The sequence below is a fragment of the Chironomus tepperi genome, unplaced genomic scaffold, assembly GCF_022539635.2.
Source record: "Chironomus tepperi strain 1889 unplaced genomic scaffold, CSIRO-AGI_Ctep_v1 contig_244, whole genome shotgun sequence".
Classification (NCBI taxonomy): domain Eukaryota; kingdom Metazoa; phylum Arthropoda; class Insecta; order Diptera; family Chironomidae; genus Chironomus; species Chironomus tepperi.
Genome location: NW_027226366.1, coordinates 1,206,226 through 2,359,658, shown reverse-complemented (window position 1 = coordinate 2,359,658; position 1,153,433 = coordinate 1,206,226). Strand labels below are relative to the sequence as shown.

At 31.6% G+C, this 1,153,433-nt stretch overlaps 102 protein-coding genes, 9 long non-coding RNA genes, 3 other non-coding genes and 1 pseudogene across 229 annotated transcripts; 49 read left to right on the top strand and 66 right to left on the bottom strand.

Annotated features, from left to right (window-relative positions):
- The first annotated feature begins 45,414 nt into the window (after positions 1 to 45,414).
- On the top strand, positions 45,415 to 51,883 carry LOC139091354 (adult enhancer factor 1-like). Its single transcript, XM_070641394.1, has 9 exons — positions 45,415 to 45,606; positions 46,072 to 46,613; positions 47,135 to 47,180; positions 47,270 to 47,287; positions 47,352 to 47,417; positions 47,497 to 47,511; positions 47,587 to 47,655; positions 47,723 to 47,740; positions 47,807 to 51,883. Exons 2-9 carry the CDS (start codon positions 46,536 to 46,538, stop codon positions 47,890 to 47,892), a joined length of 396 nt encoding a protein of 131 aa, XP_070497495.1. The 5' UTR covers positions 45,415 to 45,606; positions 46,072 to 46,535; the 3' UTR covers positions 47,893 to 51,883.
- A 1,871-nt stretch (positions 51,884 to 53,754) lies between these two features.
- LOC139091452 (uncharacterized) lies at positions 53,755 to 55,486 on the bottom strand. Its single transcript, XR_011544512.1, has 3 exons — positions 55,363 to 55,486; positions 54,849 to 55,100; positions 53,755 to 54,790 (listed from the first exon to the last, which is right to left on the bottom strand). It is a non-coding gene; the product is annotated as an uncharacterized lncRNA (long non-coding RNA).
- Positions 55,487 to 62,947: 7,461 nt separating this feature from the next.
- Positions 62,948 to 67,501, bottom strand: smg (sterile alpha motif domain containing protein 4 smaug). The gene is made up of 5 exons (XM_070641356.1): positions 67,347 to 67,501; positions 66,403 to 67,122; positions 65,040 to 66,271; positions 64,682 to 64,907; positions 62,948 to 64,545 (listed from the first exon to the last, which is right to left on the bottom strand). Exons 2-5 carry the CDS (start codon positions 66,993 to 66,995, stop codon positions 64,008 to 64,010), a joined length of 2,589 nt encoding a protein of 862 aa, XP_070497457.1. The 5' UTR covers positions 66,996 to 67,122; positions 67,347 to 67,501; the 3' UTR covers positions 62,948 to 64,007.
- Positions 67,502 to 67,977: 476 nt separating this feature from the next.
- LOC139091438 (uncharacterized) lies at positions 67,978 to 80,849 on the bottom strand. The gene is made up of 13 exons (XM_070641526.1): positions 80,372 to 80,849; positions 80,237 to 80,318; positions 73,518 to 73,557; positions 72,785 to 73,084; positions 70,150 to 70,318; positions 70,010 to 70,093; positions 69,820 to 69,953; positions 69,556 to 69,692; positions 69,146 to 69,243; positions 69,021 to 69,077; positions 68,933 to 68,960; positions 68,648 to 68,861; positions 67,978 to 68,588 (listed from the first exon to the last, which is right to left on the bottom strand). The coding sequence occupies exons 1-13, from the start codon at positions 80,847 to 80,849 to the stop codon at positions 68,244 to 68,246; spliced, it is 2,166 nt and encodes a 721-aa protein (XP_070497627.1). The 3' UTR covers positions 67,978 to 68,243.
- A 153-nt stretch (positions 80,850 to 81,002) lies between these two features.
- LOC139091462 (procathepsin L-like) lies at positions 81,003 to 82,218 on the bottom strand. The gene is made up of 2 exons (XM_070641573.1): positions 82,101 to 82,218; positions 81,003 to 82,039 (listed from the first exon to the last, which is right to left on the bottom strand). The coding sequence occupies exons 1-2, from the start codon at positions 82,206 to 82,208 to the stop codon at positions 81,389 to 81,391; spliced, it is 759 nt and encodes a 252-aa protein (XP_070497674.1). The 5' UTR covers positions 82,209 to 82,218; the 3' UTR covers positions 81,003 to 81,388.
- A 1,829-nt stretch (positions 82,219 to 84,047) lies between these two features.
- On the bottom strand, positions 84,048 to 86,761 carry LOC139091348 (uncharacterized). Its single transcript, XM_070641387.1, has 4 exons — positions 86,426 to 86,761; positions 86,076 to 86,234; positions 84,990 to 85,149; positions 84,048 to 84,929 (listed from the first exon to the last, which is right to left on the bottom strand). The coding sequence occupies exons 1-4, from the start codon at positions 86,721 to 86,723 to the stop codon at positions 84,710 to 84,712; spliced, it is 837 nt and encodes a 278-aa protein (XP_070497488.1). The 5' UTR covers positions 86,724 to 86,761; the 3' UTR covers positions 84,048 to 84,709.
- Positions 86,762 to 89,035: 2,274 nt separating this feature from the next.
- LOC139091363 (ninjurin-A-like) lies at positions 89,036 to 92,151 on the bottom strand. Its single transcript, XM_070641408.1, has 5 exons — positions 91,949 to 92,151; positions 91,465 to 91,616; positions 90,659 to 90,755; positions 90,208 to 90,413; positions 89,036 to 90,014 (listed from the first exon to the last, which is right to left on the bottom strand). Exons 2-5 carry the CDS (start codon positions 91,600 to 91,602, stop codon positions 89,649 to 89,651), a joined length of 807 nt encoding a protein of 268 aa, XP_070497509.1. The 5' UTR covers positions 91,603 to 91,616; positions 91,949 to 92,151; the 3' UTR covers positions 89,036 to 89,648.
- A 166-nt stretch (positions 92,152 to 92,317) lies between these two features.
- Positions 92,318 to 95,286, top strand: LOC139091448 (uncharacterized). The gene is made up of 3 exons (XR_011544508.1): positions 92,318 to 93,606; positions 93,662 to 94,035; positions 94,109 to 95,286. It is a non-coding gene; the product is annotated as an uncharacterized lncRNA (long non-coding RNA).
- Positions 94,056 to 95,420, bottom strand: LOC139091447 (ninjurin-A-like). The gene is made up of 2 exons (XM_070641534.1): positions 95,055 to 95,420; positions 94,056 to 94,855 (listed from the first exon to the last, which is right to left on the bottom strand). The coding sequence occupies exons 1-2, from the start codon at positions 95,131 to 95,133 to the stop codon at positions 94,338 to 94,340; spliced, it is 597 nt and encodes a 198-aa protein (XP_070497635.1). The 5' UTR covers positions 95,134 to 95,420; the 3' UTR covers positions 94,056 to 94,337.
- A 4,444-nt stretch (positions 95,421 to 99,864) lies between these two features.
- Positions 99,865 to 103,718, bottom strand: LOC139091379 (uncharacterized). Its single transcript, XM_070641432.1, has 3 exons — positions 103,486 to 103,718; positions 102,827 to 102,989; positions 99,865 to 101,398 (listed from the first exon to the last, which is right to left on the bottom strand). The coding sequence occupies exons 1-3, from the start codon at positions 103,492 to 103,494 to the stop codon at positions 101,040 to 101,042; spliced, it is 531 nt and encodes a 176-aa protein (XP_070497533.1). The 5' UTR covers positions 103,495 to 103,718; the 3' UTR covers positions 99,865 to 101,039.
- A 3,364-nt stretch (positions 103,719 to 107,082) lies between these two features.
- LOC139091262 (nicotinamide riboside kinase 2) lies at positions 107,083 to 109,749 on the top strand. Its single transcript, XM_070641256.1, has 3 exons — positions 107,083 to 107,223; positions 107,438 to 108,067; positions 108,425 to 109,749. Exons 2-3 carry the CDS (start codon positions 107,473 to 107,475, stop codon positions 108,568 to 108,570), a joined length of 741 nt encoding a protein of 246 aa, XP_070497357.1. The 5' UTR covers positions 107,083 to 107,223; positions 107,438 to 107,472; the 3' UTR covers positions 108,571 to 109,749.
- A 7,470-nt stretch (positions 109,750 to 117,219) lies between these two features.
- LOC139091414 (probable serine/threonine-protein kinase kinX) lies at positions 117,220 to 119,236 on the top strand. The gene has a single exon (XM_070641499.1). The coding sequence runs from the start codon at positions 117,373 to 117,375 to the stop codon at positions 118,906 to 118,908; it is 1,536 nt and encodes a 511-aa protein (XP_070497600.1). The 5' UTR covers positions 117,220 to 117,372; the 3' UTR covers positions 118,909 to 119,236.
- A 737-nt stretch (positions 119,237 to 119,973) lies between these two features.
- On the top strand, positions 119,974 to 124,974 carry LOC139091449 (uncharacterized). 3 transcript variants are annotated; one of them, XM_070641537.1, is made up of 2 exons: positions 119,974 to 120,211; positions 123,565 to 124,974. In XM_070641537.1, exons 1-2 carry the CDS (start codon positions 120,118 to 120,120, stop codon positions 123,699 to 123,701), a joined length of 231 nt encoding a protein of 76 aa, XP_070497638.1. In that variant the 5' UTR covers positions 119,974 to 120,117; the 3' UTR covers positions 123,702 to 124,974. The 3 variants fall into 3 exon arrangements, with proteins under 3 accessions (XP_070497638.1, XP_070497637.1, XP_070497636.1); XM_070641536.1 differs by lacking the exon at positions 119,974 to 120,211 and adding an exon at positions 120,297 to 121,111; XM_070641535.1 differs by lacking the exon at positions 119,974 to 120,211 and adding an exon at positions 121,388 to 121,933.
- Positions 124,975 to 126,671: 1,697 nt separating this feature from the next.
- On the bottom strand, positions 126,672 to 134,100 carry LOC139091331 (motile sperm domain-containing protein 2-like). 3 transcript variants are annotated; one of them, XM_070641360.1, is made up of 10 exons: positions 133,853 to 134,100; positions 132,235 to 132,378; positions 131,385 to 131,732; positions 130,783 to 131,042; positions 128,686 to 128,761; positions 128,392 to 128,504; positions 128,049 to 128,067; positions 127,713 to 127,985; positions 127,043 to 127,319; positions 126,672 to 126,928 (listed from the first exon to the last, which is right to left on the bottom strand). In XM_070641360.1, exons 1-10 carry the CDS (start codon positions 133,953 to 133,955, stop codon positions 126,922 to 126,924), a joined length of 1,620 nt encoding a protein of 539 aa, XP_070497461.1. In that variant the 5' UTR covers positions 133,956 to 134,100; the 3' UTR covers positions 126,672 to 126,921. The 3 variants fall into 3 exon arrangements, with proteins under 3 accessions (XP_070497461.1, XP_070497464.1, XP_070497462.1); XM_070641363.1 differs by having other exon boundaries at positions 127,043 to 127,307; XM_070641361.1 differs by having other exon boundaries at positions 126,672 to 127,319.
- Positions 132,075 to 134,653, top strand: LOC139091332 (uncharacterized). Its single transcript, XR_011544500.1, has 3 exons — positions 132,075 to 132,382; positions 133,706 to 133,804; positions 134,381 to 134,653. It is a non-coding gene; the product is annotated as an uncharacterized lncRNA (long non-coding RNA).
- Positions 134,654 to 136,220: 1,567 nt separating this feature from the next.
- On the bottom strand, positions 136,221 to 159,441 carry LOC139091278 (putative phosphatidate phosphatase). 2 transcript variants are annotated; one of them, XM_070641279.1, is made up of 7 exons: positions 158,902 to 159,441; positions 153,814 to 154,060; positions 150,311 to 150,462; positions 140,449 to 140,649; positions 137,529 to 137,711; positions 137,339 to 137,462; positions 136,221 to 137,266 (listed from the first exon to the last, which is right to left on the bottom strand). In XM_070641279.1, exons 2-7 carry the CDS (start codon positions 154,058 to 154,060, stop codon positions 137,121 to 137,123), a joined length of 1,053 nt encoding a protein of 350 aa, XP_070497380.1. In that variant the 5' UTR covers positions 158,902 to 159,441; the 3' UTR covers positions 136,221 to 137,120. The 2 variants fall into 2 exon arrangements, with proteins under 2 accessions (XP_070497380.1, XP_070497379.1); XM_070641278.1 differs by having other exon boundaries at positions 158,908 to 159,441.
- Positions 159,442 to 173,717: 14,276 nt separating this feature from the next.
- On the bottom strand, positions 173,718 to 176,336 carry LOC139091344 (uncharacterized). The gene is made up of 3 exons (XR_011544501.1): positions 175,879 to 176,336; positions 175,730 to 175,818; positions 173,718 to 174,654 (listed from the first exon to the last, which is right to left on the bottom strand). It is a non-coding gene; the product is annotated as an uncharacterized lncRNA (long non-coding RNA).
- A 10,310-nt stretch (positions 176,337 to 186,646) lies between these two features.
- On the bottom strand, positions 186,647 to 190,879 carry LOC139091305 (dopaminechrome tautomerase-like). Of its 2 annotated transcripts, none has more exons than XM_070641323.1 (6): positions 190,784 to 190,879; positions 188,816 to 189,093; positions 188,351 to 188,570; positions 187,711 to 188,264; positions 187,478 to 187,628; positions 186,647 to 187,417 (listed from the first exon to the last, which is right to left on the bottom strand). In XM_070641323.1, the coding sequence occupies exons 2-6, from the start codon at positions 189,068 to 189,070 to the stop codon at positions 187,056 to 187,058; spliced, it is 1,542 nt and encodes a 513-aa protein (XP_070497424.1). In that variant the 5' UTR covers positions 189,071 to 189,093; positions 190,784 to 190,879; the 3' UTR covers positions 186,647 to 187,055. The 2 variants fall into 2 exon arrangements, with proteins under 2 accessions (XP_070497424.1, XP_070497425.1); XM_070641324.1 differs by lacking the exon at positions 190,784 to 190,879 and adding an exon at positions 189,872 to 190,005.
- Positions 190,880 to 196,022: 5,143 nt separating this feature from the next.
- pnut (septin 7-like protein pnut) lies at positions 196,023 to 217,879 on the top strand. 11 transcript variants are annotated; one of them, XM_070641605.1, is made up of 13 exons: positions 197,673 to 197,934; positions 203,189 to 203,582; positions 206,304 to 206,444; positions 209,081 to 209,182; positions 209,734 to 210,205; positions 210,271 to 210,301; positions 210,368 to 210,528; positions 210,593 to 210,877; positions 211,077 to 211,239; positions 211,667 to 211,711; positions 212,275 to 212,440; positions 212,897 to 213,030; positions 213,655 to 214,191. In XM_070641605.1, exons 2-13 carry the CDS (start codon positions 203,319 to 203,321, stop codon positions 213,827 to 213,829), a joined length of 2,139 nt encoding a protein of 712 aa, XP_070497706.1. In that variant the 5' UTR covers positions 197,673 to 197,934; positions 203,189 to 203,318; the 3' UTR covers positions 213,830 to 214,191. The 11 variants fall into 11 exon arrangements, with proteins under 11 accessions (XP_070497714.1, XP_070497715.1, XP_070497707.1 ...); XM_070641613.1 differs by lacking the exons at positions 197,673 to 197,934; positions 203,189 to 203,582 and adding an exon at positions 196,023 to 196,142 and having other exon boundaries at positions 213,655 to 214,180; XM_070641606.1 differs by having other exon boundaries at positions 197,672 to 203,582; positions 209,111 to 209,182; positions 213,655 to 214,194.
- Positions 217,880 to 218,466: 587 nt separating this feature from the next.
- On the top strand, positions 218,467 to 220,275 carry hd (humpty dumpty). The gene is made up of 3 exons (XM_070641369.1): positions 218,467 to 218,532; positions 218,593 to 218,735; positions 218,800 to 220,275. The coding sequence occupies exons 1-3, from the start codon at positions 218,494 to 218,496 to the stop codon at positions 220,217 to 220,219; spliced, it is 1,602 nt and encodes a 533-aa protein (XP_070497470.1). The 5' UTR covers positions 218,467 to 218,493; the 3' UTR covers positions 220,220 to 220,275.
- Positions 220,196 to 220,916, bottom strand: Polr2F (RNA polymerase II subunit RpII18). The gene is made up of 2 exons (XM_070641371.1): positions 220,775 to 220,916; positions 220,196 to 220,669 (listed from the first exon to the last, which is right to left on the bottom strand). The coding sequence occupies exons 1-2, from the start codon at positions 220,801 to 220,803 to the stop codon at positions 220,306 to 220,308; spliced, it is 393 nt and encodes a 130-aa protein (XP_070497472.1). The 5' UTR covers positions 220,804 to 220,916; the 3' UTR covers positions 220,196 to 220,305.
- A 35-nt stretch (positions 220,917 to 220,951) lies between these two features.
- LOC139091343 (probable ubiquitin-conjugating enzyme E2 W-B) lies at positions 220,952 to 221,867 on the bottom strand. The gene is made up of 3 exons (XM_070641379.1): positions 221,714 to 221,867; positions 221,490 to 221,624; positions 220,952 to 221,427 (listed from the first exon to the last, which is right to left on the bottom strand). Exons 1-3 carry the CDS (start codon positions 221,729 to 221,731, stop codon positions 221,122 to 221,124), a joined length of 459 nt encoding a protein of 152 aa, XP_070497480.1. The 5' UTR covers positions 221,732 to 221,867; the 3' UTR covers positions 220,952 to 221,121.
- Positions 221,868 to 224,266: 2,399 nt separating this feature from the next.
- Positions 224,267 to 258,218, top strand: Mob2 (MOB kinase activator 2). 4 transcript variants are annotated; one of them, XM_070641239.1, is made up of 8 exons: positions 228,556 to 228,948; positions 233,462 to 233,977; positions 253,210 to 253,370; positions 253,454 to 253,550; positions 254,584 to 254,714; positions 254,847 to 254,924; positions 255,040 to 255,118; positions 255,213 to 258,218. In XM_070641239.1, the coding sequence occupies exons 2-8, from the start codon at positions 233,847 to 233,849 to the stop codon at positions 255,628 to 255,630; spliced, it is 1,095 nt and encodes a 364-aa protein (XP_070497340.1). In that variant the 5' UTR covers positions 228,556 to 228,948; positions 233,462 to 233,846; the 3' UTR covers positions 255,631 to 258,218. The 4 variants fall into 4 exon arrangements, with proteins under 4 accessions (XP_070497339.1, XP_070497340.1, XP_070497342.1 ...); XM_070641238.1 differs by lacking the exons at positions 228,556 to 228,948; positions 233,462 to 233,977 and adding an exon at positions 224,267 to 224,451; XM_070641241.1 differs by lacking the exons at positions 228,556 to 228,948; positions 233,462 to 233,977 and adding an exon at positions 248,742 to 249,162.
- On the bottom strand, positions 224,706 to 227,671 carry LOC139091340 (threonine-rich protein-like). Of its 5 annotated transcripts, XM_070641377.1 has the most exons (4): positions 226,069 to 227,668; positions 225,956 to 226,014; positions 225,605 to 225,882; positions 224,706 to 225,457 (listed from the first exon to the last, which is right to left on the bottom strand). In XM_070641377.1, exons 3-4 carry the CDS (start codon positions 225,653 to 225,655, stop codon positions 224,801 to 224,803), a joined length of 708 nt encoding a protein of 235 aa, XP_070497478.1. In that variant the 5' UTR covers positions 225,656 to 225,882; positions 225,956 to 226,014; positions 226,069 to 227,668; the 3' UTR covers positions 224,706 to 224,800. The 5 variants fall into 5 exon arrangements, with proteins under 5 accessions (XP_070497478.1, XP_070497477.1, XP_070497475.1 ...); XM_070641376.1 differs by lacking the exon at positions 225,605 to 225,882 and having other exon boundaries at positions 226,069 to 227,671; XM_070641374.1 differs by lacking the exon at positions 225,605 to 225,882 and having other exon boundaries at positions 225,956 to 226,399; positions 226,455 to 227,669.
- Positions 258,219 to 258,311: 93 nt separating the features above from the next.
- LOC139091437 (lebercilin-like protein) lies at positions 258,312 to 261,568 on the bottom strand. The gene is made up of 4 exons (XM_070641525.1): positions 261,542 to 261,568; positions 261,223 to 261,442; positions 259,792 to 260,790; positions 258,312 to 258,956 (listed from the first exon to the last, which is right to left on the bottom strand). The coding sequence occupies exons 2-4, from the start codon at positions 261,424 to 261,426 to the stop codon at positions 258,312 to 258,314; spliced, it is 1,848 nt and encodes a 615-aa protein (XP_070497626.1). The 5' UTR covers positions 261,427 to 261,442; positions 261,542 to 261,568.
- Positions 261,569 to 262,284: 716 nt separating this feature from the next.
- On the bottom strand, positions 262,285 to 265,513 carry LOC139091222 (N-acetylgalactosaminyltransferase 6-like). Of its 2 annotated transcripts, XM_070641177.1 has the most exons (8): positions 265,286 to 265,496; positions 265,061 to 265,207; positions 264,306 to 264,997; positions 263,950 to 264,136; positions 263,738 to 263,890; positions 263,573 to 263,680; positions 263,447 to 263,514; positions 262,285 to 263,383 (listed from the first exon to the last, which is right to left on the bottom strand). In XM_070641177.1, exons 3-8 carry the CDS (start codon positions 264,969 to 264,971, stop codon positions 262,748 to 262,750), a joined length of 1,818 nt encoding a protein of 605 aa, XP_070497278.1. In that variant the 5' UTR covers positions 264,972 to 264,997; positions 265,061 to 265,207; positions 265,286 to 265,496; the 3' UTR covers positions 262,285 to 262,747. The 2 variants fall into 2 exon arrangements, with proteins under 2 accessions (XP_070497278.1, XP_070497276.1); XM_070641175.1 differs by having other exon boundaries at positions 265,061 to 265,513.
- LOC139091221 (uncharacterized) lies at positions 265,303 to 268,459 on the top strand. The gene is made up of 2 exons (XM_070641174.1): positions 265,303 to 265,805; positions 266,405 to 268,459. Exons 1-2 carry the CDS (start codon positions 265,743 to 265,745, stop codon positions 268,391 to 268,393), a joined length of 2,052 nt encoding a protein of 683 aa, XP_070497275.1. The 5' UTR covers positions 265,303 to 265,742; the 3' UTR covers positions 268,394 to 268,459.
- Positions 268,403 to 269,224, bottom strand: mRpL51 (mitochondrial ribosomal protein L51). The gene is made up of 3 exons (XM_070641178.1): positions 269,047 to 269,224; positions 268,847 to 268,984; positions 268,403 to 268,781 (listed from the first exon to the last, which is right to left on the bottom strand). Exons 1-3 carry the CDS (start codon positions 269,109 to 269,111, stop codon positions 268,508 to 268,510), a joined length of 477 nt encoding a protein of 158 aa, XP_070497279.1. The 5' UTR covers positions 269,112 to 269,224; the 3' UTR covers positions 268,403 to 268,507.
- A 223-nt stretch (positions 269,225 to 269,447) lies between these two features.
- On the top strand, positions 269,448 to 273,429 carry LOC139091399 (ribosome biogenesis protein BMS1 homolog). The gene is made up of 5 exons (XM_070641475.1): positions 269,448 to 269,572; positions 269,645 to 269,842; positions 269,903 to 271,061; positions 271,184 to 272,493; positions 272,585 to 273,429. Exons 1-5 carry the CDS (start codon positions 269,515 to 269,517, stop codon positions 273,346 to 273,348), a joined length of 3,489 nt encoding a protein of 1,162 aa, XP_070497576.1. The 5' UTR covers positions 269,448 to 269,514; the 3' UTR covers positions 273,349 to 273,429.
- Positions 273,430 to 274,031: 602 nt separating this feature from the next.
- On the top strand, positions 274,032 to 291,997 carry LOC139091206 (protein tilB). Of its 2 annotated transcripts, XM_070641152.1 has the most exons (10): positions 274,032 to 274,397; positions 275,081 to 275,146; positions 288,091 to 288,199; positions 288,525 to 288,589; positions 288,653 to 288,875; positions 289,066 to 289,176; positions 289,661 to 289,765; positions 289,867 to 289,956; positions 290,059 to 290,388; positions 290,476 to 291,997. In XM_070641152.1, the coding sequence occupies exons 1-10, from the start codon at positions 274,318 to 274,320 to the stop codon at positions 290,590 to 290,592; spliced, it is 1,296 nt and encodes a 431-aa protein (XP_070497253.1). In that variant the 5' UTR covers positions 274,032 to 274,317; the 3' UTR covers positions 290,593 to 291,997. The 2 variants fall into 2 exon arrangements, with proteins under 2 accessions (XP_070497253.1, XP_070497254.1); XM_070641153.1 differs by lacking the exon at positions 289,066 to 289,176 and having other exon boundaries at positions 274,033 to 274,397.
- Positions 278,460 to 280,586, bottom strand: LOC139091415 (SET and MYND domain-containing protein DDB_G0273589-like). Its single transcript, XM_070641501.1, has 2 exons — positions 279,998 to 280,586; positions 278,460 to 279,932 (listed from the first exon to the last, which is right to left on the bottom strand). The coding sequence occupies exons 1-2, from the start codon at positions 280,572 to 280,574 to the stop codon at positions 279,010 to 279,012; spliced, it is 1,500 nt and encodes a 499-aa protein (XP_070497602.1). The 5' UTR covers positions 280,575 to 280,586; the 3' UTR covers positions 278,460 to 279,009.
- ND-ASHI (NADH:ubiquinone oxidoreductase subunit ASHI) lies at positions 281,384 to 282,098 on the top strand. The gene is made up of 2 exons (XM_070641156.1): positions 281,384 to 281,761; positions 281,837 to 282,098. The coding sequence occupies exons 1-2, from the start codon at positions 281,410 to 281,412 to the stop codon at positions 282,004 to 282,006; spliced, it is 522 nt and encodes a 173-aa protein (XP_070497257.1). The 5' UTR covers positions 281,384 to 281,409; the 3' UTR covers positions 282,007 to 282,098.
- LOC139091204 (proton channel OtopLc-like) lies at positions 283,424 to 286,830 on the bottom strand. Its single transcript, XM_070641151.1, has 4 exons — positions 286,473 to 286,830; positions 284,782 to 285,884; positions 283,971 to 284,433; positions 283,424 to 283,903 (listed from the first exon to the last, which is right to left on the bottom strand). Exons 1-3 carry the CDS (start codon positions 286,808 to 286,810, stop codon positions 284,387 to 284,389), a joined length of 1,488 nt encoding a protein of 495 aa, XP_070497252.1. The 5' UTR covers positions 286,811 to 286,830; the 3' UTR covers positions 283,424 to 283,903; positions 283,971 to 284,386.
- A 49-nt stretch (positions 291,998 to 292,046) lies between the features above and the next one.
- On the bottom strand, positions 292,047 to 292,664 carry LOC139091207 (uncharacterized). Its single transcript, XM_070641154.1, has 2 exons — positions 292,659 to 292,664; positions 292,047 to 292,598 (listed from the first exon to the last, which is right to left on the bottom strand). Exons 1-2 carry the CDS (start codon positions 292,659 to 292,661, stop codon positions 292,047 to 292,049), a joined length of 555 nt encoding a protein of 184 aa, XP_070497255.1. The 5' UTR covers positions 292,662 to 292,664.
- Positions 292,665 to 293,678: 1,014 nt separating this feature from the next.
- Positions 293,679 to 299,694, bottom strand: LOC139091251 (uncharacterized). The gene is made up of 5 exons (XM_070641236.1): positions 299,457 to 299,694; positions 297,651 to 297,793; positions 297,440 to 297,576; positions 296,913 to 297,316; positions 293,679 to 295,867 (listed from the first exon to the last, which is right to left on the bottom strand). Exons 1-4 carry the CDS (start codon positions 299,457 to 299,459, stop codon positions 296,925 to 296,927), a joined length of 675 nt encoding a protein of 224 aa, XP_070497337.1. The 5' UTR covers positions 299,460 to 299,694; the 3' UTR covers positions 293,679 to 295,867; positions 296,913 to 296,924.
- Positions 299,695 to 300,372: 678 nt separating this feature from the next.
- On the top strand, positions 300,373 to 320,590 carry Gad1 (glutamate decarboxylase). 2 transcript variants are annotated; one of them, XM_070641234.1, is made up of 11 exons: positions 300,373 to 300,490; positions 300,940 to 302,192; positions 304,941 to 305,010; positions 310,109 to 310,345; positions 313,109 to 313,170; positions 313,236 to 313,665; positions 313,725 to 313,807; positions 313,874 to 313,941; positions 316,762 to 316,840; positions 317,072 to 317,416; positions 317,476 to 320,590. In XM_070641234.1, exons 2-11 carry the CDS (start codon positions 302,121 to 302,123, stop codon positions 317,647 to 317,649), a joined length of 1,620 nt encoding a protein of 539 aa, XP_070497335.1. In that variant the 5' UTR covers positions 300,373 to 300,490; positions 300,940 to 302,120; the 3' UTR covers positions 317,650 to 320,590. The 2 variants fall into 2 exon arrangements, with proteins under 2 accessions (XP_070497335.1, XP_070497336.1); XM_070641235.1 differs by lacking the exons at positions 300,373 to 300,490; positions 300,940 to 302,192 and adding an exon at positions 304,737 to 304,872.
- A 99-nt stretch (positions 320,591 to 320,689) lies between these two features.
- On the top strand, positions 320,690 to 320,761 carry TRNAT-UGU (transfer RNA threonine (anticodon UGU)). Its single transcript has one exon. It is a non-coding gene; the product is annotated as a tRNA-Thr (tRNA).
- Positions 320,762 to 322,325: 1,564 nt separating this feature from the next.
- Positions 322,326 to 323,901, top strand: LOC139091375 (UDP-glycosyltransferase UGT4-like). The gene has a single exon (XM_070641423.1). It carries the CDS (start codon positions 322,336 to 322,338, stop codon positions 323,881 to 323,883), a length of 1,548 nt encoding a protein of 515 aa, XP_070497524.1. The 5' UTR covers positions 322,326 to 322,335; the 3' UTR covers positions 323,884 to 323,901.
- Positions 323,902 to 323,929: 28 nt separating this feature from the next.
- TRNAT-UGU (transfer RNA threonine (anticodon UGU)) lies at positions 323,930 to 324,001 on the bottom strand. Its single transcript has one exon. It is a non-coding gene; the product is annotated as a tRNA-Thr (tRNA).
- A 235-nt stretch (positions 324,002 to 324,236) lies between these two features.
- Positions 324,237 to 325,858, top strand: Faa (fumarylacetoacetate hydrolase). Its single transcript, XM_070641220.1, has 4 exons — positions 324,237 to 324,440; positions 324,512 to 324,729; positions 324,786 to 325,387; positions 325,450 to 325,858. Exons 1-4 carry the CDS (start codon positions 324,357 to 324,359, stop codon positions 325,791 to 325,793), a joined length of 1,248 nt encoding a protein of 415 aa, XP_070497321.1. The 5' UTR covers positions 324,237 to 324,356; the 3' UTR covers positions 325,794 to 325,858.
- Positions 325,859 to 328,670: 2,812 nt separating this feature from the next.
- On the top strand, positions 328,671 to 333,645 carry wit (wishful thinking). The gene is made up of 5 exons (XM_070641563.1): positions 328,671 to 328,727; positions 329,801 to 329,952; positions 330,014 to 330,510; positions 330,574 to 330,725; positions 331,118 to 333,645. Exons 1-5 carry the CDS (start codon positions 328,673 to 328,675, stop codon positions 332,926 to 332,928), a joined length of 2,667 nt encoding a protein of 888 aa, XP_070497664.1. The 5' UTR covers positions 328,671 to 328,672; the 3' UTR covers positions 332,929 to 333,645.
- Positions 333,646 to 335,279: 1,634 nt separating this feature from the next.
- On the bottom strand, positions 335,280 to 349,138 carry foi (solute carrier family 39 fear-of-intimacy). 3 transcript variants are annotated; one of them, XM_070641523.1, is made up of 5 exons: positions 348,949 to 349,138; positions 348,778 to 348,879; positions 336,821 to 338,392; positions 336,321 to 336,726; positions 335,280 to 336,246 (listed from the first exon to the last, which is right to left on the bottom strand). In XM_070641523.1, exons 3-5 carry the CDS (start codon positions 338,362 to 338,364, stop codon positions 336,100 to 336,102), a joined length of 2,097 nt encoding a protein of 698 aa, XP_070497624.1. In that variant the 5' UTR covers positions 338,365 to 338,392; positions 348,778 to 348,879; positions 348,949 to 349,138; the 3' UTR covers positions 335,280 to 336,099. The 3 variants fall into 3 exon arrangements, with proteins under 3 accessions (XP_070497624.1, XP_070497622.1, XP_070497623.1); XM_070641521.1 differs by lacking the exons at positions 348,778 to 348,879; positions 348,949 to 349,138 and adding an exon at positions 340,262 to 340,453; XM_070641522.1 differs by lacking the exons at positions 348,778 to 348,879; positions 348,949 to 349,138 and adding an exon at positions 339,880 to 339,904.
- A 160-nt stretch (positions 349,139 to 349,298) lies between these two features.
- Positions 349,299 to 350,549, bottom strand: Rtc1 (RNA terminal phosphate cyclase 1). Its single transcript, XM_070641393.1, has 2 exons — positions 350,230 to 350,549; positions 349,299 to 350,172 (listed from the first exon to the last, which is right to left on the bottom strand). The coding sequence occupies exons 1-2, from the start codon at positions 350,489 to 350,491 to the stop codon at positions 349,331 to 349,333; spliced, it is 1,104 nt and encodes a 367-aa protein (XP_070497494.1). The 5' UTR covers positions 350,492 to 350,549; the 3' UTR covers positions 349,299 to 349,330.
- Positions 350,550 to 350,703: 154 nt separating this feature from the next.
- DMAP1 (DNA methyltransferase 1 associated protein 1) lies at positions 350,704 to 352,252 on the top strand. Its single transcript, XM_070641338.1, has 3 exons — positions 350,704 to 350,858; positions 350,915 to 351,015; positions 351,076 to 352,252. Exons 1-3 carry the CDS (start codon positions 350,758 to 350,760, stop codon positions 352,098 to 352,100), a joined length of 1,227 nt encoding a protein of 408 aa, XP_070497439.1. The 5' UTR covers positions 350,704 to 350,757; the 3' UTR covers positions 352,101 to 352,252.
- A 1,061-nt stretch (positions 352,253 to 353,313) lies between these two features.
- On the top strand, positions 353,314 to 354,724 carry LOC139091440 (uncharacterized). The gene is made up of 2 exons (XM_070641527.1): positions 353,314 to 353,427; positions 353,497 to 354,724. Exon 2 carries the CDS (start codon positions 353,508 to 353,510, stop codon positions 354,618 to 354,620), a length of 1,113 nt encoding a protein of 370 aa, XP_070497628.1. The 5' UTR covers positions 353,314 to 353,427; positions 353,497 to 353,507; the 3' UTR covers positions 354,621 to 354,724.
- A 1,548-nt stretch (positions 354,725 to 356,272) lies between these two features.
- Lrt (Leucine-rich tendon-specific protein) lies at positions 356,273 to 388,938 on the top strand. The gene is made up of 6 exons (XM_070641217.1): positions 356,273 to 356,931; positions 386,119 to 387,390; positions 387,484 to 387,691; positions 387,760 to 387,951; positions 388,015 to 388,155; positions 388,218 to 388,938. Exons 1-6 carry the CDS (start codon positions 356,912 to 356,914, stop codon positions 388,845 to 388,847), a joined length of 2,463 nt encoding a protein of 820 aa, XP_070497318.1. The 5' UTR covers positions 356,273 to 356,911; the 3' UTR covers positions 388,848 to 388,938.
- LOC139091240 (lysozyme c-1-like) lies at positions 380,418 to 383,659 on the bottom strand. 2 transcript variants are annotated; one of them, XM_070641218.1, is made up of 5 exons: positions 382,866 to 383,659; positions 381,799 to 381,962; positions 381,544 to 381,696; positions 381,177 to 381,305; positions 380,418 to 380,738 (listed from the first exon to the last, which is right to left on the bottom strand). In XM_070641218.1, the coding sequence occupies exons 2-5, from the start codon at positions 381,935 to 381,937 to the stop codon at positions 380,716 to 380,718; spliced, it is 444 nt and encodes a 147-aa protein (XP_070497319.1). In that variant the 5' UTR covers positions 381,938 to 381,962; positions 382,866 to 383,659; the 3' UTR covers positions 380,418 to 380,715. The 2 variants fall into 2 exon arrangements, with proteins under 2 accessions (XP_070497319.1, XP_070497320.1); XM_070641219.1 differs by lacking the exon at positions 382,866 to 383,659 and having other exon boundaries at positions 381,799 to 382,829.
- On the bottom strand, positions 384,074 to 386,094 carry LOC139091425 (uncharacterized). The gene is made up of 8 exons (XM_070641510.1): positions 385,845 to 386,094; positions 385,626 to 385,781; positions 385,381 to 385,530; positions 385,247 to 385,258; positions 385,006 to 385,149; positions 384,859 to 384,947; positions 384,731 to 384,794; positions 384,074 to 384,638 (listed from the first exon to the last, which is right to left on the bottom strand). Exons 1-8 carry the CDS (start codon positions 385,972 to 385,974, stop codon positions 384,475 to 384,477), a joined length of 909 nt encoding a protein of 302 aa, XP_070497611.1. The 5' UTR covers positions 385,975 to 386,094; the 3' UTR covers positions 384,074 to 384,474.
- Positions 388,939 to 389,504: 566 nt separating the features above from the next.
- Positions 389,505 to 394,111, top strand: pds5 (cohesin associated factor B pds5). Its single transcript, XM_070641358.1, has 7 exons — positions 389,505 to 389,820; positions 389,898 to 390,098; positions 390,158 to 392,731; positions 392,852 to 392,988; positions 393,046 to 393,128; positions 393,189 to 393,451; positions 393,581 to 394,111. The coding sequence occupies exons 1-7, from the start codon at positions 389,731 to 389,733 to the stop codon at positions 393,863 to 393,865; spliced, it is 3,633 nt and encodes a 1,210-aa protein (XP_070497459.1). The 5' UTR covers positions 389,505 to 389,730; the 3' UTR covers positions 393,866 to 394,111.
- A 68-nt stretch (positions 394,112 to 394,179) lies between these two features.
- LOC139091330 (homeobox protein PKNOX2-like) lies at positions 394,180 to 396,334 on the bottom strand. Its single transcript, XM_070641359.1, has 5 exons — positions 396,054 to 396,334; positions 395,496 to 395,765; positions 395,307 to 395,434; positions 395,082 to 395,233; positions 394,180 to 394,628 (listed from the first exon to the last, which is right to left on the bottom strand). Exons 1-5 carry the CDS (start codon positions 396,124 to 396,126, stop codon positions 394,343 to 394,345), a joined length of 909 nt encoding a protein of 302 aa, XP_070497460.1. The 5' UTR covers positions 396,127 to 396,334; the 3' UTR covers positions 394,180 to 394,342.
- Positions 396,335 to 396,675: 341 nt separating this feature from the next.
- On the top strand, positions 396,676 to 398,040 carry zetaCOP (COPI coat complex subunit zeta). The gene is made up of 4 exons (XM_070641386.1): positions 396,676 to 396,798; positions 396,932 to 397,314; positions 397,369 to 397,459; positions 397,866 to 398,040. The coding sequence occupies exons 1-4, from the start codon at positions 396,787 to 396,789 to the stop codon at positions 397,911 to 397,913; spliced, it is 534 nt and encodes a 177-aa protein (XP_070497487.1). The 5' UTR covers positions 396,676 to 396,786; the 3' UTR covers positions 397,914 to 398,040.
- A 196-nt stretch (positions 398,041 to 398,236) lies between these two features.
- On the top strand, positions 398,237 to 400,612 carry LOC139091436 (coiled-coil domain-containing protein 13). Its single transcript, XM_070641524.1, has 3 exons — positions 398,237 to 398,242; positions 398,479 to 399,881; positions 400,408 to 400,612. The coding sequence occupies exons 1-3, from the start codon at positions 398,237 to 398,239 to the stop codon at positions 400,610 to 400,612; spliced, it is 1,614 nt and encodes a 537-aa protein (XP_070497625.1).
- Positions 400,613 to 402,468: 1,856 nt separating this feature from the next.
- On the bottom strand, positions 402,469 to 432,457 carry Lasp (LIM and SH3 domain protein Lasp). 3 transcript variants are annotated; one of them, XM_070641149.1, is made up of 7 exons: positions 432,115 to 432,457; positions 420,688 to 420,782; positions 408,084 to 408,216; positions 407,730 to 407,865; positions 404,415 to 405,110; positions 403,835 to 404,088; positions 402,469 to 403,276 (listed from the first exon to the last, which is right to left on the bottom strand). In XM_070641149.1, the coding sequence occupies exons 1-7, from the start codon at positions 432,181 to 432,183 to the stop codon at positions 403,097 to 403,099; spliced, it is 1,563 nt and encodes a 520-aa protein (XP_070497250.1). In that variant the 5' UTR covers positions 432,184 to 432,457; the 3' UTR covers positions 402,469 to 403,096. The 3 variants fall into 3 exon arrangements, with proteins under 3 accessions (XP_070497250.1, XP_070497249.1, XP_070497251.1); XM_070641148.1 differs by having other exon boundaries at positions 403,823 to 404,088; positions 432,115 to 432,456; XM_070641150.1 differs by having other exon boundaries at positions 403,823 to 404,088; positions 404,415 to 405,077; positions 432,115 to 432,456.
- A 134-nt stretch (positions 432,458 to 432,591) lies between these two features.
- spas (spastin) lies at positions 432,592 to 437,640 on the bottom strand. 4 transcript variants are annotated; one of them, XM_070641147.1, is made up of 7 exons: positions 437,584 to 437,640; positions 437,140 to 437,318; positions 435,776 to 435,946; positions 435,275 to 435,505; positions 434,245 to 434,715; positions 433,619 to 434,134; positions 432,592 to 433,037 (listed from the first exon to the last, which is right to left on the bottom strand). In XM_070641147.1, the coding sequence occupies exons 2-7, from the start codon at positions 437,237 to 437,239 to the stop codon at positions 432,853 to 432,855; spliced, it is 1,674 nt and encodes a 557-aa protein (XP_070497248.1). In that variant the 5' UTR covers positions 437,240 to 437,318; positions 437,584 to 437,640; the 3' UTR covers positions 432,592 to 432,852. The 4 variants fall into 4 exon arrangements, with proteins under 4 accessions (XP_070497248.1, XP_070497246.1, XP_070497245.1 ...); XM_070641145.1 differs by having other exon boundaries at positions 437,418 to 437,609; XM_070641144.1 differs by having other exon boundaries at positions 437,140 to 437,609.
- Positions 437,641 to 438,059: 419 nt separating this feature from the next.
- LOC139091351 (probable deoxyhypusine synthase) lies at positions 438,060 to 439,194 on the bottom strand. The gene has a single exon (XM_070641391.1). The coding sequence runs from the start codon at positions 439,151 to 439,153 to the stop codon at positions 438,068 to 438,070; it is 1,086 nt and encodes a 361-aa protein (XP_070497492.1). The 5' UTR covers positions 439,154 to 439,194; the 3' UTR covers positions 438,060 to 438,067.
- A 117-nt stretch (positions 439,195 to 439,311) lies between these two features.
- Positions 439,312 to 442,342, top strand: MCPH1 (Microcephalin). Its single transcript, XM_070641532.1, has 4 exons — positions 439,312 to 439,592; positions 439,662 to 441,148; positions 441,672 to 441,884; positions 441,954 to 442,342. Exons 1-4 carry the CDS (start codon positions 439,430 to 439,432, stop codon positions 442,260 to 442,262), a joined length of 2,172 nt encoding a protein of 723 aa, XP_070497633.1. The 5' UTR covers positions 439,312 to 439,429; the 3' UTR covers positions 442,263 to 442,342.
- On the bottom strand, positions 442,296 to 444,511 carry LOC139091446 (lysozyme 2-like). The gene is made up of 3 exons (XM_070641533.1): positions 444,321 to 444,511; positions 442,751 to 442,936; positions 442,296 to 442,580 (listed from the first exon to the last, which is right to left on the bottom strand). The coding sequence occupies exons 1-3, from the start codon at positions 444,394 to 444,396 to the stop codon at positions 442,360 to 442,362; spliced, it is 483 nt and encodes a 160-aa protein (XP_070497634.1). The 5' UTR covers positions 444,397 to 444,511; the 3' UTR covers positions 442,296 to 442,359.
- Positions 444,512 to 446,116: 1,605 nt separating this feature from the next.
- LOC139091217 (uncharacterized) lies at positions 446,117 to 450,283 on the bottom strand. Of its 3 annotated transcripts, XM_070641169.1 has the most exons (8): positions 450,060 to 450,283; positions 449,881 to 449,934; positions 449,619 to 449,669; positions 448,046 to 448,090; positions 447,186 to 447,230; positions 446,933 to 446,977; positions 446,537 to 446,739; positions 446,117 to 446,474 (listed from the first exon to the last, which is right to left on the bottom strand). In XM_070641169.1, exons 1-8 carry the CDS (start codon positions 450,200 to 450,202, stop codon positions 446,224 to 446,226), a joined length of 837 nt encoding a protein of 278 aa, XP_070497270.1. In that variant the 5' UTR covers positions 450,203 to 450,283; the 3' UTR covers positions 446,117 to 446,223. The 3 variants fall into 3 exon arrangements, with proteins under 3 accessions (XP_070497270.1, XP_070497271.1, XP_070497272.1); XM_070641170.1 differs by lacking the exon at positions 446,933 to 446,977; XM_070641171.1 differs by lacking the exons at positions 448,046 to 448,090; positions 449,619 to 449,669; positions 449,881 to 449,934 and having other exon boundaries at positions 450,060 to 450,282.
- Positions 450,284 to 451,898: 1,615 nt separating this feature from the next.
- Positions 451,899 to 453,260, top strand: LOC139091220 (uncharacterized). Its single transcript, XM_070641173.1, has 2 exons — positions 451,899 to 452,059; positions 452,417 to 453,260. Exons 1-2 carry the CDS (start codon positions 452,042 to 452,044, stop codon positions 452,948 to 452,950), a joined length of 552 nt encoding a protein of 183 aa, XP_070497274.1. The 5' UTR covers positions 451,899 to 452,041; the 3' UTR covers positions 452,951 to 453,260.
- A 1,087-nt stretch (positions 453,261 to 454,347) lies between these two features.
- On the top strand, positions 454,348 to 456,996 carry LOC139091218 (uncharacterized). The gene is made up of 6 exons (XM_070641172.1): positions 454,348 to 454,496; positions 454,558 to 454,855; positions 455,236 to 455,381; positions 455,485 to 456,025; positions 456,083 to 456,374; positions 456,539 to 456,996. The coding sequence occupies exons 1-4, from the start codon at positions 454,443 to 454,445 to the stop codon at positions 455,767 to 455,769; spliced, it is 783 nt and encodes a 260-aa protein (XP_070497273.1). The 5' UTR covers positions 454,348 to 454,442; the 3' UTR covers positions 455,770 to 456,025; positions 456,083 to 456,374; positions 456,539 to 456,996.
- Positions 456,997 to 458,446: 1,450 nt separating this feature from the next.
- LOC139091243 (uncharacterized) lies at positions 458,447 to 467,764 on the top strand. Of its 4 annotated transcripts, XM_070641224.1 has the most exons (8): positions 458,447 to 458,575; positions 458,631 to 458,916; positions 459,460 to 460,490; positions 462,080 to 462,457; positions 462,560 to 462,821; positions 465,307 to 465,421; positions 465,489 to 465,781; positions 465,849 to 467,764. In XM_070641224.1, the coding sequence occupies exons 5-8, from the start codon at positions 462,774 to 462,776 to the stop codon at positions 466,803 to 466,805; spliced, it is 1,413 nt and encodes a 470-aa protein (XP_070497325.1). In that variant the 5' UTR covers positions 458,447 to 458,575; positions 458,631 to 458,916; positions 459,460 to 460,490; positions 462,080 to 462,457; positions 462,560 to 462,773; the 3' UTR covers positions 466,806 to 467,764. The 4 variants fall into 4 exon arrangements, with proteins under 4 accessions (XP_070497325.1, XP_070497326.1, XP_070497327.1 ...); XM_070641225.1 differs by lacking the exon at positions 462,080 to 462,457; XM_070641226.1 differs by lacking the exons at positions 458,447 to 458,575; positions 458,631 to 458,916; positions 459,460 to 460,490 and adding an exon at positions 460,653 to 460,714.
- Positions 467,765 to 479,901: 12,137 nt separating this feature from the next.
- Positions 479,902 to 480,282, top strand: LOC139091434 (V-type proton ATPase subunit G-like). Its single transcript, XM_070641520.1, has one exon. It carries the CDS (start codon positions 479,902 to 479,904, stop codon positions 480,280 to 480,282), a length of 381 nt encoding a protein of 126 aa, XP_070497621.1.
- A 1,611-nt stretch (positions 480,283 to 481,893) lies between these two features.
- Dgk (diacyl glycerol kinase 1) lies at positions 481,894 to 549,931 on the top strand. 15 transcript variants are annotated; one of them, XM_070641207.1, is made up of 21 exons: positions 491,373 to 491,650; positions 496,532 to 497,193; positions 528,329 to 528,404; positions 528,471 to 528,547; positions 528,609 to 528,807; positions 531,849 to 531,986; positions 533,995 to 534,156; positions 534,958 to 535,080; positions 536,398 to 536,522; positions 536,719 to 536,827; positions 540,127 to 540,255; positions 540,699 to 541,033; positions 541,106 to 541,280; positions 541,410 to 541,496; positions 542,069 to 542,122; positions 542,204 to 542,379; positions 543,231 to 543,699; positions 544,060 to 544,458; positions 544,549 to 544,632; positions 544,761 to 544,858; positions 546,081 to 549,931. In XM_070641207.1, the coding sequence occupies exons 3-21, from the start codon at positions 528,329 to 528,331 to the stop codon at positions 546,174 to 546,176; spliced, it is 3,111 nt and encodes a 1,036-aa protein (XP_070497308.1). In that variant the 5' UTR covers positions 491,373 to 491,650; positions 496,532 to 497,193; the 3' UTR covers positions 546,177 to 549,931. The 15 variants fall into 15 exon arrangements, with proteins under 15 accessions (XP_070497300.1, XP_070497308.1, XP_070497299.1 ...); XM_070641204.1 differs by lacking the exons at positions 491,373 to 491,650; positions 496,532 to 497,193 and adding exons at positions 515,705 to 516,079; positions 520,994 to 521,194; positions 521,267 to 521,420 and having other exon boundaries at positions 540,699 to 541,280; XM_070641199.1 differs by lacking the exon at positions 491,373 to 491,650 and adding an exon at positions 481,894 to 482,021 and having other exon boundaries at positions 540,699 to 541,280.
- A 5,811-nt stretch (positions 549,932 to 555,742) lies between these two features.
- LOC139091230 (myb-like protein P) lies at positions 555,743 to 589,876 on the bottom strand. Of its 2 annotated transcripts, XM_070641188.1 has the most exons (9): positions 589,249 to 589,876; positions 567,173 to 567,298; positions 564,704 to 564,879; positions 563,173 to 563,264; positions 561,255 to 561,369; positions 561,052 to 561,185; positions 560,514 to 560,966; positions 559,043 to 560,446; positions 555,743 to 558,985 (listed from the first exon to the last, which is right to left on the bottom strand). In XM_070641188.1, the coding sequence occupies exons 2-9, from the start codon at positions 567,207 to 567,209 to the stop codon at positions 558,772 to 558,774; spliced, it is 2,625 nt and encodes an 874-aa protein (XP_070497289.1). In that variant the 5' UTR covers positions 567,210 to 567,298; positions 589,249 to 589,876; the 3' UTR covers positions 555,743 to 558,771. The 2 variants fall into 2 exon arrangements, with proteins under 2 accessions (XP_070497289.1, XP_070497288.1); XM_070641187.1 differs by having other exon boundaries at positions 555,743 to 560,446.
- A 3,581-nt stretch (positions 589,877 to 593,457) lies between these two features.
- Positions 593,458 to 595,071, bottom strand: LOC139091411 (U-scoloptoxin(01)-Cw1a-like). Its single transcript, XM_070641491.1, has 4 exons — positions 594,689 to 595,071; positions 594,187 to 594,277; positions 594,021 to 594,124; positions 593,458 to 593,956 (listed from the first exon to the last, which is right to left on the bottom strand). The coding sequence occupies exons 1-4, from the start codon at positions 594,755 to 594,757 to the stop codon at positions 593,849 to 593,851; spliced, it is 372 nt and encodes a 123-aa protein (XP_070497592.1). The 5' UTR covers positions 594,758 to 595,071; the 3' UTR covers positions 593,458 to 593,848.
- Positions 595,072 to 604,189: 9,118 nt separating this feature from the next.
- Positions 604,190 to 607,751, bottom strand: LOC139091410 (uncharacterized). Its single transcript, XM_070641490.1, has 3 exons — positions 607,541 to 607,751; positions 605,010 to 605,213; positions 604,190 to 604,954 (listed from the first exon to the last, which is right to left on the bottom strand). Exons 1-3 carry the CDS (start codon positions 607,664 to 607,666, stop codon positions 604,250 to 604,252), a joined length of 1,035 nt encoding a protein of 344 aa, XP_070497591.1. The 5' UTR covers positions 607,667 to 607,751; the 3' UTR covers positions 604,190 to 604,249.
- Positions 607,752 to 612,633: 4,882 nt separating this feature from the next.
- LOC139091384 (C-type lectin mosGCTL-7-like) lies at positions 612,634 to 614,850 on the top strand. The gene is made up of 3 exons (XM_070641446.1): positions 612,634 to 612,856; positions 612,923 to 613,031; positions 613,197 to 614,850. Exons 1-3 carry the CDS (start codon positions 612,701 to 612,703, stop codon positions 613,493 to 613,495), a joined length of 564 nt encoding a protein of 187 aa, XP_070497547.1. The 5' UTR covers positions 612,634 to 612,700; the 3' UTR covers positions 613,496 to 614,850.
- On the bottom strand, positions 614,693 to 632,007 carry LOC139091383 (uncharacterized). Of its 4 annotated transcripts, none has more exons than XM_070641445.1 (7): positions 631,925 to 632,007; positions 627,005 to 627,142; positions 621,476 to 621,620; positions 621,174 to 621,409; positions 616,872 to 617,071; positions 615,123 to 615,152; positions 614,693 to 615,058 (listed from the first exon to the last, which is right to left on the bottom strand). In XM_070641445.1, exons 2-7 carry the CDS (start codon positions 627,054 to 627,056, stop codon positions 614,918 to 614,920), a joined length of 804 nt encoding a protein of 267 aa, XP_070497546.1. In that variant the 5' UTR covers positions 627,057 to 627,142; positions 631,925 to 632,007; the 3' UTR covers positions 614,693 to 614,917. The 4 variants fall into 4 exon arrangements, with proteins under 4 accessions (XP_070497546.1, XP_070497543.1, XP_070497545.1 ...); XM_070641442.1 differs by lacking the exon at positions 631,925 to 632,007 and adding an exon at positions 629,829 to 630,052; XM_070641444.1 differs by lacking the exon at positions 631,925 to 632,007 and adding an exon at positions 629,829 to 630,052 and having other exon boundaries at positions 621,294 to 621,409.
- A 79-nt stretch (positions 632,008 to 632,086) lies between these two features.
- LOC139091355 (organic cation transporter protein-like) lies at positions 632,087 to 642,798 on the top strand. Of its 3 annotated transcripts, none has more exons than XM_070641397.1 (8): positions 632,087 to 632,198; positions 640,236 to 640,361; positions 640,822 to 641,062; positions 641,135 to 641,466; positions 641,539 to 641,850; positions 641,916 to 642,075; positions 642,137 to 642,354; positions 642,414 to 642,798. In XM_070641397.1, exons 2-8 carry the CDS (start codon positions 640,238 to 640,240, stop codon positions 642,494 to 642,496), a joined length of 1,470 nt encoding a protein of 489 aa, XP_070497498.1. In that variant the 5' UTR covers positions 632,087 to 632,198; positions 640,236 to 640,237; the 3' UTR covers positions 642,497 to 642,798. The 3 variants fall into 3 exon arrangements, with proteins under 3 accessions (XP_070497498.1, XP_070497496.1, XP_070497497.1); XM_070641396.1 differs by lacking the exon at positions 632,087 to 632,198 and adding an exon at positions 638,565 to 638,771; XM_070641395.1 differs by lacking the exons at positions 640,236 to 640,361; positions 640,822 to 641,062; positions 641,135 to 641,466; ... (2 more) ...; positions 642,137 to 642,354; positions 642,414 to 642,798 and adding exons at positions 634,700 to 636,481; positions 636,551 to 636,576; positions 638,207 to 638,410 and having other exon boundaries at positions 632,103 to 632,198.
- Positions 642,797 to 643,359, bottom strand: Trmt112 (tRNA methyltransferase subunit 11-2). The gene is made up of 2 exons (XM_070641398.1): positions 643,226 to 643,359; positions 642,797 to 643,167 (listed from the first exon to the last, which is right to left on the bottom strand). Exons 1-2 carry the CDS (start codon positions 643,301 to 643,303, stop codon positions 642,871 to 642,873), a joined length of 375 nt encoding a protein of 124 aa, XP_070497499.1. The 5' UTR covers positions 643,304 to 643,359; the 3' UTR covers positions 642,797 to 642,870.
- Positions 643,360 to 644,903: 1,544 nt separating this feature from the next.
- Positions 644,904 to 683,264, bottom strand: tow (target of wingless). Of its 7 annotated transcripts, none has more exons than XM_070641437.1 (9): positions 682,606 to 683,264; positions 678,967 to 679,824; positions 678,329 to 678,747; positions 651,522 to 651,560; positions 650,982 to 651,120; positions 650,642 to 650,860; positions 649,868 to 650,339; positions 649,186 to 649,248; positions 644,904 to 649,124 (listed from the first exon to the last, which is right to left on the bottom strand). In XM_070641437.1, the coding sequence occupies exons 3-9, from the start codon at positions 678,405 to 678,407 to the stop codon at positions 648,951 to 648,953; spliced, it is 1,185 nt and encodes a 394-aa protein (XP_070497538.1). In that variant the 5' UTR covers positions 678,408 to 678,747; positions 678,967 to 679,824; positions 682,606 to 683,264; the 3' UTR covers positions 644,904 to 648,950. The 7 variants fall into 7 exon arrangements, with proteins under 7 accessions (XP_070497538.1, XP_070497537.1, XP_070497535.1 ...); XM_070641436.1 differs by having other exon boundaries at positions 678,329 to 678,820; positions 679,000 to 679,824; XM_070641434.1 differs by having other exon boundaries at positions 678,329 to 679,824.
- On the bottom strand, positions 672,280 to 672,346 carry TRNAC-GCA (transfer RNA cysteine (anticodon GCA)). Its single transcript has one exon. It is a non-coding gene; the product is annotated as a tRNA-Cys (tRNA).
- Positions 683,265 to 683,854: 590 nt separating the features above from the next.
- pasi2 (Protein) lies at positions 683,855 to 686,044 on the bottom strand. The gene is made up of 5 exons (XM_070641322.1): positions 685,712 to 686,044; positions 685,528 to 685,648; positions 685,251 to 685,475; positions 684,634 to 684,870; positions 683,855 to 684,564 (listed from the first exon to the last, which is right to left on the bottom strand). The coding sequence occupies exons 1-5, from the start codon at positions 685,783 to 685,785 to the stop codon at positions 684,451 to 684,453; spliced, it is 771 nt and encodes a 256-aa protein (XP_070497423.1). The 5' UTR covers positions 685,786 to 686,044; the 3' UTR covers positions 683,855 to 684,450.
- Positions 686,045 to 686,394: 350 nt separating this feature from the next.
- On the top strand, positions 686,395 to 686,902 carry LOC139091433 (uncharacterized). The gene is made up of 2 exons (XM_070641519.1): positions 686,395 to 686,495; positions 686,704 to 686,902. The coding sequence occupies exons 1-2, from the start codon at positions 686,395 to 686,397 to the stop codon at positions 686,900 to 686,902; spliced, it is 300 nt and encodes a 99-aa protein (XP_070497620.1).
- A 335-nt stretch (positions 686,903 to 687,237) lies between these two features.
- LOC139091276 (2-aminoethanethiol dioxygenase) lies at positions 687,238 to 688,461 on the top strand. The gene is made up of 2 exons (XM_070641276.1): positions 687,238 to 687,564; positions 687,646 to 688,461. The coding sequence occupies exons 1-2, from the start codon at positions 687,388 to 687,390 to the stop codon at positions 688,162 to 688,164; spliced, it is 696 nt and encodes a 231-aa protein (XP_070497377.1). The 5' UTR covers positions 687,238 to 687,387; the 3' UTR covers positions 688,165 to 688,461.
- Positions 688,462 to 689,601: 1,140 nt separating this feature from the next.
- LOC139091416 (uncharacterized) lies at positions 689,602 to 691,199 on the bottom strand. The gene is made up of 3 exons (XR_011544506.1): positions 690,781 to 691,199; positions 689,947 to 690,032; positions 689,602 to 689,883 (listed from the first exon to the last, which is right to left on the bottom strand). It is a non-coding gene; the product is annotated as an uncharacterized lncRNA (long non-coding RNA).
- Positions 691,200 to 691,649: 450 nt separating this feature from the next.
- Positions 691,650 to 694,404, bottom strand: LOC139091451 (uncharacterized). Of its 3 annotated transcripts, none has more exons than XR_011544510.1 (4): positions 694,386 to 694,404; positions 693,907 to 694,005; positions 692,503 to 692,776; positions 691,650 to 692,428 (listed from the first exon to the last, which is right to left on the bottom strand). It is a non-coding gene; the product is annotated as an uncharacterized lncRNA (long non-coding RNA). The 3 variants fall into 3 exon arrangements; XR_011544511.1 differs by lacking the exon at positions 694,386 to 694,404 and adding an exon at positions 694,102 to 694,120; XR_011544509.1 differs by lacking the exon at positions 694,386 to 694,404 and having other exon boundaries at positions 693,907 to 694,024.
- A 726-nt stretch (positions 694,405 to 695,130) lies between these two features.
- Positions 695,131 to 697,835, bottom strand: LOC139091248 (uncharacterized). The gene is made up of 3 exons (XR_011544495.1): positions 697,609 to 697,835; positions 696,647 to 696,876; positions 695,131 to 696,585 (listed from the first exon to the last, which is right to left on the bottom strand). It is a non-coding gene; the product is annotated as an uncharacterized lncRNA (long non-coding RNA).
- A 119-nt stretch (positions 697,836 to 697,954) lies between these two features.
- Positions 697,955 to 706,694, bottom strand: mRpS35 (mitochondrial ribosomal protein S35). The gene is made up of 5 exons (XM_070641231.1): positions 706,680 to 706,694; positions 699,237 to 699,381; positions 699,037 to 699,171; positions 698,508 to 698,975; positions 697,955 to 698,401 (listed from the first exon to the last, which is right to left on the bottom strand). The coding sequence occupies exons 2-5, from the start codon at positions 699,340 to 699,342 to the stop codon at positions 698,142 to 698,144; spliced, it is 969 nt and encodes a 322-aa protein (XP_070497332.1). The 5' UTR covers positions 699,343 to 699,381; positions 706,680 to 706,694; the 3' UTR covers positions 697,955 to 698,141.
- fzr (fizzy and cell division cycle 20 related) lies at positions 699,438 to 706,876 on the top strand. Of its 3 annotated transcripts, none has more exons than XM_070641229.1 (9): positions 699,438 to 699,565; positions 700,057 to 700,429; positions 700,574 to 700,820; positions 704,178 to 704,411; positions 704,566 to 704,700; positions 705,303 to 705,483; positions 705,554 to 705,706; positions 705,957 to 706,040; positions 706,110 to 706,876. In XM_070641229.1, exons 2-9 carry the CDS (start codon positions 700,317 to 700,319, stop codon positions 706,382 to 706,384), a joined length of 1,422 nt encoding a protein of 473 aa, XP_070497330.1. In that variant the 5' UTR covers positions 699,438 to 699,565; positions 700,057 to 700,316; the 3' UTR covers positions 706,385 to 706,876. The 3 variants fall into 3 exon arrangements, with proteins under 3 accessions (XP_070497330.1, XP_070497331.1, XP_070497329.1); XM_070641230.1 differs by having other exon boundaries at positions 699,447 to 699,814; XM_070641228.1 differs by having other exon boundaries at positions 699,447 to 700,429.
- A 318-nt stretch (positions 706,877 to 707,194) lies between these two features.
- eIF4E1 (eukaryotic translation initiation factor 4E1) lies at positions 707,195 to 708,952 on the top strand. Of its 2 annotated transcripts, none has more exons than XM_070641430.1 (3): positions 707,195 to 707,346; positions 707,831 to 708,269; positions 708,337 to 708,952. In XM_070641430.1, the coding sequence occupies exons 1-3, from the start codon at positions 707,326 to 707,328 to the stop codon at positions 708,498 to 708,500; spliced, it is 624 nt and encodes a 207-aa protein (XP_070497531.1). In that variant the 5' UTR covers positions 707,195 to 707,325; the 3' UTR covers positions 708,501 to 708,952. The 2 variants fall into 2 exon arrangements, with proteins under 2 accessions (XP_070497531.1, XP_070497530.1); XM_070641429.1 differs by lacking the exon at positions 707,195 to 707,346 and adding an exon at positions 707,613 to 707,756.
- On the bottom strand, positions 708,953 to 710,273 carry ORMDL (Orosomucoid 1-like). The gene is made up of 4 exons (XM_070641431.1): positions 710,043 to 710,273; positions 709,830 to 709,973; positions 709,522 to 709,588; positions 708,953 to 709,457 (listed from the first exon to the last, which is right to left on the bottom strand). The coding sequence occupies exons 1-4, from the start codon at positions 710,098 to 710,100 to the stop codon at positions 709,268 to 709,270; spliced, it is 459 nt and encodes a 152-aa protein (XP_070497532.1). The 5' UTR covers positions 710,101 to 710,273; the 3' UTR covers positions 708,953 to 709,267.
- A 497-nt stretch (positions 710,274 to 710,770) lies between these two features.
- On the top strand, positions 710,771 to 714,929 carry LOC139091358 (uncharacterized). The gene is made up of 6 exons (XM_070641399.1): positions 710,771 to 711,084; positions 711,445 to 711,620; positions 711,854 to 711,900; positions 712,505 to 712,630; positions 712,897 to 713,036; positions 713,121 to 714,929. Exons 1-6 carry the CDS (start codon positions 711,035 to 711,037, stop codon positions 714,130 to 714,132), a joined length of 1,551 nt encoding a protein of 516 aa, XP_070497500.1. The 5' UTR covers positions 710,771 to 711,034; the 3' UTR covers positions 714,133 to 714,929.
- Positions 714,930 to 715,060: 131 nt separating this feature from the next.
- On the bottom strand, positions 715,061 to 716,241 carry Dcps (Decapping enzyme, scavenger). The gene has a single exon (XM_070641421.1). It carries the CDS (start codon positions 716,118 to 716,120, stop codon positions 715,197 to 715,199), a length of 924 nt encoding a protein of 307 aa, XP_070497522.1. The 5' UTR covers positions 716,121 to 716,241; the 3' UTR covers positions 715,061 to 715,196.
- Positions 716,242 to 716,579: 338 nt separating this feature from the next.
- Positions 716,580 to 724,017, top strand: Cds (CDP-diacylglycerol synthase). The gene is made up of 8 exons (XM_070641592.1): positions 716,580 to 716,878; positions 717,642 to 717,766; positions 718,006 to 718,102; positions 718,173 to 718,542; positions 718,619 to 718,914; positions 718,978 to 719,109; positions 719,474 to 719,608; positions 719,723 to 724,017. The coding sequence occupies exons 1-8, from the start codon at positions 716,693 to 716,695 to the stop codon at positions 719,810 to 719,812; spliced, it is 1,431 nt and encodes a 476-aa protein (XP_070497693.1). The 5' UTR covers positions 716,580 to 716,692; the 3' UTR covers positions 719,813 to 724,017.
- Positions 724,018 to 724,815: 798 nt separating this feature from the next.
- On the top strand, positions 724,816 to 732,407 carry spz5 (spatzle 5). 4 transcript variants are annotated; one of them, XM_070641595.1, is made up of 7 exons: positions 724,816 to 725,600; positions 727,332 to 727,386; positions 727,453 to 727,604; positions 730,932 to 731,135; positions 731,447 to 731,605; positions 731,714 to 731,968; positions 732,030 to 732,407. In XM_070641595.1, the coding sequence occupies exons 2-7, from the start codon at positions 727,348 to 727,350 to the stop codon at positions 732,202 to 732,204; spliced, it is 984 nt and encodes a 327-aa protein (XP_070497696.1). In that variant the 5' UTR covers positions 724,816 to 725,600; positions 727,332 to 727,347; the 3' UTR covers positions 732,205 to 732,407. The 4 variants fall into 4 exon arrangements, with proteins under 4 accessions (XP_070497696.1, XP_070497694.1, XP_070497695.1 ...); XM_070641593.1 differs by lacking the exon at positions 724,816 to 725,600 and having other exon boundaries at positions 726,855 to 727,386; XM_070641594.1 differs by lacking the exon at positions 724,816 to 725,600 and having other exon boundaries at positions 726,866 to 727,386; positions 730,935 to 731,135; positions 732,030 to 732,406.
- Positions 731,395 to 736,851, bottom strand: LOC139091477 (uncharacterized). Its single transcript, XR_011544514.1, has 2 exons — positions 736,706 to 736,851; positions 731,395 to 735,404 (listed from the first exon to the last, which is right to left on the bottom strand). It is a non-coding gene; the product is annotated as an uncharacterized lncRNA (long non-coding RNA).
- A 12,060-nt stretch (positions 736,852 to 748,911) lies between these two features.
- Positions 748,912 to 851,089, top strand: Tet (Ten-Eleven Translocation (TET) family protein). 6 transcript variants are annotated; one of them, XM_070641642.1, is made up of 17 exons: positions 748,912 to 749,528; positions 765,374 to 767,403; positions 767,464 to 767,604; positions 787,915 to 787,989; positions 821,499 to 821,546; positions 835,057 to 835,356; positions 841,612 to 841,641; positions 843,077 to 843,253; positions 843,357 to 845,585; positions 845,966 to 846,191; positions 846,261 to 846,465; positions 847,007 to 847,100; positions 847,168 to 847,237; positions 847,408 to 847,918; positions 848,037 to 848,440; positions 848,525 to 849,701; positions 849,774 to 851,089. In XM_070641642.1, exons 2-17 carry the CDS (start codon positions 766,336 to 766,338, stop codon positions 849,922 to 849,924), a joined length of 6,906 nt encoding a protein of 2,301 aa, XP_070497743.1. In that variant the 5' UTR covers positions 748,912 to 749,528; positions 765,374 to 766,335; the 3' UTR covers positions 849,925 to 851,089. The 6 variants fall into 6 exon arrangements, with proteins under 6 accessions (XP_070497743.1, XP_070497739.1, XP_070497741.1 ...); XM_070641638.1 differs by having other exon boundaries at positions 748,912 to 749,325; positions 765,529 to 767,403; positions 848,037 to 849,701; XM_070641640.1 differs by having other exon boundaries at positions 845,969 to 846,191; positions 848,037 to 849,701.
- On the bottom strand, positions 786,616 to 787,314 carry LOC139091424 (cilia- and flagella-associated protein 20 pseudogene; annotated as a pseudogene).
- A 4,058-nt stretch (positions 851,090 to 855,147) lies between the features above and the next one.
- Positions 855,148 to 856,478, bottom strand: Fdx1 (Ferredoxin 1). Its single transcript, XM_070641506.1, has 3 exons — positions 856,346 to 856,478; positions 856,228 to 856,279; positions 855,148 to 856,168 (listed from the first exon to the last, which is right to left on the bottom strand). Exons 1-3 carry the CDS (start codon positions 856,452 to 856,454, stop codon positions 855,817 to 855,819), a joined length of 513 nt encoding a protein of 170 aa, XP_070497607.1. The 5' UTR covers positions 856,455 to 856,478; the 3' UTR covers positions 855,148 to 855,816.
- A 70-nt stretch (positions 856,479 to 856,548) lies between these two features.
- Positions 856,549 to 860,805, top strand: LOC139091350 (protein FAM91A1). The gene is made up of 7 exons (XM_070641389.1): positions 856,549 to 856,720; positions 857,002 to 857,086; positions 857,235 to 857,768; positions 858,090 to 859,945; positions 860,080 to 860,183; positions 860,267 to 860,336; positions 860,412 to 860,805. The coding sequence occupies exons 1-7, from the start codon at positions 856,637 to 856,639 to the stop codon at positions 860,520 to 860,522; spliced, it is 2,844 nt and encodes a 947-aa protein (XP_070497490.1). The 5' UTR covers positions 856,549 to 856,636; the 3' UTR covers positions 860,523 to 860,805.
- Positions 860,806 to 861,966: 1,161 nt separating this feature from the next.
- Positions 861,967 to 882,924, bottom strand: LOC139091456 (glycine receptor subunit alpha-2-like). Of its 2 annotated transcripts, none has more exons than XM_070641559.1 (13): positions 882,870 to 882,924; positions 873,639 to 873,736; positions 866,739 to 866,806; positions 866,549 to 866,677; positions 865,679 to 865,818; positions 865,525 to 865,568; positions 865,362 to 865,465; positions 865,207 to 865,291; positions 864,589 to 864,726; positions 864,411 to 864,511; positions 864,027 to 864,260; positions 862,397 to 862,566; positions 861,967 to 862,339 (listed from the first exon to the last, which is right to left on the bottom strand). In XM_070641559.1, exons 1-13 carry the CDS (start codon positions 882,890 to 882,892, stop codon positions 862,180 to 862,182), a joined length of 1,494 nt encoding a protein of 497 aa, XP_070497660.1. In that variant the 5' UTR covers positions 882,893 to 882,924; the 3' UTR covers positions 861,967 to 862,179. The 2 variants fall into 2 exon arrangements, with proteins under 2 accessions (XP_070497660.1, XP_070497661.1); XM_070641560.1 differs by having other exon boundaries at positions 865,240 to 865,291.
- A 1,131-nt stretch (positions 882,925 to 884,055) lies between these two features.
- On the bottom strand, positions 884,056 to 1,008,415 carry sei (potassium voltage-gated channel seizure). Of its 18 annotated transcripts, none has more exons than XM_070641539.1 (32): positions 1,007,883 to 1,008,415; positions 985,864 to 986,459; positions 965,937 to 966,034; positions 965,820 to 965,857; positions 965,565 to 965,659; positions 959,602 to 959,631; positions 959,411 to 959,530; positions 959,056 to 959,224; positions 958,833 to 959,001; positions 958,697 to 958,778; positions 957,960 to 958,070; positions 949,846 to 950,003; positions 948,819 to 948,860; positions 917,966 to 918,118; positions 915,765 to 915,812; positions 912,393 to 912,642; positions 912,049 to 912,230; positions 909,943 to 909,963; positions 902,054 to 902,208; positions 901,628 to 901,751; positions 899,050 to 899,170; positions 898,861 to 898,979; positions 898,040 to 898,373; positions 897,785 to 897,978; positions 897,544 to 897,644; positions 896,386 to 896,543; positions 895,603 to 895,677; positions 893,786 to 894,002; positions 893,542 to 893,718; positions 892,588 to 892,800; positions 892,378 to 892,483; positions 884,056 to 890,066 (listed from the first exon to the last, which is right to left on the bottom strand). In XM_070641539.1, the coding sequence occupies exons 2-32, from the start codon at positions 985,937 to 985,939 to the stop codon at positions 890,025 to 890,027; spliced, it is 3,978 nt and encodes a 1,325-aa protein (XP_070497640.1). In that variant the 5' UTR covers positions 985,940 to 986,459; positions 1,007,883 to 1,008,415; the 3' UTR covers positions 884,056 to 890,024. The 18 variants fall into 18 exon arrangements, with proteins under 18 accessions (XP_070497640.1, XP_070497643.1, XP_070497642.1 ...); XM_070641542.1 differs by having other exon boundaries at positions 892,588 to 892,782; XM_070641541.1 differs by having other exon boundaries at positions 958,697 to 958,766.
- Positions 961,361 to 964,503, bottom strand: LOC139091455 (mucolipin-3-like). The gene is made up of 3 exons (XM_070641558.1): positions 964,087 to 964,503; positions 963,861 to 964,020; positions 961,361 to 963,785 (listed from the first exon to the last, which is right to left on the bottom strand). The coding sequence occupies exons 1-3, from the start codon at positions 964,401 to 964,403 to the stop codon at positions 962,349 to 962,351; spliced, it is 1,914 nt and encodes a 637-aa protein (XP_070497659.1). The 5' UTR covers positions 964,404 to 964,503; the 3' UTR covers positions 961,361 to 962,348.
- On the bottom strand, positions 969,448 to 970,409 carry LOC139091323 (uncharacterized). Its single transcript, XM_070641352.1, has 3 exons — positions 969,920 to 970,409; positions 969,735 to 969,853; positions 969,448 to 969,627 (listed from the first exon to the last, which is right to left on the bottom strand). The coding sequence occupies exons 1-3, from the start codon at positions 970,112 to 970,114 to the stop codon at positions 969,549 to 969,551; spliced, it is 393 nt and encodes a 130-aa protein (XP_070497453.1). The 5' UTR covers positions 970,115 to 970,409; the 3' UTR covers positions 969,448 to 969,548.
- A 3,582-nt stretch (positions 1,008,416 to 1,011,997) lies between the features above and the next one.
- LOC139091464 (uncharacterized) lies at positions 1,011,998 to 1,017,170 on the bottom strand. The gene is made up of 4 exons (XM_070641577.1): positions 1,016,868 to 1,017,170; positions 1,015,151 to 1,015,338; positions 1,014,695 to 1,015,054; positions 1,011,998 to 1,012,456 (listed from the first exon to the last, which is right to left on the bottom strand). The coding sequence occupies exons 1-4, from the start codon at positions 1,016,968 to 1,016,970 to the stop codon at positions 1,012,280 to 1,012,282; spliced, it is 828 nt and encodes a 275-aa protein (XP_070497678.1). The 5' UTR covers positions 1,016,971 to 1,017,170; the 3' UTR covers positions 1,011,998 to 1,012,279.
- Positions 1,017,171 to 1,021,264: 4,094 nt separating this feature from the next.
- Zip48C (Zinc/iron regulated transporter-related protein 48C) lies at positions 1,021,265 to 1,025,130 on the bottom strand. 2 transcript variants are annotated; one of them, XM_070641190.1, is made up of 8 exons: positions 1,024,953 to 1,025,130; positions 1,023,925 to 1,024,897; positions 1,023,644 to 1,023,835; positions 1,023,230 to 1,023,578; positions 1,022,834 to 1,023,049; positions 1,022,569 to 1,022,680; positions 1,022,466 to 1,022,499; positions 1,021,265 to 1,022,398 (listed from the first exon to the last, which is right to left on the bottom strand). In XM_070641190.1, the coding sequence occupies exons 2-8, from the start codon at positions 1,024,030 to 1,024,032 to the stop codon at positions 1,022,354 to 1,022,356; spliced, it is 1,056 nt and encodes a 351-aa protein (XP_070497291.1). In that variant the 5' UTR covers positions 1,024,033 to 1,024,897; positions 1,024,953 to 1,025,130; the 3' UTR covers positions 1,021,265 to 1,022,353. The 2 variants fall into 2 exon arrangements, with proteins under 2 accessions (XP_070497291.1, XP_070497290.1); XM_070641189.1 differs by having other exon boundaries at positions 1,021,266 to 1,022,398; positions 1,023,925 to 1,024,066; positions 1,024,953 to 1,025,129.
- A 747-nt stretch (positions 1,025,131 to 1,025,877) lies between these two features.
- On the top strand, positions 1,025,878 to 1,031,217 carry LOC139091232 (ubiquitin-conjugating enzyme E2 H-like). 3 transcript variants are annotated; one of them, XM_070641191.1, is made up of 5 exons: positions 1,025,878 to 1,026,033; positions 1,028,172 to 1,028,272; positions 1,028,352 to 1,028,637; positions 1,028,826 to 1,028,894; positions 1,029,348 to 1,031,216. In XM_070641191.1, the coding sequence occupies exons 2-5, from the start codon at positions 1,028,201 to 1,028,203 to the stop codon at positions 1,029,467 to 1,029,469; spliced, it is 549 nt and encodes a 182-aa protein (XP_070497292.1). In that variant the 5' UTR covers positions 1,025,878 to 1,026,033; positions 1,028,172 to 1,028,200; the 3' UTR covers positions 1,029,470 to 1,031,216. The 3 variants fall into 3 exon arrangements, with proteins under 3 accessions (XP_070497292.1, XP_070497293.1, XP_070497294.1); XM_070641192.1 differs by lacking the exon at positions 1,025,878 to 1,026,033 and adding an exon at positions 1,026,065 to 1,026,704 and having other exon boundaries at positions 1,029,348 to 1,031,217; XM_070641193.1 differs by lacking the exon at positions 1,025,878 to 1,026,033 and adding an exon at positions 1,027,467 to 1,028,013 and having other exon boundaries at positions 1,029,348 to 1,031,217.
- Positions 1,031,038 to 1,032,501, bottom strand: LOC139091234 (uncharacterized). Its single transcript, XR_011544493.1, has 3 exons — positions 1,032,362 to 1,032,501; positions 1,032,214 to 1,032,298; positions 1,031,038 to 1,031,372 (listed from the first exon to the last, which is right to left on the bottom strand). It is a non-coding gene; the product is annotated as an uncharacterized lncRNA (long non-coding RNA).
- A 5,389-nt stretch (positions 1,032,502 to 1,037,890) lies between these two features.
- Positions 1,037,891 to 1,060,145, bottom strand: cyst (rho guanine nucleotide exchange factor 18 cysts). Of its 6 annotated transcripts, none has more exons than XM_070641212.1 (21): positions 1,059,949 to 1,060,145; positions 1,058,840 to 1,059,329; positions 1,052,471 to 1,052,988; positions 1,052,002 to 1,052,319; positions 1,051,737 to 1,051,864; positions 1,049,899 to 1,049,979; positions 1,049,420 to 1,049,523; positions 1,049,039 to 1,049,109; positions 1,048,500 to 1,048,546; positions 1,043,933 to 1,043,992; positions 1,043,374 to 1,043,709; positions 1,043,200 to 1,043,315; positions 1,042,483 to 1,042,933; positions 1,042,284 to 1,042,416; positions 1,041,912 to 1,042,179; positions 1,041,692 to 1,041,709; positions 1,040,266 to 1,041,342; positions 1,040,094 to 1,040,196; positions 1,039,864 to 1,039,942; positions 1,039,621 to 1,039,748; positions 1,037,891 to 1,039,558 (listed from the first exon to the last, which is right to left on the bottom strand). In XM_070641212.1, exons 2-21 carry the CDS (start codon positions 1,058,880 to 1,058,882, stop codon positions 1,039,291 to 1,039,293), a joined length of 4,347 nt encoding a protein of 1,448 aa, XP_070497313.1. In that variant the 5' UTR covers positions 1,058,883 to 1,059,329; positions 1,059,949 to 1,060,145; the 3' UTR covers positions 1,037,891 to 1,039,290. The 6 variants fall into 6 exon arrangements, with proteins under 6 accessions (XP_070497313.1, XP_070497312.1, XP_070497314.1 ...); XM_070641211.1 differs by having other exon boundaries at positions 1,058,840 to 1,059,301; XM_070641213.1 differs by lacking the exon at positions 1,041,692 to 1,041,709 and having other exon boundaries at positions 1,058,840 to 1,059,301.
- Positions 1,060,146 to 1,061,936: 1,791 nt separating this feature from the next.
- On the bottom strand, positions 1,061,937 to 1,068,795 carry yps (ypsilon schachtel). Of its 2 annotated transcripts, none has more exons than XM_070641248.1 (5): positions 1,068,562 to 1,068,794; positions 1,068,343 to 1,068,405; positions 1,066,485 to 1,067,174; positions 1,065,805 to 1,065,935; positions 1,061,937 to 1,064,024 (listed from the first exon to the last, which is right to left on the bottom strand). In XM_070641248.1, exons 1-5 carry the CDS (start codon positions 1,068,575 to 1,068,577, stop codon positions 1,063,974 to 1,063,976), a joined length of 951 nt encoding a protein of 316 aa, XP_070497349.1. In that variant the 5' UTR covers positions 1,068,578 to 1,068,794; the 3' UTR covers positions 1,061,937 to 1,063,973. The 2 variants fall into 2 exon arrangements, with proteins under 2 accessions (XP_070497349.1, XP_070497350.1); XM_070641249.1 differs by lacking the exon at positions 1,061,937 to 1,064,024 and adding an exon at positions 1,064,693 to 1,065,701 and having other exon boundaries at positions 1,068,562 to 1,068,795.
- Positions 1,068,796 to 1,071,614: 2,819 nt separating this feature from the next.
- Positions 1,071,615 to 1,075,716, top strand: RYa (RYamide). 2 transcript variants are annotated; one of them, XM_070641252.1, is made up of 4 exons: positions 1,071,615 to 1,071,791; positions 1,074,385 to 1,074,571; positions 1,074,711 to 1,074,936; positions 1,075,113 to 1,075,716. In XM_070641252.1, exons 2-4 carry the CDS (start codon positions 1,074,451 to 1,074,453, stop codon positions 1,075,135 to 1,075,137), a joined length of 372 nt encoding a protein of 123 aa, XP_070497353.1. In that variant the 5' UTR covers positions 1,071,615 to 1,071,791; positions 1,074,385 to 1,074,450; the 3' UTR covers positions 1,075,138 to 1,075,716. The 2 variants fall into 2 exon arrangements, with proteins under 2 accessions (XP_070497353.1, XP_070497352.1); XM_070641251.1 differs by having other exon boundaries at positions 1,071,616 to 1,071,791; positions 1,074,343 to 1,074,571.
- Positions 1,075,717 to 1,076,725: 1,009 nt separating this feature from the next.
- On the top strand, positions 1,076,726 to 1,077,886 carry Prosbeta7 (proteasome subunit beta type-4). Its single transcript, XM_070641250.1, has 2 exons — positions 1,076,726 to 1,076,959; positions 1,077,141 to 1,077,886. Exons 1-2 carry the CDS (start codon positions 1,076,829 to 1,076,831, stop codon positions 1,077,787 to 1,077,789), a joined length of 780 nt encoding a protein of 259 aa, XP_070497351.1. The 5' UTR covers positions 1,076,726 to 1,076,828; the 3' UTR covers positions 1,077,790 to 1,077,886.
- On the bottom strand, positions 1,077,808 to 1,083,424 carry olf186-M (Ki-ras-induced actin-interacting protein-IP3R-interacting domain olf186-M). 4 transcript variants are annotated; one of them, XM_070641244.1, is made up of 5 exons: positions 1,083,276 to 1,083,412; positions 1,082,663 to 1,082,732; positions 1,079,199 to 1,080,106; positions 1,078,893 to 1,079,139; positions 1,077,808 to 1,078,431 (listed from the first exon to the last, which is right to left on the bottom strand). In XM_070641244.1, exons 2-5 carry the CDS (start codon positions 1,082,715 to 1,082,717, stop codon positions 1,078,271 to 1,078,273), a joined length of 1,371 nt encoding a protein of 456 aa, XP_070497345.1. In that variant the 5' UTR covers positions 1,082,718 to 1,082,732; positions 1,083,276 to 1,083,412; the 3' UTR covers positions 1,077,808 to 1,078,270. The 4 variants fall into 4 exon arrangements, with proteins under 4 accessions (XP_070497345.1, XP_070497348.1, XP_070497347.1 ...); XM_070641245.1 differs by lacking the exon at positions 1,083,276 to 1,083,412 and adding an exon at positions 1,078,705 to 1,078,813 and having other exon boundaries at positions 1,078,290 to 1,078,431; positions 1,082,663 to 1,083,256; XM_070641247.1 differs by lacking the exon at positions 1,082,663 to 1,082,732 and having other exon boundaries at positions 1,083,276 to 1,083,424.
- Positions 1,083,425 to 1,084,308: 884 nt separating this feature from the next.
- On the top strand, positions 1,084,309 to 1,095,543 carry Atg2 (Autophagy-related 2). 2 transcript variants are annotated; one of them, XM_070641562.1, is made up of 14 exons: positions 1,084,309 to 1,084,579; positions 1,086,734 to 1,086,905; positions 1,087,934 to 1,088,086; positions 1,088,180 to 1,088,282; positions 1,088,345 to 1,089,496; positions 1,089,689 to 1,089,952; positions 1,090,037 to 1,090,247; positions 1,090,307 to 1,090,772; positions 1,090,856 to 1,090,979; positions 1,091,104 to 1,093,248; positions 1,093,386 to 1,094,380; positions 1,094,490 to 1,094,644; positions 1,094,705 to 1,094,803; positions 1,094,865 to 1,095,543. In XM_070641562.1, exons 1-14 carry the CDS (start codon positions 1,084,409 to 1,084,411, stop codon positions 1,095,141 to 1,095,143), a joined length of 6,489 nt encoding a protein of 2,162 aa, XP_070497663.1. In that variant the 5' UTR covers positions 1,084,309 to 1,084,408; the 3' UTR covers positions 1,095,144 to 1,095,543. The 2 variants fall into 2 exon arrangements, with proteins under 2 accessions (XP_070497663.1, XP_070497662.1); XM_070641561.1 differs by having other exon boundaries at positions 1,084,310 to 1,084,579; positions 1,090,307 to 1,090,781.
- A 2,965-nt stretch (positions 1,095,544 to 1,098,508) lies between these two features.
- On the bottom strand, positions 1,098,509 to 1,099,021 carry LOC139091349 (uncharacterized). Its single transcript, XM_070641388.1, has 2 exons — positions 1,098,945 to 1,099,021; positions 1,098,509 to 1,098,886 (listed from the first exon to the last, which is right to left on the bottom strand). The coding sequence occupies exon 2, from the start codon at positions 1,098,879 to 1,098,881 to the stop codon at positions 1,098,558 to 1,098,560; it is 324 nt and encodes a 107-aa protein (XP_070497489.1). The 5' UTR covers positions 1,098,882 to 1,098,886; positions 1,098,945 to 1,099,021; the 3' UTR covers positions 1,098,509 to 1,098,557.
- Positions 1,099,022 to 1,103,199: 4,178 nt separating this feature from the next.
- LOC139091417 (uncharacterized) lies at positions 1,103,200 to 1,103,761 on the bottom strand. Of its 2 annotated transcripts, none has more exons than XM_070641502.1 (2): positions 1,103,669 to 1,103,761; positions 1,103,200 to 1,103,606 (listed from the first exon to the last, which is right to left on the bottom strand). In XM_070641502.1, exon 2 carries the CDS (start codon positions 1,103,581 to 1,103,583, stop codon positions 1,103,248 to 1,103,250), a length of 336 nt encoding a protein of 111 aa, XP_070497603.1. In that variant the 5' UTR covers positions 1,103,584 to 1,103,606; positions 1,103,669 to 1,103,761; the 3' UTR covers positions 1,103,200 to 1,103,247. The 2 variants fall into 2 exon arrangements, with proteins under 2 accessions (XP_070497603.1, XP_070497604.1); XM_070641503.1 differs by having other exon boundaries at positions 1,103,200 to 1,103,602; positions 1,103,669 to 1,103,712.
- A 1,683-nt stretch (positions 1,103,762 to 1,105,444) lies between these two features.
- On the bottom strand, positions 1,105,445 to 1,111,373 carry LOC139091463 (uncharacterized). Of its 2 annotated transcripts, none has more exons than XM_070641574.1 (5): positions 1,111,203 to 1,111,373; positions 1,108,898 to 1,109,319; positions 1,107,910 to 1,107,983; positions 1,107,534 to 1,107,585; positions 1,105,445 to 1,105,794 (listed from the first exon to the last, which is right to left on the bottom strand). In XM_070641574.1, exons 2-5 carry the CDS (start codon positions 1,109,205 to 1,109,207, stop codon positions 1,105,700 to 1,105,702), a joined length of 531 nt encoding a protein of 176 aa, XP_070497675.1. In that variant the 5' UTR covers positions 1,109,208 to 1,109,319; positions 1,111,203 to 1,111,373; the 3' UTR covers positions 1,105,445 to 1,105,699. The 2 variants fall into 2 exon arrangements, with proteins under 2 accessions (XP_070497675.1, XP_070497676.1); XM_070641575.1 differs by lacking the exon at positions 1,111,203 to 1,111,373 and adding an exon at positions 1,111,061 to 1,111,198.
- A 285-nt stretch (positions 1,111,374 to 1,111,658) lies between these two features.
- ERR (estrogen-related receptor) lies at positions 1,111,659 to 1,139,101 on the top strand. 3 transcript variants are annotated; one of them, XM_070641328.1, is made up of 9 exons: positions 1,111,659 to 1,112,095; positions 1,112,173 to 1,112,198; positions 1,134,513 to 1,134,641; positions 1,135,074 to 1,135,228; positions 1,135,290 to 1,135,387; positions 1,135,600 to 1,136,037; positions 1,136,101 to 1,136,282; positions 1,136,804 to 1,136,976; positions 1,137,051 to 1,139,101. In XM_070641328.1, exons 3-9 carry the CDS (start codon positions 1,134,519 to 1,134,521, stop codon positions 1,137,211 to 1,137,213), a joined length of 1,332 nt encoding a protein of 443 aa, XP_070497429.1. In that variant the 5' UTR covers positions 1,111,659 to 1,112,095; positions 1,112,173 to 1,112,198; positions 1,134,513 to 1,134,518; the 3' UTR covers positions 1,137,214 to 1,139,101. The 3 variants fall into 3 exon arrangements, with proteins under 3 accessions (XP_070497429.1, XP_070497428.1, XP_070497427.1); XM_070641327.1 differs by lacking the exon at positions 1,112,173 to 1,112,198; XM_070641326.1 differs by lacking the exons at positions 1,111,659 to 1,112,095; positions 1,112,173 to 1,112,198 and adding an exon at positions 1,114,259 to 1,115,077.
- Positions 1,123,343 to 1,125,069, bottom strand: LOC139091423 (cAMP-dependent protein kinase catalytic subunit alpha-like). Its single transcript, XM_070641509.1, has 3 exons — positions 1,124,848 to 1,125,069; positions 1,124,154 to 1,124,383; positions 1,123,343 to 1,124,088 (listed from the first exon to the last, which is right to left on the bottom strand). Exons 1-3 carry the CDS (start codon positions 1,125,067 to 1,125,069, stop codon positions 1,123,431 to 1,123,433), a joined length of 1,110 nt encoding a protein of 369 aa, XP_070497610.1. The 3' UTR covers positions 1,123,343 to 1,123,430.
- An 875-nt stretch (positions 1,139,102 to 1,139,976) lies between the features above and the next one.
- On the bottom strand, positions 1,139,977 to 1,141,115 carry Atg10 (Autophagy-related 10). Its single transcript, XM_070641325.1, has 3 exons — positions 1,140,767 to 1,141,115; positions 1,140,561 to 1,140,713; positions 1,139,977 to 1,140,504 (listed from the first exon to the last, which is right to left on the bottom strand). Exons 1-3 carry the CDS (start codon positions 1,141,065 to 1,141,067, stop codon positions 1,140,368 to 1,140,370), a joined length of 591 nt encoding a protein of 196 aa, XP_070497426.1. The 5' UTR covers positions 1,141,068 to 1,141,115; the 3' UTR covers positions 1,139,977 to 1,140,367.
- Positions 1,141,116 to 1,141,330: 215 nt separating this feature from the next.
- On the top strand, positions 1,141,331 to 1,143,539 carry Ak2 (Adenylate kinase 2). 2 transcript variants are annotated; one of them, XM_070641273.1, is made up of 5 exons: positions 1,141,331 to 1,141,372; positions 1,141,580 to 1,141,695; positions 1,141,867 to 1,141,912; positions 1,141,999 to 1,142,310; positions 1,142,374 to 1,143,539. In XM_070641273.1, exons 2-5 carry the CDS (start codon positions 1,141,600 to 1,141,602, stop codon positions 1,142,634 to 1,142,636), a joined length of 717 nt encoding a protein of 238 aa, XP_070497374.1. In that variant the 5' UTR covers positions 1,141,331 to 1,141,372; positions 1,141,580 to 1,141,599; the 3' UTR covers positions 1,142,637 to 1,143,539. The 2 variants fall into 2 exon arrangements, with proteins under 2 accessions (XP_070497374.1, XP_070497375.1); XM_070641274.1 differs by having other exon boundaries at positions 1,141,368 to 1,141,416.
- A 1,435-nt stretch (positions 1,143,540 to 1,144,974) lies between these two features.
- Positions 1,144,975 to 1,145,987, top strand: LOC139091226 (peroxisome biogenesis factor 2-like). Its single transcript, XM_070641181.1, is given in 3 exon segments — positions 1,144,975 to 1,145,331; positions 1,145,334 to 1,145,560; positions 1,145,620 to 1,145,987. Coding segments are annotated over 3 exon segments (849 nt in total). The 5' UTR covers positions 1,144,975 to 1,145,018; the 3' UTR covers positions 1,145,929 to 1,145,987.
- LOC139091224 (HEAT repeat-containing protein 6) lies at positions 1,145,943 to 1,149,477 on the bottom strand. Its single transcript, XM_070641179.1, has 3 exons — positions 1,149,085 to 1,149,477; positions 1,147,358 to 1,149,020; positions 1,145,943 to 1,147,204 (listed from the first exon to the last, which is right to left on the bottom strand). Exons 1-3 carry the CDS (start codon positions 1,149,466 to 1,149,468, stop codon positions 1,146,003 to 1,146,005), a joined length of 3,249 nt encoding a protein of 1,082 aa, XP_070497280.1. The 5' UTR covers positions 1,149,469 to 1,149,477; the 3' UTR covers positions 1,145,943 to 1,146,002.
- Positions 1,149,478 to 1,149,778: 301 nt separating this feature from the next.
- LOC139091225 (E3 ubiquitin-protein ligase ZNF598) lies at positions 1,149,779 to 1,153,085 on the top strand. The gene is made up of 4 exons (XM_070641180.1): positions 1,149,779 to 1,149,992; positions 1,150,072 to 1,150,168; positions 1,150,246 to 1,152,345; positions 1,152,692 to 1,153,085. Exons 1-4 carry the CDS (start codon positions 1,149,898 to 1,149,900, stop codon positions 1,152,935 to 1,152,937), a joined length of 2,538 nt encoding a protein of 845 aa, XP_070497281.1. The 5' UTR covers positions 1,149,779 to 1,149,897; the 3' UTR covers positions 1,152,938 to 1,153,085.
- Positions 1,153,086 to 1,153,433: the final 348 nt, after the last annotated feature.

Genomic DNA, 1,153,433 nt, shown 5'->3' with positions numbered 1-1,153,433 from the left:
GATGGCAGAGTTGATAGCCATTGAGATATTATCGTAAATATTTTGATATGTTTGTGCTTTTGGGCTGATTTTATCTTGATTGAATGGATTATTTATGATGTTTGTCTATCAGATTTGATATGAACATGAATGATAGACGAATGGGTGCAAGAATGATTTGAAATTGGATGTACTCTTGTTAAATTGATAGTGAGTGTAAGAATGGATGAAATATTGTGAAGATGGATTTGGCTGGTTGTGGACTTAAGTTCAATTTGTTAGGAATCGAACCATCAGTTTCATAATAATGCACTTGCCACAGACTTTTGGTCTATTGATTTGCAATTCGACTTAATATTAATTTTCGCAAAATTACGTATATTTACATTACTAGGGGATATCCTGTGGTATTTTGGGGTCAATCTACTTCCACATTTATGGACGAAATTCATCAATTATCACTTGTGCTACTCGTACTTTATGTAGCTTCTCATCTTAAGCTCACTATTCATGTTACTGAACGCTTTTTCTCTTCCTGAATGGACGCTTTAGTTTTGTAATCCTTCAAATCACAGCTCATACTCATAACTCCACCAAACACAAATCACCAACTCTGCCTCAATCGCGGAAATATATCATCATTAAAATTTAATTTCCTATTGTATAATTTTTGTCCATTTTCAGCGGAATAATTAGATTGAAATATTCAATATGATGTGGATATTGGATATGAAAGTTGAAAATTCACGCGGCAAATGCCTTTCCAATGCATAACTCCAATGTATCACGTTCGAACAAATAAAAGATTTCTAAGGAAAGGTCAGTCAGTCGAGCTCCCAATGGTACATGAATTATTCAATCTTTATTTGAAAAACAGTGAGAGATTATCAATGTAAAGCATAATAAAATTGTTCGTGCCTTACAAAAAGTACATCATGTAGATGAAAAAGTGGGGACGAGAGATGTTCTCCTCTCATCTTTCTACTTCTTATTATTCTTGTTGACATCGACATTGTTTTTTTTTTGTTTGTTTGCCTTACTTGCCTCATCTTCTTTATATATCATTCATATGAAACTCATGAATATTTAGGTTGTCTCCATTCTGCCTTCTACAGATTCTCATTTCTCACACAGAATAACCCATCTCATAGTCATCTCCCAAAAGGCTTTCGAGAAACGAGAAGAAATTTGCAATTCAGCATATCGATTTTGAACAATTTTCTATATCCAAACAACCTTACATATTAAATGAAGGGATGGTGGTACATGAAGAAGAAATCTTGATGATGATGAAAATAAGATTAATGCACAAAAAAAATTTTTGGCATGTCTATCATTCATTTATTCACTTTTACATCGTACATATGTATAAGGTATTGTATACACAAAAATAAAATGAATTTTACATAAGCTTGGTACACATGTTTCGTGCTTGTGAATAATATGGACTGCCCTTCAAGAATCATCACCAAAAAATGTTGTTTACACATTCTTATGACAGGAACAGAATAAAAAAAAAAAGTTTTTTTAAGTACACACATCTCCATCTCAATGGCTTTTCTGTCGCACAACAAAAGGTTTACTTTTTGGAATATTTTTCTGTGTTAAGATTTATTTAATTTTAATCCGACAAACATCCTTTCATCAACATAAATTAATTTCACTAAGTGAAGGTGGTGCTTACAATTTGCTGAGCTGTTGATTACTTGAATTGTAAATTTGACACAACAACAAACATACAGAGGAAGTGAATTATAAATCAATATTTTATGCTAAATAATGCAGTGCTTTATGAAAAGGTAACAAATTGGCAGATTTACTACATTGAATGGTGAAATTCTTGCATCGACAATAGATGGAATAACAACACTTTTTTCTTTTTCTATGTTCATAAATTGTGAGGTATTAGAAACTTTATTTTTCATCTTGTGTTGATTCTTTAGTGAAATTGAAAGGAGAAATTGGAATTGTTTGTGGTGAATGACGCATTTATTAGGTAAAATTAGGGATTTTGGGATTTATTAGAGTTTTAGGATATGATAAAATATTCCAGGATATCACCAGTGAGTTACTCGACTTTAAATTGGCATCCAGTCATCGTGACTCTGCCATGGTAATGAATTCGACACAAGGCAAGAGTCACAGCGGTTTAAAGTCGGATTTTTAATCGATTGAAGGTTTTTAAGGCTTACTTACTTACTTCGATGACCATGCAGATCAATTGAGATGCACGGGCTCTATCAGATGACGTCTAAAGCTGACTTGTACCAGTCCGGCTCTTTCCTTGGGTCTCTTTGCTAGGATTTACGGATAAAAACTCAGAGTTTTCGGGGCAAATTGATGAATTTTGATCAATTGCTTATAATGTCTCGAAGACTTACTAAAGCTTTTTAACGTGTAAAACTGCTACTTCCTATCCATTTTGAATCAAATCCTGACAAACAATCATTATACTCCCTTAAAAAAACGTGCTCCTCAATCAATATAGTTAAGCATGCTCTATTTTGTGAGCACATCTGATCTTCGAGTGGGTATAACTAGTTGATGGCAAGTTAATGTCCCGTTGATGACTAGTTCTAACGTAGTCTTATCCCCACTGGATCTATACGGCCAGTTTAGTTAGTAAGAATTCCTGATGAACAATTACCTTGTCTGCTCCCTTCAAACTCTCCCAAACTGTTCCCCAAATTAAACAATTCAACTTCCAAGATGCTAAAATACAAGAAAAAAAATTATGCTTTATTCTTCTCCATTCAAAAATGCTTACAAACAAACTTCATCATTGTGTTCAGATTTCTCTCTCTCAAAAAATAAGATTTATAAAGTAGTGCAATGAAAATTATTGTAGATGCTTCCATTTCTTATTATTCTATTGAAAAAAAAAATAAAAACTTCTGTGTGCTTTATTTGGACAATTGTGTATTGTTGGAAAGAAGGATTATATGTTTGTTGAAAAGAAGCAACTTTGTCATTCTATAAAGTGCAATTAAAATTTTTCAAAAGATTTACAATGTCGAGCATTAAGAAAACCTATTGTCCGTAAAATTGGAGTAGCTCTTGCTTTAAATTGAATAGAATTTTTTCGATTATACTTGACTAAGACGATAATTTGTATGTTGGATTGCTTATTAAGGATAACAAGCTGAATTAGACTTTTTTTTTCAAAAAATTAATTTCCAACACCTTGCAAGGTATTATAATAAACAGGTCGGCAAAATATAATCAGAAATCACGCTCCACTTGCAATCTGCCGGAGCTTCATCCACAAAATATTTTTTGATACATATTAAATAAAGGAGGTGCAGTGAATATAACAAAAAGGAGAATCAAAAGTGTCGGAATAATGAAATATATTTTTTCAATAAAAAAGAATCTAAATTAGTTATCCCCATGCGCAGCACATAAAGAGGTAAAAGATAAATGCATCAAAAATTGGCCGCTAACGATCTCTCAAAAAAATGCAAACAAGATTGGCTCTTGATTGATCCAAGCAGCAACAAAAGAAATGTGTGAATTTCAAATTAAATTTTTGATATTTCTTTTTATATCCCGAGCGGGACATGATGAAATGTGGCCGTGCATGGTGACGAGGTGGTTGTATACTTAGAACCAAGTGGCAATCACTGGGTCCAAGATTGGAACTTGGTTCTAAGTGGACTATTGGCTAATTTGGTTGTTTTCATCCAGTGGCTGTCACTTGGTTCTAAGTGGACAATTAGAAAATTTGGTTGTTTTCATCCAGCTCAGTGGTCGCTACTTGGTTCTAAGCATACTGCCGCTTCGTCACCATTTGAGTCAACATTCTAATCTGTACCGATCGGTTTCTATCTCATCTTTACATTTTTAATACATGATGAAATCCATAATCGGTGTGGATATAATAACAAAGTCTAGATGATGTTTCACTCCGACTTTTATTATCATCATCATTTATTCTTATATTTTTCAATATTATTTAACTATTTATTTCATTCCATTTATTTCACATTTTTGTTAGGCTGATACTGTTTCAGCTACCATTGATGATGATGATGATGCCCACAAAAATATTGTATGCCGACAACAAAAGGTTGAGTATAATGGTGCTACGAATTTCATACACAAAAAAAAAGGGTGAGAATATGAGTTATTAGTTTCAGAAGATTTAGAATTCTTTATTGTTATTGTTATTATCGTTCAGCTCATGTTAGACCAGCGACTGCCGGATGAAGTGTTAAATAAAAATACTTTAACAATTCATTTTCATCAACATTTACGCCATAAGGTGTTTTTATATTTTTTTTTGGTAATTCGTAATCATCTTGATAGTGAAAAAGCGAGAGAATAAGAATCACCGACACTTTAATACGTTTTTAAGCATAATGATGATGTGCGACGCATGAGGCCCTGCCCAAAAAAATATATGTATATACACTACATGAAAACAGAATATAGCGCTGAAGAGTGCTAATAAGATAATATGCGATATGATTAAAGCATGATGATGCTTCAAGCTACTCTCTTTTTTTCAAAACTCAACTCTCTGTTGTCGAAAGAATGAATAATAAAAATGAATTATTGAACCACATCGAGCATATGACTTGGATATTTTTATTTTCTAATGATTTAGTTGAGGATTAGCTACTAGGTTAAGCTGTTGAGTAATATATAAGATATTGGATCAGTATTGGATGTGTAGAAAAGGATGCTAAAGTCCTGAGACTATACATACCAAACTGGCAGAAGTTCTCACGTCCGCTCTAGCCAAGGAAGTAAGTGAGTAAGAAATAGGTAAGGCTCTTGACTACAATTTGGAGTTGTTACTCGAAAATCGTCGATTCGAGTCCTCAAATTTGTGATTTTTTGGAAGTTTACATGCTTTAACTACTCAATGCACGAGATCAAGGTAAAATTGGAGCTCTGGGCAATTTTTGAGGGCAAAATTTAGAGGATCTTCATATTTGGCCTAAAAAAGGAAGAGAAACCTTTCTAGTTCAGGAGTAATTCTGTAATTTGGCTCTTTAAAGATGCTAATATTAAATAACGATGTTGAAGTGAGCAGGCTTGATGAGCTGCATATGCTGGACATATTATTAAGAGACCTGGGGAAGCTTCATTAAGTAAGTCGTAGATGGCAATAGATTTGGATATTTGGGCGGCCAAACAGTTTGTGGAAAGAAAATGCCGATCGTGATTGTATTGGACTTGAAATCGTGAATTAGTTAGCAGAACCAGCAATAGAGCTAGCATTGAACGACATCTATGAGAGGTCATGGATCACAACTAGATCTATACAACCAACAAAGCAAGTAAGCAAAGAAAATCGACATAAGTCAACCATCAGTTCTGCTTCTGCCAAGTCATCGTAAATCACAAATCATCCATAAAAATAAATCTCCAGTTTCTCATCCTTGACCATAACCTCCCGAAAAAAACTATATATAATAAAAATAAAATAATTATATATTACAAAAATTATCGTGTGTAGCCACGTTCGAGCGCTAAATATGAACAATTTTTTTACGATCAATAATCTGTTTTAATAAACAAGTACGTATGTACAACTTTAATACTCAAGATTTGGATTTAATGTTCTCGTCTTTCTTTCGTCTTATGATCATAAATATTATTTATTGCGGTTTAGGCATAAATCATATCAAAAAAAGAACGTAGAAATAATCATAAACACTATATAGCCATATGCGTTCAATTATCAAACGCAACTCCATCACACGCTTTAATAATCGTAGAATATTTATGTATTAATTCCTTATAATTTTGGTAAGTGGCTTAGAAGCGTAAAAAATCGATTTAACATCGGCATCAAAATTTTTTGTGGAGATTTTATTTTATTTTTATGAGAAAAATTCTTAGAAGACTAAAAAGTCATGTTTGTCACATCCATAAGACATAGTCAATTGCATCATAAAAATTGTTTCCTTCATCATTTAATGGCAAGGTTAAAGGAATCGACGTTCTTGAAGGAAATTGTACAAAAAACCTACATACATATATATGGGCGTTGTTTGACTCTAATAAAATGAAACGAAAGTATATTTTTAGAGTAAAAAATGAGTTTGTTTTTAACGGTACGGGAAGGATGATAAAAAGGAAGAATAACTAAAAAATATACCTGAGCCGCAATACCTTGAGTTCCTTTCAAATTCTTTTCGTGTGCCCTTTTTTGCTTTTCTTCTTCTTCTCACTGTAGAGACATTGTTTGTGCTGTACAGTCAAGTCTAATTGATGAAATTGCATTGCAATTATGGAAGCAAAAAGAAGAAGAATTCTGGGAGGATTTGCTTCACTCGGTTAAAGTGAAAGATTTAGTTACCTAAAAAAATGTAAAAAAAATTCCTTAGAATAAATTATTTTATGATTTTTTATTGGCAAGAGCTGTTTTTTAAGCACAAAAAATGCATACAAGATAAAAAATATTTTATTATGCTCAATAAACTCATATATATTTTAGTAAGAGCGAAGCGTGTCTGAAATTTTGCCTTTAGCCTCCAAAAAAATACCGAAAAACAAAAATGCAGATCTGGATGATGCCAAAGCATTTCTTGCATGCGCAATGCATACCTAATGGCTTTTAAATCAACCGAAAATTTTTTGAGTTTACAGCTCGACGAGTACAGACGGTTTTGAAAAATTAGGAGGCAACCACAAAACCAGTGTAGATGATTAAATTAAAAATCCTCTAAAATGCTGCATTGCTGCTAATCTATTAAGCTTGCCAAAAAAAACGAATCCGAGTCAGACTTGAAGAAAATCGATTATTCTTTCAACTCCTTCCTTCTTTTTGTTCCTAAAGCCGCCGTCATTATTCACAAATCTCATGTGCACATGTGAACAAAATTTGACTCGTACAGTCGTACGAGAAATAAAGAATTTGAGAATCTTTCGTAAATAGTCATGCATGAAAAAAGGTCAAATTACCAAGCACAAGAAAAATTGCTAAATTTTTTCAAGAATGCACTTTTTTTGTGTGTTTGGATGGGAAACAAAGCCGCCGCAAAGTGTTTTGATTTTTCTTCTTTATCCTTCTCATATGCAACACAATGTGATGCCTTTAATGCCATTTATGTGACCGATTATGTGTTTTGTATGCATTTTAATACTCGGAATGAGAACATTATGTTCGGTCTTATCTACCAACAAATTTTGCCACGCTCATCTGGTTTCATGTGTCAAATTTCTCAATTTTCACATCTATTCACTCAAAATTGTTCACGCTTATTTCAATAGAATGGGATGTTAAAGAGTCTTATTGAAAAGTATTTAGAAAACAACTAAGAAGTATTTGACTTGTAACAATCTTCTTTTCATAAAGAAATAAAAAACTTTTATTCATCCTAGCGTACACACCATTTGTGTTTTTTAAACAAGCCGTGAACAATTTTCAATTCATTCTATAGAATGGGAGTCATTCGTTTATGATGAGTAGCATTGTAGGATTTTATACGGTTTTTATCGACCATAATTTTTAAATTGCGGACTGTAGTTGTTATATTGGGAATACTAGACGTTAACCCGCGGACTATGGTCGTTATTATGCGTACTATAGTCTTTATCATGCGTATTATAATCGTTATCCTGCGTATTTTAGTCGTTATCCTGCGGATTGTAGTCATTATCATGCAGACTATGGTCGTTATTCCGCGCTTTAAAGTCGTAATCCTGCGTATTATAGGATTGTAGTCATTTTCACGCGGGTTATAGTCATTATTCCGCGTGCTATAATGACTTTGTCATAGATTTAGTCATTATCCTGCAAATTACAGTCGTTTCTCCGCGGATTATTGACATTATTTCTTTAACAATTGTTACTATCCCGCGGATTATGGTCATTTTTCTGGCTTAAAAGCCATTATCGTGCGGACTATAGTCATTATTCTAATTATATTCCAAAAATATATCAATCCAAAGTTATCAACGCGCGGATTATAGTCGTTATCCTTTAGATTATTGTCACTATCCTGCGGACTATAGTCATCAAACCTAAGACTTTCGTAATAAATCATCACAATAAAGTCTTCTCATTTTTTCGCTGAACATCATTTACGAACGACATCGTAAAATTTGATGTGCCAAGTAAGCAAAATTCCTCATGAATAGAATTACAACAGAAACCGTAAAGATTACACGAAATAAAAGTTTTAGACATTGTGTCTGCTGCATTCTTATTATACATCAACAAAAGTATTGTAGCAGGTGGAATAGTAATGAGCTGAAGTCTGCAAAAAAGAACTTCATTAATCTTTTAATGTTAATACCCACTTGATGTTCATAAATTCTACTCGAATGGTGCTAATCTGATGAGATTTAATTTCGGTTGCATTCATTAATTGAAAATATTGTTTAATTATTTTTAGATCCAATTATTCATTAAAATGCAGTTTCAATTTTCTCGATTCAAACTTGATTGAATGCCTGTACACCTAAAAAATTAGATTGAATTTCATCGCAATATTGCAATAGCTTGATTGTACTGAATATTTTATGAATTCAGGTGTATTTCCGTTAAAATAGATACAAACGATAAGCTTAATCGAGAGTCTGAAAATGAAATTGAAAATTTTGCTAGTCTATGGCAATCAAGATAAAATATCCATTGACCGAAAAGCCATTTTACTGTTAAATTTTATCGACGTATATTGTCACTTCATTATACTTGAAGGTAATTGGTTTTCATTTTCAGGATTTTAGCATAAATGAATTTGCAAAATGACTTGAGCTTTTAGGATTTAAAATTGATTTAAGCAGAATATCCGATAATATTAAATGATAGAGAAATGGATTGATTGAATGATGAAATTGAAGCTTTAAGTATTTATGGATACACATAATTCTTATGAAGAATCTAAAATTGTTCAGAATTAAGTAAATGCTTCAGAAAGTTTGAAACAATTCCGATCGGCACAAATTTTACATTACATCCAAATGGTGGCCACGTGGCATCCAATTATGACAATTAACATGAAAATTCTCACAGGGACATCATCTGGCAGCTTCTTGGACACCATGAACAATCTGTGCCACTCGGTAACATTTCAATATCTCTCAATAAATCCATTTATTCATTTTAATATTGAATAATACAAGATTTCGCCTTCAATATTGTTCAAAAACATCCATTTAAAGGATGTAACTGATTGAATACAAATAAAACATCATTTTATCAAATGCGGATGTGGATTGCGAGTTTGAACATTGAAGAATTTTTTATCATAAAAAAAATCTCTAGAGATGAAATGTTTTTGAGTACAACAGCGGAAATTGTTGATTTGGGTTCGATATTTGATTGTATTTTCTGTCTGAGTAAGTGCAAATTTTATGTTAGCTCAAGTTGTGCAGTGATTTAGTTTGACACAATTCTGCAATACCGATCTTGAGTTTGGGACTTGTCACTTGTTTTGTTTGGTTTTTAAGTTTTTGTGCTACACAAAGTGTAGTTTGGAATGTTAAAGTTATGATTTTTGGCAAAATTAGAGTTCATTGCTCACTGCAAACTGTAAATTAAATCCTAATTTGATTATGTTGTCCATTAGAATCTTGATTGAACTTTCATTGACATAAATCAATTCCTTAGACTTGCGTTGACCAAAGTTGAGATTTTCAATCCAGCTACAAATCAAAAGTGGAGGAAAATCGATAAAAACACAAAAATTAAGGTCCATTTACTTCCTCAAATCAAAATAAACCCTTAATTTCAACTGAAACATCAATTTACTTCCAATTCTTTTCATTCCACAACTCAAAAAATCCTTAAAAATTTTTATTTCCACACATGTCAAAAATTTTCAAACTTCATCTACAAAAATCCCTCATTTTTCTCCACAGAAAAATTTTAAAATTTGATTAAGCAATTCAGAAAGTTTTTACAGAAAATCAAAACTTTTTTTTCAACTTGATCGCATTCAAAATCGAACGATTTGTTTGCAGAAAATTATAATTCAATAAGTTGTTCAAAATGAACTAGAAGAATGAAACGAGAGATGCATCAACTGCTACCAATTCATAATTTTTTTTTGCATGGAAAACTTTTACTATTGAAAGTTTTTTTTTTGCAGCTTTCAACAATGAATTAATCAGAAAAGAAAACGATAGAGAAGATATGAAAAATAATATTTTTCTTCATGTTTCTTTATTAACCAGAAAATATACAGACTTGGATTTTATAGACTTGGTAATTCAGGGACTGTCAGGAGCGCATTTTAGTAATACAGAATATTGAAGTATTTTAATCAATGATGGGCAACCTTTAATATTTTTGAGGGACATCTTGGTGCCCTGCTTCAACCGGATCTGCCCAAGACATACGGTTCATGCTATTTCCAAATGGTTTTGGCAGTCGAAATTAATTGTAAAGGAATGTTCAAAATTGAACGGTCAAAAATATTCAAAACATAACGGACAAAAAATATTTGAAATTTAACTGTACCTTTTTGAGACCAATCCATACTTCCCACAATCCTTATTAAACCCATCAATCATCAGGTTCATCCAACAAGTAAATAGGCTGGTTTTAGGTACTGTAGTCTTATTTCTGTACTATGAAATTTTGGTCTCTGCCTGTTAGGATCTGCCCCTGATTACCCAATCAATTTATATTACTTTCCAATTCTACCATCCTGTCCTAATCCTCAATAGACACCTTCCATCAAATAACTACATTAGACATCCTAAAACTGCACAAATTAGTCTGCACACAAAATAACAAATAAAGCGTCAAACTTGACACCAAGTTCTCTTAAAGAGTATAGAAAGTATAACTTATCCTGAACTGTGACGCCTAGCTAAGACGAAGCAATGCGAAAATTATTCACAACAACTTGTTCTTATCTCCCAAGAGAAAGAAGAAAAGAGCTATGAGGCAAAGGCTAAAGCAAATAAACACAAAATCCACAACGCGACAAGGTGAGAATAAAGTTCGTGTTTATATTTTCAACTCAGCAAATTTTGAGGATATCAGCTAAGGAACCCACTATTACCACACGCACAACCAAAAAGAATGACGAGACATGATTTTCGTTCAACTTAATATGTTGTACTCTGTTCCTTTTTTTTGGTGGCATATGTGACACGAGATATGTGTGAAATAGCAAATATTATGTGCTGTACGATATGAACATGATGGATCTAAAGTCATTCAAATGATATAAGCTTCATGTAGCTTAATAATTTGACACCTTGTATCGCATAATGTATTTTTACGTACCAAAAAGTCTCTTTGGGACTACAACAAAAAGAAGCAAGTAAGTAAGTACAACAAAAAAAAATTTCTAAGGAAGAAAGAATGTTAAACAGTATGGCAATATCATGCAGTGCCAAAAGGGAAAACTCATTTATCATAGTCAACAAGGCCGTGGTTTTTTTGGTTATAGTATAATGTGAACAAAACAGCCAGCTGAGAGGAAGCAACATGAAATCAACAAATATATCTGACGGATTTTTGACATTTCATTGAATTCATTTCACATTTTGATGAGTGCCTCAAATGTGTAACAGCAGTCAAATCCGATTGTATTTTATATTTTTTTGGGGAGTAAAAGGATGATTAAAGCTGTAAGGTTTTAACCACCCCGAAAATTTGAAGTTCACTCAACTGAAATTTACACAATATGTTGTATCTTCTTATGTGGTTTCACATCAGTTTGCAAAACAGCAAATTCCATCAATTTATAATATTTGGAGCACTTGAACTGTAAATAATGTGACAATTCATTTTCCTTTGAAGAGATTGTTGACTTTTTTGGGATGTTTTGATGCACAGAGGGTTTGGTGCTACCTTTAGGATGATGAATTACTGATTTAATTGTTGTTATCTGTTGTCTAAAGCTGAAAATCCTGAAAAAACTTTTTGAAGTGGAGAAAATTTTAACCAAAAAAAATTCAAAAATCAAAAAACAGTTGAAATCCATTTTTTTCTAGTGAAGAAAAGTTATGTCGAGAGAGACTCCATCACTCTACAAACAAGCTCATATGCTTTTAATATAAAAGAAAACAGAAAAAGACAAACAAAAACAAAGTCACTAAACTTCATCCTCACAGCATATTTTTTTATTTCTCTCAACATTTTTATTTTCCACAGGAACATCTCATTCAAACAGTCACTAAACACTTATTGTACTATCTTCTGTTTTCTTTTATTTACACTTCATGTCGTCTATAAGATACGGAACAATGAAACTCATACACATGGAAATTATTCTCCTTTTCCTATATGTGCACAAGACATAGTCACAAGAGAGACCAAGTCAATTACTTTGTTGTGCATTTTTTTTTTGCATTTATGGATTTGATGCTGCAAGTTAAATGTACATACTTAGAAGCGTTTTTATAGCATATTACATTTTGGATTTAATATACTCTATAAAAATGTATCCAATGACTTCATATTATTTTCATTTTAAAACAATTTCATATGTGACCATCTTATAATCCTTTTAACTAATGCTAATGCTTTTGAATTTCCGTGACCTTTGCATATTTTCTTGCTAGTCATGGTAGAGACATTCGAATAGAATGAAAGGATAATGGATTTTTTATTCATAGAAAGTCAAGTGAAGCAAAAAAAGAAGCATGTTTTGGACAGACCTTAGTCATCATATTAAAAGGAAATTTTCTGTTGTAAGAAAAAGTCGATCTACATTTTCTGTTAAATTTTTCATGCATAATGCTTGTTCTTTTTCTTTTAGTATTTAAGGAGAAAAAGTAAATTGAAAAAGACAGGTTGACTTCTATATAAATTTTTGAAGATGTTACTGTAGGTAAGATTGATGTTGAGGATTAAAGTGATAAAGTTATGTTGTAAAATCCAGGATGACATATTCTTGGAATAAATCAGTTTCTGACTTAACTGAAAATTTGAATTTTAAATTTTTGAAAATTGCAATTTTTTTCTCACCTCAAAAAGTTTTTTGGATTTTTTAAGCATTTTGAAAGGAATTATGACAAGATATTTGCTTTAAAACATAGAAAAAAATGGCAAGAGTGTAATCTATCAATTAAACAGGTTTAAAACTTAATGAAAACCCAAAAAAGTTCAAATGTAATTTAACTCTTAACGCCTTACTAATGATGTAAACAAACACAAACATAACCAAACAAATAAGACACAAATTTCCAAGTAATCCCATTCAAATGCAAATTTAACCAACCCCAGTCAGTCAAACAAATCCCAAACAAACTCATCTTACAATCCAAACATGCCAATAAGCAAGAATCCTTTCAAATTATTTACATTTTGCAGTTTCGCAAGAAAATGAAGAAAAAAACAATTGCAATTGTGCGAAATGAATGCAAAGAGATAATAATTGTGAGCATTTTTTAATGTCATCATACAATGCATGTAGTTTCTAACAACAACAGAGAGGCACATCATTCATGTTTAATCCACATGAAGATAAAAACTGCATATACAACAGAAGTAAAAGAGAGAGAGAAACATTCAAATAAACGAAGGTGAACGGGAGTTGAAGAAAAGTTCTTCAACCAATTTGTTTGCAACGCAAAAACGGAAGAGATTCTCTTTTTTTGTTGTGCAGAGTCTCGGTGAGATAAATGGGACTTTTAAGACATGCACAGCACGTCAAAATAAATTTTTTCAAGGTTTTCAAAACTAACAATATACGGTGCATCTAACAAGCTGAATACTGCAGAAAATAAATATGACTTCGTCTCAATTATTTGTTAGTTTCCCACCAAATAATCTCCCGCTGTCCACAAGCGATAAGATGTATTTTTTTTATATAAAATAAAAAAAAAATAATGCAGAAGAAATTGGATACGATTTAACAAGTTAGTAGACGGTGGAAGTGAGATGGAAATAGCTGTGATACATGCGAGCTGAAGTAAGAAATTGAAGTGAAAAATTACGTGTGAAAAATACTTAAATGCCTTTATTTCTTATAATATAAAGAAAATATATTGTATGATATCACGTTGGAGCTTATTCTGCTGACACCGTAGGGAAGCTGCAGCAAACGATAAACGATTCAATTTCCCCCACACACATGCATATACACAAGAATAAGAGTGAATAAGAAATCATAGAAAATTAAATGCAATTACATGTGAGAAATGCAATAACTATGTGCGGTTTTTCAGACTGTAATGAATGTAAAGCTCCAATTAATTGATGAGACGAGGAGACAAAAGATCTCGAGCAATAAAAGTCTAAACCGACACGTTCCCATGTGATTGTTAATTTATTGCAATTGAAAAGAAGCAGCAGAGAAGGAAGATTATTGATTAAGCCATATAGACATTATTGCCGTTCAATCTTATAGCTTGCAGACTCATCGTATCTTGTTCATGCTATATACATACACAACGACTGAAATTCAATATTAATTTATGGCTAATTAACATTTTAAGATACCAATTTTGTGATTTGTCTTGATATAAATCACTCGTACACGGCGCACATTTTTGAATGTTTATTCTATACATTAGCATAATGATGGACGCGAAACATCCAATTTATAAGCGTGAATTTCAATATATCAACAATAATTGCTGTTCATCGCTCATTTTGAACATTTAAAAAATTGAAATTCAAATGAAATTTTTAGTGTAAATAAGGCACCACAGTGGAATACAATAACGAATTGTCGAGACATTTGAGCCCACCATATAAATGGTATGGATGAAGAAGAATAAAGAGAGAAATGATTAATAGCTTAATCGCCAGTCTTTCTCTCCATTCGTCCGGTAATCAAGCATTTTTATCCGAATTTGGAGTATGGAATTGTGGGCGGCTGAAGGCTTGGAGCGCAATTTTCACTGATCTAGATCGAATCTACTTATCATTAATTTCTAACGGTTTAAAAAAATTTAAATTTTTTAGAACCAAAATTTGTAATTTTTTCTCACTTCAAAAAGTAATTTATTGTTTTTAAGCGTATTAAGCATCAAAAAACAAGCAACTTTAGTCTGTAAGCTTAAAAAAGATGGCAAAAGTCAACCTTTATCGATTTCAAAAGGTAAAAACTAAGAAAACACAATAAAATGTCAATCCAAAGTGAACAACAAACATTTATCTCAATAAATAAAATGCTAAAACACGACAACAAAATTTAAGTAAATGTATTCATGTGAGTGGTTCTGCTTGGCGTACACTACAAGTGTCAAAATTCATTGTAGCTGATATAGAAACGCGCCCAGTACACAAAAGAATAAATTGAAGAACGAGATGGCATTTACATGACGATGAAAAATAAAAGGAGAATGCTCCGATATTTTAATAAATTACAATTTTCAGAACGTAATAGCTATTATACGACCATTTGAATGTTCACGCAAAGAGGGAACATACGAGCATTTTTATGGTAACAGTAAGGAACGTGCATGCATATATGAAATGAAATGAAAATAAAGAAATGGAGATGTGAAAATAAATATCTAAAATCATTATAATTTGTATAATTTCTTCGTGAACAGACAGTTAACTTAATGACCACAGCAATTCCGTAAGACCTTGTATGGCAATAGCGACCACACATTGCGGCTCATATCGCGCACAATTCAATTGTTCAAAAATACTGAAAAATGAGCATGAGAGAAGTTTGGAATCCGTCTGTCGCTATTTTTTACGATTTATATTCCCTCATCTTCGTTTATTTTTCATCTCTCTCTACAAAATACGATGTTTACATTAATAGTCAAGTGGTTATCTTAATTAATTGCCATATAAAGATGATGTTCGTGTGACTTGAAATGTCTCTAACGGCTGCTAACTGCTGACGTTTTTTGTATGGACATTATATTTAGCCTCATTAAGCATGCTGCGTGTGTATTGACAAATTTGTTGATTGCGGTTATATGTCAGCATTAAAAAGTATTAACATTTACTTTACTTTATTAATATACAGCTACTAAATCTTTCTCAACAAAAAAATTTATTAATACCATATTAATGCTTTATTTATACATCTCGTGTGCTTTAAGCTTCTTTGACAGTTAAACGATTTACCCTAAAAATAATATTTTTGCATTTTCATGAATCGATTCCGGTCTGAAAATAAACTATTGTTGATTAACCAACTGTATTTGAATATCGATTTGCGTCAATTTACTTAAGCAATACAGAACACATTTCATTCCAGTGAATTTTAAATGTGATGACTGAAATAGCTCACAAATAATATAGTTCATGTAGGTACCATGAGCTCACCACATTGGCACCGAAAATGTTCGATTAAAGTTTTTTTTTCTTCAATTTTAAAATCTCCATGCGACAATTTTCTCTAGAATTTGATTATTTTGTTCCTCGTCGTTAATGCTATTTTTAGGATTTTGTGAAAATTGTCTACGTGCTGTATTATTACACATGTTTCGATTTGTAATGGCTCGTTTGGATTTTAAATTTTCCATGTGGTTGCGGAAACTGTTGGGTTTTTTTGGGGAGAAGAATGGAACTGACGTTAGGCTTATTCATGGTGCAATGACATAGTTTTGTGATAGACTGAATTACATTCTTGTTAAATGTTGAATTTTTAAGGTAGAAAATTTGGTTTTATAGCTGGGAAAGCTGGCATTATTTGGAATCTCTTATAGAAAATAGATGACGCATCCTTAACATCCCATAGACCACCATTTCCAGCAAACCGAATTAAATTACGTTTTAAATTACAATCTTAAAGCTTGCTGTTCTACAGAACTGTTCAATAAAACATGATTCATATTGTGATATATCTTAGCATATTTTATAACAAAACTACGCAGAGAAATTTTCATAAAGATCAGAAAAACAATATGTTAAAGCTACTTAAAGCATAATTTATGAGAGTAGTCAAATTTCTCCAACCAAAAAAAGAGCTGAATCAATAATCGAGAAGCTCATTTCATGCTGAATAAGCGCAAAAAAAAGGTTTCTTCTTAATAAAAAGACAAATACCGAAAAAATTACAAAAGTCCTCGTATTATTGATCGAGGGACTTAAGCGCATTTTTGTCCCATCGATCAGTAATTCAGTAATAAGTCACTTCTAGATCTATAAAATGAAATCCAGGAGGATCCAGGTCACTTCCAGGTCTACAAAACAAGATCCAGTAGGATCCAGGTCACTTCCAAACGGATTTTTATAATTTATAAAACCACATAACGGTTATGACAAATTTAAATTTTGTACACTGTTAAAAATTTTAGGAACATTGAAAAACACTGTAAAACAACGAAAAAACGTGTTTTTGTTGTTATGAAAATGAAAAATTGTTAATTATAGTATTTATGCTTCGATATGAAACTTTTAAATGCCCGGCGCCGCAATAACTTTATGGAACTGATCTTTTAAAACCATTCCGAGCTCTCTACGATGTCTAGTTAAAAAGTTTTTAGCGTCAGCCGAACGAACGAACGAACGAACGAACATAGTGTCTTATTAAGCTACCTTTTTGAAAAAAATTTCAAAAATGCGCTAAAAATATATTTTTCTTATTAAACCAATTTCGAAGTAAATGAGATATTCCATATTCAATATTCCGTCGCATAATCAAATACCATAAATAACTCTTAAAATTCTTATGATAAAGGAAAAAAAAAATTGGAATATTCAAAAAACATAATCATTTTAATCCCATTTATTACGATCACTTTCGTATGCCATACACAATCAACATTAACTCGTGTTAAAGTCCATGTTGTTCTTGAATGAATGAGAAAACAAAAAAAATTTAAATTAATTCCATGACACGTTTGTATAACATACATATATAAAATCTGTTATAATGTTATTAATAGATTCAATCAAATTAAAATTTTTAATTCATGCTCTGTCTTGACTTGGTCTTGACGACAAACCTGAGATAATAGCAAATCTTGTATAACTCAAGTCGGTAAATCGATGAAAAATCTGGGACACAGGCTGGAGTGACTCTGATTTGATTTCGGATTCGGTTTAAATCCGGTACTAGAGCGGTGTGACTCTGAGATGATTCTGGTTTCGGTTTAAGTCCTAAACCAGATCGTGGTAACCCTGACTTGGTTCTGAATCTGGTTTAATTCAGGAATCACCATGTTGGAAGATAGGTGAAACCGATATCTGACTCCAAAACTGACCAAAGGTCAAGTGTTTACCTTCTCATGGTATCCCCTGATACCACTAAACATACCGCTAATATTGCACTGAGCTATGTGACTGGAATAAGTTCGTTAAAGGATAGAGTAAAAGCCTATCTAAAGTCCATTGTCTCAAGAGTGAAAGCCTGACAATCAAGCTAGGAATGACAAGGTTTACAACCGACCTTTTTTGAAATCAACTTTTACAAAGAAAGCAACCATACCAGAGTCACGCCAGCCAAGGACCAGCTTTTTCATCGATTAACCGATTTATGATACTCAAAAAACAGGATTTGTATGAGCAATAATCATTAGAATATATGTAAAATAGTGATAATTTGTAGTTCCTACTGAATATTCAATAAATGAGACAATAATATAAGAGAGAACTTCCTGACCTACTACAACAATACACAAAAAAACTTATTTTTTTTCTCACATTATCACATCTTCAATTTTTTTTAATAAGATCTCAAAAATTGAAAAATATTCCACGTAGTTTGATATATTTTTGATGTTCGTCATCTATTTGCTTATCGATTTGCGTCAATTTACTTAAATAACAAACCCAGATAGAATAAATAACAGTCTATATCGATTAATTAAAACATTTTTTTGGTGCTATTGAGGCGGAAACATACGAAACACGAGCAGCAACAGAAGAAGAAAAAAAACTCTAAAAAATAACGATCCTTAATGATGAAAAAAAATATAAGAAATTTACTAGTCATTTATCGTAATAAATTTATGATGGACTTTTGGTCCAATAAGTATTTTTTTTCTGCCATGGTCTGTAGGAAATTAGATTGTCCAAAAGCTCTTTTTTATAGTCATGCATAGACTTGCTCATTTTCCTTTTTCATCTCATAAATTTTTATTGTAAATTAACTTAATGGACAATCTTTTCCACATGCCTACATCGCTCTACTCTTTTTCATATATTTTTTTGTAGCTAAAATCTCGTTTGCATGTATTTAAGATATCTAAAGTAGATTCAACGCTCGCTACGCTCTTTTGTGAAATATCGATAAATTAATTTTTATAAATTAATTAAAATTTTATTCAAAAAAAATTATAATCTAGCAAAATAGTATCAATAAGCTACGAAAACAACATAAAAAGAATGAATAAATGCATTTTAAATAGAAAACAATTTTGATAAGAAGATCCATAAAAACATCATGACACGACATTAGTGATGAAAATTTATGTGAAAATTATCAGATAACAATGGATACTTCCAATAATTACTTAATAGGATAAGCTCATAATTCGTAGATGAATTCAGTCAAAACTGAGGCTTTGGTTTAATGACTTTATAATGAATATGATGAGAGTCGTTGGAAGAATTTGATGCACATTTTGGGCAGGTTTAATTAATGATGGGAACTGTCAAGTGGAAGCCACAGGAGCTAACTGTTTGTCATCTAAATGAGGTCATTTCAATTTTGTTCACAATTGATCTGAACGACAGTGTGTTTAGGAAGGAAAGCAGAGTTGGCAAGCTTCTGTTTGGAGTCGGGCCTCACTGGAATAGCCTACCAACTTGCTGTCAGCTTTGAAGTAAAGTCAGTCTTATGTAATTCAACGTATTGGACAAATTCTAGTCAATATTAATTAAACTCGGAAAGGCTTAATGGATATATGCATCTTAAACCTTAAAATAGTAAGATCAGCTTCAGGTCATAGTCCCGAACTTCAATCTAAATCCCTCAAATGCGCATATCCACATAAAAATTCTTTCAACCTAAATTTGCAATTCAATTAAATCATTAATCTCATAAGCAATATGTTGTAGCCTTTTTTGCCATAAATTAACATCCTCACATGAATATTAATGCAGAGCTACCAAAAAAACAAAATATTCGCGACTGACACCCACACACCAATGATATTCCTCACTGGTTATCACGAAATTAAGAGAGACTCTTTTTTTAGATGCAATAAAATTTAATTTACATATATTAAAAAATTTATTCAAAATGAGTTTCTTTTTTTTATAACGACTTAATGATTATGGCTTCATCATAAAGTTGAAAGATTTAAAATTCCATAAACACCTTACGAGAAGGAGATACAACAACAACAAAAAATTGTTTAATTAATTTTACAAGCTTTTACATTTTAATAAATTTGTAAGCATCTCAGAGCTATTAATTAATATTATTGCTTGGTGCTGTTCTACAAGCTTCTTAAAATTACAACTCGTATTACCCAAAAAGGCACTGACTGTATGAAATCGACAACAATGTTTAATTCTCATGAGAAAAATCTCCAATTTTTTATTTGAGATGTTTATATATCAAGCATGCATTAGTTCATATTAATGGACCACATGGACGACGAATAAGAAAAAGGAAAAGGCGGAAAAGTCCCGTTGCCATTCCCATAAAAATATCCCCATATAATGTTGTCGTCGTCGTACACATGACGTTATGGACCAAATGAATTAAAATCACTGAATTCCACAATCATAAGGCATGTCTTATGGGAAAGGCAAATAAAATTAACCTTTTCCCTTATTTTTTTTAACATCTTATGTATTTTATGGGTGGATACTTCGGACCTGACTCTTATTTAATTACATATTTTTTTAAACATCCTTTAATAAATTTATTGTGAGTATCGCCAGATATAAAAATTAATAGAATTTTTTGGTTGATGATGCATGTGCAGTTTGTGTGTTTAGAGCGTTCTTTCTGATTTTTGGGAGATGATATGATTTATATTTGGGTTTAAGCCTGTTTGAGTTGAAATAAAATTTGTGTTTCATAGATCAAAGTTATAATCACTCAAAATTGAATTATGAAGCTCGTAGGTTCGAATCCTACAAAGACATATTGCTCAAAATAGCAATTTATTGGAGATCTCAGGACGTTAAAACTTTTTTGCAATTAATGTACGCTCCAGTCACGCTTTTACGCAATGGAAGGCGACAACCCGTATATTCCCCATTTTTTTTGGAAATCCAATGAATCTCTGTTAGTGGTTTTGGTTATGACTTACCGCAAGATGTTGTGTCGTGGCTCAAAAAAGGTTGCCTACCACCAGAGATTTGTGTTCCAGGATTCAGCACATTTTGATCCCAGGCTTGAACACCCCTACCTTCTACTAATTTACCGTATAATTCCTGAATCCTTAAATTTCAACCCATCAGTAATCCAGACAAACCGATGACTTTACCTTCCATTCATCCTATCCATCCCACAGAAAAACAGACACCAAAAAAAGGGACATTAATAAAGGATAATAAAGGCATGTCTTTTTTTTAATAGCAAGTTCCAGTGTTCTACAAATGACCTGAATTTATTTATACTTTTTATCCTACTGTGTTTAGCTTTTTGTATTTTATTGCATTTCCAAAAACCAGCATGATATAAACTTGTTGATGCCCAACAACAGTCAATTATTGAAAAAAAAGGCCATAACAAATTTTATACAGTACAGCTTTCGATTTTTTTTGGTTGAGAGTACATACATTACATTATTATGGGCAATCGATACTCATCTCCATCATGAGCGCTAATAAACATACATACGCGGCAATAAAGAAGAGAATATTTTTTTGGTGGCAACAAGTCAACGATTCATAATAATTTATTATGATATCGACCACCTTCTTAGTCATTTCCCGCATCATACTCTGACATTTGAAGGAATGAAATCTTCAACCATCATCTTATATTTATATTTTTCAAATTAATTTTATTATATTCCAATGGCATCATCATGAATCAAGATAAAATAAGCAAAGACTGTCGAAATGTACAAGACATAAGGAAAAAAAAGTCTCTCGATGGCATGTCAGATTGATTTCATCTGATAGCTTAAACACGCTCGATTTAATTTAGTTTTTATACATCTCTCTCTCCTCCCTGTGTTTTATATCCATTTTTCGCAATTCCTTAATATTATTTCCATTTCGTCTTATTATTATTATAATGCCACAGATGGAGATACGATTAAGAGATATTTAATTGAAGGTAATTAATTTTTCTTTGGTAACAGAAGTGAAACAGAACAACAACAGAAAATGTCTATTTTCCATTCTTATTTTCACCTTCTATAGTCGATGGCGGCGGCAGCGGTTGTCGATAAATGGCATGAGAATAAATATAATAAAATATAGCATCGAATGACGGTGAGACGTAAAGACCAAACAGATTTATTTACATTTGCGCTATTATTTGCTGGCTAAATGCCTTCTGATGTTGTGGCTGATTATATTCCTTTTCTTCTTGCCTTATTTACCCACATATACGCACGCACTATTGTATACGATGTGCGGAATCAAGCGAAGGATGAAAAAGAAGAAGAATAAAATGAATATTTATGTTTGTTCAATCACTAGTCAATACAAATAAACTAGGAAGGCATTGTACTTTTCGGCGTTCTGTCAATTCTTCTTAGCTTCTTTCCTCTTACCGCCGACGTTGTTTTTTTATGCTTCGTTCAAACGATTTCTTCTAGAAATTAAGCGATTTTTTATTCATTTTAGTGAGCATGCTGATTAGATGGATGAATGAACACGTGTTTTTGCTAATTGCTGGGATTAAGTCTATTAAACTTTCACCAATCGATTGTTGCCACTATCTTGATATGCTAAATTAATGATTTTCTAGCTTATTTGCTGTTTTTGTTGAAAAAATTGACAAAAACTTTTCGAAGTGAGAGAATTTTTTTCAAAGCCAACTATTTGAATTTTAAAAAGTCGTTAAATATTCAAATCAAGATAAAGATTTTCAAACAACAAGACTGCGCTTCCAAAACCATTCCAACTAAATGTTTATCCAAATATTCTCACTAACTAGCTAAATCTACATATGTGTATGCTTTTTTCAAGCATTCCTGTTATTTAACTTACACAATTTAAACGAAAATTGAAAGATAAACGACTATCACGTACGGGTAAATATTGAAAGCTCACATTCCATTCCTTAACGATATGAATACACGAATGTGTACAATAATGATCAAGCATAATTTCTTCTGTTCACAATCAAAATCCCTGCATTCACTCGATGGTTTAGTTAGTTATCGCATTACAATAACAGCTTAATAACTCAAATAATATGAACATCGACAATTGCCGTGATGAAATGAGTGAGTAAGTAATTCAATTTGAGTGGATATACACCTACAACAACGGTCTAGTAGATTAAGACTTGTAAGTCAATATGTACATAACCACAGCATAATATAAAACTTTATCGATTGGTTCTTTTCTGTGTAAAGCACAAATCATGAATTTCATTCACGTAAAAGGACGAACGTACATGAGTATAAATGCACAATAAATCAATAAATGCGAAGGAGGAACTCTTTATTTGGCTGACTTTTCAACACATTTCCAATGGCTTTATAAGAAACTTTTTTCGAATTTCTTCAACCGCAGTCAATTAGCTATTCACGACAAGTCATTTCCGGAAACTTTACTTTCTATTGCCTCCCTCATTTTGAATAAGAAAACAAAGAAGAAATTCCATTCTCACAGAAACGAAAACTTTCCTTTTATTCCTGATTTAATCAAATTATTTCTGTCCGCTTTCGGTTGAAATTAAGTTATGTGTTTATCAATGGTATTGTTATAGGGAATAAAGAGACGGAGTGAAGGGAACCAATTGTGTGTACAGAAATAACACAAAAAGGGCCTTAATATCGACTATTCATTCTTGTGTACATACACCGCATATTCTTCTTAATTTTTATTTTTGGGAATCACGTTCACTTCTTTGCTCCTTTTTTTCATTATTTCTCTTTTAAAAAACTCCGTCTCTTAAGTATGTTTACATGCGATGGAATGCCTTATTTTATTTCTCGCTGCTATCATTTTGTCATCTTCTCCCTGGCTTATTTTTTCCCAAAGAATATTTTCTCTTTTTTTTGTGGATAAAATTCTTTTAGAATCTTTCAAATTTGACGTCAAAATATTTAGCTAAGGGGAAGGCAGGGTTACATTAAAATTTGTGACATTGGACTTTGAAATTATTGTAGCTCTTTGAATGAGGCACTCAAGACCGCGACCCCGATGAGTGATGTAGCATAAGTGTAGCATCATTTTTTAAGGGGTCTAAAGGAAAATTTTACTTTTTTATCGGAACTTGAAGAAATTGACTAGGATTTTTTGTAGAAAAGTTGACCTAACTCGACTTGACTAGAATGGACCTAAAAGAACTTGACTAGACTTGATTCAGAAGAGCACTAGTGGATTAATGAATCAAAAAACGGGTCATTTACGACGAAACGCTGACTTGGTGAAAGATTAGACTTAATTATTTACATGACAGAGTCACGTCAACCCAGTATCAGATATCGGATCGATTAACCAACTTTTGCCAAGAATTGAACTTCGAGCATGTGTGATTGTGTCGTGTAAACTTATTCATCACTCCTTATAAGGCTACTAACCTTGATTACTCAAATTTTACTCCGTTACTGTAGGAGGTGGTAGAGTATCTTAGACTATGAGATAACAAGAGGATACCAAGTGACTCAAACCATTCGTAGCTCTCAAATTTCAATTTCCTCAAACATCATTTACGATGAATCCTTTAATGCATTTACAGTAACAATAATGTATTCCTAAAAAGGCAAAATAAAATCAATTTTTTTTTCTCTTTCATGTTCTGTTGCCTCAAACTCGTGATGCCTCAAAGAATTTATTTTATTGCATCACATCGAATCCATCAATTTTGAAATGCGGTAATTATCGATAAATTTATGTGGCTATGGAGCGAGGCTATCATCAATAAAAGTGCTATTTTAGCATTTAACGATGTAATACTTTAAAAAAAAGGAAGGAAAAAGAACGTATGTATGTAGACGCTGCTGAGATACATTTATCGTAACCAGAAAAAAGGAGAAAATCGATATACTTTTTATGAACAGAAGAAATACTTCACAATTTAATACTTATTTTGGTGCCGTAAAAAGAAACTTTTTTATTTTATCTTTTCCTTTCAACTTTTTCGTGTGAAAAATTTCTACTTTAATTTTTTGTATTTCAGATAAAAAACAAAATAAATATTTTTTTGCAATGTTCCTTCTTATTTTTTTTTGGTTCGACAAAAAACTTGAGCGCATTTCTCGATTTTCAAAAATTCCCCCGAGTACTCTACTCGAGATAAGGTAGTAAAAGCTGTTATTGTTGTCTATTCAAGTTGTTGACAATCAGCTTAGAATGTCTCAATTTTGTAAAAGTTTAACATGATGATTAAGCAAATGCTTTCGTCTCGATTGAGCTCGATGGGATATGTAGAAACTTTATTGAAATGAGACTTAAAAGTGAATATTTATTTTGGGGTTGCCGAACAGCACATAGTGTTTAGTAGAAGCAGAGTAAGCTTATAGTACGCTCGCCAACATGCTTAACTAGTATATTTAATTAGAGTAAGCTCTTGAAATCATGATCATTCCCTGTTAAGGTGGAAGTTGACTCGAATTTCTTATGGAGTCGAGTCCACTCAAGTAGACTTTTCCATACAAAATCTGAATCGACATCGAGCCCTGGAATTACCGGTAAAACGCATCATTGCCCTGATTTCAACCCATATTTACAGCAAGAAATGCAATTCACCGCATTCTGCCGCCCGGAAGTCTTATTTCAAATTCAAATTTTGCAGATTCACAATGAATTGGCATTTCTTGTTACTATGTTCTAAAATAATTATAGTATTAACAATTATGGTGAAATTCAATTGATAAAAATTTAACACCTGAAAATACAGAACTTTATTGACATCGACTACACGAGGTACAAGTGTCTTACTCGATGTTAAACATGTGTCAATAGAACCACGTCGTACTAATTTTTTTTAATTTCCTGACAGTCAATATTAAATAAAAAATGCTGAGTAATTGTCTCAATGAAATGATTGGAATATAGAGATAGGACATAGAACTTTATGTTTATTTATTTGATAGGTATGGATGATAATGATGAAATTAAATTCTTAAATTTAAAACACCTGATAAAACCTTTGTTGTTTTTTATTTGCTATGCCTACATGAGAACATGCAACTGTTTAAGCATCTTATATAAAATGACATACCAACTTGCCTACTTCTTTCAGTAATTTTAAATAATTTGAATAAAATTTAAACTATTTTATTAAAATATTTAATCTGCCACCAGAATTGGCGGAAGCCAGACACTAAAAATGCATGGAAGAGTCTTGCCTTCAATGGATAACAATGACACAGTTGTCGTATTTTGTTTTTAGGTTAACATATTAGGTGACAAATCATTAAGGACTTAATGTTGAAGAATTTTTACAAAAAAAAATCAAGGAAGGCACACAGTTGTAACCGATTAGACAAAAATATGGTATTACTAGTTAACGTCTAGTTGATGTTTAGTTCTTTGTCTAGTAATGGACGTAGAAATGACCGAAAATTCAGCACCAAACTAGAAAGATCCAACTAAATCCAGCAGAGTCAAGTCAAGTCAGGGAACTTTGACCTCCAAACCTTTCTTGCCCTTAAATACGCTTGTACGTCATCTAGTGTTATTCCCGGAACCATTCATTTAATTATCATTAAAACCATAATAACCGTTAGGTATGGTGAAATACGATAAAATATTTATTCAAAACACCTGTTACTTAGTAAAGGACGTCAAACTCCATCTACTTTAGAAACACACCTCCACGTTGAACATATGAATCAACCCAATTCTGGATAGTCAGACAATCTAGAGTAAAAAATTTCATTGAAAAATATTTCAAAGAAAAACACCAAAAAAAATATATAAGTGGGTAAAGAGAAGCTGCAAGGCTAATAGCTGTCGATAGTGAAGAAAAGATTAAATTTTCTTAGCCTCATATTGACTCATGATTGATATTCTGGCTCACGAATTTTTTTTTTTTTCATCCTTTATATACCAACATTTGTCGATTGATCAGCATAGGGGAGAAAGAGAGGAAAAAATGAATTATAATTTAAATTGATGGGCTTATGAACGGATAATTTACCATAACTAAGTACATCGTATGGCCGTACACATCAGTCAATTTTAAATGCCAATAAAAGTTGAAACTTTCATCATCATCATCCAGATTTTTCGTGCGTCAGACTGAATTAAACTCAATTTTTTTTTTCTTGATTCTGAATGAAAATCTCTTCCGGGTGTACAGTTCATATCTGAAGTATCATCTTCCAATAAGAGATTTTTTTATTTATTATTAAGTAGATTGGATATTCGTGCGAGAATGGTTTTGAAACAGCAGCAATATTGGCAGCATTATCATAGGGCCATATTACATGTAATTTAAAGTATATCGGAGGTCATCGACATCAATTCATAAGATTAATTTTAATTGAATGAAGCAAAAAGTTCAATTTATTTCGTATTTTTGGGTAGATTTTTATATGAAATATTAAGTAAGTTTTGGAACAGATGAGGAAGGAAGGGTGAATAGAACAAATAGAATGTCAGAAAAATTGTCATTGCCGGGCTCGAATCACAAGCTTTTTACTCAACCTCTGGTTAGAATCCGCAAGTTGAACGGTAGCCAGGAGCTCCAAAAGCTACTTGATGCAGAACAGCTTAACGTGCGGACAGAGAATTTGTACAAACTAGGTGACAGAGCCAGCAACAGATTCAGATGGACAGCCTTTTGTGGTAACCTAAGCTTCACATTGGAACATGGCTACAGTCAGTAAGTTAGTATTAAGTTAGCGATCAAATTTAATGATTGCCATTAATTTTTCATTTTCCTATTCCAAACTGTCACATAAGTGATGCCACACATGCATTAATATCATTTCAAATGAAATGACAAGTCAATGACGAACCAAAGAAAAAGAAGAAGAATAACATACTAAATATCTGAGAAAACACATGTGAAGTCCATTGCATGTGTATGACATTTGATACCATTCTCTTTCGTTGATGTATTTTTTTGCTATTCGATACAGATGATAATGTCAATATTTTTCCAAATGAATTAATAATGAACATTATACGGATACCCCCATTTCAATAAATATTGTTTAGCTAGAAACGAATTTTTTTCGTTTGCGTATCATCATTTAACGTCTTCGTCTTATTCCCATACTCTTGAATTGAGAATGGCCATAAGTTATGAAAATGAGAAAGACACACCACACAAAAATATATATATGTACGATATGAATATTGAGTAGAGAGTTCATTAATTATATTTTGAGCGACCACCCTGATACTCAAAGTGCGGCAAAAATTTCTTTTCTTTCACACAGAACATTATTCTCTTTCTCTTCATTTCTTTTTTGGATATTAATTCTGCCAAAATACCATATTGCAGATACTCGAAATAAGAATAAGAATTGCTTTCAGATATTTTTATGAAAATTATATATTTTGTGATAATCTACAGATTTTGTTTAGCATGATTTTTGGGATGAAAATGGGTGGAATGTGCAGATTGACATTTTGGGGATTTGATTGAGTTCAAAGCTACAAGTCCTTTTCATCTGGATTTAAATAGTCATTGCAGGGACAGAAATACAAGTTTGATGCACCACATTTGGTAGGAATTGAGAAGATAAATAGCATACAAGAGCTCAAAAAGCTACTTGGCGCAAAACAGTAATGAATGACCCGAGCGACACAAATGAAGAAGGTTCCACTACGGAGCTTTATCAGATTCCGTCAAACCTCTTTTATTAACACCAAATGGAAGTAGTCTAGTTCTGGTGGTTTTAATAATAAAGCATTAGCACAGACTTTACATTTCAGTGGCTTGCCATCTTCATTTATGTCGCTCATGGTAAAGTCAGCTAAATGTGCGGACAAAGAATTTTGTACGAACATGGTGACAGAACAAGCAACAGAAAAGACTTTTTTTTAACCTTAAGCTCTACATAGGAACATGGTAAGTTTGGTAATTACAGTAAATGACTAAGTATCAAACTTAAATATCCCAAAAAACTCATTGTCCATAGCAATTTCACCCATTAGCTACGCAACTGATCTGTAATTCATTAAATTCCAGATAAACAATCCAAATCCTCATTCAATTGAAGAATTTACAGCCAAAACCAATATCCCAATCAACGATTAAGAAGCTATAATCAAAATTTTCTCCGAAATAATCTCCAAAATGACTACTTGCTTGTCATTTCTCTCCCACCTACCACGAAAGACCATTTCAAAATTTTATACGTGTGTAAAAAGCGTCAAATTCATCCATTATATTCAGTGATTATCATAATTCTTGATATTTATTTTAAGCTCCTTGACCCCGATGATTCAATTACTGTGCGAAATTTCTTCATCGATCGTTAAGGCAAAAGTTTTTTTTTGGAAAGCAAATAAAAATGTGATTTTTAAGGCTTCCTTTACTTTTAATAACGCAAAAAAACTTTGATTGGATATAAAGGAGCTAGTGATGTGCGGTAAAAAATCAAAACAGTGTCTGTTAAGATAAAATCTGGCATTTGTTAATAATTAATGACTCCATTGCACTCTGCCGAAAACAATTAGTCAATTACTTAATTATTATTCTTTCTTGTCTTTTCTCTGTTATTCGTTTCATCCACTGTTACAGCATATGATTCATTGCGCAATTTATTCTCATGTAATTTCTCGCTTACTACGAGAACCTGCTGGCTTTAGTTGGCAGTGTAATATGTAATATACATTACATACTTATATATATTTACATAAATGTAATTTTTGTTATTTTTTTACATCCCAGATGTGATTTATACCACGAAAAAAAGAATAAGAGATAAAATTGCATATCATTATAATGCACTTGCCCAAGTTCATCATCATCATCATCTTCATTCCACTCTCAGCATATTGCAAATGCACTTGCAGTTTTACTTAAATGAACATCGTCAATATAATTCATGCATTAATCTCTTCTGTGTGTATGTATGTTTGTGATGAGAATGGAACAGATTCAATTTCTTTTCAAGGTGGATGTTTTTACTTCTGTTGAAAATGAATAAAAAATGAAATCTTTTTCATTTACGTCATTGTAATTGCATCTTCCGGTTGGGTTTGTGTAAAAAAAAGGAAATTTTTCATTGAAAAGATTTTTTGTAGTGGAATAACTGTATTTTTTTCGCGTAGACAAAAAAATAGTGAATTGTTAAAGTTTGAAGTTAAGTTGTTTTGATCGGATTAAGGCGCATTTGTAACAGAATTGATAGTAATTCAATGTAGAGGATTCTTTCTGAACTTTTGGTTTCAAAACTCTTGTCTTCAAGTCTTGCTTACTCTGGTCTTAACTAAGATTTGACTCGCAGTTTTGGACGTACTTTAAAGTACAGCCCAAAACTGTAGATCTGCGCTTGCAAAATATATTATATGTAGCTCTGTGGTTCTTAAACTAACCCTTGCTTTTAATAAATTTGAGGATAGAGTGTTCTGGATTCAAAACAGAGTAAATATTCTGATTTATCCAACTTAAAACCAGAGTCACGCACGTCTTAGGACATTTCAAGCTTAATATTGTCTTCAGAATCTTAATAGTTAACCAATTATCATCTCAGAAAGCATTCAGTCAAACCAAATTGCAAGAAATCACAATTTTTCAAACTTTATCCACCAAATTTTTCTCAGAAACATCAGAATACATCCAGAATAACAAACATATCGATTTATTCAGCATCAATATCTCAAAAGCCATCGAATTTACCTTCACAACAAGTCTCACAATAGTCCTCAACAGCCAACAACTCAAAATAACCTCAACAGCACTCTTGATTCTCACAAAGCAGATCCCTGTAAAAACATTTTAAAAATTGATTGCATTTTTTTTTTTTTTTTTTTGAAAGAATCAGCAATGAAAATTAAATTACAATTGTTCGGTTCTAACAAAAGAAAGTTCTTCTCTTTTCACTCTCAATAATCCAAGCACATCCTGTCATTCTTATCGAAAATTCCTTTTTATTTTCTAAAGTGTCAGCAGAAAAAAGAAATCCTTTTCAGTCCCGTTATAAAAACGGAGCGAACGAGAGTGAGAGAGAGAAGGAAGAGCAAAATAGTGTCGCAAAAAATAGTTCCATAAAAGAATCACATTGACATGATGAAATTTGAGAATGATAAAAAGAACTGTAAAACAGCATATGCAATATATGTATGGATCAGGTATCCATACACACATCTCAAAACACAATATTGAGACTTCAATCATGGATATTTTGCATCACTCACTTGATTGTAGCAAGTGGGAAAATCTTTCAAATACTCTAATGGGAGTATCAATTTATTTTGTAGCTATGATACAATGTTGAAGATCTTTCAAGTCAAATTCACAGTATAATTCAGTGGTGGGCAACCTTTTAACTTTCGCGGCACACTTAGGTAGTTAACCTCGACTGACATCACACATAGCATACGGCTCATGATGTATACTGTGCCACAGCACACAGGTTACCCACCACTGATCCACTTTATTACATTTTAGATCCTGAAAATGAATTCTAAATAAGAAATTAATTAAAAATGAAATCAAGAACAGAAGCAAAAAATTTTTCATTTCCATTAACAGGTAAATTAAAATTTTATTTTTATTGCTGTTTCATGACGACCGCTTGTTCTCGTTTCCATTCGTTTTGATAAGCACTTTTTATTCTAGTATGAAACCTGACTTGGAAACAGATATCTTATTGTAAATTTTTCATTTACACGTGCTTGAATTTATTGGCATACTGACTGGCATGGATATTGTAGTACTTTTCAAGGTGATGATGATCTTGACTGAATGGGGAGAAATTTTCGTTTGATAATTTTGTGTGATTTAAATTTGAGGAATTGGTTGCTTAAGTGATGATAAAGTTGTAATCAGTGGGGATGACTCAAAGTGAGAATTTGACAGTCTTCCAAGAATTGGGGTTGGTTTCCAAGGTTAATCAGGACTTGGAGCTGGTTTCCTAAACTTTTCGGAATAATCAACTCTACCTTAATCAGGATACCGTGCTCTGAACTACCTGGGGTAGGTAGAATTATCTTAAGCTTTCCTACCCCAAACCTTGGATAGATTACCTAGGATAGGATGGGGTAGGATAACTTTTGGTACTTAGGATAGGATGGAGAAAGGTAGCGGTAGGGTAACTAAAATTTTCTTGCAATTTTCTATCAAATCTTACAAATTTTGATTCCAATATGTTGGATGCAGTTTAATTTGCATTTTGATCATCATTATGTAACTTCTTCATGACCTACTCATCAAATCATTTTGATCAACTAGCTTGTTATTCAATCATAACTCCAATGAAACACAATCCTTTAAATTTATCTGGATCTACTTTATCTTCCTAATCTTAAAGTCTATCGCTTTAATGAATTATGCAATGAAAATTCACGTCACAGCTCCAACATCAAAGAAGATAATCTTGATGTTACAGCATAATCAGCAAAGCATTCAAAGAAGCACTTTTGTTGTAGGATGACGAGCATATCTCTTATTCATTATTAGGTTAAATGTCAAAGTTTATAAATAATTTCTATTGTGGTGGAGAAAAATTCATTTTCCAAAGAAAACTGAGCCTTTTCATACCTAACATTTATCAATTTTACAGTCTGTTGGCAACATTTTTTACGTTGAAAGACATCTCATCATAAATAAAAATTCTCTTTTACATCATGAGAAACCCTTTAGAGTTCACTAGCATTTGATAGACATTTTTTGCGAGATGAATAAAGAAAATTTTAACAAAAACCTTAAAGCTGATATTGCCATGCTTACATATTTTGTACATCACGAATTTGGTAGTGAATGAGCAGGGATTAAAGGTACATTTTTTGGTTGAAGAACAGTAGTGGAATCAGAAGTCTGAGTCGAATTTGGTTTAATTCTAGTTGAATTCTAGTCAGCATTGCTGTTTTAGGTGCTAATTTGAGTCGAGTCGTCTTGAAGTCGATTTCAAATCAACTATTAAGTCATCTCTTAATTGGTACGTATTCAAATGTTGTCATCACGGTGACAAGGTAGCAAAAAACTTAGATCCAAGTGACAAATGACAAGTCAACTTTGAGTTGAATCCAAAAAACGAAATAAACTTGAATCAGCTCTCTTTAAGGACGAGTTGAGTCAACTTCGAAATCTAGAGCAATTACAGTTCATTTGACCTACTATCATCAAAGAACAGGGATGCTTTGACACCCTTTAACACATTCCTAACTACATCATGTCATGAACAAATTGACAATTCACGATTAAGCAAAAAAAAATCTTTGTTAAGCTAAAAAAAGAATATTTTTTTTTTGTACGTAAATTCTTTTTATTAAGGTAAAGTACCTCTATTCTAACGGAGATGTCTAAAACAGCAATAAAAGTAGAAAAAGGAAAAAAAAGGATTTATGCTAAGTGTTAAAAAATGGTATATACCGTTAAGAATTACGGAATTATTGTCAGGTCGTAGACGACAGAAGGAGAATGTGTTTATGTAAAGAACAAGCAAGAACAGAACTGTAAAGTGAGCACATTGAATGGCACACAAAACAAAACAAAAAATTCAATCTCATTCAAAACAATTAGGATTTTTTTTTATACTCTTTGCTTTCTTCCGGTGCTGTAATTTCACTTTACCTTTTTTCCACATCGTCAATCCGTTACTTTTTCTTTCTGTAAAGCATATTCGAATATTATTATCATCATTATTACATCCTATAACTGTAAAGTGTTAACTAAATGATCCTCATCCTTTCTCACACATACGGCAAACAGAAATGAAAACAGATTTTTGGTGTAAGGATTTGTGAGAATGTGTAATCATCATTCAATCCCACACCCCTTTCACTCTATGGGACTCGAAAATGATATTAATTTAAATTCAATCGTTATTACGTGCAGCGGTTGTGGATCCGTCTACACAAATAAAGGAACGAACTCTTTTTTTAACCTGAAATGTCCCGTAATTTTATATGGTATATACCTCAAACTGTGCCTATCAAATTGCTCCCTTACAATTGTTCCTTTACCTGTAAATAACCTGTTAAGGATTTGAGAATCAACTTATGTAATAAAAATGAAAAGGAAATCATTAAAATTTCTCAAGACAAGAGAAAAAATGGAGCAGATTAGAAGTTTTACAGACGGACGGGGTTAATCGATAGAAATAGAATCCAAGAAAAAAGGGTACTTGAGATAACACAGAAATTGCTTACAAAAAACTATTCCATTATTGTTTTTATTTACCTTTTTTATCCCCCCGTCTTTTTTGTTCCTTTCCTTTGGTAAGCGTAAAAATTTCATCAACATCATGTGCTTGTAAAAACCATAGCATTTGCAATCATTTATGGTATTAAAAAGTTGTTAAAGAAATAAAAAGCGTAGAGAGAAACGAAATTGCTTGATAAAACAATAATCATATAAAATTAGAGGTTTAAAGCATCTCGAAAAACAATCTCGGCGTGAGGCTGATTCGATGGATGTCAATAATTCGGTAATACTATGATTGTTGGTTCATACATAAATGGTATGCTATTTTGGAGCGAAATTGTGGATAAAATTTGGTATTACTTGGTGAATGGTGAGATGGTTGGTGATTGAGGTAATGGCTGGTAATCTTGAAATTATGGCAACATTGTAAAGAATTTGGGTTTTAATTGTTGTGTACTGGGAAGAAATTGTTTTGTTTATGATGTTGTCAGGTTTTGTTAACAGAATTCATGCTGTAGTGGCTACATAGGAGCAAGTTACACTCAATTATACAAATCCAATATGAGATCCAACAAGGGCAGCCAGCAAAAGAACCAGTTTTAAATGCCAACAAAAGAGGGCATGGATCGCGTATGATCTGTACAATCAGCGATGCTGGAGGATGTAGGATGATAGACTGAATAATTTTTTTAATATTAAGGAAGAAAGTATACAAAAACTTGAAAAATCTGGTCGATGCAAGTCTTGACTGAGGTTTGGATTTCACCAAATCATTGCCTGATACAGTCCTAATTCAATTAGTTTTTCGGCAGTTTCTGACACATTATCATAGTTATATTGTCCATCCCCAAACCTGACTAATGACAGCCTGAGCTGCATTTTTTGCATTTATGCAAAAAAGTATGGAACCTGCAACATAAATTAAATATGTTTAAAACTGTAGAAAAATTACAACTTTTGCAGATTTTGACATGAAAAAATTGGATATTTAAGTCGCAATTTAAAGATATCGTCTAGAATCCCAACCTTCCCTGATTTTCTTACTAACAAGATTGAACATAAGAGCTTTATAATTAATTTCTCTTCAGAGATAATAAAATAATTAATGGCGTACATTAAAGTATCTTTAGTTCAGTTGAAACTTTTTTTTAAGCACTAATCATTGTGCAGAAGCAGAACATTCAGTTTTTATGTTCTCAATGACCTAAAACAACCATAGTAACAAGCACAGTATTATTTTACTGCATGATATGTGCCACTAGAATATTTGCATTCAGGAACAGAAATTTAAAATGAAAAGTTCACAAGATAACAATGCACAAAAATTTCGAGAATGTAGAACCACAACAAGAGTGAAAAATCTAAGCCAAATATTGTCTATTCCTTTCTTCCTTTTCGATGTAAACCCACATATTACCTTAGTAAAACCTCTTCTTTACTAATTCTACTGCTGCTGTTTTCATTTCATATTACAACATTGAAAAACAAAAGCAAATATTGCAATACATAATCTAGCGAGTAGAAAAAAAAAAGGTTGAAGATGAGCAGGCACAAAGAGAAGCAGGTGTAAATTGAATTTTTCTGTTGTTTTTCATTTAATAAAATTAAAATAGCTAAATGCTGGAGAAGTGTACACACTAGAGAAAATAAATATATATCTTCGAGAAGAAGCGCGCAATGATGAAAGCAATTTGCTTTAAATTCACAACTCATGTGGGAATTTTTTGTGGATATTATGGATGTGAAAAGAATGAGAAGCGGGTGAGAATGTAAAAAGATTCTCAATAGTTTCCAAACAAAAAAATATTGAAGAATATGCTGTAATCGAGTTTGGTGGAAATTAAATTGAAGATGTTACAGTTTGAAGGATTTATATTACCATTGCGAATTAATGCCTTATCATCAGCAAGTCATGGAAGATGAAAGGATGCGGCGCATTTAATTATTACCGAGATTTTACAGGCTGGATCTTATAAAATGAAGAATTTTACGGTTAAGTCCTTAAAAAATAAATGAAATTGAGTGTTAAGTAACGGAATCTATATCCAACAACCAATCCAGTCAACCTAAATCACTCACATAATTTAATTTCACTTCTACATCCAATAATCGACAATCTTTGCTGATCTCAATGAGAAATAAGGGTGCGCTGTCAAGGCGAAACTAATTAGCACAAAGTACATAGCCATCGCTGCAAAAAAAGAAATGTTTGAGATGCCATTAAGAAGCGCAAACAATGTGAAGTATTGCGGCTATTTTGAAAGTCATTACGAGCAATCTTCTTAATGCAGCTGTTAGAGATGAATGAAGAAAATGGCGAAATTAATTGAAGAGATTTATAAAAATGAAAAACAAATTACCTTGAACTTGTGAGAAATTTTTTAATCTAATCCAATTTCCTAGTGACCTAGAAACATAAATTGTAGCACTTTATCTCATTTTTTTTTTGTGTGTTTCTCTCCCTTTACGTGAGGATATAAAAACATTTGTTGTATTTTATTAAGTTCTCGTATCACGTTAGAATATGTTTATAAATAGTTTCGTTCCTCCATCCCAATCTCAACTTTATACAACATAGAAACAACAACAACAACAACAATTTATAATATGGGAACTATGAAAGAAACATCGTCATATGATTTTTATTTTATTATTCAACAATAAACTTCTCGTTGTAGAATAAAAAAAATCATCACCGTGTTCACTGTTTTATTTCCTCTTTTCATGCACGGTCTGTATAAAAGAAATAAATGCATTATTTATCACACATAAAATATTATTTGTGCATTTTTTTATGTTTAGATGCTCATTTAGCGTGCTGATGAGGAAGACATTTTGACTGACCTTTTGATTGATGCTTAAAAGGAGTTGTGAGCTGATGAATTACATGTATTTATCCAATAATGGTAATCATGAGTATTTGTCATTATGTCTGTCATTCCCGACTGAGCTTCAGTCTCTCTCTTTAATCTCAAAGTCATTCTTGACGGCTTTCTTTCCTTATTTACATTTAAAAGCATTCGAACAATATTAAGATTTTATTATCATAATTCATTAAAGACGCTGCAATTTCCCATCCTAAATCCATTTTCAACCTGTTTTTTTATTCATCCTTAAGCATACCTACAACGACGGTAGCAACAACATAATTTTTCCTCCAATTCTGTGAGAAGCAAAAACTAAAAATATAGTAAATTGCAGAAAAATTTTCTAAAACCAAACATATATAAATGGCAAACAGAACAAAACCAATAAAATGCAATTTGATTGTGCAAAAAAAAGAATTCTGTGGATGAAATGATATTTATACACGACAATGGCTTGTAAATAATATGTGGATAATGACGTTGAATAAAATATAATTCGATTTCATTTTCATTTTTATGATTTACGGATGCTTTTGAAATTGAAATGATATAATAATTTAATGTCTGCATTTGAGCATTAAAAAATGAGAATAATTTTAAAAAAATATAAATTGTTGTGTTGCATTTATGGATTTGGTAAGTAAGATGAGTCGATTATGTGTTGAATTAGGAAGCATCAAAATTTACCAAAAACTAATCAAAAACTTGTAACGGAAATATAAAATTTAAATTTTTTTTGCAATTTCTTCAAAAATTTCTCACTTCAAAATGTTTTTCTGCAATTATTTTAATTAGATTAAGTTATAAAAGCATAAATTACTTGCAAAATAAAGTTCCATGTGGCAAAAGATGAATAAACTAAAGAAACACCAGAAAATGTCTGTTAAACTTCAAGAATCACCAACCAACAAGCCATTTTAACAACATAACCTCATTTACAATCTAAAATCACAATAAAAAATAATCACAAAAAACTCCTGTAATCATTTATGTCTGTGCTTTTTATTATTTAAACTTCCCCATTCAATGAATATTCGTGTTATAGCAAATAATGTGCGTGATTAAAGCATCAAAATGATTGCTGGATGAAGTTGTTATGGGTATTAAAGGGTTTTTTATATTTTTTTCTGTTTAAACTAAAAGTTTAATTCAAATGGCAAATGAAGCACTTTAGACTTGATCATGAATAATTGGATGTCTAATATCTTCATTTGTACAGCTTTATAATTGCCATCATTACTTGCCAGAGATATCTAATGATATTCTTTAAGTCTCTTTTAATCCTTTCTTAATGTTTACTGACATAAGTTTCAAGACCTTTTCGCACCATCATGCTCAATTTGACTTTCAACTCATCACAAGTTCCTCATAAAAATTTATTTTCTTGATGTCAAAATTGATTACATTCACTATCTATTAAATTGTGGCATTTAGATTAGGACAAGCTGTTGTTTTGGCCTATTAAAGACTTAATGCCTTCATAAACGCATGATTATTATCATAATTTTTAGACTATTTACACATTTTTAATGTTTCAACATTCAAATTTGTGCTTCCTTTTTTCCCCAACCATGTTGAGGCAAATGCGGCACCAGTCATGAAAAAGGCATTAAAAATGAATTTTATCTTGTTAAAAAAAAAATATTCTATGCCTCAAATATATTCCCTTTAATTTCAAGAACAGTCTCAGCTCACATAGAGCTCTTTTGCATGTTTCATTTTACAGTTCCGGTACTTAAAAATTCACAAAAAGGAAGAAAATTTGCATTTCACAAAAAGTGCAAAACCGCTTAAAAGTGACTGAAAAATGAGAAATGCAAAGGAACTTCTTTAGATGATGCTTTGTAAAACGACTCTTGTGGTTTCAATTTTCACTTTTTTTTTTATTTTACATAAATTTCAGTTCATAAAGAATCAAGACTTAAAGGAGAGCAACAACAAAAAAAAAAGTCATGGGAATGGAAGAGAAAGAGGAAAAAGATATTCTGAGATTTGTTCCGGAAGCTGAAAACTATTAAGTCCTGCAACAGATGTAAATGAAGTACAGTGGATATTAAATATAATTATTTCTCCGACACACAAAAATTTTATTGTATTTAACAGCGTGACAGGAAGCAAAAAAAAAGCCTCAAAAGATGTTTCATAAAAAGGATTTTAATTAAAAATTTCTGTATTTAACAGATTCTCTTATTCATAATATATTGGAATATGTATGTATGACCAAAGGAGAGATGTCAAGAATCTTTTTTTGTTCTCACTTTTTAATCTCCTTCCCCATTTACGTAAGGCATAAGTTTTAAAGGCAATTTATTTTCTTTCAAAAACTCAAATCTGTCGTAGACATTCAAATATTTTAATAATATTTATTTAGGATGTTTAAGTGTAAATTGTACTACAGAAGGTAGAACATTACGGTGGACAGTTTTTTGTTTGAATCTGATGGCTCTGACACGTTTTGTCCATGCATGCTATCCCGGAAGTAATTTTATGAATATTCATTTAATTTGAATATGTATTGTCTAGAATAAAAATGTGGAATTTTTGAAGATTCTGGATGTTTTACCATCTAAGTGCTGTCCAAACTGTGTACCTTCAAAATTGATTGAAAATGCAATGGAACCACAAACCGTGTACCGTGGCATATTACAATTTGAACAATGCTACCCTAAAACATAGCCCGAGTGAGACTCGAACCGAACCAAAGTCCTTCAGTTTCCTACCTACGACTGTGCTACGGAGGGTTGTTAGCAGTTGTGGCACAAAGCTCATATCGTTGTATTGCACCACAGCACAAATGCAACTAACAAATTCTACAAATGAGAACCGACAAAATCTGGATTTCGATGATTTACAGTCCACCTTCCGCCGATAGATTTTCCTGCAAATTGCTACCTTCCGCCGATGACCCCTTCCGTATAAGACTGCCTTTTATAGATTGAACCAATATTAGTCGATTTTAATAGACTTTAACACGCTAAATCTTAAAGTAAATCAAATAACATCCCAATTTCCTTACTAATTTAAAGTCACAGCATCAAAATCCTTCAAATGCGCTTAACTAAATACATCCTCAAATTCACAAGAGCCTTTCCTACCTGACCTGTCATTACTTTTCAATCCTCTGTCCAAATTGACCTTTTCATTCAAAAACAAATTTGCCAAAAAAAAATGAACCAGGAAGGAAATATGAGAAAATTTCATTCACACAAAAGAGATTATGTCCTCGTGTAGCTGTCCACTTTATGAAATTTATTGTTCATGAATGAACCACACAACAAATGACGATGATTGAATATTGAATTAATGAAATTGAAATTCATAAAAGACATAAAAAAGTGCTTAAGAAATGTTTTTTTGAAAGGATAATATCCACGCTTCAAGAAATTCCCCAAGCCAAGTCTTTGTCCAAACAATGTACAATAAAGAAATTTTATTTTTTTGCGGGGAAGGAAGAGAGAAAATGAAAAATTTCTTTGATCTTTTCAGTCTTTGTCGCCTTAATGCTTCTAGGCAAAGCGAGAAATAAAAGGAATTTCCATAAAAGGTTTATCAACGCGCAAAAATTTGTTGTTTGCGGTACAAAAAAAAACCATTTCCTTCGGATTATATTAAGAGAATATGAGGAGAAGGTCATAAATGACGTATACGTTTTGATAGCAGGAGAGGGTTAAAGGAAGGTAGCCATACTCACTTCTTTGCTCGTCGTGCAGATCAATTCCGATCCATGACCTCTCTTAAACGTCTCTTCAAGTCGGCTCTTAGGTTAGTTGACTTCCGTCAGTCAATTAACGATACCTAATGCAGTGCTATCTCTATCAACAGCTTTTCTCCATGAGACGTCCAAAATATTAAGTTAGTTGAAGAATTTCGTCTTTTTCTTCTTGGAACCATGCTCCGACTTAGATCCTAGGTTGCTACAAAGCCTTCCATCTGACTCTGTTGCTGGCTGTATCACAAAGCTTGGTACAAGTTCTCAGTTGAAGAATTTGGTACGATTTAAATTGTTGGTTTTTGATTCACTACTCTGTCCAATTGCAAGACTTAGGATAATGCACCTAGTCACAATTTGTCTGTCGCGGATGCATTAACCGAATTGGAATGACTAGAATAGTAAAAAATCACTCTATTCTGACTTGGTGTTGCCTGGGATCGAACCCGGGTCGTCAGGGTTAGTTGTCCGACACTTTAGCTACTACGGTAAAGCTGTTCTTTTGTTGCCTATCGAATATGAGCCAAAATGTCTTCATATAAGGAGTTGGAAGAAGAGTATATTGTGATTCAATACCCCAAACAGCACAACGTGTTCTCTAGGACACCTCTATTTCGCCGTATTAATGTTAATATGCTAAGTTGCCTTGATGATATCGTGACTACTGATTCCGACCCAATTTTAAGGCGAGATATGCGTTTTGCCCCATTGTGCAGCATCTGTATATTAATAGCACTTGACTATGCAGCTCACTATTGTATAATACGTTCTCTTTAAAGCTAAATATGTAGAATTTGGATGGACATGAAGTTGTAGCTACATCAATTATAAACGTCCCCCAAAAGAGTAAGACAGTATGTATGACAATGAAACTCTTCTCCATCTCCACTTTCTTTTTTAATGTAAAATAAGAAAATTACCTTCGTAATAATTTCAATTAAGTTGTTAAAAAAAAAGGTGCCTCATTGGAATAATTTTCTCCTTAACACAATATTTAATTTAATTAAAAGCTTTAAAAAAAATTCCATCTTTCGATAAAGTGAGGAGGCATTGCGAAAAAACTGTTAATGGTTCATTCTTAATTAATTAGTAAACACCTCGAATATTCCATTCAGCTCCCTTAACATCTATTAAATATCTATTAGCAATTAAATTTATTAACCTGGCAATAATTCCATTCACACAGCACCAAAAAAATAAATTCCGAGAAGATGAAAGGAAATTTTTTAATGAATTAATTTTATATTTCTTGTTCTGCTCTGTTTTTTTGGCTACAAAAAATATAAAGCCATACTGCTAGCGGTGCTATGTATCAAATTGAGAACTTCTGAATAAAAACAAATTCATATCAGCACGGGGCAATTATCAAGTCACGAAATGAACTTGAAGATTAATCTTGATTGATCCGAAAAAGCAATCATTTTAATTTTCTTATTCTTTCACTCGACTTAATCCGCTGCTTCTGAATTCTAGGGGTTCTGGTGGATGTATATTGATATTAAGTAGACTTAGAATGATGGAATTGTTCACTTTAATGCTTTTGTTACTGAATTTAAACTATTGATGACAATTCAATGTTTACTTTGTCATCCTGGTGTGAAATGTAGTTGCATGCCCCTCGAATCATTAAATTACATTGAATTATTGTTTATAAATATCATTAAAGTCAATAAAGAGCCTACAAATATACTTATTCATTTACCTGGTTCAGCGAATTCAAACTCAAGGCATCGAAAGTATCCTAAGCATAGTTGTATGCCCCTTTTGATTTCAATTGATTGTTCTTAACAGTTCTTAAAAGAATCAACTTCATAAGTCCGGCGGATGACGTAATGCTCCATTTGGATGTCTCACGGATTTCGGAGACCTTTTGGATTTCGTATGGACTTTATCTGCTCTTTTGATTCACTCAGCAAGTCATGAAATTTTCTCAGAAAAGATGAAATTTGGTCATCACTTCAAACAATCTCTCAACCTAACCTCGAATATCCACCATCAGAATCACTACTGACTACCACTTGAATTTCATGATAACTTCAACATTTCTGTGCATTTCTCTCGCAAATTGCAATTTAGTTTCTTTTGTATTTTGTTCCATGTAATTGATTCCGTTTTTAACCTCATCTCATTTTCTCATTTACCAAATGACTCACAGTGATTAAAAAAAAATACAGAAATAAATGGACATAAGAGCAGTGGCAAGATAACGCTACACAACGATTTTCAAATCAACTACTTGAAAGTTGGCAGCATAAAGCGCAACTCTTTAATTTTTGTTAATTTCTCCTGGTCTTTACCTTCTCTCATTCCACTCCAACCCTTGATGACGGCTGATGAGATAAAAGGCTTGAGAGCAATTATGTGAATGAGCTTATTTTTTGTTATAGTTTCGTGCGCGCGTAGTATGACTGTTCACGTTTCTTTCTTCATTAATTATTTAGAGAAATTGAACTTATTGTGCCTGCATGATAAGATCTGTTCACGAATAAATTATAAAAGATTACTTTATTTTTCTAGACAGATGCAATGCTGCATATTCTGATATTTCAATATTCTACTGGATCATGATATTTTGAGGTTAGTTAACAGAAATTCATGCAAATTTACTGAGGTTTCACTAATTATTACCAAAATAATCCAAAATACTACAATATTATTGATTTCTTCGCCTAAATTAACCTAGTTTTAGTCTAAAAAATTAAATGTATCAAAATTTTGAATTTTCATGGTTATTTTGTATTCTGGATGTGCCTTAAAGCATCTATCCTGCTTCTTTGATGATTAAAATTAGCAGACCGCACAAAATCATTAAATCCAACAGTCTATTTAATCCAAAATTCAAATACAAAGAAGTCAAACATTTTCATTTACTTAATGTAAATAATCAAAAAGGAACATAGCTGTGCACAGCATTATCAGAAGTCGGTGAAACTAACTTTGATATTAAAAAATTGAAAAATACATTCGAAAAGGTCAAACAACCAGAACGTTTATGTTATTTTTTTCGCGAAATATAAATCAGCATAAGTGAAATATTTGAATAAGCCATAACATTTAGGTATGTAAAGTTTGCATTAAGTTGAATGAATGGTATTTCTACATTGAAATAAATATTTTTAAAATAATAATCATCCAGTTATGATGTATGGGATGGAAGGTTCATGCACGTTCAATTCTTACATCTTCTTCTACAATTCCTTCACGTTCATGTACTCTAAATGTTAGAGAAATTGAGAAAATAACAATAATATTGGTATGATAAAAACAAAAATAAATGTTTAAATAGACATCTCAACATGAATGCGTAGATAGAGCCTCATCAGGCTCTGTGTACGGTGTGTTCTTTTCAAGCCATATCATATTCTTTGTTTACATATTAGAACCAGAATAGTTTAGTCAAAATCACAAACTCATATGAACAAGATGTGATGGAATATGGTATGGATCTATCAAGGGTTGAAGGAGAATAAGTTATAATACATTAATTGGAGGTTTTTAATTGTTTAAAGCGCACATTTAATGATTTTGTCATTTCTCAGTTTTAACGGCAATTTGAAATTCAAATTTCAAAACCATACAATTGTCAAAAGTTATAAAACATTTGTAATGTTTAGTACTCAAAAACAGTCATAACTGCCAAAATGAACCAAAATAATCAATTTTCGTTAGATTGCGGCTCAAACAAAAAAGTCTATGCAGCAACGTCCTAAAGAAATATTTACAAAACACTTGTGCTTATTTATTCTGATGGATGGAACAAAAAAAAGAGATGAAATGAAAATGATTGTTGAGGGAAGAAGAAAGAATCAACAGATAGTCAAAAAGGAGAGGATGTATGCCTGTGGAGAGAAAAAAATGGTAACGAAAGAAAGCAGGCAATCATAATCCGTTTTCTGCATTTCATCCTTTGGATGTCCTGTGTCTTCTTTTTTTGTTTTGTTTAATTTTACAGAGGATGAAATTTGTAAAATGGTTTGTTAATATTTTATCTATTTTTGCTACTTAAGTAGGCATTTTGGCGACTAATTTTCGGATTCATCTTGACAATATTTACAGATAAATATTGCAATGTGCATAAATATCCTTGCGAAAGACTTTTGTGTCGGCATTAAAATTTGTTTGATGTGGCTACCCATCATGACCGGATTTCTTTATCCTTTTTGCTAATGAGTTTTTCGATTGTTCTTTAAATATTATTCAGTATATTCAAAAAGAAGCATGCTACCTTCAAAATCTTCGTTGTACACAGCGTGATTGAATGTTGTACAATTTGACGGTTAGAAGAATGATTTGAATTTGAAAATAATTCATCCGCGGCCAACTTCAAGAGATTTTTAAATTCAAAAAATTCGTTGGTTCGGGATTTTTCTTATTTTGTCATTTTCTCATTCTTAATGATGCACAATGTCGATTAGGATGCAATTTATGAATATCTCAATTGAATAGCATCTCATAACAGCATGAATAATGGAACCAAACAGGCAAATAAAAGAGAATCAAAATTATTGAGGTTTCCTCCCCTTGTTAACTAAATTTCACTTGTTCCTTTGAAACTCCTTCATTGCACAGCATGTGACATATGACATAACATTAGAATCTTATAGGACATCTAGACACATCTTAATTATGCAATAATTAATTAAATTAAGGAAAAATAACTCGCGACAAAATTAACGGATTATGCAATTTCAAAAAAATCACTCGCAGTTTTATCTCCTTCAAATAAATTTTATTAAAATTTAGAATTATTTAATAATTTACTTAGAATGAAGCCTTACCGTCGTTTATAAAAGTCATAAGTGAGTTAATAAGTTGATAACACAGCAAACAATCGAAAAACCGGTTAAGAATTGTGAAAGAATAAGCAGAAAATCAAAAGAAAATAAAATTCCGATAGATGAAATTTCATGTAAGCTTAAAATTATGTTTCTGGTGATTTCCCAACAAGATTTTACATGTTTTTAATTAATTGAACATAGATGCAATCATGACATCTTATATTTTACACTCATGTTAATACAATTCATCGATTTTAAGCCTAAATTTTTTTGATTTTATAACCTTCAATTACAATTTTCTTCTTCAATTTTGACGAAAAAAAAAATAAGAATAAAAAAATTTGTTGATCAACACTGTCCTTGAAGATTTCGTCATCAAAATTGACTTGCCAGTGACGATGTCATTAATATCCTTTAACATGATAATTACGCATATCAAAATCACCCAAAAAAAATATATGAATTATGATTATGCGGCTATGAACAATTATTGCTTAATCAACTTCCTGTTTCCCGTATGAATAATAATAATTTCTTTCTTCTTGATCACTTACTTCTTTCTTTCCTTCTCTCTCACATTTTTTGTTTGTTTCTAGTTTACACAGAATAGCTACGTTGAGCGGAAGCCCTAAGTTACCTTATAATGATCGATATATTCGTAAAAATCTTCATCTTGTCAAAAGAAAGTAATTAATTAAATAATTAACAAGGAGGAATAATAAGAGATAAATGTCAACATAGCAACATAACAAGTTATAACTACTATTATTATGAATATATAATAATTTGATGCTCCTAAGGAGAAATCAGTGGACACATAGTGTTAATTAGAATATAAGAAATAAGGAAATTAAAGTGCTGATTGAATTTGTGTCATAAAATAACACGATAAAAAAAAGAGTATATATGTAGTTTGGAAGCTTTATGGACAATTTTTGAGGAATTACCTACACTTAGTAAATTTATTATTATATCCCCTTTTAAAAAAAATTAAGTCCAAGATCGATTTTAAATGCACTAAGGAGGAAGTAACTGATATTCAATAAAAAACCTATTCTTGATGTCGAGAGCACTCAGCAGAACAATGAAATTACCCAATACTGAAAAACCATTTCAGTGTAATGTGTGCGAGAAGCAGGTACTTTAAACCTTTATATATCTACTCATATAATTATCTTCTTTTATGTCAGTCTGTGGTTGCGAGGCATTTGATGCTATTTTAGTGCAGTTTATCATAATCGAAAGATGTTACGGGACGCAGTGTGCAGTGTGATTATTGCTGGATGGACTTTAAGTGACTTTAAATGAGTTGTGAAAATTAACGGAAATTACGATTTTAAAATCAATCAATTCATAACGGAAATTTTAGGTTCAAAAATTGAACTTTTTGGTTTGAATTTCAAACGGCCGTTATTTTTAAAATTTCCACATCCGCTGAGATGAAAGTTGCAAAGTATAGTCCTTAATCACACAGTCATTACACAACGATAAATATCGATTATTATGGGAAATTAACATCAATTGACTGTGAAAAGTCACAACTGACTGAGAGAATTGCCTAGTTTAAAAATAATTATAGCTTGTAAAGGAACTGTTTTAACTGATTTACGAATTTCTCTTTTTTATTTCTTATTTCCATGTTCGTTCCATCCTATTCAGTTTCGTCAATTAAGTACACTTGCAAATCACATGAAAATACATACCGGTGAGTGAGATTATATGCATATTTACAGCTATCAAGTCTTTAATTAATGACCTTTTATTATTATTTTTTACATGCTCTCGTCTGTACAGGAGAAAAACCTTTTAAATGTAAGCATAAAGTCTCTTTACATTATCAATCAAATAATTAATGTTTTAAATTTATATTTTACAGGCCACATATGTTCAAGAGAATTTCGACAGAGCAGTACCTTAACTAACCACATTAAAATTCACACCGGTACGTGTGTATAGATAGATTAATTAATTATTCATGCTAATCCTACTTTTTTTACATTTTTCTCTTTGACACTGTGCAGGTGAAAAACCTTACAGTAAGTATTTTATGTCCTTAATTGGCACATATTCTCGAAATTTGCATTACTAATAATCCATTTTCCCATCCATAGAATGCAGTTATTGCAGTAAAGAATTCCGACAGCTATCTACTTTAAGTAATCATGTGAAAATCCATACAGGTAAATTGACCGTAATTAACATTACATGCTAAAACTTAATATCCTTATTTTACATCCCCAAATCTAGGTGAAAAACCATTTGAATGTAAGTTAATTCGGATATACTGTCCATAATATGATAAAATTTAATATTTTATATCTCCCATGACAGGTGTTGTGTGCCGCAAAACATTTCGACAAAGTTCCACGTTAAATAACCACATTAAAATACATACTGGAGACAAATTTGTTATCTGATCGACGCTTAAAGCGCCTGATCAAGACAATGCAGAAAATCCTTGAGAAATGCTGTAAAAATAATCTCATTTATTGAACATTTTTTAAATTTTCCTTATTTATTTAATTACTTTAATACTGTTCTGATTGGTTATTTGGATTAACGGAGATTGGAGATGATTTTAAAGTGCTGGAATTGGAAGTGATTATTGAGTTTTGGTGTAAATAAAAGTTTGTGTGGATATTGTGAATATTTTGGAGACAGTTTTGTGGATTTTGTGCCTAAATTTACTACAAAATTAGTAGTAACGGAGCTACAGCGTGAGAAGTTAAAGATCCTTGCATGCGAGGATGTCTTGATTCACTCAAAACCATATAAATGTTTTTGAAAAGTTAGCTTGCATTTGTATGGTTTTCATACATGTAAAAGTTGACTTTTGTGAGGTTTTGTAACATTCAGTTTACATAAAGGAAACCCTTCAAATCAATATTAAATAATCCACACGAATCCACAAATGTATTTTTTAAAATTTAAATGATTTTAAATAGTTACATTACAAAATGAAATCAGCCTTGACCTTGGTCAATCTCGATCGGTCAATCAATAAACTTTTAAAAATCATTCAGACAAAATTTAAATTGCTAACAAAAAAAACTCAATCCATTCCCGATCGCGCAATTTTCGATCATCTTCAACTCCATCCACAGACATAAAAACAAGTTAAAAAAAAGTTATCTGATGAAAAATGATTCCTTAATTTATAAAAAAAAATAGACAAAAAGTCTTTCTTAAAAAAAACAACAAAAACAAAAAACTCAATGAATTATATTATTACTATTATATTATTTATAGTTATTATCAGTTACTGATTTAAAATTCATATGTGGATTTCTTACATTATGTCTACATACAATTTCAAAAAAATTATGAAAGAAGTAAAAAAAAATAAATAAAAACACAATGTGATGACGATAAGGATGATAATGAGCGAGACAGAATGAAAGTAATATGTGAGTGCGAAAGAGGGAGAGATGCATTAATATTAGAAAATTCATTATTGTTGAGAATATAGGGCATGTACTTATCTATTATGTATGGTATACATATATATTTTGCATCAAAATTTCTTCTTTTTTTCCTTTTTTTAAATATATTATTATGATTAATATGTTATGTAAGGATTATTTGAGAACAACTATAAGTATTTATTTTATAATCTATAAATTTGTATAAATATTCTGAACAGTTATTCAAAAAAACATAAAAAAGTCAATTTAAGAAGAAATGTGGGTATGAGAAATATTTAAATTGCTTGTTTTGGGATGGATTTTGGAGGTTTTGTGCTTCTTGTTTAGTAGCTGTTGGATATTAACACATAATTTTGCCAAAAAAAGAAGATTGTTGATAAAAATAGAAAATAACGACTTTTAGAAATTCAAAATGTGAATCTGAAAACCATATAAATTATTTTGTATTGCTCTGAATTCAAATTTTAACGGATTTTTCTTCAATTCAAATTAAATGAAGACAAACCTCCCAAATCCATCACAAAATGAATGTTTATTTAAATAAAATGTTAATTTAGTTTGTAAAAATACCCTTGAGAAATGGTAGTTCTCCAAATTGCTAATTTCGGGACTATTATTCGGTGATGAATCATAAATCATGTTTCCCAATAGAACCTTTAAGTTGCCTAAATTGAAAATGCCGATATTTTCTTAATAATTATATAAATAAGGTGAAAATACAAAAATATGATGAGAAAAAAAAAAATATTTTCAAAGGATCAAAAATTATTGTTATTAATGCACAGATCTATAAGATCAATAAAATGCATGAAAAAATGATGATATACTAAAGATAATATACTTTGATACGAATTTTTGACGCTCGGGCAAGGCACTAAGTGCCATTTTGGTAATTAAATAGGAACAAATTGGCTAAAAGTTGATAAAATATTTTAAATAATTGGAATTGACATTTGTTGAAGGTTTTTGGATGCAAAATTTAGCTAGTTAATACGTTAGGAATTGTAAGAAAAGCAATTGCATTGGGTATAAAACATTACAATTCCCTAAAACCCTACAACTCCTTATAAAAACCTTTAAAAGGTTTTCAAACATTTTGTACCAAAGTTCCGTACTATAAAACAATTGTAAGGTTCTGCAACAAAAAGTTCAAAAACCTTCAACAAATTTCAAACTCAAAAAAATTTCTTTCCAAATAAATTTATTGTTGACAAAATTTTCTTCTTAATGTCATTTGAAAATAAATGGAGCATTGGTGATTAATGTTTTTTAAACAACACTTGACAACATTTTTTAAAAGCAAAAGCAAAGAAAATGATCACTTTTAAAAATGAAAATGAGATTTTTGAAGATGCACGAATTTGTTGTGGAGAATTCACTTCTTTTTGTTTACTAATTGATTGATTAATTGAAGAGAAATTTTTTATTGATTTTGTGAATTATTCATTTGATAAATTATAGATTCAAATGAAGAAGAATCTTTAGTACATAGTGCGTGACAAATGAAGTGATAGAAGAAGTGTGGCTGATGATAAAATTAGATTTGTGGCAACTTGGTTGCAGACACACTTGTTTGATTATGAATTGAAGATTCTAGAAGTTTGAAGACTGAATTGTCAATGAAATGCTTTGGAACTCACAATAAACTGCAGATACCAGACAATTGACACAACCGTTAAATGTTAGCTTAAAGCTAGTCCAATGTTGATTTCGCTAAGTCATTTAAAATCCTAACCTATAATAACCCTAATCAATCAAAAATCCGGCCTCGAGTTGGCATCATTCTGACTCAGAATTGTTCCAACCTGATGCAGGATTTAGGATCGATTGGGGAAAGGAACTCGACTCTCGTCGATTAACCATAAATTTAGTTATTATTCTGGGCTTTTATCACGAAGAATTTTGCCAAGTTTAAGAATTTCTTCCAAAAAGAGAAAGGACAGATGAGTTTGACTCCAAAATCTTTCTCACTCGGATACGTCCTGGACAACTTCTCAATTGAAACAAATTAGAACATTTATTAAAATGATTGTGATCGTCAAAAGCTTGTCAATAGTAGATGTAAATATAAATGACGATTTAAGGCACAACAAAAAGTGAATTTTCCACAACAAATGATTTTACCAACTACAAAAGCAACAACAACCAAGTTAAATATAAAAAACAAAAAATGTTAATTTTTCACTTTCTCTTTTTCAAAAAAGCGTTCAAAAAATTCCTTACAGGGCCATAATTATTTTTACAATTGAATAATAAAAAAAAGAAGATGAAAAGAGTTAATCGTAAGAGATAAAATCTACATATATATTAAATATATTTAATTAAACAATTTATAATAAAAGAAATGAAGAATGAAAAAAAAACACAATTTTAAGTAAAAAAAAGTGAATTAAACTTAAAAAAAACTGAATGATGAATATAAAAATGTAAAGTTAAGACGTGAAAACGTTCTCGAGAGCTTTTCAAAGGTGACGATGATGATGAATGGATGATGCACGTTCCTTTTTAATAAATTTATTAATAAAAAAACAACGTATGTAAAATTGTGAATGAATGTTTTGAGAAAAATTCAACTTTTTTCTTCTGTGTTTTTGATGAGTGTAAAATTTATCTATTAAATGATTGATTGAATGATGACTAAAGGTAGATTATAAAGGAGTATAGGCAACAAACAAAATAGACATTTTTTGAAATTCACAAAAAAATGATCACTTTTTTAATTAAAATTTAATGAAATTCACAAGAAAAAAAATGTTTTATCTCAAAATTTGTCAGGTTCAAAACAAAAAAAAAAAACAAGAATTAAGAAATTGTAGTGCAGTTAATAAAAACACTCAGAACATGAATGAAAAAAAAAATAGAAACGAAATTAAATGTATTAATTCAATAAATATTAAGACAACCCAAATTACACCTACACACACAAAAAATAATGGAAAATGTGAATATATTAAATGTTTTATATTAAAAAAAGAAAGATTAATTCAACTGGAGTTTTATTATGGACGTTTATCAAAATCTAGGATTTGACAATTTGAACTGAAAACATCCAAAAGTTTATTTCAATGTTTACTTTAATTTGTTGAAATTTTCAAAAGTTTAAATGTGATATTTTATAAAATCTTGAATTTAAAGCATTTTTATCAGTCACAAATCAGTGAATAAAGCAACAAGTCAAGCAGTAACAGCATGAAGAATACTCAAAAAGTCGCTCAAAAAAATTTGAAATGTTTACAAAATTTTGCAAATTTTTCAAAACATCCTCAAATTGCTGGAAACCAGCCAGCTTTGGGAGATGACTAAGGGAGGTCATAGATCGCAATTGATCAGTAAAACCAGAGAAGAGAGTAAGTATGAGAAGCAGACAAACTTATGCATCATAAAAGGATAAATATCTGTATAGGAATTACAGAAAACAGTTCACAAAGTGCAAACCTAAACACAAGCATCTAACCAATAATCATTCATCTTCTAATCTTCATCTATTAACTCAACAAGAATTCAAAGAACAATTGAAATTTCCCATGGCCAATCATAGCGGAAATTGCTTTTGCAAGGAAACACACATCAGAAACACTTTGAAGAATTTTATTTATGACCAAACTTCACGCTTATTAATGATTTGATACGTTCTATTGTGTAAGAAATCATATCCAACACACAAATTCGTGCTTGGTTCAAATTTGATTTGAAAGATTGAATAAGTGGCTGTCCATTGATAACCGAGGATAAATTGGAAAGGAAATCACGAATCATTTCATGGCCAAACAGGAAATCTCGAGTTATCAATCGAAAAACTTTGTAAAAGTGGAATTGGACATGGTAAAATTGGTAACAATGAATCCATACTCACCTATAAACACCAATCATCTCAGGTAGAAATAACACGATTGATTTGAACAAAAGAACTTATTGATTTATTGATGGTGCCAATAATTTAACACCAGTCTGGATTTTCACTTTCGAATGGCACGTCAAGTGCAAAATGTTTTACAATATTTCTCAAAACACACATGTAATTATAGCCTGAAAACTATACACTATAATTTAAAATTCAACAAAAAAGAGAGCAAAATATCCAAAAAGGATCTATTGTCTTGCTGCAAAAATAAATAATGATTCAAGTTCCAATCTATCGGTCAATTTCTTTTCATTCTAAAATGAGAAGCAGAGAGAAATATAAGGTAGGAGGATCGTGTAGCCATTAAAAGATAATGACTGACCGGATTCGGCCTCGAGAGAGTGATATGACATTCCTTTTTACTCTCGTACATCATACAACAAGGTGCAAATTATGTTTCATGAGAACAGACACTGCAGCGTGAGGAGAAGAAAAATGAGATGCAGCAGTAACAAAATGATGAATGATTTGAGTCCATCATCATCAATATTTAATATATTGTTTGTTTTTCGACGTTTTATGGACGTCTATTAAATTTTTTAAGTGAATCCAAAATTACATCAATTTCCATGCATATCAAAAATGCAAGTATAATGAATGAAATATGCATAAAAGATCGGCAGGTGGTCGATCAAGTGGCAATTTTTTCACTTTCGTTGATTCTTCAACATAAACCAAATTCCTCGCACTTGAATGTGATTTTTTTCGTGCCTTGCATGATTGTCTCTGTGTATCGTACGATGCGATAAGGTAAATAATTTATTTTATGCACATTCCTTCTTATTCTTACGAATGGAAGCAAAGATATTAAATGAATGGACATGGCAAATTCATGAGAATGAGAATCTTTTAAAAATGGAATGAGATTTGTTTATTATCATAATTGCAAGTTATGAATTGATGCATTAACATCATAAGTACACGTTTTTGATTAAAAAGTTTTTTAGGTTCTATAATTTTGTTTGTTCAGCATGCTGTGGTTTTATTATTAAAACATATTCATAAAGTTGATGGGTTGTCAATTAAGGGCGAATTTGTGCGCAGTTTTCGTGGAAAGGAACTAATTTATCACAAGTTGGATCATATTGTGAATGGACACTCGAGTGAACAGAAGCTTACTTGATTAGTTAGTAAGTGATGTAAAAACAGGAAGACTTCAAAGAACTCCTCGAAGGAAGCTGTCGATAGAGACGGTATTGCATTTGGTATTGGCAATTGGCAGGGGGAAGCCGGTGATAGAAGCAGCTAAAGACGACATCTTAGACAACTGTGATCCAGTTGATCTGTATGGTCATCGAAGTAAGCAAGGCGTGAAAAATGTGTCGCGGCACACCTTGTTGATTAAATTCGACCAGATGAGGTTAAATACTAAATAAAGCAAGCAGACGCATCGTCAAATCAGAAGCACTCGACGTCTTTATCAAAAATATTGCTAACAATCTTTAAAAATGCTGATTGAAGCATGTAGTCACGACGAAAAACAAACAATGTTCGTTTTATTATAACATAAACATGCAGCAGAATTGGGAGGCATAACTTTAAATAAAATCAGTTTGCCGGTTCCAGCTTTGTAATTAAAATATACATTGCATTTTTTTATCATACCTTTATGTCTAAACATTCTTTGCCATGCAAATTTCTTACCGAACAAGTGTCTGAATAAATACTTGTTACATTTTCTAAAGATTCACGTCTAAAAAGTTTTAAAACAGCTCTTCTTATGTCCCTCATTCGATAAGCATAAATCATAGGATTTAATGCCGAATGTAAATGAATAAAGCAAATATTGAATGCCATCAAAGGCTTAGGGATGCAGTCTTTACAGATGACTGTCGCAAAGTACATGAATTGAAGTGGAATCCAAGTAATCCAGAAACTGACGACAATAGTTGCAATTGTTAATGTTGCTCGAACCTCCTTGGCTATTTTCTTTTGCTTTCGTGAGTTGAAATCAGTGCCAGAATTTCTTAATTCTATTCTTCTTTGTGACTGTTAATCATAAATGACTCTAAAGAATAAAGACAATTCTAAAAGTCAACTAACTTACCTTTTCAACTATGATTTTATAAATTTTGTAGTAGACATAACCCAGAATAATTGAAGGGATGAGAACAGCAAATGTAAACCGGAATATAACATAGTTCTTATTCATAACGTCGTGTACTATACATTTATCATCATATTTGTCATTCCAAATTAGAGGAAAGAATCCGATAATAATGCCAGTCATCCAGCAAACAGATATTTCCTTTGCAATATTTTTGTTGGTTTTGGGCTTCGGTTGTGGAGAGTTTAGGGTCTGAAATTTAAGAATTAATCAATAGAATTCATTAAATACTTGATCGACATATGCTGAAATGATGGATCAACGGTGACTTAGCAGGAAGTTTATCAGTGACACCCAATCCCCGCCCTGAATACGATCCTGATTAAAACCAATTGATGACTGAAAAATGACTGCCACTGCTTAGTGGATTCAAAATTCAAAGTTTAAGTCCATCTAGAATTTAGGTCAACTTTGAGTGCCCAACATTTCAACACGTGCTCGTGATAATCATTACCAAAGTTCCAAGACGTTTGACCGAAATCAGAACTAAACTGTATATTGAAATATTTGAAAATGCCAGTGGAATTGAAATCGGAACTAAGCATAGAAGACGATTGCAAAGTGGTGGAAGTGTATTTGGGTCCTGTAATGAGATTTTAATTATTATAACTTAGTTATAAATTGAATCCAATTACTCACTTGACTCCCCCAAAGAACTACAACTATGCCAAAAGGAATGGCAATCAATCCAACACCAAAATCAGCTAAAGCTTGCGAAATTATATAAAAATTGATCTTCCGTCTTAATTTCCTCTCACGAAAAAAGGCAATGAAAACTAGAGTATTTCCAAGAATTGCCAAAATGGCAATAACTACTTCGATCACAGTAAATGCCACAAGAGAGAATCTCCATTGTAAGTGATCAGATAACTCAAATAGATCACACGTTGCGTTCTTCTCCATGCTGGATTCTTACTGAATTAGATTTAAACTAAATAATTTAATTGCGAATAACTTATCTAATTTTATTCATGTATATCCTGCGATAAATATTTTGGGATGAACAATTTTATAACATTTTAGTCATGAATTTGTGATGATTCCTCATTTTCTCTCCTAAATAGCTTAAAAACTGATTTTCTCATGTCTTTCATTCGATAGGCATACAGTATAGGATTAATCGCTGAATTCAAATGAATAAAGCACAAATTAAAAGCAATTAAAGGTTTTGGGACACAATTAACACAAATTATAATTGTCAAATACATTATTTGGAGTGGAATCCAGGACATCCAGAAGATTACAACAATAATAAATATACTTTTTGTTGCTCTTATTTTCTCATTAAGAATTATTTCATTCAATGCGTTAGTTCCAATTAACGTGCTCTTCCATGTCTTTGACTTCTCCCGCTCAAGCTTTCTTTTTCCCTTGAAGTATGAATTAAGGAATATGAGTAGGAATTTCAATCTAAGAATTAATGCAGTGGTGGACAACCTTTTACTTTTCGCGGCACATCTTAATGGTAAGCTTCGATCGAAACCGTATACTGTATATGGTTCATGACTAGTATACCGCCGCACACAGGTTGTCAACCACTGAATTAAAGTGTGCTGAATACTAGGAATGGACTTCAGAACCCACAGGATATGACCTAAGAATAAGAACTTACCTGATCAATTATTACATTGTAGATTTTATAGTAAATATAGCCAATTAAAGTGGATGGAATGATAACAGCAACGATAAACCGGAATGAAATATAACCAGGAGCCACGACCTCAGTCAAGATGCATCGATTGTCCTTTTTATTGTTCCAGTACATTGGTACGAATCCAATTATGATTCCAATAGTCCAACATATTCCAATTTCCATTGCTAAATTTTTGATTAAATTTTGCTTTGGATATTTTGATTTCTGTGAAGGAATTGGAGTTAGTCAATGTCCAGTGGATATCTAGTTCTGATGCATAATTGTCCACTCGGTGAAAGTTCTTACCAAAATTTGAAGCCGCTTGAGAGAAATCATCACCAAACTGTATATTAAAATATGTGAGCATGACAGAGGAAGTGACATTGGCAACAAGCACATTAAGTCATTGCAGAATGCCGGCATTTTTTTAGAATCCTACAGAAAAATAAAGGATAAGTGATGTCTGTCAACTGTCTTAGCTACTTAATTACTTGACTGCCCCAAATAACCACTAATATTCCTGTAGGCACACCAATTAATCCAACAAAAAAGTCAGCAATCGCTAAAGATATCACGTAAAAGTTTATTTGACGTTTTTCCAGTTCCTTTTCTTTGAAAAATGCTATAAATATCACAAGATTCTCTAAGATTGCAGCTAGACCTATAATAACTTCCAGCACAACAAATATAACTAATGAAGGCTTCCATTCTATGTACTGGTATATCTCATAAAGATCACAAGTTTCCACAAGTTCCATTTGTCACTCACAAATTTATCTAAATTTTAAGTATTCAAAAGACGAAGACGCACTGCGACTTCTTATTGAACAAACTGCGTACTTTATTTAAAGTATTAAAATTTTGAATATCCGAGGAATACATTCTCATCTGCCGCCCAAAATTATTTCACTTGTTTCTTTAATTTATATTAAATCATTCTAAAGGAAGTAGTCTCCTGCTCGGGAATGAAAGTAATGAATCAGACTGTACGATATTTTTTGTGATTTACTCACAAGTGTGATTTTATTATTAGTCTGAATCATTTGTAAGTAGCATGATTATCATCAAGGTCAGAAATTGTCAAAATGGTTGAGATCCAAGTGTTAAAGACGATTAATACAATCAGGTAAATCCGTAATGAAACATACTCGAATCACACAAGTCAATTAATAAATCTAAACTCCGGAATCAGGTCGTGAGTCTGGGATGATATCGGATTTAAACCGACCTCATAGTCATAACAAACCAGAGTGGCAAAACAGACACCTGTGACAGGCAAATACCGTACAATTTCTTGATAATTTATGCTGTTTTGTCTGTCACAGGTGCCTATTTTGCAACTCTGTTTCGAACTTGAGTGCGACTTTCGATTGATTAACCTATTTGTGCTATTCGGGCTTGATAAAAGCTTATAATTACATAATAATATGATGATCGTTCAGTTAGTTGTACTTGAATTTGCCGACAAACGTTGCACACCAAGTAGTCTAAAAATTGCAATTCTTATATCCTTCATTCGATAAGCATAAAGTAATGGATTAATTGCAGAATTCATATGAACTATTGCGATGAAAATGCAAACTGTTGAAGTCTTGATACATTCTTCACAGAAAATCGATAGCATGTAAAAGATTTGAAGAGGAATCCATGTGATAAAAAACATCAAAACAATCAATGATATGCTGATTGATGCTTGAATTTCTTTTTTTAGTAATTTTTGATCATTTTGTTCACAAGCATTATATAAAGTTTGTTGTCGTTTTGCCTGCTTCCTCGACTGAAATGAGATAAAAATGCATCATTACAAATGATCTAATGTGACTCAATCATCAAATTTGGGAAACTCTACTCCAAATTCTGATTACGAACCTGAATCATGATTATTTTGTAAATTTTAAAGTAAAGAACTCCAATAATCAGTAAAGGAATTAGTACAACAATAGTGGATCTGAAGATGATGTAATTTTTGGACAAAACTTCAGTTAAAATGCATCTTTTAGAGTTGCTTCTATTATTCCAAATCATTGGAAGGAATCCAATAAAAATCCCAATAATCCAGCAACAGCAAATCTCCTTTGCAATGTTTTTATTTGATTTGAGCTTTTGTATTGGCGGATTCCTAGACTGAAAAGAAATTTTGACAATTTTAATGATTTTACTTAAGCATATAGGAAAAAGAACATTCACACATCCATTAAAAAGGAATAAATACCAAAGCATTGTAACGTTTGATCGATATCAAAACCAAGCTATAAATCGACACATTTGAAAACGTCAAAAGGAGTGAAATCGGTGCCAAACACAATGCATCAGGGCAAACGGCATTTGGGATATTTGCTATGTTCTAGAAAAAAATTCAAGAATAACGTTCATTTGAGATTTGAATAATATTTATTTTACATAGTTGAGAACCCCCTTTCATACAAATATTCAGTCTGTTTTTGAACTTCAAAGAATAAACATTTAAAATTAATAAAAATTTAAGCTTACCACAAATATTCCAATAGGAATTCCAATCAATCCTACTCCAAAATCAGCAATTGCTAGAGAAATTATGTAAAAATTTATTTTACGACGTAGTTTTTGTTCTCGAAGAAAAACCAAAAATATTAAAATGTTTCCAATAATTGCTAATAAAGAATTAATTAGTTCCAATGTAACAAATGCAATGGTTTTATTTTTCCAATGGATGTCAAATATTTCAACAAGATCGCATGTTTGATTGTTCTCCATTGCTGTATCAAAACGAACTAAAATTCATTTTCTCTTAATTCAGACTTCAATTAATCTAATTAATCATATATGAAAGCATACTCATTATTCAGTAAGGATAATTCCGAATCGGAATGGATTTTTTATGATGACTTATAATTAATAATACAAAACTGTCATGGGAAAAAGGTACAAACAAGTCTTATCTAAGCATGAAAAAATTGAGTATATTTGATGCTGTTATTCAGTCTACATCTCCATATCCTAAAAACCAGTCATCAGTCCACTTGAACTGAACTTAAGTTAGTTGTTGTACTTTGTATACCAAAAAGTCTGTAAATTTCTTTCCGTATGTCCCTCATTCGATAAGCATAGATCAATGGATTTAATGCTGAATTAAGATGCAAGAAGCTTATTGCAAAGTTCACAACACTGACATGAATGCAATCGTTACAGAAAATTGACAGTAAATATATAATTTGCAGTGGAATCCACGTGATACAAAATACCAAGACAATTATTGATATGCTGATTGTTGCTCTCTTTTCCTTATCGATGGACTTTTGATCTGATTGTGTTTGGAGAAAAGTAGAGTTAAGACGCTCAATCTTCTTCTGTGTCTTGAAAAATTATAAAAATTAATACTTTTGATAGTCGTCATTTGTGTACGGATCAGACGAAGCTGACTCAGACTGCATCATAATCAGACAAGCTTTTTAATTGTGGTTTTCCTCTGACTCAATATGTCTGTGTCTATGATTATGCTGCTGGATGATGAGTATATCCTTACCTGCTTACGAAATAATTTGTAAATTTTAAAGTAAACATAGCCAATGATCATCATAGGAATCAATACAACGACCATAAATCTTGATACCATATATTTCCATCTTAAAATGTCTTGTAGATAGCAAGTTTGTGATTCCTCGTTGTAATAGTAAAGAGGCACAGTTCCTATTGCGATAGCAATAATCCAACACATTCCTATTTCCATTAAAATTATTATTTTTGATTCCTGTTGTCGATTTGGAATTATCAAAGACTGCAATACAATTTTTAAGGGTCAATTACAAGATTATTTTGCTGGATTTCAATATATACCAGAACTTTGAGTCGCTTGATTGAAATCAAAACAAGACTGAACACAGAAACGTTGGCAAAAGTCACCAGAGTCGACATTTTTGCAAGGCACAATGGTAGATTGCATAGATATTTTGTGTGTGGATGGTCTGCGGTAATCTGAAAAAGAGAACCAACAGCTTATATTCTGTGTACATTCCACACAGTCGACAGGACTAGAAATTAATGTTGCCAATTACGACAATGTGTTTAAATCAAGTCACAGGCATAACAAAACAAAATTTACCACATAAATTGGAATAGACACAAGTCCAACACCGAAATCACTAAATGCTAATGAAATAATATAAAAGTTAATATCTCGTCTCAGTCTTTTCTCACTTAGGAACACAGTAATCACAAGTAGATTTCCAATAATTGCAATTAGAGCTATAAAAAGCTCAAATGACACATGAAGGATATTCAAAGCTGTCCATTCTTTTCCATCAAATATTTTGAACGAGAAACTACACGAATCATTATGAGTCATTATTTATTATTATGTCCGTTTTAATTCTATGAGATTCTAAGTAAAACTGCCAAAATAATTTAATATTAAAGCATTATCGTAGCGAAATGTTTGCAATTTGTTCAACCCGATCAGCTTATGAGAAATTTATTTAAGCATCTAGCAATCAAAAAGTATAATGAGTCGGTCTAAAATTGACATAAAATCTCGCTTCTACTGTCGAAAACATTTATTTTAAAATTTAAGAAAGAACCGCACGAGTGATCGTCACTAACTTATAAACTCGGTTTATAATTGTATGAAAATAGAGGAAGATTAAAAATTGTATTACAATAAAATAAGTAGATGATTATTTTAAGGAATAATCAGTATATCATAAACTCACACTATGAACTGCATAAATATAAATTTGAATTAATAAAAACTTAATTCATTGTCTATTAAAAATTTTGAAATTTCAGTCGTGTGATGACAGCGATAATTGTCGGGTCTAAGGATTGTTCGTAAGCTTAAAGTCAATGGTCAAACTTTAATTTAAAAGAAAGATTTGAATAAAAGTCAAATAAATGCTTCAAAACACCACAAATTCTAAATTTCAGTTAGCTGTTATAAGGTTTTAAATTCAAATTTTATTTAACCGTTATTTAGATAAATGTCTTAAAAATGTTTTGGGACCTTACAAATGTTTTAAAAATCACTTAAATTAATCATTTTCAAACGTTGAATATCCAACCGTGTGAATATAAATCTGCTCCCGTTGGTTTTTCGCCAAGCATTAAAAGTACATAAGCAAACATAATTTGCGAAAAAAAAAAATAATTCCAATAAAAAATTATGCATGTTCGTATCAAAAATGCAAATAAGGAACATCAAAAAAAAGAACAAACAATATTGCAGATGGGAGATGCGCCGACTGTGATAAACAACATCAATGTATAAAGTCCTAAATATCGAATGTTGTCTTTTGTTCTTTTCATTAAAAGCAATACATTCTCGCGCCTTTGCTTCTCACAGAAGCTGTTACATCTTGCTCCTTTTTATGCACAATTTCGCAGCATTTTTCTTAATTTTTTGTTTGTTTTATGTCTGAACAAAAATGAAATATGCTCTGCATAATCACTAATGTAAATTATATGCTGTGCATGACATCGGGTCTGTAATTTAGAATTTTTAAAGCAATTAAGGAAGGCATCTTCAATATTTTTTAGCTGATGATCAAAATGTTTATCATATTTTATTTTCAAAAATTACAATTTATTTATTTCGTCATAAATTGTCGCAACAATTAAAATAGAAAATAAAATTAAAAAAATCGACACTGAATTCTTCCTTTAATTTCAGTTGAGACACAATTAAAAATTTATTCTCTCGTGTATGAAAAAGTACATTAAGCCAATTAAATTTTTTTATTTTTCCTGATTTTTCATCTCAAACATTCACAAAAAAATTCTCTGTCTATTGATCAGTCTCACATCACTTATGATTAATTTCTTCACTGGTTTTTAACATTAAATTTTCTTTTAAAATTAATCATTAACTATTTTGAGGGTTGAGTAATAATCCATTGGTAGATATACTGTTGAATATCAGATCTTTGATAAATTTAGTTCAAATATTTATCGACTATTTGCTTCTTAGATTTTAACGGTTTTTTGGAATTTGAAATTTAGCAGTTTTTTAGAATTTGAACTCAATCGGTTCTTTAAGATTTGAAATCAAATGGTTTTTCGGAATTCAAAATTTAACCGTTCTTTGAAATTTGAAATCAAACGGTTTTTTAAAATTTGAAATCAATCGGTTCTTTGGGTTTTGGAATCTAACCGGTTATTTGGAATTTGAAATTTAACGACTTTTTCAAACTTGAGTGGATTTGAGAAATCTTAAAATAATAGTGGAGACTTCCTCAAACTTAAAATATCAAAATCTACCAATCAAAAACCCTCAATTATAGTTGTTCCTTACCAACTATACATCAAACATTTAAATTCTTCTTTGTTGTATAATTTAGCTATAAAATATCATCATGATCACAATTAGACAGAAACAATTTTCATCTTCATCATTTTCACTATCTGGTCCTACAAAATAAATTCATTACTACATTCATTGTGTTTCGTTGAAATGAGGAAAAACATTTTCCTATCAGATTTTTCATTTTTATTAAAACTTATTCATATGTGAACAAATTGAAATTGCATTCTTTTGTGTTGTTTAATGCGAAGGAAAATGAATTAACAATAATTTTTTTATACTCGCTCCTTGCGCCTCAAAAATTAATTGAAAAGTGTCATTTAACTAGTTTTTCTGTTTTCATCGTCTAGTTTTCTAAACTAGGTTTATAAGCGTTTTAAAGGTCAACATTTTTTTTTTTTTCAATTTCTTTACTGTTAAGCTAATTAAAAACGATTTTCTCATTGAAATTTTTTTTTTCCATTATGTGAGTATTGTCGTTTGACATCATTTTTTTTTTTCTTTTTCAGTTTTAGTGCAATTTTTTTTTTAAATTAATTAGGTTATAAAAATTTGAATAACTATTCATAATTTTTTTTGGCGCACAATCAATAACAATCAACATTTAAATTAATTAAACTTACAATCAAGTTAGAAAAAAAGAAAAAAACACAAAAAATTATGTGGCCTTAACAATTATAACAATTTTTTTAATTTAATTAATAAAGTACTGTGTTCAAACAATTTTATCATCCATTTTTATGAAGCACATATAACGACTTTTTGAATTTCAAAAGAAATCATATATCACTTGAAGTTGGTGACTGAATTGACTTTTCAAAAATACGTTACAAGCACGATTTTGAAAATTTCAAATCAATAAGACTTGAAGTTGACTCCAAATTTTGTTTGAATCTCAAAAATACGTTAAATTATGCAACAGTCACAATGAATCTTAATTCGAGTTTTTTTACGTGTCACATAAATAATAATAATATTAAACAACTTCTCAGAACCATTATATCATCATAAAAATAGTATTCAATCAAAAAGGAATGTATTTTTTTCGTCATATAGTCAAATAAGAAGGGATACTGCCATGATCCGGCATTAAATGTGTTTAATTATAGCTAGTATCTTTGCGGTTTTAAGCTATTACCCGCTTTTAATTGTTGTAGAGAGCAAAAAAGTACAGTAAAGGAGAGAGCAAATGGCCTTAGTTGATAGCTTGCTCAGTCATTTGTCGACACAATGATTCCAAGCGACTATTAATATCCATTGTTGTTGTTTTAGGCGTCAATGATGTAGTCATACTCATAATATTTGGACTGATGCTCTTACCTTGCTCATTGCTATCAACAAGCGATGACATGGACGAATTTACGCCGCAGCTATTACGGCGATATTGTTGTTGTTGCTGAATTGGAAATGGCATGAGACTATTTAATGAATTACGATGATAAGCGTTATTGTTTGGCTGCGGAATTGTTGGTTGTTGATTGAATTGAATGTGATGCTGTTGCTGCATAAGCGTAAATTGATTCAACTTGTCACGACTCGCAGAGCGTTGGAAGTTGTTCAAATTTGGTGAAGCTTGTGACGTATTTGCGAATGTTGGATAAGATATACTTTGTTTGTTGTTTGAAGGGCTTGGAACTGGTTGATACTGCTGAATATTATTATAGTACGTCATCGAGTTTTTACGATTTTTCTGACTATCAACAATGCCTTGATTCAACTTTGTTTTTGTCCAACTGCAATGAAAAAAGAATAATTGATTAATTTAGAGCTTCAAAAGTTCAAAACAGTATGCAAAACACGACTTTTGTATACTTTCAACATATTACACAACAGCTATATCGTGACTTAAGAATTTATGCTCGCACTTACCGCATTTTCATGTTATTTCCCTTATTATTAGTACTATTGCCATTATACAACTTATTAGCAAACATCATTTTAATGCGTTGCAATTTATATTTGTACTCTTTTAAGCGAGCTGCTTGCTGAAGAAATGCTTCGTGATGTAATGCCTTATCAAGAACCCACAAAAACACGTTTACAGATTCTTCGTCCGCACTAGATAGGTACTTTATGCTCTGCATAATTTGAAATGCTAAAGAAATAAAAATAAAGATTAACGATTTTATAAGATTCAAATTTTCAACGGTTTTTTGAAATTCAAATTTAAGATTGGCAAATATTCAAAATTTGAATGGCCGTTTAAAAAAATAAAGCATCAACTTACCACAATCTAATAATCGCATTACATTCGTAGCAACATCCTCATCACAAGGAACCGAGTTAATAGGCTTCATAGGAGTCAAAATAATATTTGTGATCTCATCCAATCCAACTTTTAAAGGCTTTGTTCCGTCAAGCAATTCCTTTTCAATTTGCTTTAATTGAGCACTACGTTCGCTCAATTTTTGAATGCATAGCACCAACTTATGACGAGCTCCTTTTGTAACACCCAAATTTTCTAAATATTCTTCATTCATGTCCATCATTTGTTCATATGTCATGTTAGTGAAGAGCCACAAATACTTGTGTAATCGTAAACTTTTAAGCCATACTGCAATGTTACCCATACCGACTTGATGGAGATTATTATTCATTTGCATCTGTACTAATTTATCTAAGCGTGTCTCGGAACCACATGTCATTAAAGCATTACGAGATGATTCCATTGATAATGAAAAGCTTCTTGGTTTTTGTAAGTTAGCCAAGTTTTCTGCTGATGATGAAGTAAAGTCGCAACTTGCCGTTGGCGTTGTCAAACTATTAGAACGTCTAGTCTTAATTGTATTATTACCATCATCGCTGAAGCCGTCACTTAATGCACCATAGCCATAAACATCATTAAAAAGGCGATCATTGAAGAAATTTGGTACAGTTAAAAAGTCATTCGTTGTACTGCTGCTATTTGTTCCTGTTGGAACGGTCACTGTTAATGAATTAGTTTTTGATGTATCAATCATATCGTTGTCAAATTCAACATCAGTGCCATTCTTCGAGAACGATAAATGATGTTCATCATTTGAGTCATTTGCGTCATAAATTAATGTTGCTAAGGTGCTACTTGATGATTTTGAAGCTTTTGCACCGTTATTTAGACTGCTTTGACTAGCACTGTTATTTCCAATTGGTGTTGGATATTTGGTTTCAATGAGATCATCACAAAAATCTGGTGTAACTTGAAAGTTACCTAAATCCCAGAATTCTTGATCACTTTTCTTTGATGTTATCCTAAAGATCTCTGTATTATTGTTGTTTGTTTGTATTTGTGGAATTGTTGTTGGCCACGTCGTCGAGGATTGTGAACTTGATGATGAAACACTCGACATTGAAGATGTCGTCGACATAAATGACGATGGATTCTCAGATGAAAAGATATTATAATTACTGCCTCCAATACTGTTTGTTGAGTAGCCCACTGATAAATGATCATGAAGCTTGAGAAGGTGTTGTTGTAATGTCCTAAAAATAAAGAACAAATTAACGGTTAGTAAAATTTTAAAAAATAACGATCGAATGAAATTTTGAATTTTTAGCGCCAAAAGGAATTCAAAATGGCCGCTACAAATTTACAATGGAATTAATTAACTTACATTCTGTCCTCAGATTTAATCACAGGATGAATGAGGAGTAATGAGAGATATTGTTGAACCAATTCAATGGAAAGGTTGTGTTTAATAGAATCCTCAATCAGAAGAGGAAGGAATTGAATGTAGACTTTTTTGCCTTCGTCATTATTTGGTCTAAGCAGTGGCAAGTATGTGAGTAAATCATTCACTATATTGTCCTTATTGTTATACTTTAAAACGAGATCATCTTCTAAGCTCTTAATGTTGTCACTACTATTAAATTCTTGATCGCTGTTTGCGTCAATGTTATCACTGCTGGATTTGAAATTTGTAAGCGAATTGTATCGTTGAAGTAATTTATTCAAAAATGATGATGCATTGGCTGCTTCCTCGTACATGAGTGACTGTTGAGGACTTTGATTCTGTCTTAGGTGATTCTCAATTGAATTCATTAGCAATTTGAGACTATAAAATGACATCTTCTTTATTAATGCATAAATAACAACAGTACGTTCACACTCATTCCAATGGTCGAAGATACTTTTTACTTGTGTTACTTGCTCATGAAATAATGTGTTTGAAATCATATTATCACTGGAATTTGAAAAGTATTTCATTTTTGTGTGTTTCTTTTGATAACTTTTTGTTGAAATGTCGGATAAAATGATCACTAATTAATATAAATAAAGCAAAAATGATAATTTCCAAAACTTTTCGTCTTAAAATATCCTTTTGTCAGAGAATCTGCAATGAAATTAAATTGGGTTAGTCAATAAACAATAGATATAATAGAAGCATGTCACTAAAACAATTGATAACAATGCATGAATACAATTGCGCCAAAAAAATCTATTGTTTTAAGATCCAGTACATCCAGTTTATCAAATTGATTGAAAATTGGAATCGCCATTAAACTTTTGCGCGTTTCTTATTAATTTCAGCATTTAATTGCTGTTCTCCGTACTCACCTTATATAATATCGATGTTTTAAAATAAATCAAGTACTTTTATAAACCTTACATACTTAATAAGATGAGTTAACGTCACAAAATCCTTCTTTTATCTAGCGAATCTTGCTATCGAATGAATTTAGTTCGGGGTCGTTCACGTATTTCGGTCCCCTTTTAGCGGGGAGGGTAGTTTAAAAATTCGTTTTTTCACGTAACGTTACAAATAAATTTACCCTTCGATGTTTTTGGGTGGCGTTCAGAAATTTAAATTTTTTTAAACCGTTAAACACGTTTCCTGTTATAATGCTTAAATTAACAAGTTTTTCAACATCGAATGTGATTATTATGTATCAACATGTTATAATTAATGTACCGTATTACTGGAAAAAGTTCAACAGTCGGTGGAAATAAAGTTTTCTATTAAAAATAAGTTTCTTTAGTTTTCGATGTTTTTTCGGTGTTTTTTCTTTAAATTTTTGGCAGTTAAAAACCGTTAGAGAATTTTTATTTAATAAGAAAATTTTATTGATCATTCAATATTTACATTAAAATTGTTTAATTAATAAAACCCACCACCAAAAAATTATGAAATTATGAAAAATTATCTTATTACGCAAGCTTATATAATTGTAAGGTATAAAATGCAGTCTTAATTTATGTAAAAAAGAATATGTACAAATTCATTCGATTATGGATGTCTTACAGTTAATATTATTAACTAACTTTCTTTAAATTAATGTGCCACATCAAAATAATTCAGAGTCCATAAAATGCAATATCAAAGAATTTTTCGTCGAAATGTTGTCCATTTCCACAAAAAATTCGAATTTATGGACGCCAAATTCACATCAATATAAAATTCTAAAATTAATTTTCTAATTGAATCATGCTTAACTGTTTATTATTCCTAAATGTCTAGTCAATTTGTGATCGATTTGTAACATATGATGAGTCAAAAAATGAATTTTCACTTTTGCGATGCTTTAGCTTCGTGCATGTCACAAAAAGTGATCCCGCTAAAATGCAAAGTAACATGGAGCACATGGCTGTCAATGCAGACAAAACTGACGTTTTCATGCATGTTTCTGTTGGATCTTTCCTTTGTACCGATTCTTCTCGAACTGCACCGTCGTCTTCATCTTGTAAAACGCGAATCGATTGGAATAAACTAATGTTGTCTGATAATGTTGAATTTGCTTTTTCTGTCTGAACCTCACGCTTAGTTACTCCCTTCAGGTTCCTCCAATGACAAGGCTGGCTCTGTAAGGAATTAGAGAATTTAGACACTTGTCTTACAGAACAAACAATCATGAACTTACAGGACATCTTCCATGACACATTCTAACATCACATTCAATATAAAGTGCTGGCGAACCCGTAAACCTAAATGTCTTCATATATGCATAAACCTGTGTCTCGAAAATTCCACTGTCTGACCATGATCCTCTAAATCTTGAAATTAATTTATCATCGACTGGACATCCAAACTCGTCAATTAGTTGAATTCTTTTGTTAGCTCCGTTGTGTGCATAGCTAATGGAATGAAATAAGGAAGCAGAAATGAATTTTCTGATTAGTTATTGAAGATCAATTATGGAACTTACCAATCATTAACAACAATATCGAATCCATCTGAGAATAAAATGCTTTTAAAATCTGTTGAATAATTATTAAAAAATTAAGTTAAATTACCATATTTACTGCGCATGTAAATGATCAAAGTTAATGGATCTCCAACTCTCACAGGTCCTGGAAGTTGTAAAATAATTAGATTTGAATTGTCTATAGACATAGGAATAGTCAAAATGATCTCTTACCACCCACTCTCGTTCCAGTTGTACCGTATCCATTGCGAATTTCCATATAACATTCTGGAGGACTCAATGTAAAGACTACGGGATTTCCAGTTGCAACTCTAAATTTTGGAAATTAATAATCAAAATTAATGTTTTGAAACAAAATTGTAAATTCTAATGATCTTCTAATGTTATTCCTTAATTCTCCATTACTTCCTTTCTAGTCTTCCATAAACTTAAAGCTTTTAAATTCAAAACTTGATATTTCATCATAAATCTCATAAAATCTTAAACTTCTCAATCTTAATCACAGCTTAATCTACAGCAAACACTGCAAAAATACCGTTCTGTGCTCAAAGCATGTCATTTACATGTTAGAGAACTTTTCGCAAGAATAAAGTGCTAAATAATTTGCATAAATATACACTTACTCAACATCCAGAAACGGGAATGTCACCGTTTTCCAAAAATCATATCCGTATTCGCATGTCACTTTAAAATGTTCATCAAATTCCTCTTCAATTAATGGATTATACTGAACTGTCACTGTATTCCACATGAAATTTTTCTGTAATTTAATTTTAAGTTTTAAAAACAGCAATTAATCATCATTGTTTTGACAAAATAGTTGCGAATTTTAAGCAAATGACAATTTAATGTCCATTAAGTCTAGAATAAACAATGAAAAGTCATACCGTTGGATTCTTACGAGAATCTTCATGTAAACTATTCTTTCCAAGAGTTCCACAGCGATTCAATTGAATGTAAAATTCGTAATAGTCTCTTCCAGTACCGTTGATATACATGCAGTCAGGATCATAAGCGTAGCCTATTGATACACAAAATCAAATATTATGTCATAGATGAAAATTAAACTGTATGTACCTGATGAATAGAGTAATCCGTTAAAAGTTCCATTGAATCCAATTCTAATTTTCATGTAGTCATCTTGACATTCAGCTTCAATGTCTGTAAATAAAATTCAGTAAATTCTAAAATAATTAACAACTCTAAATTAGACATACGTTGGACTTTTGTATTATTGTATCGATAACGTCGATTGTAGTCTCTATCCCACAGTTCAGGTCTCCAAGCTTCAAGATCAGCTCCAGCATAAAGATGTGGTGGCAACACAGCAGGACCGCGTAATGAATTTAACGGGACATATCCGTTCGGATCAGACACATAAACAACCTATCAAAACAAATGGATAACATGACATGTGAGGAAAATTGTGAAAAAGCATGTAAACATAGTAATGCGCTGCTGCTCATATAAAAAAAGAGAAAAGAACCGCTCAAGGAAGTTGGCAATTTTCATTTTTTTGAGCATTTATAACATTGAACTAAATAAAAACCATGAAAAAGAGAGTTTATCAAATTAACAAACAGTTAAAACAAACATACGAAAATATATAAAAATTGAATTACGGACCCAGAAACGAAATATAATACTCAACAACTGAATTATTATGTAATTTCTTCGGTCAGTTCAGTTAACGAGAGGAAAACAAAACAGAAAAAAAAAATATGAAAAATTGCCCCGGAGAAAATTTATGCGAACAAAAAAGATTGTTACATTTCACGCTGTTAATTTATGCTTACAATGCGACCTTGAAGAAGACTTTTCATACCAAATTAGACAATTTTCAAAGATGTATGAAATTTTCGGATATAAATAAAACAAACTTCATCATAAATCTATGACAGAAGTTGGGAAATTTTAATGAAATTAAAAGATTAATGATCATCTTCGCATGCATGCGATTGGATCATGTGTGAAATCGCATGATTAATTTGATTTGATATGAGCAGGAATTCTCTAAATTTTTTAATGCTGTATTTATAATGAACTGTGATTACTGACATAGATGGGTATTGGATTTCTTGTGGAATTGCTAATTTTTAGCGGATTTATAGACGTAAACTTTCTGGATTTGCTGATTATTAATTTAAATTCTGGAGTTTTTAAAACAAACAGGTTAAGTTTGTTTTAGGTATGAATATTTATTTATTTAGGAATATATCCATAATATTTTGTTGTCGGTGCTCGTGTTAGTCAAGAATCAAAGAAAATATAACTGATTTCCTTCTACAAAGCTGGAGAATGTGTGGTGTAGAGTATAATTCGGGATGTCAGGACATATACAGTAAAAACAATGTGGCCGAGTAATTATACAACAGATCGAATGTCTTATAGACTCCATGACGAGCAGAGTTCGAAGTCGACTAAGATTTTGTATGGAAAAGTTGACTTGAGTCGATTTCAAGCTTTGATTGCAAAGAAGTAAGTTCAATTCCAAGCAGATAATAGAGTGTGAGATCGATATAACAAAGATTCACACTATACTCACGACTCTATATGTTGTCTGACTCATTCTAAGCTGTATCGTAGGTCAGTTAATGCAAATTTGTTAATAAATTCTCATGAAAATGCATAAAATTAGAAACAAAATCGTGAACAATAGTTCTAAACTTCAAATTTTTTCTGCTCCAAATTTTCCCTTACAACTTCCATCAAACATCCATTCCCATAGAAAAAATAATTCAAATCAATGCACCCGTCTTAGTTACAAATTTCATTTTCAAATCTTTATTTTTTTTTTATGAATAAATTTTTCATGTCTCAAGAATTCCGCCTTAATGTAACAGAGAGTAAAGAATAAGCATTATAATAATGATGGTCCGTCATACTCTGATGATTTTCTCTTGAAGACACAGTTTTATATTCCATGATGCACCACAATATGAATCTTTTTTTTTACAACAATGAAACTGTTCTTTTACTGATTCAACATTATTTTTTGTGTCTCATCTTGTCGCGACAAACGTTTGTGAATTATAAAATTACATGTTAACTGCAATGCTGTGCGAATAACGTATGCAAATTAAACGCAGAAAAAGTAATAAAGTTATTAAAATTGCATTTCTTGCATTAAATTTGTTTCATGTTTTTCCACTATAATTCCTAACTTAGATTATTGTAATTAGGTTAAAGACATCAATTAAACACTAAATGGCACATTGCATAGAACTCTGTGTCTTAAATTCTATCTTAATTCATTCTGTATCTTTTTATTTATGTTGCAAATTACATAAAAACAATAAAAAGATTGTGATCTTACACTTCAGCCACTAAATGTTCGTCCGACAAATACTTTTGTAAAATAGACGCAATAGAAATAATTGAAAAATAGTTTTTGATAAGATCTCACGATGGAGATTCCTTCTCAAATTCATTGTTTTAATTGAATTAATCATCAAAAAGTGTCGACCTCGTATGCGGTCTGCTCGTAATTCGATAGATATTTTGTTGTAGACTCAAAAGTAAAGCAACATATGCTTCGTCTTCACATGAGTATATTATATTTTCGTAAAGCACCAACGAAGGTCTCTGCTTCATCGATTGGAAAGATAAAGATAGTTTCTATTGTATTTCTTTACGTAATATGTGCTTCACATATATATGTATCGAGTATATACCACTGAAGTACGTATTTTATGTGTGCTATTCTGTCAAAATTGTGCAACACTTTCTAATGACTTAGTTTCTTGACTCTGAAAAAATAAATGAAAATCCACCGGATGTCCTTGCATGTTTAGTTATGTAGAATCAACAATGGTGTCATTAAATTAATTTAATTATTGTCTTCACGCTTACTTGTTGGTCAGATCCTTCTTGATTAAGTGCTTCACGTGAGCTGTTGACATTTTGTACGTTGCCCGCATGAGCATTTTTCTTTACTTTTGCTGTTGTTGATGTTGTATCTCCGGCATGTGAGCTACCGCGTTTCTTAACTTTTGGACTTGGCGAGACAGATGGAACATATTTATGACGTGATGTTGATGAGGACATACTACTTGTACTGCTCGTACTTGTTAATGTATTATTTGCTATCACACTCGATAATGTCGATGACGATGATTCGGTTGACTGTGAGTAACATGATGAAGTAATAATCTGAAATAAATCCATAAATTATATTATTTATGTGAATGCATTCCGAATTTGCAGTAGGAAGTCATGCATAACCTCAAATAAAAATATTATTATGCAATAAGAAATGTTTGTGTAGGCAAATAGTATCAGATTTAAGGCAGTCTTAAGGGCAAAGTAAACAGAATCATGATAATCAATAGAGAAGTAACGAGCATCTCTAATGTAATTCCATAAAACAATTAAAAATCTATTATTATAAATTATAAGGTTTAATTGTTCCGCCTCAAGTCAATAAGCTTCTTTCTATTATTTGAATTGTTATTACAACTCAATCGCTTCGATTATCTAATAACATATATGGAGTTTCTTGTGCAAATTTATTGATTTGAGGAAGAACAATTGAAATTGAATCTTCCGAATTGCTATTTCTCGAGATAATGTATGGGCAATTTACCTGTAGAATTATATAAATGCTGATACACGAATGATGTAATCTGTAAAGATAGAGTGAAAGATGTAAGGAAATAGAATTAATATAAATTATATCAAATCCGTAAGGCACTGAAATTCATGGGAATATAATAATTTTTAAAACCACCAAAACCACGTTCATCATAGAATTTTTGCAATAATTTAACGGATAATACTCATCCAGAACATGGCACAATGATAACAATCATTAAGGAACGCCCAAACGTTGAATAAGTAGGTGAATGCATTAGCACCAGTAACCCGCTAAACGCTATAAGAATTACGTCAATTTTCATTTCTTTCTTCAACATTGACGATGAAAGAATAAGGTGAGCATGCAATTTCATAACTCACTGAGCTGCTCAGGAAAATTGAGTTAAAGTATCGTGCACGATATATTCTAAAGTATTAAATCATTTTCGTCGAGTACAGGCATCAGTATTTGAACAATTTTATTACATTATGATATAGTATCATGAAGATGATAACTTATTTAAGTGCAACACAATTTACACCCAATTTAGTGCTTTTTGATCACTTTAACCTGGAGCGTATTGTTCAAGGCCTTGCAATAAATTATACCACTTCATGCCTTATAAATTTCATGAATTATTTTTGTTTACGTGTAAGTCATCAAACTCTTTAACAATCCACTCCTTCTGAAATATGATTTGAATCTGGTACTTTTGAAAGCATTACTTGATCTATTCCTTTCTAGTTCCTTTAAATATTCCATAGTTTAGCTTTTGACTGTTATAACGATCATTTGAGATTTGAACAATATTTATTGTACATAGTTGAAAACCCCTTTTTCGTATAATGTCAGTCTAATTTTAAACTTCGAAGAATAAACATCATTGTGAAATTATAAATCAATTAAGAAGTCTAGATTAAACTACATTGACCACAATTACAAAACATAGTTCCACTTCTGGATACTTTGAAGCATTAAAATTCTTCACCGAAAGAATTGGAAATAAAATGATTTTTAAAGCTTCATTAGAACAATTTTTATCAATTATCGGCTAGACACAAAAAAAAGGCATGAAGAAGGTTACTTCAGGTATGAATAATTATGGAAAATTGCACAAAAACCACATGAAGATTGTTCACAGCTTTTCATAATTTTCCACTCGAATGACTTTTTAATGTCCAGAGAAAACCACAAAATAAGAGCATAAAAAATTGTTATGCATTTGGATTCTTATGCTCTATTCATGCATAGAACTTTTTATTATAATTTTCATTTTCATCCAGCATAAATTTGATTGTGGAAATATCATTTACATGCATTCAATCACAATCGTGTGGATGTTCATTGTTTATGGTTGACAGAGTGTCAAGTTTAATTGCTAAATTCATATGTTGACTTCCCCTAATTCAACCTAGTTATTTTCTTAATGACATGATTATGTTACAAAGATCTAATTAATAATTAAATGAGGCGGTGAAGGATAAGGAGCTTATTTTGCATATTTTTGAAGGTAACTGGAAGTGACGGAAAGCAAAATTAGTTTTTTGCACTTGAATGCTATGTGTGAATTATGTTGAAACCTTTTTGTGTGTAAAACGTTCAATAGCAAAAATTCACAACTCAACATTACCGTTCTCAACAAATGGAAACTGTTCTAGTAATCGCTTTTGTTGATGCTTTTAGTTTGTTCTTACGAAACATTTCCTCAGATTGATTGAAACATTTAACAAATTGAATTAAAATCGCATAAAATTTAAATACTAATTTCTTATGTGTGTATATACTATGAGTCTCATTTTTCTACAGTTGGAATCCATTTCCATTGATGATGAGAATTTTAAAGGAATTATTTGAGTTTTTATTAATTCTAACCTTAATCAATTAATCATTATTTGTGAATTATCTTATGCAGAGGAAGAGATCAAAGAATTGATGAGATTTAGAATTCCAATTCCTTTCAAACATTACTAATTAGATCAACTGATGCGAAAAATGTTGCTAATGCAAATTTACAATTAGAATATTTCTACACCCGACCGGCACAATGCAGAGAATCGAATACATCGCCATAGGAATGAATCGAAATCACCCATCGAGTTATCGTCAAGTAACTTAGCGATGCCCTAGTACTGTTCGGGACAGAAATTCCCATAAAAACATTCTATTCTATCAATTGATCCATAACACGATAGCTGAAAAATAAACAGTTTCTTACAAGTACCAAACAATAAAAAATTCGCAATGTAAAATCTAAATTGTATGCTAATTACTTGTTCTTACGACGTCAGTTAGAACATCACTTAACAAACAATTATTTAAATATTTCAGCATTTAGCTTGACCCGAAAAGAATTCTCAAACAATTAATCTCACATTTTATTCAAAATTCTAAAGACAAGAATTAAACTTAATGATGGAAAATGACAATAAAAGGAGACATATTGCACATCAATCATAAAAACTTGACAATGTAAATACAAAACGGTGAATTTAAATGCGACAGTGTGAATTAATAAACATGAGAATTTATAACGGATCGAATTGGAACCAACGTCCATGACTTTTATGATTTAATTAAATAAAATTATTATCATTTTTCAGGTTGGTAAGGTAAAGAATGTAAAAATAGAACACCGCATCTGAGGCGTCTGATCATAATTTCCAGCAATTTCCTATAATCTCCACGACAATTTATCCAAAAAGAGAAATAAAAAAAGATTAGAATGGAAATGTTCTTAAATTGAATTTCTCTTTGTTTAGATAATTATTGGTTCATGCATGTCAATATTTTGAATTCTCACGTCAATTTCCTTTCGCATCAAATTGAGTAATCAAATAGTACGAGAAGTGTACCAATTCTGGTGCAATTTAAGATTTTACGTGATTTATTTGATCTAATCTGACGTGCTTTTTATGGCTCAGACATAAAGCATTCCTTAACACCGAAAAATTGCTCTCGAAAATCTAGGTTTCTAAAGTTTTTCATGTCATAACATATAACGGCAATAAAACATCATCTCAACGTTCTTTTAATTCATATACATCTACGTATATTGCGCAAGAGTAATTTTGAGGTGTTCTTATGAATAAAAATAACAAACATAGAAAAGAAGACATAATAACTTTATAATGTACTAAAATTATAAAATTGGGTGAGTGTGACTGTAAAGGTCATGAACATGGAGCATGGCAGGTTTAAGGTGATGCAACTATTGCATCTGATTTACAACTTTCTGGGTTATTAATTTTGCGATGTATATGGACGATGTGACGCACTATGTAGACTTAAGAAACAATTAAAATGATCCAAAACGCAAGATGTGTTGTATCTAATGTACATATGTGAAATTCATGTTTGTGTCTTAAAAAGCACAATGATCTAGCTATGGCAAATTTCCATACACTCTGCTAGTGCGATTTTAACATTCAATTTGCTTTATTTGTGAAGTGTGAGGTCAGTTTAAAGATTGTATAATTTACAGTCAGCCCTTTATATTTTAATACTAAATTGCAGGAAATTCAAAAGGAAATTGAGATCTTTTGTGGTAAAATAAAAATTTAATGGCATTTTAGATTACTTTTTTAAGAATTTAAGTGCTTCTCTAGGTCAATTTTTAGATGATAGTTGTAGATTGTCGAATTTTAGGTTATGAATAGGAATTTTAATAAAATATGTTAAAACATCAAATGGAAATTATATTCAAAATTTATTCAATTTGTTAGCACTGATCAAGAAAACTTTGAGTAAATTTGAGCTAAGTTTGTGCTTGATCTTAGTTCTAAAATTTGAATCTTCTCACTTAGCCAATTGTTTAAGAATTTAAGAAGCAGCCAGCGATAGAGCTAGCTTTAGACGTCAACTAAGAGATGTCTTGCATCACAGTTGATCAGTATGTTAAACGAAGTAAGTTAGTATGGAATAGTCTATGGATCTTTAGAATAAAAATAAAATACTTTTGATAAATCTGAATAAATCCTTTAAATCCTTAGTGAAATTTTCCTCTCCAATCTCAAAATTAGAGCATTGCTCATAAAGGTTTCCTACAATAAAGTAAACATAGTACAAAAATCCCAACGACTTAATACACAGCAACACATAATTTCCCATCATCTTTAAAAGAAAAGCAGCTAAGATACACAAAACCCAATAGAGTACATTCATCTTCTCATATTTTATGTGTCTGGCGCTTATAATACTTATCTCAACGTCGTCAATGAATGCATGGTCACGCGCCAGTGATTTCGCGCTATTGCTAATAGATTGTTTAATAAGTTTTCCGTTTGCCACAACTTTTTTTTTGGATTTATTTTCATGTAATTGGGTATTTTAATTCCAAACGAATGAAAGAAGAAGTGATTTTTTGGCATATATATTTCAAAAGAAGTGTAAATTAGCTATAGTTTAATCATGAGAATATTTTTAGATATCAATTTACCTCATTTTTGTTCTTTTAGTCATTGTGATGAGTATGCCTTATGATAATAATATGGAATGAGTATTTGTCGACAAAAATATCTTAGCGGTTTTTCACTTCACTAGTTCACAGTATTGAAAGAAATTCAAAAAATTATATCCAAAACTATCATTTAGAATTTTCTTATAAATATACACTATTTTTGCAACAATTTTGCTATGTTTCGCTATCAAAACAGTTACTTATGACGATTATGATCATCAATTTCTTGTCTTTTTTTTCTTATTTTCTTTGTGTCTAAATATTATTTTGTCAGCTTGTAAGTGTGTTAAGAACTTTTTTTTTTCTTTCCCTGCTATGAGACACAATAATGACAAGCAAGCATAACTGCAAAAATGTTGAAGTTATAATTACGCCAAATGATTTTCTGCTTTTTCACTACTTTGTCATAACTCTATGCTTATTTTCCAGCAAATGTTATCTTCTTCTTGTGCTGTTCCTCTACTTTGTAGTGCAATTTTATAGAAATAGATCAGGGATACACTTTTGGTATTAAATCCAGTTAGTTACGCACATTCAATAATTTCACTTTTCAATTGTTTTAATTGGCAACTTATGCAATATTTCCGATAGATTTGAATTGTTTTTAGTTCACAGTTTTTTGCATTTTTATTTCAGATCCTTAACAAAGTTTAATCAAATCCTTTTAAATTCAATTCTTCACATAAATTCACAACTTAAAATTCCAAATTTTGCTTCTTTTTCAATTAATTTTTTTACACTTCAACTCGCAACTCGATGTTTTTCCACTGACGTTCACCACAAAAATGAGTTTTCATTGAAAATGGTGCTATGTAATATAGTTGAAGCGTTATAGTTTTGTAGCATCGCGAAGAATACCATGAGCAGAGCGAAAAATGAATGAGAAGAAAACAAAAATTATGGCAAACTGTTGATTTTTCTTCTCTTCACATGTTGAGATTCTTGTTGCTATACATAGATTTTTTCATTTTATTTTGGTGCTGCTATATGCAATTCAGAGATTTGAATGAAAATGTGAGAGAATAAATTGTCTATTATTCGAATTGTTGGTATTGTGTTCATTAAAATGTGATGGAAAACAATATTGAATGGTCACTAATGGGTCGTTAGCAAGTGACGTCCATTAAGTGACATCCTTCAACATTCTGCCACACATTTGATTAGTGTCTTTTAGATTCAAACTCCTTCATTTCTTGAGCTCGAAGTCGACTTTTCCATACAAAATCTGAGTTGACTTCGAGCTCAGCTTAGTTTGTTAAAATTCTCAATTTCAGACATAATTTATCAATAATCCCACATATGTTATACTTACGCATGTACGGCGATTTAAAAGCCACTAATTTCTGGTCATTAATGAAATCTGTTGATCATTTTCCTGGAGTTACAGAACAATGCTAGCACAAAGATGATGAATATGATTTTAACAATCCTAAATAAAGAATAAAAATGTTTTTAATTTTTTTGTTAATTACCTCCATGTTAAATTAATTAAGTTATAGAATTTGAATCTTTTTGACTTTTTAAGTACTTCTATGTCATTATTAATTCTTCCTTTAACTTAAAACAATGATTTTATGATATAATAAAACTGTCAAATCTTGACAAAGATGTGTTTTAGTTATAATTAATATGATGCCGTAGATTTAACTTACAGTGGAATTTTAGACACTTTTCCTAATATTTGCAATATATTCGTCAATTTTTTCTCAATGAACCACCAAAAAAACACAAGAATCTTCCTGTAAAATCCAAAAATATTGTAAATTTTCTGAAAAATTCTCTTCAAAATTCACTTACGTCAAGATAAACAACACAAAAATGCTGAAATGTCCAAGAAAATTTAAAACTTTGCAGCCAATGCATTTACTTGCTATAGAGCAACTTTTTAAAAAACATTCTGGCTTTTGGTCTGCAAATTCCGATTTAAAAGAAGCGTTTTCCATTTTTGATGATTTAATTTTCACTAAAAATTTTGATTGATTAAATTTTCAAAGTTTACTTCGACTAATTTGATGTGGTCAATTCATAAATATTGAAATTTCGCGCTCGTCACCCTATCAAATGTAATGTATTAAATTGACATCTGTAAAATTAATGAAATTGCTTGAAATTTACAAATGATTAGTAGACAGTCAGTCTATTAGTCAGCAAATACAATAATGACTTTATTATCTGATTATAATTTTTCAAATAGATCTTGACAAATTTTGTGAATGTTTCAATGTTTGGTCCTAAATTCTTTGACTTCATCTAATTTTCTTATTTGAAGGACTGTTTCTGATTACTTTGTTGTTGACCGAAAGGACTTTGCATTTGGTCTAAGACCTTCATTGGATTCAAGTTTTCTGGCAATCCTATAAAAAAGTTTAATAGCTTCTAATTAACTCTAGTCAACTATTTTACTTACCACCAAATCTTCTGTTAGAAGCTTGTTGAATACTTCCTTGAGCATTTGAATTGCCAGTACCGTATTGCATAATATGCGATTGACTATTTGCATTATTTCTTCGTCCATTAGCTTGTTGAACATGAGTTTGTTGATTAGCATTATTTCCACCGTATTGCTGAACGTGTGTCTGTTGATTTGCATTAGATCTTCTAAAATTTGAAGCTTGTTGAATTCCAGTTTGTTGATTTGCATTGTTATTTCCATATTGCTGAACGTGTGTTTGTTGATTTGCATTAGATCTTCTAAACTGTGGGTGATGTCCATTGGCTCCATATTGCTGAATTTTTGACTGTTGATTTGAATTATATCCTCCATATTGTTGAATTTCACTTTGCTGATTCGTATTATGATAAGGCCTTAAACCCATTTGTTGACCAAATGTCAAACTGATATTTAATATCACAATTCCAACGAAAAACAAATTGAATGACTTCATATTGCAACCGATATATTGTACTTAGTTATCAAAAACCAAACTATGGTTTAATCTGAGCTTGATCCGATATTTATATTATTCCCGAAATCAAACAAAAGTAATACAATTAAGAATTTATAATTTATTACATGCTTTATTAGTCACACTGTAAGTTTTATTTCAAATAAAAATTTTTTTAATTGAGTAGCATTTCATTGTGCTATTAGCTTAATTAAATCTTCATGCTATAGCGTATGCGGCATAATTTGAGATGCCACACATGTTGACGCCACGTTTGACTCTCATATAGCCATTCTCACCCCAACGTTGACCCCACCAGTTCTTAAGAATCCATGCATCTTCAGTATATCCAACTAATAACATTGCATGATTAACTGTCGTTGACAGACATTGTGGGTCATCATAGACACCAGTACTGTATAATTGAAATGTCTTTGGTGCTGCATTTATCGATACAGCAATAGGACCAACCTCATTTAAAACAGCCTTCATAATATTTTCATTTCTAGCTGGTAGAATTGACCATGATGTTATGTTCACTATTGCCCAATCTCGATCAAAAGAACATTTATTATGCTGAATAAGTGAAAACATGAATGAACTCGAATTTTAATTTTATGAATGAATGAAAACTTGGAATTACTTACAGTTGCCGTATATGGATAATCAGATTCCCTCATTAAACCGCCACTGCTTTCAAGATATCGCATTGTCGTACGTAAAGATCCACCAGAACATCCGTGATTACCATGAGATGCACTACAATCAACAACTTGCTGCTCACTTAATTCGACAATTCGATTAAGTTTCTTGAACAATTGACCCTCGACTGAATGAACGACACTAAAAGCATAGCACGAGCCACAAGATTTCTGATTTTTTGGTGGTGTGACAAAGCCTTTAAGTCGCCAATCTAATGTCTCTGGGTATTCCTTGTCACCAAATTGAGTATCCCCTAGAATGTAGTTACGGTCATCAGTCAGATCAATCTCACTGTTTACAAGTCGTACATAACGTCGCAAATATTGCTGATTTGACAAGTCAGCTAAATCATTTCGAGTCAACTTAAATGAATATTTTCCTTGCTTGAACTGCTCATTGTGTTGTCGAATAATCTCTAAATTCTCTTCAAATGCTTTACGACGACGATCTTCACGAAATTCCATTTGAAAAGTTTTGTTAAATTGCGCCTAAAAAGGAATGTAAAGCATGTAATATTAATGTTTGTAGATATTTATCATAAGAATTTACCTTGTACTCCTCCCACCGTTGAACAACTTCATTTTGAATATTTTCATTTTCATCCGCAATAATGCAAGAAATTATGCAATGTAGCATAAAAATATTCAAAACTTTCATCTTTATGGAATTGAAAGTTATCAGTTTGAATGTCTAATCGCAACTGAGAATGCATTTTGATAGCTGAATGAATATTTGATGACCTAAATTAATTCACATCCTTACAATTTGCTTAAATCATCAAATAAATAATAGAAATCGAGAGACATAAGAGAGAACTTTTTAAATGCTTTATGGGATGGAAGCTTGAAAAACAAAAACAAACAATGCCAAATATTCTTTTGTTGTTAATTAATGAGGTTTCAAAAATATTCTTAATCTTTCAATGACAATGTCAATCTAGCTGTATTATTTATACTTCTGTCGAGGAAGAGATAATCTTATGAATACATAAGTAAACTTATCCACATAATATAAAAATCAAGTATTTATTAAACAATATGATAAATGGTTATTTTTCCGCAATCATCATCATCATCGAACTACTTGCGGAAAATTTCAAATGAGCCAAATGTCTGAAAAAAAAAGTTTGAAAATTTAAAGCCAATTAAAAATGAATTTTTAAATAGAAAAATGTCTTTATTGTTAAGTGTTGAAATTGTTAAAACATTAAAGATGAAAAACCTCGACTGACCTTGCAACTCTTTACTTATAAATTTTTTAGACCAAAAACAGAATAAATTTTCATATACACACTGAGAGATCGTTGATCAAATTGATGTGAAAATCACTGATGGACTTGGAGGTTGGGGAATTAAGCGCATTTGAGAGTTATTCCAAAAAGCACAATTTGGTCGCTTGATCGCCAAGACGTAATGACGACAGGACTCCAATCTGAAGCTGTTTGATTTGATTGCAGTCTGAACATCATAACAACATCAATAATCTAAGAAAGATTGGTTTTTCAATAAGAATCAAAGCCATGTACTCAAAAGAGTGAAATATATTTCCGGTCTAATGACTAACCACTCGGGCACAGAGGCCTAACTCTCTTTCTGGTAAATTCGTCTATACAAGGCTCGATACTTCAGATTCTATTTTGCTAAGCCAAAACAAATCCCAAGTTTGAATCTGAATTTCTATGAAATTTGAGGTAATCCAATTAGACACTCAGTCACAATGACAATTGTTATACACAACTAACTTAAAATCCATGCTAAAAACAAGTAATCGAGGAAAATGTGTAGCGAAACGTATGTTTAAAAATCTCCAAAAAAGATAAACTTATTTCATTTAATTTGAGGAGAGTAAACAAGCTTTTCTTTCAAAATTTGCCTATTATGATGAGTTTTATGACGACTCATGTCTTCTATTTAAATTTTTCAACAAGATTACTCTGATAAAGATTGTGCTTATGAAACACATGGTGAGAATCGAATTGATCATTATCTTCATTTAATTAATAATATTTTTTTAAAGTTTATACCGGATGCTATAAAAATATTTGAGATCGTTATCAAAGTGATATATTTCTTCTTTTTATAACCGACTCGAGACTATCCCAATGCCAAAATATCAGTCTTCTTTCATGAAAATTAAACGCACATCGTTGAACTGATGTGTTTCACATCTGCACTGGTGTATTTTAAAATCCTTTTCATTAACGTGATCAGTCGCATGAAACGAGACGGCATATGAACTCATCATCAACAAAAATTGCAGCAATTAATTCAGTGATACCTAAGCGGGAATTAAGCGCAGTTATTCCAAAAAGCACAATTTGGTCGCTTGATACTTGACAGATTCTCTGATTCTGAAAGATTGGTTTTTCAATAAGCCATGTACTCAAAAGAGTGAAATATATTTCAAATCCCAACTTTGAATCTGAATTTCTATGGACTTTGTGTTAATCCAATTAGACACTTAGTCACAACGACAATTGTTAAACACAACCAACTTAAAATCCATGCTAAAAACAAGTAATCGAGGAAAATGTGTAGCGAAACGTATGTTTAAAAATCTCCAAAAAAGATAAAAGTCTTTCATTTAATTTGAGGAGAGTAAACAAGCTTTTCTTTCAAAATTTGCCTATTATGATGAGTTTTATGACGACTCATGTCTTCTATTTAAATTTTTCAACAAGATTACTCTGATAAAGATCACAGTGTGCTTATGAAACACATAAAATTACGTGCAATGAAACAATTACAATTGATTTCACTACAAATTGAGATTGATCATTATCTTCATTTAATTAATAATATTTTTTTAAAGTTTATACATCGGATGCTATAAAAATATTTGAGATCGTTATCAAAGTGATATATTTCTTCTTTTTATAACCGACTCGAGACTATCCCAATGCCAAAATATCAGTCTTCTTTCATGAAAATTAAACGCACATCGTTGAACTGATGTGTTTCACATCTGCACTGTGTGTATTTTAAAATCCTTTTCATTAACGTGATCAGTCGCATGAAACGAGACGGCATATGAACTCATCATCAACAAAAATTGCAGCAATTAATTCAGTGATATGTGAGTAAATGAAATTTAATTAAATTTTTTTTCCTAATCAAATAAAAATTTTGTATTTTTTTATTAATCTCTTTGTAATATTTTTAGACAGCACCATCTTGCATCACAATTGGAACATCAGCAACTGCATCCATCATAGGTTCAGTAATGTTTTTAATTGCGGGTGGTGGAATAATTGGTAAGTTTGTTCCATTAAATGCTGCAATCAAGACATTTATGACAGTGATGATAAAAACTCCAACAATACTTAAATTTGATATTCTTGTGGCCGCATTCATATGTGATTGACGCTTTAGATTATAGCTGTAAATAAATTCTAGACCCTAAAATGAAATTCTATAAAATTAGATCACGGTACTTTACCCATTCGAGTACAGCAGAGCTAATCCAACAATTATCTGCAATGCCAATGATGTGCCAATTAGAGCTAGGCTAGTTGAATAATATGGATGCATGTAATTCATGTCGAGCACGTATCTTAGTTGGTTACAATTTGAGGAAAGCAATGCAAGGTCCATCATACCTATAAATTTTGTAAGAATATTTTTTTCTGTTTAGAAAGCACCGTTTCGTGAGATTCGAGCAATCAACGCGTGTTCTACATTTTTTTTAAATCAATTTTCTAAAGCCAACAATATAAATTGAAATAATTTGCAATTTAGGAGAAATGAACTTAACACTTACATAATAGACTACATTATCAAATTGTCAGAAAATTACTATTTTTGGTGGATTAAAATACTTGAAGTTCATTTTCATGGCGGTAAAGGTTCTGTTATTTTGTGGCTACTTTAACTGTCCATTGGAATGTTTGTTGTTTGCTTATTATTTAAGACGATTGACATACATTTGAAAATTACTTGATTACATCAAATTCTTGACCTATCGAGAGGATTGAACATTTATGGACGGTCAGAAGTATGAGAGTGACTTTTTAAAGTATTTTTAGCTTAGAATTTAAGATTTTTCTTGATTAATCAAGGATTTATATTTAGATTCTATTGCATTAAATCAATTTTAAAGTGAACAATTCTCGATGTTCAGGGCATGTGATAAGAAAACAAGTAGAAGCTGCGTTAAACAAGGAATATTAATCAGGCTTTTCCGAGCAGCACAAATAAAGAAGACTACTGTACCGAGTTTATTTGGCAGACATTTGCAGACTTCCATTTAATATTCAAAGAATAGCTTTGAAGGAGCCTAGGAAGCTTCTGATTGGAGCCATCTTCATTTGTGCTTGGGTTGTATATGGCAATAGATCACAAGTACAGCCAAAGAACTCATAGAAGGTATCTGTTGATTAAAACTAATCCCACTATTATTTTAAACCCATAAATATATGAATAACTTCTAAAAGCAACAAACTTTTGGTCAATGACTTCTGAACTTATCATTCAAACGAACATAATCTTGATGCTGATTCAAAAACCAGCAATCACATTAACTTACCCTGTGCAACATTTTTCTTTTGTACAAAACTCTGTACTTCACTTTGATATTGCTTGGTAGCCTCTGCTATTTTCATTGGTTCTTCGAAATTTTCAACATTGTTGCTGATTGAATCTAGATTGCTTTTGTTCCCTTCCTCGTAATTTTCATCTCTGTATACTTTTAAATTGAATTTTAAATTCATAAAAATTAGAAAAAAATATAATTTTTAGCTCAAACGTATCATTTTCATTTGGAAGCAAAGCTGTATGTGGTATAGAAGCACTTGTTGCATATATTCAAAGCGAAGCACAAATTCTATTAATGCTAAATCATTAGCTAAGTATAAAAGCACTTTAAACTAATCATACCACTATCAACAACAGATCCCTCAACACTAAATTTTGTATCATAATTTTTATTCTTTAATATGCCTCGCTGTCTATCACTATATGATGGTGGAATAAAGTCAAATTCATTCCTTAACATGGCACAATATTCATCACTACTTGTCACCCTATCTAAGGGTGGATTTAATGGCGCTTGCGAATTCTTCGACTGAACTTTGTTCGAGACATTCGTCATCACTTTTTTAACATCCTTTTTATCAATTTTATGTAATGCATTCACAAGTCGATCACTAGCATAATCAATAATTTTAGCTTGCATATTTCGCACAAACTTTTCTATTTCCGAATAAACCAAAAGACAAATCACTACTGTTAGCACAGAAAATAATTATCGTAAAAACTTTATTTACTCACATTGAATATGTTATCTTATCATGATAATCTCGTTCCTTACTGACAAATCATAAATGTGTATTTTAGATTTTTGAGAAAGTGAATAAAATGTGACATGTGAGACGTAAAAAGAGGCCGAAAATAAAACAAGCAATAATGTCATGTTGTCTATACACTGATAACTACTGTATCTTAGTTCCATTTGATTTATAATATGATGTCATGTCTAGATATGGGGATTATTGTTCAATGTATAACTTTTATCTGGCTGAGGAAACTTTGACATTTCTTGGGGAATACTTAAAGGTGTTTGTTTGTGTTTTCATTGTGATACGGAGAGCTGTGCTATGATAGCAATGACCTTTAATCAATTAAAGGTTGATTTAGGTCAATGTTTAGTCATCCAGTTGTATTAGGTTTGTAAATCCAGATCTGATATTGATAATTCCTCAAATTTGTATTACAAATCTATGTTTTTTGTTATAGTTTGTCCAAAACTGTATTCCACACAAAATGTAGACGTGCAGGCTTGGACAAACTACAAGTTACAGTAGAAAACTGCAAGCTTGTACATCCAAAATGCAGGAAATGCAAGTTAAAAGTTAAAGTATTGATCAAATTTCACTTTAATTAACTTTATTAAGAATAATTTCCAAATTTTAAACTTTATTGAATCTTAAGCATTAAAGGCAACTTGCATAAACTTAAATCTAGTCAAAATTAGCTCAACTGATAATCATAAAAATGAATTTTCTTGATAAATTCCTTAAAAAATTCAGCAAATGTGACACCAGTCAGCACAACATTAGTAATCAATATCATAATCGTCAAAAATGACGTAAACTTATGCAGGCATTTCATTTTCTTAACATGCACAGAATAATCTGTGTCATAGTTACCGCAAGATGTAATGGAGCATATTTTGGCTACTAATTGAAGAATGAAACTAATGCCGAGAAGTGCTAAGCTAACATAGAATATAAGGGTCCTGTCTTCCGAATTCAGGATATGCTTCAATTGATTTGCATTTGCTGCTATGAGGGACAAGTTCATCATTGCGAACATGAACGTTTTGCTGCGATTTAAGCCGATCATGTTGATGATTGTTGATAGAAGTTCGTTGACTGTTGCACTCGGGGATATATCATAGACCTGTGAATATAAAGAATATCATTTAAAAAATAGAATAACTTACAAATGACGGCATTAAACTTACTTGATGATCATTGTTCGCATCTTCTCGAATTCTTTCTGAAAGTCCATTCAAAGCAGCTTCGAATGGAACTTCTTCGTCAACTTCAACTAAGGTATCTTGAGAAAGTTCACTATGCACTTCAGCTATATGCTGAAATACAGTCACTGTTTGAGCAACCGGATCAATTGGTTTAAAATAAGTTGTTCCTTCTTCCTGATTTGGATCATTGTGAGTTGTAGAATATTCTTCATTTTCATGCTCTTCATCAACTTCAATTTCATCGTAATTTATATTATTATTTGCTGCATCAAAAAGATGAAGAGTTCGGCCGCAAGTTTTAAACTTATAGAATTTAAAACTTTTATTAGACTTTTCTGATTCATCATTTGTCTCAAGATCACTAAAATCATGATCAGTTGCAGTTCCATATTCTTCATTCAAGTTCTTGCGACTGCTTATTTCACTTTGAACTGATATTGATGATGAGCTTGATTCCAGGAATGAACTGACATAATTACTATGAGAAGCATCTGATGCACCAGAATTGGATGAGGAACATGGCTCCTCTTCCTCAATTGTAGACAATTCACCTAAAGATTCATCATCCGATGAAGGTGGTAACATTGGCAGTTTATCTTGATTCATGAATTTTTTTTTGAAAAAAGACATCTTGGCGTGATCAGATATCGGAAGTCTACTGGCTGAAAAGTAATAATTTCTTTTATAAATTTAACCTCAAAAGTTTCTCAAGGACTTACTCCATTTTTTGGATTTGATTCGCAAACTTTGTTTTGTAATTTTTGTCATTGTTATTGTTGTTATTTTAGAAACTTTGTGATCCTTTTCGAATGAACTGTAACAGAAAACTGAAACTCTCAATTTCTAAAGATTATTTTTTGTGCATCTATAGATGCATTCTTATCGATTGTCAAATAATTGCTCAAAAAACAAAAGAAAAAAAGAAAGGAAGCCTCAAAAAATGCTATGAATCATCCTTTTATTTTTAAAATTTATAAAAAAAATTTACATGAGATTAGGTATGTTTTTATTTGATCTACAACACATTCGTGTAAGAGAGAATGTTAATAATTAGTTAGAGAGTACAATAAAAGAGAAAAGAGATTAATCATGAATGATAGTGGAATTTCCTAGATTTAACTAAAATTGAATTTCAATTTGATCCATTTTAGGTGATAAAATGAAAATTCTCTCGACAATTATAGTCACGAATAGCACATTGTTGACCCCAAGAGGACATTATATCAGTATGACAAGACGCAAGGGCTACGTGACTTAAAAATCAAGTTGAAAATATGTTAACAGTCGTTAAATATTCAAATTATATTTGCAACTACAATTAGTTGGTTTCCCCTTTTATAGTTGTTAGTCCCCTTCTTATAAATATTTATTCATTTTCTGAACACTGAAGAATAAACATCGTTGTTACTAAATTAAATCATTGAGGAGTCTTTAATTAAAGCGAAATAATGAATTACACTCCAGAGTTTAAACTTAAATCGACTCAAAATTTAAAATTCTGGAAAAATCCACCTTGCTATCATAAATATGAATGACTTTTTACTTACTTAACTATTACAGATTCACGTATTAAGATTCTATAAATTTACATAAACTAATAAAAGCATCATCTTCATTTTAGCTAACTTCAGCGACACCAAATGCCGATATGAAAACATTTACAATAGTAATCAAAAGTATTCCAATGGTTATCACATTATTAATCTTATCAGCTTTACAAATATCATCCTTGTTTTTGACATTATATCGGCTGTTTAGCACCAGACCTATCCCAACAACGACTTGCATTACGAGACTGGCAATGATAAAAGTGAGACTAAAAAGGTAGTAGGAGTGGCGATTTCGAAGTTCAAGGACGTATCTTAATTGATTTGCATTGGAACTTAATAAGGCTAAGTCCATCATACCCTGTGCTAATGTCTTTTTGTGTTGATATACGTTAATGTCTGGTAGCACGCGAGGAATCGTTTCGCCTGGGAATAACTGAAAATTAAAGCAAATTATTAATTTTAAGGCATGAATTGAGTTGAGATTGGTAAATAGCAGAAAGCAGATAGCAGCAGCATAAGATTATTTACATATGGTACCTGCGAATAATAGATCTTCCATGGTATTTCAGAAAATGGACAGAATAAGTTAACTACATTCTAGTAAATATTTAAAAAGTAAAACTTACAACATCAGAACCTCCATATCCTGGCGGCATTTTTGGGAATGGTGGTAAAGAACCCCTCCTAGATCCATTTGGATTTGGATATGGAACTCTGGTTTTAGGTCCATCAATATCATTATCAGATCCATCAAAAAAGCTATCATCTATTCCATAAGATGGCTTATTAAAGTCTACACTGTTTTTATCTTCATCGTCGTCTATTTCTGGACCTGTAATGAATCAATCAAAGCAATTGCATCAATTACTATTGTGTTGAAAATAATTGAAATACATGATTGATTGAAGGCTAAAATCTTCAGAAGCATTAATGTAAGTAAAATTGTTCCATTGTTGTCTGTTAGGAACTGCCAATTACATTACTTTTTCAATTCAATGATTACAGTTGTAATTAAGCTCCTAATTAATGCTTTACAGCCCTTTAAAATAATTAATAAATCATAAAATTAATGTTTACCTCTAACAGGAGGCTTTTGCCTAGGAAGTGCATCTTCTGGAATGATTGAACTTGCATCTCTAGTCGCTAAATCAATTTCACGTTTTGTTCGATTAGCCTGTGGATAAAAGCAATGAAAAATGCATTGTCAGGAATTGTCGTGAATTATTTAGCATTCAATTGAATTTCAAGCATAATAGGAAGAGTTTATAAGCTAGTGACTATCGAATAACAATCGATTGCTGGTATGTATGCATTGTTTGGAGCTTGACATAGGGGAGTTTGTGATTTATTATTTATATTTGGATATTTTGCATGAGGGATATTGACTAATAAAAAGGCATTGACTGCACTAAACCTTACACCTTTTACAGTTGCATGGTAATAATTCAATTTCCAAGCTGAAGCCATAAATTTAAGAATTAGAAAAGGTAATCAAGGAATTTCCAGTCCATGAAGTTTCTATAAACTTTAAAATTACCATTGCCTGTAAAAGTGTGATTGCTTCCTTACTATGCAAATTATATTTTAATTTCTAACGTCATCCAAGCATTGCTATTCGAGGTAACTGTATATTTTGCTAATGCATAAGTAGAAGAGTCCGCAATTTCTAAATGAGGTTGTTGCTATGTGACGTATAGCAACAATAGACCTAATATTCATAACTTCAGATCCGTTACCCTCTCTTAAAATCATAGACGTCACTTCACAATCGACCCCAAACCAGCAAGTAATTATATTTTCGAGATAATCTGCACAGTAATTAAATATTTTCGAGATTCTCTCAATTCGCATCATTCATCATAAATCAGCTATTGATTACTTACGGAAGACGATCTGCTTCTTGAGCCGCTTCTTTTCTTACTCCGACTTCTACTTCTACTACGTCCATTAATCTCAGTCAAATTTGCTGTAGGAACTTCCTTATCATTAAGTGCTATTGTGACATGACCATTTGTAGACATTGTTGATTCCTTCACTGTTAATTACAAACGATAATGCATTATTCATCCATGATTTATATCTACTTCAGATATTCGATGAATCGTCTGTGATTAAGGAGTTATTGTGAATGGTCATTGAGATTTCTTTATTAAAAATTATGAAATAATCACATCTGTTCTTTAAAATTTTGATTTTAAAATAAGAACCGCGATTTTTGGCTTTTATTTATAATTTTTCCCATCCCAGTTAGCTTAAAAAATCAATAAACTTTTCATTCACATTTCTGTATTTAAATGACTTAATGACTTTCATTGAAAAGAAAAGGAATAGCCATGAGTCACATAATTTCTGCAACAAGAAACTCACATTGTATTTCCTACAAAAAAACCGAAAATTTCAAGCTTTCAATTCACATTAATTAATGTATGCAACAAATTCATGCACAATAAGCACCGAGATTCAACACAAAAAATTTGATGCAATCGACCATTCAATGAATTTTTATAATTTAACCGTGCAAAAATAAAGAGTTACGATGTTTGCCAAACAAATGTAAACTGCTGACTGAACAACTGACTGAGAGGCAGTTCAAGCTTCTGACATCAAATATGTACACACTTGTATATTTTTCCATAATACAGTCATAAAATTCTCTCTGTTTATGCCGACGCCGCGTTGTTCATGTACGTAATTTTATTTTTAGTTACATTTATAGTTTGAGACTTGCCTGAGACATGTGTCGAAAATGTGAGAAATGAGAGACTTTGTAGGTGGAAGAGCTTGTTTGAAAAGTTATTAGCATTTTAAATATGATTGTATAAAAATGCTGTTGAGTCGTCACGCACAATCTAGTTAATCAATACATATCATAAGTTATACAGTCAGTCTTTGTTTGGAGAGTAAATGCGAGTCTCAAATGGATGTAGATTTATCTCATCAAATTGTTGTTGGATGATGTCAGTTGAATTTAGATTTTTGTGTTCTTATTGCGAAATCACTCAAAGATCCAAGATGCTTAAAATTATCATTTTTAACACAAAGCTCTAAGTAATTCGTGTTCATTCTGGATTTTAATGGAAGCCATAACCTATAATTCTTTGCTAAGGTCACTGTGTTAGCGTCTGTCAATACTAAGTAGTTAACCCTGACTGGTAACTAGAACTAGGAATTAACTTACCTTTTACTTGTTGCATCGTATTTTTGACAATTTAAGATTGGTAACTAGATATACGATTACAATAGTAGATCCAGTTGAGTCCTAAGTCATCCACCTGTATTTACCATACAGCCTAGTAAAGAGTTAAAGATCTATCAAATGAAGTTAAGTAAACCAATCCAAGAGTCACGACTCAGCCAGTCAAACTGCAACCCCAAACAGCAACAACCATGCAATCCACAAACACCCCGCTAAATAAATTAGCACATTGCAACGCATGTACATTGTTGGGATTTTTCACCTCAATTTTTCCATGACTCAGTTGTTGAATAAAGTGACTGAAAAAATGCGATCTGTCAATTCCGATCGTAAAAATTACAGGAAATAATGCACAACATTCGTTGTTTGATTTTTTTTGCGCTTCCATGTTGGAAACCTTTTTTATTATTCGCAATGTAAAAATGTTAATCGATTTCACATTCAAAGGTTCACATATCAGGCATTTCAAAGGCACTAAGAATAATGTTAATAGCGGTGATTACGAAAATCAAAGAAGTTATCCAATTGTTAATTCTGTTAGCTTTGCAAACTTCGTCGCTGTCTTTCACATCGTAACGCGAATTAAGAATGAGAAAAACGCCAACGACAATTTGTAAAATGATACTGGCAACGACAAGTGTAATACTGATGAAGAAGAATGGATTTTTGTCAAAAGTGCTAATGATGTGACGCAATTGATTCACATTTGTGACTAAGAGTGCAACATCCATCATACCAGTGCCTGCCGTTTTCTTATTTTGGTAAACATTCAAGTCTGGCAAGATTCTCATGTCTGATTCGTCATGCTTATTTTCATCAATTGGAATCTGTAAGTAGATTTGATTCAATTATCAAAGTTTTAAGTAAATTTTCTATGCTTACAGAATTTTCGACGTCTTTCGTATCTCCCATGTCTATGACTGGCTGCTCACCATTCTCAAGCAATGGTTCATGGATTTGCGCTTTTGACTTAGTTCCAAGGTCTCCCTAAATTATTTTTAAATACAGTAATTAAAATGTTTGAGAATAAAACTTGACTTTGCTGGTGCTTACTGAAGTTGAACTTTTTACGACTGTCTCGGGCATATTCGATGACCCTCCGTCCATGTTTATTTTTTGAGAGTTTCCTATAGAATAATATTGCATTAAAAAATCTTCTTACTCTTGATGGCATGTCATCTATGAATGAATTTGATGGCGCTAGAAATGGTCAATGGAAGATGGGATATGAACTGGATATGACAAATGACCCAAAAAAGTATGAACAAATTTACTTAGTTTTAATGTTTAAAGCACTTTATTGATTTTAGCACTTCTAATATCTCACATAGACTTAAAGTAACTGACAGTCAACAACGAATTTGACTCGATTAAAATGCTAGTGCTGCTTCGCACCTTGGACTGATTGCCATATTTAACATGAAAAAAAATTCACTTGATATAGGAATTCTCTCAATTTAATTTAATTTAAGTAACTTTAATGTTCACATAAAAAACATTTCTAAATTTAATTAGTATTAGTATAAAAACAGCATAAATGAAATGCTGAGAGGCTGCCTCTCATGCTGGTGAAGATACCCCAAAAGCAGATGTAAATACATTAATTATCGTTATGAATAAGATTCCCATTGTAATGAAATTATTGATGCGATCTGCGTTCGCATACTCTTGTTCATTATCAATATTGTAGCGGCTCTTAAAGACGAGGGCAATGGCAACAAGAACTTGTAGCACTAAACTTAAACTTATACATGACAGGCTGATATAATAATAATGATTTCTCTCCTTATAGTCTAAAATGTATCGAAGCTGATTGGCATTTGACGAAAGTAAGGCAAGATCAAGCATTCCTTGAGCGATTGTTTTCTTCTGCTGGTAGAGATTCAAACTTGGTATGTTGGATACATCAGCTTCTGGTGGATAACTTGAAGGCCATTGTGGAAAGTATCCGGCAGGGACAATTCGTGGTTTTTGATCTGTGGGTATAAGTCCATCATCTATTCCAGGAACGTTCAAAAATGGCTTCCGATCTCCATCCACTTGATCGTATTCATCTCTATCGTCAAAAGATTCATATTCTATGGATGAAAAAATATTTTTGAGAGGATTTTATGATGTTGTCTATGGAGTCGTTTACTTATGACGTCTAACATTAAGATGGGATTAGTCAGAAGCTCAGTGACTATTTCTAGGGTTTATGTAGTGTGCAGGAACACTATTAATCCCAATTCATGTTAAAAGTCATTTGCCAACGACTCCTATCAAGCAGACACTTACTTGCAATCGGCGGAATTATTTCCCTAAGTTTGATGTTTTCATTTTGGACCGAGAACTTAACATTTGCTTCTGTGGTCATGTTGTCAAATATCTACTCAAATAATCTATACAAATACAAGTCGTATACACCTTTGATTCCGTGCTGACGTATTTTCCTAATTATTACATCAAACCGGTTAATAAGTAGCAATTATAATTGTGTAATAAATTGCATTGAACTGATAACAACTGACTCAATTATTTTTAATTTCACTAGATGATCTCTGACAATTAATTTTTTAAATAGAAGCTCACTCCATAAAGTCTTTATTTTCTTCTCTTTTTCGGCGAAAATTAAATTGAACAGAGATCCATCCACACGAAATGATTTTTGAATACTGCGAGAGGAGAAAATATTAAAAAATATTTTATACATTCTTCTTAAATTACTCTCATTCGATATTCTCAAGGTTTACCGACACAAAATGTTATATGACATGCAAGCTCAGAACAAAATATTCGCGATCATCTGTTTTAATCAAGAGTTTAGGAAGCTGTGGTAGCACATGCGGGTTGCATAGGTTGTTGTTCATTAAGGGGTGAACTTGTATGCAACACACACATATGTAGCTTGTGTGTAGCCTCTATGAAAAATTCAGGACCTAAAGCATTCGACCCAAAAAATAAAAAAAAAAGGTTTAGCAACATTCTATTTTATACAACACACAAAATTAAATCTAACATCGTACCATTTTAGTACGATCATGCTATTTGGGCGGTTCCAAATGCTGACATGAAAACATTAATAATTGTAATGAACAGAATTCCTAATGAAATAAAATTATCAAATTGTGCTTTCCTCTCGAAATTTTGTCTCTCAGTTTCTTCGTCAGCTGCTTCAGCATGGTAATACCTTTTAAGCACCTTAAATTTTAGGATAAAGGCAATAGCAACAACTATTTGAAGAGATAAGCTTAACAAAAGACATGAAATGTCGATATAAAAGTACATATTTCTATCCTTATACTCCAAAACAGTACGAAGTTGATGTGAATTTGATGACAGTAAGGCAAGATCAAGCATCCCTTGAGCCATAGCTTTATTATGTTTATATTTATCTTGTGCCTTCTGTGCAGTTTTAGGTCGACTTTTTAGCAACAATCGAGGTGCATCTAAATGTTAATTGATTATTAACTTTACTATTCTGGAATTATTTATTTCTTAGCTGCATACCATTACGGTTAATATCATTAATCTCATCATCTATGGGCACTCTATGTTCTCCATCTCCACGATTCGAGTCTAAAAAGGCTTATTGAGAGATTGTTCAAACATTTGTAATTTTAACTTACTTTCAGGATTCATTCCTATTTATGACTTATAATTACGCTATAGAACACTTTTTTTCCCGATATAATAGCAAACAAAGCTAATTAACTTAATAAATTACAGAAAAACAAAACAAAAATTATTGTTTACAAATTGTGTACTAAACTTTAGAACAACAAAGAATAAATTTTAAATATTTTTTGGCAGTTGAAAAATTTAAAATTTTGTCAAAACGGTTGAAGTGGTAAATGCTGAAAAAGTAAAGGCCGAATAATATTCAAATTTTGGATGTCTAAATTATTTATTCGAATTTTAAATTTTAAAAGTTTTCAAGAAGTACAAAATTATAAGTATTTAATCATTAAATTTTAAAAATATGCTTACTTTTTGGAAGCTACACTAAGACCAGATATCAAAATATTATTTACAACCATAATGATGGTTCCAATTGTAATATATTCGTTGATACGAATAACTCTTGCATATTCATTAAAGTTATTGAGACTTAAACGGCTTTTATAGATGATAGCATTAAGGACAATGTATTCCAACATAAGATTGAAACCTAAGCTTGGAGCAGCAAAAGTAACATAATTGTATTGCTTGATATGAGCCAACATGTTTGCAAGCTGAATAAAATTCGATGCGAACAAAGCAACAACAAGCAGTGCCATGCATATAGTTTTATTCCTTAGATAAGTTTCAATGCAAACAGATTCTTCATGGGTCCATACATTTTCTGCATCATGTTCGTGGTCGTGGTTTCCTCGTCTAATTCGAGAAAAGAAGTCTGTGAATAAACATATAAAAATTAATTAATAAACTTGCAATTTATTTAAATTTTAATCAAACTTACCAGTGATATATGCCCAAATCCTCGCAAAAATATTTGGTTGATCTTGTTCCTTGCTACTCTCTAGTAAGTAAGTAGACTCACTACCCCCATTTGACTCAATCATAGATGACTGTCTCTGATATCCCATTAATCTTGAAGAGCTATTAATTACAGGACGATCTGAGACAAATGAGGAGAATGATGAGGAAGTTGATGGTTCTGATGAATCGTACATTTTTCAGTTTTTTTGGTTTTTTAAATGAAAATGATCTGTGATTTATAAATTTGTTTTATATTCGCTCAAGCAGATTGATATTGCTATTCCAAAATCAGAATCAAGAATGAAATTTAAAGAGAATTACTAGCAAATTTAAGTTTGAAATTTTTAATAATTTCCAAAACTTTTTGATTAAAGTTTCGAAAGATATTTATGTTTTTATTTGGGTATTCAGGTAAAAAAGATTTAAACTTATGTTGAATTACAAAATTCAGTTAGGAAATTGAAGCATCATGTTTTAAGATTGTACTAATAGATACCAATGGCTCATGATGTTTTAACGGTCATTTACAATTCAAACAATATATTTTTAGATGTAACATTACATAGTTGTAAACCCCTTTCTACAAATAATCAGTCTGTTTCTGAACACTGAAGAATAAACATCGTTGTTATTGATTAAAGTCTTAAGGCACAATTTTGCCTAGGTAAATAGAGTTCAAAACCACATAAGAACCCAGAGAATGACTAATTTATCCTGCCTCACCGGTTGCATAACGCAAAGATCCAACTTTCAAATAAATAAGGAAATTTCAAATTTATTTATTCAATTAATTCCATGAATTTCTTCTCATCCAACTCCACACTCATGAACTTTTGCAGAACAACAAGAAATTTAAGTGAAAATTGAGAGAAAAACTTTCTTTTTTTTCGTAAGTTTATATAAGAATTTTAAAATTTCACTGATAGATGCAAACATCCATGATCGATCGATTGTGATTATGGCATTTTAATGTCTGCATAACAATAAATAAAGGAAGACTTTTCATTCAAAATAAATTGATGTTTATTGCAAATCTGTTTACAACTTGCTGTGATTATTCCATCATATAAGTTCAAAAGACTTCTGAATTTTTCTGCATATCTATCACTTTCTGCATCATATTCAGCAATGAATTAATGTATTGAGAAAGAGAAATTCTGAATATTTGGGTCTTAAAAGTCATAGCAATTGATTCCGGTATTTGTTGTGGCATAAAAGACTTCATACAAAATTATTCCCGATTTTAATGTCTCCCGACCGTCATTAATGTTCTTTATTTGCGTTGCACGATATATTTCTTTTACATACAGGTGTGTATGCATCACTTTTAAGATTTAAAAACGTTTTTGAGTCACATGTGATCAACTTTAAGTCATGCAAATTTCTGCGTAATTTTCAGAAAGAACTATTTTCTGATGCTATGCTATAATATCCTTCTGATTGTCAATGAAGACATTTAAAATTCAATTAGTTCATGCGAGTTCAATCGAAAGTTATTAAAAGTCAATAAACTTCTAGTTTGGTAGACAAATTTTGAAAATTTGTTAAGAAATAATGAAAATCATTAGTTTTTACAGTAGATTACAAGATTTGCTAGGTTTTGGAAACACAATTGATAGGGAAAGTCTGTATATGTATGAGAATATCAATTTATATCGCGATTGCTGATAAAGTCAGAAATATCTAGAAGAACTTCAAATTTGATTCAAACTATTGAAAAGTATTATGTTACAGACTGAAGGAACCAGAATGGTACAAGATCTGCTCCAGGCCGGTGTAACTCTGAAATATAGTCAGATTTAAATAACAATACTTATCCTCTTGCTTATTTTGGTGTCCTTACATATCAATTATTCATCATATAATCCTTTAGTTAGCGCCAGGAGCTGACTCTACCGCAGGCTAACGCATGTCAAATAAAAACTGTAATACTATCTCAGCATATAAACATTATACTTATTAGACAAATGTATTTAAAATAAATATTTATATTACAACTCAGTCAATCACCTCATGGCTCATATCTTATATGATCAGTAGACATATCAAAATCATTAAAGTATCAGTTGCTATGACTTAATATGAACTCTCAATAATGCATACAAAAATGACATCATATGTAGATTTATGCTGTATAAACTTTATTGCGAGACAAATTTCCAAGATTTATGCTTTTTCATCTCGAAGACGATACAGAATACAATTAAAAAGTTTATAAACAATAAAAAGATGTCAAATTAAATTCACAAGAATAGTCAGACTATAAAAGTTATACAAAATATGAAAACTCAATTCCTAGAAGTGCCAATAAGATTAAATTTGTGGCAGACTTTTGACATAAATACATGATGATCACGGAAAGTTTGGAATGCGCATGGTGACAAAAAAAAGCGACCCGGCACTAGTTGATTAAATCACAAAATATCGCAAAAAATATGTAATTCATGTCACCTGAATCAAAAAGGTTGATAAATGAATAAAACATTTGGTATTTTAAAATTTAGTTTATTTAAATCAATTTTCATTTATTCAAATTGTTTTTTACCTTACAAAAGAATCTTAAAAAGATAATTTTTAAGTCACTTAATATGAGTTTGCTACAAAATAAAAAAAGGAAGTTGTCTTTCTTTCGCAAAAAAAAAAAATCCACGAAAATTAAAATACATGAAAATTCGATTTTGGTGTTTTAAAGGAATTCAATAAATTAAGGAAGACATCAATTTTTATTTTATAGGTAAAATGATGCTGATCACATCAGCCACTGTAGCTGAGTTAATGCAAAATTATTAAAATTTATGAATTAAATGTTTAAATGATGAATACCTTAATGCTTTTATGAAATTTGATATGCATATTTTAAGTATTAAAACTTTATTATTCTCAATTTCATTTATTGGTTCCTTATTTTTTAACTAATTTATTGAGGAACTTGCATTTTAATATTTTGAGACTAAAAAATCTTAATTTATTTAAAAATATGAATTTTAAATTATGGAATTATTGACAAATGACGTCAATCAATTGGACTTCTCTTTGATTTCTGTTCTAAAAACTCATTTTCATTTATTGTCATCTAGTTCCAGTGGAGACGAAGTCAGAATTTTGTCCAAAACGAGGACGACCTCTGGATCCACTCCCGAGTGCTGAGATTCGACTCCCAACATTTAGACGTCATTTGTGAACAATTCCTTATAGCCAGAGCTCGAAGTTGACTAAGATTTTTTTATGATGATTCCAGTCGATTTCGAGCTCTGCTTATTCCTAATTACTGCAAATTGGGCTAGAGTCTTATTGTCTATTATGGAATGGCTTCAAGTAAGTACTAGAGTAGACTGAGACATAGGGATAAATTTATATAGTGACGTGGAGAGAGACTTATGTTGCCCCTTACTAGATAGACGCTTTTGGCGGCAAATATCCTCACAACGTCACTAAAAATTATGCCTAAAGTAAATTTGATCTATTTTTTTAAAATTTTCTAAAATTTCAATATTCATCCCTAAATCACATCTCAGCCCTTAATACAATATGAAAAATGTATAAAAAAATATATATGAATCAGCCTTAAAAGTACAATGGGTAAAATTAATCTATTTAAAATTCTTGTCATATTGACATGCATGGAACTGATATCATTCATTATGTAAATTTCATTATAAACTAAAAAAATTGATATTTTTTTGAATACTGAATTGAGTTTTTGTCTGATTAGCTGCCAAAATTAATTGTGCTACTCATTATTACCACTTTGTTTCTGGATGATAACGCCGTCTCATCCTCGACATCCTCAAAAAGTTTATACTAGTGACAAGAATATCTGTTGCATATATCCCTAGTTGCTTGTGAGCAGCAATAATCTATTGGAATTTCTTTTGATGCTTCTCGTCTGCTTCTGTATGTTATGTGATTGCTTTTATGATGATAATTGCTGACCATTCCGCTGGAATAGACATCATTATCCTCATTGTCATGAATTGTATTTTGTCTATCGTTGTATGGTTCTAAGTCTGGAATCTCATTGTTGGATTCATCATCATACAGTTCATTTCTCCTTTTGTGATTCAAATGATGAATGTGTTTATCACGTATGCGCAAATATCCACCGCTGGGGAAGCCCTCGTGTGTTAATTTCTTATAGTGACGAACGTAATGGTGTTTGGCTGTTGATGGAAATAAAAATAAGGAAGAGAATTTTTATGAAAACTTGTCACATATTTGGAATTTTGATAAGATAAGAAGCGATTATTTTTTTTATTATTGAGCTAATACGCTAAGCACATATCGGAAGTAAAGAATGTAAATTTAAAAGACCACAAAGTGATTGTTAGTGATAAAAGTATGTTCAAACAAAGACTAGAAGTTGACAAAATATTTATTTATTTTTTTGCGCGTTAAAGGTGTGTGAATGGCTTACGACAATGAATACACATGTTGATGATCTTGAACTTGATCGAAAGTTAGTAAAAAAAATATCAAAACATTTTGCCGTTATTGCTTAGAAAATAAAAAGTAATGAGTTCAATAGAATCGGAGGACAGTTGACTCAATTTAGCTACTGACCGATGCGTCAGCACGTAATTGCTGTCCTTTGCTTACTTTCTTGATCTCTCTATTTATATATGCCCATAAAAATATAATTTACACAGCTATTTACTGACATAACATTTTCATGTGCATTGAAAGTTGTTGTATAATACAAGTTGGAATGTATAGGCAGGCGCTAAACTACAATCAATTAAAAATTCACGTGCTTTTGAGTTCCACGAAATAATTTTTTTTTCAATGTTCTATGCTTTACTCAGAATTTGAATCGGAAATGCCTTTATGTCGTCGCCTGTGGATTTCAACAAGGTAGCATTAACCTGCAAACTGTCTAACTTTTTTTGCCGAATTAAAAGCATTGAAAATGATCATGCTGAGATAAGCTCCGCCCAATGTACCTTAGGCTACCTATAAACAGCGACATTCCTACTTCTTATTAGTTCATCTCCCTCGCTACACACGGCAGCATAAGAATTATTGCGAACTCTTTTGGAATTTCTTCTCTACGTGCAGCATTTCCTTTATATTTTGTCTACCTCTAAAATTCTCATGAAAGTGAAATGAATATATGCAAAGAAATTGTATTTTATCTCCTTTACATTCATTGAAGTCTTTCCGAATATTTTAATGTGTTGTCTAGATGAGACGGTAGATAGTCGGTTGGAAATTATGGTGAAATAGATGACTATAGCCGGGGATTTTTGGACAATTCGTGAGATCAATAATCTCTTGGTGTCGAAAATTCATGAAATTAATTGGCAATTAGCAAGATTTTGGCAATTTTAGGGGGGTAACATGCTCTAAACTTCATTTCATTAACAAAAAATTAAGGTTTTGATACCAAAAGCTTCACATTTAATTGCCAATCAATTAACTACCAAAAATTGCAAATTTTCCATCTAAGTCAACTTTATTCCAAATATTCATCTACATATTACCCCCTTGACAATATCAAAAGGGGTTGATTTCCCCTTTAAACCACAAGTAATACAAGTCAACAAGTCTACCGATTTCCAGACAATAGAATAAGAAAAAAAATTACTCACCAAAAATGTCATCGACCTGATAAATGTTATGGAGGGCACTTCTTTTGTGAATGTGGTTGCAGGCATCGACTGCATAATCCCTTAATAAATCTGAATCGCATTCACAATTTGCATAGGTAATATAAATTGTAACAAGTACGGCAAATAAGTAAAAAGAGTTGATCTGTGAATTAAATGAGAAATCGGAAATTAAATCAAAAATGTGCAAAAACACGTTTTTTTCTTATATTCTTAGACACGTTGTTGCTAAGGCGATGTGTGAAGAAATGCGTTCTTATATGGGTCATGGATGATTCTTTGGAAATTGTCCAAATACTTGTGGATGTAGATTTATAAAGGATATGATGAGTAATACAACAATTATCTCAAAAATGCCGAAATTTTGCGCGAAAACAATTCATGCGAATTAATTTCATAATTTATGCTGTCCATGAGTCATACGCTCATACAAGAATGAAGAGATTCTCTCTGGATGTTGATTATTCACAGCAATTATTACCACATAATATTATTTAATTAACTATTCTCTTTCCTTATTGACATCTTTAACATCTTTAGCAACAACTATAAAAGAGACTTATTTTTAGATCGGATGTAGATGAAGACAGTCATCTATAGATTTATATCACTTAATTATTTTCTATTTTTTCTATTTTTACCTTAGCCATATTTGTACTTCACGTAATAAAAACTATGTATTATTCACTTGAGATCTTAATTCCTTTTTTTTTTAAATAAAAATTGTTCTTTGTCTTCTTGCTTCACACTTCCTTCCTTGATCGGAAGAATTTTTTTTATAATATTTTCTCTCACTTTTTTTTCCTTTTAATTCCTTAAAAACCTGACAATGTTCTTGTGCACAAAATAAAAGAATTGTGCGACTTTACTTGCTTAACGATCTATAATAGAATGTATATGTTTCTGTCTTTTTACTGTTTTTATATAAAAGTTATCATTTTGGAAGAAAAAATAAAGAGATTGAAATGTCTCTCTGAGAGTCATAGGATTAAGAGACATTGTGAGATAAGTGCGAAAAGCACTTGTAAAAATTAATTTGAAGAGAATATGCTTTAAAAGGTACATATCTATTAGTTGCTGTGTGTATTAAGGAACAATCATTTGATTAATGCACATACTGAACTGTTCGATGCAGAACCCTTGCATTGAAGATCTTTAATATTTACATCTGAAACTCATATTTAAAATCAACGGCTGTAAGTATTTATAATTGTTAAGGACTTCAATTATGCAACAGTATGACACATGTTGCTCTCACGTCACAGCGACAGCTGATTTCGACCTATCAGCAGCATTGTACATTGGTTAGTTCGGGAATGCATTTCGCATTATCACACTTCTGACGTTATTTGAATAAAATAAGTCAGGTTGCTATCGGATTAATTAATGCACAGTTTTTAAAAACATCTTCGAGTGCGACACAATAAGAATCATATCGACTGCAAATTGAGTATGTAGCAATAGTTTCACGACACACTTAAAGGCATTGATACAGGATTTGAACGTGTCGCGGATCGAGAAGCACACTAATGTGTCGGCGATCATAGATCGAGAAGCATTGAACACACTGGAACACACTAATGTGTCGTGGATCATTGATCGAGAAGCACTGATTAAAGCACAAACACTACAATGGCTAATAAATCGAAGAATCTTCCCAGTAAATTGAAAATCTAGATTAATTCAATACTTCGACTTACCTCAGATACTAATTTAAGAATTGAAAAATACCAAAAGTCCACGATGATCTGGATATAGAATGTTGGGGAAAAATCCAATACAGAACGTTTTGCATTTATAAAAATCCCTCAATTCTTGCAACAATTGATTTGCATAAACGTAGAGTTTGAAAGACGATCCATAGATTTTTGTTTGGATTGGCAAATTTTCAGATGAAATTACTTGCAGGTCACGCATATTATGAATCATTTTCATTTTATTAAATTCCTGAAACATTAATATATTGAAAATTTAGGTTTGTCTGTTGATAGAATCGAATGTTCGAGATGTGGACAGATTTACAACAAAAATATTCTGAGATAAAATTAAATGAAAGGTGTCTTTGATTAAATTTTCCAAATTTCACTCTAATTTACTTGATAGCTTTTAACGGCAATTGAAAATTTAAAATTTTCTAGTCAAGACACTTTCATTTAAATTTCGAGACAATTGATTGAAAATAACCAATTTAAATCCCAAGTTTTACCTTTTGTAGATGAATTCGTCTAGCTTATGTGTTGACTCGATTGTCACTAAGAGAGCTTTTGGGTGAGCTTTTTATAAACAGGACGAAAATGTTGTTCGTGATTGTCAATAAAGATTTATAAAAAAATAAACTTTTATCAGTCTTGTCGGCAATTTATTATTAATAAAACTAAATTGCAAAGGCTTGATTTGCATAAAATCAAATCTCAAAATTCGGTTGATTATTTATTTTCATAATTTAAATAAGAAAAGATCATTGGATCAATCTTAAACACATATTAATCAGTCATGGATCTGGAATCAATACAAACATCCAATTGATCTTGATCATAATTGTCAAAAAGCATCAAAATCATTTCCCTTAAAATCATCAATAATTCAATTGATTTTTTGTCAATATTTTGAATATCCTGGAAAGTTTAAAATTCATTTCTTCACCTTTAAGTCACCTGTAGATTATGAAATCCTCGCATCACTCATATAAAAACAAAATGTGAATGTAAATGATCCATTTGTAAACCAATTGCCCTCATTTAAAATACAATTGATAAATGTTAATATTTAGTAGAAATCAGTAGAGAATCTGATTGAAAGGAAGGAAGATGCGCAACAAGAAAATTCTGAAATTCATAAATAAATTCTCAGATATTTCAAATGAACTATCGCAGTAGTAAACGTGAGCATTCCCTAAACAAAACAAAAACTTTTGAAATATCAGAAAATATTCAGTGAAATTTATAAACAACATGACGCCGTGGATGGATGGAATGACACACGAACACATGAGAATATTTTGTTTTTATCAGAGACCGGGGACAATTTTCCTATCTTTCCATTCTGAAACATACGCTCTGATCTAATTGTGAATGAATTTAACAAATGTTTGTTGATTTAACTGTATTAATTAGACTCGAATGCTTCTCTGAATTCAACAAAATTAAAAGCAGCTAAATTTAGTTCCATTGGATTCTTAGAAATTGAGATCAAAACCAACCGGAAATTTCCAATCTAAAAATGTTTGGTAAGTGTATGACAACTTTTTTAAGTGTATGACTTTATTCTTCCACGCTTTTATGATATTCAGAATGGATTTTCATTATCTTTGATTATTTTTGTTGTATGCATTTCCAACGTCAGCCTCATAATCTGTCGCATGGAAAGGCGACACCGAAAACTGGAACAATTAGAGCTGCAAGGTAAGACTTTACCATAATTCAACTTAAACTTAAACCAATTCTCATAATTAAAGCAAAAATTAGTTGAAATCAGTTAAAAATTCAAAAGAACCGAACAAATTATTCGTAACGGTTGCTGAATATTTAAATTTTTGATATGTAAAACAATGTAAAATGTCAAGATCAAAACGAAAATGAAAACATTTATTTATAGACTTAAAATTAGATTTTATTGCATAATAAGATTAAGAACTGAAAGTAAATGACAAAGACTACTTTGAAAATTTATTAAGAACCAGCTATGTATTGTCTAAATTGAATTCAACTAACTGTTGAGAAAAATTTGAAAATGTTCTACTCAAGGTGTATCAACTTCAAGAATAATTCAAAATAATCATGGTTATAAAATTAAAAATCTTTAATATTTTTAGCAAATTCCTTAATTAACATCATCAGTAACATGTTAAAAATTAATATTTAATTTTCTTTAATCTAGACGGCTTTGACAACTTTTTATTTCGAAGTTGATAGACCTTGGTTCTACCTGTTTACTCGATTGTTTACTATTTTTTGAAGTGCATTTTTTTGTCACATTTAGAATTATTAATTTAAGTAATGAGCACAGCAAATGTGGGAAAGCTAATCTTGTCAGTTACGCTAGGATTCTTCATTTATCACGTTTTATTTTGCATTCAACCATTTTTCAGACTAGAAGAAGGTAAATAAATTAAATTAAACAAAAAAATCTTGATAATTAACTTATGTAAACTTATCATTGCCATGTCTTTTCAGATAATTATTTCTATTCTATATTTCCACCGCTGAACTTTGCATTTCTCGTACCATCAGTTTTTGGCATATTATTTTGTGGAAGCTTAATTTTATTCACGCTTTACCAGTTTCGGGAGAATCTATTTTGGACGTCATCGACGGCTATAAAGGACGATTAATATAAATAGCTTTATTATCGTAATAATCATCTATCTATAGACTTATTATGTACGTCAATAATCACGAGATTATGACATTTCGATAACCTTTCTGATCTCATGTAGTATACAGAGTTGTGTCCTCTAAATTCTGATTAGAACATCTGTCAACTGATAACATGTTCAGTAATGGAATTGGAGTAGCAACGCTGATGTTTTTCGCATAAAATACTCACAATTTGCTTAATTCAACTAAATATTTTTATTCAATTCATCTTTTGTAGTTTAATCAAGCAAGGCAAGGCAGATAGGCTGAACAATGGAGCAGTGGCTGATTGTAGGAATATCTGGCGTAACTTGTGGTGGAAAGACAACTTTGGCTACTAAATTATACAATTACTTTAAAGACAAGTGTGGACATGAAATTAAGACTGGTGTAGATTTAAATCGTGTTGAATTAATTAAACAGGATGACTACTTTCGTCAAGTGGATGATCCAAATCATCAGAAAATTGAACAACTTAATCACATAAATTGGGAAATAATCGAAAGTATTGACACTGATCGAATGATCTCGGACATAATGAAAATTCTTGGAAAGAAATTCTCAATTTACAATACCCGATCGACACTTACACATATGGACAGTGAAAATTTATTTGCAAATCATTACGCAGCCAATTATAGCTCATTAAGCTATAATAATGATCTAATGAAATCAGATGACGACAGTGTTAAGTTTAAACACATCAAACATAATAATGTGCTGAACATTCTGATTGTTGAAGGTTTCCTCATTTTAAATCATCCAGTTACGCTTGATTTGTGCAATGTTAAGTTCCATTTACATGTTCCTTACGAAATTTGCTATGAACGACGCAAAAGTAGAGTGTATGAACCGCCTGATGTTTTAGGTTTGTATTCCTTTCTAAAATTTTACATATTTCGCACATTTCTGTAATAAAAAGAAGTTCGGTTTGTCATTAGCTGGAATTAAACTTAATTGAAGTATCATTATGATTTGAAGATCCGTTAAATTTTGTTCTTAATTTGAATTTTATAGGAACTCAAATTTTCCTATAAAATTCAAAATTTGAATGACCGTTGAAAATTTAAATGATTAAAAATCGTTGAAAATTACATGATATTTTTAAAATGTTACACGAACTTCCAAAATGCGCGACTATATATTCTCATTCTTGACTTATGAGCTACTAATAATAATTTACAACCGGACTAAAATCTCCTCAATAAATTAATATCTTTGGCAGGTTATTTCGAGATGATTGTATGGCCGGAATACGAAAAACATCTGAAAAGCTTTAAAGATCGAGAAGATGTAGTGTTTCTAAATGGCGAGGCAACACCCGAAAAATGTTTTCAGTATGTCTTAAAATCTCTATTGGAAGAACTGTAATAGATGGGGCTATAATTAATTATGCATAGAGAAAATCATATTAATTAAGGATCAGAGTTGTTTGTGGATTTTATTTTTGCATGTCAAATTGGCTATAATTGGGTTATGGAACATATATTTTGGTATTAGTGATACATGTATGTTGAGTAGATCTAGATTAAAAATTGGCAAAAAATGGAACAAGTTGAGTGGGTAGAAATGGACTCGAGTACATTTTTTTGATGAATGTTAACAGATTAATCTTAATTCACAACATCCAATTTGATACACGTAATTTAACACTAATATTCTACAGATCGGAAATAACACTGATTGATGATAATCGTCGGACTCAAGGATAAATTTTAAAATTTGCAATCTCTACGGGGAATCCAATCAAATCGCACATGATTCTGAAAAAAAAAATGCTATATGGTGATATGTGATACTATATTATGAATATTGATAAATATTGCACGTTTTTGGAACTTGTTGAAATTATTCTAGACTATGAAAATCGTTTAAATTTAACGAATTTTTGCAATTCAAATTAACGGCTTTTTTAAATTTCAAATTAACGAATTTTTAAAATTCAAATTTTTTGAACTTTAAAGCAACGACTTATTTAAAATTTAAATTAACGAACATTTTAAATGTAAATTTATAAATTTGAATGAAATTTGGTTGAAATGAAGAGTTTATGAATGACTTGGTCATTTGAATTTGCTACAATATTGTATTTAAATTATAAAGTTAAGAAATTGTTTCTATAAATGATGTTCCTATAAGGAAAATCTTAAAAATATATCAAAAAATTCACAAAAATTCAAAGCACTTATAAATCCACAATCTAAAAGGTACTTCTCATTATCTACAATAATAAAAGTTATATTGTATTAAGCTAACAACTCTGATCACGGCAATTAGTGATAAGAACAAAAGAAATTAATTTTTGCAAAATTTCCATCCTATAAAAACGGGTTATAAGGAATTCCATTCAAAACATCTTTTCCGTCTACGTTCAGCGAACTGAGAACAGAATTTAAATCTTATTTATTCTTATACCAAAAAACTTCATATTTTTGTTAACCGAGGAGAAAAACTTAAGTTAGAATTAAGACAGGTCATTTGCCTATTGCCTATATTATAAAATGTAAATTTTTTTTCAATAATAAAAATAAAATATAAAGAACTCATAAATTGTCTATCATCAGGCTTAATGCCAATGGAGTTTCTAAAGCGAGTGGATAAAAAAGAAGAAGAATTAAAATAAAAAAATAGGAAATTAAAAATAGATAACCAGAATATATAATAACGGCTCTTTTGACAAGCTGTTTGTATCACATTTCAATTCACCTATGCTGTATGCTACTTATTCGTTTCCTATGAACTTAAAACACTTTCTTTTGGCTTGTGATAATTCGCTATAATCGCATAAGTAATTCTTATTTATGAATTTTTCACGTCATAAAAACTTTTAAAAAAACAAAAAAAAGTTAAATATTTTTATGTGAAAAAAAATCTCAAGTTACACACGATGTGCATGAACTTGACATTGAATTACATACGTAATCGAGACTTGTTTCGCTTAATGTAACCATAATCGGGCAAAACAAAGCAGCAAGCAAGTAAGAAAAGAAAGAAGAAGATGTCGATGGTAAAAAAATGCGATGCTGCTCATTTGCATTTGCTGAGTCACGAGATTTAATATTATTACACCGATGAATATCAATAATTATGCAGTAAGTAAATCAGACATTATATTAGCACGATGTCTGGACAATTTCTGCATGTATATGTGCACCATTCTATTATCTTTAATGAATTTAATTGCATCACCCTCAGTGCTGCTGTGTACTTAACAAAAAAACAAAGTCATGCAACATATACATTTATGTGAAATTCTTGTTTGATAATGTTAACTGTGGTTGTTATCTCCTTTCCTTAAGATGTAAATTAATTATTGAAATGAATCTTCCCTCAAATGATCTCGATTGTCATTGTTTACGTTATAAATACTGTTTCAGCTGGAATATTCCATTTTGTTTACATTTCTACTCATTGTGTACTAAACATTGAAGTACTAAATGAATTAATACTAAAAAATCTCAGTTCTTTGTCCACAAGAATATTTAATTTTACAAAATTTAACATCAAAGTAAGCTTTAATAACATTGAATTATTGATTATCCTCTAAATAATAAGCTAAAGTTTGATAATCAATAGAAGGAATGCTGATGCAACAAGCAGAATCATCAAAATCGATATTTATTTCTACAAAACATGAATTCAATCTGTGCACATAAATAAGACGTAATAAATGCATCGAGAGCACACTGCATCTTCCCCGTTGTAAGCAAAAAAAGCAGCAGTAAAACAAGCAGCATGTAATATTATCAAAGAATGTACATAAATGCACAATCATCATATAGACAAGAACAAGTTCTGTTGAAATGCAATTATATAATAAAATGAAGGAACTACGCTGATGCAAGTAAGTACGAATTCTAATTCATTATGCCTCCTCATTCGCTCATTTGCGTTTCCTCCACTCGCATACATCATTAATGACTTTGTATCATGTGAAACTAATGAACTTTCAAAACACAAAAATAGATAAATATTTAGGTCTATATCACTAGAAAATGTAAGTAGAAAGTGCTTGATGAATTGGACAAACTAGGAAATTTTGGCAGTCGCGTCGAACTAAAAATGTGCTAAAAACTTACGATATCTTCACAATGAACTTGAACTCAAAAAATAAAATAAAGTCGAATGTGTACGGCAATAACACAACAGATACGAAATGCGAAAAGAGAAAATGAAAATCTTTATTTTTTTTTTTTTTATCCATACATCATTTGAAACAGGAGAAACAGAAAAGAAGAGATACAATTTAAGATTCGATCGACTAAGATGAATGTAATGGTATAGAGACCATCAAGCTCAATCATGATTGTTAAAGCTGAACACAAAAAAAAATAACACAAAATACGCATCATGATGCTATTTTATTATCATAGTCTATTTTTATGATCACGTCTTTATGATTCGACGAACGAAAGAATTATTGTAATCATTGAAACATCATCATCTTCTGCTAGTTCAAACTTAAAGTGCAATGAGTTGAAAAAATAAAAATATATAAAATAAATGTAAAGAACTGGTAAAACAGTCAGACACGGGTGAACGCACCAAAATGCACTTTAAATTTCGAATTATCGGCGACATTGATGACTTTTGGTCTTTAAGCTGTTGAAATGTTGAGGTTTTCATATCAATGGCATTTTTGTAGAAGGTGTGTGCATCAAAATACCTCAATTGAGGTAAACCGTGGCCCACACATGTCAAATTCTTAGTCACTAACTGATAGCCCAAAGTGAGTCAACATACTCAATCAAAGCAATCATCCGCGACCAAGCATACTAAAAATAGAATGAGAAAAAAAAGATGGAATTATTGAACTATTGCAATTGATGAATTGAGATGTTCATCATTACCATCATTCTTGTATAGTGGTTCTGTGAAACCATGGACGGTCATTAATCGAAACCAATCAGTTCTATTCCATTATTTCTTTTCTATATTTCCTCTCATTCTGCATTGATTTCGTTATTTTTATAGCAGTTCTATTCTATGTATAATTTTGCGGTTCCAGCGCACATAAAAGCTGATTTATCTATAATATTGTTATAGTTTTTTATTTACATTGCAGAATGCAGAACAATTTCTTTGTAATTTTGTTCCATAAATGTCTCTGCCTCTAAAGCATGCTTTTTTCAATGTAATGTTTGCCTGCTTATCTAAGACTAAACTCTCGAGTGTAAGCAGCAGCAACAGAGTAAAAGAAGCATCAACACCTACAAGAGAAATGTGAAAGAAAGAAAAAAGTCATCTAGGTAGCTTAAGATTATTATATAAACTTTATTTTTTTTACATATTTCCTTTTCGAGAATAATCTTAAAAGCGGTGAAACGGTAAATTCTGACAGAATGAGACCTGGGAGTAATTTGATAGCAAGATATTGTAACACATATATATTCATATCTTTTTTCGAATACGATTGTTGTTTTTATTCATTCTCTTTTCCTTAATATCAAGACTTAATTGCTTTTTAATAATAATTTCGTCGAATCATTGACGAATAATGAACTTTTTTAACACAAAAATGTACTTAAGAGAAAGAAATTTCGTCGCTTTTAGTGCATTTAGTCCATTTGGTGATGGAAGAGATGTCATTGTCAATGTGATGTCTGTTCGTCTGCTTGATTGACACCAGATTACTTTAGTTTACTGAGTGAGTCTAGTTGCAGACATAATTATTTGTCTGTGCAACAAGCAGTTCCGTTGCATCAACTTAGAAAGAATATCGCAAGAATTTATGTGGAAAACTGGATGAATTTTAACAGTTTTCATCAGGTGACACGCCAATACTTGCCTGCCTAAGTAGCCATGATTATTATTAATATCAAAGTAGGTGAACTAGATAGAAACTGTACATGTTCAATGTGTCACCAAACTGTTTATGACACATCTGAGATCATGTCGCGACACAGTTGCACACTTGTGTATCTAAATTCAAAGTATTGATTGATTGATTGTGATTTATTATTCCTATCAGGCAGAAGTATTGCATCTCTAATTGCACAATCGCTGGTTTTTCACCAGTTAAGGCAGAATCTGACCTGTTTTCCTATCTGATTTTATCTGGTTCTCGCAACATGTCTTCCACATTGTTGCATCATTGCAGTGTTTGTGGCTCAGAATCTGTTCAAATCTGCATCATCTGACACACACAGGTTCAACAAGTGCACAAATGATTGCCTTTGCCTTTAATTCCACCTGAAATTTTATATGACTGCAACAAAGTTTAATAATTCAGCTCATAATGCCAATGATCCCCAAAAAAATTCATTATAATCGGTCAGATCCTCGTCTTAAATATGCGCTCTCACCAGTAACTTATGTCCACGCCAACATTAATTTGTGTCTTCTTGTTTGCCTCACTAAAAAGCAAATTTTACACAGAATTCTTTTTCTCAATTTTTATTGAGGCATTTTTATGAGGCACACTAAAAGATTTTAAAAGAAGAAAAATGACTAAATGAAATAAGAATCTGCCAAAAGCACAATTCATTAACCTTCATGTTGTGTATGCGAACATCATGCTGAAAAATTATCGCTATTTGAAGATAAATTTACATAATTTTTAGGTCAAAAGAATTAGCCAATTAAAGTCTCTATTTTTTTTCACTCTCCTCAATTTCGAATTCACAAATCGTCTTTTTAAATGAAGGAATTACTTGATTTGAATTTTATAGCAGTATTTTGCAAATGCAAGCATACGGTTAATGAAAAAATTCTCATTAGATAAGTTAAATAGATGCTCTAGCAATATAAAACAGTAATTAATTAAGTCACTTTCCATACTACTATATGTTTATTTTTCCTGTTAATCTGTCCATTTCGTAAAATTGACAAGCAATCGAACTCATTCGCGAATCGCTTTATGAATACGATTGTGGGGGATTCTAACGGACATTCATGGACTTTTTTAATGATGTTTTGAGGAATTGTAAATTTTGTGAACTCTCAAATAACATGGATCCCTAATAACCATAGTGTGCAGTATCTGTCACTATTTACACTATGCTGAAACCATGAAGCAGTTTTTTCTACAAAACTATTCAAATTATCAAGAATTTGTACTGTTTTTGCCTCTCACAGGCACCTGCGACATGATATTTCACCATAAGACGAAATGTGCTTGAGCACCTCATTTGCATACGCCATAAGCGACTGCCTATTCTACACTTGCTTGTATGATACAGAAAGATCACTACGGTACTTAAATGCAGTCTGTTTGACTCTTATGTGATTCTTTCAACTGATGAACTTAAATTGATTCTTAAAATTCTGAACAATTACTCACTCCTTTGATGACTTTACTACTTGTAGCCTAAAAAGGATGGAAGTGAGCCACGTTTCCACTTCATATGATTCGAAAAAGGACAAGTGAACTATTTATCCTGTCGAGACTCGAACCCATGATGGCAAGTTGATATTGCAATAATTAGAAATCGAAGTACTAAACCATTCCGCCACCGAACCACTTCGACTCATCCTAATTAGTGACGTTTTATTGACTTACAAAAACATACTCATTTACTGTAACCATGTTTCTACATATGTAGAGCTTATGTTACAACAATAGACTTTCAATTTTACTCTGTTGCTGGCTGTGAAACTTAATTTTTACCAATTCTATGTCCGCTCGTTAAGCTGACATTCAGTCATCACTGTTAAGTAGATTGTTGAGCTCCTGGCCGTCGTTTCCTTTGTGGATTTCAATCAAGGGCGGTGTGACAAACTCTTGATTTTGTCTTAACAATGATATTTTCTCTGACATTCTCGTTTTGCAGATAATTTAATGATTGCTAATTGCGATTTTGTAATTTGCGAACTCAAAAATGTGTTAAACACTTAGTGGATTACCACACTGATAGAACGAGGATTGGGTTTTTTCAATTGATCGGACTATGAGTCATTATTGTGCTGTATATTCTAATTAATGTGAAAATTATTTGATCTTCTCTGATTTCACCTTAAGTTCAACTTAATAATCCAAAAAGTCAGCATCATCTCCCTCAAATAATAAGCAAATTTAAGCACTTCAACAAAGAATAAAGTTATTCATCCATAGAATCGTCAATTAATTTCCTTCTGAAGACTTCTAAACATTTCTATCTATTACGAAGAAGCCATAAAAGTATGCTCATCAATTATTTATGTATTTTTTTTCCACTCCCATATCAGGAAAAGTCAGTCGCATCATTTTGAGAAGAAATCAGTAGCATCTGCTGAGTTCAACCAACCAGATTCAGTGAACTTTTAAATTATCTTAGTCAGAACACAAGGAACATGAAATTTTGTATTCCAATTACGATTTTAATAGCTGCAATAATTCTTCCCGTAAATGCTCAAAAATTAACTGAGGAAATTAAATCTGAAATATTTTACGAAAAGATAAACGAGACACTGCGTGAACCACTAAAAATGTATCCAAAACGTATAAAATGCATAATTAAGGAATTGAAAAGTAAAAGGACGATGGATATAATTGATGAATCTCTTTACAATTTTACATACGTTGATAATGTATACAAGTGTAATTTTGTCAACAAAACAGTTGTATCGAAAGTACTCGATCCGATTATAGATAGTGCAAGTTTTGGATGTACCATAATTGGATTTTGTGCGATATTTTTAATATGCAGCGTCTTACTTATTGTTGTTACTTGCGTTGCATGTTTGCATAAGTGAAATTCTTTCTGTAAATGTGAAGAATAAACAGACACGACCATGGACCTTAAGTAGTAATAAGAAGAATAATATTATATTGAAAGAACATTAATGATGTATATGCTAACAAACTTCATATCTACAAAGTATTATCACAGAATCTCTTTGGCTTCATTTATTTTTTCGGACATTCGGATTTATTGCCTCAAAAATAAAAATTAATCGCCTTTCGCGTGTCGCTAAGAAACATGCAAAATTTTCGATTCACTTCTTCCTTCATAAAGAAAAGTAAGAAATTGAAATTCTGCTTTTTTTGGTTTGATACAAAATTTATCGTCTGTAATTTTTTTTTTCGTTATTCTTCTATCTCATTTTACAAAAATAAAAGCTTAAAAACATTATTTGAGATGCTCGTTTGTGTTTTTTTTTTCTTCAACATTGGTTTTTTATACTCAAAACACGCTGCATATATTCTTTTCTTTCTTGAATAACATACATATATTTATGTATGTATATACTAGCAGAGATACTCGTTGAAACATGATTAAATCTCCTTTTTGATGCACTTTTAAGTTTTTAAAATTTAACGGTTAAAAATAATTCAAATTTCATGAAGTTACATTCCCTTTGTTAGTTTCTCGCCCCTCAAATTTGTTTACTCTTCAGTCGTTCTCAATTTTTTGAAGTGAAAGCATCTTTGAGTTGATTATAATCAATAAAAGTCACCAATAAACTCCCGTAGCTACTTAGAAACTAAATAAAATGATAAATTAGTAAAGATTTATGCAATTTTTCATAAAAATCAGGCAAGAACGAAGAGAAATTTATAACTTAATTAACATAAGATCTCATCCAATGTGAATTTATTAAAGAAATACGATATATTCCTGCAAAATTCGAAACTGTAAACTTATTTTCACACCTTAAAAAAATCAAGTTACTATGGAAATCAATACGAGAGAAGATTCACGCGAATGACAAGGCCGAAAGATGAATGAAAAAAATTATATACATAATCTATACACATTCTCAATCCACATACTGTATAATATGTTGAATATATATATTTTTCAAACTTAATGGTATGAATTTCTTTCTAATAATGGGCAAAGATAAAGGCAAGACAAGAACCGATCTCGACAATAATTTAATTTTATTGTTGTTGGTGCCTCCTCGCGATTGTTGTTGAACATAAACAAGAAGAGATGTTGGAAAAAAGCAACAACAAAAGAAACGAATGGAAAGATGTGTATATGCATAAAAAAAAAGAAAGAAAGACAGAGAAAAATGGAAGAGCAAGAAGCATCGACTCTACCTAACGGTCACTGGCTGGACTTTTCTCTATAAAATGAGCTTCTTTCCTTATGTTCACATTCAGTTTGTGATAAAAGGTGACCGAGCTAAGAACTAATACGCGAAAAATAATCTCGGATACATAAATTTATTAATTTTTTTTTTGTCAAGTTTACTTCCAATTTTCAAAAGTTCTTCGCGTGTATCAAATTTAATTTGGATATAAAAATGAAAATTCTCAGTGCATTTTTGTGTTTGATTGTTGTGGCTCAAGCTGGAATCATTAAAAGAGATACAGCCGATGCTCTTGTAGCCCCAATGGTTGAAGAAATCCTTAAAGTTGAAATTAATGCTGATTTAAAAAAAAATAATGTTGTTGAAGTTGAAGAAAAGGAACCCGCCATTGTTGAGGTTGTGATGAAAGAAGATGTGCCAATTGAGAGTCGTAATGTTGAGGAAATTGTCACAGTTGAGGAGAAAAAAGTTCCAGAAATTGTTGAAACTAGTGTTGTAAAGGAAGTCATTCCAGAACCAACTGAAGAATTACGTACAGTAGAAAAGGTTCCTGAAGTTGTTGAAACTGTTGTTATCGAAGAAGTTCCAGAAAAGCCTGTCGATAATTTACGCACAGATGATGTTCCTTCAGTCGATGAACCAGTTGCTGAAGTTATCAAAGAAACCGTCATCATTGAACCAGTTTCAGAACTTAAACAAGATCCAGTTGCTGCTATTGTAATCGATGAAGAAATTATTAAGCCAATGATCAGAAATGTCGTCAAAGAAGAAATTCCTCAAGTTGAAGAATTACGCAATGTTCCAGAAAAGAAGGAAGAAATGATTATGAGCGAAGTTGTACCAGAAATGATTGTCAAGGAAGAAGTTAAGAGTGACATTATGCCTGAAATGGTTAAAGAAGAGGAGAAAAAAGAAGTCGTACCTGAAATGCCGAAAGAGGAAGTTAGAAGCGAGGATATGCCAGAAATGATTAAAGAAGAAGTCAAGAGTGAAGTTGTTGCTGAAATGCCAAAAGAAGAAGTCAAAAGTGACGTTATGCCAGATCCAGTTATGCCAGAAATCAAGGTTGAAGATGCACCAGAGCTTCCGAAATCAGAACCAGTTGTTGAAGAAGTTAAAGAAGACATGAAGGTTGAAACAGAGGTAAAAGAAGAAGTTAAATCAATCGAAGATGCTCCAAAAAAAGAAGAAGAAGAAATTACACCAGAAGGCAAACAAAATCTCATTCAACAAGTCCAACAACAAGTCACAAATGCTTTAAGTAACGTTCCAATTGTCGGACCATTATTGAACAGAAATACACAACCACCAACTGACGACTCAGCCACAACAGTTGCCTCAGATACTCCACAAGAAGCTGCTGCTGATTCCACAACAGCACCAAATCGACCAATTTTAAATGCCATCCAAGGATTAACAAATCAAGTACAAACAGCACTTGGAATCACCCCAGTACAAGCTGATAATCAACAAGATACAGCACAACCAGGTCCATTAGGTGCAATCCAAGGAGCTATTACAAACATCCAAAACACCTTCCAATCAGGTCTCCAAGGTGTAGCCAACACATTAAATAATGTATTCAGACCACCAGGTACTACCCCAACAAAGACTGATGACAAGCCAGCAGAAGAGACTTCCACGGTTGTAGAAGAACAAAAATCATCAGATGAGCCCACTGCCGATGTACAAAAAGAAGAGAACAAAATTGAGGATGAGGAGACGAAAGAGAAAATTAGTCAAGAATAAATTCAAATGAAATTTAATTTCTTTTTAAAAAACTTTAGCTTATAAGACATACAAAATAAATTCCTTTAAAAGACACACAAAAGACATGAAAAACAAAACAAACAGAAACAAAATTTCTCTTTAAGCTTAGTCACCACCAGGACAGACAGTAATCATCACATTAATTATCACAAACAAAATCCATTTTACAAATAAATTAATATTGACACGGATTTTTCTTTTCTTAAGAAAATAATATTTTAACTTATAAAAGTAGGTTTAAAAAATAGGAAACAGACTTTGTATCAGAAGACTTGAAATAAAAAGAAAAATTGTGAAAAAATTTAAATTTCAATTTCTTTAATTTACATGCATTTCATAATTGAATTACAGTTGATACTCACTTGCAACAATTAAGGATGTTCAGGTCTGCTAAAGCAGTTAAGTACCATGCTGGTCAAATAGGTAAGGCGCTTGGCTCAAATTTGGTATGGTAACTCGAAGGTCGTCTTTTCGAATCAAGCCATTTTTTGTTCTTTTTCGGAAGTTTAAATACTTCGACTGCTTAATGTACGAGATCAAGCCTAATTTGAAATTCTGGGCAACGTTAGATTAAGGAACGGGTCATAAACTTGAAGTGTAGCGAGAGACAAAGGGACGAGAGCTACAAGATTACCTAATGGAATTGTGAATAGAACGAACCATGACTTGAAAAATTGTTAACTTGATCCTACATATCAATGTGTCTTAAAAAATGCTGTGTACCAAAAACTCAACTGTTACTATTACTAATTAGAATGTTAAACTGTCCTTAAATCGATTTATAAAGCAATTTTATTCCTCTTTCATCCACTTTTTTGAATGTTTCAATTTCAAACCCCAACCAACGGTAAAAATAAATTCAAAAAAATTAACTCAATTTAAAATCAAAAAATTCTAAGAATCAATTTGAAAGAAATAATTTTGTTCAACTTAGTAAGCATGTTACTGTGGTGAATTTCCAAATTCCACCACAATTTTTAAAAAGAATTTCACCACATTTGCTGATTAGCGAACTCTCATCGTGAATGTGTCTTGGCTAACAATACACAATTTTGTGACGTAGGCAAAAATATTCAAGAAAATTGTCTCTAGCTTAATAGTCAAAAATATTAAATTTTAGTGAGAATAAAGTGATTATTTAAAAGTATTTGATTAACAATCCATTATAGAGCATCAAATCATTCAAAAATGGTAGAATTAAGTGGAAAATCGGATCCATTCCAACATTCATTCCCAAATATGGTTTTTATCATACCGACAATCATTATTTTCTCATTGATGGGTAAGATACAGGATATATATCATTATTATCTCAAATGATAACATAATTACTGCCAAAATCTATCACAAAACTATCAACTTTCATTCATTCTGGATGTTAAAAATGAGAGTTACAGTATGACTCAAGTTCCACGTAGCGAGATTTTTCTTCCAACAAATCAAAAATCTCTTACTGTACAATGTATTAATATAATAATAAGAAACTTTACACTGTTTTTCTTTTAAATTCACATCCTAGTATGGAACTTTACCATATGTTGACACACATTTTTCCCGACTAATGACGTAACAGCTTTTCTATAAGAAAGGTCAATGTCACAAAATGGAAAATTATTCACATGTTGATTTTCACATTCATCAGGTGGCCATAAAGAATTGCATTCATTTATGCCCATTGCATTCATTGTATGTATGTCCAATGGTATTCTCATTTATCAAGAATGACTACATTTTTTTGAGAATTTTTGAGAACATTAATGAGCATACATTTGAATATTTCGATAGTTGATTGAGAATATTAGTCAAAAATCAGAGTCACAGACATAGAACAGAGTAGTTTAAGTTTGAGTGTAAATAAGAAAAGAACTCGGCAAGTGTCAACAATATAAAAAACAAGTTATGGATCAGATTGCTAAAGCTTTAGGCAATTATATGAACGAGGGATCTGGTGCTGGTCCAGAATACACTCCCGAACAGACCACAGGCTTGCTTATGGCCTTCATTGACCAAATGCAGGTTGATGAAGAGCAAAAGGCAAGACTTAGGTCGAATTTGCTTGAACGACTCATGAATCCAGATGCATTCCAATTGCCTGAGGATACACCGACCAAAGGAACTGGAACATCACCAGAAGATATAATAAAATTAATTGGATTACTTGTACTGGTGTTTGGTATACTTGGTAAGAGCACACACATGTCTCCTTATCAGTTGTAGTTTATAAAGTTCATAGGTCAATAATGCCTGACTGCAAATATTACTTAATTCCCCCTTATCTATGCAATAAAAAGATTATTTCACGGAATTGACTAAATTTAATTATTTGCAAATAAACAATTGATAAGATAAATTGTGAAAGAACTGCGTGCATCAAGGAGAAAAAAAAGCATGTAGAATAATTGCCTGAGTACAGCCATATGATGTGTCTATACTTTTTTTTTCCTCTTATAAAACCTTATAGTTAGTGTATATTGAACATTCAAGCGAACATGTTAATCTTTCTGATTAGATAGCATCCATACTTTAAGAATATTAATTTATTACTTCCATTGCTCAAGTGTACTTAAAGCTGAATGTGTGTCGAAAATAATAATTGCTACGTGGATATAAATCGGTGCATTTAAAAAAAAAATATTAAAAGTATTAATCATGTCTAGTGAAAGTTCTTTGCCAATTGATTCTCAAAAAGCTAAAACAGTTGTTGAGGAATTAATGAAAACACCTGAAGGACGTGAACTTGCTGATAAAATCAGAAATAAGCTTATAGATTTAAATACACAATTTAAGAATCTATCGCCAGATGATAAGCAAAAGTTTGCGGAAGAATTTAAAGGAAAATTTCAAGAGACATTTGAGGATCTTAAAGATTCAATACGTGTGAAATTAGGAAGCGATTATAGTAACGATAATGATGAATTTAATGATGAAATTCCATCCAATTATGGCCCACAACCTAATTATTTTTTATTCCTGATTGCATTCATTCTTGTTTTACTATTATTCGGTTAGATTCCAAGAAGTAACATTATCGAAAGTGAAATGATAAACATCCATAAGCCATGTGATAACAAAAATACAATTATATTGGTTACCGGAGTAGCGTGTCAATGGTTGTCAAGCATGATTATTGTGATTTTTTGTCAATAACAATTCTTGTTATGAATTTTCTAGTAGAAAAATCTGGTTGAGGAGGTGTTGCGATGGTTTTGATTTGGGGGAGGGAAACTGATTATTGGAAAAAGTAGTTTTGAAGACAAGTTTAATTGGCAGAAGCCGGTTCTGTGTATAATTCCCGTTTTTTGTTTGTCAATAACAAGTGCAAGACTGTTTCTAACGAATGCTTTCTTACTTGATTCCTTGGCGAAGGCGCATTGTCGCATTTAGAGTCTGTCGGAAGCTGAATTTGTCTTTAGATAACTTCAGCCAGTTACTGATTCCCAGAACTTTAGCATCATTGCTCACACAGTAATGCCATGAAAAAAACTTGGTGACTTCAATTCTTTGATGATCTGACCGCTTACCATCTCCAAAGTCAGATTCACAAACTTTATTAATGGTCTCCTAAAATCAGTGTTCAGCGTAGAGAATATGATTCGTCGTACAAAATCAATATCATTGAATATAATTTTCGACTTGTTGATGATTTGTTCCTATTAATTCACTAGCGTTAATAGAGCTGTTGAATAAGTTTACTGTTACTGGGCCAAGCAGCTATTTCTGAAAGTTTCTTGTGTTGTTGCTTCGAATTGTTCCTTCCCTTGAATTAATCATATACTAGCCTGTCAATCCCGGAATCCCGGACAATCAATCCGTCCTAACCTCAGAACAGAGTTCAAAGTCGACTTGGATTTTAAATGGAAAATTCGACTCAACTCTATAGACAATTCAAGACGACTTTTAGTTTTGCCTCAGAATCAATCCTATTTACTTACTTCTTACTTTGCTGGCCGTACAGATTAAGTAGTATCAGAATCAATCCTATCTAGCAGAAAGCTTTGTATTAGCCACGAAGCTTAGAAATGTAGTGATCAGTTTTAACTGTGACTCAATCTGTGACTTTTAGTATCCAATAAATAATCGGGAATGCATTGAATTATTTTAAGTCAAGTAAGGTTAAGTACTTTACTTTAGTTGACTAGAGTTAATGATTCAAAGCAAATACGTGTCAAAAGCCTATTACATTCGAATTACTGTAAACCTTACAAGCCATAAACTTATTGGAAAATCCAATTTACATCCAGTTTTCCTTGTAGTCTTCATAAAGTCATCAATATCATTGCTATGTCTTGTATGTAGTTACTACTTTTATTTAGTTGAGTTACTTAATCGTGCAATGCTGCTATATGCTTTAGATAATGAATATTATCAAAATTAAAAAATTGAGCAATAGCTTTACGGCATGCTCAAAAATTCTCCAAATAATCATGCTTCCTGACGATTCAAAACACTAGATTCGTGCTCCCCACAAACAGTGATTAAATATAAAATTAAAACCTTTTAGTATTTACGTGATAGCCACCCATCGCATGGCACATCATCAAAATAAAAAGAATGTTATCATTTCATTAACGTGTCACTCAATTCCGATATGCTGTGCTAATAAAACAAAATTTCTATCTGATTGCTTTATTTTAGGCTTCTTCGGATATAAATTGTATTTATCAATTATGGAAAAGGAGCAAGGCAAAGGCAAAAAGAACAAAAAGGAAGAGAAGAAGAGCAAAAAATTAAGTTCACCACCATCATCGCCACGATCCAAGAAGGAAAAGTGAATTTAGTTAAATTCGTGTACTTTAATTTAATAATCAACAGCTTAAAATGCTCTGTTGCTGTTTTTTTTTATTACCTATATTTTTGCAATGAACTTGTTTTTGGTGCATTAATGATTCATTTTGCCAGCAAGAAAAAAAAAATTAAAATAATTAATAAAAATTGTTAGCTCATTCAGCTCATTCCATTAAAAAATACACAAAAAGTTAGTTTACAAACTTGGTAAATTTAAATGATAATTATGAAAAATATGTGAAAAACAACAATAAATTGTAAACGATAAACTTTTATAGGAAAATCTTACTTATTTTTGTACTGAATTCTCGGGGAGTTATTTGCTAATGACTTGCATAAAAATTGGGAATTTTTTGGGAGTTCTTTTAATTTTAACTTCAATTCTTTCTTAGAAAATTATGAAGACTAGAATAACTCTAGTGAGCAAAGCTATTACCCGTGAGCACATTGTAGCATTATGAGCCAAAAACAGCCACCGGTAACGTCAGGACACATTCATGTCTAGCAGACAAAGCGACGGCGTATTGGTGCCCTGTTCTTAGTTTTGAGCCATCAACCTACTTATTTACTTCACTAATCTTACAGATTTATTGCGATTCATGGCCTCTTTTAGTTGTCGTCTGAAGCTATATCTCTCGCTGACTAGCCTTTGCTAATTCCCAATATCAAATGCTACACAGCCCTCAAATCTCCCGAATCAACATCTAATACTATTAATCGGTATGAAGAGTTGACAGCCATTGACTAATCACATCCCATCCCATTTCTTTTTGTATGGCTATGAACGATTCATTCCGTTTAAGAATAAGCAAGCTTTTTCTAAGATTACTTCAGATTTACTCAAGAATCCTCTAGCACACTGATTCGGAACCTGTGTGTGCCGTCAAAATTTTTTGGAAATGCCATGAACCGTATGTCGTGTGCGGTTTCGGTCAAGATTTACTACTAAGATCACACTTGTCAAGTGGTAAGCAGCGATAAAGCAAGCTTCAGGTGCCGACTGAGGGAGGCCATGGATCACACTAGATCTGTACGGCCAGCGAAGTAAGTAAATAAAGGTGTACCACGAAAAATAAAATGTTGCCCACCACTCCCCAAATAAATCCCAATCATCCCGCATCAACACTCCGATTGACATCATAAGTGAATAACCCCCACTTTGCCGCACATTAACTCTTTTGTTTGATTTACGCGATTATTCCGGGAATTACTTAAGTTAACATAAACAGTGCTTACTGATCAAAAAATAAATATTATGATGATATAAATGTGCTAATTTTAGGTGAAATCTTTGTAACTTAATATCATTACAGCATGGAAATTCCTTTTCAGATTTTTTTAATGGTACAATAATCCGGCTTTAATTCTTAAGAATCTGTTCCTTTCAAAAAAATACTTTTTTGCTCACATCATTTGCCAAAAAAAGCTTTTAAAGAGAATGTTTGCTGTCAGTTGTCTGCATATTGTGAACATGAATAGTGTTTGTTGAAGAATTTAAAGTAAATAGTTCTTGGAATCATCTGTTGTTGAGGTGATTTTAGTTCCTTTCGCACTTCACACGATTACGTTGAAGTGCGAAACAATAGCGTAACTGGGTCGAATGTATTGTTCTTTAAATACTTGAGACTTTGCACTTCTTGTTGACTCATCAATCATTATTGTTGGGACATTTGGAAATGAGGTTCTTACTTGCTTACTTCGCTGACAGTACAGATCAATTGTGATTCATGGCCTACCTCATGTTTGAATTGTCCTTACTCTTCTTATTGCCTTTTGTTGAATGGACATAAAGTTCATGTTGAGTATAAGGGAAAGAGCCGACTTCATCATTCACATTTAACATTACCGTATAGATGCATATGCACTGCAGTTCATTTACATTTGCATGTTAAATTCCAGCGCATTCCATGTCGCATTATTCCGCAAATTCTCCACAATATGAGTCATATCACATAGTAAATCTGACATCCATTAGGAACATATTGACAACATTATCGCATGCTGATAACTATCTTGATATTTATATATTTCTACACCCACATCAAGTCAAATAGCTTCTTACATTCTGACCTAAATATTAGTTATTCATAAACAATACACAACATGTTTAGCTAAGAGCGCAGCTAATGCAGAATTCTAATCATTATAATACCTTGATATAAATCTCGAATGACATTATCATATGCACGCGCAGGAAATTTGAAAATACTGTACGGAATCAATAAAAATGCAAAAAAGCACTAAGAAGATGAAGTGATGACCTTCAGCGAGTAAAAAAACAAGATTTACTATTTGCAAAAGAGTTGAACGATGATGATTTTATGCTGCGGCACATTTTTTGGCATTCAATATGAATTTTTGAGTAGATTTGCAGACGGTTATGGTGCCATGAAGTAGCATTTTCATCGAGTAACGTAGGAAAATTGGCTGCGGTAGACTTGTTTACAACAATATGTCTGATTACATAGGATTTGTGTTGCCAGGTATGGAAATTTTGTGGCTTTTTGAGTAATTGATGTGTAATTGACTTGTAGCTCCTCCTGGATGGTCCTGGATCTTGATAAATTCACAAATTTGAGTTAATTTACAACTTTTTTGAGTTTCCTTCATCTTGTTACTGCTTTATCCTTAGAATTTTCCAGGTATGCAAACTTTGTGTCTTTTTGACTAATTGATGTGTAATTGACTTGTGGCTCCTCCTGGATGATCCTGGATCTTGATAAATTCACAAATTTGAGTTAATTTACAATCTTTTTAAGTTTCCTTCATCTTGTTACTGTTTTATTCCTTTTAATTGTGTATTTACAACCATATTAAGGCTAATATAGGAACAGAGAATTACAAAAATATAGAATTTGACATGACTACATTAGAAAAAGTATAAACATACCTAATTTTGTGTCTAAAACTAGTCTAAAAAACTCATAAATCTAATTAATAAATTAATAAAAAGCATCTTCATTGCCAAATATAATTTATTATGTTCTATCAATCTCATATTTATTACTAATCATACGGTAAAGTGAAACAATTAAAAATTATTCAACAACTACTATAAATATAAGTTTAAATGTTGTATAGAGATTTCTTGAGAAACATTATTTTTTTGTCTTTAAATCTGAACGATCAAAAATCACACGTCGAAGTATAGAGAAGTTCAGTTAGATTTCCACATTTATCGATGGCGATTAAAGGACAGATTACTTTTCATTCACTAGAAAAATTTGTATACGATTTATGAAATTTTATGGTTATCGACAAAAAATATATATTATGTATTTATGGTGTCTTTCTTATCATTTATCCAAACACCATAGATCATCCTTACTTATCTATACAATATTGTGAATTTGAATTTTGAATTTCCATTTTGAGAATATACACGATACTAATTGAAAGCATAATGAAGACAAAAATTGTTATCCATTGCAATGACTGCATTGTTTTAATTTGTTGCTGCATATTATGTACGTTTTCAGAGAGCTGATTTACTGTGACCTGCAAATGCTGTTGTGTATGCGAACTTGTTGGTTTTGTTCCATTATGTGTAACACTACTATGGACTATGTTTGATGATGTGACTGTTGTTGAGTCTAGAAAATAATCTAAAAATATTAAGAGTTCATTAAAGGTTGACTACTCTAGACATAGACGAATGCATATACATTTAAGTTATTTAGTTTTTATGAGCTTTAAAAATTTAAACCATTTAACGGTTTTCAAAAATTTAAAATTGGACTTGGTTTTAAAATTCAAATATTAACGGACTTTTTTGCTATAAAATTCCCTACACATAAAGCTAATCTATTAAACTGATCCTAAGCTTAAGCATTAATCCCAATTGCCATTAAACCCATCCAAATACATAACAAATAGTCAAATTAGCATTATCTAATCTAAAATTACGCAGACAATTACATCGATGTCGGAATAAATGTCAAAATGCGCATTTACCGAACGACAAAACAAATAGACAAATAAGAAAGGCGGAAGCTCACCTGAAATTCCTTCCATATTATTGATTATTGCCGTTGTTACAGGCATGGCACATTTTAAACGATGTTGTTCAACCGGACTACTTGCATTCACTTCTTTCCAAATATTTGAAATTTCTTCACTTGTAAGAGATTCATCAGGCAGTGGCATACACATTACAAGGAATTTATCTTTGTTAACAGGTAATGTATGCTGATTTTTCTGTATGAGGACATTGATTATGGCATTATTATTAGGCGAAAGTGTTCCAGAGCTTGGACGAACTCGAAATTTATCTAAAATAATTAAATTTAATTTTACACTTTAACAAATCTTTATAATCTGCAAATTATAAATACCTGGAGCTGTCGTTTTCACCTTTAATTGATATGGACATGAAAGGAAAGAGAGAAAAATTATAAGCAATAAAATTAGATCCAGTAAGCAGCAAAAACAAATAATTTTGGGGTCTCTATTTCTATAAACACGAGATCATTATCATGAATACAATTTAAATAAATGCGAGGAACAAATGGTGATTTACACTATACACGCAATGTATAGTAAAGAGGAAAAACAGTCAACTGGGGAAAGCAGACTAATGAATTTTTCATAGTATCGTGTGGCCACATCAAAACTAAGTATGATTCTTGTTAAAAAATGGATATCCGATTCGATGATACTGGAACATTTTTCACTTACTTTATATGTTATAGCCTTTTTACCGATGTTAAGAATCTCAACATTGCCAAAATATTCATTGTTGTTGTTCTTTTGAAACATTATCGTCTCAGCCGGCGTTAACTGGAGCATATCTGTTAATTAAATTAAGAAAATTATCAGTATTTCTGTTCTTATCGTCTGTTTTAAACAAAGATTTTCTTAGTCATAAAATGAAATATTTTTGTGTACAGTAACAAAGCTTATCATCATTCCAGCTATATATTTTGTACTTTAGACAGCAATCGTGCCACCAAATGAGCAATCAATGCTTACCTCCATAATTGTTTTCAAATTGTGAATTAGATGAAACATCCGACATTGGGGATTCTTGTAAGTTTGCGAAATGTACCTAAAAATCATTGAAATGTTAGTTAAATTAATTAAGACAAAAGATAATCGGGTAACAAAGAAAATAATGAGCATGCAAAAATAAAAGATATACATTTTTTGGCAATAAAGTCACAGCGAACGAGCAGAAATTGCATAAAGCAATTCTAAGGCCAAAAGGCAAATAATTAAATTATTTTGTATACACGAGAAATAATATGAGAAGTAAATTCAATATTTATTTCTCTCACAATTGAGCATTCCTTGAATTCAGCACGTCCGACACTAACATAAGTTAACATAAATGTATGAATCAGTATGAATATTTTTATCACAAAAATTCATAGATATACGTAAATTTATCTGTGTGCTGAACTCAAGCACTTCCTCTACATGACAGAAGCAATTCACTCTCACTGGATATGACAAAAAAGTTTTTTTTTCCCCGATAAATTAATTAAAAATAATCAATAATGTCAGTTTATGTGCAGCATAAGCCGTAAAGTGATAAGTTAATAAATGATTTAAAGAATTTAAATATGTAATTTGCGTTTAATTACTCTCTGCATTTTTCCTTCTTTTCAATTTTTCCCAAAAAAATGAAAAAGAATTTTTTTTTTTTCTTTTTTTATTATTTTTTCCTCCAATTATTCGATAATCAACATTTAATTAATATCCAATCGACAACTATGTAGCGTTCAACGGTAAAAATTACTTTTATACACTTTAATTAATGGAATATTTCCTGATAAATCACAAAATTTTCTTTTGCCAGAGGAAATTATTTCGACTATTTTGTATGGAAATTGTAAACTGAATGAACATAAAATTTTCTTTCTACGTAGAAATTCAAAAAAAGAGAGAATTTTGTCTATGTGTTGGTGCTCACTATATTCTCCTGCTCATGCTTTGGACATTTAGAACGTTTCTTCACTTTAATTAATAAATATTTTTTGTATTTTTTTAAATTCCAGATTTTATCAAAGCACATGGCTTTGTTTACAAATTTTTTAGCGGGAAATTTTCAAAAATAATTTATACGTTACAAATTAATAATTCATTTTTCGTATTTTGCTTTGGTAATTAGTGAAACTTTTATTAAAAATGCAAGGTAATGATGATATTGACAGTGTTTGATTGATTATACTCTGCTAATTAGCGTTAATTAGTGAGAAATATGAAAAAATAATTTTTATAGCAAATCTGCTGTTGAAAATTTGAATTTTAAATTTTAGAATGTCGTTAAATTTAAGGAATTTTAACTTTATCAAGATCAATAAGTCACAATAGGAAGGAAATACAGTATAAATTTCATGTTAACAACCAATAAAATCAATAATTAGCAGTAAGTCTTCAAGTCATCAGTAGCTTCCATGACTCGTGCTCATAAATTATAACAACACAATTTGCCCATTTACGAAACTTAGTTCCTTTCTTCGGAAAGGCTCTCACAATCTACAACAAAAACAAATCTAATATGTCTTACTCAAACTTTAATGATACGTCCTCTCGCGCTTCTATACAACGACTATTTATTATGGTCGCGATCGCAATCAGTAGTTAGGAAAACATAATAGACTTACATCCTTTTTTGAATGTTCTTTATTTAACTTGATTATTTACATACAATTTAATAACCACCGCCTCAATGAGAAACTGTCAACTCATCAACATAAATAGTAAATTAAAAGCCATGAAAACCATATCATTTTAGGCGCACCTGTCACATCCAATTCTCTTAAGGTAAGATAACAGCCTAAAAGGTTAAAACGATAACGCAACTTATTTTAGTTCAATCAATAAGTTTTTCATAAAAATAGAGGTTGTTAGCGCAATGCTGATGGTAAATAGAAACGGAAATGAGATATGTTGTACGGAAGGAAAGGAATCAAATTTAATTATCAAACTTTTTAATTCGTTGTGAGCAACAGCACACGATTGTCTAGCTGCATGCACTAATAATTAAGTGGGTGTTACTTGCCACTTTTAAAGCTCATTCGTTACTGTTTGAGGAGATTGTTCTACATGGCTTTTCATGCTCACCTTACGGACAGTGACATTCGTAATATTAAAATTTTCTTGTATTTCATCGTTGTTATTTGCGAAATCATCTTGTGCTTCTTGTTTCTTCAAATCAGTTGAGGTAACCTCTGGCTCAAATTTCAGTTCATAGTTGTCCAATCCTCCCCACTCGTACGGCATATTTTCATCATCTATGTATTGTCTTACAGTTTTCGAGTTAATGAACTTCATTCGTTCTACTACTTTTTTTGGCAACAATCCTTTGACAATTTGAAATACGCCTAGTAAAGAAACAAAGAAAATTAATTGAATTAATTTCGCGGTCTGATGAATATTCAGGTCTGAGTGATATCAGCATTAATTGAAGTGCATGTTGAATAAAATTGTTTTGAATTTGAATTTGAGTTTCGAAATCGAATTTTGATTTTGAATTTGATTTTCGAAATCAGATTTCGAACTTGAATTTGACTTTCAAAACTGTTATTCGAACATGGATCTAACTTTCGAAATCGAAATTCGAATTTGAATTGGATTTTCGAAATCGAAATTCGAAATTAAATTCAATAACCTTCAAAACAACAACATGCACGATTTTCATCACTCAATATGAACTTATTACTCACCTGACATAACCCATGGCATGTCATACACGAGAATGTAACTCAGCGAATTTGGATAGTATGATTTTAAAATGTTAATCATCAGCTTAATGTATTCTAAATCCATATTCTTCAATCCACTATTAATCATGTCAAGGACCACAGTGATCTGACCACCATCATCCTGACACGTTCTCATTGCTCTTTCAAACCAATATAATAAGAACCATTTAAGTCCTTCAAGTGTCCTAAATCCTCTTGAATAGATTCTAATTCTAAAGAACATTAAGTTATTGCCTTCGACATCTCGACCTCTAATGTATATATTTCCATTCTCTAAATAATTTGGAGGCACAGTCTCTTCGGTTATATCTTAAATGATGCACAATATATGTTAATTAAGTTAACAATGAAATTATTTTCGTTGTTATAATTTTGTGGAAGTCCAAACCATTTAGTGACCGGCTGAAAATTATTTGCCAATATTTTTGCAAGTCAATGTCAAGGGAATGGGAATGGCAGAGTTGATTTTAATGAAATTTGACTTGAATTTATGAGATCCAGTGAAAATTTGTCTGAAATTTTCTAGATCCAGTAAATTTTCAATCAATTTTATGAATTTCATAAGATTCAATCAAATTATCAAGACAATCAAGTCAACAGAAGTTCAGTTAAAACCAGTAAGCGACATAAAGTCATTCACAACATATAACAGGAACACTACACCTGTGACCTTGATTATATCGATTGATTTTCGAATATTTCATTAATTTTCAATGCCAACTCTTCTTCCATCAACTCATTAAATGTTCAATTAGCCGTGTCACAAAAGTTTGGACATCACTGGATTAAAACAATGCATAGCTTAACATACCATTCACGCCGAATTTCTTTCTCCATTCAAGTGTATCCCAGCACTGCTTTAACGACTCTTTCATGTTGTAATCGTTGGCGATGAGAAAGTTTCCTATCCAAAAGTCCTGATTTATTCTCGATAAATCCTTTGGATGGAATCCATCTAGGTAAGTAAATTGAATATTTTTTTAGGTGACATTGTTTACTTGCCAAAATGTAAAAAGTTATTGGAAACGCAAGAAGCAAAACAGAAGCAAAATTTCATGACAATGTGCCATAACGAGAAATTCAAGGTTATTCGTTTACTGTAATGTGTTTGCGGTGTATTTAGAAATGCAAGTGAAGTATGTATGCACGCATGGCATTATTTGGGCGTCTATGGTTTCAATAAACTCAATTGTTTACATTATGTATGAAGAATTTCCGTTAGAAATATAAAAATATTTGAAAATTATCTCAAAAGTTACAAGGGTTTTGGTCGGGAAATCTGGCTCGAAAACACAGTCATGCCGACATGGGCACTCCATGGCTTTTGCAAATTGCAAAATACTATCTTAATTCTCCTCAATCTTAAATTATTCAAACCGGAGACCCCCCAAGAAAATTAATTTCCACTTAAGAAAATTTAATACACTTTAAAAACACTTCTATCCACAATTATGTAGGAATGGCAATTCTAATTACATGCAATTAAATGTCTAGTATGGCAATTAGCAACTTAAAGTCATATTTTATGAATTTCTTCACATAAACATCAACATTGCGAACATTTAAGTCAAAATAAACCATGAAGACACTAAGCACTGCCGCGTTCTTTTCTTTATGGCAAATTGTGAATTAATTTCATTTTATTTAGTCTGATGTGAAGCCTTGAACAAATCAATTATTAGAATATTTAGATATTAACTTTGAATTCACATTCGAGTAAGCTTTGAAAAAAATGTTCAGTTGGAGATGAATTAAAGTTATTAACGAAGCAATTGCGTGATCACTCATCTTCATCTTGTAAGTATAAGCAAGTGCTACTGCACATTGAACGTACAATCCTTCAATGAGAAGTTTATGATGAAATGAATAATTGTTTCTGAAAAGTGACTTGCAAAATTGAAGTCTAAATTGCTTTGAATTGAGCTGAATGTTAAAATTTAGAAGTATATTGACGTCTATTATGTTGGCTTTGAAATTTGACGGTCTTTTACACGCTTTTATTGGACTTGCTCTGTTTTATTTTTGAAATCTGTTTACTTATCCAAGACACATCTTTTGAAATTTAACGAATTTTTTGAATTTGAGTTTTTAGAACTTATCTAAGACACATTTTGAAAATTCAAATTTTTAACCGATTTTCAATTAAAAATCATGAAGTGCAATATCACAATTCTTCTCAGTAAAGCTGTAAATTATTATTTAATAAACTTAATTATCACATCCATAAGATATTTACTCTCAACTCGTATCAAATTTAACATTCTTATTTGATCATTAAACAGTTAATTCTACAAAATTGCACACAATCTTCATCTCTCAATACCTTATGTATCGCAATCGCAAGCAACTGTGGTACAACAAAAGGACAACAGCACAACAAGGTCAATAAATAAATTCACTTTTTATAAAGCGTTTCAATGCCAATTTACCAACAGATTGATCGTCCCCATTTGTAATTTTATCCAATATTAAATTTCTCAGTTCCTTTACTGCTTCCATGTCCAATTCTGGATCTTCTGTGTGCTTCACCATTTTTACACGCTTTAGTTTTATACTTTTATTTATCACAAATTGTTTATTGTTCTGTTTAATAATATTTATGTCCAGTTGAGACAGTTCAAACACTTCTTTATGAGCACTTAAAGCACTATCCAAAATTATATATCAGTAATGTTCGACTGCCTGCTTTAAACTGAAACCTTAAGATATTTTTAAGCAAGCAAAGCTGTCTTTAACAAAAAAGTAAAACTTTAATTGTGTATGAGGTGTATACATGAAGTATCAACACATGAATATGATTCGCACACTTTAAAATTTTACAGTCATGCTGAGTCCTACAGCCGGCAATATTTGATAGTCATCGTTCATGCTTGCTAATTTTTGGTTTTTAGTAATTTTAATTAATAGATTTATTTAATGACTGACTGTATATTAAGTTAATACATTCATACTTACAGATCATAGAACTTTACTCTCATGTGATTCATGCCATGTGATTTTTGTGTCTAAACATCCCAAACGGAATTCTCCAAAGGCAAATATGAAAAGAAAAAAACATTCTCTGACGTCAAAGAATGTTAGATAGAGTTGAAGTCATGAGTTACGTATGAAGCATCAACCTTCGGAGTCTTTCTTTCCGCAGAGGCATTTGCTGTGTCAGGAATATATTTAGACTAATTTTTGATTGTATTTATTGAGGAAGACATCTATTAAAATTCTGGAAAATCCCATTTAGACAACTGATGCATGTTTATCTGTTTTTATCTTTTGGACAGTTTAAACTTTTCCCAAGGTATCGCATAAATCCAGTATATGAATCGTGACAACTAAATTTATTGCAAATATATCATGATTTCGCAAAATTTAAATGAGATTCATTAGCAAAACTAAGGAATAAGTTTGTTTAATTTGGATTTAATTGATTAAAAGTTAAAACAGTACTCGTTGCTATCAAGTGCCTTAAGCGCATTCTGTCATAGTGACCAGAAATGGGTTATTTAACGGTTTTTTGCAATTCAAATTTTCTAACGGTTTTCAAAAATTTGAAAGTTTTTTTTTAAAATTTCTGAGTGATCATTCGCAGCCAACTTCAGGCGAACAACTGATCGACCGGACAAAGTGTTTTATTAAGCTGCCTATTTTCAAAAATGAGCATAAAATTAAGCAAGAATTCAATTTAATTTAATTTAATTTAAAGATATTTAATGTGTTCACTTCCTTGTGTCTAAATGACGTATTTAATTTGTAAAAATACCATGGCATTTTGTGTCATGACCCTGAAAATTACAAGTCACCCTTTACTTTTGTTATTTTTAGTTGAATATTTAAGTCATGGTACACATTATTTCTGCTTGTCATATGAAACTGGTTTTTGATCCCTTTTAGTGGTACTTGTGCTTAATCCGCTTTAATTTATGTCAGAAGTTTCAGTTTATGGCTTATACAGTTGATTTATTTCATTGAAAGACGACAGATACATTTGATTGAAACAGGAATTAAAAACTTCCGAGTGGAACACTGCGCCTTCAAAATGGGCCATAAATAGTAGAGTTAGGCAAATTTGTGTACTTTTATTTGCCCAATCCTAATAAACAGTCGTTAATACATCTTTATGTCACGCTGACAGCTCGACAACGTGTCAGTGTTCTAGAGAACACATTGTGATGCTCGGGTAGCAAATGTGTGTTGGTCATCAGCCAGAATACCTAGTGAACTGCAACTATAATGTAAAATACTTAACTTCCCAACTCATGCGTTTGGATTCCTTAATTCTATACTATGAAGTACAAAAACAAAGAAAATCGCAGCGTCTCCCTAGAGTACTCAGCAAATGCTGACAATTTGTATCCAAACCATAATCTTCAATTTACTCCATTAACCTTTCTGTTAACCCTTTGCCTTTGACTTGTGACTTTTATAAAAATTTTAAAAAAAGCAAAAAAATTTTGATGAAGAACATTTTAAAATTCATGAAATATTCATTTAATCAGTAGGATGGCACATCTCTCAAGACATTTCAAGTTGAATGTACTTGAAAAAAGAATAATATCAATTTATTAAACTTACCAAAAATAACGGAAACTTAAAATTCAAAATTAGAGCTTTCCTGCTTTCAATTCAAATAAAATAAAACCGTTATTTTTCAACAAAAAGCTTGAAAGCTTCGATAAAGTTTAAAATATCGTAAAACGATCTTTTGGTCAACATTTTATTGCTCTAGTCGAAATCTGTTGGGAATCAACAAGATTTATAGCCTGAAAATGTCTATAAAATCAAAAACAAATAAAACTGTCAGTGTTTTAGTCATTATTAAGGCACGATTTTTTATTATTTTAAAAATTTAAATCAATCCACAAAAAAATATATCGCATTCCATCTGTACAACCTCTCCCTTGTAGACATAACTGACCATTCTTTCAAATAAAAAGACACTTAATATGATGATGTGTTGCTTAAAATTAGTACAATAAATTAATTTTTATAAAAGCACAATTGTTCTTCTTAATTCCTAACAATGCTTAATTATACTGAATTTATTTTTTTTTTACATTCATAAAATTTGTTCTTCTGGTTTTTTTGACATAAATTATTAAATAATTACTTCATTAAGATTTGCTTTCCACATAAAAAAAGTTCATTTTTAGAAATTAGGGGTCGTTCACTAATTAGGGGCCGGTCATTTATTACGTAACGAGAAATTTCGAGCTTTTTGACCCGTTCCATCCATCCTGCTCCATAACTTATTACGTAACGAGAAATTTCGAGCTTTTTGACCCGTTCCATCCATCCTGCTCCATAACATAATCTCGCCAGTTCCTACGCAGTTACGTAATAAGTGTACGACCCCTAATCACGAATGTGATTTTTAGAGTTCGTCCAAGTTCGTACAAAGCTGCAGGACTGCATTTTCGAATTTCGAATTTCGAACTCGAATTTCAAATGAAGTCGAATCGAATTCTAACTCTGCTTTAGGCTTGTAGACAAAAATTGCAGGTCTGCAGCCTTGGACGAACTATGAGGTACACTGCAGAACAGCGGTTCATGTCCGAACCCTATTATTTAGAGGTAGGGTAAGTGAGCGATTTGAGTAGTTTGTGTGACTTTATAAGCCATAAGGAAAATTTGTGACAAAATACATATAATTTTTAAGGTTACATCATACATGAACGACCCCAATTGTAATGAGATAATCCCATTTTAAACAGAATTGTGAGTATTAAGCTCATACTTTATTGGTAGCTTTAAATTCGAACATTTTTGCTGCCTTTTGAATTTCAATATTTTTTGACAAACAAATAAAGCAAGTACGAATCCAAGTGCTGATCCAGCTAGAACATCTGACCCTGTGAAAATAAATAAATAAAGAAAAAGTCAATTATGACAACATTCTGTGCCTTTAATTTATTATGACTTACAATGATGCTTATAGTCCGATATTCGACTTAATGATGTGAACCATGCCGCAGCAATCAGAATAAATTGGAGAAAATATTTTAAAATTTGTGTTCCATTCCATTGAAATCGCGCATTGAGATAAAGCTATGTGGGAAATACATGCGATAGTCATAAATTATCATTTAATGGCATATTCTTTGGATTACTTACAGCACAAAATGTCATTGTGAAGAAACTGAAGGAAGAATTAGCACTGGGAAAGGATAATCTCATATCCTTAAGCATCTTATCAGTTACATCCGGATTACTGCAGGTAAAATCCTCAATATATCGGTTGAAATTTTTTGTGTCATTACAATCGCTACCGTCTGCATTTAATACTGGTTGACAAAGCTATAAAAAGTAAGAAATTCCTTTAATAATTACTCTGGCACCGAAAAAAGAAGTACTTCAGACTGCCAATGATAAGCGTGATGGAAATTTATGGCTTTAACATTTTACAACTTCACTGCTGTGTCTTCTTCCTCATATATATTTTTTGCTATAGCCATTCTTACATAAACATTGTACATGTTCATTAATTTTCATCATTCGTATGTTTCTCTGGTCATAGCAAATGAAAAGCAATATATCTTGTCGCACTTGATATACATAACTAAATTATTTGATCAGAACAACAGAGTGAGGACAAGTTGGCGAGACAGAGTTCATGTACGCAGAACGTTTATTGCTTTTTAAGTGATTTTTAAATGCTTTTGAAGTTAACTGAATATTTAACGGATATTTTAGATTTGAATTTTTCGTAGTTTGTTCCCCTTCAATAGTTTGGCAAGGAAGTAAACAAAAACACGAGGTAATAAATTCTAATATCATTGAATCATTAATTATAGCTCGAACTACTAACCCAAATAATCACAGGTTATTGTATTTAATTAATTAGAATCACAATAAAGAATGTGAGTATTAAGAACAGTAGAAAAAGTGATTATTCATCTAATAATTTGCTTTATTTCCTTAAGTAGCGAACTAAGCAAGCAAATTTTATTATTATCATGAATCATAAACATGTGTGAATCATATTAAGCTACTAAAAGTCATCCGAAAATAACATATTTGTCTTAATAATCCGATTGTGACTAATTTTATTGAGCTTTAAATCTTTAATCTGAAGATGTGATCATAAAATTGAGAAGGCAGACAAATTGCAGCATTAAAACTCTTATTTCAAAGAACTTAAAAATACAATCAATCAAAGGTATTCATCCACATGTTGAGTTTTTGACAAGAACATTTGCTACGTATAGCTTTGTACGGAAACGATGAATGAAGAGTTCCATGGCCAAAAATAATACTTTTAAATTGAAAAATATGAGATGGTCGTATCGACAAAGTGAAAATAAACAAGCACAATGGACATCCAACACAATTTAATCATCATTTGCATGAATACTTGAAGAGGCACTTGTTAGATCCAGGCAAATTGTTTTTTTTTTGCGATTGTATGAATTAATCATTGACATCATGAAGTAGACATGTTCATATTGAAACTTGTTGTTCTTCACATACATCGAAGACATAGTAATAATGTAAATAATGTATAAAGAAAATTGAATTATAAACTCATAATATGATTGCATTATTCAAGTGATCTGGCAAACTTGAAGTGCATACCATAGGCACTGTGTTCAATTGACAGGATGTGGCCGTTCAACAAGACCATTAATTAACTCGTTAACAATCGTGTTTCATAAAGCGTTAACGTAGTGGAGAACAAAAAAAATTTAAATTAAGTAAGTAAAGTCAATCGACATGCCTTCCTTTCTTTAATTTACTCTACTGATTATTTTTAAAATTAACAATTTTTTCCATTCCTCGTTGTTGAAATAGCCTTTCGTTGGCTTGTATCATGATCATATCCGAAATGGAATTTTATCAGCTTGACCACCGTAACATGATACATTTTCATTCCTTGTTTCCTTATTCATTACATCGTCTTGTATCATGTCGAGCCATAAATTAATTTGCCTTTATTTTCATCTTTTTATATTTATTTTTACTTTATGGGTTGGAGAAATAAAGTCGTGAAAAATATTTATCATCGATTATTGGACTGGAAGAAGTAATCTATAATCTTCGTTCAGCATGAATTAATTTACTTCTCCGATCGAGAAGGCGGAAAACAAACATAAAAAAACGAGTAAAAAAATCGTCACAAATTGTGTATGACTTTAATGCCTTTTTGTTGTTGACAAGGTAAATGTGCCGGAAAATTCAAATATGATACTTTATATCGAGGCTATCAATAAAAGAGTTTTGCACGCGACACAATTTCAATTGAAGTTTGATTTGAAATATATAAATCAACGCTGAAACGGCTCGTTGAGTCTTTGTTAATTTAATTTTGCCAAATATCTTTTATTGACTCGTGTATGCAATATTGTAGCAAGCGTAGGTGACTGAATGATTAGGTCTGTTCCGTTTTTATTAACATTGAAAGTTAATAAATTCGTCTGCAACTTTTTAATCAGATCCAGTCATCCACTTATGGCTTTTTGGATGAGTATATACATTTTGATTGCATCATATGTAGGATTGATGCTGGAGCTGGATTTAATTTGATGAAAAATTGAGTTTTTTGAAATTCTGAATAAAAATTTATGAATTTTTTAGAAAAATCGTGGAAAAAATTAATTCTAGACATTTTCCAAGCTTTCTGAGCATTGTGTAATATGCTTTACATTTGATACATTCCTTCTAAAGCATTAGATTTGCTTCAAAGTCAGAATTTAAGCTAGAAATTGCAAAACTTTTTGATTGTTTACATTGTAAACTTCACAACTTTGAAGTTGATAATCCCCTGTTTTAATAGGGCATTGTCTGCTCAATATTCAGATTTAAAATAAAACAAACAAAGATTTTGAAATCTAAGAAGACACAAGACAAAATATCAGCATATCCTCAACAACAAACATTAAGATACATAATTGCAGGCTCAGTTCAACGAACCATTAATTACTTCATTGCAGGACGTATTTTTATTTAAGTTTCCCATTATCAGCTCATTTATCTAATATGATATGTAGTAATTATCTGACATAAATAATAATAAAGACATCAACAAGATACTCACGGTTATAAAATGCGGCCGATATCGTCCTACTGAATATTTTGCGATGTCTGTCAATAGCTGGCAACTGATCGTACCAAGGAGAAACATTCCAATATATTTGTATAGATTCTGCTTGCATGCTGATAGTGTCCATTTGAAGAATTTAATGTCGTGCTCCTCATCGATGCCTGTTTTGGAGCGACAAATCTCTGTGGTGAAAATCTGTAAATAAAAGGTAGAAACTTATGATTTATTGGATCTACAAGCAAGGAAAGGTTGTGGGAATTGAGATGGAGTTGTAAACGGCATCAAATGGATCATAAAAAATACATTTAATCATATTAATTTGCATAAAACATGATCCATATAAAATAAACAAACAATAACAATAATTCTTACTCAAGATGGATATTTCTCATAATCACGTGCTCTATAAAAACACAATATTTTTACGTCTGGTACAACAAAATTATGCATTTGTGCGAGCTCCTTTTGCCATTCTCTCATATCTCCACATTTTGTCTTACATTTTTCATGTTTATGTTTATGATTGTACTATAAGCAATACAGCACAAGAAGAAGTTCAATTTGCATTTACTGGATATATTCATTTTCATGTTCTTGCCTTCTGGATGTATTTTATTGTTGTTGTAATATTAACAGAATGTGAATAACATGCAGACATACAAAACTGCAAATTGTATTTATCGTTACAGTCGAGTAGAATTGCAGTTTTTCAGATTGTTGTTGTTGTTGTTTTAATGCTCAAATGGCATTCGAATGAATGGGAGATGAGAAGCGAAGGGAAATCCGCATATAAAAATCGTCATTTTAACGCGGGTGATTAAAGCGCAGAACGAAAAGAAAATTCGGAGTAGGTCGATGCTACACATTGCGTAAAGATAAATATTTATATTTGAAGATCATAAAAATAAAGCCACGAAAAAAGTAAAATTTTTAATGATGTTTTTGCCAAATGATCTGGTCGTAGATGTTCCTAATTAACCTCACTTTCTTAGATCGAGGTTATTTAAGTGCTGGCAGCAGTCGTAAAGTTACTTAAGTATCGAATTCATTAGCATTCTTTTACATCAGTGGTCGGCAATGTGTGAACCGCGGCACACTACTGCCCCGTGCAGCTGCGGTCAAGCTTTACCACCAAGGTGTGCCGTGATAAACAATAGGTTGTCCACGACTGGTTTACACACTCAAAAGGACGATTTATGGATGTTGTTGGATATAACTGTTCCCTTCATTCCACTCATGCCACACGATAAAGCAGAAAGCGGCTTAACATCAAGACTATGGGATATATTATCAATATATGGAAGCAAAATTAATTCTGTTTTTGACAAGGTGTGGTTAATTTGAGTGGCTGATCGAACAAATGTCCTGCTGATTGGTTGATATATTTATCTATGGACATCGTTCATATATTTACACTTTGTTTGGATTAAGAGATTAAAGTTTATTGACCAATATATTAAGAATGTTAACCTCCGAGAGGTATAGGAACTATTTTTGGATGTAACATGAGATTGAATTATTGACATTGAATAGGAATGCAATTAAGATTTGAATACTTGACATGGGATAATTTACATTTTGTGGTGATTGAACTATCATGTTCAAAAAATGGAATTGATACTCAATATATTTTCTAGTACGAACGTATTTAGCATATTAAGTAGCTCGAGTTAAACTGGTTGTGATTAGTTGACCGTAAGTCTAGTTAGAAACTTGACATTTGTGCAATTTGCCATGAAATGACATGAGATTACTAAACATACTTAAGACACTCAGAATACTGTCAAGGTAGGCTAAGCAGCGGAGTAATTGCGTATAAAGATTGGCTCAAATTTGATGTAGCAACTCGAAAACCATCGAAATATTCAAGCAAATTGCTCATTATGCAACTCGGAAGGATGGCGTAAAAGCAAACTTCGAAGTCGTCTCAGCTTAAAACTTAAGAATCTCTGTCCATAACTCAAAGAATCAGATCAGATCAGATAAGATTGACTTGATTGGTCGAAATAATCTATACTTAACATCAATATTACACATAGTTTCAGGCCGTATCTCTCAAATTATCATGTAACCTAACAATCCTGCAGTAATTTGATCAACAAACCATAATCACCTCACCAAAATTGCTTCCAGTAAAACTGAAATGCTATACCAATTTTCCAATTTTCGCGATCATTCAACCAGCAAGTCAAAATGAGCAAGAAATTTGCATTTCGTAAGTAAATTTGCATCAAAAAAGCGCCTATCTGTATATTTATTGTTATTATTCGAGCGTATTGTTGCTGGGCATTATCATTATAACAAACCAATCAAAAAAATTAATTTTAACAAAATACGTGAAAATTGCAGGAGAGGAGAACGTCAATGGGAATATAATAAGAAGCAATGTGTAAATCGTGTATTGTTACTTAAATTGCGAGGAAAGAAGATTGAAAGAAGAACTTGATTTTTTACTAAATTAATTTTTTTTGCGCCTCTCATTTAAGCTTATGTCCATTCACGACTTTAATTATATGACATCAAACGAGAATGAATATTTTGTTTAATGCATAAAGATTTAAATTGATTCGCTTCTCGTATTTTTTATTAAATTTCATTCCATATCGCTTTTAAAAATACTTGATGATTTATTGCTTCTTGCTGGATATATTGAGAAACATTTGGAACCACCAATGTACTTAATTGCGAAGTTAGAGGCATAAATTTTTAATTTCGAGAAATGGAACTGATATTAAATGTCATCTAATTTAATGAAATACAATTAATTAAATCCCCATGTGAATTTATGTCTTTTTTGATTACTCATTTGAATATATCCGATTTAATCAGTTAGGTAGCAGTAAATTATCAATAAAAATGCATCTTGAATTCTATACAAACTTGTTATACCCCATCATGAATTTCATTCTTATGAATTTTAAAATCCTCTTGACATTTAGAAGTGTTAAGCTACACAGAATTCAGGAATACACTTTTGAGGTCATCAAGATTGTTCTCGCAGTTCCAGTTGAATATGAAAAAATATATTTTTGAGGACTTTTTATTGCAATTTTTTACTGCTCACTTATCGTAAATTTCGCAATATTATGGAAAGTCGTGAATTGAATCCACAATTGATGCTAATTTAACTAACGGTAGGTGCTTGTTAGGTAATTTTTTGATATAAAAATCTCTCGAGTTTCAGTGAAATATTTGATGGTCAGAATACACGAAAAGTAACAAGAATTCAGTCGATGTTTTTGTCCGGATTGTATACTTAAAGAACCAAAATTAATGATAATTGGTTTAAGTAATGCAATAATAAGTTGGAAGAATGGATATTGCAATTTTTCCATTAGTTCTTATTTTGTTGAGGTGAATAACACAATCCTCATTTGGTAATAAGTTTAATTAAAGCAATTTTAAGCTGAATCACAACAATGTTTATTCTTCGGAGTTTAAAAACAAACTAAATGTTTATTTGAGGGGGATAACAACTATATAAGGGAGAAGCAACTAATCCTAGTTCCAAATACAATTTGAATATTAAATGACAGATGATATATTCTAAACATAGTTGACTTAGACAATGTTGCATTGAGCTGTCTATGAACTTGATCATCCAACAATCTTAACGCGAGAAATTCTTGAAAATAGCATAAGCAGAGAAGCTTGCATGCAGGATCTATAAAAGAACCAATTAATATCCTTTATTTAAAGCAGCATCCAACAAACCTCTAAGAAAGTCTGCAAATTAATGTTAACGATACCAAGTGCTGTAAATTTGATTGGCGTCTTTAAGCATTCTGTCATAATAAGCAGCAATTTTCTAGTGCCAATATCAACATCAACCCAATTATTAGAAAATATATCATGAATAAAATCCTTGCTTGATGACTCGATTGCCTCACCCATTATGCACGGTTGCAGTATTTGAATGAAAACGAGAACTCCGTACATTGCAAATGTAATTATTGCCTCACTGTTGGTGTGATTCTGATTCAATAATTGATCAGTTAAAAAGGATTATTAATAATAAAAAGTTAAAGGCGGACTTACGTAGTTAATAGACAAGTAAATTATAGCACACCACATATATCCTACGAATGCAGTATAGAAGGCTATCGGAAATGCAAAAATGCTATTCATTGTCACCATAAACCTGAATTAATGAGGATTGTTAGGAACAGCATGAAAAACATGAAAATTCCAAACCTTTTAACATTCAAATGCAAGTTCACACATTTCTGAATATTTTGATGTCCTTGATCCAAATTCAAAGATCTCATTTCACTCTGGACAAATGCTTCATATCCTCGAATAATTAATAACAAATTCAAAAGGACTTCCTGAATCATTATGTAAAATGGACCTGAATACAGGATCGACGTTGTCTGCATAATCCACATGTAGAAGAAAGCATATTTCAGGTCAAAAAATGTTGGAGGTAGCCAGAGGCTAATCATGAACTTTCCGATAAAAATAGGAATAACTAGTGCAAATATTGCACATCCAACTGCCATATAGCATTTGAGGTACGTCAATATTTTGCCTGTTTTTAAATATTTCTTAATATACACTTGCGATGATGGCTGCTTAAGAATCTCATTTTCAATATCATCAATAAGTTTGCTAATTTGTGATTTTTTAGTGATAAAATTGACTGTAAGTGCATTTAGGAAAACATATCCTGGTGTAGCTACTAAATAAAGCGATAAATCACTAGCACTCTCAATCTGCTTATAAGCCAAAACCACGAATAGTGAAAATATCAAAAAGAATACGTAACCCACAAACGCAAATATTTTGTGTCCTATTGACAAATCTTCTGGCTTCCAAAATCCACAAAAGTTTAGAGTTTTGAAAATTAAAGTAAAAGGTTGCTGAGTTTTCAACATTTTTTAACTACACAATTGAAGTTTCAAATAACAACTTAACTCGTGCAAGTTTCAACTTTTACTGAATAGACACAACGTAGCAACGAAAAGGAATTCTCTTACCAAATTTAAAATTCATAGTGTGAAAATGACACTTTTGATTATAGTCTGTAGAATGTTCTTCTGCCTAGTTAGCCCGAATAGCACAAGACGGTCAATCGATCCAAAATGCTTGCTGGTGTCATTCTAGCATAGTGTTGCATTCAAGCTGAATACGAAACCAAGCATATACGATCAACAGGACGGCTAGTCGATCAAAAATACGGTCCGACGTGACTATGCTTTGTCTCGAATTCGGTTTGTATCTGATCACCATTCAGAGCCATTCCAGCCTGTTGCCTAATTTAGGATTCATTAACCGTCTTATGCTGTTCGGGAAAAGTGTGAGCATTTATAATTTAGATACTTTTATCCAGAAATGGTTTGCATAAAATGCAAGGCATACATTAACACGTCACGGAACTATTGATATTGTCAACCATAAGGTATGTAGATATGAAAGTGACATTAACTATGCATTAAATGGAGTCCATAACCTGAACGACACAATGTAGCGATTCGCAATTTTAAACGTGAAGATGGCTCGAAATCAGCCGTCACGGTGCCTCTAAGACCACTTTCCTTCTAACTGTTGGTAAGGCGTGGTAGCATTGTTCAGGTAAGGGTTTCAAATAGGCTCGGTTCTCCGTTTTTCTTGCAAATGGCTGTTTAATAAAGCCTTGTTTCGAATAAGACCTAACCAGATCAGCCTTCTCACAATCAATTTATTGCTCAAAATTCTCGCCAAAAATTCCTCCAAGGGAAATTCAATCAATTTTCGTCCATTAAAAACTCTAAATGGCAATTAAATTTAATCTCAATTCAATTATTTCATTCATTTTTTCCGAAATAATAAAATTTTTGCTTTATGTTTATACCCATGCAAAGGTCAATAACTGATACTCATAAATCATGATACCCTCATGAAAAGAAGCGTTTCTGCACGTCTACAGCCTCTAAAGTGCTAATCTATTTCAAGTGCAAAAATTCATTCAAATTGATTTCTTATCAAAACTGTATAAATCTTTATTGCGGCAATGGGAAGAGCAATTTCTGCGTAACCTCCTCTCATACTTTAGCATAGTCTTGCTCTTCTTTGAGATATGAATTTCTGCAGGCACAAAAAAGTAATAAAGGAAAACAAAAAAGAGAATTAAAGTGTTGATATCGCAATAAAAATATTGTTTTCGTTTTCTGCGGACTTCACGCAACATTCAATTAAGATTGAGGATCTTCCAACATTAATAATATTGAGGCTCTAATAAAATTAAACTTAATTATACGGCTGAGTGTTTCTAATGGACCGACTTTGTAGTATTAACGTCAAAAATCTTTTTATTTATATCTGAATACAAAATTTTACTTGATTATACAGCATAACGTGTGTGGGATTAGATGCTTCATCGACGATCGAGAGCAATCACTTGATATATTCTCATATTTTGAATAGAAAATGGAACCTTTTGTATGCTATGAAAGCCAACTCAATAAATTAGAATTTAATCCAACTTGACACAGCTCATGTTAAGTAGGAACATTCTTAATATAGTTATTTATCGCTTATAACTTGAAAAATTTTGTGTCTTATAGATGCCGAATATAACAATCTGGTGTTAAAAAGCAGCATCCATTAGACCAGGGGTGGGCAACCTTTTTTGTTTCACGGCACACCTTGGTGGTTAGCCTCGTCCGACACAAAGGTTGTCACCCACTGTCTCACGGCACATGAGTTGCTTACCATTGTGTCGCGACACACAAGTTGTTCACCACTGCGTCACGATACACAAATTGCCCACAACTGAGTCGCGGCACATAAGTTACTAACCATTGTGTCACGGCACTCAAGTTGCTCTCCACTAGTGTCGCGCCACACAGGTTGCCCACCACTGTATTAGACTAATATGTCTACATGGCATTTATAAAAGAACATAAATGAAATTAATGAATAGAAACTGAAAAATTTTCTCTTTCCTCAAAACTTTATTTTTATATCCAAAGTCACTTTACCCTTCGGATTTTATGCTAACAACTTCATCTTTGTCATGGATTGCGTGATAATCTTAAATATTTTGTTTCTTAATAAATGAATAAATTTAGCTTGTTTACAGCCTCATCAGCCCGCGCCTGACTTTCTTGTTAGAATGAGGAGAAAATCGTGCATGGACAACTCTACAGATTAGATGAAATTCGAGATGCCTAAGGAAATTATGTACATAATAAGCATGATCAGATTGTTTATTTGAGAAAGAATTTGAATTTTTATGTAAAATTGTTCGTGTCGATGATGTATGTGATGGAAAAATGAGATGTTTTGGGTATTTCTTGAAGATCCATGCTGAGAAATGATTCAATCATCTTTAATATCTTATTACAATCAAAGTAACCATAGACAATTTACAAAATATTCAAAAAAGATCCAGAAAAGTTGAAAAAACAAAAGTTGAGTGTATTTCCCATGGATTGGACCAAAAAAATCAACAATTCTTAGAAACATCAGGTGAGTCAATAAAATTTAATTAAAATCATGTAACAAGCCAAAAAGCAATAACTTTCATGCTTCCATTTACATAGCAGTAAATTCTTAAACAATTGCACAATGTAATTAACGTCATTAAAGTGCGAGTGAAATGTTTTCCATCCATAAACATTAACACAATCTTTGCAAACAGTTTATGTTTATAAATTACGTCTAATTAACCTGAGAGAATCAACTCAGCACATGCAAATGCTGCAACATTAATTCATTAATTACCTTAATAAAACAGTAAACATCACGGCAATTAATGAATAAGAGTACATTTCCTCTGAATAAGTATATTTCTGTGTACAGATTCTTCCAACTGTTTGTTTTATCACAAAAGTCAATTAAAATTGCAATACGTAGGACGATGATGTGGGATATACTTGCTTTAGTTTAATCTTTATTAACTGACTTCATATTTTTCGAGAATTTAGCATAAAAAATAATTTAATAAATCCAACTAGAATTCTTTTATTCTGCACTTTAATGCCATAGCCACTCATAAATCTTGCAGAAACAAACAATAAATTTCATTTCTTGTTACATATTATTCTACTCGTAAAAATCTTGTTTTCTCATACGTGATGCATACTTTTTTTTCGTGTTCATCTTTGATCATATCTTATTAAATGGAGTAATGTGAATTTAAAACGATATAAAATTGCTTTTTTATAGCTTTATAATTCTTTTTACCACAAATTTAGAGACAAAATTGATCCTTTTTAGTTCACATTGATCGGTTGGCTGGATGAGGATTGAGATCTCAGCAACCAGACATTGTTGAGAGCTCGGGTTTATAGCATTAGCTCAGTACTATCGAGTTAAAGTTTTATTGCTTGATTTTCTTCCTTAAAACTGTTGCTAAATGTTTAAATTAATGATTTTTCTGTTTTATTTGCAAAACGCATTAGTAATTTCCCCTCAACAACAATTTAAATTATTTTTGACCGTTAATTTTCAAAAATATTTTATTCTTTATTGTTATCGAATTTTTTGTTGTGCATCTTATTGATTGGATACTTTTTGCTAAACGAATACATGATCAATGAGCAAAAAAATGCGCTTAAGTCAACGAGAACTTTAAACATCTTTTTTCATTCTCATGAAATGTTAAAAGGAAAAGTTAATTTATTAAATCTTATTGAAACTTTTATGGTTTAGATAAAGCCCGCGATTGAATAGATTATGTCTAAATTCTTTTTATAAGAAGATTTAATAAAAAATGAGAGGAAAAGAAGGGAAACGAGAAGAACTTATAACACAAATAAAAGATGTGCTAAAAAACAAACAAAAAGAAAATGAATTTAATTTATCTAAGAGAGGCATGGATGTTGTCAAAATATTTGTTTCTCTTATTTAACATCTTTTAACAGATCTTCATTAAGTTTTCATTTCTATTGTTTTTCGTCTTCAGACTAAGAGGTTTTTAAAAACAATTTTATATCTGCTAACAAGCAAAAAAAGACTTTTTGATAATCTTTTAAAAGAAAAAAGGAGATGAGGAGATGAGAAACATGAATAGAGTTTCAGTAGCTAATTTTTAATGCTGAAAAATTCACTTTGCGGTTTTTTGAGAAAGCGACGACGCAATTTTTTTAGAAATTTAAGTTTTTATTAAGCCACAAAGAATCGAGTTACAGCTAAATGCCACACAAAATTTTATTATATGTATATATGGAGACAGGGGAATATAAAGGAGTAGAGATTGCATGTCTACGGATAGAAAACATTAGTTGCTATTTGTATCTAGTAAGTGGCAAGGATTTGTGTAACAAAACCTGAATTTTGTAATATTTGACACGAATTAGGACTGGTTTCTTAGACGTACTATACAATCTTGCTTAGATTTTCAACAATATAGATCCATGTTCTTCCTCATGACGCGCATGAAGCTAGCTCTATCACTCGGATCAACAATTTATGGTTTGGTTTTAGGATTTTATTGTCAAAAATTAAAGCAAATTGAAGAATTTTGATACAAAAACTCATAAAACAATCCCTTATTTACGAACTTATATCGTTATCTAATAATTAGAACAAGAGCTTGCATTAATACCGAACCTAAGATCCAAGATTATCGATCTGAATCGTAGTGTCATCCATGTTATGTCGCGAATACATAAACCGAGTTAGAGTGACTAGAAACAGCGAAAAAGCACCTAAATCCGACTAGACTTTCCCTGGGATCGAACCCAGGTCATTAGAGTTGGTAGTCCGACACTCTAACCACTACGCCACCGCTGCTTTTTTGCTTCCTTTCCCTTACTCCACCACTATTCCCATTTGAATGCTTCATACAACACTATTTCATATAGAAATTCCAAATATGAATCCCATGTAACACGAGAAAATGCTCATAAAATTTAAAAAGTATACTTACAATTACGACAGGTATGATAATGCCAAACACAAACAGCATCCAATGCTTGACAGTTGATTTGTGGTAGGGATGCATTAAATCTTCATCATTACAAAAGAAACCACGCTCGTATGGTTCGCCGATGAGGAAGAAAATTGTAATTGAACATCCGACTGCAAGTCATGAAATAAAAAATAAGTTAAAAAAAAAACTTCAAATGCATGTAAAGGATCCGGTTATGTATATGTGGACGAACAAAGAAATATCTTTATCGAACATAAAAGTGTGAAACAAAAGCGACGGGAATGCATATAATGGCTTGAACATACTTTATTCCTCTCCGTTCAGATTAAAAATTAAATGAAACGTGCCCAAGTAAAATCATCAAAGGAATATGCAGCCGACAAGTTGAAGTACAAGAAATCTTGTGGCATTTTTTTTTTTTTATTCCTCATTCTTTTTGTTATGTTTATAAGGAACAAACCGAATCAATATGACTTGTGTTTGGTGCAACAAGATTTCATCGAAATCATCATCCACATAAACAATAAATAAACACCAAGAGGAACTACAAAAATCTATGAGTCAAGCCACATTTTTAAAGAGAGTATTATTCACGTGAGGTTCCAATATAAACAACAAGTGGATCATATCAAAATAAACTGAGCATCTTCTCGCTCTCTCTCTTATGTAAATTAAATAAGTTTTATGAGAGGAAAGAACTGACTTTTTTGAATATTTTATGACTTCTTATGAAAGTTTGTTGTCTTGAATGTTTGTGGATCATATCAAAGAATATTTCAAAGATATTGTTGCAGTGCTGTTCAAACTGTGTGGAGCGGCGCATTAGTGTGACGTCAAAAATATCATAAATCACATGTCTTGTGTGGTATCGACCATGACACATCACAAAGGTGAAGTGATGTTCAAACTTTGTGTCGCGGCACATTAGTGTGACGTCAAAAATGCCATAAATCACATGTCTTGTGTGGCATCGATAGTGACACATCACAAAGGTGTGTCGTGACACAATAGTTTGCACAACACTGCATTATCGCCCAGAAATCGGAAATTTCAACTCAAAATATTGACAAATTTGACAGAAAATTAATTTACCGTCGTATCCAACCTCAAATATATCGACAGTCACGAATGAAATGCGTTTCCATTTAAATTACCTCAATTATCCTCAATTTTCTCATGCTTAATTTCCATTTTTTTCGCTTCTTATACTTTTTTGTGATACTTAGATGTGATGTATGCACACATGCTGACGTTTTGTGTATAGAGCATATGGAGTTCTTGTTAATTAATTGCAACAACATGACATTTAGACACGATTCTCGTGAACCTGCAATTGTGCATTCAAAGCCAAAAATATAATTCATAATAAAAGAAAAAGGGAATTGACATTTTGGCTTTTTATAATGCAGACAAACATGTATGTTTCCTTATTCACGATCATGAACTTGTATCTGTTATGTGTACGTTGCGTAAGAGTCATATTGAGGGAAAAAGATCATTTCTGTGAATGAAAAAAATGTACAAAGACATTTCATTGTTTCATTCACGTCTCGTATGTTAATACAACAGAACAAGATCTTTTCAGACTGACGATTCACATGTTTATGCTTAATAATAAAGAGAAAATAATAAAATGATAAAAACATATTCACGAGAAATGGCATCAACATGAGGAACAAACGCCAGATGATGATTTTTTGACTGTAACTTGTTGTTTCTATTCCTACTTGATTCAAAATTGAGAGAGAAAATGAGAATTTTTGGAATCTGGAATATGCTTGTATGATTTTATGCTTAACAAATTTTCACATCAGCAATAAAATTTTCATTTCATAACTTTCTTCTTTTTCTGTGCCTGCTTGCTTGCACCATTTCACAATCATCACTTAGGAAAGATTGTAATTAATGAGACCAATCGATGAAACATTAACAGCACTTTCCCCAAAATAATTTACGATCTTCAAATGCAACAAGCTTGATCAAGTCTCTATTTTTGACAATTCTATAAACTATGAAAAATGTTATTTACATGCTGAACAATTTAGTGAATTGAGAATTAATTGATGACGAATGTTGTTGCTTCAATAGTCTAATAAGTCTAAGTCTACTTGATAAATTCATTCTCAAATGAAGCACGAAAATGCGACATCCAACATGAATGGGAATATGAAAATTAGATGCAATAGGAATGAGAAGCAACGAAGTTGAAAAAGAATGTAATAAAAAATTATAGACAACCGTAAATCTGAGTCGATAACGAGGTAACTCACATGAAATTCCTCTCAATTCTGTTTTGTGAGAATGTTGACAACATCGAGAGAAAAAATGCATTTCCATTAACAACATGCTGACCATAATGTGTCACATTACTTTATGATAAAACCAAAGCCAAAAGCAGCGAAAACAAAAATCTCGTTTCCACATTTTCATTCACTTCAATTTAATCTAAATTGGTTAAATTACCAATCCATTCGAATGGAATATAGAATGGGTTCACCACATGTCCATCACATTAACTGTTTTGCATGTAAATCTCTCAATTTAATGTCAGACATGCACATAAATACAAAAATTTATGAGAATTTATTGACTAAAGAACTTTATGGATGCACTTAACATGAATTTTGTTATCAAATCACTTTCGCTGACTACAAAGTAAAGACCTAAAGACTATAATTACACCATATTATCCATTCTGATTTAGTTATCGTCGAAAAAGATGAGTTTTTTGATGGCAGCACTATAATTAAATTATTTTATGCTAGAACATGTGATAGAATCATCACCGTAATTATAGCCCAGCTTATCTTGATTCATAAACTTTTATTGCTGAATTTTCGAGCGTGAAATTTTAATCTCCAAAACATGTTTTAGCCACTAAAATTGAATATCAGACATTAAAGTTAGCCATAAATAAGGTTATCCAGATAATCTGAGATATTTTTGATGCCCTAAAAAAACAAAGTACTTTTAGACGATCAGTTGCCTTAGAGCGTCTTCGTCAATCATCATGTTCATTCTTTACTAATCATTAGTTCAACGCCACAAACTTGTATCTTCTTTTCAACATATTCTCTAATTATTATAGTCCGCAAAATTATTCTCGACATTTTTTGTTTCACACTTTGTTGATGAAAAAATAAACATTTGTCATGTCAAAAGAGTTTATTAGTAAGATAATCAGGTTAAATTAAGGAATTAAAGTGCATTTTTGTATAAATTAAAGTCAACAAAAATTTAACGAACTTTTGACATTTGAATTTTAATTGCAAAATATTTGAGTGCATTCAGTAAAAAAAATTATTTAAAATGTAAAGAAAATGCTCTAAATAAATAAAATAATTAAGTTTTCTGTCATGATTTGAACATTTTTCAAGTCAATGCTTAGTCTAAGCATTAGAGGAATTTTGTCGCCATTCAAAGTGAGTAAAATAACAAGTTTATTAAGTATTAAAATGCACTTTAATTCATTTATAAAATACAGAACAAAAAATACTCACCAATTAAAAGCACAGCTAGGTCGATAAAGATATTAAGCAGGAGTTTTCTTGATGATTGATCTGAACTATTGCTATGTATAAGTTTTTTGCAACTTTGTTCACTTGCAACAGCTGAGGAGGGTGACGATGATATATCAGAATTATTATCACGTAATCTCTGATTTAATGGAGATGTTTCAGTCGAATCTATGTGTGGCTGCTCCATTGGCAATTTAACTACAACAGTTTTTCCGTTTTGATTCACCATCTGAATAGGAATGAATGGACGGTTGAGGGGAAAGGAAAAAGAAGACATTGTATTTTTTTATATTACTACTATTGTTATTGCGACGATCGGAACATTGATATTCGTACTCATAAAAAAATAAGCAAATTCTGCAAAAAATTAAAATTTTATGACTCTTCGATAATTTTTATCGCAACTAAGCATCAATTCGAGTAATAACTTGTACGAAATTAGCATGAATTATATGGACGTATAATAAAACGTACATAAAATCTTATTAAAAATATAATAAATTTTCTAGGTTTTACAGTAGCCATTAAAATGGCTTTGCAGAAATAACATCCAATGCTAATTGAGGTATTATAGCTAGAACGAGTTTTTAATTTAATTACCTTATTTCCCTTCCCAAAATTATTTTTTTAAAACTAATTCCTAATTAAGGTTTTAATCCTTATTAAATATTTTGAAAATGTTGGGCTCTAAAAACTAATTAGCATGTATAAGCTAGCTTAAAACTCAGACGAGATAGTGTTAATTAAAGGAACTAATTCATAAAAACTATTTATGAGTCTAAAACTTTGTTTCCACTAATTGCCACTTCAGTCTGATAATTATAAGAAAAAGTTTTGAACTGTCAATACAAATGAAACTTATTGTTTGACATTTAGATGGATGACACCTTGAGGAAGTTCTCACGGACGTATAAAACAATTGATTTGTGATTCTCTATGCTGCTATGGTCCAGTGGTGGGCAATCTTTAATTTTTCATGGTAAAACATCGACCTCAACCGTAAATGACACACGATTCAAGGGATTTCCAAAAATATTTGGTGAAAATCTTGTGCACCGTGCCACATAGGTTGCCCACCACTGGTTTAAAGCAGTGTCCATGCTGCGACACACATGAAAATGCCATGAACCACATGCCGTAAAGCTTACCAATGTGTGCCGTGACAAATAAAATGTTGCCCACCAGTGATGGACAACCATTGTGTTGCGGCACATGAGTGTGCTGATAAATGTTATTAGAAATGCCATGAATCATATACCATATGTGATTTCAGTCGATGCTTAACAACAAATTGTGAATCGATGTGTCGTGAAAGACAAAAGGTTGCTCACCTCTGTAATGAGAAAGTTTCACTTCCGCTTAATTCATCAATACTCCTATTCTTAAATATCTGAAAACATTTTTCATGACAAAGCCTTCGCGTGCATAAAATTTCCAGTTCTGCAGTTGTTCGATACACAAAAAGAGAGAAAGCAAGAATCGAACAATAAGAGCTGATTAATCTTGTAATTTTTCTTTATCCCGGCACGACAACATTAACCATATTTGTACGTATTCCTTAAATGACAAAGTGGCAAAGGAGCCCCTTTTTACTGTCAATCTGATCAGTTAAATCTATTTTAAAAATTCCCGTCCATAAAAAATTAATTTTAATAGTCACAAAAAAATCATGAAATTTACTCAATTTACAATTCAGATCATTAAGCTTTGGCGCAATTCAACATAAAAATCCATTTTAGTATGGCTAAAGAAGTAAAGAACATGTGGAATTAAATAACAAATTCTATTTTAAAATTCTTGTCATATAGTCAAAAACGAAAGAAAATGAAAATAAAATTTGTGATTCTTTTATTTTCTATTCTATCGTTTAAAACTGTCAATCAATTTAATGCTATTAAAAGTTTCATTTTATTTTTTTTGCCAACAATAAACCATCAATTACAATCGGAGGAGATTTAAACAACATCATTCGTTCTATTTTTGCAAAAAGTTCTCTCGATAAAGAGAACTCAATTTTGTTGCCGTATGTAGCATTTTCATTTATGTTAATTGATGAATCTCGGCGCAACAGCAAGCGACAGTATAGAACAGTGATGAGCAACTTATGTGACGCAACACAGTGGTGGGCAATCTGTGTGTCGCGACTAGGTGGTGGGTAACTTGTATGCCACAACACAGTGATGTGCAACTTATGTATCGCAACATACTGATTGACAACTAATATGTCGCGACACAGTTGTGTGTCGTGTCACAGTGGCGTACAACCTGTGTGTCGCCAAGGTGTCACCAATGTGTGCTACGAAACAACAGGTTCTCAACCACTGGTATAGAAAATAAAAAGTATATATAATTTATGTAAATGCAACAAGTCAACTTTTTCGACAAGTTTTGCGGCATTCCTAATGAATTAATTATACAGCAATTAAAAAGCATCAGATTAAATTTTTTAAAAGTGATGGATTTGGAAGTTAAACAGCAGATTTTTTTTTGTGTATGCACAAATCAATAAAACGTTAATGACTAATAGATGAGATTAAATGTCCTATGTGTGGCGATAATGATGATGAAATTTTATCTCTTTTAGGACAGTGGTTGGTAATTTTTTATTTTTTGTGGCATTAAGGTGTGCCTCGACTGAAATTTCACACGGCATACGATTTGTGGAATTTCCAAAAAATAAGTTATACACTACTGTGTCGCGGCACATAGGTTGCCCACCACTGTGACGCGACAAATAAGTTGCCCACCACTGTGTCACGATACATTAGTTGTCCATCACTGCTTTAGGTTATTTTTGGGGTGTAGCTAATGGAATTTTATTGATCCATAATTTGGAAGGTGTTAATGACCAAAAAGTTTAATTTTTTGTGGACCATTTTGGATTGACTTTCATAAAATTAATGAACTTAATAGCTTGTAAATGATCGCAAAATCTAGTCGAGAAATGAGGATATTTATATTTTATTTTTGCATATTTTAATATGCTATATACTCGAGTTAAGGTAGAAAATATTTGAAATTTATTCATGCGAAAGTATTCTCATTAAAATTCTTAGGATTTTTACATTTTGCGAAAACTTAGCAATATGCTTAGATTCTTTAAGATACTGACTTCGTCGGCCGATCAACAAATAAATTTTCATTTAAAATGAGGATCACGAGTATTGACTTTAAATAATCTTTAATCAAGCCAAATTTAGAAGTTTTTTCAATATTGTCTAAATTCAGAATTATTTCTTGTTTTTTTTGCAATATCTCCCAGAATCTTATTAACTTGTTAGCTTATTCCTATTGATTTTCTGTATCTTTATTAAATTTAAATATTGATTAAATTTATTATTAATATCTAAACTTAAATATTCATTAGAATAAGAGAAAAAATAAATTTAAATTTTTCTTTGAAATATTAATAAATTTAAAATTATTTCCTATTTAAAGATTTAATTAATTCTGAGAATAAATCAGAGTTATGCGCAACCTTTTTGGTCTAAAGCTAACTGTTTGTGATGGGAAAATTTGCAAAATATTCGAATATTTCATATTTTTTTGAAATTTATTATGAAATTTTTGGTCAATTCAGATAAAGGATGGTGAAATATGAAGTAAGGAGGTAACTAACCTTGTCTCCTTCATTGACTTCAACATTCTAAGAGTTTTCAAATACAAAATAATTACGAATCAATTCTGATTTGAGTTTGACGATGATTTTTTAAGACTTGAGCCTAAAGATTTCAATTTGCATAAGCAGATTTAAAGACAAAGTCAAATCCTTTCCAAGTTATATCAAAATATGTTTAACCTGAATTTTATTTCTTTAGTTTTTATGAAAAATATTATTATTTGTTGATTTGACTGTTCTGAATACAGAATATTTGTACATAAAATTAAGGAGTAATACATTTCATGTTGAATATTGATGAAAAATTATGTAAATTCAATAATACATTTCTCATGACTAACTCTCAATTGGACCTTCAATTGATTATGTTCATGACCCAGTTCTTAATATTGAATGGTTTTGGTTCCGACTCTTCTCATTCTAATTTTGTTCTTTCTTATAAGTTTAGATTCTTCAACTTAATAATGTCCAAAATTAAGCCTTAATTAAATCTTTAAGCAACGTTAGAGAACATATCCGTAACTTGAAATGCAACACGAAAAATCGGAACTAGACTTACAAATCTTAAGATTGGAATATTGATAATATTTATAATATTGACAAAAGAGCCCAAATTAATTCAAAACCTTAATTTATAATCCAATTCAATAAACATTTAATCTCCTAAACTCGTGCTTATTTTAAAATATAATTCCAACCAGATAATCCAATTCCAATCTCTTCCAAAAAAAACATCGATATTCAATTTACATATTTATTAATTAACAGCATCTCTTTATGTAAACAAAATTGATTTTGATTGTATCTTATCGACAGAACACGATTTGTGCGGTATAAAAAAAGAAGCAGAGATCACTATGAATGTAACCCCATAGCAGCAATAAAGTGCCAAACATTCATATCACCGGGGCATTATAGCTCATCATTGATACTGATTAGATAAATTCAGAGAAATGTAAATGTTCACATCTGGATAGAATCTGTGGTGTGAAACCGGCGTGTCGCGGCACAGTAGTGTTCAACGCATGTGTTGTAACACAGTGGAAGGCAATTATGTGTCGCGGTCTAGTATTGAACACCTTGTGAACCGCGGCTCTTTGGTGAACAACTTATGCGACGTGACACAGTGATAAGCAACTTATTAGCCGCGTCACATTAGTTTGCTTGCAAAATCCTTTGAAAATGCCAAAAACCTTATGTTTTGTGAGGTTTTGGTCGAGGTCTACCACTTAGGTGTCCCGCGGAATTCAAAAGGTTGCCCACAACTGGGTTAGATTGTTGAAAAAAGTTTAAAAAGTATACATTGGGAAGGGGAGTCACATCACGAAATTATTTTGTTACAATTTTGTATTTTTATATCTTTTTTCACACTTCATAAAATTTGAATTTTTTTTTCACATTTTGATTTTCAAACATCGAAAAGTCATAAAAAGAAAAGAAAAGAATTTTACAATTACTTGATCTTCCGTTCCTTTCTGCCTTATTTAAATAATATTTAACTGCTTCTAAGTGCTGACAGTGCATGAAAGTGAAGCTTCAATTACTTCTTTTTTTCACTTTTTTCGAAAGTTAAACAAATAATTTGCAAAAAAAAAAAGATTTTTTTCACTTTTCAATTTAAGCTCATTTCTTCTAAAGTATGTGATGTACTTGAAGGCACATATATGAGTATAAAAAAAAATTGAGAATTTTACTCCTCACAATTACTTTGTCATTTCCATTAATCAAACAATTTCTCACTGATGATGATTTACAATCATCTTTTCACATAAGTTTATGAATTGCAACTTCCGAATTGATCGCGTGCGGCACCGCTAAAAATTGTTTTATTTTTATTTATTTACTTTTTTTTATATGTTAAGTTCAAGTACAGTATTAAAGAGAGTAATGGAGAGAGTGGAACCCAAAATAACAAAATATAATAAAAAGTAAGGAACAAAACAAAAATACTTTATTACGTGCGTGTCGACTGAAATATCATCGTAGACTGAGGAAAGAAACATTATTCACTCTTTATGCATTCGATCGTCGTCCGAATGTTTTTCACATATACGTTTTTTGAGCAATGAAAACATTGAAAACATTGCGTAGCAACGTCGTAAAATTGTGGGAATCCTTTCACAATGATAAATCTTAAATGTTGACAGTAATATAAATAAATGAATTTTTAAAAGATATTGCAAAGTATTCAGACATGCCGTAAAATCGCTGCAATTAAGGTGGAATTAATCAAACTCATGTTTGATGTCCAAAGCTTAAAAAAATGCACGGTTGTTGATGTTTTTCTACATTTTTAAATGCAAACATTAGTTATGACGATTGTGTTAGATAAAAAGAAATCACAGTCAAACATTACGATAAAGAACAACAATCAAGTGCATTGATTGACATAAAAAATTGTGGATGCGCATTTTTTTTATCTATTCTGTCGAGGTTAATTTAAAGTGAATTTTTTTGCTATCTGAGTTTTGTTGATAAGAAATGAATTGTGACTTTATGCTTGTTAAATTTTTAAGATTCAAGGTTTTGCAATTGTCGCAAAAATTCATTAACTTAATTGCAGTCAATTTTGCAATTCTTGTATCCTTCAGTCACATTGCTCACATTTGATATTTTATGAAATATCCTAGTAAATTAAAGAATTTTTACAGAAAGTGCGGGCGGTGTTGATCCTCAAACTCTCTTTTAGGGTCAGTGCTCACTGTCTTGTTAGAAATCACTCTACTTCCAATAATTTCTCCTTGAAAATCCCCTCTAAAATTTGTAAATTTCAAAATTTAAGACTCTTATTTGATAAATCCATCTCATCTGGTAGATAGATTAAATTCAAGAGTTTGTAAACACTCATAAAATTGACTTAAGATTCTGTTGAATTGTTTAGACGATTTCTAATCTGAATAGATGAGCAGATGAAAGGCTGAATTATTATTTGCTTATTGTCTAATTTATGATATTTTTTAAAAAGTGTTTGTTTGGTGAATTTTAGCAAATTTATGCTGATTACTTTATCTCTTTCGTATTCGGTGGGGAGAGGGAAGGGTGTGCTTTATTGTCTATTCCTATTTTTTGTGATCCAAGCCTCTCTCAGGCGGTTCCTGAAACATTATTATTGTAATTTGACATTTACGCTGTTATTAGCTCTTACAAAGTCGCATCTTCAACTTACTCCACCTTAAAAACCGAACGTAATAAATGAATGACCTTTTAACATAACCTCAAAATTAATTTTCGTCCTAAAATCCTGCAATATAGTCAACAAGCATTTACAACTTTCAGACAAAACGTCAAAAACCAAAACTCATCTTCCCCAAAAAACCGGCTAAAGAATTTAAATTTGCTATACAAACTATAAAGCCATAAAGGAACTATAACATAATAAACAATATATTTTGCACCATGTAATTTTAACGCGCGTGAGATAACATTACTGAGATCTATGAGTGTAAAAAAAAGCAAGCCAGATATATAAACAATATTTCTCAAAATGTCAAGCGGAAAAGGCATATATGCGGCATGTATGAAAAAGGTGGGAGTTCTGATTTCTTTTGCTTCTTCATTCTTACGTTCTTATAAAATAAATAATCATAGGGTAATCGATGTATTTTTGGAGGTATTTTGTTTTTGGAGGTATTTTGCCTTCAATTTTTATTTTGCAAATATTTTTAATTCTAGCTCGTTATATGTTTTGGAAAACACATAAAAATCATCTTATTGATGGCAAAATATGTTTTGAAGAACAATATTTCCTATTAGGCAGTTCTTTAATTAAGTTTTTTAATTTTTTGTTTCAACAGCCATTTTTTCTTAGAATGAAGAAAATTTTGACCAATTTTTATCGATTATTTTCATCCTTAAAAACTCATTTTTCTTCATTATTAGTAACCAAAAATGATATTTCCTATCTTTTTCTGTGTTTTCATGAAGATTTTAACAGTATTTATTGTTTAATAGTCGAGAAAACAGCATTCCAAAAAATGACGTGTTAAATGTATTTTTGGAGGTAAAAAAATTTGTTTTTGGAGGTATTTTTAACGGAAATTTTTTGAATTTTATCGAAAAAAACGGTTTTGTTTATCGTATCTTTTGTGTAAATATTATTGAAGTTTTTAAATAAATTAATTAATTAAGGTGTCGCTGGCTATTGAAGTGATCTGTTTGTAAAAATAAGAGATTTTATGAGGAACCAAACAAAAGGACGAGATGTCAATGAGAAGAAAATCAAAAATTTAGCAAAAAACAGGATTAAAAAATGTTTAATTAATTTTATCGAATTAAATTAGAGGACATACTTAATCGAAAGTGAGAATCAATGAAAAAAACGCACATTAGAAAGGTAAAACACTGCAATTTATACCGTCTAAATTATTGATTAACAATTTTTTTTCTAAAGTATTTTTTCGCGAAAGAATCTTAAGGCAAAAATAGAACTTGAACTAAACAGATGTTAAAATAAATGCCACTCATATTACATACATTTAGGGATTTCAATACCGGACCAAAATCTCAATCCCGGGATTACGGTATTGGGAAATTCTCAATCCCGGGATCCCGGGATCCCGGGATCAATACTGATATTATAATTTACTCAAAATCTGGTATCAAATTATGCTCAAAACGGTTCAAAACAACTGAAACTAACTAAATTTGAATAAAATTGAAGTTAAATTGTCATTTAAAAATGAATCTAATTCAAAAACTGACTTCTTTAGCTCTACTTTAAATAAGTTTCAAGTTCATATTGATTCATATGTAAAGACAGATTCCAGGCTTTCATATTCGGGGTTAATTCCGACTAGGATTTTCAATACCGGTACTAAAATCTCTCCTATATCGGTATTGAATAAAAATATTTCATACAAATCAGTTCCGCTATTCAAAACCCTAATCCCGACAAATTTAACGTCTCTAATGATATGAACTGAAAAATTGCTGCCAATCAGTTGATAATTAGCTAATCCAATGAAAACGACGATGATTTGTTTTTGGATCAGACCGTCTTGAACCAGTCTTGAATAAGTGCAACAAGATATTGTAAAATAAATTGTGAATAAAGATTTTTAATCGTTTTTTAGTCAAAATTTTCAATTTATAATCAAAAGGTAGAGCTAATGAACAATTTAGGTTCAGGATAAACTTTTTCTTTGCAAAAAAATTCAATTTTAAATTTTAATATTGAGTAAAAAAAATTGAAAATCCTATGAATTTCTCAATACCGTAATACCGGAATACCGAAATTTCAATCCCGGGATTTCGGTATTGGAAAATCGAGCCAAATCCCGGGATCCCGGTATTCGGGATCCCGGGATTGAAAACCCTACATACATTAACTACAGATATTACTATATTGTATTTTGGTACTATTTTCTGCCTAAAATTTTGTAACGGTCATTTTTTGAATTACCTCCAAAAATAAATATTTTTACCTCCAAAAACAAATTTGATACCTCCAAAAACAAAAACGAAAAAAATGCAGGTAAAATCAATAATTATGCTTAAATGAATAAAAATACCAAAGAGTTCTGCTTGAAATATGATTTCTGCAGTATCATTTGACATTTTGGTACATAAAACTCATTTATTCATGCTGTAATTAGGAAAATATTGACATTCAAAGTTTTCAAAGGGTAAAATACCTCCAAAAATACATTGATTACCCTATTAGTGAATTAAATTATTGCAATGCGAGAATAAATTCAAAATAAAAAAATTGAGAGAAATGTAGTCTTTTAATAGCTTCCTATCAACTCTCAAATGTCACAATGAATTTTCGTTTGCTTTTATGTCATCGCGAGAACATTCAACTCATATCATTCTCAAGTGTCGCGACATGTTACAGTGTGAACAAGTAAATTTTTATAAGCGCGCGAGAGAGGAACAAAAAAAATATTTTTTTTTTTTTTTGGTCAAAAGAACAAAAAGAATTTTTATTTATTTCTTGTTTTGGGGTCGTTAGCATGTTACGTAACGCTGATAATTTACATTTTTGATAATTATTCTATTTTGTTTAAGGCAAGTATGATTAAAGATCTGTAATCAATTGCTCTGGGACAGTGGTGTGCAGTGGTGGGAAAACTGTGTGCTACGGCACACTGGAAAATGTCATATGCAGTTCCGGATCGAGGCTTCCTAACAAGGTGTGTTGTGAAAAATAATAGTTTGCCTACTACTGATCTAGGGTATGCCGGGTGAACGATTGATGAAACCTTGAGTTAAGTATCCAATATGGATCAATTTGGACAAGATTGTTCAGTTTTCTAGAGTTTTCAGGAATGAAAATTGAAAGACTAACCTAAAAATTTGTCGTTTTTAACTTTACCCCTGACCTAGAGTATGACGAACCTAAGATAAGCTCTAAATCTTAGATAAATCACAACAAAGTATTCAATAATCGGCCAACCCTCGATAGTCCTCCCAAAGCACGTCACCTAACATCCAAATGACCTCTTACCCCCAAAAAAAAAAAAAACAAGAACCATTCTAAAGTGGACAAGGACAGAGAATTATTAGCTTGTTGCAATTTGCATAAATCAACATATCGATTAACAGAAATGCAGTTTGGAATAAAATTACAATTAACAACATATCGATGATAAATTGTAAATTAATGCAACGTGCGCAAGCATACTAACACGTTGAATTTTTATTTATTTAAAAGAACAAGAACGGATAGAAGAACATAAAAAAGTTTAATGCTCTGTCCTCCCTCCCAATCATCCACATGTCATCAACTAAAATAATAATTATTTATTATTACGATGCTAAGAGGCTTCTAAACAAGCTGATTATTATGGATAGCAAAAATTATGCTAAATAATTACCTAAAAGTCAAAACGTAAGCATATACGATATTTTTAGACATAATAATTTATTCAATGAGTACGTTCATGTACGTACATATACGTAATTGGCTTAATAAATTAACGGAAAATAAAAAATGAAAATGAGGCATTGAAACATTTCTTTTTTTTTTTTTTGATCTCCACTGTATTGATGATGACGAAAAAAATATATCCGCTAAATTGTTTTAAATGAAACTCTTTTTTATTATCTTCAAATTTTTTATTATGTATTTCGATATATTTTCTTTCAATTCTATTTCTCTTAATAGATTTAATGGAAATCAGTTTAAAAATAAACATGCGAATGAGTATTTGAGGAGATTTTATTGTTTTGGCGCATTTTTGAGAGAATTCGGAGATGATTTGTTGTTCTAGGTTGAGATTTTGAGTTTCTCAACTATAAAATTTCAAAATATTTCAATTAAAGCTAAGCTTTTTCACATTTAAATGAAAATTATCTAAATTTGTCAAAATAACTGCCACAAAAAATTCAAAATTTCTCAAAAATTATTCAAAAATTTAAAATTGCAACAGTTTTTTCCAAAAGAAATTCAAATTTCTCTCAAAATTTTCCAAAAATTGTTCAAAATTTCTTAACCGTTTTTTGGAATTGAAATTGATAATTCTTTCAAAATTTGTTCAAAATGTAACGGTTTTTTACAACAGAAATTCAAAATTCGGTCAAAATCTCTTTAAAATTTCAAAAATTCATTCAAAATTAACTGAAATTCGACGAAATAATTCTAAAATAGTTCAAAAACATACAAGATAGATCAATAAACAATCCAAAATAGCCCTAAAGTCCATTTAGTAAATGCCATTTACCACCGTGAAGCAAAAACACAAAACAGAACGCTTCTAAAAGTTCACAATCCTCCAAATACTACGCAATGTTTAAAATGTCATTTCTCCCCAATAAGAATCACAAAATAACATAAACATATATCAAATAAGAACGAGTTACATGTGTCCAATGCGTTAACAGATGTTCAACTTGTGTAATTACCGTTGTGTTATCTCTACATGGCAAACAAATTTGCTTATAACGAACATTTATTGCTTTATTTGTGTACGCATATTGGGTTTGATTTATTGAAAATAATGGTTTATTATTGTATTGCATAGACGGGAATTGTGCAATAAATGAGGAGATATTAAAAATCATCCTGACCTTCAATCTGAAGTTATAAACTTAAAATCATTCAATCTGAAAATCTCTCTTTGATCATCAAACAAAATAAAAAGAAGCAAGGTGGTCTGTTTCTAATCTTTGCGATTTTTCAATAAACTAAACTGCTCGACATCAAACACAAATCGCATTTAGATTGCTATCTGCGTCTATTCTGTTTAGAAAATTTCCACAATGTGTCCGTTTTCAGCTCAACGATTTTAATTAAAATGAATGCGTAGCAAATCTTGATAAAAATTTATAACAAATCAATCTTCAAATTCAGACGATACAAAAATATTTACTTGCTGGATGTGCTACTAAGCAGCCCACTGAACGAAATAATTTGATTAAACTCGTGCGAATAAAACTTCTCGCATATTAAACTTCAAAATAAAGTGAAAGTGATGAATGCTTATTTTGAAAAAAATTTTCTATCTTTGTTTATGTTCTGTATGTACATAAATTGAGAGATTTACATGCAAAACAGTTAATGTGATGGACATGTGGTGAACCCATTCTATATTCCATTCGAATGGATTGGTAATTTAACCAATTTAGATTAAATTGAAGTGAATGAAAATGTGGAAACGAGATTTTGTTTTCGCTGCTTTTGGCTTTGGTTTTATCATAAAGTAATGTGACACATTATGGTCAGCATGTTGTTAATGGAAATGCATTTTTTCTCTCGATGTTGTCAACATTCTCACAAAACAGAACTGAGAGAATTTCATGTGAGTTCACCTCGTTATCGACTCAGATTTACGGCTGTCTATAATTTTTTATTACATTCTTTTTCAAGTTCGTTGCTTCTCATTCCTATTGCATCTAATTTTCATATTCCCATTCATGTTGGATGTCGCATTTTCGTGCTTCATTTGAGAATGTAGACTAAGACTTATTAGACTATTGAAGCAACAACATTCGTCATCAATTAATTCTCAATTCAGTAAATTGTTCAGCATGTAAATAACATTTTTCATAGTTTATAGAATTGTCAAAAAGAGGCTTGATCAAGCTTGTTGCATTTGAAGATCGTAAATTATTTTGGGGAAAGTGCTGTTAATGTTTCATCGATTGGTCTCATTAATTACAATCTTTCCTAAGTGATGATTGTGAAATGGTGCAAGCAAGCAGGCATAGAAAAAGAAGAAAGTTATGAAATGAAAATTTTATTGCTGATGTGAAAATTTGTTAAGCATAAAATCATACAAGCATATTCCAGATTCCAAAATTTTCTTTCTCTCTCGATTTTGAATCAAGTAGGAATAGAAACAATAAGTTACAGTCAAAAATCATCATCTGGCGTTTGACTCAGCACTTCTCATGAAATATTATTCATATTTCTCTTATTGTTGACATTATGACATGTGACTGTCACACATTGTGAATGAAATTTTCAATTCATAAATTTGTTTTTTGGAGAAATTTTCATCTGAGGGGTCATTCGGATGTTACTTGACAAATTTATTGATGCAGAAGATCAATGATCTTACCGAACAGGAACAGCAACATCTTATTTAAATGCTCTACACGATACATTCACATCGTCGTAAATGAGGCAAATTCGCAAAGCCGAAAAAAGCAGTATAACGCATTTCATATGACGTATAACACCATGACGTCGTTGCAACATCAGTTGGTGTTATTGGTGCTATTCTACCTTTGAGTTTTGTTGCCGAAACCACTGTTGTTCAAACTTTGTCCTGTAGCATACTAGTGTGCCGCCAAAATGTTTTGAAAATGTTGCCAGCCTGTGTCCGGGTTTTTGATCGCTTAGCCGATTATTGCTTTTCTGGCTAGTTTACTGAACTACAACGCCTTTAATTGCTATTTTCATCGTTACATGACATCATCACGTTCCCCCCTTGTCACATTATTTTAAGTCTCATGTACATAAAACACATTTTCATAAGTCAATAAAGAAGAAAATAAACATGACTTGATTCATTCCCTAACATTGATAACCTTAAACAATTTAATACGGCGTTGAACGATAACACTATTGCATTAAATCCACAGCTTAGCTACTTATACCCAAAAATATATTTATTCATTCCCTAAAAGTCAAATTCTTATTAATGATCAAAAAATGTTGTTAACCATTAATTATTATGTTTTATTAATGAGCTTTCATATTTTGTTACAGTTATAACTTATTAGTTTGTGATTTTTCAACGAATGTTGTGCCTTAAAACAAGTTAGTCTAGATATATATTCTTATTCGATACGTGTCATGATGTATTATTGCCAAATTTATAACGCTGATTATAAAACGATATAAATTATTGAAAATATACTTTCTTGCTGATCTTCCAGCTGTTCCTACTTTTTTTTTTGCTACATTTCTGTAACTTTTCTATATCTGATTTGACGTATATGTAGGAACAACATGTTTTAGTTTGTTACATCTCCAAAAAATACGTTTTTTTATTGATATTAATGAAGATCCCGTCATTTGTTTCATTTTCTTAAAATAGCGCGGGCGGCGCTGTTAAAAACCTTAATTAGTATCACCATCAGGTGTGAAATTTATAACAGATTATTAACTTGTTAATGGAAATTCAAGGTTGATAATTTTATTCATAAAGTAAATTTTTTTATATCTTTAAATAATCTTTTTTAAAAAATATTAAGTTTGAGGCATTTAATGATCTTGATCTCTGCTAAAGCTTCATTATAATGACAATTATAGCTTCAGATGACAGTCAAATGGGGAATTTTACTCACTTATTTTAATGATTTTAATATTGTTGATGATATAACGTTTATTTTAGATTTAAATAATATTTAGTGGTTAGTTGAATATCCTGAATAATATTTATTGTGCTTAGTTGCAAACCCCTTTTTTAATGTAAAATGCTCAGTTTGTTTTTAAACTCCAAAGAATAAACATCTTAAATTTAATTTTAACTAATTAATTAAGAAGTACTAACATCAAATAAACTGCTTAGAACATCCGGCTAAACAAATTCGCATCTAAGGCTTGACTACGTGATCATATACATCATTTGATTGGCAATTTAACAATAATCTATGACAATTCAATCTAAAATATCAAAATAACTTATCTTTATTGATTGTTTTTATTGACTGATTAGATTTCTCATGTTCGTCAATTCTTCAATCATCAATATCCATCAATATCAATATCATTTGGTCATTTTATGTCCATTTCTCGTTGTATTGTTTCGCCAAAAATGCCTTTGTTCTGACATTCCAAATTTTTTATTGACAATAGAATAAGAATCCAATAAAAATTCCGATTTTAATGAATCTATAAGAATTAGAACAATAATTCAGAATGTCCCAGAATTTCAGCCATTGGCTCATCTGATGTCGCCGATTAATATATGCATGCTGCTGACCGACAAACGCTGCTTTGAAGTCTTTGATTTATAATATCTTTTAAATCATGAGAAATATTTAGATTGAAGAAATCAATGAAAGACTTTATTTTGAAGTAAAAGCTATTAAAATTGGATTTATTTGTTTACGAGGATGATTTAGAGTTATGATGCACAATGTTTTGGGGAGCAGGGTGGGTGGCTGTATGAGAGTTAATATGGTTTTTTGGGGAATAAACTTTAATATTTGATGAATTTCGTTTAAATGACTTTTAAAGGATGTTTTGATCAAAAATCCGGATCCAGACGTTTTCAAAGCTGAATCTGATTCCGGATCAACTAACCGACTTGACTATTCGAAAATTCCTCTCAAAATATTCCGAATTCGAGTTCATATTTTACCCTCTAATAGGGAACCCAACACCAAATAATTTAAATATGAATAGATAAGATTGAGACATTAGCATCATCAATTCAGAGTCTGGAAAATATTTGAGTTCTCATCGTTAATATAATAACATCTTTATCGTTATTGCTTCACATAATTTGTTAACAAAATGTCGTTTAATATCTAAAATAATATTATTATATTCTGTGTTATCATTAAATAGGCAAGAAATAAAGCCTTAAAATTATGATGCATAATTTTATGTCAAAAAGAAGCCAATTATGGCGTTTAGTAATGCGAAAAATATGTTTTGAGTCATCTTTAAAATTGAAAATTTATTTAATGTTCACGGCAAAAGAACAAAAACATCAGTTTAGAGAGTTGAAGCTATTAACAAATCAACTTCATTTAACATTTATTTTTTGTTCACTTTTTTAATGTTTCAGTTAATGAATTTTTATAGCTGTGATAAGAGAATTCGCTAAGCCAATATTTAACTGGTGACATTTTTAATAGGAGATTTTTTATGATCATACTTACGTTGAGTTATAGCCAAATCATTCAAACGATATCAAATTTTAGTGCGATTAAATATATTAAAAAGAGACATCCACTTCCTTTATATATACGCACTTTTAAAAATTTATATTACATCGTTTTTCTATTTAATAATAAAATTCTTTTTAACGACTTACACTACTGACATCGCACCGGGTCTATAAGATTGTAAATCATTAAATGAAGAATGTTTTATTTGAAAATTGAATAGAAATAGACCTTTCATTTTTGAACATTTGGATAGTTTAAAGTGGTCTATAAATTGACGCTGATGAACTGAGTCGACAAATTAAAATTAATTGGAGAAGGGTTTGATGGATTCATCAAAGTCTGAACTTGAAATATACTTTTATTGCAAAAATTCTACAAAAGAATTGAGTTTGAATACTAAAAAGTCCGTTAAAATTTTGAATTCTACAAAATTCGTTATAATTTTGAATTTTACAAATTTCGTTAAAATATGAACTCTACAATAGTCGTTAAAATTTGAATTCTTCAAGTTTCGTTAAAATTTTGAATTCTCCAAAATTCGTTAAAATTTGATTTTAACAAAACTCCAAATAGGTACTACGATATTCGTTAAAATTGGAATTTTTCGAAGTTCGTTGAAATTTGAGTTCTATAAAGTTCAATAAATTTCAAATCTTGAAAAATTCGTTAAAATTTTGAATCTAAATAACCGTTAAAATTTCAAATTTAAAAAAATCATTAAACCTTAATTTAAATCCACTCCAAAACACACCTTATCAATCACTTTTTATTCCCTCTCACCAGTAAACTAATAAAATTAAACAAAAAGCCATAAAAAATCGACATCTTCCCAATTGTTATTTTGTCTAAATTCACTAAAAAAATCAAGAACAAGTCACTTTAATTAAACATCATGTTTGTTGATACTTTTAATGTTGAACAAATTTTTATTTGCTGTTACGCTGACATTTTTATGGGCTTGATTTTGAACGCAATAAATAATGATGAATTCACCAAAATATCGAGCTTTTCAACACTTTTGAGCTTTCAACAAAGCTGATCGTGAATTTGAATTTATTTTGACCGTTACGGAAGTTTTTTAATTGATTGTAAAAATAGATTCGTGCAATAAAACAATTCACGCATTTATTTGCGTATAGCTCAAACTTGAGATTGGAAATAAGGAAGCTATAAAAAGTCAGCTGATCGCATATTTTTGTTTACTGTATAAAATCTAATCATGAAGCTATATTATTGAAAGTTTTCATCAAAAAACGCATTTACAGTATAAAAACAGCATGCACCTTGTAAATTCCTATTAAATTAAATGTTTTTTATTCCTTAATAGCATTTATTCATGCTTCATTATTGACATAACTTTGTGCAATTAATTACTTTTCCGATCATTGTCAAGGTCATTTTTATTTACACAGCATTTCTTGCGGTGCCGTATGATTTAATGGAATTTGCATTAAAGTCGTTTGACTGGTTTTTTGAGTGGATGATCACTAAAGGCTTAACAAACCTCAAAAAAATTAAATTCTTTGTCAATTTACATACGAAAAATAGTTGATTGATTCTGATGACAAGCAATTCAAATTAATGGAACATGAAATGCCGAATGAGGTCGAATAGCTTTAAAAAAAGATGGGAAAAAATTTAATTTTATTAATTAATTGAATTTCAGGAATAATGATATATTATGTGTGTAAGGGGATCGCATCACGATTATACTATTAATTATTGTATCATGAAAATGAAATCCTTGAGTTGATGACTCACATCACACGACAATCTCATGCATATTTACAAGCGAAAATAATAAAAAAATTGATTGTAAATATGTGAACTGAAATTTAAAATAGTAAGTTAATATTGATGATAGTTGGTGTGCAGTTGCAGTAAATTAGTGAGTAGCTTAACATTCTTGACATTTTTCCTACTGTGATGAATCGGGATTGTTAATGAGATTTTTATTTTAATTTTTAGTAATTAACGTATTTTTGGAATTTGAATTTTCAACGACATTTTGAGATTTGAATTTTTAACGGCTTTTGGAAATTCAAATTAATTTTTAACATTTTCTAATTAAATTTTGAAGTGATTTTGAACTTTCAAGGACACTCAAAATTTTTAATTCTCTTACAAAACGCGTAAAACCAAAACTCATCAAAACCTTCCAAACCGACCATAAAACCCAATCATCCATAAAAGCACGCGAAAACAATACGATCAGAATTTTTAACAAGATACTTCACATCATGTAGAATTGCGGCAATAAAACTAATTTTTAAAAGATATGCAAAGTAATGAATTATTTTAATTAGCAAGTGCCACAACATCAAACATCCATGTTTCAAGTGATCCGCAGGAACCATCAAAAACCTGTTTTACATTAAACAATTAAAATCATGACACGATCAGAGCTGTAAAGTCATCTAATTGTATGCATATCCATCAATTTCATCGTTTACCTTTTCAAACACTTATTACATGATAATTAGTCATTTCTAGCTACTACGGTGTGTATTCAAATGGGTTCAAATTTGAATAATTCACGTCATTCTGATGTCTCATAGCTGAATATCTCCTTAAATCCAAATATACTCGTGAGAATTTTCTTAATCGATATATATTCTATTATTTTTGGACGGACATAAGCTGCTTGTTAGTAAATAATTTATATTTATATATTTATAGAAAATCATGCACGCAAAATGTTTTTAATTCCCATAAATCATTATTTTTCATATATCATAACTAGAGACAATTTAAAGACACGGAAAATAGCTATGGGAATATTTTTATTGAATGATTTTCGACAATATAGAATTTATTTGTCATTAGGGAAATGACCGTTGATAACAAGTTGATGAGGAGATAATAATTGAAATCAAAGTAGGCAGCTGAATCCAGCACATTTCAAAATTGTTAGAATTTTTCAAAAATTTAACGAAACTTTTTTGAAAATTGACCGTTAATAGCTGAATTCAGCTAATTCAATTGAAGCTCAACGGTCCGTGATTAAGCCAATAATTTGTAGCTTTGCTGAATGTAACTGAATTCAGCTCATTCAAAAACCAAATCCAGAACATTTCAACGAATTTTACCGATTTTTTATTTCAAAAACCGACCGTTTTCAAATTTGGATTTTTCAAATTTTACCGAACTTTTTTTGAAAATTTACCGTTTTCAGCTGAATTCAGCTTGTTTTTATGATTTTTTTTAAATTTAACAGTCAATGGGTGCTAAATAAATTAGCTAAATAAATAAATTTTGCTCAAAATTGAACATACTTGAATAGATTCTAACTTGATCAACCCTGCATAATTCAGCAAAATTCCTCAGATTCTTCCACAAAAATTCTCACATTAAAATTCAATGTTGATCATCCTCAAATCAATGACGTAAAAAGGCTACATACATAATTTAAATAGAACAATTCTTAAGCATAAATTCCTTCCCATTAAGTATCAAATTAGCCAGAAAATCAAGTCATTAACACCAAGATCAACATCCAGAAGTATTCCATTTAAATCAATTAAGGTCTATCAGTGTCCAAAAAAAATTGTCTGTGAGACAATGCTGGAAATTATACAAACAAATGACAATGGCTAATAGAAGGGTCCAAAGGAATGTAATTATAAATGACTTAATATGATTTTTTTGTCTTTTTTAAAAAAACAAACAAATTGACAGCTTCTGTTAAAGAATTTTCCCATGACTTCTTTGTAACTACAGACATAAAGTCCGATCGTCGAATTGATTCCTTGACTAACGATATAAAGCAATTAACTTAAATCTGATACAATAAATTATTCTGCTAATGAACCATAAACAATAATCTGTGCTGTATGAAGGTACAGAATGACCTAGAAATATCACGTGCACCATCCAGCAGATAAGCATTGAACCATCTTCATAATCGGTCATAAATATGCTGAAAGCATGTGTGAGCATTAAAACGTGATCTCATATGAAATTCATAAGCATGCTGTACGTATAAAAGAAACATTTATTGCATAATTATCAGCTATTGTACTTCTGTAAAGCTTTAGATATTTACCTCAAAACTCTAATTAATTAACACAATAGAGTTGAGGCATGTAAGCTAATAAAAAATTGCATTCTACACTTTAAATGATTGTTAATAAAGTATTCGCAACAGATACTTAGTTGATGGTGGGTCATTCGAGAATGATGGGTATCATATTGAGTGGGGATGGGGTAAGAGAAGGGATTGAAAGATTATGAGGGGTAAAATACTAATTTTAGGGTGGATTCGACCTTCTTGACTGTTTTAGCTTAGAGCGTATTCAGGGAAGGGGAGATTGACCCTCATTCAGGGAAAGGTTTGACCCTCATTCAGGAAGTGAGAATGACCCTTATTCAGGAAGAAGGGATTTCCATCATTCAGTAAAGAGGGTTAACTGTCATTCAGGAAGAAGGGTTAACCGTCATACAGGAAGGAGGGTTGACCATCATTCAGTGAGTGGGGATGACCCTTATCCATGTAGGGAGGATGATGGTCAACCCCTACCACATCTTTCCTCGCTCCGGTTCACTTAACTACTTAAAAAATCTTACATAACTATTTTGTGGCAATAAACTGATCCAGAAAATTCAATCTCCATCACTTACTATCAACCCCAAGCTCAGTCATATTCAATTGTTTCTGTGCCTTTTAATTTGCATTTTTTGATTCATCATCACATTGAGGTTGAGAAAATATTCGTCTATATCCAAGTAAGTTGATGATAATAAAGGTGTATGAGTGCTGATGGAATGACTTTAAGCAGTAGAAACAGATCTCCATTCTTATCAAGCATTTCAATCTTTTCGTAGAATCCATAAATTACGAATACAATTACTGATATTATTACGGATAAATCATAAGTTATATACGGACATAGGAGACATTTGGAGCTTAACATCTACAATAAAGAATAATAAACAAATGAGAGGAATCAGTTGTTATTTAATGATTAATGTGCTGTTGAAATGAATGAATTTGAGTGGAATTTAAATTTTAAGTAGCTTGAGGGGCTACAGCAGGTGTCAATAGAAATGATCGGATTAAAGAGAGATTTTTGGATCTTCATGTTACATGACTGACTAGATGAGAGTGGAACTACATATTGTAAACTCTAAATTGCTCAGCTATAAGCAATTCTAATCCAATTTTTTACGGTCATGCCCATCAATTTGATGTTTACTTCCTATTGACTAGCCCTCGAGGGATTTAATCATTTTATTATAGCTTCAAACGATTGCTACATTGTGCAATAAAACAGTGAGAAAATACAAATACACAAATATTCTAATTTTTGATGTACGTACGTCATTTTTGATCAAAAATAATGAAATGTAATTAATTGCTCATGTTGAGTCATTAGATTATGACTCATGAACAATGAGAGCAATGAATAATTTTGTTATTTTATAAGGGTTGAGAATTAAGTAATATGACTTTTATTGTGCATTGATACACTTCGGTTCATCTTCTTAGAATGGCATGTTGTAAGCAGTAGAGTCATCGATTTAGTCAATTGTTTCAAAATTCAAGAATTTGATGTCATTTAGAATAGAGCTATCCAAACTTTTGTATGGAACGGCTTACTTTGGTGGTAAGGAACTGCCTAAACCGCATACGGTGGACATGAAGCAACTCACCAAATCTCTATACAACTCAAGGTTGCTATTGAACAAGGGTTCCCAATGTCATGACTTCCCGGGTAGTTTCGGTCTCAAGTCTAAGACTTCGAGAAACCTTAATTCCAATAGCTTAATAATCTATTAATTAAGATTTATAGACGATTCAATTAAACTGCTGCATAATCCGACAAAGCTCAATAAATTTTCCCTCATTAAGCATCTTCAAAGGCAATTTCCTTTAAAGTCAATAAACAAACAAAACAATGACTTAAAGTCACCAACACCTTCACCTCAACAACAACGCAGCAAAAATATGTAAATGAATTAAAAAAAATTTCACAATGAATCGCTTACCTTTGTCAATCCAATGACGAAAAAAATTGATAATATAAAGTATGTACCCCAGACGAAGACCAAAAGTGTATTTATTAAATAACATTTTTCTAAAAAAAAGTAACACACATTAGTGATAATTGCTTATGACTATCCACATCCAATTTCACCTTGAATTATTCGCTGTTCTTTGACATCGAGATAAGTCAAATTTAGATGTCCAAATACTGCGACATAATAGATATTGGTGTCAATGTTTTGGGCAAATTGTTGTGTATTTGTGTAGCGATGATCAAACATCTTTCCATAATTTATTGCGGCATATGACAGAACAGCCCATACCATAAGTTCACAGCACATATAAATTTGTAGGATTTTTCGCGTATTTACATTTATTGTGTAATTAATAAGAGTCAGATTATGCTTCATTTTACTATACTTATATCCACTTAATGATGATCAACTGATGATAACGACGACGAGACTTTAATTTCTTACATCTTCTTACTTATTGACTCAGATGTGTCTCGTATAATCATCGACTTGTTTGTGTGTCAATCAATACAATCAAAATTACAGGTTGATATGGATTGATCGAATAAAAATGCTAGAAACGCACTTGCAGGTTGTATTGCTTGAAGGTGACTGAAAAGAATGCAAAAAGAATTGAAATAAATTTTTTGGAGCTTGTTTGTAAATATTTTTGTCATGTTTTGCATTGGACAAAAATAAACAGTCAATGTTGGGAAATTGATGAATAATATTTATGAACAGAAGCTACAATAGGTAAACTACAGGCTTGTAAGCTCGGGATTATAGTGGAAGTTCGGCTTTGTGGTTGCAGGCTGGTAAATACAGCTGTTTCAGTGTATTCTAAGCTGATATAGTAAGTTCAAAAATAGGTTATGATAATTTTCTGGCTTTTGAGTATGATAAACACATAGAAATTGAAATATACAGCCTTAGGTTCTTCATTCAACGTATACAGTCCCGAACATACCAAATTTTCCTGTCAAAATCATCGTGCACCTCCATTTTTTCTTGTTTACAAACGATACCACATTTCAAAACAATTAAAATTGATGATCAACAAAATACAGCTGTCAACTTTTGTCATTTTGCGGCAACCTGCAATGCATGACTGTCAGCTAATGTGGTAGAATCGTTGTTTGAGAACGATTTAATCTGATTTGATTCTTGGTCAGTTCTTACTTTAACTGTTTTTAAGAAAATTCTCGAGATTTCCAGAATATAATCTGCTTACTTTGATGAATTACAAGATCTTTGGATTATAAAAATAAGCTTTGTAGAAAAATCCGGAAATTTGCAAATCTTCTTTCACTTCCTTGCCATTACCAGAGCAATTGTCATTTCTGACCCTGCTTAAAACATGCTAAAATCTTATTTGACATTCAATCACTTCTCTGTCTGCACTTTTTTGTTATAAATCCATTAGGCTTTCTGTCAATGATTTGTCAAATAAAAAAAGTAATCAAATGTCCTTCTGAAATTCGCAATTTACGCATTCTCAAAAGCCTCACCCATGTTGGTTCTCATTGAAGTAAATCAATGCCTACATTTCCTAGCTACTTTGATGATTTGATACATTTTAATTGAGAATCAATCACTACATCTGATTGATGAGTTAAGATCCAGTTGTGATTGCTAATTTATTGATTATTCTCTTTTCTCTTAATTCGTCCATCCATAAACAATTTTGGCATTTAAAATTCGTTCACTTTACAGTCCAAACATTTGTCTTTGGTCATCCACGTGAAGACAATTAAGTAAAAATTTTAACATAACAAAGAAGTGCTAAAGCATCAGATAAGTCAGTCAGACTCTCCTCAACATGACTTTGAAATGATTCAATCATTTTTTGAGTGACTTGCGAGAGGATTGATATTACATAACACATTAATTTCGGATTTAATAGATGATTAATGTCATAATATTTAAATCCATACACAATGATTTGATGATTCCAGTTGAAATGCAAAGGTTTGATGTGGTTGTCCTGATTTTAGTTCACATGATTTGAGGTATTTATGCGTCATTTTGTTTGATATTGGAGATTTTGATGGATATCAGATGAATGTGATATGCTGGATGTTTTGAAATTGATGTAAAATCACAAATCAGTGTCCAAAACAATCAATAAATGTGTTTTCTGGTATCAAACATTTAAATATTGACATAAAAACTGAAATTCACACCTTTTTATGTAGGATGATCAGTAAAAGACATGTGATTACAGTGATAAACAAAAATTTCAAGGTTATCACTGAGAATTCATCTGTAAATGCATCAATGTTTGGTTTGTGATTGCATCAAAACAACTCTTTTTCTGCTAAGGAGCTACATAGCTCACTCCATAAATGTAGAACAGTAATGCAACAATGTCAACTGGATGTGAAAACAGAATATTCACAAACTTTGTGATGTGGCCAGCAATAGGAAGATTGAAAACAGCTGTTAGCTGCATATCAGCGCCCTAACGACTTTATTGCATAGCTCGGATGTCATATTAAGCCATTTAAAATCCCACTTTATCACTAAACTGCAAAAATAAATGTTTCTGTAACTAATCAAATAAGTTTATAGCTGTAAGAGATGTTGAAATAAATGCGTAAATACGAATACCAGCTGTAACTTACCAGCTTATCATAAAACACAGTAATATATTCAATTTGACAATGAAATTCTTTTATTGTGTCTGTAATATGAATTTATAATTATGCAATGCACTTTTATGTCTCCAATGTCCGCGGAATCAGAGAGAGAAAGAAACAGAAACAAATAAAAATAAAAAACTTAATCAGCAATATTGTTGTCGTCGTCGTCGCTTCTATCCATTGCGTCATATTGAAAGCGAAAGAAATGATAAAGAAGAAGACAATTTCATAGGCACGTCTGTTTGCTGGACAATATATCTCAGTTGTTGTATGCAAAAGCATTTAAGTCTTCTGTTTACTTCTCAGCATTTTCCTTTCCGTTCAGTCTTTATGTATTCATTTCTCTGAGCTCGCGCCAAAGTCAAATAAAACGACTCATTAACATACACGTACATTCCGTATGATGAGATAGTGTGATGATGTCACGGTAAATCATGCAAGGGGCTTAAGCTTGTGACTAAGTTACTTCTAAAGTTGTTATTTGGACGCTTGAAATTTTGAAGGATTTGTATGGTTTTCAAAGACAATTGTACGGTTTTATTTGGAATTTGTAGGATTTTATGTGGAATTTGTAAGATTTTTTTGGATTTGTAATGTTTTTAAGAATTTGAATGGTTTTTGAAGACTTTGTGAGGCTCTTTTAAGAGAATTGATTCAAATATTTGGAATTGTAAGGTTTTAATATAGGACTCTTCATGTTTTAGGGTTTTTGACATACTTTTTAAGGTTTTGAACTGACTACAGTATTGTAGACATCACAAACGATCAACTCCTATTGGAATATATGCTCACTTATTATACCTGCGGTTACTGCCTCACAATAGGTCATTTGCTATATTTTTTTGTGTGTTTATTCATAAACAAAACTGAACAAAACTTGAAAGAATCATTCAATTGTTTTATTTAGTTCCAGAAAATTGCTATGTATCATAAAGTTTTGCAAAACAGGCAAAGCTGATTTACATGATTATAAAAAAGTCTTTTTGATGAATGAAAAGACATTGAATAGCATGCAAAATTCGGGAGGTCTTCGCACTTAGTAATAAGAAATATTTTCCGGCGATAATCAAATCAGATATGAGAATCTTTTAGCTAGAATCATGCTTGTTAATCACCAAAAAATGTGAGTTTAAAGGTTCATGTGACAAAATTCGTCATCATCATTGATAGTAATAGTCATCATGTAAGAACAATGAAGTTGGATTGTCATTAAGAAATGTAATTGTTTAATGATTGATTTCGCTCACCTGCCTCACCTTTCTGACCGTGTATGACTACATTTAGTCGTCATGTATTAAAATGTATTTTATTATTATTATTATTATTATTATTATTTGTTTAAGCCTCTAAACTGCATATAACGGATGAAAAATTAATATTGATTTGTTTTAATGAGTTCCAGTGCCTTCATATTATCCGGGCGATGATAAAACAGACTTTTAGAACAACGATTGAATTGTGCCGAAGCAATTAGTGGCAAAGCAAGTCAGTTTTACGACTTATTTCACGCCTGGACAGAGATGAAACCAAAAACACTCTTGATTAGGGATATACCCGATATATGAGAATATTCAGCACTTGAACTAGCCAGAACAATGTCTCAGCCACCTCCTTAACTCGATAACAACTCCAATCATCACTGTACAGCACTTCCTAGCTCACAGGAATCTAAAACTAATTATTGAACTTGAAATTCGCAATAAACAGCCTTTTTCATATGCCGATGTGCTAATAGAAGCTTGTGCAAACGATACACTTGCTAATGAAACTCACATCCATTGATTTGAAAATATTTAGATGATATTCGCATGCTAATAATCGTGAGCGCATTTCAAATGATTGATGAATTGCTTTAGTATGCTAAGCAGTAAAGCATTACTGGATGTACGATTAAATGATCTTTGTTCAATATTGATTGTTGATTTATCGTTAACAAGTGGATTTTCATTGAATTTGCTATGTAGGAACTTGTACATTAGTTTCATGTAAGATTTGCTAGATGTGAAATAATGAGTTGATATTAATTAAATTGGCACATGATTTATATTTTTGGGATTTTCCGTAGTTGAGCTTGCTGATTGGAAGCTTTTAAGGCTTGTCTTGATATTTTTGCAATTTGAGGGATTTTCGTGGGAATTGAAAGGTTTTAGTGTGTGCATTTAAAGGAATTGTAGGGTTTTAATATGCGTCTAATTGTTTTTGACTAAATTAAAAAAGTTAGCACTTCTATTCATCAAAAATAACCATTTCTAATGACAATTTCACGCAATTCATAACTCGCAAGCATATCAGGTAAGCCGGCATTCAAGCAAAAATTCAATTAATATTCAAAACAGTATAAAACAAAAGAATAATGAGCAGACAAAGTGTTTTGGTACAATCAACTCTTCAAATATGGACATAACAAGGCGAAAAAACCGAGTCATACATGCGTATCAATATCAAATTTTATATTTATGTTTACATTCAGTAACTGACCACCGTTTGTCTGAAGAGTGCAAGCATGTTTGTATGTCTTAGTCTCCTCACATTAACCTTGATGGAAACATCATATAGGACGTGATATGTTTTCGAAAAAATTGTTTATTTTCTGTTTTGCTTTGGCTTTTCTCATCTTAATAATGTTTTTTTGAGGCTGACGGGACCATAACAATTAGTAAAGAGCCTGACAATCCCGAGATCAACATTATTGCGCAACAGCTATAAGTTGTAACACAATTTTCATATGAAAAGCACGATACAAGTTCAAGATTATCATGTGATGTGATTGATGTTCGCATCGCGTATGTGGAAAAAAATTCAAAATATATAAATCTTATGATATATTGTCGTTACTTTAAATATCTTATTTAAGATATAGTAATAAGAAAAAAGGCAGCCTTTAAGTGATTCTAAAATAATTTATTACGATATTTGTTTTTATTCTCATTTTGTATGAATCGTGACATTACTAAAGTCAAATAAAAAGTTATTTAATTTACAAAAACACATTCATTTATAACTTTAACATTAACATAATATTTAATAACCTTTGTTAAGTTGGTAATTTCTTGTTTGGTCGCATGCAGTACAACCTTTTTTTACGTATTTAATTAAACAGAAGATGAGAAAGTGACGACATTGTTAATTATTTTACTGTGGTTAATTTTTTTTTTTTTTAAAATAAACTTTTTATTCATTAAATTTTTAACTTAATTATGTACAAAGTTTGGATACATTTTATTTGTATTTAAATTTTTAAGGATTCTGGCTTATCGCATTCATCACTTAGTTTTTGATTTTATTTTGAAATTGTTTTGCTTTAATTTATGTTGTGGTTTATTCGGTGTTTCGCGACGCAAGACGAGTGTTGAAATTCGCTTGCAACTTTCCGACGTAGTCCTCAATAGAGGGTATTTTTGCTTCAGTATGTAGATCTGATATCCTTTCATATCTTGTTTTGTTGAGAACAATTCTCAAGAATTTGTTTTGTAGTACTTGTAGTTTTTGTAGATGTGTTTTTGCCATCCGTTCAAATGCTGGACAGCCGTATGTGAAGATGGGTCTCACGGCTAGCTTATAGATGAGAAGTTTGTTTCGAACGTCGAGATGTGAGTTCCTGCTGATGAGGGGATAAAGTAGTCTTAGTGCAGTGTGAGCTCTGTTGGTCACATATTCTACATGCTGCTTTAATGTCACTCTCTTGTCGATTATCATTCCCAGATATTTAGCTTCGGTTTCCCATTTGATGTTTTCGTTGAGGAATTTGATGTTGTCTCTTGGAAGTTGCCTGGAGTACCTATTTGTGATGAATAAGGCTTGAGTCTTCTGTTTGTTGAGATTTATTTTCCATTTGTTCATGTATTGTTGTACTTTTCTTCCAGTGTGTTGTAGATGTGTTACAATATCGGCTGAGTTTTCTGCAGAATGATACAATGCAGTATCATCTGCGAAGAGTGCGATATTGTTAGTTGTTTCTCTTACAATATCATATGTGTAGATGTTGTAGAGAGTTGGTGAAAGCACTGCTCCTTGTGGTACTCGAATTTGATTTCATTGGTTTCTGAGAACTGACCTTTAATAAAAACTGAGAAAGTTCTTTCACTTAGGAAAGATCTTACAGTTTTTATAAGTGGTAGTGGAAACCCTAATTTGATCATTTTAAACAAGAGTCCGTTATGCCAGACTCTGTCAAATGCTTTCTCCACATCTAGGAAGATCATTCCTGTTGATTTCTTCCTGCTTATGTTTTCCTTTGCTGTTTTGATTACTTTGATGAGTTGGTGAGATGTTGATCGTCCTGTGCGAAAGCCACACTGTTGAGTCGGAATGATGTTGTTATCCTCCAGATGCTCGTTTATTCTATTCAGCAATACTCTCTCCAATATTTTGCTTAGGGAACTAAGCAAGCTTATTGGCCTATAGCTGCTCACTTCGTTTGCTGGTTTGCCAGGTTTTGGGATCGGGATTACTTTAGCTTTTTTCCAAACTTTCGGAAAATAGTTAAGTTTGAGACACGTGTTGATGATGAACTTCAAATATTCGAAGCCTTTTGGTGGAAGATTTTTGAGGAGTATGTTGTTGACATCGTCTAATCCTGGTGCTTTAGGATTTTTCAGATTTCTTACAATGTATGAGATTTCCTCTACATTTGTAAGTTCTGTGCAGTCACTATTTTCTCCTTCCAATGTTTCCTTCACTGCGTTGTCTACTTCCTGGGTATGTACTGGGTTGTTGTCCTCAAGTGGATTTTCGTGAGCTTTACGAAAATAGTCACTGAGAACGCTGACTTTTTCCTTATTAGTGATGAATGTTCTATCTGCATCAATCAACGGTGGCATCGATTTTGAACCTTTCTTGCAATGCTTTGCAATCCTCCAGACTGTTTGGTTTGATGGTTGGATTTCTGAAAGCCGCTTATTCCAGTTTGTATTTTTGAGTTCCTTAATTTTGTCTTTGATGACTTTCTGTAGAATGTTTAATTCAGTTTTGAATTGATTATCTCTGCTGCGTTGCCATCTTCGTCGAAGACTTCTTTTCGTCCTGATTAAGTCTTTGATTTCTGGTGTGAGCTTTGTCGATTCAAAGTTGATCTTTCTCTTCTTCACAGTTTTGTTTCTTGAATCCATGATGAGTTCTGAGAATACTTTGATATGATGTTCTATCTCCTCTACGGTGTTGCATGGGTTTTCCAGAGTGCTGTCTTCGATGCGACGAGTTATATACGATTTGAATTTTTTCCAGTTGGCATTTCTGTAGTCATATCTGTAAACTGTGTTGTCTGTTCTGTCAACTTTGGATGTCCTGATTTGAAAATACACAGCGCAATGGTCACTCATTGCCTCTGTGCATTTTAGTTCTGTAGTGTTCAGACTGGAATTTGAGAGCATTAGGTCGATTGTTGATACAGATTTCGTCGGATCTTCTGGATAATACGTTGGTGAATCGGGGTAGTAGATCATGAACTCCCCGGACATATCCTGTAGTATTGTCCCGGCTTTGTTTGCTACGTTGCAATTCCACTCTCGATGTTTTGCATTGAAGTCTCCGCAGATGTAGTAGTTTCCTCTGATGTTTGTTATTTTGTTGATGTCATCTCTTAGATGATCGTCTATTTCCTTCCTTTGCTTCCTCCTGGAAGATAGACGGAGAGGATGTGGCAGCTTATTGATTCGTTGATGAAGACTTTTATTCCGATGCATTCTATTAGCTTTGTGTTGTAACTTGGTTGAAGCTGATGTTTTAGATTTCTTTTGACAATGATCGCAACACCACCTTTTGGTCTATCAATGCGATCAAATCGATGAATTACGTAGTCAGGATGCGAGTCTACTTTGGAGTTTGGTTTTAGGAATGTTTCCGATATGCACGCAACATCAACGTTTTGCATGCTGAGGTAGTCGAGAAATGCTAACATCTTATCTGCAAGGCTGTTAGCATTCCAGTAAATTACGTTGATTCTTTGGTGACTACAATCCATGTTGACTCATGTAGATTTTGGCAACTTTTTGGCCGATGGCTTGTTGTATCTGTTCCTCTTTTAGGTACTCTGGCTTTTTGGTGATGATTTCGATGAATGAGTTGATGAAGAACATGCATTCATCGATTGTGCCTTGGGCTGGTGAAATTTGTTCCTTTGTATTACCACTGGATGAAGGTTCAGGATCGACCTTGTTTGTTTCCAAGGTTAGTGAATTGAAGTCTAGGTCCATAATTTCTACAACCTGTGTTGAGTTCTGTTGATGATTGTTATTGGTCTTTGGCTTTGACCTGTTGTTATTTCCATTCCTTCCCCTTCTCCTATTTCTTCGGTTTTTGTTTTGATTTCCCTGATTTGAGGGTTTCTGCTGTGGATGATTATTTTGTGATTTTATGGTGACTGGTGCGGAGGTTTCAGAAGCTGGTTTTCTAGATGTTGTTGGTACCGGTTCTGGGATACTCCTAGCTGGTCTTTGTGATGTAAATTGATCAGATCCGCCTGATCGTTCACCTGCTTTTGATGTTGGTGGAGCATTCCTTTGTTGTCCAGCAGGATTTCGTGAATTCCTTTGTTGTCCAGCAGGATTTCGTGAATTCCATTGTTGTTCACCTGATGGTCTGTTTTGATTTCGGTTGTTGTCGTTCATTGATTTAGCTTTCCACTTCTCGATTATTTGTTTCCTGATGTTGCATTCTTGTGAGATTGATGTATGTTTCTTGCCGCAGAAGTGACACTTTAGTTTTTCGATTGGGACCTTGTTGGTTTCAATCGAAATGTAAGGACAGGTTTTTGAATCATGCTGTTCAGAGCATCTGAAACAGATTAGTGGTTTGTTACAACCACGTTGTCCATGACCAAACTGCAAACATTTCGAACAGAAAGAAGGTCCGTTACGCCTGTTGTTGTATTTAGCCCATTTTACTTTGAAGCCGTAGACACAGTTAACCTTTCGAAGGTTTTCCAAAATGTTACCTTCCTGTACTTTATTAAAATACAGAAGGTAGTTCTGGTCGTCGTCGTTTTCGTGTCTCCTTTGTTTCATTGTCATTTTGACAATTTTAACTGGTGATATGTTTTCCGTTTTCAACTCCTTTTCCAAGTCTACGATCTCCATCATTGGAAGTCCGTAGAGCACGAATTTCATCTGTGGTTCCTGGTTTGCATAGGTGTGAAAGTGGTGTTGTTTTTCTCTGAGGAGTTTGATGAATCTGTCGTAGTCGTCCCAACTCTCCGTTGATACAACTTTTGTTTTGAGTTTATCCTTTTTGACGTTGATCATAAAACTCCTGGGTTGGTTGTTGATCTGGTTCATCAACCTTCTGATCTCCTGTCCTCCACCACTAGTTATATGGATCGGTGGTGGTTTTGGTTTCTGCTGTGATGTTACGTTGATGTCTTTCGATGATGATGATATTTCACTTTGTTTTGGTTGTTCTGGTGCTTTGCTGTTATCTCCGCTGAAGTTGAACAATCTGTTATCGTACAGATTCGTCCTGGCATTTGAGAAGTCAAATTGTTTTTTGTTGTCATCTTTCTTTTTGCTAGCACTAGATATCTTTTTGGCTGGCGCACTGAAGATTTCAAGTTGGCTGCGACGTTTTTCTGCCCTTAATGGTTGGACGAATTGATCCATTGTTGTCTGTTTTGTTTTGAGATTTTCCATCTCAATGTCATGTTGCTTTTCGTTGTTTATATCCTCGGTGATGAGAGTTGTCACGGGTGCTGAATCTTGTTGTTGAGATTCAGGTTGTTTTTCCGAAAGTTTTTGGTTACTTTCCTCGTTGTTGAGATTTGTTGTTGTTTCTACCATTTTGCCGAACAAGTCAAAACACGTCTGAACAAGTTGAACTGAGATTCGAAACTTTAATCTCTGTTGTTGTTATCTGGAGCTTTTGAGAATTTTGAATTAATTGCGGAGCGAATTAAAAACACGTCTGTTCCCTTTGACGGACCGATGTGAACTCCTTACTGTGGTTAAAGTTGATTGAGATTTCTTATCCAAAAACCGCGTGAAAAATTCGAAAGCTTTTGTTGAAAAATGTTCAAAAGAATCGCATTCATTTATCAAAACCATACAAATTCAAATCAATGACTTCAAAAACATTTGTAAGGTTTTGAAACAATTTATCATGTTTTCATGTAATTCTAAACAATAATTATAAGAATTTGTATGGTTTTAATGATTCTGATGATGTTTTGAATGTTTTATCAAAACATTTGAATTGTTTTGAAGCAATCAGACCTTTTTCAAAAACACAATGAGTAATTAATCAGCTCTAAACAACACAGTAAAATTCAGATCAATTAAAAATAATACTTGAAAAAATTAAGACTAGGTTTTATTTAACAATTAAATAATGAATGGTAAAAACTGATAGAATTGTCTTAAATGTAGTGTGAAACAATAAAGATTTATGGCTTACAAATAGGCCTAATTTAGATTTTCTAGGTAGTCCTTACATTGATGGTCAATAAGTGGTATGAAAATCTACATTATGAATGGAATTTAATTTTTTTGAACATCGCATACAACCAACGAGCGCGTGAAATCATAAATATGTTTTATACTTTTGTTGTTGTTGGTATTTCTCGAGAATTCATTTGCAATTATTAAATGAAAAAAATTTTAGTATTTTTTGGCTTTGAAGAGATATAAAGCATGAAATTTTCTTGATTATACGTCTATGACGTAATAAAAAAGGGGGCAACAAAATTAAATTAAATACTTAATAAAGACGGCCAATAATCCAACTAGCAGAAGACTTGTTGTTTTGTATGTTGATGATGAGCTGTTATAGTACTGACCTCCTATACTTCCTAAAGAAATTGGCGTTGTTGATGAAATTCCACTACCCAATGTGTTGCTATGAATCTCATAAATTGGTCCACTTCCGCCAATATTTAGAATATTTTCTTCAGTTAATGACGGTCGTCCAGTATGTACATAAGAGATTGTACCAGTTTTTGATCTTAAAACTCTAAAATTGACTTGATCTTCACGCAATCTTCCAGCGACGAAATTATGAAGACGATTGACAACCACATAAAGATATCCATTCTCGTCAAAGCCCATACCTGTCATAAGCAGCAAAAAATAAACAATCTTGTCACATAAAACAGGAATATAAATCTTACCATCTGTCCATTGAATATGAACCTTGTCACGAGCAACAATTTGTTGATTATCATATGTAAATGGTCGATAAGAATCCCATTTGCAAATTGCATGATTAGCAAGTAATCCGAAATACAGGTATCCATTGTTATCCATTGTCATACCATCCGACTAAATATGAAAAATATACAGCACATGTGAGTCAGCGACAAAAACACAAAAAACAAGAAAATTTATTGTGAAATGTACATACCTGTGATGTTTTCAATCCATGGTCTGTTACAGCTTCGAAAACTTGACGGGGCGTTGCCTGTCTTGCAAAGTCTGGGTCGCGAAGACGAGTTGCAGGTATGGAATAAAGATGATAACTGCTTAATGGTGAATAATAGACATTTCTTTCGTAATTTTGATCAATCGAATAGCTTCCAGTAGCATCTGTATTAACATCACCAGTTGATGGATTGTAGTATGGACCGAGAGCAATGCCATCAATGTGAATTGAGAAATTTAGGCTAGTTCCGTTTACAATGAATGATAATGCTTCCCTATTAGCTCTCATTGAGGTGTTTTCACGAACTTTCCATGCTCTATTGATTCTACGACTAAATACAACAATTCCAGGGTCAGCGCCGTTATTATCCGTGATATAAGCAAAATCACCATTAGCGTCATCGACAACAATTTTGTTTAAATAATTTGTGCCTCTCGCGACAACTTCTTCAGGAAAATCATATCGCAAAACCAACGATCCATTACGTTTCAAGTCAAACAGCATAAGTTTGGGATTACAAACGAGCTGATTGTTTGCTATATTCAGATACATATATAATGAAAATGTGTAATTAACCTTTTGTACTTATTATCATTGACATTATAATTACGACGTCTATTACCTGGAAGCAATGTGTTGACACGACCGCTATCTACTGCCCATAAAATTCCTCTAGCATCAATTGCAATTCCTTGCACGAATTGAAGGGCTGAACAGTTTCCTACTTGATTCATAGCCCAACTTGGGTATGGCTCTATTTCCGGGTCTGTTTTACCGTTATTGTCTGGTGCTATAATGTAGCCCAGTGTTGCTGGTGATCCAGGCAACATTCTTGGAGTTGTCTGGTAGGAAAGAATTAATAAATTTTTAAGTACTGTGCAATTTACGTCACATTTCAATTGTTTTAATGAGTGTCGGAAAGAACTTTTTCACAGGTCTTGATTCGCAAGCAGCTCAGAAGTCAAGAAAGTTCAATGAGTCATAGAAATAATTACAGAATAGAGGATGTTTATAGCAAAAATCAGCAATGACAATGTGAAGTACACTCAAATAAATCAAGCAAAAGAGAAATAGAAGAACTACTCACCAAATACAATCTGTTTGCGTAAGGCTTAATGTCTGATATGATCACATTTTTAGGTATATATTCTCCTCTAAAAATAGCTGCTGAACGTTCTTGTTCATTGCGAAAAGCAAAATCGAGTGTTCTCCATTCGTAAACAACTCGAAATTGTCTCTCTTGGGGTGTTATATCAGGTGGTCCACGATCTCTTTGCATTTTTACGCATGTTGTTGTCACCAAAATTATAAATATCACATATTTGACTTGTTCTGACATCATTCTTGACGATTTATTGATTTTCTCTAGGGAGATGGAGATAAATTTTTGCTTTAATTGCTTTTTGCTCACTTAAATCTACTTAAATTAATTAATTTTTGTTATTTTTCGCGATTTGTCAGAAATTTAACAACATTTTTGATTGAATTTGTAAGGTTCTAAAATTTGAAATAATTTTCACCGTTATTAATTTGAATATATAATGACCGTTACAAATTTAATTAGAATTTATTTCAGAGTTCACAGTTATTTGTGCGAAATATTTGTATGTCACTCCAAAAATCACATCCAATTAGCAATTATTCGTGCCTTTCTCTTTAGTAATCCAAGCCGATCTATATGTGTAAATTAAATTAACATCAACAACAGTTCATAATTTGATCATGTGTGATCTGTTTATTGTCATAACTTATTCTTATGACTAACAATCGTCACAATATTTTACTGAACATCCATTAGCACACAATGAGTGATACACTTGATTTTTTCGGCTCGAACTTTATGTCCATAAATTATGAAATTATTTATTGTATTCATCTGCCGATTTATGAGCGTCAATTGCATTGACAAAAGGCACTTGATTTAAATTTTGTATTATTCATTCCACTCAAGTAATAAGCATGATCATGAATTGTCACTTAAACAGTTAAATCAATGTTGCATTAACGAAAATAATGACAATAAAATAAAAAAGTTCTTTATTTTCAAGGAAATTATCGGAAATAGCTGTATTTAACTGTTTTATGCGCATTTAGATATTTAACTTTTTATGGATTTTATTCATTCACTGACTTCGTCACTCACTGTGTTTATGCGTACGATAAGACGATCATTTTTTTGATTTTTCATGCACTACCTCACACACTTGAGGCTATTTGTTCATTTTTGGAGCTAGATTTAAGGCCATAACAAGTTTAACGCCTGTTTTCGTTTGCGTTGCCCTTTGATGTCTTGAATATTCTCTAATTGATTACTTATTGGATCACAATAGATTAATTTCGAACTCTTTAGTAAGGGATCTTAAGATTTGAGTAGTTGGGGGTCCTCGGTTTGAATATTTCTTTGTCGTTAGGGAATTCTTGAGATTTTTTAGGTGAAGAATTTTAAGTTTTGATTCTCGTAGGGTTAAGTTGGTCCCTCCTGAAGGGATGATTGGGTAAAATTGTGTAAAATTGTCAGAAATTTTGAGATATATTTTATAACAATTTTTATAGGAAAATACCGTTATTTCCTATAAAAAAATCAAATTCAAAATTTCCGTTAAAGAGTTAATTTGTCAATTTTTCATAAAATTGAATTTATTCAAACTGAATACCCCTATTTAATAATTAAGCAACACAGGATTTTGTCCAATTAACTACTGGAAATAAATAAATGTTCAAGTACATCTGAAGGGTCACTTAACAGTCTATACGCAGGAATTTAATTAAATTTAATCACTTATGGTATTTTTATGGTTCTTTTAAATTTTAACAATTACTCAACGGATGTTATCTTGAACCTCCTTAAAAATATGCAGGCATTGTTGAAATTTCACTTTTGTTTAAATACAAATATTTCGAAATATCATATTTTTTTTGTCATTTACATATGAGTTACGGCACTTCCAAACAAATAATTAAATTAAACAAAAACTTTCTTGTCAGTTTATTTTTTTGAAAAAATTTTAAAAATTTGCATTGAATTACAGAAATAAAAATTTTTCACATCACTTACATTTATTATCTTTTAAAAAACGCAATTAATTAAAATATTTATGTGAAAATTTTTCACCATTAAATTTTCAACGATATAACAAGCACGAAATCTCAGAAGAAACTAAGCTTTTTTCACAATGTGAGCATTTGCTTTATAGGAAATTTTGTATTAAAGCTTTGAGTTTTTCTCTTGCGAGCATGCTTTGCCTGCTGATTTCTTAACATAAATGCCGGGTGAATTTTCAATGAAATTCTTGTAACGGCTTTTTAAAATTTGAATTTTTGAACTAAAATGAGATGAAGCTTGTTATTTTTCAAACTTTGTTATTTTACAGCTTAATTACTGTATGATACGCTATTAACTTATTAACAATGCATCATTAATCAAAAATCTATCAATTAGCATGTAAACCTTTAACAATCATAACGTATTTACCAATAAAAAAGTGAAATATCGATAAAACGGTTATTTTCGCCCTTGTAAAAATTCAAAGTTTCCCACTAAAATTCAGGGGACTATCAACTCAGTGTTGATTTACCCTGTTTAAATTTGACAAAAATTTTTGAGTGATTTTTAAAAAATTAATTTAACTAAGTAAACCGTCAATTTTTTACATAAAAGTATTGCCTCGTGAATAATAAAGTATTTATTAACAAGTGACGTGTATAATTAAGTGTCTAAAAGCAATGAATCAACATAAATTAAGTATGTAAAATTTGTTTAATACCATCCACAAGAAAAAAGAAAGAAATATAGCATGCAAAAGAAGCATAAACAAACTAGAGAAAAAAACGTAAAAGGGATTCGCAAAAAAAAAAATAATTTCGTGATGATTAAATTTAGTTAAATTAATTAAAACGCATGTAAAAACATTTTTCATCGGAAATTGAATTAAACTGTTTCTCACAGCTCAATGCCAAATGAATCACTTATAGTTTTTATTATTAATACCTGTTTTCATCACTTAACAAGCATCTTAGTCACTCGAACAGAATTTCGTATGTTCCTGTGTATTGGTAGGAAAAATGATCATAAAAACGCCTTTATGCGTTCACCCACGATAACAGCGACTATAAATCCTCATTACATACATATTTTATGCTTCATTTTGTGATACCTACGTTAATGTTTTGATTCTAAAGAATCTCATAGTCTGAATGTTTTGTTATTATTTATAGTCACAGTCCATTGACAATACAAAAGCAATGAGTGATGTATGCGGAATATGCAAAAGTTCAATAAATGATAAGATACGGATTATAAATTATAGAGCACCAACGAATACAACAACTACATAAGCTATATGATAGCTTAACACAATCAACAGAATTAAAATTTGCTGAACAAAGTATTTTTCAGCACATTATCCAAGTAAATGTGCTACGGTCTTATTATTGTTTAAATGTTTAAATACTTAAAAAATTAAAATGTAGAATAATGAAGCGAGTAAATAGTGTAATATGTACAATGAGCACTTAATACGTGTTAACACATAATGTTCACGAATTTTATTTTAAAAAAAAACCATAAAACCAACCATGAGCAAGCCATACACAATCGTGCATTTGGCATTCTTAATGATGAATTCTCAAATCATCTCGACGAGAAGAAAAAGGCATTCAAGCATAGAAGAATTAATGAAATTTACATGACCGCATGACGCATTTTTTCTGTATTTTGGGTACGGGCAGATTGTTGATTGATTTAGCCCAAAAAGAAATGAAGAAAACGTAATTTCGATCAAGTGCTGAAATTAACATAAATCTACAAAATTCAGACAACCACTTAACCAGTCATAAAAAATTGTTCATGTATGTAAATCGCTTCTTGCAAATCGCGGCTATAAAAAAAAATAATATTTAAATTGAAATCCTTTTCTCTCGTCGCGTACAGGCTATAAATATTTATTTAATTCATCATCTTCCTCTCACCAACAAATTAAAATGCCCTCCATACAAATTGACTTCTTATTTTGTTGTTTTGCGGCTGTGTGCAGTTCATTGCATTCTAATGAAATTCTGTCGTATGCGAATTGAGAAATGCCTTTATTTTGATTTTTTATGCCATATGCGAGTGAGTCAATGAATTTTTATGCTATAAATAAATGCTTTTTTAATTTAAGTACTTTCGTAATAGAATAAAATGTGAAAAATTTCTTTCTCATAATTATTTCGCATAGTTTTCTGTCTAAGCTTGGCAGTAATACTCAGTTTGTCTGTGTAGTCAATCCATGCTACTCAAATCTTTCAATTTATGCTTCTTTTGATTGAGTTTCGTTAAAAAAAATCCGTTAGGTTTTAAAAAATTGCCTTCTACTATTTCAAAATTTGATTGATCGTTACTTTTTAACGATGAATTTTCACCTCAAATTTCAAAAAATTTTTGGCCGCTAAATTTTAAAAATTTGACTGACCGTTATTTTTTAACGAAGAGGGTTTCATTTCAATTTTCAAATATTTTTCAACCGTTATTTACTAACTTCTTTCCTTTTGGCAATTTTCATGATTCATAAGCAAAATAATGAATCAGACTCGAGTTGCTCACTGGAAAATGCGCTTTTCCCACCCAAACCAAATCACCATGAAAACTCCATGAAATGAAAAGTGTAAAATAGCATAAATCCATTCGCATGTTTTGGCATTATTGAAGCATTTAAATCAAGATTACTTAAATAAAAAAGTATCTCTTTTTTGTATGAGTGAAGATTTGTTTATTTCAATGAGTATGTTTTGTATTCATTGCGGCAGTTCATCTTATAATTATCACAAAACTCAATCACAGCATAATGATCGTTTTATGTGCCTCAACGGAATTTAAACATTTGAAATCCTAACAAATAAAGATCTAAACAAAGATGTTGTCTTCAATAAAGATCTCTCACTCGGGCTTAATTTATTCCATTTCATTAACCAAAAATCCACGGAATGTTTTGACACAATTGTAAATTAAAAATATATAATTTTGATTTAAAAATTTCAAACGCGTCCCACAGCTAACAGTAATTCATTTGCCGCATTATGAAACCCATGCGCTTCTTCGTCCCATTGAAATTTTTATTCCATCAAAAAAATATCCAGACCACTTGAAATATAAAGAAATAAGAAATAACTAATTCCCCCTTTTACGAATGGTGCCAACTTTCAAATGTATAGTTAGTATGGAAAATTCTTCAATAATAAAAAGAAGACATTCGTATTACATTTCATTCTTAATACACATTGTCACTCATATGTGAGCCTCTGTACTTCAATATGATCAGGAGGAATTCCATACACAGTTCAACATTTGTTAATATACATTAGTTCTGGCACTGTTTATTATTTTACGCCAGTGTGCTATTCATGCTTTTCTTTTCTCTTTTATTTTGATTGCAATTGCCTTCTCCGTACTCAATAGTCAGTCTTCATTCAGATTTCGTTGGTTATAGTTCGTGCTTCGGATATTCGCTTACGGGGCTCTTTTATTATTATTATTTTAGTTAATTAAAGAAGCTTTTTGTTGCAATACGTTGAGGAAAAAAATAACATAATAAATAAGAAGTTAGGCAATTTTAATTGTAAATCTTTTCGCAATTTTGCACGTTACAAAAAAAAGTTTCACTTGTTTCTGCAACTTTTGTGTGCAAACCTCAACTATAAAGTGCTTAATATCCATTAAATTAGAACAGTACACAAAATGAGTGTCATTCTTAAAATCGATCCTTCTAAAAAGGACGTTATAATAAATACGAACCATAACGGAATAACAATAAACAATGCTAATGTGATGAAATGTAAGTTACACGCAATTGAACTTAAGTCAAATTAGACGGAAATGAAACTTTGAAATTAACGTTAGTGACAATGGAAGTGGAGAGAGGATAACACAGTTTAGCATTCAACTTGAGAAAAAAAAACTAAGAATTGAGTGGTGTAAATTGCTTTAAAATTGTTGAATGGAAAATTATGATAAAAAAATGTGTGATGAAAAATGCAGATTGTGGATGAATATTGACTTTTAAAATGTTCAATTATTTTGATTAAAGTTGTTAATTTAATTAAGCCTCTCGAATGTGGCTAATTTTGGATTTAAATATGAACATTTGTTGCTATTTGTGCTGCTGGAAATTATTAAAAATTTCAAAAAATGTGCAGACTGGTGCTAAAATTGGTGAACATTTAAAATTTAGTGTCTCAAAACCTTACAATTGCTGGAAAATTTCATTGATCTCAATTTTCATTTGTTGAAACCTTTCAAATGATTGATAATTGTACACACAAAACCTTATAATTCCTTCAAAAGTGGTTCAAAACCTTTCAAATGTTTTTAAAAATCCTTTAAAGTCTTACAAATCCTTTTTATTCTCATTTATCCATATTAAGAACGGCTTTTAATAACTTTTAATGCCATTCTCAATTCAAACAGAATTTCAGTCAATTCATACAGTCTTACAAATCCCCAAAAAATCTCCAGATGTGCAATTGTATGCATTTATTCTCAATTTATGAATTGACATTAATTCAAGTAAATCCTTGAACCAAATGCTTATCACTTAAAGCACACAAACGATATTTATAAATATTGATAGATATGCAGTAATAGTGATGGCACAGCAAAGACTATAAGTCCATTCGATTTCGCGTGTTCGTCATCAAAATATTTTAAGAATTTTTTTATATTCATTGCTTTTTCATTTGAACTTGGAAATCAACAAGACGATTTTGCAATGAATCAACACCGTAAATACAAAAACTCATTAAAGAATATTTTGCAATATTATCGAAAAGTCATTTCCTGAGTGAAAATGAGAGCTGTTTTTTATGAAATTTTCGCAATTTAACTCACGATCGATCCGTTCAATATCTACAATTGGATGTAATTCAATGACAATTTTTTCCCGTACCAATCGTCTTCTATATTGTCATTGACTTTGACTGAACATGGAAATTACTCGTTCAAGTCAATCTACTTATGCTCCCCATATTTTTGTGTAAAACGTTATGTCTCAGCATCAATTTTACACCAGTTCTTTATTTATACATGACACACGATGTCGTTTTTTATGGAGAAAAATTGTTACGATCTTGTTTTTTTGCGGAAAGAAATTCTCTTAATTCAACAAATTAGATTCAATTGCCTTTTTATTAAAGGGACAAATGATATTGTATACCTTTTTAATTCCTTTTTATTTGATATTAATTTATTATTTATTGATATTTTTAATTTATTTTCATCACAACGTAAATCTTATTCTTCTTTTTTTATCTCATTTTTCCGGTTTTGACTTTATTTTCGTTCGAAAACATTATTATACATACTTGATCATTAACATCACTGCATTCTTGATTTATGGACATTTATGTAACATTTGTCTACACACTTGATGTCATAAACAGCTGTGAGTATACATTTCATTTTATTCTTTTTAATTATTATTATTATTTTTCGCATTTATTAGTTTAATTTTTGGAGACGAATTTCGTCGTGTCTCTGTAAACAGTAGATTATTGCCCCTATCCTCGTAATTATTTATAGAGTACTGTCAGTTGTCAAGTGATTATGTTCCAGTCATTTTAACTTCCTGAGCGACACAAATGAAGAAGGCTGTCATGGAGATTTAAAGGGTCCGCAGAAGCGTTGAAAGCATCAAATGAAAGCTTACAGATCAATTGTGATCCATGGCATTCCATAAGTGTGGCCTAAAGCTGGTTCTGTCACTGGCTTCCATTTACCAATTTCCAATGCCAAGTGCAATGCTAATCCATATCAAAATCTTCATTCCAAGAGTTCTTAGGACGCTCATGTCTTCTCTTGCCATGAAGGAAGTCAGATTTGAAAAGTGGTGATGCTAAATTGAAGTTGTTTCCATTTGGTGTTAAAAAATGAGCATTGGTGATGTCTTAAAAGCTCTGTGGTGGAGTCTTCTTCATTGGTGTCATTCGTGGCTTGTATTCGAAGAATTTCATTGGAGTCAAGTCGACTTCTAGCTCTTCCTAGCAGACAATAAGCTTACTCATACATTAACAATTCCTTTATCTGAAGTAATGTGTTAATTACATAATCAATTGATGATTGACAGTACCAAATAATTCTAATTTTACGATTCTATCGAGTTTTTTTATTATGAAGGTTAAGTCTCTGTAGTTAATTTCTTTTTTTATAATATTGTAATCATAACATTCATGAAATGTTATTAAACAACTAACGATAATATTTATAACGTGGATCTCGCATAACAGAATCAATTAAAAAATGTGAGAAAATCTGATATTTAATAGTAGTAACTCATAACATTGTAATGCTTAATCTGTAGACAGCATAAACAAATTCTTCTTAATTGTAGGAGAAAGTCATTCAATAATCTATTATAACCCACCGTACCTAAGTCATGGAGAATCAAATAAAAAAAAATTTTTTGTGCATTTTTTTCTTTCTTGCCGCCAAGAAGAAGGAAATTCACTCTCAATGTAGCAATTTGAATCACTTACTCAACAAGCAAAACAATCCATTGTCGGGTTACATGATATCGGAAGCTTTTATTATGTTGCTTATACTTTTTTTTTCTCATAAGCAAATTTTTACCATTTGACCGCATCAATTACGAGAAATATTTTTTTTATTTCTTATTTTTCCATTTCGTACTCTTAAAGTTGGAAAATATAAAAAGGTGAAGAAGAAATTTGCATGACAAAATAATAACCGTCGACGATACATTACGTGACTTTCATCAAAAAATGTCAATCAGAGTGGAGAATATAAATACAAAATAAAGGCTAAATAAGAATTGGAAGAGACCTACATATTTACAATTATATGTATTTAGTGACATATTGAAATATTTTCAACCATAAATTCTTTCACTACCGTTAATTTGTTATAATGCTAATTTTTGAAGCATATGGCTTTCCAAAATGAATTTTTTTGGATGTAAAATAACTGTCAAAAAATGTTTAAATGAAAACCGTTCAAATGTTCCAAGAGAGCGGATCTTATAGTTGTATTAGTGAGACTATACAGCACGCAGAGTCAAACAAAAATTGAGTATTAATTTTTTTCTATCATTCGAGTATGTGAAGCTGAATTGATAATACACGGAGTTTATAAAGCAGAAATAAGATTTAATTGAAATTTAATGTGTTAAGTTGCTGTCAAAATTACAACAAAATTAATTATTAAATGGATTAAATTGTGTAAATAAAAGTTTCATCATGTCTAACAGAGTTATCATAATAGAATAATGAAAAATATTAAACATATGCACAACCGGGGAAGTTAAGTTTGATATACAAATGAAGAGAAGAAAAAAACAGGGCGATGAAAGAAAGGAAAAGAAAAAAAAGCAAAAGAAATAAAATAAAATCGAAGCATAAAGAAATTTTGGAAGGAAATTATGGATTTTTTGCTTACATTTGTGAATTAGAGTGTGCTCTACAAAATATTATATTGGTAATTACATATCCAAAAGTGCCATTAAAGAGAAAAGAAGAAAAAAACGCTTCTTTGGTGAGAGTGAAAAAAAAAGCAATATGAAGTATTGATCGGAACTATACAAGGAGTAATGGAATATGAAAAAATTGTGTGCTCTATAGAAATCACATCTTTTGTGTATATTCTGTGCTTGTTAACGTTAAATGAACAACAAAATTGTTAAAATGCATAAAAATGAGTCATAAATGTCTGCTTGTGTATTGCAGGCACTGATAGTAAGCTTTAATGTGAATTATCAAATGCCATACACTTAAATGTTTGTTATCAATCTTAATTATTGTGGCACAGCAAACAAAATCATGGAAATGAAAAAATATTAAGTTATATCAAGCTACGCTACACACATACGTAAATAGTCATTTTTCATGAGGACTTACAGGATGTGTTTTCTCTCCTTTCTATGAATGAAACGCCCAACATGACTTCTCTCATTCTCATTTTCAATTCAAATCTTGTGTCAATGTTAGAATCATGGATGGAATTCTTTAAATGCCTTTTGCAACCCCTTGCTTTATTTGTGAATATTCAGCCATTGAATGAGCCCATGATCAAGGTCAACATACAGTTTTTCCTTTTATTTATGGCATAAAGCATAATTGCAATGTAATAAAATACATTAATGTGTGTGGATTATGCTGAAATATACACACATGAGAGTGCGCGAAACATAAATAATATGGAACATAAATTTTTTTATTGAAATCGAAAGTTTTTTTTTGTTATTTTTGTTTTCATCTTCTTTTATGTGATGTTAAGTGAATACGTAACAAGTAAAACAGCAACACAAGAAGATGGATTACCAACAAAAAATATAGAAATTAACATCAATGCATCGCTGGAATTAATTAATAAAAAATCGTGTAGACATGATATTATATCAGTGAAGTTTTGTGAATCATGCGGACATTTAAATGAGCAGTTCCAATGAAATATATATGTGCCATTTCGTGCGAAGAACTTAATACAATTTTTCTAGTTAAAGTTCAAACTGTAATATTCTAACTGTTGTTGACTTAAGTGACATTGAATTGGGTTCACAAAAAAATAGTATCTGATTACATGATGATGTAATGGGGGCGGACATAAATGATGTTTGATAGTAAAATATTAGATTTGTTAGACCAAACTGTCTGCTTAAACTTACAATACTATGCTGGTTGTACAGGTACACTTTGATCAATGGACTACCTTAGTTGATGTCTAATCTGACATTATGACTGACTACCTTTTGCAATTTACCAATATCATAGCTGTTAGAATATTCTGATAGAATTCTTGGAAGGTGGCTGTTGAAACAGACAGTGTAGCACTTGATATTGGCAATTTGCAAAGGTCAGCCAGCGAAAAAGTCAGTTTTAGACGTTAATCGAAACAATTCATGGATCACAGTTGATCTGTACGGCCAGCGAAGTAAGAAATAAGGTATAGCTGTTATATCAAGTCATGAGAAAACATTCCAATTTCGACTTGACTTCCCAGAAGTAAAACAAGTATTGCACGACCGCAACTTCATCCCAAATTTATTGCATCCTTCACTAATGCACGAAAACACATTAATGGCAAGTTGATGTCTAATTCTAAAGTATTTCAATCGACTCAGCCTTTCCATCCCAAAATCATACCCATCATATGTGAATGACCCCAAACAATCTCTCTCATCACACTCGTCTGCCTTTCTATTTCATTACAATTGTCTATCGCATATAAAGTTGAGAGTGCCTTTTTTGATACTTATCATTTCAACAGCTACATCTTGTTAGGGTGTTTCAAGTCAAATGTCGAATGAATTTTTAAATGTTTCGAAACATTTCCAGTAGCTTAACATTTGGTGAACTTTATGATTACTCAACTAATCTTCAATGGAATTAGAAATTTTCTTTTATTAATTTCATCATTAGATACGGAAAAAGTTATGAGTTCATATTGCACTTCCAACACATTTATAAAATTAGCCTCATAAATGTTACAAATTGATGTTGAAACCATGTGATTTCGTGGTCAGAACGAATGTAAGCTACTATGTCCATAAATGTTATTTTGGCTTCTTCTTGTTGATTCCTTTCCTTTATTACTCAGTCAATTTTGTGAATAAATTGCTCCCAGCGGTAAGGAAGTGCTTGACTTTTCATGTAGATGTGAGTTATGGGCTGTCTTGAGGTGCTGAGAAGTTGATTAGGTTTGGGGAATCGGGGGGAGCTCTAAGCTCATTTTTGTTGGCTTTGCGGCTGACAGGAGTGTATTCTAGAGTCTGTATGCCCGAAATTAGACACCACAAGTGGATAAGTTCCTTAAAAATGAGACACAACCATTAAATATCCAAAAACTGACCTTTCCAAGTCTCCTTTCCAAACCAAATATCACTCAAGCCTTTAAAAGAGCATTTACCTCTCAATTGCACTCAAACAACAACTTGAAGTCATCTGACAGAAGCGAAGCATCCATAATGCGTACACTTAATTGCTCTAATGACATAGGGCGCCACTTTAAGACAAGCAAAGAGCAAACTTTTTTTGTTTCAATTTATTTAAACTCTAATTAAAAGTAATTCTCTATAGAATTATGCATGCACTATTTCATTTTCCCGCGAATGAGAACTCACAGCGATGACAGAATATAACGTGGCTTTATTGTATCCAGTCATAAATTCAATTTCTTTATTCTCACATAAAATATAAATGTTCAGGAAATAAGATTAAGTGAAATGCTCTGATGTTGCCAAGAACTTTTTCTTTCTTTTTATGGACTTATGGCATATGTGCTGTACAGCATTTTTTTGGCATTGACTTACAAGTGGGATGAGAAATCGTGTATTTTGTGTATTCGATAGAGAAGACCTGATTTTGCTTAATTGTTTCAATCTCCATTCATTTCGTCTTTTCATGCATGATTCAGCTACACAAGAATGAAATTTAATTAGATTAAGATGTGAAAAAGAAGCTGAAAATTAACGTTAAATTTTTTCCATTATTGTAATAGAATTGAATTGAGTATAAAATTGAATTTCGACCACGATTTTTGTTACTGCCAAAGCCTCTTAGTTTTCGAACTCTTTTAATCGAGGCGTCATAAAAAAAACTTTCCCATTAGCTTATTGATTTCCTCCATAAAGATTGAGCATGTACAAAATATTTTGTTTTATGAAATTCGCAAAAAAAATTATTAGCTTCATAAATTTTCTCTCACTTTCGTGGTATAATTACTCAATAAATTGATTTCTATTGTGTACGTCGTGGGTTTTTTTTGCGAGTGCACAAGAGGGGAAGAAGACATGAAATTAGAGTGGTGTTTTTGGTTGCTAACTGTTTGATTTATTTATAGAACGCATTTGAGTTGGGATTGATGGATATGCCACAAAGAAGGCATTTTGGTTTCGGAAATGGTTAGCTGTAAAGGTTATCATACCTAATCTAACTGTTGGGCTGTCACCCTTCAGACTAGGTGATTGGGATAGTATTTTACTCTATCCTTTAACTTACGTCATTAGCTTAGACGCCAACGCTGTGTCTAACGGTATCAGGGGATTCCACGAGATTCATACACTTGACATTAGGTCAGCTTCGGAGTCGGACGTCGACTTCCTCAACTTCACAAAAATTATGAATATAGATTTGGAGATTTACTCATTTATTTACATTAAAGTGCTGATCGGATCAATCGATAATGATCTATGACCTCTCTTAAATATCATCTGAAAGTGGATTTATCGCTGGCTTCCAATTACCAAGTGCAAGAAACTCTCCATCAATAAACAGCAATGTGATGTAATTGAACTAAAATTGGATATGATGAGAGGTTAGGTCAGTGACATTCAAATTATATGTCATGAGAGCATGGGAATGAAAGCGACTTGAAAACTACTCTTCAGCGTAGTTCAGCAGAGCCTGCAATTCTTTATATCCTGTCCATTTAAGTGCCGTAATGAAAACATTTAACTAAGTGTCGATTTAAAGCCAAACTTCTGATTAAGAAATCAAATTATACCAAAATTAAAACTTTATCGACTATTTTCAATTTTTTTATATCCCAGATTAGAATAAATTAAACTTAAATTTCCATAATTTCCAGTTTCTCGACTAAAATATTCGCACACAAAAAAGATTGTAAAATTTCTATCATCAATATCCATCCCAATTAGGTCATAGCATCTGCATAGCTTCTTCTCGTCAACATTTGACCGAAAATAGAAATTAAAGTACATGATTGATGTTCAAAATATGCTAACTAGACACGAGAGCCTCAAAAGCAATCATGTACGATAATTTATGTATTTACTTTTTTACTTATTATAGAAAACACTTAAAAAGTCTCTTCATTTGCGTGTATATTGGGTATGATCTGGCGGGGTTGGTTGGAAATGACGTCTATGAAAGTTTAGGATCTGCAGGTTTTGTGGGAATTTGTAAGGTTTTGTTGCCGTCAATTAAAAATGACTTTCCAAATGAATTATTGCATTTGGTACTTACTGGTCAGTTAGGCTAGGTCAGTAGTTGGGTCTGAATTAAAAGACCACATTTGGAACTAACTCCCATGATTGAAAAGGGTAGCAATCCCAAAATATCCCATTCTCATTGAACGTCATCAGCTATCGACCCCTAAACGAAAACTCCCAAAAATATACAAAAAGCTGTATAATTCGCACTAAAAGCATTTCATGTTTTAATGTAATTTATGGCAAATACTAAAGTCAAGAGCAAACAATTCAAGTGGGTGGGAACTGTATGTGTATTTGGGTATGAATAATAATTCATAAAGTCAAAAGTTTGCGCCTTAATAACTTTTCGAATATCATTCGTCAATTCCTCTCATTTCTTCGCTGCAAATTCAACTTAATTGAGTGTTTCCGGTTGTGCAAATAAGTTAATTAAAGAAGAATAAGATATTTTTCTTTTCTATTACTTGCTCTATCGTTAGACATGAAACTTTTATTAACAATATTCTCTGTGTGAATTTTTGTAGAACAACGATTAAATGTGATTGAACAAAGAATTTAGTTACGGATTAAATTCATAGGATATAAAATAAAATTAATAAAAAAAAAAGTAAAAGTTTATTAAGAAAACATAAAATTAAATAAAGTGTAAGAAAAATGAGTTCAACAACCCCAACTGGTCCGCCGCCAGTTCCTCCAACAAAGCCAATCCTTTCAACTCCTGGATCTTACATGTCATCATTTCAAACGGGTCATACTGCAACCATACACAGTATTAATAAAACACATGATAAGCCTGCAATTGCAGCTAGGCCAATTCCACCGCCAACAGTTCCAAAATATTCGTCGTCGTTTGGAAAAATTGATCGCGATCGGAATGAATTTGGCGGAAGTAAAATTGATCGACTTGAACGTGAAAAGGTTTGATTTTTTTAAAGACATGAATATTTGTAATATCTTTATATATATAGCACAGACAATCCTTGTACACAAGTCTCTATGTATTTTTGTTTTAAACACTTTTACCAGTGCTGTTCAAACTGTTGTTGTGTCACGGCACACGTTGTTGGTAATGCACAACCGAAACCACACACGACACGCGGTCTTCACTCTTTTGTGTTGCGGCATGCGATGTACACACTAGTCTGTGTGTTGTCGCGTGTGATATGCACACTTGTCTGAGTGTCGTGCCACAAAGTTTGGACAACACTGCCTTAAACAATTAAAAAACCAAACTTAGTCATCATCTTACGAACAAATTAAGCTATAAATTTATCGTTTTCATTGATTCTATTTGCTTTACAATGTCAAAATTCAATCATATTCATACTGTTTATGTTGTTACTTACTTTCCATAAATGTCTTTATACTTTTATTATTTTTTTCTTCCCCTTCCTCCACTCGTTTCATCGTAAAACAATCATAAATTATGATTTAATTAGAATACATGAAAGCATTTTTTTTTTTACAAAAATAAATTAATAATAGCTTCATTCTATTTAGATTTGTATTTAATATTCGTTATTTACTCGTTCAGTTACGGTCTGATGAATTTCTGAAACGAGTTGTTAAGAAAAACATCTTTCTTTTTAATTCAGGGGGAGATGATTCTTTGATCATGATCAAAATGTATTGGAAATTGAGTAAACAAATTGATCAATTTTATTAATGTCAGGGAGGTTGAGATAATTGTGTTTAGGAAGATTTTTGGCGACATAATCTCAATATTTTGAACATTTTCAAACATTCACTTTTCCAGTTTGGGATATTTGCTATCTACTTAATGATTTGCACTTGAGAATTTGGATTATTTTTGAAAATGATAAAATTACTGATAAAAACATAAGTACAGTTATTTCTGCAATTCTCAATCATTGAACCGCGACACATCGTCAAAATCACGCATGTGACGACACATTAGTGTGTCTTTAAAACAGAGGCGTTGCATTAGTATGTCGTCAAAATTGTGGCGATACGTTAGTTTGACGCCAAAACAATGAAGACACATAAGTGTGTCGCATAAAACTGTGACGACACACAAAACATGTGGTATGATGTGTCGCACTTGAAAATATTTAAGAATCATTTTCCCTCAACAAATATTCTGCTATGAACCGGCATAGTCACAAAAGCCTTAAAACTATCTCAATTCAAGACCAGTAAGTCACCATTCCCAGCAATAGATATTTCCAAAGTACCCCCTTCAAAATAATTCCCATCTGTACTAATAAGTATTTTCATGAAACTTAGATCTATTTGTGTATGATCATAAAGCGGCAAAAAGAGCATTATTCCATAACAAATGCCTCAATTTTCATTTTTTGGGAAGATATACAGTCATTCTCTTCCATTCATGTATATCTCTCAATAGAAGAGATAAGAAAACGGAAATGCTAGAGAAATAGAAAAGAATGGAGCAGTCGTAAAAGTAAACATAAGCATTGAGATTGATGAAAACCAACCGAAAAAAAATAAAATTGTGGATTATCAAAATAAATGTCACAGATTCGTGTTCGATTAACCTTGCATTTAAGCGGTTGACTTCTTGAGAATTATAAATAGAAATGCTAACAATTTATACCGTAATCCAAACATATTTTTACAAAAAATCTTTTCATTTATGTTAACAACTCAAATCTATCGATGATATTTGAATAACAAATAAAACATAAAATGGTTTTAAGGCACACAAGTATCATGTTTACAAACATTTTGTTGAAATTCCATTCCATTTCACTGATGCTTGTAATTTTAGAGCTTTTCTACATTTATGAGAACTGATCGATTGTCTTAGATCATCGAAATGTAAATTTGAGACTGTTAATTGCTATAAAATTTGAGACGGTTACTTGCTATAAAATTTGAGCCTATTACTTCCTATAAAAATTAACCGAAATTTGAAATTCAAATTTAAAACATTTGTATGGTTCTAGCATTCAAATTCTAAATTGGCGTTAATATTTCAAATTTGAAAAATCCGTTTAAAATTAAAATTTCAATAATTCTAATTCAAGTCACTCCACTCGATGACATTTGGGAACAATATAAACATTCTTGGAAGATTTTCGTCATGATCCATAAATAGACTTTCGTTTTCAATTGCATCTTCCACGGAAAAAGACTGCATGAATATTCTAATTTATTTATAGATCGGAATTAAATGTTATGAATGAATAAGGAACGAAGCAAGGTCTAGGAATTTTATATTAAAGTTCATATGGAAAGAATATAAATTGTCGTGCGTGTCGGTCTATTTTATGGAAATTAGATAGCATGAGACGTTGTAAATTGTACAAAAGAACGTCTTGTGACGCAAAAAAGTCAAGAAAATTTTACATGCTACGACTATAAAGCAAATCTCTGCTTCCTATTTACGGTCATGAAATGAAACTTAAGCTTATTTTTTTCGTTGTTGTTTTGTGATAGTTCAGTGTAAATCGATACGTGTATACCTTATACCTTGTGCAAAAAAGAATAATTTGGCGGAAAATTCTCCATGTTAAGCATTATTACCCTAGATTCCATTGTCGAGACTTAGAAGTTCTTATTCCAATTAGCATTTTTTTAATTTATTATTATTTGAATGCATGTTCGTAAATTTTTGCATGTATTATAAAATCGAAAAAAACATGTGTTTATTAGGATGGAATTGGTGGTTCATATCGGTTAGCAAGTCTAGATCGATTAGCAAATCGTCAAAGGTTATTGGAGCAGAATAACGGTTTGGGACAATTGGATAATAAAAATGGAACCACTGAAAATGGTGGAACTATAACAACTGGGGTAAGAAATTAATTCTTATATTGTTGATTGCATAATATTGTTTTGTGTATGAGATTTAATCGTAGCCTGTAGCAATGAATATCACCCAAAGAATTGTGACTAACAAAAAGGAAATCTAGATTTTTTGTGTAATTCGAAGATTAATTGTAGTTGTGCACGACATAGTGTAATGTAGATTAATCCAGTCATGTGTTCCTTCATATCCAACGGTTGTCAGAATTCCGAATTTATTAATTTTATTATTGAAATATGATTCATTTGGCAATGAACTAAATTGGCGCTAACAAAAAAAAAATCAAAATTCAAAATTTATTTCTTTCTATTTTGGAAATTCAATAAAAAAAAGCAGTTGAGACGATTCAGGGCATCTGGCAGCTTTTCACACACATAAAAAAGAGATCAATGACCAAAAATATTTTTTGAATTAGTAACAAACAAAAAAAAACTTAATTCGGTTGATTTCGTTTTTAAGAAGCTTTGAAGATAAATAAATTTTTGTATCTGAAACATTCATAAATTTGTTGTTTTTGTATATGTAGCATGCTATGGACATCTCGAAGAAATTTGTCGTTCACAAATGATGTTCAATGTCAAGGTCATGTTGATAGACATGTCTATGGTTTAGGATACTAATTCGAATAGCACAAGTCGGTTAATCGTTCAAACATCTGGCAGCAAGCCGGCGAAACTCTTGCTTGATGACAAATTTGGTTTGAATTAATGAAAACATGACGTCATGTTAGAAGCTTGATTTTATTTTGATACCGGACTAGATTTAAATCTAGCACCATGCTAGAGTCACGCCGGTCTGGTGTCGGATTTTGGATCGATCCATCGATTTGCGCTACTCGAGTAATCCTAAGAAGCGTAGTCAATTCAGGAAGTTCAGGAAGAAATTTTAGGATTTTTGTATGGAAAGACCAAAGAAAAATTATGAATTTTATCCAAAGAGGGTTCCACGCGGTACGTCCAATGTTATTAATCGATAATTCTCAATGTTTTGGGCTTAAAGTTGTGAATTCATTGAGATGGACAGACGTCATTTGTGAACATAACCAAAAGTAAATTACTGCAGATAGCCGTAGCATGCCTTAATGTACAAATATACACAATACAGCAAAAAAGTGTTCCTAAAATTAATAAAAAAGCTAAAAAGAGAATATCCAACGAAAATTGTAAATAAATTTTCCCCATAAAGCACTTTAAGCTTTTAATTCAAGGATTAATGAAGTGAAAAAGAAGAAAAAATTAAAATATATTGACCAATTGCTTCTTTCTAGTTCCACTTACAATCCAACATTATACATACATGCTGTAATACTATCCAAAAATACAGACATACTTTATAATTTTTAATTTTTGACGATCAATCATCGTCGTACGTGTAGATTAATGTCATCTTTTTTCATTTTTATTATGCAAACGATTCAAAATCGATTTTAAAATTTTTTTTATGGAAATACTTTCGTTTAGGTTCACTTACAAAAATCACTTATTTCTGTATTAAAATCCTATAAACCTCATTTGTTATGATCATTAAAGTTCTGTTTTTTCGCTATTTTCATTTCATCATTCATTAAAGCAATAAAAAAATATTTTAATAGCTTTTTGTTTTCAATTTTTTTTTTAAGTATTTTTTGTGTGTCTTGAGCCACATATATGCGGGCAACTTTTAAGAAGAAGTTGTTCTGAATAGCTTTTTTTGTATGTCATAATTTTTTTGAATCCGGAGAGTTGGTGGGGAATTTGAGGTTTGTGATTTGGATTGGATGCCTTTCTGCAAACTATGGTTCTTAAGTTCAAAAGTTCACTTCTCCACAACATGGCCCGCGTGGGACATGAGCTCATGTCCTCTTCATCCCTGCTCGTTCTCTTCCTTTTCTATACAATGTTCATTGCACAGCAGCTCTTATCGTTGTTTTGGACTCGAAAAAATCCGAGTCGACTTCGAACTCTGCTTATTGAGTTACAGAACTTTTTTCAAAAATTAACAATGACATTATCAGAATTTTTATAGCTTTTTTCGCAAAACCTTATAACAGCTTATTAATCTGTGTACAATACTAAATTACAACCTTTAACCCAATGATGGACAACCTTTTATTTTTTGCTGCACACTTTGATGGCAAGCCTCAAATAGGTTGACCATCAATGCTTTAAATACTCAAGAACCAACCCTCTGGATCAAAAAACATGGACAATCTCTATTCAACTTCCTTTAATGTTGCACACTTAATCAAGCTTCAAAAAACTTATCAATCTTGTATAAATACACGGTTTTTACTTCTTATATGCATAACATCAATTGGTCTATAAAGTTTTTTTTTTGGTATTCGGGCACTAACCACAAAATTTAATTTTTTTCAAAATTTATTTTTATGCTTTTATGCTTTTTTGTGTAAAATTTAAAAAAACAATGATTTTTTTATGTGTGTTAAATTTATTCTTATTCTTTTCATATTTTTTTTTATGTTTCGTTCTATAACATCAACATGATAACAAATTTAAATAACAAAATTTTCATCATTCAATACTACAAAAAATATATAAAAATACACGATCATCCCCTATATTGTTTGCATACATAAATTGACTCTGTGATGAATACACACACATAAATTATTAAACTATATTAGTTGCAATCTAAGCGTGAAATGTTTTTCAAGGGTGAAACGCAAAGTAGTCCAACAGCCCCACCACCCCAGCCACCTACACCACTCATAACGCCATCTAATCAGGTAAACATCTCACTTAATTATCCACCAAAATTGATTCATTAATAAATTTAGTTATTTATCGTGTCAATTTAAATTAAATTACTTTATTGCACTTTGCGGACGCTTTGACATTTCTAAATTATGTGAAATTGCAATCTCGCAAGATAATAAATGTGTCAAGGTCATCGATGTTAATATTCTCAGTTATTTGATTCTTCAAATTTCACTCAAAATGACTTAAAACTACTTAAATGCATGAAAAACCGTTATTTTTCAAAATTATTTAAAGCTTTAAAAAACCGTTATTTGTCAAAATTATTTAATACTCAAAAAATCGTTACTGTTCAAAAAATTTCAAAATTCAAAAACCGTTATTCGTCAAAATTATTCAAATTTCAAAGAAAAAGTTCTTCGTCAAAATTATTCAAAATTCAAAAAACCGTTATTCTTCAAAATTATTCAAAATTCAAAAAAACCGTTAGAAAACCAAAATTTGATTTACTGATTAGACACACGATAATAATCAAATTATTTGACTTTCTAACACTCCATTTATCTCCAATTTTCAATAGAATAACAACAACGAGAAACTCCACATTACAACAAACGGAACACATACGACTAATAATACAGTGCAGAATAGCATAAATAAATTAATAATGAAAGAGAAAGAGGCAAATGATATGAATCACCATCAAGATTCAAATAAATTGGCAACGGAACGTCAGGAGAAGGAGAAGCAACAAGCAATTGTACGACCGAAAGTAAAGGAACTTGATGGATATGTTGGATTTGCCAACTTACCAAATCAAGTGTATAGGAAGGCCGTTAAGAAAGGTTTTGAATTTACACTGATGGTTGTTGGAGAGAGTGGCCTTGGAAAATCGACCCTTATCAACTCAATGTTTTTGTCTGACATATACAATCAGGAACAGCATCCAGGACCGTCATTTCGTGCAAAGAAGACAGTCGCTGTTGAAACGACGAAAGTTTTATTGCGTGAGAATGGCGTTAACTTGACATTAACAGTTGTAGACACGCCAGGCAAGCCATTACTGACTATATTTGTATAAAAAAATCTTTATTAATTAATTAACTTTCAATTGCAGGCTTTGGAGATGCTGTCGATAACAGTAATTGGTAATTATTAGTCACTTTATATATTTTATTTATCAAGATTTTAATACCATTTATGTCCATATACAGCTGGTCGCCTATAATCGATTTTGTGGAATCAAAATATGAAGAATATTTGACAGCAGAATCACGCGTACACCGTAAAGCTATTTCCGATAGTCGCGTACATTCGTGTTTATATTTCATCGCGCCATCCGGGCATGGATTAAAAATGCTCGATATTGAATTTAGTAAGATGACAATAATATGAAGACATGCAACTTGTGATTCTTATTTCCATTCCATTTTCCACAGTGCAACGACTACATGACAAAGTAAATATCATTCCAGTCATTGCCAAAGCAGACACTTTAACACCCGAAGAATTGCAGCAATTTAAGAAGCAAATATTGAATGAAATTGCACAAAATAAGATCAAAATCTATGACTTCCCAGAACCACTTGACGATGAAGAGGAAGCTAAGGCTCTTCGTGTATTACGTAGTCGTGTTCCATTTGCTGTTGTTGGAGCAAATACAATTATTGAAATTGATGGAAGAAAAATTCGAGGACGAAAGTATCCTTATGGTATTGTGGAAGGTAAGTTAATTAATTAATGAAATCGATTCCACCTCAATAAAGAAGTGTTCAAATTAACGGATGTTTCAAATTCAAATTTTAACGGTTTTCAAAAATTTAAATTTTTAACGAAAGTCTAGTAATTTGAATTTTTAAAAACTGTCAAATTATTTCTTTGAATCCTTGATACTAAAACAAATAACAATTGTCTTAATTACAGTGGAAAATCTTGAACATTGTGATTTTATTGCTCTCCGCAACATGGTTGTTCGAACGCACTTGCAGGATCTTAAAGATGTTACAAATAACGTTCACTACGAGAATTATCGATGCCGAAAATTGGCAGGACTTGGCAACGATGGAAAGACTAAATTATCCAACAAGTAAGTATCAATCATCTAAGTGTTTAAATACCCCCAACCCCCAAACCCCACGTAACATTAAAAACTTTATGTTCGACAATAAAAATCATTAATATGCTCGCTTTATAGTTTTCATTTAATTGTCGTCTCTTCATTTCCTTTTTGTTCAAACAACAAGAATATATATATCGTACATAAGTAACTGTATTAATGATCCACGACAGTCTTAAACATTTTTCACGTTTATATTTTGTATATAAATCTCTGATGTACATTATAGTCATCAAGTAGTCGTTGATATCTCATCCATAAACCTTAATTTGTTTATCATATTCATCCACTGACTGTTCTTTTATTTTTTAATTAATTTATTTTATTTAAATTCGAAATTAAAAATCGTTTAAAAAAATCATGAAAAACTAGAACAAAAAAATCTCTTTTCATTCAGTTTATGCAATCCTGGAAATGTCATGAATTCATTTGTGACTGTTTGGTAAGTGTGAATGAATCAAAACCAGAAAAACATTTCATGAAAAAATAAATTAAAAAAAAATTTAATATTTTTTAAAGTTTTTCCTTTTTTGAGTCTAAAAACAAAAAAAAATTTCCTTATTTTTTCATTATTTTTCCATCATTCTTTATGCTTTTCGCTGATTCATTTAGAATGAAAAAGTCTCACACTGCCTTAAATCGCTTCACAACACTCTATTAAAAATGAAAGTTCCTCATACTTACTAGTTGAATATTTATGGACAATCATTACCTATTTTTAGTTTTATTTTAAGCGCATTTTTGTTTAATCATTCAAGCCATATGCGAATTTTATATTAATTGCTTGTATTAAGTTAGTCACGCAACAAAAGTGCGCTTTCAGTCATCCATAGGATTGATGACTTTATTACATGTTGATTTGCATAAGCGCTTTCACATCTAAAACATACACATACACGATCTTTATTTGTTGTTTATTCAATTAATTATGTTGTTAATGTTTCCAATTTAATTAATTATACTAAGGAACTTTACAATTTTCCCTTGCTTTATTGTTTTGTATAGGAATCCTTTGGCACAAATGGAAGAGGAAAAGCGTGAGCATGAGTCGAAAATGAAGAAGATGGAAGCCGAGATGGAACAAGTATTTGAAATGAAAGTTAAGGAGAAGAAGCAAAAATTGAAAGACTCAGAACTCGAATTGACAAGACGTCACGAAGAAAGAAAGAAGGTATGCATTTGGTTTTTGAATTATTTAGGTGGTTTCTGAAAGTTGCTGATTGTAGGATTTTGATTGTTGGTCGGATTCTCAGTGGAATTGAACAGTTATTTGATTTTGAATTCTTTATGGAAGTTGAAAAGCTTTAATTAAATATTTAATATTTAACGGCTATCAAGAATTCAAAATTTTAACGGTTTCTAGAAATTCAAAAATTTTAACGAAACATCTGAAATTTTTGAATTCTAAAAAATCGTTAAAATTTCCTACAATATTTTCGCTACCAAATCAGTTTGCATAGCTGACTCATGTATCTCTTCCTCAAGAATGCATTAGTCAGAGCAGTTTTATTGAATTAAATATTCTAATAAATTAAATATGCAAAGTAATTTTAAACCGGATCAGCAACTTACTCCGAGACTTGATTTCAACAGACAAAATTTTCATTCATAATCTCACTTCTTTTAGGCTCTTGAACTTCAAATTCGTGAATTAGAGGAGCGCCGAAAAGCATTCGACCAGGAGAAGAGTGAATGGGAGCACTCGAATGGCGTAACGTTGGAAGAATTGAGACGAAAAAGTTTGGAAGCAAACAGCAAAGAGTAAGTTGAAGTTTATTAATTATTTATTGCTTGTTCCTTTAGTGCTAAAATATTTTTCATTAACCATCTATTCCTTAAAAATACTTTTTAATCCTCCTTTATGATTCTTTAATTTCCCTTTATTATAACCTAACTTTTATTAACACATCCATACAAAACTGGGATATAAGAGAATGAATATGCAGGCTAAAATGCACAAAAAAACACAAATGTCTTTAATCCTACATAAACTAACTAACAGAAATGTTTTGTTTCTACTATAAAGTCACACTTTTTTGTCTAGCCAAAAATTCTTGCATTTTTGAGTCGATACAAGCTTTTAAAGGAACTGTGCTCGTTATTCTTTAAAATTTAGTTCTTGATTTTGTTTTGTTTGGTGATTGGTTTTACTTCTTATTTTTGATCCTAAACAGTAAAATTTTGAATCTTTTTTCCCAACATAATTTTTTCAGTTGAGCCAATTTTTATATAAAATACAAATTGCTTTTAATCCACAAATTTAAGAAGGTTTGCAAAATCTAAAAAAAATAGTTTAGCTACTTTATTTTCCTAATTTTTCCTTATAAACTCGAAAATGAGAAAATTATTGAAATACACGTGAATATTCCCGTAAAACAATTCCAGGACCGGTTCATTGGCATCAAGAACGTCAGATGAGTCAAAGAAAAGTCGTGTTTTTGGATCATTGTTACGTCGTCATACGTCATTTGGTGCACCAGATTCTAGAACTCTCACAGCTCCACCAACAATTTCAGCACCAATTATGCATAACGATAACCAGGCGAATAATCATGAATAATTTTTATGTTTTTGTATCAGTTAATTGCTTCATTAGTTTTTTGTCTTATTTTAATTATGTAAATCAAGTAGACAGGCTTTTCTGTTTTATTTCCTATATTTCCCTTTAAAAGCTTAATAATGAGAAAAGTTGAATTTTAAGAGTGATAGGAATCCACACACAACAAAATACTTTGTATAGAAATATGGTCATGGATTTTTTTAATTTAATTAATGCTTTTATTATTGTTTTGACGCTATTTCATATTGAAACTGTATTAGTTATTCATTTAATGGATTTTATTTGATATTATTATTATTATAATTTCTAATTAATGTTTAATTATGTTTTTTACGCATTTTTATTGGCCATTTACTTACAAAACTCGAGAAATACCAATAATATATATTTAAAATAGGCAATTACTAATTTTTTTTTATTCATTATTAATATAAATATGTTTCTCTTGGAATTGATTTATGACTTTATTATTCATTCATTGATTTGCTTAATTGATGATCAAAAGAAACTCAAATTTGTTTGGCGATTGTTGACTTTTATTGGATTCAAATTTGGTGTAAATGTGGAATTTTTGTCGATTTTTGAAAAATTGGGTTTTTAAATTATTTTAATGGCAATTAAATTGAACCAGAAGTTGGTCAATTTATCACAATTTTTTAACAATTTTAACTTTTTGTAGAGTAAATTTTGGGTTTTTACAAGATTTTATTGAACTTGTGTTGAATATGTTGAGTTTCTGCTACATATGGGGTAAAAAAGTTGATCTCATCCTTCATTTGTGGTGAAAATGTTAGATTTTTATTGCATTTGTGGTGAAATGTTGAATTTGAGGTGAGAATTTTGAATTTTAATTGTGACTTTGTGGTGAATTTATTTAGAATTAAAAGCTTTTGTGGTAAGTTTATTAAAGCTTTCGTGGTGAGATTGTTGAACGTTCTTCAAAGCTTTTACGTACGTATTTTACGTTACGTACGTTTTTTGACTAAAATACAACAAATCCACCAAAATTTGACACAAAAATTTCAACAAAAAACCAAATTTAAGTTTCTTATTGATCCATCATAATTCATTACCCAGATTAATAAGATTAAAAGCTCATGTAAATCTCAGAAATAAAAAAAAAGCTAAAAATATCCCAGTATTGTAACAAATTCCCCTTCACTCTTCATTATTAATATCGTTAATCATGTTCATTAATGTGTAAATATATTAATAAAACATGTATTTTCTCATCACATACTTCATAGTAAATTTTTTGCTAATTTCATTATCCTTTATATATGCATTTATAGTTAATTATAATTATAATTTTTTGTTGATATTATTAATATTATTATTTGAGGAATATTGTACATTAATTAAATAACATTTAAATGAACATAAAACCAAACAATTGTGTTTACTTACAGAACAATGGACGGTAAAGAGAAAAAGAAAGAGAAGAAAAAGGGCTTATTTTAAAATGCGCCAAATAATCTTAGACATATACATGTATTCAATTTGCTTATACTGATAGGTTCCAGAATAAATTGAAATAATATAAAAAATGAAAAAAATCCACTTAATTAATGATAGTGAATCATGTAAAAGATGAATTAAATTTAATAATATTATGCAATAAACACATGAAAAAGAGAGAAAAATTTAACAAAAAAAAATTATATTTTTGCTTGTAAAACATTAATTTTTTAAGACTCACTCCAAAATTTCCATAACGAGTTGGTTAATACAGCATGTATGTAGAGCGGACGAGGGTGTTTTTATTAAATATGAGATTTTCATATATAATAAAGAAATTTATTTTTATGTAACTGGGGATATTCAGAAGATATTCGATTATTATTTATATGTTTGACGACCCCCAACAATAATAAAATGTGAAAACAATTCATTAAGTCTAGACTTATTGAAAGGTGATGTTGATGTTGTGGATCTGGATCTGGATTGTGAGATTTTAAGGAGTTGAGTTGACTTTTCTGTATGAAATCTGAGTCAAATGAGGACTCTCCTTAGCAGCTTATGATTATACTCAATCAATATAATTGAAAATACTCCATTTTGTAAACATCCAGTGAGCAAAATCCTTTTTTGGAGGTTAACTGAAGAATTCCTAACTTTTGAACTAGAAATCCTCTCAAAAACACTCTATCAAGCTATTTGAACACTAAATACTCCTCACTGGATGTCCATTTATCCTCAAACCACATCAAGTTCCACTGAATTCACTAAAAAATCATCTCTCAAATTCTCATTCTTATTTTCTTTTAAAATGTCCTTGATTCTTGTAATTTCCTTCAATATTTCTCATGGTTGTGAATAATTTCTTTCTTTTTTGGCACTAAAAAAATATTCTGGATATTGAAATTAGTTAATTATTTAATTTTAATATGTCATACCCGAATATTGTTGAACTGATTGTCAAAATTTTTGTGTTTGTTTAACAGATCTAGTAATCCAGGACATTTTTGGTCAAGAACGAAGAAGAATGATCCTTAAGAAATGTGAATTCAGTCATTAATCTCCTCGAATCTCCATTATAAACTAAATATGAGAATATCCAATAGTTTTAGACAAATTGTTCCTAAGTATTACATTGATGTTCCTAAAACACAGAACTGCTGGTTAGGTATCTGTTCCTAGCTCAAATAATGTCAAGTTACAGACTAATCTAGTCAGCAGCTGCCTTATGAAGCATCATTGTAGCATATAAAGACGGTTTTCAATCATCCAGTAAAGATCCAGCAAATCCAAACATCAACTCAACCGAAAAAGTGAAGATAATACTTATCTGTAGATGCACCATAATTAATCCATAATAAAAAAAGAAAATGACATTAAGTAGTTACAGTTATTTCGGAATCGTGTTCAGTATATCAAGCATTTAAAGAGGAATTTTTGGATATGAGTAAATGAAAAGTTTTACGTAGATTTTATTGAAAATAAAGAAGTTGAAGATGAGATGAAGTCTTCAGGATTTTATTCCTCTAAATAAAGATTAAAATTCCAATTTATATTATACACACTCACACTTCGAATATATTGTAATCTTGTTAATATAATTAAATTAAAGTGAAAAAATCATGAAGATTGAGAAAAATATTTAAAACAGAACCAAATATATGATTTAAGTTTTTTATACTATATCATTTACACACTTCATTTTAGAGTATTATGCTCATTTTCATACTTAAATTGAATGGGAAATTAATCTGCTTTAATTCCTTAGTTCTGTGCCATTATTTTTTTATAAAATGAATCGAAAATCAAATTTTTCCAATATCTTATTAAATGAGCAGTTTATAATGCAGCACATGACATTTAAGAGGGCTCTGGATGTTCTGAATTTGAATTTTTAACAGACTTTTAAGATTTAAATTTTTAACGGATTTTTTAGATTTGAATTTGAATTTTTTCCGTTAACTACTTCCACGCTTCAAATTTTTAACGAAACATAAAATTTAAATTTTAACGAACTTTCTTCAGAGCACGTGCGTGAACATCAATTCACTTTCAGAGCCCCAAAAACACTAAAAAAGTAATTAAAAAAGACATACAACACATGGCATTTCTTTCAATTTCCTATGTAGATAAATCAAATATAAAAAATTCATTGCAACCTAAAAACGAGTGATTTAATGCAGCTCAAAATAGCTAATCATAAAGAAAAAATCATTAATTCATCAGGCAATTAAAGAAGTTTTAACTAAGATATTTCATTTAAAATTTTATTTTTGCGAAAACAAAAAATGAAGATATTCTTTTGTATTAGACTTATTAGACTCTTTTTTGATAATCGAGAGACGAAATTATGAAATTTAAACTATTTATCGTATTAAGTTCTTGCATAAATTATTAGAATTAAAATTTTTGAATTATTTTATATCTTATGGAACAAATGAAATAAAAAAAACATATAAAAAAAGAATTATGCAATTAAAGCAACATGAAGAAATCTTAAACTTGTGAATAAAAACATAAATTTTTTCATAAATAAGTTGTATTTAAAAGAGAATCGTGTAATAATAAAAGAATTGCAGAAAAAAACTTAAATCTTTTGTTTATTCAATTTTTCATCTTTTTTCAGATCATTTCAGGTGAAAATCTGGCTTACATCAGTGAGTTATGCTTCCTGTTAATCATAAATTTATTAACTCCCTAGTTGTTTACATCAAATACTTGTTGAAATAAGTCTGTGAGTTTTGAGTCATTGTTGATTCCTAAACTGTAATTGATTTTTTGCAGATTTATCTCAAAAATTTATCATTATTTTGAAATAACCGTCAAAATTTGAAATTTATGAAATAATTGATTAAGAAAATCAACTATTTCTGAAATAACCGTTAAAAGAAATTTGAAATTTATGAAAAATTCGGTAAAGAAAATTTGTTTAAAGCTACGCTTTGAGTTTCGTTAAGAAAATATTCAACTGTTCTTAACTTGACAATTTTAATTTTATGGCAATAACTTCCATTTGAACCATTAAATTTGCTAAGGAAAGACTTTGTAAACATTCGCAATAAAGATCCCTAAAAAAACAACTTCAAATAAAATTAACTGCCAAAAAAAATTCAAATTATTTTACCGCTCAAATTCAAATTCAAAAAGTTCGTTAATCAAAGCGACGCTTTTAAAAAATATTTCAATAACAAAAGAACACAAAAATTATGGAAGAGAAAACAAAAACCTTTGTTAAACCAGAGGATGTGAGTTAATTTAACTAATCATTTGCAATGAAACTCATCGTATGACATAAATTCTTTCAGTTTTTGAAGATACAAATTAGAAAACAGCAATTACAGCAGAGATTAAGGCATAAATCGAAAACCACTGCTAGCGATAAACCAGAAAATGATTTGGGTAGCAATAATGTATTTGATAGAAAGAAACGAGCAAATCCGTTTGCAAGGTAAGCATTTTTGGACATTCAGCACATTCCATGATGTTTAAAGTGGATATTTATGAATTTTCAGAGATACAGACCAAAATAACAAAAAATCTCGGGAAGATAGTTTAATTCAAGTAGAAGACACAATATTCGAGCTAATTCACAGTACAAAGTCAAAACCGTCAGCAAATCTTGAGGCACCGATACTAGAAGTACTAAATGAGTATGAAAAGAATGTAATAGGAATTGTGCAAGAAAATACAAAAGAGGAACCGCCAAAAATTGAGATATTAAAGTTCCTGCCTGTTGATTGGAGCATTAAACGATGTATAAGAATATTAAGTAAGACAATGGTAACTCCAAGTACATTAAAGTCATCTGTTGAGGCATCTGGATTGACTGGATTCGTAAGATGCTTAGACATTAAAAATACAAATTCAGGACTTGATATATCAAGCAGTGCGCGGTTCCATCAGAATCTTATGTATTGGCAATCACCACATCTACCGTGGCTTAATTTAGTTCAAAGGAATTCGAGCAATAATAATCCATTCAAATTGAATGAAAATGAAATCGATTCACTGTATAAGGACTGGATGAACAGCTTTAAGAACCTTTTTAATTTATTAAGAGCTCGTCAATGTCCGTACTTTTATGTCTTAGCCAATAATTATAATATATTATTTAGAGCTGCTGGAATCGGTGGACGAGCTGAAATGCATGCTTTATTAACTCCAACTTCTAAAGGATTCCGACAGATGCTTAATGACGAAGAAATTGAGTTTACACAGCCACTGAAGAAATCCGGTAAAAAGAGCTTGACACCAAATAATAGCATAGTAGTAGCACCTGACGAAAATAATGAGGAAGAAGAAGAGGATGAAATGGCATTTTTAGAGGATCTTGGAATTAATAAGTCGGACATAAAGTTTAAGGAAAATATCAAGGCAAAGCAACGAGAACTTGAGGATGATCACGGAGATGTATCGACAGCATTAATTGAAGGTGCTGATTGCCAAACATTTTTCAATTTCCTCCTTAATGCTAAAAGTACGTTACCAAAAGTAGGAAAATTGGCTGGAATTCCACCGACTTTATTAGCTCCAGTTGGATTTTTGGGAGGAACTTTAAGACGACAAAACATGAAAAGTAGTAAATTGAGAATCGATGGTGCTGATTATTTTTCAATAGAATTGATTGGTGCTATATTGCCACATACCGTCCATACATTAACAACATTACTATCGGAACTTAAAGATAACTATAATCTTACTATGGCTAACTATATCAACACAATTGCATTCACAAAAGTATCAAAGGAACTAATTAATGATCTTGATACGTCGCAAACTTTCGCTGACAATGTTTTTGGTGTTGAGAATCTTTCAGATTGTGGAATCGATATGGAAGTGCTGAAAACAATGTGTAGTGTTAAACCTGAAGCTATTAATATTACAGAACGACTACAATATTGTCGAAAATTAGGTGGATTTACATATTTTTAGTGACTTATAGCTTTATTTTAAATCTTAATTTGTTAATAAACTTTTTCTTTTTCTTAAAAAAATATGATGTTGAGAAATGTTCTTAATTAATCTACAATTATGAGTTCATCAATCGCCCAATCCTCATAACTGTTGTCAGGTAAATAGCGTCGGATAATAATTGGAATCTTTCGTTGTTTTAATTCCTTCATGGCAATTTGTAGAGGATCAGTCTCACCTTCCAATTCGACCATAATTGGAGCACACATTGCAATCTGTAAAGCTCGTGTTCCTAGAACTCTTGCGCGCTCATATTTTGTCATATATTTTGTGGTAATTCGCTTATTTTTTGGAACTGATCCGCCATGCTGTTGTCCTGCCATTACGATTTCAATATTATCTCCTTCATCTTCCTGGATATCCTCCAATTCATCATCAACATCATCATCGGCATAGTCGTCTCCTCCAACACTATAATTAAGATTTTTAAAATTTCATGAAAATTTGTATACATCCAGTTTTGATCATTTTTCACTAAATAACTTCAAATTTATTAAATATTTCAATTGCACTTACTCATCTCCATCATAATCTCCGTCATCCATGGTTTTAAATGTATTTAATCAGCAGAAATAACTTGTTAAATTAAATAAATTGTCGCAACTTTTAAGCACGAGAAGTTTCGCTATAAACAAGGGGATAAACAACTTCGAGGGGCAAATCAACTAAGTTTCAAAAGAAGAAAAATTCAAATTTTTGGAAATTCGTTAATTTTAACAAATTTATTGATTAACTTAATACAGTAGGTAGTTTGTTAGGGATTTCTCAAGGTAATGTCATAAAGTAGTTAAAAGATATCTATAAACATAAAATTTAGTAGGTAATCATGTTAAATCGTCTCAATTCGCTTCATAGATGTTACTTTATACAGTATCGTCGTGGAAAAACCATTTCGTTTTTTTCGGATTCTTTGAACATGTCCTAGTATAAATCATATCATCAGGTGGTCGTTCCTTCTTTGTTGCTGACGACAACATACTACGAATGCTTAAACATACAGCACCAACGGATAATGCTGGTGTCCAATCATCCGTCAATATGCTCAAGCATATATGACCATTTGAATAAATATGGGAATGTACAGGAATTTTATCACCAGTAAAAAGGACTGTTGGCGAGTCAAATGGATATTTCTCGTTGAAACTAAATTGAAGTTGAAATGTCTCGCCCTATGAAGAAAAATATGAAATGTCCATAAAATGACGAAATTCAGGAAGTGGATTTCAGTTACCTCATATATTGTTCCATCAGCTCCCTCAATTGTGACAATCCATTCATTTATATTATTTCCTACCTTCTCTTCATCTATAAATATTCCAGGCATAGGATTGGTAAGTAATTCAAGCAATTCCTTCCTCAAACGTCGCTAAATAAAGATCATATTACGAATAAAGAAAATAATACATTGTAAGTTTAATTAATTATCTTTTTCACGTGACATCGAGTCAGACTTACTTCTGCAGGACAAGACATTTTGGAACTTCTTATGAATCTAACATTAAAAATGAGCCAGCATTAGTTTTAAGCCTATAAATAAATTTTTTTCACTATGTTTCTTTATTTCCTAAATAACAACAACTATCTCAGAAGGTAGATAACTTTGTTGCACGCATTCACACTGTGACTGGATACTAAATTACAGAATTTCTGATTGGATTTTTAGATTCAATTAATTTATTGATTATTATATCTAGGGATCTGGATTTCTAAATTAATTATGCAATTACACTTGATTTAAAGCTCAGCTATTCATGAAATGTATCCAATCAGCTGTCTGATTGAGCAATGTAACAAATGGTGTGAATCTCAAAATTCCAGAAAAACTCAACGAATGTTTATAAACTTCCATGCTTACTTTGATTTTAATTATTTAAAAACTCAATTTTTAAAGTTTTTCTCAATATAGATCGTGGCTAAACATTACTTCTATCTCAAAATTCTTGATGTCATGGATAGATACGCGAATTAATGAAAGTATTTAGTGAATTTACCCGTTACAATAATAAAGATTTAAAAAGATTCGTTAAAACTTTAACGAAAATTTTAAAAACCAAAAATCGAAATTACCATTGAATTTTATTAATTCCTCTATATTTCGGTCAATTCAACAAGTTTATTTAGCGTTTTCGGTTAAAAGTGTTCATTAAGTTTGTAAAATCATTATAGTGATTAGTTTTATGTAAAGTGTGTATTGTGTAGATAATTTTAAGCATAAAATCATACAATTTTCCAAGGGATAAACAAAAAAATAGCAAAAAGAAATTTTTTTCAAGAAAAAAAGGAAAATAAATGAAAATTTACTGAAAAATCCTATTTATCAAAGAAATAAGTTGCGTAATCAGTACATCTTTAATCAATTCGGAAGTTGATTCAATAATAATCGGCTAAAAGTAGGGAGAAAAGTGAATATTATTAAAAAGATAATTAGTGTTCATTTGAAAGGTCAAAGAAAAGAAGACAAGAAAAAAAAGAATCAAAATCTCTCATATCTACGGCAAAGTCAAAGTTAAAAATTGTTTAAGTTTTGTTGTGCACTCTGTGCTTTATTTATTTCAAAACAAGCTGGATTTTTCAAGTCTCAAAGATGGATTTTTGGAGCTTGTTGGAGGGTAAGTGAACTAAAAAATATTGGATGTTTACAATCTGTATGATAATTTGTTCTATGGATGTTGTATGATGATGAGAATAAAGAAAGAAAAAAAAATCATGCATATAATTGAATGAACAAGCGTATTTTGATAACCTCTGATTAATCAGCAGTTCATGTAGTGAAAATTTTAATTTCAACTCTTGACGACCTCATTATTCTTCTCATCGATTATGTCTACTTTTAATACACTTCATAAATCAATGATTTTTAATCGAAATAAATTATTTACTCATCGATCCCGCAAAGAACTTGTTATAAAGGAATCTCACAATGTATGTGTTGTAAAAAAAACTTGTTAAGTGACTGTATAAAATTAATATTTCATGATAAATTTCCCATCGAACATCCTCTACAAAAATATATATATTATTTTATCGTGCATATAAGTTAAAAACTGTAGGAAGAAAAAAACTAGAGTAATGTATCAAAGGAAAAATATTTCACCCATTATATAGCGACTTGCGACCCATCCGTATCGTATGTTTTTCTTTTCTCCTCATTTTCCACTTTCTTCATCTCTCATTCGCTCTCTTTCTATCGTCAATATTGTAAAAGAAATGGAAACAAGTAGAAATGATCGTGCATGTCGTGACACGCATTTTACCTCTTGGCACCTGCTTATACTCACAACCTCAGAATCCGTTAAATCAAAATCTGATTCAGCAATATTCCGGAACAAAAAAATAAACTTGACTGAATTGGAACAAAAATTGGCATTTAGTGGTCGGATCGATCGTTTCAACTGACAAAGTATAGCCAAAAAGGCACAAAGCAAAATGCGCAAATAAAAAACACAACAAAGAATGAAAAAGTAGAGGAAAGGAAAGAAAAGAAAAAAGTCGAACGATATGACGCTAGAGAGAGAAAGGAAAATTTTATTGATTTTCTCAACGTGATTTTTCCATATAAGATTTCAAGGGCTTTTTCTTCCATGTACATGCAGCAACTTCTACCTCATGTACAGTATATATATATAATTTCGAAGAAGATTTACACGAGATATTAACATTGGATCAATAATTCGGGAAAGAAAATAAGCTTTTTTTTTACTGCATCATAAATCAATGAAAATTGTGTATATCTGTGCACTAAAACAGACAATTTCATCTTTTTTGAGACTTTTTGGCTGATATAAAAGTGAGCGAAAAATAGCACGAATTTGTGTCATAAGAGCATGGAAGAAAAGAAAAATCAGAAATCTTCGTTAAACAACAAGCTTTACGCTTTTCCGATTGTTTCACGTACGGTTGTTGTTTCATACTTTAATACATTCTTAATTTAATAAAAAAAAATCAAAAAAAACCTTATTTGGCATGTGTATAGGAACAGAAAACTACACACATTATGGTTAGTGCTTACAAATCATTCGTACAATGTGGACTCTTACAAGTCTAATATCAAAAAGTTCATCAACAAATTCAACGGTAGACAATGACACAATTCGTTATTCAGTGATTCCAAGTGATTCTAGTTCACGAAGACATTTGTCTAAAAATTTTAATCTACCATTGGATCTTGATGAAACCATAACGTGCTTTTGTAGGTGAGTGAGTGACTTTATTGAGCGACAGTCATGACTTTATTTTCACTTTTAAAAAGTGGATTAAAAACATATTTTTGAGGCGTGATCTTTGACTCATATTCAGCATGCTCATGCTGACTTTTTAGTGCAACATAAATTGATTAAATCAAACATTAATTTTTCTTTTAAAGGTTCCATTATGAATTGAATGATTTATGCAATAATATTGCTTGTTTAGGAATAAAAGTTATTGGTTTTATGGATTGATCACCTTCTTTATTGAAATATTTTGGTTGCTGACTGACTTTAATTGAAACAAATTTGTTTTCGACCTTCCTATTTCTATTTATTTAGATACATTGCTATTTAATTACGTCATTGTTGTTGTAGTCTCCTCAGTAGTTGTTGTAGTCTCCTCAGGAGTTGTTGTAGTCTCCTCGGTAGTTGTGGTTGTTTCCTCGGTAGTTGTTGTAGTTTCTTCAGGAGTTGTTGTCGTTTCCTCAGTCGTTGTTGTAGTTTCCTCAGGAGTTGTTGTCGTTTCCTCAGTTGTTGTTGTGGTTTCCTCAGTTGTTGTTGTCGTTTCCTCAGTCGTTGAGGTTGTTTCCTCAGTCGTTGTTGTAGTTTCTTCAGTCGTCGTTGTTGTCTCTTCAGTCGTCGTTGTTGTATCCTCAGTAGTTGTTGTGCTCTCAGTTGTTGTGGTTGTACTTTCAGTTGTTGTTGTTGTGCTCTCGGTAGTTGTCGTAGAATCTGAATCTGCATCTGAATTACTGTCTGAGTCATCTCCCGTGCCCGCCGACATATTAGTCTGGTTGATGTTTTGGTTTATAGTGTTTCCATTACCCAAAATAATATTTGAGTTGTTCAAATCTCCAGTCGATATACTCGTGCTTGAGCCATTTCCACTTGATGATGATGATCCAGATGAACTTGAACTAGATCCTGAAGACGAGCCTGAACCTGATATTGTAATATTCAAAAATGGCTTGATAAACTTCTTCCAAAAAAAGATCGCATCGACTTCACAGTTCTGAAAATGACAACAAATTAGACCTCCTTATCTATTTTTTTTTTACCAGCATAAAAAATTTAAGAGCTCAAAACACAAAAAAGTTTAATTGTTGCGTCAAGACTACACACATACACATTATTGGCCAATAAATTTATTTTTCTCTACCTGCAGAGTCATTCCATAAACCAGAAAAGCAAACAATAATGCTAGTCTCATTTTTTGTTGAATGTGCGTAATATTTTCTACTTATCACAAAAAATACAGTGTTGATAACAATATTTATCAAACGATGAACTGCAAGTGATATATGACCGAGTTACTACTTATATACACGAATTTTTATTAAAATTTTTTTTCCCTATCCGTGTTTCTGTTCTGTTCCTTTTGTATTGATTTGAATAATAAGATGATGTACACATGAAATATCCACGTGATTATGCAAACTATAGCAGGTTGTTGCAAAAAGAGAATAAATTTAATGGAAATGGGGGAGGGAAACTAAAGTGTGGCATTTACATTGTTGTTTTTGTAGTTCCGAAAGGACGTCATTTGTGTGCTATCATGAATGTGAACAGCTGTGAAAAATGTGTTTACATAAAATTGAACAAAAAAAAAAAAGGAATTCTTACCGTAACATGCACAATGTGCAGAATAATATAAAGTAGTTTTAAACTTCTGGAATCTGGTTCGATTTATAAAAATTCGTCTCATCTGTTCTTTTCATTTTTGCATATTTGTGTTTATTTCTCAACGAGAACTTTATTAGCATCTGCAATATGATGATTATGTATAAACATAAATGTGATTTCAATGTTTACAGAACTCATGTCTGCATTTCACTTGACTTCCTCAAGTCATTTTTTTTTTATTATTTACTCCACATCAAGGGCGTATCTAGAGACTTGATTTCTTATGCATGACTCAGGTCTGTTTCTCGTCATTCGATAGACCTTAGGTACCCTTAAAGTATAACTTAATACAGCACTGTTATGTAAAAAAGTTTCATAATATTTACTCAGCTGATCAACATCCCAACAGAGAAATTAAATCATTCATGTAAGTGCATTTCCCAATTCCTGTACAATAGGCAGTGAAGCGCAAACAAAGTTTATGTAAAAACATCATATTCGGTAACATTGAAATTCAATCGATGTTTGAGGAAAAAGGGAATATAAAATGTCATATTTACACTTGCGGTTCTTTGTTCTTGTCATTGTTTTGTTGTGTAAATGAATAGGAATACAGGTCGTGTCAGGAAGGAACTTTCAATCATTTTGTGAAAGAAGATACTTATTGCCATGAAGACGCGACCGTGAATGAAGAAGGAGAGATGAAAATAAAAAAATAAATTTATGTGAAAGATAATAAAAAAAACTTTTATTTATATCTCATTCCATCCAATTCCATTTCAAGGAATTTTACACGATTTTCCTTGTTTTCTTTTCATTTGTTTTTATTTTCATCTTCTCATCCTCTCATCGCATATCTAATTTGGCTATTACTTCCTATGGCTACATTCTTCGTATATCGTATGTTATGACTTGTATCAACTTGCATGTATTTGTAAGTCTTACGGAGTGATTCAGGTATATAAAGGAAAGAAATCCTATTGAGTGTGTAATGCGGACTTTTAAAATTAGGATTAAAAACACCTGATAGAGATCAGACGAAAACATTATGTTACGGTTCTAATCAACATTTGTGAGTGTTGAGAGGGATAGACTTTTAAATACTATCAATTCCTTTTTGGGTGGGCGACGCCGTCAGGTGAAAATTAAAGAGAGAAATCCGAAAAGAATGAGTCAGAACAATGTAAAAAAGATCAAAGAGCAGCATGTCAAAAATTCCACAAAAAATTTTAAACTTTTTTTAATTTCTGAGTGAATCTTTTTAATTTTGGGTACCGGTGCGCTTAGTCATTCAATTTGACAGGGAGATTCCTTTGATCTTGGTTATTTTGTCAATTAAGTTGATTGATTTGTTGGGATGTTTACAGTAGATATGCTGCCATTTTTTTATGCTTAATAGTCAATATTTTGAGAAGATTTTGTCGATGATTGATAAAATAAATTGCACAAAACATTTTGAGGTGAGCAAATCCGCCATTTTTGTTTTGAATATTTTACAACCGTTGGATAATTTCGAAAATACTGACAACCTTTTAAATACCACGTGGACGTTCGATAATGAGAGCAACAATGCGCTCTGATCTTCTATTATCAGAGGATTTTCTCTCTGCTAGAATACATGGGAGGGAGAGTTGTTATTTTTTTCTCTGACCTTAAATCATCTAGAATTTCGGCGTAATTGTGAATGAGAAAATTATAGAGCTATTTTAAGCAATGAGAATGAGCAAATTTCGCAAAATAGCATAAAGAAGATTCGAAAATATGTAATTAATTGAAGAAGAAAAATTTATTATTGAAGTTTTTTTGCCTCAAATTTTCTCTCTCATCGTTCTTCTTTATTTCCCATTTGTTTGAGCAAATAAACAATTTCATCACGGTAAAATGATAAAGTTAAACAAACGGTTGTTTCATAACGATGATGATTATAATTTTTTTTTATAACTAACTAGTTCATGCATATCTACTAGATTTTCTACTCTTGATTTATATATTTTTATCATTTTTCATATTCATAAAGCACAACTTTAAGTACAAGATCTTTTTCTTTTATTATTTTTGATGCCAAAAAAATGTCAGAATCATTTTTCTACCTTCAACATATTACATTGACTATCTTGGGAATTTCTGTGCCTCTCTGGTTCCTTCTTTACTTTTTTTATTGCTTCTGATGCTCAATGAAATTGTTCTTACTTGTTCTTGCATTTTTTTTGTTCCTTCCTCTCCTTTATTCCACAATTTTTTTTCTTCTCGTCATGAAAAATATTCATTATGACTGAAGGCAAAAAAAAAAAAAAGATGAAAAGAATGGAACAAGAAAAAGAAAAATATTAAAAAAATTTGAGATGCTTCGCAAAAATGCCATGTGTTGCAACATAAAACATTGTGACTAAACAATGATAAAACAACAGAAACATTGAAAACATTCAACCACTATAGTCAAGTTTCAGAAGGAAAAAAAATACTGTCTGTTAGTTACAAAAATACATCCATCGCGTTAAAGTCGTTCTCTTTGAAAACTCGTACTGATTCATTCGGCCATGAGCTGAAACTGTGTTTTTTGCTGTATATATTTTTTTAAGTTTTTTTGTTAATTCTTCAGTTTCAAAATTTTTCCTCCTAAAGTTTTATTTTTTGTGGGCTTTATGGTGAAATAGTTAACAAGTATCGACAGGAAACGTTTAAAATTTTGATGGTGAAATAAGAGAAAAATCAAAAGAAAATAAAAAAGAGGAAAAAAGTAAAAAATTTTCTTGATCCTTGTCAGTTATATTTTTTGAGTGAATTATTTAAAGATGAAAATTTTTAAGCTATAGCTAAAAAATAATTCAACAAGAATGAGTGAAATAAGAAGAAAAATCATAGTGTAATGAATGAAAAAAGGTGAAACTCGAAAAAGCATAACGAAGTGTGGAAAAGCAAAGAAAATTAACAGTAAATTTTTTTTGAAACAATAAGTAAGAAGAATCTCTATGTATATGGCATAAAATGAACAGTTGGAATGAGCGCAAAAATGAATTACCTCGTAATAATAGTGTTTTCACAAGCATATGGATAGAAACGATTCTAAATGCAAAAAGCAGAAAAGTTCTATTAAATCACAGTGCAACGGGATAAACAAGTCTTGTACACTATGTACATCTAGATTTTGCTTTATATTTCTCTTATATATCTCATTGCCTTCAAAAGCATTGAAACATTTTTCTGCCGTTTTGGCTCTTTTTTATGCTTGTATGAATTGGCACATTCATGTGTGTCTGTTTTCATTTCACAAATAAAAAAAAGTCCTCCTCAAGACTAAGATCAGCTGATACACAATGTGTCATACGTGGACGTTTTTTTTATGTAGCAATAAATGAAATACAACTCGCTCATTTCATGTTTCTACTGCTGATGCTGAAAATATCACTTTTTTATTTCTTCTTCTTCTTGAAAATGTAAATGAGGAAAAATTTTGTTCTCGAGCCAATACAAAGATAGAAAATTGGAAAATTCACGAAAAAAATAAGAAAAATTGTGAAACTTTTTTTTTTCGTCTGTAATGAATCTCATGTGTCCGACAGTGATTAATCTTTTTATTGACTGCTTTCATTAGCGAATGAATAGTTATGAAACGTGCTTGTATCTTTCATTAATTAGAATTAACATGAGAATCTTTGTGTATACATATCTAGTCACTCATTTACAATTATTATTGCCTTAACTCATATGTCGAGTTTCATATGATGATGAATTTAAAAATCTAGTGATGCAATGTTAACAGCAAGTTTTTTTTAACGAAATAACAGCATCATGCTGCTGGTTCCACTCGCTAGCTTGTATGTCGATAGACATAGAGTGAGGAAAAAATCACACGATATGTAATAATTGTAATTGTGACGTTGAATGTATGTCAATTTTCCAATGCGCACTTTTTTCTGTATTTTTTTCTCTCTCCTCTACATCTCCGGCAATTTATATTCCTATGAACTGCCGATGTCGCTTAATTAAATTTAATTGAAAGAAGTCCAAAACAACTAGTGAGAGAGAGAAAAATAAAAACAACAACGCACGATAACAGCAGTGACGAACACAATAATAAAGCAGCGTGGGGCAGTCAAATAAAACTGCTTTAAATGCTTATCAATTGATAATTTTTTTTCGTAGGACATTTAATTATTTTCATTTGAGATGATGATGAAAAATATATAAACATCAACATCGATTATGATGATTAAACTGTACCGACTTAGTGTCGTATGATTTTGATGAAAAGAAGGAGACGATTTATTGACGTAACACAATTAATTCATTTAGCAGCGTATTTTTAATTAAGTTCTGTCTATAATTATGTAAATTATTTACTTACTTACTTGTTTAATGACTAGATTACTGCTACATAGTACTAGTATTTAATGCAAAATGTTATATTTATCAAGGAAAATTTCCAATGAATGAACATTTATTATAGAAAAGAATAAGAAAATTTGAATAATGTTTTCGCGTAAATAGTTTTAACAATTGTAATTTCATGATAAGCGAAAAATCACATACATTTTTTCAAACTATACTGTGAAATGTGCTAAATATATGTGTTAATAGTTCTAACAGAAGGAAATAAGTCGTTGATTTGTAAAGTCGTTCTATTTACATTTTTAATTTGCTTTTTCTTATTAATTATTTGCATAAATTTTTATCGAAAACTTCAAGGCGATTAGTTTATAATACTTTATTTAAAAGTTAGTGCCCTTCTAGGCTCATTTTCTCGGATATGAAAATTTTTCAAGTTGTACAACAGACAATTTTTTTTTGTTAACGATAACAAATTTACTACGCAAATGAATAACTCAAATAAACATGTATTACATTAGTGATATAACTCTGTTCAAAGCACCGAAGCCGTCAATTTATTTCCTATCATGGCTTCTTCCTCTTTCGCCTACTTGCTTTATTTTTTCATTGTCTTTTGGGGGTTGATCGTAAAACACGTGAATATTAATTTAGATTTGTTGACATGATTTGACCTTTCGGTAACATAATTTGTATAGAAAGCCCTTACTAAAGTGTTACGTAATTCATAAATTGAAATTTATTCATATTTTGCAAATATGTTCATCAACCATTTAATTTCTGTTCCGTTTCTTAATCCATAAGATTATTCTTGTTTATTTCATTAAAATGTCATATTATTGTTCCACAAACTTTATGACATGTGACTCTTATTCATAATATCAGATTTCTAAGTCCATCAAAAATCATTCTGGAAAGCTCCAGTGATTTCATAAGAATGAAGCTTAAATTTCCAAGCTTAAATTACAAATGCAAATTTTTTTCCACGTTGTTTTGTTTTTCACTTACTTTATATTCACATTATTTTTTTTGCATTGTAGTTTCACAGCGCACTTTTTTCGCTTGCCTCGTGTAACAGTTTCTATAATGTTCTCTGTAATTTAATAATTTGCATGATGGATATTTTTGTGTCTGACTGTCTTGGTCTCATTTCCTGTATTAGACTAGTTTTATGATGTGATGAACAGATTCTGACAGGTATCTGTGAAATATTTGTATCACTTCCTCGTTTTTATGTCTCATTCTTCATTCATAAATTTTGTGTTATAATAAATTAGTCAAATTTACCTGCTCGTAGAGTCAAGTACATGAAACCCTTAGTCACTGACATACTTCAACGTCCAATTGTGCGTCTAACAAAAAGCAATAATAATATTTAAAGAGGAACGATCCAGTTTATTTACAAATGAATTAATCACCATAAATTTATAGATCATTCACAACAACTTAATTTCTACCTTACATCCTGTTTACATTATTCACCTTTTTATTAAAATTGTCGATTAAAGCGATGAAAATGCGCGACTTATGAAGTTCCATGAAGGCCCAGATATATTTATTTTTCTAAATTTTGCTGACTTTAAAATGTGCTGTCTATGTTGCTGATGATGATGATGAAATTTATAACATTTTTATTTGAGCCCTTGTTATAAAATCTTTTTTACATTATTTTCCATACCATAATTACGATGATTTTTTTTTCTCTCTTTTACACAAAATTCATTGTATTCATGATTATGCGCTGCTATATGGAAATTGGTTAGTATTCGTATCTGTGCCTCAATCCAAATAAGTAAAGTAACTTGCTCTTACATGTATTTTTTTTCCCATTGTATTCTAACTTGAAGAAGAAAATAAAATGCGGCACGGTTATTTGAAGCATCGATGAGATCGAATAAAAAAGTAATAATACAAAACAAAACAGAATTGAGATCACTTTAAAAATTTTCCCTTTTTCTTCTAAACTGAGCTCTCTTACATTTCTTTTGTTTTACATCAAGTCGATGTAATGGAGATGAAGTTTATGTGTCTATCCGTCGATCTTCACTCTCAATACATGATTTTTAGTTGAGGCAGGTATAAGAAAATGATTTTGCATAAATATCTCATCCATCTTCATTCCATCGTCCGATGGGGCTAGAAATACATATTTTAATGTTGTTTGTATTGTTGATGATGATGAACCGTAAATGAAAAGGATGTTGAAAGGGATGAATTTAAAGAAAAAAAACGAGATAAAAAGAACAGAATTTTTAAATCAGTGGGATTCATCCGTTCGTTGTAATTAATTAACCTTCTAGGCCATTTAAAGTAGACCATTTGTTACACAATTAGATGCTGGCAATGTCTGCCCTCTTTTAATGTGCATTAATAATTCTTGGTTAAATATAATTCAATGATCTTTACTTGTATGGAATATGAAAAATATGAAATTAATATTAAAAAGAGAAAGGAACTTGTTCAGCCCAAAATTGGATCTAAAATATCAAATCGATTTGTGTATATTAATTTAATTCAATCAAAATCATTTACACTGACGTTCAGGGTTGATACCTGATGATCAAGCAGAATCTCAATCATGCTGCTCAGCTATTGTTAATTTGTTACATCTGCTCAGTCACCTGATCCATGCCTGTGAAAATGCAAAAAATAAAAACTTTTACTGTCTTAGTCAGCTCAATTACTAATTGAAAATGAAACGCTTGTTGTTGATCATTTATTAATTAATTTAAAACAAAAAATAAAAATTGTTCTGTGTATCAAAATAAATTTTATTTCACGGTCAACGTCATGTCGATTAAACGAACGAAAGACTCATTCTAGCTATTTACATTCTGTGCCAGAAAAGATATCATTTATACACGTGTATTAACATCACTTTTAGTTTTCTTTGCTTCTTCCGAATGCAATTAAACAAAAATATAATAAATTTCGCGCAAAATAAATCGATCGGCATTTACAGCAAATATTTTGCTTGCTTTCTGTTTCGCGAAAAAAAAAATGTTCTGACGAAATTTTAAGTGAGAAAATATTTATAAAATGATATATTTTTTTATGCCTTTTACAGAGCTCTTTTTGGTATTGAAGGTTTCGCTATTTCAATTCAGTGCTGTTTTCATATTGTTTAGTAATTTGCAACTTAAGCTATTAAAAAAAAGCTGCTGAAATATAATTTCTGCTACTTGCTGTGCTTTGTTGAAATACTAAAAGGAAAGGAAAAAAGAAAAAAAAAAATTGCTGAAGTGTAACATACAAAAAATAAAAGAAAAAGAACTTTTCATAGTCAAACGTATGTTAAAAAGTCATAAAGTACATGCACGTTTAGAAACAAAATATATAAAAATTTATATAAATCATAATAAAGGAAGTGAAAAAAGACTATTACATAAACTGAATTATAAACTTTGATCAAAACGTTGCCGAAAATTGAAAGCCTTAAAGGTCTGGTGAGAATGTTACGATCACCAGCACATATAATTGGTCCAACAACACCAGCCACCACAACATCAGGCTTATTTGACTCATGCCATCGAAAAATAAGACTGATAGGAGGCAATTTTGCATTTTTCGGTGGTCTTATGTCGTAAGTATTATTTTCTTATTGTTGTCCTTTGTAGCTTTATGGATTCAGGGATTGTTAAAGAATTCGTGAAGGGCTTCACCCATAATTCTGAGTCATTTGGTTGCAATGGAAAGTTAAAAAAATCCCCAAAATTGACAACTCATACCCCAAACTGAGTGGTATCCAAAGAATTCACCCGAACATTATTAGTGATGATGACTTAAGCGATATTATTCAATGATTTCAAAAAAAAGTCCGTCTTGAGAAATATTCTAAGCATTCACCACACGGTTCATCTGATTCCATTAGTACATCTACAAAAAATGTTCATCTTCTTTTAATTCTTCGGTATTATTCAATTGAAAAAATTCATTCTTTGAATAGAAATAATAAAAAAAGGTATATAAGAAATTGTATATGTATAAAGATTGTGTTAAAATCGATGATTATTGTTCTTTTTTTCTCTTTAACGGAACTAAATCCCATCCATTTACTTACTCACACTTCTTCTTCGTCTTTACCTTCTTTGTACTTATTTCTTCATTCTTTATTATTGAATCAACTGGTTGAGGAAAAATTGAGAGAGAAAAATTTTCGACCGACGTAGTTTTTTTATTAATTGATGGAAGAAATATTGTAAAGAAGTACAAGGAATTGGTGGAAATAAAAAAGTCTGAAGAAGAGAGTAATAATAACCGCGATTGTGTAAAAATAATAATAATAATATAAAAGTAATTCAAGAATTTCATTGTATGTAAAAAAGAAAGGTCTGGCTGGAAATGTCGAAATAATAAGAAGGAAGACGATGTAAGAAAGAGAAATAAGTTAAAATCATTCTGGATGGAATTTTCTTTTTTTAAGAACATAATGATTAAGGGTATTTTTGCCTACATATGTGTTCGATGAAGACAATAGTAATGCCGACATTACAGTATGTATGTTATTTTTCCGTCTTATGTTATTTTCAACTTGACGGGGCTTTCGTGCTTAACGCAATGAGTTTTCTATTTCATTCTGAAGTTTACCAGTTTTTTTTTGCTTGCTTGTTATGTAATAATTCATTGCGAGGTATAATGCGTAACAATAACATTTCTTATGGAGGATTTATGCAAGTGCTCTTCTAATCTACTTTTTGTTTGCTTCCGAATGAATAAAATAAATATGACGGTAGTCTAAATTAATTTCTTAAGAGTCTCTTCCTTTATCTTCTTCTTTTTTCCCATGATGATGATGATATGCCTATTGTTCTCATAAGATTCGGTCTTGATGGTATTAATAAGCTTGTCTGTGGGAGTATAATGTTAATGCGGACAGGTGATGAGTCTATGTTGCTGTGTGACACTATTCAATTTAGAGTTTATGAGCTAAGTCCTCAAGTATTTTTCATTCTTATTCCTTTCAACGACTTTCCATGACATTCAAGTCTGTAGTCTTTATTACAAAGGTTAAGGACATTTAGAATTGAAATGTTATATTCAGAAATGTCCTTGAATTTGACAATGCTAACTACTGCAGTAGAGTTTCAACTATCTAGACTTGAATCAAAAGAATTTCAAAGGTTGAGCTTTTAGTCCACTTTATGAGTAATTCGAATGCCTTTAAATCATTGACTACAACAACTCTCTTTCTAATTCCCATGACACAGTCTATAAAAAATTACAATAATTTTCACGTTTTGTGTCATAATGACTTTATAAAAACACAAGAAGAAGAAATTTAAGACATTATTGTTGGATATTTAATAAAGTAATCTTATTAATCTTATCTTTTGCTGCATTTCATAACACAGCATTATCTTATTTGGTTCCCAGGAAATTTATAAACAGAGAAGAATTGTGTATTTTTTTTGGAGATAATGAAGAACGACTTATTGTTAAATATTCATTCCATAAAGTCATGTTTTTATGTGATATCATATTCCATACTGTATGTAGACTGTAAGAGAGACACAAATATTGTCAGACCGGAAAAAGCATGAAAAATAAAAATTGCAATTATTTGGAAATGCAATGCTTCTATTTATTATTTATTAAATAAATATGGATAAAACGTGCGCGCATTGTGCAAATTTGCATTCTTTAATTTTTTAACGAAATAAAGTCATCGCCTGTTTGGTATTAAATAATGGATTTTCTACGTAATTGATTAGTTAATGTCTTGGCGAGAAAGTTAACATAAAATAATTTAATTTTTAATGAACATTAAAATTGATTAAAAAAACTAATTTTTATACCTCCCAAATTGTCGACGACCAATCGTTCATGGATATTAAATAAAATTGAAAGTGACTTAAAAACTATTTTACTTGATGACTTTTACTAATAAAATAGCAAATAGTAAACAACTTAATTTAACTTCTATTATCTTAGATTATTTACTTTCGTCCATTCATATTTTAATATATTTTTTTCTCCTATCCGATTGACTAATGTCTTGCCTACATAAATTATAAGTAGTTAACAAGTTTCACCATTCAATCTCTTAGTTCTTCTCTATTAGATGAGGAAACATTTGTTGATTCATGAGAATTTCAACTTCTTTATCTATCATATATATATATTTTAAGATAAACATGCCTCGAAGTTGAAGTTGAACGACTTTGTAGATATATTCACACCGAAGATGTAGGTTTAGCTTCAAGTGAATATTTGAGTAAACACTCGATCGCTCGTTCACGTTCTATTTCTCATTTATATATTTATTCTCTCGAAATCATCCCAGATATATTCAAATACGGTTCGACAACGACAGAGATCTTCTATTAAGGAACGGCTGTTTCTACTGCTTTTAAAATAATCAAAAAGAAGAAATTTTTCTCTCTATAATGGAAGAGTTACTCAATATTCTTCTATTAAGTCAATAAGCTAATAAAGTAAATAGATTAACCGTTAATTTAAGAAACTTTTAAAAGCTACATCATCATTGAGTCATACATAGATGACGTCAAACTAAATATTACATTTTATGACCTCCCATAGAGGGTCATAAAGCTATAGAACCTTCCACTCCTACACATTTTAAGATAGGAAGTGAATTGAAGCTGTGTGACATTTTAAAGAAGTACTTCTACTGAAACAGTGGTGGGCAACCTTTTATTATTCGCGACACACCTTGGTAGTAGACCTCGATCAAAATTACACACGGCATACGATTCATGGCATAACATGGCATTTGATATCGGTAATTGGCAGACGAAAGCCAGCTTTAGAAGACATCTAAGAGAAGTCATGGATCACAATTGATCTGTAAGACCAGCGAACAAGATGACACACGTCACTGTCAAACGACCCCCAATATAAATTTGTAATTTTCCTTTTCAAAATCTGCATATGATGCACTTATGTATGTTGATCTACACAATAGAAATAGTAAAAAAAACATCGTATCTCTAATAGATTTTGAGAGATCTACTGTTGAGACTTGCAACACACAAAAAAGGCGAGTAAGAGAGTAAAAAAAAGACTTAATGCATGATTTCAATTTTTTTTTTTTGAGAAATTAATTTGATTTCATCATTCAATTTCGTTTTTCAATAAAAAAGAAAGTTTGCTCATTGCAAGGCCAGATGTTCTTAAATATTCAAAGCTCTGTTTTGTTCACACACAACAAACCATAACTTGTTTGAAAATTGAAATAAAAAGTAAAATAAAACAACAATAGAGTATTATTGATTCTTATTATTCCGATAAGTGAATTGAACTAAAGTTTTATGAACTAGAAATCACGTCTATGACAATGACGTGCTTAACATTTCAAAGTAAAATTATTCTTAAATGTGTGCTTATGAATTTCATGCACGGCAATCAGTTCTGTATATCCTTTTGAATACAACTTTGTTGTTTGTTAATTCAAGTTGGCAAAGTTTATGTGGAATTAATTTATTTTTTATTTCTTCTTGAAATTTAAGACGCTTTCTCAAGTGTAAAATTACTGAATGAAACTCGAAAATGCTGTTAATTATTATGATTCTCTTTGATGGATTTGTGTGAATTTTGAATGAGTTTTTTGAAGATTCTCGTAAGACAAGTGTATCGACCTACAACCAGAACTTGAAGTCGACTCGTATTTTGTATGAAAAAGGCGATTCAAGTTGACTCGAATCCATACAAAGTCCGAGTCGACTTCGAGCTCTGTCAACATCAAACTAATGCATAAAAACCTGACAAATCTATTTTAAGGGCTCGCATTAAAGGCACAATATGATTCATCTTACTTCCTTATGCTATAAAACTTTCTTTAATCCAGTAGAATTTCATAAGATTTTGTAATTTTATTTATGTAACTACGGAAACGAAATCAAGTAAAAAACTACAGAATGTGAAGAAATTCTTTTGTGACTGTAATATATTCCGGAAGTATCTTAATACATCCATATTGATGTTATTATTGATTATGATTGCAAGATTCATCGAGCATTAACGGAATCTTTTCTACCTTCTTTCTTCTCAATTCACTGATTCACATAATTGAAGGCACAATGCATTAAGTATAGAAATAGAACAGAAAACAATCAAGACTTGGAAATTGATGTTCGTCTTCGTCTTTTATGCAATCTGTGTTTATCTTTACGTGAAAATATATATTTTCTTCTTCACATGAAAGCGAACTGAAAAATTTAGAGCTGCCAAAAGAATTCAAATAAACACTTCCAAAAAAAAAAATGTGCAGATGCAAAATTAGCTGCGATAAATATTTTAACAATGAGCCTTTCCTATGTGCTATAAAAAGATTTTTCACGATTAAGTCAATTGTGTTTAATTTTTCAACAGCACTCAATAAAAACGAAATAAAATAAATAAAACTTGATTTTTGTGATGCGATTAAACTCCCACAAGTTAGTAACGTAAAATGCAGTAGCTTGACAAATTTTGAAAAGCATTATTAATCAATCGTAATCGTTTGAATCATCACATTTTGTTGTAAATCCACAGCGTTACGAAAAAAACATAAACTTTTAGATATCTGTTGTGGCTTAATGCAATATTTAATTGGTCAAAGAGTCGTGTAAAGGCCAAAACTAAACGATTTCGATATTAATGGTTTTTCTTCTATTTTTCATTTTCAAATATCGTTAATAGCTAATGGATACTGACAACAAAAGTGAGTGTGCTAAATGTTGGCTGTATCTACAAATGATTTTTACTTCTCCCAACATAGCAATTTTTTCCATCTTTTTTTTTGTGTGAAAACTGAAATCTCGATTTCTTTTTCATTACTTCTCTTTTCTTCAAATTATACAAAGCAATATTCTCTCTCTATAAAAATTGTATTTACAGATAATTTTGTATCAAAAAAGTCAGATTGGCTCCACCAACTGGTGCGAATTTTTCATTCCGACGAATTAAAGTTTTTTAAGACATCAATTATTATAAACAATTTATCAGCACGGATGAAAAAAAAGTAAAAAAAAATTATACAGACTTGCAGGTCAAATTACAGTTACTGATTTTACTTTCATAATTTCGTCATGTCAGACAAGCAATCTGAACATTTACAATTACATTTTCTTAATAAAACGTGCTAAAAATTGAAAAATTAATGAAAAATAAGAAATAAAATGTTGTTTAATGTGAAGAACGTGAAAAACTCAATGAGATCAATGATGATGGTCAGAGATACCTTTATATAAACAAAAAAAACTAAAGATTAATTTTTTATTAATGCCTAAACCTCACCAAATGCTGTTGCAATAATAGATTCCAATAAATAAGACTTTTTGTGCTTTACCAGAGGGGAAATTAATTAAAGCATCTTGTAAGATTGACAAATAAAATGTTTTCAGCTGTGAAAATTGAACTAGAAAAAGTATTCAGAACTAATTTCGTGTTTCCGGTTGATATGGCTTGTGAATTAATTTATAAATTAGGTTACGAAATATTGGATACAAAAGTTTTTCAATGTAATTGATTACAGATTTGTTTTTTTGTAAGAAAATCATCTCGAGAACCAAAATAGACTTGAAATATTCATAAAGATGTCAAGAAGGCTAAGATTTTTAATCCCAAGATAAATAGCTACAACTGAGAATTTTTTTCATAAATTGTATATTCCCATCATAATAATAAATCCTTTCATCATGCAGCAATTCCCTCAAGGATTATGCCAAGTACTTTTCAATGTCAATTAGCCTTCAATGTTCTGCCAAATTATGCTACTAAGTGGTATGTTAACTGCGACTACTCAATCGTCACTCCTCAAAATTTCAACAATTTTCCAATTGTGCTTCTAGCATTTCCGTAACATGCACTAAGCCACAAATTACCCATTGGAATTAGTATTTCAAATTCTCTTTCACCATTAGATCCAGTATACGTGATTTTTATTATGCGCATCACATTATATCGATAGTTTATAAATCATTTATTTCGTCTTGCCTTATGATGGCTCATTGTAACATTTTTTTTCATCATGAAAAAGCAGTAGAAGGAAAAGATATTTGAAATATTAAAGCAAGCGTAAACTCAAAGAAAGGCGCATTGAATGTTATGTAGGTTTTACTATAATTATTGAAAAAGTGAAGTTTGATGGAGATCATGCGCTATTTATTGTATCAAAAACGTCATATAATAGCAATAAGTAAGTTTTGCAGCAATCGCTACGAAAAAGTAAAGCAGCATAGAGTCCGTAATTGTTATTAGATATAGACGGAGAGGGTGTGAATTATTGAGCAATTCATAGCGTATACTATTATGACCTTGGACTAATATATTATTGAGAGACTGGAGCCTGTAACTTTTTCGTTGTTGCCTTTCGCTTCTGTTGCTATTTTTTTTTTTATTTCTTCTTTCTGTTACGATGTTTTTGAAATACACGGCTTGTTGATTTTCATCACTGAAACAGAAAAATGAGAATAATATCTAGACAGTTTTAGCTCAAAAATGTTGATTTATAAACATTTTTAGTGTATTATATTTTGCGAAAAAAAATCACGATTATTATCATAATAAACTACAAAAATTACTATTCTTTTCATGATGCTCGATCGTAGTAAGCAGATATGCTTCGTTCATCCGCCAAACGATGACTTCTTATTTTTCCACAGTCGTCTTTATTTTGGAACAAGAAATATTTAGTCTCTAAAAAAAATGCGGCTATGGCATGAATAATTATTTAGTGCTCTTAATGTTTACCATAAATCCCTACAACTTGACTTTGCTTTGTTTAATTTTTCTTCTCACATTCTCATTCATCTCTTTTTTTTCTTTCTGATGTTTGTGTAGAATTTTCCATGAAAATCTTTTTTTGTTATTTCCATGAAGCGTGAGTAACAAAAAAACTAAGTCAACGAGAAGTTTACTGTAGCAAGTTCGTGTCTTTCTGATTTTTTATGCTGTGTGCTCTTTTCTTCATTCCCTTATTCTGTGTTTGCATCATCATCATGAACAATTAACGTGAAAATTATGGAATAATGACACACCATTGTTGATTTCACTGACTCTTATTGCTTTATGATGTGATGTAGCACCATTGACGTCGAATGTCAGATCTAAATGCTTATTGTTTGTTTCATCTATTTCTAGTTTTAATTTTCGTTAACATAATTTGTCATGAATGATTTGACTCCGACCGCCTTGTGACACCCAACGAAAAGCGCTTTAGTGCTGATGTCTTATCTTTTTTTGTGTCTTTCTTTGGTGTAATTGTTAAATGAGTTTGTTTTTCCTTTTATTGTCTTATTTACTTAACCTTCTATCTATAGCTCTTTTCATTACATACTCTGTCTATGTATGTATATAGACTATATTATTTCATTAATGACTGTAAGACTTCATTAATCATTATTGTTATTATGTGCTACTCGCTGCATAAGCCAATTTTACGTCTCACTCTTCCAGCTTTTGTTCGCACAATATAGTACTTAAATGCCGCCCTTGTAAGCGTAACAAAAGCGCTCAATAAGTCACATTATGAGTCAGTCAAGTAAGCCAGCTTGCTGAGAGTACCAAAATAAATTTCTAGCATCTAATTTGTTTTCATTAATATTCATGAAAATTATGGATATAAAAAAAAGTCAATCAAGTCACAGAAGACATAACGTCAGAGAATTTAATCAAAAATTTTATCTTCTTTAAAGAACAAACTGTAAAGGTAAATTTAATTATGATATGGAGCGTACGTTATACACATTATATTCTCATTAATTCTTCGTATGTTTTAAACATTAGCTGAAGAAACTGGAATAAATATTAAGTATGAGATATATGGGTGAATTCCGTATGGGAAATCACGAGACTCTTGCCGCAAAAAAGAAGAAAAAAATTGCAAAAACACATCAACTAACAAATTGATGACAATAAAAAATAAGGCACAAAAAGAGTTTGATATTATTTTTTTTAGAAACCGGTTTAGCAACTTTTCCATTGTCATGGTTACATGAAGTCACTTCTTCTTTAATATACCGGAAGAAATGTTAAAGTGAAAGAAATTGTTTTCTGTGTCTTCATTTTTGCTACATCCAAATAAAAATTTCTATAAAGAAGTAAATGAACATAATAATGCTGGTGACTTTTTAAAACTCACATTTCAATTGACATTTGCGATGACTTTGAATGTATGCTAAAGTTACTATTTACCTCTCTTACACACAGTTTTGTCTTTATAACGAACAATTGCATTGAACAATAAAGCTTCAACATTCACAGAATTAAAACATTCACATCAATGTCATCATACGACTGTATTGATGCTGAAAAAAGTCGCGCGATCGGTAAATAAAGCATTGAAAATGAAAATAAAATATGAAAGAAAGTGACGAAATCGAATGTTTTTCTTCCGTCAATGTTTTAATGTTTACACAATGTTTCATGCATGATTGTGTGTGTAAATTTGTGGGCACGTTAAATAATAAAATTTTTCAGCCGTTTTGTTACCGTTTCTCGTACAAAAAATATGTTTTCTTATGTCTGATGATTTATAGTTTAATTTTTTGGGATTTATTGGCTATTTCGCCCCATAAAATGAAAATAATTTAAAATGAGCAGTTTAATTTCATCAAAAAAATCTCAAAATCTCACTCACTCACTTACTTCCATCCAATTATCACCTTCAAAAGACTTATTTCATCTAATTTGTCCATGTTCTTCACATAAATGCAAAATCTCGTCTTTTGTGCTTTATTGAATATTTTGCGCGTCGTTTAACCTTCACAATAGATTTAATTTTATAACATTTCCATTATTTTTTATTCCATTTTTCATTTTTAATATAACATTATGTGTGGTATGACACTGACCATGCTCCACTATATTTTGTTAAAACGGCCACAGCTTTTTATTGCACGTGATTGTTTTTTTGACGAAAAAAACTAAATGTTTAACGCTTTTTTGTGCAAAAATAAAAAAGGACATAAAAAGTCATATAATTTCTGTTTATTAGTATTTTAGTCTCGATGCATAACAATAGCTGAACATCAAAAAGAAGGTCAAAATACTCAAATTAATGATAATTGTCTTAAGCGTTAAGTTCAAGTATATTTACATAAGAAGATGTAGAAGAGATCTATGGGATTAAGTTAGAATAAGATTAGCTTTATGATGAATCTTTGTTCCGAGTATATAAGCCAAAAGAGAAAATAATAAAGTGCTTTGTTAGGTCAGCGGTTAAGTACTTGACTTCTTGAACTGTTATCTTAACTGTTTAAAATCCATTAATCATTTGATTAATTTATAGCCAATAAACAATTCTCATAAAAAAGGATGGTATGCTCAAAATCATTTGATTCCACTTCAGATATGACACAATTTCCCAAATTCCATTATCTCATAAATCTTCCGAGCCCCCAAGTTCCACGCAATTGAGTCTTTCGAAACTTTTTTTTTTGGGTTCAAGATATAATCAGTTCTCTGCTCAACTAACGTTAATTCATTTTCATTTAAGGCACTAATTCACAGTCAATCTTCTAAATGACATTTACAAAAAAAAAACTTGTCGCAGGCAATTGTTGTTGTTGCCTCAAACACCAAAATAAAATAAGATCTCATTTCAAACAAAAATGAACATAAAAGTCTTCAACCAACGTTAAGTTGTGCGGTTAATAAATGAATGAATAGATGGTATAGAATGAATGGGCACTAAAAATGGAAATTGTGACCGAAATTTTTCATCATAAAAAAAAAAAATAACAAAATCGTAATTGTTATATACGCAGCACGGGAAGTTTTGTATGATGTTTCTGTAAAAAGAAAATTATTGTTATTATAAAATACTCTCATAAAGACAAATGAAGTGTCTAGAAAGTAGAAGAGATGGAAAAAGCGAAAATGAAATTGAAACCATTAATGCGGGTACTTCGCTTTGTTAATCTTATACCAAAAATTGATATCAGTGAAAGAATTTTCATCTTGACGAGTTTATTGGTTTATTAAGGAATGGAGCTTTTTTATGACGACAATAAACCTTGGATACATATTTTTTGCCAGATTATGAAATTTGAAAGCTTGTTTTTGTCGAACAAACAAAAATTAGAGCTGAAAATTTTTGAATGACTAAGGTCAATGATTTTTAATGAAATCACCCATAAAATTATTGAAATTTAACAAGCAATTGAAAATAATTCTGAAAAACAACGATTTTTTGTTGATGACTATCACTTGACCATTTGGACAGCTTTGCATAAATTAGTCACTTCGTGCCAATCGCAATCTTGCATTTAAAAAGTGAAATTCAACCCTAGACATTAACTTTCATTTACCAAAACTTCCCGCTCAACTGTCGATTTCACAAAAGGAAACGTATTCAAATTGAGAATGGCTAAACGGAGAGCTTCAACAAGAGTAAATGAAGTCATCTTATTTGAGAATGAATGACTAAATCTCCTCGGACCAATCAGTATAAATCAAATAACAATTTTGCACAGTGGTAGTGGAAGACCTCACCTTTATATGAAAGTATATATTACCAGTAATTGACTAAAGTTCGCTACAATACGTGAGTCCAGATTAAGGACAAAGACAGACAATGTGCTAATATTGTTTTGGTGTAAATGACAACCTTGCAAGCAGCTCAATAACATAAGAAATAAAATCTACATGCTGAGTGCAAATGAATAATAATTGTTTGTGGTCATCACATTCCGGTCCAGATGATTCTAACGACTGCAATAATTTTTTTTACTTATCAATATAAAACTGACGCGATAATAAATGCTCGTTATCGTAAACCAGACGCGCTTTTTGCATGGGAATGAAAATGTTTTTAATTTATTCATAAGCTTGACTTGGTTGAGTCAAAAAGAGCGGTCTGATGATGACTAATATCGACGCTAAGTTTGTTATTTTTTTTTTCTTCTCTGTTTGTTTGAATGTGACAACGGCCACTCCACGCTGCTTATAACATTAATGTGTATATATAACTTTTTAATATAAAATTCTGTTGCTTTACTCATTTAAAATTCATAGTTGATCGTGACACAGTTAAGTCGTTTTGTTTTCAATGAATGTGTCCGTTTGATGGCTGCTTTAATATTGGTTATTTTTCGCAAAAACGGTGCGGTTGAGTTGATTCCAGTACAACTGGAAAAATTAGTTCTATTTATGGAAAAAAGAGGAATATTAAATAAAATTTAATAATATATGGATAGCTTGTATGTCATTCATATTGAGAGGTGATTGATCTTCCTCGTTGTGTATTCTTTTCGCAATCTCATAACTGAATCAGCTTTTGATCTTTTTTTCTTCTCCTCGACGTTGTTTAAAAATACATGAAAATCTACTCAAAAATGATTTGTTACATCTGGAGACATTTTGTCGTCAAGATACATAGATAGAATATGAGTTGTTTATTTCTGATTCAATCACTTTTTAAGCTATTGCTACGTGAAATGTGAATAACATTTGGAAATTCCGAATTAAAATAACCACGCGGAAAATGGTAGAAAAATTGAGTGAATAATTAGTATTCCAACGTGCTGATGAGGTTTTTTTTCAACGCATTTTATTTTAATGATTGTTTCTGAATTGGCAAATCGATGTGACTAACGTTGGCTGCTTGCTAATGCTTAATGAATGGCAATTTTTTTTCCTCAATCCTTCAGATTTTTAAGCGATTTCTATTGTTCCGTTAGTGTATCTGATCTCAGAATCCAGATACATAAGACATCCGAAACTCAAATTTCCCACAAATTGTGCTCAAAAAACTTATTTTCTTATCATCATTTTTATGCCAACCTGCACACGATGAATTCACTTGATCACGCACCCACATGCGCAATCATGAACAAAATAAATAAATAAAAAAAATTAAACAATGCCTTTTTTTTGAAATTTCATTGGTGAAAAAAAGAACGGAAAAAAGAGTTAAAGAACCATAAAAGAGAGAGACATAACAGCGTGCGATGATGAAAGGGCAAATGCGGGCGCGACTTCACACAAAGAGTAATTTGAGTTTACTATTTAAATTATTTTCTCTTGTGCCCACATTTGAAGGTCTAACAATATGTATGAAAATTCCCCTGTAATGAAAAATTAAAAAAAGGTACGAAAAATTTGTGTTTTTATGATAAAAAAGCTTGTATTGTGCGGTTTTGATATCTAAAAAATTTACAGTTGTGGTAGTTCGCGTTATCAGTTTAAGCAAAAAAAAATATAATTTATTGTCTGTTCTTTGTTCTTATCTAAGTTTCATGTTTATTGATTATGCATACACGGAATATTATCGTGAATATCGAAATGTCGTTCATGTATGCGAAAGGGTCGAGTTGGATGATTAATTTTTCAAAATTCTACAGTTGACATAAACTGAATGTACTGGGAATCATATGTTTGTGACGTCAATTGAGTCTGAAAACCCAAGTTTCGCAAGGATGAATCAATCTTATTTCTGAATCCCTGGTTATATCCAAATTTAGTCAAACCAATTCCGCTCAGCCATGAATCACACCTTGTCATAGCCTTGACCTTAAAAGCAGGTCTAACTTATTTAATAGACGTAATTTTCTAGAAATTTTAATAGAAAACCGCACTTGGCAGATGCAAGAAGTATTTTTGATTCTCCTAAAGCCACAAATAATGATTAATGAGAAAATTTTTTGGGGAACTAACGAAATAATTGCCAGAAAAAAAAGAAAATAAATTTATGACCAATTTTGAGGCATTTAAGTGCTCATGTGAAAAGTATTAAAAATATTTTCTATTTATCTAACGAACATGATAATTAAAACTTTTGAGTAATAGTCATGAACTGAACAAATTCTCGGCTATTCAAGATAAGAACCAGCTATAAATATTTTCTGTCTCTCAACGAATTATCATGCATGCTATTGTGGATTATACTTCACAACTTTGTGTATCGCGTTATTAAACTGCGAAGTTGAAGGATGTAAGCAAAAATAGTTCTTTGAAGCTTTGCGGGAATCACGAAAATTTTCTAGAAAAAATACTTTCCATGTTATGTACTCGAAATAGATACTTCCTGATACTCGAGATGTTTACATTCAAATTCACAATTATTTTTGTTCTTCCTTCTTCTTACTCTATTGAAACATGCCAGATTTCCTTCATTAAGTCGTTCAATAAACTCTATAGAATACCTCTTACATCATTAGTCGTGATGTGTGTACGGATTTTAGTATTAAATCATGACAGTCGTGATCTATTTATGATTGTTGATCCAAATTTTTTATCGTGGGACATAAAATGTGTGATTATGGCATCAAAATAGTTATTGTGCCTTCAGCATATATCCAATATCATGGAACCAAGATATCGTATGATACTCATAATTACACATGATAACTGAGTAAAGCTCCTTTTTATTAACGATTATTCTAGATTCAAACTTTAATAATTAAATGATAAATTTTTATGGCGATGCTTACTCATAAATGGTTTTTACATCCTAGATGCTTCATTCAAATCGGATCTGAGTCATTAAATTGTGAAGAATTTCTACTCAGTCAGTTGCAAATCTTGAGAATATTTCATAAAAATACAAAATAGAAATTGAAATGAAATAATTCAGTTGGGATTAAACTTTCACAATCTATCCGGTAATGATGAGTCGTTTAAATAGGAATGACTAAATAGAAACTCGCGGTTGTCATTTAACTCATCCACTAAAAAAGCTAGTTGAATGTCATTGAAACTTGGATGAGAAAAGAAAATACGCAAAAATGTAGAATGAAATGTGCTTAGAGGACTTAGGTACGTGAGTAAATCTCGAGAGATTAAGCTAGATAACAATTTGATGACTAAACAGCAACGTGATAAAGTTTCAATTTCTTTATTTTTAAATTGAATTAGATGCAATATGTGCTAATTGATGGAACAAACAATTCATTTAGAGTCAAATTGATGCTTATATACAGCATATATAGAACATTACTTAAAGCTTCGACATTATCTCATGTATGTCTTCCCGTTTCTACCGAAAATGTACACGTTTTATCTCAACAGAAGTGACCTCATTCTTACACTTGCTGGCCTGTGTATCTATGCTGCATATATACATTCAATAAGACATAAGAGAGATAAAATTACATTACATTAACATCCAATTCTTATCGCAATAGCGAAAAAAAAATTATATATGAGTGAGGGTGAACTTAATAAGTCCAGCATAACGATACATTATTATATGGCCACCAATACAATGCTGCAACACCTGATAACAATTTAGTTAAATGTATTATTAAGCTACATAGAGAAAATCTCTCATATGTGTGTAATGCGATATGGAATATGTGCGTCAAAAAGAGGGAATTTTTTACAATTATTAAACTTGTGTGTTTGTTATTTTTTTTTTTCTTTTCTTTGCTCAATTCCTTCAGTTTAGTTAAGTTTGCTGTTCATGTCATTTCGCGAATATTTCGGTTCTTCGACATTTTTTTTTTCTTAAGCCGTTCGAGCAGCAACAAAAAAAATATTAAAATACGGAAATTTGACCAAAAAAACAAAAAAATCAATCGTGTTAAAAATTGCGAATCAGATTACAAACATTTGAGTATATACGTTAGTAAATAAATTAAAGAGTGAAGTAAAAAGCCACTTCCGGTTACTCTACTAGACACCATTCAGGCCTCAATATTTTTTTGTGTGGTTTTTTTTTTTTCGGAAAAAATAAATCAAAATAAAATAAGAAACATTGTTTCCAATTAAGTGCTGACTGTGTGCGGGACAAATGATTTTAATGTGTGATCAGTGTTTATTTAAGGCATTTTCGACATTGGCAAATTTTAGACAGACCAATGTACGATGGAATTTTAATAAAGTGTAAATATCGTTAATTTACTGTTGTACCTCCTATCCCCCATGCTTAATATCCTCCTCATGAGACTCCCTCAATATATTAATACTCAGCACACACCAAACTAACAAAAAATATTAATACCATTGGGTGACTCATTGTTTATAAGAAACAAGCTTTTACTACGTCCATAAGCTTTAAGAAGAAGCAAAAAACGAACAGATCAAAATCAAGTGGTTCTAATGAGCACTTTGGAGCCACTCTCATTATTATAGGCTCTAAATTAATTATAATAATGCACGTAGGCACATTACCAAGTCGCTTTGGTGATGCACTCAATGACTTAATACGTTATGCACATCAATCTGTGACGATCGTCTTTTGTCCAATGTAAGAATCTCTTTTTTTTCACATATGACAGAAAAAACTTAGTTAATTTTTTTATTTGTGTGTCTCGTCGACTTGTCATCGTGTCTCTAAACTTTTGTTGTTGTAATTAAATTTTGAACGCCATATTAATACATCCAAGAATGTTCTGTTTCCAATCGAGTGAAATAAAACAATGAGTTTAAATTGATTTTTTTTTTGTGCTTGTGCTTTTGCTTAACGTCGCCAATCGCATTACTTTTTGTATATTTTTTAGTGCTGCAAATAGAAAAAAAAAAGTTTCCATTCATTTCTCAGCCAAGCTTTATTTTATTTATATAGAGGAAAGTTAAATCGATGAATTAAATCTACCGGAAATTCTTCCGAAAGATGAATTTTATCTGCAAGAAGACAACTTTCTTCCGCAGATAAAATCTTTTAAAGACAAATTCTGTGGAAGAATCTGCTGTCTTTGTCTTCGGCAAATCTTCCATTGCAACACTGTTACTAATACATCCAAGAATGTTTAAGAGGAAAGTCTGTGACGATGAATGAAAAGGACTAATTAGTGGAAATTACTACTTTTTTCAGTCTTGATTAATTGATTATGAGTCTACTTGTGGCTTCTTTAATTGATGACAATTAATTTGTTTGTGAATAAGGAAATCTAATGAATTTTGCTCTCATGCTGCTATCCTGTATGTGCTTTGTCATTTCCAGTTATTTCCAAGTCTCATTAATACTCTCACGTCTCAACTTGAGATCTATTTTATTTCATGTATCTAAGCATGTCCACTTAGTAACGATTTAATTTCAAGTGTATCGATTGTTGTTGCAATAATTCAAGGCCAACTCGTTGCAAAGTGATTTTTTGACGCAATCAAATCAATTTTTTTATTCATTTTTTCGCACATTTCAAGACTTTTGAAACTTAGCTGAATTGCCAATTATGAAATTTTATTTCTTTCAATTTGTTATCATTTAATGCCGCGTAAATAATAATAAAATATGATAAATTTCGCTACTTGTCACCATTTGATAATGAATTGGCATTAATTTTCTATGCTCGTTCGAGTATTTGTATTGATTTTATTAGTCACGACTCATGACAATTGTTTAATACATTAATGTTTTAATATTTCATCATTTTCTAAGTAAATTTGCTTTAAAATGCTAGTTCAATTCTAATTTTCATGAGAAAAATGTAATATGAACGGTGAAGCTTTATTACTGGCTATGTGACTGCTTTGCAGTGGAACTATCATTTAGGGACAATTTATGGGAACAAGGGGAAGCTTGTACATATTGCATGATCCAGTGTATATCGATACAATGTACCTAATCACAATTAGTATGCTGTGAATCAAGTTGATGTGGCTAAAACAGCGAAAAAACACCCAAATTCAACTTGTCTTTCTCTGGACTTGACCCAGGGTCATTAGAGTCGGTTCCACTACGCCACGGTTGCTCTTTCTCTCCCTGCACTACATTTGAGCTCCTCATAATCATAATTAAAGTATCACATGATCCAGAAAAACAAAAAAATCTCAAATATGACCCAAAATCTACTAAAAAAATAGAATTCTAAAAAGTATTAAGCATTTCCCAGTCAATTAACAAGCACTAAATAAAAATATTTAAATTAATTTGAAATACAGTAACTAAAATCGTTTAACCTTTTTCGTGAGGTTCAAGTAAACAAAACGAAACATTTGCTGCACTTGTTGAATGCCTTATACTCAAAAATAGCACTTTCGATTTTTTTTGTTTTATCTCTTCCTCCGTATCTGCCGTTCAGATTGTTTTTATTATTTTATTTTTTCCTACTTCTTGTTTTTTGAATTTATCGTATGATTATTAGGCACACAATAAGTCTGATAGATTTATTTAATATTATGATGAAATAGTAGGAAAGTGCATATTTTGTGTTTTCTCACTGATCTCTGCCTGTTTACTTTTTCTTTCGTCACGTTCTATAAACAATAAAAGCTTCTCCGATGTTTTCAGTCTTTTTAAAAAACTAATAGATTAATGTATTGATAAATATAGAGTAGTAGAACATGACAAAATGCTGTTTATGACAGTAAATTCTAGAAATTATTTCATTCCTGCTTGATTGTTGAGAAATTAGACCAGTGGTGGACAACGTTTTCTTACTAATTTGTCTGATTTTATAAGAAAAACCTTACACATTTTTAGGAAATTGTTCGGTTCTTGCCTGTGACAGCAAAAATTAAAATGTTGCGCAACACTGAATTAGACAAACTTAATGATTATAAATTAGTCTTACAACATCATTTATTAGTCGCAAAAAAACAACAAGCATGCATGATACGAGAGGAAGAGACGTCTTACAAGTTCGCGTCTTGATTGTCATCATCAATTATCGATTGTCGTCGAGATATGAGAAGCCTCAACAACAATGCCTAAAAAATTGTAATCACAATCAATTACTCAAATTAAGACCATTGAAACGTGAACATAAAAAGTACATTTAATTAGAAATAATGATTCATTGTGATTACAATTTCAAGAGACTTTCAAGTGGCTTTTTGTGACGAATTATTCTCAAACCACACTCAACACACGCAAATCCTTGATAACAGCACAGCAATTGTAAATAGAAAATCACGATTTAAGTTATTTTTATCAAAACAAATTTACTGAGAATATTTCGTTCAAACTTTAAGCTTACGACAACGTTATCTAATACGTATTACGTCTTACTTTAGATTAGATTCTCCGGAATTGCGTATGGCGAATTTTTTTAAATTTATTGTGTTGATTTTTGGGTCATATTGTGGATTAGATACACATGTAATGGAATTCTTGGTACTGATTGAGTGACTATTTATGTCACAGGTCCTTAACTCAGACCACTTTAGTGTTATCTTGATAGAACTCGATTTTGAGCACTTCAACCATATCTGTGACATTGAAACTATTATTAACTTTTAAATCTCAAGCATCACTATGCGGCATATAAAATGGGTCGAAATCAGCTGTCAAAGCAACAACGCATCTTACTGTTATAATGGCGACGTAGTGTTGTTGTGACAAACACGTTGTGTTGTTCGGGAATTTGTGTGATACATTCTCTGTGAAACAGGAATTTTGTAGCATAACTTTAGACTTGCTTAGCATGCTTTGAATTAAAATCTGATCCTCTTTAGCTTTTAGTCGCTTTAAGTAATCTCTCATACACTTAAATTCGAAACTAGTTCATGAATGTTCTTATAAATCGCAATTTTGATGTCAATTGAACATCTTAACTTACCTGATCCAGAAATTAGCTACTTATAATGTTCTATGCAGCTATTCTATTTTCTAGATCAATTGATTAACGGCATTAAAACATGTTTTATACAAAAAGTCAAATTACGATGATGTAGCATTAATGACTTAATTTGAATAACAACAAATTGACTAATTTTGGGGATTTCAAAGCTTACTGAATTGTCTGACGATAGTAATTGTATTAGAAATTATAAAAAAAATCAAAAATCAATCTACGTTGTTGCTTACGTTAGAACTTATAATTTGATTGCAAAAATTGAAAAATGAATATTTGCAAATCCACTTAACAATCCCGTAACTCAAAATACAATATCCATAAACAAATTCTCAAGTGTCGATGTGATAGAAAATACTCACAAATATTAATAAAATTTAATTTCCGTTTTTTTTTTTTTCTTATCAAATTACAGAAAAGCCCGCCGCAAAGAGCGCGATGACGCGGCACAAGGTGATACAAAATTATATTTAGAAGAAAGTGTACTTGAACTGTTAAAGTTCACACCAGCCGATTTAAGATCGATGGTCGACTTGCCAACAGGCGTAGATTATAATGAATGGTTAGCTTCTTACAGTAAGTATCAATTGTCATGTCTCTTAAAATACAGAATAATTTTAATTAAAACAACCAAATTTAAAAATCTCCCTTTCTTGTAGCTATACAAATATTTGAGTATGTAAATTTAGTTTATGGTACAATAAGCGAGCATTGTACGACAAATGGATGCCCCGATATGACGGCACCTCAATCAAAGTAAGTATACTTGTGCTGAATTAATGAGCTTGTCTGCAAAAACAAAAATACAAAAAAAGAAGGCAAAGCATTATGACTCATGTGCTGTATGACTGTTTTTGGGATGTTAATTTTTTTGAAAGTTTATTTTCACGACCCGAGGAAGTTTTTCCTTAATTAACATCATTTCTATCAAGTCTGTGGGAATTTTTTGAAAAATATTCAAGTGGTGCTTACTCTTGTCAAAATATTTATCTTCTCAAAAGCAAATGACCTTGCCTAGTCATTTTTTTATTAGATTTGTTATCTAATTCCCTTAAATGGAAATATGATTTTTTTATTTGGATGAATATTGCTGCTGAACTATTTTTTGGCTTAATACCTTCTTTTACCCCATTTGGCAATGATTCCTATTTCTAGAAATAATTCCGTAAAGTCAGGGGGTCAAGCTTATTGACTTTATTATTTAATGCGCATATGTGACTAATAAAATTAAAATAGGTCAGTTCCTTAAAGAGAAGCGAATGTCATGATTGATAAATTGCACGTTTTTGTCGTCGAAGGTTGTGTCTTTGTCTGTTTGAGGATGTGATTCTCAAATTGTGTGGTGTGGCACTTAATAATGTTGAATTTTTTGAGTTTTATTCAGAATCAGAGCTTGAAATCGACTCAGTTTTTGTACGGAAGTCGACTTCGAATTCTGTTCAGAACAGACAAATGAACAACCCAAGAAAGCTTCATTTCCACATCAAGACTTTAGACAACCTTTCCAACTTTAGGGACGATGTTTTCTTTTGAAAACTTTCAATAGTTTACGTAAAGTTTAACGAGAAAAGTTTGTGGCTATGATTTATGAATCTTCATCCAACTTCTGGGTATTCAATTGTGTTTTCCTTAAAATATTTGTCTTAATCAGCCAAAAAACTGATTATTCATTTTAAGTTGAGTGAATTATCTTATCGTCAATTCTAGTGCTGCAGACATACAGCTCATTATCATTCTAAGTCTGATTATATAATGAACTTGAAAAATTTATAATTTTTTTTAATTGCAGAACTTATCTGTGGTACGATGAGAAAGGCAAAAAGAACAGATGTCCTGCACCTCAATATATTGATTACGTGATGACATATACACAACGTACTATCAGTGATGAGTCATACTTTCCCACCAAATATGCAAAAGGTAAAATTGTTTAAATAAAATTTAATGTTTATATTCTCTTGGAAATAAGTAAAATGTACAAGAAGCAGGCAGTCATGTTCTTATCAACAAGCATTGTAATATGTGTGTTTTTTTATTGCATTTCATTCTCAGAATTTCCATCTGGCTTTGAGTCACACGTGAGGAAAATGTTGCGCTTATTATTTCACGTTATTGCGCATATGTATGCAGGTAAGAAGCATAACAGAAATACATTAATATTAATAATAATATTTCTAATTTTATATCTTAGTGCCTAATTGCATTATAATTAATTTCGAAATCTTTCCTCTCACTCTCATTGCAGCACATTTTCGTGAAATTGCTCTGCTTGGACTGCATCCGCATTTAAATTCAACGTATGCCTTGCTTGTAGCCCTGCAAAGGTACGAATGAGTTTATTTAATTGGCAACTATAGCTCATTAATCGCTAATGATTTATGACAATTTTTTTATTTCTATTTTTTTAAAAATCTCTAGACGCTTTAATTTGATTGAACCCAAAGAGATGGAAGTGCTCGCTGATTTAGAGCAGGCACTTCATTTGTCAGATGACGTATCAACAACACCATCATCGTGCAGTGTGGCCAGCAATAATAATTCATCGTCTAGTTGTAATTCTAATTGTAATTTAAATAGCAATACAGTGACGCAGGCAATTATCTCATCATCATCACCATTGCGTAGCATTGGTGGTGTAACAACAAATTCAACATCAATAAATACACCATTGGATGGTGGCCTAAATGTTCATAATAGTCAAATCGATGATGTCACTGTGATTGTGAAGCAGCCGTTAATTAGTGATTCTGCGACTAGTATGCTAAACAATAATAATGATTTGGCGATGAAAGATCGGGTCCTTGTGTCAACTTCAGTAGATGCACAACCAATTTAACGTCAATTTTAGTTTGTAGGGGAAATAAAAATCTATAAATTATATTTAATGAAAAAAATTCTTGATTCAGATAAAGCAAAAACAAGAAGAAAAAAAAATAAGGATTATAAGAGCGAATTTGTGGATGGATATGAACATAACAACAAAAACGCCTTTTTAGCTGCAAATAACTTTTTATTGTTTCCTTTTTTCCTGTAGAAAAAGAGAAGTTTAAGAACTATTTGTTTAGAGAAACCAAAAAAAAATAATGTTTTGAAAAGCAGAAAGGAGGGTTTAATCGGTGCGGAATTCAATTATTGTTCTATAATTTTGAGGATGTGCTTACTGTCATTATTTATTCTTTTTAAAATAGTTCAAGCAACAGTTGTTGTTTTAAGACACAGAATCATGCCAGTTCTTGTCATTCTTCTTTAGATACACAATAGTTATATAGAAACGTCCTCGAAACTAAGTGCAAAAGTAGATTTTGACATCCATAAACCCTTTCTTAAAAAAAATTGTGAAATGTGTAGTGCATTACAAGCTCTATATAATTTTTTTTTATATATATACTTCAGTTGTGATGAATTTTTTTCTCATCTTTTTTCGTTGTTGATGAAAAAATAATAAAAAAAAATATACTTTAATAACAAGAAAATTAATGAATAATATATATACAGACAGAAAAAGACAGTTTAACATTTTGAGGATGTGTAATAAAAGCTGAATGTTACTAGGATATTATTTTGATGCAAAATTTCATGGTGAATCAACCAAAATCGATATAAATGTGATTCCTTTTTATTAAGGAGTTTAAAAGCTTGCTGTCTTTAAAGCTATGAATCATATGTTCCAATGACGCAGGTGTTGTGTGTGAAATTCATGAAATTTATTGAACCAGAAAGCACGTGAGGATTTTTGTGCAATGACATACATATCATGCACAGATTAAGACTCAGATTTAAAATTGAAGGTTAGCTTATGAATTGCGAGACTAATGCACTCTGTAAATCTGATTATTTTTGGATAGAAAAATCATGTCAATTCTTAACGGTCATTAATTTAAATTTTTGTCAGAATTTGTATGGTTTTGAAAATTAATTATGAATTTAGGTATACGAATTAAATTATAATTAACAGGAAATTAATATTTGTTTTAAGCTAGTTAACATCCATAATATTTTTAACAGTTTAAATGATCAAAAAAATTGCATTTCGTTAAGTTCAACGATACAATAATTTGAATTTTTTATGACCGTTAAATTTTTCAAATTCTAAAAAGCCGTTAAATTTTAAGTTTCTCTCTAAATGAACAAACTCGGTTAATAGCACAATAACTTTAAATTTTCCTCACGTTTCACTCGGCAATAGTTTCTGCAAAAACCACAGCACACCTGAAAATGTAATCCTATAAAATTTTTGCTTTGTAAGTATCTTCATATTTTTGTTTGTAATATTAATTTATCATTAATGTTATCGTTTAATAACGTGGAAAAACTTAATAAGAATTGATTCAAATAATGATCTTTATTAGCGGTTGTGAAAAAATATTAATTCAATAGCATAGTTCTCACTAATTATTTTAATTTGGTATTACGACTCATGTTCTTTTGCGCTTAAATCTAGACGTAATTTATTCGTACAATTGGGAACAATTCACCATGAAATTTTATTCGAAAATATCACGAAGCTCTGAAATACTTTTAAAGAAAAACTTAGAAAAACAAGATGAATCAAGTTAAAAAGATGATGAAAATAAAATTGCATTAATTGTTAAGCGTAAATATTGATTTAAAAATGAAAAAAAAAATGCTATTTATAATAAAAAAAAAAGTATAAAAAACTGTGAAAAAGTTTTATGAATGCCTAACGCCTCTTTTACTCCCAATTAAGGTTTATGGAAAAAAAGAATAAAACAATACAAAGAAAATTAAACCACAAATACACACACACACACTTACACAGATACATCAAAAAATGAATTTCCTTTATTTCTTTTGCTCTATTTTTCTCGTAATGAATCAAATTTTGTCGGGATATGAAGTTGATATCACGGAATTGAATGAAATCATGTTACTTAATTACTGTACAGTTTCTGTGATAATGAAATTGTATTTAAAAATCATTCGATGTGACCCGAAAAACCTTTCAATTGTACTTAATTTCAAAACATTTGGAAGGTTTTCACGCAATTTGTATTGTTTTTGAAACCATACAAATGCAATTAAATTTGAAACTTGAGTGATTTTTTAATTCAAAATTTAACGGTTTTATCTGAATTTTCAAAATTGATTGATTATTCAAAATTTTGAAAACCGTTAACATTTTAAAATAAAGAAATCCGTTAATCAGCCAATTCCAATCAACTACATTTCCCAGATCTTTTAAAGAAAATTGAAGAAAAAGAGAATGAACCTATAGTTTTAAAGAGTTTAAAAACAAGAAAAAAAAAGTTTATCCCTTCAAAGAAATTAAAAACATAATTGTTGCTGCAAAGTAATTTAAAACGAAAAAAAAAATACTATGAAAGTGAATAATGTATTTACATTAAATTATTATTTAGTTATCGAGAAGGATGAAAAATGAATTAAAAAATTTAAAAAAATCAATTCCATTTGTGTCTCAATTCAAGTATATATAATATATATTATTGCTTTTATTTTACAGGAATTTACAATCGAACAAAAATGTCAAATTTTACATCAATTATCCACACTTCCATCAATATTCTTTAAAATGGCCAACAATCGAGTTTTTTTCTTGTCATCAAGCTTCGTTGACTTTCCAATTCCTTCCTTCCGTCCTGCCGTTGATTCAATTCCGGTTTTGGCATGTCCATTTGATTTAGTGTAATCGTTAATTTGATATGGTGATTGGTTTTGGTTTTTTGCTGTCGAGTAGCTGCCTCCGATGACTCCATTTGTGTGTCCATAGCCGTTGTTGTTATTGGTGGCAGCTCCTCGAGTAAATTCTATCTTCTTAACTCTTGTAATGGTATTGTCACTGTAATGAGAGTGTTTATCATCATCAAAAATCGTCTCACAATATTCATCCAATATGGATTCACGCTGTAACGTGCTATCACGTATTTCACGTTGTATTGATATAAGTTCATTGTCACCACGATCATCAATAAATGTATAATGTGTCATTTCTTCATTTCTTAATGTTATATCGTCATGCGATGATAAGGATGATGAATTTGATGTTTTTGGCAGATATAATGATGGACATTGATGATGAGGAGCATTTTGACTATTATCATCCAAAGAATTTTGTTTCATTTTTTCCTCCAATTCATTAATGTGCATTTTGTGTTCAAGCAGTTCTCTTGCATTATTATGTGTCTAATAATTATCATTAAAATAAAATATAATTAATAATTTTGAGGTGTGATAAAAATGATAAAAAAAATATAAATTAACTTAATAAAGTTTCCGAGATTGGCTTATAATAAATTGCAATTTATTGCAATTATCATGTATTAAATAATTAATTGGAAGCACTTAGTAAAAAAAATTAATCGGAATCATTAAATCCAACAACAATAAAACATGATTAATTGATGCTATTAAATATACCCATTCTTAAATGTCAATCCAAAGAATTAATAACAAGAATAAATTTATGAGCTCCAATCGCTTTAAAATTGACTAATTAAGCCAATCACAACAGATTTTCCATTCAATTTTCATTGCAAAATTAAAAATATAAAAAATTCTCAAATGGCTGACGAATTATCGAGCTTTTTTGAGTATTTTATTCTACTAATTAGCCACGATTAAAGCAATTGAGCTATATTTCAACAACAAATTGAGATCCAGAGATTGTAAGGTAGATAAATAGGTCATTTTTAAAAGCTTTAAACTTACGTAAAATGACGTAGGAAATCAAAATACGTACGTAAAAAAGACGTAAACAATCAAAATACGTACGTAAAAAAGACGTAAACAATCAAAATACGTACGTAAAATTACGTAAGCAATCAGAAGACGTACGTCAATAAACGCATATGTTCATGTCATTTTGTGCTTCTTCACACTTTAAACTACCTTCAGCAATCCTCAACATCTGAATTCCCAACAAAATTACCCCCAAACTTAAACATTCCTAAGCCAATGTATCGGTCAACAGCCCTATTAAATCATCAGATTCTCTAATCATAATTGGACTAATTATTACCGTTTTTGTGCCATTGTGATTACTAAAAAATTGAAATTCATCATCATCTGACAACTCACTATCGTTACAAATTGATTTCTTCTCGCTTTTATTATCAATCGATTTATACGGATGTTCTGTGTGCAATGGCGATAACTTTGTGCTTGCTTTTGTCGATGCTAATGTATTTTTATTGTTAGGCTGTTGATGTTGTTGACGAGCACGTATCATGCCATTTTTAACACGATTTGATGTCTCATCATTCTCATCCAGACATGTTGATTTGTCAATACAATTCTTTGTTAGGTCCAATTCCGACTCTGATGCATCAATAATCTCCAATTTTACATTACTATTTACGGAAGGTGTATTATTGTGCTTATTTACATCAATTACTTTCTTTGGCTCATTGCTACATGGCGGTAATGTTGTGGTTGTACCTGCTGACGATTCTTTATCGTCACTAACATGCGAAAGACTTGCTGCTGATTTTGAGGCAAGCCGATTTAATGGTGATTTAGTATATAAAGCTTTAGCTTTATGCGGAATAGCTTTCTTGTCGGTAACAGTCAAGAAATCAGACATTTCAATTTTTGTGATTAAATCACGATACTTTTGCTGTTCCATTGTGAGATTCGATTTAAATGCCTTAGATTCTAACTGAAGACGTCGAGCGAGCAATTTTATTTCATTTTCTTTATCCATACACCGTTGTTCGAGAATCCTCACGCGCTCTTGTAGACCGGCACGTTCTTGAAGATTTTTATCTTTATTTAATTGTAGTAGCTGCTTATTTTGATCTGAAATTGTCAGCAAAATTGTTTCTTTCTGTTTCATTTTTGCTTGTAATTCTTTATTCTGTCGTTGTAAATTGCGACAACGTGTTTGCCACATTCTCAATTCTTCCGCGTGCGAATGAAGTAATTGTGGCAGTTCTGCATTTGAATTTTCATACTTTGACAGTGCTGAGTCTTGTCGTTTATGGAGAGACTTTAGTAAGCGATTTTCTGATGATAATTCCTAAAAAAGAATCATTTATTTTAATGAAAAAGGTGTGTTTTGAATGTAAATGGCTTGTTTGGGTCGAAAACTATTCAAACAAAAGCTTTTAAGTCGCATTAATTTTTAACTGATTTTTCAATTTTAAAATGTTAACGAACTTTTGAAATTCAAAATTTTAACGAAACCTTTGAGAATTCATGAAAATCACAAAAAATTGAAACTGACAGAAATCTACTTGAATTAAGCACTTCCTTTCACTCTTAACATCCATTTCATCCCACATCCCTTTCAATTTACTACAAACTTTCTCTAAAAACACTTAAAACAAGCCACTTTAGATAATTTCCTAAAAAGATCCAGTAAACATCCAGAAATGAATAAAGAAGTGATTAATTAAGCCCACAAGCAACAGAAATTAGTCTATGTAAGGAAACCAAGAGAATATCTTACAGCAATACGATGATGTGCTTCGCCAATTTGATTTTGTAACTGTTTCATTCGGAGCATTCGAGCGGACAATACACGCTGCTTAATTTCACTAACAGCTGGCACAAGTGTTGGATTTCGATCACGATTAATCTTTTGATTAATCTTTCGTCGAGACAACACGGAAAATTTTGAACTTGTTGGTGTTATTGAATAAATACTTTCCATACTTTTGAGTGATCTTCTGTACGTACATGATGTCCACAGCAGGCATGAAAGCAAATGAAGGCAAAATGTTGATGATGTAATTGGATAAATAATGTATGAAATGAGCTTATCTTACGTGGGTGTTGTTTTTATGTGCTTACACGCTTCCGGCAAAACCGTGACAACAGACATAGCATTAGTCACCTTATATCACCTTCCTTCCTTCTTAACAGCACGACAAAGTTTTTAAAAATGTCACAATAATTTTTTTGTTAAACTTTCTTTGAAATAAAAGGGAATATTAAGGCACACAAAAAGCAGCTGAAATTTTTTTTGTTTGTTTCGGGTTGTCACAGCAACTGCTGGCTATATCCAATGACTTGAACTGATTTTTTTAATTTCACTTTTCTTTCTTTTTTTGGAACGAGCAAAAAAAGTCTCGCAGATTTTTTCCACCAATTTTAATTAATTAAATTAATTTGCAATGCACACTGAGATTGAAAAAAATTGTTTAAATTTGTGAATTATTAAGACTGACAATCAGTAACAAATTCAGTCGTACGACTAATGATGACTAAATTTATTGGTGAATATTTGATCGATAACCAGCTTTTGCCTTGTCTCACTTTGTATATATATTCATGCATAATTTAAATGCACTTCTCGGTACTCGGGCTGCTAAAAAAAAGGACAAGTTTTTTTGTGTTGTTGCTGAAACTAAAAGTGTGTGTGCATATTGATTTCTCATTGTAGTCCTTTATGCTACCTTGGATTCAATAATATATTTTGGATAACAAATGACACACATATGTGCACTTACGGATGACTAACGAGTAAAAGTAAATGAATGGAAATAGAAAATGAAAGGATTTTTAGGTATTTAGCAATCAATCAATCGGAACCAAATTTTTTATTACTATCAACATGAGAGGCATATATATAAAATGGCTAATGTTTCAATTCTCTCTTCGTATCTTAATTATTATGAACTTAATTTAATTTAATTAATCAATCTGTTCTATACACTATCTAAGTCTGTGATTATTTTCAATTATAATTCATTTAAAAGTGTTGCGTTTTACGATATTAGTTCATATCATGCGATTTATATCCAATTCTCTCAAACGTACAATGTTCTCATGTAATTATAGCTGCTAACTAGGTCTAATTTCCATAAAACTTTTTAAAACGTTTGTTTCGTTAAAAATACCGTTGAATTAATTTTTGAAAAAGATTCTAGAACCATACAAATTCACTAAAAAATTTGAATAATATCCGTTAAACTTTTGTATGGCTTTAATTCCTGAACTTTTCACAATTTGTCCACTAATTAAGGAATGACTTATGACAATAATTTTGATCCTGATGTAATCCAATTATTTAAAGCTGTCTCATTAACAGAACCAAATGTCCATTTCTGATTAGAATTATTCTTATCACATGTACTGACAAAAACTTCCTTCTTTGCAATATTTGCATCTAGACATCGATTGGATATGACATGCTGAATCATTTTTGTGTCTAGATGATATCGGAATAATTGATTTCCTTGCATTCCATGACAACCAAACAGCACAACAGGAGCATTTCCACTTTCTGATACATCCCAGCATTGCTCGCCATGTCTAACTCTTATGTCTCGTTGCCAGCTTAATGCAAAGTTTTGTGTTGCTTGTGGATTGACTTTATCCATGGCACAATAATATAATCCTACTTTATTCTTCTCGCCTCTACTTAATGTATCCACACAAAATGTTGGATTTTCTAATGACTGAATTGCACCAGATGCAAAATTTGGTGGTTCAACTGGTGGATATTTATCCATCAAATCAAATGCTACTTCCTTCATAAACCAATCAAATGATTTGCACTTAAGTTTATCTCTTATTTTAAATTGCTCTGTTAAGTCGCCTGGATCAACAGATTTATATTTTGGATTTTTTTCGTATAAATATTCTTTGTACTCATCCATCCATACCTAAAAATAATCAGCGGTTAATGACTTTTGTTGAAAATTATTATTTTTTTAATTTTTTCATACCTCAGCTACTCTTTTGTAATTCTTTGTTAGGAAATCACCTTTTCTTGGATTATCAAATGGCGCGTAACCTGCGATAAATGTTTATCATGTAATTATGTGTATTTGTAGTTTATAGGAATTATCTACCTCTATAAATATGGCCAACTCTTGAGCATGGGGCATCGACCATTTTTCCATGACATTGCCAAATTTTGAAACTCAACTCGTACTGCTCACCTCCCCAAATGTCAAGACCTAATTAATTAAATTTCATTTATAGTCACTAATGATTAAATCGATATTATGTCTTACCAGGGTCATAACCGCCTAATTCCCAAAAGAATTTAGATGAAATTGCAAACAGCCCGCCGGCCATAATGGGTGATGGAAATGGCTCTGTTGGATGCTCCAAATCTTCTTTTCTAAGCGGCAATCGTTTATAGAAGAATTTCCAATCGAATGCACCTAAAAAGGTCATTAAATGTCAATACCAATTATCATAAACAATAGCATTTTATTCTTACCTCTTGCACCCTCATCTTGTGCTCTGTACTCAAAAGTGTCATAAGCAATAACATCAATAAAAGGACAAACACAAGTTTTATAATCTTCTGCTATAGGCTCTAAAAGCGGAGGTAGCCAGTTCACATTTGCTTCTGTGTGTGAATCTAAGAATATTAAGACATCGCCATAAGCAGCTTTTGCTCCTGCCTGAAATGAATGAAAATGAAAGAATGAATTTAACGGATTTTCGAAATTTAAAAATTAACGGTATTGAGAATTTTGAAATGAACTGAACGAAAATGAAGTTTGAACTACTGAATGACTTGGTTCATCAAAATTCAAATAAATTATTAACGGCATTAAGCAGACAACTCACCAATCGTGCTGTTATTAATCCTCCTCTTTCCGGTAAATGGATAATTTTAACTTTTGGTAGATTTTCTTCTATATAATCATCAAGTGTCTTCTTTAAAAATTGCTTTTGTGAGCAATCGTCAACTAAAATTATTTCCGCTAGCAAGTCACTTGGACTTCGATTCAATACTGAGTAAACTGTACGTAATAATGTGGACCAATGTTCATTGTAAAAAGGAACAATTACACTGACTGATGGCAATTCACTTAAATACTTTTTGTCTCTACATCCAGAATGTCGTATATCAGGTACACTTCTGTTTAGTGAAATTTTATCACTTAATAATGCGTTGAATCCATTTTGTCTATAAAGTTTGTCTTTGAGCTCATTTTCTTTTGGATCTAATGTTTCAGACTTTCCATGCTCACCAATTCCAGTTCGACTTTCTTCCTTCTTAATGGCTTCATAATCATGCCAGTCAATTTTCTTATTCTCTAAATTCCTATTTCGACCAAAAAATCGTCCAATTCTTGGATGTTGATCATGTTGTTGAGGTTTCTGTATCGACGGAAATAAATCCTTTGTGAATGAGGTCGATGATAACGATTTTAGAAATAAGATAACGATAATTAAAGCTAATATCGATAATATTAACAATTTAGTTAGTTTCAGCAGATTCCGTTTCATATTAAAGTATAAATTTGTATAGATGCCTGAAAAAAAGGTGGAAATTCCGATTAATAGTTGTGCCTTGTGGACAGAATAATATATTTTACCTCCTCATAATTAGAATATAGAAAGTCAATATTTATATCGTCTGTTACTAATGGCAATTCCGTATTATTGATTGATTGTGTATATTAAATGATGTGATGAGTTGTCAAAGCAATAAATTCTACATTATTTAGTATACTTTTGAGGAACTAGAAGAAGTTTTTGTTTGTCATGAACTTTTATTAGTCTTATGTTATACTTTTCACATTAATTAACTCTATTCTTACAGGTGGAATGCTATAAAACTATAAATTTACACTTTCTGATAATAAAAACAATAATACAGTCCTGCTAAAACTACGTGCTGTGATAAATCTCGTTGCTAACTTGATTTCTGGATTTTTTAAAAAGATCCAGTGAGGTAAATATTTATTGAATCAATAATAACAAGGAAGAAGCTACAAGGTGCTCGGAATGTCCAGAAACACTGGATAACACCTGCAAAAACAAATCGATAAGTGAGAATTATACTAATACAAGTGAGGTCATATCCAATACATAAGAATTTAGTTCTTTTCATTCATTCGTGCTCGATAGACGTGAATACGACTTTTATTGTGCAGCAGCAAGCAATTGAGTAAGGCAGAAGGCTACGGAAAAAAATATTTAGTTTATAAATGTGAAAAAAGATTTTTTTTCTAAATTTTTCTTATTATCGCGTAAAGTAATCATTCATTAAGCAGCATGGCTAATGATTTCATCACTATCCACCATGGAATCAATTATGCAGAGATGTTGCCAATGGAGGTAAGGAAGTGAAAAAATTGAAATAAGTTTTCATCATGTGACCTTGTTGAGAATTGAAAAAAAAAGATTTATTAAGCACAGAAAAATCTTCAGGGTCGAGTGGATTTGATGAATTAAGCTATACATTATTTGCATTTATTCTTCATGTAACAAAGGAAACTGTTTGATGAGATTAGATTAGGATTAATGAATTTCCTTTTTATCTTATCTATTGCTATCATATTTGACGCTTTAATAATTAAATTTGTTGTCTATTCAAGTCAGCTGTTTTTGATTAATGTTGTGTGTCTTTTGTGTTTTACTTACCTAGACCAATTATCTGTTTGAGACGCAAAATAATCAAAACAGCGTTTGTTATGCTTACCATCTCAGCTGCATCCAAATTTATTCGAAAACCTTTCAATTGTTTTGTAATTTATAAGGTTTTCAAATTTAAATTTTCAAAAGTCGTTAAATCTGCCAACTTAATCTTAATAATATTGTTATTTTCCTAGCCAGTCAGCAGACTAAATATTACATCACTAGATTAATCAAATCATATAAAATATGCAAAATTACAATAAACGTCGCTCACACTTATTTTTAATGCGTCATTTCAGATTATCGTGAAAATATTTGAGCACTTACATCCAATCGATCGACATTATGCGAGTTTGGCGTGCAAAAGATTCTTGGAAGCGAGTGAACACTATCGATTTATTAATGATACCAAAATAAATTTCTGTAAAGTCACATTTAGTGATAATTTTTCACCAGCAAGAGAGTTCCTGAAAAGTTTTAGATGCTTTCCTAATGTTCAATTTACGGAAGTGGAATTTAACGACTGTGGACGATTCTTTCAGAAATATGGTGATGACATTTACAGTTTATCAATCATATCCTGTGACATTTCTGAGAAGAAATTGGCATCAATTCTGTCTGAGACGAAGAATTTGTCACATCTTAAAATCCAAAAATGCAGCGACTTGTTCATCAGTGGACGACTTTTTAACGACATGAATGTCGTACTTGAAAATGTCACACATCTTTCTCTGCCTGAAAATCGACACTTAACTGATCTTTTATTTAATCGCATCACAGCACTTATGCCAAATTTATCATCACTTAATCTAAGTCTTAATACAATTTCATTTCATAAAGGTCTATTTAAGAAGTATTATCCAGGAAATCATGACGAGGAACTGACTGGTTCCAAGACAGTCCTAACATCCCATTTCATACAGAAATTCTTTCGAGAACGTGCTGATAAACTTAAGGAACTGAATTTTAATTCAACATTAATTGATGGAAATGCGCTACAAGCTATAGCAGAAATTGAGGAACTAGACCTTAAAAGTCTGTATTTGAGATCATGCGATCAATTGACAAATGAAGGAATAATTAGCCTCGTATCAGTACAGCAAAATTTACAAGTTTTAGACCTGTCATTAACAGTTCGATTGACAGACGTAGCACTAATCCATATTTGTGATACTTTGAGGAACTTAAAGCAGCTTAAAGTCAGACGATGTCGTGCATTGACAGATATATCCATTAAATTGGTCACAAACATGCCGTTCCTTGAAGTTTTAGACATTTCAGAATGTGAGGCTATAACAAGTGCTGGAATTTTAGAAGGAATTGCTAAGGAACGAAATGAAGTGCTACAGGAACTTTATGTATCAGCACTAAACATTTCAGAAGCAGCTATAATTAAAGTATCTGAAAATATCCCAAATTTAAGAATTTTGGATCTGAGTTACTGCATTAATAACGTTAGTGACGTTTGTGTCCAAATGATTCTTAAAAATTTAGTATTTTTACGTGAATTAGATTTGAGATTATGTGAAAGGATATCCGATGCTGGATTGACTGGCATGTCAATGGAATCAAAGTTGAATGAAAGCAATAATGAAGTGCCAGAAGTTGAAAGAAAGACAGAACCAATAATTTCAGGAAGTATTTACTGTCCAGAACCGCTTCGTCCACAAAATCCGATAAGGATATCCCTTAAATCGAAAGCAGAACAGGAGATTGTTGAGGATGCATTAAGAAAGAAAGCAATGCTGCAATTGGCTATGGAAATAAATTTACAGGAACAAGCTAGCAGTAATTATTCTATTGCTCGATTGAAGGGATTAAGGACATTAAAATTAGGAAGTTGTAATAAAGTTTCGGACGTGTCACTGATTTATAACTTTAAATTGGCAGAATTAAGGGAAATTGACTTAAGTAAATGTCAACAGATATCACTTCAGGGAATTAAGGAACTAGTAATCAATTGCCCGGCATTGGAAATTGTAAACTTATCAGAATGCCATAATATTAATGATAAATGCATTGAGCTCATTTCGAGGAAATTGACGCGACTTATTTCCCTCGACATTTCACGTTGTCATCAATTGACCGACTTTTCGCTTGATTACATCGCAGTTAATTGCCAACGAATTAGAAATCTGAGTGTGCATGGATGTAAAAACATGTCTGATGAGCCTTATTTAAAGCTAACGAATCTTGACACTCTCAGGAACGTTTCAATGAACAAATTAAATTCCGAACTGGAACATCCATCAAGAATACCTCGACCACCAAGGCTTCCAGCTTTTTAAATTGTCTACTTTTTATATTTCACTGTATTTATTTAATAAATTATTGTGTATCGATTTAAAAATCTATTTTAATTCACTTTCTATGATACAACAGGCATTGAACTTACAGTAAACCTATGTCTTGGTCTTTCTATTAAGCCATTTATAAAGGTATGAAATGCGTTTGTCTAATTGTCTCCATTTTGTTGGTCTTGCAACTGGATATGCTGTTTTCTTCAACATCTTCTTCTTTCTCAACATCACCTTATATTCACTTCCGCCAACACCTCTAAGCCATGATGGAACATTATAAAGAACTTTTGATGGATGTAGATTTTCATTGCCTAAAATATCTATATAATCATTCTGTCCGAATAAGGCTCTCTTCTCACACCATGCATTTTTGGGTCTAGAATACGAAAAATTAATTAGTTGCCAAGCTACATAATTTAACTTATAATAATTAAGCTTTACTTGTAAGTTGGCATCGGCAATGCACGACCATTATCAATTCTAGGCAACATTCCATGTCTGGATGTGATTAAATTATCATTGTATCCCCATCTTTTGACTAATGGGCCTTTAGCAGCTCTCTCGGAATAGTAGTATGTTCTGTTAATGAAATTAAGAAATTTGTTTATTATTTCTGGATCTGAAAATTTATGTAAAATTACTTTGAACGGATTTGTTGAGAAACTGGATTGATGAATCTCTGCAGTAAATTTGTGAATAATGACATTTCTATATTATTGATGTTTTCACTATAATTAAGCACTAATTCATTGGCTATTTGTTAGTTAAAATTGAATTTTTGTTGATTTTTATTTAATCACACTTTTGTTGAAGTGCGCAACTTTTTCCCTTCAAAATTCAAATTTTAAAAATCCGTTGAAGAAGTGTAATTCTTGATTGATTTCGTTAATTTGATGAATTAAAAGCGATGCAATTAACAATTTTTAGGTCAAATATGTAAGTATCTCACCATAAAATTCATTAATAAGTTAGAAAATACCAAAATAAACACAAATTTAATCAGAATTATATTGAGTCAAGTACAAATTGCATATGTATTGGTAACAACGTGTTTGAAAAAAGTAAACATTGAAAATAATATTTAAAAATATTAAATATCCTGGCAAATAATGGGTAATGACGATGATTTCATGGATAAAAAGAAGCCGCATAAGGCGAGGCATTCGGGTAAGTTGAAGATAAGCAAGACTAATTCCTTAAATTACTTAAAAATTAATTTTGTTAAATCTCATAAAAAAGGTGTTAAGGCAAAAAAGAAGGAAGACAAAAAATCGAAACAACTTCCAACAGATAAGCAGAAAAATCCTAAAGCATTCGCAATCAATGCTGTGCGAAGTGCTGAGAATCGATTTCATAGAAAGCAGGATTTGAAGACCAAAAAACATCATATTCCAATTGTTGACAACAGCACAGAGGAAGCACCACCAATTGTTATAGGTAATGTGTGTTATTATCAAGCATTATTTATTATTATTAACATGAATTAATTATTTATAGGTGTTGTTGGACCGCCAAAAGTTGGAAAATCTACGTTAATTAACAATTTGATTAGAAATTTCACTCGAACAAATGTGACCAGCATAAAAGGCCCGATTACAATTGTAGTGTCCAAAAAACGTCGCATAACTCTCATAGAATGTAACAATGACATAAATTCGATGATAGATTTAGCAAAATGTGCAGATTTAGTGCTCTTAATGTGCGATGCAAGTTTTGGATTTGAAATGGAAATTTTTGAGTTCCTGAACATTGCACAAGTACATGGAATGCCTAAAATTATGGGAGTACTTACTCATTTAGATGCAATTAAAAACACAAAAGCACTTCAGAAACGTAAGAAGCTTTTAAAGCACCGATTTTGGACAGAAGTATATCAAGGTGCTAAGTTGTTCTATTTGTCTGGCATACAGCATGGCGAATATCTTCGTAATGAAATTAAGAATTTAGGCCGATTTATTCATGTTATGAAGTTTAGACCACTTACTTGGAGAGGACAGCATAGCTACATTCTTGCTGATCGTATGGAAGATATTACAAATCAAGAAGCAATTCGTTTAAATCCAAAATGTGATCGAAATGTTGTTCTGTATGGATATGTTCGAGGAATTCCATTAAAGAAAGGAAATTCTGTTCATATTGCTGGTTTAGGTGACATGAAAATTGATGAATTGCAAGCTTTGCCTGATCCATGTCCAATGGCATCAAAAGAAAAGAAAAGAAATTTATTAGAAAAAGAAAGACTTCTTTACGCGCCAATGAGTGGAGTCGGTGGAATTGTGTATGATAAAGATGCTGTGTATATTGAACTTCAAGGATCACACAGTCATGCAAGAGAAAATAGCGAACAATCAAAGCTTGTTAAAGAAATTATTGACAAGAAGGAAACTTTTGATCAACAAATTCAAAATCAAGAATTCCGTCTGTTTTCTGATGGTAATGTCATTAAGTCTGGTGATTTTCAAGAGGAAAAAGATGAAAGTGAGGACGAAAATGATGAGGAAATGGATGAAGATTCAGGCATGGATTCTGAGCCCGAAAACGACAATATAAATGAATCTACTGGCTGGAATCCAGACGATGATGAATATGAAGATAATGAGGAGGGATCAGGTGGCAGTTCCGATGAGGAATATCAAGAAATTGGGGATAAAAATGGGTAAGTTAACTTCTAACGAATCTTTAAAATTTGAATGTCTTTCGTTAAAATTTAACGATAATCTGAAAAGCGATAAAATTTGAATCTTATTTGACCGTTAAAAATTATATTTCATTATACAGATTTGATGACACAAACGACAATGAAGATGATGACGAAATGATTGGCAGCAATTGGAAAGAAGGCGTTGCAGATAGAGCAAGAAATGCTTATTTAGAAAGACAATCAAACAACAAAAGTATAATGAAGTTAGTTTATGGAAAATATTCCCAAAATTCATCAAAAACTGAAAATGACTCCGACGATGATGACGATGGACAAATAGGTGGATTATTCAAAAGTATATCAAAACTTCAATCACAGATTCATCAAGAAAAGCAACAAAGAGATGTCGAAGAATGTCCATTTTTCGAAACTCAAAATGTTGGAATCAGAAATTGGTTGTCAGATGATAATAAACGCTTAGTTGTGAATAAATTCGTGACTGGAAAGTGGAAGAGCACAGAAGATGCTGAACAGCTGTTAGCATTAGACGATATGAGCGATGGAGATAGCGAAGTTTATGGTGATTTCGAGGATTTAGAAACTGGTGAAAAGTATGAAGGAAAAACAGTTAAAAAAGACGAAGACAGCGACGATGAGAATGATGAAAATGAGAAAAAAGAAGAAGATAAAGTATCAAGAAAGCGAGATCGTGTTGAGGAAATGAATATGACACGTGCTGAATTAATGGCAAAAAAATTGAAATTGAAAGCTAAATTTGATTCTGAATATGATAATCCAGAGCTTAAAAACTCACACAGAATCGAGGATGATGAAGCATTTTATGAAAAATGGAAAGCTGAAGCAGACAAACAAGCTGAATTGAATCGCAAAGAATTTTCAGGTCTAGATGATCACGTTAGAAGTGAAATTGAAGGTTTTCGAGCTGGCCTTTATGTAAGATTAAGCTTCAAAAATATTCCATGCGAATTCGTCACGAATTTTGATGCTTCTTATCCAATTTTGATCGGTGCTTTGAACATGTCTGAAGAAAATATCGGATTAGTAAATTGTGAGGTCAAAAAGCACCGATGGTATCGAAAGATTTTAAAAACTGCAGATCCATTAATTATATCACTGGGTTGGAGACGCTTCCAAACTGTTCCAATTTATTCTAAACGAGAAGATGACTTGAAATATCGATTCTTAAAATATACACCAAATCATATTAATTGTCATATGAGCTTTTATGGACCAATTACGCCTCAAGCAACTGGATTCTTAGCTGTTCAAACTGTCACAAATGACATTAAAGAAATGAAACGAATTGGATTTAGAATTGCTGCCACAGGATCAGTTAAGGAAATTGACAAATCGTCATCAATTTTGAAGAAACTTAAGCTTGTCGGTGCACCAGTCAAAATCTTCCAGAAGTCTGCATTTATTAAAGGTAATTAAATTATTTGAATTATTAACGGTCATAAAATATTTGAAATTTTTTAAAATGCCCTAATTTAATTAAATTTTATTCATTTAAACAGGAATGTTCAACAGCGATTTGGAAGTAGCGAAATTTATTGGTGCCAAGATAAAGACAGTATCAGGAATTAGAGGTCAAATAAAGAAGGCAATTTCATCAATTAAGGAAAATTCTGGAAGACATGTTAATGTTGAACCTGGAACGTTCCGTGCTACATTTGAGGATAAAATCAAAATTAGTGATATTATTTTCTGTAGAACATGGTTTAAGATTGATGTTCCACAATTTTATGCACCTGTTACTAATATGTTGCTTCCAATTGAATCGAAATCTCAATGGACAGGAATGAAAACTTTAGGACAATTGAAACGTGAAAGAAATATTCAGAATGAAGTTAATGAGGATAATTTGTATAGACCAATTGAACGACAACCTCAAGTTTTGAAACCACTTAAAATACCAGCTGCATTGCAAAAAGCTCTGCCATATAAAGATAAACCTAAAAATGCACCAATTAATCCTAAACAGAAGTTTGAAGCAACTCGTGTTGCTGTTGTTCATTCACCACATGAACAGAAAATTGCCAAGATGATGAAAATGTTGAAGGCAAATTATCAAGGAAAGAAAGAGAAACAAAAGGAACAATCCACAAAGAAATATGTCGAGAAGATTAAGGAAAGACAGAAGGCTGAATTCCAACAATTACAGAAACATAAGGAATTAAAGAGAAATATCTTTAAAGCTTTATCGAAGAAGGAAAAAGATGAAAAGGATGGAAAAGGTCGTCATAAGAAGGGCTTTAAAAAGTCCTTTAAGAAGGATTAAGTGAATTTTACGCTAAGTTAAACTGTTTTTAAATGGATTTATTTTGAATAATAAATTGAATTATCTTGTATCTTATGATAATATGGCTTGTTGTTGATTCTTTTGGACATATTCCAGAAAATTCTGATTTTATTTTCATTTTCCAGGCTTGTTATTAATTTTTGAATATTCAAAGCGAAACCTTACAAATGTTTTATCTCAAAACCATACAATTCCATTTTTCGTGTAAACTTAACGAACCATTTTGAAATAAATAAATCCGTTACAATATTCATAAAATAAAAATTAAAAAGTAATTCAACACAGCAAATTCCAACGAAGCATAACCGCAACAATTCAAAAACTTGTGGCTTGTGAACAAAGGAATGCTTCTTTGTGGAGCTTTTCGCGCTCTGCTGGAAATTTTGTAAAGCAAAATTATTTTTGGAATTTTTTTCTCTCTTCACATTTTGGTGGATTTGTCGATATGTCAATGCTGGATATTGGCAATTTATGATCATAACATAAGCCACAGATCTCAGTCAATTGAATTAAATCATATAAATAGTAAATCACCGCAAAATAATTGATGAATTAACGAATTAAAAAATTTTATTGATTACAACGATTTTCCAGCATTTAAAAATAGTGCTCAATTGTTAGATATCACACATAAAACCTCCACAGAGAAGATATTGAGAAACAAAAACAGTTCACTCAATGAGTTCCTTCAATTCAGTCGAAATCAAAGTAGTGATTTTTTTATTTTAATAAAATTTCTTGTGTTGTTCGTGGCTTACGCGAAAAATGAAATATTTTATGAACTTTCATTGTGAATTAAGATAACGAGAAGTCATAGAAGCTTCAAATCAATAAATCATCTGTGTGAACAAGTCAATAAAACAAGTGTCTAGAAGTGAATTTTTATTTTATTATAAATTTTTTAAGTATTTTTGTGCAAAAAAAATATCTTTAAAAGTATAAATCACAATGACAAAGCTTACAGAAGAAATGATTATTGCAAGATCCAAGCAATCTGATTTATCACAAATCAAGAAACTCAATTGCTGGTAAGGATTTAAATAAAATAGATTAAAAAAGTTAATGAGTCACCGAGAAATGAATTCTTTGTGCTATATTTTCTCTTATTATTAATTTATGATGAACTTTTTCTTTCTTTTCTCTTGTCGATTTACAATTTATTCGATTCATCAGATAGTTTATATATTTTGAATACTTAATTATAATACATAAAAATACACTTTCATGGTATCAAATTTTAATGATATAAATAGTGAGATTAGTTATTTGTGCTGGAGAATTGGATGTATTTGTTGCATGTTTGCATTTTAAAAGAGTGAAATGTGTAGCATAGGAATGTTATTACACGTTCCTTACTACTATTTGTAGCTCGTGAGAAAAATATAAACCATTTCATTTCTATTACATCCAGTTCTCATTTATTTCACATTCGAAGAGTGATTAGAGTACAAACTGGTTTGGCTAGAAAATAAATAAACAACTGACTCCTACACTCAGATACTTTACCCGCGATGGCATTTACTGTGTGCTGTCATATTCAGTTATATCCTTTGACAATGTTTTCATGCCAAATTCTATTTTTGGTCTGAAAAGTTCAATTAATAATTCAAATTATATCCGTTATTTAACGGTCATTTTAATTGTGGACAATTGATGTCATTTTTGATCGTCGATTCTAATGAGTTTTTCAATAAATTTACAATATTTCCAGGGGATCGGAGCTATCGGATGTCTCAATAATTCGAAGACTAAAAGGCGTCGAAGTATTAGCTTTAAGGTGAGTCATTTAGAACTATTTATAGATCTCCATCGCATTTCGATATAAAAAATTTATTCAGTGTAATTGTCTTTGCTAAAAAAAGAGAGAACTGTAGCATGACAATAAAGTCAATGAACCTGAAAAATCTAAATTACCTAAAAGAAAGAAAAAATCTGCATCGGGATTTTTACAGCAACGTCCTTGACATTCATTCATAATAATCTTTTTAGACTCTGTCAATATTGATTTTTAATGTCATACACGCAAGCGAAGGGATGAAACCTTTTCATTTATATCTATGTCTAATCTACACACCTCTCTAATGTGAATGAATGAATTATGTCCTAATGTCTAAGTATAACACAACTATTTTTTTCCCACATGAAATTTCCACAGTCAAATGACAATGAAATAGCGCGAAAGAAGTAAATTTCATGGATTGTTTAAGTCTGAAGGGCTTATTCGTTGGTGATGTTTGGTACTGAAGGGTAAGGATGGTCTGACCAACCGTCTTATTGGTCATTTAATCAAGGAATCAAGATAACATCCAGTGATACATATTTCAATGGTTGGACTAGAAAGTAATCCCAACATTTAACGACCATCATTCCCAAATGACCCCAAAATATTTAAGAGCGAAAGTGCCTGTGTCTCACAAAAATAAAGTTAAAAATTTGTTATCAAAAAATTCCAATAATGACCCACTTTTTAATGTACTTTCCTCTCCATTTGATTCTGCCTTTATTCACCTCTTTGTTGCCATACTCTCCGACGTTATGTTGTTGTTGTTGCTACATTAAACAAGCTAGCTTCTATGATAATCATCGTCATAAGAGAATTGCATGGAAGAAAGAGAAAATATATACCTAAAGAACCGTTCGTTTCCCGCTACTTTGGGCTGAATCATCTATAAACATTAGTGAAAATGAAAATTAAGTGACTTCTTGCCTTGCTTTTTATTGCCTCACTTCTTGACATGCTTTTTTTGGAGGTAAAATAATGGAAGGTGCCGTGTTTGGGGGAATGGAAGAAGTAGCTTGTTGTACGATAATTAAGTCAAAGAAATGTGTAGCGTAAAAATTGAGATCTCAATTAATAATGGATACGCGGAAATCTAATATCTTTCTATTTATATGCACTTTCCAAAGCAAACTTGAAATATACATTGTTGTTGTTGCTTGTATATCAACATTACCTTTTATAGAGAAATGTTAGTAACACCAGCATCAATTTTAAAATGTTAATGCCGCTTCTAAGTTTATGAATGTCTTGTTTGTTGATCGAGAATGGAATATAGTAAAAATAATAGTGTGTAAATATCAAGTATTGCGCAATAAATTTATTTCTGTGGCTGGAATGATACTTAGAAGCTTCTTTTTGAGCTCTTTTTAGAAAATGAAAAACATTTAATTTGACGCGTTGCTAATCAATTAAGAAATATCGATTAATAAAATTTGAAATATCACTGCTGATTTCATATCTTGCATAAATGGAATCGCTTAGTTAATTTATCATTATGTTTGCTAAATGGTCATAAAGACGGAAAAAAGTGCAAGTACAAGTGTCAGTTTTATATAAAAACATCTTGTAGTTGGAGAGAAAACAAGTAAAGATGTTGTATGCGGTGTTGTTTCTGGTGATTGAATAATTTCTCATTTTTCTGGTCATTAATTTTCAATATTTATGTTAGGGAAATCTTCACGCGCCTTAAGATACTTACTGTTTATGGCTGAAAATGTTTATTTGATTTTTAACGATCATTTAATTTTCAAATTTCAAAGTAATTTGTAGAGTTCTTAAATAACGGATTTTTGAATTTTAAATTTTAACGAAACATTTCCCAAAACTCCTCAATTTCTTCATAAATTTTAGCAATTGTATGGTTTTGAACAAGCAATTGTGGAATTTATATTTTCAAAACTACTCAATTCCTCCAAAAATTTTGACAATTGTACGGTTTTGAACAAGCAATTGAAATTTTCCAATAATTAAGAATCAAATAAATTAAATTGCATCCACAATAGCTTTCAAGTTCAATAAGCCGAGAAAATAAAAATTAGCATTTTTTTTACTCGATCTTTTCTTCCGCCTTTTTAAAATAATTATCATCCCACGATCAGCCATACAAAACAAAGTGAATTAAACAAGTTCCCCATATTTCACTGAAACTGATATAATAAAAACAAAAGCGACATGATATGAAATTTTAATGAATATGCGCACATGATTATCATGTCGTATAATAAAAAAAGATGCTTTTTATATATTTGGTCAAATCAAGATTTGTCATTGCTGCTTGACTGTAAAACTTCCTTCATTTATGAATCGATGATGATGGCGAGAAGAGACAATGTTTACACACTGCTAAGATCGTGACTCATTTTTTGTTCATCGTCGCCTCAGTCATATATGGATCTTCTACTATGTACTTTAAAATGTGGGCTGTTTGCTCACTTGCGATGATGTCAACAAAATTTTTGATTCGGGCACTTATTTTGCTTTAATTTCTTTCTTCCCTCAGACAGAGTTCATTAGTACTTTCCTTTTAAGTTCATTGCCTTTATGCCTCTTTGCGGTTGCGACGTCCTCCACACAGATTACACATGTCTTTCTCACTTTATATATGCTCGGTACGAAAGTGAAACTTATAATTGCGGCATTATTGCCATGTAAAGTAAGCTTGCATGGTGGAAGCTAATTAAAAGACCTTCAAAAGATTCATAAATATGTTTTTGTTTTGAATGAAAGTAAATTAATTAATCAACACAAAAAAGATAGCAATTCTTGTTGATACATCTTACACATATCAGTGCCTATATTGTAATTAAAACCATTCACTTAATATAATGTTATGATATAGGTACAAAATAGTCATTAGATATGGCTAACTAATTTATAATATAAAATAATAATTATGCACAATAATTCATTTAATAGAGCATAGATATACATAATTTCACTTTAAATGATCTCCATAAAATGTAGTGATTTTTATTTTTATGATGATTAATTATTACTGACTTATGAACAAATGAACAACTGCCGAGATCATTCTCACATGTTATTGTCAGTGCATTTCCCATGTATTTGTGAGCATTAACAGTATGTCTATCAGTCTGATGTTTCTAGTTTCACAAGTGGATTATCTTATTATTAATTTCTAATTTTAAGAGTTTTCAAAGATGTACTATATGATTTGTAAATTACATATAAACCTATATTTTCTATAATTAGAATTTTGCAATCATTAAAATCTTATCGCAATAATTCCGGGAAATCTACTAGATTTGACAAAAAAATTGAACAATTAACACATCTTAAGGACCAACAAAATTAAAAATGTATAGAATTGTCGCGGCTAGGTCGTATTATTATAAACTAAAAACAAAATTATTGCAACTCTTAAGTTACTTGAGATATTTCTAAAAAACTGAAGTGGATAATCCGAAATCGAGGATAATCCACTTTAGTGAAACAGGCCGTAAATTAATTTAATTAGGTGTTCAAAAAAAATAAAGATTGCCTGAATTAAAATCTAGGAATTAGAGACATCCAGAAGATCAAGTTTTGTACTCCTTTTTTGAAAAATAACCGATTCAAATCAGAAGGCAGTTAAATTTTAACGAAACATTTTGAACATTCAAATTTATTTTGACGGTTGAAATTTTCATTTATGCAACTTTCTAGATTATTCACATGGAAATGCGTTACTGACCATGCTTACTCCAATTTCTTCTGTTACACACATATGCTAAGTCGATTCATTATGCATTATGTTATTGTTGAAGGCAATACAAAATAGTGAAATTAAAAGTGAGAAAATTATTTTTTTTTATCATTTTGATGCAATTTCTTGTGGATTTTTTCACAACAAAACCAGCTCACTCGTCAGCTGTAAAATTTAAACATGATGTTGCAATACACACGATAAAGCTCAAAAGGTCATAATTTCTCTCAATTAATTTGCATATTTCATATGATGGATATTTTTGATAATTAGCATTGATGTAATCACAATTTTTCTCATATTCGGTCAATATTGAGTCTAATGGAAGGGAGTTGGAAGAAGAAATTTTTAATTTTGCATCATGTCTCGGTAGTTTATTAAGTGTTGCATAATTATTCCGGCATGCTTCACAATTGCACGTGAATTTGTAAGCTTGATAAATTTCTTTCTGTCTTTCGTCAATGTCTGTATAGAAGAAATTTTCACGGTAACATACAAACAGCTGCTCGTTCTTTTCGATTGGTCTTATCACAATGAAAATTAATTTTCCTTCAAAAGTTATTCGATAGACATTTGGTGCACAGCTGTGATTGAAATATGATGCAAATGGAAATACTCCAGCACCAATTTCCTCAGAATTGTCAATTAGTCCAAATGAATTTGTAATAATTAAGCCCATTTGATGTCTCATAAAGTCATGAAGGAATTTTTTGTTATCCTCATTGTCAGTTATGGACATCATAAGTTGACAATGCTTTTCCATCGGCTCATCTAATTGTGACTGAAGTTGATTTCGTTGCAAAAAATGTGTGGCTAATAAAAGATTCTTTTCTTTTTCTTTGTCTCCTCTGCTTGACGTGCATGACATGACATGATCAAAAATAGTTCTAGGCTTAGAATTTGCCTCGAGAAATGCTTTAAGTTTGCCAATTTTTCCAAATATACCTAATGCCTCAAATACAACACGATGGCACATTTGAAAGATGCAACTATCTTGGTCCATTTTCATGTCAATATCACATTCATACCGATGAAATCGATGTCCTATTGACATGCACTGCTTTGAACAATACATTGCTGTGCATCGTAAAACAAGAGTATCAAGGTTTATTTTTAAAATTTATTTGTAATGATATACTTACTATAATTGCATTTGTGGCACGGAAGCAAGTTTAATTTTTCACTTTTTAAACAATTTGCGCAATGCGTGAATCTTGAATTGTTCATAATATATTTGTAAAATGGTTTCTCAATAGCTATAATATCACCAGCTTTAAGTTGTCGCGTCGTAATTAAGTGTCGACCGTATTGTTCTGATTCCTTTAATTCTATACCATCAATTATGTATGGTATTTTCTGATTCGCTGAATATGACAATCGAAAGAAACTCCACGGATCATTGTCTGCATTCTTCTTAAAGCACTCAATTACTTCAGCACATCTGTCATATCTCTCATGTAACTTCTTAACTTTATCTATCGGATATCCAAAATCAATAGCCATTTTAATGTTTTCCATACACGCATCATATTCCTCAATTTCAAAATAAACAGCTGATCGATTTGCAAGACTCAATGCGAATTCTTCCGACATTGGTATTGCGTGGCAAAGACTTTTATTGTAAAATCGTAATGCTTCAAAGTATTTTGATGATTTGTAAAACTCATTGCCAATTAGGCGATATTTACTGGCGTATAAATTATTCTTCTTTGTATTCATAATAATTTTTACTGTGCCTTACTACGAACAACTTTTGATAACAGATCTTACTTCACTGAAGTCTAAAAAATCAATAGAGTACCGTACTTATAATTTACTTTATTTTATTTTGTGTGACTATCTACGTCATTACTTTTAAAATAAACATTTATTGTTGCATTTCCTACATTCACACAAAGAACAATAATTACTGCGATCGTGACTTATTTGATGTAAAAATTTTATAAAAAATTTCGTGTCCAACGAACTTTTGAAATTTGAATTTTTTTTTGTTTTTGACCGTTTTGATCCGATGTCAACAATGATTTTTTGGACTAAATTAAATATTCAGCATAAAGTTGCCAATCCTTTTATGCTTCAATGATTTATTTTAAGCAATTCTGTCACTCATTTACAATGTTGCTGTAATGAAATGTTTCTGCCTTAAAGTTGTCAATTGAATTGGCAACAACAACAAATTGAATAAGAACAGCATTAAAATTAGACTGCGAAATAATGCTGTACATAAATTTTTCTTCTTTCTCCATGGAAAAAAATGTAATTTTGAGAAATTTGCAGTTGAATGCACCAAGCATGTCTCACATGTAAGACAAATAAATTAATATGTGTAGTCACAAAGCATAAAACAATTTCATTTCCTTTTGTCTGGATTTTAATCAATTTGTCATCAATTTTCTTAAAAATAATTGAAATTAATTAATTTCTGTGAAATGAAGATCAGTCATAGCAATCGAGGTATTTTTTCCCGCACAAAATTTGAAATTCTGTGAGAAATCAGATGAGAGAAGCAGGCGATAGTGGAGAACTCTAGCGGATTTTCAGTTGATTTTCAAAAATGGCTGGCTTAGTAAAATTGTCACAATTTGCACTTAAAATTTCAAATAAAAATAGTTTAGGCTTAGTTATCAGAAGTGCAAGTCATTGGAACAAAGACTGGAAGCCAAGCCCTTTCCCACAAACACAAGCAGAACGTGAAGCAGCAGCTAAAAAGTATGGAATTCCAGTAGAACAATATCAACCATATCCCGATGATGGTACTGGCAATGGAGATTATCCAAAATTGGCTGATATCTCGACGGAACGTCGGGATCCAAATTATCCATATGATTATCCAGAAATGAGACGTAATTTTGGAGATGTCATGCACGTTGACACTGATTTATATTCGGAAGATCGTCACAATAATAGTAAGTTACGAATGTTCGCAAAAAAAATATTGTCGAAAAAAAAATGAAAATTTCAATACTTTAATTAATTTACAGCACCTCAAAGATATTCAATTACGTTTATGCTGTACTGTTTCCTCGGTTTGATGACTCTCAGTGCAACAATCTTCGTTTTCTTAGAGGATTATAAAATGTTCCGACCAATTATGCCTAAGCAATATCCAGGCAAAGGAAAAGTACATTATACATTTTCGCCAGCCGATTAGATGAAAATATTACATACTGTGAAGTGTTAAACAATTGTAGAGTTATGTTACTCATTTGAAGTGAAACAGAAATAAATTATCAAAAAACGAAATATTAATTATGCTACAAAAAATATATGTTAAAGAGGCAACAATCATTAAATTCATTCATCATTAAATGATTACGTACCAGAAGAAAAAAATGAAATAAAATTACGTAAAATTGAGAGAAGTGAGTGAATAGAGAGGATAAATTTAATGAACAGAACCAAAACAGAGAGAAGCAGCATAAAATAGCATTATTACGAACTTTCGTGCTTTTTTTAATTTCCATTAAAATGATAATGCGAAAAATGTATACGCTTCAATCACTTATAGGCATTGGCACCACTCTAGGTGGATTTACGTGGTATAATATTAATTAAGGTCACTACTAATTTACTGATGTTGCTGATCATAATCTATTTTTAATAATACACACTAATCAGGATAGAATTTGAACGATATGGGTGGAAATCCAGTTTATTATTGATATTATAGATCCAATGAATTGTATATGCAGCAATAGAATACATAAATAGCTTGCTGTGATTTACCAATAAGTCAATAAGTGATAAAGTATATACTTAGCCATATGACGACAAAAGTCAAACGATAGCACGACATAGAACAGTCATTTAGATGTAAATATCTAATGAAACAGCATAAGACAATGAAATTTATTGCCTTGATTTATGAATTTTGGGGTATCCAAAAACTTGTGTTGTTTATCGCCTTTACTTCTTGTCTACTTATTGATTATTTCACTGCCGCGACATTTACTAGTTTTGGTATTTCCCAAAAAAGTTGTGATTGATGGTAAATTACAGTGACAATTTTTTCGGCAGGTGGAACAATTTAATCACTACTTAATTGACTCCAACCTTCATTATGGACACTTGACTCTATATTTATACTTGGAAATAAATGCATACGAAAGCTCGTATGTACTCTATTGTCTGTACTATAAAGCTGTTCTCTGCGAATGATTTACATTTTTCGTTCCACCTACATGCATGCCGTGTTAAAACGACTTAAGACTTAGCAGTTCTTTTTATGGACATCAAATGGAAATTTTTCTCATTTATTAATTTATGCGTGTATTTTGACTAATAATAACTATACATGACTTTATTGTCATCAAAAGTATGCCGAATATTGTGAATTTTTCCACGCTATAATCAGTGGATGAAAAGTGCTGAGCTATTGAGGATTCCTTCCTGATTCATTAATCTTCCAAAAATTTTCAGGTCAAATTAAACTGTGAAATTTCTTTGTTGACTAACATGCCACATTCTGGTCTTTATTCTCATCCAAGTCATTCCACCGTAGGAGCTTTGAACCTTTAGTCATGGAGTGTGAAGCACTTCCTCATACCACATCCTTATAAAAAGACAAATTCTTCCTCATCACTTATTTATTTATTATGGTTTACTTTTGGCGTCATTCATAAATGACGTGGGGTACATACAAAATAAGTTCCTATAAAATAAGGACATGAAGTGAGTCAGAAGCAGAACTCGAAGTCGATACACTTGATTTCGACTTGGAGCTCTGGTCAGAAGATCCAATATTCGATGAACGTCATTTACGGACGTCCCATTGGCAATAAAATGTATATTATTCAATGATTCATGCATCTCTTACTCTTATAAATGTTTAATATTATTACTCGGACATATTTATGGTATTTGCAGAACAAAAGCTGACTGTTTCCATCTATGGTTTTCTTTCCTCCTCTCTGTACGGTCATTGAATGCTGTCATTTTATCATTTTGTGTACAGAGGCTAATGCTGCATTTGGTTTTTGTCTTCGTGATCCTCTTTAAGCTTATATGAGGTCTTCCATATCTCAAATAGACAAATGGTTGAGTGGAATCTATTATGAATGTGAAAACAGGTTGAACGTGAAAGAAGTAACAATAATGACAATTATTAATGTTTACCTATAGAAAATAGCTAATGGCATTGACGTGTGTGTAATTATTGTCCAACTCCATTCGCCAAAAAAGTTGAGATGTGTAGGACGAAAACTTGCGCGATTTTTGATAAGACAGTTAATGAACCAAATTGCCATATTTGCGACTATTAAGAATGTAATAATCTCACGACCGGGTTTGGTGCGGCTTTGTTGAATTCCTTTTGTTCGACGCCACCACGCATTGAGTATGAAAATTGTTTGAATTGATGTCTGAATTAGGGATAATACTTCTGTTACTAATCCTGTCATGCCATTAGGATTCTCATTAAGTGTGAAGTAACAGCCGAGTAGGCTGAACATTGAGTATATGTAGACACCGCTTTGTGCTGAATATTTAAAGATTTTTGGAAGTTATAGCCAATTTATTTTCAGATGTACAATTTACTTACCTAGAACTAGTAAAGTACAGTCTAGTCCAATTCCAGACACTGTGAATTATGTAAGGTTTGATATATTAATCAATTAGAATCTGCCGGTGAATATTTGAGCAAGGGGTGCTAACTTGTTTGTGTTACTTAATGTCATTCACATGTCACATCGTTCCAGAGTTGCAAAGTAGGCTGTGATAGACAAAAACCCTACAATTTCTTGATAATTTGTACGGTTTTCTTACAAAAATTTGTACGGTTTTCGCCTGTCACATGTGCTTGTTTTGCAACTCTGTTTAGTTCCTCATACTCAACAGTCCAGTACCCATAAGTCTTTACTCAACCATATTAAAGTCAAAGCAGCCAGCACCTCCTACCCATGCCTTAAAAATAATCATAAATTCTTACCATACAGCTTGGAAAATTTCATGTCCCGCATTTGTCGCATAGCCAATAGAACTGCAATACTTGTGACAGAATATAATAAAATTTCAGTATATGTCACTTCGACCACAGCTGTTGCCTTATAAAGCTTCTCTTCCTTAAGCACATAAAACATTATAAGTGAAATTATTGTTAATACAATAACCAAAATGCCGGCAAACATGCCACGATGTGCTTTCGAACAATCAACTGATAATTGACGTACATCTTTATGTCGATGATGACCCATTATTGAGTCTTGATGTTCACGCGTCGATGGATCTCTCATTTTAATCTTCTTCCACATTTCATATAAAATTACAGCACAAATTAATGAGTACTCAATTGTACATGGAAAGAGAAATGGTGCTGCTTTTTGCACCAAACGTCCCATAATGTTTGTACGTTTACATTCAACGAATATTGAGACTGATGTCGCACGTTTATGGATGAGATGAGATGTTGCATTTATACCATCTAAATTTAAACTATGTTGTGCCATAAGATTCTCAATTTCATGCTTAGTCTCTTCGACGAGAACGTATATCCATTCACATAAGTTTGTGGCAATAAGATGCATCAATCCAAAACGTGATATGACCTTGTAACGCGTCATATTGAGCTCTTTTGTATTCAAGAATATGAATTGCATTTGAACGATCGTTAGAAGCATTCGTGCGGCTGGATTGACGGCAATTAAAAGATTTTGGCATCTGTCATCCTCTTTAAGCTCAAAATATTGGCCAAATTCCAATCCGGAATATACCATTGAGCCTATTCCAAATGCAATGGCACCAACTCTTAGATAAAAGCTTCCGTACCGTATGATGCGCTTCTTTGTACTCAATTTCGTATCTCCTGTACGTTCCTCATAATGATCTATCATCGTAAACACTTGACGATTCTTTAGATGCGTTGAGTAGACAAAGATGACAAACAGCACGCTGACTGTGTATAGAAAGAGATAAAATCCCTGATAAAATGTTGTTGGTGCCTTTTCGGCTACGATGCCTGTGATGGGAAATGCAATGCCAAGGACGAATATAAATTTCGCATAAAGTGCTGACAAGACAAGACTTAATGCGTCACTGTAATGAAATATGTGGTTAATGAATTAATGGCTTGTGGTTGAGTGGCACAAAAGTGGAAATTTGATCTTAATCTGTTATGTCTGTGTGATGTCAGTCAGAGTAGAGTCTGTTTTGATACGTCATATGCTTGCTACTTTTGTTCTGTTGGGATGAGTAACAAAGGTTGGATTGGGTACGGACCTTATTCTGAGTGAAACAAGATGCGATTACTATGCCGGTGACTTTTTATAAACTTGACATTAGTGTAACTTGCAATCAAATGTCAAGTTTATAACTGGACATACATCAGCTGTTCCTCTCATATAAATGTCTCTTCGAATAATTAGGACCACAATACACTAATCCTTCAAAAACTGTGATTGTGAGTCTTATCGACCAAACAAACACATGCACCATTCTTAATAAAACAGTCATGAATGACATTGGGTACAGTCCGCGCGTCATTCACAGATAAAAATTTCTAAGATTTTATTTACAAATTTATTTTTGTCTTAAATAACTCTAATTAGCAAGTCTAATTCACGTGCAAAAATCATGTCCACTTAATTTCATCTTTTGTGCCTGATTAATTAATTATTTACTTACTTTCCCATTTCTCGATTCCGCATTTTTTGTACATGTGCCATGTGATTCTCTCTCAATGCGTTTATAGATATATTAATCGACTGTTTGCTATTGCTGCGGCTGGACAATAAGTCTATGATAAATTTCCTTTGTGAAACCATTAAGGTTGTCGGTCGGCCGACGGATATGATTCCCGATGGTGATTTATGCAGCACAAGATCACGAATTTCTTCATCATTTTGTGTTGAATTTAATCGTGAATCAAATTGTACAGTCTGTGGTGTTATATAGTTTATATTATCTGTATTAACCATGTCACAATCGTTACTGTCCACTTCAGTTGACTGACGGCAATTCATTGTAATACTGCGAATATTAAAAATAATTTGATACTCAGCATAACCATTCAGAATCGATAAGTAAATATTTATAAAATTGGAACTGATTAGCGACTATAAAAAAGCAAATAATAAATATTTGAGGATTTCTGCACATGAGATTGAAGTTAAAATTCTGTTGAGATGGTGACTTAATGCCTTACTTCCTTACTTCAAGTATCGTACTTTCTATTTACACTTATAGCCCCAAACACTTGAAGCTGTCAAGTCTTGTCAATCTAAAATTCATTCGTAAACTTAATCAATTGATTTTAAATTCACAACTGATTTATGGACATGGATGATTCTTAAGTCAACTCATGAGAGTAAGGTAAATTTGATATTGGACTCTCTAACAAGATGCTAAATAGATCACAATGAAAAAAAGAAACAAAAAAAAATTGGCTTGTTAAATACTTTCGTGGTTGTTGTTGAATACGTGAATAAAGGTTCTGTATAACATTCAGTAAATGTATATTCTTGCTGTAGATTAGACATCTGAGTGAGGAATTGGACAAAAGGTCTTAAATTTTTGTTAAATTAACTTATTTCCGATAACCGTTTTAAGAAGTCACTTGTGTAAAACTGCGTTGTTGTCAAATGTTAAGTACTAAACTAGAAGAGAAAGTAGAAAGGCTCTAAGAGAGATATTCACACCGTTAATGGTCATCCTTGTACGTAACACATCCATCAATTGCAAAAAATGCATGCATAAATTTCATGTAAGATCCTTAATAGATTTATTAATTAAAATTGATGTATTTCAAAGACATGATTAATGTGTGTTGAGAATACATAAAGAACGGTCTGAATACATGAGAATATGACCACAAAAGAACAGGAAATTAATCCAAATCCGCGAAATTGAGCGATTAAAACGAATTTGAGTGTCTAAGAACCTTTCAAATGTTTGCAAAAATTCAAATAATTTCCGTTAGTACATTACAAATTTTTTGGTCATTCATGTCATTTTCAAGGACATCGTCTATCGCATACATCAGCTGAATTATTTGATTAATTAATAATCAAGTCCTTCGACCTCCTTGCTATGTAAACGCTGTGTGTCACTTTCGTTTACGTTGAAAACACAACCAATTTCCCAGTCAACGATCAATAATTTATGAACTACCTTGTATAGTAAATCTTACCATGTTAAGTGATCAATTAGACTTTATTGATTTCAATCTGAATAAATTTATTATATTTCCATGCTTTATGATTCAATTAAGTCTTATTTACAATGTTTTTATTTCTCATTTTAGTGTTAATAAAATCTCTAGCCTTGCCGACTTTGAAGAATGCCCAAACTTGCAGGAATTATATTTACGTAAGAATAATATACAAGATATCAATGACCTGGTGTATTTACAGGTAAGTCTAATTCTCAATTAATTAATTAAATCCACATTAAATGACCTTGCGACTATTTCTCATAATCATAAAAATAGCTAGGTGAGAAGTTTCAGTTTTCACGCACAAAAATAATAAATTTTGTTAGAATTCCGATTCCATTCATGTGCTAGACTTTCCGTTTGACCTCATAAGCCATCACGTTGTGTTTCCCTTTTTTTACTGAATTCTGGGTCAAGTGGATGACTAAAATTACAGAATATTAAGTTTCTCACTTATGCCTCATAAGAATGACAAGGTCAAGATTTACAGAACTAAATTGTTTCCGCTTCTTTATATTTTGCAGAACCTGATGAAACTCAAATATTTATGGCTTGAAGAAAATCCTTGTGTGGACGCATCTGGTGCTAAGTAATTTTCACTGAATTTTTCATTCCTGCATGCTGTTTATAATTATGTCTTAATTATTTTTAGCTACCGACGAATTGTTTTACGAGCCCTGCCGAATTTAAAGAAATTGGATAATGTTGAAGTGACACCCGAGGAAGTACGAGATGCAATGAGAAGTCCAATGACAGAACAACCAGCACAGTCACAGCAACAAATTAAAGAGGAGCCGTACGAAGAGGATTACGAGTCAAATTATCGACAACAGGCAGCAACTTCAGGATTTCGTGGTCATAGTCCTGTCCGAGAAGTAAGAGAAAGTTTGAGTGTGAAAAAATATGTCATTTTGGGCTTAATAACACAAACCAACAAAATTTACCCATAATTATTGGCCTAATACAGTTAAAACTTTTTTTGATATTTTTCATCATTTTTAATGTCACTAACAAGTCGTTAAATTCTCTCTAACATATTCATTCATATATATTAAAACTATACAGCAGCCACCACCACCTCAATCAATGCAAATGCAACAAAGTCCCGAAGGCACGGAATCAGAATGTGCAAGCGATCCTATTGATCGCCCACCGTCAGTCTCGTCGCCCATTCAGGTATTTTTTCACATTATATCCTTTTAATAAATTCATCCATTACACAACACGTAAACACACATACACATTACACAAATTCTAATTAATGTTAGTTGATTTATTATTTGTTGATTTTTCTTTTTTTGGTGGGACATGATGCAATGCTTTTTGATTTATGAAATGCAGTAACGGTTAAAATTTGAATTTAGAACTGTTCAAATGTTTTTTAAATGTCGTTGAGAGGTTTTCGGACATATTAACTGAAATTTTTGTGAAAAACCTTCAAAACCATACAATTCCAAATTATAAGGAATTGTATGGTTTTCAAATTCAAATCAAATTTGACCGTTATTTTTGCTATAATTTTGAACTTTAAATATTTGATAGGAAAGCACATGCATCTGTTCCTTGGTGTTAATGTTTGATATTAGATTATTGTTAAAATTGAATTATTAAATTAGAAATCACAAAAAATTATGCAAAGTAAATTTCCATTTTATCACAGCGAACACCCTCAAATCATCATCATATAGATAATTATTCACCATCAGAAAATAATCACACACCATCGCCAAGATATCAAAATCAACGAATGCAACAGTCATATGAGGTAAGCGAATTAATTTAAGCAAATTTAAGTTTTTATTGCACGTTAACTAATGTTTTACTGTGTGTAAATACACTTTTCACATGATTAATGAATTTATGCAGAGATCACCTGACGACTCGCCACAAATTAGTGGAAATTATCGAGATCCACGAGGTCAAATGTCAACGTCTATGTCCACACACTCAATGAAGGTGAAATTTAATCATTATTAATGTTAATAATTCTGTTCCTGCACATATTATGTTATGAATCATATTTGTTGTCAAATTGAAGCTAATTAAATGACTTTTTAGGATTATTATCAAGGTCAACAGCCGCCAGCACATTATCGACATAGTCAGTCTGATTTAACGGGTGGAAATGGTGAATGGGAAGAAAACAATCAAAATGGAAATCATCGAGACTATCCACATGAGAAGAGTAGACGAGGAATGATAACGAATGGTGGCAGTCAAGATAGGTATCAGGATGACCGAAGGGAAAACTTTTATCAATATCGTAATGGAAACATGTCACGTGAAGATTTCGGTGACGACTTAAGACGAGGACGAAGTGAGAATACTGTCATATCAAATGCTGTACTTAGTCATCTTGCAGGACTACATCGAAGGCCAGTGAATCGAGTAAGTAACGACTTGATCTGAGTAGTCATGTGCTGCTCGGGTTCCAATTCTGATGACATCAATTAAATCAATTTTATTCCTTTCTAGAGCTCGAATTTGCTGTCGGCTGTCTTATGTTTAGTGAAAGAATTAGACTATCCATCACTCGAGGTTGTTGAACACGCAGTCAGATGTCGATTGGATGAACTGGCTGACTCTGTATAAATTTTATCATAAAACACAAAAATCTCTTGTTAGACAAAAGACATTGAATCTTTTTTAAATTTGTTTCTATTACTTACAAATTTTTGTTAATTAGATAACAGAAAAGCTTTTTCCGAGTGGCACATGATGGTAAATAGTGATGTAAAGGCTGCTTTATGATAATCATGAAGGAATGGTTATACTGAAAGTTCTGTGCTCTGACTTGGTTGATTCAATCGAGATTTTGAGCTTGAAACTTTTTATTTTTGGCAGCTAAATGGTAGCTATTGTCATAATGTGCTGCTCGGATTTTTAGTTGAGGATTATTGAGAGCTTTTAAGTCACAAATGGTGCTTTTGTGTAAAATTTAATGAATTTTAAGAGCAATTTTGATGAACTAATTAAACACTTGAATACCCACATTAAGGACGGTAATGAATTTGTAAGCCTACTTAATTCCTCTAAAAAGTATCTCAATAATCCTCAATTCTAATTTTATAAACTTTTTGATGACAACATCAAAGTACTTGCCAATAACCCAAAACCTTGTAATTAATAACTTAATAGTAGGAACAGAAATTTTATTGTTTCTTATCTTTCTTCATTAACTGAACATATTAATATGTAGGCGAGAATTACAATTTAGAATTTTATACAAAACAATGAAGTAATAATAGACAGACTTATCATTTTATGAACCGAACAAAAAATATCAGAATTTGAATTAATTTGCGAATAATTTTTTAATGGAAATGCGAATGAAATGACGAAAGAAGTTGCTTAAAGTGTCTTTAAATAATGCAATATATCAAATGTGTATGATATTAACAAAAAATGAAGTGTCTTGCCTTAATGGTAAAAGAGATTTAAGAATAAGGGGTGGTAAAGATGATTTGAATACGGTACTAAAACAATATTCAGCTTGATTACTAACTGATTTAACTTTTTGACAAATTTTTGTGGCTTATTTTGGGGAGTTTTGAGGATTTTGCTGGATCTTTGTTGTGTTGTTTTGTGGAACTGAATTTTGAATATTTACTGGCTTATGCTTAAGGTTTTATAGACACAAATGTGAATTATACTTGATAAATTCTTATTTTATGGTTTCTGGATCTTATAAATCTTCACTGGATCTCAGAAAATCAATGAATCTGATGAAATTTCAATGTCTTGCATCTTAAAGACATTATTCCAAGCCTACTAACAAAGAATCTTGCCCCACATTAAGATCCAGTAACCCAAAACTGCTCAGAATAGCTGAAAATGTTGAAATACTTTGCGTCCTTTGATATTCTTGAGAGGAATTTTAAATTCTAATTCAAAAATGCTTTTTATAATTATTTTTTAATGAAATTTATTGAGAAAAAATTTGTGAAATTTGTTTTTTTGATAAAAATGATTAAAACTTTTCTTGTTAACTGAGAAATTGAGGTGTATTTGAGCGCGTGTATCTTAACCTTAAAATCAGAGTCCTTTTATGCCTTAACACATTTACAGTAACCAGCTCCACGTTCTGGATGATTCTTGCATGTATATCCGCAATACATTTCCTTGAATTCAGCAGCCAATCGTTTGTCTTCTGGTGTGACAATTAAGTGAGCATATGGATTTCCACTTGGACGTCCACCGCCAGCATGAGCGCCTTCAGTATGTGTACCTGGTCGATGATGACTCATTCCAGTAAATGGACATTTTGGACATCCTTTCATTGTAACATTGTTGTAGACATAAAATGCGAAGCAAACCATGACATTTTCATTTTTGTGGTATGTCTCAACTTCTGGACATTTACAGCGGTTGTAGCCTAATCCATGATTACATAAAATACCACAAAAATCAGTTGAAACATCAAGAACTTCTGTTTCGATTCCAGTGCAATCAACGTCACATGCAGGACCTGATAAATCGTATTTGCAAAGATCACGACAGAACAATGCATCATCAACTTTCATCTGTGACAATGTTGTAGTTTCAGCCATGATGGCTTGTGCTGATACAGCGATGACAAATAAGCTAATAAAGGTGTTCTGTTGTGGATAGAAAAAAGTTTATAGCAACTAATAAAATTCAACTGCAAATGCACTTACCATGACTGTTCTCGAACAAGGATTTCTTTACAAATAAATCTGCAGCATAAGCTGCACTTCCTTTTATACAAAAATTTATGCTCTGAAAACATTTCTCTGGATTTTTCCAATATTGCATTTACAGGTAGAGAATCCATTCTTTAAGGTATATGCAGGTACATCCACATGAATTCTATTCAACATTTTATCTACCTGTTTAACACTCTGGTGATTCCACAGCCTTTATGAATAGCATTGGGTTTATATGATTCTTTATTAAAGGAAGGAATTTGAGTATTGTATTGCAGAAAGAGCAGTTCCAGATGTTTAGTATACAACGTTGCCAGTTATCTCGGAATTTTCTGCAATTTCATTTTGGATGGGAAAGGATTTAAGAATATTTTTCATCATGAATTAGATGGTATTATGTGTAATTAGTTATGCAAATAGGTAGATAAAGCTTGAATGACTTCCTTATGATAAGGTTAAGCTCCTTGGATAGTTTTTCAAGTGCGAAACTTCCATTAAATGTAGATTTTGTATCTTAATTTGTTAAATTGCGTTATTATCTTTTATGGTTCTATTTGTTTTAATTTTTATCATCCAGTCGACAGGATAGACTGCAGTTTTTAGAGTTAATCAGTGGTTTTTACCCCAAATTGTAGAATTTTTATTTTTATTTGAAATTATCATTTAAATTTCTGAGATTTTTCATATTATCGTAAAATCTTTCATGGTGATCAACGGTGATTCCTTTATTAGTTACTATAAGATGAGCTTAAAGACACAATACCTTATTTAAATGAGTATAGTTATCTAATTTCTTCCAGTTTTAAGACAAATCAAATTGCTTTGACTTTTTCTATGATTGCTTTGATTACTCGTTTTGTTTTGATGAAATTTGAATTCTTTTTTGATTATTTTCGAATCTTAACATGTTAAAATTTAGATGCAGAGTTAAAATTCCTAGATAAACTTGAATTAATCAAAAGACTCACTTATTCAAGATCCAGCTGGAAAAAAAGTAAATAAAACAAAAGATTTTCCTTCTTCAAAAACTCAAAATTGCTTTTGTTCTTTCTGAGTTTTCCCATTTATTTATTTAATTATTGCACATTACATTAACTTCTTCTTCGGAATTGAAATTACATAAATATATGTTTTGATGGTAAATTGCAAGTTGTTACACGTTTTCAGATGTTATCCTTAAGGTGCAAAGTTTTAATATTAATTTATTTTTTTATATGACAGGTTGTTCGAGTTATATTTTATGATAACAATAATCTCTGATTGATATTCCCAAAAATTATGATTTTTTATGCTGCTTGATTGATGACTTTATACAGCATTTGTTGGATGTTCTTTAGCATTTACGAGTCTTCCATAATTAAACATTTAATTTTTGTTAATAATTTTAATAAATTTTTAAATGTGATTGGGTTAATGTGAACTACATACAATTGGGTTATGGATATTATATCGATAGTTATGCTCTATCATAATTATTATTTATTTATTTTATATGTTTACATATACTGAAACACCACTCAAAAGCAATTTATCATTTAATTCAATTTATCTCATATAATTGATTTAAATTTTCCATTAATTAATTATTTTAATTATTGTGTATTACTTTTTGAGACATTAACACGACCTTAGCCGTGTAATATCTCATTATTATTGTCTTCCACAGCAATTTTTTTTCTTATTCAATAACTTTATTCAAGCATTTCTATACCTTAAAAATTGATGAAGCTTATGTCAAAAGTATTGAACGGGGAAATAAAGGGGAATATAGATTATTATTTCATACTTTTTCTCATATTTTCTCTTTATGAAAATGTTTTTCAATTTTAATAAATTTAAATTTTCCAACAAAAAATGAAAGAAAATTCATTAAAAAAGATTTTCCGCTTCAGTGGAAGTATTTCGATTGAAATTCTTCATGATGTCAATATTTTTTAGATGTTCGTGGAGAGTTTTTAATGCTTTCAATGTGCGAAGATTTCAAAAGAATTAATTCACTGATTATTTTCAATCATAATGTTGACAACAGCTATGATTCAAAAATATTAACGAGAAAACTTTTGAATGAATTCCTTTAAAAGTTAATTTTCCTGCCAAAAGATGGCAGTTGTGGCAATGAACATTGTTTGGTATTAAACCAAATTATTTTTTTGAGAATTTAAATGATTTTTAAAAGGTTTTCAATTTTTAACGGTCAATTGAAATTCAAATTTATCATCAAACTTAACGAAAGAAGATGCGAAAATTTGAAATTAAAATTTCCGTTGAATTTTAACGGTTCAAATTTATTAACGAAAGAAAATTCAAAATTGAAATGTCCGTTAATTATGAACGGTCGTTTAAAACTCAATATTTTCGTCAAATTTAACGAAATAAGATGCGAAAAATTTGAAAATAAATATTCCGTTTGGAATTTAAATAATCAGCCTGCCTTTTAAATAATCATTTCCATCTCGTGCTAAATATAAATGTACTTCTAATATCTTCTCATTAAATAATTTAATCCATATTTTTCTCAAGGTTCTTGGCTCGAATATTTTCTTTCATAAATATCTCAAAAATTTTCATTACATTAAATTTGGAAGCCCATGTGATAAATCTCGATGGGTATGGTTTTTGCCCATTGAAACGAAATTTATTTACATAAAATTAATGAAATTAATAATTTTTTTATTTTTTGAATAATAAAAATGGAATTCAAGATTAGATCTTATAAATGGATTCTACGAATTTATGTCCCTTCATCCTGAATTGAAATCTCGATTTTGGTTTTTTCTGTTTCCATTTTTTGTTAAATATTTAAATATTTTTGTTCTAAACATTTATTCTTCATATGACTTTTTGTTTTTGATGAAACCAAAAGCTAATAAGTTACATTCAATACTATATAGTCGATGACATTTTCATGTCAACTTGTCATCAAGTATCCGCCTGACTTTTGACTTTCAAGCATCAACTTATCAGAACCACGACATGAAAATACTCGATTCAATTGACATTTAGTTTAATTGATAATTTCTTTTAAATATATAAATTCTTGTGCATACTGCTCACCATTAGCTATGATAAATTAGTGCAAATGTGCTTTAAACTTCTACGAATGTAGGACGACTAGAAAATTATAGTTTTTTTGTGTTCATTTTTTTCTATCGTAAAGTGCGCAAACTTAAAATTTTGGTGATAATGGTGCAAAGAGTGTTCTGTAAAGAAATTAAATAAGAATATTAGAGAATTATTAGTATGGAACTAGATTTTAAGATTTTTAAAATCTCAAAATTTGACTTTTTTGAATTGAAAAATTAACCGTAAAATTATTTTTGAAATTTAACGGCCAAAAAAAATTTAAAATTTTAACGAAAGAAAATTTTCGAGGTGTTATGGGTGATTCTCTGGATAAGTCAAATTTGTTTAATTCGTGTCTCAAAAACTAAAAAATTTGCTTCATAGAAAAACATTACTTTAACTTATTAAACAAATTAACCAATTGTTAATTTCGTTAAAATATTAATTATAATATCTCAATCTGTCTTTATTTTGTATTGTTAGTCTATAATTCCTACAAAAACAAAAAATCAAAAAATGAATTTTCTCACGGATTAGGAAAAAAGTTTCTCGGAATCACTAAAATTTCAATTTTTCTCTTTAATTAAGGATTTTTGCAGTGTTTAAAGAGCAAAAAACGATAGTTTAAGGTGTAATACACTCGAAATATCAACTCAATCATAGTGACAAGTAGAATAAAGTGCAAAAAAATCATGTTGAAAGTCGGAATTTGATATTTTGATTCCGAGAAACTGGCATAAAAATTGAAATATTTAATTAAATAAAGCATGACGGTAAAAAATAATTGTACATAAATAAAGATCTGCACAAATCCCGTAAGTGTATATAAAGAATGGAGCTATAAAATTGCCAGATTATGAGAAAAATTAATTCAAAGTCGAAAATTTTGAAAAAATTTATCCAAAGAAACACCCTTATGTGAATAAATTGAAAAATTCGTAGACTCAATAAGACGACGCTAAAAAATATCAAAACTTCAACTTTTGAATACCAAATCCTCAAAATTCCTCTGACTTTTCAATAAAGTCAATAAGATTTAAATAAATTCCCAATCAATCATTCAAAAGCAATGAAGTGCTATATATCCACTTCAATTCAATATTAACTTGATTGATTGTTTCCATTTCCCATCAATTTGTCTTCCAGCTACCTAACTCAGCATTGAAAAAATCAACTACTTACCCACTAATCCTACTAAAATGGTGGCAGATCACAATTACAAAGAAGACCTCCAGTGCCGTTCCGACAAAGTTGTGCACATAGCCGATTCCAGTCAGGTGTTGTCGAGTCAGTTGTAGCTTGTTCCATTAGCATTGGAGCTTGCATAGCACTTTGCGGATTTGGTCTAAAATTTTGCAGCACTGGCATTTGAGGACTTAAACCTGGAGGTGGTGGTGGCGGCGGTAAATGGAATCGACTGAAAGTTTGTTCTCCACTTTCTTGAAATGGACAGCGCGAGCAGCCTTTTAATGTCACACGATAATAGCGACAAGCATCAGCACATATTTTAAATCTGTCCGGTCGATGGACGGCTGGTGCAAATTGTGCTGGTATTATTGGCACTTTACATTCACACTGATTATCTCCTAGATAAAGGAAGACTGGATTTAATTCACAATTTTTTTATATTTTTATATTACATTTTCAATTTAGAAAAGTTGGCCATGGAAATGCCAAATTTAGCACTTTTAAGGACACTTGCTACACACCTAATCCATTTTCACATAAATCCTCACACAGTTCTTCATGATCTTCAGCTGATAAGATGTCAGCCTTACCAATTAGATCTTCATTGACTGGAATTTTATGACAATCAAGCCCGCAAGCGGGACCTGATATCTTCAAACTGTTAAAAATAAATTTTTATTATTTTTCCATCCACAACACAGCTTCTTTTTTTATATGCAGCACAGTACTTACCTACAGAGATCTTCACAGAACAACGTCCAATTTCTGACTGCGCTCGAATCTGTCACAGAATCCTTATTATGTAATGTAATTTCAGTTGGTGCGGCATGCGCAATATGAAGTGATAAAAGGACGGCAAGTAATTGTATTAGTGACTGTAAAGGAATCAAATCAGTGAGTAGGCGTGGCTTATTGTATAGGAAAAATAGAAAAATTTTGATATTTGGAAGTGGAAATTAAGGCACAATAGTAATGAAAATTATAAAATTGACACTTTAAAATGACGTTAAAAATTAATGCATTGTAATTAATGGTGGAAATGAACTTTTTCAATGTTCCTGGATGCATTCGATTGTAAACTTTGTTTTTTATATTAATGCACAGAATATAATAAATGGAAGTAAAATTTATTGCAGAATATATGAAAAAAAAGTTTGTCGTCGTCTCTTGGCTCATAATACAAATAGTGTAGATTACAGTTGGAACTAATTTAAAATTCTTCTTGATATCCTACAGCGGAAATACTTTATGCTTCATTACATTCCTAGAATAAAACTTTTTTTTTTGAATTAAATCCAAAGTTTTTTCATGCTGAATCAATAGCTAGACCTTTTTCCTTGATTACTCTTAAGCACGTATTTGGAAGATCCTTAAATGTCATCGAGTAGCTTCTACTTTTTTCATGACTTTTTTTATTATGTTCCTTTAAATTGTAATTTGACATTATTTTCTAGAATTTGGGTCTGATTTCATTCAGTTGGAAATGTTTGGTACTCTGGGCAATAAATTTTTTTGTCATGAAAGAGGAAATTTTGGGGAAAATTGTTATGAAGGATGTTTTCATTGATGTCGGTTTCCATTAAAAAATCGTTAGGAATTTCAATTCAAATCAAGAACCTTACAAATGCTTCAATGCACATAAGAATTTGCATTGTTTTGAAATTTTATCGAATCAGATGAATACCATTCAAATTTTTAGATAAAAAGGAAAATTTGCATTGATTTGAGATTTTAATTTACACGATAAAATTGAAAACCATACAAATGTTTTAATATATCAAACATTTGTATTGTTCTGAAAGTTATATTTTTTAATTCCGCGATTTTTCACCACTTGACACTGACGCAAGATCAAACGGAAGTGAAGCATTTCGCGAGCCACTCGAAAAGCCTCTTATGTCTATTTCTCAAGATCATGAATCACTTGATATTCACGGTAAAATTGCAATTTCATAATCCATAGACGTCTATTCGAGCTTTTGTACTAACAAAAATCCTAAATATGTACATAGATATTCAAAAGCTCTAAAATATGTTTGGTCATGCCATAAATATGAGATTTATGCATCAATATCTTTTTTTGTGTAGGATTCTATTTTATGAGCGAGACGTGATATAAGATGATGATGTAATTTTACACAAATTTCTTCTTTCCAAACACAATAAAATTCATGATTTGCAATCGGAACTTCTTGTATTTTTGGTACAGAAGCAAATTTTCATTTTTTATCAATTTTTGAACATTTAAAATTGTATAAAAATTTAATTTTTGCACAATAAACAGACATTCGGTCCTCATTATCACTTCTGGATCTTACAGCACACGACTTTATATCTCGACATTAAATAAAGCCACAACAATATGCTAAAGCTTCTTATCTGTATCAGAAGATAAAGCGCGTTCTAGCATAATTTTATGTAAAATGTTTTAAAAATAGGTTTATGGGATGTGTATAGCTCCTCAATTTCCATCAGATAATTCTTTTTTATACAGCTATACGTGGTATGTAATGAATTAATAATATAACAAATTATTACCATGTCTAAATAATTTTTCTTTGTTTCCTTGTACACGAAAAATCACAAATGCGACTAAATGGAAATGCTAAAATCACTCAATAATTTATGCAAGGAGAATTGACAATAAATATTGTGTCTGTTATCAGCACTTGATTTTATTTCACGTTTATGAACACTATCAGCTTTCGTTTTTATCACTTTTATCTACTTTCATTACTTTTGTTTGAGTATTGGAACTTTACAGATGTTTATTTTGTCAATTAAAGCGCTTTCAATGGCTGAAAAATTCTTCTTTCAATTTTAATTTTCAATAAAATTGAAATTTAACGGTTTTTTGAAGTTTAAATGTTTAACGACTTTTTGATATTCAAATTTTCGCATCACTTTTGGAAGTTTAAATTTTATAAAACCGTTATTTTGCTATAATTTGATATTCTTAGATTTTAACTTCATTTAAGCACAATCTGCTGATATTAGGTCACACAACACTCATTGAAACAAGCTTTAAATCACTTAATGTTCGATTATTTGCAAATGTTTATTGGCAAATCCATTGAAGGAATTATTATGAAATTAATGTTCAACACACATTCAATGTGGCTAATGGACTTTTGTTTGTGACTAAACAATTATTTATTTAATTACTACTTTATGAGTAAATATACACAACACCGATAGACATGTGACGCATATCAATTTTTGCGACTCTGATTTATTTTTCCATCGAAATAATTCAATTTTTCCAGAAAAACAAAGTTATTTATTTTCGCGGTTCCTCTTATCAGGCTATGATGTGATAATTTTCTTTTTTTTTGCGTATTAATCGATTTTCCACAGAATAAAAAACTATAATTGATTAGTTCTACAACTTTAAAGGTACTATATATTATAGGCTATTGTCATGTCGACTTGTCTTTTTCACCTACAACTAATTACTGTCTGTATCTACTATATAGTTACGTAGTGAAAAGCGATATCAAATTATTGATACAAAATAAGTTGTCCACCTTTGGTAATTGTCGGAAGTTTGTGATTGCGACAGATATGATAAGGTATTTGTTGAGACACTTTTCTGTTGAAATAAGGCTTAAATGTAGAAAGTGAGAAGTGCATTTGTTAATTATTGCAATGGAAATTGTATAGAGTTCTGGAAAAATTTTAGAAATGGAATGTCGGGCAGTTTTATTGAACTTAAATTTAGATTTTTTTATGAAATTGTTAGATTTTATCAACAAATTATGAGTTTGTTTTGATTTTTTTGCAGGAATTAATTCTTTAAAAAATCAAAATAACATTCAAAAGGAGTGTTTACATTGGTAATACTAATTGTGGCTTTGTTTTGTTATGTAGCACATTAATTGAGCAGACTATTTGAAATTCTAACGTTTTATTATAATTTAAATTTCAAAACCTTTCAATTTTTCTATTTTTCATAGTTCTAACCCCCTTGTTTTTCAAAACATTCTTAATTTTTTTATACGGAACAATTTATTGTCTTAAGCACACATAAAAGTACAATTTAGTCAGTGAATCTTCAAGAACAGTTTTTTAAGATGTCAGCCGAATCATCCATTGCAAATGTAAGAGTCCTGTGATCAAATCATCAACACAATAAGAGAAAATACATGAAAACTCCATTTCAAAGTCCGTGAACTCAATTTCTAAAATGTTACATCATGTTTACGGCTTATAAAAGAGCTTAAAAACTTTCCTTGACAGTACAAGGAGAACAAATCGATCCCTAAAAGCTTAAAACATCAAAATCGCTTGACATCAACGAGACAAGGAAGTAAAAAAGCATGTTGAGTTAAAGTAACACCTGATGCATCTATATTAAACAGTCACACTCCCCTAAAGCAAATATCAAGCTTAATGTCAACGATTCCGAATGACAACAAACTCAAAATTTGATAAAATAGAACAGAATGTTCTCAGGCTCAATGTCTATAGATTCGAGAGACCTCCACAACGTAAAAGATAATAGCAACAATACATCATCAAATGTACAAGCTCAATAAATTGTATGAAGTAATTTCTTTGATGACGAAACCTGCCTCTGCCTGTGATACAAGATAAAAGTTTGTAAAATGCCTGAAGTCGTTTAAAAAAAGAGAACCTTGTCTTAATTTATATCAAAAATATCATGTACAGCTGTTTAGAGGAGAAATAAATTGATAAAGATTAAGGAACGACTGTTGACATTTTGAAATACTTGACATCAGCGAACTTTTCAATCCTCAGTCATCAATTTTCTATAAAATTATACTTCAACTGTGCTGTAATTCACAATTTCAATCTTCAAACCATTTATGTACACAAAAGGCAGTCGAACTCCTCCGTACTCATAATGGAAATAAGAACAAGACAAAATCTCACGAAAATTTTCGTTGCGTCCATCGCGCACGACACAATACAATCTCGAAAATATTCACATCCCTACACAGAATAATGTTGAGAGCGCACCAGCATCACTTAGCTTTTTCCGTTGTTGACTGTCGAATGAGAAAGTTCTATTTTACGTCGTGCTGTGTAAAAGTTGGGATTTTTTGAGACAAAATTAATTGAAAATTTGTCAAGGAAAAACTGGAATTAAAATAATTGGAAAAATTAGCAAATTTTTTGTGTTAATCAATAAGAAAAATAAAAGTTTAATTAAATTAGTTGAATAATTGTGTAGACAAGATGGATAGTTTTATGAAACTTAAATCAGAATTTGACAATCTTGTGTCAAAAATCAAAATTCCCGGAGCTGAAGTGAGTATTGAAGTCATTTATCCTCCATTTTTCAGGAATTTTCATTTGAAAATCGTCAACAATTTCCATTTTGTCGTGAAAAAAGGAAAATTTAATGGAAAATCGATTCGATCGTTACATAACATCCAACATTTTCTTTTCATTTTTCTGTGCTGTGCCTTACTTTGAGGTTACGTTGAGCTTTTAGAATGAAAATAATACAAAAAAATCGCTCAATTCTTTCTGCTTAGTCAACTGAGAGAGCATTCCATAGCTTACTCAGTTGAAAGTTCAATTGAGCTTCCGATCAATAGAAAGTTTATTGAGCATTTTACAGTCTGGATGGATTTTTTATATCCATTGTCTTTAGGTTTTTCGATTGAATAGCTTTTCTGTATGGATATTCAAGCTCTTTACGGTTGGAATGTAGAGAAAATTGCTCATGGATCTTGATTTTTGGTCTGCGGCTGTTTTATTCAAAGTTTTTCATTCAAAAAATTGGTTTTTCTTATGGCTGACCAATTTTCATGCTTGAACTACCAAAAATTTACCACAGAACTCATTCCACAAGCTTTTTTCATTATATCCAATGAAGAGCCAGTTATAGAACCATATCAGTCAAATGACTATATTCACATGACACAGTTTGCATTATCAATGTCCTTGAAGTATCATTGACTTTACAGAATCCTCTCTCTGTGTATAAATGTTACACTTTGATATTATTTTGTTACAAACGAGGACTAACGAGACTATGAGAGCATAAGAAAGACTGAAGAGAGTATTGATTATGTATAAATAAACAAAATGGACGTAACCTAAATATTTAGTTGATTTACTTGGCATCAATGGATACAATCTGACGATATTTCATCTCTTTTTATTCCGCTTTAATGGATATAGATTGAAGTGTAACTTATTGGTTTATGGATTGTCTGCGCAATCAATAACTTTGAAGATATGGTAACTGCTGTTGTTAAGCTGTACATTAAGTAGGACACATGAAATTTATTGTTGAGGAAAGTTTCATAACGGTTAATATTTGAAATTTCGCATCTTTTTCTTACCGAGATGAGTAAATTCTTAGTTTGAAATTTCAAATTTTGAATAACCGTTAAATACATAAATCTCTTAAAAGCTCTCAAAACTCAATTAAAACAGCTTAAATTAGTTAAAGTTTTTAATAATACATTCAAATGTACAGAAGATTATGGAAAATTTATTACGTATTTAAGAATCAGCTTGAATTTCCCCAAAAAAATAACAATCACACAGAAAAAACACAACAAAATGTTTGTGCTCATGTGTGGGCGACAATAACACGAATCTGTGACATAATCCATCCTTAAAAATACAATCAGTTTTTGCTGATATAAGATTCTGATTAAGTTTTTTATTCCCATCCGAAGATAAATGAAGTTTTTGCGAAGATAAACTTTTTTATGCTTTCTCACATCCAGATTCATGTTTCGTATTGATTTGAAGCATAAAAAAGTGCGAGTATATGGTGCTTTAGCATAAATTATAACGCCTCCATAAATGAGAATAACAATTGCGTCAACAATCGTCATTATGTTTGCACGACACGTAAAGTATAGCAAAAAAAGAAGCAATTATTTCCAGCTTAATGTAAACGACAAGATTGGAAGGAAGAACAAGAAACTTTTTTGTATATTGTTGTTCCTGAATCAAAATGAAAAAGGAAAGTAGGTCACACGATATAAGCCTAACATATCACAAAATCATTTACGTTGTTCTTATTCCTGATGACGTCATTCACAATTTTTTATGGCTGTTCTTCTTGCCAAGGAAGCAATGGTTCCAAATTTACAAATGTGTGGGTGTATGAATGAATGGAAGAAGCTTCACAACCATAACAGACCTTTCTGCTACTTATAGCTTTAGATTAATTATATTTTTATTTTTTCAAACTTTCACTTCAATATTAAGGCTGTGAGAGGAAGTTGGCAGCAGCAAAAAAAAAGTCGATTGTTATTTCAAGCCGTTAATTTATGCCTCTTACTTAATAGCACATCATCAGAACCAGCAAAAAAAAAGGAACATGACGAAAAGCTTCCGTACCACAAATCTCCCACAATCCACCCACACTATTCAATGTTCTCACTCCAATATCCCCATTTATGGTTCTCTCGTACTTTTTTCTTGTGTATGTACGACAAAACATTTTCTATGCTCCGCCTCATTTCCAACATGGCCGATCTTGATGACGCAATTGTGCTCCCCATTTATCCTATTTTTTCTTTCCTCTATGTTCTCACCATTCCATTGCACTTTAAATATTTTGTGCCACAATAAGAACTGAATCATAACTGCTCTGATTCTGCAACTGTACAGTATTGCAACTTGAGACCAAGAGAAATATTAAAAAAAATTATTTTTGTGAAAATTAATACAGGGCAGTTGTGTTAAAGTTAGTGATATTCTATATTTATCTGATATAGCCACACAATTTTAAGTGATTGTGATATTTTAGGAACAAATAATCTAGTTCTTGTTAAGTAGAAAGTGAAATATATATTTTAGAAATTTATCAAATCCATATCTACAAATTGTTGTTAAAATATAAAGTTTAAAGTCTATTTAGAACCTGAAGTACATAATCAATTATCAAATTTAGAAGACTGTTGTCAAAATATATACGAAAGTTTTCCTTTAAGTAGAAATAATTACGTAATTGAAGGTAGTTATTTATGGTGATGCTATAAATTATGTAATATTAATTATTTCTTCATCATCTTCTCATTACAGAACAGGATGACATCCATTAATCCCAACAATTACAAATTGTCTGATAAGACTGCAAATCTTACAGCACACGGTGAGTTTTATCCTTAATCTACTTAAAATCAAATAAGTTTTGGATCTGAAATTTATAATTTCTTAAAATCCTGACCTGATCTAATTTATCGCTGATTAGGATTTATCAACTTAAACTACAGTATTTGATTTAAACTATGGAATCCTTGAAAGAAAGAATATCCAAAACAATATTGGATATTCATCAAAAATGAAGAATTTTACAATAAATTTGAGAGCTTTACATTTGTTATTTTCAAGATAATAGATTGCATTCTGATGAATTTGTTAGAATTGTTGTATTTTGTAACTGTGGTAAATTTAGTTTAAATAAAACGACTTCCTTACGAATTTATAATTTCACAATAATGTTTATCCTTAAAAGTTCAAAAATATACTGAACTTTTGTATAAAAAAGGGGGTTACAACTAAGTACAATAAATACTATTCAAATATCAAATAACCGTTATAACAATGTATTGCATTTTATATAACAATCTATTTTATCATCAAAGTTAACATTTAAAATTCGGTCAAAAAATTTAAAATTTAATTGAGTTTTAAAATTTGAAAAAATATCGATAAAATCACGGAAAATCACTTTGAACATCCAAATTTGCTTTTTCTGATTATTTGATTCCTTAATATGCAAAAATTTCGTTCATTTGCAATAAATTAAAGCACAATTAAATTAAAACTAGACAATTTACATACCTTAACAAGAAGAAAATTGCAATAAAATTAAATTCATTGCTTAAAATTGTTCCCATAATTCCATTAAATTAAAACAATTTCCATTCATTTGTATGAGTGTTATAATCCCTTAATTGAATGTCGGGCTACGGGCGCCGATTAAACATTTACGATGAGATTTATGTTATATGTTGTACAGCATTTGGCATAATTTCCCATTTATGAAAATTTAACAGTATTTAATGTAGACTGCAAGAAGTAGAGTAGGGAACGAGATAAGCAGGGAAATTGATTTCACTTCCTAACGGGAAGCAAGTCTCATTAATGCAAATCTGTTAAGAAAACGTTTTGTTGTAAATAGAATTTCATTACCTGGAGATTCTTTCCATCATGATAATTCCACTTAAGCTTCTAAAAGAAGTCAGAAGTTTATGACAATTTCCATAAATCAAAACTATATCACATTCCCATTCCCATGACAGCTGTGGCATTAAGAATATGCTACTTTTATTGTATAAGATCCGATTACAATCGTAAAAAAATATGATGTCTTTTTACGTCAGTCCTTGCCCACACTATCAATACCTCATACATCATTCTCAGTCTCTATGCTGACTCTTATCTTCATACTCATATTTTTTGACTAAGGGATTCTTTTTTTATCATACTTCTATTAATAATATAAAAAAGACACGACTATACACAACATGGCACACGTTTTTCCTCTTATTCACAGCATTCTTTTACACATCCTGCGTATTGTGAATGAAATTCAAGAGGGGTTGCAGAAAATGCAAAGACGACATTAAGGTGGAATGGGATATTTTTGAGGTATTAAATCCACAAGCTCTCAAACAAATGGCACAACAAATAGAAATGTTTGTAGCAGAGCAACAAAGCATTTATCCACTTCAGTGACTTTTATTTATAATTCAAATGCTCTCTGACTGGTTTTGCTTTGCTTACTTTGTCATAAAAAAAAATTATTCTTATTGAAAAATATTATTTTTTTCAAGGATGAAAGGAGAAGTTTTGATTTTTTATTTGGGACATGGCAAGTAGGGATGTTGGGATTCTGTTCTGATTCTATTAAGAACGGAATTGTCATTTAAATAAGAATTTAGTCAAGTTAAAATTACGGGTTGTTTGTAAATTAAGCAAAATTTTTGAAATGTCTGAGGTTCAATTCCTTTGATATAACAATATTTAAAAATCATTCTTCGGTTTATTTTTTTTTTTGAATTTCCTAACATTACAGAATTATACAGAACATTGTTGATATTGCTTGAACCAATTCCATATTGACTATCAAGCTTCTACACTCTAACTATCCTTTTTATACCAATTTTCACAGATCCAGTTATAGCAAATTTAGACTTTTTCGAATTTTGTTTGTAAAAGTCAAGTCGAGTTGATTTCAACTTCATATTTGAGCGATTCAATCGACCGAATCAAAATAAGCTGTCACGGTGCCGTCTGGGCAACTTTTAATCTTGCCGTTAATACGGCGACGTGCCTTAGTGAACACGCTATACTATTCAGGATACAAAATTCGTATCAATTTCCAACTCTTCCTTCTTCTTTCATTCCATTCTTATTCACATTTAGCTATAAAACTGATAAAAAGCCTTTAGATTATGACATAAGACATTTTTATCATTCGGATATATCTCCGAAAAATATACGCGAATTTAGTCTTGCGACTAAAGAAAAAGGGAGAATCATTTAGAGCGTGAACTAATGGAATTAAACGAGTGCTTTTGACAGCAACAAAATCTGCTTTTAAAGATTCCAAAGTTATTAGCTTTTTGCCCATTAATTGAAGATTCTTATCGTTTATTTCCCATCCATAAGTAACAATCAACTTTGAAGACGTAAGGCGATTATGAGACACTTAGGAAACAATTAAATGTAGATACATTGTCAAGTCTTGCCAATCCTCGCTTCAAGACAAATTTTATTTCCATTACGATTACATGTGAGGGGTTGTGCTATATAGTCAACCCCTGACGTAAATACGTTGGAATGCTTTTACAACTGTACAGCATTCCATTCCTAAATTTATATATTTTAATCAGATCACACAAAGAAGAAGAAATTTTATTCCTAAAATAACAAAATAAATTCCTTGGATCTGCCTGAAATGTTGAAAATTCATTGGCAATGCGTTTTGGAAATGGAAATTTTTGTGCTAGATGCTTCATACTGTCTATTTCTAGAATTTCTATGTTTCTCTTTAGATGTGGCAAAATTTATAGCCTTTTAAAATTTATGTTCAGTTTGCATAGAGAACTAAAACTGTTCATAAGCAGCACTGCCACATGCTACCACAACTATAGCTAGATCTAGAGCTTATAAACTATTTTAATAGAAATAATAAAATTCAGATTTTCATTCGTTCTACATAATTTATCCATAAAATATGAACAGAACATGGATATGCGCCTCATCTGCCAAAATACATTCTCTACTCCCCGCTGATATACGTCCTTCAACTCAATTGTTTGACAAATTATAGCATTTAATTAAATTTTTTCCTCTCCCTCGACTCTTTTCCGTTCCTGTATCTAATAAAATCATTTTTATGTGCGCAACTAATTCTCTTCCTTATTTTGCTCAGGCAGGCAAACTCAAACTAATGAAAAAGTACGGAAAAAGTTGTTCCTTCATTGTTGCAACTAGAAAAAAGGCAAACATCAACTGTCATTTACAGACTCAGCGATTTATCATAATTTTTATGATTCCACTGACATGATTGCTCTATTAATTTTGTTCCTACATGAGTGACTTTTTATGGGTAGCATATTTTGTGAATGCATGTAAATTACACTTCTCATCATTTTCTCATTTATTTTCAATCTGGATTGTCTTTATGGATTTAATAAAAAATTATACTTTTTGTGGACTACCTTTGGGAGTTGTTTACTAGTTATGACTATTGATAATGGGACTTTTTGTCATGTTTACTATGTTGTGTCACAAAGATTGTCAGTTAAATTCACAGAAAACGGTAAACCACTGGTACGGTACAGGAATGCCACTTTGTCATGCCAGGTGTACCACTATATCGTAGCAGTAGTGTATTTATAGCAGTGAAGGGTAACCTCGACCGAAACCGCACAATTTATACGGTTTTCGGAATTTCCAAACCTTTTTTGAGGCACAAAGGTTGCAGACCACTGCACTATTTCGTGTATTTATAGCATATCGTACTGGCCTTCTTCCTATAGCGCAGTAACCTTCACCCAATCCTAGATTTTTAGGATCTAACAATTAGACGTCATTCACCAACAACCCCACACATCCGAAATATTGATCAAATCTATTATTTTTCCACAACATTAAAATTCAATTTTGATACTAAATCCTTTTGAGTACACTCATCTCAACCATAAAGTATCAAAATAAATGTATTAATTTATTAAGTGCGACAACTTAAGCCTCCCCCTAGAGCGATAAGGGGAGTTGAATGAAGTAATTTTTTCTTGAGGGGTTGAAGTGATTCAATTTTGAGAATGGCAATTTTTTCCTAAAGATTAGCTGCAGTCTATGATGATGAGGGATTTATTGAGTTGCATAGGAGAAGGAATTGAATTTGTGGGGAAATTTGTAAGTCTGGGAATTAGGTTTAGATGCTGAATTAAGAGAGAATCTATGTTTTAATTCTAATAGCACGAGTATTTCCAGTCCGGCGTAGTTCTGTCTTGTTCCCGAATTCGGTTTAAATCCTATATCATTCCATAGTCACATAGCCTGGTTTAGGATGTTCGATCCATGAACAGACTTGTGCTATTCAACAACTATTCGATTAATTTCCAAAATATTTAATAATTGGCTCAACATCCAGAAAAAATAGACCAACTATCCAATAGATTCCAAATACTCATTTTCATGATAAATACTCATACATTCCAACATCCAAGATTATGACTACTTATAGCACTATAATTCCATGTAATATTGAAAAGATTTATCATAGCATAGTTAATTTATCTTCAAAACAATTTCTTAATAAATCTCCATGTCTATTTTGGAAGCTGTTTTTCTTCTTTGTTGCATAACTCGAGTAAACTAATTTATCATGTCGTAATCTATGCCTACTTCTTCGATGACTGAAGATGAAGTTAGACAGCTTAAAAATTCAGAAATGTAAAGGATTTTTAGCAAATATTTGCCAATGGCTAATTAATTTTAACAACTAGGAAGAAGACTGACCTAGGTTCTCATGTTATGTATTCTCATAAACTTTCATAACCTCAAATAATTCCAAATAATGCTGAATTGTTATTAAATCATCAAATCTGTACTCTAAGAACAGATTAATGTAAATAAAATATCCAGAATTCTAACCTCAATAAAGCCTAAATCATCAATATAATTCTAACCTTACTTTTCTAACCTCAAATTTAATTTCTTTTTCTTTACAGAATTGTTGCCTCATTCTGAAACGGCGCAATTGGAGACTCGAGAGTTTCTTCAGAAAGTAACTGACATCCTTTTGGACTATGTTAATGCTACCAACAATAGAGATGAAAAGATCTTGGAATTTCATCATCCAGAAGACATGAAGAAATTACTTGACTTGGATATTCATGAAAATCCAGTTCCATTACAGCAACTGATCTTTGATTGTGCCACAACTCTTAAGTATCAAGTGAAGACTGGTGAGTAGTTAGTCTAGTTTTGATGAATTTCGTTGCTGTGGAAGTAAAGGATCTTTAATGCAAATTTATGGCTGATTAGCAATCAATTTCAATAAAAAAGGAATAACATGGCCGCAAGAGAAGTAGAAAGTGCCATAATCACATCAATAAATGCCCATCAAAATTCAATTTTGGGTTTTGCATCACAAAATCCTTCCCGCAAAATCATTTGTTGATACTATTCGAATAATAAGAAGGAAGACACAATTCAGGAGGGTTCTATTTTAATGAAAATTCCATTCAATATATTATTCTCGCATTTACAACAACAAACTTATGGAACGTCAAAAAGGGGTACGGAGATGATATTGTGTAACATGAAAAATCAGAGCAAGGAATAAGTTTTTATATCAGGTATAATCACATTTTTATTCAGCTCATTCATAGCGAGAACAATATTTGTGTAGATTTTCACTAATCTAATCAATATTGTGTGCACGTGACCTCTCTCGACGAACGGAAGGAGGAAAAAGTCATCCCCTAAATTATTATTTCAATGAAAATTTTTTACGTTCTTACTTTTGGAATGTGAATGTAAAAAGTTGATGAGAATTTCCCAGTTAGAAGTAAGCAGTCTTGTATTTAAGGTTCAGGTTGAGGGGTTTTTTGGGGTCAACTCTACTCCCATTTTGGAAAATTTGTCAATTTTAAACCCCGGTCAGGCTCCAGGTTACCTTTCGCCTCAATCCCATCCTCAAGACTTACTGTCAATGCCAGTGGTGGACAACCTTGGTGGTAAGTCTCGATCAAAGCCACACACGGCATATGGTTCATGGCATTTCCATAAATTTTTGTCTGGTCTATGCCTTTGATTTACGCATTCATATTGATAAGATTATATGTCAGTTTGCATACGAATTACATGCAGTTAAAATTGATGATTGAAAATAAATCATTAGAATCAAGGTTCAAATCCTAATAAATTGTCTTGTAGTTTTGGTTATATTTAATTATTTTTTTTTTAAATTTTTTGGTAAAAACTACAATTTTTCAAAACAATAATCACAAATTAAACTTCCAAATCCAACATTCAAGTCCATTCCTAACTGGGATGCACAACCAAAGAGATCATAGGGAGAATAAACAAATATTTTATTCTTCATCGTGATAATAATTCAATCATAAACATGACTTTTAACGGCACACCACAACACGGTAAAAAGAAGGAAGAATAAAGTATGAATTATGGATTCAAAGGAAGGGCTCGATGACACGATAAATTGAATAGAAAATTATCTATTACAATCATGTTGGTTGCTGGCTGTATTTCTTTGATTTAATATTCGGTTTTATGAACGAATTCATAATTTCCTGTCCTTTGTGGTTGTTGTGCTATTATTAGGACATTTGTTGATATCGGAAGTACTATAAATAGAAATATATGAATGACTTTTACTATACGTTATCGTCTGGTGTAGTAAAAGAAGAAGAAACAATCAAGAAAACAACGAATGAATCCATTCATCCAAAAATATATTCATAAAACAGACGTAGACGATCAATGAGGGTGGTAGATTGTATTTTGATGTTCAGTAAGAACAAAAAAAAATTGAGAAAAATGCTTCCATTTACTCGCACTCGAGGAAGCATCAGGGCATTTACTCACGGTACACTTGCTCGACATAATCGAAGGAACTGAAATTGCAGAATGAAGAAAATAAAAAGTTTCATAAATAATGTTGTTTAAAAAAATGGGATTAGATGATGGGAAGTTATGCTGGATGTTGGAAAAGGAAGCGCAGTTTTTAAAAGAACTTAAAACATTCTTAGTAAGTCTTTGTCTTATTAGACTTAGAAGTTATCGATTTGATTTTGCCTGATTTGGCATTTTGATGCTTCAAGTAACGCATGGAAGGAAATGACGGCTGAACAGTAGTCACTTCGCCTTCAAGGTGCATGACTTCTTTTTTGGGTTCCATCATTGAAATGGCAATGCAGCCGTGTCCTGACAACTATGTTCCCATCCAGGTTACTTGTTCTTTTGTGTTGTTTACAGATTAGAATAGACAAAATTAGGATTCGAACCTAAGAATTGTACTGATTTTTGGAAGTTGTGAACGAACTCCTGTCAGGACTGCTCCGACAATCTGCAATCCTCCACAAACTCATTTCAACAAACATCCATTCCAATCCAATTGCAAGCAACTTTAAAAGACAAATCGTTTTAAACATTAAACATCACATTTATTCCTCTATGCAGTACTTACTGTATTTAATTGAAAAATTTTTGAAATTCCAAACGAGAATGTTTGTTATTATTATTTAAAGTTCCTCGATGCTGCTAGCTGCTGTTGTTGAAAAAGGGGAACAATTCCTTGCTTCCTTCATGTGATTTTTAAATTACATTCCGCTTCTCTGAGCATCTGATGCGATTTTGTGATCGGATTTGTGTGTCTAATGCAGGGCTTAAAAGTTCATTTCCCTCATTGCTGTTTATAGCTGCAATTTTTTTAATTCAACAACCCTGCATTAAACAATGTGTCTATCTAAACGTATGATGATTATGTCAAATACTGACATGAGATTACCGACTTATTTCCACTTTCATTCATTAAAAGCATTCCAATTTCACCCTATGACTATGAATATTTCAAGAGATTCCTGAGAAAATCTCTCACAGGGCGATTATTCCGATACATTTGGTACAGCATCGAAATTAAATTCTTATTACTCATGCCATTATTTTGCATATTGCTCATCATTCCTCTTTTCAACATTTTCCAGGCCACCCTCATTTCTTTAATCAGCTCTCATGTGGGTTGGATCTCGTCTCAATGGCTGGCGAGGTAAGTACAAAAGGATATAAAATTTGTGTACATCTTAATCAAAGTAAACAATTTCTCATTCATAGTGGTTGACTGCAACAGCAAATACAAACATGTTCACCTATGAAATTGCTCCGGTTTTCATTCTTATGGAGAATGTTGTGCTGTCTAAAATGCGTGATATCATTTGGCCAGGTTATGTTGGTGGTGATTCAATTTTGGCACCAGGCGGTTCAGTTTCTAACTTGTATGCCTTCCTTGCTGCACGTCATAAAATGTTCCCAGGATATAAAGAACATGGACCACGTGGACTTCCTGGTGATTTGTGCATGTTCACATCTGATCAATCACATTATTCGATTAAGTCTTGTGCATCGGTTTGTGGATTGGGAACTGAAAATTGTGTTATGGTTCCATCTGATGAAAATGGTAAAATGATTCCACATGAATTGGAACGATTGATTTTGGAGCGTAAAGCACGCGGACAAATTCCATTCTTTGTTAGTGCCACTGCCGGTAAGTAATTCAAATTAATTATTTTAAGGATGAATCGTCAATTTCATTATTTTATTTAGGAACAACTGTTTTGGGGGCTTTCGATCCATTGGATCCAATTGCTGACATTTGTGAGAAGTACAACTGTTGGTTCCATATTGATGTAAGACAATTTGACATAAAAATCAATAGAATTGAACTTAATACATTTCCTATTTCAATGATACAGGCTGCATGGGGTGGTGGATTACTTCTATCAAAGAAACATCGACATCCACGCTTGTCGGGTATTGAAAGGTAAGGGAAATAATTTGTGATATACTTTTAATTACGACAATGACAAAGGATTGACATTTGAATGCTTCCTTTCATTCAACTGCTGTTCATTTAACCCTGAAGCTGGATTTTTAATCATTGTTCCTTTTTTTTGGAATTTATGGCAATTGCAATAGTAATTGTGCTGTTTTTCAATAGCAGAATCGGTCATAAAATGCAGATCTCGACCACAGAAGTGCCAGTGACAGAAAAATCAATATTTATGTTTCAAGAGCTTATGCTTATGCTATTCTTTCTTAGTCTGATTGATTATTGTGGCTTTCTTATCATGAACTTGTCTATTTTCTTTCCTTTACGAGCATTTCCCTATTCATATTCCTATTCTTTTCATCCCAGTTCCTTTTTTAAACATCGATTATTTATGTTAGGATTAAATTTTATGGACATGAATAGATCCTTCGAATGAAGGGGAGAAAATTGATTATGTTTTTATAGGCAAATGTGAGCAATCTTAAAGTAACATTGTCAGGAGAGAGCTGTAGCTCATAAAAAAACAGAACTAAGACTTTAATGGATAATGAAAAAAAATCTGAGTGAAAAATTCACTTAAAAGCATTTTAAAACCACAATTTTGCGTAATTAGATGTTGATCCAGCATGATTTATGGGATTTTTAGTCTCATGATTATGAATAGAACAATTAAGCATAGCGCTGATGATGATGAAACAAATTTTAAACTCAAATTAATTAATGGCACGTGCTAAGTGCTTGAATTTGACACTTTATAGAGCCACACATTGATTAATTGACGTGCTGTTTTATTATTTAAGTGTGACTTTGCTTCTTTCTCTCTTTCTGGCTGAATGAGGGTCAAATTTAATTTTGAGAAACAAATTCATCAAGTCATGAAGTCTAATTTTACAGAATTTTCATTAAATTGATGAAAAATTGGGTTTGATAAAAAATGATTTGGAATTCCAATAAAGTTTTGAATTGAAAGCGTGAGTTTGAAGTCCATTCGGTATTTTAAATGAATGTTCATTAATAAGGAATGTCAAAAATTCTCGATTGATGATTGGAATTGGAAATTTTGATTCTGTTCCTTTATCATTCTGTTAGAATTCATTAATATTGATGCTCATATTTGGTGAGAATGTATCAACGGTATTTTGACATTTGAATTATATTTTCAACCACAGTTAGTTGATTTTCAGTTTCATAGTTTCAAGCCCTTTTAGTACAAATATTTAGTTTGTTTATAATCGTCAAACAGTAAACATCAGTTTGTTAAAATCAACTTCATTGCTCTTATGCTGTACAGCATTTACTTATCTAAAGCAGATTTGACAAATAATTTGGATAAATTGTGACAATTTATGTAATTCTGCTGGATATTTTCAAGAGATAATTCTTCCTGGATCATCAAAATCAAACTTTCATTTGTTCCTTAGATTTAAACGGTATGTCAGGAAGCTTGTAGAGCATGAACTCAATTCTTCTATATTCAAGCACAAAACTTTTAAAAAACGAGGTAAAAATTCCATCATAACCACAAAAAGTTACAAAAGAACCATAAACCCTTAAAAATATGCAAAAATTCTACCGTGTATTCAAAAACTCTTTCAATTGCTCTTAACCCATTAAAAGCTTAACTCAGCGCTTACAAAGCGTGATGAAAATGGTTTAACTTTTTAATTTTTAAAGCATTTCCATTCATTCTGAAAGTACCTGATGTATGAAATCCTCTCATGAATGAAATACTTTTTTATGTCGTAACAAAAACAGCGACGAAAAAAAAAATCTGCAACATATGTTGCCGACATATGAGTATGAAATGGGCGTCTATATCGCATGCAAACAATTAATCATGCTCTCGTAAAAATGAAACATCTTTTTAGTGCAATAAATACACGACGAATACATATCAGCAACAGAAGTGTCTATTTTTTGCAGTAATCTCAATCATTCTCAAGTTGCCAGAGAAGTGTCATCATTTTATGTCTATTATATGAATCCTCTTACTGCCGCAATTTGTTTGAGAATAGTAAACATTGTCTAGATCTCTCCCACTACAGCTACTGTTAATATTATTCAAATAAGAGGGTTGTTGCTGTTTTCAACGTGTGCTGCATTCAATGACTTTTCCTTCTTTCGTTTTCCCCTCTGTTTAAAGCTAATTGCAAAACTGAGGGTGGAATAAAAAATGAAAATAGGGAAAATTTTATTTCCTATATACTGGAATTAGGGTTAGAAAACTTTGGTTTGGTCGTTTTGTCCAAAAAATGAATTTTGAAAATTTTGAGGTTATGTTACAAAATTTTGAGGCTAAATTGAATTTTTTATAATAATTTGAATTTAAAATGAAAACATCATAGTAATCTAAGATAGTTTTGAGGTTAGATATGAAAATTTTGAGGTTAGATCACAATTTTTTGAGGTTATGTCGACCTGCATCACTTTAAATCATTCCATTAAGCTTCACTTCTGAATAAACAATGATAAATCCAAAAATTCCCATTAAAAATTCAATCAACAGACACAAAATGCGTCCACAATTCCCCAGAACAATGCATCGTTGCGCTTCATGCAAATTGAAAATTAAAAATTCCTCAATGTATTGAAAGTGTCACTGAGCAAACAGTTGATAAGGGGTTGAAATATATACCGTTTGTGGGGGAGAGGTATTGAATGATGAATATTCTCATGTGTCTATTTATATTTAAATTTTCATCTGAGACTCATTTTTGTGTGATTTGAAGTTGATTAATTTTAATTTCTTGTATAAACATTGAATTAATTTTTTATTCATAAACACACGTAATCTTATTTTTCTATGAACAGATCACATTCAGTCACATGGAATCCACACAAGCTGATGGGCGCTCTTTTGCAATGTTCCACAATCCATTTCAAGGAAGATGTGAGTATTATTTAATATATGAAAATAAATCAACTTTTTCTTGCTTGTCTGAAAATTAATTTTATGTTGAGGCACAATATGTTGCTCGACATTACAATTGGTCACAGTTGTTTGACTGCTAAATGAGGATTTTCTTTTCTGCTCAACTAACGTGAGGGGAAAAATCTCATAAATTTTGCATCATGAGAAATGAAGAAAAACTTACAATTTTGTTTTGTGAATAAATTTCAGGGCTTATTGCTTAGTTGTAACCAAATGTCAGCCGAATATCTCTTCATGACTGATAAGCTTTATGATATTCAGTACGATACAGGCGATAAAGTTATTCAATGTGGACGTCATAATGATATTTTCAAGTTGTGGCTTCAATGGCGTGCCAAGGGTGATACTGGATTTGAGGCACACATAGATCGATTGATGGACCTTACACAGTATGAAGTGAAACGAATTAAGGAACAATCTGATAAGTTCCATTTGATTATGGAGCCTGAATTAGTCAATGTTTCATTCTGGTACATTCCAAAACGTTTACGTGGCGTTCCTCATAGTGCTGAAAAGGAAAAGGAACTTGCAAAGGTAAGATTGACATCATAATTGTTAATAATCTGATACTCACCATTTAACTCATTATTTAGATCTGTCCAATCATCAAAGCCCGCATGATGCAAGCCGGAACATTGATGGTCGGCTATCAACCTGATGACCGTCGTCCAAACTTTTTCCGATCAATTATCTCATCAGCTGCCGTGTTTGAAAAGGATGTTGATTTCATGTTGAATGAAATTGATCGTTTAGGTCAAGATTTGTAAATATCTTCCCTAGACATAAACACGCACCAGTTGTTCCATTATAGTCATTAATATCGTTAGCGAATGTAATTCACACCATTCATTATCCTATTATTATTCAACCAAAATTATTGAGGCAACCAAAAAAAAATATTATATAATCCGTAAAAATACATATATCTAGCAGCCTCATCTCCAATTATTTTCTTGTTCCTTATTTATGAATGTCTGTGAGTGTACGATGGGCCGTGAAATATTAAACTAAACAAAAATACTTTAAAAGAGATGCTAGGCTATAACATAAATTATAGGAAAGTTATTTTATTCAACCAAGCAAGTATCAACTTGGATGCATATCAAAATTAACTCTCAATCTCATATATAACTTTTAAGATTTCTGTTAAAAAATAATATTTATTGTTGAGTTTATTGATTAACTTAAGTTCTATGATATTAAAGTATAATACTCTATTTCATCGCAGAACATATCTAAATTTAACAGATAATATAATAATGTTGATTTAAATTTGTTAAAAATGTAAATTTATCAAATTTTGTTGTTTTTCTTTTAATTTTTACCTTGTTCCTTAATTCCTTTTGAATCTTTGAATGAAAAATCCTTTGATTTTCACAAATAATGCCTATGAATTGAATAACTAGTTGGAAAAGTCTTGGAAAACTCTAATTTTCCTCAACTTTTGCAAAAAGTTTCTATTTGAATTGAGAAATTGATGCGAAATTTTTGCTTCACAAATAACCGTTATTTTGAATTTTAAGAAATTTCAAATTTATTTCGTCCGTTATTCTTGCAAAAAACATGTTAAATGCTATTTTTAAGTGAAATAAATTAATTCATCAGTTACTATAGAAAAATTTCACACCAAAATTCTCAATATTTGACATATAAAGAATTATAATTAGTAAAATTAAATGAAAAAATTGTAGAATTTTTAATTGAAGTTAATTGAATTAACGGTCATCAAAGCACACAAAATTATAAAAATTAAGTATTCAATTAACCTATAATAAAGAATAGATTGTATAACACCCTGTGTTGTAAAATGAGAATTATAAATTAATTAAAGAATGAAAACAAATGTTCAAAAAAAAATGTGAGAATTTCGGTTCATAAGATTAATGAAGGATGGAATATAATACAAAAGATAGATGTGATAATTTTTGGTCAATTTTTAATTTAATTTCAAATGCAACCTTTTCGCTCACTCAAGATCCGTTTCCACAACGAATAAAATGATGATTATTAGAGTACTTCCAAAAAAAAGAAAAAAAATGAAAATTATCCAGCAAGAAAATATCTCCACATATATCATCATGTACTTACATATAAGTTGTAAATTTAGTTTTAAAAACTGATGAGAAAAAATACTATTGTCAAGTTATAAATCCTATATAGAGTCAATTAATTAATAGTTACAATGACTTGATGAATTTTGAGTTTATGCTCATTTTCATCAAGTCTTTTAGATTTTCTTCTTTTCTTTGCATGACAAATTTCTCGTTTCCCGCAAAAATCAATTAACAACGACTGAAATTATGGAAATGATAACAAATTTGCAATGAAATTCGGAATATTTAAGGTTATTGCAATATTTTTTAATTTAATTTAAACTTTTTCTTTTTAACCTTTTAATTCGTCATGTTCTTAGAGACATTTCGTCATGTGTAGATCGCAATAATCGATAAATTACCTGAAGTATTAACAAAATTAATATCTTCAGCCAAAAAAAGACGTTTAGCTGTAAATTTTTAAATGAAATGGAAACGCTTTTAAAAAAGATTTGTTAAATTAAGTAAATTCAATATTTTTTTGTTGATTGCATTGAAGTTTGGGAAATTTGAATTGTTAACGGAAAATTTGGATTTAAATTTGTGAAATCTAGGACGATTATTGAAGCTTTGAGAGAATCTAGAGAATTTTTGAAGAAATCTAGTACAAATTTGAATATTTTAACAAGAATCTAGTACAATTTTTGTAAAAATTCAAAGAATGTCCTAGTTTTTGAAATTATAATCTAGATTACTTTTAAATTCTACATAACGTACTAGATTAAAAATATTCAAATTTAATTTTTAACGATCAAATTCACTCAAACTTCATGCAAAACATTCATAAATCAAGAGATCTGCCAACAGAATCTCTGATAAAAGAAAATAAATGATATTATTATTCTATAAATTAAATATAAATATAATTTAAAAACATTTGTACATATAGAAATGGAAAAGACCTTTACAGATCAATTATTGAAACTTAAATTGGCAATTAATAAACAAAAAATAATAAATTTTTTAGTTTAGCACAAAATTAGGAAGCGAATTTTTAAAGTATTTCAATGTTTATCATTAAAGTATTTAAATTTTCAATTCTTAAGTACGATTATCAATTAAGCACTAATTAACTATGTCATTTAATTATCAATTGTTAAATTTTATTTGCAAAAACACAAGAAAAAGAAAGAAAAAATATTTAGAAAGAAAGCTTCTATTTTTGCTCATATATTCAAGCAGTCAAGTATATAAATATTATATTTAAATGAAAATTGATAAGGCCGTAACTGAATGTACGCCGACTATAATAAATTAAATGACAACAAAAATCACAAAAGTCTTCCAAAACTAAAAAAATTTAAAACTTTAATGCGTGATATAAAATTCACATGAAAAATGTTGTTCAATGGAATCATCATCCACATTGCCATACGTCGTAGTGATGATTTCCATAAAAATCTTAATTAAAAACGTAATTTAAAAAAAAAATGATAATTTAATTGATAATTAACAAGAATAAAGAAAAATCTATAGATGTTTTATGTGTTGTTGATGCCGAAAAATGTTATGCGGATTGCCTTTAAACAGCGGTCAGCATATGGTTGAATAAAGAAGTATATTATTGATGCAGAAAGAAATATGAAATAAATTAAAGAATAAAATAATCGAACAACAAAAACTGAGTCTTTTTACTTAGCGCCATCTATTGACAGGAATTATTCATTTCAGATTAAAATATATTTATTGCCAAACGATTTGCAACAAGTCAAATGCTCCTATAGCTCAGGGGCAGAGCGCTAGTCTTGTAAACTAGCGGTCGAGAGTTCAAATCTCTCTGGGAGCAGACTTAACTAAGAAATGTGTTCTTTTTTTGCATTTTTTGCTAAATAACTTTATTTTTGTATGGTGCTGAGTCATGGAACATGACCACAGCTGACGAAAATGCAATAGGCGTTTTTGAGAGAAAGGTGCTTAGATCAATATTTGGACCAAAAAGAGTGGGTGACCTTTTCCGGAGCAGGAGCAATGAAGAATTGTATCGGCTTTTCCATGAAGCTGATATTGTGAGACGCATTAAAGTGAATAGACTTAGGTGGGCTGGACACGTTATCAGAAGGCCTGTTGATGCTCCATTGGTAAAGGTATTTAAATCCAACTTTTTAGATGGCAAGAGATCGCGTGGCAGGCCAAAGAACTCCTGGAAGGAAGCTGTCGATAGAGATAGTGTCACACTTGGAATTGGAAATTGGCAAGCGGTAGCCAGCGATAGAGCCAGCTTCAGGAACCGACTGAGGGAGGCCATGGATCACACTTGATCTGTACGGCCAGCGAAGTAAGTAAAAGTAACTTTATTTTTGCTTTTTATGTTTCATGGGTCAGTTAACAAGCAGAATAGCTGTCGGTAAAAGATAGTAAGATGTAGGAAGATTATTAAAGTATTCTTTTTGAGATATTTCTTAACTATGGAATTCTTAACACTAAAAATTCTTTTCAAAACCTGTAATTTTGGTTTTAATCATCAATTTAAAAGATTACTACTGTTTCCGTAACAGGTTACTTACCGTCTCATTCAATTTATAGTTGTTGTTATCTCTTTTAGCTTGATTTACTAAAATTTGTTGAATATTTTCGGATTTTTTGGTTATTTTGAATCAATTTGGATTTGGAATTAGAAATTGAAAAGTTGAAGTCAGCGTCTATCAGCAGTTTCGGACGGCATCTAAGAGATTCCATTAATCATATTTGTTCTGTAAATCCAACGAACTAAACACACAAGTACTTATTGAATATTTTTGAAAAATTAAAATGCTTACTTTAATTAAAATCTGTTGTTGGACAAAATATTTTAAAAATCTACGATTTACATGCAATCACACTTAATTATGTAGTTGCTGTCATTTACATTGCTGCGCATCAAAGTAAACTATTTAATTAGTACATTCGTGTCATTGAAAAAAATGGAAAAAAATACAAAGTAAAGCAGTTTTTCCTTAAATTTTCTTCGACTTTTTGCTATTAAACTTACAAGTTGTTGCTCGATTTATGGATTTGAGGGATGAATGACTTTCTGATATTGAGTATAGATTTGTAGTCCAAAGTATTAGTGTCCTGGCAATTTATGGATCTAGACAATATGAAAACATAACCTCTTTAACCTCAAAGCACTCTTAGATCAAATGAATAGAATATTAAGAACTAATAATTTAATTACATCTTCAATGAATGTCTACATAAAATACAGAAAGAATTTCCAAACAGCACAGAACGAGCAGTTCATTCCCTTCATGAACAAATTTTTCATAATTCTCATGTACATGTCTTTAAATTAAAATATTGAAAACATAGGTCAGCTAAGTCTATAAATAATAGACACACACTTAATTAAAGTTTTAGTCAATTAACTAAACTGCAAGCGTAATGAAGCAGCTACTGCTATCGCTTGTTTTTGTGTTTTCTCAAAATATTTTGATATCCGAAAGTGCAAACATTCTGGGAATTTTCAACTATCCAAGTTATAGCCATCAGTTAGTGTTTCAGAAAATTGTTAAAGATCTTAGTGCCCGAGGACATAGCTTGACTATATTGACTGTGAATAAGATTAATGAGAATTATCCAAATGTTACGGAAATTTATATGGAAGGATCTTACGAAAGTAATGACTTTAACCTTGCGGAATCAAAAGAAAAGAAGTTTAGTGTCTTAAGGCTGTTTAGTATCTTTTATCAATCAACAGTGAAAAGGACATTCCATCAATTAAATAATCCAGAAGTTAAAAAGTTGATAAAAAATGCCGATAATCAGAAATTTGACTTGATGCTTGTTGAGTATGTCTATCAACATCCATTAATCTATTTTGCTGAGATTTATGATTGTCCAGTTATTGCTGTATCATCAATGGAAGTGACTAACTTTATACATCACATTCTTGGGAATTATATCAACTTTGCAATACATCCAGAACACATATTTGAGTATGAACATGGAAAGCTTACTTTACCACAAAGATTTGTATCAGTGACTGTTCATTCCTTTATATTTCTCTTAATGGTTCCATGTGTTTCAATCGGTGAATACATTTTTAGATGGAATTACTTTCCAAATGTCAAAGCATCATTTGCTGATATTCATGAAAATAGAATTGAATTCCTGTTACAAAATGCAAATCCAGTTCTTGGTGCGACACGTCCTGTGACACACAATACGATAATGCTTGGTAATTTACATATTGAGCCACCAAAAGAGATTCAAGGTGATTTGAAAACCTTTTTGGATTCATCAAAAAATGGAGTGATTTATATCTCATTTGGAACTAATGTCAATACAAACTACTTGAATGAACGTTCCTTATCAATCTTCGTCAATACATTCAAGAAACTCAACTATAATGTTCTATGGAAACTTGATGGCGATCATGATAAAATACTGAATCAGTCAAGCAATATTTACGTCTCAAAATGGTATCCACAAGCTGATTTACTGGCACATCCAAATGTAAAGCTATTCATTACTCATTGTGGATTAATGTCACTTGAAGAATCAATTGATCGTGAAGTTCCAATGCTTGCAATTCCGTTTCTATTTGATCAATACCAAAATGCATTTAAGGTACGAAGTGAGGAGATTGGAGTGCATCTTGAGTACGAGACATTGACAGAAGAAGTCTTATACAATGGAATAATGGAAGCAACAAAATCAAAATATAAAGAAAATATCAAGCAATTCAAGACATTGATGTATGATGTGCCAATGCAGAGTCGAGAGAAAGCAGTTTGGTGGATAGAATATGCACTAAGGAACAAAGGTCGGAATCGATTGAAATATATCGGTGCTAAAATTCCATTTTATCAGCAATATTATCTAGATATTGTATTAATTTATGTCATATTGATATTATTAATTAAGAAAGTTTTGTCATTCCTTAAGTCTGTCTGTAAAATCAAAATAATAAAGTCCAAGACTCAATAAAATTGACCAAAAAAAGAAGTAGCAAAAAAAAATATTCAACACTGTTTGCTCCCAGAGAGATTTGAACTCTCGACCGCTAGTTTACAAGACTAGCGCTCTGCCCCTGAGCTATAGGAGCATATAACAGTTGATGATCGAAGTTGACAAATGCATTATATGAAACTGGAACGCGTTCTTTCCATTCTGTTCCATATTCCATAATAATGCATCAGCACGTTCCATTTTATATCATCGGATGTTGTTGTTTATGAAAATTTATACCTTAATTTATGCAGAATAATAAGTTTTAACTTAAAAAACTGGATTTTTTCACATCAAATAAATATTTAAATAAAGTTGCTTAAAACAGCCATGATTTTCAGGAGGCCCGACAGTTTTCAGCTAATCTCCAATCAGTGAACATCACATTGCTGCTTCTACTTCTGTTAGTCTGTGTTAATCTTAAGATTGTAAATTTTGATAACATTATTAAAATGTCAACATTTGTGCAAGTGCCTGCCGGAAGTGACTTTCCAATCCAAAATTTACCTTATGGAATTTTCTCGACATCATGCAATGTAAGCATCAATAAATTAATTAATTTTCTTTGTTTTGATGAAGGCACACCATAAATTTTTCTGTTTTCAAGGCCAACCGGCGAGTCGGAGTTGCTATTGGAGAACAAATTCTAGACTTGAGCGCTGTTGCCAATTTTTATCCCGAGTATGTTCAAAATGCTTTACGCGCTAATGTCTTAAATCCGTTGATGGAATTAGGATATGATGCATGGAATGATGTTAGAACTGTAACTAGAGATTTGCTCCTCGCTGGATCATCATTGGATAAGAATGAGGAACTCAAAAAAACGTAATTTACAGGCTTGCTTCAATTCTGATCAAATTAATTAAATTTTGTACTTCCAGAGCACTTGTTAACCAATCAGACGCAACCATGCACTTGCCAGCAAACATTGGTGATTACACGGACTTTTATTCATCGATCCACCATGCAACAAATGTCGGTATTATGTTCCGTGGTAAGGACAATGCATTGATGCCAAATTGGAAGTATTTACCTGTTGGATATCACGGTCGTGCAAGTTCAGTTGTTGTCTCTGGAACGCCAATGACACGTCCACTCGGTCAAACACAACCAGTCGATGGAGAAGCGCCAGTTTTTGGTCCATGTCGATTATTTGATTTTGAACTAGAAATGGCATTCTTTATTGGTGGACCGCCAACAAAATTAGGTGAACGAGTAACAACAAAAGACGCAGCAAAACGTGTGTTTGGCTTTGTTTTGATGAACGATTGGAGTGCACGTGATGTTCAGAAATGGGAATATGTGCCACTCGGTCCATTTACTGCCAAGAACCTTGGAACGTCAATTTCAGCATGGGTTGTTCCAGTTGCTGCTCTTCAACCATTCGCTGTTCCAAATTTCCCACAAGATCCAAAGCCATTCCCATATCTACAGCATGACGAAGTCTTTAATTTTAACATTGAGCTGTTTGTGGATATTAAACGTGAGATATTATCAAAATAATTCCAATGCAGCTGTAACTATATTTACTTTTAATATTTTCAGCTGAAAATGGACAACAAGTCACAGTGAGTCACTCCAATTATCGTCATTTATATTGGACTGCATTGCAACAAATTGCACATCATTCCGTTACTGGTTGTAACTTAAATCCTGGTGATTTATTAGCATCAGGCACGATAAGTGGCGAGACAGAAGATTCCTATGGATCAATGCTTGAAATTAGTTGGAAAGGAACGCGTTCAGTATCGGTTGGTGAAAATCAGACACGTAAATTCTTACAGGACGGTGATGAAGTTGTTATTCGTGGATTCTGCAATGGTGATTATCGTATTGGATTTGGCGAATGTCGCGGTAAAGTTTTGCCAGCAGTTCCATTTGAAAATTGAAAATTTTTTTATTTGTTTATGAATTAAAAGTGCAAAAATAAAAATGAAATTTTGGTATCAATGAAGGTATTTATTTTAGTGCTTGCTGCTACTGCTGCTGCTTGCTACAAATTTACGATACTATAGTCTCGTGCATGCATAAAAAATAAATAGAACATTGCCAAAGAAAAAAATAAAAAAAAAAATTCCCGCCCAATTCTATGCAGCATGAGAAAACAAACACGACACAAAAATGTATTGGATGTGCATGCATGAGGACATTGAACTCGGTTCACGAAAGTCTCTCGCAATTTTCCTTCATTCTCAATAATCGGTTTTGCATCAATAAATGTCTATCCTAATCAAATTTTTCTCTATAAATAGACAAGTATGAGAGGATAACAAATTAATGGATATCCTTAAAAACATGATTGGCACAAACCAATTGAAAATTAATTTCCATTAGAGGATATACCAATTATTCAAAAAGGATTTTGAATTGTTTTTTTAAATTTTCATGGATGATGTGATTGATTAAAATTGCATCATATCCTCATGCCTTTTTGTTGTCTCTCCTTTACTCTCACGACTACTCATTGTGCTCACGAAAAAAAATAAATAAATACTGTGTATGCTGATTATTTTTTTTTTCACTTGCTATTTGTGCAAATTTCTTTCAGTCTGTGTTCGCGTGTGTATTGCTGACATTTGGTCTGATTAAAGCTGACGGTTGAAATTAAATTTTTTTTATTTTCTTTATTTTTTTTTAAGTTACTCGAATTTCAATGAGGAATAAGCAGTTTTATGTTGATTCCTGAGGATTATTTTTTGTGGCAATTATGGTCGATAGTATTGGAATTAGGTCTTTAATGTGTCTAGTGATGGAGCTCAAGAGGGTGGAATTTATATAAGGGATTTTGTGATTAGTTAGAGGAATTCCTCGATAGCTCAGTGGCTTGTAGAGGCTTCAAAATGTTAATCGACGTCGGTTCAATTCCCAATTGTGAATTTTCATATCTAATCCTAGATTCTAGTCTAAAAATGGATTTTCTAGGAATTTAAAGAAGGCTTCTCAGTAGAATACTTAAGAATATACTACTCTAGTGCTGCATCCTTCATGCTGAAGCCTCAAAACTCAAGGAGTTGGCTAGAACAAATGTTATTAATGACTATGAGTTCCTGAAGTCTTGACTTTGACAAATTACATTGAGATATCCTTCGATTGTGTCATTTCAGTCAAGAGAACTTAAATTCATGGAAGATCAACTTCTGTCCCAACATCCAATGCTTCTTGATATCACACCTAGTGCTTCAATAGTAATACTTCTTAAACAATACTTAGTGACAATCTAATACATCTCAAAATGTATAGCTACACACGAAATTCCCACTAAATACGTGTTACAATGTGATATTTACTAGACTAAGTCTGTATCTAGCAAAACTATAAGCGAAAAAAACTCTCAATTCTGAAAACAGACACAACAACAACAAATATCAATTGTCAAGACCTACTAAGTTGACCGCCCGCGAGAGAAATTGCCATTCACAAAATTTAAAAGAAAAGAAAAGAAAGATCCTCAGTCGAATCGACAATGTCAATCAAAAGTGCCACAAAAGAATTCTCGACTTGCGATGATATTTTTAGCCTCATCGCATATATAAAAATCAATTAAATGACGAGGAATGAAGGCAAAGAAGACACAAAAAGTTGACGAATAATTATGAAAATTGTGCCAAAAAAATAAAAGTTTCACTTTATTGTGATTTTATGCTAAGTTCCTTAAGAATTTCTCATATTTTATTGCTGCTTCATGTGACGCACTCGAGAGGGAATGACACAAAAGAAAAATCGATAATATAGTTTTCAATTCCTTTCCTCTTCTTACTACAATGTTTATTATGAGAAAGGAAAGTTCATCCCCTTGCGGATTTTCTTCCTTTTCCCATTTTCCTTTCATCCGTCGCGCTCTTTTCTCTCGGTTGAAAATTTTCCCGACCAAATTCTCTCCGTCCGTAAACCGAGAGTAAGAGAAAGAGAGAGAGAAATTAAGCAATAAAGCTGAATGAGAATTTGTTTGGGGGATGAAATTTTACGACGAAACAAAATCGTTCATAAAGAAAAAATCAATACGTTGATTCGTCAGACAATTTATACAAAAAAAAGAAGTTTTTCCTTCATTCTTGTTGAAAATTTTGTAGTTTTTGCTCATTTAAGAACTTTTCTTTATAGAATTTGGACATTTATTTACTGTTTTGTGGCTTAGAAATGATAGTAACTATCGACTGAATGTGAATTGAATTTACTTAATCACGAATTTGTGAAATTTTTTACGGAATTAAAAAAAAGACAAAGGAAAAGACAGGAAAAATGTTTGTGGAAAATTTTCTAGACTAAAAGTGACAAGAAATAAGAAAAAAGTATTTTAATTAAAGTTATTAAGTGCCCTCAATAAGATATTTATAAATCCAAAGATTCAGCATTGATGTTATCGTAAAGTTTTTTGTGTATTTTTCTGAAAGAAAAACAAGGCAAAAAGAATCAACAATGAATTTCCTGTGGATAATACTTTTAATATCGTTCACAATACCATCAGAAGCAAAACAGCGGTTAACCGTTAACAGCATTTTTTTAAAAATTTAAAAAACAGCGGTTATAGAAAATTAACCGCTGTTAACAGCATTTTTATCTGTAAAGACTTTAAATAAGAAAATTTTATTTTGAATTTTAATAAAAAAAATTTAATTTTTTCATAAATCAAGAAAATGATTTTGGATAAAAATTTTATGCTAGCATTGATGTTATCGTAAAGTTTTTTGTGTATTTTTCTGAAAGAAAAACAAGGCAAAATATTACAAACGCCTTAATGTTTATGAATTTTCAATAGAAGAAATCAACAATGAATTTCCTGTGGATAATACTTTTAATATCGTTCACAATACCATCAGAAGCAGGTAATTGTCAATTTTTGGATTTTCGTCCTTATCATTGATAAAATATTATGTATTGTATAAATATGTTGCCAGACACGGTAAATACGTTGACGTTATAATAAGCAATTTAAATAATTTATACAAAAACGCCCCATTTATTTGCGCTTTCGTTGGCCTCTGTTTGTCTGGCAAAAATTTTTGTACTGTAACATTTTCTTCTTCACATAGCTTGCCGAGTAATTTGTACACTTTGAAATCTTTCACGCGATGATTCATTTCATTTCTATATGGGATGAAAAAATTATTCTCAATTTCGTCATAGCTTCATATTTATTTTTCGATTTTTTATATTTATTATTTCATCTTAATAAATAAAAAGCAATCTAAGTGAATGGTTACTTAATTAAAAATTATGAATGGAATATTTTCATATTCATTCATGCCAAAATTCTCCTTATTAAATGGAATCTGTAATGGGAAACTTTGACTATTAAAATATAACCAGATGCATGTAAATTTAGATACGAGGGTTGATGATGAAGACATTAAATGTCTTTTTATAGATTTATTGCAACTATTTTGAATATTTTAATCTTTAACGATCTTGTAAAATTTGAATTCTGTAATTTTACACTTAATCATGTCATCTCAGTAAATAAGAGATGCAAAAGTTTCAAATTTAACGGAAATTTTCAAAATAATTTAGTCATCTTGGTGAAAACTGATGCAAGATTTAGAAATTTTGTAGATAAGATGCGGAATTTTAAAATTTAAACAACTTTTAAGAGATGCGAAAATTCAAATTTACAGACCTTTGAAATTCCCAAAATTCAAATTTTAATGAGAATTTCGAGCGATTTAACGGAAAATTTTGAAATAATTTTATCATCTCGGCAAAATTGAATGAATCATTTCAAATTTTAAATTCCCCGATTTACTTAAATGCTATCATCTCGGTAAAAATGAAGCAAAAATTCAAATTTCTAACTGACTCACCAACTTCCAACTCACTCTACGTTTTTATCACACGCTCAATATCAAAATATCCAAATACATTTAAAACTCAAACATTTTCTTAACATTCCATCCAACAGAAAACTCACCAAGAAGATGTATGCATTTTGAGAGACGAAGAGTAAGCAAGTCAAGTGAACTGGAAGATGATTCAAAAAATGAAATTCAGGATGATTCCGAAGCTGATGATAATGACATGGATCAAAATTACACTGATTTGAACTCGACAGAAGTAAGGCATCCTTAATCTCGCCTATTGTGTAACTTTAATAAAAATCAAATTTAATTTACAGATGAACTTGTCAGGATCTGCAACAAATGTGTCATGTCCAAGCTCACAAAATTATTGTTTCTCAACGTATTTGCCGTTAAAAGATGGAAAGTATCGTCTTGATATGCAAGGATGTTGGGAGCATCGAGATATTTGCAATCAGTCAACATGTATGGCAGTTGAACGTAAAAATGTCCTATTCTGTTGCTGTAATTCCGACTACTGTAATGCAAATTTTGTCTACACGACACCAAAGACATCGCCGGTAATTGTTTCACCAGATGATGGACATAGTAACATCCATAATCGAATTCAATATCGAAGTTCAGCTATATGGATAAGTTTCGCATCAACTGCCATTATGCTTACCGTCATAAGCGTTGTCTTCTTCATATCCTGTCGAAGTAAACCAAAACCATTAAGAGAAACTTCACCATTAGCACCATCTGGTCCAGGATATTCATCAAATTTATATAATGTCGATAACCTTAAGCCAATATCAATTATTGGTGAAGGAAAGTAAGTTTTAAGCACCAAAAATCTTTTGAATGACTTTTAATGATATTAATGACATCCAATTAGGTATGGAACAGTTTGGAAAGGAATGATGAACGACTGTCAACCAGTGGCAATAAAAATTTTCAGTGCAAATAAGAAACAGTATTTCCTCAATGAAATGGACGTCTATAATCAGCCATTTATGGACGTGTGTCCTGCATTATTGAAATATTTTGGTATGTTTATATTTTGTTTGTTTTGAGGCTTGTGGATGGTTTCTTGTTGTGATTTTAAAGGTTTCATTGATGTCTTGCAATTTTTAACGGTGAAAATTTGAATTTTTTGTAAACACTAACACAATCAAAGAAATTTTTCTAGTTTTGATTTTCAAAAATTTCAAGGTTTTATTGAGTTTTTCTGATACAGAAGCATTTTTAGTGCTTTATTATTCACTTATTTAACTAGCTAAAGCTAAAGAGTAAAGTATGTATTGATATTTGCGGTTAAAATGTGAAAATTTACAAATTTCATTGTTTTTACTTTGCATATCAAGAAAACAGTCTCTTGCCGCATTTAAATGCAGACCTAAAAGCAAACCAATCTTACATACTTTTCCATTTAATTCCAGGATGTGACGAGCGCATAAACTCAGAAGGAAAGATTGAATACTTACTCGTCTTATCACTAGCTGAATGCAGTCTTTATGAATATCTTAAGCAAAATTCAACAACATTCCCGATATTCTCACGTATGGCGACATCAATTGCACGAGGAATATCACATTTACATACAAGAATACAAAAAGGAGACATGCTTAAAATGTGTATATGTCATCGGGACATAAACAGTCGAAATATTCTCGTTAAAGCTGATCTCACATGTTGTATTTGTGACTATGGATTTGCAACAAAATTGAGTGGATCACGTTATGAGTATCAAGGCGAAATGATACTTGCTGAAACGAAAAGTATTTATGAGGTTGGAACATTACGTTATATGGCACCGGAAATTTTAGAAGGCGCTGTTAATCTACGGGATTGTGAGCTTGCATTAAAGCAAATTGATGTTTATTCGCTCGGATTGGTTTTATGGGAATTATGTATGAGATGTCAGGATTTTTATCCACCCGAAATGCCAACACCAATCTATAAAGCACCATATGAGGCAGAAATTGGTATTCATCCGACATTCGACCAAATGAGAGCATTAGTATTGCAACATAAAGCAAGACCATTATTTCCACCACAATGGGGTGGTGGTACAGCAGCGCATGCAATAAAGGAGGTGTGTGAGGATTGTTGGGATCCAGATGCTGAAGCTCGCCTTACATCATTGTGTGTTGAAGAGAGATTGATTGAGATATCCACTTTAAAGCCACGATCGCATTATGTCACAATGTCAACATCATTAAGCACAAATAATAAATTAATATCAGCAAATAATAATTATAATAACAGTATAAACAGCCCAACACGGGACTTTTCGTCAGCCATTCCACCAAATCAAATATCCACAAATCGAGTCGAGACTACATGCGAATCCTACATTTCCAGTCCATCAAATGATTATGGAAGTATTCAAAAGAACCGAGAATGTTATGGACAACAAATTCAACAATTTCAAGGACGTAATTTATGTTTGGAAAGGAATCTGGTACAAATCCATCAAGCTGATCAATCAAATGATGAAAAGTCAATAAAGAAATCTGCATTATGTAATGGCAATCAATTGATCAATAATACGACGGGTAATGATAATTTCTATAATGGTGAATATGAAGTATTAGTTGAGGAATTGCTGACGAGAAAATTAGCATGCACAAGTTCCGCAACGTCACGTGAAGTATTACAAAAGAAAAATAATTCCGAGAAGAAATCGACACGATGGAGGGACATAATACATGCAAAGTTCCACATGAAGCGACGCAACCTAAACGCACTAAATATTGATAATGTTCAGCAGAGCTTTTCAACGCCAGTACGTAAGGTCGCTAATGATGTCGTTATCAATTGTGATGATAAACCAAATAACATTCAAAGACCCAAAAATTTAGATCTAGTATCCCCGATTGTCATAAGCTGCTCGATATCTGATGAAATTCAGAACTATAAAACTCCATTAAATGATCCAAATAGTGATCCATTCACCGTCATTCAAGCACCACCGAAAATAGTCACCTCAAAGTCAGCAACATTAAATACAGTAACTTCAGATGATTCCAGTGAAAGCAATCGATTGAAACGACAACGATCGCTAGAAGTTTTCCGCGAAGTATTCGGACCATCGAAAGTGAGTTTAAGGGATGTACAATGTCGTGTAAAGACTCCAGGTGATTTGCCTGCTAGTGTAAGGAAAGTGAGAGCATCAAAGACATTGTCATTGTATGATGATCGTATTATGGATCCAAATGAATACAGACACAATAATAATAGTTTATAGCATGAGGAAGTACTGCTGTTAGAGTTGTAAAATGAAATTTATTAATGAATTATTCTAGTCAACTTTTCCTCCTCTTTTTATATATATTCAAATGGGTCGCGGGTGTATCCAGGTGGTGTTTTGGGTATGGAATAGAGCCTAGTAGTCAGGCTTACCAGGGAACGCAATTAAGCGAACAAAAGAAAATGACCGTTATTTTTTGAAATTCACTAACACAATGATACGTAAAAATTTGAAATATTTTTGACAGTTATGATTTTAAATTCAATTTTTTGTAACCGATTTCTGAAATTCAAATTTTTTGTCAATGTACTAGTTTGTTTACATATTGAATTTTTAATTTCATACTAAATTTTAAAAGATATGAGAGGATTGTGACTTAACTTACAGAACAAAAGCCATGTTGGATACACCTTTGACCTCAGCCTAAACTCTTAGCAGCAAAACATGATGAAATACTGCACAATTTATAAATAATATAAAAATGAATTTAGTCGGTAAGAATTAAAGTGCATTAGAAAAGCACTCTAAATACTTAAGTGGCTCTACATGATACTCAGCGTAATTATTATAATAATAATATATATTCTTTCTACCTAAGACATTTAGCTATAAAATTCTTCAATTATTTATATACATTTAAATTAAAAATAATAAAAATATGAACAAAAATGACCAGATATAAAATTTTTTGGACTTATTGGACGAATTAAGGAAATTGAGAGATATTTAAATTGATAATGATTATGAAATTTATAAATGAAATTAATTAATGTAGCATTTTGTCAAATGATGTTGTTAATTAAAATAAAAAAAACTTATAATAATTGAATTATATTAAAGGAAACTCAGTCAACTGAATTTTTACTTGTTTTTGGTTTCAGTAATTTGATTATGTCAGCCAAAACTTCCTTATGCTTTATTAATTATTTGCGTTGTAGGTAAGATATTCAAAATATTCTTGTTTTGTGGTAACAAAGGTTGCTTCGAAACGACTAATTAATACATTTTTGTGGTAATTAGCGTTGTCATGACTGTGAGCTATGGATTATATCTTTGAAAGACTTTAAAGTTTGCAGGAGATTATGTCAAAATTATCAAAACATTGTGAGTCAATTTAAATAAAAGTTTAACGACCTTTTCAAATTCAAAGCTTAGCAATTTACCAAAACCGTACAAATGTTTTCTGTGATTTGAAATATTTTGTAACGGATTTTTGCATATAAATTCTTAGTTGAATCCTTACAATTCCAAAAAACCATACAAATGTTTTTTAAAATTCAAATTTCAAAAAAATCGTTAAAAATGAACCTGAAAAATAAAGTCAATAATTAAAGAACATCAACATATAATTTGCACGCATCGTTAATTGCATGATCGTGAAAACTTTATTCTGCTTATTTTTTTTTTGTTTTTTAAGAGATTAAATACAATATCTAAAGTTTGCAATGCCTATGAGCTAAAAAAATTAAGTTGATTTCTATTGCGATCATTTTATATCAAAAATATTCATTATTAGTAAGCACAAAACTATTTCAAGTAACATATTAAGTCATTTATTTTTTTGCATGTAGAACCAGAAATTCTGATTTTACCAGAAAAATTTGCATTTTAATTAAACTTAAGCAAAACAAGTTACACATTTATTGTCTAATTTATTTTTTTTAAAAAAATTTTAACGTATTTTGAAGATCATTAATACTGTTCCTATTAATAAATCTGAATATAAAAAAATTGAAAAATTAAAATTTGAAAAATCACAAATTAAAATTTTAAAAGTATCAATTTTGTTTTGAACTTTTATATTTAAATTTAAAAATTAGTTTAAAAAATCTTAATTAAATTTGTCTCATTTTTTAAAGCTGGACAGAAGTTCTGGATGAGTTAAGTTGGAAATGTCAAAATATTCGAAAATTTTCAGTCAAAATTTCACTTCCAACAAAGTCTCGTCCAAACTTCTTCGCAGCTGTTTTTTAACTGTGGAGTGGGAAGAGAAAAAATTGTTCTTATTCTACTTCGTAGTTTTACATCAAATAACTTTGGGAACTCTTCATTGATTTTTTCACTAAAATTACTAAATTCAGTTTATTTTATGTTTAAAGTTCAGCTCTCATTTTTTTCGGAGGAACATTCATGTTTATGGAAAATATATTAAGTGCTTTTCTGTGGCTGTATCCGAAATATTTAGCAGGTGTCATTTACAAATTAATTAAAAACTAGTTTTTCGAGTCAAAAATCTTCATTTTATGATTTAACTTGAGTTGGATGATATTGACAGCATGTAGCATTTTTCGGTGACAAATCTCTAGTGCTGCACTGAATAAAGTTGAAATCATTAAAGTGAATTAAAATCATTTTAAACGCAGCTGCGAATTTTCAAATTTTCAAAACCGTTAGAAAATTTAAATTTTGAATAACCGTTAATTAATCAGCATTTTTTTGATACAGTTCGAAAATTCATCTCTTAAATCATAATGGACACAGCCACAGAAATGCTTTTTTGATGTCAATAGGATAAGATAGTGGATACAGTCGATTCTATCAATTTGATACCAAAATAAAATATTTGCTAAGCTTATGAGTAAACAATAAAATCGGTCTTTATGCCTCATTAAGTCTGTTTTGTTGCTTCATGGTATCAGCTACATATTTTATTTATATTATTAGGGTATATTGTTTATCCAAAAAAATCTATCCACTGCTCACAAAACGTTTTCCATTTTTAAATTGTTTAGATCTATTACATTCAATTTGTTTGTTGTGTTCTGTGCAGGAGTGTATCTGGTATTTATTATAGAAGGGTAGCTGCTTGATCATATTGCAAAATTAAATTGTTAAATTAGGTTGCATTGAAGAAAGTTAAATTGTAACGGTCAAAAATTATTTGAAAAATAACAATTTTTGTTTGAAAAATTTCAAATTTTAAAAGTTCGTTAAAAAACATTAACTTTAGGATACACCCCTGGACTTTGTAAATCTAATTGATATTCACAATTAATGAAATAATTATCAATGAAAATGGAACAAAATTAATTAACTAATAGGTATTTTATATTCTAAATTTTAACCAAATTTTAATTCTAATCGTATTGGACAAAAAGTGTGAGGTTTGAGAATAAAGAAAGAAGTATTAAAAATAAAATAATTAAAGAAAAAAATTAGGAATCAGTATTAGTTAAACACTTCCATCAGTTCGTCCTCATAAATGGCAATAAACAGCATACACAATAATCCAATTAACATACCGCTGAATTGTAAAGAGCATTGTACCAGCATACAGTTTCCCTCCTTTCCGTGTGATGATGTTAATTCAGGCATCTAAAAATAATTGGTGCCAACAAAAAAAAATTAGAATAAATTGTGGCAATGACCTATAAAGCTTATTTCCTCACCATATCAACAAGTGCAATGTAAATAAAAAGACCAGCAGTTCCGGCAAAAATATATTGTGATGCTTCGGGTGTGTCACCAACTAAGACGCCAGCAATCATACCAAAAACGCACAAAACTCCAGTCAAAATATTATAGCAAATAGCTTTCTTTGGACTCATTCCAGCTTTCAGAAGAACCGCAAAGTCTCCCAATTCGTGTGGCAATTCATGACATAAAACAGCAAGTGATGTTGAAAATCCACCAGCAATGCTGCCAGAGAAGGCAGCACCAATTGCCATACCATCTGTAAAATTGTGTAATCCATCTCCTAAAATGACCATCCAAGCAACAGCTGATAAAGATTCTGGTGGTGAATGGACATGACCGTGTGTATGTGAATGTCCGTGGTGTTTTGATTGGTGTTCTCTGAAAATTATTGAAAAAATCGTTAAAATTTCGTTAAAAAATTCAAATTCCTAAAAGCCATTAAAAATTCAAATTTAACAAAGTCGTTACTCACCTTAAGATAATAGTAGTAGTAAGCTTCTCATCATCATGTTCCTCAATTTTAGCATTAAAAGATGCCGAATTAGAAACAGGATTTCCCGATTGCTTAACATTATTAAACAATGCACTACTCTCAATTGATCCATCTAAACTAGTCGATAATGTTGTATTGTCAATATCATTACTATTTTCATGAATCAATCCGTTAACTTTTTTGGTGTCATTATGCAATATTATAATATCCTTATCTTTAGGACTAAGCATCTCCTCTTTCTCATCATGATCATGATTATGTTCTTTTGCTTCTAAATTAATTTCATCATAACAATAAGGATATGATGAATATTTATGTTTACACGTTGTTGGATTAACCGATGTCGATTCCGATTCACGGACAACGCGAATATGTTTCTTTGGATTTTTATCTTTCTTCTCCTTCTTTTGACGATATTCCATAATAGTGGCTATAAAGCGCTCAAAGAAATATGAGAAAACAATACATGCAAATATAATCAGTCCACGATGCATCATTGATCGATGTAAGTCTTGATCTGGTGTTAATGGAAGCATAGCATGTGGCAATAAATGAAGTAATGTATCGCCAGTCATTGTTCCAACCGCAAGTGCCACTAAAAATTGTAAAATTAAATGATAATACTGCTTATCCATAATCGGAACGACAATAACACCACACAATCCACAAGCGCTGACAATCAGCACACTTAATGTTGAATAAAGCCACACAAGCTTTCTATCTTCCATCTCTATAAGTTTTGTTACGGTTGTGTCCTCTGTATTGAAATGTGAAGGATCAAAACATGAATTTTGACTTAATGTAGTATCACGATTAATTATGTAATATAGGAGTATGGGACATATTGACATCATGTTTTCTGAACTTAATTCTATGTCATGGTGATGATGATGATCATGGTCATCGTGTTTGAGGCCATGATCATCATGTTCGTCATCATCAGTTTCACCGTGCATGTGATCATGCTTCTCGTGACTGCGCCCCTCGTGACTATGATCAGTGTTGTCTTCCTTAAAATGTGTCAATTTCATTAGAAAAGTCTCCTCGGTCATACATGTCTTATGATCACTATTATGTAATGTTAAATTAAATAAATAATTAAGTTTTAGCTGTGTAATCATGTCCTCAAATGCATGAACATTCATTGTTGTTTGGTTGTTGCTAAATTGACGAATTGTTTTTTCTAAATGTACTTTTGTTACTTCTGGCATTTCTAATCGTTGCTGTGTTGGAACTGAATGTGAATGGTCACCGTGACGCTTTTTTCTTGATAAAATTTCATCTCTTTTTTCTTTCTTATATTTATCTATATTTTCATCATAATAATTTCCAGCTGCTACGTCAATAATTGAATTAATTTGATAATTATAATTTGATTTTGATAAGTCATTGTTTCCATTTTTCCAATCAATGGAATCGATATTATTAATGTTGCTATTTGACAGAACATGCTCCTTGCATGGTAAATGTTCTGCACAAAGTAGGCAAACGACACAAACTGCCATTAAATGTCGATGTGCCATTATGGTCCAGGTTACTTGCCAAAAACTCCTAAAATGAGAATAAGAATTGAAAAATAACGGTTAGTAAAGATTTGAAAAATAACGGTCAATAAATATTTGAATGAAGCATTAATTAATAGATTTGAAAAATAACGGCTAAATTTTTTTTTTGAAAATTGTACCATTTGGACAGACTGACAGCTCAAATTCCTCTTTTCAAAAACACGTCGTTAATTATTCATAAAATAATTAAAGCTCACAGCTATAAAAAGATCAGAAGAAAATCTCCATTTATGAGTCGATTGAATGCACTTAAAATCTGAAGCGTAAATCTGACACCTACACTTATGATAGACGACTGTGTTGATGAAAATAAACATTGTACCTAATTAATTAAAAAGCAATAAACTGCTACGTATCACCCTCTTATCATACTATTCATTATTGTTTACTATTATTGTTCTCAGTGTAAAATTTCGGTGAAATTTGTTCAATTTTGTAAATTTGTCAGATTGAGCCCAAGTGGACAGCTAGAGCAAATTCATCACAATCGTCAAGTACTTTACAAATTTACTATATAATTGATGAGATTTTAGTCACAGAAAATTAATCATTTACAATCTTATCACGCGAGAATTTCTAGGTAATCCCTGATTATTTGATTTGATACACATTATAGTATTTCCATACCCTAGATGAGAATGCAGTTTACGTTTATGGGAATTTTGTTCTATTTTCTTGCATAAAAGCACCGAACCATGGATAATTTTCCTGGATGTTTTCAAGGTTATCAATATTATTAAGTTAGACTAAATTGCTTAGACGGAATATCAAAGTGCTTATAATTTCCTCAATAGATTATGATTTTCAAATACTTAATGGATTTTGTTTTCACATGCATCAAGTCTCGTTCAATCCTCGAGACAAAACAAGTAATTATGAATTTTATACAAAAACACCACCGTGAATCAGAGTTGAAAAAGCTAATTATATCCTCAGAAAAAAAATTATTTCGCTAGTTTTGGAGTTTCACTTATTTAAATATAGTAATTTTTGCTTGTAACCCGAGCTGCACATTGCCATTTTGTTGAATCTTATTAAATTTTAATTGAAAATTATTTTGCATTTGTATGGTTTTCAGATGTAATAATTGGCATTTGTATGGTTTTCAAATGTAATAATTGACAGTTGTATGGTTTTCAAATGTAATAATTGACAGTTGTATGGTTCTCAGATGTAATAGAAAATTGATAAATTTTTGAAATAATTTTGACAGTTACGATTTTTATTTGCATTTTTTGTAACTGATTTTTAAAATTCAAATTTTTGGCAATCCTTTAGAGCAAAGCTATTGATTCTTCCAATGACACGACAATATAGTCACTGATTGTGCAGCGCGGGAAACTTACTTTACAGTAGGATTATTGTCATTGACTGTCTTAAGTCAAACTCCTTATTTCACCATAGTACAATTGACACAGCAGTTAAAAAAATCCGCAAAATATTTAAAATAACTTGACTTTAAATAGAATTTACATTGCCATTCAATTACGCGCCACAGTCAAGTCATCAATTCTCATATTGAAAAAATCATTAAATTCATAAATTTTTTGTCAATTAATGATTGTTGGCCTTTTGTAATTTAATTGATGTCAATTTCCATCGCAAAAAATTGAAGTCACTGGATTCGCGACCAATATCATCAACTTAATTTAAATAAACTGACTAGACAGTGGACTTTTTATTGGAATCATAGAGCGCGCCTTACTGTTTTTGATCACTAATTTATTTTTATGCTATTGACCTATTGAATTTAAACTTGAAAAATTCTTTTGTAGCTCGGCCGACAAGTCTAGCACAAATTATGCGAAAATTACAACAACTTTTTAGTGCCGAATATAAAAATTTCACTTCATACTTAATTGACATGCACACAATGTTGAGAACGGCTGCAAACATTTTTTCGTTTCCTTATGAATTAATACTTTTTTTTTATAATTTTTTTATTTTTATTTTCACAACAATTTAATGAAAATTCACGACACTTGAAATATATGTAGGTGTAACAGCGTTCACGCGATTTAATAAAAAATAAGAAGATTAACGTCTTTTCACTTGAACGTATGAAATTAGAATGATAACAACTGATTTAACGTAGCGTGGATTCCTATTTTATATGTAATTTATCAAAATAAACAACTTTTTTTTTTAATTTCCGTGGAAGCCCATTAAGTCCTAGAAACCGATGACCTGGATGATCTTCTCACAATTTAAATACTGTTTTTTATTTTATTTAATGTTTATCAACAAGCATGCATTCGTTTTTGTTTTATTGCATTTTTCAATTTGCATTTATATAAAAAATAATGTCAAATGAAGGCAAATGATTTGAAATTGAAAAACGTTAAATTTTTTCACCTTGAAAATTTTTATAATTAAAAAAAAAGTAGTGCTTGCTGTTCGATACCATAAACATTATCAGAAAAGCATGTATGCATGTATTTTTACGTCATACAAAAACGTTTTGATAAGGAATTCTTTTGGTACCTAATTCCTTTACGCTTACTATTAAGCTGAATTTTAAAGAATTAGTCAGAGATTTTGTTTCAATTTTAAATTGCTGTTAAATTCTCAAAGAATGAAGATTTGACGTTCTAATGGAAATTAAACATCAAAGAAAGCTTGTTTCGAATTGTTAATTTTCTCAAATTTTAAATCTTAAAATTCAAATTTAAAATTTGTAATTTCAAAATTTTAATTTAAAGATCTTTCTTTTTCGTCAATTTGAAACATTTTTAACAAATGTAAATTTCAAATTGCTCAATTTTCTTAAATATAAAGATTATAAAAAAATTCTCAAAATGATTTCAATTTACAAAGCTTTCTTAAATTTAAAAATTTTTTTCAGATTTTAATTTGCAAGATTTTGTTAAATTTGAAATTGAAAAATTTTCTCAAATTTCGAATTTGTAATTTTTCAAATTTAAGTTTAAAGACTTTTCAACTTACAATATTATCACAAATTTAATTCTCAATCTTTTCACAAATTTTAATTTTTAAGATTTGATTTCAAATTGAATTTCAAAGAATTTCCGTAAATGTCAATTCAATTCTCAATTCACGAAATCCAAAAGTAATACAATTTTAAAAAATGTCAAATTTCAATTTTCTAAACGAAAGTCTTAATTGAAGCTGTGGTGGTTAAAAAATATAGTAATTCGGTTTAAATTTTAACGGTAAGCTAAAATTTGAAAACAATCAAGTCATCTAAGAAAAATTTAGTCATCTGAGAAAAACATTATGTGAATTAAGAAAAATAATTAAATTAAGTAATTGTGAGCTAATTGTTTGCAAAGAAACGCTTAACAATTAGGTAAGATACGCGTAAATAACAAGAATATGAAGAAAATAGCCTAATGTAATTTAATATTATAGCTTTCGACAAAAACCACATTTTTTTTGTCGACAATACAACAGGAATTATCACTGGAAGTTGATTTCTGTGAGTAATAAGTTTAGGGACGATAGATCATAGGAACTAATCAATATATTTTGTATATAGGTCTGAATTGAAAGATTCATTTTGCTATTTCAAGAAGAACTTGAAATTTACCTTAAAATAATAAGTAGTAAGTCAAGCATAACCTTTAACAATTTAAACAACAGTTTGATTAGTTATAAATTTTAGGATCTATTGAATCGTAAATCAAAATTTATCGAATCGTAAAAGAAACCTCATATTGGAGAAGAAAATTGAAAATAAGTTTCATGTAAGTTAATTATAGTGATTATGAAAAAGATATGTATAATTAATTATGATATTATGTTACAGCCAATTAGAGGTTTTACAGTTTACTTGGATATATTTGAAGATTGAAGAAAATAAACAAATCATTGAATAAATTGAAATTCTGTGATTTTATTAAGAACATCGCAACTTGGTCTCCATAAACATTTTGGGGCACAACATCCACATCCATAAGTCAATTAAAAGTGTAGAATCACTACAGAATATCACATACGGAGACCCGGACTGGCGCCGAACAAATAAAATTTAAACAAAAATTGTGTCATCAAGTATTCATCAGAATTTTTTTTGTGTCAACAAAAAAATATTATTTCACCAAAGTTCAACATAATCAATAATATGAATCGAAGTCCAAATATGAATTCAACTGTACAGAAAGCCATTGAATTGGTAAGGGAGCCGGAACCAAGAATACAAAGAAATTTGTATAATTTTCTGGTACAAACCAAATATTTATCAGAAAGTCAAGTTTTTGCTGAAGCCTACCTAAGAGGAATGGTTACTGGACAAAGACAAGATGTGATTTCAGCAGCTGATCGTAGAATTATCGATGAGCAGTTACGTACAGATTATCAACGTTGGTGTGGTACAGGCGTAGATTTAACACCAATAGTAATGGATTTTCGTCCAACACCAAGTGAATCGTCGATTATTATCAATGAGATGTTTATTGAGTTGAATAGACTTGAAGAATCAGGAGCTGACATTGTTGCACTAGGAGCTCAAATTGAGTTTGGAATCAATGTCTTGAAGCGGACAAATTTATCGGATGTGAATAATTTTGAAGTTTTGTTGGAAATCATCGAATGTTTCAATGAAAAGTATGCTGAGCTGAGCTTTTTGACAAGACCATTGGATACGACTCAAGTCAATAGTTCACAACCACCAATATTTGCGCAGAGCCAACAATTTTTCACACCAATAAATCGAAATTGTAATATGAGGTCGAATGGATCAACACGAAATTATAGTCAACAAAATCCAGCATATAGTAACATACCAAGACCGTCCTTTGTGCATCAATTTGCAAATGTTAATGAGGATCGTAATTCAACAAGACTGAATACTCAAACACATCAGACATTCAGTGGAAATGAAGGACGAAGTTCAATTTTAAGTGGTCGTAATGACTCAATATTAGCTGGTCCACATCGTGTTAATGCAACTATAATTAACATTATCAGCAAGAATGTTTACAAAGTTGAAATGGATGCAATTGATCAAATTGAAACATGGGAGAATCAAGCAAAGAGGATGCAAGTTCCTACGGACTATTTTCTCAGCTATATGGAAGTTTTATTGAGTGCTGATCTTCAAAGCTGGTGGTCACTAAACCGAGGAAGACTTGATACATGGCAAGCTTTCAAAATACAATTTTTAGAGGATTTTGGTGACAATAATCGTGCTATAAAAGCTGAGCAAGAATTAGCAAATTTATCACAAGGAGAAAATGAATCGTTTCAACAATTATTTCTTCGCTTTACACAATTAATGAAGCATATCAAGCCCGAAAAGAGCCCATCTGACAAATTATATAGTCTAAAGTCGTCTTTGAAACCTGAACTTCGTGCTGCATGTCTCACAGCACCATCGATGGCAGAATTGAAACGTATATGTCAAGAGTTTGAAGGAATGGAAAAAGTGAACATCGCACGCCAACGGTATATCAGAGCAAATAAAGTGAACATGATTGACAACAGTGTTGCTATGGAAACAGATGAAAAGTCGATTGATTATTGGAACAATGAACTAAGTTGGAACGCGACAATCGAGGAAGAAGATCGAGCTTTTATTATTGAAGAAAGTATCGAGAAAAGAAAGACAGCAATGAGTCAAAAGTGGACAAAAGATCAGAGAAAGGAATGGCTTACCCAGCAACTGTGTTTTAATTGTGATGTCAAAGGTCATTTACAAGGCCAATGTGACAAACCTTGGAAACCACATTGTGCGAAGTGTGGCAACAAGAATGTTAACAACGTAAAAGAATGCAACCTTTGTTCGGGAAATGCGAGCTCTTCGACACAAAACGGAGCATAGTGTTGAAGAATATAAGTCCAGCTCCACACAAAAACATGGTAATGACCATACAAAGTGATGACCGACGAATTTATCTGGATGTTACAATAAATGGAAGAAATTGTAAAGGCGTATTGGACACAGGAGCAACAACTTCCATATTAGGACGTAATGCAGATATGATATGGAAGGTTAAAAATAATAAACAACATAAAAATGAATGTGTAATAACGGCAAACGGTCAATTCATGAAGTATAACAGCAAAATTAAAGTAAGAATGAAATACAAAAACATAGAACGACAACTTAAGATGATGATCATTCCCGAAGTAACCGAGTCCATAATTTTAAGAATGAATTATTTTATTAATTTAATTAACTATTTAGAAGTTAAGAGTTGAATTATTTACTATAGGTTAAATTACATGAAACTTGAGAATATGAAGTACGAGGAGTTCTTTTTAAAAAAATTAATGTTAATTTTTTTTATAAGGAATAGGGGTATTTGTGGTGGTTAAAAAATATAGTAATTCGGTTTAAATTTTAACGGTAAGCTAAAATTTGAAAACAATCAAGTCATCAAAGAAAAATTTAGTCATCTGAGAAAAACATTATGTGAATTAAGAAAAATAATTAAATTAAGTAATTGTGAGCTAATTGTTTGCAAAGAAACGCTTAACAATTAGGTAAGATACGCGTAAATAACAAGAATATGAAGAAAATAGCCTAATGTAATTTAATATTATAGCTTTCGACAAAAACCACATTTTTTTTGTCGACAATACAACAGGAATTATCACTGGAAGTTGATTTCTGTGAGTAATAAGTTTAGGGACGATAGATCATAGGAACTAATCAATATATTTTGTATATATGTCTGAATTGAAAGATTCATTTTGCTATTTCAAGAAGAACTTGAAATTTACCTTAAAATAATAAGTAGTAAGTCAAGCATAACCTTTAACAATTTAAACAACAGTTTGATTAGTTATAAATTTTAGGATCTATTGAATCGTAAATCAAAATTTATCGAATCGTAAAAGAAACCTCATATTGGAGAAGAAAATTGAAAATAAGTTTCATGTAAGTTAATTATAGTGATTATGAAAAAGATATGTATAATTAATTATGATATTATGTTACAGCCAATTAGAGGTTTTACAGTTTACTTGGATATATTTGAAGATTGAAGAAAATAAACAAATCATTGAATAAATTGAAATTCCGTGATTTTATTAAGAACATCGCAACTTGGTCTCCATAAACATTTTGGGGCACAACATCCACATCCACAAGTCTAATTAAAAGTGTAGAATCACTACAAAGCATTCACGCGATTTTATTCCGGAACTTCAACTTGTTCTCTTCATGATTTATTAAAATTAATTGTAGCAATTACAATATAAAATTAATAATATTTACATAGAGAGAGTAGAAAAAAAAATAATACATGTAAATAATATGATAAATTATAAACAATCACGTGGAAGAAAAAGAAGAAAAAAAAAATTCAAATCGCGTCACAACTTCGAATCCTCAATTTAAATTTTCTAACCTAAAAAATTTATGTCGAGGTGAATCATTTTAAAATTCAAGGAATTATGCATGTAGAATTTGCATAAGCACCGAAAATGAAACTCGTTTTTTCAAAACATTATAAAAAAAAAGTGCGAATGTATGAAAATTGAGGTTGTGAGTTTGTGTATTCAAAACCCCACGTTTTTTTTCTTCTCTATCTCTTTCTATCTTGAATAATTCTATTTATAAAGAAGCGCTAACTAACTTCCAATAGCGATTATCAATATTTTCAAACGTAAATTGAAGAGAATTATTTGAAATTTTTTTAATTATTTATTTCATTCAGCTTTTAAACAAACATTTTTAATTTGATAAAATTTATTTCTTTTTTTTTGACACACTCACCGAAAAAAAAGCGTCTATATGATTATTATTATATACTAAGTTGTGACTGTATGTGTAGAGGTTTTAGAAAAAATACTTCTGATCAGCACGAAGAGAAAATGACGAATGAGGCTTATGAGGTTCGAATCCGCGCAATTTAATTGGATTTTTTCTTCTCTCGCTCTCTTCATTCGTGAATGGAATGCGGAGAGTCAGACACATCTCCCATTGTGCAACGGTGAACATAAATTACTTAAACATGGCGAAATTGTCGGGGAATCGAATTCTCGGAATTTTAAACACGAGTCATGCTTTAGAATGGAAAAATTTTGATATTTGAGCTAAGCATTAATTTTCGTAACCACAAAAGCTGTAATATCAACTGGAATTACTCTATCAAATTTTGTTATACAGGATAACTTTACGCTGATAGATTGCAAAAGCTATATTTATGGACATATAATAAATTTCTTCTACTTGGTGCTTGGCAGTACCAAAGTACGAAAAGTTTTTACATTAAGGATGAAAAGTAAAAAATTGCCTTTTTTGCAAAAAGCCGCAAAAATGAAAACTATGTAGCAGAAATGTTGATGTTGTGGCTGTAATCAGATGCTTTAAACGCATTTATTGGATCGCATGACTCAAAATAAGCAACAATTGATGTTCATGATTATGATTTATTGTAACGGAATTTTGAAATTCAAATGAACTAATTTTAAAAACTTGAAGTAAGTTGATCTCCCCTCTGAGATGTTTAAATCTAATTTTTCCGTTACATTTGCCAACAATTCTAGAATCCAAAACAATACAACAGCCGACAATAAAGTGGTGTTTTCAAAACATTTGTAGGGTTTTATATGAATTTTTTATCGATAATTTGCAATTAAGGTTAAAAATAATAAGCTTCCCCTGCTAATCCAGGACAGGACAGTTACCAAACACCAGCTACCGATATTTTTAAAACCCATTCAGTCAACTAAATCAGACTTATAATCACACAACTTTATGAAAAAATGCTTTAAAAAATTCAAATTCGCATTCCAAATCGCTAAATTCGAGCGCATCAATATGGTTTAAGTAAGTCCATATTTTACGACTTTAGTTATGCCACATCACATTGATCGTTTAGTTTGCTTTAATGTGTGTCAAATACTTCAAATTGATGAATTATTATGGCGGTAAATATTTCCATTAAATTGCCACGAGTATTTCAATCGACTCCAGCAATTATGGAAATCAATTACGATCTTTTTTTTCAGTTTATCATTCAACATGACTCTATAGGAAAATGCATTATATTTAAATACAAACAAATTTATAGTACACGTGAAATCGATTTTATAGTCCCAAAAAAAGATAAATGTATGGGGGAGTTGGAAACAAGTGAAAAATCAACAAGCCCTGAACTTGAATTGTACATAAAAGAACTAAACATCACACAATACATGCCTCAACTCATTTCTTATGGACGTAAATATTGAGATATTTGACATCGACACGAACTTTTTTTTTTTTTGCTTGGCTCTTTTTTGGAACATGCAAAGCATTCATTCTTTTTGTTGTGTCAAGTGCATGTATTCTTCATTTCAATGCTACTACTGATAGCAAGTTCGATGCATAACGAATTAACATTTACACCTTCGATAATATAAATTCACTTGGGGTTTTGCGGCGATGTTTTTGAAATGTGAGCGACGTTTAGCTTTTTCCTTGATTGTGATAGCATTTACCCGCATTTACTTTGGAATTACTAACAGGGATTGAATAAAAGTTTTAACGGCTTTTATAATTTTGAATATTTCTTCGTTAAATTACAAACACCAATAAAATGAAAATTTAACGAAGCTTTAAATTACTACAATTAACTCATGAAACTAGCTTTTCAGCAACCTATATATTCACTGTAGCATAACTGCTTATCTAGCTTTTGTATGTTAGGTATTTAAAATTGTAATAATTCATTAAATTGAGTAGAAACTAAAAATTTAAAAAATTAATTTGTTTGTGTTAGTGTGTTGAATTCTTCATAAAAATTCAAAAATATTTTTTCCGTTAAATTTCTCAAAATTTTCGTTCAAATACTACTATAAAATGTTTCACAATGCCTTCATATAAAACCTTGAGCAACGTAATACTGTGATTTTGAGCTTAGACATAAGATAGTATATCGTGACAAGTCACGATAGCGCGAAACATTGATTAGAAACCGAACGTAGAATAAAAATGAAATTTTCACTGACAAGGTTACGACGTATCGAACATTTTTTTAAATTAATTATTCAATTTTACTCGCCGCATTACGACACAGTAACTCACTCACAGTCTATGATATAAATATTATTATTCACATGTTGCACAATCCAGAGAAAGTAAACTCTTTTTTCTGGGTGTTTATTTGAAACACAAATTAATCATTGCAATATATTTTATAGTGATGATTATCATCGGATATATACAGTTTAATGACTATTTTTAGGACTTCTTCTTCATCGCATTCTTTTTTTTTTTGCATTTTCAGAGTGAGTTACAGACAAGAGAACATATCTTGTGTCATATACTACATAAATGCTAAAAATAAAATTTCGGCATTAAATCAACGTGTGAACACACGTTTACTGTATCATGTTAGCTAATAATATAAGTGTGATATTCACGATTTAAATGGATATAATGCATAAAATTAATCTGTCGCAACTTGTTTTGATTACCTTTTACAGCAAAATTTTACAATTCCTGATGATATCGGTTATTTTCGTCAAATAAGCAGCCGTTTTGATTTCCTTTTTAACTATCCACTATCTTTGCATGAGCTTTAATTGATTTAGTACATAATCCTTAATATATTCATACAGTTTAATTAAATATTTTATGTTTCTTACTAAAAAACACTATGCTCTTCTTATGGATTTCTTGTTCTACTTGTTTTTTGATCAAAACATATTTCTAGCTCACTTTGATCACATAAAACTCATCGCTTTAAGTACGATGCCATAAACTTTATGTACGATTCTAAATTAATTAAAATTTATCAAATAAAACCGAAATTGGATAAAAAAATCTTTGGATTCCTCGAAGAGCGCTAAGTCAGTACTTCAATAATTGTGTTACGCGGCACCAAGATATAATGTGCTTTGCTTACCTTTGATATAGTATGATTTTCTATGTATTCGTCTAGCGTAACTAATATCCAAAAATATTTAGAAGAACTGTATGTGCTCAGTAAAAAACATTGTTCAAATTTCAAAAAGTCGTTATTTTTATTTACAAAACTCTTCTTGCCAAATTACTATATCCAACACCCACGCAAGCTAATACGACTTTAGGGCTCCTCATATTGTCATCTGTTTCATCTTCATCTGCTTCCTCCTCATATGTGTCTAATTTAAATGTAATTCCTAAGAATTCTTTTAATAATTGAAGAAATTTAATGCTGTACTGCGATAACGGTCCAATGACTGCTTTTGAGACATTCTTTGGACTTAAAGCCATATAAAGTATCATTATCCATTGGAATGTTGAGTCGCAACAACCTCCACGATATATTTCATCAAGTAATTTGTTTGCACATTCTTTTCCAATGTCTTCAGGCAGTGTTCCTTGTACATTTGATACAACTTCTGCTGCATAAATCACATTCTCTGTCGTTTCTGCTGATAAATTTACACCAAATCCAGGTGATAAACCGCTTAATTTTCCTTTATTCTGATCTGTGTGGATATAAACGTCTGGTAAGAAATTTAACATTGTTCCTTTTGCAGCTTCTACTGTTCGATTAGCGAATGTCGGTGACACTTTACAGGAATAGACGATTCCTCTGATTCTTTTGACCATTCCTGAATTCTCAAGTTGTAATGTTCTTAGTTTCATTACAGGCTTAATTTTGAACAATATTTCACCACCTCCCAATGGCTTCATTCCTCTTTTGAACACCTTTAATTCAAATGAATCATCCTCAATTACAAATCTCTTCATGATATTAAATGCAGAAGTTCTATAATGATCAACTGATGGACTATCTGGACTGTTTGTAACTCCTTTCAAATTTGCCTCAATTGGATGCTTGCAAAATGGACCAAACGCAATCAACACGTCTAAGTAAAATCCTAAAACATTCATTTTAATTAAACTTTTTGTTCACTGGATGTTAAGAATCAACTTACCAATACTTTTATCGACGCAACATTGATGTTCTATCTTTCCACCAAGTAAAATTCCAGGAACATACTCTAATTCCGTCGCATGAAGCTTAATCTTTGAGCCATCAGTCAATTTATCAATTAAACGAATTAAATTTATTTCAAATTCTTGTAATCCACCATTATTACTTCTAATGTCGGTGATTTTTATAGCCTTTCCTGAGATTGTGGCTAATATGAGCTTCTGCTTCAAATAGTTACTTCCTTTGAAAGTTAATTCAGCCATAATCAGAGATTAATTCGATTATTTGTTTTGTTTACTTCTTCACGTGTGTGAGATCTGTGCAACCTGATCACTAAATGACACAACCTCTTTAATTCATCAAATGTTCTTTTATAAACATGTATTTGAATTTTTATTGTCTGTCTGTCATTAAAAAGCGCTTTTCATCTCGTTTACCATTGATTATTTTTACTCGTTTTTTGTTTACAAACCGATTTTGAAAAGAAATAATTTTAAGAAAAAGTAAAAAATAATTAATTATAGTGAAAATGGGTGACATGTTTAGAGAAATTCTCAATATTGAGCAACCACCAACTCCGGAGCTCACAAAGGAATCAGTAATGACAAAAAAGAAAGGATTAAATGAGAAGTATGATTGCAAAATGTTAATTATCCGGTGAATTTGACTAAATTATTGATTTGCAGAACGAGAATGTCTAGAAGACCTGAAGGAATGCACAGAGAAGTGTTTGCGCTACTCTATAAAGACAGTAAAGATGCTCCACCTCTACTTCCAACAGATTCAGGTAAAATAATCACATTAAAACATTAACAGGATCCAGTAAAATGAAAAATCTTTTATACAGGTCTTGGATATAAGCAAAACAAGGCACGATTAGGAATGAAAAAGGTCCGTAAATGGGAATGGACGAGATTTACAAATGCAGCACGTTCAGATGGTGTTCAATTCTGTCATTGGCAACGAGCTAGTGACGAACCAAAAGAATATCCTTTTGCGAAACTTAATCGACAGCTCAGTATTCCAACATATAATTTAAATGAATATAATACACATCTTAGGATGAATACAAAATGGAACAAGTCACAAACAGACTATCTTTTTGAATTAGCACAACGATTTGACACACGATTCGTAATAATGGCTGATCGATGGGATCGTGACAAGTATGGAATCAAGACAGTTGAAGATTTAAAGGAACGATATTATGAAGTGATTGGAACTCTTCAAAAAATAAAACAAGCAGCAAATAACGAAAAGAAAATTTATGTCTTTGATGCTGAACATGAAAGGAAGCGAAAAGAGCAATTAAAGAAACTTTTTGATCGAACACAGGCACAGATTGAGGAAGAGACAATGTTACAGAATGAAATGCGTAAAATTGAAGCTCGTAAAAAGGAACGAGAAAAGAAAACTCAAGATTTACAGAAATTAATCTCACAAGCTGATAAGCAGGATGAACAGGCAACATCAACTACACCGCAAGCACGCAAACAAGAGAAGAAACTCAATCGTAAGAAAGTTCCAGTACAACAGAAGATTAATAAAGCTGATGTAATGACAACAATGGAAACAGCAGCAATTCGATTTGGTGAAGGAGTTAATAAAGGCACTGGAATAGCTATGCGATCACAAAAGATGAAATTACCAGCGAATTTTGGACAGAAAAGAACAAAAGCATTAGAACAAATTCTTGCCGAATTTAAAGTTGATCCAAATCCACCAGCAACAGAAGAAATTTGTACAGCATTTAATGATCTTCGTTCGGATATGATTTTGCTCCACGAGATAAGAAGCACACTTTCGTCAAGTGAATTTGAGCTCGAGACATTGAAGCAAGTTGCTGAAATTAAACAAGAAATCGCTGACTAAAAATTATAATTTGAGAAAAAGATAAATAACGATTTTTGATTGATGGGAGATTTACATTCAATGACAGAATCCGTTTAAAATAAAAAAATGTTTAATTCATTTATTCCATTGCTGCTTGCATCCAAAAATAAAAAAAACACAAAGTCGAAATAAAAAAATACATAAAATCAATGCATTTCAATTTTTGCATTCAATTGTCCTCCTTCATTCGTCTCCATTTCGTTTGTTTGGTTACCAAAAACCAAATCTCTTTAGTTCTGTTTCTCCTTCATTTCCGAGAATCTTTAATCATTAACCACGAAACGAAGACGAATTTTTCAGTGCAACTTTGATTGATCGGAAAGGAAGTTAAGCTAGGTCACTTTGGGTGATTATTCAACTTCTTGTAAACGAGGAATATACAAGATATTTATGTCTCTACTTGGAATCTATCGACATTCAAATGAGAACCTTACAAATGTTTCATAATTTAAATAATTTATATGGTTTTCAAACATTCAAAATAATTTGTAAGGTTTTGAAGTAAGAAATAAAATTCTTAAGGTCAAATTTGAATTTTCAATAACCGTTATTTTCGAATAATTTTTGACTACTTAATTGCTGAGTCTTCCGTCACTTTATGTATTTGCCAAGGTTTGCTACGTAGATACTGAGTAAGATGATCCATGAAATTCGCCTTAATCACCCGTTCACCACAAACGATGACTTTATAACTCCTGTTTCTTCTTTTCAGAAGTTTGTTTTATTTCCAAAAATTTTTTATTTCGCTTATCCATTCCGTAACTCTCTGCATGCATAAAAATAATGTTGAAAGGAGAATGATGACCAAAAAAGAAGATTGACGATTGTCTTCAAAAACGGCAGTATTACACACATGATTTCATTTCGGCATCCTCACATTTTTTTCTTCTTTCCTTCAATCCCAGAGCAGCTGCTTGCGGTCAGTAGGTTAGCATATTATTTTTTATAAACGATTTGACACGACTAACAGCTCTGGTCAAAACATTATTTTTTTGTATGCGGTTTATTTCTTTTTTATTTTATGTATTGTCAGTATTCTCTTGCTGTTGATTTTATTTAATCGAAAATGGAATTAAAGAAATGAGATAGGAATAACTTAACTGAATAGCATTATGCTTTGCATTAGTTTGAAGAAATTTTATGATTTAACGACTGTTTCAAATTTGAAATGTTTTGAAATTTTCCGGTAAAATAATCAAGCAAGCAAAAGTTCTCTCCTAGAAAATCTTCAATTTAACTAGTTTAAACTTAAAATTAAGTGTTGTGGACAAGAAAAGTAAATACATAAACTTACTATCTACATGATGTAAGTAGTAAAAACTCACTATTCTGTAGCAAAGTGATTAAATTTTAATTTTTTAATAATTATTCCTAGACAATTAAGAAATGGACTTATTGAACGCATTACCCGAGGAAATTTTCAATGAAATTATAACTTATTTCAATGCAAAGGATGTCCTGAAAGCATCATTGGTCAGCAAACGATGGTATCATATGATTGGACAGTCAAAAGCATGTATGAGAAAAATATCAACAAAATACACTCAGTTCAACTGCAAAAATGATGTTGATCCATTGCTAAAAAGTGAAAGAAGATATCAGAACTTAATTATTGGATTTGATCACAGTCGCATAAAGGAATTAGGTGCTGAAGTTAACATCCGAGCAATACTGAAGAAATTCTCAAAATCACTTTGTACTATAAAGACATCGCATGACTTCCAGCGAATCTGTGAATTGCCAAATTTAAAGGAACTGAAATTTAAAAACTTTTCATTTCTAAGGAATAGAACAAGAATACACGCTAATTATTTTTGCACAAACGGATTATTGTCAAGGAGCACAAATCTCAGGAAACTGAACATTCAATGCGGGGAAATGAACATCAAGTCACAAAAAATCTTTATTGAGTCGCTTAAAAATATGGAAAAATTGAAATCGTTGACACTTAATCAGCTTGATATTTTAGAACATCTACATGCAACTGACTTTAAATTTAAGCTTGAAGAAATTAATATTTTTGGCTTTCTTTTTTCATTTTGGTACAGCATTGATACAATTTATGATTTCTTGCGAATCCATCGTTCAACACTAAAAATCGTTCGACTTGACAGATTAAGATTCGATGATGTTGTGTTCTTCTTATCAGAGTTTCCAAAAATGCACACATTTCACTTCCGTCAAATTACCAGTAATCCTAGGAACGCAAGACTTAATATACCTGTAAATACAACATTAAAGAAGCTGATCATTGCATGTGCTGTTCAATCATCTGAAATGCGTCTAAAGCTGTCACAAATAATGGTCTCTTGTAAAAATCTTAAGGAACTGAAAGTCCATTTATTGCATTTGCGTTTCATCGACGTCCTTCCTGCTTGCCCATTGCTGAACAAAGTTGAATATTGCTTTTTATCTAAGTTTACTACGCCAAATGTTAAAAATTACATTACAAACAATCGTAGAATCGAGTTCCATTCCAATCCATTCAGTTGTACGTAAGTTGATACTTAATGTAATTAATTTTGTTTGAGAATCATATAAACTAGTAACAATTGAGGATGCTTGTGAAATACTATTTTATGATCAATCATTTATGTAGAGAAATGAATAAAGAATCATAATTATGAAGATATATTTGATGCACAGAATCGCATAATTTTTAACGTATTTTTACAATTTGAAAATTTTTAAACATCTTGCATAGTTTGAGGCCCTTCAAATTGATTCAAATATTGAAATTCAGATAGAATCATATGATTTACTGCATTAATTAAGTCGAGCAACATAAAATCGTAAATTATCTCTCATTAATTATCATCACCAAGATATTTTAATTAGTTCACAACTGATGGTAGATTTGCTACTAAAGTGTGTTAACAGCCGTTTAATAAATCTGCATCAACATTAAAAAAATTAATTTTAATCGAAAATACAAGCATTTATTGAAGGAGAAACAAACAAATTCAGTATGTTCAGCCTACGCAGTACTCTTTGCAAAACTAGGCATTCATGCAGTCATTCCATTCAAGTTTATACTTTATTTCCAATTGACCAAGGTTTAAAGTAATTCATGCTTAAATTATAGGCTGTTAAACATTTATTTTGGAAACAATGTAACGCGCGCATATATCATTCAGGATCCATTGAATCTCTAAATTATACCGTTGGTACACAAAGTAGCATTTTCTATATAGACATAAATTTAATCATTAATTCAACTAGAATTACGGTTTTTCTTCTATCGTGTCTTGTTATTTACACTCACTCCTTTTTAAAACTCACTCAAATCAGTCTTTATCCTATTTTGGTAAATACAAGTTGCAACGAATGGAATAAGTCAAGTTGTTTTAGTGCGATAGAGAAGTTGACATGTATTTAATTTTCATTCGATTTATAGACTTAGATTAACATTATTTTTCTTGTGTACTTATGATCAGGTGAGCATAGAAGCATAGAATCGTAGAACATTGAGTTAATGTTGCAAAAGCATTGGAATTTTATTGAAGAATGTGAAGGATTTTTAAGAATTAATGAACATCGTGGGATGTCTTCATAGGATCTAGTAGATCAACAATTGCATATTCTTACATCAAGATTTGCATGACACCCAATTTTGGACACTAACACAAACAACCAAATTTGTAACATTATTGCATTTTCAAATTGATACACAAATATCAATAGATTCATAATTTATTTACTTTAGTTGGCTTGATAAGTGAGCAATAAATCATTTACAATGGTTCTGTACTAACAGAGTTCACTCGAAAGTAGAAAAATTTGCAAATGAAAATTTTACAATTTCCTTTCATAGTGTTAGTGTTTCCTAAAAAATTCAAATTTTTGACCGTTACAAATTATAATGAACTTCCAAAATCCTTGAGTTTACTAAACATGCTCCCCAAATATTCAATTCCTTTTTATTTTATCATAACTCTATTATCGATAAGAATCATGTTCAGACACTAATCAACACGCACAGCTTGCCGGTCAACACTGTTAATGTTTTGTCTCTCACCAATGTTGTGTCTCTCTCTAAGAATGTTGCATCGACTGTTGAATGTTTTCTCTCTCAATAATGTTTCGATCATTCACAAGTAATTCATTCATTCATTCATATATTTTCGTTAGTTATTCGTTGAGCTGAGTATCGATACGGACGTAAAAATTTACTGTTTAAATATTGAAATTTCACAATATTTTCATGTGCCTTTATATTTTTTTCTTAAGACGTATTTTATCACAGAGCAAAGGAATTTATTTGATAAATAATTAAAATTTTCTATCATCCCAGCTGAAAAACAGAACATCCAGTTTGTTGATATGCGATGATTATCAAATAAATGTTAGAAATTTCGCATAAATTTTGCAGATGTAATATGCGAAATCATAAAAAAAGAGAAATAAAAGAAAAAATCTAATAAAATAAAGAAGCTGTGAATATAGTTGAGAACTTAAGAATTCCTTGGTGTGGCCTTAAGTGATTATCAAATATCATAATATTTCTATAAAAGAAATATTTAAATGACTCTGTTATAAAGATGACATAATCGACATGATACGCTAAATGCGCAAAGTAGACAATCGTTCAAATCAATCATATAAACATAACTATAGGAATACAATAAGTGATAAATAAAGTGTAGCAAAAAGTGCGAAAGGAATCAAAAGAGAAATAGAATTTTGCTGACAGTCATCGTGATCATTGAATTAATTAAATAAAATATTTTGGAAAGAAGATCAAAAAAAGAAAAATTTCAATTTCAAGGAAATATCATCATTGATTCACCATGAATCGGTTTCGATTAAAGTGAGTAATCTTATAAACATAGAAATTAATTAAATTTTTACAATTTGATTCTCTCGTTTTTCTTTTATTTTCTGAAAAATTGTTGTGGAAAAAATAGAGTGCAAGTAACATGAATTATTGTGGGACGAGTGAATCAAGTGCATTTCTTGATTGACCTTTAATTATAAAGTCGATTGATTAATTAAGAATTGTGTAATGTTCTAGATTTTATAACATTTTCTTCATTTTAATGAATCATAATTAAATAAAAAATTATCAACGGTTATTTTCGATTTGAATTGAGTCACCTGAATTGTTTTTGGTCAATGATGTGAAATTTGATTTTTATTCTGAAATGCCGGTTGTTTTATAGCAAGAGAGATTGACATGACATTTTATTTGCTATTTAATTGAAGGTTGAATGACTGACTTGCTAAAATTTTCAGAAAATTTCAAAAAATTGAAGTTCAAAATTTTAACCTTCCAAATTTAAATCCAAAAAGTTCGTTAAAATTTTAAAATGCCTATTCACGTTTAGTGCTTTCAAAAAGTTATTCATTAAAGACAAACTGACTGCACAACAACTGCACATTAAATTAGCCACCAAGCACGCATAGAAAAATGAGAGTAAGAAGAAAATCATTCAATTGAAACTTGTGCGGTTTGTCTTTTAACACCATGTTAAGATATATACCCAACTATCATTTTAGTATAGCTTATTCATTCATGAATTAATTTTTTTTTTAATTTTTTCTTCTTCGAATCGACAGAAAAAGAAGAAAGAAAATAAAAATAATTCTTCATAAGAAAAAATATAGAATCAATGAATGTTCATAGATGAAAAAGGCATATAAGTCGCATTAAGAGTAAGGCACAATGAAGGGAAGAATAAGAAAAAACTTCTATAGATAATTTAATTTCATTTTTTAACATTTCCTTTCTAAAAATATAAAAAAAAAATTGAGCTGCAAATAGAAAGAGAACGTAAAGAACCTCCACTTAAATAAACTTCTATTGTTGATTCCGGGACTCTTATCATTAAGAAAATATATAGTCTATATGACTGTATGTATGTTTTAAGGTGCCAAGTAAGCGAACCTGTCGAATAGGAAATGAGTAATTGGGTATACTAAAAGAAAACAACAAATTTTTTGGGATCTTCTTATATGTGAAATCTTCTTCCATTCCATTCTTCTTAGCTTGTTATGAATGAACACACAAGAAATGAAAGAGAGCGTATAAGATAAAAAAATTGGAGATGATGCATAGAATTGTAATCTTCCTCTTTCTATCTATGTATCTTTCCTTCATATGAAGCATAAAAAAGTTGAGAAATATTGAAAAAAGGACAATAAAGTAAGTGAGATGGAGATGGAAGGGATATGAGTGGTAAAAAAAATGTTTACATTTCTTCTTCATGCCGATTTCGTCTCTAATGCGGGACAATTTCCTGTTTATTTTTTAGTCTTACACATCTATTATAATTTGTGTATCATACATGATCCATTGAGAACTCAAAAACTTCTTATATTTTTTGTGTTAGGCATGAATGAAGAAGGATGTTTCATTTCCTTTAATCCCATCAACAACTAACTTCTTGTAGAAATAATTCTCATGAATTGACAGTGAGACTCCAATGTACAAACAAGATCTATAAATTTATGTACAATTCAAATTGTGTGTATTGAAATGTTTCAAAAATAATGATGACAGATGATGAATGGCACCTGCACTAGTATAGCAAGGTTCTCTTTCTCTAACCTTTTATATATTCAAAGCATGTCATTCATGAAGTTTGTTGCTTACCCATCCATGTCCTCCTCATTGCACGGGCGGCTCATTCCCATTGTTCTTTATATTTTTTATTCCCCTATCAACTTCCAGCAATCTAATGTTGAAAATAATAAACATGGCTCTTGTCTGGTGTGTACATACATACATATTTAAATTGATGATACACCGGGTATAAAGATCCATCAAATTGTGTTATGCCAGTCAGCAACAAGTAAAACTAACTAACAAAAAGCCAGCGGAAATTAATGATTCTTCTTTTTATTATTTCAATTGTGCTTACATGCTCACTTTACCAAATTAAGAAGTACGTTTTGCGCCATTTCCCAGAATTTTCTTGCTTGCATTTGAAATTCAATGAACTTTATGCTATACTTGCTTAATATTAGCCAGTGAAAGTAACATTATCATAATGTGCCATTTTTAGTGCTGATGATGGTCGGTCATAATATAATTATATGATGGTAGTTGGATCATATTGTGCATGAAGGGAAATCAATTGTGTTATTTGTAAAATAGAAAAAACACAAAAAAAAAATTAAATTCATTCATAAAAGCTACATTCATAGAATTTTAAATTATTTCTTATGTACACATTAGAATTTGAATTTTATTATCTCTTCTTTTTTTGTGTTTGCTATTAACGTCATATGGAACTGTTTATGGTGAACATTTTTGGTGGAGCACTGATAGAATTAATTAAAAATTACTATTGTTATTTGTTAATGGCGTTTGCTTGAGTTTTATTGACTCTAGTTCCGTAATAGGTATCATTATTTGCTTGAAATGGCAATTTTCAACATGAATCACCATAAAATTTAACGATCTTTCTCTTTTTGAATTTAGAACCATACAATACTTCAACATAATTTGTAAGGTTTTAGTTTTTCTTTTGAACTTTGAAATTTGAGATTGTGAAATTGTTGAATTTAAAACAAAATTAGTTTGAAAACGTTGCAACCAGACAAAAAACAGTGTAAAGTACTAATTAAACCTAGCTTAACAGTTCAAATTTAAAGAAAACTCAAAAACTTTACAGAAAAATCCATTTTTTAGAGTTTTTTAAAATTTTGAAAGAAATCTATTCAATTTTTGATCGAATTTGTAAGGTTCTCAAATTAATTTTGTCGATAAATCCAAAATCATTAAAATAGCAAATAAAAATGATCAATAGTTAGCAAGTTGAAACGACAGGTTAATTGTATGAGAACACATTCATGTAGAATGAATTGTTTAATTCACAAAATGAGATAGACACACAGAGTCAGATCGATATTCAGGTAGAACGAATTGTCGTTGACTACGACAGCATCTTTACAATTCATTAATAATTTGTTTTAATTTCTTATATTGTGTAACGTAAATTTATCATTTGAAATATACACATCAAGATTTACACATCATTATGTAAAATTGTTTTCGATTTATTTTTGGAACATTAAATTTTATGAATTGTTATTAAGAATTACAATAAATTGCAGGAAATTTATTTACAATTAAGTCTTTAATTAAGCTAAACATTTAGCAATGATTTATGTACAATTCTTGGCAATTAACTTTCACTTACACATTTAACGGACAATTTTTATTTGAATTCAAATTCGAATTCGCCTTTCGGTTTTCAATTCGCTCGTTCAGCATAAAGGGCGCGAATTGAAAATCATTCGTTCTTTTATTCCGAGACGTCGACGAGTACAGACGTAGCAAATTGTCGTGAGTATTTTAGGTTAATTGCCAATGATTAATTAATTAATTTAAATGTTTACTTTTTTAGTAAAAATCACAAACCTTAATTTCACCGAATAAAATATACAATTAAGAGATAAATTAACAACATTTATTTGTACTCATCGACATCATTTTTAGACAATTGGAAAATTGTCAACGTGCTTTCAAGTGGAAATTAAATCATCGTGGTCTTCAACATCTATCATCAACATCATCATCAGCCATAATAAGAACTCAGCGTCAGCTACCAAAATCAACATCTGAAGAAAATTTCTGTAAAGATCAGAAATTATCATCGTCAAAACATCCTGTGAAGCAAAACACGTGGATAATAGAATTGGACGCGTAAAGACAGAGATAAGCTGACGTGAGTAGTAGTGAATTAGTGGTGATTTAATTAACAAGACCAATACTAACAAATTAAAAAGGAAGTTAGAGTGGAGTGAGGTAGTCAGGAATATACCTCCACTTCCGAACAACATCCAATAGCTGTGCAAGGCAGTTAGCGGGTGGAGTGGAATTTCCACGATTAGCACTTTTAACCTAATTTCTCAATTTATTCACTGGATCTTATGGTCAAAGATCCAGTGCACTAAACTAACAAAGCACATAGTGCGTAGTTCATAAAGTCCTCTATAGGAGGCATCTATCATACGAAGTCCTGCAAAAGGCATTTAATTAAATTATTTTCACACGTGTCACAAGTAATAGTGCCGTGTGAGTCATAAGGCATAAAGCGCAGTCGTATCAACCGTCACAGTTAGAACGTTCCCAAAGTCGTCGAACCTAAGACGCATTTCAAGTCGTTTATAATAACGCATTAATTCCGTTTAATTGTTAGTTGATAGCAACTGAGATATTGTAAGTAAATTCGCGAATTCTATCGTAGATATTTCTTCAATTAAAAAGTCCTTAAGACATTTAATAATTAATAATTTTAAATCCACATCCATTACTGTAATACAATGGAAAGCGTTAAATCGTGTGGTACACTTGCCGAATTCTTTCTTAAGAAAAAGAATGCTAAGCAAATTTACAGGAAATTTAATCCTGATTGTAGTAGCATAGCTAGCTACATGCTCAAAGCCGCGAAGGTTAAAGAGAACATTAAATGCGGGTCAGATAATGATTGTCATTGGTTCAGCGCACAGGGCGATGAACGTGATAAGTCAGACCTACAGACATATGCCTTATGTGTTTCATGCAATCGTATTTATCATATACGTTGTACTGGTTTTAACTTCTCAGACATTACTGAAGAAGCTCTTCCGTGGATGTGTAATGTATGTTCGTCTAATCCCATGAACACAGCTGCACAAGCTGTAGTTGATAATGATATCCATCTAGTTCCATTGAAGCAAAGGCTCATGGAATTTTGTAAAACAAAGCTAGTAACTACTGGTGCCATTCCAAAAAAGAGCACAGAAGTAGAACATTCAAAAAACGTTCATAATCCAGAATCAGAAAAAATTACTGTTTATGAAATTGTAGATGATACTCAATACGATATTGAGCTAGTCTCACGTGAAGAACTGTTAAGAAAATATAAAGAGCTAAAAGCTCGATATGCTGCCGTTGCCAATGAAAATGAAAGCATGCAACGAACTATATATGAGAACCCTCCTATGAATATACCTCATCCTATATTCACTTCTACTGGCATTGCATCTAATGCTAGAGAAAATCTTCCAGCACCTGTCAATCAGCCTATACCTAGCTTGAATGATAATAGACAGTGTGCAAATCCAATCAAGTCATCAACTTATTCTGATGCAATAATGCAAGCAAATCATCGAGCGATAAGAATCGATGATGAACTTAATCGAAGTAGAGAAATGGGACAAACATTTTTCTCTAATGTAGGAAATAATATTCAGTCTGTTGCTGGCAACAACAATGCCATACCAACAGTTAGTAGAACTAGTATTATTAATGAATCCAATGCTGTAAGCGGTTCAAATAACGCTTCAAGCATAAATGATTGTTTAGCAGGAATCTCCAATCAAGTAACATTACTTTCTTTAGGAGAAATCCGTAAAAGTTTACCAAAAATAGAAATATTCGATGGAAGACCTGAGAAGTGGCTCGCTTTTCAAAGAGCTGTTGAGCGTACTAGACAAGAAGGGCAATATGATGAGGCAATGATGAGACGAATCATTCGCAAATCATTGTCTGGTCAAGCCCTAGAACGCGTCGATAATATTTTGGATTTAATTAATCCAGACCAAACTATGCAGTATCTTAAAGACAGCTATGGCAATGCTAACGTAGTAGTTGAGGCCGCGAAACTCAAACTACTAAACGCGAAAATGTCTAAGCCTCTTACACATGCATCTTGTGTAGAGGTGACGACATATATTGCCAGTTATATGGCTGCTTGCTCATATGCTGGTTTAGTAATTACAGACAGTACGTTAGCAGCTAAAATTCATAATCAACTTGAATCTTATCACCAAGAAGCTTACTATAAATTTTTCTATGATAAACATCCAAACGCAGCCACGCGAATGGAACGTTTGGATGTGCAATTTGATTTCCTTAATCAAATTGCTAAAACCTTACCACTAGGTACCTTCATTAAATCTGAAAATAAAATGAGTAAAGCGAAGGGCTTTCAAGTCATGTCGATGAGTTCAGGGCCATCGACATACACGAACACCTCGCAATCATTTAATAATTCGGATTACAAGTATGAAATTCGTGATAAGGAAGTAGCTAGATATTTAGGCTATGATATGGCTAAAGTCAATCAATTGCCAAAGAAATGTGAGCTATGTGGGGCAAGAAACCACTTCACATTGGAATGTAAACAATATCGTAGCATGAAAATGGATGAAAAATTTAATGTGGTACGAACTAAAAATTTATGCCATAATTGTTTATTAACAACTTCTCATTCAGCAAGAGATTGTGATATTAAGTCCGGTTGTGGGTATAAGTTTGATCAGAACGCTAGATGTACAGGAAAACATCACGTGACTTTGCATAGAAATGTCAATTATAGATCATATTCTAATAATTCAAATAGAAAACCACAACGAAGAGCTAGTACTAATAATAATGCAGCAAGAGCACATGATAGAATAGCTCAGCAGCAAAACAACAATCAAAATGTTGCTGGGGTAGCAACTGCTGGTATTCAAGCCCAAGTTCAGCAGGCGCAGATACCTGCTGTTCCTGGAGCTCATGCAGCAAACCCAGTAGCATTCAGCATTAATTATCCTCATTTATCTGATGAGCATGTTCAACGACCTTATGTCATTAGTACTATTGCATCTCAAACAACCTCTGCATTTGAAGGTTCACAACGGACAGTCAAATTATTTCGCACAATATTCTATGGCCAAAGCAATAAAGCTTTTGGTTTTGCAATCGGTGATTCAGCTGCAGAAATAACTCTCGTAAAAAGAGAATTAATTGACGACTTAGGTATCTCAGGCGTACCTTGTATCATTAATCTGCAATGGACTGATTCTATTATTAAAAGCACTGAAGCTATTAAAGTAAAATTAGAAATTTCGGGCATTCTCGAAAATAGTGAACGTTTAATTTTAGATGAATGTTATGCTATCAGTAATCTTCTGTTGCCACCTCGTTCATTAAACGTGGATATTCTGAAAAAGAAATTCACTCATCTTAAGAATATTCCATTCGCATCATATAAGGATGCAATTCCAACAATGCTTATTGGCTCACGTCATGCATATGTTTTTGAAGCCATAGAATCGGCAATTCAAGATGGCAATAATAAACCAGTTGCTTTAAAAAGTAAACTGGGATACACTATTTATGGAGGCGCGCCAGAATGCTTTCAAGAATCTTACTCGGTTAACAATCATCAGATAATAGAGGAAGATAGCCTCAATTCTCAACGAATATCTAATGAAATGTTAGATAAAGTTTATACACATTCATGCTCAATCGATAGTTTAGGCATTACACCTAAAAAAGTGCATTATACCAAAGATGAGCTAGAAGCCATTAAGTATTTAGATAAAAATATGAAAGTTTTACCAAATGGATCGATTGAAGTACCATTAATTTGGAATTTAATCCAGGATGAAATTCCTAGATTACCAGATAATTATCCTATGGTTTATCAGCGTCAAATAGCGACTGAAAATAAGCTTAAGAAAAATCCCGATCTATTAAAGGAATTTAATAATAATTTCCTACAATTAGTCAATGAGAATTATGTCCGTCCTGCATCTGAACGTGACTTAAAAGCTCATTGGCCTAATGTTAATTATTTACCTATGACTTTAGTTGTAAATCACAACAAAGTGCCAGTCAAAACTCGAAATGTTTATGACGCTTCAGCCAAATATCGTGGTACGTCACTTAATGATAATTTACTAATGGGTCCAAACCTTTTAGTGGATATGCTTAAGCCTCTAATGAGAATGCGTATGCATAAATACGCATTCACAGCCGATGTGAAAAGCATGTTTCATAGAATTATGATAAGTGAACGTGACCAGCAATGCCAAAGAATTCTCTTTAGACAAAATTTGACAGAACCTATGCAAACATACATAATGACTGTGATGTTGTTTGGTCCCAAATGTAGTCCATTTGCTTCTCAAATGGTCAAAAATAGGACTGCTCAGAAATGGTTAGAAAAATGCCCTAATGCTGCAGAAGCATTAGAACATTATACGTATATGGACGACATCCTTACAAGTGAACCAACTGTTGAGCAAGCCATAGAAACGGCTAATCAATGCATAGAAATTTTAAATTCAATAAATTGGCATTTAGGGAGCTTTCAAAGCAATAGTATGAAAGTTCTACAAGCATTAAATAAGGATCATGTTAAAGAGAATTAATTGAAATTATGTCAGAAGAAGAATCGACATATACTACTAAAGTATTAGGAGTTGCATGGAACCCTAAACAAGACGTTTTTGTTTTTAATTTGAACAAAAACGCATTCATTAAACTAGCAACAGATTGTGGATTGAAACCAACCAAACGGGATCAATGTTCAACAATCGCGCGTATCTTTGATGTAATGGGTCTTATTGCACATTGCATTATTAGAGGTAAAATCTTATTACAAAATTCTTGGCGTAATAAGCTGGGTTGGGATGACGAAATCTCAGACTCAGACCATGTCAAATGGCTGCAATGGTTAAAAGACTTAGAAAAAGTCTCTTGTCTTAAAATTCCCAGACTTAGATTTCCTTCTAAAAACTTGTCCGAAGCTGACTTGTTAGAGTTGCACTGTTTCTGTGATGCAGGCAAAGAAGCAATTGCAGCATCAACATATATGGTAGCAACTATTAAGAATTATCGGTATGTTAGCTTCGTAATGGCTAAAGCCAAAGTAGCACCACTGAAAATAAAAACAAAGACAGAAATTTCTGAAATGCCTAGATTGGAGCTTCTTTCGTGTCTTATTGGTACTAGACTTACCCAAACAATTGTAGATCTGCATAAAGACTACAAATTGCTGGTGTATATGTGGTCCGATAGCGAAATAACTCTTAACTGGCTTAAGAATGAAAATATTAAATTGCCTAAATTTGCTATTTCACCTGTCGAAGAAATTCTTGAGCTTACAAATCAAGAACAGTGGAATTATGTTGATAGTAAAAACAATGTTGCAGATTTAGCAACAAAATTTCAAAAGTTTGATTTTGGAGACATTAATTCATCGTGGTTTCAGGGTCCACAATTTTTGAAATTACCTCCTATACATTGGCCAAAGCAAAAGCTTAGAAAGGCAAATAATAATGACATTTTGGTTGGTAATATTAATTTTGAGGCAGTTTTAATAAACACTCCAATTAAGTTACCTCCTGTTAATTGTCCTATAGCTAATGATTTTATTATTGACTTGTTAAGCCCTAGCATTTTGGGTAGTTGGTCAAAATTGAAACGAGCTATAGCTCGCGCATTAAAGTTATATTATGATGCTATGATTCCATTATTAAAGTCAAAGAAATGGAATGATCATGCTATACGTAAACAAATTATGAATTGTGTAAATTTTAATAATTTGTCACCTTTAGATTTAGAAAGAGCAGAACTCTTTATTATTCGACGTATGCAACGTGAAGTTTATCCAAATGAATATGAGAAATTATCTAAAGGTTTACGCATAACCAATACTGAATTATTACAATTGAATGTCTTCATGGACAACAATGGGGTTATTAGAATTAGTTCGCGTGTGAACGAACCTTTGAGTACTTATGCTCAGAAATTCGCACCGCTTGCCCCCAGGGAAAGTGCCTTAAGTACACTTTTACTTTTCGATTACCATTATAACCATAATCATTTTGGGCTAGAAGCTCAAGTGGCAGACTTGAGATCTAGAGTATGGATGCCTCAAGCTCGTGCAGCTTTGAAAAAAGTGCAGAGATTATGTAATTATTGTGCATATCGCAATGCTAATCCTACCGAGTATAAAATGTCACCATTGCCTAACGTACGAACTGATGCAAATCTTAAGCCATTTGAAGTGACAGGCTTAGATTGTGCCGGTCCTTTCACTGTATTCGCAAAGAATGGCCATGCAAAGAAAACGTGGATATTAATTTTCATTTGTACTACATCTAGATTTGTACAATTACATGTTCTCGATGATTTATCATCTCTTTCGGTCTTTGAAGCAATTATGACTTTGTGGACTAATCATGGTCCTATTAAACAATTCATTTCCGATAATGGTACAAACTTTATCGGTACAGCTAACATCATTCATGCTGATAGTCGTAAAATTGTTGACTTCTTGAGAAAAACTAAGAACGAAATTGAATCGGAATTAGCAATGAAGACCCATGCAGGGTGGGCCTTCATTCCGGTTCAATCGCCATGGTTTGGCGGGTTTTATGAAAGATTAATTCAATCAGTTAAGAAGTCAATTGCATCATCTATTGAAGACAAAAAAGTATCACGTACTGAATTTAATATCGCACTTCAAGAGGCGGCCCATAGAATAAATTGTAGGCCTCTCACGCATAATCCAATTAGTGCGGAAGATGAGGAAGTTCTTACTCCTCATCACTTGGCTAAATATCGGAGTGGTTGGCCAATTTTACAGTCCATCCACGGAATGAAAAATATTCCAGATCCTCTGTCTGATAAGAATCATTACAGACGAGGAAGAATACTAGCGGAAGAAATATCCAAGAAATTTACCTTACAATATCTCCCTATTTTAACTAAAAGAACGAAGTGGTTCAAGGATTCAGAGCCTTTAAAGAAAGGTGATTTAGTACTTGTTATTGATCCTAATACGACTAGAAAAGCTTGGGAACGAGCAAGAATAACGAAAGTTTATTACGCTAAAGATGGCAATGGTAGAGTTGCAGACATACTTATGCCAAATGGTACTGAACGCAAAAAGCGCAGTACCAAGCGTCTTGCTAAAATTGAAATTAAGACCTTATGACTAATAGTAATGAAATACCTTAATAAGCTTACAAAAAGTTTATTAAGTCACCTCTTAAAGAGAAAATTCTTTCTATATGACTTGTGCATGACAAGTCATAATCTTAACATTCTCTTTTACTCTTTTTTCACAGACATAATGGGTGTGAAACCAAGCAATATTCCTCCCAAGTCTGTGCCTATTCAGCGCTTTCCAACTGCGCCTAGTGACCTGTCCGGTTCGTCTCAAATGACTCCTGTAGCATCATCAGGCGATAGTCTAACAGCAACGCAATCTGATTATGGATGTCCATATACTATCATGCGCCTCAGCAATATCTCTAGCAGAGTTCCATTAAGAGCAATCCTGCATAAGGTTGCTCCTTTTGCTCCCAATATCATTGGTATTGCTAGATGTGCTGATTACATCAACAAGCGATTAGGACTCTCCGTGTACCTAATCTCAGTCACCAATATAGACTGTGTATTCTTGGAGCATACCTTTATTGACTATCGAGAAGACGGACGTGATCCACAAGCCATGCAGATCGTCGACTACAAGTTTGGACGCGCTCGTATTATGAACACGTCTTATTTATCACGTTTTGAGAATATACCGGCATCAATCGTCATCAAGGGTCTAAAACGACTTAGAACATCGGATAATCAGACATATTATCTAGCTGATGTAATCGGATTTTTTGAATCACATGGTACTATCACGGCAGCTCGTTTGAATTTTGAGGCAAGACATAAGCGCACTCAAAACACAGGATTCGTCACATTCTTGTCACAAGCCAGCGCCAGAATGATTGCAAAGGAGAATGTATTGACCCACATGGACATGTACAACCAGCCTATCACCACTATAATTTCTGACGGAGTACCAGTACTCGTTCGTCAACATAATGCGTTTTTATTACACGCTGGTCTTACTGCATGGTCGAGAGACATTGAAGAAGCCAATGTCCTCATGTATCATCATGCTGCTCCAATGCGACATCCACATTCTGGTGATCCAGATATTCACGCCAAAGACACAGCTGGCAATTGTGGACTTACAGTCATTGTTAACTGTGCTAATTCATCAGGACTTGAGACAGAAGCCCCTTCAAGCGCTGACTCAACTACATGCGTTCTTGAACTCAAAGGCGCAACAGTTCCATTTGACTTTACTCTGGAAAATAAGTCAGAAGTATTCACGCAGGGGAAGGTACTTCTGACAATAGTCCTAGTACTTCTGAGACTTCAACTGTTGCAACAATGGCCAGTGATTTGCTTCAACAGCAACCAACAAGGGTAGCTCATAATGGCTCAAAGCGCCGTAAGATTGAAGTGGGAGACCTTATCAATAAACCTCCGCAACCGGTTCCTGCAGACACATCATCCGATGGACAAGTGTTAGTCTTATCGGAGTTCGTCAAGCTGGACAGCGAGTAATCATCATCTTCGTGGGCTCCCGAGAATGTCGTTGACTACGACAGCATCTTTACAATTCATTAATAATTTGTTTTAATTTCTTATATTGTGTAACGTAAATTTATCATTTGAAATATACACATCAAGATTTACACATCATTATGTAAAATTGTTTTCGATTTATTTTTGGAACATTAAATTTTATGAATTGTTATTAAGAATTACAATAAATTGCAGGAAATTTATTTACAATTAAGTCTTTAATTAAGCTAAACATTTAGCAATGATTTATGTACAATTCTTGGCAATTAACTTTCACTTACACATTTAACGGACAATTTTTATTTGAATTCAAATTCGAATTCGCCTTTCGGTTTTCAATTCGCTCGTTCAGCATAAAGGGCGCGAATTGAAAATCATTCGTTCTTTTTATTCCGAGACGTCGACGAGTACAGACGTAGCAAATTGTCGTGAGTATTTTAGGTTAATTGCCAATGATTAATTAATTAATTTAAATGTTTACTTTTTTAGTAAAAATCACAAACCTTAATTTCACCGAATAAAATATACAATTAAGAGATAAATTAACAACATTTATTTGTACTCATCGACAACGAATTGATTCTTCTCCACAATATTCTTTACATTTATTTCCTTATTCCCCTCATTCACTCAGCTGGTTTTTACCAATCAAGCACAGCTCTATAATGCCTATGAATGGAAATACTTTTAAAAGTCACTTGTGATTGTCGCTCTCTGTACATTGTACACTTGGTAAATACGTTCATTTTATTTCCATAAACAATAGTAATCGTGTTTTCATTTCTATGGTGTAAAGCGATTGAAGCTTAAAATTCAAATAACAAATATAGCTCGTCGCATGAGAACCAACAAGTTTTCATGTCCATAAATGTAATTTCGATTGGATCGATTGTCGCTTACCTGCCTGCTCTTCCCTTGAATTACATTACATTTTATATATTTTTTCAATGCTTTGTTGAGTATCATCGATTCAGGTTAAGTTGTAAGTCAATATGGTTTGCGACTTTACATGGCACATGTACAGTAAGCATAAGAGATGATGTTCAAATTCAGTGGCTCCACGGGCAACAAGAGGTACATATATTAGGGCTAAGTGATCGTCAACATATGATGATGTGCAACTTTTTCATCTTAAGCACCACAAACTTTTTTGTATGAAACGTGTGCTTCTTATTCAAACTGTTTAATGATCATTTTATGTAAATAACATTCGAAATCGACTTTCAAAAAAATATATATAAGCATAGATACGATATTATATATCGACGAAATACTTTTATGGACGTCATTAAATTTATTGACAATACCGCCTACACGAAAATGTATTGAATTGTATACAAGTAATGTAGTTACCACTAATAAGTGTTGCTGATGAATCTCAAGCTTCCATTGATCTCACATACTCTAAATTATTTTCTCTAATAATAATGACAGTCACTATTTTATTTAGAACGTGTTGTGTCGCCAAGTTCAACAATCTCGTATTGCTCTCGGCTCGTAAAAATGCATTTCTTACACCTTCAGCTTTTTTCTGCAGCCTTTCAAGACCTCATGCTCCCTTTTGAAATTTTGCAACCTACAATGCATCAACGAAATGAATATAAAAGAAATTATACGAGTTAAAGTGTATGCGTTGGATGTTTATGGTTATGGATGAGGCGCATGCGATCATTTCTTGAGATAAATCAATTTTCACTTAGTTGAGTTCATAAAATTTTGTGATTTGCAAGTTCCGCCTATAAATTATTGAATCGCTATCAATTCTGTGTGTGACATACCCTCCTCAAATTTGCATTTTAATGGCCATGACACAATAAACTTGTAAGTTATTTTTAGAAATGATGCAAAAAACTAATTTTTAGCTAGTTCCGTTGAAGATTTATGTCCACCACACCCAGCCACTAGTCACTTAGAATTAAGTAACATGTTGCCTCGGGAAATGTGCATTTTGGAATCAAAACATATCGCATCCCACACACACACGTACTTCTTCTTTATCTCAACAGAATTTGCAATAATAATTCTCTCTGTTAGTCAGCCATATGAGAACAGATCAGTGCCCAAACAATGAGAAAAGAAAAAGAGTCGCCACGGAACACGGAACGGAACTCCTTCGCATTTCATTCTGAATTGTCTTATGATGAGGATAAATTGTTTTGCTTATTTTTTTAATCACGTTAAATTACCAAGATTCGTTGAAAAAATGTAAATTTAAAGTCAGTCAGCCTCAATGCCTCTCATGTTTGACTAAGATGTGATCAAAACAAAAGGAACAAAAAATTGATTTGCAAATGTTTAGTAATGAAGAAAAACAGGCACAAAGAAAAGGAATTAAATAATTTGAATTTTATAAAGTAAAAACAGCATTAGGCATAAGCAAGTATAAGATCGAGAGAAGAAACAAGAAATTAAATTATACAACACCTACGTTTGAATCTCATTTCTTTTAGCTCTGTTTTTTTTCGGGGTTAAATCATTGCCATTCGGTTAACGATATAAACTTGCGAGATGTATAAAGATATAATGCTGAAATGACAGTATGAAGCTTTTTAATATTCGATTTTAAAGACTATAAATGAATTAAATGATTGTCAGTCGATTTATGTGAGTGTGTGTCTCCGACAACAACAGCAACACAAATGTCATGTGAGAAAATATATTTTGTTACAGATAAAACGCCTTCATGCTTTAATTTGATTTGATTTCAATTTTTTAAGCTGTCAAAAGAAATTTTTTATCTATTTTCAATCACCGTTTGCGGGAGAGACTCTTGATGGATATCGAATTATAAGATGTGTAGCGCACCCAAGTTTTAACAGCTTTTTGTGCGATCAAAGTGATTTTCTTGATCACTTTTGTTTATTGGGCTGTAAATTTATAAATTTATTAAGTTTTTTCTATTATTATTTGCATTATATTAACCTGAATGTTTATATACTGGTTTTTGCCATGATTTTTAAGCTGTTATGCTGATTGTTTGCTTTGCATTTGCTCTATTTAGTGAATTAATTACAATATTTTGTTAAATATGTGAAAAAATATCAAAATTCAATTTTTAAATTAAAAAAATCCGTTAAAATTTTGAAAGTTACATCTTAATTATCTGTTGTTCTCTTACTCGAAAGATTGAGGCAGAGATTTCCGTAAATATCAAAAGGTGTAATAACATGTACAGTGTCGCATCGTTAAAAAGAAGAAGATCAAGATGATGATGATCAGTTAAAGTAGGATTGAATGTTTATTTGATGATTTAATAAATTATCACGATATGGGCAGATATCATTGTCCATCTATCTTCTCATCTTCTCTCCACACATTTGCCTTCTTTTCTTTTACATCATTTTTATATTAAACTTCACAGTCGAGAACAAGGTGTTTCCTCTCTTCATCATGTATATCAATATACATATGGAATTCAATATGAATGTGCTTCTTTCCATCGTCTCCATGGATATTTTCATTTCTTTATTATATTTTATATTTTTCTACACGATAAATATTTACACTCCTCATCTCATTCAATTAAATGGGGGGACTTTGAATAATATTTGGTAGGAATCTAAACAATAAATGTGTATAAAAAAAAAAAAAAAACATTAGCATTGCAGACCTTAAGGTCCATAGCTGCGCGTTTTTTATGCGTTTCTATATTTTTATAAATGTGTATAATTAATGAATATTTTAGTAGAGCAGATGGGCTCGTTGGCGCATTTTTTTGATGATGATAATGTGAATGACTTGACATGGGTGTTTTCGAATAATTTAAATTAATTGGAAGTTGTGGATAAAATCCATTTTCTTTAATGATCTCATACATCAACTGCCACGCAAATTACAGAAGCTTTAGTGATGAAGGAAATTGTGTCAATTTTAAGCATCAATTCAATATTTTGAAAAAAGGTTGTATCTGTTTATAAGCTGTAGCCAATGATTGAGTCATTTTTAGGTACTTACTAAAGAAAGTTAAAGATAACAATTGATCTGATACTCTAAAGTGTACTTGAGACTGGATCAAGATCGAGATAACCCAAAATATTCCCCGAATTCTGTCTGACCAGCACGACGCAGTCCCTAGACCATCGCTATGTAGTCGTGATAACGATAAGACATGCAGTTAAATTGATCGTACTTATAGTTTGTTGACAAAGCTGGATGTTTTGTAAACAAAGTTTAACCTCATTTGTAACTTGACAAATTGGCACAGAAGTGTGTCGCAGAAGATTGCCATCGTCTGGATCATAATAATATAGTATTAAAGAATTCAGAAGTATCAAGATTAAATGGACAAATGTATCAATAAAATCGACTTTAGTCATAAATGTGAGCTAAAAACAGAAGTGCTACAATGTCAATATTTTCAGATATGTTCCTTTCATCTTCATTCACATTTGTGTATATAAACAACAAATAGTTGTCACAGCTAAAGAATGTGGGAAAATGTATGCCTGACGGATGCCTTAATTTTGATGAAAACTTTTTTATTATTGTCATAAAAATCCTTCACATCTACTAAAGTGGATCAAAATCCAGTCATAACAATAGAAGCGTCAAACAAAAAGTACGTCTAATATTACCAGCTAAGTTTACACTACTGTTTCATCTTTAATAGCCACTTCCATCAAAAATTGTGAAATCTCTATTGTGCGCGCACGTTCAATGGCACATAATGAATAGCTGCGAAACTCATATAACTATTTTTACACTTTACTACAAGAAAAGAAAAGCGAATCTATAGACACAGAGCTTCTTCTTCATCCTCTCATTGAAATCATTTGTCATCGCGTTTTCATTTTCATTGAAGAATTTTTTTATGGTCAGATAATATCTAATGATTCCCGGTGTACATAACCTTTTACTATTTTTTCCTCTTCTAAATTCTCTTCCGTACACTATGATGATGATGGATAGACGAGTAAAAGAGAAGATTAAAGTGATTTTAAATTTTTCTATTAACGTTCAAACAGTCAAAATTGATTTGTAGACTTGATGAGATAATTACAGCTTATTTTTTTTGCCTTTACATGAGAAATACACTATAATTCTCTGATTTCATTCATGAAATAAAAGTATACAGTATTTAGTGTCGGATTTTCTTCGTTATTCATTCAATTTTTTTTTTGTAAAGATCGCATGCTTTTTGTTGTCGATTTAGCTGACAAATATTAAATTACATTGAATTATCAAGTCTTTTTTGTGGATATATTTTTAATTAAAATATAAGATTGCTATGAATGGAATTAAGTAAACAATTTTTTTTGAGAATTGGAAGAAAAATTGATGGTTTTTTAGATAGAAATTCTAAAATTCTTATTCTGTTATTCACACCAAGTGGCCTTGTCTTTGAGAGCTGAAATAAATTTGATGAGAAGAAATCAACTGCCATTCAATATTTGAATTGTATTTGGAACTAGAATTAGTTTATTTACCCCTTTCATAGTTGTTAATCCCCTTAATAGAAAATTTCAGTCTGTTTTCGAATTTCAAAGAATAAAAATCTTAATTATTTATTAAACTGAGTGGTTCTATCAGTTATCTATCACTTAGATAATACAACACAAGCACCTGCCATCAAAATGGAAAATCTAAGTAAAGCCAAAGCTTAGTTAAAAGACAAAATTAGGTTACTTCTTGAAAAGTCAAAATATTTCTAAATCAAATGAGAAAATTAGATCAAAGCAACCTTAATAGACATTATTAAACAATCCAATATGGAAATTAATCTCCGTGAAATATCTCCACACCTTTAGGTCAAAGACAAGCTTTTATTATCCTCTTAAAATCAAATTAAATTTTTAATTAATAATAACAAAGTTGTAAAAGAGATGAAAAATTCCAATCTTAAGAAGCTTTAATCTTAAATAGTAGTAAACATTTGTTATAAATCTGGTTAAAGTCCATAAATTTTGCAGCAAACGTAAGGAAAATAAATCCGACACAATCTGCCATAAAACAATCGCGTAAAAAAAGCTGAAATTAGAAGTGAGTGAGAAAGAGAATAATAAAAGGTAAGATATAAGACACGATTATGGACAGACAGACGAATGTAATATTTGTTCACAGTCAATTATCTTGAAATTAGATGTCCATTTTCGCGATTTTGTTATTCTACCTCTATCTATCCATCCGTCGGTAGCTTCAATCATCAACAGAAAAATAATGATATAAATGAACAAGAAATTCAAAAGAAAATTTATGGATGAGCACAAAAAACAATGAATTTAATCATTATAATTTTTGTTTTAGAGGAAGAGAGAGACGGATAGAAATAATATTCTTGGTGCTAGCTTGACTATAAAAGCATAAAACAATGGAACATGTAAGAATTACCATTGAAAAAGCAAGCAGAAGAATCATACTGTAAACTTTTGATAAAAAATATATAAAATTCTTCATAATGTTTGTTTTTTAACGCACAACGTCAAAGGTGTGTCGACGAGCTTTAAAACAAAATTCTTCAGGTGATGTAATGCATAAAATTCTCTCTTCAAATTTTTGATTGAATCTGATCTTATGAGAAAATCCCACCAAAGTCATGTTTCAGCTTAAATTCTTATGGTAATTGAGTCTGTCTATTCAAAATAAAATATCAAAGAATAATTTCGATTGATATGCAAACAAGATGACTCAAGTCATTTCGAACCCGAATGTAAAAGAGAGGTAATGAATTAAATAAATTGGATGCATGAGCATTATTGTCATTGAATAACACAGAAAAAAATGGGAGGAAGAGAAAGAAATTCTTTTTTAATTTCCAATGAATAAAATGCACGCGGCGCTTATTGAATATTTTAAGAATGAAGGAGATACAGAAGAAATTCAATTTACCTCACACATGTTATGTACGGAAGAATTCTCATCTTATCTTCCTCAAACTTAATAATCCAATTTTTCTAATCCTCCTTAAAAAAGATCAAAACTAAGTCACGATTGTGTATGTGCGAGAAGTGCGGCACGGATCAAACAACAGATATTATTTCCAACAGGTTAAGTCTAATGTATCACTCTCAATTTCATTTTCGTGATCATCTAACAACAGAAGCAAACAATTTTTCCACTAGATTTGCTAATTTTTATGAGATATTGAGTATAATGATCGATATTTATTGGTAAATTGGGAGGAAGGGAGAATTCAAGAATAAAAACGAGTTTCATACCTTCTTGTTATTTTGATTCTTCATTCATGGGTTTCTTTATCTTGGCAGCTGAAAGGGAAGTAGTAAGATATGTACAAAAATTAATTTTATTTCTTCTTCAAGTATTATTCATTCCTCATACTTTTGTTTATGTATATCAATATACATATGATAATAACATCGGTGTGCTTTCATTAATAAAAAAATGTACAAAAAAACCTCCAACTAAAAAGACCTAAATTCATTGAAACGGCGCAACAACAACCGAAAGGCAAATGAAACTTGAATTGAATGCGATGAGGAAACGAAAAAGCACAGAAAATAAATTTATGAAGAAAATAAAGAAAAAACGTAAGAATGAATTATTGGATATGCATTGTGGTAGCGCATTCTTTTAAACGTTCAGCTATTGTATTGGAAATGAAAGAATTAGAAATTTTTATGTCTGATTTATTTGTGGAGAAGTTTTATTAATGTTTTGTCGGAAGTTGAACTTTGTGGAGAGTCAAGCATAAATTTCGGTACTGGATGTTGTTCTTGGATCTTGGATTGGTTTATATGACTACTGGACCTAAATAATCTGGTTTCAATATGAATTGACGTTCAAAACTTCAAATTTTTTCGAACTTTTCAATGTTTACATTTCAAAAATTCATTGAAATTCAATTTTTGGATCATACCTAAACTATCACAACTTCCTTAAACAAAATCAAACAATCCAGTCAGTCAACTGCTCAAAATCAATCCACTCGGTGCCATTCTTCTGAAAATTTATGATCAAAATAAAAAAATTCAAGTTGAGGCAGCTAATCGTGTTAAATGTTGATTGCTGTTGTGATGCAAGCAGATTTATGAACTTCAGATAGAGAAACTATTTGTGCGTAGGTGTCGTTTGAGGCACACAAAGATGAAAAAACAAGAAACATTTGTATATGAATATGAATTGTTGGAGCTGAAGAAAGAGAAACATTATTAAACACAAATGAGTCAGCTGTTTATACATCTTGGTAACATTAGTGATGCTTCATCATCATTTCAAGACAATCAAGAAATGGTAAAAACAATTCATATTTTAAATCCGACTTCTTAGACATTTCGTATGATTTCCACTGAAAATAAAATAAATAAAAATTTAAAATTCGAATCGATGTGAGGAAAAAGAAGCACAAAAACAGCAGAGCTGAGTCAAGTGTAGAGGCTGAAATATAAGAATCGCGATTTATTGAATAAATTAAAACTTAAAACGATTGAAATACATTTTAGCCTTCTCTCCTGCAGGCGTTGATTTTTTTACATCCAAATCTCGTTTACTCCCGAAAAAAGCATCGAGTCTCTCACGAGGTAGTCTCGCAAAAATTGATTATTTCTTGATGAAAATGCATATTAAATGAAGAAATTAGAATTTCAGTTTAAAAAGAATAAGAAATTGATGATCCTGGGGTCATTTTTATATTGCTGAATTTTTAACAGCCGAAACAGAGATTTTTTAATGACGATGAATAAAAGATTTCCTTGATGATGGCCAACTTCTATTTAATTTAAGCATGTTTTTTGTGAATAAATTTTTAATATCAACTTAATAATGTATTTAAGCATCTGTTGATGGCTTATCAGTAATATATGATCATTATTGCTGTATTAAATTAATCATTCATCTTTCTTTCGCGTGCTTCTTGCCAAAATGTTATGACTCTTTTGTATTTGGTGATTTTTCTTGGGGAAATTCTTATGAAACATTGTGAAATGACATTTTAACGGATTTAATTTGAATTTTTCTTCAATTCTTCGTTAAAATTTGAATTTTTTCATTAAAATCCGAATTTTTCGTTAAATTTTGGAATTTTATCATTAAAATTTGAGTTTTCTTCGTTAAAATTGTCCGTTACTAATTCCATTGGATAGCAACACCAATAAAAAAATCTCCATTAAGCAATTGCCATTGAAAAGTAAACAAACTCCATCAACATATTATTATTTCTGACTTAACACTCAACTCTGAATTCAAAACCGAATGCATCAACACAATGCTTATGCTTCCGATGCGCTAAAATTATAAATGAACAGGTCTACAAAAAATACAAAACTTTTTAATACGTGATTGAGCTTACCTTAATTTGATTATAGCACATTTGGCTGCCATACACAATACAGAGCCGTGACTTTTAAGAGTCGCTACCTTTTATGTCCAACATTCATCAAAATTAGAGATTTTCATTCATAATATTTTTTAAATATATGATTTAAATGATTTAAGGTTTTCGTCAATGAGGATGGGAATAATAACATTTCTGACAAAACAAATCAAGTTGAAAGACGTCGCTCGACTTAACAAGACAATCGAAACACAACAAAAAAAGTTTTCCTTTATTTCCGTTGTGAGCCGTCATTCCCATTCCTTTTGATATTATTCTTGTGCCTCTTATAGTCCGAATAATTTGAGTATGTAGATTTCACTTAATGAATTAAAGCTGTATCTTAAGAAATATATTATACACACTTATATAAGTAGTTAGACCACTCATTACTAACGCTATACTGAACTAAGTAATTCTGGGTAATAAAATAGATGCCCATGTCCGAAACAGTGATATCTTTCTAGCGTAGCTTTATATGATTTAAAGACGAAAGATCCGGAACATTCATATCAAGTCAAAATCATCAAAAAATTTCTTCTTCATTTTAATGAACATTAAAAAAAATGTATCAACTAGTCTAAGCTGCTTTTATAGGAGATTATGGACTAAACTGTCCGTTTTTAGCTCATGAAAATTTGAACGAGTTTAGATAATGGAGCAACGTCAAACGACCTAAAATAGTCATCTATTTAGAATTGCTAATTTCACGTGTTTATAAACGTTTTGACAATTCTTTTTAATGCTTTGCTAGGAGATGAGACTTTGTTAAGAGAGATAATACATCTTTGAACCTTGATAACCTCAAAATCAGCACAAAAACATTGAGATTAAAAGTAATTTAATGACTCATTTAACTCGTATACATTAAAGTCATGAATAAAAGCTTAATACCGGCAAGAATTCTTGATTTTTAAGTGCCGAAATAAGAGATTTAATAAATTTAAAAGTTTGAGATCCAGTAGATCAAGTTTGACATAACTCTAAGATAAATAAAGACATCAGAATGCATTACAAATTGGTTGACTATCTAATAAAGCATTGAACTAATTGATTCCGTCAAAAAGACAACAAAACAAAGAACCATAGACATTAAATAAAGTATCAAGTAACATGAGCCTCAAGCCATAAACCCAAAAAGTGTGAACATACACAAAACTAACCAGCATAAACAAAGAAAAAGTCTTAGAATCTACAATATAAATTCTTATGGAATGATAATTCAATTAGCAAAGTGCTAAAGATGAATTCCTTAACGCCATTTAATTATTTCGTTGAGTGACATGCTCTTCCTTAGTGACTGTATATAAAAAATTAAAGAATTTTTCAATCTGACACCACAGCTGTCACATTAATCCCGTAATAAGCTTTAAACGTATGATTTGCATTTTTTATTAAGTCATGAGAAAGAAACAAATCACAAAATGTAAATATATAACATGGTGATAGGCATGCAACGTGACCGTAAAGACGACTTGCCTTGCCTTTAAATTCTGTTCCCATAAAACGGAAACAGCGATTAAAAATTTTCATAATAAATTAGCAATAAAGCGTTGAAATTGCACATTTTTGCCAGTTTTCAATGACTTATTGGAAATTTGATTACATATTAACAATCAGCACAATTTAATGCTGATAAGGATTGTGGATTGAGTATTTGTGTGCTATAGAGTTTTGTGGATTATTGAAAATTTGATTCCGCTGGATTTTGGAACGTTTAAATGAGGTTATAAAGATCCAATACATTGTAGAATCTTAAAATCTTGTAAACAGAGACAAAAGGAAGTCCGAAAAACATTTTAAAACCGCCAACATTTGTGGACATCACCAAATGTCAACATTATTTTTAATTAAGACAGTGTCGAGACTGAGAATCAGCTAATTATTTCATTAAATTCAATTAATCGCTTTATTAATAAATTCTATAGCTAATCGTACAATCTCCTTATTCTTAACATAATATTATAAAACACCCACAAATAAAATGTAAGCCCAAACAGTATAAAGTATCAACAAAAAAATATAAAAATTGTCACTTAATTCTCAAATTTGTAAAGAAAAATAATAAAAATTAAAAAAAGTGAAGACAAATCCCGCAACGAACAATAAGTGTGTGTGTATATGAGTGTACGTGTCTACTGGAGTGTGAAGAAGTCATGCTGTATGTAGGTTTTGTTACTTTACTTCTTGCGCTTGCCAAAACCTTTCATTTATATGTAAAGTGTGTTTTTTTTGCGAATTTGTTTTATTTTTGCGGTTTATTTTTTTTTGGATACCAATCGATTGTCCAATTGTTTTGTTTCGGGATGTGTTATTGATTTTGGTTGTTCGTTCGTGAAGGAAGAAATGGAAACAAAAGAAAGAAGAAAAAAAAAATGTTAAATCTTTGAACAAATTTTGAATTTTAAAATTATGGCTGGGAGTAGCAACTTGAATGATGATTTTAAATCACCGACATGCTAATATTTGAAATCAAAATTCAACGTTGCCAGTCACAGCACAAAAAGAGAACATCATTTAAAATGTCTTTTCTGGCTTAATAGACAACAATAGAGAAAAACAAAAGGCGAGGAACGAAAAAAAAAATGATTGAATGATGTAGAAATTGACAACAAGCAATTCTCTATTTAGGCATACGAACATTTTGACACATCGGGTAATGGACGAGATTTGCATCGTGACATCCATCCTTTCCAACTTTTAAAACCATGTCGATTATAAATTACTTTGGCACACTTGATATCATCTTTGATGTCTTCTGTTAGGAAATCTAAAAGAATTAGGCAGGAATTAGAGAAATGTTTGTTAATTAACCTATGGCAGGCAGTAAATTGGATTTGAGATTGATTGAATCAGATACTGTCAATTTAAACTTGATTAAAACCGTACAATTTCAAATTCAAATTTCAAAACATTTGTACGGTTTTGAACAAAGCATTTCTTGTTGATTAATGTAAAAACTTCAATTATTGTCATCAAACATAACATAACAGCCCTTAAATCCTTACCTTCACATCGTATTCCACACTCCCCACCCTTCCGTGACTTCCGACACCATTCCTTTGAGTTAATTTGAAAAATTCCATAATTTGTACTTAAATTTGGTAACTCAGTAACTTTTGATGTGTCAGCACCTGATTCTGCTTCTATTAAGCATACCCCTACAAACAAAAAAATAACGAGGATGATGATGATGATGTTAAAATCCGTAATAAGAAGTTAATTTAAGGAGCAAAAAGATTTCTTAATGCACACTCACTTACAATTTGAAATGAATGTCTTGGGTATTCCACTATTAAACAATTCTTTTGCTAATTCGCATCTTGTATAGATTTTGGCATCTGTTACAGGCATATTAAAGAGAGATATGCCAAGTAATAATGATAGTTCAATGTATCTCATTTTTTATATGAATTCGATGCTCGCCCTGTATTATTTTATAAGAGTCAGTTAGTCAAATAGACATAAACAGCAATAATAATAGAAATAAAATTAGCAATAAAAAAATCTTTAAAGAATTAAAATGATGCTACAAGTTAATTAGATAGACATGAAGAATAAGAGATAATATAATGGAAGTAAACATTAGACATAGTCATTTTCTCTTTGAAACAATTTGCAAAATGATGTGTGAAGTCAATAAAAGTAAAAATTGTTCTAACTAGTAACATTCTACACGGTCATAAAAGTGAGAGAATTGACTCTCAAGTAGCGATCATATGCGCAGTGTATCTGACCTTCATAAATAAGTTTGCGCATAAGTGACGTCCATCGCAAATTGATTAGCACAAGATACCATAACAGACAAATCCAGCATGTCATCACAGTATCATGTAAGAATTCTCATTGTCTGTTTGGTATAGTTGCATTGACTTCAACATTATGACTGATTTGAGAGCACAAATCGGCTTTTTAAACCAAAATCCGGAGCCAATGTAGAACTGACATTGTGTTGGATTTAAATCGAAACTTGCACCTAGTCGGAGTCACGTCGGCTTAGGGTAGGATTTTTGATCGCTTAACCGATTATTGCTATTAATAAATGAGATTTGCTGCATTGTGCCGCTCGAGTTTCTGACTTGAAGGATTTTCAGGGCACTAGATACGAGACCGGACAAGATATCCTTTACTTAGTACCAATTGAGACCTTCTCATTCCCTTTCCCTAGTGCAACATCTAGCAGTAGACTCCCATTACCCCATGCAATACTTGAACATCATTTATAAATAACCCTACATATGATAGATTGAGAAACTTCACAAGTCAGAGAAATAGAAGCGGGAAGCGTGATAGACAAGATAAAAATAAGTAAAAACAGCAATTAAGTTACCAAAATGAATTAATTAAATTTCTATTTCCACTCCAAATATTTAAAAAGATGGAAAATTTGTTCATAAAAAAAGTAAAATTAATAAAAACACTTTCAATTGATGTAAATTATATTATAATTTTCTTCGCGGCCAACTAAACTTCAATTATCTCTCTTGGGCGATGAAGAAGAAGCCGTGTGATCAATAATTAATAATAAAAAAATTTCTTTCCACTTTCATTCAATCAATTAACACTTTTTTTTGGCAATAAATTAAATTAACACTTCTGGAGACTATTATATATTTTAGCACTAGATTACTGTACAATCATAAGGAACTTTCCTATCTATTATATATTAAGGAATATAGAGCTTGAGATTAAGGAATATTCTATCCGTTAAGGTATTAAATTAAATAACAACTGATCTCGTGAGACTTTTAAAGTATATATTTTTTGTTTGATTATCATTTCGTGTTTATTATGCATTTCCCCACATACTGTGAGTCAGTAATAGAATTCTGCTCATTTGGGTGACTGATTAATTCCAAAATTACTAAATTGATTGAATTGGGATTTACCCAAGATTAAGATTTGATTCTCTTTAGATGATTTGCTTTAAATTTAAGATTGTTTACTAATTTGCTTGAATTTTGGGGCTGGATTCTAATGATTTATCTCTTGATCAAGTGTTTGACTGAGGATACGCTCTAATAGTCATGTTTATGTTATGTCTGCTATTTAAAAGTGTATAAAGATGTTTATTGTTTGAAGATTGAAAACAATCTAAATCAAAGGGGACGAACAACTTAAAAGCGGAAAATCAACTAATTTTTAGTTTTCGTAGATAATTTGAATATGAAATGATTGTTGATTAACTCTATTTTAGAGTTTTAATATTGAAATATCTTATTGTTTGTTCAATTTAGCGATGACTACATACCGGACATCCTTAAAAGTCATAAAAATATTATTTCCAACCGATTTGTATTCTAAAGCATCAAACACAATTGGCAATGAAATCAGATTGCTTCAAAACTAACCAAACTCGATACACCCACTCACATCACATCATATCCAAGCAATTTAATATTTGCAAACTGCGTCATTAGATACTTCACAAAGAACAAAGTCATTCAAACTTGTTTTATTCATAAAAATAACAACAACTTTAAGTTTATTCTCTAGATCTCTCTGGATTGCTTTGATTAAACTGTAATCAACACTCACTTCGTATTGCGAAACTTGCATATTTATTTATTTACCTTATATTTCCATTCATGAAAAAAAATTATACATGTGGATAGTTTAATTCGAATTGAGAGTTTGCGGTGTGTATACATAGATGTTTGCGTATCAAATCATAATAAATAATAATAATAAAAGTATGAATCGTGTATGAAAGGAACACAGAGATTCTCAATTAACAAGTAAATTGTTTTGTTTGTATGAGGAAGTTCAGAATGTCTGCGGAATTTTATTCTCACAATAGATTTGTGTGTCTGACACTATGTGTGTATGTAGTTCAGTCGGGGGAATTCCTGGTTGTAATTGAATGATAAGCTCTTGACCTCTGTGTTTATTATGAGTTACTGAGAAATTCTAATTAGTTCTTTTGTGATAAGCCGGCTTTATTTATATTGACAATTGATGAGATTAGGTAGCGCATTATTCTTCTCAGTCGTACTTGTCGATTTACATCTGTTGAGCCATCCCTTCCAAGCTTTGAATCCATCACGTGCAAAGATATCTTTTGCGCATTTTATGTCGTCTTTTATGCTGTCATTCAATAAATCTAAAAATAAATTATCGGAAACATTTGTCTAGTCTTGCTCAATATTGACTTTGATGACTAATGTTTGTTTATTATTCAAATTGACCTTATACCTGAACATTTGATATTGCAAAGTCCGCCTTTTTTGTCTTTACTGCAATAATCTTTGCTGTTGATCTGCATTGTATAAAGGTAGAATTAAAGTTTGGAGGGACGAACAGGAAGTGGAAGGGAAACTTACCTGAAATATGCCATAATTTGATGATTTATTCGGCATTTCCACGACTTTTGAAGTATTCATTTGACTTTCCGCTTGTGCCAAACAAATCCCTAAAATTCAATTAAAATCAACCCCAAATACAGTCAAGGAAGGAAGCAACAAACTTACAATGTGGAATCAAATGCCGTTCAATACTATTAGAACCCAATTCTTTAGCAAGTTCACATGACAAGTAAATTTTAGCATGAACTTGAACTTCGACCCATCCGATAAGAACCAAAACAAATGTGACCGCTTTCATTCTCGCTTTTTAATAGACTGACGTTAGTTAATTTATTTTTTGGAATATGTTTTTTTATAGATTCACCAATACAAAAAAAGATTTTTAAATTATATACATTTTTTCAACCTTGCTGAATCACTTTTTTGGAGATTTTTTCATAATGATAATGGTAATAATACAATACATTTCAATTAAATTTAATATCTTTTGAACATAACAACAGTGAATCACTTGTCGCGTGTATACACATTAATGTCCACAATTGATTAGATTGGGAAGAAATTTTAAAGGATCTTTTGGATCATTGCTTTTGCATCGTTCATTCCATCGTTGCCAGTACTTGAATCCGAATTGTGATTGAATCTTTATAGCGCACTGTATGTCATCTGTTACTTTTGGGTCGACTAGTTCTGCAAAGAAAAATTTAACTGTCATTTCAAATTTGAAAAATATTTCAAAACCGTTTTTTGTATGGTTTTCAAAAATTCAAAACAAGATTTCATACTTTCGCATGGCAATTGGCACTTTCCACCAGTTTTAGAGTTCTTTCCACACCATTCTTTGTTTGGTATTTGAAATAATCCCAATTCCAAAAGTGTAACTGTTCGATTGTTGACTTTTGACGTCTCCAAAGAGCTCACAGCCTCTGCTAAACAAACATCTGTGCCAATGAGATTAAAGCCGTAAATTAATAATTTAATTAATTACCAATTAATAGTATTACAATTAGAAATCAAGGTTCTTTGAACACCGTTTTTCGATAATTCTCTTGCCAATTCACATCGACCGATATTCCTACATTCAATGAATGTAAACAGTATGAATATTATACTAACGAGGAATAATATTTGCATATTCACAGCTTCACGTATCAAACAGAATTAAAACGAAGTCGAATTAATGTTTTCTTTAATTTTGATAAGAAATTGCGATTGCATGAAAGACTGTGTCTGTGAATTAAGTAACTAATTGTTCAATATTTTTCTTCTATTCCACAGATATTTCATCATATTTTGTAATATATTGCTGCTTTCGGCACTAGAATATGAAGACGATAATGGTTATCAGCAAATATTGAACAGGCAACAACATGCGCAAAATAGTTCGGTACTGATAACAAAATTACTTAATATTAATCAAAGAATTTCATCAACATTATCTACAACGGAAGCGCCACAACATGGCTTCAAAATTAACCAAAGTTTAGAATTAGAGAATAGTAAGCAACAAAAGAATGAAGACCAAAGTTTTAATGTTAAGATCTCACCAAAGCCTAAATATGTTAATAAGAGTCCTGACAAGAAGTCATCGCTGATTCTTCGGAAGAACTTGAGCTTGACACAATCGAAACTTGTTGAGGATGGAAATTGGAAGTGTCCAAATATCACAGACAATCGAAGTCTAGAATGTGGATGCGATGTGCCTTTAACTCTTCGATGTTCAGGAGCTGATGTGCATTCATTGTCATTAATTGCTGACGAAATAAGGAAGAGCACCTCAATTATATCCATTCTCGATTGTACACTCAGAAATGTCACTGTACTTAATGAAGCAAGAGTCTTTGAAAATGTCTCATTGACTGGACTTTTCATCTCATCTGGAGAAATTAAGCGACTTCATAGACTTGCATTTAGTGGACTTAAGACACCTCTACAAATTCTCGGATTACCAAATAATGCTCTCACATCTGTGCCATCAAGTAGTTTACAACAATTGACCTTACTCGATCGTCTTGATTTGTCCAATAATGATATCAAAATGCTGTCATCAGGTGACTTTATAGCACTGCAGAAATTAACATATCTGGAGATGAGTGAGAATCAGATATCGTCAATATCGCAGAAGACATTTCTGCCATTGAAAAATCTAGTCACATTAAAGTTGAATGGAAATAAACTCGGTAATTCACCAGGAAGCTTAAAAACTCTCGCTGAATGTGTTAATTTGCGAGAATTAGACCTTAAATCTAATTTAATTAAAGGTTCATTAAGCTCTGAAATGCTCCCGATTCTCAAAGAACTTGAGACACTGAATTTAGAACGGAACTCATTCTCGAGTGTACAGCGTGAAACTTTTAAGAACTATCCAAAACTGCTGTCACTGACACTAAATCACAATCAAATTGATGTCTTAGCTGACGATGCATTTTATGGACTAAATTCACTTCAGAAATTAGATTTGAGTTATAATGGAATTGTTGCTGTATCTGAAGGTTCTCTCAAGCATATGAATCGGCTTATTCTCCTTGACTTTACACACAATTTCTTGAGGTAAGTACATGACGTCATCTTGTGCATTATCATCTATTATTTCAATCAAGTAATCATTGAATAATTAAAAATTTTAAAACTTTCTCTCATCAGGGCAATTACGGCTGACATTATATCACCTCTTCCACAACTAAAAGAGCTTAGACTTGATGGAAATGATATAGCTATTATCGAGAAGAATGCATTAATATCAGCTAAAAATTTGAAAATCCTCTCATTACGTGATAATCCACTGGCATGCGATTGTAAATTACAATATTTTGCTGAGTGGCTGTCAAATGCAACTCAAATTTCTGCAAATGTAATGTCTTACTTGCTGCTATTTTTCATATGAAATGTTCTTCATTAATCGTGTTATTTTTTTTACAGGATTTAATGGCATTTTGCAAGACACCGCCTTTCCTCGAAGGTGCTCAGTTGTCACAGCTTGAAATTGAGAAGCTTACATGTGCTGAAGTTAATCATTTGGAATCAGACACGGATGATCGGATTATGCAACAAATTAACAGCATTTACAGCGATTTTCTCGACAATTTTACACTTGTTAATTCAAGTTACAATGTGAGTCATGACATGCTTACTTAAATTAATTTTATAATATAATTAAATATATTTTTCTAACAGATTAAGTTCCTAGACTACAATTTCACAAATCCAAACATTCTAAATCTCAATTGGTTGATTCATCTCAAGAAGACCATCGACTTTCATTCATTAGTCGTGTTTGAAGGATCAGACATAAGAATGCGACTTGATAGAACAATGGTAAATAAACAAAAATATACGATAATTAAATAAAAATAAACAAACATCTCATCTTCTCACAGGTCTCATATCGTTCCATCATGTCACAATCAGATGATGAAGAATTTCTTGTGTCAATTCCGCCAAAAGTTCCACTCAATTTAGGAAATTCATATGAATTCTGCATGATATTTTCGGAAGATAATTATCAATTCTTTGTCGGCTGTTCAAGTAGCTTCTTATTAATACCACAGCATGTAGTTACAGTTGATTTGAATTCAAGAGTAATGCAATCATCAACCCACGAATCGGACATAGCAAGCTTTGATGTCATATCTAATAAAAAAGATGAACAAATTTATATGAATGACGATACGATGAGATCAACAAGTTACTCGACAATGAGGAATGAATTTAAAAATGTCAAAAGAATCGATCCTATAAATGAACATGATGATTCTATTGATGTGTATCCAAGTGAAGGATATTACAATACATTATGGCCTAACTTAAGTCTTAGCTTTTTAATTATTTGTATGTCTATATCTATAATTTATATTTTATGGAGTAAATATCGTTATTATTATAAGCACACAAATCATTCGGACAGTAGCATATCGCCCTCGTACTCAGATGATTCCATTAATACACAAGCTGAGGAGGAAACTCAAACTAATAAATATGTAAAATTGCAAGCTACTACTGCACTTTAGCAAATTTTTTTGTGATTTATTTTTAACGCTAATTTAATGATTGTAAAGAGTCAATAGATGTTAAGGACAAGATATGTAAATTATTAAAATTTGTTTATTATTATTTTTGTGTAAATAATATGAATTTAATTAATAAAATGTTTGATTTTTATATTTTTATGAAAAATTCAGCTCTTTTCATTGCATTTCTGTACTATTTCAGATTTCTTCCTATTACTACCCATGTGTTGTGGTGAAATTCGATTTTGTTTGGTGAATTTATTTTAACGGTTTCAAAATATTTGAAAGTTGCAAAATAATTTCTTTTGAAAAATTAAAAAACCGTTAAAATAGCATAGCAATGTTTACTTAATGTATTACAAAACCATTGATGAATATAAGCATACAGATATGCTTCATTAAAGTTTCAATGAATGACTGCAGTATAATTAAAAAAATTATGTAAACTGTAAAATTTACAATCACTATAGCATTGATTTTCATGTTAAATGTTGGACAGCAATATTGAGAACAATATTTTCACATAAACTGCTGCTAAATAACAGCACTACCACATAATACTGCAACTCAACACGAGGAGAAAATCCACCAAAAACATTAACGGTCGTTGAAAATTTGAAAATCCATTGTGGATGAACAACAATTGTTTCCGCAGTCGATATTCCCCTAAAACTTTGAAATCAAAGCAAAAAAAATAAAAATAATTAAAATCCTATTATTTAAGGCAAAATTTAATCAAACGAATGTATGAAACGTATTATTGTGGACTATTAGTTAAGGAATAATCATTGATCACATGAAGAAGTGTCGTTTAAAAGGAAAAATTGAGGATTCTGCGGCAAACAAATTTGTTTATAGAGTTTTCTAATTAAATGCACTAAAAATGACCACAGAAAAGAATATATTGTATCCAAATCAACTGAAACCATGTTCAGAGGATCTTCGGGATGATGAGCTGGTAAGAAGGCTCAAGGTAAGTTAATTTTCTCATGTTTATTTTGCACAATAACAAAGTTTCTAAACAAAAATTTTTTTTGTTATTGCACAAAGGCGCTATCATTAACATTACAAGCTATGGGACAAGATGATGAGAATTTCTCAAAGTATACACCGTTAGCATTACATTTAGTCAAAGACTTTTTCCTAAATCATGACTCAAAAGATGTTCAGCTTCTTGTTGGATGTTGTATTGCTGATATATTGAGAGTTTTTGCACCGGAAGCGCCATATAAGGAACCAGAACAAATTAAAGTAAGTCAAAATGAATGGCATTTATGTTAATTTTATTAATAATTATTGTAATATTTTAGGAAATTTTTGAATTTCTAATTCGACAATTAAATGGACTTAAAGATCCGAAAGATCCAGCATTTAAGAGATACTTTTACTTGCTCGAGAATCTAGCTTACGTAAAGAGTTTCAACATGTGCTTTGAGCTTGTTGAAAGCCAAGAAATATTTTGCTCACTATTTGGTCTTATGTTTAAAATCGTAAATGACGAACATAGCGCCAAAGTTAAATCATTTATGTTGGAAATATTAGTTCCACTACTTGCAGAGTCTGATTCAATTTCGAATGAATTACTGGATATTATTTTGATCAATATTGTAGAGCCTAATAAAACACAAAAGAAAAACGCTTATAATTTGGCAAAGGACTTGATTATGAAGACAACAGATTCATTAATGATGTATATTCAAGCTTTCCTAAATGAAGCTTTGATGACTGAAAAGCCAGATAAAATCTATCAAAGTACCAAACGAATCTATGATCTAATTTATGAATTAAATGTTATTGCATCAACATTACTCGTTTCCGTCTTACCGCAACTGGAATGTAAAATCAAATCAGCAAATGAAAGTGAGAGATTAAAAGCAGTTGCATTATTGGCGCGAATGTTTAGTGAGAAAGATTCAAAGTTGGGAAAACAGCACACAGCACTACTTAATCATTTCCTTGGACGATTTCTTGATATTGCTGTTGCAATTCGTATAAAATGTGTACAAAGTACAATGCATTTTCTTGTAAATCATCCAGAATTACGTACAGAAATCATAAATGTATTAAATGGACGTCAACATGATTCAGATGAAAGCGTTAGATATGAAGTAGTTAATTCAATTGTAGAAACTGCTAAACGCGATTATAAAATTATTGCAGAGGCTGCTGATTTAATGGCAATTTTAAAGGAACGTTCACAAGACAAAAAATTCAAAATACGACGTGCTGCTATGAATGGATTAGCCTTGATCTATAATGAGCATCTAAAAACGACATTAGCAAGTGAATCACCGGCAATATCGCCATTAGATTCAGCTAATTGGATACAAATTAAAATATTAAATGGATATTATCATGCAACCCTTGAAGATCAATTATTAATTGAACGACTATTAATCACGAGTCTTGTACCCTATACATTATCAGCAAATGATAAAATGAAGGCTCTCTATAAATTATTAGCAACAATTGATGATCATGCATTAAAAGCTTTTATTGAGCTACAAAAGAATCAAATGAAAATGCGTAAAAATGTCCTTGACTGGGTGAAGCTACATAAACTTAAGGAAACACCAGAGACACAAAAGGAAATCACAAAGAAGATGAATGTCCTGTTAAAAATGTTCCCAGATCCATTAAAATCTCAAGAATATATCATAAAATTTTCAGCACATTTGCGTAAAGATAAAGCCATTCTTAAAGATATGGATACAATGTTAAGACGCGATGTCGATAATAAATCATGTGCTGAAGCAATGTCAAGTATACTTAAAAAACTCGGAACTCCAATCATGACCAATATTTATTATAATACTGTAAAAATTATGTTAAGTCGAATTGCGAGTGTCATGATTGATCGTGAGAATATCGAGGTATTAATTCAGTTGATTGAAGGACAATTGCATTTGGCAACAAAATTACAGAAAATTGATGATGATGAGAATGAGGATCCAGAGATTGATGCTAGAAAGACAAGTAATGTCTTACTTGAGAATCTTAAATTACGTCCTGAAGACACCAGCGCCAAAGGTTTAAATCTTTTAACCGTCTTAATTTATCTATTTCCTGCACATTTCATACACGAATCTGTTTTAAGATCATTGATGAGTCTTTTGGGTAGTTTTGAGCTTGATTATGTATCAGCGAGTGTTTTTAAGGCACTAACACATCTCGGACGTTTTAAGCCATTGATTGAATCACATCTGGAAGTGATGGAAGATTTGGCGCCAATTTGTAAAGAGTTTGCTACTAATGGAACTGCAAAACAGGCAAAGCATGCAATACGATGTCTTTTTGTCAATTCTAATTCAACAATGATTGAGAAGGAGGATGATGACTCAAATGGAAAGAGGATTAAGAAGCATATTGATGCTATATTTCAAGAAATTGTCGATGAAACTAATAAGAATCTTCAAGCTGATTGTGAGCATTATAGGACAGCAATTGTTGCTTTTGGACATATTGCGTACAATCTACCCGAACGCTTCAATATTCCCCTCAAGAATATTGTGTCCAGGAAGATTGTAAAGGATTTATTAATTGGTGATATTCCAGAAAATATTCATGACGAGAAGCCTGAAGGTGATTGGTGTGAGGAGGAAGACTTACCCGAAGCAATTCGGTGTCGAGTAGAAGGACTGAAAGCAATTGCACGTTGGCTTGTTGGCTTAAAAGACAACGTTGTGGCTGCACAAAAGACTTTTCGGATGTTATGTGCTTTTATAAGTAAAACGGGTGACATTTTAGATAAAGGACAATTGAGTGAAGCTGAAAAGGCTTGGTTGAGAGTTTCGGCTGGAAATGCCATGCTCAAAATTTGTGAACAAAAAGGAGTTGGTGATGAATACAATGCTGAACAATTTCTGACATTATCAACGTTAATGGTGAGTTTCTATGATAATTTAACGGATTTTTAAAATTTGAATTGACTTAGAAATTTTCAAAATCTTAAAAGCCGTTATAATTTGAATCAATTCTAACGATTCATAAACATTATTTTGCAGAACGATCCAGTAGTACAAGTACGTGAGCTGTTCGTGAAGAAGCTTCATAAAGGACTGTACAAAGGAATTCCTCACAAATGTTTGCCACTTGATTTCATGGGATTTTACGTGATTTGTGGACGAGAAAGTGATAGAAAGTAAGTATTAACGTCAATCCTGTAATGAGATTAATTAATATTGTTTATTATTTGTAGATTACGAGAACAAATGAAGAACAATTATGAGATTGACGTAAATCATCGAAGGGAATATGTAAAGACTTTCTCAAGCGGTGGAAGTAAGGCACAATTTAAATACACAAAAACATGCACAATACTGATTATTAATTTAATTCCAGTGGAAGGCGCATTAGCTCAATTAGCAAACATTTTACCTGATCATATTTTGCCATTCGCAATAACAGTTTTGGCCCATAGTACAATACTGCAGGATAGATGCAACGTTGAGCAGCTAAAGATTGCTGAAAAATGTCTCAATTTCATACTTGAACCACTTATAACGAATAAGGAAACATTTTGCTTTAGTTTATACACGAATATGATACAGAAAATGAAGAATTCTAAAAGCGCCTATCAGCAACTAGATAATCAAGTTAATGAAGTAAGTGATTAGAACTTTAAAATTAATCCCTAGATTAAAATATTAAATCCTGAGATTAAATTCAAAATTTAATCCAACGGTTTTTCTAAACATAAATTTCAAATATTTATTAACCGTTATTTATTGCAGAAACTATGGACACTTTGTGATCTTTCCCTACACATAATCTTATCGAAGCTAAAGAGTGTGGATATGCGTGAATATACGCTAGATCAAGTGCACATTCCACGCATGTATTTCCAAGAACAATCGACAGAATTTGAAAATAAACGTAATTATTTATCAGACGAGTTTAAGAGCATCTCAATGCAGGCAGATGATGGAGAGAATTCAAATAGTATTTCGGGACCGTCAGTAAAACGATGCGTTGATTTACCAACGCGAGAAGCCACAAAACGATTAAGGAATGCTTGAGAATATTATTTTAATTATTTGATTTAAGAATAGTTGCATAAGTTCGATTTAATTTTATATTTAATTAATTTAATTTTAATGATTTTTATTTTGTCACACTGTACGTTGTACACGATTTTTGTAGAATAGCCATTTTCCTTACTGTCCTTAATGTCTTTATTGTAATCTTTTTTCGCACATTTATTTTTAAATTTTCATTTCACTTAATTTAAGTTAATTAAAGGAACTTGTGTTTACTGAAAAAAAAATGAAATAAGAAGAATAAAAAGTCAAGTTTTATTATGAGAAAATAATAATTATATTATATTAAATTGTATACATTAGATCTCAGTACACGGTACTAAGGAGGAGTTAATTTAATTTACAAAAGTTGTGTATAAAAAATCTCAAAAAAAAAAAATTAGAAACATAAAAATCTACAAAAAAATTTTTTTTAAACAGAAAAAATCCTCCGAACTTTATTTCTTGTTGCCTGTTTTATGAATTCGATGAATCGATGAGTAAATAAAGACATTTAGAATTGTTAGGATCACGTATGACACCTCGTACACGAACACTATTGCGAGAACTTCCTTGTTGACTAACTGTTGGAACAACTGGCACTGGAACTTGTTGAATTCTAATTGGCGGTGTGGATTTTCGACGAGACTCACTTTGGAGTTGATTATAGCGGGGATGTGAAATGCTAAAATAATCATTTGACGTTGATGCTTCGGACATAGGCACGTATTTATGTTCTTCAATTTCAATTTCATCGTCCGATCTGTAAGTCAAAAGGAAATGATCGATTAAGTTGACATTTTATGTAATTTGATACTTTTGGCTGCTGTACAGCATTTGAATAAATAAGAATGTAAGGAACAGAAGCAGTTTGGTTTTAACATTAAAATTTGTAAATTTAACGAAAGTCATTCAGTAAGCCATGACTTCAATTCAGTCTAATTCAATTTGAATTGCAGAAATCCGTTAAATTCTTGATTCAATTTTGAGTCATAAATTGTACATTTATTAACTAATTCAGCACAAGTGCTAGATTTAACCTTTTATTAACAAACTTGCGCTTCTTGTATTGACGCTTTGGCATCAATTCTTTGTCAACTTGATTATCTTGATTCTTGACTTTATTGTATTTGCGTTTTGGCTTGCTAACAGCTGCATCGCTTCACAAAGTTATGTTAATTAAAGAATTATCACATCAAAAAAAATGATCACTTACCTATAAATTAAATTATTTTCATCATAATCATCGTTCGACATCTTCATTTCATTGTTTTTCATAAAAGCAAGAGATCCTGACTGTACGTCAATTATTTCTGGTGATTGATGATGCTCGTTATTATCCATTTCGTCGTCTTCGACTTCCGTTCCCTTTGAATGATAAAACTCAAATGAGATATTTTTGGAAAAAAAAAATCAATGTTAACTATGATTAAATTCTTACCGAATCTTCAAATTTCATCATTTTTAAATTTTGCTTCATTGTAGGTGATAGCATGTGCGGAGGAAAAGTGTCGTCTGATAAATGCTTCCCTTTTCTTGATATCCTGTATTTATTTGGGTCATGTCCATCTGTAAAGCATAGATCCAGCATAACTCAACATGAATTTTAATAAAATTGCAAATTTTTCACCTTTTCGGATCATTTCAGGCAGAATCCTTCGTCGTGCATTTATAAACCAATTGCAGACTTGCAGATTCGTCAGTCCAGTCTCTTTACATAGCATAAACTTCTCTTCCTCTGTCGGATATGCATTGAGCCGATGATTGTATAACCAGTTCTTTAAAACATTTACAGCTCTTTTTGGAAGTATTCCTCTACGCTTTCGATATGAATCGTTTAGTTCCACACTGACCACTTCTTCACTCATCACTTCTAATTCATCCTCATACTGTCTATCATCTAAAATGCAATGAATTTTTATGAATTATATCAATCAGGTTTTATACAGTCAGCCATTTTTTTCCTGTCAATCATTTTGATTGAAAGTTCAGCTTTATGGACGAAAGCAGTCGCGAGAATAATTATTAAAAAAAATACTTTTGTCGGAACTGCTTTTGGATGTAATTATTGAATGTATAGATAAATTTGAAGGATGTCATAAAAATGTCATGTCAAAATCAAAAGAATGTCACATAGATGAAATGAAAACAAACATTGAATTATTAAATAATTCATAGTTAAACTTACTTTCTGCAAGCATTTTCTGTTGCATATCCGATGGCAAAATAAAGGGTTTTTGATCTAATTCACTGCTCGACATCTTTGCTTAGAATTTTTATTTAATTTTTTCATTAATCAATTTTCGTCACAATTTTATCAACTTTTGAGCATTTTTATAGATTCTTAAAAATTTATCGCTAATTTATTATCGTTTTGTGTGAGTACTTTAGTTATAGACTGATTTAAAATTATCAAATTAAAATTTTATGCTTTAATTTTAGATATTTATATGAGAAACGTCATTTATGCACTGACATCGTATTTAACGTCATTTTTGTTTGTATCCATACAGTCAGGTGCATGAAAACTTTGTGATGCGGTACTCTTTGTTGATATTCAATCTGATCATGCGAAGTACGGATTGATTTATTGTCACGTGATGGATTTTCATCAAAATTGTTGTTTTCGCATCTAACTGTCAGATTTTATTTGAATTTTATGAAAAATTTGCATCAAAAGATGCAAAAAATTCAAAATTTTATAGTTCGTTAAAATTTTGTTGATTCTATTTTCATTAATTATTCTATATTCCTACAGCTATTTAATCTTAACAAAATAAAATGAAAAAAAGAAGATAAACAAAATAAAAATCCACAGATACAAAAGGTTTAGCAGTCACTGGATCATGAGCATTATATTCAGAAGGAAACTTTTCGGAAACTTTGTTTAGTAACAAATTTTATTAAATTAATCTAGCAAAATGGATTTGTTGGTAAGTTTTTGTACATTAATCTTATCTATTACATCATAAACTACCAAAACACAATGAAAAGTAGCTCAATTTTAAGCTATTTCAAGAGATATTAGTATGATGATGTGGCTAACAAAAAATTTCATAATTTTAGGAACCAACATTGTACACAATTAAAGCTATGGTCATCATGGACAATGATGGAAACCGTATTCTTGCAAAATACTATGACAAAAATGTATTTCCAACTGTAAAAGAGCAAAAGACGTACGAGAAAAATCTCTTCCAGAAAACTCATCGTGCAAATGCATCAGAAATCATTATGCTGGATGGACTTACAGTAGTGTACAAAAGCAACGTAGATCTATTTTTCTATGTGATGGGCGGAAAGAATGAGAATGAACTCATCTTGTTGTCAGTATTAAATTGCCTTTTTGACACTATTAGCTTAATTTTGAAGAAAAATGTCGAAAAACGGGCATTACTGGATAATTTGGATGTTGTTATGCTAGCTTTCGATGAAATTTGTGATGGAGGGTAAGACTGCATGGTTAATAGTACTTACAGTGACTCATAATTTGTAATTTTTAGAATTATTCTTGATGCTGATCCAGCGAGCGTACAAAAGAGAGTTGATTTGAGGAACGACGAATTGCCACTTGGAGAGCAGACAGTTGCACAGGTAACGAACGCATTGCACGGGTTATTTTGGTAGCTAATTTGAGTGCACATCAATGTTGTGACATTATGACAATGAAATTATTAGCAATCAAATTTATTTGTTTAATAACTTTAAATAAGGAACAAAAATTAAGCCTGCCATAAAAAAATCAGTGATAATAATTATATGTATAGCATAAAAGTTTGACATATCAGCAATATCACTTTAATTAGCACCAAAATATTAATTGTATTCATCCCACTCATTGCATTTAATGCAATTAATTATGTTAACATCCCCCACAAAAAAAACAAGCTTAAATGTGTTAATAATGAAATTGAATTAAGATGAGATTATATCTGTGACTGAATTTTATTTATAAAAATCCTATTACATTCACTCATAAAAAACAATGTCTAATTTTCAGGTATTCCAAAGTGCAAAAGAGCAACTGAAGTGGAGTCTTCTAAAGTAAATAAAATCTATCCGAATATCATTTCCAATCTTTATTAAGCATCTATCTGTCTATAAATTTTTAATTACTTGATATATTATTGTGAAAAATAAATTTTAATAATTTTTAAGCTCATTAAAAAAAATCTAAGCAAGCTTTGGATGGTGAAAAAAATTTAATTAATTTTCAGAAAATAGTTTTGTGCTCAGTTAATTTATTTTGTAAAAAAAATGTCACAAATATCGTACTTGCCGCATCCAGAAGATCCTTCTCTTCTTTCTTTTCACTCAAATAAGTCGACTAAATCAAGTACTTACGATGTTCAGACTAAATTGTCTTCAAAAATGGAGGTAATTGACATTTTCGTTGACGCTGGATCTTTAAAAATTATTAAAAAAATAACGAAATTTGATGATTCAAATTTTAACAGTTTTCAAAATTTTGAATTTGAACTTAAGTTAAAATTTAAATTTTTGAAATACGTTGAAATTTAAATTTCAAAGAACCGTTAATACAATTTTGCTCATCTAGTTTTCTGTTCATGAAAATCGGCATTAACTAAATAAAATGTGATAAAATCTTCCAGAAATTATCACAACGAAACTTAAAACTGCAAGAAAAACTAATGAAAAAAGAAGAAGAGGTGTTGGAACTTCAAGAAAAGAACGATTCTCTCGAACAAGCTTTGACATCATTAGCCGTTGAATGCTCGCCAGTCTCGGCTCAGAAGATTACTGACTTAAGCAAGACAAACCGTCGTTTGAGTTCCCAGTTGAACTTGGTCAAGTCTAAGAATCTTGATCTTGAGGATAAGAACCAAAAGTTAGAGGAACTGCTCAATAAAAAAGACAAACTTTTGGAACAATATGAATGTTCAAAAGATCCAGAACCAGTGCAGCAGTCAGAAGTACAAATATTGACAGAAAATTTAGAAAGAACCAAAAAGAAACTTTTTGAGGCATCAAATTTCAATCTCCAACTCAAGAATGAGCTTAAAATAGCTCAAAAATGTCTCCAACATGAAATTGGAAGTGACAACATCAATTTCTCACAAATTCTAAACTCAACTTCCAATTGGCGTGGACGTGCTCAACAGATTCAAATGCTTCAGTCAAAAGTTGCAGAACTGAGGGACAAATTGGAAAATACTGAGACTGATTCCTTTGATGCCAATACAATGTCACTAAGACGCATTGAAAGTGCTCGTCGAATGGAAATTGACTCATTGACAAAAGAGCTTGATGACTGTAAGAATGAACTTGATGATTTGAAGCATAAAGTGTCAGCATTGAAGATCCGGAACAAGAATCTTTCAGACGAAGCAAACAACTACAAATTTAAGACACTAGAATTAATGGAAAAGTCAAAGAATGACGACGACTATGTCAAATGCTTGAATGAGAAAATTTCAATGGTTAAGTACGAGTATGAGCATAAAATCACTGAAATGGAAAAGGAAATGACAAAAATGCGACAAATGAGTGATGATTCAAAATTGGAAGTGAAAAAGCTTCAATGTGATTTAGAAAATGCATCACAACTATTATCAGATAAAGACCGAGACATTTCAAGTCTCAAAAGTCTTAATGAAGATCTCGAAAATAATCTCCGAAATATATCCGGTGATTTTCTCTTCTCATGCCGTAACATGAGTAAAAGTGATTACGTTAATTTGATCAGCACACTGGAACAAGAGAAAAATCGTTTATTGAATATGATTGAAGATCTAAATAAACGTCTCAACAAGCAATCGCTTTTGGAAAGTGATCAGCATGACATGATTGCAAAGCAGCGAGTCAAAATTGCACGTTTGGAGGCAAAATTAAAGGAACTGGAGAATGAGAAAGAAGCAATCAAGACGAAACATCGTCGTGGAATAAGAATTAATGAATATTCGCGATCAGTCAGTGGAATGAATATTAATAATAATCGTCCAGTGACAAAATCAAGTGAACGGCTTACATCTGAAATTGATCGTCTAAAATTAAAGTACGTCCAATTGATTATAAGTTTGAATTGGGTTGTTTTCATGTGACGTGACGTGTAACATGTGTTGCCGGCAACGCAACTTTGCGTCTTGTCGCTAACACAACGACATTGCAAATACGTTGCGTTGTTCAATTTGAATTTGTTGTAAACACTAACACTACAAAAGAAAATTGTCGAATTTTTGATTTGCTTAATTTTTTACGTTTAGTTGAGTTTTGCTAGTACAGAAGCACTGTAAATGCTTTATTAATCACTAATCAAATTAGTTAAAGCTAAAATATTAATGTATCTATTGATATTTGTGGTAAAAATTTGAAATATCAATTTTACGAATATCTTTGTTTGTGTTAGTGTACAAAACTTCGTATTTTGTTGACTGTACTCTGTATACGAACATCCTATACATCTTGATAGGATCATTAGCTTAATGTAAACAATCCAAAACGTCATTTGTGAACAACCCAAATTCCTAAAATCATAAATTTTAATTCAATTAAGTTGATATCTTTAGTGAAATAATTTCCAGACTTGAATATGCAACAGAGCGTATAGACTATTTTGAGAAGAAGCTTCAATCGCTAAATATCGATCGAGAAGAAGATTGTCAGAAATTCCTTGACATTATGGGCAAGTCAAAGGAATGCTTTCAAAGAATCTTCAATGAGACGAAGGATGTGACATCCAGCTATGCTGATACGACTGTTGAGACCATGGATGATGCTGGAAATTAAGAATTAAACACAGTGAGGCTTTATTTGTTCAACAATTATTTATTTATACGAATGAATTTATTTGTCAATGTTTTCGAATTTATAGCAAAAAAACATTAAAAATTTTTCATTAATTTTTTTTCCATTTATTTTCGCTAAAATCGTTTACGTTTCGAATTTGATAATGTATATGACGGCATATATATATTTATATATAAAAAAATTATTAAATTAATTAATTTACAATTATTCTCTTTCTCGCTCTCTCTTTCTCTCTCACTTTCAAACATAAAGTTGTGTATCATTAATACTTTGCAATGAGCTTTAACTTCTACTATTTTTTTATTTATTAATAATATATATTTTTTTTTATCTTCTTTACGTGATTCATTTTCTATTTCAAATGGAAGGAATTCGTTAATTAATTAGGAAGGAGATGGAAATAAAGAATAATAAAAAATATATAAAAATAATTTGCCATTACGATTAAAAAATGCAATAAATTCTACTATATTTACATGTGAAAATAGCTTGCCATTTTTTACTTTTTGTCTCTCGGATTTTAATTAAATTTATTGAAAAATTTTCTAATTGACATTATATTTAATTTCGCACTTATCACCACTTCAAATTTTTTCTTTTAATTTATTTTAGAATAACTTTTTTTTTTTTTATTTGTTTCATCAAAATTCTCAATGGAAAAATATAATTTTCTTTTTTATTTTTTGATCGATTAATTTAGCGATATAACTAGAAAAAATGTCTCATGCAGGTAGATAGATAGATTAGATTAGATTTATTAGAAAAATTGCCAAAAGCGTGGAAGTTTACAAGAAATTTAGAATAAAATTTTGTTATATTTATTTCTATTAAAGTCTCTAACATCATTGTTGTGTAAAAAATCGTGTATTATACAATATTTATGAGGGGTTTTCAAGGGCTAGTAAGTGCTCATTTTACACGATTATAACCTTTTTATTTTCTTAGATAACTCGAAGCCAGAAGTTGACATTTAGATTTGTTTAATCGGGTTTTTATTGAGATTTTGTAACGGTCAATAATTTGAATTCAATAAATTTTGAATTTTGAAAGCTTTACAAATGTTTTGTCAAATTGGATGGAATTGTATGGTTTTAACATTGTATTCTAGATTCAAAAAACTTGTAATTTTCAAATTGTTTCGTTAAAACCTTTCAATAGCCCGTAAATTAGAAACATTTGTATTGTTTTACAATTTAAATTGATTTTGTAAAACCATACAAATCTTCGAATGAATTGCAAACAATTGCTAGGTTTTTGAATTTCAACAACTCAATGTTCAAAACTCATACAATTCCACATTGAATTTCAAAACATTAGTAAGGTTTTCAAGCTCAAAAATTTGAATAATCCGTTAAATTTCCTATTACAATCTTGGCAGAGTTGCTACTCACTTCACAGTTAATTGCTACTTTGATTATTCTCATTAAAATTACTATTTTTTTATTAATTAATTTTATCATTTATTTTGTGACAAGAATTCATATTGTACACAAAATGACACCATTTGGATAACTTGATGGATTTTACATCTAATATAACGTTTATGTTCGAGAAAACATTAATTAATTAAATTTTGGGGTGATTATTTCCAAGTAACAACTCCGAATAATTGATAAAATTTTACTCTCCATTAATTGTACTTCCAATATTATCTTGAATATGCTGTGTATGCAGTCATGCTTTAAGTAGAATATATTGAAACTTTAATAACTTTTTAAAAAGTGTAAAATTGACTTTCAAAACCAGAGTTGCGAAACAGGCATCTGTCGCAGACAAAAACCGTACAATTCCTTACTAATGTGTATGTTTTTTCTTATAAAACCATACAAATTATCAAGACATTGTACGGTTTTTATCTATGCCTGATGCCAGTTTAGCAACTCTGAATCAAAATCATTTAAAATTATGAAAAATTTGCGAAAAGTAAAATGAAAAAATCGGATTAAAAGTTATTTAGCACATCTCATAATAGTCTTTAAGTTATTAAATGGTAATTATAGATTTATATTCTCGCAACAAATGCATATTTAATTAATTAGATGTTAGATAATCGTTTATTAATTTGTAAGTGCACTTTTTTCAATAAGAAAAATATAATGCAGGTCGACGTTACTTGTTTTTGTGAATGAAAGACACTAAACAGATGGAAATATATAGAATTAATTGTTTTGCTGGATCTGATTTGAGCAAAAAAGTTTCTCAAATTGTCCGTTCACAAAGTTAAAAAATTTCATTTATGTTGCACTTCTAATTTCTAATAAACTTCACTAGATTAAACCTTTTTTTAACTTCAATTAATTATTATACAAAATTTATAAAGCATTTAGGGGTTATTAGTTTATAAATAAAGTTTCTCTCATTTCTACATCCTTAACTTCATCATTATCGGACTGAAAGTTGTTAGTAAACTCATAAAAATTGACAAAAAAATGTTTTTAAAATAAAAAATAGGATGGAGCCTTCTTATATCATAACTTGCTCGATGTAGTTGGCCGGTAGCATTCCAATTTTTCCCGTACGCTCAACTCGTCCCGTCATCCAACCAGCGTCAATTGAATTAACTTCAAATATTAAATCGCCTTCGGAAAAACTAACTTCATCGGAATCTTGAGCTTCATAGTCATAAAGTGCTCGATACACTCTCTGAAATTGGATTTGTAATGCATGATAAGAGTGAACATTTATAACAAATTTAAATAAAATGTCATGCAACGAGGTAAAAAAAGGTAAAACGAGTAAATGCAGTTCTAGCATGCAAGTGACTTCTAATGTGCAGTTTTTGACCTTGGGATAGGTTTGACTGATAAAACTTGATTACTTTGTGGTTTGATGTTTAACGGATTTTTGAAATTTAAATTTTGATCCAATGTCAATTAAACATGTGATTTTATCATGGAAAAGGATATTTTGGCGGGAAAATCAGGCAAAAACACATTATTCGAGATTAAAATTCAGCAGAGATAACATCAAATTGAAGAGTCATTGAATCGTCATATTAAGAGAAGAATAGAGGAATTGAAAATCACAAAAGAAATCAGTCAATGAGACAAATTGGAAGTAAATAAAAGTTATTCTCAGTAGAAACGCACATAAAAAAATAAATGAATAATTTTTTAAGGTCTACTGCACGACAAATCATGCTGCACTAATTTCATTTCTACATCTACGACTACCAAACAGCACACTCACCACTTTGCTCACCGATTTAGTTTGTTGCTGTTGCTGCTGCTGTTGTTGTTGTTGCTGTTGTTGATAAAGTTGTTGTTGTTGTTGAGCCGCCAATCGTTGTTGTTCTGCATATTGCCGCTGTTGTTGTTGGAGTTGTTGTTGCTGCTGAATTTGCTGTTGCTGTTGAATGTATTGTTGTTGTTCAGCAATAGAACCGTAATAACCATTAAGAGGATCAATGTCATTTACGGAACCAATTCGTCGCTGTTGCTGCTGATGAGCTTGCACTAAAAATGATCAAAATTAATTGGAATAAATTAGATGTGAAAAATATGTAAAATTATTCAGTTACGAGAAGAATATCCATCATCTTATTTAATTAAAGAAATTTTGCAATTGCCAATTAAGCGAGAATAACGAATACGAATAGCAATGATTATTGATATTACTTGCTTCGACTTCTTTTTTGATAATAATGCAATTTTGTGCACGACAAAAAAATTACAAATAATAATAAGGAACAATTGGAATGATAGACGGGATTTGGTTAAATGAATTAATTGAATCTGAATAAATGTCAGTGATATTTAATGAAATTCTATTGTCTACTTACTCGCAGCTCTATCAGAGCTGTAAATTAATGTTTGGTTTGGTCGTGTCGTTTGTGGGACATTTCTAGGACTATCGGTCATTGGATCATAATCAGATATTTTACCAACTCCACTTGATCCATTCTGATGATGATTATTAAACTGATTATTATAATTCATTTGTTGATTATAACTTGTTGTCATTTGATTCGGTTGTGGATGTCCATATGCCTTTTGTGCTGAATTATTATTATATGTACTTTGACTCATTCCATTGTGATTTCCATTATTATTTCCATTTGGTCGCATTTGATTCTCATACTGATCATAATATTTCTGTTGTAACTGCTGTTGCATTTGCTGTTGTTGATTTGTTGTTGTCGTCGACGACATACCAATTGGAACTGAAGCACCATGAACTACATTATTTCGCATTTGTTGAACATTATTTCCATTATTTGCATTATAATTTTGAGGTGGTTGCTGATATTTTGGATTATTATTAATCACATTATTATTTTGTTGTGGCGGCGGTGCCGTCATTGGCGGTGATGATGACGGTACATATTGTTGACTGTTATTATTTGTATAATTATTTGTTGCATCAACTGACGAATATGGTGAATGTGTTGGCGTAATTTGCTTATCAACTTGCGGTGGTTGATAATGAGGCATTGATTCAGCAGCTAACGTTTCAGAAAAGTATTCAGATTCATTTTCTAATTTCAATAATGATCGCAGATGGGATTTATGAGAAGAGATTTCACATACAGGAATATCAACAACAACAACAAATAAATTATATATAGTAAGTACATAATACAGCAATAATAACAACAACAATGGTTAAATAAATTAGATATGGATGATGAGGTGTGTATGTGTAAAAATGATGATGTTGATGATGAATACACCAAGCGCGAGACAAGAAATACACGTACATAAAAAGAGAGGAAGCATAAAAAAATATATAAATCATTAGTTTTCATTAAAATTAGCAAAATTAAAAGAACTTAAGAGTAAAATAATAATACAATAGCGATAATAGTGGGTCATAGAAATGAGCTGTGTCTGTTTCTAGAAATTATTTCGGTAGATGCCTCAAAAATGATTATGAGTAGCTTCGTTCCCATCATAACCGAAATAAAATGTAATAAAATGAACTCTTTTTTCTTTGTAAATTAATTATTCTTCCCCTTATGCCTTAAGTCGAGGAAAAAATGGAACTAAAGTACATCTATTAAGTTCATTTTGTAAGTTAAATTATAAATATTTGTGTTTTGTCTGACTACGACTTTGTTTCTCAGGATGTGACTTGGTTTTTTGTAAAATTACATGAGTAAACGGATGTTAATGATAAAATACAGAGTATCCGTAAAGATAAAACCTAAAGTGAGTAAATGGGTATGAATAAAGGGGTTTTTTCAACTGCTGTCTAGGGATACACTCATTAACTAAATTATCTAAAATTGAATTTGTCATGCAAAAAAATTTCAAAAATTGATAAAATTTAAGGAATTTTATGAATAATAATTTAAAAGCTACAAGGCATAGCTAGTCAGTCCTCGTTACTTCCCGATTCTCGACTCCCAGTTAACCCCGGTCTACCATGTATTGTCATTTCTAGAGGAACCCACAGCTTATTATATCCTGAGTCAGTGATTCTTAAAGGTTTCATTATACGACGAACTTAGTAACTAATCTAAGAGAGCATAGTGTGAATGTCACTGCCCCAGAGCATATAAACTGCCCCCTGTTAATGCTTCATGGACTTTATAGGCTTCTAACTAAGCAGTCACCCTGGAGATTAGAAATCATGAAGATTAGAGGTAGGCAATCTTTTTGCGTACCATGGCACATCTTGGTGGTGAACCATGATCAAAACCGCATAGGGCATGGTGTTCATGGCATTGCCACCACTGATGTACGAAAAAATGGAAAGGAGGTGGATATTCAAAGGTTTAGTATTTTATATTATTGTCTCGAACCCAAAGTTCTAGCCAATTTAGCCCAAATAGAGAGATTCCCTCTGTTTAAGTCCTAACCTGTGTAACCTTGATTAGATCTATTAATATATATGTATCCCATTCCAAAAAACATTGAATATTTCACAATTAGGTGAATTAGGTCAGAACATTTCCTAAAAAGATTCACAGTCCATCCAATGATCTCAATTCATCGATATTTTAAAGAGAAACTTCAAAGAATTTATGCTGAAATCATTAAAAACTCTAGTCACGTCAGAGACAATACATTATTACAGCTATACAGATCAATTGAGTGGATGATACAAACATACTCTTAATCGTTTATACTAAACGTACTTTGATGATTCATTTATGTTCCATTAAATAAAATTTGTGAGTAGTATGAATACCGGGAAAAATTATCAATTACTGTGTGTGGGGGGATATATTAATAGTTCTGGAATTTTAAAGAAGTTTTGGAATTTCACAATGTTGTGATGTATTTGGGTATAACATTTTAGAGTGAGTTATGGCTATTTATAGAAGTTGATCAGAATTCAATCAATAATTTCTTGGTTAGGGTTTCTCAGGGGCATGTTCAGAACGAGTAGATCAGTGGTGAACAACCTATGTGCCGCGGCACACTAGTGTATTGACAATTTTTGTTGGAAATATAATAAACCCTATGTCATGTGCCCTTTCGATCGAGACTAACTACCAAGGTGTGGCGCGAAAAATTAAAGGTTGCCCATCACTGGAGTAGAGGATGAGGATCAAACCTTTCCTATTTGGATAAGAATTTACTAATTTGAAGATGGGAAATCAAGGGCAAGAAGTAGGAAAAACGAGATTGGTATTAGATACTTTAAGTCGACCTTCTACATACTTTCCCAAAACGTACCTAGATACATCCCTGATAATACCTAAGTGCATTAATATGGAATTACATCAATAAAACTAATCATAATAAAAAAAATGCGCTCTAATAGCCTACACAGCAATAATTTCCTACTTAATTTGTACTTGAAGAAATTTGTAAGAATGTCACAATTGAGGAACAAGAAGAGAACAAAGAGTAAGCTATAAGAATACTTATTATTTTTATTTGAGTGGAAAATAAGTGTATTAAATAGCATTAACAATTTGCCAGGAAATTATATTTTATTTGACATCAAACATCCTCAGTGAAATTACTTTATTTTAATGGCATAAAACTAAAATGTATTCATTAAGGAACAAGAATAAAACTTCTATGCTGATCAGTACATAGTTGTGATTCAGTTTTATATTCTTAATTGAACGAATATAAAAAAATAAAAATAAAATCGATCATAAAAATTACATACACGACTAACATAGATGGACACTTACCTCGAATGTCTATTACATCGGTTAATTCGCGTTGTCGTTCCATAGCTGCTTTCTTTTGAATCTCGCCATGATACGCGACATTGGAAATATTCATGGTATTTTGCTTGATTCTTAATGTTTCTGGATCATCGGCAATCTATTTTTAAGATATAAATGACATCGATTTTAATTATCGGATTCTTCCTTCATTTGGGGTCAATTAGGATATTACGTAACGATCTTAATTGTCATTTGGTACCTTCTTTCATCTTGTAATAACATTATGTATTTGTAGTCTGAATATATTTGGATCCAGCACTTATTTATGCAGCGTTACGTGACATCCAGATAAACCCCATCTGGCGATCAACTTACCTGTGTCAATTTTCCTTTTGATTTCTCAAATTCAGCGTGATATTGTACATTTGATTGAATTTTTGTGTTTTCGGCAATCCGTTTTAATTCTGGTGTTTCAGCTATCGTTGTGGCTTTCGCTTTTGGAATGTGCCTGGGAAAAGAAGACAAAATTGTTTAAATGCAAAGCATGTACATGAGTGCATTTGACTACAATGTGTGTTTATAATTTTGTATTACAATCTTTTGTTTCTCTCTGTTTATGCTTTAATGTGGGTCCACCTTCAAATAACATGTATGACTATGTTTAATTGAATAATGCATGTACGTTCATGAAATTATTGTATTCCTATTATGACTAGCTGCATAGAAATTTTTTTTGAATTTTAATTTTTTTAGAGCAAGGTTGGAGGTGTGTTGATTTTTGGGAAAATTTGCAATTTTAGGAAGTCAGGTACAATGTCAATGGAAATGTCAATTTTGAATGCAAATGAGTTTTGTGATGTTTAGAAACTATATTCAAGAAATTGTAATTTGCATCAGTTTCGTTAAATTTTTTGCATCAATTTAAACTTTGCATCAGTTTTCGTTAAATATTTACATTGAATTTCGTTGAAAATTTGACTGAATTTTGAACAATTAACATTTTTGCATCATTTTTCATCAAATGTTTGTCAAGTTTGCATCTTTTTGTGTCGTTTTGTCAGTTTTGCATCTTTTTTCGACAAATTTTTGAATCATTGTCATTCAAAATTTGCTTTTTTCATCCAAAAGTTTTAATTTGTTCCAATATTTGCCTCAATTTTCATTAAAATTCCCAAAATTTTTGCATCATTTCCCCTGTTTTGCATCTTTTATCAGACAATAAATTTAAATTTTACATCCGTTGCAAAGACTTTCCCAATTCCGTTCATACCGAACCAAAATAAATCTATAAATAAATCTAATTTAAACAATGCCTTATTTTTTCTCAAATTAATTTCTGTATGCACATACGTTTAAAGCAAATCGATTCTCTAGAAATCAAAACTAATATTTTTGAATTGATTGAAGAGGAAATTGAAATTTTTCACATAGCTTGTTTGAGTCAACAGACAAAAAAGGAAGGCAAATGAAATTTTTCATTATTTTTCAACAATCCAACACGCTCAAATTAAGTCAATTTATTATCGTATTTGAAAATATCTCAATTTATAATCAACACAAACATAATGCTTGAGTAGCCGATAATGATTAAGGTGATGATGATGCAATTGTAATGCTTAGTTGAACAAACATTTACGGTGAATTTCAAACAATCTGATTAAACAACATTGCGACATAAAAGGCGTCTCAAACTTGACAATTTTATTATAGCTTCATTTCCATTTCCAGCTCTAGTTCCGTAATATTACTTAAACTTTCACTTATGTGAACAATTATGCTTACTATATGGAAATTCTTTTTATCAAAATTGATAGACTTTTTATCCGAAAATCACTTGATCACACATATAGACGCAGGTGGGTAGATCAAATACTTGGGAAATTTAAAATTTCATTGTTAAGCCACAGGCTTTTTTCAATTTGTCACTTTAAAGTACGGTTGAATGAATATTCATAAATGAGTATTGTGTTACAATGCATATGTCGGTGCCAAAAGTCTTGAAACTTTTTTCTCAAAAATAAAAAGCCTCCATCGACCTCGACTCTAATCTTTCTTCATTATTATTCCATTTTGTATATAAAATTGCTATTGTTCTGTCCGCTGTAATTAGGAGTGAAACAAAATTTCGTTTCAGAAGCTCGTAAACGGGTCAGAGTCTTTAACAAAAATATGTTTTATAAATGAAAAATTTAGTGCAATTGTGGACCAACGGGCAGTCGATGGAAATTATCACACAGTAAATGAGATGAAGTTTATTTTTTTAATCGTCAAGTTTTTTTTTCTGTGAGAAGTAAAAGAATCGCGGTTAATTGTTGACTCAAATGTTTTAAAAGAAATCGTGAAATCTCCTTACATCAAAAAGTTTTTATTAAAGCATTTATTTTGAGTTATTTTAGTCTTAATTGATTCAGTTTGACTCTTAATTGTTGAGAAAAAATTTAACGGATTTTTGAATTTCAAATTTTTGCATCTTTTTTAGCGAAAACCAAAATGACGCGAAAATTCAAATTATTAATTTCAAATCGAAAATGATAGTTGAACTTAAAAGTTGCAAAACTTGAACCTTGACTAAAATGATGCGAAAAATTCAAATCAAAAATGACAGTTGAACTCAAAATTTGCATACAAAACGTTATTAAGTAACACAACAAGTAAATTGACTCATTCAGAAACTATTTCCATTCAAGAAATGCGCATTACCAAGTCTTTAAATCCAATCGTCGTCGACAAAACATGTTTTATATTATCTTTCAATCTTTTCTGCATATAAATTTTTTAGCTTATTTTTCTACAAAATTAAATAAGTCTATAAAATTACTAATGAAGCGTTGACATACGCAGTGTGATTGACATTCAACTTTAATTCATAAAATTTGTTCCCCTCAAACAATCCATTCAATTGTCACAGGCATTGTATAAAGGAAAAATCAAACCGCATTAGAGTTTTTTGCTCAATTTATTTTCATTTCATGGATTTTTTTGGCATTCGTTGTTTTTAAACGCTTTTTATTGACTTACTCTGTTGGTTGGTTGGTTGGTTGGTCATGATCAAATCTTGCGATCGATTTTTCGACCACTTCTACTGCTCTAATTGAACTCAAATTTTTATCACATGTGTATTCCCGATGACAATACAATATTTTCGCATTTCTGTATCACAAAAATGCTTAATTATGCTTTAATTAATATAATAACATTATATATGGGAAAAAAAATCCAAAGTCAATCACGCATATTTTTAATTTGCATGAACTAGACTAATAATAAAGTTGAAAACCAGTTTTTATAGTTCATTGCGCATTGATTTATAATACCAAGCATTAGTTAAAGTACAATTCATCTCTTTTTAAGATATTTATGAAAGAGAAAAAAATTCATAAGTAATTTTCTCACGGATATTCCTAGTAAAAATTCAAAATTCAAAAAACCGTTACAATTTGAATCTCAAACAATCGTTATTGGATCTTGAAATATTGTATAAATATGGTTCTGGGTGTTACTGGATCTTGTTATACTGTATGTATATGATCCTGGATGTTACTGGATCTTGATATACTGCATGTATATGATCCTGGATCTTGATATACTGCATGTATATGATCCTGGATGTTACTGGATCTTGTTATACTGCATGTATATGATCCTGGATGTTACTGGATCTTGTTATACTGCATGTATATGATCCTGGATGTTACTGGATCTTGTTATACTGCATGTAGATGATCCTGGATGTTACTGGATCTTGTTATACTGCATTTGTATGATCCTGGATGTTACTGGATCTTGTTATACTGCATGTATATGATCCTGGATGTTACTGGATCTTGATATACTGCATGTATATGATCCTGGATGTTACTAGATCTTGTCATACTGCATGTATATGATCCTGGATGTTACTGGATCTTGATATACTGCATGTATTTGATCCTGGATGTTACTGGATCTTGTTATACTGCATGTAAATGATCTTGGATTGCAAAAAAAGACTGTTGTAAGGTTTCAATACAAATTTGACAATACTTCACAAGACTAAAAGACAGGATGTTTTGGAGTTTTTGTATAAAATTTCAATATTTTATGAGATCAAAAATCTTTCAAGCGATGTGCATGTCTTACACTAACTTTATCTTCATAAGTTACTTGTTGATCTATAGACTGCACATAAACTAAAATATGTCGTCTTGATTTGAATTCGAAGCTCGAACAGTAATAGTTCGAATGTAGTCCAGACCTGGTTGAGCTAAGCTCAAAAATTTATACAAACTGAACGGTACGAAGCGAGTGAAACTTCTTTGACCTAATAACAGTCGGGCGAACGAAGCGAAGCGAAGTGGAGTCCGACACTTCTGTGACCTAATAACAGTCGGGCGAACGAAGCGAAGCGAAGTGGAGTCCGACACTCCTGTGACCTAATAACAGTCGGGCGAACGAAGCGAAGCGAAGTGGAGTCCGACACTCCTGTGACCTAATAATAGTCGGGCGAACGAAGCGAAGCGAAGTGGAGTCCGACACTCCTGTGACCTAATAACAGTCGGGCGAACGAAGCGAAGCGAAGTGGAGTCCGACACTCCTGTGACCTAATAATAGTCGGGCGAACGAAGCGAAGCGAAGTGGAGTCCGACACTCCTGTGACTTAATAACAGTCGGGCGAACGAAGCAAAGCGAAGTGGAGTCCGACACTCCTGTGACCTAATAACAGTCGGGCGAACGAAGCGAAGCTAAGTGGAGTACGACACTCCTGTGAACTAATAATGTCGGGCGAACGAAGCGAAGCGAAGTGGAGACGTTCGAGCGAAGCTCAAACATAAGCAGTTCGAACGTAGTTCGGACTTGGTTGAGCGAAGCTCATAAATTTTTGCGACCTGAACGGAGCGAAGCGAGTGAAGGCGTGAAAATTTTCCCACAACTAATACCCTTGTGATCTATGAACAGTCGGACGAGCGAAGCGAGATCCGACAACCCCTGTGATCTATGAACAGTCGGACGAGCGAAGCGAGATCCGACAACCCCTGTGATCTATGAACAGTCGGACGAGCGAATCGAAATCCGACAACGCCTGTGATCCGAGCGAAGCTCGAACTTAATTAGTTCGAACGAAGTTCGGACTTGGTTGAGCGAAGCTCACAAATTTTTGCGACCTGAACGGAGCGGAGCGAGTGAAGGTGTGAAAATTTTCCCACAACGAATACCCTTGTGATCCATGAACAGTCGGACGAGCGAAGCGAGATCCGACAACCCCTGTGATCTATGAACAGTCGGACGAGCGAAGCGAAATCCGACAACGCCTGTGATCCGAGCGAAGCTCGAACTTAATTAGTTCGAACGAAGTTCGGACTTGGTTGAGCGAAGCTCACAAATTTTTGCGACCTGAACGGAGCGGAGTGAGTGAAGGCGTGAAAATTTTCCTACAACGAATACCCTTGTGATCCATGAACAGTCGGACGAGCGAAGCGAGATCCGACAACGCCTGTGATCCGAGCGAAGCTCGAACTTAATTAGTTCGAACGAAGTTCGGACTTGGTTGAGCGAAGCTCACAAATTTTTGCGACCTGAACGGAGCGGAGCGAGTGAAGGCGTGAAAATTTTCCTACAACGAATACCCTTGTGATCCATGAACAGTCGGACGAGCGAAGCGAGATCCGACAACCCCTGTGATCTATGAACAGTCGGACGAGCGAAGCGAAATCCGACAACGCCTGTGATCCGAGCGAAGCTCGAACTTAATTAGTTCGAACGAAGTTCGGACTTGGTTGAGCGAAGCTCACAAATTTTTGCGACCTGAACGGAGCGGAGCGAGTGAAGGTGTGAAAATTTTCCCACAACGAATACCCTTGTGATCCATGAACAGTCGGACGAGCGAAGCGAGATCCGACAACCCCTGTGATCTATGAACAGTCGGACGAGCGAAGCGAAATCCGACAACGCCTGTGATCCGAGCGAAGCTCGAACTTAATTAGTTCGAACGAAGTTCGGACTTGGTTGAGCGAAGCTCACAAATTTTGCGACCTGAACGGAGCGGAGTGAGTGAAGGCGTGAAAATTTTCCTACAACGAATACCCTTGTGATCCATGAACAGTCGGACGAGCGAAGCGAGATCCGACAACGCCTGTGATCCGAGCGAAGCTCGAACTTAATTAGTTCGAACGAAGTTCGGACTTGGTTGAGCGAAGCTCACAAATTTTTGCGACCTGAACGGAGCGGAGCGAGTGAAGGCGTGAAAATTTTCCCACAACGAATACCCTTGTGATCTATGAACAGTCGGACGAGCGAAGCGAAATCCGACAACGCCTGTGATCCGAGCGAAGCTCGAACTTAATTAGTTCGAACGAAGTTCGGACTTGGTTGAGCGAAGCTCACAAATTTTTGCGACCTGAACGGAGCGGAGCGAGTGAAGGCGTGAAAATTTTCCTACAACGAATACCCTTGTGAACCATGAACAGTCGGACGAGCGAAGCGAGATTCGACAACGCCTGTGATCCGAGCGAAGCTCGAACTTAATTAGTTCGAACGAAGTTCGGACTTGGTTGAGCGAAGCTCACAAATTTTTGCGACCTGAACGGAGCGGAGCGAGTGAAGGCGTGAAAATTTTCCCACAACGAATATCCTTGTGATCTATGAACAGTCGGACGAGCGAAGCGAAATCCGACAACGCCTGTGATCCGAGCGAAGCTCGAACTTAATTAGTTCGAACGAAGTTCGACTTGGTTGAGCGAAGCTCACAAATTTTTGCGACCTGAACGGAGCGGAGCGAGTGAAGGCGTGAAAATTTTCCTACAACGAATACCCTTGTGAACCATGAACAGTCGGACGAGCGAAGCGAGATTCGACAACCCCTGTGATCTATATCAACAATCATTCCAACAATCGATTAAAATAAACTATTTAGTGATTTGACTAAAAAGAAGTAAATAAAATAAATTTAAAAAAACTTTTTAAAAAAAACGCTTTTTTAAAAAAACCAAAACAGATGTAAAAAAACTTGCGAAAAAATACTTGATCCTTAAGACTAAAAACAAAGCGATCTAAAAAGAAGTAAATAATAAACCTTAAAAAAACTTTTTAAAAAAAAACGCTTTTACGTTAAAAAAAAAAAAAAAAAAAAAACAGAATGATCCAAAAACATAAGTGTTAAAAAAAAAAAAAAAGGAGAAAATAAAATAAATCTACGCTTTATAAAATTTGGAAATATAAATATTTCTTGAGAAAACCAGACTCAAATGTAACTCAAAAATTTTCCCAAAATATAGCAATGTAGTACAAGAACTCAACGACTAAAAAAGCGTGGGGCGTAAACGAAAGATTAAATTAGTTCTTAAGTTTGTAATTTGACCGCCCCACGCTTTTTTAGTCGTTGAGTTCTTGTACTACATTGCTATATTTTGGGAAAATTTTTGAGTTACATTTGAGTCTGGTTTTCTCAAGAAATATTTATATTTCCAAATTTTATAAAGCGTAGATTTATTTTATTTTCTCCTTTTTTAGAGCATTTTTTTAACACTTATGTTTTTGGATCATTCTGTTTTTTTTTTTTTTTTTTTTTTGTAAATTGTTTTGACTTGATGACCTTGAACTTTTTTATTTTATTTTTGTTTCTTTTGCCTCTATTTTCATTCTTCTTCTTTCGTTTTGAAATTGACATTCTTTCGTATGAAAACAGTCTTTTCCTCTACCACACACGTGACTGATAGATAAAACATATTCGAGTAGACACAGGAAATTTTTGCGTTTTTGATTGTTTTACAAACGACTTGGAGTTTTATGAGTCTTGCATTCCAAGTTTTACTGGATGTGATTAAGTGGCGTTGTTGAATTTTTAAACATTTTTCGTTTATTGCTATTTAATTGTTAATCAAATTTTCGCGTTTTGACGCTTGAATTCTTATCGGATATTTGCGAATTAAATGAGCTTTTGTATTCAAATTTGTGAGGTATTGTGGTTAGTAGATGATTAGGTTTTGAGAATGGACTGAATTAAGTTTTAGATAAATCTACTTAAAAGCAGGAAATTGTTATCATATTTTAGGTTAGTCATGGAATTTTGAATGGATTGTAGTTAATTTGAGTGTTTAAGTGCCACAAAGGAGGCAAGGATATTTAACTTAAATCAGATGTAATTGCGGTAAATGTAGTTTAATTAAAAACAACTTCCTTACGGATTTATAATGTTTATTCTTCGAAGTTCAAATGCAGACTGAAGTTTTGTATGAAAAGGTGAAAGTCCACTGTGCACAATAAATACTATTCAAATCTCAAATGAACGTTATAACATTCTAAATGTCTGTTAGGATGTTGCTCGAGATATTAGCCAATATTATTAGATGATTGGTATGTTGTCACAAAGCTATTAAAGAACAGACACAAATCTAGCAGAAGAGGACGGAAATTGTCAATTTTCTAGGCATTTCCTGTCGAAAATAACTCTTATGTTATGTAATTAAGTGAATTAGGATTGAAAATGTTCTTGACAGGAGTTTACTAGTCATTGAGCAACTATAGTCGGTTAATTTTGACAAAAGCTCAATATCCCAGCTAGATTAATGACCAAATTCATTATCTAAACGTCATTTGAGAACAGCATCTTAATTTGCCACACACACGACTCATCTGTTGCTAATAAAATCTAATTAGTTGTTAAGAATTATATGACATGGAAATTAAAATGCTTGTTAACTGCTACCAGTCTTTAAAATACTTTCATTCAGTCATTAACAACATCATCAATTGGTCGATAAACATTTTATCAGATTTAAAAATGTGTCAATGAAATAAAGACACTGATGCTCGGTGATGATAGTGAATTATAGTCGATTTCACAAAAATTATCACCCCGAAATGAAATAAAGACGCCGGTATGCAATAAAGTGAAGATAATTTGAATAAAGTAATGGATATAGTCATGACAACTTGAGTCTAAAGTTATACCCATCAATCAGTCAGCCGGTCGATATCCTCTGAGGAATTGAAGATTGTCTATTGTGCCATAAACAATATATTTATTTATTTTTCAAAACTATAATTTCGAAAATTTTCATACAAAATTTATTCGTAAACCTTTTAATGTAAATTGATATATCATCGAGTATATTATTTTCTAGAAAACTAACGTTTCTCTCTAAATGATGTGCAAAAACAGACAAGAACATTATTCATGATGCCATGTTTAGCATATGGTATTGCCATTCAATGAAATATAACCCCTTGATATGTACTTCATTTAAAAACGCATTTAAATATATTTATTTATTTTTCTATTGCAATGTACATCAGTTGGATTTAAATTTTAAATATATGCAGACTCTTTAATAAATTGATTATGACTTGTGTGTAGGAATAAAAAAAATAATATTGAAAATCCTTCATCATTTGGCATAAACAAATGAATAATGCTGACCTATCTCTCAACAATTGACTGGGAAAGTAGGAGGAATTAAAATAAAAGAGGCTTACTAATGTCTTCGAATGGTATTAATTTCTATGAAACAATCTTATAAATTTGTATTGCTGCTTAATGACTCGCTACAATTGTGGAACTGTAAATTTGATAAAACTTATCAATTTGATAAGCTTACTTGGACTTAATTGATATGATATAACTTTGCATTGTGACTTTTTTCAAATTTTGTTAGGTAAAAGGAAAGCCAACTGTGATGGAAAATTTCTGATTTTTATAAGAAAAGTTAAAAAAAATTACAAAAACCGTTACATTTTTAAATTTAAATTTTTGAATGTTTATGGTTTTGAGTTGAGAATTTGTAGGGTTTTGGTATTGCATAACTAGGATGTTAGAAGAAAATTGAATTTGTAACGTTTTGGATGTCGAAAATCGGAACTTGAAGGGATTTGGCAGTCCAAAATTTGAATTTGTAAGGTTTTAGAAGTGGCAAATAAGATTTATGAGAATTTCAAGATAGAAAATGAACTTTTCGAGATTCAGATGCATACTTAAAAGACAGTTCTTGTAAGTAAAACAGTTATTCAAGTGATCGGCCAAATAAAAAGAAATCCCATAAATTGAAACTCACTTGAAACTTCACAAATTGACCATTAAATTAAAAACTCGTGAATATTAGTGAAATTACACAGAACATTAAAATAAATGCGCTTAAAATTATCCATGCCATCTGTTGAAACCAAAACCAAAAAAAACTTTCATCTCTTAAGATCATGGCATTGCTTCCAGCTAGGAAAGAAAGATATATCGACTTCATCTCCTCTTTTATTTATCGTGTATAAACTGCATAAGAACATTAAAAAAAACTAAACACTAAAAGTATAAATTATGCAGAAATTGAAGAAATCGGTGACATTTAAGAAAGAAACTAACAACTTTAAATGGTAATACAATTGTCCATAACTGTTTTCCTTGCACACAATTATTATTATTATATATAGTGCTTAAAAAAAATAAGGAACTGAAAATGGTGTTATAAACAGCATGAAATTGCAGAAGAAAGTAATTTTCAATTTTTATTTCATTCATTTAATCGGCTGTTCATAAGTGACGTTGTGGACATTACAGCCTCAATCAAAAATTTAGTATTGAACTTCTTTCATCTCTGTAGGTCAGTGTTGTCCAAACATACCTTGGGGAAACCTCGACCAAAACCGTACAAAACATACGGTTCATGTCATTTCCAGTGTGCCGCGATCCACAGTTTGGACAGCATTGCTGTAGATCAATAATAATTACTATGACTAGTGTCAGACCCCCTAACACAGTAATGAGCAACCTTAGTGGTGAACCTAGACCAAAACCATACAACGCATACGGTTCATGGCATTTCTATGAGTGCCGCGACACACAGTTTGGACAACATTGCTGTATATCAATAATAATTACTATAACTAGTGTCAGACCCCACAGAGTAATGAGAAACCTTAGAGGCTAACTACGACCAAAACCATACAAGACATACGGTTCATGTCATTTAGAAAAGGCTTGACGAAACACTGGTGTACCGCAGCTCACAGATTGCTCACCACTGCTCTAACATCATCAAATGCCATAACATCATTGACAAATGACCCCCATAGAAATAAGAAGTAAATAAAAAGTATGAAAATATCAATTCTAACCTTCTTTCCACCGTCATTTCTTTAAAGTGGCTCATTACAAACAATGATAATAACACCGTCGTCTATTATTATAAGAATTTAAATTAGCTTACAGTAGTATTTAGAAAATAAATAGTAACCATGTTTAACTAACTGAATTGATGATGAATGAATTGTTAGCATCAGTAATTATCACACAAGTTATGTTGGACATTAATGACACGAGAGGGGAAAAAGAAATGAACGAAAGATAAATTTAAAGTTGAAAGAATTATGATCTCCATTTCGCCTTAAGCTTCACCTTTGTGCAAACATATAGAGCGCTAAATCCACGTCGTAAAGACGCCAATGATAAATCGTTTGAACTCCTTATAATGTGGATATATATGTAAGTTGAGCATAAAGTCTCACTATTCTTAAATACATTCGATTAGTGGAACTAGGCTAAGATTTATCGTAATATAACTTAAATGAATGAATTGCCTTTAAGTTTTTTCAAGACATGAATAATTTTTCATCATTTCTGTATGATCTTTACATTAACAAATTAGAAAATAGAATTAAATGAGCAAGGTAATGTTCTACTTCAATCATTTTTTCTTAAAGATCCACACCCGATCGGCACATATTGAATGTTGCAACAAAGGCAACGAAACGGCAGTATGCTTTGACTCAAGTGGTAGTCACTTGACCAGATGGTTTAGAATACTTAGAATCAAGTGGCAGCTATTTGGGGAAAATAACGAAATTTGCCAAGAAGATGCGACTTGGTTCTAAGTATACTGCCGCCTATGGTAACTCTATGCTAGGGTGACATCGTTTCAATTTGTGCCTATCAGAACATTGTGAATATTTTGAAAAAAGAAGATCCAGTGAGTCATTTTAGGAAAAGTCTCACTATTTGAGTTTGGACCAAATTTCATTTAAAGCCTGACATATTTATCCAAATAGGATCTTGGGTTCGATGCTCACCCTCTCAGTGGGTTCGACGATTACTTCTTTGCATTTTCATACTGCCTAGTCTTTCAAACTTAATTATTTAGCTCTCAATCTTCTTCAGTTCCACTTTCCGTCATGTTCCATGAATTGACTGATCTCCCACACACTAATATGCACATTACATTTTTTTGAATGAATTTATTATCAAAATGATATGATACAGAAAGAAATTTAACTGTTTACGTGCTGACAGACATGCTCGTTGTATGTATTATGAAATTAATAACACTTCAAATCAATTAATTATTAACGCATTCGTTATCGGTCTCGTGATTACTGCTTTTTTTTTTGTTTAAAGATATGTAATGAATTTTTGTGATAAATGATGAAATATGTGCGGAATGTGGGCTGATCAATTGTTTTGGGCTTTGAGATACCGAAAAGTTTTAAATTTAGGTATCAAAAGTGAAAAAGCCGTTAGTTCAAAATTTGAATTCTAAGTTCAAAAAATTTAAATTTTAAAAAACCGTTAAATTGTAAAAATCTGTATTCAGTCTTAGAATCAATAAATCTCTGTCTACACCTCTGTATATGCACAGACGAAAAAACTTTAATAATAATGTGAAAATGATGATTTTAATTTTCACTTAGTCTTTCAAAATCAGCACGTAAAGCGATGGTAAATGATGCAAAATGTGCTTTATGGTGACGACTAGGGAAATAAAAAATTTCATGAGAAAATCCACATTCAGCCACACAATTGCTATTCTAGTCGAGTAATCGAAAGAGAGACAGTATTGTAAGACGGAAAAGATGCATTATGTATGCAGAGATGCAGATGCATCAGATGAGATAATAATATTTTTTGGAAAATGATATGTCTCTGTTGTATAAGAGAACAACTAACGACATTGTTACATTTATTCAGACCATTACAGTCTGCACATTTTGTCATTAAAGTAAAATTAAGTGTTTAACTTACGCTTCACAATATGGATTTTTGTTAAAGCCCTTGTATGTTTTCATGTTGAGAACCATGTTGCATTCGGTACATTTGAAGCACGTTTTATGCCATATCTACAAATAATAATGGAAAAAGAAGAAAAAAGAACGATTGTTAAGTCATTTGTGTCTTTATGTGTGAAATAACAAACAATTCTGTCTGCAATTTAACACTGAAATGTATTAAATGCTTTAATTATGCATTTTACATTTGCAATATCTATTTAATGGGAACAAATATTTATTTAGCACTTTTTGTAGACTCAATCATGCGTCTCAATTTGCTGGCTTATAATTAATAATCTATCGTAAACTTTTTTACACACTTATTTGTAAGACTTGATGTTATTTTGTAAATATTTTGTCATAATATTGTCAATACTAAGCACAAATTGGTGTTAAGTCATTGTAGGCGTCGATATCTATTTCCATATTCATTTTAATAGTTTGTTTGTAGCAATTAATCGATGATATTTAGGCTAATCCGATTTGTTTGTTGTCAACGGTGTTTCCAAATTTGAATTTAATTGTTTTTTGGATTCTTTGTTAATGATGTTGCGTCATTTTATTGATACAATTGATTTCTAAGTAGTTTTGATTCTCTATTGACATTATGACACATATTTGACAATAAAGTCATCAAGTTTCTTACGTAATAAGCTTAATTTATCTGAAAATATTCTCCAAACCAAAATATAACAAAGTCATTTCCATGGGAAAAATTATTCAAAAAAAGTCGTTATAAAGAGATAAATCAACTGTGAAGTAATAATGCTACTTCAGTGATTAATATTTACATTCGGTCAATGGCTTATTGTTATTTTTTGTGTCATAACAGGCACATTTGCATAAAAAATGAATTTATATATTCCAATATTTAAATGATATTGTTGATGAGAGCATGCACAGCCTCCTTATCCCTCAGAAAGCTCAGTGTATGTGTCACTTTCACATCCATTCGTCTGATTTAGTAAATAATAATTTTTTTGACTTTTACATGGCTTCGTGTCTATATCGCATTACATGATGCTCAATGGATTATTATTTGCACATTAAGGTCGAGATAATTCTATTTAATGTCATTATTATCATTCAGCGATGAACCTAGTTTTTTGGAATTTAGGAGGGAAATGCTTGAAAAAGCACAAATTCCCCACTTTTACAGTTGCTTCCATAAAAGGCAGTTTGGAATTTTTATGACACCACGTTTTATCTTATCTTATCTACCCCTCAACATGTAATCTTATAGCAGGCATTCTGTTGTATATATTTTTTATATTTTGTCAATAGCTCCTCACAGCACCTTTGCCATTAATAGCTTCATACAAAATATTCAGTCTCACATGCTTAATATGATTTAAATTGAATGTGAATTTTTCTATTTTTTTCTACTTCTTTTCGTTCCATTCACAATAATCATTGTCGGGTGCGTCCTTGAAAATTAATTAAAAATGCGTAAATTAATCTATCTCCCATTTATTTTCCTCTCTCATTCTAGTATAAACTATAATTATCGTTTAAATCTATTTTCAGCCAACTTTAAATTCATTAATTGTTATTTTGCACTATGTTGGCTGTTAACTAGATAATTGGGTTGAGAGTTATTGGTGCGGTTGAATTTTGGTGCGCATAAACGATTTTTTGACGATTTTTCAAATTTCAAAATTTAACGGCTGTTCAAAATTTAAAATTTAACGGCTGTCTAAAATTCAAAATGTATCGGTTTTTGGGAATACAAATTTTGAACCGTTTTAGGAAGTTCAAATTTTTAACGAAAATTTAACGAATTTGAACTTCAAATTCAAAGCCACCCGAGACACAATTTTAACTGCAAAAATTCTTAATCGGGACACAATCTGACAACAGCAGAAAAAAGACAAGGTTTCATGTTAAGAATGTTAAGCAGCATGTCAAGACAAGTTTCCAACATGTCTTTTTACTAATCCGACAAGTCAGATAAAGTGATTAAAGAAAAATGGCACATTTACTTTAGAAATGTTGACGACAAAAAGGCATAAAAAATTGAAAAACAGAAAGTAAAATGAGTAAGTAACTTTATCTATCCAGCCATCCATCGATCATCCACCGCCATATATACAAGACTAAAAACAAGACATTACGTAATGATATTTTGTGTAACAGCGAAATGCAAATTGGTTTTATTAACCTACTTCTCTCAAACATCATAACTGAGTAATTTTTCCATCACATTTCCCATTCATAAATGATATTACATTATTTTTTTCAAAGGGAATCAAAAATGAATCGTTATAGTTTAGATGGCGAGATCATAAAAATGAAGCATAGAGTTCATGCTTTACATCTCAGCTGAGCTGAGTTGAAGACTTGATTGGAAAATATAAAATTGAGATTAGACCATGATCTGTTTATAAATAGGCAATTTAGTGATCGAAAGCAAAGAGAAAATGATTAAATTATTGTTTAACCTCTCCGAAGGTATAGATGGATGTTGGGAATATCTATCAAAGAGTCAAGTCATTTGAAATCTCTATTTTATAATCTAGCTGAAAATTGTTGATAATTTGTTAATTTTTATACGTGTTTTACTATGTAGGTTAAAGACGTTGATGAAATGGACGAGTGTTACTGGATATATAACTTTGGAAACTTGAATCACGTGAGATACTGAAGAATTAATTCATTTTCTCTGAATTGAACCAAAAACTCATCGATTTAACGGCTAAAAATTTGAAAATCTTGATGAAAACCACACAAATGTTCTAGAATACTACACTGTTGTATGGTTTTCAATTAATGAATTCAAATTAATATTGACAGTTTAGCCTCAATAAAAGAAAAATCAATTTAAAATTCAAATGAATCATCAATTCTAGATCAACACATAATTAGTCACAGTAGCGATGACAAATTCTTTCGTTATCAATTTTTCCGTGCTAGTTATGTACAACATAAATCAGTCATTCGTCCATAATCAAAGTGTCATTTATTTCTATTCATAAAAGAAAATCATAATTTCAATTGATCATGACGGAAGGTTTGAAATGAGCAGCGTAACATTAATTTAATATTGTCTCAAATATTATCGTAAGAACAAATTGATTTATGGAATGACTTTGACCATCAGTCATCAATTCCAATGACTACTATTCACACAATAGTCTCGTAATTTTGTTGTTTCTATTTTGATCTCACAGACGTGAAACAACTGAAAATAAATTGGATATAATAGTCGACGGTTCCATAAAACATATGGAATGAGGAATAAATTTCTTGTTATTATCGCTTTTTCAAAAAGATCCGAAATGAATAACAAAAAAAAAATGTAAAGTATGTAAGTAAGTCGATTGATGGAACAGCAAAAGAGAGTGAGAAAGAGATATTCTCCTCGTGTGGTAACAAGTAAACAAGTAAGCTGAATGAGTGCGCCTATCGACTAAGAAAATCGTGAGGTGTGGTTATGATCGTAGAATTTCTGATTTTAATAATTTATATAATTTTTCCTGTCTTACTTTATTTTATTACAGTAAAAAAATATCACAGAGTGTATTTGATGATGAGGTCGTGCACATTTCAATAGGCTATAAAGCAAACAAAGAGCGAATTTGTGTATGTGCACACATGAAAGTTCCAAATGATTTAGATTTGAAAAAATTGTGCAAAAAGTTTTAATTAAAGTACATTTTCGGAATGTCAAATGAGAGATCTTGATATGAAGTGTCATTTGTTAATGTATCTTACTTGTAATCACTGTCTAACTGTAGAAATGTTGAATTGAACTTGATTTCTGTTTTTGTTTTCAACTTTGTCACAAAATATTTTGATAAATTCTCAATTTTTCGCTTTAAAATTCTTGTTTCAACATCTTTCTTTAAGTTAACTATTCTTAGATTTGTTCATTCTTTCAATCAGTTCCAAATCCAGACGATTATTCAGCCCAAAAATTTAAGTTCAAAAACGTTTAAATTTCGTTGTATTCTAAACTTTTGCAATTTGGAAATTCCCTGTTAGTCATCAACAACTGATACTTTAAAGTCTGTCCTTCATTCTATATCATTGCAAACAGATCCAGTATTGCCTAAAGCAGTAAATTTTAAAGATCCAGAAGAAGTTTTTGAACACTTTTTTCAGATCTAAATCACTGTGTTTACCCTTTTTCGATCATCTAGAGTCTCAATATAATACTGTTGTATACTTAAATGCTCCCGTAAAAAGTATAATTGAATCATCGAAAAATGGCTTTCAATCTTCTTCTTTACAGTCGCTTTAAATGAACGATGGGCGTGTAGATGATGATTGCAATTTACAACACACACAGACGATCACTGGAAAGACTCTTTTTATTCCATTTGCTCATAATCACAATTCACATTCCTTATTATATTACTTATTTTGGCAATGTCATTCAAGGCTCTTTAAGTCATAAATAGTGATTTACTTGCTTGCCTTTTGTTGCTTCATAATACATCAGGCAAGAGTCGTGTCATGAACACACACATATTATGAAATATATGCCATGCGTATTCTGGTAGACAATATAAATGATTTAATAGACATTAATCTATAAATGCATTTTATCTTCTATCCATAAACACACAATGATATTCAATTAAAATGAATTAAACTTAATTTTTTTGTGTTAGAACTGAGACTGTAAATGGTTTTTTTTGTTTCGGTTACAAAAGAGATAATGTCTTATTTATATGCTATGCCTTTGAACTAGTTTCCAATTCTATTGTGCTGTTCATGCAACAATTAATCATTAATGCATGCACGTTACTTCACTTTTTAGTGCATTTTTAGCAAAAAATTGACAGATAAGCTGACTAAATCTCACATAACTCAAATGTTTGAATGGATTTTTAATGACGGATTTATTACATTAGATCGGTTACGTTCGATAGAAACATAAGCAACTTGAATGTGTTCATAATACATTGTTTTTAGTTAATTAAATTAAAAATAGATTTGTAAACAAATGAAAATTTATTTTGCAGGGTTATTACTTTGCGAAAATATTCAAATTTAAAAAATACGTTATCAATTAAATTACATTTGACCCTCACATCTGCCTCTTACACTATGCCTGCAATGAATTTTAATTATCAATTAACGTTTCACGATAGGACGAGAGAGAATTTATGACACATTATAATTAATTGTACGTCTGCTAAAAATGTCATCGACAGCAATTTGCGACATTCGAGATTATTTTACACGCGCGTAACAGTTGTTTTGCAATCAGAAACTTTCTAACTGCTTCATTCTTCTTCCATTAATCTGATTGAAATCAGATCAAAGTTCATTACCAAAGTTATAGTTCAGTTTCCATCACGAGATTGAGGCACAAATGGCTGTTAGTAATTTGATCTTGTAAAGTACATTACAGGATGAAAAGAAAGTTGAATACAAACTATACATCGAGAGAATGACATCAAGTCTTTTCACTAGAAATCTGCCTGCCTTCATTTTTATGGATGTTTAGGTCGTTAAACCCTCAAAAAAATCATATCTATATTCCGTGTTAATGATTATGATTTTTTTATGACGCAACTTAATGTTTATTTTATGCATCCAACATAAGTGTGACTATGTCATGCACATCTATAACATAATATCGACTAATTCGGTCAGAATAATTAATAATTAATGCCTTAATATTTTAATAAAAGTCAGTGGGAGCTATCGACTGCATGCTATGGCCTGCCTGCATCGTTAGTTCGCTTTCACTCATTTCCAGATAATTTAAAATCCATAGATATAGATATAGATATAGATAGCTTTATAGGCAGTGCTGTTCAAACTTATTTGTTGCACAGCACACCTTGATGGTAAGCCCCAATCAAAATCTCACACTGTTCATGGCATTTTCATAAATTGTCGGCAACACACTAGCGTGTCGCACCACACATGTTGCCCACCACTGCTACATTGGCACTGTGAGAGCTACAGATGTGTGGATGAGTGAGATAAAGATAGATAAAGCTGAATAAAAATATTTTTTGTGATGTAATGAGAGTCTCGTTGCTTGTAATGAGTTCATATCAATTGCATGCTGTAGCAGAAGCTGCTTACAATCATTTATGAATGGATTTATTTTGTGATCAGGTGCTGTTTTGTTGTCGTTTTGGGATTGTTGAGGCTCATTAGTAGATTTAGGGTTAATTAATCAATTGATTAGTGGTTTTTTGGCATGGAAAGTTGACAAGGTGGAGCATAACCTCAAAAAACCTAAAAATTAGCTTCAGTTCGATTAATACTAAACCTGCTAATTCCATTCTGATTTTCTATAATTTCCTTAAATAAGTAACTCTAAACTTGAAGACAACATAAAAATGCGCCTTAACCACATCCGACCAGTGACTTTTAAACTTGATTTTCTTTCTTTTTCCGCAAACTCATTGGTATTTCTCTATAAACATGGCATTATTTCTTCTTTTCCTCTTCTTATTTATAAAATAAAAACTATAAAATATATAAAAGTAGATTGCATGTTGACGGAATGCGCGTGTTTTAAAAGAAAACTGCTTCCGTAAATACAAGACATTCCAAGATATCGCATAAACTACAATGAATGGTCATAAAGCGGTGTTAAAACTAGAACCATTAATAATCTCTTTATCTGAGCCGTGTACATGAATAATAATATAAAAAGTCAAAGACTAATCGGACATGATCAAACGATTACAAATCATTCAACAATTAAGCTCATTTATTGGGTAATGCTTATTATGTAGCCTTGATTATGTTACAGGCTGGAGTTCAAAATGTTACAAGAGAAATTATATATTATTATTATTTTATAAAAATATGGTGTGGAAAGAAGAAATCATCAATTATAAAGTACGGTCGAAAAGTTCCTAAAATCAGAAAATATTTAGCTAATTACGTCATCTTTCGAGTGGTCTTGTGAACACTTTACTATTACTAATCACATAAAATTGTGTAGAAAAATATATTGAATTTTGTGTAGGAACTAAAGTTTTATTTTTAAAGTGCTGTTTAAGCTTTTAAAGTTCACTGTTGATGAACTGATAATTGCTATTTTTAAATCAGTTGCGCATAAACAAGATTTTGGAATTTACAATTGTTTATGTTTTTTCGCTGTGTTTTGAATATTTTTACATGAATTGATGAGGTTTGTTGAGTGATTAGAGATGCTTAGGAATTTACATGCAAATTTAGCTTTCAACGGAATTTCAAAAATTTAAATTGTGTTAAAGTTCAATTTTTGAATCCAAATTCCGACTTTCAACATAAACTTCAAAAATATTAGTGACGGTTGAGACGCTGCAAAAATTTTAAAATTGAAATTTTAGTGATTCCGAGAAACTTTTTTCCTAATCCGTGAGAAAATTCATCTTATAGACTAAAATTTTCTAATTTTTAACGAAACGTTTACAAAATAATCATAACCGTTAAATTTTAACGAAAGCTTTTAATAGTTCATAAGTGTTTCAGCAGCAAAATGAAATGACTTAAGCACTTGAAAATCCATTTTTAATCCAGAATGATCACTCTTTCACTTCAAATAGCAGCAATAAATCCAGACTACAGTATTGTTAAGAACAGAAAGAGAGAAGAAAAATTGACAATAATTTTGCCATATATCATGCATTTCCTTTCCATGCCTTCAGTCTTCATTGATATTTTGTTCATCCACAAGAACTTTATAAGCATGAATATAAATGATTTTTTGCTGCTAGGAAATCTACAAATAACCGTTAAATGACTTTGGCACACGTTTTGTGGATGTATAAATATATATTTTCTGGTTCAATAGAGTAGATCTATTTCAACCAGCTGCCTGCCTTAATATACTGAAAATTGAAGTGATTTCTTTTCATTAAAAATGCTGGATTTCTTTTTTCTCGCTTTAAAGACATGAAAAAAAAAATTTATTTTTTAGTTCCACTTTATTATTCGCAGTAAATTTGGGTTGATTCTCAATGGGGAGATATACATCTTTACAGTTTAGTTGACAAATACATCCTCTATTATCAGCACAGACTAGTGTATGCAAAAAAATGTCATGATAGACATAGAGAGAAAATGAATGAGATGTCATCATTAAATATGTAAAAAATACAGTTTCAATGTAGGTACAACAACAACAACAAAAAAGCTGTTCCTCTTTCACATGCAAATTGAGACTGAGTGAAATGATGACGACGAAAACATCATTTTTTTTGTTAAATATAAATGGGAAAGAAATCATCATATGTTTTTGTGTATAGAGCAGTGATGGAACCATTTAAGTAATAAGGAAATGAATCATAAAAACATTGCTGTGTTGTGCTGCTGTTGTTTGTAGTTTTGCTTATTTTTATGTATATATCATTCCCCATGCACTATATTCTTTTAAGCTCTTTTTTATGCAGAGTGAATGCGGCATTTTATTCACTTTAGCTGGATTGTTGGCTAATTGACTATATGGGAATTTTTTTCTTCTTTCTCTCGCAGCATTACATGAAAAATCGATGCTACAGACTGTCTGGATCTTTATGGAATGATTTATGTTGTCATTTAAAGGATTGTGACATTGTTTATGGCTTTTCAAATGGTAATTTAAAGTGACTTTTATGTAAATTTAATGATTTGTTGACATTTTTCACTTTTTTTGCTAAAATGTTGCTGAAGTTCAAAAATTTCAAATTTCAAAAAGCCGTTAAAAATTTCAAATTTCAAAAATTCGTTAAAAACAAACATTCACTTGTCTTAAGTGCGTCTCTAAACCATTCACTTCCGATAATGTTTTATTTTTCACAATTTCAATTTCTTCGAAACGAAATAAATTCATTAACTTCCCAAATACATAAACATACACTGAGCATTAATGGAGAATTGAGAGTGCATTTCTCTTTCATTTGCCAGACCCTGCTGCTTTTATTGATAAAGAAATTTATTTTTTGAAAATTAATTCCTTTTTTTTGTCGATAATTTCACACTTAATTGATTTTCTTTTCTTCATTACTCGCTCGGCTAGAAACAAAAAAACGACATTTTTGTGGTGAATATATGAATTTTGTGGCAGCTGATAAGTAGGCAAAAAAAAAATACAATTAAATTTAATGTGTTGATAGGAAAGTACGGAAAAGAATGCTAAAAGCCTCAAAAAAATAAACAATAGCATGTGGGCACTTCCACCCTAAAAGAGAAAATTCTCTTACTGGACATACAATCATTGTTAATTGTTTGCAACATGTAACAACGTGCCTTCTAAAAATAGACATTAACAATACACACATCCAGGTGAATACAAGCATACGAACCAGCAGAAGAAGTAGGAATAAAAAGAACAATAATAATGAAATTCCATTGAGAAATGACTTAACTAAAATGACAAATTATTTCGTTTCGGTATTTATATGATCTATTGTTGGATATGTCGTCAATGACGAAAGCGCATTTCAATGACACAAAATTTAACGGTCGAAAAAAATTCATTCAAATTATCAAAATTGCAAAATTTGATGAAATAACGGTCATTAAAAATTTGAATTTGATTTCACCACAAAATGACAGACAGACAAAGTGTGAAGAACAGCGTGTTCTATGAAAAATGCACTAAGAAATGTATAGGTACGCACAGCTTATAACAAGAATTTCCAAATAAAGTAATGATGACGGTGTTGAGTGAGTGAGAAAGGAAATAACAGGAATAATATTTGAATTCATCAACAAAAAGGGACAAGAATCTCTCACTTTTTCGGTGTATTTAAGAAGACATTTCGGAAGCAGTCTTTACACAACTGTTTTCTGTATTTATGTTATTGTTGCAAAGTTTGATTTTTGATGACCTTGAAGCTGTGCAAACAAGTTTTTTTTCCTTTCCTACATGTTTCAACTTGCTTTCGTATCATTTCAAAATTTTTAAAGTAAATATTTGAATTTTTTGTGTTTTGTTTGCACTCATATTTTGATAATTATTCCAAGAAGCAGGACAACAGTTACGAAATTATCAGAAATTCTTTCGAGAATGAAAAAATAACAACAACATACCGCATTTTTGTGCTATTGGAAGTTTGAAAAAAATATAAAATAGACAAGAATAGGAGAATGTGAGATTATAAGAATTCAATAATAATATTATTGAGAGAAGTATGTATGGCAATACATACACAAGAATATTTAAAGAAGAAATGGTAAGAAAAAAAGATACATGTAAGGCTGTAATCCGGTTTTTCATGAGCATACTCTCTTCCTTTTTTTCAAGAGTAAGTCGAAAGTTGATTCTTTTGATAGCGCAATTCCCTAAAGGTGTGTTATAGGGGTGAGCATCTCTGAATGCTATAAATTGATCAATGAAAGTGATGTTCTGGATGCTGTAATATTTGCTGGATCTTGAATTTTTAGGAATTTAATGGATTTAGCATGTTTTCTACTGGGATTTTGGAAATATGAATCAATTCAACTTATTCAATGGATTTCAATGCCTAAATGCAGAAAAAGACAAAGATAACTTGATTTTGTATCTTATACTTCACAAGAATACGCTTCAAAAATCTGCAAATTTCACAAGATGATGCAATAATCTACATCAAATGAACTCTAAACTGAGTGTGCCTTGTAAATGAAGCCTGGCCTTGACCGTTGAACTTGAAAAAATCCTTCAAAATCCAATTCAACCTTCAAATTCCAAGTCAAAATGCATAATTTTGGCAACGCTTCAACACAAAAATGCGGCACAGAAGAACCTTGCAAGATTAAAAATATCGATGATTTTTAAAGCCTCCTTGATATTACACAATAAACGGCTCTTATCGCACCCAATATTTTCGTCTTGGAAAAACATTTAATTTGCACTATAGTCGCTTGTATAATTGACATTGGAATGTTTTTAAAATATAATATATTTTATAAACATGTATGTATATTAGGCAGGCAGGCAGGCACACATCAAACAAAAAGGCAATATATCTAGAAGTTGAGAGCGAGAGAATGACTTCATCATAATGCGAATGAATAATAATTAAGTTAAATTTTTATAGCATGAAGGCAGCAGCAGCACAAAAAAGAGAGGCGACACAAAGTATTTTTCTATGCTGCCTCAATTTTCGGTTAATGAAACAATAACGAGAAAATAATGCTGTTGCAAAATTGTTAACTAAATAAAGAACAATCATGACACTTTACCAGCAGAAGAAATAAGCAACAGAGCGAGTTGTAGATGTTGGTGACTCAAAATTCACACAATCACATACAATTCTTTATAATCGAAAATAAGAAATCTTTCTGAGTATGTACATATAAGAGACTTTGGCTGGAGAATTTTTTTTTTCAGATAAAAATGTGTAAAAAAATACTTATTGGAAGAAATTAGACTCTCTGTTGGACTCGAATGGCCATTAAGCAAAAAAAATATTTTTTCCCATTATTTTTTGCAGACATTTTAATGCTCAACATCTCGAATTTATATCCAACATACTTTGTCAAGACATTTCAGCTCCTCGATTGGATACACAACTTTTAAACAGCGAGCACAATTTTTACTCATTTTGATTGAATTTTTTTTCACTATGCGCTTTTAAAGAATTTAACTTTTTTTTATATTTTGTGTAATTCACAATTTCTTTTGTAGATTTTAACTAAGTTTAATTCACTTTTACACCAAATTTATTTATAAACTCACGAGTATCGTCTTAATTTTCACTAATTGCGAATATTTTATGCACTTTGTTACTTTTAAGCCGGAAAATAATGAAAAAAACCGAAAAACATGAAAATCGTGCGTCCGATTATGTTGAAAGTCTAAATACAATTGAACAAGTTTATATGTAGGATGAATGTTAAAGCCCCTCGGTTTATATGTTGCTCAGTTTATATTTTATACTTCAGCACTATCCTTAATACAGCAACTCTTATTTGCAAAAAAAGTAATTTCTATGTTTTTAAGCTTTAAAAATCTTTTTCAGCATTTTATTTCATCTTTAGTATGAATCAGCACAAAAAAATGTTTAAAAGATAGTCAAATACAATTAAAATTAATCAACACATGAGTTACAATAGATATAAAATGTGAGTGTAGTACAAATGAATCTTAGTGGATGCAATGTCTTTTCTTCCTTTTTCTTCGTCCTTTTATCAGACAAATTACTTTTTTAAAAAAATGATTAATTAATTAAATAAATAAAGCAGCATAATAATTTAATTTAATCTAAGTCTCTTAATTCTTTACACCATACTCCTGCGACCACCTCTCAAATTCCTTTAAGCTTGCTGGACCGACCGACTTTCGAATCCGTTTTAATGAATTTTGAAAATCTGACATTGTGATGCTTCGAACTTTTGATAAATCCATTTCTTTTACTTGCTCTAAATCAAGCCCTCTAATCGGTTCCAATGCTGCATCTATAATTGATATAATTATTTTTAGAATTTTTGTTTAACAACAAAAATGTTGTGTTGCTAAGCAACGGAATTTTTGTGTCACTTTGTACACATCGCAAACGAATTTTGAAGGTTGTGCAACAAGAAATTCTAAATTTTTGACTGTTTCGTAACAGAACTGGGTCAAAAAAGTGTGTCACATGGTCGCGCTACATTTATGCAACATTTGTGATACAAATATTTGCATAAAAAATAAGTCACATGCTTGCGATACATTTGAGACACAAAAATACATGGAAAGACGGTTGTGATAAATCTGTACAACACGTGAGACACAAATTAACACTCTAACTTAATTGTGTTATAAAAGTGAAATTAGCCAAAATTATCACAAAATAGAACCACTAAAAATTAGAAAATATTACTCAAATGTCTCGCAAATTGACAAAACAAAAAATCGTATTACATTAGAGCAATACGTGAGTCTCACATTAATACCACTTAAGTGCTACAAAACCTCAAAATCTCATTTACAGCATGTAATATCAAGTGACACTTATTTTGAGTACATGTGTCATACAACATTAATAACAAGAAATTACCTCTGGCTAACGCAGTCAAGTCAGATCCCGAATATCCATCAGTAGCGCGTGCAAGTATCTTTAATTCATCTTCTTTAAGCGGACTATTTTGCTTTTGCAAAAGACTAGAAAGCAATATGAGTCGTGTGTCAAAATCAGGAAGCGTGACATAAACTCTCTTTGGGAAACGACGAAGCGCAGCTTCATCTAAATCTGTCGGTCGATTAGTGGCAGCCATAACGACAATTTTCTCACTCTCTGAGCCGTTTGTCGGAAGTCCATCGAATTGTATAAGAAATTCCGTCTTTAATCGTCTCGATGCCTCGTGTTCACTTTGACTACGTTCAGATAATAATGAATCAATCTCATCGATAAAGATAATTGATGGCTGTAGTTCACGCGCAACGCTAAATAATGCTCGAACCATTTTTTCACCATCGCCCACGTATTTTGAAGTCAATGATGCAGCCGATATACTAAAGAAAGTTGCAGAACATTCATTTGCAACTGCTCTTGCCAGCAATGTTTTACCGTTACCTAAAAATAAAAAAATTGAATGAACAATGCACAGTCATGTTTAAGAATTTAAAATCCATGTTCAGTCAGAGATAAGTTAATTAAGGTAATAAAAATGCAAAACAACATACCTGGTGGTCCAAATAGTAAAAGTCCTTTTGCTGGTGTTCTCAATCCAGTAAACAATTCAGGTCGTACAGCTGGCAATATTACCATTTCTTTCAACGCTTGCTTTGCTGCCTCATTTCCAGCAATATCATTAAATTCAACCTTCTGTCCACCCTCAATTATCTCATCCATAATCGTTTGTACTAGTTTTTGTTCAACACCTTTAACCGAAATTATATTTTGTGTAGGCTGTTGTCCTTGTGGTGTACGAGATCTTAACGGCGGCGTTGCACGTCCAGAAAAATTTGTCTTTCTTGGTGACGATGAGCCTGATGCTGAAAATTGTCGTCGTACAGCAGGCGGTGTCGCCGGTTTTTTTGGAATTGTTGTATTGTTGACATGAGTAAGTGCTCTAGACATGTTGCGTGGCAATGTTTGTGATTTATTCATGATGGTTAGATTAGCTGGTCTGCGACCTGACAGCTTACCCGTAGCTGTATAAATATTTAATTTAATTAATACATCAAAAAAATTCATGTTAATCATATTAAAAATAACAAAAAGTGAAATGATATAGATACTGATTATCAAGTCAAAAAGGAAGTATGTATAAAAATTGTTAAATGTTAATGAAATAAATATACAACAAAAAATAAATTAAGAAAGAAGAGCGACGAATGCAGAAAATAGGGACCAACCAATGTTAAATTTTTCATTCATTTTTAAGTCGAACGTATGCGTATGGATTGTGAATTAATTTACAAGCACTCCAATATGATCTTTCAATATGATAATTATTTGCTGGGTGATTCCAATGAATAGTTTTCAAAAATTTCATCTTTACTTAACATGCAAAGAGCTTGAAAAAAATAACTGTCAAAAATAATTTGAAAAATAACGGCCAAAAAATATTCAAAATTTGTCCGTTAAAAAAAATAATTCAAAAAATAACGGTCGTTAAAGAAGAAATTTGCTGAAAAGCTTATTCGTGGAATCATCTCCGATTAATATTACTATTATTACATCTGTTTAGGTATAGTTGAGTTCTCTTACCTTCGGAAGACGTAGTTTTTGAAGTGGAATGATTGCTGTTTTTAGTATTATTAAATGTCACAACCTTTTCTCCTTTATCACTGCATGCATACTCATTGACCAAATAAGGCTTTTGTAAAGAGCTTTTACGATTCGTTAAACGATTCATTTTGTCTGTGACTGATTGTACATTTGCTGCTACTTTACGACGTTCCTGATTCAACAGTTTTGTACGTTCAGCTATCATTAATTCTGTATGTGTGTTATTATGTTTTATATTAATAAGGAAATCAGATTCATATACATATGATACATGTGCGATATAAATAAGGTTGTTTCAACGTTGGTTGGTTTGGTACGAGAAAAAAAAAAATAAAAATAAATAAAATAAAAAAGTATAACTTGATTAAAAATGATAAGGAAATGAAATGTTCACACATAGATGCAATTAAAAAAAATTGGAAGTGGAAATCTAATTGTTTTATCTAGCATGGAATAGCTAATTGACCGTAAATTACTTACCTAAGAAGTTTAATCTATCTTTAGCCATCGCCAAGTTTGTTTGCATTTTATCATGAAGCCTTTGCGCTTTTATCCATTTCTCGCCCGTGCCTTGCCACACATCTATGTTGATTCCACGAGAAAGTTCATTGATGCCTTCTTGGTAAAGGTTGATGGCAATTTCCTTTTGTTCTGTATTTTTTGCGAGAATCATAAACGAATATTTCCGTTTTTAATGATTTTCATGTTATTTTGCAGGATATACATAAATTGTTTTTTTTGACTGTGTCTATGTGTAACATAGCATGCAATGTTATGACTTTTATGATTGCCTATGGTACGAGTCAGCGACTAAAGCGCATTTTTCAAAAATATTGTCTAAGGTTCAAATAGATTTTGAAGATTAACGGTCGGAAAATATTTGAAAAATAACGATTCGAAATTTTTTGAAAATTGAACAAATTTTGAAATTTAACGAAATAGCGGTCATTTTAACGAAATATCATTGTCATTTAAGGATAATTCACAGCTTAGGAATCGGAACGGATAATTCACAGCTTAGGAACTAGAACTGGAAGAGCGGTCTACGAAAACTAAAGAGCTCAAGTTACAGACACACAAAGTGCAAATAAAAGCTACACATCCTTAAGAACATGCACTGAAAAAAAAGAAAAATGGATTTTTTCTTCTTTCTCTCCTTGTTTGGGGGAGTTCCTTTTCTTTTTGTTTCAAGTCATGACAGAGGGGGTGAGTAAGGTGCCATTCTTATTGAATAAAAATTCTAAGTCACTTTTGTGTGACTTGTACTCATGTTTCATGACGTCTCATGAACACAGCATGTAAGAAAAGAAGGCATTGAAGTTTTTTTGCGCGGAACGAAAGGAAAGGTTGAAAAGGCACAATAGAAGAAGAAAAGTTTGTTAATTTAATAAAAAGGAATAAACATTTTTAATGAAATGATGATAGATTACGGTAAGCACTCTGTTGTGCATATATTTGATAATTTGCCAAAACATTTAGCTTTCCATAGAGCTCCGACTCATTTCGACAATGATGTTCCAAAAAAGAAATCACCATAAGGTCAATAAAATGTTAGAATTGTACTAGACATGTGCAAAGAAGATTTAGTAAGTTCCAATGACATCATCGTTAAATGTCTCTCGTACAATAAAAAGCTTGATGTATTTTGTATGGATTGTTTTGTGTAGATTTTGATGACAATATAATGAAATTCAAATATCTTGAGACTAATGAATAATTATCAGCGTGACATGTCTAGCTTATAATCACACACAATAAAACCTTAATCTATGGATTTATTCTAAACTGGATCTTTTAAGACTAACATTTTAGAGGGATTTAACTAATGACATTGAGTAGCTTACCTGAATTCTGTGTTTCATCTATTTTCAAAGCTTGCGAAATATACTCAAAGGCTCTTTTATGATGATATTTCTGTCTCTGTAACATGTCCATTGAATCCATTGTTGTGTCAATATCTTCGGAACCATTCACTGTTTCCAAGTTAACTTCTTCTGTTTGATTTGACGGCTTATTGAGTATTCTTGATGAGGTATTATAAACGAATTTTAAAATAATAAATAATTCAAATAATAAAGTCTTTAAAATATTAAACACAAGAATAATTGGAAAAGATAATAACAAAAAAGTTTTTCGCTCTTTATCTGTAACATTTCCACTGTTTTTTGATGGGCAAGCATCCGTTTGATTCTTTGTCTTGCGAACCATCACTTAATTTAGTTAAATCTATCACTATTTGCATTTATTTCCACATTTTTCTTGCTTTACTTCTTTTTTCCTTCTAATACCTTTTATCCACTAAAAAGCTTTGTTATTTTCAGCGCGCTGTAATCTAAAATAACGTGTGAAGTCAGTCACTTTGTCCAGATTCCTGTATTTCTATTTTAAATCACTGTGACATTTAAATTTTGGACTTTATTTGTTTTCAAAATATCTCAAAACCATATAAATGTAAGAATTGTATGGTTTTGTTGAAAACTATTGTAGTGTTTTCAAACATTTTTTAATTTAACTGACAGATTAAGGATTTGAAATGTAAATTACCGTTATTTGTTTAAATTCATCATGTTTAACTTATTTAATTTCAATTCATGTTTTATGCGTCTTTTACACAATTATGAAAGCTTTTTTGCTGATACTATCACAATGAGCAACACTAAGCAACAGGAGCAATTTGAATGCTGACAGTTGGAAAAATGTAATGTCAATCAGAAAAGGATACATACAGCCTTAGTTAAGTTGGTATTAAAAGAAAATTGTTCATTTTAAAGTTCATTTTTTTATTGTCTGTGAATAGTGAAAACTAGCAAATGTCTCAGCTATTAAAAGCGGAAGAATAATTGATGCTTCCCCAAATATCTTCACTGGATTTGCATCTGGTTTGATTTTTCCAGCAGCTATACTTTCATCAGGATTGGCTCCACTGTCAGATCCGTCATATTCTACTGCTGTATTCAAAAAGACTGTATATTCAGCACCATCTCGGATACAGTTAGCCTTCATTAAGTGATGTTTAGAGACTCCAGCTCCAATTGATAAAATTCCAGACTTAATTGCCTTCATTGCCATTTTATTGATTCGTTGAAGATCATTTAAAATATCGAGAATCAAGCCTGGATTTCTAAATGAATGGAAGTACATCATATCACCTAATGATCCGTCTGTTAATGCTGGACAAAATATAGGAATTTTATTTTTGGCTGCCCAGTAGCAAATTGATTCCTCATTGTCGATTCTTTCGCCTAGTCTTTGAATGACTTTTGATGGTGTCCAAATGGTTCCATTTTCTTTCTGTTCTTTAAGCATTTCATCTAGTAATGGCATTACCCAATTCTCAAATAAGCAATAATTCTCGTTTGGAACCAACAAGTTTCCGATTCTATTGATTCCTTTGTCTCTTAATTGCTTTCCATCCAGTTCAAAAGATCCAAGATAAGTTGGTGCCATACATTTTATTAAATCCTCTTCTATTCCACCAGCAGTTGAAACAATACAATCAACAAGTTTATGCTCCACAAGGAACTTAACATTATCTCTTAATCCACTGGATACAATATTTGAAGTGTATCCAATAAATATTGTGCATTTATGCTTTCTTTTTATGAATTCATCATCTTCATAGGAATCCTGTTCATCCTCATCTAGTGCTTCATGTCGATCTTTAAGCATTTCATTAATTTCATTTACTGCTTTATGGAAATTTGTTGCTTGAAATCCCATTTTGCCGAAATTATTCAATATTTCACTATAATTAATTCCCTGATTAAAGTCATATCCTTTGACTGTGTCCGATGTTGCCCCTAAATCATTTGTAGTCTTCTGAAGTACTGCATTTTTAGCTAAATCAGGTTCTGCCATATTAATTTAATAATTTTAAAATTTACAAACTTTTATAAACACAAAATGTAAACAAAACCTTAGCAACCGTCATTTGAAATTTGAATTCTCAAAACTTTACAAATGTTTTTTGGAAACTTTCAAATGTTTTTTAATAAATCTCAACGGTCATTTGAAAACAAAAGCATAATCTTAAGAAACATTTTTGTTAAATATTTTAACGAGGAAGTATATTTTATATCTATTTTATACATAAATTAGTTGCTTAAGTGAGTGTCCACAAGTAAGGAATGAAAGATGATCAATTTAAATACGCCAAAGCAACAAAATCGTCGTAAAACATTAATGTCTCTTGAGACACCAACTTACGTAAGAAATACGCGAAGATCTACTTTAATTCAACGAACTGAGCAGTCTAAAACACCTTTGGTGTTGAGTCAAGAGCCTAAGCTATGGACACGTAAGTTAAAATAATTTAAAATTTTGTTTTTGAAAAAGTTTTAAAAAATTTAATTAATCGCAATTTTAGCACCGCAAAATACTAAAAATGCAGAGCAGTTAACAGAAACTCCAAAAACCAGATTATTAGATCCAGTTTATGAAAGAATTCAGCGAGATTTAAATAGTCCATCGGCTGCAGCACGAATTCGTGCACAGCGGGCATTGAAGTCTCCAGGCTTTCGCAAAGCAAATTATCAGATTTTCGATGTTCCTCATGAAGAACAGGACATAATAACAGCAGAAGAACGACAACCATATGTTCCAAAAACTATGAAAGAAACTTTTGCAAATTGTCGCATTTATGTTGAAGTTCGTACTGGTGATGATAATAGAAGTGCTGGAATTAAAAGTGTGTTATTAGGTGAAGGAATCAATGTTAATGACAAACTATATAAAAACACCACTCATGTAATCTTCAAGGACGGGTTACTCTCAACTTATAAACAAGCACAAAAAATGGGAATTCCAGTCACAAACATTTTATGGATAGATGCATGCAGGAAGCAGCATCGTTTAGTCGATCCAACACAATTTCCAATTTCAAATAAGGAACGATATGATAATCCTGAAATTTATGGACGTGTTCGTCGTCAAAAGTCAATGCAACCAGAAATTAGTAAAATTGTAACTTTACCAAGCAGCAGAACTAAGAAAATTACACTAATTGATTCCAAAGAAGATGATGATGATGATGTGACAATCACAAATGATTCCGACATGTGTGAAGAGACTGTAAAAGACTGTACTGAAATGGAAATGACTGGAATTAATAAAACAATTACTAATGAATCCATAGAAATAGTCACACAAATTGAAAAGACTGCTGAAAAGTCTGAACCTAATCGTCGCTTAACGACATTCACACCACGTCCAATGGAACAGACAAATCTTGAATCACAAGCATGGAAGTCTGTTGATCGTCGTCGTACAATAATGTCATCACAATTAGGTGAGGATCTCACACCTAAAAATACATTAATTTCTCAAACGAGAAAGAATTTGATATTTAATTCCTCAAATCGTATTGGAAGTGCATCACGTCGTAGTGTCTTAGATATATCGATGAATATTTTTGAACTGAATTGCAAAGCAATTAGTGAAAATAAGAAGAAAGTCGATGACGTAACTGAAGAAACTGATAATCAATTAGACTCGTCTAAAAACATTACAATAACTCAAACAGTTAAGCCTGCAATTGTCCGTAAACGTAAATTATTTTCAACTGATCATGATGATTCGATTGAGTATAAAGAGAACTGCAATACACCCGAAAATGATGTTAGCATTAAGAAGAAATTAAAACGTGATATTTCAGCATCGACAAAGACAATTAAAGTTGATAAGAAGTCAAAAATATCTGGAGCATTGGATCGTCGCAAGACAATTTCATTTTTTAAGGCTAGAGATAAGATTGATGAGTCAAATGCTAACTGTAAATCGACTCCAACAAAGCCTACACCTAAATATATTGTTTGTACTAATATGACTTCTGCTGATAGGGAAATGGCTCAAGCTGTGAGTAATGACTTTTAGTTCCTTTTATTATTTTTTGCTTCCTTTTTCCTGATTCTATCAGGTATTAATATTTGTGCAATTTGTAATCCCATCCTTAACTTCCTTTTTGAGTCAAAGACTCATCTTGTCATTTTGTAAACCCGTTCCTTACAATTGTGAAAATAAATCGTAGTGAATTGCTTTTATATTTTTATATTGCTGCATGTTTTGAGTGATTTACGATTTGAATTATTCAGTAGATGTGCATTTTCCTTTGCAAAAGCTTGGATGAAAATATAACGGTTAAATAAAATTTGAAAAATAACGGTCAAATCAAATTTGAAAAATAACCGATTAAAAATATTTGAAAAATGACGGTTAATTTTTTTGAAAAATAACGGTCAATAATGAGCATAAGATTTTAAATAATCATATGGAATGCTTTAGGAAAATGTGCTTGAACTCATTAAATATTGTGATTAAAAAATAATTATGAAAAAAACCCTTAAACAAATTCCTTTGAAAAAAATTTTAATAAAAATAGGCGATAACAAAGCTTGGGGGAATTCTCGAAAAAGAAGTGACTGAAAAAACCACTCACGTCATTACTCCAAATACTGAGAGAACAATGAACTTGCTGAGAGGAATCATCAGAGCATGTTACATCCTCAAAAGTGACTGGATAACTGAATCTGTTAAGGCTGGAATGTTTCTTGACACGACTATGTATCAGCATGAAATATGCAACAATCAGAAGGTAAATTGACTGCTTACTTATGATTTTACGGGAATATTTAACTAATTATCTTTTATGTCCTCATTTTAGATCTGTGAACGGTCAATTCTAGGCAAGAATTTCAAGAATCATTCATTCTCACATTACGGACCATTTTACATCAATAAAGACACAATTGATAATTTAAAGAAATACGAATATGTCAAGGAAATTATCAAGCTATGCAATGGTAACTTGACGTCCAACATAAATGATGCAAAAATGATAGTCAGTGATCGTCCTTTGATATTACCACTTAGTCTTAAGAAGCCAACTGTTGTCATATCCACATACATTTTTGATGCAGCAATGCAGGGTAAATTGATTCCAAATGCTAAGTACATACCAAAAGTAGCATGAATTTCTAATTAAATAGTGTGCATTATTATTATATTTTTTTATGTTTTTTGATATTTTTTTATTATTGAATAAAGTTTAGCATGCTGTGCTTAAAATATTAATTAATCTTGTTTAAAAATGTATTTATGCAGTTCTCAAATCTCGTCTGATATTTATACTCTAATTCTCCTCGACATCCATATCCACCAAATTTATGAATTCTGGCATAATCGAAGCAGTCAATTTGTCCATCACCATTACAATCTTGTCCAAATCGTCTCATATAGCCTTGAATTGCACGGGCTGCACAGAATGGCTCATTTACGCAGTTTGAATATGCTAAAAATATCAGAAACATATTAAAGTCATGATCTCATCGTTCTCAGTTCCTGCAAACTGTAAATTTGTTTTTTTCCCATCGAATTTTTTTTTATCGCTGCATCTTCCCGGAATTCAGGTTGTCATCGTAATTATCATAAAAAAAGTATGTAATAAAAATTGAAATTTACCATTTGGACTGTCAGGTGCTTCTCCTTGCTGTGTTGGCTTACCACCATCCGACCAATAAGCCCATGTAATTCTAAATAGTCCACAAACATCACCAGTACATTTTAAAGTTCTATCACATTCGGAAGCAGCTTCACAAATGCATCCTAAACAGACATCCGTAACGGGTAATGCTGTACTATTTTGCACTGAAATAATAAAATAACAGAGAATCCCACACGATTATTGTCTAGCAAATTTTATTACATTTATATAAAGTCATTGTCAAGTTAAGCTTAGTAGTTGTACATAAAAGGGAAACTCATTTACATTGGCATTTCTGATTCTGTGAAATTCACATTGATGTGAGTAATGCACATTATTTTAATATTTATAATAATGAAGATAAATCATTGAATTGCGTGAGCTTCTCACTGCTGTTTTGTTATTGAAATGACAGATTTTATTGAGTTAAATTAAGTTGATTCAGAGAATCGAAGACTATTGAGGGATGTTATTGATGCAATTAAGTTTAATTTCAAGCTTTTAGTGAATCAAATTTAAAATTTATGTTCAAAACCTTACAATTCCTTAAAAATTCTCAGCAAAACCATTCAATTCCAACTTAAATTTGAAAATTTACCGGTTTTTAACAGGCAATATTTAAAAATTTCAGATCAAAGTTAAAAAATGCTCAAAGTTCAAATTTAGAACCCTACAATTGCTACCAAAAATTTGTAAGGTTTTAACGGTTTCTCTTGAGTTTGAATTTCCCAAAAATTCAAATTTAGAACGTTACAAATTCTTTTAAAAAATAAGAAATTGTAAGGTTTTGATCGGCGTAAATAAAGATCCAGTCAACTTAAATCTCTGCCTATTTGATGCCATTTGACCATGAAATGTCAAGATTCCATTGAAAGAACATTCCAATGATTATAAGAAGACAAACAACCATTCATTGCAAGTGATATCACTTACTTTAATGTCAGATTAAGTTGACATTTCATGTAAATAAATATAAATGTAACTCCTGCGTGCATTAAGCTTCACAGACACAATAAATGTACCTTTTTATGACTAGTAAAATACCGGAAATTTTTTACAGCACTATAGACACATTAAACATAATGCCAGAAGATATTTATTAATGAACATCAAAACAAGAAGATTTAAATGCGTGCTTCGGCGACAAATAATTAAATTCTATTAGAGCTTAGTCACTAACTTGTTTTTTGCTATTGATCAAATAAATCTTATTTGCTTTTCTTTTCAGACTTTGTTTGTCTTATTTATAGCTATAGAACCATTGATGTTTTTTTGTGTATTCTAAACTGGATTTGATTTTTTGCTTAGTTTGGCATATTTGGAGCAAAAAGTTGTAATTGGAAGTGATTGTGGAATGTCGTTTACAAATGACATCCTGGATTAAGGTACGAGGTGAGTCAAAGCTTTAAGAATCAATTGAACTTCACAGATGTCAAATTTCATGCAAATTGAGGTTTTCGGACTTTAAAAAGTAGCACAGAACTTATCAAAATTGTACTCAAAAAACAGCAATCAAGGCTTAAGGTCAATAATTATCAATAAACTCACCAACATGTGATACATCTGCTGATGCAAATGACAATAATCCAATAACAACTATTACACTAACTTTAATTATATTCATGTCTTGTTTTTTTGTTTCTAATATTCTAATCCACAAATAATTGATATGATTACACTTTGTATAACTTGTGAGTCGATGCACTTTCTCACTTCAAAAACTCACGCGCAACTGAATTAACTCAAAAACTTGGCATTGCTTTTATAAAGATTATTCTCTTGCTCCGTAATTCTCTCAAAGAAATTTTTCATGTATACAAAGACAGAATGAATGTGATTTAAGCTCCGGGAGAATGATGATGACATCATAAGAAATTATGAGTGGAGTTCTCGTAAGTTTAAAATAAGGAAATGTCTTCTTTTTTGGTCAATTTATGGATGAAAGTCACGATTACCATCTAAAAAAAGATTATTCTCATTCAAATAAATTAAGCATGTAAAGAAGAGAGAGGAACCTTAAAAACTGTATACAATTTCTTGTTTCTTTATCCATTAAATCCAGTTTTTTTATAGATCTGTTTGGTGAACTTCTTACTTTCATTCTACGTGACACATTCCATTGGTAATTTCAAGTTTGGATTATTCTAGTTGCTTTGTTGCCTGACATGCTTTGTAGTTAGTTTTGGGACTAGAATATTCATTGATTGAAGGGATTTTCTGGGTTATTTTTAGATTCTTGGCTTTTGGATATGATTTTGGATGATTTCTTTGTGTTGTTTATGTTCTTTGGATATAACTTCATGTTTGATTGAGAAATCTGTTATGTTTTGATTATCGGAATGTTCAGAATCAATGAACTTATGATCAAATCTTCTCAAAAGATGATGTTGTTATCTTCCAATGGATAAATGTTGAATCTACGCAGAATTTGTTTGAAATTTCGATTCATACATTTTGACATCCAGCGTCTTATGCGTCGTAGTTAAGACCATACTCCTGTCCAATTATCACCAGAATTAACTGGATTTAAGTAAAATTTTCATGAAGAAAGATTTTCTTCTTCAAAAAAACAAATTTTAATTCATTTTACATCTAGTAAACATTGATTTAGAAAACAAAATTTCAATCAAAATTTGAGTCAATCTCCAAAACATCTAAAAATGGCAATGATCAATCAAGATCCACTTGACATTCCAGAAACAAACGACGATCAAAATTTCAGAGAATTCATTAACGAAATAAACGCAAATTCAACAGAAGATCAAGCATTCAACGAGTTCGACGAACCAGATGAATCAATTTCTGAGAGAATTGCTGCATTTAAAGAAATGTTTCCAGAAAACTTTGTTGACAATGTTGGAGAATTCATATCAACAGCATTTGATATGATTTGTGAAGCTTCCTGGATCTTTTTTTCATCTGGAATAATTCTACTTGGACCAATAATCTTTGAGCATGAAAGAATGAGACTTACTGGAAGTTTTAATGATGTTGATGAAGAACAGAAATCAGAAATGTAAAGAAAGGACATAAATAAAGTCATTAAGTATTTAATATCTTATTGCTACTGGATGTTCTAGAAATTTATAGAACGCACCGCTTTCATTTTTACGACTTAATCTTATAGCTTGAAGCTTCCGTTACCACAACTTCAGGTTTGAGAGATTAGCAATAAACTAGAATAATCTACTTTGTAAATGGAATCATCCAGGAATGATGTCTAGAAGTTATGGGAAGATTTGGAACGTTCAGAACTATAGGAGTAGCTAGTTAAGGATCTAATTATATAACAGACATCACAAATAAACTCAGCATCAAGTTCTTAAATAACTAATTCACACATATTCCACAATATATGTTAATTACAGTAAATAAAATTTTATTCAGGAATAATATTTTTAATGGTCACAAGAGATTCATAAGTTACAAATTGAATAGAATATTGAGATTACTAGTTTACATCTTCATAAGCTTCATGGAAATTGTCAGGTAACAAGACAGTATTGAGAATCGGTAATTGTGCCAAATCAGTGTCTGTATCATTTATATGAACAATATTTTCACTGTCTGTCAAATTTTCACGTGAAATGTGGACAAATGAAGTATCAGCTTGCGTGATATTGACAATAGTTCCACTGAATGGTATTGCCTTAATAACATCATTGATATCGCTTACGGCGCCAATATGTACAGGTGCAATTCCTGAAATATATTGCAGAGCTTGTAAGCATATAGTCAGTCTATAATTAATATTCTTGTTATACCTGTAATAACTTGACCCTTCAGACCAGTCGTCTTTACTGGAAATGGAATATCACCAAAGTTCACGTCAGTTCCATTGCTTTCAGTATTGAAGAAGGTCAAGTCAACTTGTTGACGTGTAACTGGTCCATTATCTGTTGTGGTGTCATTGTCTGGAACGTCTGCTAAGATTCCAATTTCATATGTTGTGGCCTTAATGATATATCTGCAAGAAATGACATAGAAATGAGTCGTTGCATTGGAATTTACGATTGATAATCAAGTTCATTCAAGGTCAGGAAATGTTAAGTTCATTCCACATACTATGTTAGTCGGAATCTCAAAGGTTAAGGTTAGGGATCATCATGTTGTTAGTACAGGAAGGAGGAATAGGTAGTTAGTTACAGTCAATTACTTACACTTCCTTTTTGGTTTCTTTTCTTTCATGTAATGTTGAATTATCTCTGTTATTTGTGTGATTGTGTACGGGAATGTTATGGGAAAAAAGAAGGCATTAAGTGATGGTGCATTTAATTTAATTGTAAAGGATATAACTCAATATCAATCAGAATTCGGCAAATGTGTCCACATAAGGATTCTTAGGATTAGGGAATCTTATGATTATCATCATGGACATGCGAATTTTATCAATTGAGTTAGTCAGGAACTTACAAGGTACTTGTGGTTGTTGTACTATTTCCATCATCATAATAATCACTGGAGTTTTTGGTTTTGGATGGAAGATAAGAAGAGAAATATTTATGGATAAGAATTGAGGACAATTAAGGATGTAGAGCTTTCATCTTCGTTCAAAGAATCAGAAAAACTCTTCCGCATTGTGTTAGTAATATACTATCTTGGCTAAGGATTGATCTCGTCATGTAAAGATAATTGTGATTTTGTTAGTTAGTTTAAGGAGTGGAAATGAGTGATGATAAGTGTGAGAAGGTTCTTATTGTAAGTTTAATCTGGTTTAGATCACCGATACAACTGGAAGCCTTAGGGTTCCTTCCTGATTTCCTTTTTGAAATCAAAGGAGTGGAACTGACCAATCAAATTTTTGATGGTTTTAGATCATTTCTACACATTTGCTTCAAATTTTACGACTTTAACACAGTCTGTCTGAGCCTGTAGATGTAGTTTCTCAGTGAAATAAGCTCTTAATGATGATTGTTTAGAACTCGGAATTAAGAGAAAGCGAATTAAAGATAAGAACAAAGTACTATTATAATTCAAATCCGGATTTTAGTAACTATAATGACTTAAAAGATTACATTATTCGTTAAAGCAACTGTCAATACATCATAGAAGATTGTCGATTCTAAAGTTCGAATCAACCAAAAAATATTTAAAAATGTAACCGTCGTAGATTTTTTGAAAAATATTCAAGGGGTCGTTCCTATTCTACTTAAAATTCCTAAAAAATCATAATTACTTCCCCTTAAAAATTTTTTCTTAACCTCGATGTTCACTCCTTAAACATAATTTCTAGATCTACCTATTCTAGGACACTCTAAACTTCAAAAACTTACTATTCAGTCTCTGTTACATTTGCTATCGTATCTTCTTCATTAATACTGATTAATGCCAAATTTAGTCATGTATTAACAAATTCCAAGTTTAATTTGTAACAAATAAAGGAAATGAAAAGGTGAGAATAAAAATATTCTTGATTACTTAATATACTGATTCAATTTTGTTTTCTAGTGAACTAAAATTTAGCAGACGATCTCTAAACATGCTTCATGGTCAAATGAGAATGAAATTTGTTTTTGTTGTGAAAATAATGGAATTTTAAGGTGAGAATTCAGCACAAAGAGTTTGCACTTGAATATCAAATCTCAAGAAGCCTCAACAGGAACAATACAGGAAATAGCGAGAAATAACTAATTTATAGACATAACAATGACAATATGACAAAGTGGATATTGACTGGAATCTGCTTATACACAACAATCTACACATTCTTTCTCTGTCGTGCTGCAACTTGCAAGACTTGAATGAACTTCTGTACATAAAAATATAAACAAGACAATGCACAACAAAACATGAATACGCAGTAAGACGTCACAACAATAATACTGGATAGAAAATATTTTGTTGAACTCACGTTTTTATTGATTTTTTTAGTGTCAAGTATGTACGTGATAAATCGCAAGACTACTTCTTACTCGATGGGATATGCTGTATAGAATTATCATTTATTAGTTAACTTGCAAATTGAAATTGTTGTGAATTTATTTAGAATTATTTTGAATCAGAAGATGTTCTGGAGATCATATTCTACATGATATTTAAGAGAGTAGGATTGTTGGCATCATAATAATGACGAAAGTTATGATTCATTGGTGTAAATATGAGTGATATAATCTGAGTGATTCTGGTGTTAATTTTTAGAACATTGTATGTACATTTCTATAGAAAAGATATAAATAGAGCTTCTTGTTTACTTGAAACTCAAGGCAAATTGAGATATCAGTTCTCATTTTTGGAACGTATGGCTTTTAATTATCACATCATGACTCAAATGACGCTTTGGGATAAGCAATGTAGTTCAAAAATAGCTATCAAAGTAAAAGTTTGTATTGTGTCGGGAAATCCCCGAACTAGCAGTGAAATTTACTGTTTTTGGATAAATCTGTAAAAGACTAATTATTTTAGGGATTTTGAATAGCGAGAGAGACCATGTGGACAATCTAAGAACTCTTGGAAGGAAACTTTTCAGGATTTTGAGGATTAGGACGCCATCTGAGGAAGACCTGAGGACAACAATTGATCTGTTTGCAAAGCAAAATAATTAAGGGTTTATAAGCCGTCACTTACTTCAAAAATTTGACGTTTCCAAAACAAAAAAACCAGAATATACAATAATAACATCCATCTAACCCAGTCATGGATAACCTTAAATTTTTCTTGGCATACCTTGATTGTAAGATACGACCGAAACCACTAACGGCATACGGCTCATAGCATTTCCAAAAATATTAAAGAACCGCAGCACAAAGGTTGCCAAACACTGATCTAACCTCAAAATTTCTCATATCTACACCAATGATCCACAACTTTATATACCGCTATTCTATTTGTTTACTCTACTAAACTTACTATTCTTCGATAACCATCTCGTCTGAAAGATTTCCTTTATTCATCACTGGACTGTTTTGGATTATTTGGAAAAAGGATAGGAAATGAATTATTTTAAGTGTCCAAAATCATTAATATCTGTGAGGAATTTTCAATCCAATCAGCGTAACTTCGGAATTTGTACAATTTCATCACATTTAATATCTCAAATGGATTTAACGAAAATTTCATCACTGATTTTTATAAATATTTTCTACTTCTGATCATGTGAGGATTGACTTACATCTCATACATTTTTATTAGATCATCCAGTGTGATGTTGTTGGACTTAAATATACTAAATGGCAGGAATTTTGATGGAGGAGAGAATTTTTGTTAGTAAAATTTGATTGTCAGCCACCACACGTGGTCCAGGAAGGTACAAAGGAGTATTTTGGAATCATTTTCACTGTCTATACTTACAATTCCTTATGAGTATTATTTGTTGAATTATTTTCTGACGATATATCCACAATTGATTCTGTATTTTCGACAGGTAATCCAAAAACTAAATTAACACTGTAAACTAATGCAAGAACAGCACCAAACATCTTTAATCCTTTCATTTTTAATGATTTATTTTAATTCTAACTTCTTTTACGGACTTTAATGTCTCTATTGCGATTGAAATTTAAGAAATGACTTGATGATAAAGAATTGTGATGCTTATATACTAAAATTGTCAAACTGATTAGCACACAGCCGTTAATTGATTTACGCTGTATGTTTCCATGTATGATATCAGAAGCTAAACAACATCAATTTTCAATTAATTGCAGTTTACCTTTCTTATTCATCTATCTTATCACTCAATTTAATCAAAGAGAAAATAAATTTAACTGACAGATTTATTGTGTACACACGTCAATCATTAATTTTGGGTTAGTAAGGAATCCGCGTGAAGTGTTTGATTTTTTATGACATAATCTTGATAAGGTATTAAACAGCTTGCAAGTGAATTTTCTATTTTTGGGATTTAATTGAAAAAGGTTTGGATGTGAAAATTAATTATCTTGAAAATTTGTCAATCATCCGAAATTTTAATGGCACTAAAGTAATCAGTGAAGTGGGAGAAAGGCAAATATGCTTTGTGTGCTTTCTTCTGCTCGATTAAGAAGAACAGAAAAGTTCTTAAATACTTGAGGATAATTTTGTTCAAGCATCATTTAAAGTTTTCACCTAATTTAGCCGATTTTGAGGAGCTTAAGAGGAGCTTTAATTGCATGGAACAAACATTGTGTTGCTGATGGTTTAAGTGCTGCTTGTGGTCCATATCAGTATATCTTCAATATTGAATCTTCTTGACTACAAAGGAGTAGGGGTGGGAGATTTGAATACGGCTCTGCGAGTATGTTCCAACTTGCTGCTTATCGCAAATCATCCAAGTCGAATTGTTAGAAACTCAATCAGTACATACTGATGCCCATCTGATGCCCATATAGACAGTATAAACAGGTGATAGTCGTTTGGTAATCGAAGCCTAAATGGACGTCGATTGGTTCCTATTGAAGTGTGCACTTGGTTGCTAAGAGAGCTATTCGGAATCTAACTACAACTAAGGGTATAGGGAAAAAGTACACTTTTGAAGAATATAGCCAGAAGAGAGAATCGATCCCATGCCTTCTAAATTACGTGTCAAGAGCTCTTACCCACTGAGCTATCCGGGTTTGATATGTAGCGTAACACAATGCTAATTTAAACTATCGTTCTGTAAACAGTGCTGATGACACAGCTCTTATTTTTGCATTGCATCAAGATGCAAAATCAAACAATAATTCTCGATTATGAAGTCAAGTAGCTTCAATTGTTCAAAGTCGACCATGAGCTCTAATTTAATGCCCTTAACAGTAATAAAAGTTCGAATCCTTATTTGCATTTCCACTAAAAAATCATGATTAATGCATTTTCATCATTCAGAATTTCCATGTAAACTTTATTAGCTCCTGATAAATAATTGTTGACAAATTTCTCTATACTAATCACTTATCACCATAAAGAATTGTAAATTCATCCATTATACAGACGAATTATGATTCATGTATTTATTAAACTGGAACTGAATAAAATTTAGTCAATGAAAATCTTTTTTACTCATCCACAACATGATAAAACCAGCTGAGATCCAGATAAATTGTCTCAATAAATCAATAATAAACGTCATGAATTGGATATCCGACAATAATACACGAGTGATGTTACTAATTATCACATTTGACTTGCTCGATATATTACTTACTTCAACAGAATTCTTTTTTTTCCTTTTATTTAATTATCATGTCCATCAATGACGAAAAATTTCGCAGTTGATGTTTGAATTAGTAGAATCTGTATAAATAGATGTATAAAGTAACAATTCAGATTTAGTAGGCTGATGTGCTGAAGGAGTGAAAGACAGATTCTTAAAAATGGTGTTATATAAAATTGTGAGTAGACTTGTTGATATTAAGTGGGGACTGTACACTTTTTAGGTTTGCGGATGTGGTCTGGAGTTGCAATGGGTTAAGACTACATGCATAAGTAGCAATGAGCATTTTTTAATGCAACATAAGCTGCATGTTGTGTGCAACAGTTGGTGGAACATGAATATTGTGAGCAATAGACAGCTTATGTCGCATGCCGTCCATCCGCACTTCATGGTTCCTTCCACATTGGTATGACGTCACTTACGAACGTCAATTACAATCATACTTCCAAAAAACAAATTCCTCTCCATTACATAATAAGTGAACAATCCCAAAAAGGTGTGCCTGACTAAAAAAATTTTTATTTCATGTTAACAGATTCTGACAATTTCACTGATAGCAATCGTGTACTCGCTTCCATTTGATGATAACAAAGAAAATAACAGCACGGAGGGACGCGGCATTAGTGTCAATGACTTATTTAAAGAAATTAATAAAATTTTAGAGCATAACATTGAGTCAGCAATTGGTAGCAGTTCTGTAGAGATTGGTGATAACTTTACAAGCACTAAAGATGATGGAAAGGTTCAAATAACAGTTGAGAAATTTGAGTATGGAGTTGATAAGTTTCCGGTAACATTCGAACCTGATCATAGTGATGAGAGTTTAGAGGATGATGATGTTGTTCCATTGGAAGGTGATTATGATGAAGTGCTGATTTTTAAGGAAGAATGTTACGGTCCAGTTGATGAATCATCTGATGCTGTAGACACAACAACAACTGCTGATCAATCAACAACAATTGTTGACACATCAACTGTACCTGTGACTACTCAATCTCCAACAACAGCAAGCAAAGACGTAAAACTGCTAAATGATGTAGCAGCACAACCAATCCTCACGACTGTTTAAATAATTAAGAATCTTGTGTTAATCAGTATTTCCTCTAAAAATTATCTAAATTAAATTAATTTTAAAGAAGTCTAAGGTCTAAAGCATGTTGATATGAGACGAGAACTTGATTGGAGATTTTACAGGACAGACTATTTTTTGAAATTTACGTCATTGTAACTTTATTTTTGTGTTAGACGTGAATTTTTGGCAAAATTATTAAGCATTTAAGTACGGGTTTTTGGAAAATTTTAATTATATTAAGTAAGTTATTGACTGGAAGACTTAATCATATAGTCCTGTAATAAATGTTAAGAAGTGGTAAAAAGGATGGAATTTGTTGTTTGAAAATTAATAGGTATTTGAGTTTTTGGATTTGCAAAAAAGTTTAGTGACATTCACTATATGTGAATTGCATATGATTAATTTATTTGTAACCTTCTTTCTTGGATTTGAACCCTTGCAATGTTTACGATATTAACTTATATTTTAACTTTAGTTATAAAGTTCGTGAAGATGTGCACATTATATGCTTTAGAAAAGACAAAGTTTAGTCCTAGTTGATCGCGGATTGCATACATTGCCAAAGAATCCGACAATATAGCATGAGGTAAACTTTATGTCAATTTGATGCTAGACTTCATTCAATTCAGTTTTCATTGACTTGATGATGAATTTTATTTCATTTCTGCATTCTTCCGAGCGACACAAGTCAAGGAAGTTTAGCGATCTGTGTGGCGTACAACTTGTTGGAAACATCTTATCTCAAGAATTCTATTGTAGTAAGATCAAAAGAGTGTCTTAGGTGCGCAGTCCTTGGAGACAATGTGCATGAACCGAAATTCTATATCTAGAGATTCTTGAATCAGCCTTGTGCTGTCTAAGTGTTGTTTTCCTTCTTTAATAGATGGTACTTCTGTTTTTCAGTACTTTTAAGGTGCTGCGTCCTTGGATTGTATTCTAAGTTGACTATCATCAGAATTAAGTAACTTTAAGGTTTGTATCTAAGTTTGATTCATCTATAGCAGTATTGCCCAAACTTTTTGAGGTCACAGCATTCCTTGATGGTGTGTACACCTTGATAAATTTAAACTTCGACTGAAACCGAGCACGGTATTCAGTTCATGGCATTCCTAAAAAAATGCGTCAAAACACCAGTGTCTCGCTCCACACTGCATGGACAACACGAATCTACAGATTCATTAACAATCAACCATACAGTATTACATATCCATTAAGACTAATCATACACGATACAAATACATTGCAAATACCGATCTATATGTTTTATGAATATTCTTTATCATTATCTTCACTCCCATACCCATTTGAACCAAGATAATGTTTGTGTACGATATCAAAAAAAGAATCTTATCAATGTTTTTTTTCGAATTTAATAGATTTTCATACTTCTGTGAATGCCACACAGTTAAAGAATTTTAGGAAGTTTGAGGCTTCATTTACATTTTGTTATTTGCTTTGGACAGTCATTAAAGTTAAAAAAAAGTCAGCCATGAAGTTGAATCTTTCAAGATCAACCGTATTAATTTGCAGTGTTTACACTTTCGTAAGTAATTATTTAGCACATACAATTCTTTATATCCACTAAGTGTCGATAATTATTTCAGGTAATAGGTGTCATAATGCTAGTCTTATCAATTCTTTCATTAGTGGCTTACAAATGTGTATTTCAAGATGGATTTGCAAGCACGCCTGAGTCATATTTCTTTCATTTATTTTACTTTCGATCGCATCACTGCAATAGCTTTATAGACTGGTCTGTTTTTGGACTGGAAAATGTTGAAGTATTGAATGACTTTATCATAATGCCACACGAGAATGCTATTGTGACGAGGACACACAAATTGACAATAATACAAATTGTTATCAATAGTTTACTTATTTTGGTGTCGCTGATTGCAGCTGGTGAGTATTTGGTGTCCTTTATTGGGGTTGGCCGATCAATGCACGGTTGCAAGTTGTCCGCAAAGTAGTCCCAATATTTAGAATCAAGCGGCGTTCACTTGGCAGTTGATTCTCTATGATTCATAGTGGATTAACAGTGAATATCCCGAGCAGCACACTGCAATCGTCAGAGCATCGCTTCGTCAGCGTGTCAGCATGCTAATAGTTGCCCTGATAGCATCGTGATAGCTGTTTTCAACTCCTTTTTCTGAGAATTATGAACTTTACTGCATCGTGCAGCTCGTGTGTCTAGATTCATAATTTGTCAGCATACGCCCACTTCTACCTCATATAATTAAATCCTTAACTAACTTCCTCAACTTTTCTCTACACTTTTTCAGCGGCAGTACTCTTCAACATCTACTTCCTCTCAAAAAGAATGGCATATATAGTGCTATTTGTACCTTATTTACTCATACTTCATGTGTCGATTGTGTTTGACTTTATAGCTGGAACTCTCTATGCGGACGATCGTCTACGAAGCTATGTAAGTTAAATGATCACGATTATTATGAATTAATAGCTAATTAAGATTCTATTATGTACAATTAAATGCTAATTTTGTATGACTCATCATTAATAATTGACAGTCTGTTGATGGCACGATGACAATGTTGGAAATTGAGAATCGGAATGAAGCAAGACCATTTATAGAACAAATTGATCAAATATTTCGAATTATAGCACCAAATACGATGTTCTTTATATTCACAAAAGTTATGATTATCAACATCATTAGTGTTTTTGTCTTATTCTTCATGGTATTTGCCGGCTGGGAAGTAATTGATGGAAATAAATTGCGAGTGACTAAAAAGGATGACACAAAAAGTACGGAAAATATTACAGCCACAACACAACTAACGCAAGAGGATTAAGATAATGAAATTTTTTAGTATTTATTGTATTTATTATTATATTGAGTGCCTGTGTGTACACACCATGACAGATTAGAATGAAATAAAAATATGTAACACCATTAAATGCTCGGGCCTTATCAATATCACGATTTATAGTAACAACTACATGTGTATTTAAATATTTTGCTATAAAATTTCATTTCTCAGTTTATTTTTGTGCTTAGCGATGGAATTTTCGCGGAGACAAATTATAGCCATTGCTTTATACTCAACAGTAAGTTCCACAAAATATTCTCAATAATCATGCATTAATTGTATACATTCCCATTAGTGCCAGTCAGTGATTTTCATCATTTTGTCAAGTCTCTCAATACTTTCTTACTACTGTCTGATCGAAACTCCATTCAGCTTATCGCCAACGACTTATATGATTCACTTGATGTATTATAAGTCACAACACTGTGGAAATGTAAGCGATTGGACGCATTTGAATGTTATGGGCTATAATGCTGTTCAAGCTGACAGACCTGACACTACGTCAGCTATCGAAAGAACCTTTATCATCTCAATTATATATCTGATTCTATATAGCTGCTTGATTCTAGCCAGTGCTTTAGTTATTCGTATGTATTGCTTTAGTCAAGGAGATGGAACTTGAAAACTCGACTGCATTCATCCGCACTAACCTGCAACTACCCGCATCTTCTCGCAATTGCCGAACAAGTTCCATCTCCTTGCCTTTAGTCATCATGAACTGAATCATCATCTAGTGACTCTTATTCCACAGTAACGCTGAATTATCTAGCAAAACGTCATCTCCTGGCATGCATTTTGATTACATTTCCATTTGTTACTACGATGGTGCTGATTTTCATCCTCGACAATTTTTCAGCAGCTTATTACAGTGTTGATTATGCGAGAAGCTCGTCTACATATGGTGCCATGACTGTTATGGAAATACGAAATAAAGAAGCCATCCGACCCATATTAGAGAAAGTCAATGCAAATGTTTTGACATTTCCACCTGCATTGATGATGTACACGTCTTTAAAGTACTATTTATTCTATGTCTTAAATATATTATCAATGATTGTCATTGTACCATCTGTGTGGAATAATTTAAGTCAAACTAAGGAAGCGAAAGTGAATGATGAGAAATTGTATATTTTGAGAAGCTCACAGAGTATAAATGTAGGGCTACCTATAAATTAGATATTTAATAAAAATAATTTTAGGCAATAGGAACTACAGCTGTTTTGTTTTTAATTGTTACTTTTTAATGTTCGGTCAAGAAATGCATGACTGTATTTTCTGCGTTGTAGATGCACATGCCTGTAGTTTTTGGCTGCTGCATCTTATAGTTGGTCCAAGGCTGCAGTTATGCATTTTTAATCATTAACTTCTGAACCAAAATTGATTCAGAAAATCGATTCTGATTCTGAGTTGAGTCTATCAGATCAACAACTAATGATGTCAATTTCAACAATTACCTGTGCTATTTAGGTCTCATTTCAATCCTGACGTCACTTACTAATCAGCCTTAATCTACAATAAACAAAAGATTGCTTCAACAAAATACAAAAGAAAGTTTTTGTCAAATCGATTAATCTTTATTGATCAATATATGACAGCATTTAATGTTAATCAGAATCAGATATCTTATCAAAAAGCTTTTATACTTCCTTGTTTTCAAAAAATGTTCAAAGAACTAGTTTTAAGGAGAATAAGTTCTTAGTTTGTCAATTAGTCTGGTAATTTCTAGTTTTTAAGAAGATTATTGCTTTCTTCTGTTTCAATTGTGGTTCAGTGACCTTTGACTTTTATGACTTTATAAGAGATTTCAGTATAGTTTATTAAGAATTGTAGCCCAAGAACTAATGGATTTAGCATTTGGTATCGATAATTGGCAGATGAATGACAGAACCAGTTTTAGTCGACGTCTCTTGGATCGCAATCGATCTGCAAAGCCAGCGAAATTCGCAAGTAAGACCAAAGACCTGATATATGACAATCTACTAATAGACAGTCAAGTTTTGTCAATTTTTTCCTTAAAAGTATGCAAATCAATCCTAAACAAAGCTTCAAATTCAAATTAACCTTAGAATCATCCAAAATCAATCATCAAAACTTCATAACTCTCAAGTTCCTCACACCTAGAAATTTACATCCATCTATAGAACCAAAAAAAGGAAATCCTTTCATCCACCTACATAAAATATCTCATTATAAATTCCAAATGCGTGCATTGCCATTAACAATCATAATTGTTATAGCCTCAAGAGTAAAAAGAGATTCGTCATCGACTTGTTCATAACAATTTAAGCATTTATTGCCATTGTGAGTTCGACATGGGAATTGGCAGATATATAAACAATTTCATCGTTGTGTCAATGTAGACGCGTGCATGATTAATAACTTGACGAATGAATGTTTTGGCAGTAGGAACTATTTAGTAGACACAATTTAAGGAAGTAAGCTTAATGTCTCGAGTTAATAAGGTTAGATGTAATTTAGTCAGCTAATTTACATGATTTAGATCCAAATCTTAATCCGCAAAAATGATGTGACGCAATTGGGGAATCTGCCGAAATATTTTTATATCATCTTATGTCCAATGACTAGTTTTTTGATGAATTATAGGCGATAAGATATCAGCAATTGGATATGGAATCATTTGATGGATTGAATTACTATCTTGTCTTGAGTTTATTTAGTTTACTTTAGTTTGGACATTTGGGAAGTATTGAAAATTAGAGCAAAGGAATTAAATTAAATTATGAAGGCACCAAAGACAATTATTTACTTAGTTTCATTATACTGTATAGTGAGTTTGTGGATTAATATTAAAATATTGTGATTCTTCATTCCTGTCATCTTAGATTTCAGGCATCATCTTCATAGGAATATCAGTTCTGTCAATATGTGCCTTTGTCTGTACATTCGATTTTACAAAGTCTCCATTTACATACATGATGTACTTGCTGTATTTTCGAAAAGGAGCTTGTCACAACACAATTCAATGGGATGCTTTGGGAATCGACTTAGTGCCAACAGTGAGACTGGAAATGCCACAAGAAACGGTAGCTGTTTTGAGAACTTTAACGTTTTCAATCATTTATTTGGTACTGAACATATTTTTGATATTGGCTGCAATTAGGGCTATGAGTAAGTTAGTCAATGGGGTCATTTGTAAGTGACGTATAGCATTTTATCCTTGAGGATCTCTTAAGCTGCAGTTAAAGTGTACAGATTTGGGTAACATTCCTTAAAATGTGTCATTAGTCGTCTGTTGATCTAGTTGTCCACTCGGGCACTTTGCAGTCATTTCCTAATCGCTCCAAATAGTTCAAGTCAATTAAGCGATCCAGAATCATGATCGGCTTGACTCAGGCATGGTGCCGAATTTGAACGGAATCCGATAAAAAGTCAGAGTCACGCTGGTCTGTGGTTGAATTTTTGATCGATTTACTGATTCGTGCTACTTTGGATAGTTATTTTCATAAACTGCAGTGAAATGTCAAGTTTATAACCTTATACATGACCGACTAATCGTACTATGATCGTCTTTAGACTCTTTTGCTTTAAATGCCTTGTTTGCAACAGTTGCATGTGTGCCAGTCGAGCCTCCGTATTACTTAAATGCCAAATGTCACTTATAAATACCCCAGAAGATAAAATTTTGAATTAATAATTGGAAATAATTTACAGCTGGTGTCAGTAAAACATCAAGAAATCGACACTTTTTGTTCTGGTCATATTACTCACCCATTTTTATTACCTTTATCGCGATAATAATTTTGGACTTTTTGTGTTGCGCATTTTATATCGTTGAGTTCTTCTTAATGTATTACAATTCGGACAATGTCATGACAACCTTAGAGCTAGGAAACAGAGAATACTTTACTGATTTCTTTAACAAATTACCAGCAGACACTCGCAGTTTACCATCACTTTTGTTTTTCTTAATCTCGTCTAAATGTGTATTACTATTGACGGTAAATATTGCTGTCATATATTCAATGTTTACTGCCGTATGGAAAGTTTGTCGTGACAATCAGAAACAAGTGTTTAAAATTCATGAGATTTCAAAGAAAAAGGCGCCAAGCCCTGTTATGTCAATTCGAAGTATTGAAAGTATGAATGAAGTTCCACCGCTTAAATTTGAAACATTTTCAAAAGCATCAACAAAGCGTGCTGCACCTGAAAGACCACAATCGCTTCCACCGCAACCACCGCCGCGTAAAAACTCAGTTGAATCACAAACAGAGACATTTAGTTCCACATTAGACATAGCAATAATTCCAGACACACGAAGTATGAGTAGCACAGCAACAACAGTTGAAGAAATGGAATTTGATGACTTGCGCTTGCCAAGAGTTCCATACGAAAAATCATCATTCCAATATCCACCAAACTACAATAACACTTTAAACCGAAAGACACATTTTTAAGATTTTTTTTTAATGCCGACTCTCTAATGAATGAAGCAACAGCAACAACAAATACTGTATTGACAATAACAATAATAATAATTGTAGTCATGCCTTAATACTTATCTTATCACTTATACACAATTACATAAATGAATTTTTTTACACTTAGTTATGATATTAAAGTAAACACCTTTATTGAGAATAAGCTATGTGCTGTTTTGTGCTGTACGCTCTCTCTCTCAGTCAGTCATCAACGTGAAGTGTCGGAGTAAAGAACGATCGTTGCTTGAGATCAGTCGGTGAAGTGTAAAAAAAATATTTCTTTTGTTATTTATATTAATCACATCATTTAAATTTTCGTCATATTAGCATTGAACACCTCTCTTTTTTTATTTTACATAAATACCTAATGTCTTCATGAATAATATCTATAAATATGAATATCAAGTATTGTATTATTGTGTAATAAATATACTATATAGTAATATTAAAAGTGGATGTGTGTTATTCTTCTCTCAATTTTTTGTCTCGTAAGAACAATCCCGAGTTGTACAGGAGTTGATGTGAAACCGGTTTGATTATGCGATGTGATTAAACAATCAGTTTGGAAGATCTGTTGATGTTTTTGTTTATATTGAGATTCAGGTTGAGATTCATTTGGGATACGTCATATGCATGGGAATGTGGCTCATTTTGTTTGGTGTTTTCTAGATGATTTAACTTTCTTTTCTCGAAGCATTGCTATTAACATTGTGTAGTGACTAACGAATTGAGGTTTTAAAGGGTTGATGCCGTAACTAATTGCAAAGATGCGGCCTAGGTAAAGACAAAGGCTATTATACTACAGCTAGAAACCTATTATTGGCAATTCTCTTTCCTGATAAAGATTAGAAATGTTGAAGCAGGTCTCAAATAACTGCTGAACTTTTGACACAGTTCGAATGATACCGATACTCTATCAGACTATTCACTTCTACATAGCTAGCTTCTATTGATTGATAATCCAATCCAAATTATGCTAAGTTCAGGAATGTTGCTTGCTCGTTATTAGTGAATAATCGTGAGTTGCGGGAAATAACAGCAGTAAAATTGTTATATTTCTTTTGAAGTATGCATTGTAACAATAGTTATATGCGGGTAGCAGATATGAGAACTTGCATAAGGTGTGTTTGAATAGTCTTTAAGAATAAAGTATTGCTTGGCGTTATTGTAAATAAGCTGGAAGTTTCACGGCATGAATAAGTTGGAATATAGTGTCATCAGACTGACATGAATCTGACTTGGGGACAAATTTTATCAAATCTGACTCTACGCCAGAGTCACATTAGCTTGGAAATACTATGTGTGCATTTTGGGAGCCGTGTGCATTTTAGGAGAGTCAGAAGAGCTTTAAAGAAAACGCAATCAATACCTAATATACACTTGGAAATCACACCAAGTAGAAATTGCCAAACTTCCAGCCCCAGATCAATGTGACACTGGCTACAGATCGGATTAGATAAAATCCGTCCTCAGTTCAGAGTAAATTCGACCTGGAGCTGGATTTTTGTCCATGACTACTCCAATGACATCTGAGATTGATTCTTGGAAAGCACATGTGGTCAAGAGGGCTGAATTTTTTGTCCCAGATCACCATGACTTTGGGATTAGATCAGATTCGATGAAATTCGTTTCAAGTTCAAGGTCGAGTAAAACTGGAGCTAGATTTTCATCGTTTCCATTGCCGTATGCTTTCCAGGAAAATTGCTCAAATTTCTTGATCGATCTCATTATTAGTTAAGGTAGATTAGAGAATATAAGTTAGTCATCAATCAAATCAACCATAAAATCACATCACTCCTGTATTACTCGGATCTATTCAAATGCAACAGGCATTTAAAAATAATTCCTAAAAGTATTCTTTGACAGAGTCTCTGAAAAAAAAAATCTTCCGTTCGTGTGTTTGTTGTTATGAGGCAATCAATTAATTTATGGAAGACGTGTTTGGTGTTTAAAGGCAAGACAAAAACAAAAAAAAAATCATTTACTTGAAGTGCGACTCAAAGTCTTAACGACAGTCATTGTTTGCGCATTAGAATAGTTAGTCAGATGTCGGAAAGCTGATGAATTGAACAATTAAATAAGAAAATTAGACAGTTCGCGTTTTTGTGACACACACAAAAAAAAGGCAATAGAATCTCGGCATTATCACACAATAAAATGTAAAAATTTCTATTAATATGCTGAAACTGTTTACATTGTGAGTCATACACGCTCGACAAATAATCTTGAAAGTAAATAAATAATTAAATAAATGTGAAGCGCTAACATTCTCAAGTGCATTTGTATGTAGCAGTGAATTCTTATTGATTTTTTTTTATTTTTTATTCTCTCAGAATTAAAAGGCACTCGAACTGATTAATCAGCTTTAATTGATTGTAAACGAGTTGTCACTTTTTTTCGTTCTTGTGACAATTGTTCCTTATGATGATTTCATATTAGTGATAAGATAATAGACAAGAAGAAGACATTGTGGAAGTCGTAAAAAAATAATATTGGAATAAACAACCAAAAAAAGACAAAATTGTGGACAGAACATATCAAAGCACCATGGCGCGAAGTAACTCAATCATGTACGGCGCGATAATTTATTCATTGGTAAGTCTCTTTTTTTGCAAGCTTTAGAATCACGATTGGGAATTAATTTGGCTTAATTGAGTTTGGGGACTATTGAGAATCTTGTTGGAAAAAATGGAAGTGAAATACAGAAGTGATTTGTGAATTGAATGAGAATTTAATTATGAGTTATTGCCAAAATATGAATTGTTTACTTTTGTGGATGTTCTAAGCTGTGAATTTGTCAAAGATTAATTGTGAATTTATTGTGGAATCTAAGGAATTTGGAGTGGGTAGCCTCAAGTGACAAAAATGAAGAAGGCTTCACCAAAGAGCTATTAAAGCTCCTCTAAAGCTCTTTTTCTAACACCAAATGGAAACAGCTTCCATTTGCCTCCCATGTGGATCCCACACAGAACCTTATGCATTTGTGGCGCTCGTGTTTAAGTCATATGATTGCTGGTTGTTGAACTAGTTACTGTTTAGATAAAATTTTTGATAAGTATTTTAAAGCGTGTTGTTGAAATATTTTGTGTACAATATAGCTTGTGACAACGGAATTGTATTTAATTTACTACCTATTTCTGTTATACAAAGTTGTGTATATAAGATAGATCAAGTACAGTTACTGATAAAGTTTGGGAAAATGCAAGATCTCGATGAGTTTGGTGAGGGATACTAGGATGTAATCAGTCGACAGAATGCATAGTTCTGAGCATAACAGCTACACAAATGACATAAAATGTCTAGCTAGACTAATGGTCGATCAGTCATAGCTTGTTCTACATGGAATTGTCTAGACAAAGCAGTTAGTGTTGCTATGTTCTAAGCTCTAAATCTACTCTGTATCTATGAATTGTTATAATTTAACATTTAGTCAGGCAAAGGCAGTATCTAGCAAACAACAGATAATAAATTCCAAGCTTATATCCAAATTTCCCCATTTTCCTTCCTAACTGTTCCTAAAAATGTTCTCCAACATTCAATTTTTCTGACAATACTTCCAAATACTACTAAAAAGCATAACTACTGACACCTTCAAAGCAAGCACGTGTCACCTCTTTCATTAAAAATGCACAAAACGTATCACGACATCAATTCAACAAATACATGCCACCCTGATCAAAAAGTATATCACAATTAAGATGCTTTGTCCTCATATTGAGTCATAAAGTCAAGAGACTGAAAATAATAAAATAATTTAACAAATGAGATGATTATAGCTAAACATAGTTCAGGTATTTTACACTAGACACTTAGCCGCTATGCCTTCAAAAATAGATGAACTGACCTTCTCGCTGTTGTTACGCTTAACGACATTGTTTGCAATTAAATCGTGATCTATGTTCATGATATAATTTTAACAAGCTATGAAGAGATAAATCGGAAGAATTTTTTTGAATTTTTCTATTGCACGAAATCTTTTTTGAGCAGCTTAGTGACAAAATTATTTTTTAGTCAATGATAAATTAGGGTTTGAAGTTTTATGTCCAGAAAAAGTTAGAACTTTTCCATTAAATTTCCATTTCTGAAAGGTTTTCTAACTTTTTGATTCTACAGAGCTCAATGTCGACTCGAATTTTGTATAGAATGAGAATATGAGGTCGAATCGAGTACGAAAGCTCTGGTCGAGTCGGAATATTCGTTACTTCGTATGTACTTATGTCATCTGTCTGTAATATTCTGATTATCATTAAAAACTTATTCAAGAAGCCTAAATAAGTTTCTAAACTTCCGAAAAGTCTATGTATAGGCTGATGGTGGGATTCGAACTTGGGGAATTGAAAATCAATATCAACTTTCATGACTTGCACCTTGTTAAGTGAGCTATCAAAGTACTTTTTATTCTACGGCTTGTCAAGCAAATCACTTCTTTCATCTTTAACTTAGTAGGCCGGTAATTTATTCATTTAGTTGTTAACTCATTCAAAGAAAATAGTTCACTATTTCTAGAATTTCCTATAATTAGCTCATTCAATTCCAATAGGTGCTATGGAATGCTTTTGTTCCAAATTTTCATTGATATTTTGATAATACAATTTGATAATACATAACACATGTTGTATAAACCTTCTGTACAATGAAGTAACTAGAATTTGTTTTGAAAGAGTAAAGGAACAAAATTACGATAAGAAACCCTGTCCTTAAGCATTTTCCTTTAGAATTTATAGTTTACTTGCTTTGCTGGCCATACAGATCAGCTGTGATCCATGGCGATTCTCAGTTAACGTCTAAAACTGGCTTTATCGCTGGTTCTTTGCCAATATCCAATATCAAGTTCTACATTGTCTCTATCAACAGCCTCCTTCAAAGAAATTTAAAGTTTACCGGGTTGGCATAATCCAGGTCAATGCTTTCTACGTTCAATTTCAAAACAATTCCATCATGATGACAAATAATACCCAAAATAATAATTAATTATCGAATATCACGATTTAATTGATAACATAAGTCACTGATATTGATTGATTAGATAATTCATAGCAACAATAGAATAATTCTAATGTCATTTTATCTCTATTTACAGTTTGTAGGTGTCGTGTACTCTGCATTTGCCATATTAGGTCTCCTATCCAGATGGTGTATAATTGAAACACAAAATTCGCCGCTTGTTTATATGTTTTATATGTTCTACTTTAGAGGTTTGGCATACCCATCTTAAAATTAAGATTTTATTCAAATTCATTGCTTATTTTGTTCTGTCAACAGTTGAAAAATGTGAGCCAAAGTTTCAATGGAGGAAATTCAATATAATTAATTTTGTCGATGTAATCATGCCAGGCGAAACTGAAGCTGTACGTCGAACCTACATATTTACAATAACGTATTTGGTACTACACATTGCATTAATTGCTTTTGCCTTATTGGCATTGTGTGGTGTGAGATTCACAGTCAAGAGAAAACGATTTTTCTTCCTCCCATTAGTTTTTATTCTCATTGCCACTGTCATTTTTGATGTTTTGGCGACGGTTTATTATGTGGTTGACTTTGTATTCGTTTTGGTGAGTCATGGACTTAATTGACAATAGGGATCGTCTTACTAATTGATTTTTGTATTTGTTTTCATAGAAAAATGATGGACTTATGCAGATACTTGAAGTGATTAACATGAAAGAGACGAGACCAAATTTTGAGCAATTGGCATTTTCACTACGTTATGTCCCGCCAGTTGCAATGTTTCTTATTACATCAAAATTAGTCTTTTTCTTAATCTGTAATATCGTCTGGGCAGTGACTATTGTCCACACAACATGGTCCAAGAAAGAAAAAAGTCAAGAAGCTGAACCAAGAAAGGCAAATGGAAATGCTGCAATAATGGCAAATGATAATCCAGCATATGAGAATGACAGCGATGAAAAAATGTCAACAAATGAGGTGATTTCAAAAGATGGACATTCCGAAAAAAGATACAATGACACATCACGTGAACAAGACTTTGTCTATCCACATCAATTATATGCCACAAGTACCAAACAGAAGAAGACAAAGTCAATGGATGATGATGTTTTTGATGATGATTCAATTGACTTTAAAATACAACGTCCAGTTCTGTCTGCATCATACTACAATCATTCACGTAAGCTTCAACAATTTCCGAATAGTACTTATGACAATGATATTGAGAATCGATTAAATCGATTCCATACAAGTAATGGAAACCTCGAATATGATGAAATCTCACCAGACATTAGTTATAAGGAAATGAAAATCAGACCTACACCTCCGCCAAAGCCAAATAGATTAGAATTTAATTCGAGACCATCAAGTTCATATTACTTAAATTCCACAGGTCATGAAGATTTAATTTTATACAGACCTGATAGTGGACTAGATGATTCAAAAGCTGATCGATTAAGTGGACATGTGAGAACACCACAAGAATTAAGAAGTCAATTACCTTGGAGTTATTTCAATATGAGTGATGATGTGCCAAAGCATGCGCTTGTACATACGGAAGATACTGAAATTCCAGGAACTCCATTACCTGACTATGACATGAATGTGCCGAAACGAAGACATTATTAGGAAAATTCAATGGATCATTAAAATTAGCACATCTTTGAGTTACTGCTAATTTTAAATATAGATCTACTCGAAGGTTCAGTGATGAATCAGATGTTTAGTATTGTTAACTACTTTAAGTATTACTTTTATAAGTATTAAGTATTTATTGTGAAAATTTTATTAATGTTGTAAATTGATTGAGTTGATCTAGTGAAAAAAGTTCGTGATAGTTATAAGGAATAATTAGCTTTGGAGGGAATTTTGTCAATTTTTATGGGGTCTGGGTATGATATGAGAAGTGAGGCTTTGTCTACCTATTGCCTGAGTAAATACACCGTGCAGCTAGACTCGTCAAGATCAGAAAGTGACTTGACTTCTACGTGATGGCTGATTTCGGCCTATTTTTCCAGCGAATTGACATTATGCTGTATTTCAGTGGTGGACATACTTACACTAGTGTACTGCGGCACTCAGATTGCTTAGCACTGATGTATTTAGTGACAATTAAGGTACACAAAGGCATTTCGGTCCCAAATGTCGGGCCAGATATCTAATATCCAAAATACTAAGAATTTAACTCCTAAAATTCTCATGATTCCACAAATGAAGCAGAAAATTCTTTAATATCATGATAAATCTATTAGATCCACTTGTCATACCCAAATTATATCCAAACCTTCATTAAAAAATTGGCATAATTTTCTCCAAGGTAGCAGAACAAGATGAATTACCATGAATAATAATTTTTAATTGACTAAAAAATAATAATAAATCCAGTTTAATTGTATTCAAGAACAGATTAACAAAAGAAATCATAAGTATCATTAACATTCATTTCCAATAAACTCAAAACGGTTCAAATGTTTAACACGAAACTGTTTAGCAGCTCTAGAAAATACTTCTATGGGCACATGAATGTGCAAACAACCTTTTGCCTTTAAAAAAGAAAGAAAATCATTCAATAAAATGGAAAAAAGACATATGCATTTGACATTCTCATTCATGTAGATCCACTCAAGCTTTCTCTTTAAAAAAATGACCCTCTTACCTCTTTTTTTAAGGATGTCATTCCGACCTATAGAAAAATATTTGTCAGATTCCTTAAATCTTCTGATATTTTATTCGGATGGGGTTTTTTTTTGTGAAATCTTTATGTCAACATCAATGAAATGGTTCCTCTTATTGGATTTTTTACTTTTATTACAGCTTGGATTTAGATGTCTTTTTCAAGGTTTCATATTCACACCAAATTTTCAATTTGGGTGAATATATTGCTTTTGGTATTTTGAAATTTCAGTTTTTTTAATTTCCTGCATCAGGCTTACAGAATTGACAAATATTTCCAATGGTGGAAAGTCTGTGCCTGAAAATACCAATCCAACAGTGAAAACCGCATCTTGATTGGTGCTTCCTGTGCCGAGAAATCGCAAAAAAACACTTTCTGTTATTTAGTTAGTTAGTTAGTTAGTTAGTTAGTTAGTTAATCAGCACGATATCTCTCTTCAAACTCAATACTAAGACTTCGGGTTTTTTGCTTCTGGTAGGGAATGGGTATGGCAAGAACTGTATTGTTTTTGGAGCCATAAAATGCTTCCATTGAGGCACAAGATGTAAAAAACTGTCTTTTTTTGGTCCAAATTATAGTCGATTATTGCAAAATACATTTTTGTAAACAAACAAAAAAATAAATTGAACTGAATCTTATTGGATCTCATTTTAATGGTCTGGAAGTGAACTGGATCCTACTGGATCTTGTTTTTATGTATCTGGAAGTTGTATGGATCCTACTGGATCTCATTTTAATGGTCTGGAAGTGAACTGAATCCTACTGGATCTCATTTTAATGGTCTGGAAGTGAACTGAATCCTACTGGATCTTATTTTTAAGTGTCTGGGAGTTATATGGATCCTACTGGATCTCATTTCAATGGTCTGGAAGTGAACTGGATCCTACTGGATCTTATTATAATGGTGTAGAAGTGAACTGGATCCTACTGGATCTCATTTTAATGGTCTGGAAGTGAACTGAATCCTACTGGATCTCATTTTAATGGTCTAGAAGTGAACTGGATCCTACTGGATCTTATTTTTATGTGTCTGGGAGTTATATGGATCCTACTGGATCTCATTTTAATGGTCTAGAAGTGAACTGGATCCTACTGGATCTTGTTCTTATGTGTCTGGGAGTTATATGGATCCTACTGGATCTCATTTTAATGGTCTAGAAGTGAACTGGATCCTACTGGATCTTGTTTTTATGTATCTGGAAGTTGTATGGATCCTACTGGATCTCATTTCAATGGTCTGGAAGTGAACTGGATCCTACTGGATCTTGTTTTTATGTATCTGGAAGTTGTATGGATCCTACTGGATCTCATTTCAATGGTCTAGATGTGAACTGGATCCTACTGGATCTTGTTTTTATGTATCTGGAAGTTGTATGGATCCTACTGGATCTCATTTCAATGGTCTAGATGTGAACTGGATCCTACTGGATCTTGTTTTTATGTATCTGGAAGTTGTATGGATCCTACTGGATCTCATTTTAATGGTCTGGAAGTGAACTGGATCCTACTGGATCTCATTTTAATGGTCTAGAAGTGAACTGGATCCTACTGGATCTTGTTTTTATGTATCTGGAAGTTGTATGGATCCTACTGGATCTCATTTCAATGGTCTGGAAGTGAACTGGATCCTACTGGATCTCATTTTAATGGTCTAGAAGTGAACTGGATCCTACTGGATCTTGTTTTTATGTATCTGGAAGTTGTATGGATCCTACTGGATCTCATTTTAATGGTCTAGAAGTGAACTGGATCCTACTGGATCTCATTTTAATGGTCTGGAAGTGAACTGGATCCTACTGGATCTCATTTTAATGGTCTAGAAGTGAACTGGATCCTACTGGATCTTATTTTTAAGTGTCTGGGAGTTATATGGATCCTACTGGATCTCATTTCAATGGTCTGGAAGTGAACTGGATCCTACTGGATCTCATTTTAATGGTCTGGAAGTGAACTGAATCCTACTGGATCTCATTTTAATGGTCTAGAAGTGAACTGGATCCTACTGGATCTTATTTTTAAGTGTCTGGGAGTTATATGGATCCTACTGGATCTCATTTCAATGGTCTGGAAGTGAACTGGATCCTACTGGATCTTATTATAATGGTGTAGAAGTAAACTGGATCCTACTGGATCTCATTTTAATGGTCTGGAAGTGAACTGAATCCTACTGGATCTCATTTTAATGGTCTAGAAGTGAACTGGATCCTACTGGATCTTATTTTTATGTGTCTGGGAGTTATATGGATCCTACTGGATCTCATTTTAATGGTCTAGAAGTGAACTGGATCCTACTGGATCTTGTTCTTATGTGTCTGGGAGTTATATGGATCCTACTGGATCTCATTTTAATGGTCTAGAAGTGAACTGGATCCTACTGGATCTTGTTTTTATGTATCTGGAAGTTGTATGGATCCTACTGGATCTCATTTCAATGGTCTGGAAGTGAACTGGATCCTACTGGATCTTGTTTTTATGTATCTGGAAGTTGTATGGATCCTACTGGATCTCATTTCAATGGTCTAGATGTGAACTGGATCCTACTGGATCTTGTTTTTATGTATCTGGAAGTTGTATGGATCCTACTGGATCTCATTTTAATGGTCTGGAAGTGAACTGGATCCTACTGGATCTCATTTTAATGGTCTAGAAGTGAACTGGATCCTACTGGATCTTGTTTTTATGTATCTGGAAGTTGTATGGATCCTACTGGATCTCATTTCAATGGTCTGGAAGTGAACTGGATCCTACTGGATATTGTTTTTATGTATCTGGAAGCTGTATGGATCCTACTGGATCTTATTATAATGGTGTAGAAGTGAGTTGGATCCTACTGGATCTTGTTTTTATGTGTCTGGGAGTTATATGGATCCTACTGGATCTCATTTTAATGGTCTGGAAGTAAACTGGATCCTACTGGATCTCATTTCAATGGTCTGGAAGTGAACTGGATCCTACTGGATCTTGTATTTATGTATCTGGAAGCTGTATGGATCCTACTGGATCTTATTATAATGGTGTAGAAGTGAACTGGATCCTACTGGATCTCATTTTAATGGCCTGGAAGTGAACTGGATCCTACTGGATCTCATTTTAATGGCCTAGAAGTGAACTGGATCCTACTGGATCTTGTTTTTATGTATCTGGAAGTTGTATGGATCCTACTGGATCTCATTTTAATGGTCTGGAAGTGAACTGGATCCTACTGGATCTTGTTTTTATGTATCTGGAAGTTTTATGGATCCTGTTTTTATGGGTTTGGAAGTTGTATGGATCCTACTGGATCTCATTTTGATAGCCTGGAAGTGAACTGGACCTTACTGGATCTTATTTTTATGGGTCTAGAAGTTGTATGGATCTTGATCTCGGCTCGTATAGTGATCTATAAAGGTACTGTAATCTACCCAAGTCTGGCGAGCGAAGCTCAGCCCGGCTCGTATAGTGATCTATAAAGTACTGTAATCTACCCAAGTCGGGCGAGCGAAGCTAAGCCCGGCTCGTAAAGTGATCTATAAAAGTACTGTAATCTACCCAAGTCGGGCGAGCGAAGCTCAGCCCGGCTCGTATAGTGATCTATAAAAGTACTGTAATTTACCCAAGTCGGGCGAGCGAAGCTCAGCCCGGCTCGTATAGTGATCTATAAAAGTACTGTAATTTACCCAAGTCGGGCGAGCGAAGCTCAGCCCGGCTCGTATATTGATCTATAAAAGTACTGCAATCTACCCAAGTCGGGCGAGCGAAGCTCAGCCCGGCTCGTATAGTGATCTATAAAAGTATTGTAATCTACCCAAGTCGGGCGAGCGAAGCTCAGCCCGGCTCGTATAGTGATCTATAAAAGTACTGTAATCTACCCAAGTCGGGCGAGCGAAGCTAAGCCCGGCTCGTATAGTGATATATAAAAGTACTGTAATCTACCCAAGTCGGGCGAGCGAAGCTCAGCCCGGCTCGTATAGTGATCTATAAAAGTACTATAATCTACCCAAGTCGGGCGAGCGAAGCTCAGTAGAAAAATAGTTCGAGCGAAGCTCGCACTTAATTAGTTCGGACGCAGTCCGGACTTGGTTGAGCGAAGCTCACAAATTTTTGCGACCTGAACGGAGCGAAGCGAGTGAAGGCGTGAAAATTTTCCCAAGCACTAGAAACTGCATATCTATGAATATATGTTGCCGTGAGTAAAGAAATGGTTCGGACGTAGTTCATTCATTTAAATAATTTTAGTTACTCTATAAGTAATAATTATTTATCACATTTATTTCATAAATCAATTATTTTGTTCAAGTTGTGTTTTTAATTCTTGCACAGATACAGTTTTCTGATCTACGTATGGTGTGAATATTCCCATGAAGCGTGATCCGCTTCATTACTAGTTACGAGACTTTTTTGGAAAATAGAAGCAAGTATCAAGATGTAAAGAGCTTTTAATACTTCTTACAGATACTTGGAAGTTGTTTTTTGGTGTTTAAAGCTTTTTTAGGATGTGTGTAGAATAGGATGAATGATAAAGATGACTACAATGTTATTGTGTACTAATGTATTGCAATTTTTGGTTGAATGTAAATGTAATTGACAATTTTTTACGGATTTTATTTATTTACAATGTTGTTTATTCTTCGGAGTTCAAAAATTGATTGAACTTTAGTATAAAAAGGGGTTTTCAACTATGATGAATATTATTCAAATTTCAAATGACCGTTATAACATGATTTGAATCGAATTTCGGATTAAGTCTAAAATTCAATTTATTAATGATTAATTCCTCGTCAAATGACCGAATTCAGTCCACAGAATGAATATTCAAGCTCAATATCTTTCCAAGGAACTCGATATCCGAAATAAATCTCATCACATTCGATAATCTATTTCAATGAAATCATCACAAGAAAAAACTTCCATGTTACGCAAACAAAAGACGACATAAAATATTGTTTGTGTACGCAAATATTGTATCCTCCTTGAGGCAAAACGTTTCATTTTTGTGTCACACAGAAAAAAAAAGTTTTGCACATGACAAAATTTCTTGGAAGGTTCAACTGTTCCTTTCGGCTTAAAGGTAATTAAATAAATTTATTTGAACAGGAAAATGATGTAAATAGATCTATCAGGCGGAATGTAAAGATGGGTAAGTTGAATAATTTAAAATTTTTTGTTTTTTATTTTCAGACCCAAAACATTTTTTCATTCAAATGTCCTCAAACTCAATTTAAAGAATTGTCAGGCAATGTAAGACTAGTCTAGTGGAACACTGACCATCAGTTAGTCACTATGGCGACCAAAAAAAGCAATAATAGAATTAATCTTGCTCTCTGATTTCCTAGAAACCAGTTTAGTAAATTTAAGGAATAATGGGATGGAAGCAACAAGTGGGATGTCTAGGAAATGAGATTAAATTGAATCAAACGTCGTAAATATTCCTAGAATTTCTATAGAAATATGAATTTATTCATAGACAGAAAGCTTTAAGAGATTTAGTTTGTATAATACATAATTCCATGCCTCCATGGCTACCGATTAAAGATGAAAGTCTATGTCATCTTATGAAGATTTTTATTAATTTTAGAGCAAAGGTTGTTGGACAGTATTGGTCAAAGTGTGCTCCGCGATACAGTTTTGCAGTAGTGGACAACCTGTGTGCCGCTAAAAATTATTGTATACCCAAAAACCGGACGCAATTTTGGTCGAGGCTTATCACCAAACGACACCATGTGTCGCGACAAATAAAATGTTGCACATCACTGTGCATTGTGTTGCGTTACAGTCACAGATGTATTACGCGTTAATTGATTATGTAACGATTTTAGAGAGGGTGTCATGTACTAAGTGAGCAGTCCCATACTTATCATACAGAAAAATCTACCAAATCAAAGATTTTTGTCAATAAAAGAGGGTAAATCTTGAACTTGTACCCCCTTGTGATGGTTGTAGTATTGAAATCTGTGTCACAAAAGACATTACATTTGTGTGGTTTACATGCATTTACAACATTAATATTAATTTCTTACATAACTTTGTTCATTTAGATCGATGTAAGGTAAGAAAAACATGATTTAGGTCATGTCGAAAACTCAGAATCTCTCAGGTAAATACAACATCACTAATTGCACAATCCAATAAAATCCTCACATCTCTTTCATCTTGGGAGGAAAATGTAATAAACAAGTGATGATTTGCAAGGTTGTTGCCTAAATCATTTACAACACTCTTTACATGCGTACGTACGAGTATACCGAACAGCATACAATGTTCAATAGGGCGTCGGTTCGTCGACGTAATGATGGTCAAAAGCGATGTTGTATTGACGGCTTTGTGACAGTTGTAGCATCGGTCCGCAAAAGTTATTCTTCATGCGCTACATTGTCTGCAGCAACTGTAACATCGATCTAACGCTACTGCAACAGCGTTCTGACGCAACTGTAACACCGGTCTGCCGCAACTTTAGCAGTGGTCTGCGCAACTGTAACAGCGGTCTGACACAACTGTAACAGCGGTCTGATGCAACTGTAGCAGTGATCTGCCATAACTGTAACAGGGGTCTACCGCATTGTGTCGCTCGGGTTTATATTTGATTCAATACACAATATTGAAGATGTTTGTAAGTATGATTAACATATTGTAAATGTATCGAGACAAAAAAGAAGAAAATTACATTTTCATATTCAACAGCAATTTTCCTCTTCCTAGAAATAATATCCTGTTGATTTCCTCTACTCCATATATTCATTATATGTATGTATATCTAAGAAAAATTTCTTAAGGTCAAATAGATTTACATGATGAAAATCGGAGCATCAAACTTTTCTGTATATATATATAGAATACGGTTATGTATGGATTATGATGTATGAAAATGTATCACATGTTGATGAAAAATAATGTAAATTTTCGTTAGATGCCGTCATCGATGGCGTCAGTACTCTCATTTTTCTCTCTTTTTTCAATTCCCTCATGACTCTCGGATATAAACATTTTTTTTTCTTCTGGATTGTTATTCTTGTTTCAATGCAAACATACGAAAAGAGGAAAAAAGAAAAGCAATTTTTATCACCCGACTGTACGTTTGTTAGCGCTTAAGGTATTTAGATGAGTTCCCAGCTATTAAGAAATGATTTATGTATTGTTTATAAGAGAAGAAAATGAAATAAAAAACTGTTCGTTTATTACGTCACACATTAATGCTAATTACAATCTTCTGTGCTTTAATCTGAATCTGAATGGGAATCAGGGGTGGATTTAGGAGAAGGAAAACTCGGATTAGTGTTCCTGATCTCGGACTCGTGTTTTTGAACTTGGATTCGTGTTTCCGAACTTGGATTTGTGTTTCCGAACTCGGATTCGTGTTCCCGAACTCGGATTCGTGTTTCCGAACTTGGATTCGTTTTCCGAACTTGGACTCGTGTTCCCGAACTCAGACTTGTGTTCCTGAACTCGGACTCGTGTTAACGAACTCGGATTCGTGTTTCCGAACTTGGACTCGTGTTCTCAAACTCAGACTTCTGTTTCTGAACTCAGATTCGTGTTTCGGAACTCAGATTCGTGTTTCCGAACTTGGACTCGTGTTTCCGAACTCGGACCCGTGTTCCCGAACTCTGACTCGTGTTCCCGAACTCGGACTCGTGTTGTTGGATTCGCCCTCGTGTTCCCAAACTCGAATTCGTGTTTCCGAGCTTAAATTCGAGTCCTGCATCTTGCCAAATGTGCTGTCAGTGCACTTTAGCTTCTACGGATACTATCAGCAATTTCAAATTTATTATTTTGACTCGGACTAGATGAAAGGGAAACTTCTCACTCAATTCCAGCCCTGCCTCCACTTCAGCGCTTCTATTTCAAAGAGAAATAATTAAATATTCCTTTTTGTTCGAGAGATAATTTATTGTGAGGGTGATGTGGTTTGAATCAGCATTAATTTTAATAGATATTAACAACAATTACACACTGTGCTCCAGCAGATTCTCTTATTTCGAATTATATTTTGTGGCTTTGAATCGACCATAATTTATAAATGTATATGCAGAATATGCTATGACATAAATTATGTTCAAGGACTCTCGAAAATTTTCCTCATTTCCATTGTTTATGTTGAGCTTGTTGATCTTTTTTTTGTGCTGTACTGCCTCTTAAGAAACTCAATGGAAGTTGAAAGGAACAAGACAAAAATGAATATTTTGGGATGTCTTTTTTCTCGCAATTTATTTTGTTCTTTACATAACCAGAAGAGACTTTAAACAAATTTAAATTTTTAAAAGTTCCTGGAAGGAATTGAAGGTTTACTTAAAGAGATTATTTTCATTTCTTAACACAGTGCTGTCTAAATTGTGTGCCACGACACACTAGTTTGTCGCCTAAAATGATTAAAAATGCCATGAACAGCTTGCCATGTGCAGTTTCAGTCGTGGCTTACCATCAAAGTATGTCGTTACCCAAAAAAGGTTGTACAGCACTGATTTAACAACAATAAAAAAGTATTTAAAATTATACATTAAAAAAGTTTCATTTACATTTTCATTATTATATAAACACAAACACATGTTGATCCGTAACTAGGTATTGGAATAGATCTATATATTCACACTGTGGTCCATAAATGAGTAGCTAAAGTCGAACATTTTATTTAAATATTTTAATGTCTGTGAAAATAAACTTGAAAAATCTACAGTCATCTCTTGGTTTTAGAGGCTGAGGTTCAGAGGCAAGTCATAGGGTTCGGAGGGTCAATCCCACTCCCTTCTCTTCCCCCAAATTGTTTCGTATACTTTAAGAGGATACTGTGATTTTTGACTTAAAATCCTTAGATAATTGCATATTAATGTCCACCAAGGGGGTTAGGGTTTACACCATACCCAACCCTTGAACCTGGTGCATGATCTATACTTAGAGAAGGATTGGAAATTGCGTAACACTTAGTGGGGGTTGGGGACAATAATTTTCTATGGAGAGCATGATTGTAGCGCGACTAAACGTTCCGATGGGGGAGCCTATTATTGCGTCATAGCATCAACACATCTGTTCATCTGTTTAGTCTTTGGTCTTTTCTAGTGATACAATATAACAAACATTTGGTATACATTTCAAGAAATGAATAATTACCCCAAAGAATCTGGCTACGAATCCAGCAAATATCCACCATATGCTCAATACAAGCTGTAAAAAATTTAATTTTCCACTTCCTTCTTAAGGTCATAAAACCTGTAAAGCACACAAAAAAATTTTTTAATTTTCTTCATTCAAAGTTGAAATGAAAATTTTTCACAGTAAAATAAATTAACTCACGGCCATCTGCGATTGTCTTCTTTAACATTCAGAATCAGCTCCCATTTCTAGTGTCTTATTAATTTATTACAACATGAAACAAGTCATAATGAAAAAAAGGGAGGACAACATTTAGTTTTGTTAAGGCACAAGTGACGATGATGACTGTGAGGAGCTATCCTTTAAATGTGACACCAAAGCACAAACACACTTGATTCGTAACTTTTGATGAAAAAAAAAGCTCTTAGAAAATTGAGAGATAAAGTAGCAGAAAAGCCTTAGTGGACGGCAGCTGAAGGGACAAATGTATATACAGATTGTTTTTATTCGTACACGTTTTTAATATGGCTTTTTTGTGCCTTTTCTTTCTCATATTTCTCTGAGCGTACACAGCATAGATGTGAAATTATGTTGTGATATTGAGTTATTTATAGAAAAAATTACAACACTGTAATTTTTGTAGGCTTAAAGGATATATGAGAGAAGGAAGCAAATATTTGGCAGTAAATGATGATTTTGGATGGAGAAAAATATTCAAAAAGTCTGACAAAATTTGCATATTTATTAAGCTTTATAGATTGAATTATAAATTAGACTATGCATAATATTTTTTGCGGCAATATTTTCATTAGGAATAACGATATTGGAATCTATTAAAGAGCACTTTAGGGGGAATAAATTGTAAATTTAATCGATAATCACTTTTTGGTCTCGATTGGATGTGAATTTTTTAAGGGAATACATAAGGTGAGGAGGAAGTAATTTAGACGGTAAGGGAAGCAAATCTGGAAAATAAAAGCAGTGATTAAATTGGCAGAATTGTAGCTTTACAGGATAAAGGTTCTTGACTAGCTGCTCTTGAGCCAGTCCTGAATTTTCTAAATAGAACAAGTTGGTTAAGGCCGGTGTGACTTTCAATTGGTGTCAAATTCGGTTTAAATCCGGTACAAAATCAGAGTCATGCCGATCTGGGCTGGAACTCCGATCGATTAACTGACTCGTGCTATTCAGGTTATTTAGTAATTACTTAAGGTTCGGTCAAAAACTGTAGGACTTCATTTACATCTCGGTACCTCGAAGACTTGCCGAGAAAGCTGCAATATAGTTTTGCCATAGCAACTGCATTATGATGCCCATACATGTAGTATATACACAAGATCTAGATTATCTGCATAAAGTCACAAATCCCCATTAAAAAAAGTGAGGTCTGGACAAATTGGAATCTAAGATATCGAGACATAAGTAAGTGTATTTGCCAATGAGAGAGTAAAGCATCGGTTGCCGAGTGGTTAGGCAACAGACTGAATATCTGTGTTACTCTTGTGTGAGTATGTGGGTTCGATTCCCACCAGAGACCGATCATCATTAATTATGATGTTGAGAGCTGTAGCTTTGACAAGGATTCGGACAATGCTCACAAATTTACAAAAACTGAGCTCAATATTAATTTTGAGCCACAAGATCCTCATATTTGAGAACATCAAAGCTGAACTTCAAAAGCAATCGGACCCCTAAGTCAGAATAAATTATCAAAAGCCTCTCTCAATAGCTTTAAGACCATTGAGCATTTTAATTAAGTTGTTGGCAATGTTATTGGATCTTTCTTTTTGTGCAGCATAAATAACAGCTTTTCTTGTGTCATGAATGATTCATGTATCTTTAATAATAATAATAATAAACTCAGCATGTTGCTAAGAACTATGCTGTCTATATTGTCAATGTTATAGCTATTAGCATTATTATTATTTCTGTTGTCAACGTCCAAGAATAGGAATGAATTATACTTAAAAGGAAGGAAGGAAGGAAGTCAAAGAAAGAATAAAAATTTACCGGATAATCTATGAACAATGTGTCGCTGCTAATTGCCGTAAAGGAACTTTCATTCATAAAAAAAATATAATCACTTAAATAGCTTTTCAAAACGAGGCGAGGAAATTGATTTTTTCCTTCAACTTGATTCCATTTTCCATTATGTGCAAACACCATCATATATGCCATTGTACACATATATGTTTACACTAGAGGAGGATTGATGATGATGAGGAGAAACTGCAAAATGTACAATAATAAATTTATGTGGAATAGATAGAAGGAACTGCTTTTTATATGAAAAAAAAAGAATCATTATTGAACGTTAGACTTGCCATTGTAATAATTCAGTTTCATTCGGTTCGATATTGATGGAAAATTTTGTTACAGGATCATGGGTTAGGTCGATATTTTTTCTGTGCGTTTAGCTTTCATCACTTAATCAATTGATAGATTGAACTAAAATGGACCAAAAAAGTAGAATTTTATTGAATTGGAAGCTCATTTTATGATGATTTGATAGGAAATTTACGGGATTCTCTCATGTTGAAGTTAGGATATCAATGGAACAGGCTGTGACAGTTTAAGTTCGAAAACTTCGAAATCATTTCGAAATTAAATTCGAAAATACCTGAGAAATTTTAAAAAAATTTGGTAGACTTTCAAATATTTAAATCAAACAATCGGTCTCTTCCGAAATTACGATAGTTTGGTCATCACATTTACAGATCATAAATCACCAAAATCATCCCTTTTGGCTACAATTTGATGAATGGTAAATATTGATTTATTTCACTGTGCAATAAAGATTTTGTCATCAAAGTAATCATTTGATTTCACATCATTTTCTCAATAAAGATTTTCACATCGCAGTAAAATTTACAAGCATTTAAAGAAATTATTTCCATTTAAGTAAGTGGCCAGCATATTTCATCCAAATCCATCATAACTCCTTTTTCATCAATTTAAGATCCACAACTCTCCAAAAACAATTAAAATTCAATGGCAAATCAATCCCTCGCAATTCAAAACCTCCTAGTCGCTGAAAAGCGTGCAGCCGATAAAGTAACGGAAGCTAGAAAGCAACGACAAAAGCGATTAAAGAAGGCAAAGAACGAAGCTCAAGATGAAATTGAAAAATTTCGTCAGGAACGTGAAAAACAATTTCAGGAATTTGAATCAAAATATATGGGATCTCGTGACGCTGCTGCTGCTCAAATTGATGCTGACATCCAGGTACAAATAGAGGAAATGATTAAAGTGATTGACGAAAACAAAGAAAAGCTCATCGAGGATATTATCGATTTGATTTGTGATATCAAGCCGGAAGTTCATAAGAATTATTTGATTAGAATGAAGAAAGAGGAGGAAGTGCTTGAATAAAATTGAAAATTATTGATCCTAATTAAATTTATGATTTTTGAATTAGTCTGTAAATTTCAGCTATGATTTATGCCTAACCAGAGCTCTAAGTCAACTCCAATTTCACATGGAGTCAAGTCGACTCAAATCAACTTTTCCATACAAAATCCAAGTCGATTCAAGCTCTTTGGCTAACTATGCCAAACTCTCAAACCAACTTCCAAGAATCAACCCCAAAAGAATGCCATTCTGCTCATAATTAATTTCAAAGGAAAACTTTTTATCGACCCATATTTTCTTAGATAGTCAAATTTCCACTTCTTATTATCATCATCATCCCTTCATAATATGACAAATATGTCTCGTAAATTCCATAAATATTTAGGGCAACAGCAAAAAAAAATGATCCCGGGAAACACAATTGGGCGAATAGCATTTTTCGTGGCAACAATGGATCAAAATCAGCCGTCTCGGTGTCGTAAGGAAAGCTTCTGGTGATGCCATCAATACGTTGGAGCGACATGAATTAAGAAGGCTCCTTTTAAGATTCATATGGCTGCCAAATTTGGCAGTTTCCATTTGGTTCCACAAAAGAAGTTTAACAGAGCCTTAAAAGCTCAGTGGTGGAGCCTTCTTCATATGTGTTGCTCTAGACGGTGACGTCACAGCCAGGGCCGTAGTCAGTAGGGGCCTTTGGGAAAGCACGGTCCTCTCTTCGAGAATTGAAATCGTTGAATTTGTAACGTTTTTTTTTTATTTAAATTTTTTGTTTGCATTTTTGAAAAAAATTCGATAAAAAAACTTGTAAAATTCTAGCTACGCCCTTGGTCATAGTACCCTAGCAATCACGTTGTGCTCCTCGGGAAAGAAACTTTCATTGTTTAATTAAATGCGGCAAAACTTTCCATCATTCATCCAATTCCATAACAAAGAAGAAGAAGAATTCTAGTGTTTTTATGTGCCATTGCTATATTATATGCCATAAATAGTTCATCATAAGCACAAAATGATATTTCCCCTCAATACTATCACATATATTAATCATAAAAGATGGCTGAGAAGGAAGAAATCTTTATGTATATAAAAGAAATAAAATGACGTGATAAATATTGAATCATATGCTGTACCTATGATATATACCAGAAAATTTTCTTTAAAGACGACGTACAATGACGTAAGAATTGTAAGAAGTAGAAGTGCTTATTATTCTATTTTTGTGAGAAAACTTTTTCTTGTGTTCGATGTCTTTGGAGAGTATAAACATTGAGGATGAGAGATGACAAGAACAATTGTCATAGTAAGAACTTTTTTACTTGATGATGACGATAAATTATGTAAGGAGATGTTCCTTATTCTCCTTACAATTCACGTAAACAAAGAGGTGTGATAATAACTTGGTTCTATTTATAAAACATTATTATGAGATTATGGAAGTCTCTCAGACATCTTTCGTTAAGTTTTTTTGCTTGCTCTATGGAGAAAAAATTGAGAATTTTACTCAAAAACTTATATCCACAGTTCAATTTGAGAATTGTTCGCGTTTAGATCGCATTATAGTGTATATTCAATATTATCGTCATTACATATATTTATTATATGATATTATGGACATTCTTTCAAAAATGGAATAAAGGAACGAGAGAGAATACATTTTTATTTTGGTTAAGATGAAGCATATGGACAGTGAATTCCATTAAGCTAATGAGTTTTTGATAAGATTCAGCTAGAATAAATAACATAGGGAGTAATACTATATATAGGTACTATTTTATATATATAATGTTGAAATATAATACACAGAACAGAGAATGAGGAAATTTGCTACTTATGTGAACGGAAGCAGAAACGTGATAGAATTTTATTTCATTTATTTTTTAGTAAGCATTTATGGGAAGATATCGTTGATTGTTATTTTATTTCTTTTTCTGTCTGTTTGTCTGAATTGCATTTATTGTTTGGTGTCTTTTACTTATTGGTGAACGTTAATCGGTTTTGATTAATTGGTCCACCTCTATTCGTCTCCCGGATTTAAGTAATTAGGGAGAGGCTATTTAAAATGGATCAATACACATGCTGTTTGATGTAGAGGACGCTCAAGTATGTCGTAAGAATTATTGAAATATAAGGTGTCGTTTAAGGACGTAGTCAGCTGATCACTTCTTCCTTGCATAGCCCCACTCCCTACCATCTTTCTCTTCCACTTCCCATCCCAGTGCGCCCTTGTAGTCGTGGTTCAAAAATGGTTAAACAAGACTGGAATAACAAAGCAATCCTGAAGCCCCTTTATTGGAAGATTTGGAACTGTTTCCCAAAAAATCAAAGAAAATTGAAGAATTCTAGATAAATTGATTAGTTTTGGTCCTAAATTGGGGTCTTAACTGATCTACAGGTTCGTATCTCTTTAACTTTCGATACGTTTCATGGAATTTCTGGCACACAGGTTGTCCACTACTGTTCTAACGTCTAATCTCTAGTTCATTGTTAGCTTTTAAACTTTTAACATATCTTTATGATCAATTTGGTCAGAAACTACTAGTAACATCAGTCTGTCACTCAATAACCCAATCCTGGGTTTGGAGCCAGCCCCAGAACCATGGAAAGGATCATGAATTCCTGTCCATTTTGTAAGATTGCATCCATATGCCTCCTTATTACCTCATATCCAATTTCATAATTAGCCAATAAAATGCGCTTTAAAGCCACAGATTATCAAAAACTTACCTAACTAATTTTATTATTTTGCTGACAATTTTTCATGTTGAATTTTCAATTATTTTCCTTAAAGAGCTAAAATATGCTTTCAGCAAACAAGTAAGAAACTTTTAATTTCATGGAGATTTTCATTCGCTGCTGTTCCATTTGCTCAGTTTTTGCTTACCATTCGTATTAAAATCACTCACATCTATGTGGCAATAATAACGTTTAACGTCAATAATGATGGAGACTTATGCTATAATCCTGAATGATAGCTTTATAAAAATGTGAACATGAACGTCTAATATGGGAATGGAAGCTTATTATCATCAAGTTTATTTTTTTTTTTGATGATTATTAATGGTTCTTTACGTTCATTGCCAACATTCAATCGCATTATATATCCACAACCGTATAAAAATGATAAGTCAAGAAATTCTAGGAAAAAATTATTGGCTGAAATCAATATTGAGTGTGAATCCTTGTGGGTGATGTGCTTTAAAGTGAATTTCAATCTGATTAATTTTATGCCTGAATAATAAATTTAGACAAGATTCTATTTATAATTTAATATTAAAATGTCATTAGATATTTATCAGTGCTGAAATTTAGGGTAAATTCTGATGGGGATTATTGACAGTAAAATTATGCTAATTCAGCTGATAAATTGGATTTTAAAATTAAATATTGAAGGTATGACGAAATTTTTCATATCAACAACAGTCATCAGCTCATATCCAACATTCTAAATTTGGAACAATTTTCTTGAAACAAGTCAAAAACAAATACCGAATTGCTTATAAAAATTACAAAAGTGAATATTTGATAACTTTATATTTAAAATTTCATGTTAAGAAGGAGAATTGCGTAACAAATCCATTATATATTAACATCTTAAATAACGAATAACAAGCCGTAACAAACTGATGAATTAATTCTCGGAAACTTTTCTTGATTCACAAATAAAATTTATTGTTATTTATGAGATTGTGTATGTTGTTGTTAGGTTGGGAGGATATTTTGAATTCAGCGTGAATTGTGATGCTTAATATTTGATTTTGGATGAATTTAAAGGAATTTTCAAACCTTTGGTTTAGCTGAAAATTTCAAAAACTGACCGAAAATGTCAAAAACTGATCTTAAGTTACTAAAATTGACCGAAAATTTCAAAAACTGGACGAAAAGTTCACAAATTGATTAAAAACTTCAAAACTGTCCGAAAATTTTAAAAATTGATTCAAAACACCAAAAACTGGCCGAAAACTTCATTGATTGACCGACAGTTTTAAAAACTGACCGAAAATCTCAAAAAGGACAGGCCGAAAGTTTCAAAAACTGTTTGAAAATGTTCAAAATTGATCGAAAAGTTCATAAACAGGCGGACAATTTCAAAAACTGGCCGAAAATTTCAAAAACTGATCAAAAATTTTAAAAACTGGTCGAAAGTTTCAAAAACTGGCCGAAAATTTATAAACTGAACAAAAACTAAACAAAGGTTCAAAAACTGACCGAAAATTTATTGCGATTTTCAAAAACTGGCCGAAAACTTCAAAACTTGATCAAAATCATCTTCAACTTGCGCCCAAAAGAAATTTTTTATCCATCAAGTACGAATAATTCAAACTTTTTATCTGCATTCTCGCGTATAAATCTCAAACTTACAAGAAATAAACTTCCAGTACCATAAATAATTGATGCTTCTTGTTTTTATGTAAAACCATATTTGCAAGACAAAAAAAGGATAAAAAATTCAAAACTTTAGGCACTGCATCATCAGTAAAAAAAAATTTATTGCGTCGTTAAAGAACAAAATATTATTTTTGGAGATTGGAATGCTTTCCTTTCATTCCGTTGTACATCGCAGCCAATGGATCTGCTTAAAAAATAATTGCAGTTTCATGTTTCTATATAAATATTGGGTTTCGCACATTTTTACACTAAATGTGTAGCTTACACATATACACAGCAATTACTCGATGTATAATTTCGGTAATATAATCTAAAAATATTATGTCTATTCATAATGTTAAGCCAAATATTATGAGCCGAGTGACACATGGCAGTAACTTGTGATTATCACTAACTTGTACCAATTCAGCATTTAGCTTAGATGGACTAAGCTGACAAGTTTATGAATTGGACCAATGTCGACATGCTTGTTCTTACAAGATTTACAGCTCGGTGGTGGCACCAACAACAAAAAAAAAATCGTATGAAATGTCCAAATGCCATTAAGTTACGAAGTTAATTATCTTTTACAGACCGTACCATATGTAGACACAAATTTCCATTTTTTATTGTATCTCGTATATCAAATAATTTGATACATATAAACATGAGCGAAATATTGCGAAAAATGGAAGGGATGTAATATAGGAGGGGAGACAATTTGATCCACCTTAATTAATTGATATGTATTCTCCAGGGTCATTGATATAAATCAAATTAATTGCTATTCAGTAAACTTACCAAATATGTTCAGAAGATGACAATTAAGTTTGTCTTTCATCATCTCGTCTTCGATACGGACGAGACTTTTCATTGTCTTCGGTTCTTATTGTTGTTGAATTTCACTTTTTACCGCTTTTTCTGCTTTTTTGAAATGATGCGTGGTTTTGGTTGTTTTGACCGTTACAGAATTATTTGAATTTTGTCAGAATAATTTTGACGGTTTATTTTCAAATAAATATTGACCGTTATTTTAGGTACTTGAAATTATTTCTCGTTATTTAATTTGAAATTATTTTAACCGTTATTTAATTTGAAATTATTTTATTTGAATCTATTTTGACCGTTATTTCTTAAAATGCCCTTTAGTGACACATTCCGTCCTAGATAGACTTTTCACTTGTATTTATTATTGAAAGGAAATGACGGAATTCCATCAAGTCATATAAAAGAAGAAAAAAAGCCTCTTGAGGCATTATTGCCCGAAAAAATATAAGACACGCATTATATTTAGGAATGCTAAAATTGAAAATTGAAAGCACTTCCGCCTTCATCCCTTTTTATGTTCATTCCACGACTCTAATGTTCCATTTTTATTATTATTTCATTCATTCCATCATGTCAATTCAACATTGTAATATTAGGCAGTAGCTATAGCACTGTCATAAAGTACATATTACTTAAATGAGAAATGGATGCCATTGCAAATAAATTAGAGCTGAATGGTAGTTGGCGTTGGTCGTCGTCACTTTTTTTTTATGTTGTGATATAAAGCATGACAGGAATAAGAAGATAAGCTGAATGTACATAAAAGAAGGTCTAGTAAATTAGATTATAGCTACTGTTTTTTATCGCAGAATATTCTTTTCTTTATTCCACAGAAAATGATAAATTACTTTAATTAATCATGATCCAATTTCTTGTGAAAGTTCTTTCATATCCCCGTCAAAAATTTTTCTCTCTTCTCTTCTCCCTTGATGCGATACGTTTTTTTCCTTCTTGCTTTTCATTTTCCTAACTCATCTGTAACTAAATAGCTGTCATTTCATCATAATCTCCAAGCTTATTTTCCATTATCTTTCTCAAATCCATATTTAGACATTTTTTTTTCTTATATATACGTGTATTGATTGAACTTTTAGTATTTCATAAAGCAATTTTCTTCACTTCTTCTGCTTGACTTTCACTAACTTAATAAAGATTGAAAAAAATATTTTGGAATGAGATTAATTTTCGGATTTTTATTTTTTTTGTGTCTTTGGCGATACGCAAGGGATATAATTTCTTGGGAGTGGATGAATTGTCTTTGAAGTTTTATTACATTAACTATGAAGATAACAAGGGAAATGAGTTGGGATTGATAATCTCTTTCTTCTTTCTATCTTTAATGTACAAAGACTTCAAAATCTTACAAAAATGTCAATTAAAAGATGAAATAAATCCTTAAAAGCAGGAATGTATGTAGTTGTTTGACCTAAGCTTCTCATTCTTAATCATCTCAGCCTTAGTTCTTTCCTGATCTCTAAAATTGGATCAAAATTATCATTCTACAATTTTCTTACGATTTTATTTAATTTTCCTCATTTAACAACATTCTTTTCTTGTATTTACTCTTCTTCTCTATGTTTGGATCTTTCTGTGCTCTAAATTCTTTCCTTGGATAGCCTTAAGCTTTCAATTTAATTAAAATTCACTTAAAAATGCTTTCTATTTAAAAACTGTACGAATTAAACTCTTCGACCAACTTGAAGTTGACTTCGAATAAATTTCGATAAACTTAACGACATAAAATTTGAATTTTCAAAGTTCGTTACATTCATTCAAACTCTGAATTCCTCAGACTTTATTACACTTTTCATTGTATGAAGCAATATAAAGCTGTTCATAAAATAAATAAAATTGTTCTACTTATGAGAGTCTATTTTGGATCCATTTCAAAAAGTCCATCAAAATAGAAATTGATGCGGCAAAAAAAATGAAGAATAAATCAGGAAACTTATATCCGTTTGACAAAGAGAAATGTCAAAACAGAAAATGATGTTCTTATTAAATAAGATTCGCAGTATGTCTCTCCACATCTTAAAATATCCACCCTAAATTAGACCAAAAATATTTCCGTCCATGCCTAAAAATTGCCTTCCAAGAATCTAATAAAAGCGACCATTTCATGCACAGCAATCACAGCTAATTACTTGATGTAAAGATGCGCTGCAGTTGTCCGAATCATTAGAAATGATGACTTTCTACCAGAATCTCTTTCATCAACTTTCAGCTATTCGCCATGGGTGGCAAAATTGCTTAATAAAAGAGAGAAAAGAAAAGAAAATTGATGTTTCTTCTGTGTACATCTTGTAGATGACTTTCATTCCTCTTCATGATATTTTCTTCTTTTTGTGAACACGAAAAAAAGAAGAAGAAGAAAGAAAAATTCATTAACCTTCCTTGGGGATACTTAGATTAATACTTTTTGTTTCACTTATAAACTCAAAGATGTTTGACATCCTTTCACTTAATTAAAAATCAGATTGCTTTGGTAATTTTAACGTGGCTGTTATAATCGCTGACATGAATTCGTGAATCTTATGAAAAGAGAGGGGCTGTTTAGAAAATATGTCTTTATGAAGATTAGATCTTGTGGGGGTTTGCTTGAATTGTGCCGTAACACATCTTAATCTAAAGCAGAAAAAGCGGCAATGGTCAAGTGGTTAGAGCGTCGGACTACCCTTCTAACGACCTGGGTTCAATCCCAGGGAAAGTCTAGTTGGATTCGAATGTTTTTTCGCTGTTCTAGTCACAATAACTAGGTTTGTGTGATTCGCGACACACAAATTATGGTTAGGTACGTTGCATTGATATTTCCTGGGTCATGCATCTTAATCTATGTCTGAAACCGCACTCGGCATGCATTCATGGCACTAGTAAGCTGCGTATTTCATATTCTTAGAGAACAAAGACAGATTGTGGCTCTAATAGTACTATTGCACCTGTTATGTTCTTTGATTCTTGAATACTGACTATCACAGATCATCTGTGATCCATGGTCTCTTTTAGTTGGCGTCTAAAACTGGCTTTATCGATGACTGCTCTTTGTTAATTACCAATACCGAATGCTTTATGGTCTCTAATAATAGCCTTCCTCCAATAGTTGTTTAGCGGCCTTCTAAGTGCTCGAAGTTGACTCCAATGTTTTATGAAGGCGAGACGACTCATGTCGAGTTTTCTTAACAAAATCCGAGTTGACTTCGAACTCTGATCCTGCCCATTGGAGCCTCTCGATGTACTCTGTTCCTATATTTGATGAATTAACTACTCAGAACAGCCTCCTGTATATTAAACGTCACACATGAAAGATCCCTAATAAGATTTTAAGAACAATTTTCGGTACTAAAAAAGAGTTAATTAAATTTATGGATTATTTTTTTGAAAAGTAAATCTCTTTTGACTTTGAAAATCTTTTAGAATGTCAGTGACTTTTTTTCATTCTACAAACTTAATCTAATTATTTACTGATTCCGCTCATGCCGAAATAATATCCTTTGATATTCTTATAGATAATCGCACTATAATCTCTAAGTTAAAAAGAAAGTCGACAATTTAAGGATCCATGATTATAAAAAATGAGAACTACGAAAGCTTCAAATAAGACAGTTTCATTTCTATTTTCTCCTTATATCCCTTTCGTGCCACTCTATTTTATTCATAAAAGATTCTCGACTAAATATAATTTACATAAATTTACAATGTACATAAGATGATGCTGAAGATAAGGAAGAAAAATGATGAAAGAATTTCGTTTAAATTTCGCAAGGTTCTGGCGCATTTTTTTACAGTTAGTGGAAAAATTTATTATCTTTTATGATAAATGATATTTGATCAAAGTTACCTTAAGGGAATTTAATATGACTTTTGATTCATATTTTCCACACGTTTTTTTACATTTTTCAAGTCGAGTCAATGAAATTTTTTTGCGAGATTTAACCCGATCGGCACAAATTATTCATGGCTGTCAAGTGGCTGCTACATGGCGATCAAATGACAAGTTTCATGTTGCCATGTTTGATGCTATGTGCTGCCAAGTTTGATTCCATGTGGCTGCTACGTTGCATGCCATGTGGCCGCAATGTTGCATGATATGTGGCCGCTAAGTTGCATGCCATGTGACCGCTCCGTTGCATGCCATGTGGCCCCTAAGTTGCATGACATTTTGCCGCCACGTTGGATGACATTTGCTGATCGGGTTTAAAAGAAAAACAAAAATATTTTCATTCATTTCTTGATAATGGATTTATGGTGCTGTAAAGATTTAAAAAAATTGTATTCAGCTAGTTAAGTCACAATAATTGGACAAAAATTTATCACAAGTTCAGTTAATAAATAATAATTTTAATTAAAAATTTCTGGGTGGTTGAAAAATAACTTTTAATGACCATTTTATTTAAATTGGGGCGATAATTGAGTTACTAGGTGGGTTATTGGTGTTATTTCTGGACAGAGTGTGATTTTTGGAATTAAACAATATGTAGGCAAATCTGTTGATGTAAAATTAAGGCATCTGCGACCTAATGGCAAAGGAACAGCCCAAAAATTTGTCATAATTGCTTTTGTGAAGACGAAGGTTCGATTCCCACTACATGTTGCCAACGATTTGATTAGAAGAACTTGAAGTCGATTCTTATTTTGTATTGAAAACAGCCTAGATTAAGCACTCCACATAAAATCCAAGTTACCTTCGACCATTAATACCAATACCAATAAGATTGAAAGAAAACAAAATCAAAAGAGCAACCTTGAACCTCCCTAAAAAAAAATTAACTTCCAAGAAAAATTCTCATTTTCACTCGACATTAAAATATCAAATTTAAATGGAGATTATTTTCAAGAAGCCCAATAATGATCCTTATGATGTTGCTTGCACAATTTGAGAAATGACTAATGGAATGATCAAGAGGAAGAACCAAGATGTAGACACTTCTTCGTATTCTTTTGTGAGGCAATTTATATTTTGTTCATTTTTGACTTCTTTATGTTTTTTTTTGGGATGGAGAAGAAGGAAAAGTGTCAAGGCATTCAGAAAAGAGCCGCGTGATATTTTTGTTTGGGTTAAAACTGTTGGAATAAGAACATATTGGAACTTAAGCTGGATTAAAGGAACGTGGTGAATTTTGGAATTAAGTTTGAAGGTTAAGTTGACAGGGTTTTTGTAGTTTTTGAAGGTTGGCAGTAAAGATTGGGGCCGACAATAAGTCAGACTGTCCGACAATAAGTCAGACTGTCCGACAATAAGTCAGACTGTCCGACAATAAGTCAGACTGTCCGACAATAAGTCAGACTGTCGGACAATAAGTCAGACTGTCCGACAATAAGTCAATACAATAAGTCAGACTGTCCGTCCGAATTGTCAGACTGTCCGTCATAATTCAGCAACATGTCCAAAAGTCATTTAAATCTTCAATTTGCTGCTTATTATCTTAAAAAATCGTTTAAATCCCTCATCAGAATCACTAAATTGAACGTCAGTCTGCACACAAACTATTCCAATTTTTCACTAGAATTGCTGCATTAAAACTACAATATAGCTTTACTAAACAGCATACAGCATATCTCATATTTTTCATAAATAAGCATAGAAAATCATCCATTTGAAGATAAACAAGCTCATCCAGCATAAACATTTTCAAGTGCTCAATCACTGTGAATGTAGATAAAAAAAAGGCAAAAAAAGAGACGAGAAATAAATAAAAAAAAGTTCAAAGACATTCCTCGTAAAAAAATGAATAAAAGTACATATTACAAAATAGAGACAAATGGCAATTCAATATGACATGAAATAAAGAAAAAGCTCCAAATGTCGATTTTGGATGTGAAGAAAAATCATAAATATACATAATGTGATATTCAACAAATTTTTATTTCCCGTAATATCATGTTCAGTTCCTCTCATTCGTTAAATTTTCTCGCGTGAGCAGCAAAAGAGAGGACGTCGATGAAAATCATTTCCATGAGCACCGAAATAATATAAAGCTCTGAAGCAGACGATAAATTTTCCTCAGTCTCATTCGGTGTGTCGGCATAAGTAGAACAAAGTAGTGGAAAACAGCAATACAGAAGAGCTGAATAAAAAAAAATATAATAATTGTAGTAGTAGGAAGAAGAAAAGCAAGTCGGCTCGCGTTTGTGTATAATTTGTGATTCTACCGCATTAAGATATTTTTATATCAAAAAAATAAATATTAAAACATTCGCTGGTGTTTGTTTTTATAATTTTTTTTTTCTTCTCCTACATTCTTTTATTATCATCATCGTACTGTAACGAGTATTTGCAGTACATAAATCCGATTTCTTTCTCTCTCACATACACATTTTACACATCTTTTTTGGGGGACCGATCAATTATGATGTTCAGAATTATGAAGGAATGAGGAGGGGAGTAAGGGGTATGAAGCTGTGCTACAATATGCCTAGTAAACAATCTTTTGGAGGACTTATACTGTTTAAACACGAAAAAGACGTTGCTGTCTGACTTTTCGTCATTTTGTCTGAATTTCCGTCAATATGTCTGACTGCCTGTCATTCTGTCTGACAGACTGTCCGTCAGTATATCAGACTGTCCATCAACCTGTCTGACTATCCAACACTAAACTAGACTGTCCGACACTAAGTCAGATTGTCTGACATTAAGTCAGACAGTCCGATACTAAGTCAGACTGTCCGACACTAAGTCAGACTGTCCGACACTAAGTCAGACTGTCCGACACTAAGTCAGACTGTCCGACACTAAGTCAGACTGTCCGACACTAAGTCAGACTGTCCGAAACTAAGTCAGACTGTCCGACACTAAGTCAGACTGTCTGACACTTAGTCATATTGTTCGACTCTGAGTCAGACTGTCCGAAACTCAGCCAGACTGTTCGACAATAAGTCAAACTGTCCGACAGTATGAATGATCGTCCAACAGTGTATTAGACTATCCAAAAGTGTGTCAGACTGTCCGAATGTATGTCACACTATCCGACAATAAGATGAACTGTCCGAAATCTTCGCGGATCTATCTTTCTGTCTGTCCTTAGTCATGCCAGAAATTGTCCGACAGTTATACTAGAAAGTCCGTCAATCTGTCTAAGCTGTCCGTCAGCCTATCTAACTGCCCTTTAGTCTGTCTGTCAAGTAAATTTCCAAACAGACATCATTTCTAAACGACTCCCATTTAATATTTTTCAAAATTCTTTAAAGAAGATGGCAAAATGGGTCATTATAATTTTCTGGCGCTGGAAATAGTCTCATTTTTTCTGTTATTTACACACTCATACACATTGTCTATGACTATGACGTAAAGAATAAAAAAAAAAAAGTTTCTTTGTTGGCAAAATTTAATTTTCTCTTCTTTCATTCCAAACCTCCTTCGTCTTCCTCAATTTTGTTTCACACCCAAAGGACTTGTAATGGAACAATATAAAGCAATGTGTTTGGCACAATATGGATTGTTGACGTTCTCGACAAAAAAATAATTTCTTTTCACGAATTTTACATGACTTTTTATAGATGCAGAGTTGACATGCCGCATTGTTTGTGGTGGAATTTGAATCTTTTTTTTAAAGTTACTTCAAAGAAGTTAAAAACTTCCGAGCAATTTCTCCCTATTCGCAGATAGACAACCGTTAATGTTTTGTTTTAGTGATATAAAAATGCCATTACCTCAAAAACCGAAATTTTATGATAAGTAGACTCGAGGCGATATTTCTTTTGAAATTTTTATATGGAGGGGTATTCAAGTGTGGTAGATTATATTTTAGGGGGTAATTTGCGGTAAAATGTTTTAAATTTTATTCAAATTTTATTTTTCTTTAATGTTTTGTTTTTGGATAGGAGTGGCTGGGGAGTTTGTGGATTGAAATAAGTTTTAGTGGATGTTTAAAAGATTATACAGGAAGTTGGGGTAGAAGAGAAAGAGACGGAAAGAGGTTGATAACCCTTCAAGTGACTCCAAAGTTTAAGAAATCAGGTTAAATGCCTGAATATTTAAATAACTTTGTAATTCTTTTTCAAATTTGGCAACTTTGTTGGGCTTAGATATCAGCTGTGATCCATGAACTTTCTTAGATGGTGCCAGAAATCAGCTCCATCACTTGCAATGCAGCCTCATTCAATAGCTTTATTCTTTGCAAAGGTCGAAGTCGAATTTAATTCGAACCGGCTTGCTAAAAACCATTTGAAATTTACATATATTTTTTTTTTCTGCTGGCACTTGTGAAGTATAACAAATATAATACAAAATGACACATTCAGGTCCGTTTTGACAATATTCCACTCTTAACATATGCTTGTAAATCTGGTCATTATTTCTCCCACTACACTACAAACTCCTGACTCGTTCTTTTTTTCAACGTCCTAAGAAGTCCAATTATAGGGAAAACAATTGTGGGATTTGAACCGACATCTTTTTGGTTACTATACAAAATTTGAGCTCGCTTAGCACTTTACCAATTTAACCCACAACTCACCTAAGTGCTTGCTTGAGTACTTTGCGAAACATCTTATTAAATAAGGTTTTTTCGTGCATTTTTTGGTTAATTCTCTCTTGAAGCATTTAAAAAATTGATTAAAACTCCAGAACTTTTATAAAATTTCATAAAATTATCAAAACTTTTCTGTTTTTATCCAATTAACTCACTTTTCCGTGATTAAATTTCACAAAAACTATCAACAAGCAAAACGAAACAACAAGACAACAAACTGAACGTCTGCTAATTCCTTTCAGAGAAAAATAATAAGTTTCCGTATTAAACAATAAACAAAATTTTTTACGCTGTGCCGAAATGCGATAAAATTAATTTCTGCCGCTAAGAAAAGTTGAGGCAATAAGAGACTTGCCAATACCAGCAAATGCCATTAAAGAGAAAAATTTAATTTTTTTATATTTTATTTCGCGGTCATTGAAAGAATTATGTTATTAAGCTGACAACTTTTTTAATTAAACTTTTCACAAAAAAAAGTGGAAATTGGCATGAATACCGGAGGATGAAAGAATGAGAAGGAGTTCAAGTGTTAAAGGTTATACAACATTTGTCAAAATGTAGGAGGATGCTTGCTTGTTAATTGGCAAATATTTACGATAGTTTTGTCATAGGAAAAACATGTTTTTCATGATTTTCATGCATGAAAAATTTTCAAAATTTTCCGAATCAACAAATTTTTTTATGGAAAATTCGTAATTAATTGCAGAGACTCTTGAAGATATTTTGTGTTTGGGGATCATCAAAGTTTTCAATTGACTTTCAAGGGTTTTGTTTATGCATATGGGAATTTGTGAATTATTTGCGATGTTGAGGATTCTAATTTGAGAATATTTAGGTTGAGGTTATGTGATGACGAATTTGGATACAAAGTTGTAATTGCCATGAGGATTTTGTGATTCGTCGTCTTAATGACAACACTCTATGGAACGAATTTGATATTAACATCAAGTTGGGAATTGAACCCACGTCTTCACATAAGAAAAAATTTGAGATTTTTGAGCATTTGCCTAGCCTTTTTGACAACTTTGGGGTAAAGTGTCTTAATCTTCATTTGGCAAAGTTGCCTACTTATCGTTCAATATTCCAGATTTAACTCTTCATCCACATCAACAGAATATGGAAGTTTTACTGTCAAATTCCTCAAACTTGTGTTTCTAACTCAATGTATGACAACATGTGTGTCACAGCACACTTAAGTGCAGTCAAATTAGTTTTGAAGATGCCATGAATCGCATGCTGTGTGTCATTTTAGTTGTGGCTGATCACTTAGATGTGTCGCGTCACACAGGTTGCCCAACACTGCTCTAATTGCTTAAAACATTTTTGTTTAACTCATAACGGTTTTTTATAATTCAAAAATTAACGGTTATTAATTTTTTGAAAATACAAAACGGAAAACTTCAATTTTCAGGTAGATTTCCAGTAGATTCTTCAAAATTTCAACATTTTCACCACTAAGCTGCAAACAATCAACTCATTAATTATAAATATCCTCAAAAAAGCCTGTCATACCCAATTATTAAGCGTCCTTTGATCAAATTTTACCATAAATTTTACATCCAAAATGTGCCGACACCTTCAATTAAACTTTTTATCAAACAAAAATTTTTCCCACCATCAAATCATTAAAGCATCATTAAAAAGTCCTCTTAAAATGATTACATTCATCGTGTTTCATAACATAAAAAAGTTTGAAGTTAGTTTACACTTCTCTGATGGTGTTAATAAGGTTAACATAATAATTTCCAGAATACACGTGCCCCTTTTTTATCCGGTGACATTTATAATTTTCAATAATTACGTTAATAAGACTCGAAAGAAGAAAATAAAATGGAAATAAAGTTTTGCCTTTGAATTTCTTTTTGTTTTGTGTTAGGTTGTGGGTTGTGGAGGTGTCCATCTGTGTGTATTCAAGGTTAAACAGTTCTAGTTCTTTTTAAAGTGTTGTTCTACATTTGTTTTACTGTTCTACTTATTCGAATTTGGTATGAAATGTTGAGGTTTTTGGGTATAATTTAATGCTTACTTGCTTAGTTTGTTAGCTGTTCAGATCATTTGTGAACTTAGGGGCTACCTTTAGGAGTCGTTCGATTATCAGGTGAACTGAGATTGTTCGTTTATTTCATAAGAAGTTTAGATCGTTTGTGTGGTACTTAAGGTTGGATCGTTCGCTTATTATACTCCAGAACAATTAAAACCGATTAATCGCTCCAAAATCCGGAACCAGGTCGAAATGACTCTGGTATGCTTACTTTAGCTTGGCTGTAATAACATCAGAGTCACTCCAGCTTGTGGTCAGATTTTTGATTGATTAACTGATTTATTCTCTTCGTCCACTCGAAGTGCACTCCTGTCAACCCCCAAATTTCCTCAAAATTATAACCTGTCAATGGTCACCCTGCCTATAAATGGCCAACCTGCCTTAAATGGTCACCCTCCAAAAATTAATTCCATTTTTTTATTATTACTGCCTTTAATTTATTCACATTTTTATGTTTATCCCCGCTCATAATTTTTTTGATTAGAGAGCTTAAAGACATCGGATACCTTAATCCCAATGTGTACATGTATGTGTAACTCTTTAATAAAAATAAGAATTATTACAACATTTTCAGAAATGCAAATGAGGTAGTTATGATGATTGATGGCCGATGTATGTGTGGAACAATGTGATGAAAAAAGAATGAGAAAAAAAAAATGAGTTTTGAACATTAAAAAATTGAAAATAAGCGAGAAAAGAGCCATTAAAATTCATTTTACGAGTGAATTTTTTGTGAATTTTAAGACAAGAAAAAAAAAAAAATAAAAAAAATCTTTTTTGAAGTTTAAAGGAATGAAAAATTACAACTAATATAAGTTACAGCACAAACATGTTCGTGAATGTGGCAAAATTCCCATAATATTCATCATTTGTACATAGTGCATTGAATCTTGTTCCGATCTTGAACACTTTTATTGATAAAGAGTGGCTTGGAGGGGAAATAAAGGAACGAGAAAAAAAAAGTTTTATTGATGTGAAAGAGAAAATGAGAAACATGAAAGGTTGAAAGGCGAAAATCATCGGTTAAAAAAGAAAAATTTTTGTGCTGTATATTTCGTCTTACGTCCGCAAAATAAAAAGATTCCCCAAACGGTGAAAAAAATATAATAGAAAAATAATAAAAAGAGAGAAAAAAACACACACAGGCAGGCAGAGAGAGGAAAAAGGCACTTCAAAATATTATTTGGAGGAAGAAGAAGCAGAAAGGAGAAGGAAGGATAACAAACAACACGAAAGGTGAATATTTTTGCATAATAATCAAACACATCCTATGTATTGGGATGTTTGCAAATGATGTCTTGTATGAATTAAATGACTTGAGGTTTGCTGTCCTAAAGAAATGACTGAATCCTAAAATATCCCTAAATATTTCCTAATTTCTTCAAATATTACTAAATATTCGTTCATTTCCTCAAATTTCATTTGTATCATCAAATATCCTCTAATATCCCAAGACTTACGTAGCAAATTGGCAGATTGCTTCGAAGGATAGAAGATTGTACTATAATACATGAGTCAGTTCATGTGTACAAAAGATCTTTAGGTATGTCTCTGCTAGGAAACATTCTAGAACATATCAAAAAATTGCATAGATTGTCACACAACTTTAGACCCAATTTCCTTCCACTTCCTTCCATTTCCTCAAAACTAAACGTCATTTGCAAACAACCCCCAATATTATTCTTTAAGCTCACTTCCACCTATGTTTGTCCCTGTGTATGTGTGTGCAAGTGAACGATAGCTATGGAGAGTGTTTGTTCGCCTCTAAATAAAATAACAATACCAGACTGCTTCCTTCGTCGTCTTCAAGTGCTCGTGAAAAAATATAAAATAAAAAAATGGAAACAAGCTGAAATTTCCTCGATATGGATTTTCAATTATACTTAAAATTTGCATAAGAGGAAGAATGTATGAATTTTTGTTTGAGACAGTTAACGTTATGGATTTATAAAATGTGTTGGAAGTCTTGTAAATAAGACAAGTCATTGAGTTTTGTTGTGAAGATCCTTTACAATTGAAATGGTTTTTGATTTTTTATTGCGATTTAAAGGTTGATAAGAGGATTCAGGGATGTGCTTATTGTTATGTTGTTGGATAATGTTATGGAATATTGTTGGATATTGCCGGTGTTTGGAGGTATTTTATTGCTTTAATATACTTAATGGAAAGTCTGTGGATTTGTGCCTATTCTCAATTTTTTCGAACGTATTTGGGTAGTTGTTACTGAAAAATTTGGCAAGAGGTTGTCGAGAAGGCACACTTTCATTGTAGAATTGACATTAAAACGTCTATCCACAAAGTCTATCCAGAAAGACACCAGATATGGACAAGTGTCCTGAAGTCATCCTGAATCAGGCATAGAATGAGATTTTGAAAGGACCGGACTAAAGTCGGAATTTAGTCGGAACCTAGTCGGAACTTAGTCGGAACTTTGTCGGAACCTAGTCAGAACTTAGTCGGAACCTAGTCAGAACTTAGTCGGAACCTAGTCGGAACTTAATCGGAACCTAGTCGGAACCAAATCGGAACCTATTCGGAACCAAATCGGAACTTAGTCGGAACCGATGAAATCCGACATTTTATAAATCACGCCAGATCACGCCATCATAACCTATTTTTCGTCACTTACATGCCATATACCTTTCGTGTTCAATAAATTCCCCAAGCCGTTCAAACATCAAGCACCAACTCTTGATCCTTTACCATCAATTCCTCATGTTATTCTCAACACGGAATATTTTTTGAAATATCTGACATAATACAATTGAGAATTTTATGCTTTTTGACTTAAATTCCAATCTACACATTGCTATCATGTCTCTCAGCGACTCATGTTCATTTTCTCTATCGCGCTGTTTACGTTTCCGCGTTACTCGAGTAAATACCTCGTGTATGTCAAATATCATAATGTCATAACAGATTTGTAAATGTCGATTTTAATTTAAAATTAATTATGTATGCGACGGTTATGGAATATTGATTTCTGTTGCTACATCAACTGGTTGGTGGTGAAAAGGGACTTTGATGGGAGGAAGTGCAGCACCCAACTTGATGAAATATTTGAAAAATTTAAAAGAAAAAGCATTCATAAATTTATTCATATTTATCATGCAATGGCTGAATATAAATCCCTTTTATGGGTTATTCATAGCTTCCTTTCCATTTCCAAATATGAACCATTAAGGCTCCTCTTCAGAAGAAAATCAAATTCAATGTTAAGTAAAATAAATTATATATTTTTTTTGGGAGTCTATGCTCACAATAGGAAGCATTTCGACATTAATCAAATCTATGTATGTAGACCTCAATTTAGCTTAGATGATAAAAATTCAATATATGCATGAAACTGAAGCTGTCAAACTCCTACGCATTAAAAGCTTTCTACAATGACAACATTTATTTTGGCTTCTTTAAATAAGCCTTATTTTTTTCGTTGCTTTGTTCAAGTCACTTGCTGTTTTTAGTCACGCCAATTCATTTTGTCAATCTGACATCGAGGAAATTTTCTTAAAAAAACAAAATTTTTGGGCTTTCTTCTTTTTATATTTTAATCAAGGGCGTGACACTAATTCGAGTGACATAAATGATATTGAAGTTTAGCCTGAATGAACAGCTTGATGTAATGTTTAATAAGATGCAAGACATGTCCTAGACAAAATACAGTTTATTGGAACGCTTCGTGATATGTCTAGCTATTGACTGAGACTGAGACTGAGACTGAGACCTAGACACAGACCGAGACAAAGACCTAAGCCGGTATAGCAACAGCATGCTCATTTAGATGAGTAAGCTCATCGTTTCTTAGGTGATGACAGTGCCCATCCCTTGTATTTATTCTTCTCTGGTATTGCGTCTAAGCAACAGCAGTGAATTATGTCGCATTGGATATGTATTTAAGATTCTTTCAGTGCTGCTACTTTAATATTTTTTTCTGTCCTTATTATGTTTGGGGACATTAAAGAGCAAAAATTGTAAGGAATAAAAAGAAATTTGTATCAGGGATGGTGTGCAGCTTTTAATTTTGACATTTTAGGTCTGCGCACATGAAATGCAAGTAATGAAGACTTGTAGATTTTTGATGAACCCTACTAGTAAATTAAAATCTGTTACAAAGCCTGTTAAGGACTAATATTGACATAGTGACCATCTTCAGTAACTCTATAATCAGTTTATTAGGATGCTTTACATTCCAGTGAGTCATTGACCATAAAATTCAATACAAATCAAATCTGTACCCAAAAATTCCAATGTCCAATTCTCATTCCGATTCTCACCATTTAACATTCTTTCAAAACCTTATCATCTACAAACAAATATTAAGTAGGCTTGACTTATCCTGATCATCAACCCTGAATCGAACCATTTGTTGATGTGGCTTTAGTATCCTTAGTGCAAAAAGAAGGAAAATATCCAAAAAGTTCACATGTGTCTATATCTGATTATGTGTATATATCCCATCTACATACACAAGCTATTTTCCAATTTTGCAAAATGCGTTCATGCGTATCATTCGCAATGAGGATTACGTAAAACAAGGCATATGGCAATAAGCGTAAAAAACGAACCGCAACGATTCTCATGATAGCAACAAAAGTTCACTTTCATTTGATATACGATGAGGTATGTGTGGATGAGCATAAGAGGAGATGGAGAAAGAAGGAAAGAAGGATATCTAAAAGGAATTGAATAAATGAGAATGGAAATGAAGACAAATTCAATAATTTTTATTTCCCCCACATTCAACTTGCAATCCAATGGATCAATAATGAACAAAGAATAATACAGCAAAAAAAAGCAGTTAAAGATGTAAAAAAAAAGTCGATAAAAATAGTTCAAGGCTTCCACATGGATAGAGAGTCACATATATAGAGGGGGTTGAGAATCAAAGCAATATAATCGTGATAAATCAAGGATCATAAGAGATATTCCTCAAGTGCATAAAAAAGAAGAATAACTAAAGCCGATTCCTTTTTTGATATCATCTATGCCGCCTACCCACATAAACATACACATAAAAATAGAATCACATTTACAAACAATAAGCTTTTCTTTCCATTTTCATTGTGATACTAATCGTTAAAATTAATCAACTAATTCTTGGCCGTACGTAAAAGCTCGTGCTTTATCTTTTAATGACTTTATTCTATCATTTCGCGCTATAGGGCGATGATGAGGAAAGATGTTATGATATTTGAATTTGCCATTCAAACAATGGATATGCTAAAAATTTATTTACACAAGAATCGTAAGTTAAGCATCGATAAGTCGATGGAATGTCAAAATAATGTTCATCTTTTTCCATTTTCTCCCCCTTTATCTCTTGAATCCATTGAGCCATGTATTTGTTGTTGACTATTATTGGCTTTTAGATGAGCTTAACGGTGTATTTTGGGAAAGTGAATGAGAAGGTTAAGAGATATAAGGTTGTGTTTGTTGATTAGTGCGATTTGTTGGTGGGCTGAGGTAGTTTATGGATGAGTGATTGTTAACTGTTAAGTGGCTTTGAATGTCGAAAGTTGTAACTGACTCAAAAGTTGTGGGTACGAAACTTATTAAGTATTCATTTGACGCTTAGGAAGGTCTAGGCTAAGGATTAAAGCAAGGGAACGAATAAAAGTATTTTCCTTCCTCTGCCGTAAAGCTTTGAACCTAAATCATGAACAAAACCTTAATTTCCAACTCTGCAGAACTGCATGATTCTCTGGAATATTAATGCAACGTAGCTAACCTCAATTTTTGGATCAAAAAAACCGAGTTGACGTAAAAGAACCTAAAATTCGACTTGACTTTTCCTAGGATCGAACCAGGGTCGTTATGGTCGGTTGTCCGACACTCAAGATATTACGCTACTGTGGCTTTTTTCCTGACTTAAAATATCCCACAAAATCCTTATAAATTAAAGAAATTCTTTTATTGAGGAATTTAACCCCTAAAACCCTTATGCAATAACTTGATACGCCCAAGCAAGTCTTTAAGCTTCCAAATCGCAACCATGCTTTCACTATAAATCATCTCATGCCCGCTAGCAACATTAAAAACCTTTAAGATTTTCACAAGATGACACTTTGTATGTAGCACGTGGTATTTCATTTTCACACAATATCATCGCAAATTTGTGGATTAAGCAGTCTTCACGGCGTGTATGTAATAAATTTTGTGACATATGGCTTTATTTGCTATATTCAAGGTGGCAGCAAAGATGTGTCTTTTTTGGATAGAAAATTGATTGAATTTTCCTTTCTTAAGAATTGAAGGACAATGTGCTTATTGGCAGGGGTTGAAAATGAGTTTGGAATTTGTGTAAGAGCAGGAAGCACACCGACAATTATTTACCATAAATTCCAGTAGAATTAATATCCCACAAATCACACTCTAAAGACTAAAGACGACAGTTAGAATGAAATGAAGAAGAATCGGATGAAAATTAATGCGATAGGAAGGAAGATGTCAGGAATTAGAAAGCGATTAAAAAAAAGTCTTTAATTCAACTTTAGTCAGCAATATGCCATTCTTGCGAAATTGCTTCCTCGTGCTGGAATATGAAAATTCCATGACGTTATCAATGCGTAATAAAAAGCAAATAAATTTCAATTTAATACTCGCATATCCTTGGTGAAATGGAACCAAAAAAAAAGAAGAAAATTCCTGTCAATTTCGATTCCGATTTCGTACTTTTTTTTGATAAAGCTCTTAAAGTTTTCCGGTTTGTTGAGCATGCTGGCGTTATAAACGAGAAAATTGGGTTGAAACATTAAAGTTCCTAAAAGTTCTGACATTTATTACTCGGTTGCCGGTGAAAAAACTTCAAAAGAAGGGATTGAGACTGTAAATTTTCATGAATTGTTAAGTGTTCTTCAATGAAGTTTAAACCCATTTAATGATTTATGTTCCATTTCGCATCTAAACGAATGTAGGATGACTAAAATGCTTGACATTTTGTACGCAAAGAATTGTCTGTTCCTGAAAACTTTTGATAATTCCTTAAAAACTGTTGAGACTCTAAAATACGAGAGTGATGATTTGACGTAATGCTAAGTTTCACCTCTCAGCATCAGATTTAGTAACATCCTACTTAATTTTTCAAATAAAAATCGGGTATATGAGATATGCTACGTAGGATGGAGGAGGGAATCAGCTCTCAAATGTTATTTATTCATTGCCATCATCATTTCATGAGGAGGTATTAAAGGAAATTAGGATGCTTTAGATTTTTTTTTGTGAAGGAGTTCTTGCTGATGAGTCCAAATGTAGGCGGAACAGATGTTAATGTTAGGACTTGATTTTGGTAATTAAGGAATTTTCGATAGAATATTCAGCAGAAAATTGAAGACTTTTTAAGAGAACTAGCTTGATTGGGGATCTTACTTCAGATGGCGCCTAAAGCTAGATCAATCGCTGACTTCCGCCTGCCAATTACCAATGCCAAATATGGTTATTTGGGCTTTCAAGAGCTTTGGTCTTCCTGAGTGGGAATCGAACATGAGTTGTATCGGCTTCTCTACGCATAGAACTACCAATTAACTATTGGGGCCATTTTGAAGCTTGACAAGATGCTAACTTAAACTATTAAAATGCTATAAACAATTTCTTTGGGATTATCGTTGATGCTTCTACAAATGGAAACTTGTAATACAGTTTTGGATAGAATTCACAAGGGAAACGCAATTTTGGAGCTTCAAAAGCTATTGATTTTTAAATAAAGATGATAAAATATTAGCCGAATAGCATAAGTCGGCTAATCTATCCAATATTTGGCATTAAGTTAGTGTGACTCAGGGATGGTGGCAGATTCAAATCTAATCCAGCACAAATTGAGAGTCACGCAGACCTAGTGCCTGATTAACAGTCTTGTGTTTAACGGATCAGCTTAAAGTGTGGACAGAGAATTTAGCCTTCAAACTAGATGAATGAGCCAGATGAAAAGCCTTTGAATGCATTTTGAGCTCCCCTAGGAACATTTACCAAGTTCCACAATTTAAAATCACAAATCAGTTCCACTAAATCACGAAAAAAATCAATTCCAAAGTTCCAATCCCTTGAATCTTTTCCCCCCAAAAAAGGAAAACTTACTCAAAGATTCAAAGATATTTGTTCAAAGCAAAAGAAGAAGGAAAAGGCAAGGTTGTAAATTTTAAAAGACATTAGGCACGACATTAAAATTCATTGAAAGACATTTAATAACTTTTGTGAGACAATTTTCGTTCATATTTTACACCGAGTAATAACATTTAATCTTTATTTAATGATAATGATGATGACGATCTGAAAACAGAACCTGACAAGCGATCATAGTAATTTAATTTGGGTAAAAATTTGCCGAAAAATGCTTATTGATTGCTATCAATTTCTTCCATCATCGACTTTGACACTACACGTGGCACAATGGTGATTAAAAGAAATTAAGTAAGACATAAGCACCTAATTAGGTGAAAAATGTGTTGTTATTTATCGACTTATGGATGGGGATATTTTGATAAGGGAAAAATTATGATAGATTATATATTAACAAACTTACATGATTGATGATTACCGAGGGCTTGTATTCCTGGGTGAAATGAGGAAAAAATTGATTATTGATTGGTTTGATGATAGAGAATTACTAAATAATCGAATGAAAATAATCATAACTTGATAGTTAATGTTTGTGTAGGAAAAATATGAAGAATTACTCATTAAGGATATTGTTTATTGAGGGATATTTTGGAAGATGCTAGAATGTCGGACGCTATTGACGTGGTTTTTTTTGGGATTAAGATGTGATTTTGGTCATTTTTGAGGTTATGTTCTAACAAATATAGCGAACAGTTTTCTGAAATACTAAGCATCCAAAATTCGAATTGAGAATCCAGAGATCGAAATAGGGTCATTATGGTTGATTGGCCGAATCACTAAGCCAGTGGTTGGCAACTTGTGTGTCGAGACATTAGAATTACTATGAGTCGAATGCTATGTGCAGTTTCGGGACAGAGATGTGATTCTGATCATATTTGAGCTTGAGTACCTCAAAAAGTAGAGAACTGTCCTGTAAATGACCAAGTAGATCAGTGGTCACCAACCTGTGTGTCGCGACACATGAGCATTTTAGAAAATACTATGAGCTAAATGCCGTGTGCTGTTTCGGTCGAAGATAACTAACTAAGGTGTGTCGCGAAGCATAAAAGGTTGCCCACCACTGAAGTAGATTGTCAGCCTACTCATAACTCCATCTCTTCATCTTTTACAATACATCTGTTTCGCGGGAAACCCTTCTTTGATCAATATAGTCGCGATGGAAATTGCGTAGCTGATTTTCCATGTCTTCAACAATAAGGAACATGAACAATACACTGAATAAGACAAAATAGAAGTAAATTATCATAAAATTATACTAATTGATGCCTGATTGTGAATATACCAGGACAATATTGCTTCATAATCAAACAATATTTATGCTAATAATAATAATTTTAATTCTATTAATAATAAAATTTCCATTAAATATCATAAAAAGAAGTCCTCCATAAAATAATATATACTCGAGAATATAAAATTAATTTCATTAATAAAAAGCTCGTTCAAGAACAATAAATGTTCATTAGTTATGCAAGCACTCGTTCTGCTGATCAAAAAGTTTTCCGATCAAATTATTCAGAGACCTCTAAATTAATTAATTTTTTTTTGTTCCTTTCTTGTCCACTAGAGAATATTCACGTAAATCAATCAAACCTTTTTGATAATATTATATTGAAAACTAAGCAGCATAAGTAATTTCATTAAAAATTCTACTTCTGTTGAGCACAAATTTCTACTTGAACAGAAAATTTAATTTTTGGATATTTTGCAGCAATTTGATTAATTTTCAATGCTGTCTGCAATTAAATTTAGTTAAATTCAGCTAGATTCACGATTTTCACCACTTTTGGTGAGAAAAAAATTGTAAACATAACAATTTTTTTTGAAACTTTTGTAAAATTAAGCAATTTAAAGAGTAAATTCAAGGATTATAGTATTATTACCACATCTGTGCCACTTTTTTCTATCAATTGCAATAGTTAAAGTTTTAATTTAGTGTAAATTAGTCTTTAAAATTCAAAAATAAAACTTTTAATGAATAACAAAAATGGCGGGAAAAATTTTTGTTGAAAATTCAAAATCTAACGGATTTTCCTCTATTCCTTGACAGAAGCTATAATTTATTCAAATGATTAATGGCTATTTAGTCTTAATAATGAGGAAAAATTGCAAAAAATATTAAATACGCGGAAATTATTCAGCAACTCACCTGAAAATCAGTGACTCGAAAAAGAAAAGTCTCCAGATGCCCATAAAAGATTCAATTTTCCACTGCCCAATTTCTGATTGAATGAATTTTCCAGCTTCTTATTCCTCAAGTTTTGCATAAATTACATTTTTACACGTACAAAAATTTCCGTCATCAACTTTGTTATTCATACTTCCTCAATGTGAACAGGCAAACACAAAAAAAGGAAGAGAATTGTCGCCATTTGGATTCAAATTGAGTAGAAGAGAAATACGTAACATAACAGTGAATTTATTTATCATCACATCGCAAAATAGACATTTTGTTTGGCTTTTTTATTACCTAATTGAGTTGGGTTTTTCGTCAAGTTATTCCAATTAAGTAACTGAACGACGTATCATTTTCGTCTTCTTTTATTATTATTTCACATCTAAATTGCATGAAAAATATACAGCTGGAAGCATTCACAGCAGTCGGGATGGGATAATAAAGCAACTAAAATAGTTTCTCGCTTGCTTGATCACAAAAAATTCATCTCGTCTTTTCCTCATATCCTACTCATTCCATTATTATGCATGTGCGAGTAGATATATTTAAGGAAATTACTTGCGACTATATGACATCAATTGTTCTGCATACAAATTAGATTTACCATCCAATGGAGGACGTACAGTACAATTCGCATATTATATTATACAAGCTCCCCCATTGATTACTTTAAGCTTGCTTTTTATGCTAATAGCTTCCTAATGAATTTCGTTGTTAAATGTAGTCAATATGAAAATATTTTTCTTCATCGGTCTATCGCCTTGTGGATGAGGATATAAACTGGTTATGGTAATCTAGTTTTTGGAGATTAAATGGTGGGCTTTTGTGGGGTATTTTTGGGGTGGTGAAATTGGGGATTTGATTAGAAATGATGGCAATTGAGAGTTTACAGATACTTTTTCTCAGTGACTATTGATGCTGATGAATTTTCCAGCTCTACATAGTTGAATGATCTAGAGTTGTGTGTACCGAACACATAAACTGAGTTGACGAGGTTAGAACTGTAAAAAATCATTCAAAATTCGACTTGTCTTTCTCAGGATTCAAACTTGGATGGTTTGGATTAGCTGGCCGACGCTCTTACTGCTGCGCCACTGTTGGATTATTGTTATTTTTAAATTTTGAATATTTCACGTTGAAAAGGAACCATCGTCTTATTACTTTACACAAAATAACAAATACAGGGGCTAATTTTTTAAAATTTGTTTCAACCGTTATTTTTTGAAATTGTCAATTCTTTTCAAAGCCAATTTTGACCAATTTTTGGATTTTTATTTGACCATTTTGAAATTTATGACCGTTATTTTTTGACGGTGACTTTAAATTGAAATTAATTCATTTTGACAGTTATTTTTTGAAAATAATTTTTGAAATTAATTTGACCGTTATTTTTAGACACTCATTTAGCCGATATTTTGAGACAATAATTTTTTTGAAATTCACACCAATCTTTATTTTATGAATTTTTCAAACTCGTTATTTCGCGTACATTCTCTAATGCTCCTTCAAAACATTCCTAATTGCCAATTACTCTACACTCAACAAAACAAATAAAAACAAAACTCAAAAGCTTTAAATAAAAAAGGAAACTCATTGAACACAAAATTAAAGTTTGTTGTCAGTCTCTTTTTATTTGTTGTGTACACAAAAGGAAATGAAAAAAAGAGAGGAGAAAAGGATAATTGATGAGTTTTTCGCTATTAAATGCCCGAAAAAAGGAGAGAATCATTCAATCGTTTCCGATAACGTAAAGCGTTTATGTGGAATTGAATTTTTAATCAATTTCTCGTTCGATAATTTGAATTGGCATTTTGGTTAATTGAAATTTTTGTTTATTTTGAGATAGAAAATGAATGTTTATTCGTTTTTAGCATTAATGCTAAGGCATTCCCCTCAAGAGAGTTTGTTTGAAGCATAAATTTAAGGAATTTACATAAAATTTTCATATTGTAAATGCCCGACACACACATTTACTTGTTCTTTTCGTATTCATGGAGGGAAATAAGCATTTTCTTAATTTTATTAAACCTCAAACTACACTTGTGTCGTTGGCCTTTTTATAAAATATATTTTTATGCTATTTTATGTCTAATTTATGCGAAAAAAAATAAAAAGAATTCCTTTTTACATGAACAAAAACATTCCATCCATAAATGACGTCAACAGCATCGAATAAATGTTTTATACTTCAAAACTGGAATTACAAGCTTGCTCTTAAAATTCCCTTGTGTCGATTGACGTCAACATTACAAACCGGCCCACTCGGCTATATGAGATGCGGCTTTATGGCCTTTTCAGAATCACTTTTTGTGCATGAAATGTCTAATTGAAGTGATCGTAAAATATTGTAATTTTATATGTATTCACGACTTTATACTCTGAAAACTTTTTCTCAGACATGAATATATAAGTGGAATAACGGAAGTGTCTATTACAGTGCATGCCATAAAATGACTTTAGACTTGCTAATTTTAATCATTTTTCACCCCCTTTTTTCACGTTGCTGTGTGTGTATATACTTCAAAATCCACTTCGTTTTCCTCCTTTTTGTGTTTGTGTTCTTTTGTACTTTTTCTGTTGTTGACCTCGATATGGCTGACTATCCTGTTGATTTGTTGTTTGGGTATCCGACTGTCTTTAGGTCTGATGGGGAGGGCATGTTTTTAGAGAGACATGTTGTTGTACGAGACCTGAGAAAGCTCTATTAAATAATATTTTTAAGTCAAATTTTGTTGACGGCAAAAAAGCGCGAGGAAGACTCATGGAAGAAGTGATTGACAAATGGAAGCCAACCTGAGCAAGCTTCAGAGACGTCTAAATGAGGTAATTGATCTGTTAGTCCAGCGAAGTAAGACTGTCTTCAGGATAAAGATTCAAATAATTTTTGACTGTTATTTTTCAAATTTCCATGACCGTTATTTTTCAAATTTCTTTTGACTGTTATTCTTCAAATTACAATTTTTTGACTTTTTCAAACATTTTTCGACCATTTCTTTCAAACAACAACAATCTCTTCCAGTTCCCCAACAAATGCGCTTCAGCCTCACTACTAAACACCCATTTTAACTCATTCTCATTCATTTATCGCTTATTCACGATTCCATATTGAGAAGGGACTACTTAAACAAGAAGGAAAGGATAAATAACCAAAGTGAAGGAGTTCCTTTTCGTGTGCATTCTTTTATTCTCGATTTTTATGGGCAAATAATGCAATAAAACGTTTTGTGACCCTATTAAAAATTTATTTTGTTAATGATGCTTTTGTTTCAAGCTTAAAAAAAGGGTGAAAAGACTGTTAAGCATTGAGCTGCTTAATTTTGCTTCATTCTCATCAAATTGAAATTTATGTTCATTGCAGGACGTTCTCATGTCGGACTTTTGTGTGCTTGAAGATTGTTCTTATTATTTGAGCTTCTCAAGCGATGTTGGATGAAAACTTTATCTGAAATAATTATGAGATATCAGTGCTGTATCAACTGACATAGCCAAACAATTTAATGGTTTTTGAGCTTGAAAATGTCAACATATGCACAGCTTTGTTTTTATAGTTCCCTTGAGTGTCATGACGGTACAAAAAGAAAAGTTTTAAACTTCTTTGATACGCTCCACAGGCTACATTTGTAGTACAACTCGTAACTTGACATTCTATTCTTGGTACAACATTTTTGGAAGTATTTGTCAATCTTGAATGATAATAAATCAGATTGAGATCTTTCCGTAGTCTCTTTGGGGTTGTAGAAAGTTTTTTGAGAGGTAAAAAAAGATTTTCTGCTTTTTAAAGAGGTTTTGAGAACGTTTGAGATTATTTCCTTAACATTTTGGCTGTTTTTACAATTGATTCAAAAATCAAATTTCAATCTTCGAAACTGAGAACTTCGATTTTCGAAAGTGAAATTCTCGATTTTCGAAAATGAAATTCTCGACTTTCGAAAGTGAAAACTATGATTTTCGAAAGAGGAATTTTTGATATTGGAAAGTAAAAATTTCAATTTTCGAAAGTGAAATTTTCGATTTTCGAAAGTAAAAATTCCAATGTCTGAAAGTGAAAACTTTGATTTTCGAAAGTAAAATCCTCAATTTTCGATATTTGAAAGTGAAATTTTCGATATTCGTAAGTGATATTCTCAATTTTCAAAAGTGAAATCCTTGATTTTCGAAATTGAAAATTTCGATTATCGAAAATGAAAACTTTGAATTTCGAAAGTAAAATTTTAATCTTCCAAAGTAAAAGCTTCAATTTTTGAAAATCAAACTTCAATATTCGAAATTAAAAACTTCGATTTTCGAAAGTAAAATTTCAATCTTCGAATGTGAAACTTCGATTTTCGAAAGTTAAATCCTCAATTTTCGAAAGTGAAAGCGAAAGCTTCAATATATAAAAATAAAATATAGATTTTGTCATCACAAAAAAACTTCTTAATTTGTATTCAAAATTCAACACTCGACTACATCAAATATTTAAATTTCTACACAAAACTCACATTCAATGTCAACATGTCATCATGTGTGATAGACATGGAAATGAGCAAAAACGTCCTTCATGAAAATATTATTTAACAAGTAAACAGACTAACCCAACAGTACCCAAAAAATAATTTCCAAGAATTTCGATTACAAATCATTCAATAAAATGCCATTCAAAGAGGAAATCCTTACATAAATGTCCGTATCCATGGACGATAAGGGATAGTCAATAACACACACACACACACACAACGTGCAAATGTCCATCACAGAGTGAGAATTTTAATTACATTTGTTTTATATTTTCCAAAAAAATAAAAGATAATCGAGTCGTACAGCACAGCGTGAGATTTATACACAACAACTTTGCATGTGCGTCAATGAAAAAAAAAATAATTTTTTTGAAGATAAATGCGAAAATAAAGTTGTGTGCCTAGCTGCTGTTGACAAGCTTCCAGAGATAAAGATTTCAAATCGAGATGAAAGTCTTCGTTAATGAACTTGCGTAACATGTAATTAGCATTTTGAAACTTTTCCTCTCACTGCCTTCATCACCTAGCAACGGCTTTCTCTGATGCTATAGGAGTTCCTTTACATACACATTCCCTCCGCTTATTACATGATATTTCCTTGAATGTTGAACAATTCATTATTTTCTTTCTTTTTTCATGGGTATTTTTTTTATTTGCTTTTAACTTTGTTGTTCTTTCTATTTTTTTTATACCTTTAAAGCGGAGATGAAATAACAATAATGGTGGATATGCTCTTGAAATAATTAAAAATATACACACACACGCGTTACATAATTTCCTTTTCTTTTTCCTTTGAATAAGTTTATATATGATAAGGCAGCTTGGGGCTGTTTGTTTGTTTAGCCTTGTTTGTGGATGAAACGGCTCACTAGTTTATAAATTATGAATTATGTGACTTCCTGATTTTTGCTTGGTTTGTTGAAAGATGAATTCTAGGGTACAGGTTGACCCTACCTTTCTAAATATGCTCTTGCATGTCATTGAAGCAGATTTCTCATTAGATTATGACTGGATGACACTGAGGTCTCCTACAACATCAACGTCTTGATATGTTGCTTAGGTTAGGTGTCCCAAGGAACGACTCAATTATCAGAAACTACTCTAAAAGCACTAAGACGTGTGACTTTCAGAATAGTTGCTCACTTAGATACAGCGAACAACTGAGCCTTGGCCTCGTGCTCACGAGACGATCCTTCAAAAAATCCATTAATGCGTTCTTTTTGTGAGTTTTCGAAGAATCTTCGGCTTCTGGACAATTTTGTAGTACATGTGACATTGGGATGAGAGCTAGGTAAGCCTGGCTAATCATCAGACTCAAGACAGTCAGTTAAGCCTCACATGCTCGAATAGACATGAGTAGGATCACAAAATTAAGCATGCTAAATTATATTGATTGAGTATACTCATAAGCACGCTCATTTAGCTCAGTAAACTCATTGTCAGTTAAGTAAAGTAAAGAAAAGCTTCAAAATTCTCAACTTCCATCGTAAAATTCTCATAAAGCAACTCCAACGGCAGTCTTTCCTCGCATAATTAATAATTTCATAGCTCCTTTGACAGCTTGATGACAGAGAAAATGCGTTAACACGAATTTTTCCATCAAGTACTTCAAAGCTGGTTTGTTATGCTCACGAACTGACTCTTCTTCCTTCCTTTCCATTCTATTGTTTTTCATATTATTGCTGTTATTTATGAAAAAAAGTTCAAAAACATTTTTTCCAACTGATGAGTGATAATATCGCGATTGTAGAAGTTATTGTGCTGAAAATAGGACGGAAAAAGTCAGCCTTTTTAATTTTATTAACATGTTAATTTTATTTAGTAGAGTAACTACTCGACAGGGACAGTAATCAATTATTTTATTAAATTGTAGTCAATGATTTTGGCATTTGAATGTTGTACATTATTAAATTAGGTTGTAAACTTTATTTTGTGTACACAGTAAGGCACAGACATCATCAGTTGAGGTAGAAAATGTGCAATGTAATTTAATTTGGAACAAAAATCACTAGCTGGGGAGATGGAAAATTGAAACTTTGTGTTTAAAAATTCATTCATGCTGTAAATGAAGGTAAAATGACTGTCGCTTCTTTAATAAGTGGATGAGACGTCTTTACTGCTTTAAGGAAAGTTTGTTATGTTCATAAACTTCATAACGACTGGGAAATATTTTTCATGTCGTTGTTAGCGACTGTTTTGATGTTTTTTAAGGTTTTTCTTATAAATTTATGGAATTTATGCTGTACAGCAGGAGTGGACAATCTTTTTTGTACTGTGACACTCTTAGATAGTACAAATCGGTTAATCGATCTAGTTATTGGTTGACATGACTCTGGCTCATACCTAATGCCGAACTTAGGATTGATTAACCAATTTATGCTACACTTTTTGATTAAATTGACACATCAGAGCATTATTCAAGGCATTTCAATGTGCCGCGACACAGAAGATGTCCACCAGTAGTATAAAGGATTTCCCTAATTAGGTCCAAAATAAAAGTACAGTAAAGTGAATAAGAACATATTACCCATTACCCTACTGTATCACATGCAGTTCCATGCCATAGTCTTGCCAATAGATACTGTTTTCACCTTTTTTATGACTTCTGTTTCTAGGTACTTTCATTAACCCTTTTGGTTATAAAAAGTCTTATGGTGTCCTAGTTCGCTTTACTTTTCTGAGTTAGAGGGGCGTACCCAAAGATTATTTGAGCAGGGTGATGACAAATTGTGAATAGAAATTATGGAATACGCACCTGTTAGGTGTATCATTGCACTTTTCGACTGCCAATATCAATGCCAAAGTAATTCACCACTGAATCCCATAAGAAAAATACCAGATTCAAGCCCTGATTAAGTTTGTCTCCTGATTTGTCTGTAAATAAAGTAAAATGAATTTCTGAGAATTTTCCTGCAGACAGAGAATAAAATTTCCATAGGATTTGATTAAGTCATTTGGAATTTTACATCATAAATGTCTCTCAATTCAAAATAACCCTTTTAGCATACATCCTGCAAGCTTTTTTCACAATATTGTTTGTCAATAAAATCAGAATTGTCACATAGTTTATTATTGTGAAAGATTCCATTTTAGGTCATCTTTCTTATTCTTCAAAATGAAACTGTCTGTAGCTTCACAAAGTATCAGTTGTAAGCTATGCAACAATAAATTTCAAATCTATCCTACATGAAATTAACAGCACAACTTTATAGAGATATACTTTTAAAAAAATTACATTTTTCCTATCCTTTAAGTAGACAAAATGATACAGTGTATCCATAACAGACAACATCAAATCTAGTTCATGTTCTCCGACATGATCTCCAAGATTGTAGCACAATTTTTAAAAGAACATTAAAAATTTTCTTAATTAAATTGTAAATGACCGTTTTGCTTAATTACCAGAATGAGTTTATGTGTAAACATGATTATAATTGACTTTGAGTCATGAGCAATAAAACTGAGAAGATGGAAAAACGAGAGAAAGGAGGAAAATTAGTGTGAATGGATGGGAGGGAGGAGGGCTTGTTTATTTTTATATACATGGCATGTCTATTATACATTTGATATTTGATTAAATATCAACAGAACAAGGCGCTCATGCTGTGAATTGCCTGTCAGGAGTTGTCATGAAATAACAAATTTTCGTTCTAACGCCGATTTTTATTACCAAACCTTTCAAATTCAAGGGATTGGTTTTAGAGCTGTTTACTGATATTTTATTAGTGCTTTTTTGTTGCTTGCTAAGGCGTTTTCCTTTATATTTTGATTTGGAAAGAAACACTCTGTTGATCTGACATGAAAAAGTGTCATTTTGAATAACGGATCCTGAGTGGGACTCGAACATTTGTTCCACAATTTGCAGTTGCATGCTCATACCACTGAGCGATGGGGGGTTACTTGAATACATTGCAAAGAGCTATATACATTTATAGCTACATAAATTACATAAATTATAAATTTATTGTATCCTCGTTTCCACTGCATTTCCTTACTTACTTACTTACGTCGCTGGCCAAACAGATCAAGTGTGATCCATGGCCTCCTTCAGTTGGCATCCTGAAACTGGCTCTATCGCTGGCTACCGCTTGCCAATTGCCAATTCCTAGTGTGACACTATCTCTATCGACAGCTTCTTTCCATGATCTCATTCCTTACAAGCTCAACAAATCGAATATGTGTTGATGAGTACCCTGAGGAGGGATTTTAGAGTTATGTATCCATTAAATTTAGTCTTCCTGCATCCCATTTTGAGCAACAGAAAGATATGCTATTAAATGCGTGGTTCGAATCCTACTGCAAATTGTAGCTCAAAATTTGAGGAGGATTCTTGCAAAATCTGATATCTATTATCAAAAAAAGTTTGAAGCTTTGGATATGACATAAATCTACAATTTAGGGCATTTCGAGTATTTTCAGGAAACTATGCTGAATGCTGCTTCCATTCACAATCTAATAATCAATTATCATTATCAAAACATTTTTCAGCAGAGCTCAAAGTCGATTCGAGTTTAGTATGAAAGTTATGTCGACTCAAACCAAATTTTCGGTGCAAAAATCTGAGTCGACTTCGAGTTCTGATCCTCAATTTCTCCCCATCTTACAAAACTAACACCAATGATTTAAGTTTAACGATGAATCTCCCTCATTTAATCTTTAAATGCTCAAATGTACTAAAATATCCCTTTCTTTATTCTTCGTAATTTCCAGTTCAACAGCATTAACAACGATAATCACATTTCGGTGAAATGGTTGAAAATGTTCTCATCTTTATATCTTTTTTGTTGTGGCCATGTGTATCCGTTGCCTTAAAACTTGTGTTGTTTTTCTCATCCACGCGCTTTTCATTTCACTCTCGGGAAAATTTCCTCTCTCAATTTTCCTCTCTTTCGTTAAGTTTTTCTCGCACAGCTTGAAAATATGAAAAATACAATTTACAGTCGCTCAGTTGCTGCTCGTCCGTGTCTCGATGCTGCACGACTTTTCAGATTCTCGCGAGTAAAAAAAAATATAATAAAATTAAAGTAAATGATGAGTTTGTGAAAGGAAAATGAGGAAAAATAGTAGTGAAAATTTTTTTACAGACTCAGCTGTTTTTATTCATCTTTAAAAGAAACAAATGAAAATTATAGAATTGAAATATAATCCTCAACTAGTGGAAGTGAAGTGTGGTTGTTTAAAATATAAAAAAAGTTTATAATATGCGTGTGTGGCATACTGACTAAGAAGCATCTCTTGTTTTATTTCTCGTCACATAATAATGTTAATAGCATCAATGTCGCCGGTATATAGTTAAATTATGGACATTATGATGTGATTAAAATGAGCATAAAATATCGTAAATATTCGAACAATTTTTTCGTGATTAAAATGAATAGAATTTCCTCATATTGGACATAAAAAAATATATAAAATTTCCTTGAGGAATTAACAAGTTATGAGATCATATTTCTCATTTGTTTAATCGTCAATGGATCCAAAAAGCGCATGAAAAATCGCATTAAATTTTGAGCTAAAAATAAAATTTTTTCTTCAAATGAAAAAAAAAAAGCAATTAAAACTGAAATACAAACGATTATAGTTAAACTAACTTAATTGACTAGCAGAAAATGGTCATAAAAAATTTATGGAATTTTCACTTCACTCTCCGCTGAGTCTGAAGAAATTTATTATGTCTAAGCTACACTATTGAGAATGTGGAATGAAAATTATGAAAAAAAAATTATTGAATTTTGCTGTTGATTCCAAAAATATTTTTTCATATTTCAATTGTAATGGAATTTTCACTTTTGAACTTATTTATTTGCTCACATGAAATACACATTTTATGTGCCTTGAGGCTCTTTGAAAAAAAGAAGAAGAAAAAAATTATTATTATTATTTTGTGGGGGTAACATATGGATAAAATATTGTGAAAAATGTGTGAAAAGAAAATTTATTTGATTTGGTTTAAAAACAAAGATTTTGTTATTTAATTAATTAAAAATTAAAAAATTAAAAAAACGTGAAAATTAAACAAAAAGTAAAAAGTTAAAAAAATTAAATGAATTTATTTTTTTTTAAAAAAAAATTTGAAAAGTATTTTTTAAAGTTTTAAGAAATTTAAATTGAATTATGAAGTTTAAATAAATGCAATTTTAAATTTTGAAAAAGTTTACATTTTTTAAATTTTTGAATAAATTTTAAATTTATTTTGAAATCTAAATAAATTTCAGTTAAAAAAAAAATTTTTAAAAATGTCAATTAAAAGGATATCTAATAAAAAATCAAAACGTTTGCTTTTGCAAAAAAAAAATCAATTTTATCGATAATTTGTATTCGAAAAGCTGGAAATAAAAGCTTAATATAAACCTCTTCAAAATTGAAATCAATTTCAATTTTTATGAAACATATTGTTTATAAATTAAAATAAAATTTTCAAATTCGAAAAATTTCTCAAGTTTAAACTTTAAAAATTTAAATCGAAGTTTTAAAAATTCTAATAAAATTGTAAAATTTATAAATTTGAAATGTGCAATTTTTAAAAGCTTTTAATTTTTATTAAATTTTTAGAATTTTAAATATTTGAATTTTAAATTTTAAAAATTTTAATTTTTTAAAATTTAAAATTTTGCAAATTTCAAATTTTTAATTTTTATTTTTTTTAAATTTTAAGTGTTTAAATTTTTGAATTAAAATTTGTTTTAAATGTTAATAAAAAAATCCAATTAAATTTAAATTCAAACCAAAATAAACTTTTTCAAGAAAGAATTTTCCATCATGTTACCCCTTGACAAAAATCATATTTCATTTATAATGTATTGAGAACCTTCAAACGAGTTCCCAATAAATTTTTTTTTTGCTGTGGTGAAAGCATAAAAGACTAATTTATTGAGTCTATTCGCAAAAAATACCGCCTATTCATTATCCTGAAGTCTTTAAATATTTATTCTGTAGTAGAATTTATTTGATTGAGTGGATATAAATAAGTTAATGCCAATAACAATTGCTAGTTATCCAAAAACAAGTCATAATTCGTTTGATTTTATTTGACATATTTGTCACGCCATTTGACATCAAATTGAACATTTATTTGTATCGTGATATGATTTATACTTCCTTACCAAAAGCACTGCTTGTTATTCATAAGATTATTCCATAATCTAACTCAATAAAGGATCTGTTGCCTGGTCACATCCTTCAATTTACATTGTCATAGCAATTTCAATTTCAATTGTATCAAGTTGGAAACATCCACAAGGAAAGTTTCTCGCTCTTAATAAACTTTGAGAGCTTTCAATTTAGCGTAATGATGATAGCTTTAAAAAAGGTAGCTTCCTAGAAAAATCGAAAGTTCCCTTACATAAGAGAATCAATTCAGGCATTTGTTATTTTTTGAAGCAGCTGACTTGATGAGCTCCAAGAAATTTCCTCAAATTGAATTCATGGAACTTCCGTTATGCAAAAAATGTTGATGAAGATATTATGAATATTTCTTGGGAATTAGACTGCCGTAGAACAGCTGTATCTAAGATATTTGGTTATGCGCTTGGAGATTGCTTTAAGGTTTGGGTTTGCAAGAATCAATGAAGACTTGAGGATCAATTAGGAGTGGATTTTGTAGAGAGAGTCCAATTAGTATGTTGAAGTGCTTTTCTATAGCACAAAACTCATTTTTATGAATATTGATTAAGTAGCATTCGCGGAACTGTCGCAAATAAGCAACTTAATAACTTTTTCAACTTCCGCGTGTAAGTAGGATGGTATGTTTGAATATTCTCTGAAAATCTGAGGAAATGAGTAGATTTTTCTTGGAAATTCTCAAAATATTGAAGCATTTATTCTAAAAACACAGTCTCAGTAGCTTTTAAGCCCTTAATTTGATTCCAGTTATGTCTAAACCTCATTAAAGTCTAGTCTGAGTCCTTGAAAAGCATACAAAGGAGAAATGACAAAAGCTTAAGTATCAAACCAGTTTCACTACGACATAGATCTAGATTCGATGTAAACTGACCTTAACCAAGACTCACAATGGCTTAAAGCTTCAATTTTTCACGATTTACCTGCCATACACCTTCCAGGATAAGATTCTTACAACAAACTTTCAAGTAATAGTAAAACCATCAATCTTACATTCCATAACAAACTTTTAAAATTCATACTCCATGTTCCTGCATATTACAATGAATGTCACTTACAAAATTCTTCAATGTTGAACAAATTTTTCCACTTAAAAAATTCTTTGATGTTATGTAAGAGTTAAGACAAGGAATTCAGCTTAAGGGGAACATTTTTCGATGGTTGTATCGTTCATGTATAGCAAATCTTCTTCAACACAGTTCATTGCATTGGAAAACGACGACGACGACGACGAAGAAGCTATATTTGTAGCTACAGTTCAAAAACTGTATAAAAAGTAAAAGATTTTCCATGAAGATGAAAGTTATGTTGTCGATTTCGTGTCCTGGGGGATTTTATAGCAAACTTTACCTTACACTTTACTGTGCAATGAATTTGATGCTGGTTGAATTTATGTAAGAAGACAGTGTAAGAAGTGGTGGTGGAGATTGCATTAAACATGCAATAATAAAGTCTTGTATTGGGAATCTGAGTTTATGGATCTTTTAAGGGATTTTCTTAGTTAAATTTGTAAAGGTTGTTCTTGAGATGTAATCATGATATATGGATATGTGCTTATTACATCTAAAGTACACTCGACCATGCGATGCGATACATTTTGAACAGCAGTTTCCGTTTACGGCTGTTCACTTTATGCTAGATTGTAATAAATGAACGACTCTAAACAAGAAATTGGAGGAATTTTAGAGTCCAGACTCAAAAATCCAAGGATGCGCCTTTACTAGAGGCTTGACTTCAACAACTTAGAGTCCGTTCTTCAATTTAGTCCGGCGTAGACGACTTCAAATTTAAGTTTTGACCAATACTTTCAAATGAGTAGGTTATCAATGTTTGGATCCATATGGCTGCCAAATAGAACCGACTTCCATTTGGTGTTAACAACCTAGGCTCCTATGAAGCTTTAAGCGCCTCCTGGCAGAGCCTTCTTCATTTGTGTTGCTCGGGTAATTTACCTTTAAATCCAAAAAGTGCAATTCAAAAGTTTTTACCTTAAAACTGCCATCTTCAGTCTCAAAAACCCACCAAATTACCATAATCTTCATTAAAAACCATCAAATTTCCACTAGAAATTCATAACAATCCCCAAATCAAAAACCTCTTTGTAATAAGAGTAAAATCATCAAATTAATTTTCAACAACATCTTATCGACAACAAAAAAATCTCCTCAACAATGACAGAAAACAAGAAAAAATCAAAAGACTTACAAGATAAGTCCATCATAAAAAAAAAGATATTCTATTCATTAAATTCTCGATGAAGGAACCACACCCTCCATTAAATCTTAATAAATCAACTTAAAAACATAATTAATTTGTTGAAACAATGTCTCGGACGGAATTTCTACGAAAAAGAGCTTTATAATTAACAGAGCAAAAATAATTTTCACAGTCTTGACGTCCTCACCATGGACAACAAATGCTATCAATTACTTTGGTTGAGGCTATCAAAGTCTCGTCTATTTTCTATTCCACTGTTGTCTAAACTTTGTGTCGCGGCACACATGGAAATTCAATTAAAAACGAGCAACACAAATGAAAAAGGCTTCGTCAGAGAGCTTTTCAGGAACCACTAGACTTCTTTTATTATTATTAAATTGAAGTCGCTTCTATGTTGCATCCATATGGCTGTCATGTGACGTAAATATGGCAGTCATGTGGTGTTCATGTGGTTGTCACAAGGTGTTCATGTGGTTGTCACGTTGTGTTCATGTGGTTGTCACATGGTGTTCATGTGTTTGTCACGTTGTGTTCATGTAGCTGTTATGCTACATTCATATGACTGTCATGTGGCGTTCATGTATTTGTCGTGTGACGTTCATGTGATTGTCATGGAGAGTTCATGTTACTGTCGTGTGGCGTCCATAGGGTTGAAAACAAAAGGCAGCATCCATTTGCTGTTAATAAAGTAGGTTAATCGAATCCTTGTTAATTTGAGTCGCTCAGAAACTGTATGGCAGTCGGCTTGCCATCAATGTGCGCCGTCATGAAAACAAGTTTAGACAGCCCTGTTCTATTCATTTAATCACGAAAAATAAGACATAAAAAATATGAGAAATAAGGTCAGAAATTTAAATAAATTTATTAAACAAATAAATATTTTGCTTTTTTTCCTCTCTCATCTCTTCTCGGAAAGGCAGTTATTGTGCCACACACAGACGCAAACTTGTATGAAAAGATACTCATAGTGCAGAAAAAAGAAATGAATGAATTTACAATCTGATTATTTGTACTCTGTGAATTGCTTAATGTATTTTTATTGAAACAACGAGATAGAAAAAGAAGGAACAAAAAAAAAAAAATGGAAATACGCGAAGTAAAAACAAGATAAAATTAGGTAAAAGAAGAAAGCTCACATTTCATCAGTCAGCGTACGGAGATAAATAAATATATCTAATTTTTCTCCAAGGTTTTTACGTTATCAGAAAGCAGATATAGTAATTGAACGAACAGAGAAATATATATACATAAAAAAAAGAAATAAACAAAAAAATAGACAGAAATAAAATTTGTTTCGTGCTTGTTCCTTGCTGTATTGTTCAATAAACATAACAGTGCAAAAGGTAAATATATGGCAATTAGCTTTTTCTTATGTGTGTCTCTGCATATACTTACATACATTGAATTTTCCTCATGTTGTTGTGTATCTAAGCACGAAGAATTGAAGGATATGGGACAGTGTTGTTGTCTTCAATTTGGTTGGTTATTTTGAGGCTCAGATATTTACTTACTGCTTACTTCGCTTTCCGTTCAGATCAATTGTGATCCATCGATTCCACCATTCGAGAATTGGGAAGTCAACTAATTATATGTCCCAACCTGCAAGGTTTAAGTGTACTTTGTGTCATGCTTCCAAACAACCCCTGGTAGCTCAATGGAAGGAGCATGCTACTGTAAATCGTAAGACGAGGGTTCGAGTCCCACTCGGACTATATTGTGGCAAAGTGTAATTTTCTCTCTAGAACTTTAGAAATAGTAAGGTTTCGAGAGCAAGCTTCTCAATTTGTCAAGTCTTATTGCTAGACATAAGATCAACAAGAGGATCTCCTTGACATACAGAAAAAGAAGCCGATATCCAATTTAAATGTTAATTACTTTTCACTTCTTATTGATATAATGCCTTGCGAGTACTGGTCTTATCGACAAGAATCAATTAATTTGTGATTGTGACATTGACTTCTAATGGGAATCGAACCTATGTCCTCACTGGAACAGTAAATCAGATATCCAGTCTGTTGGACTGCTCGGCCATAGAAGCCTTAAACTCTGCAATCGCAGAATGGTCTACACATGTTTCAATGCTTAAGATTCTTTATTGAGGCACCACAACATGCTTCACTTTATTGTCTGCATAATATATGACAATAACCAACCAGATTTACAACACTGTGCCAAAATATAGGATGTGGAAAAGAATGAATCAGTAAAATGTGTTTATTTTATGTAAATGCGAGAGAGAGGCAAAAATGCTTTTGGGTGCTCATAGCAAATTTGTGAAGAAGACATGATTTATATGATTACGACAAATGAGCTTTTTTTTTATTTTGACAGATGAACGTGAAGAGCTTTTGGTTAGTTTATTGGGAATTTTCCGTATTTATGTATATTGAATGATATGCTGCTGTGGTAGTTTTATTAAGCATGAATGAATCTGATATGAATTATCAAGAGGCAAATAACTTTATTCAGTATGGTAATTGGAAAGCCAAAACCTCTTCACGCAATATATTCTATTACATTTGGTGCTGATAGCTGAAGTTATTATACCATAGAGTGTTTATGCTGATTTATTTTGGATGAAAGATGGAAATTTTTTGTTGATTTGAATGATGTGAAGCTATGTATGTCTGATTTTGATGTTGGCTTTGATTTCAATGTGGAGATGTGGAATCAATTTCTTATGCAGGATGTCAAATTAAAGGCAAAAACAATTTATTTAATCAATTTGGTTTGGACTTGTGTTTGTGATGTTCAAATGAGACCTGATTGGCAGGCATTGAAGTATTCTATGTGCTGTGATGGCAGAATACGTATTTAGAAATTCGAATTGCCGGATTCGATAAGTGGCCGACGTTCGGCACTAAGTATACCGTGATTGCAATAATGGACCAAATGACAGGACCATTATGACTTGGTCATAGAAATGTCACTAGAACATGCTAGCCAGGTCATCTACGATCTTCACTGCACTCTTAAGTGGAATTGAAAGAAGACCTGAACCTCTCAAATTTCAGAACCAAACCTAAATACCAACCATGGACTTGCCATGTCCGTAAAATGCCAAATAAACCCAATTCAAAAGCAAACTTCCGCAATAAAAATTTTTTTCAATTATTTTTCCATCTAGACATATTTTGTCAACAAGTCATAAAATTCACATCCACGTAAACAACTTCCCACATTAAAAAATATAGCATTTTCACCCTTCTGTCACAAAACACAACCTTAAATTCTATGAAATTTCATTTAAATTATTAGTTTTCCGCTACTCACCGTGCTGATAGCTATCACAAGTCATTTGACTATGAAATTAGGAAATTGAAATGTCATTGTGGTGTTTCCTGTTCAGCCAGATTTGTTGCTTAATAAAACATTAAAAGTCATTCACTTTAATGGTCCACAAAATGCCCGGTCTGCATTAAATCATCATATCTGATCTAATTTCCAAGTCTAAATCTTCAAAGGCATCAAGTTGCTCAAAAATTCATCAGATTCAAATTGTTGCTTAGCATTAATGTTAAGGACATGGATGGGGAAATTAACATAAAATGAAAGTATGAATTCGGTACCTAAAAGATAATGAATCAATTTACTGAAAAGCTTTTCATTGCCTACTTTATCTATTTAAATAATTTACAATTCAACATCTAATATCCCCACCGTTATACCTCTATAAATGGAATGCCTGATTTTTTAAGGATTTAAGATTGTTTGCATTAAGATTCAAAAAAACTTTTCATCCGCTGTCTCGGAAGGATACAAAGTTTTGTTGACCCTTCATTCTTTATCTTTGATATTTTATACATAAAGGAGTTGTTGATTTGTGATGTCTTTGATTTGCTGCTTGGTCTGATATTGGGTGATAAGATCTGTGGGATGAACACTGGATAGAGATAAAGGTTTAAGGTAGCATTTTGTCATAATTCTTATCAGTCCTCGGTAGCTCAGGAGGTAAGAGGACTGGACATGTAATCGGGATGACGTGGGTTCGAGTCCTTACTTACTTAGTTCACTTACTTCTACTGACTAGCTGCTAATTGCTTGGTTCAAATCCTACTCGAGCTATATTTGTAAGGAACTGAATTTTGTAGTAGTTCGGGAACTGACACCCAATATTCGAAATACGAAGAGCCACAGTAATTGACCTGTTGTGTACCCATGTCCGCAAACTAAATACTGCTGTTCTGTTCATCATTTCTGAACTGACCCCAAAAGAACCTCTTCTCCTTTCATTAATAAACTTCATGTCATGAACAAAATGAGCAACTTTTTTCCTCCTATTTTTTGGGATACAAAAGCGGAAAAAGAGTTAAAAAGCTTCAATCAAAGCGCAATTTTCAGCATGACCATGATAAATTGATTGAAATTGCTTTCCATCACTTTCGAGATTTTTTTTTGTTCATCTCTGAACTGAAGTGGATTGAATTCACAATTCTCTGTGGTATCAAAATCAAATCGACTGCTTCTTCATATCCAATGCTCATACACTTACGAGGCCAATGATTGCTTCCTTAACAGAAGAAGGAGATGAAATTTAAAACGTCAAATTGGATAATCATCAAATGAGTAAACGAATGTCTAAAATGACGGATAGGGGAATTGGAGAGATGATTAGACAGAAGACGCAAATGTATCATAAAATAGATAAACATACGGAAGCACAGATGAGCAGTTGGATAGATGATATAAAGAACAGATGAGTTTACAAATGAATGGACAGATGGCTAGACAATTATACTTGCTGTTTTAAAAGATAAATGAACGAAAAGAATAGCCTTGAAGGTTTGATGAATGGACAAAATGTGGATAGACTATCAGCACTCAAAGATGTGCTAAAAAACTAATAGAAACGAAAACACAAAGCTGGCAAGATGAAAGAAGAATTAACTTTTTTTGTGTGCTGCTTCTATGATAAAAAGAAGTGTTTATTGAAAGACGAAGCAATAAAAGGGATTAAATCCACACAACAGGGTTTAACCGTTACATCTTCCACCTCATTATATCCTTTCTATTCTTTTCTTTTGTGAGGGTTTTGTTGTTGGAGGTAGAGTGAAGTTGTAGCTGTGGTTAGTCATTTTTGATGGTTGGTATCATGTCTGACTCTTAGTTAGTCTATGATTTTGGGTTTTTGATTAATATCAAATTCAAATTTTTATTGACCGTTATTTATTCAAAATTGAAAATTTTTGTCTTTGAATTAATTTTTCTCTAAATTAGAGAAGTTTTTGGTTTTTTTTTCAAATTTAAAAGTTGATTTCGTTTTGACCGATTAGTTTTTCATTTTTAATGCCCGTTGCTTGGATACACAGGATTGAATTTTTACTTTTGAAGCATTTCAACCTTCTAGACTGTTTTACTATACTTTACCGTCCTTATATCATGTAATTTTCCATTTTTTATAACTTTTCTCAATCAGACCTGCCTAAAACACTTTAATTAAACTTAAAATTGAGATTTTAGTTTTTTTTCATTCATTCAGACGCTTGAAAAAACGTACTGAATTGACTTCGAATGTAATTTTGTATTAAATTGAATACATCAAAATCATTAAATAGAAAAACTCATGTACTTTAATTAGTTGTTCCTTTTAGCAAATCAAATTTTCCATTCAAATGAAATTCAACCAATCGTGGAAATTCAAATTATTTTTTCGAATGATTGATTCCGTTAAAAATTCAAATTTAATTTGACCGTTATTTTTCAAATCAAAATTCTCATTCATTTTAGAAAGTAAGCTTGAAAATTGCGTTTCTGTCTAAAAATTCCCAAAAAATCTCACTTAATTCCTTTATCTAATCCCACCAAGCAACAAAAGCGGATGAAAAAAATCTAAAGTATTTTCGGTATCATCACGAAACAAACAAAAGAGAAAGCGAGCATCAGCAGGAGTAGCTAAAAAACTTATTTTTCGGTAAAAACACGAGAAAAAAAAAGAACTGAAAGTTGAACAATTTTTTTTCATCCCCCCCATTCCAACGAGTTCATTTCATACCCTCGAAAATAACACAAAAGTTCAAGCAACAAAACTTGTTTTTTTGACTTTAGTTCACAAACATTTTGTTCAGATGACGAGTAAATTTGTCATCAACGAAGAAGCGACAAAGTAGGAAAATTGCCTTTAATAAAAAGACATTTTCATGCCTTAACATGGACACCAAATAAAATAAAAAAAAGATACGACATAAGAGGACATGAATAGGATGCGATGAAAGATGGAGGGGACGACAAAAAGTTTAATGTTACGAGGAAAGTTTCAACGAAATAATTTATGTATGATAAAGATCCAGCACAACAACAAAAAAAGTAATTTCATGAGGAATAAAAGCAGCCGTAAACGGCAGTAAATTATAATTAATTAAGAAGGAATTGTGAAGATAATAGAAATGTCAATTAATTAGAAATACGATTTTGGTGAATAATTTCTGACCTAAATTGTTGGCAATCTACTTTGCATCATTACTTCTAATAAGGTGAAGGTTATTATATATTTTTTGGAGATTAATTTTATTGGATGGAACAGTTTCTGATAATTACATTTGTTGGAGATGATTACTTACTTACTTCGCTGGCCGTACAGATCAAGTGTGATTCATGGCCTGCCTCAGTCGACTCCTGAAGCTGGCTCTATCGCTGGCTAACGCTTGCCAATTACCAGTTCCAAGTGCGCCACTATCTCTATCAACAGCTTCTTTCTATGAGTTTTTTGGCCTACCGCGTGATCTCTTGCCATCTAAAAAGTCGGATTAGTTGAATGAAGATGATTAGTTGAGAAATAATTGGGAATGGGATGGGTGCTGATGGTGTGGGAATTTTTTTGGGTTCGGCCATGAATCGCAAGCCTGCATTTTTGATTTTCAGGCCTGAAGGCTTCAGCTGTACCTTACAATTCGTCCAAGTCTGCAAACCTTTGTCACTGTTTGTCTCCAGAGCTGCAGTTTTGGACGACCCATTTACATTTTGTGACAAAACAGACTTTTCAACTCAACTTGCCCTCTTTAGAGCGTTACGTAATAATCGAACAACCCTCTAATTTAAATTATTTTTCATAAAATAACTTCAATCCAAGTAGGCTATTTTAACATTAATTTTGAAATTTTCTTTCAATTTCTAGCATTTTAAATTGAAGCTTTAAATTTGATTCTTTGAAATCCTCTCGAAACTCTGTATTTTTTCCACACTTTGTTTAACAAAACGACGTTGAATTTTCACACATTCAGGAAGAAAAAAAAATTCATTAAAAAAGAAAATTTTGCGGTTTTTATGGTAGGTTGTGAAAAATTCATAAAATGTGGGATTGTGGTAGTTCTTGACTAAGGAGAAAAAACATTTTATTCAATTTTTCAACACGAGTTGGACAGAGTTGGTGTTATGGATGTGATGTGGGGATTGAATTATTGAGGGGGATTATAGTATGATGACTGTCAATTTGGACATTCTCATTGATAGTTAGGGAATCCTGGTTTTGATAACTTTTTAGTATTTCATATCCAACTATAGATTTTTTTGAATTTAACCTAGGTCGTTAGTGCAAAATAGTTAAATGATCAAAATTTTCCAAAAAAAAGAAAAATCTTTTGAACTCACAAAATGAAACTCTTTCACAATAGGATTTGAACCTCTACTTTTGAAAATTCAGAGTTGAACGTTTTCTTTTAAATCTTTGATATTTTATGACAGAATGTCAATCATATGCTCGAACAGACAAGAAGTTTGCTCATTTGTGTACATAATTGAGTATAATTAAATGCAAGCTCATTTAGTTGCGGAGATAAGATTCATCTGCCATGACAATAATGATCTTATGCAGCTTTAGTCTACTTCAATCCACAATACACTCACTGTATGTACTCTGGAATGTTGCACAAACAATATGTCTTGTACAAAAAACTGTTGTTCCTTATTACGTCATCAGCATCCAAAATAATTTCCATATCAACCCTCCCACAATGCTTTCCCGAATTGAATGAGAAACATTAAGAAAAAAGTCAAATAAGCAGTTAAAGTATGTGCATGAGAACATAAACAACATCTTAATAACTCACTGTGCGAAATGGTAGAATATTTCTGCTGTTTTGTATGAAGTCATGAATGTATGATGAAATTATGTGAGATGAAAAAGTTAGTCTGTGATATGTACGGAATGAGAATCCCTTCCATACGACCGACATCATCCATTTTTCATAATAATAAACTTGACAAAAAAAAGCAGAGACGAGAAACTTATTTGTTACAAATTCCTTTTTATCCACAGATGGCATCGTCTTCACAATCACAATGGGATAAGCTTTCGCCCAACGAGTTCCAACAGCTACAGGATTTTGCAAGCTGTAAGTACACAAAAGAGACTTAAGTGCATTAACATCAAATGAAATTTTTCCGCATATTTTTTTCAGATTCCTCTAAAAAGCTTGAAGATGTGCTGGATGAATTTTGTGGACCAACATCAACTTATAAATTTAATCAGGATGACGTAAGTTCCATTTTTATCATCTTTTATGCTTTAAACATTCTTTTATTTTTATCGTCACTAGGACATTGACTTTGAAGGCTTTCAAAAGTTTATTGACTTGTTCCTCGACTGCGAGACACCATTTGAGCTATCGCAACATCTGTTCTTGTCATTCCTGCGACCTTATCAGTCACAGCTATCAGGTAATAGTACTTTAAATTGTATGGCCGCAGTTAGTAGCAATGCAGCATGTGTTCCTGTTATATCACATAACACTAGAGGTACTTTACTAATGCTTTAATCATAACTTTTTTGATCTGTGTATAAATTGAATTTTTTTTTATATTTTGGGTGAGTTTTGTGTGTTGAATTTAAAGATGACATGTTCGACTTATTGGAAGTTTGTATACAATAAAAGCTAGTGATTATTGGAATGAGAATGAAATTTTTAAAATGCTGCAAATTTGCTAGCTTAAAGAGTTAATTTTAAATAGTAAGTCTGCTAAATCTAGTCGAGAACAAGCGATCAGGTTTGAAGTTTGAACACAATTGTGAAGTAGATTTTGCTAGTTAAATGCATGTGGTTGAAGAGTTACTTGAAGTTTTTTCGAATTTATTGCTAACTAAGTTTCATATTCATATTTAATTTGTTATAAAATTGGAAATTTATGAGAAAAATTGCAATTAAATTTAATTTTCAATGCTTTCTATGATTTTCATTGGAATTATATTCTTTCTCATAATCTATTGCAAACTTAATATCGACTATGACTTTCATAAGGACTAGTAGGGACGTATTCAAGGGGAGGTTAGGAAGTTTGGGAGCAAAACCTCACTTTTCAGACAAGATTCTTCATTTTGCTGGAATTTTACGAGACAAAAATTCAGAAACACACCTAAATATTAGTGGACCATTCCAAAAATGCTCTCCTCTCAAATAGGGTTGCGCCCTTAAATGCTGTATAATGTGGCAGAAAACATTCTTGTGATTTCTGCTTTTACTGGGAGTTGAACCCACATCCTTATTAAAGAGGTGGTAACAGACTTATGGTCTTCTATCTAATCACTCAGCTGAATAGGCTGTATTGTCATACCAAAGGATTCAGCTAGCTCTATGTCTCAAGCTACACTTTGAGACGATATCGATGCAGGCCTAAACTTTTCAGCTGTACCTTTTAATTCGTCCTAGGCTCCAGGAGTGCAGATTTGGACAAGCCCTACTTTCGCTAATGATTTTTAACTAGTCTAAGCTTGTTTAGACTCATTAGCGTTGATTACAATGACTGCTAATGTACTTTTTCAACAACCTGACAATCATTTCCTCCTTAAGCACATTATATCTCACAATATTGATGCCCACTCAATTTTCAAGTCCCAAAGTATCAAATTAATCAGCATTCAGCCACTAAAACTTAATAAAAGTGCACTAACTTCATAAAAATCCCAAGAATTTTCTCTCAACATAAGAGAATGTCCTTAACATTGTAGCATTTTATATAAAGTATAGCATAAATCACTTATATCTTTAACAGTTGATACCAGAGAAGAGCAGAAATGACGTTAAAGATTAAAAGTGACATTCAATGAACTTTCTATATTAAGACGTCTTCCAAGAATTTTTCACTGCAAAGTTCAAGCGCCTCGACGACTGAAAGAAAGTTGATGACAATGTATAGTGAAGATTTATTGCCGTCTGACCACTTTAAGTTGCCATAATAAAAAAGCAGCAACTGTATTTTAATCAAAATAGTGCTTATTAAGCACTTGAATGTATTCAACTAGTCGGTAGTAATGCACAACAATCGATCATGTGTACAGGCTGTACATTGTGTGACTGAACAAAATGAGTTGAAAGAATAAGTTGAACATGGATAAAATTTAAAGCAATTTCCTTACAAGAGCATGCCAACATGCATTAATACATACATTTTCACATATCAAGATAAGAATGAGGAGGAATAATGAAAAAAAATTTTTAATGTTCTGTTTGGAGCGTAATTCATTTGCATTATAATATAAAAATTTGCTGCTTCCATTCATGAAAAAAATAAACAGCCATTGTGGATGCCATTTATTCATGTCATGAAAATTGCTTTAAATTTAAACACGCAAACACACCATTCATTCAAATTTATTATTAAATGAAGTTTAGAACTGAAGAAATAATAAAAAAATATTTCGCATATCATGATAGAGCTAGAGTTGCAGCTTATAGAAAAGAAAGACAAGAATGAACAATTTCTTTTATATTGCTTTATATTTTTCAATTTTTTATGTTGTCAAAAAGACGAGAGAATGTGGAAGTTTTAGCGCATTTTTGCAGAGTTTATTGTAGGAATTTCCTTTTAAGGTTTTTGAAAGTTACTTACTTACTTAGTAGAAGTTTGCATGATTTATGAAAGATTTATTGAGTTCCTGATTGAGTCTTGGAGAATCTGTGATTAAACAGACTGTAAGTGGCAAATAATGGAGAATTTTGGGACTATTGAGGATCTATTTTACGTGAACAGCAAAGTGTGAAGACTAGACAAGTTAATTTAATCAAGGACTATGAGATTATCATAGATTTCTTCGGAATCTACTTAATTTTGACAATTTTAAAATTAGACTTGAAGTTGTCCACAAAGAAATTTTTTTGAAATTTAATATTCCGTTAAAAATTTGGAATTTTACATTTACGAAAAACTCTTTATAAATTCTTAAACTAGACTATAATTGGAACTAAACTCATGATTTCTACATCAATTTCCATCTGACAAAAGTGCGCTCTACCCACAAATCTCATTGAGTGACATTTTATAGCTAACTTACATTTTTATTATTACATCACTTTAACTGTATATATTTCAGGAAAATTAAAATTTATGAGAAATTGTACAATCTTTTTATGGTTCGCATACATTCTTATAGAATAATAGAAACTGAGGAGCTTTTCACTCAATTCATTTTCATCTTTATAAGATTGTGACATTATTTCATTCTTTTTTTGCAGTCATTGTTCAGAATTTGATGAAAGAATGAAAAAGTTATGGACTTTTTTTTTCATATAATATATGGGGAATGTAATTCATTAGATATGCGGAACTGATATAGAAAATAGATTGTAAGGAAAGAAGGGGAAGGAAAAAAGTACAAACATGAAATCTCATTTATTCGCATATTCACTTAGGAATTACTAATCACATTCTTGCACTTTTTTCTTCTCTTCTTTTTTTATGCCATATCCATTTTTATACACACATCTCGAACATCATCATCATCATCATCATCATCATGTGTACATATCGCATACTATACATTTGTAAATAAAAATAAACTAAAGGATCAATACCCAACATGAACAATATTGTAAATTTTCAATGCTTAACACCCGAAACGAAAACGCATAGCTTTGTTGACACCCTTCACGGCCTCACTGATAAGCTTCATCAACTTAGACACGATGATAAATCGAAATCGGGTAAATTCCTTTCTGGCTTTCCCATTATTTTAAATTTATATTTTTTTTTGTTGTGATTTTTTTTTTCCTCCTCAACTCCCGGAAATTTATTTCCTTTTTTTGTTGTCATTTAGTCATTTGTTAAAGCATTTTCTTTTTTTTTGTAGCTCCGCTTTTAAATGATACAAGTTCTTAAACTGAGCTTTGGAATTTTTTCTCTCTCTTTTTTTTGTACCATTCATGCCTTAACAAAAGGCCTTTTGTAAATTTTGTAAATAATGATGAGTGCCTGAACAAATTAATTATTTTTTTCTAACATAACCTAAGCAAGCTTGTAAATATTTAACATTGAGTTGGAATTTAACATTGATTAAGTAAATAATTTTGTAAGTTTAAGGAATTAAAATGAGATGTTGAAGTTGAGAGTGCAATTGGTGCTCATAGTTGAAATAAAGACTCTTTAAAGACTTTTTGAGCGAAAGTTAAAGCAAGTTGAGCAACTAAAGTTCAAATTTGAGCAATTTTATGACAAATTTGAGCAATTTTGATAAAATCTGAGCAAGTTTGTCTAGAATTTGTTCAAATTTGTTTTAAAATTGCTTAAAAAACTAAGCAACATTCAACAAAAGAGCAAAACTTAGCAACGATTACCTAAAATTCATTGAAATCGGACAATACTACGCGACAATTTAAATCAATAATGAAAAATTAAGCAATTTGAGTAGAACTGAGCAACAGAAAACAAAATAAGACTGAGCAACCGTCTAAATTGAGTAAAATTTGGTTTTAATTGAGCAAAAATTACTAAAATGAGCTTGAATTGTTAAATTTATTGATTATAGAGAACATTTAAGGTTTTTATCGAGTGCTATATTTCTTTAAGTTGATTAAACAGCAGATTTAAGCTAAAGTTTAATAGTAATCTGAAAAATTCATTTCTATTTCAAAATTCCCCAACATTCTAACCTAAAAAACATTTCTTCTGAAATCCATCATATAAATTCAATTTTCTCAAGAAAATCGCATTTCCAAATCATCACAAAAAGGTGCTGAATATCAATTCCACAGAGTAAAGTGTCGCATTACAAAGTCTAATATTTTTCTTCTTATCTGATTCCTCAGAATTTGTGAAGCAATTTATCAACGTCACTATCTGTTTGCTTCCTCGTGATGAAGGTTAATTGTTTACAATTTTAGAGGAGGCTCAATCCACAGACAACATATTTTTTGATTAATAATTAATGAGTTCCCTGAAGTAGTATCAGAAGAGTAAGAAAAAGGCATAGTTTTGAAGTAAGATGTTGGGTTTTTTTCAGAAAAGATGCAAATTTGAGGTTAATGTCTTGAATTTATGGATAGAATTTACATCTTTAATTCAGAGCTTACTTGATTGAGTTTATCAGATTTTAGAAATTAACCTACATAATTTTCATATAAAACTGAAGATTTTATGAAGTTTTGTTGATAATTTTCAATATTTTGAGGTTAGTTTGATCAAAAATTACAATATTTTCGATTGTCGTCATTTGCAAACCTTTCCTTATTTTATTCCTACCTTCTGCTTGGACAATCCTTAAATTAACCTTAGTTTAAATTAGAAGTCAGCATTATTAATCCAGTCTAAATGATTTAATATGATTTTGGCGCCAAAATGCCACAATAAGAACTTAAAACATGAACTCACACCCATGTCAGATACTCATGAATGCATTATTGCCTTAAACCAAATGTCAAAATGAAAGCTCCAATTTTCTTGTCACAAACTGTTGCTCAATTCCAAAGCTTGATAATTTGTATATATATTTCCTCTCCACGTGCGCATTTTGAGAACTTTAAAAAAAACTTTTTATTTCCTTTTTTCCACAATTTTGTTCCTCACACAAATTTGTTATTTTTTTTTATAATCCAATTTAAGTTTTTCCATTTGAGTAAAAAGCAGTAAAAAAAGAAAATAAACAGAACAAAATACAGAATATCTTTATAAATGGCATATAGCAATAAAACAATCATATAAACATAATTTCTTTAGGAACAATTCATCCTTTAGTGACTGTAACACCTAGTCCATTAGCTCCAAATCACCGTCGTTCAGCTGACTCTAGTCCCACGCATTCACACACGCACTCTCACTCTCAAATGTCGCGTAACTCATCGCGTAAAAGTAATAACTCACTAAACTGCAAAATTGATGGTAGGTAGAAGTTGAAAAATAACAATAAATGTTTGTGGCTGTTGTTATTGCTGTTTGTTGTAGACTTTATTTTTGAGGGGTTGCCCTAGATTCTATTTATCCACCATAGACGGATTTTTTTCTTCCTTTCTTATTTTGATTCCTCAAAAGACTTCCTTCCAATTTTCCGCAATTTTCTTCTTTCTTATTTCCGTTCCTTTTAACGACAAAACGCTTTAAAGAGAAATTGATCCATTTTTTTTTATTGTTTGTGAATTCAATTACCGAAATCTCTTCTTTTTACTTTCTCTATTCATTTTTTAAATGCTTTTCTATATATTTTGCTTCGATGCTGACTGGAAGTGGACTATTACGTTAGTCGTAAATTGAATTTTTTGTATTTTAATCAAAATTTTGATGAAATTTTCAAAATTGCTTGAAATTTGTAAATTTTACTATATTGATGATGCAGAACAACTTACTGTATTTAAAGCACTAGGTTGAGGATCTAGAACTGCTCTGCAAATACTTAATTTGCTTAAATTCCCTTAAATTTAATAATTTAAACTAAAAACTGCAAAAACGTGTGTTTGTTTACATTTTGTTAAAACTGATATTCCCCTAAGATTCCAAGGGTAGCATCAGAACAAACTTTCAAATATTAACGGTTTTTACTTATTTTCCACCAGCATTGGGTTTATACTTTACTAAATGGCGATAATAAAAGAAGAAAAATCTGTAAAATTGAGGGTCGTAATTTATTTCATAAAGTATAATTTTTCCTTCTTTTTTTCCTCCGATCTGGTCGATTTTCAATTTCAGATTTGAAGCTTTTGCCGAGGAAGCAATCGTTTTTAGATCCATTGACCATGAAAGTTCCGTTGAAAGACGTTGTATGCTATTTATCTCTATTGGAAGCAGGAAGACCCGAAGATAAATTGGAATGTGAGTAAACTCATTTAGTATGTTATTCTATGGATATATATATATGATAGTAAATAGTTAAGGCATAATCAGAGATTTGTTCCGTAAGAATAGATGAAAAGAATATTCACAGAGGAATCCAATTTAGAAGCTGTTGATAAGAGATTTCCTCCATTTTTGATGAAAACCTTTTACCATGAATATTTCAAAAGACTTTTAGATTGAATGATCCAGTATGACTACTTAGATGAAATGGATAGGTCAAGGAGAAAGTTTTTTTGAGTAAAAATATGAATCTCTCGTGATTACTAAAATATAGCTTGAAGCATTCATGAATCATGATGGATAATGAAAGATACATAAAGAATAGAGTATGAAATTCTATTTCTAATGCTAGATAAATTTTATTAGACTTTTTCTGACTATGAGGAACTAAAGATATTTTATGGAGATAGGAAAAGATTCATATGGTCAAATAAATTTTTCATCAAATAAATTTTTCATCCTTTAATGGCTTCAATCTAATATTAATGAAGTTATCCATGTTAAATTGTAGACGTAGAATAAACTTGTAGTTCTGTAAAATCATGTAGCTTCCTGCATATTTAAATTAGACTTGTTTCGAATAGGTCGTCGATAATTTATGATTAAGAAATTAGCTGAAATAAATATAATAACGGTTATTTTAAATTTGAATTTTATTTCGTTAAGTTTATCGAAAAATTAACGCTTACTTCAAGAAAAACAGAGTTTTTTGAGAAATTTGAGTTATTTTCATTAAATTAAGTATTTAAAGTGTATATAAGGACGAAAAACTTAAGCTTATAACCTTAACAATGAGGTACTGTGCAAGTTAACAAAAGAAATAAGTCAAAAGAAGTCAAAATTAAAGGATTTTGATTAAAAACTTCAATTTGAGAAGGTTAAGATCCAGCGAAGAACTAAGGAATAAGGAAAACATGCTTGAAACTCGATTCAACTGAACAGCTTAGAAACAGTGACTGTAACTCAATCTCATTTCAAATTCCATATATCCTCAAAATATTAATCATCTTCAACCAGTTTCAATTCCAAATGATCAAAGCGGCACTAAAAAATTGATGCAAAAATGATAGAATGTCGTACGCTTTAGTGCCTATAAGAAGCCTTGCCCTCATTGGCATGATTTTATTGCCACGACTTCGTTTCTGTGTCTCAAATGAATGAAGTGTAGGATGAAAATTTATGACATCTCTTCATTCTTCTATTCTTATGTGAATATCTCTTTCTCAACAATTTTTATTGCCCTTCTGCCTTATAACAAGCAAAACTGAATATTTCTTACATCCATTTCCATAGTCATGTTTCGTCTTTACGATACGGATGGTAATGGCGTACTGGATAAAATCGAAACGGATGCAATCGTTAATCAGATGATGTCTGTTGCGGAATATTTGGGATGGGATGTATCTGAATTGAGACCGGTAAGTTTAATCGATTAAATTGGAATATTTCATTTCTGTCTTTTATGTGACATATGAACATGCTTGCTTCGTTCATAACTGACATAGTATGTCTTCCCATTTACGTCATTCATCTCGTCCATCTACATATATCAAATGATAAAAATCTACATTTTACATCACATCCTATACTTTTTTCTCTTTCCTTCTCATACAGATTCTACAAGATATGATGACGGAAATCGATTACGATGGAGATGGTTCAGTATCACTTGATGAATGGAAGCGTGGTGGTTTGACAACAATTCCATTGTTGGTATTACTAGGTAAGTGAAACGTGTCTGATTTTCGTGTCATTGCCTCGTTCATAAATTATAGTGTTATCTAGCTATTTCTTGCCTTTATACCACCTACATACCCATTTCAACATGTACATACAATAAAGTTTATTTTTTCTTCCTTTTGTCAAGGAAATCAACTCGTTAAATTCTTTATTACATTTTGGATGAAAACTAATGGAAACCTATATATTATAGCTTCCTACTCAACTATTTTCCTTTATTTTTCCTTTAAACTATTATGTTTTAATTGCTTTGTGGTATGTTAACTATTTATTTCATTCATGTTCTGTTGGAAACGAAAAAGTCGCACAGATACAACTGTAATGAGTAAAAGTGGACGGCATGAGAGTGCAGTTTTGAATGAAACTAGTATTGTCAAAAATTCTAATAAATTTAATATAACGGTCAAAAATTATTTGAAAAATAACGGTCGAAAAATATTTAAAACATAACGGTCAAAAAATATTTGAAAAATTAACGGCTTGGAAATATTTGAAAAATAACGGTTAAAATGCTTTAAGACTTCAATGCTGTCACAAAATTTAATAAGTACCAAACAAAACATTTAACATGAATTCAAGCTTAATTATAGTACAAACTTTAGCAAGGATTTCAGAAGTGTAATAACATAGAAGAAGAAGAAAAAGTTCGTGAGTCAGAAAATTATATACATAGAATATGAATGGTTTCTATTTCTGTCCAGTTTGAGTAATTTGTCAATTTCAGTGACAAGGAGCTTTAATGATGATATGTACGGAATGAATGAAACATCGAATGTCACACATAAATTGATAGTTTTATTTTTAGAATATTGATAATCCCTTGATATCCCTTAATTATATTGAGTTGTTGTGACAAATGCCATGAGGGCACTTATAATGTCACATTGATGCTTCATTATTTTTAAAATATATTTTTAGTTTGAATTTTTATCGACCGTTAAATTTTTGTTTTATTACTCTTTACAATTTTGAATATTTTTTAACCGTTATTTTTCAAATATATTTTAACCGTTTTTTTTTTCAAAGTAAAACTAAATAGTAAAAATTACGTCCATCCATGTCAACGAACAGCAATAACATATAACATACTATTATTATTACCATTACATAGCAAGTGATAATAATAAAATTGCGTTAATTCACGTGCTGCTATCTGCTACAAGCTCATAATGATAATAGCAGAAATTGGAATTTCCATTCATTTTCCCTTGTTAGCGCTTACGAAAAAAAAGAATTCTCATCCAATTCTCATCTCCCATACAATTGAATTCATTTTACTATGTTTTTTTGCTGTTGTTGAAAGCACACAGAGGGAAACATAGAACTGATCTAAAGGGATGGAGAAAACGAAAAATGACGCTGATGACGCTAAAGCTCATTTTACGAAATGCATACAGCAATGCTTGTGTACAGCATTAAAAATGAAAATAGAGTTGTAGAAAATGCTGACACACACAATGATTTAAACGAATAACCTAAAAATAAATTTGCTCAAAATGCAATTTTCATGATATTTAATTCAGATACTGAAGATGTACATAAAATTTGTCGTGACTCTGCTTTAAAGAAGGGGGAAAATTGTTGATTGTAATTTTTAATGCTGTAAATTAGATTTTTTCTGAGGTAGTTTGTTAAATAATGTTGTAAAACAGTAGAAAAACGTTGCAACATTGTAATTAAACGTAGAACAGCATTTAAACTGTTGTAAATCATTGCAAAATGCAGCATTAAACATTACAAATTGTTGCAAATCTTTGCAAAATGTAGTAAAACATTGAAATTTGTGGTAAAACATTGAAAATTGTACTAAAACACTGAAAATAGCTTTAAAATTTATTTAAAACATTGTCAAACTCATCAAAATAATGTAAAAGTTGCTGAAACATTTTAAAAATCAGTAAAACATTGAAGCTTCCCACAAAACATCCAAACTTTTCTCAAAGCTGCTTCCACCCTGCATTAAAGTCAACAAAGTAAAAAGATTCTTTTTTTTTATAGCTTTAAGATTTAATTTTCCTATTGAACAGAAACTGTCGTAAACTTAATGCAATTAAGCTCAAGTTCGGAACGCGAAAGTTGAATAAAAATTTTATGACTTGGAAACAATTAAATGATTTAATTCGTGATAGAAATTGCAAGTCTTTGATCTATTAAATTAAATAAAAGTTCATGAACGTGTTGGCGGGATTAAGAATTGTCGTTGAAACTTTCTTATCCTATTTATAACAATCAGTTTGTTAATAATGGATTAATGAGAATCCAATAGACACTTTAAGTACGAGATAAATTTTACAGCTATAATTAGAATCCAGCTCGTGTAACTATATAATTAAAAACAAAAGAGCAAATTTGTGCTTTTTCGGAACACTTGTAATTTTTTTTGTGATACTTTCATTTTCTATTTGTACAAAAATATCCGAAAGGAGCAAAAAAGGATGGGATAGAAGATAAAAAAAGGCTTTGACGATAAATATTGTGTCACATTCATTTTGTTATTTATAAGTTTCTAATTTCATGGGGGTTTTGAGGAGAAATCGAGATAGATGAGATGATAGCGCATTAAACAGCTCCTACACAATTTGGGATTCTGTATCCATCTGAATCTTACAATTTTTAATTTAGTCAGTTGCTAATTGCTTACTTTTGTAGCATTTCATTAAGGAACGTTGAAGTCAATTTGACTTCTCCACATCTACAGCTCGAGTTGGATTCGAACCCACGCTCTCCTAATTACAAGCGTCAAGTGCTCTTACTCACTAAGCTACTGGGGGTTGGTAAGGACTGCGGCATAATGCTCACTTAAACCATTTTGCACAGCTCTTGCCGCCGTCCTTGTTCAACGCAGCAAATCTAAATCAAACAACCTTTACCAAATTCCTGTCATTCCAAAATGAAATCTAACATCCTCTAACACAACCAACCGTACATCCCATAAATCATTTCATCACATAATGAATTTTCAGACATTCAAAACCAAAGAGACATCAAAAGCTCTTCAAGTACCACAAATAAGCAGTAACCATAATTAATTTCAATTCCTATCTAACGATCTGCGAATATGGCATGCCAAAATGACACTCAAGTTATTCCATATGTACACAAACATTTATCACAATAAGAGACATATATTAAGCTTATTACATTCATTTTCATTTCTCGGTTGACTGAGGCAAAACAAGACACGAAAATTGTCTAAACAAGAATCTCTTATACAATTCAAAGGAAAATGAATTGTAATCCACGCGTATATATGATGATAATATATCCTGTATTATATTCTAGGTGTTGATAGCTCACTTAAAGAGGATGGTTATCACGTGTGGCGGTTAAAGCATTTTTCTAAGCCTGCTTATTGCAATTTATGCCTCAACATGCTTGTTGGTCTCGGTAAAAAGGGATTGTGTTGCACACGTAAGTCATAAAAAATGCTTTAAATATGATGTAAAATTGTATTACATGCATGGGAATCATTACCAGACATTGCCATTACAGTTCGAATAATTCGAAGTTATTTTTGAATTTCGAAATTAATTTCGAATTTTTTCGAAAATCTTTCCGAATTTTTCGAAAATCTTCCCGAATTTTTCGAAATTAATTTCGAGCTTTTCGTAATTATTTTCGAATTTTTCCTGATTATTTTCGAAATCAGATCTATTTGAATTTTTCGATATGGTTTTCGAATTTTCTAACGGTTAATTTATTTTTAAAATTTAAAAATAACGGTCGTTTTCAAAATAACGGTCGTTTTCAAAATAACGATAGTCTGGTGCTTATAATGATAATGCGAGCTCATCATAAATAATATCCTTGTATTTTTTGCTCATTTTATTTCCACTTCAACATTCACTCAACAGTATGCAAGTATACAGTTCACGAGCGTTGTGTACAGCGAGCGCCAGCATCATGTATAACAACATATGTCAAGTCAAAACGTCCTGGTGCACTTCAACATCATTGGGTGGAAGGAAATTGTTATAGAAATTGCTCTAAATGTCACAAGAGAATTAAGGCATATTCAGGATTAACATGTCGATGGTGTAAAATGACATTACACAATCGTTGTGCTAATAATGTCAAGATTGAATGTAATATGGGAAAATTTTCAAATTTTACCGTACCGCCAACAGCCATCTGTCCTGCCGTACTCGACCGACAAAGATCAGCAAGTGTTACAAATATAAGGTCGAAGGTAATTGATTCCATTTTGAAATTAAGAATCTATTTTTATCATCTTGATATCCATCTTCATGTTTGTAAGCAGCCAGCACCACCAATTCATTTTCAAGTTACGCTAGATTCACCCGCAGCGACACCTTTACTCGTATTCATAAATCCAAAGAGTGGTGGACGACAAGGCGAACGAATATTAAGGAAATTTCAATATTTGCTGAATCCACGACAAGTTTATGATTTGAGTAAGACGGGACCGCTCGAAGGTATTTGTTCATGCTTTTCTTTTTTGCATGCTGTTGAAAATTATTTGAAAATTATCAACGCCGTAACTTTTTATTAAATTCAATATTTCCTTCATCTTATTGCCTCTTTTTTTCTGGAAAATATAACAGGCCTTACGATGTTCAAAGATGTGCCGAATTTCAAAGTAATTTGTTGTGGTGGAGACGGAACTGTCGGCTGGATTCTTGAGGCAATGGGTAATTATTTTCATTTTTTTTGTGGATCCTTTGGAATATTAATAATTGGCTTTTTTGTGGGTGTATTTTCTGAGGTTTGGTTGAATATTTTGGTCATTTTGGGTTAGTCTGCCTTAACCCCGAATCTGTTAATCGATCAAAAGTCCAATACCAGGTATATAATATTCATGTTGTTCTTGCCCTGGAAAGCGGCTATTGAAAATAAATCTAGCGCAAGGTCGAATTAGTCCTCGATTCGTCACTTTGCCGACATAAGCAGTTAAGTAGGTGTGTGGAGTAATTGGCAAGGAGTTTTGCTTAAATTTGGTTTGGCAACTCGAAAGTTCATAGGTTCGAATCTCATTCTGAGCTTAGAGTGAACCTAAAAGTGATCTTATTCCTCCCATCATTACAAAATTTATTTGGAAAAGTCTCAAAATGTCCTCATAAATTCAACCAGACCACCAGAAAACCACGTCACACTTCCCTTGATCTTTGCGAACATTCTTAATTACTTTTTTGAATATTAATTAACAATTTCTTTTAAAAAATCACTTTTCATCACCACCGCAAAAAAAAAAAATCAAATTAAGATTCTGTGGAAATGAAACATCAACCAGCAACAGCCGTGATACCACTTGGAACAGGTTCGAAAAAAAAATATAATTTTATAATGATTTATGATGATGACTTGATGGTTTCTAACCTTTTATCCCAAACTTTCTTAGGTAATGATCTGGCACGATGTCTTCGGTGGGGTGGTGGATATGAGGGTGAAAGCATACCAAAATTATTTGATAAAATTAGCCGCAGTGAGGTCGTAATGATGGATAGATGGAATGTTAGCATAGAGCCGGCAATAGAAAAGGAGGAGCCAACAATTCCAGCTCATAAAGTATTAAAGGTAATTGAAGTAATTTTTTAATGAGATTTTTGTGCATTCAGCATGCTGGATAATTTACATATTGATTGCTATTCAAATCAAGCTGAGTTCAAACAGATTCAATTAATTAAATTCACACTTCATTATTGAGCATTCTCACTTTAATCTTCACTCAATCAAGAGTCAATCAATCGACAAATCGCCTCAAAACCAAGAAGATCAAATTTCTTCCGTGATTGAATCAATTCAGTACATTAGACAACAAAGTAAATCTAATATAGGAAAAATGCTTTTGAGATATGAAGACAAGAAGAAACTCAATGGAATTTAATCTCAATTTACTTCTCTGTGAGATGCAGAGTTGGGTTTCATGGAACTAGGGTTGTTGAATTTATTTGCGATTAGTTGCAGGATAGAGTTTAAGTATTCGGTCCTAGATTGCCTTCCACTAGGTTCTGTCACAAGATACTCAATTGACGGTGGCTTCTCGATGAGCCTCATGACCACACCTGGGCATATCTTAGGTACTGTCATAAGAAACTTAATCTATGGAGGCATCTCGTTTAATCTCATGATCAAGCTTGGATACAGTCTAGTCCATAAGGCTGTCGGACACGGGACAACGAGCTACCGTCCTTCTAAAAGAGATCAAGTAACTCAGTAGCTCTAGTCGTCTAATGTGAATATCAGCTCACTTAGTTCCAATCACCAAGTCATCAACTCTGTTCCTTAATCAGCAAATTTTCTGCTTCAATCAATATAAAGTGAATTTTATAAGCGAAATGCACAAGAATTTCATACTCAATTACAATATCAAGTAGCTGTATAATCCCAATTGTAATAAAAATAAAAATCTTATTATTTTCTCTCAGGTTACGCTATCTGAAAATGTACAAAGAGTAGTTGAATTATCGCAAAGAATAGTTGTTGAAAAATCTGTGATAAACTCACATGAGCAGGTGCAAAAAACTTCAGAAATATCAATTGAGAATTCCAAACGTGTCATATTAAGTGACAATAACTCATCTTCCACGTCAACGACTGTCGAAAAAAGTCGTGAGACGACATTAGAATCAAATGGCATGCTGCAAAATTGTGAGAAATTTAGCGATAAGGAATGTACAGTTGAAAATAATTCAAATACACAAAATGATGAAAATTGTAAAAATAATAGTAGTAATGGCACTAATAGACCAAAAAGTAGTTCTAGTTGTAATGATCTTCTTATGTTTGGTAAGTCACAACAATCACAGCCAGGCATACCGCCACAGCTTAAGGATCCACAACCGACAGCTGCAGACTTTTCGATTCCATACAATATCATTAATAATTATTTCTCAGGTAAGTTGAGGTGCTGTATTTGATGCAGAGTCTAGAGTGTATTTTTCGAAAATTCAATTTCAAAACTGATGTTCGAAAATCTAATTTCGAATTTGGTTTTTCGAAAACTAAAATTCGAAATTATTTTTTGAGAATACAATTTCAAGCTTAATGCCCGAAATTGATGTTCGAAAATTCAATTTCGAATTTGATTTTCGAAAATTCGATTTCGAAATTGTTTTCGAAAATTGAATTTTGAACTTAAATTTGCACTTAATTTATGCTCTTAGCAAACATTAAACATTCATCCCTAAAATCCATCCATACTAATACCTTTAATACCAATTTATTCACATTAATGACTCACATGATGGTCAACAGTTGGTGTCGATGCAGCAATCTGTGTAAAATTCCATTTAGAGCGTGAAAAGAATCCACATAAATTTAATTCACGTATGAAAAACAAGCTGTGGTATTTTGAGTATGCTACAAGTGAAACATTTTCTGCAACCTGCAAAAATCTACATGAATATGTTGAGCTGACATGTGACGGTGTACGGTTAGACTTAAATGGCATATCACTACAAGGAATTGCATTATTGAATATTCCATATACACATGGTGGATCGAATTTGTGGGGTGAAAATTTATCACAAAAGCGTATTCGACGGAGTACGTCAAGCAATGGTCCTTTTAAGAAAATGAAAAAGCTTCGGAGTGCTGATAAGGAAATGTCAACTCAGAGTTTTAATTCTGTTGATTTAAGCATCGCCATTCAAGGTAAAATTGCTGCTTCCGTTGTCACCATAAAAAAAAATTTCCTCCTTTTTATGCCATTTAACGATGATTTTTAATTTTCTCATCCATTAGACATCGGCGACCGTAAAATTGAAGTTATTGGATTGGAAAGTTGTCTTCACATGGGACAAGTACGGACTGGACTAAGAGCATCAGGTTGGCCTTTTTTATTTTTTTGTTGATATTTCTATAATCCTCTTCTCCTTCTAAATGTCATGACTCGGTACTCTTAGACGCATAATATTTATTTCTGTATATTTTTTCAATCTCATACCATAAATCAGGTCGTCGTTTGGCGCAATGCAGTGAAATAATACTTAAAACAAAAAAGACTTTTCCAATGCAAATCGATGGTGAGCCATGGATGCAAGCTCCAGCAACTGTAAGTAGATTAGTGACTTTTATATATAAGCTTCTTAAATTATTCTCTCTATTTGTTACTGCTGTGATGTCTTTTCAAGGCTTTTTCACTTAAATTACGTTTTTTTTTATTTTCGATGTCAAGACTTTTAATGAAGCTTCACAAGAAGTTTGTCAAGTCTATGAAAAATTAATTCGCAAATAAGAAGTAAAGCAATTTATTTATTTAAATATTGCTTGTTGAGAGCAAGCTGTTTTTAAGTCTGATGAAGCTGTTTGGAAGTGGCAAATTAAAGTTTTTTGTGGAGGCGAATGATCTATTCTTATAGTAAATTGCTGTGGATTTATTGATGAAGTGTAAGTTTAGCATTTATTTGGAATATTTATAGATTGTTCTTGAGAATTTCATGAATTTTTAAATCAATAAAGATGCATTAGTGACTTATACACTAGCTTTGGAATTCTCCGCGCCAGGAACCTTATCTTCCACAGATCAAGTGTGATCTATGGCTAATGGAACCTTATCACGTTATCGAATATTAGAGCATTGACCTTACGTATCAATGGTTCAGGATTCAAACTCAGGACATGTATATTTATGCATAGGCTCATTTTTTCATTTGACTGATATAGTTATATCATCTGGATTATGACCAATTTGTATCTTTATAATCCGGAGAGTTTTCGTGAATTCGATCCGGCGCCAGGTCGATATGACGCCAGCTTTCAATCTGATCCCAAATCCAATTCTTGATGCCGAATAATCCAATCCAGGAGCGTTAAAAATTGGTGAATTCATGATCAGAGTTAAAGTTCCCCAACTATTACGCAGCATAAGTTGAAGGATATGAGATCATGACATCAAACAGTCCATGTTAAGGTATATCTGTAAGAGCTCAAAATCTGGCTCAATCTTCGCCAATTCCTAACAAATTAAAAAACTTTGATTCATCCACAAACACCAAAACTCTCTTTACAGCATTTCTGTTCCTTTTTTGATAAACTTTCATGTCAAATTTCCACAAAACTCAATTATTCAAACTCATGTCCTTCCATTTTCATCCTAAACGTGTTCAACAAAATTAAATTCAAGAAATTTGCAACACATGCAGCTCGTTAAAGGAAGTGAAAAGTGATTCGAGTGAAAAAGCTTAGAATGACATGCAGTTCTGCCACAGTTCATTTACATAAAATCTTATATTCTACTTCCTTTATTTTCTTCATGCACACAATTTAAATAATAGATTAAGATAACCCACAAGAATCAAGTTCCAATGTTGATGTCACCGAAAAATGATAAAGGTAGGGGATTTTTCAATTTCAACTTCTTCCGCAGATGACTAGTGCGGGATACACCAGACGATGATGAAAATTGATTGATATACATGACATATAGTACATAATTAATAATATACATAATATTAATGACTAGTTAATGATAATTTTAGAATATTAAGGAAGACTCTAGTGAAAATGATGAAAAAAAAAATTGTAATTTTATAGTCTCATAAGAGAAATGGGAAAAAGCTTTAAAACATATATTTTTAAAACACAAATTGTAAAGAAAAAAACAAGATTGTGAAAGCTTTAATAAACTTAATTGAAAATACTTGATTAAAATTAGACTAAGAATAATAAGAACAACAAATGGAATCTGATTATTATTTTATATTTTTTCATGATACAAGAGAACCAACCAAAATATCAGTAAAAGCGAAGAAAGTTAAGGTTAAAAGCTTTACATCGAATATCTAATACCAATTATAATCTCATCGCATATACTCTTGAAATTTATATAAGTTTTACTACTATTCCTGTTTATATGTTTGAACTTCATTTATTTAGTTTATAAAAAAGGGGTCATGCATATATGATGTCTTGAAATTTATGAATCAATCCTTATGGTCTGCAGCTGTATTAATATGAAGATATTGCTATTGTAGGGTTTGTGAGGTGAGATGGCTTAGTGGCTTAGTGATCTAGTGGTTTAGTGATTGAGAGTTGCTTATCTGAGTCAGCTATCCTGGGTTCGAAACCTGGCATATCACTTTGTCGCTATTTTTAATTAAAGTGATTAGAGGCTTAGTTAGAAAATAGATAGAATGGCGCTTCGATGCCACATTGTTGGAAAGTCTTAAAGGCGTTCTGATCGCTTCGTCAAAGCTGATTTCGGCCAACTTTTGCAGCTAAAATTGAAATTGCTGCATCGTTCCGGAATTATTCTGGATCCTGCTAATTTAAGAAAATACCGGGATCTTGTTAACTTTAGTAATGCTGTCACTAGTCAAGAACTCTCGCAAATCTAAATAACAATCGATAATCCTTCATACGAATACCAATCAGCACCGCAGCCATAAATTTTTACTGAGCTCATAAAAAGGATTAAAAAAAATTCAAATTTTTCAATTTGACGTCATATATGCACGACCTCCATAACAACGAATGCTTTATTTAATCAACAAAATTGTTATTTAGGGATAAACTTTCAGGTCTCTCTCTTGCTTACCGAATCTCTAACTTTTTAACATTCTCACAAAAATTGAATTTTCAATGTTAAAGATGTTTAGATATGTATGTAACCTCCCCTATTACATTAAATTACATTCAAAAAAAAAATATTTGAACTTGAAGGAAGCATTTTAAGGAAATTTTCATTCAGATGGGGTTGGATGGCAAAGGATTCATTCACATTGTTATTATTTTTATTATTCTTGGAAATGTTGATACGTAAAAATTTTTTGTTGTTTATAAGGCGTGGGAATTGTGCCATTTAAAATCGAATAATAATTTCATTAGATACAGTATATGGAAATGGATGTGAAGACACAAACTTGAGAACATATTCATTTTAATCAATATGAAAAATGAAAATTGTTATTAAAAATTTATGAAGTCTAATGAGGATTTCCGTTTCGTTCGTGATGATCCTAATCTTATCATATCTATTTTAGATTGTATCGGTATTTTATGCTATGGCTTTTGCATAATTTTATGGGATTATACTATCAATTTTTGGGGTGTTTAAGTGTGTGTTGAAATAGACAAATTTGTATGAATTATTCAGGACTTTAAATTTAAATGGATTTAAAATTCATCCTCAAATTTGCAATGTTTTTAGTGTTAAGTGCTTGTCTTTATTGGATGAATATCCACAAGGTCTGAATTTAGAGATTTTACAACTTTTATCATTTTTGAGCTAAAATTTAACGGAAAATTCAAAAAAATTAATATTTTCCAAACTAATTTGTACGGTTTTGAAAATTTGAATTTAGAATGACCGTTATAAATCTTCATTAAAATTTTAGTATTTTTGTAAACTTTGAAATAGGACATAATTTGCAGTTTACTCAATTGCAAGCCTCAACTTCAAGTATCTAATCATTACCTCTAATCGTAATGAGCAGCTACCAATGAACAACAAGTCAATCAAAATGTAACAAATTCAATTCAATTTCATTCATGCTTAAACTCATTCAACACACTCTCAATCACAACAAGTCCATACTCGCACCAAAAGTTCATATGTCTATTTTTAAACTCTAACCAAACAAACGTGCCTGCTTATGAATTCAAATCCAGTGAAAATAAGATTTCCGTTAGGAGTTAATGTCAAACTTTATTTCTACCCACTTCTGAATATTTTTTCCGTACCTGTCAGTTCCCATATGTATTTTACGCCAAAAACTGTTTGCGTAAATTATAAAGCTATTATATTTCTAACTAGATTGCTTCTTAATATTCAAGTAAAGCATGTATCCTAAGAATATGTACTTTAAAATTACCAAGAAATCTCTTGACAGCACCTTAACATGCTTATTTTAGACACGAATGTTTATATTTACAAACGCTTCTGAATGGAATTTTCAGTAAAGCTTAATGGCATATTATCATATCAAATAATAAAATTGTTATAGAAATTGCTTTTTGTTCCTTAATAATAGCTTTTTTTCGTCACAATTGAGAGAATTTATTTGGTTATCAGACTTCATTCCATTGTTGACTTCAAACAGCATTCAATAAAGCTTTTACGGATCATCAAAGAATTTATGATGCAAATTATGCAGCTAATTTTATTAAGCTATGAATTTTATTGTCAATGATTTGCATAAATTCAATGCTTTTAACTAAAATGAAAAAAAGCATTAAATGTAAATGAAAATTTCAACAAAGCAATCATGATGAATAAAATTTTGCGATAATATTCTCAATGTCGTTTGAAAAAAGTCCCTTGGCTGTTAATGATGACCGGGTAATACTTGGCTACAATTGACAGGCACATGGCTACATTCGGAATCCACATGGATACTTTCAATTCCATTAAACTTTAACTTAAAGCTCAGATTTTTTCTTTAACTTTAATGTATCTATAACATCCAAAAAACTATGCTCCCTGGGGTTTATTAAAATAAATTGACGCAGTTGAGCATTATCATAATTAAAGTTTGAACAACAGAAACTTTCAAAGCTTATTAAAAACAAAGTTTGAGTAACAATTTGATAACAGTAATGAGCACAGAACATTGAAGAACTTTATACAAAGAAGTAAAATGTTTTTAATTTTCATAAAATCACCATTGTCGTCTAGCAGGGGTGTAGGAAGACATTTTTTGAGAGGGGTAAAGGGGGTGGGGTTTAAAAAAGGTTGGTGGGAACTTTGAGATTTTTTTACGAAAAACTAAAGAAAAATCAAAAATGGGAACAAAGCAGGGGGTTTGCTAGGGAAGGGTGATCTCTCCGAGAATTGGTTAGCCGATTATTATATAACATTTTTTTATTTTTAATTTTTCGTTGATTTTTTCCTCTGAATCCATCCTCCGTCATCCACAATTCTAAAGAATGAAAATTTCCTTCAAACTTTTGTCTTTAAAACTGAAAAAAAGCTACTAAAAAATTTAAAATAAACTTTTTTATCATTTTTCATTGCAAAAATTAATAAGAAAATTGTCCAGTAACAGTTAACAAATAAATTTTTATAATACATACCTAATAAAAGAAAATATCATAGAAAAGTAATTAAATAAATCACATCAAACAATGCGAATAGTTTTAAAAAAATACAAAAAAAAAATAATAAAAATATTTCTCATTTAATAAAGTTGCATATCATCTTACTCTATAAATAGAAGAAATATAAATCTAGATATGAATATTTATTTAAAATCAATGAACATTTTTTTATATTTCATTCTTGATGATGTTAAGGAAGATTTATAAAGATGCTATGAACTGTTAAGAGAATATTTGTGTATTATTTACATTCCATTAACTTTTAATTCACAATTCTTCTATTCTTTTATCTAATTCTCATATAATTTACTATAATTAATAAAATAAAGTAATTTAAGATTGAGATAGAAGGAATTACATATAAATATATTAAATAAGTGCTATATAAGATGGTAGATAGATATTTATGATAATTAACTATACATATATAAATTTTAAATGAAGTTACGAAGAATAAATTTGTGGATATGATACGATGGGGCTCATTATGGAGGCTCATTAAGTTCAATTTGATGATTAAATGATTTTGTAGTTGAGGAATTTTATGTGAAAATTAATTAAATCCATTTATGAAATTTAATGGGATGAAGTTTATGGTATTTCCAATAGAATTAAGCAGTACACTAATATGCCGTGGCACACAGGTTGACCACCAATGGTCCAAGGTAACCAGCTTCAACAAAAATGATTCATTGATGCTTGTTGAGCAGTAAAAAGTTAAGATTGAACCTAGATCATTGACGGCTGTTGAGCGAGCTCGCCAGCGTGCTATTAGCTTACTCTACACTAAAAAGCATGCTCTTTGCGTAGGTCATAGTGCTGTATTTTTCGAATATATAATAATTCCAAGATATTAGTCTTTTTGGACCTAAAATAACGAATTTGAGATGTTTTAACACTATATCAGTGGTGGGCAAACTGTGGCCGATACGCTGCTTTGTTTGAGGCTCACCTCCAAAGTGTGCCTAAAATAATAAAAGGCTGCTTATCAATGCCCTATTTTGTTAAAACTAAAATATTCAACTACAAAATCAATCTGTAAATAACCAAAACTTCAAATTAAATTTAATCAATTTCCATCTTGAATCCTCCACATGAGCAAATATCCCAAAGTTTATAAACCAAAGTGAAAAAAATAATATTTAATTCAATAAAAGCGAAAAAAAAGTAAATTAAAATTCTCAAATGAACTCAGAAGAAAAAATAAAACTCGTTAAACTTTTTTCCAACTTAATTACTGTTGATATTCATGTGTGTATTGATCCCTCCCACACCCTAATTCTCCCCATTCTACTCAATTTCCTTTTCCTGCAAATAAGAATATAATTTTTTTCCAGAAATGTATGAAAAACATAAGATCAACACAGTAATCATCCGTTTATGTCAGGGGTGGGCAACCTGTGTTCCGTGGCACCAAGGTTGGAAATGCCATGAACTATACACCGTGTATGGTTTCAGTCATGGCTTACCACCAAGGTGTGCTGCGAAAAATAAAAGGTTTCCCACCCCTGGTTCATAGACTCAAAAGATACACACACGAATATCTACACAAAGTAAAGTATATCTGCGATTTATATTCATGGAAATGCTAGATATAATGAAGATTTATATGTTTGTCTACTGTTCTTCTTCTTCTTTTGTCTAACTCCACCCACGCATATATATTTAAGGATTATGGATTAATTTTGTTAATATTATGTTATTTTAATTAAATTTAATTATGTTAACAATGTAAAATTAAGTTTATTTATAAGCTAGCTATTCATACTGTATTATACAAAAAAAGAAGAAGTGATGTGTACATGGCTAAAATTATCCGTGGCTTATCTCATGTTGATTCTAATTCTATTGTTAATATTGACATTAAAAATGTTATGAGATAAAATTATTAAGGAATAATACAAATGATGTTGAATTTAGACAGCATTAATGCTGGTAACAATTGAAGATTTGATGGAATTATTTTGGAATAATAAATTGTTGATTTGAATTTATTAAGTTTTCTTTTTGGTGAATTATTGTTAATTGTAATTATTGTAAATGTAAATGTTCGGAAATGATTAATTTTGAACCTAATTCTTGTCCTCCTATATTCCTTTACCTGTATTATGATTTGATTAAAGTTACAGACTTACTACAGAAGAAAAGCTTGGTTAGGGGATCATTTTTTCATTACTTAACGCTTAAGGGGGAGATGAAGGTCCAAGTGTTGATTTTTCACGTTAAAACTGTGCTTCCTGACTATGTTCTATGAGGATCTGAGTTGTAACATCAAAATTATGGATGAGGGCTCTAGCAAACTGAAGCTTCTTCTCTCAAAGTATCACCTTCATAGAGGTAGACCTCCAAACACCCCTCAGCATAGGCTTCTCTCCCATTAATACATCCATGCTGAGGACCAAGGGCGTAAATTGAAAATTTTAGAGAATCCTAGTAAATTGAATAATTTTCCAAAGAGCAAGGTTCGGGGCAAGTTAGGTGTTAACTCAAAACACTCCTTAAAACATCACTTCTCTCCTAACACCCCTATTGAGGACCAAAGCTTGAAGTCAAGTCAACTTGTCGAAACAAAATCCGATGTTCTTTGACAGCCACACAGAAGACAGACCCTATCTGGCAAATAGTTTACTTTCGAAAGCGTACTTATTTTTAATATACTTGCTAAGCTTGCTCGTAAGTGTTGCTGTCAGCTTACTTTGCTCTTGATATGACACAATTACAGATTATTAGTCTAGATTCCTAGATAAATTGGCTTTTTCAAGCCTTAGTGTCGTCAAAACAAATTCAATTCTTCCCAAATTAATACAATTTTATAGTTTTGGAATATAAAAATTGATTCCCAATTGTGATAAGAATAAGAAGCTACAATCACAAAGCGAACAGAAGTAATAAAATGGAAAACTTTCCAAAGCCTTCCTTTATTTGGGTTAATTTATTATCAATGGGTAAATCTTTAAAGTTCTTTCCTCAAAAGAGTTTAAAATCCTCTCCAAAAAAGCTAGCTTTCCTTTTTTGCCCTATCGCCAAATCTCTTAAATCCCAACGTTCTGAGTAAGTTTACATTATCAAAAAAAGACATGAAACAATATTTTATAAGCCATAGAATGAACTGCAATAGACACACATAGAATACAATAAATTGAGACATAATACGTGCATATATCTATGCATTAAAAATGTTTTGGACCAAAAATATAAAATAAAACAATATAATCGCACTTACACGTCCATATGGCTGTATATGGCATGTGAATTCACATATTAAATTATATAAATGCTCTTCCAATAGACAAATGTGGTCATTTGAGGATCATTCTAGTCACAAATCCATTAATATCCTTAAAAATGAGCTATTAAGTTTAAATTTTTAGCTTCCATAGTTTCGTGCTTGAATTTTGAAGAAATCTTGCATAATCAAAAATAATTAACAACAACTGGATAAATCATAATATTAATAACCTTAAAAAGTAATAAAAATAAGGAAGAATCATTTGTATACATAAAAGCTTAAAGTCAAAGAAGCTGACATTATTGTAAAAAGAATAAAAAAATATTAAAATAAATATGAAAAACAGAAGAAAAAAGAAAATTTCAGTATTTTGCATTTATGGGATATTCGTCAATGACGTCACTTACATTTTCAGGTTAGAATCTGGTTTAGCTCATCCCTTAAGGTTTGTGTCAAATTTGGTTCATCTCTTTTTGATTCGATCATTAATTTCAGTCATAACAGTAAGGATACAGAAGTAAGCAGAAGACACAAGAACGTAATCACCCTCCTGGCTTTCCAATAAACCCATCGTCTCCTCGATAAGCCTTTGCTTAAACTAGTTATCAAAAGATCACATAGGCGTCCAAATAAATCATGGAAGGAAACTGTCGATCGAGATAGGACTACACTTGAAATCGGAAATTGGCAAGCGGTAACCAACGATAGATCTAGTATTAGTTAAACATCTTCTTCTGCTTTCACTAGAGAGGGTAGGAGAGTATTAGTGTCAAAACCAAGGGTGTGGAATCGATCAAACTTAATAAAAGGGTTCGCAACTACGCTTGATCAAATCCCCATCTTTGGACAATATCCCTCAATTTCTTAGAGTTTTCCGAGACATCTCATTGACTTCGCTGACCGCACAGATCAATTGTGATCCATGACCTCCGTCAGATGCCGTCTCAAATGATACAAACTACCATTAAATCTATTATTCTTACTATTAATATAGTAAGTTTCATATAGTTCATGCTGAATGTCGTCCTTGTAAATGAATTAATCAAAATCCTAAAACAAAGCAGTCGTCATACTCGACTTACCCCAACACACCACATAGTAAGGAAGAAGATTTATATTTATTTAGGTCTGAAGGTTGCCTTGCTGAATAATAATTACCGCATGTAAGAAGAAGACGTTCTTTTTTGTGTCATTTTTCACTCGGTTTTGTAGTTTGTGGAAAAAGAGGCGTTTGTGTGCCTTCCTTTTTCGATGTCCCATTTAGTCGTTGTCTTGTAAAATTTTGTGAGTGACACAGTAAATTCATGGAAAATATTGAATTGTAAATGATTGGCAATTGATTTTTACGTCCATAACGGACAATGCTTTTGGGAGCTTTTATTTTAGTCACGTATTGGGACAAAATTTTAATGGAAAAAATGGTTGGATTGTCATTTTCTATTGAATTGGATAATAGGTATTATGTGACCTTCGATTTTAGAATTACATGATGGAATTGGAATTTTTGATTTTCAGAAATTAATTGATAGGATTTTGATTAAGGTTAGAATATTTAATTGATATGTGAGTTCAATGATTAATAGATGTCTGTCGGTTGCAGTAGAGTTGACATGCAGTCAAATAAGCGTTCAGTCAGATCATTTAGCAACAATTTTCTCATACTTATTTGAAATTTTTAATAAAAATTTTACAGAAATTTTTGAACCGGTGATTGGATTTTTATATGGGATCAACAAGAAGCCCGCTTCTTCCTAACTTCATTTATGTTCCTATGTGGAGTTCAGGCTACAAGAGGTTACAATAAAAGCTTTCCATCCGACTCTTTTGCTGGCTCTATCACCTAGTCTGTACAAATTGTCTGTCCACAACAGATCGATCGGTAGGCCTAAAAATTCATTGAAAGAAGCTGTTGATAGAGAGTAAGTGTGTCCACATAGTTAGCTGACATTTTTTCATCACTGTTCTGCGCCAAGTAGCTTTTGAAGCTTTTGGTCGCCGTTTGTTTCGTGGATTCCAGCCAAGAATGTTGTAGGTAATTTGTATTTGTGTCCCAATAATTGCATTTACTCTGAAATCCGAAGTGTGTGCCCTATCCAGCCGTTCTTCGTCATCTGTTTCTCCATGTATATGTCTTGCTGAACTCCATTTGCAGAAGCTTCTCTTATGAAAGTCAATAATGTGAATTCCCGTTCCACTAAATCTTGAGAATCCTTTTAGAGCAGCTATTAACATAAACTTGCAATTTACGCTGATTTCGTTGGTAATAAGCCAGATTTCACAGCAGTAAGACTGATTTGACGCATTTAAATAGCTTAATATTAAATCCTACGTTAAAGATAATTAGCATGTAAAATATCCTAAAATTCACACAATCACTCATCCATCCCAAACATAGCTCCCCTCGTTAATTCCACTATCTCACAAAATTATATTTCATTCTAAATTTAAATGACAAAGGTCTAGTTCCATTATCAGCACCATCTCACCCAGAAAATTATCTTCGTAATTAAAACTCATTCAAGATTTACGACATCAGCATTGTTGTCTCATAGACTTGACAGTTCAAAATTATATCAGCCTAAAATAAAGAAAAATCAAATCAGGAACGGAAAGATCTAGACATAAACAATTTTTAATTAATAAAAGAATGAAAAAAAGAGAAAAAGAAGAAATTTCTCATTACTTTATTCATAATTTATTCTTTAGAAAAATTTACAAAAGATTCCATCAATTGCATATCCAATCATGGGATGTTTATCATAATGTTGAAATATGGTGTGGAAATGAAAGTTTTAAATTTGATTGATTTTATCCTACAAATTAAGTAAAAATAATAAATATAATTTTTTTTTATATTTTTTCTTTTCTTATTATTTTCTGTTTTTTTATTCCTCATTATTATGTACACTGTCACCAATCAATGGGGTGAAATTGATTGTGTATGAAAAGAAAAGTAAAAAGTAGCTTAAAAGAATCAGCAGGATAGAATGAAATGTATATTAAGGAAGATAGAATATTGTGGTGTTCATAAATGATGTACATATAGATTTAAGTATGTCTGGGGTGCAATTGTGGGGAAGAGTTTGATATGAAGAGTTCATTCAAAACTACAGGCTTGCAGCATTGGATGGAACAATAAGGTATAGTCAAAAACTGTATGTCTGTAGCTTTGGACGAATTATAAGATATTGCTAGAAACTGGAGGTCTGCAGCCTTCGACGAACCATAAAGCACAGCCAAAAAGTGCAGACCTCCACATCTGAAGTGCAATCTGAATGCAGATTTCTGATTCTTGGTCAAACTTTACGTTTTTGTATGGGTTGGAAGTTTTTAGAGCATTTATCTCAAAAGGTACCAGTATAAGTGTTTTTTTACCTCAAAATGCAAAGTTATATTGATAATTAGGGTTTAGGGAACTGAAGTGGCTCAAAAAAATGAGAGTTATGACAGTCTTCAATTTAGCCTGTCTCATCCTGTCTTTCAAGATTTCTCGGTTTATGGGACGCGGGATGGGAAATTCCAGATTTGTTCATCTAGTCGTGGAAGACAAGGCGTATCCAGAACAAGAAGAGTTTTTAGGTCAACTCAAACTCCCCCATTTTCAGCATAAATGCTCCTACATTTTGTAAACTCTAGTTATGCCCCTTTATGGTACAAACACAAAAATTTCATCACTAGTCACATCATTTATGAACAACTCCAAAGATGCTGACAGACAAAAATTCACCTTAATCTGTTAATCACGATAATATGCATACAAAATTATTCTATTTAGTTATGAAAATTATGATGATAAAATGGAGAATCCCAACAGAATGTCATTAATTTCCAGTTCCAAATCTCCAACTGAGTAATTTAAATTCATTTTCCCCTTTTCCTTACTTCCCAATGTATTATCAATAACCCATCAATTTTGAATCCCTTTTAAGACTGAATATATTTCCATTTGCTATATCTTCTTCCGTATTGACATTGAAATTCCTATTAAGGAATGACATTGAAGATTTTTTTTCCTTCTTCTTTTGATACACAGCCCACACTTGGAAGACTTTCTTGACGCTGAATAGAATTTTTCATTTTTTTTATTTATTTATTTATTCACTTTCCGAAATAATGTCGCTTGTTGACGTCTTGAGCAGTTTTGAATGTGCTTTATGCAAAAAATAGAAATAAATACTTAAAGAATGGCTTGACCTTTAAATATTCTCGGTTCGTTGGAAGTTCTATTTTTATTTATAATTTTAATATTGTTTACTAGTTATTAAGTAGGCTTGGTATTTTTAACGAGGGTGGGTATGGAAATGATTATATTTATTGAAATTCATTTTCCAGGTAAGCTTTTATACAAATTTGGTGTCTAAATTTAGCTGAAGTGAGAAAATTGTAAGGGCTTCAGCATATAATTTGTGGCTTACAAAGGGATTCTGAGAGTCGTGTTTTACACGCCTTTATTTGACTTTTGGTGTTTTATCTGAATTTTTTAAAGAAATAAATGAAGAGAAATGATGTAAAATGCATCAAGATTTGGATGGTATTATTGAGTGCCAATGAAGCCTCTTTTTAAAATCAAGGTCGTGCAACTAATCTACACAAATGGTCATAAATGATCAAAATTGTTCAAAATTGAGCATTCTCAATGTTGTGAGTGTTACTGATGAGTAAGCTTCTTGTTCTGTCCGCGACTTAATCAAAACTGACTAAAAACTGATTGATAATATCCAAAATCTTCCTCAAGATATCCAAAATGGACAAAAATACGTTAGAATCAGTCATCAACTAGAATTTCACTTGCCATTAACTAGTCATAACGTTTTTTTAGGGTTCGACAATTGCATGCAAGTATGCGTATGATTGTCGAACTTTACTTATGTTGTCACTCGGGCACATAATCCTCAATCAAGTCTACCACCCTCCAAATACACAAAAATACGGTCTAGAAACTCAAAACAAATTTAATCTTATTTGCACAATCGACAAAAGCCAATTAAAAATCAATACATTGATACAGTAAAAAAACTAGTTTCAAAAATATTCTAATATCCACAAAGCTGACCTTTTATATCTACAACCCTTGACATTTATTCTCAAATATTTTCCTTCTCATTAAAAATTAACTGAACCGAGAGAATTCTTTTAATTATCATCATAATTTCCATCAACTGACGAAGTAGTTTTTTTCGACAAATAAAATTATAAGATAGAGCAGTGCTGGCCAAACTATGTGCTGCGAGACATTAGTATGGAGTTGGTAATGTCATGAATCATATGCTGGCCGATGGTGACCCTCAAGGTGTGCCGTGACACAAGCAAGTTTGAACAACACTGATATAAAGCAGTGGTGCACAATTTTTTAAGTTTTGGGTCACAAGTTAAGGACAGGGCATGGGATTCATGGCATTTTCAAATAAATTTAGCATCACACTAGTGTGCCGCGTCACACAGGTTGCCCACCACTGAGATAGACAATAAAAGCATAAAGGAAATACAAGAATTGTTTTGTGATAGTCAAATAAAAGTTTCGTAATATTCGGTACATTTAAAAAAAATCACTTTAAGAGATGAGCTTGAATATAATAAAAAAAATATGTACAATAATAAAAAAAAAATTCATATGCAGACTAAAAGTGAAAATTCATCATAACGAATAGAAAAAAATTTCTTTGCAGTCATCCTATCATCCTCATCATAGTGGAATAACTTTATGCAACATCATCAGCATATGTATCATATTCAAGCTCGTCCTCATAATACTCTGGTATTGGTGTTGTTGTGACTTTTTGTGATGTTGCTGCTGGCTTTGATATAAGATGATCCGTCTTACTTGTAATTTTTTGATCCTTTAGATTATGTGGATGATCTTTGTCGTTTACATCAACGGTTGATGAGCGGGACGAAAATCCTTGGACGTTACGACTAGAAGTTAAAGGTTTCAACATTGGATTTAATGCATCATTCAAATCAACATCATACTCTTCATAAAGGTCTTCCAATGTCAACTTGTGTGTATCTGTCTGCTTCCTATTGCCGTCATTATAACTTACGTTTTTATCATCATCTTGTTGTTGTTGTTGTTCAGCAAGGATGCCGACAGGTTGAAGACCTCTAGCTTTGTATGGATTACCACCTCGACTTGGTAAGAATGGTCGTTTAATTACCTTTACAGCAGATTTCTGTAGCTGCTCTTTTTCATCAACAATTGGCTCTAAATTTCTATTATTGTATGCATTTTGGAAGCTAATTTTCTTTGTTGGTATTTCTTGTGTTACAGGCTCAAAGACTGTCTGTTTGGTAGCAAACTTTCTATTGTTTCCATTTCCATTAGGGATAATTGATGGAACCAATGGCTTTCGTACTAATGGATCTACATACGATGACTGCTGTTGAATGTTTTCTCTTGAATTATCGTTTTTATATCGATTTAATCGAAAACTATCGGGACTTGGTGCCGCTGTCGTTGTTGTTGTCGTGGACGGTATTGTAGATGATGCAATATAGTCATTCCGTACACGACTACTGTATATACTAGCACGTTCATCTTTTGGTTTGATTGATGATATCTCAATGATGGGCTTTTGCGTTGGCGTAACTGCCGTATCGTAGTCTTCATCTTCATACACATATTCGTACACTTCTGTTCCATCATCTACAGAAGCTACAGTTGTTGTTGTTGTTGTTGTTTGTTTAGATGTCGTTGACAATGACGGTGCCAATTTTAATTTTTGAAAGGAGAATGGCTTCGTTGATGAAGGAGCAGCATTTGATTTTGATGTTGTGCTGCTTGTTGAGCTGGAAATTGAGATATCTTCATATTCATAGGAAGCATTTGCATCATCATTTTTGCCACCGTCTCGGATATTTGCATTTGGACTTTCTGTTGCTTTGTATGCAAATTTATTTTTCTCACTCAATGGCACGGGTCTACTAATCTTCGGCAATGGTCTTTTACGATCAAATATAGAGCCAGTTCCAGCTGGTTTCACAAGTTTCTCGTCACTCACTGTCTCTTCTACATTTTGTTGCTTCCTATCGCCAATTTCCGTTTGCTTTCTCTTATTTTCATCCAATGGATTATTACGTCTATTATTGTAGTTCTTATTGTCATCGTATCTATCACGTCTATCATCATCAGAGAATCTTCTCTCTTCGCCACGTACTCTATCATCTTGTACTGGATTTCGTCTATCACCAAGTCTTCTTCTATCATCTTCATAAGCTGGTCGTCGTCTACTTTCATTATGTGTACCACCAGCACGACGATCATCATATCGTGAACCACTGTTTCTAGCCTCAGATCGATTACGATTCCTTATTGGGCGTCTATCATACTCATAGTCATAATCATCAAAATCATCATAATATGGACGACGAGTTTCACTGGAATGAATTATAGTTATATAAAAAAAAAGTCATGAATATTAAATTTCATCAATATGTGTCTTACGGCCTGCGGACATCATAATCATCATACATTGGACGACGATGTCTCGGACGGTTTCGTCTTCTATCTCTCTCTTCATAAACATCATCCGCATATTCATCTTCATAGTAATCATATGGACGCCTACGACGATATGGTGGCCTTCTTAAAGGACGTGCAGGTCGTGTAGCATCATAGTCATCATTATTGATATTTTTATTGTTGTTGATATTTCTATTGTTGTTGGGTATTGCTGGTGCATCCTTATTACTACTCGATGACCTGTCTGAATTCTTCTGTGGATCATTAATATTGTTATTATTGTTATTATTATTATTATTATTATTTTGCGATGATGATTGGCTATTAAGGAAGGAATATCTCGTTCGATTATAGAATCCTCTATCGATTAACGGAACTAAATTCGTTTGTGTTGTTGTTGATTTCTGTGTTGTTGCTTTATATAAATCATCATTCCTATAAAAAAGAATAGAATTGTTTTATTTCATGAGTCATGATGATGTTCTTTTATTGCATTTGTTGGAACTGACGTGATACATACCTACTCCAATATTTGTGTGAGTTTTTACAATCAACTTCTGACACGAAATGACAAATGAATGTTTTTTGGTCGAAGGCTGTAAAATTTGCACATATAAAATCCGACCGTACTCCATAGAGACAGTGATGATAAAGCTATATATATACATATTGATACATGAAAATGAAAATTGGCGTAAGAAAATGATATTATGGTTCAATCACCTGACAACCGAATTTTATTGATGCATAGAATCCATTCTTCTTATCGTCACAATCAAAGCCTATATCCTCTTCGGCTGGCATTGAATCCAAAAACGGATACGTTGATAAGTTGAGACTAAGTTGTTTTTGATTTCATTTCCGACATTCGATTTTTTTGTTGTTGTTTTTTTGTGGAAAGAAGAAATGAAAAGAAAATGATGAGAACCAAAAAATAAGCTTTAAGTGCCAAAAATAAATATTGAAATCAAAGTTGATGCTGAGGTGGATAGAATGAGATTTTATTCTGGTTTTTCTGGTGCTTTCGGATGATATCACAGAAGGAGATAATGATGAATAAATTACGCATTATACAGCAATCGATTAATATTTATGTGAGGAGATTAGGAAATATCATTTAGAGCAATATTGTTCAAACTGTGTGCCACGTAACACTGGTTTGTCGGCAAAATTTTGTTGGAAATGTCATGAACTGTATGCCGGTGTGGTTTTGGGATGAAATTTATCACAAAAGTGTACCGTGGTGCAAGAAAGCTTAAACAACACTGACTTAGAGACTTGATATGAATTTGTTCCTGGATCGCTTATAAGACATGCATGTAAACAAATTATTGAATTTTTATCAGAACTCCAAGTCGACTCTTTCGTAGATAAGGACTTAGATCGACTTTTCCATAGAAATTATGGACAGACTTCAAGCTTTAGTTTCTATGCTAGTGTCTCAAGAACAATCACACAATTTACTATGGGTAGAGGGTAATACAGCTCTAATTCCTTTCATGTTGCTCTCCTCCCTTAATAAAGTGTGTATTTTATGAACAACCTAATATTAAGTTCATGGAAGACTTTTTCAAATATAAACTTACTGACCATTTAAGATACTGTTTACTTTTGAGAGTCAATAAATTTAAAGCATCTCATTTTTAAAAATTGCCCACAAAGTGGACAAATAAAGTAATTTTTGGGTTCTGTAGGATGAGACAAATGAACAATATCCATATTTTGGACTTTATAAACAGTGGAAACCACACATTTTCTAATTCTTTATTAATATTCGGGACAGAATTGTACAATAATTCTTTTACTTTATTTTTGGATATTAAATGGACTGTCAAATATTCTCCGTTAGAGTTGAATTTCCAAAATTAAATTTCTCTCTTTTTGAAAAGGAATGAAATCATCTTTTGTTAAAAATAAACATGAAATTCAGAGAATATCCGAATTTGGACATAAAAATTTAGACAGAAATCTTGAATTTAAAGCTTTTAAAAGGATCAGTTGCTTTAATTTGGAATCAATTACTGTAAACTGCAATTTTCCAATTAATTAGCAACATTTAAAGGATTAAATGGCTAAACAATTGGATTTATATGCTTAAATTCTAGAATTATTATGTTTGTTTGAATTTTTTCCCACCTCGACACTTTGAGGTTTAATTTTGACATAACAATATGATTATAAATGTTTAAAATCATTGCAAAGTATTTAAAAATTGTGAGCAAAGCCTTTATCATTACATTTACATATCAAATTAGCTTAATTGATCCAAAATTTCAATTTAAATTTTTGTAAACATCACTAGTAAAAAGTGCGGAAAATTGTAACTAAACAATTTGGAATTTACGATTTCTTCCCTCGTGTGGTTTACAGAACAATGAACGAAAATAAGGAAACTCTTGCAAATTCACATCTCATTCCAAGTACAGTGAAAGCATAATAACAAACCTTTCTATTCATAACCTTCTGTGAATATCTAACCAAATATTAGCAATGGTTTATTTTTGCATCATTACATTGCATTACAAGACCAAAATAACCATAAACCAAATCCATTATCCAATATTTACGCGTACATCCAAATCAGCACAAAAAATGTAAAAATAAAAAGATATTTTTTTTAAAAAAGCCATAAAAAATTTACCCATTTAATTCTCTCGGCAAATTTGGATCCCATACATAATCGATTTGTGGTATTCCAGTCAAAACTATTTTCGTACCATTCGCATCGACAGGCTATACATAGAAGTAGAAAAATAGAGTACATAAAAAAATATTAAATAAAGTTCATAGTTTTAAAAAATATAAATAACAATTTTATAACAAAATATTAAGTAACAAGTGCAGCACATATCGTAGTAAAGGTTGCAATATCCAATCCGTTCAGCTACCGCACAGATTTAATCACTTTACATATAACATTATTCATTGTTACTAGGAATTTTTTATTATATGGACATAAATCTCATGTTTAATCCTTTTAGACATGACTAACTTTCTCCATCATATGATGCCACATAGTAAATACCTTTCCTGCCTTTGACAACGACTACTTTATATGCTCACTCGCTGTCAATTATTGGTCATTTGAGTTGATAAGGCTTTCATTAATTTTACATCATTTTGATTGAAACATTAATCTACATTTTCAGCTTCACTAGTGTTCGACACATATACGTGAATAAATTGCAACAATGCGACATTATAGATGGATGTGAGTGTCACGTACATTTTTTATCGACAAATTTACACGCTGTAAAAACATTGAAATTATATTTATTTTTCCTGTAGGTGTGTTTGTGTATTTGCCGATTGGAAAGACATTAAAGTTGACAGTGAGAAGCTAGCATAGTTTTTACGGTTGACCTATTAACCTTTGTCAACATGTGCTGTAGATAAATATAAGTTGCTACAATGTGGTCATTTGTGGCTATTGAAGACGCATACTTGATATTTTGTGGTTGGTGCTGTTATGTAAAGGAATATGCAGTTGGTATTATTAGAAATTTAAGGGTTTGTTGGTTTATTTATGTCCACAGATTCGCATGACTCTATAGGTCACAGTTCAATTTATAGTATGCAAGGCAGCATAGACAGGTGTTGTTCAAACTGTGTGCTGCGGCACTGAAACTTTTGGAAATGGCATGAACCGCATGCCGTGAATTCCCACTAAGATATGCCGTGGCACAAAAAATTTGGACAGCACTAGTTAAGACAATTCGAAAGTCTACATGTTCAGGTTGCTAAATTTAATGATTTGTTGTCCCAAGTCGTCAGCAAAAGCAAGCAACTTGTAGTTTCGACCATTGAACCCAATTTTTGACTATCCAAATCGATAATAAGCAGCAAACTTCATTTTTGTCGTCAAGATTGGCCAAAGCCAGCCATCATGGTGTACTCAGGGCTCTTTCATGTCCTTTGAACATGTTGCAATCATCACGATAATGTAACGGCAGCCTAGTGACTGTGCTTGAGCAACGATCGGCATTGACCCATTCACTGGTCCAAATAAACTTACACTTGTCCTGTCAATCTCAATTTAAACGAATAATTTACCCAAAACTTATAAACAGGTGTACAAGCAAGTTACTAAATAATTTCAACAATTCTTACTGTCACTTGTAGCTACTTTGTTATAAAAAAGTCATATCAAAAACTCTAAATTGTCCACTTACACCGTCGTTATCCTCTGGCACCTCATCTAATACCTCTTTTTGTGTATTATTTTGAGGTGCTAGTGTTGTTGTTGTTGTACTACTGTTGGATGTTGAATTACTATGCTTTGAAAATCTCCCCGTTAGTGATGTCGCTTTAAGACCATCTACATTCACCACTACAAACACAGTTAGTGCTGCAAAAAAATAAAAATAGACAAAAAGTTAATCTCTTGAATATTTGTCATTGATGGCAGATTGCATGGAACAAAAATGGAAATGAATGCAAAAACATTTCCATTTCCATTGAAATTCAGCTTTTCTACTTCCACTGAATATTATATTAGAGGCCAAAATATCTTCACCGCATCACATTATGCTGTCTAAATATATCATCTATATTTAATAAATAATATTCATAAAGTATTGTCTACCGTCCGAACTAAACGACCTTGTCGTGTGCTTTGCCTTTTATTTTCTTCTTTCTCTGTCTTACACGCAGCACAGCATAGAGTCGTGAAAGATATTAACAGTGTGCGTTTATCGATGGGAATTTATATGGACTGTGTAATGACTATTTTATAAACTGGTTGTTACATTTTGGAGACTACTGAATTTAATAATAATTGTAATGTATATATGCTGACTATGTTTGACTGGATAAATTTCGATTTGCTTTAATTAGTAATTACATATTGTAACATAATTTGTGCACCGTGTGATTTTCAATTGGATATTGATTTTCAGTTAATTAACTTTCACGATATTTCCCACACAAGAAATCTTAGACATGATCAATAATAAAATATTAGATCGCATCAATGACATAATGAGGTATGAGGCTGATTAGGTATGTCATTTTACTGGGTTACTAGGGTAGGTGGAATGGAATTTTATTTATTAAACCTTTAATTACATTTAATTTTTTCGGGAAACAAGTTGAAAGTACCAATTAAGTTTGAATGAATAATTTAAGGCATGAAAAGTGAGAATGTTTAGAATGACTTGTCATTTTTGAAAAATTAAAAGTTTTGAAAAGGACGAAGTGGTGTGGATGTTAATGAATATGAAGGTTTATTTGAGAATTTTAAGGAATCAAGGAATGGTTTGCTTACTGCATGCTATTGCTCCTAAATGAATTTTTGAATTGAGAAGGAATTGAACCCATATTTTTAAGATTTATGTTTCATGCTTCTACACTAAGGTTACTTAGAAGCCTGAGAGAGTGCCAACTTAAGATATTCATACGCTATCTTGGATTGTCGTTAATCTGGCATTACTTGGATGCCTTTAACAGCTAACAGATCATAAGCTTGTTTATCGTGAACAAAAATAAGGATAAACTACACGAAAATTGTGATATAGTGACCTTGTCGTGTCAATTTGGTGTCAGTTCCAAATTAACTGACCTTGAGGCTAGTTTCTCGATATACACTGATACTTAGTGCATATCATAGAGCAGTGTTGTCCAAACTTTTCTGCGCCACAGCACACTTTGGTAGTAAAACTCGACCGAAACCGCAAATGGCATTCCGTTCATGACCGAAGTGTGCCGGGATGCACAGTTTGAACAACACTACCCTAATGTATGTCTTAGAGCAGGTGTAGAATAAGTGATGCCCAAAGACATACCTTAGGGCAAGAGTAAACAAGATGAGATGTAGAACAAGTGAATACCTGAAAACCGGCCCCTACCGTTAGACTGTCTATAGCTCAAAGCATACAAATGCGCATCCCGAGTAAATCAATTTAAAGAGACACTAAGTACACACTTCTATATACTGAAATTGCTCTTTAAAGTTCTCTTCTCAATTACATTAAATTCCTAATGTCTCATCGCCTTTAAATTATGTTGAATCAACAAAAATAGCCACAAAGGAAAATTTCTTAGAAAAGCGGCCCGAAAAAATTTTTTCCATCACCGAAAGCATTGACCGTAAAAAAGTCAACCATAAATATATTTTCAGAATCTTCTCGATTTCCCATTCATGATTGTGCTTAAAGGCAGAAGTTCCAAGAATATATTTCGATATCACAAGCATATCAAATTGCGTCATTGACAAGACTCAGACTCGTTCCTCTTATTTTCTGTAAATAACAAGCTGAAGGTGTAAACAAATCAAGAAGTTAATCGTTACTTTTTTTCTCACAATGCAGCATGTAGACAATCCTACACTTGAATGAATTTATGTGGAAAGATGCAGTCTCGAAGATTCAGAAATTGTGTATTTGGATCTAAGTTGGCGGGATTTTTTGTCTTCAAAAATCATTCAAAATTCAAAAAATTCATCAGAAAAATTAATTTAAATAATTTAAGTCTATTTCCATCGATTCTATTAATATCATCAAATAAGATGTCTGACGCATCACATAAATTCACGTCAATTGGAAGCGAATTTTTTTTACAATAAACAGATTTTTTTTCTACTGACCAATTAAAAATATAATCCAGATCTGAAAATTTATTTCTATTCATAAAAATAGACTTACCTGTAAGTATTAAAATCCATCGTTTGTATTTCTTCATGTTTTATATTTAAATAATATGTATGTGACTATTGTAGCGTTAAAGTATATACACTCATATACACAAATTTCTGTTGTGTGCCAGGTGATCTAGAAAAATCATAAGAAAAAGAGAAACAATAGAGCTACATGCTTACTTATGTAATAAAAGGTTTATGACATTGATACAGGTATGCGTGACATATCAATAATTTCAACATAGAAAGTGCGAAAACTTGCACATAGAACACATATACACACATATACATATTGGATTATAATGATACGGTCTATACATGAAGAGAAGTTTATTTATTGCCTATTTAAAATGCGGAAGCTCAAAACAAAGTAAACATAAGCAGAGTAATAAATAAAAGTAGTAAGTAATGTCTGTATTGATATGGTATGAAAGTGCATTTCTGTTTGTTTGTGCATAAAATTGTAAAGTAAGTGGAATTAAATTCTTCATAAAAATTTGAAAAAGTAGGCTTGGCAACGTATCTGAGATAGAAGTTGACTAGAATTTTATTAACAAAACTGCCGACCTGCAGCCTTTGACGAACAATAAGGTGCAGCCGAAAACTGCAGACTTGCGTATCTAAAATGCAGGCCTGCGATTCTTGACCGAATTCTTGAATTTTAGATGGATTCAGGTCAACTGTGCCATACAAAATCCGATTCAACTTCAAGCTCTGCTTTTATACTGTTTATTTAAATAGAAATCCGAGTTCAAATAAAGCCATAATGAGATTCCAAGTTGGTGTTAAACTGTCACCAAACTTGCTCATCCACATGATTTTTATATAATCGCTACTACCATCATGACATTATTGACTCATCGGTGGTGATTGAATGACTGCATTTTGACTGAATAAACCCAGACTCGCGTTTGTCCCTGACTAGCTCGGACCTCATGATTCACTTGATAAATCGCTTCATAAATAAGTTCAGCGAAGTTGCATGCCCCTCTCAAAGTCACCATGATTTCTTTTGTGTTGCTTAAACGACGGCAGAATGGACCATTTAACTGGATCAAATGAACAATTCTAAAAATTGTCCAAATTATCCTAATTGTTCTGAGTAAACTATCCATAACTCATATCATGAGCATCCGTAAGGGAAAGAGCCCAATTCAGGAAGGATTTTAGAATCAAACCCCCTCATTTGGACAGAGTTCTTCAATTTGTTAGGGTTTTTCAACCCAGCTCATTCAAAACCTTCAACCATGCAGGAAAAATCACCTGCGCATTTAAAATACATTAAATGCAATCCTGGAGTTTAAGACGAACTCCAACAAAAATCCAAAAAATCACTGACTATTTCCTTGACTAACTGCATACTACCAAAGTGACCACATTACGACCTAACTCCAACAAAAATAAGCTAAAGAGTGGAATATATGCAAATTCTCGTTTAAATCATAACCATTTCGTTATGTGTATTTAAAGTCCAATCATGTGTGAAGGAGAAAGAAATGAGTATATACACATATCGGTGGTCCGTTCGACCGTTACTTAATTCTTTGTAAACACACTTCGATTACTATTTGTACAACAAAAAAAAAGGCATTGCGATTTCTGTGCAAGACAAATGCCAATTTCATAATATCTATCCACACCCGCGATAATATTGATTCGTAATTTCATTGACAATGAATGGCTGACTAAAATGCAAATAAACCATTTTTATATTTTTCGTCGCGTAATTTTGTTGCAGCTTTTTAACATGCACACACGAAAATGTCCCGTGAAAGTGTCAGTATGATTAATATATTTCACAGATACGTGACTTGATGTTCTGGTAATTGAATAATTTTTTCGACGCAAAGTACACACAATTTTAATAGAATTCGGGTGATAAATATTTGCTTGTGTCGAGGTGAGAATGAATGCATGAAGCGAAATGACATCTTTATTTATCTCAATTTACAATGTCGCATTGTCAAGGATGAAAATAACATTTTATGTAGGATTCCTTTATTTTATTTGTGATTGTAATGTTGTATAATTTTCATGGTTTTGGTATTGTTGTGCGAGGTTATTGGGAACTGGAATGATTTCATGAGAAAAATTGAATTTTTAGGGGGGTAATATAGTTTGAAATTCTAAAAAAAATGATGAAAAATCAGCAAAAATTCCAAATTTTACGATAAAACTTCTCAAAAAAGCATGTCATGACCATAAAATTCAGCAAAACCAACAATTTTTAACTATAGAACCCCCTTGAATATTATTAATAAATCTCAAAATCCCCACAAAAATTAACTAATATTCAGACATTATTATACTCAGTCTACACCCACACATTCCTCATACCCAACGGGAATACATTCTAGTCACATAATATTCTGTGATGAACGGATTTCCAATGTAAATGTCACTTACAGTCATTTTTTATTATGGCATGCTCACAGTCTGATAAAAGATTATTTAATTGGAAGTCACAGGCGATGATGTATCGCACGTTAAATCCTTTTTTCTCTATTAATTCTGTGAATTATTTTGTGTTGTTCTGAGAACTCACAAAGACTTGACTTTAAAACTGGTTCTATTGCCGGCTAAAAATAATAATACACAGATTTATGCGGGCTGATAAATCCACAACAAGAATGACGGCATTTTAAAATTCTTCACGCAATGTCCAGTTTTCTATTCTTGGTTGTTTTTGTCCCGAGCAGTACGGTCGTTGTCAAAATGAACCAAAAAAGCAGTCACGCACCTCTCATCAAGAGTCCGAACACCAAAAGGAGTCTTGGAATTAAGATCCAGTCAACTCTGTCCTGCCGTCAATTCAGTGATCCCCTCCCAACTCCCTTGTACTGCTCGGGTACGCAATCTCACATTTGGCATATAAAAAAATTACTGGTCATTATTAAAACGTAGACAGACTAAGCTTCTACTTGACATTATTCTTTTGTGCTTTGACTTTGACTTTTCTTCTTAAAATACCAATAAAGGCATTAATATTATTTTTGGACGAGACCCATTATAGATGATAATTAACGATTTATATGGGAATGAAGACGAGATTACAACGAATTTTTAGAAGATTATTTGTGTCTAATGGTTTTGTGATTTAATGAAGGAACATGATGAATTGAAATAAGCAGCAATAAATAGCGGAAGCGATGAACTCTTGGAAGAATAAAAGTTGAAATTTTATATTTAAATCGTTTTGCGAATGGAACGTGCCACAAGTAATGTAAATGTGAAAGACCATTATATGTATTGTTAAGGAATTATTGCTGATACCTTTTATAGATGTAATTTATTAGAGATTAAATGATTATTTATGGAGATTTGGAGGTGAAATGAGGTTGGAGGATTTTTATGGAATTTTTGGGGAGCTAATTCGGAATGTCTGAGATTGGTTATGGAAATAAGAGTATGTTAATCATGTTGGATATGCGCTGTGGTCCTATACAATGATTACAGTTGCGAATGAGCATTGGATAGAGAAAAATAAGGTTTAAGTTAGCTTTATGCCATATTTTCTAAATATCCCTGGTAGCTCAGTGGTAGGAGCGTGTGACTGGAGTTCGTAGGATGTGGGTTCGAGTCTTAATCGGACTATATTGTGGGAAAATGTCATTTTTCCGAACAAATCCATAAAAATTCATGTTTTTGAAAGTTACATGCTCTGGATTCCAATGTAGTTTCCTAATTCTCTACAAAGCACGTAGCTAGGAAGCCCCTCAACCTCATTAAACACCTTGGATACACCCCTGATAGTTAAAGATCAAAAATTCATCTCCATCCATGCCAAACTATCACATTTTACCACACACATCACATACAATTTACGTTGTCAAGTGCTCATAATTTTCTCAACAATCTTTTGATGTCATTGAATAGCTAGTTACCATACAATGTTGATACGACTTCATACTCTGCTTCATACAATGAGCAGCACACAAGTGAAGTAAATCTCGAATCATTTTAAAAGCTACAAATCAATAAATTACGAATAATCACGCATTACAATTCATTTGAAAAATGTTTTTAGAAAGTTTAATGAACCTTTATGTGGATAGTCGTTAAGCCAAGCAAAGAAGAAGTTTTTTGTTAAAACTTTAGCAGCAATTATAAATTTTTCATTTTAATCTTTCTATCGACATAAATTTTAATGCGATTATACATCAAAGAAAAGTAAAAGAATTACCTTGAAGATAAATGGGTAGCATTAAGATACGCACGAAATTATTCCCTAGAAGTAACTTTATCACATGCATAAATCGCTTTACTAAACACATAAATACACGAGAACTTTAGCACATGCCTTATTGTAGTGAATATTGCGTACATAAATTTCTGATTTTAGCTCATTTCCTGCTCCTTAATTGATTTATTATCTTAAAGCTGCTTGTCGCAATCAAGTCGACAACTTTTTTTTTTATTTTTTGACAAGTTTTCCTTTCATCACATTGTCTTGACAATGTTCAGCATCAAGTCAATCTCATTAAAATTTTGTATTTTCCCTAATTAGAGTAGATTAGAGTGACTAATTAATTGAGATATTTGACAAAGTTTAATGAAATTTAATTGCTGAAACTTCCTTGAGATGTTGTTTGGATATTACGCAGTGTATAGGGAAAGTAGATGGAGTATAGTTGACATAAAATACAGTGATAGGATGGCATAGTGTTGAGTTAGAGCTGGATTCGGTGAAAGATGAACTTAGGTCTGTTTGACACCGGTCTGATGCATTGTGTGCCTTTCAGACACAGCAGATCATAAATCTTTAATCCAGAGGTGGACAACCTGTGCGTTACGACACACCAAGGCTTCGTGGCTTACCATCAAGGTGTGTTTGATAACAAAAAGGTTGCCTTTCACTACTTTATGGTCTAAAACAGCAATGCAATTAATATTGACAATACCCCAGCGATATCCACCGATAGAATCAGCTTCAAGATCCATATAAGGATTCCCACGAATCACCATTGATCTTTACAGCCTATTTTAAGCAATCAAGGAGCTGATTAATGTCTAAAACAATAGAAAGTTGGACGTCATTAATGAACGATCCCTAAAATTAATTTAATTGCTTTGCTTTCAATTATAAGCCACAAGTGTACATAATTTTTTTTTTTTTGTGAATGTAAGACATTTAACCTTCGTCCATAATCCATCGTGAATGATATTTTTTGTGAAAGTAAAAACAGGCAAAAAAAATTTAAAAAAATTCATAAAAATATATCCAGAAAGTTCGGCATGAATGTAGCTGACCACTGTGGTTTTACAAAGCACAACAAAAGACTGAAAATGTCATTTTCTATGTCTGCAATTTTTCACATAAAATTAGTTACTGCAGTAACCATTTGCAGCATGTCAAAGGGAATTGTTTTATTTACATTCATATACAAATAGAATGAATTGGTCAGTTCCTTTGTATACTTTACATTTCATGTGAAAAGTAAATTGTAAATTTATTTACAGTATATCCATAAAACTCTGTACAGCATGAAAACTTTCAAATGTAATCAATTTCAATCTGTACATTTTATTCCAGTCTGGCTTTTAAATTTTCATACCAAAAAGGATATTTTACAATAAAAATATGAAGCTATGAAAAAAGTTAACAAGCTTGAAACTAGAAACTAATAAAGTCATAGATGATAAATGATGAAATGCTATATTGACTAATGATTGTTACCCCAGAACAAAGGATGGTTCTACATAAAAAAAACGTATTATTTGATGCTGCAACAATGCAAAAAGTTTACGCTTCTATTCATTAAGTAGCTGTACATGAAGCTTCACATTGACACCACATGAATCAAAAATACTATTTAATTTTTGGAAATCAGAAAGTCAGTCCATTGTTTAATTCAGTCCAGTGTTGGACAACCTTTTATTTTTCGCGGTCCACCTTGATTGTTAGTTTCGACCGAAACTGCACATGGCATGCGATTCATGGCATTCTCAAAAATTTTGGTACCCCGTGTCACATAGGTTGTCCACCTCTGGTTCATTGACTTCCTAGATGACTAAAAATAGTTGCATTTTTGGCCTTTTGGAAGTGACAATCGCTCATTTGCAACAAGCTGTGATTTCAGTCGTTAAAATTCAACGACATTGTTCATGTTTATAGCTAGATGATAAATAAATTCATGAATTTTTGATTTGACAACTGATTGTACGCAAAATATTGTCGAAAAGACAATATAATTTCTCAGAATATGTCCTCCAATTCGCGTTTAAAATGCTTCTGAAGTGATAGAAGTACACTATTGAAATTTAATTGAATTTGTTTTGTTGAAATCTAGTTCCGTGGGAAAAATTTGAAAACGTGAATTTAATTTTGTTGTCTTTTTTGATGGATACAAAGAGTTTGTTGTCGATTATTAGGGGTTGTAAACTTTTGTGCATTTGAAGAAGTCGAGTTGGCTTAGGACAATTGATTTAGTCGGGAATGTTTTGCTTTTTCGAGTAGGTTAAGTTGTGATTTGTGGAACATTTGTCTAGTAATGATCTTGTCAATTCGTTGGAAATTCCAAAAACATCTGGACATAAGGTCAACTACTCAAAGCCTGATTTACTGGGGCATGCTTTACTTTATTGAAGGGTTTGTCAAAAACTGAAGGTCTGGATCCTTGGACGAACTTTAACGTACAGTCGTAAACTGCAGGACTTCTCATCTAAAATGCAGGAAATGCGGGCCTGCTTATCCGAATCCTACTTAATAGAGTAATCCTTCTATCAAAGCTCCACAAGTTCCGATCACTGTTAAGACACTATTTAAAAGATGAAAACACTACGATACCGATCAAGAAAACAAGACATGCTAAGGTCTACAAGCATAAAATCCCTAAAAACTCAATCAAAATTCACTAATTAAATATACAGTCAGAAGCACTTGAAATTCCTTTTTTCCTTTATTTTCCTCAATTCTTTTCTATCATCATCTTCTATTGTTCCATAATATTCCTTTTGTTGTCCTAAATATTGATGAAAAATCAATGAACAATTCAATCCACAATTATGGTTTTGTAGATTTTTTTTGACTGCAGCCAGTATGTACAGACAAAAAATGGGATTTTATCATGCACAACTTGATCGAAAAACTTAATTTAAATTCTCATTGATTTTTACCGACATGAACTGAGCATTAAGCTTTAGAAAAAGTAAATGGAATGAAAGAATATCTTGAAAAATGAAGCACATGGATAAAGTTTCAATGAAGCTTTATTCCCATATTCAGTAAATTAATGTATTGTCATTTACGAGAACTCAAAAAAAAACCAGAACTTTGTAAACTTCACCTCATTGTAAAAATTATTTTCAATTTATTATAAACTTTTTTGTTATGCTTCTTCTCCATCCAGCACACGAGAGAGAGAGTGTAAAGAACATCATCATGTAATAGCAATAATGATGATGAAGTTCTCATATTTAGTAATTTATAGCGTCAATAAAAACAAAAATGTTCTTCACAATAATATTCATAACATAAATATCATTAAAGATGCTGTGAGGAAGTAAAGTAAATAAATAAATTACGACACACACGATGATGATGATGATGCTGATGCTGATGTGAAGGAATCCGAAGTGTTCTTTGCTTTAAACTTAAAAAAAAAAAAAGTCCATTAAACTTCTAATTTACTTTAAAAATCAATTAATTCTTTAGCGAACTTTGTCTTGTGTAAAGGAATTGAAGATTCTCCTCCCTCAAGAGTCTTTTGCGCACTTTGAAAATTAATAATTGAAAAATTAATGAGGAAGGGGAATGGAATTAATAAGGACTGAAAATTTTGATGAATTATTCAATTGTTAATAAAATAAGGATGCTTTTCTAATAGGCCAGTGGTAAGGACGTATCCTGACCTCTAGTCTCAATAGCATCGAACTCGTATGTCTTAATAGACAATGATCATGCTTTTATGGCACAGGAATACCACTCCGGTATCCAAAAAAGGTCTCCTTGCCTGTTCGCTTTCAGCATGGAAAGGGATTACTCGTGAAAAAGGCCTGTAAGGTATCCCCTAGTCATAGAAGATGATGTATCCTATCTCTCTCTAGATATCAATGTTAAAGCAAGCTTAAAGCTCACAGAAAACAAAAGAATATTCACAAAAAACCCTAAATAAAGTATCAAAGACAACATACAATTCCAAACAAAAGAAAACTAAACTTTTTGATTTGGTCTAATGCACCGAGAAACCTTGCAACTCAATTAAAAGACATCAAAAGTGAACAACCCCAAAAAAAATTCTAGCCAACAAGAAGAATGACTGAATGAGAAATTTCCATCGCTTAAAAAAAAATGTAAGCAAAAGTTTATTGACATTTTGGATGTTTTGATCGCGAATTTATACAGAAATAAAAATCTAAAAAGAACTTGTTTGGAGAAAATTAATAAGCAAGCCAATAAAATGCATTTATTTACGTTCTGATGTTGAACATTTAAATGGAAATTGTAAAAGCAAAAAAAAATTCTTTTGAAGCAAGTTTTCTTATTGAATGTTGTAAAGGAATAATTTGTTCCTTTGAGAAGTTGTGCAAATTTGTTTTTTTTTTTACTGAACAGTTAACGAATGCAGGATGTTATCATGCAGACGTGGAGAATTAATTGAATTGTGGATTTGGGGTTGAAGCACTCAGGTTAAGAGGGGATGTCTATAGAACAGTGGGAAAGTAGCCTAATCTGCCATGACACACCTTGGTGAGAAGTCGCTACCGATATTGATGACACACTAGTGTGCCGCGACACACAGGTTGCCCATCACTTCTATTGAAATTGATTTGGAAGATTTTTTGGGATTTAAACTGCTCCAATCTTAATTTTGGTGTCTGATGGAATGAGATCCTTATGAAATGGGATCCATAGACATGAATGAGAGTCCGATAGTCAAGTGAATACAGAACATGCACATATATGGCATAATTCATATATGACACTATGTCATACAGCCAAATAACACCTGATAGCTGAGTATTAGGAGCATGCGACTAAAAATCATAGAATGTGAGTTCGAATCCCATTTATGGTTGGTAGTTCGGAAATATACATTTACTTTTAGATCAATGTTGCCCAAACTGTGTATCCCATCTCACCTAATGAGCCCATGCATCGAATGTTGTATGTGGTTTCGGTCGACGCTTGCCACCAAAGTACGTCGTGATGCAAAAAAGTGTGAATAACATTCTGTTAGATAATCCACAGAGTCTATTTGTGTCCAACAGTGTCCATTTGACAATGTCAAATTGTAATTCTTGAAAAACAAAACTTGTTGACCGGACACAATCAACAGATCAATTCAATGTCAAAGCTATAAAAAGATTCCCAAAACTAATTTGCAAACAACAGGAAAAAACCAGTCATTGATGGTGAAATTCTATAAAATCATTTAACAATCCTTAAAAGTCTTATTCATAATTATTTATATTGAATTTCTTTCAGACTGAAAAGTCCCCAACTGCTCATTTCCTTCGATCTTAAAGTCAGTAATAATCTGATGAGTCGTAAATTCCATATTATTGAACGCTAAAATGCCAAATTGATATTTTTTATGACTTTTGTTTCTCTTCTCTTCTTTTTTTTCATTTCCAAGAAGCATCAAGTCAAGAAGATGTGATGATGCTTGTTCGACATTTCACTTCCATCTCCTTCACTCTTGACATGATAATGCAGTCATTGACATTAATATACAATGTATAAAGTCTTTTTAGCACTGTGCATATGAAAATAATTAACATTTTTTTGTGTGGCTGTGCTTTGATTGCATAAGAGTCGAGACTACTTGTGACTGTATATACACACATATAGAGAGAAGTTGTAAAGTGGATAAATTAAGAATGTTATTAAACATTTCATAATTTTTCAATGCAACAGACCCAATTCACATTTCATGCTGTATCCAAGCTGTATCATAAAAGTAAGATCTCTAAAGCGGCGCATTAATGCTTATTTAAATTGTTCGGCACATTATTAAAATTAAGACTGGATGGAAAAAAATACCTTCACATGCTTAGTGAGTCAATAAAAAAAAAGTTCACAGGCAAATTGAATGTTAAGCTTGACCTTGACCCTCATCGCACTTTATGATGCATCTTGCATGATCTCTGACTTGATACTTAATCAGCAAATAGATGTTCAATTCAAATCATTTTTACCTTGATATGTGTTTAATTAAATCAGATTTCTATCGACCATAAACATAATGCAAATTTATATCCATGTCATGGCATTATGTATGTGTGATGTTGTGTGAGTGTGTGTGTGTGGATCATGTTACATTGACTTACTGACTCAATGATGATATAATATCAAGATTTTCTCTATTTTGCCTATTGAAGATGATGCAAAAGACGACGAAAAGTAGGAAGAAGACACAAAAAAGTTTGTTTTGATGTGGAATTATGATGAACACTTTTTTTGTGTGTTGATAAGTTAATGAGCTTGCCATTTAACTACGAATGTCTGATAGTAATCGGATAATTTTCATAAAAACACTCGAAAAACTGGACAGATAATCGATTGGATAGATGAATCTTTTTTGGGGCTGTTAGAAGTTTTGTAATCAATATTTTTGGATGATGTGATTGTAAATGCTTTTATGGATGAGAATGTGATTGGATTAATGGATTTTATGAAGCATTTAGCTATAAAAAGACTCAATATTCATTTATAGAAGCTGTAGATAATTTCAGTAGCACATACAAAAGTCGTTAAAAGTAATAATCAGATGGTATTGGAATCAATAAAGGAATTAAAGTTTTTCTGGCAAAAAAGTAGCTGAATATTTAGGCTTAAGTCAGCTTGTAGCAAAAATAGGGATCGGCACATGGGAGTCAGTGTAAAAGCTAGCTTAAGGCGACATAAGGCAATATAGCAAAACTGGAAATAATAGATTAGCTTGAAGTCAACTTGCATGCAGTCGAGTTGACTTTGTTGGCTAACATATAGTCAGTATCGATGGTTCATGAGCAGCATAATGCGGCGAATCAGCCGTGTCAATTCCACTTCGTGTCTTAGCGTTAATACGATGAGGGAGCGGTACACTAGCCAATCCCTGTTAGTACATGGGCTTATGGCTTAATTCCATTGATTCATGTAGTTGTCAGTATGACAAACTCAACTCCCTGTCACGCAGCTCAAAACCTCCAAATGTTTCCCATCTCATTTCCAGAATATTTCCCATAAACATAAACTTTTTATTTTATCGTGCATGACCAATATAGAAAATTTATATATATTAAAAATTAATGAAGACTTTAATTTGATTCATATCTACAAAAATATATACAGCAGCTCCTATTAAAATGCTCAATGCTGACAAATAAATTTTCCGAAACAAAAAAAAAGTTGTGTATAACAGTATTTTATGAACCATCGACAGATTTGGGGTATGTTCGTAAGGAATGTCCTTTAAGACGTCTTACTGGCACTACTAGCGACTACGGTACCTAAAATAGGTCTCTTTGCCTGCAACGGGACATAGAGCTTTCAGACCCAAATCCCACCTCGCCACCCTCCGCTAACTATCAAACCTTGACATCATTTACGGATGCTCCCCGCCTCAACGAAAGGATTTGAATTTTCATTGATATTCGTGTATGTTTGCATAAACTGTTATCGAAGCATTCAAATTTGTAATTCTAATTATTATTGGTGGATATTGTCGTGACTTGAGGCTTTTGTGATTTGAAAAGGTCAATAAGTGATAAGCTTTTTAATTAAAAAATCAACAAATTTGATTCATAGTCAGCGGGGTTTTCATCAATTAGGAAGACTTAGCTACTTAAATTGATGTTTTTGGTATAAATCTTTGAATGCTTTGATGTGCTTATTATGGAGACTTGAAGTTTTGTCTAGGAAATTGATTCATTTACTTTACAACAGATTGATTCTTCTAGAACTGTACAGAAAGGTCGATACAGCTTTAAATAAAGTTCAAGTTGACTTCAACTCTTGTTCTTTAATCTATCCAAGGAAATAAATGTTCATATCTAGTTCCATTTCTTCAAAAACACCTTATATGGAATGAAATACAGACAGTCATAACAACAGTCTACATTTAACTTCCAGGTAGTCGAATAAAAGTCAGTTTATGTCAAGATTAAGCCATTTCCAAGACATTTGTTATATTACATAAAATACTTAACATTTCTACAATTTTTTATGTCCAACAAAAAGCACATTAACTTTTTTTTTATAATCCCTAGACATCTCCAATTTGTTTCTTTCTCTGATCTGCTTAGTGAATTTTATGAAATTTTAATGGAAATGGATTTTGTGTCATTTTTATAGTCGACTTATTATTGGATATTTCTCAATGGCAATTCTCTAGAATGTAATTGAATAATCATCAACAAATAGTCTTGAAGATCTTGAAATTATTGAGAACTTTGTTGGTTTTTTCCAAGCTTCAGTCATCAACAAAATCAATCCTTGAGATTCTTCTGGTTGTTTATTTTACTTGAAACTTGAACATTCTAAGAAATTCAATTAGCTTGTTGATGTTGAGCATGCTATTTGGCCATGAATGTGTTGCAAATTAGGTAAGGGAAATAGCTGTTTGATTCTTGGAATCTGAATAAATTAATTCTACTTGATTCTTATACTTTTAGATTTGTGGAAGGTTAACTGCCGTAAGCTGCAGCTTGTAAATAGCAAGTTTTGGTAAACTTTTGGTTATTTGGGATGAATTTGTGTTTATCACTGAATCATAGCTTGATGTCGACTCGGGTTTTGTTTCGAAACATCAATAATATGTTAAAGTCTGAATACAGGTTAGGTTCTCTAAATAACAAAGCAAAATTGGCAGGATTTTGAGAGTTCGGACTCGAAAAGTCTAAAAAACCAACTCGTTTGTAGTTTTTAATTTGGTTTCTAGCAGGAACGCCTTAATATTGGAGTAACAAAGTTTAAATCTGAATTTCTGGAAGTTTTCTTAAAACAAATGCTAAATCTGTCTAAATTCAGAATTAAGGCTGATTACTCGACCTAAAACACCAGCAAGTAACCAAACCTATCAAATTATTGCCAAAAATCAGAAACATTAAGCCATAATACTCAATAGATTCCTAAATTTTAAATAATTCCATCCACTGGATCTCAAAACAATCAATCCAATCAATCTCATCAATCGAGTTTAAAGCCAATAATTTCAATTAGAAATAATGACCAGCCAAAACAAATCACTTCCTAATAATCCCCTTCTTAACTTAGCTTAGTTTTAGTCCAACGACTTATTATAGCTGCATAGATATATAATTTCAATTACTCATTCATTACTGTTATGACCAACAAAACTGAACTTTTTGCTGTATTTGTTTGATCATGCAATCTATAATAATAAATAATAAAAAATTAACACCTTTTGCCATTTCCATTCAAAAAATAAATACGATAACTTTATGGTAGACGAAACGTAACCTACATTTCTATTTTGCTGTTGGCTACTGTTGACTATTAAGTCGGACAGAGACAATCACATGAATTTGTTGTGCAATATTTGAACAAAATATCGCGAAAAAATTGTTCCAATTTAGTGCTGGTTAATCGAGAAGCACAATTTATTAATTAATGTGTGTTAATATGCGGAATTGTGTCGAGTGTCGATAAAGAAGTTTGGCTTTAGACACGCGATGGCTGTAAAAATGTTCTGGAAACTTTCAATTTTATTGCCATAAAAAGTGCGAGTTTTCCCTTCCAGTTTCTAGTCGATTCCATCGTCATAAAAGCGTGAAAATGGAAATTATCAGTAAAGCATAATTAATTGTATTTATGAGTTAGTTATAGACTTGAGAATTTAAAGCTCACTAATCTCATCAGTTGCTGCTGAGTACTTCTTCATTCATACGCTTCGGCGAGTTTTTGGGGAAATTTTTTGTTCATTTACGGCAAATGAAAATATCATTTATGATTTTCTTTATTGTTACTACTCATGTGATTTATGGTGCATTTATCTCTGATCAGAGGAGTTATCATGCAATTTATAATAATCATAAAATATTATAATTTTTATTACATTGCATGCAGATCGTCGCACTTTTTGGTTTAATGATCATTGGAAATTTCCCAAAAAATTTCTCTCGATAATTAATGGTACTTTTGGTTTGTTGAGGATTTATTGCTTTTTGGAGTGTCTGTAATTATTTTTGGTTAATTGGACATCTGTCAAGATGTTGCTGTCTTTTATCATATCTGAGGAAAGTTCCTCAGTTAAATCTAGGTTGCATGATTTATACTTAGACAGTGTAGCATTTGGTATTGGTACTTGGCAAATGGAAACCAGATTCAGACACCAACTTAGAGAGGCCATCGAGCCAGACATCTACTCTTATTATTTTTAAATCGATAACGTTCTGTTTCAAAGCCAGCAACAGAGTCAGATGGAAGTTCTTTTGTAGAAACCTAAGCTCCACATCGGAGCATGGTTCCAGTAAGTAAGTAAGTAAATTCTATTTCAAGAAGGATTAGCTTCATTCTGACTAAATGTTTTGTCCATCCTTCAACTCTTTAAAAATAATGTGGGTATCATAGTAAAGGCTGAATTTTGGATGACGACAAGTTTGATCCGAATTTTCGGTCAAAATTTAATCGAATTTCTCTAAATTTCCATCAAATTTTTTGTAGAACTTGAGGATTTTGAAGGTTTAAAGATCTTTAGATTGAATAATTAGCTTGATAAAGTAGAATGTCGAAGTATAGTTTGTTTCGAGTGGGAATCGTACTCGGTAATCTCGTATATGACTATCATTCGAGTACCGTATCCAATAAGCTATTGGTCGCTGTTCAATAATTTGGCAGATTGCCAACTTGAACTCATGAGTCTTCACCGAACATGCTTGACTGCTAGTCACACGTGACATCCAAAATTCATCAAATTCCAAAAGCTACATGCTAAAAATATTCAAAACTGCCCACAAACACAAAAAAGTAATAATTGAAAACTTTTTGGCAGCATTATAATCATAAATAATTTGGCGTTATTCAAGCACGCTTTTCTAAGGCACGAGGAACTCGGCAGTTCATCACGAAGTCTATATAAATTTCGAGAAAATACATCTTTTCTGGCTTCCAGCTTTTACGAATAATTTTTTTGCAGCTAATCAAAATTCACTGAAAATTTACACAAAACTTTCTTCATAGAAACTTCAAACAAGGCACACGGCGGCTGAAGAGATTGTGTAATACTGACCTAAGCCAATTCATCTTTGGTATTGTGATGAGCCTGAGATTGTCAATAAATCATTCAAATTTTATTTTCTCTCACTTTCGATTATCATGGCCTTAAGTGCATGCCATGGTCTCGGTAAGTACATAGATTAGCTTTTTTAATGAGCATTCATCAAAATGAGATACACAAAAGGTCGCAAAATGTCATTTACGATTGTAAATGCAAGCTTTAATCTTTTTATTGCAATATCCGTATTTGGATATGCTCATCGAATAAGATCTACCGAAGCCGACGTGTCTATTGACACATTCTTGTGATTTAAATGATCCACAAATAAGTTGATGATGATGTTCCATTAAATATTTCATGAAAGTGCCGAGGCGTGAATGTCCAATCCATATAAATGTGCTTATTCAGTTCAAGTTCATGTTGTTATGTGATGTGTGCATATGAAAATTGAAATCTCAATTTTGGAGAAGAAATGGAAGAGAAATAATCAAGTTAGAAATTTAGAAGAGTTTAGGGCGCATTTTTGTGGCTGAAAAGATAGGATTTAGGTGCATAAAATTCAATATTTTGAATATTTGAAGTTGGAAATTTGAAAAATAACAGTAAAAAAAAATTGAAAAAATAACGGTCAAAAAATATTTGAAAAATAACGGCAATTTTATTTTCAAATTTCAAAAATAACGACCAATGGACAATATTCAGCCGCACCAAACTCATCATTTCCAGAATGTTCGCTCCAAAAATCATTCAAATTACATGATGTTTAAGATGTTTAAGTCAAACATAAATCATATGTAAAGTAAAACCTTCAATTCATTATTAAAATCACGATAATCATCAGCTTGAAAAATATCATGTAATACACAATATATATTTTTAAAAACAAAATCATCATCATAATGACTTCAAGCTTACTCGCGCAAACGTAATTTCTAATTTTCATGTGATTTCATTCCTCACTTAAATCCACTTCAGCCGAAAGAGAAACAAAAGAAATTTCTAAAATAATAAATTCGGTGCTGCATTTCTCTCTCACTTTTTTCCAGACTTCTTTTTACGTCTCGCCGAAAAAAATGAAAGAAGCACAAAAAAAAAATTACGGAGGTTGATGATGTTGTAAGTGATGCTAAATAGTATTATCGCATCGCATTCAATATTTAATAACTTTTTAGAGTTTTGCAATCAAATAACCGGCAAGAAATTGCCATTTTTTATGGAATTTCCATGAGTTTAGCTTATTTTAGAGTGTGACTTAAATGCTTTTAGCTGTAAATAATCGCATCCAACCAGTTCTTTAATATCTCATTTACAATATTTTTTTTTCTACATTTGCAAACAATCTAAAAACCTTGAAAGTACGAGAGGGAGAGGGACCTTGAAGGATAGAACTGACGTATGACTTACTTCACATGCATTCATATAAGTTTTATTATGAGGAACTAAATCTAGATCACGGTGTTGCTTAATGGACCGTTAAACTCTGTGTTTTAAATAATATTTAGACAATATGAATCTGTAGACAAAGAATGTGATATGTGGAAGGTAAACAGGTAGATGATCTGTGTAAATTGCATTAAGTGGATGTGATGCTTTATGATTCATTGTTTGACTATTAATTAAGGCTTTTTATTGTTGAACTAAACAAGATTTGAATGTTTGGAAGAAAAAAGTTGGAATTTTAATGTAGCCAACTTCACTTTGGTTTTTAACGATTTTTTGAAAATCAAAATTCAACTTCTTAACATTCAAAATGTTCATTGAAGTCAGCTTTATTTTATGAATTTAACGGATTTTTTCAAATTTGAAATAATTTTTAACAGTCGAAATATAACGGAAAATTTTGAATTTTTGATGAAGCCAATTTCAATTTGAATGGCTTTTAAAAATTTAGCAATTCTTTTGAATCTTAATAACTTAAGAAATCCAGTTCTTATATTCAAAATACTCATTCGTGCTAACCGCATTTCATGCATATTAATGAACATTTTTCATATTATTAAATCAATTTACAGAATTAAAAAGTTAACCAGAAACATTTAAAAATATTTAGAAAGCCAACTTCACCTTGTACATTTTTTTGAATTTTAACGGTTTTCAGCATTGAACTTTTAATTTAACAAAATTTTATTCTTCTTAATTCTGAACTTTAAAATCATCATGTTTACAAAATACATCAATAACATTCGTGATATCATCAAACAAGTTACCGTATCCTTTACTATCAAATTAACCCCAAGGGGCACCTCATCACGTCAATCATCTTTAACACTTTAGCAATGCCACCCGAAATAAATGAGTCAAAAAAAAAGACGATAAAGTCTACAATTTACTAGACATTGATGATTATGATGATGTTAATCACACAAGATTGTTGGTAATTCACGTAAGTACGAACGGGGCATGTGATTGTTTAATATTAAAATGTCAACAAGTAACATTAAAGAGAATGCTCATTAAGTAATCCGTACGTACAAAAGTCATTCATCACTCACATTTATAAGATCAAAAAAAGTGCACAAAATGTGTGTGTTTTAAGTATTATAAAATGGCAAGCAGGCAAGCAGTTTTGTTATGAAATTGCAACCAGTTCTTTCTATATAATCGTAACCGATATGAATATTAAAAGTCTGTTTTTTTAAGCAACATGAACTCATATCGTGTCTCAGTCTATGTATATTAAATAGATTATAACAGGAAGGAATTTGCAATTGTATGACTTGAGTATGTAATAAGGTTGATTTAGTTGCACATTTAAGCAACTGAAAAAAAATTGAAATGATTTCGATTGTCTAATCAACTTACATGACCAATTGCAATGCATACAATGGCGATTTTTTTCTTTTCTTTTTTTACGGTATATCCAACAAAGTATTTATAATATATTTAATTTTTATTTTTTTGAACAAAATTTATGATTCAATTTGGATCGATGTGCGCCAAATAAAAATTAAGTTTCACTATGGCATGTAGCATTGATTTGTTGGCTGTGTTGGTAAATTTTCTCTCTCGAATGCATTTAATCGGTTATGAAATTTTATTTTTTTCATTAGAAAATAGCTCATGAGATGTTAATAGCTAAATTACAGGGTTGGGAATTTGGCTGGGTGGTCGGATGCATGATACACTTAGTTTCTTCGTTGACAGTACAGATATACTGTGAACCATGAGATTTCATAGGCCTAAAGCAAGTTAATCATCCAGAAACCCACACTGAAATTCAAGACTGGCTTGATTCTGACAGAATTCTTCTAATATGGTCTCGCGGCAGAGTTACTCTGCTCTAGAGCCACATTTTTGGTTATTTAGTTGTCTTCCAGACACAAGCTATCTCTTGCCGATTTCCAAGACCTAGCTTAGGGCTAAATTTTGTTTTAAATAATCCTCCAAATCACACCTTTAGGGATGGTTTATTATTTAAACTAAGACATATCTTAATGTATAGTTGAACATTGACATAGGCTGTGCCTTTTGGGACTACTAAGCTTTATCTTGTAACTGACTTAGCTACTTAAAGTAACTGATCTCAGAATTGATTAGCTGACCCCTCTTGATACTTTCCTAGTCATTAGCATAGACAATAAACTTGTCTGCGACAATTCAACTGCTGTAGTGTTTAGATAACAGATGACAGTTGCTTGCTATACCCTAGACCAGTGCTGTTGGCATATTATTGTACCACAGCACACAGTTTAGATTACACTATCCTAGTCTTTTTCCTAGTTACATAATTCCAAGCCAACACTTCCTATTTAACAACCCTGCTTAATATTCAAACACAATAGTGTCAAATAATGTAAAAAAACTTTGCAAATTGTTACACATTAGCCAATAAGAGGCATTAGATTGTGTGGCACGTTCAAAAAATTTACATTTATTATGTTGTTATTTTATGCTAATGTTATATTAAAACATATAATCGACTATTAGTATGATCGATATTGGATTTGTGAGGAGAATTGACAAAAAAATTACATAAACATGGCTTATGCTTAGCGACAGGCTCTATTTATGGCTGTTGTGATTCATAGGAAAAAATAAATTAATTTGAATATTTATAACGTCGCTCGACAGTGAGGAAGTTCTGGTTTTTTGACATTCTTCCTGCTTTTTATGCAATCAAGTTAGATTAAGTTTCTTTAGAATTTTGTCGATTTGCAAATGATGTTGCTATGCTGAATAGGCTAGATGCTAATAATATGAACTGATTTAGGGTGAGTTTAGGCATTCTCTGTTCACGTACGTGAAGGAATAAACAACAAAATTGCCAGATAATTGGCACAATTTCAACATCATAATTGATATGGAGCCCTTGATCGATTTCATCAGAACTTCTGGTCGGTTCCACCTTAAAAACAAATATTTCATTGAATAGACAATATTTGAAAGTTGATTTTAGAAGCAATAAACAAAAGTGGACGCCTTTCAATTTATTTTATAATGTCTGAGACATAACAGAGTAAAAAGCGCAATTTAATGTCCACAATTCTTGCTTTTTAAATGGCAGTCAACAGCAGAGATAAATCGTGGAAATTATCACATAGCTAAGTAAAGTAATGAATTGTGTTTTTTTGTGTAATTAAATTGGCGTCAGTTAAATTTCGTAAGAGGTTATTGGGCAGGAATTATGAAATCTCATGAGGTTGATTCATGATTAACACACATTAAGTCGATATCATCTGGTGAATTGATTGAACTAAGATGGAATCTGATTTGGAGAGTGTGAATTACTGCATGCTGAGCATGATTTGAAGAATTTTGGACTTGGACTTTCGATAATTTGTTAAGCAGAAACATCTGAAAGTATCCTTGATAAAATTTTAAAGTTTAGATGAAAAACTTGAAATGTTAGCTTGTGGCTGAAGATATCTTGAGCCATGAAGATCAAAATAGATGGGATTTTAATTTGATTTTGATGTCTGCTTAAGCTTAAGTGACTGAATATTAAAATTTTATGACAATAACGTCATCAAAATCTTCTAGTTTTTTAATTATATGAGATTGACATTAAGAGTGATGACTAAATGGCAGAGCTTCTAATAGACTGTAATTATATGCAGTTGAGTTGACTTTTCCATACAAAATCCAAATGGATTGCAAATTTTGATCAATTTTACTCAAAAATGTTAAAAATATGTCAACTGTCGTTTAATATTCAAATTATCTAAGTTGATATTCTCCTTTCATAGTTGTTCACCCCTTCATATGAATATTTCAGTCTGAATTTAAATTTCAAAGAATAAACATCAAATCCATAGTGAAATTCTTCTTATTATTCATATTTATCAATGAATAAGCATCGTGGTTTACACTCCAACAAAAAGTTTCTCGAAGTTTCTTATACTTTAAATATCAAAAAGCTTAAATCTGGAATAATTAACATAAATCATCCAAGAAAATTCTAGAAACAGACTTCAGTCTCGTGGAACAGCTGTGCAAGCAATAATGCAAAAGCGTTGATCATCAGAAACAGGAATTTGCATAAAATAGTACCAGTTTAAGACATTTCTCACAATATTTCAATGCTTTCTTCGATCAATTATTTCAAATCAAATTATAATGAGATTCCTCCTAATATCATCAACATGTGCCCTTGCCAATGGAGTAAGTAAGTATAATAAAACCAAATTATTCATACAGCACAATGACTTCTACCTTTATTTTCATTATTATTACTCTCATTTCCAATCCAAAGTCATCAAACCGATAACAGCATCCATGAAAATAAGCCCATGGTTATTGAACGTTGTTGATTTTATTGGCTGCTATTGACAACATTTTTATGATTATCACATGACTATTGTATATGCTAATATAAAAAAGGTATTTTTAGGTGTTACAATTTCAGTGCCTTTTTGTGCTGGCATTGTTCAAAATCGCACAATAGGAATGTTGTAAGGTTATGTAGACATTCTAGTAAACAATTCCTCACAAAATCTCAATAAAGGTCATTGTAAGCATGACCAGATCAATGACCGGCATAAACAAATACCGACATAGACAATTTTCTATCGTAAAGGATCCGCTTATGTTGTGAATTAAATCACTTGCTTGTGATTATCTCAGCTGTGTTTAATTGATTTCATATTTTAATCATTAAAGAAAAAAAGAAAACGACCAGAGCAGCAGTGACTGTAAATTGTCGTAAATGCTTTTTGAGCTTCACGCTAAACTTTCACGAACAATTTTTTTTATGTTATGACTGTATTTACTTGCTATTTATATCTCCGATCGGTGCTGGGATGTTGGATGCGTACATACAGCATGCAAGAAACAAACAAGATTTATAGATCGAGATGTCGTGCCGTAGCTGAATTGTCTATGGTCTTGTTATTGTTTTCAACATCCGCAAAAGCCTCGTTTGTCAATGTACTTAAGATAAAGATATACTGCCTGGTATATAGTACAATGGTCAGAGTAAGAGTTTAATATACAGCACCAATATATTTTCGACAATAGCCTGATGGATCAAAGTCATTCAATCAGTAAGAAATTTATAAAGCATAAAGCAACACAATACAGCACATTCACAGAGTCTTTATTGTAAATTAAAGTGAATTTATTGCAAGCAATCATGGAGACAAGAGGCGAAATACTTTGTCTCGCATAGATGTGAGAAAAAGCAACTTTTACTGAACTTTTTTTTTATTACTACTTCTTCTTGTTCGTATGACTTGTGTCTTATATCTGCTGCTTTTTTTTTTGTTTCAATTGCAATTTACTTGAAATTGGAAATACTATAAAGTATGTATATGTCTTGGTGTAGGCTGAAATTATTGATACACATATATTTTTTATTTATGTCGCAGTTAAGCTGCATGCAATCGAGATTAAATGAAATCTGTGATAGCCTGTGTCTTATGTATATATAAGGCTGGCTGTGTCTCACTTTTCTTTATGAAGTGTCTTTTTTTTGTGTACGAACCTAAATATTAAATTTACATATGGTTGATTACATAACCCATGTGGTAGTTCGGGTTTTTTGTATAGCTGTGTATCTATAGGCTATAACTATAGATCTGTTGAGAAATATGATCGAAATTGAAATTCACAAAAAAAAAGAAGCAGTCAACTTATTTATTCACAAGTAAGTTTCGTTTGGCATTCAATCGTTGATGTCGGGCGAATTTAATCTTCTTCTTGACTTTTTGCTTTTGCCAAAAAATATCCAATTTCTTCTGTATTCCTGTCTGAATTGCACTTCTTCTTCTTCCTTAATTGTCAATCAATAAAAACAATTTTTTCTTCTTTTTTTCTATTTTCTTTTCAATTTTTTTACTTATTTTCACTTTTTTCTAGCTTTATTTCTACACAGCACTGCACTTTTTCTCTCTCTTTCTCACTCACTCTATAATTTTTCCTATTAATTAATCCAGTTTGTTGTATATAAAAAGCTCTTAATCAAAACTGCATTGCATGCATGTACATAATATTCAGATGTGGTCTGGTCAATATCCACCAATACAACTATTGCTAATTTTTAATTAATTCAATACTTTTTAAGGCTGAACTCGCGAATTTTTATTTTTCAAGGCACGTCTTAGCTCTACAACTGCTTCTCACCAACTGAATTTAACTTTAGTTTTTTTTGTGTGCTTCTCTTTCCGTAAAAGAAATGAAAGAAAAACAAGTCTGAGTGAGAAGAAAAAATTGTTAAAAGTTTTTTTCATTTGTTTTGTTTTTGCATGCTCCGAAAATTATGCTCGTGGTCAACGGCGGTTGAGATTTTAGCTTGTGGCGGATTCCATTGAAAGGATCATTTGAATTTTTGTATATTGTTGAGATTGGTGAGACATATGCATGGTCACAGGATTGTCTAGTATTAAATTAGATAACTATGCTTCCCGAGCGACATAAATTAAAAAGAAGGCTCTGCCATGGAGCTTTAAGGTCTCCATGTGGAATTCAAATGGCGTCCATATGGCTGCCAAACGGAGGTGGCTTCCATTTGGAATTAGTAAAAGAGATTTAGGAAAAGGACACTAAAGTCTTCATAACCCAAAGCAACTGGTGACTTTCTGGATGGAAATTGTATCCAAATCATAAATTGACAAAATAAAAATCACGGTAACGAAAACTCACTAAATTTATTTTTTAAATTGGGATTCGAACACAGTATTTAAGCGTAAAACTTTAAATTTTATCAATCTTTAATTTGTCTTTAGATTCTTAGTTGCGAAAATGACAAAATACCCAATTAAATCATAACATACTATGGAATCTGTGCCAATCCTCAATTCAGTTTTAAGAATTAATAAAAGTGTCAACTTACCCACAACAAAAATTTCCAAGAATGTTCACAAACTGTATCAAAAATAAATATATTAATTTATAGACCTGTCCTTAGTATCTCATTGTCGCATATTATGAACTTGAAGGTAAACAAGAACTGGCATTTCTTGGTGTCTTAATTTTTTTCCTACTATTAGCACATAAAAAGACTGTTCTATGACTTTTAAAAATCACCATATAGCTGTTACTTTGTTAAATAATAGTTTAATTTATTTGAAATATTTAATTAAGTTAATTAAACTTTGAGATTCACAGACTGACTCTCATTTTTGATGACTATGGATGTTGAGTATCGTAAAAGCTTTTGCATTTCATGCTCAATTAAGTTTAACTAGCGCAGCTTATGTCATAAATTAATTTATTGCCCCTAAAATTACTGCAATCCGCAATATGTAAAGCTTATGCTGGAAAATTTGTAAAAATAATTAACGATTGTATTCAAATAAAAGCTGCGATGTAAGGGGGTCGTTCGGTTGTTACGGAACTCTCTGCTAGGGAGCTGAGAGCTGGACTAAGCCTCACTCAATCAAATTCAATTCCTCTGGAGATTATGGTCCGAAGTGAGGTGAGTTGAGATGTCAGAATGTCAATTTATCTTGTTACCTAATATTTGAACAGCCCCCAAAAGCTCCAAAAGTAATTGGAATCTAATTATCAAATTATCTAATCCACATCTACATCTCCACAGATAAATCATTTATAAAAAGCTTTAATATCGTGCCTGAAAGGTGAATTATCGAATTTATGAATTAATTTTTAAATATTTTTCCATTTTATTTTCAATTTTTAAACAATTTTTTTCTTTTCTTATTAAATTTACATAAAGAAAAATTTACATAACTTGGTATTGATGTTCAATGGTGAGTTAATTACCCAGCTTAACTTTTTTTTCGATTTAAATGATGATTATAAAATAAAAATGAGTAGCTTATTGATGAAGGTGGATTGAATAAATGAACAATGAGTGATAAGGAGATGAAATAACAATACAAAGAAGTAGGGAGAGTATGAAAAATTAACCTTGTTGAAATTCTATTTGAAGTTGATGATTTGAAGGTTTTGGGATGGAAATTTGACGATGAATTTATGGCGGAAATTGATGGATTTGAATGATTTTTTGGAATGTTGATGGTTGTTGTGGTATTAAGAGGATTTGGCAAAGCTCAGGTTTATAGGAATCTCCAGGACAGAGACCGGGATCGGTTCCGAGTCCAAGACCGAGACTATAAGGGAATTCTTTGATGTTTTGTTTCCGGCAAATTGAATTATTAGACTCAATACTATTACAGTAGAAGACAAACGGTGTAGAAATGACTGAAAATTCAGCCTCAGACTAGCTTAACTCTAGCTCTAGACAAGATTAGATGAAATCTGACCTCAGATCAGAATCAAGTCTGACTGGGACAGCATTTTGGTCATTTCTTCGCAGCTTGCTTTTTAATTACGTAATACAGCGACAGGAAGGAGTCAAAAATGTCCGTTTGCGACTCCTTTGCCAAATTCTCAGCTCCAAAAGTCTACTCAACTGCTAGTCAGATCACCAAAAGGCTTCATCTTAATAATTCATAATCCTTTATGCATTCACATTAATAATTTATGGACACATTTAGCTTAATGAGAATTAAATCAGAAACCACACAAAAATCATGTTCTCACAGCAATAAATATTCATCATGTAATCTGACAGTGAGAAATGACCTTTTGCTCTAAATGCGTACCCGAAAACAGATTTAATTCAATCATAAAGTCTCATAAACATCAACAACTATAGGTCAATTATAAACCATGAGACAGTAAACAATTTACCTATTTAAAATGCAAGTACGTCTGCGAGTCGTCGCGAACGGAAGTGCACATTTCTTTTCTGTAGCTGAACGGATATGTCAGCAAAGTTTTTCTATTAATTCAGTATTAGAAGCATTTTTAAGATCATTAACATAATTTTTTGCTTAATTTCATTGTTAATGCTCAACTTTTAAGTAATTTGATCACTTGCTGTGATGTTTTCTAACAGATCACAAGATTATTACATTGGATCTGACCTTTGCATTTAAATACAAATTTAATTTACTTAATTCCATTTGTCTGGTGTGATTTTCAATTAATTTTGATGAGGAACTAATTGATAATTGTAGGAATTCTTAAGTGAATCTTCATATGGGAAGTAATAACATTAATTAATGATGAGTTATTGGTAATAATTAATGGGAATTTGCTAAATGACAGGCGAAAAAATCGTGAGGAAGCAATTGACAAAAATTTAATTTTTTGTAGATTTGTTAATGGATTTTAGGCTGCATATTATGCGAAACCTTGAAAATATTTTGAAATATTTCCAATCAGCTTGTGGATTCGATGATTTTTCGCTTAATTTCCTGTGGTTTCTGTAGGTAGACTTTAGTGATTATTAATTTTGAGGATGAAAAGTGAGGAAATCTAATGGAATTTTCAGGTTACCTAAATGTTTTCAAGTTTGAATATTGGGAAATTCGACCTCTGTTGATTATTGAGATGTTCGGTCTCTGTTGATTGATTTTGAGTTTGATTATCGAATGTACCGAATGCAAATTTCTTGGTTTTGACAATTTTAAGATTCAAATTGTAAGCATTTGTGACTTTGATACTTAAATTCCTCTAAAGGACAACTTGACAGCGTGCAAAAGTTTAGAAATATTGTCCACGGCACGTTGTGACTTCGACTTTGAGTCAATATTCTTGATCCAATATCCGGATTAAGACTCTAGCACTCTAGCGAAGGCAACAGTTACACTGATCTATGGACACTATTTTTCGACTTTTTCAAGCCATGAATCTTTCTAGACGAATCAACTCTGGAATGCTATAATGAGTTAATAATATCCAAAACTAACTTTTTTCCTTCAATTTTATAGCAAAACATCCCCAAAATCCTTCAAATCACTAATAAGTACTTTATCCATTCCTACATATTAATCCTAGACAATTCCTTATAATTCCATCCATAATTCTAATTAAATTCCATAACAAAACCTTCAATTCGCAACTTCATGAGAAAAACATTTTCATCAAGGGCAAGGATTGCATCAATTTCTATTTTCCTTGATAATAAATTAAATAATAAAAACTTATATCACAATGGAACTCATTCAGATGAGGTTTCATTTTGTCTTATTTCTTTCGTTCGTTGATGAAACAAAAAAGTACAGCACATAAATAATAAAGGTGGACTTAAACAACAAAAAAGTAGTTGAGAATTATATAGGATTTCCATCAGCATCCTTATAAAGCTCTTCATTGTTAAGATATTGATCCTCAGCTTGTGAGCAGTCCACGTTAAAGAACCAGTCACATACTCGATATGCCTGTTGATTGAGAGTCAAAATTGTCAATGGATATAAAGTATAAATAAATAATCAATTAATTTGCCTGATTAAAGACCGTTCCATTGGGACAGAGGAATGAATATTGATGACCTGAATGCACACACCAATGCCACACTTGACATCTTGTTTCCATATCAGCATAATATCCTGTGAAAATGTTTTATTTAATTTTGGCATTAATTAATTAAATTGAAATTTTCGAATTTTACCAGGAAGTCTATTTTGACATGAGAATGAGCCACCCACAGGCACTTCTGAATAATTTGGATAATCAATTCCAGCTGTGTAACCGGCAATTTGCTACATATGAGAATAAATAAAAATAAAAATTCATTTATTGACCCAGAAAACAAGAGTTTTTCACACTTTATAGCTAATCATCATCACATTTTGTTATGTTCAATTAAAAAGGGGGCACTGAGCAATCATAATGCACAAAAGATTTATCTCACAGTCACTTCTGTTTTTTATTTTCAATTAAGCATTTTTATTTCACTTCCATTATATTTTTTTAAGCGCCAAAAACGTGAATTAAATGATTACACAAGAATAGTCATTGGATTGCCCTCGAATTGTATTCACAGATTCTTTTGCAAAAACATGTTGCATGCTGACTGACTGTTATGATTTACTTAATTTGCATTAAAACTTTGCGTATTTTTCACATATTCATGCGGAATTGTTTATTATGTATATGCAAATGTTACTTACGCCGCTAACAATTATGGTGAGCATGTAAAGTCCCAATGTGATTTGGAGGAAGCACACGAGTTTCAACATTTTTGAGATTTGATTTGTTTTCCTGTATTAGGCACTAAAAGGTGTGAACTTTTGGGTTTTTGGGTGATTTTTGAGTTTCTGGATGTTTTGCTGGATCTACTGGATCTTTTGAATTTGTTGGTTTCTGGATGATTAACTGAGCTTCTGGATCTTTTAAACTTTTCTCAATTTTCAATATTAATCCACAAATTTTAAATTATTACTTCCAATTTAATTAACTTCCTGCTTTGTCACTTTATTGAATCATCAATTTATTTAACTGTATATCCAAATTAACTTCACAATTCACGCACGTATGTAACAATATCTTTACCTCAAAGCATCTGGCGTTTAAATAAAATCTCAGCAAAATTGAATCATATATTTATATTTTTTGCAGCAGCAGTAGTACAGCAACGCGTAGATTGTTGTTGCTCATCGCAAACCCCACCAAAATTGCCTTTTCTTCTCAATGAGTTTTTTGTGTTGTTTTGGATGGAAAAATCTCATAATATTGAAAAGATTCTCGTTGCTGCTTCTCAGCAGAAGCGCCAAAAAATATGATTTTAAGTCAAATAAGATTCCGATGTCATTCAATGTTGCTTTATTATGAATATAAATAATTTGAGTCTATGCCACGATTTCATGTGGTTATGCATGCTCATCAATGAAAGACGACGATGAAAGAAGCCTCTTAGCATATGATGCAATTTGCTTTTATTTTCTTCATCTCTCATTGTCTTCAAAAATGAGCTTTTTTGGAAATGGTGATACATTAAAACATAATTTTTATGAGATCAGAGCTGTGAAAAGAAATTGTCGAACGTTGATGCAATAATGACCGTCTTATTAAGCTTTAAATAAATTGGAGCTGGTTTTTATGTATTTTTCCTGTGAGATTAAAAATTGTGTGACTTAGTTGTGGACATGAATGATTTTTTGATGAGAATTTGCTTAAAAATGTTTCAAAATGCTTATATGCTTACTTCCTGTTTTGGTGAGAATGTGTTTTAATGCTTCAGTGATAAAGTGTTTTTTTGTAGGACGAAGTAAGAATAAGCAATAAGTTCATGAGAAAATCAACACTAAAACTTACACTGAGTTATGAATTTTGATATGTTCAAGCAAGCAGAACTGTACTAATTCATAAATTAAGATCTGAAGTTCTGAATTATTTTGTCGATACTTCATTTTTAGTGTCTGTGGACTTTTATTGTTGTTTTTATTTTAATTGTGTCGACGACCATCACGGTCCGTAAAAATTCTATTTGATTACTGATTATTGTGGGATCAAGGGAATACTTAAATTAATTACTTTACATCGCTGGTCACGTAGATCAATTGTGACCCATGGTTTTCCTCAGATGGCGCCTAAAGCTGGCTCTATCGCTAACTTCTGTCTGCCAATTACCAGTACCAAGAGCAATATTATCTCAATCGACAGCCTCTTTCAAGAGTTTTATTGTCATATACTTTCAGGTCCGTTCTATCAATATTCCATTCATAAGGTAATCTTGTAGCTCTTGTACTGATCTATAATGCTATATCTTCACGTTTCTGATCCGTTCCTAAGATCAAACGTTCTCTAGAGCACCAAATTAGTCTTGATTTCGTACATTAAGCAGTTGAAGCATATTAACTTAGAATCAAACAAATAAGAACATGGTTGGATTCGAACCGACAACTTTGTGATCGATACCATGCCAAATTTGAACCAATCGACTTTCTGTTTCCTCTACGGAGGCACTTAGGTGCTTTAACAACTGAGGATTTTAAGAACATAGATATCATACATAAATTTCCATCAACTCAACATAAAGATGAGCGCATGCATCTTAAGGTCTATGTTAAATTCATTTAACCATAAAATGTTGAATTAAAGCTACCCAAACTTGAACTATGAATCCATGCTGAATTAACACATTCAAAATAGCACTTAAAAATCAAAATAAAGTAAGTGGACTTTCGTCATCTCCATTAATTCTACCTTTTTTAATTTCTTTTGTTTATAGACAACGGCAGCATAGTGAAAATTGAATAAATCCATTTCCTTTAATGATGACCATCGAAATGGAACAATTTAAAGGTGGGTTGGAACTTGAAATACTAAATTATAATATGTGAATCAGATTGCATACATAAAATTTTGATTTTCAGACCTTTAGCTTTGCGTGAAAACTAAAACTACATCGGCAACAATCTTTTATGCTTAAGCTTTACGAAATTCCATTCTTCTCGTTTTATTTTAATACAATAATCTTTTTTTCCGTTTTAATTATTTCTGATTCTCGATTACTAATAGGTAATGATGATGAAAAGGGCAAGTAATTAAATCATTATGCAAACTGCCTTCTTCTCTTTTTCAATGAACGGCACTTGATTGAAATTATTTGCATTATTTCATTTAGAATCTTTTATTCGCGCGCGCGAAACAGCAACAAAACATTAAAAATCACGCACTGAAAGGTCGTGAGAAAGAAGCACAAAATGTTGTGAAGAAATAAAAGTTTTAAAAATTGAAATTAAACTAAGCGATTAACTGGAAGCGTTTGGTATGAAACACGGTAACCCGAGCAGCAGTAAATGAAGGAAGCTGAGCCACGGAGCCTTCAAGGGTCCCGTACTTAATTCGCTGGACGTACAGGTCAATTGAGATCCATGCTCTCCCTCAGAATGCGTCTGAAGCTGGCTTTATCACTGACAACCGCATGCCAACTACCGATGCCAAGTGCATTCTCGAAAGCATGTTTCCATGAATTCTTAAGACGCTCTAATGATCAGCTGAACCTCTTTTGCTAAAATCAAAAGGAAGACGTCTCTATTTGGCATGACTATCCATATGACTGTCCATGTAGCTGTTCATATGACTGTCCATGTAGCTGTCTATATGACTGTCCATGTAGCTGTCCATATGACTGTTCATATAGCTGTCTATATGAGTGTCCATGTGGCTGTCTATATGATTGCCTATATGATTGTTCATATGACTGTCCATGTGGCTCCGCATTTAGTTTATCAGACCCTTCTTAATTTGCATCGCTCGGGCAAGGAATAAATTAATTTTCGGTACTTAATGTAATTCTAACTCATTCATGAAATAATATTCTGATGAACATTTTAATTTTCAAAAAATTTATAAATATTAAATCGTTTCCATCATTAATCTTGACTGAATAAGTAACTTTGACATTGTCGATGTTAGTTCAGTGAAATACAAGCATTTACTTTTTATTTTTCATGTCTTGAATTAAACATTTTTTCATTTTGAATTTCGTAGTCGTTCCTGGAGCTCTTTTAGCATTGCACATATTCATGATGTTCTGGATGTTGGGGCTATTTATGTGAAGATTGCTGGATTTATTGGTGTTTGTAAATGCTGCTAGATGTATGATTACTTGCTGGCTTACTTAAGGACTGCATTCATGTCCATTTGGAGCTTAGGTTACATTAAAAAGGTAGGACGTGGCGTCTAGAGTACGGTCAAGGATCCCGGAAATCACACTACATAGAAATGACCGAAAATTCAAACCCAAGCAAACTAGACCCAGGGATGAGGCCGGATTTAACCGAATCTGGCCTTAAGCCAGTGTCACTCAGGACTGTGCCCGTATTTCTCTCCATTTCTACATCATTCGCTTTCTCAAAGTCCTTATTTAACTCTAACTTCCTCAAAGTTCCTTAAAACACAACATTAACATCAAAGTTTGTTAGCTCATGACTAACAGATGTAAAATAAAGAATCATCATACACTTCATCATATATTTTCCCATTTTCATTTACATTTGCTAATTTATAGATGTGCGGTTTATGCAATGTTTGTCCTTTATTCATATATTTTACTGTAAATTTTCTTGATGTTTACTACAGATATATGAATCATGACTGTCTGTCTATGTCTGTATGTTTGAGTTATGAATATTTTAAATTCTGTTTTTTTTTTTGGAGTAAAACTGCATAAAATTGGCTGTTGATGCCACATGAGATATCACTGTCTGCACATCTAATCTCATTTCGGTTGACTAAAAAAGTTTGTGGATGTTATGTATTATTTTGCATTTCAGATCATTTTTGGGATGGTAAAAATAATAATTTTTAAATGAATTAAATCATAAAATGAAAATTTATTTAGAGCTTGATGCTGTTTAGATTTTATGATGCTTGGGAGTGACACGAAAGTTCCATTTTGCTATGCATATGTATATTGCATATAGGAGCTTGTCGTTTATATGGAATCTGTTCAGATTCTATGTGGTTATTATTGTCATCTTTCAGTCACTCGAGCTTTAACTTGAATTTACTTATGATTTGTTTGAAAACATTGGTGCTTTTGAGATGCAATGTGTAATTTTAAGTGGAATTTGAGTAAACAAGTCATGTTCTGGAATGGGAAAGCTATGAAATTATTCAAAATGCTTAAAGTCCAGTCTTACAAGTTGAAGGGACTGCGCTTAACAATCTAAACACTTCAGACCTACAGTTTGTACTGGATATTGAACCACTTACAAGCTCTGCATATTACAAAGACACGAATAAGTCATAAAACCTGATGTATTACACTATTATGTATCCAGCTAGAATTCGTATCCACAAGATTTCGCAATACTAAAAGCATACCAAGCAATGGATATACATTATGTGCCAAATACTTAAAAACAGTATCCAACTTAGGAATTATGCTTCTTAACTTGAACAGTGAAATGGAAAAGACTCCGAAAATTTGACATGACCAGGAATTGAAACCAGAACCTTTGGTACGTACGGCAACCGCTCTACCATTTAGGCCATTGATGCCATTTTACCGTAATGCAATTTCCGAACATTCCCTTCCATAAATATATCATTCGTGTCGCGTTCCATCAGAATCTGCTAAAAATAGACACCACAAAATAAAGCTCATCATTCTCTCGCCTCAAATTACAATTTTACATCAACAAAAGCTCACCGCTAAATGATATCGCAGCTATTATCATCATTGTCCTCATGTTTAACAATAGCAATGTCCATTTTCCACTCAAAGCCACTATAAAATAAAATCCATAGCGACAAAAAGTCTATTCAATTACATAAAGATGTTTGCCTGACAACAAGGAAATTGACGACAAATGGAAAACTTTAGACAAAAATTTTACAAACAAACAAGAAATTCAATCTAAAATTCACAGAACTTAACTTTTATGGAAGTAATTCTGCACACACAATTCAGTCACTTATTATATCAAACAACATGAACATTAAAGCTTCATGAAGCTCGCAACAAAGTCATAGATGAGGAATGAGGAAAATTGAGACGGCAGACAGTTCTTCTTCATATTCAAGCTCATATTTTATTTTAAGAATTATTCTATACATCGAATGAAGAAGACGGAAAGTCAAGAGAAGTGAAAAACTCAGACATTATAAGTGCTATCATGTTAGAAGATATGAAATGTGAATTGGCAGTGTCTTAATTGAAGATAAATCAAGAAGACAATTAAAAAATGAACTTGACTAAAAAATCATATTTTGCAGCCAGAAAATAAAAAGTTATGTTCGGTTCTGTCTGCAAAAGCAAGTCGAGTCAATGAAATAAAAAAATTCTACATAAATTTAATTATGGATATAAAAAAGCTTCATTAAAAAGTTGGCCTGATTTATATTCATTTGACTTGAATTTTCATTGATGTGCCATAGAATGTGCTGAAGCGTAGGGCTGAATAATTAGGATAAAATTCCATAAATGCCAATTTTAAATGCTTTGGACTGCTTTGGGGTTAATCACAATAATCGTCAGCCCTAATGGATTATTTCTTGATATTTGTCCACTTGCCCTCCTCAAGCAAGGGTGTGGAATTGAACAAAATGGTCAAAAACAGCACTCATGATGCTGTCAGAGCACTTCTACGTCTTTTTGGCATTATGTTGTATTTACGGTCTTAACAATGTTCTACAGCTCGGACTCTTCTACCATTTCATGTCTGTGAAGTGACTTGGCATAGAAATGCTTGAAACAGCTTGAAATTACCTAGTGGTAAGCCTTAGTCCAATTAATGGACACACTTGTTTTACATACATTTTGAGACTTTAATTGACCGGTAAGAACAAGGAGTTTAAGCTGATTCTGATTCCAAAAATAGAGCATCAACTCACATTAATCCACAACACATCTCCCATACCACATTATACATCATAAGTCAACGAACCTCCCCAAACCCAAAATGCTTTTAACGACACCGACAAGTGTTTTACAACCGAAATTATCAAATTATCGTACACCTTGAGGTAGGCTTTTATGGATGTTTAGAAAATGGAAGTGAGCATGTCATAAAAACGTTGTTTATGTTAACCAAGAGACCATCATCAAATGCTGATGATAATTTCATTAAATTCCCATTATTGTGGCTTCGTAAATATTTGGTTTTATAGCATGCGTCTGATTTTTTACCATTTTTTACTTCCCAGAGCTTGTGTTATGGATCCTCATTAAATTTACCTGGAATGATGCTACACGAGTCTCCGTCAGATGACATAGAAATCAATCTCATCTTCATCAATAAAATGCACAAGTCTGCAAATTTATAAAAATGCCATGGCATTGCATCTCTTGAGGCAAACTTTAAAGTCATTCATTAATTGCGCAATAGAATCTTTAATGATGACCAATTGATGAACAACTAATTATGTGCTGAATTGAGATCTTTTTACTCATTTTAATATTTATTCCTTTATATTGGGTCAATAATTTCATCAGCATTAGACTTAGTAAGCTCATTAAATTATAAAAGAAGTACTTTACACATTGTAAGCAGCATTCAGCTAGTCGCTTTTTCAAGTTCACGGTTAATTTTAATGCATTAATATTGTCGTATTGTGGGCTATAATTAAATTGCTACGCAACTTATGGAAAACATCTTCTGTGGATATACACATTTTTAATAAAGTCATTAAAGCTGGTTGTGTAAAAAAATGTCTGAAAGGGAAGATAAAAATCAAATTAAGAGACATGTGAGGAATTTCAATCAAATTTTTTTGATGGAACTTCCTCTTTTTGAAAAAAATCTAATTCCAGTACGTGGGGAGTCTTAATGTGTTTTTAAATAAGTGACGATTTTTTGATGCGACATCCAAGGGATGGGAATTTTTCAAAAATTTGCAGAAATGACTAAGCAGAATTGATTATTTTACTGACTGTACAGATCAAATGTGATCCATATCCACTCTCAGGTAGTGCTGGAAGCTAGTTGATTGCTGACCCGATCTCGAAGTTGACTCGATTCCGTACAAAATTCAAGGTGACTTTGAGTTCTGTTGGTGATTTAAGTCTACACTTTTCTCATGCAAAGTTCTTACATCCTCTCTAACGAGCATATTAACTAGTTATGCCTAATAATGGGATTCCTCTAATGACCTTTCAGCTTTATATATGTAGCACTTTGCCACATAGTAGAATATCCCCCCGATAGCTCAGTGGTAGGAGCATGCGAGTAGATAACACTGGAAGTTGGTTCTAGTCCTAATCTAAGATCCGTTTTCAGAATTATGCATTTTTTTCAGTTCATTTTTCATCTCATACATAGAGTTGTTCAGCCCACAAAAATCATCAATCAAACTTCCTCAAACTTAATTTCCAACATTCAAACTCAAAAAAACACTCAAAATTCATATTCGATTCAGTCAAAACAATTCTGAGAAGAATTATGCTTCCCTTGTCATTCATGCTATAATGAATAGAAACAAATAATCACACTGCAGCTTATTAGCAAAGCATTTACACGGTTTTGTGATTTCAAGAAGAGAAGAAAAAAAAATAAATTAAAGCAAATTTCAACGTATTATTCATTTTGGGCTATCGCATATCCAACGATCTACAAATTTTATTTAAGTTGTTTTTTTGTTATTATTCGAATCATGATTCGGCTATAGTCGAGTAAGTGAATTGTTTTGTTCAGTTTTAAGCGTCACTTAAAAGTCAATTTTATGGAGGAATTGCTTGTGTGGATTGTGAAATGCTTGAACTTTTTTTGGACATTTTTATTGCAGTGGATGATCTTTGAATTTATGGGTATAGTTTTAACTGTAAATTAGGTCATTTTTGGTATGGCATCAATATTTAGAGCAGCAACTGCTTTGCCCAATATATTCAACAAGTTTAACAACTCTATAGCAAGTAACCAATTCTAAAATCCACGCAAACTATTAAAATCGTCCATATCATAAATTAAAGCTTAAGAATTTCTAGATCCAAAAAGATAACAAGAGATTATCCATTATTATATTTGATCAAAAGCTTTACCTTCACTTAGAGACGATAGAAAAATTTCAGAGGGACAGATAATCCTTATTAGATCCTTTTTATTCCATCAAGTCTTTGTACAGACAACTCTTCAGTTAATCTGGTATTATTAGTGAAGTTCTACAATTTTTATTTGCTACTTTATGCATTTCAGACTGACTGTTGATTTATTACAGAATTGGTAGGTCAGCGACTGTTAGATGGAAAGCATATAGTAGCAACCTAGGCTCCAAAATAGAGCATGGTTCTGTACTCAAGGCCATCGACCGCCACAAGAAGGTGAAATAGCCCAAAAGGCACACTATATGAGAATGTTGGAATGGAATATATGTGATTCTGACAAAATAATGATGTCCGTTAAAATTGGCAAAATTCTGAGTCATGTCGGAATCACGTTCTTTTAAGGACATAGTTTTCCGGATTCTCCTTCTCGTTTGGCTTTCAAATTGGTTCATGGTGTGATCCCAATAAGAGCAGTACCCTGGAGTATAAAGGTTAATCTATTCAGCACTCATGCACCTTTTGGAGAGCATTGTGAGGCATGGTGCATTACAAAATGAAAAATTGATTGGACTAAGCTAATTTAAATAGTTTCATTGCTTGATATAGTTTCATTGTATTAAATAGACTTACAGTTAGCAGACATCACTCAAAACTAAGCAAGAAATTAAGAAAGTTCCATTTTTGCCAATAGATACCAAAATTTTAATAAATCACAAGCTTTCTAGTCAGCAACAAATCAAAAATTCAATCAAATTTCACCTGCAGCAAGAATTGGCATTACCATTTCTGAATAATGTCCGCATATTTTAATTTCAGTCCATCAATAAGAAATTAATTCAAATTGACGTGAGAGTCCAAGATTCAATCATCATTGAGTCAACCATAGTGCATCATAACAAGCCTCAATTATGCTAGAAATTTTCTCTCCATTATGTCTTGTCTCAATGGGTCCAAATTATAAAGACTTGAACGTGACTAATGCATCTGAAAAATTATTAAAAACAGCCACAGGGAAAAAGACAGAAGCTGCAAAAAAAAATATGCAATTGGCAACAAGAAGTCGAGTAGAAATAAAAGAAAATAATTCATCATCGTTTCTATTATTTTATTCAGCACTTAATAGATTTATTTTCAGATCTACATCTCTTGCAGTAGTAAAACTTGCATAAGTTTAGGCCATAAAAATAATGGAAACAAAAGAGAAATAAGATTAATCTAAAAAGTCTTGCCTTACTATAACTTAATGTGCATCTGCTTTGAATAAGAAGCGTTTTCGATGACTTCCAGATCGCTTACGAATATTGCGAATTGTCGTTACAGAATCTTGCGTTTGATCATCATCGCCAGGCATTTCAATGATTGGATCAAGTACGGATAATGAAATATATTTGTGTGGTGGTTGCGGCGTTTCATCGGAATCGAATTCAAATGATGATGTTGAGTCAGAAATGTCTGATGTTGCAACGCTTGCATCAATATGATTTGTTGAGCTTGGTATGAGTTCTGCTTGATAATCATTTGACTCTTCCATTTCCTCACTTACACTTTCGACCTCCTTTTCGTCAATCGAATTCTTTTCAGCTTCCTCTATTGAATTTATATCAACCATTGGAGATTCATCCTCATTTGTTATTGAGAGCTCTTCTGTTGGAATAATCTCATATAGCTTCACATCCTCCTTTATCGGACTACTTGTGTGCTGCTCAATACTCTCTAAAGTTTTAATTTCCTGTGAATTTTTAATATTCTCATTCAGATTCTCTTCTGCTGTCAAGTTGCCAAGGAATGCACGATTCGATTCATGATAATATTTTCTCGATTGTGAGCAGTCAAAGTCATATTGATGCTCCCAAACGCAAACGAGTACACGTTGATCAAAGCGTGTTCCATTTGGACATATGAATGAGTAGACACCCTCGTGACCTTGGACACATCTGTGGAAAATCTTTAAGTGCAAAATAATTGTTAAATCAGCCATAAAATGTAATTAATTGTCATACCTGACAATCATTATCCATGTCCGCATAGTAACCAGGCTCAGTGTCTTCACAATCAAATTCACTATCAACAATATTATTTCTGATTGATTCGGAATCAGCTGGCAGACGTTGAATTGTTGGATTTTTTACTTCCTCTTCTTCCTCATCGCTATCTTCGCTTCTCAGTGACTCCTCTGTATTTTCACTCAAATCTAATTCAAATGGCTGAAAATGGAAAAATAAGAAAAATGAGGGATGAATTCGATGAAGCATAAAATGTTGATTTATGTGCTATAATGATGATTTTTAAATAAATATCGGGAATGAATAGCAATGACTGCAATGTAATTTTGTATATGGTAGAAGGGGTGACCTATAAAATACCGTAATTTTTTATGTCTTCCTCTTTAATTTACATTTCGACTGAATCTAGGTTAATTTAAAGACAAATTTTCGTTCAATTTATATTAAAATAAATCATCTTTAAAGCTACAACCATACACAGTCAAGTACATCTGCTGACTAAGTTTAAAAGTAATGACATCATTCAGAAAAGTTTTGCTGATTCAGATACGATGCAAAATTTGTGATTTCATTTTATGTAACCCTTAATTTTATTTTGATAACGGAAGATAAGCTTGCTTTAAAATGAATATGAAGCAAGTGTCTTTATGAGATGAAAGATTGATCTATTTTGGGATGTGACTTGATAACATTTTATGAACATTGAATTAATATTTGGGTTAAATGAATTAATTTTGAAGGAAGTTTATGAGCTTGTAAGGTTTATCTTGATTCTTAAGGAAAAGCACTCAGAGTTGATGAATTATTCAATAGAGTTCCGTTTGTTCGAGACAATTTGACAATCTGGAAGTCTACTGTCATATATTTCATTAACTAAGCTAATCATTTAGTCAATTAAACAACTAGAATCCTATCCACTTGGAAATTTCAATTGGAAAATAAGACAAATTAGTCATATTGGAGCTTATGTAGTGTTTTGTGTGAGAATTTGTGTACAAAGACAAACATCAAGAAGCATGCTTGAGAAATTGTCCTTTAAAATTAGAATTGAAACTGCTTAAGCGTTGAACTTGTTCTGAATTTATAACAAACCATATTCTAATTAACTATCTTTTAAATGTAACTTGAGAACAGGGATAGATGAGGTACTCATACTCAACACTTGGGTTACTCGATTCTCAATCCTCAATACCCGAGAAACCAATAATGGAATCATATGATTTTCATGAGGTCGAGACTAAGGCTTCCTAGATTTATCGAGACTGAAACTTCGAAGATTCCTTTTTAAGTCCCGGTCTTGATCCCAGTCTAGGATTTAGTCTTGAAAATTTGCCGAGACTTCGGGAAACCCTTTGATTCATTCATGTAGGAAATGCTCGATTAAGATGAATCTATACGCAGATCTAGAGTCAAGCGAAATTCTTGATGATAGATTAAGTAGTATAAGCATCGATTACCATGGTTCTAATTTTACTGTTTGATAAGATGTCCTGTTTACTGCATTTAAGTGTATGTGTAGATCGGGCCATAATAAATTTGTTCTTAAATTTTTGCGATTCCATGCTCTTGTCAAAAGAGAATACGAATATTTATGGTTAATTCCAAAAATCAATCCAAATTAATCAAACATCCCCAAAATATATTTAATTAAGAAAAATATTCCAAAACCCCATGACATCAACTATTTAATTAAAAATTTTCATTAAACGCCAATTGAATTTTCCAACTAATTAATTATTCCCTCAACAATAGCTCATCCAAAACCACCATCACCAGAACAAACTTCCAGACTGAAAATCTAATTGCCAATTACACATTTAATTAGATTTCAATTGAAGTCAATTCATCACTTCACTCTTTTATATTTTAAAATGGAACAGACAAAAAAATAGTTTCCCATAAAATCATGTCAATCAGCTACGGCAGCACGTGTTAGAATTCTTTATATATGCAAAAGTGATGCAAATTAAATCTCTGAATTGTTCTATTATTCAGCATATATTCGAGAGTGTGACATAATGAAACTTTTTTTTGGATTGAATGAATGAACCTCTAAAGCTGACTGACTGATTATATTGCGCACTTATTCAAGTTCAAGAGCTTCAACATTGATTTTCACATGATGATACAGTGGCTTAAAATAAAGAGTTCGATGACTTTCACACATAAAAAATTTAAATAATGTGCCACATTCTTGCAGTTTTTCCATACTGCACGTATGTTGCTTTCCTTATGTCACTTAATTGTGTATGCGTAGTGCTATATTGAGTACGGGTTCACCTACATAAATTTTCATTATTTCAATTGACCAATGCCTTTTATATCATTGCATGTGCTTGCCATATGTATGGACTGTCCCGGAAAAATGTACAAATTTGTATGTGTCCGTTTTATTTATAGCCACAAACTTCACTGTCTCACTTCACACACTCATTCATTTAATATCCGTTATCCACTTTTATAATCATGTATATATATGAGGATGTGAATGGGATAACGACAGAATCACTTTTTTTGTCATCCTTTACCTGTGTGGTAATTGCATCAGTTGTATCACTAATTGCTTCGGTTATATCCTCATCCGCTTTCAAATTATTTAATCCAATTAGCAGGAAAATGAAAATTAAATATCCACCCTTTATGCTCATCATCATTGTCAGTATAATTGCTTCACAATAATCATTAATTCACTAAAATAAAATTACTGCACGGCACTCGGTTCTTTTATTTTAATTTACACTATATGAGGTCGAGAATAGTAATGAAACTTAGTTAGTCGTTTAGCGATATTTATATATTATTTTTTTTGTCAACCACATTTAAATGCTATCCATTCAATTGTAAAGAATTTTTATACTTTTCGTCACTTACTTGTGCTGACTTCTTATTCTTCTTTGTTTTATTGACGACCATACCGCATGGTGAATTTTGAATTGAAGATGGAATGGCATAAAATTAGAATATTGGAAGTAACGATATCAAAAAAATGGCATGTCTGTATACACACATATGCATGCATAAAATGCTATTAATAGAAAAACAATTTATTTACTTTATTTTCTGGCATCGGACATCAGGTTGACGTGCCACAAGTTCTATATATGCTATTGTTCTCAATTATTTCAAACATACATGACAATTATTTACAATTCATTTGATATCCTCATGTCTGTCTAGTTTTACATTCTTAATTGCCAGCAATTTTTCATTTCCATCAATTCACATCTGATGCTGCTGGATTTTTTTTACTGTCCAGAAAAAAGCCATTCCAATTGAAATCAATTCGTAATCATTCAGCAAACAAATTCTTTTACTATTTTTCCTGTTATTTGCAACAATGTTTTTTAGTGCTATTTTGATGAATTCAATTCACGTTCGGCAGCCGAATAAATTGTCTCATGTTGGAATTTATCAGGTTTAAAGACTAGTGCTTCTTGATTTCAATACCTACATATATTGAAAATAATATAAATTATTTTGAATCTGGAGCACTTATGAATATTGGTATACTTATAGATTATTGGTGAAAAATTCATGATAGGTGGTCGTAACGCGTGTAGACAAATGGAATTGACATAGAAAATTTTAAGGCATACATGTGTTATGGAATTAGCTATTTTGTGAATATGCTCGGAGTGGTAGAATGGTTTGACCGACCACAGATTGGTAATTTGAAGACTTTTCTTAAGTAAGGACATGAGTTCGATTCCTAATAGAAGTCGATGTTTCAAAGATTACAAAGAATGAAGTGGACTTGTCATGTATAGGATCTTAATGCCTCAACTTCGACAAATTCTCGATATCAAGATGGATAATCCAGGCAAGGGCGTAATTAGAGAGCTGGAACCCCTGAAATCTTCCTTCTGGCAACACTTCTGAGTCCAGGAATATCTGTATCTTGACAAGAATTACCAAAGACACAAATTAGAAAGGCTTCGTCACGACTCCATTTTAGTTGCTGAATTGAAACCACATTTGGATGCACATTGGTGGCTTTCAAATGCCTGTGCAGTCCATTTAGTGTTGATGTCAGTAACCATGACGGTGCCTCGTTCAGAGAGATGACCGTCGGAGATGACGGAGATTTCCACAATCTTCAAGACATTAAAGTTAAAGTTCACAAATTCGCAGTATCCATTAGAAAACTTCTCCTTAGTTACTGCACCTTAATGCTCTCAGAAATTCTCATCAATTTGCAACCTGCAACAAAACTTCCATAAGAAATCACTAATAAATTTTTCACAGGAATCCTCTCCCACTTTTCAATGCAATTATGTCAAGAAAAATATAAAACTTGTTATCCCAGGTCGTTTAACTTATGTCTTAACAAGACAGACATTCACCCCCAGAAGAAAATCCTTTTTTCCTCACATATTCATCAAAACAAGTAAAAAAAAGGAAAAATAAATAAAAAAAAAGTCACAGGTGGGTTAAATTTCTTTATTTTTGTCATCAAGCAAGAGGTGAACAATCACATAACTGCATAGAATTGAAAAACAATAGCTTGATATGAGACACAAACATATTTTTTCTGTCAGTGCTAAAGTCACGTAGCAATTTTGTGATTTTTTTCAAATTAAAAACTTTTCCATTTCTTCTTCAATTTTCATCACGGATTTGTCACATATAAGTCTTGAAATGTGTCGTCACATCCACCGTATAAATGTCAATGATGCCGTCTTCCCTCTCAACATTCCTAGAACAAAAGAAAAAAAATTGTGAATGAGGATAGAAATGGAATTAATATAGAAAAAGTAACTGAATTAATGAAGAGTTTTAATTACAGTTGGGCATGTATGACTTTGTTGTGGACTGAGAGGTAAGTTTACTGCTTTTAATTAAGTTCCAAGGATATCAAAGGTTAAGCATTAGGAATTAAGGAAGATTAAAATATAAAAAGCATGTTGTGGGTCAACATTGTAGCATTAAATGCTGGATTAAAGTGTGGACAATGGATATAATAGGCTAGAGTATCTAAAATTAGACAAATTAGGTGAGATAATACCATTGTTGTAGACATTATAAGCTTTGTTTCTGAGTATTAGGTAGGTAGACAGGTTAGAGAGGTTAATTAGGTTGAGTTGATTGTTTTGCTTAGAAACTAACTGCTGATAAATAAGTAAAAGAGACTTCAGGATTCAGATGAGATGTCTGAAAGGGATTTAGCGAATGGGATGTGTAGGATGAAGAAGTATTGAACATTCTGACTGGATTCTTAAACTGAAATGCAATACACACCAGAATGCAGACGGTTTGCTGTGAAATACGAGTTACTGGTTACGGATGTGCCCCCAGGCAAGACTTTGTTTGGCGTGGAGCTGAATGTCTCCTAATCCAGCCCCACGCTAGAACCACGCTGGCCTGAGGTCACTTTTTTCACCTGTTTTACGCTGTATGCTTTTCGGGTAGATCCTTTTGTCATCGTAAATCAAGATACTATAATCCCTCATCTCTTGCGATCCTTGAACCTCCTTTGCAATGCCCTTGACAAGTCCCAGTACCTCCTAACTTCCCTAATACCTCCAAAACCTTCATTACCACCTGTAAAAGTCTAATAAAGTCAAATTCCAAAGCAAACCTTATTTTCATCAAAGCAATCTCAATCTTCATCTCCAAAAACCCAGATTGACAAAAGTATCAACATTTCAACATCAATGTCGAGTAGCTAGCCGTCAAAACATTTTTGTTTATTATACTTAATTTAGATATCAACACGTCTACTTAACTTCTTTTTTTGCTGACTTTCAATTTATCAAAAAAAAGATAAACTTTCCGCATCTATAGAAGATGAAAAATATTGACACAGAACGGAACAGACACAAAAGTTTTTTTTCATTGTGAAGCTCGAACGTGACATAGAACGTCCGTGATATTTATTCCAATTCTATATAAAGTCATTGACGGATGAAGAAGGGGGAAAACCAATTAGTAGTTTACTTGTCCAATTTGCATTTGAGATTGCACGAGCGAATGACACTTTTGCCTGTTTGTTGTGAATTTTTAGATTCATAAGCTGTTGAATAACTGTTGTTAAGCCATTTTTACTACTTTTTTTGTTGTTTACTTCAATTGAATATTTCTTTCTTTATTATACTTTGCATAGCACATCAACAACACATGACAGAATGTTGTAGCAATTTGTTAAAAATAAAGAATCTAATCCAATTAAGCATGAACAAAATACGAAAAGTGAATATAAAAAGAAAAATATGGATGGAGCGTCAAAATAAAAAGTCAATGGTGAGCGATGAATCATAATAATGTTTATTTTCGTCATTCTGCTTCCACTGCCATTAATCAAATTTTTCTGATATTTAAATAATTTATGGAATCAATTTTTTTGTGTTGTCTTTCTGCGGGGGTTGTCCTTAAATGATGTGAATGCTCTTGTAATCTTATTTTTACAGTTTTGGCTAACATATTGCAGGTTGTGAGCCTTCTATACCTAGCCTGTTTGCAGGGCTGCCACACGACAAGTCCCTTGCCATCTAACCCTAACTGTACTTTCCTATCACAAACTATTAGGTATTGAGCATACTTTCATGATACAGAATGTCTTCGGTCACCAGCGGTGTTCTTAGTGAAAACACTTGACGTTTGGCCAGCCACCGAGTCATACAGACAGCCTATCCAACTCCCCAAATGAAGATCATGTAATTTATTTACATTGCAGGTTGTTCAGATCACATAAAACACTGGCACACACTGAAACACTGTCATTATTGCTTGGAGACTTAGAGCCATGTTCATTCTATCGAGATCGATGGACGGGTGGTCCTTTGTAATGGCTAGCTCTTTGTAATCTTCTACACTGAACGTCAGGAGCCCTTTCTAATTGTTATTATTATATGTGACGGAAGTGACCACTTTCATTTGGGTGCCGTGGTGGCAATTTTGGAACGATCCTTGATCTGGATGATATTTGCTAGATGATGCCTAAAGCTTGTCTCTATCGCTGGCATACCAATTTCCCAATACCAAGTGCAATTCTACATCCATCAACAGCTTTTCTTCACCATATCATGTGATAATGCTCCACAATAAATTCTTTTTTCAACTTCATTCCTTCATCTGCGACAAAATCTACGAACAAATTCCTTTACAACTCCAAATCACCTCCCCGCCCATCAAAAACCAGACATGATTTTTGAACGACCTTCTCATTTCTATCTCAAATCACTCACATCTCCTATATTTATCGTTGTTGTAATCTCGTTTTGTTTCTCTTCCTTCTTTCTTTACATATCATACTTTCTAAAACCGGAATTCATCGAAAATGGTCAAGATACTGAGAGTGTTTTGAGACGAAAAAATAATCAGGGGATGGTCATGTCGTGCAAAATTTATGCTAATTTGTGGCTATATTATGCAATATTTGGAGATCTTTGATGAGAACTGCTTGAAAAACAAAAATATTTCACATTTGGATTTAGAAAATGATTCAGAAACTTGTTTTATCCGTTATAACGGTCGATTCCAAATGTCACATAAATTTAATAATAAATGTCCAGTTGCCCCTTCACTGGATCTCCAGATATGTGAAAAAATATTAATCTCAGCCAACTCGTAACGCTGTTGATATTTTTTCTGTCTATTTTTAAAATTTTTGTTTTGTTTTAAGCTTGCTCAGTAGTCGTTGTTGAATCTATCCGATCAATAGTGAATGCCTGCGCTCGTGCAATAAAGTGATGCAATTTTGGATAGTTTTAATAGCATTTACGGTGTGCGTAAAGACACAAGATATCGGACAGGAAATATCGTTAGGGATAAAGCATGAATGTGAAGGGGAATCGCAGGAAGTTTGTCACACAACCAAACGTTATCATTTTGTGACTATTTTTAAGGTAAACGTGACTTTTTTGTGAATAAAATTGGAAATAAATGATTCAATTTCCGCAAATACCCAAAAGGCAAACTTTTTCAAAGCACATCAATATTGTCAATTGCATAATTTGGAGCTATTGACGATTGACTCAAAGGAGGAGGAAATAGCCTTCCTAAATCTATTAAATAGTAAAGGTATGTCAACTTTCATAGACCAGAGAGAAAGATGCAAATGTCAAAAAAATTATTTTTTTATCTCCCAAAAATCATCTCCGATTTGATAAACATAACCCGATGTCAATAACAAAATATTCATCGCCTACTTGATATTTGGCTCATTAAATATTCAAAAAATAACAGATTTTGTGCACAAATCTGCAAAAGATTTTTGGACGAGCGGAACCGATCTAGGAAATGAAGGAAACTTCTTCTTTTTATCAAATGGAAAATCTGTTGATGATGAGCTCACATGGGCACATGGTGAACCAAATAATGCCAAGAAGAGTGACAGTAATGAGACTGAGAATTGCATGTCCTTCACAATGAATGAGAATTTAAAATTCTTTCGTCTTTTTGATCGCTTCTGTAGCATGAAATTTCATTTTATATGTCAAGAGACGAGACAGAGACGAAGAATTGGTGTGGCAGCCTCTAATTAAGACTTAATGGATGTAAATATTTAGTTTAAGGAACTGAAAGAAATATCAAAGTTGAAATTGAGATTTATGATGTAAATTAGGATGGATCCGGTAATGATAATGTAAATTAAGTTATGGATGCTTGAGAGGCGATAACCGGTTGTTGTTGTGTATAGTGTGAAATAGCCAATCATTTGATTTTATTGCCCAATCATTGGCATATTGATAGATTAGCAGACTTTTATTACAAAAGCTTACAAAAATCCAATCAAAAACTTGTTCTGCTCTTTGATTTGGTGATTCCCAGCACATTTGAATCAACTGGATTGATTCTTGTAGATTTTGAATTCTTTTGTGTCTTACTAACCTTTCGAAAGACAGTGAATGTACATCAAACATCAAATGGCGAAAAACTCTTAAGTCAAACCAGAACATTTCTGTTCTTGGGATAGATTTAGTGAAATTCAGCATCAGGCAAGACTAACCTTGGCCTGCGGACAAATTGTTCAGTATTTCTATGCTTTGTACTTCCAGGAAAGTAATCCCTTGAACTTGTGAACTTGTATGTTATTCTATATTCTATGAAGGCTTATAGAATTGTTATTCCGAAAACCAAATCAAGGATATAGCCGGCTTTAGGCATTCTCTCTATTCGACAATGGGCTCATGTGAGCCTTAAACAAGGAAATAAGTCAGTAAATAAGACTGAAAACCCAACTTTGTATACGCTAGGTCGGCGTTAAGTTAGTGGGAATCAAGATTTACTTGACAACCAGTCGGTCAAGTTTTCATTTCGGCTTCATATGCTATTCAGGTTTAGTTGCATAAAAACCATAGAGAATTGTCATATGACTGAACCATAGCAGTTAAGTCTGTCTTTTCCTTCAAAATTTTAAGTTTGTTCATTAAAAAAAGTCATCCGGATCCATCAAATTTTCACAGCAAACAGACCAAATATCAAAATACACCTCAAAAACCGTTACTCATTTTTTAATATGATCGTTTTGTTTTATTTCAATGCTAACATGATTATTGATGATGATACATTCAAATATTCAGGACATAAAAATAAAATTTATGAAATTGTACAAATTTGCACAAAAAATTAAAAATTGAATTTGATACACGAAAAATGCAAATGCAGAATGCATGCAGTCATATCTACACATAACAAAAATTGATACTAAATGCTATAATAAATAAATAAATTAACTCAAATCAGATGTTTGCATGATGAGGATGGGATAAATATGACAATAAATAAATAAATTAATTAAAAAAAATTGGCAGATGTGAGGAAATTTTATATTAAGCATGAATGCATGATGTGATCTTAATTATCTATTAATAAATTAATGGATGAATCTGACTGAAAATCTCATTCTGTATTTAATGCGATTGCTACGTGATTAATTCTTAATAATTATAAGACAGTCAATTCTTTTAATATTGCTGTCCTGTATGGCCTGGATATGCACTACTTCCATACGCTAATCGATGAGCGAAATCTTGTCCTTGATATTCTGGCTGTCCTTGTGTTCTCTTCCATGAGCTACCCCAGTCATCATGTTCATCATAATGATGCTGTCATTTATTTAGAAAATAAAAGTAAAGAATTTTATTAATAAAATTAAAAATTGATACGAACCTGGTGCTGCGCGTGTTCCACATATACAACCTTTGTCAATATAATGTATATTGAGTTAGTCATTGTCATTTTTTAATTAATTTTGTATTGTATTTTTTGGTTTTGGTTAAGGTTTCGCAGCAGATCAGATGAACAGTAAGTGAGTCGGGGATATAAAGTTTATCAGTGTGTCAGTAAGGTGCAGAAGAGACAAATTTAGAAGTAGAAAGAGATAAAGAGAAAATTTTTATTGCAATTTGTTAGTGAAAAAGAGGAATTAAATAAAGTAAGCATATCCAGTAAGAGCTATGAGTGACTGAACATACTGGCTAGGACACCAAAATGACATGAAGGTGTCTTAACTTAGCAATTCAATGTGTCATTCAATAATTCGCTCATTTCCGTTCGGTACAAGATTCATGACAGTCAAGTGAAAGCCACATGGCATCCAAATGGCAATTTTAAGGCAAGTGAAAATTGCCAACTTGGAAGGTAAATAGCAGCCACTTGACTCCCAAGAATAACATGTGCCAATCAGAATTACTGGATATAATTTCCGTTGAAAGCATCTGTGTATCGTGTATTGAGTTGTAGAAAATTTTACAAAGTTTTAAGCAATCCAAATGATTTTTCATTCAATTTTGATTAGATATGTCCAAATATGATGAATTTTGTTGTTGTTGTTTGTGTGGTGGGAAATTTAAAGTTTAACATTCGAATTTATAGATTTTTTTGCAGATTTAGATTTTATGACTATTTGATGGTCAGCAGACTTTTGGAATGTTTGTGTCGATCACAATGTGTCGATGCAATGTCACGGAGCTTATTAATTTTATTTGGGCTTGGAATTGATTTTTGGGGGATTTAATACAATTTTGTTCGCTGCTACCCAGTCCCTTGTGTATGTAAACTATTTACCATGACTGAGACTTATATCAGGAGTACCATTGAATTTGTGTCTTAATTTCAAAAAATATTAGAAATGACTACTTATAAATTTTTATTTGAAAGGTCCGCTACCTTGATTTTGTATTGTCTGATTGTCTGTACAGTCGTTAAGGTGACCTGAGTCAAAGTTAAGTAGAATTATATGCAGGGTTCTTAAGTTTATTCGATTTCAGACAAAATTTTGACAAAGTCTGAGTCAACATCAAGCCCTGATTATATGCAAATTAAAATAAACCATGTCCAAGGATTTGGGTACATAAGAGAAAATGTCAAGAAGTTCAGGTCATACCTTGTCAGTTCTGTCATAAGGACCTCTTCTGTGATACCATTCGTGTTCCTGATTTTGAAAATATTAAATTTGGATTAGAAAATGAAAGTTCAATGCAGGAGGTCAATTCACTGTTGAATTTGTCGACATAAGAATGAATCTCAAACCAGAGTTGGAAGGACTCCAATGTGAAGGCGCCTCCACTGGAGTCCGGACTCCAAAAAAAGTGGATTCCGACTCCATAAAGTCCGGCCAATTCTGTCCCAAACATTTACATTGGGTTCAACTAAAGTGTCAATAACCCGAAAAGCACATTGCGTGCAAGAAAATAATATAAGACTAGATATAGCCTCGTATCAGGATTAATGTAATCTATCCTAACAATTTAAATTAAAATCAGCCAAAAAAGCCACAATTCAAATTAAACTTCAAATTTCCATACATATCAATCACCTTCCCATGAAGAAACAAAAAAGATACATAGAGATATCCAAAAGTCAACAGAAATTAGCATTCGATAGAAAAAGGGAAAAGTTGGAACTTAAAACTCTTACCTTTTGTGGTTGTCTCTTTAAATCAATCCAGAATCTTGCCAAGTTGATTATCATGTTGATCAATGCAATGGCAAAGAATTTAATTTGCAAGTGGAATGAGAGGATTTTCAACAACATTTCAATCTTTGACTTGATGATTGCGCCGAGGAAGAACAATTTCATCATTCCTTTCTTGCCTTTCTTTCCCTTCTTACCTTTTCCTTTATTTTTTAATAGTTTTGGATAGAGAAAATATTATTAAATTATTTAATGCTGAAATGAGGTGGATATAACGTTATATTTGTGGATTAATACTCTCGATAGAGCTTTTGATGGTAAATAATGAGCTTGAAATTTAGATCTTTAAGAATCTGAGTGAACTTATTACGGTATTTTCTAGGGCAGTGCTTTTCAAATCTCAAAAAGCGTGATCTACGAAACATTTGATACATTGGAGCAGTAATGGATAGGGGTTTCAATCCCGGGATTGATTTATATGCAATCCCGGGATTGAATCCCGGGATTACATACATTTTGATCCCGGGATTGAAAACCCTAGTAATGGACTACTTGTGTGCCATGGTACACTGATATGCAGTGAAAAGCTCTTCAATGAGTCTTTTGATGTTGACAATGCCACAGTGGCACAGAAGTAGTCTATAATTGAATTAGAGTATATGTATCACAGAGGTTCCTTAATGATTAATCTCAGAAGAACAGGGTATAATCTAGATTCTAGAATATAAGCTAGTCCGAAGGGCACATGGCGTGGAAAGACGATATATATTATTCTTGCATGTGCATGATGTGCATGTGATTCTAAGGAATGCTATTGTGTATCTAAAACAGTTGTGGACGATCTTTGTGGCGCGACACATTAGTATGCCGCCAAGATTTTGGAAATACCCAGAATCGTGTCAAGGCTAACCATTAAGGTGTGTCGGGATAATATAAAAGGTTGTCTATTACTGATTCAAACCGACGTGAATCTGACTTGGATCTGAATTCGGATTAAGAATCAGTAAAATTTGATGCCACGTCAGAGGAAAACCGGCAATAGGATTGTCTATTTATCTCATTTCCTATTCCATGTGCCTTTCAGGTAGATCTAACCTAAAAATCTCCAAACTCAATGATTTTCAAGCATTTCTATCGAAAGTATTTGATAAAATTTTGTTTATGATTATGTTAAATCTTAATATGTAGCATAGAATAAAATGTTGTATGATATATTTATAAATGATATGATGCATGTGTGTCATATATAATGTGATATGTGGTAGTATGATTTATTAGTCAATGAGTTTTAAATTATTCATGGATTATTTAACACAAAACAATTTTTCATTCATGCTGTCGTGTCTCGGTTAGTTTGCAAAAAGCAGTAGATGTAATAAAGCACAGATATGCAATTAAAAAGCTTTCAAAAACATTTGTAAGGTTCACAATTCTCTTTTTTTACATTCTCAATCTGAGAGTGACGATGACTTGCGAGAGCAACAAAAATATAGATGAGGAGTCACCGTGAGTGCAATTGGAATCATTAATTTATGGAGATATTGCACGATAATGGTTAATAATTTGTCTTAATTGCATTATTCTACTTACAAAACTTTCTTATGCTTGATAATTTTTTTTAGCTGATAATGATTTCGATTGGATATAAAAAATGGCATTTGTGGACCGACACTTACTAGGTGTGACAAGTTAATTAAGTTAAAAGCTTAAGTTAGGAATTTGAAAAAATGTAAAATAAATTAAGTTTCACTTTGGAATCTTCGAATGCAATTTAGTCCAATTAGGTACATTAATGAATTGTAAAATGGGAGATCAAGTTGTCAATAGATGCAATAAGAAATTTATGAATCTGGTCAAGTAGATCATGCTAATTTTTAATTTTTAAGTCCTAAAACGGAACAAAAGTTCCAAGAAGAAATTTATTATTGATTTTTGAGTCCTAATATTCAAAAGAGAACTGCAAATTCCATCCAAAAAATTTATGGTCCATAAAAATGTGCATCACAGTTGATTAAATTTTTATTGGTTTTTAAGCCACCTACGTGAGATCTTTTTTACAAATGAAATGAAATGCAATCAGAAGGAATTTAGGAAGTTTATACTTATATGGACAATGAGGAACGGGATGTAGATTAAATCATGTCAATTACGAACAAAAAATATATAAGAAACAATACTGTTCAGTAGGTTAAAGAAGTTAGGGAAATGACCAAGATTGCTGGTTCATTAATGTTTTAGGATGTTTTGTTAAAATATTCAGATCAATAACTTAAAATCATTTTGGCCAAAAAAATTGGCAAATTACATTTTGTCTAGTTATAATAGCAACAATAGACCTAATTTTACATGACATCCAAAGATTACATCTCGAACGACACCGGACGTAGAAATGGCGAATAATATTTTATTGCCGATGTGAAGTCAAACTCATCGTTGGAATAACAACGGTTTCAGTACACAGATTGAGTAATTTCTATGTCATGTTCATATTGGAATGGTCGAGTCGTAGGCGTCTTCAATGTCTAGACTCAAGAATTATGCATATTCTCTTGACTTTTGTATATGGGCTTAGACGAAAAAAAAGTTCCATTTAATAAAATCACTCAAAACTTTAAAAAACGACTTCTGTTAAATAATCTGAGTACCACAACACAAAAAGGCAACATAAATACAGTCTCTAGTTCTATTCCAGTTCAATTATTAACAAATTAAGCTATTAATTTTAATTTTTTTGAATTTTTGTGAAGATTTTTGTTGTTGTAAACACCGAAAAATTTGTATGAAAATTCAAAATTTTCTTAACGTTTTTACAAAAAATCATTAATTTAACTACTTTAAACCAGTTTTTGACTAACTTTTGATATTTTGCATTGTAGAGCATTGAAAAATGAACAAGTATGAGTAATTTTTGTTTCTTAGAACTCATTATTCATAAAATTTAAAGCATTTTTGTCCAAAAACTCAGATTAAGTAACAAATTTTCAGTGTCAGAAATCGAGTTTGTTTTTCAAATTTCGGCTTAATTATAGTGTTTTATTTAACATATTATACATCAAAATGTTTGTTTTTTAGAACTATACAAGATAGACTATTTATATATTACCCTAAATATCAGGAAAAGAGAAAAAAGCCAATTACATCACATTTCTGACACTGAATTTTCGAACGACTAAGCCCATATTCTGCCATATTATGTCAAGTTCATAACTAGACATTCAGTTCACTAATCGCAGTCTATTCTATTTAGGTCCGATGTCTTGGAATTGTCAATTTCGAGAAAGCTTGATGGTCAAAATAAGTAAGAAACTAAACTCTTTTAAGCATTTAATTATGAATTTGTTGATATATTTAACAAAATTAACCTAATTAATTAAATTGTTGCTTGTTTGCAATCTATTAATGAGCTTATTAAAGCATTCAATTCCCCATCAATTAAATCTCATTTCCTCAAACTTTAAAGTAGTAGTTTAGAAGTTCTTAAGCTGATTAAAATCAATGTTTGATGTATTTCTTTTAAAATATTCTTCAAATGAGACTGACTTAAGTTAATAATTCATTAATCTTTCCCTAATTACCACTTTCCAGTCTCTTAAGCATTCAATTAATTCACTTTTTACATCAATAAGCTGTTAATTAATTTATTGGATGCATTTTTGAAAGGTTTATTGTAATGCTCTTGTTCCACCTATTAATTATCTGTTATCAATAACAATAAAGCAAATAAATCAAAGGAAATTATGAAAAATACACTTGGGGAAAGCTAGTCGGTGCTTCATAAGCATCATAAGAGCGACATCAATTAAAGAAAATAAAAAGCAAATAGGAAAACTGGAAATAAAGTATATCATGCAATTATAAACTGTAGCATGGCAACTAATTAGCACATTTTAGACGGAATTTAAGAGTATATCTATATGTGTAACTACGTGTAAGTGATGCCGTTAAATGCTGAATATTATTTTCACTCACATTCTGTATTATATTAAATAACTTTTCAGTTGAAATTCGTAGAAATCTCACTATACGATTATTAGGAATGAAAGAGAAAAGTTATGTACGGAATGTATATGCTTGTTGCTGTTTCTTTTGTATAGATTTGTGTGTAAAAAATTATGAAATTGGTCAGTAAATTTGAAGGTAGATGAGGAAATGTATGTATGCATAGAATAGACCCTAGCAAGCAAAGAGCGTGCTGTCAAGAGCAGCATAAGTAGTAAGCAATGCCCACAAGCATGTCCATTTAGTATATTAGCTCTTGACAGCAGTCTCTTTGGCTGTTTGGGTAAGCTAATGTTAATTTATTACCATAACCACCATAACTCCATCCATCACGTTCATCATCATATCCATATCCTTGTTTCTTATTTCCTTTGTACCCCTTTGTCAATCCTTTAGCTCTACCTTCTTCATCTTTGGTTATATTACCTTCTGTCCTGAGTGTATCATAAATTGAGAAGTCATCATTAAAATCATTGGCATCGTCATCATCAAGCTGCTTCTTATCTGTCTTATCTAATGCACGACCATTACGTCCACGGAGGCTATAATGAATTATTATTGTCATCACTTACTGTCCTTACTAATTTGCATATATTTTTGTCATTTACTTATCAACTTCATCTGTAACGATATTAGCTATGGCACTAAAGCCCTTCTCGAGTGCATTCATAATCTCTGATGGACGTTCCTTCTTCTCATCATCACTTAATCCTCTTGATGTCTCACTTTCTTTCATTTCTTTATCCGCTTCATCTAAAGAGAAAATAAAGAATCTTGTAAATAAAATGTCACTTTCTTCCACAACCGAGTATGTACGTCTTTGACATCCCACAAGCTTATTCCCTGTTTTGGACATTTTGCAGTTATTCACTTCTGTGTAAGAGAGAATCCGTTTTAGATATTTACTTGATTTTCTTGTTGCCATTACCAGTTGATAACCCAGAAACACAAATACTTTTCCAATATAAAGCATATGTGCCTTCTCTGTACACATCTCATTCTAATAGAATTAATGTTACATATTCATGAAATTCTTTACTGGATGTACTGTTTTGTTTGACGATGTACTGTAGCATTGATGTGATTTTTACCGTGAAATTGCAACTGATGTTTTCTTTTATAATTTTTTAGTTTGCAAATCAAGTCATAGTACATATTGCTGTTAAGCATTTTATGCTTGTGTGAGGATATAAACGTTTTTAATCAAATGCAGTCAGGTGCTGGTGAATTATTTGAATTCCTCATGAGGAAACGAATGGAATGTTGACAAATTGGGAATTTGTTCATGTCTCGTGATGTTGATAGTAATTTTTTGGGAGGCAGTAAGCATCTAAATTTGGGAATGTTTTGATAGACTTGGATTGTGTTTTGGATGTGGTTGAATTTGGTTTTTTAGGCGATTTGAAGTTTTAGTTCTGTATTTCTAATAGTTAGTATTAAGCAGAACTCGAAGAAGACTCAGATTTTGTATTGAAAAGTCGAGTTGCTTCGACTCAACTTCCAGCTCTAGTATTAAGTAGATGGAGTCGAATAGACAATTGCCTTCAAAATCCGAGTAGACTTTGAGCTCTAAACTATTCAGTTTTAGAAATTACAGCAACTATTAGACATTTGGAGAGGTTATGAACAACAGTTATAAAAGTAAGCATGTAATCTCATATATTCGGCAAATGATAACACTGGATCTTTAATACAATCATTATCTAAGCTATTTAGAGCTGTAATTATATCCATATCATCTTACAATCATCAAAAACACATCAAAATTCAGTTAAAATCACGCCTGAATTCCAAAGAAAGTAAGTCTCATTCCTATTTCTTCAATTTGTCATCTGACATTGCCTGTAAGTGTGTCTCGTACTAAAAATAAATGCAATAACCACAAATTTGAATAAACCCACACAATACAGAATAAATTACATCGGTTGATTCCAAAAGTAATTGAATTACTTTCCAAAACTATTGATGACAATCTGCATTTTATTTCCCATTTAAAACCGCATTCTTTAAACAGTCTTGTCGGTAATCGATGCTTCAATCTGATAATTAATAAAGCCACATCTTCAACATCCAATATCGGAATCCAATTTCATAACAATTCATGCTGAATATTGAAAAAGCCGTTAATTTTACATCCAGCATATACATGATTTATGCAATTTCACTCTATGACCGTAAACAACTCGAAAATCCGCTAATTTGAGGAAACAGAAAGCAAAAGTAATTTTGACACAATAATCAAGCATTGCCATCTTTATATCTTCATCACTTGCCCTTGATACTTTCTACCAAATTATAAAAATTGCTCAATTTAATCAACAAAAGAAGAAATTTTTAAAAAAACTCACAAGAAGTCCAAAATTGTGAGTCATTTTCCATGGTCAGTTAACAAGTACACGTCGTCATACATGGTGAATCTTTACAGTACTTTGTAAGTGAAATGGAACGCTAACATTTGTTCAGGTATGAACTTGTGCGTGTAAGTCACACGACGTTAGTCAATTATTCTCACTTTAACAGCATCGACACCTTAATAAATTTGATTGATATGCTTGATATGTGGTCTATTGATAGTTCATGGAATGCAATTGATTATTTCATCACTGCAAGAGAGAACTAGTGTCAAATTTTATGCATCACATGAGCATTATTGTGATTTATGGGTTATTGAAGATGCTTAACAAGTGTTATGGGATGTTATGCTGTCACATATTTTATGATGATGCTTGAAATGCTTGTATAGTAAACAAAAGAACTGTGAACTACAACAATGAAAAATATTTTCGGTCATAGGGACCATCAGTAATTAATCTGTTGTGCATTTCGACCCTATAACCTTAAAATTGTTCATTTATAACTCAACTTGAAGTCATTTAAAACACACATCAAATTGATGAGAAATCAATGCGAGAGAAATTCGTGAATTATTGCTTGACGGGAAGTGATGATGATACTTAACACAGACCAAACAATTGAATCAATGCTTTTATCACGCGTACATGAACAGAATAATAAAATAATGAGGAATGCGTCGAGAAAAATAATAACTTTTTTTCATATCTTTTACTCTCGATTCAATTAATAGATTTTGTTTTGTGTCTATCATCCAGGTCATGAGGTCGAAAAGTGAAATTTCTCATGTTTTTTTCGGCAATTGTTTAATTTTTTTATTTACTTCTCATATAAAGATTAATTAAAAATGCTTTACGGTTGTAAAATTTCCGTTGTTTTTTGAGAAATTTTTGAATTTTTGTATTTTTCATGCAATATTCCCCTAGGAATGCAAGGGGATTGTTAACCGAAGTATTTGCAAACAGTTGTCAACAATTTTCAAGTCCATTTAAAGTTTTACACAAATTAAGCATTTGCAAAAGCATTAAAACTATCAGAAGTTATCGCATTTCAAGCTCAGAAGCTCCAATTTTATTCATAATCCTCGATTCAACTAAAAATTCCAATTCCAACATTCAAAATCATCTAAATTAGGTAAGTTTAAGAAAATCACACACCTGCCACTATCCAAACACAGCATAGGATATAGATACTTATCAACTGTAATCCAACTGACCCACATTCATCCATCAGAGGAGAAATATTCACATGAAACAAGTTAGAATTGTTCTCAATAATGGAATTTTCTTTCCTCATATCATTTAGCGTACCGCAAGCAGATAACTGCTCTTTTTCCTATCCGTGGCACTACTTACACACATTTTTTACATGATTCAATTATACCATATATGATGAAATTCTACAGCCTTTTGTTCTACCTGTTTATTGCATAACAATTAATATCAACATTGATCTTGGATGTGCGTAAATTGTTCTGATTATTATGCACATGGGAAATAAATTGAATCGAACGATGAAGAGAAGAAGCAATCGAGAGAAATTACTTCTATGCGATACAATAAATTGCTTTTTTTATACTGTTTTGCAAAAAGATTAGACTTACTGTTCAGTTCAATAAACATAGGATGTTGAAAACATACTCGAATTGTTCTGTCAATAGATGCAAAGTTGATACTCAATTCGGTTTAATTATTAGCTTTATGCTGTACAGCAGACAACAATAGTGCCTTGTTACTGTATATGCTATAATCTAGTTTGGAACTATTTATTAACTTATATCAGTTACTGGATCAGGTTTTGAAGTTTCTCTTTAATGAACTTATTTGATGGTTTGAATGCTGTTTGGTCAAGTGTGTTTTGGATTATGAGATAAGAATAACTTGGAAGTGGATATTTCAATGGGAATGAATGATTAACTGAAGTGTGGAATTGATCACTTGATTGATACTTTTTGAAGAAATTGACTCTTTCTACATGATGAACTGCATTACTTGCCGTACAAATGAGTAAAAATCAGCAATCACGGTGGCATCAGGTCAACTTCGCGCAGCGAACATGCTTTGCTGTTCGGAAATACTTGTAAGATTTCTAATTCTTCACAAAACATCCGAAATGAAATCAAAAGCATGGAAATATCTCAAAAATTCTAAATTCCCATAAACCTCACCAGAATCACGAAAACTTTCGATCATTACTGAATTTTTCGAATCATCCATTCCCCAGATGTGTTGAATTCCAAGATCAATAACTTTCAACTGAAGCATTTCCAAAGAACCGCAAAATTTCACAGATTATAACATTTCAATTAATGAACATTATCATGCAAACATAATTTCTCTACATCATGTTATACATGCAATGTGATAACATTGTAGCAATCGAGTTCAATGAGCCATTATCATCAACAGTTTCGTAATTGTAAATTATCAACATAAAATGCATTGCATATCACATAATCCCATCATATCATGGCCTAATTAAACAGTTATCTAATGGAATGGAATGGAACAATCAATGGTATGTTGATGCATACTACTTAATTACAGGATTTGCTCTACATGTGTGTGACATTCTTTCAACAAACATCTAGTCAGTAATGCAAAGAGAACATAATTGTCGAATATTTCATCAATACCTAAGATTAAGTGAAGATTATTCACATATTTGCATCTTTGCCACAAAGATAAATTGCATTTTAAATGCCTGGATGATAGCAATTTATAAGAGGATGAAGTATGCAGCATAAATTCAATTTTGCAAAAGACAATAAGATATGAAAGTAAATAAAAAGACAAAAAGCAAGTCACGATGAGCATTTGAAAATCAAATATGAAGAAAATGGAAATTGTAAGCACAACCAGCATCATGTAGATGCACAGAACATAAATTCTCTCGATAATAGGAGAAAAATCGAAAGGCATCATCGTCATTTTCATTTCACCCATTAGATACTTATGCTGAATTGAAGATTATCAGCCATATACATTCATGTGCATAAATTTTTAGAAGCGGCGAGAATGGCACAAAAAAAAACAGAATTGTCATTTGGGTGCATCGCATGGGAAATGAAAAGTGAATTTCTCTTGCCTAAGATGTCGCAATATCAATGGCAAGGTCTGTATCACGTTGCAAGTTTTCATCTTCACAAGTTCAGCATATAATATCATGCTGATTATTGGGTCAGGAATGCTTACATTTGCTTTCAGTCATTTTGCCGATTAAAATTGAATTAGAAAATGGCAATGTAGAAACTTTTTTTTTTCATATTTCGTGTGGAAGTGAAAGATGCTGCATACTATATATTTTTGGATGCTGCATAGTACCTATGGATCATGAAGCAACAAATCATTGTCTGTAATCATCTAATGTACATAAAGGCTTTTTTATACCTTTCAAAAATGTCATTCTCACATTAACACGGTAAGATGCAACAACAGCTGCTTGATAAGTGCAGCATAAAAGAAAGTCCAAAGATGATGAACAGTTAATTGCATTCTTTAAGTGAATTATACCTTCCTATGTTCCTCATTCTTGGATATTTTTCTCAGCATAATTTGCGGGGATCATTCAACATTATGTCTGATAACAGCAGAACTAACCTCAAAATCAAGTGCTGCACTCTAATAGCTGCACAAATCCCAAGTATTATTTATCTATTCCTAAATACAGTCGTGATTAACTGCTCGACATTCTCAGCATATTTTTTGCATATAAAACCTCATCAAAATGTCAAAAAAGTCAGCTTGCGGTTTGCAGCCACATAAAGTCTCGAGATAACTACTCACCCATCAATTCCTGTCGCTTCTCCTCAACTTTGCCCTCATAATAGTCCAACATGCGTCCTGTTTGTTCTTTGAGGCAATTTAATGGCTTTGGTGTGACGTAGCACAGCGCCACCTCAACGAGTGATGATGACTGTGGGCCTGTAATGTAAAAGATCATTATTAGTATCATGCCTAAAGGATTATTTGATATTTGAAGTTCCACGGAAATTGAGAAAATCAATAAGATTTTGAAAACTTTATTAAATTATTGATGAATGGCCAAAAGCGATTGAATGATTGGATATCCCGCCTCGAAACGCTTTACTTCTTCTCACCATTTCATTAATAGATACAACTGTGTGGATATGCTGTGCATGTGAAATCAATCGTACATAAAAGTTAATTGAATCAAAGAATTTTTATGTCAATTTCACTGGGGTAACAATTGATGACTTTTGAATATATAATTTTGATTGTAATACGTTCAATGATTACTTAAAGAAGAAGCTTAACCACAAAATTGACGACTTTTGCTTTAGGAATTTTTAATTTTTTTGCTATTTCACTTTCAGGTTTTGAGTATAATTCTGAATTGTAGGTAAATAGCAAATGGCATTATCGACAAGCGATTTAAAAGTTTCATTTTCTAGTGGCTTTGTGATACTTATTGTTCAATACAGGCTAGGAAATGTTTTTAATGTCAAGATATGTGTCGTAAAGTTAAGCATTTGGATATTATTTACGAATGATTTTGAAGGAATTTTTCATTTGTTTTGTTTTTGTTGTTTTGGATCAAAGAAGGCTGGTTTTTGTAGAATTTGAGTGAATAGAGAATTAATTGAAGTTTGGGAAGTTATCAGGCTTGATTGTAAAGGTTTGGTTCCTGTTGATTATAATGTTAACTTAGCATTCCTAATTGAACATCTTCAAAATCACTTGGAAAACAGTTTTGAGTATCAAATTCAAAGAAATAATGAAATTTACAACCAGGAATTAAATATATCATTAAAATGAGTCTCAAGCTGTAATTCACGACACGCAGGTGAGTTAAACCGCTATTCCAGTCTAAAGCTTGATCGGACTTCTTCTCAATATACTTAAATTACAATCAGAACAAGATATTCTTCGTAACAAATTAATTATCCATAAATACAGCACAATTCTAGACTTATCAGGAATTATCTTATAAATATTCCCGAGCAGAACAATGCGGCGAACCACATTTTTTGCCGTAAATGGATCGAAATGCGCCGTCACGGTTTAGTCAGGGCAACTTCTCGTCTTAGCGAATTTCCTTGAGTATCTTATCATACATCGACGTAGAAATTCCTTAGCAAATACGCTGTGCTATTCGGAACTACATTCACTACGTCTCATTTCCATATCTTGAAGGCATTAAGCTATGATTTATCATGAAAAATAACGAAAGGTTGTTTTAAATTCGAAAAATCTCTGTAAAAATATCCAGAGGATCTTCATGAGAATTCCAGCAGATGAGCAATATAGAGCGGCAAAACAATCATAGAAAATCCTCATTTATAGCCAAAAATCACAACATGAAGATGTTAACTTTGAACTTTCCGATATTTATTTTGGCAAGTAACTCAATTGCCTTTTCATCAACAATGAGTTGCCATTTTACATCAACAAATTATTGTTTAAAAACAAGATCTCCAGAGTGAAAACAAAATTTACGAAGTAATCGAAGAAATTTCATAAAAAACAGCATGAAATTGCCATCGGCTGTTGACAAGAAGTTGTTATTTCATTCGCATGTCTTACTTATTGAAAAATTCAATAATCTTCCTCAATTTCAAAACATTTGTTTACTCAAAATTGTTATTGTATCTTAAATTTAGGTCAGTTACCAAACGCGGAGCAATTGAATGACAACATTGGATAGGGTCGAGAGTATTACTTTCGCTGATGACTCAGAAGTCAATTACAGATGCAATTTCATGCAAAATTGAAAGTTTTAATAAGTAATTAAAGTGTAGTCAACAGCCTCGTCTTATTGTCTACTTGAGACAAAAGTAGAAATTCATTTGAAAATGTGGAAAACGTGAATAGTTCCAATTATATGTATTTTTTTGTGATAAAATCATCACATATTAAGGCATCTTTAAGTAAGTACTGTTGTTATTTTCATAAACATGCAATGGAGTTTTGTTGGTTTTTTTGCCAATTCTTGAATCACGAAAACGAAATCAGAGGAAAAGAAATGTATGAAGGAAGAAGTGGAAGAAACACTTTCGATTGTACTTGAGAGTCTTGTTTTTGAGTCAGTGATGTAGTCAGAAGAGTTCAAAAGGTTTTAATCACAATGTGGTGAATTATAGAAGAAATGAGTCGAAATCTAATGTCACTGTGCCATCAGAGCAACTTGGGTCGTGACTGCTAGGGTGCTGTTCATGTAATTAAGCAAGCTAACCACAAAAGTCACTCCACCGAGTGACCTTAAGATGATTCGATCAGGAAACCCATAATTGAAGTAATTTCTAACAATTTAAATCAGTGTTGCTCAAATTATGTGCCGTGGGACACTAGGAAATGCCATGAACCGCATGCTGTGAACGATTTCGGTCATGGCTTACCATCAAGGCACACTCGACACAAGAAAAATTTGGACAACACTAATTCAGACTCCTAAGTTCACCCCTGCTTCAATTCAACTCCAGCAACTCTTTAAATGTCACTTCCATATATCTTGAAGACATTTTCACTTGTGACTTAAATCCACAAAATTTAAAGCATATTCATTACAGAAGTGGAACATAAGATTGCGTAAAATTATCACACAAACATTTAATTTTCCATGTCTGCAGTTTTTGCGTTCATATCTTACCAGTTTTTGGTTGCTCTTCTTCGGCATGCACACATAGTATTGTAACTATCAAAACCGCAAGGAATTTCCACATTTTTTCACTTCTTATTTTATGATTTATCTTCACAATTTAGCAAATTTATTAAATAATTAAACTAAATTTCACTTTTTTAACCGCACACAAAAAATTTTCCTATTAATTAATTTAATTATATTATCATTGCACAAAATGCAGCACAAATGAAACTCTATCTTCAAGTCAAGTTGAAGGTGTTGAGCGTTCAAGATCAAGGTGAATTGTGAATCTGTTGGCGATGCGTCGCGTTTATTTTATATGCGGAAAAAGAAGAGTAAGATCTTGCCTTTCCAGAAATACAATTGGAATTGGTGCTCTTTCTCTTTATTTTACTTTACTTTACTATCAGCAAGCAAGCGATTTAAGTATGTAACAATTTTTTGATGAATGAAGTCTGAAGAAAACGGTAAAGTCGAGTGCATATATGCGGATTTTTCATTCAATTTCTTTTCTTTTCATCTTCTCTTTCTCCTCTCCATCCATGATCGTTTCGGATATGTGATCTCTCGACTTTCTGCTTTGAAATTCAGTCAGCTTGCTACTCACTCTCTGATATTTTTGTTTACTCTCTTCAAGTGCTGCAAGGGAAATGTTGTTGAATTATTAAGTAAGAGAAAAGGTCGGAAATTTCTCTGAAACTTGAAGATTGTTGGTATTTTTGGGGATCTGAATTTGTATTGCTTCTGCTTAAGAGACAATTTACACTCCACGTGACCAGCGTAGCCCAATATTACTCCAATTAAAGTTCAATTTATTCCATTAATATCGTCCATGAAGTTGAGAATATATCAACTGTCGTTAAATTGAATTGTATTTGCAGCAAAAATTAATTTTTGCCTCTTTTTTGGTTGTTAGTCCCCTCAATAGAAAAGTTTAGTTTGTTTTCAATCTTCAAACAATAAAGATCTTATTAAATTATTAAACCAATTGGAAGGTTGATTAATTAGCTGTAAAATTGATAATTTAATACATGTTGCGCTACTTAATTGATTTTATATCATTAAGATTCTTAGATCTTATGAACAAAACGTTCATTTCAAAGTTCTTATTATTGTAAGCAATAATCCATAAGATCCAACAAAAACCGTTAAAAAAGAAGAGATGTTGTTTTCAAAAAAAGCTTCGTTTAAATCAATATGAAAGCTTATTTCTAACGTAAAAAAGCTTTTTGGAAGGTAAGTATAAATTTTTAACAGTGTAAACAGTAACAGTATTAATATTTGATGCATTTTCTCTTCAAGTTGGTGGGAAAATTAATGAAAACTTTTGGAGATAAAGCCTAATATAACAAAATAATGAGCATAACTAAAAATGCAACAGCATAAAAACGAAAACTAAAAATTAGGCAATATGAGATGTAATTAGAGGTCATGACTGTTTTAATTAAAAGTAACAAAAAAGATACGGGAGCTGTAAGTTTTGCATGAACTTCTTTTACTGGAGTGAATCTGGATTGGACTCATGGAAAGAAGCTGTTGATCGAGATAGTATCGCATTTGGAATCGGAAATTGACAACCGTGGAGCTGGTTTTAGGCGATATCTGAGGGAGGTCATGGATCACAATTGATCAGTACAGGCAGCAGAGTAAGTAAAAAAGAACCAGGATCTATTGCAATCTTAATTAATTGCTGAAAAACCACTGCTTAAGAAAATATCATGCCCACAGGTAGAATATTATATAGTTTATATTAATGTTAAGTTAGCCATCTCATATCAGAACTAAACTGTCTTCAACACAGTAATTCCCTACGTCACAAATAAATGTCATACTTTCCTCACTCTTATTACTCACTTTCGCCACTTATAAGTTAAGTATACGCGAAGTTTGACCGACTCCTATAGTTTAATGACTAAATTACTTTATTATTAATTTTAACTCATTTTTTACTTTTCTCCGGCATTTGATTTGTTTTTATTTGCAACGGGAAGTTCACTTTTTCACTTTCTTATCAATAATAAAGGCTTTTGGGCTGATCTATACTAATTACATCATAGTAAGCAAGTTCATTCATCATATTTCACTAATAAATTCTTACTGACAAGCACTGCGGCATAAGTGTAAAAAATTTTGCGATCTCTGACATGATTGATATAATCAAGGAAAGTCAAAAGTTAATTTAATGATTCACAACTGGAACTAAAGTATGCTTTTATTACATTTTGATTTAAATAAACATTACTAAATTTATTTTTTTGCTCGCACTTGTCAGTCGTTATCAAGCATTTGAAGAATAAAGATCAAATCTAATAAAAAGTGCTATTTGTGATAAATAAACATCTTTTGAGACTTGACAGTACTATACAGAGAATGCAGGTTTGTTATGATGATAAAAATTAATGATCATTTCTGTGTGTGAAAACTTTTCAAAACGTGACATGTGGAATAACTTAATATTTGTGTGGAAAAATGTATCAATGTCGATGGCTAAGTCACATTTGAAGAATTTATTGTAGACATGATGAGAATATATCGTGGAAAAGTGAGATTGCAAGGTCTCCTTCTCATTTTCGGTGTTTGTTGATGTTGATTTTAGGTTGAGATTAGATAAGGGGTTATTCACTTACTTATTTCGGATTTTAGAAGGGAGAGGGTGTTGAGTGAGTCTGCGTTAGGGTGTCTGTAGCACCTTAAACCATTGGTGGACAATCTGTGTGCCGCGGCACGCAAGTATCACGCCGAAATGTCATGAACCACATGTCATGTGTGACATCGACTGTGGCTTACCACATAAGTGTGTCGCGGCACACAGGTTGCCCACCACTGACATAGATTCATCAACCATTACCTCTTAAATAATCAGAAGCTATCACTTACTCATGTCTTTTAAACACAAACTTTCTGCCGAGAAAAGTAATTGCAATAAAAATGCTCAATTGCGTTAATTAAATAAACTATACATGAAGAATGTAAATACCACACAAGCTTTCAAGAGAGAAAAAGTGAATTTTTCAAAATGCCACTTGATTTCTAAACATGAAGTGTGTGCAAGTTATAAGTACGAACATAACTTCTTGGGTTTTTCCAATTTTTTGCAAGAATTAATAAGTAATAAAGTTATTATTGGCATTTATGCTAAGTAGTAGTTTTTGCATTTAATTGGGAAATTCCTTTACTATTGACATGAAAATTGACAAGTATTAATGTTTTAATCATAACTTACACACATTTAAATGTCTCCATCACGTTGTCGAGACGGTGTACCTGATTCTTAATGACTATCAATGTGAAATATGACTCGAAGTTAGTAAGATACAGCGCGATATTATGTAAGTCATGATTTAAGTTCAAAATCTTTGTAGCTTGCTGTATATTATCGTTGCAAATTGTCACTGTGTTCTCTTTCCATACAATAAGATGTTTAATACAATAAATTGAGTAATTGAGTCTAGAATTTTGGGGTTTGTTATCCTAAAACGATGCATTGTTTGAGCTTTTCTTTGAACCGGCATTCTTTAATCAAGAAAGAATTGCGTGAGATTAGATGTGATTCATATTTGCTTTATTCATAACACATCAGTAGATAAATTCTAAGATTATTGGCCGAACAGCACAACGCAAGTCCCGATCGGTACAAATGTTGTCATCACAGCGGCGAAGCGGCAGCAAATTCAGAACCAAGTTGTTGCCAATTGGCTTGTTTAGCTGTTTTCACCAAGGAATTGTCATTTGGTTCCGACGCTTCGTCGGGATGGTGGCAACAGTAGGTGTCGATCGAATAGAACAATAGTACTTCGCCATACTAACAATAAGATGCTAAGTTGGTCTGACGACTGATTTTAACCCTTTTTTATGATGTAAAATGCATTGTGCTGCTCGGGCCAGTCAATTCTCAACCTAACAATCATACTTTGTTGCGAAAATTCTTCTTATTTAATTTAGTATCACTATTGTGCTTGTGTTTAGCCTGATAAAATGTCACTAAAAATTGTCAATGAACTTCCCGCAATAAAGAAATCATCAGACGTGATGATAAAAAATTATTCTTTTTGGCGACGTCAGCATCAAGCTTTATATTATTAAATAACAACTATTAAATTGGCTAGGGTCAATTGATAATTATGCAGACTATTTCATGTCCGGACATTTGGTGTCAGTTAGTGCCAATTCATGAGCATTTTGGAAGTAATAAATCATATTTATTGCCTATATTAGACTTATTAATAGTTAATAAATTTTATGACCTTCAAAATTGATTGAAAACACCTACGAAAATTTATTTGGAATGTGAAATTTATGCTGGTTGTTTTAATAGAATAGATTAATTGTTTGATATAAAAATGTTGATTTTCGACGAATTTTCAGGAAATTGTAAGTGACTTTATTGAAATTATATAGGAATTAATTATTAACTATAATTCAATTAGAATAGAATTTAATTAGAATAGAGCTTTAAAATTTTCAGATTTCAAGCCTAGTAAATGCTTTGTTTTGAGATTGTTCAAACCAAGAACAATGAATAGCTTCTTTTTGGACTTTATATCAGTCATTAATGTTAATTTGTTTTTTGAATTTTATAAAGTTGTTAAATGCATTAATTGTACCATAAATCAGGTCATAAAAGAGCATTTTTTATGAATACTCTAAGTATACTCCAGTGGTGGACAACCTGTGTGCTGAGGCACACTAAAGTGCCACTTAACTGCCATGAACCGTAGATTCGGAAGAAGCTTTCCACCAAGCTATGCCCCAAAAACCAAAAGGTCGTCCACTCCTGTTCTCTTACAATTAGGATTGACTTTACTGCCTTTATTTCGTTTGTCACGTCCAGCCAATTGACATTCAATCAATATCTCATATTCTCTATATCATTTTAGCACCTATCATCATCATCATCATCATTATCAAAAACAAGCTTCCATACTGTCAAAAAGTCAGTAAATATAATTCATCGAACAGTCATTCCAGATGACTTGATGAGAACAAGACTTGCTGGATATGTAACAAAGATAAGATCTGGAAGTGATTTTGACATTTCATTACTAAATTGCACATTTGAATTGAATGCATTGGATACGATTCAGCCGATAATTGATAGTGGAATAGTTGAGGCTATATTTGATTGTTATGATACATTTACTGAGCAGCAGAAGAGCAGGATCTTGCCAATATTGTCAACAATATCATCGACGACTTATAAGAATGTGATTGTGTCGACCAATTTAGAGGATCTGATGAGGATCTTGAAGCTTGAATACAATGAGTCAACAATGAAGAAGGTTTTGGACACAATTAAGGAATATTTGGAACTTGATGAATCTATAACTGAGAAGATTCTCAAACTTGGTGGATTAGAGATCATCCTTGAAGCTTGCAGCTCAATAAACTCAGACATCCTATTTGTATGCTCTAAAATGATCCTCTATATTGTTCTATTCGGTGGAAAAAGCTCCGTTCAGATGTTAATGAAAAGTAACTTGAATGCCTGGATACTTCCATTAGTCCACATCTATGAAGACAATCGAATCCGATATTATGCATTCTTCAGTCTCGTCTACATCAGAAGCATCCATAAAATTAATCATGACTTCTTCGAGTATGGATTAATGGACAACAATGTCCATTGGCTGTCCGAAAATGAAATTCATCTTCGTAGCTGCGCAACATTGGAATGTAAAAACACAGCTAATTTGTATCAAAAGCTTTTGTCTATGCTGACAAGTAAGAACAGAATGGCACAAACATTTGGTACTTTTCAGATGTGCTGCGAGCTTTCATCTAATTTTGATACATTCTCAATTTATCATGACACGAGTGTCATTCGTGCACTTCGACGTATTGCTGTCTATTCCAATATTATAACATCCAGATTTGCTATTAATGCATTGATAATTTTGACAAAAATGTCAGATAATCGTGTCCAAAGATTTCCACCAAAAAGTATATCCGAATGGAATGAAGATGATGTTCAGAAATGGCTGAAAATTTTTGGATTTCAAGATTATTGTCTGTTCTTTAAAGGAATCGATGGAGAAGCTTTAATGAAGCTTAGTGATTATGATTTAAAGAATCATTACTTCCTGGCTGATTCCTGCAAAAGGAAGTTATTCGTTGAAGAAAGATCAATTTTAGGAGATGAATCAAGCCTAAAAATGATCAAAAGTCTCCAAGAGGAATCGACATTATACCAAAGTGAGCCACTAATGAACAATGGACTGTCCATAACATATGATCAAAGAGCTTCCGTTATTGACTCACCATTTCGTGTTGTAAAGAAGAAATTTGACGTTTTTATCAGTTATCGTCGACAAGGCGGTTCCGATCTTGCTAGTTTGATCTTCATTTATCTAAAAGGAAAGAAGCATCGTGTCTTTTTCGATGTACAAACATTACGAGCCGGAAGATTTGCTGATAAATTAAAGAACTCAATACAACAATCAAAAAATTTCATTCTTCTACTCACGAATGATGCGCTGAATAGATGTAAAGATGAGGGTGATTGGATAGCAGTTGAAATTGAAATGGCATTGAAGTCACATTGTAACATAATTCCTATCACAAGAGATTTTGATAATAATGCATTTAATGATAATGATCTTCCGGAAAGTATCAAGCAGATTAGAGAATATAATCAGATTCATTGGCATCATGACACTCAGGTATGTAGAGAACTCATTTTGACCAACAAGTGACTTTAGTTCCTTAAATTAATTTTTCTGATTCTACAGAACTCTTGTCTCAAGAAAATATCAGAGTAAGTATTGAACATTTATAATCAGTTGGAATCGATAGGATGTTTATACTTTTTGTTTCAATAACAAAAGTCTCGTGTTTACTTTTTGTCGTTGGATGCTTTGCCTCTCATAGTGAAAATTGTATAAATATCAGAAATAATAACATCTTTTTGAACATAAACAGCTTATGACTAAGTCAACATTCATTTGTAGTTTCCAAAATGGATCCAAGACTAATTTTTTGGGTTTTCATCTTACTGGCATTCTCATATTATCGTTCTACGCATAGTTGAACTCTATAACACCTTCCCTCGTGGATTCGTACCTAGAACAGTGAATCAAATCTGTGATTCTATCCCACATACGATACTGTTGCGTTTCTGAAGTCTGTGACCTATTTAGTCACACTTTCGCTGGTTCGTACTTTCGCTTATCAAATTATTTCCAGATCAATGCCTTCTTTATTAGCTCTTTTTTTAGCAAAAAGTTTACATACGTTGCTGTGCTAACATTAAAATGTTCAATTGGCTTTTTTGCTCATTTTTACGACGGTCAATAAATAATTGAATTGTTATGGCTGAATCCGATCAGCTCAAATTATTCATGGCAGACGTTATGGCGCCTAAGTGACAATTTTCAAGTTGACCAGGTCAGCTGGCAACTCTCATAAAAATTGGAGATCGAGAAAGTTTGAAATTGATAAAATATTCTAATATATTTTGGAAATTCCATCTTAAGCCAGTCAAAATATTATCTTTATTTTTTCTCGGAATAAATTTGTGAAGTGTCTTGATTTCTAGATTTAACTAAGACAGTGCTATCCGTTTTTTGCACTGCGGAATACCTTTGTGGTAAACCTCAACCGAAACCCATACGCATAAGCCATACGGCATACTAGTGCATTCTAGTTTATGGCAATTCCAAGAAAATACGACGGCATATTAGTGTTCCGTGGCACACAGTTTGGACAACACTGAACTATTGGATTGGGAATCCATTATTAAAACTAGATAAATTAGGTGTGAATATAATTTCTAAACAAATTACTGTACCAAGAGAAGAAACAAGTTGTTCGTCATTTCTAATCATATCCAATCAGTAAATACAAATACATGTACAGTTTACCCGAGCGACACAAATGAATAAAGTTCAGCCACGGAGTTATAAAGCGGATTGGGGCCTCAGTTTGGCTAAAAATAGACAACTTCCATTTGGTGTTGATAAAAGAGGTACTGCGGAGCCTTCTGCATTTGCGTCACTCTGGTCAGATTCAAAACGCATACAAAATTCCATTAAATTACTTCTAAAAAGCCCACAATAATTTCCATGGAAATAACGATCATTTTCTCTAATCACTTAACTGATGACATCAAGCTATTGATACGTCAGACAATAATTTCATTAAGAACCTAGTCAAATCCAGAAATGCTTAGCAATAAAAAATAGAATCTTGTTGACTTTGAACTTTAAATTTCATCAAACCGGCCACACTTTGTTTTTCATATAATTAGAAATTTCGTAAATATTACGAAAATACAGCTGCGTTGATAACCTTTCAAGCATCCAAACACGCACTGCCGACTTTTTGTTTACATATTATTTACTTAATAAGTTACAGCAATTTAAATTAATTATATTCTATATATGTAGATATATGGAGAATAGAAATGATCCAAATTGCCCCTGGAACTGGCTCAACACGAGGAAGAGGACCAGTCACGAACAGTCATAGAAAAAAAAAGCTCAAGTATTATTAAATTAGCTATAAGATTACATTCACCTACATATTTTCAATTATTAACTATTATGTCCATTGTTCGAGTGATAACAATTCAAATACTAAACATGAATAAAAAAATTAATCAAAAAATATATAAAGTAAGCATTTTATATCACGTGTGTGTATGCTTAAAGTTAAGTTAGTTTCGTGCATGAGAGAGAGTAACTGATCTCAAAAGAAAAAAATCATCTGGGATAAAGCTTTACATGCTTTATGAAAAAGTGAAAAAGATTTTAGTTGCAAAACAGCTCGCGATTCGTTTGGTTGTGTCTTATAATAAGGAAAAGTAAAGCTTGTGTCCAAGGCATTCAATAAAAAAATATATATTATTAATACTCATCAAGTTTATCAAGTTCACAAATTTTAAGATATCAAGAAAAGTGTCCAAGGAGATAACAGATATGACGGCGACAGATCCAAGTCGAGAAAGCCTTGGTAATGAACAAAAAATTTTTTGCAAACTTAAAACTAGTTCCAAAATGTAAACAAAAATTAGAATTCATTAGTTGTATTAATTTAACGATGCCTATTTAGCAATTCCAACATAAATTATTAAGTGAGAAAAATTAATCGTTTTACAATGAAAGCATTAAGTTTCCCATACATGTACACACCAATTGGCTATTTTAACAAAAAGAAACTTTCAAATTTGAATCGTTTAGGAAGTGAAAATTGAGATCATTTTCAAAAAAAAATTGCTTGACCTCGCTCAAAAGCAGCATATCTTAAAAAGTATAATAAGACTTTAAATTGAATTGAATATGTGCGAAAAAGTTTTCAGTAAGTGGTGATTTATGCATAAAATGATAGCAGAGAGTTTGCTGGAAGGTAAACCGTAATGATCATTGATGAGTGAAGATAATTTCATTGCTTGTTAGCAAATTACAGCAGTAATGATCAACTCGTGCAGTCAAGGGTGAAATTTGAAAGAATGTTTCTAAGTTTCCTATTGATAGGAAGCGAAATTTCCCTACTTTAATGGGAAATTGGAGGAAAATTTCCCATTTTGATGGGAAATCAGCAAGAAAAGGCACACTTTGATGGGATTTTTTACAATTTCCCATCAAAAGTTTATAAATTATCAAAAATAATAACAAATTTACAATAACTCACTTGATTCTTACTTATTCACGTTCTTTGCTGGCCGTACAGATCCATGAACTGCCAAGGATGCTGAATATTGCTAATTTCATCTTGTTATTTGTTTGTTACCGGTCAAATATAATAAAAATAGAAACGAGAAAATTACAAAAAAAATCTAAAAATTTCTGCTTGAAAATAATTCAAATTTCAAAAAGCCGTTAAATTTCAATTGTTATTTCATAGAACTTTCTCATAAAATCCATCTCTGCATAATAGCTCACTATGGTCAAGTAGAAAGAGTATACAATTTCTCAATTTATAATCCACCAATCTTAATAAGACTTTGCGATTTTTGTGACTTTTTATTAAATAATTTTTTATGTTCATTGTCATTGCCAATCTTTGTCAATTTAGTGCTATTCAAGAGATTTAAGAATGAATATGCTCAAGTTGATTATTTCACTTTTAAGAACTGTATGGCGCTTAACAAGCTTTAAATTGATAGTAGGCACACATAATATGTGTTAATGTAGCTACATCTTCATTATTAATTTGAGGTCAGCATAAAAACAGTTAATCATCATCAATGTACCTAGCATTTCTATTTGATGAGTTATTTTTAACAAAATCACTTAAATATGTTTTCCAAGAATATGTCAATCATGTGATAATTGATGAAATAATGAAAGGAAATTAACGAAACGCACAGCAAGCGACGCAAATATTTAAGTCAACCTGTTAATTTTCTATTCATATACTTTTACTATTGACATGACTCATTCTCTATCTCTTCTTTTTTTGGACAATTTCTTTTAGAAATGGACGACTCCAAAGTGAAGAAAGATCCAGTACAAAGTGCAATTGGTGATATTGGCTATTGGCAGATATTCATTTGCGCCATTATCTTCCTACTCAAGTTTCCCGTAGCATGGCATCAAATGGGTAAGTTGTAGACGTAAAGCATCTTCAATTTCAGTTATCTCTGATTCATTTCTGCTTAATCAAAATTAAAATAATTCCCAAACTTAAGTTAATTAACATAGAAATGTCAATTGAATGCTTACGACAGCAAAAAAATCATATCTGATTCATGTATGCTGAACGAATTTTAAGTTGTTCGGCCAATTCTCAATTGAGTATGAAGGCTAAACAGCCGAATCATCTATCGTCTATCCCAGTTCATTTCTCTTGTCAATAAACTCGCACCTGATACATTTCTGCTGAATCAATTTGGGTTAATTCAACGACTCAAGCTATTCAAGCCGATAAATCTCAATTGTGTGTGACTTGACATCTCCAAAAAAAAGCATTACACCTGATTCATTTCTGCTGAATTAAATTTGACTTAATTCTCATACAAAAGCAAGCTAAGTAATCTCTTCCTTTTTCCGTTACTATTTAGGAATCATATTTCTCGCACCAAAGCCTGACTTTACATGCTCAAATGAAACACTCAGTAGATGTGATGCAAATTGTCCACAGCACGTGTTTAACACTGAGATATTTACCAATACAATCCAAAGACAATGGGACTTGGTGTGCAACAGAGAATATTTATCGAATTTATCGCAGACAATATTCATGCTGGGTATTTTAGTCGGTAACATGTTTTTCGGCGGTCTCGCCGATAAATTAGGAAGAAGGTAAGAAGACGTGACATGATTTCACTTTCCATTACAATTACTATTTACTTTTTTTATTTTATGTACATACAGAATTCCATTAGTTATTGCCGTAACGGTTCAGCTCATTTTCGGTGTTTTGGCTTCATTCGCTACAAATTATTGGATATTTGTCATATGTCGATTTATAACAGCAGCCGCAACTGGTGGAACAATGGTAACAAGTTTTGTACTTGTCATGGAGATAATCGGAATCAAATATCGAGAATTATTCTCCGTCCTGTATCAAGTTCCTTTCAATTTGGGTCATTTAACTCTCCCACTTTTTGCATACTATATTCGTGATTGGCAAAAACTGCAATTCGCTTTATCAATTCCATCGATTGTATTGCTTTCATATTACTGGCTTATACCTGAATCTCCAAGTAAATATATTATAACTTTAAAATGCAATGAATCATGATTCAAGACATTAATAATAATAATTAAAAATATAGGATGGCTGTTTACTGTCGGACGGGTCAACGAATCAGCAAAAATTTTGGAAAAGGCTGCAAAGAAGAATAAATTACCATATGAGCATATCAAAGGTGATTTAGAATCAGTACAAGAATTGAAAACGGAACAAGTTGCAAAAGGAACGATCGTTGATCTAATTCGTACCAAGAATATGAGAATAAAGACAATTTGCATGAATTTCAATTGGTTTGTATGCGGTATGTGCTTCTTCGGTGTATCACAATATGTTGGTGAAGCTGGCGGTAACCTCTTTAAAAATGTTGCCATTTCCGCTAGTTTAGAAATTCCAGGTAATATGATGCTGATTGAATAATAATATATCATTAAATTACCATTTCATTTTAACTATAAATAGGCACACTTGTTTGTATACTTTTACTGAAATATTGGGGACGAAAGAAGACTTTAATCATGTCAAATTGCGTTAGTGGTTTTGCTTTACTTGCAATTGCATTTGTTGACGAAGGAGAGCATGAACTTATTGTTATTTTAGCAACTATTGGAATTATTGGAATGTATGTAGCTTTACCATTCTGTAACCTGTATTGCATGTTAATATGGTCAATTACCTTTCAGGTGCATCTCATTCCCTACTGTCTATCTTTATGGCGGTGAACTGTTCCCAACAGTTATTAGAAATATTGCTATTGGTACAGCTAGTATGATTGCTCGAATTGGATCAATGATATCACCATTCATTGCTAGTGGATTAAGTAAAACAGCACATTGGTTACCTCCAGCAATTTTCGGAATTATTCCTATTATCGGAGCTGTTTTAGTTCTGTTTCTGCCAGGTAAATTGCTTTAATTGTATTAAATTAAGATCTTATGGTACATGACTTGAATTTTACAGAAACCAGAGGCTTCCCACTTCCGGAAACTATTGAGGATGGCGAGAATTTCGGAAAGAAGGAAAAGAAGAAGATTACTGCTTAAAATTGCCATATTTATCATCCAAAGCTATCAGTATACCTATTTTTAATATTTTCTCTATAAAGTGTGATTGAGTATTAGTCGCGTGCAATGGTTTATTGCCGTTTTCTGTTCATTTTCAAACTAAAGCGACATCTTTTGAAAATCAAGAGAACTAAGTAGACTAAGACATAATGATATAAAATGACAAAACATTGTTAATGAAAAGTTCCATGAATTGATTAATTCCTTTATCAATTGTAATGATTATTTTTTGCTCGATGAGTTAAATAAACTAATTTTTTTATGATTTAGAAAAAAGAGAATTAACTTTTTTTATTTTAATGAATTTTTGTCTGAAAATTACTTACAGTAAGATATAATTTTATAAAATTAGCTTAAACTTCATCCTCATTGAGCAGCATATTTGGAATTCCATTACTTATTGGAAATACTCGGCCAGTTTCAGGACAAATTAAAGATCCATTGACAATTTCAATTTCTAGCAGCAAGTGATGAAGTTTTTGTAAGAAATCTGTGTCATGTAGTGATGTCTCAATGTTGACCTCTTCTGGAATTTCAGCACATCCAACAATATCAGCTGCACTCTTAATTGCCGACCATTCTAATCGTGGTAACATCCTCTGTACAAATTCTGGATTGAAATTTTGCTGCTCAACTTTTTTCTCAACAACCTAGAAAATTTATTTTTTTAGTTTTTCTCAAAATTAACAAAGTGATCTTTGGACTTACATTCAATTTCAGTGGATATCCAACTTTTACGCCTCTTATGCATTTCGATGTGAGGAAATTGTATGTAATTAACTTCATTTTTAGCTTTCTTTGAATTTGTTGTTTACTTTAAATGCAATATTGCGAGATCTACAATAACAAGGTGCAGGAATTTTCGGTAGATCAAAAAATTTGAATTTTAAATGACCGTTGAATACTGGTAGATCAATTTTTAGATGATGAATAAAAATTTGTGTTTTGATGGCAATTTAGAGAATTTTATGCTACTGGAAGTTGATAAACATATTCCTGATTTAATGTTAAATGCTTCTGAAATGAAAAATGATAATCCAGTGAACTAAAAAATGAAAATAACTCAAATTCATATTCAGAATTTTCATCAGATTTAATTTTTATTTCACATAATTTTTTTTTTCTTTAAAACCATTTCATTCTCATAGTTATTAGTTTTCTCATTTATTTAAGGAAATTTTTGTCATTCCATAATCATGAACAAATCAATTTTTTTCTTATAATTTTATATACTTTTCCATCAACAAAGATTCCTTTATTTCTCTTATTATTTATGTAATTTTTCATCTTTCAATCGAACAACAAAAAGAGGATGAAAAGGAAATAAAGTCTCGAGATAAGCAAGCCTTTTTTATGTTGGATGTACGAAAATAAAAAAGTTTTTAATTTCTCACAAATACATTGACACAGGATTGAAATGTATCTTTATTACCCAAAATTGGACCTTTTTTTGTATTAAACTGCTTGATATCCTCAATGAAAATTGCTTAAGCATTAAGAATATTGGGCTATGAAATAAAATAGACTAGAAACTTTTCTGACCTCATTAACACATGACCATCTTTCATTCACGGAAGGTCATAACGTAAATTAACACCATTTATCAACCAATTTCATCTCTCTTTATGCTATATTCATGAAATTGTCTTCCCTTTCCACCAGGCAGACTGAAATTTTTAAATAAACTTCTTTTGCGAATGTTTTGAAAGAATTTAGATGAGTTATTTGAAGGATTTTCATTTTTTTGTTTAATTTATCTTCATTTACATGCTAATATCATCTATTCTAAACTTTTATTTTTAAATTTTTTTTATAATTTTCTTATTCATCGCACATCCATAACTAACTAAATTGTTTTGTTTATCTCATCATTTTTTTTTAACTTTTTTTGATGTTTTTGTTATGTTTTTTTGGAGTTTGACATCCATAGTTAGAAGTTTAGGAATTTTTCATTTATGGCAGAAAGTTTTAGATTTAGAATTTAGAATTTTTTAGTCGCAAGATAGAAGATGTGCTTTATTGAGAGCTTTTATTGATGGGAGCTGTTTAGTTTTATGGACCAAATGAAATTCGGTTAAACAAGAATCTGAGACAAATATTATCTTTAGAATGATAAGATCAATCCGTACAGCAGCAGTCACGATGCCATGAGAGAACCCATTAGCGTCTTCTCGTCTTCTCAAGTCCCGAGTGGCACCGTACGTCGAGCCGTTAGGGCAACTTCGAGTCTTATCTTTAAGAAGACGACGAAACGGTTCTGTAGCGTCTACATTGTGCTGCTCGAGTAAGCTCCAATGTTAAGACTTATCGATCCTTTTTGAGATTATGTCAACGAGACAGCTATGGATATAAAATCTCTGATTCTTTTAATAAAATCTCGGATCTTGGTTATCACTTGATCAATATTTTAGGCTACCTAGTTAGTTTTCTAGGTTACCACTTTATAAGGACACCAGTTTTAGTGATCCAAAAACAGCTTCCATCAATAAAACATCTCAATCATCAGGAAATTTTTAGTTCCTTTCTTCTCATTTGTATCTATTGCTTCATTTTAGGAGGAAATTTATTAAAAAAGTTACGATAAATTTTTCTTTTAAATTTCTTCACATTTTACGTATCAAAAAAATTGTTTATAAGGAAATACTTTATTCTTTTTTTTTTGTTTTGCTTCCGTAAGGTAACAAACGAGATTCATGTTATATCATTTTCACTACAATGACTGTTGTACATTATCTGTCGTATAATATAAATTCATATAAACTAAGAATGATCTACAGTAATAATATGTATATGCATTGTTGTGTTTCGTGTACGACTTAAAAGTTAAAAAATATCAATCCTTAAATTTGTCTCTGTTTTGAGTACAAATTGGGATTAAAAACGGTTCCTGTGACGTTGATCTGAGTGACATGAAGAAAATCAGTGATAATAAGGCATTGAAAGTGATGCTACAGAGTTGTTTATTGACAAAAAGGCTGTAATTTGGTAAATTTCTGTAGATTGTGATCTTGGAAACTAGAAACTGGATTCTTGTTACTTCATGAATACAGCACTAGTTCATGTAATGTATAAATCCCAAAGTTTAATCAAAACCTGATCCAGTGATGGATTTTTGGTAGAATTTTAACCTTTCTTTGCGTTTTAAGGATCTGAAATCCAAATTTGGCTAACAGTAGAGTTGGGTCAAAAATTGAAGTCCGGCAGTTCCTTATAGTTTGTAAATTATAGTTCGTCCAAGGCTAAACCGTACTATACAGTTCCAGTGCCAAAACACACATTCAGCTCCTTAATCCCAGCTGATATTCTCATGTCACCCATCTCAGATGTGAGGATGAAAATTAAAAATTACTGGAACAACTAATGCATTTGTTTCTATCTTCAGCACTAAAGTAAAGTCTAAACGTACAAATTCAGTTAATAATCTTCAGTCTATTAAAAGATTTTTTTCTTTGTTAAATCTTCCTTAACCACTCATTTCACTTGAATTCATCAATAAATTCTGAATGTTTTTTTTAATCATACATTAAATTTAATTAATTAATTAGAAATATTGTTTTTGTAAAATTGTTTACGGTATTGATTACCTAACAGGAATTCTTTCATTTTTTTCATCTTTTAAATTAATTTCATTATTAATTGTTGAGGTAAGAAAATTATACATACATGTATGCTTTTTATATTATAATTAATTGTGGTTCTGTTCTGTTGTTTTTTTTATTTTTATTTTATTTATTTCATTTGAGTGTAAACATTTGGTTCTAATTAGGATGAGTAAAGTGGAAATAAAATATTACAAGCATTTGTGGTCGTCAGGTGGGCTGGAGAGGGGAAGAATTATGAGTCACGTAGGTGCAATTTAGGGAATTTATTCGACGGGAAGTGTGGTTGCTTTATTATTTTATTGTTTTATTGACTAAAGATCTTTTAAATGTTCAGATCTTTCGAGATTATAATGATGAGTCACTTCTATAACTTGTAAATGAAGGAACTTATCAGACAGATAATAACTGAATGAAAATATTAATAAATCAGATGTTTATTCTTTGAAATTCAATAATAGACTGAATATTTATATGAGGGGATTAACAACCATAAAAGGGGAAAACTCCTAATTTCAGTGGTGAATATAATTTGAATATTAAATGACAGTTGGGACATTTTCAACATAAACTGTTTATTCTTCTCTTTGTTCATTAGTTTTTCATCAATTCTGTCTCCAATGACTCACCCAAAAATAGAAATACATTTTCAGGGAAGCGAAAACTTATATTTGACCTGAATAAATTTGACACAATTTAATGAAGAGCGTCTGGAGTGCAATATGACTTTATAAATAGAACTCAAAATAAGCTTCATAACAATGATGATTGTGCAAATTTAGTATTAACATAATCAACACCTATTTAAGGCTCAAAATTATCCCAAAGAAACAACCCACATGTGATGAATATAAAATTTCATTTCCACTACTCATTCAACTGCATGTAAAGGTTTAATGTTGAGTATTTTACGTTCGAATCTATCAAATTTTATTATCATGATTATTCATTGATTCTCTTTCTAGAAAGGTTAACAGTATTTACGGATTATTGCTTTAAAAAAGTATCAAAAAATCATAAAGAAGAGCAAAGATTCTGAGGAGTTTGAAATGTTTTTTTGTAAAATTTGGTTTTTTTCACAAGAAATAGTAGAAAAAAGAATCTGTTCCACTTTGTTGATATCATTCTTCAATGTTTTATGAATTAGGAATTGTTTTCACATTTTTTTTATGTTTCTTTTTCTTAAATCTATTGTTATACTAAGTTTCTTCTCATTTCTCTTATTTTTTATTATTTTTTTATTATTATTTTTCATTTTTTTCCTTTTTTTGTCAAGGAAAATTTTTTTCTCTCTTTTTTATGCTTTTTTTCTGCATTCATGACTAAAAAGATACTCAACCGTAATTATTATGATCGTCATGACGTCTCACTTTGTTGTTAAAGAAAAGCTACAGCAAAAGTTCAGTGGCATAACATAAAAGAACAATAACAAATTGAATTTTAAATTCGTGGAAATTAAATTATGTGTTGCCTTGTTCACAATACACTCCACTGACAAATGAAGAATTCAAAGACTAATTTCACGAAAGTGGATTATATCTTTTAATGTATATATGTTGGATTTGGATGATAATTTTCTGATTCAAAAGATTTTATTTTAAAGCATTTAAGCTTCTGTGTTGAGTAATAAGTGGTTTTGAGGTTCTTAAACATTTTCACAAGCGATGCACATGATTCCATACTTGTGTAGTGACAAAAAATGTCGAAAATTAGTCAAAAATTGTCTAAATTTTCTAACGGTCTTTTGAAATTCAAAAATTAACTGTTTTTTCGTTTTTGAAAATCAAAATAACGGACAATTTCAACTTTTTTTTTTTAAAAAAAATCAGAAATTTTCATAACCGTCAATCAAATTTCAAAATTTAACGGTTATTAATTTTTTTGAAAATCAACATAACTCAAATTTCTATGTAAGTTTGGAAGGTTTAGTGTATCGACATACCCCTGATGGCATGTTTGGCATATCTAAAGAAGTAAGCATATTCCGAATTTTAAATTTCCCACAGGATTAAATACAGTCTAAATCAAACAGTTTTAATCCCTCAAATCTAAAAAATCAATAATTCTCAATTTCGCGTATACTTGTTGCCTTAAGAGCCTGAATTCCAAGTATTATTCCTCAAAATTTTGTTTAATTCATACGTCTCTCGGGAATAGAATTAAGGTATTAATATTCATCATAATAACATTTTCTCAGTAAGAATTTTTTTGAACATTTTCTCGAGATTTTCCTTTAAAATGACTTAAAGGTAAGAGCATTAACAAGAAGCCTCTTATGGAATTCAACCTGTTCATCTTGAAATAATCGCGTATTTTGATACAAATTCACAGCACACGAAGAGAAATATTCAAAAAAGGTTAAGATGCTTATCATTGACACATTTGGATATCAATTGATTATTATAGTTTGAAGACCATGCCACTTTCGTGATATCAATCCATAGATTCTTCCTCCTTCTCATAGACATTTATAACATTATTTATATTCAGTAAATATTCCATCTGTACAAGAATTTTATCAGGTCGGGCGAGAGAAGGTTCAATACAAAATAATGGCAATCAGGATCCAGATTCATCAACATTGATTCTTTGTCGTTCCTTCATATTAATTAGATTCATGCAAAGAGAGAAACTTTGTAATTTAATATATTTAACTTGCTCATGGCATACTTATATCAAAGTAATTGCAATGACATTTCTCTCATTGAAATGATGAAGATAAGCGTAATAGAATTGTAATAAATATTAAATAGATGAATGATTAATGGATTAGAGACATTGCATGAAGTATATAAATAATAATAATAATTTTTGCCTAATTAATTTTCTAAATATCACGATAGTTCTGAATTTCCAACAGAATATTGCGTTTCCAACGTTGGACGTCGAAGACCGGTACGGGTTTGGGAACGTAATGATGCATTTGCTGTTGTTTGGTATGCTCCTTGATACATTGGTGGACAATCTGCCTTTATCAACTCTTGTGTCTCACGTAATTGACGCTGCACCTAAAAATAGACGTAAATTTTAATGTAAATTTAATTAGGAGTAAATGATGTTGTCATGTACCTGCGGTGCTAAGCGATTGACCGATATTGCATGAGGAAAGCGCGGCTCTTGAGGTTGTTGAACCTAATGATAAATGTAAATTGTACTTTAAAAATCGTTATTTAAATGAGAATTTTTTGATAAATCATTTTCATGACTCTAATTAACATAAAAATGTGATTCTATGTACATTAAGGTTTAATTCCCACAGAAAATGAGAACTTTTTCCAAAAACATGATATTTAGGAGAGTCTTCATGACTTGACGCATTTTCCATAGCTGTAAACAATTTTTTGAAGAATTTAATTTGAATATAATGAGAATCTCATGACTGGATGTAATGCAATCTCATTTTGAAGCCTTTGAGACTGTCGTCGTCATGTCTGAGAAAATTTCCATCGAATTCTCTTAGATAGATTGATGGCAATTGTGTTAAAAACTCATCTCAGTCAAGGTTATGGAATCAGTCTATATCAAGACAAAGTGGATCCACTTCCTGTCCATAGCATGCTAAAACTAAGGGTCATGTGCGAATCTTTCTCATGAAAACTTTTCCTAAAAAGTTAATTTGGATCTTCCAAGAACGAACTAAAGAGATTTTTGGCATAAAAGTTTCATTTTGTGGGTGTTTGTGGATATATAGCAATCATGAAATTGATGGACATTAACAACTCATAGCAATTATTGTATATGATGATAATACTTGAGAATGTACAGCATCTCCTCCGTAAAGTGGCACCGCATTTGGCTGTGTAGGAAAATATGACATTTGAAGACACGCAATATTACGATTTGCCGTAGCTTGTGGAATATTTGTGGCACCAGGAATTGGCGGTGAATAATTGGATGACGGTATGACAGATGATCCAGACAATTGTCTTAATTGTATATTTTGCTGTTGCTGTTGTTGATATTGAGCGAGTATATGTGCTTGTTGCAGTGTCTGTTGTGGCTGTACACCATATGTTTGATGAATGATTGTTTGCGTCAGCAATTGTTGACGATTACTTGGATTTAATTCTATTCGTTTTGGACTGTTGATCGATATATTACCACTTGCAGCAACAGCAGCCGCTTGATTCGCTTGATGTTGTTGTAACTGCTTAATCATTTGCTGTTGCGTTAATAACTCAGCGCTAAGTGGTTGTTGGAATTGAGATCTTAACTGTTGTCGACTGCGTGTCCGTAAACGGCAATAAAAAAGTAATGTAATGATAACAATAAATCAGATTAGTAATCTTGACACGACACAAAACGATTGTGTATAAACAAGAGGACGTTCTTGTTAATTTTCGAATATCTATTATGTCTTTGGGGTCAATCATAAATGACGTCCATTAATGATTCGATTCTTAAAGCTTAATTGCTCCATGACATGTGATTCCTTAGTATTAAAGGAGCTTCCTCATTCAAAAATCTCATAGACAGCATGTATGAACAACCCAAACGACTATTTCATGCTTATATTAGTACTTACGTTAATGGTGCGCTACGCACTGGCGTGTTTTGAAGAGATCGACTTGTTGATGAACACATTGACGCTGAAAGACTCGCACTCTCCCAATGTTGAACGAGTGAATTAAGTCTTGCTTCCTCAAGGGCTATTTCAGTCTCACTATTCGAATCATAATCCGGACCTTGCTCAATCTTTTGATCAAGCATTTTAAAAAAGTTTTGCTGACTAGTGGAAATTTCTCTGCACCAATACAATGGATGATTATGCATAGCATGAGGAGAGATAAAAATAAGGAACAAAGGCAGAGAAGGAATTAAAACATTTTTATCATTAAACCAATGTCTATAAGCAATAATCTTACTGGCTTTGTAAAAGTGGTCCATTTTTCTTTAGAATAGGAATCATAACTTCATTGCTGTTTGGCTCGGGTGAGCTGCCCTCCGACAACTGCAACTCCTCATCGATTTTCTCCTTCTCCTTGTGTTGCTGCTGTTCATCTTCTATTTTTGGGTTTTTATAGGAATGGTTGATTTCAATTGTTGTTGTAGATATGTGGGTTTTATATATATTTTTTTGGTTAAACGAGAGCGAGATGCGTTGTACATACACAAAAAGGAAATGGAAGAAGAAATGAGATGAGAATAAGGCATGAGAATGGAAATAAAATTTTTAAATGAAATTTATTGTTTTTTTTCTTTGGTTAAGCACAGTGGTGGGCAACCTGGGTGCCGCGGTACACTAATGAAGGACCTAGAACCTTATGTATTGTATGGTTCTGGTCGACGCATACCACTAATATGTGTCGCGGCACAAAGGTTGCCCACCACTGGGTTAAACATTCCATTTCCGCAATGATAAGCAGTAGCCATAGATTTTTATGCGCGGATTAATCTCAACTTACTTTCTTCAGTATTCTCCTCCTCATCATCGCCAGAGTCTTCTATGTGCAATGGATTAACATCAAGTGGAACAAAAAAGACAGAAAGGAGAAATTAAAAATTTAAGAATAATGGCACGAAACACTATTAAAGGTATTCGGAAAAGCTTCATTAAAACTTATTGAGCATGTGGATACAACAAAAAAGAACACACAAAAGAAATAAAATAATGGAAACTTCTTCTTATTCCTCTCGTTCACTTGCTGTTTTGTATCACTTTGTACTTTTTATGCTCGAACGTACGTTTGCATCAGAGTAGTAAAAAATTAGATCATGTTTCTGATTACATATTCATGATTTTCAATCAAATGATATGGATGAGTTAAAGTGCCTATCAAAAAAATGAGCCTATCATATTGCTTTATTGTGTAGAAAAATGGGTTCCTTGATTGATATGATAATTTTTATAGGAAAAAGGATGTAAATAATAAAAAGTTTTTGACATTAGACTGTATCTTTTTTGGAATCATATGTGTAGACTAGGGTTGGATGACCTTGTTGAGATTTCTATTGGAAGTCAGAATAGTATGTTGTCTTTGGGGGTTGTTGGCAAATGACGTCACTTACTATACAGAGAGCTTACTAAAATTTACAGTGGATCAATCTACGAACGGCATGATGCAGCAAATTTCAGTTCTTCTGCAATATGTGCCAGAAATATCCATTACATAGCTTTTAATCAGATTTGAGTCTTAAACTTGAAAGCTCCCTGCAGACTAGAATAGAGTACGGACCGTACAAAGCAATATCAACTTTAAATCTTGAACAAGCACGTAGCTTTATGATAAATGAATCCTTCTATTTTAACTACCGATAACTCTCTGCGCTATTGTTGAAGATAAAGCTTGAAAGATGATCGAAATGATTTAGGCGAAGATATAATGATGTAGATAAAGCTGGAAATAAAGCTTATACCAGAATCTCATCTCACAAGCAGAGGCACAATCGATTTTATATCCTTAGGCTTAGAAACTTGATTGTATCAGACAGTATCAGATAACGGATTAATAAATATTTTACTTTGTAGCACTTTGATGTGGAAAAATGTCGGCATTGCTTAATTTGAATGTTGTGGAGCATTGTACGAATCCTTAGCATATCGACAGCAGTCTAATATAATAACTGGGAGTTTAAGATCTAGTGGGAATCGAACCTACGGACTCACAAAAGAGTGATCCAGATTACTGGTCTGAGACCTAACCACTCGGCCACAGGTGCCTTACTTTCGCACAGACAGATTCACCTTCATATGCCTCTATACCCAAATTCCACTCTTCTCAGACACCACACCAACTTCCATTAAATACCCTCATTTATAAAAGGCAAGAAGACTTAATGAGAGAGTTTATTGACAATTCCGTTAAAGGTCACGAAGCCGAAAGTTGAACACTTTTTGGTACTTTTTACACCAGACAAATAGAAAAGGAGAAGTCATTACGGTACCCAAAAACAAAAAGAACAACATTATCAACACGGCGCATTCCATTTACTCATTACAGCATTTACAAATTAAATTAGACTGTCAAAATTTTAATTAGATTTATTTCACAGAATATGCTGTGCCTTTGTTTGCCAAAAATATCCAAAATTGTGTTTATTGAAGATGAATGTTAATGATTACATACAAAACTTTCAATTCCTTTAACAGGAAATACTGAAAAGATTTTCATTTCAATTGTTTTTCAGCACTGACTTAAACAAAAAAACATTATTTGAAGTCTTTTACAAATAGGAGAAAATGGAAATAGCATTTACAATGTAGTAGGCCATAAAAGGAGAATGGAAATGGTAAAGTAGATTGAATAGTAACAATATTGTTCCTATACGGAAGTAAAGCTAATTGATCTCATGCATATTGTGTGAATTGAATAATATTGTTTGAGAACCTGTTGCATCTGATGCATTAAAAATGAAGGGGAATAACTTTATATCCACTAATTAATACAGTAACGCAGAAACATTTTCATTTTAATAACGAAGGCATAGCTGAAAATGAAAATTAATAGATTTTTGTGCTAGCTACATGAAAAAATACAACAACAAACATGTTGAGCTTAAGTACATTTATATCCGTCAAACATGTTTCCTATCCTACACACAAAACTTGTTGCTTTTTTCCTGCTTTCAAACTTTATGGTTTCTCACATATAGGTACGGAAAACTGTGAATGAATTGTATGAAATTTTTCATATTCAACTAATTCGTCTGTCGTCCCTTCAAAATAGAAATCTATCTAATCCAACGACGATTAATAGCTACATATGTTTTCGAACAAGCTGAACTTCTCACGGTAAAATTGAACTTTTTTTTATTGTCTGCTAAGTCTTCTGTGTACGCGTAGCACATTCAAGTGTATCAGAAATGAAATATACATTCCAATATACTTATTAGAGACATTGAAAAAGTCAGAGCTGTTGTCTTGGTTCCCTTACATAGATATTGCCATTGTCTAGGCCAGTGCCTAGCAACACATCATTTATTTTGAGATTTTATTTTGGAAAGTCGTTCAAAAATTGATGCTAATGAAATTTTATACTTTATTGGAAGACTGTATAATGTACAGGCCTCGAGATATTTCTAGATTCCGATGGGCAGTCAATGATGTAAATTCAGACAATTATGTAGATTAGAAGAATTGACTTACATTAATCAAAATTTTAAATATAGAGATTGATAGAGACGATGTAGCATATGGAACTTGAAATTATTTACTGATGACAGATGTGGAAGCATTGATTAATATAGAGCTTGAAGTCACCTTGAATTTCATTTGGAGTCGATTCGACTTTTACATACTCAAATTAGAGTCGACTTTAAGCTCTGGATTAATGTACTACATTGAATTATGATTTTCGACCTAATAGATTGGTCAGTTCCTAATACAATTTTAATTTAATTTTATGTTCAGACAGTTTTAGCCAAAATTGAAAGTGATTTATGACTCAATTTGTTCTTCTTAATAAAAACTTGGCACCTGTTTCAATCAGGAGTAGAGGCGTATCTAGTGGGGATTGAGTGTTCTTCTTTAGAAAATTTTCGGGTAAGTCTTAAATGCACAAAGGGGAAGAGGCCCTTAAATCATTATCAAAAGTCAAGCCCTCCTGATTTTTCCAAGATTTTTCCTTCAAAAAACTAACTGCATTTCTCATTGAATAAACTAGACATTATAACAAGTTGTCCAATCAGGCACAGCTCTTCTGGCTCATCACATTGTGTGGTTTCACATCGCATAGTTGGATCCTGTGTCAAAACTCTATAGACATTTGAATACCCTGACTTCATTCCTGGAGTATTAATCACCTAGCATACAGAATTTAGTAAACTCCAGTACTGTGTTTTCATTTTTATTCAATAGGGTAAAGAATATAATTTTTGTGGTAATTCCAATCTTCAAGATTTTAAAAGTTCACAACTTTTCACGTGTTAGTTCTTTTAGGACAATTTCTTCGGCAAAATATTAAGGAAACAAGGAAATTTACTATAAGCTATGCAAAATTTATCCTAAAATAACAGTTTTCGTGAAAAACTGATTTTATTAGTGAATATAATTTTTGTGGTAATAATAAATTGAGGATTTCTAGCTTAATTCTTCAAGGAGATTACCTAAATTTATTAACAGACTTATATTCAACTTATTTGAGTTCAATTTAAGTCTGGAAAGTACGTGGAAAATGATAAATTAACTAAAAAATATTTGAAAAAAATTTAACGAATTTTTAAATTTTAAATAAGATAGGGGAGCATCAACCTTAGGGTAATCACCCAAAAAATCTCTTAGAAAAAATACCACAAAAATTATATTTTTTTACCACAAAAATTATATTCAATGTTTACATATTTTAAATGTGTTTTTTTAGTTAAACTAATTAACTTTAACTGTTTAATACTAATTATTGTGAAAATATATGGTTTGTTTTATCATATTAGTCCACTTCCTAAATGAATCAGTGATAATTCCTTAAGAAAATATTTAATTGAAAATTGTAGTAAAAACTTGAATTTTTAGGGTAAATTTTTGGATCGATAAAACTTAGTTATAGTAAGGTAAAAGCTCCATAAAACTAAACATATATCATTTTAATAGCATTCTTTCATAATTTATTTAACTTTCTGGAAGTGAAAAGCAGTTTAAAATAGAATTTCCAAAAAAATGTCAATACCACAAAAATTATATTACCACAAAAATTATATTCTTTACCCTAATTACAGTAAGAACAGTACTGTCCTTTAGAGTGTCTGACCCTTGACAGATCCACATAGACAAATCTCAAGTCTAGCCACAACAAACCGACCATCAAACAACTCTGATAAAAATAAGAATTATTGTGTAAAGCAGGTGTTGAATTGATCATGAACACTTGTCGTTCTTCTCTCATTCTATGCCACCAACGCCGATATCATTAGACTATGAGGTCGTTCAAACGGAATGAATGAAAAAAAGAGCGGAAAGAAAGGTGGAAAAAATATTTTTATTTCTCCTGTTCCGAAGAAAAATCGAATAGAAAAAGGTATGCACACGTATGTTTGTGTCAGTAATCATTCAATATATAGCCACACGTATAATTTCCTTTATTACTCATCCATCGCGTGCTCAAATGTGCTCATGCATGTAAATTATAAGAAGATATTTTTCTAGCATGTAAAAAGAAATTTGTGAAAAACTTTCAGCGTCAGCATCCCGAACAGATGTACAAAAAAAATAAATAAATAAGAAGTATAAGAAATTAAGTGATATAATGTACAAGTTTGAGTATGAGAGAGGAATAACTTTATCTTTATGACACTCGCCATTCAACAATAAATTTTCCCCGCGAATAAAAAAAAAGGCATGACGAAAGGAACACCATAAGTACTTGACTTTGACGGTGGTTTACATTTTACAGCATTTTCTCTCAAGCTGCTCATTTCTACTTGAGTAAAAAAAAGATGAAAATGAAAAAAAAAAATCAAAAGAATCCCATTTTCATTAAATATACGAGAGATACAGTAAGAAGAAGTAAGTTGGGAAGCCAATTCGACTTTAATGAGATTAGTGCGATTTCAATTAATGATCAAGAGCAGCTAATACACTTGGTGAGTACTTTAATAAGACTAATATCTGGAATTAATACTTAATAAATTTAATGAAATTTCATTAATAGTAATTTCATCAATTTCAAGCACGTTAGTTCACTTAACAGCAATTTCACTGTAGTAGGATTTTCTATGCAAATCTATAGCTTACTGAATTTTATATTTTAATCAATTTTCTTACGATATGGAACTGAATTAATTTGAATACAATTTTAGTTTTTCATTCAAAAATACTTATGCAAATGTATTGACAATATTTGAGCATCTGTAATTGAATTAATGAAAGTAGATTTTTGGAATAGATTCATAGTCAAGTGTTTATTTGGATTTTCACTGCTGTTGGTCTTTTGAAATGGAATTAATGGAAATGAAATATGAGTTTGTGTTTTTTAAGCTTTGAATCGCTGTACAACAAATCCTTAGAGGTGTCGTAACAGATAAATGTTCATGGATGTTCATGTATTATGCTTAGTTATTCGTCAACTGTCGTTTAATATTTGAATTATATTTGAAACTACAATCAATTGATTTTCCCCTAATAAACATAGTTGCTGACCCCTTCGTATAAATATATTTTAGTCAGATTTAGAATTTCAAAGAATAAACATCTCATTTATCAAATATGTAAGGAACTTCTTCTTCTAATACTTGTCAACAAATAATTATTGTGATTTACACTCCAGCAAATCAAGTGACTAACTATCAAGATAAATTCCTTACAAACATTGTGATACTTTATTCTAAAGAAAAGTCTGCTCTGACCTAAATTTCAATTACAATGTATGAATCTTTTAGTCACTGGATCTTACAAAGTGTAACAAAAAGTACATAATTGCAAAATAACAAGTTTGTGCAAATATCACATTCATCATAAAATAGTATTTAATTAGATATAACGAAAGTGTTACAGGAACTAAATGGTAAATCATAGATTGTTCAGTTTCCAGGTAATTAATTGAATCACGTAAACTTTTAATTACAAATTTTGATGAAGATCTAGGAACCTAAACAGACAATGACCTAAATGAGCATGCTACTTGTCTATTCGGGATAGTATTCTGACCTAGATCTTTAAACCTCAAAAATTCTAAAAATATCATATAAATTGACAACCTGCCCTTAATTCTTTAAAATCGATGCTAAAATTCCCGTTTGGATCATTCAGTAAAACCAACAAAACATAAATATTAAAAAATATCTCAAAATTCCTTGAAAACGACATCATTCAATGGACATTATGTCAAAACATAGATTTTTGATTCTGAATTATTTAAAAAACCACAAAAATAGAGGAGGAAGAAGAAACAAAAATGAAAGTAAACAAACACATTTGCTTTTAGATTTGTAGATCTCTAAATTGAAATGAGAATTGTAATCATTAATTAATTAGATGCTCTTTCAACACTCGACCACATTTGTGAAATGAAAAGCAGGGAAAAACAAATGTGAGATGATCTTATTTATGGCACGAACGTCTGCCTATCTTTTCAATGAAATCATGAGAATGCAGGCAATCATTATATGTTTATGTATAGTTTTTCTTTTTCTTATTTTCTTACAATATTTTCACAGTTCTAGTCGGTCATCTGACAGTAATTTAAAGTGGCTTACAACGAGATAATGAGTCGTTATCTTTCAACACATTTTCACCTCATAAAAATGTTATTTTCATTGGCTTAAAAAGTAGTTAAAAAATAGAGAAATTTTTGAGAGTGTTAAGATTCATTCATAAGTAACGTCCTACTTAGTAGAAATTTGTAAGAAAATCTTAGCAAATTGAAGAATTTGGTCTGAATACGAAAGAAGAGTGTTGTAACGGTCATTTGAGATTTGAATAATATTTATTGTACATAGTTGAAAACCCCTTTTTATACAAAAGTTCAGTCTGTTTTTGAACTCCGAAGAATAAACAAACATTTCATTTATTTCCTCATTTAAATCTATTAGGAACTAGTTTTTAATCAAACTACATTTACCATTCTCTAAGCTGACGTTCCTGCTGCCTGTTCCAAAACATTACTATTGAACTTAACAGAACAAAATTGAAAAATTGGCAAACTTGCTAAATTATTAGAAATAGCTCTAAAATCAAGAAGAAGGAAGTCTACAAAACTCCAATCATCTTATGGACTTCATACATAAACAAATCCCTTAACAAAATATTCAAACTTTATTAAAAATCGATAAAACTTGATGATATTTATGTATTCATTATAACTTTTATTATCATGTTTATTTTACATATCCGAATCTATAATGAAAGTTTATTTCGATCTTTGTTCGGCTACTGAATTTTGTATTATTATAAATAATATTATTCCAACTGCTTCTTTTCTCTAATAGATCAAAGTTATCTCATCCGAAACAGAAACAATATCTTGATTCCTTTTGTAATTCAAAGAACGTAATGTATTGCCATATTTTCATGCATGATTTTATAAATTCCTCGTACGCAAATATTGATGGTTGTGTCACACATTTTCTCATGCCTTAAAGCCTTATTCTTCTTTACTTCATTGATGACATTACATATTATGTACACTTTTTTTTTATTTTCAAGTTACGATTCGTCTTTCACACAGTGATATCGCGTAAAATGTCAATAAGCAGCCAAAAAATATTATTATATACAAGAAGAGGAATGTGGGTGTTGTGCGGATGGAAAACATGTTTAATGTAAATTTTTTCTCTTGCTTCTTTTGATGCCATCACTCTTTTTCCATATTCTCGCACAGATATCTCGAGTCATATGGATGTTGATGAACAAAATTAGTAGGAAAAAGAGAAAAAAATCAATCGTCTTTTAATCTTTGTGTGAGACATGAGAAGGAAGCTTGTTTATTTTAAGGCATGAAATATGTTGAATTTTGATAATTGTATTCACGCTAATGCTGAATATTTGGCATAGTTTTAGGGTATTTGAATGAATTTTGATTGTTTAAGTTTATAAATATTTTTTGGATCTAAATCTTTTTGCCTTGACAAATATCACTAAATTTTACTATCCTTGACATTCTTGACAAATTTCTTGTGCCAATTCATTAATCAAACTATCAAACAATGAAGAACTGAAGAGTTTTTCTAAGAAAATCAAGATCCAGTAAACAGAATTGATGGATGCTGTGAAAAATTGCTTTTCAAGCTGTGCAACATGCAGTTTGCATTCATGCATCACTCTACATCTACAAATCGCATCATTTGCATTCATCATTTGCCATGAAACCAAATTCCCACCTCAATTTACACTAATGCTCTAACATATCATCAATCCATCGTCAGAATTTTGTAAGCCGTAAATTCTTCAGACTAATGCACCTCTAGACATGTGCCAGAAAATAAAAATCGTTATTATTTTAACTATTATGACATCAAATAAACATCAAACATATAAAGAGATTGATGGGATGAGGAAAGTTGAGAAAATGGACACAGCATTCAGACAGTAATTATTGAAAACATGGCTATGCACCAATTACAGACGTTGACAAATTTCATTTGATTGATGATTTTTTCGTTCGTAAGTGAAAAAAAAAGTCATTAATGATCGCATAAAAAATATATTATATCACACGGCATGTTGCAGACTAGCTCTTCATCGTCGAGATCAGCCGTTCGACAGGAACAACAAATAAATGAGTTAGAGAGATTGAACGAATATTTTTTTAGATAGAGTTGAGGAAAATCGATACAGAAAAAATTTATTGTTCCGTTGTGCCAATTTTTTATAACTTAAATGATGTGACTGTAGCAGATGCGTAGCTAGGATGTGATTGTATCGAAGGCGTAGCTAAGATGTGATTGTAAGAGAGGAGGGAGGGGAGTTCTTTTTGACAATTTTAAATTGTATAAATTGCCAAAATTTGGGCGATCCGCAACGACACACACCCTCCATCGCTGAGTACATCTCCGATGTGACTGTGACTCATGACTCATGACACATGATGTGACTATACCAGTGGCGTAGCTAGAAATATGTGGGGCTGGTAGGGAGAGTGGTTGGTATTGCTTTGACACCTTACCAAATTAATATTCATGAATACGCCCACGATACCCAACTGTACACATGATACATGATGTGGCTATACCCAAGGCATACCCAAAAATATGTGGGACTTGTAGGAAGGGTGGTTGGTGTTGCTTTGAAGCCCTACCAAGTTAAAGAATTATATGAACTAAAACCGACACCACCCTCTCCAAGCTCCCCTGAATACGTCCCCGATATCACTGTACACATGACACATCTGACGATAAATATGTGGATGGGGGTAGAAATGTGTTCGAGATGAGATTTCGTGATGAAAATAATGATTTTTGACACTGTCGTTTCTATTAATTGAGTGAGGTTATATTGTAATTGGATAACATGCAGACTAAAGAGTTTAAATATGATTTATGTAACAAGTCATTTCTGCTGACTAATTGATTACAATTAGTTTTTTATTGCACGTACTTAAATAGCATCTCGAAAATCTTCACGACTGTAATTTGGTTTCACAATTTATGTTTGAGATTCAGAAATGAAAATAATCAAAAAAACTTCTTCGTGCTCTTATTTGAAGTTTATATTCTCATAGGAAATAATTTTCATTAACTGCGTCACTCCTTAAGTGCTGCCTATTAAGCATTTTTTACATTTTCATCCTTCTTCACAACTGAAAAATGTGCGATTTTAATTTCATATAAATCATTGTCAATTGACAGTTTCATTGTTTTTCTTCCTCTCTCCTTCCTTCATTCTAGTCAGTTAAGCATACAGCACACGAGTTGCTTGAAATTCATTCATATATCTTCTTTAAATATAACTTTTGCTTCGTTTTTTTACTTTCTTTTCGTACTTTTAGCAATACTTTATCTAACCTTTTTTCTTTTCCACTTTATTATTGTACTTTATATAGCTTTATGGATTGAAATAACACTGATAGTTTTCGATTCTGTTTAGCTATACTAAGGGGGAGATAAGTGATTTGTGAGACATTTTGGCATGGTAGTTCGGTGACTATGAAGCAGATCTAGATGGAACTTTCCACTTTACGGCGTATAAAATGCGTCCAGCCAGAGTCCCACCAAGCTGAAATTAGAATTTCCCTCATTTCTTTGTCTTGTCTTTTCCGGAAGAACTCAAAGTTAACTCAAGTCGATTTTACATACAAAATTCAAATCGACTTAGAGATCTGCGTACAAAGTTTAGAATATTTATTCTTAAGAATGTCAGCTTAACGTATGGACAGAGAATTTGAAAACACTGGGTGACAGCAACAGCGTCAGATTTAAAGCGTTTTATTGGAACCTATGCTCCACATTGAAACATGGATGCAGTAAGTAAGTAAGTACAGTACAACAATAGATTTCAGGGGACAAAAGGCTCAATGTGGCAGTCATTAGGAAGTTGACTACAGAGTTGGAAGTCTAAAAGAATTATAAAAGGATTTCTTTGCCTGATTTGTGTCTCTCGGGTCCAAATTTGACATTAAAATGTAAATTTTCTAAATTTCTTACAGACTTTAATAAAATGAAGAAAATTCAAGGTTGCTCACAAATGACTTCCAATCTTCTATGAATTTAAGAACCAAAAGCAGTTTAGCCTTCCACAAACATTCTAATTTCCCAGAAAAAATGCGTTTTAATGTCATCCAAAAGTTAATATCAAATAACAGCGACTAGACCCGAACTTTACCCAGATCTCACAAAAAATATGTTTTTTTGTAGAAAGGCACATAAACGACAGACAGGAAGGTTAAAATGTAGAAATGAAAATAGAAGAAATACGAGGGAAATTGTTTGCTAACAACAGATTAATATTATTATTGGGTTCATATTTTATTGGCTGGATTCCATTTTTTTCCTCCATCTCTCCACTCACCGACCGACATTCTTTCCATCATTTTTTTGTTTGTGTGTTGCTGTATGCTTAATAAACTTTATCCAAAGATAAATTTTTGTGTGTAAATCGAGACAAGACATACGGATTAGAATATATTTGCCTTTTCGTTGTTGTTGTTGCTGCTTTTTGTGGGGGGATTTAAAAATATAATTATATGTATAAACCTCATACAGCTTTACTACAATTCAGTGCCTCGACACCACGATGAAGCTTAAAGTATTAGCAAAATTGTTATGTTCTCGTAGATCATGCACGATATAGTAAAATAATCCTAACAATACATTTAGAAATTTTAAGAATTCTATACGCTTTCACTTCCATTATCATTAAGCATTCCCAATAGCTTACTTGGCATGCTGTCTCCTATGATACCAGATATATAGTCTGTCTTTATAAAAGAATTCTAAGGAAAATTGTGAATGATGTAAATACTTTGTATGAAGTTCTCTTTTTTTTGTGGCATAGAAATGAAAAAGCTTTTATTGGAACTCTCTTGAATAAATGTAGGGTGTCCATCGATTTTTTTTTATGTTTTGTGAAATATTGAAGATTATCTCATGATATAAAGTGATTTTGCTTTGTGCAATTATGATGATGGGTCGTTCATAAATGACGTCGATTTAAGGATGCTTTGCTACTGTTCTACAACCTTCTACTCTATTTTACTATCAGATCCAAATACATCCAAGTTGCTTGTCCTATGGGCAATGAAGAAGATCACATGATGGCGTGGTGACACCATGGTGCTTAATTCTAGTCAAGGGATCAGCCAGAATTTTGAACTTTTTGGACGAAATGCGAAAATTTTGAAGGTTTTCAGGATTTTTGTCTCCAAAAGCCCTAATAAATTAAAGAATCCAGAACAAGGAAGCATTTACCCGCAAACTTCCTTACTGAGCCCTATAGAGGTGTAGGTTGAAGTTGTATCAGACGACAAATCGGATCAAAAACCTTAGAATTCGGGAATATGGCGTATAGCATCAGTATGCTCAAACTTCTTCCCCTTTAAGTTTCACGTCATTTACGAACAACCCCCAAATTATTGAACGGATATAACTCACGTTTTTTTTTCATCAAAGTATATATCCATGATTTATGTGTTGTTGCTAGGTTCTTGACATTTTCATATTTTTTGTCAATATCCAAGACTTTATGAAGACTCCAGTGAGAAATTGATGGATAGACATCCCACTTGACTGAAGAATATTATGCTGTAGAAAACATTGTTCACCACAGAAATGTCAATAATGAACAATTTATTCCAAAACTTTTCTAATGCATTTGTTATGGTAATAGAAAAAATCTCTGACGTCCAGCTTTGTAACCACAGAAGATATTTAAAACCATTAGGAATATCAAATCGGATTGGCAGATGTTGAAATGTTTTCCAAACAGCATCCAAACCTGACATTTAAATGAAGTAGCTTAGCAGCCACTTGGTGAAGTGAAGTACTTCCTTAAACTTGAGCTGATTTTTGTTACCAAGGGCAACATCAGTGTATGGACGCTATTTCATCAGTCACTTGGAAGCAGCTTCAAAGCGGACGTCGCTTAGTTCCAACAACTATGTCTGTTTGACTGCCGTCTGCCGATTTGTATACTTTTTGTATTATTTACAAAATTCACTTGAAAGCAATTTTTTTTGGCGCGCAAAATCAAAGCAACCTTGATGAAAAATAATAACAATTTTTTTTTTTGAAAAGTCACACATGGACGTGTCATCGAGACAGATATAAACATAAAATGGACAGCGTTGCCTTAATAAATAACACATTAATGTATGTGCTTGTAAAGCGTGGAGAATGTAAAAATATCAAATATAAGAAATCATAAAAATCATTGAGGCTATTTTTATTAAATATCAAAAATGAATTTTTCACGATTTTCAAAAAGAAAAGCGCGAAGATTTTTCATCTACATAAATAAAAATACAGGAGGATGGAGAGAAGAATGAGAAATGGAAAGATAAATAAAGAAATTATAGAAAAAAAGAAAAAATCTCATCACATACAGACAACAGTGACATATTTGCTTGCTGTGCTCAATATGCTTTAAGTGAGTTCGAGTGTTGTTGGAATTATGTATGTGGATCAGTGGTGGGCAACCTGTGTGATGCGACACACTAGTGTTACGCCTGAAATTTCCAAGAAATGTCATGAATCGCATGTTTTGATCGTCGTGGCTTCCCACAAGGTGTGCCGCGTAAAAAAGGTTGCCCACCACTGATGCATACATTCCTTTTTGTAACAGCATGAGATTTCCACGCCACTGTTTCATCAAAAAGTTAAACATATATTTTTTTTTTGTATTTTTTCCCACTTTCTCATTTTCTCCAACGTTTATTTATTTAGGCGTTAAATATTATGAAATGGAAATTTTTTCACAGCTCTCATCATCATCATCAGCATCTCATTCTCTCACCCATATTATATATCTCGAAAAAAAACGCAATAAATGAGATGTTGAAAATTGTATAGATGAAAATGCTTTTAAAAATATATTAATAAGGTCATTTACTAAAAGAAATATGAATCATTGACTTTTTGGACGGGGTCATTCACTTATTTTGTCTGACCTGAGCGGGATGGGAAATGATTTATTATCATCATTTTTCCAAATTATGTGAAACGTGACCCTGAACGTGACTCAACAAATCACTTCTTCAGTTCTAAGGATTCAGTACGGTAAATAATTCCTACGAATTTAAATCCCTAAGAAGCACTGGTTGTTGGGCTTCTAAATGCATCGTTGCTTACAACAGTATATAAAGTAGTAAGAACGGCACGCTGTGGCAGATTTCATCTATTGCTATAATAAAATAGGGTTTGTCCAAATTGCAGGCCTTCAGACATAAACAAAGCAAGCCAGCAACCTTGGACTCTTTAAGGTACGGTCGAAATCATCATGCCTGCATCCTTGGGCAAACGTTAAGTTACCCTTAAAATCTACAGACGTGCGCATTTAAAATGTAGACCTACAGTTCTTGGCCAAACCCTTTCAAATAAAAACAGACGTCATGGTGTTGTCAAGGCACCTCTCCGTCCTGCCGTCTACATGATGACGTAACAATATCCCAGCGACTACATTGTGCTGCTGTGGCTAACCTTTTAACAATCCCAATAAAAATATTTATGTCCAAATAGGTCAGAAATAGCGTCTAAAATTCACATTTATTAATAGACATCAATATCATAATAATAATCCATAAGATATTTAAGTAGATGTTTAAGACAGTCAATGGCCCAATGAATATTATGACGCTCTTCACTCCAATCGATACTCATTTACGACAACAACATATTGATTGAAATTATGTGTATTATCAATACACTTCTAATCCTTTATTATTCTATTTATAGCCAACATATATTTTTAACATTCAGAAAGGTACTCTTATCACTCTCATCGTCTGTCTGTCATCGCATTGAGTTTTTCGCATAAATGAGTGTCTCAAAGGGGAAAAAGATTTATCGACTTGATTTATGAATCAATTTGTAACTTGGATGTCTCATATGGATTTGCTTGATTACGATTTTTTAAGGATTGAGCATGCTTATTTGTGGAATTTTACATGATTGTCCTTGAATCATGCTCGCTTCTTTAACTCGAATCTTCAAGATTTAATGACAAAAAAAAGTTTCATGACTTGAAAAAATTAATAAGTTTTGGCGCCAAACTGAAGCTACATAGCAAAATTCGTACCCAATTCAGATCAAGGATATCCAAAACCTCATCGTATCTTGTTAAATGGGAAGAAAAAAAAGGTCTGAAATTTATGTGATAAAGAACAGCGACGAGAGAAGGGAGAAACCACAAAGTTCATCTATTGTAAAGCAGATCCAGTGACCACAGGGTTAGCAAAAACATTAACATTAACCAGTAAAAAATAGCACGGGTCTGGAAAAAAAATATCAACAGCTTTGCCTTTAATCCTAAATGTGAATAATAATATGGTGAAAATGCTCTCAAGTCATTTGCATGAAACAACATTCTAAACTCCCTCAGTCATCTCCATCATCTCATCTGTGTATGAACAATGATAGATCAGATGTTAATATAAATAATTCTCGTTGGCTATAAAAAGCTGCCGTTGTGTGAAATGTATGAAATCTACAGAAGTGACACTTCAAATGAGAAAATAAATTCATATTTTTGTGTCATATTCATAAGAAAATTACAGAAGTACTCGATCTTATCGAGCGACATCAACAAATTTTTGTCCCAGAGAGCAGCAATTGGTTAAAATCCAAATCACTTCCCTAAAATTAAATGATTTTATAGTATAACGGTTTTTTAGAATTTAAGTTTTATAACGGTCGATAAAAATTTAAATTTACTAGAAGCAACGCTTTAAAAGTGCTTTTCTGTTGTTTATGAAATGGAAAATCATGAATTAACGAACATAGAGATAGTTTTACGCTTGTAGAACAATCAATACAGGACTAACTCGATAGCACAGAGCTAATGCTTCAAACTAGAGCTTTCTACGATGCCTGGTTTCCGAAATCTCAAACCTTATAAAGCTTGAGAACCAACCAGCCACCAAGCCAGTCAACTAGCCAGCTAGTTATTCAGTCAACCAGCCAGCCAAACAAAATGTATTATTAAGCTTCCTTGCTTCAAAAATGCGCTAAAATTTATAAATCTCATAAATTCAAATTGAAATGGGCAAAGACAATCATGTTTAACATTCGTAGAAGATGAGATGAATGAGTTATGGCTGGAATAAGAACAAAAATGCAAAGTTGGTTTCTTTTGAAAAATGAAAAAAGTTCACAATGCAGACGACAAATTCCTTTTCTTATTCATCCTCGTCTCATCCTCACAATCTCATGGCTGATGTGATACCGCCACATTTATACCTTTCCTTAAGTCTTTAACGTACATAAAAAAGGAAGAAGTAAGCAAGAATAATAGTAATAATAATGAGAAAGTCGACTGGCAACATGGAAGAATGTTGAGGCCGGAAGCTGTTATTGATTAAATTTAAGCAAGAGAAAAAAATAAAGCACAGCTCAGCAGTAAAGAGAAACTTTTTTTGCTCTCTCTTTCCTTGCCTTTTCACACAGTTTCATTACATTAACTCCATTCAAATGGCAAAATGGAAGAGCACAAGAAAGTTTACTTTAAGAAATTAAAATAAAAGAAAGTTCAGCGAAGATTTCTTTAAGGCAGGGATGGACAACCTGTGTGTCGCGGAACTCTTGTGTGGTTTTGAATGCCATGAACAGCATGAACTGTCCGGTATTGGTTGCAGTTGACCATCAATGTGGACCGTGGCTTTCCACTAAGGTGGACCATGCCACAAAAAGGTTGTCCACTCCTGCCTTCAAGATTAAAAAAACTCTTGAACTTCTTCGGATAATACTTTACTTAAATTGATACACAGACTTGAAAGAACAACAGCAGGAAGTAATTTACGTTTGAAATTTCCATGTCAGATGGAGGAAATAAGAAGAAGCAGCATCAAATTATTATTGTTGTTACTACTCTTTTTTATTCCATCATCACAGACATTCCATCCACCTGTGAGCATTCCTTTATGTACACATCTCGTGCCATGAATGACGTACGTAAAAGTATGTAAACAAATTAGAAATAAAGATCGGAATATTCAACGTCTAAGCAGTAACAGATGCAAATGCTGTTCAAACAGATTGAAATGAGTGTGAATGAGTAAATTTTGACATACTTCTGGCATTGTTGTTGCTTCCAATTTTCAATCGATCGATCTAATTTTATTTCATTACATTTTAATGCTTACAATACAGTCAGTTAAAAGCTTCATGTAATTCCTTATGACAACTAACTGTAAGACTATAGATTATTTCATTTCAAAAACGTAAGTTCGCAATTCAATTTGCAGCACTTAAGCTAATGGCATTTAAAATGTGTGATTTAGACAGTATTTGTCATTACTAATGAGATTTTGTGGAATTTCGCATGTTAATCCTTAAGGACATTAAGAACGATTGAGACGGCATCGTGAACTTTAAAGTAAAACCTACGTATCCACATCCTACACATTTTATATCTCATTCATTTACTGTTCCACAAAAAATTCATTCATTTCTCATTGTTAGGCATGCCTTTGTGAATCTATTTTGAAACCTACTCAAGGAAAGCTTTCCGGTACCGATTAGAACAATGATGTAATTTATCCAATACAATAGAGCTTTTTGTGTCTTATTTCTCTCAGAAAATTGGAAACCTGATAACACAGCAATAGGACATTGCAGATTAAACAATTACAGTCCACAGATTGAATTTCTTTGATGCGTAAAGTAGAAGCAACAACCAATAAAGTCTTCAACGAATCTAATGAGGTCAAACAATGAGAATTGTGGCAATGGACATTAAATATTAAGCAAGTGAAAGCGAGTCTGTGTCTAATTAACTTTTTTCGTAAAAGTTTCATGACTAAGGCGCGGTTAGCCGTAAAAATCAAAAAGTTTCCATGTATTGGAAAATGGGGAGCTAATGACTCAAAAAATTGAATATAATGTGTGCCTTAACTACCCGTAAAAATATAATCTTCAATCCTTTTGTTACCCAAAAACTTTATAAAGTAACAAATACAACAACAAACTTCCTCTGTTCACCCAAAAACCAGGACATTCAATATAGGAAGTGACGCGAGAGAGCTGCTCATTCAACTTTTTTGGGGTTTTTAAATTTTTAATCCATTTGTGACAGTTTACAGTAGAAATAATCAATAAATCCGAGTTTATGGCACCATTGTTATTGTACATCAATATTTGTGATTTTTTGAGGCCAACTGTTCTACTTTTTAAACAAAAATGTCGTCCGGAACGTAATTATGTATTAAAAATGGATATAGATAGCTAGGAGGAAGGGGTACACTTCTCTGAATGTGTTACTTATTAGGTTATAGCTAAGGATTGGTTACAAACTCTTGATATCATTATCTAACTTCACACAGCATACAGTTCATAGCATCTCCAATTTTTTATGGGGCATCCTAGTATGCTGCGGCAAACAGGCTGTCGACCACTGTCTTGGAATCATCTATGGACTCAACAGAGAAGAGGAGCAGTATCTCAGCTCTAACGAGAGGCTGCAATTATGAGACGAGTCAAAGTGACAGGCATCGATGAGCTGGAAATGCTATTTGAAAACCTGCAGAAGTAATGTCTTTAAATCCGACTTTGTAGATAGAAACAGAGCTCGTGTATCAAACAAAACTCTTGGAATGAAGCTGTCGATTGAGGCAGTATCGGAAATTGACAGGCGGAAGCCAGCGATTGAACCAGCTTTAGGCGCCATCTGAGAGTAACCATGGATAACAATTGATTCATACAGCCAACCAGCAAAGTAATTAAGTAGATGCCATTAATGAACGACTCCCACAGTGATTTAATAAAGTAGGTGGCAGAATTTCACAGTTTTTGTGGACAGGCATCAATTAATTTATGCTGAAAATGTAAGTTCTGATTGATTTTATATCCACAATACGATGTGCTCGGTTCAATGTAATTCATTTAAAACACAACAATGTTGTTTAATTATTGCGAATATCGAGCTATTCGCGATTCTCGTGAGCATTCATTTAATTGATGAATAAAACAAAGGCAAATAGTCTTTTTTCACATCATTTCCAATTGATTCGTTTGTTTATTCTCGCTTCTTTTTTTATTATTATTTTAGGAGTGAAATAAAAATTGATTTTCATTTAAGCTTATTCCGCACATAAAATGGAATTCATAAGAAAATATAAGAATGAATCCGAACGAAAACAAAAACTGAATGAATTCATTTTCTTTGTTGCTGCTTCCTCCCACCCAATGAAAAGTATTTAAGATTGTAGAAATTGTTATGTCTGCTGTGTTTAAGTATTACTTTATATTCTTTATTAATGCTTAGGTGGGAATGCAAAAAATGCAATTCCCTTTTGAGAGAGAGAATTAAGTTCTATTTCCTCTTTTCTCACTAAGTTATGCTTTACTGCTGTTAGTGTGCTGCATAGAAATTAAAAATAATAATAGTTTTCATTCGTGAGCAGATTTTAGATTAAGTCAGGGGTGATGGCTTTTTTCAGGCACATCCAGCTTTTGATGAACTCTAAATAGGACATTGTGCCCTCGTGCGCCTTCGCCAATGAATTAAGTCTTTTTATTTTTGTGAAAAACTTAAAGTTCATGAACTTCAATTCCCCAAAAAATTCACTCGTAAATATTATTTCTTAAAAAATCACAGCATGCTGTTTTTGAATTCAATCCGACAATTCCTAACGAATTACACACCCTCTTTCCCATACCTCAACCAAAATGAAAATTATTATTATCGTTACTGCTATTGTTATTAGTGTAAAATAAAGCTATAATATCTCGACATGAATAATTCTTTTGCAGCACCAAATGCTTCATAGCATGAGGGGTGATTTGGATGTTATGTAATGCTTAGCAGACCTTGAAGTTGGCTCGAATTTTAGGTCCTTAGGTCTTTGAAGGTGACTTGATATCAATGGATCTTGAACTTATTAGAGACTTTACCGTGACTTGAGTGACACACGGCTCTATTTTGAATCCAAAATGAGTTCAGAGTCTATCTGCATATGGATTCCAGACCGGGGCATTTTGAAATATCTCAAACCCCTGTTCCCTTCTTTCTCTCCTGAATAAGCACCTGCCATAAGTATTCCATCGCCTACTTTGAGTCCCCCGAGTCATTCTCCAATTTCTTGATACAAATTATTTAACGAGACAAAGAACCAAAAGAAAAAATATCAATTTCCATCCTGACGCGGGGAACGAGGAGGTTATTGGTCAAATACCCCACCGAACTTGAAAAAAAAATCTTCAATTTGCTACCATTTTTCGTGGAAAGAAACCCAAAAAACCCCAAAAAAACTTTCCTGACACAATATCCAAACAACCCCTTAAAGTTCACCAGACATTGAACCATGTCGCAAATCATTTTAATGAAAATAAAATTTCATTTCATTTCTTTTTTCCCATTGAATTAGACGGCGCGATATCCGATTTGATCGACACATACTGGGACAACAAAGGAAATCATTAACGACTTGAAATCGAAGGAATGTAGTAAAGCAATTTTATGACAGTGTTGATGGCTTCGCAGCATGACGGTCACACGACCGATAAGTTGAAAAGAAAATTGACCGACACACAACCATTCGTTGGGCATTATATTGTGACCACATAAATACATACTAAACAGTTCATTGAAATGCCTGAATTCATTACATTAAGTTGGAGATTTGTGTACTGGGAACATTCATTGTGAATGGAAACCATACATTACTTACTATCGGAATGCTCGCATAGAAAAAAAGTTTAAAGAAAATTATTCAGGCTTCAATTCAGATAAAAGCACTTCTGTAAAGTTTTTGTAAGGAAAATCTTCTTTCCGAACAGATTAAATACTTTATGGATTTATTCACCTTGAAACTAAAAACTTGAATATGTTTTTAACATTTCCTGTACAGAAAATGTTTATCCACTTGCCGTCCTCTCGAGTTACCTCTTGATCTCTCTCGTCTACGAATATGACATTTTACATATGGTCGAGTGACTTACTACCAATTAACTTTGTCCTTTATTCATTGTTTGGTTCATGACATATTCAATATTTCATGGGGCAAATATTTTCGATTTTCAGAAAGAGTCGTTCATAAGTTACGTCCACTAAAGATTGAGATTTTTAATCCTTAACCTCATTCAGGTTTACTTAATAACTCGAATTGTGAATGAATAGTCAGTAAAAAGAACACTTCTGCAACAACTTGTTCCTAACGGGAATCGAACCCGTGTTCTACGATTTGCAGTCATATGCTCTTACCACTAAGCTATCGTGGCTGTTTGAAGTGCTTGGCAGAATGTCAATTTAAACTATTGTTCTGCTCCAAAGTTTTAACGACAGTATATAGACCTTTCTCTTAGAATTCCTGTATTGGATATCCTGAAAAATACGCTAGAGTCCTTAATATCCCGAACTGGCAGAAGGTTTCGAAGAATAGAGCTGTCTTTAGACATTCCCAACGCGCGGCAATGGGCCATCGTGCGTCACAGCCAAGGAACTCAATTCAATAGATCTTTACCATTGATTCGGGTTTACTTGAAACTTCAACAAAGAGATCATTTGAATGTCAAACAGCATCAGTCCCTAACAGGCAAGGAGAGCTTGCTCACCTTAAATATGAGCATCATCATGAGCGTTGCTTTCAGATACCTCTGTTCTTGAGAGCAAGCTCTATGACTGCTAAGGAGTCTCTCTATCTACTCAATGCTAGACATCATTTGTGAACGACCTCAAGGTATTATGAACGTCATCAATCATACATGCAGATAAGCTCTTAAAATAATATTTTCAACTGCTTAATTCAGGATTTTTATTCTGCGAAAATTGCACAAAATATGTCATAAAATTGAAAAAAAATTGTGCTGACTTTTTTCAGAACTGCTTGTTCAGAATTGTTATTAAAGTTTTTTCAATTCTCATTTGTGATTTAGTGTCATACCACAGCATAATATTTCCACAGATGCTCATTTTGCTCTCTGTCTTCATAAAACTCTTTTGCAATACTATATAGTGCCATCCATATAGACTATATAGACTTTTTAATTGAATTTAAAAGAAATGTCAAGTGAATAGAATGGAGAATTTTAAAATAGATATTTTATGTATAAACGACTCCTATAATTCATGTAGATAGTTGAGGTGCGCCTCATATTGATGATGACGATGATGATAAAATATAGACTTTTATAGTAGATAGATAGACGGACTGTTGTAGGCAGAAGAGGTTACTAGTGCTAATTTAAATGTCCATCCTCGATACATCCTCAATGTTACTACACATATGAATAAAAGGAACAATGGAAATGGATAAAGCTATAAAAAGCTTTACTAACATTTGCCTATTTATGTCTGTTTTCATATCATCCAACAAACATCAACAATACCTTCCAGATGAAAGAGTTGGAAAGATGAATGAAATGATACGAAATGAGAGGCTCAAAAGCCCACAACTATAATACTTTTAGGTCAAAATGGAATAAAACCAGGCATAAAAAAATAAACTCAAGATTTTCATTGCAACTTTTATTTTCACTTGCGTGCGCTCATCTTGATGTATATCACTTTTAAGGGTGACTATGGACTTAAGAGCTCTCAGACATGTTCTTTTATTGGAATTGAGATTGCTGTTTTGTATATTTTTATTAAAAAATGTGTAGGTATTGGCAAATTACGTCAAGGATGAACTTTAGGCACTCCAAAAGGCAATAAGGTAATTCGAGAAATTTACTTTGATGCACATCATTTCAGGACATTCCGCGAAGAATTTTTCATTATTTTTCCCTTTTCTGATGTTTTTTGTCAAGATCCAGCGGAATTCTTTTATTTAAATGATGAAATACGAGACATTGATTGAATACCTTAGTCAAAATTCATCAGATAGCCGCCCTTTTTGTACAAACATTCCATCTCCGTTATACATCATGTCTGTGAGTTTATGTGTATGTATGTATCTGTGTAAAACTCATAATATATATGTAGATTCACTCCTCATATATTCATGAATCTAGGAAAATGAGAAAAGACATGGAGAAATGCCTCATACTTTCATATCTCTAAAGAGTCGTTCCAAAGTATGGGGAAATTCCCTCAAATACATTCTACAGAATTGTTTTTTGATGAGTCTAATGGTAAAGTTCAGCACTAGTGAAATAAAATATGAGTTTTTATATGAATGTATGTTATTATAGGTGTGGATTGGTAGGAGGGTAGATATTGAAACTTCTATGCACGAAAGTATGCAAGCAGATGGAAAATAAAGTAAGAAATTTATGTACAATAAATATTGATGGTGAAAAGGAACAGAAGAATCTCATGTTACGTACATACATCTATCAAAAAAAAAAGAGAGAGATTTAATGATAGATTAAGACTTACATCAGATATGCATGAATAACAACAATATTTGTATGTATGATGAATCGCATAGGAATCGGATATAAAAAATCAACAGTATCGACATCGGGAACGATTTGAGCGATGTGAAAAAATGCGAAAAGAATGAAAATGTAATGAGGCATGGAACGAGGCGGCTAGAATAAAAAAAAAGCAGCGCTATCATGCCTTTTTGGATTTTTTTCATAAATCTTTATTCAAATTATACCAAAATTCCACTTAGTTATAAGATGAAAAACATGTTTCCTTATTCTTTCGTACATTTTCATAATGCAACATTAAGGAGGTCGTTGCTATCGGCTTCTTGCTTTTTTACTCTTGTGCTCCTTGTTGATTGAAGCATTTTCTTTAAGAAGAATTTATATATTTATAGGCATACTCAACCGTAGTTAAATTTGGTGTGCATGATTAAATTCAGATTTTGGAAGAAGCTACACCGAAAAAAAGGATGTCAACAAATTCCATTTTTAATGTATAGTATTTTGTGTCTAAATCAGAGTTTGGATTATGGATGGATCATAAAATTGGGACATAAAAATACATGTGCATAGTAAGGATGTGTTATAATCCTGAAGCTTTATAGAATTTACGGAAATTCAAACTTTTTTCGACATATCCGTTTTGCAGTGGTGGGCAACCTGTGTATCATGGTACATTTTGGTGGTTAGTCTCGGCCAAAATCGGACACGACTTACGATTCAGTACATTTTATGCAACACATTGTGTAGCGCGACACACAGGTTGCTCATAATGAACCGTATATCATGTACGGTTTTGGTCGAGGCTTACTCACTAGGCCGCATCACACAGGTTGCCCATCACTGCCGTATTGTCGGTGCCGCTACTCAATTTATTGCTAAAAATGTCAGGAATCGTATGTCGTATGCAGTTTTAGTCGAGGGTTACCACCAAGGTGTTCCAGGACACACAGGTTACCCACCATTGCCTTATTGTCTTGTGTAGAGAGCACATGGGAGTAAAACATATTTTTCCAAGGGAAATCAAAAACTTTTTATTTGTTTCAAGGCATTTCTGTGACATTGAAAGATGAATTAAGTTAAGTTTGTATCGTGTATGTGAAACTCATAAAAATTTTATATTTGGTAAGAAGGAACAAGAACAAAATGTGAGAGAAAGAAGAACCAAAAAATCTGTTAAATATTTATGCGACTTTTTCCGACTCTAAATGATGTAGCCGTGAATTATGTATGTGTATACGAATTTATGCTATTTAAAGCTGAAAAGTCTCATGCTCTCAATTTCTTTTCAATCTACCTTTTTTCCTTCTCTTTCCCTCTCACTTTCTCTTCATCCATCCAGTGAATAGCTTTAGGGCACTTAAAAATTATACCTTTTAAACGGTATTTCCTTTTTTTTCCACATCATACAAAAGCAATGCGCGTATTAATAAACACACACATACACATGTACACAAATGGATATCTTCTTCGCTCTACAATTTATTCAAATTTGAAAAAAAGCGTCTCGTAAGTAAATGACAACGAGGCAGGCAAGGAGGAAGGCAATTTTCTATGTCATATATTTGGTATTCAGTTACATACAACTACTGGCTGGTGGTGTAATTACATAAAAAAGAAAGAAAAGTTTACCTCGGGAAAGGAAATGACGAAAAGCGAAAGACGGCATTAAGGTAGGTAGGCAGGCACAGACAGAAGGTGGGAATACAATAGATAGAAGATTTTAATGCCTTTATGCATATTCATGCTAATTGAACTCGAGTCTCCTCTTTAAAATAATCAACATTTAATAGTGATATAGCATAACACAACATATACAATAGTCAGCTAATGCGCACACATACATATTTATTCATTCATTTCCTCGTAGATTGTATTTTTCCTTCCTTCCGTACAATACCTTCTTCAATATAAACCCAACAAAGTCATTTTCAGAATTACTTTTTTCTGGTTTCCAATTGCCATAGGCAATGTGATGTTAATATTAACATTAAAAAATGAAATTGAAGATAGATATAAGAGTAAATAAGTAAATAACGTAATAAAACATCTTAACGCAAGTGCATGAAATTCAAGAGTATTATTTCCATGGTCAATAAATACTTTAATTGACAAAAAGCAGATAACAAGCTCTTAGGAAGCTTTTTAGCTTTTACATTGTAAATCCCTTGTGGATTTTGACTATAGCGTAGTAGTGATTGTAGTATTATAGGATATTCAAACATTTAACAAGAAATTTGTTTAGATTTGACGCTTCTGAAAATATCAACGGTTTTTAGGGATTTAAAAATAATCTTGATAAATTAGTTGATTACCCCTTGACAACATATCATATTAGTTTCAATCCCTTCAGAGTTTCATTTTAGAAGAGTAAACATTTGCAAAAAGTTTTATAATTAGTGCCAAAACTTCATACAAGTAAAATTCAACATTTTGCCACTTGTAGCACTTAACTTTTTCATCAATCCAAACAAATTCGCGCGAAAGAAGAAGATATACTCGAAAGAAAAGTAATCAACATCACGAAAAAAAGACAAATTCATAAGAATTATCTAAAATAGCACAGATAGGAGAAATTAGCAAAGCTTTTAACTAGTTATCCAAATATTTAATTAAACTCGTGTTTATCTTGAGTCTATCCGTCAAAATATTCTTCTCACATCGAGATTGTGCCCGAATGCACTGAAATTTAATAGATGGAGAAAAAAAGTAGAGTAAACAACAAAAACAAAGAAGCAGCGGAGGAAAAAACTTGAAAATAAGGCAAATAGAAATTATGAACTTGAATCGTGCTGAGCTCGAAAACATAAATCTCATTGGAAATGAAATGAAATGAAATGACAGTTTGAAACTTTTGCTTCAACATAGGAATGGAAATTGTGTACATAGGATTTTGTATGAAAACAGTGTAAGAAGAAAGGAGAACGAAAATGAAAGTTTATCTTTTCAGTTCCTTCATTTGTAGCCTGTCCTTATGTTATAAAACCTACGTTCAACATTCACAATACATAAGATATAAGAAAAAAAACTTTAGAAGCAAAAATACAGGCAATAATGTAATGTTGATGATCATCACGAGTAAGTACAATGATGTGGAAATTGGAGAAAATGAGTAGAATGAGAAAATTGTAGAAAATAAACAGATGAGTGGACGGGTACTTGAGAATCTCTTAATAGAATGAGGACTAAGACAGAAGGAATGAAAAAAACCGAAATAGGATAGGAGACAGTGACAGACAGATCATGGATAAATGTATGTGCAATTCCCTGGCCTTTCATCCATTTGTTTACCCGGAATCATTTAGTAAGCTGATGACGGTGAAGAAGTGTATACTTGGAAAGTATGATGGAACTCTAAATGATGTCAAATGTCGAGTTTGAGATGAAAACAAGGCATTTATAGACATGTTTTAAATAATATATTACATTGTGGACCGAGTGACATACAACTAAGTAGAAAAGGGTATTTAGCAGTGATGCTTTAACATGATGTTTTAGTGCTGGATCTTAAAGGTAATATAGAATCATAAAATGGAGGATAATATGTATTCTGTGTTCTCAGAACTCGACTATAGCTCTGCAGGGGGTATGAAATTACTCGACAAAATTACAGACCTGCTCGGGAGGCATATAAAGGAACAAAATTATCACGGCAATGATAAATCTAACCAAATATGAGATAAGAAACGAAAAAGACAGCATCTTGAATAAACTGTTGTTGCCATTGTATACAGCGAACAATAATAATGGCTGTGTCGTAGCAATGATGACGATTCTTCTTTTTGTGAACGGAGGATAATATTGATTGTTGTTAGCATTATCCGAAATATTTTTGAAATTGGATTAAGATAACATAAAAAAAAATCTTCAATATCTCGCTTACCATGGCCTTTCTTTCCATTTGATTTGCTTTTGTTTTTCCTCGGATATAAATGAATTTTTTTCGATTGCCCACAGCCCATTCTCAAAAAGCTTTACGCCTGTCTTATCCTTTCCACTCGTTTTTTTGTTTTTGGCCTTTTTTAATTATTTTATTTGCTAATTGAATGAATTTTAATTTTATTTTTCCTCACTAATTTGATATTTTTGATCCTCTTTATAAATATCTAGTTCACAAATTTTTACATCCCTTCCACCTCTCGGGCGTTTTTCACTTTATTTTCTCACGTTATTTAGACTATAATTTTAAAATTTATCGTCTACATTCACTAATTAAATTCTTTTTTTTTCTCGTGAACAAGAAGTTTTCAGCACTTTTCCTTTTTTTTTGTTACGGTCTTATCGCTTTCCAAACATTTGAAACTAGAAGGCATTAACAGCAGGACGAGTATGAATAAAAAGCGAGATGAAATGAGTTCCTCCTTTTCGTGATAGCCTTTAATTAGTTACTTATCACAAAAAACAGGCAAACGATGGGACTGGATTAAGCTTTATTTGCATGTAAATTATGATTTGAATATTTAATCTGCTTAAAGCTTGTTCCATTTCTCATCGACTGCTGTTAATTTTTATAACACACACCCGAAAACAAGCTTTTCATCATCATATTAAGACCTGCCTCATCCACGTGAATATTTTTATTTTTTTTGTATAACTTCTTAAAAATTAATTGATTTTTTTGTTTCCTATCCTCATACTAAATATTTTAGTCTGCTGTTGTCTATTCACCTCCGTTCTTGCCTCCTTCTTCTTGTTTCTTGTGTATGTAGATTGTTTGCAAATCAAATTAATTTTAATCCATTTAGCATAAAAATTTTTGTTTCTTCTTCTTTTGAACAAACACAAGTTATGGATGAAAAGTACAAACTACATATGAACTACCTATGTATATAGTTCTTATTGTTTCCATACACAATGTGCACTCAATAAATAAAAAGCTTTTTATTTTGAAGTCTAGGGAATTCACATTAGCACATTAGTCAAGTATCGTATGATGATAGGAATTTAATTAGTTTTTTTTTGGGTCTTGTTTCCAACTTTTTTTATGCGTGTGTAACTACTTATGGGGCATTTCCATTTTCACGACCATTAATTTGCATTTTATCCTTCTTCACACTCTCTTTGCATGCTTTTTTTCACTTTTTTTTTCATGTATATTTATACAAATTCATCGTGAATTTATGTATGGCTGCTGTTACTGTTGCTGTACACTTTATGATTATTATTATTATTATTTCTGTGCCTTCTTGTTTGTATAAATTTATATCAAAATATTCTCCACATACACTCAAGCGCTGTCGTATTAAATATTCCCGAGTATATTCTCGAGCATGAAAATTTCTCTTTTTTTTTTGATACTCTCAAAGGTATTCCTTTTCACTTAAATTTTCACATCATAAAAATTATCTTCTCATGCTCATATTTCATATTTTATATGCCCTAGCCAAAGAAAAAACGGAAAAAACAATCCAAATCAATATGTGTGTATGTATATAGTCATTAATATCTCTTTTTTTGAATAACTTACTAAGCGCATTTTTGCAATCAAGTCTATCAAAAGTTTTTCATTTTGGCTGTCTGATTGGCGAATAAAATGATGTCAAGGCTACAGCGTAAAACTTTTTTGAAATTTTCCTTCTTTTTGAAATATGATTTTTATTTTTAATATTTTTTCTGTCATGTCGTAAGCAGCTTTCTCATGTTTTTATGATTGCTTTCCCATTTATGTTGGAAAAAAATGTTAAAAACAGGGAGAAGCTGTTTGATGGAAAAAATATAATCAATTAATGTACTGTGGTTGTAATGAGTAATTTTATAAAAGGAGAAAAATTGATGGAAAATTAAAGGGAAAAATTGGATGAAAATTGAAAATGGGGTAATTTGAAAATGACGTCTTTCAAAATTTCAGAGCTTGAATTCGAACCAAAATTTTGCATGGAAAAGTCGACTTGGATCCATACTAAATTCATGGGTTCGACAATTGCTAAGAATAAGCCCACACCTGCATGCAGTTGTCAAACACTACAGAATTCTAGTCGACTCCAGACACTGCAAACTTAATTCCGAATACTACAAATCGATAAAAAATCCAACCTTAAGCTAGTGGACTTGGTGCCAGATTAGGTTTAAATCCCAAGGATTCTGGGAAATCGTGCTATATGTAGGAGAATCTGTCAATACGGGAGAAAGGTATCAATCATCTGAGGCTAAGCCTTCAATTGATCGGATATTCATAATTCTCTGCGTTGTTTGGACGTGGGTTCGATTCTAATCAGACGTAGTTGACCTCCCAAGCAATACATAGAGTATTGTCGATATGACAATAACTCATTCCTCCGACTGAACAGAGATACTCTTTGATATTTTATGACATCGTCAAAATAGATTCCATTACCATAGACATCATTTACAAAAGAACCCTCAATATTCTTGAGAAGAAAGACTGAATAAATTTTTTATTGATGTTAAAGGTATGAACCCTTGATAAATGGCAAGTTTAAAGGTCAAACTTTCTTTGTATCCAAAAAAAAGGAACATTGTGAAAATATATTGGGTTGATGGTTCTTTGTGATTCTGCAGACAAAGAAAATATCCGAACATTTTTAGTTACATTTTTTGTCACTTTGTATAATGCAAAAGCTCAATGTCAAGTACGACTGAATTTAAAATGTCAAGAATGGATTTCATTTCGAGTAGCTGAATTTTATTAGCTAAAATTGAGATTAGGGTAATTGCTTTAAATTTGAATCGAAACTTTTATATACCACGGTACAGTAGTAAATCACGTGGCATTTCCAAATGATTTCGGTGACACATCAGTGTGACGCGTCACACAGTTTGGACAACACTGACTTAAGTAAGCTTAAAAGATTGATTCTCATGATAAACTGTGATTTGGGATATAGAGCCAAATATATAAGCATTTTTGTCAGTGCTAACGGAAAGGCATGAGAATGTATGCTTGTATCCAATCAAAAAATGATCTCTCAATTACTTCATTGAATGTGACTTGTCAAAAATGACAAGGATGACATAGAAATATAGAATATTGTATCTATAATTCATAAAGGTAAGCATAGCTACTTAAATAACAATATCCACGTGTAATTCAGTGAAATGTGTCGTATTAAAGTATAGAGCAATTAGTAACAATTGCTAATTACATTTCATGGCACTTAAAATCTCAGAAATTTAATTCATCAAAATGTTCAACCTTTACGATAGTGCAACTTTAATTAAACCTCAATGTTCTCACTGCTCCATATTACTGGTAGTTAAATCAAAAGCATTTCAACATTTTATAATTATGTGGCATCTATAAAATCCTTTACAGTAATGAGAGCAGGTGCATTTTTGTGGTGTTTAATGAGAAACGAGAACAGGAATAAATTTTTGAGGAGGGGAATTCCGTGGTTATGGTTGACATTTCTGAGTCAAAGATGAAAAGCAGCTCAATCAGAAGGATGGAAAATGTATGTCAATCACTAATTAAGTAGTTTAGAATTGAAGTTAATTAGGTATGAATTTAAATCAAAGTAAACTTTGCTTTTCATAAATTTAACTTAGAAAATGTTGAATGAAAGGTTTAAAGGAATGAATATTAAGAATTTTAAGCAATGACAAACTTTTTCCAATAAGAAACATTAAAATTCTTAGAAAATCTTTTGCTTAAATTAAACTTTATCCTCACATTAACCACCAGAACATAATAAATCAGTGGTTGGCAACCTTTTATTGTTCGCGGCACACCTTAGTGGTTAGTCTTGACTGAAACCGAACATGGCATATTGTTCATGACATTTCCAAAAATTATTGAAGTCAAACAGGTTGCCCATTACTGTTATAAATGGATGCTAGTCAATTAATTGTTTGTTTGAAGATTTTTCCTTATTTTTCAAAGCTATCTTGAATCAATTTTAAATTTTATTTTGTTTTTCTCTAATTTTTCATCAATTTAGATTGAAGATAGCATCAAATTTTCTATGGAATCGAGTCAACATTTCCATACAATATCCGAGTCAATATCGAGCTCAACTTATAGATAGATTTTCACAATCAAGCTCGAAATCCTTGTTTGAGCCAATTCATAAGAATTCCAATTTTTGTGAGATATTATTCAATTGTTAAGTTTTCATTGGAACTCCTTGAGACTGTCTACAAACAGACTAATGCCTTCAAAAATGCGCTGTAAGTTATTCAAAAATTCACGTAGATCTTTACCTACAAACATTCTTTATGACATTGATTCTTATTCCTTTTTTCGCGAAAATTCCGAATTTAGTGTACGGCAATGTTATGTTGTTTATTTGATGTCTGACCCTGATTTAGACATCAAGCATAACAAACAAAATATTCTTAATTCTAGAATTATTTTTGTTTATGTACGCTGAGTAGCAGCACGTTCATACCAAAAGAAAAACTTTTTTTTATGATGTACACTCAACTTTTGTTTAATTACATTGGATGTACGCTTTTTTTGCGTTCGTGAATGTGCAAACATGAAGCTTTACTTTTTCACTTAATAACGATAATGTTGGGCAAAAAAAATAAATAAATTAACTCATTTCACTTTATGTGTAGATTATTTTCCTTATTTATGTGTTATAGCTTGATGCTGCGTTCCCTTTCCAATCACTCTTTTTTTTTTCTTCTCTTCCTTTATGGAGAAGATTTTTTTTTCTCTAGATTCCTTTTTAAAATTTATTGCCTTCCTTACTTTCTTTTTCACTTAATTAAATGGAATTTTTCTTACAATTTTCCTATTAAATTACACATTTTCACTACTTTTTCCACAATTTTTCCTCATTTTCATGTAAATTATTCCACCTCAATTGAGATAAAAAGGAAATTTCTTTCCGACATCGCGGATGGACGCAACATCGCGTATAAAGTGATAACGACAAACTGAGAATATTCGCATAGTTGTAGAACTCGTGAAGAAAAAAATTTCCATCGGATCTCATGGTCTTGTATTTTTTTGTTCCTATATGAGATTTTCCTGCTCAATTTTTGAGAGAGAGAAAATGTTTTGTGGAAAATTGAGAGAGGAAATTTGTATATACAATAGGAAAAATGCACGTATATTAATAAACTTTTTTTCGCAACTAGTTCCGATAAGGACAGATTGAATCTGATTATAAAATTTGCAATCAGAGAATCTGGAAGAAAATTCATCAAATTTTCATGACATAAATGCTGATTTCCATCAAAAGATGCTTTTTCACAGCCTGTAAATCATAAATTGAATTATGCGCTTTTTTCTTCTCCGCTTGCCAGAGATTCCGAGATCCTATAAGCCGAGAAAAAAATAGAATGGTAGTAAATATCGATTTTTACTCTGAAACAAACACTTCCAGTCCTTCCAATTTTCCACTCATTGGAATTTGTTTATAAGAATAATGAGAAGCAATTCCAGTCACCCCAAAAAAGAAAAAAGATTTAGATGAGAAGGAGGAACAACACAATCGAGTACAAATTTTTTTATATCTTTATTTGTAAGACCATAAAGTTTCTGCTTTATACTGTTAATGACAAAATGTTGCTTTAACATTCCTTTTTTAACAAATATTTGAGATTCTTACTAACTAAATACTTTCAAGTATTATGAATGGACGGCGGTGCCTGATATTATTTTATAAAACTATATTGTATCAAAAATATTCTAGGACGGAATGGAATTCTTTTAAAAAAGTTACTTATTTAGTACCGAGACTCATACAATAATAACTGCTGAAATTTATAACAGACAAGAAATTTTATGTGCGGCATTATACTTTTGTGCATTAATTCTATTGTTGGTCGTTCAACTATGATGTCTACCCGATCGGCACACTTTGGAATGTTGCTGCCACGGCGTACTTAGAGCTAATTGGCATATTTGGATATTTTCGTCCAGTGAATGTCACTTGATTCTAATACGTCGCCGTAGTGTCAACATCTCAATATGTACCAATCCGGCCATGATGGTCAAGAGTCTTTTGCCACTTCCATGAATAGCTAGACTCTATTTCCATTCTACCCTAATTTAATGCTTGACATCATTGATGAACAACCCCTGTAATCCTATTAATGAATCGACGTAGCCGGCATTGTTGACATATTTGATGAATGCGGTGTTGTTGGTCTCGATCCAGCCAATGATTGGACTGCTGATGCATTTAATGACTGCATTGTACCAATCTATAATAAAATAAGGGTAACAAATAGTTTAAGGATACAATAATAAAGTCATAAAATAAAATTGCTTACTCTCAAATGTGCAAGATCCTCAAGTTTTGTCAAATCAGCAAGTTCAATGAATACTGAATAGACTGTAAGCCATCCATACATTGAAATTGATATCAACATAATCCATAGAATTGTCATGAATATATTGTAGAAGAAGTACAGGTCATTAACAATGGCAAAAAATAGAAATGCCACAAATCGGAATCCAATAAATATTCCAAAACTCCACAACCATGGCATAATTCTCTGTTCATGTTCCTACAAAAAAATCCAATTAAAAAGTCGCATTACATTAAGTCAACAGACGAGAAAACATAAAATCAACACAGAATGCGAAACAAAATTTGCGCAAATGAAAGCTCACAAAAGGAATTAAAATATAAATGACGAAAAATTAATTAAATCATATTAAAATGATGAGGGATGAAGATGAAGACACATCATTAAAAACAAAATAATATATTTTCAAGCTATGTCTACCTTTCGTTTTGACACATTTCTACGGTCGAGTTTTGGTGTCTTTAAGAAATTTTGAAATTTTTCATGTCCAAATGATTTTTGTTAGTGAATAAAAAATTATGGTCATTTAACATTAATTATAGCACTAATCTAATAAAACTAAACATCTTCTTAATTACCTTTCTCAAAGCAGCAACAAGCATACAGCTTGTTACGAACGTGACACACGCAATTAGTGCCGAGAATAATGCAAAGATTACTAAGATGTTTCTAACGTGTGTGTTGCCAACATAAACAAACTCATATGATATTATGTAGTATCCATAATGTGTCGATCCTGGCGCGGCCATTGAGTAACAGTACAAGTCGAATATACCAGTTCCAATCGTGAACAGCGAAATGAACTAAAATGCAACATAATTAACATACAGCATAAATCAATTAAGTATAACTTACAGCAGCGACAATACCCATTATGATTGAACCTTTCTGGATATTGAAATACTGATTATTTTTGACGTATGCACGTTGGTACCACGGGATTTTAAGAGATCTTGTTGATCTCGAAATGGCAGATCTTTATGGAACAAACAAAACATTGAATTATTGGGATTAATGACAATGAGATTTAATGATTTACCTTCCAGTCGTTGCATGTGAATGAACTGAAGGGTTTGATCTATAGGTGGATGGTGTCTTTCTTCCGTAATTCATTTTTGAGTATTTCGAATTATGCTCTGAATAATAGGGGTGCGGTCATTCAACTAAATTAATGCGAATTTCGTTGTTATCAATGTTTCGGATAAATTCTTTCAATTAACTCTGATTCTACAGGCTAATAAGGTCACTTGAACAAAACTTAATTAAGGTTTCAGGAATGTAAAGTGGTCGAAAAAATAAGAAAAATATTAAATTAATTTCAAATGTTATTGTTCATCTATGTATTTACTCGGCTAGTTAGTAGCCCCTTTACATGGCTGATTCCGTAGATTCATAAAATACCTATGGATCATACAAACTGTTTTGCATCCGAGAAAAACACAACGGCTATTAAATATTCAAAGTTTTGATCTTTGTTTACTAGCCGCAGGCTTATAGTCATAAAACAAATTACTCAGAACATTGTGGAAGATAGGCAAATGTTTTCATTCTTAAAATTATTGAGGTGTTTTTAAATATTATTCCCTCCAGAGAGTGTCATTTTCATATTGCCAGCCATCTTCGTGATCGAGATATCATAACGGTCGTTATTTTTTCAAAATCGGTTATTTCCAAGTGAAAATTTAAGCTTCTAAACAAAATAATTAGTTAGTTAAAGATAAGATGCTGCCATTATTTCCATCAAACTTAGATCCAACGATCATTGGATCTATAATGAACGGATCGACATCATCAAACAACACAAATGAAGAAAATGAGATCAGGTAACTAAATTCAAGTTTATTTTGCATAATTCATGGAATTAAGACAGGTTTAAGCAATGTCATAAATCAAAAGATATGCTGATTAGAAACTTGATATCTGTATTCCTCAATGAGTTCGATAGATTCTTGATTTAATGAATATTATGAGGAATTTCGATAATTAGCTGGATCACGTAGTAATCATAGAAAATCGTTTAATTTATTTTAGTGAATTAGAGCAAGAACACACAAAATTCTTCCAAGAGCTTGAACGAATAGCATCAGATATACCACCTTTAGGTAAACTAAATTCTGAGCAAAATAATGAAGAGGAATCGGATGGAAGTAACTCAGATAATGAAGAAAGTGATTCCGAAGATGACGAATCAGCGGTCAGCAATGAAGCGGAAGTGACAGTGAATTATTAATAAGTCTCGTTAATTAATGTTATGGCTAATGATCTCCTTTAAGAATTAAATTAAGTATTTTAACTGGAAAATCTTATTTGAATTCAAGGGGAAAGGGGCTCATTGTGTGACTGTTGTGCAAAAATTTGAAATTTTCGAGCACGTTCTATTGCGTTGTGAGCAAAGTATGACAGACTTGTCTGTCTAGTGGTATATTCTGGATGTGTAATGAATAATCAAGTGACGTCTATTACATGCTAGATTGTGAAACTAAAAAAATTATTATTAGTGTCTAAAATATATTTTGATGTCTAAGTTGACATCCAGTGAGTAAAATAGTGAAATAACAAATGATCCAGAAATGCGCAATAGCCACTGTATATAACTCGCAAGAAAATAACTGCGAATTTTCACATTGAGTTGTTTTCCCCTTGTTTTCGTTTGTTTTCTTCATCTAAAGTTACAGAAAATCACGTAGTTAAAAGAAAAGTGAAATAACTCAGAATATGTCTTCGCCAGTGTTTATGAAGATATTTCAACAAGCAGAAAAAACCTTTTCAAATCGGAATCGAGACTCATACAAGACTAATTTTGCGTTATTAAAGAAATTAGTTGATAAATTAGTTTATAGTGATTTGAATTTAAATCCATTTTTATTCAGCAAGAAAGCATTTTTAGTGAAGGTAAAGAGTGCTATTACACTGTATAGTCTATAGTATGAATATTTCATAAGTTGTTTTCGATTCCATTTATCGTCATTTCAGAATAAGGCACCATGCACTTTTGTTAATATTTATGAGAAATTAGATGGTCCATTTTCAATGTCGATTTTTATAATTGACGAAAATTATAAAATGCCATTACATGACCATCCAAATATGACAGGAATGTTGAAAGTGATATCTGGAAAGCTTAAAGCTGAATGTTATACACAAATCCCGACTGATAAAGAGAATGGACGTTTAGAGAAAATTGTGAGAGTTGAACAACCAAAGATACTAAGTGAGACAAGTGAGGCAGCTGTTTTATATCCAGACAATTGTAATTTTCATGAATTGACCGCACTGGAAGGTCCAGCAGCATTTTTTGATATTTTATCTCCTCCATATTCTGATATAAGTGATACAACTCCAGATGCACGGCATTGTTCCTTCTTTAAAAAAGAAAAAATTATGGTTGATAATAATGGATCTAATCCAACAGTAAAATTAACTCAAATTCCCGTACCCGATCATTATTATTGTGACTCTGTTTATTATGATCAGCCTGACTTTATGCGATAAATGTGTAGATAAATAATAATAACATGATTAAGTGAGAAATGAAAAGAAATTTTTTTTAGCATAGCCGCGTACGAAACTTAAATTACGCTTTTTATACATATTTCTTCTTCCTCACTGATTCTGTACTATATTTGGAGTCAATGCAAATTATGCAATATTAGTGCAACATGAGAGAAATGGATGCACAATCATATTCAATGCGTTTTTTAATTAATTTATAGCATTTTTCTCTGTTTTTTTAAACGTACTACACTTTTTGTTCGGAATGATAAATAAATAATAATAATGATGAGATAAGGATGTATTTTACTTCCAATTTTGCGATATGATATGATGATACGTGACCAAATGTATCGACTACAATTTGTTTTTTTTTTTTGCAGATATTTAAGTAGATTAGTCATTCTTTCTTCTTTACACTCGAAATATCGCACGAAAGAAGCATCGAGCATGTGAATGGGGAGTGTGATGTCTTTAACGATTATCTTTTTTTAACATGAACATTCGAATTATTATTTACATGGTTCTCGTTTAATATTCATAGATTTCACTTTTCTATATGACAAGTAGCTGACAAAATAACGAGTTTGGATTATTATTTGATGCAGACTTGATGGATCAACATGAGATGGGAGTTGCCATTTTTCTAACAGCCATAAAAACGTCTTCAATGTAATTCTTATGCTACACATCTTCGTTGAACTGGAAAAGATAAATTACTGCAGTGATTGAAATGTTTTGAAGGAAATGGAAGTTATGATTCATTTTGGGTGTGATAAGCCCAGAAAATGCAAGTGAAGATTTAAAATTTTAATCCAAGGATTTAAAATTGGGATTAAATAAATCTTCGGATTAAATTAATTCGCTTTGTAGCTTAAAGACAATATTTGTCTAATGCAGTGGTGGACAACCTTGTAACTTTTCCGGCATACTTTATTGGAAATCATCGATTGGAACCGCACTCCCCGTACGATTTATAGCACTCCCGAAAAATTATGGTGGCACACAGATTGCCCATTACTGGTCGAATGATTTAACCATTTATGTTTGTTCCATTCAAAATGCGTCAAATCCCCTGCTCTCTAGTCATCTCCTATTGCTATTCACATCAACGACTTTTTGTGTCATCTCTACATATTTACTTAATATTAGAATATGTGACAACATCTTCTATTTTGTTTTACTTAATAATTATCATAGGTGACATCCATGGACAGAAAATTAAATTTTTTGTGTCTAGTTTAGTCTCGGAATATTCCAAAGTATTCCCAAGAAGACCCACCTTCTCAAAATTGTCCCATAACACCAGACTCAACCCTATCCCTCACTTTCTCTTCAAGTAAACATTTTAGACTTGATCAATCCATTAAATCATTTCTAATGATGATCATGGCATACACTGATGCCGTCAATATAGAAAGCAAAACAATCAAAAGCTTCTTCTTCAATTAAATAATCTCATATTTATTTAAAATTTAAATCATATAAACTACATAATTAGCTATCAATCACAACCTGATTAATGGTAGACACTCGCAATTTGACCTTGCTGTCTATTTTATATGATTCATAAAGTGAGTATACACATATCCACAAATAACAATTAATAACTGTAAGTAGAAAGTAGAAGAGCTTTAAACTTGTCAAAGCTTCAAGTGCAATGAGAAAAGTAAACAAAAGCTCCACGCCGAGATAAGGCTTAAAAAGTTTATGTTTTTGCTGGAATTAAACAAAAATTAAGTTTTGATTAAAATTGTTGTCTGTTTTGGCACTGCTACTCACATTTTGAACTCCTCTTATCAGATTAATGGAAATATAGACATTTACCAAAAAAGCTGCAATTACTATGACAAAAATGATAAAGATTTCTAGAACAGATGTGATAAGAAGAATGTCAATTTAAAATATTTGTAGGTAAATTGATAATTATTTTGCAGACAACTCAAAGACATGTGCATGTAATTGAAGGAACTGACTATTATAAACATCCGAAACATCACGTGGGTGACTTAATAACTTAAAGCTTTCAACTGATGTCAATCGACTCTGTGGTGAATTATTCATGTGCGAATGCACATCTTAAAGGTATGCGGTTTGACGTCATTTCTGTTTATAAATCATGTGGGATGAGTAATTTGAGTAGTTTGAATAATAATAGCTACTTGAACTACCAATCAACACATTTGTACTATTAGGGTGTTGGAAAATTCGGAAAATTCTTTGGACATGAATAATTCAAAGGATATTATAAGTTCTTGTGCCTACTATAATTGTCCATTGTAGGAAGTATAATTAGGAACAATTAAATTGGTGGGATTCACGCGTGTAATAATCTAAATTAGGACATATATCCATTAAATATACTATTTGGTACTAATTGCTCTCAAAAACTAGCACAGTAAGTCAAGGTCACTAACAAACTTCAGACATTAATAATCACCGAATGGACAAAAGTACGTAATAATTAATTGATGGCAAATGAATGTCCAATTAATGACTAGTTCTAGCATATTATTTTCCACTCGAGATATCCTGGATTCATAAAAGATGCATCCATCAAAAACACAATCCAAAGATGTCTGCAAAAACTTAAATCCACAACATCATCACACTTACGAAGAGCAGGCAAATCAGACTTGTGATGTACTGCAAGTCTCATACTCAAATAGTTTAAAACTTCATGAATATTAAAAGCACTTGTCAGCAAGAATGCAATTGCTAGGATTAAACTCATAAATATTCCACAATATCCAATTAAATTAACACCTGATTCAAGTTCCATGAACCATAAAAACTTCTTAATTGTCAACATTTTTGCTGCTGAGATTTGTGCTATAAAAGAGGAACTGAAATATTCATTGAAAAATTTTGGTAGGCAAACATCGCGTGCATTATCTTATCTCGTGTTATCTTGTCGACTAACTTTCATTGTTATCGTTGGATGATTTGGTGATAAAATCAGAAGGAAATTTATTTAATTTCCTAATTACTTTAGTAATTGATATGTTGGCAGGGTTTGGAATTGGTGATAATTGAGAATTTTGGTTAATTGATCTGATTAAAATTTCTAACGGTTTTTTCAAATTCAAATATTTTGAATGTCAAATCCATACAAATGTTCTCAAATTTAAACTGTTGAAAGGTTTAAGTGAAGAAATTGAAGAGTTTTGTATAAAATTCGAATGTGTTTGGGATCAACTCAAATTTTAAAACCATACAAATGTTTTCAGAACTGAACTATTGAAATGTTTTGATCCTCAATTCGTAACTCCATTTGAAAACCATTAAAACCGACGAAAGAATTTCTAAAAGAAAAATAAATTAAAAATCCTTCCCACAAAGAAATGAAAAAAGCATGTTAGTCAATTAATTTAATCTATCTATGTGCGAAAATACCTCCGGATGTTTTTATTAGCATTCCTCTTCTTATTTCGTAGTCAGTTTGTTCACGTTCCATTGAGACTTCTCATAAATATAAAGACATATTTTAGTCATGACAAAACATCATGAGTTGTGTACTCAAAAAGTTTTTTATTCAAAAAAATACATTTAAATCAAGGGATGGAAGTTTTCTTTAAAAATTCCACATATGAACACATAAGTTGATTTGGAATATCTTTAAATGAGCACTTCCATCCATTGTTTAAATTCATTATTTAACAATAAAATTAAAAAAACATGTATTAAGCAACAATAATTAAAACAAAAATTTTTCATTGCTAATTAATTAATTAAATATTAAAATGAATGTCACTGTGTTGTTGGCCTTTTAGTTACTGAAGTAGTTATGAATTACAAAAGAAAGAGAGATAAGAACGTCCAATTATTAATTTTGCATTCAAAGAACAAGACATAAACTGTTCAAATGATCACGTTTAAGCCGACTGTTTATTATTGCTATAGACCGGCAAGAGCTTTGAACTTTTTGGAACGCTGTGGAAATGAAATTCATTCAAGTTGATCAGATATTTTTTTGGTCAAAACAAGACGTGATAATCCTCAGTATGCCTTAAAAGTTTGATATTAGAATAAATGTCGAACACTTTGAAAATAAATTTTATTAATGGATATATGATGACGTAAATGATATTTAAACGATTCCAGTTCCTCCAGTTCTAACATAGAGTGAATATACACAGAACCATAAGTAGCAATAGATAATAACACCCAATATCGAAGAGACATTTTTGAATATCATTATAATGAAGAAAATAATGACAATAGCATGAATTATCAAATAGCCGAACATTTGTGATGCATTTCCCTGTAATAAAAAATAGCAAGTCATTATTTTATGCTGAATAAACAAAAAGGAATGTACAAAATGATATGACATACATTATTTGATCCCAAGAGAAGTTGATATGAATAATAGAAGTAAATAAGGCATATGATCAGCATAATAATAGCACTAACGAGTGCTCCTCCAACATTGACATGGAATGGCAGGAATGTGGCAAAATTTCCACGGTCAAATAATAATCCAGCGATGATACTGATGACTGATAAGGCTGATATTATCATACCCCACCATGCACAGATGATTCCCGCCAATTGAAGTTCAAGGCAAAACAGGAATTTGTCGAGTGTGTATGCCATGCTGTCTTCTTTTCTGTAAAGTATATTTTTACGGCATTAAATTATTTTTAGATCTTCATGTAACTTTATATGATAAATATGTTTCGAAATATATAACACCGAGTGCTATCGCACACAAAAATAAGATCTAGGACTCAAGTGTGCGTTTTCACTCAAATTTATCAAAACGAAAATTTCACAAATGAACACATTTACATGGTGGAAAATTGTAGATTCTTCTTGACGTTTATTGCCTCAGTTGTTACTTTTGAGAAGAATAATAAAAATCTTTTGATGTGGCTTGCACAATATGTTTACGATGATGTAGATTTGAGCAGTCTTGACGCTGCAGAGTTGGGAAATTTAATGGCTTTTAATGTATTTTAAAAATTTTACTTTCAACGATCTTTTCAAATTTGAATTGCAATGAGTTCTAAAATTTTTAATTTCAACGAATTTTCCAAATTTTGAATTTCAACGAACTTTCAGAATTTAAATTTCAGTTCATTGCAAAAAAATAAATCTTAACGAAAGAAATTTTCAAAAAAAATTTGTCCGTTATTTTTTAAAATTTAAAAAACCGTTGAAAATATGAAGAATCTCCAACTCTGGATGCAGTCTTAATTTAAAACATGCATGAATAATCTTCAAATTTAAATGCCTTGTACAAAATTCAATGTGACATTCCATTGACTTAAAGTAAGTACGAAAAAATACACAATTTATTTATCTTGATCTAGTTGCCTTTTATATCACATTTAAGGTATCTCACATAAACGGTAAGATCATTCGAGGTAAATGCACATTTATGTATGCATCTAACACACATAGTTTCCATAAAATTCTCAATAAATTATTTTGGAATCTAAGTCGAGGCTTGGGCGTTGTTGTTGACTATTCGTTGTGAATGATTTTTGCATCATTTCTTTTTTTAGATTCGTATTAAATTATACACAGTGGATGAAGTAAGCTTTTTTTTGAGTTTATAGTAATAGAATACACTGAGAAAAAAATACTACGATTCCGCTGCTAATTTTTAAACAATGACCACATGTTGATTCACAATTAAATTTTCACACACTTTTCACTGACTTTTTTCCTCAAATTTTCATCTGAATTTTCCATTTAATTTAAATATTTTTATAAATAGAGAAATGCACAAACCTTTTTACTTATTTCCAAGCTTATCCTTAATTTACAACTTGATCGTTCGAGATCTCCGACTTGAATGAGAATTGAGAGGAGAGTCTGTGCTGCTATGGACTGAAAAAAAAAACTACAACAGAGAGTTGTGGAAGGAAAAAAATAAAATGATCAAATAAAAATATGAAGAATAAAAATAGCACTTTGTAGTCATACGGAAGGTTGTAAACTTTTGATGATGATCGAATGCAAAACAATGTACAAGCCTTTCAAGCAGCAATACAGTCAAACATTTGTTTTGAATGCTAAATAGCTTATAGAATAACTTTACTTTTTGAATATGGATATGTCCATGTCAAATGCTGTTTTAATTTAATTAATTAGCATTTTTTTGTTTTATGGCTTGCAGTTACTTTGCTTTGGTATTTGTGGATCTGTTGGATGTCAAGTTGAGAGGCATTTTTGCTGGATAATCCAGTATTCTTTGCAAGTTTACTCACCTACTTATCTTTTTGTGTATCCGATGGCCAAATGTGTAGTCATCCGTTCAAAATGATCGTTAAATTTTCATAAATTACTTTGATTAATTTAATGTGATATACACGGAGCACAATGGAATGTGTAAGTTTTGTTTGTTGCGATTTTTGGGCAAAGTTTGTTTACATGATCAAGTAAAGCTTTCACCAAGCTTTCGCCGAAAGTTTGATAAGAGCTTTTCACTCAAAAGCTCTTCATTTCTCCACAAATCTCTCATTTGAAGACAATTGTCAGTAGGCTGATCAAAAATAAGCAAGTCAAGCGATAAATTCCTTTAATGTCAATTGAAGCTGCTTCTCTTTAATGTGTCCAAGATCAAATTACTGATGATACCATTTATTAATTATAAATTCATTGACATAAACATTTATGTGCTTGAACTTTTATGTGCCGGTCTAATAAGAGACCGCATTTTTGCTCAATGAATTAATATTCACTGCCGAAAAATGAATTAAAATTGTGCTGGAATTAGAATTTTGTTTTAAGTTTAATTAAGGTTGTTGGGGGCTATCAAGTTGGAAATTATGTGGATATAAAAGCTTACCTTGATCAAAATCATCAAGAAGTATGCAACAAGTGTTTATGAACTTGAAGCTTCATGATGACGTCATTTAATAGTAAGATTGTATTATGATCTCACTTAATTCCAATCAAAGCATGATTTATTCACACATTATTTCCAACTAGTCAGCCTCCATAAAATATCAGTAAGGAATTTCCAAGATTCAACATTGATAATAACTTCATGACCTTTTTATTACATTATTGAAATACATTTACATTATAATGTACAAAAAAACTTGTGGAGCTAATAAATATGGACAGAACTAACAAAAATTGTTTTGTATGTATCATGTGCTAATTTCATTAAAAATGATTATCTTGACTTTATAATGCATTCGGTCAGCAGTGACTAATATTATTAATATAGGGCTGATTCGAGGTTTTATGGACTTTCCATGAGAAGATTCAGATGATTTAAAAATGGGAGTTCCAGTTAGCTGGCTATTTCCTTTAATAATCATTGATAAATGACGTCCATCAAAAAATGGAAACCTCAAAAAATGACATCTTAATTGTCATTCTGTTATTAACTTGTAAGGCACACAGCGTCGATATGACCTTGACAGTATGACCAAATTTGATGAAATCTGGCCACTGGACAGTGTCAAGTCGGTCTGAAGCCGAGTTTTCGGCCATTTCTAAATGTCTACATATTTTGGAGTAACTAAGTCTCTATGCTCAAGGTCAATCATTTTTAATGACATCAGCACTGAGGATTCTTTGTGAAATATGCAACAAAAACAATTAAATTCTTGCAATAAATATTTTGTAGTCTCTAAATTCATGTTTGTCTAATACGTGTAGCTGCATATGTGGAAAATGAACTTAAGTATTTACTCTTTGTATATATATAATATGCTTGTTAAATGCATCATGCGAATGACATCATAATAAGAATAAAAATCATCATCACTACTGACATCACACGTTACTTGCTGTGTATAAGCGGTGAAACAAGAAGACTTTTTTATGATAATTTAATTAATTAAGTCAACAAAATAACTGCGTAGTTTTGTCTAATTCACACCTTGACATTTTTTATGTAATTATCACTTCTATAATTTACTCGATAACTTTTCTCAAAATCTTCATAATCAAAAAAAGCAACAATATTTAATAAGTATGTAATGTCTTTAAAGCTTTAGCTTAATGACATATATTTGTATGGATAAAATTAATTGCAGTGATGGGCAACCTTTTGGTTTTTGAGACACACCTAAATGATAAGCTTCGATCGAAATCGCACACGGCATACGATTCATGGATACACTAGTGTGTCGCGTTACACAGGTTGACCATCACTGATTTACAGTGATTGAGATTCTAATTAATAGTCAACAGATAAACGTTTGTAAAGTGAATAAATACATAAGAAGAAATAAACCAACACGACGCATATACTCAGCATGAGCCAAAAAGCACCTTTCTCATACTGTGTTATTGAGATAATTATGCATGAGATTAGAGCAATAATTGTTATAACCAGGAACGGAACCATACTTGTTTTTGACTTATTTTGTGAGCCTCCAATCAAGAAAATCGATGCGATTCCATATAAAATACTCAATGCTAATAATAAACCGGCAACAGTTCGCGTGGCTGTTGGAAATAAATTATGAATAAATATAATGAAATATTGATAGATCTATTATTAACTTACAGGCTGTATGAGGATCTAGTTTCTCCTTTGTATGCATATCATTGCCGGCTATTTCCTTTGTAATCTCATCAGCATCCGTGAACAGATAAAACAGCAGCAGCACGCTGGATACGATTGATAGTAACAAACATAAAAATCCAATAACTTTTGCACCCTTCTTTAAATTCATGAAACAAAATTCATTTGGAAGTCCACATTGCGACTCTTCACCCATTTTAGCTCGTTGAAAACTAAATATTAAATGAAATAGATTGGACAATGATGTATTACTCTATATTGCGTTAATTGAAGATTGCTATAAAATTTGGAATTTGTCACTATTGTTTTCACATTTATTCCATCTGGGATTTGTATTATTTTGATGTATTTGAACTGAATTTATTAACATAAATTATTTTAAGTAATTGAAATTATGTTTTTTTGAAAATGTCTCAAAACCCTATAAATTATCATTATAAGAAATTGTACGGTTTCAAGAAAATTGCGGTTTTTAAAATTGAAAAATCCGTTAAAATAAAATATTATTTTTATCGCACTAATTCACACTTGAGAGCCATAGTAATAACCCCTATGGCTTATCATTAAGGACAAGAAATTGCATTTCTGAAGAAAAACACATGACACAAATATTGCGGTTTCTCTCATGAGAGAATTTTGAAAAAAATATATTCACACAATGACAAAAAAACATTAATTCTGGCTTAGTGTGGCTATATTATAGTATGTTTATATATGTGTGATCCATCCAGTACAGTCATAAATTTTCGAAAAGAATCGTCAAGACTACGCCAGAGTAACACAAACGAAAAAAATGTTCATATTTTTTATGCAAACATTAAAGAATTCTTTTTATCAAAAATGACTTTTTTGGCACCAGACTTAATATCCATAATAATTGTTCATGATTAACAAGCACTTGACAATGTTGTCAACAATTTAATTTAATTATCAAAGCTTTATACCTGTTGTTTTTCCTTAATATTAAATAACTAAATGGAAATGATGAAATTCACTTATAAACTTGAAGCACTGAATGAAAATGAGAGAATGAGAATAATGCGTGCGAAAATGTATCGGAGTGACGGTACGTTCCGTTCAACTATACGAACAAAATATCTATGCTCGTTTTTTTCAATAATAGTGAAAGTTGATAGGCAGGCGAATGAAAATATTTGTGCTGATAATATCCTTCCTTCTTTTACTATCGTTCCGATCGACGGATTGGCGCCCTAGTCAGACTGAGAGAATTTTCTCTTTTTATCTCTCAATTTTTTCTTCTTGTGAGATGGAAAATGAAAAGCATGTACATGTGATCTATTGGTATTTTTATTACTTTTCTTACTAAAAGCTGTTATAATCTATAAAAATTTATACATTTTATTGATGCGAAATGATTAACTCAAGGATGATACCAAAATCTTCTTGTTGCTTCCTTTTCAATTTTTTCTTGCTTTTTGGTATCTGGTGGCTTGATTTCTTTACGGTCAACTGGATGTCAAGCAAGTCCAAGCATTTTGATTACTGATTCCTTATATTTATTTAAATTATATTCATTTTCGCCTTCATTCATTAAATTCTCGACACTTGTAATGTACTCCTGTGGTGGATCAACTTTCTTGTCACCAGACAAGCCCCAATTGAGGACCTCTGTTGATGTAACTTTTGATTGATTATTGTGCCAATCATAATATTCCATATCTGCTTCTTGCTTTCCACTTTCCCATTCTTCTACTGTCCTTGATTCGTGATAAAGAGCTACAAGACAAAAATAATTATAGTTTAGTGTACATTTAATTACAAGTTTGTAGTCCTTAATTTAAAAGAACAATTATCGAGAACTTTAAGTATCGGATATACTAACCAGTAATTAAATACATAGCATAATCATAGTTTTGCTGCTTTAATGGACACCTATCAGTAACAATAGTCAGCTCGTCTGTCTCCTCATTATATCGTTCACCGACTAAGCGTAAAAACTTGTCTCTAGCATGATCATCAAGCTTTAATTGACTTAATTTCAATTTAATAGTAACAATTCTTGATAATGGATTTCTAATTGTCGGCAATCCATGAACGTAATCTGAAGAAATAAATTTGACTGGAAAGTGCTTTTCTTGTTGCTCTTCTGTCTCTAATCCTTTTGGAAATGGGGTACAGAACTGTTTTAAAGCTTCACATTGTTTAGCTATGACTGGAGGTGTTAAATGTAGAAAATTTGGAATTTTCATTAGCTCAGCATTTGCGAATTTTCCAGGAACTGTCTTGTTTAGTGGAACCCATCCTTGTCTTACAGGCAATGGCACTGATGCTGGATGAAATGTTTTTGGACCTATTGCACAAATAAATTTTCATCATGAAATGTACTATAATTAATGAAATTTATTATTTACCGGGCCAGACAGCACCCCAATCTTGATCCACTGCCATTTGCTTATATCGTGGTGGCGGTACATCTGGAGGTTTTGGTCTCTTTGACTGTTCTCTCAGAGTTCCTTTAGTTTTCCTTAAATTAAGCACTCGGAATTCTGTGAAAAATAAAAAAAATTGAATATTACTTGAAATAAATAATATTGCAATAATATACACTTACCATCATCATGCACAGTTTCTGCGGCAGCAGCTTCTTGAGAATAATTACGGAAGCATGTCCTTTGAGACAGTGGAATTAAAGAATTAAGATTTATTTTTTTCAACATTGTTTTTTTCCGTACAATCTGCTCAAAATTCAACAACCTCTGTAAGACCAAAAAATGACAGTTATTTTTTTTAATTTCAAATTTAAATTCCAGATGTCGCGTTGTCGAGGAAAACATTCGTGATTCTCAAAATATATTTTTAATATAATTAACAAATATTAATGGCAAGGTATAATATAAGTGATTAAAAAGTGTTGCAGGAACTGCTAAGCAGCAAGCAAAAGTATAAAAACCTAAAGTAAAGAGGTGCATTAGAGGATAAATCGAGATATTTTGAAAAGTTCAAAAGCCTTGTGAAAATTTCTAAAACATTAAAAATTCTCAGTCATTTTACTAGTTAACGTAGTTTAAATTATTCGTACTGATTAATAATGTGTGATTCTATAAGAATAAGTTAATCCAGTGAAAGTAAATGAAAGGAAAAGCTAAAAAACATTGAAAATTTATTTTCTTCGTTGCAAAGAAATTTTTGGTGAGAAAAAGAGATTGAAAATTAAAAAAATTAAAGAGAGTGAGAATTTGTAGAGATTTAAGATAACTTAGAAAAAAATAAGAGACCGAAAAGTGTTATCAATTCGGTTAAAAATTTTTATTCATTCGTTGCTCAACTCTCGTGCACCTCAGAACTTTAAATATATTTTGTGTGTCAGAAATAAAGAAAGAAAAACTTGTGCTGCTTAATAAAGAGTGTTAATTGAAGTATATTTTTTTTAGGAAAAGGAAACTGGATAAATTAAAAATTGTTGCCATCTGTATAGAATAATATCTATAATTAATAGCTAAGAAGTGATTACAATATAATATATATTTTATAATAAAAAATATTAAAATTTGCATATACACGAATTGAAAGTGATTTTTTGCCATCAAGCAATTTCTTCCCACGACTTATGATCTCAATTTAATAACTCCTACGGAAACCACAACAAAAAAACGATTAACTGGAAGAAATACTTAATCAAAGTTCATCAAAAATGTTTAGTCCCGAATACAAAAAGCGCTTGCTCAAGCACTGTAGTCCGACAGCAAGACGGCTTTTTGCTGCACCAGAATCATCGTCACCATCAGACCGTTTTATTCCATGCAGGTATATTAAAATTCTATTTTTTTTTTATGACTTTAAAACTTATTCATAATGTTGCGAAAGCTGATAAATCACACACCATAAATGTGTTACCTTCATGAATAATATAAAAATCTAGTTCAATGTATTAAAATTTTGAACTTTCAGAGCAAACAATAATTGGGAAACGAATTACTCAACGTTGACAAAATCAAATGAAAACTCATCACAATCGAAAAAGCAGAGAGAATGCGGAGAATCCGCACGAGACAGCCTTGCTTATTCATGTTTATTAAAGAACGAATTACTTGGTGCGTCAATAGAAGATATCAAAAATGTGTCAGACGAAAATAAAATGGGATATTTGTCAAATAGTAATCGAGGTCTATTCAAATTTCAACAACCGTCCAGACAGGTAATTACTTTAAATTAATACAACAATTTTGTGTTGTATACTGATAAGATTTATTCTTTATTCGTAATTAACGACCCGTTTCCCTTGTGCTTTTCCTTACAAGCGTGCATTATGAGACTTTTTATTGCCATATCAAAGAATATTTTCATTTGAGACATTTTTAACTGCATTTTGCACATTATTTTTTGATAATCATGAAATGGCGAAGTACATTCACAGCTAGCAGGTCTCACCACGTTCAAGGTTTATTACTTATATGTTCAAAATTTTTATTCTTGATAACAAAACATGTGTGTAGAACACCACAGTGCATTTGTATACAAAATCATATGGAAGATGAGATTAAACGCGGTCAAGATTTGCTCTAGAATTTTAGGCGACAACACATCGCACTACGCATGACTGAGTGCTAATTGTACAATATTGTCTTATCAACGTTTCAAATGAGTAATTATGAAATCTATATATTACCCATACTACTTAATTTTTCACTTGTGAATCTTCAAGGCAATGTCGGCTTATCAATATATTTCGCTCAATTTTTAGCACATTTTTTTGTGTAACTGGAAATAGTTAGTGTTATCCATGTATTGTTTGCTTTATCAACAGTCGTACTGATTACTGTCGTTGAGTACATAATTTTCAAATTTATTCTTACCGGTACTTTCAATTTTTATGCCCGTTAATTTACATACGAGGTTTTCATTTATTGTGCTTTATTTCATAACCTACTTAAATATTCAAGGATATAGTTGCTCTAATTAGCCAAAATATAGTTGTTTTTTAATTGCTACTTACTGAACTTCGTTAATGCCGGTGATAAAAAAAAGTTTCATGTCACCGAATGTGAAGAGCAAAGGAAGATGAAAGTTTGCATTGCAATTATTATCATTCCGTCTTAATCTTTACTGATTTTTTTGCACAAATAAATACATAATATAAAGATAGGCAAATGAAAAAGGAAGAAGATAAAATTTATTCAATTTTTATGGTCACTCCAAATTTCGCATTTTTTCTTCATATTAAATTAGCAATGAATTCTTATAATTCCCATAGATCGTGCATATTAATTTCTGTGCGTATCGATGCGTTTAAAAAAACTAAAGTTATTTTACGACTATAGCGAATTAATTTTTTGCACAAAAAAAAAAGCCTAATTAAATGTAATTTATATGTAAATTGCAAATCACAGTTAATGTCTCATGCGATCGCAAATTTACGCATTTTTTCTTCTTTAATGCAGTGAAATTTCTTTCTTTTTTCTCGAAAAAAAAGTATAACCAGTTTGCTTATTTTGTATGACGATCGAATAACAATATTGACTATAACTTTTTTTTTTCTTGTCAGGAATAATACTTAAGTCTTTTTTTTCTGTTGAATGAATAAATGAAATGCAACTTTAAGAATGCACATATAACTTGCCATACACATATTTACATGTGTGTTAAACAATGAAAAAAGTCTTATTTATTTAGCTTTTTTTTGAGTCAGAATAGGCTAAAGTTAATTGAACTCTCGATGACTTCTTAAGTATATGTGAGTAAGACTTTTTTTTTTGTTCGACAAACATATTTGAACGTGATCTTAAACCTAAGCCTTTTTCTTGTTAATTAATTTAAGTAGTGCTTGAAAGCGTTCTCCGTCTTTCGTCAAACTATTGAATCATTCAATTAGCGAATATTCTAACCATTCATACGGATGGATGAGTATGAATGTATGCGGTGGTATTGACATATTTCTTTCGTAAGAATTTCAAAGATAAAAAAAAAGACTTTTCGTGATGTATCGTACAAACAATTTATAATTCATTTCCGTTTTATGCTTCACATTACTTTCGGCACTTACTCTTATCAATTCAATTAGTCACAGTCATAAAATTGTGTTGTTCTTTTGTCTTGTTTAAGGAACAAATATGGTAAAGAAATAGAGTTCGATGACTTAATATGCAATTTTTTATATTTTCTAGACGCAGTAGGTGGTTACTAATGTTCCATACAGCTAATGTATATTCATTCTGATTCACTCCGTTCGTCTATTTCTTTTCGTGACACTCTAATAATGGATATAATATTTGTCGAACTACCATATTTGCTTCTTTTTTCGACTTCATATTTCCTGCATAAAAGATTCTTCATTTAGAATTTTTTTTTTGCTTATATATATGACTTCAAGAGGCACACATTTAAATTTTTATTTAAAGTGTATATATGAGTGACACCTCCGTTCTTTCCCGAGATATAAAAGACATTCCTTAAGAACACACGAGAAAATATCGTCAAGAAGTAAAAATAAGAAAAATCTCTTAAAAAACCGCTATTTGCTTCTCAATTATCTCCTGGACTTGTGTCACAATTGTATTTTTATACGGACAACGTGCTTACTTTTTACGGATTTTATTTGTGCAATAAATTGTATTTACCGAATGTAAATAATTCTCTGCTTCTTTGTTTCATCTCTCCTGTTTTTTTTTGGGCATAATTTTTTGTCAAAGCTTATTTATTGTCCAACTCATTTATTGTGGCTGACTGGATGATGTGATTGTTAATTTGCATTTTTTTCTAATCAATTCTGTCATTTTTCACACATTGATCCTTAGTTTTTTTTTCGATTTTGCTTTCTTGGTGACTAACATGTAAATTTTAAGTGTCATAAAATTTAAAAATTCAAAAATTTCGAGTCATTCAGTAATCCTTAAAGTTCATCTCATTTCAATTCATTTTGACAAAATTTTTTGAATTTTGAAAATCCGGTAAAAATTGACGAAATTATCTCAAGGACATTTGTGACTTAATATGCGTTTCGATCACTCAAGTCTGTTGACTTTTTCTTTGTACTCAACAGGTTCAATGGCTAAGAACCTCTTAAGAATCTCTACATATCTTCTTAATTTAAAAATTTCTGCTTTTTCTTTTTGTTTCTTAGCAAATAAGAGATTTTTTTTTGATAATTCAATCATCATCCTCATATATAGAAAGAATACATATAGAAAGAATTTGTCATATAGCCTGCTAATTCAATTAGAATATTTATTCATAAATCTTCTTTCAAAAAAAGTTGCTGAGGAATATGATCGGCCGGTATTTGTAGAATGCATCATCGTCAATTTTTTATTGCTACTTTTTAAATAATTCAAACTGTCTGCATATAATATTATAGCTTTTGATTGAATAAATAATGAAATTTTATATGCGATATCAACAATAAAAATGTATTGCAATTCGAGAGAGAAATCAGGGTCAAATTGAACAGTTCTGTTGCCTGTTCTTTTTTTTTCTTTTGTAAATGCATAAAACTTGAATTGATTGCATTCAATTTGGTTCAATTGATAATCATTTTCATCTTTTATACTTTTTATAGGATTTCAACGATCCATGTCCATATTCGTTATCACCAGTCACATTGAAGAGTCAAAAGTTGTTGCGTTCTCCAAGAAAGGCAACAAGAAAAATTTCAAGAATTCCTTTCAAAGTACTAGACGCACCGGAACTTCAAGACGATTTCTATTTAAATCTTGTCGATTGGTCGGCACAAAACGTACTTGCTGTAGGATTAGGCAGTTGTGTATATTTATGGTCTGCGTGTACGAGTCAAGTAAGTTTTTTTATCTTATCATATTCACATTTTTCATGAAACATAAATCATGTGCATACATGATAATAAAACCTTAAAAGTCATGAGTAATACAGCATTAAACTGATAAAGAACTTTCTTTTTCTTCATTAATTATCGTTGTTAATACATAAAGGTTACTCGACTGTGTGATTTAAGTAGTGATGGTAATACTGTTACGTCAGTATCATGGAGTGAACGAGGACATCAATTAGCTGTAGGAACACATCATGGCTATGTAACTGTTTGGGATGTACAAGCTAGTAAACAAGTAAGCATTATTCACAAAATAATTTTTTGTATTTGGGTCTTGCTTTTGTTTGATTAAATTACTACTTTGGGCTTGTTGCCTATATAAATTCTAAAAATTTGTGTCAAAATTTAAATAAGAACTTTACAAATATTAGTCGGCAAATCTGTTGTAAGGATTTAAACGTAAGGTTCTAGAATTAAAAATAGAGAAAATCGTTCAGACTGCCAAAAAAAGCACTTAGATCATCCTCAAAGAATTGGAACGATGACTTAAATTCTTTTTTTGAGGCTAAGAATGTAAGCATAAGCAAATAAGTTCAAGTACATTAATTTAAAATTGTAATTAAAAACGAGTTACAAAAAAAAGGTTGGCTTTAGTTTTCGGAATAAAATAATATGGCACATAACAGGAATTTCTTTGCGACATGTTGCTTGTGTTGTAGTTGCTTTAATGAAAAATAAATGCGTATTTTATGTACGCTCAACTTTATACAATATGAATTTTAAATAAATATTTACGCACTCTTATTGTATCTATCTTCGACCCAAATTTCAATTCACAAAAAAAAAACTTCTTCATTTTCGTTAATTCTTCTTTTCCTTCCTTGTTCTGTTGTTTAGGTTAATAAACTTAATGGACATTCTGCACGAGTGGGCGCTTTGGCCTGGAATAGTGATATTCTTTCGAGTGGATCTCGAGATAGACTAATTATGCAAAGAGATACCAGAACTCCGCCACAGACTTGTGATAGACGATTAGAAGGACATCGTCAGGAAGTTTGTGGACTTAAATGGTCTCCAGGTATGTGTTCTGCTACCTTCCAGTTCTACTAATTCATTCTAATGTCATTAAATTTACTCTGTTTTTGTAGATAATCAATATTTAGCTAGTGGTGGAAATGACAATAGATTATATGTATGGAATCAACATGCAGTCACTCCCGTACAATCATATACTGAGCATATGGCAGCAGTAAAAGCAATTGCTTGGTCGCCACATCATCATGGACTTTTAGTGTCTGGAGGTATGTATTATTATTTAAATACATTCTTGCTAAATGAGTCGCGTCATTTTTATGAGAACTTTGACCTCTTGAAGTATATGGGACTTCCCAGTCAGTAACAGTTCTCTAAAATGCTTAATTAATGATTTTTGATAGGTTTTAAATTTAGGATTTAAAATTTGAACTTGAAAATCCTACTTAAAAAAGATTTTATATATTTCTAGAGTTTAATGACTTTTAACATTTAAATAATTCTCATCATTAATAACAGGTGGAACTGCCGATAGATGTATTAGATTTTGGAATACATTAACTGGTCAGCCAATGCAATGCGTCGATACAGGATCTCAAGTTTGTAAGTAGCACAGCAGCTCATTCAATATTTGACAAACAATTAACTGACGGTAATTTACTTTTTCAATAGGCAATTTAGCTTGGTCAAAGCATTCATCAGAGTTAGTGTCAACACACGGCTACTCACAAAATCAAATTCTCGTGTGGAAATATCCATCATTAACACAAGTTGCCAAACTTACTGGCCATTCATATCGTGTTTTATATTTAGCATTAAGTCCAGACGGTGAGGCGATTGTCACGGGAGCGGGTGATGAAACGTTAAGATTTTGGAACGTGTTTAGTAAAGCTCGTAGTCAAAAAGAGAATAAGAGTGTTCTAAATTTATATGCCAATATTAGGTGAACGAGTTTTTAGGGACGATTAAGTTACCTAAAGTTTTTTGAGTGGACTTTTTATTAGAGAAATTTTTTCGTGTATACCAAAAAATCAGCTTTCGGATTTCCTTTTCAAATTTCAATATCTCCCCTCATATATATTTTTTCATTGTCAAATAATCACACTTTAATTAATCAACTAATGTAAATTCCTTTTCCTTTTTTGATGCGACACACTTTTGATATTATAATGCAATTGTATATTCAGATATACACTTAGTTCTAACATTATAATTATATTAATTATATTTTTTATAAATCACCCGTGTTTCGCGTGTGATGATCTAACTTTAAAAAGATGTGGCTATTATATTTTTTGTGAACTTTTTTTTTATTATTATTTTGAAATATCTTTTTTATACAATTTGTTGAACTAATTAATTTATGAAAATTATAACAAACATGTACAAGACCCGAAAAAATTGAGAACCTTTTGAAAAGTAGGAGAATTAATAAATAAAAATTGGATTTCACATAACAAATTGCTTATATTGTTCATTATTTATTGATTTTTCAGCTCGTTAGTCGATAATGATCCTTTCTGTGTATTCATTGTTGTAACGGATTTTTGAAATTTAAATTTTTATATGATTTTACGTACGTAATTTAACGTAAGAGGGGTCGGTTAAATTTTTACTCTTTGTAAATAGTTTCAGGATTTTCATTGTTTTTTAAATAGATAATTTTCATCAATTTATCTTGTTCTTAAGTTTTGTTCAGCATAATACATGTTATTAAACTCTCAATTGTCAAACACAGCAGACAATTCAATAACGTTTATCATTTTGAGGGGTGAAAACAATTTCAAATTTTTTCCCACTTTTCACAGACATCACATAACGTTGTCGACGTACGACTCCAAAAAACTTTTACATCAAATTTCTCTGAAAAATTTAATTTTATTAAAAAATGGCATCAGAACTAATGAGTGTAAGTATTAAACTAGTGAAAAGTGTAAAGAAGCATCCATTCTATTGGAGTAACTACTAAAAACATCAAGAACTACCCGTTTTCGATGAAAAAAATAAGTTTCTAAAAACTGATGATTTTTTATCAGGCCTAATTCCATGCTCTATTTTTTTGGGCACTCGAATTTCGAGACTTGTTGAAAAATATTTGTTTTTATAGATTTTGCGTTCAATTTAAAAGATAAGAAACTTCTAAAACAATCAAAGAAAGCATTGATAAATTCAATTTTTCAAATAGTAGAAAAGATTTGACCTTAAAGCACTTCGCTCTTAAAAAAAATCTAAATTAAATTACTTCCTTTGTATCCAGTGCCTAAAAAAGTTTTTAAAATGGCTAGTGCATCAACATCAAGTGGAGCTATCCCAAAGATTGTAAAGAAATAGCTTCTAAAAAGATTTAATTCCAAAATCTAATTTTTTTCCATTGTCTACTTTGATCCATTTAGCAAAACTCTACTGAACATACCAAGCAGGAACAATTGGCACCATCTCAGGCTGAATTAGTCAAACATCCTTTACAACATTCGTGGACATTATGGTACTTCGAGCCAGATCGTAACAAGTCATGGGAAGATAATCAGAACAAAGTATCGACATTTAATACAGTTGAAGATTTTTGGAGCTTATTTACTCATATAAAGCAGCCAAGTGAAGTTAAAATTGGAAGTGATTACTCTCTATTCAAGGAACATATTCGACCAATGTGGGAAGATAAAGCAAATAAGAATGGTGGACGCTGGATGATAACTTTAGTTAAAAATCAACGTCCTGAATTAGATCGTTATTGGATTGATACAGTTTTGTGCTTAATTGGTGAAGCATTTGATAGTTTTGATGATGTTTGTGGCGCAGTTGTAAACATTCGTGCTAAAGGAGACAAAATCGGTAAGAATTGATGACTTTTGCAAAGCTTACTTTATGAATAATAAATGACTCATTTTTGTTATTTCAGCTGTTTGGACAGGCAATAGTAACAACAAAGATGCAGTTATGGAGATCGGACGGAAGTTAAAGGAAGGTCTTAATTTGCCTGAACGCGTCAAAATTCAGTATCAAACTCATTCTGATTCAATGGTAAAGAATTCATCGAATATCAAATCAATGTATGAGATCTAAATCTCATGTGTTCTCTGCTGCTGCTGATTTTTCTTTATATTGAAATTTACATTATGCTAAATTCTTGATAGTGTCAAGAAACTACCCGCGATTGAATTTCTTAAATTTTTTGCTGATCCCTTTACAAGTGAAATAATTTAAATCCACATATTTTTTTTTTCTTTCGATTTATTAGTTAGTGTAACAGTCAAGCCACATCATCATAAGTTAGCTTGCTGTCTCTTTTTTTGTTGTGTTAAAATGCTTTTTTTATTTTAGAAATTTTTTTGAAATTATTTGCAAGTTAATGTCATTTAAAAAAAAAAGCATAAAGGAGTGGTCCGATGCTTATCTCTTGAAATAATGCAAAAAAAAGCATACATTAGGTGTTACTGAATATGATTAATACTACTCTTTTTGGAATTTAAAGAAAAAACATGAAAAAAATACACAAAAAAAATGAAACATGAAAATTAATTTTTAATCGTATCAGTTTATTATTTTCATTTTAAGCTGTTTCTATTCTAAAGGTCATTCCTGTGAATCACTTCTGACCTTGATGGAAGGAAACTGTATACAGATTTAGCCTTTAGAATAGAATTAGCCTCCAAGTATGTAAAATATGAAATATTTAAACTTAAATAATAATAAAAAGATGAGAAATTTATAGAAAAAAATAATTTTGTTTTTCTTGGATATAACCCAGCTAAAGTTTTATTGACTGGATTAATAAATTTCCCAAAAATTAATCACTTTAGCCAGCTACATGAGATTTTCAATTATACAGTCTAGTATTTATTGATGCCAAATAGTCTTCGATGATGAAATGAGGGCAGTTTTGGTATAATGCAAACTATAAGAGATATAAAGTTGGCAATAAAATGAATTTCATCATTTCTGGTGTACATGCATGTTAGCAAGAACAGGATTATTGGAATTGAGATTAACGTCTTCCTCTGCAGAGTCCATGGGACGCCACTATAAAAAGAATGAATTGAATTAAATATACTAAACAGACTACTAGAAAATTAATGTCATTTACCTGTCTAACTGCTCCCAATGAGTTTCTCTGATGTGTTCATGTGAGTCTATGGATTGCCATGGAGCACCTATTTTTATATAATAATTATTAGTTAATTGACTTTCTTAATAACTTAAGACTAGATTGTCGGGATTATTAATTAGCGGCAAATAAATGAAATTAGTGACTTAAGTTTCAGAAATCAACCATAATTTAGTCGAAATCCAAATCAATCACATGGCACTGGATCATTGAATGAACCACCATTACTTGCCACTTTACAACAGTCACATAACACCAAATGCAACGTAGAAGAAAATGCAAATTACCTTTGATTATGTGTAGAAAATAGAGATGTGCGAGATTATGAGTAATATTTGTAAGTGTCCAAGCCATTGGCGTTGAGATAAAAGGTATTGAGAGTAAGATCAGATGAAAAACGGCAACAAATAGCAAATAAAACATGTAGAATCCTGTTTAAAATAATTAATGCAAAATTGTTTCTTAAATATTTAAACTATATTGAATTAAAAGAGTTTTACCTTTTGACATTGTCCAGTCCTCATTTGGATTGTGGTTGCCGTGTCCTCCTGCTATCATTTCTGTCGAGTATGTTGTTAGTTATGGCGAAAAAGGCAGGAAATTTAATGAAATATTTTTATGAACAATTTTATTGTTGTTTTGATTTTTTAACGAAACATAGGAGCCATTCACATATGACGTCGATTTTTAGGGAAGATGATCTGAAGGGAAATTTTGTGACAGCAATAAGCAACTATAGACGAAAAGTCTGAAGATCCCTTTTTTAAAATGACGTCATGAGTAGACAAATCCTTAACGAAACAAAGTTAGCTTATTTTTACAAAACAAAAAATGCACTTTGTCGGGATCTTGTTTTTGTTGCTTTTATTTTCAATGTCAGGTAGTTTAGTGTAATTAAAATAATTAAGCGAAAAATTTCAAATTATAAATTCTAGATCCTATTACCTGAATGTACTTAGTTATTGAGAAATTTAAAATTTTTGAATTTTGCAAATATTCGTTCAGTAAGACAATTGTTCAAGTCTTTTCAGTCCATTTGAGTTTTAAATATAACATGGAATTTAAAATTAAAATATTCGTTAAAAATTAAATAATAATAGGACCGGTTTTAATGCGCAGCATGCAATATAACGCATCAACTTGAATCATATGTTACTAAGTTGTCATTCCTTTGTTTTCGTGAAGTTTTTTCCGACTTTTTTCTCTCTTTATTTTTGAAGTTAAGCTTTTCAGTAGCAAAAGTGATTTTTGATGATTATAACAGCTATAAATTGCTAAATTATTAAGAATGTGAACATTGGCTTTCTGTGTATTTTAGTTTTTCAAAGTTAAATATTATGTTAAGCATTAGTTTGATCAAATAAAATCATTTAAATTGGACAAAAGTGAAAATATATTGGAAAAATTAGATAAGAAAATTTTGATGGCGAATGATAATTAAGGAAGGAAAAAAACATAAATTACTCATTGTATTACAATAATTCTTTCACAAATGGATCCGCTAAACATCCGCAAGACTAGTATTGAGCATTTGGAATATAGGTAAATTAGCAAAATTTAAACAATAATTACGCATTACTTCCATTGAGTCTTATATCTCAATAATAACAAAAATAGTGTTTATGAGGTAATCTGATATAAAGATTAGCAGTGAAAAATACAAAAATATATTTATAAGACCTTTTTTCCGTATACTGTATTATTTGGGAGTATTACGTAAATACAGTCATGAAATAAACAAGTGAAAAGTGTGTACTTATTGATAAATATTCATTATTCACTATAAAATTTTCTCAATACATGTTTTTGAGATGCAGAGAAGAAAAAAATCGATTTTTTATTGTGATACTAAAAACAAGCAAGCGATTCATTTCCTCTATTTTATTTTGTCATCTGATATAGATTTGGTTCATCAAGTTCCAGTCAAACGAGTGGTGATTTTTGCAGGATATGTCATGAAACAGATGCTATTAGTCCATTACTAACACCATGTATGTGTGCTGGAAGTCTCCGATATGTCCATCAACAATGTTTGCAACAGTGGCTTACAGCAAGCGAAATGAATTCCTGCGAGTTGTGTATGTCCATAATTTCAATGCTATTCATGTCACACTTTATCGGACGTTCTGAAATTACGTACCGCCCTATGATACGCTTTATAAAATAATCATGGACTTCATATTAAAATTGTACATAATTTCTGAACGTTCCACTACGTACGATAGAATAATTAAAATGATTAATAATTTTATAATTTATTTACATTTTTATTTCCATGCTATCTATCCAAAAAAATATGTCCGATACACAGGCAAATTTCCATTTATAATGCAGTCAAAAATTAAGCCGTTCAATGAGGTGAGAATGACATTTTATTGGGTAATTTCTATAAGGAGCTGCTGTTTATAGGAAGATATTAAGTAGAACAAATATTTACATAATTTGCTGATTTCCTTTGCCTATACTCCATTATTAATACTTCAAAAAATCATCGTATCAACATGAAGCGATTCTACTTTTGTTTAATGAATCAGCTGTACAGAAAGAGAGAAGATTTGTAAACAAATCGTGTCTTATGCAAATATCAACATACAAACGAGAAATGAAAATAATCCATACACATGAATTAAGTGTAATTCTCATAGTCGCGTAACTAACACGAAAAATGGAAATTCTTTTATGGTGATGACCACAATTATAGCGTGCGTGATTGAAATTGAGCGAGGTCAAGTCAATTCCTTTATTATCTATCCATCTATCTATCTATGAATATAAGTGGGTTTGAAATTCATGAGACATAAAAAATTATCATTAATGAACTCAAAATTGAAAATAGAAAGTAACAGATTGATTATCAATGCATTTAATTATCATAAACAGCAGTTTTACTTTTCATCAGATATATTAATATTAATGTCAATTCTATTTATAACTCAATTTTTGCCTCCATTTTTTTTAACAGTGGCGAAGTCTGGACATGTCAGGCGTGGAACGTCGTCGACTCTTTTGTGCCGTACTTTTCCATTTAGCGGCTGCTCTATGTGTCATATGGAGTTTGTGTGTCTTAATTGAACGTTCTGCGGAGGAAGTAAGTGAAACATTTAATGGAACAGCACATTGTATGTCTGTCAATCAATTCCATTATCAATTGCTGTTATTATAAAGGCGTAGATACTAAGCAATTGATGTTATTTAAGGCTTGATTCCTGGAACTCAAGTAAAGTTCAAATTTTGAACTTTTGTTCAATTTTAAATTCAGAATATCCGTTAATTCTATACTTTAAATTATTGCCCCCTGATGACCTCTTAATACTGAATGCTTGCATTAACAATCACTTACTTTCCATTTTAAAGGTGCGACTGGGAAAACTAGGATGGCCTTTTTGGACTAAATTAGTAGTTGTGACTGTAGGTCTCACAGGAGGTATTGTCTTCATGTACATACAATGCAAACAATATTTAAATTTATGCTCAAGATGGCGTGCCAGAAATCGGTAATAATACAATCATGAAAATACAATTAACCTTGTCATTCATAGTCGCATATCCATATTCACCCATTTTTTTTTGTTTTTTAGAATATTATTAATTCAAAATGCTCCCGAGAAACCCGTTCTACATCCATCGCATTCGCCAGCAACAATACAAAATTCTCATCAATCCTCTGTTGAGCCAAACGCCTCATCAATGCTTCGTCGTAATAATAGCTCAATTATGGTCATAGCAGCACCAATAAATGTAATTGAAAATAACGAACAGCAACAATATCAGTATAATTCAGCTCATCCCTCACATCGTCAACAATCCCAAATTGTTGCAAATATTGAGAACAATTCCCTATGCTATGAACTCGATGATGATATTAGCTACAGTCAGATCTCATTTAAACATCATTTACGTCATGATGAAGGCGCTTCATCTCGTGGTAGTTTACATAATGTTTATGATAATACGTCCGTATCGACAACAAATACGTCAGCAACAACAAAGAATTTAGCAATTGGTGGTGATAATGATTCAAATTTTCATAGAATAATTCCTGGATTAGAGGAAGTTAAGGAACATGATGATGACGATAGACGTATGAAAATTCGATACAACGATAAAATTGGAACGTCCATTTTTGTTGAGAATGATGATATACTTAATGATAAGAATTATCCAAAAATTACTCATCGTCATTCGACTTTATTACTACCGACATCAATTAACTCTGTGGGAAATGATGAGGATCTATTTCGTGATGAACGACATCAGAAGAAAAGACGTCGTTACTCAGACACAAAGCTTTTAAATAGTTGTGAATTTGAGAATGAATTTTTGATTGATAACAAAAATAAGCAAAAATGCCAACATGTATTTGGATCTCCAACGATGACAACAAAGACGAAAGGAATGGATGAGCCAAATGAGGCAAATATGAATGATTTGATATTCGAGAAAAGTGATGATTTTGATCCTATGGAATTAAATATACAAAATATTTTAGAAATAGATTTACGTTCAAATAGAAAAGCATCTGATGGACAAGCAGCCACAAATAGCTCTTCTGATAATTCACGTTCGCTACCAAATTTGGATGGAGTATAAATTTTATTTAATTTTAAAATGTCTTTGTCTCGCTCCACGAACAAAATTTACGTGTTGCACAACGTGCTATGTGGTAATGTTGTGTTACTCGGGATCGTATGTGTCATTTTTGTGTATCCGTCACTAAATAATACGTTTTGTGTAAATTGTGCAAGAATCATGATGTGTGACAGTTGTTTTGCATTTTAATACTCTCTCTCTCCTTTTCTCTCTATCCTGTGAAATAAAAATGACACAAAGATACAAACTGAACAAGCACTCAATAGGAAAGTGTGCAGAAAATTTCAAGTGACAACCTAAATAGTTCCACATAATTTATAAATAGAGATTTTTTCCAGTTTCTTATGCCAAATATTTACAAGAAAATTTCTTATTTCTGTCAGTCAGATTTTTTTAAACTTATTTATTTGCATAAATGAATATTTTTCTCCTCCTACAAACAAAACTGATACAATAAAAAAATATAGAAATAGTGATTAACATTTATAATTTTCATGTATCCTCTGTAGATACAACTTAAACAAGGTTTAACTTAAAAAAAATTATATTTCATTATCTTACAAAAAAAAGCATAAAATTAGGAACTTAATTGATGGTACATGAGGAAAAAAGTATGATGATAATTATATTTCAATTAATCAATTAAGATAAGATTTGTTGAATGAACCTACAATGACATTGTACATACTACTGAATTATTAATTAAATATAAATAGATTTGTCTGTGATTGAATGAAATTTCACTAATAGTTTTGATGAAATGAAAATGAAATAAAAACTATTTAAAAAAATGTGAATTTGTGTGGCTTTAAATCTTTTTGTAAAACATTTGTATGGTTTCAGAAAAATTGATCAGCATTTGTAGTGTTTTGAAACACATTAAGGATTCAATAACATTTGAGAGTTTTCACTAAAGAACATATAGAAATTCAAAATCAAAATTACCGTTAAAAATCCTTAAAAATATTTTTATTTAGTTTCTTTCAGTACGATTGAATTCTGCTGGACAATTTGTTACAATTAGTACATTTTAATTCAAAATTTAAAAACAAAGAACTTATCAATTACTCTGCAATAGACTTGTAAGCAGCACATAGTTTGTCATTTTCTCTCGCAGTGAAGCTCAATGTTGCCTTTTCGTAATAATTGGGAACCATTTTAATATTATCGATGACAGTATTGAGAAGATGTGCTTTTTCACAGAATATTCCGGGAGCATCATACTTCAAATAGTTGAAATGAACGTGCAAATGATAATAAGAAGGCTGATAGTGGAAATAAGCACGAACTTGGTTAGAATTAACTCCATATTTTTCTTTGATTGCAGTCAAGCATTTGGACTTGATATTTTCTAACAGTGGGAGATGACATTCACGGAGATCACGAATAGATTTGATGTTTCTATTCATTATTATAGCTGTCACATACATAGTTTCAGCAGTAACACCGTCCCATTTTAAATCTGGCAATAGCATAAATCCAATCTCAGGATCTAAATCTTCAATTATTATACGATCAGCTTCGTGGCGATGTTCCAGAACATTGTAAACCCAGTCACAATTAAATTGTTCCTTTTCCAAGCAAGGTAAAGTAACAGATTTGTACAACTCTGGTGTTTCATTGAATACGTAAATATTCTGTTCCGAGTATTTGCTGATGTGTTTATCAGTTGCTGGATAAATTATAGTTGCCTTTAATTTGTTCAATTCCGAATCAACTTTACAGAAATTATTTTGATAAATATCATTTTCCATAATCTTCTCTAATGACGCGTTCTTCAAAATTGATGATGTATCGTCAGTTCCATTGAATTGTTCATCAGTAAAAGAAATTTTCTCCAATATGACAATTGCCGGCATTTCATGACATTTTCCAAGTGTAAATATAACTTTTCGATTTGCATTATTTGATAAAGTACGTTCATATACAAAGTCATCTAATGAGAAACTCTTAGTTTCTTGGGCTTGAATAGCTTGATCCTCTCCCATTATGGCTTAATTGATGATTTGTATCGTAAATATTGATGTTTTTAAGTATATTATCTAAAATAAAGCATGTTTAAGTGGAATTTTGTTATGAACAACTAGATGGAACCTTGTTAATAGAGTTAATACTTACATATTGAATAAATTGCGCAATTTCCTATATTTTTTAGTGACAAATGTTTATTTCCAAATTAATTTGTTTTGAAAATGCGTGAATAGTCAAATTACATGGAACGGCTTTTAGAAATTTGAAATTCTTAGTAAATATTTGTGCAAAAAATACAGAAAAGTATGAAAATTTGTTTTTTCAAATTTATGGGAATTCTGTGATATAACTTGAGATATTATTTAACAAAAAGTTATTCAAGAGCAATCATTGAAATTACTGCCATATCGTGAGTATTCAAACATTCCGCTTTATTAATAAATTGCAAAACAATAATAAAACAACCTTAGTAATCATTGACAAGTGTCATACCATAAATTGAAGAACAAAAGCAAAATATTTTCAGTACATAAATTATATTACATTTTTCAACATCGTATCAAGTCCATATCATTGGAAAAATACGAAAATGAGTGAGGGTATTGATGTATCAAGTGATCAAGAAAAAGAATTAAGAAGAAGAAATGTGAATTTAGGATCTGGAGATTATTCCGATTCTGTAATTAATAAAACAACATCAGAAGAAAATAAAGCAAATGCAGAGGATTCAGATAGCAATAATTTAGCTGAAAATCAGACAATAGATTCTGATCAAGTAAGGAAAAAGAGTGTTGAAAAAAAATATTAAGTTATTGATTTTTCAAGTTGAAAAAAAAAGTTATGGAAGCAACATAGTAACTTTAGTAAATTGGATTAACTTGTTCCTTGCCAGTTGCTGATTTCCATACGTATTGATTTCTTATGCAACAACTATTTAGGGAATTGTACGCATTCTGCGATTCTCTCACGGACTTAGTTGATTAACTTTTATGTGTAAACAAGATACATAGAATATTTAATAGATTTATATACAGCATAAAACATACAATTGTTCAATTATTAATTTAATGATTGCAATGACAATTTCTTTTCATGTTTGCTATCACGAAAAAAATCGTTTCTATTGCTTATCATTGTACTTTTTTCGTCTAAAAAGGTCCGGTTATAATTCTTATCGTTTTTTTGGTTTTCAAGGCAACATAATTCATTCATTAAGTACGTACGAAAAGAATGTATTTGATTAAATTTTATCTTGACTTGTATGTGCAAGAATAAGAAGAATAAATATACACAGCTTTAGGTCACGAAGAAATGTGGCGGTAAAAATAAGTTGCTTCTAATAACTTAAGCTATTCCAAATATAACACAAAATTGATAACGAATGTAAATTTTAGTGAAATGTTCACATCCAGTTTGTGAAAAGTTATGTGTTTGAAAGGAAAAAAAACTGCAAAATATTAATCATGCAGGCAGTCTGTGTGTAAACAAAAACATTCATTTGTCTTCTTCCCACATTTCTTTCTGATTATTATTTTTAGATTGATTCCGAAGAAGAGAAATTGTCTGAAGAGAAATATGAAAAAGATTTGTCAAAGAAGCTTCCGCAAGGAACTGATAAGAGACCTGAGGTTCTTAATTCAGCATTGAAAGGTCTACCTGACAGGTATGTAAACGTTAACGTGCGAAAAAAGTTCCATAATTACTGTGGAAATGACCTTAATTGACGAGCAGTCATTACACAAGGTCGAGTTTTAATTAAGCTTTTGCTGATTATTGCCGTGCGCATTATTCACAGCAACAATCACTTATTATGGAAATGAATCGCCACATATTTTGATTATATCGATTTACGATAAAAATTTATCATTCTCATATTTCGTTTATGCTTGATGCGCGCAACAGATGGAAGAACTGGGTGATTCGAGGAATTTTCACATTTATTATGATCTCAGGTTTCTGTATGATGATTGCCGGTGGACCGCTTGCATTAATGATTACTGTAATTATCTTTAATATGCACAGATTTTTAAATTGATACTCACTGCTAATTTATTATTATTTTTACACAGACACTCGCCGTGCAAGTAAAATGTTTCCAGGAGATCATTTCAATTGGATATCAAGTCTATCGAATTCACGGACTCCCATGGTTTAGAAGTCTCTCATGGTACTTCCTAGTCACATCGAATTATTTCTTCTATGGAGAAAATCTTTTCGACTACCTTGGAGTCTTATTTAGTCGCGTTGAATCATTACGCTTCCTCATCACTTATCATCGATTCATTTCATTCTGCCTCTATTGTATTGGCTTCGTCTGGTTTGTCTTGTCATTAGTTAAGAAATATTACATGAAGCAATTTAGCTTATTTGCTTGGACACATGTTGCTCTCCTTATTGTCGTCACGCAAAGCTACTTGATCATTCAGAATATTTTCGAAGGTAAAATACAACGACATAATAATTAGAGGAATGACCGACTATTAACAACAAAAATATTATTGATTTCTATTTTTAGGAATGATTTGGTTTGTCGTACCCGTCATGATGATTGTTTGTAATGATGTTATGGCATATATGTTTGGATTTTTCTTTGGCAAAACGCCACTCATCAAATTGAGTCCAAAGAAGACATGGGAAGGCTTCATTGGAGGCGGATTTGCGACAGTAATATTTGGGGTCGTATTCTCATACTTCCTATGTCGATTCCAATACTTTGTTTGCCCGATTGAGTACTCGGAAACGGCTGGAAAAATTGTACTCGAATGTGAGCCAAGCTATTTGTTCAGACCACAAGAATATGGAATTCGTATTGTAAGTAATATATTGCGTAATTACAGCATACAGTTGTTTAAATGTTGATCTAATTATTTTTAGGGAAAAACTGAGACAGTTTTCACAATGTATCCATTTGCATTGCATTCCTTATCATTGAGCACATTCAGTTCGGTAATTGGACCATTTGGCGGCTTCTTTGCATCAGGATTTAAACGTGCATTTAAAATCAAGGTGAGATAATGAAATCTGAAACTATCTCGTGCTGTTTTCTATTTGCGATGCCTTGTAATACGAGTTTGCACTTTAGTCATGAAATAGTTTTTTATTGCAAAATTGCATTTTTAGTTTGTTTGAAAAGTGAAACGACGTAATATTGTGCATTTTGTAATAGTTCATGCTCAAGTGCTGTAAGCATAAAATTCAAAATATCAAAAGTCGCTACATTTTGAATTTTTCGACAGTTTTTAGTGAGTTCATGATCCAACATGGCTCAAAAAATGCGCTCTTGCCAATCACGAGTGGCGCTACTAGTTGAATTGCAGACAAGCTGTCTAATGTCTCAATGCTAATTAATTTTCAACATTTGTCATTTTAGGATTTCGGAGATATGATCCCTGGACATGGTGGCATAATGGACAGATTCGATTGTCAATTCTTGATGGCAACATTTGTGAATGTCTACATTTCAAGCTTTATTCGTACTGCATCACCACAAAAGCTGTTGGCACAGGTATGTAGAAAAACAAATGAAATTCATTGTTTCAAACATTTTTTAAATTTAATTAATCGTGAAAATGTTGAAATTAAATTTCTATTTGTTTATTTTTTTTCTATAAAAAAATAGGTTTATAATCTAAAACCAGAGCAGCAATTGCAGTTATTCCATCAGTTGAAGGATAGTTTATATAACCGAAATATTTTAGACCTCAGTTAAATTAATATATAGTAATTTATTAACACATAAAATTACTAAATGGAATGGACAAAGAGAATATTTCTATTTATTTTCAACTTTATCATGTCCCAATTTATATATTTTCAATTTGTTCGACTACGTTTATTTGTTTCGACAACTTTTTAGAAAATTTTTATATTATATTTATATAAATGAAAGAAAAAAATACAAAAAATACAACAAAATCACAAAAAAATCAATTGAATCGCTCAATAGTTTCTGATGCGGAGTGATTGAGACTAACTGAAAAGCTTTTTTAATGTCAGAGCTTAAGCTTTTAAATTTTAATTTGAAAGAATTTTTCATTTCGAGTTGATAATTGATAGAATTTTTAAATACGTAATAGAGTTAATCGAGACTTTATTGTTCGATTGGATTATAAGGGCATTAACATTGTAATGGATGTAAATCAGATGAGATGAATTAAGTCGCAAAAAGCCTCATAAGACAGTTGCAGATCTAGAATGTTGTATGAAGTTGAGCTGACTAAAGTCGACTTTTCCATGCAAAGTCCGAGTTGATATCGACGTCTGGACAGCAGTGTTGTATATTTGAATACTTTGGAGCATGATTCAGTCAGAGAATGATTACTCTATCTTTACGAACAAAGCCATAAAACTAACAAGAGTAAAATCAAATATTTGTCTGACTCAACTAGACTTAGAACTCAGATAACAACACTGTGAGATAGATTATCTGACAAGATGAGTGTTTAAAGTGGATTCAAGTGCTGACTTTATCTCAATTATCAACTCTTCAACCATTTAATGGAAAATTTTCTAGTTTTACAGTAGAAAAAAGGAATGCTAATTAATAGGATTTAATTTAATTATCTTTTTATTTCTATTTATTTTTTGATAAATGTACGTTTTTGCATCTTTTTGCGGTGAATGGGAAAGATAAAGTAGATAAACAAAAAAAAAATTACCGAGTAAGAAATTAAGTGATCTGCGAATTAACAATTAATAAAAATATTTGAAGGACATTAAACTTACAAAAAAAAAGAATTAATTGAAATGGGAATAAATGTCATTTTATGTGTGTATTAGAAATTTAATAATAGTTAAAAAATCAAGAGAGATGAGGAAATAATTTTATTAGTTTAGAGACGAGAATTACCAGTGGTTGACGAAAATAACAGAAAAATAATTAATTAAGTCTTCTTGCCAAAAACAATTAAATCAAACTTTTAAATGAAAAAAAAATTATAGAAGAATGATGAAAAAATTAAATGGGCTGACTAAATATCTATTTGTTTGTTTGTCTGTAACATTGATGAAACGATAAAATTGTCTAATTAACAGAATTAATTTTTAGAAGTTAAAAAATTTAAAAAAAAAAATAAATCAAGGAGGCTTGATTGTTGAAAGAATTCATAAATTAGACGAACTTTTGGCACTTGTATTGCTCATGACATTGTAACTTTTGAACTCAGATGAGTGGATTGCCAAGAATGTTTAAAATTTTCTGTGTGACATTGAAAATGTAGCTTTCAAGGACGTATCCAGAATATGGGATTTGTTTTAGTTTGTTTTAAATGGATTGAAGCTTTATGTTCTGGTTTCATGATGTAGAAGCATGTATGAAGATAGCAAGGGTTAGACACTCGAAAGCACCTCCATACAGGACAGTAATAATAGTGAAGACAGCACTGGACAGTTCATATAATTTCAATAAGTACGTTCAGTACAGTACTGTACTCTTTCAATTCTATAAGTGCAGTAATTACATTACTGGACTTTTAGAGTGTCTGACCTTTGGCCTTTGATACATATCCCAATCTGGATTAGATATCTAGAACACAACTGATTTCTAGATTAAATAAAGATAATTTTGATCCATTTTGATGTCTCAAAGTATATCAAGCAGTAAAATACTCAAATATTGAAAGTAATCTTAAAATTAGGTATAAATGGAGTATGAAAATCTATAACTATAAATGTAAAGGTGCTATCAAGGTACTTACAATTGATAAACTATCAAATATTTGAGTATTGAGACACAAATGATCTTGATTGATGATGAAAGTCATTGATTCCATTTAGTATGAATAAGGCGGACATTTGTGACTATCAGAGCTCGTTACGGATTTTGTATGTAGTCAAGTCGATTTTTCTTACAAAATTCGAGCTCTGGTGCCTATTTTATGAATTGTACATCATCAACTCCCGAGCCTTCTTGATGGAAAAAAGTTAAAGAAAAATGTTTAGCATAATTTATAATAAACTTTATTGAAAAAAAAGCGGTTGAATCGGAACAAAAAAATCACCCAATAATATTGAAACAGTGAATAAGTAAAATTCTCTCTGTCATCTAGTCGTAAAAGTCATACACCATAAATCACCAACTCTCTGTATCAGTCGTTTAATTTAAGATATAAAGAAAAAAAATTAAATTACATTCTATTCTCATGACATGACTTCAACATACTATAATTAATAACTGTTCAATTTCCTGTCCGTTAAAATACTTTTTATATATTTGTTCATACATGTATGTTATAGTCAAATTTTCCTAATAAACAATTTTAAATTCAAACTAATCAATAGAAATTAAGGCATGTAAAAATTCATTTGTTTCCGTAACTACATTGAAGCATGTCATGAGATTGATACTTTATTAATAATTAATTAATGTTAAATAATGATCCTTAAAAAGGAATGATTTTTAATTGTGAAAATAAGAAAGAAAAATGCATCATTCCAACAACATTGCATGCGACCCTCTTATATCTATTTCTATCCAACCCAAATGTCCTGTTATTATTTCTGGAGCTTGATGGTCAACTTCAAATCCATATAATATCTTAGTTGACTTCAAGCTCTGATTCTTTCTATGATTTTTGTTTTATTTTTGATTGGAGTTGATTGAGGATTGGACAAGGATGACTGTGATCAATCGAATATACATTTGAAATTAATGAGCTAATGCCCTAATTCTCAAGGTTTTGTGATTCAAACATCATAATCTGAGGGTATTGATTCAAGTCGATCCAAACTGGTCCTATAAGGCAGCTTAATCTCTAGGTAGACTAGGAATTAGAAACAAATATCTCTCGAGCAGGCAAGGAGCATGTTTGTGAATATGCTCACAAAATTGAGTATATCAAATTATATTGATTTAGCATATTGAGTCTATTGAGTATATTGACACTCATTTATGTGAGTATGCTCATTGTCTGTTAGAGTATCTTAGCTGTACTAGACTTTTCTTCCGACAAGATGTTCTATGAACATCAAAGAAACTACCTGACATGATCATCTAATTCCAATCCCCAATAAACTCCCCAATCCTAAACGTTTTATTATTTGTTTTTGTGACTATTATTTCAAGCTAAACGATATTTGTGCAATATTACTATAATAACTGTATTATGCTTATATTTTTTGATTGTTATAGGTGTTACCAAATATTTTTTATATATAAAAAGGAAATGAAAAAAGTGTTTATCTTGTTTCATGCATTTATTTGTTGCATACTTGATGTTATTTTGCTAAAGATATTATTTTTTGGACGAGCATAGCAAAAAAAACTTTTTTTTTTGTTCTTATAAAGCTATAAAAAATATAACCTGACAAACCCAAAAGCTACATATTGTACAAGAATTACTAAAAAAAAGTACTATAAAAAATGACAAGAATTTGAAAAAATAAATGTATTAGGAATAAAAAACAAAAAAAAATGAGCTAAAAAAAAATTGGATTTACGATGTTTATATCAGTAACCTGATGAATGGATGAATAATAAAGCAGTTAATAAAATTTAAGAATAATGAATTGATTCAAAGACTAAAATAAATTATTTCTTCTTTTCTTAGCTTAGCCACATGATTACGACCATCGTGACCTTAAATTGACGCAGTCGATTGTCACTCCAACCGGCGAATGATTCATGCTAAATGAATGAATTTCTCACGTGTTTTTATTCAAACTCACGCCCAGCTACAAAAAAAGAATATTCAAACTTGTTTCGTTATTTTCTCTAATACAAAAACTTGACATAGGTCATGGATGAAAGATGAAGATCGATATCACATGGCGCTCGTGAGAGATAAAGTCATTAACATTTATTTAAATTGCTTCTCATTTTTGGACATTAAACGAGAGAATTTTGCACACTTATTTTAAGAAAAGATACACGGAAATTCCGAGAAGTAATATCGGCCAATTCGCAAGTCACTATAATTATGCAAAGACTGTTTACGCTAAACGGATTTTCCGGGATTTCATTTTCGGAAATAGTAATTTTAAAATAAATATCAAAATTAGCACAATAAGTCGATCATTCGTCATTAGATTAGAACATTGGAATTCACACTTATAGGACTCATTTAGGAATTACCTGCGAATGTTGTAGTGATTTATAGAATATTGACGGCATCATAGGAATTTTGTGATTTTCCTGCTGACCATTGCGTTTTTAAGGAAACCGTTATTCATACCTCTTGAATCTTCAACCCCGTCAGAGATGCGTTGATTCATTTTATTAATCATTTAATTCTTACTAATTTCTTTTCTCTTTATACTTGGCATTCGGGATCGTGACATCAGATCAAATTTCGACAACGTCAATAAAAAGCTTTAGAAATATGCAATGATGTAGTAATTGATAAGGATTTGCGTTTCATATCTTGATTAGAATTATGATGTTGAATTCCTGGCTGTTTTTATGAGTAAGTAGGAAATTAATCAAAATATTTAAATAGCTTCTGTCTAGGTCCCTTAAAATTGAACTGTTTTTCATGAAATACAGAAATAAATTATTACGTTTTCTTTTCACCAAAAAAGAACGTCACTAAGCCAGAGTTGCACATCGATCAACCATTTTTTAAAATATTCAGGAAGAGTTAATATTCTGCTTGGGACAGTTCACTTATTACGTTACAGACTAACGAACTTTTCTAAAAACTGAATTCTCGTAATTTCTTCTGTTTAAGTTGCATTTCGACCCTTCTTACCCCTCTCCCATCTCCCTCCCATGCGGAGGTCCTTGAACCTAATTTATGAACAACCCATTTATAAATTTTAATATTTTTGTTGTTCTGCAAAGTCATCATGATTATAGTGGGGTTTTGACTTAATTCCGTCAGTAATTTAATTAGATTAATTAATGTTTTCAAAATCAGAAAGTCGATGAATACGTCATTAAGAGAGATATGGGAAGCTCCGAGAGAAGAATGCAGTACTCTTACAAAGATTGTGACGTAAAAAGATCGGAAAAGCGTCATAAAATCTCATGGTAAATTATCACTAACGCAGTTGCCATTAATCAATTTGTTACTAATAATATACGTGTAAATCTGTAAAAATTCTATATGGAAATCTGATATTGAATAATGATTCATGCTCAGATGCTCGAAGAGCTTGTTAAATCACGTTATATATTTTAGTGAGATTTTTTTTAAACCCGCTCACATGCTCAACAGCTGATTTTCTTTTTTCTCTCTCAAACTACAAAGCCGGCTAGAAAATCATTCGATTCTCTGTTGCTGTTTTCTTCTTTCGTTTGAGCGAATGCTTGCCGCCAAAAATGTATATGAACGACAAGCCTCCGAGTGAGCGAAAAGAAGAAAAACAAAAAGCTCAAAAAGCACTCTGACTCCTAACGATGGTCGATGGTTGTTGTACAATATATAAACTATGGTGTTTCTTAAGCTTAGCTTCAGTTTCATCTAGCAATTCACGCAGTTAAAACACAAAAATATTTTCAAAAAATCTATCTAAAAATATTAAAATTATTAATATTGTGGATATAATAAAATAATATAGTGAGTATCACGTAGATCAAATTACCTCGAGTTTAGTCAAATTTAATGTGCATTACGTATATAGAAATAAGCAAGTGAAGTCACGTAAATTAACCGAAAGTGAAATTAAAGTGATGTAAATTGGGTGAAAAAATTTGTTCGATATTAAAATGTGACTTTAATTTTAATTATTTATGATAAGAAGACATGCAATAAATTTGATTGTGGATTTTTTTGCGTAATTTTGTGATTCCAAGAAATTTTATGTGGATGTAATAATTTGTGAATCAATTACAAAGTTTTGATCAATAATTCTAGATCAAGGATTGGCTTTTCATTTTTGACTAGAAACACAGAATCCTTTTGGATCCTTAGGTAGTTTGGAGCTTACTAAAGACATTGCGTTTGTCACATCAAGGATGTGATAGGTATGATTATTTGGTTTTTCAGGATTTTTACAAATCCCAAATTTCAACACTTGGAAAAAGGATTCAAAGTCCTTGAATAAAGCCCAAGTACTTGTAGTACCCCAAATACTTTGTACTCGACAACCCTAGTCACATCTAGCAATGGATCTTACATTTTAACTAAACTTTTTCAAAATTTAATGAGAAGATTAAAGATTTTGAACAGATCTAGGATGTCTACTAAGGATATTGCTAAGTATGAGTAACAAAAGTGGTATTTAGTCGTACGATGTTTAGTCATATGCAATGACTCAAACAGACTAAGAATATTCTTATGCACAGAGTTGATATCTTTGAATTCAAATTCAATTTTTATTTTAAGATCTAAAACTTTAAGTTTAGGAATGAGGGCTAATGCTTGTATATCATATGCAATGCCCGAACAGACAATGAGCTAATGATTATACTCACAAATTGATCATGCTCAATTAAATTGATTAAGAATACTCATAAGCGAACTCATTTAGGTGAGTATGTTCATTGTCTGTTAGAGATGACTGAAAATTTGATGCATCTCCATATTCAAATTCAGAATTTCACCATATTCAAAATTTGAGACTATTAATATCTCAGACTTTATCAAAGATCGTGCTTTTTGTTGATTAGAGTATATAAATCACTAAGTTTAAATCAATTCAAATTTTCTGATAACAAGTTCAGCTATGACGTCTTTCAGCCGTTATCTTAAATATATATCTCCAAAAATAAATATTTATAAATATCCAATAAATCTCATCAGTTATTGACGTCATTAGCAGATGATTACGAAAACTTTCTCCTCAATTCTAGTTTCGTTGCTAATTTTAAACCTGACTAGTCTTGACTAAATTTGTACCAATTTTTGGGAGTTTCCCAAGAAACTCCAATCGAAGAGTTTGATGATGCTTTAAAAAGTAATATTGCTCAGCTACTGCCTGGAAATTCACACTTTAAAGAATTAATGAAAAAAACCATGAAATAAATCCAATATTGAGGGAATTCCTAACAAAACTTATTAATCCAAGATAATTTCACACTTTAATTAAAGCTAGTCTACAGGCACAAAAATCACCACACAAAATTATTCATGCAAAACAAATACACACAAATTGTGCACAATTCTTATTAAAAATTCACATAATTAATTTTATCGCCAACATCTGAAGCTGCTCATGTTAAAAGTCAGTACAAATCGGATGCATAGAAGCGAACAAAAACAAAAGAGTTGAATGAAAGTGAACGAAGCTTATTAACAGCAACATGCAATAATGAATGTTAATGATTTTTTTCTAATATTTCTTGGCAGTTGGAACTATAAACAAATGGAGATCATGAAAATTTTGCAAGTTGCTGTTTTATTGGTGAGAATTTCCGTATTTACTGCTTTTACTTTCAATCTTATTCATTGCCGTCTCTCCTTCCTGCAGTTAATGTGCATTGATGAATTTTCAATTGCATCACCACCATGCGGAGGGTATGGACAAGAGCCGTGTATGTATTTACCAGCAAAACCTGGTGATACACCAGCTTGTGCAACTAAAGGATCAACATTCTGTGAACATATTGATGGATATCCAGAGTAAGTAGCTTTACTGACATTTTATGGATATCAAGGTTGTGGAATTAATTATACTAGCACAAAACATGCACACTTACACACAATATTAAGTATCAGTGGAATGAAATCGAAATTTGCTTTTGGGTTTGTGCCAAAAATTTGTTATTTGGTAGGCAAATATATTAAGCACCAATTATGGTAGAATGAAGATATGATTTAATGGCACTTTATCAAGTTTAAATTGATTTAATGGCACTTTATCAAGTATTTGGTACCGTAGCACTATTACTGTACCATTAAAGCATGCTCTTTGTCTGTTATAATATGCATCTGGACATGCTGAAAATAAATTGAGCATCAATTATGATAGAATAAAGATATGATGATGTTTCTAGTGACCAGATCATTCTCCAATTTGTAGCTATCCCCAACAGACAACAGATTTTTAGGTACCGAAATGGTATCACGATGCTCTTTGTCTGCTACGATATGCATCTTCTGTCAATCAATTCAATCACATATAAGTGCCTTCGATGATTTTTGACACATTTTAGACACTGCATAAATTGCCAAAATAGCTTAATTCAATTCAGTTGGTCAGTCGGCTGTTTATGACCACCCACATAGCCTCACTTACTCATTACAAAATCTCTTTGCAAACTATTGACTTCTTAGAAATGCAAGAAATTTCCGGTGTAGCGCAATGCCGGCTGAATACCGTAATGTGTGAATGTCAATTTTTTTTATACATTTTATTTCAATATCGCGAATTACGATCGCTGTATTTAACACGATACAATTGCGTAATGTATACAAACAGTCTGAGAGCAAATGAATTGAATAAAAAAATAATATTATTATGGTTTTATTTCTTCTTGTTTCGTGCTACAAATTACTCATTCAGCCAATTGTTTAAAATGAACATGAAAATTTCATTCGCAAGCCGACTCTTTTTATGCCTTAGTAACTAGATGATGTGTCATTTTAAAGTTTTTAGAATTTACAGGCTTTTATGCTTGATTTAGATCTTAATTATGACATAAAATATTTTTGAATATCCTGGTTTCAATTATTAACGGAATTAGTACCATTAAAGGCCAAAATTATATTTGCGTAGCGACACGGAACTACTTAGAAGAAGAGCAGAGAGAATTAATGATTATTAAGCTATGAAAATTAATATAGATCAGAATTATTAAAGGTTTTATGGATATTACCTTATGGTTAAGGAATTATGCTTTAACACAAGGAAGCAGCCATTCAATCTTGGTTGCGTTGATCGTATATCCATTAACATATCCCTAAGAATGTGACACAAAAACTTGAAATGCATATCAGCTTTTCAGACAGTCCACAAATAAAAAACTTGACAAATTTGTGAAAAATATTCCCAAGATCAACGAGTTCTGCAAGATTTCATTCCACATATCCAAAGTTCATTATAGATCTAAATCATATACGTAAAACTTTTAAGAAAGTAATTGAATAAATTAAGAAATTTTAATAAAAATGCTACAAGTTCCCTCAAGGTCGGTTATCCATGAATCACGTAAGAGCCACACGAGCGATTTTCAAATTTGTAAGAGTCATACGTCAGCTTTATATATTCTCTTTCTTCCATTCATTCTTGAAGAATAATCCTTGACATCTTTGTTCCTTTAGTTCTATTAATAGCTCCGGTTCATTCAAAAATCTGTCAATCAATTTATTGAACCTGATTCCCTTTTTCTCACCTTTTGAAATACTTGACACTTGAATCATGAGTTTTAATTTCTTGGCGTATGCATGATTCATGGAATGTTTATATACAACTATGTAATACTCAATAAAAATGAGTACTCACGTGAGTGAAAAGCAGTAAGAAGCGCGTGATGAGTAAGAGAAATTTTATGACAATTTTTATCGATAGCAACCAACCAGTCAAGCTACATAAATGTAAATGTTACTCTTGAGACAAAAAATGTGTGCGACTGTAAATGACGCAGGACAGTCAGTCAAACGTCATACGCTTCTAACGGTCTTCTAGCTTTTTTTTTACGGCCGTCATTAAAATATCAAAATTTAAATAATTTTGCATCAAATCATTTAATAAAACTAATATTGACATCATTTATCATCAGGAAATTAAAGTCGTAGTTAGAAAGATTAATAAAAAAAATATTTTTGGGGAACCACCAGTGTCGCTGTCTTCCTATGTGAATAAATCAAAAGCTCATTTGCTTAGAACGTTGATAAGCATGTTCATTAGTGAACAAATCATGTATATCATTGGATAAACGGGATGCCTTGAAAATAATGAAAAAGGTCAGAGTTATGGGTAGATAAATAATCTATAACTTAATGTCTAATTTGAATAAATATTGCAAATGCTTCAATGAATGCAAAAGATAAATATTCAATATTATGCATGATTGTGGAAATTTAGTCACGAGGATTTTAAAAGGATCTCTAAATCTCGAATTTTATTGGAAGTCTAGACAACTTTAGTCAGCTTTTAAATTCAAAATGATAGTCAAATTAAGAATCTGCTAGATAAATATCTTGATAAGACCAAAACATCTTAGAATGAGACATCAACTGGACATTAGCTAGTTATTACGTATTTTGGTCCAATCGGGATATCAGTCTCCTAACAGACAGCGAGCATACTCATCAAATGATCATGCTCATGAGAATATCCAATCAGTATAATTGACTATACTCAATTCAAGACTATATCTCATAGCCTTGAACATACTTAATGTCTGTTCGGGATCAGGATACTAAAATGTTGGTCCATAATCTCAGTTGCGAGAGAGTTTTCAAACCCGATATTGAATTTCATGAAATTTCGAAATTAATTCAGCAATCCAGCACATTTTGTATTAAGGATTGAATACTCTGGTTGCATGAAACCCACAGCAAGTCGTATGACCAAAAGTTAAGTCAAATTCCAAAAAGTTTCCAGTTTCTAAATTAGAAATTCTGTCAATAAAAATTAATATTTTGGAAATATCCAGCAATTACAATCAAATCACGAGGTTTTTTTACTGCCTGCTTAATCTGACCATTATTCTCAAGATCATTCTCCATCTCCAAAAAAATCCATACAAAAAAATAGAGGTGTGAGTTTTGGAAACCATAATCATCAAATACATAAATATCATTGGAAGACAGTCGATCGCAAAACAAATTATATTCAACACCAGCACAAACACAGTTTAAAGTAGATTTAATTTTTTTTCTTCTTTTTATTTCTTCTAAATCAAATTTTCTCCTTTGTGTTCTTTTTCTCTCTGAAAAAAATCAAATAAAAAAAAAATCAATTTTATGAAACCCCCCTTCCGATCTTAACATTCAATCTAAGAGTAGGAACTTGATAAAGAAGCTGTTGAAGCAACATGCAATCAAAGATATATTGGCTGATGAGACGAAGATTGACTTTAATGCTAAGAAGGAGTCGTTCTCAAAATCAAAATACAACATTCCATCTTATGAGCATGAAAATGGACACGCCTATGGACCTCCGAGCAATGGACCATTCGATAATTATCCGAATTTATATGACAATCAGTAAGAATTTTATCATACAAATTATTACATGCTACACATTTATCATATTATGATGACCGATGCTATTATTAATAAATTCAGACATTTATATACATTTTTATAATATACAGCATATTTTAATTCTTTTTTTCTCTCTTTAAAGGATTCGTTCACAAATGACGTTGATTAGAATTTCACTTGTGTCACGTCATTTGTGAACGATCCCCAAATCAGTTTCTCTTCCATTTTTATTATTGCCTGAAAAATTAACAAAAATGGCAACCTTAATCATCTTTATTTTGTTTTAACTAATCAATTGCCTTAATATACAGTCATGATTATAATAATTACAAAAATCATCATGGATATCGTGGTGGATATAAGGACGGAAATGGATACCATTATCCAAGACCTGCTCATTCATCCTCAACATTCTTTCAAATTAAACCATCAATATCATATAGCTTTAGCCAACCTCAATACTATCAAAGGTTCTTGACCATTTACTATTGCTTTTCATAGTCTAGAATGTAGAATAGAAATTGTATATCTAAAATTATTAGTGTCCATAAATATCATAATTCAAAAATCGTTTACAGACCACCGCGTCAAGTACGTTCAATATTAAATGAAACAGCTTCAGAAGCCAAACAACTGTCATTCAATCGATTCCTCAATGTAGTTCAATCAGTCAAAAGAAGTAAGCGACAAACTAGTCCAAATCGTGAGGATCTCTGCCAAGTCAAATCAAAGTACGTCACTCCACAAGCAGCAGTTAATGTAAGAACTAATTCATGGATGTACATTGTAAACCTTGCTGATGATACTCAATTAGTCCGAACGGAAACTTGTCTGTAAGTTTTGCAACTTGTTGATACTATTTCTGTGATAATTCATGTCTTCCTTCTCATTCAGATCTGATAAATGCTCAAACTTATGTCAATTACCCAATGGATATAACTCAAAATGTGAACAAAGGTATGCTCAAAAGCGCTTAGTGACTTTGGATCCGCAAGGTGAAAAATTGTATACGGATATATTTTGGTTCCCGTCGTGCTGTGTCTGTACCTTATCAAATACCTCAGATTAGAAATTATTAGAATTTGAAATTTTTAGTTGTTGAATCTCATTAAATGCTCTCTGATTTCATTCATTACATTCCATTATTAGAATTTAATTTATTAATGCATTTATTCTCATTTTACATTATACTTTTGTTAATTAATTATGTTGCTATGGACTTAGAACAATTTAGAATATGTAAATTAAGTTGAGTGATGATTTTTGTACTTAATGATAGCACCTTTATGCAATAATTAGTTTTAAGATGTTACGTTCATATTTTTTTGTAGATCAATAAAATGTACACACATAGAAATCTAGTTGTCTTACCTGTTTTGATGCTTTATTGAGTTCTAGGATAGCGACTCTAGTGGACTAAAATACGTTATAAGGAGTTGATGGCAAGTTAATGCCCAGCTAATGACTGCTATTTTAGTTCACTTGGCGATAGTCAATGCCGAAACAATCTAAAGCAGTGATGAGAAATCTGTGTGCCGTGAACTCTAGTTTAGCGGTTTAGTCGCGACTTACTACCAAAATAAAAATGTTACTAACCACTGGTTTAGCTATTTCCTCTTGAATTCTATAGTCATTTGGTATTGGTAATTGACCGACGGAAGCCAATGATAGAGCCAGCTTTAGGTGTGATCCAAGGATTGGCAATTGATCACAATTGATCTGTACGACCAGTGTAGATTAGCCAATTCTTCTTAAGGTTGACAATAATCAATAAACAGCTTTTACAACTTCAGTGTGTATTTCAATACCAAATCTAGAAGTCAACTAAGATTCTGTGGGAACTAGTCAACTAAAATCAAAAAAGACAGCTTGAGATGTCATTTAGGTTAGGCCATGGATCATAATTGATCTGTATGGTCACCGAATTAAGTAAAGTCAAAATCAAGTCGATCTCTAGTTCCAGTTTGAACTCCTTCAACTCAAATGTTAAATCCTTCCTTTCCACATACTCTCAAATTGATTGCAGCTGATGCTACTAAGAAATAATCAAACAGCATCTTAGATCCAAGAATCCATTAAGGAACAACAACTTCAAGTATTTATTATCTTAAAAATGTCTTCTTCTTACACAAAACATGCTAGGATCCACATCCACAACTACTCATTCATGTGTTTTCCCAAACAAAAATATTTATAATTGCTCCTACATCATAAATAAGTAGTAACGAGCATAAATGACTCATAACTTTCCTAGAACAAAAAAAAAACTTTCCAAATAATTGCAATTGCCGACAAATAATTTTAATGACGACGAAGGCAATGGCAAAGAAGGCAATTTCGAAAATTAAGAGCATAAAATTATCCAAAAAGGAATCTTGTGAAAATTGTAAATTTCAAGATGCTCATAACTTTAACGAGAGTGTGCAATATTTAACATATAATATGCCTTTTAAGTAATTAACATCATAAATTTCATGTTTTTTTTGTGTGTATATTTACGCAAAAATAAAGCGAAGAGGAACAACCCAACACATGTGTCCCGGTGTTGCTTGAAAAGTTATGATGATTGTTTTCGTTTGCGATGTTTTTCAGTTACTTTTTTTGTTCTGTTATTTTTTATAAATAATATTTTTTTAAACTTCATTCTCACACACAGATGTAAAGTAAGGCAAAGAAAAAAGGAAGAAAAAATTATTAACAGCAACAGATATTGGAAAGAAAAATACAAAAAATAGGAAAACACAAATGGTGGTAAGATTTATTAAGCACATTGCACCAGGTTCGTTAAGAATCGAATGAAAAAAGGAAGCACACTTTTATGTTGCTTACATCTTGCTTGTATTCTCTTTGAGAGGATATATTTTAGGGGTTCTGGTATACTTGTTGATATATATGTTGTGAATAGGTGAAGTATCTACCTGATTTGGTTTGCTTTGTTAGGTTTTGTGCAACAATTGCAATTATTATCAATGCAACGGTTGCGCGCCAAAAAATTACCTATGCAACAGTTGTGTGCCATAAAATATCTTTGTAACATTTCTTTAACAATTGTACGTTATATAAGCTTATTTTAAATGCAACAGTTGCGTGCCATAAAATTTCTCTGTGCAACAGTTGCGTGCCATACATTTTCTTTGTACAACTATTGCATGCCATAAAATTTCTCTGTACAACAGTTGCGCGTAATTTGAACTATTATCTGTGCAACAATTGCACAACATTAAAATTTCTCTGTGCAACAATTGAATGCCATATTATGTTGTCTGTGCAACAGTTGTATGCCATAAAAATCATTGTACAACAGTTGCGCGCCATATCAACTTGTTATCTGAAAACAATTGATTGCTTTATAAAACTGCTTTCTGCAACAGTTCCATGCAATTGCTGATCACCTTATACATTTTATCAACGCTTCATTAGAAATGCACAAAAAAATAACAAAATAACTACCTAAAATCAGATACCCCAAATTACACTGTGCACACATTCACATACACTGTTCTTAAATACTTTATTTACTTTTTTGTTCGTTCTTTTGCGCCAAGAAATTCCTTAAGAAATCAATTACATTTATGTAGGAGTCTTGTAATAATAATACACAAAAGATTTTTTAAAATGAAACATATGTCTCGATATGGCACGAGGATAATTTAATTTCTCTTCCTTTTCATTCCTTTTTTGTGTCAGCTATAGCAACAGCAGCATACGCTCATCTCAAATACACACATTTGATTTTTTTCATGTAAAAAATCTGTTTTTTGTGATTTTTTATTTCTGAGGATTCGAAAATAAGCAGATTGAATGAATAGATGCTGTGCAGAACAGCAACAGTAAAGAAGAAATTGAAAAGAAATAAAAGAAACACCTTTCGTTGATCTCGGTTCCTTTTTTTGTCAACTGCAATTTCTTACAGTTTTTTTAAACATGCTTTCCTTTTAAGTTAATTAAAGTGCATCCAATGGACTTTAAAAAATCTTTTTTTGGATCCTTTGTCGTCCATTTAAAGACGACAATCTTTAAGAAATTTGCTTTGGTTTGTTTCGTATAATTTTTCATCTATTCATAAATCCCTCGACAGATTTTTTCATTATGTAACTTTTTGGACTGTCTCAAAACTCAGCACACATCCACTAAATTCTCATACTTGCAACATTTTTTTATTCTTTGTGCCACTTTGCTGCTTCACTGCTATTACGAATGATATCATATGCTCACAAAACAGAATATAAAAAGTGCACTATTCGAACATATGTTGCTGCCTGTCTGGAACTTGAAATATATGTGTGTATATAAAAAAAGTCCATTAAAATGATTGCAATTTGACTTGACGGAAACATTTTGATGCAATTGACATGCAAATTAAATTTAATGATATAAATTCATGAGTATTTTACTAAAAATATTGACTGAAAGCTGCATCTACATCCAAAGTTTAATTATTTTAATATTTATTTTAATTATAGACATTTGCAACGGTCAGAAGATTAATGCAAAAGTTTGAGGAATCGACAGATATTTTTTAATGTGCAAATATTTCCGTTTTTCTATGGAAATTAGTGAACGGGAAGTTATGTCTATAAAAGTCGGTTATGAAGAAAGAAGTAGAGTAGATTCTTGGAAATTAGCCTTGAATATTTCACATTCCGGTACAAAAGTTATTTTTGCAGGTTGTACATCTGGATATTTTTCACTAGGACATGATTAAATTGTTGAATTAATTCATAAATGAATTGGATTTAACAATGTTAATGACCTTTTTCTTAAGGCTTGGTGGAAGCTGCATTTGTAAATTTATATAGCAGATGGTAGACAATTATAGTCTGCCTTTGTAAGCAACTGCATGTAGTCATTTAAATAGGACAAAAAACCTTTTATTGATCTCACAATTTTTGTATTTAGTCTTCGACTGATCAAGGTTGAAAAACAATACAAATGCCAAGTTTATTACAAAATTTACTGAGAAATCAATAAGTAGTCAGCACGTTTATGATGTTTGAGGATCAAGCAACAAATGTTATTACGATTTGAATTCTTCAATTATTGGTTCTTGAAATTTGACAAGTTTTTGTAAATTAATTTGAACTGTTAAAATAATATTTTGAAATTAGTCTATTAGCTCTCATAACCGATAAAATTTGAAATTCAGGTTCAATTTTTGAACTTTACATTTGTAAACAATTTAAAAGAAAACAAAGTAAGTGTTGAAAGAAATAATTAATTAACAAAATAATGTGTTAAAAAATGATAAGCACTAAGTTTTAAAGTGATTGTCCGGTTTAAATACCGAAGAATAAGTGAATTGAGTTATATGCAGTGATTACGAAGAAAATTGTTATCGGCTGGTTATCGGTAAGTAATTATTCTTTAAGATCCAGTAAAAAGGATTTCACAGATATGATAGCTTTGTCAGTTTGTAACACTTAAGTTGCGAATAACGTGATCACTTACCATTCAATTAACATAAAATACATTACATCTACAAAATTGACTATCAATAAATTTAAAATTGACATCTTTTGTTATTATTTACATCAAGACATTTCCGAATAAATTCTTTATTAACTTTATACCACTCTAATTCACACGATCAGTGTAACATCTTCAATTCACGCCATTTAATCCTAATATTAAGCACTCTTCCCTCACGTAATTTACTTCTTAATATTTAAAAGATTACAAAATTGCTAAAAAATCACAAAATCTGCTTGCAACAACTAGAGACTTAACAAAACACTGACAGATTGATCAAATCTTCATATTGACAAAAATTCGCAACCGGTTTTTTTGGAAATAACTCACTGGTTGCATGATCGCAGTGGGAAAAATCCGCGATCTAACCCGTCGGCTAGTTAAAAAATAAAAAAAATAAATCAAAAAAGAATTTTGAAATCTCAACTGATTGGAATATCCTAATTATAATGCATATATGACAGGCACACAAAGAGCAAAAAAAGAGAGAGAAATTTATTAAACCATCAGTCGTGTATATCCATAAAATAAATAATTTTTTTTGGTGAATATGCATGCATAAATACATCATTCATCAGATAGAAATTGGGAAATAAAATGAGAGCATGCACAAAGTAAAAGTAAAGTATATCAAAACAGCAGATGGGTTTTTATAAATATATACATAAAATACATTTTAAAAATTACAAATTTCATTTCGTCTCATGGCACATATATAAACATTATTTGTGTTGCTGTGCATGCCGAAAAAGAGGCAACAACTGAGCTGTGCATTTCATGCATGTGTTGATGCACTCAGACTCTGTGACTATTATTTTTCTTTTGGTTTGCCTGTTCATCAATCAATATTGATCCATATCCTTTTGCTAAAAATATCTAAGCGACTTTAAGTCCAAACTCAATGTCAAAACATTGCCTGAATTTAGAAAATGATGCAAAATGTTCTGTTCCTTTTTTATCGATTTTTATTTAGCTATCCTCACTAGGAGTAGAGTTATAGACACATACAATAATAAACTTGTGTGACTGCTCATGTATGTGTGTTGAATTTTCTACGTCGCCATCGTCTAGTGCAGTGTATTTTAATTAAAACATATGTGTACATTTCCCATTATATTTATTCATTCCGAATGGAAATAGCTCATTGTATCCTTATTATAGGAGAGATTCGACTCGAGGATCATTTAACCATTTATCATTCCTGTAATTAAAGATTTTTACTTTTTTGATGTTTCTCATGCTGTATGATTAAATATTAACAATGAATTTTTGTGCACGTGATGCTCACTTTTCTCTTTTTTGGCATGGAAAATCGATAAAAATTTATTTCATTAAAGTTCCTTCGATAGATGCTCGCGTATAATGAAATGTTTGAGAATGAATTTTTAATTTGTGAACATTACAATGTATGTTCATTTTATCCACTCATTTCGGGATCGACTTTACACTGGGAGAGTTTTTTTTTTTTTTTGGGGATCTGGTGGAAGTTGATGATTATATTTTAGATGGCATTGAACTTGGTATTGGTGATTTGAAGAAGTCGAAGAATTTTGGATGGAAAAGTCAATTTGAGTTCTGTCCCTTACGGCTTCGTCAAAGAGCTTTAAAGACTCTGATCCATCTCTTTTATCTATATTAAATAGAAACTGCCTCCATGTGCCATTCAAATGACTTACTCGGCATATTATAGAGACTATAAAACTCGGGTCGATTAAGCTATAATCAGCGATCAGGATCCATCTAAGAAAATTTTCGAAAAAATCAATCATTTTATTAAAAAAAAAAAAAAATCCTATTCGCATCAACATTTTATTGACTAATTTAAGGGACTCGAACCCATCATTATCAAAACTCATTTAAAATATTGTGTATTCAATGATTAGGGTAAAAAATGTAATTTTTGGTCACTTTTTTTTTGGTCATTTTTGAAAAAGGTATTTCCAAGCATTTTCAGACCATGGTTTGTAAAGAAGAGTTGTAAAAGATCAAAAAATAAGAACTTCTGCATTAAAACTTTTGACTATTGGTCTTCCTGTAGTTTAAAATTTCCAAAAGAAAAAATTGGAAAAATGATCAAAATTTGGCCATTTTTTGTTACAGCCGCTTGCGCTAAAGGACTTGTTTTTCATAAACTAATAAGTACCCAAAAAGTTGCCTTTTACACCTCTCTATCATTCCTCATATTAATCTTTTCAAATGAATGAAGCACTTCCTCAGTATTCTTCATACAAAATGACCCATTTTCAAATGTAATTTTTGGTCAAAAAAAATGTAATTTTTGGTCACTTTATTTTCGCAGGATGCATTGAAAATTTGTATGGAAGGAAAAAAAATGTAATTTTTGGTCACTTTTTACAAAAGTAAGCTATGAAAATTTGTGAATTTTTTTTCCCCTTAATCTTAACTTTTTTGATGCAAATTTAAAGATTTAGGTCTAAATAAAGTGTGATTCAAATTTTATGGATGTAGCTGCAGTGGAAAGGCATTAAATCATTCATTAAACTTTTCCAAAAATTCCTTCCATACAAACTTTTCAATGCATCCTGCGAAAAAAATGTGACCAAAAATTACATTTTTTTTGACCAAAAATTACATTTTTTTGACCAAAAATTACATTTGACTTTAAAGTTGGTATATCTCGGATATGACAAGTCCAAATATTCTGAATTTTTTTATGGTGAAAATATTTACAATATATGATAGTTTAAACCACTTTCAAATAATTTTAGACAAAACAGCGAAGAGAAATATGCATTTAAAGTGTCCAAAAATGAAAAATGACCAAAAATTACATTTTTTACCCTAATTTACTTTTATAAATTTTGATAATTTTTAACTATATTTATTTGAGGTTTTTTAGTGACAATTATGGTTTCAATCCCGGAATCTCAAAATTTGTTACGGTTTTCAATCTAAATTTATGTCTCAAAATAATATTCCAAAATTACATACTTCACAAGAGATTAAATCTACCTGATTATTAGTTCCATTCCATACCAAAAATCATTAACAGCCTCATTAGTGCAATGTCCTGTTGACCCATTACTTATAAAATTAACTTCCAAAATTACCTTATTTCCATGTGGTTAATTCCTCTTCTGAGTGCATATGTGCCTTGATCCATTCCATGTTAATGCAATTGCCATTTTTTTATTATTCATTATATGATATAATTAATGCATTGTTGCAAGTTGCTATGTCATAAAAATGTTATAATTAAAATTCAACGAATAACAAGCGAGTACAGCAACAACAAACAGTAAATAAAGTAGCAACAGCAGCAGCGGTAAAGGAAGAGAAAGAGAGCACATAAATGATATGCACATGGAGTATATTTTTTATGCACCAAATTCACTTCCTTTTTCATGTCCGCGCGCTCATTTAACTATGTATGACTATAAAATGTTGAGATATATGCAAAGTGAGTGAAAAGCGACAATAAAAAGCGGCAACAATGCACTTACGCATTTTTATGTACATATCTCCTTAACAGTCATCGACATCGTCATCATCATCATCATTTTTATATTTCGGAAATGCAAAAAAAGAAATAAGAACTTCATTCACTAACACACACAAAAGAAACGCAATGCACACATACACAATTGTATTTTAATGAGGAAAAAAAATCGATTTTTTAAATTGAATAATGGCATAGTATTAGTGGTGAATGCGAAAGGAATGAATATAATCATCATAAGGAATTGGATGAATCATCATCTGAATTGATGGACGAAATGATGAACGCAATTTTCCATAAAATGAATTACTTCATGATTCATGAAAATTATCAGGCTTTAAAAAATTATTTTGATTCCTTTTTCGGCAGTTCTGTTTCATCAACATGATCAAGTACTGCATAAAATCAACATTAAACTTATTTGCACAAATACAATCAAAATTTTGTGTACATAACAGTCGGTAAGGACTAAACACACAAATACAGTCAAATGTTAGTTTTTATTTTGCTTAGCAACCGCCACGCTTTATGGACTCTCGTTCTAATCAAGTAAATTGTTGTATTTTTATTTCTCTTTTTGCTTTATGTCAAATATTTATTTCTCTACAGGATTTCGGGATTTTTTGTTTCTTTTGCTTTACTCTCTCTTTGTAGTCTTTATTGATGCATGCAAAACCTTTTATTCCTTTTTTTTTGTAATTATTAATGTTTATCGATTTAACAAGGAAATGGAAGTGAAGAATGCGGAGAAATAATTTCTTTCCGTAATCAATTCCTGGTAATAAAAATGTTAATTTTATAAACCATTTTGAAGATGGCAAAAAAAAAAATCAATAGCTCAGCAGACAGTATCAAGGATTTAATATTATAATAAATAAATGCTGTGCTGTACACTTTTTGAAATTTAATTTTTTTTGGAACTGTAATGAAGAATTGAATATTTTTTCGAGTTTTCGGATTATTGCGTGATTTTTAAGGTTTTGGAACTTAAAGTTAAGTGACCGGTAAGAGAACAAGGTGGGTTGACAGAACATTAATCTTGGTACCTTCTTTGATAAATTCAGTACAGAATCAGTTAGAAGCAAGAATTCAAGCCTTGTGTCGTCCAGGAATGGTTGAAGAATGGTGACATACATTACATTTTTAAATTGCACTAAAACAGCTATTAGAGCTATAGCGTGATATTGAACTGTCTAATGACTGCTATCCCGAGCGACACTCCATGACGTATTCAAATAGTTTGGCTGTTCTATGCTAGAGGAAGGATAGTTTACATAGATCGCATGGATTTAAATTTGCGAGAATACCTTGCAAGTTAAAGATTTTTTCTAAAAATGGATAAGCCACCAATACAGCCCTTCTTGAATACACCCCTGATGCGAGATCAAGATACACTTGGAGTTCTTTGTAACCTTTGATTCTAAACTTCCTATAGAGCATCGAAACAAAAGACCAAAATGTATTCGAGTTTTAAATTTGAAAATTATATTATTGATCCTTTCGAGTGAATTCAAACAAGAATTGCATATGGTCGAATAAACATCCATAAAGTATCAGTGGGTCAGAATTTAGAGTCATTCACTCTATTGAACCAAATTAGATTCGTGAAAATTTTAATTATGTTAAAATTAAAAATTCAAATTGGTTATAAAGGATCACTCTCGATTAGTACAAGTTTTTCATAGCAGCCAGGTAAATATAACAAGAAGATTGCCACTAGGACGCTATATGACAGTCAACTAGATCCCATGCAAAACGTGTGTCGATTGGAATTATTAAAATCGAATCCATTGTACCTTAAGTCCGCAAAATTATATTAGCAACTGTCATTTCACCATTGTGTCTATCAAGACAGTAACGATGTAAGGATTCTCAACCAACGGCACAGCAGTCTGTCTAATTAAATACCTTAAATTTCAAGAAATATCGTCGACACACAAAAAAAAAGAATCCACCAAGGGTATAAGAATCAAATTGATATCACAATAAATTGCAAGATTTCTGCGGCTTCAGTTAATTTAAAAATGGTTTTTACGCTCGACTGCTGATTGAGATAGAAATGGAAAGAAGAATTCGTTGCTTTCTTTTTTTCATCATTTCTGTTTGCAATTTCTGCTGCTTCACGGTGCTTCTGTGTCTCTTCCTAGAATTTTTGTGTGGAAAGTTCTTGTACTTCAATAATGATTTTACGCTTACATGACGCAATTTTCACATCTCTTTCCCATTCCCATTCGCTTACCTAGTAAATTTAGTTAGCGAAACATAAAACGGCATTGCTCGTAACATAAATTTATTTTTAAATTGGCAAGCGGCAAAAGCAAAAAAAAAGGAGGAAGGAGAGTCATGAAAATTGGAAAAATTTCTTCCTTTTCACATTTGCAACAGTAAGGAACAAGAAGAAGGAATCTTTCTTTTATCGCTAAATCTCAAAGCTTGTGAGTTAGTAGAGTTGGAAATCCTGTAAAATACAACCAATTTTAGATTCACACAATAAAGTTATTAACTTAAAATGGATGGATATAATTTCAAGCATTTCATAATTCTCTGGGACATTTGAGAATGGCAGGAATAAAATCATTCTGGGAAGATGTAAAATTCTCGCAACAATTTTTTTGTGTTTCTTCTTTTTTCACGTAATAATTTAAATGATTTTATGAGCGCAATAGAGAATGAAGTGGTGTTAAGAAGGAGGAAAAGCATAAGCAATGAGATCGGGTTGGGGAAATGCTTTGGTGATAAGAGTTTTTGATGGCGCTTTTGGTTCTGCTTCAATTTCATTGCTAAATTAGAGCAGAGACTTGGCAAAGACGTATGTGACTAAACAGCGATACAAACCTGTGACTTGAGTGATACAATGCGGCAAACCATGTTTCTGGCCATACAAATGATTCCAAATCCGTCTTTACGATGCCTTCAGAGCAACTTCGAGTCTTATCGCTAATTCGGTGACGTAGTGGATCTTTAGTTAATATTGCGTGCTGCTTGGAAGAGTGTGAAGTATAGCCAAAGTGAATTTATTGTGGTATCTACTCAGATTTAACCATAAATGGAGCTACGAGTTTGATGGCTATTCAAGTTAAAGTTCATTCCGAACAGATCAATTATCATCCATTGATTTCCTCAGATGGTGTCTGAAACTGGCTTTATTACTGACTTCAGTTTGCGAATTTCTAATAACGGACTATCATCATCCCAAAGGCTTTGATATAGATGCAATAAAATGCTTGGCATGCAACTAAAACGTCTTAGTCAGCTACACAATTCTAAAAATTGTAACATTCTTGATCTAACTGTATATTAATACAGAAACATGATCCGAAATCCCAAAATTCATGATTTTTGTTGCAAAAGGTTTCAAAACACAGCAGACAAAACGACTTCCTCTAAACCTAAATCCCCAAAATACCTGAATTTGTTAACAAAAAGTTGACAGGGAGAGGAAAGAAAATTTAATTTTATAAAAAAAATTGTCGAAATCTAAATCTAAATAAAAAATCGTATCCTATTGAATTGGAGGGGATTACATTTTTTTTTCGCGAGCTAAAGCACAGCCAATATCTTTTCAAGATTCTCTTCTTCTTCTTTTCACAATTTTCGTAGGCAGGTAGTCAAAAGAAGCTGATCTCTATCCTTTATTTATATTTATCCTTTCGTCACATCTATTTCCTTGTGAAAGGAACCGACAAAAAAAGGCTTCTCTTTAAAGAGTTTACTGACCCTTTCTGTCGCTTCTTTTTCTTTTCATTTTCGTTGATTACCTTTCATATTGCACTTCATTCCTTATTCTTTAAAGTAACTAATATAGAAATTAGATGTTCTTAGGAATTTCCTATCCATACTTACTTCCTCATTTCGATGGAGGGAATTCCCTAACATAGAATTTTTAGTTCAAGGGGTTCTCATCGTCCACACTGTATGACACACAAAAAAAAGGTGCTAAAATACTTTTCTCCTCTATTTGTTGCTTCCACACTTTACACTGCATTCATAAAAATTATTGGGGGATTTCGTATATACATATTTTGAAGTTAAAGCCGATCAACATGATGATATTACAATAATGGCATGCAGTAAAGGGAAAGAAAAACAAAAGTGAGGAGGTCATAAATTCAAGTGCGAAGGCGTCAAGTGATAAAATCCTTTTATGAAAGCATAATTGATCATAAAAATTTTGTGTTTTTGTCGGTTATGTAAAATAAATACTGAGAAATTTGTCAAATTTTGTGAGGGAGACGGATTGGGTGAGGGAAACAGAATGAGATTTGATGAGATTGAGATGAAGGGAACTTACTTGTCAAATGAAATGAGATAAAACAGGGAAAAATATAAACGTGAGATAATCGTGGGGAGATGAAATAGAGGTTACGGTGTCCCGAGAGGAACATTCTGGAGGAATTTGGGATTTTTCAAGGTTAAGTCTTATTATTTAATTGCTTAGTTCGCTGGCCGTATTGATCCATGGACTTAATCAGATGTCGTTTAAAGCTGAATTCCGTCTGCAAATTACCAATACCAAGTGCAATACTGTCTCTATCGACAGCTTCTTTCCAAGAGTTCTTTGAAGTTAAAAATCTAGTAACCTTTGAAATTTTTGAAATAAAATTGTCAAAAAATCAGTAAAAATCGCCAAATTGAAGTTAAAAGTTTAATTCTTCCGTGCGGACCAAGAATTTGTGTAAACTAGGAGACAGACCCAGCAACAGAGCAGATTGAAAAGCAGCCTAAGCTCCACATTGAAGCAAAGTTACAGCAGAGTTCGAAGTCAAATAAGATTTTGTATGGAAATGCCGACTCAAATCGACTCAACTTCATTTAAAATAGAAGACGAATTCGAGCTCTGAATTACAGCAAGATACTTCAGTTCCTCTAATTTAAACCTGCTAATCGCTACTCTTTCCTTTAAGAAGATTCACTCAAACATAATACTTTTGTCAAAATACAGAAGTCAAGTGGGAAAATAATGTGAGTAAAAGTCTCATTGTCTAATTTAAATGCGGCATTTTTTATGACTTTACCCTTGATTCAGAGATTTTTCCCCCCAAATATATATATATTTACAAACGAGAGCATTATCGTGTCCCTTACGTCACTACTTCATTCAGTATTCCCTTTTTATGTGTTTTTCCACGCTCTCCTCTTATGAGTACCAGAAGCTATCATGGTAAACATTTTCCCGCAAAAATAAAACACATTGTTCTCACTGACCTAGTGCAATGTTGTGAAGCTGATGATAATAGCTGTTGGGGTTTCCTTTATTTTCCATTCGCACTTATAAAGAGGCTCCTTTAAATATCAATGTGATTATGTCCTGTGATCATATTTTTTGAAAAATGATACAAAAATCTGTCATGAATTTAATTCAGTATTTAAAAAAAATGTTTTGTTGTCTAAAAAGATGTGAGTCAATAAAAAGCCATAGAACTTGTACATGTACATTCATGTAGAGAATGTGAAAATAAAAAAAGTTGTATATAGTCGGCAGCTGTCGTTGCTGAGAGGATCCTTTTTCGTATTGTGTATATTTGTATGTATTTTTAATGGTTTTTATCATCATCAAGCACAGTAATTTAATACAAGCTTAAATGTATATATATTATATGTATAGATGTGAAACTAGTTTTTCAGGATTCAGGACAAAAGTTCAATTCTATAGATGATGAATTTAATTCGCCATGTGATGTGAGAAAGTCCTCGATTTTTAAACATAGATAAAAATGGAATGAATTGCGTACATGTTGAGAGTTTCATCATTTTCATGCCATTTAAAGTGAATGTAAGTGCTGTAAATACGTATATACTTTTGAGCACATATGAGAGAGAAAATAGCAGCATAAATTTTTAATCCAACATACATAAAAATGCTCTTATTTTTTTCCTTAACATAAGCAATAACATAATTTTGCTGTTTTGCTTCTTATTTCGCTTGCTTGAGAAATAAAACACCGGCAAAAATTATATGAAAACGTATGTCTATGTACACGACACTTCTCTTTATTTCCATCCAAAAATTATTTTATTATTCGAGCATAAAATTTCTTAGCAAAATTTCGAAAAAAATGAGATTTTTAATTCAATTTGATCTTAGTTGGCTGGGTGTGATGTGAGATCTCGACAACCAGAGATCGTTGATAGCTCTAGTTTGCAGCATTAGGTCTGTGCCATCGATTTAATTCAGTTTTGTTTGTTTCTAAGCTTAAAACGATCTACTAACTTGTTAATTAATGATTTTAAATTAAATATGCAAAAACACGTGCTTTTAAAGTTCAAATTTTGAACTTCAATAAAAAAGGCTGAAAATTTGAATTTTAAAAAACCGGTAAATGATAAAATTGGATATAATGACTGAAATGCGCCAAAATCACCCGACAATGTTGAGTCCATGCTTTGTCTCACTGGCGCGAGTTTTACTTTGCCAAAAAAATAAGAATTCTTCATTTTATTCATTTCATTTGTTCTTTTTTTCAAACATTTCTGGACGGATGTTTTGAGCATAAAATTAGTTTTCTTTTTTCTGCATAATTTTCTTTGTTTGTTGAAATTTAAATAAGCATAATTCATATATTTTTTGGATGGAATTTAGAAAAAAAGAGAGAAAAAGGAAAATGATAATTAAAAAAAAATAATTTCAATGAATTTTTATGAAGAAAGGAATTTTGTGCCTTCATAGAATCCGTGAATCATATAATTTTTTTGTACACTCTGTTTATGCTTTGATGTTTTAATATCAAATTATGTTAGATTTTTAATCCAGATATCACGTTTTCTCATCTTTAATTTTGCATGCAATGGTCTAAGTTTGGCTTATAAAATGAGCAGTAATTTGGCAGAAACTTAATTGCTTTTTAATATCAAGCAGAAATAATTGAGGAAACCTGCAAGTATTTAGGGCATTTGATATGGATATTGGATGTGAAAATTGCATTCTTATTTCAACAGCTTTGAGTAATTTTAGGTCTTGAATATTTCAAGGTAGGAACACGAAATTCTGAATTTATGCTAGAATTGCAATATGCCAAACCAGAATTGATACTTTATTCATACTCAATATCTAAAAATAAAGACAATAGCAAGCATGTCTCAACAAAAATTTCCATCCTCATACGACTTCCTCCCAAAAAATCTCATGATTACACAAAATTCCCCATTAGTAACTAAAAATTGCGTAATACACAGTCATAATAACAAAAGGACTAAGCAGCATTGAAAATTCAAAATAAATTGAGGATTAACATTGACTCATCTCCATCTCACGCATAAGTCCTTAGTTTTTTTAAATCGCCTTTAAATTACATTATTAACAAAAATAATCAATCGTGTTTAAACAGATAGGAGACGTGAAGTATCAAATTTACCGAGGGGTCTTTTTAGTCCATAAAATGCTTCAAAAGGATTTCCCATTATGTCCAATATTTCTAATGCATTTTTCATCTTGTACAATGTTAGTTGAATGTCCCGAGTGGTGCAGTGCAGGGAATTGCATTGTTTGATGATAAAATGGACATTACAGTATCAGTAGTTACCCTACTACGAGTACCGTTAATTAGAGCTCGATGCTGACTTGGTTTGAGTCGAGTTGAGAGACAACATCAATTTCTACCGTCAATAGTGCGACCTTACGTGTTTACTCACTTATTTGGCTATACAGACCAATTGGGATCCATTGTCGCCCATAGATATTGCCTAAAACTAGCTTTATTGCTGGCTGTCGCTTGTCAATTCCCAAATCTAAGTGCAATACTGTCTCGATCGGCACCATCCTTCCACGAGTTCCTACTGAGTCAATCCTGCAACGTAGCGACGCAACAGCGACCTAACGAACACGTTGCATGCTGTTCGGGACAATTTCATTGACATTCAATTAAATATTGATCGATTGAAAAAAATATTCTTTGATTTTGACTCTCCCAAGACTCACAACTTTCATTTCATACACAAATATCTCATTTATGTACACAATCAATACTGCATCTTCATATGTCTTGTAATTGTTATATAAATAGAACATTCAACTGAAAAACAAATGTCCTTAAAGAAGAAGAAGTGACTGCGAGCAAGAGAGAAAGAGTAAGCGGAAAAAAGAAAGAACAACAACGACAGCACATAAGCGAAGCTGAAGCACAAAAACAGTTTTTTTTTTCTTCTTTTCTTTCAAAAAAAAAAGCATAATAAATACACATTGCTGGCAACATAAAACAAAAAAAAAAAATTCACAGCTGTCTCTTTTCGATTTGTAGCACACATTTATGCATTAATATGTCCGTATATACAGGAATATATTTACTTACTCACATATATACGCATATATATGTATGGACTAAGTGTGACATACACGCATATAGTACATTGAACGGGATTACGAAAAATATAAGTTTCCTGTACTACTTTAGCAAAAATTGAGTCTTTTACGTTATTAATTTTATATATATGCACAGCATAAAAGGCTGTTTATGCTCATAATGCAATCTCAGCGATGCATGAAAATGAAGAGAAAATGTTGTGTGATAAGAAAAAGAAAAACACACGAATCGAAGTCTTCTTTAATGGATATGAAAAAAGGAAGAGAAGCATCAACAATTTTCCATCATACAGCACAGCACAGCACAAGCTACATAAATGTTTTTTTTTTTGTTCTATGATGATGATGCGTTTATTTGTATGCGTTAGCAAATCGACTTACACAATCGTAATCGTGTGTACGGAACGGAATGAAGAGAACTCCGATTTCCTACCTATGTATTTGTAGAGGATGATGATGATTCAACGAAGAAAAACAGTTTTTTTTTTTTTGGAAACATAGAGAAATAATACATAATTCCCTCTGTCAGCAGTTCAGTTGCTTACCATGTTTCCGTGAGTTCGCATGTATTTTTTTCATACTCGGCTCAAATCCAAAATAAACAAAATAAAAAGCATAAAGGAACAAAACATTTTTTTTATATTAATTTTAATAATTTTTGTGTTAAGTGAAATTTAAATTATTTAAATTAAGGATTAACAATTAGGAGCTAATTACGTACTAATTTAAGGATTTCATTTCTCATAACATATTAAGTTATAAGTGAAGACATCAATTGATTCCGGTGAAGCAAAATATTGTGTTTATATTTGGATCAATAAGAAATGAAATGAGAATATAATAACAAGAGTTCCGCTATATATAAAAAAAAGGAAAAAAAAGGAAAGCAGGAAACTAATTAGTGAAACAATTTCAGTTTTAGATGCTATAAGTGTTTATTGAACAGAACCAGTAACTAATTTTAAGTTCAATTTTAGTTCCAATTTATTTATTTTAAATTCCAAAAAAAGTAATATTTTTTGTGTAAACGAAAAAAAAAAAAAAGTTAAGAAAGTGCTGCTAGTTCTTTATTTATTTTATATTTATATCCATATAAGCTCCTTACGTACATTCTAATTAATTTAAGTGTGAGAAGAATAGTCAATACCTTTAAAGACACAACTCACAGGTAAAGAAAAAAAATGACAATAAAATGTGAATTTTGATATTAGGTTCTTTTTGGCGCAAAACGATGTGAGAGGAAATTGGGATCTTCAGGAAGTTCTCAAATATACAACAATAAAGGCAGATAAATTTTTATTGTTATTATTATTATTTTTTGGCACTGTTGCCCAATTTCCTCTATCATTCAAAAAAATTATTCAGATTCCTCAATCAACATTTGGGATTGTTCATAAGTGACGTGTGTTAAAAGTTGGATATTTTGGACCTAATCTGCAGTTATGCTCAATATGAATCTATGTGTGACACAAGGCTCTGTTTAGAAGGATTTGACCTGAATTTTATATGAACAGGTTTGCAGTTTTGGACAGCATCTTATAGTCCTTTCAAGGATACATGACTGTATTTCCTGCATTTAAGCAGATCTACAGTTTACGGTTGTGACTTATAGTTTGCCCAAGGCTAAAGACCTGTAGATTTGAATCGAACCCTATTAAAAAATCACATGGAGTTCTGAATCCATTTGGTCCATCCCAGTGAGTGTCCTACGAAAAAGTGTCAAACATGTAGATTCAGACCTGATTATGGTCCGTCACTTAAAAACAATCCCAATATGTACGTACGAAAATAATTTCATTTAAATGGATTTGTTAGGCATCATTTTGCTTATGAGATTGAATTGTGTATATAATATAAAGCATAAATGTGGCTCAATTCATCGTCAACAAACGAAAACAAAAAACAAGCAAGCAAGCAAGCCATCAAGCAAAGTTGTGAATGCATTTTTATTAAATAATTGGATGTGTGATATGAATATGATTGAAAATGTCTACTACTGTTCTGGATATGGAAATAAATTTCTCTCGGGAACAACAAAAAGTATGAAAAAAAAGCAGTATCGACTTTTGTTTCCTGTAACTATAGAAAATAATCAAAAGTCCGTAATTTCCATGACAATTTTCACAATAAAAATAATAATTTTTTTTACAAATTTTCAAAAAAACTGTGCAACGTTCGCTTGATTAATGGCCTATGTCCCGAATATAATATTATTTGTATCCAGACAACACCACTGTATTTGCCGATCGTTCTTGTAAACAATCTTGCCATACATTGTTGTATTTTGATATTTTTTTCCATAAAACTCATTATAAGTTCATTGTAAATTACACAGCAACATGCAATAAGGAATTTATTTCGGCTTTGTTTCTTTATGGCTCGATTAAAAATTATTTTTTTTTGTTTTGCGTTATTTGAGAATTTTTTCTTTTATGAATGATCTCATTTACCTCGTACATGAATCTACTTCTTATTTTTTTTGGAATATTTCATTTCATTATTTAAAAATTTCTTTGATAAACTTTTTTTTTGGGAATTAGCATTGAACATGTGAGGCTTTTGAATATTGTGTATTTTGGGATGGATTTCTATGTCCCTGACAGACAATGAACATGTTTGCTCACCTAAATGAGCGAATGAGTATAGTCAATGAATATAATTGAGGATTCTCAATTTTGAGAGGATATACCCAATATTGTTGAAATATGAGTTCGAACTAAGCAATACTAAGTTGTTGCCGTTTACCAAAATGTTCTAAGGTGACAAGACATATGTAAGCAATTCTGTCAAGTCATGGGGAAATTTGAAACTTGAAAAGGGAATTTAGCTGTCGAACAAGCTATTTGATACCTTTTTCATGAAGATGTTGGTTCGATTCCTGTGAATAACTAGATATTTAGCTCCTACAAACCCGAACAGCACAACGTGTTCATTAGAGCATTGCTTTAATTGTAAGACACTATGTTGTCTTCAAAGAACCATGACGGCTGATTCTGACCCATTTTCACGGCTCGTCGCATTATGTCACTAGGGTTGAATGCTTCCTGTGGCTTACGTGATAATGACTTCAATTCTAATCAGCAAAATCCACACTTTTCTGTTACTAAACTGCCACATCATTTTCTGTTACTAAACTGTCACTATTGCCTAACTGATCACTAAACTTGTCAGTCTAATACATTCATGTAAATTGAAGATTACAATAATACAATAACATACAGCAGATTATGACTCACAAGAACTAAAATAAATTAAATTAAACTAAAATCAATAACAATCCATTCCGATAACTGCCTAACGACATTAGAATAACATTAGTTATGATATCAGACATGCAATCTATAAATAAAAATTCAATTTAATATTTTAAATTTTTTTATGGCCCGCTAAAAATTCAATAGTGAGCTCCGTCACGAAATTAATTCAATTTTGCAATTTTAATGCCAGCTGTTTGAGGTTCCTCATATTTTATTTTATTTTTGTTTGATGTAAATTAAATTAATTTTTATTTAAGCAACGGAGTGCATTAAAAATATTTGCAAGTCTGCGTCGTGTAGGTTTTTGCTTTTATTTGAATGTGGCAGTTGTGGGCAACCTGTGTGGTGTGGTACACACCTTGGTGGTTAGCCTCGAGCATAAACTGCACACAACATAAGGGTTTCATGGTGTTTTGTGACACTAGTGTGTCGCGACACACAGGTTGTCCACCCCTGAAATATTCTGTCAGTAAACGGAAATTAAGATTTCTTTGACTTCTTCCATCTCGAATTTTGTAAGCAACAAGAACAAGAATAAATAAAAATTCTATTCAGCTAATATTTTTTTCTGCTGTTGAATGCAATTTTTCCTTTATTTAATCATTTTTCCCAAAAAAAAGCAGAAAAAAGAAAATGAAAGAAATCTTCTCGGCATTGCCATTGAATGTAATTTCATTGTTAGATCCCTCGATAGTAATAAAAGTTTGAAGATAAATTTCTGGATCAGAAAATTTGCTCAATTAAATTGAATTCGCATTTCATTTCTGCAACAATAGAGCATGTACATATATATGTAGACGTAGTAATAGATGTAACGGCAGTATGTGTGAGACACAAAATAATTCCCTGCCCTCTTCCTTCAATGTAGACGTTTGCTGTGTGAAATAAATGGACAATAACATAAAAGACAATTCCTCATTTCGTTCTTATTGCAATTCAGCTTTTGAAATTTTGCATTGAACCATAAATTAAGAAGAGTTTTTGATGATCAGCTCGTGATGGGCCTACAGAACTTCTTTCATTCTTTTCATCTTCATTTTCATTCTTTAATTAAACAGACAACAAGAATAAGAAAAAAAGTTTCTCTTTAGCGCGCGCTATTTGCTTTCAATAGGAATAAGATGCCTTGTTGTCATCATCAACATCATCATCATCAATTCTGTCGTCTTCCTCGACATTCGACGCTTCATTCACTCTTTATAATTAGACAACGATGATGATAAAAAAGAGAAATAATGAATCGTATAGTCAATTCTGTTCATCTCACTGACTTCTTTTCCTTTTGTTTTTTTTTGTTCATATCCAATGCCCCCTTAATGAGAAAATTTCAAGTCGACATTTTGTTGGACATAAAATTAAATAATGAAAATCGCCATTCTTCGACATTCGCTTTTATGTACACAAAAGAAGTAAGAAGGAAGAGGGATGAGAGAGTGAATAGGAAAGAAAACTTTTCATGTTTTTCTTCACTTTTACTAGGAACAGCAAGAACGAAAGTTGCTGGTTGTTGATTATTTGATTGGATTAGATGAGCGCATTTTTGTGGACATTATTTTGATATTGATGGTGATGCTTATGGATATTGGTGAGATGTTAGTGGTGTTTTGTGGTGGAAGGATGCTCTGATTTGGGGTATCTTGTGATCTTTTGGTGGTTTGATATGGATGTACTCGAATAATTCATTTTTCAAGCGTCGTAGTCAGAACAAACATTGTATTGATCTAAATAGACAACAAGTTGATTCTGTTGTCATATTAGCTTGGCAAGCATTTCAAGATACAGATTCAGTTAACAATGTCAAGAATCTGGACTTTGTTATCAATTCAGCTTCTTAAAACCATTAAGAGATCCTTTAGTGACCTGATCCTTTGCTCAGAGCATCCTGAGTAGCAATTTAACTCTCCTTCCATTGCTACACGTCTGACATCCTCAAATTCTTCTCACATCTTCAAGTTTCTTATTCAAAGAAACTAAAAGACACCCTTCCAATCCGATTCAATGCCCACCTTTATGTCTGCAATTTTTTTGTGCTAAAAGAATCTCTTTTTTTTTTGAGCAGCCAAGAAAAGAAATCTTAAGAAAAAGTTTCAAGCAAAACAATTGATATTTTTCCTGTAACATACAAGGAAGCGAGAGATTTTTTTTCTTCTTTCATTCTTCCTTTATTTAACAAAGTAAAATGGAAAAGAAGGAGGAAAAAAAATTCATTTCAAGTGCTGACAAATAAGAGCAAAAAAAAAAGAATGATGAGATTTTTAATTAAAAAATTTCTAAAGACTCGTCGTTTATCTGAGTTAGTTTGGAAACATACGAGGGCATTGCTTTGAAAGTTATGTCACTTGATAAAGGTTAATTCAATTTTATTCCTCATCTGTGCAGCATAGCCGAAGAAAGAAATTCCTTAAAGTATAATTTAATCTCGTGTAATTTAATGGCATCATCGTCATCATCATCATCATCATCATTGAATTAATCCAGTGGTGGGCAACCTGTGTGTCATGACACACCTTGGTAGTTTATCCTTGACTGAACTCACACACGACATCCGGTTCATGGCATTTTCAAGAATTTCGCTGACTAATTGCCGCGAACCAATAAGTTGCCCACCACATCACACAGGTTGCCCACCACTGCCTTAATCCTAAAAACACACTCTGTTAAGACAGCATAAAAGAACTGAAAATCTCTTTCTCAAAAAATTGAATAGAATAAATGAAGTTCTAAGGTTTCTTCATTATTATGATTATTATGTTGCTGTAATTTCATCATTTTCCATCTTCAAGTACGCAAGCATCAACGTACATACACATCAATTAATTATCATGAGAATAAAAAGAATTCTTATAATCGAGATATTAATTTTATACATTTTCATCCTCATCACCTTCTCATGGCTGGAATTATTCTATAAAGGAACATGCAGCAACAAAAAAAAAACTTTCTTGGCAACGTCTCGACTTTTTTTTTCGTATCTCATCATAATTAAATTCCTTTTTTATTATCAAGCAAAGTCTTGGTTAATGTAGGAGATCTAAGAATACATTTTTCGGCACATTTGCCAGAATCTTGCGAATTTTTAATAAGCTTTAAAAGCGTAAGAATAAGTTTGAGGATGGTTAAGGATGGAAAGTGTCTGAAGAGCATTTTTGAGCTTTCGAAGGCAGAATTCCAAGCTGACAAGAGCATGCTTTAATAATACAGCAATATCACTACGGTACCTAACTGTCTGTTTGAGAATCCTCAAGCTAGCTGCTGACTTTCCAGTCAATTCAACCCCAAACAGTCAATTAACACTAAAGACACCCCAAAACTGCCACAACAAGCCCAAATCCACGTGTTTATTATCTAAATCCAATCAATAAACGCGAAAATGCGGAACACGAGCCCAAACTACTTCCATCCGGCTTCACAACAACAATTTATCGCCTCAATAATGCGTAAATTTTGAGTCTAGCTTTCCTCCTTTTATCGATTCTTGTGCTATTGAATATTTAAAGGAAATTATGACAATTTTTAAAGAAAACTTCCTTTTTGCCAATAAAACGTGATTCCTATCCATAAATTCATCCACAACATCTTCAATGAATTATGGGCGCGTGTAAATTTTTGTATTTCACTGTCATGTGCAGCATGCTACTTGAATTTTCTTTTTATAGAATTCAGCATAATCTTTACACATTCTCCTTATGTATTTGGTTCCTTATTTTTTTTTAAATAAAAAGCCCCTCAGAGCAATGAACGAATGTACATTTATCCAATGTAGAGTTCAAGTTCATGTTCTCCATTCTCTAATAAATATGTGTGTATTTTCCTCCTTCATTCTTATTTTTCTTACCCACTATACACAGCAACATAAGAATGAAAGTATTCATGTGTTCGGTCATTCACAAAAAAGCAGCAAGCAGAGAGAATTGCTTCCACCCACACCCCATGCTGTCATTCGTATTGCAATAAATACACAACACATATACTTAAGGGCATTTCCATTTTTTTTGCTGTTGTTGTACACAATTTTCCGTGTGTCTTCTGCACGCCATGCTTCTTATTGTTATTCTTCTCATTAGTCATCGAGAGTTGCACGAGGAAAAGTTTTATACACAAAAGGAAGGAAAAATCTTCGATTTCTGGATGGTCGGTGGTATGGGGGGTAAAGTCATTGTTGCCAGTTTTCTTGCGAAATAAGGAAAAGTAAATTGCTCGTGTGTCTTTAAAACAAACAGCAAAAACTGCTTACTGTAGATCATTTAATGATGATAAGACGCGATATGATTGTATTGTGCATGTTTGTTCCTTTATAAATAATATTTTCATTTCCATTCCTGTATATCCGATAATGAGGCACAAAAAGAAACTTTACAAGTGATTGTTAAGAAAGTACAGGCAGCATATTTATTTATGAACACGAAGTAAATTGTATGTATGAAGGCAGAGAGAGCATACACAAGAAAAAAAGCACGTGATTTATGAGTTGTTTGCTTATTTGCCGCTTCTGCTACGAAAATGTTGAAAAACAAAAAAATTTTTTGTTGATATTTTCATTCTGTTCGGTTGAGGCTTCCTTCGAGACTCATTCGCATTTATCGGAGATTTTCATTTAAAAAACATCAACAAAAGAGCCGAAAATGTGCAATGAGTAATAGGATGGATGCGTGCGCATCCATTGAAGCACAAATACAATCACAATAAAGTGCCCGAATATTTGTGGATTGATATAAAACAATCAGGATGGTTGTGTACGACTCATATCGACAAAAAGTGATCCAAATGTAAACAAACAAGTATGCGGCATTATTTTTTTGGGAAATTATTGATTTTTTGTGCTGTATCAAATGAAGAAAAAAATAAATTTATGTTGCCTGTTAGTCATTCTGCCTCCTCCTGTGTCTTTTCCTGGAAAAAGTCAAGAAATGGATTTTTATTTTTTGCTGTTGCTGATGACGAAAATCATTTTATTTCCATTTTAATGCTCACCCCTTTTATTTTTATTCGCATAGATCTGATTTTGACGTAAAGAATTTTACAGCCACCGGTGTATTGAAGTCATCAACAGCAATGTACCTTTTTTTCTTGCCTTGATAACGTCTTCAACAATTATTATTAATATATCGCGATGAATTGATGTCATGTGTAGCTTGTAGATGATGATGATTCAATTTACACGCGCATGAAAGCAAAAGGAATCTAATTTTATTCCTTCTATGAATTGCATGAAGGATTGAATAAATCTTGAGAATGTTTTTCTAAAGCAAATGACATTTTTACTCATAATTTCATAAAAAAATCACACACATATGCCATCACATAAGTGCTGATTGGTGGGTGGGTGCGTGTATCGTGCTTGTGGAATGAGGACATGATGACGATGATGATGAAAATTCAAGTTCCAATGAACTGCGAAAATGTTTTCTCTCGTCATACAGAAAAAAAAGAAAGTGAAATAAATTGATACAAATTTTGTTCCTGATATAAGGCGACACGTGCTAAAATGTTTATCATTCAGTCAGTTCTTCTTAGTCTTCCAACATTCTATGAAAATAACATATTTTTTTCTTTCTTATGCCGTGTGTAAGATTTGCTGAATATAATAACGTCAATGTTTGAAAAGTCATAAGCATTTCTTCTTCATGTACACAATTTTTTCTCCTTTTTTGAGTATGTTAAGCTGTCATCGTAATACGAACAGTCACATATATTCAATCTACAAGAGGTGAAAGATTATTGTGATTGAATTATTTTCTTCAATTTTCAATTGAAACATCTGCTTATGTTACTTTATTCTTCATCGACTAGGTCTGTTTTAGTGACAATTGAGATGGATTTTTTTTGGGTTGTCCATAGACTTGCTTTTTGTATGTCGATAGACTTGCTTTTTGTGTGTCGAGATTTGTTGAATGGAATGAAATTTTAGGTAGATTTATTCATGATTTTCTGGGGCTATCTGAAGGACTAAGTGGGCAGATGCAAGGTATTTATGACTATAGTAACGTATTTATCCAAATTGAGCTCTTAGTTGCTATAAAATTATGAATATTGCCACCTGTTCTTGAGATTTCGAGGTCATTCACTTAAACTGTTGTCAAGAGCTGAATGAAGGGTTGGACAGAGACAAGCTAGATGACACAATTTTAGACTGAATGCTATGAAATAATTCAATAATTCTAGTATTTTCAAGCATGAATATGGATAGAGAAGCTTTAATAGCGAGTGGACAAAAATACAGTTTATCTAGTTGATGTCCAGTTGATGACTAATTCTAACGGATTACTGTCCTAACGAGACACCTTAATTTGTAATTGAAAGACTACAATGTCCAAATCCTTCAAATTCATCAATAATTGTTGATCTGTCAGAAAAATTATGAATCCAAATAACAGATCCGAAGTGGGACTCGAACCCACGCCCTACGATTTCTAGCCACATGCTCCTACCATTGAGCTATCAAGGGTTACTCGACAAAATGGCAAAATGTCATAGATGAATTATAATGATGAAAGATCATTACAGTCATCCAATTCCAACAATGATCCCAGCATACCTCACAACTTAGTCACCCAAAAAACTTACATACCCACTCCAAAATCCCAACAAAAACTTCCTCCATCGATACCCAAAGACGATTTTCTTTCATTAAAATTTATCATCATTCCTATCATTGTTCCTCCAAACAACCGGCGATATTCTCGCTCAGCTTTTTTTACTCTAAAGTCAATAAATTTTCGAAAAAAAGAGTCTTGCTAGAAGCTAAACAGCGAATGGCGTCTTCAAACTTTTCTTACCGAACAAAAGAAAAGAAATTTTTTGTTACAAGAAAAAAAAAAGTTTTTTGCCTCCTTCAATAATTTTCTTCTTTCATTCAACTGCTGCTGCTGTTTTTTTCTGATTATTCTGCAAAAAAAAATAAAAAAATAATAATAATGTGTATCGACAAAAGATACTTTACTTATACTTACTTCTCTAGTTTTGTTCCTTTATTTAGACACGAGGAATAAGAATAATAATATCTCAAGTAGCACAGGATGAAGGACGACGGAAGAGAGAGAGGGAGTGAGACAGAAAAAATGGCGAATTCAAACGACCATAACGAATTAAAAGAAGAGAAGGAACAAAAAAAGAATTTTTATATTCATTTATTCCGCGAAGTTTTTTCAGTCCTTAATTTTTTAATCTTATTTCTGTTATTGTTATTATTTTTCCTTCATACTAATGAATGCTGTCTTGTTGGAAAGTCTCTCTCTCTTCTTTCTTGCTGCTTTGCAGTGGTGTAGTAAGGATTTTTCGAGTTCTAATCCAGTTTGAGATTCACATCCTTATGGATACAAATGTAGCATTTATAAGGACGACCAGGTCAGGGTGATTAAAATGAGCCAAAGTGGCTTGGTGGCTCAGTGGGTTCAGTGTTGGGTAATTAATTTTGAAACACACCGATCCAGTGATCATGGGTTCGAAACTCGGCAGGAGACAAATGATCCTTTTTCGGATCATATACCACATTTCGTAATCTTACAGACAGTGAAGTACTCCAAATCCCAATTTGAACTGTGGGTCTAGGTCAGAGTACAGATCCAGTTCTGACGAAACCTATCTAAGAGACAAAGTCGACGAATCGCATTTTCCGCCCCAAAAATGAGTCAAAATAAGACATTACGGTGACATCCCCTAGCTACCCTACACCTTCCAATCCACAAATTGTGTATATATCCTAGTCTGCAAAGACTGCTTGCTGCCGTACAGCTTTTCTTTGCTCAACTCGAGAGATCAAGATATACGGTATCGAGGTAAAGTGTCAGGGCTTTCAAGCACAAATATCACAATTTAAGTAGATGAATGTCCATAAATTTCTTGCCCAACAGCCCGTGCAAGATCGCACAAAAATGAAATGAGAGAAAAAGGAGCAAAAAAGAAAAGTTTTTCGTTATATTTTTACTTCTGCTTCTTTTCATCCTTGTTTGTGGAAGTTAAAAACAACGAGAAGTACGATGGTTGAGATGGAATCAGAACGTCTTATGGCATCTCTCTTGGAAAAAAATAAACAAAGGAGATTCTGACTGAATGAAATCTTATGAAAAAACTTTAAATGAACTAAGAAGAAATTGCTTTTTTTTTTAATATTAAAAAAGTCTCCTGAAAGATTTTTTGTGCTGCTATTCAACAGGAAAAAGTTTTGACGTTTTATGCTTTTCATGACGATTTTTGCTCATACTTTTGTGTCCTTACCTTATTCCATAGCTTGTTTTCGTGATGATTTCATACCGATAAAATTTATTTTCTTGCTTGATAAATTTTATTTCTGTTTTTTTGCTGGTGCAATGAGATTTATTCAATCAATTGGGTTTGATTTAGTCAGATTTCTGATGGTTGAGGGACTTTTTGATGTTCAATTAGTTATGGGCTGTGCTTTTTTGGTTGATTTTTGTTGATCCAGTGATGATTCTGGATGTTAATTCTGTTTAACTGGATCTTTTTGAATTGTTCAATTACTTTTGATTGTTAATGTTGATTTTCCTTTACTGGATCTTTATAAAATGACTAATTGCAGTCTATAGAACAGAACTACAGTCAACAAAGCAGATCCAGTGATCTGCAGCTTACTCTAAATTGAATAACTAACAAGATTCAACAAAATCAATTCAAAACTTTCAATTTCCACCAAATTCTTTAAATTCAGACATTCAAATCCAAGCCATAACAATTAAACCTTCAAATTTATTGCACCAAAACCACCTGGCACTGACTGCCTCCCCCACAAAGAAACAAAAGATTTGATTTTCTTATTAAACTTTTTAATACAAAATTTTCAATTTTTTTTTTCCAAATTCCATTTTAAAAAAAGAATCCAAAAAGAAAAGGATTTGGTAAATCGCAGCTTAAATTTTTCGTCGAAAGAGGAAAAACGAAGAAAATTGAAGAAAATCTCTTCACATACAATACAGGAAAAAAGGAATAAAAAAAAAGTGAAAGCGAAGAAGTTATTAAAATATGTCAAGTAGACAATTTCCATCTCGTTTCGTTTTTCGTAACTTTTCACCATGATTTTCCATTCAATTTACATATATGTGAATTCGCGAAATTTTCCTTATTTTTTCCATTTTCATGAAAATTTATTTTTCTTTTCTTCTTCCATCAACATTGAAACGGTAGGAGATGAACATGAACGAATAAAAGAAAAGGCAAATCTCTTGTCAAGGCTTATATTCAGTTCCTTGTTGCTGTATGTTGGCTGAAGAATGAGGTAAAAAAAGGAAAGGGATAAGAAAGTCATTATATTTCCTTTTATTTTCACTTCTTTTTTTTTAAGTGAAAAAATATAAATTTTCAATGCGTTGGCTTTGTGTGCGGATGCTATCCTTAGTTCTGCAAGAAAGAATCTCATAGAATGCTGGCTTTAGAACAGATAGAAATTATGTCAAATCTTCACATTCAAATACTTTATCTTGCGTGCTTATTGTTCAATATATCCTCCCTCCTGTACCTTACCCCCAGTACGCATTATGTGATGGAATGAATAGAGAAGTATGAAAATTACTGGCAATTCAGAGCAATTGCTTTTCACTTCTGGTTGTAAAGCACTTAAAAAGCATTCGTTGTACGTAATGCATAATGATGTCGTCGAATATATGTAGATGAGAATGTTGTGTATGCTTGAGATTTTCTATTGCACGAACGTGAATGGCAAGAAACAAACGCAATTTTAACGACAATGACAATCTTTCATATCCTATATTCCGTGACACTACTCTACATTTTCATCATCATCATCATCATCATCAAGAGCATCCTCACGCATCCACGCATAGTTTCGTTACGGTACCTTTTGTCTTCAATTCCTTGTGTGTGCTTCAACGATGTTGATGACTATTATGAAGAACGTTAGAATTGAGTTCAATGGGCTACATAGCTACATATTACTTCCTCATCTCCTATTTTGTTGAATAAAAAACTTTTCATAGCTTTAGAAATCTACGCATCTTTTGTAAAAAAAATGAAAAGTTTTTCCTTCACTCTATAGCTTCAAATGATAATTGAAAACGAAGAGTTTGCAGCATATGAGCACATTGAATAAACTGTCGATGTTGACATTTTTCTCTTTTCTTTTGTTAAATAAACAGCATTTCATGCATTCTTAAATAAGTTTACATTAGCAACAGCATGAAGTATATAAAATCATCATTTCTACTTACTTATTGAATATTATTGTGTCAGAAAGTTTTATGCATATAGGATGTAAAATACGACTTTTGTTTGCTGTTTATTTCCTAGTGTGTAGGGGTTCTCTTTGTTAATTTGGAGTGATATATGCTGAATTTATGGAAATTACTAGTTAGGGTTATGTGGAAGGGTTTAGGGTGTAAAACTGGGAAGCACATGGTGAAGAAATGACGGGAAATCCGGTGCTAGGCCTGCATGACACTAGACTAGATTCTAATTCGGCTAAATCTATTTTCTGCCAAGATTTATGCTAACCAAAGGACAATTTTCGTCTTTTTTAGTTCGTGTGCCTTCTGGGACTAACATAAGCATGACATTGAAGTATAGTAGGGTTTGGGAGAATCTATGGTAGTCTGGGATAATGAGCTTTATATAGTCGAGTTTGTCAGTGCAACAATAAGGCGTCATAGGCCAAGAAGTTAGGAATCAGATCAAAACTTGATAATTTCATATATTCTAAGGACGTGAGTTCGATTCCCATTAGAATTTAACATGATCTTCCTTGAAAATCTCAGCTTCATCCCTTAAACTAAAATCTTCTTAAGTCCCTTTACCACATTAACCAGATTCATCCCAGATTCCAGACTTAAGTCCCCCAAAAGAACCTTTGATAAGACAATTGCACGACTAAGAATGAAATGATTTATATCCAAAAAAATGAATTTTCCATGCTGTTTTCACTTGTTTTTCACTTCCTACGAAAAGGGGTTTGTTGTACCTTTTCGCTGAGCAAATCTTCTAAGATATGATATGTTATGTAGATTTATGACAATTCTTCTTACTTTCCTTGTGCTCTTTTTCAGTGGATGAATAAATATGAGAAATAATGATGATGCCTTTATCCTTTCTAAATTTATAGGCTAGGTGACTTAAGAAGATTTTAAAAAAAAAGTCTTTATAAGATGCTTCCTTTTATTGATTTCACTCAGCATCATCATTTCAATCTCCTTTATGTTGATAAATCTGCTGAAAATCTAAATCTCAATTTCATTTGCTTACCAAATCATTTTTTTCCAATTTTCTCTGTGCTGCTCACTTTTTTTTTTCGCGCGTTTAGCATCTTGTCAGTAAGAAAGAAGCACGCGAGTACGTAAGATGAAGGAAGAGATATTGTTGTTGGGTTTTGGAAATGAAGAAAGATGAGGCTAAAGTCGAAAAAATGAAAGAAATACAATTACAAAGTCAATGGCAGTGAGGAAATATGAAGAATTTTTTTTTTTAATATTCTGTCTAAACTGAATGAATAAAAGAAGTAGAATGAGGAACAGAAAGTTTTTCATAAGATGAGAAGATGATGGCACCAAAAAAAAAATTTATTCACGACACGAATTTCGTTTGCGAATTTTCACTTTTTTTCTGCCTTTATCATCATCGCTTAGAAAATTGTGTGTAATGTGACAATCTCATTGTTGTCGTGTAAAAAGTGAAAATTGAAGCTGCTCAACGACTGAAATCACAACGATGAAATCAAATTTTCTTACTACTGCTCCCATGTACGAATTCACTCCTCATCGTCATCACTTTTTTTTCTTGCCTGTGCCTTTCAATTCATAGAAAATTCTCTGTCGCAGCTCAAGAAAATCGTTTAACGCAACAGAAATAGATGGAGATGAGGAAGCATAAAGGAGAAGATGAGTTGGAATTTGGTGTGGGACTTTTGGTTGAGCGCATTGTAGTTTTGCTGGATCTTTTACTGGATGTTGTTGAATTTGAGTTTAAACATTCAAAAACAGCCAATTCTTATGTAGTTCCTTTACTGCTTACATCTAAATTCACTTCATTTCTGAATTTTACAAACCAGGAACTGACAAATTTTGAAGTTCTTTCACTGGATCTTCCTAAATTCACTTTATTTTTGCTTGAGCTTGCAATTTCTGTAGTTATTTTACTGGATCTTTCTACTGGATGTTCTAAAATTAATTATATTCTTGTAAAATCCAACAGAACTGACAATTTCTGAAGTTCTGGATCTTTCTACTGGATGTTTCTATAAATTCACTATTGATCAACAATCTTCTGGATCTTTCCTACTGGATCTTGTTAAAAATTCACTTAATCCTCAATTCCCAAGATCCAAAAATCAACCAATTTTCCAATTCCAGCCAGTCAAATTGCCAATCACTTCCCCCTCCACCATCCATACAGTAAACTAAAAAATATTTAGATTTTTCACATTATGTACGAAGAAAAAAAAAGTATATGTACGATGAAATGGAAAAAAATGGATTTACCTCAACTCTAAAAGTGTATTTTTTCCCATGCAAATATTCAATTTTGGCGTGAAGACAAGTGTGAAGGCAAAAGGAGTAATTCACTAGTAATTTCACTTTCGAGAAAAATTATAATATTTTTTTTGGCGTATTCGCTATGCTGCCTCTGTCTCTTATTTTCTATTACATACGTTCATTCGCACATAATATACATAAGTGGAAGAAGAGAGATTTGCTATGTGTGGAATTTGCATAAAAATTGAAAATGGTTTGTTAGAATTTTTTTTATTTTTGAGTTAGGGAAGAGCTGCTGATGTTGTTGAGGGTAAATCGTTTATATTCCTCGACAATATATATGCCTACATACATACATTGCCGTGTCATAACTTTAAATGTTAATGCATTTTTCAGTTTTCACTTGACGAAAATTAAATTTTAGGAGGAGAGTGAGATGGATATAAGGCATGAGGAGATGACTCATGGCATTGAGTTGACTGAAAATTGAATTAAAAAAAAATTCTTTCGCTTTTAATGAAACCATAGACATGTAAAAAATGTAAATTTTGTTCTTGTTCCTTATGCAAAAAAATATCTAGCAGTTGTCTTTCGGCTTGGGTGCTTCTTCTTGCTTGCTTGGGGTTTGTTCTGTTATTAGGTATCATTGTTAAGATAGGGATGAGGAGATGAGTGTTACGTCTTCAATAGTGAAATCTGTTGAATGTTGATTTGTGAGTCTAAGTGGCTCGGTGGCTGAATGGTTTAGTACTTCGGTACCTAATGATTGCAACACCGAGACCCAGTGATCAAGGGTTCGAGACTCAGCACGAGAAACTGTTTAATTGTCCTTTTTCGAATCATTTGATTCAAACGCGACTCACAGCCTTCCTTTGTTGGTTCTAGACAGTAATGTCCGCAAAGGAGTGGTTCTGATTCCAATATTGACTACTGAGTGCAGAGGTCTGATGCACCCTCAATCTCGCTAGACGAATAGTCTCCTAGTTTAGCTCTGGATGATCAGGTTCTAGGGAAAAGATCTTCAAAATGTTAATTTTTCGCATTCCTTACATAACTAGTGGACGTCCCCACGACAGAAAGACACAAAAAGTAAAAATTCGTTATCGATGCCATAAAAATCCATTTAAAGCTGAATTTTTAATCAACATAGAAAAAAAAAAAAATGTATTCATGAATGTTTATTGTGCTACCACAACAACCACATAATATGAAGCCATTTTAAGCGCTTGGATTTCAAGCAGATGCTAATTTATCTATTCATGTAGTTAGTTTTTGTAGACATTAAAAATTTACGTTTATTTTCTTTCTTCTTCTTCTCATTTCAGATTTGTTCATTTATTGTTTGATTCTAACTTCGTAACTATAACCAAAGTCTAATTTTTGAAGGATATCCTTAATAAGGATAAACGAGTGAAATCTAGTAATAATTAATTTATTTCGCATCTAATTTATTTAATTTATTTAAAAATTAACGGTCTAGTTTCTAAAAATTCATCCCCAAAAATAAAAAGTTGTGTAAAGTACAAAAAAAAGTCTGAAGCGTACCAAAATTGTAAGCAGTGAGAGTACTAAAAAGCAAATTATACCAAAAAAAAATTTAAAGTAAATTTCGGAAGCACTACAAGCAACAAAAAAAACGCAATCAATCAGCATAAACCAAAAAAAGAAGTGACCGACAAAAAAATAATAAAAAAAGTACAAATTATTCTATTTAAATCACAAATTTCAATCAACAACCGTACCGTGCCCATCGAGATATTTCTTCAGTTATATATTTTAATCTGCAACAAGACATAAAACTTTATTTCGTGTATGGAAGTTACCAAAAAAATAAAAAAAAAAGTTGAAACAGATTTGAATATTTTTAATAATAAAAGTACGAAAGTGGAAGCAAAAAAAAACTTTGTTCTTGTGAATTTTAAGGAAGCCAGATTGTATACCAAAAAGAAATTTGTATATTTTATGCTAAAAAACGTGAAAATTTTTATCAGGAGACAAATTTTAATATATTTCAAATAAAAAAAAATGTTCAAATTTTAACTGTAGTGAAACGAGAGCTGACAACATTTAACGAATATTTTTGCTACCTCAAAAAAAAAAAGACAAAAAAAGAGTCAAAATATTTATCAGAAAATTTTTATCGCGCAATAACTGTTGAAACTGAAACATAAAAGCATTTTTTATGGTAATTAAAACATGTAGCATATTTTGGATAGAATATAATTCATAAAAGACAAAATATTAACAAGAAATACAAAGGAAGAGAATAGAATTAAGCAACTCAAAAATGATGAGTGCTGCCGCACCGCAGACGGCATCCACTACATCGGATGATCCGTCAGAAAGCGGTTTACCTCAATTTACAACATTTCAATCAGCGGATTTGGAAGCAACATGGGAATATTATGATAGATCAGTTGTAGCACATCCAGTTAATGATTTATCATCATCATCAAATAGTTATACAAGGCCATGGGAAATGGAGAGTAAGGAACATCAACAACAACAGCAACAAGCACAAATTCATCAACGTGGATTTGAGCCATTTCCAAAACTGCCTTCATTCCAAAGTCAATTTCATTCATTTGCTGATAATGCATTAGTACCGGAACCAAGTTTACCTGCTCAAGTTACAGCTGTACCCGTTCCAATCTCTCCATCATCTGCATCACCATCAAATGGAGCATTGACACAATTAACACAGTTAACGTCTACCCCGCTCACACCTTTACAAGCGCCATTGGCAGCATTACCACATACAAATTTTCATCATACGTTGACAGCTGTTAATGTAAATACACCACGTGGTTATCCATTAGTTCCTGCACCAATTCAAGCACGCGACATTCCAACAATTCAACAACAATATATTGATGAGCGTCACATACAATTATATCAGCCGATAACGACAACAGCAACATTCCATCATCCGGCACCACCACAACCATTACAATCTGGTGTCGTAACAGTATTGAAAAATGAATCTGTCAATTATGATCTCAAAAATGGACTTCATCATCACAATTCGTCATTCCAAAATGCAACATTAATGGATACAAGTAATAATAGTTATATGGATACAAGCAATGTTATTGGAACGCCAAAGACAAGCAATAAAATTAATATGAATGGAAATACGCCTCATGCAAAAGAGACGCGGAAGAAAGAGAGACGAAAAATACGGGCGGGATCGTTAGAGTCAAGCACTGAGTCGGATGCAAGCAGTGCAATGGATATTGATGGTGCAAATGGTAATCCACAAGTTGCTGCCGTCTCTAGTACAGACAATTTTAAATCGCCAATGCATCCAGGCATGGATAATAGCAACGATCATATGAGCACTGGAGAGAAACAGGTAAGATTGATGATCAAAGGAACCTTTGGAAATATTCTAAAAATATTCTCAAATTCACAGAAACAAAAGAAGCGAAAGCGTTGCGGCGAGTGCGTCGGATGTCAAAAGAAGGACAATTGTGGAGATTGTGCTCCATGTCGTAACGACAAAAGTCACCAAATTTGCAAGCTGCGTCGCTGTGAGAAGTTAACAGAGAAGAAGGTGAGTTTACCCTTTATTTCCCTAAAATGTCGTCTATACCACGCGCTATTCCGATAAAGCATATTTGCAATCAAAAAAATTCTCTTCCGTATGAGGACATAAATTGTATATCGCATGAAATGCGGAAGCGAAAGAGGCAGAAAATTCTTCAAGGTGTCACGAACACCTTTCGTATGTAAACAAAAGCGCAAAAAAAAAAATTGAGAATAACTGATAAGCAAGCACATCGCAAAACACATTATTTAACATAACAAACAATTTTCATATTCATTCATGAAAATGAGGAAGAAGAAGAAGAAGATAAGACGAAACTTTGATTCGATTGTTTGCATCACAATGTTTCATTTTCGTACACGATAGTTCAACCCCATCCAATTCCTTCTTACTTCCATATATTTATGCATACAGTACACAGTTAGTATAGTTATTGACACAATTGACAGGTTGCTGCCACAAACATTGAGACGATGAAACGCACGTAGTGCAAATAAGTGAAAAAAAGGGGAAGGAATCACACTTTTTTGCCATTTCCTATTGCTAAAAAAAATTTCAATTTCTTTTCGTCTATTATTATTTTTTTTGCGTTTCTTTCTTCTTGTTTAGTAAGTAATCAAAGGTTTGAAGGGAGAATAAACATGATAGTGGATGTAGCATACACAATGAACTATCGATTGGGATGTAGTCGGGTTTTTGGGGGATTTGGGGTCTTCTGTTCGTTGCATAAAGTGTCTTTTTGAGTGTTCTTAGCTTCAGGGTTTAGTGCTGCTTAAGCTATGGTCCTTGACTCACTAGTTTGTTTCTAAAACCCTTAGATATATCGCATAAAATAGCCCGACTCACAATATTTTCACTAGATATGCAGTTTTCTGTACCGTACCCAAATTAGACTGCATACGGTACATTAGTGCACCTCAGCACATATCTTGCCCACCCCTGAGCTAGAGAAACACTGACATCGTCCCCAAGAACACATTATAGTACCCTTCAAACCATTCTCAACTCCATCCCTGACTACCATTAAAGAGATGAGACAGATGAAACACATTTCGCGATTCCCATTTCAAGCAGATCTCCAAAAAAAAAGAAACAAATCTCATATCAAGATTCATTTTTAATGAATTCCAGCATTTAATGAGAACGCGCGCTTCCAATATGTCATGTATACAGAGATAACACAGCGTCAGATGTATTTCATTTCTTTTCGAGTGTGCATGCTACGGATCAATTCCATTTCTCTCATTTAAAGTCCTTTTCTGATTTTCGAAACAGTTGTAATGCATTTTTTGGTTCCATCGTCATAATCGTCTTTCATCTTCACAGTCGATGTGTAACAAACTCACATATGAGGCATGGTAGGCAAATGCAATGCTCATTTTTTTTTTGTTGTTACGTTACAATACTATTAAAGACATTGGAAATATGGCGGGTTGTCTGTTATGCTATGTGGATGGCTGGCAGTATTAAAGAACAGATGTGAATTGTGGAACATAACTTATATATATATTTTTTTTGTGTATGCCTTAATGTTTTCACTTTTATTTTTTTTTTGTTCCTTTTCAATTCGACTAGATGTGTATATAATGACTTTTGGGTATAAGAAGATGAAGAACATTGACGAGAAAATACTTTGAATTCTTTATGTGTCTAGCAGACATGATCGATCAAGTTATTTGGGAATATTAAGGATATATCCACACTAATTGCTTGTTTATATGGAAATATGTAGATTTCCGAGTATCTATTGATATCATATGGCATAAGACACTTCATAACAGTCTCAAGTTGAGTAATAATTTTTTTTAACTTCAGATTTTGAACATCTTGTGTGATGATGATGATATCGAAAACTTTTCTTCATCTTATTCTGTTGTTATTTTCTTTACTGTGCAGCACATGGTGTCGATTAAAGAAGTTGGGAATTTTTTTTATGAACTGCAACAGCGGGATTATCAAACAAATAAGGATATGAGTTTTATTTCCTGATTTCATTTTTAGAAGCGATTAAAATTTTAATTTTTGTTATTATTCAGTTCCAACAACTGACTTCCATGCCTTGCTATGTCTATTTTGTAGTTAATTAATTATTTTCTCAAGCCTCAACCTTTCTGAACTTTTAATCCATCCAACAAAATTGCAATGATTATTTATTTTGACCATAAATCACTGTGCATGCACAACTGCTGCATATTTCCTTCAGATGCATCACAAAGAATCCTTAAAAATTTATATTTTCTTACCTTCATTGTGTCTCAAACAATAGCTGTAAAGGAACCATCTCTTTCCTTTTTAATTTCTTACTTCTTACATAATTCGTCTATAACAATGCATGCAGCAGTCACCAAAAAAAGAAATAGTAAAATCGAAGATTTTGCTTTTTGTGTAAATATCAACAAATTACTAACAATCGTAAGGGGAAGTCGAAAAATTGAATTCAATAGTTAAAATTGGTATTGTTTGTAATATTTAACACCTTGTCATTGTTGCAACAGCTCGACGACGACGACGATAGGCATAAAAGTTATCATGAACTGATTTGATAGTTCTGATTAAAATAATTTAATATTCGAAATGTGTATGTGAGGTAACAAAGAGATTATTTTTAGCTGATATTATCAGGAACGGAATTCAGAGTTGTTACCTGAGTTTGGGATCAGCTGTTGATGAATTGGAGCATGTAGGCAGCTGCAAATTTTGAGTACTTGTTTATTTGTGGATATTTTGTTGAATTTTGCAAGAATTTTGTTGAATTTTGAGTATAGTCAGACAAAATATTTTGTTCCTTCCATGTCTTGGAGATGATCTAGGAGTTAGGGCTTCTCTAGACCTAGACCAAGCCTTCATTGTCTAGAAACTTCAAAGAATCCTCATTTAGTCTGAATATCGACAAATTTCGAGACGTTTAGTTAGAAATTCCTAGCAAATTCTACCCTGCATTGTATTAAGCCTACAGCTCCACCAGCACCAACCCTGCAAATGACAGTTAAAAGCGTGTTTTATCGAAATCGACATTAGCTTTTAGATATTTTTTTATTTTTATACAACTTCTTTCATTTCTGTGGAAATTACATTCACCACCTTGTCGAATGTCAATTGAATTGCTATGGCACATAAAAACATCTGTTTCATATACTCAACAAAGTATATGCTTACATACTCAATACAGCAAGAGAAATTGCAGCTAAGAAAAGTCAGCGAAGGGAAACGACAAAAAAAGGAAGGAAAAAGAAGAAAAATTTCCAAGAAAAATAATTTTCACTAAAAAATGTGTTCAATGCCTTAACTTTAAGTGGTTTTCAAGTGCCAAAGAACTTCCTCACTTCCTTAGCACGTGAAAATAAGAAGAAGAAATTAAAAAATTACCTTTGCGTGAAACGACCTGCAAATAGTAATCTAATAAATCTCTAAAAGAAAGTCAAAAATTAAGGAATGAGAAAAAAAAAATGGAACTGCTAACTAGAAAAGTAAAGTCAAGTAATTTCCATCATCTCTGTACTCATGAGGGTGAGAAAAATTCACAAGAAAAATAAGAAAAAAATCCCATTTCAAATATCACTCATGCGATTAACTGATTTTAGACCAAGCATGACAATCGAGTTTTGAGCTTGCACATCTCTTTAAATTGGGATATAAATTGTGCGTCAGGCAATTCTTATTTTTTTTTCTTCGAACTCACGATTTACTCCACGACTGAGAGAGAAAGTGAAATTGCTTCGAGGAACTACCCGAGCAGCACAATTGAAGGATGTTCTGGCACGGGGCTCTAAAAGGAGCTCCTGGTCTGCAGTCTCATGATGAGATTAAGCTCAAATGAGTCTTATGGACGCTGGAAACTGCAGGCAGTCATATGAGACTCGACGAGAGCCATATGACAACCAAACAGAAACAAGTTGAGCCTCTAAAGCTCCCCGACCAAGTCTTCCCCACCTGTGTCACTCGGTTACACTTCTCATTCCGTTACAAATTTACGCGAATTTCCTTAATTAAGAAAATTTATTATTACAAAAGGTGAAATGAAATAAAGTAGGCAGAAAAGTAAGTCGCGAACTTTTTTACTCTCGTGTAGGAACAAAAAAATTCAAATAAAAAGAGACGTGAAAATTTTCATTCTGGTTGAGCAGAAAAAAATAAATTTTTGTGAAAGACAAGCAAGTAAATGGAAAGGAAGTAAAAATAATGAAAAATCAGCATTCAACCATTTTTTATTTGCTGTGAAAATGATTTTTTGGATGGGAGAACGGGAGAGGCGCTTTTAATGGACTTTCATTTTTCTATCTCATTCTTCTCGTTTTTTTGTTTTAAAAAATTCTTGATTTAAGACGGCAGTGATAGCAAAAAAGTGAGAACAAATTGTAATTGAGGTGATACTTTGTTGTGTGTCAGGGGTTGGATGAGTGGCGGGTAAGGTGTCTGACTATGGGTGGGATTGTGATTTTTGGGGATGTACACTTGAATTGTTATGCTTGGAAGTTGATTATGTTGGGAAATTTAAGGAACTTGTTGAAGGAGCTGCAACAGATCATCTTAGTCGACCCGATCAGCACACACATGCAACCAAAGCAGTGAGAAACCACCAAATAGGGACAAATGCCTGGCGTTGGTAAAAAACCTAGTTTTACTAAATTGACTGACACTTGCCACTGAGTTGACTGCCGACTCGGCACTTATGTGACCATATTTGAATTGTATGCTGATCGGGTCAGCAAATCATTTAACTCAATTGAAAGTCATCAAATTCACCTCCATTAACCAAAAATGCTCCATATCCATCAACCATCCACAGATCTCATCCAACTCATCCAGTTCCACAAACTCAAATTGAGCTAAACATTCGAGTCAGTCAAAGAAAAAAAAAAAGTTTTTCATTCTCTAAACTAATATTTGGACTGAAATGTCATTAAATCTTATGTTGATTGTTGGAAGTCAAATTAGGTTCGTTCGACATTGAACGACGACCCAAATAGCAACATTTTCTTTTCCAAAGAAGCAAATGAGAAATGAAACGAAATGATTATCCCAACAATGAATGTCATTAAAAGATCGCAATAAAAGTTCTTCCATCCAACAAACACTGAATGTAATTAATTTTTTTTTCTCATCCTCCGACTTGTGCCTTTCTTCTTCTTATTATTTTCATTTCACTTTTATACAATTTATCTTATCAACTACGTACGGATACGACAACGTACACACTTACTTACTTTTTTTTTTTGCTTCCTTTTCATTTTGCAAGGAATAAGAAGAAGTTGTGAAGCGATGGAAAATTAATAGCTAGAAAAATGTGATTATGAAAACGAAATTAAATTTTTTTTTACTTACTTGTGATGCTTCCTTCGCATCCTCATTGCGATGCTGAAAATAAGTGCGAAATTAAAAATGAAGCACCATGAATATTCAAAGAAATTTCTCACACTCTTGTGTATGTGTCCACCATTATTAAGACGGACATAGCCAATGTTGATGACAAATCTAAGTTGATTAAAATAGATACTTGCTGTAAACGATCAACAAATAGAGTAACAGTCTCATTTTGATTGAAAAAAATAATGTTAAATGAATTTGTTTGCTGTCGCTTATCAATCTACACATTCATGACATTAAATAAGTTTATTTAAGGCAATTTTATCATTTATTTTCATTTATTGTGCTTAATGTGATGAAGCTTTTTGATTATTGAGATGTTTTTATGATCTGAATGGATGATTTTGCTTTTGTATGATGAATGTTTGAAGTTATTTTGATGAAATCAGTGCTGGAAGTAGTTTTTATTGGTGATTTCTGAAGAGTTAACACTTTGGAACTGGATGTCAAGTTCAATTTTCAATTAAAAAGCCAATAACAACGATATTTATTCTTCAGAGAACAAAAACAGACTAAATGTTTATATGAAGGGGATTAACAACTTTAAAAGGGGAAATTAGACAATTTCAGTTGCAAATATAATTTGAAAATCAAACGACAGTTGACAAATTCTCAACAGTTTACAAGAATAGTTCATTGAACTCTTGTACTTTTGACTTTATGTTCATGTCCATATCTCTTAAGGCTTCAATTCAATAGTTCAAATCATTTCCCAAGGATATGAGCCATATAAACTATGATAAATCATCAAAATATTCAACAGATGCACATTCAAGCATCTTGAAACCCAAGAAAAAGAATCTCATACCTCATTACAATCCATTCATCATCTTTTTTTGTCGCTTTAGACATCATTTTTATTTCAAAAAAAAAAATCTGTAACATAATCATAGTCGTGATCATCATTAATATTGAAACGTATTCATTACAAGAAGTGCATCACATTTAATAAACGGAAGTAAAAAATCTGTCAGCACACACATTTGGATTATAGATTTTCATTTGATCATATATGTCATCTGTTGGCATTAAATCCAAATTTTGTAGTTTTCGGATTGGAAAGGAAGAGACTTTTTAATTTATGAGCATATCCTTCACAGCAAGGATCATAAAAAAATGTTAAAAAATCTTTTTGAGCAGCATCAATTGATTCTATGAGTCAGGGTTGCTCAAACTGTGTGCCGCGGCACATTAGGATGTCGCTGTATCTTTTTTGGAAGTTCCCTTTGTGTCTGTGTGTCTTTGAATCGCATTCTGTGTCCGATTTCGATCGAGACTCACCATCAAGGTGTGCCATGGCGCAAACAAGTTTGTACAGCACTGCAATACATGACAACAATAAAAAACAAGACACAAACTGAAATTACAGTCATAATTTTATACATATGTGCAATTTCCATCCATCCGATCCTGTATTTCTTGAATTTTATTCACAAACAATTGTTTCATGTCGTCATTAAATTTTATGTTCAGTTCCAGTACATGAGAATATTAATAACAATTCCCAATAGGAACATCCATTACAATCGTAAAGCATTTATCTTTGTCTAATTCCAAAAAAAAAGAATTAAGATCCACGCATACAAATGTGAATGAGCAAGTACAAAGGATGCATGGAAATATCATTATTTTTAGTTACGGACATTGCATCTCTCATACATTTAACTGTGCCTAGTAATGTCAACTACTAATACAATTTTATTAAATTAATTCCGAAAAAAAAAGAAATGATTTTTATGCATGCCATGGTGCTGTGTTGCCAGATGATATAAAAATGCAAAATATCAATATAAAAAGGATAAAGCGCCTCAGCTGTGGCAAGCATACAACATACGAAAAAAAACATAAATAACACGCAGAATGAGTAGAGAGCAATGATGGTGAAAAAAAAAATACTATAAGCACTAATACATCCATAAAATGCACATCTGTCGAAAAAAAGTATAATTTGCTCTTTCACTCACTCACTTACTATTGAATTGGGGTCTCCTGTACATATATATAGACACAGTAAAATGTGTGTTGCTGTGTACAAAAAAATTCTCAGCTATAGATGTTAAAATTACATACATTGCATTTGATCAACGTTACTGATATTAAAGCATGAAAATTAAATTAAAAAGAAACATGTACACACATACATAGGCAGACACAAGTTGCAGGCATAATTTTTTTTAACGATTTCTAGCGTTCCTGTAAAAGAAATAAAATTTATTAAGGCTTCCAGTTCAAAAAAGGTCTTCTTCTCTTCCTTTTTTTTTGCGGAATCGAAGGTGAATAAACTCAAAGAAATTCCCGACAGTCCCAAGTTGCTTCTTCTTATTCCTTTTGATGATGTTAGACATAATTTAAAATTCAAGAAGAATTGGATATTACCAAAAAGGGTTTCTTGAAGGATTTCATTTAAATTTTTTTCAATCTTCTGTTTATTTTTTGTTCCTTCATATTTATCGCGATTGAATGAATGAATGTGGAAGGTTCAATTTTTTATTTCGGCATCAGCAGCAACAACAAAAAAAAGGCAACGAAATGATGAGAAAGAAAATGAAATTAATTCAATTGTTATTTGACTTAATCATCGATGCGAAAGGCAAACTTGAATCTTTCCATCTTAATACAAATTGCGATTGATGAAATGAAATGAAATAAAATTTATTTATGTTGCTGCTGCTGCTGCTGTCTTCATGATCAAGACAATTGCGTTAATTTAATTCCGTCATTTTTTTTGTCTTAAATTTTCTCATTCTTAAAAATTATTTATTGTGTTTAAGTCACATGCTGGGTAAATTTCGATTTCTTTGGGTGAAGGATGCAGGAGGAAGTGATTAACACATGTCACGTAGTTAGTGAATGATGCTCGTTAATGAATAACTGCAGCTTTGATGATTAATGTTGTGATTTTATTTGAGACTGTCAAAAATTTAGTCAATTTTGTGAATAATTTCATTCCGAGCAGCATACATGCTTACTTGCTTATTTCGGTGGCTTTACAGTTCAATTGTGATCCATGGCTTCTCTTAGATGTTGCCTAAAGTATGCTCAAACAGCATAAGATGCACAAATGACCGAAAACCTGGATCAGGTCGACTGACTCTGTCGCGAGGTCAGATTTCAGAGAATTTGTTCCAGGGCAAGAGGCATGCTAGCTTAGAACCGGATTTCATCTGGTTTGGAATAAGAGCAACTCTAGCTTGGGTAACTCAACCTCGAACCTGGTCTGGAGCCAAAGAAACGCTAATTTAAAGCTAAATGTGCCCCGGGACAAAATCTACATGTGCCATTCGACTACAACATGCAGTCAGAATATTCAATGCAATTCACATCCCATCCAAATCATGTGACAGCATTATCTAATTAAAATCATATTCATTTCAAAAAAAAGTATATTCGAACTTCCCATACAATGCCCATTAATTATCAATCAAACAAAATTTTTTCTGCAATGCTTGCGATTCCTTTGTGAATATAAAAATACTATGCCTTAATAACGTATCATTATGTCGTCTAATAAAGAGAAATTCAGGAATAACAAAAAAAAAGGATATTTCACAAGCTATAAAGAGAGTAAAATTAAGGCAACCAGAAACACGTGTCATTCACATTCATTTAAATTGCGTTTGGAAGTCGTGACAGTTTGAGAATTTTTTGTTTCTTTCCTGTACTGAAAAACAGGCATTGACAAAAAACATATTACAATGTGTGCGCTTCCATGATTTGCTATCAAATTACAAACCATTGACTGTTGTGTGTTATGTGCCTGACTATATATATATATGTACGAGAATCATTGAATGAATGATGAAAATATTAAACGTAAATGTGACTAAAATTACAGTAATCATAAAATGTGTTGGAAGCATGTAGTTGATGACAAAAATGGCACATAATTTTGTGTTGCTATTCGCATCTGTCGACATTGTCGTTGCAGTTACCTTAAGATATTATGCGTGTAGATGACATGACAATGATAATCGTTAGAGGACATTGCCATCGATTGATGTTTGATGGACTTTATGTTTACATTTCCCATCAAGTCATTGAAGCAAAAGACACACACAGGATACATCCTGAATATTTTAGAGACCAATTGTTTAAATATAACAGCATCCGCGGTACAGGAATTGAGAAAATATCCAATATCACTCTTGCTGTTAAATACACACAGTAAGAATAATCAAAAGACGAAAAAACCTTAAATAATTGAATCACCGCCCGGCCACAGAATCAACAATCAATCAATGTATATCCAATCGTATTGTACGACGGCGATGGCTGTATTTCCACCCTCTAATGATCGATTATCTGCATGGGTTTACTTCTTTTTTTTTTCATTCTGCCATTTACGCCTCAGTGACTTCACAATGGGCAATAAAATATAAAAAAAAGGAATTGAAAACAAGTTTTGTTGGGCAAAAAAATGGCGTCCATTTTTGGCAATAAAAAATCCAAACTAGTTGTAAATTTTTTTATGATTTTTAATGCTCGCCGGTTTTTTTCTGGCTATAATTTAATATTAGTGCCTCTTTTATGGCAATCATCATCACCATCACCATCATCATCGTGCAATAATCAAATTATCTTCTCGTCTTTGCTTCTTCTTTTTGCAATATCCTTAAAAATAAATTTATTTAATGGTTCTATGGTTATGTTGGCTCTGCTGCTTAAAAATTACTTTATAGTATACTCCACACAATAATAATAATAAAATATTTCTGAGATCCTCAACTATTTAATGCTATTAAAGTATCAGATGAGGATGGAGATGCCGAGCGGCAGATGGGGAATGAATTTGACACAGTTTTCATCCTTTAGGGTGTCGTTTGCATGCTGTATTGATTGTGCAACAGTGCTGTTAATGCTCTGAATAGTCAAAATTTAAATATTTATATTGATTGAAAATTAAATTTGAAAAAATTGGCAATTTTGATAGGAAATCAGTGCTTTTGTGTAGCTTGGGGGATGTAGAGTGATTGAATATTGATGTTTTGATGCTTTGAAAGCATTGGCTGATGTAAATTGATTCCAAAATTGTGAAATTGTGCGTTTGTTTACAAAATATTTGGTTGACTATCCCCTGAAATTTTAGGGGAATAATTTGAACAAAAATATTCAAAAATTTCAAAAAAATAACGAACTTTTTTACAAACTGCGTAGTTTGTAGCTCGGAAAAATCATAAAAATTCACAGCCTGAATTCTTTCTGGATAAAGGAACAAACTTTAATCCTCGAAAAAATTAAAATGAATCGAAAAGGATTTTTTTTAAATTTTTATCACATTAGATTTGGTTCTTTATCAATGCCATATAACCCTTCAATAAATTCTAAACACAACTCTGTTCCTTGCTGTTATTTAATGGAAAATTGGAATGAGGCACACAGCAAAAAAAGAAGTGTCGGGGAAAATTATGTGTCACACTTTCATGAATTTCTTTCTTTTTTCTTTCGTTTATTTCTTTCGAGTACAGCACAAAAAAAAGGAAAATTATGAAATTTATGTAAGCGAAATTTTCATCTGTCTCGAGACTCGTTTCACGTTTTTCTTCTTCATCTTCCAATTTTTACTTTTTTTTTGTGCTGCGATTTAGATGTGCGTGGTGTGAGTGGCAAAAAACTTGGTTGTATGAAGCGGAAAATTGTGTGCATGTAGCTGCTTATTTTATTATATTATTGTGTAGATCGTGTGAAGAAGAGGTATAAGTGGATGTTAACAATAAGTTAGAGAAAATATATAATTTTCCAGGATTCATTCTCGTACCAAATTCAACAAGGAACAGCATTCAGCGAAGAAGTTTTATGGCAATTTATGTTGCGACATTTCCATACCAAAAAAAATAAGAAGAAGAATCTGACATTTTTACTCACGCAAGAAAATTATTTTTTTCAATTTTTTACCGCCTTCCTATTCAGCATGGCAATATAAAAAAGTTAATCTGAATTTTTTTTTTCGCAATATATACGCTGAATAGAGCAGAAGAAATTTTTTGTATTTTTTTTTAAATCCAATTTCCTTGATTGCATTTTCATCGTAAATTTTCACCAACTAAACAGCAACACTCGAGTTCAGTGTGGTTGAGGGAATTTCTACGTATCATTGTGTAACCGAGTAGCACAGGGTAGTTGTCATGGGAGTCGGGTGTACTCGGGTCGATTCGGGTGTACTCGGGTCGATTCGGGTGTATTCGGGTTGATTCGGGTGTACTCGGGTTGATTCGGGTGTACTCGGGTTGATTCGGATGTACTCGGGTCGATTCGGGTTTACTCGGAACGATTCGGGTGTAGTCGAGTCGATTCGAGTGTACTCGGATCAGGTGTACACTCCTGGATACGACAATACCTTAAGCTGCCCTCTCAAACAACACTAACCATAATGTACTTCCCGGTTCTCAAAATTCACTTCTTCTACTAGACTAGATGTATGATCGTCGTATGATGACAATCAAGAAAGTTCCTATATCGATTATATATTCTAGCCATTTTGTTCGGCAGTGAAAGTAATGGATTTATTTCCACATTTAATTAAAATCTCATGACTCTCACTCACTTACCCGACAAATGCCAACAACAAAAGTAAAGTAACCGTAGCTTAGTTCCAAAAAAAAAAAATCCTTGAAATGCATTTTAATGACGAAATATATTTATTCAATGCCACACACAAGCATGCACAGACACAAAATAAAAAGTACATTTAATGAGTGAAACGTTACTAGAATATCATAATAAGAATGAATGAATGCGCAACTCCTCTGTGTGTGACGATAAAATAGATTTATCAAATCGGCTTCCACCCCTCATTGCTAACAAATGCAGTACGATAAACGTGTGCACGCGCTACGTCCATGGCATAGAGAAACGCATTCCAATTTTCTATGTATTTGGTTTGTTATCCTTCGTTCGAGTTAGGAACTCGTGTGCTTGGAATTATTTGTGTGCTAGGAATAAATGAGCATTACATTGAGATGCATAAATTAACATAAAATTTATGGCTATTTATGTATGCAATTTGCTAATGTAATTTATATCGCATTAGAATATTTTGTTGGTGGCGGTGCTGACTGGTTTAAAGAATTCTTTCCATTTTGTTGCTTTTTTATGATAATAAAGATGATGATTTTTTTTTGTGTGAGTGTTTGTAAATTAAGAATGTTTAATGAGTGGAACACTGAATCTTGTCATGTATGACAAAAAGATTAAGGCTTGATTTATTTGACTTTAAAGTTGTGCAATGGAAAGGATTGAGGGCGGTGCACTAGAAATTGGATTAGAATCTATAGAATCTAGAAGCTTAGCTGATGTCGATAAGATGGAGGCACTGCGATCCTGATTGACGATGGAATCTATGTCCTAGTGCCTTAATTAGACACAAATCGGAAATACACACGACAACGACAATGTTCAAAGAAAAATCTTGTCCATAAGATTTATTATCATTAAAAAAGTGATAAGCCAGAGTCAATAAGTGCTGTCCAAACTCATTTGTGTCTTGGTGATGAGCCACGACTGTTTTTTGAGCCTAATTCTTCGAATTCAACTTCCATTCTCAAGTAAATCTAGCTTTACACAACATTTGCCCATGTTCTACGTCGTATGCCTTCCAGGTATGAAGCCACCACTCATCCATTCTCAATCTACCAACCTTCAACCCAAAATAGCTGAAAAAACTACCCCAAAGACATTCCAAACCCCAAACTTCTTTAAGAATTTCTGTTAAAACTAGTAAAAATTTATTCGATTTTGATAATTTAAAGCAGTGCTTCGGAACAACCCGTGCCACAAAATATTGCTCATTAAAATGCTTTAGCAAATATCTTCTTTAGAAAAATAAGAGGAATAAGTGAAGATATAAAGAATAAATGAATAAGAATGGATGAATGAATGAAGCAAGATAATCATGCTATTAAAAGTAATAAAATACTGTATATCTTTTTATAATAATTTCTCTCTCATACTTTTTTTTTCTATACAATTTAACTTAAGAGGCGCTAGGCGATGGAGGAGGGGTGGGGAACCTGTGTGTCGCGGTACATGCTGGTTGTAAGCGTCGTACGAAATTAAACATGAGTTTATGGTTCATGGCATTTTGGAGAATTGTTGGTGACATACTAGCGTGCCGCGGCACGCAGGATACCTGTCAGAGCAGTGGTGAACAACCTGTGTGCCGTGACACAATAGTGTAATTCTTGAAAAAATGCCATTAACCATACGTCGTAGTCGGTTTTGGTTGAGGCTTCAAACATAAAGATGTGCCGCAACACACAGGTTGTCCACCCCTGCCATAGAGTATGAGGAAGCATAAGAAAGTTTAAAAATTTAAGTCATAAATTTTTTTCACATTAAAATGGAAGGTTATTATCAGTAAACATGACGCATCTTACACATGAATAATGAAAAACTTTTTTTTTCTCTCCTTTTTATCTTGCCATGCTGAAAGGCAAAGAGAGCATATATTCAGTATTGTGTAAAAAGTATGAATGCCATACAGAAAAGAGTCTTTTTTTCAAAAGACGGCAAGAAAAAAAGTTAATGAAAAAAATGGCAAACGATGAACACAAAATTAAAAGGTAAATGGGCTGGAAAAAGAGAAAAACGTGAAAATTGTGCGTGTGAGTGTGAGGTTAGTAGCCGTAAATTCTACTTCCATAAAAATCCTGCTTTTATTGATTTTTTTTTCCTCTTCTTCTTCTTCTTCCTCCTGCTTTTGACTTTTTTTTTAATCTCGCATGAAACAAAAATGTTATTTTTTTTGCTCGCCTCTTCCTCACACCATCACTACCACTACTGCCACTCGTTGCTGCTCTTTACATTATATTTAGTTAGTAACTGTACAATTAATATATATCACATAGCATCGGCATATAAAAATGGCGGATTTTTAATTAAAAACATTTTTTTTTTCTTTTGTGTTCAATTTTTTTTTATGGTTTTTTATTGCCTGCTTGACTGCTACGACTTATTACTGCTCTCCCGAAAAGGACGATGTTAAAAAAATTAATAAAATTGGATTTTTTTTTGCGAACCTTCGTCTTTTTGCTGTCGACACTAAATTTTTTAACAAGAATAAGAACTTCTTGGACTCGATTCCTTTTTTATGTCCCTGTCATCATCATCATGATTTAATTTCAAATGCTTTACGATTTTCATGTTCTTTTTATGGATATTCAGTGGTGTTGAAGCTTTGGATTTTGATGTGAAGCATTTGTTATGAGTCTTGAAGGGATATGGCATAGAAAAGGCAGAAAATGCTGTTTTTGTGTTGATTTGGCTTTGGCTTGAAGTTGGATCCAAGAACTCCAGGCCTGCACTTTCTGTGTTTTGAATGCACAGTCCTTCAGATTCCGGCTGTACCTTAAAGTTCGTCCAAGGTTGCAGGCCTGGAAATTTTGACAATTTTTGGTCATACTGATCTAAATTCGATTCCATGGATCAAGCCTGGTTCGAATTTTACTAAGTAACTCCATGGTAACGCCATGCCTGTCTAAAGACACCATCCTTGTCCACCGTTTCATGCCTTTTCGACGACTTGTCACTTCCTAGATCCACACAACATGCCGTGACACACCACTGCATCAATTCATTACAAATAAGAATCATTTTATGGCTGAAATAAAATAAATGTGCGATTAAAGGAACTGAAATATTAATCAACTTTTCGTCTTCTTCCTCCAAAATTTTTATTCATTTTTTTCCGTGCTGTATAAAACTGGAATGAATTTAAATCCCAAAAATATTCTCTGCTTGCATTTTTTCTCACACAAATTTCTAAGAGTCTAGAATCATATCCAACATCTGTCGATGTTCACGCATAATTTATGACAAGGTTCCTTCCCTTCCTCGGTTACTTTTAATGTTAATTAATATTTTTTTGTTGGATTATCGAATGGAATTAAGAAGAATTTGGAAGTTTTTGAGTTTATAATTGTTGGATATTCGTTCAAGCACCAAACAGATGGTCAGACTGACCTTAATCTAATTTATAGATCCATAATCCACGACAATTGCGAATTTACAGTAGTCCATATACAGCAATAAATCAATTGACTAATTTTCATTGCTGTTACGCAAGTGTGGATCATAAAAGTCAAGCAAATAACAGCCTTAAACCTTAAATATCAAGTCATGACGTTCAAACAATTTTATTACAGTAGCACACAAATCTTTGTTCCATTAAACTCAATTCCACTTCTTATTCTGAATTGTAATTTCCTCACACTCCTCAAAAAGTCGTTCCTCATTAAAGCCTCAAAAAGGGAAATTATGAGAATTATGCAAATTTTCCATCTTATCATTCAACAATCTCTTTCTATAAAGGATGTCATGAATTGCCTCTTAAAGTTCACAAGAGTTCAATGTGCTTGCCTAATTAAAATTAATATCATCCATCCACATACTTGAACGATTAAATGGGGATAGATATTAATGGATCTAACACAAGTGGCTGTTCTTCAATACAATACAACATGCAAGGTTCAACATCCTTCAATATGCATCCAGCAGTTACAACATTCAAATCCGCTAATTATTCCCCATTCATTGAAGAGTATTAAGTCATTCATAACATGGATATGGCATATAAAATTTGTTGGGGAGAACGGAAGAGGCAAAGAATAATAATAAAAACATCAAAAGCAGGAAAAGCTGAATGGGAAAATTTCGTAAAATTGAGGGAGCAACAGAAGTGAATAAAGCTTTAATTCCTCTCCTCGTTTTTTACCCACAAAGCCATATACACAAAAATAAAAGCACTTTCATTTCAAGTCACACAAAAAAAAGTGTGAGCCTTTGCCTACCCCAATATTTTATTTATTATGAATTAAGAGGTGATGACAGAACGGAGAAGTGAAAGCGACAAGCAGCTCCAAAATAATACAAAACATTTGGGGAAAACATTATTGTGTGTGCCTTAAAAATACATTCTTTCGTCTTGTGGGTGGGAAAATTCCTTTCGTACACGCAAATTAATCAGCAGTAGATATACATAGAATGAGTAATAGGTTCCTCATCAACTCCGCTCGAGGGTATGTGCGTGTGGCTCCCCAAAAAAATTACTTCCTTTCGTCTGCTTACATTTTGTTGTTGTTGTAACGGGGTGAATATCCTTACAAGCCTCCTTTTGTCTTCAGACGCGTCTTCATCATCATCGTCATCGTCAGTACTTAATGGAAAATTCATTATTTTTCCTCGTGCCACGCACAGACGAAAATTGGATCTATATATAAAGTTGGGGCTGATAATATCAGTATTGAAATGTCTGAAGGCTTTTATATCGTCTACAAATATAAAGATAAAATCCAATTACTGCCACTCGACTATATGTGTGTATGTCCAACATGTGGGACTCGTTTGTATACATTACCGAATATGCAAACATGTATATGATTATTGTTCTTTGGGGGATAAAAATGGAAATTTTTTCTCTTCTGCCTGTGTATGTATGCCTTTTTTTGGGGCAGGTTAGTTTTGTTTACAATAATATGGATATAGTGAAGTTAAAAAGGTACGGAAAGGATATAACTTTTTTATGTGTCACATTTGAGTTCATTGACTTCTCTTGTTATCAATGTATGGCTATAAATCTCCCCAAATATTCAGCTATCGACAGCATATCATCACAAATAAAAAAAAGGCATATCCACATCCACAAATATTCTCTCAAGTGGAAAATACTTAAGATGATTTCCATTTCCAAGAGACAACAACATAAGCCCTTACCAAACAAAAATAAAGCACTGATTCATATCCGCACAACAATAAATAAAAATGCCGTAAATTGTGGAATGATAAAGAAGAACAAAAAGTGTCTGTGGATGGGGTTGTAATTTTATTACGATTTATGTCTTCTATATGTGCTTTGCGGCAACAAAATCATGGAGCCGGGTTTGTTGGCTATATAAGACACCAAGACGTTCACATGTACAATCATGATTCATGAATGAGATATATATTTATGTATTTAGCGTATCGTCTCGTAAAATGCTAAATATAAAATAAAAGGAGGAAATAGAATGAAGAAAACAGTCTTTATGCCGTTAGGGATCGCTGATAAAAATCCATCAACAAGAAAGCCTCCCCCATAAAAAATAAAGTAAAGAGAAAAGGAAGAAAAATGAGCAGCAAAAGAACGTCTCAGACGGTTTATACATTCTGTGTATAAAAGGAGACGAGAAAGCACATGGCATAAAGACTGAAGGAAAGCTTTATGTGTAAAAAAAAAAAATTACCGCACGCCATAACATTGGCAGCAAGGCATTCCTTTTTATTTCAATTTCGTCTTCGATGATGTTGATGGAATGAGGACGGTTGTGACTTACTATGCTGATAACATGTATACATAATAATAATATAAACAGTGTTAAGGGATGGATCGACACCAGACAGCACATGACAACAGTAGACGGGATTTCTTTTGACTTTTTATCAGTCAGTCAAGTGATATTCACACAAAAGGGCAGGACGAAAAGGTTTACAATAACATTCTATGTCTGTGACCCAAAAATACATTTTATAGCACTCGAAAAAGTGGAGAGGAGATGGAAAAAGGTTGTTTGGGTTGTACACAATACAGTAAATACGATAAAAATGTTTCTTGGTCGTTTTTATGTCTTTTTTATGGCTTTTCTTCCTCCTTATGTCGTACACATCGTCTACATTACCAAAATATGTATGAAGCTTAAAGCTTTTTGCCTTTTTATTTCGTCTCAAGTGCAATAAAAATGGTTAAAACGTGAGTCGTTCCCTTTTGCCTTGGCATACATAACATACTTTTTTAGGGGATTTTCCTTCAACGTCCTTGAACTTGACTGGTTGTGGAAAATTCACCTGATTATTGCTGTTTATAATGCTGATGGGGTGTGAACCCCTTTTTTAATTACATTCAGACATTCCCTCATCATCTTTCCACTTCCCCTACTGTCTAATTGACTTGACATTGAAGACTGTCGATTCCCCAAAAATAATAAATTCATGCCACATACTCTCGAAAATTCACCTGACAAGCCAGCGACATGACTTCTAATTCAAGTCCGGGGAACATTAAGAAGGGGTCCCGACTGTGCTGTATGTGTGTCATTGTCAAAGCAATTAGAATACTACTGCCTATCCCTCTACATGCACTTAAAGTTTTGACCGCTTTGCCTATACATTTCCATATATACTATTTGAGGGATGGCACTGCACTGTATAGTAAAAATGAATATAAAGCAAGGGGATGCAAAGTAAGTTGACTGTGGTTTGTCTCCCCTACACAAATATACTGTTTTTTGCGAAAAAAGCAGCAAGTGATCAAGGAAGGGAGAAATTACCCTAATATACAGTCATACAACGTGACGTACCCCTTCGATATTGATTCATTTCATATAAATATCGTATATATTGGTGTCAACCCTTCCCCCTTTCATGCCATATTTGATTCCAGATATTTCTATGCTGGTTCCTTCTTCTTATTCTGAGCATTTTTTTACACAAAAAAATACACTCAGTAAATTGTCGAGGGGGCTAATTGTCTATAGGCAAGTGCTTAACAAGGGAATTTCCTGTATTATCAAAACAAGGAACACAGCCAAGGGGTGCAAGGGAATGTCAAACAATTAAAAATTCCATCAAAGTACTCAAATATGTGGAAGAGATTTATTTACTTCTGTTCTGCCAAAAAATATCAATTTATGCTTCATTAACAACTGCCGGTTCTGTGACATGAGAAACTGGTGAGGTAGGTCGAACAGTTTCAACGGCAACAGCTACTTCCTTAGGCTTTTTGAGTATTTTCTTTATTTCCTCTTTTTCCTTTTTCTTCTCATCGTCTTTGCCCATAAATTTAAAGGCAACAGGCTTCTCATCATCCGTATATAAACGATCTGAGAAATAAATATTCCTTAAACGGCAATTGGCATGAACTGTGATGCGAACTGTTTCCATATAATTTGTTCCATAAGCGCGATGTGTAAAGTCGACAAGATTCATTTGTATTTGATTCCATCCACAATTTAATGCTAATGGCATGTTTGTTGTGAAATTTGAGACTCGTGTCTTTTTTTGATAATTTGAGAATCTAAAGCGTCGGAGCTGATCACGATCATCCAAAATTTGTACTTCAAATGAAAATTGCTTCTTTAAATTTTTCACAATGATTGTCAAAAATGGAAGCTTAACTCCGAGACATGTGCATGGATCGGCTGGTGCTGTGATGTAGCAATTTACGACATTTACTCCACGAATGTCTAAAGCTAATGATTTTGAATCTTCGTCGGTAATTCTCTTGATATGTCCATGTGATACTTTTGTGTCCCAAATTAACAATGGCTTGCTGCCGATGCTGTAGAAAACTGACAGGAAGCCTTTTTGAAATGTGTTGCGGAACATTTTTTTTTGTGAAGTAGAAAATGAAGTTTGGATAAAAAATTTCAAAGCTTACTTTAACGGAAAAATAAAATTTGAAATAAAAGAAAATTTGAAAACCTCTCAAATGTTTCAACTGAAAACATTTGAATTGTCTTGAAGGAATTTCTTCAATTTGACACGCCATCTATGAACGGATGGAAGTACGAATATTGAGAATTTATCCATATTGAATTTTTAAAGCACAATTCAAACAAAAATAAATTTAAATAAAGAGAAAAAAAAAATTAATGGAATAAATTAAAATGCAAAGAATTCCATTAAGTATAAATTAAAATAAACTGGCACACGACTTTAAATTTATAATTCTATGCCATATTTAACAAACTTCACCTTCTTCCGCTTTGTTATCGGTTCCTTTCCTATTATTGCGTATTATTTTTTATTCCTCAATGATAAAACTTTATCCCATAATGCCTCATTTTTCTAAATAAAGCTTTATCCCTCGGAAAGACACTTTTCTTATGCTTTAAACCTAACTTTATTCTGTCTGTTTTTCGTCACTTCTCTTACACACGAATATATTTTTTTTAATACATTTCTTTTTATCATCTTTTCTTCCAGATAATTTATTCCGCTGATGGCACCATTTTGCGAGGTGAATCCCGTCGAGGTCGTGGAAAAGGAAGAGGTGGCGGGGTAAGTACAGAAAGAAAATCTTTCTTTGACACTTTATGTTTATGATATATAGAAGAAAAAAAAAATTATTTTTTGAGAAAAGAAACTAAAGTTCTTTTTGGGTGAATTTCGTCGGAATTTTGGGTTTCTTTGGGAATATACTTGGTATGGGCTTGCTGATGGATGTGTCTACAGAATTTTTATATCAATTTTTAACTCAATTTTGAAGTGAATCTCAAAGTTTGGAGCGCAAATTAACTATAGTGTAGAGAATATTCGCTAGGGTACCAATGAGTCACTGAGTAGACGGACATGCTTGTATACGACGAATTCTGGAACAATGATTGGTTTTGCCATACATAAATGTAATATTCTGCATGATTATTTTAAGACAAAGATGAAAGGATGTCTAAAAATTCTGTAAATCACGTTTTTCAACTTCCGCGTGTAACATGGAAGGTACCTATGTCAAACTTTAGCTCTTTTTCGTCAAGAAGATCACATTTTCAACTTCCGAGTGTAACAAGGAAGACACGTTTGTCAAATTTTAGCATTTTGATCACAATTTCAACTTTCGCGTGGAACAAGGAAGGCTATTTTGTCAAATTTCAGCCTTTTTCGTCAAGTAGGGCACCGTGTTGATTCTGAGTCTAGTTATAATGCAGCTAATTGTATGAAATTCGAACCAACTTCGAGCTCTGGAGCAAAATAATTGCACTATTCCAAATTTCGTCTCCATTAAACTTCCCTTACAAAGAAGATCCCTTTCAAGCAACATGAAAATCTCCCAAATGTCGCTCCAAGGGTAAAGTAACTGAAAATGCATAATGTAACGTTGAGCTGTGAGCGAACTTTAATAGAAAGAAGCCTTTAAGTCTTTAATGTCCATCTAAGTTTTTTTTTTTGATGTAGAAGGGCGAGAACGAGAGAAGCATAACGAAAAATACTGGGGTGGCTTGCTTGAAGAAAATGTTTTATTATTCAACTACTGAAAAGAAATAATTTTTTCATATTATCAGGCAAAAAACACACTTCGCTAATATAAATTTTCTCTCCTGAAAGGAGAGCAGCACTGAAGAAAATTAAATTTTTGTCACGTAATTTCATGTTCTTTTCTTACATACATAACTTTTTTTGCTCCTTCCTCGTGCACAGTGTGATGATGCTCTATAGCTCTATAGCTATATATCGTCAAGTTATTGCTTTTGCCAGAAAAATTTTCGCCTTCATTCTTTATTCGTAATTTACTTCATAATGTAAATTAAAAAAATTGGCAAAAAAAAATACTGTACATGTGGCTGAGAAATGAGAGCTCACGAAAAAATGAGATTAAAAGGCTGAGTCGTGAAGAAATGCTGGCTGGAAAGTTGAATTATGAAGCAATTTTCAACGCCCTCGTTAAATATTTTTTTTTCTCTTATTTTTTTTGTGTACATAAACACATAAAAATTACTATAAATTCAGATAATTAAAGCACCAAGCAAGACACGTCAATAAATTATGTTGAAGTTTTTATCGGCCTTGTTACCAAGAAATTAAATTTATATTTATATTATGTAAATTATTTGCAAGTTACGAGCACTTTTTTTTGTTGTCCATGTCCGGTGAGAGACCTTTAAGTCGGAATTTTTGATAAAGAATTTCTTTTAATTCTCAAAAGATCCTTAAAGCTTTCTAATTAAAAATTTTCATGCAACAATAACCCGTAAACCTTCATATTAATTAACTTTTTATGAACCGCAAACAATCAATTATTCCAAGCCATGTTAAATGAACCTTTCCTGTACCTTTTAAAGAACTTCTTATTGGGGTTTGTTTGTTAATGATGTGATCTCCTTATTTAAAAATTCAAATTTTTAACGGCTCAAAAAAATTCAAATTTCAACGATTTTCAAAAATTCAAATTAAACGCTTTTGAAAGATTCAAATTTCAACAATTTTGAAAGAATCAAATTTTGACAATTTTGAAGGATTCAAATTTTAACGGTTTTCAAAAATGTAAAATTTAACGATTTTGAAAAATTCAAATTTTAACGGTTTTCAAAAATTCAAACTCCACAAAATGTAAATTTCCGAGATTTTTCATCAGAATATAAATTTATCTGACTAATCCTTATTATGGCTAGTCCTTATGTGATGGCCATCACTTATGAATGCTCCCTTTCTTCTCATTTTCTGTTTAATTTAATTTAATTTTATTGATGGTAGAAAATTTTCCATTCGATTCTATTAAGCAACCTCCTCATTAATCATACTTAATGCTCTTAATGGACATCCAACGAAAACATAGAAAAAAAAATTCTTTCAATTTCAATTTTTCACTACATACAATATATTGAGGGGTACAAAGGGGGAGGGGGAAGTGGAACCAAAATGAAGGTCAAATAATTTGCATAACCAATTTAACAGTATTACGATGTTAAGGTTACATTTTCACAATAGCAAAAGAAAATAAATGACATTTAACCCAATAAAAGGGATCGAAAGGGTCAATGAAAGTTTAAGTATGAACCAAAAAAAAAAAAAGAAAATTGCCTCCATTCAGTCAGGAAAAGAAAATTCACTTTCTGTTTTTCTTTTTTCCACTTCTTCTTTATGTCCTGTGTTCTAAACATGTGAATGTATAAAAAAGGGATGCATAAAAGCCAATTGGCAGTGGAATCAAGAGCTGAACAACATACACAAAAAAAAGAGGGAAAGAAAAACCTCTCAATGCCGTAAAAAAAATAAGCCACTTGAGGAAAAACCACTTGAATGAGTTGAGTTAGAGCAAGTGCTGCCTGCTTTTGCCGACAAAGCTCATTCTTGTATGAATGGAATAGAATAAGAGGCAGATATGCAAACACAGGATGCGGAAATGTCGAAAATTTTCAAAGTTTCATTTTCAAAAAATAAATGACCGTTAAATTTTAAATTTTTAATGACCGTTGAATCTTAAATTCTAAAAAATCGTTACTTTTGAATTTTTAATGACCGTTAATTTTTGAATTTTGAAAACCGTTGATTTTTGTATTCTAAAAGATCGTTAATTTTTGAATTCTAAATGGCAGTTAATTTTTGAATTTTGAACAGTCGTTAAATTTTAAATTCTGAAACACCGTTATGAGTTAGAAATTCAGATTCCCGTACCCTGAGCACACATGAAAGAAAGAATAACGAGTGTGGATAGATGATGATGGTAAAGTAGTAGGGAAATAAACAGAGACAGAGGAATCAAGTGAGGCAACAAAATAAAAGAGAAAAAAAGCATGGCAATGCTAGAAGATCCGAAATAAATAAAAATTTAATCAGACAATGACTAGACGGTATCCTCCATCTCTGTCTACTTTCTACTTTCTATTCTGTTGTTGCTATTATCAGTATGAAGTGAATTGCGGTACACTTGGATATGATGAAGGCAGAAGGAAAATCACACCAAGAAGAAGGGAAATAGGCAAAATAAGAATGGTAAAAAGGATAAAGTTCAACTTACTCCGTTCGAAATGTATATAAATATACACTTATTTGGGGCACAACCGACAAAAGAAACTCGACACAATTTTCATTGTTGGAAGCGAGTACGATGAAGAGAAGCAAACAAAAACCATCATCCATAGGCATACATAGAACTCGTAAGACGGAAGAAGGAAAAAAGAATCACACAAAAAACGTAAATTTTTTTCTCATTGATGATGATGCTTTGCTTTCTCGCAATTGTGCCTTAAATGTTTATATACACAGACATACAATTTCTTGTTGCCTAAGAATTTTTATGTTCATTCATTTCAATGCCTTTTGCTGCCAATGTACTTTATGTTTTTGTGTGTGGGTGAAAAAGAAAAGAAATAAGGCACGAGTGAGGATGTCTGGCTGTTAAAAAGGAAAATTGATATAAATTATATTATTGTTGTATTCTCGGTGGAGGTGGTGATGGAAATGATTTTCTGTTAGACATAAAAAAGGGGTTGTTTTTGTCCTTGAAGCATTCTTCTTGATTACATCTTCTTACCTTCATGCCTTTGAGACGAAAATTGTCAATCAACAGCTTTTCACACTTTATGTCTGTTCAAATACTTGCTTTTAATTTAGATTCGAGTACAACAATCTCTTCCTTGTTGCTGTCATAAATCTATCGATAATTGAAAAGCAGTTGCAATTACATGCTTATTTTCAATTGCTTACATTGTAATCATCCTTCAAATCCTATTTAATTATTGTGCAGTCTGTGAGATGTTTAGCTTGATTTTTTGGATGGGATGTTGATTGTCTTGGGATTGACTGAAGGTTTGAAGGGTTTTTGGCTGGATTTTTATGTTCTGTACTGTTCTGTATGATTCTTTCTTACTCACCCTAACTGACAATGAGGGTAATCAACTCACCTCTTGTCTGTTCAGGTCACATAGTCTTATAGTCCCTGGCAGCTGATTCAGATAAGCTTTCTTAGGCTAAGGACTGTCTATCTATGTTAAAACTGACTCTGAATGATAGTCTGAGCGGTATCGACTCAACTGTGGCTTTCTAATGACTTTTTTAGTGACTGCTAGTTGGTTCTGATTGAATTGTTCTTTTGGCTTTCGTGTGGACAACATTTCTAGTATCGCGGACAATGCTGGTGTGAATCTGGTCGTAATTGTATGATTTTGAGATCTTAGTAGACGTCCGCAACTGTTTAATCACTTTTAGATCAACTTAGATCATTTTCGATGACTTTCATCAGTTCCACAACCAGTTGCTACAGTCAAAAACCATAAAATTGACAATTTTCAAGAAATCATCCACAATTCTCAATAAATCATCCACAATAAAAACTGCGTCATCATTCCATTTACAAATCTATTACTTCTACAAAGTAGTTCATCCACAACATCTCAAGACTCATGTTTAAGACATCCAATTATCGAAGATGAAGCATAAAAAAATAATAATTTCATCATAACGATTATCAATTCTTGCTGATGATAAATCGTAAGGAAGGAAATTGATTTATCATTGATAAACATTTCTATTTATATTATGACCCAATTCCTCATTCTCATTCTCAATATCCAACATTTTCTCATCATAAACAGAAAGAACCTTTTTTTCTTTTGAATTATTTTCATTCTTTTACTACACGCCATATTCATCCCTCCCTCAATTCCGAAACAAATTTTCATTCATTCATTCCATTCACTTCATTCATACCCAGCCATATCCTTACGCTCACTCACTTTACTTTTATTTCACTTCACTTTGTGTATATATACAATCCATCCATCCAAACCAACAAAACACGAAGGAGGAAAAAGAAAACGTCTTTTTGATGATGACGACTGTTGCTTTTTTCTGTCTGCTGATGCTTGTAGATATATATAAAAAGGAGGAAGGAGATGAAAACACATTATGATATCGTATTTCAGAATGATTCGATTGTAAATCGTCTGTCGTAACAGTGAGAATGGAAAGAATGAAGGAAGTAGATTCGAGCATTACCAAGCCAACCTTTCTTCTTTTGTGCGATTTTCAAGGATAAGGATTTTTTCAACTTTTTTTTGCATAGATGCTTAAAAGGAAAAACTTTTTATGCTCCGTCCGCAATGAAGTGGTCTGAAAGGAACGCAGTCTGCCCGGCATCAAGCCACCCCCATCATCAGATGATTTCAATTTTCTTAAAAAGAGAGCAAAACAAGAACAAAAGTAGAAGAGGAGATTCCTTTTTGAGGAAGTAAAAGTTTCATTTTCATTGTACACAAAAAAAAGAAGCAAGCATGGATAGAAAGAAGCAATGAGCAATGGTGATGATATCATCCGGCATGCTTTCATCGAACTTTCTATTTCGAAATGAGTAGCAAGAATGAAGAAGTAAGAGAAGAAGGAGATTTGCCTTTTTGTGTGTATATATATAGCAGAAAGCAACAGAAGTAGCAGCACGCTTACGATATGAATGGGAAAAAGATTTTTCACAAGCAATAAAAAGAAGAAGGGAAAAAAAGGCAGCCAAAAGAATCTTTTTCAAGTTCATACTTTTGTTGCTGATATCGCTATACAGCTATTATGGCTGAGGGTTTTCCCCATTCACAAAAAAATTTGTTTGGTGATACATTCCATGACCTAAGATAAATTTTCATGCATATATATAAAAATACAGCATTTAACTCGTTCTGTGATTTTTCGGCGAGTAGCTGCACACAAAAAAAGCCACACAGAGCTTGATAAACTTGTTGCTGTTCTTCCTTCTTTTTTTTGGATTCTGAAATCATGAATATGCTATTTCAATTCAACTGGATATGCTCAAAAAAAATTTTTGCTGTAGATGCGCCAAAATGCCGACGGTAAAAAAGCACATAGTACAGCCACAACAGCATGCGAATAAAAAAAAGAGAGATGGGAACGTGCGATGTATATATGGCCAATAATATAATATCATGTGGTGGATAGTGTCTTAAATTGTGTGCTAAGTGGCTACTAATGGGGGACTTCATGCTGTGCACAAGTATATGATATTGAGCATGATTATGAAAGACATGTGAATTTTCTTATTTAACATTCACACATGTACTTAAAAAGATGAGTTTTAAGCTTCTTATGGATGAGAAATTTATTCATGTACAAAATAGGATTGAAAATTTCTTTTCATACACATTTTTTCTTGGTAATTACATTCGTCTGTGAATAAGTGTGCTTTATGTAAGTAAGAATCATAAAGCTGACTTTTGAGATGTCTGAAAATGTTGAGGATGATGAACTGGTTCTTTTGTGTGTGATTTTTTTAAGAAATCCTTAATTTTCAATCAAATTTGTGAATTGCACCAGGATTGGATGGAACCTCATGGATGGGCTTAGTCCTATTTTGGGGTGAATTGACTGCCAGACCAGAACTAAGTAAGCCTTACGTTAGGGACGCATTCTGCGTACGTCTCAAGTATGACAAGATATATCTGCATCTAAATTTCAGGAAATGAAGATTTAAGCATCTAAAACGCAGATTATGCAGACCTGGAGACCCTCTTCAGGCTACGGTCGTGCTTTAGCTACAAGTCAAGTTATGAAGAACCAAACTGGATCTGATCAGTTGTATGTCTAATTCTAATGTCGATCGATGTCTTCATGATATCCATCATTACAAATAGAAACACATGTCTAGTCCAGTCTAGTCAGTCAAAGTCCAGCCTTATTAGACTCAATATGCACTATTAGAACAATATTAAAGCTAGTGATGTTAATCAGGAATATCCCTAATAATGTAAGAATTCCTTGCAACAAATTAACATCACGTGAGCATAATTTCCTTCCCAGAAGTTCCATTCCATGCCAGTTGCTTGTACAATTGAATTAAAATTCTCACAATATTTATATTCCTTTTTTGTACCTCCATAAATACCTCATATTAAATTATAATTAAATTATAAACTTTTTTTTCATCATTATCATCATCATCATCCACTTATTTATTCATTTAATGAAAGCAGAACCGAAAAAAAAGTGAAATTATCATACAGCGTGAATTGGTTTGTAAAATGCAGCCACAGAAACCACATAATAATAAACATAACATTGATACCGCAACATGAATACATATAATATGTGGGGATATAATGCGAGATAGGAATGAATAAAAAAAAATAAGAAGGAAAAGACAGGAAAATAAAGAGAAGGAAAACATCAAAGGGAAGTCTCGCATATGACGATACAAAAAGATACATGATGTATGCATCAAGATACGACTGTTTTGTTCTTCTTTCAATTAACACTTGTAGGGTTGAATGCAAAGTGTGATACAACTTAATTAGTGGATATACTTATGTTGTATGTTGGTCTGAGCGGCACGGTTGGGCTATTCCTATTTTATGTCTGTCAGGGAGCTTCCAGATCAATTTGAATCATGCAAAGTGCCGTAAGCTAAGAGCATCGCTCACAAGCTAGTATATTTAAGATGAGCAAGCTTAAGAGGTCCTATTAGGGTATAGCGACTTAAAGGTACCCTAGTGGCTGCCTAGTATCACTCAGGCTCCTCACTATCACAGCAACAACTCAAACAGCATCCAAAAAATATCAAATTTCATTAACTTCATATCCCGAATTGAATTATTGACAGCGCAGACAGCAAAAGCGTTAATTCTGTAACCTCAGAACTGCAGTTTTTTTTTCAACAAGAATCCCAAAAGTTCTGAATGTAAACAGAAATGAATATGAATCATTAAATTAATTTGCACAAAAAAAAAATACCCGACTCGACTGTTGCTCGAAGCATTTTCATTCATTTTTCTACTGTATACTTTTGTTTCTGCTTTATTCATCTGCTAGCGCTTGTTATTTTTTTTTCGGCATTGCTTTTATTTTCATTCAATTCAAAAAAAAAAAAAATAAAAAATGCTCGTCGCTGCTATATATGCATTCAGTAGGAAGAGTTTATTTTTAAAATTAAATCTGAATCCCAGTCAGAATGAGTATATACAACCACTACGGCTGATGCTCTTTTGCTCATTTTACCGTTGTCCAGGCTGAACAAGCAGCAACAAAAAAAAAGAGAAAGTTCAAATATAAAAAAAAAAGTTTTTTTAGGATGAATTCAACAATGAACAGCAGTAGCAACAACAACAAAAAAAAAGTTGGAAATGCACATTTGTGTGCGGTGCAATGCACATTTAAATCTCGCTTTCCTCTATGTACATCTCTATAGTATATGACTTTTTAATTCATTGTTGTTCCTCGTTTTTTTTTTGTGGGGAAATTGTAAAAAAAGCTCTATTTTTTTGTGCCATTCCTACTAGCCTCATATACGCTAGACATTCTCATTCATGTATACATATGATTTTATGATTCACTCTCGATTTTATTTGTGCAACTTTTTTATTATTTTTTCGTGTGGCATGCAGTGACTGCCATTGCACGTCGTTTTTATGCTCATGATGATGATCATCATATGAATGCACAACAGCAAAAAAACTGTGTCGAATTAATATATAGGTCGGACTGATGCACATTCACATGCATACCCCGTTCAAATTACGCAATCAATTCAATCACAATGATACAGACATAAAAAAAGCGCGTGCCACAATTCCAATCATAATTGACATGTGAATCGACGATTGTCGGTACGACATTGTTGTGTGCCAATTTCATACCATATCGTCTCAATTCGTGCTTATATATATATTGTAAGGCAAAGGAATGATGATTCATTCGTAACTTTTCATAATCCTCGTTCTCGTCTCGAAAAGTGTTGTTTGTCTTCCTCTTAGCACAAGCATGGCAAAAGTAAGTAGCATAAAAAAGAGCGAAGAAAACAGCAGTAGAACACAGAATGCGGCATTAAAAATGCGACTTTTTATGGAGCAGACAGAATAAAAGAAATGAAATGAAAGGAATGGAATGGAAGTAAGAGTGGGAATGGAAAAGAATATAATAAAAACATTTATGTGGCATTGAAAAATAAAAACAGCAAGTAAGGCAAAAGCACAGTGTGTATATATAAACATAGACAGTGCAAAATACAAAACGATGAGCCAAATATACACAAAAAAAAAAAAAAGATGAAGCATGGAGCTATGATATCAACAAATGTACATGTATCGTATATATAATAATGTAGCAGCATTATAGGAAGAGGAATATACAACAAATAATAAAATATAATACATGACATTGGAATGAAATGGATGAGAGATTCCTTCCTTTTTTTTATGAATGAAAACGTAAAAATTGGAATTCCATTTTTTTATATCCCTCAACTCACATCACATTAATGTCGCATATCGCAAATTGATGATAGAATAAAAGGCATGGCAATGACTGAATGACTTTTGATAAGACGATCGATTTTTTGATTCTTGACATTCAAGAAATATTTTAGGCACTGACCTTCAATTTCAATTCTTTGGAATTTCTTCATCCTGCAATATTTATTGAGATTTATTCGAGACTGTGGGCGCTCATTATTAACTGCTTTAATTAGATTTCTTGGTATTGGATTTAATTGAGTCATAAAATTTTTATTAAGGATTTTAAACAGAACTGCTGGATGTGAAATTTAATATTTAAAACTATAAAAATTTATGTCCGAAAAAGTCTCTCAAGTTGTGATTAATTTATAATTTTGTTTGGGAATTGGATTATTGTTATGGACGGGATGTGGAAGTTTAGGCATTTATATGGATTATTATAGTGTGTGGGATGTTTGTAGGATGATTATATGCTTGATATGCTCATAGATAATTTATTTGAATTACGTAAAGACTTTAGTTCATAATTTGAGTTAGTTTTCTTCTGTTGCTGGCTGTATGTTTAGTCAGTTGATGAATTTTGTGTCTGTCAATAGCTTATTGATCAGTTGTGACCTATGGCTCACTCCCCACCTTCCTCAGATGGCGCTTAAAGCTGACTCTTTCGCTCCATTCCGTCTATCAATTTCTAATGCTAAGATCAACACTGTCTCAATCCACAGTTTCCTTAAAATAGCCACAACCTATAATTCCTTGATTTTCTGTAATTTTATGACTAGTACAACTGAATATTGAGCCATTTATGACTTCAAAAGCACCCACACCCCCAAAAAATTCAATCAACCGAAATAAATTGAAACTCAACCAGCTTAAAATTTACAAGCAACTGCTGGCTTTTAGAGCTCAAATAATATTAAAAAATATATTTTTAAGCAAACTCATGAAACATGAAAAGCTTTTTGTTGAAACTTTTTTCATTTACAATTTTTTTCATTAAAACCGACACACAAAAAAAGCTCTGTTTTTCCTCATTTCACGATCAATTCATCATTAAATGTAATTTCCATCCTTAAAGTGAATGTAATAAAGCAAGTGAATCGTTCATTTTGTGCATCTGGTTATGTAGAACAAAAGACTAACTTTAAGTCATGAAGCATAAAACATAAAAACTCATTACATGGGGAGGAAAAAAAATGTTTTAATTAAATTTAATAAAGGATGATAAATTGTCAGTTAAGACTGCAAGGCTTCTCATAATTTACACTTGCGTTCACTTCTTATTCTCTCTTTTTTTTTTTGGCAGGAGATGAAAAAGTTTTTCACATTAATTTTCATGCAAGTTTTCTTTCATTTTTATCCTGGCTTTGAAAATGGCAATACATCACATCAGACTCGGAGAAGTTCTTCCTACCATGAATTCTCTCCCAAAAAAACGGCGGAAGTTGCAGTAGCTTTTCCTTTGCAAAGTTATGGAAAATTAAGTTTTATTATTTTACAATTTTTATACACAACTTCCTGTCCATGGGTAGCTCAAAGGATGTGAATTGCTAGCCACGATGGCATTTTTTTTTATTATATTTCTAGTCCAATGTATGGAAAAAAAACTTTTATAGTTCCGTAGATTTATTTAATACACATGGAAGGGATTTTTTTTCGATATTATGCGATTATGGGTTCTCTCTCCGTACCCAAAAAAAAACTGCCCATAAATAATATTAAACGACTTCCGAAAGAAATTTTTTTCCTTTTTCCTGCGATAGATTTAAAAGTTTTATTCTTATGTACTTTTTAATGCGCCCTATGGCTGGAAAAATTACGATAAAGTAAAGATTCTTGTGCAACACAACCATAATTACTAAATATATTTTTCATTTGAGGATATACTCGCGTAAGGAATTGAAATTTATATAGCGAAAACTAGCGCCTTAAGGCACATTAATATTCAATTAAATCAGAATAGAAAATGAAGCTTCAGGGAGATTTGAATGTAAAGAGATGTGGCGGCTAGGGGTTCCTATGTCTTGTGCATATTAACCCGAGTAACAGTAATTGGTTAGTCGATCCAAAATCCAGCACCTGACGGGTAATGACTCTGATTTGGTGCTGAATTCAGTTTAAATCCAGCAACATGCAAGATGTAAGTCGACTTGATGCCGGATTTTGGATCCATTAACCCGATTTGTGCTAATTCGGGTAAGAGTCTTGGTGTAAGGACTGTCCAGTACAGTTAGAACTTGACTTTAGATCAAAAAAACAGAAAAATGTAAATTTTACAACATTTTTAGCCGATTGGGAATCGAACCCATGTCTTTTGGTATTGTCAGTCGCATGCTGATACCACTGAGCTACCGTACACTTCTTAGAATCCTTGAAATAATGCATACTTAAACTATTAACTTAGGTCTTATCAGAATCCTCAGTATTTCCAACACTACAGCTTCAATTAAGAACCTCCAAACCAAGCAGCAGATGAAAAATTTCATCATTTTTTTTACGGTCTCATGAGAAGATGAAATTTGCTTTTTTTTATTCCTTTAATAACTATCCTGCGAGGGATGAGCAAGAGAATGAATTACGCAAAATAATAATAAAATAATAATTCCATCCATCCGCTATATGCTACTCACTTCGGGCAATAAAAAGCATTCGCGCCGCGTTTTTCTTTAATTTCCACGAGCACTTCTTTCAGCCAACAAACATCATCAGTGAGTGAGCATCAGCAGCGAGATGGAAAGTAGAAATTATCTTGAACCTTAATTTAACCTCAAAAAATATATAAAAAAAGCAAGCCAAAATAACAAAATTTCATGAAAACAATTGAAGGATGAAATGTATTTAGCTGGAAGGGATGGAGAGAAAATTACATCGCGAGGGGGGAAAATTTCAAAAAAAATCACAATTTTCATTATTTTGACATGAATCGACATTAAAAATTGAGGCACGATGGCGTAAAAAAACACACCATACACATCCATGTCATGTCCCTCGCAGCTACAATGCTGTATATTCCCCATTCACCCTCACTGGCTCAAAGTGTATATATATACATATATATGCTGTATATGTAATAATAAGAAGAAGAATGTGCTGGAGAGACAGAGTGGATGTGAGTGAGAGAGAAAAAAAGCTGAAATTTTCATTCCTTTTTTTTCACATAATTTTTCCTAATTTTTCTTTCATGAAAATGTGCAAAAAAAGTGAGGCAATGCGGGGGTTATCGTCGCTCATTCGGTCGCTCTTCGCATGGAGTGGTATGAGGATGATATGAAATTATATTGTGGGACGTCAAGCCAAACGGAGTAAGGAAGGAAGAGTCACACAAAAGTCGATATCGTATGGAATGAGATGAGAGAGAGGTTGGTGGGGTGGAAGAACAAGAAGAAGGGAGAAAAAAAAATTTAATAACACAGCGAAGCAAGTGTGCTCTGTGTGGAGAATGTAGAAAATTTATGTATGTGGAAAAGTAGCCTCAGAAAAAAAAACCTTTTATTGATTTTCTGCGCAATGGTTTTTCGCGCGCGTTTTTTCCTCACATCTTTCGAGACGAGGCAAAAATATAGATGATGCTGCTGCTACTGGTATATTCTCGGGAAGCCAAAAAAAAAAGGCGAAGGGAAAAAAAAGAAAAATTTCTGCAGTAGTGTGTTGCAGAAAAATAAAAATGTACAGCATATAGTGTATCATGTTAGAAAGCGCACACACATTTTCATGAAAAAAAGGAACTTATATGGGAATAGTAGCAGCAGCAATAGCAATTCTTGCACACAAACAGTGCGGTAGATATATACACTGAGTTGCATGAACTATACGAAATATTTTTAAGGAACGCGGAAGCAACAGAGCAAGTCTTTAACTTTTTCTTCCTTTCTGTGCTTGCTGCTACATTAAAAGAATTTAATATTGATTAATTAGAGACAATTATTATAGAATTATTAGCCTATTAATGAAAAACATTTTCCCTTCCATTTTTTTCTTGAGTCATTTCTGTGCTTAATAAGAATCATAAAAAATTATTTGCATCATTTATTCACAACAAGTTTCTTATATATATTATTTTTTTAAAAAAATAAGGCAGGCAGAGTCTCGTAAATTGCTTACTTAGTGAAAATAATAATGATTTCTCTGCTCCTGCTGCTGCTACTGCTGCTTCTTTTGCTGCTGCCATTTAAGGCATTATAATGAAAATATTGTAGCACATGTGTAACGTTCATCATACTTAAGAATATTTTCTTATTTCATCTATAAATAAATTCTTTTATGTGTCGCTTTTTTTTTGAGAAGGGTTTGTTCTATTTTGGGGTGGATTGGTTGATGATGTCCTTAAAGAATTTTCGTAGCTTAAGACTGCTCCCTTCTTCGTATTTTCTTCTCACATTGCCACGTGCTTTTGTAATATGATGTAGATTTATATAAATTGATTATGGGCTGGCTGACCGCTATCTGACCTACTACTCTTGAGCATCAAAAAGGAACTGATTCCTATTGATGATATTTTATGCATTTTTGATTATTTTCGGTCATCTTTGGTCATTCTTAGTCATTTTTGCCAATCTTAGGTCATTGTGGGCCATTTTAAGTCATTGTTGTCAATTTTTGGACATTTGTAGTCCATTTTAGTCATACTCGGGTCTTTTAAACCTGAATAACACAAACGAAGAAGACTCTAGTCCAGATTTTAGGCAGCTTCCATTTGTGACGCTGGGAAAAATCATTTGAAGTCATTTTTGACCATTTCTAATAACTTTGGATCATTTTGGACAGCTTTGACACAATTTAGGACAATTTCGCTCAATACCACGACCTTTACTTACCCAAATTAGACATCATTAACAATCAATCCCCAAAGGTCGTTGAATTCGAGCACAAACTTTGCATTAATTATGACGAGCATCCCAACTACCAAAACTTTTCTTGATAAACTTTATGTCTGAAACTACTAAAGTATCTCTAAGATTATTTAAATGTTGATGGAATGTCTTAACAAAAATATTTTTGAATCTGTCCATTTCGTTAACAATATTCATCACCTGAACCCCAGACATTGTAGAGAATGCTCGATAAGGATTTCTATCTGTCTCTTTAAAAGGAATAAGCTACAATAAATGTGAAAGAGGACAGTCAGCTTTAATCCCCAGCTTTCAGTCTTCTTATTAATGATCTAGATTCTCATACTGTGTGTCTAACTCTTTTTTTTTCGTACCTATATATGTATGTAGTTGCTGTACACATAATTTTTCATTTAGATGCGAAGGATTTTCTAAAACAAATTTCATGTGCTTTACAGCCATCGTTTCTTCTCATTTTTCAACTATTCTTGTTCATCCTTTCCAGGACTGAAAATATAAAAGGAATTGTAGAGCCATTGTAGAGTTATGTACGCAATAACAACAAGCAACACAATGTGGGGTTGGAGTAAAGTTTTTGTTTTCAATTAATTACTGCGAAAAATTGAATGTATTGGCTGCATTGAGCTAAAAAGATGTGTATAGCATCATAAAATAGCATTCGGTAGTAATTCAATATATGTATAAATTGAATGAATGAGACAATTTCTCTCTCCTTAGCATACGTGCCAGACTGACGCACGAAAAATATCATTAATATTATTATTATTGCTATTGCCCCGCTACGGTATCTCGCCTTTAGTTGAATTTGCTGGAACTCACAGAATTTTAATTAATTTCTCTCCTTTTATTTTACGTACATGCTCGACATTACCTCCCAAAAAAAAAACTGATCGACAATATTTTTTATATAATATATTATTAGAATTTAATTTTAGAAAATTCCATTGCTGATGTTGCCAGCCAGCATGAAAATAGCATGAAAATTTATGAAAGTATCATTGAGTTTTTCTCGAGTCGAGAGAAAATTGTACAGCACAAAATAAACCCTACAATTACTGCTCATTCCAACATTTTTCACATGTATGGAGATTTATGTTATACGTACGTACAAGTTCATGCATATGTACGTCATGTACACACATAATTTCTATTCAGAATACGAAAAATAAATAATTTTTTTTTCTGCTCTAAAAAGGCGGAACTGAAAGCAATATAAGTATATTGTAAGTTTTCCTGTCTATCATACAATAATCATAGTTAATTTTCAATGCATTGAATGGAGAAAATTTTCATGAATAGAAAATTTTTGCCTTCCTCCTTTTTATCATCTATTAAAAATTTAATTTAAAATCAGGAAAATTGGATGAAGAAATAGAATAAAAAAAAGAGAACTTGCTGAATAATGCAAAGCTTGAGGTAAAATTGGAATTATTATTTCAAGCTGTGGTCATTTATGGGACTGTGGTGATAAGGACAATTTTTTTTGTGGGGATTGCTGACCTGACCATACTTTACATGATTGCTGTAAGTTCTTATGGATGTGGAGGAGAATTTTGAATTTTGGAATGTCATGTGACTAGGATTCGTATCTCTTTGTCGTATATAATGAAATGTGGAATTTGAGCTTCTGATGAGGTTCGAACCCATCCAATTGCAAGGATTCGTACCTTTACCGCATTTGATAGAATTGTATTGGCATCTGATGAGATTCGAACCCGCGTAAAATTGACAATCTTTGGGTTTATCAATGGAATGATTGAAGATTGTCTTCTATTGAGATTCGAACCAACATCCTCAATATAATATTGACAATTTATCTGTCTCTCAACCTCTTCGACCACAGTGGTCTTTGTCTACAACTGACAAATTCACCTATAAAACCCATAAACAATACAAAATCTATAGCTCTACTCTGCCCTACCTCAACGTTTTCTTTTGACAATAAGGAACAAATTTATTTAAAAAATTCCCCAAAACAACCTCAAATCCCCCCAAAAATTTCCTTAATATTTTCATCAAAAGAGCACAAAATCCCTTCCCAAAGATTCCTCAAACTAATAAAAACAGCACAAAATTTTCCAAGATTAATCATCAAACATCAGAGAAAACCGCATAGTCATCTACCTATTAGAGCGTAAAAAGAAATAATTCACATATTTCGTAGATGCATCGTATGCAGATTTTTTTTTATGTTCATGTTCATGAAAAGCTCTTTTCATTTTCAATCTTTTCCTCATATTATATATATTTATAGTTGTTGGCTTGAATATTCTCATGTGAGATCATATACATGCATGAAAAATATACACGAAAAGTTGTTAAAAAGATGAAAACAGCAACGGTCTACCCAGGAATAAAAAAATTTTTTTTTGTTCTTCCTTTTTTTCATATTGAAAAGCTGACTTTTTTTTTCGTCGCACAAAAAATTTCTTTCCTCATATTTTATATGAAAAATGCCTGTAAATGTTTCGTCTATTTCTTTCTCCAACTCTATCGTTTTTAAACAGATGAACGATTTTGTCCGAGGTGCACATGATGCTTGAAGGGTTGGATGTTGAGATTAAGTCGATTCTCAACTATAGGTAGCGCCTAGGGATGCAATTGAGGTTGCTAGGGTGACATAGAGGGTCTCTTTAGGTACCAATTTAGTTTTCAGTTAAAGGCAATGCCCAGAGGTGCAATTGAGGTTGAAGGGGTGGTTTCTGGGTGGCATAGGATCTCTCTTTGGATACCAAATGAGCTCAGGACTCTACATGGATTCCTCATCATACTTAGTATCTTATGAAATCAAGTCGAAGACAACAACATCCTAAAGGTGTCCTAATACCTTAAAACACGATCGACATGCAAAATCCCATCCAAAAATCCATCAAAATTCCCAATTTCCCCATCAAACCCCAACATGGGAGTGCATGTCCATCTCGGGTCCAATTTTTGCAATGCGAAAAACTTAATAACATTCATCGTCCTCCCATTTTACTTTCACAGTAAAAAATCTCTCTCTCTCTCTTTCCATTTCTTTTTCTCATTTTCATTTTCATTTTCTGGCTCTTTTCTCTTGGCTCTGAGGATATACACATATATGTGATCATATATGCACAATGTCTACTTCATACGCATTAGAAAATTTTCCAATTTTCCCGCATGTTCGTATAAATTTTTTTTTCTCTTCTTTATGTATTTATGTACATACTCACTTCCTATAAAACCAGCCATCCAAGCCGAAGCCATCACATACAAAAGGAAAAGGAATAATGAATGCTTTTTGAAAAAAAGTACATGAAGTGAGTATTTTGGGGGAGGGTTATGGTGTAGGGTTCATATGAAGGTAGACAGTTAGTTAGTGGCATGATTGTATATGAAGGCTCATATGCCCTTTTTCAATTTATTTTCCAAAGCTTATTCTATTGCTCTTAGTATACTTTTTCGGTGCATATATCTATGTACATACATAATATTGGCTCACAATGCATGGAGATGGGGATATACATACTACACACTATGACTAGTGTGTAGAGATAGGATGGAGGGAGGATTTTAATTAAATTTTCGGAAAATTTTGTTCCCTGTGAAAAAGAGGAAAATTTTTTTATTTCCCTCACATCTACACAAACTACTTTTAGTTGTTGCTAATGCTTGTTAGAAAACTATTTATGCTGAAGGCATGGAGACGCAAAAGCGCAGCCTAATTGATGATGGATTTATTGGTTTTTCCAGGTGAATTGATGCTTTTGCATATATTTCGAATAGATAATTAGAAAATTTTTGCATGTTGCCTCATGCCTTTCAATTTTTCCTGCTGTTGCTACTCGAAATATATAACAAAAAAAAAAGAAATTAATGAGAAAAACTCTTGAAATTCATTTCGAATGTTATTCATGTGGTTATTCCTGTTTTATTACATTTCTCATATTCCGCATTCTCTTGATTCTCTTTATCGCCACATATTGAGTGGGAATGTTTAGATGTTATGGAGCATTGTTTGATTTATGTACTGTTTAACAATTGATTAAGTTCAGATTGAGTACTTGGAAGGCAGATGAGTGAGGAATGATGGAAAATTCAGATCCAGGCACTGACATGGGATCAGAATTGATGGAAATCGACCTCATTCCAGTCGTGTTCCTACTATTCAAACCTTAAGATCCAAATATGTGCGTCATTTGCTTCTATACGGTAATCCTCACTCATTGGCTCCTTTAGACAGCCAGTTGAATTCCAACTCTACAGCAGCAATTCCTTCCCCTTCAAAATATCAATCTTCAGCATTCCCTAACATCCACACGACCCCATAATTGCATTAAAGACACAAACTTTAAAAAAACTTTTGATTTCATTAAATTCATTGCATGTGCAGCTTGAAATGAAGGAACTTAGGATCTAATTACTAACCACAAAGTCCCCCTTTACATTCCAATCAAATATTGATCATTAATAAGTTATAACTTTATATTAGCAACATTGTATTGTTCCATTGCGTCGAACGACTGTACGTGATTTTTGTATATCCACAAGATTCCGACAGAATTTGTATTTTTAGAGACATTTAATTAATGTTAAGGAGGAGGAGGACGAAGACGAAAAGATTTTAAAGGCTTGGAGACTTTTGTCGTCATTCCCATATGGGCGCGTACACAGAAAAGAGTTTCCAATTCTCCCAAGACACGAATACATGATTATGGTCAAGAAAATTGCCAGGCACAACAACAAAAATATGCATTTAATGTGTCTTACAATTTTTTTTAATAATTTAATGATTGTAATAATAAGAGTAATGATAATGATTGCTGTTCTGTGTTGTTTTTCCATCATATTTTATGACATAGTTTATGTACGAAGCACAACAACAACAAAAAAAGAAGAAAGACTGAACATAATTTTCAATGATTGAATGCTCAATTCTGCCTTTTAACTCATTCTTTTCTTGATGACTTTGTCTGGGATGTTTGCATGAAAAAACTTAAAGGAGGAACTAATAGGGGCTCTTAATTTTTTATAATTGAATAGATATACCCGATGAGATCTGTGCTGGCGGAACTGATCTAGCATTTGCGATAGTTTTTTTTTTGTGCTGTGTCAATTATCTTTGTTCTGTGAAGAATTAATCTGGGACTTTTTTTTAGAGCATTTCTAATTGAGCATCTGAATGTCTTTGGGATTGATTGCAATTTTCTGTTTTGTGATTTTGCTTTGGATTGAGGAATTGCTGGTGATGAAGTGATAGGATTTTGGTATTTGAGATGGGAGTTTAGTGATTGAGTCTTGATGCCTCTGTTTGTACTCTTGTCAAGTGTTTCTTGTTGCATCATGTAGTGTCCGGTCATATAATCTTATACAGCTCATGAACCTTGAGTTATGATAACTTTAAACTTGAATTCCGAACAGTAATTCGTGTTTGCTAGGGCTGCGCTAAGCTATAATGTCAATTGTAAGCTTAAAAGCTGCCCTGGGGCTGGTTTACTCCTACATTAACTACACTAAGGTATACCCTAGAGTATGCACCAAGAGTAGGTATATGGGTAGGTGTATACCCAGAAACCGGTCCCTGATGGCGCATTTCGACCCATTTTACATCGAAAAATGCGATTTCCCTCATTGTGCCACTCAGGAATAATATGAAACCTGTCATAAGAATCATAAAACAGATCAAGAATATCAAATCAACCTCAGAGCTCTTTGACATTGTCTAGTCTTACTTCTCCTCTCCACTACATAGTCCCTCAATCAAAATAGACTCCCCAAAGCATACCTCAGATATCTGAAAAATTCCCGCAACTTCAAGTCCCCAAACGTGACATTTTGTAACCTCTGATAATGATAATGTGGGATAATGCAGAGAAAAAAGAAGAAAAAATCTCTGTGTGTATTGGACAATAATTTATGAAGAATGAAAATATAAAAAAATTATGTGCGAGCATTTAAGCTTTAAATCTACTTTAGGCAATTTCCATTATTATGATTAAATAAGAGAGCAACTTTCCATGTCCTACACTAAATCATATTTTTTATGCGGCACAAGAAATATAATCATAATAAAATAATTTAAATACAGCGATTGAGTGAATGAAAAAGGGAGACTTAAAATGTGGGTGGACTCATGCAACAACATAAAAAAGTATTAAAACATAATTTTGTGGCTGAAACTGCAACAAAAAAATATTGAGCAAAGAAGAAAAATACATAAAGTATGATTATTATTTTTTCCTTCCTTTTTTTACATGCATTTTGCGTTTAATCTTCCAAAAAAATAAAAAAAAAAATTGTCTGGCTGGATGAATCAAAGCATTCTGCCGACGCCAATAAAACAGCGCGACTGAGGAACAGAAATTACTTTTGAATTATCGCATTTTAATAACAGGTTATTACTATCTGTGCATTGTAAAGTAATTAAAATATCTCCGCCTTAAAAATATTTTTTTCATTTAACATCATGTGTGTCTCAGTACCAGCATGGATTGTTATCATGCACAACAACAACTTTTGAGCTTTGATTTCAGTTAATGGAATATTAATCGATATTTTTTACTAATAATAACTCATGTGAGGATGAAGTAAAAAATTTTAATTAAAAATTATTTTCTAAAAAAGTATGCAGCATCAGCATGAGCTCACTTCCATTCTTCAGTGTCGCATTAATAAAGAACAGCATTTTTTTGCTTGTAAGGAGTACAAAAAATGAAAGCAATTAATAACAATTATGATGTGTGATAAGAATTAATGTATAGATATATACAGGCACACATACAGTTGTGAGCATAAAAAATTGCAAAAAGTTTTACAATATGCATGTGGAATGAAATATTTTTGAAAGTCCTCGAACTTATCTGGCGACTTCAGCGCACTTTTTAGTGAATTCTATCAAAAAACGGTTTTTTATAATTTAAAATTTCTAACGGTTACAAAGAATTTGAATTTATTGAACGCACGCTTTAAACACGTTTTTTTCTTTTGCATATTTAATGAAAAATCATTAATTAATGTCCATAGAAATGAATTTACGCTTCCAAACTAATCGATTCCGGAATAAAATGATGGCACAGAGCTAATGCTTCAAACTAGAACTTTCTACGAGGTTTAATTATTGAGATTTTGTTCCTTATTAAGCTAGTCATTTAAATATCCAATCAAAGTGAAATAATAAGCGTCAACTTCTAAAAAAATGCGCTAAATAGAGAGGAAAAAGAGTTATTACATCGACCTGACATTTTGTCACACTAATGAATGTGTGTATTCAGATCCACGAACCCTCCTTCTATTCAGAATGAAAAGTTATTGAACACTATTCAAAATGCCCTCTCATTTAATTTATTTATTACAAAAAAGCACGACAACGAACATAATAATTATGAGGTAGACAAGAAAGAAAGATTCTTGAAGGTTTGTCGTATGGATTGAGTTAAAAACAAAGTAACAGAATTTATGTTTGGGCTTTCCATTAATTACACCCTTTTTCTTCTTGCTATACTTAAATATATACAATTTTTATGTACACAAAATGAAAGAGATAAATAGTGTATACACATAATTTTGTGATAATACCAGACAATAAGTACAGAAATGAATGGCTTTTAGTGGAATTTTTCTTATTCTTGATAGCAAAACATAGTAATTATATTCATGTCCTTGTTTCCATATTTAGCCAATATCCACCTCTGTGTAAAGAACGACATTAAAGGGAAATGAAGAATTGTGATGAAAGTTTGAACCTGCCAATGGATTATGAAGGATTATGGAGCATTTCTGAAGTAATCACGATTGTTGGATTTTTGGTTGTTGCCAAAACTTTGTTTGTTGCGAAAAAGTTTGTTTGGAAAAGTCTGCTGGCAAGGTGCGGCTACTGCCTATTTTGAGACATAATTGAATATTTTATGGATCTGGTCAACTTGCCATCCCTAAAAAATTGTTCAAATTCCAGTCACACACCTCACAGTCCATACCAAAAGCTCGTCAATAATTTAGGTCGACACAGACAAACCAAACCTGAATATTCGATACTTTAAACATAAATGTACAGTACAGCAAGAGTGTTTAATCATTTACATGAGTCATCTGTGTACATACATATATGTATGTATATGACACAACGATATCCTTCAGCATATCAAGTAGATGAGAGGAGAAGGAAAAAAAAGTTTCTCTAGAATGGAACTTCCAATTCTCTATCCATATATAAAATACATACATAAATGATAAATTGGGTTGTCTTAAAATGTATAATCTATAAAATGGCATCGTCACATGCATATGAAATTAATCATGGGAGAGGTGATGAATGTCATGCCGTAGCTTTACGGATAAATTATTTGATTCCTCATCTCCCAAGACATTCATCCCCCACCATCATCATCAAAAGCAATCATGTTCTTCAGCTTTAAAGTTTACTTGTGAGATCAGAAAATTCTACTTAAAAAATGGATGGAATAAAAGAGAGAGAATTGATCCATTTGCATAAGAACTGGTCGAGGAAAGAAATCGAAAGTAATTTTACGAAAACGTGTTTTTATCGACAAAAATCCGATTTTTTTACTTCTTGCTGTTCCTTCATCTCTCTGTTTTTTTCTTTCATGGGCAAGAAAATGATGTTCAATTCTTTGTGTGCATTGCTGGTGGTTTGGCACGGTAAAGATAAAATTTGGCAACATTGTTCTTATTACACACTTAACTGGATGGCTGGCTTCATATATGATTCAAGGTTTATTTTTGGAATTAATTCTTTTCTTCATTCTCAGAATAAAGAATGAGTATCAAATAAAAAAAGTTTTTGTGTTTAGGGATTACTGCAGTTCTTGTTTTACTTTCGTCTCTTCATGTACGATGGATGATTATTCAATGAGTGTAGTGACTCGATAAACTCATTACACAAATACAACAATTTAAGTATTTATTTATTCAAAGAATTTTACACATCATGGAATAAGATTGAGTTGTGCAAATAATGGGGTGTGTTCGTAAATGATGTATACATACTTTAGTTCCGGGTATACAAGCCAGAGAGCATGGCTTGATGTCCCTTAAATTCTAGAGTCCAACTTGACCAAATGCCCATCACATTCTTCAAAACCCCAATCTAGACATCACTGCCGAACGTCCCCACAACACAAGAATTCGTCGAACGATCATTTTTGAACTTTCAGCCTTGAAACTCATGAACAAAAGAAACAGTTGAAGGCTTTTTTAGTGCTCGGCGTCTCATTAATTCATCTACATACTACCGATTGTTGTTTCTCTCTCTTCCTCATGTTGTGCTGTATAAACAGGCATAACTTTCAAATAAATGTTTACAATATATGCCGCGATTATTCTTGGGTGATGAAATAAAAAAAGAATTTAAAAAAAAAAATTCTCATTTTGTGGTCTTTGACACTTAATTAAGAATAACAGTTTAAATAAGAAGCTTGACTATGGCTTTTGTATCAATTGTTGTATTGTTCCGCTGAGAGAGAGAAAAGGTTTAGCAGTAAATTTTTTTAAGGGCCCTGAGTTTTATGGCTCTTATGATTTATAGCTGTTAAGTTTCATAAAAATATTGGCTTTACGAGGAAGCGAGAAATTTTTTTTTATAGATTGGAAATTTTTACTGCAATGGATTATGACTTGATTATTTTATATATTTTTGAGGCACAAGGGGGGACTTTGGGGCATATGATTGGAGAAATTTCATGATTTAGGACAGTTTTGGGCAACCTGTGTGGCGCGGTATACTAGGACAGTGGTGTGCAACCATAAAGTTTCCACACTAGGGTGCCGCGGCCCAAAGGTTGTCCAACACTGCATTATTTTATGATGAACCGTATGCCATGTGTGGTTTCGGTTCAGGCTTACGATCAAGCTGTGCCCAGAAACCGAAAGGTTGTGCAACACTGTCTAGTAGCCCTAAATCCTCCATCATAAGTGAACAATCCACTCAAATTGCATCTCCAACCATAATTTTAATAACATTTCGTTAATCTTCAAACAGCTACAAAGTAGAAAAAAAATTTCGTTAATTCATCAAAGGAAGTGGAACCTTTTGAGGACTTTGAGACATTAAATTATTCAATTTATTATTTTTCACCTTTCTTTCTACCTCCAACACAAGCTCCGGGTCTCATAAATATGTAACATAATAATTTTCATACATTTTCTCATCTCCTTTATTCTTGCACTTACCTTTTCATGTCTTTTTATGAGGCTTACTTGATGTAAAAAAAAAACATCAAAGGAATTTATGACATTAATGTCATCATTAAATCTTGCCATTACAAGGTCATGGCTTTGAGAGGCATAGTAAAATGTATTATGAGACATATTGAATTGAGAAGATTTCTCATCCTATCCACCTACCTAACTTCTATAGCGAAATGACTGTCCCCGGCTAGCTAAAGATATTAACATCATAAAAAGAAAAATGTTGCAAAAATTGCAATTTATGATCATGGATGGCATGGTCTTAATCTCCATTACTGCAAAAAAAATATATATTAACGGGACAACAACACCTGGAAAGCAGCATCAGGAGCATCATAGCGTTTGAGCAATTATTTTTCATAAAAAAAATTGTTGGCATTTTCCTCTCCTTCCTCGTTTATGTCGTCGTATATCTGTATATGTCGTATATTTTCTTGCTGTTTTTTTTTCCTTCTTCCCTTCGTTCCTCCTCGGTGTGCTAAGGGTATAATTTTCAATCAGTCTTAATGGAAAAAATGCCAGAGCATTAATGCTCCATGGATGTCCTTCTGCCTTTATGGAACACGACTTCAATTCTCATCCTTCGTCTACATCATCATTTTCATGTTATAGTCTTCTCATATATCTAGCTGGGATATACAAACTCCAAAAAAACAGCAATGGACGAATAAAAATGTATAATTGACTTTGAGTCATTCCTCAACACACATCCCCAACAACACTTTCCGCGTGCTTTTGTTTTACGTGAGATGTACACACTCTTGGTTTATGTTGTGATGCTCAACCATTTATTCTTTCTTTTTTTTCATTTTGTTGTTGCTGCTGCTGGATGTATGGAATGAGGTGGAAAATATATTTGCATATTTTTCGTGGCTGTTGTTTGCGAAATAAAATAAAGTAAAAAAAAAGAAATCGCTGTTTACCAATAAATTTGAATGAAATGGGGGGGTCGAGAAATTTATTTTGACATTTTTAGTCATTTATTCTCGGGAAAAGGAAGAACGGCAGCATGGCCCGGGCTGTAGAAATGAGAAAGTGTCCGTCAAGACTCAACTAATGATCTGTCATTGATACATTCATAGAGAGCTTCAATTTTGGTCATTTGACAGTCATGCTTACTTCACTGGCCATACAGATCAATTGTCGTTGCCTAAGACTAGCTCTCCTGCTGGCTGCTGCTTGCAAATTCGCCATTGGTCGTCATTATTTGTTCAAGTCCAACTTTGACGTCTTGAGTTTGAGGTTGGGGCAACGCACTCTGGCTGTCATACGGATCAGCTTAATGTGTTCATGACGATGCCTCAACATAGCCTCACTTCCATTCCTCGGGAAAAGCACGAAAACAATCAAAAAATGACAAAAATTCTGGACAAAAACACACTAAGGTTTATATTCATTTGAGAGTACTTTATGAAATTCTTTCGATGAACAATGCAAAGCATACACAAAAAAAAAGAGAATTTTCAAGTCCAGCATCAAAGGACATACAACAAAAGCGACAAGAGTCACTTAAAGCATTTCATACACATCGAAAAAAAAAAATTGTTTTTTGATCATCTAAAAAATTTATTGCAACATTCATACACGATGTGTGTGCATATATATTGTTCACCTCCCTCTTGATTCTTGTTCGGTGGAGTCAAGTGCAAACAGCGACTGGAAATCGAGGAATATACTTTTTCATCTCAAAAGAGTATACACACATGGCAGAAGGCAATAATAATAATTTCGAGGAAAAATTGCAATAAACTTCCTCACGATATCATGATGCATATATACAGTTCGAGGTAGCCCCAGTCTGAGCTACATGTATAGACACAAAATATGTCCTGCCATATATTATAATTCTTGTTTTTTTTTTTGAGAATATTTTTCAGTTTTCGTAGGGAAATATTTTCTCCCCTATATGTACATTTTTAGTCATGTGTGTGTGTGTATGTATGCTTCTCCAGCTTCAGAGATGGCGAGCTTTTCCTCTAAAAAAAAAAACTTATTTCTCTAGTACATCATATACATGAAAAATAAGTGGATGTGTGCACTTGTGTGTGTATATACGAGATATTTGAGTTTGTAAAATTTTTAGTTAGAAGCAATTTTATAACAGTAGAACAGCATCAGCAGCAGTACAGCATGAACAAAAAATAAAAAAAGGAATTGAAAGAAAGGAATTTTTGGTGTGTGTAGATGTGTGTATATGTGCAATAGAAGGGAAAAATAAATGAGAAAAGAGCTATGTACATCACATAACAAAATCAATACTTTCTCAGACATCATGTTCATGTATGTTTTAAATATTTTTACTCCCTCAACAACATTTTTGGGTTTTTCGAATATACCGAACTGGTGATGGTGGCTTTTTCAAAAAATATAAGTCCTCATGCTACTACCTTTAAGTTTATTCTCTTCTCCATCCTGCTGTCTCTCTTACTCAATGCCTTTCTCTCACTCTATCTTATGTATTAAGCAAATAGTCCTTCTCTCCATCTCCACATTCCACTGTTCCTTCCTTTATTTGTGAATCTTCACCAGCATGCATCCATGCTCAGTCTCATCAACAGTAGATCGAGGTTCTGAGAATCTTTGGTTCTTATAAGAATTCTAAGCCTCAACCAAGTCATGATCATGCATGTGCCACGATACATTGGGATAGGAAATTAAATTGGCAGGTTTGGGGTGGTAGATTGATTATTTTTAAAGCATCGAGTGCTACTCATGATACAATCTTATGGATGTAGTGGTAGTGTGGATTATAAAAACTTTTTTCTAAACAATTTTCTTGGATGCAATGAGGATATAAAGGAAGATTAATTTGATAAAGTTTTTTTGCAAACACAGGAAACTGTAATTTAGAAATATGTGAGCATGTATGTGTGGATGTGCATTGTTGAGGGAGGTTGAAATTTATTTATTAATTAAAATTTTTTAAACTCAACTTAAATTAAAAGTTTTGCAATGCATTTCTCGGTTCCATCTACTATAGTATTAATTATGATAGATGCTCTTGTGACTGAAATTGATTAATTGAATGTTTGGGAAGATTGATGATTGTTATGGACAGAGTTGGTATAACAGGTGCATGTGACTAAGTCCAGGGATCAGATCTGTCATGGTTGTTGCCTGTGAATAGGCATTGACTGTTCGCAGGCTCTCAGGTTCCCAGGCAACTCACAAATCACAACTCTGGTCATGACATTGCCAATATATTTTTATAAAGCACAATTCAAAAATAATTTAACCGTTGGCAGTAAAAAAGCAGTCAATCTGCAGCTAATTAATTATTCCGTAATCAAATCCAATAAGCTTCACGATAATAATGATGTTCATCCTCTCATTACAACAATTTCACAACATTATCATATCATTTTACACGTACAATATGATAAAGTGAAGCCTTAAGTATCGCACAAACTGCAAAAGTGAGGAATTTAATCTCATTATAGTCTATAACATTTACGAACGTAGCTTTTTTTTTATATGCACTCTCGATTATTAAAATTTACTAGAATAAAGTACTACAATTATCATCTTACTTGATAAACTTGCTAGTTATTGCTTACGTACATGCAATTTAATTCTACAACAACAACAACATCATCTCCAATTTCATGGTGATGTTTAAAGTGCAGCTAATTGACTATATCTCCCCCCTTCCTGATACGACTATGCACAACACTATCCTTGGAAAGATTAAATTATACTTATCAGCTTTCGCCTTCCTTTATTCCTCTCGCATTCGATGCACACCTCATTACTGTACGCTTGTTTGTTACATGATCGCCATCCTCTCCTGCTTGCAATTAGCTGTATTTTTCTTAATGTTAAAAAAAGAAGTGACATGCCAGGCTTTATTATCATTATCATTATCTTCACGATTGAATGATAGTCCGTGACTTGAAAAAGCAGCAGTAAAGAACATTGCTGATTATAAATATTTTAATTAAAAAATTATGGATATGCTGTATTCAAGCTTAGAACAATATTCACCAAAAAAAAAAGGCACATGATTGGCCCTATTGGAAGGAAAGTTTAGTAAACATTAGAGCCATATCTGCATATTCATATTTAAACCTTAATTTTCGGGTTATGTGTACGAAACAAGATATGGTATGAAGTAGGTAGAGGCATAATAAATTTAAAATTTATGTATGATAAACTACAACCGGATATGTGTGCCTATATGCTACACATGTATAAATACTGCTGCTTATCCTGTTTTATTGTGGTCTTTTCGGCCTTTTTTGCCTCTCCGTCCCACACACACACACAATATCTATCTATGTGTCTCTGCATAATGCAAAAGCAGTAATTAATTTGCCTTTATTTTCACCATAGAAGCCTACAATTTTGATCTACACACATTCACCTCTTTTATCCCTGATACACACATTTGCATATGTAGGAAAAAGGAAGAAAAAGATGGAAGTTAGAAGGGGGGTTGTTTGGGGGTACAATTTTGTCAAATATTTTATTATTAGCATAATTGCATGCATATGCAGATGTGTGTTGCAAAATTTAAAATTTCAAATTTTCTTAATCATCGTCATCATCAGGCATGCCATTGTTCTTTATAATATGTGCAAATATTATTATTTCTATGTTGTATGCTTTTGGGGAGTGTGTAGCATAAGTTTTTGAAGAGACATGAACAAGAAAAGTATGATCAGCATTAAGTGCATCTTGTTGATAAGGATTTAATAACAAACCCATCCAATATGAGAGCTTTTTTTGCCTTTTAATTACATGCTGATAATGATATTTGAGACACATGCAGTTATCACTCATCCACACACACACACATTTTCAATAATTTATTCTTTCATGCTGTTTCTATCATTATAATCATCGTCACATGATTATTAAAGCCAAAAGGAAGGATAAGATGAGATGAAAAAGCATCTTCTTACTCATGAGGAAAGAATAAGCAAACATCAGGACAGAAAATAATTATAAATCATAAATCAAATTACTCTCATATACATACAGACTTACACACATGTGTATTGTACATAAAATTTATGTATTTTTAGCATCATCAGTAGGAAGAAGAATGTTTTTTAAGGTTGAGTGTGAGTGATTTATAGGGTAGTGCCAACATCCGTGATACTTTCATAGTTTCTCGATCGATCAATAGAATCTGACCGAGTCACAGCACAGCATAAACCTCTAATTCATATACTTTACATTATATTACATAGTGTATGTACTCTATGGTGTTGTTATCGGAGTGAAGGAGGTTTTTGAAAAAAAAAAAAAAACTTTTAGTTGCTGCAATAATTAATAATATACATTCATTCTATTCCCCAATACACATCCATTCTGTATGAGAGACTTGTGTTACTGCAAGTTGTTAGAAGGGAAAAGTTTTGTGTATATATACATCTACATATGGATGAACAAGCACGACGTAATAAAGAAATTTTGTGTTATGTATATTCTACATGTGTACACTTGCTTGACGTCGAGAATGTAAATTGATAATTAATTGATTTCTTTTCTTGGTCCGCAAAAGGTCCTTCCCTCACTCATATGAGTGTGTGCCTTAACATTCCATCCGTTGTAAATATTTCACACACAATCTTCATTGTGTGTATATGACCCCAACCATCTCTCATCTAATAACATCCGCAAAAAAATACCATAAATACTCCACCATAGTCGACCCATTCCTATACCATCCAGCCAGATGGTGTATATTTGAAAATTTATTATCTGCGGGCGGGATGGAAAAATATAAAAAAAGTGGGTGGTTAAAAAGCTGCTATATATATATGTATAGCTTCACTCGCAAGGCATATTATGTGTATATAGATTTTTTTTTGTAGAAAATAGAAGGAAGAAGAAGAAAAAAAGCCAATAGATTGAGGAATTGAGGCACCTCTCGGTACTCGGAGTGTACATGTATGTATACATGCTCTCGGTGATGATGTGGTACGGCTTTCAATATATCGTATGCTGCTATTGTTGTTGTTGTTGTTTTAGCTGCCCCTTTTTTTTCACCATTCTCTCGCTCAATATACATACCAATTTTTCCTTTTTACCTCTGTGTGTTATATTTTGGAATAGCTTGAAAAATGTAAAATTTTAATGAAGCTTTTCTCTTCCATTCCACCTTTCGTGGTATTTTTTTCATTAAAATACCATATTTAGATGGCGGATGCTATATTATTATATGGTGAATAATATACAGAGGGGTGAAATGGAGGAAGTACACAACAACAAAAAAAATTTAAACCTTAATTACACTTATTTATTTATTTTTTTAAAAATATGATGCTTGCTGGCTCCTCTGCTAGAAAATTTGCTACTCTATGATGATTATTAATGAAAATTTTATCGATTTTTTGCTACCTCCTGATGGTATTTTTATTGCTATTTTTTTGCTCTTCTCATAATAGGCACCTTTCTTATATCCTCCGACTCGTGTCTGACTTTATTGAAAACGTGAGAAATTCCTTTAAATAATTCTTCTGCTTTCTTTTCGACAGAAAATGTAATTCTGAATAATACAAAACTGAGTGTAAATATAATTTCGTACTAAATAATGCAATCTTTCGAAGAATGCGCGATGAGAAGCTTGTGACTTTGTATGAAAATCGACCCCGAGCTGCACAATGCTTCAAATTTCATTTCTGTAACCTCAAAAACCACTTTCTTTCCTTTAAAATACTCTATGACAGTCACTATGACATCATGTCACTCACACGTCACCGCCACAATGTCTCAACAACCACACTGCATTACTCGGGCTTAAAACAATCTTTTGTGTCGCGTGATTCAATTTTTTGAGTAAATTCAATTTTTCTTAAATATAATGAGATTTTTAACTGACTGAATTTCGATAGGTGGGGGAGGATTCCTTGATATTTCCAGCACAACTTTAAACACACGACACAATGATTTTAATATTCATAGTTTAGCACTAAAAAAAGTTCAAACTACCGCAATAAATTCTAAACAGCACTAAAAAATGAATTCAACTAATAATATCCATAATTGAGGTGCTAATGGGAGCCATGCTAGTTTTTTTATAACTCATAAAAAACTACTTGAAGCGACATAAAAATGAAACTTCTGTTTTGTTACTTGATAGATAAACTGCAGAGACTGCTGAATCATTTGAATTGTTGTTTGTCAGATGACTGCATAGCAGGAATTTACAACCAATTTTTTGATTGACATTGCCTTTATACCTGGAAGTTGTTAACAATTGCGTTTGAAAATTGAATTTTATAGCTTGGTTAACCAAAAGAATGTCAAGCTGTAAACATCTGCAAATTTGCTCATAGATAAATTCAGCAACCAAAAAAAGCAACGAAAAAGTTTTGCATAAAAACAGGTGTTCTTGTTAATAAAGCATAATGCACTTCCGAAAAACAAAAATGTTTATAACAGAAACAGAAAATGCACTCAACGATTGAGTTGTTCATTGCTTCCCGTGCGACACATGGAGCTTTATACACTTGAGAGTCTCATAGGATGCATATATCATTCAGTGTCTATTTGGCATGCAGTTTAGGGTCTATTTGGCAGTCATTTGAGAGTCCTAAGAAACTTGAAGTCCAGTTAGCAGCTAATTGGAATTCATTTGAAGTTTAGAATCTATTTAACATTCAATTGGAAGATTCAATTGGTACGGAGTCAATTTTACATTCATATGAACCCCATATTCAATTCTCATGGACTCAACATTCAATTCTGTGTCACTCGGGCCTAAAGCCTGATTTAAATAACTCTGATAAGTCCAAAATTTATGAGCTGTAAGGTCATAAAATAATATTTACATTTCATCAAAGATTTTCTGATCCTAATTAGCAAATATCAATCACAGTCATATCAATTTTATTCAATCTAATGACCAAAAGTCTCGCAACGAGTAATAAAAAACAAAAAAAAATATTTATTACATTTGCAGGCAATGAATTCGAGAGAGAATTTAATGAATGTTGCTATTTTTAACACTTTCAAGGTCAACAAAAAAAAAATCCATTCTCAAACAAGAAACGTGAACAGAACAATTCTTATAGCTAATACACGAAAAGTATGTCTATTTTATATAATAATAAAAAAACTATGTACATACATAGAAGTACTTCATTGTTATTTCACATAATGTTATTGAAATAACACAAATATAGATTTTTTTGAGAGAGTTAAGGAAGGAATCATGACTAGCACCACATAAAAACGAAGAAGAAGAAGAAGTTTAGTACACAAAGAGATGAAACTGGTTTAAAAAAATGCATACACGAGGTACTATCTGTGCTGTGCAAGCATATAGCAAGTGGAAACTATGGCACACAAAAAAAAGGTGGAAAATGAGAAAAACGTGAAGAAATGTTCTGTTTTGCTTGTATAAACAAGTAAGAAGCAAGCATGATGATGATGATGAAAAGTAAACTTTAAGACATGATGCATTTCAAATATTGAAACGCACGAAAATCACATTGGATGTATTATTGATGAAAAAAAATGAGCAGTTCATGGGACGATGAAGAAGAAGTGATGGAATTTCAAATTACATGTAGCATGTATACACACATTTTTTTATACAGCAATCTCATGATGTTGTACTACCATCCATCCCGTATGATGAAGGGTGCCCCATGAGAAAAATCTCATTTCTTCAATTTCTTTCTTTTTTCGTGTGTATGGCGATACAGCAACAATAATAAGAGGAGCAAGCAGCATGGGTGGTATGGGGATAAAATGAAGTGTCTCATGCTCTACTGCCTTTTCTCAATATTTTCAATTTTTTTTTCTTCTATTTTTACATCTCTCTTATTCACTTACTCATCTATCTCTTTCTCTCTCTCTCTCTATTCTCCATTTTTAGATGATGAAAAATTTACCACCAACAATGCGGGAAGGAAAAAAAGCTAAGGTAAGAGAATTATTATGGACTGAGTAGGTAGACGATGGCAAAAAAAAAAATTTTGAAAAGGCCATAGCAGATGAGACGAGGAGATGAAAATTGTGTGTATAATCCACCTCTCTCTTTCCGCATACCACAATTCAAAAATCCTCCCTCTCAATATCATCATACCCTCTTACTCTGTGATCTGTCAAAACCCCCTCAACATCGCCCAAACTCAATTCTTCTCATTTTCCCAATTTTACTCTGAAAATGTGTGTACACATACATGACGAGATGAGATGCAAATAATGGAAATTAAAAATAAATAGAAAAATTTTTCCTCAACGAGAAAATTTTCCGTTGTTGGTTTTTCTTCACTCAACTCACACACACACACACACACATAAGATTATTTACATATACATACATACGCAATGGAAAATTTGTAAGTTTTTTCTCTTCATCATGCTGTATGTCGATGTATAGTTTTTTTTTCTTTCTTGTGGTGCTTTGCCTTGTGCCTTGTGCTTGGTCGGTCTCCCGAAGAGACATCAATGCACACATATCAAAGACACACACATATAAACATTTTGTGGATGGGAAAAACTTTCCCTTTAATGAACGTAATTCTTTCCCTTATTCTCCACACGACTTATGTAGACTTATGTACATGATGCAAGTGAGCCTATTGTTATTACCGCCAACTCTCTCTCACTATGCTCTCCACATGCTGCCTCTCTCAATTTTCCTCTCTGTTATTTTCTGTTACTCGATAATAAAAAAAGAAATGCTGTATACACATTTAGGTATATATATTTAAAATATAATGGGAAAAGCGTCATCCTCGAGAGTCGTGCATACGGAAAAGTTATTTTCTTTTTTTTTTGTCATGAGTACAGAAAATAGCGCGACGATGAGCATGTGTTGGAGAGTGTCGGAGCGAAACAACAATAACAACAACAATACAAAAAAAAGTTATCATCGTCTGTAGACGATGCGATGCATGGAAAGGAAAGGAAAGAGGTGCTGCTGCTGAATGTACTTTTTCGGAGAAGAATTATTTTTTTTTTGTGAACGTCGTTGCCATTCTCCAATACTACGAAAAGCGCCACATAGCACATAAGAGAGAGAAAAAAAAAATCCCGACATTCGGTCTGTAAAATAATATTTTTCCTTTCCATTCTTAATACCGCTTCAGTCTTGTAAGAAAGTTTGAACGATTCGGTCGCGCAAAATTTCGATAAGTCGGGGGATAAAAATCTTATCAGGAACACACAAAAAATAAGAATATAATAAAATTATACAAAAAAAAGTTTTTCAGTTTTTTAAAATATTTAAAAGATTCAGTTCCGTTCACGATAATCAAGTATTGTGTGATGAAAGTCATTTTTTAGTGTGTGCAAGTCACTTTGTGGAAAGGAAGTAAAGAAAAAAAATCAATTTGCCGAGGCATTGATGTGAAAAATTAATTGAAAAATTATCTAAGTAGCTAGAAGGAGTCATCGAGTTTTTGAACAAGGATCAAGTGAATTTTTGGTCTCTAAAAAAAGTGCCGCGTGAGGAGCTTTCCGTGCTTTACACAATTCTCAGTTGAATGATACAAAATATACACAAAGAATATATATATATTTTGTGTTATTCTCATTCCGAGTCGAGTAAATGAAATGAAAATGTGAATCAGATAAACAGTCACAGCGTACATACGGCGAGAAAAAAAAATATTTTATTTGTTTTGATTGTGGTTTTTACTCATTCACGAGTAAAAAAAGAAATAATATAAAAACATACAATAATAAAAAAAAAAGTTTTTGTGCTCGGCGAGCTTTTTTTTGTTTTGAAAACAAAAATAGAAAAGCGTGAAAAAGGAAAAGGAACAATTTTCCACAAAGTTTTTTGAAGAAATATCTTTGTCAAAAGGTAAATTTATCATTTCGCATGCTTTGATAATGATTGACAATCTACAATTAAATTGTAATTTTTTTACACTACGAGTGGAAGTGGAACTAGGGAGAAAAATATTGAAATGACTTAACATTAATTAATGACTTTTTAATATTCTACGAGACAATTTGAAATTGTTTCTCATTCTACTGCTCATTCTGCTTGCTGCTCGTGTTCCTGAATACTGCTATAAATTGCCATTCTCTTGAGGATTTTTGAATGAATTTTCATTGATTTTTTAAATTTCAAAATTTCAAATTTCAATTTTCAAAACTTCAATTTTTAAATTTCAATTTTCAAAATTTTAAATTTCAAATTTCAATTTTCCAAAATTCAATTTTCAAATTTCAATTATCCAAATTTCAAATTTCAATTTTCCAAATTTCAAATTTCAATTTTCCAAATTTCAAATTTCAAAATTTCAACTTTCAAAATTTCAAAATTCAATTTTAAGAACTCAAAAATTTAAGAACATTTTGATTCCATTTCGCAAATTCATCAATAAAAATCTCCCAACCCAGTCTGCAAATTCCACAAAACCAATCCTCGAAAATCCCACAAAATAAAATCGATTCTCAATAAAATTCCATCCAAGTGTAGTTCTTTTAATTAAATAATGCCTCAACTATAATTTCAAGACAAAAAATCAACACAATATATTTTTTTAGATGTTCGACAGCACAAGTGAGTGAGTGAGTGAATGAGAGATATGAAAAAAGTAATTAAGAAATTCTTCAATTTTGTTAAATTGCGGCGAAAAAAAATAAATAAAAGTTATGCTTGTATATCCCATCTATATATAAGAAATTAACTGCCAAGGCAATAAATCATTAATTTAAATTAAAAAACGAGTAGAATGAAGACAGAATGAGAGAACCATAAACTGTTGTTTGAGTATGATCTTGCCGTCCGTCCTCCCATCGTCTTCTTCTTTCCGTCTCCCTCTTTTATGCTGCAGTTTTATGATAAAAGATTTTGGTGCTTGGTTGGGACTAGGAATGGTTATTGTTAAAGACTTAAGAGAGTTAATTAAAAAGTATGAAAAATGTGAAAATTTGAAAATTCATCAATTTCATTTTTATTTTCAACTTTTAAAACTTTTAAATTTATTCAAAATTTTAAAATTTTTCTAATTTTTCAAATTCAAAATTTTCAAATTTAAAAAATTCAATTTCTGAGAGTTTCAAACTTTAAACATTTTGTAAAGATAGATATTTGAACTTTTAAAACTTTTTGTATTGTTTTAAACTTTAAAAAATTTCAAATCTTAAAAAATGAATTTTCAGAAAGAATTTAGATTTTTGAAAGCTAAGATTCTTTATCAATCTTATAATGAATTTTGAAAATTTTCATTTTCTAAATTCTGAAGTATTTAAAATGTAAAACTTTTGATTTTTTTAGTTTTGAAATCTTTAAAATTATTTAGAAATTTAAGAATTTTTCAGTTTTTAAAATTTTAGAATTTTTAAAATTTTAGAACTTTTTAAATTGTTTCAAACTTTTGAAATTTAATTTTAAAATTTTTGAATATAAGTAATATTCTTTGAAAAGCTTCAAATTTTCAATTCAAATTAAATTTTTGCTTTTGAACTCTAAAAATTTAAGAATTTAATAAATTTTAAGTAAAAGTTTCAAATTCTAATTTACAAAATAAAATCTTGCAAATATTCCAAAAAATTTTAAGTTTAAATTTCAAATAATTGTAGTCAAATTAGTAAAATACTTCAAAAACTTTTAAAAATTCATAATCTTTACAACAAGAAAGAAGTTATCAAAATCCAAATTAAAACTACAATGTTGCATAAAAAGTTTGAATAATTTCCATTAAATTCCCAAACACAATGCTGATAAGCAAAAATGACTAACAAAGAAACTTAAAAAATTGCATAAAAAAAAGTCCACATGGAGAAGTAAAGTAAAAAAATTGATAGTTCTCAACGTGCTGATGCTGTCCTTTTTTGTGTGCATCAAAAAAACAAAAAATCGCAATTAAAAACAATTGAATATAATTATCATAAAAAAATTGTTGTACAATCTGTACATGAAAAATTTGTAATTTAACATTTATCCATACACTCTCCCGTACCCAAAAAAATAAAAGAACTTATTATGCACAAAAGCGTTTCCCACGTTTTCACCTTTAAATCCCTCTCCTTTAACTCAAACCAGCAACAATAACAACAACGGAAAAATAAATTCTTTATCTCTCTTTTCTCATATTCTCCTTTAATTTATCTCATCTCCACCTCCTTTTTTTTCTTGTGCTGTGCAAAAATTTCATTTATTTCGTCTTTTTTTTAGAATTCTCTTCAAACCACGTTCGATTCTTTATGTTGATGTATAAAAAAAAATAAAGTTAGTTAAGTAATGAAGAAAACAAAGCAAGCACACGAGAGGGAGATGAATAATATAAAAAACATAAAATAAAGTTTAAAGAATGTCCAGACATTTTAATTAAATGGGATTTTAATTAAATCGTGATCATAATAAATTCTCTTTTCTGCTTTTTTTATGGCATTTTTCTCTCTCTTCCTCTGATTCTTCATGCACTTCCCATTATTATTATCAATTTTAATCATTTTTTCGTGTGTAATGAAAGTGCATTATGGTTATTAAAATATGCTTATGGCAACTAGACACAATAGCTTTCTTGCTTAATATGGCTTTAGTTCTCATATCTAAGCAGCTGTGAAGGAGAAAAAAAAATGTTGGGTTTTTTTATGAAGACTTGCAAATTATTATACTTATAGTTTTCAATATTCATGGATGAAGTTGCTTGCTGGAATTGTTGATGCATAGTTGAGTGAACTTTGGGTTATAACAGGGTTGTCCAGGCATTTTTTGGTACAGCAAAGTGTCGTGACACACAGGAAAAGGTTGTAATGATGAAAATCTTAAGGCACAGCTGGTTTTATAAGAGTTAACTTGATTTTTATCGATGCTGCCTGTTTTCTAAGTTTCTTGAGAAGTTTTCTCAACTTTTGTCTAGTCTTCGACGGTTTTGGTTAATTATCAGGCATGGTACGAACAGTCAGGAATTTAATATGGTCAATCAATCAGCCTTTAGTACCAGTAACTCATATTGCATACTCTAAGCATTCATAAATTAGCGCAAGTCAGTAGAAATTCAATGCAGTCAAAACATTCTCAGAAATTTCAATTTATAACCGATTTTCTGTTTATTCCGCGAACGAATTCCCTTCTAGCTACACTTTCTCGGTATAAAGCAATTTGCATAAATCCTTCGTCTATTTTCGTCTTAAATTCATTCAAAATAAAACATAACGAGACAGTCAATAAAGTCGATTTTCCAGATAGGCGTCTTTGCCCACTCTTATTTGTGAATTGGAACTGAATTTCATTAACAAACTTTCTTTTAAAAAAGTTAGAATTTTCTTCTGAATTGTCTTTAAGAATTCATGAAATTTTGAAGCATTTCCTGAAAAATCTTAAAGCACATTCCTCAAAAGAATCTAATCTTTAAGCTATATCCCCTAAATATTCAACTAAAACACCATTAAATTTAAATAAAACAACAGCAAAATCCTTAATGGTTCTGAAAATTTTTACATCAAACACAGCTGTTGTGGATATAATTCTTAAAATCGCATGAGACATGAAGATCCCACATAATTTATAGACAAAAAATTCCAGTATATCCAGTAGAAAAATTTACCTCCTAAAAAATACGTTATCGATTTCCATCTGACCATCCATAGTTGACGCAAATGACTTCCAGTATAGTCTCATACTCATATATATAGCAGCGAGTAAGATGGAAAAGCCATAACGAGGGGAGTAAAAAGAAATTTATTTTCATTCATTTATGCAAATCAACGCTAATTGATTGTTGATGTTATTTTAATCTCACATTAATGATGATGATAAGGCAAATGTAATTGCACAATTGAGAATGTTTTTTTCATTCGTTCACTTCTGCCTTTTTAGTATTGATAAGTTGAAGTGAGATGGAACGAAACCGAGAGCAATTGTGCAGAAATTATTTCAAGACTAGCAAGACAGAGGAGATATATCCACAATAATAAAATAACAATAGCACAAATAATGAGTAACAAAACACAAAACTGGTTTATCAAGTCTTTTTTCGAGCAGCAAAAAAGCGCGCGGCAGACAACAGCCACAAGAAAAGAAAAAAAAATACTGAACTGAGACTCTTAAAGATTCTGATACAACAACAACAATAATGGTTGTTCCTTCTTTTATTATAAACTTCTTCTTTGTTTCGCTTCACAATTTTGTGCTGCTTTTTTTTTGTGTGTTGGGAAGAACAAACGTGGTTCAGGGTCGTTGCGATTTTTTTTTTATCTCTCTTATTCACTCACTCCATCGTCTCTATCCATTCTTTACGAAACTTAAATCTTTTTTCAAAGCATTTGCATCATTTACGAAGCATTTTTTTTTAAATTGGATGTTTGGGGAGTGGATTGTAAGTGATGTCATTATTTAGACTTACTACCTTGCAATTAGAGCTTGTAGTTGACTCAGGAATGTCAATTCCACTTCATACATACCTTGAGTCGACTTGGAATACTCAAATACCACAATTGTCCATTCCATCGCGTGTTACACAACTTCAGACCATCCACACACCTCCTTAATTGAATATCCTCAATTATGCATGACTCCCATGAAGAAGAAGGCAAGCAAAATGCAATTGTTTACCGAAGAGATTGAGTTGTGAGATCGATGAATGCGAAAATTGTGTCTCAAGCAACTGTAAAAATCCCTGTAAGCTCTTTGCAGACTGTAAGCAAAAAAAAAGTGCATTTTTTACATTTCATTCTCTTCCAATATGAATCTGTGTTATCGTTCAATTACAATTCGAACATCAACTTGTTTTCATTCCTTATTTCCGTAGTCTCATTTCTTCTTCCTTTCTTTTTTTTATTTCATTGAATTGGAAGTTAAGGAAAGGAGAATAAATATTTTTACTCTTCAACGGCTGCCAAGAACGTGATTGATTCATACAAAGGAATGCTGGTTCTTATTCTTTTTTTTTTATTCATCTTACACATCATCATCATATATATACTTCACTTATGTGGTGTATTATTGTAAGAGCATCTGTATCGATTGGAATGAACGGAATGTTTTATTGTGCAATTTCAATCCGGCAAAAAAACATATGATTTTTATGAATTTTCTCATGCTGTATGTTATGCTGAAAATGTTTTTATTGTGTCTTTCATGAACACAAAAAACATTCATCGACAGTGACTTGATATGTGGCACTGAACATTATGAATTATTTAAGATTTCTTGTTAAAATTGAATCTTTTTCTCATCGTTTTTTTTTGTTTTGTAAGAATGTGGATGTCCACTGGGAATTGAATGTTTATGTATGAGGAAATTCATGAAATTCTTGATTTCTTTTGGTGCTGTGATGAAAAGCAGCAGTGACGTGGTTGTCGACGAAGAAATTGTAATGATTCTGGTTCGATTCTTCGAAATGTCAAGTTTGAGTCAAGTCCAATTTTGAGTGCTTTTTAACCTGTTTAAAGCATACCAACTTGGTGATTCATATGACATTGATATGCCATGAGTCACACAATTGTTCAGAGTTGAGAATCTATCGATTAATCCACTCTAACTTAATCCGGATTCGATTAACCAACTTGCGACATTCAAATTACATTTAAGTCTCTCTTAATATTGTTAATCATGCAAAAAATTCAGGATTTTTAAGCACTTAACTCGCAAGTCAATTAAAAACTTGATTTCCATACTAAATGCCATTCGTAACGACTTTATGTCTACTGTTTTATATCCTAAAACTGGATCATTTCTTCTTATTCAATTTCAATTGGAATTTCAAGTCAGATCTCCACTAAGATCATTATCGATTAGAACTCATTCCTAAAAATTCCACAAAAAAAAAAAAATCCGTTAAATCTAGAATATTAAATGAGACAATCCATTCACAAAAAAAATGTTAAAGCCGTAGATATTTGCATAACTTAATTAAGAAAGAAATTCTAATTTATGGATGTTGTTGCTGCAAAAAAAAAAGGTATTAATAAATTTTTATAATACCATAAAAAATTTTTCATGTTGAAAACTTTAAGGCACAAAAAAAGAGAGAGAAAAAAAAGGCAGACAATGTATGAGCAAAGAGATTAAAATTTGTGTGAGTCTTAAACTTTATGACTCTCGATGGACGAAATAAATCTATCAGATATAAAAATATCTTTGTTCCTTTAGAATGCTCACAGGAGCTTAGTGTTGGATAAATTCATACATACGTGAAAAAATAAAGGAAGCAAAAGAAGCTTATTATCTATCGTGCATGAAATTTAATGTGAATCAATATTTTTCAGTATATATGTGTGTCTATATATAAAGGAACAAGCTACGCTTATCGTGAAAATTTATAGTTTTCGAAGCTTTCTTCCTTCTCCTTCCTATCTGCATTTATTACGAACAGAAAAAAAAGTTAAATTTACAACCTTGTCTAGATTAGAAAGTTTTATATTTCCATAAGACTGGCCTCAAAATGCACTTTTTTTCGTACATTTTCTTAATAAAAATTATAAGAGTTGATAAGAGTGAGTGGGACCGAGCGACACAGGCTGTCTCTTTTTTTTGGGTCATTTGGGGTGCTAAGTGGAAGCGGCTTCAAGTTGTTATCAATAAAAGAGGTTTTGAGGATCCTCAACATCTCCTTGACAAAGCCTTCTTCAATTGTGTCGCTCGGGAAGCAAGAGAAAACCTGCATAAAGGCGATAACCTCAAGTGAATGTCGGCGGAATGGAATTGGAAATGAAATAAAAGAAAAAGAAATATTGTGGAATTCCCATATGACTTCACTTCAGACTATCACAACACAATATTTCATTTCGCTCCCATTTTTTGTTATGTATGTGCTATTAGATATCTTCTCATGCCTGTAACAGAAATTCCACTATTGCCACTTTTTCGCCTTCTTCTCATATCTTTTTTTTATATTTTCTATTTCCATTTCTATCTTTCCCCCTTTTTTACGTCGATAGATTTTCTTCAACCCCACACCATAGTCACCACCATCGTCGATACCTTTTCTCCAGCTCACAAGAGAGTTGATGGTGGCAATTTATTTTTATGCTTTTCCCAGACTTTATTTTCTTTCACTATGTTTTATGTTTGATTCTTCTTATTCTTATTTTTTTTGCACTTCTTGTTGTTCATTTCATGTATGTACATGTGTTCATACATAAAAGGAATTCTCCCGAGAGGAAGCGTAGTTTCGTATCATTTACCATTGGAAGAATAACAGAAAAATATAATTTAGTGCCTGATATGTTGAACTAAAACAAAAAATTTTTCATTACCGCTAACCCGAAAGGTACATAAATTTTTAGATGCACAAGCTGAATATAAACAAAGTGGATAGACAATATTTTAATAATAATGAAAATTGATCAATAAGCGTATTGTAATTAAACAATAACAACATTGTCATAAACAATAGAAAGCTCTAAATAACTCTTTTTTTTTAAATCAACATCCTCCCAGTGACAACAAAACTACAATCGCATTATTTTTCATCCCTGCACTCATACATACGTGTTGCCATTTTCAATTTATATTGCTAAAATTATATTTTTGCTGGTGAAAATTCAATTTGCATAAATTTCCCAAAAAATAAACATTTTTCCCTTCTATTACTCCTCCTTGCTATCAGTTTTATTGTGTCGTTGAGTCCTCAACCCGAGTGACACAAATGACGAAGGAGCCGCAACGGAACTCTACAATTCACAAAAATACGTCATAATTATTTGATGGCAAGTTAATGTCCAGTTGATGACTAGTTCTAACGTTTTATTGTCCATTCGGGGTTTTTAGTGCTCCTTTAAGCTTCTCGTACTCTCCATAAACTGGAAGCCGCCTCTGTTTTACGTCCATATGACTGCTTCTTTCTAACATGCTCTCGAGAGCTTGATAACCTTCAATGTAGTAGATGAGCATGCTCATGAGCGTTGCTCTTAGCTTACTACGCTCATTGCTTGTTAGGATCCAGTTTCCATCGCCCATATGGCTCAAATAAGCAAAGAACATGCTTTCATGGTACAAAATGTCTATTACGGCACCTTAAAGCAGTCCCTTTTCCTGTTAGAGTGTCTCACTCGGGCTCAATCTCATTAATAACACTGCAGATGTAGAGCTTCTTAGAAGGCATTTTTAGGTCCAAAAAATTATATATTTAATTTCAACATAAAGACCTAACACAACATGTATAAAACAGTATTATTTGAATAATAATGGCTCTAAACACCAGCAGTGTGGCTGCATCAGCATCAGTGATATTATTCATACACAAATTAAACAATAATAATAATAATAGCTTGTTGTAGTGTATACGTTTATTTATAAATTTTAACATTTCTCTGCATCGGCGATAAATTTTATGGCGTTGATGGCTTTTCATGCAATTAAGAACTTTTATGACGGCTCATGGGAGGAGTTGAGCTGAAAATTTTTTCAACTCTCTACTTTTGACTCCTCTTAATAAATAAATATATATATTTTTGGAGCAGCATGTACATACAGTACACATCACCATCATCATCATCATCATCAAGCAGCAGTTCCATCCCTGTGTGGGTTGTAAAAAGGAAATTATGGAAATTTTTAGTTTCTTTCTCTCCAATTTTCCATCTCCAGCTCCCCATTCTCATTCCTTCATCTCCGTGATTTATTGCAAAACACCCCGAGAGTGTAATTGAAATTTTTGAGTGCCTTGAGCGTCGCTGTTATTTTTGCAATTTGCATTAATTGCATAAATTTTTCTTTATTCCTTTCCATTTTTTTTTCTTCTCTGTGTTGTGTGTGAGTTATGTATGCTGAGTAATAATTTTTATTCCTTTAATGCCGAAAAAAAATCTCCATAAAGGCATTTTTAAGCAACAGCAAGCAAGATATAAAAATGGGAGAATTCTAAGAGAATTAATCAAAGAAATTGCACAGCATTAATTTCGTTTATGAAAACCATGAAGCCATTATTCAAATTATAAATTTTCTTAATATCCTTTACTTCCTTCAATCATTCTTATTCTTTTTTTGATTCATTCCTCTAAATTATTGTCTTATTCGCCAACATAAATTTAAGAGAGAATCCGAAAATTAAATTTTTATGTGCTCATATTTTAGAATTTTTTATGACTTAAAGGAATCGTTTACATTCCATTCGTTAATTATCACGTAGGGATAATCATTACGTTCGATGTTTATGTTCCTTCCAAATTGCTATGTGAAAGGATTTACAGAATAAAAAAAATGTTATTGGTTGCTTATTAAATATCAAATTGTCAGGTAGAGAGCAATAATTATTATGGATATGTATTGACAAATAGCTATTTTCGAAATTGGAGGTGTTCATCGAGACCAAAAAAAAAAAACGGAACTGAAGGAGGTTTATCGGGTTGATAAATATTTCAAATTGATTGTTTTGAAGGTTCAGGGGTTGTCGGAGTTAGGGATGGATTTTAGGGGACTTTAGGGGCTTTTAGCTACGGTATCCAACAAGACTGGCATCATCCTCCTGGTATGAATGGTATGACCTTCTTCCTGGTATAATCAATTGACTCAGTACTCTTGCTGAGCATATTTTGCATCCAAAAATTGAATTTTCATCTACAAACCGCTTGAGAATGGCGTCTTAAGCTGACTCTATCGTTTGCTTCCATCTACCAATTTCCAATACCAAGTTCATTACTGTCTCTATCGACAGCTTCTTTCCAAGACTTCTTTTGTCGTCCACATAAGAACATCTAAGTTTAAACCCTAAAAAATCCCAAAAACTTCTGTCAATTAACCACTTTCTCACCTTGCAATTTTCAATAATCCAAATCCTTATCTCCAAAAAAGTATCAGAAAGTAAAGGCATAAATTCACTTCCACACAGAACCATTAAATTTCTATTTCACGATACAAAAATATCTTAAAGACATTACTTGAGAAAGTTGAACTACATTATATAAGAAAGTTTACGTGAGTTTCAGTTCCAACTGCAATACCAATGACTGTTCGGAACATGACTTAAAGAATCTGAACTTTATTTACTTGAAAACATAATTTTAAAATCTAAATGTCAGGAAAATTCAATTTGATTAAGTCGAGAAGAAGAAAATTGAAAAAAAAAAACTAAGGATTGGAAAATAGTAAAAGAAGGAAAAGAAGCATGCAAGGTTACAAATGCGAGCTACAAAATACATCTACAAAGCATAATAAATTTTGCGCTCTAAAATAATAAAAATGAGAACACATACACACATAAATTATAATTTATATCCAGCCATAAATTTTCATTTCTACTTCTTTATTTTTATTTTATTTTATTTTTTGTTCCTTTCCTCTTTCTGTTTTGTTGTTGTTCTCACCTTTGACACCCTCTATAATGTCCATAACATCCTCGCCCGGTAACTTAAAATGGAGCAATTAGATTTCTTTTCCATGTTTACGAAGAAAAATGATTTTATATTTTTTCTTCCGCTTCTTTCACCTTTTTTTCTGGCGTTCATGTATTGAGCTTTAAGAAGAAAGAAAGGTGGAAGTGAGAGAAGAATTATGGGAATATAATACAATACATATCATGAACATAAGTTTTGTGAAAGGAAGAAAATTGAGAAAAAATCTTAACAATTGAAATGGTTTTCTGATTTTGAAATTTAATTTTGATCTCATTTTCAACTTTTTTGATTTCCGATGAATGCTTGTTGTGCTCATTTGGGGAGGATCCGAAAGGGTTGAGACTTGTTTTGATGATCATAGTCTGAGTTTGAATTCTATTTGAATTCTTTGTTGTGTCAAGTCAACTTTTCCATGCAAAATTCAATTTAACTTCAAATTCTGATCAAAGTAAACTAAGATTTCAATTAATTTCTTCAAAATTTCACCAAAATTCAAATTTTCAACTCAAATTTCTTTCAATTCTCAAAACCAAAGCCAAATCAAGTTCCAACTTGAAATCCTCAGTTGACAATCCATTCACTGGCACACCCCTTTGTGTACTTTCTTAGTACTCAGTATGTAGAAAAATGAAAAATACAAAAACTTGATGTTTACATACACGAAAAAAAATATAAATAGAAGCGCAAAAACATGTTTGACGATGATGATGATGATGACGACGATGTCGACGACAAGAAAGAAAATTTTCCCATTCTCTTATGGACTTTATTTTCATTAAAAAAAAAACTGAATAAATTTATGGTTGAAAAAAGATGATTAATTACATATTAGTTGAGGATTTTTCGACCCTGAATGTATTATATTTTTTTTATATATGTATGTATATCTCCTTCCTATTCTACCTACAGTGATTATGATTAATTATCAGGCTGCTACTTTGCTTTCTACCTGTCCAACGTATTTTGCTCTCCTTCTGCTCTGTCTCCTCTCTCCTTGTACATTCGCTCGCATCGGCTATAATTATGCATTAGGCGACATTAATTCTCATTTTTTTTACAGTATGAAATATTTCATACACATTCTTTTTAATTACTTTGGCAGTATCAATTAATTTTAATTTCATGTAATTTTACCATTTTTCAACATTTTTTTTAATCATTTTTTATTCCTTCTTACTGACTCATTACAGACAAGTGGTCGAGGTCGAAAGGCATTGAATTTAGGCGGTGTTGTATCGCCACGTAACTCTGTTAAAAATCAACAACAAGCATCGTCAAGTCCAGCACCGGCAGCTGTACCACAACCCTCACCAAATCAGGGAAGTGCCAATCAAAATACGCAGACAATTCAGCACCAAACAAATTTGATTGGCGTTACAGCAACACAAATAACCGCACAACAACCGCATCAGCAGCAACAGCAAGCAAATATTCAACAAATTCCGTCATCAACTGCTCAAACCATGAAGGAACAACCACAGCAACCAATGGTAAGTGCCTTTTCTATTGTTATTCACTTACAGAAATAGATTCCTATCCGACTTCATCTTCTATATGTTCATTGAATTCAGTCAGCAACTGTATATTAGCAGCATAAAGTATTTTTAGACAAGACAATTTTGAACATGTTCAGATTACTTGCTCTAAAAAATAAAAAAAAGAATGAAAAATGCATGAAAATAAATTGAAATTGCGCAAATGTGAAGTCTCTAAAACATAAATTTAAATAATTGAATTTTTTTTTTGTGCAAGTCACTGAGCTATCAATATTATTTTTCTTCTCATGAACATGTATCTGTGTGTATGTTAAGTCTACACACATAAATTGCAAGGAAAAAGTTCCTTGAAGCATGAAAAAGTTGAGTCAGCTTCATGAAATACTAAAACTATTACTTAGTGATGTAAAGGTCATCATTGGCTGTGTGCCATGATATGGATTCCTTATTTAGAGAATTTTGAGGTCGATTAAAATGAGAAATTTGATAATTTTTAGAGATGTTCCTTAAAATAGTTAATAAATCATCCTTAATGATGGATATTCAGGATTTAAATTTGATGGATTGTCTTTTTGAGTATGTTAAGTCTTAGAATGACATTTGGGAGGATCACTGTCCAGCTCGTCTTAGTTAAAGCTATCCAGAGTGACATCTACTGCTTCTACAAAGCTCAATGTCTAGGGTATTATCAGAAAACCAATTAAAGTGACTCATAGACCCTCCTAGTATCTAGTTAAAAATGAGCAAAGCTCAACATCCAATCAAAACTATCCATAGTTGTGCTATACAGCACCTTAATATCCTGCTCCACAAGAGCAAAGCTCATCATTCTGTAGATCATCAGATAACTACCCAAATTGACACATACAGTCCCTTAACATCCAGCTCAATAAGTAATAAGCTTACCATCCAGTAAATTATCCAAAAAACTACCAAAATTGAAGTTTACAGCACCTTAAGTTACCCAATTATATAGCTCCATAAGAACAAAGCACGACATTAAGTAAATCACAAGAAAAACATCAAGCGCGACATTTACAGCACTGCATAGCACCTTAATATCCTTAAATAATATTCAAATCCCAAATGAAAAACTTGCGTCACACCAGGAAAAAAATATAAAGCATAAAAATTGCCGGAAGTTTGTAAAATGCTGTAACATATTAGTTACATTAAATAACATTATTTTCTCTGTCTTATACATGAAAGCAATGTCTAATGGGGTGGAGGGTACAAATCGAATTAATTTTTTTTTTCCTCCATACATTCTCGATTGCTCTCAGTTTTTTCTTGTTCCTCTTACAACATTGATGGTGATGGATCATTAATTTGAAAGGAAAAATGCTGTAAAGCGTAAAAACATAAAAATCTAATTTTCCGCTCGTTTTTTTTTTCCTTCTCCTCTAATATTTTTTTATTTTATTATTTTTTTCCTCATTCCTTCCTTCCTTCATTCACTATAAAGCTTTTTAAAGCTTTTGAGCTTTAAAGTTTTTCATTCCTCCTCCTCCCTTTTTTTTCAAATTTAAATTAATTTTCCCCCCTCTTGTCCTCCTCAAAAATTCATTTTCTTTCTCTTTTTTTTGTGTTATGTTGTGTGCTTGGATGGAAAATGAAGGAACAATTTTTATTTTCAAAAGCACAAAATTGAATTTTTTTTAACTTTCAAGAAAAACTTGAGTTTTTTTTTTATTTTTTCATTAAAAAATCATCCAATTTTTTCTTCTGCTTGTGCTGTGTATGTATAATGAAAACTTACAACATGTATGTTGATGCATGTATGCTTTCTTATATCCTCTTGTGTACATACCTTATGTGCACTTTTTTTTCTATGTACTTTACATAAGTTACGAAAATAAAGGAAGAAAAATGAAGGAGAAAATAAAATAAAACAAACTGAAGTTTTTTAGTGCTTGAATTGAGAATAGGAAGTGCTGAATATTGAATGCACTTTGGGTTTTTGGTTGCTTTGTGCATTGGAGGGTTGATGGAGTTTTAAGGATGAGTAAGGATATTTTGTGACAATCTGCTGCTGGCGCTTCTTAATATCGTGATGTCATCATAGAATCATAAGCATGCTCATTCTTGAGGGATGCAAAGTAAAGGGAGGAGATCAAATGTACTCCGAGCTCTGTGTGACTTCTATTTGGTAGCTTAATTGAGTCTTAGGTCGATCAAGATTGGTTATTCGGGATATTGACTTAGTTCCTCATGATATTGTTAATTATCATCTTATTCAACCGAATTACAATTTGAGATTGATCAAGACATTCACCAGAATACCTGAAAAACCAGTTCCATCCACCCAGATAGCACATTAAACCAAAAGGTCGTCGTACCGAATTATTGCCAATTCCATGTCGAATCCTGTTCATACCAACATGACACCGGTCTAGTCCCGAGTCATACAATCCTAAAATGACCATTTTTTTTAAAAAAGGTTAAAGACTTAAAGCCAGTTTTGGGCAAACAGTAGATGAAGGATTCTTGTTTGTCAAAATGTTTGTTGTTTTCTTTGTGATCAACTATAATTTTCATAAGCATCTTGATCACTTCCCTTAAAAACATAGCTCGAAGTCGAATTGAATTTTATATGAAACAGCAGACTACACTTCATGTAAAATGTGAATCGACTTAAAGTTCCACTTAAAAATGCAACAATGAAAATGCGTCCAAACTCAACCCCAAATTCCCAACTTCTTTGTTCCTTGCATTTCCCCATATCGTGAACGAAAATTTATATAGAATATTTCCCATCCAAAAAAAAAGAAAGAAAGCAACAGCAATAAGAAAAAAACTTGATAAAGAAGAAACTTCCGTATAAGCACGAGAGAATTTATATTTAAAGTAAATTGTCGTATTTTTTAATGAATGAATGGAAGCTTTAAGAACTAAAAAAATTTCTAAGGAATAAGATAAAATGTGCAGCAAAAAAACTTTCATTTTATCGATAACTAAACAATAAGAAACTTTTCGTAGCGTACAGAAGTGAATATATAAATTTTTGTGCCGAAAACCCTGCACTTTTGTTGAATGTTTAAATTAAATTTTTGTTCCTTCTTCTTCTTTTATCAACTTCGTTGGCGTGCATAAATTTTCCTTTTTTTTCCTCTCTCTTCTCATGCATTTCATGCGCATATCAATTGCGCATTTTCGATCTTTTTTTTTTGTGTGTTTGCCTTCACTCCTTCTGGCTCACTCTCTTCTGACTCTGATGCTGGTGTGCTGGTGAGCGACGAAAAACTTATACTTTATTTTGAGGGAAGACGACGATGGGAATGAGTTTGTTCATAAAACATAACTAACATCCAACCATGCCATGCCTTTCATTTATATATATAGTCATACGTATGTGTATAGTTCCATTACTCACAAAATTTCACACAAATTGGATTTTTTTTTCTTGCATTTTATTTTTGTGTGCAAATTTGTTCTTCATATTTCAGTCACTGATATGTGCAGCCTCACTCAGTAATAACGTTAAAACTGCTGCAAAGATGAAGGCAAAAATTAATTAAATGCAAACAATTTTTTTTCCTTGCATCACCATCGATTGAAGTAACAGATTAATAATTGCTTTGAGCGATGCCGATCATTGATAAGACTTCCTCTTCTTTCATTTTTCTATGCATATTTAATGCAATTTTCTTGCATCTTCGTGTCACCATCAATCTTGAATATGATTGCAATCTTATTTGGGGTGGTGGCGTTTATAGTTTGTGTACATGATTCATCATCTTCTCCATTCTCATCACAAAAGTTTATTAGTTTGAGGAAAAATAATTTATAAACTAGAGAAATGGGCTCTTGCTGGATGTTGGGATTGTTTTTGGATGCCATGTTGGATTGTTGTGCTTGATTGTGGAATTGTTTAAGTTCTATCGAATATGCATTAGTTATTGCATTGATTTGATGAAAAGCAAACAAATTACGAATGAGCTAATATAAATAGCTGCAATTTGGGGTTTTGGTGTACCTCAGGCTTACCCTGAGAAGACACATGGCGTGAAAAAGGCAAAAAATGTGGTCCAGGCCAGGATAACTCTAGCATGGGGTCGAATTCGGTGAATTCCAGCAAATCGCCAAACTCTAACTGTCTTCTACCTCTTTTTTCATGTTCCTAATTAGGTATGAATTCCCATATGCTGCCCCATGATTCTACATACTCATAAATCCATTATAGCTCAGCATTTTGAGTTAGAAACAAGTCTACCTTAAACTATTAATTACAATCAGTTTTTAAACAAACTTTACGACATGAAATTTAATTTCTAGTTACATAAAAGTTCAAACTTTTTCCGTATCCACATCCACAACAGGATCGAAAATACCTTGAAAAATCTCAAATGAATTTTACAAAGTTGATAAAAAATTCATAAATTTTATTTTAAAACTCTGAGAAATTTCTGATGTAAGCACGTGTTTTTCAATTTTCAATAAACTTTTCATTTCCAATTGAAGGAACTGAAATTCCACTGATTTTGTCAATCCTCAATGGAAATTATTCACTTGAATTTGTAAATTTTTCATCAACAAAAAAGCCATAAAAAAGCACATCAGAGACAAACGCATGAACGAAACTATATATCGTGCATGCAGACATTGAGGTTGACGGGAATAAGAGACAAGAGGAGCAAAAGAGACAAAGGAAGGAAAAGTTGTTATCTGAAACTTAATTAAAATTAAACACATTTTATGTATATGAAATGAATGGGGAATTATTAATCGGATTTTAATTAAGATTTTTATCTTTTAATTAACAATTTTCAAGTCTTCTTCTTCCTTTAAACTTTTGCTTATTGATTTGGATAGTCCAAAACTAAAGTGATCTTCAATATGTCTATATAGCTGTTTATCGCAAACAAATACACAATTTACACTGACATCAATGAGAGCATCCGAGAGAGATGAATATGAGAATTGGATATGAAAATCGCTCCCACGAAAATAATAAACGAACATTTCTTTTTCCATATTATATACATTTGTAAATTTTTATGTTTTTTTATGTTCGCTGCACAAATTTCCACGTGCTTATTTATGAAACAACAGAGAGAATTGCTGCTGCTTTTTTCATTGCTCGTAAAAATTCGATTTATATCTTTTCATTCATTCATTTTTGGAGTCTCTCAATTTTTCCCCCGATTTATGTGATGAAAATAAAAACTATCGCGATATAATATCCATTCGCGGATGTCTTAAAGTCAAAAAAAAAATATATAAAATGTAAAGTCTGAAGGCAAAAATTAATAATAAAGAATGGAAAATTTATCGCATGAAAAAAATCTCATGAGCTCATTAATTTTCCTTATTTTGCAATTTCCATAAAATTCTAATAACGTGAAAAAAATACAGTAGCAAAAATTGCTTTTCATAAAATATTCAATTAAAGTTGGTGTGTGCCATCGTCTCATACTCATTCTCACTCGGTCTCTCCCCTCCTCATTTATTCGCCTGCTACTTTTTTCCCTTCCACATCATCCATATGAAATAAAAAAAGGAAGAAAAAGAAAATGAATATAAAGGTGGGATATAAATACATATACACGAATACATAAGCAAGTACATACATATTTTAGATCTATGTATAGAATGAATTTTTATTTTATTCTATTATTTCTGAGCATTAATATTTGCAAAAGATATTGGCAAGCTTTATAGTTTACAGTTTGGGTTGTTTCTAAATTGTCTGGGATTTGAATTTAGTTAATGTTGCCATTAGAGCAGCACAGTGCTGTCAATAGAACAGCAAAGTGCAATAATTAAAGCAGCATACTGTAGACACTAGGACACTGCTCCTGACAGGCATTGAGACAGCTTAGGTACCACAGTGGTATTTATGTACCATGGAAGCATGTCTGTTGACGGCAAGACGTAAAGGTATCCTGATTGCATCGTTATGTCTGGTTTTGCCTCATTTTTACTGCGATAAAGTCATGTGACTTCAAGATATTGAGCAGATCTTGTTACTAGAATATTTTTTGATTGATGAGGCAGTAATATTGTAGGATGATAAGGATCTGACAGGGTTGAAAGCTTTTCATAGTCATCTGATGCAATTCAGATGAGGGCAACTGATTGAGTAGCTAGAAACTTGCATAAAAAGTCCTTTAATAAATCTTTTTGATAGCCGTCATTTACATATGATCCTCGTAGTATTATTATTTAGTTTGAAACCTAGAGCAGTAAACCTTATAATTTCTTTTTGTTAATTTTATGTACCTAACTTTAATTTTTTTTAAATTGTAGAATAATTATCTGATGGTCAATTACGTTAAGGTAGGACATTTCCTTCAATTTTTTGTATAGTAGACCTTCAGTTACAATTTTAATCAATGCTCAATGACCCCCTTTTGAGAATCAATCCAATGATTTAATCAAAAATATCCCCTAAAAAATGCGCTTCATAAAATCCAATCAAAAAGTCAGCACGCGGTCTCTCCCTTACTAGTTTTTATTTTTCCTTTTTCCCATCCACAAGACATAATAGCATAAAGAAATATGGCAACACTGCCGAAAATGACACCACCCGTGTTTTTATGCATACTAAAACTTTAATCAACCTGGGATATTGCAAAATTATTTATTCATTTAATGCATGTTAAAAAGATGTTGCGCTAGAGGACGCGCGAGTGAGCTCCGCTCGCTCACACTAGGGAGTGATGCAAATAAAGTAAAATAAATTACGCCGCGGAGGGAAGGGAACAGCAGCACAAGCAGCCAAAAGAATATTTTCTGCGAGAAAGTTTAGTGAAAAATCAAATTTGTGTAAAAAAAATGGAAACTTTTTGGCAAAAATTCAAGAATAAAAAAAAGTGATTATGTTTATGATTAATAATAAATTTTCGCTTGTTTTTCTCATTTTTTGCCATTTTTTTATGTTTCAATTCTTTTGCGCCATGCTTGTTAATATGGCTTTATTCTTCACTCCCTCTATCTCCACACTCACATTCGCTATGCTTTGCCTTTTTTTTCCTCTTCCTTCCATAATTTTTTATGGTTATGAGATTTTTCTGTAACATACTCACAAAAATAAATTTTTAGAGATTTTTATTACATTTTTTTCTACTTATTTTCTGTTGGGGGTTGTCCACATATTACGTGTGATCCAAAAATTCTACATTCCTTTCTGCAGACCCCCCTCAGTACCAAAATCTCCATTATTGTCTTTGTCTCCATATTCACTTCCTTCTCCCTCTAAGACCATTACCTAACATCTGAACGACCCCTCTTCATACCGACGAGATGAATATATGAAGGCATTGAAAAATTGTATGAGGAACATCCATAAAGCTTTACATCTATATTATATCTATTCATCTTTCTCTAAGTTTTTATCACTTTGACAGTAAAAAAAAAGTTTTTTTTTGTTCTGTTCCTTATTTTCATTCTTATCGAGGCACAAGACCCGAATTTTCAATTTTCATGCACGAAAAAAAAGAAAGTTTTTCATGAAAATTTCTTTATTTTTTTTTAATTAAGAAATCCCTCTCGTGTCATTATCTCTAAAGACAAGACAAGTCCCGAGTCAAGTCAAGTCGAGAGAGATTGGAATTATTCATTGAAAAGTACAAAAGCTGCAGAATTCAATTTATTTTTAATTTACGACTTTTGACTGTCTTTAATTGTAATTTCCATATTTTCAACTAAAAACTTTATTTTATTTTTGTTCCTGTCATAATTTATTTATATTCTCTATCTTCTATATTTCTAGACACCAATGGCATTTTATCCAACATGGCAAACAGCAACTGCCGCAACAGCCACAACAGATCCATCACAGACGTGGCAAAATCAATTTATTCAACAAATACCATCACAGAATGGCGGCACAACAGCGTCTGTTGCTACTGCAATTGCGCCATTAAATTCACTCGACTTTCAGCCTCAGGTATTTGAAGACGAAGTTTACCATGTCCAATACCTGTATTTTTAATCAATTTATTATTTCTTTCTATTTATTATAATCCACAAAACTAACACACACAATCTAGGGCTATGCATACCCAAACGGTTATGTACAGACAACCGGTCTTCAGTTCGATCCAAACAGCCCGTATAGTCGTACCGCAACAACAGCCTATAGTTCACCAGCCATTCAACGTTATGAGTTTCAAGCACAACAAATCACACCAATAAATCAAGTGTCATTACAGAGTGTTAGTTTTGCGCCAAATGTCACAGCATATAGTCAAATCGCAAGTCCAACAGTACTGTTGAATCATCAACAACATCATTCACATTATGCCGCACATCAGCAACCGTCACATTTAGATCAATTGAATAATAAGCAAATGACAATGTCATTGACAACGTCGTCGGGAAACGAAATGCCTGGCTATCCTCGAGTGAACAGCGTTCCGCCGCGCTCACTCAACTGTAATGGATATCCAGGCTTGGGAGAATATGGCGGAAATTCCATTAATACAACAGCAAATAATCAATCAACAACAAACACATCGACAGCATCATCAAATAATCAGATGCAACCACCAGCATCTTCGAATGTGACACAATCGCCTAGTCGTCAACAACCATCGCGGCCAAATTCATCATCAAATCATTTATATCAACAGCAATCGCCAAGTCATTTTAATAATAATAATAATAATGGCATTCATATGAGTCCAACATCACAGGCACAATCGCCATCAAGTCATCATCATGGTGGATCGACAACGCCAAATAATAATCAACATTATCCAACAAGTGGCATGATAACGCCAACATCACATCATCAACAAATGCAAGATGGTGCACAAGATTGGAATCAAAATGCCTGGAATGGAAGTCAACATGGCGAAATGTTTAATCAATCTGATCGAATAAATTTAAATACGCGGTTAAAAACGATGATATTAAATAAAAATGACAAGGATCAGCAGCAGCAACAACAATCAACATCATCAACAAACTCGACCGGTCATTTTTTATCGTATAGCCACCAGCATCTCCAATCTTCTACTGAACAGCAGTCACAACAACAGCAGCAACTCAGTAGTGATAATTTGAGTAATAACAGCAGCAATAATAATAATTTACCATTAAGCAGTAATAACAATAACAATAATAATAATAGTATTGAGAGTAAGATTACTGACGCAGGAGATGATGGTGGCTTCAAGATGAATGATTCATGGAAATCATCGATAATAAAGCAAGAGCAGGAGCATAGTAAGCAACAACAACAACAACAACAACAGCAACAGCAGCAGGATTTTTTTGAGCATAAGCAGCAGTTAAATGAAAAAAATATTGGTATTGATCCGGGCGGTGGAGGCGGAGGTATACAAGAAGAGAGCTCAAAAGAACCTAAAGCCATTGACAATTATTCGAGTAATAACAATGGCAATAATAATGATAACAATCAACATACATATCCATCAGGCGGCGGCAGTGAGGATTTCTCAGCCACGTTGCCAAAAATCGAAAAAATATCCTCACATGAGAATAATAATGAGCATGAGAAGCACAGTTATGCATATAATTCGGCACATGAGTATCAGCAGCATCAGAATATGGTGAATAATATTAAGAAGGAAATTGGCGATGAGACAACGCCAAATATCAAGTTTGATGGTTATGAAAAAAACTATCAGAATTTTATACGCTATGCGGACTTTTGTGATGCCCAACAGCCAGGTCAATATCAAGACCATCAAAAGCAGCAATCACAATATCAACAAGATTATATACAACATCAATCTCAAGGATATAGTGCATATAATTATCCATATCAAAATTATCCACATCATCCGTCACAAAATTATCCACAACCGCATGCACAAAATGCGCATGCATACCAACCGTTTATGAGTCAACAAGCTGCATATCAACAACATGGACATCACCCGCATCATTCGACAAGTTTGACTAATTTTGAACAACAAATACCACTACATACATATCCAATACCAAAACACTCATCATCAACAACTCCAACGTCCATTCCATCATCGCCATCAATCTCATCATCTAAACATGGCGAATCAATTCATCCATCGGCGACACCAACTATCATTAAAACAGAACAATCCAATTCTTTACATCCGTATCCATTTTTGAGTGAGAATATGGCAGCAGCAGCGGCAGCTGCAGCATCATCTGGTATTAATAAGGATAATAGCGGTATTGGACAGCATTATTCATCTTCACGACCAATTAATCCAATTAATGAAGTACCTATTGAGAACTCTTGTAACACAACACCGACTAAAGAACAAGTAAGTTTATCTTTCTACTTTTATTATCTTTTAAGACTCCGCAGAGTTGGTAATTCTAATTGCTGATTTTGATTTTTCTCAAATGAATCTTTTTGCATCTTTTGATGCAAAGATGCAAACATTTTTAACGATTTTTTCAAAATCAAAATATTTGAATTTAGAGATGCAAAAGAAATGATGCAAAAAATAGACAATAAATAAGATTAATTAATAATTCCATAAATTACCAACTCTGTTTAGAAAATCCGTACACAAGAAAGTTGGTCAACGACTTTCCACACTTCTTCGTCTTATTCTTGTGTTATTATGTTCTGACTGTCTCTGAATGAAATGAAAAAAGAAAGAAAGTTACTTATAGAAAGTTTTCAATTTTAAACCAGCAGAGCATAAAAGAGGAAGTTACGGAAGAAGAGACAACACCAGTGTCTGAAGTGAAGATTGCAACAGCACAAAAGTCAACGTCATCCTCGACATCAAGTCGTAGTAAGAAACAAGCTGTAAGGGATATGTATAATGAGAGAAATAATAAGCCCGAAGTACCTGAATGTGATTGCTTTTCTTCGGATAAGAAACCACCAGAACCGGGAAGCTATTATACACATTTAGGTATGTATGAACAAAATCATTGAGATGATTCTTATGCTAATCATGACATTCTTATCTTAATTCTCTCAGGTTGTGCATCAACAGTTGCTGAACTTCGTAAAGAAATTGAGCAACGTGCTGGATTGACTGGAAAACAGTTGAGAATCGAAAAGGTTCTTTATACTGGCAAAGAAGGAAAATCAACACAAGGATGTCCCACAGCAAAATGGGTCATTCGTCGTGTCGATCCAGAGGAAAAAGCTTTATTCATTGTTAAAAGACGCCAAGGCCACCGGTAAGCAAGTGATGGTCGGCTGTCATCAAAAAAACACTTTTTCTCTCTGTCTATCCTTCCTCTATTCTGTTGTCTATTACTTAATTTATTAACTTAAATCATGATTTAATAAGACACACACACACACACACACACATACACAACATTTATGCATCAAAACTACGTACGAGTCGAGTCTACATTTATGATTTTGTCATCATCATCAAAAAAAACTTTTATTTCTTCGCGCTTATTAAATATTTATGCTTTATTCATATGCTTGGTTGAGGCTTCTTTTATGTTGGCATTTTTATTAACACACAAAAAAACATAAAAATTTCCTTTTCTGGTAATTATTTTTTTTTTGCCTACCTTTTTTGTATCTATACTCATTTTTTGCTTCCTTTTCTATTACTCCCACAATAATAAATTCTGTCACTTTTTAATTCTCGTTAATGAGAAGCTTAAGCTGTGTACAGATATTTCCATTCACAAAAAAAGTTTCCATTTCTTCATATTCTTAACGCATTTTTTTTTGTTGTTGTTATTTCTCTCTGTGTAGATGTAGGGCTGCATTTATCGTGATATCCATTGTGGTTTGGGATGCTCTGCCATTAATTGAAGCTGATAACATGTATAAGCTTTTGGTTCATAAGGTAAATTTTTTGGATAAAACCAAAAATGACGCAATTTAAGGCTTATTAATTTTTTGTGCATTTACAGTTGAATAAGTTTGGCTTACCCACAACGAGACGTTGTGCTACAAATGAGAATAGAACTTGTGCTTGCCAAGGTAAGAATTTTATCCTAACGGAAAATTAAAATTCAAATTATTATTTTAAAAAAGGGTGCGAAACTACATAAAATTTACCACAAAGTTCCACACCCCTTTTTCCAAATTTCAACCACAAAAATCCATCTCAAATAACATAAAAAATTTATTTCATTCCATTTCGTCAACAGGACTTGATCCGGAAACATGTGGTGCTTCATATTCATTTGGTTGTTCATGGTCGATGTATTATAATGGCTGTAAATACGCACGTTCAAAGACAGTACGAAAATTTCGTTTATCGGTAAAGAGTGAGGAAGCGGAGATTGAGGAACGTATGAATATTTTAGCAACCATTCTAAGTCCATTATATAAGACGATAGCACCGAAAGCATATGATAATCAAGTGCAATATGAAGTTGAAGCTCCTGATTGTCGATTAGGATTAAAGACGGGCAAGCCATTTTCTGGTGTTACGTGTTGTGTCGATTTTTGTGCACATACACATCGTGATTTGCATAATATGCAGGATGGATGTACGGTACAAGCGACACTATTGAAACCGAGACCATATGGAATGCCACCAGATGATGAACAACTTCATGTTCTTCCGTTATACACAATGGACGGTACTGATGAGTTTGATAGTGAGGAAGGACAAAAGAAGAAACATGAAACCGGTGCAGTTCAAGTTCTTGAGAAGTGAGTCCTGTAAAATTTTCGATCCATTATATTTATTTTTGTTATTTGCTACTGCTGATGGTATATGCTTTAAGAATATTTGACTAATCTCATTTTATGTTATAATTTATGCAAATAGATATCCAACAGAAGTTCGTGTCCGTTCGACACCATTACAACCATGTCGACGTCATGGCAAGAAACGTGGTAATGAAAAGGATCCAGAGGGTAGTGAAACGCCGCAGATTTCTCAACCACTTACGCCCGTTCCCGTACCGCAGCCAATCATTCAAACGCCACCTCCAATGCCACCGACATCAAAAGATTCAAAATCTAAATCACGAAGTCGAAAATCAAGCACGTCTCGTTCACAAACACCTGTCAATCAAACCCAATTGACTCCACAAACGCCAACAATACCGTCACAGAACAATCAAGGCCAGAGCGCATTTTCAACTCCTACTCATCCACAGCAGGCTGTTAATAATCAACAACAACAACAGCAACAGCAAACACAATTACCTGGAAATGGCAGTAATACAAGTACGTTATTGGATATGGCATCAATGATTGATAATTTCACTGATGCTCAGCTTCAATCGAATCAAATATCTAGTACTGTTTTAGATTCACCATATTCTTATGATTATCAAACCGGTCAATATATTGATAATCGACAATATCATTATCAATGGCAACAAGACTATAATAAATTGCGTGGTGAGGAGATATCACCGGATACAACAACGAGGCCCGGTAGCAGTAACAGTAGCACAAATAGTAGTTCAGCATTTAGTCCAAATATACAACAGCAAAGTCAAGGATTATATGAGTCGAACAATAATAGTCTTACGAATGGTTTAATTAAGGATGAATATGCGAAAGGTCAGCAATATCATCAATTAGAGACGGCATTTGTAAAGCCAAAGGCGCCTGAATATAATCCACAAGGTTATGCAAATTATACACCTCATCAGCCTGTACCTCAACATCCAAATAATTATATTGGATATTCAGCATATCCCTACGATCCATATGCATATAATAGTTATAGTAATTACTCATCAAATTATCCATCATATAATATGGGATATGGACAGCCAACAGCTCAATCAAATTGGGGATTATATCCACAAACATCACCAATGGGACCTACAGCAACGCCCGTAATTCCAGCACATTTTCCACCACAATCAGCACTCGGTCCACCAACAACAATGAATCCACCGCCACAAAAAATAACAGAAGTAATTGGCGAAGTAACTGAAATTAATGACAATCTCGAGTGCTTCCAAGACAAACAAATGGGAGGTGTAGCCGTTGCATTACCTCATGGCAGTGTTGTCATTGAGTGTGCCAAATTAGAAATGCACTCAACGACTGCATTAAAGAAGCCAAATCGATTGAATCCAAATAGAATATCATTGATTTTCTATCAGCATAGAAATCTCAATCGACCGAAGCATGGAACTTGTGAATGGGCTGAGAAAATGAGATTAAAGAAATTAGGAATAACAACGCCTGAAAATGATCCCGATTTGAGAGAGCTGTTAGAGGAAGATGATATGAAGCAAGAATTTATGGATGAAGAAGAGGATTTGCCACCAGTTATGCCAGTAAAGCCAGCCAAAAGGTCACGATCAAGAAAAGACAAACATTCGACACATAATAGTGAGGATAAAATAATATCAAGTACATATTCGCCAAAAACAAAAGCTGATTCAAAAGGCAAATCACATTCACATAATAAAGCGAATACATTGACAACAACAAGTTGGACAACATTATTCCCAATGCATCCATGGTAAGCATAGATATAAATTTACGCAATTTCATCTCGTCTTCTATTTAATTCTATAAAAAGATTCTTTCACAGTGTCGTTACTGGTCCATATCATGAGAATTCGCCTACACAGCAATTGATAAGTCCATCGACAACAAATCCATCGTCGCCAAGCTGTGATGCCGTACAAGATCCATTAGCATTGTCCACTAGTCCGCCAGAGCATCACAACACCAGCACTTGATTATTATCATTAAAAGTCTATTAAGAAGTATGATGGAGATTTGGGGATGACAGTACAAAAACACACACATGATGATGATGATGGTACTCAATATGTAATATGTAAAATTTGTGAAAAAAAGCTCAAAAAATTGCTTTGAAAACTTCTTTTTTAAGCTTTCTTCTTTTAAAGCTCCGCGAACAGAAACAAGAAAAATTTTGTAAAAGAAAGCAAATCAATACCTCTAATTTTTTCAATTAATCTGCTGCTTAAGTCTGAAAGAATTTTATAAAAAATGACATCTACAAAAGTATTTAATGCTCTATGCTCTTTAGAAATTGGTTGAAAGAAATACCAAAAAAAAAAAAATTATTTTTACATTTTTTAAGATTTAAAAATTGAAAGTGAAAAATTCTATATTTAAAAATTGTTTAATGAGATTTCATTACTTTTAAAAAAAATTTAAAGTTTAAGTAACCTTTTTTTCCTCTTCTCTTTATCTTCTTAAGCTTCTCTCTATCTCATTTGTACATAAATATTTTTCAACATTATTTTTTTTAACAAAATATATACATAATATTATAAAAAAAAGAATGCAAAAATGTCTTATTGATTTTTCTTCGCGTCGTCGTCGTCGTAGTTCGTTATTGCTGTACATGCACGTATATAACACAGAATTAATAAGACATTGTTGCATAATTTATTCACTATCATGATAATTGTTTGAACAAATTCTTTTTTCATGCTCGAAAAAAAGAGAACCGCAGAGAGAAATTCATTTTTTTGTACACGTTTTGGATGAAAAAATGATCCGTATCTATAAATTATTAACATTATTATTATTTCGTTTCGGATTCATTAATTTAAATTATTTTTTGACACGATTTTTACTTTTTCCCTTTATTAACATTTGGATATTGAGGTTGTTGGGATTTTTGGAATTGAAAGACTTACTTTTTTGCTGACTTTTTGAGATTAAACTTAATGTACACATTATTACAAAGGTCACAGTGATCATGTGTACATTCATTATGTATCTTTTGTTAAAAATACATTTTGATGTGTACGTAAAATATTATTTTCTTACGTAGAACCTTTACGTACGTAAAACACAATATTTTTCATGAAAAAAGCCAAAATTTTTGAATACAAATGCACTTTTGTGTATTTCTTACTCATATTTACATCGGTCACTGTAAATTTAAGTAACTTTTCTTACATTTTTGGTTAAAAATGCAAAATTTATTATTTTATTACTTTACACATGCTGATGTGTAAAAAATTACGTACGTATTTGTTGATATGTATAATTTTACGTATACGTTTTTCGTATGTAAAAACTAAAATTTGTCAAATTTGATGTGTAAAATATTACATACACAAATATTTTAATGTGTAAAAGTTAATTTATGTTAAAATTGATGTGTAACAATGCTTTTGATATGTAAAAACTCAAATTTTGACACATTTTTAAAAACTAAAGTTTAAAAAATACGTAAGCAATTAAAAAATCAGTTAACAACATTATTATTTCACTTAACAAAAGACACAAAGTTCTCAATTAAGTCAACATCAAATGTAAAGATTATTTCAGGCAATTATTCTCAACAAACTTCAATTTCCATCCTGTATTATTATTTACTATTATTTATGATAATTTATTACAAGTATTTAAAAAAAAAAAGATGAAAAAAGAAGAAGAAAGAGAAACTTTTTATTATTATTTTTGTTTTCATGGAAGTAAAAAAAAAATTGCTTTGGCCATAAATAAATAAATAAATAAAGAAGTATTTGTAACAATGCCATAAATCAGAATTGAAAATTTTTAATACTCAACATATGAAATGAGGAAAAATGCATGCGGGAAGAACGAAAAATAAGCAAAATAAGTATGCATTTCTTGTAAATAATCTGCTGACTTCATCATCGATTGCAAAAAATAAGAGACGCAAATCCGAAAATCTTTAATGAAAGAAGGCTAATGTAACATTCCTTGCTAAATAATTCGAGAAATACACACACAAAAGTTCAATCAAATGCATTCTCCACACACAAAAAAATAAGGATTAAATATTTTTTAACATTCCAGCCAATGTTCTGCGTTTTATGTTTTTCTTGTTGTTGCCTCCTTTTAATAAATATTATAGTAAAAATAACTTGTACTCAAAATTCCATTTCTCAAGACTGACGTTATTATAACAATGTGAATAAAATATTAAAAATAAATTCCTCTTCTTATTCGTTTTATGTCGTCATTTTTTTATAAGAAGAGCATAAGAATTATTTTATATTCTGAGAAACATATCGAGGGACATTTCTTATTATTTTCAAAATCAAAATTACATAAAAAATTACAAAATGTGGAAGCTTGAAGCAGGGAATTGTGTTTGCAGAACTTTTCGCAGTTAAGCATGTTCTTGATTTTCAAATTATTTTTGATTTTTAATGGAGAAAAAGTTTTCATTTAGGTCATGAAAATAGTTTACAGTCAAAAATAGCTCAGAGGAAGTTGTTCTGGGAATTTTCAATCCGATCGATACTGCAATTTTGAAGTTCAATAGTTAATACTGTTGCCTGCTGTTGTTGAATAGTTCAAAGAAAATGAACTAAATTGTTGAACAACATTTTCCTGGAAGTTCTAATTTTGAAATTTCCTGAATAAGTTGATGCAACAAAACATGAGAATTGATGCAGAAACTCTAACGGATATTTTAAATTTGAATATTTTTGCCACTCAAATTCAAAGAATCTTAAAAGATGCAAAAATTAATTCGAATTTGAATGTTGTAAAGAAAGATCTAAAAGATGCAAAAAATCTAACGGACATTCAATTTGAATTTTGTCAACTGAATTTGAAATTTTAAAATTAGTTAAAAAGATGCAAAAACTTTTAACGAAATTTTAACATTTAAATTCATTCAAAAAAGATGCAAATGGTGAAGCAGAAATAAACGAATGTTTAATTTTTAAATTCACTTGAAGAGATGCTAAGATTTATGCAGAAATTTTAACGACAAAAATTAAAATTCCAATGGAAATTCATAACAAAATTTCAAATTCCAATGAGAAAGATGCGAAATTTTAAACTTCTAAAATCCGTTATTGAAAGCTTCACATAAATTCTCAAGAAATGCATTTAAAAAATAACAAAATTACCATAATTTTACAAATATAATGAACTCGAATTTTGAAAATAATTGAAAATTCTCAAAAAAGCAGAAACTTTCTGAAAATTCTGTCTAAAAATATCTAAAAAAATAACAAGCAGCACAAAACTCTGGAGAGTAAAAAAAGTATTTTTTCAATAAATTTTGATTGAAAAATTTTTTTTTATCCCCTCAAATTGCAAACTGTCTCAAGTTTCTCATTCTGTCATTTCTGATATTAAAAAAAATTCCATCATTACATAACATTAAAGTAATGTTCACATACATGCCATGATTTTGCTAAAAAAAAAATAAAAGTTTTATATAAATGCATACATTCTCAGCCTTAATATTCCAGCCATAAACTTTTTTCATTAAAGATTTTTCTCATGTGAAATGATAAAAAAATATAAAAGAAGTGAGTGATATGATGAATAAAATAAGAAAAAGAAGGATGGAAAGGAAACATTTTTAACTATTTAAGACAAAGAAGGAAGGATGAATTAATGATAAATTATAAGAGAAAGACACACATATACACACACATGTGTGTGCTGTAATGAAAAGTTTGCTTTTCTGCTCCAAAAATAAAGACAAACTTTCTTCCTTAAATGCTGCATTTTTATTTGATGAAGGAAAAATAAGGACATAAAGTTGATGAGATTTGTCACATATATTATACATAAAAATGATTAGAAATAGTCAAACATGTTTTTTTTATTAGAAATGAGGAAAATTAAAAAAAAAAAAATTGTGAAAAACTTTTTTCTCACAAATACACACACAAAAGACAGATTTTTTCACACACATACACACACAAAAAACTATATACAAGTTAAAATACAATTTTATTAATAATAATTATTGAAAATTATGACGTAAAAAAATGATGATATATATATTTTTTGAAAAAGGATGAAAAAAAACATAAAGTGGACGATGAAGATGAAATAATGGAAATAATCGATGAAGTTTATAGTCATTTTAAAAATTAGTGAAATTTTTATTCTTAATAAGGAGCTGAATATTATTGCTCTTTCTATTTATTTAATTATAGGTTCAATAAGAATTACGTAACGTATTATATGATAAGGGAAATAATGATTGGATAATCAAAAAAATATGAAAAAAAAAAATTATTGAAGAATATTGCCATAATAACTAAAAACTAATATCTAATAAATATTAATAATGATAATGACCTGTTTCATGATATAAGAAAAAAAAATTATATCCCTTCATTATTTTCATCTCTATATACATTCATTTTTCATTATCATTCATCTTAATTCAGGTGTTGAAGTTGCTTGAAAAGAATTCGGACAAATTTTTAACGGAAGAAATTTTAACGAACTTTTTTTGAATTTTATGTTTGAAATCCCTACAAATTCTTTGCATTTGTGAGGTTTTTCAAAACATTTGTATTGTTCTACGATCTACATTTGTATGAATTTGAAAATTTTGAACTTCAAGGCTTTCCAATTTCAAAAATAATTTGTAAGGTTTTAAATAATTTGAACTTCAAAACTCTTCAATTTCAAAAGAATTTGTAAGGTTCTCATCAAAAAATTCAAAAAATAACAATTTTCAAGCAATTTTTAAATCCTGTGTAGGACTAAAAGTTTCAACTTATAGTTTTTTGTAAAAAGAAGAATCTAAGATTACTGTAAACGCATTATTAAGCATTTTAAACAATAAATGAAGAAAAAATAAAAAATTTCAAGAAAGAAATGATGCCAAAAATGTAGGAAAAGATTTTTTTTTTCGATGTTCCAGAGAAAATAAAAAAAAAAGAAATTTAAAGCAATTTGCAAAAAGAAACTTTTTAGAAGACATGAAATTGGTGAATATAAAACTTTTAATAGAATAAAAATTCTTTTTTAAATGAAAATAAAACTATTAAGATGAAAACAATCATTTCCGAAAAAAATATGCAAAAAAAGAGGATAAGCTGTTAGTAATATATTACTATATAGACGTAATATTAATTTACACACACAGAAAAAAATCTAATGGAAGTGAAAATGCTTAAATATTAAATTTAAACATCAATGAAGAAATAAATAAAAAAAAATTGAACATAAAGTTTTTGCTCATATTTTTATTATGTTTTGTATCTACAATTTTATTATTTCTAACATTTTTATAGTCTTTCAGAGGCCAATTTGATATTCTATTAATTCCTTTTGTATTTCAGCTCCTGAGTAGCAATTTTTGGAAGCAGGCAGAATTAGTTAGTGATGAGTTATTTAATTTGCTATTTTGTTACCCTAACAGACAAAGAAGCATGCTCTGAGCTCACTCACTATTCCTAGCATACTCAATAACACTAACAAGGTATGCTTCTGTGTACACACTTTAGTATAAGCATGCTCATTGAATGTTAGGGTTATGCACTTAAGTTTACTGTTTCTAACGTTTATGTCGAATCCAACCTTGCAATTAAGTGTCGATTCGACTCCAATCTGGTTTACCTCGAAATATCTGATTCTATTCTATGCAACTCTCTGTAATTATTACGTAATATCTGTTCCATGTGATATCTGACCACTTCCAAAAATATTCCTCCTTCTGCTCAAGATAGACATGATGCTTATTCAAATACTGAATAAATTTAAAATCCAATTATTAAAAATTTGACTAACTAAAGTGATATTTAATTTGCTTATTGTTTTTCATTCTAAAGGATGAGATGACAGCTAAGATTCATTTATATAATATGTGTGTATGTTGGTGGTATGGAGTCGTATATCAATTAATTTGAACACTAATGGGGTTTTGGTTTGTGACCGTCTACATAGAAGTTCCTAGTAGCTTTCGGCAATTCAAGTCTCATTCCTTCAAGCTCTTTTGTAAGTATTATTTGACAACCTAAGCGTGAATTTTCCTTTAAGAACGGTGCCATATCCAAGAGATCTTCTTCCTTCTCATCAGCCAGCGGAAGTTTATCGAAATAATCATCCAGAATATAGCAATGACATGTTGTACATGCTAGAGAAGCCTCACACGCTCCTTCCATCTCAATATCGAATTTATGAGCTAAATACAGTGCATTGTCTCCTACTTTACCTCGAACGTCTATTGATCTCCCTGATTTATCAATGAAAGTCACATTCACACTGCAATAAAATGAGTCATGACATTGTAATTAATTAAATCGATTGTATAATACACTTACACTTCCTCCTCACTCTTTGGATCTTGCATTTCATATTCTCCAGACAATTTACCTGAAAATTTCAAGTGGTTTGAGCAATAAATTTGGTAATTAGGCTAATTAACTCATTGATACTTACTTAATGATACATGAAAATTTCTCTTATGTGTTAAATAATTAATATCACTCTTGATTGTTCTATGAAAATTGTTAATACTTCTATAACTAAATAAAATTTTCCGAAACATTGTTTTCCTGTGTTTTGATTCTTACAAAGCTGTCTTCAATCGAGTTATCATTGAGTATTTTTTACGTGGAATTTTGGAAAATTCAAGTCAGTGAGGAAAAGTTGATGTAAATAATAAAAAAAATTTAGTGAATATTTGTTTTTAATTAAATCCATTAAATATGGCATTAAACTAATGCAAAAATGGCAAGCAAATTGTCAACTGAACTCGATTTATCAGTTAGGAATAAGGTATCGTGGCAACTGCTGCCAATTCATCTAAAACAGGTAAAATGTTGTGAAAATTTTATTTGACTCGTAAATCCAATGGAATTTATACGTATGAATCATTGATTAATACCTGATAAAATTAATGAACTTGCTATAAACATGGATTTATTGATTCAGTGCGTCTATAAGTGTGAATCTTTAAATTATTTAAGAAAACAAAAATATATGACGTGAAATGTTTTTGTTGTTGTAATTTTTTAGATACAGAACTTACTTCCGTACTGTATTTGATCAATTTGATAGTTGTAAATTTAATTAACATTCTTATAATATTTCAGATTCTCAACAATTCACAAAAAGATTATGAAAAATATGTATTTAATTATTCGCTGAAAAATCAATTGCGTTATCGTGGAAATCTTGGTAAGGAATACATGATTACATTAATCGCTCAAATATAATACATCGTCTAGTCTCATATTCACAGCATTATATAAACTGATAAGAATGATGACTAAAAAATATTGATAAAAATGATAAATAAACTTTCATTTCACTTTTTATATTGTAGTTCACAAAATATTTCGCAATGAAGAAAAGTACTATGAGCTGCTCATTGATAAAAGTATCGGAACATACAACTTGTTCCCTTATCATCTGTCGGATGTTGTTACAAAAGGTTTACGAATAACCCCATTTAATTTCTATGTTGAAGTTCTGGCACATCTACTAAAATTAGATAAAAGCTACGATACCTTACCAAATTTTACTGCTGCTGACATTTTAAGAGTACTTGGAATTGGCCGTAATGAATATTTATTCATACTTAGTGAGATGAAGACGAAGAATACGTCCAAGTTGTTTAGAAAGCCAAATCCTTATCAATTCCTGCCTAAGTTTCCATCCAAAATCACCATTGATGAATGGTGGCGCGTTGAAGTTGGTCTTGTTTTAGAAATTGATATCAAATATGTGAACGACAAGGAACGAGCTGTGATCGACGATTTAATTGACTTTGGGTCACAAACTGCTGGCACGATTGACTACAATGTCGTGCATAGCTTGTATAGAAAAGGTCTTATTTACTTAGATGTTCCGATTAGCGGTAAGCGATTGCAAATTATTCAATGTATATTTATATTCAATGTTTCTTTCGAGAGTGTATTGTGAGCCAATGGACAATATCAACTGACTGCATGTTTTGCTTTGAAAGTTAGCGTTAAAAGCAAATTTAAAGTGTAACGATCGAAAAATATTTCAAAATTCAAAATTCAAATTTTGAACCACTTTCAATATTTGAATTTGAATAATACGTTAAAACAATAAGTATCCATTGACTCACAATTAACCCTTAATTGAAGCTTAATATTCCATAAAATAGCAATTAACTAATTCTTTGCAAATTACTTACAAAAAACTTATTTAGGTGAAGATTTTATCAGCATTCCGCCACTAAAAAATTTCATAATGAATCGTGTGACTGGCGATTACTTTGAAAGTCTTTGCTACAAAATTTTCATGACTGCAGATGAACACATGAAAATATCTGAGTTAGCTCACCTCAATCAAATTGATTTAGACACGGTAAAGCATGTAATTTCACTATTTGTACGTTTGGGATTTGCCAGAGTGAAAAATACAAAAGAAGTTCAAAATGTACACGAATCGTGGCGAAATAGGACATTGGAGGATGTTGAAAGACTTCAAATCACGCCATTAAATTATCATGCACTGTTATTGGATAAAGACAATGAAGGTTTTATAAATCCTGACTTTACCGCAAGTATTAGTAATCAGAAAAGTACAAATAAGACACCAAATAGTGATGGTGGAACGTCGTCTGATGGAAATACTAGCGACTTTTCGTTTCTTAACAATCGAAAGAGCTCACCCGATAGTTCAAATGAAATCAGCTCAGAGATTGAGGATTTGAGTGAGAAGCCATTTGAAAGATCACCACAAATGCATGAAAAGCGAATTGGATTCCTTTTTGACTCGACTTTAACAGCCTTTTTGATGATGGGTAATTTAAGTCCAGGTCTTAAAAATCATGCAGTCACAATGTTTGAAGTTGGAAAGTTGTGTGAGGAGAGCATGGATACATTCTTAACGGAATTAGAAAAAGTGTCCTTATTGGATGCAGAAGGTGAAGGAGAAGTATCAAGATACTTTGCACATGCTGTCATATTAAGATCAACAATAATTGCACTACGAAAGCGATTCTCAACGATGGACTTAATTAGAGTTGAATGTCTTGAAAATTTAGACCAAAAAACACGCGATAGAATGCTGGAAAAGAAGTACAAGTTTATCATTGCTGCTGCACCACTAACGATAACAAATTCATTGAATGAAATGTTTTCAATTCCATTTTATGGTCAATTTTATAGAAGTTCTGAACATTCTCATTTTTGGTCAAGACTTTTCTACTATCATATCTCAGGATTTGGACCGCCAACTTTACTCCTTGTCAAAGGAACCGTCCTTAAAAATTTGCCACGTTTATTTTTGGGCTATGGCAAGCTGCTCATCACAATTGTTCAATCTGATTCTTATGTTATTAATTCGGAGAATTTTAAATCCCTAAATGATCAATTAAGGCAGAATCATGTTCTTGTGCAAGGCTATGGCATTCGTCAACCAGGAGAAACTTGTTATGAAGCATTTCCAATTGATAAGACATCGCCGAGTCGAGGACAGAAGGAGAAATCGAAGAATCAAAAAGCTATTGATAAATTAATGGATGTACTTAATCTTAAAGATGTTTGTGGATATATAACATTCTTAAAAACCGGCGTGCCAGATCTCGGATGTGAAGAATTTGACATTGATGTTTGCCTGCAAAGGCCAAAAGCTAAAAAGCCAGGAAAGGTTGTTGCCGTTGAATCAACTCGGCCCAATACATTACCAACAATTTCAAAAGATATCTCATTACAAGATTTCCAATCGCCATTAGACAGTACGGACATTATTATGCAATTAAGCAGTAAGACAATTATTGATGGATCATTGTCGACACTCAAATCGCCAGTTGAGAATCATTTTGCCTCAACGCCTAAAAATACATCACCATCAAATGTTTATCGTAGTGCTGACTGTAATGAGGTATTGAGACGTGAACTAGATGAATTAAATAAGAGTGATAATAAAAAATTAGATGACGACGAAAAATTCATTCCAAAACATATGGTTTCGCAGAGTTCTATTGAAATTGAACTAGTTGATGATGATAGTCGTGAGAAATTGGACGATGTAAAGGAGACAAGTGAATATTTGGGAGAGGTAAGCTTTCGTTAAATTTTAACGGATTTTTTCAGTTTAAATTTTTGAACTTGAAAACTTCGTTTAAATTTCGAATTTTAAAAGTTCGTTATTATTTGAATTTTGAGTAACCGTTATTTTTTTACTATTTTCAGGAATGGACAGTTCTTGATATTAACTTTGGTATTCCATTATTTGACGTTGATGTCAATACGAACATTTGTCAATATTTTGTCAAACATCTGGCAACAGACGATAAGTAAGTGACCTTTATGCTTGACTTAGAACATTAGCTGATTACTAAAAATTAATTAATTTCCTTCTATTTTTAAACTTCCTTAGTCTTTCAAAAGTTCAACATATTAATGCGGACATGAATGATAAATTTATGAAATTCATCACTCAATGCATGGTAATTAGCAATTAATATTCATATTGTTCATTAATTTATGGCTTTTCATTCTTGACTTTTTCTATATCCATACAGTACTTTGACGATGAGAATGTGCGAAATATAAGAATTAGCAAATTAATTCCGGCACCAAGAATTAATTTAGCTTTTGAGAACGGAAAAATTGTCTACTGGAATGGAAAATAAATTTTTCACGATATGAGAGACGATGATGACTCGATGAGCATAAAAGAGTTTCTTTTATTTTTTGTTTCTTTTATTATTTTGTGTAGTCATTAAACAATATTAATTATGATTTATGTTAAATTTAACAAAAAATATAAATATACTTTTTAGAAGATTGATGCCCTTATAAATCATACAATTAATACTTAACACACATGATGAGGATGATTTGATGAAAAAGTCAATGAATAAAAACTTTCAAATTTAAGAAAATGCAAAAAATTTTAGCATTTGAGAAAAAAGATCTTAAAATTTATTCTTTATTTAATTAAAGTTTGTTTTCAGGAGATTTTTGGTCAGTTTTTGAAAGCTTTTAATAGAATTATAACGGAAAAATTCAAATTTTAGAACCCTATAAAGTCCAGATTTTTGTGTGCATTTGTACAGTTTTCGTTTAAAAATTCAAAAATTTATCCGTTAAAAATTATTAAAAGCTCTCAAAAATCACATAAAGCTCATGTCACTTAATAAAATAGAACTGTGGATTTATAATATAATCAACTTTGAAACTCATAAAATATATTTATGTATATAAACAGATGCTTAATTGAATTTAATTAAATGTATTATAAAGATTTGTTTTAATTTTTTTAAATATAGAATTCGTAATGCAATGTTAGTAATTTAAGGTAGGTATTAAATGAAAGCTCGTAAAATGGGATTTTAGAGGATTTCCTCACCAACATTTTCATTTATAATATCACATAATGTCTTTTTGTTGAATGGTGTTAGAAGCAAAGCTCAATGTTTTTATTTCTCTGTCTCATTTCCATGCTTTACATTTTTGGTCTCAGAATGTACCAAATTAATTAATTTATTTTTATCTTCTAGACTTCTTGACTTTATTTCTTTTACCTAGATCTATCCTAAAATCAATTGCTTTTCCTAACGACTTTTTATTTGAATGCTTTAAAACCTTACAAATTTTCAAATAAATGTTAATATTTTAGCTGTCTAAGTAATTGGTTCAATTAAACTCATAACAGGTACTTGACTTGATGTTAATGCAATTTGTAGTTGAAAATTTAAACCTTTCAACTGATTTTTGAAATTCAAAACTATAAGAGATGCGGAAAAGAAGCAAAAAATCGTAACGTGTTTTTAAAATTCAAATTTTTTGCATCAATATATCGCATCTTTTCATATCAACACAGTTTGCTCAACATCTCAAGAAGTTAAAATTAAAAAAATTTAATCAAATTGGAATACGTGGGTAAGTATTCTTAAACTATTGTGAACACAACATTCATTTGAAAATTTGTAAAGCCTTAAAGCATTCGATTCCTCTTTACATTTCAATTTAAACTTACTAAAATGCGTAATTTTTAAATCTTTATTTCAATTAATTTAACAATATTTATAAATTTTTTAAATCTTTAATTAACTTTTCTCATAAGGCATGAACTTGATTCTCATTATTAAAGTTGCACTTAGTATAATTAATTTAAATTTTTTGTTGTTCTTGAAATTAGAAGGCAAATTCGGAATATATCTAATATCATTATTAATGATTACCTTTTTAATGTATATAATATAATTCCTCTCTTATGTATTTTTCATGTTAAAAGTAAATATAATTAATGACTAGATTCGTTTTAAAAATAGCTGTTTTAATTACTCAACTACTCAACTTTTTTCGCGATTCATTAAGGTATAGAACCCAGTAGATTATTGTGAATAAAAGGAAACTTAGTGGAAAAAGTACGAGTGATATTTGGTCCAACTTTCCTCGTTGTGATCCTGCGTAAAGGAGTGCCACGTCGGCAACGTTTCGAAAGCTGCAAATGACATAAGTTATTTACTTAAATCTCACTGAATCATCCCAAGTTCCTCACCGTTTTCTTCCCATTATCGATGAGACTTTCTCAGCCGTATGTAAACTCTCAGATGTCGATGCAGCTAGATCTCGTGCACTACGATTATCTTCAGGATTTATTCGATTTGCCTGAAACATTCGTGATGCGTTCTCTAATCCATTTTTCCTTTGTTGCTGCAAAGACGTCATCTATCAAAATGAACGCGTTAATGAAAAGGAAGTAAGAAATAAAAACAAAAAAATACGAAAAAAAACGGAAGCGAAATGTAAATTATCCGACAATTGATCCGTAGCTTGTGTGAGCAATTTGAACTTACATTGAATAATTTACATTTCTAAGGATAAAAAAAGTACACGGAAAAAAATATTTAGCTAAGCAGGAAACGCAAATTGCAATGAAAAATCTTGATAAAAAATACATAGGAAAAAAAATTCTTTCAGCAAAGAGTAAAAAAAATTGAATTTGAATAATAAAAAGTACTTGTTGCATGAGCAGTCCTTTCAATACTTCAATCAAAAACCAGTTTTTTTGCATGAAAACCAAATAATAAATTTTTTTGACACAATAATTGTGAAATATTCACAAAAAAAAATATAGAAAACAAAACTGATTTTCAAATTACTTTGTGTGTACATTTGTTGTGTGGGGATGTCAGGGATTGAGTTTTGGTATTAGATTTAGTTGTCAAAATAGAGTTGTTAGTTTGTGCTTTTGATTGGGGTTTGAAAGAGATTAGAGATTTTGTTATAACGTTCATTTAAAATTTGATTAATATTTATGGTACATAGTTGAAAACCCTTTTTCATACAAAAGTTCAGTCTGTTTTTGAACTCTGAAGAATAAACATCTCATTTATTTATAAATACGTAAGGAAGTCGTTTTAATCAAACTACATTTACCACAATTTTGAGACAAAATCTCATCTGAATCTCGAAAATTTGTTAAAGTCAAAGCATCGAGGATGCCTAAATCTTACTTTAAAAGCACACATCGTGGAAAAAGCAAAACGAAATGTCTTTAAGCTAGTGTGGAGAAGGATTCATTTAAAGCCTTAAATATAAGGAGCAAAAGATGGGAAAAGGAATTATAAGGAAAGAGAGTGAAGTTAGTGGTCAATGATCCAGTTTCGACAGAATATTTCTTCGAATTGGTATGATCTTTTCAGAATTGTTACTTCAATTTCTAATCTAAATCATCATCAATCCCTGACCATTGCATTTTCACTCAAAATTCAGTGTTATGTAGGTATATATGCTTTGTGTATGTAATAATGTTATATATAATGAGCATACGATGAGGAAAACTTTTTTCAAGGTAAATTGCAAGCTTTTTTGGTCAATCACAAAAGAGTGAATTTCAGTTTATAAACAAAATATTTGTGAAAGGAGGCAATTTCACTTTTTTAAAATATTGTTTAAATTAACCTCAATAATAACATCCTCATTTTTTGTATCCGTTAATAACTGAAAGTATATAGAGAAAAAGTTGTCTGATAACAAAATTATGAGTTGTAAATAAGAAAATAAAATTTCTTAAATAATAATATTAAAATGTACAAAATAATAAATAATCCAAAATTAATTTGCCAATTTTTAAAAATTTAATAAATTTTTATCTTAATTTTTCAATACTAAATTTAAATTTTTACCGGCGTTTCAACATTCGGAAGATTCGGGATGCTCGATTGATTTGGAATTTGTAGATTTTGACTTGATATATTAATTCTAGCTGGCGATGGCTGTGGATGTAAACCGGACGCGGCATGAGCATGAGCGACAAACTTCTGTCTTCGCCAATGTGAATCATATCGAATGCCAAACAGCACAATAAAATACTCCATTAGCGCAAGAAAGACGAAGAATGTACAACATAACAGCCAGACCTTGAATGATTATAAGAAAAGAAATTTTACATGAGAATTTTATTAAAATTTAACGGAAAAATTAATTTTGAATTTTAACGGAAACTGTAGATTTGAATTTCACCAAAGTGTAAGTTGTTATTCCCCTGATTAACTAAAAGCTTTACTCACTTCAATCGATTTCAATTCCAAGGCGTCTGGCGAATTATTTCTCACCGTATCAAACATAGTGACAAGTGACAACAATGTTGTTACCAGTAATACCATTCTACCTGCATTAAGATAGCATTTAGACATTGAGAATTGTCATGAAAAGGAATCAGGAAATGAATTCTAAAATGTAACATACCTGGAACGATTGTTGGTATAATGAGAAATGAACCCCACGATATTACTGTAAAGAGTGTAGATGGTAGATAATTTTCAAGCAAGTAGCTTTTCACTTCCCGTGACAATGTTATTTCAAGACGCGCCGAAATCCGATCAGCTTAATGTTTGGAAGGAAGACAAGAAGAAGGTAGAAATATTTTTTTTTGTTTATACTAAAGCAAAGCATGTATTCCGTTATCTGATTATTGACGTTATTTACATTCAATGACTTGAAAATATTTGCCAAGTTGTAAAAGAACAAAAATTATGCGTATTTGATACAAAACACGTAAGCAGGCACATTCAATCAATTTGGCGTGTTGTGATAGCGTAAGAAGTAAAGCTCGTGCTAATGGCATTTGACGTATCGATAAAGTCAATAAGCCAAAATCATTAACGTAAACATAAAATGAGCTTTCAAATTTCATTGCATTAGCATATTTTTGTGCTTAAATTTAACGGACATTTCATATTCAAAAATCAAAATTTTACAACAATTATTAAAAAATATTTCAAAATTTTGAATTTTGTTACTAAAAAAGCACAAACAAATAAAAAGCCTAAATGTCTAATTAAAATACTCCCATCGACTACTAACAACCATAAAATAGTGCTGAGTTATCATTATTACCGTCACCATCAAAGTTGACTGGATACGGTTCTTCCCTTGGGTCAAAAGATACCTATTACAATAAATTAATCTCTCATTAGTATTATAACATAGACTAAAGCTTATCACGTAATAATTTTTACCACATATTTAGGAAGTCGAAAACCATTTTCACCGAAATCATTGGGGAATGTTAGGGGATTATCCTTACGCCAATGGAAAGCCATTTCATTAACTGTATATTTATCTGGATATATGTCAAAGGTTAGAGATTTTATTGGATATTCCATTAATGACTTAACTTACAACTACTGAAATCGACAGGACACTTTTGGACGTCTAATGGATATCTAAATATAGGAATTCATGGATTAATTAATTAAATGCATTTGTCAAGGCTTTCTGCACTGCTACATAATCCTTAATTTGAAGGCTTTTTTACAAAAATCACAGAACTTACAAAACAAAATCCATATCACATTTTATGATAATTGTTGCTCCTATACTCAAACTTATTGTACTATTTTCATATATGCGAAGACTAGAGATTTCCTCAAAGAGCTTTAATATTTTCATTTCACGTAGCTGCCGTATGTAGAGCTGGATAAGGAAGATAAGGAATTAAATGAGAATTAGTTTACATAAATGAAATTGAGGATATGATTAATGGTGATGATAAAGATGAGGATTAAAATTAGATGAGGAATCATTTAAAGATGACCCGAGTGGAACAGGATGTGGTTAGTCGATCCTACGTCTAGTAATAAATTTGTCTGCGAGTTCCACGAATGTCAAGCATATTTTACTCAGGTGGCATTCAATGTTGGAGAAGAAATGATCTGGGACTTTAAGAGACTCTCGAGCTGTGTTGAGGCTCTAAATGACTCGATATTGTTCGGTCCCTAAACATAAGTCGGTCATCAATTCCAAGATGGTCTAATAATTCGTTTTATTAGCAACTCCTCACAAGATTTAAGAACAACTTAATTTTCCCTTGGGTCTGCAAAGCTAATGTTTATTATTTTTATTTTAATTTTCCCTTACATAAATTTAAGGTATAAATTCATTCAGATCAAGACATTACCCCGACTAACCCTCAGATTACCTCATAATAAATTGAAGCATTAGAAAGCTTTTTCGCCTTGATAATTGAAACCAGCAAGGCAATTAACTTTAATGTGATGCAATTATTTAATTAAGAAAAATCAATAATGAATAGAACTAAAATGAACAGACTTGATTCCCAACAGACAAATAAATAGCATTACAGCTTGACTTTTGATCTTGAAATGTGATAATAATAGACAATGGAAAGGTTCATTGAACTTACATCTGGTGTCCATATTTGGTTCCTTTGTTCTATCGTTAATTCTATGTATCCTTTCTCTCCCAGTTCTGTGTTCGGCTTTATCCTCGGTTCTACCCAAACGACTTGAAGGAAAACGTCAAATGATATTTCCTAAAAAGGCACGGAATGAGGAACTTTAATTAATGATTATCTCAACAAAATTTTAATTAACCTCTTTATTCTCATCCACTGCTGATATCCTATTTATATATAATGATATGGAAACGTTTGTTAAGTCACCTGCAACGATAGTAGGAATAGTGGATATAAACATTTATAATTGATATGCATTTCTTTTTTTAATTCAAATAATATTTTAAGTCATTAAAAAATAAAAGTATAAATTCACGCTATCTATCAATAGAGACAATGAATGTATAGTTCAAAAACGTGATAGTGCTTTGCATGGCTTTAATTAGACAGCTTATCATTTATTTGGATTGGGTGGAATGAGAATGAAATATTTTGCATTACATAGTTGAAGTTCAACATGAATGGGGCGCATTATAGAAATAAACTACATTATGTACACAAAACAATAAAATCGACTGCGTATTATGTAATAGTAAACATGATCAAAGTGCGTACTATACAAATGAAATCAATATTGTGTATTCTTTGAATAAATTAAAGTCACGTGGAATTCAAAAACTCATTTAAAAGTTACGTTTTATGTACGATACGATGCTATGAAACATTGATAATGATAATTAAGAATAAAGTTGTAACACATTGTGAATTTCCCACACGAATGATTAAAATATTGGGGAAGACTTGTGTCCTCATTTTTTAGCTTTATATTCCTGTGAAATGATTATGATAGTTGTGCTTCCCATTCCTATAAAGTGTGCGTGCTTATTTATTACAATATATAAGCATAAGCAAGTATATAAGGAACTTCATTCATGCTTCTTTGTGCTGTGTACAATAAAAAAAATATATTTTTTTCCTTCCTTTTTATTAAGAATTCTTTAAACAATTTCTTAGCCTGCTTATTTTTGATAATTTCAAGTTTCGTGGCATTGTACTACATAAATTGTACATTAAGGTGAAAAAGTTTTGCGATACACAACGTAATAGAATCAATGGAAGAGCGATGAATGAAATTTCTTGTTATTTTCGTGCTGTCTATGAGGAAATTTAATAGAATTTGAATGAAAATTGGAATCATTTAGTGTATCTCGTCTAATGATCTAATCAAGAAATGGAGGAAATTTGATCAGGAAATGTTTAAGGATGTTTATTGTTGATTTTTGAATGTGCTTTAGTGAAATAATTTGATGTATGAATTGTTCGAGAATTCATTCCGAGCGATACAATTGAAGAAGGCTCCGACAAGGAACTTTAAAGGCATTTGGTCCATATGGTTGTAATATAGTGCTTGTGGTCGATCCCAAAGCTTCAAACAATGGCTTTGACTCATCTTGAGTCGACTTTTCTATACAAAATTCGAGTCGATTTCGAGCTTCGTTAAAGTTCCATGACGGAGCCTTGTTCGTTCATGTAGCTCGGGAACTAAGAATGCTCAGTAGCAATCCTAAGCCATAACATGAAACAATTTTCAAACTTAATGCTAAATAATTTTTCAAATCTGCTCAAACATCCGAAAAGGTAAAAAGTTGTTGGAATCAACATGCTACAAGTAGCTTTTCTATCAATATCTTGGCACGTGTAAGTTTATGGCTACGTTAAAATATGATCAAGGCAAAGTTTTTTCGGCTAAAAGACTTATTCTTTTGTTAATGCTTAACAGAATGGAAGGGAAAAATTCATTTAATAAGCCTCACGGTCGTGTATTACAGTAATCAAAGAAAAAACTACCAAAAATTGAGCTTTTTCCAAAACAGAAATTTTCTGTTCTTGGAACTTGTTCCTTTTCATATTTTTTTCACGAATTTCACTTCCATCAAGTTAGGTCTTGACGTGAAATGTATTTTTAGATATCGCATTATTCACACACATATGCTGACGATTTATGGTTAATGATAGCTGTCATAATATGAATATTGATGTTGAACTGTAATCAATAACTTTTTTCAGCATGTCAATGCATGACGAATTTAGTCCTCTTGCCAAACTATTACCACAGACATGTAATTTGTATTTACATTGAGTACGTTAATTTCTTATTTGTAGTCAGACATGTCACAATTTTGGTATATTCCATGACATTATTCTGAATAGTCATAATTTATCGCCTTTATTGCTGGAATGGCGTAATTAAATAAAAAGCAATAAAATTTTTATAAGTTATCACACATCATTCACTTTAAAGGAAATAAACTTCCACTTCTTTTTATTATTGCTAATATATAGTCAGGCACATTTTATTTTCCTGCTTCTTTTGCGCATTAAGTTGGAATAATCCTTTTAATGGGATTAAAAATGAGCTTGTGATATTCTTTAATGGTTGGGACAAGCTTTGGTACTGGAATTGCTGATAGGATACAGGTCAAGTGAACTTTAAAGCTGAATGGATGTAGAAGAAACGAATATATATATATCAGTTATTTTGGGAACTTGATATTGTGAGATCAATCAAGAAGAACATGCTCCGGTGAGCAAGACTTGTAGCTAGCAGACTTGTTTAAGCTCCACTAAATAAGGTCTTTAAGTCAAAATTTATTGATGACGCGAAGATAAAAGAAAGAACGCAAGGAAGACCCAAAAACTCATAGAGAGAAGCTGTCGAGTGAGATATCATAGAATTTGGAGAATCGGTAATTTGCAGCTCGAGGCCAGCAGTAGAATTAGCTCTAGGAGACTTCTAAGATAGGCAATAGATTGCAATTGATCTGTACGACCAGCGAAGTAAGTAAGTAAGTAAGTAAACTTTAAAGCTGGATCAACAAAAGATCATTCATATATATTCATAGCTAACTCTTTTGAGGAATTCAGTAGGCCAATCTAAGGATGTAAACAATATTAAGTTCCAAAACACATAATTTATCAAAGACCTTAATCATGCTAAGCAATTTCAGCTCAAACTTCGATACCTTGAACCATTTTAACATCCCATAATTACCATAATTTCCATTAACTTTGACTCACAAACTTAATTCTTTCAATTTTCTTCTACTTCCCCTGTCTGTCTAAGTTTATTTCATTTACAATTTTCTATATCATCATCATTATTTGCATTATTATCTACGAAGAATGTTAGTGACGTAGCATTACTGTAATGACGTTACGGAAAAAGAACAAAAAATCGCAAAATATAAACACGACTTTCATGAAGGCAAAGAAGAACTTGAATGTCATTTACAAGTCGGCATTCTTTTGACCTCGTGTGCCTTTTTATGCTACCGACACTAGCATATCTACACTATATATTTATATATTCACATGATTTGCCATATTACAATTGATTTGACCGTGAATATTTCACTTTTGTGCCACTGCTTTTTAATGTAACTGGAAGGATCTATTTTTATCGTCCCTTTCTTTTGATATGCAAAATGTAAGATGAATGGATTGGCACGTAGCGTAATGTAAATTAGGCATAAAGAAAGAAAGAAGCATGTCATAGGCAAGTGAGGAAAAAAAGCCTTTATCGCTGCTTGAAAGGTATTTCCTGTTAAAATCGCATTGATCGAGATAATCCAAACATATATTGCATATATACAAGAATAGACAGACATGTATATGACAGCTAATTGATTGTTAGGTGCGACAGACTATGGCTCCCATGTGAATATGTTACTTACTGCATTTATAAGTGTTGGTGAAGCAAAAATCTATTTGGCATATAAAGTTCTATAGCTGATTATAAAGCACTTATACATATTTATGGTTATGGTTATTTTAGTGAAAAAATAGCATGGAAACATATTCTATTTATAGAACAATTTATGGATGATCGCTATTGTAGTAATATTACCCCTTAAGGTACATCAACTTTATACATTAGTATACGCTATTTTTTCGGTATGATTATGCTTCTGTTTCTAGTTTTGAGTAGTTGTAGTGAAAGTGTATATTAAAGTTTTGGCACGAAGGGTGTCAAGAAGAAGGAATTGTAGGAAAAGTTTTGTTTTTAAAGAAATTTATTTATAGAAAGAAGCTTTTACTTTTAGGAATTACATTGAATTGATCAGGATGTAAAGTTCCTATGAAAAAGGCAATTTCATCGCTTAGGATGGTGTGAAACTGATCAAGAACGAAGCTTGAGAGGATTCTCAAGTCAAGAGCGATTCGTGGCTGATGATGGTTTGACAAGCAAGATTCAGACTCCAACTTAGACATATGGAATTCTATAATTGTAGATTGTAAACTGAAAAAAAAAAAAAAAAAAAAAAAAACTGCGTTTCCAGGATATGAAATCCAAAAAAGATCACTGAAAATTCATTGCTTTGTTCCTTAATCATCGTTTACTCCTCAATGAACTAGCTCGAGTAGTACAATGCAGCGAACTGCACTTTCCCACTTAAAAATGAGTCAAAATCGTCCCTCACAGGCCGTCAAGGTTAATTTGAGCATCTTCAATATGGCGACGTATTAATTCTCTAGCAAACATTTTGTGCTGTTCGGGTAAATCCTTTTCAGATGATTAACACGTAAAGCAAAACCTCAACATTGCTTTCAACACTTTATCCCCACAACAAAAGGACTTCTAGCCACCCATTGATTCATTTCAAAAGCAAATAATTCAGCCTCACATGCGGTATGAATATCTTAACCAATAGCAAGTAATTCATTCGTTCCTTACTTATTTATTTATGTATTAAATTAATGGAACCTTGAACTCAATTTAACAGCATTCTTAACCATAATTAAAAAGGACTGGTATTTCCTTCATTCATACTTGCTAAAATGTAGCGGTAATTATAAGTGTATAGCTTATGAAATGAAAGGAAATGCCACTTCATTTCATCCATTACAGCGAATGTCAGCTAATAGAGCGAAAAAAATAATGAAAATTACACTGGAAATGATGTTGACGAAAAGGAAAATTTTTTATGGCTTGTAAAGAGTCCAGATTTTCAATGTTATGGCTGTGGCTATTTTTAAAAAAATTTTACACTAATGTAAGTATTATGTTGACTTTCCTGTTGAAAAAAGGTAAACGGTCATAACTGCTTATTATCAAGAAATGTATACATACATGGAAGGAGCCATAAACACTAAAAAAATTGATATGTCATTGTGCAAAATGAGTGCGAAGAGGAGAATGAATTTTATTAATGACCAACGTTGTACCTATCAGCCTTTTTCTACATTCCCTTGATTAACTGCTTGTTCAGCAGTGCTTAAATCGTGTAGATGAATTATTTTTATGATTTTATAAAAATAGAGCAGCTTTTGGGGCGTCGCAATTGTTGACTCATTTTTAAATGGACGATTTTGATTCTTTTTATGTTTTGTGGCTATAAAGAACCCTCAAAATTGTTGTTTTTCTTTTATAGACATGAGAGGAAATCCAAATAGCTTTCAAAGGAAATTAAAAGAAACTTTGGTATAGTTTTTAAGGCAGTTAAGGATATTTAAATGCTTTCTATGAATTTTTAAGGGGTGGACATCAAATGTTGATGTTTCTTTAATTGACGGATAGCCATTAATTAATGATTCATTAAGGACTTGATTTTTAAATGACTTAAAGTTTCAGACACGTGCTGAGAAATTAAGTGATTAAAAAATAGCCGTTGGTTCTGTTTGTTTAGATGTTACTAGTTTTAGACGACATCTATGGGATGCCATGGATCACAATTGAACTGTACATCCAGCAAAGTATGCAAATAAGTAAGGAGATACTTCAGATGTTGGATTCCAACAAGCCAATGACATTTACGATTAATTTCTACCCATATTTTTACTATTTTTGAAACTATATGACGTACTTGCTTTTACTATTAAATACACTAAATTACAAACTCTCGTCACCAAGAGGAAGTATTAACCTTAAAACTTTTAATAATCTCAAACAATTAAGACACCTCCAAATATCTAATTTTAAATCTAAAAGCGTCAATCAACTGTATAAATAGAAAATGATTACAATTTTCATTAGACTCTCAGTAAATATTCAATTACATTTAAAGCTATCAATGAAGTCCACAACAATCAATAATTATCTATTTCCGAGAAATTGGCTTGAATGAATGATTATGGTGATATTGACATTGAAAAGGCTTGAATGAGAAAATGGTTAGGGTGTAATTTTCAGAAATGATTTGAGCTTATTTACCTCTTGTTGTGAAGTATGTTTTGGGGATTGAATGGCAATGGAAATGTTATCAATTGATTTATACATCTTATTGTAGGTGTACTCTAAATTTGAGTAATAATTATGATTGAAAATGTCAATTCATTTATATTAATTTTGATGATTAAGGAGGAAAATCTAGAGCTACTGCAGAGAAACTGCAGAGTTAAGAAACCTGAGAGTATTCTTTAACGAACAATGGAAATCAACTGGACTTTAAGGCTGTATCGCGATTACTACATCAAATTAGTACTAGTCAATTCATTGATTTGTCGCAGTCTGATCCATTCGTGATAAGATTTCCTATATATTATCCTTTAAACATGCAACTTGAATGTGGGAAGCACCTTCACAGCAGAAGTCTAAATTTTCAGTTGATTTCAATCATCTTAAAGAAAAAACTGCCTTAAAGCCTTACAATTTTGAATCTAAAACCATAGCAATTCACCCAATGATCCTCACAATACCGAAGCATATCCTTAAGTAGCTCAAGAGTACAACTTATTGCAAGCAAATGGTAATCCTTCCCTTAAATAGCTCCTTCTCAAGCATTCCCATTTCACCATCACATTTTCCAGCAATAAAGAACAATAAAATGGCAATAAAGTAATAAAAAATGTTATTTTTAACAAAAGGAAATAAGGAAGAAATATTCTTCTTGACTTGAATATGAAGCATGACAAATAAAGCGACTGACACGTAGAACAAATACATTTACTAAATGTCATAAAATGTTCATGCAATAAAAGAAAATCATATTCAGCTAATAATAATCAAATAAAAGCATCGAGAGAATAAAAATAGATGAAAAATGGGAATTATGTCTATAAATAATTAATTCTATGAATTGATATAAAGATTCATACTTACTAGGTCGATTATTTTTATCGTAACTTTCGCTCATGTTGTAATGATTTGATATGTTTGATGCAAGTAAAACAAATTTCATTCTCACCAGTATTATTGCACTGTAATTAACAATTTCAATTTTTTTTTTGTTGGGAAATGGTAAGTCACTTAATTTATTTACGGTATATTCATGAATATTTATTTCAACAATTATTTCTGATGTTTTTACAACCTTTATTTTATGTCAGTGGTGGACAACCTTTTGTATTTCGCGACACACCTTGGTTTTAAGCCTCAGCCAAAGCTGCAGATGACGTACGGTTCAATTTGTCAAGTGTGCCGCGACACACATGTTGTCCACCACTGCTTTATTTGGAAATGAAAATTCATAATCTACGACAGCATAAAATTATATTAATATCAAGCAATGAAATAAAGAAGTACCTAATTTAATGAAATTGTTTAAACGGACGACGCAATATTCAAAGAATAAAGTAGGAAATAATTCATTTGTACCGCATGAGGACTTCCCATTCATTTACATGAAAAATTGTAAACAACAAGTAATTTAATCGTAACCTTCATGCATGGATGTTAACAAGACTTGACCGGGAAAATTTTTGCCTTTTTTCCATTCAATGAGTCATAAGACGCATTAATATCCGATGACCTGATTTTGATAAAGAAAAAGCAAAATATTATGCTTATAACTGGTTGTCGCAATTTGCACGCAAAAGCACTAAACTTGAGCTTTTTATTGGAATTCGAAATGAATCAAAATGAACGTGCGAGTTGTGAAAGTGAATGGGATTGCAATTTTCTGCTGTTTGTGCGTTCAACATGAAATTTGTAGTCGACGCAATATAATTATGATTTCAAGAGGGTAACAAGGAATTAAATTTACACTTACATCATTAAACTTATTTAAATTCATAAAATGCAAATTAGAGACGCAGTCAGAAATGAAGGCGGAGGAGATGGATTTGAGATATTTGCAAAAGTTCAATCAATTGAAGAGATAAATTAGGAGGAGATGGGTTGGATCACCATCCATATTCCCGTTTTGACACACAAACATATGTACCTAAGCTACCCAAAGTGAACAGCTACTTGCCAACTCCTTAAAAGTCAAACGGTTATCGATGAAGTTGGTTCGGATCCTTTCTCATTTATGTCGCTCAGGACGTCCCTAACAATACAAAGTTGGATCATCAAAAGAAGATGGAATGACTGGCGGATCAATAATATTAACAGAGTGCATACATGTTCCTAATGGAATCGGACAAAGACATTAGCATAATCGTCATGGAAATAAAGCATTTAGAAGTCGTAGATGAATTAAAAAGGAAGAATTTGATGCATTCTTGAACCTCAACTCAGCATTAAGCATCAATTCAAAAGAATGTAAAACTCAAGACACTTCAGTAAGTCAATCAGTTCTTGACTCATCCAATCCCTCTTGTTCACTTGTTCAAATTTATCAAAATATTTGACATAAATCCATGTAAACAAGAACTTATCTGTGTACACAAGTCACTCGAGACTTGGAAATGATATAAAAATGCTTTTTTAAGAATGATCATGAAATATTTTTCATTCTTTGACAAATTGGAGACACGCAAGAGACATTCTACAGGAAGAAGTCTTGTTTATTTTTGGGATTGAAGCTATGCAAATATCCAAAAATATTTTGAATGACAATGGTTCATTCACCGTTAACGATTTTGGTTAGTTCTATCGTACTTAGATCAATATACATAATTGACATAGTTTCAGTTCCTCTGTTTTTCTATATGACTTAACGCACGAACAAGTGGGAAAAATTGAATGCATAATAGCAACGATTTCTAGCTTAATATACCTGTCGATGCATTTTCACGATTCAAAGCGGCTATAAGGAGGTTCATTTTCTAGTGATGTTAAGTATCGGAAGTAAGGATTATTGATATTGGCCAGAAAGGATAAATGGAATCAAACCTTGTGAATCATGGCCTGGCTAAGATTCCTAATACATCTGCCTCTATTGCTTGCAGCCGCTCATCAATTATTTGAACCGTCTTTTTCAAATAGTTTGAGTTTTATCAAGAAATCAATCACAAGTCCTTAAAAAGACTTGAGGAAGAAAATGTTAATCCAAATCTTCAGGTCTGCAGCCTAAGACGAACTATAGACGCAGGACTGTGATATTTGACCGAACCCTAAAGTGAGAATTACATATAGGTAGTCTTAATCTTGACTTTACACCTTCCTTCCTATCATTGCACTCTCTGACATGTGACTTGATAATCCAGATCCTACTCTACTATTAAATGACATAAGCTAGAAAGAAGTTCCTGGAGCTCCAAAAGCAACATGACGTAGGACGGTTTTAAAAGAATGTCAGTTAGATGCAAAGATGGAAAATTTGTAAAAACTTTGTGATAAGGCCAGCAACAGAGTCGGATGGAAGGCCTTTTGTAGAAACCTAGGCTCCACATCGGAGCATGGTTCCAGTAAGTAAGTAAGCTAGAAAGAAGTGACATGCAAGTACTTATGAAGTACATAGAAATTGAGAACATGACAATACAAGCTGCAAGACAGCCAGGAAGTTGAAAAATTAAAATTCTAATTGAACGTTATTTGTAAATTGACCCCCTCCGTAGAAATAATGAAATATTACAATGAAAATGAAAAGTTTATGGAGAAACGAACGTTTCATTATGTGGCTCCAATTCTCATATTTTTTTCAACAATAATACCCACAATACTTTAATAATATAAAGTATTAGTAAGAACAAAATAATAAAGCGAAACTTTTTTTTTCCTTCTTTTTCTCTAAGTATGCAAATTTTCTTTATTATTATTTTAAATATTGATTTACACGATAGAACTTTTTTTTATGCTTTAAGCATAGCTATAGTTGCTGTCACGAAGCTTTTTTTTATCGCTAAATGAGCGAAAGTTATAGCAGCAGCAAAAAAAGAAGCAAACTTTTATTTTTTATTTTGAATTTTAATTCTATACAACTTGTGGAAATACAGCATGGATTATGTTTACGATTTTATGTAGGCATTTAAATCCATTCGCTGATTTTTCATTTCATTTGCCAGGCAATTAAATCAGTAATAAACGAAACAGATTAAGATAAGTTGTGGATATAATTTTTTGAGGATTTACAATTGCCATTAGAAAGTTTATTGGCTTAATACACAAAAGCTGTTACGCAAAATGACCTAATAAGTAGCTCAAGTTTAACAATGGTCCCTTTCATAACCTTGGTCAGTCATAATAAATTATTTGCACAGGCATGATTACTATGTTTACGATGTTGATAATGTTCATTCACAATAGACCAGCGATTTATGATATGGTTAAGGCTGTAGGCTTGGATTCTAAATTGTTTTGGTTGTGGAAATGATGGGGAAGTTTCCTGCTTTTTGAATTTTCAGGATTACTTAAAACATTAGTTCCACTTTCTTATTACATTATGTTATGAGTAAAATCAATTTACTATACTTGATTAAAACATTAGTTCCCAGTGTGTGTCTTATTGACGTTGATTTACCTCCCATTTAATTGATTATCAATTCTTTTGGATTATTTAGGAACTTTGTATTTTCCCATGTCCATCAATGTCATGGAATTTAATAAAGATATCTGAGAAATTAACAATCATAGTAGTCTGTGTAAATTGTAATCTGAGTCAAAGATGCTCGAATTGAAGTTAAACGATGGATCCTGCTTCGGATGTCATTTAAGGGATCAGAGATTACAATTGATCTATACGGATAACAATGTAAGTAAGTAAGAATCATGAACAATTTTATTTGATATTTCCACAAAGCTATCAATTAAAAGACATTCGTAGCAAATGCTACATGCAGCAAAGCTCCCAAAATCCTTGACTACTAACAAAAGCATATCACATTTTCCCTTAATTATCTGAATAAGCTTTGAAATTCTAATTCAAACCAAGATAAAAGCTCATTTTAACAATCTCAAAACCAATCCCAGCCTCAAAACTTGATAACTTTTATCAACGTTGATTCTGCTATATCTGACCTTTACCTTCGCTGATGTAACAAAAAAATACTTTTAATGGCAGAACATGACGGACACAATATAATAAAATGGAGAGAGGAAATGAGAGGCAATAAATGGTAAAAATGTGTTACTTTATATTTAAATTATAGATTATTTCCTTTAAGAAATGAAATGGGTCAACTGAAATTAATGTTTTACAAAGGAATTTCACGAAATATATTTTATTTGTTGAAGGTTGAAATTGAAGGCTGAATGTTAGTGCTGGATTTTATCTGATTTTTGGAAACTGATCATATGGGAATTTTCCGAAGGGGGAAATGAATATGTAGAAAATATGGAGGAAACCTTCACTTTGCTGAGTTCCGAATCAATGAACCTAGCCACACTAGCTTAAGGAGCGGTTTCTCGGCAAAGATCTTTTCTTGGCATACTTTAAGCTGTACCTTAGGACAAGGGTAAATGTAGTTGCATATTTTGAGTAGGGATAGTTTCTGTAGCTCAAGGTACTGTAGCTTTATAGCTCAAAAGTGGAAAATTTAATTCCAATAGAATTTGACTTGGGTGTGACCTTAAAAACCCTTTAGCGTCATCTGCCTGCCTCGGTATGTTAACAATGTAGTCATGTCCTGTACCATGATTCCTCTACGACATTAAAGCCACTTCAGTATTCCCCATCCTAATTACTTAAGCTTCAAAAAATTCAAATATTCATAGTTTGATCACTCAAATTAACATTTCAACAAAAAGGACATAAATAAGGATTGAATCTAACAATAGAAAACAATCCAAACATTTATGTGACATTCTGACAACAGAAAAATCGCACCTTATGACTAGCCTCTCATGACATTCAAAACAATAATAGAAAAGTTGAATGAATCAAGTTTTATATTTGTTTAGTGACCAGACATAAAATAAAACAAGTCCACAAAAGTTCCCAAAGTTGAATTAATGAAGGTAAAAATAGTAAAACGCACATTCATCAGCATGCATTCATTATACAAACTTGTCGTGTATTGCCTCAATTCATTTGTGTGAAATTTGAATGAATTTCCTATCAAATCTTCTTCTTTAAGTTATAGCACTCAAAGTGAGTGTATTGTTATGAGATATAGCGACTGCTTGATGGAGTACGAAAACGACTACCTCAATAAAGGCCTAGCTATGTATTGAATAAATTTATTCCTTGGAATAAAAGTGAACAAAACACTTGAGTAGCGAAAATTAATTAATCAAGTTATAATTAACATGGAAGGATACACAAATGGAAGGATATTAAAATGCCAAACTGATAAATTATGTTATGAAATGTTGCAGCTACTTTTCTTTAATAGCTACTTTCACTATAAATAGATGTCTATTTTTTGTTCCCCTTCAAAAATGAATATTTACCAAGAATTGTTTTAGTGCTTATACTTTTTTCACGGAATTTGAATACAATATTGTACAGTAGCGTCCAAAAGTTTAGAAACAGCAACAATTTTCCAGAATTTTGTCAAAAAATCATACTTAAACTTAATCAAATGAGCTGAAATTTTCACCAACTATACGGTTTTTCATACATTTTCATTTTATGAAACCCGATTTATACTATAATTAAGGATTTTAAAATAACCGTTAAAATTCAAAATGGCTGCCGTCCAAAAGTTTGGAAACGATTCTTTATTATTTTTTTTTTCAATGTTAATACATAATTTATGCACAAATAATGTCTTAAAACATAAACTTTGTACATTATGCTTTATGTTAATGCAAGATAGTGCCCATATCAATGTTGATTTCATGCTTTATTTTCAATTTCAAAATGGCTGACATTTTCGATCAATTTTAACGAAAAATTTTAGTTTATCTTAATTAATTGCTCATGTTTTAATGTTAATTACATCTTATTTTAAAGTATCTTTCATATAATGTATGGTTTACTATATTTAAAATAGATTTAACAGTAAAAAACTTAGAAAATTGTTTTCTTTGGGAGAAAATTTTAGTACTTCAGAAGGTTTTAGTTAGTTAAATTAACTAAATGCATACAAACTACTGGATATTTTGGTGTCAATTTCTTGCATTTTGTTTCTCCTTTATGTAATAATATGATTTTCCTTATGCAACTAACTGTCCAGAGATATATAAGTGGTTCTTTAAGAAGCAAAAATTGTACTTCAATAAGCAAAAATTTGAAAATCAAAAAATTTCTGATTCACTCATTTAATCTAAATAATTAACTTTAATTCATCATTTTAACTCGTTTTTATCAATCATAAGTCACTTTGCCATTGAGTTTAAATAGATTTCATTAAAATTTTAACTAAATTTTTTTTTCCCCTATTGAAGTACAATTTTTGCTTCTTAAAGAACCACTTATATATCTCTGGACAGTTAGTTGCATAAGAAAAATCATACCATTACATAAAGCAGAAATAAAATGCAAAAAATTAAAACCAAAATATCCAGTAGTTTGTATGCATTTAGTTAATTTAACTAGCTAAAACCTTATGAAGTACTAAAATTTTCTCCCGAAGAAAACAATTTTCTAAGTTTTTTACTGTTAAATCTATTTTAAATATAGTAAACCATACATTATATGAAAGATACTTTAAAATAAGATGTAATTAACATTAAAACATGAGCAATTAATTTAGTTAAACTAAATTATTTCGTTAAAATTGATCGAAAATGTCAGCCATTTTGAAATTGAAAATAAAGCATGAAAACAACATTGATATGGGAACTATCTTGCATTAACATAAAGCATAATGTACAAAGTTTATGTTTTAAGACATTATTTGTGCATAAATTATGTATTAACATTGAAAAAAAATTAATAAAGAATCGTTTCCAAACTTTTGGACGGCAGCCATTTTGAATTTTAACGGTTATTTTAAAATCCTTAATTATAGTATAAATCGGGTTTCATAAAATGAAAATATATGAAAAACTGTATAGTTGGTGAAAATTTCAGCTCATTTGGTTAAGTTTAAGTATGATTTTTTGACAAAATTCTGGAAAATTGTTGCTGTTTCTAAACTTTTGGACGCTACTGTAGATCGGAATGCAGTAAAAATAGGAATAGAATTTTCATGGGAAATTCTGACTAAAGACAACAATCTTCGTACTTAACAGTCAAGAATGATTAAATTTAAGTGTTCTAAATCAATTTTTGTTAAATTGAACCAAATTCTATGAATAAGCATGTTTATGAACAATTTCCTTCTACTAGCACCTACTCTACCTCCCCGTGGAGCATTATGACTGTGCCAAACTATCCAAACGGTGTGGTTCTAACGAAGAAGGGGTTAATTGTGAGTGTGAGGCCTCGAGAGCCCTCCTTCGTTAAAAAATTATCAACCACGAAACGCAATATGAACAACTAGATGTTATAAATTGAGGAGCGCTGATACACAATCAAAACAGGAAGTTAAGGCTTAGACAATCAATTTTTTAAAGGGAATAGAAAGGGCTAAGATTGAAGGACTTGAAGAATCGAAGGATTTTCTGGAGGAGGAAGAAGGAGGATGTGGGACTCCTGATAAGTTTAAGTCTCTCATGTTAGTCGTCGCTAGTCCTTTATTTTTTAATTCCATTCAGTAGCTAAATTGAATAGAAAAGTTGAAAAAATATATAATCTAAAAAATTCACAAGCTGAAATCTACAATTATGTAATCACGAAAACTTAGATATAAACTCACGACTGACCCTTACGATTTGTATGATAAACTTTATACATGTCGTGACTTTGATTTTTTATTTCATTTATTTCTTTCGCTCTTAGATTTTTACATCATACAGTTTTTGATATGAAAAGTTAGGGATTTGTTTACATAAAATCAAAAGGTTTTTGAATGTTTTGTAGACTTGACATATATTCAATAAATTGAATTTTGGATTTTAAATCAATTTATGAGCTGAAGTGTAGTTTTGATGTTTGTAGAATTTTTTGAAGAAAATGAAGAATTGTAGACGAAACTTTAGAGGATCCACAAAATTTCCAATCACAATAATAACACTTTTGACTTCTTTTTATTCACTGTTGTTAACTATTCATGTGTGTCTCACACCACTCTCGTTATCCAGTCAATGGAAAATTCAATTCATGTCACAAAAATATATAAAAATAATTGAAACGTTACTCCTTGAATTAAAGCATCCACTCAGGTGATATGATGTACTTATGACAATTACTAACTTTCAAATGATAACGCAAAGAAATAGCTAGATGATTTGTTAAGGTAGATTTCAAAATAGGATACTTCGAAAAAGTCAAGCGAATTGAAGAGTTCAGTCCAAATAGAGTGACGGACCTAAATGGAAATCAACTTGGTGGGCAATTTTTTAAACGATCATTGAGTAAAAACTTTTATTTTATGTAGAACTAGAGCTTTAAGTCGACTCGACTCAACAAACCTATTCTTAATAATTTTTATTTAATTTTTATTTTTAAAACGTCCATTAAACTTAATTAATATCCAATCTTTATGACGATCTTTAGCATTTCGAACAAAACTATTTGCTTTTTAGTTCCCATTATTAAAAACACATAAGCGAAATGAGTAGTAAAACTTGAATTGTGTTCTCAAGGTGAAAGAATTGCAGTTGAAGTTCAAAAGACTATAAAAATAAAATTCTTAATAGTTTTAACTTTGAATGGCACATTTTTGAATTTATTAAAATCTACAAAGATTTTAACGCATTTTAACTTAACAAAAAATCATGAAATTCGGTCAATTTTCAATAAAACATTTGATAAATTCTCACACAAATAAAACTTTTAAACATTTTCCCTTAAAAAATTTAATCTACTTTGCATTTTACTTTGAAACTTTTATTTCAAACTTTTGTTTCCATTTTTTCTCATGCCTCAAGAACTTTACTATATTATTATTATTGTTATAACATTCCCACAATTCATGTCGTCATCATTTTTTGAGGAAAATACAATAAAAAACTTTTACTCAACAGAGGATTTTTTTAAAAATAAATTCAAAAAGTGAATGAGCCTCAAAAAGCATGACGAGGAATGCAAAACAGAACGAAAAAAAAAAGTTAAAACCGCAAAAAGCTCATTACAATTTTCAAGCATTTCGTCTTGTTTGATCGATTCCGTGGAGAAAATAAAAAAAAAGGAAAAAAAGAAGAAGAATAGCTGATTATGAATTTTCATTTCCTTTATCAATGAAAACAAATCAGAAATTGACTTTTTTGGAGGTAAAATGAGCAAAATTTATGTCTTACCAAATTAATGTGATTGATTTCATAATATCCAAAATATTATTTTTTATCGTGATTATTTTCTTTAATTATTTTAATTTATTTCACCTTAAAATTTCATATTTTATTTATTATTATTTTGGGGGGTATCACAGAGTAGCTTTTGCAAAGCTTTTATTCATTTTTTTAACTCCTTAATTAGCTTAATTAATCAAGCAATTATGCAGAATATTTACAAAAAATTTCAATGAAACTTGAAGGTTTTTTAAGCTTTTTTTGAATCCAGCAAGTTTCAACCATTTTCAATTATTTTCGCCATTTAAGCTGCCTTCCTTGGTTAAATTCATTTCACAATTTAATTTTTTCATTTTTTTATTAATTTATTTAACTAATTTATGTAAAATTAAAGGCAATTTTGAAAGCACTTTTAATCCTTAATATCACAATATATTTATCTCATGACTCATGACTTATTCGCGCTCCTTTCTTTTTTTCTAGTCCATCCAATTGACTCGAACGCTGACAATGAACTGAAAAAGGAAAGCTGAATGAGCGAATTTTCGTGAGCTACGCGAGTTTCCTTTTTTTACTGTTGCGAGAAGAATGAAATTGAAATTTTTTTTGTTGTGTTTTCCTTTCCTTTCTCTTGTATGATTCATGCATATCGTTCATTTCCCAGAAACACGTTATTATTTTCATATTTTTTTCTCTCTCTCTTTTACTCGCTTACTCGCTCACTTACCTCTAGAGTTCGGTTATCAACTTTGTAAAGCTTTTTAGATTTTTTTAAGTTGCTTATTTTGTATATTACGCGACATTATTTCATAATCGTTCCTTATTGTGTATACAATGTTATAGAAAAATCTGTTATTGAGAGACAGAGAGGGAGAATGTTCAACAGAAGTCAACATGCGATGTTGTAATAAATTTACGCGCGCACTATGCGAATGAAAATTTTCATATTGGCTTATCAACAATAATTTGTTGAGAAAACAGGTGAGCTTTCGATACGCACTATCTGAAAGAAATGTGAAAGCTTCTTTAAAAGCTTTTTAAAGAACATGTGCTTATGTTTACGAATAAATATGTTGATAACTTTGATGAGGAATTGATCTTTTGTGAATCGTAATGCGTTCATAAAGCTTTAAATGCCTGAAAATGAGTAAAAAATCCTGAAATTAATTTGAAAAATTAAAAAACTTTTTTGAAATTTCTTTTTTTATATTAAAAAGTCTTTTATTTGTTTTTATCGTTTCTCTTTCACAAATTTACTTTTTTTTTGGATGAAAACAAAGATTTTACGATTTTTTTTTTTAATTTTTAAGCTTGGCTTTTTAATGTTCACAAAAAAATTTTGTGTGCTTTTTTTTTGTCAAAAAACTCGATATATTTATTTATTTTTAAGTTCCTTATACTTGTTGCATTGTTTTCTTATTTCTTCTCTTCAGTGTTTTCAAAATCAACTCAAAAGCATCAATTTATTTATTTTTTTAAGTTCAATTAATGTAAACAGAGAGAGAAAAAGTGTTTTTAATTGAATTAATTATTGTATTTCTCTTAAATATTCTTTTTTTCGAAGCATTTTTTTAAATAATAAATTAATAACAACGTCTTTTATTTCACTTTAGTAGAATTTGGACTGGGTGATGTGATTGGGGTGTTGCATCTAGTCTTGTCTACATGAGCAGCAAAGCTAGAAACATAACCTCAAAGCACATCCTCCAGGTGAATTTTCATCATCAACAATGAGCATATGATTCTTCATTTTTAATTATTCATTATTCTCTTTGATATTATCTCAATAATTAACATTACAAGACTTGAAAACGTATGCTTGTATCATCATGTGTGTCAATTTGTGTATGTATGTGTGTAATTGTGTACTTATGTGTATATTTATGTATTTTTTTACTCATTCTCATTATAGTTTTTGTCATTGAAGCAATTTTTTTATCGAAAACTTTTTTTAAGCATTTTTTTTACATAATTTACTTTTTCGTGTCTGTGTATGTGTCTTATAGCAGAAGTTAGTTTATATAGAAAAAAGTTTTTATTCATTTTTTTTTTCATTTATGGAAACATCTTAGAGATAATGTGTAGATTCATCATTCAGTTTAACTTTTTTTATGTATAAGATTTTCTTCATTTTTTTTTAGTTAAAAATCTTATAATTATGCTTCATTTGTTCAGGCATGAATGCAATAAATTAATAACAAGTACTTAACGAGAGCTTCTATAGTTTTCTAGTTTTTTTTCTTAATTCAGTTATTCTTCATTCTTTTTGTGTCGGGTTTAATACAACTTTTTACTTGTCTTTTTAATGAGTGGGTGGGTGAGTCGATGGATAGCTGATTGGAAAAGCTACTGCTGATCATTGGAATATAATGACCCGGGAAGCTCCTCTCGGGAGATAAATCTGGGGTACAGAGCCATTTATAGGCGAATTTGCGATTACGGGACTATAGCCTCTGTGGTCAAGTGGTTAGCTATCTAACCGGAAATTTGAATCTCCTTTTCGTGAGGGCGTGAATTCGATTCTCACTAGAGACCGATCTCTCAATCATTATATTGAGTGCTTTCAACAATGTTCCATTACGATATTATAAAACTTAGTTGAAAAAGTAGATCTGCTAAGCAAATTGTTACTAAAGGTGAATTGAACCTGAATCTGAAGGTTTCGAATCATACGATCTTGTCACCAAACTATCAATATTAAAAAAGAAATAAACTATTTGAAAGAATCTTAAGTCAAGATCCAATTAGAATTTTAAAATCAGCAGTTATCCTAAAAAAACCACCATCAACCCAAAAAATATTCGTGATATTATTGACTTATCCAAACTTCGTGAGCTTAATATTCATTTATTATAAATCAAACGTAACAAAATTAAATTTTCATTTTTCATTGATTAATCTTCATTTGCCTTCCTTGATAGATGCAAAGAATCGTAAAAGTGTGATTTTTAATTGATATAGGTTCAGCTAGTTAAAGCATATTTGTTGAATGATAATTAAAGCATTTTTAATATCAACCAATTGGGATATTTAGCATACTTGTTGAGTCTAAATTTATGAAAGAAATTCTACTAAAATTTAAAAAATGGTGAAAATTTTTCTTTGTGAAATTTTGACAAATTTGTGAAAATTAAATTATTTTTAAATACAAAGTTGATAATTTAAAGCTTTTAAAATGTAGCCTCAAGATGATAAATACTCAAGTTTTCCTGATAATGTTTTTAACAATATAATTCAGAATTTAATAGTCGTCAAGTTGAAATCTGTTGATCTGTTGATGGTGTTAAGCAGTAGAATCAATAATGATCTAGCTTAGTATCCATAACATCCTCAAATTATTCAAATTTACAACAATCTGCTGCTGAATTAATAAATTAATTGCATACAAAAATGTGAAAATAACGGTAAACATTTTTAAAATTAATTGATTTGAAAATAATTAAATTTGAATTTGAAATAACCGTTAAATTTCAAATAACTTGAAAATCAATTTTGTTTGCCGTGACACAAATGTGCGTAAAGAATTTTAATCATTAAATGATTTATTTTCTATGAAAATTTGAAGACTTGATTGAAAAAAAGTTCTACTTTTGAAAAATTTAGCGCATCTAATTAATATCATTTTGAAGAATGAAAAGCATCCTTACTATTTAACTTCGATCCCATTTTCCTTGACATCACCAAAATTTATTTTATAGGAAACAAAAATATGGGAAATTTAAAAAAGATTTTTTGCTACTTTTTAAGTATTATTATCGCATTCTAATCTACAATTGATTTCCTTCCTCGTCCATGATCCAATCGTTCCTAAAAGAGCTTTAATTTTTGTTTCTTGTGTAAAGTTCTTACAAAAGATGAAAGAAAAAAAATCATTGAAATCATTTTTTTGTTGCTTATTCATTCATTTTTGTCCTCATTTCAAATTGATATGGAATAGTTTCAATGCAGATTTCTCAATTTCTCTAGCTAGGCAATTTTTATTTTTTTGTTGCTTAATTTGAATTTTTTTTCCTTAACTTAAGTTTTTTTTTCCCATTTTTGGTGAAGTAAAGACAACTTTTTGCTTCGATTTCCATCACTAAAATAATTTTGCTGATTTAAGCATGATTTGAGAGTATGATTGTGTATGTTGTTGATGCATTCATGTCTAGGATGTTTAGTTTTATTGTTTAAATTGAATACAGTACTGATATTCGAGAATGTATTCAATTAAGTAGAGCTAGAAATCCATTCGAATAATATATGGAGTTATGTCGAGTTGAGTCGACTTTTCCACACAAAATCCGAATCGACTTCGAGCTTTGTTGTTAAGTTTTGACAAACAAACTATTAATGAAGTCCAAAAATTCAATTTTGAGTCAATGGACATCATTATCGTAATAAATAAATGACTTGAAGATATCACTTTTGAATGATAGACTGTCTCATGCCTCATTTAAAAGTCAGACTGTTATTTTGAGTTTTTCATCTTAATAAATTGAAATTTTCATATTCACATTAGCACATTGCGACATATGTTGCACCGACTTGTCTAAATTGTTATATTAGTATCCGGATAAGTCTTAATCATAATGTCAATGTGACATTAAAGCCTAAGAGAAAGATTAAAGAGTTTAATTTAGATCCTTTTCTGAAGAAATGACATATTCAAAGGTTGAATCTTCAAGATATGAATATCAAATTTATTTTATGTTCATTTTGTCAAATTTAAGAAAATTTAACTCGATAAATCATTTGAATTTAGATTCTATCCTTAGCTAAATTTGAGAAAAGTTTCCTAGCAGCATATCAGAGCTTTTAAGCCAATATTAGGTAAATTCAAGATGTTAAACTCTTAAGTGACAAAAATTATTGATCTATTCATGAAACTTTCTCGGAAGAAATGCAAATCGACACAGCCCAATTTATCTCAAATAACCTATAAAATATCATGAACCTTTTTCTTAAGTAGCTCCATTCTCAATCTCCATAAAAGGTTGAGTTACTCGAGAGATGTGAATATACCCGCATCTGTAAATAAGAGATCATCTTCATCCCTTCAAAAAAAATGAGTGATGAATCATTGAAAAGGTGTAAGGATTCAACGAACTTTCATCATATCTTCGTGATAAATTCAAGTCATTCATCCACATCCCATGACATTATAGTCTTCTTACATCAAAATAAAGTTTATTATATAAGCAAAAGTTCTTATGTATTTCGTTAAGGAAGAAAGTAAAGCATCATGATTTTTTAAGGGCATTTTTCATTCATTAATTTTTAATGTGTTTTTGACATTTTTTTTTGTTTGTTTCAACTTCTTTTATCAAAAATTTTTTCTTTTAAACGAGTGATTTATTCTCTAAAAGGCCTCTTACTGAATATTTTTTTTTCACCTTTTCACCATTGTGTATATAGTCAGATGATTCCTTAATCTTTTTTTTTTTTTTTGAGATTTTTTATCGCGGCTTGATGACTTAATTATTAAATTTTATTTAATTAAATATTATTTGATTTTCATTTTTTACTTATAAAGAAAAAAAAAACTTTTTTTAATGCTTAACGCGCTTTAGCTATAAATGCCAGTTCATGTCATGTCAGTTTCTTTTTTTAGCGCAAAAAGCATGCATTGCTTACTTTTATATATGCATTATAATATCTAAGGTAATATTATCAATAATTTTATTAGATTCTCTTATTAAATGAATGCCTTGATTCTTGATTTATTTTATCTATTCACGTATAAACTTTTTAATTAAATTTTCTTTTTTTTGTTTTTTTTTGTCTTCCGAATTTGCATTTTTTGTTGTTGAAAAATTAGTTAATTGAACTCATCATTGCATCATCTACTGTAATTAATTATTTTGCATTTTTTAAACTTTAAATTTAATTTCTTAAATATTGTCGTGGAAACGATGATTATAACTAATTTGCGCATGAATAAATTTGTTAATAACTAAGTTTTACAATTTATAAATTGAGTGGCCCCCAAAAAATTGATATTCACTTACAATAGATTTAAAATTTAAACTCTTTTTTTTTTGCTGTTTTTAATAAGCTTGACTTGGATCTATTGTTGGTGGGTGTTGAGGGTAATTTGGAACTTTAACACTTCATCTGAAGACTTGTTGTGACTAATTAATTTTCTAAGATATCTTAAGTGCCATTAAATTGTAAGTACAATTGATATCTAGGAGCTTTTTAACACTTTTGTTAAAATCTTTGATTCAAAAACTCTATACAATGTTGAATATGAATAGAGAAACTTATATGAACTCTTAAAATTGTTCATAATCTCGAATGAGATTTTAAATTTAAATTTATTAAAATTTAAGTTGATTTAATGTTGAAAATTGTATTTAAACTTTTTAAAAGCTCAAAATCAACTCAAATTTTAAATTAAGTCAATTCTACTTTTCCATTTCGAGGCTTAGTTGGTATTAAGGTTTGATTTGGACATGGTCAGGACGAGGGAGGGGACTTTTAAGAGTTTGGACCTAAAAATCAGCCTTCACCTTATCACCCTTAACTAACTTAACTTTCATTTATTTAATTTGATTTTGCAAGAAATTTCAAGTTAAGCCTCAAAATATTCTTTGGTTTTTGTCAATTTTATTGAAATTTAAGTTCGAATTTAAGAACTCAAAATTGGTGTCAACTCTCAAATAGTCTGTCAAACACTCAAAAAGCCCGCTAAACACCCTCAAATCCCATCAACAAAAAAATCCGTCATTTAAAGTTTCATAATTCAGTTTCTAGTCATTATACAGCAAAGCAAAACTTAAAAAATGTTAAACTAAAAATGAAATTTATTTCACTTTATTTAAGATTTTATTTCTTTTTCATATTTGGCAATGTAGTTTTTCCTTAATAGAAAAAAAAGTTGTTATAGCAAATCGTTTATTCAGGATATTTGCTTTCTTTTTTTTGATATTATCGCAATAAAATGTATTTTTTTCATCGTTTAACAATACTCAATGACAGAATATCATCAATAATTCTATTATTATATATTATTAATGTAATTAAATCAATAAATAAGTTAATAACAACAAGGAATAATAACGGACGTCTTTTTTCATAAAAATTCTCATTATTTTAATTCATTTAACTCTCTTTTTTTTGTGCTACATCAGGAACATAAAGGGGATTAATAAAACAAACTCTCAATAAAGAAAATTCAACTTATTCTTGCTCAGGAGTTTCTGTTTCGGAATGTTTGTTTTCCTGTTGAAAAAAGAAAGAACAAAGAATAAAAGAAAAAAATATTTTTTTGCAATGAAAATAGGAAGGAAAACTTAAAAATTAGAGGAAGGAGGTAAGAAGTCAATTAAATAAATTAAGGTGCGCTTAACTAAATTATTTGCTAATACTAAATTAGTTGCTAATGAGTAAATTAAAGTTTAAAATTTGCTAAAACAAAATATTTACAAATTATTTTGCTGTCGTTGACTTAAATAAGAAGCAGCAAAATAGAAAATTGTTCATAAACTTTTGAATTAATTCAGTCATTGTCAACTTCATATTAAGTTATGTACTGCACATCTAAGTTCATCTCAAAATAAGCTTTTTGGCTAAATTGATCATAATTTGAATTTCAATCTATTGCATCCTCAAAGGAGTCAATATTCTTGATTTTAATCATGTGTCTGATTATGTCAAATCACTTCAAAGAGGTTGTCTTAACGACAAACATATTAAATTAGTTTAGTATAATTGTCAATTTGTTTACTAATTATTGACTGTTTGTAGCTAAAAGGGATGTATCCAGAAAGGTTTTGGAGCCAACCTCCGTCATTTTTGGAAAAAGTTTCTTCAATTTTCAAGGAATTTTAGAGATAAAAATCCAATGCAAATCAAACTTAATTTATAATTATGATGCAACTTTCTTAGCTTCCAAACTAATTGAAAACTCAATATTAACATCCTAAATTCAGTCATTAATTTTGTCTACAAGATATGTTGCAAAAAGCACATCAAAAGTTTATGAAATGTTTTTTTACATAATTTAAGAGCAAATATTACAAAATAAATTTTTAAAATTAAACAAAATATCAAAAATCGAGAGATCAGCAAAAAGATTCTTCAAGCAAGCTTAATTACAAACTTAATTAAAAGGAAAATGTTGAAAACTTTCTTCGAGTATTTACAGTTTACAATCTGAGTTCAAGTTGAGAAATTTATCTTGATTGATGATTTATTAACAATTTGAAGATTAATTTACATCAGTTTGATGTTTTAGAGTTTAATGTAAACAGAAGTATCGAAGCATGTTTAGACATATCTGCTAGTGCGAAAGTAAGGCCTCTGTTATAGAGTGGCTAGACAAAAGACTCGCAAACTCTTTTGTGAGTACGTTGCTTCGATTCCTCACCAGAGGCTATGCTGTTAATCATTACATAGAATTCTGTCGATATAAAAAAGATTCGAACAATCCTCACGACTCTTACACTGCTCTATGAATTCTTAAAATGAATTCTCAAAACTTCGGTACTGATTAGGATATTCAATACAGGTATAAAAATTTAAGAAGTATCGGTATCAGCTACTGGTATTCTATACAAATTAGATGGATAATTGAAATTGACACTTTAAATTTCAAAGTCCAATTTTATCTAATATCCTAACTTTTACAATTAAATTAAAAGTTTCCGATACATGACAAATAAAGTTCTAATTTTTGTTAACTTTCTCATCAGGATACCCAATACCTCCCTTGACTTTTTGGAATCGATACATGTAAAATTTCATTTCAAATTACTTGAATTCTGTAGAATTCATAAATATTGACATTGCGTATTTAAATCATCAATCAAGTGATATTCTCAAACTATTTGGATATAAATCAAATTTATATTACAGATCTATTTGTATATTGCGATTGAAATGCTCAGTTATAGCTCAGTAAATCAGAATCAGAACTCAACCGCTTCTCCCGTTCATTCAATAATAACAAAAAATGTCATAAATATTGGTTTTCCTTTAATGAAAGCTCTTTGGATGAAAAATGTTGAGCAAAAATTTTACCACTTTTTTTTTAATAGCTAGCTACACTTATTGATATATTTTTAAAAAAAATGACAAGATTATTTATATAGCACTTAAATGTTTTGTCATACAAATTAATGTGATTGATAAAAATTTGATGATATTTTTTCAGTTGTGATAAAAACTTTTCAGCCACCATAAAGAGAAAAAAAAATTAATTAAATATTTTTGTCAATGCAGCACGAATTTGACATCAAACGCGTGTATGGCAAAAAAAGGTTTTCATCACATCGAACTATATTATTTTTTTTTAATTGAAAAAGTTCTAATACTAGTGAAAAAAAAGGATGTCAAATGAAAATAAATCTAATAAAGTAAAAGTTATGTTGAGTCATTCTTTACAGTTTAATGCATAACTTTCAATAGGTATATTCTTAGTATTTTTGTGAATATCTAAGAAGTGCTCATTAGTATTAAAGTTAATTAATTAGTCGAAATATTATTAAAAAAAAGAGAGGACTTCATTTCAGTTTTATAAAGTTTATCATACTTGATCAATTTCGTCGAGTGATTCAAGTTTGGCGATGGGTGCGAAAATATTCCAATTCTCATTTGTATCATCCATTGGCTGGTTGAATGATGAAAATTTCGAACATCTAAAAAAAAGGAACAACAAGAAAAAGTTTTCAATCAATATTTGATCTCAAAGCATTAACATTCCCGAGTGGACTGAAGTGGAAAAAAAATTTCCCAAACTCACTTGAATAAGCTCTTTTCATTGGCGCATTCCGGTTGTGAAACAGATCTTTGCACATTCCTTGACGGTTGGGACTGGTGTGGTTGTGGCGGCGGTAGAGATTGAGGCTGTTTTGACTGTACATTGTTATCTGTTGTTGTACTTAAATTATCAAAAGAAAAATCGCTGCGTTCGGACGGCTGATATGATGCTGCTGGTCTGTAAGATTCGTTAGTGCTAACAAAAGTTACGTATGTTCAAAGGAAGAAGAAAAAGAAACAAAAAAAGGCAACAACAACACACACGAAAAACAGAAAAAAAAGATGATGCATGAATGAGAAGATAAAATGAAAATTCTCGAATTAAAAACTGTGAGTCCAATGGAGATTCTTGAAGGTTTTAGAAGATAAGGAATTTCATTTCGGTTTAAATGTTTCTTGATGTTTATGTTTGATCCATGGATTATGGTATGAAATATCTTGAAAATTTGCATTTGAAAGTGCAACGGCGTATTCACTTGGATCTTTGATTCCCTACAAAATACGCTTCAAAGACTGTGCTTTAGTGCTTTTACATTCATCAAAGAACATCTTAGACATCAAGTCAGACACATATTGCAATATCCTTAATAATTAAAACTATTTTCAATAATTTTAAATGAGAATTTAATGAGAAAAGCAATTCATCCTTAAATAGTCTATAATCAATTGAAAAGCAAATAACCAATAACAATCACTCTTGATTAAATGCGACATAGATCCTTCATATAATTTTCAAGTACAATAATTGACATAAATATCGATTCTGAAAATCCCCAATAGCATCAATTAACAAATCAAGAAAATGTTATTTAAATATATTTATATCTTAAGTCTTATTGTATAAGTGCTCCCAAGCTTTATAATCCATAGATAATGTAGTTCAATGTTAAATTAAGCTCTTTTTAATCGGAAATTTGATTCTTTTCAAATCATTTACCTTCCAGATATATGAGTCTGCGATTGAGCTTGCTGTTGTAGTTGCTGATGATGCATTTGTAATTGTATTTGTTGTTGTTGATGCAACAGATCGAGTATCGAATGGATATCCTTACGAAGACTAGTTTCTAAGTTGTCTATTCGCAACACCATTTCAGCAAGTTGATTTTTTATTAGACTGGATATAAAGAAAATTGAAATTGCTTAATCTTAGATAATTTTTTTGGATTATATCCAAAACTTACTCTTTGTCACTCGCCCTACAGCACGATGTTGGAGCATGCTGAAAAACATCTTCCTCAGGACTACTCGTGCTCTTTATACTTCCTTCTTTGAGTTTTCCTTTAGCACCACAATTACATATTTGATTACTCACAGCACTTAATGTTACCGTTTCACGCGGTTGCTGGTCTTCTGAGATACTTCGTTTATATGAGCCCTTTGGACTTCCCGTTGGCGTGACTAAACAGATGAAAATAAGAAGAAGGAGAAAAAAACAATTTCCAATGAAAATTATGTCTTTAAACTTTTTTTTTTCTTTCGTCGTGTGACATTTGTTGCTTCATTGAGTTGCTAGGAAACATAAAAATCTTTACAGTTCAATTAGTAAACAAAGAAGGAAAAAAAGATAGATAGAAAGATAGAAGGAAATTGTGCAATAAATAAACATAAAAGCGTTGAAAATTGAGAATTTTTTATGTAGGATGTAATCAAGAAAAACAAATCAGCATGACAATTACATAACACATTGACAGATTCTTTTTTGCTTTCATTCTATATTATATGAACAAATTCAAAGTAGTTAAATCTATTATAAAGGAAACAAATGATGTAAAGGAACATTCAATATAGAAAGCTTGCAGCAATAAAAACATTCAATGCGTTGTTATCGCTACAAGATTTTCCCCTTATTTCTTTCACGACATTTTTCCATTATGTTCGTCTCTATGAGGTGATAGAGGTTCCAATTGTGACAGATTTCTTATGAAAATTTGTATTTGACATTTGTGATGGAAGCATTTAAACTTTATAGACGCATTGGACTAAAGTTTCCATGAACTTTTAACATTAAGCTTAACAAGATCAAAACAGTCTAACCTCAAAAAATTAAAAAGTTTATCTACAGCATCATGAACAATATTTTGCTATGGAATTCTGGAATGTTAGATTATTATGAATTGTGGGAAAGCACAGACGCTTGAATAATGACACGGTTAAATAGTTTAATAACAATTTAATGTTGGTCAACATGAACTTTTTTGTGGAAATATTCAAGCTTTTCATTTATATCTGTAGGAAAATATTTTGGTTTTCATCATTCAGCGAATAACTCGATGGGAATTGTTTACACAGAATTTTTTGGATGTTATCAAAATTTTCTCGAGAACGGAGAAGTTCTGGTTTGGATTGAATTCCCATTTCTATCTAGATAAACACGAATTTAATTGTATTGAGGTTAACTTCATACCGAAATAGCAAATTTCGGTTAATAAATCCAAAATTCAACACCATGCCAAAGTCATTCCGTCCTGATGCCGAGTTAAACCCGATTCCAGCATTAAGTCAATCTCAAGCAGGTTTGGGATTAGATTCTTGATTGATTAACCGACTTATGCTTTTAGGGATATTCCCATAAAGATGATTAATGAGTTTAAATCGAGAGTACTCAATCTTATTAAAAGTCATCCTGGTTAACTCATTTGAGATAACATTAAATCTTAAATGCTACAATGGATAGTCAGTCCATCGTTCAGTTTAGATGGTAAACCACAATTGAAACCGCACATGACATGCGGTTTGTGGCATTTCCAAATAAAAAATTGGCTGCATGCGATTATGTGCCAAAATGTCACTTTCTAACTTGAACTTAATATATCAGCCAAAATTAAAACCCAAAAAATATTGGAACCTCTACAAAATCAAACTGAACAAAAGGAACAACAGCGGCAACAGCAGAACGGCAGAGCAAGTGTAAATTGAGTAAAAGAATTTATATATATTTTTGTGTATAAAAGGAAAAGCAAGGAAGGGAAGCCAAATCGAAATCATTTTCCATCCTTACCATTGCAATTCTCAAGTGGCTGATGCTTTATTGATCTCAAATCTGGTATGCTTCTCTTGATACTTGATACAAATCCTTATATAAGTGTGTTTTGTGTGTTTATTCAATTTTTATTTCCGTTTAACGGAATAAAGAAAAATTTTCATCAAATTTTCCCCAATCATAATCATATTTCGTGTATTTTTGTGAGTATGAGCGGTAGTAACAATAGTGATTATCAATACCGACAGTGATGATGATCATGGAAGGTGTTATGTGAAGTGTATTAGGCATTGTGAGTCGTGTTGTTATTGTGAAAAAATTACAATTTTTATAAGTGAATAATTGAATGAGAAAGACAGTAGATTACAAAAGAAAGAAGAACGGAAGGAGGAGGAAAAGAAAGAAAGAAAAAAAAGAAAAATTGTGAAAAATTCAAAATAGATTCTTTTGATTCTTCTCTAAGCACTATTAATAGAATTTTATATATAAATAAAGCTCCCTTTACATCGAACCTTTTGCTTCAAATTTCTCTACTTCTTATTCATAAAATTGCTTCGTCCCTTTTCATATTCAGACATACAGCAACATTTTCAATATGTTTGTTAGAGCTTAGAAATTATTTCACAAAAAATAAAAGCTTTAACACAATAAGGAACAAGAAGAAGAGAAGTGCAAAAGGAAAAAGTCGAGTGTTACGGAAAGAAATAAAAGTTTTTTTTGTGTTAAAGTGCAAAGTAGTAAGAATTAGACATTATATTATAACGAGATGAAGGAAGGAGTTAAATCTTTAGTACTACATACCGGATATTGAATATTTCCTATCGTTATCGTATTCCATATTCTCACTTATTTGTCCCACTGAGTGTCGATCATGGGTGGCATCGTGCTTATTCACACTTTGCGAATGATGTGAATGTGGCCGATGATAATGATGTACGGGTGGAGGATGAAAACTGGTTCTGTGAAATATTAGATTTTGATCATTATAATATATTATGGATTAGTGGATTAGAAGAGATTTGGAAATAGGGGTGGCAATTTAACCTTGAACTGTTCACATAGGCGTTATATATAGCTTTTATTATAGCAGTTTTAGCAATTGTGGATCTTTTTCTCTCTTCATCTACTGAGAAGCGTACCCAAGAAGCATATTGAAGATTCTAGGACATCGCAACATGGTCATGCTAATGATGAGACATGAAAATGTCCTAACTGCACTGTAATGGATGTTTTTGATTTCAAAAAAGTGAAATTTGCGTGTCTGAACTGAACAGACAAGGACAATACACCAAAAATAATAAAGTATACTCAAGAACACGTTCATTTAAGTGAGTATACTCATTGTCCGTAAAGATTTCATAACTATAGAACTAAAGTATCCAAATCAGCATCATTTCATGCTTTCATAGATACTTATAGCTTCCTTTTGATACAAAAATTCAAAATTTCAAAGTCAAATTGCTTGTCACCCCCGGAATTTCCACATCTTCAACCGAAACTGTTAAATTTCTTACAGAAGTTTAGTATTAAATGTCAGTAGTTACAGCAATCTTTCTATAATACCACTATAAGCAGCTTAATTGTCAAAAAATTAAAGAGAATCCCATCAAACACTTTCAATAATGTGCTTTATAAAAATTCCAAAATTTTCATTCCGAAAGAATCTCGTGAAAGCTCATTAAGCATAAAACTTTAAGTATCATTTAATACTAAACCCCAAAAAATAATATCCTATTAATAGAAACTTTTCATATTTTTGCCTAAAAATTTTGAAAGCTCTTTTATTCTATAATTAAAAACTTTCTCTATGCCTATCTATGAATCAATTCTAATGAAAATAATTATCTATTTAATTAGATTAATTATCAAAAAATTTTGAATTTTAAATTCAATTAAATTTACCCTCAAAAATATGAATTAATAAAATAGGAAAGGCAATTAAAATGTCAAAATACTCACGTTGGACCTTTGATGGACCTAGTATCACTATTTCGATCTTGTGAATTTGATCTCATCATATTGAAAAATCTATGTCTTATTTCTACACCGGCTTGCTCATCCTTTAAAAATTATAATATTGAAACTTTATACATTATCTAAATTCTATGACTTCTTTTAAACTAATCTCTGATACAGGAATAGTCTAATAATGAAACACACACAAAATTCACATCAATTAAGCATAAAATAAGGAACTTACGTCACGCATATTAAATGTAATTTCCAAACTATTGCAAAAACTATCATAGAATTCGGGAAATAAATCTAAAACGTCTAATAGATCATCTCTGGATATTTTATGTAGATCACAATACGTCAGAGCTCTAACATTGCTATTTGATTTACCGAGTGTCGTATAAATGCACGGATTCTCACCAAAGATGTCGTCTTTTCCTGTATTCAAAGACAGAATTATTCTAGGATTGTTCATTTAACAGGTTGTATCTATAGCTACCTAAAATTGCCATCACAACATCATCTTTAAGTATCTCTATCGATCCACGTGCTATAAAATATAAATGAGTAAGAACATCTCCTTTATGAACTAAAGTATCTCCTGGCGGTGCGTGTGTAGTTTTAAATTTTAACGAAAGCGCTCGTAAACAACCGGGTGAGGCGCCATCAAATGCTGAACAATTACTTAGTAAATTACGATTTAAATGTAGACAAATGTCAGCTTGTAGACATTCGGGAAATCCCTTTAGCACGGAATTCATATCAATGCCATTCGTGTATGTCCATGCATGTTGAAAATACTCCTCTAATCGTTGTCTTAGTGGATTTGGTATCTAGATAGAGATAGTGGATATGGAGAGATAGTAAATTTAATTCTACTAACATGTCTCTTGCATATAAAAAATGGTCAGGGTTGATGGATAGGTGTAGTTGGATGTGGTTACGGTGGTTCTAAATGTGTTTTAACTGTTTGTCGTGAACATTGACTCATTCAAAGTAATCTTCTTATTCAGTGTTGTCCAAACTGTTTGGAACCACAGCTCACCTTGATGGTAAGCCATCAGGGAAACCGCAGATGACATACGGTTCGGTGACACATTGAACTCAATTTGGACAACACTATTCTCAAGGAGCTTGGCTTCTCCTCAGTTTGAGTTAACCTTATTTTGAATAAACTTAGTGTTTGTCCTGTACTTGACAGCTGATATTTATAACCACAAACAACAACCTTTCCCACACACCAACACTAATGAATTACACTAGATGTTTACTTTACGTCTGACTAACAAAAGCATATTTTTGTGCACATCGTATACATACCTGATGAAATCTAATGAACTCGCGTACTCTTAGCATTTGTGTATGATATCGTGCTGTGCCAGAGTAAAGTCGTTGAATAATCGCCGATACATTACCGAAGATACTGGCATACATGAGAGCTTTAATATGAAAAATGAAATCGTTGCTTTAGGATCCATTTTATTAAATTTGTATCTTGTTTATACTCACATCCGACTAACATAACACAAATGGTGAAAATTTTCTCAGCATCTGTATTTGGTGCAACATTACCAAATCCGACTGACGTTAACGATGTAAATGTGAAATAAAGGGCTGTTACATAACGTGACTGTAACGAAAAAAATCCAATGTTTGAGATATATGTGGAAGGGATGAAAAGGAAGTAATGTTTTTAAGGTAAATAAATTATGACTTTTTTTGTGCTTTATATGTAAGGGAAAAAAGAAAGTTTTTCATCCATTCAAGACATATGACACTAATGAAATGCAATTTTATGTTCTTTAGCTACTTTACTTCCATTCACACTATGGAATATGATGAAAAATTCTCAACAAAATGCTTTTGTATAATTTGTTGTATTATTTGATATCTCTGGATAAATATGAGATGAAATGTAAGGCTTTTTATTAATTTGTTATTGCATTTTCATCTGCTAGTTCCTATTATCATCAGTTTGTGGAGATGAAAGAGATGTCATTTGACTCAGATTATAATGAAAAAATTCTCAACTGTATACCTAATAAATTCATCTTCTTTTCTTTTAAAGTCATAAGCATAATGCACATAACTCTTCATTTTTTTGTAATATAATAAATTGCAATTTACTTTAGAATGTATCTTGCATGACTAGCTATGAATGATGTTCATGACATTAATTTAAATAATTTATAACTTCCAATGTCGAAGTTTTTGGATGTGATCTGATATGACATGTCAATTATCAAAGGCACTTGCAATTTTATTATTAATATAAAGTTTGATTAGCATAGCTTTTAGTTTTTTTGGAGTTGACATCTTCAGAAATGCTTAATAATTTTTCATTAAGCTATTAAAATTTGAAAGACTTTTTAAAACTTGCCATTGAAACTCATTTTCAAACAAATTTTGAAAATTAAAAAAGTTTAATATTTCTATGACACATTTTAATTAAAATATAAGAAGCGACTATAGGAAGTAGCAATCGATAAAGTTTTCTTTTTGGTGAAATTATTTTTAATTGGCTGCAATTTAATTTAAATTCGTGTCACATAATGTTAGTGATGGAACTTTTTGATTCTTTTGAAGCTTTCAAGAATATTCTGTCGCAAGAGCTTTTAAGGCTCCGACAAAGCTCTTATATTTGCACCAACTGGAAGCTGTCACTATTTGGCATTCATGTAACATCCAAACAAAGACAGCTATAGTAAAAGGAAGCTTTCATTTGGTTTTGATTAGTCCGTCCAAAATTGCAGGCATGTCAATAACACACGAAGGTCTGCAGCCTTGGACGAACTATAGGGCACAGCTTAAAACTGCAGGGCTGCGATTCTAAAATGCATGAAATTCAGGTTCATGGACGAGCCCTAATGTTAAGTAAAGAACCATTTACAATTGGATCACTCGAGAACTACTGTACATGTCATCAAAAGTCACTTTAAGTGTCTTAAACATCAATATTATTTAGAACATCCAGAACTATCTTGAATATTCAATGCAACAACAAATCTGACGATGCTTTAATTCAAATGACAACCTTAAAGCATTCCCGTGAGGCTATCGTAACATTCATTTTAGTTCATCATCGTTGATAAAAAAGACATGCTTCCCTGCATGCTTCACACATGAGAAATTCATTTGAGTTCACGGCTTCTTTGAGTTACTATGTGCGATATTTTTATACAAAAGCTTAAATGCTTGAAGAAAATTTCACTACATATTTTTATTTATAGTTTTTATTGAAAAGAGCTTGGACTGGACGTCTTTAAAATGATATTATGGAGAACAAGCTGGTATGAATTCCATTTAAGTCTCTGTGGTGGTGTAAGCTCGTATTTATTTTTAATAATACTTTGAAAGGAATAAAAACTCCTTTGATTTAAAATGAATTAAATTGAAGAGCTTTTAGGGGTCATTTAGGTGTTTTGTACATGGCAGTTTTGTCATTTCTGCAACAGAAATTGCATCAAACTTTGAGTTAAGTTTGCAGTCGAAAAATATTAGCCTGAGCATCTAGAATGCAAGAATACAGACTCTTGCGAGTCTAGAATGCAGGAAATGCAAGTCTGCAGTTCTTAGCAGAACTTCAAATTTCCTCTTTATGTCACCTAATTTACTAAATGACCCCATAGTCTATGAGAATCTCAAAGAAGAAATTCTATACTGAAATTGAATAGAATTTATAAAGAAATTTCATTAAAGTAGAATTTACGATAAAAACTGCAACAGCTTTCAACATCTTAGCCATTTCTCAATTTGACTGTACTGACACAGTTTCACTTTGAATCTCTTATAATTTATAGAATCGAATTCAATACCTAATAATAAATTACAATTTCTCACAGTTATTCTGTTTACGGTAGGATTAAAATAAAATCCATCGCACTTTTCAGTCATGAACACCCCGTATCTCGTGACAAAATAGACTCTCAGATATCAGAAAGAAAGTTAAGTAGCACAACCATTGAATTAATTTTCATTCCTTCAATGTCACCACACCCCACGACAACAAAAAAAGGTGCTGAACAAAAAGAAAAACTTTTTTTTCGTTCCTTCACAACTGAATGAGTAAATCGATAAAAAATCTCACCTTTATACTCGGTCCACCGCCTGTATTATTTGGATAATATGGTTGATGTGTAGCCTCAGCTAATGCATCAAGCCAACCATATTTTGGTTCCATCATTGGACGTTCTGCATTGCCGATTGCATACCTTCATTAATAATAATTAAAAAAAGAGAGAAAGGGAAGGGAGACAGAAAGAAAGAAATATAAATGAGCAACATATGTGTTATATACAGATGAGCATATGAAAGAACTCAAGCACGACTCTTTTTTTTTTGTTGGCAAAAGGAAGTGCTGACGATAATGATGTTGATGATGATGATAATAAATTATTATGAAAAAATATTATGATTAATTTGAAAAGGGAAGAAGCAGTTCTTTTATTCCATCTTTTGTTCTTCACTTTTCGTTCACGAAATTCTTTCTGTTGTTTTGTTTCCAGTTACGTACCAAATACAAGCGAGCCAATGAGCAATAAGGGCAAATGTTGCCATCAAAAGCACCAGTACGGCAGCTCCATATTCTGAATATCTGTCAATTTTCCTAGCAACTCTTACGAGTCGAAGTAAACGTGCCGTTTTCAACAATCCGATCAGAGTTGTAGTCTAAAATTTATGTAGATATTAGAATTGTTTATGTCTCAATGTTTATAGCCAAATTTGTTTTTTTATGTAAAAAAAGTTTATTAAAAATTTGTGATCATTTTTGTGTGAAATTCAATAAAATTTTTTCTTGTTATTTATTAGTGCCGTTGCTGGTCAACTTTGAATTTTTAAGTTTCTCTTATTTTTTCTTTCAAAAGTTAACATCATTGTACATCCAGTGTCAATGTACGAGATCATTTAATTATTCATATAAAAGGACATTACAGGAAAGGATGAAAAAAAGGTCTAGAAGTCTACAAGGAAATATGAAAATGTGAATGTGAGAGGTTCTGAAGTTGATGTCGTAAGTTTTTTTTATAAGCACATTTGTTCCAATTTAACTTTATTACTATGAAGCATGAGAAACAAAAAATATTGAATGAGCAGTGACTAAATTGGATTTTAACACACTTTTTCATCGGAAGCGATATTTTTGCTGAATTTTGTTATGTTGAGAGGAATAAACAAGATTTTATATTGGATATAAGCCAAAATAACACTTAAATAAATTTGTAAGACTCTCTACGAATAATTTATGTCTATATAAGGGTGATACGGCAGTAAATTTGTTATCGAATCATGTAATTTTTTTGTGTAAAATCATCTGTATGGCACCACTAAGGCTGATGAAATGCTAATGATGTGTGTCATTGGATTTTAATAAAGGAAATTAAGCTCCTCAATCCGGTCTTCATCCATGAAAAATAACATCTGTATAGAAACTTGTGACAGTGAAATATAGTAAGTTAAAACCTTTCCAGGCGATTTCACTGCTGGATATTATCATTAATTTTGGACTATGTAATTCAGTCTTCTAAGAATTTATCGATGTTTTTAGGACTATTAATAATATACTCTGGTTCACGAAGTACGTTCGCTGTTTAGAAGGAGGGATAATTCGCTGTTTAGAGGGGGATAAATGAATAGTCTTAATGTGACCTTGGTGGATTGTTCTTTTCGCTAAATTTTGATTTACTTAAGATTCTTGGAGCTCTAATCTATTTATTAATCTAAAATCTCTGATATCAACTGTTAAGGGCGAAGGATTGAGTCTCTTGACCTGGATATTAGAATTAAATTGAAATTTTTCATTGCTGGATCAGAGCATATCCAAAGAATAGAGTTCAAAGGCGTAGCCAGAATTTTTTGAGTGGGGAGAGGAAGATCTTGGTTGAGATTTGTTATTTGGATCATTTGGTGGGATTGGTAAGGATAAATTATAGAATTTACCCCCAAACTTCTCTCTGAATACGCCCCTGAGAGAGTCCACAGAAATCAAAACTTTGATCCGGAAATTGAATCATGTATGCAAAAGTCCATGAACTATATCCCATCCTACTCATTACTATTCCTCCATTCAGCACAACAAACTCTCTTTTCCATCAGAAAATATGCGTTGAAAATCCAAAAACACTACGAAAAGTCAAAGCAATTTTCCAAAAGCCTTGTCAAGCCATTTTATATTAATAGCCATGAGAAAAAGTTTAATTTGAACATTTTCACGCTTTTCAATCAACTTCAAGACACGAGTAAAACAAATGGAAAAACGAAAGAAAATTCTTCATGAAGAGAAAATTTTTATATCCAAAAAATAAAAAGTTGTCCAACGTTTGAAATGTGTGTGAATTATAAATTTGTTAATATTATATTATTTATCATTTTTTTAGTCACATTACAAATTAAGTTAAAAGTGCACTAAACTATAAATTTGAGAATAAAAGAAAATAAAGAAAGAAGAAAAAAATGTTTCAGTTGACAAACAGAAGAGAAGTAGAAGAAGTAAAAAAAAAATGAAAAAAATGATGATAAATGGGAGAAAAAATTTGTAGCGGTGCCTCAGTCGTTTCTATATCAATGTTCTCTTTTGTTTATCTTTTTAATAAGAAATTGTCCTCATTATTATTTTCATTTCTAGCAAAATTTTAAGACGCTTGTCAATTTAAAATGCAATAGCTTTTCATTTTTATTGTTCTTTAGCTTGTTAGCGGGGATGCAACGAGTCGGAAGCAGATATTTTAAGCTAGGATAATTTGTATTTCATAAAGTCTTATGAATCATGATGTGACATAAAAATGGAAATAAATTAAAGAAGCCAAAATATCATTCAATATACATTACATCCAAAAAATAGTTATTAATTATTAGAGAAGTTTCATTCTAGTCTAACTATCTAGTCTAATTCTAAAAGGTTGATTAAATGTTTTAACGAGGACTGAACAATGAGCTTTGATAAATATCAACTGACATATGTCCATGCGGTGTTCAAGTGGCAATTTTCACGTAAATTGTCACAAAAATTGCAACTTGGTCATCACTTGGCTGCCATGTGGCCACCATCTGACATGGACAACTTGTGCTGATCGGTAACTTGTCGGTTACCTCACTCAAATATATGATTTACAATATTCAATCTCAGATTTATATTAGTTCAAGAATCAACAGTAAATGAGGAAAAGTTGTCCATTAAAACCAGAAAATATCAATCCATTGTGAAATTGAGTATTGCAACAATAGGAAAATTTGGTCTCTTTCATCAATGTTTGTTAACCATTTCAATCAAACTCTTTGAAGGCTGAAGGTCGTTCACTTTGTTTAACTTTGTTTCGAATTGAATGTTCAGCAATGTTGAAATCGGATGCATAAAAATCAAGTTTTGCAGCTTTTATCTTTAATGGTTTTTACTTTATTTCCAGCATGAATATTTATTGAAAAATGTGTTTGACCTTTGGTCGATGTTGAGGCTGTTCATATGCGATGCATCAAAGGAATGAGGGAATATTCCGAACTTACATAAAGCTTCAGGATCGGGGATGGGTTGCCTGGGTTACAATTTTGGTAGGAAGTCAAATTTTGGGTTATGATTTTGGTACAAAAAGTAATTGTTGGGAGTAGGAGGTCTGAAATTGCAATTTTTTGCGTTATATCCTAGCACATCAAAGCTGTCTGAACTAGTGAGCAATTCTATAAACAGAAAGCTTCTAAATACTTTTGTAAAATGTAGGAATTGTCAGCCTTTATAGTCATCGTTTGAGATACTCTAATGATTTCAAAAGAACGTCCATCTTTCTTCAATCTCATTATTTTTAATGATTCAAAATTGAATATTAAAAGCTTTTTTTCGTATGAATTTTTGTAAACTTTAATTAAGCATTTTAACATCCACACAGAAAAAGACCAAAGAATTTCCCTCATTATTTCTTTAATTGAATTTTTTATCATCTCACTCAATTTCCAGTCCTCGTGTAAATTAATTTATTTAAGAATTTATATTTTCACTATCCAATCTATATGAATCTTTGGCTGCTGTATTTATCCGCATTCCTTCCGCTTATCACTTTTCATACGAGCAATTTTAATATTCGCTTGTGGCAAATTAATTGAATTTTTTTAAAATATTTGCAGTTCCGCTTTTTTTGATCTCAAACAAATTTTTGTGTAACAATAAACAAAAAAGTAGTTTTCTTGCTACCGCTATGGATAGATGCATTAAACGTTCATATATGTATAATAAATAAAATGAGATTTTATAGATATACTTCAACAATACAGTAAAGTTTCAACAATTATATCAAAAAAATAGTGCAATATATTTTTAATTATAAAGAGAGGAAGTAAGAGAAAAACAAATAAAGAATCAAAGTCTATAGGGTCGTACTACAAATAACATAAAGGTTCACAAATTCGTTTTCAGGGAGGAACAAGGAATAGAAAATCTAACAAACAAATTTAAGGGGTAAAGGTACATCATAAACCAGGATTTAAATTTAATTTTTTATTTTTTATTAATTTTGTCATGTTTTGTTTTTACATTTGAGGATTTCTTCCAACTTACCTCTTCCATTTCCTTCATTCATTTTTATTAATTTCAAAAAAAGTTTCGAAATTTTTTTAAAAAAATTTTCAATTTTTTTTTCGGGTTTGAAGAAGAAAAAGAAAAAATGCAAAAACAAATTTTATTTCTACTTGAAAAATTACAGTGGACACAAAACATTATTTTTAGGTTAGAAAAATAAATTTTGTATTTTTCCGCGATTTTTTTTTTTTGCCAATATCAATTTTACCCCGAAGACAGAGAAATGACAGTTATAATAGGGTCTAACATTCAGTTTTAGATCATAACGAGAGATGTGTCTGTCCTCGTTGTTCATCAGTCTCACAAAAATAAATGTTAAAAAAGAAGTCATTTCATAAAAAAACATAAAAAAATACACAAAAAAGAAGAAACAACAAAAAAAAAGTTTCTATTTTCATTAACTTTTTTGTTTAAATAAAAACAGATAGAAGAAGTAGAAGTAAAAACTATAGTCGCGAAAAAAATGTTTTTCTCTGGATGTTATATAAAAGCTCAATATCTTTACAAATAAACCTACTACATATATGTATAATATTCAGACATAAAAGCTTACTTATGCGATATAATCCTCCATATACAAAAATGAATGAAACTTTTTTTTGCTTACATATATCCACCCCAACTTCCGCAACATTCACAAAACAAAACTCATCTGAGATACACAGCATATTTATAATGTATATTGAATATCTTCTTTACATACATTTGTATATATTAAATAGCATGAATATAAGAGGCCAGAAAGACCAATATAAGAATATAATAAAGCCAATAAAATAGCAATGAAGCATCGCATAAAAAAGCTTTTTTTTGTTCATACTTCTCTACGATACAATAATAATGATGATGTTTGTCCTACAAATTTGTTGAGTATTGTTAAGATTCTAACTAAGTTGAAAATGATGTAACGAAAAGCACACAAAAGGAAAAGTTTTTTGAATAGAATTTTGTCGTTCATTAAGGCTGTTGAAAGAGGTTTCATTAGATTTTTGATTTGTCAAAGGATGTATAGGTTTGGAATTGAGTTAATTAAAGTAATGGATCTCTAGTGACACGAGAGAAGAAGGCTCTGTAATGGAGCTTTAAAAGCTTGATTAAAGCTCTTTTATTGAGACCAGTCAACTGGATGTCAAATGAATCCTTTTTTTGTTAATATCCAAACGACAGAATTGAAGAATGTTCAGCCTTTTGAAGGCTCCGCTAAAGTTCTTGTACTAACACTCCTAAACCAAATGTAGAACCGCCTCTGTGTTGTATCCATATCGCTACCAAATAGAGACAGCCTTCATTTGGGGATAAAATAGCTTTAGCCGAGCCTTAGAAGCTACAAGACGGAGCCTTTTTCATTTGTGTCGCTCGGGACAAGAGCTTTATTGGAGCTTTTAAAGCTTCTCGGTGAATTTTTCTGAATTGGTCACGAACAGACTCCTAGTATCTCTCAAAATTGAGCATTCTCAATTATATTGATTGTGTCAGAATTATATTGAGGAAATAGGCAAATGGTAGCCAACGATAGAGCTGGTTTTAGGCGAAATCTGAGGGAGGTCATGGATCACAACTGATCCAGTAAAGTAAGAAAGGAAGTATTAAGATGAACATGCTGAAATAGGTAATTATACTCATTGTCTGTTAAGGAATTGTCCACCTCAAGAATATAAATTGCAAGTTAAACTATGTATAACAATGCAACAATGCAATTATTTGAACCCATAAAATCAAATACAATGCAAATGCTCTCTAAGGATCATCAATAGCAACATCACACTGAAACAACAAATTTGATGACAATTGCATAGTTGAAAGTTCTCTTAATTAGCTTAAAAGTTTTAATCCAATAAAACCTGATTTGTGTGCTTTTCGTTAGCCAATTACATTAACAAGCCTCAACAACAAGGCTCTTAATAAAGCTTTTATGAATCTTTATTTTCTGTGTTGAATAATTCGCATAAAAATATATTGAATAACTATTAATCCTTAGTTACTTTCTACGAATATTATTTACAAATACGTTACATTATCATAATGATTATTGCAGAATTTAATTTTTGTGTATTTTAATATTTTTAATTAAGGTTTTTGCTACATTTTGTTTGTTTGTTAATTTGCCACAATTGTTTTAATTAATTTTAGTCATTTATTTTATTTTTATTTTTTCGCTATTTTTAATATCTTTTATGAGATTAATTCGCAAAAAGGAAAAAATATGAACATCAATATGGAAAAGTATTTATATTTACAGCATTAATGATGATAGCCCACACCTTATTTTTTTGATAAAGTATTTATGGAGGCTTTTTATGGGCTACGAAATATGTTATTTAATTTTCTACACTCATGGGAAAATTTTACAGGTTATATGAGACTACGTTCGGGATTTTTTTCATGTAAATTTTCGTGTAAATTGAGAATTTTTGGTTTTTATTTGGGAATTCTGAATACTTTATGGAAATTCAAGGGTAATGAGCCAGAGTCAAGTATAATGTGTGCTTTTTGAGCATCTGGCTTATTATACAATGCTTTTTGAGCAAATTATACACTATATTGTACTATACTGTACTATACTGTTCTTTACTAGACTATACTGTCGTTTACTATACTATACTATACGATATGTAATGAGATTTAAACGATTAAGCTTTAATTCCTAATTTTAGATCAGAGTTAGCAAGATTTTGGGATTCCGGACTCTAATGAAAGTGCTCTTATATTAGAGTCCTGAGTCCTCTCATTTAGATCATTAGATGATCGAAGATATTAAGCTCAAAATCACCAAAATTCTACAAAATATTTAAGAACTCGAATTTGACTCGCATCTTATATGAAAATGTCTACTTTAATACATAATTTGACTCAATTCTGAGCTCTAAAGCTCAAAAATATGAAATGTCTAATAAAATTAAATAAAATGTCCCTAATTGTTCCTAGTCTTTAACCTTATTTACAAAATTTCTAGTAAAATTCTCCCATTGAATGTAAGAAAGTGAAGAAAGATTATGATGATCAAAAGAGATAGATACAGATACAGAAGTCAAGAAGTAAAGCGAAGAAAATGACAGTCAAGAAGAGGAAAGAGACAGAACAGAAAACGATAACAAAAATAAAGGGAATGTAAAACAAATTAAATTAAACAAACAGAAGAATAATGAAATGAAAACAAAAAAAAAAGGAACGAGATTCTCGTATTTAATGAAAATTGTACAAAGGGAATAAAGAACTTTTAGATTCTATAATTAAAGCCTGCTCTAAACTAAAAGTGACATGAAATAGCTTTTAAATTGTATGCTGTGCTTTGTTTTTAAAACACATCTTTTTTGTCTTGAAAATGAGACTTTTTGGTCTATTTTCATTCAGAAAATAGTAAGAAATTGTTTGCATTACAACACAAAATTGAAATTGTGGTGAACACGAATATATAAAAAATGTTAGCGATATAACTAAATTAGGATGGTCTTTGTACTAGTTTTTGGCTCATCAATAATATAATTATTAAAGTTTTGTACAGCAAGAAATGCGAAATTATATAAGAAGCTTATAAAAGCTCTTGTGTGTAGACTTTACAAAATATGAGGATGTAAATGTACATTTTTATTATTGATACTTATTGAATATTTTAGCAAAAGGTATGTAAAATAAATAAAAATAAAAAAACATAATGTTCACCAAAAAAGTAACGGAAGGTTTAAAAAGAGTGAGTGAGAAATATATAATATATAAATTTTGATTTATTTTTATGTAAAAAGGTGTTATTTATAAATATATAATAGGCACTTTGAAATATTTTTTAATAATTTTTGCTTGTTCGTATTATTTCATTTAAATATAAATTTAAAATCATGAAATACCTCGTCCTTGCTCAGGCCTAGCTGTAATTAAATAAACGAAGATTTAATAACGATTTTTTTTAAAAAATCTAACGTGAGCTTTTAAGTTTTATTATTTTGTAAAAAGCTTGAAAATTTTGACTGTATTTAAGTTTCTAATTTGCAAAATAATTTGGATACAAATCAATAAATTACTGGTTTGCAATTACAAAAATTGTATTTTCATCATTAAAATAAGTGTAAATTGCATAGTGCCGACATTTGATTAAATTTGCATCAAATTTCTTATTTATTTTGTGTTGTCACAGCCATTTAATTCTGTCATTATTGATTATAATAATTAACTGTCGTATTAAATCTGATCTAAATGTTTCACTTGTGCATAAATTTACGCCCGTTGGTTTTGTTTAATAATCATAATTATTAATTTTTTTTTTTGTTTCAAAAATAACTCATAATTAATCAAATACATTAAATTTACAACAAAATAATAATAAAATAAAGACACACAAGTCAAACAAATATGAAAAATGAGTAGGTAAATGGGTAAATACACATAAATATATTATTATTATTTTTTTGAGTGGTGAATTATAGTGAGAAAATATTTTCATTATAAAAGTATTTTTAAAAAGTTATTAGTAGTAGTATTTTTGAGTTATTAAGGTTTATCTAGAGAAAAACATGAATGTATTCCGTATTTATATCTTGTATCTCATATATTTTTAACTACACAACAAATAAAATTACACACATTAATCATAAACATTTTGGATAGATCACTCATTTCCTTTTTTTTTGGCTGTTTTATGCTCATTTCGATACTTAATAGCTTGTAGTTTATTAGGACATAAAGTTGTGGGCATGAACTTTATTCATGCGATTTTTAATGTGTCTGTAATTAATTTTAATGAACTTTTGTTACTGGCTGAATAATTTTGAAGGATTATGTTACAGACAGTGAAATCTTTCGAGTCAACAGTCTGTTTACCCAGCTCAACAGCTATGCAATTTTGATTTGATCAAGCTCATTTCCACACAAACCCTCTTTTCAAGTTTCACTTAAAGCAGCAACATTGAAATACTTCATTAAAAATTTACAAACTACACAAAATATATATGAATACATGTGCATGTATGGAAGTTATGAAACATCTGGAAAAACCCTTTTTGTGGATGATAAAATTATGGTTCATAATTTTGAACGTACAGCAATGCAAAATAATGAGCATTGGGATAAGCATGTAGACAAATCAGGTTAATGATAATGTAATCTGGACTAACTCAGGATTTATGACTTTTTTGGTCATCTGCTTTTCGTTAGCTATGAAGCTTAATGGCTTCTTTTGTTGTGTCTATCAAATTATAGACTGCAATATGTTTTTGAATCGTGATATGAATTTGAAAATGTTCGAAAATTGACCTGATTTTTTGTGATAATCTATTCAAGCAGATAAGGTCCTTTCTTATGTGTAGGCTCGCATAATCGAGGATGCTCGATTATTTTGTTTGAATGGACTCATGGGGACGCTCATTTGGGTGAGTATACTCAATATTGAAGTAGATGCTCTCTGATCTCAGAGTCCTGTAGCAATTGCAGGAATTTTGGCTCTGAAATTTAGCTTAATTTAGCCTTATACCCTTTAGTGCCCTCTACAGCTTGAAACTTCAAGCTGACACATGAAAACCCATCGAAATCACAAGATCATAAGCATTAAACACCAAAGAAATCTATCCAAAAAAGTGTCGATTTTGTATCTACGTATTAACTGTTAATTACTAAAGTTAATCAACTTAAAATACAATATAAAATCAAAAAAGATATAAAAAATGTTCAGGGAAACACCGTATGGTTAAATTTGTTACTATATCATATTATGCTTTGTATTAGTCGTGAGAATAACTAAATGTACACAACATAAAATAACTCAAAATATAAGAAAGTAAAAAATTAAAAATTAAATAGAAATATTAGACATAGGAAATTTGTTAATTTTCATCTATTTTTCTGTTCTCAAAAGTCATGATGGCATAAATCATTCGGTTTTTAATTTTTTTTCATTTCGTCCATAAAATATTATTTTTAAGGCAATCGCAAAAAGCGAATATTATAATAAATAAATTTACCTCATCAGTGTCACTTCCAACAAGTAATAAATCAAATGGAATAGCAGCAACTAAGTCTATGAGAAACCATCCGGTAAGATAATGTATCGCTATTCGACCAGGATGTGAAACTACTTCGTCTTGACCATTCACAAACGTTGTACGAAAATTTATAAGAATATCTATCACAAACGTTACATCAACTGAAAATTGGAAATGAGAAAAAAATGGATTAGAATCGGATTAAATGCATATTCAGCTAGGCTGCAATCTCCGACGACCCTAAATCAAATGAATAAATCACTAATATTGATTTATGTTTTAAAACGCAATAAAAAATTGAATAGCCATTCATATCAACATACCTATCAAGTCCACTATCACAATTGGGTCATCAGCATACGACGCTTTTCGTTTACGTGTACTATCGAGATTGGGCTCATTTAAAAGAAATGCAGCCACATATGGCGTAAAAATTGCAGTGTACATCACAAGTATTAGTATGATCCAATCCCAAACAGCCTTGAATGGCGAATAATGTAGAATGGTCCATTTGTGGACCATAGGACTTTGTAATTTATATTCTGGTAATACATCAGCTCCTAATGATAGCACCTGTGACACACATATATACATAATAAATCATTTAAATTTGATGAATTGAAAATTTTGAAAAAAAAAAATAAATTTAACGAGTTACAGAACAAAAAAGTTAGAACAAAAAATGTTAAGGACATGAAAAACCATCACAAAAACACAAAATAAAGAGATTAAAATATGAATTTTTGGGGTTTTAGGGGTGGAGGAGGAATTAAAAAATATTTAGTTTGATGGTTAAAAACTTTAAGGAATAAAAAAAAATTTTTGTTAATGGCTCATGGCATATAACTTGTTGATTATTTGCTTTCTTGCCTTCTTATGCTGAAGAGCAATAAAAACTTGATTTTTTGTCTTTATTAAATCACATAATAACAAAATTTTATCATCATCATCATCTTCTTCTCATTCATTCTTGTGGAACAAAAAAAAAGTCTTTTCATTCATACAGCAAACATTATTTATTTAATGTATATCCAAATTGAGATTGAATCGAGGGAAATAAAAATGAAAATTTTTCATCAGACAAAAATATATTCAATTCTCTAATTATATTTTCTTATGTTATAGTTTCATGTCTTCTTTATTTTTTCGCATAATGCTCAGCTAGAGGTTCCAATTGTGAAGATTTAAACTGATATTTGTTCATTTAAATGATCTTTTATGCTGAAAAATTTGATGAGTTTTTCATAACATTAAGTTCAAGTTTAATGAAAAATTATTTTTAAGTAGTTGAAATTTAATGAAATTCTGTGGCTCAGAAGCTGGAATATTGAGGTGTGGATTTCAAAGATGTAAATAATATTGAAGAATGTTTATTAAAAACTTGTTAAAAACAGGAAGTTTTTAAAATTTTTGAGAATTCTTAGAGTTTAATCTCAAGTTTTACTAAGAGAACTTTTAAACCTTAAGAGTTTTCAGTAAGGTTGTGCATGGATGTAGCCAGAATCCACAAACTCCTGCTCATGAATACGTCCCAGAGGTTATGGATTTGATACAGAACATCGGAAGCAACCAATATTAAACGATAGCTTATTTTGGATAATTTTTCGGGTGAATTGAAATCTGAGATCAAAACTGCTTAAAGCAGCATTAAAGTTTGATTCAATATATCTAGGAAGTATCATATGATCTCTAAACTATAATATTTAAGATTCTGGATTTGGCTAACCGCCTTTTCGTCATAAAAATTGTGTTCGAAACAGCCATCCTCAGGGCAACTTCGCATCTTATTGACAACAAGGATTAGCGGATGCTAGGTTTCTTAGCGGTGTCCTAGAAAACACGCTGCACTGTTCGGGTTCTCTCAAACACTCAAACAAATTCCCACAAAACACTCTTCAGTCAGCATATAAATGACAAAATTCAATTTTCACCCAAATATCAATTGGAACCTCTAAATGAAACATTATATTAAATATAAGATAGAAAGCAAAAGCACACAACAATAACAAAAATGTTTTGCAATTTATGTTTTTTTATGATGACATAAAACATAAAAAACATAAACTTGAATAGATATACATCCTTTCGATTCAGTTTGGGGATATATTACGGAAACAATATTCATGGAAAAAAATACACATTCGCCTTGAGCCTTAGCCAAGCACATTTACCGCAATCTCATATTAATACACTATCCACCAATGTCTACCGATATATATTATTATATTCTTCTACCATTGCTTATAGCTTCATTAAAAATCGATGAATGATAATATAAATTTTGTACATTCATAGACCACATAGTAGAGTACAAAAAAATGCGCGGCTTTTTTTATTTTATTTTTTTCAATTTTTCATTATCGTATTTGCGATTTATTTTGTGTCTTACGACCTTTTTTTTGCCAAAAAGTAAAAATAATAAAATATATAAAAAAAATAGAGAAAATTGTTTAATCGATGAGAGGGAGTATGGGGTTGTGCAATTTGAATAATTTATAAATACTTCTTGTATTTCACTGCTTAATGCAATATATTTAATCATAGTGAAATGTATAATAAATATAATGATAACCTTTTTATTGATTTAACTCACTGCTCTTAATTACTATTGTCGATATGATTGTAATTGTTCATGAAAATTATCGATGAATATTTTAAAAGCTTTCTTACTTTGTCGATTTGTCTGTACTGCTTTATACATCTACTTTTTAAAGTGAAAAACTTATTCAATTTTAATAACAGCACAGGTCATTTGAGAGTTGAAAGTTTAATGCACTTATATTCATGTTAAATGATAATCAAGATATGAAAAAGCAGTGCTTAACTTATGTAGTTATTATTTGTATGAAAATTGTCTGTGCTGTTGCTGAAAATTCAGTAAAATTTTATGTACTTTTTAGCTTTCTGATTTATATGAAATTTTGAAATTTTTTGATGTAATTTTGACGGAATAACAGCCGATTTGATAGTTTTGAATCCAATTGACAGTGTTCAATGAACTTAATTTACTGAATTTTATTTAGTTTGATTTGAAGAGAAGTTTAGGACAATTTGGGCCAATTGATTTAGTAGCTGATAATATTTTGATGATCAATTGTAAAGATTAAAGGAAGTAAGTCCTTAAACCAGTTGATAGCAACCATTTTCACTGCCTTAGCTTTGAGTTGACACTAATTTTATGCAAAGTTTAGTTTCTTTAGATTAAATCATAAAATTTCTAGACTTTAGAAACGTTTCTAAATTTGAAATTTCTTTTGAAATCCAGAAAATCTCAACAAATCCTCAAAATTTCAAAAAGCATCAAAAAATCCTTTTGAACCTTAATTGATCTTCACAATCATTCCTCAAAATTTACCAAAACCAGAAATACTAAATCCAAAAACTCCAAATAATCCTAAACTTCTTAAAAAGGTCCAATCCCATCTTATAAATTACTTAAACAAAAAAATGCGTCACAGTTAGTCACAGTTGATTAACAACACTACATCATAAACTTAATTATGGAAAATCATTACCATTATTATTATTACAATAATTTCTTTTACTGTCAATGGATATGCATAAAATGTCAAAAAAAGAATATTTTTTATATATAATTCGATTGTGATGATTGATATGAGTCAATGCCAATGAAAAAAGAAGTTAGAAGGAGGAGAGAGAGATAGAGAGAGGAGGAAATGAAATTGTCAATAAACCTTTTTGTATTTTTCATCATCAGAATTCACAGAGCATTTCCCATCGTTCTGTAAGAATAAAATCAAAAGAAAATAAAAATTTTGCAAGTATGAATAAAGAGAAGAATAAGAATATTTATCCGTGGAAGGAGAAAGAGAAAGAAAAAATGAGAGAAACGTGAAAAACCGTTAGAAGAATTTTTTCAATTTTTCAAGTTTGAAAAAATAAAAAAAAAAAATAAAAATGAAAAAAGTTTTTTTTTGTTGAAGTTGTATAAAGGCATAGAAGAAAATAAAATTAATATGGAAGTAAAAAAGTGGGGGGACGGGGAGGCAAGTTAAAGTTAAAGAAGAAGAAAAAGCTATAATGAGAATGCAATGATAGATAAAATTATGTAAATGATAAGAAAAAAGAAAAGCGGAAATTTATAATAATTTTTTTAATTAATACAGGATGTCCAGTAGAATATTGAATGCTTTGGTTTTTAATTCTGTTTTTACATTCTTTTTCTTACGAAGCTATATGCTGTCAAAACTTTGTCATTCTTTTAAAATGAAAAGTTTCTCAATTAATGACATTGAATGAGTTGTGGAAACCTCAATTGAATTATTCAGATGCAGGAACTGTAGAAGCAATTTTTAGGGTTTCAAATGAAAGGAACAAGTAAAAGGGGGAAGCGTGTAAAGCTGGAAATTTAGCTAGCTGTGATAAATGTTTTAAAGTATCAGAATTGTTTGATGTTTTGTAGATTTAATTGATGTTAGGGATAATAACCCATGACTCATCAGAAATCAGATTGAGCCTCTAGAAGGCTATTTTCCTGAAGATACATGAACTAATAAAGGCGGAAATCTGTCACCTAACCGGCGATAGTCTAGTTTAAGGCCTTCGAATCGAATGTTTCTTCAGGCTAGAGATACGTAGACTTGGTTTTGGGTTTTGTTGCCATTCCAGCTTCAGGTTCTTTATCCTTAACATGAACAATATTAAATGCAGTAAACCTAGCAATCAAACCTATTGCCAATTCCTGGTATTTTTTAATTTTTAAATTCAATTCCACAGTCAGGATTATCTATTTTCCTAAACTTACAAGATTAAGAGGACATAGATAATACTAAGAAATCTCAATCCTATCATGGGGCCACTTTGCATTAGAAATGGTTCAATCGAGATCATGCTACGACAAACTGATTCTTGAAACACAACCTAAGTAATTGAACTGACAAATCAAGAATCTGATCCAAATCATAAGTTATGACATAATAAAATGGTTCAATAATTTTGAATTTTCATAGGAATTTATTGAATCCTTACTTTCCATACAATAGAATTGTCCCCTTTGTTAATTTTCATTTTACTAACTTTTTTTTGTTTAAAAATATTTCAAAAACAATTTCAATTTCGTAAACTATTTTTCTGCATGCTTCTGGACATCCCTTAATGAAAGCATTTCAAAAAGTTCAACAACGTAGATCGAGTAGGGAGGTAGAAATGTAAAGAAATTACTCTCTGGAGCTTATCAATCAGTGAATGAGAAAATGTTTCTATGGATATAAAAACAAACTTCATATTTTTTTGCCTCAATTGCTTAATTAAAATCAGGTAAATTCAGAAATTTAATAAGTTATCAAACTTGGAAGCTTCTCTTCTCATAATGATTGTGTTTAAATATAATCAGCTTGATAATCCGTCAATAATTGATTAATTAAAAATGTTAAATACCCGTATAAAATTTTCCTCAATTTCCATCGGCTGAACTTTGTATTTTGAATTGTTCTGTAAGATATATTATTAGATTCTGTGCTTTATTTATTACACATATTAATTTTCATTCTCATCGGTGGGGGAAGAACATGGGAGATTCATTCACTCATTAAAGATTCGCCGAATTTCAACGGAAGTTCAAAAAAAAAAAGGTTTAAATAAATTAAGATAATGTTAATTTTGACTATGCACTCTACTACTGATATATTTAATGTAATTTTGCATAAATTATCATGCAATAAAAAATTGATAACTAATCATAATCGTGCAATGATGATGAATTATTTTTTAAAAAATTGATGGATGCGGTTTAATGTGGCTAATTTGAATGTATGCGTAAAATGAATACAAATCACCATTGAGTAAGAATATTATTCAATATTAGGAGCACTTCAATCCATAAAAATAAAATCATCAAAAACAATTAATTCAAGTTAGTACGAATGTTTAAGTTTACCTCCTTTCCAATTCCTTTATGAAGTTTAAGCGCTGCATCGGTATCTGATACTAATCCATTCAAATTTAAATTTGAATGTATCGAAATATGATTTTCAACTTTTATAGAGTTTTTCTTTTCGGTTATTCGTACACTGGACCATTTCTCTTGACCCTTCAATAATTCATAGTAAATATATATATTTTTAGGTATAAATTTGTTAATATTCAATGTGTTAATTGAAAAAAAGGAGAGATAAAAAAGAGGAGGAGAGAACGAGACAACAAGGCAAAATAAATTGTTAAACACTGTCCTGTATTCAATTCAGAATAAATTTTCTACACTCAATTTTTCTCAATTTGAACTACAATGATTGTGAATATGGCAGAGATGTAACTAGGAGTGTCGAAATTTTTGCACATATTTTGTAAGTTGAAGTGTTCTTCGAGACATAATCATTGCACACAGACTCTGCGACCATGGTTTCGAGACTCGGCATGAGAAATTCCCTCATGTCATTTTTCGAATCATATGTCCTTGAAAAGCAGCTCACAACCACCTCTCTTTGTAGGTTTCTGACAGTAGTGTCATCAAACAAGTGATTCAGATCCCAAAATAAACTGTAAGTCTAGGTTTGTGTGAGAAATTTGACAAATCCTTACTTGTTGCACTATCAATAACCAAAAAACGCATATAGCGGTCAGCTGTGAATCTTAGAGGTCTGAACAGCTAAAGTTTATTATTTTAGTCACTTTGAACGCGGCTAACTACCTGTCTTTGTAGACTACAGCCAAGAATGTCGTCAAAATAATGATTCAGATCCCCATCCTTACTCTTTAGACTGTCATTAGCTGATAACCCTTATTTATTAACTTGAACAGCCACTACAGTGACAACACGGCATTTTCATTCCATTTTGCCATTAACTATGGCTGTGCATAGATTCCTAAGGATCATTGAAGTTCATAACGAATAGTTCAAATTGAATGAAACTTAAAAATACCCCCTTAATGTGGAAAAAGTATACAAAAACGTGAGATTCTCGCAATTTTGCCATTTATTTGCATAAAAATTCATATTTTGTTCTTTCAATTTATCCATAAAAGCAAGACTTATATTTTTTCATCCGATACCAGACCTTTTTTGGTAAAGTGAAAGAAGAACACAACAAACGCGAATGGAAGGACAGAGAAAAGCTCTCTCTCATATTCCAGTCGATGCCAAATATTGGAATATCGGTAAACAAGTTGTTTTATAGTAAAACTTTCTGACAACGTAGTAAAATCATATGAATCTTATTTTCTTTTTCCTTTTTTTTCAACCTTCCTCGCACTGTAGAGCATAATAAATTTTCATTCCAATATTTTTCTGTGTACTTCTCAGTTAGAATTTTTTTCTTCTTTTCCTTCTCAAAATGAACAGAAAAAAGTCGCGCACGCGCTTAACTATGAATGCTTCTTGCTCCTTTCCATTATGATTCTTTTTTTGTGTGAATTTTTTTCCTCAATTTAAGGGATTTTTAATGAATTTTTATTGCAAAAGATATCCGAAAAAAGTATCTTCCGATAAATCCACTTCATATAATACCCAAATCCACTTAACATTTCATGAAATTTTAATCTTTTTCCTGATTGTCGACAAATGAAATGAGAAAAGTGCCGATAATTATGTAAACTAAGGTCAATCAGTAGATTTTTATGAATTTGATTACGCGTCCTTATCAACTATAAATCTTTACATATATGTACTGACACGCAACCTTTCGTGATGGCTAGCAATTGATTGATAATATGTCCCCATATACATAAATGTCTCCTTCACAATTTTTTATATCCTGAATGGCTTTTAAACGCAAAAAATATTCCATATTTTATCATGTGGTATGCAATAACAGAAAATCATATTCAGAAACAACAAGGAGCTAAATGAGGGGTGGTTAGCTTACAGGTTGGTTAAAAAATCAGCAGCAGCACTTTCGAGAAGAAGAAGAAGAAGAAGAATGAAAAAAATAATAATTGGATCATTGCCAACTTTTTGTATAAACCGCACACATATTTTTCTAACTTTTTCTTTACATTTTCTCGAGTTTCTAGCTTTCATTACTTTACCACAACACATACAAAATCATTACTTTGTATGAAAGTTGGAACTATTTACATAAAAAAGCCTTTTTCATCTTCAAACACGGTTTCCTGTCAAATCAAATGAATGTCACAAACAATGTCACGAAAGGCTTTAACTCGTTGCTTTTGATTCATGCATGAAAACTGGTGTGGCAGTAAATTTAATTGTTGAAAATTTTCACATTACAATTCGAATCAGAGTCTATCCGTCAGGCATATTCCCCTTTTGTGTTATTGTTATGCAACAACTTGAGGCATGGTTAACGGAAAAAATGATTTGATTGACGGCTTCTTGGAATTGAAATCTTGTTATTTTGTGGTATTTCGATACCTAACCGAGTTTTGCACTTGTTTGAAATTTCCAAGAAATTCTCAAATGACATTTTTTGTATATTTTTCAATCCCCGCTTCATGTTTTACGCTTTTAAAAATCCTCAACATTAAATAAAAAATTCATTTTAATCTCCAATTGATCCACAAACATGAAAATCTCATATAAATGATTTATCAGTACTTCCATTGAACCCTACAAAATGCATTCATTCATGCCACTTTTTAATTGTTTTTGTAAATATTTTATAAATAGATATCCTATTGATTTTTGAACTTATCTATCTGATCATTATTAATCAATGAGTTTAAATATTAATTATTTACTAGTTTGTGAGGATTCAATGAACTCTCCCATGTGTGTGTGTACTACTTTGTACATACAAATAAATTATGGTTAATTATTTTTCTTCATTTTTATCAATATTTGACGATGATGATGATGTGTGTATCATTATGAAGTAATATGTTTGATGTTGGATATGCCTGTTGAAAAACAAAATTTAATCTGTTTTCTGAGATTAAAGAGGAAATGTTAAAGAGAAATAAAAAATCACATCCTTATCGAATTTCTTATGAAAATTATCCCAAGGGGTTTCCCATCCAGCACAACATTGAAAATCTTGATTATAAACATTTATTACGAGATTATTCAGAAGGTTATTATTTCTGTTAATTTCATTTTTGGATATGATTAGGCCAGTTGTGGACAATCTTATGTTTTTAGCGGCATGCCTCGACCAAAACCATACATTTTATACAGTTTCAAATCTCTTTGGCGCCTTATTAATGTTCCGCGATCCACAGATTGTCCACAACTGCTTTATAAGGATCTAATTTACACGTAAGCAGCCTTTCAATCGATTTTTTTTATACCTCTTTTTCACATCATTCACTTATTGCTATGGGTTTGCTGCCTCTGATGTATTTATATTTTTTTCAGTCAGCTACATATTTTGCACACAAATGAGCCACTTTTTAGATCTGCTTTGACTCTATAATTAGGCAGTCGATGTGAATACACAAAAAAGGAGGGCGTTTTTGTGAAAAATGGAAGAAGCTGAACTTTTTTATTAAGTGAGTATAAATGTGAATAAATAGGAATTTCCGATATATCCCACGGTATGATTAAGCCACACTGACATATCGCATTTTCCTTTGTTTTGACACATTCCTAATCGAAAATAAAATACACACACAAAGCTACTGATTAGTCACAATGTTTTTCTTCTTCTTCTCAAAGTCATTCGTGTTTCTGCTTATGAAAGCACTAAGGAACAAGATTACAGGAAAGGAGCTTTAAAATATTTAATGAACATGTGGTTAAGGTTGATGGAAATTAGTTTACTCATACAAATCCGCATATGTTTACTTTTGTACTTTTTTCTTCTGTTCTGACTGGTTCTGACTACTTCCTACTGTTGTCTCAGCCTTTCTACACGTATGTGTATGCCATAAAATATAATGGTAAATACCTTTACTTTCTACAATTGTTCAGCGCGCAAACAGAATGAATGTACTTCGTACAGAGTCAAAAGCAGAGACAGTAAAAAGGAAAAAATACTTTTGTCTGTTGTGTTCTGCTTTTTTCCCATGGTCTGCGTAAATTATGCAAATAAATGATAATTCTCTTCTTTTTAGGTATGAGAACTCTAATGTATGATACAGTTCAACATTGCAGTTGAACGATTTTCAAATGTTGGATATTAATTGTATTCGTACTCATCGCTTATGGTCGTTGAGAGTCATAAAAGGATGGAACCATTGAGTGTGTGTGAAAACCTCTCCTTCTCCCTTTATTATCATTAATCCCACGAAATACAATATACATAAAAAATTGTGAACCACGCAATACCTGCAAATTATGTGGTACAGATTTATTACGATGAGTTTCACTGTTCAGTTTCGGTTGTCGTACGAAACTACGACATGATTTAGCTTTATATGAATCAAGACTGGTGCCAGTCGATGAGCGCGCTGTGCCACCTTCATTTGTGGTGACGATCAACGGGATGTTAGTTTGGTCTTGCAAAGAATTTCTACTCATTTTTATGAGACTTAAGTATGGCATATATTCCGGTTTTTTATTGCTTATATTATCGCAACTGCTCGAAAAGAGTAAGAGGATTTACGTTTTTTTTTGTTGTTGCTCTTCTTGCCTGATTTACTTATTATAGATTCACTTTAAAACAAAACTGTACGTCAGCTTTGGCATTAATGTTCAGATGCTCTCTTAATATCAAGTCATTCACTTGAATTCCCTGCACGCGTTCCGTTTACATCATGTCGATGGCAAAAACGGATTTCTTTCTCGATTATCTTTGAAATTGATTGATTTGCAGGGATGAAAAAAATACTTTACTTCTATCACTTTTTTTTATTCCTCCCGCAATCTTCTTCTTAATGATGATAAAAAGAAGCTACTTTAGCTTCACATGCGAAAAAGGCAAAGAAGGAAAATAATATTTTTTGTGTACGAGTTGGAAATAGATTTTTTTTTTTATTTCGTGAAATTTCCATCCATGTTGTTTATGCTGTTTTTTGCTTCATGTCTTTTACTTCCAATTTCGGAATATTATTATTTTATTGAATATATGTCTGTATATTGAACTACAAGGTGGATTTAACACAGCTAAAAATTATATTTTTTTGGATATTCTACTCCTTCACTGTTTATGGTGTGTATACTGTGCAACCACACATTTCCTTATTATTTGTCTGTATTTATTTATATTCAACATTTATTGATTCACTAACAATTGTCTGATTAACAATTTTTGGTGGATATATCCAATATCCAATAATCAAATGTTCATAAAAACAGCTTGTAAATATCTAGCAAAGCTCCAATTTTATAGCATGATGATGACGAATGGAATAAGCTTTTTTAAAAAATAATTCACTTTATAGTTAGTTCTATACATTCACAGTAGCAATTACCACAAATTTATGCTTAATGCGCTTTCATCAATGTTTCTTCTTTTTTTATATTTTCAAATAAAAATTTCACTTCCAACCACAAACGCAAGTCTCCATTGTGTCTGGGTTGTGTTGAAAGGAATTTCTTCTTCCTTAATTTTGCCTTTTTTTTCTTCCTTAACTAAGCACAACACACAAAAAATTGTATCTGTTCCTTATTTCAGGCAAGATGTTACAAAGAGTAAAGTGGGTTAGGCATTCTTAAAGTCTTTATCTCCCCATGTAGCTTTATCCATCCACAATTACAAAGTATTTAGGTTGAAAGAAAAAGTTTCCCTTTTTTTTGTTTTGTGCACCAGGAATCTTTTTCAGTTTCTTTCTTTTTGTGTATATTTATCGCTTAAAAATGAGATGCTTCCCTTTTATCCTTCATGGAACATCTATTTTTAGATATTTGTTGTTCACAAAGAAAAAGCTTTGTAAAATTTGTGGTCAAAAAATGTTTTTCTCTGGGAAAATTTTTTGTTCAGTTTTCCTCATACGAAAATTGTTCACAATGCTACTCCATTTTTGTGTTACTGTTAAAACTGCGAAGAAAAAAAAAAAACTTTTTCTTCATCTTCACTTGGAGGAAAAATTGTTTTTCCTTTTCACAATAAAATTTTTAGATTTTCCCACAATTTTCTTCACAATTTTTCTGATTTTAAACTAGTCAGGTATGAAGTCTACACATGAATGATGTTGTTTATTGATAACAAATGATTTGAAAATGAAATATTTTCAGTAAAAAAGCTAAATTTTTTCACTAGACTTCATAAACTTTTACATTTTCGTCTTCTATAGCTAAAAATCGACTGAGAAAAATTTGTTTTTTCTCGTATGGGAAAATTATATTTTTTTTTCTCATTTTTCCGATCCGACAATGGAAGGATTTTTTTTTTCTACCGATTCTTCTTTTTATTCTTCCTGATTTTGTATTCTCTACGTGTAGAAAAACCTTCTTATCTGATATTCTTTATATCGGCAAAATGAATCTCAATTCCAATGACTGAATAATTTTATATGAGTTTAGTGTTTATGGAACAAAAAGCACAGGACGAATTGTTCTGGAACTTTCCCTGCTCTCTTGGAATAACCAACTGGATGCTGGAAAGTCTCTACTTCCAGACTCTCTATTTTTCTGTTTTGTGAGAGGAAATAACTTCATTTATGTACAAATATATTTATGTACATCATACATTATGAATTATAATAGTTCTGGTAATACGAATGTGGCATAGCCTTTTAAAACTAATTTAGTACACGAAACGTTATGAAATTATGAATGTTTAATGTCATAAATGTCTCTCATAATGATTTATAATTTTCCTCATAATTATACAATGAATTTTTACCTAAAAGTTAAGGAAAAAAAGAACTTTCGTCTTCCAAACGACAACATTAATTCCAGTTCCGAGTAAATAGAAAGTGAGACACAAAAAAAGCTTCAAATAAATGAAAAATGACTGGAAGTTGTGTTTATGATATCTCTATGATGATGATGATGATTCACATATACACGAAGTATAAAAATGAATACATAGTAAGTGCCGCTTATATACACAACAAAGCTTGTATATATAATGAAAAAAAAAAGAAATTCAAATGGGACATTTTTATTTTTCTATGATTCAATGGGCGCCAGTGAAACTTATTTTTTTATCCTCTTTACGAATGAGGCAAAAGTGGTTGTTGATAGGCAAATGGTAATAAAAAACTAGTTTTATAAGTTGGAACTTGTAAGTTGCTTGATTAAAACGCTCTTACAACCTGATCGATCATAAAATTGATTGAGTAATTTTAAGACCGAGCGACAAAAACTCTAGCAGGGCAAGAGTATGTCACCTTTAACAAACTAGATGAGCATGCTGGTGAGCGTTACTCTCAGGTTTCTCTGCTCTTGAGAGCACGATCTTTGCCTGTTAGGGAACTGAAGAAGACTTTGCTAAACCTCATTTATTAACACTAGCCTGATTTCGGACACCTTTTGGATGTCAAATTGAGAGAAGAGCTTTAGTGGAGCCTTTAAAGCTCCCTGGCAGCTATATGGACGCCAAACTTATGCAACTTCCATTTGGTACTATTAAATGAAATTTAGCGAATTTCAATAGCTCCTCAGCGAAGCCTTCTTCATTTCTGTCACTCGGGATCTATTCTGAATTTCAAATGATCCACAAATCAGGAAATTGAATGTCAACTTGAAAATCCGCAGGCACTAAAATTTTCATTTAATTTCCACAATGTGAAAGTAATTAAAGAACTTCATTTAGTCCACCCAAAACTTAAGCGAACATTAAAGCGAATTGTTCAAAATGGAAATGAGCTGAGAAAGCTATAAGCAGGAAATATGAAAGAAAAAAAGAACTAAAGCTATAGCATATAAATGGAGAGCTTAGAGAGCAAAAATATTCTTTTTTTTATATTCACTCATTCGCGTATAAAAAATTGTTTTTTATACATGTGGCGGCTTAGAACGTAAGGAAGACTATATTGTGTAGAAAAGGCAATCGTGTGCCCATCCCAAAAAAGAAGAAATAATATTATGTATGAATACATTCACATTAATGCCATTAGAGATTCTTTCTTTTTTTTCAAAAGGAAAACTTCTCGTTCCTAATATTTTTTGTTTTTAGTTATTTTTGACTTTTCTTCTTTATTGCTTGCTTTCCTTTCAGCCCCGCTAACTCGTCTATTTTATTCACCACCTATTGAAATATATACGAACCTATATATTGATATATGACTAGTGGATTGAAACTAGGAAAAAAAATCGATTAAGAGCTTTATTTGTCTGTCTTGAAAGGAAGAATTGAAAGTTGAGCTGATTATGTGGTGAATGAGTGACTTCAACGCTATTTTTGATGTGTTTTGTGAAGATTTTTTTCATTGACCTTGAAATTTGTTGGTCAATTAATTTGTTTTGTATGAATTTGATGTCACACGTGTCACAAAGACGGAAGTCAGCGATAAAGGTAGCTTTGAGAGAATTCTAAGGAAGGTCATGAATCGTAATTGATCTCTAAGACCAGCATAATAAGGAGTAAGTGAGGAAAGTCCCACAGAGAAGTATTTTATAAGTTATGTGACTTGTCTTTCTAGGATTCAAGTGAAGTATCAAAACAAGTCGTCTGCCTTTGAGCAGAGCTTAAAGTCGACTTGAGTTAGCTCAACATCATGTGAAATTTATGATATGTGCTATCTACAAGGCAGTTTGATTTATTTTTAGTTTAAAAGATTCAATAAATTAGGATTCTGCCGGGAGCATTTCCTGCGGTTTAGCTGAACAACCCTACAGTTTTCGGTTGTATAATAGAGCTCGTCCAAGATTGCAATCCTGTAATTTTAGACGAACTCTACAAAAAATAGACAATTTTTGAAAAGTGGCCTAATACACAACCATCGAATTACTATCGCATGAATTAAGCATCAAATTCCTTAACCACTACTCAATCAACCCAATTAATCTCACTAGAAACTTAATAAATAACGTCAACCCTCACAGTTATTTTCAAATTTAAAGTTCTTGAGGCTAACCAATGATCTAGAAAAAACAATGTCTAACCTCTAATTGCTTGAAAACAATCCAAAAACTATTATTCATGAATTTCCCACGCAACAAGCTGTTGAGAACTTTTTTTCAAAATAATAAAAAAAGAATGTTCCACTAAGCGAGAACCAGCACGTACATCCATTTCAATTAAAAATTTAAGAGCATCATTTAAATTTGAATTTTTCATCGTTCGTTTCCTCTCACATGGATATATATTTTTCGAGCAGGAGCATTCGATTGATCTAGATAAGCAATAAAACGTTGGCTTGCTTTTATTATTTATATGATTTATGTAACATACAAAATAGTCTCAGTGAAACTTTAAACAACAACAAATATCAGCTCATAAATTTCAGTTTGCATGCATTCTGATTTGACGTAAAAAATTTCACTTAATACATATTTTCGACAGTGAATCCATCATAGTTTCGTAATAAATCTGTCACCACAGTTATTTCGATGTTCTAAAAATAGAAACATTAAGTAAAAGCTTTTTTCCACTTAAAATTCGGTATCAAAGGTATCAATCCCAAAGGTAATTGCAGTTGTAGAAGCACAAATAATGCAATAGAGTAAATAAATTCTCAAATAGCCACTGAATGACGATAAATGTTTACTTAATTATTTCATCAACGCACATTGAATTAATTTTTTTATTTTGTTAAAAATAAATTACCATATCTAATAGATTATCTGCTTATGATATGGCTATGATTGATTATTTAATTGTCTTGTGGATTTTTTGCTAATTGGGAGTTTGTTTTTAACTTGTTTGGGTGAATTCTGTATTTTTAAACTTAGAATATTGCGTATTTAATGACATAGACAAGAGGATTCAATTAGATCTGCGATTTATCAGACGTAGAGTCTTGATTAAGAACATATCTCATTAGATGCCGTAACAAATGCAGGATTTGAGACTATTCGGACATCTGGTTGTAAAACTAGTAACAATCCTGACGAGAATATACAGTAGAAGTCTAATCCAGATAGCACAAATCGGGTAGTCGGCCAATAATCCTTCAAAAGTCCGGGTGACTGAATTGATGAAAGATTCGGCTTAAATCCAGTATCAAACCAGAGTCATGACGATCACTTTGCGGATTTTGGATTTATTAACCGACTTGTGTCTTTCGGATATACCAAATGACGACATATGTCTTTATCTAACTAAGCTCAGCTTTACTATCTGGTATTTGTTAGTTTAACTTGTTCAAATCAATCAAAAATGCATATTTTGAAGAGAAATTCTCATACTTTGATCATTCCTTTGAATTATCATTGCAGATTCTTAAAGTTCATGTCCGTGAAACTTGAATCCATACTTCAAAAATGCATTACAATAAATTAAGAAGCTCCAAAAAGATGTCAAAAGCCACTCTTGAGCCTGAATTCTAACACCATAACTATGCAGCCTATAAATACACACAGCTCATCAAACAAGGCTTCCAATGAATTTTCCCACGCGCATCATAAAAAGTATCATTCAAAAGACACACTCAATATAATGAAGTTCAAGATCCGAAAATATATCAAATATTCAACTTATTGCTACCAAAAAGGAAGAGTCAATGATTTCAAATTCAAATTAGACTTTGTTGCATGCTTCAAGACATGAATATTAAAATCGGAAGGACAAACTGAAATTAATTCACTATTATGTCCATGTGATATTTTCGTTAAATTACTATACTTTATATAGAATTGCCATTCTAACTCACTTCTATAAAAAGAAAAGAAGAAAATAAGCAATAACATAAAAAGTAAAATATAACAACAATAAAACACAAAAAAAGTAAGTAAGCAAGTGAGTTAAAGAAGGGATTATACTCGATGATCCAAATACCCATTCATAGATTTGCATATCATTTGAATTGTTGTTTTTTACATGAAAGTTCAAAATAAAACAAAAAATTTACATTCAAGTTCTTTTTGTTGCTGAAAAGCACTTGCTTGGTCTCGCTGAATACTTCAAATTGTTTATATTCTTATTCTATATTTTTTACACTTCAAAAACCAGTTCAACTTTACATATTTATTTATATTAGAGTATTTTCTAGTCAAATAGAAAGGAATTTATGATTTTATGTATATCCACCCCGCAACCACAATTGTGTGCATGTGGAAAATTAATAATATTTTTTTTCTAGGTATTTTAAGTAGAGGTAAATGCCAATGAAGATTCTTAAGTCGAAAAAAAAAGTTGTTTACACCAAAATATTCAAATAAAGCAGTAATAACATATAACATGGACTTACTAGGCACAGCAATGCTATTTCTTGTGAACCAAAAAAAGGTTATATTTTCAAGTACATATATTCGCATAGATATACATATATTAAAAATACCACACGCCGCATGTCAATGAATAAGAAGAGTCATACGGTACAGGAACAAAATTTATTTTTCATTTCATACTTGGCTCCTTCAAATGACATAAATTTTCAATAGTTGTTTAGAAGAAAAATAGAGTTATGGTATGGGAAACACAAAAAAAGAAAGATTTCCTAACTGCTACCCAGCAAAAAAAGCAAGCAAGAGAAATTTATTGAAATGACATTGTATTTTTGTCAGTTTGAGTAGGAAAAGAAAGGCACAACTTATTGATTATATATATTTTATGGTAAATGTATGAACATGTGTAGATATAAGACAATTTATCTACGTTCATTACATGAAAATTGTTTAAACATGCACTTATTAACGTTATGACAACAGTAAACATATATCTCTGCCTTTACATAGTCTTAAAGTGATTATTTTCTAATTATCGCATAATGAATAATGATAAAATATAGATTAAGGCTTTGCTTTGAACAGTTTATTGTATGTTTATAAGATGAATATTCATTTTCGTAAATCATTTAATGAGAGATTTACTGTTTTTAAGGATCAGATTCAATTTTGTTAATTTTGGGTTATTTTTAGGGGTTGGCTAACTCAAACGCCTATTTATGGCAATTTTGGATGGGGCATATATGGAAAGACGTTACTGAGCCATGAACAAATGACTCATGGTTTAGAATAGGCGAGAAATAGTGTCTACAGCAAGTCCACAGTCTGACGTGACTCAAGTATTGAGGTTGATTCGATAAAATCCAGAATCAAGCAGGTCAAAGAGCATTATTGTCTTAGCATACAAAGAGAGTGCTCTCATCTTACTTTGCTCTTGAGACTACACTTGCCAGTATGCTCAACTAGTATATTTAAGTAGAGTGAGCTCTTGAGTCATTGCATCACAGGGATTAATTGCCTTATCGTCGCCGTGTTTCTTTTAGGATGTCTACTTATTCAAAATAATATAATATTACAATATATCTCACAAATAAACAGACATATACCCAAAAAGCAGACTTTAAAATTCAAAATCTACATGAAATTCCCTAGCAGTGCCAATAACCCAATAATTCCCACCCCCTACAACATTATACAATTATTAATAAACAAAAAGAGTCCCTCCAACATGAATGAATATAAAAGTCAGTGAATGAATTTATGGATGTTCCATGTGTATGTGTCATATGGAGAGGATATGTAGACAATTTTTTTGTATATCCCATAGATGATAGAAGATAGAAAATTATATGGGAGGATCTAACTGAACAGGCTATAATCATTGTTATTTTGTACAATCTGTGTAAATGTTTATTCAATTTAAGTTGCGATAATATCTTTAATAGATTCATTCAACATTGGATATACAATCAAGTGGAAGAAAAAAATTCATGCCATTTTACTTATCCACAATTTACATCCACTTTAGCTTGTTAGTAAAGTATCATTACAATAACCGGCTGTGAAATGTCTATTGGAGCTCTTTTTGAATGTAGTAAAAAAAAGAGGGCAATAACAATCATCTCCGCCTTATACACTTAATCATCGGAAAGCATTCATTCAATTCTACATTTTAAGCTTTTCCCATTCCTTCTAAACACTTTTTACAACAACAACAATGCATGGGCTGTACGGAATGTTTAAATCTTATTTTAACACATCATTCAATCATAGTATATAGATAGATGGATATACATCACGCTGTGTTAATAGGTGCTCGTCATTTTTACTCTACACCCTTATACTCTCCTTACTCACTATATAGCATAAATGTATATGATTTCCTACATGCTGTGTTAAATTGAATTGAAAAGCGTGAACATTTTTATGGCTCTTTGGCCTTATTTCTCCTTCTTCTCATACTCGATGACTAACTACGACTCTCACTCTATTTATATTGAGTTCATTCAAATAGACATATATTTTTTTGGCTTTATGCTTATTGTAGACATTTTATTGAGTGAATGACTTAAATCATGTGAATTCTCATACATCCCATTATTTGTATCATTTAAATCATTGTCATTAATAACTACTATACTGTATGCATACATACGCTTTTATATACAGGCCTTAATGCCAATTGCTTGTCATTAATTATTTATTACACATCAAAATGTAGATGTATGTTCGCAGACAAATCGATTAACTTAAACGACAGCAACGCAGTTTTTCATTTCTTTTTCATTCGTCACTTTTGTTTCCGATTTTTCTCACTCGTTGTGTACATAAATATGAATTATTATATTAATTCATTCCTTCTGTTGATTCATTTATGACTGGAAATTCCCCCAAAAATTTAAATATCGATTTTAATATTGGATAAAGATTTTGAGGTTATAAGGGTTTGTGAGGGTGATTCAGTTCAGATATGATGGAGCGGTTATGGTGAAGTTCAACAGTTTTTTATGTCGATTTATCTGTTGCTTTTAAATATTTTTAAGTTTTGAATAATTTTGGTTAAGAATTGATTTAAATCAGTGTTGTCTAAACTGTAAGTACTCAAACATAAATGTGGATTCGAGTGGATTCCATTGCATTATGGAATTGCTACATGAACCACATGCTTTGTCTGGTTTTAATCGTGGATTACCACCAAGGTGTGCCGTTGCACAACACTGATTGAAATAATGCATAATTAAATGAATTAATATAGTCAATTTAATCAGATTATTTTGTAGTCGTATTCATGCATTGATCAGAATTATACAATATCAGTAGGTTCGAATCCTAAATAAACTTTTAAAATTTATTACGTATAGACTATTCCCGGAATTAATATTTTTTACTAAAAATTATTATTTTTTGACAAATTTTGACAGTAGTATCTACTAAAACTAGTATTTTGACTAGATAACGACCTAAAAAATCATTCAAAATTCAAAACCTCCCAGTAGAAGCCACGAAAAGCTTCCACTGAACCCACAAAATAACGCTGCATGTAAAATGTTAAGCACAAGCTACTAATCACGAATTTTCTATCATTGCATTTTACCCTCATTTTCATTTTAGTCGACAAAATTTTCTATTTATTATGTATACAAAAATATATTCAAGACTGACATTATAGTGGATTTGGTTTCATTAAAAGAAAATGCAAAAAAAATTATAATGAGAAAAAAATAAAAAAAAAAATTTCCTTTTATCACAGAAAGAAATAAATGAAAATATTGTGAAGTAATTGTAGATTATTTTTTTATTTCTACTGCTCATAACAATTCCTTTTTCTTTTTCTTGTGGCACTCTTTTCCCATTCATTCAGTCATCCAACCATACACAAGAAAGATATTGTATTATTAAAATAATATTATGAAAGGAGCATGAGGGGTAAAAAAAAGAAGCAGAAATAATCGATAAAAACAGCATTGCTTTAAAAAAATTAATTTGATTGCTCACTCATCGTTTTGTAAGGATGATGGGATTTCGTTAAAAAACATTCAACTTACATAATGTGCTATATAGACGGCGAACAAAAAAAAAGGCACACGAACGACGGGAAAAAAAATGTTCCTTTCTTGTTCAGTAAACGATAATATTGGCTGATATGATGATGATATTTCGGCAATATCTTACATGAGAGGAACATAATTTGGTTCAAGGATGGATTGATGAAAAAATATGTATATGCTATTTTTTGGGATTGAAGCAAAATTGCATTTTTTGTGGGGAACTTGTTGGCACAGAGTTGGTAAATTGGATGTCATGTTTGTGGTTTAATAGGATTTTTAATTAGGTTTTGGCTTAGAATCGCAGAGCTGTGTATTCTGCGTTTTAGATGCACAGACTTGCAATCTTTGGCTATATCTTATAGTTCGTGTAAAGCTGCAGACCTGCAATTTTAAATGAACCGTATTTTCGATTGATCATGACTAATGCAGTATTGGAATAGTGCGAAACCTTAGGAATGGAGTCAAATGTAGATGAATATGTCTCTATGACTGAGTGGATAGACAGCAGATCGAAGATCTTTAACCCTTTATCACCATTGTCAGAACGTGGGTTTGATTTCAATAGCAGAGTTTGAAGTCGATTAGGATTTTGCATGGAAAAGTCATATCAAGTCGATCCGACTCCATAAAAAATTCGAGTAAACTTCAAACTCTGCCAAATTGTCCCCAAGCAACTAACTAACCACAACCACCAAATATCGACAAAATCAAATATCCTCATGCTTATGATCACGCAATGATCCACATTTTTAACCAATCTTTCTAACCCCACCCATAACCTTCATATTCAAAAAAATATTTTCATCAGTCATAAGGCCAGCACGAATACATCAACCCCGATTGTCGATCAATAGAATCGAAATTTTTTTTTTATTTTTCAGCACAACAATTTGTAATCAATCATTATTATTTAGAATAACAAAAACATGGAATTGAATTTTGAATGAGTCTATTTTCATTTTTCTATATCACATGTGTACCAAAAAATAAAATTCAGTCGACGTCTAGATACACTTTATATTCTATAGAATTCGAAAAGGGTTTTTTAGAAAAAGGGATGAAACTTGGATGAAATAATAAATTGAAGATGATCGCACGTGATCAATATGCTTTTAACTTCGATACATCTGTACTGTATAGAAATAGATAATCTCAAGCAATTTAAATAAATGTTTTAACATCATCTGAATTCTTCGAAGGCTGTTTGGTAGTTTTCATAGTCTTCATTGTTTGATCCACGTGCCTTACTTGTGAGATACGAAATGTTTTCTTTAAAGCTTATCACCTATCCGCAAGAAAAGTTTACAGCAAGAGTCCTAAAATGACTATAAATCAAATGTCAACATTGGCGCCTCACATCTTCCTCCCCGAGCAGAAAAGTAAATTAGAAATAATCTATGATAGGATGTTGTTCACCTATGACGTCACTATGTAAGGAACAACACAATATATTATTCCTATGAGCATTTTATGACAGAAATGACAATCACGTAGACGTAATCATGTACAGCCCCCAAACTATAACCAAAAAATGTTGTTTTTCAACTCTTCGTCTATCAACACGGCTGGAAGCTTATCGACATTGAAAAAGCATTTTTTGGCTGCTTGACATACGAAAAAATAATAATAATTTAAACATCCTTTACTCATATCATATGTTCCTCAACGAAAAATAATCCATAAAAGCACACACAGATAAAAAAACATTAATAAAATTGGAGGAGGAACAGCTCATTCGCGCTTTATGGTTGGTAACCGAACGTAAAAGGAAGAGAAGTCACACAGGGAAATTATGAAATTTGATCGTTTACGCCAAAATATATAATGTCGTATCTAAATTACGTGCAAAATCCTCTTTCAAGTGGCAGCTTAAAAACAAGAATATATTTATAGCATTAAAAGTGATTTCCGCTTCCGTTAAAAATGTATTTTAAAAAAAGAGAAACAATTTTTTTAGGGAATGACCTTTGTCAATACAAAACGTCGCAAGGTAAGCCATATTGTCCATGCCAAGAAGAAGAAACAAAAAAAAAGTTTCTAATGTTCTGATTATTTTTTCGGTCACTTCGTTTTCCTTGATATTTGATGTTTATTTCACTTCTTCCGTTAACATGACTACTGCAGAAAAGGAAGGAAAGTGGCAAAGGAGATGACTTGGTAGAGGTCAAAGAGAAATTTAATGTTGTTCTTTGACAGGAGTGAATGAAAAGAAGTCACAACTATTAGATAGATATAAGGCAATTCATATTCCTTTCATCCTTTTTCTCTTGGCTTCGTCTCTCAATATTTTATTGATCGCACATGGAACTTCAAATAAATATCATATCATATACACAATGTACAAAGGATGAGGAGAGAAAAATTGATTTCTTTGAGAGAATATCAATGAAAAATTGATTTCAAGGGAGGAGAACATTGTGGGGGAATTTTTAAAAGCTATTTACTTTGATTATTGGTGTCTATTGATCTATAGAAGGTTTATGATGTGAGTATAGTGCCGCAAGAGTTAAAAAGTCATGACTCGGATGTATACACGTAAGGAACACGTTGAGCATTTGGTCTAACTATCTAGAATTTTGTTCAAACTACTCACAACACTCCATCACCTGGATGTCCTCTGGTTCTTCATAGCAACCTTGATAGTTAGCCCTGCAGCTAAGTACAGTTAACTATCAACTATTTTTTAACCAAATAATAGCAATTTTGCTTACTTGGGCTAACTAATTACAGATAACAAATCGGACAAAACTTTAAAATAAATACGCATGGCCAAAGCTGTCAAACTTAAATTCCTGCAGCTCAGTCAACTCTTAATCAAAGTTCATATCTATTCAAACCCTCAAAGCAATTCCACCTTGAATTAGAAATGAAAAATTGAAAACGGCATCGCTGAACATTCATAGATTCATAATCACAAGTATATACCCACTCACACACACAAAGAAATATTTCAAATAAAAGAAACACAAAAGGAAGGAAGTAAAACTTAACAGAAATAACAAAAAAAATGTTGAGAACAAAAAACAAAGAAAATTTCTTCAAAAGGCAACAACACGTGATACATACAGTCTCCACAGGCTCGGGTAATTTCTTTTCAATTGATTTTCCACGACTTCCACCCAGCAATGACTCTTTCGCGCCACCGGCACCATCTTCAAGCTCACTACTATTAAGACGTGACGTCAATTTTCGCGATATAAAGGAGGGTGAGAATTTTGAGCGCTTTGATTTTTGTGATTTTTGGCTTTGCGTTTCCGATTTTTCAGCGTCATGATGTAAACTTGTACTGGTACCGAGGCGTGGTGTTGCAGGCTGTGAATATGTTGAGGAGTTCATTGTCGATATTGGAATTATTTCAACTGACTGATTTATATTAATTACACGATTATCATTATTATTATTAGTTCCGTTACCACCGTAACTCTCGTCATCGTCAACAATTGTATTCTTTTGTTTCATTAGCCTATTGTACTTATTATTATTATTAAATGATGAAGACTTGTCGTCGCTTTTCTCCTTTTTACTAAGTAACGATTTTTTCGGCAATTTTATAGCTGGACTAGACTGAAGCAATGCTGATGCTGCTGCTAATGTTGATTTTGTCGAAGGTCGTTGTTTTGGAGTTAATTTTATATTCGATGCATTATTTTTAATATTATTATGACTTGGTATTGTCGATAAGGAGGTTTCACATATTGTTGCGCTATTTACACTTTTATAATCACGACATGAGCATTGTTTCCTTCGCTCTTTCGCTCCCTTACGATATTTTCTTTCACTGCTTATATTATTATTACTATTTTGAATGTGCTTTATATGCGGTGAATGATTTGGAGTACATCTTGAAGACGAGATCGTTGTCTCGTTGTTGCTACATACACATTTTACATAATCATCATCATGTGGAATATTAAGATCAATATAAGATGTTTGTATAGTTTTATCACAACAATTAATCGGTGAACGATGTATAAGAAGATTTGGATCAAAACATGCTAAAAGTTGTGGTGGCGTTGGTGTTGATGACGATAAATGATGATTTTTAATATCCACGTCACTTCCATCATCACCATCAACATCTATGATACAGTTTAGAGATGATGCTAGAATATTTACATCATTTATATCGCTATCCTTATCAATTGTATTATCATGTATGTCGGCATTTGAATCACAACAGTTTATCAACTCTCCATATGCGACACAGTCATCATGATTGTTGCCACGTTTTTCGTCAAGAAATTTAATAATTTTTGTATCACTCTCGCGTATGCCGAGAATTTTTTTATGTGCACGACGTCGTATCGAGTTCTTTGGTAGAATTTTATTAATGGCTGATGTTGACGCATATTTACGTCTATTTGTCTGACACAAATCATAATTGTATATGTCATCGTATAGTAATAAATTATCACAACTTATTGATTCACATTGATTTAAGAGGCTGTCTAATTTACGTATGTCGGCTAGTTCAATACATGAATTTGCTTTTAGATTGTCACACGACACACTTTTACCCAACGATTGTAGCTTATGATTAGTGTCATATTCACCATTCATACCCGAATTCATAATTTTCTTATTCCAATACGAGGCACAGAATCAAAAAAAACTAAAAACTAATTGTTTATATCGAGAAAATAGTGAGAGAAACTTGATAACGGAAGGAAAATTATAATTAAAATATTTTCAGTTCTGGCTGTTTCGTTGTCTTCCTTTTGTTTCAAATAATGACTTTTTTTTTCGGTAGCAAAATTTATTGCTTTTTTTTCGTCCTCTATGTATGGATGTCCTTACTCGTAATATCCCTGTCGGTTGATTTTTCTCTCTTTATAGCTTTTTATATAACTTAAGTGCCTACTCTCTCCAACATTAGAGACATTGAGCATACTGAAGTTTGTGCTTCATCCTTTTTTATCAAAAAAAAAGTTTTTTAATTTTTTATAAAGGCTTAAAAGCTCATGGGAAGCATTTATCCGTAAAAAAGAAGGAAAAATTATTTAAGATGTAGTCGATTTTAATTTAACACTCATAACTAAAACATTTATCATCTTCATCATCAGTGCTGTACACAGTGTGATCGTCATTACTATAATTCCATATATGTATATCCTCAATCTTCATTTTATTTCTTTGTTCATAATTCTTTTATTTTTTCACGTTAATTCTCAGCGTGATTCAGCGACTTATTCTTTATTAGTTTGTTTGTTTATTTGTCAAGTGTGAGAGAGAGAGAGATGGAGGTAAGAATATGTATATAGGTTTGTGGTTTATATGGGTTTTTGAGGCATTTACAAATCCTTTTCTCCTTTTAATACATTTTTCTTTACATTTACATTTTGAAACAACAAACGCAAACTTTAATAACACGACAACAGCAGCATATTATATTCAGTCTTCACACTCGAAGCTCTTACTTCATTTTTCGTCTTTAAATGTTACACAAAATACTTTATTATTTTTTTTATTCTTCTTCCTGCTGCTTATTATTATTGTTATTATTCATCCTCTTTCTCACTCTGTTAATGCTTAATAATCATAAGTTTAGTTTTATTCATGTCGTAATTTAGGACTTTTATTATTATTTCGGAAGGAATATCATTTTCTATTTTGTAATGTATATGCTGTACTCGATGTTGCACATATACACAATTATTATGGGCAAAACTGACTTTTTGTTAGACTAGAAAAAATAAATGATTTAATTTTCATATACATTGTGCCATTTCCATTCCTGCACACAAAAAAGCCTTTTAATTCATTTAATATGAAGGCATTTAAAGTTGTAAAAAAAGCACTAGTAAACGTATATTGGTGGCAGGAGGAAAATAAATATTCTAATTAATGTTCCTATTTTTCTGGATTACATTCATTCCCTACTTTGCAAGAACGCATTAATCGAGGCAAATGGCCTCGATTTTCTTCTCATTTTCGCTCGTAAAGCTGTTGTTTTTTAATTCAACATGAAGAAATTACAGACCAAAAGCGGAGAAGTGAATGAAAAGAAAAATTGAGTAAATTAATGTTCCTAAGTGAGTAATCATGGCGCACTTTTTATATCAACTGATAACAACAAAAGGTAAATAATGCATTTTGGATGTTTGTTAAGGAAGTATAATTTATTTCAGTAAATCTAATTTAAGGATTAATTTGTGGGTTGTTACAATTTCAGTAGTCAAAAGGACGTTCAATGTGATTTTGACATGGAAGTTTTTCGCGGTCTAACTAGACTTTTTCATAGATTGACTGTGGAAATGCAATAAAATTAGTTCATGCTTTTGGAACGTCTGCATAGATTAAATGAGGATATTAAGAAACATCCATCGGTGAGGAAAAGCTTATTATATCGGGAAGTCTAGATCTTAGTCTCTAAAGTCTATAATGACCTTCTGATCTGGAATGTTCAGGCTAACCATCTCATAAATTTTAGATTGATAGAATTTGAATTTTGTCCTCAGTTCATTTCAGAGTTTGAAGTCGGCTCAATTTGTATGGAAAAGTACAGACTCGACTCGACTCGACTTGACTTGACTTAAATCGACTCAACTCGACTCAATTTGACCCGACTAGACTCAATTTGACCCAACTAGACTCAATTCTATTCAACTCGACTCAACTCGACTCGACATCGACAACTACAACAAAATACAATAATTTAGCCACCCTAATAATAATAATAATCTTAATCATCTGTATCTTATTAGTCCCCTGAAGGTGAAAACACCAAAAAATTGGTTAGGTTGGGGTGAAACACCTTTAGAAAACCATAAAAGATTTCATGGATAAAGTTTAATCGCCGGAAGGGATCCTTAAATTACTAAGAATAAGAAGCGATGAGGTAGAGAGGTGGAAATGTTTCTAAACATGCTTATTCATCCCATAGTCAATCTATTGGAAGTAATTGGATATATATATGCTTTACATATATCGTCACAACAACAAGATCCAAAAATATTTGTCACAAAATACAAGAACAATGCAAGAAATGAATAAAAACTCCATGAGTCAAAAATGTATATCCATAAATAATCCAGCAACCCGGTCAAAGTAAGTCCATAAACATGTAGCACGATACAAAAAATAGCAGAAATTTTAATTCACTCATTACGTCACACAGAGTGCGTTTTATATTCAATTTTTTTTTCTAAGTATCCTGTATAAAATGTAGGCGAAGGTACACAACAGAATGTCGAATAGGAAAAATAGTTGGTAAAGTATTAAAAAATGAAGAATTTTTTACAAAAAGCTCGCGTTTTTACGGTATTTTATAGTTGCCCGCAACGAAACTATAAAACACCTTTTTTTTACATATAATAATACAAGAATAGGAAGGAATGAAAGAATAAAAATATATATTTTGTGTAGTCAGTGAAGCTATAGAAGAAATTTACATACACTTATTTTTGCAATATAAAATATTAACACACATATTAAGGAACGATAGAACATTCCGCTTTAAAGAATTTCGTTTTTGCGCTTCAATGACACTAGAATGACACTTATACGATGTGTACATAACTCAAGGTTCTCATATCTATTTATGAGGCTGAAAAAGAGGCATTTCTTAAGGGGAAGTACAGAGTACAGACGCAATATGAAAGATGAGGCTCCTAAATTCATGTTTTATTCATTTTTTAAACAATCATAGACTTTTTAATCCTTTTTAGCACCAATTTATGATGCTTTTGTCTTGTACCGCTGAAAATAGCTCCTTAATTAATTCTTTGTGGTGAAAATTTTAATTTTTTTTTGTCATACAATTTTTATTTTTATGAAAATGAAAATGAAGTCTTGCTACTTTCGACGACTATGAATATATATATTTTTATGTGAATTCTTTGCCATGCTATTTCTAATGCCATTTCTAGCATTTTTTAAGTGGTAAAAATCCATACTTTGTGTGTGAATTTCTATGGAGGAATTTCTTCTATTTTTTATTCCTTTTTCTTCATTTAATTTTACGTAAACATACATGCACACATGCCCTATATACTTCTTCTTTCATTCCTTCAATTCTCTTTCAATAAGAACGTGTACTGCACACAGCATGAGATCCTATTTTTGATATACTGCCACTACTTCCTACTTTCTTTTCTTCTTCAATTTTTTTTTCCTATTCCTGTGAATGAATAATTATTGTTTGCTAGTGCTTTTCATCTACTATATCATAGATATAATCTATCTCTCTCTATTCTTAGTACGTATATGAATTTACTATTGATTTCAATTTGGAATATTAAAACGTGAATCATTTAATGCCAATTTTTTGTGAGCTTACTCATTTTCTCTCTTTTGTATGCATTCAACATTCAAGAACTACAATGTGACTTTTTTCTATAATTTTTTTTTGACCCGAGCAATGGGATATTTATTGGATTTTGGTTAGGTGTTGATAAGAATTTTGTGGAATTTTTGCCTAAATTAAGCCCGAGCGACACAAAAATGCCTTTTCGATGCCGTCAGAGGCACTTCGCGTCTTGCCATTCATATGGCGCCATAGAGAACACCCTGCACTGTTCGGGTAGATTACTTTTCAACCAGCCCCATTTATTTAGGCAATAATGAATCAATTAAAGATCAAATCTGCCTAAATTAACGATTATTAGAGGTAATCTTTGCGCGCATTTGAATGAAAAATGAGATTTTCCATTTCTGATCCCTTAATTTTCCACTGAGTGTCTTTTGATGATGATTAATTTTACATCCATTGCACAAGAATAATTTATTTTATGTTTATTTACTTATCATATTCGTAACTGTCTTAATTTGACAATTTTTTTGTGAATTTTTAATGGAAACTATTTGCTTTTTTATAGGAATGGGGATTTTTTAGGTTTAATGGGGTTCTACACTTACTCCCTTAGTAGAAATCTCTGGCCGAACCTTAATTAGAAACGTAATGGTGTCGACTCCAGAATATAGAATATTCATTGAAAAACAAAGCCAAGTTGAGGAGGTATGACAAGTAAATACTATAAATAATTAATGAATTTACTCATAAGTAATTCCCCGTAATACCTAATAATATTTGAACAACAACAAAAAAATCGACTTGATTGGAAATTTAAATCGGATCATTACTTAATAAAGGACAGTAGACCTTTCCAAAAATAAATTGCAAACCCGCAGATTCAATTAAAAGTGGTTGTATTTTTAATGATTTATTAATATAATTTATATATAAATCCACAATTTTAAAATTAATTTAGATTAATTATCACTGACTAATACAGAATATTGGGAATATGAACTAATTTAAGATTTAAAAATATTTTTAAAGCTAGTAAAATTAAAGTTGAATTTTGAGTTAAAAATTCATGAAAATATTCAACTGGAGCTAATTGAATTTGCATAAGATTAAACAATTTAATTTCTTGAATAATTCCTGAATTAAAAGCAAATTCCCGAAAGGCACAAGACGTGGAAAATCTCAAAAAAAAGTGTCTGTAGGCCGACGTGACTGTGGGGTGGTATCGCATGGGGTTTAATCCGGTCATTAAAAAAACATTATTTTTTCCATTTTCTATGCCGAGTATATTGTCGTAAATTCCCCAAAAATGTTCAGATTTCATAAAAATTTCCATTCTAAATACACTCTTAAATATTACAAATCTTGTAAAAATTCCAAAACCTATTCGCACTGCTCGGGTTCAAAATCATTACGAAAAAACAAAAATATTATGCTGCTGTTGCACTACACAATGCAAATACATTTTATACCAGTAGTACTACCCATATTATTCCTATGTATACATGTATATACTTTCAGATTTTTTAATTATATTGCTTGTTATACCATTTTAAGCGAAACGTATAATAACAACAATAATTTTATATTAAAATGTTCTCTCTCGCAATGACTTTTTTACAATTTTTTAAATTTATTTTTAATTAAACCATGCCTGCAATTATCCACTTGCTTTTTATATTTTACAAATCATTTCACTTGTCACATTTTTTTTGTCATGTTTTTTTACTCATTTCCTAATACGGAAAAATATTTCACATTTATTCTTCATCAATCACTCAAAAATTTTATATTTTTCCATACTTTATGCTATTTATTCACAAAACGATATTTTTATTTCCAGCCGCTTCAAGCATAAAATTGACAGCAAATAAGATATAGAGAAAAAATTTCTTGTTCATGGAGCTTAGCACAAGATACTTTTATTATTTTATTTCTCTTTATTTTGTCTTCTTTTCATTCAAATTTTCACACTAACTGAGCTCGAGAGCCGACTTAACATTTATACACGAACGGAGAGGAAAAATATTTTTTTTTTTAAAAAAAAAAGACACAACAAAAATAAAATATTTTTTTTCCTTTTATTTGATTCGCGATTCGCATGAAAATTCCAAATCAGACTTTTCACATTGATAGTTCTATTTGCACTGATTTTCCCTTCTATGCTTTTTGCATTTCTTTTTCATTCTACACTTTTTTTGCCGTTTTTTTTTCCACCGACACCGATATGTATACAACAATCAGACAATGGTCTGACACGCAAACATTGACACATTTTTACTCCATACCGTATATAAAGGCACGAACTCTTTTCTTTCTTCTGTTTTGCTCTTCCACTCAACATTTATTTTTTTTTGTATTTTTTAGAAAAATGTGCTTTTTCAGCGTTGTATGTGTGGAGCATGAAAGCTTTCATGTTTACACCAATACAAAAGCACATGGAAAAAAAAACACTTCCTTACTCTCTCGACTCTTTTTTGCCACACTGTGCACGACATACAAAAACAAAAATTTCAAATACAATACATTATAAAAATTTTATAGTTGAAGCTTTCAACGAATTTTACCGAAGCAGCACACTCACAACGACAATGAGGATGAATACAAAATGTTCTCTTCCTCTATGCCTTATTTTTTGTTCTGTGTGCAAAAATATTTAAATGACGATAGGAAACGGTTTGGAAGTTTTTACATTTTTAACAAACTTTTTTTCATATTTTCGGATGGTTTAATTGTAAAGCCTCCGTGAGAAAGTACCAGAAACATATTCATGTACCTTTTTTTATGCTCGTGTACCGTTCAAGAGTAATTTCGGGAAATTTTTTAACCAAATAAAAAATCATTATTGTATAACAACAAACAGTCCAGATTTAAAGCGATGAATGGACAGCACAGTAACCCAAAAAAAAGGGAAATCTAATAAAGTTATTTACATTTGTTGTAATCAGTTAAATGGATATATGAAGGAGGGGAGAAGATATTCAATTTTCAATATCAACATTGTGGCTTACATAAATTTTATTTTTATACGTTTGTTTTTCACTCTGTCGCTCTGTGCTGCTCATTCGCTCCACATATTTTTATTCATCCTGTCTCTTCAAAGTTCCTTCTTATTTGTTTTTTAGATTTTTAATAACCTTCCACATTGGATTTACACTGATTGTGTAATAAATTATCCAACTCGGATCCGAATGTGGACAGTATTTACTGAAATGTTTTATGTCCTTATGCACAATTATAGAGAATTATTATTGAAACGATTAAGAATGACTGAAATTTAACTTCCATTCATTGAAATAATTTAATTAAATTTTAATTTCATTCCTTATTTATGAACTTGAGGCAACTAGTTGGAAAAATTATGTTTGTGCAAATTTCTGCTAGATAAAGCTGTAATTTAATAACAATGGCTTATGAACATTGTTTCTTTTTCTAAAACATTCGGAGCATAATTGAAGTAAGATCTTGAGAATATCTATGACTGCATACATTTCTCTTGAAGGCAAACAGATGTTTTGTATTATTGTTAATTAATAGTTCAAGTATTAGTTTGCAAGTGGCTTTGGCTTGAAGACAGTGGTGTAATATGTAAGTCTGAGTGGAATAGTTCAGGAAATTGACTATAATTTGCTGTTAGGGAACTGTAGAAAAGAAGCCTATTGATACTAGGATGTGAAAGTGCCCAGGACCATAGCCAATAGCGTAAACCTTAACTTTAGGAACAATTGGACTTTTTGAATCAAAAACCCCACAAAATTGAATGTTTTTTTGAATGGTAAGACTCTAACGTCAATATTCCGTGTATATCTCGCCATAAGGTCGCGTTTTGAGCAATAAAGAGTATTTCGCTGCAGGTAGCATTACAGAACGAATTTGCTTGTATAGGCCGGCACTTCCAGTCAATAGAAAATATATAAAATTACTTTGATAAACTTTAAAAGCTGTTCTTATGATAATAAATTTTCCAAAAACATATTGGGCATTTGGAAGTAAGCCACGGATATTAAGGTGAAGGCAAAATTGGAAATAAAATTGACTTTCTAAATAATCTTAGTGGGGCAGTAAAAATATGTCATTTGATGACTTTAGGATCAACAAAGAATTTAAAGAATTTAATTAAGTTGCCATTTTAATATCTTAACTGCTGTTACTAGTTACTAGATTAGTTTAAATCTGTCGACATCCAGAATGCCAATGCATGACTAAGCATGAATCTAAATTGACATAAATTCATAATTAAGCTGCAATAATCAAAAGCTATAAAATTCCAGACCATCCCTGGGAACATCCTCAACAATTTCACTGTCAGTCAATGACTTATTTCCCTTCCTTAGCAACACTTCAAATATAAAACTTAATAAAATATTAAAACACATGACAATCTACATTACAGACTATATAATTATTCGTAAGCTTCTCCTTATTTCCATAAGAACCACTTTGTATGGATTTCACACAATGAAAAATTAACCAAATTCACAGACAATTTATAAACTATTGAGAATTGAAGCAAGTCCACAAACAAGGCAAGTTTATCATCTTCAATAATTCAAGTCATTCGAGTCAATTATCAGATCCTTCACTTCATTGTCATTTTTTTTGCCATTTCCTTTCCTTTACAACTAAAGAAAATGAAGACGACGAAGAAATTTGTGGAATAGAATGTAAAATAAGGTCACACATTATGGTAAGTGTTATGCACAACACATATTATGTACATTAAGTGAATTCATTTATAGATTCATGCCATCCACAGTTGCACATTTGAATGCATGTGAAGGTTCAATAATAAACCAAAAGTGAGTGAAAAAAAGGAGTCACCAAAACATGTTGTATGTTGTAAATATTAAGCCACAATAGCATTAAGACATTTTTATTGGAACGCTCTAATGCGACGGTCTGCCTTTTGTGAAAGAATACACGACAGGCATAGAATGAGGAATAGGCTTGTGGTGAAAAAAAAAACACAAAAAACAATAGAGGAACCTTAAATGAATGTGAAAGAATAATCACGAATCGCGATATAATGATTATTGAATGATTGGTCTATGTCAGAGCGCGAAGTGGAACTAAAAAATAGATTTTTTGGCACAAATTTGTTTTGGAAAATTTTACATAAATCAATAATCACATAATATAATGATGATGCCAATGATTTAAGTAGCTATAATTTGTGGAAAATATTTTGCATACATACATCACCCTCTCCCCCAATTAGATACATGAAATTGCTATTTGATGTTATTGGATAAGCAAATAATTGACAAATTGTTATCGATCTGATCAGCTAATTTTTGATTGTTTTGAATGCTTATTAGCGGCATGGCCTGTTGCAGAAAATTGTGCTTATGACTGTGTTTTGTCGGTTTGGTATTGAATTTAGAACTTATAGTCGTTATTTAATGAAGAGCTTTGCTCAAAATGCATGATCAAGCCTAGTACCGGATTCGTTTGTGCTTTCCGAGACTGACAATGATAAAGGGCTAGAGTTAGGCTAAGGATCAAGAGTAAAATACCTGCGGAGAACAGGCAGCAATTTGGGCAGGAGCTCCAAAAGCCATTAGGTACAGAACAGTGCTAGATCACACAGAACATCAGCTTGTTCCACTCAGGATATACCAAGAATCCCCCAATAAAACAAAACCTATAAACCAGACTAAATTGACCGACCCTCAATTCCACTCTTAATTGAATCTACATCACCAACATTAAAAATGCGTTATTGCTTCCTACCTCTACACACATCACCTTTACTAATTCACTTTGCAAAAGCGCGCGAGGGGTGAAAAAATTCGATTTGTAATTATGATTGTCTATGTAATTACATTTTGCACAGACAGTACAAACAACAACGAGACATCAATTTTATAATTCATATGAGTAAAAATTGAAAAATTCAACCTACATGTTCATGTATGTCCATGTAGATGAAAAATTATTGTCATAATCGTCACACAAAAAAAGGGAAGCCATGAAAGCATCAAGCTTTGATGACCTACAAATTCGATAATTTCTCATGTCTAATTTTTCATCTACACAGAATGTAACGATGTTTCCAAAGATCATATAGCTACAGCATATAAACACGAAAGGGAGCATAAGTAAAATGAACATTTTCACATTTTCATGTCATGAGTAGTACAAGCATCAGACCAGTCAAACAAAGTGATGCGATTGATGTCTAACACCTTTCAATAATGTACTAAAAATCCCATGATACCACACAGTGACATGATGTAAGAACATTAATTAGATAAAGTTCATCTACAGCCTAACTTGAGTGTGACCAACTTTCACATAAACAATATATTCTTATTCCTCAAATGTCCAAGACATAACATGCATGATGCAGGAATAGACAACAATGCTCTCAAAAAGTCATTTCCACAAGAAAAGAATATTTTTCATGATATCTTTCATATTTTTTGTCATATATGAATGTGAGCATGAAAACGATATCAAAATTTAATCAACGCTTGTTATGATTCTGTCCTTCTTTCGTGCTGAATGTTTTTTTTTTCTTCCTTCCCGTATCATTGAGTCATTTTTCAATGTCCACTGCCTCTGTGTCTATTTTTTTTCCTCCTCAAACATTAGTCGAATTAAACATTTTTTTCTCTCTCTTGCTGCCTTGCTTTCTTAATGCTCAGAGGATATTCAATAAATAGATAGAAAGGAATTAAGGGTAACAGAAGAGAATGCCTTCTTGATTTGTCGTCATTAAGGAGGCCAAATAAGAACAAAAGAAAAATTCTTCAACCCAATTTAAGGATTTCATTACATTTCTGTATTAAAATTTAATCCTTTTTCTTAAGAGTTTTAAATGTTTTGGAAAGTTAATGAGATGACTGGGGTGACAATAGGGTTGTGATCGATATTTGAGAGGTTTTAGTGATTCATTTAGTGATGAATTGTTCGACTTAATTTAAAGATTTCAGAATGTAAACAAAGAATTTGAATTTTGGAACTTTTTTAAAAGCTCAGATAATGGACAAAATGAATTTTAAGCTTTTTGAAAGCTCTGTCAAATTGGACAATATTGGTCTCCAGACCCTAAGAGGCAAAGAACATGTTTTCGAGTGCTTGCTCACCTTAAAGCTATATTAGCATGCTCGTGAGCGTTTCTCTAAGTTTATTCTGCTCTCGAGAACATGTTCTTTGGTGAGAATTACTCTTCTTTAGTGAGGATTGTCCCTTTGAGATTTGTGTTACATTTGCCTTTTAAATATGATATTTTAAGACATTTGTAATATAAATTAGAGATTAAAGTAGAGATTAAACATCAATTTAAAATGAAATTTTGATTTTTATCCGATCGTCACAAGTTCTACATGGTGGCCAGATGACGGCCACATGACAACCAAATAGCAATTTTTATGTCATTTCACATGAAAGTTGCCACTTGGAGCTACATAGCAGCCAATTGTCTACCATTAATAAGTTGTGCCCTAGCATAAAAGCATATGCTCATTGAGCACCATATTGTACTACTGGTAGCATGCTCATTGATACCTTAATGTGCTCATTAAGCATATGCTTGTATGTAAGGGTTGCCGATTCAGCTAAATAACTCAAAAAGTTCAAATGAGCTTTATAAACAACAAATTATGTATGCAAGATGAGCATCTATTTAGATAATCGCAGATATTATAATTATGTTCTTTAAATGTATCGCAGTTCTATTCATAAATTCTTGGTGGAATTTCCAGTACAACGTCGTTATTGCAAATAATCAACTGTATAATACACATGAATAATGAGACAAATTTTGTTCATCGAATAAGTAAAGAGACTAAAGAATATTTGCAAGATTACACTAATCTATTTAATGTGAATATTCAACATAAAAAGAAAAGAATATATAGAGGAATAGATAATTTACCTGTGCTACTTTTTCACCCATATTGGTGCCTGTCCTAGTGCCCTGAAAGTATTTAGCTGAACCATTATCCTATAATAACCATCATGGGGATATACCCGCCATTTAACACAGAATACACATAGAAGTAGTGAATATACATCAAATTTATGTATTGTGGATAACAGAGAGACACACGCGATCAAGAATATATATAAAAAAAAGTATAAAAAGAGAAGAGAAAGAAGAAAAAAAAACAAAACAAACATTTTCATTGTAAAAAAGAACTGGAGAACAAGAAGAACTAGAAGGAGGATAGAAATCCACAAAATGTTGGGTATCATTTTCACTAAATATGCAGCTACTAAAATCTCAAGCCTTTTTGTCTTAGTGAGTGTGTTTGAAAGAAAAATATTTTGTATCTATGTATGTTCATCCTCAAAAAACTACATATTTTCTGTACATAATTTGTTAAGCGGATTGCAACATGTGGATGTCTGAAAGTTCATAATCGCATCGCTAAAACTACAGACTTTAGACTCTTTTATATTATTATTTTTGTGTGTATCCTTTTTGATGTGGGAATTCGCTAGTTTTTTTTGCATTCTTAACTTCTACAAAACACAACAACAACAAAAATAAAACAACATAAGTTCTCCATTGTATTCTCTTAGGCATTCAAGTAACTCTCTTTTTGCTCGGTGCATTTGCCTTTTTTTTACGAGAGAAACAAAAGAAGGAAGTCTGGTGTGTGCAAATAACATAATGTAAAATAATAGGTCATGCATGTAACAATTATATTGCCAATTGTGACTCTTTCTCATAATTGTGAATATGTTCATGTGAATAACTAATAGCACTTTTGGTGAAGGGGTCACTGTATGTGTGTTTGCGTGGCGGTAATCTTAGTATTATTAATATTATTATAAGTAGGTGTAATAGGTGTAGCTAGTGTGTCTTCTATAAAGAATTTTTTCAATTCATATTAAAGCATACAACAACAAAAAAATTGACGACAAATTTAAAATTAAGCAGCACAATTGTAACTCACCCTCGTCTTTGTGGAATCGGAAGGCACATTTGAGATGGATGAGCCAGTTCGTGTCTCATTGCTTGGATGCTTGTGAAATGATATCGCTCTATAACGTTGCAAATCACTCTCACTCGATACATATGGAAAATATTGTCGAACAGCTTTACCACTTGGACCTGCTTGAGAGTTGAAATAAACAGAGAGAAAAAAATTAAGTTTATTATGAGATTTTCAGTCATTTAAAACACTTTTGTATTGCAAAATATTCATCAAGTAGTATAAGTATATATCGTACAGCACTTGTATATATGCACCAAAAAAGGTAACACAAACCTACCTCATGACAATTAAAGCGAAATTATACAGATGATTAAAATAAAAAAAATATCCACTAAAAGCATAATTAAGTATGAATGCAAAAATTAACTCTTTGTTGTTCTGGATTCATACAAACAAACAGCAGAACAGCAACAAAAAACTACAGAGAAGAAATAAAGTTTCGAGAATTTCTGTGTTGACAAATTGATAGTTGTCGTAAACCATAAGTGGTGAACTATTTTTTACTTTTTTTAGCATGATGACATTTTTTTTTTTTTCAAGTAAAGTGAATATACACATTATGTGGCATTTCAAATTGAATTGCTTTAAACTATTTTATTTTGTTGCTGTACAGAAAGATTTTTAAAGAATTTTTTGTCATGGACTCGGTTTGGGATTTAAAAGAAATCGACTTTTTAAATCGAAAGTTGTTTGATATTGAAATTTGGTGAATGACTTGACTGATTGGCACAAATTAATCATGACAGTCAAATGGCTGCTATGTTGCGCATAAGTGGCAATTTTCATGCAAACTCTTATGAAAATTGTATCTTGGATACCATGCTGTCGCCAACTGACAGGCATGAAAAACTTGTGCCGATCTAGTTGAAAGTTAAAAGTGGAAAAATCTATCAAAAAACTTGTAATAAATCTGATAAAGATCACTATTATAAGTGTCTTACGTCTCTTGATTTTTCATCCCAATTAAGAATGGAGGTCTATGACTAAGCTGTCTTAAATAGCTTATACTAAAGAATTTTGGAACAAGAAGGGAGGAAGGCCTAAAAAATCGGTATTTTGCGGAACGTAATAAGTGTACAGTCCGCTTGATTTTTGGAATAAATATGCAAAACGACTAAAAATTATTTATGTACTTTACCGTGCATCACATAAAATCACAACAAACTTCTAAATAAAATGTTCAATAAGTCACTCAAAAAATTACAAAAAATCAACTGATTGTGCTACATGAGGTATGCAGACTACTATGTACAAACAACTCATTAATTAAATGTCTCTAAATCTACTGAACTAAACTAGTAAAAAAACATTAAGAGAAAAATTAATTAAAGTGATATTTTTTTTATTTTGCTTCCAAAGAGATTGAAAATATGGAGAGGGAGAAGCTTTATGAAAAATGCAATAAAATTGTAATTTTCGACAATTAAGGATTAGCTTTTATGAAGCTTAAATTTAAAGAATCTTGAAGCATAAATATGTAATAGGAACATGTCTATAATTGTCGATGATGAGCAAATCCATTGACATTTGATGAGCTAAAAGCTTTATTATCTGGAATGCCGGCTGTCAGGGGTGTATTCAATGGGTCAAACCCAACTAAATTTGACGCACTTAAATTAAACTAAACGCTTTAAGGTTCAGGATGAAGGAGGAAGGGAGAACGAACTGTGGAGCGAAGAGGAATCTGGAGGGGAGGGAACGGAGTGCGGTGCTTGGTACCTATTTAGTCAATAGAAATTCAGAGAAATCTATTGTTAATTCTGCTACTTGATAAATCAACAATCCCTAATAAATCTTCTCATTTTCACATCAATTCCAAGAAAAGCTTCCCCCACCAAAACACAAGAAAAAAGTCATCAACGATGAAGAAAACAAACATGTTACTTCAAATTGCAATGATCCGATTTCAAAGCGATGAGTAATGTTTTATAAATAGCCATAGCACTTGAACTTATTTGTCACAAGAATTGAAGGTAAAATGCGCTTTGTTCATCTACTCAAATCAGAAGTGACATCTGGTCTAGTCTCTTATGTGCTCACTCGACAATCTTAAATTACATTCTCTTCTTATTTATTTACTTCCTCATTTTAAAAGTAATTAAACTTTATAGTTGAGTTAATTTTATTATAAAAAAATAAATTCCATTCTCTGCTGATTAGCTTGCTTGCTGTGTATCTTAAATAACGTATAATAATCAATGATTATGGTAGGAAAGCTATACTTAACATTACAGCTATCATATTTACATAAGCTTAAGCAATCTACAATGTTCATCGTAGGCAACATCATAGTAAATGGCTTCTAATTTCCCCCAAAAAAATTCCTTTTCTTTTCTCTTCATTCAGCGTAAAGGAAGGAATTTGTGTATTTTTTTGACGTCATCGATTTCTTGGCTTTTTTTTATGTGTGTATTTTCATACTTAATAGTAATATAGAGGAACGAAAAAAAAAAATCTAGTGATTAATTGCGTGTTCATTTCCTTAACCCAATGTGCCCTTCACGGTGAGGGGTAAAATCCCCGAAAAATATTATTCCCACAGCCCAGCGGGATAAAAACCCCGAAAACCGCAAATTTTTATATGTTCCCTGCGGGATAATATTCCCACTTAGAAATGTACGTGGGATTATTATCCTGCCGGGAAAATATTAATCCCACATATATTTTCAAGTGGGATTTTTATCTTCCAGGAAGATAATATTTCCACTTACATTTCCAAGTGGGAATATTATCCTCGTGGACCACGATTAAAATCCTGGTTTAACTTAAATCCGGGAATTAAAAGAGTCCTTGTGGATAAAAATTCCACTTGTATTTTCAAGTGGGGTTTTTATCCTCAAAGATTTTCATGAAGATAAAAATTTCGCTAAAGTCGGTGGCTAAATGTTCGATTATTTTAGCAAATATTGTAGTATTGTAGAAGGTTTAATTCCAGATTTAGTTCTTGGAAGTGACTTGGACTCAACTGAATCTTGTGTTTATGGTCGAGGAAGAGACTAACACTCTACGCGGAAGAATTATGTCAACAATACTATTTGATTGATAGGTAAGATAAGAAAGAAGTCAGAAAGGATTGAGGGGAACACTTGGCTGGAAAAGCGCAAGCTTCTGATGACTGTGGTAATATTAGCGGCCACTATAATACTATTAAAGAGCTTGGTAGACATTCAGTAAGAAAACAGGCGCCAATAAAATCAAAAGAGGGAAAAGTCTTGTTCACTTTTGATGAGCAGACTGCTAGGTGGAGAGACCACTTTGAGGAAGGAACAAAGAGATGGAACAGTTGTTGAAACAATCGACAGTCCCGAAGCTTTTCCAATTAAGACGAAATCAGCAAGCATGAAAGAAATAGTTGAGGCAGTCAAGAAACTGAAAATGGTAGCAGATTGCGATGCTATTCCTTCTGAAATCCTTAAAGTGGATGCAAATGCCACGGGAAAGATGCTCAAGCCATTTTTTGATTAGATTTGGTCCCTAGAGTAGTACATAGAGGATTGGAAAGAGGGTCTCATCGTAACGCTTTCTAAGAAAGTGGCCCCTAATATTACCACAGTCAGCAGATTCGTCCTGAATAAGACACGCAATGTGAGCTTGCGCTTTTCCAGCCAAGTGTTCCCCTCAATCCTTTCTGACTTCCTTCTTATCTTACCTATCCATCAAATAGTATTGTTGACATAATTCTTCCGCGTAGAGTCTTAGTCTCTTCGACCATAAACATAAGATCCAGTTGAGTCCAAGTCACTTCCACGAACTAAATCTGGAATTAAACCTTCTACAATACTACAATATTCGCTAAAATAAGCGAACATTTAGCCACCGACTTTAGCGAAATTTTTATCTTCATGAAAATCTTTGAGGATAAAAACCCCACTTGAAAATACAAGTGGAATTTTTATCCACAAGGACTCTTTTAATTCCCGGATTTAAGTTAAACCAGGATTTTAATCGTGGTCCACGAGGATAATATTCCCACTTGGAAATGTAAGTGGAAATATTATCTTCCTGAAGATAAAAATCCCACTTGAAAATATATGTGGGATTAATATTTTCCGGCAGGATAATAATCCCACGTACATTTCTAAGTGGGAATATTATCCCGCAGGGAACATATAAAAATTTGCGGTTTTCGGGGTTTTTATCCCGCTGGGCTGTGGGAATAATATTTTTCGGGGATTTTACCCCTCACCCCCTTCACCCACAAAAAAAATAGCCAAACGTGGAAAAAAGGCACACGAGAAAAGGGGTTAGCTGTGCTCTTTTTTTACACACCACCAACGTCATGAATGCGAATTTCACTCGCTCCTTTTTTTCGATTTTTTTTTTCTTGACTTTCTATGTGTGTTCCTCTATACTTATTTATTATTCCTCACACAAATTACTTTTATTAAGTCAGTCGAGCTTATGGTTGAGCTTTTTTTTTTGGTGGACGGTTATGAAAATTAACAAACACAAGGCAAGAAAGTAAGAAGGAACTAAAATGTTAGTGAGAGAAAAAAAGGAAAAGAGAAATTAGTAAAGGTCGTCCTGAATAAACGAGTCGAGCGCATATCATTTTGATGTTTGACATACTTAAAGACTTGATTTAGGTATTTTTTTTGGACAGTGTTTTACTATGAAGGACGATGGTGAGAAACATTATTTTTAAGGACATTAAAGACTGTTTGAAAAATTGATTGCATTTAATGTAAAAGTTTAATGTAATTAAGATGTTTGTGTTAAAGGAAGACAAACAATGCATCACGATGTGATCAACTGGACTGTGATCTAAATATTGATTAAGCATTAGATAGTTTTAACGTATTTCTGTCCATTGTGCGTTGCATAACTCTTCTTTTACGTGCAATTCGCATACTGCAAGTTACGGCAGGTGTTGTCTGTTCCCTGAATCACACCTTCGTGATTCCCATACAAATAAGAACAAAATCGAGGACTGGTTCATACAAAAATGCGTATTATAGGGTGCTATAGATACTCATGCTTCTCCGCTACGTTAAGATTTAGAGACAAAGCCTTTAATGGTCGGCAGTCGTGATACCTTCCGTGCTTTCAAAAACTTCCACTTCGTCCACCTCTAATTGTGAGTATACTCGACGAAATTCACCAATTTATGCAGATATTATGTCTGGAAAATTGATATTATGTTTGTAATCCATGCTTTCGTATTTTTGCTGTCAATAAACTTTCCAGTCTACATGAGTGACATTTAATCAACCAAAGTGACTTGACAGCAATGAAACGATGATGTCAATGATATAGCAGACATGTGGACACATAAAAATTGACAGAACAGTACTTTTGTTCATTTAATACTTTTGTATGCTAATTTTCAATTTTCTGGACGTAGTCAAAGGCAAAAATAATTAAAATTAATGGTATGGAAAGTAACAATCACGAGGAATCGTGATTACTAAAGGTACGACTTACTTTTGACTAGCTATAGGCTAACTTTCCGAACAAATCAAGACTAAAGTGGCACACAGCCTCAAACTATCCCTAATATAGCCTTCCCCTTTAGTGTCGCTCGGGCTTTATCAGTTCAAAAGACGAAAATCTTTAAAAATTCAAAATCGATACCCTACTTGACATAAAAAGACATAACATCATTCAAATCATATCTTTTTGGCAGCAAAAATTGAAAAGCATTCATCCACTACTTTTTATAGCAATTACAAATAAAATAATGTGAATTTCTACATCAAAAAGAAACAGTTATTTATGAAATCAGCACTGCCAATAACCAAAAAGATAGTAAATAAATAAATATATGCATTAAGTAAGAATCACCACAACAAACAAACCAAAAAGAACTAAAATAGTTTGTAAGGAACTACATTTTCTCTTCTATTTTTTAATTACTCGAACGAGAAGTTTATGCAGATTATGTGAAAAAAAATTATAATTCTTGCATTTCTCAACCATCGTTGGCACTTAATGTTAAGCTTTTAATCCACTTTAAAGTTCTTCTCTCATTATTTTTATATTAAATATTATAATTCTTTCAATCCACATGAACTCAAGAATAACAAAAAGTAAGGAAAGTTTTTTGTTGAGGTTTTTGTGGGAAAACAAACCACGACTGAAGGGTTTGTAACTGGTGTGATCGAGGGGTCATTTGTGACTAACTGAAGCGCATTTTCCCAGTGTTGAGGACTGTTGAAGGCAGTTAAACTCTGGTTCCACTTTATAAATGAAGACTGCTTTCAAATTTGTTCTAATTTTCGTGTTTTAAGCAGCAACATTGCGTCTTACCGTCAATACGGCGATTGTACGTAGCGTTGCTCCAGTACGTTGTGCAGTTGGTGTTTAACCTGAGATATCGAGTAACATGCAGACAAATCTGCTAATAAAACAGCCGAATCCGAATCTGATTCAAATTTTCAATGGAATTAAATTTTTTCCATGGAAAATTCGAGTCAACTTTGAGTTCTGTGTAATATTTAGTAAAGTCTCTAGAGGCAAATGGTTATGCAACAGAATAAGATATCAAAATTTAAAGAAATTGACTAATAAACACACATCTAAAGCTTCAAAGAAAATGGAAAAATCTCATACTTACAGAACAGACAGACGGACAAACTGTATAAAATACCGACTCTTACCACTAGAAAAATGCGCCTTTAAAAGTTATTATGGATATCTACAATTATGATATGGCATTAAATGATGAAAATCTTTCTCATTCCATTTGTTCTGGTTCTTCACTAATAAGATTTATGTAATAATCTATGTATATACATGTGTATGTATCTTACAGTACTTATATTGGCATGGATATAGAGAGAACATGCAATTTTGAAAATGAATAAAAATTAAAGCGGAAAAAAGAAGAACTACACGCTAGTTTCATAATATACACACACAACTTCTTGTCTTGTATTTTTTTGGCATTTTTTTCTGTTGTTTTGTAACGAAAAAAAATCTTTTTGAGAGTGAAATGAAATGAACGTGAATTTATATATTTATAGTCTATGTAGAACTTGAGAAGGATGTCTTTCAATAGTGTGTCACATTTTTTTTTACATCAATTCTAACCTGTACGGACTCTTGTTTAAAATGATCAAATTAGGGTTTCCACTACCACTTATAAAAACTGTAAGATCTTTCCTAAGTGAAAGAACTTTCTCAGTTTTTATTAAAGGTCAGTTCTCAGAAACAAATGAAATCAAATTCGGAGTACCACAAGGAGCAGTGCTTTCACCAACTCTCTACAACATCTACACATATGATATTGTAAGAGAAACAACCAACAATATCGCACTCTTCGCAGATGATACTGCATTGTATCATTCTGCAGAAAACTCAGCCGATATTGTAACACATCTACAACACACTGGAAGAAAAGTACAACAATACATGAACAAATGGAAAATAAATCTCAACAAACAGAAGACTCAAGCCTTATTCATCACAAATAGGTACTCCAGGCAACTTCCAAGAGACAACATCAAATTCCTCAACGAAAACATCAAATGGGAAACCGAAGCTAAATATCTGGGAATGATAATCGACAAGAGAGTGACATTAAAGCAGCATGTAGAATATGTGACCAACAGAGCTCACACTGCACTAAGACTACTTTATCCCCTCATCAGCAGGAACTCACATCTCGACGTTCGAAACAAACTTCTCATCTACAAGCTAGCCGTGAGACCCATCTTCACATACGGCTGTCCAGCATTTGAACGGATGGCAAAAACACATCTACAAAAACTACAAGTACTACAAAACAAATTCTTGAGAATTGTTCTCAACAAAACAAGATATGAAAGGATATCGGATCTACATACTGAAGCAAAAATACCCTCTATTGAGGACTACGTCGGAAAGTTGCAAGCGAACTTCAACACTCGTCTTGCGTCGCGAAACACCGAATAAACCACAACATAAATTAAAGCAAAACAATTTCAAAATAAAATCAAAAACTAAGTGATGAAGGCGATAAGTCAGAATCCTTTAAAAATTTAAATACAAATAAAATGTATCCAAACTTTGTACATAATTAAGTTAAAAATTTAATGAATAAAAAGTTTATTTTAAAAAAAAAAAAAAAAAAAAAAAAAAAAAATTCTAACCTGTCATAAAATCATCGATTGTGTGAGCGCGCGTTTCCGTGAATACACTTCGCAATTGTTTGGTGAGAATGCGTTCATATGTTGGTAATAATAATTTGGCTTGTTCTGGATCTAAAAAAGCATATACGCACATTGATCAACAAACATCATAACAGTTAGTTTTTTGTTTCTTAATCCATTAATTTGGATGGTTATTGGGTTTAATTTTGAGAGGTTCCAAATCAAGAATACTTTTTGAGTAGCTACATACTTTTCCTGGAAGAATTGATCCTATTTTTGAGCAATAAACTACAAAATTTGATTAAAATTGACTTAAAAATGCTCATTAACATGTAACGTATTTTTCAAATTCAAATATTTTCTTCACAGCAAATTCAAAGTGAATTCGCCCCTAGAAAATTCGTAACCTCAAATATTCACAAACTTGGAACCTCTTAATGTCATAATTTATGATTTTCTTTTAAATAATTTCATTTTTAAAGCTCAAAGCTTTCACAATCATATATAAAGGTAAAGAATATACATCAATTATTAAAACATGTGATAAAATATATAATTTTAACACTTCGCACACAAATTAAATTATAAAACAAACAAACAAACATGAAATATTGAGAACAACATGAAGATAATAACAACAAATGTATAACAAAACAATTAGCAGAATAAAAAAAAAATCCAGTCAAGGAAGGATAGAGAACACAACAAAATAAGTCAAAAAAAATAGAAATTCTTACCTTTTGTTTCAAAATCTAAACTTTTGGTTTGCTGAAACTCAGGCTTGGTTGCATCAACTTGGGGATAAATCTGCAAATAAAACTGTTGCATGTTAATTACATTATGTTATAGAGTAAATTAGACATTATGACATGCCTTATTTGTACTAGTTTTGGTCTCATCAGTTCTTCGAATTATTGGTTCTTGTTTAACTTCTATGAAATCCTTAGTTTTAATTAAAGCTGGTGCCGAATTATTATCCCAGGGCGGTTCAACACGTAGAACCGTTGTCTGACTAATTTTGTCACTGGAATTTAAGAAAATTCTACTCATGTTTAAAGATGTCACGGCTATCATGATTATAATTTATGTACAATACCTATTTGTATCACAAGGAACAACAACAATTCGCTCCGAAGCAGTCTCCTCTTCTTCTTGCGTAACATCCGACGGTGGCGTTAAATAGCCAGCAAGTCGAGTGCCTCTATCTCTTAAACCCATATTTCCAAAGCGAAATGATTGTCGAAAGCTCGCCCGAGCTCTTCCAACTGTATCATGTTATGTATTAATTTTTATTTTTTCGGTAAATGCCATGAAGACGATATACATAATGATTACGATGAAAGAAGGAATTTATTATGTACATGGATGTTATTTAGTTAATCATGAAAGGAAGCAAGAAAAAGAAAAGCGATAAAAAAAATTGTCATCGAAAATTCATGAAAATTTGTTACATTTAGTAAGCTTCAACGGCTCATCTTCATCGGGTTGAGTTTCCGTCGGGGGATCTCCTGATAGATCTTCAAAATTAATTATAAATAATGAAATATCATCTGCTTCGGAACGTATGGGAGCTGATGAAAAATTAATAGGAAAATTTTTTATAATAGTATAAGACAAAGTTTTTACTATGGAATTTGCCTACCTATGACTTCTGAACATAAAAATTTTTCGCCTGAAAAGAGATTAAATTGTTGGAAAATAGTTAGAATCGATGGTTTTAGATCCAATTGTGTCATGTTTTGTGAAAACTTTCAATATTGAAAAAATTACAATTTAAACAGTTTGAAACATGACTGGATTTGTTGCGATGGTGTCTCGTCTGTATAGAGATTGCTCAGGAATATGTCTAGTTACTTATTTTAATCTATAAACCACTAAATAATTAAATTAATTTAAATTGACAATTCGGAAGAAAAAACTGCTGAATTACGCTGAATATATCAAATTCAAAATTTTAACGGTTTTTAACGGTCATTTTCGTCTGAAAGGAAATTTATGAACCTTTTAACCAATATATATATATGTGGTCATACAAAAAAGTGACCGTTAAATTTTTGAAAATTACCAACACTATTATGTGTATTTTACACGGAGAACAATGGAAAATTGTGATGGTGTTAGTTTTGTTTGGGGCGATTTTGGGGCGAAGTTTGTCTGTATGACCACATATATAAATATTGCTTTTAACCTCAGAAATGCGCTGAAATTAGACCAGTCTTTGAACTTTCAAGTGTTTCCCATCACCTCAACCTCCTGTTGTGAATACTTTTTTCCACCATAATAGTTGACGACATACTATAACTCCCAGTTTGAAAATAAATTTATTCCATTTATGCAGATGTGGGAAAGCATTGAATAAAAATGAAAGCTCTTCTATGTATATAGTCGTGATGTATGGAGCTTAAATCAAGCAGTATAGAAAATAAATGAAAAAAATATCCAAAATGCAAATTAATTCAATCGTGCTCTTACAAATTCTATTGCATTTTGCACATGATTCTTTTCATATCGTAAGCAAATTAAATTGAAAATTGTTGTAGTTCCATATCAGTTGAGGTTTGATATTCTGCATGAATTATGTAAAAATAAATTTTTTTTATCATATTTAAAGAATTTAATGATTTTTTTTTATTGAAATTATTTTTATTTAATTTTATTTATTTAAAGCTCTTTATATTCAATGGTTCACATTATATACTTTTTTTGATTTATTTTGATCATTTAATAATAGGTCATATCAACATGCCAAGAAATAAAATGATAGGAATAGATTAACCTGAAAAGTCTCGAGCTATTTAGATTGTTGTATTGCTAATATCAGTGTTTGAGATTTATATTTTCAAATATATCACATGTCGGATTACTGTTGCAAAAATAAGGAAGTGCAAATGTTCAACGGTCAATATATATTTGAAATAAGATTGACGTTAGTTCAAATTTTGAACTTCAAAACACTACAAATGTTTTGAATTTCAACCATTTGTAAAGTTTAACAGTCAAAATTATTTTAAATGTCAAAACAATACAAATTTTTGATTTCATAACATTTGTATGGTTTCTAAAATATACAAATCGCTTAAAATTTCACTTTTAAAACAATATAAATGCCGTACTTTTTCAACATTTGTAAGGTTCTCTTTCTAGTACATACAGAAGCATTTAAATCTAATCAAATGTCAAAAGTCGCATTCATGACACCATTTTTTATCTCCTTCATATATTCTCTATTTATGAATCATGTCATGAACTCAATAAGCATATGATGCACATGATTATTGCAAAAAAAGAGAATAAATTCCTTATCATGCAGAAAATTATCGAGACTTTTCAGACATTATCTCGCCTTAACAATCATCAAGCTAGAAAACCTTGAAACTTTCTAAATGAGAAAAGAAGTGACGTTGAGTAAATGATAAGATTTATTATTGTTCCTACTGTACATGTTTATATGGCTACTTTTTTTGCTTATTTTGGTAACTTCGTATCTTATCTAAACTTTTTTTGTGACTCATTATAATGAAAAATAGCAATTTTACAGCCCATGCAAATTTAACTTCCCTAGAAATTTACTTTGATTCACCTGATTAAACTATAATGTGCTAAATGTTTCTAAAAAAACTATAATTAATGTATTATTGTCTTTTCCGAATAGCTGTGTATTAAATTCCATCATCACAGTGTCAGCAAAAATGATTTATTTAGCATGCTAATGCAAAATTGGAGAGTACTTGACTCATTATCATTAAAGTTTTTGTTTTGCTTTCTAATATTTGTTCATTAATTTACACATTCCGGATTTTGTTTAATTAACTTTGCTTTTGAGGGTATTGGCTCAGTGGTGTATTTAGGAAAAGGCTAGGTTTGTTTTGAAACCGTACATAAGATTTGAATTTGTATGGTTTTGGAGTTTTTGAGTTCAAAACATACCAAATTATAAAAACATTTGTAGGATTTCAACACTTCAAATATTATAAATCCATACAAATTTCGAACATTTGAAGGGTTTTAGTCAAAATGTGTTTCAAAACAGTACAAATGTTTCAAATTAGCAGCTGTTGTATGGTTTCAAATGCATAATGCCTTTAAATACTTCTAATTACACCTCTGACATCCCTTTACATTCTTTTAAACAGAAACAAGTCACATCCAATCAAAAAGACAAATCAATATCACAAATAAACTCAAAAAAGAAGGCAGGAAAAATAAATGAATGAGTAATCATCTTAATTTAATTAATATATGTAAGTATCTATGAGCTACAGATAAACAAATATCCATAAAATGACATCATTTAACAAAAAATAATTAATAGAAAATCTGATAAAAATACAACAATAAGAACTTGTACTAAACAATATTTGGCTAGTAAATGTAAATTAGGAAGATTTTCTAGGGCTTTGGCGATAATGTTGTATATCCCGATGGTCCTGACTCATCCTCATATCGTCGCCTCCAAAAGCAACACATCCGCTTTAAACTTTCACCAATCGCTTCATCGTCATCGACTTCATCACGAAATACACCGGATGATAAGTCACTAACGTCTTTTTCACCCATAAATGCGCGCAAATCACTTTGAGGAAATCCATCGTTATAATATTTCTTGATAGTGTCATAAGCATCCATAATGACAGATATAAAGAGTGATAGAACGACGTAGATATACAAGCTTATGAATACATACAAGTAGATTCGACAGAACCACCATAGAGTAAGTGATTTATCCGACATAATGCTGAATGTTGCAAACATATCGTCACCATTAATTAATGCAAAAAGACATTCTGATGTTGTCGAGAGTGATCGGAACTTAATGTGATATGGACCGAGTATAAGCCACCCGCAGAATGTAAAGCCAGCATAAATGAGTAATGCACATAATAAAAATCGTCCGATATGTGGCAGTGCCTTTTGTAGTGTTAGAATAACGACATTATATGTACGAAAGAATCCAAGATAACGTAACACGCCGAACCAGACGAGTAAATTTCCAATACCCAGCAATAATGAACAATTGTTCCATTCATCGGCTTCAAAATGCTTCCTCTCAATTTCCTCCTTTATTGCTGATCCCGTAATTAATAGAACATCATTAATACAGATCGTTATGTACCACACATTCACAAATTCCCATCGTCCTTTACTGCTCAATTCATGTCCAAAAACTCTGAGGAAAAAGGCTTCTGTTTTCATTCTCAGCTGTTGTGCACGAAAGATGGCACGGCTACATAATGCAAGTGATATTGCACATATGATAATAACAAATACATTCAATATTGACCTTAATGCCTGATCAATTTTACTATTTGTAATAAATTGTGTATCACCTTTACACACTAAACGTTCAGGAACGGCATCAAGCTGCAATATCATTTGACCATCATGATCAGTATTATCAAGTGTTATTGTTACTTTAAAATTATAACAATCAGGAGCTGACATTGGTCCGCTTGCTTTTAAATTCACAGTCTTTATATCAAATTCGATTGTTGTCTTAACAAGTGCTGAAAATTGGATGAACATGTCGTGTGAATGAAGGAATTCTTGAGCGCTGCTATTTGTGTCATTTTTCGTATATATTAAGCATGTTGTATCGATTTCAGGGTTGAAAATGTAACTTTCATTAAATCCAAAAACTATACCTTCCCTGTATTGCATTAAACAGATGCTAACATCACCCATTGAATTATCATCTGTTGCGTACGAATATGGTCCGATTGCTCGACTCAAGTTAGCGAATCCATAGATTGCATAATCTAATGTTGAAAAATATTCATCGACTGTGTAGACAGATAATGGACCAACTTCTGGTGGATATGCGCTCACCTGAAACACATAAATGTACTTTATTATTAAAAAAGTTTCTGAATTTAATTAAAAAAAAAAGTTTTTTAATTTTACCTCCATTTCTGGTGTCCAATTTTCTAGGAAGAGATGTGAGAATGTCACTCGATTATCCCATGTATAATTCACATGAATATATCTCGAATGTGCAAATAAGCATAACTGAATTGTTACTAAAACAATTTTTATGAGTTGAACTACAAATTTGTATGGAAATCTGCAATGCGATAGAATTGATTATTATTAATATAGTTTTTCTTTGTTCATGTATAGCAGCAATTACCTGCGTTTAGCTTGCCATTTCTCTATAGGATTCATAAAATGAAATTGTAGTCGTCTTCTCATCTTATCTTGATTATAAATTGAGGCAGGAGATGACAACGGTGTTGATGAATTTATTTGTGGATCTTCAAAATTTAATTGTTGTGATTCAGTCTCATCATCATCTGTGGATTGTTGTTGCTGTTGATTTCTCATTTCTAATTCTTTTTTTCGCTTTCTATTCTTATATTTATTGATTTTTTCACGTCTTTCCGAGTCACTTTCACTTTCACAACAAGAATTTTCCTCTACTAAAACCTTAGAGGATAAATCACTCATTTCCAAATCACTATACACTTTAATGAAACTTAAAAACAAAGGAGGAGAAAATTAAAATACGTAATTACACAAAGACTTTTTCTTCAAGACTGACTTTTTTGTGAGAAAATCGTTTCGAGCAACTAAATAATCAACCTTGAAGTCGACTATGCAGTTGTGGACGGTCGACAAAAGCGCATCAACTACTTACTGTACTCTATACATGCTGGTTCTATTATTAATTTTCTCATTTAAGAATAGAAACATTTTTTCACAAAGTATACACTAACACAATTAAAGAAATTTTGCTTATTCAGCAACTATTCAGCTGTAAAAATGTAAACAAAAATTGTCTAAATTTTGATTTTTACACAAAATGTAGATTATTTTACATGATTTAACTAATTTTATTCAATATTACACTGACAAGTAGATTAATACGTTGTTGAATCGTCTTAAAATTCCTTATTCGAGGTTTAATTAGCAAAATAATTTCAAAACAAAAGATTTGTATGTGTTAGTGTTGTTTTTCATAACGCGGCTTATTTTAAGAAATTTATTATTACAAGCCTGTCTGTTTTTGAAACAATTAAGTAACGATCTTTCATAATATTTTGCTTTCTTGCGGAAGAATCAAATAATCTAGCTGATAAGCAATAAAATTGAATGTAAACATTAAATGCGAATGATGAACTTTGATTGACCTAAAGACAAACAGACAAAATGCCGACAAAACACTTCTTTCCATAAAATGAAGTTAACAAAACTGAGCAATTCGACATTCGACTGCGTTTCAAATTTTCGATGACCGTTAAAAAATGTTAGCAATTTGAATTTTTCTTCAACGTATTTCTGAGGTCATACTTTTCAACCTTAATTACGCTAAATGTATTTTAATTAATCTTACATTTGAAATTCGCAAATAAACAAACTCCAATCATTTAATTAGACAAATATAGACATTTTTTCAGAATCAAATTAAATTAAATAAATTCATCAGTTGTGATGTCATCCATCACGTGTTTATTTTTCATTTTTGAGCACATCATTGCGACATTTTCGCAACATGAAAATTCTGATGATGTCATAATTGGCGAATGAAAAATTAAATTTTTATTCTCACATTTTCACCATCGCAACATCAAATAGTTTAGGTAATAAATTATTGGAACAGAAACTCACCATTTTTCTTGTAGTATAATATTTCAAAATGCTTCTCTTGACCTGCCTTGAGAGCTTCATTGATATCATTGCATACTGTTTTTGACGTCAATTCCCTACACAATGAGAGAAAAAACAGGAAGGAGAAAGAAAAGGATTGAGTAAATACAGCCAAAAAAATGCTTATTTAATCTCAATGCACATAAAAAATTATCGTCGATCTTTATCGATGTGCCTTGCCGTAAAATTTAGGATAAAAATAAGGAGTTTACTTACCCATAGAGAAAATCTGTAACAGCATTGCGTTGCATAATCTGAAAAATTAGAAAATAAAGTTCAGCTGTTGTCTTGCTGCACAATAAAAATGTAATTCCTTTGAGACGACTTTTTTACCTCAGCTCGCGTGAAGCCCGTCATTTTGCAAAAGCCATCGGAACAAAAAATTATATGACATGAGTTTGGTTGATTGTTGGCGACAAGAAAGCTTCTGTCTGTAAACAAATGGAAAGAAAAGAATTACGTGTGGAGGAAAAAATATATTTTTTATAATTAATTTGAATTCAGAATTATTGAAAGAATTGCATGAATTCAAGCTAGTTGTTCAACATCAGTCAGTTTAGGGGTTTTTGAACGAATCTTTAAAAAATCCGTTGAGAAAATTTTCGAAAAATTCGTTAAGAAATATTTGAAATTTTAGAAGTTCAATTTTTGAACTTTATGCATTTCAAATTTGAAATGATCGTTATTTTACAGAATTTGAACAAAATTCTAGTTTTTGAACTTTATCAATTTCAAATTTCAAATTGCCGTTGTTTTCCAAAATTCTTTTTTTTTGAACTTTATTAATTTCAAATTCAAAATTGCCGTTATTTCCTAAAACTGATGCAAATTCTAATTTTCAAGCACTTTTGAATCTTAAATTAAGTTATAAGCTATTTCAAGCATTCTAAATTCAAATGTTAACACAAATTAAGACTTCATTCCCACACTTCCGAGTCCCCTATAACAGCTAACTCTTCCTACAAGCTTTTATTTTTATAACCACATCCATCCAATTCATACAGCGGAGCTGTGAAACTTAATTTAATTTTCTAGAATTTGTATGTGCTCGACAAACAATGTTAACACATAGTAGCAATTTTCCATCTTCTTTTCTCATCAACAGACACTTGCTGCTAAAAAAAATGGAAAGTCTACAACAGCATTTTTGGAAAACTCAATTAGTATATTTTATTGACCATCCGAGAATATTGCAATAGATAATAAAGCTATCGATGGATGGTGAAAGTTTTTGGCGAATTAAACTTTATGGCTAGCTCTGTGCTACATTCATTCATGGTATGATTTGAGAAATTACAAGAGTACTCAGTTCCTTCAACAACTAGGCCACAATTCTCCATTGTATTATTTTTCCATAATAGTTACAAGTGCCTCTCAGACGACCGCATTATGAGGAACTTGATTCATCGAATTTTTAAAATAAGTTTATGCTGCAAAGAATCATAAATTTTCGCAGGTTCCATTATCTATCGAGAATCAGTGGTTCGCAACCTTTCATTTTCCCCGGCACACCTTAGTGGTAAGTCTGGAACGAAATCACATACAGCATATGGTTCATTGTGTGCCGTCAGTGTTCAGGTTGCCCACCACTGTTTCCAGCATCATAAAACGAAGCACAGATGCCACACCAAAACCTCTAGAATATGATTGAAATGATTTACATTGATGCTCTAAAATTCGATACAATTTCTACCTCAATACAACAATATCCAACAAATAACTGAATATCATAACTATAAATGACAATGGATATGAATTATTCTTGCTGAGGATTGCACAATGATATTAATTTATGGATGTTGAATTGGATTGATTTGATTCTGGGTTGTGCTTCTCGATTTGATTGTTGTTTGGCTCTAACATGATTTTTTTTTTGGTGATGTTGTCCTTAATGATTCTATGGTATTGTCCGGATGTTTATGGTATTCATTTTTATGTACAGGATATGTTGACATAAAGTCTATGAGTAACAATTATGGATGATATTTTTTGTTGCTAAAGGCAGAATGTCGAAATGTCGAAGGATCTACAGGTTATTTTGTCACACAGTTTCGGACTTCCTCTAGTGGTCAAAGATTTTGTCACATAGCTTTAGACTTATCTAAGCAGTCAAAAAGCGTGCTTTTGAGAGGAGAGTAAGCTAGGAACAATGCTCATAAGCATGTCCAAAATCTGACACCAAGGCGGCGTGACTCTGGTATGGTATCGGATTTAAACCAAATCAGACTCCAAGCAGACCACAAAGTCAGAGTCACGCTACGATAAGGACGAATTTTAGATCGATTATTCCAGTGTAGTCCAAATGTTTCTGCATCACGGTACACTTTGGAAGTAAGTCACGACCGAAACCGCACACGGTATGAGGTTCTTGGACGAAACTGTTCCGATTTAAGACATTCGAGTAGTTTCTTCTATTTACTAGACTGGTCAAGTATTACTAAATTGATGATGAGACTAAAACTCAGGATTGTAAAATAAACATCAACTTTCATGATTCGCACCTTGCAAACTGAACTAGCATCACAATTCAGACATCATTTACAAATAAACCCCAGAATAAAATATTCATATAAAGGTCAGGATCCAATAGAATTTTATTATACAACATATAAATTTTAAATAAAACCAAACACCTTTCAAAAACTATCAAAAAATCTGTTAATGCCAATAAAAAAAACTCACAGCACAGTTAACCTTCATCTAGAATAGAGAAACACATTAACGAGAATATGAACAAAATTTCTGTCGAAGAACACTTAATGAGATGTAAGAACAAAAATAGAAAATAAACTGAAAATAAAAATTTTTTATTTTTGGAGATTTCTATCGAATTTCACAAAAAAAATGATGATTCAATAATATTTTAATGGAAACAGCAAGACTATCTATAGCTGTTGAGTGGGTCATAAAATACGATTTCTAATTTTTCTCCTTAAATGTTGATGGAAATCGATACTTTTGAGTGTTTATGGATATAATTTTCCTTTTTGTCTTAAGTTGCACCTGAAATGTTCTCTTTAGATTGAGGAAACTGCTTCAAATTAATTAAAAAGATAAAATTTTGAAGTTCAAAATTAACGAATTTTTCAAATTTGAATTGTAACTCAAAATTATTGAACTTGGAATTTTACTAAAAATTTAGTAATTTTCTCATGGATTTGCATCATTGACAAAGATTACTCAAGTTCAAAATCATAAAAATTAAAGTTTTCGTCAATTTAAGTGCAAAAAATCCAATTACAAATAGTTAAATACAGTAAATCATATCAAAAACCCACCCTGGATGTTATGCATTTCTCATCAACAAAATAAACAATGTGTAAAAGTTCAAGAATCACTCAAAGAATGCACTTTCCAACTGAATTGTTTATTTATGCAATGCGAATGAAACGTAAACTGATTGACGACGATATTTATGACTGAAATGAGGGATAAAAAAGTGAGAACTTGCCGACAGGGAAAGAAAGAAAGAAAAATTTTTTTCCTCTTTTGTTGGAAGTGAAAATAATGGAAATGAATAGTCACAATATTCTGCATGATGAAGGTACATGAACTCAAACATAAATTATGACAAATGGTCGATTCCTTTATGGTATACAGATTATTATTTTCAAAACAATTCATAAATTAGCAATGTGAATCTGTATCAAGTTTAATTTATGTCCATACATGTATGTAGTTTAAATAAATGGCAAAAGAAGAGGTTTACGCCAACGCATAATTTGTTGCTCGCCATAGAACTAAATTTAATATGGCAAGGAAAATACACACAAAAATTTTGGTAACGTTGAGGAATATCATTAAAGCTGTCATAATAATAATAAAGTTTTTAGGCACAAAATCATTTCACTGCCAAAAACATTTTTAAGATTTATTAGCGAAAGTTTGCTTTTATCAGCATAAAATCTGCATTAATACAACAAAATAAAAAAGAAAATAATGATATTAAAAGTATGTGCGGTCAGTGGATCGATTTCTCTCAGGTTTAATGCGAGTTTCGCCTGATTTCCTAAACGTCCCATCCCTGTAAGGAGTAATTTAAACAGCATGATAATTATTTCCGACACTATATTGCACTATATCTGTGGTGTGAATGCATTCACGATAAGGAATAAATATAAATTTACTAACCATACAACTGGTCGTATATCAGGCTCATTACAAAAGCCATAGAAATTCTGTACATTCGATGCATTACGGTTGGGTATGATGAATACATTATTTGGATCTGGTGGTGCAAATTTACCATCCTAAATACACGATACAGTTTAAAATGTCACAAAAATAGTTTAAGATAAAAATTTACAGCCATTTACCCAAGCAACTGGCTTTGTATCAACAACCCTCGAGTGTCCATAATAATTGGTCGCATTTGAATCTCCTTGTTTATATTTTAAATATTCTGCCTGTGTCATCATTTTACCATCAGATGAACCGTCTGTTTGTTGACTTTCGGATGGGCTTGATGATACATCGATTTGTATATTATAATTTTGCTGATCACGAGACATTTTTTCTTCTATGCCTTCTTTTTATCTCACATTCACTTTCCAGTATTTCTCTTTTACCCCTTATTTTTTTATTATTTCCCTTCTTTCACTTGTAACTTTTTCAAAAGCTCAATCACGACTAAATCTCAAACGTAAATTCATTTAACTTTATTTTGTCTTCGTCTCTCTACGTCTACACCCACAGCAAATTGTTGCTTCAACTTATCACCAAATATGGATAAAAGAATCATTGAAACTTGAAAAATAAAATATAAAGACTTGACGTGCGACTGTAGCGTGAGTTAGTCAATAGTCAGTAATAATATATACTGTAATATAAAGAAATAAAAACTGATGTTTTAACTTTGTGTGATTGTTGTTTTTCGTCATCGTATTGTAATAGTGATGACTTAGTCGCATTTCGCATGTATGCGTACGGAACGAAAAATATTATTAAGTATTGAATTTATATTCAAAACATTTTCGTGAATTTGAGTATATTTTTGCGCATTGATACATGATACAGATGTGGTTGGTTAGGTACAGGGAAGTTGACAGACTGGCCAGTTGGATGAGGTGGAATTGCGTCTTGGATACGTTAATTAGACTGCTATTTTGACGATTTTTCAGTAAAATCATTGAATTCTTGAGGGTTTTAGAGCCGTTAAAATTTTAAATTATAAAAGTTCGTTAAATTTTCAAATTCAAAAGGGCCGTTTAGATTTCGAATTTTTAAATTAACGTTAAGTTTTTAAATTCAATTCAATTCACAATTTTAAATTCCAAATGACCGTTGAAGTTTCAAATTTCTACAATTTGTTCTACAAAAATTTCTACAAAAGTGAATTCTTCAACAAAATTTTAAATTCAAAAAAGCCGGTAAATTTTTGAATTTTTAAAATACGTTAAGTCACAAGTTTATAAAACTTTAAACTTTTAATAATTATTTCAACACAATAAATCAATCACAATTCCATCACAACACCAACACATCTGTTTGAAATGCGCATCAATTGTCCTCTCAATAACGGCGACCAAAAGACTAGTTGTGCTCATTCAAGGGAATGAAAGAAATCTCATTTTTATTACTACAGTTGAACATGAGTATAAGTATGAGTAAATAAGCAATTTCTTTAAATGGATATTGGCAAAAAATATTCTAAACATAGTCTGTCTAAGTCTCCCCCCTATCGCCTATATCAACGGATACACTCTCGTCTGTTTATAGCTCAAAAATATGCTCTCGTTTGCCTTTATTTAACTTCCGAATGTCTATTTGCCATTTATGGTGATAATAAGGTCATCAATGTAACGTGATCACGATTTATTCATGAATCATTACAATGGATATAGATTGCAATGGATATTATTGTAATTGATGAAATGTCAATAAATGGAAGTTTTTAATTAACTTGTTTATCGGAACTTTAACACATTCCTTTACAACAAATAATCATTTACGTATTAATTGAGAATGGCAATTATTAGACATTGATAGGCCGCTGTTTAGCACAAAATTTCTTCTAGCATGTCGATAATAATTCGTCTATTCGGGTGTGGGATGGTGAAATGGACGAATATGATTTATAGTTCGAAGGTCATATAACCTGTTTTATTTATGGATGTATTGAATTTTTTTGTGGAATTTAAGCTTAATACTTCCATATTGAGAATTTACATTGGACTTAACCTCACGAGTGTAAGGTATCGATTAGTCAGATATGTTTGTTTACCGAAAAAGTGGCTTGGAATTCCTAATTGAGTTTAATTATATGGAATTTTGGTGGATTCTTGGAAATTTTCTACTGCCGCTATTCAAATCATAGAATCAGAATCGGAATATGAATGTTATTTGAAACATACATTAATGAGTAAGCTATAAATTTTATAGGTTATGTGTTGGATTTATGATGTGATCCAATACAACGATAAGAGATGAGTAATGAACACTGGATAGAGGAAGAAGGTTTAAATGTGCTTTGTGTCACGTTGCCTAACATCACCTTGTAGCTCAGTTGTAGAAGCATGTGACTCGAAGTTAAAGGACTTGGGGTTCGAGTCCCACTTGGGCTATGTTGTGGAGAACTGTACTTTTTCTCTCTAGAACCTTAGAAGTAGTAATGTTCTCAACAATGAACTGAGTCATAAATGATCGAACGAAACTCTCTGGATTCCAGAATACAGCTTGTCGCGTTATATATGAAGGATGTTTTCTTAGGACCTCATGGTACCGGTTTGTTTGACTAGTTGTTCACCTAGCTCGAAAAGCACAAATCGGTTAATCGATCCAAATCCCAGCACCAGAATGGCATGTGACTCTGAAATCTTACCGGATCAAAAGAAAATCCGGCATCAAGTCAAAGTTATGCCAGTCTGAGCCCTGATTTTTAATCGATTAAGTGAGTCTGAAGATTTAAGAGTTAAATAGTGAACGGAAAAGCAAGAAAATTATTAAATTTTCCATATTTTCTCAGTAACTCTACCAAATTTTCACACGACTGTGTGTGTAACCACTGGCCCATATAACAGAGTAACATCACATAAAAGGCTTCTAAACAAACAATCCTTGCGTCAACTTCCTCCCTTCCCCCCAAAAACTCCTTAAAAACTTTTCACATTATAAACTGCTACACGTGTATCCACAATCCAAACATTTGCGTAAATTAAATTTTTAGTCACGTAAAGGATGACATTTTAGCACATAAAAACTACATCGGTAAGTTAATACCGAAAATTTCTTATCAAAATAGTTCCATCGTTTCATCAAAAAACAATTAATCTTTTCCTTCCCAATTCCAACTTTTTTGTTTCTCAAGCCAATTTGACTAAATGCTTCAAATGCGCTGTCATATTTCATATTGTACCCGCTTGATATTTAACACTTTCTGACTAAATGTGACTCGGGTAATTAATATTAATAATAATGATGATTATTGTGTGCTGCATTCAATCAATCACTCGTCAATTAGTCAATCGAATTGCATTAATTATAGATCTATATTTAGACAATAGTTTAAAGCTTCAGATTTATTTAAAGCTCGATTTGTTTCGCATCGTAAACAGTGCAACAGTCTCAATAAAATGTAGGAACAGATTTTCCAGGTATAATTATATCAATTAATTTTAGACGCATTGAATCGTTAAAAAAAGCTGTATGCAGATATAGCAACGATAAAATTGAATGTTTTAATTTTAAATTCTGCGGCATGTAATTGCAAATGTCCAGATGTAGTTTATTCATGTTTCAATGAAATGGCACTCCTGCGTGTATAAATGAGAATGGTTGAACTGTAGAAATATAAAAATAAATCGAACTAATTGAGAATGTCAAGCTTATTGCAGGAAGGAAGCGCATTTTTCATGTCAGATGTTAAGGCACAATCAAATAAGCCAATTTTCAGCTCAAATAGCTGTTGCATAACATCCAAATTGTATGAAAATTGCTAAAGTGACTGATGAACATAAATTGGAAGGAAAGTGGCTATTTCCATTCAATGGACTTGATCTAGATATGGAAATTACCAATTTGTCAGTTGATTGGACATTCCTTGCAAGGCACAGTTCATGTTAGGAATGTAGAGCTCCTGTATCATACTGTCAACAGTCAATACAAAGACGAGGAACCGATCAAAAGTCATTTGATCGTTTTTGATAGATTTTTAACCTGATTAGATTATTTTGATCAGTTTTACATCCTTGGATCAACAACGGTAGTGCAGTGGAAACAGAAAATCGTGTATCTTATAAACGGCATTTGCCATATCATCAATTAACCTACAATAGCTTAACATTAGGAGCATTTGAAAGGAAATCAAAGGACACGGGTTCGATTCCCACTCAAAATCCTCATATCTTTGAATCTTTGATACTTTCAAGTCTGTCTGCTTCCAAATCTGGGAAAGTGCCTATCACAATATACTAATACAGACAATCTAGCTACAATACCACCATTCAACACTAACCCCACAAAAATCCACTAAAAAAAGACATATCGATATGAAAATATTTTTTCAGGATACACACATAATCTCTCTCTTTCGAAGTTGCATGCATGGTTGAATTTTCCGTATAAATATCCACAGAAAATTAATTGACAATAATTGATTGGGCTAGTAATCGTAGAGATAGAGTGACTGCATACGATTACGCAAAATGTGCATTCTCGAAGCACAGCATATTCTCAATGATAAATAAATAAATAAACAGAATAAAAAAGGGGAGAGGGTTGGGTCGATTTGAGGGTGGTTGGGATAAATGTCAATAGATTGCATGGTAAGGAGGTAGAGGAGTGAAAAAGAGGAGACTTGTAACAACAATTTGACTTGAATGAGCAATAAACACGCGATATAAGGACCGTTAGAGGAAGTAGGAAAATCAATGCGACAAAAATTGTAATTAATTATATTTTCAGGCTTTATATTTGGTGTGTATCAACATGAATGGTAAAACAGAAGTGGCAAATATTTTTGTGGGTTAGCAGAAAATTTCCTATTCATTTTGGGGACCTTTTTGTTCTTTCATTGACTTTTATTTTTTTTGCTGTTGCTAATTAGTTACTGATAGTCATGGGGCGGTGTTATTTTCAGTTTGGCTGACTGCTTATTATGGATTAGAATGTTCATTTTGTGGACTTTTTTTTGTGACTGGTCATTTGAAGTTGATGATAGGAAGTTACTAAATATTAGGGAGTTTGTGTTTATTTGTATATGGGTTGTGTATTGTTGAAATTGAGGTTGTAATCTTGACAGTCATGTTATTTTCAAATGATCGATCGATCACATGTTATAGTACAAGGTAGTATCTAATTCGATAGCTCATTCATAATTTTGCAAGATACAAGGAACTTTACATGCATTACACAATCCTAATGTTGTTGTCAAATTTAGTTTCAAACTCATACCAGTGCAGTAACAGCATATAAATAGGTTGTAATGGGATTGCTGTAATGACCTTTCAATGATATATCATTAGGAATGCAGTAGTAAGGGTGATACATTAAATGTATAATTTATATATGGAACTTTGTCATATACTCGAATAACCCATGATAGCTCAGTGGTAGGAGCATTTGACTAAAAATCTTATGTCATTGGTTCAAGTCCTACTATTATTTGGGAATCATACTTTTTCTGTTAGCTCAACAATACAGACTTAGAAGCGTAGACTAGAAGTTATTTAGGGTTCAAATTCTTTCAGGACTACAAATACAAGGATTCTGTTCCATCAGCAAGACTTACTATGTATTATCAATAAATCCATATCAATGTATTAACGTCTATACTTATTTTCAGCTTTTATCATTAAATAATGTCAAATTAAACCTTACAAATCCCAAATATAGAGCCACAGTGTCAACATCATAACAATTAACCTCAAAGTGACCAAACAACAGCTTCATCGAGCTTACATGAGTCAACAAAAACTTCAGAAAACTAACCAATGTGCCCCTCTTACTCAAACCTCAAACTATACATCGAAGTCATCCCAAAAAAAGTTCAATCCCGTTAACCAGAACATTTCACGCCTGTGGTATTTAATTTTCGTGGGAGCGCAATATATTCAATTAAATAGTAAAAATCAGAAGGTGGAAACAACTTTCGGAATTTGCCATTTCCTATGTATATACATATTATTTGGTTAGTGAGCATTATTTTTTTACCTATAAACATAAACATATCTCGATTTACACTCAATTCCACTTCTAAATTAATTGAGAAAGGCAGCAAGGGCGAGTAATAAAGAAGCAAAAATTTTAGCTAAACTGTTGGTAACATGCAATGCTGATTTGTATGATTCGATATCAATAATGATTTTTTATGCTGATCTCTTATCAGGCAAAAACATTCAATAAATGAATTGAGGAAATTCTCTCATTACTTTTATGATTAATTCAAAGCTATTTCCTCTAAAATTTCCTCCTCCTTTATTCAGTCATTCAATAGATTTTTATTTCTTTTTATTCCTTTGATATTGAAAATGACGAATATCCTCTTTTATTTATTTTCTTTTCCCCTTTTTTTCTTGAGCTGTGTGAATAAAATTATTGGTAAGAACAACTCACTTAGGTGACGGCGACGCATAATTTTAAGGCATTTCTAACTGTTCAAAATTCTAATTCTAGTCCCCTTTGGTACTAAATTATTTAAAGTCTAGTAATACTATTGTTGACTACATTATTGTGATTAATACAATCAAAAATCATGTCCGTGCCGGACAATAGTAATCATCAAGGCACATCTATGTCACGATATCATTGGCTAAACGTCGAATAGTTCATAATACCCGAGCGGCACTCTGTACCAAATTTAGATTGCATTAAAAACAGTCGTCAGGTTGCATCCATGTAATCATTGACATGCACATGAAGAATTCGTCAAATTGACAACGCATCTATGCTATGAACTCTTCCAACTATCTTATGTCGCTCGGGGTTGTCTGATGACATTTGCCGCAGTGTGCCATTCGTGATAGTCATAATAAATAAGTAAGAAGTTAGTTACTAAGGTTAACAATGGAAAATGTTAAAAGTAAATGAACTTTCCCTAGCATACAAAGAGAGCATGATAGTAATAATGAGAAAGTTTAGTTGACTATGCTTAGAGCATGCATGCTATTTGTCTGTTGGGATTTTGTTGTTTAGAGTTTGAAAATCAGTGCTGAGTGTTTAATATGCATTATGTAGCTTGGATTAGTTGAACGAAAGATGGAACAGCTCTCAAACTTAGTTCTTCAAATTATAGCTGGGATCTAAATTAGTACTCTAATATTGAGACTTTCTGAAGCAATAGATGGCAACCTGTGTTCCGCGGTACACTAATGTATCAGCTAAAATGTTTGAAAATGCCATGAATCCGATGCCAGAGCGAATTTGATCGAAACCTACCACCAAGATGTTCCGCAAAAATTAAAGGTTGCCCACCACTGCACTTAACCCTTCACAATACTGCAAACTTCATTTAGATTACATGATTGAAAAAAACAATCTTAAACTCCCCTAAACAATCTAAATCAGGCCACAGTATGTCAACAAGACAAATTACTGTCAATACACCCCCTCCATCACACAAATCAGCACCAATAAAGAAGAACGTATAGAAGGAAAAAGAAATGTTATCAATATGATAATTCAGGAGGCAAAAGGCAGAAGCTCCTTCTCATTAGAATGAATTCAAATGCTACATCTGTTACCAATAAAACGAGGAATCTAAGGAGAGATGAAGATGCTACTTTTTGGATTGCAATCAAATTTAAGTAAATTGGAAAACAATGAGACATAAGGAGATTTTCTGTCACTGGATCTACAATAACAACAATTGTTATTTAAAGCCTTGTTTTTGTACAACAAGCTGGCGCAAGTATTTTTCTGTTCGTTCCTTTCTATTTTTCAGTGAATGCATTTCTTGCAGTCAGTAAAATCAGACATTCAATCAAAAAAATAACATTTAAAGAACCGCACAAAATGAAATTTTTGTTCTGACACAAGAAATTGAAATAGAAAAAAAGGAACTTTAAAGTTCTGTTAAGCACGGAATGCATCTAAAAAAATCTTGAAAATGTAGCGAAGAATGGAAAAAGGAAAAATAAATTGCCACTTTTCAATGGAGCAAGTTAATTTTGTATGCAAGACACGATACTTTACGACGATGGAAAAGTTGATCAATACAGAAGTTGATGTGGAACTGCTGTGAAAGGTTCTTTCACTTCGAAGAAGTTGAAAAGTTCCTTTTTTTTGTTGTGGAATAAAATGGAAAGTTTTAGGCATTTTGTCTGTGATTTTTAAGCTGTCCACAAGTGGTGGTGATGTCACTTTTGTGTTTTGATCACTAACTAGTTGATTGGTGGATGGAATCTTGGAAACTATCAGTGTAAATTGTCTTGTTGTACTTTCTAAAGCAGAGCTACTCAATCTGTGCTCAGCGAGACTCTATGCAGCGTGACACAAGGCTTTATTTTAGATTTTAAGTCCATTAAGGCACCGCAATTCATATGGATTAGAATTTTGCAAACTCTTGCATCAACATTGTGTCGTTCGAAGGGTTCTGCCTGTCATGTTCAGCACAATGAAGTCGCTAGGGTCGCCACATTGACGGTAAGACGTGGAAGTACCCAGACAACACCATTGTGGCTCATTTCGGTCAATTCCTTCATCAAAAACTTAAATTCACTCAATTGTGCTGTTCTGATATTCCATAATAAATATGGCGACATACTACATGAGAAGTTAAGTGCCATGCAGTCTAAAAAGTTTAAGAAATTGTTCTATAAAGTTTCAAATTGTTTTGTAAAACAATTCACTATTCAGCAACATTTAAACTTCCCATTTTTCTTACTATATATCTAGTTCAAAGTTCAGTAATATTTATAGCCTAATTTCTACATCCAGCAAAGTGACAGATCGAAGATTTAAAGACCTTCCCAACTGCAACTCTGTATGCTTTAATTTACGACATCCTAGTCTTGATCTCCTTAGATCTTTAAACACTATAAGCGATAAAATGCAATAGACTCTCCCAGTTTCAAAGCTTTACGTGTTGGACATGACACAGAAACAACAAAGTATGCAGGAACAATAAGAAAATCAAGAATCTCGACGAAGAAGAGAAAGTGATTGGAAAGTCGCTGTAATAAAGTCATAAAAGTTTTGCGTCTTGAAGACATTTTATAATAGAAATTCACTGGAAGTTCCATACGAAAGGAAATGCGACAAACTAGTTAATGAAAAGCATTAAAATGCGTCTTATCCATTCCGTGCTAGAATTAGCTTTCTGTTATAACTAAAAACACAACAACAAAGCCACGACCCCAACACATATGAACATGCATGTCTCTATGTATCAATCCTTTTTCCTTTTTTTCGACTCGACTCCATCGTGTAAAAATGTGCTTTTTATTTATTGACGTAACGTTATTTACATTCGAATTATATAGGCTTTATGTTGTCATCAATAGCAATACAACACTTGACATTTATATCTCTTTATTTTATTTCGCCACTCAATATTCTATCTGATGTGCATACTGGGTTATATCTATAGAGGAAACGGAAGGATGACGATGTTGAAATACTTGTTTCCACAGACACATTAAAGGGAGGACAAGGAGAGACAGACAAAAAACAGAAGAGAATTTTTGAATAATTTATAAGGGAGTCGGTTAGAGATTAAGGGACATGAGGCATAGCAATTTGTGGTTAACTCCTTAACAAAATTTGCATGGAAAATTCAAAAAATTGCTGAATTCTTACTAATTTGATATTCAGTTAGAGTACAATCATCACATCCAAATACTACACGTCATTTATGGACAGTCCCCAAATAGTAATACAACTTTTTGACCTACATTGAAATAAAGTCTGATTGTATCACCGAGATTTACTTTCATGAAGTTTGTTCCTTTGTTCTTTTTTTCTTTTCAAAAGTTTCTTGTGCCTTCTGGATAAATGAGCATGGTTTTATGGAACTATTGTACCATAATTCCGATCTAATTAACAGATGCTTATCACATTACATCGTTATGACATTATCATAGTCCATTCAATTCTCCTTCATAATTGAGCAGTTTTCTTTTGAAAAATCAATCAACAAATTAATTAGGTAGCTTATTTTTCGCAAAAGCCCATCAAGGTTACTATGGTTTCATATTTGATCATTCGTGTCGTAATTGGATTGCGTTGTACTTCTGGAACATGACCTTTCACAACAAGATTCTAAATCTCTGATAATTAATAAACTCAAAAATACACGAAAACAAGCAAGTCTAAACAAAAAAAAACTTTTCCATTGCCAGATGGATGGAAGGAGAAAATTGTGAAAGTCTAGGTCTATTGATTAAACAGATTTTGGAATTTCCGGTTACATTTTACTTTGTAGTTTTTTTGGAAATTTTCTGTATTTTGATGTGGGAAAGTTTTGACATCAATTGGAGTTTAATGGTTGAGGCTAGACTGTATTTGAATAATTTGTGACATGGATGTGATCGGGACTTTACTTCTTCTAATGTTCTAAAGAGAAAGAAATGCACTTCTCTACAACATAGCTCGGAGTGGGACTCGAACCATTACCAGATTGTCGGAAGGAGAACTAAACAACATAGCCTGAGTGGGACTCGAACCCATGTCCTACTATATCCGGTTGCATGCTCCTACCACTGAGCTACCGGGAGGTTCTTCAGAATCATGGCTCAAAGCCAATTTAAACTTCTAAATCAGTACAATGCTTATTCTTATGCTTTCCCGATACCGGGACCGGGACCGGGAAATCCCGGGACTGTCCCGTCCCGGTCCCGTCCCGAGTCCCGTAAATCTTCCGGGACTGGTCCCGCGGGACCAGCTTTTAAAAATTTTCTTATAAACTCTTAACAAAATAAAAAAAAATAAAAATTAAAAATGTTTAATTTGTAATCAAAAATTTAAAATAAAATAAATTATTAAATTTTATCAAAAAGCATGAGAAATATGGAGCTATAAATTCGTATTTTGAATGTTTTTGAATTAAAAATTTAAAATTTATTTTGGTCTTCTGATATTTGTTCTGAATTGCAGTGGCTAATATTACAAACTCAAATCAAGCAAACCCTTTTAAATAAACTATCGAGACCTATCGATTTCTAGCTAATTTGAGGTTTTTCAAAAATTCAAAGTTTCAATGATTTTTTAATTGATTACATAAGCTAGAGATTATTCCTCATAACTAAGATTTGTTTCATCATAATCGTATAAACGGTGAATATGATAGTTAAATTCAGAATTTCTTTAGTGTTATTCTATTTTAAAATGATTTAAAACTAGTAAAGTTCAAGAGTTCTGATAATTTAAAACCATTATTAAATTTTTAAAATTACATATTAAGCTTTAAAACACTGAAAAAACATTAAAATATTGTACTTTTTAGCACAAATTTTGTTTCGGGAAATCCCGGGATTTCCCGGTCCCGTCCCGATTAATTTCGGGACCGGGATTTCGGGAAAGCATACTTATTCTCGACCAAACTGCACATTTGACTGACTTCACTTAATTCACTGTATACCTAAACATCCCTCATTCTATCTGTCAACTCTGGATTGAAGAATCCCACATCAATCAAGCATTAAATCACTTTTATTCAACCATAAATTGAACACAATCTTTAAGGCCAATTAAGCATGAACAAAGAAAGCATTCCAAGAGGATTATCAGACATAATTTGTGACAAAACATTAGGAATATTCTATCAAAATACAGCATAGACGAAAGAAAAATAAAAGATTTTCAAGATTAATTTCCACAACCTATAATACTTGTTGAGAACGGCAATTAGCAATGAAAGAGAAATGCACAAAAGTTGAAAATAAATCAAAAGCTTAAAAGGACATTTGTCTTTCATCTCCTTCCACCACATACATGCAAGTGTCTTTGTACTTTATTCCTTTCAAACATTGAGCTTTGAAAGCTCAGCAATAATTCATCATCTATTCTTCTATAACATTACACTTCATTAGTCTCAAGGAACACATTGAGTTGACACCTTTTTCCTAGACATTAATAATAAATTCGGCTTAACTTCATTGTCACATGTGATATTTCATGTAGTCATTCATTCATGCACCATGATTGATGCATTCATGTCTATTATTTTAATTACACGAAATTATTAAACTTCAATGGACTTTGTAATTCACATTTTACCGATTTTACATGCTGTAATTGCAATTTTGCATTTTTAACAACAAAATTTTCACAACGGGTAAGGAAAATTCCACACGAAATGCTAATCATCAAAGTGAACCAAAGAGGGGAAAGAATGTAATAAAAAGCATTGGATAGGTACAAAAAAAAGTTGCTTTCGTGTTTGCGTTTATGCAATCAGCAACAACATTCGCGGGTGAAAATTTACATCCAGGGGAACGTTATTTTTAACGACTAAATTTTAAATTTTGACCAGCACAAACAAACTCCATATTTCAATATTTTTTTGCAATTTATCTTTTGAATAATGCTTACTGCTTTGCCAAAAACATTCAATTATGGAATATAGAGCAGCATAAAGCAATTAATTATGTCTGGTGCTACAAATGAGGTCTATTTGTGAGCAAATTGTTGAAATTAATGAAATTATTTGATTGTATTAGTGAAATATAAATTCAAAATTTAACCGTTAAATCAGCAACCCTTGAATAATACATAAATAAAAAGTAAAAGAGGGAAAAAAAACCTTAATTATATGAAACTACTATGTAATATTGTTCCACGAAATCCTCGGCAAAAAGGAGCACATTTTTTTGTTGAATGAATCACAAAGTCACATGGCGAAGTAGGAAGAAGCAAAAAAAAAACACACTACAGAGGCATATGAATAACAAAGGAATAATAATAATATATAGAATAAAATAAAGAAAATAACACGCTGTATGAAAGAGAATGAGAGTAGTATAAGGAAGAAGTAGAAAATATATATATTCAAGAGCCGTGTATTTATACATTGCGACAAAATAATCAATAGCATAGCACAAAAAAAAATTTTTTTATTCTCTCCATGGACGAGTTTTTGGCATTTCCTTTTTCTACTATTTAGTTGTGCTTCTTTTCTTTTGTTTAGTTGCTGAAAAGGAGGACTTCGCCAATAAACAATATAGTTGTGCATTATATATATAATGTCCCATAGTCTTGATGACTCTCTTTTTAAGCTGACGAAAAAAAAGAATGTTGGAATTGCACACAACAACAACAACAACAACAGCAGCAGCAAAAAAAACTTTCCGTCCTACATGTTTACATCATAAACATGAAATGCAAAATATACATATTTGTGCTATTGAGCTGATAGAAAAAAAAAATCCTTTTTTTTTAATACGTGCAGCAGCATTTCTGTACGGAAAATTTGTCAGGATTTTTCATGGCCTCCCGTCAAATTCTGCGGTTGAGACTTTCAAGCATATTGAAACTTTTCGGCTAAATTTAGACCATATTGACTCACGAAAATAGCCGGTTTATAAATAAAATATGAAATTCAATGAAGAAGTTATTAACATGGGGCAAGTGAGAGTGAGCTTTATAGGTATAGCATTAAGTGCTTCAAGAATTCGTGCAAAAATGTGGGTGAGAATAACGAGAATTTACGTGAATATAAAAAAATCGAATCGGGTTCAATGAGATGATGATGATGTCCTCAAGCTTATTGCGTATTATCGTTGCGAACAGGTTAAAGAAGCTCTTAAATCTAACACGATAAATTCGAAAAGGTTTTTCATTGTTCTACACCTAACACAATTGTAACGGAAGAAAGATTTCGTTCTGCTTCTAAAAAAAATCTTTTTTATTCTTGGACAGAATGTTGCATTACTTGACCTAAATTTTATATGAGAATTTACGCAAGGTATACGCAAGATTGGAATTCTCAATGGAAATTTAGTGCGATAACTTCTTTTAAGGATATTTTTTTATTGCATCTAGGTCAAGTTAATATTATATTTTAGTGCTTAATAATCTGTATTTACCGGAGCTTGAAGAAGACTTGGATATTGTAAGGAAAAGCCGACTTGGATTTTGTATTGGGAAAATTCAATTCAAGTCGATTCGACTCCATATCATATTCACACCAAATTTTCAATTTGGGTGAATATTTTTAAGTTTCTGATCTTGCCTTAATTTTGTCTTCCAAAACATTCTTGCTGGACTAACTAGTTGATACTCGGTGCCAATGTGGCTTATTCAAATATGGACAGCATTCTGGTGGCTTAGAGCCAGACAGAAGAGTATTCCCGGGGAAACGTGGGTTCAGAGTCAAATTTTCTATGGGTTTAATCGTGAGATCAATACAAAAATCAACCCTCCTCCATCTCTACCTTCAAAAAATCTGGCAACGTCTCTGATTTCAGATCAGATGCTTTATTTTTACAACTTTTTTATGCTTTCCAGGATTATGCTTTACGTTATTTAACAGAAAAACGATGTTTTTGAAGATGAACTTGTTTATTGAAGGGGATTGAGACAGCGGAAGTGTGACTTCGAAGACAACAAAATGCCAGGTTCATATATAAGTTAAGGGGGCATCAAAATGTTTTTATGGATGTTATAGATGGCATAAAATCGCTTGGAAAGAGGCTGTTGATAGAGATATTGAAATATTTGTTGATTGACAAATGGCAGCCAGTCATAGAGTCAGCTTCAGACGGCAACTAAGAGAGCCCATGGATCACAGTTGATCCTTACGAACAGCGAATAGATCAAAATCAAAGAAAACCTCATATAAAATAACAAAGGTAAACAACAAAAGTCTTCAAAATTCCCTTGAATGTTCCCCTGACCTTCAACCATTAAACCATTCTAAAATAGCAAGCTTCTGTAATTCTGACTACTTTTTCCAATAATAAACATTTTCTCATGCATCTAAAAATACACTTTTGTTCTACAACTTGCACCACACCCCTTTTTTTTTACTACAACCATTACTGCTAATTTATTCTAGTCTGGTCTCAATGGTAAAATAAATATCAAAAAAAATCCAACAGCTAATCCAATAAAACTCATCATTCAAAATACTTGAATTTTAAACATTATGCCTCATGTATGCTGTCAAGTTCTAGATGCATAAAATTTTCTCACCCGCATTTGTGAAGACAAAGAACTTTATCATCCCAAAAACCCTGAACAAGCTTGCGAAATAAATAATAAATCCTTGGATAGACCAAGTTTTGGAATTGTGAATGGAAAACAATCCACAATAAACTTTTGACACTCAAAATAGAAATGTACAAAAGTTTATCCAAGGGACTCAAATCTGATGACGTTCTACTCTCTCACATCCCCCGAAATGCATTGTCTAGATCCAAATATGATGATAATAGATTTTTATGCTCATATAAAACCCAATAAATATGGAAAAAAATATAAAAAGATTGTTGTTGCCAATTTTCAACCTAAATGGAATTATTATGAGCATAAATAAATAAATTCATTCTGAAAGTTCAGCTCGACAAATTAAGTTTTTTTGATTGTTAGCTTATTGACAGCTTAATTGATAATTTTTTTTCGAAAAACACCAAAAAAAGCACTGATGAACAAGAGAGGTTGAATAAAGAGTTCAACAGGATGTAAAGCACCATGAAATGTGCGAGGTTTATAATTTGATTTTACCCCACTGCAATATTATGAACTTTATTGCATGTTCAATAAAACAGGGATAACTGACTGATGTTGAGTAGTTTTTAGTTGAGATGGGGATTGTTCATAAATTATGTCATATGTATATTTTAGAGAGGGATTGGGATTTAAGGATAATGGGTAAAGTTACGGCATATCTTAAACATTTTTGAAGGGTTTAATGTTTTGTATTACGGACACTGAAATTGCTTAGAGCTGCAATTTTATATCAAAATTCCTAATAAACGGCACAAATAAAAGAATTTCATCCGAATGTTAAGAAAGAGCTTAAACTCAAAAATACCCCATTTCTATTACTCTGGGGCAAGCTACTGATGTCTTGACTACGACAAACTCTCCATCGCGTCTATTAAAAGACTCATTAATTAAGGAGTATTCAGTAAGATTGGGATCAATATGAGAATTCATGGTGTAGTCAGAGATAGAAGGGGCTGAACTTCGTCCCTATTTTGACAAAATTCTTCAATTTATTAGGATTTTACGAAACAAAAATCTCAAAAGCCACAAAATCTGTAAAGTTTGAGTCATCCCAGTCAAGAGGGGTCCGTAAACCAGCTCAACCCTCAATCCCCTCAATTAGACATCATTTATGAACAACCCCTAATAATAAATAAAACAAAAAAAAGTTACTCACTATGTGTATCAAACTTGCGTATAATGGTTTCAATGATAGTTGTTTTCGGCGCCACATGTCCTCTCCTCACCGGCATGTTGGAGATTTCTCTTGGTGTTTTTTGTTGCTATTGCAGTTTTTTTTAAATAAAAAAAACGACGTCCTTCTGTTAAATCCTTAAAAGCGTTAAAGTTGAGATCATATGTATGTAGTGTATTGATTTTCCTTATTTTTCTCCTTTTTTATTCTCTTCACGTTTTTTTTCTTCCTAATATCACAATTGTATGGGTTTTAAACTTTTTATTTTATTATATATTTTTTCGTAAAGGCAGCTCTAATTCGTTCTCTTTAATCTATATTTTATACGTAATCAATTTAAAGCGCATTTATATGAAAAAAATTTCGCATTAATCATTATTGCGGTAGGTATATAAATGATGAATAGTCTATGCTGATAATCATTATAATTATTATTGTTGCTATTCTTATTCCTTTATAATTAAAAACGTATGAAAATTGTCGATATTGTGTTGCTTTATCATCGATGGCATAAATTTAATTTTTAATTTTTTTCTTGCTTCCTTTTGTCTGCGATGCGAAAAGAAGCAATTTTTATTCTAGAAATAAAAAAAAAAGAGAGCAAACATAAAGTTTCACATATTATTTATGAAAAATCTTGAGGTAAATCACATTAAAAATTTAATGGCAAAAATGCTTGGCTTCAGTCTTGAGTTATTTGTTTTGGGCGCTTTCACTCTATGAGAACGGAATTATTTTTCTTTTTTTTTGGTATGTTTACAGTTTATTTTCACTATGACTAAGATATTGCGATGCATGCTAAGAAAATTTGTAAGAGAGACTGCGCCTACTATGATGAGCAAAATTTTATTCATTAAATTTTTTAGAGTTTATTTTGTTTGTTATTAGTTTTTTTATCTTTAACACAAGTTATCCAGTTGGGAAATCAGTAAAGGGTCGTTCGCAAATTACGTCTGTTGTGGAATGAGAATTTTCACTTTAGAGCAGTGGTGGGCAATCTTTTATCATTCAATGCACACTATGGTGGTAAGCTTTGACCAAAACCGCATACAGCATACGATTTATGGAATTTCCAATAGTTTTGATGGCACACAGATTGCCTATCACTGCTTTAGAATGTTACGTTGCACAAAAAACCAGACATCATAAGTGAACGACCCCTAAACAGGCTTATTTCTTATTAGTTCCCGAATGGACCATTTTTTCAGTTTACTAAAACGTGCAAAACTTTAGTTCATTAAAAATTAAACTTAAGAGTTCATAAATTCATTTGTCATATCCGAACATCATATAGTATTTTCTAAGACACCGCTAAGTCACTGTATTACACTGATCAGACACGACATTGTAGTAGTGACACCGTAACAGTTGATTTCGATCCATTTTTACGATAAAACTGCGATTCGCCGCATTGTGCTTCTCGGGATATTCAATGGATGTGCACTTTGATCGGCTCATATTGAAAGGTTGCCTCCATGGCGACGAGTCAGCAGTATATTAAGAACCAATTAGCAGCCGTTGACAAATTTCGTTGTTTTTGATAAGTAATTGCCATTGGGTTCTAAGTATACTGCCGCTTCGACGACGTGGTGTCAATATTATACTTAGAACCAAGTGGCAGTCACTTTGCAAGTTTGATTGTTTTCGCTAAGTGTCTGCTACTTGATTCTAAGTAAACTGCCGACTTGTCGCTATGTTGGCAACGTGTCGATCAGAATTTACGTCAAAGAATGTGTTTTCCTCATTATGTTGCTCGGTATATCCACTATCTGTGTACAAGAGAACAAGTGACTATATCAAAGTTTGCAAGGATCCTCAAAATTCCAGGAATTCTCATAACAATCATCATAAAATAAAGTGAAATATTTTATATTCCTCATTTCACACCAATGGTGTCGAACGTGAGCATTATGCACGTTAGAATGAAAATTTTCACGATAATAATGAAAATTCTTCTACTTTACTGTTTAACTGACGTCTCAGATGAAAGGAGATGAAAAGAAAATGAAAGGAAAAAAATTTAATTTGCAATCAAATTGAGCTCGTAACGTAGAGTACAATAGAGCACGAAACCGCATATTTTGTATCTACATGTGAAATGAGACAAGCTCCAAAATGGAAATATTACAGTATAAGAACCACAAACTGTATAAACGACAAGAAAATGCATTATTTATTTAATACATACACAAGCATAGCGAAAAGGTTTAATACGTTAAAATTTGTGGCTTTACATCCCAAACCATAATCTTTAATCTTCATATTTTAGCTCACAATGATCTCATCATATTTTTTACATGAAAATATATATATCATCATGTGAGAGAGGCAGACATAAAAAATATCTGTCAAGTACGCAAAAACACATTTTCTTCCTGCCTTACTCAAGAGTAAGTGAGTGATTATCTGCGGATATTTATCATTTTGCACTGATTTTTCACATTTCGACAGTAAAAAAAAAATCTTCATCCCAAAACTTTTTTATAAATAGAAAATAATGAAACTTTCTTATTTTACTTTTGTGTGTGGACACTGGCGACTACTTGCGTTATTTTAATCAGGGTGAGCTACTTAGACACCTGATAATTTACTTGGTTGTGTCATTAGCACATGAAATTTGAAGAATTCTAGGAAATTGGAGATGATTTCATCGTTTCTTCCAATGTATGGAAGTACAGAAGCAGAAAGGAACTTGTGTAGTATCAAGGTATAAGTAGATACATCTGCCAATGCAGTGGTAAGGCCTCATTGGTCTGAATGGTTGTGTAATAATTCAGATATCTGCAACTGTATGTTGCAAAAAGGATTGTGAGTTCGATTCTCAATAAAAATCAATTAACCTCTATCTTATAGACATTCACATGAAGTTCACGACACTACCGATCGTCCTGTACCCAAAAGACAAGTTCTCTAAGTCAGTGACGCATTAGACTCATTTTTCTCCAAGATTCCCTCCAAATTCTTCATTTCATCTAACTTAACTACCAAAAAATCATTAGTGCCCACAAGAGCATTGCAGCGAATCCTACTACCAAACAGTTTTACTACCTCATATTCATCCGCAGTGTAGAACCACTACTGTGTGACCACAAACAAAAGAGTTAAAAGATTAGCATTTCACGTCAATATTTTTTATTTTCATTTTTTTTGTTTCCCTCTTCTTCGATCATTAAGTCTCGTAGACAAACAACACAACCGCCACCATGATTATAGTAGGTACAATACATAAGCACGAGGTATGCATGCACCACTATAATAATATTAATGAAAATTGAATTGCTTTAGCAATATGAAGTTGGGTTGAATGAGTAAGTGAAAAAGTCCCTAATAAACACACCTTCATATAACCTACATATATCCGCATCTGAAAGAGTAGATAGGCATACACAAACATTTAGCTAATTAACAAACATGAAGTGCTGATTTTCCTCTCACTCACTCATAATTCTTTACGTTACTCTTTACTTTACTTTTTTTATATTATTTTGCAAAGCACGTAAGAGCATAACAAAGTTTATTTGTTCTTCTTGTTCCTACTCACTCCCCCTCCACGCCAGTGTTTGTGTCAGAAGGAAGTTTATGTATATCATAATCAAGCGAGCTCACCAAAGCTCTTTTTTTTTGACTGTATGTGCACTTTTTTGAGTGGAACGAAATAGCTAACAAGTCTCTATGTCACGATTATGCCTCTCTTTATGCCTTTTTATCGACATACATTGCTTTGTGTTCATTTAGGCCACATGAGACGACTAAGAAGAAAAGAACAGTTAAGCAGATCAGATGAAACCCAAATCTAGAGATAATGTTGAGAGGATGCACAATTCATTCAATGTACTTTAAAATTCAGGTAAAATTCTGCGACTTTAATAGGCTCGTAATAAACGTGTATTTATGGAAGCACGTTCCACATTCATTTGTTATTATCAATGTTGTGCAGCAAGACGGAGAAGAAAATTTTCTCTCGTTAGGAAATAAAAAGAAGGAACTTTTAAGGTAAAAATGTAAGTGCTTTCATTCTCTTATCGTTCCTTCATACAACGATGTAAGATTTTTACATATAACAGTGTACAGTAAAAAAGCATCAGCAACAGCAATATCAGCATTTAAAGATGAAATCTGCTGTGTGTTCTTCTTTCGTCTGGTAAAAAAATTAAGGTATAAAATTTTCACCATTTGATCACAGAATGTGTGGCTTTTATCATACTATCATGGAAAGGAATCACATGGTAATGAAACTTTGGAGATTACTTCTGAAAACTTTTTGCTTTCTATTCTTTAATTTCGTAAAAAATTGTTAATATGCTTGAAAGTTTCCTTGTTTTTTGCTGCATATGACTTTATTTATCTTGTGGTTATAATAAAGTGCAAACATGTCTACCTGCAAATATTGCTGGCTTTTTTTTATTTATTTCATTAAATAACTTGATAAATATGAGTACGTGACATATGCTACATTTTATTATAAGGTCTATATTGCACGTTGTGACATGGCTGAACATCAACTTATCTTCATAAAGTAGGATTTGTATCAAATTTGCCGAAAATAAAGGCTATCGCTCAAAATTCATGACAAATGGTCTAAGGATTGTTCATTTGTTACCGATTAAAGGACGAAGAGGTGAATTCTAGGGTGTATATAGAGGGTTTTGTGAGTCAAAGCTCTTATCCATCCCTCCTTTATCTTGAAATTGATTATTTGAATTAATTTTCCAAAAAACTACAATTTTCCTCAACAAAATTACAAATATGGACATCCTAATTATGACATAAAAAGTTTACTATGATTTCCCAGTTGAGGAAATGGACATTAAAGTTTTTCATCAGGAAAATTTCTCGAGAAACTCAATGAAAAAAGAAAATAAATTAAATGAAGTTTTCAGCTTTTAATTATTCTTTGTTTGTAATCATAAAGTCGACAAAACTAATTGCATTTGTTTGTTTTTAGCTTTCATTTCCGAGTTCAAGGAAGATTGCCAGTTACGAAACAATAAGGAACTATCTTTAAGTTTAATTATTAAGTATGAAATGGAATCAAAGGAAAATTATTCCAATTTGAATGAATTTTTGATAGAAAATTGGCAGGCTTCGATTTGGAAGCGGTCTCTACGGAGAAAAGGAGGCCTTCCTGGTCGAAAAGGATCTCAATATGATGTTAATAAATACTTAAGTTGCAAACATTGATCTAACTGTTTGTTGTTTGGTCATGAAACTTCAATTAATTAAAGTTTGACAACAAATTTAGCTCTAGCTAATTATCTTGCACTATTGGAGTGTAAATCAACAATGCTTGTTTATTAATTAGTTTAATTAAAAACTGCTAACGGATCGAAAATAATAACAACGATGATTATTCTTCAGAAATCAAAAACAAACTAAATATTTATTTGAAGGGGACTAACAACTATAAAAATGGAAAAACAACTAATTATAGTTGCATACATTTTAAACATAAAATAGCCGTTGGTATATTCTCAACACACACAATTCAAGGCTCCATATTGGAAGTCACACAGGGTTCAGTGTACGTTTGGAATCTCACGATTAAGTTCAATAAGTATCAAAAAACAAATTTCAATAAATTCCTAAACTTTATCAAACATTTTTGCAAATTCAGCAACCTTTGATTGACAAACTACATCAATAAACTAATTTTCCTGTCATTTCAGTAAGCTCAACTATGAATAATTAATGGTAATTACCAAGCTGCAGTCGCAACCACATCAACAAGGTTTACATCAATATATTGATACCTAATTATGTAAATTGAATTCAATTGATTTTCACAACTTGCATGATGTTCACAATAATTTTAGTAATTATAAAGCTTTGAATTTAATTAATTGCAATTAAAATTAATTTGAAAAGCTTACTTTATATTCAAATTATTTTAAAATCCCAGGATTATATTATTTTAATTAGATCCAGATTTTTCCACATTAACAAATTTTGTTGCAAAATTCAATCTTCATACTTTAAATTATTACATCAGCAATATATTCAAAAGACTATCCAATTTTGTAATCCGACAAGCAATTTCAAACACGTCAAAGGTTATCTTTTCTCCGAATCTATTCAAACTCATTATGCAGTCTACCTTGGTAAAATATTCATTTTCTTTAAAGCATCCTAGATTGCTTTCTGAATAAAATTGGAGTGCCTGCCCTTTGATAAAAATTCAAATCCGAAAAGGAAATTTCTCTCTCTCACGGCATCATATTTTAATAGATATGCAACTATACTTGAAAATTTTCACGCCTTCACTCGCTTCGCTCCGTTCAACAACATTTGTGATTAAAGTTCCGAACTTTCGAACTACTTGAGTTCAATTCATCGAACAACTTCAATTCACGGCATCAATAAAATGTCTAGTGCTTGACAGTTCAAGTCGCAACCAATATGTGAGCTTTGCACGACCGATTGAATAGATTACGCTGACTTTTATAGAAGACTATACGAGCCGGGCTGAATATTCGCTCAGTCAGTTGGGCTAATTAACTTTTATAGAACACATAGACTTTTACAGCTCTCCCGGTTACAGTACTTTTTAAGATCACTATACGAGCCGGGCTGAGCTTCGCTCGCCACGACTTGGGCAGTCATTACAACATTTATAGATCACTATTCGAGCCGGGCTGAGCTTCGCTCGTTGGCTAGATTACAGTACTTTTATAGATCACTTTACGAGCCGGGCTGAGCTTCGTCGCCCGGAATAGCTTACAGTATTTGTATAGATCTATCGAAAATGAAAACAACGAGCCGGGCTGAGCTTCGCTTTTAGATTCAACTTTTAAAATTTACGAGCCGGGCTAAATTCAAACGCCGACTTGGAATTACAAGTGGCTTTTATTGAATCACTTTACGAGCCGGGCTGAGCTTCGCTCGCCCGATTCTTACAGTACTTTTATAGATCACTATACGAGCCGGGCTGAGCTTCGCTCGCCCGACTTGAGTAGCTTACAGTACTTTTATAAATCACTATTATAGTTCCAGTAGGATCCGTATAACTTCACAGATTCCCATTAGGAATTGAGAAGAGCATCTTCAACATACCTAGATCCAGTAATCCATAATAAAAACAAGGCATGTGAAACTTAATTAAAATGAGATCCAGTAGGATTCATAAAAGACACATAAAAACAAGATCCAGTAGTTATCCAGTTCACTTCTAGACATTAAAATAAGATCCAGTAGCGATCCATATAAATCGACACATAAAAATGAAGATCCAGTAGGATCCAGTTCACTTCTAGACCATTGTTATAACTCCCAGACACATAAAAACAAGATCACGTAGGAAGTTCACTTCTAGACCATTATGAGATTCGTAGGATCCATACAAGTTCCAGATGCTCAAAACAAGATCAAGTTAAGTTCATTCTAGACAATAGATTTGTAAGGATTTTAACGTCCCACACATGAAAAACAAATTAGGATCAGTATCAAGTCTTGTTAAAATGAGATCATATTCCAATCATATTTGCAAGATCCAGTAGGATCCAGTTCACTTCTAGACCATTAGAACGAGATTTTCAACATAAAAACAAGATCCAGTAGGATCCAGTACTTCTAGATAAAATAAGATCACAGTAGGATCCATGATAACTCCCAGACACATGAAAACAAGATCCAGCTGGATCCATAAATTTAATTCTCAATTCCAGACTTTACCAATTTTTTGTGTTCTCGATGCATGAAAACAAGACAAATTCAGTTCACTTCTAGACCATTAAAATGAGATCCAGTAGGATTGATTTTCAACACATAATCCAGTAGAGATCTAAATTAAAATGTTCCAGTAATAATAAACACGAGCCAATAAATAAAAAGGGGAAGCAATTAAATTAAAATAAAAAATACGACAATGCAGAATTAATAAAGATTGACTTCTCTAGCCTATCTATAGACTGAACCAAAAATATCATTCATAAAATTCATTTTTATATTTTTCATAAATTTGATTTAGGTGCTTTATTTGGCCGTATGCGGCTTACCACTGGATCATTGTTATAATAAGTTTATTTGGTGAGAATTTGACTGGAAATTTTGGAATTGTGGACAAATAATTAATATCGACAAATTTGGACGAAAAAAAGACAGTTTTTTAATCTTGTGCCTAATGGAAGCATCTTATGGCTCCAAAAACAATACAGTTCTTGCCTTCTAAGACCCGAAGTCTTAGTGGATTGAGTTTGAAGAGATATATCGTGCTGATTAACTAACTAACTAACTAACTAACTAACTAACTAAATAACAGAAAGTGTTTTTTTGCAATTTCTCTGCACTGGAAGCCAGCAATCAAGATGCCAATAACATCAGAGGAGTTCTTGATTAATTAGATTAAAAACGATTGCAATTATTTTTTTTGGTGTGATATGATTAATTTGAAAAGCTTACTTTATATTCAAATTATTTGAAAATATTGTAAAATCCCAGGATTATATTATTTTAATTAGATCCAGATTTTTCCACAAATTTTGTTGCAAAATTCAATCTTCATACTTCAAATTATTACATCAGCACATATATTTCAAAAGACTATCCAATTTTGTAATCCGACAAGCAATTTCAAAAACGTCAAAGGTTATCTTTTCTCCGAATCTATTCAAACTCATTTCTCTACCTTGGTAAAATATTCATTTTCTTTAAAGCATCCTAGATTGCTTTCTGATGTATAAAATTGGACTGCCCTTTGATAAAAATTCAAATTAAAATGGAAATTTTCTCTCGTTCAGACTTTTAAAACATACAGAACAGCCCTTAACAACATGCATTAAAGTTCATTCAACTCCTCATAAATCACAACAACTTCAATTTCATCAATAAAAGTCTAGTTGTTGACAGCACCAACCAATATACACGACGATCGAATATTCGCTGATTTTTATTCATGCTGAATATTTCAGTCGGTGGCTAAGAAACAAAGCCGTAGACTTTTACAGCTCTCGGTTAATTTTATTAGTGCCACAAGTCAATAAAACATTCATCACTAAGGACTATAGTGGCTTAATAAAAAGATCATAAAAGCAATTGTGTCGGAATCAGCTACGATTTGTTATTTCTAACGAAAATGAAAACAACGACGAGTTTTTGTCAACAAAATATAAATCAAACCCAGGAATCAAGTGGCCTATTGAATCTGTTGCTCATTCTTGAACTTGATAGTCACGAGTGCTTTATCTATTATCAGTTCCTGAGAGTACTCACGATTCCCATTAGGAATTGAGAAGAGCATCTTGTTTACATGACCTAGCGTGCAGCTAATAGGCATGTGAATCACTTAATGAAATGAAAGAAAAGTTCGAAGTTAGTTACTGAGACTTCTTGCGTGCGATTCAATTAATTTGACAATCAAGACAATGAAAATTAAGTTGACACGAAGAAGTTCCTGATGAGTTCGTAAAGTATATGGATAAATGCTCAAAAAAATCTTAAGATTCACAATAATTTGTCTAAGATTTTCGTGACTGAAATAAGAAATGAGTTCATATCAAGTCTTGACATATCCAATCAATTTGCTGCCTACCAATACTTTTCAACATGAACATCCATAAGTAAATAGATGAGACACGTAAGCTTGATATACTTTTCATGAACAATAGGATCATAAATTTAATTCTCAATTCCGATTTTATCAACTTTTTGTGTTCCTCTCGATGCTGATTTTTGAGACAAATTCATTTTTGATTTTCAACACATAAAGGAGAAAAATTGAAATGTTTAATAATAAACACGAGCCAATAAATAAAAAGGGGAAGCAATTAAAAAAATAAAAAATACGAAATGCAAATTAATAAAGTTGATTTCTAGCCTATCTATAGACTGAACTAAAAATATCATTCATAAAATTCATTTTTATATTATTCATAAATTTTATTTAGGTGCTTTTTTGGGGGAATTCGAATAATGTCATGAATCGCATGCCGTATGCGGCTTAACCACTGGATAATTGGTATAATAAGTTTATTTAGTGGGAATTTGACTGGAAATTTTGGAATTTTAAATGCGCAACTTGTCTTTGGAATCGAGCTCATAAGACTAAGAAATGTAGGAATGTAGCCTTCTAGACATTGTGGATGGTAAGAGACCTCAATTCATTTGGTATTAAAAATTGGCAATAGGAAGCCAGCAATAGGGCCAGTTTTAGGAGGCATCTGAGAGAGGCCATGGATCTCGAGGAAGAAATCAATGGAGAATACAAAGCATTCCTAAATTAGATGTGTCGAAAAGGAAGCTAAAATTCTTAACATTCCGAACTGAGAAACGTTCTCGAAGGCCGCCTTTAGACTTTCTCTCTGCGCGGCAATCTACTTACGTACGTCTCAGTAAAGGAAGTAAGTAAGTAACCTTCCTGATTGAAACAGGTTGCTATTAATCGAACATTTGTCAAGCTGTAAACTTGATACATAATTGCAAGTTACGCAAATTTATGGTTTATAATTAGACACATATTAGAAAGACTCCCTCTGGACGAATACCTAACATCATCAATCTAACATATGTCTTGTATAATTTGATTTAAATTAAAATGGAAGTTGGCTGAAAATGACCATCAATGCTCAATAAATGAAATTGTTAATCACAACTGTGTAATGGTGTTTAAAACATTTAACCATTTAGGATGATGACTATATATCAGCTATATACACACTCATGAAAGGAAGCTGTTAAACGAGACAGTATGGCACTTGTTCTAATTGCCATTGGCAAATGATAGCCAGTAATATTGCAGGCTTCAGTAGCCATTTAAGAGCATCCATGGATACCAACTGATCTGATCCAGCCAGTTAAATAAACTTTGATATTATTCATCCGGCTTATGGAGCTTAAAACTTATTCAAATAGTTAATCCAATATAAATTACAATTCAGAATATCCTGTTGCTATAATATAGAAGTGGATTTCATGATAAATCCTATCATATCAATTTTTCATAGCGGATTATGTTTCCACTTTACATTGACTGTCGATTCCACTCCAAAATCTCAATAAATGTAAAGTTTTGAAAGCTTTTAAATGAAAATTTTGCCTCCAGTAAATAAAATGTAATCCCAGTAAATAAACATAAAATTCATATTGAGCTCTATTAATCTAATGTACATCCGGTTCCATAATATTTCTTTTCCATGTAACTCTGATCCCATCCATTAACCTAAATATGAACAAAACTGCGCCAATATCATTTTAACTTGCAAATTTTATTCATTTTTGTCCCAATCATAATCAACATTTTTTCCATCCATTCACACATTTATGCATGTCACTTAATATCAATTTAATGCCCAACAATTTAAGGCAATTCACAATTTTTTTTTTTTTTTTTTGCTTAATGAAAATTAGATTAAATTTGATTTTCATGCTCATGCATAATTTTTGGGAAGAAGGAATTATTATATCTATTTATGTAGTTTTTCCTTATTGTCATCATCAGAGGCAGGGGTGGACAACCTTATATAATTTGCGGGACATCTTAGTGAGTCTCAACCGAAACTTGACATGATGTACGATTTACGGAATTTTCTGAAATTTTTGACATTGTACACTAATGTGCTGCACATTGGCGTGGGCCGCAGCACACAGGTTTCTTACTGGAACCAAGGTCCTTCCTCTATGGCTGGCCTTATCACAAAATTTTTACAAATTAATTTAAAATTAAAACCGTCCTACGCCATGGTCCTACGCACACAGGTTGCCCACCACTGGATCACAGCACAAGTGACGTGCAAAAATAAAACATACAACATATTTTTTTATCCAATTTCCACTCGACATCATGACAAATAACAATTTTTTTATCCAGGTTCATTGACCGTTCTCAGCAGTTAGTTGGACTACATATTCATTCATATCTGTCGACAATAAAGGAACAAACGAGAAAAATATCTCAATTGACTCTATTAATGAGGACAATTTTTCATTCCTTTCATCATCAACAAGGCACACAAAAAAAAAGTAAATGTCTGGTGAGTTGACACATGTTTTTGTACTTCAATATACAGACACACAGACTCACACACACACACAAATTGTACATAATTGTCGAAAATAAAATTAATTTGCATTTTATACTCGCTTTCCTTTCACACTTAACGTGCCATGTCTCCTCTTATTTTTCCATAAAACAAATAAAAAGTGAATTGAATGTGAGAAATGGTCACCGCATGATACTAGAAAATAAATGAAATGAAAATTAAAGGAAGGAATTTTCATTCTTTGTCGTCGTTGGTGTGAAAAAACACAAAATTGAGAGGCAAAAGAAAATATTTTTTCCGCAATGATCGTGAAAAATTCCGTACAGAATATTATGTTTCTGCTTATTTAAGAGAATGTTCTCATACGGATTGGAAATTTAAAACAAACAAAATTGAGTAAGAAAATTTTGTGTGTCGTTTTATGAGAGGAACGACATGATTTTTTCTTTCCTTCTTTTTGGTCGAATACGTATTCTGTACGTTGTCATCGGCTAGTCAAGCGAGAAGAAGAAAATTCACTAAAATGAAATGAGAATACATAAAAAAAGTAGGAAAATTATGTAGAGAGGAAATAAGTCACCGCAAATGGGTAGCACAAACTAATTTTTATCTTGCTTAATCAGCAAAAGACTTTTTTTCGGCTAGAAGAACCTAATTTAGTGTTAGAAACATAATTAACTAGTTTTCTGGATCTTCATTTGGGTTATTAATGTCATTCTCATTAAATCCTGAGCAGCACAATATCTAGTGGACAAAAAACGTTCAAGCTAGTTAATGTCCAGTCGATGACTGGCTCTAACGTATTTTTGTCCACTCAAGAATGCCATGAATCGCCGTAAATCAACCGTAATGGTGACGTCATGTCAACTGCGAGTCTTGCTGTGTTCGCGGAATCCTAACAAGTTATTTAGCTCAATTCTTGAAGTTGACGTCAATTATCTATCAAGTCATTCCACTAATGTCAACTATTCCATACAAAATTCGACATCAAACTCTTCTTTGTGCTGTTCAAGAATCATGTCAACAATTTAATCTCCCTGATTGTTCCAGAGAAAGAATTTTTCAGGTAAATGTCTTTATTTTTGTGCAATACATACGAGTGCATGTACATCTTTATTATTTCCTCTGCTCTCGGTCGATTACATTTGCAATAAATTTTTCTTTTTCTCTCCTCTGTAGAGTGACCTTTCCTTATTCCGTGGGAAAGCCTCAATGTCAGATGAAATTTGTATCAATTTTTCTCATTTTTTGTATGAAATTTTTTTTATTGGCTAGGTGGTTGAGAAGCACGTCACGGATCTGTTGGCTTATGAACTCAAGAAAAAATTGAAATTTTTGAAAAAAGCATCAATCATTCTTTCAAAGAGTTTAAGAGATTTAGATAGGAAAGATTGAAATTTCTAGGGACACATTGGTCCAATACAGTTTTGTCTATACTGTGTGCTGCCAAAATCTTTTGGAAATGGTTTAAACTGCATATTGTGTGCGACAACATTGGTCTAATGGATAGTCTTGCAGAGATTGTAGTTCATAGCTAACCAGAAACTGCTCTATATGATTTCAGATTAGAAAACCGACTTTTTGACATCCGTCCACCCTTGTCGCCCTCTCGTTACTCCCTAAGAGCATTACGTAATAACTGAATGACTCCTTAGTCACATGAGTCTTACTTAACTGTACATAATCATAAACAAGAATCAAAATCAAGAATGTTCAGTCAGTTTTCAATTATTTATGTCTGAAGCATGCGATTCATTCTATAGAGTCATTCAATAGAGTTTATGTAACCAAAACTCCACATAGGAACATGGAAGCAGTATGGCAGCCCTACAATATCTCACAACAAAAATACTTAGAATCAAAACAATTAAGATGCACTGCCAACTGCATTAGAAAATAGCAAATGTATATCCTTAAATATCCTCACCCCTTAGCAGGGCAAATGATAATTTTGACAAATATCCCAAATTTTTTCTAAACGTGATTGACATTTCTGCTGCATAAGACACTTAGGCATACTGCAAAATCCTGATAAAACCAAAATAATTGAATGTCAGAAATGCACAACATTGTATTTATAGCATGAAGCTTGAACATACATCGTTTAATTTGAACTTTTGTATTTAACTTCATTATTTAGAGGATCACATAAGCTTGAGCTGTCTAGTGCTAATAAAATTGTACATAAACACCGAAAACTCTACAGATAAATATTTTCTTCTTTAATTTATTGCTCAAAACAAAGGAAACAGCTACATTGTTTCAGATATAATCGTTAATAAATTGACGAAAATTTATATATAAAGTTTTAAATGCGTGTGAGGCTTAATAACAGTCTACAATAGTTGTTCCTGACATTATCTACATAATAAAGTAGCAACCATTGACATTCATGTGTGAGAATCCCTTTGGGGATGTGACAATCAAATGATATAGTTCATTGCCATTACATCATCGACTCAGTCAGTTCCCACAGAGATAAAAATCAAGATAAGTCAATAAACCCCCCGCACTAGAGTATTACTTCCAAATCATAAAATACCCGAGAATTTATTATCAATTCTTTTTTTTGCCATATTTTTAGAACTGTCCTTAATGAATCAGCCATGCACAAGTAAATACTCATTTAATCTGTCGTCATAAAGTCAATCAAATAAATTGTATGGAATAATATGCGTAAATATGACGAAAAAATAAAGTCTCTCTCTTAAATTCAATGGCTCGAAAATGCAGGAAAGAGGAATATTATTAATAGCCGTCGCGTTGTACAATCTGAAATGAGTAAGTGAGTGAGTCGACCTTTCTGCGCTTGAAAAACTGATGATGTCGATAACTGCGACAATTTTTTTTTTCTTCATTTTTTGAAAAATCTAAATGGTTTTATATTCATGCTCAATATCAAATCGTTTGTATAAGTAAGTAAGAGAAAAACTCATGTCTATTCCACGTATCACGGTCACATGTAATGTTTGTGTTCTCTCTTATTTTTTTCTACGTTTTTTTACTTTTTCATCACCGAATGAAAATTGATGATGTTCTTGAAAATAAACTTGTAGTGTCTCCGTCGTACATATTTTCATTAATTACAGGGGAAAATAAAAATTTTCTATTAGGAAAAATTCAGAAAATTTTATCTAGCTTGATTTAAATTCGTTCATTATTATTCGGGAAGCACATGGCGTAGGAATGGTGAAATATCTAGTAGTAGATTGTCATGTCTTTATAATCAGATAAAAAGCAGAAGTGATTTAGTGGCTAGAGTTTCGGCCTACATATCCAAATGTCTCGGTTTCAATCCCATGGAAAGTCTAGGTAAACTGAAGTGCCTCTGGTCTGGCCAGATTACCTGAAATCTAGGATTTCCCCGAAGACTTGATTTCGACAAATTTTGGAGACTGATATCTGATACAGATAAAAATCAATAGACTCCGATGAGCAGAGCACATTCTCAAAAGCCAAGTCAACCTCCCATTAAGAAAGACTTTAAGTCTGATTTTGTAGATGACAAAAGAGCACGAGGCCTGCCAAAGAACTATTAGAGAGGTGCTGTTGATAAAGACATTGTGGCATTTGGTATTGATAATTGGCAAAGGTCAGTCAGCGATACAGCCAGTTTTAGACGCCAAATGAGACAGGCTATGGATCACATATGATTTGTACGACCAGCTAATTAAGTAAGTAAGGTACGAGACCGATCCCTAGTACAAAACCGATACCTAGTGCGAGTTCGATGTCTGGTACTAGACCGATGCCTGGTACGAGACTGATACCTGATACAAGACATATACTACAAGCAAGGAAAATCTTCGAAGAATCAGTCTCTGTGACTTTGAAATATTAGTCTCAGTCCTGAGAACATTTACTGAAATCTGGGTTTCGAGAATCCTTATTGAAAGCCTACCTCAGCCTGATATCTGACTTCAAACCAGACTGTGAAATCTCATTCTGGATCTTAAGAATCCTTATTGAAATCCGGTCTCAAGCCTTGACTTTATTGTCCTTGTCTAACTCTCGAGAACTCTTACTGAAATTTGACATCAAGCCAGATTTACCACCAGCCTAGAGCCGAATTTCTCACCTTTTCTACGCCGTATACCTTCCGGGTATAATTGTAGTTAATTGCGTAATATTATTTCTTTACAACCAAACACCAAACTTAAAAAAAAGAAATATTATTACTAACATTGTCGTTGTTTGAGTCATTATGCAAATACGTAATGCCGCAAGAAGAACAGCTGATTTTCATAATTCTTATTTATTTTTCTTCATATTTCTTTCTTATTATTCTTCTCATGTTGTTTTATGCGAAATAAAGCATAAATTTCATGTGAAATAACTTTTCAGAAACAGAAGCAGAAACACGGACGAGAAATTCCTTTCCTCATAGCTATGTGGAGGCACAATTTTTTTCTACCCCATCCATTTCGTCCTCATTGATAACTACATATTGCTACTGCTGTTTTTCATTCCTATATATACAACAACCCATCGGTGTGTGTCATGATGTTGTGAATCTCGGAATTGAAAAAGAAGAAGGAAAAGGAACAAAAAAATATGGAAATGCCGGTTTTTGTGTGTATATTTTTTCTTTTTATTGGATGAGACCGTCATTGGCATGCACAAGGTATTCAAAAAATGAGGAGCTTTTTATGATGAGGATATGGCCAATGCATTGGTATGCAGATGTTAAGCAGCAGTTTGCGGTACATAACTCATCAAATTATGTTCCTTATTAAAAAAAATTATTCCATCAAATGTGGAATTGGAAGCAGTCTACATTTATGTAATCAGTCGATGGGCAATGAGGAAGTGACAGTATCATGAATAATAAAGGCATATTCATATGTATAGCTGTGGTAGGCAAGCCGGATAAGTGTTTTTTATATCCCTTCGAGATTTGTATGCTTTAAAGTCAATGCCAAAAATAATTTTTTTTATATCCGCTTCTCATGTTGTCTCCTTAACTTGCTGAGTGCAAAATGAAAGCAGCTATATCAAGCCATGGCAAAGAGGAATTTTTAGAACAGAAATATTTTTGTGTAAGGTTATGGAAGGAAAGTTGAAAATATATTTTTGTACAGATTCATTGATATCCAGAGACACTGGCTGTATTAAATTCCAAAACTCTATAAATTCATTTGATTATGGGGTGCTACATATTTTTGTAAAATTTATTTATATCCATACATGGGTATTTGTTTCAAATTATGAGCAGGATATGAGGAAATAGCTCGGAAGTTATGGAAATTGGAGGGAAAAATTTGAAATGCTTTTGTGTACTTTTTGGGTAATTGCATAATATGCTAGATCCTTGGAGTGTCGGTACATACTTATACAGGCAAATATGTCAGTATGAGAGTTAGGCTTTTGTGGTTGATTGAGTTAGGCATCTAGAGTGGCTTCTATCATGAATCCATGAAGCTGTGAGTTCGATCCTCATCAAGCTGCTCTTTTGATTCCTTAGCAGGCAAAAAACATGCTCTTAAGAGCCAGAGTAAGCTAAACAGCACTCTTGTGACCAAGTCCCTTAAATTCCTACCGGATGTTCCTTAATAATTCAACAAACTTCAAAAATTCCCCAATATTTCATGCCTTGCAATTTCAGTGCCAAGAACGTCCACAAACAATTACAGTAATGCGTCAGGAAAACAATAAAAAAAGCCAATGGCAATGGACATCCACATCTCATTAATTAAAGAGCAGTAGGAAGAAACTCACGTCTAGTCTAAAATTCAGCCCAAATAAAAAAAATATTTTTTGGCACCGCCATCAACTAACAAATTATAAGAAACAGTAAGTTCAAAGAACGGAATCACGAAGTTTTGGGAATTTATAGCCTAAAAAGTCCAAGTCATGAATATTGCGTACAAATGTCTGAGCTTAATGCAGTGTTAAGATAAATAATGTACAAGGAACCGTAGTAGATACGACAGCAAGAACGAAAAAAATGAAAAGTATTGCCAAAAAAATTCTTGAAAATTGATTTCTTGATAGTTTTTGTGAATATATCATAACGAGGAAAGGCTTTATGTTGTTCCTTTTTCTGTTTTATAATCGTTCATACATTCATATTTATTTATGTTTTCTGTATGAATATAAAATAACATTTTCTTCCGTGCATCAGCATTGTTGTATCCAAAAAAAAAAAGAAAATCCCAACCCCTCTTATGTCTCTCAACATCCACTGCATAACTTCCCCGCCAAAAAACCAGTCAGCAGAAAAGATATTCATTTTGATGTTGTTTTTAGCTTCTACTTAATTTAATAAGTTGGCACGCATTTTTAAGGCATTCGGTAAGTTTTTCATTTTTCGGCAATAATGTGGCCAAGTGTATATACACTGGATCAATAAACGGCACAGAAGAACGGATATCGCACCATTCTGTCTCTCACTCTCTCACTTTTCAAAAAATCATTTTCATTGAGCATTATGAAGTTAAAATGTGGGAAATAAACTCATTCCTTTGCAAGCTGAAATCGTTTTTAAATAAAAAAAAAAATTGTCGATGTCGACGGGGAAAATGAGGAACGGGAAGAGAAGGTTTCAGTAATTTTTTGGCAATGTGATATACAATTTAATCATGAGGAATGAAGAGAAAGAGAGAGAGTGAAAAAAAATGAAAGATTTTCTTTTTTGTATCGCTAATCGATTTAACATAGTCACTTAGTCGTTCTCCTTATACACATTCCTTTCAGCTTTGTCATAACGAAGATAGAATAATAAAAAAAAATTTTTGTTCATGGCAGAAGCAGCTCTGCAGGGTTGGTGTTTTTGTGGATTTGAGTCTACTATTATGCAGTTTTTCCTTACTAAATTCTATGGACTTGCTAACAATATGTGCATACTTGTCTGCAATTGTCGAACTCTACTAAATTCGATCCAATATTAGTCAACTGTGAATACTAGATTTGTGGAATTGAAAATCGAAGATGACTTGACTTTAGAGTTAGCAGGACTTCAATAGTCCGTACTTTATAAGACCAGCTAGTCGTTCCATAATGGACTACTTCTGCCAACTCTGATTGAAGCTCTGTATCTCAATCTAGACAAAATTCAAGTGATTTTAGGAATCTAACACGGAAAATCAGAAAACCGCAGTCTAACCACAGGTATGCATAGGAAAGGGGAAGACTAGAATGTATGCCAAATTCCAGTTCGAATTAGAATTCGTGGCATACTACTTGATTTTTATGAAACAAATATGATCAGTTGGTATCTACTACAAGAAATTACAATCAGATTAGTCGCTGTCAAATCAAGGTAATTTTTAGGTAAGGGATTAGTTCGATTCCTACTATATTCTGAATGACATAACACAGGAAATGTAGATTACCGTAGAATTGGTAGTGAGAAAGGACTTAGATTCCAAAATTTTGATAAGACATGTTTAGTAATTCAATCTCAAAATCCATAGAAAGACAAGATCCTGCGACTAAAAATTAGAACGGATGAAATGCAAATTTAACACTTCTGTGTGAGTCTATAACGAAGATGTATGAGGTCCTGCAAGTTTCCACGTTAATTGTCCTTGTGACTAGACAAAACCTGTCCACAGACACCTATTTACCAACCCTGCATCTCTGCTTATTGATACACATAGATTTTCTTGACTTGACACATGCGAAAAAAAATTTTTCCTCCTCTTTTTTTTTCGATTTTCACATTATAGCAAGTACACAAACACACAAATACACTTTTAGTTTGTAGATTACACATGTGATTATCATTATTATTATTTTTTATACGCGAATATTGTTATTATTGCTGTTGTTTTCTTTATTATTTGATCATGTAACACACACACGCACTTGGCATTTATCACGAAATCATTGTTCCTTTACATTGTCCTTTACATATATTTTTTTTTATATCTATTACGATATATTTCTTGCGCACTTTCTAAACAACAATGCGGTATGTTTGATGCACTTTATTCTCTGCCCTCCGTCTGACTGCAAACATGAAAGCATTTTTTTATGTTTTATATTTTATATAAATAAAGACCGAAGGAATATTCAAGGTTTTCATGAAAGTACTCACGTAATGTTTTCATTTTTTGGCTTTATTTTGAAGTGGGGGAGTTGAATGGAAAATGGGGCCTCTGAGGGCCAATTTTTATTCTTTTTTTGAGAATCGCATTGTCATTAATTGTAGTTTTTGATTTTCTTAGAACAATAGGAAGGAAAAATGGAAAATTTGCATACGAATAGTGAAAATTGTTCCAGATTGTTTTGGGATTTATTTAAAATGTCAAGAGTTTCATTTATAGAGGTTGAACTTTTGGATTTGGAACGGGTTTCTATTATCAAATAGCTGCAATTTTTGAAGGACTTTATGGAAACTTCTGGAATTGCTTGTTAGAAGTTGTTTCTTTTTGTTTATCTTGAATATAATGAGAATTGTTATCTAGTAGGCTTTGAAATTGGAAATAAAACTTTGAACTTATCAGAGTTCAAAGGTTTTGAAAGGATTTATTCAAGCATCAATAATGACGCATTGAATGATTTTGACGCAATGATAATTGCATCCAAAACTTAAATAATCGATAAAAAAAAGAATCAGAATTCAGAGAAATGCGGATTTTTCATTACTTTTACTTCCAAATTTGAAATCATTCAGAATGATGAAATTTCAACTTTGTTTACTAAAATTACAATATTTAGTAATTCCTTTCGAGCAAAACAAATGAAAAAGTTGCATCACGATTCCATTGGAGCTCAATCACGAGTCACGACTCGATTAACTTATCACAGACACGTTTAGTAACAACAAATTCTCCGTGTGGTAATAATTTGGAACTCAAAATGAGGCGTAATTCATGTGTCGGTAATGAATGCATTCCTGATAGAGCAACGGCTGGCAACCTATGTGCGCCAAGGCGCTTTTTGATAGCAAACCATAGCCGAAATCGGACATGACATGCGATTCATGACATTTGTGATAGAGCCTCAAAAGAGTCGTGATCATTTATATATGTCAGTAGGACCTCTAAGTTCCTTCAAAATCTAAAAATATTCAAAAGTCGGAGCTATAATTCATTTTAAATAGAAATTTGATACAGGGGCTTGGAACGGATGCAAATTTTAAAATTCATAGTATGACATCATCTTCGGAATGCACACTTCGAAGAAATGGCTGAAATACCGGCATCAGGCCAACTTGACTTTAGCTTTAGACCAGTTTTGATGAAATTCGATTCCAGGCTTACTTGACTCTGATCTGAGAGCGGATTTTATCGAAAATGATGTAAGACCTGCATCACGTTTGCCTATTGCCAGAATTTCATAATTATTATGTCATGTGCTCTCCGTGATCTGTATAAGACTTTATAATTAAGAGACATAGAACACATTGAAATCTAAAAAAATTGAAAACATTCTCACAACTCAACAACAAACTAGACCGCAGTGCCTCTAGCTAAATCACTAGGATTCCCCTACAAATGTCATTTATGTTTGTATTTATTATTAAGCAAGGATTCTCAAAAAAAAAAGAAATACTACAACGAAAGTATTTCAAGAAAACCTCAACACAAAATTTACCGCTTTGATGCCAATGAAAATGCGCAATAGTGATCCACACGTGTGACAAAAGACATTTTTGCACTTATAAATTTTTTCATTCCTTCTTCCTTAACATTCCTTTTAATTTCTTTTCTACGCGACTATTTTATGTGTAAACATTAAGTTTTATTAGTCCAATAATAACAACCGCCAAAAAAAAAAGGAATGATTTTTCCTTTCTCTCACTATTGTTTCTCTTCCGATCCGGAAAGCCTACAAAGCCCATCGCCGCAGAATATAAAAAAAATCAACAACACACAACTAATAGTTGGTGGAAATGCAATAAATGTATATACAAATTTACCACACAAATTGCTTATTGCATTTTTATGCCTGTTTGTGTCTCATTTCGGAATAATTTTTCAGTTCTTTACGTGTATTTAAAAAAACGGCATGCTATGTTGAATTAATCCAAAAATAATTGAAATTATAATACCAAAAAATAAATAAATTTTTATAGATTATTACATTTCTTTTTGCATGTATAACAATTATTACGGGTTGGATGATGATCAATACACAGGCGGATATTCACTAAAATAAGCCGAATTCTAAGGCATCACTAATAAATTTTTATCGATATTATTATTTTGTATGGCTTAAAAACTGGAGGAGGACTTTAATAACTTTTAAAAGCTTTTTTTATTTCCTTAAACTTTAATGAAAATAGCACTTTTTAACGAGCTTATATATATCATATGATACAAACATAACACATAAAATTCACACGAAAATTAAACTTTTTTTTTAACCAATATTTATAATAAAAATTGTTTAATCCTGCTTGTGCATGTTTATTTTTTTACAATTTATAATGTCCTTTAAAAACATAATGCAGTAAAATAGATTTACTGCAGTTCTTTATCTCTCATGGTCTATATTTTTCCTTATTTTTCTTTTTTTTTCTTTTCTTCTTTCTATTTTATTTTTTTATTATTTTTGTGTCTATTTTACTTTCATTCACACTCAACCGCTTGATGGCGAAAAGCAGACTGAAAGAAAATTTCATCGAAGCAGTGAAAATGTGGACGGAAAAATGATGGAAAATTTCTTGTTTATTTCAATATTACCGAATACAACTTGTATTATTCTCAATTTCTCAGTTGAAATTCTCTCTCAATTGCTCTTTTTATGCTCACTACTCGAGAGAGTTCTTTAATGTTTTTCTAACACTTTCTCTTTGCTCATTTTTTTTCATGTTCTTTCTTCTTTTATGTTGCTGTTGATTACTTTATGTGTTTGGATACAAATCTTTTATATTTTTCTTAGAGGAAAAAAATATTATTTCTGGTGTCGCTAACTGTGCATCATTATCATATTATGATGTCTTCTATGATCATTAATTATCACACATTTCATTAGTCTTTAATGAGGACTTTATGTCACTTAATTCCTTTAGAGCTGCAGTGGTGGACAAACTTTTTGTTTTTCATGGGACCTTGGTGGAAATCCGAGTGGCACGAATGAAGAAGGATCAGCTAAATCTCTTGTATTGACACCAAATTATAGCAGTTTATTTTTGGTAGCTATATGGACTCCAAACTGTAAAGAACTCTTAGAAGGAAACAGATGATAGAGACAGTATTCCATTTGAGATTGGCAATTGGCACCAAGACGAAAGCCAGCAATAAAGCCAGCTATAGACGTCATCTTAGAGTGATCTAGATAACAGTTGATCTGTATGTTCAGCAAAATAAGTAAGTGTTTAAGTATGGTCTGATTATACGGAGATGATTTCCCTTTAGTGTTAATAACAGAGTATCAATTGGCAGACGGAAACCAGCGATAGAGCCAGCTTTAGGCGTCATCTGCGAGAAGTCATGGATCACAGTTGATCTGTACGACCAGCGAAGTAAGTAAGTGAGTAAGTATGGACGTCAAATGGAAGCGGCTTCCATTTGGTGTTAATAAATGAGGTTTAGCGAAGCCTTCTTCATTTGTGTCGATCGGGCACCCTTCACCAAAACCAAAGCACAAGGTAAACGATTCATGACTTTTCCTAGCATTATTGACGACACACTAGTGTACCGCAACACACAGGTTGCCCATCACTGGTCTAAAATTGAGGAAGACAGTCTTTTTTTGTGTCACTGCACATTTCAGCACTAGAATTTTTTTCACATTACACCAGATCAAACAAAAATGTCCATAAAGCACATCAATGTAGTTTATCTATTCAATGATATGTATACCGTGGCTCACAAGTTGCCCAGCTTTTCTTTAGCGCCATTAAAAGATTAAAGAAAAATGCCATAAAATTCTATTGACTTAGAATATTCTTCATACCACATTAAACAGCATAAGTCATTCACACCAATGTTAAAAAAATTCACTTTCTTCCACAATTTCTATTAAAAAATTTTTTAATTTGCCGAAAAAAAAATTTACGGTACATCTGCAAAAATCAGATCCGATCGTCTTACGGTTCATACAGAAACTAAAAAAAAACTATTGCTGAACATAGTATGTACCCAGTGCTATCCATTCATCGACTCTCAGCTGTTATTATTTTCACGTTTCGTACATAAATAACATCACAGGAGGGACATGAGTGAGTAAGTAGAGAAAAAAGGGAGAGAAGAAGGAATGAAAAAAAATTTCATAAATTTATTGGCTCAGCTAGCCGCAAAACGTAGAAAAAATTGAAAAATTTCTCTGTTTCATCTCATTTCACCTTTAAAAATAATACTGTGATATATCTCTGATTCTCATTGAGATGCTTAATGCTCATAAATATAAAATAGTGACGCAATTTACTAACGAATTCTTTAAATTAGCTAATTTGTGTCGATTTTCTTCTTTTGTTTGTTGAAGTACTCACTCATGTGAATATGAGCTTCGGCTTTACTCTTTGCATGATCATGACCAATGACATTGAGATATGGAAATATTATGAAAATTAAAGTAATTAAAACATCTTTTTTTATCTTTTAAACTATTTTTATTGCATTGATTTCATCTTTTTTGCATTTAACAACATTTTTAAGGTTTTAAGTCTTTGATGTTGATTGAGATTAATTAGCTGTAAATTATAGTATGTAGATTGTTCCGGTTCTAGGTATTACAGGGCATGCTGATGCATACGTATGATTTTTGTTTTTAAAATAATTGCTACGGATTCTCCGTAAACTTTTCATATTTTTTTGGATCTTTTGACATACAAGCTTATTATTATGAAATAGGAGCATATAGGAGGGTTGTCTAACAACCCCTAAAATTTGAATATTCATTGAACATTTAACAACAAAAGACTGCAACAATAGAATCCCTAACAAACAAATAGAACGCTTTTAGGTACCGTAGTGGTAATTATGTAGCATATTCTTTGTCTGTTAGGGAATATTATTGGATATTTTTAGATATGGTTATGTTTAAGGGATAAGAGTGTGTTCGTCCAAAAATGCAGATCTGGGAGCAAAAAATGCAGGCATGCAGTCTTGAACGAATTGAAAGTCAAAAACTGCAGTTCTGCCTACCTTTCCAAATTCACAATTGTTGAGTGGTTTATTGTGTTACTCTAGTAAGTCAAGAAGCATAGTTTAATGAGCACTGATCTATCAAAATACAAACATCTTACTTTATGCTTGTTATTACTCACCCCAGAATAAACACGGAGTAGAAATGAATGAAAATCGGACCTTAAGCTGTCTGACACTGGTTTCAGGTATGAATCGATGAGATTCTACCTCAGGTCAGAGTCAAGTCAGTCTAGAGCCAGATTTTCGAACCATTCTATGCCGTGTGCTCTTCGGCCACATAAATTAAAAACAATTGACAAACAGCTGTCGAGATTTTCAATACTAATCTAGATTTCATCCAAAAGTATTAAAATCTTCATTAATTCCTATCTAATTACTTAGCTATTATCTCCGATTATTAAATGAAAATCTTTTAAAGCAATTAAATTATTTTTAAAATCTAAATCATGCAATTCGTGACAGTAAATCACAACATTTAATCTACAAATAGAACTTCGCAGTAATCAAAAGATTGATGGTCATTCGAGGCATAATTAATCAACATTTTTCTGTGCTCAATAAATTTTTTTTAATATTTCTAAAAGCTTATCTAATAGAGTTGATATTTAGCAGGCCATTTGTCATGTTCAACGGATATTTTACAGCTTCAAAATATTATAATAGGTAGGTATGCTTCATTTCCATCTAATTAACCTCAATCAAATCAACCCTTAAAAAGTATAAAAATATAATAAGTAGGATCATGGTGAGTTAATAATAAATAAAGATGACAAAATTAATCTTAAAAAGCTACTATCAATAATGTGCTCATAATTATGTTGCTTATTCATGCATATTTGTTTGTTAATAATGAACTTACTCCTGAAATCGTTAAATTCATTATCCGGGTTATCGTGTCCCGAGTGACATAAATTAAGAAGGATCCGCAATGGAGCTTTGTATGCTACATATTAGGCTTCCCGAGTATTTATCGAGACTCGAACTCAAGACTCGAACTCGAGACCAAGAAGTCGAAGAACTCGAACACGAACTGAACTCGAACTCGAACTCGAACTCAAGACTCGCCTGGAACTCAAGACTCCGAACTCAAGACTCGAACTCGTCTCGGTTTCAGTCCCAACATCGAGAACCCTTAGCAACACATGGCAGCTTCTATTTTATGCTAATAAAAGAAGCTCAACAGAGCCTCAAAAGCTCAATACCGGTTCCTTCTTCATTTGCATTACTCGGGTGTCAATATCATTAATTCATAAATATGAGCATGAATATTCAGTGTGTTTAATTCCTTTTGTAATAAAATATATTTTGTCATATCTTATGAATAACATAGTCAAAAAAAAAGAATTATAATTAAGGGAAGAACAATAAAAATTCCGGAATTAACATTCACAATGATTTTTGTTTCTCATTTGGGAATTTTCCAGCACATGTGCTAAATTTTATTTGTGGAAGAACGCATGTAATTGGCCTTAAGGTTAATGCCTTGCCAAATAATTTCTGCTTCACTGCCTTTAGTCTTCGACTGCATCTCCTCGATGGGTGTGATTTTCTCATAAATGAAATCTGTAATGATGAGATAATGAGAATTAAATGTTTGGCCTAATAGAATCACGTAAAAGTCGATAATAATAATCTCTTAATGGCACTTTGCAGGTTAATTTTATTTTCGTCTCTGTCGCATAATGAGTAGAGGTAGAAAATGTAAATCATGCATGAAAAAATCGCTAGAAAGCAATTTAAATTAATAATTTTTCAACTGTATAGAAAATGAGGCATTTACACACGATGTCAAGTTTTAATACTTGGAAAACTTTAATTTTTATAATGAAACACATTATAAATGTTCTCTGCAGAATTATTTTTGCATAAATTTAGTGCTAAGCTTTACATTTGCTGACTTTTTAAATTGAGTATTTATTTAAATTTATCTGCAAGTCGTGTGCAAAAAATTAAATTTTTTCGCAATATTTTCATTACTTTAAATCGCAGTGAACTTTTGATTCTTTCTTTTCACTTTCTAAAGCTTTTATATTGGTAATAAAAAGGCATGGAACTAATTTTTGTTATTTGATTTCTGGCACGTAGGCTAATTATTTCGAATTTATTAAATTATTGTTAGACATTGTTGTTGTAACGTTCGTTTGTAATTCAAATTTTATATCTATTTTACATAGTTGAAAACCCCTTGACTCATAATTTTCAGTGTTTACTTAAAATCCGAAGAATAAACATCTAATATTATTTATATCCGAATTGAAGCTTTAAAAATAACTTCGTGTGCATTTGTGTTAACTAAATTGAAGATTCGTGAACTTTGATAGAAGATTTATAAATCCTTTATCTCATTTCTAAATGAAATATTATTTATTTTCAAATTTTACCCAAAAACTACCACAAATAAAGCAATCAGCAAGCCATGAGTTCACCTCATGTTCCCCAATTTGTAGAAACCATAAATTAATTCAAATTAAATCAAATTCATGTGGAGAAAATTCGACAAAACAAATAAAAATTTGCAATTAAACGCATTTCACTCGTATAAATGAATTTCAATTTCAGCAGTCATTATCCCCAAGTAATCTTCTTACCTCACCGTATTATGTTTAGGTTAAAATGTATTCAGATAGTCGACGAGTGAGGAAAAAGCGATAGTTTTTTTTTGTAAATTTACATGTAAAAAATAAATGTTAAGGCATTGAATAAAATTTCCATTTCTTATGGTTTTTTACCCAATTTCAAACGACACCTTTCCTAATTCTTTACACAATGGATAGAAACAGGGACAACAATTCATATTTACTGTTAATTCTTTTGCTGCATAGTAATTTCCTTTCATGTTTTACCTGTATTGTATTCAACGAACTTATGAGTGTTAAGTCGAAAGAGCTTTCACGAAAAAAAAAATCTATAGTAGCATGGAATAATATTTTAATTAATTAAAATATAATTATTCAGTATACTGTCGTAGTGCTCGTTCATTTTTTAATATTTCTCTTCCATTCTTCTTCTTTCCCTTTTCATTTTTGAGTTAAGCTTTTAGTTTAATACCAAATATATAAAACAAAAATTTCATAGATCACGTAAAATTGTTGTGTATAAAGGCATTATTCAAATTAACAAGCCCCTCCAAATGTATTTGAATTCTCATTCATTAAAACCCAAATTTAGTTATTAATCCATATAGAAAAAATAAAAAAAAAATTGAGGACATTCTTGCTTGTGTGTGGATTAAAAGTAAAGTATGATGTACGTTTGATGTTTTTATGAGTGTTTGCTTAGCATTTAAATATGATTCAATCGCAGTAATTAAACAGCATGATTCTAATCTAACTATTAAAACTTCGACTCCACTACGCAATGACCTAGTCTCTCCACAACTCTTTTTCTAAGGAATCTACATAATGTATTGTGTTTCTTTAAAACTGCTGAATCTTTGAAACAGCTTAGAACATCGACATATTGACCCATAATGACGTGATTATGTTAAAGCAAATGATTACAACATCATGGCAGTCTATAGCAGTGGTGGGCAATCTGTGTGTCGCGACACACTAGTGTACCTTTCATGTTAACTCTTAGCAAGCTTTAAGCAAGCCAGATGCTTAATCACACTCAGAAACCACGGGTTTCCCGATGACGAAGCCTTAACCTTAACTCAAACCTAACCAAAGATCGCTCACCAACAGATCAATACAACCAGCAATTGGCTTCCAAACCAAACCTGACTAGAGATCGAACTAAACTACAATGCCATTTCACAAAATTGGACTAGATGACAACCTATATGCAAAAGAAACTTACCTTTATTATAAAATAAGCTATAGCTGCAACGCACACGAACATGAATAGAATTCCTAATTTTAATGTCGATAGGCTGGCGAGATAAACGAGTAATGAGAGTTGAGCATAAATGTAAACGATGCTTGCATATGAAGCGGCTTTTAAAAATCTATCAGTCTTTCTATCTGTTATCTCCTCCTCGTTGCAGTCATAAAATATCTCATCATCATCATTCCTCCCAATAATATTTGAAGGAGTTGTCTCTGTCGTTAATTCAACCTTATCAGTCTCTGTATTCTCTGTCTGTCTTTCGACTTTGTACGAATTACGTTGGCGCATTGCCTTCAATTGATTAAATTCAATGATAAATTTGTCCAATTTCTGAAATGTCGAAATAAACAAGAAAGAAGAAAAGAAAAAGTTATTATTCAGTTCAAAAATTGGAACATTATCGCATCCAATAAAATGTTTGTTTACCTCAAACGACAATCCCACGACAAACTTTTGATTTCTTATCAAATTTATTAAAATTGACATAGCAACACAGAATATTTGAATTGATGGTACTATAATTATATTAACAGGCTTCTGGATGAGTTCCTTTGATGAGTTCATTGTGTCCTCTAATATATTTATGAGTACGACTTTCTTCGCGAACATGGACTCTGTAAATAAGATTGTATTGATTATCAGTTCTTAAAAAATTTTTTGTCAGTACATTCATCCTCGGCAAAATAAATTGAATCACAAGTCACGGTTATCAACATTAATCATCTTAAAAATGTAAACATTGCAATCATCATCCAGATTAAACTGATCATCTTCCTTTCAATTTCAATTATTGTAAATGATTACTTCAATTACACAGAAACATCCAGAAGATTATCAATTCTCGCTAAAGTGTGATAAACTTTGATATCAACGGATTCTGGTGATGCTGATGAACTTTTTCAATGCTTGCATTTTTTATTAATATTGACTTTCTTCTTAAATAATCGAAAAGCTGTCGATCAGCGGTTTAATCTTACTTAATCAATTTATTGCTTGGTAATTACTTATTTTGTTTTGCTTAATAAAGGATTATTGAAAAGGGATGCATCTGGTTTTGAGAACTGGATTTTTTCAAGCTTTTCAATTCCGGAAAAAGTCATTTAAGTAAGCAGTTTTCCCTTTTTATCAAGGATTTTTCAGATTTGCACTTGGAAATTGGTTTTGATTCTGTGTATGGCAATGTGTAGCTAACTGGCAAAGAGCATACTATCTTCTTTGCATCTCTGTCTGATTGGATATGTTCATCAGATTCTTATCTTTTTCATTAGTCTTACTTTCTTCCAGAACTCGAATTTTATTTAAATTTTTTATGAAATTTAATCAACTTTTCCGTACAAAAACCGAGTCGACTTTTAGAAAAGTTGCAAAATTGTACAATTTCCAGTTTTCATCAGTTGAATAATTTGTGAAAATCTGTTAAAATTGAACAATTTTCATATGAATGTCTTTAATACATCCTGTAGCTGAATTGTAAATTCCCAAGTAAGAAGCTTCAATTCTACACAATAATTTAACTTAATCTCTTTATTTTCTTGAAATTCCAAAACCAATAAAGATTTGGGGGCGTTAATTTATTACGTAACGCTAAAAATCAATTTTCTTCTTTCCCTTAGCAATAGTCGTTCTAGGAATCAAAAAATTACAATTTTAAGGAGCACACGCCTACACCTTCATTTCATTCTTTACATCTCCATTCTAAGAGTGTTACGTAATACGTGAACGACCCCCAATAGGAAAAATTCATTTTTTTAACCGGAACTAAAACAATAAAATATGTATCACATAAATGTTCCTACTAGACATATTATGAAACACAGAAATTATCAGAATCTTACATAGTTTACGTACAGTTATAACGTTCATAAAGTACTTAAAAGTATTGAATTTTTAGAAAGTATCAGCAAGTGATCTTGAGCTCAAAGTCGACTCTGATTTTGTTATTTAGAGTCTAGAATAATAAAAAATTTGATCCGATTACTGTCTTTAAATAGCCTAATTTTTCTAATTGACACGATTTCAAAGCCTGCTTCAAATATTTAAATTGAAATTCCTTTGAAAAACTTGAACTTGAAAATAAAACCCAACGACAAGATTGCAAATTAATTTGTCCAACAATCCATTTATTCTCCATTTATCCACTTACCTAACGTTGAATATGCACAGCATTTAATCTTGTCCAATGACCCATGTCTAACTAAAATATTCTTAAATGCAATTTTGTTGCTTTTTTCCTGCACTGAACTCATTTTTTTGTATAATTTTTTTATAAATTAGCACTTAATTGAATTAATTTGTTTTCTTTAAAGTCACTGAACAGTAAAAAGAAAGTAAATATTATCACATATAAAAAGAAGCAACTGATCCACCGGTATAATCCAGGGGAAATAAATCAGAAGTTTTTTGTATTTACGGTGCAACGAGTGAATATGAAATGAGATGAAGTAACAACATCTAAGTGATTTATAAGTAAAGCTTTCTCTGGACTGTACTGAGAATAAAAAAATGAGAATTGAGTGATGAGAATAGGAACTTTGTTGATCATTTCTTGCATACATGTCAAGCATCAATTTCTCATCCTACAATGTATGATTGCAGACGTCCAAAGTTTTTCCACACTTAATTCCGTGATCAAAGTCAATCCGAAACCTAAATTGATAATTGTTTGACATTTAATGCTTCTTATTCTCTCGTCTATCGAAAAAAGCTAAACATTAATTACTCAACTATCGAAAAATGAGTCAGTTATGCTGTGGAAAGTTTGTGATGATGAGAAGATGAAAACATCGTGTTGGCTAGTAACCGCACGTACTATGTATTTATAGAAAACATTTAAAAATTAATCACTAAATGATTAAAGTCCATAAGAAGAAGACGTGAAGAGAACGTGCTCTAAAAACGTGATACAATATTTTCGGAATGTTGCTTCATTCTTCCTGTAAAATATATTAAAAAAGTTATGATGACTTGATTTAAATATTATGGAAAAAAAAATGCAAACCTGTGCAGGATATTGTAGATGAAATGTTCATATTCACGAGATTACTACTGCCTTGAACTCGTCGACAACGAATGATTGACTTGCAATATTTAGTTGCTCTTTCACTTATTACAGAAATTTTCATTTGCATGCACTGTTCGCGTGAATTTGTAGACTAACGTCATGTTAAAAGTGAAATCTATCAACTGTTAATTTCCATTAAGTTATTAGGTAACTTATAATTGGATAATAAGATGGAATTAATTAATTATTCCTAGAATATTCGCTTTGAATATTGTCTGGAATGATGCAATTATATGTCAACTTTACTGGATGCTAAATGGTTAACCGGAATTACATTGTTGCAATTTGAATAATTGAGTTGATAATTCTATTTTAAGACTTACTTTATTTTTGATTAAAGGCACATTAAATTAAAATTTTATTTGTTTTGACTATGGTAACCTGAATATTATCATGAACAAGCACGGTATAACTATGTAGTTGATGGCAAATGAATGTCCAGTTGATGACTGAATTTAACTTATTTTTGTCCATTCAGGGAAGAAGTATTTCAATCAATGGTTCCCCACTTTATTCTTTTTGAACAACTCTATGATGTCGGTCGACACGAAGAGGACTCCATTTGGAAGCCACGTAGAGTTTGCAGTCAGTTTGGTGTATACATATATGAATCTACTCATACCCCAATGGATACATATTAATGTCTAGTTAATAATTAGATCCACGGTCAGCCTATGACATTTTCGTTCCGTAAAATTCGATATTACTCAGCTGTAGGTCTAGTTATTCACAAGACAATAAAGTCTCCCAATAGCACAAATCAGTTAATCGATACAAAAATCAGCACCATGTTAGCTACATGACATTAACATTGAGGTGAGAACTTGATTCTGCTTCAAGTCAGAGGTAAATCGTCCAAAGAACCGGATTTTTTTATCAATTAAACGACTTGTGATTTTCAGGTTAGGTGTACATTAGGAATCCTTTTCCTTCGTGTCACTCAAGGATATTATCCATCAAAATAGAAACACAATCAAGGATATCCATAACAGGCAAAGAGAATGCTCTCTTTGCTTACTCTGCTCTTTGCCTGATAGAGGATGCATGCATCGCATAGTATTTTCATTAAATTTTATTCTTTTATTCCTAAATTTGAGCATTGAAGATAAAATTTCAAATTAACCGTTTCCATTCTCGAACACTTTGAATATCCAATTTCCAACAAACAACAGTGACAAAAACATTAAATTTCTCAATTTCAAAAGTCGAATATTTTTCATCTTATCAAAATTGAACTGTCTGGTAGCATTGACTATGTTGCCTTCATTATAATCTTATTTATGAATTATAATATTTCTTCTCATTCTCAATTCACAAAAGTTCAAGAGTCATCAATATCATTTATTTACTTCATGATCCCATTTAAGTGACCATTTTACAGTATGGAAGGTCTTGTTTTTTTGCATATTTTGTATGGTAAAGTCCAGAAATTTATTTACTTATTGAATATACAGAAGTGTGCTTAATGCCAACAATATTTTATATCAACTCTTCATATTCCGTCCCAGGAGTAATAAAAATAAAATTTTTGTGCTGCATAATCGAAAAATTAGCCTTACTCATGGAACCTTCATTGTTTTTATCAATGTTGCTGCTTTGTTTGAGTTCAATGAATTTTTGTAAACATAAATGTGACATAGACACAACAAAATATTGATGTAGATTATTTGCAAATAAACCCGATCGGCACAAATTGAAATGTTGCCACCACGGCGACGACTCGGTCGTATACTTAAAGCCAAGTGGCTGCCACTTGGCGAAAACAACCGAATTTGCCAAGTGGCAGCCACTTGGCTTTAAGTATACGACCGAGTCGTCGCCGTGGTGGCAACATTTCAATTTGTGCCGATAAATGTGGTCAAATTGTCTGACTTTATAGCATCAATAAAAAAGTTTTGTAGTGGTTCCATAAAGTCGATTAGAATCACACGTAAAATGAGCAGTCACTGAGTAAATCTACAAGATATTATTTATCTTGAGAACGTGTATCAACAGCAATATCAGCAACATTAAAAGTGTCTCAACTTGATAAAGACTTATCACTTAACTGCTTCATTTAGTGACGAATAAATCATCGAATTCTTAATTTTGTTGCTGTCATAAACTTTCTTTTTAATAAAAATATGTTTTTGTTTTTTGGCAATCAATTGATCCTTAAAATTCAATCAACCTTGACAATTTAAATTCAAAATATTTTCAAAAAGGTTGGGAAGCAGAGGTTAACGAATAAAGTCCAAACGAGAGAGTTATAGACAGACAAACAACTTCTTGTATTTGTTCATAAGTTACGTCTTGGATTGGAATTTACTGTTTAATGTCTTAAAATCAGAAAAATTTGAAACTTTAGAGAAGTTCTTTCAAAATTTTCTTGAGCCAAGGCACACTTTGATGGTAAGCCATGACCAAAACCACACTCGACAAGCGGTTCAATACTGCTCTAGGGGGTTAATAGAAGTAAGTGAATGTAAGCAGCATTCAAATATGGAAATCAACTTAGCGCTTAATCATTGATACTACAGACAGAATTATCAAAGAAGGTGTGTCGCGGAAGCAGAGTAAAAACGAGGTATTAAGTCATATGTCGGTGAATTTGTCACTTCGAGAGTAAGAACTTTGTGACCGTGTGGCAAGCCAACTCTCTCGATGTGAAGACATGGGTTCGATTCCCACTAAAGGCCGAATCTCTCAATCATTCTTCAATTATTCAGAATCTATCAGGATTTATCCAAAAAACACTTAAGAAGATGCTTCTGATACTTAGAGACAGTGTTTCATTTGATATTTCTAATTGGCAAAGGGCACAACCAGCGAAAAAGCCAGCTTAAGACATCAATTAATAAATCCCTCGGAACGTAATTGATCGAGTTCAGGCAGCAATGTAAGTATAGTAAGTATGCTCTAAAGAGTCAAATGCAATAAACTGACGAAGCTAATTAGCTTCTAGAGGACTAAGCACAGATATTAAACTCTAAATTTTAAAAAGCATCATAAAATATTCGAGATATATTTGCATAGCTTTTAAAGCGAGTCAAAAACAATTCGCACTGGAAATGATAAATTTGTCTACTGCCAAGTCTGCGCGAAAATAGTACAAAATAAACAAAGTCTATGGCAAATAAATTTAAATGAAGCTAATTTTGCGTAACTTAATAAGCAAATAACTCCTTGGAGGCATATTAAAAAATCATCGGTCACATAATCCACACGAGTATCACAACAGAGGATTGACAAACAAAATTTCTGGAGGCTTGTTTGTGTAAATCATCAAAGTTTACAGTCTGTTTGCGACTATATGCATGACTGATTACTGATAACCGAATGTCGTTATGCAAAGAAAGAAGAAATTTTTGTTTTTTTTAGCTGATTTAATTGATTTTTCATTTTTATTAATTTAATTAAACTAAGTAAATAAAAATTTTGTAAAATAAAAAAAAGGATATGATTTAAAATCAATTTAAATACATAATTCCATAATAATCTAGTTAAATACAAATTACATTAAATACATACATACTAAAAGAACAAATGGTGTGAATGTAGGACATAAGTTTTTTGATATAAATATGACTGACTTGATATAATTGCCAATCTATGTTAAAGTAGATTAAATCAATTAATTTTTAATTCTTTTTTCGATTATGTAAGAATGGCTAATTATTGTGAGGAACAAAGTCATCTGACAATAACAAATGGCAAAATTACTTAACAATTTTTTGCTTTAATTTTGTCTTTCTTTTTTTCTATAAAAATAAACTTCGAATGTTTTTTAAAATCTTTTTAACTTTTTTGAATTTTGGGGTTAAAATTTCTATGAAAACCGTATAAATTCCTTTTTATTCCCCAAAAAACCGTACAATTTTTAGACATTCAGACATTTTATGATACAAATATGTGAAATTGAATGGTTTTCGCAGTGCTAATTTGATTTGTACGGTTCTAAAGCATTTAAATGTTGATTGAGGACGGTCAATTGGAATTTAAGTTAACTAAAGGGCGGTTCACTTATTATTGCAACGCAAAAATTGACCTTTTCAACCCCAACCCATAACAAAATCATGACCTTCCCCCAAGAGCGTTACGTAATAAGTGAACGACCCCTAACTTTGAATGGAACTATACATGTATAGTCCAATTCAAAATATAAAGCAGCTATAAATACTATAAAAAATTCAATTCCAATCAACCATCCTCAATTTTTCAATGTTTTTCTGAAATTTTTCCTAACAGACAAAGATGCCGCTTTTAGGTACCGTAGCGTACCAGAGCTGTAGAACAGGCACCTGTCGCAGACAAAAGCCCTACAATTTTTTGATAATTTGTATGGTTTTGTAAGAAAAACAATACAAATTATTAAGAATTTGTACGGTTTTTGTCTATGACAGATGGCTATCTGCAACTCTGTTCTGTACCATAAAAGCATGCTCTTTGCCTATTAAGGTTTTAGATTAAAATAGTTACCTAAGTACATACAAATTGTTTTTTTTTTTTCAATGAGGTCTCTATGTAGATCGTCGAAAAAATAGAGTGTCATAAATATCAAAAAAGTGAAGTAATCGTTCATAAAGCTCTTAGCCTAGTCCGACGTCTAAGCACATCATAACTATAAAGCCAGCCTGTGTAAGATAAGGATTTATAATTACTATACATGAATAATTATTGGTATGAGAATTTAAAACTTACTATACAGCCCCAAGTTGCAAGCATTCCATTACCACTATCAAGTCAAGATATGAGATTTTATAGCTTATTATTACATAAATTAATGATAATTAAATAATTTTACCTCGAATGAGCTTCTGGTAGGATATCATCAGCAACAATGAATATCATAGCGCCTGCTGCAAATGCCAATCCAATTGGTAAAATTTTAGCAGCAAAACTGACAGCAACAGCACCTGTTTATCAGAAATATAGCATGTACGGTGAAAAGGAACAAGAAGAAAAAAAGGTGTCAAGCTCTTTCTATTATTTCCATGATTAATTGCTTTTCATAACACATTATGAATAATGAAATGAATAAGAAGCAAAGTTGCTCCTGTCATACTGACCTAAAACTCCAAATATTGGCTCGACCATTCCACTTAATTGACCATACCAAAAACTTTTAAGCATTGAAAATCCACTCGCATGTAGTGGCAAGCTGACGGCTAAACCTTCGGGAAAATTTTGAATTCCAATTCCGATGGCTAAATTTCTTGCTGCCTCAAATGTTGCTTTTGATGATGATCCAATTGCTCCGAATGATACACCGACGGCAAGTCCCTCTGTATGAATTATAAATGCACAGTAATAATTAGCACAATTAGAGGCACATTTAGGTTATTCACTAATGATGTCCATCATGCAGGACATGTGCTGATTGAAATGCAGCAGCAATCGTACTACTTGATGGACGTCATTGAAGATTAACCCCACTGCAGTAGTAACAGTAATGTAATATTTACCCGGTATATTATGAATAGTAACTGCAGTAATAAGAAGAATAATCCTCTTCCAATGAGTCACACGATTTTGCAGATCAGCCTGTGAGCTTGTCTCATATGTTTCTTGATCACGCATGTGACTATCCTTCTTTCGGCGCTTCCTTGTCTGTCCACTGTGTTGATTGTTAAGACAGTCAGCAAAGCTGTCCATTCCAATTGTTGTACTATGTTCATTAAGTTCACCAACTGTAATCATAGGCTTTCCATGTTCTAATGCACATTCGTCCATAGCTATATCAGCTTTATCTTTATTTGATTGTGTCAACTGTATCATCATTGAGGCTGAATTAATTCCTAAATAAGTAATTATCTGCAAGAACAAATCACATTAGCACTAAGGAACACACAAAGGAAGTTTCACTTGATATCACATACACGATCTGTTGCGTACACAAAAACTGCACCAAGAAGGAATCCACCAGCAACAGGAACAAATGCAAAACGACCATCCGATCCATAATATCCACTACTTTCAGCTAATTCAATGGCTGGTGCAAGTAAACTCCAAAAGCTGGCAGCAATCATAACACCAGCACTAAATCCCAACGAGACATCCAACGTTTTGCGCTAAAAAAATACAAAAATAATTGATAAGGAATTGTCATTTAAATATTTTGTAGATCAAGGCTGACCGTGACCTAAATAATTATACTTACATGATTTCCACGTAGAAAAATAACAAGTCCAGCACCAGCAGCCGTTAGTCCCCATGTTAATAGAGTACCTAACAAGGCCTGCGTCACAGCATTATATCCCTCTATCATTTTTGCAGTCTAAATCTCGTCTAAGCTTATTTTCCTTTTATATTTATGTATTTAAATGGAGAACAGAACGAGTGATTAGCAACATCAATTAAAATATCAGCTTATTGCTTATTATTTTGATGAAAAAATGTTAATTCTTCACAATTTTATAAGAGAGTGAGGAACAGCTGACTCAGCGTTACTTTAAGAATGAATTAAAAACGCGAAAATGTACTTAGTTTTAACCATTTCTCATGTAGCGTATGATAATTAAAATGAGCAATAAAAATCCTACTATAAGTAAATACTCGGTTGAGACGTATATTTGATCTAAGACAGATTCATTTCTTTATCTAAAGACACGATATATGGATGCGCGACATTTTTTTTTTCTTCTTTCATTTCTTCATGACGATATGAGGAATGGCAATTATGAGAGAATCTCTTATTTTCAATAAATTATATCTACGTGATGTGATGGTTAAAGCTCGCGCGTTAGACAAATACAAGAGAATATCAATTATATGCTGTGTAAAGCATCCAAGGTGATTTTTACGCAGATTTGAGTACGGAGTATATTAAATGGCTTATATGATTTGATAACTCGAGCAAATTGTGTATTTTAAAGGTCAATTACAACAAAATAGCTGAACATTAAGGCACTTGAGTTGTGTGCACGACGAACAATATAAATCGGCAGCCTTATCTTCAACAGAAAGAGGAATTATATTTTTGCCACATATTATTTATTATATCGTGTAATATTTAATATGATGACGTATCAAATTTCTATTATTAGCGACAAAACAATCCTTTTAAGCCAATCAATCGACATTCATGCGTTCAATTAAATTTAATCAATTTAACAAGTTCTCTTCTTATTGCTCTAAAAGAAATGTTTCAAAACAAATTCATGTTAATACGAAATTTCTTTAAATTACCTATTAAATTATTTGTGCAAGACAGTCACAATAGTATCGATACTGATGTGCTTTAAAACAGTCCTTAAGTTGTGATATTTGTCATTTTAACAAGCTTTAAATGTCCTAAAATTATTAATTTAAAAAATACACAATTTTCTTCCGCTTTTCTGTGACAAAACAAGATGGGAAGAGACCAAGCATGCTATGACATATTCACACCCTGATGTATGCTCTCATTGAATTTTAATGTTCTAACTCTACTGGATTTATTTTCATATTGGACCTTTTTATGAATAGTTCATTAAAATCCATCGCAGTGATCTTTAGCTATCATGTCGTCAATTTTGAAGAAGTCAATCAAGTCACCAGTTGATCAAATGAAACATGACTACATTCAGGCATCAAATCAGATCCTTAAGATACTAGATTCATGAGGAGATGATCCAGCGATCAAACATACCAAAACATTTGCAATTTCGATTGCAATTTCATATCCAAAAGCCACAATAACATGATTATCCACAAGAAATGACATCATACCACCAACATTGATCATAAATCATACATCCAACATGGTGTGAACATAAACATTGCATTGACTAAACAATTCGTTGATGCTAAAAGTGCATTTTTGTTTTTTATCGCATAATCTTGATTATTTTCACAGCTGAATGTCAAGGATGATGATTATTATGAAATATATTATCATCAGCTAAGTAAATTAAGTAATCTAATCAGAAATAAAGCAGAAAAATTGTCAACAAAATGAGTGCTAAGCTTTTTAGTACAAAGTGAGCTTTGGGATGAATTCAAAAATTTCGTCTAACTGTCAAAAAGCTCAAAAATTCAAAATCAATATTTTTGAACAAATCAAAAATAATTAAGAACTTTAAATAGACAGAATATGAAGCAAATTGGCATGTGACGTAACTGACGTAGGATCTCAATCAGCTGTTTCAACAAGCTGAGCAGTTGTGTATGTGTTGGAAATAAATTTTTTCATTGATCATCGTTTCGTCGATTAAAAAAATCATTGAGAGAGTGAAAAATCGTCAAATTAATTGAAATTTATTAAAAATCATTCAGAATATAATACAATGTAAGTAAAAAAAGCAATCCAGGAGGTCTAATCTAGTGAATAATAATGAAATTGTGTTATTTATTAATGTGTGTGTATGAAAAAATTAGAAAAATAAGAAGAACAAAAAAATAACAAAATCTACTTTGCATAATTTCTGGCTTATAAGCTAGTCTATAAGCTTTAAAAGAGAGAATTAAAAATTAAATTGAGAACAATAGACATTTATTCGCCATATATTTCCATCATGTCGTGTCATTGACAACCAGTTCATATTGCTTAAAATAGACAAAAATCGAGAAGTCATTCTAAAAATTGCGTAGAATTATGGATTCATAGCAGGAGTTTTTCAGTAAAATAAGACTTAAAAAATTTTCTTTCTTCTCTTCCTCAATCGAATATAATAAAGAGAAGAGTTGATGGAATCAGGCAAAAGTCATTGAAACCTTGATTTCATTCACTGGATCTAGTGACTTTTTCCTTTACACAAATTGGAAGTATTATGTTTTTCAGCATAAAAACCTTTAACTGTAGTGGTGTGTGTTTATTTATCTAATGTTATGCTCAATGTAAAATATCTTTCAACGTACTATATAAAATATATGTCAATATACAAGTTATATACTGGAAGTACATAGCGAGCAGTGCAAAGAAAAAGAAGAAAAAAATCATAATAATTATTTTACTGTGAAGTAAGTTAGAGTTAAAACTGATTTACAAGTCAAATTAATTGATAATTAATCATACAAATAGCATTCATCTATGGAAAATTTTACATGAAATCACTGCTGACAAAACAAAAATCAAAAAAATTATTATTATGCGTAGATTAAGCACCTTTATTATGTTCATAGGCTACATATGTGTTTGGTGTATTTACGCACTAGAGGAAGTACGAAAACACCAAAGTGAAGAAATATGCTTAGAAAATAATATATAAATTAATGTGGAACGAAAACGAAAATTTTCCTTTCAAAATGATGAAATAAACTTGTTTCAAGTTTCTTACTTCTCTCTTTCCACAAAGTGAGCGAAAAATATGGCAAGTTGGATATTAGCCATGAATAGCTATAAATCTCTGCTTCAACAATACAGTTGAACTTGGAAATTTTTCAATTCGTTTTAATTCGTCTCGTAGTGAATTTTTCATGAAAAATTATAAATGTGAGCGTGAAAAAAGTATTTTTAATGATTTTTCAGTGAAAATGTTTTAAAACCTTACAACAGCTGAAATTTAGATTGCTTAAAAATCATTTGCAGTGTTTTTAACTCTGAATATTCAGGAATCTAAAACCTTACAATAGTTAATTAAAACATTTGTACGGTTTTCTGTTTGAATTTTAAAAATTATTCGTTAAGTTCAAAAAATTTGAAAATTAAAAAACCGTTAAAAATATTTTCAAAGTTCAAAAATAAATTTCAAATCAAAAATGACAGTTGAAAAGAAAATTCATGACAAAATGAAAAGACCAAAAAGCATTCAATGCCCAAAACATGCTAAAGCTTAAAGCTACCATAGTGAAACATACACAAAAAAATTAAGTAATATCTTCTATTTTGCTTTCATGTAAAAGAAAAAGTAGTTTTTCGTTTCATTTAATAGTGTGATATAGAGAGTGAAAAGAGGCTAGTTTAATACGTACGATGGCAATTAAACCAATCTGCTGTTGTTGCACATGATCATCAGCGAGGGCTCGTCACTCACCAAAAGAAAAAAACAAACAAAAACATAGATTCTCTTTGTTTTCAACATTAAAAGTTAATAGTTTTGTGTGTATGTATTAGTGAACATATGTGAGATCTTTATGTACTTTGTACTTGATAGGAACAGATGAAAATTATATTTTTTTGTGATTTCGTGTGTGCAAATTGTATTGATTTGCTGTGTGTCAATAAGAGAGTAAAGTGACTTCGCATTGTCCACATGCATACACTCCATACAGATGTTCAAGGCATTGCAGTACATTTATTATTTACACAATTTACGTTTGTGAATTAATTGTAAATATCATTTCATTATGAAACAAAGAAAAGCTGAAAAACTTTGATTTTTTTTTATTTCTTCTTCTTTATTACTTAAAATTCCCCCTTCATCGTTGCGCTGTGTGCTGTGCTGTTTTAAAAATAATTTTTATTTTTTTGCTTCGTTTCATCTACAGAACTTATTCCAATTGAAAGCGCCTAGAACATGAGTAGTCCAGTTCAGGGAAAACGACGTATTGACACGGACTTGATAAAGCTCATTGAATCGAAACATGAGGTAATAAAAATATATACTTTATATTCATGCTAAAGGGCATCGCAATAACTGCAATTATTATTATTTTTCATTAATATAGGTCACAATACTCGGTGGCCTCAACGAATTTTGTGTCAAATTTTATGGACCTAAAAATACGCCATATGAAAATGGCGTATGGAAAATTCGAGTTCATTTGCCAGAACATTATCCTTTTAAATCGCCATCAATTGGATTTATGAATAAGGTTTATCATCCAAACATCGATGAAGTATCGGGAACAGTTTGTCTTGATGTGATTAATCAGTCTTGGACTGCTTTGTATGACCTTTCAAATATCTTCGAATCATTTTTACCACAATTATTAACGTACCCAAATCCTGTTGGTGAGTAGCATGTTTGGTACAGTCATTAATTCTTAGATTATGTGAATCTCAATTCACATCCAAAATACTGGATATAAGAAGCAATTACATAATTTACGAACGACGTCTTAATTCAATGCTAATGTTAAGCAATTTATTAATTCAACTTTTGTATCTTTTTCTTTTGTTTTCATTGCGGATATCCATAGATCCACTCAATGGAGATGCAGCGTCATTATATTTGCATAAGCCAGAAGAATACAAAAAGAAAGTAGCAGGTAAATAAAAATTATACATGTTTATGCAAAGTTAACATGTTAACCCATTTTTAATAATGCTTAGAAGGTAGTTGATGCACTTTGGATTGAGTTTTGTGAATTTATTGGCTCAAAATTTGCATACTAAAAATTTAACGAACTTTTAAAATTAAAAAAAATAACGATCAAAAATCATTTGAATTTTTGAACACTGGAAAGTTCAAATTTTCAAAATTAATTTCGTCGTTAATTTTTGAATTTTGAAATTCCGTTGTAATAAAATTTGTTGATAATCCCAAAATGATGTCAGTAATTTAAATTTAATTACTTTGACCTACAAGATGCGTCAACAATCATCCCATATGAAGACAAGTCAAACTTGATGTCTTCTTTCTCTCCATTTTTGGTCTAAAATTTAATTTTTAATTATTTTGTTGTTTCTCTTTCTTTTCTTTACAATCCATGACTATGCAGATTACGTACGTCGATTCGCCACTGAGGAAGCACTACGTGAGACCGAAAGTAAAGAGGATAGTTCCGACTCAGAAGTATCAGATTTTAGTGATGAAGATGAAGCTAAAGACATGGAGCTATGATTGATCTCAAAATCAGCAAATGTAGTTTGCGCGTAAACAATTTTTTTTTATTATTATTTTAAATTAATTCACAAGAAGAAATAAGCGAATTGCGATATTTTTTTCGTTCCACAAACTTCTTTTATGGAAATGAAAAAAACTTTAATTTTTTTTTTTTCTTAAATTATTATCAAAATTAACGGTCTATTTCTGTGACTCAATTTAATGGAAAGTTTATATATGTCTGTCTTTCTCACTCTATCAATCATTTTAAATCGACCTACATTAATCATGATCAAGGAATGAAAAAGTTTTATCAATATTTTAATTTTAAAATATTTCAAATTTTTAGAGGAATGATAAATTTAATAATAACTCTTTTTTTCGGATAAGTAGTTTCGCGAAAAGTTTTAAAAATGCTTAATAAGAAAGTTTACTATATTAGAATTGGCAGGTGTAATAAGTATCAAAATCGTGGATTTAAAATTGAACTAAGAAGTAGATGTGTTGATGATGATAACAGTGAAATGAATTCAATATAGAGCTATCGATGTAAGAGAGATTTAAGCTATTAATTATTAACAATGTGAAAGATTTTTTTTTTCAATTTTAACTAGTAAGAAAGAACGATTTCTTGATTTGATTAACAATTATTAGTTCATTTGTCTTCATTTCTTAATTTAATTTATAAGATTACATGCCATTTTACGCAAAAAATCATGTTTTTTTATTTCTATGTATGTTACCACAGAGAAACACACACACACGTTTAATAAACATTGAAAGGATAGAATTTTGGAGTGTTGCGAGTGCTTTTTTGGAGCAAAAGGGGTGTCACTAGAATAGGTCGATTTAACGGCTATTTGAAATTCAAAAATTACTTTACTTTTTGAACTTTAGTAATTTAACGAATTTCTGAAATTCAAAAAATAACGGTCAAAAATATTTCAAATTATTTTGAACCTCCTAAAGTTCAAAAATCTACATCGTCATTTTTGAATTTTAAATAACCGTTAATAATTTTATGACAAAAAATTCAATAGCTTTACATCCTTCCTTCAATTAAAATTAAGCAATAGTCATTCTCAATATTCATTAAGCATTCAATGCTATAAGCACAGTGTGAAACAAACATGATAATCTACTCTAATTTTGTTATCTGAAACGAATGTCATTAACTTTTTTTTTTGTCAAGAACATATTCTTGTGTCACCTCTCTGTTGCCTCAAAAACGATAAAAATTACAATTATCTCATTCAGAACCAAATATATTATTTTTTGTAGAAGAAAAAAACATGAAAACAGATTTAAAAAAATATTTTCTAAAGTGAAACTTTGAGAAGTAAAACAAGAAAAAATTTAAAAGAACTAAAAGAAGTAAATAAATATTTTTCCACACTCATACACACATAATAAAAAAAACCAACAACAATAATAAGAAAACATAATAAAAAAGTTAAGTAACAAACGTTCGTAGTTCCACATTAAAGTAGCAATTTGATGATGATTGTTATACAGTTACAGAATTGATGAATAAATAAAAAAAATAATAATAAACACATAATAACGATAATGAAAGGAGAAAAAAAATGTCCAATGTTATTATATTTAAGGCAGAAAAAAAAGTAAAATTTAATGAAATTTAATATAACAATTTAAAATGATTTAATTGTAAGTGAGAAAATAATAAACATAAAAAAAATTAATCTAGTAATAAAATTGATGTAAGCGTCAAATTTAAAAAAATTCTCTTTTTGGATGAATAATAAAGCAGAAAAATTTACAAAAATGAAAAATTCATGTCGGAATTAAATTATTGAATATTCCAAGTATTTCAGATCTTCTTGATATTTCTTCTTGCTAACGTTTGATGGAATTTCCACTACATAAACTTTGTAAGCCACTGGGGAAACACTTCTTCTTCCTGGAATTATGGAAATGATGAAATTCAATTTGGTGTGATTTTTATTTGTGAAATCAATTAAGAATTTGTTTTTTAACGGATTTTTGAAATTTAAATTCTTTAAAACAATTTAAACTGAGTTTGACTTTTGTAGTTCAAAACCGTATAAATGTTTATAGTTTGTTCTGAATTATCCAAAACCTCTTAAATGTTTTATTTTCAGTTCAAATCCATTCAAATGTATTATTTTTCAAAGCAAAACCATATAACAGCTAAACATTCAGATTCAAAACATCACAAATTATGTAAACTTTCTAAAACCATACAAATGTTTTAAAATCTCAAATGTTTCAGATTCATTTTAAAACCCTACACATTCGCTTGTGTTTCAAAACCCTACAAATGTTTTCTTTCTCCTTCCTTATCTTCATTAAAGTTCACTATTTTAAATACAATTTTTCACCCCTCCAAATGTTCATCAAATATTAATTAAAATTAAATATTCATCAAACTAATTTACTATGACATATAAAAGAGTTCAAGGCACAATTATTGTTGCGTTTTTCAATTTCATGAAGCAACATCATGTTTAAAATGTATTTCACTTAAGCTCTGGAATTTTTCAAACCATTTTTTACCAAGCACTTATGGTCGGAATTTCCAACTATTGTGTGTTTAAGGTCGAAAACAAATTGAAATCTTAAATTGGTATAGTCTGTAAATTAAGTTAAATGCCCCCGTACATCTAATAAGAAGTAATTGATTCTTGCTGTAGACATGAATGAACCTGTTACCGGACAAGATTCATCAATATTTGATGATGAATGCTTGAATAATTTTATAAATAAATAAGGCTACTCACGTCTTTTGAAGTCAACATTTTTAGGCTTAAAGTAAATATCATTTGGACTTCTTACAATTCTCAGCCAGCACGTACAGCAAAACATCTGAAAAGTTTCAACTTTTTTTAGTCACTTCTTTGCTTAAAACCTTTTTTTGCGATGCCTTACAAGTAGTAAAATTGTCACAAAAACTGTCAGCATCGCCATCAAGTCAATTATATTAGAATAATGCATTTTGACAGCTTAATAAAGTCTAAATAGCTTGTTGTTCTTCTATCGTCTAACTAATAATATTATGTATCATGCCTTACAAATTTGAGAACTGAGAATAATCTTTGAATAAAAAATAAAAATCTTTCGGGAGTCAAAAGTCAGCTTCATTCTCGCTATGATAATGCCGATAATAGTTGTGTGTTTCTCATCATGATGAGAGCAATTTGTTTATTTCTTCTTAATCTTTACTGAGTATGAAGATGAGGCATGCAATGGAATTGATTGGATTGTTGATATTTTGATGCTAAGTTCTTTGAAGGCACAGTTTTTAGGGGATTTTGAGGTTAGAAATTGTCGATTCTGAATAGTGAAAATCAATTAATCGATCCAAAATTTGACCATAAGCAGGCAAGACAAGTTTGTAACGGGTTTAAAAAATTCAAACTTTTGCATCTCTTCGAATGAAATTCAAGTCAAATTCAGGGTCAAATTTTTGTGTATTTTTGCTTCTGAATATTCAATTTTTGAATCTTTTTGATAGATTTTTCTCATCGTTCAAGTTTATACTCAGTCCTTTGCATCTAACTAAAAGTTTAAAATTCAAACTTTTGCATTTGCTTCGAATTTTTGAATTTTTAAGTTCAATTGTCGCATTCTAAAGTTCAAAATTTGGTCTTAATTCAATTTTTGCATCTTTTGAGTTCAATTTTTCAGTCTTAAAAGTGAAACTTCTGTTTTTGCTTCAATTTTTTTGCATCTTTGAGTTTCATTTTCGCGTCCTAAAGTTTTAACAATAATCCTGAAAAATCAGACAAAATGAAGCTTTTCTGCATCTGAAATCTTCATAACCTGAAACATTTTAAACAAAATTATCAAAATTCGGCCTGAAATTTAAATAAGAGCATCAATGTAATGCCATAAAGTGTACTAAATAAGCACCAAACGTGCTCATGATTCAAAAGTGATAAAAACAAAATATTTTTTTGATATTTTTTCTACTCTTTAATTTTAATCATTTTATTTTGTTTTCCAATTTTTTGCCACTTTTTCAATATTTTTCGTTTTATCAATTTAATTATGTACACGATTTTTGCCTTTAAACTACTCATTACTCATTATTGATCTTTTTTTTGAATTTTTTTGCTTCTTTTTTTTTTGTTATTTAATATTTTTTATGTAAGAGGAATGAAAGGATTAATGGAATGTGTATAATATTATATTTTTTTGACAAAAAAGGGAGGAAAAATACTTTTTTTTATTTTCTTTATAATATTATACATTTATTAATATTTCTTGTAATATATGATAACAATTAAATGCAATGGAAATGAAATTTTTTTCGTCTTCCGTTCCTTTTTTTTGTATTTTTATGAGGTTTCATAATAATTTAGTAAGTATCTTCATAAATCTTTTTTAAATATTTAAATATAATTCTTTTTTTTTGATATTCTTTTTCTGTTTTTTGCTTCTGAAGTAAAGACAATAAAAAACATACATCCGAGAGTTATCACAAGAAAAGGAAATGCTTTTGGTTGATGTCGTCTGGGAAAGCTTCATTTTATGGATTTATTGAATATTGAGTTGACTGTGATTTATGGTTAGTTAGAGCAAATCGTTGTTGAGCTTGGATTTGTATTAAAATTGACTTTGAATTTTAATATTTTGTCAATTTCAAATTGAGGTTATAATTGGAACTGGATCTAAACCGTCAACTCAGAGACATTGTAGTGCTTTAGTGATTTTGTTGAGCTACACGGATTATACAACTAAATTAATCCTGAAGGATATTTTCGACCAAATTTAATAACATTTTGAATTCTAATCTCACTTTTTGAGCAGAAAATTGATTTTGAGTACAGAATTCTAAGTTTATTCTCTATTATCCAACCAATAAAGCTCCCCAAACCAGACACCAACCCAAACCTGGATGTGATTTATTGATTATTATTTTTTAAAAGGTTTAATTAATGAAATGAAATGCAAAAATAGATATTATTTAAGTTTTTTACTTTTAACGTCTTCTTTGAATAGGTTTTGAAGATGGAGACACAGCCTTAAATATTCAAAAAATCTTTATTATTTATTAGTTTATTCATATTTTTGGGGTGTCAGTTGCTAGTTACAAAAATATTAAGTTTTAAAATCGATAATAAATGAGGAACTAAATGAGAATGCTAATGAACATTTGTACATTTCGTCGATACTTGATTTAGAGATGAAAATTTTGGCAATTATTCAAAATAAATTGACTTGTTTGACACTTGCTGTTTTTCTGATTTGAATTTTAAGAAGGAAAGATGAGAATTGAACTTGGGATTAAGATTAAATCGTTGGTTCAAATTTTGAACTTAAATTTTGTTTTTGATTCAAATTTCAATTTAAATTCAAGAATCAATTCTAAGTTTAAATTAAAATATTTGGATTCATTTTAAATCTAATAATTCAGTTTGATACCAAATTCAAAATCAATTTTGAATCTGAAGTTCAAATTTCAATTCTTTGATTAAATTCGAATTCAATGTTCAAATTTAAAATTCTTGAATTGATTTCAAAGTTCAATTTTGAATTTCTTAAATTTATTCAAATTTAATCTCAATCTAAAACAAGAATAGGAACACAGTAAACTAGCAACAATCCCCAAAGATACATTTTTTTGTAATTTTTTCTTGAATTGAAAGTTTATCGAAAGTATTAATCCACGATTATTTTACATTATTGACGCAAAATGTATAGAGTTTTTCAATGTTTTTAATCCACTCAAATCAAAAGCTCATTATTATTTTTTATTATTTTTTTTTTCTTTTGCTTAATAAACATTTAAACGTTTCTTATTAATGTCATACTAATGATTAGGCCTTTTTTAAATTTTTTTAATAATTCATTAATACTTATTAATTTCCTTGTTTTTTTTTTTTAAATAATTTGCAATTTGCTTTCATCTCAAAAATGTCAGATTTATCCATTCTTTCCATAATCCTTCAATTCTGTTTTATTTCATCAAATTTATGATAGCAAACAATAACACAACATTTGTAGAGAAGTTCTTGATGCTTTCGGATTGATTTTTGTTGGAATTTGAATTTTATGAGGTTGAAATTTATTGATTAACCATTGATATGTTTAAAGGATAGATGGAAATGTGGTTAAATTGGCTAGGGATGTGTTTTTATCACCTCAGGTCAAGGTCATTTACTTCTAAGTAAAGAATTAGGTTAGTCGATTTTTAAGGAATGCAAAGCTTGACAAACTAGAACAAAATATTGTTTTGTAAGACATTAAGGACCAGAATCGATCTGGAAGTTCTGTCTAGCATTTTGTCAAGTTCATTAAAAATCATTTGAACGAAAAATCGGCTAAAAAAGTTCAAATTTAATGAAATTCTAACCTAAAAATTAAATTCAAACCGAAAATTTATCAAATTCCAACAAGAATCCCATCCTAATCATCTTCAGCTATTCCATCACATACCGACTACTTTATAAACTTTTTATATCAATCTAACATCATCAACTATTGTGTGGAAGGGAAAAATATTTATGGGAGCAGCTAAGATTTATATTTTTTTCACAATTTTATTACTTTCAGTTTTCTATTCTCCATTTTATTAGTTTATAAAAAATAGTGTAGATATTTTCTGATTCTATGATTTTTTTTACTTCTTTGACCAGCAACAGAATTTCTCAAAAATTCATCATTTTAACATTGTTATTTCTATTTATTAAGTATTTAATTCTCTTTTTAAGTTTCACAATACAACAACCATTTAAATTTTTTTTTATATCTTTCTCATTGAATTCACTGAAATTGTTTATTGTTCTATGGAGCTATGTGCTTGTTTAGAATAGTGTTTATGTTTCTAGTTCTCTCAACTGATGAAATGTAATGAAATTTATATAAATTCTTAAAATGCTTTGTTGTAACTAGAATGACACAAAGTTTTGTCATTAACCTTGGGGATCTTGACATGTTACTGCTGATATGTTTGCCTGACTGATTTGCTTTTAGATTTGTGTAATTTTTAAATTTTGAGTTCAATTTTGAAATTTTCCTGGATCTGGATTTAGTTTATTCATAACCTTTTAAAAGTGAATTGTTTACTTTTGTATAAATTTCATTTTATTTGTAATAGAAGCTAATCGATCCAGTAGCAAACTATAGAAAAGTCATCAGTAAAGTCAGTCAAATAGTAACAGCATGGAGTAAACTAAAAAACTCAAAGAATCCATTCAAAATTCAAAGAAAAGGTCAAAAAAGTGAAAATTTTGAATTTTCGAAACAAAAACTTCAGAAAAATGTTTAATTAAGTTTAATTACTATTCAATTTACTTGTTAAGTATTGAGAATTCGATTATTTTGCTGAATCTTGAGCAATATTCAAGAATTTGAAGGAAAAATCTTACTGGATCTTTAAAAACATCTCTGAAATCCAACTGGATCTTTCGTACAAATCAATACTCAACAAAACTTTGTGTCACAATAATTAATATACCACTTGAAGCTGATTTAATAGATTATGTATCTTCGTCCTACAATCACAAACTGTTTCATTCATTTTCACTACAATAAATCTGTCCTCAATCAATTCAACTACAAACTTTGTTACTAAGACTCTTACTAAGTCGAGCAAAAGGGGGTTAATAATTTTATTTATTGAAAATATTTGTCATTTGAGATTTATAGCTGCTCGATTATAATTGTATAGAGGATATTAAAAAAGAATGAACTTTTTTACATTTAAAATGCTAATCAGAAGTTTTGATAATAGTGATTGCCATAACATTTCATTTTGAAAATTCTTTATATTTCTTCATTTTTTTTTGTGTGTGTCGTCAATTCTTAATTATAGTAATTATTTCATTCACGAAAAGAATAAAGTAATAATTAATAAGTTCTTTTCAGTACAATGAATAACTGAGCAGTTTTTTTTACATACTAGACTTTTTTCTGATATAATTTATGATGCTCAGCTCATTAATGCACTTTATCAACATTGATATTTACATGCTAACGAGTTTTTAACAATTTTTTTTTATTCAGTTTAAATGCATAGAGAAATGTTATCCTAACTGCTAATATTCCTCAAAATGCAGCATATATTATTAATTAATCTTTCTTATTTCATCATAATGTAATGTTTTTACCATAATGCTTTCATGTTTCTCATCCTATTATGTTTGTATATTATTCTCTTCATAGAAATCCTTTGCCATTTATTTGATCTTTTTTTTACTATATAATTAATTGTATTGTCCCAAGAATATTTAGTGAAAAAATTGAACGAATTTCCATTAACAAACTTTTACATTAATACTTTTTTGTTTGCATATTTGCAAAGGGTTTTTATTCTTCTTTTTTTTTGTTACTAGCTTAAAGAAAATTAATAAATAAATAGGAATTTTTTAACAATTTTTGGATCTTTTTTTAATATTTTCTAATGAAAAATAATTATTTTTTGTAAAGTTTTTTATTGATAAAAAAGTCAGGAAATTTGCTAGAAGCAAACATATTGTTTAGAATTCCAAAAAGGAAGAAATATTTTTTGATCAGAGGATTATTGATTAATGATGGAAAAAAATTTTACCGGTTTTTGAAATTTTGAACTGAATTATTAAATTTTTGACTTGAATTTTCCAAGTAAACATTGCTGAATTCCAATATTTTCTTACAATGTATTGGAATTATAGCTGAAATTTGTTGGTATTATTAGTCCGCAGAGTGACACAAATTCTCTATTTGACATCCATATAGAATATCGACCTAAAGAGATATACATGACTTTTATATGGATTGCAAATGAGACCTTTGAGCCACTCAGAATTTCATTTACCGAAATTAGTTCCAAATATTCCAGTAAACTAATGAAAGTATCAATTTTTATATTGAATATTCCCATTTTTCCAGTAAATTATTGGAAATTTTCCAGTAAAAGTAATGAATAAATCAATGTTCTATTGGAATACTTCCAATATTTCCATCAATTTTCTATTTGAAGTTCATTATTCATATTTTGAACTTATTTGAAATATTTCCGTTAGAAATCTTTCCAGAGATGCTTCCAATGACTTCCATTACTTTGTTCAAATCTCAATGGAAACAAAAAGCTTGAATCTAAATTTTGAGCTTTTCAGACTTCAAAAAAATTTCAAAAATTTATAAAAATCCCTTAGTCCATCAATCAACATCCCTCTAATCTTTTAACAAAAAAAGTCATTTGCTTAATACAACATCTTCAATATATGTATAATTAAATCACGATATGAAAAATTATTCACGAAAAATATTATATTCTCTTATTTTTGTTTTGCATGTATTGTCAATAAATTTGATAAGAAATTGAGGAGAAAAAGGTATGAGCAAGTTGATATTAACAAATACTTGAATTAACACATTCGTCTATGTCATGTCTTAAAACTATCAACTTAGGGGAAACACATTGACCAAATTTTGTGTGTATGTGATAAGGATCTGCTACATTTCAAATTCATCTTACTATTTTTGCTTGTGTTATTTTTTAATAATTATATTAAGTACAATTAATCACAAATAACATATATGAAGAACATTTACTTCACATTTTTTATACTTTTCATCAATAAGACTAAGAACAAAATTAAGTGTGTCGATTCTTATAAAATAAATTAAGTTCAATGTTAGGTGTGAATTAATAAAAATTAAAAGCATAGCTCATAAAATAATTAAATAAAGTAAATTGAAAATTATTTCAAATATTTGACCCGATATACTTCATCCTTACTTCTATTCGGCACATGAAAGGAGCCAAAAAGAGAACTAAAGATGCGCATTTCTCATATTAATTGAGAAAAGAGATAATTTTAGCAGCAGCAGCAGTAAAAATTTTAAATTTCAACCTCTTTGGGTTTATATCAGAAATAAATAACTTCCTCTTCCTTATTCTGCTCTTTTAAATCATTACCATTAGAATTAGTCTTGTTGTTATTATTTATATTGCTATTATTAGATGATAAATGATTGTTTGGTGAAACCTTAGTGAGCAATGGTGCTGTGGCTGATCCATGTAATGAGACACTTCGTGTTTTTTGTGGTGTTTCGACTGTTTGCTCTGTTGGCGCTGCGTCAGAGCTTCTTAAACGATATCGTTCTGGTGCTTGCGATTTAGGATATGTGTTAGTTCTGAATAGAAAAGGATTAAAACTCAATAAAGCAGATTCATGGACAAATAATGAGATTCTCACCTTGTTGCTGGATTCCCTGTCTGCTGGAGATGTTGGGGTGGATTTTGATATTGAGGAGCTGGAATAGGCTGCTGAATAACAGCGGGACTCGAGCCTGTTCTCGAATGATTCGGCACTATTGCTGTTGGCTTTATTAAATAGGATAAACAGTCATTTAATTGGAACTTAAGGATATCATCAGCTACTACAAGTCGGACCTCGACTCGGTTAATGTCATTGTGTACAGTGCAATCAAAAATTTACCTTTTTATCGGCCAATTTCAATGGAAACATTTGAGTTACGCTTGCAGGCGATGTGAGAGTGTTAGTTGTCGGTTTTGTGCTGTAAAACATCACACGGAATGTCAAATTTTAATTGTTAGTGTCAATTTTTATGATGTGAATTTCACGCAAAAATTAAAAAATGAGAGTAAATGTGGAACTGGATATTGATGATAATTAAGATGAAGGAAATTGAAATTGATGGTACTCACTTTGAGAGCGTTGACAATTTAAGCGGTAATTGTTGCTTAACACTTGTTGGTATTTTTGGTGAATTTGTGGCGCTTGCTAAATTAGCTGTTGGTGGTTTAATTGCTGTAATAAAGCATTTTAAATGACGTCAATTGTGTCATTTGTTAATTAATTTATTTTTATCATCCTCACCTGGCATTGGCTTATTCCATCTATTGTCTTTACGAATGCTTGCATTGATTGCTGCTATAATTCCGCCGCCGTCTGTATGATGCTCATCTACACCGGAAATTGATTGAGTATCTTCATTATTCACGTTTACAGGTTGATTAACTGGAATTGCTACATTTGGCGATATTAATAGTCCCTGACTCGAAAGTATTTCCATCTTTCTGTACAACTGCTCACGTTGCTCTTGAATGTCTTGTTGTTCCTTCTTAATTTGCTCTTTTAGAGCTTTTTGCTTCTTCTTCTCTTCATCAAGTTCGCGCTCTTGCAGTTCCTTTTGTTTTGTCCATGCCGTCTTCTCTTCTTGTAGGCGATCTTGAAGATTTCTTAATTCCTCTAATTGATCATTGTGACGATACATATTCTTGGGGTTCTCACGATAATTATTAAGTTGACTTTGCAAGCTCTGTATTGTTGTCATTTGTTGGGATATGATACACAAAAGTGTATGTAAATTATGGGAAACTTGGAGTGCTGCATAGTTATTATCCTTCAACATTTCCGTTGTCACATGTTCCGTATCTGTCATATTTGACATGGAATCTAAATCAGATGTTGTTGATTCGCGTTTCTCATGATCACGATTTGAGAAATAACCAGGTGATAATGTTGGTAGGCCAGCATCTCTTGCTAATTGTATATATGACTGCTTATTACTTCTACGTTCATCAAAGCCTCCAAATGTTTCTGCACGCTTTGGTAATGTTGGGGAAATGTAAACATCACTTTGTCGTTCACCGACGGAACTAAATGATCGAGATAAAGGCAAACCCGTAGCTGCTGTATAAAGTGATGATGCTAATTGACTAATATCTTGAACAGCAATTAAAGTACGTTTCCATATTTCAATTGGATCACAATCATCAACAACTAAATCACGATAGCTTCCAAAGCTTGAAATGAATGTATTGACACCAGGACTTAATTGTTCTGCTGCATTCGGTGCAAATGTTCCTTGACGATTTAACAATAGCTCTAAATGTAATGCAATTTTTTCTTCTAATGCCATTGCTTGCTCAAAGTCCTTTTGACGCATTTTACCTGTATATTGGAAATGATGGAAAATATTAATTGACTATTCTTATTGATTCCACAAATAAAGCTTTCATGAAAAGCTAAACTACGAGTCTACAATTCTATGTCTATAGATTACATCAACTAAGATAGAATGTCCGCTTAAAGACATGGCACAAAAACGCATTTTAAAATTGTTATTTAAAAAGTTCAAAAACAACGGTCAAAAATTATTTGAAATTTGTTTGAAAATTTTCAAACTTTTTAAATAACGGTAAATTGGCACATGAAGAGGAAGATAAGGAGGAAAATAGGCTAACTAATAAACAAATAATTTCTACGTCATACTGCAACATAAAAGAAAATTTTCTTTTACCTTCAAGCCCACTTCCCACTTTTTTTTTATCACAATGCATTTTGATATGATACAATATTTATCATAGCATTAACAATTTATAGTCAATGGCAGATAGGGGGAATAAATGAAAATGGATTTTCTTGTTAGTTATTTACAATTTTTATGTGAGAAATATGAATTAAAGCAATAAATGACATTTTTTTTACATAAATATTCAAGCATAAGTTAATTAACTTACATATGAGATCTCGGATATAGGCTTGCTTTTCATCAATATGTCGCTGTTTCTGATCGGCCGTCAATGTGTCCTCATTTCTTGTATCATCGGCGGGACAATCGAGTACAGCAGCACGTATTGATTGAATCCATACATTTTTATCTTTTGGATTTTGTACTTTCAATTCATACATTTCAGGATTTGCGGGGTTTGATGATATTATATAAATGCCACGTGAATCGGATGCTTTTTCTCTTATCAAGAGCTTTTGTAGGGTTACAACACCAGCCTGAAATTGGAAAGGATTATGAGTTTAATTTTTAGTAATCTTTTTAAATCTGATGGGATTAAATTAATCCTAGGATTTAATTTTTAATCCATTTCTAAAATTACCTTATTTTCTGGATTGAAGAATGTGTATTTATGAGAATTTTCTTGCAGAAAGAACAGACAGTCGGATAGAACGACAACTAATACTGTGAGCATTTTTGACCGACCCTGCATTAAAGTTGCTAAGCCTTCAAATCTATAATAACAAAAAAAGTAATTAATAAACAAAAAATGTTAATTCATAATTAAGTTCAGAACTCACTTCAATTTACGATTTGATGACATAATATCTGACTTCTTAAATTTCATTTCTTTGATTTTTATTTCTTTGTAATCAGATCTTTCGTCAATCAATTTAAGAATTGCATGCGATTTGGCATCAATTCTTTTGAAAATTTCCAACTGCCGATCTTCCTTATCCTTATCAGCAACACGCGAATCAACATCAATCAAAATCTCTCTTACTAATCTCATTGCCTTCATGAGCTTTTCTTGTTCAATTTTGTCTTCGCCAGAACTCTTTAGTAACGGCTGAATTAAGAGAGGATATTTCGTTAGGCGTTGAGTGACAAACAAGATGCACTCAGGAATTCCTTTCTTCTTCAGCAATGGATTGTGTAGACAGTGCTTATACCATTCAGCGAATGTCTGATCTTCAGTCATGTAATACTTAAATGTATCAAGTGCTGAGCGATGATTCGAACAAAATTCACCTGTGGAAATTGAGATAAAATTTAACGGTCATTTGAGATTTAAAATATCTTCGTTAAAAATAAGATTCAATTGTCAAAAGTTCGTTATTTTGAACCGATTCGAAAGAATTTTGAATAAAAATATCAAGAAAATTTACACAAAAATGAATTCATTATAGCAGTCACGTATGTGTCTTATCGAACGGAAATTCACAGCAAAACTAATGAATTGAAATTAATTTGAGGTGGATGTCCGAATTATAAAAATATAATACAATCCAACTTACCGTAAGCACTTTTCAATTTTTGCGCTGATAAGGCAGAAAAGAAGTCGAGCAGAATATCAGCGATACTGTCAACAATATGATGTTCACGTTGTTTTAAACGTAATTTTTTAAGAAACCTGTAAAGTTATGTAAAGTCAATATTAAGCACATAATTAATTAATGTATGGGACATACAATATGTGAAGTTCAGTTAAATCTTGAAGGCGTGGGAACATTCTCTCTAAATTAAGATGACTGAAATGACGCTGTAAACTGTCTACAAATACTTTCTGCATTACTAATAGCGTCTGGCAGTGATGTTTCTCTGTCATTATAAATTCATAAATATGCTCTTGTCGTTTAACTAGCTTATCTTTTAATGACTTGACAACTTCTTTTGGTACACTTGGCGACCATGAATCAGGCTCGTCTATTGCAACGCCTAATATTGACTCAGCACCTAAATCGTGAGGTCCAATTTGTGCCTCATTTAAAAATTCATCGCGTATCAATGGCGTGTCGTCCGAATAGCTTAACAAATGAGAAAGAGAATTAATAAATAAAGTTAATACAGGCATGAATTGTGTGTGTAATTATTGTTAAACAAAAATGTGCATGATAAATCAAAAAGTTAATGCTTGAAAATGAATAAAAAGCAACAAATTCAAAAATATATGAATTATTGAAAATGTTATCTTAATAATTGTTAATAATATCAATTTCAATTGACTTTTGTATCATCTTTTATACTCACTTGGCATGATCATTTGAATGTCCATCGTAATAATCTCGACTATCATGATGTGAATTGTGGCTAATTATTATTTTTTTTTTTTTTGTATGTTTTTTTTTATGCAAGCAGAAGTTAAAATTTTTATTTGAAACAAAAAAAAAAAAGAAATGAAAAAAATAAATCAAAAACTGAACACGAAAAGAATATGTCTAGGTAAATTTTAAAATAGGAAATTGTATATATTATGAGATAGATAAAATAGAGTAAATTTCATTTGCAGATGCTACATAGTTAACTCATGAGTTTTTATTGCACAAATGAGAATGCTAAGAATAGTGAGAGAAAAATGTTCTTTAACAATATGAAAATGAATCAGTTACTAAACAGACATTTTGTGGTTGCAATGCTTTCTATTTTTGTTAGAGCTTTTCAATTTTTGCACTTAAAGTTTGTAACGGTTGGTTTCATTCTGAAAATTCTTCGTTAAAATGGAATTTAAATTTTAGAAATTCGTTAAATCTAGTCAATTTGAATTTCAAATGACCGTTATTTTAAACCGATTTGAATTCTAAATGGCCGTTATTCTTAATCAATTTGAATTCTAAATGACCGTTATTTTGAATCTATTTGGAAAAACCAATATATATATATGTGGTCATGCAGACAAACTTCGCCCCAAAATCGCCCCAAACAAAACTAACACCATCACATTTTTCCATTGTTCTCCGTGTAAAATACTAATGATGGTGTTAGTAAATTTCAAAAATTTAACGGTCACTTTTTCATATGACCACATATATACATATTGGGAAAAACTATTCGTTAAAAATTTAGAAATCCAATTCAAATTAAAATTTACGTTAAATTCAACGAAAAATTCAAATTTTATAGCGAAAAAATTCAAATTTAAAATTTACGTTAAATATAACGAAAGATTCAATTTTTATAAAGACAAAATTTAAATTTAAAATGTTAAAACTTAACGAAAGATTCAAATTTTATAAAATCGTTACTCATTAAAACATGAATTTGAAAGGATTGCGACCCAAATTATCTTCATAATAATTAAGAATATATTACAATGTTCATCAAGCTTCAATACAATAGTAAAGTACTTAAGAAGATAACGTAATGGTAAAATAGTTTTTGTATAATTTTACAGATAAATAGTAATAACAATCAACAGCATTTTACTTAATGAGAATAATGCAGAGAGTCGATGAGAATGATAATATTTGTACAAATAAATTCATATATAATGAATTATAGAGATGTATAGATATATATAAGAAAGCTTCGAGAGAAACACAATAGATCTATGATGAATATTTATATCTTTTTTCATGAAAAATAGAACTCTCAAAATAGAACCTACAGACTACATATATAACAATAATAATTATGGCAAAAATGTGAAATTTTTTTTTAAGTAACGAAAGCGAGATATAAGTTTTTATAAGGAAAAGAACTGAATATTAAACATTTTTTTAGATTCTTTTCTGTTCAGATTTTTTCATTCAGAGGAAATGAACCTATCTTACTGCTACTCAAGATTTGGAAAAGTAGTTTGGAAAATTAACACAAAATAATTATAACGTAACTAAGTAAAACGTTGAAATAATAAGGTTCAAACACGAAAGTCCAAAAGTGTCAGATCAACATAAAATTAAGGAAAATAAGTTGAGGATAGATCCATGGGAATGTAACTTTTAGATTCTTTGGGAATGTACTCTTAGCCATCCCACACAATACTCACTTCAACAGACAATTTGGTTTGATTTTCTAAGATTTTTGGAAGTTTAACCTAAAAATTGATTTTTTTTCCATACTGAGAAACTTTGAAATGTCTAAAATAAGTGTATAGCTATCCTATCTGCCTTTATCACTCGATAACCATAACTAAGTTATGAATTATTTATGACAGTAATCCAAAGATAAATTTCAAATGTACTGGATTAACCTCTTGACGAAGTCTTCTTAACCAGTAAGTTAAAGGATTTGGAAATTTAAATAGATCTTAAATCAATTTGAGCCATTCATGAGTAAGAATTTTAGGTTCTCTAAACCATTCCCACTATGTAAAGCTATCAATAAGCCCTAAAAGCTAAGAATACAATCAAAAAGTTCTCATTCCCTGGTCGAAAAATGCGATAGAAACAATTTTTGTGAAATATATAGAAGGAAAAAATGAAAACTTTTTTCACTCCAAACAATCAACATTTTGGTAAGAATAATTAGAAATGATCATCAAGAAACAAAAACATCTCATAACAGATAATGTATATATTGACATAAATGAACTCATATGTCACTCAGAAGAAATTATAAATAACGCATCTACTTGATTCATTTGTTCAGACCAAACTCAAAAAAATTCAATAAATTGGAAAGGTTTAAAATTTTGAAAAAATAATGTCAAATAAAACACAAGAAATTTGTTCATTTTAAGAAGAAATGAAACGACAAAAAGTTCTGTGTGTGATGGTCGGTTAAAAATTGTTTTTGTTACCTAGCGTGATGCGTCACCACGCCTAATTTATTTGCAACTATCTTCCAAGGTGAGTAGCATCCGATTTGTAACGATTGTTTTTTGCCGCTTTTATAATTAACATAGGAAAAACATAATACATATATTGTCATATCAATAATTTCTTTCCTGATTATTTTTCAATCTTTTTTTGCTAATTTTTTAATTATGTTAAATAAACGATAAAATTGTATATTTCATTCGTTTCAATAAAGTAATTCAGAAACGATAATTAGGAAGAAAAAGTTTGAGATTTGAAAGTGAAAATTTAGAGCGTGTCAATTGAAATTTTGGATACAAAAGCTTTCGCATCTTCTCATGATTGTCAGCTTTTGATGCAAAACTTTTCGCATCCTCTCTAATTTGCCTTTTTGATGCAAAACGTTTCGAATCTTGAAGCAATTCTCGTTTCTTGATCCAAAAATTTTGCATTTTTATATTTGAATTTTATCAATTTTTTGATGCCAAAAGCTTCGCATCTTAAAAATATCTTCGAATTTGAATGCAAGAATCTTTAAAATCCCTTCAATCTTGATATAAAATTATTTTGATCTTTTAATCTTAAATTTCTCTTAAAATCTTGAATTTGATGTAAAATCTTTTGCATCTTTTAGTTATCGATGCAAAACTTACTGTATCTTTAAATTTTTGATGCAAAACCTTTCGCATCTCTCAAATAATCATGACATCAATTGACACCCTCAAAGAGAAAAATGAGGCAAAATAGGAAAGAAATAGACAGAAGATATATGCAACTGATGCAAAGTAAATGAAGTATCAGAAAAAAGTTAATTTCTTCAGATCAATTTTATATCCTTTAATAGACATAATTAAATTATAATTCATGAATCTATTATTATTATATTATATGAAAAAAAAAAGAAAACAAAAAAAAAAATGTTATCGATTCCCCATCAGCATGATTTCATTCATTTTAAACTAATTTTGATGTATTTTTTATTATAGTTAAATTAAATAAGGAGCATTCGCAGACATATCACAGATAAGCATTAATTTGTTCAATCTATATTGTTCATAAATTTTAAGATTTTTTTGTTAATAGAATTATCATAGCTCTCGTTTTAAAGGAGTTCCGGACATTATTTTTGAATTTCTTTAGAGTTTGAAAAACTTTTAATAAATTTTTAAATTTTTTAAATTTGTAAATTCAATTTTAAAGATAGCAAGGACTAAGGTTTTCCCGGGATGGATGGTGTCAATCCTGGGATGGAATACCCTAGCAAGGACATAATCATGGATGCAGACTTCGAAGTCAACTCGAGTTTCATTAGGAAAACTTGGCTTTAGTCAATTCGACTCCATTTAAAATTTGAGTCAACTTCGAGTACTGGATCTGAACAAAACTAATCCTAATCACTTGAAACTTAAGAATTCCGAATTAGGAACCCCTCAAACGAGCCAACAGTTAAGTTGTGAACTTCTTTATTAATTTAATTTATATTATTTGTATTAAGATTGCTTAAGATACAGTAAAAAAATGCAAGGTGAGCTATCTAGTATAATTATTATATATTATCTAGTGAGATTCCTCTATGATTATACATTGCAAAAGCTCATGATAATTCATTTCAATAATGAAAAAAAATAACAAATTATAATAAATACGTATCATAACAAGAAGTGCTCAATATATATCGAGTATATAAAAAAAGTAGTAAAAAGAAAGCATTCCTTTGAATTACCTTGATTCATTAATCTTATTAATTCGTTATGTGAGTATATCATAATCATCTTAAATCTACAACCATTGTTAATTTTTATAAAAAATTATCTTTTGTTTCTCTTTACTCATGATAGGGAACTTGATTCTTATGATCTTGATATTTTATATTATATTATTATTTTTAATGTTATTATATCAAATAAAGCATAAGTGACTGACTTTAAAAATAAAAATTAAAAATTAAAGAAATTCTTCTTTTGTTAAATGTAGCATAATGAAAAAAAAAGAAAACTTATTGAAACAAAGCTTATGTAGTAATATTCATAAGAAGATGTGGAGGAAAAAATAAATGTAATAAGTAAATGAATGAAAATTACCTGCTTGTTGAGTTCTTCTTTCCACTTGATGATTTTAAATTCTGCGACTGTATCGATGATAGCGTTGCGGATTTGAAGGTAGATAGGCAGTTGAAAGGGAAGGAAGAAAAATAAGATAATGAATTCGATTAGTCGTGTTATGCTTGATAATCATTTATTATATAATTCGAGTTGGATGTTTGACAAAGTTTTGCTTCTGGATTTTAAAATTGCCCTAATTTAAATCCTTGGATTAAATTTTAAATCCTAGGATTTAAAGTTGAATCGGTTCACATAAATCTGAAGTTTTTAAATTTGAAAAAGCCGTTAAAAACTCGGTAATTTTCGAAAATCAATCAAATTTCAAATTTTAAAAAGCCGTTAATTTTTAAAATCCAAAAAACCGTTATCATAAAATCATAAATCAAAAAATTGACGAGCCATCTTAATAGCTCCTCCCAAAAATCTTAAAATTCATGTAATTTATCTCAAAGATATATCTAATTATAGAACACAAAAAATCCATAATAATCACAAGAAAGAATATAATCCAAATTTACCTTAGCTAATTTCATTTTACACTCTACTGCATGTTCTTTATACAAAGCGAGATTTATCGCCGCTCCACAAGCTAAAACGGTAGAATCATAGAAAAAAAAAATATTTTACATTTTAATTATGAGCTCATTTGGAAATACACGAGGAAATTGCGGAAAACATAAAGGAAAGAAGTTTATGACTCGATTAAAATATTCTCACTTCTTGTCAACCTTCAAAAATTCATGACAAACACGACCACAGCCTTTAATTCGTTCAATTGTTATTGGTGTAGGTCATGAAAGGAAATGAACATTTCATTCGAGTACAGCTTATAACATTAAAATTATCCGACAATTTCCACTGAGTTTTGTGAATTGGAAATAATAAAATGTGGCAATTACCATCACAGTTTGTCGATTGTCCTTTTGTTTTCATTTTATCCTTTTTCTTGCGTGAGAACAGTGAACCTCTCTTGCGTCGCTTCTCGGGACCAACAAACACCTCGCTGGATATTCAGGTATGGATGAAAATCAGTCAAATAAAAGATTAGTTAGTGACTTATAAGGATAGTGTTTAACTTTTAAGGGGGATTTAGGTATCCTCGATTTGCATATCTATTAAGCAAATTGAGGATATCCTTTAATTAATTAAAAATTAATGTATAATGATTAAAAAAAGCATGCAAACTATGTTAAACTAAAGCTATATCCAAAATGTTAATGTTTGACTATGATTGCATCACAAAATGTTATTTAAATGAAACTATTTTTAAAAAATAAAACTTAAATAAAATGAATATAAAGTTAAAGGTCTTAATGATTATGTCTCTAATTATTAACAATTTCAAGCTAGGTCTCTTAATTTATACTTAGCAACTTACATTTTGTCTCTGTCTCTAACACATAATAAGGATCTATCATCTTGATTTTCATCCTCACTATCTGATAATAGATGTCGTGATCTAATTTTTTCACAACATTTTTTCAGATTATTTTTTATGTTTTTTTCATATCATTTCATTCATTTTTATCAATCATAGATTTATTTATTTTTTTCATTTATTTTGTTGAAATTATAAAAACGAAACAGAGGCATAAAAACAAAGAAAAAAAAATTATTTACAAATTAGCTTTACAATTAAAAAAATTTTGCGATAATAGAAAAAGATGAATTATATTTTGACATTCTTTGAAGGTTCTTTCGATTTTTAACGAATTTTTACTTTTTGAATTGTTAACGGTTCAAAAATATTTAAATTTGAATTTTGAAAAAGTGGTTTTCACTTCGAAACCCTTACAAATGCTTGTCAAAACCCTACAAATTATTCATTTTCTCACTCAAAACTGTACAAATGTTTTAAAAGTCCTTCAAAATTGAACCAATTTGACTTTTGTATGGTTTTCAAAACCATACAAATTATTTCACAAAACCATTCAAATTCCTTAAAAATTTATATCATTTAAATTTCAAATTAACCGTTAATCATGATTGTCATTTCATAAAAATTAGCCAAATTAATCAAAATAAGCTTCAATGTCTGTCCGCATTATGTTGAGATGAAAAAAAATTTAAAGAAAATAGTCAGATTGAATTATTTTCATTTTGGGAAGTAAAAGTGGTGAAATAAGAAATTGTCATTGCTTAACATTTAGAAAAGAAGACATTTTAAAAAGTGAAAATTCACATCAAAAAGTATGACAAAAAAAAAATAAAAGTAAGTAAGGAGATAATAATCTCATTTCTTGTTGTTCGTGTCCGTTAGTCATTACAGATGAAAAAAAAACATTATTAGTTAATTCATATTTCATTGCTAATGCCTTATTCGTGCGGAAAGGTGTGATAATTAAATTAATTAAAATATGACGACATCATGCAAGATTATTTTTTGTTCTTTTCTTTTTTCGACAACTTGAGTGACTTGATAAGAAGAAAAAAAGTCTCAAGTCTCTGCACATTTATGATGTCTTTTCATCTTTTTTTGTTACATCCCAAGAGACAATTCATGGGAATGGCTGTCAAATGGAAGCTTTACCCGGGAGACACAATTGAGACTGTATGTGGTAGACATGTTGCTGTAGTTGTCTACACTGTGTTGCTCGGAAAATGACTGTCATTGTCATCCTGAGCGACACAGAGTAGCCATGTGGCTGTAGTGGCCTACTTTATGTTGCTTGGGAAATGACTGTCATCGTCATCTTAAGCGACACAAAGTAGCCATGTTGCTGTGGTTGACTACTTTGTGTTGCTCGGGAAATGACTGTGATGGCCTTCCTGAGCAAAACAAATTAGGCAATGACAGTCATACAACATTCGAGCGACATGCACCACATAGAGACACCTTGTGCCTCTCGGGCAGAGTGTGCTGCTCAAGCACAATATTAAAAAGTGAAGCATAATTCATTTTAAAAATATAATTATGATATAAACAAAATAGAGATTAAACTAAAGAATATTTTGTGTGTAGCTTAATGTTTATAATCATGTGTGCTGTCATTCTTATTTCTTAAAGTAAGCAAAAAAAGTGATTCACAATATAAATAAATAATAAAAAGTTTATAGTAAAAAAAAAAATTGAATTAAGGAACAGACTTTAGTGTATACACAACATAAATCAAAGGAAAAGTAATGATAGATGGAAAGACTTTAAAAGAAAAATATGAGAAAACAGACAGACGAGAAGAAGAAAAAAAAAGAATTTATTTCGTTAATTAGACTTACGGTACGGCATTCTCCTCTTTAACATTTTGAACGGGTGCTATTGATGGTGTAGAGACAGATTTTTGAAGCGGTATTCGACAAACGGCCGGTGCCAAATTTCTTTTGGCATTCAACTTTTCGAAATCTCTCTACAAATAGAATTGTGGATGGAAAATAAGAAAAAGAAGAAGAAGGAAGCATAAAATAAATTGTCATGTTTACTTTTTGAGATTTTTTAAATCAAAGATTTGATCTTTTTGAGTAAACTATATGAATAAATATTTACCGCCAATTCTGCTTCATTTAGAGAATGTGTGGATATGCCACCAGTGCTATTTCGATTCGTTCGATTATGTAATCTTTCATTGGTACGCAATGATTCCTGCTCCTCACTATCTAAGCTTGTTAAACTGACACTACTCTTGTGAGAGTTCTTCGTGCAGTCAGTTAAATCTTCTATAGCAGTCCATGATTTTCGGCGATTGTCATTTAGCGTATATGTCAAGGCGTTTTGCGCTGCCAACCATATTGCATTATATGTTGCATTTGTCGCACTGAGATTTGGTAATGATGGGCATGAATAGAAAACTTTTGATGATGCGAGCTATTGTTTCATTTCATTTGGAAAGGAATTGGAAATATGGAAAAAAGAGAAAAGAGTTGTAAATTAATTATTATTCAATGGTATACAGTGTAGCCTATACAGCAGTAATGATTAATATTTCCTATGCTTTCAATTATTGTCGGATATTTACCGTTGGATTAATAATTCCAATATTTCCGAAATTGGTGTTTTGAGCTGATGAATTTTTCATCTGAACAACGCTTTCGCGTATGCTCTGGAGATGATTTAGTGAGTCCTCTAAAATGCTGTTATATTTTGTTCCCGGACTATGGGGTGTCACGGAAATTATTGGAACCATATTGCAGTTATGATGATTATTTATGATGATATTATTATTATTATTATTATTATTGTAATTATTTGTCTGAGCAGATGGTGTAGTTATGGTGATTGTATTATTTCCAGCATTATTGAAATTATTGGAACTACTTCCATTGGTATACCCTAAATCGCTGCTAGACATTAAGCTTCCTTTATCTTTGATGTCAATTGTTGATACAAAATAGTTTTTTATATTTGTTGGTGTATGCGTAGGTGTATATAATTTTGCAGCAGATCTTGCTGTTGTTGTATTATTATTACTTATATTATTATTTAGTGTTGGTGCATCTAAATAGTCGGTTACCAGATCAGCATCACTGTCGTCGTCTATTATAATGAAAATAAAGTTAACATTAATGCAAATTAAATTAACAACGTAAAGCTAATGATATTAATGAAATGGATGTTCGTGCATTATGAGTTAGAGTTTGGGGATTTGAGTGCATTTTTCACATAACTATATTCTAGAATTTAAAATTGATTTTTGATTCTTTTTTAATTTTAACCTTAAAATTTAAATAAATCCCACTGGATTTAAATTAATCCAACTGGGTTTAAATGTGACATTAAATAAAACAACGAAACTGCATTGTTTATCTGCTCAGTTCAATGATACCCGGAAAAATTCTCTTGTGCCAAAATAGCACATCTGAAAAGCAGTTTTAAAACTAGGTCAAGAGCTTCAATTGAGGGAAACTGACATAATAAATTTTCTCTTAAAACTAGAGCAAACTTAAATTCGGGTTAAATTCACAGGTTGCTTCAATCAACTTTTTCACTTAACTAAGCAAATTTTCACACTAAATGATTTGCATAAAATTGAACTTTCATTCAGCATGGTAGCTAAGGTAACTCCATTCAATATAAAAACATTTAGTTTTCATGACCAACTAGCAGTTAAATCGAAGCAATCAAAAATCAATTTTATAGAACATTAATCTTGGAAAAGTGCAATAAAATAGACAATTTTCAAGTTTTGAGCTTTCCAAAAAGCTTTCGTTTCGCTCAAACGAAGATGCACAAAAGAGATGAATTAAATGAAGAGGATTAGCATATATCAACCACACAAAAAGCAACATAAAAGAGCATAATCACAAAGGAAAATACACAAAGGGGTCGTTTATAAATGATGTCTAATTTTGATGTTCTGGTTTTAAGCAACAAATTTATGTAGCTCAAACGTTACTCTAATGTATCGCGTCACAAACATTGAAAACAACTTATCTAAAACTGTTGCAATCAACCTGTGTGCCGCGGCACATTAGTGTCGAAGCAAAGAATGCTCAGATGTGTCGTAAAATTTGATCATCATTAAAATAGAGCAGTATTTTTCAAACTGTGGTCATCAACTTACTCTAAAGTATACAAGTATACGTTAGAATTAGATATCAATTGGACATTAGCTTGCCATCAACTAGTTATAACGTATTTTTGTCCATTCAGAACAACAGCAAGACTGTATCATATCACAATACGACACACTACAAAAACACTGTGTCATGTCGCAACACGACACACTGCAGTAAGACTAAATCATGTCGCAAGACGATTTCAGACTAATCGTGAATTAGTTTTAAATTAATAGTGTGTCACGTGCTGAGTAGTTTGTAGAATATTATTCTATAGCTATGTGATACTCGACAGTTAATTATTAAAGCTCACGCGACAATAATCTTCTAATATTAGGTTTAGGATTACAGTATTTCTGATATGAAGATTAGAATTTTTAAGCCTTATAATCTTTAACAATCTTCATACAAAGATTAACAAATTATAATCTACTTGATGGTAAGCCTCAGTCGAAATCGTACTTTTGGCAATTGGAATGTCGCGACACACATGTTGCACAACACTGATCTTTCAGATGATTACTAATAGTCCACATATTTAGCAGACATCACTTATAAAGAATCCCATTTCAACAAAATAAAATATTTCGTCATAATATCATGCACAAAAAAATATATGTAGCATAAAATAAAATAATATTGAATGAGAGGAATGAAAAAAGAAAAAACAACAAGCAACATAATAACATGAGCATGAAAACTTATAAAAATAATATTATTATTATTATTATTTTTGACTTTTTTTTTGTATGTACGTACGGTGGAAAATGCACAATAAATAAATTTATTTTTTTGTTTTTTTGAATCATCGATAAAGAGTAAAAAGAGAAGAGAGTCCAACATCAATGACTATATTATTATAACATATAACGACAACAACACAAAATAGCATAAAAGAATGAAAACAATCATATTCTATTTTGTGTGTGTCTCTCTATCAAAAAATCCAATGAGTTCATAGCGCGCGCCACATGTATATTTGTATGTATTTACGGTGTTGTATGCTTCTCTCGCTTATTGTTGTTATTCTTCTTTTTTCTTTTTCGAAAAATATAAAGGTTTGAACACTACGCTTATTTTTCATTAAAAAGCAGCAACAATATTCATTCTCAATAAAAAATGAGACATGACGCAACCGACGATGACTTCTTTTTTAGTTTTTCATGTGATTTCTTTTGCTTTGCTGATGAAGATGACGCTAAACTTAATCCATTTTCTTCTCAATTTACTTCTCTATGTAAATACGTGTGTTTGTATGAAAATATACAGTATGCAATTGTGACCTTTTCAGAATTGTGAACAGCAACAACAACAACAAAAAATAAAATGAAATAATTTGTATAAATAAATTCATTTCGTATTACGTAGGATGTAGAGTGTATGAAAAAAAAGGCATAAACAAAATGTGGCATTTTATGAAGGTATATAAATATGCTATAGATAACAAATTATCAATGCATAGTAAGTTGTTCCCTCACATTCTGTCAATTTTAGTTTTTAGCAGGTTTATTTTCGATGTGGCAAGTGCTACTCATATCATTTTGGGTGGGCTTTAATTTAATTAATCACTTTTTGTGGGATTTTGGACATGAATGGATATTTTTTTTTTTGGCACTTGTTCCTTGTTTCGTGAAATTGAATTGGCTAGGATTATTATATGCTTAAATTGCACCATGTTGCTCATTTTATATTGCATGTTGTTGTATAAGGATTATTCTAGGAAATGTCGCTTATACAAGACTTTCATTTCACCATCTGTTCTGTGCTTTATAAGGGCAACAGCCATCTATTTATAAGAGAAGCTTGAAAATTACACAAGTGAAGCTTTGTTTGAAATACCCGAGATGCACAATGTAATCGCTGTGGTTGCACTATGTCGATGTAAGGAGCTTATTCAGGGAGAATTTTGGGTGACCTTCTCCCCCAATTTCTGGCTACATCCAGTGTTAACAGTAAGACGAGAAAGTACCCTAACTTCATCTTGCCAACTGTTTTTTAAAATTGAAATCTTAAAGCAATGTGCGCTATGCTGCAATGATCCAAATGTTTAGTATTGTTGTATGTCTGGGCTAGTTAGATCCCTAGTCCAGTGGTTCTTATTCTATTTAGGAGGATAAAACACAGATGCACTGAATGAGGTTCTCATATGACTGAACCTAGTTAACATTTTGTCAATAATCATTTTGAATCTTTATAGGAATTTCCTTTAATTCTAAAAGATATTTACCATCTCTAGAATTTTGCCACTTATTCCTTGTCGAAATACTGCACATCTCTGTTTATTGTTACGTTTACGACTATCATGAATAAGCAATACTCAATGCAACACTTTAAAATCAAGCTGGTTCAAGGTTTACTGCATTTTAGATGCACAAGCCAGCCGTTTTCAGCTGTTCCTTAAAGTTCGTCCAAAACTCCAAGCCTGCAGTTTTGTCGTACCCAAGTTCAAGCATTTAAATCAGTTACTTTTTTAAGAATTGAGTGACACTTTACATTCTGAATATCCTTAGTCCCATTCCAAATTGCAGCCTAGTAGCCACTACCTTTCAGAAATGTATAACAGACACCATGCCATAACGAGTCGTGGTAGCCATCAAGCATCTTTGAGAAAAACGAACCAATTAGCAAAAAAATTATCAAATTTCATTCAATTGAAATTGGATCAAAATTCGTCTTGAAATAGCACAAAGCAGTTCACTTATCAAGTGCTGTTAAAATTGCCAGAAATAATTTCCCAAAAAATTCACTTCAATTTTCTCCTCACTTAGATTGTAAATGTTCTTTTCTCTTAAAAAATTGGGTCAATAAGAAGCTCAGTTCTTTAACCTTTCAAGTGCGCTATTGTCATGAGCCCTTAGATACGCCCAACTTGCACGATATCTTTTATTGTACTTTCAATAGAGGCGAAATAAAATAAGTAAGTGAGTTAAACAAAACAATAGCACTTAAAATATCAAACAAGTACAAGTAAAAGTGCTACTTTCTGCTATTATTTTTCATGCACAACACAGCAACCATATTTCGTAAAAATCATAATAACTAAACAGAAGTTCTCACTGACTTGACTTTTTTTACTTCAAAAACGTACTCAAGTTTTATAATCATTCGAGCTCTTCTTTCCTGCTGTCTTAATGGTTGAGAATTATGGAAAAAATCTTCAAAAAAATAGAACACAATGTACAAGTCTATCCCATTGTTTCAATTTGATTTGTATCTTAATAAATTTATTTCGTTCATCTATGAAGTTTTTCCTCTTGAATTATTCAAAAGTTCATCATTGTTATGATGAATGGCTATGCCACATTATGATTTTAATAATCATAAATCATATGATTGAATCATAAGCAAGTAAGAATGGGGAATTTAGATTAATTAATTATGAGAAACCTTTGCCATTTTTTTGCACTCAATTTACCGCATGCCATTTCAATTAAGTCACACATTTTATGACTGTAAATATGATTAAGTAATTAATTTTTTTACCGCACTTGGCCTTCTTTATCAGAACAAGCATAAAAAAATGTTATTGATAAGAGTCTCAAAAACTGTCAAAAAACAAAGTCGTAGATGAGTGATTTGTAGTCGAAGGACAGAACAAAAAACAAAGTAAATGTATGCGCTCATTTCCTTAAGCTATAGAAGATGAAAGTTTGTCCTTGTCATATCCGTCACACACATGTACGCGACTAGTGACTTAATGAATCATTTTATTATCTCAAGAATCCTCTCAAAATTGCTCTTGAATTCTCATCAACTTTTCATGGCAATAAGTAAGGCGGGCCGCAGTAAACACAGAGATGTCAGGGATATATTGAGGTATGGAGATGAATATAAATTGTAAGGGATGGTTAGACAGGTAGAACTTGGTGTTAGCAATTGACAGCCAACAATGGAGCCAGTTTTAGGGCATCATTTGAGAGGTGCCAAGTCAGGAAGTAAGTAAGCTTAGACAGAATCGAGTCTGAAGATATTTTGTGTCTTTTTAGAGTTTCAAACCAGGATTTTTCCTGTCATTCTCAGACAGCAGAAGCTTTAGAAGCCATACAATATCCAGAGTAACCGTAGATTCCCGTATTGTTATCCCCGTATTGCTTGCCATACTTTGAGTCACTCGGACATACAATAAGGATTAGTAAATAGTTACAAATTGCATATAAGAAGGTCATTGTCACTCATACTCCAACCAACGTGAAGATTTGAACTAGATAAAAGTATTACATCCTTAAATGACCTTCCTGTTCCATAAATACATCCCTGGCAAGCGAAAAAAAACATAACAAGAGATATTGCAGTGAAATGCCTTAATGGAAGCATTTATGCAATAATGAACGGATAAAGAGGAAGTAAGGCTGCACAAAGTACATTAATTGAAGTTGACGAGAGCACTTCTTTTTTTATAAAATTAGCACAATGTCAAGTGAAAAATGATTTTTTTTTGTGTCTCCCTTCATCTCCGTATGTGGAAGGAAATAAGAAAATTCAATAATAAAGAAAAAAAAGGCAACTCATATTGGCAGCCAATTGTTGCTTATTTCTTCCCTTTTTTCTCTCCTCTCATCTCATTCGGTGCATGTATTTTTAAGTATCAAGGTCGCAAGGTATGATGTGCTTTCTCATGTATATTTCGGAGTAATTTTTTTTTTGTCACAATCCATAACTTCCTATTATCTATTATTAACAGATTAGTGAAAATGGCATGGATTGTGGTTATATACTTCATATACTTTGTAGTCGTGTGCAGTAAATGTGATTACTTTTTTTGTTGTCATTTCACCTCTTCTCATAAAAATACTTAATTTCTAATGGTTATGTGTCTAAGCAAGCATTACCTGACGACTGTAAGAGACCTTCTGATGAAATGTCATTATCCATTTTTCGAGTTGTTGTCTTTATGTATTTATTTATTATGTTTATTGACAATTCTGGTTCCTGATACGTGTTAATATATATTTTTGAGTAAATTTTTTTCGTCTGTTTTTGTGACAATTGAGCACAATGAAAGGATTGGAATTAACACTTTTTTGTGAGCATATTAATATTTCATGCTTAAATCGTCATTTGATTAGGAACAGAAAATAATAATATAAAGATTTAGGTACGTCGACTCGACACACTTATAAAACCTTTTCTGGTTCTTCTTTTAATTTTTAATGCTCCAAAATCGCCTTTCTCTGCTGTTCTTCTTTCTTATTTATATTTATTTGTGTAGCTGCAATGTCTTCGTCTTCTCGTTTATCATCAAACATAGAGCACTTGTTATTATGGATATGCAACACATACACACACAGACACTAAGAAACATGCAAAAAAGGATGATTTCTAAATATAATAAAAATAAATAGCAACACATAGGACATGATATAAAATTTAATTAATGAAATAAGCACAAGACACAATAAAAAAAGTCTTTTTTTTGTTACTTTAAATTCAACAAATTATGCATGAAGTTATGAAAAATAGAAGAAAAAAAACTTCATATTCGTCGTCTCTTCTTTTCTGTACTTCCATTTCTGCAACGAAGAACATTACAATTTTTTTTTTCTCATCAAACTAAATAATTGTAGGCTAAATTTATTATGCTACAACATGCCTCAATAGTGAATAAAATGAAAAATTAAAATAAAGGTGAAATTTATATTAAATCCGGGTTTTAAAGAAAGAAAAGAAAGAAAAAAAAATTCATTTTAATTGTAGAATTTGTAGCAACAACAAAAAAGTACAGTTAATTAATGTTTTCTTTTTTTGGATGGAACTACAGTAATAATGTTTAGGAACTCATTTAACATTCCAATCCGATAAATTGGACATTACATAGAATGATAATATCAATGTTAATGACATAAATTGCATAAAAATTTCAACACAAATTCAAGTATTGAAAAAAAGAGACATCGAAGGATTAAATTTTTTTTTCTTCAGATTGATTTTTTTTTTCAACCTGTAGATGTTTTTGTGAATTTCACTTGTTATAATTTATCAGCATCACTTTTAAACACTTGAAAACTGTATTAGCTTAACTATATTGCAATAATTGATTGCACAATGACTGAATGGACCGATATTAATTCACATCTTTTAGAAAAATATCTTTACGACTTTACAGAAAAAAAAACTTTTTTTTTTCATTTCTTCTGACTAATAATATCCGAAAGATGTAAGTAAACTGAGGTGATTAATGTTGGAAGGAATTTATGCCACCTCAGAAATCGGAAGCGCTTTTTAAAGTTTGAAATTATAAAAACCGTTTGACTACTTTGGTTTTAAAATTGAAATTTTTAAATTTTATGAATGAATACTAGATTTTTGATGTTTTAACTTGATTATACAGACATTGAAGCTTTGATCCTGATAATGATTCTCAAATGACCATTTTCATGTTCCTTTATTTCGTAGAATGTTTTCATTAAAATTCTCGGGGGATTCCTTTTATTCCATTGAACTTTTTGTATTGTTTATGTTGTACATTCACGCCCTCAAAGCTCATTTGAAGCATATGCGGCAAAATTTGAAACTTGTTTATCATATTTTCTATCTAAATTGAAGATTTCAGCTTCAGATTCTTGTTTATTCTTTGAAATTTAAGGGATTTGATTATTGTGATTAGGTTTCTTTTCTATATCCCATTACTTCTCTCTTGTTGATGCAAACTTTTGACATTGAATTAAAGTAAATCAATTTAATTCCTATTTATTGATATTTACTGTTCTTATCAGTATGATTGTTCATTATTTATCAGGTATTTATTGATAACATTTAATTAAGTACTTCCTTTTAATTTTGATTTGATTTCCGCTGGATTAGTTTGTCAAGTATTAGTGTTATCTTGGTTTGTCTATTATATCAACAACATTAATTGAATTAGAGTTTAATGAACTTTTGCTTTTGAACTTTAGAATCAGTCTGGAGTTTTTCTAGAAGTTTTCATCCTTTGTTTGACAATTTTAGCGCCAAAATGTTTATTGAATTCTATCAAAATTGCATGCATCTTCGACGTACTGTCTGGAATCATTCACGTTTATGTATGATTACGCATATTAAACATAATTTTCAAATCAAGGTTCAGAATAAGCTGAAACTCTCGTTTCAATCTCCTGACGGGAAATAACATTAAGTTATACCGAAAATATTCAATTTATATCAATTCATATAACAAATCTAACTCATGTTATAGTCACGCATTTCGATTGTTTACGAAATCTGCTAATAAATTCTGCATTTTATCAGATTCACACATGTATTGTGTTGCTCATTAGACGCCGTACTCAAATAAATGTGCAAACATTTCAAGTCATCAAGTTCAATGTCATTAACTTTGCCTTGTGTAAAGCTTTTTTTTCTCTTTGTTGTCTGAGCTTTCGTTGTGTTGATAAATTTATTGTTTGAGAATTATTTGGAGCGAGGAAATGTCCTAGATATTTTTTTCATCGTTGACATCCTGGAAACTAGAGAACAAAAAGGTCATGGACGGAATGAAAAATTTTAAGGTTTTTAATTTTTTTTTAGATTTTTTTTATTGATTTTCAAAGAAAAAATCATACAAAAGTGATCGTATTATTTTTGTATTACACTTACTTCTTTTTTTTTGTTGTATATAAAAAAGTGGTGTCATTTCCAAAAATTTCCACGCATTCAGCATTATTTTTTTTATTAAAATGATAATTTTTTTGGTAATTTTCTTTTCAGACAATTTGAAAATTTCTATTGTAAGAAACTGAAAAATTTGTCAAAAATTTTAAGTGAAAAAAGAATTCTAAATGCAATAAAAAAATATGATGGAACTAAAGAATGTGAGGAAATTTTCGAAGAATGAATTTATTTTTTTATTTACATTTTTAGTTCCTTTTTTACTTGTAATTAAGTGTCCTGTAATTGATTTTTTTTTAGTTTCTGATGAATGATCTCTTTTCCATAAAAGCAATTTCAAAATTTTTGTTAAAAAGGAGTTTTTTTTATTGTTTCGTGATGTTACCAGACACTTATTATTATGATTTTCCATTAATTACTTTCCAGGCTGATTATTGTATGAATTTTTTAATAATTTTTTTTTCAAACATTCGCTACATGTTTTACTGCCTTTTTTTCAAACTTCTGTTTACTGTGAAAATGATCTATATTTTTAGCACATTCAAACATCATTTTATTATTTTTTAGTGAATGGCTGTTATTTTATGTTATTTTAGTTGAATTTTTTTTCAATCAAATCTTTGCTGTTTCACTCAAATACAATTATTAAATGAATTCAATTGTTTTTTTTTTCTTTAAAGATATAAGATTATTGTTATAATAGAAACCATTCAAAAAGAAATGACAACGAGAAACATTATCGAATTGTTAATTATGCAACTTCTGGTGGAAAGGATGGACGTTAAATATAATGTACCTTGTCTTGTCGCTTATTATTAATATCAATCATTTTTTGAATAGCGAATTTAAGAAAAGTTTTACTCAAATGACACAAGAATGAGCTTTTGACACAATGTGACATTAAAATGACAGTTGCATGTCATTTATTAGACGACACGTGTGACAGATGTCAAAGGATAAATGTCACATGTCGCGAGACAAGGTCTTAAGGATTCGTGTGACAAGCAACAGTTGCGTTGCATTTTTCACTTTGAATCCTTGTCACATGTTTCATTCTGTGTCGCAATGAGTGTACATCAATGAGTCACATCGTTTCCATCCATTTTTTTTCGTCATCGTATTTTTTGTTTATTCTTCAAAATTTTTTAATTCATCACTCATTTATTTTTACGCGCGACTTTATGTTTAGAGTTCCGTACTCGTTTTAAATTTCGTCATCTTTTTAAAAACGTTTTTTATGTCATTTCTTACTTTCAAACGCGAGTTAATTGGTTTATTGGAAAAACTCGTGTCATTTCCTTTTTGGTTCTGTTTTTTTCAAAAATGTTTTTCTCTTATGCTTGATTCTTTACTTTTTTTTTCCTTACATTTAATGTTTTCTTATTTCAATGCAACTTTTTTTTCATCTTTGTGAATTAAATTAACATTTAAAATTAAAAAAATGAGCAAGTATTAATTAAAAATTAATATAAAATTGGAGAAGCAACAGAAATTGAAATAAAAAAGTTATGTTGGGAGTTTCGGCATCGAAATAAAAAGGGGGTAAAGAACTAATCATCCCTAATATAGAAATTGGAGAGAAAAAATAAACAAAAACAAGTCAAAAGCCAAACTGTGTTGTGTAGAAAAACATTTATTTGTAAAAAAATCTAATATCCATCGCCAGCATATTCTCTACAGTAGTCAAATTAAAACAAATTTGAACATAAAATCTACTTTATCCGTTATCATTATTACTTTTTTTACCATCATTTACGGATTTTAATTATACATTTTTTCATATATTCTTCAACTTTAATTAGTCGTTATGAGAGACATTTCTTTTTTTTCGCGTATTTTTCATGCAGTTTTCAGAATAAAATAGATTTAAATGCTCGCATGGCGACGAAAAAGAAAAAAAATTTCAGGATATTAATTATTATTATCTGATGTTCAATTCATCATCCGAAATTAACTCAATTCAAATTAAATGAAAATTATTACAAAGAAAACTGATTTTTTTTTAAGTTATTATGATTTTTTAAGGTATAAATGATGTTACTGTTACACATTTCTTTCTTAATATTTTCTTTCTTATTATTCATTTCGTGTTTGATTTTCTGATTTTTTTTTTTATTTATTTTTTTATGTTATTTAATACATATTGATTCCATTTTTGATGTTATTAATTTCATCTCATAAATTTTTTTTTTGCTTGATATTAAATTGTTGACATTCTATGAAATTTGAGGGAGGATCTTTCTGGATCTTTTTTTAAAAATTGGAGGAGGTTTGGATATATTCTTTCTTTCTGGTTTTTTTAATTTGTCTATATTGTGTTTTCTGATATTATTCTTTTCTTTTTTTAAATTCTGAATTCACCCAAAAAACTGGCGTAATTTATGCAGTGCTTTCAGTTGTTGTATTTTGGACTGGTTGACCACCATCATTCTATATAGGAGAAAATCGAAGAGATTTAATTTTAGATTCTTGAGTTTTTACTTTCTTCAATGTTTTTTTGTCGGTTGTGAAGATTCAGCGGTTCTCAAAGATTTTTAGCTTACGGCACACTAACTAGGTTTTATAGAAAATTAGCGGCTCTACTGGATTTTGCTTAAGGCTTCAATAATTCAGTGATATCAAATTTACTTGCTCAGACGGTGTCAGAGTCAGTTCTGATTTAACACCACTGATTATCTATCAAAAATGCCGGTAATTTAAAGTTTAATTTCTAAGCTTATTTTAACTCCGGCATATCCCTTATTTTAGTACGTTTATATTTCCAGAGGTACATCCTTTTGGGTTCAAAAGTGGGAATTTCCGAGAATCTAAGCTCAAAACAGTTAAATTGTCTCAAATCTTGAGACTAATTTGCCTAACTTTAATTCCGCGACAAGCCTAAAATCCTGCTAAGCATAGCTCGAAGTCGCCTCAAAAATTCATATGGAATCAAGTCAATTTGAGTCAACTTTTCCAAATAAAAATTCGAATCGACTTCTAGAGCACACTAACATGTACCGCAGCACAAATTTTGAGAACCACTGTTGTAGATGAAAGAAAATATTTGTTAAATGGAGTGCACACATACTTATATAAAAATTTTAATTTTTTTTTTGGTATTATAGAATAGAAGCGATAATGAGAGACGACAAACTAATGCTTGACAATTTTTCATATCTTGTTTTTTTGCTTAATTTTGTCATATTAAAAAATTACACAAGACAACCCAACATAAATCAAAAAATAATTATTATTAAAAAAAAAATCATGATGCATATTAAAAAAAAAGTTTCTAGTGCAATAAGATTTATAGTTAGTCAATGATGATACAAAACAAACACAAAGTTCCCTTTAGCAAGTTTAGTTAGTTATAATGGTGCATGTGATTTTGGTTTTTTTTACGTAATTATTTTACACATCATAGAATAGAAAACTGTATATTTCATTACTCGGTTATTAGAGTATGTTATCTGAATAATTATTATTGATTCACATCTTATCATTTTTTTCGTTACTTTTTTTTGTCAACTCAGCTGTATCTTCCATTAAACTATTGTAAAGAGAGTTCATCTGTTCTCAAAAGAAAAAAAAACACACAGTTTCTATTTCATCTCAATGCCAAATAAACTTGTTTGATACATCTTCTTATGTTCTTAAAATTTAATGCAATTATTACGTTTCTACAGTCTTAACTTAAGCAAATTCATCATTTCTTCCTTACAAGCATTTCATATTCTTCAAATATAGTTTTTTTTAATCAAGTTAATTGTGCCTTCCATGAATATTGGAGCACGTCTCATTTTTGTTAAAACATTTTTTGTTTTTTTTTAATATTTTTTTCATTGGAAATTAAATTCATCTCGATAGAATTAAAAACACACAGATTTTCATATCCTGTTATCATTTGTGTATGGTATGTGAAGATTCTTTACATTTTTGCATTCTCATTAAATTCATTTTTTCGGCTTGGTTTTTTTTTTTTTTTTTGATGATGTTAGTATTAATATTTATATTCTTAAGAGAAAAAATTATTAATAAAAGAAGGGTTTTGGTGGTTGGTGATGGTGTGTGGTATGTGATAGAGGATTTTTTTTATGATATTAAAAGCTGTTGTTCGCATTCAAATTACTGATGAAAAATGGCAAATTTTTAAAAAAAGCAATATTGATATACACAAATTAGCTTCATTTAATACACAAATGTTAGTATTTTTTTTGTATTAATAATTTACCTTTTCTCCTCTATCTTGCTTATCGCTTGTACTGTTTCCTGGACGACGTGCACGTCTGAAACGTCTTCGGCCACGATCTTGTTGTGAGCCTGCATCTCCTCCTTCATGCATTTCACCATTTTGCATATTACCTAAATTAGTTAAGAAAGTTTGTCGATATAAGTGACTAAAAATATTTCTCATCTTCACATATAACATATCATATAGGTACGTATACATAAAGTATGAAAGTCATTCAGGGGGAGTTGGTAGAAAAAAACAAAACAATAAAAATAAAAAAAAGAGGTACCAAAACCGAAAATTTGAACATAAACAAAAAATAATCAAAAATGATAATGAATAAGAGCCGAATTAAAAGATAATGAACTTTTTTTTACACAAAAAAAATTTTTCGTTTAATATTTTCGAAAAAATAGAGTATTAGAAATGATTCATTTAATCTTGTATATTTGGATGATGATATATATTATGATGGAGTAATAAAAAATATGTCAATGAAATTTTGAATTTTTTTTTTCTTATTTTTTTGTTTGATAAAAAATTAATTAAATTTAATTTTTTTTTAAGATAATGAAGGTTGAGTGTGTATGTGTGTGGGTTGTGTGTTGTTTATTATTTTTTTTTTTCAATGAGAATTATTTCCAAATGTTTCATTTAAGACTCATTGTTGGAATAATTACCGCCTCGTGGACCGCCTGGTGGGCCGCCTGATCTTCTACCACCACGGAATCCACCACGACGTCTAAATGCGCCACCTCCACGACGATTGCGAGGACGTCCATCTCCACTGCCATTACGGACATGTCCTCCGGTACGTTCTCCTTCAGATTCGCCAGCTGTTCCGTCTCCTTCGGATGTTGCACCGTCACGTTTTGGTAAACGGCGTCTATATCCACCGTTGAAACCTCCACCGCCACCGCCATATCCGCTACCTCCACGACGTCCAAATCCACGTCTGAAACGTCTTTGTCTTGGCTTCTTATCATCACCATTACCTCCATCGCTTTGCTCTCCATTTTCACCATTTTCTTTGCCTTCTTTCTTGATACGAGTATCTCCCTTGGTTGATGATGTACGACGACGATTTCTTGACCAGTAACGTCCGCGTCTCTTATCGGCAGCATAAGGACTTCCCTTAACTGGCTCGCCTTCTGGACCGGTTACATTAGCAGCTTCACTGCCTTTTTCGCCGGCTACAACATCAAATTCAACAACCTCTCCATCTCCAACTGATCTTACGGCCTTTTTCGGATTATTCTTTATGATAGCGCTTTGATGTACAAAAATATCTTGCTTGTTGTCATTACGATTGATAAAACCATAACCGCTCTTAACGTTGAACCATTTAACAGTTCCAGTCACCTTAGTTGCTATTGTTTGATGTGATTATCGATGCATGATGAACAGACAAAGAAGAATAAGAAGAAGAAAAATGAGAAAGAGAAAAAAAATAACAAAAATGAGTGAGACAGAACGCAAACAAATCAAATGAGTAAATAACAAGAGTCAACGTATTTTTATTATTACTATATATGTGTATATTTTTTTTTTGCATGTTGTGTCTTTGTGTTAATCACTTTATCATATGACATTTCTTCCGTGTACAATTTCGCATACATATATGAAGGAAATGAGTTTATTTCTTTTCAGATTATTGAAAAAAATAAAGAATATAAAGAAATATTAAGGTTTGCGGAAGTAACAACGTACAAAATAACAAGATTATTGTACTCTTAAATAAAATGCACGAAGAAAACGAAGAAATTGAGAAAGAAGAAAAAAATACAATTTAGACTTGTATTGTATAGTAAGTTTGTAGCATAAATCTAATAATAAACGCTGAGCAAAATGTAAATGTATATATGCTCTATATTTCTTTATTATTTCCACACTACGTTCATTCAAAAAAGATGAGCGTGTGCCCCGCGCGTACACAAAGAAACTCTCATTTTCATTCTCGGCTATGAAAAAAACAACTTTTTTATTTTACTGGTTAAGTAAATAATAAAATTAAAGCCTTCAAAAATAATATTCAGCAGTAAATTAAAGATTTAAATGATATCATAAATATTTTGATATCCATGTGCGAATTGAGGCTTTAAAGACACGAAATGAAAAAGAGAAAAAAAAAATTGTTTTCAATGACTTAGCCTGCATATCGAGAGAATGAAGGAAAAAAAAAATTTTTGTAAATATGGCGGACCGAAACACAAAGATGAATGCCGGAAAAAATTTTTTTTGTTTTCATGAAAAATCACTTAGAATCTAGTAAATTTAAATCTTATCTAATGTAATTCAGTCTCATTTGTCAAGATTTACTCATTCAAAGTGTCTCAGTTAAATAAATTTGAATATTTTATGGATAAATTAAATTTTCATATGTGAGCACATTTTTTTTTTCTCGGAAGCATTTCATTTTTCAGGTTGGGTGTAAAATTTTTCCGAGAAACTTTTCAGCACTTTCTATAATTTTTCTAATAATATTTATGACACTAATTGATTGCAGGTAGATTAAATTTTAGTATAAATTGGACTTACCAATGATTTCTTTTTGCACGACTGGGGCAGCTGTTTTTTGTGGTTGGGCTTCTACGGCTGGTGCTAGAAATAGTAAAATTTTCGGTTATTGTCGTTTATTTGGCACAAATAAAGTGATTGTATGGTTGATGATAAGGAAAAATCTTTCTTTGTGCTGATAGGAAGCATAAGAAGAAAATAAATAAAGAGAGAGACAAATAAAAAAAAACTTTAGCGTACCTTCGGTGTCTGTCATTTTTTCCCCCGTTTTTCAAACACGAAATACAAATTACTGATGGTAAATTTGTCTCTAGATCTTCTTCAAGGTCTTAATTGTTTGTTATATTTGCTGTTATGATGGTCTTTATGAGTGACGAATTAGATGGTAAAGCACTCTAGATCTTTAACCTTTTTGTCTAAGATGTTACGTCTTGCTGATGTTAAACCTTTCTTACGACTGACTGATTTAAAAACCTTACAGCCTCCTCTTATGCGTCGTTTGCCTGCAATTGGACAGTTGAAGTGTTCCTGAGTATGTTCAATGTACAAAAAGTTTTTCATTTTAGCTTTGAATTTTAAAAATCCGTTAAAGTTAACTTCATGACTCAGTGACTTGATGCACAAAAATAACGACCATAATTTGAGTGACATGAATGAACTTCTAATGATATATCTCAAGTTATTAAGAATTATCGTAATTTTATCAATTACGAACGTGAATATTAAAAATAAACATAATTCTGTGACGTAGATTTAATTTAGATATGTCATAATGCTTCCATACACACAAAATATGTGCACAAGTGCTATGATAAAAATTTATTATCTTTATAAATTCTATTAATAAAAGAAGATTTTTTTCATACTATTTGATAGGGGTCATTTGTAAGTTATGTAGCTTACTAGGGGATTGTTCCTATAATTTATACAAATTATTGTCAAATGACGCACATACAAATGGAACCTCTGAGGTGTCAAAACCGTCAATTCTTAATACGTAACATTCAATCGCCCCTAATACGAAAGACTCATAAAGAACAAATTTAGGGGTCCATTTTTATTAATCTCGCATAATACCATCATAATATTTTTCATATCAACAACACGATTAACCTTTTAGCATAATTTTTATCTTGTGTTAAGTCTCATTTTCCTCTTTCTTCCGTCTCACACAAGGAAAAAAACTGAAAAATAACATGAATAAACTCATATTTATTTATTTAAATTTATATGGAAGGGGGAATGGGAAACGAAACAAAAAAGAATAAAAACTTTAACCAAAAGCATTTAAATTACCTTAAAAAGGACATTTGCATTACAACACGATATTCTTTAAAAATTTCAAATTCAACGACGTTGTCTGGTAATGAGAAAATACCAGGCATTATAGGATTTGATATGTAAAGGTTATATAAGCATATTTTCGTTAATTGTTAAAGGTATGTAGCTCATAATGAGGAAAATAATTCGCTGTTCCATTCAAATACAAATTAATTTTGTGATTATTAGACTCGAGACGTATTTAGGGATGGGAAAATGCTAGCATATTGTAGAAATGACTCATACATCTCTGACTATCATCCTAACTAAGAATTTTCATTTAAATTGAAGACGAAACTCATTAAATTTACTTTTTAACCCACAAATCAATCATAAAATGTTCCCCATATGACGTCGACATTTACTAATTTGACGCAACAGCGAGAAGAGAGAAGAAAAATTCTTACAACCCTAAAATATTTCTTATCAGTTGCTGAGCATTAATTGATGCATGTTTAGGACATTTAATTAAATCACGTATTTTGATTGATTATCAATAAGTGACAAATTTTGATTTGTAACGCAAAAAAATCAAACATTCGTGTTTAGTTGATAACAGAAATAGGTATATAGTAAAATTTATTAGCTTATATTTAGCAAATGAATGAAGCATACAACGTCGCATAATACTTTTATGATTTAAAATAAATCATGTCTTATTTATTTTGCTAATTATTGTTTGGATTTTTATAGCTTTTCTTATATTTTTTATGGGGTGGTAAGATTTCTAAAGCAAATAGATTTGTGGTTCAAGTTCCTTAGATCAAGGATATCTAAGCTCTTTGTAGCGCTATGTAAGGATGAACAAAATCTTATAAGATGACTCATATAAGGAGGTACCCTGTGAGGTAAAAAATCTTTTGTCGCGACTCTTTTTAGGTTTAACTTTTAGAGGCTTTTTACCTGCATTTACTCTCCTTAAACGATAAATGTAGTTAAACATACAATATACTACCCAACCCGCCCTGGCAAAGAGCATGCTTTCGAGAACTTGTTCATCTTAAATGTACTAGATGACTAAGGATGCTATTGAGCTTTGCTCCCAGATTACTCTCCATTTACGATCCACGCTCTTTGCCTGATAAGGTAATTAAGCAAAAAGCTCCATATGTATTACATGAACGTTCTTAAGGAATATCAATGCAGGTATTTTAAAGGATTTTCCTATTTTCATAAAGCTTTTCAAAACTGAAATCAATTAAATTGACTAGTTTTTGATTTGCTTGTTGAGCATGTAGTAGAAACAAACGTTAAAATTCTATGTCGATAATCATTAAATTTTCCAAAAGCAAATAAAGAATTTTAAGCTTAAAAGCTTTAATTTCGATTAATTATTTGATGCTGTTTACATATGATTATTGAATAATTTGCATTAATCTGCGTTTCTTCAAAGCAAACATTTCAATTTGCTTAAAATTAAATATTCTTTAAAACGTTTGATTCCAATTTTTATGAAAAATCTAAAGCAAAAAGGTAACTGATTGATTAAGAAATTTACGTCATAATCCGTTATAATTTGTACAATTGAACCAAAATCAACATGTCTATTAAACTAAATGCCACAACTTCCTGCTCGAACAAATAATAACTGCCCTTTTAACACACATTTTCCCAAAATAATTTTCAATTCCTTAAATATTGCCAATAATCTTCTTTGCACATAAAATATGATTCATGTTAATTTATTTTTCATTAAGAAATATTTTCATTGATACCATCAATAATCTCTTGATTTATCAATTACATTCATTCGCACTTATTGATAATCATAAGAAACTTATGATAAAATGTGTGGATTTTTCTACATAAACAAGCAAACAACATAAATCGTCGTTGTCGTCGTCATATCTCGTTGCTGTTTGTTGTTGATTCGGTAGATTGGAAAAGAAGGAACTAAATTTTTTTTTGTATGAGACGAGGAAAAAAAAAATTCGTTCTGTGTGGAGGCAGAAACGTCCGAGTTCTCAAGCTGTATAAAAGCACAAGTGAAATGGTAAAATGTGATCAGTTTCTCTAAAGAATCGAAGAAGTGAAAATATAGGAAGACAGTTAAATAAATTTTTAATTTATATTTCCGCAATTTACACCAAGTTACAGCTTTTAATTTTTTTTGGTGACTAAACAGAACCGAACGAAAAAATAATCAACAAGTGAGTGAATTTTTAACATTTTTTGTCACATAAATATTCAGGATATACATAGTGAGGATGAAACTACACTCTTGTCTACTATAAATAAATATTCATAAATGAGACTTCAAATTGAATTTCCGTTTTGAAAACTTTATCCTGCCATCAGTGATACTATTCCATCTTTTCCATATCTCTCAGTTAATGTGAATTTTTATCGAAATGGACATTCCTTTTTAAGGACCAAAAATACAGTTTCTAGAAAAAATTTATATATTTTTGTTATTAACTTTTCATCACTTATTAACATGACATGTTTATTCCAACATGTTAAACTTTTATAAGAAAAATTTGTGACAGTAGCAACAGCATAAAAAGTTTTTTAATTGCCAATATGTGCTGCTGCTTTAACCACAAGAGATTAATAATAACTTCAAAAAAAATAATAATGTGGTGCTTGTGAGTGGGCAATGTAATGAACCAAGTGATAATTGATAAAAGAAACATTCTCATTAGAATGTTTTATGTAACTCATAAAACAGGATATGAATATGCATCAATGAAGCTTTGACTAAAGCGCATTTAAGGGTGGTATAAGAGTTAGACAATTTAATTCATTTCATTCAAAATCTTAGATTAATGACCAGAATGCCAGTTTTAAGGTTTAATGAACTCAAACATTTGAATTTGATTCTGGCCAATTAATATCATACAAATATTATAAGGCTATACGGCGGAAGCTTTGCCGTGTCAATTATCAATTCATTTTCATATATCCTCAATTGATTCCTATCTTAAATACCAAGAACTTCTTTTCAAGTACCTTAATTTAATCATTAATTCACCTGCCCACACAAACAGTCAGACAAACTAAAATTAAGACATGCAAAACTTTTATTACTCAACGATTAACTCCCCAAAAAAGCTCTCTCTCTGCGTAGATTAATTCAATTTCCTTTATGATTCAAATTACGCCCTTTATCAAAATTTTGGTAATGAATTAAAATTTGAATAAAATAGTATAAAGGTGTTTTAATGTTTTAACATAAAAAGTAGACTATAATTAAATAAAATTCGCAATATTGTTTCATTGACTCTTGAGATGAACACCTTTGTTGTCACAAAACTGTTTAATTATATTGTCAATTTAGTAAGAATGAGTAATACCGTTGAGAGTCGTTAAGACAGTCCCAAATCACCGAGCAAGGTGTCTTTTCATTACATTCAGTCTCAATTCTCGCAAATTAAACAGATTGACTTAGATATTGGCGTTTGACTTGCGACTTGCGACAAAAAAAAAACGTAATTAAATCTCAGGATATTTTTCTTCTGTGGATGTTTGACATACATATATAAATATAAAATAACGGAAGCGGAAAATGTCCCTATTTTCCCTACACCTTCAATTTATTGAAGGAAGAAGTCATGAGAAATGGGAATTGATACCACAAAAGTGTATAGCTGTTCATAATTAAAACTATTTTCATATTGAACTTTAATTAGCTCATAATTGTCTTTATTAATATGCAGTAACAAATGCAGGAATTTCTTCGATTAATTTTGTGCAATACGATGCTTTTCGATAAATTAGTTTCTAATATAATTATGATTAAATAAATAGATTGTAACATTTCGAACTGAAATACAATATATGTATCGATATGCAGCACCTTTATTTGCTGATAATGAAAACATATGTGTGTATAATATACTTTATACCTCAAGAGGAATATCATCGATACATATGGAAAATAATAAAAAAGTGAATAGCTTTTAGTGATAATTAATTATTTAAGAACGAGAAACATTTTCCGTGGCTTAAGTGGCTCAAGAACTTTAGAGACTTTCTATTATAAATTATTTACATAGGATATAAATCCTTTAAGAATTTCATTATATTGTAAAATTATGTAAATATCTGATACCGGATGTACCCAAAAGAATCAATTGTTGATTTGTATAAATATTTTAACAGACTTTATTGAAGCAAGCATTTTAAAGCTATGTGCTTGAAGGTTTTCAATTTGTCCCGGAAGCAGCTCCTTGATTCGAGATCTCGATGTCAATGACCAACCTTATAACTTATGTAGCATCTTGAAAATGAATTCATTCAAGTAAATCTTGTCAATACTTGAGAACCGTACAAATGTTTTGATGTTTCTTCAATAATTTGTAAGGCTTTCAAATTTAAATTTCCCAAAACCGTTAATTAGCAAATCTCAAACAAATTCAATTAATGCGTCTAAGTCTAATGTCAACGTTAATAGTGGTTAATAGTAACTTCATAGAGCAAGCAGCCAGTTCATTGAAGAACAATATTTGCAAAAAAACGATTAAGTAAGATTATGAGGCATTTAAAAAGGGTTTCATACTCATTAATTACCATAAATATTCATGATACACAGCAATCTATCATCGAATTATTAGCATTAAATATACAAGAAAGGCGTAAAGTGATGAAAATTGCGCCTGAGGAAATTTCTATTTTTTGAAAATTGACGGAGGAAATTTGACCAATAAAAATATTTTTAAGACTTTTCTTTTCCTTTTTAATGCCCTTTTTCTGTAACAGATTATTTAATCAAACATCAATTCTATTTGATATTGCTCAAAGGCGGAAACGAGAGACAAAAGAAAATTTATTATTTTCAATTTCATCATAAATAATATTCAATTCATCATGACAACGATATCATCACATCTATTGTTACTCGCTGTTACTATTTTAGTTATTGGAGTGCTAACAGCGTCAGCAGAAAATGAAATATTTGAAAGTCGCGGTATCAAGAGTGTAAATGGAGGTGAACAATTAACGAATAAAGGAGGTATCAATTTTTTTATTGAATAATAACTAGAAATTGATAGCTTTCTTGATTCATATGATACCAATACATGTCACGTACTAAATTTATTATTGAAATTTCTATCCAATGTAAACAGACAAAAGACCATTCTTTGTGGGCAGTAGATATGGAAGGTCGCAATCCGATATATCAAATATGGACTCAAAAGCATCAATTGGACGAATGGTTCCCCGCAATGACAGATTCTTCTTTGGATCACGATACGGGAAACGATCTGTACCAATTCAAGGAGTCGATGAGGATAATAATCAGCCCATAACGTGCTTTTATACAGGAATTACAAATCTTTTTCGATGCGTAGAGTAAGTAGCTATTGTCTGAGAAGATGGTTACAGACGTACAATAGTTCATGGAACTGCTTTTCCTAATAATTGCTATGAAATGAAATGTATTAAATTATCCGTGAAGCATCCCACGATTCACACCCACACTAATTATGCTAAGAATTCTAAAAAAAATATTTTTTTGTCTTCCACAGAACCGTCGAGGATCAACAGAAATAAGAATGAAATCAACTTGATGTCAAAATGATGATTAAATAATAGAAAATTCTCCATCTTTTATGCAACATCTATAAACATCAAACAAACAAATATCCAACACAATTGCTTATTCACTCATTTAAAGTTCCATGAATATGGCTGGAAAAATTATTATGGAGCTTTTTGACTGAACAGCATGTGACGACGACAACAACAAAAAAATCTTTTATAAATGAATGAAAATATTTCTTTTACAATTTTCTTTCCTGTTCATTGAATTTAAGATATTTCGTTTTATAATCTTCGATTTATGTGATATTTTTAATTATACTAATATATATATATAAAATGATAAAAAGAGTCATGTATTTTTTGAGGAAAATGCTTGATTTGTGCGAAATGAGAGAAAACAGAAAAAATCAATTGAACAAATCGTTTTATCTATGGAACTGACGACGACACTAAATAAAGTCTTATTGGGAGAATAAATAATATAAAAAAATTTATTTATCTATTTACTTAATAATATTGGCTAGATGAAGATTTAATTATATTTGAATTATGAAAAAAATAAGATGCATTAAAAAATAAAAAACAAAAAAGGAAGCAAAAACACTGTCTATTCATTTCCTGTAATCTTTATCCATGTGTTCAACGAATTGAATAGAGGAATTAAGTTATGAAAATAGATTTATCCATAAAAGCCGTTCCTGATTATAGTGAGAAAAACCACAGGAATGAAAATTCTATGAATTTACGTAGTAAACATATTTAATCGAGTGTACTGAACCTTTTATATGTTCAATTGCACTATTCTGTCTACTTTGATGCGGTCTGATATAAGAACTGAATACTGAGTAAACTTCCAGGAAAAGACTCATGCAATCTAATTAATTTTTACTACATATTCCAGACTTCATACTTGAATCCCTATAAAAATTAGCACCCATTGTCTGTGTGACATGAAACATGCTTCAGCACCCAATAATAAGTGCTATTCCTAATTTTCTCAAGCATTTTTCATCTTAAATTCATAACCTTTTTTCAGACCGGACTTATGAATGACTTTTCACCTTAATCTATGTATAATTATTAAAATAACTCACCGATTATCTCCCACAATGATTTCTCACTTCTCAAGCATCAAGTCTTCTTTTTCAGTCTTAATTATGTTACAAATCCGATAATTTGAATTTTTCTAGTGAATTTAATCCTTTTTTGGTTCTGCCTTCGTTATTTTTCAGAAGAAATCGGTCACTTCTCCCCAAAATGTCGATTTTTACAATGTTAATAGTTATATAACTAACTAATTTAAATTTTTTCAATAATCTAAGAAACTCGTGGTTTTTTATCCTGAAAAATAGTTTCCTAGGGTCGGACAGTCAGACACTTTAAACCTAGTTATCTACCTTTTTCCCTTATTTGATCCAGTATGTGCAAAATATCCTTAAATCCACAGCTTCATCATATCCTGGAATTCACAATCTCATTAATTATATTAACTCTCAAATGCCGACTAAGTTTCTTTCATTAAAAATCTTCACATTTGCTCGCAAAAAATTAACGGTCGTTTTAAAATTCAAATTGCTTGCACAATGGAATACTGGAAGTAGACTGGAAATCATAACAAAAATCAGTCAAGTCATTGAAATTTCACAAAATATTATTAAAAAATTAAAATTGCAGCATAATTAAATAAGTTACTGATCAAAATGATGTCGAATAATGGAATTAACTTCACGCCATTATGGAATAACGGTCCAGCACCAGGAAGTTTCTACAATTTCCCTCAGAATCAAGTAAAATCTAATTCAATTGATGATTTCGGTGTCCAAAGAAATAGGTAAGATTGAGCAAAATAAATTTAATTGTTGGTTTGATGTATCGACAAAAGCATAATATATGATAATAATCTATAGATGTCTTCTAAAACTTGATAGAAACTATAGATATTTAATGATATTAATAACCTAAAATTTGTTGAGTCATTAAACAAGCTAATTGGATCATTTCCTTAATTCTAGTGGACCAATAACAACCGGAACATCGATCGTTGCTGTAAAATACGATAAAGGTGTGATTATTGCTGGAGATAAGCTCGTCTCGTATGGAAATCTAGCTCGCTATCATAATGTTGATCGTGTATTTAAAATTAATGAGAATATAATTCTCGGAATGAGCGGAGATTACGCAGATTTTCAATTTATTAAACAATACATCGATGAAAATATTCTCGCTGATTTTTCAATGGATGATAAAATTACATTAAAGCCAAAGGATCTATTTACATGGCTCACAAGAATCCTTTACAATCGTAGATCTCGTTTCAATCCATTGTGGCTCGACATGGTAGTCGGTGGAATGCAGACTGAATCTGAACCATTCTTAGGACATATTAATGTTAGAGGACGTGCATACACAAATGATGTCATTTCAACTGGATATGGTACTCATTTGGCACTTCCTTTGTTGAGAGAGTGTTCTGAAAAAGGACCACTCGATGAAGCAAAAGCACAGGAACTTGTAAAGACATGTATGGAAGTCCTGTACTATCGTGATTGTCGTGGATATCCAAAATATTCACAAGCTAATATCAATGATAAAGGATGTACTGTTACTGATGAATTAGTAAAAGAAAACTGGGATTTGGCATTAAGTATTAAGGGATATTAAAGGAAGTAATAAAGCATCTTGTGTATTTTTTGTGAAAAAATCCATCAATTTGGAATTTCTCTGATTTAATAAAATCCATTCTTTTTTTAAATTTTAACATTTTTTCAATTTTTTTTAAGTATCTTTTTAAAAGGAAGTGTCTTAATAGCTACGGACAGTATAAGATAAAATGTATAAGAGAAAAAATTTTGATTCCCTTGAAAATTTTAAGGACATAGAGGACATTTTTTTGTATCACATATAGGAAACTGGATAGGTTTTAAGTCACAAGAAAGTTCAATTTGTGTACTCAAGTTAAGTCACTTTAGGATTTGGATATAGATGTTGTGTTGGTACAAATAGTATAGACAGATAAACATGGAGATTGAGCATTTTTATAATTTTACATCATATGAGATTTTTTAAGATTTTTTAAATCAATTCGATATGTCTAAAAATGTATTTTTTAATTCTTTTTCGAAGACCTTGTTTGCCTTAATAACTACTTCATGAACTGCCGATGTGCCAATATTGTATTTGCGACACCTTTAAATGTTCGTTGAGGACTAATATTTTCCATAGATGCCATACGTTGTATCTCATTTTGTGAGAATCGATTCATAATAGCACGCACGATATCTGAAGGCGGTACATGAGGATTACCTAAATTGAAAAGGATACATAAAATTAATTAAACTCATTCACAGAAACACAAAATTAAACAAAACATCGAAAAATAATAAAAATATAAAAACACAGCAAGACTTTTGAGTATTATTAAGAAATTCACATAGAGTAAAAGAAGCGTCAATCGCAAAAATAAATTGAAAAATAAAACAGAATCGTAAAAAATCAATTCCAATACAAGCAATAGAAAAAATTTATGCTCAATCAAACAACAATTATAATTATTATGGGGAGACATTCAATTCTTACGGATTCGAAATTTTCTTTTGAACTAAATTATGATTACTAATTTCGTTCACTGATCGTGATGTAGATACGTGTGGATGGAATCTCCTTAAAATTTCCAACTTATCGTAATCTTTCGGATAGCAATTTGTACAAGTTTATTCCTTATTAATTAATTATTCTCATGATATTCAACTCATTGATATTCTTACCTAATAAGCCACGATATCCCAGAACTGAATTCTCGTGTATATTCATTGATAATTGCTGATTCTTCAAGAATGATTCCGTGTCGACCCCGCGAACTTGAGAAGGTTTTAAAAACCTTTTTGGAATTTTTGATAAAACATCATCGGAACCTTGAACGGGTCCGAAACCTAAATTAACTAATATCGCTTCCGCATCTGGCTTTCTAGCTTCCAGGAGACTTTCAACAGACGAACAGTGGCTTGAATCGGACTGAAAAATTGAGGATTAGGATTAAATCAAATCTTAGGATTAAAATCCATGAAACTCACTTGAAAAGAGCCATCTCTGAGCAATGGATTTTTGGGTACCACATGAGGGCTGCTATGACCTTCCGAAACTGTATGTTCTCTCAACGGTCGCATGTGACCCAACGAAGGTCTCAATAATGCTAAATTTTTATCTAATTGATTATTGCTATTTGTTTTATTGCTCAAAACACTCGGACTAGTATTAAATGATGGATTTACGATTGAAATGTCTTCATCATCGTAAATTAAATTGTCTGTTGAGTCAATTGGCAATTCACCATCATTAGCAACACTAAAGCTTCGACCAATATCTCTAAGTCTTCTAGTTCTTGGATTTGGATTTTCACTGGAACTTCTACCTAATACGCTTATATGACATCGTTGAGCTGTGAGTTTATTTGGTTCCGATTTATTTTCTTCTTCATTCGTTTCAACTTCCTCTGACTCGTCATTTGCCAGACCATCTTCATTATCACCTCTGTCATTAATATTAGATTCATTTTCTTTATTATTTACTGTATCATTAACGTCATCTTTTATTTGCTCTATTTCATTGTCACATTGTTTATTCCTCGTCTCATCATCATACATATTCTGTTGATTCTGATCCATATTGTGATGAGTTTTCTCTTCTTTTGATGATTCCCTCTTGATTTTTTGTGTTGTCTTGGATATGAGATTCTTTAATTCAATCTTTTTACTCTTTAACTTTTCATTCACGTTAAATTTATTGCATATCTCGGTTATTTTTCCTTTAACACTTGCTCCACTTCCACCACTTGTCGATGGTTCATTAATATTAAGCTCGTTACTATCACAATTGTTTTTTTCTTCTTCTGTTACTGAAATCCATTTTTGCACCGTAACATGTGACTTTTTTCGCATCTCATTTGTGATTCCACTCACCCAACTTCGAACGCGAAATTTAACTAAATTTAAGAGAGAAATGAGAGAATTAGTTCCTGTTATATGACGAAGATTTACAATTAGATAGTAATAAATGTGTTGAAAGAATGGAATTTAATTTTCTAATGAAAAAAATGCGTGAAACAATTAGTTATCGTAGAAGTACAATTATAAATGGGAAAAATCTAGTTACGATTGATTTTTACGTGTTAATTTCATCAGCGCATTTCCTATTATAGAAATATTGTTTTATCACGTGTTGTGGTTTACTAAAAATGTGTTAATTAGTATTGACCGTTATTTTTCAAATTTAAAGCTTTATAATTCTGGAAATTTCCAATAAAACTTCCAATATTCCAATTACAATACTTTTTGAATTTTAAAAAACCGTTAAATTTGGAAAAATAGAACTTTGCTTTCAAAACCTGGAAAAATTTCCAATAAAATTTCAACATATTATTTGAATTTAGAAAATACGTTATCTCATAAAATCTCAAATAATGAAGTTTTGGAAATTCCAAGCCTATTATTAATTCAAATTAACATTTTCATGCGTAAATCCCACAACTATTTTCAACAAGCACATTAAATCAAGATTTATCATAAAATATGACTAAAATCGAAATTATGAAAGAACGAACAGACACGTCCAGTCATAATGTAAACAAATTCCTTCCTTTTTCAGAAAATGCACTGCAAATTAATATGTAAATGTGAGCAATTTTTTCGTCACTAGACTAAATATAGTATCTAATGGATAAATAATCAAACAACCAGATGTATCTTATAAGCATTAGTCGTTGTCGTAAAACGATTTTTTCTCACTCCTTTAAGTATTGATTTATTATTGAGGAGCGTTACAAAACTATAATTTGACTTAATTTAATTAGATGTATTTCGTTAGCTTTGGAATTCAATTAGACGGATAGCTTTTGAGACGACTTCATGCCAATTATGGTGATTGTGATTTAATTGCACAATTAAATAAGTGGAACTATCAGACGTGTTCAAAAAGGGATAGCATGACAATTTCGTGTTGATACTTATTTGTTATTGCTTGCATATTAATGTCAATTTATTCGATAAACTAATAATAACATGCATGATGAGAGACATTCACATGCTCATAATATAATCAGATAATAATCACGATAATGACATGATGATAAAGTTTTATTATTTACACTTAGTTCTTTTGAGTCCATAAATAATAGTAATAAATGAGAAATGTTATCAGTTATTAAGAATCAACGGCGAGAGTAGAAAAAATTGTCATTGCGCAATAAATTTTCTGTATGTACTTTGAGATTCTTATTGTTATTTTATTTTTTTGGGCTTGTTATCATTTTTCTTCCTTTTACTGGAACTAACTAACTTATTTTTGCACTTATTATGAACGTGATAAGAAATATTTTCTTGTTTACAGGAATCGATTGATTCGAGACACTTACTTATTTATTACTACGGAACAAAAAAAAATAATAAATAAATAACAAATAAAATACGAGTAGTGTGGAAGGTGGACCGCACAACTGAGCACACAAACTTGAATGAAAAAATTTCCAATGAAAATTATTTTTTTATTTCGCTCAAATAACAGCACAAGTTTTTGTTTGATTATTGTATTACTAGCTTCTCTTGCCCGCTTAATTGTGCAACTAATGTCGATGTTGAGTGTGATGATGATTGGGAGTCAGGGATGTAGTCAGGAAGGGTTTTCTGTACTTGAACATTGTTCTGTCTTTAGACAATATCTTGGGCGTAGTCAGAGATTTTATGAGGGTGACTTTGGTGAGTAGACTAGGTTGTGGACCGGATTTGCGAACACAAGCCTCTACAGTCAATCAATCGTACGTCTACTTATAATTTTTTTAATTGTCAAAATGATGTTTATTCTTTGGAGTTCAAAAACAGAATGAACTTTTTATATTAAAAGGGGTAATCAACTATGTACAATAAATATTATTCAAATCTCAAATGAACGTTATAACATGGTAAATCAATGTAAAATGCCACCAAACCCCCTAAACTACATCCCTGACCATGTCTTAACTAAGATTATATTACAAAAACCTTTTGTTATTAGAAAAAGTTATAATTCATATAAAATAAATATCTAGCTGAGAAATATGAAATGACAACGAGATTTATTATATATACAAATATTTAATTATATTGGAGGAACTGATCTACACTTTTATGGGGAGCGAAAAAAGTTAATTGTGAGAGAACTTTTTCCCCGCCGTGTTTATTTTAACAGACGAGAAAGAATGCATTTTATCTTAAATTTTTATCACACCACGACTCATCTTCTATACGAAAATTTATGTCTGCTTCCATTTCCTCGGGATTCCAATCAACCGGATTTATGAATATTTTAATTAACACAATGCAAATTTTTTCGCTCTCGATTTTTTTTAACAATTATACAATGTGCGAGTAGTAAAGAGTAAGAAATAGAGTTTATTACAATTCAATGCCGATATACAAGGTGGAATTGGAAGTGAATGTATTATGAAGCATACAAATGATTATTGATGGATATATGTGATTAAATTGAATTTTTTATGTTAACATACCACCGTCACCAACATTATTTTCATCTTTATTGTTCTTATTTGATTCCTCACTCATTTGAGAAACTCAATTCTGCCAATTTCCAGTTTTAATAGAAAAGAAACTTGAATTAATATTTTTTTTGGTCTTGTAATTAACAGCTGTATTATCAAGAACATCGAGTTGTAACTTTATAGGGTTTATTTTTCCTTATACTTCATTTCTCAATGCTCAGAATCAATTTAAATATATAAATACAGGCTTTGATACGACGTTAATAAAGTATGAATATTAATAGCTCATTACTTTGAGGCCAATAATACGTTAATAACAGTACATGAGTAATAATCAACAATTTATACAGCAAAGCAATGACAAAAATCAGTTACTGAAGACTGAAGAAGATGATGATGAATTAAGTTAATAGTTATTATGTACAACAAAAAAGTTGAAAATGTCACAACATCAACTTCTGAATTATTAAATCAATACAGCTACACTGTTAATTGGCTCAATTGATATTCTTTCCGCATATGATTTAATTGAAGTAGATCATAATTTTTCTATTCCTTATAAATTTTCTTCTTGCTAAAATGTAACTTTGACCTTAAAAACAGATTTTTATGGATATATTACCTTGGATCTCGGGATATATTGAAAATTTTAACTTTTATGATTAACAGAAGATTGGAATGTCTAATTAGTATTAAGTTTATTGGATTTAAAATTAATAGATTAACAAATTAACAATTTTAAGTAACAAAACAACAAAAAACATTTTATGGGTTAGTTCACAAATGATGTCTATCCTGGAATGGGGTTTAAAGACCTGCCTCCCCCATTGTTACAAAATTTACAATGGTAACTTAAATTAATCTTTGTCATTAAATCCATATCCTGTATGTTCCTTTCAGAAAAGTCTTAAAAATTGCAAAACAATTGACGTCATTTATTAACGGTTCCCTTATTTTCAAACAGGTACAATCTCTGTCGCTCATGTAATTCATAAAATTTATTTTTTATTGATAACATTTTTAGTATCATGATGACTAAATCCAATAGTATTTGGTGAAATTTCTAAACTTTTAGTATTAAGCAATGAAATATGAAATTTTTTATTTACGGGTTCTGTTTATTATTTAATTAAAGTTTTGTAAATTTCTCAGCAACAAAGTTTTTTCATGGATAAACTTTTCCAACCTTCCAATGCGGTTATTGCGGGAAAATTTGAATTTAAACAATCAGTTAAAGAAAGTGTTAAAAAATCTTTGATAATTTAATTTATCTGGGATATTATAATTAAAATAAGAATTAGAATCATTGAATGGTCTTTTAATGATTAATTAAGCATATAAAATATCTGTAAATAATACTTTTGTACGTATTGGTAACAAACAGCTGTTTTGTTGAAACTTTCCAGTCATAGAAAGCTTTGAAGCAAATAATTTTTAACAATTTATTAATAAAACTTAGTTAGGAGTAATTAATCATAAACAAAGAAAAGTCAAAGTATAAAGGAATATGAGAGTTTCCAATAGAAAGTGAGAGAAATTGAGAAACATTAAGTAATAACCGATAAATCGTAAAAGATATAAGTAAACAAAGAAGCTAACTTCAAAGCTTAGGTAGTTTGAAAGTTTCGTCTTTATTTTTTAAGAGAAAAAAAAAGTTTTCATTGCTGAAACGCAAAATTTTTAAATAATTTAATTTTATGTCGAAAACGGAAGAGAACGATACAAATATTAGTGTTAAAATATAGCTAAACAAAAATGCTGTGGTTTAATTTAGGATTTAGTGATTTTATTAAGAAGAGAGTGTGTAAATTTTTATTAAATCGTTACTTGGGTCAATTTTTTCAAGAAAAATTAACAGTCGATCAGATTTGTCTCGATTTATACAACGGAAAAGGCTCTGTTAGTGATGTGAAATTATGTTGTGAGGTAAAAATTATTTTAAGATTTTATATTTTTTAACAATATTTATATGCTAAATCAAAACAAACGAAAATATCAGCTGAAAATTGGAAGTTTTACACACAAAGCAAAAAAGTAAAACAGATGATGGAGGAAATAGATGTAAATTTTTTTTTGTTAGTGTGAAAAATACACATTTTGTAGAAAAGTAAATATATGCGATACATGGAAGATAAGCATAAGATATAGAATTGTGAGTCATAGAAAACATAAAATTCAGTGAATGTGAAGGACTATAAAGACCTTAGAATAGTTCCTATAGCATACAAAAATCTAGTTTTTTTTTTCCTCATCACTCAATTCTGCCATTTCTACGCTCAACAAACAAAACTTGTTTTCTTTTGCGATTTCATATGTTTTTCATACCAATAATCAAGTGTCTGAAAATATGTGTGTGTATGTGCTATATATATATTTATTTTTCCGTATACTTGAGCGAAACAAAGAAACGGAGTGAGTGAGAGATGTTAGTCGATGGATGGAAATGACACAACTATAAGCGAATATGCAGCGAAGATAAAATTAGAACAAAGAAAAAAAAATTAATTTTGCAATATTTGCATACTCACACCTTTAAATTCATTTTCTAGTTGGCTCAGTCATGTCTGCTTGCGAAAAAAAATAATAAATAATAATAAAAGAAAATAACAACATTAAAAGAGATACTATAGCTGGCTGTTCATACTACATATATTGTTTTCCTTGCGATCAAGTTCATTGCTATTTTATGGCCTCGTCATCGTGTATGCAATATCAGCATATACTCACATATATATATGCATGTAAAAAAAAGCTTGTTTTGATTCTGCACAAGCATGTACAGTCATGTTTTCTTTCTTCATTACCAGCTGATTTCAACAACTGATCATACATTGATTTCTTTTGAACTTTTTATTTTCACACAAATATCACTTTGTGCTATATACATATGCGACAGACACTGATAACTCAGCTATTTACTTTATTTTTTTCGTTTCTTTGGAAATCAAATAAAAAAAATTAGCACAATGTTGTTGTGTCAGGAATCAGGAAATGAAAACGTGCATGGGATTTTTTTTCAAAAAATGTTCTACGAAAATTAACAAAAATGGAATTGCGACCTTGCTCAACATTTTATCAATTGATACAGCTGCATTAATTTTTATATCAAAAAAATTAAATTACACACATATTATATTGTCAATGATAATAGTATTAAATGGCACGAGATTCATAAGAATTGATGCCTTATTGAGCTCAGAAATAGCACAAATTTAAAACGTAATTTTTTTCCCCTTTTCTTATTATTACTTTCATTGATGTGATGATTTCTTGAACTTTGAGCGACATACATAAAAACTTGTATCGCCATGGTCAGTTGATGGATGATGAGAGCGCACATTTTAAGCATTGAATAAGTTTTTGACAATTTAACTGTTAAGAAAAATTCAAAGTTGATTAAGAATGTTTCGTTAAAAAATAACGGTTATTATAAATTTGAAAATTATGTTGTATTTTTTTTTTCAAATTTAAAAATAACGGTTATTTAATTTTATTTCTGAGTCGATAATTCAATATGAAATTCGAGTCAACTTCGAACTCTGGATCATCTATCCAGTTCAAACAAACGGACAAAGCAGCATCACAGTCATTTTATAAATTGTCCGTAAAAATGATGTTACATGCATTAATAAAATGTGTAGAAATTTATTTTTATTGAGTTAGTCTTAATAACTAAATTTACATATATTCCATACATACGACGGTTCTATATTTAAAACGCGTAAAGAATATATTCTACACATTACACGCGTCCTTGAGAATTAACTACTACGGAACAGCATTTTTCAGCTCGCTTTTGACTATTTGTTTATAATCTACATTTGAAAAAATTATGAAAGATTTAACTTCGTAGTATCAAAAAATATTTTGTTTATTTGCTGTTAAATTCTCGGAAGTATGGCTTCATATATTTAACAACGCAATTATCGATAAAAGTTTCAACAAGCACCTTCCATATTTTTTTACGCATCTCTTCACATCCAAGTATTAATGATAATAATTATTGTCTTTAAAATATAAACCACAGATGACAATGGAACCGGAATTCATTTTTTTGTCCATATTCTTATTCTTTTATAGACAATTAACGGCTTATTTGAAGCACAAGGATGGGATTTCGAAATAAAGAATGGAGAAATAGGATCGCTTGCTGTCGATGTGCCATGGAATTGTCTTATGTCGGAAGACTCTGTGGTTGAAGTTAGCAATTTGTATTTGTGTCTCCGACCACATTCACGGACTAAAGATGATGGTATGTATTTATAGACATATGATGATGCTTATTCTGTTTACCAACTGTTTACAAAAAAGGTTTATTTTTCGTATTTTTTATTATTATTTTTCTTCTAATAAAAATAAGAGATTCGCCAGATAGGCTTACATATTTGTGAAATAACGTCGTCAAAAAAAGAGGAAATGAGTAATCTGAATGGAAAAATAATAAGCTTTTAGAATTTTTTATTTTGTTTCTATTTGTTAAATAAAATAGCTAATTAATTCACTTGTCATGCTATTCATTACCTCACGTAATATTTTTGCAAAATTTTTTGCGTATAAAGACGAACATTCCGTCAATGACAGACAAATTACGTGGAAGCATGCTTTTCAGCTCTTCTTACAAACTATATCACTTGCTTTTTTTTTCCTTCCTCGTGAAACACGATATGCGATAATTAGAAGTAAATAGTATAAAATACTTTCAATGTATGTCTGGTTCTTTGTTGTGATTCATTTAATTTTTCGCCCACAAAAAAAGAAGCTAGAGACGAAATATTCTCAATGTGTCAAGGACTTTGGCTTTGAATGTTTAGCATAATCTTTTATATAAGTTAGTCTGGTCATCTGAATGGCTTTTTGGAGGACTGTAATCTACTTTGTTGAATCTTCATGACAGTCATCTTGCCAAATTGTCAATGTCATCGTTGTTTATGCCAAAAATGATTAAAATCATGAAATCTGTGTATTAAGCACTAATTTTGATCGTGACAAATCATGTCCTGAATTTGTCAGACAAGTTTTTAGCCAGCCTAGCTTATAAGCTCAAATTTTAAACAAAGAAAGAAAAGAATGTTAATTTTTGACATATATAACTTGTTATTATTATATATAGAACCTTCAACGAGTACATAAGTGTGATACACTATAAAACAGAAAAGAAAATGTGCTGTATTAGAGATCAACGATCTCTATTTCGTATGCCGTAAACGTTTATGACGACTTTTTGTTTTATCAGTAATTACTTGACTGACGGTAATTAATATTGACATCACATTTTTACAGGCACAACAATGCTCGAGTCTATGTGGAGCTCGATGAGTAGTTCAATGCAACTAGCCCAAGAATGTCTAGAAAAAAATGAGGATGCTGAATTTGAGATTCCATCAAATTCAAACTTGGAAGGATTGGAAAAATTTGCACAAACTATTGATAACAGTAAGTACATTTTAATGACGACACAATTTGCACATTGTTGCTATAAATAAGCTTTTAATGAATTACACGTGCTAATTTTATTCAATTTTGCAGTTTTGATTCGCGTTAAAGTGAAACTTGTGGATACAATGATAAGATTAGAATATCTTCCGACTGATTCAAATTCAGGGGTTGCAATAGTTATTAAAATTAAAAGGTTTGTTACTTAATATCATCTAAAATCTCCAAATATTAATTAAAATTCATTTAAATTCACAGTTTAGGCTATCAAAATGAAGCGACAAATGACGCACCAGAAAAGGAAGAAGGTGACAAAAGTGACCAAAAAACGATTGTCTTTTCCACACATGCATCACATTACCTTACATTAGAAGACATTTCATTTTATTCAGAAGAGTTTCGAATAGGAAAAAATAAGGATGAGAAGACAAATACAAAAAGTCGACAAAATTCCACAAAATCATCAGAAAATGATGAAAGTGACCACGATGATGAGGAAGAAGAATCGAGCTCATTAGATCCATTTGCAAGTGCTATATCGAGTTTTTCACCCGACAATGAAATGTTTTATAGTCAAAGTGCATTAAGTGATGGTGAATCGAATAATAAACAAAATAGGGAACTAGATGAGAGCGATGATGAGGAGGGCGAGGAAATTTATCGGTCAGAAATGATATTAATGGGAGTCGTAAATAATCGTCAGGAATTTAGAATAAATATGAAATTAGCAGAGAATATTGACGGACCTAAGGTATCATTGGAAGTAATGTTTGGTACATTTACACTATGTTTTACACCGCGCCAATTGCATATGTTGCTTTTACTCTGTGATATTTTGCTCAATGGTGAGGCATTAGCAAATAAAGATGATGATAATAAGAAATTTTTGAAAGAAAAGTTACGAATGAGGGAAGAGGAAATGAAGAAGCATATACCGTCATATGGTGGAAATTTATTGAATCATCCAACATGGTCGGGTCTTCAACCCGGCGATGATTATGACTGTGACTTGAAAGGAATGCAATATAATAATTTACGTCCTGTCAGTAGTGATTCATTCTTATCTTCAAGCAGTTCTATGTCTAGTTCTATGCAATCGTCAGCTAGTCAAACGACAACTCATTCGCATCGACACAAAAGGGCTATCGAAAGGGACCAGAATGCTGACATTTCACATTATAATATACGAATAGCTGGAATTTATGTTATTTTACTTCATGACGACATTTTAGTTCCTAATACTGATCCTAATATTATGTTTCCACTCAATGAATCATCTGTTGATAAATTAAGATCTAAATCTGAACACTTTTTCAACTATATATCTAATTTCATCAGTACATGTAGTACCAGTGATTTAGCGAAAGTCGGAGCAATTTTCAACAAAGCCTGTGATAGTAACCATTTGAGGTGAGTTAATCCATTCTCTTAAATCCTAGGATTTATTTTTAATCTAATCTTAAATCCGATAAATTACTTTAATGCAAACAATTTTCAATACTTTTATTTTCTCAAACATTGTAATTCGATAGACTAATTTACGAGCAGCAAGTAATTAAAATATTTTCATTAAATTCCATGCATTTTTTAATGTATTTATAGAATCATGTTAGCGCCTATTATAATAAGTGGTGAAGACAGACGAACTGAAAAAGGCAATCGCACAAAGCTCAATGTATCTATTTCAAGAGCTGAAATAAAGGAGATTCTCGATGGATTGACGTTGCCAATATTGGACTTTAGTCGTAAAGATTCCACGTCAGAAATATCTAAGCAGCCTGAAATATCAATAACAATTGAGAAAACATTTTACATAATGAGAAGTTCGTCGGGCAGACAGTACATTGCTCCCAGATTTAATATGGAGTAAGTTGGCAGCACATTTTACATGAAAATTTTATTCTATAAATGGCAAATAATTTTAATTTTGTTCTTTTTTTTCATCCTCAGAATTTCACTCGGAATTGAAACAGAAACGCAATTTGCTTTCGACATTTCTATTTTTGATCGCATTCATGCGTTGTTTTCGTCGCCATTTATTTATTCAGCCAACTCATCTAATGATCAGGATGTATTTAGTGAACTATCACCTAATTCTCAGCGAATTGTTCAATCAAAATCTGAAATTAAAGTGCTGGCTGAGAACCTGAAACTTATTTTAGTAAGACAATTCAGCAATTTCATCTTTTTTTGGATCTTATTAATGTATTTCCTTTCTAGTTCTTTCCTATAGTTGATTTGAGACCTCTTAATGATAAAGATCGATGTCCCTACTGGAAGAGAAATGTCCGACCCGATTATCTACAAATCAAATTCAAGGAATTCAAGATGAATTCAATATCCAGCATTTATGATATAATTGCGACTGAAATCGAATTCTATTACCATGAGTCAGAGAAACACAATCCAATATATTTTGGTAAAGCTAGCTGTTCCGAAAATACATTAAATAAACACTATCCGATGAAAGAATATCCACGCATAATCATCCAAATCCCATCTGACTCACAAATACAAGACATGAATGAAGAATTTATTCGAGAGCATCAGGAGAAGAAAGATGACTCGGATAGCAGCGATCCTACTTCCTATGAAAGTATCAAAATCAAAATGAATCTTGATACAGATTCAACTCCGTTTAGTAAGAAAAGAGTTTTAAGAGAAAGCGACACATCCCACAATCAAGGTAATGAAGGTAAGTTTTGCCTTTATATTTTCAATTTTATACCTTTATGCCTTGATATTAATCTAAATTTCTTTTTTTTATAGATGAATCGGAAATATTACTTATGCCTGGAGATAAAGATGAAATGAAACATTTCTGTGATAATGCATTCAAATTCTCAAAAATTCAAGTCAAAATGGATCTTCCTATAGTTGCGATGCAGTTGAAGTAAGTTAAGAATTTCATTACTCAAATAACGAATTTCTTGAATTCAAATTAAATTCTTCGTTAAGTTTTCCGTTAAGTTCATTCAAATTTTCAATAACCGTTAAAACTTTTTTATCTATTTCAGATCAAAACATTTTTTCGAAGTCTTTTACAATCGTATCATTTCGGATATATTAATGTGGGAATCAAGTGTTCCAAAGCCGGAACCACCGGAAGTAATAGTGCCACAGAAGAAGCAACCAGAATCACTAATGACTGCTGGAATGATGGATTCGATTTATGCACCGTTTACAATGTGTAAAAGTCAAATAAATTTTGAGTCCAGCTCTTCTGCCACTAATTCCGAGAGTGAAAGCGAGAATGATCCAGTTTTCTATTCGGTCTATGAAAGAAGTAGTAAACAAAAGAGCATATTGCAGGATATATATAAAACAGATTATAGCAATGCAATAGCTTTAGAATTAAATGTTGGTCAAGGAATAATCACGATGTATGGACCTGTTAGAGATACTCAAAATCACGTTATTCCTGGTCAGCTTGGGGAATTTGTATTGAAAACAAAATCTTCATCAATATTTTCGGTCAACAGTTATCATGGAAATCCAAATTTAGGATATTTTTGTATACAGTCAGGAAGTGTGGAGTTTTATCATTGTGGTTTACTTCCAGTGCCAATACAAAATCCACCATTAAGAGATTTAAGTTGTTCGCTTCCCGCTTGGCTTAATGCAACAATCTATCCAACACCTAGAAATCTATTTCCGAATGAAAATAAAGTTACATTTGATCGTGATATGCTCACCTTAGCTGTACAAATCAAATCAAATCCTGAACAGGGATTAAAGAGAATTAAATTATCAGTTGGAGTTCAGAATGGCTCATTAAGATATTTCTCATCATTAAACGAACACGTTTGGTTGACACAAATAATGGATTTCTTTGATGTTAAAGAAGAAATCGTTCAAGGATATACGCCTTATACAAATCTTACTGAACTTCATTTACATTTATGGAATACATGTATTGATTATAGACCAAAAAGATATCCATATAGGGCAGTTGTTAATATTGGAACATTAATGGTTAGTTCAAATTTAGCAACAGGAAGTTCAGGTTGTACTTTACGATTTGTAGCTGAAGATGCAATACTTGCAATGGCCCCACAAATTCTCGGAGAGCAACAAGATTGCAATAAAATTACTGCACCATCCCACACACCACTAGTATGTGTAGCAGATTTAGGATTATTTGAAATATCACTTAAAATTGGTGATAAAGTCACTCCACTTTCTCCGAAATTTGATTTTCGTTTCTCCTTTAAAGAATTTCATTTACGCACATGTGCAGACTCTGGAAAAGCATTATTAGAATTAATTAATTATTTGGCATCAGAAGGAGATTTATATGATGAGAATCAGTACGATGATGACCAAAGTGAAACTTCTAGTGTAATGCAGACAAATGATGATGAATTGTTACTTAAAGATTCAGAAAATGTGCCTGAAGTTACTGAAACTCAACAAAAGCACGTAAATACATTAATGGCTGATGCTATGGAAGAAAGTATATATATTCCAAGTCAATCAAATAATGAGTCTGATGAACCTGTTGATGCTGGTGCTGAAGTTTTCTTCTTTCCGGATGAAACAACCAAGAAAGATGCAAAGAATAGTAATCAAGCTGGTCCAAGTTATTATCGTAAAGCAGACAGTTATAAACGTCGATGTGCTAGTGAAGATTCAATAAGTATCGACTCTTCAAGTTATCGTGAAGATGAAGAAGTGTTTGTCAAGAGATATCAACCGAAAGATGAAGATTCAGGCAGTGTAAACACAGAAATGAGAGAATTATTAGATTTCGAAAAGTCTGTAATGATTGGAATGAAAGAACCTGAAGAAGAATTTGATCCATTGCCACAAGTTGAGATGGATTTGGGAGACATAAATAAATATGAACTACCAAAGGCACCAGAAACTGAAAATAAGAAAAAATATCCAGATTCTGATGACGATTTTTGCTTTATTTCGAACGAGGAAAGACCACAATATAGTGAAATTATTATTCCACAGACCGATGATCCTATTAGAATAGTTGATAATCACTTTAGTGCTCCAAATGGCAAACCCGACTTGTTAAAAGCTCCTTGTGACTTTCCGATGGCAGTATATAGATACACTTTATGTGAAATGACTTTAGTATGGCATATGTATGGAGGACATGACTTTGATGAAAATGATCAAAAGAAGGAACGCGAAGAGAGAGACGAATTGTAAGTTTTTATTACTTTTTGCATGCCAGGTACTGTTAAATTGTTGGATTTATATTTTAATCTCATGATTTAACTTAATCCTGCAATTGATATTCACTAACTAATGATTTTCTTTTATTATTTCTTCTTCTATTTAGGAACAAAAAAACTTTCACAAACTCCCCAATGTCAGAAGTGTATAAAATGGGAGTTTCTTATACAAAAGGCTCACCAAGCTTAAACCTTGGTGGAAACAGTCAAAATAAATTAAATTGGAAAACGCGTGGTGGATATGGAAGGAAACATGACGTTTTAATGGAAATTCATCTAAATAAAGTTCGATTCTCGCATGAAACGTATCCAACAACTACAGAACAAGCATCGAGACAAGTTTTATTAATAACAGAAATAGAAATACGTGATAAATTGGTTATATCCAATATCAATAAATTTCTATATCATCCAACTGTCGGTTTTCGAACGCGACAAGGCAATAATCATATGGTTGTTATCAAAGCATTACATTTAAGACCGGATAGAGCATTGAAGACACAAGAATGCTGTTTGAGGATTTCATTGCTACCAATAAGACTTAATATTGATCAAGATTCATTACTGTTCTTGATAAATTTCTTTAATGAATTAAGTGGAGGAAGTGATTTAAATGAAACAAAATCACCACAAGCTGTTGCTAAAGTTCATCAACCTCCTGTTATGATTGTTGAAATACCTGATGCAGCACAAGAATTGCAAGCACGAAAAATGGTTTCAGAAAATTTAAGTTTACTGTTAAATGATGAGAACAAGGCTCCAAAAGACACATCATCAGATACAACAAGTGAACAAGCACCCGCCGATTCATCACCAATATTCTTTAGACAAATTATATTCAGTCCTGATGTGCCGATTCGACTCGATTATCAAGGCAAACGAGTTGAATTATCTCATGGTCCATTAGCTGGTCTACTTATGGGCTTGGGTCAATTACAATGCTCAGAGATTTGTTTAAAGAAAATTTTCAATCGACAAGGTATTTTAGGTGTCGATCGCTTAATTAACTTTTTGATACAAGAATGGCTTCATGATATCAAAAAACGACAATTGCCTAAAATTCTTGGTGGCGTCGGACCGATGTATTCTCTCGTACAACTATGTAAGTAATGTTTATTATTTATACATTGTATTACTCAATGTATATATTCTGTTAACGCAAATGTTTGCATGATAATTAATTAACTTTTCCTTTATGTTTCTCTTTCTAGTTCAAGGCATATTCGATTTGTTTTATTTACCATTTGAGCAATACCAGAAAGATGGTAGAATTGTTAGAGGCATACAGCGTGGAGCTCAAAGCTTTACCGCAAGAACAGCACTTGCGGCTTTAGAAATTACTTCACGAATCATTTATTTGCTTCAAGTAAGTATAGCAACAATATTGCATATCTCATGTATTATTCATGTTCTTTTTACTGTTTAGTTAACTGCTGAAACTGCTTACGATATGGTTTCACCTGGACCTCCGGTTCGTCGACGTGTTTTGAGGAAAGGAAAACGAAAAAGAATCAATCCACCTCAGGTAAGCTGTTTAAAAATTTCAATCCTGAGAATTAGAATTAAAGTATTAACATATATTACAGGACATACGAGAAGGAATGACGAATGCATATTATATAGTCAAAGACGGATTTGGAGACACAGCTACAACAATATACCAAATGGCTGCATTAGAATGTGACCAGAAGGGATATGCCGGTGCTGTTGGTGCTGTAATGAGACAAATTCCGCCTTCAGTCGTTCGTCCTATTGTTCTAGCAACACAAGCATCAAATCAAGTACTTGGTGGACTTACAAGTCAATTGATTCCGGACGCTCGCATTGAAGCGAAAGAAAAATGGAAAGATGACAATGAAAATTAATAGCTTCATCTTTTAAACTATCTCAAATCACTTTTATGTTTAGCATTTTAAGTTTAACAAATTTAGAAATTTTTTTTAGAGAAAGGAATTCTCAATTGGGAATGAGAATAATGAAAATGTTAGGAAAACAGAATAGACAAGATTTTTTTATGGATGTAATAACAAAAATAAAGTTTGTTAGGAATCATTCAAGAATGGTATGTACATTGTATGTATGTAGACAGATTGAATGGAAAGGATTCATGACAAAAACAAAAAAAAAACTTCAAATCATGGTGACGGCAACTTAACTTTTTTTTTATTTAATTATAGTTTCTTTTCTGTTTTGTGATCCTCGATTTGATTTGACATAAATGTGCATTGTCTTTTGAATTTTTATTATTTTTTAAACAAAAGAGAACCTTTAGATTTATAATTTTTAGCGCATTTTCCATACTGGGAATGAGACTTGCTGTCTTAATTTTGTCCGTCGGTCTGTTCTTCACTTTGAACTTATTAAAAGTTCTACTCAGTTCTACTGACCGTTATTTTACAAATTTGAATTCAAATATTTTTTAACCGTTAAATTTCAAATATTTTTTAGCCGTTAAAACTTTTTTGGTTTAGAAAATATTTTAATGAAAATGCACAGAATCCCAAGCAGGAAAATGCGCTTTCCTCGGTCATAATTGACCACTTTTAAGCTAGTTTAATGTGAGTGCGATGAATGTTCTTAAGATTGACAGTAGAAAGAGCTGAATGAATGTATGTATCTTAAGTTTTTATGAGTTTCTTTTTCTTATGCATAGGCAATAAATTTTATGCTTTGAATACAATATAAAATAACAGAAAAAAAAGTCTATTCTAATCAGATTTAATTGGATATTCTTTTAATATTTCTAATACAAAACTTTTTTTTTGCCACTTAAAACTTATTTTTTTAGTACTAAGTACCTAAATCAAAATTTTTTTAAAAATGAGAAATGATAATAAATTAGTACATGATTTAAACATTTTTTTACTTCAACTAATAAAGAAATTTATTCTATCAAATTCATGAGAAAAAAATGTTTAATTAATTTAAGTTCCTGTACGGATTGTAGCAGCAACAATTTGTTATTAATTGATGTTCTTTACAGGTATTTGCATAAAGATAGGAACAGTCTGAATATCTACATTGTGGCTGATTTAATCCACAACAGCATGCATCATGGAATATCTTTTGATCACAATATGAGTAAACACTACTATCACAGGCCGGACATCCACCATCATATCCCAATTGCTTCTGTAAAATCTGATCATTATTTCGCAGTGATGATTTTAATGAATCAATTGCTTGAAATATATAATAAGAAGAGGAACAACGATAAATCAGAGTTCAAGTTGCTTAATGAGTTGCTATACTAGTTATTAAGACTTAGCGGAACTTGTCAATTATTGAAACACTTTTTTTGCGATTTTTAATAACCTGTAGATATATATTTTTTTTTGCACTGCAGCAACAACCGTTAACTCGTAGAATTTAATCCGATTTGCTAATTTAAATAGTAATAAAAATTCCTTTACCATCGATCTTTGGATTGAACTTCTCATTGGCATCACTATGATATAATGATAAGAGAATTATTACAATAATTGCGGCAATCGTTCTCATTTTTGAGTATTTTTGATGAGATTTTAAGTTCTACACAGAATATATACTTTTCACGTTTAATTGGCAAGACGAGAGAACAGAGACTAAAGCGTGAATCAGAAAATAAAGAAACAAAACTGCGAAAAAATAAAGAGTTCTTGACCACTCAGAGTTTATGGTCGGTTGTACAACATTAATTCGTGTTTAACTAGCATTCGGCTGTTTTTTTTTATTAGTCTAAAGCTTATGTTCTTATTCGTAATTCAAGAATTTTTCTTCTTCTGCTTCATCAACAGGTTATTTCTGTGAGCGTACAGCGGTGAGATTCTCTTGGAGAAATGAGAAGAAATTATGGCTTTTTTTGCATTATTTTTGCAAATGCTTCGGCGAGAAATTTCAATTGCGGTGAAGGCGGACGTTTTGGCATTGGCGGTAAAACTTCTTTTTTCTCGTCTTCCTTTACATCGTCGTTTGCTTGAATTTCAATATTTTCTTCTATAATACTTATATCTTCAACAGGTCGAGGCAGAGGTGCGGTAAAATGTTCATTCGGTAGGATTTGTCTTAATGCTTTTAACTGGAGTTCCCAGATTTCTTTGTCGCCGTATATTTTAAAGAGTTTCTGACTTAATGCTTCGTCGAGGGAAATTTCTTTGAGTGCAATTTGCAGGAGGATTTCATCTCTGATTCTTATATAGACGTCGGCATATATTGTTGTAATGAACTCTGTTGGTTCCAAGAATTGGAGACGTTCGAATAGCAAAACTGTAAAGGAAAGATGTTCATGCTTAAATTTAGAGTTCTCCAATAATCTCTGGCCTACTGCCTTAGACGAACTGTAAGGAACAGCCGAAAAATGCAGGCCTGTCCATCTAAACTGAAGGTAACAACTTAATCCTCAATTTTGGAAACCAAATAAGCCACACTGTATCTTTTAAAATTCTCAGCTTCAATACTCACCATACTGCTTGATACTTTTATCCTCACAAATAATGTCCAACTGTGTAATTCCATATTGTGAGTATCTGACGTGATGAATTAAAGGAATTTTCTCCTTTAAACGTTCAACAATTTCCTTTGATTTTGGTTCCATCCTAAATAAAATCTTATGTCTATTGCACTTTAATGCTGTCACTTAACTGATAAGGAACACTGACAATGAGCAAGTTAAAATAGTAAATTGATGCGTAAAATACTTTACGGAAGATCCTAAGTGCATGTAAAAATTAGTTTATTGACTTTACAAATATTGACAAGGAATCGTTTTCTAAAAGAAGCAAGTGAATCACGTTAAGACGCATGACATTTCTATTGACATAACTAATCCTCTTATCAGATATGAGAAAATGTATTTTTGGGACACATTTGCAATGACTAAGTCACAAAGTTCGAAGGAATTTTTAAAGGAGAATCAGCATAAGAGAGCATAATCACGTGACGATTGAGTGAGAAGGAATTAAGAATGAGAGAGAGCATAATCGTACCTGTGAATATCCAGGTCCTAAGTTTAGGATGTTTTATTATTATCGGGCTATGCTTTGAATGGGATTCGAATCCACGCAGTGCCTCCTTGATTCCATGCCAAATGCTAATTCTGTTACCTGTTGAGCTATGGGGGGCTGCTGGAAAGTGTGGCACAACGCCTACTTAAACATTCTTTCTATATACACAGCTCTTATCGTTGTATTGGACCAAGACACAAAATATGTCAACATACATGAATATTCAACACCTTTAAAACAACAAGCAATTACCGAGTATTACCAAAAATGATTTATTTGAGTCAGACATGTCACATTTTATAATTGATCATTAAGAATAATGAGTAATTCAAGATTTCCGTCAGCTGAAATTTTCTCTTCCTTCAATGCATCAACAGCGCTGGTTTTCTTTGCAACAATATCAGCCAATAAGTCATCCTCAAGTGTGATTGTGCATTCAGCATCATCATCTCCTTCGTAGAATTTAATGTTGACAGCATCGAGCATCATAACTTTGACAATTTCACCGCCATTTGTGATTCTGATCTTGAAAATGTGAGCAAGATCTTTGTTGCTTGTGTCAATTGCCTGCAATTTTTCACGGATGGTGTCAAAGGCTTCTGTTTCTGATCTCAAAGACATTTTTGCTGCAATTAAGTTATTAATTAGGAATTGACAATTTTTTGAAGTTTTATAGCCACAAACCTTAATTTTCTTCACTGTAACTCACGAAAAGAACTGAAACCTTTCTGCACTTTTCATATCAATTTATCCATTTCGTAATCGAATCGTTCTTAATCTTATCAGTTCCAATAATATTAAATTTACTTTTGTGGATGAATTGTGATTTTGATTTTTTCTCTAGAAAGTTAACAGTCATGAAAATGCAGCAGTGAGTTATAATGTCAATACTTTGGCAGAAGCCACGAATGAGGCACACGTTTCTTACATCGTCCTGATTGGAAAACAAAATACTAAAGACAAGCAAAGAGCATGCTTTCATGGTACATACATACCACTACGGTACCTAAAATCGGTCTATTTGACTATTACGGGATGTCCTACAACTCTAAAAGCTACAAGACGCAGAACAGTGATGAAAAAATGCCGGCTTAACGTTCGGAGAGTGAATTTGTACAAACTGGATGACAGAGCCTTACTGCACCGGTGTCTGCATCTAAAAGCACTCACAAGCGTCATAAATCTTTTGTGGATGAATTGTGATTTTGATTTTTTCTCTAGAAAGTTAACAGTCATGAAAATGCAGCAGTGAGTTCACGAGAAATGACAGAATGGTTTGTAGTCATGACTCTATATAATAAACTGTACAAAGAAAATTACAAAAGGATAATAGGACTTGGACAATGGAATATCAGGACACTCTTCCAGAAAGGCATGCTGGCACAGGTGAACAAAGAATCTTACATCGTCGGTACTCTACTGATTGGAAAGGCCGGAATACAAAAGACCCCTAACAGGCAAATAGCATGCATTCATGATGACGGTTAAGGAAGCTACATAAATACAAATATGGTACCTAAAAATGGATGTTGAGCATGTCATGGGCAAGCATGGACTAGGGGTGCGAAATGAGAATGGAGAGTTACTTATTGGACTATGTGGAAGTCACAACTATTGGTGGCACTCTGTTCCCTCATAAGAATTGCCACAAAGTAACATGGAAATCACCGAATCGACGCGACCAGAACCAGATTGATCACATCTGCATCAGCCGGAAATGGAGCAAAGCACTGCTGGATGTCCGCAATAAGCGTGGAGCCGATGTTGGATCCGATCACCATCTAATAATCGGGAAGCTTAGGTTCTATTTTAAGCGTGTAAAGAAGATCGCTCAGACAAGAAAGAAGTTTTGCCTCAGTCTACTGCAGCCAGATCCCGATTTGTCGCCAAAATGAAGGAAAGTATCTCGAATGGCGATAATAACTCTATCGACGGAAAATAGATCAGTGATGAAAGAATGCCGGCTTAACGTTCGGAAAGTGAATTTGTACAATACTCAGTGACAGAATAAGAGAGTCAAAAGGCAAATAAGAAACGACTGGAGGCGACATTTAAATGAACTTGCAGAAAGAGCACAAGCAGCTTCAGACTCTGGGAATATGAAGGACCTTTATTGCACCATATCAAGTACCAATCAAGTCAAAAGATAAAACCACTAATTTAAATGTGATGATGGCTAAGCGTCATAAATCTGACATTGACGTGTGCATGACTTTAATAATAAAGTTCAAATTTCATTCATTGAACCAATTTTCACAGAGCACTGCTTGCTTTGTTTTTATTTGATTTAGTCACGAACTTGATAAATAAACCTTTGGAATCAACGTGCGTCTAGTCATAATAAACATCAGTCGACACCTATGCTATCAATGCTTTTCACGCCCATTAATATAAATTAGTTGTAAGTATAAAAATAGATTAATACCTAAATGAGTTTGGTAAATAGATTGGCGCATATCAAGGTGTATGACTTTTTAATCCCGGAATTATGATAAGACACAAGTAACAAAGCAGGTGGCATGACTTGATTGAAACTTGTTACTAGTTTATGACTTCCTATTGCTTAGTAAGGAACAAACAAAAAATTCAAGTGTTCAATATAATTCATTTCAAATGAAAGTCAAGTGCACTTGACTAAACACTTGCAAGCATGTAAAAGCTCATGTTTGAAACTTAAAAGCTCTTTTTTAATTTTTTAAAAAAAATCTTACATAATTTTATTAATGAAAAATTAAATAAATACAAAAGTCTTATGATGGTGGTGGACCTGACAAGGCTTCCTTTAATTTCATCAATAATTCTACATTTCCTTCAACGACGAGTCTTCCGTCTTTCAATTCTTCCAAACCATCAGTACGTTTGAAAACAATATCATTGAGTAAAGCATCATCAAGAATCAATGTGCATTCAGCCTCCTCATCAGCTTCGTAGAACTTAATCTTAACCAAGTCCAACATCATTGTCTTGACAACAGCTCCATTTTCCTTGATTTTAAGTTTGAAGACATGAACGACTTTTTGGTTGGCTGGGTCAACTTTGTCCAAGCGAGCTTGGATTTTTGGGAATGCTTCGGCTTCTGAGATTAAACCCATGATAATGTCCTGGTAAGTTAAATTTAGGATTAAAGGTTAGTTGATTTATTTTAATGAAGCAGGCTATGGATCACAGTTGATCCGTACGGCCAGCGAAGTAAATAAATATGTAAGGAAGGTTGTGCCAAAAACCGCAGGCTTGTTTTTCGTGTGGTTTAACCTTACAGACCTGCAGTTTTTGGTTATAACTTATAGTTCGTTCAAGGCTGCAGGTTTACAATTTTTTGTTAGCAAGTCTGCAGTTTTGGAAGTTCCTCAATTTTAATATCACTAATATGTCGATTATGAATTTAAGCAGGTGCAATAATTGAAAGATCAAACTCTAATGGAAATCGAAAGTGCACTCAGGTTTATTGCCTGATAATGAAGTCATAAAAATCATTTATTGCACTAGATTTATCTTGACTTATCTTAAGAGTCTGAGTCTCACTTTGCCAAATCTTAAGATTGCCCGAGCAGCACAATATGGTTGCTAAGTCAGGACTAAGTCACCTTGTTAAAGACAAGACTTGGAGATGCCCTGATGCAAATAATTAATGGAATTTGCATACTGCGTGCTGTCCGGGTTAAATCAATTATTTTCTTTCTTCACTTTCCTCATGATTGTTTATTTTCTCAGAAAAAATAGCAATCAATGCACAAAATAAATTTAAGAATCCACATTAATCACTAAGGCAATTTTTCATTCGACATCTACATATATCTGAATGAGATATTGTCGTTGCCATGGACTGCTCAATAATTTCTCAGAATTCAGTTCCTTTTGATCCTTCAATTATTTCAGTGCTGTCCAAACTATTTTGCACCAAGACACAAATTGGTAGTAAGTCATGACTTAAACTGCACTAGGTACATGACATTTCTATGACTAGTGTGCCGCAGCACACAGTTTGGACAGCACTGAACCATTTTTCACATCACACAGCTTAAACCCTCTTATTAATGCACAAAGTATATTACTAACCTGACAGAATATTTTTAACAAACGAACTGACTTAATTGAACTGTTCTGTTGCTATATTTATACCATTTCATAAGCAATTAAGGCAATCAATTAACTATAAAAATTGCCAAACCCCTTCAATTTTTAATCTTATCATGTTTTTTTTTTGTTGATTCTAAAATAAAACAAAATAAAAAGTATCCAAAAATGGAACTATCGAGACTCAAAATTTGACATAATCCTGCCATTAGTTTGATAAGATTACATATATCCAATAATGTAGTTAATGTAACTAAAAATAAAACTATTGTTAAGCTCATAATTGACAGATAAATTGAGTCAGTTTTGTGGAACTGAGTAGGCTTGGAGTTTCCATTGTTTTTAATGCGCATACAGATTAGCAGGCTTTGTTGTAGTGTTTTGCATCTAACTAAACAGGCCTGGGCATCTAATTTTGGCAAACCCTAATTTAGTGGAACACTCGAACACTTGCTGGATGGATCAATAGTCAAGAATAATCGAATGTCTGATCGCATGACTAGATGCGCATCCAGATTCCCAGGCCTACTGCAGTTTTTTGCATAGATATGCAAACCTGTGGTTTTTTGCATCTATGCAGGCCTGTGCATCTTATTCCGACAAACCCTAGTTTTGTGGACACACTCGAGAACTTCCCGGATGGATCAACAGTCAAGAATAATCGAATGTCTGATCGCATGACTTCTGGAAAAATTAATTAAGCTATTGATAAGAAATTATTTAACAAACAACTGTGATAATGTGACTAAGCAGCATTATCTTATACTGCATAAAATTGACGAAAAAAAAACTTTGATCAAGTGTCTAGTTATCATGCTTAATTTATGACTGTGGAAAGCTCTTGTAAAATTGATAACAAAAAATCTAATTTTTTTAAACTTTTTTTTTATTAAAATTAAAAATCTCAAAAAATTTATGAACTTAAAGTTGCGCCCAAAAGTTTAGCAAGCTCAACATCACCATCAACTGCGACCTTTCCGGATGTAATGAGTCCTGTGGTTTCAGCCTTGTTTAAAACAACATCAGCAAGGATGTCATCTGGAATTGTCAATGTGCATTCAGCCTCATCATCTCCTTCATAGAACTTAATCTTAACCAAGTCCAAGATCATTGTCTTGACGACTTCTCCATTTTGAGAGATTTTAATTTTGAAGACGTGGACGACTTTTCTGTCTGGTTTGTTTGGATCAACTGTGTCCAATACAGCTTGAATCTTTGCAAAAACTTCGGCTTCTTGTGCAATACCCATTTTAATTTATTAATGCTGACTATCTAAAATATATTAAGGAACTGAAATATTTTTTCAAGATTCTCGATTTCTTTCCCACACAAACCTTTAAAATTTTTCACTCAAAATTGCAAGCTATACTGGTCGAGCAAATGTATTTTTGGCTCTTTTATACTTCATACGAAGTTTCTTATTGTTCCTTTATAAAAAAAAAATAGATAATGAATTTAAATTTGGAGTGTAATCTTATCAATAAATTTTATACATCGGTATCGGTTCCTATAAATCACATGAATGTTTGTACACAAACTTAGCTCTTAATTCTTTTATTTGTGCGTTGAACCTTATTTATGGATAGTTGAAAGAATAACTGTTCATTTAAGATCTGAAATAAAAATTCTGCGAATTTCCTACACCTGCTGCACATTCTCAATGTTATATAACATAAACAATTGACTCAACGCCGCATGGATTCAACCTCGACTCCAGTCAGTCGTTTTTTTACACGCTTTTTATTTTTAGGAAGGATGGATTTAGTTCAAAGATAAGAACATTTTCATTGGAACTAAAACTTGTGTGAAGATAATGCACATTGAAGATAATCGCACGATGATTTTGAAATTTTGATAATCCATCCAAAGTCAACGTGCAGTTTCAAGAGTTTGCTGCGTATTGCGTAACTGTCTGAGCCTTAACTGTTAATTTTAGCAGGTGTGCTGGATGTTCTGTTCAGAATTTAGGGCAAAAGATTTAATATCAATTTACTTATCAAGAGTCAAAGATCCAGAATGTCATTTTAAGCTATTCTTATCCATTTATTGCAACTTACAGCAATATCAAGGCTTACGTTCAAATCTCATATTCTTAAGATCTGTCTCTATCTTGAAACTTTATCAAGCCATAGAATTAGGAAGAAATTATACGTAAGATTCAAATATCTACACGTGATTTACTTCTTTAAATGGTGACGACGAGCCTTCTTCGTCTGTCTGCTTACGCGTGTACTTTCTTATCAAATTAAGTAATGCTTTGATTTACGTTTGTTGAATGGAAAACCCCAGAAGTCCTACAAAGTTCAATTAAGTAATGCTTTTTCTAAGAACTTGTGATAAGTAATTGAGAAGCTGGTGATGGAGATAATGTAGCACTTGGCTCTAATAGGAATAGAGTATGCTCTTGAGAGTTTGTTGTATTAATCTATTGTGTATTAATAGGCAATCAATGTTGGAAAAAGTTAATACAGTCAATGTACTACAAGTAATACAGTCAATGTAATATGTAAACATGAATTTAGATGTCAGGCTTACTTACTTACATCTTTGGCAAAAGCGCGCGAAGGCCCATTGTCGCATTTAGAGTTCGTCGTAAGCTGGATGTCTTTAGATTTGTTCGGTCAGTTACTAATTCCCAGCACTTTTGCATCATTGCTTCACAGAAAGTTTCAGGCTTGCTGTAATTAAATAATACAGTTCACAATGCTCATGAGTAATACTCGTATCTTGCTCTGCTTTTGAGTGTACTATCTTTTCCTGCTAGGATGCAGCTCTTTTCCTGCTCTTGGTGTTGAAAATAAGAAAACGGTAGTCACCTTTACAGTTATTTAAGCGCGATCTATGAGAAGTCATGGATACCAATTGTCCTTTGTGACCAGTGACGGAAGTAGCTAATTATTAGAGCAGCGATGCAAAAGAGTTGGACATTGCAAAATGATAAGAGATATCTAAAGATGGATCCAGTTTTCATCAATGGATCAATGGATCCACAAATCTGCTAACCTTCTTCAATGACAGCATATTGCTAAAATCCCAGCTAATGTCTGGAATCTCAATAATTCAATGTCAAAGCTACAAAATATCCATAATCAAAAAGCAGGTGCTGTCTAAAAGTTTTCTGGATATATTTTATCTTTTATTCCGTATTTTTAATGCTTTGGTTCTCTATATCTACACATATATATCTGTTTCTTGTAAATCTTAAAATAAGTATAAGCTTAAAATGTAAATAAAATAGTTTAAACTATATATACAGTACGTGAGATTTAATGTGGAATTGAAACATGCTCTCATCCACATGACTTTTTTTTGTGAAAATAAGTTGACAGGCACAATTGTTGAATCGATAAAGTAGGCACATAATTCTAGCTGCTGAATGTAGCAATTAGTACGACTAGCGGCAACATCCATAAGTATAACGTTAATTTAGTCATATTTGCATTTCCTAACACAGATCTCCCTAAAAAATAATGTACAAATTATTAAATATACATGATAAATACATAGCATATTGAGAAAGGTCTTATTAATTAGTTATGCTTAGTGGATTAAAACTTTACACATATTGAGGATCGTTTACATTAAAAACAACTTTGAAGGTTGGAGCTGCTTTTGCTATGAAAATTTGTCGACACGATTAAATGAAAATATTTGGACAAGATCATACATACATGCATGATTTTCTCGGATCAAAAGAATTTCCACACTTTTCCTTCTGGTTGCCTACATTTTCCCGAGACTGACTATGTAAACATATCAAGCATATTCAATTTAGAGTTGAAAGAAAATGATTGCAATTAAAGCTATAAAAATTTTAATTGGAATTAGAATTTCCAACTGTGATTTATTGGCTAATGGGATAGATCTTTAATTTACTTGATGTGCTGATAGAAAAGTCTCACATAAATCAATCATAAATAATATTTAAACAGCAATGCTGTGTGGGTGATCGTTAAAAAGGTGCGAATTTGTTCACTCTACGCGGTTTTAGATGGTTTATTTCTTATTGGGGGTGATTTATTGGTATCAAGGGATGGGTAGTGGGATATTTGAAAATCTCAGTATGACATGATGTAGTCTATAGAGGTGATTCAATGAATTTCATCCTAATCTATCCCAAGTGGGCAACAATACGATAGAATTAGTCATCAACTGGACATTAACTTGCCTTTAATTAGTTAAAACCTAATTTTGTCTACTAGGGTGTTGTTGAGTGCTAGGAATTTAATTATAAATTAAAACTGCACTTGAAATGATAACGAAAACCTTGAGTCCCTTGAGGAGTAATCGTTTAAAGCAGAGCTCGAAGTCGACTAACAAAATCCAAGTCAATTTTGAACTTTAGGTAAAAGTCTACTACAATCTTAACTGAGAGTCAATTGCATTTAGCCTTCAGCATGATTTGGATGATAATGAAAATTGAAAGCTTACTCATTTTACGCTATAGATAGGAGAAATCACCAATTTACCCTTGATCCGCTGCAGGGTTCGGAGTTTGCCTAACCTAAAAACATTTACTCCATGTTTCCAAGAACAGTTAGCAATTAATCCAAGAGAACTTTTTTTTTTGGAAAGGATAAGTATGTATGAAACTCAAAATTTTAAGGAATACTGGAAGCGGCACCAAAATTAGTGACATACTAGTGTGCCGCGACACACAGTTTGAGCAACACTGAAAAAGGGGATGGAGTCGTTACGTCCCAGATTGGCATGCAGCTTAAAATCTTTCCCAAACTTCCAATTCTCAGAAAATCACCATCCCTTGTCTATTTCTCCACATGACATTTATTTGATTTAGAAGAAAATTGAAAGGAAACAGAAATTGATCACAAATTATTTCACATGACTACCTCAATGAGTCAACCTCAAACACATTTTCACTGTATCGGTAAATATTAATAGATTGAAATGTTTAATCCTATGAGATTTGTTAATCATCGCAGCAAATAAAGTTTTATCAACTCGACGCTAATTGAAATATACGAAAAATATTATTCAGATCAGTCTTTCTTGTGCTGAATATGGACATGGAAATTGATTGCTTCAATACTATTTATTATTAGCTGCAGCTGAGTTAAAGGAAATTTAATGAGGTATGACAAATATGAAGTTCATATTTATGTTTACAATATTATCACATGTTCTCATTTGTTAATAGCTATAAAATACACAGGCACATTCCTGCTGTATTATACTTACAATGTTTTTTGAGTTGAGCATCACAGCAGCATGATCTAATGTTCATTACTTGCTAAATTATTACAACAAAAAATTGTGAGATTATTAAAATTGTATTGTAGACTGCAGACTGGCAGAGTTGGAATGCAGGCAACTGGCACAGGCTAAAACCGTACAATCTCTTGATAATTTGTATGGTTTTTGAATTCAGCTTCATTCAATTTCACAGAACCGTCCAATTTCTTAATAATTTGTATGATTTTTACAAAACCATACAAATTACCTAGAAATTGTAAGGTTTTTGCCATCCTGTTTTGCAACTCTGTCAGTAATAAAAACACAAGACTTCCAGCCTTGTCCATCAGAAAGCTAAAGACTTAAAAGTATTTTCACTTACCAAGCATGAACCTAACGATGGATAACATCGATCATAATTTATATAGCATTCATGTGGAATGAAATAGAGTTGTTCTGAAAGCAATGAAGTCAATTTGAATTAAATCGGAAATTGTTATTTGATCTTATTGCAATTTTGACATTCTCAGATTTATTTATCTGTTGTGGCTGGCTTAATAGGCGTGAAGGTTAAACAAAAACCACAAAAATCAATAATGTCGATGATAATTGCTGCATAAAAGAATAAATTTTCCTTAATTAAAGTCGAAAAATGATTCAGTTTGGAGATATTTTATGGAAAATATACAGTCAGTGTCATGGTCAGTAGTGGAAAATTTATTACAGATATTTTTGTGGCATTTTCAAGGCAGTTGGAATTAATTTTGCAACAGTTACAATTGTTTGAACCATGGTTGGGCAATCTGTGTGCTGTGGCACTCTAGTAAGCTTTGGAAATTCTCGGAACCATATACCGTGTATTGTTCAGGTCGAGGCTTATTACCAAAATGTCCCGCAGCACACAGATTGTCCACAACTGCTCTAAAGACAAAAGAAGCATTTTATACAGCAACTATCATTCAGAATTGATAACGTGCATTTGCATTTGCATGCATTAAATTGATTTTAATTAGATTTATGCTACTACCTTCATATTCCAAGCCAGTCAAACAATCGCAAATGCATTTAGGCAATAATTTTACTAAATTGAGTGAACAATTCTTTAATTCCTTTCATATTGTTCTTTTAATTGACTTGATTTAATCTGCGAACAATTGAAAGAAAGTTTTATGGAATCAAGAGTCTGTTCCATATAATTTAGAGTATGAACAAGACGGAACCAGAATAAATAAAAGCTAAATCAATCAGATAATGCAAATGATTATGCATAAAATTTCAAGCTTCAGTGTTCTTTCTAATGGATGTACATTTGAAAGATGTTAGTAAAGTGTAGGCGCGGCTGTTTTATCGATTTTTTACGGTATGCTTACCTTTCTGATGACTTTGATTACAGCAACAATGATCTTTAAGTAATTCACTACTGTAGCAATATCGATGATGTTCTTCTGTGCATGGCTTACAATGTGTTGGATTTTGGAAATCATCATTTGACATTCGACTCAAACTCTCGCGTGCCTGCCTCTCCGTTATCTCATGATCCTTATAATATTCAACAACAGAGGACTGAGACTTATCACTTTGAGAATTAATTGCACTAGCACTAAGTGCACAAGCTTGATCACATGTGAGTAACATAATAAATAAAACTAATATTCTGGTGACTATATTCAAATAACACATTTTCTTCAATATTGATGATTAGATTGGAAGTTTCTCTCTTTGGTCATGAAGATGGTTAAAACTTTTGGTAGATTTATAAGCAGCTACTGGCCACTTCTGAAGTATTTAGAAACTGAAAGATAAATGAATAATGTAGAATTAGTGATGGAAAATGCTAAGCATGGTCTAAACCAGTGGTGGACAACCTTTTCTGTGCGACGGCACACCTTGGTGGTAAGCTTTGAACGGAACCGCACTCGGCATGTAATTTATCGCATTTCAAAACAATTTTGACGACACATAGGTTGCCCACCATTGGTCTAAATGTTTTGTTGATAAATTGAAGGTTGCTTGTATAGCACAAGTCGCTTAATCGATCTGAAAAACGGTATCAGGCCAAAGTGACCCTTGAATGTGCAACTTGACATAAAGTCAAGTTATTTACTAAACCTGCGGTCGACTAAGAACATTTTCTCCGAAACTTTCCATAAAAGTTGTCATTTATCCTGTTATTAACTATACATTAAGCCAAGTTGTCAATTTGGGTCTGGTATGGTACCGGATTGAAAATAAACCGACAACAAGTCAGAGTCACCCAGGTCTGAGGTCGAATTTTTGATCGATTAATCTATTTATGCTATTCGAGCTACATTCATGGAACCAAAAGACTTAAGACCACAAGGCACTACATCAAATCACCCAAACAATTCCCCAAAGTCAGAATTTCCCATGAGTCACCTTTTCCCGCCAAAACTGATTGTAGAATTTTAAACAATTTTAAAACATTATCAAAAGTGCAAAAAAATGTTCATCAGACCCAGAAATAGAGGAAGGAAGATTTATGAACATGCTTATGGCATTGAGCACTCAAAATAATTCTCTAAACTTATTATTTACAAGACTCAATCAGCAAGTGCATAAAAAGATCTTGAAGTCTATTCTATTTTTAAAATAACAACTTTTTAGCACATATTCCTTAATTTATTTGAAAGTAAATCAAAATGTTTCGATTAATGGAATGTTTATTTTCCACTTTTCTCCATGGTTTTTTAAATATTGCACCTTTTTTTTCCAATACACAGCAGTGAGGCACATTTAAAGACTTAAATAAACATTCATACGAAAAGCAATTAATGAGTCATTTCAGAAAGTATGTATGGTATCTAATTGATTTTTGATTACATTCTTTTTTTTGCGAAATAGACGATAAGAATCTTAACTTATAAATTATATGCTGTTTTCATGGACGGTGTTAAAAAGTAACAAACGGTCAAATGCTTCTTATTCATCACTTCCTCGTGTTAAACACTAATTTTATATGCCATGCAAAATAAAGGCATAACATCCCCTTTATTAAACATTATGTTGAACTGGTTGTGTGACGCATAAAGCAGGGAAATTTTATGTGATTCAACTGTTATGTTATACGTCGTGTAGTCGTGGTGGCAATGTCCTTTCTTTACATGCTATTGCGTTTTGGATGTTAAAATATACGAAAATATTGATTTTCTATGTCTTCTCATGTTCCCGAAATACACAATCTTACACAATTATAACATGATTTTAACTGATAAACGCTTCCCATTGAGGCTAAACAACTGAATCAATATTTTGTCATGTATTTGATACCAAGCATGTTATCACATATGCGAAACCTAATTTTAGACAACAATGTGTGTCGATAAAGTCATCAGATAATGAGCTTTCTTTATATAGTCGTGCATTATGCTTGCTACGGAAATTTCTTAATGTTTGTTCCCCCAAAAATTTGCATAAGAATAAGGCATACAATTTTAACTAAGGCTGATCTTGATTAAAAATACACTTAACGGCTATAGCTTAATACTTATTCAATCACATTTAACGGTACGGACCTCATCAATGTAATATTACTAATTGCATTAGAGTACATCCAATAAATAAAAGTTTGCGATTGTGATAAGAATTCATTATTAATCGTCTTACGAACTCACACATCAATGCGCGATAATCGCGAATCAATCTAAGTAAACTTACTATTTAAAACGAATTTTAGACAACGACACATGACAACTTATCATTCAATTTCACATATAGGTAACTAAATGTTAATTACACTTTTTCACGAAAAAATAACTATTTTTAAGACATTCTGTTGTGAAAACAGAGCGCATGCAAATGTCTATGAGCGATGAAGGAGAAAACATGAATGAACGTAGAATCGTAAAAATAAAATTTTCTCTCTCATTTTGAGGGTTCGTTGTTGGTTGGCTGATTATTGAATAACAAATGAACGTTGGCATATCCATTATAGCTAAAAGTATTTGTTGTGGCTGAATATTGTGATTTTATCAATGATTACTGAGTTAAATTGATTTAAATATTTGAAAATATTGAAAATTTCACAATTTTATTCAAAAATTCAGTCAAATCCAAAAACAATCAAGTGCTCATTTAAGAGGAATTGAATTCTTAAAACCTTCGTACCCTCGATTTTTTGAAAAGAATTTTGTGAATGAAATTTCCACTTTTAAAGTGTTAAGAATGGATAAAACAAGTTAAAAATTAATTAAAGTTGTCCATAATGTCGATAAAAGTTGGATGTGCATCGTGTAATTGATTGTTTTTGTGAATTTATAAGCATAATTTTCAAATTATTACAAATTGCATAATTATTTTTTTTTACAAAACAATAAATCGAAGAAAAAGAGAAGGAGAGAGAAATAGTTGAGAAAGATTCACTTTTATTCCTAAGAAAAAGTTATAGTAATAATAAGAAAATCACTGTCATTACACGGAATCGAGAGTGTAATACAAACATAGAAAAGAATAATAAAGTTCCAAGTTAATATATTGCTGAAAATACAGAAAATATTCAAAGAAAGAGTGAAAAAGGAAATGATTTGATGAAGAAAATGTCTCGAATTAAGGTAATTACAGCATTTTTACATTAGTCTAATTGAACTAGACCTCCAATTTTTTTTTCATGTACACAATGTATGCATAGGCAAAATTAGTAGAGAAGAAAATTAAGTAAGTTCAAGGCTGTAGTTTTTTTCTACATGCAAAAATAAAATATCAAATTGCATTCTGTAAGCTATAAACTCGGAAATATAGCGATAATGTTCTTATCAGCAATAAAAAAAGGCAATGTCAATACAAAATTCTTGTATATTTTATATTTTTTGGTATAAAAATAGCTTTATTGCAATATGATCCCTTATGTTTATTTACTACTAACTCAAGATTTTGGAGAAATGTGAATTCTGTTCCTGAATATTTCATGTGTGTGCTAGAAACTCGCGAAAAGGGGCGTAGCGAGGGTCTAACACGCACAGAACAAAATGTCGATAAAGTGCTGCTGGAAGGCATATTTCCTTCATGTTTGTGTTAGGATCGGTGTTGTCCAAACTTGCTTGCGCCATGACACACCTTGGTGGTAATTCATTAATGTGTCGCAGCACACAGTTTGAACCAAACTGGATTAGACTATCCTTAACTCTTGTAAGTTCTAAATTAATAAACCGTAGTAAGATGCCAGAGTATAATTGAATCTAGAGTGTCGATTCATATGTAGACGAATCTGCCAGGTCGACAATTAGGGCACTTTGGTCGGGTTAGCATTCTTAATTAATACTCTGTAAGGATGTGGGTTCGATTCCCATCAGAAGCTGATCTATTAATCATTACATTAAAGAACAATTAGGGTCTCGACTAAAGCTCTTTTATTGACTTCAAATGGAGTTCACCTCTATTTGGCAGCCATGATGATATGCCACACAGGAAGCCTTAGAAACTACATGTGAGTCGCTCGGGAATACAATGTTGTCGATATAATAAAAATTCCTATAAAGCACACGACTTGAAACTTAGCAATCAACCCATTTGCAGGATATTCCAAACCCTTACTCCACCACTGTCAAAAACTGCAATTTTGTTGGATATGACTTAGCGCACGCGAAGAGATTTTTTCACCTCTCTCTCACCATGATATTAAATATTATTCATGGAAGTAAGAGTGCAATGTTTGCAATTTGTTCTAGAAAAAAAGAACTAAAGTTTTACTTATGAATTACACAATTTTGTGCTGCTTCCACTCCATCGTTCGTGCAATCAAATGAAAGAAAATTGCATAAATATTGTGCAATAAACCTGATTATATAAAAATATGTAATTCGAGTAGATTTATTGTATGTATTACCATCATTATCAGCATCTAGTTTTCATATTTTTTTTATAAAATTGATTTATATTATGAATGCACACAATGCGGACTATCAAGTTTCAATAAATAAATTGTTTAATTAAAATTTATTATCTTTTGAGTGTATGGGATGTAAAATGTCCCAGTTGATAATAATTCGCATGTACTTTAAGGCTTTTCATCTCCAAAAGGAGACTACTGTGTTTTTATTATTTAATAAATATTAACATTTAAGCACCAACAACAATGATCAGATTATATTTTATATTTATTAAGCACAAGAAAACAATAAGAGAGATTAAGAGCTCGTTCAGGTGTGTTTAGGTTGTTCTATCTTCTTTACTATATACATAGAATATACATTGCCGGTGTATTTATGCGAGTATATTCTTTACTCTCTTTCTCACCACCACCACACAAAGATAACAAGCCGTCAGTCAATATTGCTACACATTTATATACACATGCATGATTGTGGTGTGTAGAATCAATTGCTGACTATATTGCTTGATTCAAATTAACTGATCAGTTTGAGTATCCAAAAAAATCCTTTTATTCTTGTTCTGCATTACACGTTCGTCATCCCTGCTTCAATGATAATGGATCAGTCTCGTGGATGAGTGTGTGTGTGTGTGACTGTATATACTTGCATGATCAATTATTATAGTGAAAATGTAAAGTATATGTACAAGAAATAAGAGAATTATTTTTGCGAGTACAGAACACAGCACAGTTGTGTATAACATACAATCGAAATACACAGTCAGAGCCGGTCGAACGCGAATAAAAAAAAAGCTCTAGGAACGCTCGTTTTCATTTTCATTCTACAGTAATATTATTTCAAACCATCATCGTCGTCATATATATATAATATTTGTGTAATACATAAATTTGTGTGTCAGTTGGATTTTGAGTCTCATGCACGAAACACAGCTCGCAAAATTCGCAATTCGCGAAATAATAAAATAAAACTTTTTTTAGTATCTTTTTTTTTTAATTTTTTTAATTTTTTTTACTTCTGTTTGATGATCGACACAACAAAAAAGTAAAGGAAGAGACGCGAATTAATGAAAAAAGAAAGAGAAATTTTTTGTTTTGTTTATTTACAAAAATACCGCAAGACTGCTGCTGACTGCTGATGTTTAGGATATACAGTGATTAAATTAGAATTCTCTCGTGTGTGTGTGTGTCTGTGATCCTCAAAAAAAGTGTCGTTCCTAGTGGATATTGATAAAAAAATTAAAAATCAACGTCGCACCTTTAAAAATAAAGCAATTAAGTCCAAGTCATAAAACATAAGAGATTAAGTTATTGACACTCCGGTGAAGGTGTTGCACGCTTATTTTGTGGATCACAATCCTTTTATCGATACCCAAAAATTAACTTTTGACTGTCGACAAATGAAATCGTAAAAGTGATGATGATGTTTTAATTTAAACTTGATGTGCTTATTTTGTGTCTGTTTGAGGCAAAACGAATCTCCGGGTTTTTGCCAAGAAATAAAAAAAAAAATTAACAACCAGCAGGAATAATTATAAATAAAAAGGAGAGAAGCACAGGAACAATAATAATAAAAAAAGATTTCAATCATTTAACAATTGTTGTAATTAGTGGAAGCACTGGCAATAAAAATTTAACTAAAGAATTGCATTATTACTATAAAAAAAAGCCCCCAAGAAATATGATGGACTGCTGGATGCACGAAGTGGTACGTTTTATAACTTTTATATTCATTTTATGGATCCTTAAATCATTAAAATAATTACTGATCAATAAAATCGTGTTAATTGCAATTCTGTCGGCTTGAAATAAAATATTATCCAAGTTTTTAAGCAGCAGTCATGCACTGCAAAAAAAGGAGGAGATACAAAATGATGATGAGATCACATTAAGTGAAATATTTGAATATATACAGTATGAATAGCATTTGTGCATCATCTTTTGTTCAATTTTCTATCTGTTGTAAGCTTAATTGTGTTATGTAAGCGGAACTTGCGAAATAATCAAATACAAAAAAAAACTTCTTCGCAGTTTTATTCTAATTAGTGTGTGGCAAAAGGCAATTTTCGGATAGGGGCAGTTCAAAAGTGATGTCCAACAGGGGCGGAACTAGAAACTTTTTTATGTGGATCGCAAAAATTTAAGAGAAGCTTTGGGACTTTTTCTCAATACACCCTTTTTCCAATGATGGAAGTAGGGGTCTCAACCTGAATACGCTCCTGACATCCAGTATTGAACGGAAGGGAATCTTTAGTCTGATATTGTATTTAACAAGAGATCACAAAGGGGAAGCTGATGATAGAGACAAAATTAGACTTGTTATCAGAAATTGACAGTTGGTAGTTAGCTATAGGCTACGTCTGAAGGAGATAATGGATCATAATTGATCAATTTCAGTGTTACTCAAACTTCTTGTACTAAGGCACACCTTGGAGTAAGCCACGATTGAATCCTCACACGCAATGCAGTTCATCCCATTTTAGTGGACCGCGATATAGTTGAGACATCACTGACATATTTACTTCCCTGGCCGTACAGATCATTTGTGATACATGCACTCACATAGCTCAATGTTCTCCTTAAAGCTAGTTCTATCGCTGATTACCCCTTGTCAATTCCCAATTCCAAATGCAATCCTGTCTCGATGAACAGCTTTTTTTTTCAAGAATATTGAGCCAAAATTCTGAATAATATTCAAAATATTCAATGGACATAACTTATGATCAACTCCATAAAAAGCCATTTCATTAGTTATTGCTGTACAAACTCTTCAGGGAGTTAATATGAATAAGTCATGAAAAATTTTAGTGATGAATTTTTGTTATCAAATTACATCATTATTTATGAACTTGTATTTAACAGCCTGAACTAATCAGGAACTTTCTTTCGGCAGGCTAAAAAGAAATATTTTCAAGTTCAAGTTTGCATTTCTCTGTGAAATTGCAATTATTCATGCTGTGTTTTGGAAATGAAACTAATTTTCTTATCAACTATTTTGGAATTCTTGAGTTCAGAGTTGGAACTCTGTAATCAGTTGAAGTATTGTGTGTGACATGTGTAGTTCCAATACTCTACAGCCATAATTCCAGCCATTATTCTCGACATAAACGGAAATGTAATTTCATTATCAGTTCTTTTGTAAATTAATTGCATGCCTGTTAATCTATCATTTTACGCAGTTGATTTTAATCACAATTTAGACAATAGATTGCTTAGCTCTCAATCAACTAAGCGTTCTAAGCATATTTTGTTGTTCTGTGTATAATATTCTCATATATTTTTTTTGACTAATTATTCGTCGTTCTACCTTGTATTTATCTTCTCAAAACATACCTTAGCTTTTACGAAAAGTAAATAAATTGCGTTAATCATTCATTTCCCCCGCAAATATTCAATCGTTAGTCGCTCATTTAACTTACAAGAATTATTTCCTTAAGATAAATTCATTATTGAAAAATTTGAATTTTTATTATGAGAATAGATGAAATGTTAGCTTTTTTGAGGACTGTCCTTTAATTTGTGTTTGTCTGTTCTTTGATCGATCCTCGAGTGGGGAAGATATTCAGACGAAATCTATCCTAATGGATTCCAAACTCTTTGTGACTTCTAAATATTTACCAAATAGAGCATTTCATCTGGATTATTAGTAAATCACATCATGAAGACATCAGTTGTCCTTAGAAATGGACAAAAAAGTGATTCAATAAAAACTTGTTCTTTTGGAATTGATTCTATTGTTGGTCAATTTTAACTAGGGTTCGTCAATACTAATTGCTTGTAGGTAATAACAAAGACCTGAACCCTTGGACGAACTATAAGGTGCAGTCGAAAATTGTAGGCCTGTGAATCTAAATTGCGAAAAGTTCCAGGCGGTTCTAGGCCGAATCTAAGTTTTAACTCCTTTTTCTAACATTGATGAAACTTATCTATTCATTTGGACCTACATTTTACATCACTTTCCATAATCTCTAATCATAGAAATGTCTCTCAAGTCTGCGTAGCTCTTTGGTCAATTCAATATAGTCTTTGCGGATCTAAAACTGCATATGATCTAAGATTAGGTCGATTTTAGTCAATTTTCTATAAAAAATCAGTATCGGTTTCAAATTTTGAATCATATCAATCTCAAACGGTTTACTGTGTGTATATATCCACATATATAACCAAGTACAACATATACCAATGTACTTAGCAGAACTAAAATTCAATACATCCGGATAATTTTGATTGCATGACTGAAAATCATGACTTTTCCTTTCAAAACATGACATGTAATTCTTTAAACTGAAATTACTAAGAAAATGCGCTCACAGATCTTACCTGAATTGCTCTTCATACCCAATCTTTCGCGAATGAAAGAAATCATCAAGTGTACTTAAGAAAGGAACAAAAAATGAAATATTCATTTTTTAATTCTCTTGTTTCTAATCGTTTTTTTTGTTAATGATCTTTTGAAGAAAACTTTTGTAGCTTTTGTAAGCATGAAATATGTTTTTTCTTTATCTTTTATTCACTTAATGGAGATGTATGCACTTTTTGGATGTTCATCAAGTGCTAAATTAAGAAGAATTCTGCAACTCATAAGCATTTCCATTCAATTCAATTCAATTTTTGTGCTTATTACTTGTCAATGATTTTTGTTCTGTTCTGCTGTTCATGAAGTAAAGAATCGACAGAAGAGATCTCTCTTGCTATTCAAAATATCAAAAAGGCAAGAATATATAAAAAGAATCGCGAAAGCAAAAGTCAATCGTGTAAAAAAAAATATTTCTTCTGTCTCTCTACTCTTTTCTTGTTGTAAGGAACGACTTTAACAATAAATATGAAAAGAGTATACATACACTGGCACTGACTGATTTTTTTTCTGTTGCTTTGCTTGCTTTCAAGAGAGAGGAAAAAAGAATGAAATTTTCAATTTTTTTTTTTGTACTTTTGCGATGAGCGACAGGCGAAATGACATGTCATTATTGTTATATGTATACATATATACATAACAAATAATATTTTTTTTTCTTCATTTATTAAAAAATTATAATTCTCTTTTTCCATCGTCATCATCATCATCATAATCATTAGTATACATATGTATAAATTTGTCTTGAGCCAGTGAGTATCATTCATACATTAATATTTTAATTCCTTTCGATTTTACAACAAAATTTTCAATCAGCAAGTCATAAACAAACGTACAAATAGAAATGGGATTCAAGAGGTTTAGTGGGAGATTTGTTCATTTATGATGTCTAATACTTAGTTACTTAGTGCCAATAGGGTTGCGAGTCGTGTTTTCCTGAAGTCTCGGTCTCGACTAGTCTTCCAGACCGAGACAGCAGGGGAATTCTTTGAAGTCTCGGTCTCGACAAATCTCGAGACTGACCATACAGATCAATTGTGATTCATGACATCCCATAGATGTTCCCCGAAGCTGGTTCTATCGCTGGTCATCCCTTGTCAATCCCTGATTCCATTCTAAGAGGTCTTAGGTTGCTCAAATTCTCTCTTAAGAGACATTACCTTTCCAAAAGACACATTGCGTGAATGTAGTAGTATCATTAGGTTGGCGTGACTCTAGCATGGGACAGGATTTACCTCAATACGACTTGAAGCCAGAGTGGACAACATTTTCCGTTTTTATCATTTTGCAATCAAGCTTCTTAGTTAATGCCTTATTTCCTTCTTACTTTACCAAAGAACGCTGTAGTTCTTGTCCGATAACTTCTGCCAATTCGGGAGCCCTCTTAGTAAATAAATACAAGACCTCACCTACGATACATCCATTAGCCATCACCTCCAAATACTCCCTTAAGCTATTTACGACTTAAATGAAAGTGGTCATAGACTTCTAATTTGAATCAATATTAAGTACGATTCCTGCCTAAAGATAAATGAAAAATTGTAAACTGTTTTGAAATTTCAAGAACATGCCTAATTGCTGAATGTTAAAAAAGGTATGAGATCATACACAACTAATTATCGAGAAATTCCTTCAACGAGAGTTATTAAAAGAAATTCTTTGACTTATTGACTTTAAGTATAATATTGTTGTATAATGTCTAGATTAAATTTCGGAATTTTCCAATGGAATATACAATGTAGACGTGAATCACTAAAATATTCTGTTCCATGAACATATTTATTGTCTAATATCGCACACGATTGAAATTAGATAGCGAAATTTATAATTATGTTAAACGTGAACTATCTATCATAAAAGCATTAAGTGTGAGACCCCCGTCAAGTCGTGATTTCCATAATAATTTCTTTCTATAATTGTATGTGTATGCGACATTAATATTTCACATTACCCGTACCTATATAATGAATGTATAATACCCAAAAAAAAAAATCGACATTATAATATTCTTAACATGAGATTTCGTTCCTTAGTAGCTATGGAAAATCATTAATAATCGTTAAAAATGATCGTTGTTTTGGTTAAAGGCAAATTAATTAGAATTTGGTCATATGCAATGAGGTCTTATGAATGTATTAAATTTATAGCAAATCAAAATATCCAGACGAATTTTGTGTTTTGTAAAACGTATTTCAACACACCGTGAAACATCAACCAAACAGCCAAAAAAGTAATGAACAACAAAAAAAAGAACTAATATAATGTGTGAAAAAAATCGATGTAATCCAGTCTACTCAATTGTAAGCAATTTGTTTCAAATGATAGGAAACGTTCTCGAATATATATTTTTTTCACGCTTTAAGGCTCATGATAACTTGAAACTTTTATTTTTGTTTTTTGTTCTTGCGAATTAAGACCTTGAAACCTTATGGATTTCATATATGTAATGTAGACTAACTGACTCAACTATTGTTTCTCATAACATGACGTCATCTTTTTCATTTTATTAATGCATTTATTCATGAAATGTTAACACGGTTTGATGAGTTCAAAAGATCTGCTATATATCTTCTATAATACTTTAACATGATTTCTAAGATGAATCGCTGTATCATCTGCGAAATGTCCGAGACAGTCAGAGCTAAGTTTAGTTAGTAATTTGAATATTGTAGCAATATTTTAGCTTATTGTCTCGAAATTGATACTTAATATTTACCTTTTAAGATGAATTAGAGGAGCGTTCCTCAATCTATGATCTAAATCACACTTAGTTCTGTAATTGTAGCTATATTGTGCTATTAATAATAAAACTCCATGCGGATAAATAATAATCGATGTTTATTGTTCGGAGTTCAATAATTGAACTTGAACTTATTGACATTTAGTGAGAAGAGGATTGCAACTATGAAAAATTTATATGATTTGAATTTCAAATGAACGTTAAAATGCAACTGATTTTAAGACTTTTGCTGAATATTCAGATAAATTAGGCTGCAATCCAGTTCTAGTCTATTTGCTCAAGGGTAATTCATTTACTGCGATCGAGTTTAAGGAAGGTAAAAAAGAAATATGAATCGATATTCAAGTGTCAAGTCTGCTCATAAACTTTTTCGTACTTAAGGAACAACTTATTTAATAATTTGCTATTCATAATTGATGTCAGATCCTAGAATCGCATGTCTAATATATTAATTCAAGCGACTATAAAGTTTCAACCCAGCAACAATGCACAACCAAATACAAAAGTTCTGAATCTCTTCAACAAAAATTTCATTAATCAAACAGTCTCATGTTTAGGATATTCAAGCAAAAAAAAGCTAAAATTCATTCTGTTTTATTCGCTAGACGAATTGTGAAACATGAAAACTAACAACGACAATGGCATTTTTGTGAGATTGTACAAGCAAAGTTTCATGTCTGTCTCTTTATATTCTTTCACTTATATATTCTTCCAGGTAGACGAAAATAGAGCGATGTCTATAATAATTCTGACTGAGATTTTCATCGCTCGTGTGGAATTATTTAAAATAATAATGTAATATAATTGCCGAGTCGGATTTTCAGTCACTTTTTTTTGTGTAATTGCTGTATTGATAGGAATCTTTTTTACACTCCATTGATTTCTTACTTTTGATGACTTAACACAAAATTTTGTTACTTCTTTTGATGAACGTCGCTAGAACGGCTAGCTGCTCACTTGTATATATACAGTCTTCAATGAAATCTGCAAAAATTAATCGAAAAAATCAATTTAAAAGAAGCAGGAGGAAAAAAAATTTGTTTTACCTTTTTTTTTTGGAGTGGACGCTTTGATGACGATGAAGATTTTAAGAACCTAATTTTGAGCACAATCATCACTTAGTCAATAGGTGGCAATCTACAGTCGAAATTCAATCAGATTAAAATCTATTTCAATTACTTTTGTATGTAAAAGCCAATAAAATTAATAGAAATAAAAGCGATGAAGTAAGAGAGGAGCCTTGGGGTTGTTCGTCAGTGATGGTTGTGTCTTGATCCAATACAACTATAAGAGCTGTGTAATGTGATCTTAATGGAGATGGAGGATTTAAGTGTGCTTTCTGTCACATCCACTAATGCTTCATAACTACCCCCGGTAGCTCACTGGTAGAAACATGCGACTGAAAATCGTATGGCGTGGGTTCGAATCCCACTGTGAGATTTGTTTTGGAAATTGATCACAATGTCCAAGCCAGCTACTATGACTTCTATAATTACCAAAGGTGTCAGAAGTGACACTTCATAAAACCAGAATAGAGAACCAACTTGGCTAGACATAACTTACAATCAGAACCGTGTCTGCATGAAGATTTCTTCAAAGAGCCACGGAAAAAAAATAATATTTTCGCGAATATATTTCAATATGTTGCGATGTCTATTAAGAATTCTTTTTCAATCTATTCTATGTACCACTCTACCTTATGTATTGCGTAAATCTTATGGAGATTTATTTTTATTAACATCCCATTTTTTTTATATGGCTCGGTTGAGTTTTATATGGAATGGAATTTCTTTTTCTTATTTTTTTTTTTTTACTTCTCATTCCCATATTAATTCGCTTAGTACAGGCATACGATGTATATTGAACAAGAGATTCCAAAATATTTTTTACTACATAAATAAATAAGTAGATGAAGGTAGGAGAAAAGAAGAAAGATATTGAGTAACTAAATGTCTGGTAAACACTCTCGCTTTTATTTTTACATACACTTCCATTCATTCCTCATTAATGTATTTCATGTGGTGTAAAAATTTATTATTTCATTCTAAACATTGAAAATGATTGTGCTGAATTTTTTCCGCTACTTCTTTTTCTATTTTGGACGTTTATAATGGTGATCCCGAGCGGTACAATCCGGTAATTAACAATTTTCGTCGTAAAAATGGGCCAAAATTAGTCGTCATGGTGATGTCACCTTCACGTCTTGCCGTTAATAAGCCCAAATTACACAAGTCGGTTAATAGATCAAAATCCAGCACTAGACTGGCGTGACTCTGGAAAATTGCCGAATTCAAACCGAATCCGGAACCAAGTTTGAGTTTACAAGCCCTAATAGTACCGGTCGGTTAATCGATCGATTTAAATTTAATCCGGAAATTTAATCCGGATATAAATTGAATCAATCCAAATATGAGTCACACCAAGATTGAGTCACGAAGATCTAGTACTGGATATAAATCGAATCAGGAACTAAGTTTGAATAATGTTGGCCTGATGCCGGATTTATGACCAATTAACTGACTTCTAATATTCAGGAAGGTGACAAATCAATGCCTTTGCAATTTCATTGTGCTGCCCGGGTGTAATGTTCTAGCTAATGATCCTTATGATGACGATATGAGAAGTTCCTTAAATATCATGAAGTAAATTAGCTTTTAAATGTTTCGTTCTTTTTGCTTCCCTTTCATTTTTCCATTATTTACATTAGAAACAACCAAAACCAGTAAATATGTACGAAAAAAAAAACTAACATAAAACTCACTTCTATTGTTCTCGTGGATAATTTTGATTATCTGTAATTTATTTTAATTTCCCATTTCATGATCACAGTAATAATATTAGCAACAAACCGAAAACAAAAATCATACATACATAAATAAATAACCGTGCAGTTTTCATGGCAGTAGTAAGGAACAAAGAAAAAAACTTATAATCATACTCAGTAGTCGGATATTCTTTTAATGATTTTTAAAAGTCGGCAAATTCTGCTTCGTATAAGCAAACCTTTGAGATGTCCAATTCTACGTCATCATAATCATCAAATTGTGAATAATCGCCGGGACCAGATACTTTTGGTACGAACGGTGGCATAATTTCTTGATTATATAGTTGAATCCAATTAATATCATTAAACCACGGATGTTTTTTTATGTCGTCTGTGCCGTTCTTAAGATTGCTGTATCTTCGTGTCAAGTCAATTTGCAAAATATTCTCAATAAGATTCTTTAAGTCCTTGCTTAATGTTAGTGGCGTTTTAAATTTTCCACTACATATTCGTTCCATTAATTGCATTTGTCCTGGATTACCGACCGCAAACGGTGAGTAACCGGATGACATTTCATAAATCAATATTCCATATGACCACCAATCAGCTGACACACCATAACCTTTATTCTGTATGATTTCAGGTGCAAGGTATTCTGGCGTACCACACAGTGTATATGTTCGATCCTTAATTGGCTTACAAAAGCCAAAATCAGTAATCTTTAGAAAACCTTTAAAGTCAATCATTATGTTTTCTGGCTTCAAATCACGATAAATCAATCCAATTTTATGAATATATTCCAGACCCATAAAGACTTGTGCTGCATAAAATTTCGATAATTTCTCCTCAAACTTCTTCCGTCTGTAAATAACAATTTTTTTATTATTATTCTTACACGTGATTATTGATTCCAAAAATCATCATACTTTCTCAAGTGAGTAAACATTTCGCCACCGTTAATAAATGGCATACAGAAGTAGAGATAACTGTTATCCTTGAATGCAAAATCTAGATAAACAACGAATGGATAATTCAAAGATTGTAAAATTTTCTTCTCATTTAAGCAATGAACAATCTGTTTAGTCTTCACAACTCGCCTCTTGCTCATGATTTTCATTGCGTAGAATTTATCGTTCTCTTTGTGCTTTACTAGTTTCTGGAAATTTAATAAACGGTGCGTTAGGTGTTTATTTTTGAGGAATTTACACGTTTATGTATGTTGGGGGTCCGAGATTTCAATAATTGATTTGATTTATAAATTAGTCACTTTGCTCAAGTATGAGATTTGTTTTAAAATTGGTCAAATTTCACATAATTTGCCATTTTATGATACAGTTTTGATTCAAGACAACTTGATTCAAATCGAGGACTCCCATTCAGTATTGATGGATTTCCGTGCTTATAAGATTTTATCCAAGATTGGGCAAATACTACAGGATTTGGCATTTAATGGCTCAAGTCAATCAGTTCTAGCTCAAACCAACTTGATTCAAACCGAGGACCCCCAAATCACCCTTGAATCAATTAATCATGGATTTTACTGATTCCATTTATGATTATCAAGCAATTCGTTTAATAATCACATAAAATATTAAAGATCACATTATTAATCATACTCACAACAACACCAAAAGCTCCCTGTCCCAAAATTGTCATAAACTTGAAATCATCCAATCGATCACTTGACTCTGCTAATTTATTTTGATTATATTTCTCGTGAAATTCAGTCTTTAAACTTTCTATGAATTTATTCAAATCTTCATTACTTGTTATTTTGATATCAGCTTTTGGTTTTGTTGCCATTGTCAAAGAGTTTCGTGCTGAGACATGAGTTGCGGTCATTACTATAAAAAAATTCTTTAATTATACCTTTTTAAGAAGAAAAAATTAAATAATTTTTAAAGCCAACTATGATTGTGTGAAAAAGATAATTAAGAAGAGATTCTTATAGAAAACAAAACTTATTTTATTAATCAAGTTCTTAAGTAGCCATAAACTGTTAAGTTAGTCATTCTTATAAAAGAATCTTCATTTGAATGGATATAACTGAAAATGGATCTTAAATTGAATGTATATTATAGGAAATAAAGAAAATTTGCGCGCATTAAATGGAAGCCTCATAAAAAAATAACAAACTTTAAGTGAAGCGATACTGATGGGAGAAGCAAAATAAACGTAAATTAGTCTTCTTAGTTACGAATTGTCGATTTCTATCTTCTGGCAATTCGGGGATTTCCTTAGTCAAATCGTAAACACAACTACTAATGGCTGTAGAGTAAGAAAAAGAGACATTGATAGATATATAAATGTCGAATTTTTCATTAATGTATATTCTGCTTACAAATGGGGGTGATTCATTAGTGACGTCTATTAAAAATGAGATTTTGATCACCTGGGCTTAAGTGACGTGTTAGTGTTGTGGTTTAATACTATGGTAATTAACTATTGCGTCAATGACACAGGTATCATGGGTTCGAAACTCGGAATAGGAATTGTTTCGGTAATTGCTTTTTTAAAGATCAGAAACGAAGGTTACAATTCTTGTTGGAACTCTCATTAGCAACAAAATGCCCTTACTTCTTTAAGTATTCATAAGAATTTAATGTATAATTTGCTTATAGTAAAACCGGCACTGTGATCGATGATCTGTTATACTATCCTCAAGCTTCTACAGAATGACTACATCCTTGTTGTTACCAACAATGTCCAAATAGGCCATTTGATTAATGCTGGATTTATTGCTTCCCTCAGTTTACCAATTTCCAATGTTAAGTGCAATACTGTCTCCATCTGCAACTTGCTTCCACATTAAATACTTTAGTGAAATATGCAGTATAAAGTATGCTGTTTCTAAAAAACTATTATTTCCAACATCCGGAAAGCTCCTTAATACTCATTTTAGCTCCGGGTTCCCCTGTGAATGCCAATCCTTTAGCCACCTATTCCCATCTACCATTTGAATTAGAATAAAGCGTGACACATCTACAGTTTCCCCCTCAACAATATGAACATCACATGCGAACCACCACATACAAATGAGCTAGCTGGAATAGCTTATTGTGTCAAATTTTTCATTATGTAATATATGTTCCAAAGAATATTTCAATTTTTTTTGTTTCTTTTTTTTTGCATTTATTTTCCTTCGTTTTCTTCTGCAATTTCGTACGAACTCATTGAATTTCTATGGAAATGATGAAACAATGGCAAAAGCAGAAAAGGGAAAGAAACAAAAAAATATAAGGAAAGAAAATTTATTGCATGAATTTTTAGAATTTTAATTACACTTATATTACTTGTCATAAAAGCCAGACTACGGCAGTTTCTTCTTGATCGTCGTACCGACTAACAAAAAAACAAAAAAATACTGAATAAGAACAAGACTTGTTTGGTATATCGGAAGTTTGTAATTGTGAGTCAAGTTTTCTTCTTTTCAATCCGTCTATTTCCACGGTTGTTTTCTTCATCCACGACTTCTCTTATAAAATTAGAATTGTGTGTAACTTTACTCATCTATTCCTTTTCCAGACGTTCATTATAGTCACTCTAATTTTCTGCCTGTTCTTATTTTATATTCCGAATGGTTGAGACGACGTTGCAGACGAAAAAAATAATGAGTATGTGAAGCTTTTTTGCCTAATTGTACAATTAGTTTACTTGCATAATCGTGAACGAAAGAAATAGGAATGCACGGATGGATGGATATTCATCATATGGTTTTTTCAATGTCAGATGCATTAAATTAATGTGTGTCAGAATGTGTATATGCTCCGCTCTCAATTTTCTCTCCAAAAAACAAAAATTTCCATACATAAATGAAATTCCTGTTCATCCCGTTTACTTACTTACTTACATATTAATGTACACACCGAATAGACAGCAATGAGAGATAAAACAAAAAGGAAGCAAGAAGATGAACAGAAAAATCTTCTTTTATTTTATTTTTGGTGGGTAACAAGATGCTTCTATTTTTGGAATTATAATTTCATTAGCATTTCTCATGCTATTTTGTGGATCTTTTTACATTTATTTACTTTTATTTCTCAAACTGCTGCCGCATTTTCACTCCTTTTTTTGTTCTCCTTCCTTTCTTCTTACGCAAATGATCATCATTTTGATACAAAAAAAGAGCATTAAGAATTAAAGGAGAAGGCATAACAAAAGAAGAACTAACATTACAAGAAGCTACTTGGCAACAGATTCGAAGCCATACACACATCAGAAATGCAAAAAGATTGTAATTATGTCTTTTAAAAGTAATTTGATTTAATCTCAATCGATGTTCTGGATGTGAAATTTTTGGTTTATTGCTGACAGGGGTGGAACTTGGGGTTTTGTAAGAAAGGGAGTGGATATTAGTTTTATGCTCATCTTAGTTTAGATAGGATAGTACCCTAGCATCCAAAAAATATGTTTTCATGATCCAGTAATACTACTTCGGTACCTAAAAGCGTTCTCTTTGTCAGTTTATAGCAACTAAAACCAGGATCTATTAATTCCGGTGATCTGGCTCACAATCACTCGTTAAATAGTCATTTGCCATGAACTGAACTGGATCTCAATGATCTGAATACCGATATATTAACTTTCGATCCTTGACTGTTAGATCTAGATTGAACCTTCATAAATACTGATAATCGGTCTTAACAAGAACTTCTTTGAGCATATCTGGATATATTAGCTGGTTCCTAAGCCCTTGACTAGATTGGTGTTGCTTTTAACCTTACCAACTGAAACTACAAAGAACTTGCTATCTGGATCATTGAGAACTAATCATCATCCAATGCTTACTGCAGTCAGGAATGATCATTATTAACTATCAGTCATCAAGGGTGCTCCGAATCACAATTTAAAGTATTTTGATCATTATGATCAGTTCCATACCCTTGCCTGCTACAATAATTTTCATCTGATCCATGCAGCCAATCCATTACCAATTTACCAAGAACAAAAATGCGCCTTCAAAAGTGATTAATAGAACCAACTTTATCTTGTTACTGTATCAACTCCCCTCGATCATTTTTAGATGCTCAAATGATATCCAACATAGCACCTCAGCAATTGCCTCAACTCTTTTGCTTCTTGATGTTGTTTTTTTGTATTCAGTTTATTTTATTTTTTTGGGTGCTATTGTTCTCGATTCGCCTTATGATGATGATTACGAAGGAAGTTGAAAGCATACGAACGAACAACGATCGAGAGAGAGAGGAAGAAGTAAAAGAATTCTTGAAGATTATGTAATAATTTTATTGCCATGTGAATCAGTTTATGTAGAACAAAAACAAAAAAAAAGGCAGCAGTTCTTCTTCTTCTACATTTATGGAACAAGATGGAATAGAAAAGAGGAGGAATTAATTCGAAATTAATAAGAAAATAATTGTAATCAGAGACAATAGATAGAAGAATTTCCAAGAAGTAATAAGCAAGACCCAAACATCAAATCATTGCTTTATAGACAAAAAAAAATATCAGAATAAGAATATGTGTACATGTATGTACAGTATATAAATAAAAAGTGAACTGTCATTATTTGTGTACTGGAACCATGACAAACAGCAGTATGGGCAAAGAGGAACAACAAAAAAAAAAGCGAAAATGATATGAAACATATGAACAAAAAAAAAGTATACACAAAACAACTCAAGCCACAAATACAACACTAGAGACCTTGAACTTGAACGAGAAATGATGTAAATTTTCTTGATGTATATGAGGCAGCTTTTATTCGCTTGTGTTACTGTTGTTGTGTGTAAATATAAAAAAAAGAGAACTTGAATTTTTTTTTTTCGTACATTTGTGTGCTGTATATGCCGTACGAATAGTGGATAGAGAAAGAGAAAATATTCTTTAAGCTATTTTTTCTCTCGCTTTGTTTTCAATGTCAAGGCCTAAGCTCCCTCAGCGACGTCAGCTATATGTATGTGCCCCGAAAGTGATCACTACAATTGTAATTGATTTTAAAAATTTACATTTGAATATAAAAATTGTCTTCTTCATCTTCATCACTGACTGCCTTGTTCCTTCATGATCAATAAGTTGTGTTATTCTCGTTTCTCTTTCCATCCATTCTTTCTCCTTGACGACTAGCTGACTGACTGACTGATTGAGTGACTATCTTTTATATTCACAAAACAGGATTCGCTATAAGAATCCTTAACATTTTGAACTATACGAAAAGATTCGTGGAGGCGTTCTTGTCACTCTTAACATTCTTTATTGAGTGGATGAAAGAAGAATTGTTCAAAATTAACAAGCATTTAGTCTTACTTGCGCGAGAAAATTGTGTTCTTAAAAGTATGAAATGAAAGAGATTTAAGATAAGCTGGGTGCTGAATGCTTAGAACTTCTGTGCTGGTTCTTGATTTTAATCAATTCTCTTTATGGAAATGGGTGGATTCTCTTCTTTGTTATTTCACATCGACTGTGTGGATTACTTTTATAAATTATTTCTTGATTCTGGCTTAGCAAATTTTAGTCTGATGCTGAAATATTAAAGTGATTTAAGAATATCATCAAGATACAGCACGAAGGACACAATTCTCTATTTGGAAATCAAATGCAGTCCGATATTCATGTATCTTGAGCAGCAAGATGTTGAAGAACCCTCACGGGGAGATGAATATTAAATTAGCCGCAGTGTGCTGCTCGGGGTAGATTTCTTGTTGATGCCTTTGTCTAATTTGCATTACTTGAAATAGCACAAATAAGGATTCCTTTGTCATTAGATTCTTAAAAACCATAAATAAATTAGTTCTTGTAAGCCACATTCATTTGATCCAGAGTCAATATAGCCAAAGGCAGCCACATGAAGTGCAGCATAAATTCTTGCTAAATGGATTGCTATTCCGCTCGGTTACACAGTTTGTGCCTCCAATTCCTTAATTTCCCAATACAACATTTCAAAAAATGAAAACAAGTCACAAACATTCTTGAAATGAATCCAGAATCAGCAGCAAAAAATAGCATGAGAATATTTTTTTGTGTAAATTCCTATAATAACAGAATCTCAAATTACCTCAATCACGAGAATTACTGACCATATCCGAAAAAATGTATATACATTTCAGTAGCCACATTTCACAGTCTAGATCTATAATAAATTATAGTCACTACATTGTCAGTTAAATATTCCGAAATGTCATTCCTGAAATGCAAAAAAAAATTCCCCATTGTTGGCAAGCGCAATGATGCAGCAGGAGTTATAGCTATAAAAATGAGAAATAAGTTATTCATAATTAATAAGCAGGCAATTATAAAATTAATAAAAATTCCCGACGTGGAAGTTTCAATATTTTTTTTCTTCATCTCGTCTCTCTCGCATTGTGATGGATGAATTGTGCTGAATGATGATTGATGATGGATCTCGTGCTGGCAATTTTGTTCCTTCCCTTTTTTTCATCATACATTCGACAGAAAAAAAGATATTAAATGAATAAAAATAAAAAGAGTCAATTCTTGCATGTGAAATATCTACATGTAGCATTTATAATTATGTTAACTCATTCAAAATCCATGGATCGAAATATGTAGTGTCATGTAATCACGAGATCACCGCTGATCATACACACTCGATATATTCTTTTCAAATGTTCATAATTCTTTTGCTTGCCAATATTAATTTTTATATCTGTATTCTTTAAATTTTTTTATGATAAATGACGCATTATAAGCACCACGAAACTCAATTTAAACGTTAATTCTTATTTGAGTTACAGTCCAGAACAAGTTTTGTTCCTTCTTACTCCTTTTTTGATGCAATAATCTCCTCGATTTTGTATAAAAATGTGAAAATTTATTAATGTCTCAGCATTGATGTTGATACAAAAGCGCATTAGCTGATTGCAGGATGTAGAATGACTATGGTTACTCATAGACACTAAGCAACATTTAAGACAGTTACATGCTAGTATAACTTTAATTCTTATAGAATTCAAACAATAATTATGAAAATCTGTTTAAAAATGACAAATAGTCTTTTGTTCTGATGTTACTACTTGATAAGCAAATGATCAGTTCCAAATTGTGGTAAATGTAGTTTAATTTAAACGACTTCCTAATGGATTTATAAATAAATGAGATGTTTATTCTTCAGAATTCAAAAACAAACTGCAATTTTGTATGAAAAGGGGTTTTCAACTAAGAATAATAAATATTATTCAAATCTCAAATGAACGTTATAACACACATAAATGCAAAGTCAGACAAAATGTCCTGAAGTCTGCATAAAATCCACTAAAAATTACAAACTTTCATTATTAAAGGCATAGCATGCACAGATATTAGTCCTAAGTGTGCTGAACATGTTTTACAAGTGATTAGCTCACTCCCAATGACACATCTTTGACATAATTTAATTCCACTCGGTGTATTTTTTTTTTTCGTACATACAAAATACAATTAAAGGGATTATCCAAATAAATGTCAATGTCAATCAAATAATTGTATGACGAAGAATAATCACTAAGCGATCTGCTGGATATTTTGCATACTTTTGTTCTTAGTCTGCTCACACACGGAAAGTGTTTATAATACTTAATGAAGTTAATGCGCATAAGAAATTTTGCATTTATTCCTTTTTCTTTTTGTTTTACCCAATCCACTAATTCTGGGTGGGGATCATTCATAAATTAAGTAAGTCAGGAATTGACCGATGGATTTTGAAGATTGTGGTTGAGGCTGAATGCTGAAGAAATGCAGCGTATGAGATAATATTGAGGATACTTGGTCCAACTTCAGTACTGGATCTAAATTTGCATTGACCTGATGCTGGCTTTTATTCACATGTACTTCCCAGTTGGATCCAGATTCTTACTTGCTTCTTTACTGGACACAAATATCAACTGTGATCCATTGTCTCCCTTAGATTGCACGTAAAGCTATTGCTTACCAATTTCCAATTACAAATACTGCACCAAGTGGAGCAGACTTCAATTAGTCGACCGTATGTCTAGTTATTCATAGACATCACTCACCACAAACCCCACAGATGCATGAAAAGAAAAAAAAATTTGACATGGATATAATTCAGTCAAAAAAAATGGCGAGTGCGAAGTGCTAATGTTTATTTAATAATACATGTGATGTTTCCATCATTTAAGGCTCTTTTTTTGTATTGTTTCAAGTTTCTGATGGTAGATACAATGTTCATATGGCGGAAAATGTAGTTTTTCGTTCTTTATGAATTTCAAGCTTTGTCAATTTTTTGAAATCTTCTTTTACTAAATTTTTTGTTTCTTCTTAACTTGAGTCTTAATTCTTTTTTGTGTATTGTCTGCTGCTCTTTTCGGTCTGCTTATCACTTTTTTGTTTTGTTTTCTTTTATGAAGCTAAAGAAATTAAATAAGCAGCCTTTTGTGAGATTATTAATGATAAAATGTGGTATCAATTAATGAGGGTTATAAGGTGCTTGATGTCTGCAACTTTGTATGATTCCGCGACTTATAAGATACATTAATTATTCCTCATTTAATATTTATCTAGAATCATAAAGATTTCCTTGGATTAAACTTTTAAATTCTTGAATTATTATTCCGTTTTTGTTTAATTCTATAAATTCAATTGTCAAGGTACAATAAAGTAAGACTTAAGAATAAATATGAGCCATTTCAAGAAATTCTGAGACGTTCTTATAATGTCAAAGATATTAAATTTCTTGTGTCATGTAATTATGTTATTGATATTTTTGCTTGTTTTTATACCTCATAAAATCTGGTTAAAATCCATAGCTGTAAAGGGCGATTCAAAGATATTATGTATCAGTTTAACGAGTTTGTGCTAAATAAGCCACTGATATCCAACTTGGGTCTACAGATTAAAGTGGGAAATCGAAGCACCTCTTTGACTACATAACTACTTAAGGATCATCAGGCTTTAGAGTAGTGGTATAAAACCTGTATGCTGTGTCAAGCCAGTGTCCAGCCGAATTTTTTTGAAAATGATATGAACTTCATGTCAAGTGTGGTTTCAGACGTGGCTTTCGACCAAGGTGAATCATGTCACAAAGAAAGTTGCCCATCATTGCTTTTGACCTTAGTTCTTAGTTTGCTTCTGCTTCATTCCCGTGGTGGCAACATTACAATGTTCGAGTTTTGTATGCATTAAAGTTTATGAGGAGTCAAATTGGCAACGCTCGCTCATCTGTCCATGAGAGAGCTCGAAGTCGAGTCGAGTCACTCCATTCTCTCTCCTTTTGTGAGACAAAATTCTTCAACCTGCTGGAGTTTTTAGCAGAAAAACACCTCAAAACTTTCCCCAAACTGGCAACGCCCCTATATCTATGAGAGACTTAATCAATTCCGAGTTTTGAACTCATGACCAGTTGACTTCGCATATTCTATTTAAATTCCCAATATCGAATCCAGGAAGCCATCGAGCCATTCTTATTAAATTTCAATATTTGACCTATTTCAGTCAATTTTTAATGTTTACTTCGATTTAGAATAATTTTTCTAACCCTGAAAAATGTACAATCACAAAATCTATCTATAGTAAGCTATCAGACCTTCAAAAATTCTAATTTCAAACCAATTTTTGCTGAAAATAATATTAACATGTCGACGTAACTGTGTCCAAAAATAATGATATAATTTCAAGTTCAATATTTTTGACGAATAATCCTTAACAGATGTTTGAAATGTGAAATAAATATTTTAAATAATTTTAAATATAAGTGAATTTATCCACGTTACTTTTATTCCCTTAATGGCTGAGTGATTTAAATATTTTTGCATTTATTTGACAAGACAACGACAAACGTTATGGAAAAGTAGTATAAATTTATAATTGTTGTTGTTATTTGTGCCTCTAAACCGGAAATTGAATTTTCCCTTAACTATAGAATAAAAATACAAATACAGAAAGAAGTAAGGCGTGTCAGACTAAGTGGCAACATTGCGCCTTCAATCTTCACATGTAATTTATCGTTGCATTTTTTTTTTTGTGTTGTTGTTTTTGTTCCTCATATTGATCGCGCGTTTATCACTCACAATGGAATATTAGGCACGAAGAACCGAGAGAACAGAAAAAGTGAAATGAAAATGGAAATAAAGAAGATGAAAATGGGAACAAATTCGATCTGAATGAAAAAAAAATATATGTGACATAACATACACATAAAAAATTTGCCAATGTCATGCATGAAACATTTAAAGCTTGTTAAATAAATTTATCACAGATATTCTAACATATTTTCCCAACGATTTGTACTTCTTCTTTATTTTTGTGTACAGTAAATCCACAAAAAACATGTTTCAATGCTGATAAAAGTATTTGTTTATATTTATTTATAGGTGTCTATGATGGAAGATGGCACGACAGCCCGTATTAAACAAGAAATTGACTCTTGTTGCAGTCCATCACCAACCTCATCAAATAATAATGTTTCAATTTTAAGTTTTGGTTCAAACGGGCAGGAACCGGTAAGTTACTGGTTATTTATCTATATCAAGTATTCTCGATATGTAAAGCCAGTCTTACTAAGCATTGCAAAATGAACTTTGAATATCCAAATCAAATTCAATTGAAATTTTGTTGATTTTTGATGTTTTTCCTCTTCTGGATCTTATCAACATCAAAGTTCGAACAATTAAGCATTAAAAGATCAATATTATGATAAGCATTAAGTCAAATTTGTTAGAAAATTTGACAAAATAATCAAATTTTCAATTTGGATTGTTTGTAAACAATGATTACAATCTTTAAAATTTAAAAAGCTTTAACGTAATTAGAAGCTCAATCGAGAATACTTTGATCCACATTAATTTACAAAATTTTACGTCAACAGCACGTCATCATTATAAACAATAACATTCTCTTCTTTTCTTTAAAATCTGATCATCATGTTTTTACAGATGGACTTTAAATGTGGCCCGGAGTCGATACTTCATTCAGATCAAACGTCTCCCGGTTCACCAGATAGACAATTTTGTAGCTCAACTACGTCAGCAATAGGGGATTTTGGCAACGATTCTAATGTGCAGGATACAGTAAAAGAAGAGTTACCAAGGTAATTTCATCTATTTTCTACTTAATTCCTTTACAAAATTAATGAACATAAATTGTTACAGACGTTTATGTTTAGTGTGTGGTGATGTCGCTTCGGGTTTTCATTACGGTGTAGCAAGTTGTGAAGCGTGCAAAGCTTTCTTTAAGAGAACAATACAAGGTAAGCTATTTAAAGTACTAAAAGACTTTCAGGAGCTTAGTGTCAGGCCTGTTTTACGTTATCTCATATTGAATTCCATGAAGAATTAACAATATCATGATACAGTCACCTGATGCCTTATCAAAATCTCTCACGATACTAAGCCTCTGAATGCGTATATTTATTGACTTATCATTTACGTATAAAAATTGAATTTTCTCTTCCGATATTAGGCAATATTGAGTACACATGTCCAGCAAATAATGATTGTGAAATAAATAAACGCAGAAGGAAAGCATGTCAAGCGTGTAGATTTAGGAAATGTCTAATGATGGGTATGCTTAAAGAGGGCGTAAGACTAGATAGAGTTCGTGGTGGTAGACAAAAATATAGACGAAATCCAAACATGCAACCATATCAACTTCAAATACCTCATTCATCAGCACAGCCGCCACAATCACTTGATGACATTAAAATGCTCGATGTGCTGATGACATTCGAGCCAGAGAAATTGTGTGTTGGACATTGTGGAATAGATTTAATGAATAAGAATGATGATGATCAGAAGAATGAATGTGTTGGAACGGATGCACAAGAAATGCTTAATATATTGAGTGATTTATATGATAAGGAACTCGTTGGTGTTATTGGATGGGCTAAGCAAATACCAGGTAGATTTATTGTAGATTAATTGCCTTTCCATTTATTAATGACTGTATATTCTCATCCATTAGGTTTTACCGACCTCCCACTTAATGATCAAATGCGATTATTGCAAGTGAGCTGGGCCGAAATCTTAACATTAATGCTTGCATTTAGATCGATTCCATTTACTGGACGATTATATTTTGCATCAGATTTCTGGCTGGATGAGCGTTCGGCAAAGGAATGTGGAGCTACTGAACTTTATAATCATGTAAATATTGTTATTTTTGTATTTTAATCATTTTTGAGTCGCAGATTGATTAGGATTGATTGGGAAGGGATGTATCTATGAGTTAAGGGTGCTATTTCTGTATTGGAAGTTGATTGTGATAGACTTCTTAGCTATTTAGAGTTTAGACTTTATAAAACACAAATTTTATCATTGAAGCAGTAGCAAAATCTAAATTGACTCTTTTTATTCAGTTTTTGATGGTTCCTTTTGTAATTGTCTAAATGTAGTTTAATTAAAACGACTTCCTTGCGGATTTTTATAAATTCACAATGATGTTTATTCTTCGAAGTCTAAATAAAGACTGAACTTTTTTATGAAAAAGGGGTTTTCAACAATCTTCAATAAATTTTTAAAAAGGTCTAGATCTAAGTACAATAAATATTATTCAAATTTCAAATGAACGTTATAACACTATAGAATGGAATATAATGACAGTTTAGGGCATGGAAAGTAAGATTAATATCAGAGAATTAACTGAATTGTTTGTCAATTATTTCCAGTGCATTCAAATAACGCAACGATTGGAAAAAATCTCAGCAAGTAAAGAGGAATACTATCTGTTGAAAGCTTTAACTTTATCAAATTGTGATATTCGCTTAGACAACTATGATTCATTGAAAAAATTGAGGGAATCAATTTTAAGTGCATTAAATGATTGCGTTTTAATATTACGGTGAGTTAAATTACATCTAATTATATAATTACATACAGTATAATTAGCAAATGATTATCATTTTTAATCTACAGACATTATAATGCAGTTGCTCATCAACAAAAATTATTATTGCTTTTACCATCATTACGTCAGGCCGATCACATTATTAGACGTTTTTGGATGAAAGTGCACAAAGAAGGAAACATAACAATGAACAAATTATTTGTTGAAATGCTTGAATCATTTTCACGATAAGGAAAAAAAAATATTAACTTTATTTTTTATTATAGAAATATTTTATTAATTTAATGATAAGATAATTTTATTTTTTATTATTTTTTTTGGGATCAAACCATGTTTTTGTTTGTTGACAAAAAAGTGAGAGAGAGAGAGAGAGAAAAACAAGAAGAAAAAATTGCAATCAATTGTTTTTATTAAATTCGATTAAGTCTAAATCAAATTAAGTGCAAAATTATACGGTGTACGGTAAATATGCCCCAGTGAACTAGGAATTATTTGTAAAAGCGATCAAAAGAAAGCCTAAAAAATTATGTACTGTTAGAAAAAAAATATGTTTGGAATTGTATTGTTTTGAAATTTAATCTTGAACCTTATAAATTATTTTGTGAGAAATTTGTATGGTTTACTTAACTTCATATGGAATGTTCTTATAGAAACCATACAAATTTTGAATCTATTTAAAAACATTTGTATTGTTTTCAAGCACATGTTTCATTTGAGAAACTATACAAATGTCAAATGTTTGAATTCGTTCAACTACGAGTTCTAGTTGAAACCATATAAATGCCAATTTTCAGAAGCATTTGTATGGAATTTGAAATTTATATTTGAACCATTAAAACAATTCAAATGTTAATGATAAGAAAACATTTGTATAGTTTCTGTCAAAGCTCGAAGTCGACTCGGATTTTGTATGAAAATGTTGACTTGAGTCGATCCGATTCCATATAAAAGTAGAGTCAACTTCGAGCTCTGGTTTCTGTGTGTGTCCTAAAACCGTACAAATGCACGACCCGAAATTCTCCACCAAAACAATACACAAATTGAGAGCCTTTGGAGCGTTATGTAACAAAAATTGAATAAAAAGTCGGAAATTTTCCTAATTTTAATTCTTAATTAATTTTGACTATAAAAAAAATTGTTTTAGAATCTCAACGCAGACAAAATTAAAAGAAGAAAAAAATTTATTGCAATGTTAAGTAAAATAATAGTAATAATTAACGAAAAAAATCACTTACATTAAAGAATATAATAAACTATAAAAGCAATTAACTATCACTAAATTTTTGAGGAATAAAGTAAATAAAAAAAATCAATAATTTAGTAACTGTGATAGAGAAATTTTTTGAAAGCAAACAAAAAAGAACATAAATCGAGAATTGCAAAGTATCTTTGCAGCATGAATGAAAAAAATAACGATTTTTTTAAATTTAAATATAATTATTTTTTGTTTAATCCAAAGTTGCAAAACAGGCACTTGTCACATGCAAAAACCGTACAACTTCTTGATAATTTGTATGGTTTTGATCTTTTCTTACAAAACCATACAAATGATCAAGAAATTGTATGATTTTTGCCTTGACAAGTGTTACAAAACCATACAAATTATCAAACATTTGTACGGTTTTTGTCTGTGTCAATTGTCTGTTTTGCAACTCTGGTTTACTCTTTATAGTAACATCAGCATAACTTCATACATATTCGTTTACCCTCTTAATTAAATTCTTTCCTTTAAGACTATTTCGATCATTTTTTTGTTCTCTAATTTTTAAGCTGTGAAAGGAATTAAAAATCATAAAAATAATTAACAAACTAAAGAAGGTTTTTTAAGAAAACAAAATTAGATTACCTCAAAAATCATCAGGGACTACAATGCGATATTGAATATAAAAATGAGAGATGAAAAGACGATGTTAGTATTTGACATCAAAAAATCATAAATAGAAACAAAAAAACACAACAAAACATGTAGACAAAAAAAAATTGTATGTAAAGCAAGAACTGGACATTTTTGAGATAAGGAACTAAAAGGATAATAACATAAAATTCATGCGCTGCATTAAAAAACAAGAAATAATTCGGAATAACATTAATGACTACCACATAAAGAAATAATACAAAACAAATTGAATTCAAATAGCATAATAATGTTGATAGGATGTCGAAAAGGAAATACGGTGAACTTATTTTTGGAAATTCTTGCTTAACACGGAGGAGTCAGGAAGGGGTATCTGGAGATGGTTGCTGTGATTTGGATTGGATTTTGGAAGATTTAAAAATACCAAGGATTTAAATTAAATCCAATGGATTTAAAATTTGAATGATCAAATACCAAATTTAAAATTTGAGGGACCGTTAATTTGTTAAATTTGAATTTAAATGTTGATCTTATTGGTCACTTTTACTTTTTATGGGTAAAGGGGGTCATCTATAAGAAAACTTTTGTATGAACATGTTGTAACAAGGGGTTGGGTCTAAAAATTCGTTATATTCAAAATTCAATCCAAATTAAAGCAATCCTTGAATTGAAGTCAATGATACAAAACATCAAGCATACCCTCCGTGTTGAATACTCAAACTACAACTTCTTCTATCCTTCATTTCTTCATACTAATTTGAGTAGCAAGCGCAAATTTAACAGATTTTTTCTTTTTGTCATTTTTTAAGCCTAACTACAAACGGAAAAGTAAGATAATAGAGAAAAGGAATTTATTACTGTGTGATTTGGATTTTTTTTAATATCTAACTATAAACCTAAAGTAATAATATGTCATCAAATTATCATTATTAAACGATTATGTATTTGATTTAGTTGCAAATATCATTCATAATTAATATAACTGCGGATCAAAAAACATGAAGAAGTAAATTTATTAAAGATACTGGGACAAAACTATTAAGATATAGATGAGGACAAAATTAAATATATAATTTCAACAAAAGGAATATACTATAGACATAAATGAACACTAATAACTCAGCAAAAAAATCAATAAGTGGAAGTATCAATCTACTTTATCAGTTTTTTTTATTGAATATTTTAGGATGTTACTAATTAATTTCTCTTTCGTGTAAATTAGATTCTGAATATGAAGTAGAAACAAAATAAATAAATAAAAAAAAAGTATTAAAAAACCTATTTTTTGGATTTTAACATAGAACCCCCCTGACCTACCCCCCTTCTATATCACTTTGATGTCATGTTCATCACGTGGCTTTAACTGCAAATTATGCAGACCATGTTGTTTGTTCTGTTGGAACCATGCTCCGGTATGGAACCTAGGTTACTACAAAAGGCTTTCCATCTGACTATTGCTGGCTTTATCACATTTTTACATTTAAATGACATTCTCTTTGAACTGTCCTCCTCCATCTTCCTTCCCTGCTTCTATGCATCCCCTTTCTTATCCAAATAGAATTTCTCATAGCCCTCCTGTATCTTCAGTCTTATTGATGGTCCATAAATTGTAAGGAACGTGAGGATGAAATTTTTACTTTCAGGAAACTTCGAAAGCACCTCGTGAACTAAAATAAGCATTGATAATTAATAATATGCGGAGTTGAAATTTATTCTTACTCACTGTGACATGGATGAATCATGTAGAATGGTTTGAATAGAACTGGATGATCAGCTTGTGATATAACTTGATATATCTCGTCTTTATACTGTTTTAATTCATAATCTTCAACAAATATCTTTGAAACATCATCTAAGCTCACAAATCTACCGTCATCTGGAAACATTCATCAATCAATAACAGACTCTATTAAAGGAACTGGAACTTACCGCTGTGTGCATTGAAATACAGTACTGGAACTTGATAGCTTGGATGAAATACAACATGATATTCTATTGAATATATTGTTTCTGGAGTACTGTTTACTGCTGAGATATCCTCATTGTTTATCTCCTCAAACTCAGAATCTTGTTCCTTCTTATTTTGTATTGAAATTTTTTGTTTTTTGGTCAAATAGATTTTTCCCATTTTCTCGTTAATTTCCCAAGTGTCATTCAATTCGTCTGATATTTTCTTGAACTCTTTTGCTCTCTCATTGAAGCTATCTTCATCAAAATTGAGGGAAATCATCCTAAATGCGTGAAAATTTCAATTTTCTTTTTGATCTTGAAGTACTTGTGTGAAATTTGCAGACAACAGAATCAAAACAGTCAATAGCCCTTGTAAAAATTTAAAAATTATTCACATCCAAATTCCAATTAGAAACTAACTATAATAACAGTTGATAAGGTCAAGTTCAAGATAATTTAGAATAATTTAAATTAATTTAAAAATTTCAATAGCTAACTGTCTTTTAAAATTTAAAAACACCACGTGTAGAATTAACGGTCGCGAAAAATTTGAAATCTCGTGTGTGTTTGTTGAAGACAGTTTCGGTAATATTCTAAAAGTTTATTAAAAATATTTAATTATCATATTTGTAAGCATCTAAATAAATAGGAAACTTGTTTGTTTCATTTATTAATGCTCATTTCATTGTCTGACGTTAAAGATCTATAAAGTTTAATATAATTTTCGTGAGAACTTGTGAATTTACATAAAGTCTAATTTTTTTATATCACTAAATCTTCTTATTAAATTAGATTATCCAAAATAAATAAGTATGGCACGACCACAACCAAAATACGAGCCTGAAGTCAGAAGATCAGGAATCAATGCAATCCTTTTGGGGCCTGCTGGCTCAGGAAAAGGAACTCAGGTAATTATTAATTAATTCAGTATGAGCTGGCAGTCGTTGCGCAACATTCAGAATTAAATCAGAGAGGTTATTGCTCTTATCGTATTATGTGGATCAACAGATTGACCCTTGAAACTATCTGCTGTTTACATGAAACTTTTGCTGACCTTGAACTATTTCCTTTTTTTCCAGGCTCCTATTCTTAAAGAAAAGTACTGTGTGTGTCATCTCAGTACCGGTACGTAGTTCCTCTTTATGTTTTGCTGCTCTATATTATGGAGGGAAAATTTTGATCCAGTTTTAATTGATTTTTATTTATTTTAGGCGACATGTTGAGGGCTGAAATTACTGGAGGCTCAAAACTTGGTGCCCAACTTAAGAAAGTCATGGATGAAGGAAAGCTCGTTTCTGATGACTTGGTTGTTGACATGATTGATTCCAATCTTGATAAGCCAGAATGTAAAAACGGATTCTTGCTTGATGGATTTCCGAGAACTGTCGTACAAGCACAAAAATTGGATGAATTGCTAGAAAAGAGGAAAACAGCCCTTGATGCTGTCGTTGAATTCGCGATTGATGATAGTTTGCTTGTGAGGAGAATTACTGGACGATTGATTCATTCAGCAAGTGGGCGAAGTAAGTCATTAATGAAATATAAGAATAAGCAATGGAAATAAACAAATGACTTTTTATCCTTAGGCTATCACGAAGAGTTCCGTCCTCCAAAAGTACCAATGACAGATGATATTACTGGAGAGCCTTTAATTCGACGCAGCGACGATAATGCTGAAGCACTCAAGAAACGTCTTGAAGCATATCATACTCAAACAAGTCCACTCGTCAACTATTATGCATTAAGGGGATTGCACTATAAGGTTGATGCATCTCAAAGTGCATCTCGTGTATTTGAAAATATCGATAGCATTTTCCTCGGACAACGTCAAAAACGAGCATCATTATAAGCTACATAGTAAAATTCATAATAATGTCCAATAATGCTTTTTAATGAACACGCACGTGACATGAATTTATTTTTTTAAAATATTCTAATGTGTTCATCAAAAAACCTCCTTTTTGATTTATCTGTCAATATCTGTATACATTAAAATAGTATATGGCACTCGGTTCATGTAATTTTTACTTTCAATTTTGGTGGAATTTTATTTTGAAAAAAAAAAAAATGGTTCTGATTATTTTAGTCTCCGGTTATTACATAATACATATGCCTGTAAAATATCTGGAAATTCCATATATTTAAAAAATCTGCTGAGGCATGGCAACTTGATGGAAAATTTGAAAAACTTGAATTTTTATAGTCGGTAAATCTGAATTCATTTCCATTAACCATGGATCTGGACTAATCATTGAGAATAATAATCGTGAGATATTAGTAATTATCAAAATTTGCAACGGTCATTTTAGATTTTGAATAAGTCGTGAATTTTTGGATTAATTTTTTAATCGTAGGATTTAATTTTTTGAAATTTTGGAATAATCTGTAAACCCGAATTAAGTTATTTTGAGATTTTAAATCCTTAGATCCTTAATTAATTTGACTTTTCGACACTTTTTTGAATTTTGGGATGGTGTTCAGTCTCAATTTCAATCTTTTTGATTCAGATTTTACCCCATTATTGATATTTATTCATTTGGTTTAGTTTAAACCGCAGGATTTAATATAAATCCTAGGATTAAAAATTTAAACTTTGAATTCAAAATTCAAAAAAAAATCAAATTTCCATCAGCTTGACATGCCTTGACATCCAATATCTGTAACATTTTAAAAGAAATAATGAAAAACAATATTTATTGATGAAATATTATAGTTAAATATTTTATTCAATAAAGCTCTATTATGAAAATAATTCATATCTAGTTCTATACTTAATATTATTCATTCTCAGTATAAAGAAAAGAAAAAAAAAAAAACATTCACGGTCAGGTTTTCATTCTACGAACTCAAATATAAAACTTCCTATCAAATTGAGGAAAAAAGCAATTTAAAGTACAAAATATAAGTGCATAGTGCAATTGAAAAGCAAGTAATACAATATTCAATCAAAAAGTATATCACGTTCAACAGAATCAATCTACCTGAAAAAGTTTCTTAAAATTACACACTTCACTGGTTAAAAAAGAAAAATTCAGCAGATGAAAATTATCGTTCCTTCTTTTTCCATCTCTTAAAGTACAGATGATATGGGATTTATTTAAAATTTAAGTCCCTAACTAAGTTCCATTCATGTTCCATCAACTACAGGTAGCAAAAAAAAAAAATCTCTGGCACAATTACAATTATTTCCACAACATCTCGAGTATTGTACTTCCAAAAAACTATTTGTCCTATGAATCATGATTTCCTGTGTATGTAACATTCTTGATGATGTGCCGCAAACCGGTTTTGGTATATGTTTCTATCTTTTGTTTATGTTATGTGTTAGATATGTTTTGTTTGTTTGACTGACTTACATCTACACAGGTCTTCAAAATGGGCTCGCCATTCAATGATTCATGGAAGTCAATTAGCTTAAATAATTTAATACATTTTTTGATTGCTCGGATCATTTTAGCGTTTGCCGTCTGAGAGGAACACATAGTCTTTCCACATTCAACAGGTTTCTAAGCTCAGCTATTTCTTGGTCTTTCTTGGCTATTTCCTGTTTTAATTTCTCAAATTTTAATTCAACATGACCGAGCTCTTTGGTCACACACTTTATGTATTTTGTTAATTTTTCAGTTCTCTTTTGCATAACAATCTTTTCGGGATCATCTTCGCTTTGTTCAATTCCATCACATTTGGGATTTACGTTAAAATAAATTTTATGGAAATCATCTTTACTTCTAATATCGGCACGACACTCGGGACAATTTGAACTTTTCTCAATCCATCTTAGGATGCAGTTCCTATGATAAACATGACCACAATATGAACTGTAAATTGTTGATGAACTATTATTGCTTCCTGATCGTGTGAACGGAAACTCGGTTTCCTGTTTTGTATCGATGAAGCTGCAGCAACATATTGAACATATTATTTCCATTTTATTCACTTATTCTTCATTAACTTTATGCTTAATAAATATTTTTTGTTCCTTAAATTCACTTAAAAATTAATTTATTGGCAGTGGAAATATTTTTTTTTTTGGGATTTGTTTTGGAGCAACTTGCTGCTTATTCTGTTTATTGTTTAAAAATGTCAACCGTTAAAACTCGAAGGGATGCTTACACATCTGTTCCTTTACATTCATCGCATAGTCGATGAGTTATGATTTTCGATGAAACAGCAATTCGATGAAAAGATCCAGTAATGTCTAAAGTTCGAAATAAGAAGTAAATAAACAGTCATGGATAAATCGTCTTATGTATCTCGTGTTAATCAACTTGATGCTTACTTACTGGATAAAGAAATATTGAAAATAATCCATGAGCAGCTTAATAATGCATACAAAGAGTTGTCACCAGGCCTGCTCAGCAAGTTCCAGCCTGAAATTGATGCACTGCTGAAATCTTTAATCTGGTTGAACTCAATTTACTTTAATAAGTCAACATTTGGTCAGCAAATATTAGCAATAACATACAAAAATGATAATTTAACAAGGAACCGACTGATTGCACATTACATACTAACAATCCTTGCACCGTACACAAAAGAAGTTAGTCATTTAAGATTTACAATAGTCTGCAGCTTCAAAAAGTCATTCAATGGATTGAATTTACTGTCAAACTTACATCAATCCTTAATTTCTTCCGGTTCCTTAAAACTGGCAATTACCCAACATTCCTAGACTATCTTCTGCGATGGAATCATGTGTCTGAAAGTGGAGCTAAAATGAGAAATATTGGATATGCCTACATGAATCGTGAATTGATATGGACTGGATTTTTGGTAAGGAAGCTTTATATACTGTTAAGTGGCTTAAATCTTATAAGAATCATTTTTTACAGGAATTGCTGAACGTCACTCTACCTCTCATCGACTATCATTCCTTAAAAAGAAAAGTCGGGCAAATGATTGCATCAAAATCATCCAAAAATGGTCAAAAAGCAGCAAAAATTGAACCAGCTATAACAATCAACACAACATGTGCCATATGCTCGCAACGACCAATCATTCCACATCATATCCAATGCATTCATGTATTTTGTTATTACTGTATTAGAGGAAGTGTTATAGCCGATTCAGAATTTTCCTGTCCAGTCTGTGATTTTAGTTATAATGGGGAAATTCATCCTGTAATTGTTAATGTCGTATAGGAACTTACAAGTACTTACATGGTGGTAGAAATAAATTAAATTATTTTTTTATTCAAAAACTCAATTTTAATTCCTCAAATCGCAAAATCCTCAACAGACTGAAAGCATGACAAAATGATGCCAATTGAGTTCTTCTGTTCTGAATTTTTACAATTTGATTCCATGTTCTTAATAGAATTGCATGCATTAATGACTTGATTGTGACTCTCTGGAGGTAATCGATTGATGACTCGATCCCAATTTTGTTTTGTCACATCCATTAATGGAAATAGATGATTTTTCATTTGAATGACATCCTCGATTGCAGCTAAGCTTAAAAAGTGACAAATTGCTGTACAAAGTTGATCTTGCAGTGCATCTCTGTGCTTATATTCATTGAAATCTGTTAGATTATTTGACTGTTCCAGTGCTATTAACAAGCTGTTCCAAATAGTCCAGAAATACTTCTCATAATCCTTCCTATTTTGTGGTGTTGTAAGTGCCAAGCAGGCATTCGTACGAACTTTAAAGTTTGGTGATGTCTCGATTATATTGCAAAGTGCATTAAAGACTGCTTGTTGCCATAAAACTTTAATTCCAGCTTCAAATACTAAAGGATTCTTCATCATTGATGAAAATGAGTAACAGACATTCCATTTGACTTTTACGTTGTTGCAGGTTGTGAGCTGATTGTTTAAAACTTGGATGGATTTTTCGAATAAAGTCAACCAATTGGCACTTCCTAAATGACTTTCCTTTAATAAAATTATTAAATTACCTAAAGTTCTTACAGCATTTACTTTTACACGATCATTATCAGTTGCTGACTGTAAGCATGTCTCAACAATCTCCTTAAACAATTTATCATTTATAGACACTGTTTCTCTAATGATTAATAATCCATCAACCACATTAGCTAATCCAAATGAAGCTTTTGTCCTTGCTACAACATTTTGATCCTTAATGATTCTCAAAACTGATTCCGTTGTGTTCTCAATAAAGCACAAATCTTCTCTTAATGAAGGAAATAGTACGTAAACGGCTAAGGCACGAACAGCTGAAGATTTCACAATTGAATCTTCATCATAACAACATCCAGTAAGAATTGATTTTAGTTGAATTTGCTTGATCGTATCCAGTTTCTCGAAGATAAATACACCAATGTTAGCCAGACTGTCTGCTAAGTAAGCTCTTAATGTTGGTGATTGATTCACATTTTGAATATTGTCAAACACTGCTGGAATAATTCTTATCCAAAATGTAAGGCATAAATCAACATCTTGTGGGGTCTTGTTTTCTGTGAATTAAAGGTTTTGAAATTTTAGCGGTTTTTCAAAATTTGAAAATTAACGAGTTTTTTAAGTTTAAATGAACTTAACGAACATGAACTTCTAGATTACTGAACGAATTTTCAGTTAAATTTGAATTTCAAAACGTCGTTAGAACATACCTTGTGACAAAAAGTTATTGATTGCACTGCCAAGAGATTCAAGTGTTCGACTAGCATACAATTTTTCATCAACTGGCGATTCTGGTGATAAACTTTTTGTTAATGCGGTTGAAATCAACAATAAATGATCTTTGACTAACAAGAAATGTGATGACATGGATGAAAGAACTTGCAAGCTTTCAATTCTCACAGATATGGCAATTGATGGCGTCTTTAGTATTCCATTGTGTATCCCTAAATTCTCTAAAACATTTTGCAACAGCCAAGACATTTTTGATGAAGTTATGTTCAATTTAGCGACTGATTCCTCAACTTCCTCATCATCTTCAATTTCCTCGTCATATTCTAGATCAATTAATTCATTTTCATCCTTTGGCTGTGCATTTCTAATGCCTTCATCAATTTTCTTCAGGTCAAACTCGATTTTGGACTTTGGAATTTCGACCATTTCATAAATTTCTGATGTCATGTCTTGTAATGAAATTAAATTATTCATGACAATTAGTGCTGCAACTCTTATAGTTGGATCCTTGTGGCGTGTAAGTAAACGGACATATTTAATGAATCCTGTAACAATTCCAGTTTTTAGGCGATGAAATGGAGTGACAGTTACGAACATAGAAATGCATTTTAGTATTTGTGTCAGAACTGTCAAATCTCCTTCCTTAATCATAGCTTGTGTCAATTTTTCGTAGGAAAATGTGATCATATTTCCCAAAGTGACTGAAAATGGCGTGAACGTTGACGGTGCTTTATCCTTATTCTCAGCTTGTACCAAAAACGGTTTGGAATACTTAATGAGTTGAATGATTGTTTGTAGAGCCACAATTTTGCATCTTGGTGATGTATCCTTAATTAAACAGTTGATTAATGTGTTGCACATTGATTCATCTGTGGACAAAAGGCTGTGCCAATATCCAAATAAAATTTTCCTATCGACTGTTACTGTCATCACATAAATTAATGACAGTGCTGTTAATCTCAATTTACTTTGCTTGTTTCTGTTCACTAATTCTCTGCTATGCTCATTGTCCGAGAAATCGGAATCACTTGTACGATACATTGAAAATGGATTATCATGCTGATAATTTTGTGACGCATAGGATCTCTTGTTTTCTGAAGTCTTTGAATTTTCAGGTCTTTTCTTGCCTGATTTCGACTGCTTCTTATTTTTATGATTTGAACCAGTTCCTCTTTTATTATTATTGATTGATATCGGCTCCATAACAGCTTGTTGTGATGAAATAATCTTCACTGGTTGTTGAAATGCAACATTATTTATTCCATACAGCATAAATGCCTTACATATTCCAATTAATTCACCAACATAATTAGTTGCAAAATCCACATTTGAATGAGTGATGAATTTTAATGAATTAATTGCCATTGTGACTATAGACATGAAGTCTCCATCCTGTATCTCATTCTGTTTAAATGTATATAAAAACTTAATTAATGCCTTTCCTATTGTATCTAAATAAGAAGGATCGACATCATATTCATCATCGCCTTCTAAATGCATCAATATTGATTCAATACATCCTAATGTTGTTTTATAAACTTCTTGCGGTGTATAGTCTTGAACTAATATTTTTTGTAAGTTTGTTGTTGACTTTAAAAGTCTCAATAAGATCCCGTCATTCGAAACCATTAGATCTATGTTCTGTAATGAAATAATTGACTTTAGTAACCTATATTATGCATGTTTAAAAATATCCAGTACTTACAGATTGTGCTGCTTTAGAATTTTTCTTGAAAAGAATAGTAAGAACATCCAGTGCCTCACAAATTATGGAATTTGATGAAAAACAGAGAATTTGAATAATCCAATTGATGACTTTATTGGATACAGCCACTGGTAGATTTATTTTCTGTTTATTTATTAGTTGTTTAACCAAATTACATGATTTAGTTATAATATTTAATTCAGATGTTGTTGGAATTTTCGGTAATGAGTCAATAAATTGCACAATTACATTTGAATTGGAAATTTGTTGATATTTATAATCCAGGCTGTTTAAATCGTTAAGCAATGAGTTTAATTCACTAGAATTTTCACAAACGAACAGAAATTTTATTGATAAATTTGTGAATTCATTTTCTAATTCCATTTTTTTAAAACACTTGTTTCATACAGAGAATTTTGAAGTAAATAAGCTTGTAAACACTCGTAGAATGAAGCGCATACAATTTTTAAAAGCCTACTTGTTTGTTAAGTAAATTAATTTTTAGAATTATTTTTTAACCGAATGAAAAATTTTGAATTCTACATTGAACTCCACAAGATTGATCAAAATTCGAAAGTTCAAAATTCGTTACAAGTCATTCAGCCAAAATAAATTTCTAGCCTCATTTCTTAAGAATAAAAGTTTCAAAACAATCATCTGATTCCGATTTTTCGATAATCTGTAGCATAAAGTCAAGTACATTTCGAGGAACTACATCTGTCGACGAAATCATCAGAACACCTTTTAAGAAAATTGAAAATCTACATACATTTTTTTATATTTCGTGAAATTAAGCAAGAAATAATTAGCGATATGTCTGAAAACGCAGAACAAAACAACATCCAGCAACCTGAGAACGAAAATACATGTGTTGTTTGTTTTAAGAAGACATTTATCTTCTCAATTGGGTAAGTTGTGCAAAAAATTAGTGAATCGTCATAACTTTTTTATCAATATCACATTTTTTAACTTCTATTCAATTTTTAGATCCTGTAATCATCCAGTATGTTATGAATGCAGTGCGAGAATGCGATGTCTATGTCTTCAAAATGAATGTCCTATATGTCGTCAAGATTTGCCACGGGTTTGTTAAGAAAAAGTTTAATTAACGATGAATTAGAAAGTAACTAAAAGGTCATTTCCTTCATTGCTCATTTATAGGTAATATTTACCAAAACTATCGACTTATTTTTAACTTTGGACAAAACAACTCGTTCTGGATTATATGAGAAAAAGTTTCGTATAGTATTTGCTGATTTGGAGATACAGAAAGCATTTTATCACTTGCTTGAACATCGATGTCCAAGGTGCGAAGAAAGCAACCTGTTTGTAGATTTTTATAAACTCAAAGAGCATGTTAGGAAGGTCCATGAGCAGTTCTATTGTGAAATTTGTACTGAAAATCTCAAAGTATTTTCGTCCGAACGAAGATGCTACACTCGATCGGAGCTAGCTCAACACAGACGAGTTGGAGATCCTGATAATAAGAGTCATAAAGGACATCCACGTTGTGATTATTGTGAACTTAGATATTTGGATAAGGATGAACTTTTCAGACATTTAAGACGTGAGCATTACTTCTGTCATTTATGTGATGCCGACGGTGTTAATTTGTTTTACGGAACTGTCCGAGAAATGCGCGATCATTTCAAAGCAGAACATTACCTTTGTGAAGAAGACGATTGTCTTGAAGAAGAATTTACTGCTGTATATCGAACAGAAATTGATTTACGTGCACATAAAGCAACTGTTCATTCTAAAACAATGTCGAGGATGGAAGCAAAACAAGCTAGGACATTGGAACTTGATTTTTCATACGGTCCACGTGGAAGAGGTGGAGGAAACGATAGTAACAGAAATCCCAGGATTCGGACGAATGACACGCAAAGGGAATTTGACATAAATCCTGAGCCACAAATTACACAACATCCACCGATTCAAATTGACACGAAGAATGAACAGCATTTCCCATCGCTTCAAGGTCCATCGAATGTCCCTAATGCACCTGTGCAATTGGCTAATTCTGTAAGGCATATCTATTATGGCCAACAAGGTCTTGCTCGGACTAAAGAGAATTTCCCAGCACTGGGCGGTGCCGCAAATGATAGAAATCCTCCTAAGCAAAATAATGGAAGTAAGCAAAGTTCATCAAGTAAACAATCAACTCCAACAGCAAGCAGTTTATTCAAAGCATCAGGAAATAAATCAGCATCGTCATCAAATCAGAAAAATTATCAACAAAAACCTCAATCATCTACTTCCAATTCATACAAAAAAGATTCTATTGCTGATTTTCCATCACTTGGACCCAGTTCCGGACCCTCAAAAAATAGTTTCTTTACAGAAGCTTCGAAATTTTCATCACAGCAGAGTATTGACCGAAAGCCCACTACATCCGTTGCTTCCAAAAGTTCAACCACAATCACTGCCAATAAAAAGAATTCGTCCAACGATTTCGGTTCCGCTGCATCAAAAAAACGAGATTTATTAATGGAAGACCTTATATTGCCGTCAAATAATAACATCGATAAGGGATTGATAGCTGCAAAGCATAAAGGATTAATGAATGATTATGTATCAATTGCTTCTCAAATGACTAAAGTAAGCTTAGTCAAACAAAAAGAGGAATCAGTTGTCGAGAATACGCAATTTGTTCCAAAATTAAGTTCCGAAAATAATTTTCCTACTCTCGGTGCAAGCGATTCAGCCTCAAAACCTCCTCAATGGATAACTGTTAACAGTAAAACGAATAACAATAATCAAAAGCAACAGCCACAGCAAAATGTAGGTAATGAAAATAGTAATAATCCGAAGAAACAACAACAACAACAATATAAAGTGCCTCAAAAGAATCAAAAAACAAATGGAACAAAAAAAGCTAATGATGAAAATAAGAAGACGACTAATGAGAAGAAAATCGCAAAAGACAATACAAATAAGGAGAATACCATGCTAGAAAGTCAATTGAGTCCTCCCGTTAAGGCACCACCTCCTGGATTTAAACAGATTCAGCCCGTAACAAGCAAATATCGTCCAATGCCTGATGCTAGTAAACGAAATCAAGCCTTAGTTGAGGAATTTACAAAGGTCTTAAAGACGAATGAATCTATGCAGGAATTCCGATTGTTGTCGCAAATGTTTAGAGATGGAAATTATTTCGCACGTAGCTATTATGAATCATGTAAAGGTGTCTTAGGCGAGAAATTTGATACAATCTTCCCAGAACTTTTGGTTCTATTACCTGACATCGATAGACAGCAGGTATGGTCAATTCAAATTTTAACAATTTTCTAAATTTCAAATTTTTGAAGTATAAACTGAAGTTCAAATATTTTAACGGTTTTAAAAATTTCAAAATAGCCAATTTAAAGTTCAAATTTTTGAAATCTTTCAAATTAACGATTTTAAAGTTCAAAATAGAAAACTGAGCTGAAATGAGAGATTGCTTACCTTAATATAGCTTAGTATTTAATGAAATCAGTTTAAAATGATTTAAAATTAATATTAAAATCGGATAAAGAAAGATTATTCGCAGAAAATTAGCTTAACATGTTGCATAACGCCCCTAATTAATATTTTCATATTTTAATTTAATTCCAAAAATTAGAAACTTTATCGCATACATCTTGAAGAGTCGCTAACCGACGTCGATATCACAGACGACAACCCATCGACGAAGAAGAAGAATAAAAAGTCTCAAAAAACTTTGGAAGTATGTGCCACATGTCAGCAGGTCTTGCTTAGCAGAGATTTATTGCTGCACGTTCAGTCGCATTCAATGGAAAATAATTTCCCGACACTTTCAAATGAAATTTCTTCGCCAAAATCAAAAGCTGCTGGATATAAGAAATAAATCATCGAAGCCTAATAAAAGACTCAAGCATGATATAATAATTTATAACTATTTCCGTTTATCTCCTTTCCTTATTTCTCTTCGTTACACATTTAATAAACAAAAATTTATGCAAGAAAGTGTAAATTGAATGTAAATTTTTAACAAATTGATCATTTCTATATACATAAAAAAATCAAAAGCAGCATCACAATGCTCAAGAAAAAAAAGTGAATGTTGTTGATTTTATTTATAATTTAATTAAATAGTAAATGAAGAGCGGTGCAAAAAAAAATCCACAATAAAGTGTGGAAAATTGCTTTCAAATTCGAAACTCAACTACTTAATTAATTAAGTATAATTCAATTTTATGGGATAAATTCCAATACGTCTACAGTAATTAGTTTTGCAGCATTAATAAGTTAATTTATGGAGTGTGCAGCATAGATGGAATGACAATATTACAAATTATGAAGCGTTCGTTGCTCAGCAAATGCTCAAACATGCACGAAACACA

What these genes read in the sequence shown, in the direction of transcription:
- LOC139091463 (XM_070641574.1), bottom strand. Translation starts at nt 1,109,207, where the DNA reads ATGTGTTATTTGAATATAGTCACCAGAATATTAGTTTTATTTATTATG. An exon ending in CATCGTTAGGTTCATGCTTG is followed by an intron (nt 1,107,586 to 1,107,909) that starts GTAAGTGAAAAT and finishes GTAATAATTTAG; the next exon opens with CAAGTAATGAACATTAGATC. An exon ending in TGCTCAACTCAAAAAACATT is followed by an intron (nt 1,105,795 to 1,107,533) that starts GTAAGTATAATA and finishes ATTATTTTTTAG; the next exon opens with GGAGATCTGTGTTAGGAAAT.
- spas (XM_070641144.1), bottom strand. Translation starts at nt 437,503, where the DNA reads ATGGTTCGCAAGACAAAGAATCAAACGGATGCTTGCCCATCAAAAAAC. An exon ending in AGATAGATTAAACTTCTTAG is followed by an intron (nt 435,506 to 435,775) that starts GTAAGTAATTTA and finishes ACACACATACAG; the next exon opens with AATTAATGATAGCTGAACGT. An exon ending in AAAAACTACGTCTTCCGAAG is followed by an intron (nt 434,716 to 435,274) that starts GTAAGAGAACTC and finishes ATATTTATACAG; the next exon opens with CTACGGGTAAGCTGTCAGGT.
- tow (XM_070641434.1), bottom strand. Translation starts at nt 678,407, where the DNA reads ATGGGCTGTGGGCAATCGAAAAAAATTCATTTATATCCGAGGAAAAAC. An exon ending in AAATGGAAAGAAAGGCCATG is followed by an intron (nt 651,561 to 678,328) that starts GTAAGCGAGATA and finishes CATTGCACATAG; the next exon opens with AAGACTCTGGCGATGATGAG. An exon ending in GGACCACTTTTACAAAGCCA is followed by an intron (nt 650,861 to 650,981) that starts GTAAGATTATTG and finishes GTATTGGTGCAG; the next exon opens with AGAAATTTCCACTAGTCAGC.
- DMAP1 (XM_070641338.1), top strand. Translation starts at nt 350,758, where the DNA reads ATGGGTGACATGTTTAGAGAAATTCTCAATATTGAGCAACCACCAACT. An exon ending in AAGAAAGGATTAAATGAGAA is followed by an intron (nt 350,859 to 350,914) that starts GTATGATTGCAA and finishes ATTGATTTGCAG; the next exon opens with AACGAGAATGTCTAGAAGAC. An exon ending in TCTACTTCCAACAGATTCAG is followed by an intron (nt 351,016 to 351,075) that starts GTAAAATAATCA and finishes TCTTTTATACAG; the next exon opens with GTCTTGGATATAAGCAAAAC.
- Faa (XM_070641220.1), top strand. Translation starts at nt 324,357, where the DNA reads ATGTCAACATTTGTGCAAGTGCCTGCCGGAAGTGACTTTCCAATCCAA. An exon ending in AATGAGGAACTCAAAAAAAC is followed by an intron (nt 324,730 to 324,785) that starts GTAATTTACAGG and finishes TTGTACTTCCAG; the next exon opens with AGCACTTGTTAACCAATCAG. An exon ending in GCTGTTTGTGGATATTAAAC is followed by an intron (nt 325,388 to 325,449) that starts GTGAGATATTAT and finishes TAATATTTTCAG; the next exon opens with CTGAAAATGGACAACAAGTC.
- LOC139091349 (XM_070641388.1), bottom strand. Translation starts at nt 1,098,881, where the DNA reads ATGTCTTTGAGATCAGAAACAGAAGCCTTTGACACCATCCGTGAAAAA.
- LOC139091425 (XM_070641510.1), bottom strand. Translation starts at nt 385,974, where the DNA reads ATGCAAATATTATTCCTCGTTAGTATAATATTCATACTGTTTACATTC. An exon ending in ACGGCATTTGATTCCACATT is followed by an intron (nt 384,948 to 385,005) that starts GTAAGTTTGTTG and finishes ATTGAATTTTAG; the next exon opens with GGATTTGTTTGGCACAAGCG. An exon ending in TTGCAATATCAAATGTTCAG is followed by an intron (nt 384,639 to 384,730) that starts GTATAAGGTCAA and finishes ATTTATTTTTAG; the next exon opens with ATTTATTGAATGACAGCATA.
- LOC139091434 (XM_070641520.1), top strand. Translation starts at nt 479,902, where the DNA reads ATGGCAAATCAATCCCTCGCAATTCAAAACCTCCTAGTCGCTGAAAAG.
- ORMDL (XM_070641431.1), bottom strand. Translation starts at nt 710,100, where the DNA reads ATGATAGCAGGAGGACACGGCAACCACAATCCAAATGAGGACTGGACA. An exon ending in TTTTCTACACATAATCAAAG is followed by an intron (nt 709,589 to 709,829) that starts GTAATTTGCATT and finishes ATATAAAAATAG; the next exon opens with GTGCTCCATGGCAATCCATA. An exon ending in CATTGGGAGCAGTTAGACAG is followed by an intron (nt 709,458 to 709,521) that starts GTAAATGACATT and finishes TTCTTTTTATAG; the next exon opens with TGGCGTCCCATGGACTCTGC.
- LOC139091330 (XM_070641359.1), bottom strand. Translation starts at nt 396,126, where the DNA reads ATGTCGAGCAGTGAATTAGATCAAAAACCCTTTATTTTGCCATCGGAT. An exon ending in ACAGAAAATGCTTGCAGAAA is followed by an intron (nt 395,766 to 396,053) that starts GTAAGTTTAACT and finishes ATTGCATTTTAG; the next exon opens with ATGATAGACAGTATGAGGAT. An exon ending in GCCTGAAATGATCCGAAAAG is followed by an intron (nt 395,435 to 395,495) that starts GTGAAAAATTTG and finishes TATGCTTTACAG; the next exon opens with ATGGACATGACCCAAATAAA.
- LOC139091243 (XM_070641225.1), top strand. Translation starts at nt 462,774, where the DNA reads ATGGCGCGAAGTAACTCAATCATGTACGGCGCGATAATTTATTCATTG. An exon ending in GCGCGATAATTTATTCATTG is followed by an intron (nt 462,822 to 465,306) that starts GTAAGTCTCTTT and finishes CTCTATTTACAG; the next exon opens with TTTGTAGGTGTCGTGTACTC. An exon ending in TTATATGTTCTACTTTAGAG is followed by an intron (nt 465,422 to 465,488) that starts GTTTGGCATACC and finishes TTCTGTCAACAG; the next exon opens with TTGAAAAATGTGAGCCAAAG.
- Dgk (XM_070641199.1), top strand. Translation starts at nt 528,329, where the DNA reads ATGGCATCGTCTTCACAATCACAATGGGATAAGCTTTCGCCCAACGAG. An exon ending in ACTAAACTGCAAAATTGATG is followed by an intron (nt 534,157 to 534,957) that starts GTAGGTAGAAGT and finishes TTTCAATTTCAG; the next exon opens with ATTTGAAGCTTTTGCCGAGG. An exon ending in CTGGATTCTTGAGGCAATGG is followed by an intron (nt 541,497 to 542,068) that starts GTAATTATTTTC and finishes AATCAAATTAAG; the next exon opens with ATTCTGTGGAAATGAAACAT.
- MCPH1 (XM_070641532.1), top strand. Translation starts at nt 439,430, where the DNA reads ATGATCAATTTAAATACGCCAAAGCAACAAAATCGTCGTAAAACATTA. An exon ending in ATAGGGAAATGGCTCAAGCT is followed by an intron (nt 441,149 to 441,671) that starts GTGAGTAATGAC and finishes TAATAAAAATAG; the next exon opens with GCGATAACAAAGCTTGGGGG. An exon ending in AAATATGCAACAATCAGAAG is followed by an intron (nt 441,885 to 441,953) that starts GTAAATTGACTG and finishes TCCTCATTTTAG; the next exon opens with ATCTGTGAACGGTCAATTCT.
- Prosbeta7 (XM_070641250.1), top strand. Translation starts at nt 1,076,829, where the DNA reads ATGATGTCGAATAATGGAATTAACTTCACGCCATTATGGAATAACGGT. An exon ending in TTCGGTGTCCAAAGAAATAG is followed by an intron (nt 1,076,960 to 1,077,140) that starts GTAAGATTGAGC and finishes CCTTAATTCTAG; the next exon opens with TGGACCAATAACAACCGGAA.
- LOC139091222 (XM_070641175.1), bottom strand. Translation starts at nt 264,971, where the DNA reads ATGAAACGGAATCTGCTGAAACTAACTAAATTGTTAATATTATCGATA. An exon ending in ATTAGGCGGTTATGACCCTG is followed by an intron (nt 263,681 to 263,737) that starts GTAAGACATAAT and finishes TTAATTAATTAG; the next exon opens with GTCTTGACATTTGGGGAGGT. An exon ending in AGTTGGCCATATTTATAGAG is followed by an intron (nt 263,515 to 263,572) that starts GTAGATAATTCC and finishes CATTTATCGCAG; the next exon opens with GTTACGCGCCATTTGATAAT.
- Gad1 (XM_070641234.1), top strand. Translation starts at nt 302,121, where the DNA reads ATGGATAGTTTTATGAAACTTAAATCAGAATTTGACAATCTTGTGTCA. An exon ending in CTTTGTTAGTGCCACTGCCG is followed by an intron (nt 313,666 to 313,724) that starts GTAAGTAATTCA and finishes TATTTTATTTAG; the next exon opens with GAACAACTGTTTTGGGGGCT. An exon ending in CAATCCATTTCAAGGAAGAT is followed by an intron (nt 316,841 to 317,071) that starts GTGAGTATTATT and finishes AATAAATTTCAG; the next exon opens with GGCTTATTGCTTAGTTGTAA.
- LOC139091232 (XM_070641192.1), top strand. Translation starts at nt 1,028,201, where the DNA reads ATGAGTAGTCCAGTTCAGGGAAAACGACGTATTGACACGGACTTGATA. An exon ending in AACGTACCCAAATCCTGTTG is followed by an intron (nt 1,028,638 to 1,028,825) that starts GTGAGTAGCATG and finishes GGATATCCATAG; the next exon opens with ATCCACTCAATGGAGATGCA. An exon ending in ATACAAAAAGAAAGTAGCAG is followed by an intron (nt 1,028,895 to 1,029,347) that starts GTAAATAAAAAT and finishes ATGACTATGCAG; the next exon opens with ATTACGTACGTCGATTCGCC.
- smg (XM_070641356.1), bottom strand. Translation starts at nt 66,995, where the DNA reads ATGAAATACTTTTCAAATTCCAGTGATAATATGATTTCAAACACATTA. An exon ending in ATTAAATCTGAGGACAGAAT is followed by an intron (nt 66,272 to 66,402) that starts GTAAGTTAATTA and finishes CTTTATTTTTAG; the next exon opens with GACATTACAACAACACCTTC. An exon ending in AATGCGATTATTAGATTGTG is followed by an intron (nt 64,908 to 65,039) that starts GTAAGTTGATGC and finishes TTATTTCTTTAG; the next exon opens with CATTTCAAATTATGCAGAGC.
- zetaCOP (XM_070641386.1), top strand. An exon ending in GATGAAATTTGTGATGGAGG is followed by an intron (nt 397,315 to 397,368) that starts GTAAGACTGCAT and finishes TGTAATTTTTAG; the next exon opens with AATTATTCTTGATGCTGATC. An exon ending in GAGAGCAGACAGTTGCACAG is followed by an intron (nt 397,460 to 397,865) that starts GTAACGAACGCA and finishes TCTAATTTTCAG; the next exon opens with GTATTCCAAAGTGCAAAAGA.
- pasi2 (XM_070641322.1), bottom strand. Translation starts at nt 685,785, where the DNA reads ATGAATTACGGAAGAAAGACACCATCCACCTATAGATCAAACCCTTCA. An exon ending in TCACATGCAACGACTGGAAG is followed by an intron (nt 685,649 to 685,711) that starts GTAAATCATTAA and finishes TGTTCCATAAAG; the next exon opens with ATCTGCCATTTCGAGATCAA. An exon ending in AGGATCTTGCACATTTGAGA is followed by an intron (nt 684,565 to 684,633) that starts GTAAGCAATTTT and finishes ATTTTATTATAG; the next exon opens with ATTGGTACAATGCAGTCATT.
- Trmt112 (XM_070641398.1), bottom strand. Translation starts at nt 643,303, where the DNA reads ATGAAGTTAATTACATACAATTTCCTCACATCGAAATGCATAAGAGGC. An exon ending in GATATCCACTGAAATTGAAT is followed by an intron (nt 643,168 to 643,225) that starts GTAAGTCCAAAG and finishes TAAATTTTCTAG; the next exon opens with GTTGTTGAGAAAAAAGTTGA.
- LOC139091411 (XM_070641491.1), bottom strand. Translation starts at nt 594,757, where the DNA reads ATGTTGAAACTCGTGTGCTTCCTCCAAATCACATTGGGACTTTACATG. An exon ending in TCACCATAATTGTTAGCGGC is followed by an intron (nt 594,278 to 594,688) that starts GTAAGTAACATT and finishes TCTCATATGTAG; the next exon opens with CAAATTGCCGGTTACACAGC. An exon ending in ATGTCAAAATAGACTTCCTG is followed by an intron (nt 594,125 to 594,186) that starts GTAAAATTCGAA and finishes ACATTTTCACAG; the next exon opens with GATATTATGCTGATATGGAA.
- wit (XM_070641563.1), top strand. Translation starts at nt 328,673, where the DNA reads ATGAATTTCCTGTGGATAATACTTTTAATATCGTTCACAATACCATCA. An exon ending in CACAATACCATCAGAAGCAG is followed by an intron (nt 328,728 to 329,800) that starts GTAATTGTCAAT and finishes TCCATCCAACAG; the next exon opens with AAAACTCACCAAGAAGATGT. An exon ending in CTGATTTGAACTCGACAGAA is followed by an intron (nt 329,953 to 330,013) that starts GTAAGGCATCCT and finishes TTTAATTTACAG; the next exon opens with ATGAACTTGTCAGGATCTGC.
- LOC139091323 (XM_070641352.1), bottom strand. Translation starts at nt 970,114, where the DNA reads ATGTCTCGTGATCAGCAAAATTATAATATACAAATCGATGTATCATCA. An exon ending in ATACAAAGCCAGTTGCTTGG is followed by an intron (nt 969,854 to 969,919) that starts GTAAATGGCTGT and finishes TCGTGTATTTAG; the next exon opens with GATGGTAAATTTGCACCACC. An exon ending in GATATACGACCAGTTGTATG is followed by an intron (nt 969,628 to 969,734) that starts GTTAGTAAATTT and finishes TACTCCTTACAG; the next exon opens with GGATGGGACGTTTAGGAAAT.
- sei (XM_070641539.1), bottom strand. Translation starts at nt 985,939, where the DNA reads ATGCCGGTGAGGAGAGGACATGTGGCGCCGAAAACAACTATCATTGAA. An exon ending in TGTTGTGATGGCAATTTTAG is followed by an intron (nt 897,979 to 898,039) that starts GTAGCTATAGAT and finishes CTTTGAATACAG; the next exon opens with GAAAAGACGACATCTTTGGT. An exon ending in TGTAGGGCGAGTGACAAAGA is followed by an intron (nt 893,719 to 893,785) that starts GTAAGTTTTGGA and finishes CTTTATATCCAG; the next exon opens with TCTAATAAAAAATCAACTTG.
- LOC139091204 (XM_070641151.1), bottom strand. Translation starts at nt 286,810, where the DNA reads ATGAATTGCCGTCAGTCAACTGAAGTGGACAGTAACGATTGTGACATG. An exon ending in CGGAATCGAGAAATGGGAAA is followed by an intron (nt 285,885 to 286,472) that starts GTAAGTAAATAA and finishes ATTTCATTACAG; the next exon opens with TGACGCATTAAGTCTTGTCT. An exon ending in GAAATTTTCCAAGCTGTATG is followed by an intron (nt 284,434 to 284,781) that starts GTAAGAATTTAT and finishes CATAATTCACAG; the next exon opens with TGTCTGGAATTGGACTAGAC.
- LOC139091221 (XM_070641174.1), top strand. Translation starts at nt 265,743, where the DNA reads ATGGCTAATGATTTCATCACTATCCACCATGGAATCAATTATGCAGAG. An exon ending in CAGAGATGTTGCCAATGGAG is followed by an intron (nt 265,806 to 266,404) that starts GTAAGGAAGTGA and finishes GCGTCATTTCAG; the next exon opens with ATTATCGTGAAAATATTTGA.
- LOC139091217 (XM_070641169.1), bottom strand. Translation starts at nt 450,202, where the DNA reads ATGAAAGGATTAAAGATGTTTGGTGCTGTTCTTGCATTAGTTTACAGT. An exon ending in AATGTAACAGAGACTGAATA is followed by an intron (nt 447,231 to 448,045) that starts GTAAGTTTTTGA and finishes CAAAAACTCCAG; the next exon opens with TGATTATTATGATGATGGAA. An exon ending in GAAGGGTCAAGTTATTACAG is followed by an intron (nt 446,475 to 446,536) that starts GTATAACAAGAA and finishes AATATATTTCAG; the next exon opens with GAATTGCACCTGTACATATT.
- LOC139091230 (XM_070641187.1), bottom strand. Translation starts at nt 567,209, where the DNA reads ATGAAGAAATACAAACGATGGATTTTAATACTTACAG. An exon ending in ATGGATTTTAATACTTACAG is followed by an intron (nt 564,880 to 567,172) that starts GTAAGTCTATTT and finishes ATTTTTTTGCAG; the next exon opens with CACTAACTGTGTTTGTAGTG. An exon ending in TTGCCGAGAGAATTAAATGG is followed by an intron (nt 561,370 to 563,172) that starts GTAAATTTTTTA and finishes AAAACAACTTAG; the next exon opens with TCTCAACTTATCAACGTATC.
- LOC139091348 (XM_070641387.1), bottom strand. Translation starts at nt 86,723, where the DNA reads ATGCAAGCTAAAATTATTGATTATGCTAGTGATCGACTTGTGAATGCA. An exon ending in GGGATCTGTTGTTGATAGTG is followed by an intron (nt 86,235 to 86,425) that starts GTATGATTAGTT and finishes TCAATTTAAAAG; the next exon opens with TATACAGAGATGAAAATTAC. An exon ending in AAAGAAAAATGTTGCACAGG is followed by an intron (nt 85,150 to 86,075) that starts GTAAGTTAATGT and finishes CAAAATTTATAG; the next exon opens with GTATGATGGACCTTGCATTG.
- ERR (XM_070641326.1), top strand. Translation starts at nt 1,115,051, where the DNA reads ATGATGGACTGCTGGATGCACGAAGTG. An exon ending in GTTCAAACGGGCAGGAACCG is followed by an intron (nt 1,134,642 to 1,135,073) that starts GTAAGTTACTGG and finishes ATGTTTTTACAG; the next exon opens with ATGGACTTTAAATGTGGCCC. An exon ending in GTAAAAGAAGAGTTACCAAG is followed by an intron (nt 1,135,229 to 1,135,289) that starts GTAATTTCATCT and finishes AAATTGTTACAG; the next exon opens with ACGTTTATGTTTAGTGTGTG.
- RYa (XM_070641252.1), top strand. Translation starts at nt 1,074,451, where the DNA reads ATGACAACGATATCATCACATCTATTGTTACTCGCTGTTACTATTTTA. An exon ending in TATCAAGAGTGTAAATGGAG is followed by an intron (nt 1,074,572 to 1,074,710) that starts GTGAACAATTAA and finishes CAATGTAAACAG; the next exon opens with ACAAAAGACCATTCTTTGTG. An exon ending in AATCTTTTTCGATGCGTAGA is followed by an intron (nt 1,074,937 to 1,075,112) that starts GTAAGTAGCTAT and finishes TGTCTTCCACAG; the next exon opens with AACCGTCGAGGATCAACAGA.
- LOC139091355 (XM_070641395.1), top strand. An exon ending in ATTGGCATCATGACACTCAG is followed by an intron (nt 636,482 to 636,550) that starts GTATGTAGAGAA and finishes CTGATTCTACAG; the next exon opens with AACTCTTGTCTCAAGAAAAT. An exon ending in TGTCTCAAGAAAATATCAGA is followed by an intron (nt 636,577 to 638,206) that starts GTAAGTATTGAA and finishes CTATATATGTAG; the next exon opens with ATATATGGAGAATAGAAATG.
- LOC139091446 (XM_070641533.1), bottom strand. Translation starts at nt 444,396, where the DNA reads ATGAATATAATTAAAGTTAGTGTAATAGTTGTTATTGGATTATTGTCA. An exon ending in AGCAGATGTATCACATGTTG is followed by an intron (nt 442,937 to 444,320) that starts GTGAGTTTATTG and finishes TTATTATTTCAG; the next exon opens with TGCAAAATAGTACAGCATTA. An exon ending in AGCACCTGACAGTCCAAATG is followed by an intron (nt 442,581 to 442,750) that starts GTAAATTTCAAT and finishes TGATATTTTTAG; the next exon opens with CATATTCAAACTGCGTAAAT.
- LOC139091417 (XM_070641502.1), bottom strand. Translation starts at nt 1,103,583, where the DNA reads ATGGGTATTGCACAAGAAGCCGAAGTTTTTGCAAAGATTCAAGCTGTA.
- Mob2 (XM_070641238.1), top strand. Translation starts at nt 224,282, where the DNA reads ATGTGGACTCTTACAAGTCTAATATCAAAAAGTTCATCAACAAATTCA. An exon ending in ATGACGGCACCTCAATCAAA is followed by an intron (nt 253,551 to 254,583) that starts GTAAGTATACTT and finishes TTTTAATTGCAG; the next exon opens with AACTTATCTGTGGTACGATG. An exon ending in TATTGCGCATATGTATGCAG is followed by an intron (nt 254,925 to 255,039) that starts GTAAGAAGCATA and finishes CTCTCATTGCAG; the next exon opens with CACATTTTCGTGAAATTGCT.
- LOC139091343 (XM_070641379.1), bottom strand. An exon ending in CTGATGGAACAATATATGAG is followed by an intron (nt 221,428 to 221,489) that starts GTAACTGAAATC and finishes TTTTCTTCATAG; the next exon opens with GGCGAGACATTTCAACTTCA.
- Tet (XM_070641638.1), top strand. Translation starts at nt 766,336, where the DNA reads ATGATGAGTGCTGCCGCACCGCAGACGGCATCCACTACATCGGATGAT. An exon ending in AAGCTATTATACACATTTAG is followed by an intron (nt 846,192 to 846,260) that starts GTATGTATGAAC and finishes TAATTCTCTCAG; the next exon opens with GTTGTGCATCAACAGTTGCT. An exon ending in AAAAGACGCCAAGGCCACCG is followed by an intron (nt 846,466 to 847,006) that starts GTAAGCAAGTGA and finishes CTCTCTGTGTAG; the next exon opens with ATGTAGGGCTGCATTTATCG.
- LOC139091415 (XM_070641501.1), bottom strand. Translation starts at nt 280,574, where the DNA reads ATGAATACAAAGAAGAATAATTTATACGCCAGTAAATATCGCCTAATT. An exon ending in GTGCCACAAATGCAATTATA is followed by an intron (nt 279,933 to 279,997) that starts GTAAGTATATCA and finishes TACGATGCACAG; the next exon opens with CAATGTATTGTTCAAAGCAG.
- olf186-M (XM_070641244.1), bottom strand. Translation starts at nt 1,082,717, where the DNA reads ATGAGTGAGGAATCAAATAAGAACAATAAAGATGAAAATAATGTTGGT. An exon ending in AAATAATGTTGGTGACGGTG is followed by an intron (nt 1,080,107 to 1,082,662) that starts GTATGTTAACAT and finishes TCTTAAATTTAG; the next exon opens with TTAAATTTCGCGTTCGAAGT. An exon ending in TCAGAGATGGCTCTTTTCAA is followed by an intron (nt 1,079,140 to 1,079,198) that starts GTGAGTTTCATG and finishes TCAATTTTTCAG; the next exon opens with TCCGATTCAAGCCACTGTTC.
- LOC139091384 (XM_070641446.1), top strand. Translation starts at nt 612,701, where the DNA reads ATGCAATTTTGGATAGTTTTAATAGCATTTACGGTGTGCGTAAAGACA. An exon ending in ATTTTGTGACTATTTTTAAG is followed by an intron (nt 612,857 to 612,922) that starts GTAAACGTGACT and finishes AATACCCAAAAG; the next exon opens with GCAAACTTTTTCAAAGCACA. An exon ending in AAATCTATTAAATAGTAAAG is followed by an intron (nt 613,032 to 613,196) that starts GTATGTCAACTT and finishes AAAAAATAACAG; the next exon opens with ATTTTGTGCACAAATCTGCA.
- LOC139091383 (XM_070641442.1), bottom strand. Translation starts at nt 629,901, where the DNA reads ATGTGGAAATTCCTTGCGGTTTTGATAGTTACAATACTATGTGTGCAT. An exon ending in GAAGCGACAGGAATTGATGG is followed by an intron (nt 621,621 to 627,004) that starts GTGAGTAGTTAT and finishes TTTTCTCTTTAG; the next exon opens with ATGAAGCGGATAAAGAAATG. An exon ending in TAAAGAGACAACCACAAAAG is followed by an intron (nt 615,153 to 616,871) that starts GTAAGAGTTTTA and finishes ATATTGACAAAG; the next exon opens with GTTGTATATGTGGAACACGC.
- LOC139091399 (XM_070641475.1), top strand. Translation starts at nt 269,515, where the DNA reads ATGGGTAATGACGATGATTTCATGGATAAAAAGAAGCCGCATAAGGCG. An exon ending in GCATAAGGCGAGGCATTCGG is followed by an intron (nt 269,573 to 269,644) that starts GTAAGTTGAAGA and finishes CTCATAAAAAAG; the next exon opens with GTGTTAAGGCAAAAAAGAAG. An exon ending in GAAATTGGGGATAAAAATGG is followed by an intron (nt 271,062 to 271,183) that starts GTAAGTTAACTT and finishes TTCATTATACAG; the next exon opens with ATTTGATGACACAAACGACA.
- LOC139091350 (XM_070641389.1), top strand. Translation starts at nt 856,637, where the DNA reads ATGGCAAGCAAATTGTCAACTGAACTCGATTTATCAGTTAGGAATAAG. An exon ending in TGCCAATTCATCTAAAACAG is followed by an intron (nt 856,721 to 857,001) that starts GTAAAATGTTGT and finishes ATAATATTTCAG; the next exon opens with ATTCTCAACAATTCACAAAA. An exon ending in GCGTTATCGTGGAAATCTTG is followed by an intron (nt 857,087 to 857,234) that starts GTAAGGAATACA and finishes TTTATATTGTAG; the next exon opens with TTCACAAAATATTTCGCAAT.
- LOC139091464 (XM_070641577.1), bottom strand. Translation starts at nt 1,016,970, where the DNA reads ATGAGTTCAGTGCAGGAAAAAAGCAACAAAATTGCATTTAAGAATATT. An exon ending in CTGTGCATATTCAACGTTAG is followed by an intron (nt 1,015,339 to 1,016,867) that starts GTAAGTGGATAA and finishes TCTTATTTACAG; the next exon opens with AGTCCATGTTCGCGAAGAAA. An exon ending in TAGCTTATTTTATAATAAAG is followed by an intron (nt 1,012,457 to 1,014,694) that starts GTAAGTTTCTTT and finishes TCATCATTACAG; the next exon opens with ATTTCATTTATGAGAAAATC.
- Dcps (XM_070641421.1), bottom strand. Translation starts at nt 716,120, where the DNA reads ATGGGAGAGGATCAAGCTATTCAAGCCCAAGAAACTAAGAGTTTCTCA.
- LOC139091440 (XM_070641527.1), top strand. Translation starts at nt 353,508, where the DNA reads ATGGACTTATTGAACGCATTACCCGAGGAAATTTTCAATGAAATTATA.
- foi (XM_070641521.1), bottom strand. Translation starts at nt 340,302, where the DNA reads ATGTTTGCAGCCGTTCTCAACATTGTGTGCATGTCAATTAA. An exon ending in ATTGTGTGCATGTCAATTAA is followed by an intron (nt 338,393 to 340,261) that starts GTATGAAGTGAA and finishes TTCTCATTTTAG; the next exon opens with GAGTTTTTGGCAAGTAACCT. An exon ending in ACTACTACTATTATCTTAAG is followed by an intron (nt 336,727 to 336,820) that starts GTGAGTAACGAC and finishes AATAATTTTCAG; the next exon opens with AGAACACCAATCAAAACACC.
- Atg2 (XM_070641561.1), top strand. Translation starts at nt 1,084,409, where the DNA reads ATGCTGTGGTTTAATTTAGGATTTAGTGATTTTATTAAGAAGAGAGTG. An exon ending in TGTGATAGTAACCATTTGAG is followed by an intron (nt 1,089,497 to 1,089,688) that starts GTGAGTTAATCC and finishes ATGTATTTATAG; the next exon opens with AATCATGTTAGCGCCTATTA. An exon ending in AAAGAATCAATCCACCTCAG is followed by an intron (nt 1,094,804 to 1,094,864) that starts GTAAGCTGTTTA and finishes CATATATTACAG; the next exon opens with GACATACGAGAAGGAATGAC.
- mRpS35 (XM_070641231.1), bottom strand. Translation starts at nt 699,342, where the DNA reads ATGTTGAAAAAAATAAATCTTAATTCTTTAATTCCACTGTCTCAAAGG. An exon ending in AGAAACTGTGCATGATGATG is followed by an intron (nt 699,172 to 699,236) that starts GTAAGTGTATAT and finishes TATTTTTCACAG; the next exon opens with AATTCCGAGTGCTTAATTTA. An exon ending in TGCTATGTATTTAATTACTG is followed by an intron (nt 698,402 to 698,507) that starts GTTAGTATATCC and finishes TTTGTCTTGTAG; the next exon opens with CTCTTTATCACGAATCAAGG.
- LOC139091351 (XM_070641391.1), bottom strand. Translation starts at nt 439,153, where the DNA reads ATGGCAGAACCTGATTTAGCTAAAAATGCAGTACTTCAGAAGACTACA.
- LOC139091433 (XM_070641519.1), top strand. Translation starts at nt 686,395, where the DNA reads ATGCTGCCATTATTTCCATCAAACTTAGATCCAACGATCATTGGATCT. An exon ending in AATGAAGAAAATGAGATCAG is followed by an intron (nt 686,496 to 686,703) that starts GTAACTAAATTC and finishes AATTTATTTTAG; the next exon opens with TGAATTAGAGCAAGAACACA.
- LOC139091363 (XM_070641408.1), bottom strand. Translation starts at nt 91,602, where the DNA reads ATGTCTACAAATGGTCATGTCACAATAGCACTTAATGATAAGGAAGTT. An exon ending in CAAGAAGCAGATCGTCTTCC is followed by an intron (nt 90,756 to 91,464) that starts GTAAGTAATCAA and finishes TTTTATCCACAG; the next exon opens with GCTAATCGAACAAAACGTGA. An exon ending in GATATGGAGGTTCTGATGTT is followed by an intron (nt 90,015 to 90,207) that starts GTAAGTTTTACT and finishes TTTAATTTTCAG; the next exon opens with TTATTCCCAGGCGAAACGAT.
- LOC139091414 (XM_070641499.1), top strand. Translation starts at nt 117,373, where the DNA reads ATGAAAATTCTCAGTGCATTTTTGTGTTTGATTGTTGTGGCTCAAGCT.
- pnut (XM_070641605.1), top strand. Translation starts at nt 203,319, where the DNA reads ATGAGTTCAACAACCCCAACTGGTCCGCCGCCAGTTCCTCCAACAAAG. An exon ending in AAGACTAAATTATCCAACAA is followed by an intron (nt 211,240 to 211,666) that starts GTAAGTATCAAT and finishes CTTTTCATTCAG; the next exon opens with TTTATGCAATCCTGGAAATG. An exon ending in AATTCATTTGTGACTGTTTG is followed by an intron (nt 211,712 to 212,274) that starts GTAAGTGTGAAT and finishes TGTTTTGTATAG; the next exon opens with GAATCCTTTGGCACAAATGG.
- Atg10 (XM_070641325.1), bottom strand. Translation starts at nt 1,141,067, where the DNA reads ATGATTTCCCTCAATTTTGATGAAGATAGCTTCAATGAGAGAGCAAAA. An exon ending in GTATTTCAATGCACACAGCG is followed by an intron (nt 1,140,714 to 1,140,766) that starts GTAAGTTCCAGT and finishes GAATGTTTCCAG; the next exon opens with ATGACGGTAGATTTGTGAGC. An exon ending in CATGATTCATCCATGTCACA is followed by an intron (nt 1,140,505 to 1,140,560) that starts GTGAGTAAGAAT and finishes TGCTTATTTTAG; the next exon opens with TTCACGAGGTGCTTTCGAAG.
- Rtc1 (XM_070641393.1), bottom strand. Translation starts at nt 350,491, where the DNA reads ATGGCTGAATTAACTTTCAAAGGAAGTAACTATTTGAAGCAGAAGCTC. An exon ending in TTGCGTCGATAAAAGTATTG is followed by an intron (nt 350,173 to 350,229) that starts GTAAGTTGATTC and finishes TGAATGTTTTAG; the next exon opens with GATTTTACTTAGACGTGTTG.
- LOC139091225 (XM_070641180.1), top strand. Translation starts at nt 1,149,898, where the DNA reads ATGTCTGAAAACGCAGAACAAAACAACATCCAGCAACCTGAGAACGAA. An exon ending in ACATTTATCTTCTCAATTGG is followed by an intron (nt 1,149,993 to 1,150,071) that starts GTAAGTTGTGCA and finishes TTCAATTTTTAG; the next exon opens with ATCCTGTAATCATCCAGTAT. An exon ending in GTCGTCAAGATTTGCCACGG is followed by an intron (nt 1,150,169 to 1,150,245) that starts GTTTGTTAAGAA and finishes GCTCATTTATAG; the next exon opens with GTAATATTTACCAAAACTAT.
- Zip48C (XM_070641190.1), bottom strand. Translation starts at nt 1,024,032, where the DNA reads ATGATAGAGGGATATAATGCTGTGACGCAGGCCTTGTTAGGTACTCTA. An exon ending in TTTTTCTACGTGGAAATCAT is followed by an intron (nt 1,023,836 to 1,023,924) that starts GTAAGTATAATT and finishes GTATTTTTTTAG; the next exon opens with CGCAAAACGTTGGATGTCTC. An exon ending in TTGTGTACGCAACAGATCGT is followed by an intron (nt 1,023,579 to 1,023,643) that starts GTATGTGATATC and finishes TTGTTCTTGCAG; the next exon opens with ATAATTACTTATTTAGGAAT.
- LOC139091462 (XM_070641573.1), bottom strand. Translation starts at nt 82,208, where the DNA reads ATGAAAGTTTTGAATATTTTTATGCTACATTGCATAATTTCTTGCATT. An exon ending in AACGGTGGGAGGAGTACAAG is followed by an intron (nt 82,040 to 82,100) that starts GTAAATTCTTAT and finishes ATTCCTTTTTAG; the next exon opens with GCGCAATTTAACAAAACTTT.
- Polr2F (XM_070641371.1), bottom strand. Translation starts at nt 220,803, where the DNA reads ATGGATGACGGAGATTATGATGGAGATGA. An exon ending in GGAGATTATGATGGAGATGA is followed by an intron (nt 220,670 to 220,774) that starts GTAAGTGCAATT and finishes TCTTAATTATAG; the next exon opens with TGTTGGAGGAGACGACTATG.
- LOC139091358 (XM_070641399.1), top strand. Translation starts at nt 711,035, where the DNA reads ATGGATCCGCTAAACATCCGCAAGACTAGTATTGAGCATTTGGAATAT. An exon ending in AATGAATTCCTGCGAGTTGT is followed by an intron (nt 711,621 to 711,853) that starts GTATGTCCATAA and finishes TCCGATACACAG; the next exon opens with GCAAATTTCCATTTATAATG. An exon ending in TTGAACGTTCTGCGGAGGAA is followed by an intron (nt 712,631 to 712,896) that starts GTAAGTGAAACA and finishes TCCATTTTAAAG; the next exon opens with GTGCGACTGGGAAAACTAGG.
- LOC139091340 (XM_070641373.1), bottom strand. Translation starts at nt 226,150, where the DNA reads ATGAGACGAATTTTTATAAATCGAACCAGATTCCAGAAGTTTAAAACT. An exon ending in GGAACTACAAAAACAACAAT is followed by an intron (nt 225,458 to 225,955) that starts GTAAATGCCACA and finishes TGTCATTTTCAG; the next exon opens with AACTGTGAAGTCGATGCGAT.
- LOC139091437 (XM_070641525.1), bottom strand. Translation starts at nt 261,426, where the DNA reads ATGGAAAGTATTTATTCAATAACACCAACAAGTTCAAAATTTTCCGTG. An exon ending in AAGCACATCATCGTATTGCT is followed by an intron (nt 260,791 to 261,222) that starts GTAAGATATTCT and finishes ATTCTTTTTTAG; the next exon opens with GAATTATCATCAGAAAATCG. An exon ending in ATCACAATGGCACAAAAACG is followed by an intron (nt 258,957 to 259,791) that starts GTAATAATTAGT and finishes GATAATTATTAG; the next exon opens with ACACATAATAATGCAAGAGA.
- ND-ASHI (XM_070641156.1), top strand. Translation starts at nt 281,410, where the DNA reads ATGGCTGGCTTAGTAAAATTGTCACAATTTGCACTTAAAATTTCAAAT. An exon ending in GGAAGATCGTCACAATAATA is followed by an intron (nt 281,762 to 281,836) that starts GTAAGTTACGAA and finishes ATTAATTTACAG; the next exon opens with CACCTCAAAGATATTCAATT.
- hd (XM_070641369.1), top strand. Translation starts at nt 218,494, where the DNA reads ATGGAAGAGAAAACAAAAACCTTTGTTAAACCAGAGGAT. An exon ending in CCTTTGTTAAACCAGAGGAT is followed by an intron (nt 218,533 to 218,592) that starts GTGAGTTAATTT and finishes AAATTCTTTCAG; the next exon opens with TTTTTGAAGATACAAATTAG. An exon ending in CGAGCAAATCCGTTTGCAAG is followed by an intron (nt 218,736 to 218,799) that starts GTAAGCATTTTT and finishes ATGAATTTTCAG; the next exon opens with AGATACAGACCAAAATAACA.
- cyst (XM_070641212.1), bottom strand. Translation starts at nt 1,058,882, where the DNA reads ATGGATAATGACATTTCATCAGAAGGTCTCTTACAGTCGTCAG. An exon ending in TCATCAAATCGTAAATTGAA is followed by an intron (nt 1,042,417 to 1,042,482) that starts GTGAGTTCTGAA and finishes TTGTTATTATAG; the next exon opens with ATTTGAAGGCTTAGCAACTT. An exon ending in TCTTCAATCCAGAAAATAAG is followed by an intron (nt 1,042,180 to 1,042,283) that starts GTAATTTTAGAA and finishes TTCCAATTTCAG; the next exon opens with GCTGGTGTTGTAACCCTACA.
- LOC139091447 (XM_070641534.1), bottom strand. Translation starts at nt 95,133, where the DNA reads ATGACCACAGAAGCAAATGTTAAGTTCTCGGTCCAAAATGAAAACATC. An exon ending in AATAATTCCGCCGATTGCAA is followed by an intron (nt 94,856 to 95,054) that starts GTAAGTGTCTGC and finishes TTTCATCCATAG; the next exon opens with AATATGAATCTTTTGACGAT.
- mRpL51 (XM_070641178.1), bottom strand. Translation starts at nt 269,111, where the DNA reads ATGTCATTATTCACAAATTTACTGCAGAGATTCATCAATCCAGTTTCT. An exon ending in TCTCAACAAATCCGTTCAAA is followed by an intron (nt 268,985 to 269,046) that starts GTAATTTTACAT and finishes TTTCATTAACAG; the next exon opens with AACATACTACTATTCCGAGA. An exon ending in TTGCCGATGCCAACTTACAA is followed by an intron (nt 268,782 to 268,846) that starts GTAAAGCTTAAT and finishes TTCGTATTCTAG; the next exon opens with ACCCAAAAATGCATGGTGTG.
- LOC139091455 (XM_070641558.1), bottom strand. Translation starts at nt 964,403, where the DNA reads ATGAGTGATTTATCCTCTAAGGTTTTAGTAGAGGAAAATTCTTGTTGT. An exon ending in AAATGGCAAGCTAAACGCAG is followed by an intron (nt 964,021 to 964,086) that starts GTAATTGCTGCT and finishes ATCGCATTGCAG; the next exon opens with ATTTCCATACAAATTTGTAG. An exon ending in ATTGGACACCAGAAATGGAG is followed by an intron (nt 963,786 to 963,860) that starts GTAAAATTAAAA and finishes TATGTGTTTCAG; the next exon opens with GTGAGCGCATATCCACCAGA.
- LOC139091240 (XM_070641218.1), bottom strand. Translation starts at nt 381,937, where the DNA reads ATGAGATACATTGAACTATCATTATTACTTGGCATATCTCTCTTTAAT. An exon ending in GTGTGGAATACGATGTGAAG is followed by an intron (nt 381,306 to 381,543) that starts GTAAGGATTTAA and finishes TAATTCTTTTAG; the next exon opens with ATTTCCTAACAGAAGACATC. An exon ending in ATTACCCGATGTGTCAAAAT is followed by an intron (nt 380,739 to 381,176) that starts GTTCGTATGCCT and finishes TATAAATGAAAG; the next exon opens with GTTTTGGCAAGCGCAAGAAG.
- LOC139091410 (XM_070641490.1), bottom strand. Translation starts at nt 607,666, where the DNA reads ATGATGATGAGCATAAAGGGTGGATATTTAATTTTCATTTTCCTGCTA. An exon ending in CTGATGCAATTACCACACAG is followed by an intron (nt 605,214 to 607,540) that starts GTAAAGGATGAC and finishes TTCCATTTTCAG; the next exon opens with CCATTTGAATTAGATTTGAG. An exon ending in ACATGGATAATGATTGTCAG is followed by an intron (nt 604,955 to 605,009) that starts GTATGACAATTA and finishes TTGCACTTAAAG; the next exon opens with ATTTTCCACAGATGTGTCCA.
- LOC139091206 (XM_070641152.1), top strand. Translation starts at nt 274,318, where the DNA reads ATGACAAAGCTTACAGAAGAAATGATTATTGCAAGATCCAAGCAATCT. An exon ending in ATCAAGAAACTCAATTGCTG is followed by an intron (nt 274,398 to 275,080) that starts GTAAGGATTTAA and finishes CAATATTTCCAG; the next exon opens with GGGATCGGAGCTATCGGATG. An exon ending in ATGACCTGGTGTATTTACAG is followed by an intron (nt 288,200 to 288,524) that starts GTAAGTCTAATT and finishes TATATTTTGCAG; the next exon opens with AACCTGATGAAACTCAAATA.
- LOC139091251 (XM_070641236.1), bottom strand. An exon ending in TTCTGTGAAGATCTCTGTAG is followed by an intron (nt 297,577 to 297,650) that starts GTAAGTACTGTG and finishes TATTTTTAACAG; the next exon opens with TTTGAAGATATCAGGTCCCG. An exon ending in TTTATGTGAAAATGGATTAG is followed by an intron (nt 297,317 to 297,439) that starts GTGTGTAGCAAG and finishes TCCTTTATCTAG; the next exon opens with GAGATAATCAGTGTGAATGT.
- LOC139091305 (XM_070641323.1), bottom strand. Translation starts at nt 189,070, where the DNA reads ATGATGTCAGAACAAGTCAAATATGTGATATTTATAATTTTGGTGACA. An exon ending in TGTCAACACATTGCTTCCAG is followed by an intron (nt 188,265 to 188,350) that starts GTAATAGACGTC and finishes ATCTGAATATAG; the next exon opens with CAAACAATCAGCTCGTTTGT. An exon ending in TCATATTCAATGGACAGATG is followed by an intron (nt 187,418 to 187,477) that starts GTAAGATTTATA and finishes TGCTTATGACAG; the next exon opens with GTATGGGCTTTGACGAGAAT.
- Ak2 (XM_070641273.1), top strand. Translation starts at nt 1,141,600, where the DNA reads ATGGCACGACCACAACCAAAATACGAGCCTGAAGTCAGAAGATCAGGA. An exon ending in GCTCAGGAAAAGGAACTCAG is followed by an intron (nt 1,141,696 to 1,141,866) that starts GTAATTATTAAT and finishes CTTTTTTTCCAG; the next exon opens with GCTCCTATTCTTAAAGAAAA. An exon ending in TCATTCAGCAAGTGGGCGAA is followed by an intron (nt 1,142,311 to 1,142,373) that starts GTAAGTCATTAA and finishes TTTTATCCTTAG; the next exon opens with GCTATCACGAAGAGTTCCGT.
- Cds (XM_070641592.1), top strand. Translation starts at nt 716,693, where the DNA reads ATGAGTGAGGGTATTGATGTATCAAGTGATCAAGAAAAAGAATTAAGA. An exon ending in CATTCAGAATATTTTCGAAG is followed by an intron (nt 718,543 to 718,618) that starts GTAAAATACAAC and finishes TTCTATTTTTAG; the next exon opens with GAATGATTTGGTTTGTCGTA. An exon ending in CACAAAAGCTGTTGGCACAG is followed by an intron (nt 719,609 to 719,722) that starts GTATGTAGAAAA and finishes ATAAAAAAATAG; the next exon opens with GTTTATAATCTAAAACCAGA.
- LOC139091276 (XM_070641276.1), top strand. Translation starts at nt 687,388, where the DNA reads ATGTCTTCGCCAGTGTTTATGAAGATATTTCAACAAGCAGAAAAAACC. An exon ending in AGAAAGCATTTTTAGTGAAG is followed by an intron (nt 687,565 to 687,645) that starts GTAAAGAGTGCT and finishes TCGTCATTTCAG; the next exon opens with AATAAGGCACCATGCACTTT.
- LOC139091449 (XM_070641535.1), top strand. Translation starts at nt 121,579, where the DNA reads ATGTCTAGTGAAAGTTCTTTGCCAATTGATTCTCAAAAAGCTAAAACA. An exon ending in TCTTGTTTTACTATTATTCG is followed by an intron (nt 121,934 to 123,564) that starts GTTAGATTCCAA and finishes GCTTTATTTTAG; the next exon opens with GCTTCTTCGGATATAAATTG.
- LOC139091379 (XM_070641432.1), bottom strand. An exon ending in TCAGGTCGATGACATTTTTG is followed by an intron (nt 101,399 to 102,826) that starts GTGAGTAATTTT and finishes TTCCATCAACAG; the next exon opens with CCAAACACCATTACGTTCGT.
- yps (XM_070641248.1), bottom strand. An exon ending in CGTGCAAAAAGAAATCATTG is followed by an intron (nt 1,067,175 to 1,068,342) that starts GTAAGTCCAATT and finishes ATCAAACAATAG; the next exon opens with CAACTAAGGTGACTGGAACT. An exon ending in ACCAGGCGGTCCACGAGGCG is followed by an intron (nt 1,065,936 to 1,066,484) that starts GTAATTATTCCA and finishes TAACTAATTTAG; the next exon opens with GTAATATGCAAAATGGTGAA.
- eIF4E1 (XM_070641429.1), top strand. Translation starts at nt 707,715, where the DNA reads ATGGCTAGTGCATCAACATCAAGTGGAGCTATCCCAAAGATT. An exon ending in GTGGAGCTATCCCAAAGATT is followed by an intron (nt 707,757 to 707,830) that starts GTAAAGAAATAG and finishes TGATCCATTTAG; the next exon opens with CAAAACTCTACTGAACATAC. An exon ending in TGCTAAAGGAGACAAAATCG is followed by an intron (nt 708,270 to 708,336) that starts GTAAGAATTGAT and finishes TTGTTATTTCAG; the next exon opens with CTGTTTGGACAGGCAATAGT.
- spz5 (XM_070641593.1), top strand. Translation starts at nt 727,294, where the DNA reads ATGAATGTTAATGATTTTTTTCTAATATTTCTTGGCAGTTGGAACTAT. An exon ending in CCGAATTTATATGACAATCA is followed by an intron (nt 731,136 to 731,446) that starts GTAAGAATTTTA and finishes CTTAATATACAG; the next exon opens with TCATGATTATAATAATTACA. An exon ending in CAACCTCAATACTATCAAAG is followed by an intron (nt 731,606 to 731,713) that starts GTTCTTGACCAT and finishes AATCGTTTACAG; the next exon opens with ACCACCGCGTCAAGTACGTT.
- LOC139091224 (XM_070641179.1), bottom strand. Translation starts at nt 1,149,468, where the DNA reads ATGGAATTAGAAAATGAATTCACAAATTTATCAATAAAATTTCTGTTC. An exon ending in ATTCTAAAGCAGCACAATCT is followed by an intron (nt 1,149,021 to 1,149,084) that starts GTAAGTACTGGA and finishes ATTTCATTACAG; the next exon opens with AACATAGATCTAATGGTTTC. An exon ending in CAATAACTTTTTGTCACAAG is followed by an intron (nt 1,147,205 to 1,147,357) that starts GTATGTTCTAAC and finishes TTTAATTCACAG; the next exon opens with AAAACAAGACCCCACAAGAT.
- LOC139091331 (XM_070641360.1), bottom strand. Translation starts at nt 133,955, where the DNA reads ATGGTGAAGCACACAGAAGATCCAGAATTGGACATGGAAGCAGTAAAG. An exon ending in CGAATGTCACTGTCCGTAAG is followed by an intron (nt 128,762 to 130,782) that starts GTGAGCATGAAA and finishes AATGATTTTTAG; the next exon opens with GTACATTTCGCAAACTTACA. An exon ending in TAATATGGAAGGAATTTCAG is followed by an intron (nt 127,320 to 127,712) that starts GTGAGCTTCCGC and finishes TAATATTTTTAG; the next exon opens with ATTATTTTCTAGACTCAACA.
- Lrt (XM_070641217.1), top strand. Translation starts at nt 356,912, where the DNA reads ATGAATCGGTTTCGATTAAA. An exon ending in TTTACACACAATTTCTTGAG is followed by an intron (nt 387,391 to 387,483) that starts GTAAGTACATGA and finishes TTCTCTCATCAG; the next exon opens with GGCAATTACGGCTGACATTA. An exon ending in TGCGACTTGATAGAACAATG is followed by an intron (nt 388,156 to 388,217) that starts GTAAATAAACAA and finishes ATCTTCTCACAG; the next exon opens with GTCTCATATCGTTCCATCAT.
- LOC139091262 (XM_070641256.1), top strand. Translation starts at nt 107,473, where the DNA reads ATGGAGCAGTGGCTGATTGTAGGAATATCTGGCGTAACTTGTGGTGGA. An exon ending in TGAACCGCCTGATGTTTTAG is followed by an intron (nt 108,068 to 108,424) that starts GTTTGTATTCCT and finishes TATCTTTGGCAG; the next exon opens with GTTATTTCGAGATGATTGTA.
- LOC139091456 (XM_070641559.1), bottom strand. Translation starts at nt 882,892, where the DNA reads ATGAAATCAATCACATTAATTTG. An exon ending in AAATCAATCACATTAATTTG is followed by an intron (nt 873,737 to 882,869) that starts GTAAGACATAAA and finishes TGTTAATTACAG; the next exon opens with TGCAATAATACTGGTGAGAA. An exon ending in ACCAAATATGGACACCAGAT is followed by an intron (nt 865,819 to 866,548) that starts GTAAGTTCAATG and finishes TTCCTTATCCAG; the next exon opens with CTCTACATACGGCAGCTACG.
- LOC139091423 (XM_070641509.1), bottom strand. Translation starts at nt 1,125,069, where the DNA reads ATGACCGCAACTCATGTCTCAGCACGAAACTCTTTGACAATGGCAACA. An exon ending in AGGGAGCTTTTGGTGTTGTT is followed by an intron (nt 1,124,384 to 1,124,847) that starts GTGAGTATGATT and finishes TTAAATTTCCAG; the next exon opens with AAACTAGTAAAGCACAAAGA. An exon ending in ATGTTTACTCACTTGAGAAA is followed by an intron (nt 1,124,089 to 1,124,153) that starts GTATGATGATTT and finishes TGTTATTTACAG; the next exon opens with ACGGAAGAAGTTTGAGGAGA.
- fzr (XM_070641229.1), top strand. Translation starts at nt 700,317, where the DNA reads ATGTTTAGTCCCGAATACAAAAAGCGCTTGCTCAAGCACTGTAGTCCG. An exon ending in TTCAACAACCGTCCAGACAG is followed by an intron (nt 700,821 to 704,177) that starts GTAATTACTTTA and finishes TACTTTTTATAG; the next exon opens with GATTTCAACGATCCATGTCC. An exon ending in TGGACTTAAATGGTCTCCAG is followed by an intron (nt 705,484 to 705,553) that starts GTATGTGTTCTG and finishes CTGTTTTTGTAG; the next exon opens with ATAATCAATATTTAGCTAGT.
- LOC139091436 (XM_070641524.1), top strand. An exon ending in ATTGATCGTCTAAAATTAAA is followed by an intron (nt 399,882 to 400,407) that starts GTACGTCCAATT and finishes AATAATTTCCAG; the next exon opens with ACTTGAATATGCAACAGAGC.
- Lasp (XM_070641148.1), bottom strand. Translation starts at nt 432,183, where the DNA reads ATGAGTAAAAATTGTGCTCGCTGTTTAAAAGTTGTGTATCCAATCGAG. An exon ending in AAAAATCCATATTGTGAAGC is followed by an intron (nt 408,217 to 420,687) that starts GTAAGTTAAACA and finishes TTCTTTTCCCAG; the next exon opens with GCACATTCCAAAAGCGAAAG. An exon ending in CGATGTAATAGACATTCGAG is followed by an intron (nt 405,111 to 407,729) that starts GTAAGTGTCCAT and finishes TATTGAAATTAG; the next exon opens with AAAATGAATCTGAATACTTT.
- LOC139091438 (XM_070641526.1), bottom strand. Translation starts at nt 80,849, where the DNA reads ATGAAGTCATTCAATTTGTTTTTCGTTGGAATTGTGATATTAAATATC. An exon ending in GCATTTATATAATTCTACAG is followed by an intron (nt 73,085 to 73,517) that starts GTAAATTGCCCA and finishes GATTTATTTCAG; the next exon opens with ATTATTACTTCATCATGTTA. An exon ending in AAGAAGGATCTGACCAACAA is followed by an intron (nt 70,319 to 72,784) that starts GTAAGCGTGAAG and finishes TTGTTTTGATAG; the next exon opens with GTTGTTTATGTGTCTGATCC.
- LOC139091218 (XM_070641172.1), top strand. Translation starts at nt 454,443, where the DNA reads ATGAAGTTGAATCTTTCAAGATCAACCGTATTAATTTGCAGTGTTTAC. An exon ending in GGTGTCGCTGATTGCAGCTG is followed by an intron (nt 454,856 to 455,235) that starts GTGAGTATTTGG and finishes ACACTTTTTCAG; the next exon opens with CGGCAGTACTCTTCAACATC. An exon ending in ACGATCGTCTACGAAGCTAT is followed by an intron (nt 455,382 to 455,484) that starts GTAAGTTAAATG and finishes AATAATTGACAG; the next exon opens with TCTGTTGATGGCACGATGAC.
- pds5 (XM_070641358.1), top strand. Translation starts at nt 389,731, where the DNA reads ATGACCACAGAAAAGAATATATTGTATCCAAATCAACTGAAACCATGT. An exon ending in AGGAACCAGAACAAATTAAA is followed by an intron (nt 390,099 to 390,157) that starts GTAAGTCAAAAT and finishes GTAATATTTTAG; the next exon opens with GAAATTTTTGAATTTCTAAT. An exon ending in TGACATTATCAACGTTAATG is followed by an intron (nt 392,732 to 392,851) that starts GTGAGTTTCTAT and finishes ATTATTTTGCAG; the next exon opens with AACGATCCAGTAGTACAAGT.
- LOC139091354 (XM_070641394.1), top strand. Translation starts at nt 46,536, where the DNA reads ATGTCGAGAGCACTCAGCAGAACAATGAAATTACCCAATACTGAAAAA. An exon ending in GTAATGTGTGCGAGAAGCAG is followed by an intron (nt 46,614 to 47,134) that starts GTACTTTAAACC and finishes CATCCTATTCAG; the next exon opens with TTTCGTCAATTAAGTACACT.
- LOC139091278 (XM_070641279.1), bottom strand. Translation starts at nt 154,060, where the DNA reads ATGGTGAATCAAAACGGAAAAACTGTTGTAGTTAAATTGCCAATGGAG. An exon ending in TCACAATGACATTTTGTGCT is followed by an intron (nt 137,463 to 137,528) that starts GTAAGTAATCCA and finishes TTTCCCACATAG; the next exon opens with CTTTATCTCAATGCGCGATT. An exon ending in ATCGGACTATAAGCATCATT is followed by an intron (nt 137,267 to 137,338) that starts GTAAGTCATAAT and finishes TTATTTTCACAG; the next exon opens with GGTCAGATGTTCTAGCTGGA.
- LOC139091375 (XM_070641423.1), top strand. Translation starts at nt 322,336, where the DNA reads ATGAAGCAGCTACTGCTATCGCTTGTTTTTGTGTTTTCTCAAAATATT.
- Fdx1 (XM_070641506.1), bottom strand. Translation starts at nt 856,454, where the DNA reads ATGTTTCGGAAAATTTTATTTAGTTATAGAAGTATTAACAATTTTCAT. An exon ending in AAATTTTCATGTATCATTAA is followed by an intron (nt 856,280 to 856,345) that starts GTAAGTATCAAT and finishes TGAAATTTTCAG; the next exon opens with GTAAATTGTCTGGAGAATAT. An exon ending in CCAAAGAGTGAGGAGGAAGT is followed by an intron (nt 856,169 to 856,227) that starts GTAAGTGTATTA and finishes ATTTTATTGCAG; the next exon opens with TGTGAATGTGACTTTCATTG.